This window comes from Pararge aegeria, chromosome 3, assembly GCF_905163445.1.
Source record: "Pararge aegeria chromosome 3, ilParAegt1.1, whole genome shotgun sequence".
In the NCBI taxonomy this organism is placed as follows: domain Eukaryota; kingdom Metazoa; phylum Arthropoda; class Insecta; order Lepidoptera; family Nymphalidae; genus Pararge; species Pararge aegeria.
In genome coordinates, this window is record NC_053182.1 from 3056034 (window position 1) to 4202939 (window position 1146906).

At 36.2% G+C, this 1146906-nt stretch overlaps 20 protein-coding genes across 35 annotated transcripts; 8 read left to right on the forward strand and 12 right to left on the reverse strand.

Annotated features, from left to right (window-relative positions):
* Positions 1-19168: 19168 nt before the first annotated feature.
* LOC120637078 (leucine-rich repeats and immunoglobulin-like domains protein 1) lies at positions 19169-490546 on the forward strand. The gene is made up of 10 exons (XM_039908697.1): positions 19169-19426; positions 102179-102212; positions 145023-145068; positions 211969-212025; positions 261268-261321; positions 328020-328043; positions 351217-351270; positions 470904-470963; positions 487036-488487; positions 488572-490546. Exons 5-10 carry the CDS (start codon positions 261319-261321, stop codon positions 489055-489057), a joined length of 2079 nt encoding a protein of 692 aa, XP_039764631.1. The 5' UTR covers positions 19169-19426; positions 102179-102212; positions 145023-145068; positions 211969-212025; positions 261268-261318; the 3' UTR covers positions 489058-490546.
* Positions 490547-498168: 7622 nt separating this feature from the next.
* On the reverse strand, positions 498169-501182 carry LOC120637252 (translationally-controlled tumor protein homolog). The gene is made up of 3 exons (XM_039908993.1): positions 501022-501182; positions 500555-500813; positions 498169-498712 (listed from the first exon to the last, which is right to left on the reverse strand). The coding sequence occupies exons 1-3, from the start codon at positions 501047-501049 to the stop codon at positions 498481-498483; spliced, it is 519 nt and encodes a 172-aa protein (XP_039764927.1). The 5' UTR covers positions 501050-501182; the 3' UTR covers positions 498169-498480.
* Positions 501183-501913: 731 nt separating this feature from the next.
* On the forward strand, positions 501914-522786 carry LOC120637193 (zinc finger and SCAN domain-containing protein 2-like). The gene is made up of 18 exons (XM_039908893.1): positions 501914-502072; positions 502560-502658; positions 503426-503525; positions 504148-504395; positions 506560-506752; positions 508295-508512; positions 509323-509524; positions 510653-510789; positions 511174-511314; positions 512540-512695; positions 513494-513638; positions 514695-514899; positions 515366-515453; positions 516211-516411; positions 517900-518085; positions 519632-519721; positions 520160-520219; positions 520910-522786. Exons 1-18 carry the CDS (start codon positions 501938-501940, stop codon positions 521018-521020), a joined length of 2715 nt encoding a protein of 904 aa, XP_039764827.1. The 5' UTR covers positions 501914-501937; the 3' UTR covers positions 521021-522786.
* A 670-nt stretch (positions 522787-523456) lies between these two features.
* LOC120637207 (patronin) lies at positions 523457-615794 on the reverse strand. 14 transcript variants are annotated; one of them, XM_039908914.1, is made up of 26 exons: positions 615400-615794; positions 583588-583683; positions 568786-569001; positions 565741-565932; positions 564370-564614; positions 562829-562920; positions 561168-561320; positions 558461-558631; positions 557491-557712; positions 556827-557051; positions 555495-555602; positions 552924-553022; positions 551286-551482; positions 547670-547720; positions 545341-545414; positions 543899-544151; positions 542702-542977; positions 540781-541656; positions 540134-540370; positions 539531-539738; positions 537894-537965; positions 536832-536921; positions 534466-534585; positions 531243-531416; positions 528640-528922; positions 523457-526817 (listed from the first exon to the last, which is right to left on the reverse strand). In XM_039908914.1, exons 1-26 carry the CDS (start codon positions 615460-615462, stop codon positions 526673-526675), a joined length of 4938 nt encoding a protein of 1645 aa, XP_039764848.1. In that variant the 5' UTR covers positions 615463-615794; the 3' UTR covers positions 523457-526672. The 14 variants fall into 14 exon arrangements, with proteins under 14 accessions (XP_039764848.1, XP_039764846.1, XP_039764845.1 ...); XM_039908912.1 differs by lacking the exon at positions 615400-615794 and adding an exon at positions 611438-611651 and having other exon boundaries at positions 543899-544139; XM_039908911.1 differs by lacking the exon at positions 615400-615794 and adding an exon at positions 611438-611651 and having other exon boundaries at positions 534466-534573.
* A 455-nt stretch (positions 615795-616249) lies between these two features.
* Positions 616250-618144, forward strand: LOC120637107 (serine/arginine-rich splicing factor 4). Its single transcript, XM_039908757.1, has 3 exons — positions 616250-616791; positions 617305-617624; positions 617918-618144. Exons 1-3 carry the CDS (start codon positions 616401-616403, stop codon positions 618014-618016), a joined length of 810 nt encoding a protein of 269 aa, XP_039764691.1. The 5' UTR covers positions 616250-616400; the 3' UTR covers positions 618017-618144.
* A 1037-nt stretch (positions 618145-619181) lies between these two features.
* LOC120637177 (mitochondrial import inner membrane translocase subunit Tim13-like) lies at positions 619182-619697 on the reverse strand. Its single transcript, XM_039908852.1, has one exon. The coding sequence runs from the start codon at positions 619578-619580 to the stop codon at positions 619308-619310; it is 273 nt and encodes a 90-aa protein (XP_039764786.1). The 5' UTR covers positions 619581-619697; the 3' UTR covers positions 619182-619307.
* Positions 619698-620540: 843 nt separating this feature from the next.
* On the forward strand, positions 620541-622034 carry LOC120635642 (U11/U12 small nuclear ribonucleoprotein 25 kDa protein). Of its 2 annotated transcripts, XM_039906696.1 has the most exons (4): positions 620564-620603; positions 620702-620849; positions 621319-621390; positions 621569-622034. In XM_039906696.1, the coding sequence occupies exons 2-4, from the start codon at positions 620703-620705 to the stop codon at positions 621824-621826; spliced, it is 477 nt and encodes a 158-aa protein (XP_039762630.1). In that variant the 5' UTR covers positions 620564-620603; position 620702; the 3' UTR covers positions 621827-622034. The 2 variants fall into 2 exon arrangements, with proteins under 2 accessions (XP_039762621.1, XP_039762630.1); XM_039906687.1 differs by having other exon boundaries at positions 620541-620849; positions 621569-622032.
* Positions 622035-622078: 44 nt separating this feature from the next.
* LOC120635620 lies at positions 622079-649621 on the reverse strand. The gene is made up of 20 exons (XM_039906648.1): positions 649417-649621; positions 648235-648491; positions 646834-646946; positions 645266-645457; positions 643864-644031; positions 642595-642804; positions 641622-642022; positions 640816-641144; positions 640054-640198; positions 639039-639188; positions 637030-637278; positions 636154-636378; positions 629107-629286; positions 628162-628294; positions 626249-626340; positions 625795-625931; positions 624947-625104; positions 624429-624559; positions 622868-622978; positions 622079-622698 (listed from the first exon to the last, which is right to left on the reverse strand). Exons 1-20 carry the CDS (start codon positions 649447-649449, stop codon positions 622561-622563), a joined length of 3552 nt encoding a protein of 1183 aa, XP_039762582.1. The 5' UTR covers positions 649450-649621; the 3' UTR covers positions 622079-622560.
* Positions 630532-632603, forward strand: LOC120635627. The gene is made up of 2 exons (XM_039906661.1): positions 630532-631148; positions 631814-632603. Exons 1-2 carry the CDS (start codon positions 630702-630704, stop codon positions 632552-632554), a joined length of 1188 nt encoding a protein of 395 aa, XP_039762595.1. The 5' UTR covers positions 630532-630701; the 3' UTR covers positions 632555-632603.
* LOC120635635 lies at positions 632707-634503 on the reverse strand. Its single transcript, XM_039906674.1, has 2 exons — positions 634024-634503; positions 632707-633240 (listed from the first exon to the last, which is right to left on the reverse strand). The coding sequence occupies exons 1-2, from the start codon at positions 634372-634374 to the stop codon at positions 632761-632763; spliced, it is 831 nt and encodes a 276-aa protein (XP_039762608.1). The 5' UTR covers positions 634375-634503; the 3' UTR covers positions 632707-632760.
* A 313-nt stretch (positions 649622-649934) lies between the features above and the next one.
* On the forward strand, positions 649935-672970 carry LOC120636381 (tyrosine-protein phosphatase non-receptor type 23). Its single transcript, XM_039907838.1, has 21 exons — positions 649935-650142; positions 650228-650430; positions 651418-651740; positions 652502-652669; positions 653136-653422; positions 653846-654036; positions 656455-656599; positions 657111-657342; positions 657739-657938; positions 658888-659020; positions 660604-660771; positions 661663-661812; positions 663377-663463; positions 663548-666052; positions 666182-666651; positions 666729-666869; positions 668210-668338; positions 668672-668853; positions 669940-670124; positions 671533-671655; positions 672512-672970. Exons 1-21 carry the CDS (start codon positions 650056-650058, stop codon positions 672745-672747), a joined length of 6345 nt encoding a protein of 2114 aa, XP_039763772.1. The 5' UTR covers positions 649935-650055; the 3' UTR covers positions 672748-672970.
* Positions 672971-681671: 8701 nt separating this feature from the next.
* Positions 681672-904866, forward strand: LOC120636568 (protein spire). 2 transcript variants are annotated; one of them, XM_039908105.1, is made up of 18 exons: positions 681672-682251; positions 743765-743802; positions 808859-808985; positions 827584-827735; positions 841308-841514; positions 846244-846273; positions 846536-846708; positions 846800-846863; positions 847388-847502; positions 883181-883335; positions 893918-894035; positions 897407-897518; positions 898344-898488; positions 900652-900798; positions 901508-901609; positions 902723-902857; positions 903555-903754; positions 904635-904866. In XM_039908105.1, exons 1-18 carry the CDS (start codon positions 681987-681989, stop codon positions 904831-904833), a joined length of 2484 nt encoding a protein of 827 aa, XP_039764039.1. In that variant the 5' UTR covers positions 681672-681986; the 3' UTR covers positions 904834-904866. The 2 variants fall into 2 exon arrangements, with proteins under 2 accessions (XP_039764039.1, XP_039764047.1); XM_039908113.1 differs by lacking the exon at positions 846244-846273.
* Positions 904867-908542: 3676 nt separating this feature from the next.
* LOC120637388 (cytochrome b-c1 complex subunit Rieske, mitochondrial-like) lies at positions 908543-911305 on the reverse strand. The gene is made up of 4 exons (XM_039909212.1): positions 911017-911305; positions 910796-910936; positions 909787-909964; positions 908543-908936 (listed from the first exon to the last, which is right to left on the reverse strand). The coding sequence occupies exons 1-4, from the start codon at positions 911219-911221 to the stop codon at positions 908648-908650; spliced, it is 813 nt and encodes a 270-aa protein (XP_039765146.1). The 5' UTR covers positions 911222-911305; the 3' UTR covers positions 908543-908647.
* Positions 911306-1041193: 129888 nt separating this feature from the next.
* LOC120636942 (zinc finger protein chinmo) lies at positions 1041194-1089726 on the forward strand. The gene is made up of 7 exons (XM_039908521.1): positions 1041194-1041246; positions 1044467-1044612; positions 1082935-1083158; positions 1084261-1084571; positions 1086271-1086476; positions 1087865-1088062; positions 1088831-1089726. Exons 1-7 carry the CDS (start codon positions 1041194-1041196, stop codon positions 1089022-1089024), a joined length of 1332 nt encoding a protein of 443 aa, XP_039764455.1. The 3' UTR covers positions 1089025-1089726.
* A 10427-nt stretch (positions 1089727-1100153) lies between these two features.
* On the reverse strand, positions 1100154-1107878 carry LOC120636943 (cuticle protein-like). Its single transcript, XM_039908522.1, has 4 exons — positions 1107867-1107878; positions 1106837-1107490; positions 1101257-1101322; positions 1100154-1100621 (listed from the first exon to the last, which is right to left on the reverse strand). Exons 1-4 carry the CDS (start codon positions 1107876-1107878, stop codon positions 1100154-1100156), a joined length of 1200 nt encoding a protein of 399 aa, XP_039764456.1.
* Positions 1107879-1111219: 3341 nt separating this feature from the next.
* Positions 1111220-1112279, reverse strand: LOC120636944 (larval/pupal rigid cuticle protein 66-like). The gene is made up of 2 exons (XM_039908523.1): positions 1112268-1112279; positions 1111220-1111894 (listed from the first exon to the last, which is right to left on the reverse strand). Exons 1-2 carry the CDS (start codon positions 1112277-1112279, stop codon positions 1111220-1111222), a joined length of 687 nt encoding a protein of 228 aa, XP_039764457.1.
* Positions 1112280-1115938: 3659 nt separating this feature from the next.
* On the reverse strand, positions 1115939-1117553 carry LOC120636945 (pupal cuticle protein Edg-84A-like). The gene is made up of 2 exons (XM_039908524.1): positions 1117542-1117553; positions 1115939-1116607 (listed from the first exon to the last, which is right to left on the reverse strand). Exons 1-2 carry the CDS (start codon positions 1117551-1117553, stop codon positions 1115939-1115941), a joined length of 681 nt encoding a protein of 226 aa, XP_039764458.1.
* A 3882-nt stretch (positions 1117554-1121435) lies between these two features.
* On the reverse strand, positions 1121436-1125728 carry LOC120636946 (larval cuticle protein A2B-like). The gene is made up of 3 exons (XM_039908525.1): positions 1125700-1125728; positions 1122730-1122814; positions 1121436-1121900 (listed from the first exon to the last, which is right to left on the reverse strand). Exons 1-3 carry the CDS (start codon positions 1125726-1125728, stop codon positions 1121436-1121438), a joined length of 579 nt encoding a protein of 192 aa, XP_039764459.1.
* A 69-nt stretch (positions 1125729-1125797) lies between these two features.
* Positions 1125798-1128854, reverse strand: LOC120637431 (cuticle protein 19.8-like). The gene is made up of 2 exons (XM_039909273.1): positions 1128799-1128854; positions 1125798-1126757 (listed from the first exon to the last, which is right to left on the reverse strand). Exons 1-2 carry the CDS (start codon positions 1128808-1128810, stop codon positions 1125921-1125923), a joined length of 849 nt encoding a protein of 282 aa, XP_039765207.1. The 5' UTR covers positions 1128811-1128854; the 3' UTR covers positions 1125798-1125920.
* A 12658-nt stretch (positions 1128855-1141512) lies between these two features.
* On the reverse strand, positions 1141513-1142794 carry LOC120637139 (larval/pupal rigid cuticle protein 66-like). The gene is made up of 2 exons (XM_039908802.1): positions 1142773-1142794; positions 1141513-1142171 (listed from the first exon to the last, which is right to left on the reverse strand). Exons 1-2 carry the CDS (start codon positions 1142782-1142784, stop codon positions 1141614-1141616), a joined length of 570 nt encoding a protein of 189 aa, XP_039764736.1. The 5' UTR covers positions 1142785-1142794; the 3' UTR covers positions 1141513-1141613.
* Positions 1142795-1146906: the final 4112 nt, after the last annotated feature.

The window sequence follows — 1146906 nt, forward strand, 5'->3', positions numbered from 1 at the left end:
CGACCCGTAAGCTGCTACAGTCCATCCGAACCGTGTGTACAACTTGTCGTGTCTTTTGTTTTAAAAACGCTGCCTTTTTCAAGACGTTTCGAAGACCTGTCTAAGGCCGTGAAGGGTACACCCTTGTATTATATAACGTGTCGTGGCAGTTCAATGGACTCGCACCCATATCTTAGCCCGTTCCCGCCGGCGGCGATCGTGTAAAGGACGCCTTCACGGAGCCATCGAGCATCGCACGACATCAGTACTGTTATAAATTCCCAACATTATACGAGGGGTATATCGTCGGAAAATTGCAAATGGCCGTGTGACGATACCGCTAGTTCGTGGAATACGCGTGATAGAGTGAGCGACTGAAATTGAGTGGTTTCGTAAGAGAAAAATATTTTACTACCAGCTTTTGCCCGCGTTCTTTGTGCGCGCATATTACGATTTTTTTACATATTCCTTGTCCTTAAAAAGTAGCCTTTGTTACTTTCCGTAACAAAGTACTTTCCGTGAGTTGAAAGCTCACTCTACGCCAAAAATTAAGCCGATTGGTTTATTACTTAGGGCGTAAAGTAAGGACAAACAAATAAACACTACTACACTAACCGATTAGGGTATGACTACTATAATACTCCTGTTACCTGAAACCTGTTAGACAGGTTAGCTCGCTACTATCGTAGATTGCATCACTCACCACCAGGTGAGATTGCAGTCAAGAGATAACTTGTGGAATAAAAAATAAATGAAAAGCCTAAGATGCTAGCGGGCTAACCAGTAAAAGGGTAAGACAGTTTTACGAAACCCATATCCTTAATCGGTTTATACGCGACGTCGTACCAAAACGCTGAATCGCTTTGCAGCTCGTCTTAACAAACAAATAAACACTACTATCAGACACAGCCAAACGTTGATGTGGTCTTCTTGTATTTAGTTCAATTATCAAAAGCCAATTTGGCATTTTGAAAATATCGTTTACTCGTCTAAGAGAATCCATGAGGATTTTCCCATGCGAAAAACAGAAAAAAAGGTCCTCTAAAATATTTATTCAAAAAGGATTGCATTTTTCAAAATACAGCCGTTATTATTAAAAAGCTTTTTAATTACTGGCTCTACTACCTCACCTGTTTCACGGTTTTATTTTTAAACTACCGCCTTTTGAGTAAGCATCGTTAAGAAAGCAAATAATTCCCGCCCTTATCGACAAAGTGCTTTACTATTCAAAGAAAATTGTCTAGCAGGCGATGTTCAAAGAAGGCTTTAGCGGTGGAACAAAGGCGTGTGACATTGCTATAAGCAAAGAATTAAGAACATACAGAACCCTCATTCAGCTATTATTGCATGTAGTGCGTTGTGTCCCAAAACAATAAAAACGCTTGTCTCACTTTACACCCGCCGAGTATTGCTAGCTCAAAAACTTTTCGATTTTCTCCATTTTATGGTAAACGCTTAGAACATTCTTCTACAGCCTTTTTCGACCAAATTAGTGTAGACCTCCTTCAACATCTTGCACTTCTCGCGACATTGAGCTGTGTGGACAATTCGAATTCTATAACTTCTGATTTTCCTTGGCCTGGTCTGGCTTCGGCCGTGGCTAGTTGCTATCGACAAAGAAAAACCGCTAAGTGACTGAGCGTTCCGGTATGAAGTCGCATAGAAACCGATTATGGGTATGGGTTAGATATGACTGCCATAGTCCCCAACAGGTTACCATATTAGACTGCATCATCACTTAACTCTAGGTGAGATTGCAGTAAAGGGCTCAATTGTAATTAAATAAAAAAAAAAACTACTTGCATAAGTAACTGGTGCAAGAGGCATTCAAATACTTATATTTACAAGTCACTAACTGGGGAATTATTATTGCACGAGCTTTCTATGATACCTGGCATAGCGGCCGATTGCACGTGTGTGGAGTTTTAAAGCAATGCGTGCAATCGATTGCTGGGGCTATGTGTTGTCACGGCAATGTATTTCGCGTATTTTAGTAACTATCTCTATTGCTCGTTTTACTTTTTGCGAACTTCTCCAGTCTAAGTCAAGATTAAATAAAAAAAGCTTTTTAAATTATAAATCTCACACAATATAAATTATAATCGAACTTTTGTTGTATCAATATTGTTAAATCATCATACATGAATAACCTTTACTTTATCCAGCAATATGTATAATATCCCCCGATTGTGGATCAACTTGCTATCCCAATTTAGCCCTTCTCACCAAACATTACCATTTATAATTGAATATCAAGAAACTTTAGGGGCTTTTGTATATTTCTTTTCATCGGCTGTTTCTAAAAAACGTACATTCCGACAAAACCCTGGGCTCTTTGAGTTCGGAACCAAAAGGGCCGTCTACCTGTATCTCAATACCTTTGGCATCAAACAAAAGGGCCTTTATATCTTATCCTTTTTGCGCCGGGTCGCATTCAACACGGTTTCCTACGAATTTCTTATCATTCTTAAACTTGTAAAACAATAAGCAATCTGTTGCTTTACATTTGAATTTAACACTTTTTTCTTTGTTTAATCTTCTGGGTGACCTGCAAATAAAAATGTACTATTGGCTGGCAATAATCCAACTGCATCGTTAGTCTAGAAGTTAGCATGTTCAACTACAGATCAAAAGGTCGGGTTCAATTACCGAGTTGTGGCAAAAATTTATTAGGTATTGGATGTTTCTAATTAAAAACTCTCAGTGACCACGCATCGGTGATAGCACAATGGGTAGGACTTCGACTTCACTTTTGGGGGGCCGATTTCGAACCCAAGCACGCACCTCTAAGTTTTCTGGTTACAACCAATTAAATATCACTTGCTTCAACGGTGAAGGAAAACATCGTAAGCAAACCTAGTCGCCAAGTTCTCCATAATGTTCCTAAAGGTGTTTGGAGTCCACAAATCCGCACTAATCCAGCGTGGTCGACTCAAATTTATAGACTGAAGAATAGACATAGTCGATAGATTCTAGTTTTGACTTTCATTTTGTGTAAATGCAGCTGATATTTCATCCAAAAAATCAAACGAATTATAAAAATTACAGATTCATTGTACAACGTCGTAATTAATTCACAATCAACAATAACAGTGAATTAAATTATTATCATACGCAAGTAGACTATCAAGATGTTAATTTCGTAACAGTTGAACATAACTGAAATTGTATTGATAGAGTAAACATTCCAACCAACAAATTAATGAGTTACAAATATATACCCGTATCAAGCAATCGAACAAACATTTGGGGAATTACACAAACACCAAATTGTCAAGATCTGTTACCTAGATACTGATGAAAACGGCCTCGTCTACAATAAACTAAAGCAAGCCCTCAACTAAAATAACTGTATACGATATTTCACCTAAACACTTCAAACATAGAGACTAAAGTGCCATAAAGGATGTTGAAGATAGAAACGGTAGTACCGATATTATTTGTTCGTATGATTTCAATAAACGGGGCTACCCTCAGAACATAAATAATGCATGTCGAATTATGTATGGAGTCTGATAAAGATCGATAATAATGGTACAATTCCACGGGTCGGGGGATTTCGTACAAGACATAGACAACCGATAATAACAAATGATTGGAACATGTAAACAAATATAGATCCTATCTTCAGTTTTTTGGGGCATAAAACCGTATGAAAGTGTATTATTTTTTGTTGAATACTTATTTAATTTTATTGAAGATATTCTAGGAGTGGTTGCTAAAATCAGAAGGGAAGAAGGAAAGAATCATTTTAGTTTTCCTAATCCTAAAGTTGCCTGGCAGAGATCGCTAGTTAGCGATAAGGCCACCTTTTGTATCCCACTACATTATTTTAGTGTTTGTTCTTTTTTTGGTTTTTCTGAATGATGTGGTGTACAAATAAAGGGTTTAAATTAAAATAAATTTGTGTTTACTTTTGCTATGGAACCAAATCAGTTAGATGATGTTTGTTTTTTTTCGCCATTATTCTATATCGTATTTACGCCATACAGATTCGTGCATAAAACTTTAAAGCACAAGTCTATGTTCGGTTCAAGTTATACAATAATCTACGCAATCTGTATTCTTAATTGGTCCAACATTTATGTAGAACTTTCACTTTAGCCGAACTAATCGATCACTATTACTTTCACTTTTGCGTAAACTTCATATTTGATAAAAAGAGAAAGAAGAAATAAACTGGTCATTGTTTAAATAGTTAATAGATCTAGTGAAAACTTATAACTTCCGGAAAATAAATTTAATAAAACTATAACGATTGTAAAGATTAATCTAACCCCTCGCAAATCTACGGATGATTACAAACAATAAGAATGAAGAAATCGACAGTCCACGTGTGCCGGATGTGAATTTGAATAGGAGAAAACAATTCAGCAAACCTTTTAAAGACCCCGGTGTAGTGTAAAACAAGACTCATTGCATAAAAAAGCGACTTACCTGTATACATAACAACTTTACATAATTATGTACCGTAAAGCAATAGATGCAGAGTATAAAATCTGTTGGCAATAAACTCTGATGGATTTTCAGTCGGTTTATACCGGCTCTCATTGACACTCCCTTTTGGATGGTGCTCGTAAATTCGAAACAGAACGGCGTTATAAAAAAAGTGGCAGATGAATATCGAGATGAGGAAACCTCTATTGTGCCAAAGACGCACGATCGAAAAGTTCATCCAGAAACTAGTTACTTATTCATGCAAACTTGACTACTAATGCACTATGCAAACATTGTTTAGCTCGCAACAAGAATTGGTAATTCAGGAATATTTAGCAATTACACAACAAAAGAACACACCGACGTGGAATTCGATATGGCAATAGACTTAAATGACCGAATAACTTTTCTAAATTGACCAAAATCCCTTGAACCGATATAGGTAATCTCAAAGTAAACGGGCCATAAAAATAATTTTATCTGGCCGTAAATCTTACCGATAACTATATGACCAAGTAATAAAATACAACGACTTTTTTATTCACTAAGTAGACTAAACCAAACAATCCGTTTTAACAAGTAATAAAAAATACTTTGATGATATAAACTTACTCCTTTGGCGTTTAGCCGTAAAACATGCGTAAAACATATTTAGAAATGTACGCAAAAATACTAAATTCAATAAATTAATATATAATGGCAATACACACATTGGCATCTACACACGTAATATCCTTTTTTTATATTACGTAGGTAAATAAATAAATATACCACGAAAATACACACATAGCCATCTAGCCCCAAACTAATCGTAGCTAAGCTACGGTAGCCTGTGGTATGGGTACTAAGATGACTGATTTATATTTTTAGGAATAATAAACATAAATACTTACACTGAAAAACATTCATTTTCATCACACAAACCTACTCCAGTTGGGGGAATCAAACCCACAGCCACCTACTCAGAGAGCAGCGCTGCCAATTGGCCGTCAATGTATTACTATGTATCACTATATGCTTTAAAATGTATTAAAGCATATAGTGATACATAGGGCCATTCTTCTGAGGGCTGTGATGACAGATTAGTGGTAAAGCTTTTTGTCGCAGGGCTCCAATCCAAAAGTGCACGCCTCATAGCGGTCATTCACATTTCAAAAAACATCTTAAAACAAAAACTCAAGTTTTTAAAATGAAATAACAAATAAAATTAATATCTTTATGTCTCACGCGATTTTATGAGACGATTTTTACATAGCGCATGCGCGAATCTTGATTTTCCACATACTCTTGCATATAGAAAAAATAGTTTTTGATAAATTATAATTAAACGACAGTACTTAGAACGCTAATATTAACTAGGAATCAGCACAGTGCATTACTTTATATAATAAAAAAAAAAATCCGGTAAGATAATTTTTTTGTCCAATTTCTCTGCCACATACACGGATCCGTAAACACAGACACACGGACGTCAAAGAATGGTTAGAGTTATTATTATTTACTATATTAAACAAGAATAATTGCTTATAAAATATATATCATATGTGCTAGATAGATTATTTAACTTGATGTTATTGCACTCATATTATCCTGTAAGTGTTATACTAATAAAAAAAAACATCATTTAAGTTTTGAAAGACTGGGTTTTTTGACATGTAGTAAGGAGAGTAATCACCTCACGCTCCGCTTATGAGGCATGCAATTTTTGTCGCAGGGCTCGTCCTCGCAAGTACAACGTCCAAGCTTATACGTGCCACCAAACAGTTGTGGTTGCCAGTTTAATAACAGGTACATAGACCTTAACACCTACGTCTCAGGTTAATGGACATAGCGCGCCATTTTGAAGGACGTGCTCCTTGCACGCAGTGAAGTGTTGCTCTGTTTATAACCGATATGTTTAGTATGTTAATTATTAAGGGTAAGTGGTCAAACTGTATACAACGTGTTACCGAATTACGAAATAATGTTGAAGGACGCATAAGTATATTTCATAGGGCATCACCTCGTAATAAATATTAAATCGAAATAAGCATATTCATTTTTCCATACAAACGAATTCAACACATTCTAAGTGTTTACTTATGACAACCCTATTGAAAGTAAAGAGCGACACGAGCATAGTACCTACGCTACGCGACGCGTACTTAATAAAGTGGCAGGAGTCACGTGGTTTTAATTTTGCATGTGATGTTAGGGCTGTATCTTATTTCTTTCAGTAAAAACTATGGCAGTTGTTTACTCAAAAACTATTAGACTTTAGGTTTCACAGATAAGTCTCAGAGACAGTACATAATGTACCATAAAGCCTGTGAAGTATTATTTCGCTTTTCATTAGCACATTGTATGACCAATAAACCATCAGCCTGTAAATAGACAGAAAAAAGTGGAAACTAAATAATCTGTAATCAACTTTTTAGTATGAATGTACATTTTACACATATATCAAGTTTCTATAAAGAATGGAAAGTTCGGTGCCCATTGAACTGGTCTCCAAATAACAAAATTCGACTGTGTCTGCCGACGTACGTATGGATTTAAAAAAAAACATCGGAAGGTAGTACGACAGTGCTCTTAAAAACAGGTCGATACGTGCAGCGCTATTCTATTGCCCGGCTACCTTGGCAAAATTTCTTTCAATAGCACAATTCTTAATTCGTGGACAACTTCTGAAATTCGCCCAACAAGTTTCAGCGCGTCTTCAGTTCTATTAATTCTACGCTACGGAATAGAAGTGAGTTCCTTGAAGAACTGAGAGTGTAATTTTGTTCAAGAACATTGTCAATAGCATTTAACAATAGTTTCCAAAATTTCAATTCCTACTTAACTTAAGCCCGTGACTACTTCCGCGTTTGATTAAAAGAATCGCAAAGGAACAGTTTATTTCAGGTTAAAGAATCATTTATTTCTCTTAAAGAATAATTTTATATGTTCACTTACAGAGAAATCATATTGATCTTATATTATTTGATTAGCAATCATATTAAAGTTATTATTAGGTATAAATATAAATTATTAAAAATCTACCCTCAGAAACTTTGATATCCGTATGTTGCGAAATGCAAAGTCGTTTCCATAGTGTAGTCATAAGCGGTATTACAACATTATTTACCCAGCACGGCTAGCATGGGCAGGAGACAATAATCTTCCCGGGGAATGGATAAAAATGTATCTACTCCCACAGCTTTATCAAATCTAAGAGCATTGAAGCACGAGTGGAAATAATATTTAAATAATAAATGTTGACAAGTTAATTATGTCCCCTGTCAAGGGATAAAATTAATTAAATTATTATAACAAGTATATAATTTTTGCCTTCTACCTGTGCTAGCCTTGCTGGCTTAAAATATGCGACCATGGAAACTCCAGGATGCAAGCTATATCTATGTAAAATTTTCTGAAGATTGGTTTTGCTGCTAAGCCGTTTAAATAAAAATAACACTTTCTTTAACCATTCGGAAACTGTTCCCTGTGCATTTTCGACATCCCAAGTATTATCCTAATCCTATCTCCTTAAGTATACCCTGTAGATCTCCAAAAGTAAACATTGTTTTTCTTCGTTCTTTGCATGTTGCATGTAAGTTTAAATCCTTTTGTTTATCCAAAATAAAATATATATGTCGAAGTCTGATGTTTTTTTCAAAAATGATTATACAGGGGAGAGCACTGATATCTATAGTACGAATTTCTACTCAGTTTAGGTATCAGGGATTAAACCAAACAGAGTTTTAAGCTATGATTTCTGACACCATTTTATCGTGTGAATAAATGATTTTATTATTATTATATCTTTTGAGCCAAATTTTACCAAGATCGATGCAGGTTGAACCAAATATATAAAGTATACAAACAGACAGACACACTTTCGCAATCAACATTACCTACTATGTTTCATCTCACCAGTTATGTTTCACTCCATATTACAAATTACTGCTCAATTATTACAAAAAAAAAGAAAATAAAGAAAAAATAGTAAGGATTTGATAGGTGCGTTCTAGAGTTCCCACAAAAATAAATTTAGTGGAAAATCTGAATCAGATTGCCCACTTTATCAGTGAATCGGGTGAGTAACCGCACGGCAGATTGTACAAAGCGCCTCGCTAACGAGCCAAACCTGTATATAGCGTTGATTCATTACGACTCAAATCAAATATTAAAGATAACTGTTCTACAAAAATCAAAATATCACTGCAATATGCAAATATGCAAAATCCCAAATACTAAACTGATCATAATGAATAAATGAATTCACTTTTATTTTACACCACATAAACATAAAGAAAAATTAAAAATAAAAAATTAACAAAAAGTATACAATTTTTAATGAAATAAAAGATCTTTAATAAATAATTATCATCAATATACTACAACAATACACACATCGCCATCTAGCCCCAAATTAAGCGTAGCTTGTGTTATGGGTACTAAGATGGCTGATGAATATTTTTATGAATATAACACACATAAATATTTATACAGATAAACACCCAGTCACTCTTTAGTCATAAATAGGCTACTTTGGATTAAAACGGTGATGTAGGACCCATCACCCAGTGGGTAGGACTTCGATTCCACTTTCGGGGAGCCGAGTTCGAATCCCATCGCATCGCCAGCGACTTCTAGCGACTCGCCTGATGTCGGTTGTCCACCTCGTTTAGGGCCGACCTACGCTGCGTTTACCGGTGCGGGATCGCCGTTCCAGCACCTTAAGACCCCAACGTCGATCGGTTCTCCGAGCTAAAGCACTCCAGCTTCGCAACTCGCTGAGCTATGTCTGTAACTCTCCTTCTTCTACGGATCTCCTCATTTCTTATTTGATCACATAGAGATACTCCTAGCATAGCTCTCTACATCTCCCGCTGAGTGACTCTGATGAGGCCCATAGTAAACGACCACGTTCCAGATCCGTAAGTCATCACTGGCAACACGCACTGTTCGAAGACTTTAGTCTGTATGTACATCTTCAATTTCCTTGCTCTAGGAATGTCTTGACAGAAAGGAACGTTTCACAAATCCAACCGTATGTCTTATTAGACGACAGAACGTAACAATTCGCGTCTGGAAACACATTTTCATTCAAGCTCGGTAAGGTGCTAATGGCCGGTTTCCGCTCGCAAAGTTGAGATTTAGTTAGAGATAAGACGCGAAAAGATGGAGGTAAGAATACGTAACTGTGCTATAAATATGTGATTACTTCCCGCGAGCATCTTCGCGTAAGACTTTGCTATTTTGAGTTTAAAAAATAGCGCCATTATAAAAAGTAGTTGCCGATTCCACTACGTACAAAAACTTAGATTTGAGAATATCTTGTCGAAATCGTTAAGATCTTTTTTGACGGACTTTTAGTAGTAGTGGTAGAGCTTCTTATTGATGGAGCTTGTTCTCGTCCGCAGTTATACTACCACCATGTGTGTGTGTGTGTGTGTGTGTCAAATACTTTGTAGTGCATGTAATGTTTGTTTTATTGATTTAATGTGTTTATTAACATGATTAAAAAAAATAGTATTCTGCACACCTTGTCTATCACACTATAGGTGTAACATGTAACCACGTTTTTTTAGACCGGAACGATAAATGCTTATTGTTCCGGTCTAAAAAAACGTGGTTACATGCGGCTTAACACCTACACCAGGTTGATGAGGATGAGGATGGATACATAGCGGCACTTTGAAGGACGTGTTTCTTGCATGCCCTGCAAATTGTAACTCTGTTTTCAGGCGATATTTTTCATAGACATTGCATAGTCCTATTTTTTTTTTAATTATGTTACTAAACACATTAAATACAATACAACAAACACACGCACGTATTTGACACACACACATATAAAGATACTCTTTTTACTCATTTTTTAGATTATAATTTTGTTTGAAAAAATAGGCAAATGAACAGTCAGTGCGTGAATTGCTATAATAGAAGTTATAGTCTTTGACAATAGAACCATAATAATGGTCAAGTTTTTTTTAGTTTAGTTAGTAAACGGGCGTAGGTACGTATTAAATGTATCATCCATTACCTGCCCACTACAGGTCACGGGTTTTCGCTCAGAATGAAAAGGAATCAGTGTATTATGAAATCCACACAGCTGCATATGACATAGGGTCCTACGCAGCATCGTTACCACAGACTTAAGAATTCAGTCCTTATTGCGTGCATCGCATTGTGTCCAAAAACAGTGAAAACGCCCCGCCCACGTTTCACTTCATATCAATGTTGCTAGCTCACAAACTTTTTCCCATTTTCCGGGAAACGTATAAAACATTAAAATAATTACTGTCAACTGCTAAATTATATGAAGTGCCTAACCGCCGCGCCTGTTAGATAAACTCTACTAAAGTGCAATGGTTTTTGTTTCAATATTATTCGTGTATCGCTAAATCGCATGTCGGCATATTTTCTGCTGCTTGAAAAAAAGAAAACCGATAAACTCAACTTTGTATTAAATAATATTAGGTATAAACCCGCAAGTCCTTCTAACAAATGATGAGGGAAACTTTTTCCAATACAACAACATTGTTTAATATGCAAATGTTTGCTTTTAATTTAACTTGGTGGGAATTTTCATACATATTATTATGATATTCGTACACGCGACAAATATCTGTGTCTATGTTGACAATGTAAGCATTTTTTTTTTTTATAAATATACTACACACATCGCCATCTAGCCCCAAAGTAAGCGTAGCTTGTGTTATGGGTACTAAGATGACTGATGAATCTTATTATGAATAATATACATAAATACTTAGAATATAAATATAAACACCCAGACACTGAAAAACATTCATGCTCATCACACAAACATTTTCCAGCAGTGGGAATCGAACCCACGGCCTTGGACTCAGAAAGCAGGGTCTAAAACTGCGCCAATCGGCTGTCCTGTCATTGTGTGAAGCATTGAATTTGGATCAGCTAACAAAATAATCTGCCGTGTAGCGACGACAGATCAGAATACAGATGGCACCACTCTCCTCTTTCCACGGGTTTCGTACGAGGCGACTCAGGGAATATGGCGGAGATTAGCCAGCAGAGTTCTACGTGTTTCTACTACCATCTACTGCGATCATCAACTTGTCTGCCTAGCGTGGTGATTGGGGGCAAACAACCGGTGAGAGGGGACATTAGTTCAGCAGTGGCCTATTGATAAAATTATAATATATTGTTTAGAAGCAGGCGTGACTTTGCTGAAATCCATAATATATTATGAAAATTAAGCTCAATTTGCTATACTCCGCGAACAGCAGCAGAATCTGTATGGTGTAATTTATAATTACTTCAAACCGTATACTCCACACCAAACAGCTCGCTCGCAGTCATCTTAGTAAACGCTCGTTTCAGGGAGCAGGAGATGTTGACTTAACAATTATTCATTGTAAAGTCAACATCTCCTGAGGATGCTCCGGTTTCGGAGCGAAACGTGCGTAGAGGGTACATTGCCGAGGATCTGTTTGGTGTGGAGTATACGGATTGAAGTATTAAAAATTACACCATACAGATTGTGCTGCTGTTCGCGGAGTATAGCAAATTAAGCTTAATTTTCATAATATAATAAATGCTATAATAACCTGGTGGACATCCTCGGCCCCCAAAAGGGAGGCCGAGTTCAATCCCTGGTACGTAATTCTTACTTTGCCGAGTTATATGCGTGTTTTTAACGGTGAAGGAGTGGGTAGCGACCCTGCTTTCTGAGTCCAAGACCTAGGTCGATTCCCACAACTGAAAAATGTTTCTGTGATGAACATGAGTGTTCTTTAGTGTCTGGGTATTTATCTGTATATTATAAGTATATCTGAGGTCTGTATTTAAGAAGTATTAATGTATATTATTCATAAAAATATTCATCAGTCATCTTAGTAACACGAGCTACGCTTACTTTAGCGTTGTGTGTATTGTCGTAGTAGATTTATTTTTAAAAAAAGGCGTGTGAAGTCCACCAATACGTTCTTGGCCAAGCGTGGTGGACTACAGCCACGATGGGACGATAATGATAACGATGGTATATAAAAAAATATTGAAAGAACAAACTTACTTAAGTTGGTTTAAATTCGGATATACGAAGCTCTGGATAAAAATACCGGAATAAGAATATAATTCAAAGGAAGTGTTCTCCAAAAACTTAACAAAGTAGCGAGAACATTTATGAGCGAAGTATGGTCTAAAACTGTAAAGCTATGAGGAATTCACTAAAGAGATAGTAAAACACACCGTTTGAGAGAAATGTTACGCTTAGCGGAGGGCACACATGAGAAATTTTGCTGTGAAACTCTTTGTCTTGATGAAAGTCTGGTCCATGGAGACAAAGAGTTAGTATTTATACATTTACTCGTAAATTTCAAAATTACTCGTCATTTACTTTTTTATCTTTGAAATACAATATCACTTCAGTATTTAAATGAATACTTAGATTTTTTAAAATTAAATACACTTTTTGGCGGGATTCTTACACATTCTCTAAGACAATAACGCATCCTAAATGCGTCTAATCTACGCGAATTGGAGTCATGTATTAAATAGCCATGTTCCAATCAGATTCACTGATGACGTGATAATAATGATATCACGCTATCTTCTTATTTTTCGCGGTAACACAATATTCGGCCGCTTGGACTTTAGTAAGTATATTTTACATAAAACGAAGCGTGTGTTTTTGAATCTTAACTGCCAAGCCGTTTGCCACTTTGACGTTTTCATGTTGATATAACACCATAAACATGAAGTTGCCATAAAATAAGAAATAGTTATGCAGCATCTAAACGCTACGTAACTAAGTATTCCGAGGACATGTCACGTTTATTAAGAACTTCTACCCCTTATTATTTAACTTCCTATAACCAAGTGAAATTGTTATTTATACAGTGTTTTTTTTTAAATATTACTAGATTATAGTATTATTTACCGTACAGAAAAATCCTATTATATCCTACATTAAGTTTACTTAAACGATAAAAAAGCTTGGGTGTGATTGCTCTAACTTAAAAGCTATATTAATTGACTGTGAGATGGTGATAAGAAAAAAAAAATACCCGGTTTATTGTGCGCTATTCTTACACCAGGGCGCGTTTGGAACCCTCGTAGCTTTAGGTTTAAGTTGTCTAACGAAGGTATCACTAATTTTGTAAACATATGTACGAACGCTTCATAAGTGCCTGTGATAGGCCTACATGAATAAAGAATATTTGAATTACCAATTTCATTTTTGTATCGTGTTTTTGTGTGTAATAATAATAAGAACTGAATAGTTTTGTCACGCTCTAACATATGGAAGGTGCCGTTAGTGGAGGTGTACAAAACACTACAGAGCTAGCTATACGTTAGTTTTATAATTTTTATTTATGTTTTTACCTACACTTGGAGGAATTATCAATTTTTTAATTTAAAATGCATATTATCATACATCTTTGAAAAAATAGATCGAAACTGCAATGTTTCCTACTAAATGGCGCTACAGTCGCTATAAGACTGATGTAAGAAAAGGGCATATACTAATACCAGAATCGACGGTAGGAGAGCCGTAGCTTAGTTGGTAAAGCGCTAAAGCCGTGATTACCAGGGAGTCGCAGGGTCAAATCCTGTCGGTTACGGCATTTTTTATATGCATTTCAAATTCATAAAATTCATATGTTAGTGTTTCACAAAATGGGGTACAAACCGGACTGTGCGATAACTGTTACAACATTACACAACATTTTATCAAGCGACATGTCGCTAGTGTGTCAGTAAAATTGTAAGGAATTCACTGAAGAGTTGAGTGAGGAACTGACTAAAACTCACTAGTAAAATACACTGTTTGAGGGAAGTGAAACGCTTACTTGCGAACAAACTTCGCCGCGTCGGTCTAGCGTTTCTTGTAATACTCTGAATATTATGTAAAACTTGTGTAAAACTCCAGTGAAAGGTATTTTATAAGTTGGCAAGTGTTTGTCTGTATCTACCTGTAGTTGCTTGCTGTGTGGTTTAATCAAAACAATAAGCAAGATCTAGAGCTCTCATCTTTATTGAGTAAGAAGAGAGCTAGCTCTCACCTTCATTGCTTCACTACAGTTCTCACAGTGACGTGACAAAAGCACTGCCTTCCTTGCTATTTCGATTTATATCCGATTTCTCATAACGTTGACCTTATTAATATCTAAATTACGCACGTGTGTTTTATTTTACATTACCGCACTTGTTTTATTTATGATCTCCCGAATATAATGTTCTAGTTAAATGTATGAAGATAAACCATTATTTATTTATATAGGTAATACAAATTATTTTTTTTGAAGAACGAAGTGGTTTTATACGACCGGCCACGGATTGAGTTGCCGGCCAACTATAGGGGACAACTCTCCTCTAAAAAAGACCAAGTGACCACGCTGGCCAAGTGCGAATTGGAAGACTTCACACGCCTTTGAGTACAATATGAAGAACTCTTTAGGCATAATTATTATGTTTGTCTTCACCACCAAAGGAAGTACCTAATTAATTGCTTGAAACGCACATAACACCGAAAGATAGAAGTGCGTGCCGGGGCTCAAAGTCGGTAATTGAAGTATCATTATTACGGAACGCTAAATCGCTTAGCGGCACATCTTGCCGGTGGGATAATAACTAGCCACGGCCGAAGCCTCCCGCCAGACTAAACCAGAGGAAATTCAGAAAATATAGAGTATCAAATTTCCAATTCCAAATTATGACTGCCGGGAATTGAATCCAGGGCCTCACCCATAAAACCATAGCGCCCAGCGCTGCCAGTGGCGTGCATAGAGGGTATGCAGATGATATAAAATCAAGAAAATCTCCAATACGAGTTATAAATACTTAAGGGTAAGCTTTTTATAACTCTGTAAGAGTTATGAAAAGGCTGCCCTTAAGCTTTATTTTTAAGTTTTAGAGACCCTGTGCATACCCTCGATGCACGCCATTGACCTCTGCGCCAGGGAGATCGTCAAAACTTTCATGATAATAATATTCAGTATTTCGATGTTACTCTCTCGTAGCAGGGACGGTTTTCAGAGCATAGACCCACCACGTTAGAGCACAGACCCACCACGCCGCTCCAATGCGAATTGGTGGGCTTTAACGATTATTGTCATAATTTAGTCATAAAAACCGAGACCGAGCTTAAAGTTATCTCCGAGGCACAGACACAGCTAATATCTAAATCAATAGAAAAAAAGATAAAACCTCAATTTTTGGCCCGACCCGACATTCGAACCCAGACCTCATGATCCATAGCTAAACATGCTAACCATTACAAAGAGACTTTATTCCGATGTTATGCCACGTTTATTAATAAGGCCCCAATGAGAGTATTACAACCGAGTCACAATACATAACGACATGCGAGTATCGTTTAGCAGTGAAAGGGAATCAACCTAGCGAATACGTTTATATCATCAAGATTGCGAGCACCGATTTTATTATGCAGCCGATAAAACGGATAGTCGCAATTTGTCACGGTGGAAAATGGCTATCGACATAAAAAAATTCTATAAAACTTTGGTATTTGCTCGTCAAATTCTAAATTTAAATGCAAAATCCGTTTTAAAGGCTCATATACAGGACTAACCTTTATAGATGAATCTTGTAACAGTCAATTTGCGCTGTCCAGGGGATAAAAGTACCTGTAGTATCAAAATGAATACTTGAACTATTTCATCATCCTCATCATCCACAGCCCAGCCCACAGGTCTCCTCCCAAAATGAGAAGGGGTTAAGGCCGTAGTCCACCACGCTGGCCCAGTTCGGATTGGTGGACTCAACATACCTTTGAGAACATTATGTAGAACTCTCAGCCATGCAGGTTTCCTCACAATGTTTTACTTCATCGTTGAAGCAAGTGATATTTTAAGCTCCTACCCACTGGGCTATCGACGCTTAATCTTTTTTTTTTTTATAATATTTCAGTATATGATCAAACTGGGGCATGATTGTTATTGCATCTAATTTAGACCCAAATAGTCCATTTTATTCAAAACTATAAAAAATTATACCACTGGCGCGTCTGCTTCACAATCTACGAAGATAACTTATAATAACAAAAAAATTGAAATTGAATTTATCAGCCAGGGCCAATTGACAAAAAAAATCAAATAATCGGTTTATAATTTGAATTTAGGTTTTGTCTCAAGTTAAACTGTGATTCCACTGGCGCATCAGTAAACTCCGCTTGCATTCCTGGTGAAAGGTTCTAGAAGAGCACCTCCCAGTCATTTTGCTAGACCTGGTCGTGCTTTAAAGTTAAGAGGGATTGTTGCGCTCTCTTGCTGATCTGGCTCAAATTACGAAGGTAAACAATTGCTTCCCTTGGCTTTGTTTCACTTTACCGTTGATAACCCTGATGTTACAAATAGTTGACAGCCGGCTGGCGCAGCTACCCAGCTTTCTGCTTCCATGGCCGTCTCACAACTGGAAAAATGATTGTCTGATGAACATTCAGTGTCTGGGTGTTATATGTGTATATTATAAGTGTTTATGTGTATGATATTCATAAATATATTCATCAGCTATTTTAGTACCAAGCGTAGCATGTGTATGCTACGCTTACTTTGGGGCTAGATGGCGATGTGTGTATAGTAGTATATTTATTTATTTATTTATTTATTAGTTATGTAGATATTGCAAATATTGGCCTGTAAAAGATCGTCAATTGTAGATTTGATTAGTTTGATTAAAGATATATTGTTTTTAATGCAATTCATTGCGTCAATCCCCTGGCATTTTCGCCAGGGTAGTAAATTTTCCCTCAATTTATATATATTTGTCACAGCAGAACATAGCAACCGCTAATATTACATCACTAACTTTAAACCTAAGATACATAATATTATGGTATTTATCGATTTTTTCGACCACACCGGTCAACTCCTGTTTTCAGAACCTTGAAGACGCATTATCGATATTTATTATGGCAAAAATCGTTTAGCGAAGTAAGGAAAACAAGTGAACAACAGCGGATACGTTTATATCATCAAGATTGCGAGCGACAATTTTATTATGCAACCGATAAAACGGATAGTCGCAATTTGTCACTGCGGAAAATGGCCGACCGACATACTACAAGCACGAAACTTTCGTATACAACGTGTTCACATTGATTTGCGCTTTCATATTTTTTCATACGTCGTTAGGTCAATTGAAATATAAAAATCTATTTATACACCTTTTTCTTTATATCTCTTAATTTGCAAACCCACGCAGGATCTTTTGATACCTAATTATTTTTTTTGGTTACTGACACCTATCTTTATTAGCTTTAGCACCTAGTCATTCGGATTTTTTTTTTCTCAGCCTACAAATGGTCTCTGCAACATTGGCATCCTAGTGTGGAGACCAATTACCAAGCAAATTAATATTGGTTCTTTTTGTCAAAAAAGTTACCTAAATTAACTCTATTACTGCACGAGCTCTTATGATTATTTTAGCGTGAGTTTAACCTTTGTCACGCTTAGTACATACAACTTTCAAATATTATGTTGAGTGCGTGTCTACTCTGACATGGTGGTCGGACATTATTTAAATCATATATTTCTATTTAACATGTTAACAATAGTCAGTATATTAATTAATTCAGAGTGTTCTTATTAAATAAGATTACATTCTCAGGCAAGAGACCGCTGGCTGGAACAATTGAATCGATTTTTTTATCAAAGTTTTATTGGCTCTGTTGCTTGGTACGGTTTTTTTTAGCCAGCGAATCTTATTATTTGAGTGTAGTAAATTTTTTCTAACTTTATTTTCCAAAAATAGATTATTATTATTTTAGTAATAGTAGCGTGGTAGATACATAGATAATAAATAAAATAAACTTCTCTTCTTCTTCTATACAGAAGGTCAATGCCCAGCTATGAAAAAAAAAGTGTTGTCGAAATAACAGTGGAGGTGGATTTTTACAAGTCTTATAAATGTCCATCTGTTTAGAGAATACAATACCTAAATACGTAATCATGATTCACTGGTTATTTTTGACAGATAAAAGAATTTTATCATCTCATAAAGATGTGGTTACGATTTTTTTCAGGTCGAGTTTACTGGGTCAAGTAAACTTGGCCTAAAAACTTGTACAAATTTAAAGACTCTTCCATTATAAAAAACATTTTGTTTACCTCTCTGTTATGAAGTGTGAGCAGATTGTGTTTTTTAATTTTTTTATATTCGTCCGTTTTTTTCAATTTACCACGGGAACAAACGCTATATTTTAGAGTGAGGTGCCTTTTATAGGAAGTTAAGTTTTTAGTTTGTGGTATATGAAAATCTTGTCATATTCAGCCTTTGACTGTTTAATATTCCATATCTAGGCACATGTCTCTCAACATGGCTCAGTCTGCCAACTGGCGGATTATAATGATCATCGGGGCACTACACACGCATATTTAACCTGAAAAACTAATTTTAATGTGCTATGTTTTAAGTCAGTAGATACGATAGGTATGTTTTATAGTAGATAATAGTTCAGAACAAATTGTGAACCATAAAACTACGGTCTTCTATTAAATAACTTCCTATACAGATCTTTAAGTGGTCTCTAATCATTGCAATTATAACACTGCTGTACATTGAAAAGTTACAATTTAAAGAAACAAACTTAAATAAATTAAATTAAATTTGGCTTTGATTAAAAAAAATCTCCATTCTTGCTTTTGATCGGCTCAGTAGCCTCAGTTCGCGAGTTTACACGCAAGCGGTCAGATGCGCTGAATGCGTTCACTCCCTCCAATCGTTCATTCGCTCCCCTCGTCCTCAGTCATTCGGCGGCACCCGTCGTGTGTAGACGTGCTATGTGTTGCCGCCCGCCAACCGCGCGTATTTACCGACGAATTTAAAAACTCCTGCTTCGTTTTTACGTGTGATACCCTAAGGGGTGCATCAAATACTAACTGGGATACCTGTTTTTTTATTGTTCTCCTGAAGTGTATGAAAAAATGTGATGTGCTAAGTCTGCGTGCAATTCAGTGTATAATTTTACGTTTGCAACTAATGTGAATTGGAAACAATTTTGGTGCCTTTGCTTTTCTAATCTGGATTTCTGAAGGTACGTAGTAAACCTAAGACGTTTCATGCTTCCGTCGAGCATTGAATCATATAGGTACTTGTTAGTTATAATAGTGACTAAGTCTCCAAGGTTATCTGAGATTAATATTTCGTTAGGTGAATGGAAAACATTCTTAGTTGTAAATATACCTAATACCTAAAGATCTTTACGGCATAAGTTAGAATTGAATAGTGTTCTACTATTGTTTTGTTTATTTCATGAAGTAACTTTATATGAATGTAAGCTAAGATATTCCTTTGGGCTAGAAAAACAAGAAAGTTATCTTTTTGAGATTTCTTCTTGCCATCTGTTATGTTCAATCGGCACAATATTCTCTTCACCAAACTTTAAAGACAGATTTGTTGTTTTGATTTTGCTGCACATTTTTAAAACCATTTGATCAAGTTATTTAATTCCAAGGATTTCGACGTTACAAATGATATTTTCTTAGGTTCTTTTTACATTCTAGTTACTCGTACGTCCTATATCTAGATAGTATTTAAAGTTATCACTTTTACAACATCAGTGAATTAATAATAATTTATATTGTTGCATAGAAAACTAGTAATTGACGTAACAACGTCTGTTTCTTCATTACAATCGTAAACATATTTGAATTACTATATGATCTCTGACCTTCAATAAGGTAAATCTGTAACAAGTTGGAGCACATAATAAGTAGCGTACCCGACTTGTTATTGGAAAAGTTTATAAAAATTAAATTGCTCGGTCGGTTTTTATCTCTGCAACTCTCCGAAACAATCTTATCAAGCAGGAACCCAAAGAATAAAATGAATTAAATAAGTCCTAGGTAAAGACTATGTTTAATGATTATGATAAAAATCTACACCTAAATTAGCAAATGAATAAAACGTTGTGTAAAATATTTTATTTATTTTCATTGGGACTAAAAACAAAATAACATTTATTATATTTATAGATAAAGCTAGTCTTAGGTTACTAATGACGCATCATTTCACTTATAGTTTGTCACATCATGCACTGGTTAGTATGTACGATAACTTAATTTAATACACGAATTTAGATGACATATTTAAACTACCTGAAACAGCAAAAGTAACAATAATAAAAGATTACGTAGGATTACGTAGCGACCCACCTATCTCACTTCTGGGTAACCTATTTAATAATGGTAGGTTCCTAGGTTGTCAAGAGTTTACCCTTTAATCCTATTACGGCTGATTAAACAATCTTCTATATGTACCTATGTACCTACCATACTTTAAAGGGCAATTTTTCGTCAAAGTGAGATTCTCTTTTAATAATTATACTAGCGGACCTGCGCGACTTCGTCCCCCCGACACCCCCTGTATACAAAATTTCATGAAAATCGGTGGAGCCGATTCAGAGATTCCATTTATACGTATAAAAGAATTGCTCGTTTAAAGATATAAGATTACGTCTTCTACCCTTAATACCCATCGGGTAATATTGTATAGGTAGGTTGTACCTTGTAACTAAATATTTACGTGAGTTCAAGAACACTTCATGTCCGGCGAAATCTAAGCACCCACAACAAACTAACGTGTTTTGATTGCCACTGCTAATCGGTGAGTAACTGTCAGTGTTGCCAGTTGCAGATATTATAAACCATATGACATCTCAAAAAGTAATATTTTAAAGAGAACAGTATCATAACCCTATTTTATATGGAAAACAACAATAATAGTAAATGGTAGGTACTCTATTACACTAAAACTAAATCCCTTCTGTTTTCCATAGTTGTTTTAACGAGTGAGTGAATCTGCGATTGAATGATTATGTAGTGTCCGTTTCTCGATAATTTCTCTAATTACTTAAATCTTTTATATCAACGGGTCAAAATTAACGTAAAATGCTATAAAAGTAACAATCTGGCTAACTGATGCATTTGTCACTTGCAGTCCAACGGACCGCAAATAAAATAAGCACAGATTAAATAAGCATTATAATAGCGCAGATTAAGTTTCCGTTAATCTGATTAGTTAGTTCTACTTATCCACGCTCTTTTGGTTAAACTCTACGTGCTCTGTGAACCATGGAGAGTTTGGTTAGGTATGTATCTAGATGTACGGACTACATTAATTATATTTTATGTTAGACAAATAGTTGTTCTAAATGTTCTTTGCGGTTGACTAAGGACTGCAATAAATAAATATAAATAATAATAAATATACTACGACAATACACACATTGCCATCTAGCCCCAAAGTAAGTGTAGCTTGTGTCAGTAGCGTGCACTTCATACACAAAAGCACTGCATACCCAAAATTTTCATATAACTGGCAACGGAGGAGGAGTTTTGCGATTTTATGCCATTTTACTTCTTTATGCTTACCCTGGTCCAAATTCCTGTGCACGTCACTGGCTTGTGTTATGGGTAAAACGATAAATGATGAATATGTCTTATGAATAATATACATAAATATGTAAGTCTATCATGTTATGTACAACATAGGTAATTAGTGCTTGCATTTGCTTATACTTAACTAAATGTTCAGGTTAGCTACAACAAAAAATACACATAATAAGTACTTATATGCCGAAAGTTCGTGGTTGATTTATTATGATATCCTAGACACAAATATCTAGTTAGGAGTCAAATATTCACCCTAACATATGGCCAATTATTCTTTTAAAGTAAAAATTTTACGTGTATATAAATTAATTTGTATAACCTTGGCTGTAAGTGGGTTAAATGTATAACTAATGTGTATGTACTTAAATAAATAAATAAAAATAAAAAAAATAAAAAATAAATACTTATAATATGCAAATAAACACCCAGACACTAAAAAACAGTCGTGTACATCACACAAACATTTTCCAGCTGTGGGAATCGAACCCAAAGCCTTGGAATCAGAAAGCAGCCCATTGCGCCAATCGGCTGTCATAAATATACTCTTCTCTTTTGTCGTCTGATATTAATTAGCGGCGCTAGCCTATTGGTTAGAGCTTCCGTTTTCCTATCAAGGGGACTGTGTTCGATCCCCAGCTCCCCCACCTCTAACCTTTCGGAGTTATGTGCGTTTTTAATTGCAGTAATAAGAATATCACTTGCTTGCGTGCGGAAACAGGCACGCCGGAGAGTTCTCCACGATGCTCTCAAAGGCGTCTGAAGTTTACCAATGCGCATTTGGCCCGTGGTAGATTACGGCCAGCAGCAGGGCAGGGGACAAACGGTAAGTAAATCCCCTGACAGGGGATATAATTACCGTGTCCTCCAGCTCAAACACGGGAACATGGAATAGGAGAAGTTTACTCTCGTTTATTATTACACATATTATTATATGGATTTTATTTCCACTTGAGCGTCAGTGCTCTGAGAGATGATCCAGCTGTGGGAGAAGATAAATTTTTATCCTTGCCCGGGGAGATAATTGCCTCCTGCCCATACTAGCCGTGCTGTGAGGGGACCCGTGCTGTATTTGGCTGGAATAATGGGTTGGTAAGGATGATGAATAAATTTTAATATTCAAACACCTATACAATATAAAAAATATGCACTCTTATGAACAAACTTCAATCAACTGATCGACTACTTTTCGGCTACTTTAAAAAAACATAAGCCTCCTTAAACGCGGTATTATTTCGGATAAGACTGACTGACTGACTGACAACATCTTTAAAATTTAGAGCCCGTAAAAACTCTGCAAAACCTTCCCGAAGTTACGCCGCTGGTATTAGGTCAAAAATGTATAATTATACCGTACCTAAATCCATGTAGACAGCCGATTGGCGCAGTTTACAGCTACCCTGCTTTCTGAGCCCAGGGCCGTGGGTTCGATTCCCACAACTGGAAAATGTTTGTGTGATGAGCATGAATGTTTGTCAGTGTCTGGGTGTTTATATGTATATTCTAAGTATTTATGTATATTATTCATAAAAATATTAATCAGTCGTCTTAGTACCCATAACACAAGCTACGCTTACTTTGGGGCTAGGTGGCGATGTGTGTATTGTCGTAGTATATTTATTTATTTATGTACTAATCATAACTCTTGATGACCTCCCGCAACGGTGACCGCTATGAATTTAAGTAGGAGGTCCCGGATTCGATTCATAGGCAATTTGGGAATTTATTATTTCTGAATTTTCTCTGGTCTGGACTAGCCACGACCAAAGCCTTCTGTGGCTAGTTATCAACCTACCGACAAAAACGTGCCGCTAAGCGATTTAGTGTTCCGGTGCGATGTTGTGTAGAAACGATTAGGTGGTATGACTACCATACTCCCTAACAGGTTAGCCCGCTACCATCTTAGACTGGTGAGATTTACCATTTACCACCAGGTGATAATGCAGTCAATGGCTAACCTGTAGTGGAATAAAATTAATAAATATAATCTGTGACTGAAAACCGAAAAATCTTGAGTCATAGCTAATCTGCTATCTTTGTTTATCAATGTATGTTATCTATAAAATAACTATATTACGTAGGTAGGTACATGAAAGTTGAATTGAACAGAAACTTTGTACGGTGTAGGCAACTAGTAGGTAGGTACTACGCTATTAAGTTTATAAAGAATTCTGTTCTATTATTGTTCTGAATACCTCCTTTGTTCAGCCCCAAATCAACGGAAACATGGCTTTCACAAACCAATCTCTGATTCAGAGCCCAAACAATGCACGAATTAGTTATGAGAAATCTTCGATTCACAAACTAGTTCTTGCTTCTTTTGAAGGTCGATTAAATCGCGAATCGGAACTTTAGGGTTGGCCCAAATAGTGCAGTTTATATAACCAGTTATTTCTAGCTAGGTATGTAACTCTTTACATAACTAGGGCAAGTGAAATATTATATATAAGATTAAGGATAACTTAAATAAAATAAAAAAGCCTTTTATTTCTTTTATACATTTACATAATTCCATATTTATACTTAATTTCAGGTGTATAAAGTGAAAAAAATAATAGTTACAATAATTAAATAAAAAAAGGATAACTTAAACGATCAAAAAGCTTGGGTATTAATTCTGACTTATAAGTAGATATAAATTGACTGTGAGTTGGAATCCGAAATCCGTTCAGTAACTAAGTATTTAAAGGTAATATACAAAAATATTTACTTTCCAATTTTTATGGAAACTTAATTCAGAAAAGTCACGAAGCTATAAAAAAAGATCTGTACTATTTTTTTTTAATAACTCAATTAGTAAACAGTGGTTATCAATATTACCAGTATAATCATCGCACATCTCTCTGCGCTGTGATAGGAGAAATAAGCGAGATATTAACTACGATAGGAGATAAATTTAAAAGGTCGAAGAACCGCCATGATTCTTATAATTTTTAAATACTCGGCAGCCCTAATTGAAACGGTCGGTAGTAAACAAAATATTCCAAAAATAACTACACATCTACGCTTATCCGTTATTTGGATTATCTTGGCCAGTGTCCAGACGATTGTGGGCATCCCCCGAAGTAATTTGACGGCTGCGAGAACTATTTTGACTTATTACTGTTTATGAGTCAGTCTTTTACTCAGTATCTGTTAGCTTATTGAGATATCCGGCCACATATAATAAGGCTCTAAGATAGTGCGTTTATCAGTTCGTCATATAAAATCATTGATTTAATATTTTTCTATTTTAAAACAATAAACAGTGGACAAACCCATATAACATTGTTTTCTCATTACATCCCAATACCGGCCCACTACAGGACGCGGGTTTTCTCCCACTATGAGAACTGTTTAGGGCCTAGTCCACCACGCTGGCCCGGTGCGGATCGGTGGACTCCACACGCCTTTGAGAACATTATGGAGAACTCTCAGCCATTCAGATTTCCTCACGATGTTTTCCTTCGCAATTGAACCAATTGTATTTTAATTGCTTAAAATGTACATAGGTAACTTAAAAAAGTTAGAGATTTCAACTGCAAGTCGGCACTCCGAAAGTGAAGTTGGAGTCCTACCCACTGGGCTATTTTTTGGTTTTCTAATTTTTTTACATTAAATTTATTCTAAGTTTATATAAATATATAATACTACGACAATACAAACATCGCCATCTAGCCCAGAAGTAAGCTTAGTTTGTGTTTTCAGTACTACTGATGAATATTATATAAATAGTATCAATAAGTACTTATCATATAATGCAGTGTCTGGGTGTTTAACTCACCCAGACACTGCATTCATGTTCATCACACATAAATTTTCCAGTTTTGGGATTCGAACCCACAGCCTTGGACTCAGGAAGCAGGGCCGCTACCTATCTACTGCGCAAACAAAAACTGATGAAACGTCATGTATTATTATGTCTGTTAGTAGCGACTCTACCACCGTGAACGATTGATGTATGCATAGGAATCTCCTTAGATATAGCGTTACTTATTTAGGCATTGCCTTGTCGGAAAAAGGGCATTATTATGTTTCGGACTCACAAATCTCATGGCTATGACATACAAAGCGTAAATTCAAATGTTATCAGAGAGCTCGTGTTGCTTTGTTGAACATAATTCGTGACTGATAAAAAAATATAATATTCTTTGTGAACGGCGATAGCTATGATGACCTTAAAGAAATGTTTGTAAACATTAACTCGCGAGCCGAGATCGGCACTTTATTGAACTCCAGCCTTAGTACGAGATTTGCTCGCTCGCAATCGTAGTGTCGCTTTCGAGTATCAAACTCTGTTTCGTCAAAGTAAAATGGACCGAATGCCACTCGTCTTAGAGTTGAGAATCCTGTACTTCTGAGTTTTTTCAACAAATGTTCTGTAAAAAGCACAAGCTTTAGAATTATTGGCAAATTTAAGCTATTCATATATATTCCTCCACAAATAAAATAAATAAACGAGTTCGTATCCCAGCACGAACCTCTTAACTTTTCTAAGTTATGTGCGTTTTAAGTAATTAAAATATAACTTGCTTCGAGTTTTACATAAAGTTCCCAAAGGTGTGTGGAATCCACTAATCCGCACTGGGCCAGCGTGGTGGACTACGACCTTATCCCCTCTCATTGTGGGAGGAGATCCTTGCTCGGTAGTGGGCCGGTAAATTTGTAGATGTGATTAAGATTGATTTTACGATGTTCAATAATTTCTATCTCGACAACAACTCTTCGATTGCGAGCTAGCAAATCTTGTACTAAAGCTACTGGTTCTGAGAATGCTATTCACCATTCACTCATCGGTGTCCATTGCTTGACTGTCGCATTCTTTGTAAATTGTATGTGATTGGTATATGGAAGGTATGTGCTGAATGCTTGCTTTATTTATTTATTGAGTGTTACAATACGTTTTATTTATAACCTCTTAGTCATCTTTTATAAACTGACTCGTTAGTCTTGCGGTTAGCATGTTCAACTATAGATCACGGCGTCTTGGGTTTGAATCCTGGTTCTACAATATATAAGGGGTTGTGTACCTAATTTCAGTACCGAAATTTCTTTAAATTAGAAATTAAATAATTGGTAGTTTTAAACCATCGTGTCTCGGAGGGCATGCTAAGCCATCGATCCCGGTTATTATCACTTACTATTATATATTAGTAGTTGTTAAAGCCCACTAACCCGTATTGGAACAGCGTGGTGGGTTTAACCTCTAAAACCGTCTCTCTTATTAGAGACGAGGTGAAAAATGTAGGAAATAAATATTTCTTCCTAAAGTCGGTTTATTTTTCTATAGTTACTCGAAAACAGCACTGGTTCTTGCAAACATTGTAAGGGTTGCGAAATTTCAAGCAGACAAATTTACGGACTACTGCTACTCCAGTTAAAACTTGAGGACAAATTCTCAATCAAGTTAGTGCGATCTTTCAATGTAATTTGTAACCGAAGCCGGGGCTTAGTTAACACAAAATAGTTATCGAAGGATATTTGTACCAGATTAGCACATGTCCTTTAATAAGTTTGCTCGACCGCTAACTTGGTAGAAGGCAAGGGTATCCAATTGGATTGATTGGAATTATCATTAAGTTTAGTTTTGACTAAATAACTTAGTGTTATGTTGAAACTCAAGGTTTTGACAACTTCTTTCCTTTATCATTAAGCTTAAAAAAAAATGTATTAAACATCCATATCCATACTAATATTGTAAATGGGAATGCGTGTCTGTTTGTTTGTTACCTAAACTTCTATATCGGCTTAACCAACAACGCACCGATTTTAACGAAATTAAAAAAAAAACGGTTTTTAACCTAAATTAGTTATCGAAGGATATTTGTACCATATTATCACATGTCCTATAATAAGATCACTAGCCTGCTAACTTGGTAGAAGGCAAGATTGATTGGAATTATCATTAAGTTTAGTGTTACTAAAAACCAAGGTTTTGTCACCTTCTTTCCCTCGTCATTAAGCTTCCTTATTTTTTTTTAGGTATCATCGTTTAGATTTATGACATGGCTGGTAAACTTCAAGATATCCTACTAATATTATAAATGTGAAAGTGTGGTTGTTTGTTACTCAATCACGCAAAAACGGCTGAACAGATGGCCACGGTGAGTGCTAGGTCCTTCGCGTGGGCGGTCTCGGGATCGATCCCAGTTGAGGCAATTCGGGAATATGAGAATATGATGACGCGTAGAAATCGATTAGAAGTACGACTAAAAGAACTTGCCCAAACATGTTAGCCAGCCGCCATTGAATACTGCATCGTCAGTCAAGGGCTAACTTGTGAAGGAATATTAAAAAAAAACTCCTTGCGGAGTATAAGAACTCTTATAAAACCTTTAAGAGTATCCATTTTTACACCCACGATGGTTAATACTTCTCGCAGACGTATAACGACGATATCAAAACATTATAGATTGTTTGCAGTTTATCTATTCCTTAATTAATCCTATAGTAGCCAAGGAGGTATTCTTAAAGAGGTCATAAAATTTCTCCAAACCAGAACTCCGGATTTTATTTACGTTTACGCTATTAAGTCGTTTTAATGTATTCGTTAATGGGGTTTTACTTAAACGGTGCTTAAGGTTTTTATTTGATGCACTGCTCCGTCTGTTACCAGACTTAATTTAGGGTTGTCACGTATAAAATTAAATTTAGCATCTTTTGCATTTACGAGCATTAACGGGCGAAGCGTTTTGCACGCCGCCGATTTGTACTGGAGTTGCGTTTGTTAGAATATAATGAAAAGTTAACTCGATCAAAGTCTGTCAACTAAGATCATGTATCAAGATTATCTAACTTAAAAATGTATAACGTTCATATAGCACGTTTAATGTGCGAGTTTTGTAGGTCTTCGAACAGATGATATTTGTATGTTTTAACTTGTAACGCCTGTAGTGTTTCAACAGTAAAGTTAGCATTTTTGACTAACGATTGCGAGGTCCTGGGTAAGATTCCTGAGTCGGATTTCCTTAGCGATGTTTAGAATTGAGTTCTCCTTGCCCAGAAACTACACTTTTCAACTTCACTCTGTACTATTCAATCTCCGAGTCTCGGAGAGCACGTTAAGTTATTAACATTAACACGGTCCCGGTTATTAACACATGTGAAAAATAATCTTTTAAACCCGCTAAGACGCCTCTTAACGGGTCAATGCTTTTATACCCTCCCTTCAATGAGAGAGGAGTACTTTGCCCAGCAGTGGGAAACTAATAAGCTGTGGATGATTATGTCGTTACAACTTATGACAACCCTACCGGAACATTTGTGCCTTTATAAAAAATGGTTTAAAAAATTCGTTTAAAGGCAAACAAACTCAAGTGATCCCGACTTTCCAATTGTGTTTTTTTACGGGACTTTTATCACGCGCTACTGCCAAAGTAAACAGTGACGTCACAGAAACAGATGCTTGAACGTCACGCTCTGTTATTTATCACGAATCGATATCTCACGAATTAATAGACCGATTAATCGCCTGTAACATTATGATGAATGTGGCAAAAATATGTAATAGATTTGTATAAGGTGCTTACAGATCAGGATATATTAGGTATATTTTGTGTATTATTAACTGACGCCATTTTGGCACTGTCTACAAGAGTCCAATGTGATAAAAGTGTCCAAGGAACTAATATAGACTCAAAAAATTATAGTACTAGTTCCAGAGACACTCGTACATGTCGCATTTGGTGCTTGGGGACCTTAAACTGTAATTTGTTTTAACTCTATTCTAATGACAGCTCAAACTCCAGTCCAGTGTTGTAAATAAATAACGGTCAGCGACGCGAACATATTATTTACAAATTAATTCGGCTGAAAATTTAATTTCGCCGTGTGCAAAGGCGACAGTGCATGTCAGTAAGAGCCCAAACTTAAACCGTCACCTACTTTGATTTTATCGCGGCATTCATACAATGAAATATATTAGTCATTTAAATAACCATAATGGCGTGTGTAATACGGAGTAAATTGTTATTTTTAACGGTTCATTTGCTCATCCACGAGCGCGGATAATGGCCGCCGGACAGCTGTCACGGCTGTCAGTTCTAAATTTAAAATAAACATTTCATTTTTATGAGGTTTATGAGTTTTATGACACAGCGTATGCGCTCGACGACGATAGTGCTTTTTTTTAGACCTTGGTTTGGGGTGCATCGATAAAAAACATGATTGACTTGTAAAACACCCTTCTTATGGGGTAACAAAACCAGGGCGCTACTTATTCTTATTTTGGTGCTTACTGTATCTTTGTTATTAAAAAAATAATTAGTTTTTAAGGTAACTATTTTACAGTAACTTTTATGTGTGAGGAGATAAAAAAAATTAAAATGGCTAGAGCTGTGCAGCTTTTCATGAGCACTAGCTTAATATGAAATTGTCAGGTTACCTATAGGTATGTAGGGTATCTTTATTTATATATACATATGTATATATACACCCAAGTACTCGCATAGGATCCATTAAAAAACCATAGTTAATTTATACCTTCGTTTAGTTCTTCAATAATGGCGATAATTATTAGCAAATATTGCAAAATAAGCGTTAAATACTTAACCACTATTGCAAGATTTGCTATTCGGCTTTATTAGAGAGAGAACATTTACTTTTTACGTTACGTTTTAGTGTCTTTTGGAGTTGGTTTTTAAAAATATAACAGCATCATAGATTAATGTGTCTGTAAGCTTTATCGTTTTAACAAAAACCACGGCAAAAAAATAAATAAACAGGGTGTTCTTTACGTGAACTCGATTCCGTGGAATCAACCAGTCACTCTTTGTTTGTAAAACATAATAATAAAATCTTGATTATGAAAAACCGCGTGCATGTTCCATGTTTTTATATTGTTGTTTTTATTCCAAATCCAAATGATATGTTAATATTGTGGCAGATGGTATGTAAACGTGTGCCTTTTTAAGTGTTGCCACGTTATGAATTTAATTAAATTTTATTTGAAGCCGTTAAACGAAGGCGCGTTGGAGGGGTAAGCTTCACCCATATTTAATGTTTGCCTCGGAAGCGAATGAATTAATAATTTACGTCGTTTAAAAGACGTAAAGTTTATACGACACGCATTGGTATAACGTTTTGCCTGTTTAATTAATAAACGTGTTAATTGAAGGGAATATGCTCTATTTAAATTTGGGTATTTGTAGAGCACGGTAACCTGTCATCATCAATATCATCATCATATGACCTCATTACCGGCCCACTACAAGGGACGGGTCCCTTCCCACAATGAGAAAGGTTTAAGACCGTAGTGCACCTCGCTGGCCCAGCCCAGTGAGGATTGGTTCCTTAACCACCAGATTAGATTGTAGTCAAGTTGTAGTGAAATAAATAAACTTTTTATCTAACATGAAATAATAAAAACACGAACTAGTAGAAGTCGTTGCTGTGGGGAGACTTTTAGTCACATTGATATTTCAATAAAAGTTATTTCTATATTACAATCTTCTTATACAGCTACATAATCATACAACTATTGAGACTAACATGGAAAGAGTATATTTATTATAAGCATAAGGATTTATAAACGTAAGGTTTATGATTTTACCCTAGCTTCAAAATAAGAAAATATTTTAACGTTAAATATCTCATTACATATTTTACATATTATTCAGTGTCAGTGACGTATTCTGTCTCATTCTCTCCCATACCTTTCTGTGTTTATTACGTTATCGTGATGTATTTTCGTTTTATGGAGTTTTAAATCACAACGATTCTAAAGAAGTTTCACTTAAAGAGAAAACATTTGTTTACATACTATGCTGTTACAAATTTATGTCAGAAGGTTACGATCAACTGACAGACATCAGAAATGCATTCTTCCAACGGCCGGATTATGGGTCAATGTTGCCATTTCAGAAAAGTCAAAAGCCACACTATTAGTAGCTTCTTAGATAATATCTACAGTCTACACAGTATGTAGGTGACTACCTAACCATTATTTACACGTTTGAAGGTGAAACTTAATAACGTAACTCCGAAGAAATTAACTCCTTTTTGTTAAATGATTAATGTACACGTAATAATGAGTAACGGACTCGTCATAAGTCCCACTTTGATAATTAAGTTACACCATAACAAACAGTGAGTCGTACATACCATAGTCACCTTTATCACTTTCACATAGATCCTATAATCCCATAAGGAATACGAGCTTCTCTAATATTTGTCACCGATCGCAACACACCTGCAGCGACTCTTCAATGCCATATCCCCATCTCTATCACAAGGTGTATGTTGGAAAGGGACGCCATAATGTTTAGAGTTCAGGTGCTAATTCACGGAATCTCGAAACGGGTATTTGCATCAGTTTCTGGTTACCTGGTCTCGTTACATGCACACTAACGAAGTAACGATACGTAAAATTGATAAGCTGTGGTAATATAGCGGGAACATTTACGTTAATTAAAGGAATTTCCTTGACAAGGGATAGCGAGATACCTACGCAGTTCAATTACAGGTTCGGAATACTAAGGAAAAGATATTATATATTACGTAGATATTTTGTTATAGTATCTAAGTCAAAAAGAAGGCTAAGAATAGAATAGAAAAACTTTATTGCAACACAATAGGAAAAATACAAAGAAAACAGTAATAGTACTTAGTGCTAGGGTGCAAAGGCGGCCTTATCACTAAACGTGATCTTTTAAAGGCAACCTGAGCGTGCAAAGAGGATAAAAAAGTGGAAAGTGGATGCATAAAGTAAAAGTATAAGAATTAGTTAAGAACTTGGCCAGTGCGGATTGGTGGACTCCGAGCAGCTTTGAGAACATTACGGAAAACTCTCAGGCATACAGGTTTGCTCATGTTGTTTTTCTTCACCGTTAAAGCAAGTTATATTAATATTGCTTAAAACGCACATAACTTAGAAAAGTTTGAGATGCGTGCTAGGATTCGAACTCAGCCCACCGAAAGTGATGTTTAAGTCCTACCCACTGGGCTATAAACGCTATCGAATTTTGTTTTTTTCTGTTATCTGAAAGAAAGAAATCTGTGTACCCACTATATATCTTCGATCAACACATATAGGTACTAGGTATCTTGAGTTATCAGTCGTCAAAAGGTAAACATAAAAAAAAAAAAATTTTGTTTATTTGCTTAAAAAAGCCAATGTGCAGAGCTTTCGAAAACACTAAAAAAAAAAAATTGGTTGTCTGTAAAGTCTGCTTACTGACGATAGTTGAACGTGACAACGTAAGAAAATACTGATGGAATGGTTGCATTTTTCAAAAGAAAATTTTAATTATATTTGTTTGATAGATATTATCGTTGCTATAAACAATTGACACCACATTCACTTTTCACTGCACTTCATCCTTGCCGAAAACATGTAAATGTATTATTGTATAGAAGCTGTCCACGCGGACGCATCGCTCACTCAAGTAGGAGAGAGACAGATGTCGAACGCGGAGGCCGACTGTGCCTCTTTGTCGCTCGTTCCGCGCTCTCCCTTGCACTTCAAGCCTTGAATGGAACGCCTCAGAGCGAGGTAACGCCGCATACGTCATGTTTTTTCGTGCGTGCAGCCGGCTCCATCGAATTATAAGACGTTGTCACGTCAATTACTGTACCTACCCACTTATTTTATATCAGAGAGAGTGCGACTGTTTGTTTATTTGTTGAACCAATCTAGTTAAAACTTGGTACAGAGAGAGATCTTTCATCTCGTAGAACATAGAATATTTTAATGCAAAATCAAAATATTTTAATTTTAAATATTGATTGTATGGACCCAATCGGGAATCGATCCCGGGATCTATTTAGCGATTTAAGTCGCGCAGGTAACCGGAAAACATGAAAACAGCTACGCTTTATTGCAGAGAGGAAATAAAACGTATAGAGCGTTATTATTATTCCGCGCTACGTGAACAAGGCCAACACATAAATGTAAGTTTCGTAATCCTGTTATGGTTTTATGGTCGCCTGGTACCCGTCTACATTCCAGCGATAGGTATTACGCATGTTTGATTTGTTTTGATTTCATTTGATTTGATTGGTCGGCCTGCCCAGCTACTAAGTTTATTATTTATTAAAGTTACGTAATATTAATATTGATATTAGAAGTAAAAATAAACTTGTAGTGCAGTTTACTAAGCTGCGTGAGGTTACTAATTCATTTAAGGGTATATCTTTTTATAACAAACTAGCTGTTGCCCGCGACTTCGTCTGCGTTAGATTTTGTTTTTAAAGTATTCAGTATCGCTAAGCCTTAAATGAGTATAGTAGTATATATATATATAACATGTGACTGTCAATTAATTATAGACAAAATTGCAAATAAATAAAATTGCGACTATAATTAAAGATCTAAGCTATCCTATCTCTTAAGTTGGACCAGACTGCTCACGGTGTGCCAATTTAATTTAAAATCGTTTAAGTAGTTTAGGAGTCCATCGCGGACAAACATCGTGACAGGAGATTTATATATATTAAGATTACCAGATGAAATCGTTGAGATGTCTCTGAATAAGTTCAAAGTTTATATAAAACGTAAGCTTTTAGAAAAATTCTATTATAATATTAAGGATTACATGTATGATAAAAAATCTTGGGTATGAATTGCTCTTACTTCATAGCTCAACATTAACTAGACTGTGAGATGGTGATAACAAAAAAAACACCTGGCTAAGTTTTCTTAGCTCCCTTCCCTCCTAGCTTTAGTTTTAAGTTAACGAATGCAGTTATCACCATCACTAACATTAGTGTAACATGTAAAATGTATGAACGCTTCATAAGTGCCTGTAATAAGGTCTACCTGAATAAAACAACAATACAATGAAAGCGGTGATAGTGCAGCCGAGTTCGGTTTCCAGCTCGCACTTCTAACTTTTATAATTTATGTGCGTTTTAAGCAATGACAATATCACTTACTTCAATAGTAAAGGAAAACATCGTGAAACCTGCCCGAGAGGTCTCCATAATGTTCTCAAAGGTGTGTAGAGTCCACCATTCCGCACTGCGCCAGCGTAGTGGTACACTGCCGTAAACCCTTCTCGTTGTGGGAGGAGTGAAGAAGTAGACCCGAGAGTAAACCCTTCTCCCGTGCCCTGTAGTGGCCCGGCAATGGGATATGATGATTATATTATAAATTTGGACGTGTGTAAATTTGTTTGTATTTGCTTCACGACCGGCCTAAATAAGCAACCAATCGAGTTCAAGGTCGGAGACCAACAGGCATCGTTCGGGACGCACTCCAGCACAACGATAGTCCGACGATATTGAGAGAGTAACGGCGAGTAGGTTGACGCAGAAGGCTGAGGACCGGGTGTGGTGGCCCTTGGCACCAAAGGCCTATAAATGTATGTTTGCTCTATCAGTGCCATTTTTAACTCGAGAGTAACTCCAAAGGAACAGTGTACAAGCACGTTGCTTTGAATCAAGTACCTAATTATTAGCAATGCATGAACAAGCACTAACAATCATTCGTCGGATGAGTAAACATGCCATCCGAGCCAAATACTTATGAATAAAGTAGAAATAGTAAATAGCCTATATTAATCATTATTTAAAGGACTTTGTTAGCAAGTAAACTTCATCATATCTTCTCGTCTTCATCTTTAGAACTAAATCTCCGATTGTTCCTGATGATTCGAATTCAAACATTGTGTGTGAGCCAACGGGTTACACAAAAAATCCGGATGAAGTTTACAGTCAGCATTCAGCGTGTTTGTACTGTGCGTGTGCGAGTAGGTACTATTTCGTACGTACGTACTCGAAGTCACGATACACATACACGAATTACTTTTAAAACTAAATCACATCTAAATACACGAAATAGGCTTAGGTACATTAAGATAACCCAAGTCCAGAAATAAGTATGGCAGTAAAAGTATACAGGTTGAGGGAGCACTACTATACAATAGTCTACCTAAAGAGATTTTTTCAGAGAAATGTTTTAAATAATTCAAAAATAAGCTAAAAAAGCATTGTTTACATTTTTATAAACTCGCCGCCAATCATTTTATTTTACTAATAAAAGCTGTTATTAGTTAAAGGTGCTCGTTTTGTATCACACTAACTAGATTATATATAACCACTTCTTTATGTTCATTTTAATTTCTTATGAAGTGAAACGGTTTCTTTTGAGAATAAATGTCTTTAAACCTAAGGTAGCTACTACTATCACAACAATATGAGTAGATGCTTACCCACAATCTTAAATATACGAGTATATTACAAAAAACATTTTTTTAAAAATTTGAATCCGTCCACGAAAATTTAATCCTCAAAGGAAAATTGCTTCCATATTTCCATCATGTGACGCGCGGATCGTAAGCCAGTCTAATCGAGTGGCAGTAGAGGCGAGAATGCGATGAGTGCGCGCACGTACAGCCCACTTATCACTGTGGGCCGCGCGACGTGCGCCGCAAGCGAAATGCGCCCTTATCGACTACACCTCGAGAGTGCGGATAAAAATTTGAGACGCAGACGGCTAAAATAATTTAACTCGGAAAGTACAGTGCGATTTAGTTTTTTCTACAAAGTTATGATATTCGCGATTTTAACGCAAATGGTTGATAGATAAGATATTAATAAAAACTTTATCATTTTTCTCATCTCCCGTTGTCTATAGTTATGTCTCTTTAAATGGTTCTATTTAATCGTGAAATTTCAATCCAAATCTGACCAGTATTTCCGGAGACCTAAGAGTCAGTTATAAAGTTTTAATTTTAAAATCTAAAGTATATTATTTGGAGAAAAGAAAAAAATATACATACGTATTTATTGCGTAGGTAAGAGCTTGTAACATAATATATATGGTAAATAATATAAATGTATGGATGTATGTTACTACTCGTATTAAGCATGTATTTCTATTCAATTTTGATTAGATTAAGTGGGTAGGAATCCCATAGAAACTGATTTTGCCCCGAAATCGGGAGGGATATCTTGTTTTCTGGGTAATTCCTCCCAATTCCTTCCTCCCAAAACAAAGAAAAAGTACCTACCCCTAATGAGTGTTTTTATTAGTCACTTTATTGTAATACTACTTATATTACTAGGTTTGACTCAACACGCGTCACTTGTCGTTTTATTAGTATGTCACCACCTTAAATCCCTTGAGGGTAGTTTTGTAAATTTAGTAACATTTCCAAATTGTGTTCCTTTGATGCATATATCTTAGGCAAGGTATAATCCACTAGGAAGGATAATCGTAGTAGAAATAAAGGCGAAAATCCGGTGGGTTCGATCACGTAGAGACCACTTATCAACGTGAGAAAAGCGACGTGAGCCGCAAGCGAAACACGCCTTTATCGACTACACCGTGCGAGTGATAAAATATTGAGACGCGGAAATAATTTTACTGGGAGAGCAAAGTGTTTGATATTGTGTTTTTTCAATGACTAATAGTTAATGGGGGAAAGCCGTTAAGACTACGGCATTGATTGCGGAGGGACCGAGTCCGATACACAGAACGCACCTCCAACTTCTTGGAGTTTTAAACAATTACCTAAATATAATTTACTTTAACGGTGAAGTAAAACATTGTGAAGAGAACTACACGCCTAGGAGTTATTTTAGGTCCCCAGGTGTGTGTAGCCTACCAATCCACATTTAGCCAGCGTGGTGGATTTAAGCCTAAAAACGCCTCACTCTAAGAGGAGACTTACAAGGTTTAACGTGCTCTCCAACGCAAGGCACTTTGAATTGCTTAACAGAAACACGCAACGCTACAAATTCTGGCCCTGCCCAGGAATCGAACCAAGTACCCTGCCTTGAAATCCGTAGTCAAACAGCCACTAGACCAACGAGGCTTGGTTAAACACTATCTTCCAATAACCTTTAAACCCTTATTAACACTGTGAAGCAGAAAGCTGATGTTTCACAGAATCTGTGTACAAAATTAAGTTTGCCAATTCGGTCAACTTTGCATAAGGTTGCTTTAATATTAAATATTCATTGCGCAAGTTCGCAAAGAAGCTGCTAGACAGTGCGGGTCTCTTAGTAAATCTTTAAAAATTGTAGTTAATTTACAGAGTATTTAGAATCCAATTGTCTAATTCCAAATGTACGACCTTTGCAATTGATGAATTTCTTAACGACAAGGCTACTCGGAAGTTTGCTCCGCTTTCATCATAATTCCCACTGCAGTCCTTGCTAGATACCTCCTTCCCGACAAAGGCACGTCTACGTCTACCAGACCAGATCAGAGATATTTCGGAAATTATAAATTCCCAAATTGCCTCTGCCGGAAATCGAGCCCGGACCTCCTACTTAAATTCACAGCGCTCACCGTTGCGCCCAAGAGGTCGTCAAAATATTATAGATGCTAAAGCAAATAAAGGTGCACCCAGACACAGAACAAGTAATACTTTACAGATCCCCGGCTAGTGGAGAGTCATTACTACGGGCATACCTTTGACGATTCAATACAGCTAGTTAGTGCTAACGTCGCTTTGAATAAAAAATCTGACCATTCACAAGTAAGACTGCCTAGCTCAAAAGCCTGCAATTCTTTAAATCCGTAGTTATAAAGTAAAATACTTGAAATGAAATATTTATAATCTTTATACGTATATCCCTATCCCTATCCCTATCCCTACTAATATTATAAATGTGAATGTAAGTTTGTTTTTTACGCTTTCATGCAAAAACTACTAAACCGATCATCACGAATCTTTGTACAAATATTCCTGAAGGTATTAGAAGTAATATAGGATGCTTTTTATCCCGAAATTAAGCTCAGTTCTCTTGGGAGAGGGGACGAAAGTGTTTGAAGATTTTACACCAGGCTAAGCTATCCTAAATACATAGAGTGCTGCCACATTTATGAGGCACATGTTTTTTGAAAAACAAAAACAAAAGCGGACGAAGTCGCGGGCAACAGCTAGTAATTTTATAAAGTAGAACTGTAACTGGACAATTCCTTTCCTATAACATTTTTATGGAGCGTAGCTTTAATTTGATTAGATTTTCTTTATTGATTTATTTATTAAGAGCATACATATTACACGTTTTTAAATAAATAGCACACATACAAAAACATGGCCATGTCCATGTCCTTTGACCATGACCATTTGAGCTAGCTAGTTAAAGCTAACGTCGCTTTGAATAAAAAATCTGACCATACACAAGTAAGTCTGCAATTATTTAAATCTGTGGTTATAAAAAAAAACTTGAAATGAAATATTCATAATCTTTATACGTATATTATAAAGTAGAACTGTAACTGGTAGATTTATTTACTATAAAATTTTAATGGAGCGTAGCTTTAATATGATTCGTTTTTATTTATTTATTTATTAATAGCTCTACCAACATGCATATTCTTATTGTTCTCAGTCGGTTCGCTGTTGTCAGAGCGGTCGTGGTCGTCATTTAAGTTGTGGCACGCTCTGACGCCACTCCTCTCTGGCAGCTGCCTTTCTGGCACGCTCATGTAAAGGGACAGCCACTGCAGCCTTAACTTGGTCAGCCCATCTCATGGGCGATCTTCCGCGTAATCTGGTACCCTCGATTCTTTCTTGGACAACAAGACGTTCAATGGAGTTGTCTATTCTTGATACGTGACCAAAGAAAGTAAGAATACGAGCCTGTACCATGGAGGATAGACTTTGCGTGATGCGTTGATTTAGTCGATATTGATCCATAAGTACATAAATGAGCTTTTGGTACTTATTTTTTAAGTTTTATTCAAATACTAGACCAGTTTAAAAGAAGTTACATCCAATTTTGCATAAATACATAAATGAGCTTTCTTAAAGCTTATTTATTTAAGGTGTTACGCTTCCGTTTAAAAAACACCTTTTTTATGCGAATGAATCGCCAGTATCTACCTACCCAATATGTTTAACCATAACCAAATTCTGCCCTGTGCAAATTATAATTTCTACTTTGATAAGGTAATACACAAACTTCCAAAATGTTGCCATACATAACAGCGCACGTGATGCTATGATGCAGCATATCCATTGATGCGTTGCTACGTGAAACAAGACGATACAAACAAACAAACACTGTTTTATAAATATAATATTAAAGTAAATATGGCAAGTTCGCATTAGGTATTAGTTTTCATAGCAAATCTAAATCCATTACACTAACTGCTGCGTATTTCTGAAGTGTACACAAAAGATGCTTATAATGTTTCAACTTTTTTGAGTAGAATTCGTTCTAACCAAATGATAAGAGGGATATTTATTGAGTTTAAATAAAGAGGTTGAAATTAAGTTTCAAATTAATTGGCATTCATTCCGTTTATCTTCGTGTCCTCGCTTGCCCTTGTAACGCATTATTGTGTCTTTTAGTCAGTGGCGTGCATAGAGGATATGCACAGGGTATGCAGATGATATAAAATCTCCAGTACGAGTTATAAAACTTAAGGATAGGCATTGTAAGAGTTATAAAAAGCCCACCCTTAAGTATTTATAACTCGTACATGAGATTTTCTTCATTTTATATCATCTGCATACCCTGTGCATACCCTCTATGCACGCCACTGCATCATTAAATTCCCCGCAACAGAATCAAAATTATTACCTCCGGAAGTGGGGGTATCTACTTACACCCTAGCATCTTTGGGACTGCAACGTCCATCAGTACTCCGTGCTACGTGTCCTGGCAATTGCCACTTTAGTTTTACCACTCGCTTAGCTAAGTCGGTTACGCTAGTTTCTTCTACTGATGTACTACAACAACATTGTACAATAAACTCCACCAGGTTACAATATAAGCATTTTTGACTTACCCCGACTAAAAAGGTATGTAGAGATAGTCTTTTAGAATTCCTCAATAATTTACAGTTTACAGTGAGGAAAAAGATTGTGCACCAGAGTTCGGCCGTGTTTAGTAACCACCCTACCGACAAAGACATGCTGGTTGGCAATCTAGCTAAGCGGTAAGATGTTGCTTACAAACCGAATAGCGATATGGGTTTAATATAACTGTCATACCTCTAACAGGTTACCATCTTAGGCTGCATTATCACTTTCCACCAGGTGAGATTGAATTCAAGGGCTAACTTGTGGGCTATTTTGGTACTCTAGTTTATGTATAGTATTCGTAAGTATGTATTTTGAAATTCGTACCACTAGCAGTCTATTCTCTTTTTCCTATTTCAAAGATTGCCTGGCAGAGATAACTATTAAACGATAAGGCCGCCTCTTGTATTCTACTTCTTTCTTTATGTTTCTGTTTTTATTATATTTTTGTGTATGTTAATGTTGTGGTATACAATAAGTATATTTTTTGTAAATGTAAAAAGTTGTATGGAAATACGCAGCTCTGTCGTCGAATTTAAAAAGTTAATTTTAATTACGGTCCACGGCGTGGATACCCTGAGCCCTGATGGAATGGTAAATGATTAACGACGGAGCCATTCGTGTACTAATTAGTATTAGCATAATAAATTTTATATCCCGGCCTCCGTAATTAAAGTCGTCATTATGACCCGTCCAATGGCCTGTTTGATTACACCCTTGGGCTGTCCGTCCACTTAAAGTCGGATGCGATTAAATGCTTATAAACAACGTAAGCTTGCTTGCTGCGGGTAGCGTAGCTCTTCTCGAATTTAATTATTTACGTATCTAATCCTTAAATCTGCAGATCGAAGATCAAGTAATTAATCCAGATAAAGACAATTGAAACTTAATCCATGGATTCAAATTGCATAGAATATTTGTCGATATACATCAATCTTGGGTTATAAGCGTAACTTGTGTGTAGGTATACAACCGTATACTGGTATTTTTATTTTATTTATTTATTCCCCTACAAGTTAGCCCTCGACTGCAATCTCACCTGGTGGTAAGCAATGTTGCAGTTTAAGATGGCCAACCTGCCAGGGAGTATGGCAGTTATATTAAATATAACTGCCGTACTCCCAATCACTTTCTACGCGACATCGTACCGCTAAATAAATAAATAAATAAATAAATAAATATACTACGACAATACACACACCGCCATCTAGCCCCAAAGTAAGCGTAGCTTGTGTTATGGGTACTAAGATAGCTGATGAATATTTTTTTTATGAATAATATACACATATATACTTATAATATACAGATAAACATCCAGACACTGAAATACATTCATGTTCATCACACAAACATCTTCCAGTTGTGGGAATCGAACCCACGGCCTTTGACTCAGAAAGCAGGGTCGCTGCCAACTGCGCCAATCGTCAACTCACTTAGCGGCACGTCTTTGTCGGAAGGGCGGTAACTAGCCACGACCGCAGTCTCCCACCAGACAAAATTAAGCTCAAATTTGCTATAATCCGTGAATACTAGGCCAGTCTGCACATTGCAATTTATAATATCTTCAATATTTATCTTCAATGTTGTACACGCCAGAGCACTCTTTACGCACGTTTTGCTCCGACACCGAGGCATCCTCAGGAGAAGTTTGTTGACTTTACAACGTATAATCGCGTATATAAGGCTCCTTCAACCCCGACTGTAAATGTATCCCTTTAGAATAAGATACTTTCACTGCGATTACTGTCTATGTATTAACGCTATCGCTACGCAAAGGAATACGGTTCTTATAACTTAACCCGGCTGATGTGAGATTGCATTTAGGAACATATCGTGACATGTTGTATCACATGACTGGTTACTACTTGGGTTACTTGTCTATTTAATTATAACGTCATAATAAACCACGTTTATTGCATTAAATTTAACGTAATCTAATTAATAATTGATAGATATTCAAAGATTGGTGGCAGTGAGAAAATAAGAACCATTATTTTTTTTGTTTTCAATTAACTGCTTCCTCCAATATGTCTGCACTATCCATAAATCGCTACACTATCGCATGGTGTAATGGTAAAATGTTCGGATCCCGCAGGATCCATGAAAAACCAAACGCGTACGAAGCCGCGAGTTAGTAAAAACGTTAAAGCCCAACGTGAAGCTGTAGTAGGTACTCTTAAACCATCTCTCCTATATGAGAGGACGCCTTTGCCCAGCTGTGGGCCATAAATAAGAACAATGATGATATAAACGATGTCATGATTATAATACGAAACGCTGATAGCCCAGTGGGTAGGACTTCGACTTTACCTTCGGGGGCGCGAGTTCGAACCCCAGCGCGCACCTATAACTTATGTGCGTTTTAAGCAATTAAAATATAATTTGCTTCAACGGTGAGGGAAAACATCGTGAGGAAACCTGCATGCCGGAGAGTTCTACATAATGTTCTCAAAGGTGTGTGGAGTCCACCAATCCGCAATGGGCCAGCGTGGTGTATTACGGCCTTAGCCCCTTCTTATTATGGGAGGAGACACGTGCCGTGTAGTAATAGAGGGTATGCACAGTGTATGCAGATGATATAAAATGCAGAAAGTCTGCGGTACAAGTTATAAAATATATGGATAAGCATTGTAAGAGTTAAAAACAACCTACCCTTAAATATTTATAACTCGTACCGCAGATTTCCTTCATTTTATATCATCTGCATACCGTGTGCATAGCCTTTATGCACGACACTGCCTGTAGTAGGCCGGGAATGGGTTGATATGCCGAATTGGATGATGGAATTTCTTGGAGCAGTAGGTAACACACACCTTCTATCTCTGCTCTTAGTCTTGATTTTAGTTTAATTATTTGCTTGATTAAAATTTCTGTTACTATTTGTTGCAGGTATGTAATCCGGTAACCCCAAAAATACAATTACTTACACATGGAGTGAGATTCGAAGAAGTCTACAGGTAAAAAGCAATATTACCAATTACTTGGGTTTTTCTCCTGAAAGTATTTTCAGTCATATTATCATATGTGATTGATATAGCCACACCAAGTTGGAAAAGAGTTGATAATCTTGCGCGCACACACACAGTTTCCCTGACCGATTCTCCAGCGATAGATCTCCAACTACGCGGGAGATTATGTTATGCACAGGTGTTTGCGAAAACACATATGCACAGACACGACCGAAATGACATCAAGCGAGAGACCGAGAGCTTAAGGTGCTCTCCACCTGAAGTCAAAGTCAAATATATCTTTATTCAAGTATTATGTACCATTGGTGGCATTTTTGATGCGTACATCACATGATAATTACACGGTAGAGAGATGATGGCGATAACCATTTCGTAAACTTAAAACTAAAGCTACGAGGGTTCCAAACGCGACCTGGTCTAAGAATAAGCCCACAACAAACTTAGCCTGGTGTTTTTTTTTATGTTATCACCATCTCACATTGTCATTTAAAATTATTAGAAGAGCAACCTGGTTAGAGCAATAATTCACACCCAAGCTTTTTTATCGATTACGTAGTCGTTTATACTATGTGTAATAGGATTTTTCTTTAAGCTTACGTTTAATACAAATCTTGAACTTTTTAAGAGACATCTCCAAGATATCAATGGGTAGTTTATTGTAGAATTTTATTGTATTGCATTAGTTAATCTGTGTAAAACCAGAAGAAAAAAAAGGTGCTCTCTGACGAGCGTGGATAAATGACCTCCACTATCCAAACTCCGGCCTTGTGCTAGGAATTTCTTGATAGGAAAACCCAATACTTTTCACTGGCCCGACCCTAAAACTTCCAATCAGTTTCTACGCTACGTTCACGATCCCAGAACCTGGTGATCTGCAGCCAACCTGCTAACCACTAGAACAACGACGCAGTTATCCTTTATTCAAAGGCCATTGCATTTACCGATGGTTAAATGAGCTCTATCTACTTCATTTCGCAATCAAAGTCTCCTAATAGCTTATTAATCTGCCATCGATACCCATCCCGCCACAGACTAATAACGGTCGAATGTGAAACAATTCTTTCTCTCTAATTGCCGTTTACAAAGAGCGCTGTCATTCAAAGCGCCCCGCCCATCTCTTAAGATCGTAATTACTCTGTATTCTTCGGCCTCTGAATGTAATGACAGGGTGTGTTTGATGTTCCACTACCTGTAAATGGCATAGAGTAGATTAGTCACAGAGCTTTTTTATTATCAGTTATATTATCATTTATGACTGATATCCCCATGTGCATGGACCTCTGAAGACCACTAGTTTCCACACAGCACTAGAGAGCTCGAACCCGATAAACACACACAGAAAGTTTTTTAATTTTTTCATCAATAATTAATAATAATTGATTCATTATTAAAAAAATATATATATTGTTGCGTATATTGCTGGTTCTGTTTTCGAATTTTTATTTTCTAAATAAAAACTACATCTTGTAAGCTTTGGTTAGGTTTTGTTAATGTGCCCTGATGTGACTTATATACCCTGTTTTAGTACTAACAGTAATAGGTTTAGGTTCAGGTTTGGTGTTTCGACCTCTACCTGAAAATGCCATAGAGTAGATTAGTAACAGAGTTTTTAACATTTTACATGTAAGGGTTGTGCTCATATTTGCTCCTATTACCTAATGAGACCTATTTTAGTACTAATTATGCGTGGGGCATGCAAAGTTAAGGTTCAAGATAATCAGTTATAAATATACTTTCACTGATGAATATATCAAGCCATTTTGGCTGTTCTGCTTATTTATATGTGTTTTTCAATTGAAATTTCATTATATTTCATTACAATTTTGTAAAAATACTGAACATTTTGGACATTGCTTACATTTTGGGTAGATAGTGCTTTTATGCCTACTATTAAATGCACACCATTACTCGCAGACCTACGGCTTTTATTGTTAGTTCTACGTACTATTTAGTGCACACACTGTTTGATTTTTCGACCACTAGGTAGCTCAAATTGCCATAGAGTAGTTAGGTGACAGACTTTTTCATCAACGTTCTAACATCTATTTGAAATTGCCACAGAGTAGTAGATAGTTATATCCGTAACAGAGCTAAATTTACCTCCCTCTGACAGTATCAGTAACTGGTTAATTACGTTGACAACTGCAATCTCACCTGGTGGCCATACTCCTTATAGGTTTTTACGCGACTTCATCGGAAGGCTAAATCTTTTTGCGGCACAACTTTGTTGGTAACAAGCCACTGCCGAAGACTCCAACAAGACTGGCGAAAATTCTGAAATTATAGCTAAATTCCCACATTGCCCCCTCAGGGTATGGATCCCAGAACCTCCGCTTATAATTCCACAGCGCTCACCAAAAGTAAATATGATTAAAACATTTTCTCGTTAATTCTGCTAAACGTTACCGTGGAACGGAAAACGATCGATTTACTGATTTACTTCACTAATATCCGCACTCACTAGCACTCCACTACTCAAAGTCCACCGCCGCTCATCGTTTTTAATTCTTCGTACCAGCTAGTGAAACACACCCTATGTATTAAACACTGGGTGTGTTTCATTTCACTAGGTTAGCCCTGGACTGCAATATCACCTGGTGATAAGTGATGATCCAGTCTATGATGATAGCTTGTTAGGAATATACCTTTTGGTATTTACGAACTCCAAATGTATGATTTATTTGTTAAGTGTATGTCTAACTTAAATATTTAAAATGGGGGGTTTTAGTAGACTTTTACGAATGAGTACAATTAAGTAATTGTGATATTGGAGATCAACGACGACTTACCAGAATAACTTGAATAATTAATTGTGTCGTTTAATGCACTTTTCAAATGAGTTACAAATATTGGATATTCATTTCAATTCCATCGATCAAACCATAGATCAAAATCGATCAACTAAGAAAGTAAACTTATAATGCTGTCTGTACCTTTTAAGTCTTTATTCATTATTATTTTTTCCAAACGCATCTGTAATTTATTACCTAATAGCTGCAAATATGACTTTAACATGAATGTTTTAAATTGTTGTTTTTAGAACGTGTCACAGTCGTCGTCGACATAGACTTTTCCATTCTACCATCAATCGCCGATAGTTTAATAGGTGTACTAACACCCCAAGAAATTTATAAAACTGGGTTCATTAATATTGTACATGTACATTACATTGTACTTATCTTACTTGTTTAGTCTTTGCGTACATTATAATTTCCAAACGTATATTTAATTTGTTTAAATATGATTTTAAGTTTAATATTTTAAATTATAGATTTAGGACGCTCTACATTGGAGATAGACGTCGACTTTTTCATTCTACCGTCGAATCGACAACTAATCAATATATACATATATAATAAGTTTTAGTAGTAGGTATCATTCTAAGAACTTTTTAAAGTGTAGCTCCTTAGTCTTTTCGCTAATGTACGCAGCGTAACGTAATTTCAAAACGTATCTGTAATTTGTTAAGACTTGCAAATATGAGTTTAATGTTTCCTCGTCAATCTTGCTAAACGTAACCGTCGAACGGAAAGCGATTCATACGCTGATTGCCTTTCACAAAGAGCGCTGTCGATCAGCCAGCCACGCCTCTGTCTTAAAATCGTAATTACTCTGTATTATTAAAGCTCCGGGCGTAATGACAGGGTTTACTTGATATTACGATGAGTAGTCACCTGTAATCATAGAGTAGGTTAAAGCAGAGGTTCGTTTTTTATATTATGCGGTGCCAAAAAAATGCCAATGTTATTAATTATTAGTGCCTCCGTCGTCTGCGTTAAATATGAGTAAAGTTTAAATTCCTTACTTTCTTACTAATATTATTAACGGAAAGTGTGTTTGTCTTTATGCCCTAAGTAAGCAATGAATCAACTTGATTTTTGGCACACAGATAGTTGAAAGGACGGAGAGAAGTATACCCATTTGATTCGTAAAAAAAACAGCGGCAGCTATTAACATATGTGTTTCTTTTAGTCTGATTATTTATTGGAGAAGTGCGACACGCAGCGTATCTGGCCGTTAGTTCTACATCGACCCTAACAGTCACTGTATTTATACGGGCACGCTATTTGCGCGTAATGTAACTTTTTAACCATCCTTATCGTGACCGCAATACGCGGCCATTTCGCAATGAAGCTATTTGCAAACAACTTCACTCTTAATGTGTTATTCGATTCGTATGTGAGTCACATGCTTATGATTTGTGGGGAATGCTTAATGTTTTCTATGTACTTGTTAAGTAAGTTAGTACCTATACGTTGTACCAATACGCCGCGTAGAAAACGGCAGGGTGATTACGAATCTTAAAACAGGCGACAGGCGTATATCTAGCGATCTTTTTTGACAAATTTCGCTTTTGTTTTGTAGTGACGTTTTATGATCCACCGTGTGGTAGGTACATATAAGCAGTTGATTTGCTTCTGCTGTAGCTGATGCAGTTATACGTTATCACTCCACTGATTAGGGGTACAGATTTGCAGGCCACGTGATTCTCCCGGCGACTCTTGGCGCGACCAGCGAAGCGTCTCGTGAACGAAAGAAATGGATGGAAATGTCAAGTCCTAATAAAACTTTATGACTTGTTCAAATTCAAATTCAAATTCATTTATTTCAAGTAGGCCTACTTTATAAGCACTTAGCACTTATAAGCACACAGAAGAGCCGGCAAGAAACTCAGTAGTTGCCCTTATCCAACATCAACATTTACAATCATTCAGGATTATCTTGCGGGAGATGAGAGCGAGGCTGTCTGCTTCCAATCTACCTTGTCATTGAGGAATTCATCAAATTTTTTAAATGTATGCATTGGTAGGTCAAGAATTTCCTTAGGAATCATGTTGTAAAAGCGTATACTCAACCCCACAAAGGAGTTCTCCACCTTTCGCAGACGATATGCAGATATCACTAATTTATGTCCGTTTCTGGTAAGTTTATTATATAACTTCGTGCCTTTCGATGCGCAGAATTAAATATCGGTATTAGCCATCAGCTGGAATATGTGTAATTCTATATCACTTGCTTTAACGGTGAAAGAAAACACCGTGAGGAAACCTGCATGCCTGAGAGTTCAGCATAATGTTCTCAAAGGCGCGTGAAGTCTAATCCGAACTTGACCAGCGCGGTGCATACGACTCCAACAACAAATTAATTATACAGAAACCGTGTACACGACTAATACTGAAGCATCAAAAACCATTCCACTTTAGTAGTGTTTCTCGAACAGGCGGTTAGTCGTTTCATTCCATTTAGCAGTTGACAGTAATTATTTTATGTTTCAAAAGCTTACCATAAAATGTGGAAAATGGGAAAAGTTTTTGAGCTAGCAACACTCCGCTGGTGTGAAGTGTGACGTGCGCGTTATCACTGTTTTTGGACACAATGCACTGCATACAATAATATCTGAATGAGGGTTCTGTACGTTCTTAGCTGTGTAAGCCTTTCCTATTCTGGCAGGGAGTAGTTTATTTTGTAAGAGTATATTTTTATTCTAAAATCTATATATATATATATATAAAAAAGTTGTGTGGACTAAAGAACGGCTGGAACAATTTTTATTATATTTAATTTTTTGCATTTCTCTTAGACCGGAATAGGATAATAAGTATTAAAATATAACATTCATTAAGAAAAAAAATGATCCGCTGTACGAAGTACGCCGGGACAGCTAGTTCTAAATAAAAATTCGTGGCAGTTGCAATGCGTGTTACAATTTAAACAAAACAATAATTTTCCTACCCCCTAAATAATAATTTAGCCCCGAATGTCGTTTACTGTTATACCAATTATCGTGCGCATAGGTACAACGCATTTTTATATTAGGGTGATGTTATGGTTAAGGTAGCCATATATAAAGTCGGTTACAGGATTGTCTTTTTATGGCAGTCACGCTGTGCAATGCATTTACTTTCGCAAGTTCGATTTTCGGACACCTAAATTAAAAAAAAATATATATTAACGAAGGAATCCGAGCTCTATTTGATATTTTTGCAGCTATTTAGTATGAGGTTCTCTGTTTAAATACAACGAGTTATTGATATTATTTGATGATTAATTTTTAATAAAAACGAAGAGTTGTTCTGAACGACATAGAGATTCCAAAACTGCAGCCTATTTTAGAATTTCGTTACAATTCTGTTTTTTTAAGCAATTACCTTTTTTGTATTTCTTGCATTAATAAATGTACCTATGTACTTAATTTCTAAAATAAAGATTGGTATTTTTGTACGAGAACTACATGTACAGACATACATTTTTATTTATTAGCAGAGCTTTTTGTGACAGAGCACGTCCGGGTAGTACTACCCGTTTATTATTATACTACTGTTTATTTCTTCCGCTAAACAGCATCCATTTTATAATCAGCCCAACCGGCATTGGGCAGCATGGTGCAGGACTTATTCCTTGCATGCCCTGCTTAATTTTGCTTTGTTTATACGGTATGCTTTTCCACTTACCATTTGGTGGGCCATCTGCTTGGTTTGTCAATTATTACTGTAAAAAAAAAACTAAAATCTATAATTGGTATTCTTGGCTACATACTTGAAATTAGGTTTTGTGTTTGCCTTAACTCTTTCTGAGGTGAACAATGAAGCGTTTCCTGACATAGGTGTACACACATACTCGTACTTAATTATTATAATAATAGTCTCTTTGATTACGAAAACATGGTTACCTCTTAACTTTACGTACGGTAGGTACTGGTGTCGAAATGGCGGCTGCACGTATCCCATAATATCGCCGACCATTGTTGACTTTCAAACGCCATTATTACTTTTTACGGTTTAACAAGCTCGTATTTTACTTATCTCGTTGCCTGAATAGTGAACGTATTATTCTTTTGTGTGGGGGATATGTCGCCCTAGTGTCGAATTCGCGAGGGTTGTCATTTCTATCGGTCTTATAGCGGATTTGGTGCGGATTTTTTTTCCAAGCACCGTTTGACTTAACGTCCTTGTTTTGTTTTATCTACGCTATTTAAGTATAAGCTGCGATTTCACTCTGCCATTGATATTAATTCTTGTGAATGGAATATTTGTAATTAGGGTGTTATTGGTCTGGCATAATCTTAAAGAGATTAAAAGACCTACAATGAAATTGAGAATTAGTATCTAACAAAAGCTGACGATCATTCTGGCAACCTGAGCTTTGGAAGCAGCAGCTCTGCATAGTACCAGAAATGCTTTTATAAAACCACTGACACAGGTATTTGTTATTATTATTATAACTCTTTATTTAAAAACCACATTAAGTTAAGAATATAACAATCAGAAACATGAAGATAGAAGTAGAATAAAAAATGATTTTCAAATTCTACTAATGAATTAAATTCAATTTAATTGCTACTCCAATTCAAAACTTATTTTAATGAAAAAAGTTTTGATTTTGACAAAGGTAGGTTGGTGGTTGGTACTTGGTGTACACCACAGAAGTCACAGTTTGTATCTATTAAGATACTAAAGTATACTGCTCTTAACGCATAACATAGTAGTAGGCTCATAAAAAGTTATTACACATTATGTATAAAAAACAGCACAAAAACCTTTTTATATACAATGTGTGTTTGTGGCAAAGGGAGCCCTCTTCTATATATATACATATAAATACATAAATATTTCTTGTGTGCGTGTGTATGTCGCTGAACTCCTCCTAGACGGCTGGACCGATTTGAATGAATTTTTCGGTATGCGTTTGGGTGGCACCCTGGATGGTTTAGATTGGACGACAGATGGCGTTGGGGTCAGCTAGTATATATATATTTTGCTAATTTTTATTTTTTTTTTTATTTTTAATATCAAGCAAAAACGAGTAAAAAAATCACGTTTGTTGTATGGGAGCCCCCATATAGATATATTTATTTAATACTGTTTCTTGGTGTTTTAGTCGCAACGGAAATACATCTGGGAAAACTACAACAATGACGCTTCATGATAACTTCATAGCTCAACGTTAACTAGACTGTGAGATGGTGATAAAAAAAAAACCTTGCTAAGTTTGTTGGGGGCTCTTCTTTGATCAGGGCGCGTTTGGAACTCTCCTAACATGTAATATAAGGCTCCTAGCTTGAGTTTTAAGTAAACGAATGCAGTTATCACCATCACTAACATTAGTGTAACATGTTAAATGTATGAACGCTTCATAAGTGCCTGTAATAAGGTCTACATGAATTAAACATTTTTAGCGATACAGCCTGAAGACAGACGGACAGACAAACAGACGGACGGACAGCGGAGTTCAGGGTCCCGTTTTACCTTTTGTGTACGGAACCCTAAAAACTAAATCAAACCAAGTAGACGTTAGTAATGAATAGTAAATCGAAATGTATAGGATGGTGCAACGTTATTCGTAGATTCAATATCAGATCGTATAGTTACTATGGAGAATCAATTACTTTTCGCTTTGACCGCTCGACGGTACGTGTAATCGTTTTTTGGATCTCTAGTTAAAAATTGATATTGAAATTGGATCGGAGATTTGGTGCGGGTCTTACATTTGATAATTCTGTGAATGAAAATTGTTACCTCGTTGTGAAGAGTACTTAATAGTGTATGTACCTTCTGTTTTATCGTAAAGTCCGTCAATAAAAAAACATCAAAGTCAAAGTCAAAAATATCTTTATTCATGTAGGCCCATAAGTGGCACTTTTGATGCGTACATAAGAATTACACGGTAGTGCGACGATGGCGATAACCACATTCGTAAACTTAAAACTAAAATTTCCCTGTAAATATAACTTGAAGTGCCAGTATAAGATATTGGATAGATGCTGGCGTTACTTTGCGGAAATCCATGATATGTTATAAATAAAATAAGTAATAAATAAACGACAATACACACATCGCCATCTAGCCCCAAAGTTAGCGTAGCTTGTGTTATGAGTATTAAGTTAGCTGATGAATATTTTTTTTATGAATAAAATACACATAAATACTTATAATATACAGATAAACATCCAGACACTGAAATACATTCATGTTCATCACACAAACATTTCACTGCGTCAAGCGGCCGTCAAACTACGAGCAGGCGATGCGACGCGAAAGGTCTTGGTATATTGTGTAGAAAACTTTGTTAGAAGACAATAAAAGATTACCTATGCGGACGAATTACGGGGAATTTCTACTTAAGAGCAAATTTAAACTTATAATATATGCCACCAGGGGGTCCTCAGAGCTTTCGATAATGTTCTCAAAGATGTGTGGAGTCAACCAACCCGCACTGGGCCAGCGTGGAGGACTACGGCTACCCGTGCTCTGTAGTGGGCCGGTCATGGATTGATATGATGTGGGGTGCTGCGAAGTATGTATCGGTCGTAGGTTTCAAAATGTCAAATTTTGTTTGATAGGTACTTCTTATTAAAGAAATTTTCTGGAATAGAACATTTCCTCTTGTTTTAACACTATTTCGTGAATTGGATTGATGGGTCACAGGTGCTACTAACATAATTATATTGAACCGTAATATATCTTCAAAAAAGGGGACTACATCGCGGAAACAATTCCCGCCAACGTTATACGATAGAAGAATAATCCGCGATATTTTCGAACCGCGAAGGGATGGGGGCGATCATAGGTTATTTTTTATCGGTCGACCTTTTTACCGGTCATTCATATTATTATTATAAATGCTAAAATGCGGTTGTTCGTGTTTTAATTTATTTGGTTGCTTGTTACCTTCTTATGCTCAACTACATTGATCTTGATCAAATTGGGTCCATAAGTAAATGGGCATCGAATACTTTTGATCCCGGAAAATCACCCGGACATAACAAAATGGCTTATGAAATTTTTTAAAGCTAAGTCGGACTTGGCAAAATGTGGCACAGTCCATCCTGGAGTCTGATTAAAAAACATTTTTATTCCGTAAAAACCAACGGTTCCTGCGTTATTCAAACACCAAACACAAACGAGAGGCGGGTGAATGTTAGTTTGTCAGGAATGGTTTTAATTTGATCATAATTCGAATCTTTAAAAACAATTACGGTCAGCGCAGTTTAGTAAAACGGTGCCAGCAGCGATAGCCATAGCATAATATTCAACATTATCAGCTCTGCTACTGGCCACCTGGCCATCTCTTCTCAGAATGAGGAGGGCTTAGGCCATAGTAATCGCGTTGGCCAAGGCGGATTGGTGGACCTCTCATGCCTTCGAGAATATTAACAGGAACTCTCAGACATGCCGGTTTACTGACAATGTTTCTCTTCATCACTAAAGACAGTGCTATTTTATTGCTGAAAGGCACATAAATTTAAATGATAGGTTCACCCGAATTTCTAAAAATCTTCATAAATGTCCGTAATCTTCATAAATGGCTATATTAGTGTGTTCAATCTGTTCGTTAAGGTTTGGATTGAATTTGGCTCGATGTATTACTTAATTGATGGTGGTTTAAAAGCGGTTAAACTTTTTGGATGTTTCCTCGATTAGTTTGCGTTTAACTATTGACCTATCGGATTGACGGTAAACACCAATCCATTACCCAATGTGTAAATATCATCGATGACTTTAAAGTCTTGCGTGGGTTTCTTGGCCAAACATTTGTCTCGCGATTGGGTGCGAACAATTTGGTCTTCGTGATTTAGTATGTTCCCACAGTGCGATTACTTTTTTAGTGCAGGAAGCAAGCAGGTTTATTTTTACACGCTCTATACACATAGAAAAATAGTCTGTGAAGTTGGTATTACTGCCTCTTTTTAAGCCTATACAATTACTAGCTGTTGCCCGCGACTTCACCCGCGTTAATAACTGTTTTAATTTTTTTTGCTTTGGCCTAGTTACCACTCCACCGACAAAGCCGCTAAGCGGTTTAGCGTTCCGTTACGATATCGCGTAAAACCGATTAGGGTTAAATATTACTGCAAAGCCAACCTAACAGGTAAGCCGGCTACCTTAGCCAAGGGCTAGCTTGTAGTGTAATAAAAAAAGAACAGGCCCGCGTTTGACAATGCTCCATCCTGAACCAATCTGCAAATGTCGTGTCATTTGTCGTGTTCCAATAAGGCCCAATCACGCCGCGGCACAATGCGAGGATCTCATTACTGGTGATTGGTTCGACCATCTGTCACCGGGCGGGTAATCGATCGATATACGATACACGGTGTAAACGTTTGACGTTTCGATTGCCAACCGAACCGTTCGATTAGCGTTCGTTTACACGAATCTACGGCGTAAAGTTAAACGTGCCTACGTCGTCGTACACAACGTGTAAATGTAAACCAAAATAAGATTTCAGAGGTATATTATTTACCTAATGTTTCAGAGATTTCTGTTTTAATTTTTTTTTTAATATATTATTCTACGATAATTCACACAGCGCCATCTAGCCCGAAAGTAAGCGTAGCTTGTGTTCTGGGTACTAAGATAGCTGTTAAACGGAAACGCTTTACGCTAATAGTTTTTGAGTATACCATTGGCATAGTTAATTCTGAAAGAAATCAGATACAGCCCTAACGCCACATGCAAAGTAAAATCAAGTGACTCCTTTCACTTTATTAGGTTATAATCGCGTAGCATACGTACTATGCACGTGTCATTATTTTATCTTCAATAGGGTTGTCAACAATGAGAATGTTTTGAAATAGTTTGTATGGAAAAATAAATATGCTTTCTTTTTAATATTTTTACAGGGTGATTCCTAGCGTAATTTACTTATGCAACCTTCTACAGTATTTGGTAATTCCGTTACACGTTAAATAAACCAGACATTTTTTAAAGAAGAAAACGCGGGTTTTTATCAATGGTGTGAATTTTTGATCGTCGCTTGTCTTTTTAATTTCTCAATAACCGATGATTTAAAGATTTATTTTTTATTTTTACAAACTCTGGAAAAGTTTTGTTTACGTGTTATTATTGCGGCTTACAAAAAATTACATTTTACTATCAAGATATTTTATGTACAGCATGTTATTTGGAAGCATAGTTTATAAGATAATAAATTAGATACAGTTAACTAAGGACACAGTGCACGCGAAGCCGCGGGCAAAGCTAGTCCATGAAACAAAACAAACAAAATATCATAAGCCCTTAAATATTTTCGCTTTGTATGGTTATGTAGCTTAGGTATCATTAAGCGAGATTACAGTCGCTGAAATCATGAAACAAAACAAAAAGTTTCTAATAAGAAATATCAAATTGTCTTTTTTCACGACAATAAGCTTACATAAGCGGCAGCATTTTGTTAAGGGTTTGATTTTTATAATTCTTAACCTTATGAAAAACCACAGGCCTCTTCTCTCTTAGAGATGGTTGCTCCAATGTGGGTTGGTGGGCTTCTACGATTATAAACACGCGGCATAAAAGGCGACTTTTTATTATTTTTCTAAAACTGCAAAAGCTGCGAAATCTTACTCGTTCTTTTTTATGTCTTCCGATTTCCAAAAAATTTAGATTCGTTGACTCCTTTTGCAAGTCTGTTTTGAAGGTCACCTATTTATTAGCACGGAATTATATTAACCGGGACTGACATCTTAACGTGCACTCTGAAGCCTAGGAGTAGAATCCATTAATCTCCAAACTCCCAGCTGGTACTGCGAAAATTGAACCCTAATACCTAACTTTGTTTGAATCGACCCGGGAATCGAACCAGGGACTTCGGGATCCGTTAAAAATGCTTATCATTATAGTTTAATTCATATCAATTTAATTTAATTTTAATTTTTAATTTTAAATGTTTTTTCTTCTCGATGATTAATTGTTTTTATAAAACTCAAGTTAAATTATTTTAATGGCATGTCTGGGTGTTTATATGTACATCATAAGTATTTATGTACCTATATTATTCATAAAAATATTCAGTCATCTTAGTACCCATAACAAAAGCTATGCTTTGGGACTAGATGGCGACGTGTGTATTGTCATAGTATATTTATTTATTTTGCTTCAAAGGTTCTTTATGGCATCCACAAGCAATCACAATTATAAACAATGCAATACTATTATTATTGGAGCGGTTGCTTAATCTATGTATTGTCTTATTTGATCGATGACTTCTGATAACAACTACATTACAGTCACATAATTGGTGGGAATGGATTGAGTATACCTTTTTTCCCATCCGATTGAGTTTTAATTGTATTGTAAAGCAAGTTAACCTATATGAAGGCTGTATAACTTGTTTTTATTTAGTTATTTTTGTAGTTTTTTATTGCCTCGTTGCTCTGTTTTTAACTATGGATTCCGAGATAATGCTAACATTATGTATTGGGATTATACGTAAAAAAATCTTAGTACTTTTTGGAGTTAGGAAAGTTGAAGTGCTGATCCCCTTGCCTTGGAGAGCACATGAATTCGATAGTCCCGGTTATAAAGTGCAATTGTAATTTTAGTTTACGTACCTATGTCAAAGCTGTTAACTCTGACTACTATATCCTACTAATGTTTACTCAGTTAACTTACTATATTATTAATGTTATAAATATGAAAGCGTGGATGGATACTCAATCACGCAAAACCGGCTGAACGGGTTTGGATGAAATTTGGCATGCATGTAGCCTCTGACATGGAAAAGAACATAGGCTACAGTTTATCCCGATTCCTTAAGAAGTTCTCTAGGGAAAATTGAAAATTGTTTACGAGCTAAACCGCGGGCAGACAGCTTTGAAATTTGGTGAGCATGTCACCTATGCTATGGAAAAGAACATGTGCCTACTTTCTATACCGATCACTCAAATAGTTCCCACGGTAAGATTAAAAGTTCTTAACGAGCTAAGTTTTAGCCCGTTTAGAATTGTCCACGAAGTCTCGGGCAGAAGCTAGTATCTTAATAAACATAACAAGATTACAAGATAAGTTATATACACAGCTTTCAATGCAGAGTTTCTTATACTGTTTCTATACTTTAAAAGATTTACTCTAAGTTCAATAATATGTCGCTACGTCTACTTTCGGAATCATAGCACTAAGTAAATTAAATTTGCTTAGACATCTCTCTTAGAATCTCTAAAACATGCAAATGTATCTAATGTATTCCTTAAACTACTTCGAATTGATATTCCAGACATATTTAAACATAGTAACTAACTACTCGTACTTGCAGACTTACACGTGCTATTCATAATTAAATTTTTGTGGCGTGTGGTTACGGCAGATCAGAATACAGTTGTCACCACCCCTTCCCGTCCCGCGGATTTTGTACGAGGCTACTTAGATAATGTAACGGAGAACGGACAGTGCGTCCTCTGTGCGATCTGCGACCTGCGATCACCAACCCGTCTGCTGCTATGGTGATTATGGCATTTTTTTTTGTGGTGGAAATCAACATCAGGACCTGTACCAGGAACTTGCCCTGCAAAGTGTTACTCTGTTTATGGGCAATAGTAAACTCACCATCAGGCGGGCTATCTGCTTGGGCCGCATTTATTCAACATGTAACAGAATTATGAAATAATATTGAAGGACGCATAAGTAAATGTCCTCAACCTGTAAAAATATCAAATCAATAAAAGCAAATTTAATTTCCATAGAAACGAAATCAAAACATTGTGTTTATTTATGACAACCCTATTAAAGATAAAAGACCGACACACGCGTAGTGCTAAGCAACAATAAAGTGGCAGCAATCACATGATTTTAATTTTGTTATGTTTCGATTTCTTTCAGTAAAAAGTATGGCAGTGGTTTATTTAAAAACTATTAGGTTATCAGTTTCTAATATAAGTCTCCGAGACAGTACATAATGTACCTCGAACGCCTGTTTAGTATTATTTAGGTTTTCATTTACACGCTGTATATGTTTTAAATTTGTGTAACATAAATATATATATATTATTTATATATTTGTATTATTTTAAATGTTATTTATTGGACCACTTACCTATTTTCTATGTCTTTTCCTTTTACGCCATTGGTTGCCTGGAAGAAATCGCTTTGTAGCGATAAGGCCACCAAATTGTACTCTCTTGATATATATTTATATCGCTGTAACTACTTTTTTTTTCTTTGGTGTACAATAGAAGTGTATTCATTCATTCATTCATTCATTCATAAATAATAGTTTCAAGAACAATGGAAAGAGTTTCTCATTGTTTTCAGTTAGTATGCCTATGAAGTTTACACGACGATTTAATTTAAGCAAAAAAATCTCTTCAACTTTCTATTTCACAAACATCTACGTAGGTGATTTACCTACTTATAATTGTATGAAATATTTATAACGTACCTACTGGTGTTTACGATACTATACGATTCACGACAGATTGACGCAATGGGCTGCGACCCTGCTTTTTCAGCCTAAGGCTGTGGGTTCGATTCACACAACTGAAAAATGTTTTTGTGATGAACTCTAGATGAACATGAACATTTTTCACTCGTGTGTGTAATATTCATGAAAATATTCATCAGTCATCTTAGTACCCGTGACACAAGCTACGCTCACTCTGGGACTAGATGTCGATGTGTGTATTGTCGTAATATGTTTATTTATTTATTAATTTTTGTGAAACAAAAAGGCGAATCCTGGCAAGACAGGATTCTTAAGTTACATTAGATCGCGGTACCTAAATGAAATCGAAACTTTCGGGCTGACAAAGTCGCGAGCAACCACTAGTAGACATAATAGACGGAATGTAGTTGGAAATTAATATAAATTCCTACTGTAGAGCCGTCGCACATACGTAATTTAATTGTGGCGAACTGAGAACTGCAGAATTGCTTTGTAGTTTGGATACAACTATTATCATAGAGTTGGTATGCTGTTCATAGACGTTACAACTTGGTTGGCGCCAACCGCGTTGGGTAGTATGTTACAATATGACCAATTATTGTCGGACATCCGGGAAGTAGATTTTTTTATTTATGGTATACTCAACTATTGTCCTACATACACTTAATAATCCAAATAGCAATAAGCTTTTCTATCACGACAAAAAAGTTTGAACGATATTTTTAACTTGGGTTTATTTTTATTTATTCGATTAACTTCCTCTAACTTTTGCATGTTGTTGTTTTGTTATTCAAGGCGTGTTATCAAGTATGATCTTGAACTTGACGATTCAAAAGTTCTTGAGTATAGAATAAACCTACTTATTTGGTATAAATTAATTCTCGATTCCCTGAATCCGCTTGGACTCAAAGGTTATGAATCCGCACATGGCCAGCTACGGCCTGACCCTTTTCTTTCTGAGAGGAGTCCCGTTCCCTTTAGTGGACCGGCAATGGGTTGACAATGGTGACTGAATTTGAAATAGTGATATTAAGGATTGACGATATTTCTAACCTTCCCATCGTGCTTTTCTGACCTAACGCAAAAACGACGAGGTGTTATATATCCATGACGTGTCTGCGTTTGTGTGCCTGCGTGTGCGCATGAGTTCGAGTGCGTGTGCGTGTGTGTAGATATGTCTTTTTCACAGCTCCAACAAATATATACGTTGACAATACACACTTCGCCATCTAAGCCCCAATTAAGCGTAGCATGTGTTATGGGCACTAAGATAGCTGATGAATATTTTTATAAATATAATATACATATATACTTTTAATATACAGATAAACACCCAGAAACTGAAAAACTTTAATGTTCATCACACAAACATTTTCCAGTTGTGGGAATCGAATCCACGGCCTCGGACTCAGAAAGCAGGGTCGCTGCCCACTGCGCCATTCAGCTGTCAAGGAAAGGCTTGACTAGTAGAATACTGTAAATAATTTTTAAAGTTGGAGGTTTTACATTTTAAATTGATATTTTTTGCTAGTAACTTGAAATACACTGAAAAGTACCCACTTAATTGGTTCACCACAAGAACCTGTTATCGATGATATATTTCTGTATTCCAAGAAATATTTTGTAAAGGATCTTGAAACCGCGGCACGGAAACTGCGGTTTGGTTTCTTGGAATACGTACTCACATGATATAATGCAAATTCAAAATTCAAAATTAAAATTCAAAATGCGGGTAATTAAGTAGGTTAGTTATAAACAAAACTTACATACCTACCCATTTAACGAGCAAAGCTTGCAATATATATCTTGTGTCTCTAAATAAGACCGTAATCCACCACACTGGACCAGTGCGGATTGTTGGACTCCACACACCTTTGAGAACAGTGTGGAGAACTCTCAGGCATGCAGGTTTCCTCACGATGTTTATTGCCTTAACGCCTGCTCATTGTGAGACCTGTGGCCTGTAGTGAATTGGTAATTTGTTTATATGATGATGATGATGATGATCTATAAATAAACATACACTTATTTTATTAGGCATTGTCGCAGGGCATGCAAGAATAACCTACAAAGTTTCACCACCAGTCCATAAACCTGAATTGTAGCTGTTAAGGTTAATAGAAAAGACCTTAATCCACTCTGGTATGGACTTACTCGTATGTTGGCATATGAGACTTAACACCTACGTCTTAAATTGATGGACACAGGGAAGCATGTTGCAGGACGTGCTCTTTACATGCACTGTGAAGTTTTGTTTTCAGGCCAGGCGTTTTCTATCATGCGGGCCGTATATAATTACTAGTAGCGGACCCGCGCGACTTCGCCCGCGAATGTGCCGACTTAATAAAATATTCGTATGTCGTCGCGGACTGTTTTATAGAGCTTTAAATAAACAACAATTCCGACAATTCCGATATACTTACACGTTTGGCGTAACGTTTACCGTTCACGCATCGCACGCATCTGAATCTCTCAAAAAGGATATTTTTTGCAGTTTTTACCCGAGATTCCAATATAAATGAATCCTAGCTAGATCGATTTATCGCCCCCGAAACCCCCTGTATACTAAATTTCATGAAAATCCAACTATATATATATAAGAATTGCTCGTTTAAAGATATAAGATAAACATAAAAAACTTCTCACGCCTTTGAGAAACATTATGGTAAACTCTCATGCGCGTGCTAGGAAATAGGGAATCACAGCACTCCATTTATAATAAATCTGATGATTATATTAAATATATCAACGAACCATAGTTTGTATACTCATTGATAGTATACTCATAGTGCTTCTAATATACTATCAATGAGTATACAAACTATGGTTCGTTGGAATATTTAATATAATCATCGGGTTTATAATACTTATTTATAGTGCTGAAATTCCCTGTTTTATAACACAAGCAGATTTCCTCATGATGTTTGGAAAACATGTGTCCTTCACCGCTGAAAAGTTAAAAGTGCGTGCCGGGGGTGAAACTCGGTTACAATGCTATTACCGCTTAAAAAACAATATTCGTTTTTTATCTAAAGACATAAAAACAATTCAGTTTTCACCCGTCAGCGTGGGAAGGTTTTCAAGGTTTTTCGTACGTACAAAGGCCAATTACGTCGATACTGTGTCCATCGTCGCTATGAAAAATGTTTGCCCGCTGACCGGCAAAAAGGTCGCCCGGCCGACCGATAAAAAATGGCCTATGATCGCCATACCGTCACGGCTAGGAAAAATCGCGGATATAAATACCTCAATCGAATAACTTTGACGGGAATTTTTTGCCCAATGAAGGTCCCTTTTCGCTGAGGATATATTACGGTCCATGCGTTATATATAATGACTGCGATAAATCGACTTAAAATGTCGTAGAGATAGTTGTGAATAAAATTATTAGCATGATTTGTTTAACTTCTTAAATTATTATGACGGTCGATTGGCGCAGTGGGCCTGCTTTCTGAGTACAAGGCTGTAGTTTCGATTCCTGCAACTTTGTAAATGTTTTTCAGTATAAGATTTTGTATCTGTATATTATAAGTTTTTATGTATATTATTCATAAAAATATTCATCAGTCATCTTAGTATATATTTATATATATAACTAACTACGCTTATTTTGGGGCTAGGTGGTGATGTTCGTATCACCATATATTTATATTAACTCGTTTATTATAATAAACCTCACCTTAACAATGTTTTATATAGATATAGATTTATAAAGTCTGTCATAGCACAGAGTTTAATAATTTATGGGAGCGAATAAAAAAGTATATGGTGACCGCTAATGAGGTATTGTACCTACTACTTAACCGAGAAGAGACCTTGTTACAAGTTAGCCCTTCACTGATATCCTACATGAAGGTAAGTGATGATGCAGTCTGAGATGGTAGCGGGCTATTTTTTTTGTTTTATTAGGTATATTATTTATTCAGGTATATGATTATATTTAGGTATATTAATAATATATATAAATAAATAAATTCGTTGCACCGTCGCTGCATGAAGAAGAAAACACCAACATACATAATCCTGTGTCTTTTATAATGGTGTATGAATGTATCAAGGACCAGCTGTTGCCTAACTTTCGCATTTATAAAATTAGTATGACTAAGGTATCTTCTTGTACTCTTGTACGATAAGGTGTTTTGTGCCTCACGATACCTACAGTTATTTTTAAGAACATCGATAAATAATATCCATATTTCCGTTTGTAGCTACCACTCACATTTAGCATTTACAGTTTACATTTATTATTCAATATTACCTTCAATAACTTACCGATATCATTCTCTTTGTAAGTAGACGGGACGACGGACCATAAAACGGAGTACGAACATGTATGTTTATTGAGACGGCAAAACGATTCTGTAGCTGACGTCATCCGCTAAAAGCCTCCGATATTAAACCACAGACTAAATGTAAAAAATGAACGGAACTTGAGCGAACATATGCGTATTATAAAATTAACTGGATTAGTATTTTGGTCTAGTCCTCCCTCCCCCACTCACTACCACTAGGTAGGCAGACGGCTTCAAGCAAGTCGCAAAGAATCGCTGGACATAGGTACCGTTATATGGACCGTTGGGAGACGAAATACTTATGTCCAGCAGTATATAGGGTAAAATGAATAAAATACCGATTATAAATAAATTAACGATATACACAATACGTAATGCAAAATAAACATGCTGTATTTTACGTAATATTGTTATAATTAGTGAATGAATGAATGAATGCACTACATAAACATTTAGTAAAATTATAAATAAAAATTTAACAAAAAGTATACAATTTGGCAGCCTTATCGCTACATAGCGATCTCTTCCAGGCAACCAAAGGCGTTAAACACAGCTCAACAAGAAAGGTAGGTGGTGCATATAAATAAACATATATATTTGCATATATACCTATATATACATATAATAAACTTACAATATAATATATAGATACTGATAATTAAAATATACCTATATAATTAATATCAATAATATATAAAAATATACAATATTGTCAAACCCCAAATAAAACAGAAGGGAATAGGCATGTTAAAGTTCCGAAGAGTTTCTTTAACAAGTTTTTTAAAAATGGTAATAGAAAGATGGATATCTCAACAACCATTAAAGAAAGCGATAGAACTAGGCAAATCTAAAAATATTGACTGGTAGTCGGAGAAGGTACCTATCCATCTTATTTTTGAGTAGGAACAGGTACGATGAGTCAAGGCAGAGGTAGATGTTTGAGTTTTCAGTAATTACAGAACAGTGGCAATAATAAATCCAGTCCAATCCTATCCAATAGGCAGTGTTTGGCTTTCAGGAACCGATTATTCTACCATTTGAAAAACATGATACAAAGATTAACTTTCGTGATACAAACTCGCACACAAAAACACACACTTCACTTTTATGAACATTCTTCGTTGCTCCATCGATTTTCCCATTAATCTATGCCATTTAGGCAAATGCCCTCTTACCGCAGCGTACTATATTTTTTTATATTATTATGTGGCTGGAATAAAACTCTGGACTGACATAATTTCGGACAATAATCGAGTTATAACCAGTTACAGCCGGTTATAACCGGTAACGGGCGGTTGTAATATGTGGCGGGATCGTAAATTTCACGTGAGCCAATATCGCGCGCCGTGTTCGCGAAGGAAGCAAGCCACGTGTTGTGTACGCCGTGTACATTTTAATTGAACAACCCGCTTTATCAACGTCCGTACTATAAGTAATCTATGTTCCCCTGGTACAATGTTATTTTTCCACAACATACTTATTTCGAGAAAATGCTTTGCTCATTTGATATTGTTGTTATTTTTGAAGACGCAAAAGGTTGGGGATGAAATAAAATCTAGGTTGCTGGTTCAAGTCTTTTTCGATGGAACATTGTTATGACCTACTTGCACGCTTGGGAGCATAAATAATAACTACAAATATAAATAATAACTTTCAATGCTAATTATAACCTCAGCCTATAGGTATGTGTCCAATAAATGGACAGAGGCCTCCTCTTTGCCAGCACAGACGGTTCTGAGATTGCATGATTATTACAAACTTGTTGTCTGTTAAACAAGAGTTAATATAGGTAGGGAGGGAATATGTTAGTTTCCATCTTAGACCACATCTATGTGTAGGTACTTAAAGTCCTTTCCAAAATTATTAATATGGTAATTTATTTATTTGTTTGCTTCCTTTGATGATTGGCATAGAGTTATTTGAAAGAACAGGAAAACAAGTGGTTCGCAGGAGATTTGTAAAAAACTGTAAGTAATAAACGACGACGAAGGACGCGGTTAAATAGCAACCGCTAGTAACATATTATTATGTGGTATGTAAAATAAATATACTACGACAATACACACATCGTTGTCTAGCCTCAAAGTAAGCGTTAGCTTGTATTATGGGTACTGATGACTGATGAATATTTTTATTAATAATATACAAAAATCCTTAAAATAAAAAAATAAACACCCAGACACCGAAAAACATTAATGCTCATCAAACAAACATTTTCCAGGTATGGGAATCGAACTCACAGCCTTGACTCAGAAAGCATGGTCGCTGCCCACTGCGCCAATCGGCCGTCAAGTTAGACCAATCGGTATAAGACACTCATCTGGCCACTGCAATCAGGCCGATACACCATTAAGCTGAAGTTACACTTCCGCATCCCATTAACATGCAGTACACGGAACACGGGTAACACATTAGCTCGCGTTAATTAAACAGGCCTAGCTTCAGGGAATGTCTCTAATGCATTGTCATCATAATATACTACATAATATATATACAACGTGTAAATGAAAACCGAAATAATACTTTACATGCTTTAGAGGGACATTATGTAGGTACCGTCTCTGAGACTAATCTGTTAAACCGAAAACCTAATAGTTTTTGAGTAAACCACTGCCATAGTTTTTATTGAAGGAAATCAGATGCTTCCCTAACATCACATGCAATATTAAAATCATGTGATTTCTGTCACTTTTTTGGGTAAGCGCTGCGTAGCGTATGTACTATGCGCGTGTCGGTCTTTTATCTTTAATAGGGTTGTTATAAGTAAATACTTTTGTTTTAAGATTTAATATTTTTACAGGGTGGTTTTCTTTGAGATGTCTCTCAATAAGTTCTAAGTTAATATAAAACGTAAGCTTATAGAAAAAATCTATTATTATCTTAAGGACTACTTAAATAATATATACTATAAAGATAAATATATATATATATAAATTTTCAACTTAAGCTACTGCCTTTATTCACCATACATACACACGCCAGTAAAAAAAAAACTATTATTAGTTTATCGTTACAAGATTTATTGCATCGATTTAATATTACTTACCTAGCTGAAAACAGTTTATTTTATCCTCGCAGTAATATTTACATGACAGGCTATGCATAAATAAAGCATTGTATTCAGTTTACTCGATAAAATGTGTTTGTGTCGTCGAGAAATGCCTCCATTTGTATATGTCTTATTTCTCATGGCTCTGAATAAAGAATGTGCTGTTCGGGATAACTGTGTCTCATAATCACACTATATGAAAAAGGTTCACCAATGGCTCAATGGTTAAAGTTCTGAGTGCAAAATGAGGTTGAAAGGGTTTAATCTATTAATAATATATGTAGTTCTCGCATTAAATGAAATACATGTTATGTTTGACTTTTTTTTGAACTATGTTATGAACTGTAAGCAACTCTTTATTAATAAACCAAAGAAAAATATATTTTTCTAGGGAAATAATGATTGCAAACTAAAATTTATATTTATAATAAATATAAGCCGACTAACTAACTGTTCACTTATGGGCATGGTACCCAAAATACTGGCGCTACTGCCCCATTGAATTGCTAGGCTTAGCCGTTGTGCTAAATAAGCGCCAGCTCTTGTGTCAACAGATGTAAGGACCAATTTTTGGGACACGATGTTAATAAAATTTTTCGTGTCCGAAGACCATGGGCCCAGAGTCTCAAACGCAAGCGCCGCAAAAACGTAGTCATTACAAATAACGTAGTATTCACGGTGCTTAAGCATTTGAGCAGATTCGGCAGCTGCTGCCGCTTCTTGGGACGTACTCGGCAAGTGAGAAGCTGCCAACGTATCAACGCAGGTCGCATCCCACACCAGCGCACGCCCCATCGACCACGGTACTATAGTATTGCTCTACGTTATGCTTGACTATATTTCTGACTTTTATAATATTATAATCTATTAAAAAAAACATTAGTATTTTCGACGGCCGGGTGGCGCAGTGGGCAGCGACCGTGCTTTCTGAGTCCAAGGTCGTGGGTTCGATTCCCACAACTGGAAAATGTTTGTATGATGAACATGAATGTTTTTCAGTGTCTGGGTGTTTATCTATATATTATAATTATTTATGTGTATTATATTCATAAAAAATATTCATCAGCTATCTTAGTACCCATAACACAAGCTACGCTTACTTTGGGGCTAGATGGTGATGTGTGTATTGTCGTAGTATATTTATATTTATTTATATTTATAGTATTATAAACAAAAAGTCGATATAAACAATCGACTTACTAGAAACGGTCGTGATATCTGCATATCGCCTGATAAGTAGGTTCGAAAATCCTTTGTCGGGATGGGTAGGTATACATTTACGTAAGGCTTTTATAACATCATACGGAAGGTAATATTATATATATCAATATATAATATATAAATATATAATATTACTTATATATAAAATAATAATAGATCTACGTTTCTCTTAGATTAAACAATGTATTAAAACACATTTAATCAGTCTTTGTTAATACACGATTGATGAATTCCATAGCGACAAAGCTGCTTGGAAGCAGGCCACTCCGCTTTAACCTCTCACAAGATAGATAAATTAATGTTGATAAAGAGAGAATCTTCCTTCCAAACAAGTGGTAGAGTCACTGCAAACACACTGACTTGACGCTTCAAAAGTGCTTTTAAACAAGGCCTAAGTACTTTAAATAAATGAATTTTGATTTTGATTTTAGTTTTGACTAAATGTTTGTTGTTTACACTATTCAGTAAATTAGTCGTATTATTCAGTTAAAACGTTTTTCCAGGTTATTAAATTTATGGAATAAAATAAAAAATATTTTATGTGTAGACATTAGTGAGTATTTTGATAGTTTTTATTTTCTAAGTATAAATAGAAATAATACATTACGGCTTAGTAAAATGGTCGCTTACTATGAGTATCTCGAGAAGGCGCAACGTCACTCAGCGTGTGATGTAGAGTGCTATGCTTACGTTATCAAAGCAGCAATCTCCTCAATTCATAGAAGAACTAGAGTTACTGATATTACTCAACGAGTCGTGAAGCTTTGAGCAGGGCTCATAGTTCGGAGAACCGATGAACGTTGTGGTCCCAAGGTTCTGGAATGGCAACAACGCAACGGTATACGAAGCGTTGGTCGACACCGAGTCGTCAGAGCTTCTGTAAACAAGTGGCCCAGGACCGTGACTACGAAAACTTATGTCCGTCCAGCTGTGGACGTCAGCTATATGATGTAAAGATATTAAGCTAAGTTTGTCGTAGACTTCTTCTTAGATCAGAGTTCTAAGTGTGAGATTTTCTACCTACGTTAACTTGCTCGATCACGTGAAAATTAACTACGATTTATATGGTATCTAAGAAGCGCCATCTAGTAACATTACTTGGAAACCGTGCTGTCACTAGATGGCGTTCTTTCGATACCATACAAATATTAGTTAGCTTTCACGCATTCGAAAGAGTAAACGTAGCTATCAAATCTCACAATTGGTACTCAGAGTGCGTTTGCAACCCTCGTAGCTTTAGTTTTAGGTTAACGAATGTAGTTATCGCCATCACTACTCACTACTATGTAAGTACATATTTTGTATGTAATGAACGTATCAAAAGTCCTATCAAATATTTGAATTCGACTTTTTCACTGCATATTGATGTGGTAGTTCAGATGTTTTAATGCTAAGATATGTGTACGTTCATTCTTCAATCACGCAAAAACGAGTAAGTTGATGTGAATGAAATAAAACATTGCATTCAGTTTATGTGATAAAACGTGTTTTTGTCGTCGAGAAAAGGCTCCATTTATTTCTCTTGGCTCTGAATAAAGGATGTGGTGTTTGGGAAAAAAGTGTCCCTTACCAGCGACGCGTTGTTCGAATATACATACAAAACAAACATTGCATTTGCATGGAGGGTTTTCGGAAGTATCAGTAACTAGCGATAGTGGTGCTTGTATTCGCAACTTCACTTACGAATGTTGTGGAAAGAAATTATTATTTTATACCTACTAGCTGTTGCCCGCGTTCATCGTCCACTTTTTATACAAATCCCGTGAGATAAATTGGTTTTCCTGGGATTAAAAGTAACATAGGCTACTTTTTCTACATCCCGTCCTTTCAACTAACTCTATGCCAAAAATAGCTAGGATGACTGGTGTTAGACCAGTGGCTTCGACTTTACTTCCGATGGGACCGAGTTCGATATCCGGCACGCACCTCTAACTTTTCGGATTTAAATGCGTTTTTAATTCAAGTAATTAAATCTTACTTGATTTAACGGTGAAGGAAAGCATGCCTGAGAGTGTTCACATGTTCTGAAAGACGCGCGATGTCCACGAATTTACACTTGGCTAGCGTGATGGGCTATGCTGAAAGGCCTAAAGCCATCGTATTTTTAGAGGAGAGCAGTACCCTGTAGTGATCCAGCAATGGGTTTATGGTGATGAAGGCTGTACTTTAGGAATGACGATCTTCCTCGCGTTTGGTTCCTTAAATTCTGTTTTTCTTTAATCTAGTCTTGCGGCTAGTTACTGCCGTACGGACGAAGACGTGTCGCTAAGCAATTTAATTAGCGTTCCGATACGATAAGGGTTATAGGTTTAATGTAACTGCCATACCAAAATACAGGATAGCCTGTTACCATCTTAAACTGTATCACCATTTACCACTAAATAAGATTGCATCTAGAAGGGCTATTTCAAAATGTTCGAATTAAAGTTTTTAATTTTGAATGAAAGTTTTTAGTGTTACTGCAGATCGAATCATAATCATCATCATTCGGGTCGTCACACATCACCTTTTAAGCATGTGATATTTAATATACCTTAACGCACATAACTTTGAAAAGTTAAAGATAGTGGGATTCGAACACGGCCCCAGCAAAGTTAAGCATTAACCACTGAGATATCCCCGCTTATCGAATAGATTAAAGAGACTGTCCATGACGAACGATTAAAAATCACGGTTTTTAACTCTTTAGTCATTACACATAATATAAAACGTGTAACCGAATTACTTAATACTTTTGAAGGGTGCATAAGTATATTTCATAACGAATCGTCCTGGAAAATATTAAATGAAAAGAAGATTTTTTGTCTCTACGTATAATTCAAAACATTCTAAGTGTTACTTTATGACAACCCTATTGAAGATAAAAGACCGACACACGCATAGTACTTACGCTACGCGACCCGTACCTAATAAAGTGGCAGGAGTCACTTGATTTTACTTTTTCACGTGGTGTTAGGGCTGTATCTAATTTATTTCAATTATATCTATTGGTATGGTTTACTTAAAAAACTTTTAGCATTTCGGTTACACATATAAGTCTCAGAGACAGTAAATAATGTGCCTCTAAAGCCTCTGAAGTAATAATTGGGTTCTTATTTAAAACGTTGTATTCTAGGTTAATAACTAATACTAGGTTTTCACTCGCGATCGTGAAATACGTCCAAATATGTTATCACGTGTAAAGGCCCTTCGAGACAAGATATAAATACAGAGCGAAACAGGAACGTCGTCACTGGTTGACACAAACATAATTTACGGAGCAAAATGAATACATATTTGAATGTGTCTTTCAAGCTTGGCGTATGATGTAAAAAAATTACTCAGCTGAGATACTGAATTGTACGTTGAATATTTATTGTATTGCTCAATCTTTTTTTGTAATCCATCCATTCTATTAAAATAAATGTGGATTTGTCTGTTGGTTTGTTACGAGTAGGTCATGTTCGGCTCCAGAACTTAACCGATGTAAGCGAAACTTTAGTCTCAATAACATGAATAAATGGAACTACTCAGTTATCGGGATTGAAAAGATAATTGTGACCGATGGACGGTTAAAAAGCTAAACCGATTTTGAAGAATACTTACATAGAGACAGAGATGGAAGATTTGAAATACCGGTAAAACAAATGTTTCGCAAATTAAAAAAAAATTGGTTGTCTGTAAAGTCGGCTTACTGACGATAGTTGAACGTGAAAACGTCGTAAGAAAATACTGATGGAACGGTTGCATTTTTCAAAAGAAAATTTTAATTTTATTTGTTTGATAGATATGATCGTTGCTATAAACAATCGACAAAACATTCACTTTTCACTGCACTTCATCCTTGCCGAAAACATGTAAATGTATTATTGTATAGAAGCTGTCCACGCGGACGCATCGCTCATTCAAGTAGGAGAGAGACAGATGTCGAACGCGGAGGCCGACTGTGCCTCTTTGTCGCTCGTTCCGCGCTCTCGCTTGCACTTCAAGCCTTGAATGGAACGCCTCAGAGCGAGCTAACGCCGCATACGTCATGTTCTTCGTGCGTGCAGCCGGCTCCATCGAATTATAAGACGTTGTCACGTCAAAACCTGAAAGTCTGCTGCACTGCTGTATAATACCTAAATAGGTAATGAATTATTCAGCGAGGGAAGAGACAAATTGGTTGGCCCAGGAACCTCAATATGGCAAACATATGATCCTAGTCTTAATTTCGACATATCATAGGATACTTTTCAATCCAGGAAAATATTTCAGTTCAGAGTCGCATACAAATCAAATGAAAGCTAAATTTTATTGCGTCTTTTTACAACTAACTCTTTACATAGTGACACCTGGTATGCGCCCATATTGAAAAAATACAATGCCCTGCTGTTTTCCTCGGGCGAAAAAAATATTGAAAAAACATCAAAGGGTTTGACGCAGTGACAAAATAAATGTTTGCCAACCAAACATGGCATATCGTAGCGGACACAATTTATTAACCGCACAGTTAGCTAAGTATAAGATTTGCAAGCAATCGTAGAGTCGTTATCGAAACACTGTAACGTTAAACAAAATAGATCTTTAGTTTTTTGTATTAGGGCGCCAGATTCTGTAATCCTGCTTATTTTTGCCAAGATCTGTGGGCACAAATATATATATAAACTACCATTTAGCTGCAATAACACTTGATGGTAACTTATGAAGTCTAAGGTGGCAGACCCACGTTGAAGTAGCGTAGTGGCTCTATTTTCTAACATCTCTGTCTGATGAGAGAAAAGGTCTAAGACCAGCATGGGCACGTTATTAAAATATGGATCGGTTGGTAGGTATTTGTTTAAAATATGCCTATTCTCTCTTAATTTTAGCGAGTTATTTTTATCTATATATTATATTCATAAATCACGGTTTGTGCCGCTTTTATTGACTCGCGTGATATAGTCTGTCCGCCTACTACAATAATATCATTATTAATTTCATACTTCTATCATTTTAAGTGTGTTTTATCCAACTGTACGATCGCTGTACTGCGTTGACACAGAATCGTTACACGTCGTCGACCGATAACGTACCGATGTTGTGCCGATAGTGTACCGATAACGTCATTTGTCCGTTATGTTGCGAAATGGGTGAGTAAGTCGAAAGGTAAACTTGGCCCTATAGGTCCCACTATCTTATTTATATACTCTCTTATCTGACTGACCGATACTCTATATTAAAATACATATCATTGGTTTCCTTAATCATGTCCACGTGTAAGTCTGGTGTAAAATAGTCTTTGCCCAGCTGTGGGACTCGTTGCAGCTTGAAAGAACGATAATCCAAACGAATAAAAAAAACACCATACAAACTTTCATTCAACGACCCACCGTGTCGCATTGCTCTTACATTAATTGACTCCTAAAGGGCCTAGCGTGATGATAAACAACCTTAAAAATTGGACAATCAATGCAAAAAAAAAACCGACTCCCCGGATCTCAGCGCGCTTTAACAAACAAACCGAAATAACAAATTCTTCGGCTCTATGTTTAGTACCTATCCAGATATATAAGATAGTCCGTTATTGACTAACAGATGACCGTTTTCAATAACGACGAACAAGTCCATGCTTAAATAAGTAACGCCTAATCTAAGGATATTCCTATGCTTCACCAATAGCTATCACCTAAGAGTTGGTGAAAAGTTTTTTTTTGTAGAGGTCGTCTAAATCATTAGCTATTAGATTTAGGCGATTCCTCGGTTTATTGAAAACGGGCATTGATCCCCTCATTGGCCACTCCCACGCATTTCAGGAAGCTCTGGAATCTGAGAAGACACCGGTGTTTTCAAAAGTCATCTCATCTTGACATGACATCATCATCACATCGACCCGTTACCGGCCCACTACAGAGCACGGGTCTCCTCCCACAATGAGAAGGGGTTAAGACCGTAGTCCACCACGCTGGCCCTGCGGATTGGTCGACTCACACACCTTTGAGAACATTATGTGGAACTCCTTCACGATCTTTTCCTTCACCGTTGCAGCAAGTTATATTTTAATAAAAACGCATATAACTTAGAAAGTCAGAGGTGCGTCTTGGAATTCGAATTCGGACCCCCGAAGCTGAAGTCGAGCTCCTACCCAATGCGCTACCACCGCTTCTTACATGACATACCTACAGCCTAAAAATTATTTAGTGTGAGTTATTCTAAAGTGACATATTTGATTGTTTACAGGTAAGAGGAAATCTGCAGTGACACAATCTGATAATGGTGGTTACGTAAGTCTCTCACTTACTAACTAATTACAAAATCTCACAACAACAGTTTTTATTCCACTGTAAGTTAGCCCTTGATTGCATTGTCACGTGATGGTTATAAGTTATGGTCAGTCTAAGATGGTAGCGGGCTTACCTGTTAGGGAGTAAGGCAGTATATAAAATCCATGTCCTTAATCGTGTTCTACACAACATCGTATCAGAACGCTAAAAAGCTTAGCGGCACGTCGCTGTCGGGGTAAAGTGGTAACCAGCCGCGGCAGAAGCTTCCCAGCAAACCAAACCAGAGAAAATTAAATTCTCCTGACGGTAATCTAACCCAGGCCCTCCAATACAAAACCACAGCGCTCACTGCTAAAGGAGGTCGTCACGAACTCAAAGGGAGGTTTGGCAATTCCAGCTCTTCGGGACCCCAACCTTTACTGGCTTATCTATCTGAGGAAATATAGAGCATACGGTATTTGCTGCAACCTTGTATAGTGACGACATAATTGACACTGCAGCGTGAAGTGTACGGGTACGTGACCGGAATGGTCAATGGTTTTCAAGCTACAAAGTATGCCATTCATATTACCTCTAGCATAATATAGTAGGTAACTGATACGCGATACTTTGTTGAATTTAACAAGGTTTAGTTACAGTCAATTGTTTTTTTACTCCTTATTAATTGAAGTTATACTTCCTTTGGCGCGTTAAGGAAAAATTATGAGAGTAAATTTTTAAGATGCGCGCGCACACCGTCACGAAAAACCCACACCTATCAACAACAATTTTGTTTTTCAATACTGTACACTTTGAATTGTCAATGTCTGCGGGCTCATTCCGGTGATTTAATTTATTCAATTGCACAAACAAAAATCTAAATTTTTTATGATTAATGAAAATTGGTTTTCCGATAATGAGATAACTAGATAATGCGTAATAATAAATCTTTCAATGTATTAAATACCTTTTTCTATTGCTAGGACCGCTGCTGGACCGATTTTGATGAATTTTTTGCGTGAGTTCAAAGGGATTCGAGGATGGTTTAGATTCACAATTTGTTCCACTGGAAAATGTTTAAAAAAAAAATATCCGCGGTACGAAGTTCGCCGGGACAGCTAGTTAATATATAAGATTTAAATTGATAATGCAGCCAGAGTGCTATGTGTAACATTACACTCCTTTCTCCTTTCTGCTTTCTGGGCAGTGAAAATAATGTTTGCAAACCTAGGTTCTCTGCGTTCGACATTTTAAAGTTATATATGGTTAATCTATGATGATATTTGAGACACCTCTCTCGACCATGACCGATGGTTTTCTAGATAAATGTTTAATTAACAAGAAGGCAATTAATAATTCATAATCAGAGACAGCTATCACGTTAGATTACGCTGCCGTTTTTAGTCTAGGAGCTGACGAACTAGATCGAAAGTGTTTTATACCGGTAAAATAATTCACTAGTGTTACAGATAAAATATAACAATCAAACTACCTATTATCAAACACTAATTTGTTTGTTATATTTTTTATATCGAACGCGTGAAGATATTTGATATCCATTATCCATCTTTAGTATCCTAATTGTTTCTGGTATTATATGTTATGTATAAATGTTTTGAAACTAAAATATTTTGTTAAGTGGTTCACACTTAGTTCGCCATATGTTTTATATTAATTACATATTCGTCGCATATTGTGTCGCATCGTACCTGCAAACTTTACCGAGTATTAGCGGATGCTGATATAAATATTTACCAAGCACCAAGGGAGGTAATGCCATAATTGTACCTGTAATGACTCACACTCACTAACTTAAATAACGCAGTTAATTAACTCGCACTTTTGCAACGAAGGCAGGCCACCCTTGAGTTAAAGTATTATTTTATACTTAAAGCCTAAACTTTTCGATCAATAATATCATCCTCATTATCCACCCATTACCGACCCACTTCATGGGAGTCACTTTATTATTCTTCTCAGAGTAAGAAAGGACTTAGTCCACCGCGCTGGCCATGTGCGGCCATGTGCGCACATGGCATGGCATGGCATCGCACACACGCATGAAGTAGGGACATGTTTTTCTTAACAAATCGCACTAGTGATAATTAATTCCTTAAGACGCATATAACCGTCCTGCCGGGGATTGAACAAAATCCTCCTAAAAAAGGCCAGGACTTTGGCCTTTCTTAGTCACTAAACTAGCATCGCTTCATCTGCACATACTTTTATGCATATAAAATTATGCATACATTAGTATTCGAAGCTAAAAAACAGTCCACTGGCTTCCGGCCTATATCTCTGTGCACCGTGTACTGTGAGTCACTACACGTGTGGCTACTTGCACTACCAGTTTTTGTGGTACACAGTGTATCAATTAATTAAACTAACTTTCTTGCTGTCTCGATAAAGTCAACATTCCGATCCCAACTGCGACAGTTTTTAACTGGCTTTTTAACTCTGATCGAAGAGTGCTCCTAATTAAGTTGTCAAAGTGTGTATAGTTTTCTACGAAAAATTACATTTGGTTATTATTACAGTGTTTAATATTATAGGTGTCATCATTGGAACTGAACTATATCTTATATTAGGCATTTGACGTGTCTGTGATGTGTGTGTCTGTCTGTCTTTCTGTGTCATCGTACTACGCGAACGGATAGACCGATTTTGATTTTATTTCAAAGGTTAAGGAATTATTTCGGAGTGTTCTTAGCTTTGTTTGTCCGATGCTACAAATTGGCGGTTTGCATATTTTGTCACAATTCCCTCATTATCGCATGTAAGGCCTTGACTAATAAAATACTATACGCTATGACAAATTTCAAAACTGGAGTGCCGCAACCGTAAAATGGTGAATTACGGTGATTTTTTCACAGCTCCCTCAATATGGTTAAGTATCATATGTCTGGGCTTGCCTAGTAGAATAAAGTACACTATATCGAAATACGGGAGATTTTTAATTTTAAATTTATATATTTTAGTATACAAATAACAAAAATAAATATTATGGTCGCAATTTCGGCGCTGAATAATCCTTAAGATTCCTTTGGTAACTACTTTGGGGGCTTAGAGTACGTTTACGTTTTAATAACAACATTCCGAAAATAGCCTATTATATGCGTCGTTTAAGAATGACAAAAAGGCAAGAATTCTTGGTAGCAACTGGCTGGGCAAAATTAAGTTAGTTTTGAGTTGAGTGGACTTTTTTAGAATGCTCTAGTTACTTTGGGTCTAAGTAATTAAAAAAATATATTTAAAATTAATTATTAGTTAAAGACAAACAGGTAGCCGCCAAGAGCATTCTGAGTTTTAAAAGAAAGTAGCCATAGCATAAGCCAAAACATATTTAACTTTCTTTCTGACGTTAGTTAAAAAGCCTTTAAGGTAGGCCTACTTGAAATGTTGTAAACATCATATTCAGTGAAATTAACTGTCGTTCATCGTATTGTATTTAAATCGCATCATAACAGTGTCATGTTTGAACAAGTCACTTATCATCACCCCCCTATGTCGGGCCGACAAGTCGGACGTGAGGGAATTATTGAAATTATCTTTTAATAATATATTCACGAGCGCCACTTACGTTTGTCATTGTTTTTAATGTTCACGGGTGTAAGAGCAATAATTTATGATTCGCGTTTACGCTTAGTAGGTAGGTAATGCCGAAACGTTCCAATAACATCACGCCATTACGCTGATGTATTCAGTATATCAAGGTACTCCCACATTTTTTTAAATATTTATTTTTTCGGGGCTGGAAGCTAGTTGTAGCGTATAATGTTCAAGCTTAATTTTAAATACAAAAGTTTATTAACGTTTAAGTTGGCATAAGATTTATGGGGACTTTAGACGAGTATACTCTGTCTCGACATAGGGTAAAGAGTCAAAAGTTTATTAATATTTTAGTTGGTATAACATTTATTTCAGAAATAGGCTTTTTATTGTTTAACATTTTTCTAATTTTTTATAATTTTTATTAGTGTTTTCTACTGGATGACGCTACAGTCGTTATAAGACTTATGTGAAAGGCATATACTAATTTGGGCATCGACGGTAGGAGTGCCGTAGCTTAATTGGAGAAAGCGCTCAGGCGGCGATTGCCAGAGAGTCGCAGGTTCAAATCCTGTCGGTTCTGAAATTTTTTTATATGCATTTTTAATTTATAAAACATTTTTCTATCTTGTCCTTTGTAAGCTACTTGTTAAGGCACTTTAGACGAGTATCCTCTGTCTCGACATAGGGTAAAAAGTCAAAAGTTTATTAAAATTTTAATTGGTATAGGATTGATATTAGTTATAGGTTTTTATTGCTAAAAAAAATTCTATCTTGTCCTATGTAAGCTACTCGGTAAGGGACTTTAAACGAGGATACTCGGTCTGATCACAGGGCAGAAAGCCCCAAAAAGATATCCCAAAACCGAAACTTCGTTGGTAGAAATCGTAGTTTTCAATAAGATGAAGGCGGGTAGGGCATCAGTATTCCGCTCACAGGCGGAGTTATTGAACAGAAACTCACACACATCCCTTTGAAAGGATCTTGTTTGCCCCAGCGGGTTGAGACGATATTTCATACATACAGACATGCTCCTTATTTGAAGAGTTAGAACTACCTTGTCTGGGTATTTGAACTTGTATTTTGATTCCATTACTCGTGGATTCCCTTTGACTAAAGGTCGTAATGTATTTTTACATTCGCCACGTCGATATCTTATAGACGTAAGTGGTGGCCCAGTGGTTTGGACTCTGGCATCACTTTTGGAGGCCGAGTTCGAAGCCCAGCACGCACCTCTAACTTTTATTAAGTTAAGTGCGTTTGAAGTGATTCAGCGGTGAAGAAAAACAACGTGAGTAAACCTGCATGACTGAGAGTTCTCCATAATGTTCTCAAAGCCACTGATCAACGGCTTAAACCCAGCTCATTGCATCGTGGGCCGGTAATACGTGGATGTGATGATACACGAGAACATCTCCCGTTACTTTCGTACAGTGCGTACCTCGTTATAATTTTTCATTATCTCCTAAACTAAAAAATTAAAGGTAAAGTAAATATGTTAGATTCATAACATTTTCTTCATAAAAAAATTAGATAGGTACTTTTTATGTAAGGTTTAATATTCTTTACCTAATATACATATATGACGTTTTAAAATCATGCTTAGACCTTCATTGTCGTTATAGAGTCTCGTGCAAATCTCATACCAAGAAATTCTACTGATGGTAAGAGACTTAGCGATTTATAAGAAAACGAAAAGCTGTTATGGAATGTGCGTTAAGATTCTCAACCTGTTACCACAAAATATATAGATTTTACCACTGAGAAGATTTAAAACAGGTTTGAAGAAATGGCTCTAACAAAATTCATTTTATTCAGTCAAGGAATTTTTAGTGCACAACAATGTTTGACTATTTATGTACCTATACCTTTTTATGTATATATATTTGAATTTCGAATTTAAATGAAACCTCACTTCAGCTATACCTATTGGATAAAAATAAATTTCAAAATATCTAAATACTTAGGTACGCCTTAACACTGAATAATGGCTGCTCCCAGCGGACGCATTACTTATTTAGGTAAAATAAAAAATAAGCAACCGTCCACATTCCCCCGGGAAGAGGCCAGGCGAGCTTCGGGTCAATTTGTCAACCCTGATTCTAGTTGGTAACTGACAGCTTCCCAAAGGGACGGCGTAGAGATTCAAGTGCCGTGGACATTGACTCGTGAAGGCTAGAATTCGATTCATAATCAAATAAAAGCAGGCGTTGCTGGATTAAAAGAGTTAACTTAACGGGTGGCTTTGCCCATAGTCACTATGCTGGGCCGACGGGTTATCACAGTAGATAGCAGTAGGTAGGGCAGCAATCATGGGCGTACCCAACTTCTGGTCTAAGGGGAACAAGTGAGTTTTTTAGGTCACATCATCCGCGGCTGTTTTTTAGAGGGCCCTCTATCGATGCTGAAGCTAAAATTGTATTTTTTAAATTTTTGTATGCCTGTCTGTCGGTAACTTAGCCGCCATAACTTTTTTAAGAGAGTTCATAAATTTTCTGCGAGATTTCCAGAAGTGGCAGCTGACCTCCTCTGCCCCTCTGGATACGCCCGTGGCAGCAACCTGCTCTATGGCCAGTAATAGCATACTATTACTGGCCGTTCTTCGTTATATTCAGTCCTCTTCTACATCGGCGACAATCAAAATAGAGACAACTGTATTCTGATCTGACGTCACCACATAGCATTTTAATAGCTGTCATACCACCATAGTAACAAAGTCGTGCCGCCAAGTTATAAAGCGTTCTGGTTCGATGCTGCATAGAAACCAATTACGGATACGGATCCAATATACGAGTAACTAGTTTCATCTTATACTCCATCATCACTTATATCACGAGAGTCAAGGGCTAAAAAAAGAGGACATAAAACCATCTGTGTACTTATGAACACGCGTTAGAAGTTATACTTCTTTGGCGTAACAAGTTAAAATGTATAAAATTACAATAGAAAAAAGTTATTGTTTGAATTATTGGAAGTCAACTGTCAAACCTTTTTTAGAAAAACTAAAATGTTGACTATAGCTAACTTCATGGTGTTGGTTTTTTGTGACGGTGTGGGCGCGCGTATCGTAAAAAATTACTCTCACCATTTTTCCCTAATACGCCAAAAGAAGTATAACTTCAAAAAGGTATTATCGCAGCTGCAATGTGAGTTTATTATTACATTTTCATAGTTATATACAGATTTTAATGTAGATTACAATAGAAACTCAAATTCATAATTCCTTGTAGCTTGTAGCAAAGAAAATTATTATCAGTATTACTCTTTATTTGTACACCACAAAAAGTATACAAGAAAACGGAAACAGAATACAAAAGGCGGCCTTATCGCTTAGTAGCGATCTCTGCGATCTTCACAAGGAGCTAAATTTAAACCCGGGGCTTCTTGTACACAGCGAACTCCTCCGCCCAAAGAGATCGGTAGGGACCCGAGCAAACAACAAACATACATTTTATCCCACAATCCTTCTGTACATCGACAATCAAAACTCTCAGCTCTACGTCGAACGCTGTATACACACAATGTTTGTTCAAGTTATCGGACTGATAAAGGTGTGTCCACAATATATACCAGCGCGGGATACGTAAAGGCTAACTGTGATTTAAAAAAACATTTACCGCCAATGCCAAAAGAGGAGGTTATGAATTTTACCGGTATATTGTTTTGCCAATGCCATTCATGCCACCGTCTAATCTTAATTTTCATAATACTTACTAATATTATGCGTGAGAAAGTATGCTTGCTTGTTTGTTTGTTAGTCCTTTCCTTACGTCTTAACTAAGCAACCAGTCAACTTGATTAATCGAAAGGCCTTAGAGTAACATAGTCTATTTTTTATCAAAGGAAAACAAACGATTCCCATGGGATTTGTAAAAAAGCCCTAATAAACTCTGAGGAAGAATAGTCAGTTATTTATAATGGTAAGATTGATTAGTGAAATCGGCCGGTCGAAACACAGAATTCTGTGCGACGCCGTATGAAACTTATCACCAATATGGTATAAAACACGCCATTGATGGACTTAAAGTCTCTCCCAAGGAGAGGCTTTGCCCGTAATAACCACGCTGGGTAGACAGACGGCCTGGTGCAGTAGATGGTAGTAGTAGCATAGAGAACACTGCTGCCCGTTCTCTGTTATATTCCCTTAGTCGCCTCGTACGACAACTGTATTCGGATCTGCCGTCACCACAAGTTATTTAGAATTTTTGTAATTCATATTCCATATTATTGCGATTTTAGAATTTTCTACATCCAAAATATGTTCCCGAACAACCAATTCAAAATTCAAAATTCATTTATTTCAAGTAGGCCTAATATAAGCACTTTTGAAACGTCAAGTATGTCTATTTGTAGTGATTCTACCACCGGTTCGGAAGGCAGATTCTACCGAGAAGAAGCCGGCAAGAAACTCAGCAGTTGCTCTTTTCCAACATCACAAGTTTACATTTTACATTTTAACAATGATTATTCTATCTTATGAGAGATGAAAGCGGAGCCGAATGCTATTAAAGTATTGCATTACTATAAGATATCATGCCATATATTAATGTTTCAGCATATGGCTTATCCACTGCAACCACCCGCATTCCGATCAACCAAAAAAATGCCTTCCTTATACGTTTGAATGTCCAGTAAATGACGAGGTGCATGGCCACCCTACACCCTTAGTCTTCTCTCACGTAAGTTCGCAGAGAATACAATAGTCTCAATAGACGTATAATAATCCTTGTCTCATACTACGTACATGGTACTCGGCTATACATACACATTTGTCAGCAATGGCGATTCTGTCATGATGTGTTTAAATGGCTTGACTATAAATAAAAATAAAAAGTTTATCATTAACCTCAGTTAGCATTGAAAGGTGCAACCAATTTTTGACGTATTTAGTTAAGTTTGGAGATCAGTGCAACCGAAAAGCGCCCTTGTCTATCATAGTTACTCGTAATATCCCTAACTTAAATCGTGTCACAAATCGGCAATAAAAAATCGTTTTTTTGATTGCATAAATAGCGGTGTTAGCATAGTGGTATGGGTTTCGGCCTCATTTTCGAGGGGGCTGAGTTCGAATCCTTCCACCTCTAACTATTCTAAGTTATGTGCGTTTTAAGCAATTCAAATATCACTTGCAACGGTGAGAACCATCGTTTGGAAACCTGCATGCCTGTGAGTTATAACTCAAAGGCGTGTCGAGCATTGCGCAAGTATGCAACTGCTTTTCAACGTTTAATAGTTAGCGTGTAATTAATAAGTTAAGTCTGTGTATAGAACTAGTCATATGGAATTAAAAGCGTATGCTCGAATTCAGGACTAAGTACCATAGAGAATAATAAGAACTGTGGCAGATACAACCAATCCCCGCTCGCATAAGACATAGGGTTTTTCTAATGCACCGATATTTTTTTAAATGTAATACATAATTTATTTTATTTGTTTTTTCAAACAATCATAATTAATAACCAAATCGCTATTTTTAAACTAAATTATAGTACGGTATACTTATAAATGTAGAGAAACAAATGAAGGATCCTTATATTTATGGCCGGAAATAAAGTTTCCTGCGTAAAAAGATGGTTATACCCTCGATCATACTATATTGTCTAGATAAAAGATTTGCGTACAACGGACTTAGCAAACAATACATAGGTATTTTATTGATGCCAAACTTTAATATAATATTGCGTCCTTTAAATCGGGAATGATATGGTCACCCTCTTTATAAATAAGCGAGCCTTCTTTTACGTGAGTTCTGTTACAATGGAGCTTACAGACGAATAACGGCCCTTGTTCCTGAACAGGATACTAGGTAGTGAATACCCACTACAAAATAGTCTGTGATTGTTAAGCCATATCAATGCAAACCTGTAATCCGAGTGGTTAATAATTTTTAGAGGGTACTTGATAAAAACTTTTTTTTTGACGTGACAACGTCTTATAATTCGATGGAGCCGGCTGCACGCACGAAAAAACATGACGTATGCGGCGTTACCTCGCTCTGAAGCGTTCCATTCAAGGCTTGAAGTGCAAGCGAGAGCGCGGAACGAGCGACAAAGAGGCACAGTCGGCCTCCGCTTTCGACATCTGTCTCTCTCCGACTTGAGTGAGTGATGCGACCGCGTGGACAGCTTCTATACAATAATACATTTACATGTTTTCGGCAAGGATGAGGTGCAGTGAAAAGTGAATGTGGTGTCAATTGTTTATAGCAACGATAATATCTATCAAACAAATAAAATTAAAATTTTCTTTTGAAAAATGCAACCATTCCATCAGTATTTTCTTACATTCAACTATCGTCAGTTAGCCGACTTTACAGACAACCAATTTTTTTCATAAAATAAAATTGACGGACCAAGCTAATGTAAATAAGTGGAAAGCCATCGCCTATAACGGCGTGTGTTCATAAACCTGAACCGTAGGTGTTGAGCCTACTGTGCCTGTAATTAAACCGGCAAATTTTTGACCACCTTTGTTCATACCGGAACACAGTATTGCAACGATTTATAAATAAAGCAATGCAACTTAAAGAAACCATATCGGTAGCATTTTAATACTTGTACCTAACTCATTCAATATTAATATTTCCTACGCTTAGACATTAATTAAATAACAAATTCATTAGATAACAAATTAATTACACAATTAATTATGAAATGTACAGCATTTCTTAACTGGGTGAAGTACCCAGTCTCTGAAACGCTGATTGGACGATCTGATTAACGAATGAGACTAGTCATACTTAATCATATTAAACAGATTTGTGTGCCAAAAGAGAAGTTACGATGATGAGAATTACCCCATACAAAATGAGAATTCTGTATAAGCCTAAAACATAGTACTTTAATCCAACTAGTCCTACTATCCTACTATTTTACTAAAATCTTACTATCCCATTAATATTATAAATGTGAAAGTGTGGATGTTTGTAACTCAATCACGCAAAAACGGGTAAATTTAGATGAAATTTAACATGCATGTAGCCTTTGACACAGAAAAGAACATAGACTCACTTTTATCCCGATCCCTTAAGTAGTTCCCGAGAGAAGATTAAAAATTGTTTGCGAGCTAAGCCGCGGAAAGACAGCTTTGGAATTTGGTATGCATGTCACCTATGCACATGCACTTTCTATACCGATCTCTCAAATATTTCCTGTGGTAGGATTAAAAATTGTAACCGATCGAAGCTTTAGACCCAATTCTAAAGTCCACGCAGAAGACGCGGGCAGAAGCTAGTTTAATAATAATTATCAGATCGTGTGTTTGCAGCCATGCACTGTTTCAATACAAGTACCTATAAATTCTGCACACAAACACAAAATATTTAAGTAACTTCTCTTATCGGTTCAGATATTTTAGGTGACCGTTCATTTGATCAGCTGTTAGGAAACGGGGGGCTAAAGATATGTCCGCAAATACCTCTACTTCATTACGAATCTAATCAGCATTAATTAGGACAAAAACGTTGCTTGAAAGAGATCTCACAATTGTATAATTACTACGGTTATCATTTTAGCAGTTTTTGTATGTCATTAACTTTGTCAGTTTGGATGTGTGTTTAAATACGAGTATTGCCTGAAGAACTGGTCAGATGAAAAATTTCTTTTTTTTTTAAATATGTAACCTATATAACGTATCATAATCAACCTTAGTCTATTTTTGTCCCACAGCTGGGTCTGATCTAACAAAATAATAAAATTTAGAAATTAGACCCCCCACGCTGCTCAATTATGGATTGACGGGCTTTAAGGAATATTATTCTTGGTGGTAAAGTGGCACGGGCCCACTTTCTCATAGACGAAAGAAATTTAAAGCTTAAATCCACCACGCTGCTTCAATGCGATGGTGGGCTTTAACAATGATCTTAATATGTTACACTCTAAAAAAAGAAAGCCAACTAAGAGAGATTTTCTCTTAATTGACTTTATATAAATTATAACAATTATGATAATAAACATAACAACAAAAGCTGATTAGTTATAGCAGCAAGTTCATTATAGATTGAGCTAACAATGTAGGTATGTTCATTGATTCTAACAAATAAATACGTTGTTTCTATTATTATTTACTTCTTTGTATGATTAGATGATTTTTAATTATTTAGCTTAAACAAGTACGTAAATTGAATCAGTTAAGAATATGCCTTAGTTAAGTAACAATAATAGGAGCAATACAGTTGCCCAGTCCATTGAATTATGATAAACAATCATTATCATCTTATTTGATGTATCTATGTTCTTGTTAGGCTCGTATGGAATCAAGATGCTTGATCACAACAATCACTATCTTGTTAGGAATAACCAATTTTAGAGTGTAGTAATGATAAAAAAGAGGAGGGCTCTACGAGGCATGTGGGTGGGACCTACCAACTTCCTAACTACGGGCTGTTTTTTTTTTTTATTTTTTTATTTAAAAGCATATAAAAATTTGTGTCTGGATGTTTATATGTATATTATAAGTATTTATGTATATTATTCATAAAAAATTCATCAGTTATCTTAGTACCCATAACACAAGCTACGCTTACTTTGGGACTAGATGGCGGTGTGTATATTGTCATAGTATATTTATTTTTTTATATTTCCCCCACTATAAAAATTATAAAAACTCAAAAATGACTGCTCTTGGACCGACTCAGGCGTCCAACTCAGGACTTTGCGATCCGTAGCAAAGCATGACCACCACTTAATCAATGAGGCAGACAATGCTACACAAAACCGCAGAACATTTTTAATTAATACCAAAAACCATACAATTTGCATAGGAAACAATATAGTTAATTATCCCCGCCCAGTTCCAATATACCGTATCATTTGCGCCCATTCCAGCTTGAATTATTTCAAGCTGTGGGGGGTTATTGCACGCGGGTCCTAATCGCTCCGATTATAGCTAATATCCAGCTTGTCTATGGCGTTTAACGTTAACCCATTAATGGAATTATACGCGCCGCGAAGCTTATTAACGTGAATTACGGGAATAAACAAAATCTGACGGTATATCAAATTATAAAGAGTAACTTTTTAAATTAAATTCGATGATTATCGTCATCGTCAAATCGGTGCTGAACATTTTATATCAGTTAAGTTAAACGTTCTGTTTAAATACGATCAGGTCTGGGTCAGTTTAAGGCCTCTCTGGTAAATTATAAACACACATATTCATTTATATATATATATATATATATTTACGGTGAAGAAAAACATCGTGAGAAAATCTGCATGCCTCAGTAATGTTATCAAAGGCGTGTGGAGTCCACCAATTAGCACTGGGCCAGCGTGCTGGACTACGGCCTTAACCCCTTCTCATTGTGGGAGGAGACCCGTGCCCTGTAGTGGGCCGTTATTAGGTTGACATGATGATGATATTTTATTTAAATCCCATTCGATTTTTAAGCACAGCTCATTTAATAAGCAAGATCTTCACTTAAGACCCCATATCGACGCAAAATACCGCATAATGTATTGAAAATAGGTAAAAACAAACGTTAATATTACCAAATAAACCGCGGCGAAAACTAGCAAAAAAACAACGTCGAGGATAAGATAAAAAGCGGATGTGTATTTAAATCTCATAAATAAGAGGAATAACCCGTCGTGAAAATAAGCAAAAAGAAGTAAGTGTAAATAAAAAAAAAACAACCGGTCCTAACATAACTAATTAAGTAATAGTAATAATAACTTAAATAATTAATATATAAATTTAATACTTTCTTATTAATAATTTTTACACTAATTTTATAAGGTGGGTAAAAAATTAAACTTTGGATAGCTATAATTTGATTTATGCCAGATACATTATGAAGTTGATTTGAACAAATGTGCTGATAATTCTTCTTAAATTAAAAAATCGTTTTTAAGACATAATTAAAATTATTTTTTATTCACTGTCATAAGACGGGTGTGCATTGTGCTATGTGATTACACTGTCTCGTGTGTTCCTGAGCAATGTTACTACGTCAGTATTACCCGAGCCGCAGGCGAGAGTAGACTTGTGACAGTTGATCGTAGGCATTGCCAGTGACTGGGGTACGCTATCAGCAGATCCTACAGGGTGCATTTTAGAAACACTTTAGTCCTGCATGGACTCGAACGATGCAAAGATACCTCCCGGTGTCTTAATCTTAATTAATCGTTATCTTAATGGAATAATTTAAATCGTATAATTTATAAATACTATATTCAATAGCATGTAATAGCGATACTCTAGTATAAATTACTATAGCTTTTGCCCGCATTCATTCTTCGTCCGTGTTGGTTACGGTATTTACAAATCCCATGGAAACGGTTGGTTTACCTTGGATAAAAAGTAGCCCATGTTACTATCCGTCCTTACAACTAACTTGATTTTTGTAGTACAAAAATCAAGTTCATTGTTTGCTTTTGTAGGATGTAAACGACAAACAAACAAACGAATAAGCAAACACACTTTATAATATTAGGTAAGGATATAAACGTCAAATAATATTTTCAAACAATTTCCCCCTACCATTTGCCTTCTAATCCCGAATTGATTAAACTTCTCCATCCACTAACCGCCGCTAATACATATACTAACTCAAGTTTACTGACTTAGATGTTAGATGGAATCCTGCACAAAGCTTCTAGTGGTAACCTACTTTGTGTACATATTACATTCGGCTTCCGATTTAGGTGGGTACGTAGTCATCTGCTAAATTGAAATTGCGCATTGCACCTCTGATTATATTACAAAGTAGAACTTCATATGAAGTCATAAACCCTGATTTTAAGTTAAACTTCATGACACTATCAGGGGCTTATGACTTTGTCAGTTTGTAATGTATGTGTGGTTCAGCCGCTGAACCGATCTTAATGAGGTACAGAGATAGCTTGCATCATAGATATTGGCAGACATAAAAAACGACGGTTGAGGCAGTGAAATAGCTGGCAACAAGAAGTAAAATATATTACTAGTGCTTCCAAAAATCCTTATCAGTTAACTTTTGAAGTTAGTTTTTTTTTTAAGAAAGTTATTTTTTATCTGCAGCGGTAAGGAATTGATTGATTGAATGAATATGGAATTTTAATGACTCCACGTCACAGCTTGTCCGATATGGAGGACTAATTAAAAATTAAAATGTATATTTTATTAATTGCAATTACTTGCTTCATTGGTCGGTGGATTTTCCATTATTTATACATTGTACATAAAAGATTTTCTGTGTCATCCGTCTTTTAGCATTAAACTTGATTATGAGCTAATTAAGAAAAGTAACTCAACAACAGAGTTTAGTTTTCTTTATTAACATTTAAGTAGGTAAAAGGACACTTGATTAGTAATTATTTACCTCAGAAGTCCGAGTTAGCTTATCTTTAAAAAGTTCTTGATAAGGCACAAGTCGTGCCAAGGTCGAAAATAGGATGCACTTCCAGTCTTTATATGAATATCTATAATTCTATCTAAATATTTCATGATGAGGTACTATGTATTTTTTTGCATTAATAGCAGTTGTTTTATGACAAATTTCCTGTTCCCGTTCCTGGGATAAAAAGGCTTATGTGTTAATCCGGGTTATAATTGATATCTATTCCAAATTTCAGTTAAATTGGTTCAGTAGATTTTGCGTTTAAATTTGTATGGATGGATGGAGGAATAAATAACCATCCATCCTTAAAAAAAATGCATTTATAGTATAACTAGGATTGATCTTTAAAGATATGCTACTTTTTCATAAATTTGCCCTAAACACAGTCTTCACAGACAGTTTGCACAGTCGCCACTACAATACTGTGCTTTTGAACATCACATTCACATCGTTGCCTCATTCATAAACAAGTTCTAACGTTAAACTATCACCAAACGACTCACGATTCTTAATATTCCCGACATATCAGACAACGCTTCACACCATACTGTTTTATTAGTCTAAGATCTGGTGAACAACATATTATAACTAACAAATAAAAAGAGCAGAGGATAAATTGAACATGTAGTTCAGATTATCCTCTGCCCTTTTCCTCTCGAAAGATTGGCTAGAGGTTTAAATCTCTATGTTTTTTTTTTAATGGTTTTTGGATTATAAAGTAAGTTCACTTCAAAAAATTCGTTGTAATACCTCACGTGCTGGCCATGCAACGGGACGCGACGCGCAGAAAACTTCGCTCGATTTGAATAAATGTATGATAGCCGCCGGCCACCGCTACCCGTGGAATGCGTGGTATATTATATTCTATTCTATATTTCTATACATACGCGATAATTCGTAACACATCCGAATATATATAATTATAACACATAATCGAATTTTTTTTCATCACACTCTTACTACGCAAGGTTTCTTTAGTATTACTTATTAAATCTTTTTTTATGCATACGTCTGGTGAGAAGCTTTGGCCCAGGCTAGTAACCACCCTACTGGCAAAGACGTGCCCCTAAGCGATTCCGGTGCGATGTTGCGTAGAAACCGATTAGCGGTATGACTACCATATTCCCTAACAGGTTAGCCCGCTACTATCTTAGACTGCATGACCACTTACCAGATGAGATTGCAGTCAAGGGCTAACTTGTGGTGTGGAATAAAAAATAAAAAAAAGTTTTATCCAATGAATGGTCATCCATAAATTATGTCAATTTTATTAACCCCTATCCCTTCCCCTAATGTATAACGTAGTTTATAGATGGTCACTTAACTTAGTCGCTTTTGTAAGGCATTATAAAATTCAACGTGTTTTGATTGAAGATGTACAAAAAGTTTTGAAAAATAAGTAACAAGCTCTCTGCGTAGAAGGCTGTAGCATCTCATTGTATCCATGATGGGCCTATTAATTTGATAGAGAACCCTCTAATTGGAGATATACCGACTAATGCACCTCACCTATCCTCCTCGCAGTTAATGTTATCTTTACGACGAGATAAATTTTACATATCATCGATTTTCGGGTGTTTAGGCAAATGGCCGTCTTTATGTTGTGAAAGAACCATGCGACTTTCGTAGTTTAGATTATGGCCCGATACAAATAAAAGGCGTAGAATTTTTATGGATTACTTGTTTGATTCAAAAATTTAATGAGTTCCGTCGGTCTCCACTTATCTTTTTGTTTAAGTAACTAAAACTATTGGTACACGAAGTTAACTTGCTATTTTATTTTTAAATGAATAATTGACGGTCCAAGCCGATGGCCTACCTGATGGCTAGTGGAAAACCGACGCCAATGAACAGAGCAACACTTTCAAGCGCATGCAAAGAACATTTTTGTAACGTGCCGTGCAGTGTCCATCTACATGAGGCGTAGGTGTTAAGCCTCATTTGCCTGTTATTACTTTTGACGTGACAACGTCTTATAATTCGATGGAGCCTGCTGCACGCACGAAAAAACGTTACCAAGCGGCGTTACCTCGCTCTGAGGCGATCAAAATCTGTAGTTATTTTTAACATTGAGTGATTACAAGTTACAAAAAATCACAATACAAATTTCACCTCTAAAGACAACCTCTGATGGAAACGCATAAAACAAATGCAATATGCGCGTGCAATCACTTCTTCAAGGCAAGTACTGAAAAATAAAAAGGTTTTTTTTTTTTCTAACACGCAAAGTTAAATATAAAAAGGAAGATCATTCATCATTGGATTAAACTAATATTTATAGATTTTTTTACTTTCTTCTAGGTATTGCTTATCTTGTGAGCATTTCAGACATAACTTATGCCTCAAATGTGAGTTATATACCTACATTAATGCATCCGTAGTTGGTAAGTTAAGTTCTCCTTGAAAGAACTTTAGTAAATAAAACTGTATCTTCCTCTAACTACTTGTCATACTCTCACACTTCACCCGATAGCAAACAGATACATAAATGTTGTAAATGTGAACACTTGTCCCAAATGACTTTTCCAATAGTTCGGATCCGATACAAACTTGAATTTCGCCCACGTGGGATCAATGTCGCAATTATTGAGATGTCGCTACCCTTAGTGTGAGGTTCGCACGCTCGCGATCGACTATCGAAAAACGCCATGATTTCTGCCGCCCAGCACGGCTAGCGTGGGCAGGAGACAATGATCTCCCCGGGGAAAGGATAAAAAATTATCTTCTCCCAAAACTGTATCAACATTTAGAGCACTGGCGCACAAGTGGACATAATATCCAAATAATATATGAGTAATAAACGGAGGTAAACTTCTCCTATTCCATGGTTCCATGCTCTAGCAGGTGGACACGATAATTATATCACAGCAAGGCCTGTGCTAGACCTCCAGCAGCGTTACTTCGTTCCGGTCACTTCGTAACAGGCGCACTTAATACCTAAGTCTCAGGTTGATAGAGCCAGAGTGGCACTTTGTAGAGACGTTTTTGTATGCCCTGTGAAATGTTGTTCTGTTTAAAGGCGATAATTTTCCATGAGCTGGGCCATCTGGTTGGTCTGTCAAGTGCAGTAGCGTGCATAGAGGGTATGCACAGGGTATGCATACGAGTATGATATAAAATGAAGAAAATCTCCAGTACGAGTTTTTAAAAACCTAAGGAAAGGCATTTTTAGAGTTATAACAAGCCTAACCTTAAATATTTATAAAAGTACTGGACATGTACTGGACATTTTCTTTATTTTATATCATCTGCATACCCTGTGCATACTCTCTATGCACGCCACTGGTAAAGTGTAACTTAAAAAAAAAAGAATAAAAAAGAACTACTGCCATTCTAACAATTGAGTTCTGTGTTCCGTTGCGCTATTCATTGCATGTTTTTTTTTAATTTGGAAATGATGCTATGCAACCGCCATATTGTTTTAGTCTCAAATAATATATAATCAGTGTCTTTGCAATAATGTAATCCGTATTTGTACATTGTACAGGCATTTAGAAATAATAGCAGATAAAGAAAACACATACAGTTCTTATAAAATTAAAGTACCTTTTTTCGTCGTGTACCTAGTAATTAAAATGGACCGATAGTCATGATTTCAATAAAAGAGAGCTCTAGAATCGGCTCTGTGCCCTCGTGGTTTGACCTTAGCATCCCTTATACTTAGTAAATAAAAGGAATATGGAACACTGTCCTCGATTAAAATCCTGTATGTGGGAAAAATAATACCTAATACCAGCCAGGAGTCAGGACATTCGCGTTGTCCACCCCGTTGCTAACGTTTGTCCTGGTTATTATTACAGTCATGGGATACTTAATAATTGTTTCCGCCGACCCGCTTTGGAGAACCTTGATGGTAAGCACTAAGTGAGTTCTATGAAAGAAGCTATGCCCAGCTGTGGAATTTTAATATGCTGTCGACAGTGGCGTGCAGTTCATACATACACAAAAGCAGTGCATACCCAAATTAATTTATATAAGTCGTGTTGGAGGGGAATTTCTGCCGTTTTATGCAATTTTCTTACTGTATGCATACCCTGGTAAGAAACCCAGTGCACGCCACTGGCTGTCGATGATGAAAATTAAGTACATGTAACAAAATGCGTTGAATATCATAAATTCCCTCCATTCCCTGGTTACGCAAACATCTTACCCGTACGCTGGAACGTAGAACACGTATCCGTTTCGTGTTACAAAATACACAAAACAATTTTTCACGTTACAAGTATCACGATAAACATCTGACAGAGTGAACTAACGACATTAATAAAAACCAAGTTTCACGAGAACGTGTTTCGCTTTCCCTTTTAGCATAGTTTTCCGAACGTATAAAAATGGAAATAGTATAAACATGTTAATATATGGCTGAATTCATATTAATATATTAAATATGTGATATGGGAAACAGAATAGTTTGATATTTGTGAATACTTAATATTTATTATGCTCGTGCATGGATATAAGATGCACCATTTCATAATATGAAATTTGTAGCCTTTCGTGTTTATGTATTCGTTTAAAATCTCAAATCTCAGAAGTACCTACTAAAATTAATAAAAAATAGTTTGCCCGGTTCGCTGGTCAGTAGAGGTGAGCATGTTCAGCTATAGATTATTAGGCCCGAAAAAAAATAATGGTATATATTGTGATTACAAGTATGGAGCAAGAAAATCGGGACTGCCCACCGCCTTCAGGTTATTAAGCCAAACCCGTATTGTAGCAGCGTTGTGGGTCTGCTTGAAAGCCCTCTCTGCGATGAGAGAGCGATTAAGATCGTTGCAATCTTAAAAGACACATAAACAGATTATAGAAAGACTCACCAAACTCGTTAAGTAGACTTCTCTAGAATTTTATTCTCGTATTACAACCAATCCTTAAGATCATCCATATAAAGCTGTGTATTAAGATATAATCAAAAACATTAAGTCATCATTCATTTTTGTTAAAGCAAGACGCCATTTTGGAAATTAGGAAACATTTAATTGATACACCTTAAAGCTTGTTATGAAAATTAAGCTTAATATATTATGGATTTCCGCAAAGTAACGCCTGCTTCTATCTAATATTTAAGCTTGTTGTTTCTTTATTCAAAATATCTTCTTCTAAGTGTATCTTTTAAGGAATCTTTTGATTATGATTTGGGCTTGTACAAGATCAGATGAAATAATTCTTTACAATTTACCTATGTTGGCTTATTTGGACTGGAGCTATTCACAGGCGGCGGCAACCAAAATAAATGGTTATACTTTGCCCCACTAAATTACTTAATTAGAGTACCTAAATATGTAAATTGCTTTATGGGTTTTTTATGTAAGTTTCTCACAATAAACTTTTTACTACCTTATGGAACCCTCATTAGCATTCTGCGTGAATCTAACACGCAACGGCGGGCCATTTCAAATATAAAAACTCGATGAAGTGGCAAAAGCACAGATGCAAGCGTTTTACGATGATTGCCGTCAACGAACAATGCCCACTTATTGCTTTACGAGGGCCATTGGCGGAAACAAAGAATACAAATAACTGGATATGGCGTTTAAACAAAGGGATTTGTATTGCACGATGCGGTTTTTTTTTAGTTCAAGAGTACTAAGTCATTCATGTATACTAACAAAAATAATGTTCCCAATATGGGACCTTGGAAAACACCAAGACAATATCGTGTCTTCACACTATTTTTTTCCTTATTTTGGTAACTTGCTGTACAAATCTTCTAATGCATCGATAACATGTTCATAAAGTCTTTAAAGCTTAACGATTTAGGTCCAAAAACTAGGTTTAAACCTGAATATCAAGTTATCGTAGGTACGTTCCTCTACCTATAGCATTTTGCTTAGTCGGTATTAGATGTTCTTTAGCATTATGTTTTTTAATTATGTTTTCAATAGACCATACCTGGGAATATGCCCTCCAGAGCGACCTCCTTAAGACGTCCTTCATTAATTTAGCACTTGACAGTAATTATTTTATCTTTAATATTCTAAACGTTTTCTATAAAATGGGAAAAAAGGAAAAAAAATTGTGAGCAACTTTCCGCGTGTGTAGAGTGAGACGTGCGCGGGGCGTTTTCACTATTTTCGTACTCAATGCACTGCATACAAAAATAGCTGTATGAGGATTTTGCGTGTTCTTAATTCTGTGCAGACGACATCATACAAGTGAAAAAACTTATAACGTGTTTAATTCCCTACATAAGACCTTATGCCTAGCAGTGTACTTACTTCCTGTGGTTTTTATAACGATTAAACTTAGTTGAAGCTTAGTTTAATTTTGATAGAATTTCAATGCTAGGTACGTTTAAATTTACCGCATCAATACTTTGGCCACAAAACTGATAAGTTTACCATTAAATGCTAAAATGTATTTACCTGCACAAACATGGATTCCCATTTACCGATCTAAATTTCGACGCTCCATTCATACCTAGGAGCGTTTGAATTCAATGCATAGCATTCAATTTGAGCGAGCTACAAGCACTTATGAAGATGAGAGGAACTTAACAAACGGACTTGGATATGGGATGATTTTTATTCGCGTCACGGAGGGCCCGGGGGAATCGACTAAGCAGGAAACCCAACTCCGCGTGATCCTCCAGCGCATATAAAATCTTTTCTATCGGGTATAAATCGTACTTCCTATCTAAAAGTTTTCTGGTACCCGGTATCTATAGCATAACGCGGTGCTGCCAAAACACCAAGACAATATCATGTCTTAATACTTCATCAATTCCACCGATTGACGTCCGCTGCTGGAAATATGTCCGTTTAGGGAGTTCCAAAATCCACAGTCCTGGTCCGTTTGTTTCAAGATTCTCCCACCGACTCGCCTGACCTGTGGTTGTTGGCCGATATACGCTTCGATTAGATGGGCATTGGGGTCCCAAGGTGCTGCGAGTGGCGACCTCGTACTTGAAAGCGATGTATCATGCATTTATTATAACTAGGATAACATAAACGTATAGCAATGTCTCGATCTCTATGTACAAAGTCGCACATATTTTGCGTCAACGTAACTCGATCCGGTCGACGCTGTGGCGCCAAGGTTCTACTTTCACGACTGGGACAAAGATTAGCCATTGTTTAATACGTAGATATGGTAAATAATTAACCTAGTCACCTGAGAGAAAAAAGCCTGATTTCCCCGCTATGCTTTGCTTTTCTTTGAATATTGAACGCAAGTTTTAGGGTAAGATCCCAATCTTGGACCCGATGTATGAACAGCCGGTTGGCGCAGTTGGCAGCGACCCTGCTTTCTGAGTCTAAGGCCGTGGGTTGGATCACAGCAACTGGAAAACGTTTGTGTGATGAACATGAATATATAGTTGCTGGGTGTTTATCTGGATATTATTAGTATTTATGAGTCTACTTATTCTTAAAAATCTAGATTATTTTTTTTACAGATCTCCACTCAGAATGAGAAGGTTTTAGGCCGTGGTCCACGAAGCTTGGCCAAGTGCGAATTGATAGAATTAACACGCGTTTTTGGAACATTATGGAGAACTCTCAGCCATGCAGGTTTCCTCACAAAGTTTTCACTTGATCCTTAAACAAAGTAATATTTATCTTCTAAAATTAAAATTTAGCATTACTCCGAAAAGTGAACCACTCTGCAGTAACCACTTCATATGTAGTCATACAAATACAAATAAATAATTAAATAAATAAACACTTTCAAATCTCTTGTGGTTAGGTATAGGTAGGTACACTTTTAGACCTTTAAAAACATGCTTCATCAAAGTGTGTTTAGGATTTGCATTTTTCGTATACTTTAAAATCTTATATAAATAAATAAATAAAAATACACTATGATAATACACACATCGCCATCTAGCCCAAAAGTTAGCGTAGCTTGTGTTAGGGTACTACGATAGCTGATTAATATTTTTATGAATATAACACATAAATACTTATAATATACCTAGAGATAAACACCCAGACACCAAGAAACAATAATGTTCATCACACAAAAATGTTCCAGTTGTGGGAATCGAAGCAACGGCCTTGGACTCAGAAAGCAGGATCGTTGCCTACAGCGTCAGCAGCCGTCAATCGTTATATCTTTTTATGTTTACTTTTTAAGTCTTCTCCATCTACGCACAATAACTACAACCCAGTCCATTTAAAAAAAGGTTAGACTGAAAGAAAATGGCTCCAGCCATAAGTTTCGTTTTAAGAATAAAAAAAGAAATTATGATTTACTTGCATGTTTACAATTACCAGACTCCTCCTTGTTTTAACGACCTATCTGTTCCCACATCTTTGCCAAGTAGATATAGAGTTTCTTCCACCACAGATTTCATACGCTGTGGAGAGCGGGGCGTAGGATTCCTACTCACTCGATACACCGGGGCATTCCGTGACGTGAATAAAAATTATCGCATTTTCAGAGAGAAGAGAAATAGAGAGAGATTAGTGTAGACTAGCTTTTATATCTTGTTTAGTTTGAGTTTCTAGTTTCTACTAAGCATTTACATTGGATATAGACCACAGTTAAGAGTTCTATCGTGACTATAGTATACCTTATGACATAAATGTTATCAGGTATAAATTAATATTCTAAAATTCTTTATTGTCGTAGAACCATTATTGTGAGGTGATAACTACATTCGTTTACTTAAACCTGATTCCAAAGGCGCTTGAATCTAAGAAGAGCCCACAACAAACTTAGCAGGGTTTTTGTTATCACCATCTCCCAGTTATTTAATATTTTGCTACGAAGCTAGATCAATTCATACTTAAGCTTTTATTCGGTGACCCAAAAGGCGGCGCTTATATACAGCCAATAGGCCTCCTCTGGATTGAGAGGCTTATATGTTGACTTAACAATTATTCATTGTAAAGTCAACATCTCCTGAGGATGTTCCAGTGTCGAAGTGAAACCGTAGAGGGTACATTGCTGAAGATCTGTTCGTTGTGGAGTATAAGGATTGAAGAAATTATAAATTACACCATAAAGATTCTCCTGCTTTTCGCAGTAGGTATAGCAATATAAGCCTAATTTTCATAATATATCATAGACTTCCGCAAAGTAACGCCTGCTTCTATTCATTGCTTATAAGTATGGCACGAATAAAAAAAAGACACACACACATACACCCACACACACACAGGCACACGCACGCACAGACACGTTAAACTTAAAACACCCCGCCGTTTTTGCGTCGGGGGTTTTAAGGCAAAATGAGCATGAAACCATTTGTGAACTGAATTAAATCTATCGCACTGCAATAGATTGCCCTCAATTCCGCACTACACACATGGGTAATAGTCCTGCGACGACGCCCGTCCCGGCCATCCATTACCGCTGTAGTGCGAGGCGACGTGTCTGCCCCGACATGCCACGGAGATCGTTATGATGCTGAGAATCGCCAAGAAAACGCTTAATTTGCTTTTAGGAAAACTAGGCAAATCTGCACAGTGCAATTTCATCATCATCATCACATCAACCGATAGACGTCATACGTCTTTTGTAGGGAGTTCCAAATTGCACACTGTGCCGCTTGGATCCAGCGGCTACCTGCGACACGCTTAATGTCGTCTGTCCACCTCGCTGGGGGTCGACCAACGCTGCGCTTTCCAGTTCGGGGCTGCCGTGCAATTGCAGTGCAATTTATAATTAAATAAACATACTACAGTGCACACATCGCCATCTAGCCCCAAACTATGCGTAGCTTGCGTGATGGGTACTAAGATGAGTGATGAATATTTTTAATGAATAATTTACATAACTACTTATAATATGCAGATAAACACCCATACATTGGGAAACATGCTCATCACACAAACATTTTCTTGTGATGGGAATCAAACCCACAACGTTGGACTGCCCACTGCAATTGAAATATTGTTAATTTTTGGGTATATATAATACTATAGGCTAGGCAGGCTAATAATACAGGCGCCGCAAAATTGTAGCTTGTGGAAATCCCTTAAAAGTAAATATGTTCAGCACTGACATGATACAGTTACCTATCTAACATAACATTAAATAGTGACAGAAATCATAGCTTAGTACTATGTTTGGTTGAATCACTGATACCTAAACGGAGTAAAAACTCGTACTATAGATATTTTTGATACAAAAACATAAGACTACGACAAGTATATTTTATTTTGGATATGGATTTAACTAACATGCAACACGCAAAAATATTGAAGAAAAATAAATAAAATGTTTATTTTTGGAGATTGGGTAATTAAGTGGTGATTTAAATGATGTAACAGGGTAATGCAGTAAGTGGATGTATATGCGTACGGGTGTAAGTGTGTGTGGGTGTGGGTGTGTGTGTGGGTGTGTATGTATGTGCGTGCGTGAATCGTGAGGAAACCAGCATGCCTGAGAGTTCTAAATAATGTTCTCAAAGGTGTGTGGAGTCCACCAATCCGCACTGGGCCAGCGTGGTGGACTGTGGCCTCATCCCCTTCTCATTGTAAGAGGAGACCCGTAGGGTTTTTAGGTATCTCGCGACAGATTTTTAACAGGCGTAAATCTTGCAATCACTGCTGTCAAACGTCACTTTTGTTTATTTGTTGTATGGAAAAGTGACGTTTGACAGCAGTCAATGCAAGATTTACGCCTCTCGCAAACCTGTCACAAGATACGTAATCACCCTGCCGTGCTCTGTAGTGGGCTGGTAATGGGTTGATGGGATGATGATGACGAGTGACATGATGATGACGTGTGTGATCATAAAGGATAACTCGGCAAAGCCGCCGTCTGTCATATACTATAGGATTAATTTAAGTTGTTCTTTAACTCTTCAGTCATATTTCAACGTTAGGTAAACTTCAGGCCAAATGAAGTTATAAAAATTCTCTCTCGTTAAACTTGCATTTGAATGGCGTCCAAACGTCACCAGTCGCACTCTGAGTGCTGAGGATCTTTTAAGCGACCTATTTTTAGCTGCCCAGCTTTTCATTATAGACGGGGAACTAAGTTTTGCTGTTTGTTTTCAATGGACAGCTGCTTATAGATTAAGTTTGTACCTATAATAAATTCAAACTCACAATAAAATATATGTTTCTTCAAGTTTTTAAGCGCTTTCGAAGCGTTAAACTAAACTAAGCAGAGGCCTATGACAAATTTAGTCGTTTATTTAGTTTGCCGATCCCCCTGGCACAGTGGTCAGTGCTGTGGTCTTATAAGTGGGTCTCAGGTTTAATCTCCAGCATCGACATTTTGGAGATTTATGATTTCTGAATTTTCTTTGGTCTGGTCAGAAAGGCTTCCTTGGCTAATAACCACCCACGACATAAACTTACCGCCAAGTTGTTAAGCGTTCTGCTACGTTTCTTTCCTCCTGATAATAATTGCACTAAATCTTAAAAAATAAAAAATTTAAACTGAGTTCAATTAATTAATAATTAAATATAATACGACAATACACACACATCGCCTTCTAGCCCCAAAGTAAGCGTAGCTTGTGTTATGGGTACTAAGCTGATGAATATTTTTATGAATGTAATACACATAAATACTTATAATATACATTTAATAACACAAACATTTTCCAGTCGTGGGAATCGAACCCACGGCAGAAAATCGAACTCAGAAAGCAGTGTCGCTGCCCACTGCGCCAATCGGCCGTCAAATTCTCCTGCTGTTCGCAGAGTATAGCAAATTAAGCTTAATTTTCATAATATATTATGGATTTCCGCAAAGTAACGCCTGCTTCTATCCAATATTAATTCCAATTGTTATCTGTTCGTGCCAGTAAAGAGGTTGTTAACACGTCTCCATCGTATTATTTTCCATGAGATGAAATCGCACCATCTCCCGTCAGCATAACAAAAACGTATGCCGATAATGATCAACACGAGCCTTGTTATAAAAACAAAAAGCGAAGCTAACAAGTGCGACATCGGAAGGTGGAATTTATTTTATATAATCCATGCAAACAAATTGCATAAGCATCCCATGTTTTCTCATGTAACGTCGCCTATAAAAACGTGACTGCACACATCTTTACAACATTTAATTTAAGGACGTGCGACGGAGGATATACCCGTACGATTCATGGCACACATTGTACTCGTGATGTGTTTTCAGTGGCTTACGATGATAATTGACGACGGCCGATTGGCGCAGTGGCAGCGGCACTGCTTTCGGTGTCCAAGGCCGTGGGTTCGATTCACTTAACTGAAAAATGTTTGCTATGAACATGAATGTTTTTCACCTTCTGGGTGTATATCTGTATTTTATAAGTATTTATGTGTTCCCGTACACATAAATACTTATAAAATACGGCTACGGTGATACGCTCGACCCTAACAATAGGGAGATCTTCCTCCGGGTGTTCGTGCTCGGGGACCGAGGTCCGAACATACATCTTTGGAAGTTGTATATATAGTCAATTTTTGTGTACACTTCGCTAGCGCGATGCAGGATTTTTGTGGCGCCATCTAGTTCGGTAATCTATATTTCTCGTAAAAAAATCTCGTTCATCTTAATAGGTACCCATAACACAAGCTACGCTTACTTTGGGGCTAGATGTCGATATGTGTATTGTCGTAGTATATTTATTTTATTTTAATATAAAATACTATGTGGTATTAACGAACAATACCCTTACCCTAACTTAATTATTGACAAGTGTAAAAGTACAACCCTGTACAGAATGCCACAAGTGGAAAAGAATAGCACTATTTTTACACAACTGCCCAGAAAAGGAGTGTATTGTTTTCAGGGTTATGCATTTAATGAATGCATGTGAGTTTTTTTTCCATCATAAGGAATGTGTAAGAGTTTTTGAGTATCCCGAAATTATCCCAACCGACATTGACTAAAATTTCAGAAAACTCGCTTTTAAGTGGCTTTAAATACGTTTCATAAAAATTAGAGATCCTTAAGAAAATTGCAATAATGTAACCCAAAGTAGCTCGAGCTCCTGGGTTGGTATCCCGGAAGGAGCCCCTGGGTGCCGCGGCGCCATGGTGCGCAGTAGATAGTACAGAGGTTTTTGTACTTCAAAAAAATCATGTTTTCGTTTTTAGTTTGTGCAGCGATGACACGGCTTGTCCCACACTTTGAAAAATTGTGTGGAGATCACCAAGCTCAGACATCCCATTGTTGGGGCAGTATCATAAATTTATTATTTATTATGGTTTCATTAGTTTCATAGTGAGGATGTTTTATTTTTGCGGTTATCTGCCTAACTAACGAGAACTATTTTAACCAGCTAGCTTAGTGCGCAGGCACCGTGATAAAGGTTGAGAACCCCTGCACTAGACCAAAGAGGCAGTTATACTTATTTTAAAAAGCTCTAAAATAAAATAATTCAACATGCACAAGCGCTTGGCGCTTCACTCCCACTTAGGGTTGCCAGACGGTCGTGAATTGGCGGGATTCTCCCTAATTTTGGTATGTCCTCCCGACTCCCGACAAAGCAAATAATCTCCCGAAAAACAAGTTCGATAATTTTAAGTTCACATTTTCGTCAAACGAAACTTGCAAACAAGACACAAAATAAAAGACAAATACTTATGGCAAGAACATAAACAGTAAACATGCTCATTTGGTTCTTATCTTATGTGTCACCAATACCTACTATGTTTTTTTTATCTTATATCTACAGTGCAATGCAAAAATATGTTTGTTTACTTAATGTATTATGTATAATTAATATCATTAACTTATTTTTTTTCTCCCGACCAAAGCCCTAAAATCCCGAAAAATCGGTCATTGTTCCCGATAACAGCAAGAATCGATCTGGCAACCCTGCTCCCACTGCCATTTCGCTGTATGTATTTATTTTAAACACACTTTCCTTCGCGCCTGTCACTCAGACATGCCATACGCGAAGCGCGAGTTTTTGAAAGACGCCACTCCTACATGAAAAGAGGGGCTTTACAACTTTTTTTTTTGATACGTACAAAGAAATTGGATTCAATGAGAACACACACTTACCCCGCCTTAAGCGAAGACGGCTTTCAAATCTAACGTATAAATATTTACTTGTTCGCAGGTGAGGCTGCTTTCATTATCTGATTTTCATCTCGGTGAGTATATTTAAAAAAAATGTATATATTTTTTGCACCTCAATTTTCCTTGGCGTCTGCTTCGATTTACATTTGTATACGTATTTTAGGATTCAACGAAACCTTAATACGTTAAGTTCATTTCGATACTGGGGACGTGTACTTTTTGCGAGAATCGCATCTGCAAATTGTTTTGAATTCAAATGAAATATAGCTATTTCTCACGTGAATACCTAATCGAAAACTAATACTGTCTTGGAGAACTTTTTTAATCCTACTATCCAAACTTATAAAATATAAGGTGACCAACCTTATAATAGGTTACGTTTTACTGTTAAGTAGGTATATGTATATAAATTAATAAATAAAGAAAGTAAAATACATTTTATTACGAGACACACCGTTAAAGGTGAAACTGCATAAAACCTTGTGAAAAATAAAAAAGGGCCCTAATTTCGAAATAAATACTTTCTTATCTATTTGTACACGTTAAATTACATTTAACAATCTGTAATCCCAATAAATCTCATCAAGCAACAGTTGTTATATCCCATAATCATTGATACGTAAAGGCCGTTAAATTCTGACACGGGTGCGTTTCACGAACGGGGAATCCGCAAACCGTAAACCTGAGTATCCTTTGCGTATCCTCCGCATTATTAACGTCGGATATAATTTCACTGTGATTGATGGAGGCGGAAGCTCCGTTAATGCGGAACGTACACTGTCCGCCCAACATTTAACGCATTTCTCACTACATAGAATCCATTTGGTGTATATTTGGTGTATTTTTGTCGACCTCCGTGGCGCAGCGGCGAGCGCTATATTTTTAAGTTGAAAGGCCCGGATAATGGTTATTATTTCGTGGCTAGTCACCACCCTATCAACGAAGGCTTGTAGCTAAGCGATGTAGCGTTCCGGTACGATGTCACGTGGACACCGATTAGGGATATGGGTTTAACATAACTGCCTTACTCCCTAACAGGTTAGCCCGCTATCTTAGGCTGCAGCACCACTTACAACCGGATGAGATTGCAGTTAAGGGCTAATTTGTAGTGTAATAAAAAAAAAGTTGTGATAGCTTAGGATAAGGTTTCGGTTTCAGGAACACCGAGTTAAATCCGCGGCACCGTTATGTGTCTTTAAATCAATTAAATATCATTTGCTTCAACGGTGAAGGAAAATATCAACCACCAGTCCGAATTTTGCCAGCATGGTGGGCCTTAGCCCTTCTAAGTCTGAGACGGGACCCTTGGTGGGCCGGTTATAGGATGATGCTGATGATTTTCACTTCGAATTATGCTTGATGTTTGGTAGCAGAAGAGCTTTTTATAGCTAGTTTTTTGAGCTCGTCCGGGAAAGTAAGTAAATGAAATTTCAACCGGTATTGTAACTGGTTGATATTGACGATGATGATGTTATTTAGCTCTAAACTAGTAGGATATCACGTGCCGACAAAAATCCCGTAAGCATTAACTATTTATTCAATCCTTACTAATATTATAAATGCGAAATTTTGTTTTGTTTGGTGGTCCTTTCTTTACGCCTTAACTAAGGAGCCAATCCACTTTATTATTGTCTTAGAGATAGTTGAAAGAACTGAGAGTAACACGGTACTTTCATCCCAAAAAATCCAGCGGTTCTCACAGGTTATGTAAAAAACCGAAATATGGTAGTATAAACGCGAAAGTGTGTTTGTTTGTCCTTCCTTTACGGTGTAATTTACCAACCAATCAACTTTGTTTTTGGCATACAGTCAGTTGAAAGGACGGAGAGTAACACGGTACTTTCATCCCAAAAAAACCAGCGGTTCTCACAGGTTATGTAAAAAACCGAAATACGTAGTAATATTATAAACGCGAAAGTGTGTTTTTTTTGTCCTTCCTTTACTGTGTATATTAGAAACCAATCAACTTTGTTGTTGGCATACAGTCAGATGAAAGGACGGAGAGTAACACGGTACTTTCATCCCAAAAAAACCAGCGGTTCTCACAGGTTATGTAAAAAACCGAAATACGTAGTAATATTATAAACGCGAAAGTGTGTTTGTTTGTCCTTCCTTTACTGTGTATATTAGAAACCAATCAACTTTGTTTTTGGCATACAGTCAGTTGAAAGGACGGAGAGTAACACGGTACTTTCATCCCAAAAAAACCAGCGGTTCTCACAGGTTATGTAAAAAACCGAAATACGGTAGTATAAACGCGAAAGTGTGTTTGTTTGTCTTTACGGTAAAAAGTTTGGTTGGTTGGTAAATTACAAATTTACCAACCAATCAACTTTTTTTTTTTGGCATACAGTCAGTTAAAAGGACGGAGAGTAACGTAGACGACTTTTTATTCCAGGAAAACATATTGTTGCTACGGGATACGTAAAAAACCGAAAGGTAGTATTGTAATAAATGTATTGCAGTACTTAGCTCGTCGTATTAGAGGCGTACCGAAAGTCTGAGGTATCCTTGACATTATTAATGCCGAGTATAATTTTCAGTGATTGATGGAGACGGATATGCAGACATTAAGTGGGGTTAATTCTGTCATGGGGCTGAGCGTTCAGCGATTAACGCAACTTTTCCTTGATGGGTCTTAGTCAAATTGTTATTTACTAAGCGTTATTCTAAAGCGTAGGTATTCCAGGATTTTTTTTTGTTTGTTTCTTTCTAACCTATCTATTAGTAACTTGTGGCTATCTACCTATACGCCAACAAATCAACGTGTAACAGAATTACGAAATGAAGGGTGCATAAGTAAAACAAGCATATTATGTTTTTTCATACAAACTAATTCTAAACATTCTAAGTGTTTAGTTATAACAACCCTATTGAAGTTAAAAGACCGACACGCGCTTATTTCGTTTTTCATTTACACGTTGTAGGTATATAATTTTCTTTTTTTTGGGTTTTAAAACACCCTTTATTTGTCCGGGATAAAATGTTTCCTATGGTTATTCAATCAATCTATCATATTTTTTTTCACTAGAATATATTATCAAAATAATTAAATAAGTTATTTATGTACCGTTTTATTTATGTCAGTGGTAATGAATGGAACCGACGAACAACCGACGTATCACCAGAGACAAGGATAGCTTACTTGCAGCTAATGCATTTATGAAAGAGTAAACAAGTGAAAATAGAGTAAGCAACGACACATAACAATCCATCTTGGAAACTTTAAGTGTACACTGGAGAGCCATTTTTGTTTTTTACGACCATGTTATGCTACACACTTTCAAGTAGTTGAACTAAACTTATAAACCACTAGCGGGCGTTCTTCTTGATTTTTACAAATCCCGTAGAAACCCCTAGTTTGTGTTACAGTAATTTTGTAAAGTGGGTAAATAATTGAACTTTTGATAACGAATAGATAAAAATACATATTTTCCAGATATTTTATTAAATTGATTTAGGGTTTCTACATAATTATTATAATTATTTATTAGTTGATAGTTAGTTTTTAAGAAACAATTTAAATTATATTTGATTAATAACCATTGTTCATGATATGGAATTGGTGGGTATTTTGATATAAATACGACTGCATTATCGATACACTCCAGTCCTACATGGACTCGAACGATGCAAAGTTACCTCCTGGTGTCTTAGTCGTTATTATTGGTTTATTTTAAATACTTTATTGCACACACACACACATTTAATGCACAGTCAAGATTACACAGACACAAAACTTAATCTGGACATTGAGGCGTGCAAAGGTGGTCTTATCGCTGAAGCGATCTCTACCAGACAAACGAAGGTAACAACAAAGGTTGGTGCTACAATTAAAAAAAAATACACACTCTTAAATTATATTACTACACACACCGTTTGTTTTGCTGGGATAAACAAGTAGCCTATTTTAGTCTCCGTACTTTCAAATAACTCTATTTCATAAGTTAAAATTGGTGGCTGAGTAAGGGCGTGAAGGAAGGACAAACACTCACTTTCGCATTTATAATATTAGTAAGGATTTATTCGATCTTAGTTTTATTAACAAAATATTTTTACCTGTGGAAATAGATTTAAAATTCAATAATTTATTATTACGTTATCTTATAAGAGAGCTGATTCCGGTAACAAACTGATTGACAGAATGTTTGTAATTTATAACTGTAGTAATTGTTCCTGAAAAAATAAACAAAGGTAACTGAAAACTAACCTTTAAGGATTCCAATGAAAAGTATTTTATGGGCAAATTAATTAGGTGAGTATTACCCACCAAAATTAAATGATCAAACGTTCGATCAAATAAGTACTTATCAACTTCACCACAACATTTGGCTTTGGCCAAAAAACACGGGTACCCGCTAATTGTCGGATTTGCGTACAACTTTAAAATCCGACGAGGCGCTATAGAACTTTCACAATTCAACTTTGGTATTAAATTTACCAGATTATGACCCGAATTCAGCGATTAAAAATAAACCGTATATCGATGGCGAGAAGAGTTATGCGAACAGCATTTAACAGTTAGCGTAATGAAATCCTTGTTTTGACAACTCATTATCGGAACGTCCCTAATTGGCCCGACGGTTGTTCGCAAAGCGGATCGGCTATATTCGGCTCCGCTCGTTTTATCATCGGGCATATTCGGTTTCGACGGCTCTCTTGTTAATATTTTCGTAGCTGTGTAAGTAATCAAAATTGGAACGCGAATTTAATTTCATTACATTATAGAAAGGTCATTTATTTTGTTTCGAAATTGCCAATTTTGCAAGGAGTAGGATAAAAGTGCACTTAAGCAAAATACTGTAATGGCAATTAATCAGGTCGACCGACCGCCTTTGATATTCTAAATTATGAAATCGCTTATAAAATTTATTACTTTTTTAATTACGACCTACTCACAATTTACAACCAAGTTTCGCATTTATAATATCAGTAAGGAATGATTTCCCGCTTTAAATGCTAATGTGGGATTTCCTATATATCCTCTATTCGCGCAGCAACGGTGTCTTATGTTTATTTCATGTGTGTAAGCTAACGATAAAGCAACATAGTGAAACTGTTTGTGACAGAGCTCGTCCAGATACATGCCGCTATCATCATTTCTGCCGCCATTTCTGTCACCAAGCTGCATTCTTGCTGACTTTCAGACCTCAAGCTGAATTCGTCGCCGCGCCGGTGTCAATTTCAAGCACATGCTGTGGCGTGCACTTCAGTGCTCAAAAGCTCTGACTACCCTAAAATTTTTGTATAACTCATAAATGCGATGGATTTTTCCATTTTATGGCGTTTTCCTTCTTTATGCATACCCCATACAAGGCGGTCCTTTGGACGTGTTTCTTGCAAGTAGGCGATGGTTTCCAACTTAAAACAGGAAGGTCATCTTTTTAGTCAGAATTATTACGTTAAGAAGTATTTATTGGTTGACATGATAGTGATGCACATGCCTCCGATCTCATTAGAGAGAAAGATTCAGAGCTTACATCCTTGGCACTGTTTCAATCCGGGCTCGCGAAACACATATTCGCAAGAACAAAAACAAAACCGCTTGTAACACTAGCTCGTTTATACAATGAGCGGAGTAAGCGACGCTGTAATAATAAATAACGCTAACAGGTGCTGTCTCAGCCTAATCAGGATTCCCCGAACGATTCTATTTATTATTCCCACTGTGGTGCTATATATCAAAACGGGCTCGGACGGCCAGTCTCAAATTAAGCCAAGGAACGGGTATTATCCGATTGCGATTCTATTTCAGCAATTGCTGAATTTAATTAAGGGACGGACGTAAGTTATTGGCCCGTTTTTCATGTGAACATCCGCTTTTTTATCTCTATGACATCTAAATGTCGCCTGTCAATCTTAAAATACCTAAGCTGTGGATAATTTCAAGCACATGAGGTTTAAAATGTACGTACGCCTCAGGTTGAAGGACACAGGGCAGCGGTCTGTTTGGTCCGAATTAAGTTAATATGTCCGGTTAATTAAGGGACGGGCGTAAGTTATTGGCCCGTTTTTCATGTGAACATCAGCTTTTTTATCTCTATGACGTCTTAATTTTATGTGATGTCATGTCGGCTGTCAATCTTAAAATTCCTAACCTGCGGTAGCAGTTATAATGAAGGTTACAAAAGAACACCCATTACGCACACTCATCTTCTTAGTCTTTCTTAATGGAACTAAGACATGGACTTTTAATTTTTATAATCAGTGTTTTAATTGGAGAAAGCGCTCAAGCCGCGATTGCCAGAGAGTCGCAGGTTCAAATCCTGTCGGTTCCGAAAATTTTTATATGCATTTTTAATTTATAAAATTGATAATACCTCCAAGTGTAGGTAAAAACACTAATAAAAGTTATAAAAAAAGCCCTGTTTCATCTCTTGTTTCAAACGTGTCTCATTGTAATATGGACCTTTGAAAAAGTAGATGGAAACTGCAACGTTTCCCACTAGATGACGCTACAGTCGCTATAAGACTGTGTGAAAGGCATATACTAATTTCGGCGTTGACGGTAGGTGAGCCGTAGCTAAATTGGAGAAAGCGCTCACGCCGCGATTGCCAGAGAGTAGCAGGTTCAAATCCTGTCAGTTCCTAAAATATTTATATGCATTTTTAATTTATAAAAAATGGATTCTTTTTTTTTTTTTTTGTTGCACTGTTTATAGGCGACGGTTTCCCACTTAAAACAGGTGGGACATCTTTGCGGTCTAAATTATTACGTTGAAAAGTATTGGTTGACATGATAGTGACGTGCATACCTCCGATCTCATTAGAGAGAGAGAATCCGAGGAGATGGGGAAACACAGTGAAGCCGGCTCAGCCGTTTTTTAAATGTTGCATTCTCTTAACGAGGTCGGTTAGTCTGTTTTTTTAAGTACTGAAGTACCTGCTTTAATAAACGTAGTGTCTATCTTGCGATGATAATCAGGAGGTCGAGATGAAACGTGCCTTGAGTGTGGGGAGATATATCAGATAGTGTAACTAAAAACTTTCAACTTCAACTAACTTAAAAGCTTGTGATACGGCAACAATGTCGTAGTTTTATAGCTTGTCGATACGTAGCTCGTCCAGTAGGGCTAGAATGCGCGCCACGAGAGACTTATGTCTATTCATTATCTCATTAATCTCAAGAAAGGATACGAGTAACGAGTAGAGATAACTGACGTAGAAACAGCAAGACTTGTTTACTTCGCGTACTTTCATAGTGTGATGTCTTACGGGATCTTATTATGGGGCAAAGCTGCTGATATTGAAACTATATTCATATTGCAGAAAAGAGCTGTACGGTCAATATATAAACTAAAATCACGTGAATCCCTCCGTGAAAAATTTAAAGAAATTGGTATACTTACGGTAGCCTCACAATACATTTATAACAATATAGTATTTGTAAGACAAAATATTAGTCTTTATAAACAAAAAGTGGATATAAACAGTCGACTTACAAGAAATGGTCATAAATTAGTGACATCTGCATATCGTCTGCGAAAGGTGCAGAAGTCATTTGTGGGATTGAGTATACGCTTTTATAATATGATTCCTAAGGTAATTTTGGACCTACCAATCCATAAGTTTAAAGAATGTGTTAAAACACATTTATTACAGCGAGGTTATTATACAATTGATGAGTTTCTTAATGACAAGGTTGCTTGGAAGCATCCGGCTCCGCTTTCATCTCTCACAAGATAGAAAAATGAATGTTAAAATATAAAATGTAAATTTTTGATGTTGGAAAAGAGCAACTGCTGAGTTTCTTGCCGGCTTCTTCTCGGTAGAATCTGCCTTCCGAACCGGTGGTAGAGTCACTACACACGGACAGACTTGACGTTTCAAAAGTGCTTGTATTAGGCCTACTTGAAATAAATGAATTTTGAATTTTGAATTTTTTGAATTTCGTGGTGCGCTCTATGTTAGGGAAGTTCTTCCACCATGCATGCAGCATTGTTTGAAACCAGTGTTATTTGACAAACTTTTGGATTGATTTTATTATCATATCAATGTCTACCCGAATCGCAAATTGTAATAATTATAGACATTCATTATTTCATTGTGTTTTTGAAGTGAAACTTCTTTAGGCGCGACTAGGGAGTAACTCAGATTTTTTTCTTATGGAAGTAACGGTTACGTAATAATAATTTGGATTGTTCGTAAGTATATGCCATATACTCCACGCTTCTTGACTTATACGCCAGCTAGTGGCAAATGTCATCAAATAGTAGTATTTATTTCCAATATTTTCAAACGGATCAAATGTGAATAGCAATTATGTTTCCACTTACCATCTAGTGGGCCATTTGCCTAGTTCGTCAATTGCTATAAAAGAAAACAAGTGTTCTGCAGTTTCAACATTGATATGCTGAGGAATTCAATGTTCTTGACGGAAAACCACACCTATATATTATAAGGCTATGCGAAAGTTATACTGCGTACTCCATCCATTCAGTATAACGACATCCCCACTGTTGGTTCTAGTATGAGTTCTACACACTCGTTAAACGTAATCGTATATTCGTTTTCGAGAACGCTAACGTCAGTAGATTTAAAAAAATACTAATATATTATTTTGTTACCTCAATTTCATTACAAAATAATAAGTTTATATTCACCTCTCTACGAAATGGACGGCACATCATCACAGGGTTAATTCAGGGTAGTGTTGTAGTTAGGGATTATAGCGTGTTTGTGCTTATTAGAATGGCTTAATCATGGCTCATGCTAAGCTAGATTTTTTCTTTGCCACCATAGGGTCTATATCACGATCATTCTAACCACCTAATTAATTGTTAGACCATTCTAATATGCCTAAAATCGCTATAATCCGTGACTATAACACCACCATGAGTGCACCCTGTGATGATGTAAATGTGATGGTGATCACTTAAAATTGGGTGCCGTGTTGTGACAGCTAAGGAAATATACAGGAGAACGATCAGCAGCGTCCCCTTTTTTTTTGGTGTGGTGGAAAAGCTTTATTGCTACCTCCGACCCTTGGGCAGGACGGAGGTTATGTAGGCTCATATTTCAAAAGGGGGTATACCCAAACTAAAAACCACTACGGCATGTCCCTCTTGTTGGCTTTGTTAGACGCCCGGGGAACTATCAGCAGCGTCCCCTGTGCTGATAATGTCATCTACTGCGATCACCAACCCGTCTGCCCATCGTGGTGATTATACGCAATTTCCGTTGCGAAAGGCGTTTCTTTTTTTTTTTTTTATTTATTTTACGGCCATGGATTCAAGTCCTTTAAAGCCTTTAAAAAAAAATTACAGTTTAGCTTAAAACTAAGATAAGTTTAAATATTCCATTTTAGCTTAAAAGAGGCGTTTAGTCCAGCAGTAGACTATTATAGGCTATTGGCAGACTAGATGTTTTTCTTCGAAGTTATGTGTATCGATACGCGATTATAACTTTTCGAATGCAAACAAATCTTTCACTAGGGGTGACGGCATTCGGTGGTTTAACGCTCTTAAAATATTCTATAGTGTCATAAAAGCTTTGAGAAACGAGTCCTTTGGGATCCAGCCCCTATATTATTGGCTCTGCGTGTATTAAAATAGGATGGCAAAGATAATTTAGCATTTATGTTGTTCATGTGTGCACTTTGCTTGCTTCTTTGGTATGGCGGTTACTATGTTCGACTACGGATCATGAGTCCTTGGGTTTATTCCCAGCTCGGCCAAAAAGTTCCGAGTAAAAGCACAGCACAGAGTAAAGAAATATTACGACAATACACACATCGCCATCTAGCCCCTACATATAAACACCCAGAAACTGAAAAATATTCATGTTCAACAGTCACACAAACATTATCCAGTCGTGGAAATCGAACCCACGGCCTTGGACTCAGAAAGCAGGGACACAGCCCACTGCGCCAATCGGTCTCGCTCTCCTATACTTACTAAAATAGGTATTTTCCCAGCTGCGGTATATCATATTTAGCTATACCATTGGCTCGATTGCTTAGCAATTCCATATTGCGGTTAGTTTAACGACAAGTTTGCATTAGATTACGGTCATTTTAATGAAACAATGCCATCCGACACGGTTTACCAATATTCGCTCCAATCAGTGGACTCAGGGTGAAAACAAACGGACACGTGAGCAAACATGACGTCACCGGTAATTTAACATTGAAAGGCCTTCGCATACCATATCGACTCAACATCGGCTCAACACTGACTCAACTCAAATTAGATATTTATATTGATATATATATATATATTGATATTTATATACAAATATATAAATATATATGTTTTACTATATATATGTAGTATTAGTATGTAATGTTTATAATTAGCACAATTTAATTATTGCACTATCCCGTTTTCTCTTATATGTTTCTTCAACCAAAGGTTGTCTGGAGGAGATCGCTTCAAGCGATAAGACCGCCTTTGTGCATATGTATAGTTTTTATTTTTTTGTTAACCTGATTTTATATTTGTAAGTGCAATAAAGACTTTTTCTTCTTCTTCTTCTTAGAGCATAGAAAATAAGTAGTCGTTAATTCCAGTGGCATTAACTAATTCTTACCTTCATGTGACCTACAGCTCTCTATCTCTACGGCTCTCTATAAAGTCATCTACTCACATCTTAGGATGACGAAGAGATCTGTATACAAAATAAGCTTTCCTTTGTAACTTCATATTTCATTGTTTGTTATTACAGTACATAATTCAATGACATTAAATATTGTAATAATAAGAAGTTACATAAACCGTGAAAATAATCAATGTCGTGTTGAGCACTTTTTAGCACACAGACATACGTTGCGCACTCGTCGTACACTTCTAGTCTCCTAAAACCAACTTACGAGTACTTCCCGTTGACCATGCCTTTCCAACTCGTCAACACCAAGCGCTGACCTCATAGGTGATCCTGAGCTGTAGACTGGTTGAAAAAGAGTTCTTCAGTCGTGGAGTAGAAGTCGCTGGATCAAAAGATGTCTGTAAATCGTGTGTTGGAGCTGAATCGGGGTTGAAATGGTTCAGTGTTGAGGTGATATATGAGCGTAGGCCTTTAACCGCAGCGTCGTTGACCGGTACGCAATTTCGATTACAGTAATTCAATTTAATGACTGATATTTTGGCACGGTCAACGCACTGACGATGAAGAGTTTGTTACGTTTAAATATATGATTATATGATTGTTTTGTTTTTTGAAAAAAAAAAACTATTTGTTATTAATTTGCTAAAGAATGGTTTGGCCTCATTATGCAGGCCAAATAACCAAGTCATTTGTCGTTGTTTCGATAACTGTGACTAATCCCCGTTTTCACTAACACGACAAAGCAATCCTACTAATATTTTAAATATGAAAGTGTGGATGTTTGTAACTCAATCACGCAGAAACGGCTGTACGGATTGGGATGAAATTTGCCATGCATGTAGCCTTTGACATGGAAAAGAACATAGACTACCTTTTATCTCGATTCCTTAAGAAGCTCCCGTGGGAAATTTTAAATTTGTTTACGAGCTAAGGCGCGGGCAGACAGCTTTGAAATTCGGTATGCTATAGAAATGTACATGCACCGATCTCTCAAAAAAATTCCGTGGTCGGATGAATAATTGTTAACGAGCGAAGCTTTAGGCCCAATTCTGAAGTCCACGCAGACGAAGTCGCGGGCAGAAGCTAGTTACTACATAGGTAACGCCTAATCTAAGGAGATTGGATCCAACAGCTGGAAAATGTTTTTGTGATGAACATTAATGTTTTTCAGTGTCTGGGTGTTTATATGTATATATATAATAAGTATTTATGTATATTATTCATAAAATTATGCATCTGTTATCTTAGACCCAATAAAACAGGCTACGCTTACTTTGGGGAATAGACGGCGATGTGTGTATTGTATTATATTTATTTATTTCTAGGCATACATAAACTGTTCACAAACAGTTATCATTTAAGAGTTGGTGAAACGTTATTATACGACGGACATCGCCTTGATCATTAGGCATTCCATTAAGGCGATGCCCAGGTGTATTGAAAACGGGCATTAATCACATACACAGTACAGTTTCCCTGACCGATTTCGGTGACGTATCTACCATTATCACAATATAATATTATATTGGTAGATACGTCAGATTACAGCTGAAAGGATGTATTTACTTATGTATTACCAATTTAAGCTCATTCGCATTCGATGATTGCGACGGGTAACTGTTTTTCAAAAGAGAACAAAATTACGTAAATTATTTAAAATTGTTGCGAGATTTAAATCCGAAAGGATTTACAGACACAGATTTATCTGACCTAGACACGACAGTGTATTCATCTTTTGTTAAATCCATGTATTATTAAGAAATTGTTGTAAATCGAGTTGTTTCAGTCTGGTTCAAAATTCGGCTTCCCTTTAGCGTGGACTGAGTTCGATAAACGATACGGCACGTACCTCTACCTTTTTGGAGTCCCTAATGTTCTTTTTAATCAAGGAAATTAAATATCACTTAATTTAACGGTGAAGGAAAACATCGTGAAAATTGACGACATTCTTCATAATGTTCTCGAAAGCATGTGAAGTCTACCAATCCACACTTGGCCAGCGTGGACTATCAGAAAGACATCCAAAAATATATCTAGAGTCGTAACGTTATGGTATATGGCAAATATACCATTACTTTACCATAAATAGCGCCATCGAAACCGTACGAAGTTGGTGTAATGATAGGTACAGTTTTGATTGTGATCATCATCATCATCATCATATCAACCTATGCCCCCTTCTTATTGTGGGAGGAGGCCCACTACAGGGCACGTGTCTCCTCCCAAAATATAAGGGCTAACGCTGTAATCCACCACGCAGGCCCAGTGCGGGTATGTGGACATAATTTGATTGTTATAATTCGTTTAAAACAATAAAACTATTATTAATGAAAAATCAACGCCCTTTCAAAGTCACATCGTCAATTCGATCACGTCCTGCCAAGATAGCATGTTACGAGTAGTTGTAAGAAGTGGCAATAAAAATCAAGTAAAGTTTGTGCTTAAATTACCACAGTATTACAGCAATAATTTAGCAAGCTCGACGTGAAAAGTGACTCTAGTTACGTGCAATATTGCATTGTTCTAAACAAACTTAGTTAATTTTGCACTTTTAATTAACAATATCTCAGCGTCTCCATGGTACCAGCTTAATCTCATGACTCATGAATAAATAACAAGGTTACTCGTTCCTTTAAATTTGGAGTAATTAAACGATTTATGCCTGACTGTAAAAAAATGCTTAATTATTTTACTAGACTGCCCCAGAATTAAGGGTGCATGCTTACTTAATAGTTTTTTGAGTGTACTTGTGTATGGATGTTTCTTATATCCTTTTCCATGGCTAAATTAACTTGAATGCGATCTGAAAACATTCATACTTTAAGAGAATGATTTTAATTATTTACTACCTGAGTATACTGGTCCACATGTATCATGGTCTCACTGCTGGGTATCTGCTGCTTATCCAGGTGTACGTGTTAAAGATAGAAGGGTAGGCAATGGTTTCAAAAAAGCATTTCGCTTCCCTATCGTTGAGCCCGTCGATATATATTACGTACACATCACCGGTGATGATTATTTTTGCTATGTTTAAATGACATTTTTTTTTTGTGAATGTCATGGTCACTTGTTATAGATATACATAAAAGTGAATGTGTAGAATAATGTACAAGTTTATTACTGTATATGGTGTATATAAATATTGTTAGTGTCATTGTTATAAATAAATGAGTATACTCTACCGATTACTTAGCCACATCAATATTTCGAAACAAACTTCCACGCAATACTCACCGCTGCACACCTCTCGCCCGTCCTATTATTTCGTCTTTACGACCTTTTGTATGACTTTGTTATCTTGCTAAGCCGCTTTAAGGTCGCAATCAATAAGTGGAGTAATTTAACTTATCTTTTTTGAATGTTACTGTAATTACAATGGCAACCACGACCTTAAGCCCGGAACAAAGCAATGCTGCTTTGCGACTGAAATAAGCAGAGAAGTAGCTCTGAAATAAGCATGGCTTTAGCTCTGAAATAAGAATGGCTGTAGCTCTGAAATAAGCATGGCTGTAGCTCTGAAATAAGCATGGGGGTAGCTAAGAAAATAACTAAGAGTTAGTCTTTTTCATAGCTTTTTACGACCTCCCTGGCTGGCGCAACGGTAAGCGCTGTGAATTTAAGTAGGAGGTCGTGGGTTCGATTCCTAGCACGGACAATTTGGAAAATTATAATTTCTGAATTTTCTCTAGTCTGGCTTTGGCCATGGCTAGTAGTTACTTACCCTACCGACAAAAGACGTTCCGTTAAGCGATTTAGTTCCGGTGCGATGTCGCGTGGAAACCGATTACGGGTATGACTACCATACTCCCTAACAGGTAACCCCGCTACCATCTTAGATGGCATCATCACTTACCACTAGGTGAGTTTGCAGTCAAGGGCTAATTTGAAGAGGAATAAAAAAGTATATTTTTATTGTTACAATTTGATAATTTAACAGATGTAGATAAATAGAGAGATGAATAGATGAAGTGTAAACTGGTACATGGATGAACTAATGCTAACACAATATTTCTTTATTTAATCAGTTGCTTATCTTGTAAGTAGGTTATTACTACAGCGAATGAGCATTAACACAGTTGAAGTTTCTTGTTATTGCAATGGATTATTGATGTAAGCCTAGAAACTTGTAGTTAATCAATACAAGCAGCTGCTTTTAGATATTAGCTGTTTGAGTGACCATGTCTTACCACATTTTCTCGTTAATGCAGGTTCACGCGTCACTACCAAAGCCTCTACTTGGGTCCTAGCTAAACATTTTCAGAAAGTTTATTGGAATGTGACTATGATATAATTTTGCAAATACGTTTTTATGTGACGTAGTTTATGCCCGTATATACATAAAAAATAGTTTGCATTGAAGACGACTTGTAATAGTATTTACTGGTGTTAATGTATTTATGATATGTTATAGTATATATTAGTTTATTATTATTTTTTATTTTTTAATATTTAATTTATTATGTATTATTTTATTTGTGTAATCTAGTTTAAGTATTAGTATGTAGTTATTAATATTGATTTTTTTTTAAATATGCACAACCTGCAGTATGTTATCCTTTTGTTTTCCTTATCCTAAGGTTGCCTGGAAGAGATCGCTACAAAGCGACAAGGCCGCCTTTTGTATACTTCTTCTGTCTGTGTTTTCTTTTATTCTTTTTTTGTATTTTTATTTGTGTGCAAATAAAGAGTATAAATAAATAAATAAATAAAAAATATACATCATTGAACATCGAAAGTGATAACCTCCATCTTATCTATGTAGTCCATGTTATCCAATGAACACTAAGCTTAATTTCCTATACTCCGCTTAAAGCAATAAAATATGTACGGTTCAGTTTAAAATGTCTTCGCTCTTTATATTTCCCACATAACAGATCTTCAGAAATTTGCTTGCGCACGTTTCCCCATCCAGAAGATATCGACTGTACAATATTTGGCAATTATTCATTGTAAAGTCGACTTCTACTGAGGATGCTCCGGTGTCGGCACGAAACGTGCGTATTGAGTTATGTTCGGTGTGGAGTATAGAGATTACAGAAATTATAAATTGCACGGGACAGATTTTCCTTCTTCATGCGGATTATAGCAAATGAAGCTTAATATATAAAATCATAGTATAAAAGACCAAACTCCTAACTGTCACCAGTAAATTAATCGTAATCATAAAGTTGTCACGTGTCATAGACGGTTCTTTGTCTGCTCAAGTGGCAATTAGCGCTGGTGTCCCTTAGGGATCAACTCTTTCCCGTCACTTTTCCTACTTTACAAACATATGTTTAAACCCGATATCGTAACGAAGATACACTTATAACCCAAACCTAATCTAGGACCTCGTAAATCCTTACTCCAAGTATACCTCTAATAACCAAGCCGATAATATTGTATTTATCTTAGTTTTCACTTTTAGATCATGTTACAAAAGCTGTTTTTCTCAATCTCAAAAATTTTCTAGGCTGTGTATATTGTCTACAAAAGCACAGATAATTAGGCTTAGATTATGACGAACAGATAATAAGAGAATTGTGCTTTAGATCTATCATATAGAAATAATAAATAAATAAATATACTACGCCAGTACACACATCGCCATCTAGCCTCAAAGTAAGCGTAGCTTGTGTTATGAATAATATACATAAATACTTATGAAAATTAAGCTTAATTTGCTATACTCCGCGAACAGCAGGAGAGGTGTAATTTATAATTACTTCAATCCGTATACTCTACAATTGAATAATTGAAAACTTCACAATTATTCATTGTAAAGTCAAAATCTCCTGAGGATGCTTAGGTTTCGGAGCGAAACGTGCATAGAGGGTGCATTGCCGAGGATCTGTTTGGTGTGGAGTATACGGATTGAAGTAATTATAAATAACACCAACATCTATCCAATACATAAATACATATTAATACATATAATAATAATAATACATATTATATATAGAAAAAGACACAGCCACTGAAAAAGATTTATGTTCATCACACAAACTTATTCCACATTATGGTAATCATAAAACATACCTTAGATTTTGTTATATTAATATAACATAAATCAGTTTGTTGATAAATCAATGCCTGGTTGTGCTAGACACGTGCAAAGTTGGTACAACATGACACCTGCTTAGACGTTGCTGAGTTTAGTGCATTAGCATAACTAAACCGCGCTGTGATAACAGACAACGGCGTCGCACTTATGTAAACCTAATTGTACTAAATCAATAGTAGGTACTGCGAACTGCTTGAACGAATGTTTTCTAATATCTTAGCACCAGCTACGGGCGTTACTCGTAGCTAAACCTATCTATTGGAAGAAAAATGAAAACATTTTTTTCTGATAATAAACTATCACATTACTATTTACTTTTTTTTTGTTGAAACGTTAGATACATTTGAATCTCATTCATTCATTTGATACGCATTCACCAGGTATTTGTAAATCGCTGTCTACGAAGTATTGTTAAAAAATTTTGGCCAGACACGATAACTAATTCGGATTTGTGGAGACTGTTCCACGAAGATACGTCGCCGCAAATGGATGTGGATTGGTCACACCCTGCGGAGGAACCAGGTCCACGTTCGCAGACAGGCTCTTGACTGGAACTCATAGTGGAGGCGAAAAAGGGGAACTAGCATAGCGGAAGATTGGCCTTACGTGGAGTGAAGTTAAGCGCGTGGCCACAGACAGATCGCAATGGAGAAGTATTGTGTCTGACCTTTGCCCCAAAGGGGGGACGTAGGACGCAAAAAAGACATAAGATGCACAAGTGACCTTACATTTAATATCTCGCCAAACTAGGCACCCAGTTTCTTGCCTAGTTTGCATTCTTATTCTAGAAATTAACCTTATGCACCTAATTACCACCAACTATTTTTATTTTTATTATTAAAAATTTTGAACCCTACCAGAAAAACGGAGAAAAATATATAAACTTAACAAATGAATTATTATGTCGGCCGACTGGCACGGTGGGCAGCGACCCTGCTTTCTGAGTCCAAGGCCGTGGGTTCTATTCGCACTACTGGAAAATGTTTGTGTGATGAGCATGAATGTTTTTCAGTGGGTGATTATGTATATTCTAAGTATTTATGTATATTATTCTAAAATATTCATCAGCCATCTTAGCACCCATAACACAAGCTACGCTTACTTTGGAGCTAGATGGCGATGTGTGTATTGTCCTAGTATATTTTTTATTATTATTATTATTAGTAATCACATACTGTATTCTGTCAGTGTTTAAGAAAAACTTCCTTTAATTCATATCCGAAACCTGAGCGTTAGATGTTGACCATCTTAATACAATCTCAAAAAACAGAAGCATAGTATAAGCAGACTTTTTAGACTTTTTAGTGACAATGCTAATCCGGGGAAGTACTAGCAAAACATGCATCGCAGATTGTCAGCTGGAACTCTAATCCAGGTATTATACATATTGCATGAATATTTTTTTATAAGTTGAACTCTTTCTTCTTATTTGTAAGTATGTGTAAGAATTTATTTTCGTGTGTGGTAGTGTTAGTACATTTTGCAACAGTGGTTTAACGAAAAATTTGTTACGACTATACGAACGTAACATATACTTTCAAAATTAGGGCCGCTGGGTCCTGGATACATATATAAAAGAATCTCACGCTAACCAAATCTTAATTTCCACCGCATTTAATTTATCTCAATCATGACGTTCTTTGTTCAGCCCATTTCTTGCCTCCGGTTGCAGCGGATGCGTATCATGATGGACAAATTAACTGTAAAGGCACACACATATTTACCGGAGTGTTTTGTTTTATCTATATTTATATTTTGTTTAATTTATTTTTATGTTTCCGGATACTAAATTATTTCATTGTGTCAATTTCACCCGCGTTAATTAAGGGTCGTACTTAACGTATTGTATCATACTCATAGATGTAAACTTACCGCTTGACTTATGTATTGCACCAAGTGCAAACTGACAACGAGTGATGGATTTTTTTATTTTTATTTCACTATCTCCTAAACTATATTGCCTCGATGTTTATTTAAATTAACTTATTCTTTTATGATATAATATTATATGACGATTGTAAAGCACCTTTTATTTCTTTATTTTTGCACTGAACATAAAACATGCCGGACGTCACTGACTTCAAACTTTCAAAGGGTAGGCAAGGCACTTGAAGTCTGGTTTTCTGTAAGAAACTTAAATACTAACATGTACTTCAAATTACTACAACATGTAAAGATATTGATATCGCTCAGTGTCTTTACACGATACACAATATTATATATATTGCTAATTTATACACAAGTATTAAAAGCATGTTTATTACCCAAGTTAGACTAACAGTGTGTCCGGCGCCTTACCGGAGACCGCTTAACGAGATAATGTCGTTGATTATTCAGTTAAAAAGAGCCTTATTGAATAACGCTCGTGTTAATTGCATTCTCACTTCGTCACCGCGGCGTGTGCTCAAGTATTTGGCCATAGTTTTAATGAGAACTTCAACGATTTTCCCAGACATGACAGCTCCGACGCAAATGACATGAGGTCCTTGTATTTTATCCTAAAAAAAAATATTTTTTTATTCCACTACAAGCTAGCCCTTGACTGCAATTTCACCTGGTGGTAAGTGTTGATGCAGTCTAACATGGTAGCGGGCTTACCTGTTAGGGAGTGTGGCAGTTATACCCATACCCATAATCGATTTCTACGCGACCTGGTTCAAGAATGCTAAATCGCGACTGGAGCCTCCCACCCAGACCAGCTATCAGAACTTATACCTAAATTCCCACATTGCCCCCACGGGAATCGAACCCGGGACCACAAACTTAAAACCGCAGCGCTCACCACTGCGCAAGAGAGGTCGTGAAATTGTCGATGCTACTACGTATGGAAGTATCTATACCAAAAATTTTGCCGAGTTGTGACAGCAGATCAGAATGCAGTTGTCACCACCCCTCTACAACCCGCGGGTGTCGTACGACGCTTCTACAGGAGTACCTACAGCGGAGAAAGGGCCTCAGCGTCCTCTGTGCTACTACTACTACTACTACCATGAACTGTAAATGTGACCATCACAGCTCTTAATCTTTCTATAGTCACTCTATTTGTATCTAATCTGTCTATAAGTTCAACACATCGCTTAATGTTGAAGCAGTTGAGCTTGACTAAGTTTCTGTGTGTGTGTGTGTGTGTGTGTATGATGTACGAGAGTATTCTTGCCTATGTTTGATGAAAGGATAATTACTAAAAGTGATTTCGTTTTGTAAATTTATATAATGTTTATACATGTTTATGATGGTTTTATGCTCGTCAGTGCTCGACGGCTTCCTCTAAATGTTAACATAAATACGAAATAAAATTATTCTTATTAGGGTAAATGGGACAAAAAATAAGAAATCAAATCCACGAGGAAAACGATGCGCGATAAAAACTTATTATTGAAACAGGTATGTTTTGAGACTAGGACATAAAATTAACAGCTTGTCTTAAACACCGATGTTTCGTTAGATAGTTCTCTTAGTTCTGACCTATTAAACCTGCTACTTTAAATTGTGTCCTCGCATTTTCAACGTCCTTAATATCTGGGTATAAAATATTCGTTAAAGTCTGGGTATAAAGTAATGCAAAGTCTGGAGCTCGGGATAGATCTGATTCGAAAAAACTATCTTGGGTCCTATGCACCAGTACTATTACTGGTACTGGTAAGCATCTTAGCCCTATGGCTAAGATGCTTCTCCCGAGGTAATTATGTCTATTAATTTTCTTGTCTTATCCCATAGAAATAGGATGATATAATGGTAGACATATATTTTTTTATGTGACTAAAAGTCGTTCTAGATTAGAAAAGAAATCTGCAGTCAGTGCAGTATGTCATTTTAACAAACGTTATTATTTTAAAGGCTGACAGCAGAAAGTCGGTTCAAGTCGTGTGTTATTTCGATAGTATGTCGGTATTTCCGGTTAAAAATGTGTAATCCATTGTTCAACCACTTGTTAGCATCAATTGAAATTTGATGCCAGAGCTAATATCTGACATGCTTGTGTTATTTCAGTGACAATGCATAAAAATACGATGCTGATGATGGAGATATGAGTTGATCGCTAGAGCTCTCGACAGTGGTGTTTTAAACATTTGTAAATTTTATACCACATTCCTTGCCTTCAGAATATCATGCATCCAGCAACAAGTTTCATACCCATCAACTGGATGGTTGGTGTTCAAATTGTAGTCATATTTTGAAACCAGTTTTCATCAGCGGTGTTCCTTAGTTATAATATGGGATTGTTTAAGTGACAAAAAAGCAAATGTTCTCTTAACACCGGTCGACACGCTTCCTAGTTACTGGCTAAACGTAATGTTTAATAATAAAAAAATATATTCAGATTAAAAAATATGGACACTTTTATACTTGTGTTTGTTGCAGTATTCAATACTTTTGCCGAAAAAGCCAGACGATATATAACTTGGATGGAAGTAAGAATTTTTGAAAGTCCTTTATGTACAATTAAAATTAAACTTATTTGGCTAAAATTCAATCAACTCAAATATTCTAATCTGTAAGGTGTAATCTTTAATAAAATAAAATATATATTTCTCTTTAATAAATATTTCAGATATTTGTTATAAGCACACCACACAGGTCTTCCTGTATGCCTTTGTGGTTCTTCCAAAATATTTTATCCAAGGAACACAGAATAATATTCTTAATTCATTGACTGTCTTACACAAATGTGTGCACTTTAATTAAAAAAAAAAAATTGTAATTTATATACTATGAAACATCGCACAGATCTTCAAAAAACTCTTTAAACACGTTTCGGTACGATAACGGAATCATCTTCAAAAGTACAACACCCAATATAAAAGACAAATTCAGACGGAGAGATCTACAAAACGAAACCCATTCTACATTGATTAAGTCTTCCATAAATATGTAGAATAATAGACATAAATAATACCTTTATCAGTTTAATGCGAAAATAAATTGGAACGTTAGGTAGATAGATAGAGTATATGCCGATAGTAGGTAACAGGTAATATAATATGTGCCTCGTGTATTACTCTAAGGTTAATGACTCTGACCTCATTATAACCCCATTGGGATCCTTCAGACTGTAACATTTAATTCTAGGTGCAGATAACATGACGTCACATAATCCCACTACCCAACCACTAACCACTTACTCTGAAACAAATACGAGTGATATTCGACGTTAAAACTTCCGACATAGAGTTCTGATTAGTACGGTTCGTGGAACATAGAATGGCAGCTAGTAGTGTTCTAAATTTGTGTTACGATTAATTGAAGATTAAAATGTAATAGAAAATTATTTAGCCAATTTGCACTTACGGATGTAGTTTAATATTATGATAGAGCTATTCACGCTGAGAGATCCAATGTCGAGCGGTGATAGCCTAGGAAGCAGCGATAGAGGTTTAAGCCTCAGTCTCGGGGTACCGGGTTCGATCCCCGGCACGCACCTCTTAACTTTTCGGAGTTATTTAACATAACATAACTACAAGCCAAACCTAGACCACTTGTATTCAAGACTGCATATCACACGTTAATATTTTAATATCGAAAGAATTACATAACAAAAAGTATAATTTGTTTTGGCAACCCTATAGACTACACAGCCTAGAACTCCTTAATTTCTGATAGAAGACTTTTTACACTATAACACAATTAAAATTCAAGCCTAGAACACACGTACTTTAGACTGCATATCACACGTCAATATTTTAATATCGAAAAAATTACATAATGTAGCTTCTGATAGAACACTACTAACACTAACTTTTTTGCACACTATTTGCGTTATTAAATGCTATCAAATATCACTTGCTTTATCAGTGAAGTATTACATCGTGAGGAAAATTTCACGGCCTGAGCGTTCTCCACAATTTTCTCAAAGCCGCGGGAAGTCTACCACTCGGCCAGTGTGGTGGACTACGGCTTTAACCCTTCTGGGAAGAGATCCGTGCTCTGTGTGGGCCGGTAATAGATTGATAATCATCATCATCATATAACCCATTTCCGGCCCACTACAGAGCACGGGTCTCCTCCCACAATGAGAAGGGGTTAAGGCCGTAGACCACGCTGAACCAGTGCAGTAGGCAGCTTGATAATGATTGGGCACAATTCTCTTTTTCTTTTCTTGAGGCAGACTTGAGGCCCAGATGAGTAGCGCTTTGACTGTTTAACTTTGACTTGAGAATAATCAAGAACTTCTCACAGGCGTGTAAAAAGGCCTCACGCCCAAAAAATTAAAAGAAATAAAAAGTTACAATCGAATTAGCCGTATTATAATTTGCTTAACGCTTTAAATTTTTCAAGCCGGATTTTCTGGAAGGCAAAAGATTACGCGAATTTCCAAAGTAATTAATCTACTCTCTAATTGACAGAATATCCGATTTAGAGATAAGCTTGATTTCACCCTTTCGCTGAAGAAAATTCGAGCTCACATTTTGGACTATTCCATTTGATGTTCAATATAAACAGCGAATTTATTTGCCTTTGATTACTTATCATCTCATTACTTCTCTTCATCTTTTCATTTGTAAAATATAAATTATGTTTCTATTTTTGATAATTGCGAATTAAAGACCTACATACTTTGTGCCTACCTACTAGCTTAATTAATCTTTGCTATTTTCATCATAAGATTTCAGATACAGATGTTATTTTTTAAATTTATATTAAACACAGTTAGTAGGTTAGGGATGGTTGGAAATTCATCCAGACTCAGGTTGTTGTTGACTCATGTCGGTTACTCTGGTTATTTTTGAGAATCTGAGAACATTCTCGGATTGTTAAGAATTGTTATCACAAACCCTAGCAGCCACAGCGGCCACGAACCACGAACTCAGAATAAATTCACCATCGCGCGCTGAGATACTTTTGTTTCATGAGACACCTTTAGCTAGCGGCTGCACCATAGCGTAACATTAATGTATATATGGACCAAGACATGAGACAATGTATGTCACGTTTTCTGTAAAACTCTCAGTAATGCAATGCGTTTTCGGTTGAATTTTATTCAATGAAACCGAGGAAGATTTTAATTGACAAAGAATATAATTAGTCTATCCAGTACCTACTACTGAAATTCATTTATTTAGCTTTCTAGCACGTTTTTGCAAAATACTGTTGCTGCTGCAGCGCATCCTCCCCATCAAAGGATTAAAAACATAACATAACTATAAACGAAGCCTAAAGACCTCGTAATCGAGACTTTTTTGGGAACCCTTAAAACTCTTTAGTTTCTGATCGGTAAGGGAGTTCTTGGATAGTAAAATATAATTTATTTAGGTACTAATGTAATTTGTATGTTATTTTTTAATTAAATTCCATGTTTTTAAATTTATTATTCCATATACAGTAAAATTAATGAAATTTTTATTATATTCAGCCGACTATTTTGGTTATTTTGATTTTGTTTATTTCGATGTTTTTTTTAGTTATTACACAAATGAATTTGTTTAAATTAAGATTTGCATGTCATATATTATGACTAAACATGTATACCTACAATGTTTTATGCAAATAAAAGAATTAGAATTTGAATTTGAATTTTGATAGAATACTAACTTAGAAAGAATACAGTAAACTATTTTTTTTACTTAAAAGATATACCTACCTGATTAAGTACAAACTTAAACGGCCCGGGTAAGGCTTTCCTTTCGTAGAGACCAAGTTCGAACCACTGACTTTTCGGAGTTACATTAGTTTTTACCACCAATCCGCACTTGGACAGCGTGGTGAACTACGTCTTAAACGCTTCTCACTGTAGGAGACTCGTGCCCTGTAGTGGGCCATTTCCTTTAACAGTGAAGGAGAGTATCGTGAGGTAACCTGGTTGCGCGAAAGATCACCATAATGTTGTCAAAGGCGTGTGAAGTCTACCAATCCGCACTCGGCCAGCGTGGTGGACTACGGCCTAAACCCTTCTCATTCTGAGAGGAAACCCGTGCCGTGTAGTGGACCGTTAATTTGTTGATGATGACTAAGTAAAAACAAAAATTTCTAAAGAATATAAAAACAACTTGTTTATGCAGACATATTTTACATTGACACTAAACATTTAGTCATTTCTCCTTTCCAACTGAACTTTAATTAAAAAAATAATAAGATTGCTACTTTTATGATAATGTTCTACGACATTTTTACAACCACAAATAGATGGGTATTATCTGTTATGAAAGTAACCAAGAGCGGTGCAAGGCACGATCAAAAGCAGTAAAACTCATCTTAATATAAGTTGTCGTTACTTGAACACATGCGAGGCAAATGGGCAGACATTTTTTATTCGGTTAGACGCCTTGATATACTATTCTCAGACATAAAGTATGGAGTAGAAGATTTTGAAAGTATGAAATATAATGAATGAATACACTTTTATTGTACACCACATAAATATAACAAATTATAAGAAAAAAATTAACAAAAAGTATACAATTTGGCGGCCTTATCGCTACATAGCGATCTCTTCCAGGCAACCAAAGGCGTTAAAAACAGCTCAAGAAGAGTGGTAGGTGGTGCATATATGATTTTTTTTTAAATACGCCAGTTTTGTTCGCGATTTCTATAAAATTCTGTTGTTTTTAATTTTAAATTTCAATTAAAGTTCAGCCGGTTCTTATAAATCATTTGGTAGCTTTCAAAAAGGTTTTTCTTAATAAAATCATACTTTCAGTGTTAAAAAAATCGAAATTCCTTACCGTTGCGTTTACAAGTTTAATTTAAAGGGACTGTATATCTGCGTTTCGTTATATCAGTGATGGGCAGCCATTTTTTATTCGGTTAAAGGTCGTCGAACTTGTCGCGGTAATGAGGTAAAAAGTTGTGATCGTTGGCGTCTCGAATTGTAGCGCTAATTTACGGTCTCTGGTTAAACGTCAGGCCGGCGAGCTGTTGAATTTCCATTTAAAATGTGGATATTTCGGGGCAGGTAGCTCGGTGACATTTCACTGATTGAAATTTCAAAAATTAAACAGCAACATTTACAAATATTTCAACCTCCATTTTAAATTTAAGTAAGTATCCGATTTCTTACCTGTGGTGACTCAAATAATGAAACAACCTTGTTGATCAAACATTTGAAATTAATTTTAGTGTATTTTTTTAAATTTCGCAACAAGTTAAACGGTTAATGATGATATCATATTAAAATGGTAAAATCCGTTATTTAGCAAGTTATTATTCGAAGTATATTATAGCAGAGGAAAATTTGTTATTGAAAACTTATCAGAAGTTTAACGCGTCGGTCGTGGCGATTCGCTTATTGATTATAAAGAACCTCCAGTTATGAGCGCCTAGCTCCTCACTGAAATTGAGAGCAGAAATCCACCCAAGGTTTACTAGTGCAAAGTACCCATAGACCACGTAGGATTGAAGTACTTTTGAACTTTTAACAAGACCGAATTGACTCTGAACAAACGACCTGGTTATAGGATTATTCAAATATAAAAAACAATTTTTGGTTTGCATTTTTTACTATAATTGTTGCCCACCAATCCACGCCGGCCCATCGTAGATTGGGGTGAGAAGTTGGACTACGGCCTAAACCTTTCTCGATTTGGTAGGACACCGGTGCCCTCTAGTGGGCGGATAATGGGTTTATAAAGATCATGATGAATATTATTGTTGAAAATTATTGTTACTTTTGCGTCTTGCAGTAGTGTAGTGGTCAATATACAGCTTCCTGGAAGACCGTGGTTAGATAATATACAAGTAGTACCTACAGGCTACATAAAATTTAGTAGCAATATATTTTTTTAGAGGGCCCGCTTCCATCTTATACTGCATAATCACTTACCATCAGTTGAGATTGCAGTCAACGGCTAACTTGTAGTGGAATAAAAAAAAATATACTACCTTTAACGATCCTGAAACCGCGTACCATAATAAATACGGTAATATTAAATTCAAAGGTTACTAAATTCTATTAAAGTTAGAATTAAAGCGTGCATTAACGTATATTACATTTATTGTGAAGGCAAGTTTCGATAAATCAACGCGTCTTCGTGGTGTCCATAATAGCCGTGTAAATAAAGTTACCATCCGTTCCCGTTTCCGCGGACGTGTCCTATTGAAATCGACGTAATCTCGTACGGCATTTTTCTCAATATCCGGCATTTATATAAACATGATTGTTCGATGTGCTTTTAAGAATTTACTAAACTGGGTAAGAATAAGCCCTATTTGTTCATGATGTTTTATTTTTTTTTTCTTGCGTCTCACACCAGCCATTTCAGATATTACAAATCACATAAAAGACAAACTGTTAGGTGTTGTTTAAGGTTTAGTTTAATAATTTATATCCTCTATTTACAATTTAGATCAACCGCTATTTTCGACTGTACAAATCAAATCAAATATTAGAACTTAGTCAAAGGTTTATGCACAGAACTTAAACTCTACAAGCAAACTTAAAATGGGTCAAATAAAGGACTTTGGCTCTAATCTCCGGGGTGTCAAGTTCGAGCCCCGGCATGCACGTAATCCTTTCTAATTTAAATATAACTTGCTATAACGTTGAAGGAAAACATAGTAAGGAACCCTCTTTGACTGTGAGTTCCCCATAAAACTCTCAAAGGCATATAAAGTGCACCAATCCGCACTTTGCCAGCGTGGTCTACGGTCTTAACTCATGCCCTGAATTGGGCAATAAAAAAAACTGTCCTCGTTTTAATTTAAAAATGGAAGACTTACTAACTTGTACAGACGTTCAAATGTGTTAAAACGATGTAATACTACAAAAGTGTTTTTTATTACAAACAGCTTTTACGACACGGGTTGGTCTGGTGAGAGCGGGAATTGTTAGCCATGACTCATGAAGGTTTTACTTGAGGTGCTTAGTACTCCAAAATGAGGTTTTAAGATTCGTATACCTACTATTAATAATCTATGTAGTTCTTTATAGCTTAAAATATATATTGTTCTTGATAAACTTATGGTTATCCTCCGATTTCGTGATTCAGTTAATTTACTCAGTGGAAAAAAATTACTGAGTTACCTCGAACGAAAATTTGAAGTGCGATTATCTTAGTTATTTATTTTCATTTTCGTTTAATAAGACTTTACAGGCTTTAAAGGTACGTTATGTACTGTCTCTGATACTTATCTGTGAAACGGAAAACCTAATAGATTTTGAGTAGATCAGTGCCGTAGTTTTCATTGAAAGAAATCAGATACAGCCCTAAAATCACATGCAAAATGAAATTGAAGTGACTCCTGTGACTTTATTAATCACGCGTCGCGTAGCGTAGGTACTATGCGTGAACCGTTCTTTTATCTACAATAGGGTTGTCATAAGTAAAAACTTAGAATGTTTTCAATTCGTTTGTACCTATGGTAAAATAAATAGGCTTTTTTTGATTTAATATTTTTACAGAGTCATTCCTTAAGAAATTTATTAATGCATCCTTCAATATTATTTCGTAATTATGTTACACGTTGTATACGAAAACATTACTGATTAGGTATTTTGTTTATAATTTTTTGTTAAACTAAAACATCCAAGTTGAGCTCTTTATAACTAAAACTCTATTTCCTGTGCACTATGAAAATTTCAAATCAACAAATTCAGCAGAGCTTAAATACCGTCAAAGCGAAAATATTGCTACAACCTTTAAACGCATACCGAATCTTGTAAAGGTTTTAATTACAGTAAGTGGGGACCCTTGGCTCCCCGGCATCAATCTGCTTAATGCGGGTAGATACCTGGGAAAACAAAACGAGACGAATATTTTTCCGCGTCATTCATCACGGCCGAAATCTGCGAAACCACCCGTGAAGGCAATGCTAAGCCACAGTTTAGCGATCGTACCGATTGAGAGCTAACTAGAAATTCATCATTATCATCATCATCGACAACCTATAACATCCCATTGCTGGACTAAAGGCCTCTTCCAATGGGAGGGTTTGCCCATAATCACCACCATAAACAACGCTGGGCAGGCGTATTCGTGATCATAGGAGATGGTAGCAGTAGCACAGAGGACGCTACCGCCCGTCATCAGTTATATTCCCTTCGTCGCCCCTTACGACACCCGAGGGTGGGGAAGGGGTGGTGACTTCTGTGTTCTGATCTGCCGTCAAAACACGGCTAATAATTATTATTAAAAAAAATGTAATGCTACGCCTCTTGTAAATATTTAATTCAGTCCATTAGGTCCTGCAATACATTAACACACTCGACGAGACCTATCACGTATTATTAGGTGCGAGTACAAAATATACATCCACCGTTGACCGTTGTCAAACATTACTGTACGGTCACTACAATCTTAGTATTTTGTATGCCAAAAATATGACGCAAGGTACAAATTGTCCGTTGTTCTTAGTTTGGTTCGGGCATACAAAACTAGTTGACTACACTTGAAAAGTCTTCACACATACTATATTATGTAAAGAACATATTATAAAAAAAAGAGGGCGGAATTTTGTAGGACGTGTTCCCTTCATGCTCTACCAGTGTGTTATAGGCGATGTTTTTCCACGTACTACCGTATCAGGTGGGCAAAAAAAAAAATTGGACTTGACTGTACGATTGCTAAACTTCGTTAATACATACCGCACTTTCGATACTCTTTCGTTGCGTAAATATTCATTAGCAAGATTGTCGATATGACGCGACGCGAGTTGGCGACATTGTAGCGTACTTTTGAAATCGTCGCTATTTGAATCCCGTGTACACGTGTCTGTGTGTACGCAAAGCGGGGATCACGCTTTTGCGATTGAGGCTGATTCAATTTTGTGAAAGCGTCGGGTTTAGTAATGGTGTGATATTTGTAAAGCTCTCTACAATATTTCAGAGTGCGTCGGTAACGTCACCGGGGAGGTAACGCTGAGGGCGAAAATACTATACCAAAAGTGGGACTGATTGGGAGTTTGACTGAGAAATTTTTTTTAGGCATATTTTACCGACTTTGGTTGGCTGGATAAAATCGCCATGTTGCGAAAAGGCTGCCAGATTATATCTTCTCCCTTATCGCAATATTGTATTTACATTTTTGTTAAGTTATATATATATATGTTAGTGGTGTTGTATAAAAACATTGTATTAATTAAAGCTTGAACTATGAACTAATAATTGATAAGATAAAATTAAAAACAGATAAAGCAATAAAATAATATTATGCAAAAATTTGTTGGTCAAGATTATAAGCTTGTGATAATAAATAATAAAAAAAAACAAGCGTTTCATTACAAAAAGAAATTACATATAATAAGTTCATTATTTTTTAATCAAACTTCACTCTCTTTGATGATGAAAGAATTGTTTACAAAACATTAAGACAAGTAAAAGTAAATAGCGTAACTATCTATAAGAACCTACTGTCCCCCTCTTGCGTTGTATCATCATAACATCAAATGAAAAACCGCCATGCATTCTCAAAAAAAGAGGCGATAATTAACGTTTTAACGTTAACAAACGATGAAAATGGTGTGATTCTTATGTAAGAAAAAATACAGTATACCTACTATCCAGTTCACGGGTATTCCCCACTTCGCTGTATCGACCAATGAAACAGCACCAGTTCTTACGTTTGAGTGGTGTTGGAGTTCATCGAATCTCGGCAAATATCACGCAATTTTTTTGTTAAATTTTTGTTACACTTATAATTAAACTCTTATAACTAGTCTTAACCAGTCGTAAGTGAAAGCACGACGCACTTTTTTATTTAAGTATGTAAGAAACCCACATTTTGAAAAATCTTACGTGAGATGGGGGAGGGGGTTCAATAAAATATCACGATATCTTTGCTACTATCCAGTACTATGTACTTTACGGGTTAAGACCGTGTGCGTTGTATTAACACCTCAACTCTTTTAAGTAGAAGACAATACTAATTATTTATATCGTTACCACCATTTTAAGACTACAAACTCTGCATGAGATCTTATCTCTCGTAGTAAATGCACAAGTCTCTAGGAACCTTCTCGAATGTAATGAAGATGAGGCGGCGGCTACGTACACTTAGGAGCGCTAATTGCGTTTTCCAACGTCACTTTGTGCAAGCTTATGATTAAAGAGCCGGCATGTCGCTACTGGGTGCAGTAAAGTTATACATACAAGTATTAAATTAATGATTTTAATTACCTCCGACGTGTCATCTCAATCGGTGCAACGCTGATAGCTTGATGAAGCGGTGATGACGTATTACCCACCATAAGAGAACGGCGACAGAGGGTCAAGCTGAGAGCAGTGAGCACCAATAAGTTTTTTTTAAGTAATAATTCTTTAGCGGCGTTAGGAAAAAATCATACGATGTAACGAAATGCGCGTGCATGGTAACACGATTTTAACAGGATGATGGTAGTCGTGGAACCGAGTGGGAGGGGAATACATCGTCCGCCAGCTCACTTTTTACGTTGCACGCGTACACCGTCCCAAAAAACGACACCCTGAAATTAGCTATAGCCGAGATTTTAGTTTTCGTCAAAAAAAGATTTGACAAGTGTTCGGGCTCATTCCGGTAAATTAATTGCTTTAGTTGTAAAAAAAGCCCAAATTTTAATGTTGAGTGAAACTTGATGGTCCGATAATATAGATAACGTAATAATAAAACGTTCAATGTATTAATTACATTCTATCCATTATGCATATGGCAGCCACAGAATTAAAAAGATATAGTAACCGTGTATACAACTAATATTGAAGCATCAAAAACCACTCCACTTTAGTAGTGTTTCTCGAACAGGCAGGCTACTCTCAGACACCTTATTCTATTAAGCAGTTGGCAGTAAGTAGTAGTAGTACTTTACCCCTGATTTTCTAAGCGTTTACCATAAAATGGGGAATATGGGAAAAGTTAGTTAGCTAGCAATATTCCGCGGGTGTGAAGTAAGATGTGCGCGCGGCGTTTTCACTGTTTTTGGTCACAATGCACTGCATACAATAATGGCTTAGTGAGGGTTCTGTATGTTCTTAATTCTTTGATGACAGCATACATTTTTCCCACTTCTGAAGAAGACTTAAGCCACTAAGACGCTTTAAGTATCTAGGTTGTGATTTAATAAGAGGTCGAGACGATCCCACTGAAATAATTATATCGCCTCTAGAGTTTACTAAGTGTAAATAAAATTAGCGTTCGTTTTAACAACCTCTTTTTGCGTCTGGTTTAAAATTAATTCAAAGAGGTGAATATTTAAATACGGTGGTCAATGCGCCATCACGCGTCCCGAAGACATCATCCAACGGATTTTAGGAGTACCTTACCTCTTCGCCCTGAGGGTACTAACTGGACTTCTCGAATTGGCCGGATAAATTTTAAATTGGATTAAGCCCCTGGCTGCTCGTGACGCCGCAAAGAATATGAGCGATGACTTTGATATAACTCATAAAACTCGGCCAGTTTAACTTGACCCCCGTTATCTTGTTCTACCCTAACAAAGCGGTCCAGTGAAATGGCCCTTTCTATTATACCACACAATCATTATAGAATTAAAGCAATCTCTATGTTCCGGTTTTGATATAATTGAGCCTTTATGTGAATGTACGGAGTGCCGTTACGCATAGTGATGCAACTTTACGATATGGCCACGGCTGGCCGCTTAGGGAGGTAAGCGGCGCGGGATTCAAAGAGATAAAACCGCTCAGTAATTGCCAGTAATCTGTGAAAAAAACATTCTATTTTTCCGTCGTTTAGGCTTTATTAGGCTGTAAGTTATGGAGCCTTAGCATTTTTACTGCTATAGCTTTGTTATTTTCGCAACGCTATAATCTTGCGTTACTTTGCGGAAATCCATGATATAGTTAACAATTATTCATTGTAAAGGCAACATCTCCTGAGGCTGCTCCAGTTTCGGGGCGAAACGTGCGTAGAGGGTACATTGCCGAAGATCTGTTCGGTGAGGACTCTAAAGATTGAAGAAATTATAAATTACACAATTATGAAAATTAAGCTTAATTTGCTATAGTCCGCGAAAAGCAGGAGAATTTGTACGGTGTAATATCCAATATTTAAATATTGCACATACAAATTCTCCTGCTTTTCGCGAAGTACAGCAAATTGATCTTAATTTTCATAACGCTATAATCTACTGCTACTGATTTGATGCTGTAAAAATATATAATAAATGTTTACCTTTTAAGCAATATCGGTTTCGTTTATATTACTACCTACTAATATTATAAATGTCAATGTAAGTTTGTTTGTTACGTTTTCACGCAAAAACGACTTAACCGAGCCTCAAGAAACTTTGTAAACATTCTTGGAAATGTTAGAAGTAATACAGGATACTTTTTATCCTGACATTAAGCTCGTTTCCTTTGGGAGAGGGGATGAAAGTGTTTCACGATTTTACACCATAACCCAGACAAATGATCACCGATTTCAATAATTATTTTTGTACTAAGTTTGGTTTTAATATGTGTTTAATTTTGCCCAAACTGTGGTTGGAGATAGAGGACAGAAATCCTCAGCGGACAGCAGCAAACCCCTCATTTAAGGCTTAGCGATACTGAATACTTTTTTTAGAATACAATTAAATTTAATGCCACATCACAAAACAAAATGAAACGCAGACGAAGTCGCGGGCAACACCTAGTATTACTATAAAATTAGTGTCACGATACTCGAAAATGACTACTAATTCAAGTGAAAAAAATCATCCATCATCCTCTACAGTAAATTTTATAATAATTTTGACAGTTGTATGTTAAGTTAAAATTAACTTACAAGGAATCATAATCATCAATCATTTTGTATCTAAAAATTCAAAATTCAAAATTCATTTATTTCAAGTAGGCCTAATATAAGCACTTTTGAAACGTCAAGTCTGTCTGTTTGTAGTGATTCTACCACCAGAGCAAAAGCAAACCAGAGGTGGGCGTTAATAGCTATAACAGTTTTTAACTAAAACAGTTGTTACCGTTCCTTAGATTATAAGAACCCGTTGTAAATGAGACACAATTAACACATTTTTTTTTTTTTTTAACCACCCTTCATTTCATTTTACTGCTCACTGTCTACACAATCTCCCCGTTCCTAGCGCTGAGGTCGTGGCTAGACTGTAACGGTATTCGCTTCGCCGCGGCGGATTTCCTGGATTCGATTCCCAGGTAGCATTGGAATGTTTCGACATGTGTATGTCTGTTTTTACGTCCATGTTACACGTATCGCAGATATGATATGATTCATAATGGCAATAAAATTCAAATGGTATTTCTTCATGCGCATAATACCGTTGGTTTAAGAACCGATTTAATTACTCTAGGGCAATGACAAGAGGTATTGAACATGAGTGTTTATGCAGTAGGACAATTTGACAAATCGAGTATTTACAACAAACATATGCATGGCTATGCTGACAGCCAACTGGCGCAGTGGGCAGCGACCCTGCTTTCTGAGTCCAAGGCAGTGGGTTCGATTCCCACAACTGGAAAATGTTTGTGTGATGAACATGAATTTTTTTCAGTGTCTGTGTGTTTATCAGTCATCTTAGTATCCATAACACAAGCTAAGCTAATGTGTGTATTTTCGTAGTATATTTATTTATTTACTATTATTTATGAATGGCATGACTGTTTTACTCATCTTGATAAAATTTCGCATATAAACAGTTTTCACCCATCATAAAATGTATCCTATATTATCGCTGGAAAATAAAGAGTTACTTTGGGATTCTTAATACCTAAAATAAAACCAGATGAAGTGCCGGGCAAGACATAGTTATTAATAATAATAAAAATAAAATCATCTTTTGGTTACTTTTAGCGGACCAAAAAGACATGTTTTATTCGTTAGCTGGTTACTTTCCCTACAAAATTGGTCGACTTTCAACTATATATTATATTTAAAGCGATACGAAAAGAACCAAATTAAATAACTTAATAATAAATGAAAATGAATATACTACGACAATACACACCTAGCCCCAAAGTAAACGTAGCTTATGTACTAAGTTTGGGTACAAAGATAACTAATGAATCTTTTATGAATAATGTTATATAAATTCTTCTAATATACAGATAAACACTCAGCCAATAAAATAAAAAATAATAAAAAAAATCGTTTATTTCTTACATTGTAAAAGATGCATGTTGTGAAGAATTAACTAAAACTAAAAGCATGTATGTTCATCACACAAATATTTACTAGCTGTGGGAAGAAACAGCCTTGCACTCAGAAAGCAGGGTCGCTGCCCACTGCGTCAATCGGCCGTCAATTAACTTACTCAAAACATTTGTAGTACGCAGAAAGTGGACGAATCTTATTAGCTGTGGGATTGTACTGACCCACAGGACCTATCGCTCGTCCCCAGTGTTCCATTCATTTAATTCGGCCATCAAACGGCCCGTATACCAGATTACATACTTCCGTCGGGTCCTTATGAAGAGTAACTAATACCAATTACTGTTATAGAGACGTTTTAAGGGGGTGAGCTTGTAATTTGTGTGCTTGCAAGCTTTCTGAAGCTCTTTGAATGTTGTTTGTTGAACTTGGTCTACTGACAATGAACACCAATGTTTAGTCAACGTTTGTCCCAATATTTTTTCTTCAAAATATTTGCGTAATTCTGACCGACTTCAAAAAAGAATATATATACTTAGAAAGAATTGCATTTATTTTTTAAATCGATAGGGGTTTGTTTCAATATCATCATTATAATCATCATTGAATATGAAGCGGTGATAGCGCTTTGGGTAGGAGCTCGACTTCGCTTTCGGGTGCCCGAGTTTGAATCTTACCACGTACCTGTAACTTTTGTAAGTTATGTGCGTTTCGATTAATCAAATAACTTGCATCAACGGTGAAGGAAACAACCTTGTGAGGAAACCTGCATGCCTGAGAGTTCTACATAATGTACTCAAAGGTGTGTGGAGTCCACCAATCCGCACTGGGCCGGCGCGGTGGACTATGGCCTTAACCCCTTCTCACTGTGGGTGGAAACCCGTGCTGTGTAGTGGGCCGGTAATGGGTTGATGAAATGATGATAATCATCATTCAACCGATTGACGTCCACTGCTAGAAAAAAAAAGACCTATCTTTTGTAGGGAGCCCAAAATTCACTTCTCTCCAACTGCTTCCAGTGACCCGCCTGAATATGCCGTCTGACCACCTCGTTGGGACTGACCTACGCTGCGTTTACCGTATCGGGGTTCGCCATTTCATCACCTTAAGATCCCAAAGTCTCACCAAATTATTTCGAAATGTTCCCATTTAAATTTCATATAAATCTTTTGAATATTTTCGGAGATAGATAACGGAACTTTACAAAAATTACAACAAATCATATAGGCACTGTTTACGCTATCGCATGTTAAAATACACGCCTGTGTGCAGAATGCGAGATTATTCATCTATTCGATCGCGTAAAAGTTAACTATGATTTGTATGGCGTTGGAAGAACGCCATCTCTGGACCCTAGATGGCGCTCTTTGACGCCATACAAATCATAGTTAGCTTTTACACGATTGAATAGATGAAATCTCGCACTCAGCACACTGTACATTGGAAAGAGTTACGCAAATAAAATGAACAGTAGGTATATCTTGATTAAGACTTCCATTTACTGAGTCTGTGCATGCTATGACACGCTTTTCAAACACTGATAAAAACCAAGGTAACAATTATAATAGTGTGGAGTACAAAACCCCTTCGCGCCGCAGTCGAGCAAAGAGAGGTTTGTTTTTACGTCATTAGTAAAACACACACAGTTAAACCAAATTCAAAGTACCAGGGGTGCATAACAAAACAAGAGTAAACAACGCCACTTGGCTTAGTTAATCAAGGCGTCGCTAATCCAACGGACTATTTGTCCGGGCGGCCGCGACATTAGTCCCGTGTCCGGCCCGGATCCCGAGATAGGATTGACCGGGATTTATCCGGGATCGCGAAGTTTAGTTTCTGATGGCTGCAATATTGGTTATTTACGACTATCATTAGATATTTAATCCTCTTTTTTGACTTGCTACTTTGATAAACTTCTTAAATGTCTAGATAATGCACGGCATTGCACATTACCTCGAATAGGGGTGTTGATACAACTTAGGGTAGGTTTATAATCAACAGATGATGTGATTCTCTAAGTGTCATCTGATAGCTAGAAATTTCATGTGTTGCCAAGTGACAAAATCACAATCAATTCCTACACGTAACGTTACATTTTGCATTACGAAGTTAATACCTATTGTTTTTCTCTATAATAAATAAATAATAAAGAAACAAATTAATATGCTACGACAATACACACAGCGCCATCTAGCCCTGAAGTAAGCGAGGTTAAAATTCGATTTGCCGAAAAATACGCAGATACTTTTTTTTGTAAGGAGATGTTTAGTGAAAAACCATCGCTTATAAACAGAGCTACACCTCACAGGGCATGCAAAGTTGCAAAGCCTCAAACGCCTGTAATTACCCTGAAAATATGCCCTTGAGAACAGAACACAACAATGCTGCTTGGCCGCATAAATAAGGATGACGATAAAACTTTTTCAATCGAGCGCTATCACAAAAAACCTACCTACTACTTAAATAGCATTTTTTTTTTTTATTAACGATAGGCCAGCGTTTGACGACAATCATGCCCGTTAGAAAGCAATGATGAGGTCTAGGTTGGAGCACGCTTGCCTAGAAAAAGCCTATTCACTCTAGCCTTGAAGGTACTCAAATTATACGTGGCAGGAAACACAGTTGCCGGGAGGGCGTTCCACATCTTAACGGCACGTATCAGAAACGTGGATAAAAAACGTTATACGCAACGCATAAAATGAAAAGGATGCGCTCTGCCACAAAGATCTACTATTAAATTTTATTATCTACTACTACTTCTAATAGAATAGATTCGCAGCCAAAGTCGCACTACAGAATGGACCTCGAGGGATTTTTCTAATTCCCCCAACAGGTGACTCAGTGTTGCCAACGCCGTTTGCGGTGATTGCCTGCAATCAACATGCAGATGGCAACACCAATTTCACGGATAACTAACTGCAAACGACTCGTAAATATATTAGTCATTTAATTTTTGGTAAACAAGGGGGGTTCGAATGGGCATAGCGTGATGAGTTTATTTTGATGAACACGAATTTGTTTATTAAAACGCCTAAATAATATACCTATAAAGTACCTTTAGTACAAGTTTCGCACGCTCGCAATCGAGTAGACGTTTTCTAGTATCGAAATACTTGAACAACACTGTAAAATGGATGTTATTTATTGTATACTGAACTTTAATTTGCCGTCAATTCTACAGATAGGGCTTCTGGCAGAGCGTTTGTTTACTGAAAATCAAAAGGGCAGCATTTGCTACTTTAAAACGACTGCCTTTAAGCCCATTTTAATTTGGAGGTACAGAGTTCCTTATTTGAAACCGACTCTATGACTAACAATAATATTTTGAAATGTTATTGGTAGTGAGAACTAGCGATATTTATTTAGTTACGTTACTGGAAATAATGAAACTGTTTAGCCACGCACCAAAATTGTATTGTTATAAAAATATTCAAATTAGTTTCTAGAATCTTATAATTATTTTTGCGTTTATATTTTTTGAAGTGAAATTTCTTTAGGCGCGTTTGTTAATTAAAAGGAAAATTGCTTGGGCAGGTTGTGGAAAATAAATTTAACACTCAAAATAGAAATGTACTGGCCGGAGAACCACATCTTGTTATTCATTCAGTCATTCATTATACTCTTTATATTTTTCGGAATATCTCTACATCACACTTCCTCTTGTCATTCATTCGTCGTTCATACTCATTATATTTTTTAGGCATCATAAGAGTCCCACATCCGGGCATGGGTCTTATAGGAGAGAATAATTTTTTTTTTTTATTTGAATTTAGAGTTTTATCCTTACGCCCAGTGGGTCTCAACTTCACTTTTGGGGAGGCGAGCTCGAATCTCAGCACGCACCCTTCACTTTTCTAAGCTATGTGCGTTTTATGCAATTAAAATATAACTTGCTTAACGGTGTAGGAAAACATCGTGAGGAAAACTGCATACCTAAGAGTTCTCCATAATGTTCTCAAAGGTGTGTGAAGTCCACCAATCCTCACTGGGCCAGCGTTGTGGACTGCAGCCTTAACGCCTTCTCATTGTGGGAGGAGACCTGTGCCCTGTGGTGGGCCGGTAATAGGTTGATATGATGATGATCCTCATCGTCTCTTCAAAATGAAGAACTGTCTTCTTTTGTTTTTTTTTCTGCAGTGGTGAGCGTTTGACAAATTGGACATTTGTGGTGTCTTTGTCTGGTCTAGGGAGGCTTCGGCCGTTGTTAGTTACCAATCTACCGCTTACTTTGGGGCTAGATGGCGATGTGTGTATTGTCGTAGTATATTTATTATTATTATTTTCTTATGTAACTGCCACATCGCTTACAGGTTAGCACGCTACCATATCAGACTGCATCATCGCTTACCACTAGGTGTTATTGTAGTGGAATAAATAAAAGAAAAGGTAGGCTTTGACGATTAGTATCGCGTGCTAGGTATAACTTATCGAGTCATGGGGATGGACAAACCAATTTCCTAACTTCTGAATGGTGCTGAATATTAAAAATAGAAAAGAGTCCAATAGGTAACACAAACTCAGTGATTCTTGGATCAAGTGATCCGTAAATGAATCTGCACCGTTAAGTTGTTGAAATACCATCAACACGTACGTACGAAGCGTTTTGCATCTTCCACTCCGCACCGCTAAGGCCTGGAATGTCCTCCCATCTTCCGTCTTCCCCGATACCTATAATCTGGAACCTTAAAATCAAAAGTGAATAGGCATCTTCTAGGCATCCCCCTCCTATCTTAGGCTGTATCATCGCTTAACATCAGGTGTGACAAGCACTTGTCTATAAACTCTCAATAAGTTCAATTTTATATAAAACGTAAGCTTACATAAAAATCCTATTATAATATTAAGGATTACTTAAACGATAGCTTGATAGCTTGGGTGTGAATTGCTCTAGCTTCATAGCTGAATATAAATTTACTGTGAGATGGTGATAACAAAAAAAAAAATTTTACCCGGCTTAGTTTGTTGTGGGCTCTTCTTAGACCAGGGCGCGTTTGGAACCCTCGTAGCTTTAGGTTTAAGTTGGCGAACGAAGTTATCGCCATCCCCTACCAATTATGTAAACATTTATGTATGAACGCTTCATAAATGCCTGTGATAGGCCTACATGAATAAAGAAAATTTGAATTTGAATTTCGAATATATTAAAAAAAAAATAACATTTTAACTACTAGACCCACACAGCAATAAAAGCATTTATACGCAGTTATATATTTCCACCAATGTTTTTTTTTGTACTCGTATTTACTGATTTTCCTTCTAAATACAATACAGAACCTAATAATAATAGCGACACGAATTCAGGCCCGCAATACTTTCTATAGGCCCATAATAGTCCTAGTTATCGCAAATCTCGGTCCACCATCTCCAGAATCACGTCCCAGCGTCCCGCTCCTACCATTGTACTATCATATAGTTCGTGATGACATTAAGGCTAGATCGAGACGACTTTTATTGCGTACCTAAATATGTAATTCAAAGGCCATTGAAATGCTGACACATAAAAATGATATCATCTTCGTAATCGCCTGCTTATGTAAGGCTGTAGACACGCTCATCTTATTTTAAGACGGAATATGCAGATCGTTATATCAAATTAGATGTCTAGACTTGCAGTATTTAATTCAATTTAAAACTTAAGTCGTGCTGGAGTTTTTTTTAAGTATATTTTATGTGTCTATTCATAACTTGCGATTTTAAAAAAGAAAAGAGTTCATATTTTTTTGAAATAGTGTAGCTTTTTGCGTTAGAGCTCCTCCGGGGAAGTGGGGAAGCGAGCTAGTTGTACAATGTTTCGTTTCTTGGCTATGAAATCTTATTTGTTTCTTATTTATGAAATCTAACAGTACTATTCCAATAAATAACTATTAAACTTTCGATATCAAATAAATTTTTAACCAAACACGCAACGATTTATTTGTAGAGACGGCTTTCATAAAAAATTTATGGGTGTTACAACTTACCCCGTAAAGATTTTTTTTTTTTATACAATATTGATTATAAATCAAACCAAACCAAGTAAACCCAGTCCATTACCTGGCTGTCTACGAGTGCCTGCACAACCACTAACCAGCCACTATTAGTAACCCAGCCACTTTTTCATCTTTATTGTTAAAAGACAATGCTTATCGTTGCTTCTTAACAAAAGAGATTATTTTCTACCATACTTAGACACAAAAAAGTTGCCTATTTACTTTGTTGACTTATTTTGTTTTAGAACATAAAATTTGTGAACGGTTCACTGGAGCAGGTATTGTGCGATCGTCTTATAGTTTTCGCTATCGAGATGTACGCGTCTTTACTAAAATGGGGCCCGATTCCGCTTTGTCACCTTTTAAATAGTTGGCTGTTGCGACGCACTGCGAAACTCATTATGCGTCCTCTGTAACAAGGCAATGTAATCTAGATGATTCGAAATCGCTTCGCATTCCCACGCGTACGTTGCAGTATTGTTATAGAAAAGTGAGATAGGGCAATTGTGCTTAGTGGGAGGCTAACAAGGCGTTCTAAAATGAAGACGACGCGACGCGTTGATGCGACATTAAACGATAAACGCATGGCATTTTTTTATCCTATACGAATATATAAAGCTGAAGAGTTTGTTTATTTGTTTGTTTACTTGAACGCGATGAACTCAGAAACTACTGATCCGATTTGAAAAATTCTTTCAGTGTTGGATAGCCCATTTATCGAGGAAGGTTAATGTCTTAATTACCCTATGTCCTTGTCTATACTTCTGTTATCGTCTATGCCATAGTGTTTGGCTGAGCAGTTAAGGCGTGAAAGTATAACAAACCAACTCGCGTAGGTACGCATTTATGTTATTAGTTGGGATAAAAAGGTCTTACAATGTAGAGCAGTAAACGAGGCCGATGCGGTGCGGAGCAGTCGCATAGTTGCATATAATCATATGTCCTCATAAAGCTGGTTTGAAGCGAAAGTGGCCACCGCAGACAGCGAGCAAACAAAGTGAAGGCGCCCGCCGCGCCGCAGTTGCAGGAAAACGTTCTGAAGTTTCGAAACCTACCTATTTATAAACGTAAAAAATTGGTTGCCTGTGAAGTCGGACAACGACTTTGAGTGGTAAAATAATTTTAATGTGAATATTCATTCGTATAGTAGGAAGAAGGATGAAATAATAGTAACAATTTAAAACATTTATTTAAACAAAGAATTATATTTAAAACATTAATTTATACAAAGAATCTCGCACTGAATTTCATATTAACAAAATTTTATTTTTACCTTTACACATACATACGTATTTATATACAAATATACATACAATAACTTGCAATACATTTGCGTACAATGAAACAGCGTTTACTACAAAGGGACGCGTGCCTTTCACTTTTTATGTCTGTCTCTCTCGCTCTTAGGCGGGCTAACCATGCCCGAGTGGAAGGGACGCGTGCCTCTCACTCGCTCTCATTGTGAGCGCATAACGTGAGCGGAGCGTAACGCAGTTTCTTGAAGTGTCACCCGGCAAACCAATTTATAAGACGTTGTCACGTCAATATATCTACTGCTAGTTCATTCAAATAGTTTTTCTCGCTCGTAAACAATTCATTTGCGAACATAAATTAATTAATTCTTTAAAAAAAATACAATATATGCATACAATTCTACAATAAACTTGGAGATGTCTCTTAAAAAGTTCAAAGTTTGTATTAAATGTAAGCTTATAGAGAAGTTATTTTATGGTATAAAGGACTAGGTAATCAATAAAGAAGCTTGGGTGTAAATTATTGCTCTAACCAGTTTTCTCTTCTCTTTTTTTGAATGACAATGAGAGATGGTGATAACAAAAACACTCGGCTAAGTTTGTTGTGGGCTTCTTCTTAGACCAGGACGCGTTTGGATCACTAATTATCTATCTATCCCAGGATAGTTTTAAATTTACGAATATGGTTATCGCCATCTTCTCAATATCGTGTGCTTCTCATTTAATATACGCATCAAAAGTGACACCAATGGGCTTACTTGAATAAAGATATTTTTTACTTTGACTTTTAAATAAATATACTACGACAAGACACACATCGCCGTCTAGCCCCAAAGTAAGCCTAGCTTGTGTCATGGGTTTAATTTTTAAATCTTCGAGAGTTTTAAGTTAATAACTGTTAAGTGTTTAATGCTCATTGTAAAGTCAACATCGTCTGCTCCGGTGTCGAAGAGAATCTTGCTTAAAGAATACATTGCCGAAGATCAGAGAAATTACAATATACAGATTCTCCTGCCTTACGCGGTAGTTTAGCAAATTATGCATAATATTCATTATAAAATGGAATTCCGCAAAGTAACGCCTGCTTATATCCAATAATTCATTGTTTCAGATTACGCAGTGATGAAAATCCTGTTGGACGTGTGACAATCCCTCTGGTAAGATTACCACTTTAATTAATACAAACTATTGCTACAATCCTAGTATGCACTAACCTCAGTATCTTAATGGTTTAGATGCTCGGACTGATATCCCTGAGGTCCTAGATTCAATTCCATTCAGTTAATTACTGTTGTAACTTGGTATTTGTAGCACGAAGTTTCCGTTATGACATTAATATATATATGTATATATAATATATATATATTTATATCATAACGGAAACTTTAATTAATACAAACTATAGCTATAATCCTAGTGGGCACTAACCTCAATAAAATAAGTTTAGATGTACTGTATATATATATGTGACTATTTATTAGCTATAATCCTAGTGTGCACTAACCTCAATAAAATAAGTTTAGATATACTGTATATATATATGTGACTATTTATATATATATATATATATATATATATATTTTTTTTTTATATACTGCGACAATGCACATATTGTCATCTAGCCCCAACTATTAAGCGTAGCTTCTGTTATGGGTACGAATATATAGATAAACACACAGACGCTGAAAAATATACGCGGGAATCGAACCGCCATTATTGTTTTTAAAATACGTGTACAAAACAAAAATTTCTTACAAAATAAAGTTTCTTTGGATTTTTTTTTAAACTTCTTTATTCTTAGTTAAAGACGGTATTTCATACAAGTTTTGCCACAAAATTAATTAGACTATAATAAAAACTACACCTTACATTTTTCCACCTCCTACAAAAAAAAAAATAACTAAACCATAGTTAACTTAATTTTCGTGGGATCTATTTAAGAGCAAAGTAAAATAAAATAAAAACTTACTTCAAGAAACCAGAAAGATTGTAAACATACTTTAAAAACTGTAATATATTTAAAAAAAACGCTTTTATATATTTTCACCAGCCATTTTCGGCTCCCATTTTTTGTATAAGTTTAACAAGCTTTCGCGGTATGTAAGCGAAAAGCGGAGCATCACGCCGTCGCTCCAACCATTTTTGATTAAATTTACAAAAAGAAATGAAGAGTCCTCGACCGTTTCCCAAATACACTTCAGCGAAAATGTAAGGACCATCTTCCCAAAGTATATACTGTGAGAGTCATCTCCTGTACGGGGTTATCGAGTTGGAACAATTATTTACGCTCAATATCATTTTTAAAACAGTGTCAATATCAAATTTTATCGATGACACGGGCGCTTGGATGCTATCTCATCAGAAAGTATGTCATGCGGCAATGTGCGATCAACCTTATAATATCCAAGTAGATTCCCGCGACTTCGATTTTTGAAATCTCTGTTTTTACTCTATAAACCGTGTTATAACGCATGGACCAATTCTTGCAAAACTCCAAAACATTAGGTACGAATTTTTTTTATGATCAATAAATATATGACTGCATCCTTATATGTATTTTTTTATTATCAGATTCTGAGCGATTTCATACGGGAACGCTAAATCACTTAGCGGCACTTATCTGCCGGTATTGTGGTAACTAGCCAAAGACCGAAAACCAGAACGTAACCAAAAAAAAAATTATAACGGAGAAGTTTTCTTTTTCGGCCGTTGCGGCGTGCCGACTGGCGCAGTGGGCAGCGACCCTGCTTCCTTCAAAGGCTGTAGGTTCGATTCCTGCCACTGGAAAATGTGTGTTAGACGTACATGAATATTTAATTGTGTCTGGGTGTTTGTTTGTCTTTTATATGTTTTTATGTCTATTATTCATAAAAATATTTATCAGTCATCTTAGTACCCATAACATAAGCTACCCTAACTTTGGGGCTATGGCGATGTGTGTATTTTCGTATTATTTCGTATATATTTACAGATATGTATTCACCATATTACGTTTAATTTTTATTCACTAGCACAACATGTTGATACTGATTACTGCTAAATCCAAATAAATCTACTTAGTTACACCTACGTTAATGCTTTGAAATAGATTTGAGTATCGCGCCAATTTCCCAATAGTTTCTTGTTATAAGCATTATCCTGATGTCGGGGCAATCTGATACAGATCGGAGCCAATGTTGGCAGTCCCCGGAGGTGGTGGCGGGTAGAGAGCGGCCCGCGGCAATTTTCGATGCACATAAAGCGATAGTCGCGACATTTCTTGTTATCTGCCGTGGCAAGGCGCAAACGATTCGGAAAATCGAACTATGGCTAGGGTTGCCACCTTTTTTAATTCTTATAGCCCAGTGGGTAGGAATTGGACTTCACATTCGGGGGGCGAGTTCGAATCCCAGCACGCACTTCTAACTTTTGTAAGTAATGTGCGTTTTAAACAATTAAAATATCACTTGCTTCAACGGTAAAGGCAACACATTGTGAGGTTACCTGCATGCCTAATAATTCTTCATAATGTTCTTAAAGGTGTGTAGAGTCCTTGCACCTTGCAGATTTCGTTTTGAAGAAACATAAGAAGCATTGATCGAAAAATTACGCCACTTATTTAAATTTGCCTGGCGTAATACTAACGTAGGAATAATTACTATAATTAATATGGATTCAATCACTTGTATGAATGCAAAGAAAGGTTACGTTATAACAAAATATATCTGGATCATCGCTTTTTCTGCTTCTTAAGGGGTTTCAGACAAATATTACAGCTTTTAAATTTAAAAAAAATTTCTTAAACGTAAAATTCATTCGAGAATGTGCAGGAATGTACATTTGCGCCTAATAATTATTTAAAAATTCATCTTTAGTTTCGAACAAATTTAATTAATTAATTGTATCTTTTCTTGTATCCTAAAGTCGGGCAATTGACTATTAATATACACTTTCCTTAGAAATTAAATTTATTGGTTGATTATGTTTTACTTAGGAAGTAGAATTAAAGATATTATTTTTATATTAGTTTCAAATATGAAAGTTTAAGCGTGTCAACCCTAGCGGGATCCCATGTCAGCCTCCATTACCGGTATTAGAGTATTGGCGTTCGATCGGTATCGTACCGCTTGGCCCGGTTTGGTGACGCTACTTTTTCTATTTAGAAGATTGAACATGAACCGTTGATGAGATGGATCTGCAAATAACTCAGTTAAATAGATAGGCGGCTGGCATAATGGGTCATTATCATCATATCAACCCGTTACCGGCCCACTAAAGGACACGGTCTCCTTCCACAATGAGAAGGTGTTAAGGCCGTAGTACACCACGCTGGTCCAGTGCGAATTGCCGGACTCAATACACCAATGAAAACATTATCGAGAACTCTCAGGCATGCAGGTTCCTCACGATGCTTTCCTTCACCGTTGAAGCAAGTGCTATTTTAATTACCTACTTCAAAATGCACATAACTTGGGATAATTAGTGGTGCGTGTGGGAATTGAACTCGGCCCCCCGAAAGTGATGTCGATCTGGGCAATCACCGCTTCATGCTTCGTATTATAAGTATTTCAATATATTAAAGCCCGGTTTAAAAGTACTTTAAAATATATTTAAATAATATTAAAGCTGCCACAACGATCCAGTAGCTAGCATGTTCGACTACTGATGGCGCGTTCGTGGGGTCGATTCCCAAATTTCTGTGTTGGACAAAAAACTTCCGAAAAAGGCCAAAGTTTGCAAAATGTTTCAATCGTTAGAGATACTGAGTCCCAAATAACTCTAGTGAATATATACGAATACCTTTATTAAATAAAATAGCAACGCAAGAAATTTATGATATTTTCTGAATGGTTTTATCATAATTGAATTTTACAATTGTAAAAACAAAGAACATTTTCTTATTAGGATTCCGTTTTCCGATGTTAGAATACGGAAACTTCCAAGTAAGTTGTTGAGATCGCGATCTCATTCTAGGGGAACCGATTCCCGAACAACAAAAGTGCAATACACGAATACCTTCAAAGAAAAAAACAGTATTCCAATAAAAGTGTTTTTTCCCCCGAAATTTCTCAACAATAAAGATGAAACGAATAATGGACAAAGCGGTCGGCTTATATCCTTACATCTCGCGAATTGGTTCCGGGCAAATTTAACTCAATAATTTCTGGTCGAAATATCACAAACAATGGCGCCCCCAGTCTCTGGCTCCCCATCGGAAGCGATTTGGTGAACGAATTCGTTCAGGAAATAGACAAAGTATTCGCGTAAGGGAGGCTGACGTATTGCGATGTACATAAAAACTGTTAGAAGTTCGAGAATTGAGATAGGCGTTATTGATGCTCGTTATTGTTTTGATGACAGTTAGAGCTAGTCATTTCTTTGTTGTGGATTTGATGTTATTTTTTTATTCTAAATAGATAAATGAATGTATTTCGACAATACACACATAGCCATCTAGCCCCAAAAAAAGCGTAGCTTGTGTTATGGGTACTACGATGACTGATGAATAATTTTATGTATAATATACATAAATACTTAAAAAATACAGATAAACAGCCAGACACTGAAAAACATTCAGGTTCATCTCAGAAACATTTTCCAGCAGTGGGAATCGAACCCACGGCTTTGGACTCAGGCTTGTTTTGTTTGGTATGTCATATCTAAGAGGTGGTCTATATGATTTAATTTGGTAAAGATCTATTGGAGGGACCCTGAAAAAAAAGAAGGAACTCTTCAAATACTCGTATAATAGGCACACCTTATAGTATACGGTTTGAGTATTTTTTAATGTAAATTGGGAATTTTCTTTCGAAAAGTACCATTTGGTCACGTTAAACTGATAATGAAGGATGGTTACCGAAACTATGCAATAATAAGTATTACACTAGTTGCACTTTTCATATCTTTTGGTTAAAAAAAGAAACGTTTGAGAATCCTGCGCATTTTTGAACTAGCTTCTATCCAATAATCCTAACATAGGGTTGGCAAAACAAATCAATTTCTATCGAGTAAACAAACACGGAAAGCCTTTGTTTGTAGCGATAATTGCTGTTATTTATAACAGGTGGATTTCACGGGTCGCGTGCTGCCGCGATAGCTTTGATTTGAAGCAGACATGAGAAACGCAAGGCGCATGCGCCGCGTGCCACTTACCCACAATTTATGGCTAGGGTAACTCGCTTTATTTAAATAATAATTGGTTTTACCTGCCTCTTGAGTCCCCTACACATAAATGCTTAATATAAGCAATGGCTTTGCGTGGTGTTAACATATTCTAATTTCCTTGTTTTTTTTTATTCGGCGGCTAAATAGCGCCGATATCTCACCTCGTTGTGCTAACAACCCTAATTTTAACTGACTTTGACTTTGGCATATTTTCATTGTCTGTGGTATTTTAAAATACAGTTGCAGGATTCGAGGTGACAGAAAAGGATAGGCACATTGTTAACTATTTAATAGTTCGTCACATTGATGTCATTCATTAGGTGCCATCTTCATATTGAAGTTCGGAGGTCAGCCGGTAGAAAATCGCATGATGTGCCATCTTCTTCAATCCCGAATAGGTATGTCCGGTCTACTATCTTATATCGTCGAACCACTTCTTCCTCGGTCTCCCATGAGCTCTTTCCCCTGTAATTTTTTCCTTCATGGATCAACTTTGGAAACTCTAACCGGGATCCTCTCTGCAGTCCTCTCTGACCGAAAAACGAAACCTTCCTTAGTATGACAGTTGTCATTAGTTTCCGTTGGCATTCGGCGCTTCGTAATACTTGAGCGTTCGAGATTTAACATGATACTATCTGGTTCCTCAGTCACGTTTGAGTGAACATTGATTGGAGTTTCATTGAGTAGCCAAGATCTAGTTCACGAGCGTACGTCATGTACCCTATTTATTATTTAGTTTGAAGATACGGGTAGGGGCAATGAGGCAATAAATATCATAACAGAAACAAATTCGCGTTTGATCATCATTATTGTCAGTCCAATCACACGCCCTTGAGAACATTATGGGGGACTCCGAGTCATTCAGGTTCTTAAATTAAAAATGCACATAACTCCGAAAAGTTAGTATGCAGTTATTAGTATGTATTTTTTGTTTTTCTTATCCTAAGGTTGCTTAGAAGAGATCGCTTCTGTCCGTGGTTTTTTTTTATTCTTCTTCTGTATTTTTATTTGTGTGCAAATAAAGAGTATAAAGAAATAAATAAAAAAAAGTTCGAGGTGCGTGCCGGAAGAGTGTGCTAGAACTCGGTCCCCCGAAAACAGGACGGTGTTCTGAAACTAGGCTTCCATTGCTTTAATTATGATGAAGATCATGCTAACGCGATGTCTAGTTTATGATAATACTTGCTGATACCCGCGACTTTGTTCGCGCAGGTTTTTTATTCGAGCGGGCACTCTCTTCGCGGGATAAAAAGTAGCCTATTCAAAACTACAATCTTCGGCTTAGCTCGTAAACAATTTTAAATTTTTCCTCGGGAACCACTTAAGGAATCGGAATAAAAGTTATCCTATGTTCTTTTCCATGTCATAGGCTACATGCACGCCATATTTCATCCAAATCCGTTCAGCCGTTTTTGCGTGATTGAGTAACAAACATCCACACCTTCACATTTATAATATTAGCAGGATAGAGAGTAAAAGAGAAAAGCCTAGTGAAGTCATGTCAGAGCTTGTGTGACATCGTGACGATGATATTCTCTTATGGCATGAAATCGACTTTTTATTTTTGATTGCTTCTCGATTTATAATTGGTACATATAAGGTTACACGAAATAATGATAAGTCTGACATATGAGTGAATAAAAAAAAGCCATAAAACATCTCATTTAAGAAGGAAAAGCGGCAACAACTCGTGGAATGAGAGAATGGCATCCAATTACAGAGGGTATAATTGTTTTTTGCGAACTTAAATGTTAACGTGTTGATTTATCTGGTAGTGACAGTTTATTGTGCTGGCCAGGGAACATGTTTTAGTCTACAATACAGATTTAACTTAAAATATGTTTTTTATAATATAGACAAGAGCTTGACTGCAATCACACCTGGTGGTAAGTGATGATGGAAGATGCCTATTCACTCTTGATTTGATGTTACCCAGATTATGGGAGATGGGAGCGCGGTGGAGGGACGGTGCGGATCAGAAAGGAAGAAGCAAAACGCTTCGTACGTGTTGATGGTACTTCAACAAATAATTTATTTAAAAAAAAATGTGTTTGAAGCTGTGCTAGCCAATTGGGTAGCACTTCGATTTCACATCTGGGGTGCCGAGTTCGAATCCAAGCATGCCGCTGCCTGAGAGTTCTATTATGTTCTCAAAGGAGTGTGGAGTGATAAACGACTAAGACACCGGGAGGTATCTTTGCGTCGTTCGAGTCCATGTAGGACTAAAATGCACCCGTATTTATATCGAAATACCCACCAACTCAATGTTATGAACATTAGTTGTTAATCAAATATAATTTTAATTGTTTCTTGGAAAGTATTTATAATTAAATAATAATTATAAGCGTAAAATCCTAATCAGTTTAATAAATAATAATAAAAATATAATAAGACAATGCACACACCGCCATCTAGCTCCAAAGTAACCGTAGCTTGTGTTATGGGTACTAAGATGATTTTTATGAATAATATACATAAATACATATAATTTACAGAACACCCAAACACTGAAAAACATTCATACACAACAAAAATTTTCCAGTTGTGAGAATCGAACCCACGGCCTAATTTAATAAAATATCTGGCCAATATTAACGTATAGTTATCAAAAGTTTGATTATTTACCCACTTTATAAAAATATTGTAACAGGTGACAACCGATACGCACTGGGCCAGTGTGGAGGACTACGGCCTTTACACCTTCTCATTGTGGGAGGCAGTGGCGTGCATAGAGGGTATGCACAGGGTATGCAGATGATATAAAATTAAGAAAATCTCTAGTACGAGTAATAAAAAACTTAAGGGTAGGCATTGTAAGAGTTATAAAAAGCCCACCCTAAAGTATTTATAACTCGCACTGGGGATTTTCTTCATTTTATATCATCTGCATACCCTGTGCATACCCTCTATGCACGCCACTGGTGGGAGGAGAACCGTGCCCGGTAAAACGTTAATGACGATGCAGTGTTAAAATACTAGTAGTTTAACTACTTAACATAACATAGAAGAAACACTTTACTGCACGTATAACATACAGGAAAAACAGTAAGGAGTATACAGTACACAATGCAGCATGCAAAGGCGGCCTTATTGCTGCAAGCAATCTCTTACAGGCAACCGTTGTGGATAGGACTTACAGCAAGAGAACGGGATAGTGCCAAGAGTGTTAATAACATAATATTTGTCACTTCTCATGCTCTTAAAGTAGTACTTTAGTGTAGGCGGTCTACAGTCTACTGTTTGTACCATTGTGCTACAAAGACTATGAATAAGTATTTAATGTTATAAAAATATCCAGACACTGTGAGGTGGGGGTATAGGTACTATTTAGTGTTATATATTGTCCCTACAAGTATAGAAAACACAATTGGCTTATATTTTACGATATTTATATTTACAGTATTTTATATATTCGCAATCGAAATATGAAACACTGCTAAATTACCACTGATAAAACACCATAAAACCCATATTATATTTATATTCAAATCAACATTTTATCTGAACCGGGAATCGATCCGTAGACCTCGAACAAATTTCCTGTGAAAAGCAGAGTGCGTCCTTAAACCCATTTTACCGGAGATCGTTATCACCCGAGCCGAAGGCGAGGTTTGATATTGAAGTTGAGGATTTTAATTGTAGCACAATCTAATATTTGTACCTACTCTACTCTGTAAAGTATACTTACGCAGTATACCTTTAGTATTATATTTTTGTGACGGAGCTCGTCCGGGCGGTCTGCAGGGCGTAATTACAGGTGCATCATGCTATACACCCAGTGGCGTGCACGTCATACATGCACAAAAGCGTTACATACCCTAACATTTTCATAAAACTGGCAAATGAGGAGGATTTTGACATTCTATGCCATTTTACTTCTTTATGACGCCTATGTGCACGCCATTTTTAACACCTAAGCCTCAGATTGATGTAATGTTAAAGGAGGTGTATCTTGCATACCCTGCGAAGTGTTGCTCTGTTTACAGGCGATGATTTTCTTTTTACAATCAGTCAACTCTTACTATATAACAAAAACCTTTGAAACGTTGGGTTTGATCATCCATAACTTTTGACTTGGTAGTTTATAGCACTGAAGTCTTAGTTTTATTATTATTCGCATATCTCCCGAGAAGTTATATTGTTATCAAACCGTTGGATTTCTTCCATTCAACATTCTTGAACGTCTAAAACGCTGCAAGACAGTTGATAAAAGATTACAGACTTAAACAGACACGATGTCCTTAAAGACTTATAAAACTTCCAAACATTTAAGACCATCTGATACCGCAAAAATATAGAACTCACTGAAGGACCGTTAGTTACGTAATCTTAATCGTGTGATACTTTCCTTTAGTAACTTTCATCGCGAAATTTATCTTCTCGCAAGTCCCTGTTTGTTCGGACGTAGAACTTAGTTTCACGTTCGTGAAATTTCTTTTCGCCAGTAATTCTCAAAAAGTTTGGAAACTATAAAACCGCTGGAATTCTTTAAGAGAAAGAAAGAAACTTCATCACTCCTTACTCAAATCATTAAACCTAGTTAGAATGTTTGATTCAAATAATAATGAATAAAATAAATATACTTCGACAATACACACATCGCCATCTAGTCCCAAAGTAAGCGTAGCTTGTGTTATGGGTTACTAAGATAACTGATGAATATTTTTTACGAATAACTAGCTGTTGCCCGCGACTTCGTCTGCGTTTGTTTTTGTTTTTCGAAAGACATGTGGCATTCAATTTAGAAGTAATTCTAGTGAAATTTTTTAGTTGTGTATTCTTATATAAAAAAAGTAAGTAAGTAGGTAATTATTTAAATCGCTTATCATTTGACGGCGTTATGGCGTAAAATCGTCAAACACTTTTGTCCCCTCTCCCAAAAAAACTGAGCTTAATTTCGGGATAAAAAGCATCCTATATTACTTCTAATACCTTCAGGAATATGTGTATAAAGTTTCGTGATGATCGGTTTTGTAGTTTTTGCGTGAAAGCGTAACAAACAAACTTACATTCATATTTATAATATTATGAATGAATGAATGAATAATATACATAAATACTTATAATATATACATAAACACCCAGCCATTGAAACACATTCAAGTTCATCAGACAAATATTGTCCAGTTGTGGGAATCGAACCCATGGCTTTAGAATCAGAAAGCAAGGTCGCTGCCCACTGCACAAATCTTAAAATTTATATAAATGGTTTTATTATTGAAGTTATACTTCTTTTGGCGCGTTAGGGAAAACTGATGAGAGTAAATTTTTACGATGCGCGCACACACCGTCACAAAAAACCGACACCCTGAAGTTAGCTATAGTCAACATTTTAGTTTTTCAAGGTTTGACAGTATACACTTTCAATTGTCAGTCTGCAGGCTCATTCCGGTGATTTCATTGATTCAATTGAACAAAAATCTCACATTTTAATGTTGAGTGAAACTTGGTTGTTTGATAATGAGATAACTAGATAAGGCGTTATAATAAAACGTTCAATAAACGTTTATATACCTTTTTTCGATTGTTAGTGTCGTTTTCTCTACAAACGTAGAATAAGGCGAAAGAAAAAATTTATGAAATGATTTTTATTTTGTTACGCCAAAGAAGTATATTTTCTAACGCGTGAAAATGAGTACACACACGTTTTTTTAGCATGTCTCAGTTTAATACCTAGTTTTATGAAGTACACTGATAAGCAGTAATAAGCAAGTGAAATACAGCTTTAATAATTTGATACAGTTGTGTCCACCATTAATGAAAATATGAAAAGCCCAGACGTTATAAGATGTCTTGTCGGCATGATGATAAGTTATGTTGACAACCTCTTTCCGCTAGCATCTAATGAAGAATGCCCCACCTTACCATGTCGCGACGCTTATATTATAACCCGCCCCTCCAAGAGTGATTGATGACGTCACCGCAACGTCACAAGTACGCTTGCATGATGTGGGTGTGATCCTTAATGTAATTACGTACCATATGAGATAACGCTGAGATAGATTAAGAGGTTATTAAGGTAGACGTGTTGCTGTATCTGGCGTTGTCTAAATCTACGCATAGTGGCGTGCACTACATACATTCACAAAAGCGCTGCCTACCATAACATTTTCATATAACTGGCAATAGAGGAGGATTTTGACATTTTATGCCATTTTACTGCTTCATGCTTACCCTGGTCCAAATTCTATCAAAATTATATCTGGCGGTATTCTGACCTGCTGGCAAGACAGTCCCATGATAGCAACGGGCTTACCTGTTGGGGTTTTAACTGTTATAAGTACCAAACCAATAACCCCACCCGCTTTAACGCCCCATCGTACCGGAACGCTAAATCGCTAAGCGGCACGTCTGTGTCGGTAGGGTGGTAACTAGCCACGGCCAAAGCCGCTAACCAGACGAAGTACGACCAGTTAAATTACCTGAATCTAATCTATGGGGTAGCAATAATCCTTCCAACCGATTTTAGTGACGGCGACAACGCCAAGCTAAATCCTGATAGATTGTTGAGCCAATCACTCAGGACTTATGTTTGGCTTTTGAATGGCTAATATACCCGATTTTCGTATTAAGTTAACAAGTTTTCGTTTCACGTAGTGTTCACAGATATTAACCGTAACGTCTATACCAGTATGCAATTTTGAATATATGACTGAATTAATTACAAAAAAAAAAAATGTAAAACATCCATGTTCATCACACACACATTTCCCAGTTGTGGGAACCCACGGCCCTTGAATCAGAAAGCAGGGTCTCTGCCCACTGCGCCAATCGGCCGTCTAAATATAGATGCAATAATTATTATTCTCTAATAATCTAAGATTAATTTCGTCAAAGAAAGCGACATCTCTTTAGTGACAAAGAGAATAGAAATTTATGTATTTAAACATCATAGCGATACATAAAAGCGATGAACAATACGCGAGTCAACAATTAAACAAATACTAAAGGTTTCCAAATGACGCGTCAGACGCAAAACGCTGCGTCGAAAGGGGCCTTTACAAATATTGTATGGACAAAAGGCGACGCCGAACGCCGAGCGAACGCCTATGTCGTTTTGATTAATAAGTGTCGTTGACATTCTAATTAACCAGGCTAAAAGTCAGCCGGCGATGCCTCTTTGTTTACACCCTGAATGGGTGGCTCAAATACCAACGCTGATACAGGACTTGCGTAGGGCTGCCAAATATCGACTCGATTAGCTTCTTTTTTTAACTTTAAAATATTTCATAGAAATACGCTAATATTATTTTGCAGAAGTCCTATTTATACAAGATATAAATAGATTCAACAAAAAACAACCGACTTCGTAAATAAATTAAAAAAGTTTTTTTTTGTATATGTACGATCGTGCGGATTTTGACTTGATCCGTCCGACATCGTGTGGGCAGATTTCAGGTATCGTATAATAATAACACCTTTAGATTTGACTCGATTTATTAGAACACTGAATTTAACTAATATCGTAATAGCAGAACCTTTAAGATAATGACCGCTAAGAAAAACGTAGGACAGTTCCGTGACGACGTCTTTCTGCGTTGCGTCCCAACTAATTAATGAGCGCAATCAAGTCAGAAGACCACGTCACGAACCGGTCGGAACCCTCCAAAACTTTATGTTTATGCATGCTAGCCGCTAGATGGCGCGTTTGCGTTTCATTTAGTGTCCGTACTCATTTCCGGTTGCGACATATATAATATCAAACTTGAATACCATGTGCCACAACTAGCTTCCACTCGCGAAAAAATATGCAACTACTACTAACTGTTAAACTGTAACTTAACTAGAAAAGGTGCAAGTCGATATACTTACTGTATAAATCTGCGTTACCCTTTCTTGTGTAGGTACAGGCGTGATGTTATGCATATTAAGGTAAAACCAGCTATCGCAGGTGATTTGCTGTAATTTTTTGAGGAGTTCTGTTGTATGTCTTCTGTTCCTGGGCCTATCTCCGTACTTGGTTGGCCTGCACCGTCCGTTTACAGTTGTATGTGTCCGAAAATCTTCATCGGACCTATATGAAATTTAAATGTAAGCAGCAATGTGATGATAATAGGAAGGGTTTTATTTTATTTTTCTTTAATTGGAAAACCAACAGTTGTAAATACTAAATAATTAACAAATGGTTGACTCAAAACTAATAACAAGATTCCACAGCTAAGTTTTATATGAACAAGTGTACCTGGTTGAACCCTAACTAACTAAAAATTAAGTTAGTTAGCATGCAACAGTTTATCTAATAGGTTGCGACGTACACTATTCATATTACCATAAAATAAATCAATTTAGGGGTCAAAAGTTACATAAAACTACCAGGATTTCATAGGTGCTCTGGTAATAAGTAGCCCAACAACGCAGCCTGTGTTGATAACCCTGCAAGAAGATCTTTTTTTAGATACACTAATCCACCTTCATCAGTTCAATGGAACGTATCTTGCGTTCCCGGCTCCAGTGCTTCGATATCGACGGAAAGCTTTGAACTGGTGCTATTTATTGAATCTTTATTAGCTGTTTCGAGCTGTTGAATGGAGATACTCGAACTATTTCTGTGTAACAGTTTTGAAGTGTGAAGAATACTCATTTACTCTTACACACAAAGAATACTGAGTTTGAATTGATGAAAGAGTGATCGTTAAAAATAGTCACTTTATTTATTCAATGTTCGACGAATTCTTTACAAAAATATTATTCAAGACCACCTATTTAATCAATACTATATTTTTTTTAAATAGGTTTGTGTTCTGTGTAATTGTAATATTTTTTTTAATTTCTTATGAGCAAAAATATGGGTAACTATATTATGCCTTCCTAACGGCGGAACCGAGTTCGATACGCTTAAGTACAAGCTTAAGACAATGTACCATTTCTAAGTTAGCAATTGTAAATTGTTAAGTCAACAGCTCCTGAGAATTCTCCTGTGTCGGAGAGAAACGTGCGTAGGGAGTTGCTAAAGATCTGCTTGGTGTGGAGTATGTACTATAAATTACACCGTACAGTTTCTCCTGCTTTCTTGGAGTATAACAAGTTAAACTTAATATTAATTGTGTACACTATGTTAATTATTGTATACCATAGAATTAAGTAACGTTTCTTTTGTATTTCTCGTGTAGGTATATAATGTGTCTAAGTGAACTCAACATTTATGTCCAACTCGAAATAATATGTTCTCGTAAATTCAAGCTTCCGTCTCTAGTGCTTTTATAAGAAAAGTTATCGCAGGCTGCTGTTGCGAACATACTGGTATTGTCTGATTTACACAGATCTCTTTCCTTTATAGGTCAGTAGATTCCACTTAGTTACTTTCTTGTTTTAATACTGGTCATATTATTTAACGATTTTTTCGATCTCCCTGGTGCAGTTATAAGGGTATATTTTGTACTTTAGGTATTTTCTCTGATCCGGTCTTTCGGGAAGCTTCGGTCGTGCCTGGTTGCCACCCTGATGCCAAACGACGTAGCTTTCCAATGCCGCGTTGAAGTCGATACGTGGTAGTGGATTTAAATAAACTGCGATAACTTTTAAGGTTAAGTGATGTTGAAAAAGAGCAATCTGCTGAGTTTCTTGCCGGCTCTTCTCAGTAGAAACTAATGAAACACGATGTGGCTTTTGCATAGACTGACTAATTTATTACTAAGCCGGTATTATAGATGCGAGTAGGTACACAACTATGCTAGTATACAAGAGATGGCGCTAGTAGTACATTAAAGACATTATTTAGATATCAATACTAACAGAAACTGCATTCCGAACCGTTGGTAGTCACTACAAACAGACTGACTTGAAGTTTCAAAAATGGTTATGAACTTTAAAAACCTGGTTAATGATTGTCATTTCCAGAGTTTCCCCTCAACATTACCGTAGCACAGTAAAGTGGCAATACACCGAAATGACAACAACAAAAACACACAAGTCTGAATAAAATAGTATTACAGGGAAGCCGGCGGAAAAATTTAAATGAGATGCAAAAAACCATTGCGGCGCGCTGCACTAATGGTGTTGCCCGCTTTAAAATATTTTCCCCTGGGAAATGGGGTTATGCGCATCTCCATTCAGCCGGGCCATTGTTTAAGAGGTTTAAAACCTTGGCTTTGCTGCTCTAATGCTTTTGTTTTAATATGTAAATTTACATTACAAACGGAACGGGGCTGTTACGAATAAACGTTGGTTGGGTCCCTTGTTAAAGTATTAGAAGATTGCCAGAATGAGATTATGGCAGTGTCAAATGTGATGGAAAAAAGTACTATATCTGTTTGCTTTAACCTTTGGTTTTAACTACAAACAGAAGGATTTTAATTTACATAATCTTTAGAGAAGACCTGTGTAATTAATGGAATCACTTTACATTTGGTTATGACAACCCAGTGATGGTTAACCCCATATTCAATATCATATCAGCCCATTACCGGCCTACTACAGGGCACTGGTCTCCTCCCACAGTCAGCAGGGGTTAAGGCCGTAGTCCACCACGCTAGCTCAGTGCGGATTGGTGGACTCCGCACACGTTGAGAACATTATGGAGAACTCTCAGGCATATTAGGTTTCTCACGATGTTATCCGTTGAAACAACGGTGAAGGAAGTTAAGAAGTAAGTTTTATGTAACTTGCTAGAAAACCACATTACTTAGAGAAGTCAGAGGTGCTTGCTGTGATTCGAACTCGGCCAACCGAAAGTGAAATCGATGTCCTAACCACTGGGCTATCACCGCTTCACCAAACATGTAATATCACAAGACATCCCTGGTGAATGGTCTTTAAAGTGGGAGGTCCTGAGTTCAATGGAGAGAAATTTCTGGGAGGTTTCGGCCGTGGCTAGTTATATCGACAAAGAGGTGCCGCCAAGCGTTTTAGCGTTTCGCTACAATGGCACGTAGAAACCTATTCAAGGTTCAATATAACTGCCATGACCCTAACACCTTAGAACTTTACATCTTAAACTGCATCATCACTTAGCACCATGTGAAATTGCAACCTATGCCCGACAGTGGGCTTCCATCGACGAAAAAGGGGCGTAATTAAGACGAACCCAATACCCTCCGTGCAAAGAGATCTCTTTGCTTTGCACTCTCTTTTATTGTTGTCAACCCAGGAAATTTTGCACTTCGCTGTGTTATGCTAATTCCAGCGAATGGCGGAGGTAATTTTTATTTCTTTCGACTTGGGGCAACGTTTTTATGTCGTTTGTATAAAAGATTTTAGCGTCAAATAAAACGATAGATTAAAAGCAACGTCAGATTTAAGCTTTTATACAAGTTTTGATTGTTTAATCTGTGGCACAGGTGTGAAATTTTATGTTAAACATTAACATAGCGTAGTGACGCTATTTCTATGTAGGTTGGGTGGACTTAAACGTTTATTATCACACATTAGTGTTACGGCTTAATGTGCTCTGCGAGCAGTGGCGTGCACTTCATACATGCACAAAAGCACTGCCTACCCTAAAATTGATATGTAACGAGGCATCGACTAAGTGCCTCAAAAGGAGGAAAGTTAACAAACAAACTACCTTCGAATAATTTACCTCCTACGTTTAAAAGAATTCTCTTAGTACATGTGTACAAAGAAATAAAATTAAAGTGTCTGCATGTTTATACAAAACGTCACAAATAAATTTTTCCCATTTTTTTGTAAGCCTACTTTTTAGCCTTACTTTTTATTTCGAAAATCGAACTTGAACGTCTGTTCAACATTATAATAGTTATTCAAAGCCCGGGACGTTTAATTTAAGAAGGTATATGGATATGTATGGAAATTATATTTAAACCTAACCATAATGGGCTTATACGCGGCCACGTACTGGAACTCTAAAGCGCTTGGCATCACGTCTTTGCCAGTAGGGTGTTAACTAGCCACGAACGCGAGTCCAGACCAGAGATAATTACGAAACTATTAATTCCCAAAAACCCCCTGCCAGGGACTTCCCACTTATAAAACCACAGTTCTCACCTCTGCGTCAGGGATGGGAAGAACGTTTCTGTGGGAAAACTTTAAGTATCAAAAAACGTAAGCGGAAGGAATCGCGGGCAAATCTAAAACTATCTCGTAATGGTATAACGCATTCATGAAAACAAGATGTTCCGTCTTGTTAGAGTAAACTCTTTACTTCAGTGTCTGTACTGGAGGAGTTTGGAGTAATTTTCTTTTATTGTTGCTGTCAAGGGAAACAGGAGTTTTCTCTGAGATATACAATTTAACACTACTTCAGGAAATAAGTTCTAGTTTCTAGTTCCTCTTACGCTCCTGCGATATTACCTAATTTTTACCTACTACTAGTTACATGGTCTTTGAATGTTTGTATATCCACAGACTACCTCCCTACCTCTACGATTGTGAGTGCTGTGAATTTAAGTAAGAGGTCCCGGCTTCGATTGCCGGCAGGAGCTGGCAATTTCTGAATTTTCTCTGGTCTGGTCTGGTGGCTTTGGCCCGAAGCGTGCATAGAGGGTATGCAAAGGGTATGCAGATGATATAAAATGACGAAAGTCTCCAATACGAGTTATTCCATCTCATCATTTTTAGAACTTGTACTGGAGATTTTCGTCATTTTATATCATCTGCATACCCTTTGCATACCCTCTATGCACGAAACTGGCGGTGGGTAGTTACCACCCTAGCGACAAAGACGTGCTGCTAAGCGATTTAGTGTTGCGGTGCTACCATCTTAGACTGCGTCATAATTTTCTACCAGGTGAGATTGCAGTCAAAGGCTAAACTTGTAGTAGAATAAAAAAAGACTGTTTTTTTAGTTTATTACTGAAAAAAGCAAGAAATTATGATGGCCATTGAACAGCGAAAACGTTCAAGGTAAACGTGCTGAAGGTAAAATTTCTGTCCTAAATTTTGCGATGCGATCTCCGCTTTTATGTCACATGCAATAAAAAAAATATTTAAATGTTATACAATTATTTGCTTTTCAGTTTTATGTCTACTATTTGTGCTGTACAATAAAAGGTTAATCATTCATTAATTATCGTTTGGCGTGCCTTATTACAAAAGACTTTTATTGAATTCCTTTCGACAGCCTTATCGAATGACTAAAAATCAAGCAAATCGGCCAAGAATTAGCCAAGTACCGGTTTACTTATATAACGAAATATAAATTTGAGAACTTATCAAAATTAAGCTTAATTTGCTATACTCCGCGCTATATAAATTACACCACACAGATTCTCCTGCTTTTCGCGGAGTATAGCAAATTAAGCTTAATTTTGATAATATATCATGGATTTCCGCAAAGTAACGCCTGCTTCTATACAATATACAAAATTTGAGAACCACCACCTTTTCTGGGAAACTGGGAAAAACTTCATTCTGTTTTTCAATTATTGTACGTTTTTATTATACTCAATTACTTAAATTATATCCGAAAATATTAAATGAATAAATAAATAAATTTCTGTAGCGCTTTCATGCAATTAATAAACGTAAAGTAATTAAATAATTAAGCCTTATTTGCATAGTTGATTGTTTTAATGATTACGTTGACAATGTTCATTCAATTAAGGTGCATTGAATCAATCCGTAGCGGGTATTATTATACGGTTGTATAAGAATTGTGTTTTGGCAATTAGGTACAGTAGTAAATTTCGACTTATATGCGTTTAGTTAATACAGGTATCTATTAATAAATAAATATACTACAATACACACATCGCCATCTAGCGTCAAAGTAAGCGTAGCTTGTGTTATGGGTAGATACTAAGATGACTAATGAATCACTTATGAATAGTATACATAAATACTTATAAAATACAGATAAACGCCCGGACACTGAAAACATTCATGTTCATCACAGAAATAATTTCCAGTTGTGGGAATCGATCCCACGGCCTTGGACTCAGAAAGCAGGGTTGCTGCCCACTGCGCCAATCGGCTGTCAATCTTAATGGTATCTATTGCTAGAAGAGTAGTCGAGTCGATTTAGAAGTGTCCAGATTATATAACAAAAACAAACCTAATTTGACCATTTTTTTTTGTAGTTTGTAAGAGTGTAGCTTTTTGTAAGAGTGCTCGTCTGGGGAAGTCCTACCGCCGATCTTATGTCCGTCGCCGAACAAGTTGCTGTGTTTCGGTCTGAAGAACGAGGTTGCCACTATTGATTGAATACCAAAAAGGAAGGTGAAGGAAAACTTCGTGAGGAAACCTACATCAAAGGTCTCCATAATATTCTCAAAGGCGTGTGAATTCTTCTCATCCACACTGGGCTAGCGAGGTGGCCAACCTAAAGCCTTCTCATTCTGAGAGACCTGTGTTCCAGTGGCGTGCATAGAGGATATGCACAGGGTATGCAGATGATACAAAATCTTGATTACGAGTTATAAATACTCAAGGGTAGGCTTATTAGAACTCTTGCAATGCTGACATTTTATTCATTTTATATCATCTGCATACCCTGTGCATAACCTCAGTGCACGCCACTGCTGTGTTATTTCACCATTCTTCCTCAGCCACTTTCATAGCCAGACAAAGGCCCCAATATAAATAGGATAGATTTTGCGCTTGAGCCCACATATTGCTCTAATGAGGGCTCGTGAGCTTAAGATAGTTTGTCGAGATTATTAATTAATAGATCAGTTTTTATTATAGATGAATGTAGAGGAGCCCTCAATTAAATCGGTTCTCTATAAAAGCAATTCTCACGGTCGCGTGACAAATGCAAACAATTCATGGTGAATTATGAGAATTTGTCCCTTTCCGAGTTACTTATAGGTAGGTTTACGGCTGATAGGCCTGCGTGACATGGCTAGCCCGACTGCCTTTATTTCAAATATCACGCTTTGTCGATATTTATAACGTTTGTAACCGGGCTCCTTTTAATAATTATATAAAAAAAAACATTTTTAATTATAAAAAATCATAAAAATGTTTTTTTGTTCATACAAAACCATACAAAAACTGCCTTAATAATTATCTCTGCATGGTATGAGACAGTCGCTTCTTAGCGTCACTTTGTTTATACGCTTACTCCTTAAATACGTAATTGTTTTGATGTGTGTATATAATAAAGTTGAATTAAGTTTTTTGTAAGTAGAATATTACAACTTTTTAATATGGCAGTCTTTTTCTAACCAAGTGACCGCGACCCGAGTAGGTTAAAAATATATGTTTAAAATTAAATTTACACATTCACCGTTTCATATACCTACACCGATTTCAGTATACCATGGCGCCGATTAAGCCGCAATTTTTTATATAATCTAAATAGACCAGTTATGTTACGTTGGTGCTGTATTCAGTATTTTGTCTCATTTCCACTGAGACCACCTTTTGAATTTTAGAGCGTGACAAAGTATATATATATACATCTGTGAGGCTGTAGGACAGCAAAAGAGGATGTCTATCTACACCCAGCCAGTGATATTTGATTGATGATATTTGTCTTTTAATTATTTTTCTTTATAAACAGGGGCAAACAAGCAAGACACAAGCGGCCAGCTGTTGGTTTTTAAATAAATGTGTATAAAAATAAAAGTTTGAAAATAGATACCGAAAACATTTTAAAAAACAAAATCATTCCTGAAAATGAAGTATATTTTTTTAGGCTTCCAAACAATTTAATTAAACAAAACAGACCATTTATATAAACAACAATGAAAGTCTAAACAGGCAAATAGTTACATATCTCTGTCTGTCTATGCCTCGTTTATTAATCTAATTTATATTCTGTAGGCAACAATGTTTTTGCTGAATGGAATGATCATTGCTAAATTGCTGGCGTCGCTGGCTACGAAGTTTTTTTTTTGTTATAGCTTCAAAGCAAAGATTTAGTGGGGATTATTATCTATTCCTAGCGTATGATAGGTTGTTTACATGGGATATTAATATATTGATGTATGTATTGCTAAAAATAAGATAATTGACCAAACTTTTTTTATTTATTAAAGATAACATTGCGTGATTATTTATTCGATTTTTAACAGAGCAACACTTGCAGGGCATGCAAGGAATACGTCCTAGAAAGTCTCGCTCTGAGCCCATCTACCTGGGGCGAAGGTGTTAAGCCTAATGGGCCTACAATTACCTAGGCATCCTAGCCCTTTAGACACAAATACAGTGCTTGATGGCAGAAATCAGCAAGGCATTAGAACTACTCCAGACAAGTGATACGCTGTATAATGGAAATCCTCCTGCGATACGATTAATCTACAATTTTTAGGGTAGACAGTGCTTTTGTGCCTGTATCAAGTGCCTCTTTTAGTTAACTGTAAAATAACGTTAATTACCGACCACCATGCATCAGCATGCAGAATATTTGCTGTCCACGTGTGGTCAGGTTAAACAAAACATCCAGTCGAGTCACGTCACAATGTTTGACCACAGATTACGTTAGAGGCATCCCACACGATGCTGGTAAACATATTATTGTTGTTATGACAGTGAAATTTGCTGCAATGCACAGTTGGTAAAAAGTGGCAACTGCGATATTTTCTAATTACGTTAAGTTCTATTTAAATTATGGTCTCAAAAGTGACGGCCGATTAGCGCAGCTGGCAGCGATCCGGCTTTCTGGGTCCAAGGCTGTGGGTTCGAGTCCCACAAGTGGAAAATATTTGTGTGATAAACATGAATGGTTTTCAGTGTCTGGGTGTTTATATATTATAAGTATTTATGTCATCATATCGTCATCATCACCTCAACCACTGCTGGACATAGGTCTTTTGTATTGAGTTCCACAATACACGGTCCTTGGCCGCTTGCGTCCAGCGTCTCCCAGTTACTCGCCTGATGTCATCTGTCCTCTTCGTTGGGGGCCGACCTACGCTGCGTTTACAGGACTATGGTCGCCATTCCAGCACCTTAAGACCCCAACGTCCATCGGTTCTCCGAGCTATGTGCCCCGCCCATTGCCACTTCAGCTTCGCGTCGACTCGCTGAGCTATGTCAGTAACTCTATGTAGAATGCCTATTATTTATGTAGGTATATAACTATAAAAATATTCATCAGTCACCCTAGTACCCATAACACAAGCTACGCTTACTTTGGGGTTCGATGGCGATGTGTGTATTGTCTTACTATATTATTAAAGTGCGCCACATAGTTACAATACGGAGAAACCGTTCTGTCACTAAAGGTCGCTCTTTCGATATCATATAAATAGTAGTAAACTATAACGAATTAGTTAAATTTTAAATTAAATTAGGTAGAAAATCTCAGACTTGGCACTCAAAAAGCCGATGGGCGTGTTCATTTAATAATAATAATAATTGTAATTTCGTAACAATCAAGTGTTTCAAAAACGTTTTTCGAGTTTTTATTCATGGACATTGTCCTTTTCCGAGTTTATTGTGTACACAGTTACACAACTGTTATTTTTATAAATGTCATTACTTTGTTGGGATGAATTAAAAAATTAAATTGCATTTAAAATGTTAACTAGTCCTCCAAATGAATTTTCGCCTCTATCACACCCATAAGAATGGATTTTGGAAAATCAGTTCTTAGTGAACTCCGAATTAGGCATTTTACATTTGTAATAAGTAACTTCTATATCGTGCTGGCCATGGGATGCGCGACGCGAATTGCAAAGCGTCTAGTGATTGAAATCGAGTAAAAATTCACGCGACGTAATTTGTCCCCTGGCGATTACTGAATTAAATGAAAATGTCCAAAAGTAGTATATAATTATATATTTCTTTATGTAATATTATTTTTTGAAAAATAAATCTATTTTAGACCTGTCCGTTTAGTTCAGAGATTTGAGTTTACCAAAATCTAGATATCTTTTTTCTCTTCGGATTCATAAATTCAAAGTCAAATATTTCATGATTTAAAATGGCCCATAGATGATTTTGATGCGTACTACATACGTAATGATGATGGCGATAACTACATTCATAAACTTAATTCTAAAGCTTCGAGGGTTCGAAACGCGTCCTTTGGGGCTGGTATGCGCCGTGAGAGAGTTTTGTCTATCTCTATAGATAAATACCTATATAATACAGAGGTAGAGATATATATCTCGTGGCGCGCATGCTAGCCCTATAGGTTTTTGCTAAATCTTCCCACATAATGTGTCGATAGAACTTACAAAACTATTGCGGTTGTATGAATAGTATGGGTGGACCCTATTCTAGAATAGCTTAACACAAACGCTGACGTCACTCGCTGAGAATGCACCTGCCTCCAACAAGATTGATACATTACACCTAGGTATACTCTCGGCTTTGTGATTGTAAAATATTGTGAAGATGAGTAAAATAAATGCTTATTTGTTTTAATTATTTATGTACTCTCAGATCAACGCAATTTTCTAAACTCCGGGCTGGAACTAAGAATTTTATGATACAAAAACACAATAGTGTTCATTCGCCCGACCCGAGTATCGAACGGGGGACCTCGCGATCTGCAGTCGAATGTGATAACCACTAGACCAAAGAGGCAGTTCCAGACAAGAGGTTTTCATAAATATAGTGAAAGGACTGTCATTATTTCGCAATTATAATATCAGCGTGGATAAAGATCGGCACCAACTTTTGGGTCTGTGGTATATGAGTCGGCAGGAATACATTGCTTCAATCCAAAGAGAGGCTATTAAAACTAATGTAAACCTAATGGAAATAGACTAGACAGTCATTTGGTCGTTTTCTCTTGGATTCTAATTATCTCACTGACGTAGTCTTCCGCTGTCCGCCATTGACAACCGACGTGATATAAAATTAACAATGCGTCACTCCCCTCGCTATATTTTTTTTGTATATCTATTTATCCTTACTAACATGGAATCTATTAATCCAATCCAACAAGCATGTGACATTCAGCTAGCGGTGATAGCCTTCGGGGGTCCAAGTTCGTTGCCAAACACGCACCTCTAACTTTTTGAGTTATGTAGTAATGTCGTCATCATCCGCAGCCTAATAACCTTATATAAGCGTCCTCTGTAATACGAGACACGGTTAAAGAGCATAGGCCCACCATGTTATGTAAAATAAGAAATAAAATATAACTGGCTATAACGGTAAAGGAAAACATCGTGAGGAAACCTGCATGCCTGAGAGTTCTTAATAATGTTTTCAAGTGTGTGTAAAGTCTACCAATCCACTTGGCGAACTGGTGGACTACGGCCTAAACCCTTCTTATCCTGATAGGGGCCCCTATGCTATGTTGTGGGCCGGTAATGATGATAATTAATCAAGTTCCAGTCAAAAATAACGAACTGGTGACGCAGCTACCGTTTGTAACAGTACACGAACAAAAGGTACATTACTTTTAGAGCTACTTTAGCTCATAATCTATTTAAAATGAAGTTTGGTTTATTTATTAAAACGATAGAAAGAGAGAAAGATCTAAGGATAGATTAACTAGAACCCCAAATTTCATAAATACAGCTCAACCGGTTATTGAGATATTAACGTTAAATTAATATTAAATTTGATCTAATAGATGTCAATTCTTTTGTCGGTGAAGCCGCCAACCACCCATATTCTTCACAGGGAACTTGGCTTTAATATTTTGACACAAATTTTGTTTTTGTTGGGATCCCTCTCTCTAAAACAAGTCTGTATCCAGTTCAGAAGGAGAAACTTAGCAATAACAACACACAATAATCATTCCGTTGATGTAAATTGAAAAAGGTTCGACTTCGAAGTCTAAGAACTGTCCTGGGAGCGTTAATAAATCACCCGGTCAATCTCCCGCCATGCTTCGCCCAAGACAAGATTGCTCCAAAGTCCCGAAATAACGCGATTAAGCGAATGAAAGGCCCGAAACGAACAAAAGCAAATGTGATTACCGCCATACCTCGTTGTCGACTAAGGGAAATAAGTAATATTTCTTCTGCAAACGCCCCGCTTTTTTCCCCCTTTTTATTTCTTTGTACTCATTGGCCTGTTCACGCAGCCGTAAGATTACGTATAACAAAACCTTATACATTAATCTTTCGAGTTGAATATGGTCTGTACACTTCGAAACCCTTAGTAAGAGCTGGCTTATTCAATATCGTTTATGGTTCTCGTGGGTTCCGATGTAATAAACTTATAATCAATACTAATATTATAAATATCAAAATTTGTCTGTTGGTTCGTTTGCTAACTCTATCAGACTCGACTACTCCACTGATCTGGGTGAAATTCGGAACAGGTGAATACGACTTGCATCGTGGAAATACATACCCGGGAACAATTCCGGCGAGATTAAAAAAATAACCTTTTCTTATACTATTTTAATCTTATACCATCTAATGCATAAAGCTGAACTGCTAATGTTTGTACTGTAATGTAATATTTTTTTTTGTATTATTTTTGTTCACTTGAATTGCGATGATCTCAGGAACTACTGGTCCCATTTGAAAAATCGAGGAAGGCTATAGGCTATATATCAAAGGCAAAAGTCAAAGTCAAATATTTCTTTCTATACGACTAATAGGAGCATAGCACTAATGAAGAATATTTTAAAAACGGGGTTTTTTTTCTTGATGAGTTAAAGTTTTGATAAAAACACCAATGACGAAGTTGTTATCCTTTTAAAATTCTAAAAAAAACCCGGGATAGAAAGACTATCTTTTAAGGTTACACGCGGACGAAGTCGCAAGGGACCGCTAGTCTGGCATTTACGTTACCCCCAGGCGATATAATTAAGATTAATAAAGAAACGATGTCATATGAAACGAAAGTATTTGGCCAAGAAGAAAATCTTATTTTTGGAACCGAGCATTGTTAGTTTTCGTGTCCCAATTTTTAAGAGTTACATAAAAGACGGACAAACTACGATAAAACTAAAAGATATAATATAAAGGAGTAGAAATGTCAGAGGCAGAGAGCCTCGGTTGGATCACAAAATATCCAACGAAAGTCGAAATAAAGGCCCGCGATCATTAGGGTCGGGATGGACCGCAACGGTTTGCATTTAACATCAACGTTGCTGTGAAGCATTTTATTCGGATGCATAGTTTAGGAGACTAAAATTAGGATGATAAAAATAACGTATTGAATCTTTGGTGCTCGGTCACGGTTGGTTTATCTTACGATATGACCCTTTATTAATGCGGAAACTGCGGGGAACAGCTGGTATTAAATAAAAAAGTAATCGGCACGAAATCCTGCTAAACTTATATTTGTGAAAACTTTACAGTCAAGTTCTAACTGAAACATTGCTAAACTCCTCTTAAATTTGTCTTTGTTGTGTATAATTTCTTTTTTCATCTAGCCAAAGCAATGGCGTGCATAGAGGGTATGCACAGGGTAAGCAGATGATACAAAATGAAGAAAAACTTCAGTACGAGTTATAAATACTTAGGGTCGGCTTTTTATAACTCTCACAATGCCTATCCTTAAGTATTTAATGACTCGTATTGGAGATTTTCTTCATTCTATATTATCTGCATACCCTGTGCATACCCTGTATACACGCCACTGAGCCACAGCAGCTTTCTGTTGTGTGCGATGTTCCAGGCATCGTATAAAAATAATAGGCAGATTTTCGCATTGGTTACAGTAATTTTATAAAGTGGTTAAATAATTAAACTTTTGATCAACCAATGTTCATGACATTGAGTTGGTGGGTATTTCGATATAAATACGGGTGCATTTTCGATACAATTTAGGCTCGAACGATGCAAAGATACCTCCCGGTGTCTTAGTCGTTCATCACTATACAATGCCTAGCACTGCAGCTTGGCAAAATACGCACATATTCTTAGTCTCCTTTTAAAAGTAAGAATAGACTAAACTTGATTACCAACAGCGCAACGTTGACAAAATTCCGTCTACGAAGTTGATAGTTTCCCCTGAGACACCACAGTTAGAAACCGGGAAGCATAGTAAGTGTTAAAGAAACATTTGAAACAGCTTTGTAAATAGTTTTTTAACCTTTATCAATCTTTATCTTACTCTGGTTGTTAGAGCTGGTCATCATAAAATTACAAAAATGTGATGGAGTGATATATAAAATGCAATTCGCGGCTTGAAGGCCAGGGTTTGATTGCTTTGTTTTTTTTTCTTCATTAATTGACGCCATTTGCGCTACACATCTTTGAGAACATTATGGAGAACTCTCAGGTATCTCTCAGTTATATTTTGATTGCTTACAACGCACATAACTTATATGCTACAAAGGAATGGATCTACTCATATAATATATTATATCGTAACTGTAGTGAAACGTACTGTACTTAAACGGCAGAGCGTTTATAAGTGTTTGCTTATTATATTTGTACTAATATTAATGCTCAATATTCTTATAGTGGTATCGAAGTTTGCCAAACGGTGACAATTTTTAGGTAATAATAAAGCAAACCCTACAGAAAAAACCCTTACAGTTACATGTAATAGGTGCCTTATTTTTCCTAGAGGAGTACTGTTGATTGTAAATACCTGTTAGTAACTGTTAGAATATATTTGAAAATTAAATAATCTTAGTACGATTCGAACAGACGCACATCAATATTTATTGCCAGTATTGTGCGTGCTTATTCCGGCATGATATAAATTTGTTAATCGATCAACAAACGTTTTAATAGGTCGTGCTACGGCTCACCCGTATGTGCGGGAGCCTTAACAGTGTCATTTATAGCAAAAATAGTCTAAACTCGATCGCCGGCAGCGGAAAGCTGACAAATTGTCGTCTACAAAGTTTCTACCCCTGGGATATCACAGTTAGCGAGCAACGCTGTTTATAAGTTAACCTTGATAATAATACCAAACATTTTAAAATGCACTTATTCTAACCTGATAATTTAAACGATAGCCTTACGCCCTGGTTGTAGACACTAGTATGTCAATACCAAAGTCAAATATTTCTTTATTCAAATAGGCACATAGATGGCACTTTTGATGCGTTGATTACATAAAAAATGAGTACATAGCAGTGAGTAGTGATGGCGATAACTACATTCGTAAACTTAAAACTAAAGTTACGAAGGTTCCAAACGTGCATTGGTCTAAGAAGAAACCCACAACAAACTTAGCCGGGTTTTCTTTTTGTTATCACCATCTCACATTGTTGTTTGAAAATAATTAGAAGCAACCTGCCGTCTAAGTATGTGATTACCGGTACTGATAGTGTTACTTGCTGTCCGAGACACGTTTGAACGACGCCAATGTGCTAACACCGATCGTGGCCTGACCTGGGGATCAGTAGTCGAAAAGATCGCACACTTGACCAACAAGGCAGTTTTTAATAACCACAAACCACATCCAGAACTAAAAATACACTATCCAGAAATACCTAGAATTTGATCGAAATAATATTTAACATTCATGATTTCGTTCAAAGCCTCGATTGAATAATGAAATTGGTTTTGCATGTCGAACGAAATACTAATAAAGTGAAAACAAATCAAACTCCATTTAAAAAAATCTACTAGTACTCATTTAAAATACATATAGTATTAATAGCGTGAATAACAACGTAACAACGATTGAACTCTGTGTTAATATCATAAACTACGGAATGCTTCCTAAAACCGTGTTATTTCTTAAACCAAGCGCCACGGATATTCCAAACGAGTGTTATGTTAAGAAAGCTGCACAGGTATTTTATGTACAAAGGGGCTACCCTATTTTGGTTTTGTAATACTAAAGAACCAAATATAGAGTTCCCAGTCGAAAATAACTAAGAATTTTGGGACCTAGCATTGAACTATTATGAAAACCCATCGGAATACATAGGCCACATTTTTTAAAGGCATAAAATTTTATTTTTTTATTAATCATTGACTCACCAAGCAGATGTCCCACCTGGTACTTATCGGTGAGTTAAATTTTGTGTAAAGTTTTTTGCAAATTAAGTTTACATCACGCTTTGTCAATGCTATGTGCACTTGTCATTGACGTGCATATCAGTCCATGTTTTTGTGTGTGTGCTGTGTTTAAAAAACGTGTAATATGCATGTTGTTAGTGCTCTAAAATAAATAAATAAGTAGAAAACTGTCGCCTATTAACAGAACAACACTTCACAGGGCATTCAAAGAGCATGTCTTACAACTTGCCGCCCTGTGTCCATCAATTTGAGGCGTAGCTGTTAAGCCATCATCATCATATCAAACCATAACCGGCCCACTACAGGGCACAGGTTTCCTCCCACAATGAGAAGGGGTTAAGCAGTGGCGTGCACTTGATACACGCACAAAAGCATACCCTAAAATTGAAACATAGCCCGTATAAGAGGAGGATTTTTTCCATTTTACGAAATTTTCCTGCTGTATGCATACCCTGGTAAGAAACCCAATGCACGCCACTGGGGTTAAGGCCGTAGTCCACCATGCTGGCCCAGTGCGGATTGGTGGACTGTTAAACCTCATGTGCCTATAATTATAACGGCAACTATGCAAACCAGAACACAAAATGCTGCTTAGATCATTTTTGCCGTAAAACTACCAAAAATATGCATACATAGAGCCTGAAGTAGAGTACCTACTTGTCATGTAACAATAATAATATCGAACCCAAAATGCTGCTTAGCGAAATTATTTTAACGTAACGTTGCAGTTTCGATCTACTTTTTCAAATGTCCATATTACAATGAGACACGTTTGAAACAAGAGATGACTGAATGATGAATGATTTATAATTTATATTAGTGTTTTTACCTACACTTGGAGGAAACATCCATTTTATAAATTTAAAATGCATATAAAAAATTTCAGGAACTGACAGGATTGGCCGCGATTGCCAGAGAGTCGCAGGTTCAAATCCTGTCGGTTCCGAACGGTTATAAACATTTTAAATTTAAAAAATTATGATTCCTCCAAGTGTAGGTAAAAACACTAATATAAATTATAAAATAAAACTTTTGTGCTGGTTTTTTCAAGGACTTCTTTAAGTAACCCATATTGGCTCCCTTTCCTCTACTAAATATTTTCATAATATTGCTAGAATTAATATTGAGTGAACTGATAAAATAAATCCGTACAGCTGTGATTCCCCATTTGCAAGTCACGCTGTGATTATTAACAACAATTTCGAAGTTCCAAAGGGGTTATTTATTGACATATGAATAATAATTGTCTGAATCAATGAGAAGGAATGAAAGGATAAGAAAACGGATACACCATAAACAAATGTTTTCACTTATACCTCGTGACTGGGTGTTTCTAGCGGCATGATTTGCGAAATTAACATCTAAAAACATCTTCGAACAGACAGAATCAATGATTCATGAGTCTGAATCAACCAATACATAGCGATGATTTAGTACACAAAGAATAATATTGATCCAGCAAGTGCTTGGCTTCGAGGTTGGAGTCAATGTGTGGGATTAAATTATCATTAAAATGAGATTTTAGAATCGAAAACAGTGTGAGTGCACTTCTAAAATTGGATTAGGTTACGTCAAAAAAGCTGATTGATTTTTTATTCAAATCTGTTTGGATAAATGTCGAAAGTTGACACTTTACTGATAAATTGGTTTTAATAAATTGCTATGGTACCGGCGACTAAAAATTGCCTCGTATAAAGTTATGAAGTTATACAAAAATTTGGACACGTTTGCGATTTACAAAATACTCGTTTTCTGTGTATTGAGTACCTAGTTTTTTTACATGAATATCAGAAATTTAGACGGCTGATTGGCGCAGTTTGCAGCGACCCTGCATTCTGAGTCCAAGGCCGTGGGGTCGATTCCCACTAATATAAAATGTTTGTGTGATGAGCATGAATATTTTTCTGTGTCTGTGTGTTTATATGTATATTCTAAGTATTTATGTATATATATTATTCATAAAAATATTCTACGCTTACTTCAGGGCTAGATAGCGATGTGTGTATTGTTATAGTATACTTATTTATTTATTTAAAAGAACACCAGCTTGGTAACCCGATGTTGTTTTTATTCACAAGTTTACTATTTTCCATGAACAATGGAGTACGTACCTATATGAACAATTCCATTGTCCTGATTTGCCCTGATAAAAGTGTGTTAAGACAACTGACATGGTTGTATTCTATATTTTGTCTTGCGGGAAGCTTCGGCCGGGGCCAGTTACCTTACCACCCTATCAGGTATGACGCCACATAGACGCATTGGAGCAGCGTGGTGGGTCAAAAACCGTCTCTCCAAGAGAGACGAGGCCTGTGTTCAGCAGTGGGACGTTAAAACGCTGCGGATGATGAAACAATAAAGTGTACAGACTTAATAACCCGGATAACACCACAGAAAGTTAGTACAATAACAAAAATGCAAATGACACAAATCTGAATTTCTTATTATTTTTAATCCTTTGCATCAGCCGTCATCTCGTCAGAGATAAGGTTCTCGGCTTCTATGGAAGGCTCTGGACGTTTATTTCTCTAAATTGTCTTATAGAGCGCGAATGACAGCAGCCAACTAAAGTCTTTTAAGTCAGATAGTACGGGCTACATCGGGGATACCGCGATTTGCATGAAATGAGTTTCGCGCAAGATGATAGAAGAAATATTCCTTACAAGAACCCTTTGTAAATATCGTTTTAAAATATTTTACTAAGACTGAGTTTGTCTTGTATATTATCCTTTTCTTGAGTTAATTTTTTCATCTTTCGGACACAGTACTTTTTTCGAAAGCAAAGTTATCCTATGTCCTTTTCTGCGCACCTTAGAACGTTGAGTAGTAAAGGCGTTGAAGCGTAACACACACTCACAGTCAAATTTATAATATCAGTAAGGATAAGTCTTTTATTAATATACCTTCAGTGTAAGCACCAGAATCTTCCTCTACTTCTATAAACAAATGGGTATAATAATGCACATTTTATATTTTCCACAAATAACTAAAGTCAACTGAACAGAAACATTACGTATAATAGATAGATAGATAATAATAATATAAATGTCCGCGTTTTTCGTCCCCGTCCGTTTATTACGGTTTCTTTACATATACCGCAAGATAAAAAAATATATTTTTTTTCTGGGATAAAAAGTAGCCAATGTTTCTCTCATTCCTTTCTACTCAATTCCATTAATTGCTTAAAGAAAAGACAAACCAACATAACAATTTTTGATTTATAACATATTACGTAAATTACGTAAAGATTGTACAAAGTAATATTAATAATTCTGCATTTTTTATTTTGCGTTTCAAGCGGACTGTGTACTTAATATTAGTTATAAAGTAATACACCTATTACAATTATTTTAATGGGGATTCTTTGTCACATTAACTAGCAATGGGTGATATTTAATGTTTGGGTGGGTGCGTTTGATTTTGCAACCAATACTCACACTGCCAAAAATAACGTTGAATAAAAATCCGATAAATCCGACTGTCTTTTAGGAAATCGGAATTCAAAAGCAATAAGCTTTTAATTTCCGGTATAATGTCTAATCGAAATTGCCGCTTGCATATTTATTGTACGCAAATCGGATTTGGACTTTCAACGTTATATTAATTTTATAATTTCTACTCCGCGAATTGTGAAAATTCATCCAAAACCAGCGTTGTCCAGCGGATGTTCATCGGTTGAAGCGACGACGACAACGATAACTTCCACAACCGCTATAGAAACAAAGAGCTGCAACATTTTATGTTTGCGGTTTGTCGCTTCTGTGTGCTCGCATTCTGTATAGAGGCACATAAAACAAAGCGGCAACAACTTTTGCTAGTGCTTTGTTCTGTATAAACGATACTACATCTAAAGAAATTCCACAACTCCTGCTCCGAGCCGTCCATAACTGTACGAAGTCGCGATAAATTAATCGCGTGGTTGGAAACTCGCTAAGCAAAAACATTATTCCCTACACAGCAGCTGGTCGTCGTTAATCTGAGAATAGCGACGGCGGAGATTTATCGGGCCCGGATAAAAAGAGCCCAAAACACTATTGATTGACTTTGAGATCTAGCTGTAATTAAAAGTTGGCTACACCACCTTCTGATCGACCTACTCGTACCTCCGAATGCATAAACTTATACTAATTAAAGACGGAATTCTTTTAGAGATCCGGAAGTTGTCGCTCCTAAAGAAGTTGGGGACACCCGCGCGTTTAATTGGGAATCTTAGTGAATTCACTTTGTTAAGAAATTTGCTTCAACGAACAAACTGTGATTGTGAAACTAAGTTTCTGTGAAGCGCACGAACATTAAACAAATCTTATAACGTACGTATCTGTAATTAAAATTTGCAAAGACACGTACGTGAATATAATACGTAATACGATTTCGGTTAGGATCCGCGGCGGCTTACGCAAACGTATGTGACTCCCAATTCAATCAGAAGAACGGGACGAATTGAATACCGAATTGATACAGCTCAATCTAAAATGGATCATTAATTTTATCTAGGGCTTAGGCCCATGGCAGAATGTGGGCGATTTTATTGTACGCATTTACTACGAGAACGTTGGAGACAATAATCTAATTTGTTTTCGAATTACATAGTAAATTCATTCTCTGGATAATTCTGTGTTGTCTGACTGGAAACAATTTGGAATATTTGTTTTGTCTTTAATACTAAGTATTAAGATTTCCGATACATTTGTATTTGTAAGAGAATAAAAAAATGTTCTCTGTTGAACATACGTTGATGATTCAGTCCGATACAAACACTTCTGTGTGTGCCAAACAATTAGACCACTCGATTGAACAATAATTAGTTTATGTTGTGTTAATGTGGTACATTATACTTACATAACCAAGGAATCAGGCGTTCGGTAGGCGTTAATTAAGCAAGAATGTACTGTATTCAAACCTCTCCGCCCCCGCAAAGTTTAAGTCGACACCCCCGGAACTTACTTCGAAATTTGTTTTGCGTCTTCACGGATCTTCATTAGCTCTACGAGCCCAAACTTATTACGTATGTTTGACTGAGTGGTGTTAGTGTTGTGGTTCCTTGACACTCCTAATCTCCTAGTCGAAATCGTACGAATTTCGCAGCGCATACAGCCCGAATCCGGCCAATTATGGAGTCTCAAAATTTGCACCAATTAGATGAGCCAACGAACTGTGTCGTGCTCGGAAGCAGTTTTGTCGGCAATATAATTTATTAGGGCGGCTCAAAGTTGCCTGTTTTAACCCTTAAAGACTCAAGTGAAATTTGATTACGGATGCTCAAATTGTGTCCTCTTGCCGCACGCCAACTTTAAAATGGATGAGTCCGTTTGCAGCTAAGCCAGGGGTCCCGGTATTACGGGCGGATGTTACGTTTTGTTTACAAGTTACTAACTGTGTATTTGAGCAATGCGATTTCAATTTGCTTTAATTCTTGTGACTTTTTCGCTTTAGTTACAGTAAATTGATTTTATACAGCTTAGACAACGGTTCTCGAATACACACATTTTGAAACTAGTATCTAACATGCAAATAGTTGCCCACAATTTCATCCCACATCTCCAAACCCTATTGAGACCACTTACGAGTAGTATACAAAACCCAGGATAAAAATGAAGAACTATGCCTAGGTTAAAGATATTGCTTTAAAGACTACACCGATTAATACACTGGTATTATTGAAAAGATGGTATTGCAAAAATAATCAAAATTATAATTAAATGTGTTTATTATACTTGTTTAAAATTGTGAGATAGTTATTTCAAGTTAAGACAAGTTAAGAGGAATTCAACATTTCAGTGATGCTCACTATCTAAACTGTTTATGGAATGTAATAAAACGTTATAAAAAAAGTAAATATTGTAAAAAATATTAATTAGTAATCAGGAAATCTTACAGTTATGTATTTAAAGTAGACAAAAATAGAACTTCATTTTCAAACACACAATTTCAAGAACAATCTGCCGATATTTGAAAAGACAACCTCGGAGTCGGAAAACGATAAAACTGCAGACACGAACCATAATTCAAAAAAAAAAATGAAACAAGAACATAAAAAATCTACTATTAGAGAAAATCGTTTCTTGAAGGTAAAACTATTCCAATAATAGAGATATAGAACGGCTCGGGATTCCGTCTTGAAAAGGCATTCTTCTCTCGAATCAATTAAATTCTTTGTCGTACCTTTCCCTCCATTTTCTTAAATCGCTAGGGAGGTACATCAAAAAGCCTTTACTGGAAAGGGCCAATTAAAGGTTTTGAAATTGATTCACCGAATTTCAGTGCCTTTGTAAACGATGTTATTGGCATTGGCCATTGATGCCGATTCCCGTTTGAAGTCACAGTTTCGTTTTGATTTCACTTCATCTAGAAAAATAATTTGTGGAGTGCTGTTCGTATAAATAGGAGTTTGTGTACAAAAAGCTTGGACCTTGTCCAATTGCTTAAAAGGTTCAGTAATTGAATTGTTATTATTAGTAAATTTGCTACGGATTTCTTGTGGGTCATTTAACGAATTTTTCACGTCAACTGATTTCCGTTACGCACTATTCTTATTTCGCTGGAGCTGGTTAGGGAAATTTACCCGTGTTTAGACTATATAAAGTGTTTTGGTTTACTATTGAGTCTGTAATTTCCTCTTAACTGAGCTTTGGGGAGCATGATAAACTAGGCATCATAATTATTATGATTGAGGATCAACTATTATGATTTAGGCATCTAAGTTTTTTGTGGGCTTCTTCTTAGACCAGGGCGGGTTTGGAAACCTCATAGCTTTAGTTTCAAGTTTATGAATATAGTTATCGCCATCATCTTACTACCCACACATTGTATACATTTTTCATGTAATGTAAGCGTTCAAGTGCCATCTTGAATATATTATTTATTTGATATTTTTGACTTTGACTTTGACTTTTATCATTATAATTTTCGTAGTTTTCCTACCGCACTCGCATTAGAAGACCTTAGTGAATATAAATGCTACATGTCGCACTACCTAGATATATTTTTTCTTGCAATTTTAGCAAAGTATAGTAATAATGGTTCCTGGTTTGTCAAATTTTATCGTCATTGCCGAGAAAGCTAGGTATTTCTGGACAAACCGTTATACCTACCTTGTTTACTCGAATTGTTAACCAGCTTCCTTGGATAGGAGCAGGCGTTACTTTGCGGAATTCCATGATATATTATGAAAATTAGGCTAAATTTGGTATACTCCGCTTTCTTCAATCCTTATACTCCACACCAAACAGATCTTCGTTTCCTCTACGCACATTTCGCTCCGAAACCGGAGCATCCTTAGGAGATGTTGACTTCACAATGAATTGTTAAGTATTAAATTAGGCTTAATTTTCATAAACCAGCTTCCCTCTGCAGTGTTTCAACTAATTAAGCAACTTATTTAAAAGGCGCATAAACAATTCTCTTAAAAGCTGGCAACGCATTGCTAGTTTATAATCGCAGATCGTATGGGGTGTGTAAAAACCTTAACATCAAGCGAAAAGTACGGGTGAGAATAAAGATGCCATCTATTTGCTTCTGATTATATTAGATAGTTAATCTAATCTGAAATATTTTAATCAACGATCAAATTTGTTATTGCTATCCTTTTCGCACACTTCCCAGTTGATAATATTTGCTCTACTAAATCTAGACCTTAGGATTTCGGATTTCGGGATAAACCCAGATCCCTAATTAGGTTCTGCTAGAATGCAAACTATTGGTAATACGATTATTTTCTCTATCAGAAAATAATCTTTACCTAATCCAATTGACTTACACTGTCACACATCATTACTTCCCACCAAGTGATATTGCAGTTAAGGGTCAACTTGTGATGCAAAAAGTATACAAATTTGCTAATTTACCCCAAACGAAATCAAACCCAAGACCTCCGATTTAAACAATAAGTCGCTCCAGAATGTTCATCAGAGTATACATTGAAAGGTAGGCCAAGAAAACATTATCAAACTTCATAGAAGCTCTCAACAGACGTAATAATTTTAATTAATATCAACATAAGACTTCCAGGTCACTTGCTTCTTAAGATTCAAAATGTAGTACAGCTGTTATACATTTTTGTGATCCCTGTTTCGTTTCGTTGGCTCATTTAGTGCACAGTCCATTTACCCCAACGTCGTCACGCACCCTTTGACCTAGTTAATTAATTCATATTTAGAAATCCTTTTACAGCTTAATTACTTACACCATTACAGGCTTTGTTTTAAAAGTGTTTTGGGCAAGAACTGCTTGCGTGACTTTTTGTCGCTGCTCCGAATCCCGCACCACTGAGCTAATACTTGAAGTTAGCTAATAAATCATGAATATTACTTGTGAACGAACCGCTGCCTAATCAATTAATCACTTGGGATTGGCTGCTCGTGTAGTCCCAGTGATAGGGCCACGGCGACCCGAGGAAGGGTTGATTTATGGGAAAATAATACTCTATGGGGAAATTTAAACTGCTCGGTAAAACTTAACAAATTGCCTATGACTGTAGCTCGGATTATAGAGAAGATTCTATAATAAATGCCGACTATTATGAATAAATTATAGATTTTCGAAAGAATAAAGAAGTTTACCCTCTGGAGATTTGTCTTCTCCCGTCGCTTTTAGATGAGAACCGTCTAAACGTCAGAAACAATTCAGCAAAATGCGAATTACGTTGTAGAGCCGTATCAGTTTTTCGTAACTTCCGTCGTTGGCAAAGTTACACAATTGCAAGCCGAGCAGTTATACCTAGAGCGTGTCGCAAATCACTGTCTTTTCGCATTCACTATCAACTTTTTCCTTTCCATTGCTAGTACAAAGTTGGATAGAGTTATTCGACACCGCAGCTAAATCAGGCAACTTTACGAGTTATCTTGCAAGTACTCCATCGGCCCGCGGATTTCCTGAACCCTGACGTTACGATGTATTCAGACCTCAACCGCTATAAAGAACCCTTGCCCTTGTTACGTCGTCAATGTTGTTTAGCACTCATAACTTATCAACAATAGCCTATTACGTCGGGCAAAAAGTTCCACATCCCGCCTGATTCGCTACAAAATATACTGTTAACCCAATTCCATTTTATAGGTCACTCAAAAAAGTGTTCTGGCTCTGGCTATTGTTCAAGCATATTGGCTGTTTCGTCTACCTTCGCAGCTCGTTAAAGGAATGGAATCGCTCGCCAGATATCGCTTTTTTCTACAATTGCCAGTTGAATTTGAAGTGCCTCTTGAATATCTTCGACGAGTTTGCATTTTTTTTTACTTTTCGACATTGCAAAAGAATTCAAACAAAAGTCACGTACGGAACTGTGCCCGAAATATTTGTAATGTATCCTTGCAAAAGCAAATTTTCGAGAGCACCGTTTTAATGGTGCTCGTCTTTGTTTTAGTTGACATGAAACTATTGTGCGGTGGCATTTATTTTATGTCTTTGTTTGGTTAACTGGTGACTTCAACCAGTTTCATTTAATAGTATTTTTTCTATTTCCATTATAAAATGGCCCAAATTTGATACTTCTTATAGTTTATTCTACTGCGCGTTAAAGCTATAAAAATATTCTAATCGATGACCCAATTTTGAAAGATTATTTTCTATCTGAGGGTATCTGAAATATGAAAGGCGCTTTTCTGAAATAAACGTTTATCGCTACCAATAAATGATTAAACACCTCAGTGCGGAGATCAAATGCCGTAAAATTATGATACCAATTTACGTTAACGACACTGAAAGGCGAACTTTCGTAAACGGTGCGTGCCAAAGCGGGAGGTGCCGGTTTAAATTTTTATCAAATTCATTCCCCAAATTGTTTTACGTCGCTGTTTGAAAGTGTCAAATCTGATTTATTTATGACGGATTTGCCGCGAAACACCTGCCCGCGGGGTGTCCACGTTTTAACGACTAGATTAATTCTTGTGTTGATTAATTAAATTTCGTTGGCGCCGTTTTACTACTTGTATTTTAAAAAGCGGATAATATTTTATGAAATATTTACTTGACTTTGCGACGCATGCTCTAGAATTGAAGGCTACAAAAAAGGTAAAAATTAAGGTTAAAGAATAAACGCTGCTTATTCTATAATCTCCAGTCCCTAATTTTAGCCTAGTGGGTAAGGCTACGGATTTCGTTTCGTTAAGAACGGGTTTGTGCACCGACACGCACCACTGATTTTCGGAGTTATGTGCATTTTTTATTTCATTTAAGCCATTTAAAACATCGTGAGGAAACCTGCATGCCTGAGAGTTCTCCATAATGTTCTCAACGGTATGTGAAGTCTACCAATCCGCTCTTGGCCATTGTGGTGGAAGACGGCCTAAGCCTTTCCCATTCTAAGAGGAGACTCGAGTTTTGTAGTGGGCCGGTAATAGGTCGATCACGATGACGACGATATTTTTTTAATTTTCTGTTAACAATATCTTTTGAACTTTAATTCTAAATGATAATTGAAAAAAATTATGATCATGTCATTTCCTCCGAGTGCTTAAAATCTACGATAGTAATATAGCATTTAGTCACAGGTGATTTTGAAATTTCGATACCAGATAACCAGTGAAATCTCCAAGATTAGTTATTAATACTTGAGGGTAGGATTTTTAGAATTCTTACAATTACCTCAATATTAATAATATTTTGGGTTCGAATTATGTCACCGTATAGTACCCTCATTTAATTTAATTAGTCGTTGCGTCCCTTAAATCATTGGTCCATCAATCCACAAGTCACGTTTACTTTGAGGCTGGATGGCGATGCGCGTGTTGTCGTAGTATATTTATTTATTTATTCAAAGGAAAAAAAAGCCTAAAACAGTCCACTTCTGGAATAAAAGCTTCTCCCGACGAGAGACCCATAATCAACACGCTGTGCATGCGGGGTGGTGATCGTAGTCGATGTTAATATTAGCAAAGAGTTTTCTTTATCTTCATTTAGTCGCCTCGTACGACACCCGCGGGAAGAGCAGGGGGTACCAACTGTATTATGATGTGCAATCACTACACTACGTACAAAAAACAGTGATTATTAATAAAATACGAAGCTGGCGTGTGGGATAATTAAGTCCAACATGACTGTACTATTTAATTAATCTGATATTACACGGTACGGATCTTTTTTGCCTTGCTGAATTATCATAAACCTTTCTACAATATGGTTCACGATATAACTTCTTTAGACCTTTAAACTGTAATAAAATAGTTTCAACTGACATAATATGAGTAGAATCTTCCTAGCACTTGTTTCGATGATTTATACTCTGTACCGGAATAAAATTAACGTTTGGTCACCCTAACCCTAGTTGCACACAGGCGTCTTCGTAATCCGCTTACTGAGCGCGACATTAAGCTATAATTATTATTGTGGCCTTCGCCCTTTTTGTATGAAATATTACATTAGCACCTCGCGCTCTTTATGGTCAATGTATTATCAGGTGGTTTTATACCCTATACACTATTATAATATAGGTTCAGTCAGTGTTATTTTCATAGAGCAACATTAGAAAACCTCAAAAGGTTTTTAATGCTGCGCAACGACTTCAAAGAAAGTAGGAGTTCAGTTTCTTCAATTCAATTCACAACATACGTGTTTGATTTTCTATTCTACGTAATTAACAAAGATTTATTATTGATGCGTCGCGTACGTTCAAATCGTATTCCTTTCTCGAAATTAATGTCTAATGGTTGTCACTTGTCACTGCACTAGTGGCGCTGCGTTCCATTCGGCCAGAGTCGGTCGTCGTCGGCTGTCGTCGTCATATTTCCCTCTATTCGTCCTTTATATTCCTAACTATGTAGTGGTAAAATAATTTTTGGATGCTCAATTTTACATTTTCAGGCACAAAACATATTTGCTTTAGGTACTTAACTAATTAACACTCTGTTAGAAAACCCAAGCATATGTGTGCATAAAATTCATTTAATTTCGCAATATTGAGGAAAAAAGGTTTAAATGGATTTTTGTTAAGAGTCCTAAAAGAAGAAAGCAATCTCAAAATGTTCTCTTTTTTAATTGTAATAACATTTCGTGATTTAAATCCAATTTGGTGTAGACAAAAAGTTTTAATCCAATGGTCGGACTTGAACAAAGAAACACCTCGCATTCCGATAATCTTAAGAACAATTTCAGTAAGTAGTTAGATAGGTAAAGAGAAATTCATTTGATTTCGCGATTGTATCGGGGAAATAGCTCAGAAAACAGAATAAAATGCTCATTGTGAGACGCTGAGAATTTATAAAACTAAATACTTAATTCTACTTTTTTTGGAAAAAAAATTATTGATTCAATATAATAACTTTATAAGTGTGTCAAACTTAGATCCAATCCTCAGCAGTCAACGTGTTCGTAGTATGCAACAAACATGTTGACTGCTAAGGCTATTTGGTTTCGCTAGGCGTTATTCCTGACTTGTTTTATTCTACGCTAACACTAGTAAGTAGTAGACTAGTAGGTAGTTCCAGAGGTTAGCGTGTTAAAACCAACAAACAAAAAAAACTCTTCAGAATTATTCTTAGTTTAGTAGAAGAGTAGTTTGTTAGAACACCTTTGTGAGATTGAACCAAATAGAATTGTCCGAGATATGATACGTTATATTTACCATTGCCATAAAAACAGCGCTTCGAAATTGCGAATCGCTATTTTTTTTTAATTCGTACAAACACGAACAATTTACTTACACAATAACGAATACTGGAAACACACATTTCATACGTACCTCTAGGTATTCGTCGAACGTCTATTCTCAAATTATTGTTTTGTCATTGTCTCGACTCCCTGTCGCATTCTTCACGGAGATTTCATCATTCCTCCGCTCCTGGGAACTTTCCCGAGGGATAAGAATGGGTATAAAAAGTGACGCTCCTCTGGGAACGCTTTGATTGCCTGCGGTGATGGAAGTTCCGTCATAGCAGCTTTTTTTATGATCAATTTTACGCTTGTTGCAATCATTGTTTTTTGCGGATAGGAAAGAAGATTAATATGAAAACTTGCTCACAAATTTGATTGGCACACACAAATGACTTGGTACGGAGCCATCGAATTAGTTTCTTAATTGGACATAGTCCTATAGTTGTGTCAGTCCCGAGGCGATAAAGAGCGCTATCCTCGGAATAATGTCTCTATGTACTAAGATAGCTGTTGAATATTTTTAAGAATATAAAACACATAAATACTTGTAATACAGATAAATACCCAGACACTGAAAAACAATCATGTTCATCACACAAACATTTTCCAGTTGTGGGAATCAAACCCACGGCCTAGGACTCAGAAAACAGGGTCGCTGCTCACTGCGCCAGTCTGCCGTCAACTTGTAGTGGAATAAAAAAATAAAATATTGAAACGTGAGCAGATCAGGACCTAAGAACCAGAATAACCGACATGTCATACCTTGTGTTAAGTGACAATGGGCCATGGCCATGACAATGACGTTCAACTTACAAGCCAATGAAAGAGACGGCATCTGACAATTTTTAGGAATGACCTGAGAGAATAAAAAAAATATAACTTGGCCCGTCTTTCGATGCCAAAGATTAGGTTAAATAACACTTTTTGTAAACATGTATGATGAAAAGCGCTTGACGATAATATCGCATGGAGGGGGGAAAACGCTTTTTCCTTACGTGACTATTTATATCCAGTTCCAGGAAACTGCGTTATGTAACTACGTACCGTTATGACTACAGTAGAGAGAATTAAGCACATAAATAAAACCGTGTATATGACTAATATTGAAGCGTCAAAAACGACTCAACTTTGGTAGTGTTTCTCGAACAGGCATTATTTTACCTCTAAATGAAAAATTGGGAAATGTTTCTGAGCTAGATTCCTCGCCATCATTCCGCGTGTACGGAGTGAGATGCGTGCGGGGCGTTTTCACTGTTAGACACAACGCACTGCATGCAATAATGGCTGAATGAGGGTTCTGTATGTTTTTAATTCTGTACTTTTACCTACATAATGGTATGCCACCCTAAGTAGTTAGTTAAGTAGATTTTCCCTGAGCAAACCCTCAGTGCAGGTCCAATACTGATTTGCATTCCGGAGGAGTGGCACGCGGGCTGTCTAACGGAATTTTATATTCGCCCGAGCTACTTCAAACGTGATACCTACCTCGTAACTTTTGTATGGACTGAGTTACCAACACTTGAGAACTCAGCTGGAGTATAAGTACTTATTTAATAGTATTAATAATATTGATTAATCTTTTTTATTATTCTATCATTTATTGATTTTCATTTTTTTTTTTTATGAAAATCAATAAATTATATAATAACAAAAAATATGTTAATGTATTTGCAACCGACTCCTAAAGCGAGGAAATTTAAAATTCCAAATTCATGTACAATAAGGAGGCCTACACTATAAGCATTTTAAAAGGCAAGACTTCGAAATGCCAAAAATCTGCCAGATACATTCAGTTGCACTCTTCCAACGTCATAATTTTAATTGTCAAATTTTGATGTTAGTGACTGATGTTTTTTTAAAGAGTAAAACTAGAGTGCTTGCTGAACTCTTAGTGCGTTGACGTTCAAACCAGTTGAGACCTTTGGCCGATCGAAGAATATAGTTAGTTCTAGTCCTTTTAATAATTTCACAACAAATTAATAAAGTACCACATCGGATTTCGACCGCAAATGTGATGACAGTGACATTTTGAAACAAATTTTTAGAGGTACGAAGTTTGAGAGACATTCCCCAGATGAGTTAAATAAGTAGGTAAGTACTATAAAAGTCAAACGGTTCTAAAACGAAAAATCATCTCCGAAATAGAGCATAACCCAAGTTCTCAATATAGTTTCATATCGCAGTTTGACAAAGTTTTCTATGCATATCTTGTGATAACATTCAAATAGATGCAATCTCGATTTTGTAAGATAGCTTAGGGATTCGAATATCTACGTGAAAAGGTAAATGTTTGGATTTTGGTATCGCAAAGCGATGTGTTTCTGTGTTCTATGCAAATGTGATATTGTGTTTCGTATTTGGTTATTGTAGCCGGAGAGCCGGTGGAATATTTTACGCCATCATTCTGCAATATTGCCTCTCTATTCTGCCGCTGCAGGGCTAGCACGGGCGTTAGATAAAAATTTTGTCCCCCGATTATATCCTGACATAACCGGGATATAGTTAACGTGCCCACCTGCTAAATCACTGGCACATGGAATAGGAGAAGTTTAGCCCCGTGTTTTAGTACACATATATTATTTGGATATTATTTCTACTTATGCGCCAGTGCTCTGAGAGTTGATAAAGCTGTGGGAGAAGATAAATTTATATCCTTTCCCCGGGGATATAATTGTCTCCCCATACTAGCCGTGCTGAGAACCATTGCATTGCTGTGTACCAGTCCGAAGGGTGCGGTTGCCAGTGTAATTATACTCAAATGAAGTTTAACACGCTTCAGGTTAATCTACATAGAACGACACGTTGCAGGACGTGTCCCTGGCATGCCCTGCCAAGTGTTGCTCTGTTTAAAGGCGGTGGTTCTCCGATCCGATTAATTACACCGGACTGCCCTTCAGACTTAAATGTCTAATAGATAATTTTACCAATTGTCAAACCGGTCCTCATAATTAGGTAATAAATAAAGGGTACGCACCGTAACACAAATTTTGAGCTTTTATAGCCAACTCTTCCCGCTAACTCTTGGCCCATACGTTTATTCTATGAATTGATGTTGTTTGTGTATATTTGCTATGTTTACTTGCAACGTTAGTTTTTGTGAGTGTGGATGAAAATTCTTGTATTTGAATGATGCAACGTCCGTCTCTCAAGTTATAGATATACCTTTAAGTCAACTATGATATGGTAGGGTTTATACCGAAGGTATATACTTATTGCAAAGTTATTTCGACAAACTTTATGCTCGATAAAAATGATACCTTTAGTGTGTAGTGAGAGGAAAACCAAATAAAACTAAATAATTAGGAACGCGTTTTTTCAAAAGCGATTAAAAATCATTTTCTAAACGATTATAAAACTTATATAATTGCTTGACTTTACTTATATTCTTAAAACACACTAGAAGTTTAACAGGATTATTGTATGTGTGGCTTTAACCATCATGTAATATTTAATTGTTTAAAATTATGTTTTAAGACACGGCTAAAACTTGTCACTGGCTCTCATGCAAAAATGCGTACAATATTTGTTCCTATTTCGACGCATAATTCGATAGTCATCATTAATGGGATTGTTTCGATATCACGTCAAGCTGATTACATTGATGAATGAAAATGTAATTGATTTATGCGTTTGTATCATTTGAACATGTGTTTTTATATCTAGATGTTAAAGCAATGGTAAGTATATTAAACCTATCCTCAACCTGATAAAGTACTATTGCAACAGAAAAACTTTCTCCCTCATATCTCCAATGAGACCTTTAAGACTAAGTCGTTCATGTTCGTTTAATCTGCGACCAGACCAGACCAGACCAGACCAGATACTATAAGCAAATAAGTGGTAGGAGATGAATTAAAAAAGAAACGTGCATATTAAAAGCATCATCATCATCATCACATCAACCCTTTACCGGCCCACTACAGAGCACGGGTCTCCTCACACAATGATAAGGGGTTAAGGCCGTAGCCCACCACGCTGCCTCAGTGCGGATTGGTGGACTCCACACAACTTTGGGAACATTATGTAGAACTCTCAGGCATGCAGGTTTCCTCACGATGTTTTCCTTCACCGTTAAAGCAAGTGATGTTTGAATTACTTAAAACGCACATAACTTAAAAAAGTTACAGTTGCGTGCTGGGTTTCGAACTCGGCCCCTGAAGGTCAAGTCGAGCTCCTACCCAATGCGCTATCACCGCTCTCAATTTAAAAGCATAATGCATATTAATTCTTCCCGTCATAAAAAAATGCTATTGAAACATTTCTGGTGGATATAAAATATTCCAAAAAGCAACAAAATTTAAATTGAAACGTCGTCTCCGGCAACATAAAATGACACGAGCAAGTTCCATTACATGCCAGTGCGCATGAATGGCGGTCAATTTAAACACTTGTATGGAAAAAAAACTGGATAAACAAGTCCCCGTATAATTTAGTAGTAATACCCACCTCGGACATGATTCGGTCGCCAGGTGGATGCGTGTGCGACGTTCCGTCTGAGCTGTGGTTGGACCGGTATTTTGTGGAGCGTGTCATAAGAGAAGGCGATATTGTTGCCCGCTAACTCAATGTCTCAGTGTGTTAAATTAAATGGGATTTTAATCAGCAATTACGAATGTAATAGTTATTGCACTGAAACATTAATACAGTTAATTTTCACTTTTAGCAAAAACCTTTGTATGATTTCAAACACTGAAAGATTCGACCGAGGAAGTAATCTTCAAAAGCAAGATATGTGATATTTTAAGGTGTAACAAATCAATGCAATGATTGAATGCTCATCATGACTTAAACAATTTGTATGGGAGTTGAAAGATAGGGCCCTGGCAGTTAGCCAGTGACCTGTCAATTAACATGGTATGTTTAGTGAAGCGTATCCCCTAATTTATAAATATAACACATTGGGTAGGAGCTCGACTTCACCTTCGGGGGGCCGTGATCGAATTCCAGCACGTACCTTCGACTTTTCTAAGTTATAAGTTATTAAAATAGCGCTTGCTTCAATGGTGAAGGAAAACATCGTGAGGAAAAATGTATGCCTGAGAGTTTTACACAATGTTCTAAAAGGTATGTGGAGTCCATGAATCCGTACTGGGCTAGCATAGTGGACGACCTTAACCCCTTCTCAATGTGGGAAGAGACCCGTGCCCTGTAGTGGGCTGGTAATGCGTTGATTTGATGATGATGATTCGTAAGCTGGTGAAATTTGCATATAATGTTTTTATACCACTTTCTAACGTGTAGTTCTTAATTATTTCATAAATCTTTTACTGAGCACAATCTCATGACATGTACCATACCACGGTAAATAGTTGTCACCGGTCCGAGATCAAGATAAAACAAGATAATGATTTGTGGCATCCCCGCTCTACGGTACATGCATTTACTCGTGTACTTTTTGTCTAGATACATTGGATAAATTTAATTCAATCCCATCGCTATATGATACGAGAGTTTCAGCATTGCTAGGAGTACTTGTCGTCATTAGTGTTGCCCAAATGCAAGAACAAGACGAGACTTAGCCAGTCTTGGTCTTGGTCTTGCGCCAATACACCTGGTCTTGGTCTTGGTCTTGGTCTTGCGCTCCCAGTCTTGGTCTTGGTCTTGGTCTTGCAGCAAGAGTCTTGCAAGTCTTGCAATTACCTATTAGTCTATTACTATTTATTAAAGTTTACTTTAAATCTTAGAAAAACGTATTAGAATTGGAACATTGTGAGCTTGAATTAACATAGCCATAGTAAAGATCAAGCAGATTAATAAATAACTGAAGATTTGATAAGAAATTCGAAAAATCAACTGACCTATATGTCGTTTTCCATGGAAGTAACTGTTTCTTAATAAACATTTATGATTTATAAGCTTACATTTGCTAAAACATGTAAAAAAACAAATTAATTACAATAACTTGACTGTATTTTAAAGAACAATACTTATCTGTCTAGAAAGAGATTGAACCCTCAACTTATAAGAAATTTAATAAAAGAGTTTTACGATTTATCATTTATTTGAATAAAAAATAAAATACAACACAAATCAACAGCTTTATCATTAGGTTATGATACTTTATATCAATTCTTTTGACCAAGAATTAATACAAAGTAACCATCTGGCTGACTCATCACTTAACCTATTTCTATGTTTTCTAATTACTAATGATGCTTTAGAAAATAACCTCTCAGCAGGTACTGAAGTTGCAGGTATTGAGAGAAAATCACGGGCCATTTTCGATAAAATCGGATACTCTGTCTCATGCGTCCTCCACCAATCTAAAATGTCTTCCGAGCTGGCAGTTCTTGGTTTTCTCAGGTACTCCTCCAACTCGTCTATCACTAAGCCTTGAAGACAAGATCCAGATGACGTCGAGGGACATTCATAGAGTTTATCAAAGTCTATTACGTCTTCATCTTCATCACATACTTTATTGTCTTTTTCTGGTAATTCCAGAGATTTGTTCAGTGAGTGTAGACTTTTATATTCTTCATAAAGTTCATTGAACTTGCGCAGACTTTCTGTTTTAAGTTGCTTCCCCCACATTGTCAGGTCAAAAGTCTGAGCCTTATGCCTTGGGTCTAAAATTAAAGAAGTACAATAAATCCAGTTGCTCTTCTTGTAATGTTTAAGCATTTTGTCTCGAGCTGCTTGGAAAGCTAGAATGAGCCTTTCATCCACTTCAGATCGATTAGGTTTCTCATCTAACTGTTTTACCATGGATTCAATTTTATCTAGCAAGAGATTAAATGATACAATGACTAGCGGTAACGTAACATATTTGTCTCCACCAAGTTTTGTACTTAAAAGTTTAAAGTTTATTAGAAATTTATGTAATTTTTCGAGTACCTGCCATTCATTAGCTGTGATTTGAAAATCATTCAATTCGGTGACAGAACTGCACAATATGTCAATGCCCGCTCTCACTTTTAAACCAAATCCAATCATATCATGTGTGGAATTCCATCTCGTTGGACAGTCAAGAATGGCATTTAGATTTGATGGCACGCCAGCTGCTTCACAAGCAGACTGAAACTTCTTCTTCACTATCTCACTTCTTTTTATTTTACTGGAAATACTGCGTAACTTTGTTACAGATGTACGCGAGTCAGCAATATTTGGTGCAGATTCTTCATCTTCCTCATCCTCAGTTTCGTCTGCATAGTCTTCGTACTGCTAATCTTGCGCGTTAGTGTCAGACTCACAGTGTAATGCTAAGGTCTTTAATAAATCTTGTACACCAAGGTTTAAAATGTGAGCAAAGCACCGGAAATGTTGATTGTCTGAATCAAAATGTGGCGGCAGCTGTTTGCCCAGTTCATACATAAATTTGGTATTTGCAGTTGCGTTGTCGACCGTGATACCTTGTATTTTATCAATTATGCCATATTCCAATAAACATTCATGGAAAATCGTTGCAATATCTTCCCCAGTATGTCGACCGCGTGATGGTATAAAATCAAGAACTACAGATCGATACTTCCATTCGTTGTCTATATAATGAATAGTAACCCCGTAGTAACTCCTACCAGCAATTGACGTCCACCCATCAATGGTAAACGACATTTTAGATGATAATGGTTGAAGTCGTTCCTTGAGATTCAATTGGAGCTCTTCAAATCGCTCTTTGACTTTCCTTCTAAGTGTAGACCTTTTAGGAAACACCATATTAGGGCAAATACGTCGAAAATATACTTGTGTAGCTTCGTCATCGAAAAATGAGAAGGGAAGATATTTTTTCACCACCCAATCAACTGTAGCTGTCGTGATGTTGTCACTGCTGTTTTCCGACTGAAACAAAACAATAAATCTTGTGTTATTATTTAAAACATACTAGGTTTGAGCGTATAAGAGGAGGAGGTTTGTTGTTGTTAAATCGAGAAAATCGTTAAATTGATATTTGTTATATTAAGGTTGCACTGTACTGTAATTTACCAAAATAAAGTACTTAGTTGTTACTGGCCGATTAAATGAAAATATGGGTGTTTATAAAAAATATTTAAGACGATAATTACATACTTAATATGTCGCACCCCTAGATGAAAACACCACTAACTCAAAAATACTTACGTAAGTTAATGGCGTTTTTGAAAGTATCGCATGAATAGCTACGCGGAGTTAAAATTCTTTTAACTGTTAAAAAAATATTCTTACCTGTCCACTTCTTCCAGCGGTTACTAAAAAGCTTGTGATATCTCCACTTAATTTTGGTTTAACAGGAAGAAATATTTCTGATTCCTTTTTGTGGAAAGACATTAGATGTTTCCTTAAGCCTGAAGTGTTTCTGTTTTTCATTTTTATTTCAATCTTTTTATGTTGGCACAATTTACACAAGGCAGTTTGGGATGCATGAATTATTTCGAAAAACTCCTCAAATTTGCTTTTGGGTCTTTTAGATCTGTGACTCAAACTCTCGTTACTCGGACTAGAATAATTTGAATCTTCGTCACTCATATTAAATTGTACACGTGATACGTTTTTAGAAAACAACGAGAATTAGTAAAAACAATTATTAAGTTAGAATCGAAGCACAGCTCAATTGGAAATGACTGGAATTAAAATAATTCCTTCATTTATAGTACGTTTCCTTGCTTTTTACCGCGCCGCCTCGCCACGTGCCGGCTCTATGAAAAGGATGCCGCCGCAAATCGAACGATGCCTAAATATTACCTACTTGTACAGACGCGACCCGTGAATAAAATATATGTAAAGAATTAGTGCCAATCACTATTCTTTACATATAAGTGAATGTTTTGGCGTGCATCTATACTAATATTATAAAGCTGAAGAGTTCGTTTGTATGTTTGATGACAGAAGTTTTAAAATAAATAAATAAATCCTGAACGTCACTATACCTCCAAAGTTACTATTCCTCGTGGACGAAGTCGCGGGCACAGCTAGTAAATACTTACTCTCATCATCTCTCTCAGAGATATTCGAACACTTTTTTGCTATTTTTTCTTGTAAAAACTTAAGAAATATAATGACTAAATGTACAATAATAGTACCTAAGTAATTAGTTTAAAACCATATAAGTAATCAATATTATAATTACTTACTAGAATGAATTATTATGACATCTACTACCTATCCTCACCATTTTATCCTAATCATAATACTACTTGCGTGATCAGTATAATGTATTCATTTTCATTCTAAGCACTCTGAAACTTATTTATTCTTTGGAACACCTGTAGGTACTCTTAAAATTCGAAATTATTTTGCATGAATAGTGTCAAATGTTATGATTTCGGCGCGGCGGCAACGATTGTTTTAGATTTCAAAAGAAGCCGCCGGCGCGTGTATCATAACCATGTACTTCCGAAAAGCGGCAAATTTCTTTGAGAAGTAAGTACAAAACCTTTGATGCCGCATTATCAAAGTGCCGATGGTTAAAACATAACTATGCATGCACTCAGTTTGATTTTAATAGATATTTTTTTATTCGCTATGTTTATGGTATTAGTCGTAATGCGCATAGGTCCAGTTTTTCATATTCTTTGATATAGTTTTTTGCGTCTCATAGAATTCCTAAGCGTACCTACCTACCTATACACCGAACTGTTACACCTAACTACTCCGTGAAATAGCGCTAAGTCCTAGCTGCAAGACGCAAGAGTCTTGCAGGCTATGTCTTGTTCTTGCTCAAGTCTTGCACGGTCAGTCTTGGTCTTGGTCTTGCTAAAAATACGCGGTCTTGTTCTTGGTCTTGGTCTTGCAAAAACGCAAGAACAAGACCAAGACTGCAAGACCAAGACTGAATTTGGGCAACACTAGTCGTCATCATCTTTATTCCTTTTAAGGACTCTAATATGATAGGAGAGGCTTAGAACCTTAACGCTTTTGCAATGCAGACTGCGGTGTTTAAATGACTTTTATCATAGTAATAGAAACCTGCAACAATGACCCAATGTGGCTCACCGATGCTCATTGGTGGACTTTACAAATTTTCAAACTCGGCTCCCTGTAGCCAATCCGGTAGTCAGAACGTAGGTCTTCACGATCCGTTGATGAAGAACGAATACTCGACTTCCGGGAGTACGTTACATTTGCTCTTTAAACATTACCTTGCCAATTCGTTATCAAAACTGACACCAATTGTGTTCCGTCCAGACACTGATTTGACAGTTGAAAGACGCGAAATAAAGATTAAAACAAATAAGCAGAGACGTTACCCAAAGTTTTACATAACCTAGGATATATCTTATAAATAACATAGAAGTTTTGTCACGCGAAAATCTAACATGTTAAAACGAATTTATAAAAACTGAACCAAAGGTTGTCTGGAGGACAACCTTTGGTTAGCTTCAAGCGATAAGGCCGTATTTGTGTATATGTTTTGACTTATCGTTTATTTTGTTAAACTGGCTTTCTATTTGTATGTGCAATAAAGAATTCTTTTTCTTCTGAATTAACTGTATGAGTAGCGCATGATCATCATCCTAAAAGCCTATAACCAAAAGCCTATAACTGCTGGACTTAAGGCCTCTCCTAACTCATCATCATCACGCTGGGCAGAAATACGGGTCGGTGATTGCATTAGACGGTACCAGTTAGTAGTACAGAGAATGCTAGAAGTCGAGGAAGGCTGTATTCTAATCTCTCGTCACCAAATTGCATGGCAAAAGTGTAAGAGATTACAACTTTTGAAAATGTGTTCAAAAAACTTCCAAGAAAAACCCCAAATAACCTCAAATTAAACGATTGAGAGTACAGTTCGCGAAGCCATTTTTAATTCCCGTGTATCTGTGGCACGTAGCTGTCAGATCGGAGACAAGTCCTGCAATTACTGCAAAAAGCTGCCAACACCGAGTGTTGGTTATTGACAGCTCAAACGCGTGCCATTGGAGTATTTGCCGATATAAAAACTAAATACGCGAGAATGTATTGAATTTGCGCCTTATACGTGCGTGTTCATCTGTAAAAAGGGCAGTTTATTTCTTTTTGTTTGCATATTTCAGTTTGTTATGCCCACGGTACTTACACTTTTAATAATCACTTTCACAATTCTTTACGACCTCCTTGGCGCAACAGTGAGCGCTGTGAATTTAAGGAGGTCCCGGGTTCGATTCCTGGCAGGGGCAAAATGGTAATTTTCTCTGGACTGGTCTGATGGGAGCCTTTGGCCGTGGCTGGTTACCACCCTACAGACAACGACGTGTCGCTAAGCGATTTAGTGTTCCGTGCGATGTCACCTAGAAACCGATTATGACTACCATACTTCCTTACAGGTTAGCCCGCAACCATCTTAGACTGCATCTTGACTTACCACCAGGTGAGATTGTAGTACAAAAAAAAAATTGAAATTCGAATTTAAACATTAAAATGTAAGTTTAACACAGTTTTCTGAAAGATAACTTAACCGTCCAGTGCGCAATAAGTGAGAAATATAGCTTAAAACTAAAAATAACAAATTTTTAAATAATACATGTCTAAAACCCTCTATCTTAATAATATTTCGCGAATTAGTAACATTCGATTTTTTTATGATCAATCGTTAAATTAAGTACAGATTTACGATTTACAGACACAGAACTTGGTTACCATGTGTAACTCTGATTTACCCGTATCGAGTGGGCTTGGAGGCGTAGTGGAATTTTCTTGGCAAAGGAAAATGGCGATCCCAGAAATCCGCGATTAATTAAAATCAAACTGGTTAAATGAACATAAATAAGCTGATATTTTTATAATATAGATTGATAGATAATATTATGTAAATATTTCTAACATTAATATTATTTTTTTTTAAGTATATTCTTAAAAACAACGTTCAAATTTTTAAATAGGTTCAAAACATCTGCATGACATTGGTAACGTTTTATTGGTAAATATTTCATATCGAATTTGGCTTATATATAAACGACATAATCTTTACTATGGTAAGCCATTTTACTCAGTTCTCTACGTTTACTACCCTTAAACCTTCTTAAAGTCAGGTAAAAAACCAGCCTATAGAAACGTCCATAACCAGTAAAAAAAAAATATTTTTAAAGCGAGTGAGATGCGGTGATAGCCCAGTGGGTAGGAGCCCGACTTCAATTTCGGGGGGCCGAGTTCGAATCCCAGCACGCACCTCTAACTTTTCTAAGTTAAGTGCGTTTTAAGTAATTAAAATATCACTTGCTTCAACGGTGAAGGAAAACATCGTGAGGAATCCTGCATGCCTTAGAGTTTGTGTCCAACAACCAGTGGGTTGGTGGCCAGTGGGCCAGCGTGGTGGACCACGGCCTTAAGCACTTATCAATGTGGGAGGAGACCCGTGGCCTGTAGTAGGCCGGTAATAGGTTGATATGATGATGAAAGCGAGTGCAGCAGTTATGATCTAGTTCGGGCGTGTTTTAATTAATTCAATTTCGCCGATCACACAGACTTTCTAATAACAAACACGGTTGTTACAAGTTGCCCAGGGTTGCCTATTTCTTGTTTAAACCACTGATTTCCTTCTTGTTGCTAGACTTAACCAATCTCGTTGCTTATACAGCTATTAAACTTAGCGCAATTTTGTTGTGAGGTAGAAATACAGCTTTTGGAGCTTCCCCAGTGATAACATATCAAACCAAAGCCAGTACAGGTTAAATCTATTAACGGAGCGTGTAGCAGTTAGTATTATCTAGTTTGGGCGTGTTTCAATTAATTTAATATTGTCGATCACAAAGGCTTTCTAATACCCAGCTGTTTGATGAGTGTTTTGTTCGAAATTATATACAGGGTTGCCTCTTTGTTTAGAATTATTAATTAATTGATTGGCGTAGGCCCTACTACAGGTGAGGCTTCACCAACTCGTTGATGTAAACGCTGATTAAATGTCACTGTTGCAGTATAAGGCTAGTGCAATCTATACAAGAGCGCTATAACAATAGTATTTATCTAAAAGAGTATGTATAATGGCACAAAGGATGCTTCTGCCCCGACGACATTCACGGGAAGAGGAATCTGCCGTCACCACATGGCAATACATACAACGTTATAGTAACACATTCTCTCTAACTTCTTTAAGACCAACATTATTAATATGTCAGTGTTTAGAGATATGTATATTTTCTTATGTAAAAAAATAAATATACTACGACAATACACACATCGCCATCTAGCCCCAAAGTAAGCGTAGCTTGTTTGTGGGCCGATGAAGAATATTTTTATTAAAGACTTTCGTTGTTAATCAACATTTCTTAAATATAGTTCAACGGGTACATACCACGATAATGAAATGAAAAAGAAAATTTTGAAAAATTTTGGGATTAGTCGATATTTCGACCCAGTTAATAAATAAAGATATTAAATAATATTTCGATAATATTTTGGGAGTCGATATTTCGACCCTGTTGTATGGATCGTGGTCACGACGGGACTGCGTAGGTACAAGATGTCAAGTTGGATGTCACGGGCAGAATCTGACTACCCGCTTTCGTGTTCGGGTAAATATTATCGTGGTATGTACTCGTTGAACTATATTTAAGAAATATATTTACGAATATCATACACATAAATACTTATAATATTCAGATAAACGGCCAGACACTGAAAAACCATTATGTACATCACACAAACATTTTCCAGTTGTGGGAATCGAACCCACGACTTTGGATTTGACCGGTCGGTGGCGGAGATATCAGGGAGGGTTGTTAATCTTGCATGCACTATTGTAAGTTAAAACATGAAGTGAAGTCAGCGACCAAGAGTGTTGTAAACCTATTATTTTAACGCGCAAACCAGCAATTAAAATTAACCGTATAATACCGTCACTCTTTTTTCCACCCCGAGAGATAATTTAACAACCAAAGCCAGTATAAGTTAAATCTATTTAGAGCGGGTGTTGCAGTTATTGTGATCTAGTTCAGGCGTGTTTTAATTAATTCAATTTCGTCGATCTCAAAGGCTTTCTAACAACAAACCGTGTTATGTTTGTACCAAGTCGCCAGGGCTGTCTCAATGTTAATTAAAATAAATCAATTAAAAATAATTTCAAAATTTCTTTATTTATGTAGGCCTATCACAGGCACTTATGAAGCATTCATACATATATGTTTAGAAAAATTAACATTGTAAGGGGATGGTGATAACATCGTTCGCCAACTTAAACCTTAAGCTACAAGGGTTCCAAACGCGCCCTGGTCTAAGAAGGTTTTTTTTGTTATCACCATCTCAAAGTAAATGAATTATGAATTAAGACCAGTTCACACCCAAGCTTTTTAAAACCCAGCCTTTTTATCGTGTAACTGTTATAAATATATCGCTAGGGTTTTACACGAGGTTCCCTTTACTAAAATTTATTGCAATAATGTATACGTTAGCTCAAAACGCTGCGTACTCAATCATTATTTTTTGAGAAACAAAATCTACCTTATTTTACTCATATACAATTAAAATTAGAATTAAAATTCTATAATATTCATTATTTTATTTAATGAGTGTGTTCTGCCTGTGATGACGTGTTGAGTGGAAACGGGGACACTGACAGAAGGCCTTGTCAACAAGTTTAAAGTCGCGCAGCGGGCTATGGTAGGACTTTCTAGGGACAAAATTCGTGATGAAAAATTCCGTAGCAGAACTAATGACTACTTTATGATCTCTATATTACAATGGTATGATAACCCGTACCTCGTGTTACCGGAGTACTGAGAAATCGACACGCAACAATGTGAACCTTAAAATCTCACAAGCTATTTTCTCTTGTGTAGGTAGGTAATTTCAACTATGTAAATGCTGAATTTCATGGTTAATGAGATACAGCCTAGTGACATACGAATAGATAGACACATGTGGACAGTGGAGTCGTGGTAATAGGGTACCGTTTTACAATTTTGATACGGATCCATAATAATGATCTTTGAGATGTTGTTAATTTATAGCGCCAAGGTCTTTTCTAATTCGTATTTATTTCGAAAGATGTTCTTAAATTAATTAGCTGGCCAGGTATCTAGTTCTGTAATTATATTTTTGCTTAAGAAATTTTGTAATTACTTTCAAAGACTTTCAATAATTAATCTGTTGAAACAAGACGGCCTTATAATTATAACTTTGCAACTAGTTTAGGGGTGACAACTTTTAGTAAATTATATGATAAAAGAAAAAAAACTAAACTGACTTTGACTTGGTGCATTAGGCAAAGTTCCGGTTTGAAGCGCCTCGGTATTTTTTATACACGAAATATTTATTTTCAATTTTTTTTATTTAGCTTTACGCCAATAAAAAAGAAACTTTTCCTCCACAACCTACCGATTCGCATCACCCGCCCTTTGATGTAATGTGATGTCAAATACCCTTCCTCAAAGCTATCAAATGTAAAAAATACTTCAAATATCGTTAGTTTAAAATATACATCGAATACACGCGCGAACATAAAATAATTTCTTCCCCTTTTTATTATTAGTTTACACAGATAAACCACTAAAATACAGAAAAAACTATGGTAGTATCTCTTCTGTTCAAATTTAAAACTTTAAGTTGGCATCGATTTTATATGAAATTCTTTACGAGAAGCTGATGTCCAACAAGAAAATGCCTGTTGACAATAAACAGCTTGAAACTCAACTCTGAAACAGACATTAAATCGAACGTAAACATTACCAAATTCTACGCTCTGAATGTCCCAAATAGTCACAGTATCCATTTACAGCATACAGCGGAAAACTTAAGAGAGGTTTAAAACAGAAGAGGACGTAATTATAGGTCATTATTGACGCCGAAACTTGACAAAGAGTTGCCATTCGGCCCTTCGCGTGCGAAGCGAACTTAACACTTCGCAAGAATGTGCGGTCGCGACCCTTCGCCCTAATGCCGGCTCTTAGTTCTTACCTACGAGTACAAGTTCAGGGATCTAATTGTATTAGACTGTTGCCAACTTGTTAGTTGTTCGCGAACTGTTTACCATAGTTCAGCTAGGGTACAGTGGCACAATGGGTGATGCGGAAGAGGTTTTTGTGGGATCCTAACGACAGTGCACGGTTTAAAGAGTATATACCCCTTCAGTTGTCTCTTGACAACTGAAGGGGTATATACTCGTGGTCATGGTTGACAATTATTTTAGTAGTTTTAGTTTTTTTTTGTTACATATTTCGTACTGCGAAGTACTATGTCGTGACCCTTCGTCTTAATGCCAGTTTTTAGTTCTTACCTACGTCATCATCATCACATCAAACCATTACCGGCCCACTACAGAGCACGGGTCTTCTCCCACAATGAGAAAAGGTTAAGGCCGTAGTCCACCATGCTGGCCCAGTTCGGATTGGTGGACTCCACACACCTTTGAGAACATTATGTAGAACTCTCAGGCATGCAGGTTTCCTCACGATGTTTTCCTTCACCGTTGAATCAAGTGATATATTAATTACGTTAAACGCACATAACTTAGAAAAATTAGAGGTGCGAACTTGGATTCGAACGCGGCACCCCGAAAGTGTAGTCGAGCTCTTACCCAATGCGCTACCAAGACTTCATGTTCTCTCGTAGTTTGGTGTTCTCACCTACGAATCCAAGTTATAGGTTCTAACTTAAATCTAACGTAAACACCGCCGAGTCCTTTCATCGCACTTACCAAAAGTCTTCGATCAGTTATTACAAGTCTTATATACAAAGTGTCCAGAATAAGCCGATTTACAAAATACAAAACATATATAAAATAACTATAGCGTTAGTTTATTATATACTACGCATGTTAAATATTTGACAGCCGATTGGTTCAGTGGGTTTCAGGGTTCAGTGGGTCCAAAGCCATGAATGTGTTCGATTGCCGCCACTGGGAAATTGTGTGATGACCATGAATATTTTTCAGCGTCTGGATGTGTACTTGTATATTATTAACAAAAAATATTCATCAGTCACCTTGTTACATCTTGCTTGTACCTATAACACAAGGTTCGTTTACTTTGGGGCTATATAAGATGTGAAAAAAAAAATTTGGTAGGATAAACCATTTTTTTAAACATATATATTTTAAACATTTTGACCGTGGGAAACTTTATAATCGATTCTTAAAAAATTAAGTCGATTTTTAATAAATTTTTGTCTGTCTGTCGGTCTGTCTGTCCGGGCATCACGTGAAAACTACTGAACGGATTGAAATAAAATTTGGTATAGTTGTAGCTGATATTCCGGGTAAACATATAAGATACTTTTTATCCTGATAAACAGTAAGTTTCCACCGGGAAATGGGATGAAATATTTTATCAATATTACTTCATACCTCCGTTAAATTTGAATCGATTATAATACTTCTTTTTTTATTGTAAAGTGTATACTATTGAGCATGTATTGTCTAATTTTAATGAAGATCTGATAAATATTGTCGGAGATAAAGGAAATAACTCTTCACAGATAACAGCACGTCGCAAGGCATACGGAACAACGATCGAATACATGCCTACCATCTTAGAATAGGTCATAGGCCTCTTTTTATCCCGGAAAAGCAACTTTCCCCCTTTCTTTTTATCCCGTTAAACGTGATTAACGTTATTTTTTTAGATATGCATAGTTGAAATATTATCAAGCTTTTGAGTTTGTTTGGTTAAACGCGCTAATCTCAGAAAATGCTTTTTCGATTTCGATTTTTTTGAATCTTTCGCGGACGAAGTCGTGCGGGTCCGCTAGTTTAAAATAAATCTTAAACTAAATGAGGAAACATTGAAGAAAATACCTTGCTTGTCGTCCTATAAAAAGACAAGCATTTGATAATAGATTATTGTGTTGATCAACGGTTGGACTTACATCAATTTTCATAGGAAATTGCCTGAATAGTTTCACGACAAGCTTACTATACAAGCTGAGTTTAATAAATACAATAATTTAACTGACGTCCGTTTAAACTCTAAAATAAATAATGGATCATTATCGACGCGAACTTAGACCGCTGATGTGGACATTTTCGACGTTTGTTTGTAAAACGAGTTTAGTATTAGTGAGAATTTGCGGCCGGGACCCTTGGTCCTAATGTTTGGTATTTACCTAGTGCAATTAGTGTCTAATTGCATTACAGAACACCCCTCTTAACTTGTTTCTCACATTCCCAGTATTGACGTACACCCTGGTGCAGTAGTGAGCGCTGTAGTTCATCGAAGGTCCCGGGATCGATCCCCGGTTAGGGACAATTGGGAGTTTGTAATAGTTGTAAGGGCATTCTATAACCGATACTTAACTCAAAACTGTATTTTCAATCGTGTCTGTCTGTCTGTCATTATCATGGCTGCGCATCACGCTGATTCTACTGAATGATCTCAAATAAAATTTGCTATGCACAATTTGAGTTCATACTACGGGGTAGGACATAGGACATTTTTTATCCTGGAATTCAGGCCACTCAGTTCATTTGGGAGAAAGGATGGAAGTTTTTGACAATTTTACAAAATAACTCCGTCAAATGTTAACCGATTTAAATAAATATTTTTTTAATTGATAGTGCGCACATCAGCAAACCACTCACTTAAGGCTAAACAATACCAAATACATTTATGAAAACGTTACGTCAGTAGGACTAAATAGAAAATGGTTAACCTTTAGCATACAAATCAAATAACAATGTGATTTTAATTCTTCGTTTAACGATTACTATTCTTTGTTAGTGATAGCAGCTAAGACTGATGGATACCAAATTATCGTTCAAATTTCCAAAGACGACCCCTTTACTGACTTGGGTCACGCTGCTTACCCGAATTATTAGGGTTATGGTGCTGCTGTTATGACACACATTATTTGCAGAGATTTGTTATAGGAAATTGAAAGTATTTTAAATAAGGCAAAACGGGAATAGGTCGCCGGGACGGTTTTTTACGATTTGCAATGTTTGTGTGATTGAAGGTTTCAAATTGTGGGTGATTAAATTTCCAAAAGCAATAACAGATATACCGCACACACTTCAGTCGTTTATTCAAATATGTTGAAATACGGTCTATACTTAATATAATAGGCTTGTATATTTGACACTACCAGTACCTACTATTGAAAAAGTTTTACGTTTAGTGTCCGATTTATTGAGTTAGGCATAGAATATTATATTGAAGTACGCTGAGTCCCGTAATATAGCGAGCGAAGCTGCAGGGCACATCTGGTCGCAAATAAAATAGATAAAAAAACCTTTAATCCCCATTTCAGACCATGCGCATCCGAGCAAAAATTACATAAAATACGAGTTTTAAAAAGCGAACACAAGTACTTGTCTGTATTTAATACGCAAAGTAACTTGGCTCGTTACAGGGGACCCAGTTCCCATATAGGTCAACGTTTTCGAGTCTCCAGCATACGCTCAAAGTATTAATTATTGCGGGGAATGTTCAAAGCGAAAAAATTTCATATTTAATTAATATAACATGTTTATATGTTCATGCACAGTTATTATATTTTCTGAATTCATAATATTATTTTGTTGCACAAATTAAATTTCACCTATTGCGTACGCGAATATGAAATTGAAAGTCATTTTTTAGGTTTGAATTAACAAAGTGAAGTTTTTTTTTTTATTTCTATTAATAGGTTTACTTTTTATGTTCGCTGTTTTTTTGTTGCTGAGCTTTTAAAATGTTCATTTTACTGTTAAAATAAATATCCCCTATATTTATACGAATGGGAAGTTTTATTTCAGATTGAAAAATACATTCATAACAATGCATGTTCCAATGTTCTAGAAGTAGGACGTATGTTAGATATTTCGTAATGAAAAATCACATAACAATAGCTCAAATACACACCTGAATCATAATAAACATGTAGGAAACCTCCTATCATATCATCGATTAATATTACTGTTGGGTAATAATATATTAATAATCATTATCATTATTGTGAGCCCATCAACAGCCTACTACAGGGTATAAAGGTCCCAGAATAAAAAGGGTTAAGGCCATAGCCAACCACGCTGGCCAAGCGCGGATTGGTAGACTTCAAGCGCATTTAAGAATTTTAAGAACATTACTACAGAGAAATCTCTGGTATGCAGGTTTCCTCACGATTTTGCCGTTACCGTTTAAGAAAGTGCTATTGAATTGCTTCAAGAAACACACATAACTCCGAAAGACTGAACTCGTAACCACTGGGCTATTTAACACGCTTTTATTAGCTTCACCTGTATGTATGTTTGTATGTGTGTTTGTAACCGACTCCTTTGAGTTAAATTTTGTACTACTTTGAACGATCAGATTTGATTCAAACTTTGTAGACATATCGAGGACCGATGACAATACACTAAACTTTTAGCACCCTACGCTTTACTTTTTAGTATTTTTTTAAACTATTATTTATTAGCGCTGAATTACCGTAAATACTTAATAACAATTCACACTATCACTTAATAAATAAAAATAAAATATGAGATTAAAATAGGCAGTTATTTTAATGACTAAATGAACGATTGCAGAATCCAAACAAATGGTTTTTAATTTTTTTTTGTTCGGGCTAATCTTTCCAGCATCTGAACTGATCAATACGTCTGTATTATCTCTGTGTGTGTGTATGTGTGTGTGTGACTAAGACACATTGTAATTTGAATTGTGTGGTGTACCAATAAAGTGCATAAATAAATTATTAAGAAGAGTAAAATATACATGCAAGACACTATTATTTCTATTAAGCTTAAATTAATACTAGAAACTAATTCTAAGCGCAGATTTAAATGTGCAAACCGATGTCATACTCCGTACTTGAAGAACGAATTAAAACATTCCGCGTGTACAACCAAAACAGTGGTAGTTATTATAATTAAATCATTAAAATATTTTCCAAACATTTAAAATCCACAAGTGTAATTAAAACCCGACCCCGTTATAATATGCAAGATTTTCCTCACACAGCACACGGCAAACATTAAAGCGAGGGGGGCAAGAGAGTGCATACAGTCGCCAAAGCCCACGACGAGTAGGGTCGCCACACCAAAAGCTTGTTACATTGTACAAAAATCCATAAGTTCGAAATACATTACTTTATTATTTCAATTATAAGTTTATTTACCTACTAGATAATTGCTAAACACTAAAGACACTTGAAACTTTTTTTTGATTAGGTGCTGGAGTTTACTCACAATACGGCTGGACCTATTGTGAAATATATAGGTACATTCTACGAAACTAACACGATTTTACTTAAGGCTTGTGGTCTCGTCATTCAGTATGCTTACTGGGCTTGCCTCTTCACAAGTACTGAATGGGGCGCATTGTTAAACTAACTATAAATTAAATTATAATAATATTGTCTATGTGAGATAAAATATTACTCTTTATAAACAAAAAGCTGATTTTAACAATCGACTTACCAGAAACGGAAATAAACACCTTTACAACACGATCCCTAAGGTAATTCTTGACCTACCAATACATATATTTAAATAATGGGTAAAAACACATCTAACACAACGAGGTTACTATAAATTTGATGAATTCCTTAATGACAAGGCAGATTGGAAACAGCCAGCTTCGCTCTCATCTTCCGCAAGATAGAAAAATTATTGTAAATGTTGATGTTGGAAAAGAGCAACTACTGAGTTTCTTGCCGGCTCTTCTCGGTAGAATCTGCTTTCCGAACCGGTGGTAGAGTCACTTAAAACATTCATACTTGACGTTTCAAAAGTGCTTATAAAGTAGCCCTACTTGAAATGAATTTTGAATTTCGCTGAAATAAAAAAACTAAACTATTTTTCTGTTTTGTTGAATAATATTCATGCTACTTTGATAAATATTAAATAATTTGGATGCTATATGATAATTCCTTCTCCGATTTATTTATTAGAATAATTTATAGAAATAACATTCTACATACAAATATTCAGAATAATAAAAATTACTTATATGCATTTCTTGTCAATAACTAATCTATCTATCTTTTGGGCAAAGTAATTAAGCATACGTAAAATAATGTTTATAATATCCCCTTCAATGGGTAGTTGTAATAAAGACGATTTTGCGTTCCTGTTAAAATACAAGAAACAACATTTAAAGCTTTTACTTCAAACTTTTACATAAAATAATTTCTTGTTAAAACAAACTCTTATAATAAAATTTAAATGTCACTTATGAATGTATATTTCTAAATGTCACTATGAATATGAATATAACTGGTGACTTTAAAAAAGGTACGATATACGAACTCGAGAAAAGAGGTTTTCTTTACATACGTATTGTAATACTTAGTGTAATACCGTGAAGTACTGTAGAATGGAGGAAGTTTTCAGTTCGTAGATCGTATATATCGTATCGTAAAAAAAAATTTGCCAAATTTAGTATTTATTGATATTTTTAAAGCTTATTTTAAAAGAAGGCTTAATGTTTACTGTTAACTGAATCAGCTCCGAAATTAAACTTGTTGCTAAAAGCCTTCCTTACCAATGTCCTAGATATTTTTTTTTTTAATTGTATGCAATGGTGTACTTATGTCTATGTGCAATGAAGTATAACAAAAAAGTAACCATGGTTTTATTCCTTTAATCCCTCACCTTTCCTTCATTCCTGACGAACTGAAGTTTCGTTCAAATTTCTGGCATTGGGTCAAAATTCCGGACACGATAGGAATTCTAGTAACCCTAGCCAACGAGTTAATGATGCATGCCATTACCCCCCTTATCTCAAGGCAGTAAAGACTCTAATAGCCGGCGGGGCGGGTGTAATTAACTGTTGAGTGTTTTTACCCAACATAATTTCCAGAGTGACTTCATATTTTCGAACGACCCTACTATACAGGGTGAGATTTTGGAAACGTCCAGAACTCAGTATCAGTATGTAGCACTTACTCATTGAGATCGGCAAAAGTTTAATGCAGATTAACGAAAAAAGGTTAGGCAACTTTATCCCATTTTATTAATGGACGGGTGTACATCTTTGGTGTTTTCCGTTGCTTCTTGCCTCGGAGAGCGTATTAAGCTTTTGTTTATGAAACACCCGATATTAATCTTTAACCAAACCCCCTAGCCCGCATTGGAGCACCGCGATCCTCGTGATTAGCTCTTTAACCGTCTTTGCTGTGAGAGAGAAAACCAGTGCCCTGCAGGCGTCACTCATATTGCCAGCCGATTGGCGCAGCGGACAGCGACCCTGCTTTCTGAGTCCAAGGCCGTGGGTTCGATTCTCACAACTGGAAAATGTTTAGTGATAAACATGAGTGTTCTTCGGTGTCTGGGTGTTTATCTGTATTTTATAAGTATTTATTTATATTATTCGTAAAGAAAGATATTCATCATTCATCTTAGTACCCATAACAAAAGCAACGCTTACTTTGGGGCTAGATGGCGATGTGTGTATTGTCGTAGTATATTTATTTATATGATGCTAAAGAATTTGCCTGGACACAAATCGAAAACTAAATTGACATGAATGTTGTCCGCTTAGAGATTGTATTAAAATCGTACATGCTAATTTTATTTTATAAATGTTGCTCTAGGAGCTCTTGCTGAAGAAGTTTCGATAAAGTTAAGTTTTAAAACAACCAACCATAAGTTCTGTTTTACTTTGCAGCAACAGTATCTCTATACTAGATAAAGCCTCTCAGATTCTGAGCGTGTAAATCACATACTAAAGGTATTATTTCTTAAACATCTAACATTGGGTTTAACACAATTATTTCTATTGAACCCCCTGCATAAAAGTTAACTACGATTAGTATGAAATCAAACGAGCGCCATCTAGTGGCAATACTGTTTCCCATTATTGTACCGAGAGCGCTAAAAAGCACACCCTGTACAGCTTAGGCTGCCGTCACACTAACAACGATAACATTTTGACATTAGACGACCTCGTTGTCTGTATTATTATGAGACTGTAACAGCGGTGTGATGTGTGCGATATGTTTTATGTTAACTTCTTTACTAAGCACCTTGTACTACATTAAACCCCCAGTCTTTGCTATGATATCTGTATTTAATTACTCCCTGTGCCCATGGCTGCGGTCGCGTATACCATAGTATGTAGCTGTACCGTTAATATTTTGTTTTATTTTAAATTTCTTGCATAAAAAAAAATCCAGGATGCAATCTAACCATGTACTGTATCACGTTAAGATTGGTTCGGTGGTTGAGCCAATCATAGGTAACATATACTACATAAAAATATATAATGTATGAGTCCCGTAGAACCTTTTACTTTCTCGGGTTAAAAACCATCCTACGTAATTGTATCTTTATGACTTGAGGGTTATCAGAGTAGTCGTTGTGACAGCTACTCTGATAACCCTTTAAACCCAAAGAATTTAATTCAATTTAGCACACTAACATCTGGAATTAAATTACTGGTTTACATGTAAAAAGGACATTGCTTAGCAGTGGCGTTCACTGGGTTTCTTACCAGGGTATGTATACAGCAGGAAAATTGCATGAAACGGCAAAAATCCTCCTCTTATTCCAGTTATATATAAATTTTTCGGTAGGCATTGTTTTTGTGCATGTATGAAGTGCACGCCACTGTTGCTAAGTTACAATAATCACTTTTAGTTTACAAAAGTCTAGGGTTAAAGAAATTAAAGTATTTTGTTACATTTTAAACTGTATCGATTAACATATTAATTGCATATATTGCTAGAAAACATAGAAGAGGTATATCGTATATATATAATTCTATTTTTTGCATTTATTTATTTAACTATACTAAGGTAAGCCTAAAACTTTTGGCGAATTCTGTCTACCCTATGCAAGTCACTACAACCCCATCTGTTTGCAATTCCAAAGAAGGGTTAAAACTCCAAGGCCTTTGTCTTCTACACCATCTCCCCCCCATTCACAGGGTTAACCGTTCCACGGTATCTCATTAGCGCCGAAATAACACTTGCAATATAAAAGAGTGACGCAGCATTCCGGGCTCCCTTTGCCCTATTCATCCGGGATGTTTCCCCGAAAAAAAAGTGCGTAATTCAAAAACACCGTGATGCAGTGAAACTCTGTTAATTAATGTCTGCTAAATGAAGCCTTTTATATGTAGCCTTTATGACGTGTCTAGTTTTTTACAAATTGCTTTTAAGATGATTTTAATTAGCGTTCATTGAGTTATTAAGAGAACCTGCATCATCTCTGTTATGGATAGCATCTTTGACAGCTGATTGGCGCAGTGGGCAGCGACCCTGCTTTCTGAGTACAAGGCCGTGGGTTCGATTCTCACAACTGGAAAATGCTTGTGTGATGAACATGAATATTTTTCAGTGTCTGGGTGTTTATCTGTATATTATAAGTATTTGTTTCTATTATATTCAGAAAAATACTAGCGTACCCAGCCCGCTTCGCCGGGCTAGATTTTGCTTTATTTTATTTAAACAATAAACTATCATCATTAAATTTTTAATTTAAGTCTCATAATATATTAAATCATTTATTTCTCTCCGTATTCATTCTCTTCTATTCTCTTCTCGGGCGGGTGAAGATCATTGGGGTGGGTGATGGAAGCTGTAAGGATTTCATCATCATCATAAAAAACCCATTATCGGTCCACTTAAAGGCACTGGCCTCCTCTTAAAATGAGGGCTGATGACGTGGTCCACCACGCGGGCCAAGAGATGAATGTAGATATCGCCATCATCTCACTACCATGTACATATTTTTTAAGTAATGTAGACGTGTCGAAAGTGTCATCTATGCTCCTATATATGCTAGCAAATCTGCTTTTGTATGTACATTCAGTTAAAGATAAGAAATAGCAGACTTGGTGTGCTGTTTCATAAATAATTATAATTTAAATTATAGCAAATTATTTTTTGTTCCAGATCTATGCGTTTTACTAAAGTTACGTGGGACGACATTGCGGCCGACGGATATGTAAGGTAGGTACTTTGATGAACTAAATTAAAATTTCTTTCGATAGATATATATATATATATATTTAAACACACATATATTTTATATAGTAATATATAATTTTATAGTAAGTAAGTATACTTGAGTATACTTACTTACTATAAAATTCACAGATAAAGAAAAAATAACAGAAAAGAAAAAGAATTCACAGTAGTTTTCATATAAAAAATTTGGATATAAACAATCGACCGATAAAGGGTCAATAAACGATATATATATGCTATGATTCCTAAGGTAATTTTGGACTTACCAATGCATAAGTTTAAAGAATATGTTAAAACACATTTATTACAGCGAGGTTACTATACAATTGATGAATTTCTTAGTGACAAGGTTGCTTGGAAGCATCCGGCTCCGCTTTCATCCCTCACAAGATAGAAAAATGTAAAAATGTAAAATGGAAATTGTTGATGTTGGAAAAGAGCAACTGTTTTGTTTCTTGCCGGCTTCTTCTCGGTAGAATCTGCCTTCCAAACCGGTGGTAGAATCACTACACACAGACAGACTTGACGTTTTAGAAGTGCTTATATTAGACCTAATTAAAATAAATGAGTTTTAATTTTGTTTTTTTTTTAATTTTGACCTACTAGAAACTGTCATATAACCAGCGAAGATTGCATATGCAAATCAACTGCGAAGCGTTCATAAATCAGTTTTGTGGTGGCGGCCATCTTGTACTGATTTTCATCAAACATAGCTAAGAGCAGCTCCGACAAGTTCACCGTTCGAACAAAAAAACACAATCGAAATCGGTTCATCCTTTCGGGAAATACGTGGCCACAAACAGCCACACACACACACATATACAAGTCGAATTTGTCAAATAACACCCCGTCGGTTTTTGCGTTGCAGTTTAAAAATTCTTGAAGCTACAAACAAAATTGAAAATAACACCACATTGGATCCATATCAAAGATAATGTCTACTCGTATTAAAAGCTTAACTTTTATTTCAGACCTTTCTATTAAAAGGGCACTACCCATTGAAACGATAACGAAAACTAGGCGCAAAACTGCCAAGGGTCAAAAGGGTAAGGGTATTTCAATTGAAATCCCTTAAATTCTTAGGGCATCGTTTTAATATTTTTCAATGTTTGCTAAGATCTATAATCTATACTAATATTATAAATACACTAACGTGTCCGGTTGTGTTTTATACGTTTGTTTATTTGTAACCTTTGTTCGGCTCACCTGCTTTATCGATCGTGATGGAATTTGGCATGAAGTTGTTTGCAATCTGGAGAAGGACTCATCATCATCAACAACCTATAACAGTCCACTGCTGGACACAAGTCCTCTCCCACTGGGAGGACTTGCCTATAATAATCACCACGCTGGGTAGACGGATTGGTGATCGCAGGAGATGGTAGTAGTAGCCCAGAGGACTGCTGCCCGTTCTCCGTTATATTCCCTTAGTCACCTCGTACGGGACCCGCGGGAGTAGGAGGGTCGTTACAACTGTATTCTGATCTGCCGTCACCACACGGCAAAGATAAATAAGTGACATAACAGATACATTTTATACCGTAATTAAGTGTGAATGAAAAAGTGCAAAAGGCATTTTAGGGCGCGTTTTAGGTCTTGAGGATAGAAATTAAGCTTCATTTGCTATACTCCGCAAAAAGCAGGAACATCTGTATGGTCTAATTTATAAATTCTTCAGTAATTATACTCAACACTAAACCGATCTCCGGCAATGTCAACTCTCTACGCTCGTTTTGCTCCGACACCGGTGCATCCTTAGAGGATGTTAACTTTACAACGAATAACTGTTAGGTAAGGATCCCTTGAAGAGAAATGTGAAGGCTTCAAATATATCTTGGACCGTCTCGGCCCTATGGACCCCAAGGTGTTAAAGGATTCGAAGAAGAAGAGGGATCTCTTATTCCTTGTTTGTCTATGGAAAACCACATACCCATATATCCTGGCTCTCTTATCCTAAGCCAAGACGTGCGTGTTAAACTTCAAATGCTCCGATTTGTTCCAGCCACGGACCAAGTCAATGCGCCTATGTACCTATTGCGCATACATAATGGTTAAAGTTTATGTTATTTTATGGCTCTACGGAATGGTAAAGGAGTTAAAATAAAACATCCATAAATGTGAACAGTGGCGTGCATAGAGGGTATGCACAGGGTATGCATATGATATAGGGTATGCAAACTTAAGGATAGACATTGTAAGATTTATTAAAAGCCTACCCTTAAGTATTTATAACACGTACTGGAGATTTTCTTCATTTGATATCATCTGCATACTCTGTGCATACCCTCTATGCACGCCAGTGTAAGCGATAGCTTGTTTATATATTTGTAGTGTTCTTGAATACATTATATATTATAATATCTATTTGTTTAATCATATTAGATACGCATCAATACACAAACATACATTGTACACGCAATACACTGTCTTGAGCACGAGGCGAGAGTGGACTCGTCTGATCAAAGTGCGAGTGTCGAGCCTGTGCTACACTATCCACTACAACACAGCTGACAATACAAGGTTTTCTACCTATCTATACCGCTGCACCGAATCATGATGAAATATTATATCTATATATATAAAATTCAGAGTCCTGACTGACTGTTAATCAACACACAGCCTTAACCGCTGGGGTGAAAAACTAGGAATTCCCTAGGAAAACTAGGATTTTTCGTAAGTCCATTTCTAAGGGGGTTAAACAGGGGTTTAAGTTATGTATGAAACTCTGCCATTTTTCAAGCTATAACCTTAAAACTTGATATCTTTTTGACTTGACTTTAGACTTTTGCAAATAAGTACAGAAACAAATGTATCACAGATTTAAAAAAAATATTCCCAAAGGGGTTAAATCAGAAATGAAATACGACGAAAAAATCAACGCTGAGCCTAAATCGCTGGTTATAGGGAGATGGATTTTAGCATAGCTATGAAAGCATTTAAGCTTAACAAACGCGAACGAAGTCGCGCTTAGTAAAATTTTTTAAGAGACTTCTCCAAATACCTACTGCGAATAAATATCTACATACAATATAATATTAAAGATACAATATGATCGCCCGATCCATCTTAATGATCATACGACTCATGCATTACCATTTCTCATTACAACCCGCCCACGTGTCGATATCGCAACAGGAAAGAGCACTCAATGTAAACAAAAACAAAAGTTCTCACATGTTATTCAGCGCGCGATCAACTCGTGCGCAGCATACGTGAGCGCGCATGTTACAGCGACGCATCATCTTTAGGCAGGCTTGTTTAATGACAATATCGATCTTACTACCATCACTTACAGCAGTATTATTATCATTATTATGTCTTATAGTTATTGACGTACCAAGCAAATGGCCCAACTTTATTGTAATTGGTAAACCATTGCCTATAAACAGAGCAACAGACGCAGGGTATGCAAGTAACACGTCTCAGAAAGTGTTGCCATCAACATTATTTTTTTTTTACTGTAGGAGGAAATCCTCACCGATGTTAATAGGTCAGTTAATACCTCTCAACATGCCCGACTTCGCTGAGAATACAACACTCCGCGACCTACGGACTAAATTCTCCTACATACCCCGAGCGTCCTTCCCGGAACCGCAATACGCATGACTTCAGAAAGGGGGCTGTCTGCTCAGGCTTCGTCTGCCTTTTGCCGATCCCATTCGTCCTTTACTCGTTTTTGCATAATGTTCTGAAGCATTGTTTCCATTAACCTGAGCCGTAGAAAGTAAGCCTCACGTTCCTGTCATTAAACCGGCCCTTTCTGCTGTTACGCAAAAAATTGCAATGATGCTGCTTAACAGCAGAAATAAGCATGGCGGTAGTAGTACCCCGGGCCAGCTCATTCACAAAAAGCTGTACTAATTACTATAGGGGTTAAAGTTTATACATATTAATTTAATATTGTTCAAATTTTCTTTCAAATTATATTCCTTATTTTCAGAGAAGACTAGTTATTTTGGCGACTTCCTTGATGCCAGTGGCCTACATAGAGGATATGCAAAGGGTATGCAGATGATATAAAATCTCTAGAATGACTTATAAAAAACTTAAGGAAATGCATTGTAAGAGTTATAAAAAGCCTATCCTTAAGTATTTGTAACTCGTACTGGAGATTTTCTCAGATACGATGATATAAAAATGAAGAAAATCTCCAGTGCAGATAGGGTATGCGAATGCATACCCTTTGCATACCCTCTATGCACGCCATGCTTGACGCAGTATATAACGATTTCATGGATACAGCTTGATAAATTTATTATGTCTAATAATTTTCAGAAAAATAAAAATATGTACAAAAAATAGCCTACTACAACAATTATATTTAAACAAAAACAGAAGCCTATATACTTACAATTAATTTGGAGTCCGTTCTGATTAGCTTTTCATAATATTATTTTAAGAAAAGTGTTCATGTACCTTTATTTTGTTGAGAAATTCGAAATGAAATCCTGGCCTTTCAAATACATAGAAAAGGCTTTCAATAAAATAAATTCAAACAATAAGCATGCCCAAGATATCCATGAAAGGCTAGCCCTTGGGCCGATGATAGTGATCTAGATAATTCTTATTTATTCCTACATTCGCTTCCAAGCATCTGCAGACGTGCCAACAAAACCTCAGTACCTACCGACCTCGAGTTCGTTAGAGAATTGGTGTTGTTATCATCATTAACATTCGATAAGAATTTTTGTGAGAAATTAATATTCTGAAGAGGATAATTTGTAGCCGAGTCCCGTCTGTAATCGCCCTGTTCATCGCCCACGCCTCAGTAAGTCCTAAAACGAGGTTAGGTTTTTTTTAACCATATATGATGATTTCTGTTAATAATCAACTAGGTACCTGCTTAAGTCGGTGGCTTAGTCAGGCTGGTATTTATATTAACTTAAAAATTGTCACTGCTGTCTTAGCCTTCGTAATGTTAAACGAAGTCGTTATCAATTATGCATCCTGTTAATAAACAAATATTTAATTTAAATAAATAAATAATTATACTACAACACACACACACACCGCCATGGGCAATAAGATGACTGATGCATATTTTTATGAAGAATATACATAAATACTTATAATATACAGAAAGCAGGGTCGCTGCCCACTGCGCCAGTCGGCCGTCGAATTTGGTGGCTGAGACGGGCGAAGTCATGCTGACATTCGTTCCATTACAATTAGAAACGAAATCGTAAGCTAGAAGTGGGTGTTTGCTTTAACGATGTTGGATCAGTAAGTCGGCATGTCTGTAGATGCTCTAATCCCCTTGACCGATGATAGTGATCAAGATAATTCCGTTCTTATTTATTCCTACCATTTGCTTATCGTGGGAGCCTGTGCACTTTATTTTTACTTTCAAATATAAAGAGCGGGATGGAATCTGCAACTGCCTTAATGCACTGCCGGATTCAATACACCTGCGTATAAAGTTACGATTATATATGCACGGCTGCGATGGTATAAAACAAGGGCTAAAAGAGGGTAACGTTCTTTCATCTATTCTTTTTTTGAATTTATTTTAATGAATAATTAGTAGTTTATACATGTATATACATTGCCCATTTTAAGTATTATAAAAACATGTATTTTAAGTATGGATTTCTATTTGAGATTTTTTAAAGTGGGGATAATCTAATCACCAATAATATCATCATAACCGAGCTACTACAGGTCACGGGTCTCCTGCCAAAATGAGAAGGGGTTAAGGCTGTAGTCCACCAGGTTGGCCCAATGTAGATTGGTGCAAATCTAATCATAAATGTACGTGTTATTAATGGTTTTAAAAATATTATGCACTAAGTAAACTCATCCCTCTTGAATAAAAATAAATACTAAGTATAATTTTAATATATATATTTTTTTTAATTTAGTTTAGTTTTTAATTATTCTATTTATGTGGTGCGTAGTGATGGGTCATAGATACCAAATAAATAAAATAAAATAAATACTTTTATCTGTCAAGTCTACATTTACAGTCAAAATATATTTAATTGAATATTAAAATGTAAAAAAAGTATTTTCAATTATTTATTGTATATATACAAGAAAGTGGGAGTATTTATTTGCGCGTGTATGCATATGCGTAGATTTATGTGCATCAGTACATGTATAAAGTGTTAAATAATATTTTTATTTAAAATGAATAATTTAAAAAAAACTTCCCGCTACCGCTTATGACTTGTTTGTTTCAAAGTCACATTGGTACAACCTACCATCTCCGCCTCGCTTAGCATAACATAAACTGCTGAGTGCACACTCGCGACCTTTCACGCCCGGGCGCCGACACGGCAGCGCCGGCGCATTCCATTTGAATATCACGCGCGTGTGTACGAGGCTTTATCCCTGTGTTAATATTTCATGAACGGGAACTTATAATTTGAAATTCAATAGAGCGGTCGTTGAATACACCAAGAGCTAAACCGCTAAACTGTCCCTCCAGTGGAACTTATCAAACTAACAAAATTAACTTCGGAGTCAAGTAAATCTGTTGAATTTGTATCATCATCATTATAAACCTATTTCTTACCGGTTCACTACAGGGCACAGGGTTCATCTCAGAATGAGAAGGGTTATGGCCGAAGCCCACCACGCTGGCCAAATGCGGATTTGTAGACTTCACATACCGTCGAGAACATTATGTAGAACTCTCAGGCATGCAGGTCTTCTCACGATGTTATCCTTCATCTTTAAAGTAAGTGATATTAGAATGCATAAATTAAAATTTGACAACCCTACGGGTGTCAAATTTTGATGCGGTGCTCTGTATAAAATGTAACCTTAGTTTACATATAAACTTAGATTTTCGAAAGTTTTGTCAATGATGCTAACTCAGTGCTTGTCTATTTTTATAATATAACATCAAAAACTATACAACTTTATATATGAATTGAAAATCTGTTAGTTTATCTCTGGATCTAGAAGCTTCCCAGCAGCTTGTGCAGTCTATGGTATGTTATAATGTCCAACCCAGTATTACATAATTTTATGTCATCATGTCATCTTCATATAAAATTAGCGACGTGTGGACAACTCGCGCTGTCAGATGAGACGTCGGTGACGATGAGTTTGCAATTATCTGAAACATTGGTAAAATCTGTTTTGTACAGATTAAAATCGAACGCACAAACAGATGCTAGCTCTTAGACTTGGCTTTGTTTCGAGAGGTCGGTTTTGTATCAGATATTGCCTTTAGGAAATAGCATAAGACGTTTTGCAACGTTTGTTTTTACTTTCGTATATTTTTGTATTCCAACGATTTCCATTTTTGTCCGCCACTATGGGGATAACAGAAGCGTATTTATTGACTCTCTCGGCGACTGTTCGAGGAAAACAAACAGGTTAAAAGTCATTTTTATTTACTTTGGAACGTCTATACCTACTGTATTCAGTACTCTTTGTATCTAAAGTTTTCTAAATTATAATTGAGTTTTTGCTTGCTTGCTAAATCGTTTAATTTATTAAAACTCCATAGACTAAGACATATTTTGTACTTTAAATAGGATTATTACAATTTAACCGATTTCCTTGTATACTAGGAAGTAATGGTTAAGAGACACTGTTTCATCCCCTGCAAAAGTTCAAACAATTAGTTCAGTTTACGTGTTTATCAAATTAATTGTCAAAAATTTCGAAAGACATTTTGATTGACAGCGTGTTTTATGATGTTTGAGATAAGCTAACCATATTGAATATAGAATAATTCAAATCCGTGAACCCCGATCCTCAAGGGGTCAATGGCGAACTCATGACCACGGAACAGAGATAACCAATGGTATATCCGAGACAAATCATTGCAACACCATCATAATCATACCAACCTATTACCGGCCCTCTACAGGGTACAGGTCTCCTCCCTCATTGAGAAGGATTTAAGGCCGTAGTCCACCACGTTGGCCCAGTGCGGATTGGCGGACTTCACACATCTTTGAGAAAATTTTGAAGAACTCTTAGGTATGCTGGTTCCCTTCACCGTTCAAGCAAGTGATATTTTAATTGCTTAAAACGCACATAACTTAGAAAAGTTAGGGGTGCGTGATGCGAACTCGCCCCCCGAAAGTGAAGTAGAAGTCTTACCTACTGGGATATCACCGCTGTAACACCATGCACCTACCTAAATAAACATTCATTAAAAGCTCTTGCAATTATTTATCGGCTCCCCGCAATTTACATTAAAATATCTTTTACTTCCGTGATTAATGGAGCCAGAACCCGGCTTGCGTTATCGCATTATTCGATAGGGCTGCGGTCGATAGCATCGAATTCGCGGTTATCGATGAAAATTATCGATAAAGAACGAGTCATTTATTCACTTCAAGTTACGGGCTATCAGGTGAAATATCGGCGTTGAAATGGATGGGACAATCGGGAATCAGTCCATCGGGCTGTTTTTATTGTCTAAGTTTTTATATTAAACTAGCTTTTGGCCGCGGCTTCGCTCACGTTAAGTTCCATTTTTAATTCAGTAAATTTTAACTACAAAGTTTTAAAAAATGTCTTGCTGCTAATAGAAAAATATGAACGTAAATTACTTAAAAAATTAGAAAAGGTCATAAAAAATTTCATCCCCTATTTGATGTGTTGGAATTTTTAAAATATGTCGAACACTTATTTCATTATTTTTAATCAGAAACCTACAATCAAAGTTTCATGGAATTAACTTTAAAAATAAATTGAATAGAATAAGCATCCGATCAAGTTGCTTAGTAAGGGCGTAAAGGAAAAACAAACAAACTCATTTTCGCATTTATAATGGTATTTAAGATTGTTATATATGTATCTACAACATTAGATTACATTTATGTTTATGTATTTATTTAGTTTGTTTTCTATGCCATAAGTCAAGTCAAGTATGATAATCTTAAGTAATATTATAAATGCGAGAAAGTGTTTGTTTCTTTGTTTTTCTATTAAACAAACACATTTTCGCATTTATAATGTTACTAAAGATTGTTATACATGTATCTACAACTTAGTTTGTTTTCTATGCCAAAAGTTCATGTTTATCGGTTGCTTGGTTCAGGCGTAAAGGAAAAACACAAACAAACACATTTTCGCATTTATAGTGTTAGTAAACATCGTTATACATGTATCTACAACAAAATATTACATTTATACATACACTTACGATAACATAATATATACATGTAACATTATAATTGAAAACATATCCAATCATAATTAGTGGAGCTAATATACTTGTATAATAAACGAGTTTAGACTGTCTTGTGTTTGATTCTGCTAAAATAATGTTTAATTAATGTCAGTTAACCAAAGTCGACCGTGATAGACTGTGTATTATCCGCAAGGGCCTCCCACTCGGAATTGACGACCTACCGGGCGCAGCGGTGAGCGCTGCGGAAATAAGTATAAGGTCCCGGATTCGATTCCCGTCACGGACAATTTGGAAATGTGTAATCTCTCAATTATCTCTGGTCTGGTTCGGTGGGAGGCTTCGGCCGTGGCCAGTTACCAACCTATCGACAAATATGTGCCGCTGGGTGATTTAGCGTTCCGGTACGATGTCGCGTATAAACCGATTAGAGGTATGGGTTTAATATAACTAACAACCTCGAATAGATTATCCCGTTAACATCTTAGACTGCATCATCACTTACCACCAGGTGAGATTGCAGGCAAGGGCTAACTTGTACTGGAAAAAATTAATGATAGTACCGCCAAGGACGACCGTGATTGACTATTTAATATTCGCAAGTGCCACCCACTCGGAAGTGTGCCATATTTATTTAGCATCACCAGTATTTGCGTAGGCAATACTTGATCTTGAAATATGTATAGGATCCCACTCACATTAGAGCCTAAGCACACTAACGACACACCGCTGCATCAAGTCGCATGCCTTAAGGTCCATTCACACGGCAATCAGTCGCAAGCAGTATCGCAAGCGAACTACATATTGCACGTGTATGCCCAAAAACCTAAATTGAAGCCTTTTTTCATTCATTGCATACAATCAGACATAATATTCAAATATGCAAGTACGTGCTAACCCTATCGAGCTATCGACGTAAGCTACTGACTGAAGGTATACACGAGACTAGCGCAAGTACACACACATGCGACATGCACATGCAATTTATTTATTTATTAAGGAAAACCAACAGCTCATACAAATTTTCCTTTGCCATGTTTTTACGCTTTAAGCTAATGTAAATGTCTTAATTTCATTTTTTTTGAGTCAATGTACCTATATATTATTAGAACTGCAATATAAAAGATATGCCTTAAATTACTTAAGGAACTAGTTATTACGGCAATAATATTAAAAAATAAAATAAAATTAAACATCAAAGTCGAAGTTTGGTTAAGCTTTATTTTATTTATAACATTAAATATTTTGAAATTTCAATACGTGCATGTTAAAATGTCCATAATTTGACGCCTAAAGTCAAATTTATTATGAAATAAATATATTTCTTTTTTTCACACATACATATCGGATATTCTTGGTAAGGGAGAATATTTACCCAATTTCGTTTTCATGCATAAGCTACTGGGGAATTAGTAGCAAAAGAGTCGTGTCTAGACGGTCGTTTGCAGCAAATCGGAAGAAAAACAAACAGTCAAGTCAGTCGTTAGTGTGTACGAGGCGTTATGGGTGAGCATTGTTCATGTTATTAATACGTGCTTTGGTTTTAGTGACTAAGCATGGGCTAGTAATTTTAACCGACTTCAAAACGGAGGTGTACAGTTGAAGTATAATAAACGAAATTAAACTACATATTTAACTGATTCAGAGTCACTATAGTAGTTCTTTTAAGCAATTTTTTTATATTCCACTGAAAGTGACCACGGTGTCGTTACATCGTACTGGAACGCCAAACGCTTGGCGTAACTTAAGAGTAGGAGGCGCTTACCGGAACTCCAGAATACTCAGCTTTTGCTATTACACCAAACGGATTAAATAAAAATGGTAAAAATGGATATAGATTATGTCCACCAATCCGCAGTTGGTTAGCGTGGTGGACTATGGCCTAAACTCATCTTATTGTCAGAGGAGTATAGATACGAGTACTGACCTAAACTCCTACTAAAGAGAACTCTGCCACATGTTCTTGGAATTCCACCTGCTTTTCCAAAATCTATTGTTCAATATTTTTTTTAAACCGGAACGTGCTTTTTATGTTTTTGATTGGCGGGGGATATTATTCCAACATTTAGTGGCAGAGAACGTGAATGTATCTATAATCATTGAACCAGGAATCAAAGCTAAGAACTCGTGATCAGCCTCCGAATACTCCAACAAATTGGTCATAACGGGCTGGCAATGTGAGATTTTCTACCTACGTTTACTTATTCGATGCGTGTAACGTACAATTCAAAATTCATTTATTTCCAGTAGGCCTACTTTATAAGCACTTTTGAACCGTCAAGTATGTCTGTTTGTAGTGACTCTATCACCAGAAAGCAGATCCTACCGAGAAGAGCCGACAAGAAACTCGATTAAATCCGATTTATATAATATGAATCTAATATCTTAAGCGCCATCTCGTAACAGTATGGTGTCCGAATATTGTAACTAAATACGCTCCTTCAATACCATATAAATCGTAGTTACTTTAATAAGTAACCATACGTAGAAAAACTCACACGTGGCTCTCCGTGCATTTGTTTGTTTACAGCATAGCAAATGATGTTTGCCAGTTTATAGTGACCTAGTGAGGAACGCGAATCGATTGAGGCGATGCTTCCAATGAATGGGGGTACTGGAAAATTACCTATTACTGCAATTGGGGTCATGGATGCGGTACGAGAATCATTGACCCGTTTCGGGATATTCTTTGAGAAGCCATTCTTAGATTAATAATGGAGCCCACGGAAAAAATGTTGCAAATACAATAACTAATTGATAAAGTGTTTTTTTAAGGCAGTGTTCTACTTCCGAGTTCGACTCCTCCCACGCACCGCTATCTTTTCTAAGTAATGCGCGTTTTTAGCAATTATATATATACTACGACAATACACACATCGCCATCTAGCCCAAAGTAAGCGTAGCTTGTGTTATGGGTACTAAGATAGCTGATGAATATTTTTTTTATGAATATAATACACATAAATACTTACAATATACAGATAAACACCCAGACACGGAAAAACATTCATGTTCATCACACAAACATATTCCAGTTGTGGGAATCGAACCCACGACCTTGGACTCAGAAAGCAGGGTCGCTGCCAACTGCGCCACTCGGCCGTCAAATTAAATTAAATTAAAAAACTAAGGGGATTGCGAGAACTTAAGTATAGCTTATTGATACAGAGCTTGCCCAGGAAAGTTCTATCGCCATGTTTATTTCTGCCGCTAAGCAGCATTGTTGCAATGCTGTGTTCCGGTCTGAAGGGCGTGGTTGCCGGTGTTGTTTCAGGGACATGAGGCTTAACACCTACGGCTCAAATTTATAGACACAGGGTAGGACGTGCTCCCTGCATGCTTGGTTTATAGGCTATGATCTTCCAGATAACCCCCGGAGGACAATCTGCTTGGCCCGTCAATTAATACTATAAAAAAGAGAAACAGATTAAAAGTCACAGTGCATCCCAAATCCTATCGACGGTCGATTGGCGCAGTGGGCAGCGACCCTGCTTTCTGAGTCGAAGGCCGTGGGTTCGATTCCCACAACTGGAAAATGTTTGTGTGATGAATGTTTTTCAGTGCCTGTGTGTTTATCTGTAAATTATAAGTATTTATGTATATTATTGATAAAAATATTCTTTACGTCGTCTAGTTACGTCGGTTAATAACTCTCTTTACTATCACGGGAATAATAGGAAAAATACAATGTTGTTCAGTGTCTGGGTGTTAATATGTATATTATAAGTATTTATGTATATTATTCATAAAAATATTCATCAGTGATCTTAGTACCCATAACACAAGCTACGCTTACTTTGGGACTAGATGGCGGTGTGTGTATTGTCGTAGTATATCTAATATGTACCTATGTAATATATTTATATCATCATCATCATATCAATCTATTACCGGCCCACAGCACGAGTCCTCTCACAATGAAAAGAGGTATATTTATATATATTATGTATATATTACGTATATTTATTTAAATGATATATGTATTTCTAACTATATATTTTGGTATTCATATATATTACAACACTCTTTGAACTATCCTGTTCTTTTGCTGTAAGTGCTGTCTACAAAGGTTGCCTGTAAAGATTGCTAGCAGCAATAAGGCCGTCTTTGCATGTATACATTTACTGTAAACTTCTTTCTGTTTCTTTTCATGTATGTTATACGTGCAATTAAATGTTTCTTCTTCTTCTAATATTACCTATAAATGCGAAAGTGTGTAACTTCGACATTTATAATATTAGACGCAGTTGTTACTTTGTTTATTACTTTGTCCTTCCTTTACGCCATAACTAAGCCACCAATCAACTTGATCTTTGGCATAGAGTTAGTTGTAAAGACGGAGAGTAACGGTTAGTAACGGAGTACGAGTAGCGCAGTGGGCAGCGACCCTGCTTTCTGAGAACAAGACCGTGGGTTCGATTCCCACAACTGGAAAATGTCTGATGAACATGAATGTTTTTCAGTGTCTGTGTGTTTATCTGTTTCAACGCGGACGAAGAACGCGGGTAACAGCTTGTAAAATATAAACTCAGAATCTGTTAATACCCTCTATAGCCAATAGTAGCATGAATTTATGCCCTACACTATGCAAGTTTGAACCGACTCTATCCACCCTATTAACATATATCGCGCATATATTTTAAGCGTTCCAACCAAATTCACATTAACAATAATATGAAGAGAATACGAAATCATCAACGGTTTGTAGCGAATCTAACGCCATTGCATATTATACTCGTATTGCTGCTGTTTGCAAAACTCTCTTTTTGGGGGTCGTTGGTACTCGCGTCCGTAGGAATTACCGAAATTAGGTTTTAACCCTTGTTACCCTACACGTGGCCCCTGGGTGGTGCTAAACGAGTATCATTTTCTTAGGTGGTGCTAAACGAGTATCATTTTCTTAGGTGGTAGGCTTCGGCCGTGGCTAGAATTACCACCCTGCGAGCAAAACCGCGCCGCAAAATGACTGATTGTGTCAGTTGACTGATGCGATTTGTCGTGTTCCGGAACGATGCTCGTAGTAGCTTATCTAAAGGGGATGGGTATGTACAGTTGCGTTGCGTTTAATGACAGGATCCGATCCACGGGGTAACTACACTGGACGCCTCGATTTGGAGGCTAGCGGGATCCGAAGCACGGTGCACCGCTGGCCGACCGCAGGTAGTAGGGGGCCCAACTAATAGGTTCGTCACCTATGAAAGGCTGCCCCGCCAACTAGCGAAAAATCCTGGGATGGCTTCCATCGTGCTGGTTGACGACCAGAGAGAGGGCCCGATGGTGATTCCCAGGGGGGTTCGGGCGTCCCCGCAGTCTCCAGTCGAGTCTTCCTTTTAGTGTGGTATCTTCGTGGATTGAGGAGTCTACAAACGTCGCGCCTCGTACAACTGCCATCCCTTTTCCTATTCACCCTTTACATCAAATGACACGCAAAATGAAGAAAAGTAAGTATACACAGCGGTTGCACCTCCTCTCCTTAAAAGTGCATTTCTCAAATATAAGAGGAATACACTCTAATCTCTGTGCAGTCCACCATCATCTGGAGACTGAGAGGCCGCATTTACTTTTTCTTACGGAGACACAAATTGGGGTTCCAACAGATGTAGCGTATCTTCAGTACCCAGGGTATTCACTTGAGCATAATTTTAAACCTCGTGCCGGGGTCTGTATGTTCGCACGTAATGACGTCTGTTGCCGGCGTCTCCGTAACTTGGAGGTACCCAACTTCTCAATCATGTGGTGTCTATTGGATACAGGTACGGATCAGATTGTTTACGCCTGTACTTATCGCTCACATAGTGGTGACCAGGAGACGACGCGGATGTTTCAGTATCTCAGTGAAACGGCTGACACCGTACAGCGTCGGTATCCGACTGCCCAAATGGTTTTTCTGGGTGACTTTAACGCTCACCACCAGGACTGGCTATTCCCATACCAGAACACCGACCACGCCGGGAGAGAGGCGCTTAAATTTGCCTTATCGCTAGATCTCTCTCAGCTAGTCCACGAGGCAACACGGGTACCTGATATCGACGGCCACACACCTAATTGCCTAGACCTTCTGCTGACTACCGACCCAGACCGTTTTTCAGTATCAGTTAGAGCTCCCTTGGGCACTTCTGATCACTGTTTGGTTAGGTCAGTGTCAAACTATCACCCCCTGGACTCCGGTTCTACTGGAATCAGACGGGTGTGGCGATACAAGTCAGCAGATTGGGACGAGATGCGGCATTTTTTTGCATCTTTTCCTTGGCGGCAAGTATGCTTCTCGTCTAATGATCCGTCGAGCAGTGAAAAAGCTTTATCGGAGGTCATAATGCAAGCCATGGAATACTTTATTCCATTCGCTGACGTATCACTCGATGGCAGGGTTCCACGGTGGTATAACGCTGAGTGTGCCCAAGCCGAGGCGCATAAAGATACAGCGTTTGCAGCGTGGGCTGAAGCCCGTTCAAAAAAAGCTCCGGATATCACCGCCAAGAAGAGAGCTTTTAACTCAGCCGCCAAGTCCTACAAGAAGGTACTAAAAAGAGCTCGTTTTAGTCGCACCATACGTATCGGGGCAAAATTAGCTTCTTATCCACGTGGTAGTAAAGCTTTTTGGTCCCTTTCGAAGTCCATCGAAACGAATTTTTGCCGTCCTTCGCTGCCACCCCTTTTGAAACCTGACGGGTCTCTGGCTTTTACTGCAACAGATAAAGCTAACCTCTTAGGATCTCTGTTTGCAGCTAATTCACAGCTAGATTCAGGAAGTGCCTCACCACCAACCATACCTTTTTGTGACTCTGTCATGCCAGAGATACGCATTCGACAGTGTGAGGTTTTAAAAGTGCTCCGCAATCTGGATGTGAATAAAGCCAGTGGTCCAGACGGTATTCCAGCAGTGGTTCTTAAAACCTGTGCTCCCGAATTGTCTCCTATTCTAACACGTTTATACCGCCTCTCCCTTAAAACCACTCAGGTCCCGAAAGCTTGGAAGATTGCCAACGTGCAACCTGTTCCAAAAAAGGGTAGCCGTGCCGACCCATCTAACTACAGACCAATTGCTATCACCTCTTTATTATGTAAAAGTCTGGAGCGTGTACTTAATAACAGACTTCTGGCATACCTAGAAAACAACGAACTCCTGTCAGACCGTCAGTACGGTTTTCGACGAAATCGGTCAACAGGGGATCTTTTAGTGTATGCCACGCACATCTGGGGTGAAGCCATGGATAAGCACGGTGAAGCGCTCGCCGTTTCACTCGATGTATCGAAAGCTTTTGACCGTGTCTGGCATGAAAGTCTTCTGCACAAGCTTCCAGCCTACGGGTTACCCATTAGTTTTTGCAACTGGATCGCTGATTTCTTGAGTGGACGATTTTTTCGGGTTGTCGTCGATGGGTCCTCGTCTGACCTAATGGCCATCAACGCTGGTGTCCCTCAGGGATCGGTTCTTTCCGCTACGCTCTTCCTGCTGCATATAAATGATCTGTTAAAACCCGGCATCTTTGGGTATGCAGATGACAGCACTGTGACGGTTAGATACATGTCCAGTCCACGAGCTAGTGGAGAAGAAACTCTTGTGCTCAGAGAGGCCTTGGTGGAACGCGTTAATCTGGCCTTAAGCGAGGTGTCCGATTGGGGTGACACTAATCTGGTACAGTTTAATGCTTCCAAAACCCAAGCGTGTTTGTTTTCCGCCAAACGGAGTCCGTTCCCCCTAACTCCGACTTTCCGAAATGTATCTGTGCCAATCACGAATAGTATTGAGCTCCTAGGTATCAGCATTTCGTCCAATCTAAACTTTGGACAATGCATCGAGTCCAAAGCTAAAACTGCTGGCAAAAAACTTGGCATCCTCAACAAAGTTAAGCGCTACTTCACGCCAGAACAGCTTCTAACCCTGTACCAAGCTCAGGTTCGGTCGTGCATGGAGTACTGCAGCCATTTATGGGATGGCTCTGCCAAGTACCAGCTCGATGCTTTGGATTCGGTGGATCGTCGTGCTAGGAGACTCATTGGCAACGACCTTGTAGTCAGTAGACTTCAAAGCCTTGAACACCGGCGCAAGGTTGCTTGTCTGGCTGTTTTCTACAAGATACATTTCGGAGAGTGTGCTCAGGAGCTATTCGATTTGGTCAAACCATCTCCTTTCTACCATCGAACTGCGAGGCACCGAAAGAATCTGCACCGTTACGTGGTTGAAATACCATCAACACGTACGAAGCGTTTTGCTTCTTCCTTTCTGATCCGCACCGCAAAGGCCTGGAATGCCCTCCCATCTTCCGTCTTCCCTGATACCTATAATCTGGGTACCTTCAAATCAAGAGTGAATAGGCATCTTCTAGGCAAGCGCGCTTCATCTTAGGCTGCATCATCATTTACCATCAGGTGTGATTGCAGTCAAGCACTTGTCTATATACTTTAAAAAAAAAAAAAAAAAAAAAAAAAAACTCTCCTATATAGAGTCAAAATTCAAACGTGGAACACAAAACTGTTTTGTAGTATAGATTTTTTTGACCGAGTTCATCCGGAGTAGGTAGTACTACTCCGACCCCGTTACTAGCCCGTTGCCATCGTAGACTGCATCATCTTACCAGCAGGTGAGATTCAGGCTAACTTGACGGCCGATTGGCGCAGTGGGCAGCGACCCTGCTTTCTGAGTCCAAGGCCGTGGGTTAGATTCCCACAACTGGAAATGTCTGATGAAAATGAATGATTTTCAGTGTCTGTGTGTTTATCTGTATATTATAAGTATTTATGTATATTATTGATAAAAATATTCTTTACGTCGTCTAGTTACGTCGGTTAATAACTCTCTTTACTTTCACGGGAATAATAGGAAAAATACAACTCTCTTACATAGTTGGTTTACAAACGAAATGTAATTCATTTATTTTAAAGAACTAAATAAATTAGAGAGAGGATACCTTTGTGTTGTATGTTTCATAAGGCAGCTGGGAATCATAGTATTTTTCCGAAAGACCTAGGAAGGATAATACGCAATCATCCGAGCTAGGTATTACAGCCTTAGGTATTACAATAATGTAGGCCGACTGGCGCAGTGGGCAGCGACCCTGCTTTCTGAGTCCAATGAACATGAATGTTTTTCAGTGTCTATTTGTATATTATAAGTATTTACGTATATTATTCAAAAAAATATTCACCAGTCATCTTAGTACCCATAACATAAGCTACGCTTACTTTGGGGCTAGATGGCGGTGTGTGTATTGTCGTAGTATGTTTATTTATTATTTATAACTTGTGGCGGTATTAAAAAAAAAAAGTAACGAAAAAATATAAGTCCTTCTACTTCGAAGATTTTCCAATTTACCGGCAAAAATTGTATTACCTTTTTGGAAGTCCCTGAATACAATACGTCATAATAATCAAAGTATAAAAACAGTGACGTCATTTGTAAATTTTAAACTATCTTAATTTTTTATTTATCTCTTTGAATGATGAAAATTTCCCAATGCTTTGGGAGATAAAAATTTTCATCTTTTTGTCCAACTATAAAACTATGCAAACTGAAATAATGAAGTTTTTCAGAAACAGAGTTTAATTTCATTCAATCTCCGCGTTGCAGGGAGATTGCTCTAGTTAAACCATTTCAAAGCGGTATCATTCCTCGAAATAACAACTTAGTTTTAACGATATTTTGTCAAGTTATTATTTATGTATTATTCAGGGTAGATTTTAATTATTAATAATAAAAATTTAACGAAACACGCCAATATATGGCTCATACATTTTATTCTCACTGTAAGTTGCTTTTAAATTAACTCTAGCATAAAAAACTAGCGGTACCCCGCGACTTTCCGCATATAAGTAAACTTGCGCGGAGTTTTTTTAGGTTTTTTGAAGGGGGAAAACTTTGTCATACGTTTACGCAGCGCACGCAGCGGAAGCTCTCAGAAGGAAAAAAACTCTGATTTTGAAACAGCCTTTATTGATGCTATACTTCTATTGGTTTCAGCGTGATGATATACAGCCTACTAGATGTTGCCCGCGACTTCGTCTGCGTTTGATTTGGTTTTTTTATGTGGCATTAAATTTAGTTGTAGTTCTAATATAAATTAAAGTACTCAGTATCGCTAAGCCTTGAATGAGGGGTTTGCTGCTGTCCGCTGAGGAGTTCTGTCCTCTATCTCCAACTACAGTTTGGACAAAATTAAACACTTATTATAACCTCTATAGTGCAAAAATAATTATTTAAATCGGTTATAATTTGTCGGATTTATGGTATAAATCATCAAACACTTTCATCCCCTCTCCCAAAGGAACCGATCTTAATATCGGGATAAAAAGTATCCTATATTACTTCTAACACTTCCAAGAATACATGAACAAAGTTTCATAAGGATTAGTTTAGTAGTTTTTGCGCGTAAGCGTAACAAACAAACTAACATTCACATTTATAATATTAGTAGGGTAGGGATATAGCCTTCCGCGATATATGGGCTAGATCATCGCGTTCAAGTAAACAAACAAACAAACAAACAAACTCTTCATCTTTAAATATAATATACAAATAGTTAACGGTGATATAAATTTTAGGTTTTTTTTTTTATTTATTTATATTAGACAAAAATATTGCTTTTGGGCTAAAAATAAAAAAAAAACTAATCACTATGTCAGCACATATCTAGGTTAGGATCAATAGAAGAAAACCTTTATATTTATGTTAGCCTAGAGCAATCTTTTTATTTTAAGTTTTATATGACAGTAATCGACGTCCCTAAAATAAAAATACGATAAATTTTAAATTTTTCATTCCAATAATTTCAAAATATTACTGGAAAAACATGTTTTTTATAGTATATATTAAAATTATTTATCAACATTTTTAATATTATTTTATATATAATTTAAATATTTGTTTTTTTAATTTATTGTAAATGTATGTTTTTGTTCGCGTTGCTAGATTCGTCAAGTTTATGTCACAGCCTGATGGATCTTACAGCTTATAAGTACTCACATGTCTCTTAATCGTTTTTTCTCCTTCTAACTGACAATATAGTTTTGTATTCGCAAGTTGTGGCAGTCTTTAAGTGGGTCTACAATATTACATTTATATTAGTTATTATCTCATAGTTTATTTTATATATATATCATAGTTTTTTCACTTTTTGTTTAGTTTTTAAGAGTTGTTGTTGTAACCTGTTTATTGTCCCTTAAATAAATAAATAAACATTGACTTCAAAATATGTGCAAAATTATTTACACGTATTTTGAAGACAGGTTTGCTCTAATAACTCAAAACCATCGCCGACGTAAAACTAATCCAAAATATGAAACTGCAATGCACTGACTGGTCAATGGGAGTAGCTTTCATATAAGGCCGGTGCTCAAAAGCGGCTCTGCATTGATTGTAAGCGATGATCGGCCGATTACACGCTGTGTGCACGTTGCTTTGCGAACTGGCCCGCCGCCAATTCCCATGTTTTTTTAATATCCGTGGAACGGTGGCGTGGAAACAACAACTTTTATTGGTACGTTTCGGCAGCACCGCGGCCAAAGGATTGCAAACTTTTCCGCCAATATAGTTTTTGTGTCCGCGCAATAAGAACCGCTCGCGGAAGGCTTTTAAAACTCGCCTCATGTCCAACCTCGAACGGTATTTTTCTTATCTTCAGAGCCAATTTTCGAGACAATTATGCATTTCTTATTGCGATCGGCGATTGCGTTCAAGTGTGTGCGATAAAATCGGCAATTCCGCTGCACTAATTAGTGGATATCTCCTTATGAATATAATTCCTCAAACTTTTTACGTTTTTAAACTTTTTATTTTCTGTATTAACCATAGAGATTTATATTCTTTCTTTAATTTATTTGTCTTTGTTTGTTTTTTAATTTAAGTTATTGATTTACAGGATTTTTTTCATCAAATCTAATATGACTTCGATGTTAAATTATTTTTATTCAAAAGGGTGTGTGCAGGTACTACTGAAGTTTAGTGAGCTATTTGGAGATGAAGAACGTAACCTCTCATTAACTAGCAAATCTCTTGTAATTACTGATATAGTAAACTTGAACGATAAAAAAGCTTGGGTGTGAATTGCTCTAGCTTCATATAAATAAACGGTGAGATGTTGAAAACCAAAAAAAAAAATACCCGGCTAAGTTTTTTGTGGGCTTTTCTTAGAACAGAGCGCGTTTAGAACCCTCGTAGCTTTAGGTTTAAGTTGGCGTACGAAGTTATCACCATCCCCTTACAATTATGTAAACAGCATATGTATGAACGCTTCATAAGTGCCTGTGATAGGCCTACATGAATAAAGAAATTTTGAATTTGAATTTGAATATGTTAGGCATACTGTTTACACTACAGATATAGAGCATAAACTACTTATTGGCTACCAAAGTTTTATCTAAGGCATTACATACTCGTCTATTGTATTGTCATTCAAGGAGTGTACACATTTGAACCCTATTTTTCTTATTGGGATTGAAATTATCGATTTTTTTTATCAATAAAATCGATTTAATTACAATCTCGTACGATAGAAGGCGTACTCTCGTACGATAGTACGATGATACAATCGAGGATGGAAGACAGTTGTATATTATACACGATATTGTTTCAGAACTTTGTTTATTTTAGACCTTAGATTGACTAGAACTCTACATTATGCTTTGAGGTCGCTAAACCGAACCTGGGAGAGCTTCCGAAAGCTTGTCGCCTCACCCGACTACGCTTGCGGAATCTATCAGGCAACCTGTCGAAAAGAAGTTTAGTAACTGAGGGTTTAAAATAGATTTAATCAAAATAATAAATGGTATGATAGCGACAGGAAGGTTTCTTTGTGCCGTCTGAGTCTCTCAACAAGACTGAATTTTATAGCTAACGCACCGATATTTAAATGTAGCGGTAATAACCCAGTGGGTAGGAGAGAAGCGGTGATGGCCAGCTGGAATCCCACCACGCACATCTAACTTTTTTAAGTTATGTGCGTTTAAAGCAATTTAAATATCACTTGTGAAGGAAAACATTGTGAGGAAACCTGAGAGTTTTCCATAATGTTCTCCAAAATGATGTGGAGTCCACCAATCCGCACTGGGCCAGCGTGGTGGACTACCCCTTCTCAGTGTGATGGTCGAATTTTAACCTGTGGACGACCACCAGTTTTTAGTAACTTGATAATGCTTTCCGTTTAAGCTTACTACATATTCAAGCTTTCAAGTATACAAAGGCACATAATTCCACGCGAGGAGTTAGAAAGTTGCATGATGCCAACAAGCAATTTGAAATATCTTAATGAGCGATCAGCACAGGTACCCCGTCCCTATCTTCCCATCTGCTAATAACGTGTAGATTGCCGTCGGTCTGCGTTCGGCTTAATTGCCTTTGATCTCTCTTTGGCATCACACATTTCGTGCAACCTTGAAGAACTTCCTGTAGCATAGTATTGTTTTGACGTGACAACGTCTTATAAATTGGTTTGCCGGGTGACACTTCAAGAAACTGCGTTACGCTCCGCTCACGTTATGCGCTCACAATGAGAGCGAGTGAGAGGCGCGCGTCCCTTCCACTCGGGCATGGTTAGCCCGCCTAAGAGCGAGAGAGACAGACATAAAAAGTGAAAGGCACGCGTCCCTTTGTAGTAAACGCTGTTTCATTGTACGCAAATGTATTGCAAGTTATTGTATGTATATTTGTATATAAATACGTATGTATGTGTAAAGGTAAAAATAAAATTTTGTTAATATGAAATTCAGTGCGAGATTCTTTGTATATAATTCTTTGTATAAATAAATGTTTTAAATTGTTACTATTATTTCATCCTTCTTCCTACTATACGAATGAATATTCACATTAAAATTATTTTACCACTCAAAGTCGTTGTCACGTAAAACTTTCGCCCGTATACCGACTTTACAGGCAACCAATTTTTTTTAATTCTGCTACAAGTTAGCTGTAAATTTTTGACAGTTTGCGCAGTGGGCAGCTACCCTGCTTTCTGAGTCCAAGGACGTGGGTTCGATTCCCACAACTGGAAAATGTGTCTGTGATGAACATGAATGTTTTCAGTGTCTGGGCGTTTATCTGTATTTTATAATTTTTTATGTATATTATTCATAAAATTATTCATCAGGCATCTTAGTAGCCATAATACAAGTTACACTTACTTTGGTGCTAGATGGCGATGTGTGTATTATCGTTGTATATTTATTTATTTTAGCTCTTAACTGCAATCTAAAATGGTAGCGGGCTAACCTCTTCAAACTCATACCCCCATATACCCCTAACAGGAAAGCCCGCTGCCACCTTAGATTGCAGCATCACTTTCCAACAGTTGAACTAACTTGTAGTGCAATAAAAAAAATAAAAAATAAACGAAGTATCTATACCAGCTAGGATCTTTGTGTTTATCTCGAGTACAATTTAAAAACGATTAATAAGTCTGAAAGTTTATCCAAGTATCTCTACTTTTAGTTACTAGTTTTTAAAAACGTCCGATTGATAAGTCTGAAAGTTTATCCAAGTATCTCTACTTTTAGTTACTAGTTTTATGAAGTACCCGAAAGTCATACTTCACGCTGGGCAAGATAAACAAGTCCTAAGTGTGTCTAGATTTAGTGTCACTTAAAGCTTCTTAGAAGACGGATTATCTCTGGTGACCTTCCATAGGCACGTAATTCTTACAGGGCCAAAAGGTTGGCTCGTCATTTTTGCCAATTTAGAAACAAACTTGACAGCTTCCCGTTTGTTTATAAAGGAATTTTCTTTAGACTGGGTTAAGAGAGGGTTTGCACATTGACGAAATTTCTGGCAGCCGTGTGCCAAATAGCGCTACAAAATTTACGGGCTGTAGCAACTAAGTCCTTGTATAATTTCTATTCTATATCTTAAACATTTTTTTTTCCGTGGAGAAATAATAATTATAATAATATCGTTTCTTTCTTTCATCAAAATTGCACATATAATAAGAGTTGACGAACTGACTATCCTAGGATAACCAGCCTTCGCCCCCGGCACATACATAGACAGATTAAAATTAAGACAGTAACTTAAAAGAAAAAAAAGGAAATAATAAAAATAGTAAAGCGTGTGTGTGTGTGTGTGAGTGTGTGTTTGTGTGTGTGTTGTGTTATAAAATTTTTGAGGTAAGGTTCAAGTAACAATGACAATCAGGTAAATTAAATCTCATGGATACCACTACACCACGGGGAGGTGCAATTAGTAATACTTAAAATTGTCCCATTTAATTATTAAACCAAATTAAATATAATTTATTACGAGTAATAAAAAATGTTTACAACGATGCAGATATTAATGGTCTAACTACAAAAACACATAAAGACTTTAGACTTTAAATGAAAAGTTATGAAACGGAGGTTGGAAGATTTGTCGAAACGACTGTTAATGTTAGGGCATTTAAATCTGCAGCAAAAGAGAGGATAATTTCTAGTAAAAATAAAAAGGTATTTTCGTAGTGTGAATTTTGGTATCGTAATAATCATCATCATCATATCAATCCATTAGCGGACAACTGAAGGGCACGGGTCTCCTCCCACAATGAGAAGCGGTTAAGTCCTTAGTCCACCACGCTGGCCCAGTGCGGATTGGTGGACTCCACACACCTTTGAGAACATCATGTAGAACTCTCAGGCATGTAGGTTTCCTCACGATGTTTTCCTTCACCGTTGAAGCAAGTGATATTTTAATTACTTAAAACGCACATAACTTAGAAAAGTTGGAGGAGCGTATGCGCGCAATGTACCGTTATGGCGTTAATTTTGAGGGTACATTGCCGAAGATCTGTTTGGTTTGGAGTATAAGGATTGAAGAAATTTTAAATGACATCACACAGATTCTCCTGCTTTCGCGGAGTGTAGAACAAACAAGCTTAATTTTCGTAATATATCATGGAATTCCGCAAAGTAACGCTCGCTTCTATCCAATATTTGACAATTATTCTGCCAAAAGCTTGTGTCAAGTTCACAGCAGAACAAAATCCAAGATCAATAATAAAGCAGTCAAATCAAACCTTCCCGGCAGTCGGCACGGAATCAAACATTTATGACACTTGGCAACTTGCCACCCGCCGCGCCCCGGCGTCGCTCGTTTGTTGTGTAACCAGATTTTACGAGTGCTATGCATCTTGTTCAAATTGCTCTTTTGTACGTTACATTATCTAAAAAAAAAAAATGGTTTGCTCGCAATTTTCGAGTTTTATTTATTTTGTTTGATAAATCGCAGTTGATAAGGGTTGAATTACTTGTAGCTACACTTTCGAATTTAAAAGGCGGAGACTTGATAAGAGATTTTTTTTTTGCTACTTTATGCGATATTTATGTTATTTAATAGTATACATAATAACATAAGCGGTAATAGACCCATAGGTAGGAGCTCGACTTCACTTTCGGAGGGCCGAGTTTGAGTTCGGCCCAGCACGCACCATTACATTTTCTAAGTTATGCGTTTATGCAAGCTTTATGGTGAAGGACAAAAAGAAACAAACAACGTTTCTGCTTGACAGAAATTACTCTGTAATGTTCTCAAAGGCGTGTAGAGTCCATCAATCCGCAATGGGCCAGCATAGTGGACTGCACCATTCTCATGTGTGGGAGACCATTAGTAATAATAATAATGAAAATCGTCACAACAACCCATTACCTGCCCACTTCAGAGCACTGGTCTCCTCTTACAATGAGAAATGGTTTAGACCATAATCCACCACGAGCCAAGTGCGGACTTGCTGACAATAATAATAAATATAAAAAAAAAAAAACTAATATATACTATATCTCTACCCCTATCCCTATCCCTACTTATATTATAAATGTCAATGTAAGTTTGTTTGTTACGCTTTCACGCAAAAACTACTTAACCGATCCTCATGAAACTTTTTACACATATTCAAGTGTTAGAAGTAACATAGGATACTTTTCATCCCGACATTAAGCTCGGTTCCTTTGGGAGAGGAGATGAAAGTGTTTGACGATTTTAAACAATAACTCCAACAAATTATAACCGATTTAAATAATTATTTTTGTACTATAGAGGTTATAATAGGTGTTTAGTTTTGCCCAAACTGTGGTTGGAGATAGACGACAGAACTCCTCAGCGGACAGCAGCAAACCCCTCATTTTAGGCTTAGCGATACTGAATACTTCAATTTTTTTAGAACTGCAACTAAATTTAATGCCACATCAAACAACAAAATCAAACGCAGACGAAGTCGCGGGCAACAGCTAGTAACATAACAGAATGAGTAGTAGGTTTAGGCAGTAGTCCACCACTCTGGCCAAGTGCGGATTGGTGGACCTGACACGCATTTGATTACATTCCATTACACTCAATTACGAATTTGAAATCCAACAACCCAGTGCCATCAAATCAAAGTGCAACAAGTTTAATTTAGTCCCATTCATAGTACCAAATAGTCACATTGAGTGGATTTACCGAGCAGTCTATTTGTGAATTTCCTTCGTTTCGCAATATTCCGCTTTCCCACCCTTTATAGATCTATTCAATCGTTCAAACGGAATTATTTCTTGTGATGTATTCTGCGAGTCGTGTCGCGACTTCTAAGCACCATTTTATTGTGAGGGAATATCAACATTTTCATAACGGCCCTGCGAATTCGGTATTCACACACAAGTCTGTGCGTACATTGTGAAATACCCTCCGCACTGGAAGCTATATGATTGCGTCTCTGTTAAGTTTGGGACGAGTATTATACGAGACTATACGAGACCATCGCCTAGAGTACCTAGTATTATTTAAAATAAAACAACAGTTATTTGTCATACTATTACAGTTATTGTATTATGTGTTATGTCTGATATCCTCAAAAATAAAAGGATTATTATCTATATATATATATATATATATGGGATGGCTCTGCCAAGTATCAACTTGATGCCTTGGATTCGGTGGATCGCCGTGCTAGAAGACTCATCGGTGGACCTAGGCAATAAAAAACTTCAGAGTTTGGAACATCGGCGCAATTTTCGGTATCTATAGGAAATATTTCGGATTTTGCTCAAGAACTGTTTGATCTTGTTCCCCCCTCACCTTACCATCGAACCGCGAGTTACTGTAAGGATTGATATACAGCGGACGCGTACGAAGCGCTTTGCATCTTCGTTTCTGATTCGCGCCGCAAGGATCTGGAATGCCCGTACCTACAATAGAGTACCTTCAAATAAAGATTGAATAGCGCTCCACCTCAGGCTGCATCATCACTACCATCAGGTGTGATTGCGGACAAGCGCTCGTCAATAAACTTTTAAAAAAAAATGCAGTGTCTGTTTCTAATATTGAAATACACATTTTTACGTACATACACCAAAATAACATTTTTTACGATTTTTGTCCGTCTGTCTTCCGTTTGTTCCGGCTAATCTCTGAAATGGCTGGACTGATTTTGAAATTTTGTTGGCAGGTAGCTGATGTAATAAGGAATATCTTAGGCTACGTTTATTTTGGAAAAATTATTTTATATCATCGTGAGATTAAAATAGTTAAGGACACCCTAACAAAACTTAATTGAAAAAGTTATTTTTAAGAACTTAAAAACCTGATTTGAAAACAAAAACAAACGCGGACGAAGTCGTGACAACAGTTAGTTGATATTAATAAGTGTCGCTTAGACAATGTTTGAATCGTCTCCCAAGACGTACAGGCAATGTGGTATTAGATGGGAGGGGATGTTATTAGCCTGTAGGGTTTCTTTTCCCACAATAATTTGATAAAAAAAAGTACCTAGAAGCACAGCAGATGTGATTCCGACTATAACACTATATAATAGCAAAGTTTCGAAAGCCGTCCATACATCTCTTATCTCGCGAATATGAGAAAATTATAGAATAGACTTGAAAAACTTTATTGCAACATAACAATAGGAAAAACACAAGGTTAAAAAAAAAAAAGTAAGAAGTCAGCCTGCTCTTAAATCCTCCCTCATATTGAATTGATTCCACCGCCGCGCCGCGCCGCTAACACTCGGTATAGGTTGCTGCTTATGCACCCAACGATTGACGAATTTTTCCTAATATTTTTATGTCTATTATTTTTATGAATCTTTTCATTAGACGGATCTTTAAAAGCCCGCCAGCCCGCATAGACGCAGCGTTGTTGGTTGAAGCTCTTAAACCCTCTCTTCGCATATTTGTATTATATTGTTTGCGCATTGCGCCGCTTACAATCGATAAAAGATGCTTCTTATGAACCAAACAATTAATTGTTATTTTTTAAATATGATATTTTGGCTTTTATTTTGTACCAATGAATAGGATATATAATCCAAATTAACTTTGCCACTGTTGTAAGACGTAAAAAAAGTCAGACTAGCCTGCGCGGAAATGCATCTATGCAAGAGTTCATTCACACCCGCCACCTGCGTCTGGTTTAGCTCAGTTGTACCGGAGTGGGTTACGCCGCGCTGTTTGTTTTATTAACACTACGGATGTGTGTGTCCGCGCTCCGGCAACTTATAAGCGAATTGTATATCTAACACCCGACACAGAAAAGACGGGGTGTATGTGTGTGTGTGTGTCTGGCTGTGGCATAGTATTTCCCGAACTGATTAAAGTCAAAGTCAAATATTTCTTTATTCAAATAGGCACATACGAGTATATGGCACTGTTGATGCGTACATTACATGTAAAATATAACATAGAAGTGAGTTGATAGCGATAACTAAATTCGTCAACTTAAAACTAAAGCTACGAGGGATCCAAACGCACCCTGGTTTAAGACGAAACCCACATCAAACTTAGACGGTTGTTTTTTATTTTTATTGTTATCACAATCTCACATTCTCACGTAAAACTATTAAAGAAGCAACCTGGTTAGGGCAATAATTTACACCCAAGCATTTTATCGTTGACGTATTCCTTAAAACTATAATAGGAATTTTCTATAAGCTTACGTCTAACAAAAACTTTGAACTTTTTCAGAGACATCTCCAAGATATCAACTGGTAGTTTATTGTAAAATTGTATACTTATTTTATGTAGTCTAGTATATTGCACTGCAAGTTTATTTTTGCTTCTAAAAAGGTAAAGTGGCAGATAGAAGAAGGCATGGTAATAAATAATGGTTGAATTTTAATTTCTTTTAACGGCTCTGTGTTTATTTTAGTTTTATTTGACAACTGACAGGTTAATTATAAATAAACATTTCTTAAGTATAGTTCAACGGGTACATACCACGATAAACTCCCGTCCCGTCCCGTCACGATCCATGCAACTGAATCGACATATCGACAAATTCAAAATATGATCGTTGTATGCACCCGTGAACTATACTTAAGAAGTGTTTATTTATAATTAACCTGTCACTTGTCAAATAAAACTAAAATAAACACAGAGCCGTTAAAATAAATTAATATTCAGACCATTATTTATTAAAATGCAATCGTGAAATATTACATTGTGCGATGAAATACGTTCCCAAAAATCACAATTTATTCGTAAATTTTAATAAATACGCTAAAATATTCACGAGCACCAAAACCGGCTCGCGAGCAAAGCATCGATATCGATAACTCACGACGTACGTCACTATAAATCAGTGCACAGCGATAGTGATGCCCACGTCCACTAACAAGATGCTCGATAAATATACCTTCGCCACTAATAGTGAAATAATCTTGCAAGATTTGTACTACGCAAGTTCGTTTGTATGACATCTGTGACTCATTTTATTTGATACCATATAAATTTTATCTATAAATGTATTAGAAAGTTCACACTATCACACGGAGTCACAATAAAAAAATGTTAAGCTTCGGTATATATGAATAGATATAATCCTGAAAATTAATATTATAATATTCAACAAACAAATAAATCAGCGCCATCTATTAAGATATTTATAAACGACGAGCCACGAATGAACTACGCCGCAGTTTAGTTATCAAGAAAATACGGCTTATCCTTTTTGGGACGTCTTTTGGAAAATCGAACTACTGAGAGATCAGGAATCGCATCTTGAATATACTGAAATCGTAACGTCAATTCGGCTACACGAGGTTATCTCAGGCCTGGCTGTATTTATGTTGTGGTACCAATTAGTTGGTGGCATTTTTTATAATATAATAAACCTATGTAAATAAAAGTAGGTATTAAACGTAGAGTTATTTTTTAACCAGCTTCATTGATAGCAATACCAAATCGAAACTTCTTAAGTGATTGATTTTTCTTTTTAGCATCACGTTCGGAAAATAACATAGCAAAGAATTTGCACTAGAGTTTTTTTTTTAATACACTTTGAAAACTGATATGTACTGAGTGGGGCATTTTATTATTTATTTTAAGCGTTCTTAAACTAGCTCTACATAAAAATACTCGTACTAAAAAAGTAGAACCAAAATCAAATTTCTCATCCTTGAAGCCAGCCGTATCGTAGTCAACCACGCTGGCCGAGTGCGGATTGGTAGACTTCACACGCCTTTGAGAACATTATGGAGAACTCACAGGCATGCCGGTCACCAACTGGGCTATAACCACTTAAACTAAAAGTATCGGAATTTTATTGTTATAGAAAGGAAATCTAAGTACGTTTATAACATTACTAATGCTGCTAACAAAGATGAAATTTTAATCCACCTTTATCTATCCCATATCACTTTGAACCAAAAAGTATTAAAGAACTTGACAAAGAGATGTTAAAAAGTTATAAAGATACGATCTTAACACTACAATTATGGATCTCACACGTGTTAATATAACTTGAGCGGCGTTACGTTAGCAATAAACGGAACGTCTGACCGTAAGGGCATAGATAATTCTAGAGGAAACGGTCGTTAAGACCAACTTTTCGAAATTTCGAAAGTGAAGTTTGTTTATGATAATGTTTTCGCCAGCGCTTCGTATGACAGAATAAAGTTTAATGGTGTTATAAGAATGTAGATGTTTTCACCAAATGTATGTCATTCATGTTTTATAATAAAGATATGAAAATTTTAATAAACAATTTATCGAAAGTTTGAAGTTCATAACATTGTATGCGTATAGTATAATATTATAGTTTTTTAGAATAATATTAAGATCATTATTGAATCTGAACACGCTGAACTGGTGCCACGCATTATCATACTGAAAGAACTATTTGCAAGGAGAGCTCTAATAGTAACAGTGGTCAAATATCATAGTCGCGGGCATAATGTGAAACACAAAATAAATAACAAGCCCCTTAACAAAGTAACGGTATAAATATAACTCCCGGAAAACTCCGGTAAGGCCTGGAGCATTTTGATTCCCAATCGTGTTACCGTCCCGGGCGTACCCTCACCTGTCCCGGAGAATTTAATAGAATAATTTTTCCTGCTTTTGACTATATTAAAGAATCTCCTTTTGAGTTCTGATCCCGAATTGGTCGTGAAATATTTACAGCAGCATAAATTTTCAATTATCTAAATTTGTTTTGCTGTAGACCGAAAGATAAAAGATCTTATTAAAATACTTCAATGAAAATTTAGATTCAATATGTCTTAAGGCGACGCAAAACATATTGTTATCACAAGATATGTTTAGCTTAATAAGTGAGATATGTTTTTTCATTTGTTAAACTTTATTGCGACGCAGTTCTGAATTTGTTGTACCTATCCTTATCTTTTACGTAGTGCATCCATTTGTTTCTATAATTATTGCATAACAGCACTTTTTAAATCTGAGAGCCCATTACTTAAATTACACGCTCACTTCTTCAACTGAAACAAAACATTTTTATTGCAAAGCCGATGAAAGGATATTAAATAAATTATCCTTACTAACCGGAGTACCGTACATGTAACATTAAGGATATGAAAGGCTTTTAACCTTTCAACCCGTCAAAAGCAAATGCATCAGAGATTGTATCTGAGACAAAGCAAGCGAACCGACTCAATCTGCATACTGTCATCAAATATCTCGCTATTATACCATCCCTTCTGTCAAAACCGCTTCACTACAACGCTCTCCGCACGCTGAATGCATAACGATATTGTGACGTGGCAGTGGCCCCTGCATTAGACAGTTGGGAATACGTACGGAATGGGTAATGCATAAAATTTTGAACGAAACGACCGCGACCCGTTCGCAATTTTAAGCGGCGAACGATATGAGCTATAATGCCCGAGGATAGGGTCCGAGATAATGGAATGAGTGAATGATCCGACATGATGGAACTAAAGTCGAGATGGAAAACGCTAAGGTAATAAAAAATGGTAAGCTAGATGTGATGAAACGCGGATATGGCAATGAGAGCCGTATGCAAATAATTCTTTGATGAATTTGTGAATACATTTCCTATTTAACCGCGTTCTGTAGTGAACAGGTGTGAATATAATTCCCAATTTTCATTTCTTTCAAAGCATTGTATTGGAATGACGTAATGAGAGACGTGAAAGTAAAGTTCGAGATACGAGTAGTGGAGTGAGTGAATGATCCGAAATTATGAAACGAAAGTCGAGATAGAAAATGCAAAGGTAATAAAAAGAGGGTAAGTTCGATGTGATGAAAAAGAGAATATGCGAACCGTATGCAAATAATTCTTTGATAAAAGTTTTTTGAGGCTTAATTTGAGAATGTCTTACAAAGGAAAAGGTGCGGTCTGTATTGAACAGGTGTGAAGATAGTTTCCAATTGGAATTTTTTAACGTTATTTTTCGAAGTACGTATTAGACTGAGATAGACTTCGGCGTAACATAATAGTGATATATAAAATCAATGGCGGTAATCCGTGATACTTATATATAATTCATTTATAAATATAATTCAGTACGGATTCAATCAATGAAATATTAAAATGTAAATTTGTGAATATTTACTTTTATTTATTATCTACATATAGTAGTAAGTTTTAGAGCTTGGATAATGCCTATAAAAAAGCATCGCATTCGCGATAGCATATGTTATATAAGTTCTCCAAACAGCCCGCGACAATATACGACTATTTACGGTTGAATCATACGCGGACGAAGTCACGCGGGTCCGCTAGTACTATATAATTTTGTGTCTCTAAAAATGCATTTAACTTATAAAATCTTATTGGCGAATTTTCATTTCCTTCTTTGACTCGTCATAATTTTTAGCCTTTTTTGGAATTATTGAATGCAGACAATATGCCAAATTTTCTACATTTAATTGAGTCGCTGTTTTAGTGTTTAATAAAATCTTGTATTATTTTAGCGCATCCGGCCTGAGCCATGGCCGGATATTGGAGCGTCGCGTCGGCGCGTAAATTAAAAATTCCGTGAGATACTTTATTATGTTTTTCTGTATATTCTGTGCACTCCGCTCGGAGTGTATATAAAACCGACTGATTTCTCGGGTAACACTGCAACGTTGTGGGTAGTGTAACAGCTTCTTCGATCTAGTGTCTGCGAACTAGAAGGTAGTGGGTTTTATTCCCGGGTATATGAAATAGTCGGTAGCGGAAATAGTCGGTTTTCTGCTAAAACTATCTCAAGCGGTAGTTAGGGAATGAAATTGCTTGGCGGCACTTATTCGTCGATAGCACCCTGTCTAGCCTCAGCCGAAGCCTTCCAGAGAAAGCACCAGCCTAGATCAGAGAAAATTCAGAAATTAAAAAAGTTAGTATTATTTAAGACGATATTATTTTAATAACGGCTGTAATATAATATTGCGAAGCGGACAATCCATACAAAATGCTTTACAATATCATAAATAGAATGTATGAATTCCGTTCGCCATATGTACTCTGCAAACGCTTTTACGACAAGAGTGGTAGCACTCGGGTCTTGGCAGTGCATCGTTATCCACGGTTCTTGGCGAACGCAATATTTCTCTGTCAGCCGCATTAGTACCGAGTATTTATAGCTCGATTGCAAATCCGTGGTAGCCCAGCGACCGGCGCCCTAGCCTCTAGGCCACTATAAGCTGGATTTCGACGCAGATACATGATCGACGAGCATGCTTTATGTTAGACTTTTGCCCTTTTGCAAGACGCTCTTATTCAACCAGATCCCTGACGTAATGGGACATTGGGATGGTACTAGCACGTTACCAGTAAAGTGGAGATAAATAAAATAAATAAATAAATATAGTACGACAATACACACACCGCCAACCAGCCCCAAATTAAACGTAGCTTGTGTTAAGAGCACTAAGATGACTGATGAATAATTTTATGAATAACATACATAAATACTTATAAAATACAAATAAACACCCAGACACTGAAAAACATTCATGTTCATCACAGAAACATTTTCCAGTTGTTGGAATCGAACCCACGGCCTTGGACTCAGAAAGCAGAGTCGCTGCCCACTGCGCCAATCGGCCGTCATAATAGATAAAATAGAGATTGGAAGAGATACGCGGTGTCAAGCGGCCACGTGGGCAAGTTATAACTAATGCGAATAGTAGTTGTGCAGAGCTGCGTTTAGAAAAAAGGACGTAACGTAGTGGTATTGGTTATTTGCAAAGCATCTCTTCTACTCTCTGGTCCTGTCCGCTTTAGTTTGGAAACTCTGTATAGTACAAAGTAAAATGAACCTAATGTCATTCGTTATAGAGTCACAAATCCTGTATTTCTGGTTTTTATTTTGACAAACATGTTTGGAAAATTTGAGCTTTAAAACTAATTCAAAGAGATCGACTTTACTTTGATCCTCAGCTATTTCCATACTCGAAGCTCTACTCTCGTTGTTTTAGAAGAATACTTTCAATTGAAAAAACCCTCCAGCATTATTGAGTCTCGAACATTCTCTGTCACTATCATGCGAATGCAGTTAAAGGTGAAGTTGTTACTTCATGAGTTCATTATTCATCCTAGTATGGCATGCAGCACATTCTTACATCTGATTGAGCTTTATAGCGTCGAGCATGTTCGCACGTGGAGACAAAGCTTTAGACTAATGTTCGGATCTTGGTCCATTCATTGATATGGTAAAAGCGTATTGGAAAATTGTACTCGCAATTATAAAATAATAATAGCGAAAGAGATACAATGTTATATATATGATTCTTAACTAAAACTACTGTAAATTTTATAATAAACTTTGCTTAGCTTTTACAGTTTACAGTTGAAAACCAGGTTGTTGATTATAATATATTTGGATATAACTATCAGTTCCTCATAGATTTTTTTTAATCTAGTCATTAAGTATGTATTATGCTTCAACAATGTTCGGATAAGCTCAGATAAATACCTAAATTATATCTAGATAGATTTAGTTAATAGGCTGTAAGTAAACTTGGTATATAAATATATAAATAAATATATTATATACACATTTATATATAAATAAATAAATATATAAGTTTTAATCTATCACTCAAGGGATGCCATAGGTCGCGACAATGTATTGAACGGTACAGCATTTCGTTATTTTAGAAGATATTAGTAAATAAGGGGTTGGTTAACTGCCGACTATCGCGCAACTGAACAAGAATATAACGCCACTTATTGCTCGTATCTGGTAAGATAATAGACATGTGAAAACTCCCGACGCAAAAACGACGGTGTTATAAGTTTAACGTGTCAGTGTGTGTGTGTGTCTGTCTGTGTGTCTCTGCCGCGAAAGGTGAATTAGTCGGAAGTGTTCTTAGCTATGTTTGATGAAAATCGCACTAAGATGGCCGCCGTCACAAAATGGCGAATTCAGTTTTTTTCCCCCCTCAATATGGGTATCAAACAGAAAGGGCTTGAGAAGTAGAATAATGTGCCTTATTTTTCAGTCGGCGGGTTTTAATACTTTAAATATATTTATTATTTCTCTTCTTCTAATATCAAAATACCCACTGACACTGACAAAATGTCATAAACATTGGCTATGACTCAAATATAGTTTTTTATTGTGAACTGTTCATTAATTGAATAAGAATTAGAAGAACATTTGTAAAAATATTAATCAATTTAGTAAAATATCTTTCACATTATTTCACTTTATGTTAGATAACCCTTGACTGCAATCTCACCTGGTGGTAAGTGATGAGTCTTAGATGGTAGCGGGCTAACCTGTTTGGGAGTAAGGTAGTCATACCCCTAATAGGTTTCTGCGTGACATCGCACCAGAACACTAAATTGCTTAGCGTCACGTCTTTGTCGGTAGGGTGGTAACTAGCCACGGCCAAAGCCTCCCGCCAGACAAACCACGTTACAAAATTGATGTAAAACTTGACATTAAATACAAGAAAAGCCATATTTATAACCCCTAGTGCATCCCGAGGCATGGAATAAATAAATTACGTGTACGTAACCAGTTTGTATTTCAGCTTGCTTTAAAACAGCGCATCTTTAAAACGCCTTTGACTGGTCCTTTAGCGACTTGTGTAAAACTAAAGTGAAATAAAATTATGAGATATCTATAGCGGATTTTATCCAACGCTATTATCCTTTATCCTTTGGCTGTATCCTCAGCGAGGAAGGAAAATGCCTCAGCTTTAAGTATAAACCGTTCTGTAAAGATGTCTTCGGCTCCATTAGACGGGTCGCATCTAGCTTTGTGTGCACGCCTTTGTTCGCCGCCAATTAGTCCTGAGTTAGAACACCCCACCGCACCTTGTAGTATGGGAGCCAGTGGAAGTACTGGAGATTTTCTTAATTTTATATCATCTGCATACCCTGTGCATACCCTCTATGCACGCCACTGTTTGGAACTATTTATACATAAGTCATAACCGACCAGTGTTATCTACACTTTTTGTTTTGAAAGTTTGCACACCTGTAAACGCACATAGTGTGATAAACTGGTGACATAAAAAGAGAAAACCTATTTACCAGTCATTAGTAATTTGACATTAAAAAAAAGAATACGCAACATTCATTGCATTATTATGCCGTTTTACAACGTTTATTAAGAGTAGTACTAAAAGAAAAAAAAAGAAAATCTTATTATATAAATATTTGTTTTTATCTATTATGTATTGCGATGATTGCATTTGCCTAATTTCACGTTGTTGTAATGGGTCCGAAGGAAGGTGGCGCTCGGTGGTGACACTCAGTGGTGACACTCGTAACACAAGTTACCTTAGTGCGAGTGTTTAAGCACTCCTTTGTGCACAAATCAATAGAGTATCACTGTGTCCATTAGTTGTGTCCATTAGAACTTCTTACTAATAACCGTTGTAGAGCGGTTAATGTGCTGTCAGTAAAATAGGACTTACTCACGCGTGGGTGATAAGGCTAGCGATAGGCTTGCGACAGTCGTAAATCTTGCAATCACTGCTGTCAAACGTCACTTTTCCATACAATAAATTAAAAAAAATTGACGTTAGACAGCAGTGATGGAAACATTTACGACTGTCGCAAACCTGTCGCGCGATACGTAACACCCCTGCCGATTTATTTCTCTATAATCTTTATATTATTTCTAATCAATTAAAATTCAAATCCATCCATCTAAATAGCCGTGCGCTCTTCACCTACTGGTTCTACCAGTACTCCTATTATTGCTTAATAGATTATGGCATACCAGTTCTCCGCTTAGACCTCCCCTTTGTCTTGAGCTTCGAAACTTGTGAATATATAAACGCCTTTGAACACTTGTATCACTATAACGTAACCCGTTACGTCTATTCAAGTATGTATTAATGGAATATTCATGCATCATCTATAATAAAGTATTCAGGTGGGGAAATTATTGATAGATAAAAACTGTAAAAACAATTTAAATTCGATAAAGGATATAAGTATGAGTATTAACTCTACCAGTTCACAAAAAGTTTAGAAGTACTTCATCATATCAACCCATTACCGGTCCATTTTCACGGGTCTCCTCTCACAATGAGAAGGGGTTAAGACTGTTGTCCACCACGCTGGCCCAGTGCGGATTGGTGGACTCCACACAACTTACAATCCCATACTATGTTGCAGGATGCTTCCTCTCTGACTGAGAGATTAAGATTGACTCTTTGCAGGATTCAAATCAAATCAAATACACTTTATTGTACACCAAATACAAAGCAATAAAAAAACACAATTGAAATAAAAAAAGAAAAGGTACAATAGTCGGCCTTATCAAGCGAATCAAATAAGCGACCAGGCAACCTAACAAAGTACATGAAGTTAAGAAGAAGGGTAAGGGTTTACACAAAATAATACTGAAATAATAAACGTAAATTATATAAAAAAAATAATAATAATAAATTAAATAAAATATACTTCATTTACATACATATATAATATAAAAAAACATAATAGAATATATATAACATATGCAATATATGTCATAAAGAAGCCAGAAATGAAAGAAAAAACAAAAAGAGTCTGTTTAAAAACAAGCTGAAAAAGGGGGAAAAAGGCAATTAAAATAAAAAGGAAATGATAAATAAATAAACATAGTGCTAAGGTGGTAAAAAGTGTTTTTTTAGTAGCTGTTTGAAAATGGTTAGAGACTGCGGATTTTCTCGTTAAAACGCGTAAGCAAAGTAAATAAAGTCTGCTAAAAATAAAGGTTCAAGAAAACACACGGCGGAGAAAGTTTGGCTATTTATAATTTCAGAATTTTCTCTGTTTTGGTCTGGCGGAAGCCCTTGGCCGTTAGTACAGTCCTACCGAATAAAGAAAAAGGCGTACGATTAGGGTTATAGGTTTTATATAACTGCCATACCACTCAAAGTTTAGCACGTTACTTTTGACAGCATCATTCGTCAAGCGATATCGTAGTTAGGGGCTAACTTGTATTGCAATTTAAAAAAAGAAAGTAAGCATACCAGCTGAGATCTTCAAGCAAGAAAATTAGCTACTAAAATCATACGCACGACAATCCCGCTTGTTGTCTACACACAATTTCCTTAAATATGAACGTTCTGCGTTTCATCATATAATATGTTCCTCGAATATTTCACCCAACCACATCCGAATGATCAAAGGTATCCTGGAATTCCTCAAAAACACCGCTTATAATTAATTGCGCGTGTGATTACTTTATTTCGGGCCGCACGCGTGTGTGTAAGTCTTTATTTTCAGCTGTGCCTTAACTTTACGGTCGGCTTACATTACCGCCTCGTATTTTTAACACAGTTATAATCATTTCCAAAAAACTGAGCGTTCTAGAATGCTTTCTTAATGCCACTAAAGAAATAAAAATTCTTACACTTTATTACTACAAAACAGGTCGCTATACAGAAAAAACTGATAGCAATAACTTCTGTGCAGCTATTTACTGCAACTGATTTAAAGTCCGTTCGAGCGATACGGTGTCACAGGTACAGGTAGCTTTTATAAAAACCCTTTGTTTCATCGCAAGTCGTAAAATCCAGAGATAGGTACAGAGATATTTTATTTAGTGTTAAAACAAGTGTCATTTAACATAAAAGTACACATAACTTAAATATAAATACTAAATAAATATAGTTCGTCAATACACATCGCCACCTAGCACCAAAGTAAGCGTAGCTTGTGTTATGGGTACTAAGACAACTGATTAATATTTTTATGAATAATATGCATAAATACTTAGAATACATATAAACACCCAGACACTGAAAAACATTCATGCTCATCACACAAACATTTTCCAGTAGTGGGAATCGAACCCACGGCCTTGGGCTCAGCAGGGTCGTGCAAACTGCGCCAATCGGCCGTCAAACTTAAAAAGTAAGATTTGTATTCGGCCCCCGGAAATGAAGCCGAAGTCCTAACCACTAGGCTATCACCTTTTTTCTAAAATAAGATAGCGTCCTAGCGCAGCCCATGTAAGCCCACCCTGTCTTTATTTTCAGCTGCGGCTTCTCTTTTACATTGGTGGAGATCATTTTTCACTCGCACCCGTGTCGGAAGGAATAGGTGTGTATTTGTTTGGACTGACGGCTCAAAATATAAATCAGACTGTTTAAGGTAGGGGTGTACTGTAGATACTTTTTTCGACCTCCTTGCCGTAGTGTTGAGCTCTTTGGATCTTTTCTTTTTTTTAATTTATTTGTCTTCTTCTTTTTGCCGCTATCCCACGTTATTTGGGGACACAAAATATCTTCTTTAAACTTGAAGACAGCTTGTTGATATATATTTTTCAATGCCATATCAGATAAATGTGATTTGCATTATTGCGCTCTGAGTGAATTCACAAGGATCGCAATTCTTACGGGAATAGATAATTAAATAGCATAGGTTTTTTTTTTTTTGCATCCATGCCTTTACATAGTCATGAGGCCCTGTCAGGGCATAGCAATAACAAACAGTTTGACCCTAATAATTATTACAAATAGACGATTTCAGGATTCTAATTAGTGTTAGTAGAAATATATATCAGGTGTCAGAATAATAAGTTACTATTAAAGATCGTCAGGTTAATAAATCTATTTTAATATTATATAATTAATTTTTAACATAAAATTATGTTAAAATTTACTGTGGCATGTCATGAAAATGAATTGAAATAAGGCGATTATTTAATATTATATAACATACTCGTAGTATTAGTATACATTTATTATTTCCTATTATCTACTTTTAAAATATGCACCCGATTAGATAATGCATGTTGTGATTTTGACGATCCGGAAAATATTTATATTATTTTATAAAAAGCTACTCAATCGCTTTAGGTTTAAGTATTGTCATGATAAGTGTTAGAATAAGAATATAAATAAATACATTTTTTACAATCAATCGCCATCAATCCCCTTTGGCATTGGCATGCACTTCATACATGCACAAAAGCTCTGCCTACCCTAAAATTTTTGTACAAATTATAAATGCGAAGGATTTTTCCATTTTGTGGCATCTGCCTTCTTTATGCATACCCTGGTCAAAACCCCTTTTGCACGCCACTGCTCGTTTTGTAATTTTTAATTTATTTATCAATTTCCAAAATTCATTTCATGATGATGAAACTACAAAAATAAACTTCTAAAGTCGATCACCCATCAATTTACTGACTTCGGTTTCTTTTACCAAAAGTAAGCTTATTTTAACAGACATTTATGATAGGGATTTAAAAGAAATAAAGGTAAGGTGAAACTGGAGTACCCGGGACGGTCATATGCGATTGGATACGGTTAAGTGATTGAAGGTTTCTAAGAAATGTTTTAATTCCAGTAACACCATTCATTATTTTATGTCGCAAAATCTGGGTACTTAATGTTGAAGTTATGCAAGTACTTGTTGTTGCACGTGACTTCGTTGCATATTTGGATTTGTATGCCTACATTGGTCTCTCACCTATGAACTACCTATGCAAAAAAGCATTGTTAAAAACAAAACCAATCCATCCTGTACATTTTGTAAATTTTTTAGAACGAAGAATATATTATTATATGATTCGATTTTAATTTTTGACTAGGATAGCTGGAATGATGCGGACACGCTCCGCAAACTTTTGAAATAAAAATACCTATTTCGAAATTTCAAATAGGTAAAAACTACAAGAGTCCTTTACGAACAACACTCGCATGTTCACAGTTATAATGGTAAAGCCTTGGTAATGTTGTGTGAAGAGCCTCAAGCGAGGGTGATTAGTGAAGAAATTGTTCTTTAACGACGGCCTTCGCGTCGAATGCCTCATTTGCGCTCATTCTTACACGCTTGTAGTGACAACTTGCGTCACGCTGAGAACCTACGAGTACAAGATGCACCGTTATGAACTATTTCTAGCGTCTCAAGACGCTGACTCATTTCTCCACATGCAAGTTTTGTTTTTTTATTCAAATACAAGTTAATGACCTCATTGGATAGATATACAGCTGTTACTTTGCGGAAATCCATGATATATTATAAAAAATAATCTTAATTTGCTATAGTCCGCGGACTATAGCAAACTGAGCTTAATTTTTCTAATATTTAATGACCTCTCCCGATACTAGATAAGTGGTCATACATAAGCTATATAAATACGAAGCGCGTGACCTGAAAAAGTTATTGCAGCTTTTTTTAATAGTTATATATGCTGTCATTCGGTATGGAATGGACGACTATTGCCTGTAAACGGAGCAAAACTTCGCAGCAAGGAACATGTCCTGCAACATGCCATCCTGTGTCAAGAAATCCTCATGTGCCAAGCATCAAGAATTCTTCTTCTTCGAATGTGCCTTTAATTGCACCAGCAACCAGTTTAAGTCAGAACACAGCATTGCGACAATGCTACTTGGAGGCAGAAATAAGCAAGGTCGTACTTTCTAGGATGAGCGCTATCACAAAAAGTTATACTATTACTAAACAACGTTATGAGTAAGTTTAACAGTTGAGTAGTTAAACAAAACTTAGCACATAAGTTTGCAACGCGTTACAAAATTCCATAATGGCAGTCGATAAAATAAAATGTCATTAGTTTCATTTATCTTTGACATTGGTTTTATGTTTGACATTTCTGCGGACTGCAGAGTGCATCGTACTCTAAACGACTTTTACAGTTCTTTAGTGGAGACTTTGAAATAAATGACATTAGTAATATCAGCAGGCGGTTTATAACCATCTATGGTGAAATCCTCAAAATAATGAATATACTATACCGGTGAGACGTTATTCTGAAAATCGAAAAACAACTAGAAATGATTTTTGCACCACTGAATAATGATGCATTGTATCTAATTACTTTATATATTATGAGTTTAGGGTAATTTTTTTACGTAACTTATAATGCTTTAAAAACCTCACCATTTCCCAACCTACCTTTCAGCTAAAATTTGTCTGCCTCTGCCTTTTAAATAATACATTTGTAATATAATTTAGTAGCATTTCAGTTGAACAAAGCATTTCAGAGCTATTTGCCTAATTAGAATGGAAATCCTAAGAAGATCTCACTTTAAATGCAACGTAGTGAAAACTACACCTCACTCTGAACTGTCCGCCGGGGCCTTTGTGTCTAACAACTGAGTGAGCTAATAGGAGCTGGCGCCTTCCTTAGAACGAGCATGGCTATTTATACAACGTGTACCGGAATCATGAAATACTGATGAAGGGTGCATACGTATGTATCGTAAGGAATCGCCCTGTAAAAATATTTAATCAAAAGAAACATATTTGTTATTCCATACAAACTAGTTAAAAACATTCCAAGTGTTTACTTATGACAACCCTACCTAATAAAATAACTTTTTCTATAAAAAAGGCTTCACTCAACTCGGTACGTACCAACAGAATACCGGCGTTGTGGGTACATTCCTATACGAAAATTTAGCTGAGTCGGAACTTTTTTATTTGCACGTCACATCATAGACTTAAGACTTAATAATTAAGTTTTTAGTTAATTAAGTCTGTTTGTGTTGTTCTGGTAAATAAATATATTCTATTCTATACTATTCTAAATAAGGAATTAAAAAAAAAAGCAACCAAAATATTTAGGTAATCAGTTATGTATATTTTTTATCGCCAAACAAATAACTAAGAAAAACGTCCAATTGTCTAACGAAAATATTACATATATACAACAGGTATACAGGTAATTTTGTATTTTTTTTTCAATCGAGAAAAGTTCTAAAACGAACTTTTCTTAATTAGAACTTAATTTTGATTGAATTGACTAAAGCGCACAGTGCCCTTAGCCAAAAATATGATCAAAAATAACAAATAGGTACTTTTTCTGTGAAGACAAATTGATTGGTTAAAACATTTCAACCTTATTCAGGTGTACAGCACCTTAACAAACATAACTACTATGTAAATAGTTACCTAATAATTTATATCGAGCGTGGCTTAGCCAAAGCACTGTCCATAAACCTAACTCATATCGTATTAAAAGCCTAAAACCACAGGCGTGCGCAGCCAACGCGAACGGCTGGAATGGAACAAAAAGGCGAGGACATGTCCGAGCTGGTAGCTCTCGTAAATTATACGTCGCCTCGCGCTTGGACATGTTCCGCTATATATTTACTCGCAAAATACATTCGCGTGAAAATGGGAACGAGTTCGGCAAAACTTACTTTTTGACTGACTCAAAAAAAATTACGACCTCACTGGCGCAACGCTGAGCGCTGTAAGTAGGTCCCGGGAACGATTCCCGGATTTCGGGACAATTGGGAATTTATAATTTCTGAATTTTCTCTGGACTGGTCTGGTAGGAGGCTTCAGTCGTGGCTGGTTACCTACCGAATAAGGTCAAAGCCTTCCACCAGACCAGACCGGAGAAAAATTCAGAAGTAATGGATTCCCAAATTGAGCCTGCCAGGAATCGAACCCCCTCACCATTGCGCCATCGGAGGCCGTCAAAAATACGGCATAGGTAAATATTGACGAAATTTGGCTGTTTGGTTTTCTTTGGTTGGACGAAAGTTGGAGAGATGTCTGACATACGAGTAGGATACATTTTTATCCCATGTAAGCCTGGGGACCTATCTTGTGGGAATAACGTAAAAATCTGTGGGTTGTGAGGTCACTGGAACTTCCTAAGGATGGTAAACCATCCAGTAACATCTTGGGCTAACGTTGGCTAACCAGTGAAATCGACTGATTTACACCATCGGCGTAAATAGGGCCACTCTGCTAACCATTTTTCTAGAGACTCTTGGCATAAAAATAATCTACTATGTAAAATAAATAAAAAATGGTATATATGTAAGGTACTTCCTCTTATTTCTAAATTGAACTAACATACTTTAGGCAGTATAATTTGAATTGTCAATTTTAGATATTTTTAACACAGTAAGTAAAAAATCCTTCCATACTTAATTTTATAAATGTGAAAGTTTCTGTGTCTGGGCCTACTTGAATAAAGATATTTTTGACTTTGACTTTGAAAAATAACTTAATTTTCGGCATAGAGTTAGTTAAAAGGACGGAGAATAACATACGATACTTTTTATCCCACGAAAACAAATGACTGATTTGTATAAAAACGTAACATACAAGAACGACGAACGGAGGCAACAGCTATTAAGCATTATTATACTAATACTGCTTTAAGCGATGGTAGAACGTTAGCTACTCATGACTGAAACAAGTTATTATAAATGGGTCTCTATAAAAGGATTTCCGACGTGACATATCAGGTCTGTCGATGATTATAGTAGCTAAAAGTTTTATTAACATATCCAATAACTGTCGGCGTGTACGTGTCCATTCTGTTATATCAAAGTTAACACCTATCTGTTAAAACATCGTTAGTTTTAAAACTAGATATTGGTATATTATTGGTATAAAACCGCACAGCAAAGGGCTGGTTTATCAGATAAGATAAACAAATAAGAATGGCGCTTACAGTAAATTATAACGTACGTATATTCTCCAACAATAACTAAATAGGGTTCATAAACTCCCCAAGTCCCAATTTTAATTCGGAAAGCTTAAAACCTAGCGTTTGTGAGCGCGGCTTAATCTAAACACCGCCATAACCTTCCTCATATCGTATTAAAAGCCTAAAACCGCAGTAGGTACGTCCGCGCCGCTGAAACGGAACAAAAAGGCGAGGACATGTCCGAGCGTGCCAGTCTCGTAAATTATACTCGCCCAGGACATGTCCTGTTATGTTTATAGCGGGACTCATAAATGGAATTTATGCTTTTGCGAATGGAACGCCTTAAATGGTGTTATTTAAGACGTGACAAACAAGCTGTTAATTGGCGAAACAGCAAACTCCCTATTTAAGTTATATCATCGTGTCAACCCATTTCCGGACCACTATTGGGCGCGGGTCTCCACAATGAGAAGCGTTTTTAGTCCACCATGCTGGCCCAGTATGTACGGAGTGATGAACTACACATGCCTTTGAGAACTATATTAACAACTCTCAATCTCAGTTTAAAGGTTGAAGCGGGATATTGAAGAGGTAATGAAACACCGAATGTTGGGATAATACCTTCTAACTATATTTAATTAAACATCTTGAGGTTATGGAAAACTCAGCCATACAGGTTTCCCCACGATTTTTTCCTTCACCGTTGAAGCAAGTGATATTTTAATTTCTTCAAGCCTACATAACTTAGAAAACTTAGAGGTGTGTAGTAGGATTTGAACTTGGCCCTCTGAAAGTAATCATAGTTTTTAATGAAAGAAATTAGATATAGCCTCACATCACATGCAAAAGTCAAATCAAGTAAAATCCTATCACTTTATTAAGTACGCGTCACGTAGCGTAGGCACTATGCGTGCGTCGGTCTTTTATCTTCAATAGGGTTGCCATAAGTAAACACTTGGAATTTTTTAAATTCGTTTGTATGGAAATTTAAATGTTCTTTTTGGATTTATTATTCTTAGGTACAGGGTGATTCCTTATGAAATATACTTCGAAATTTATTTCGTAATTCTGTTACACGTTGTTTATTACAGTACTGTTATATGTTTATGTAATCAACTTTAGTGTTAATGGGAGCAGCGTGATGTTCTATACTCTGAATCCCCCTTCTATCAAAGAGACCAGAGAAGACCGATGCCCGGTGGTGGGACTTTGACATACTGATGTAGCATGATGATAGCATGTTATCATCATCATACCATTGCATGCTACAGAGCACAGGTTTCCTAACAGAGCAGATAGAAAATTTAGAAACTATAAAATCTATATATAATAAATTCCAAATTGGCCCTGCTCTGGAATCGAACCAGCGACCACAGTGCATTCCCACCACGCCATGGAGGTCTTGAAAAAACCCTACTTTATAAGTGTCCTGACATTTTCCCATAAATTCTATAACATAGAGTATAGAATAAATTTGCCCCAATTAAAGAACTATACGTACGTAATAATGCACTTAGCAGTATATCACCCAGTTCGTAGGAACAATGGCATTGCTTTTGTAGCTAAAATTACTGTTTGCGATCCCAAACAATATAGTTGAGGACGATCCCGCGGGGATCTATTGTTGTCCCGTAACCCGCATCCAATTGAATTAGGAGAAAAATAAAACTTGCAAAGAAATTTACTTTGATACCTACTACTGCTTTTAGTACTAACTGAATCTACTTTTTAGTTTACTATACGGGAGAACGACTGATTCATAAATTCAACGGATTGACGTCCAATGCTTAACTTTGAAAAAATATAAATTTTCAAAATGCATATAAAAATTACGGAATCGATAGGATTTGAACCTGCTTTGACTTCAACCGATTGACGTCCACTGCTGGGTACAGGTATTGGATAGAAGCAGGCGTTACTTTGCGGAAATCCATGATATATTATGAAAATGGGCATAGGTCTTTCGTAGGAAGTTACAAAATCCACGATCCTAGGCCGCTTGTTTCCACCTCGTTGGGGACCGACCCACGTGTACCGGTGCGGGGTCGCCATTCCAACACCTTTTGGTTCCCCAATGCTGAAGTGGCAATGGGCGGGGCACAAAGCTCGCAGAACCGATGGACGTTGGGGTCCCATTGGTTATTTTATTATTATTAATATTAAACAAGAGGCCCAGATTCGTGTAGTTTGGAACGCCCTACAAAAGACCTATGTCCAGCAGTGGACGATGTTCCAAAATTATATGCGTTTTAAATTTATAAAATTTTATCAAAATACGACAAAAACATTCTCCTTTCCAATCACTTACTTTTCAAAGAACACAAACTTCATAAGCAAACTACAGTTTCAGCGAGACGTTGACTGAGTGGGAAAATAAATAAATATTTCGTTTGAAATTCCAAGCGATGCCAAAGACAAACACTAGTTACTTTGTACCCCTGGCCGCTTTTGTTTGATAACAGCTGCAAAAGTTCCAGCAGGAGAAGAAATAAAATGAATACAATGCGAAAAGTCGTAACGATTTAAAATGCTTAAAGTTTTTATCTCTTCCCCGCTTTATTTTTGAGTTTTTATTTATCTTTGTTTAGTGTTTTATTTATCTTTGTTTAGTTTAATTTATTTCATCCCCGCTCCGATCCTTTCTCGTAAAAGCTCGTTTCTCTGGAATCTTTTTCCGTGCACAACTTTCGTCTTAGTAATTTCCTGCTACTTAAAATAAGGTTTTTAGTCAAAGGTGAATATCGGTTATAATAGGCTGATGCTCAAGATGAATATAAATTATCCAAGGGAGTGTCTCATGTTTTAACGTGATAACAGAAATCTTATATCGCATTCCTAATGATACTTAGTTAAAATTTTTGTGGCAGAGCTCACCTGGGGAAGAACTTCTTGTTCATATATTACCGAAATATCTAAAATGATCTTAACGCTTCGTCTACCAGCCATGTTATGGGTAAATTCATCAAGATCAAATAGTAATCTTTATGTAAGGGCATTATCAAATATTGGATACAAGCAGCCGTTGCTTTGCGGAATTCCATAACATTCTAAGAAAATTAAGGTCAATTTCCTATACTCCGCGAAGAGAATCTGTACGGTGTAATTTATAACTTTTTCAATCTTTATACTCCACACCAAACAGATCTTCGGCTATGTACTCTCTAAACACGTTTCGCTCCGACACTGGAGCATCCTCATGAGGTTTTGACTTAACAATAAATGAATTATGATGAGAACAATTATTTTTAAGTCATCATGGTTATAACGTAAAAACTAATTATTTTAAAGTCTTATCATAGTTAAATAATCGTACTTATCCTACCTCTTATATCTACCTCTTCCATATGATTTGGTCAATATCAACCCAATACCGGCCCCCTTAAAAGGATAGTGTCCTCTAGAACGAGAAGAGCTTAGAGAAAGGCACCAAGCTGGGCAAGTGATATTAAACGCAACCAATAAAAACTCCTAAACTAACTCCGAAAAGTAAAAGTTGCGTGCCGGGGAATCTCCAAAAACATTTTTTATGATCATACATTGTTGCAATTTCCTTTTTTAAAGAAATCTAATATGAAAAGCGGATCTACCTCAATCCTTTCAACAAAATTACCGTATTCCTCTACGATGAGCTAGCTTAGTGAGCTGCAGCAAACTATCTGTTCATATATTACTGGTACTGGCAAAAGCCAGGTGAGACAGCAACGAGTCTTTAGAATGGCAAATCTATACGGATTCCCTTAAAGTATACCTTGAAATAGAGCATGAAATGTTAATCTCTTGTACACTGTTTTGGAATTATACTATAAAATATTCTCCGCATAGGATAGTATAGAAGCGGTTATAGCCTTGTGATTAGGGCTTCGTCTTCTTCCGGGTGCACCGAGTTCGATTCCAGGACAGACCTCTAATTTTTCGGAGTTATGTGCGTAATTTAAAGCAATTAATTAAAACTTTGAAAAAATCGTTAGGAAATCTGCATAACTGAGTTTTCCATAAACTCAGGATCTTTAATTAATTATAATTGTTACTATACCAACATTCGGTGTTTCATTACCTCTTCAATATTCCGCTCTAAACTTTATATAAAGGCTTTAAACAAGCTATTTATGTGAATACGTGTTCTTGTTACAGAGGACTGATGCCGACACTTCACGGGAATCCAACAACAAACATTTCACGTCAATGGTATGTTTAGAATAACTATTTCAACTAGATATAAGTATTTACTTTACCTTTAATATCACATCAATACCCCATTATTACCACACTGGGGAGACGGTTTGGTGATCGCAGCAGGGCTAGCATACGCAGGAGACAAAAGCTATATCCCCCGATTATATCCCCTGACAGGGGATATAATTAACGTGTCCACCTGCTAAATCACGGGAACGTGGAATAGGAAGTTTACCCCCTTTTATTATTTATTACACCATATTATTATTTATTATTATTTCCACTTGTGCGCCACTGCTCTAGGAGTTGATAAAGTTTTTCCCCGGGGATATTATTATCTCCTTCCCATGCTAGCCGTAAAGGGTAGTAGTCCCACAGAGGAATCTGCTGCCCGCTCTCCGTTATGTTCCCTTACTTTTCTCGCACTCTCGTGATGAAAACTGTATTCTGTTCTGCCACCACCACACGGCACTGTACATTAAACGCGGAAATAAGTCTTTCCGTAGATGAATCAAATATTTTTTAGACGGCCGATTGGCGCAGTTTGCAGCGCCCCTGCTTTCTGAGCCTAAGGCCGTGGAACTGCACTGGCACTGGCACTACTGGAAAATGTTTTTGTGATGAGTACGAATGTTTTTGAGTGTCATGGTGTTTATATTTATATTCTAAGTATTTATGTATGTTATTCATAAAAATATTCATCAGTCATCTTAGTGCCCATAACACAAGCTACGCTTACTTTGGGGCTAGATGGCGATGTGTGTATTGTCGTAGTATATTTATTTTTTTATTTTATTATTTCACTACTTTATTTACTCACTATTGCGTAAGGCCACTCAATTCATCACTCAAAATATAAATACCGCAGATGTATCAAACTTTTAACGTGTTAAATTACTCTTGGTTTTACTAATAGGTGTATGGCAATAGCGCGTAGAAATGACGCGTTAGTTAAATGTCGTCCATCAAAAATTTATGGCACATAACAATAAAACTAGCCAGAAAAAGTACCATTTTTGATATGATCGCGTCGGTTAACGTTACGTAGCGATTGCTGCCAATCAACCTTACTCTAGTCTAGTTTTCCAGCTGAATAATACAATAGAGAAATCACAGGTTTTTTCTTCATTATAAACGCGTAAGCAATGCGCTCTTGGTAACATCTGTGATAATAGAGGTATAGTCTTTGACATGGCATGTTCGATCTTATTATTTAAATTAATTATGGCCACTGTGTGACCACTAGTAAAAAAAAATAATCTGCTTAAGCACCTAGAATCGTGAGACACAAGATATTTCACTCGAATGTAGGGTAGCCATGTCAAGAAGTCAAAAATATCTTTATTCAAGTAGGGCTCATAGATGGCACTTATGATGTAGATGGACGCCCCTAAGAAAATGACTGCTTTTGAAGATCAGCCTTCCGATATTAAATATTTATCTCGCGACAGATTTTCGTTTTACGACGCCCCTGAAGAAGGGCTGCCTCATAAAAGTAGATTCGTCAAAATCGTGCCATCTGCCCGCGGACCAGCCCCAACCATTTCTTAAAGCAAATTACAGGATCTACCGGTGTACCACTGTTTAGGTATCGTACAGCTAGGTATCAAATAAAATAGACGCGATGAAGGGTATTCTTGTCTGATCCAGAAAAGGACGGTGCTTTTTTTAATCATATACAGAATTTAATTAGTAGTAGAGTTCTTAGTAGCAGAAGAGCTTTTTTTGAAAGAGCTCATCGGGGGAAGTACTGCCACCGTGCTTAATTCTGCTGTAAAGGAGCATTATAACAGGCACATGAGGCGTTAACAACAACGTTGCAGGACGTGTTTCTTTCATGCCCTGCAAATTGTTCTGTTCATCTGCGTTGGTATTCCACTTACCATCAGGTGGCCTATCTGCTTGGTCCATTATATATCAGTATGAAAAAAAAGGCTTCGACCGCAGAATCCCAACTGGTAGTTGTGGGCTATTCGGTCCCCAAATCGGTTTCTTATGATGAGATCGTTAAGGCCAGATCTTATTGTACAGACATTTCTTTATAGCTTCTTCCTTATCTAGTTCTAATTCTGCCTGAGAGTCCGACGCTACGATATTGTTAAAAATCTTGCGATAATTTATATTCGTGATGGGGTCCTCAAGGTTAGGTTTTCTTCCTTCTTACAGAGCATTAACGCAGCCGAAGTGTCCGAGATCGTGTCGCGTAGCGTAAGACAGAGTGTACCGGTGTTAAATAAGTTGGTTACGTAATTAGATGCGGCCAGACTGTATAGTTGACATACTGTGTTATACGCACAAACGAAGGGGACACTTTTCATAAAGGAGCCCGACGCATTCCATCCAATAAAATTTCGTCTTTACGACGTTCGGAAAACCAATCGGGACGTCTCCCTGAAATCGGACCGACTAATTGTTAGACACGATTCCATCCGACTAGGGCTGTCAGTTACAACAACCTATAAGAAACGTCCACAATCCAGGTAAAATGTAGTCTAAATCGCTTATATACCTACTATAAGCCTACGGACTCTTATCAGAACAGCAGCGTTTTGAATAGGCCGAGCTTCTTTCTTTTTGATTTAACTTTAACTATAAGGAATAGTTCCTATTGAATTTCCTATTGCGTAGACAGGTATATATGTATAGACAGTTTTGGTCTATCTTTAAATGTCCACAGCGTGTAGTGTTATTTGTGTTTCAGTGATTTTGTTTCACTTTAATTTAAGTACAGACAGTGGCGTGCACTGGGTTTCTTACCAGGATATGTAACACCAGGAAAATTGCATAAAACGGCACAAATTCTCCTCCTATACGAGTTATATATCAATGTTAGGGTATGCAGTGCTTTTGTGCATGTATGGAGTGCACGCCACTGAGTACAGAAGCCACCATTACATTTTTAGACGTTCTTTGACCTCATTCACATCCAAAAAATATGACAAACATGTACTACTATTAACTTTTTTTTCCGTTTTATATGTTCATGATATGGAGTACAGTATTGCAGATTTTAAATTTTAACTTTTGTTTTGTCAGTTGATTAGCTTTTAGATTATTTTAACTTGACATACCGTGGTCATTTCTAGGATGTTTCAATCTCCTCTGTTTCTATTTTACTTTTGTTATTCTCATGATAATGTCATTCATTGTACCAAATTAAAAGTCAAAAGTCAAATATTTCTTTATACATGTAAAATATGACATAGAAGTGAATTGATGGCGATAACTAAATTCGTCAACTTAAAAGTAAAGCAACGAGGGTTCCAAACGCGCCCTGGTCTAAGAAGAAGCCCACAACAAACTTAGCCGGTTGTTATTTTGTTTTTGTTATCACCATCTCACATCGTCTTTTAAAACTGTTAAAGAAGCAACGTGGTTAGAGCAATAATTTACACCCAAGCTTTTTTATTCTTTATACTATAATATGACTTTTTACCACTTTAATGATCCAATCCAATCCAATAAAAGTGGAATGTAAAAAGTAAGGTAAAATTAATTAATTAAAGAATTTTAATAGTAAAATGTATATCCAATGGCAGACAGACATGTAAAACATACTGGTAAATACAGACGGCAGCCCTAATTTCAGATGAAACGCGGAAACTTTTTGTGTTCCCTAAAATTTGTCAATTACTACGAAGGGACTTTGCCATTTCGAAACAGTCTAAAGTGGAATACGTAAATTAAAACAGCTCCCTTTGTTTCTATATCAAACGGCCGAAAGTTCTGGAATCTTGTTTCGTCTCATTATTGTTTGAGTTTTTCCAGTTCCAGCGGCTACGCCCTTTTCGGTGGGTGATTTCTTTTATTAATTCCGCGTTGTCTTCGGTCACGCACCTCGGAGGTGGGTGAACAACTCTTCCCCATCCTCGAGGGAGAGGGCATGTCCGCGATATGCCGCTCTGAAAATTAAATGGACCACTGGGACCAAATTGTCAGGTCAATAGAAAATATTCCACAGAATGCACATCCCCAACTGATTCACGAATTGCAAACAGATAGTTTGATAATTTTCATTTTTATTCTCTCATTCAAAGATCACGGTTATTGATTAAGAAATAAAAAATATTTAGAATACCGAGGCTTAGGAAAATTTGACCTAACTAATACGAAATAAATAAATTACATATTAGTTAGAGAAGAGAATTTGAGAATTTCTCAGGAGCACATAAGCAATGCGCAATGCATGCCACTATGGAATAAAGATGTAATCGTGGCAAGTGAAAAAAAAAAAAAGCAAATTTCGCATTTAAAGAAGATAAGAACTAAAGTTCTAAAAAAAAGAAGAATATCAAGTATGCTTTCATAAATGAGTGTATATAAATATGTACTAAATACTCAAAGGGCGTTTGTTGGTTTTTGCAAGTGTTCTCTTACCGCACTGGAATAACGCAATAACGCATGGAGTTAATTAAAGACCCTATGAGCATTGGCATAACTAAATGACTCGTTTTATCCGGGAAAGTGGTTTTGTACAAACCGACCTCATGTACTACTGAAATTCGTTGCAAGAGCATTATGTTTCCTCCTAGACGTATCACTCGATGATAGGCCGCGAATAATAAACTGTAAAACAAAAGGAATAAAAGGAAGCCCGGAATAATATTTACGTCTGACCCTCGACCGGCGGAAACCGAGCGTCGGGCCTGAATTTTCGAGTTTTTCCGGATTTTTTCGACCAAACTTTGGAGCTTCCTTCCTGACTTGCTAACACGAGTTTTGGGGTATCACGAGCCTAAGTTCACGGCGGTTGCCGGCGTCTCTTCTTAGAATTTATTATAATATTTTACCGAGATTACGTGGGAAGGTAAACTGATCCCTGAGTTTATGTGTTGCTTATTATACAAACACCTTTGGCCGATTGGCGCAGTTCGCAGCGACCCTCCTTTCTGAGTCCAAGGCTTATGGGTTCGGTTCCCACGACTGGAAAATGTTTGTGTGATGAACATGAATGTTTTTCAGTGTCTGGGTGTTTCTTTGTATAGGATGTTTCTATGTATATTGAAAGTATTTAAGTATATTATTCATAAAAATATGCATCGGTCATCTTAGTACTTATTACACAAACTACGCTTACTTTGGGGCTAGATGGCGATGTGTGTATTGTCGTAGTAGTTATATACCTCTCACGCGAACAGTTGTAATGCTGCGTTAGTGTGCTTAAAATGTTATACGATTTTTTGTTTTTAAACGACTTTCAGAAGCAGTTAAAAATTAAAGTTAATCGTTCGATCGGATGATAATAGTGAACCTGCATTGCAACATCGTGGTGGGCTTGAGCTCTAGATCATTCTCGCCAAAGAGAATAGCTTGTGCCTAGTAGTGACACAATTATGTCTCCATATCTCCGTTAAATTTGAACCAATTTCAATTATTTTATTGTCAGTTTTCATTTCAAAAACAAGTATCGAATCGTTATCCGTTTAACAAACTTTACAAACAAGACTAGACTGCACACTCTCGTTGTCTTTCTTACAAGTATATTATGTAAACAATCTTTCAGTTACTTTATAATGTAGAGATAGTTTTGAAAAACACGTAAAGAATAATTATTTTTTTATTTTGATCAATTTCAACATATTTGTTTTGCTTCTTTTTTTAAAACATCGTCATCGTCATATTAATACTTTATCGGCCCACTACAAAGGTACGGGTCTCCTCCCACAATGAGAATGGGGTTAAGGCCGTAGTCCACCACGCTGGCCCAGTGCGAATTGGTGGACTCCACACACCTTTGAGAACATTATGTAGAACTCTCAGGCATGCAGGTTTCCTCACGATGTTTTCTTTTACCGTTGAACCAAGTGATATTTTAATTACTTAAAACGCACATAACTTAGAAAAGTTAGAAAGGTGAAATTAGAGGAGCGTGCTGGGATTCGAACTTGTACCTACTGGACTAACTTTAGAGCCGCTACCCACTAGTCTATCACCGCTTCACCTTTTAAAACATACTTTACAGTAAATAATAATGAAAACATTGTTTACATAATAAAGACAGGTTAAAAAACAGAGTATAGTATAGTTTTATTTAATTTTGTGGTTTTTTTTTTAATCTTATTATTTTTTACCATGATAACGAGTGGAATGGTGCACAGATGTGTTCTGTTTTGTTTCCTGTACACACACCGTTTACACAAAGGGTATGTAATAATGTGCGCTCAGTAATATAATCCGATCCAGTGTTTTTCTGCTTTAATATTAATATTATTCGGCTCACGCGATTACGTAATAACGCTCACGTATATATTACGTTATTAATCTAAAATTAATATCTGTGCTATCTATCCGTAATCCGTGCCCATATCACATGATAATAAATTGTCGACAATTTTATAATTTAACTGTTGTGGAACAACCACGACTGCCTTGTTGGTTTATTGGTTAGCTAGTTCGATTATGGCTCTCGAGTACCTGGATTCCATTTACTGGTTGAGCCAGTACATTCAAATGTTAAAAAAAAGTGTGTGCCATGTATTGAAGTCGGTCCCCCCGAACCCTTTAACCACTAGACTGAAACCGATCTCATTCTTGTCACAAAAAGTTTATATGAAAGTTCCAAATTAAATTTACGTAACTCCCATGTAACTGCACGCTCTAGTTTCGAGTTTTCAATACAAGTTGCCAGAACGAGCCTAATATCAAAACTGGTCCTAGAATTAGCTGGCAACAATGGACGAGGCAGAACAACCACTGTAAAGCATTCTTAACTCCATATGTTTGTTTCGGCACCCTAAGAGCCTCCCCTCCTCCACGTTTCACACCTGAATTCCTTGCGTTAAAGAATTGTATAGTGTCATGTTAGTATCTCGGGAACTACCGAGCCTGTTTTGATAATAATAATAAATATACTACGACAATAGATACGAGTACAAAGCCATCTAACCCCAAAGGAAGCGTGGCTTGTGTTATGGATACTAAGATGACTGTTGAATATTTTTATTAATAATAAACACTTATAATATACAGATAAACACCCAGACACTGAAAAACATTCATGTTCATCACAAAATGATTTGTTTTATTACATAGTCAATTGTTTTATAATAAAATACAAAGGACATTAAACTTAATTTGCAATACTCCGTAAAATGCAGGAAATTCTGTAAGGTGCAATTTATAATTTCTTCAATCTTTATACTCAACACCAAACAGATCTTCGTCAATGACACCTTATGAATGTTTCGCTTCGACACCGGAGCATCCTCAAGTGATGTTGACTTTACAATGAACAACCGTTATGAGTTTTAGCTCTATCTAAGAATTCCTCAAAGTAACGCCAGTAAAGTTCAATCCAATATCTGCAACAAAAAACCTCTACGACTTCATACTTTAAGTGTGTGCGTAGATTTATAGGTATAAATTAATTCTTTTGCGCTACTAGTGCAGAGGTGGTAAAGAGGTGTTCTCAAGGACGCCGCCTAACGAGTCGTCCTACTGAATACACACTCAGCCGTTGCTACTGCTACGTCATCAACGCCTTCATTATAACCGAGTGCTTGTGATATTTTATATCCTTACGCGCTTTGTTTCTCTCTTGTCCTGGCGAACTAACATAAAACCACAGTATGGAGTGATATAGGAGTTCGATGCCTCGAATCTCGCAGTAACTCGAGGTTTTGCACGTTTTTATCTCTAATGCTAAAAGAAGCTTTATTGACGCCAGTAGTAGTAGAGATTTTGTTGACAGAGCTAGTCCGGCGAAGTACTACCGTCATGCTTATTTCTGCCGTCAAGAATTGCTTTATTCCGGTCGGAATGGCGTGGTTTCTGGCGCAATTACTGGCACATGAAGCTAAACACCTATTTCTCAAAGTGATGGACACACGGAACAGGTGCAGGATTTGTGCTTTCAGTACCCTGTGGACTATAAAAATAATTGAAATAAAGTTACTTTTTAAAACAACAAGAAATAATACTTTCCTATGGAAAGTATTTAAAGCGAAATTCTATTATTAACTCATTTTCCTCCAGTGGTTTGTGGTAAACTTTCTGTTAAAAACTGTGAAAGTGAGTTTGTTGGTTCTTCATTCATGCAGCAACGCTACACCCGTGGACGTCCTTGCAGGGAAGGTTTTAAATTTTAGACGTAGATATATTTCGAGCTTAGATTTTTCCATCGCTCGCTAGGTTACTCTAAGCCTTTTTATCTTTTACTAGCTGTTGCGACTTCGTCTGCGTTTGATTTTGTTTTTTCATGTGGCATTAAATTTAGTTGCAGTTCTTAAAAAAATTAAAGTATTCAGTATCGCTAAGCCTTAAATGAGGGGTTTGCTGCTGTCCACTGAGGAGTTCTGTTCTCTGTCTCCAACCACAGTTTGGGTAACATTAAACACATATTCTAACCTCTATAGTACAAAAATAATTATTTAAATCGGTTATAATTTGTCGGAGTTATGTGTAAAATTGTCAAGCACTTTCATCCCCTTCCCAAAGGAACCGAGCTTAATGTCGGGATAAAGAGTATCCTATATTACTTCTAACACTTCCAAGAATATGTGTACAAAGTTTCATGAGGATCAGTTAAGTAGTTTTTGCGTGAAAGCGTAACAAACAAACTTACATTGACATTTATAATATTAGTAGGTAGGTTAGGATAGGATAGGTTGTATAATAATGACCTAATTTCTATAAAAGCAATTCTAGATATAACAAACTTTACGTCACATTAGAAAACAATAATGGCTATTAATACTACAGCTAAAAGGCTGCTTAAAGTTTTAAACAAGTAACAATACGAGTAATCCGAGAGCAGTAAACAGTAGTCACAAGTGGGGGGGCGAATGTTGGGGGAGACGGGTTTGTTTGAGAATTTAAGTGTGTTCTTTGGAAGACAATATTTTTCGTAAGACAATGAAAATGTAGTGTGGCTGGGCAAATACAGACATTTGCAGTGACTGGCGTGAGTGGATTACATGCAGTCGACATTTCACTTCCTTTGTTCTGTTCTTCCATTAAAAATTACTAGCTGAGTTGGCTTCGCATGTCATTACCAACCTAATTAATTTCCCACTGTCGAGCCTATTATTTTCTCTCATATCAGATAGAGCTTTGTCTCAACACTCTGCTATATTTCAGGTGGGTGGGTCAAGCAACTAACACTGGCTCATAGATAACGATCATTTACGTAATCTCTAAGAGGTTCGAATTAACTTTGGCAAACAGGTCAGTTTAGACAGTTAATGCGCTTTGGAATTGGAATAATCGAATTTTTCTCTGTAAAAGATCGGCAGCACTTATTAAAGGATGTTTCGATTAATCTCTGTAATTTGAAATGCTCTTATTAAATTTGTCCTCATCCACCGGAAAATGACGGGCTTTTATTAGTTTCACGTGTCTGGCGTATGTGTATGTCTGTTTATGGCACGGTAGCTCCAGAACGGAAAACCGATTTTGCTGTCTTTTTTGTTTGAAAGGTGAATAAGTAGGAAGTGTTCTTAGCTACGTTTTCTAAATATCTTTTTTCTAATAATTTCTAATTATTCTAATAGTCGTCGCTTGACTATTAGAATAATTTACACTTTACTTAAAGTCGGGGTTTAATAAATTTTAAATTTATGTTTTACTGATGTTTGGCATTGAAAATATGGACCCTATGTAGAAACAAATACACTTAAATTTCCGCTGCCAGAAATAAACACTTCTTGTACAACAGTCGGACGTGAACTATCGATTGGCAAGTCTCAAATTGTCCATAAAAACGTCCTCATCCCTTCATTAAGAGCCCTTCACTTCCCCGAATTGTCCCCTTGCCACAATAGTCGTAACTAACGTCAAGCGGATCGCAGTTTAAATGAAGCTTAGGATTCTAAGGCGACTGCACAGAGTACTGGTTTAATAGAGCTCTTGTTTTCAATGTAATGTAGGCTTGCGATTGAGTAAACTATTTTCTGTATTCCATTACTAGTTAGCCCATGATTTCAATCTTACATGGTCACACCGTGAGATTATTCAGTCTAAAATGGTAGCGGGGTTATCTGTTAGGGGTATATGGTAGTTATTGAACCCAAAACCCCTAATCGGTTTCTACTCGACATCGCGCTGGTACGCTAAATTGCTAGGCATAACGTCTTTTTCTGTAGGTTTCGGCCATATTCCTACCAGACTATATAAATGTGACCTTTTTGTACACACTGAGTTCTGGTTAGAACCCCCTAGGTTCTCTATTTCAGTTCTTGGCTGAAAAACTATTATTCTTGAGTCTCGATGTTGGGATTAGGCATAATATTTTGGAGTTCTAATAATTATTCTGATTGTTAGCCAAAATGTAAGACTATATCTAAATTATGCAAGCGAGATAACTCAAAGCTCGATTATTTTCATGTTACGATATGTTTATAGCTTCATTTAAAATTCTTTACTTCCACTTATTAAAATGTTTTGTACATCATTTGACTATACAAAATATTCATTGTTATTAGTAGTTATACACACTACACTACAATTTACTTGGCATGTATCATAATTGAATTGAATAATATTGACGCCTTCCAACATCTTAAAAGTATTATAAGAAACATTTGTAAACATTACTGCTCAAATCTTATATGCCCTCCCACCCGAATTTAATGAAATTAAATTGAACGCCTCACATCCCAAAGCTTTTTATTATCTCGTTCACTCTACCGTACTCCTCCTCTGTGCCCAGGGCTCCAGGGAGCTCGCATCTGTCAAAGTAGCGCTCCCTAAGTTGCAACTCCACGACCCTTCTGCGCGCCTGGTAGCCGGCTCACGCTCAAAATTTATTTTGACTGCATGCGGAATAAACCAGTGTGTATTTCAACCACTTTTGACATTGCCTTAATACATTTTAAACAATAAATGATTACTTAGGTCCTTTTTGAACAATTTCCATTTCTTTTATTCCTCTACTAGTTGCGCCCCGCGGTACTACACATGGTAATTAAGTCGTCTGACATGAAGGAAGGACTATATTTGGCTTTAAAATGGGAATGTTCCTGTAAATCTGCACCATTGGGAACTTGATGTATTTCTAAGACCAAAAGAAGCGATATTCTCCTTCTTTAAAATTCAAATTCAAAATTTCTATATTCATGTAGGCCATATAAGGCACTTGTGAAGCGTTCATACGTGGTAATTACTTCTTTCTCCAACTTAAACCTTAAGCTACGAGGGTTCCAAACGCGCCCTGGTCTAAGAAGAGCACAACAAACTTAGCCAAGTAAATTTTTTTTTGTTATCATCTCCCAGTAATTAATATTAAGCTATGAAGTTAGAGCAATTCACACCCAAGTTTTTTAAGTTATCCTTAACATTAGAATTGGATTTATCTGTAAGCTTACGTTTCATATAAACTTTGAACTTATTGAGAGACATCTCCATGATTTTGTTATAAAATAATATACAAATGCCCTTAAATAAATAAGCAATTTTATGTAGCCTAGTTAAACTGCACAACGAGTTTATTTTTGCTTCTAATATTTATATTTAAACTAACTGTATGCTAAAAATCAAATTCTTGGTTAGGATAAACAAAAAAACAAACAAACATTATTTATAATACTAAGTAAAGATTCAAAAAAGCCCATCGAAAGCAACAATAAACCGATCATATTCGAACTTACATGTCTCGGACGGAAAGCTTTGACCGTCGGCGGTTCTCCTATCGTTTTTGCCGAACTTGACATCAACATAAATAAACTGCGGTAAATGTTTAGAAAAAATTTGTGCTATAAATTATTACGACTCAAACTTCCCGTTGCGTGACTTTACGATATGGTCGGTAACGCAGCTGCACTATATAACGCCCCTGACCGGTATCCAATAAAATATCGAAAATACGTATATCTGAACGTTCCAATGATATAGGTGTCAAACCCTAGATACACAGTTACGCATCAAGATTTCGTAAAAATTAAATCGCTAATTTCATAATGATAATTCTCTATCAACACTTTTTATTTTAAATTAGCGTGTTCAAACATGCAAAGATGCATATAATTTTTTAATATTTACTATGACGATTCTACACACTCAAACAATTTGTTCATTTAATGTTAATTAGATTTTAAGTATAAGAATATACTACACCTTAACATATTTGTGGCCTCTTTAAATTTTATTATTTTCATTATTAACAGCATATACCCACTGCTGGTTTAAAGTGGGTTGGTAGGCTCGTCATTGTAGAATATTTATCCTGTCTTATGGTGTACATGCACTGCTATAGTTGATGTTTGCACTCTACGGTTTTTTTCGCTTATTTTCAGCGGTTTCTCGCTTGATGCCGTCTGCCCACCTATAGTGGGGGGTACTTCCAAAGCTAGCGTTTTCCGATGCGGGGTTGCTTTTCCGGTCGCTCTTGCGATCCACATGCACTGCCTGTTGTCGAGTCTTCGCGACGCGGTAGGGCTGACTTCTTTGACGGATCTACTTATATAGCGATATATGACCTTTCCGTCGCCCAATAAATAAAAGACGGAAACCATAAAAAAAATAAAAATTACGAGAGCTCACTAACGGGACCACCATCCTGGCTCAGCGGTGAGCGTTGTTTTCTGGCATGGACAATTTGAAAAAATAATTTATAAATATTTTCTGGTCTGGTCTGGTGGGAGGCTTCGGGCGTAGTTGGTGAACACCTTGCCGACAACGAAGTGGCTCTAAGTGCCTAACATTCCGATACGATGTCACGTAAAAACCGATTAGAGGTATGGGGTTATATAACTACCACATAACATTACTTGTTAGGTAATAGTTATATTAACCCTGTTACCATTTTGAACTGCATCGTTACTTCCCACCAGGTGAGTTTGCAGTGAAGGGCTATCGTGTAGTTGAATAAAAAAAAAAACATCTTCATCATTTAGTCGGCAAAGTAACTTCACAATATACTCTTTAAAGTTAGGAATACAAGAAAGTGAGTAAAATGTAAAAAATTGTAAAATTTTCTACCTATATTTACTTTTTCGATTGCGTGATAGTTACCTACAATTCATATGGTATAGAAAGAACGTCATCTAGTGACAGTACGGTTTCCCAGTATTTTAACTTATGGGCGCTTCTTCGATACCATTTAAATCCTAGTTAACTAACACGCGATCCAATAAGAAAGCGTAGGTATACAATCTTACACTTGGTACCGTGTCTAGAATTTTGTGTATCAATGTTAAAACAACATAGGTATATTTGTAAATTGTTCATAATAAAATGTAAATATGGATGTTTGTGCAAACGCTCTCAGGGGAGCTGCAACAAGGGGCGACGTTCGTTCCACGGCCTGCACCCCCTTACAGTATGCCCCCGGGTGCTGTACGGGCTTTTATTACCTGGCCTGCTGCACGCATTGCGTGATTAACAGTTACAAGTGTCTGTTCTCACTACGAGGGCTGTGTGGAATGGTTGAGGCACTAGTTGATGTGTCTGAATATGTGAGCCTGGCTTTGGAGATACGAAATCGGATTCGAATCTCCTAAGCTAATCTCTTAGTCTGTTATGTCTTCCCGCGAGTGTCGTGTGATGCAACTAATGGATACCTCTATCATCTAACATTGACGGCCGATTGGCGCAGTTTGCAGCGACCCTGCTTTCTGAGTCAAAGGCCGTGGGTTCGATTCCCACTACTGGAAAATGTTTGTGTGATGAGCATGAATGTTTTTCAGTGTCTGCGTGTTTATATTTATATTCTAAGTAAATATGTATGTCATTCATAAAAATATTCATCGATCATCTTAGTACCCATAACACAAGCTACGCTTACTTTGGGCGATGGCGATGGGTGTATTGTCGTAGTTTTTTTATTTTTATTTACTACTACTGCCTACCGTCTACTGCGGTCACCAACCCGTCTGCCCAGTGGTGATTAAGGGCAAACCCTCCCGTTGGGAGAGGCCTTGAGTCCAGCCAAAGACTGTTATTGTTATAGGCTATTGTTGAAGTCAGTCTCACCTATCTAAAGCCAGTCTCATCAGAGTTCTAAGTTCGAATTTGGAACGAAACCTTGCTTTGGAAAGCCACGCCGTCAGTTCCGTCGAGCCGGAGCATCGTTAAAGGAAAAGAATATTTCGAAACTCCATCCTGGAAATAGTGGAATTTTAAGACATGAAAATACGACAAGCCGTTTAGGCTCTAAAGCGTGCTAAAGAAACATACATACATACATACACTCGAAAAACATAACCCTCTTTTTTTGGCAGTCGGTTAAAAAAATAGGGTTAATTTACAAAGTGCAATATGATCAACTAAACATTAACATCGTTAAGATTATACAAAAACGTTGTAGATGTAGAGACCTTAAGTATACATCTTTGCAGAGAAAATACACACAATTTGAGTAGTAGTGTAGCTTTCTGGCTTTTAACAGCTCGTCCGCCGTGCGCCGTCGCTCGTTGGAAGTGTTCCTTGCATACCACCTCCTCCTAAGCTATGTTTAAAGGCGATGGTTGTCCATCTTCCAATTTCAAATCTCTACCTATGAAATACATCTCGCCTTTCGACAGCGGGACGGTTGAAATAATTATTGTATTAACTCAGTTCAAAACAGTTTTATAGACATAAAACTTGGCATTTCAGTTTTATAGAAGAGTCCTAAAAAAAAATATTTAAAAAAGTAAACTGCGGTGCAGGCTTTTAAAAGATTTGAATGTACTCCTAGTTCCGACTAAACTAATTAAAAGATGGCCGAAACATCGAGGCGAACTCAGTTCAAAAATTCCAATTTAATTCTGGTTATGAAAGGAATAACATGGTTTACCCCAATAAAACATTCAAAAGGAATCAGTGGAGCGTTCAATAAAAAAACCTTTCATGTAAAACGAGCCGTAACGTAGCACTTTAAATTTTTTTCCCTCCATTTGTACTGATTTAACTGACATTTTTTTAAGTCGTCGTTGTCAGTCATTCAGCTTGACGTTTGTATTCTTTATTCAATTACAAACGAGGTTGTTTATTTGAGGTTTTATATGTCACAGACGTTACGAACAAAATTCGGCCTAAACCAACGCATTTAGGACCTAATTTTTGAAGCTTTAAGTTGAATAAAATGATCATTTCAATTTTTAAATTAATGTGTACTAAAGTGCTAAAGCCCACCACTCCAAACTGGAGCAGAGTGGTAAGTTTATGCTCTAAAACCCTCTCTCCTATGACAGATGAGCCCGATGCCCAGCAATGGGTCGTTATTAAGGTGGTGATGATGATGAATAACTCGTGTATTGAGAATTTGTTGGCAATAAAACTTAATAGTTATATTTACGACCCGAATTTGGAATCGGACCTAGGACCTATATGTAGTCGAAACTAGCCACTTGACCAACGAGGCGGTAAAATATGATAGCCTAGTGGTTAGGACTTCGGCTTCACTTCGACTTTTCTTTATCACTCTCAATATCACTTGATTCAACGGTGAAGGAAAAAGTGAGGAAACCTGCAAGCTTAAGAGTGTTCTATGATGTTCTCAAAGGCGTGTGGAGTCCACCAATCCAGCTGTGCTGTCAAAGCTGTGGACCATGCAGTATCTTTGCATCGTCTGAGTCTCAATAAAAGACTGAAGTTTATCTTTTCCATTTCATTTTTCCAATACATACATAATTTTAATTATTTCTTGAAAACTATTAATTATTAATTTTATAAGCATTATTCGCACGTTCGTTTAAACGCTAACCGATTCAATAAAATATGTGGCAAATACCAATTTATAGTTATCAAAAGTTTAATTATTTACCCACTTTACAAAATTATTGTAACATGTGTCTATATTTTCTATCTTATCGTTATCCTAACGTAATTGTCAATCAACATTAATCAACGACTACAAATAGCTTAATACATCTCAATTAACCACTAAATTCAAGTTATAGTCCGCAAACAGTAATAGAACCATAATAGAAAGCTATCCGGCAAATTGTAATTTAATCAGGAGTTTAGACAGCGCATCTGACAGGGTCTTTGATCGTGTTGTTATTGTTATACCACGTGCACGCGATACCAGCACGCGGCCGTGTGAGGTAAACATTGCACGGTAAATAACCCAATGGTTTCTTTTATGCGGTGGGAACCTCTAGGAATCCCTATATCCTACTAATATTACAAGGGCGAAAAAATGTATATGCTTCGCAACCACGGGCTTTTTTTTTTTTTTTAAGTATATAGACAAGTGCTTGACTGCAATCACACCTGATGGTAAATGATGATGCAGCCTAAGAAGAAGCGCGCTTACCTAGAAGATGCCTATTCACTCTGGATTTGAAGGTACCCAGATTATAGGTATCAGGGAAGACGGAAGATGGGAGGGCATTCCAGGCCTTTGCGGCATTCAATGTATTGTACATTATTCTACTAATAATGTACACTATATTGAAATTGTAATCTAAAAAATCTAATGTGGGAGTTGCGAAAAAAAAGTAATCTGCAATTTTGTGGCCACCGATCATCTACGATAGATTTTTATGCAAAATAGCTGAGAAACAGTGGCGTGTATGGGGGGTATGCACATGGTATGCACAGTGGCGTGCACAGGAACTTGGACCAGGGTAAGCAAAGACAAGTAAAACGGCATAAAATGCCAGAATCCTCCTCCGTTGCCAGTTATATGAAAATTTTAGAGTATGCATTGCTTTTGTGCATGTATGAAGTGCATGATGATATGCAGATGATATAAAATGAAGAAAATCTCCAGTACGAGTTATAAAAACTTAAGAGTAGGCTTCTATAACTCTAACAAACTTAAGTTGTTTATAACTTGAATTGGAGATTTTTTTAATTTTATATAATCTGCCCCCTTTGCGTACCCTGTATGCACGCCACCGCTGAGAACACCCCATCGTTGTGGCATCGTGGGTTCAAAATAATAATATACCGGAAGCCGTTCTTTCAGTTAATCTACCTAACGGTAAAAATTTCATTACCAAAGCACTTTGAGTAGGTTTCTACTGCCTATTAATGTCTGTTAAAAATACTCGATTCAAAGAACATTTTCAATGTTAGAAAAATATAACTACGTAATATTTTTATGTATCTTAGTTGTAACTCGTTCAATCGATTTTAGTACGCCCGAGAAAATCCTTTACAAACTTTAATGCCGGCTTCAAATAAAAGAGGGTAAGTTTTTAAGAGAAATGTACTCAAGCGGACCCCGCCTCCCCCATCTTAGGTTTCTCGCAAAGCGGAGACTAAATAAATACGGGAGTTCGATCAAATATGGGCTGAGTGATGTTGTGGGGTATAAGAGTTGCCAAGCGAAATATTATGCGGAACTTTAGTTACAGCTCATAGAAAACTGTTGATATTGAAAGCTTTTACTCAAAGATCGTATAGCTTGGGTGTGAACAATTGCTCTTACCAATTTGCTACTTAAATATTTTCAAATGACAATGTGAGATGGTGATAACTTAAAGAACACCAAGCTAAGTCTGTTGTGGGCTTCTTCTTAGACCTCTCGGAACCCTCGTAGCTTTATTTTTAAGTTTACGAATGTAGTTATAACCATCACTACTGCTATGTTCAAATTTTTTATATAATCATCGCATAAAAAGTGCCATCTATGATCCTATTTGAATTAAGAAATATTTGACTTTGACTATAGTTTAGGGACAAAATTTAGTAGAGCTAGAGAACTTTCTAAAACCGGCTTTGACTATACATATAGTTTGTATCGTAAAAGTGTAAGAAGAATGTTTATACAGGGCCATACCAATTGACTAAACATACGTACAATTATCTACCCTATAATATACGTAAATTGAAGTAATTAACACCTACAGATTTTTAAAAATAGCTTTTTAGGTTCTGAAGAGTTCTTACGTTAAGTTAGGTTGTCAGCGGTATTTTTTTTTCTCTTATGCCCTTGTGCGTCTTATTATTTATAGCTTAAAAAGATCCTCATGGCGAGGTAAAAAAGACTTGCATTAAATTTCTATTCTAAAGACTTTACTTTCAATTTTGATTTTAAATAACATTATATCGCTGTTTCATTTTTTCGCAATCGTAATGACATAGCATTAAATTGCTTATTTTTTTGTTTAAAAAATATCACTTATTTTTTTCGCAAAAAGATTAAAACTATTATTGTCTGAAAGTGTTCTATATTATGAACATTAAGCTTAAATTGCTATAGTCTGCGAAAAGCAAGAGAATCTGTTGGGTGTAATTTACAATTTCTGCAATCCTTATACTCGACACCAAACAGATCTTCGGCAATGTACCCTCTACGTACGTTTCGCTCCGAAACCGGAGCATCCTCAGGAGATGTTGACTTTACAATTAATAACTGTTAATTATAAATTACACCATACAGATTGTCCTGCTTATTGCGGACTATAGCAAATTAAGCTTAATTTTCATAATGTATCTTTGATTTCAGCAAAGTAACGCAATCTTCAAATATTCGCAATCGTAATGACATAGCATTAAATTGCTTATTTTATGCACTTGTTCTAAAATCTACTATGAATCTCAGTTTCATCGAATACTTTATTTTATGCCGCAGTTTTTATTGGCCTTGGATATTTAGATCTTACAACAAATTTCATTACAACAGTGCTGTAACTGATCAATGCTCGTTTTTTCCCGCGTGCAGACGATAAACAGATGTGAGTCTGCGTACGCCAGTTGGTGTCCGATGGACTACGCATAATGCGCGTATAATGCTATTATAATAATCAATACATTGATGTGTACTCGCCCTAATTTCATCACCGCGTCGTTTAACTTGTTTGATGACATCTTTGGATTATTGGCAAGCAACTTTAAAAATAAAAATACGAGATTCAGTTTCTGGTTGGGTCAAATAAAAATGGTAGGGCCATTGTGGGTAGCATTAGTTGGCTTTTTTTGGGTCACCGGAGCTCAGTTAGACTATCTGTACTCTGGCATATAAAGCTGGGTCCCGAGATACAACTGTAAAATATACATATTTCTATACCTACTGTTCATATTTCATGTTTATTCTTTAAAATAGAAAAAAATAGGAAAAAATAAAAATACTGTAAAATAGAATTATGTAGATAGGTTTGTAATTTCCTTCTTAGTTTAATGGTTATAATGTTTGATTACGGATTATGAGGGTTTTGGGTTCGATTCCCGGGTCGAGCTAAGAATTGGTACTGAATGTTTCTCTTTAGTGGCGTGCAAAACTAAAATCAAACAAATTACAATCCAAAAATGTATTTAAAAATGGTAAATGGTAGAGTTACATGGTAGAGTGTTTATTGTGTTTATTTTTTATTTAATGAATGTACAAACTATAAATGTGGGAATTTTCTTAAACTGGGTACAAAGTTTTGCTTCACGTATTAATATATTGATACTACATTGTATTTTTTGACGAAGTTAGATAATATAAATGTGGTTGCAGCTGACACAACTTTAAAATAGGATGTAACAATTACAGATGCCTATAAAGTTGCGATCGATTTATTTCGGCCGCGCAACAATGAAATGCGATGTAGGTTAACTTTCAATAGAAGCCCGCGATCGTTATCCGTACGAAGTTAATCATAAAACAAATTACACTGAAGGGAAAAGAAAGGAATCTTCGCCATTTCTAGGCCGGCATCCGAGATTGTTTTGTTGTATTGTATCCGTTGTTTGTAACTGTTAAAGTTGTTTCGTTCAGGAATTAGATTGTGGAACGTTATCAGTTACAGATATTTCGTAATTTGACGAACGCTTTTAATTGTTTATTTATTTATCCTTTAGAAATAAAGTATACAAAAAAGTCCACCAATCCGTACTGGGTCGGCGTGGTGGACTACGGCTTTAAACCCTTCTCATTGTGGGAGGAGACCCCTCCCTGTAGTTTGCCGGTAACGGGTTGATATGATGGTATACAAAAATATAATTAACAAATATACGAACAGTAAGCATGTGCTCTCAGACCTCTTGCGACTTCATTCATACCAAAAACTTAAATAAATAATAAAAATAAAAATAAAACACAGTACGAAAAATAAAATTTATAGACCTAAACTATAAAGCTTCAGTGTCCATGGTAACGTTACATATGCCCTCTGTACATTCCACTAGAAATATAGTAGGGTCCTGCTACTATAGTGTTACACATGAAAGCCTTAATTTTAGTCCTTTCAAAAATCTTATTAATTCGGTAGAAATAACTCCAACTTCTAATTAACCAATTAAATTAGTTATTCACAGCGAAAAAACGATAGTATTTTATTCTTGACACTATTTTTCTTGCAAGAATTGGAAAAGTTTTTCTTTGTTATTTATTAAAAGTTTGGGATAAAATAAAAAAGATAAAACTTGTGGATATTACTGAGTGGTATGGGTGTTTTAAATTTATTCATTATTAATTTATAATAGTATTAACTGTTGTCTGTGTTGTTACTATGTGCTAATTCTACGTTGTTTTCTCTTCGGCTACATCTTTGTCTCTGTTTCTTTGTGTGTTCTCAATAATGAAAAGTATTTAGGTACATCCAGGTTAGCTTAAAATAATCCCAAAACCCAGTAATTGTAAGAAGCTCAGATATTCTTTCTGTCTACAAACTTTTTGACGGGTGCGAGGTCGTGAGTTCAAAGTCAAAGTCAAAGTCAAAAATATCTTTATTCAAGTAGGCCCATAGGTAGGTAGCACTTTTGATGCGTACATAAGAATTAAACGGTAGTGAGATGATGGCGATAACCACATTCGTTAACTTAAAACTAAAGCTACGAGGGTTCCAAACGCGTCCTGGTCTAAGAAGAAGAAAAAAAAGATATTTATAGCTAATATAATCGCTTCGCTGTAGCTGAAAAGTTTTTCAAATCATTCCATCGAGTATATTTAATAAACATAATAAATGCTATGTAACATTTAAATATGGAACTATCACAAACACATGAATGGTGGTCCTGTCTTTAATTATATCGGGGATTCCCCAATTTATTTCGAATACAGAACAAAAAAAAACTATTCGAATTGACAGTTTAATCTCGCGAATTGGGTGGCGGGTAAGTGTGGGATAGGGGTGTGCAATGTGCAACTAACAAAGGAGAGAGGGAGAGAAAAAAAGAAATAAATGAAATCTTCTCAGTTCATTGGAACAGAAACTTGTCCCGGCCCGTGATGAATGGCGCTGCGGCCGTTTTCCATAGTAATTGGAAATGGGCCAGCCCCGCGCTTGTATTTGTTTTATTATCTATTGTAATGAACATTCAGGGCTTGAATTGGATTAAGTTTTCGTTTAACACTAGCCTAAGCCGGTGAATTTGTTTCCCCTACATTGCTTTGCTAGTTGCTGAGTTTTTTGCCGGCTTCTTCTGTTCCTATCCTATCGTATATATCCTATATATCCTACGGCAGTAGGGTAAAAAAAACAAAAAACGTTCGCGCAAACAATGTTAGTACGGTTGGCTATATTATGTTTAAGTGATGAAATAAAAGTAAGAAGATCAATTTATTGAAACACATTGAATTAAGTTAAAGATAAGTATTTAAAAGACAACTAAAGTAGAAAAAAAACTAGTGTATTCAAAAATAAATGAAGTAAAAATAAATTTTCTTCAGTAGTGCCTACCTATATAGTAAAAATCTTTTCGTTCTTTGTAAAACTAAAACAAGAAAAATTAATTCATGTGTCATAATAATAGAAATAAGATTTTCTTTGGGTAATGTTTTTATTATATTTTACTAGTAGTAGTAGTTGTTCTTAACAATTATTCATTGCAAAGTCAACATCTCCTGAGGATGATCCGGTTTCGGAGCGAAACGTGCGTAGAAGGTTCATTGCTGAAGATCTGTTTGGTGTGGAGTATAAGGATTACCATACAGATTCTCCTGCTTTTCGCGGAGTACAGCAAATTAAGCTGAATTTTTATAATATATTATTCCGCAAAGTAACGCCTTCTATCCAATACTACTAATAAGAAAAAATGGACTAGGTATACATATATATTACGTGGGTAAATTGGAGAACAACAATTAATGAGTAATTATCTTAGTTTATTATTTACATTTTAGTTATATCCAACTGAAATATTAGTGGTCTAAATGAATACGGGTTTTTAAACATAATATGTATTTCGTGGTATAAATGCCTATATTATAATGACATTATTCCGAGTTTGTAATTTAAATAATTACGATAATAAAACGATACCGTACATTACGTGATAACTTTATCATTATATTTACTCAGTCGGTCTTTTCCTAGCGATCATACACAATGGGGTTAAAGTATTGCAATAATATTGTGGTAATAAATAAATATACTACGACAATACACACATCGCCACCTAGCCCCAAAGTAAGCACAGCTTGTGTTATGGGTACTAAGATGACTGATGAATATTTTTATGAATAATATACATAAATACTTAGAATATACATATAAACACCCAGACACTGAAAAACATTCATGCTCATCGCACAAACATTTTCCAGTTGTGGGAATCGAACCCACATTACCAAGTTTACCAAGTCTCTAAGTACCACCACCACCCAATTATCTAAGTCTAGTTTATCACTTTTGCTTGGAAGATAATCAAATTATACGTGACAGGTTCAGAATTAAGAACATACATAATCCGTGTACATGGCTGATACACTCCACTTTAGTAGTGTTTCTCGAACTGGCGTTTAGTCACTTCACTCCATTTAGCAGTTGACAGTAATTATTTTATTTCTAATGTGCTAAACGTTTACCATAGCTAGCAAAATTCCGCGAGTGTGAAGTGAGACGTGCGCGGGGCGTTTTCACGTTTTATTGCTAGAAAAAATGTCTGAATGAGGGTTCTGTATGTTCTTGATTCTGTGGTGGCAGGAAACTAAGTTGCCATATAATTAGCTTTATGTATCAGAAACGTAAAAGAACCAGTTTCGTAGGTGTTGATTGAACATCGTCTCACTTTTCTTTAGTAGAATGGGGACAGAGGAACAAGGTTGTCAAGTCTCTGAGCACACTCACTGGACGCATAACTTCTAGTAGGTAAATAATATAAATAAAAGGTACAACTATCTATATAAATTATATTCAAGTTAGCTTAAACTTTCTATAATAACCTTATATTATCATGGGAAAGTACCATATTGTCGCATACTTACCATAAACAAACATTGGATAAAGTTCTTTGAAACAACTTGATCGACACCATACGAGAGCAATAATTAATATACAGAATGAGCGATTCCCACGGCCCACTATTTAACTATGAACTCTTTATGGAGTACTTGTAACTTAAAGTGATATTTACATTATTAAATAATTACATACCGACATTGACTTATAATCACCGTACAGTTAGTAGTTAGGGAATGGAATTTATTAATAAATGTATGTGTATCGACGTTTTCGACTAAAATTCTGAAAGTTTTTGAGCTATATTCTTTATTTTTTTCTACTTCAAAGCAAATTTGGATGGTGCGGTCTAAGAGTGGCGTGCATGGAGGGTATGCACAGGGTATGCAGATGATATAAAATTACGAAAATCTCCAGTACGAGTTATAAAAAACTTAAGGGTAGGCATTGTAAGAGTTATGAAAAGCCTACAATTAAGTATTTATAACTTGTACGGGAGATTTTCTGCATTTTATATCATCTGCATACCCTGTGGATACCTTCTATGCACGCCACCGGGTCTAAGATGGTAGTGACCTAAACTGTTGGCAGTTTATCGGCATCGTGCTGAAATGCGTAGTCAGCGTCTCAGCACAAGAGACAGTTCAGAAATTATAAATAGCTCTGCTGAGGATTGAATCTAGGACCTGGGATCTTATAAAATCACAAAGTTTACCATAACGGCGGGGAGGTTGTTGAAAGAAAATATTTACCACTTTTTTTCTGTTTGCCTTTGTTATATAGGTCTGATATGGATGGTAAATTGTTATGCAGTCTGAGATGGTAGTGGCCTAATCTTTTAATTCAAACAATTAAAATTTAATAAATAATAATTAAATGTAATATAAAAAAAATTACGAAAAATAAAAATGTGTCTATCAAGAAAATTTAACTGAATCGTTTAAAACGGACTTCTATTGAGTCAGATTTCGATGCAAGAAGTTTTTATAGGTAAGTTTTAGTCGTGTATATTTGAACAGGTAAGACAAAAAAACCTAACCTAGAATATTTTAACCAACCTACTCGTCTGTGGTTTCAAAGCCTAGTCGAGCGGCTAGTCGAGTCTAACAAAGCTACTATAAATATATATATATTTATGTATAATCAAGAATATCATATGTATAAAATTAGCGATGAAACCGCCTTTTGTATCCTTTTCCTTGAACAGTCTAATTTTTTTTATTTCCTTAACATGTTGTGCAGTAAAAATAAAGAGTATAAATAAATTGGTTATTAATAGTTTAAGTTCTTTCAATCTATCAACCAAAAGTGCACATAGCTCCTAGAAGTTAGAGGTGCCGGCGATCAAACTCGGCCCTCCAGAAAGAGATGTCAAAGTGTTAACCATTAGACTATCGCCGCTACACTAATATCAAATTGATACACTATTCACCCAGCATTCGCCCCCTCTTTAAGGCTAAGCGAGCCGTAATTTAGGGATCCGCAGCTGCCTCGCGTGTAATGCTGATTGTATAGCGGACGATTGCAAACATTCGCCCTTTTTATGTCAGTAAGGGTCGGCGCACACGTGCCACCTCGTAAACGCATTGGCTGAGAAGTGAGAACCGTTTACACAGTAATGTCTCTGAAATTTGATTGTAATAAATGCCTTTTTTACGTTCTCTATGCACAGCTGCACAGTTAAACTGATCTTGGTGAAAGTTTGCACAGGGTAATATCTTGCAAGTATTCTGGAAACGGGTATGGTTTCCCATGGGGTTTTAAACACTGAAAACGCAGATATAGTCACATGTAACAGATAGTACTGTATATCTAGCTTTCTCAAGTCAAGAGTTCCTGTGTCGGCGATTAAAATATTATTACTAATCGCTGAACGGATCATTAAAATTGTTATTTTATTTATTTCTATATCTTGTTTAAATTGAGGATGTTATAAACTGATACAAGAATCTATTATGTTTACATATTTATAAATTCTTTTATATGATTCTAGTACATTATATTAGTTAATGGTAATATTATGTCTGTTCACATCTAATTTGTAAATATTATATGTAATATGTATATATATATATATAATATTTATACATTTGTGTAATATTTATATCCACCACCAATATTTATCGCACCACCTACCTCATTTCTCATTCCTTTTACGCCATTGGTTGCTTGGAAGAAATTGCTATGTTGCGATAAAGCTTCCGAATAAGGTACCCTCTTGCTCTAGTTTGTGCATATCTCTGTAATTTTGTTTTGCTGAACAATAAAAGTTTATTTATTCGTCTATAATAATATGTATAGAAATTCAGACTATATTTGTGTGGATAGAGCTGTAAAACTATTTCTATTTAATCATTTCACTTTATTCAATGGCACTCTTAAAGTAACTTGCAATGTGTAACATAAAAAGAATTTAAAGTATTGTTTGTGAATACTGGTGTAATTGGTGTTACAGTATTTTACCATTTGTCTTGGAGCAACGGCAGTTAAACTCAAGAACAAACGGCCTTACGGCGCTTATATCCTAGCCTTATTTCTATTTAGACAATCGAAAGAGGCAATTAGACCTCAAATCCTCGAAATAAATTGCCGCGTGAATAATTTAAATCGGCCAGTTAAACCGGCTCTTAGTCCAGAATTAACTGACGCTTAATTGAAACTAAGCGAGTATAAAAAACCTCCCGGCCGCAGCTGATAAGCGGGGCCTAATCCTCTACTAAACAATGGATTAAACTCCGGCTAAGGTAAGAGTGTTCAGCGTTTTTAACGATTTACACGAGTTCTGACGTAATCTCCGGTTGTTTTAAGATGAAATGTTCCCGGGTAAAAGGATTTGCGCTTCCGGTGGGAGCTGGAGATTATTATGGAAATATTACATAATATTTTTATCTAAGATATGAGTTATCTTAAAATCCTTACCATCTTTTCAAATGGAGTATGAAAAGCTAACTTTATTGACGTAATTGCTTAATATAACAAAGCCACTTTTTTTTATTAGTGACAATTTACTAATCAATCAACCGAATTAATCTAATGTAAAGTTCATTTGCTTGTAGTTCCAGGCAACTATGAACTTTGGATGGGCGGGGGTCGGTTAGTTCCATTTTTCTTAACAAACTACCTTTCCGGGTCTGGGTCCCTAGTCCTTCTGAGTGTTGTACTCAAAATAATTCCGATTTTAATATGTTTAAAAATAATTAAATGATAACATAAGATTCTTTTATCATTATCCTGTGAGCGACCGACCAGGCAACGTCACTTACAGACGAGACGGTTATAGAGCATAGACCCACCATGCTGCTTTAATGTTGGTTGGTGGGCTTTAACGACTATTATAACAAGGTAGTGATAATAACCGGGACCGACGGCACATCCCTTGCCCGTCCATTGGTTGACATCGCTAATTTCAATTCTTGTTCAGAACGGGCTGGTACTGTAAGTGACTGGAACAAACCGGGATTGGAACCCAGGACAACGTGAACTGTCAAATAGATACTTCGTATTTATTGTTGAGGTTAAAAAGGCGTTAACGCGTGTTCACCAGACAAGTGGACAATTCTAGTGATTATAGCATCAATACCATTCCATGCAAGTCCCACGGGACCCTGTGCTAATTTCGCAAAAGGGATCAATACGTGGGCCTTTGTTGTTTAACCGACATAGGCTCAGGGTTCGCACGATCGGTCGATTATACTGTTTGACAGATGCCGCGCTATTTTTACCATAGAGCTTGGATTTTGATTTCAAAAGATACTGTGGGGAGCGATTCGTGCGTACGAATGCTTCTGGTCAGCAGAGTGCGAATAGTGGAGTCATTTTCGCAAATTGTAGGCAATTTTAAGCCTTATTTATAAGAAATTGAATTTCTTTTTTGACGAGAGATTTTACAAGTTAACCCTTGACGATGAAGTCTTTGTATGAAAGCTGGCAACCTTTTAGCAGTTATATTTGACCAGAACGATAAATCGTCGGTAATGTGGTAACTAGCCACGGCCGAAGCCTTCTTACAGATAAAGGTGGAAAACCAATTACAAACTGTCGTTTTCATTCGCACTAAAAACCTTCCTATTCACCGGCCCTATAAAACAAAGTGTGAACTTTTAATACAGTAATAAGAAAAAACGTGCATCCATTTACATAACCCAAACAAAACACTGCGGAACATGCACATTTCAGGAATCAGAAAGGTAGAAAATACCATGCAAATGGTCCTGGAATACCGTTGAATTCATTCCGTGAGTCTAGCAGCAAGCTCTCGTTGTCGTTGAAATGGGATTCCTATGTTTGTCCCCCGGCCGTTTAACTTAATTGTCTACTTCTTATACCTACATTTAGCTATTTTGATTATGGAACTGTTAAATGGGTTTGTAAAGGCTGCTACGTACATAATTGCAATTAAGACGTTGCTTCTAATAATATCTATTTTATAAAGTAAAAAAGGAGGTTAAAAATAACACTGTAAAGTTTGTTTGGCTGAACGCGTTAATCTAAGGAGTTACTTGTTTTTTCTTTATTTTATTCTTTTTTTTTTTTTTTTTGCTTGATAATCCTTTAATCGAGGACGGCTATTTATTGGCTAAATATAACATCACGCTGCCACCATTAAGAGCGTAGCATCAATGAAAAATGAACACTTTTAAAAATTATATCTTTATTGTAAGGACTCGCTATAGCCATTTTGATTGTAAGCAGATTTGCAAAAATTCATTTATTTCAAGTATAGTAAAGTAAGTTTAGCCAAGTATAGTAAGTACAGCCACTTTTGAAACGTCAAGTCAGTCTGTTTGTAGTAGTAAACCTACCACCGGTTCGGAAGACGGATTCTAACGTAAAGAGCTGGCTAATTTTCAGCATTATTTTATAGATTAAAAATCTTTAGAATGTTTCTATCTTCTGAGAGATGAGAGTGGAGTGGCCTGCTTCCAAGCAGTCCTGTCGTTACCATGATATTAATCCTCATCCAAATAGATTGTTAAAAAGACGATACAGACTCGAACGAAGTCGCGGCCAACAGCAAGTATTTCACTATTTGTATCAAGTTTGCGTTACTTTTACCTCTGGTACTTACTTCCATCTCTGGAAATATACCAAAACAAACCTATGGCCATAACATATATTCTCGTATGGTCTAGTAATCTTTTGTGGAATGGGTTTCAGTGTGTTTGTCGCCGGCCGTTTAACTTAATTGTCTACTCCTTATCCAACATTTACGGCTTTTTATTTTTATATGCGGCCATTCCGCGATTATCGGATAAGATCGGATCCTGGGTTATTTATGTGTTTTTTTTAGAGGGAGCGTGTGCCCTCCAATTTTTTTTATTATTATTTATTAACTATGGTATCGCGTTACCTTTCTCACCACGTAATTTAGCATCTCCGAGGGATTATTTGGTTTTCGGATGCAGGACAGCGTAAGATTTTAAGAAGACGGCTTAAGTGCGCTGTTGGCAGCGACCCTCTGAGTACAACGCTGTGGGTTCGATGCTCGCAATTTGAAAACGTCTGTGTGATGAACATGAATGTTTCGCTTGGTGTTTATTTTTATGTTACCTAAAAGTAGTTTTGTATATATATATATATATGTATTCATAAAAGTATTCATCTGTTATCTTAGTACCCATAGCACAAGCTACGCTTAATTTGGAGATAGATGGCGATGTGTGTATTGTGTAGAAGTATATTTATGTATTACCGTAGTCTAAATTGTGTGGTGCGGTAGGATTTCTTTGATGAGGATTCCTTCCTTGAGAAGGCCGATTTGCAATCCGTTGGCCAAATCAACTGAGAGAAACCAGTGCCCGTGCCCGACTCAATGTAGAATCTGTGTAAATAATCTTAATTATAAATTTTTATTTTTATTGAATTCTAGCTGTTGCCCGCGACTTCGTCTGCGTTTGATTTTGTTTTTTGATGTGGCATTAAATTTAGTTGTAGATCTAAAAAAAATTTAATTATTCAGTATCGCTAAGCCTTAAATGAGGGGTTTGCTGCTGTCCGCTGAGGAGTTCTGTCCTCTATCTCCAACCACAGTTTGGGCAAAATTAAACACATATTATAACCTCTATAGTACAAAAATAAAATTTTAAATCGGTTATAATTCGTCGAAGTTATGGTGTAAAATCGTCAAATACTTTCATCCCCTCTCCTAATGTCTTGATAAAAAGTATCCTATATTAATTCTAACACTTCTAAGAATATATGTACAAAGTTTCATGAGGATCGATTGAGTAGTTTTTGCGTGAAAGCGTAACAAACAAACTTACATTGACATTTATAATATAAGTAGGGATAATCTTTAATTAAATACTTACTTATTTAATTTTTTTTTATTTATTTATTGTGACCGGAGATAACAACGATAATGCTGTATACACCTTTAATTGATTATTGTAAAGGCACTAGACAGAATTTGTAATTCTAACACATAATTAAATTTTTTTTATGCATGTAGTTACAATTAACTGCTGGCGTGTCTTATGAATGAATTAATAAATAAATAGAGATGAATGTTTATTACATATCACAAGATTACTCGCAGATGGATTCTAGCTTGAAGGCGTCCAAATAGATCATAATTTTACCAAGATTGTTGCAGTAGCTGAGCCAAACCATTTTTATTTTATTTCCTGTTATGACGGCCGATTGGCGCAGTTTGCAGCAACCCTGCTTTCTGAGCCCAAGGCCGTGGGTTCGATTCCCACTACTGGGAATCTAAAATGTATGCGTGATGAGCATGAATGTTTTTCAGTCTCTTTGTGTTTACATGTATTTTATATGTATTTGTGTATATAATTCATAAAAATATTCATCAGGCATCTTAGTACCCATAACACAAGCTACGCTTACTTTGGGGCTAGATAGCGATGTGTGTATTGTCGTAGTATATGTATTTTATTTATTTTATCCTGCAATCAGTCCTCGACTATGAGCAGATGTGTTGATATTTTAATTTTATGATAATTTTCCATGCGAAGTTGAGCCAAACATAGCTAAACAATATATATATACGAAAAAAAAAATTGTAAGGTCGATAAGATTGTAACAGATGGCGGTATAAGTTAGATGTTTTACTGGATTGAGTAAGTATCCAATAGATAGCGCTGTTTATAAATGCGAAAGTGCGTCTGTTTGTCCTTCTTTCACGCCATAACTAAGCAAGCATTCAACTTGAGTTTTGGCATAGAGCTAGCTCGAAGAACGTAGAGTAACACAGGCTAATTTTTATCCCAGAAAAACCAACGGTTCCCATGGGATTTATAAAAGACCGAAATAGACGCGGGCTTAGCTAGCAGTTACGATAGTTATACAATACGTAACAAACAAACATTAAATGCGAAAGTCATTTGACTTTCGCATTTAATATAGTAGTAGTTAATCAAATGTTTGTACCGATTTGGTCTCCTTGTTTATAAATGAAAACAATATTCCCATAGTACTAGAGTGCCCGATGAAAGGCCATATTTATTATTCGATTATCGCCACAAAAAGCTTTCATATTACAATGGAAGCGCCCCTCAAATATGTGATTATGCAGTTAGAGCCTCGCCTCCCCTCCCCGGCTGCCTCCCCCGAAATGTCTGTACATATAAATCGGTTATTAAATTCAGTTTGTGGAACATTATACACTTGATCGTTCATTTTGTGATGTTTGCTCGTTAAATAATATTTTCTACATTAACTCGAAGAAGCTATGTATAGCTAGAGAAGCGGTGATAGCCTAGTGGGTAAGGCTTCGGCTTCCCTTTCACAGTGACCAAGTTCGAGCCCCGGCACGCACCACTGACTTATCGAAGATATGTGTTTTTAAAATCAAATTAAAAATTCATTTATTTCAAGTAGGCCTAATACGAGTATAAGCATTTTTGAAACGTGAAGTCTGTATGTGTATAGTGACTCTACCACCGGTTCGGAAGGCAGATTCTACCGAGAAGAAGCCGGCCAGAAACTAACCAGTTGCTCTTTCCCAATATCAACAATTTACATTTCACATTTTTAAAATCATTTTTCTATCTTGTGAGAGATGAAAGCGGAGCCGGATGCTTCCAAGCAACGTTGTCATTAAGAAATTCATCAACTGTATAATAACCTCGCTGTAATAAATGTGTTTTAACACATTATTTTAACTTATGCATTGGTAGGTCCGTGAAGTGAACTTTATTTTTATAAATAAATAAATAAATATACTACGACAATGCACACGTTCGCCATATAGCCCCAAAGTAAGCGTAGCTTGTGTTATGGGTACTAAGATAGCTGATCAGTATTTTTGTAAATATAATACACATAAATACTTATAATATACAGATAAACACCCAGACACTGAAAAACATTCGCGTTCATCACACAAACATTTTCCGATTCCAAAATCAAAACCGCGGCATGGGAACACACGGCCTTGGACTCAGAAATCAGGGTCGCTGCCCACTGCGCCAGCCGGCCGTCTAAGGTCGGTTTTGCCTCTGCAAGTTAGCCCTTGACTGCAATCTCACCTGGTGGTAAGTGATGTTGCAGTCTAAGATGGTAGCGGGCTAACCTGTTAGGGAGTATCATAGTTATACCCCTATACACAATCGCTTGTTAATTATTTAATTACTTGCGTTAAACGGTGCAGGTAAACAACAAGAAGAAACCTGCATGCCTGAGAGTTCTCCATAACGTTCTCAACGGCGTGTGAAGTCTACCAATCCGCACTTGGCCAGCGTGGTGATCACAGTAGATGGTAGTAGATTCTCTGGTTGCCAGTGGCGTGCACTTCATACATTCACAAATGCACTGCCTACCCTAAAATTTATATATAACTCGTATAGGAGGAGGATTTTTGCCGTTTTATGCAATTTTCCTGCTGTATGCATACCCTGGTAAGAAACCCATGGCAAGCCACTGCTGGTCGCCTCTTACGACTCCCGCGGGAAGAGAGGGTGGTGATAACTGTATTCTAAACTGCCTTCACCACAACTGCACCATCGCAATTTTTTTTTTCATAATAGAAATGCAAACAGTCTAACTGTAACAATAGTTGCCTTACTAGGTAATCCTTTTGTAAATATTCAATGCGAGAATTGAATTATTGATTTCAGTTTTTTTTTGCCAAAGCTTGATTCCAACATTGTAATTCACTGTTAAGTACCAATTTGGTTGTAATTTCAGGCCGTAAGTGGCAATTATTGTATGAAAATACGCTTGATATGACTGTAGTATTTTGACTTCATTAGAAACTTGGAATTTTACCATTTACTTTTCTATTGAGTAAAAGTTTCAGTTTGATTATTAATTTATTCATTAATTTATTTATTTATAATGTATTATAGGGAAGATTCCAGTGGAAACAAAAAAGAAGCGTTCAATTGAAGAAGGATATATATCGAAGATTTTAAAATTCCACCTTCTAAGTTAAATAGGGGATGAAAGTTTGTAGAAAAGGGAAACGCTTTTTTTTTTTCTTTTTTTTCGGATTGTATATAGCTGATTAACCCTAATGATTTTAACAGCGTAACGCGGGCTTGTTGGCGAGGCTCGGAATGTGGTTCTAACAGGAAGAGTCTGAACCCTAGGGCCCGAAGAAGCGAAGGGATCGTAGGAATGAGGGCGCCTCATGTGAGGCCGAACCTCGGCTCAGTCGACGATTGGAGTGAAAGGGTTACGGACGGTGATTAGTCCGAACGCTGGTGGTGCGGGCCGGTGTCCGGATGACGTCAGAAGTCGGGGACTTCGTCTTCGCCGGCAAAGACGCTGTGCAGAGGTTGATTGTGTGTGATAGGGAAAAAAGGCGAACGCGAGCTAAGCCATACATCCTCGCAAACTTCATTCACAAGATGTGATGCATTTGCTTAGACGATACCTATCTATTCTTGCTATAAATGTACCTATCCAGGTGGTAAGAATTAGGTAACACTGATTTCGGAAAGGCCTTGCGATACCTAGGCATGCGTATAAGATTGGAAGACACTGCTTTCTGCGGAGTTGTGGGATAGGGTTGCCAACCTTACTCTAAAATGAAGTATTGCGATAAATGTTTTTTTTAATCTCTCATTTTACTGTTTACTTTTTATATGTTGGAATTAACTGAAGTTATACGTTTAGAGTCAAACAATTGTTGTTAAATTGATGAAATATGATTGTTGTGGATTGGGTCCGCACAAATATATATATTTTGTTTTAAATAAAAATTAAATGGATTCTCTTTTAAATCTCTCTCTCAATAAGTTCAAAGTTTATATAAAACGTAAGCTTACAGACAAATCCTTTTATAATATTAAGGATTACTTAAACGATAAAAAAGCTTGGGTGTGAATTGCTCGAGCTTCATAGCTTAATATAAATTTACTGTGAGATGGTGATAACAAAAAAAAATACCTGTTTGTTGTGGGCTCTTCTTAAACCAGGGCGTGTTTAGAACCCTCGTAGCTTTAGATTTAAGTTGGCGAACGAAGATATTACCATCCCCTTACAATTATGTAAACAAATATGTGTGAACGCTTTATAAGTTTTTGAATATATTATTTGGTACTATATATTTACCCTTTCCTTAATTAGATCCACCTCTACTTCTTACAAAGACGAGTTGGCATTAATTACGTAGGGATGTAAACCCGCTAAAACTTGAAGAATACAAGATCGGACAGTTTCTGAGCACAATCTTCTAAATATGTCCTGGGACACACCGGCAAACATAGGCATCCATGTTCGAAACTGAACCCCTTTGTGGAGCTTTAATACAGTATTTGAATGCATCTTTTATTGGCTTCGAAAATGCTGAGCATACGGGATGGTTTTATGACGAAGAATATAAATTCTCGGTTGCTCGCTTATATTCTTGTGGCTTTTATTAATAATATTCCCGAGGCTTTTCTGTTACGGGGACTATGTTTTTGATAATAAAATCTTTATGTACTTTGTACTTATTCCTGTTTCAGAGGTACCGAATGCTACTAAGCCTCTTTTATTGCGGCTTTCGCTTATTTACGTTGATCTTATTGTTAATATTATATATATTATATTCAGTTTGTTCAACTCTTTGATTCGTTCGTTCAAATGCTTGATAAGACGCAATATATTGCAAATAAAACATTAAATTTGAAATTCATCTTAATGAAAAGCGGACTGTCACCAGTGATTAGGACTTAATTCGTTTCGGAGTTTTGTGCATTTCCATTGTTTTAGCGGTGTTTGAAAACATAGTGGAAAGCCTGCAGTATTTTTCATAATGTGCTTAAAAGCGTGTGAAGTCTACCCAATCCGCACTAAACGTCGTGTACCGTCCTAGGCCCTTTATCATTCTGAGACAAGACTCGTGCCCTGGAGTGGGCCGATATTACGTTGATAACGAAGCAATTAAATCAAATTTAATGAGAAGACTTAGAAGGCAAGATCCAGTTTCTTGCATGCTTTCCTACACTTGCGTGCAACCAAGACTGATCAAAAAAAAAAATTCATAATAAACTATTCTATAATAAAGCTTCCGTTTAATATAACCGTTGAACTTTATATTATAGACAGTGATAATCTGTTTAAAGTTCATGTGTATATATATTATCTATAATGCATAATATAAGATATATTAGTAAAAGCAAGCTTTTAATTAATATGCTAAATTCAAGAGCGCTAACTCACTAATAAACTGGCTGCACCGCTTGGCGTAATATACGAGTAGGTACGAGAGATTTGTAAATTTTCGTGAATTTTGTCCATCTAATCGACGTTCCGGTAGGGACAATAAGGGAATTTATAATATCTACATTACTTCTGGTCTGTTATGGCCATGGCTGGTTACTAGCATGTCAATAAAGACGTGCCACCAAGTCATATAGCGTTCCAGTAGCATTCCGCGTAGAAATCTATTATTTAAAGACTTTTTACTTTTTAGTAACAAAAACACATTGATCGTATTCGTAGGCATGTTACCGCTCATTTAAATATATATAAATATCCGAGTTACTTTACTCTAATGAAATTATAAATAAGCGGCAAAAAATTTAATTAGGTCGCGTTTTATTAAAAAGCGTAGAACACTTTGAAAAATAACATAACACGTATTTTTACACATTAGCAATTCTGACTACACAATATTGTACCTAAGCGTACAAATTCTAGGTCAAGCATTAATTTTTTCCTCGCTGTGATAAAAATAATGCCAGCACAGCGTATATCATTCACGGCACAAAAGTTATTGTGATTTAAAAACATTTTTCATGTACGATACGGCAAAGTAATTATTTTTTTTATATAATATGATAGATAGTAGGTTATATTTTTAGTATAATTTACACAAAATGTTACAACCATCGATTCTTATAATGTCGAACAAAAGTGACATTTGCAAAAAAAAACCTAGGATGTTTATAAAGGGAGAGAGACTCGTAGGGAACTAAGAAATTTTTTGCAATCTCAATCAAATCCAAGCTACGTGTTATTAACCCATTAAAGGGCACGGGCCACTAAAGAGCACGGCAGGGTGGTTACGAACGTTTGACAGCAGTGATTGCAAGATTTACGTCTGTCGCAAACCTGTCGCGAGATACGTAATCACCCTCCGGGTCTCTGCTCAGACTAAGAAAGGGTCGTAGTCCACCACGCTGGCTAAGTGCGGATTGGTAGACTTTGGGAACATTGTGGAGAACTTCGAAGCAAACTTTGTTTCCTTACGAAGTTTACCCTCAGCGTTACAGCAAGTTTTTGCTTTGTTTTGCATTTAAAGTTCTAGAATTAAAAACGCATATATGATACTTTTATAATCAAAAATAAAAGTGAGAAGTGTCGGGGATCGAATTCTGTCTCCCCACAATCCCAGACCGAAGCCCTGACTACTGAGCTAATTATGCAACCGCTTATAGGTTATATTATATTGTATGCCAAATTACTTCCCATTTTAACTTCAATCGAATGGAATGCCTATTGTGTGGAATACTATTATTATTGGCATTAAAGAAATTTGATATTAAATATTTGTCATAAAAGTTAATACAAGCCACTACGTGAGCTGTTAACAATCCATGACGTTTAGATTTACTGTCTACGCTCCGACGTTGATAAATCGGTCAGCGGGGACGACGCTATTTATACGTAATATAAATTAAGTTCTCGAACGGTCTATAGCAAATACTGACGGGCGTTTCAAATAAGAAACTAACCTAAAAACACGAAAAGGAAAAATTAAATTCTCATTGGGAGTACACACCGCTCAGTATTTACCATTCGCCCATTCAGTTCGTAAATAAAAAGCCGCGGAGACGCAATATCGGACTCTGTCAAAGCCCAAGCGCGGAAGTTGGGGGAAGGGAAAAAAAACCGATAGTGGCCCATTAAAATATCGTTGAATCTCAAAAGGTGGGGACGTACCGAAACCCGATAGTCTGGAGTTGGACGTATCGGCTGAAATGGACTTTGGATTTCTTGAACGCGTCCCGCTTGTCTCGGAATTGGTCTCGGATATATTTCACGAGATTGTGATGTCAATGGAACATTTTTAATTTAAAAGCCATTCAATCGGAACGGGGTCTTCCATTATTTTGTTTTATTCGACTTTTTAAGGTCAGTGTTCCATGTTCTTGAATTGAAAACTAACGAGTTTCAAGCGTTATGTAAATGGTTTAAAAAAAAAAGCTACATTGTATAATCGTTCAACCTATTGTCGTTGAGGGAATGCGCTTCTTCTCCTATCTTTACCATTAAATTGTTTTACATAAAAAATCTTATTACGAATTAGGAATTCAATTTCAGATTCAAAACTGACGGTAATGACAATGATCTGAGTTAGGAAACAATAAATTGAAGTTTATTTTAAAAAAACCCGGAAGAAAGCTTACATTTGTGGAACAGGATACTATATACGTGAATCTCATAGCAGTTTTCTTAAATCATACCAAAGAACACCCTTTAAAACTGATAAATATAAATCAAATTCCGTTTTTGATTATGATGCCATAAACATAATATGCGACATGCTAACTTTATAACACCTCGAGGGTCAAAAATTGTAATCGGTTTAGTAAAATATCTGACACTAGTTTCTATGTGTAGGTACGAATGTTTAGACAAATCGATGTGTAACACCCAACACCTAAAACACTCAAATATAAATGTCAAAATGGGTTTATACACGAAAGGGATTGCCCTCGAATGCCGATTCAATTAACAAAGCACAGACAGGTGAGCATGCCACTGACAGCTAATACTCTATTCAGTAATAGAAATACTAGTTTTACAAAACCGGGTTGTGTTTGAAAATCTAAAACGGTCTATTCCGAAGTTCAAAGCACAAATGTTTTGGTATAGGTTTATTATTTTTTTATTCGATGACAAGTTATCATAAAGTTTTATTTTAAAGTGGACCTTCTTTAGTATTATTGTGATTTGAAACTCGATGAAACGAAAATTCATCACGATAAAGAAAGAAACACATATATCTATAAGATTAAGTCGGCGAGCAAATGAAATAGAACACATTACACATTTTTTTTACTTTCCATGAAAAGCTATGTAAAAAATATTTTTTCTTACAGTAATCCCAATACTTTACTTTTTATCCATCCAAATCTCCTGTTTCGGCTCGGTTTAAAAGTTTCATTTCTGCCGCGTGTTATTTACTGAGGATTTTGTTTTAGATGTAGGCAACAGCGCTTTAAAAGAATCACACCAGTAGTTGAGTGGTGATCAGGTGTAAGATTGAGCGCTAGCTTAACAGGCCCCGATCTCTTTTGATTTGAAAATACTTATATTGAAGATACTCGAACTAGGCGAAATTGAAGGCTGGAAAAGCATTTTCCAAATCTTTGCTGTGGGTAGAAACAATGGAGAAAACCCAATGAAAAATCAATTTTTACGTCGATATCAATAAAGCGAATTGGTGATAGCCCAGTGGGTAAGACTTCGTTCGACTTCACTTTCGCCGTAGTCCACTACGCTGGCCCAGTGCGGATTAGTGGACACTTACGATGTTTTCCTTTACCGTTGAAGCAAGTGATATTTGGAGAAACACACATAACTGTTAAAAAGTTAGAAGTGCGTAGGGACTCGGCCCTCCGAAAGTCGAAGTAGGACTTCGACTTGAATTTCAGAGCTTTTTATATTCTTTTTTTGTTATTATTATTTGATTTTAATACTTTATAAAAAAAATATTGAATTGTAGCACTGTTATAATATTTTACCCACCAACTATGTAACTCAATCTGCAAATAGAGAAATCGAAATTGCAATATGCAATAAATAAATAACCCTTTTACGGCATTTTTTTTTATTTTACTGTTAGGTGTAAAATTTTCGGTGTCGCAAAATAAACACGTCGAGAGTTGTATATGTTTTTATTATTCTTCCGTACACAGATACACCCCGAACCGCGACATCAAAGCTGTTGTCAGATAAAAAGTCGACATCAAAACAAATCGGGATTTATTTAGATTCCAAAATAAATGTATTCACGCTTAGATTTTTATAACAAAGCTTAGGCGGGTGACACGCATTTCGTCGGAAATTTATGGTAACAGTTGAAAATATTTTAGGCACATATCGTTTTTCAATCGAAGGACGTCCACTACTGGACGTAGGTTTAGAATTTAAATCAAATTTTTCTTTATTCTAATAGGCGTAGACAAGCTTTCAGTGCATAGATATTTGTTTCATCATAGTGACAAGTATACCTACTTGTCACTATGATTAAACAAATATCGTTCGTAAACTTAAAACTAAAAAGCAATCTGTAGGGCTAGGATGCGCACCACGAGAGTTTTGTCTTCCCATTATCTAGTCAATCTCTTTAGAAAAAAATCGAGTATTTAATAATTAGATAACTATTACGTGATGTGCATGCTACAGGTGTAAGAAAGGTCAACAAACTTAGCCGCTTGGCAATTTTTTTGTGAGGTACTATCTCAAAACTATTTAATAAACGACATCTTGCTCTTATTAATATTTATTCATACCCAAGCTTCTACACCCAATAATAGGACTTTTTGTCAGTTTACGTTTAACATAAACTTTGAACCTATTGGGAGACATCTTTATATGCCATGCGGTAGTTTATTGTAAAATTGTATGCAATTTCTGTTACACCAATTACTAACTTTATGAAGCCTAGTAAGCTACTGCACAATAGCTTCTCTTGTTCAAATTATTGTGGTCATATTTTTCTACGATTTAGAAATATAAATATAATATAAAAATATAAATTTTAATATAAGTACTAAAAATCCTTTGGCAAAACTAAAAAAAAAAAAAAATTAAGAACTGACTGAAGAACACAATGAATTATTTTAATTCCTTGATTTCTTTAAAAACTTAAAGCCAATGTCATTATGAATAATATAAAGATACCAACCCAACCATCCAAATTTATTCGGGCATTCAAATAAATAAATAAATATACTACGATAATACACACATCGCCATCTAGCCCCAAAGTAAGCGTAGCTTGTAATATGGGCACTAAGATGACTGATGAATAATTATATGAATAATATACTTAAATACTTATAATATATAAATAAATACCCAGACACTGAAAAATATTGTCCAGTTGTTGGAATTAATCCCACGGCCTTGGCTCAGAAAGCAGTGTCGCTGCCCACTGCGCCAATCGGCCGTCAATTTGTAATCAACGTTCATAATATTGAACATGTAACTCGAAGTATAACACAGGATGCACGCAAATAGAACGATTAACTGCCTTATTTGACTCTCGGAGGCGCCCTAACTTAATTTACTCTAAAAAAAATTACCGTCTAGACGTGAAAATGTTAGCATTAGGTAATGTGGAGCCATTTTAAGTTTATTCCCAGAGCGAGTACATTCAGACCCCCAATCCATTAGGTCTTTAAGAGAGAAAGTTTAAATTTGTAAACCACCTTTAAGGGTTTACTCTCCGTTCAACATTGGCTATAAGAGTTTTAATTTTGGCGCAGTGGGTAGTGACCCTGCCTTCTGAGTCCAAGGCCGTGTGTTCGATTCCCACAACTGGAAAATGTTAGTGTGATGAGCACGAATGTTTTTCAGTGTCTGGGTGTTTATTTGTATATTCTAAGTATTTATGTATATTATTCATAAAAATATTCATCAGTCATCTTAGTACCCATATCACAAGCTACGCTTACTTTAGGGCTAGATGGCGATGTGTGTATTGTCGTAGTATATTTATTTTATTTATTATTTTATTAAATACTAGCTGTGCCCTGCGGTGCTACCCGGGGTGAATAAGTCTATACATATTTTTTTAATACTATTACATAAACGGTCTTCCATGTTTGTCTTTGTGCCTGTGTGTCTATTTGAAAGTCCAGGGTATAGATTTTCTCCATTTTAAACTTCAATGAAATCCATTATGTAGTTTCGTGTGGTTGGGTAACAAACATTCATACATCCATACATCCTCACAAACTTTCACGTTCCTGATAGTAAATTATTTCTATACAAACTTTATTTCGTTATTCTATACTACATTTCCCAACCCAACGAGTCACATCGCCCGCTCACACTTTTTCTCCTGTTTGCTCCTTTGCGTTGTAGCGTGGTCTTAATTACCATAATTCCTTCCTGAATAAATGAGCTTTCATTAAAAACACTCTAAATTCTTATAAAAAACATAGTCCGTCGTATTTACAATATTACCGTTATTATCTGTTACTTATTTAACACAGTTCAGTGGTTATGAGTGGCCTTGTGGCCTTGTGCAAAAGAATATATAAAATCTTGTTTAACTAAAAGATACCTGTAATCTAGCAATCACGCGTTCAGATCTAAAGGAAGAATAAACAATGATTCGAATTCCAATTTCAAATTCAAATCGTCAACGACCCTCGAACACCAATAGAGTATCAGAACGCTTTGATTCTTGAGGCACGACCAATCAGCGGGCGCAATATCGCGTAACGCGGTTTCAATCGCCACTTCGGTACACTCACGAAGAAATGGCCGCTTCATGAAAAATTTATAGAGTGGGGACCGCAACGTTTTCACTTTGAGCCTTCTGTCTAGTGTGTGTGAATGCACCAATTTTCGGGGACCGTCCCGAAATTCATCTACTGGGAAAATGAGATAACGTTAATTGTGATTTTTTTAGAGATTTTACGAAGTATTATTTAAGTCTTATTAATTCTATGGGTGTTTTTTATAGGTCGTTTTGCTTAATATTTTTAGTTCGTAAGCTCTCGAAAACGATCTTTTACAATTTCGGTAAAATTGGTAGAGTAGTAACTAGCTTTAAATTATAGTTATTAAGATATGTACGATAAAAAAGCTTGGGTATGAAATGCTCTAACTTCATAGCTAAACATTAACTCGACTGTGAGATGGTGATAACAAAAAAAAACCTGGCTACGTTCGTTGTGGGCTCTTCTCAGACCAGGGAGCTTTTGGAACCCTCCTTGCTTTTAGTTTTAACATAATGAATTTAGTTTTAACATCTTGATTCAATAAAACACACATAAAACATTTTTTAATTTGAATTTTAAATATTTAATATTAATCATTGGCTGTGCCTCACGTATTCGTTTGCATTCACTATGTATCGTAGCAATAAATAGCCTACCCTCCTCAATAAACATGCTCTACAGTTCAAAACAGTTGATCCAAACATACAAACAAACTATTCAGCTTTATAATGAATGAATACACTTTCATTGTACACCAAAGAAAAAAAGTAGTTACAGAGATATAAATACATATCAAGAGAGTACAATTTGGTAGCCTTATCGCTACATAGCGATTTCTTCCAGGCAACCAATGGCTTAAAAGGAAAAAACATAGAAAAGAGGTAGGTGGTGCAATAAATAAGATTTAAAATTATATAAATAATATATACTTATATATATATTACATACAAATACAAATAAAATATAAACATACATGAAATTACCCATATTATTTATGGGTAATTTCTAACCTACTAACAAGCATATACAACATATACAAATATGTAAATATATAACATAAATACCTATATAATCTACTTTACACTTGCGTTTCTCTCTCGAGCGCTCGAATCACGCACTAATGTAAATTTGCACTAAAATACCTGACAACAAAAGTTTTTAAGTTACTTTTGCGCTTTAAAGCAAGAAAGAAGAAAAGATTTTTTTTTTTAATCTTTATAAACTATTTTATTTATTATTCAATAAACTTCATATGATAATGTAGGAAGGTACGTGTCTTTCGATGAATTTAGTTCGAAAGTAATTTTCATGTTATATTCCTCCTGGCCGCAGCGACTCCTTCTAGCTACTATAATGACCGTAACTGATGTGCTCTCAAGTGTCTGGCATAACCACTTTTTGTTTTACCATTACCACGATCACATTGACAGCACGTCAGAACTCCACCAATAATATTGTATTTTTGGTGGAGTACTGACGTGACGTTATACATTCCATGAACAGTCCCAATTTCGAGAATGTACGTATGGCATCCCTACAGCTGGCACACACAAGGCCGAATGACATAAGTTTATGGGCGCCTTGAGTTTCGCTGAAACGGTCAACAGTAGACAGTATCTCTTTGGAACTGCCCAATCAAATGTGCTACCTCCAAATTGAGACTTGAGACCGTGATGCGGTTTTATGATCACATTAATGAACCTCGTGTGTTATTTGTTATGAGAATACATAATACCATAGGATATAGTTTAAGGATTCAATTTATATATTTAGGGTTTAAGGAGTTTAGGGATTTTCATGGCTACTCTATCGCATTAGGTTTAAGTATTCTGTCATGGTAGAATAAGAATATAAATAAATTAAATAAGTTAATAATTTAATTTTGCTGTCGGAGTTGCATACAGCTGTATTTTTTTTGTATTCCAGTCTGAATAGCGAAACACCTAACTACGTGAAAAGTTGATTGTATATATTCATCAGAAGTGCGTCTCTACCATTTGGTCTTGCCAAAATCTGGTACAGTGATAAATTGAATCCCAAATCATCAGGTCAATTCATTTTTGTAATACCAAGGTCCAGTACGACCTTGGTATTTCAAAAATGAACCTTGTTCCCAAAAATAACTATTACTGCAGATCTACTAGCAGATAAATTAAGTAGTCACCAGCCCTACTCTTCCCGCAGGTGTCGTACGAGGCGACTTAGGGATTATAACGTCGGCCCAGCGTGGTTATTATTGGCCATCCCTTCTGTTAGGAAAGGATTTTAGTCCAGCACTGGGCTGTTATAGGCAGTGGCTTGCACTTCATACATGCAGAAAAGCACTGCATACCCTAAAATTGAAATATAGACCGTATAAGAGGAGGATTTTTTTCCATTTTATGCATTTTTCCTGCGTTATGCATACCCTGGTAAGAAACTCAGTGCACGCCTCTGGTTATAGGATATGAATGATCTATTTTTTCGTCACTCGCTCGCAATTTTAGGCTCAGAATCACTCAGCGGGCGACGGATAGAGCAATGTTAGGAGTATCCCTACGTGATCAAATCAGAAATAAGGAGTTCCGTAGAAGAACCAGAGTTACCGACATAGCTCACCGAGTTGCAAAGCTGAAGTGGAAATGGGCGGGGCACATAGCTCGGAGAACCGATGGACGTTGGGGTTCCAAGGTGTTGGAATGGCGACCCCGCACAGGTAAACGCAGCGTAGGTCGGCCGCCAACGAGGTGGACAGACGACATCAAGAAAGTCGCTGGGAGCCGCCGCTAACTCTCTACAAAAGACCTATGTCCAGCAGTGGACTTCAATCGGTTGATTTGATTATGATGATGATTTTTACGTTTATAAGATTAAAAAAATTACTTGCCAAAATCCTAAAAGCGGTATAATTGGGTACCTACTACCGCAAACCAAACCAAACCGAACTCGAAGCCAAAAACTTTAATCATACATCAGCTTTTATAGCCAGAGAGTGAAGCGAAAATGAAAAATAGAATTCGCTCCCTTTCGAAAATAATGAACTGCCCAGCGAGTCTCTCTCAGAGTCGTTAGCAAAACTTGAAACTTGGATCGAACATTCGTTTCGGTATTCCGAAATGATTAATGTGCTTACTGTTTATGAAAGGCAGGGATCGGTGTTACTTAGAGGCAACTCGACCTCTTTTCAACCTTTCGTATTTAACTATATTTTAATAAGTAGGTAGGACTGTACTGCGCCATTCAAACCATAACTTACTTAATGACTTGTTTAAGAAACCGTAATCGTTATAGAATTAAAACTTTTGTGGGTGTTTCATAATTATTATGAAGTAGTTTCCGCCCGCTACTTTCTTTGTCCATCAAAATGTCTGTTATCCCACGGGAATTTATGGAATATAAACTATAATTTTATCTGCTAGTGTCATTGCAGATTGTCCAAGTTTTGTTTTATTTGATTCGAACTTTTGCATTCTCTGGAATTTGTTGGGTCTAGGAGTCAGAAATAAATAAATTTTAAGACAAAAATATGTACCGCATTCCAGAATTAAATTAATATCTACTAATCCATTCTGTGTTAATCCAGGACATGGTTTGTGACATAACAGATATCCGTTGCGTTTATGCGGAATAGAGTTAGAAACAATTACAAATGTTGAGCCACTTTTACAGCTATCTATTTATCTTAACTAATAATAAAGCTACAAATTTACTGAAGCGGTGATAGCCCAGTGGGTAGAACTTACGGGGGGCCGAGTTCAAATCCCACCTCTAACTTTTCTAAAGTGCGTTTTAAGCAAATACAATATCACCCGCTTCAATGGTGGAGAAAAAGAGTTAACGAGAGACTAAGAGTTCTCCATAATGTTCTTAAAAAAGGTGTGTGAAGTTCAGCAATACCCAGGCCAGTGTTGTGGACTACGGCCTTAACCCCTTCTCATTGTGGGAGGCGACCCGTACCCTGTAGTGGGCCGGTAATAGGCTCAAATGATGATCATGACAACTTCGTCTTCTTATTAGTTTGTATATCGTTTTTTAGGATGCGTTAGTCTCTCGAAATACCAGTCGGATTTGCAAAAACTTTTTTGCAGTTGATAGCCTTATTTCTTCGACAAGTTTGCACTATTTACCAGTAAGCTGCTATACTTTTTAGCCGAGCAAATGAAGTAATATCGCGGATGGATGATGATCGCGGCAGTTCAAGAACTCACACAAAAAAAACATATGCTATTCCGCACATTAGGGAATTTTAGACGCGTCAAAGAAAAATGATAAGAGTACATTTTTACGATGCGCGGGAACCGTCGCAAATATCCGACACCCCGAAGTTAGCTTAAAAGTTTGACAGTGTACACTTTGAAGAGTCGAAGAGTGAATTAATTGATTGAATTGTAGAAAAATTTAAAATATTAACCTTGAGTGTCTGATAATGACTATTAGTATTCGCCTATTAGTTTGTGTATAAAAATTCGTGTATAAAAGACCAAATACGAAATACAACATACTTTGTTAAAGGTATCGCTCAAATAAAGGTGCTTGTGTATCGGGTATACCTTTAGGGGGATAGATATAAAGTTACAATAGAGCCATTTGGAGTAAATCCCGGATTTGGGAGTCTCGCATCAAACTTCGGTTCGCCAAATCAAACTGTAATGACTCGGAATAAAATAGCGTTTGGCTTTTCGCAGATCGCAGCGCAGATTCGGTTGATAAAGGTAATAGATATCTAGTGTACCGTTTAGTTAATTGAATACGGGTTTACTGTTGTTGGTTTAACAATAAAATGAGTTGCTGAGAAATAAATTGACAGAGAAAGATCTTGACAAAAAGATATATACGCCTGTGATTTCAGTATTTTCGAATTTATAAGAGTGTATAATTGAATCTAATCCAAAATCTTTAGCCGATTAAAATTTTTATTGTTATCCTATTCCTACTCTAACCTGTCGATAAGGATAGCAATACTAAATTCAATCTATCACCTGGCGATTTCGGATTTTATTTGGGCGTGATGAATGATGATTAATTTTATATCATAGCAAATCTGGGTCAAACTGGGTCATAGTAAAACTTACCATTCTACATTAATTATTTAAGTGGGATTAAATCTCATCATCGTCATCATCATATCAACCCGATACCGGCCCACTTCTGGGCACGGGCCTCCTTCCACAATGAAGAAAGGTTAAAGGCCGTATTCCACCACGCTGGCTCAGTGCGGAATGGTTGACTTCACACTTCTTTTAGAACATTATGGAGAACTCTCAGGTATGCAGGTTTCCTCACGACGTTTTCCTTCGCATCTAAATCATGAATAAATCTATTATAGAATAAATACATTTTCTAAAAGATTGAACAAAATTATATAATTCCTCGGTATTTTGTCAAAAAGAAAACCGATTTTCAAAGTTTGGTTCATCTAATCACTAATGATATATTAGTAGAAGTGTAGATTCGTAGAAGAACCAGAGTTACCGACATAGCTCAACGAGTCGCGAAGCTGCAGTGGCAATGGGCCGGGCACATGGTTCGGAGAAAGGATGGACGTTGGGGTTCCAAGGTGTTGGAATGGCAGACTTGTAAGCGCACCAACCAACGAGGTGGACAGACGACATTAAGCGCGTCGCAGGTAACCGCTGGAACCGTGGAACTTGGAACTCTCTACAAAAGACCTATGTCCAGCAGTTGACGTCTATCGGTTGATGTGATGATGACGATGATGATGAATAACAAGGTTAAAATTAAAAGAAGTAAGATTATATGGCTTCATATCTTATCTAAAAAAAAATTTTTTTTTGGCATGTAATTTCTTTAAATCCAGTAACTTTTGTTACACGTTATTTTAAGAAAACTGCACACACACTGACAAACACAAATGCACAATAATAGACTGTTAACTTTTGATATTCTAGAGTAGGTAAAAAGTTGTATACATACTGGTATAGCTTTACGTGCGATACCTAAGCCTCAGAGAAGACTGTATTGATATAAATAAAGTGCCACTTAATCAATTCAATTCCTGGAGGGGGTTCCATTTCTTCACATAAAGGGATTCCTGAAATGGTAATAACAGTTCAAAGCTAATTCGTTAAAAGGAAACGCTGTTCGGCAGCCATTAAGGTAATCTGCAGCGACTTCCTTACGAATCTAAATTAATAGTTGAGGACACCTGCATTTCTATGAAAAGCTTAGTTATCTCGCAATAAAGTGCTAACTCCATTAGTGTTAACAGGTAGGTACGCCACCGATAATAACGTTGCTGCATTCTTTCTTTTGTATTTAATTGTTTCTGAACTCTACGAAATTCAGTGGACAAACAAACCCTGTTCAAAACAGATTTGCTGTTAGAAATGTGCTATTTATGTTTCGAGCTTTTTAAAGGAATGTCTTTTATTTCTGAAATGTACTATTAACGGGTATCATGTATTATCTGGTTTGTTAAAAATACTGCAATTTGTTAGTTATATAGTATAATAGTTAGTTGTTATTAATCCGTGTCTCGAAGACCACGTAAAGCCCTCGGTCCCGGTTAAAGCCCACCAACCCGCATTGGAGCAGCGTGGTGGGTTTATGCTCGAAAACCGTCTTCCTTATTCAAGACGAGGCATTTGACCAGCAATGGGACGTTAATAGGCTGCGGATTATGACTGCTAATCATTTGCAATGGTTAAGAAACGTCGACTCAAGACAAAATGTTGATGCGTTTCCAGCTATGAAAGACTATTGCAAAGCGAGCGCATTTAGTACGAGCGTCAGATCTGATAATTTCTATTCATAACGGTCCACTGCTAGAGTCTGCCTCTACCACTACCAGCGGAAATATGCCGCACGTCTGCTTGCCCTGGGAGGCGGCGGGTAGTTATTGGGCTAGCTACCCGTTACTATATGAGTCTCCCTACTTTCTGAGGGGGGGGTCAAGCTGTCCTGATCCCCTCCTCCTTAGCGTAGTAGCGTAGCCTTGGCAATCAGTTGGGGCGGTTGGTAGACGTCTGGGAAGTATACAACGGGTTCCCCGGGCGTCTAATAAAGCCAACGAGAGGGATATGCCGTGGTGGTTTTTAGTTCGGGTGAACGAGTCCCACATAACCTCTGCCCTGCCCAAAATAATAGACGTAGCCATAAAGCTTTTCCACCACGAAGAAAAATAGAAAGGGTTTGCCCATATGTACTGGAGTCTCCCAATATGTACTGAGGCTGGCTACCGAGGGGGTTTTAGTTGGAAGAAATCTCACATCTTTTAAGAAGATTTCCAACAACTAAACACATAGTATACAAAAAAGGGTTGGCCCATAATCAACACGCTAGGCAGACAGGTGCCTGTTCTCTGTTATTTTCCCTTAGTCGCCGCGTACGACACCCGTCTCTGCTCTCTGATCTATAAGCACCACACGTCACATTTCTATCATTGGCGTGCACTTCGTACATGCACTGAAGCACTGCCTATCGTAAAAAAATTATATCACTCGTAAAGTAGGACGATTTTTTCCCTTTTTCTACCAAGTTTTGAATTTATGCCTACCCTGGTCTGAAATCATGTGCACGCCACTAATAATTAACCTTACATTAGGAGTCGAATTTATTAATTTCTATTGGAACATTATAGTGGATCTTAAATTCATCTTCTTGATAACTTATGAGAGAAGAGTCCTATGGAAGAAACGACGACGACATAATAACGTTAAATAACGAGTAACCAACCTTCGATATTCCATAAATCTATGTATTAAATAAAAAAAAAACCCCCTTCTTTTTGTGGGAGGAGACCCGTGCCCTGTAGTGGGCCGGGTTGATATGATGATGATGATGATCTATTAAACACAAGACTGATTTAATTTAAATCCGCAGATATCAAGAGCAACAATCACACTAATAATAGATAGTGCTAGTATTAGACCATTATGACTAATTTTGAAGCCATCCCAAAACCGTTAGTTTCGCTTTATACATTAATCACAGTACACCCAACGTTCTGAGGGGGAGTTGGATCTAATCCAGTTGTAGTGGAGAAGATGAAGGCCGTATTATAATTTTGATTAGCATCGGAATCAATTCCACTATGTCCACTGCGCAGTTGGCGCTGATTGAATAATCAATGGGCATGCAAATGAGCCGGGCAACAGGCTGTCTGTTTTTGGTCCTTCGTCCGGATTGCAGGAACAAACGGAATATTTAAACGTTGGATTTTAATCTGAACTTTATAGCTAACACATGCATATGTTGTATTCGACGTTTTATTGTTGATTTTTATATGTCTTGACACAGTGACACTGCGTGAATCGGCAGCATTAAAGAAAATGGCGATATTACAATCGTTTTTTTTATGAAAAGGCAGATGTATCATACATATTATGTAAATAAATATTGGATAAAAGCAGGTGTTTCTTTGCGGAATGCCATGATATATTATGAAAATTATGCTCAATTTGCTATACTCTCGTAATAATTGTTATGAATTTCTTAACAAGTTTTTCGCGGAGTATAGTAAATTAAGTTTACTTTATATAGTATATTGTGATTTATGTGCACCATCCACATTTTTGACATCATTTTTGTCTTTAAAAAAACCTGAACATCAAGATGCTACTTATCAACTTGTTTTCCCATTGTCACTCGGTCTTAATCAAATGTAGCCATTGTACCTATGTAACCCACCTTTATTTTTACGATAACCGACTAAATTACCTAATATGAATCCTATTAGGTAATTTAGTGTCGCTTACATTAACATATGCTTAGAAAGTAAGACCCATCTCTGCGTTGCATTCGAGTTGTTACAATTGTAAGATATTTCGTGTAAGTAGAATGGCTGGGCTTTAAAATTATTTACGTAATATTTAATAGTTATGAAACTTTCATTAAACAATGAAACAAAAGCCTTTCTGTAAATATTGGACTCAGATGAAAGTTGAACATGTAGGTTAAATACAAAACCCAAAACCATTATCTTCTTCATACTACACAGAAAGTAACTTTATTTTGCATTCCAGCTCGCTCCCAAACAAAAATTTTAATAAAAACATTTCCACTAATGAAGATTTTATGCAAAAGTTTCTTCAAACGGGAAGTGCGATTCAATTTCTTTTTAAACCTTTTTTCGTTAACAATGACCAGCGGACCTCGCTCTAATTGAAAACAAAACCCATTATTAGCGGGACCGGAAAAAACGACTCCTATTTTCTGGAGCGTTTACAGTAAACCTGTTAGGACTCGTTCGTCGAGATTAAAACCAGTTCCGAGAGGGTTTTGAGTGAGATTACGAGTTGACAAGTGGTAGCCGAGTATTGTTACCAAGTTGATCCTTGCGATTGTGCTCGCCAGCTACTTCTTTAATCCTTGCAACTACCTGAAATCATTTTGCCTCTTTGGAAACAATTACGCTCGCAGAACTTAAAGGTTGTTCGTTCCCTTTTGTTTTTGTTGTCCAGACTTTCATTGTTTTAAGCAGAGCTCTAGAAATATTACGGTCCAGGTTTTCATCTTTGTGTTTTAATTAATAACTATCTTAAAAGGAAAGAATATTATAATTAATAATTTTAGTGCGTTTGTTTTGATAAACTCAAATAAAAGTTGAGGGTTAAACTAAGTAGGTACCAGGAAAACATATCCCAAAGGAGTCTCTGGGGCATTCATAATGCAGGAACGACGCGCCGACCGGAAGATCTGTAACTGCCGCTTCCTTTTACGTTTCGTTGGTCTTCAAGATGTTTATGGCTCCATGTTCTGGATAGATAGTTTTTGAAATCTGCTTAGTAGACAAATAAAAGAGTTTGTTTGCGGAGACATAAAAAGGTCGTGGGCATTATGTTAATAAGATACTATTCAGTTAAAACGCCTCATTAAATTATATATATTCTGCAGTTATAACTCCTAACGAATTAGTTTATAACATATAATCGTAAGCTCTTGTAATGCACACATTGGAGGGTCAACACAAGGTGCGGGGTCAATAGAGGTGGTCAAATATTTGAGCTGACCTGCGGGCGCCATGTTTGTTCTACTCCTATATCAAGATTAGCACGTCTATAGGTATTCGAAGTTTTCTTCAAGTGTTATGTTCTCGTTTTCTTTTGGTTGAATTCACTGTTATATAATTTACTTATTAAAACGTGCATAAGTGTTAATCATTTTGTAGCAGTTTGACCATAAAGCCTCATGATAAAAGTGACCTGCCTTTGACGACCTCCCGCAACTTTGAGCGCTATGAGCTTACGCAGGCGGTTAGATTCCCGGCAGGGGTGATCTGGGAATTTATAATTTCCGAATTTTCTCTGGTCTGGTCTGGTCTGGCTTTGGCCGTGGCTAGTTACCACCCTACCGACAAAGACGTGCCGCTATTTAGTGCTCCGGTGACGCGTAAAAACCGATTTGTATGACTACCATGCTATCCAACAGGTTAGCCAGTTACCATCTTAGACTGCATCCTCACTTACCACCAGGTGAGATTGCAGTCAAGGGATATGTTGTAGTGGAAAAAATACCTGCCTCATTGCAGGTTATTATTTTCATCTACAGATATCAAGGTCCTGGTTTAGAAGAAGAAGAAGAAACACTTTATTGCACGTATAACATACAGGAAAAGAAACAGTAAGGAGTATACAGTACACAATGTAGACATGCAAAGGCGGCCTTATTGCTGCAAGCAATCTCTTACAGGCAATATTTGTAGATAGGACTTACAGCAAGAGAACGGGAACGGGGTTTAGTATACGAGGTCAGACCATTGACTGTTAGGTTAAGTATTTAAGGAAAGTTTAGGATATTGGCAATGTTAGCACCCGTGAAAGAGAGAGAACGTTGAGCTGGATGTATCATTTATGATCAAGCTGAGGCTAAATAAAATATCAACACTAATAGTCCATTTGCTAACATAGTCCCTATACCTATTGAATTTTTTTCCCAGCGGGTAATAAATAAATTGCCGTCAGAATAGACGAGTAGTGGGTAGCCACCATTGTTCAGTTTCATGGAAATGTCAACCACAGACGCGAGACTTTAGAATTTAGACAGCGCGCTGTGGACAGCTTTCGGCAATAAATTTCCACACCTAACCGTCGAACGAGGCTAGAGGCCAATACAATTTTTAGGGCTCCGAAATACGAGCGCATTTTTCCGACAAACGTTGTTTAAAACGAAACCTTATGCTACCAGAAGGTTGACGACGGATGAAATAGTAGGTATTTACCTATATATTTTTTATAGTATTTTTTGACGGATTAAACCGATGGTCCCACCTGGTGGAGAGTGGAAGACCATTGCCTATTACCAGCGTAGCACTTCGCAGAGCATGCAAGAAACACCTCCAACGATGTGTCGGCCAGTGTCCAGCAACCTGGGGCGACGATGTAAGGCCAAATGCAAAAAATTCAAAATTCAAAATTCATTAGTTCAAGAAGGCCTAATATAAGCACCTTTGAAACGTCAAGTCTGTCTGTGTGTAGTAACTCTACCACCGGTTCGGAAGGCAGACTCTACCGAGAAGAAGCCGGCAAGAAACTCAGCAGTTGCTCTTTTCCAACATTAACAATTTACATTTTACATTTCAAAATTCATTTTTCTATCTTGTGAGAGATGAAAGCGGAGCCGGATGCTTCCAAGCAACCTTGCAACTGCAATTATCCCGGCCGCCATACCCTTCTGTCCCGAAAACAGCTTTCCAACAATGCTGCTTTGCGGCAGAAACATCCCCGAGAGAGCAGCATTGTCACAGAGAGGTCTACTTCTTCACAAAATATACTAGGTAGATCAGTAAGCTTATTAGTATGGGATTTACATGCTTGCAATTGTGTACCCAATTACCAGTATCAAAACACAAATCAAAACAACAACAAACCAAAATGGACGTAATGTGCCTCGTATGAGGGTCGCAAATTCTGTAAGCCTGTTTCTTTGCCAAGAGTGTTTGCTGTAGAAGTCTGGATGAATTTGAGCTTTAGGTAAATAAGGGTTATATATTTCACTAGCGGTCGCTAACGGCGCGGTATCGAAACTTTAACCGCTTGAGCAGCGCACGCACACTCTAAAAAAAGAAAGCCAACTAAGAGAGATTTTCTCTTAGTTGACTTTATATAAATTATAACAATTATGATAATAAACATAACAACAAAAGCTGATTAGTTATAGCAGCAAGTTCATTATAGATTGAGCTAACAATGTAGGTATGTTCATTGATTCTAACAAATAAATACGTTGTTTCTATTATTATTTACTTCTTTGTATGATTAGATCATTTTTAATTATTTAGCTTAAACAAGTACGTAAATTGAATCAGTTAAGAATATGCCTTAGTTAAGTAACAATAATAGGAGCAATACAGTTGCCCAGTCCATTGAATTATGATAAACAATCATTATCATCTTATTTGATGTATCTATGTTCTTGTTAGGCTCGTATGGAATCAAGATGCTTGATCACAACAATCACTATCTTGTTAGGAATAACCAATTTTTTTTTAGAGTGCTGCGGAAGCTATCAAAGGGAAAAAAACCCGCGATTTTGCAACATTTTTCTTTTGTATGCTATATTGATCTTAGTGTTATGGTATATATGTCTGTATATGTCTGTGTTATGGTATATATATAATCTTTTTCATCAGAATTTTTCAAATCTGACCAGTAGTTCCTGAGATGCTGCGTTCTAGTAAACAAACAAAAAAACTCTTCAGCGTTATATATTAGTATTTTTTTTTTTCTAAAGTTACCAGAGTATCAATAGTCGAAACCGACCTTCGATTAGGAAGAAACAAATCTTTATTTAAGATTAGATATTTAACTGCAAAAAAAAATATATTAAATAATTAAGTACGAACTAAGAATTTCTCTGAATATAAAAAAGCAATATCTAATATGAAACTTACCTATATGAACGAAAAATAATACAATAACGAGTTAAAATAATAGTTCTCTCTTTACCTCGTAGTGCTTTTATTGCGAAAATAAACATGGAAAAGGTAAATGTTTTCCCTGAGTATTGACCTACTTACGGAGAGTAGATGTCTGTGACATTTTGTACAAATACCGCAAACAAAGTTCTACAACCAAAACAATCAAACTAATATTAGAAATACGAAATCGTTTTTTTTTATGATTAGCTCCGCTTTCACGCAGCAACGGACCAAGGGAATGACATGATTTTGTAGCATAGTTATAGCTAGACGTATTATTATAGCCTTCTTTTTGTACGGAGAAAATTAGTTCAAGTAGAAAAAGCTCGGCGGGGCGTGGTCTATGATCATGCAAGAATTTTCAGTTCTTTTTCAGTTCGTTTGTATTTTTTTATTTACGTTTTATACCTCGAAACACCGTCATTTAGAAACCGATTTAGACTTCATTATTTAGATAGACTTATGAGTCTATTCAGACTAACTCGTAACATTTGAGAAGTAATGTGTCATATCCGCCAATGAAACGAAGCGTATTATTTATTATTACATAATTTAGACGAATATACAAAGAGAGCTTTGTAATGTTACTAACGATTTTAAAATAATATTTTCGTGGTTAATCAACATTTCTTAAATATAGTTAACGGGTACACTCAAGTGTACCTACTCATACCACGATAATATTTTGGGATTTGTCGATATTTCGACCCAGTTGCATGGATCGTGGTCACAACGGGAATACGGGGTACGAGATGTCAAGTTGGATGTCACGGCCAGACTGTCTAACTACCCGCCTTCGTGTTCTTTTTATTGGTAACTGTTCGACACACTACACTAACAACGTGCCTTTTAAATTGAGAAGCAGTACGATGCTTTCTTGGTTTGCATAATTCCACCACTGGATTCCACACACTTGCTAATTTAAAACCGTCCTCACGATTGAAGTTTTTGTACTTCCGAATTTCAATCGCTACAAATTCCAAAATAATATCGCATGATGTACCCGTTGAACTATATTTAAAAAATGTTTCTAATGTTGGTTTTATATTTTTGAAGAGAGATGATATGAGATATTTTACAACTAAATAACTATACAGAACCAGGTTCGAAGACTTCTGTAATCAATGGAAACAAATGAAATAAATACATAAATATACGACAATACACACATCGCCATCTAGGCTCAAAGTAAGCGTAGCTTGTGTTATGGACATTAAGATAACTGATGAATAATTTTATGAATAATACAAATAAATACTTATAATATACCTGACACTGAAAAACATTCACACAAAGATTTTCCAGCTGTGGGAATCGTACCCACGGTCTTGGCCTCCTCCACTAAGAAAGCAGGGTCGCTGCCCACTGAGTCAATCGGCCGCCAAACACAACTTCTAATGTATAACATACTAATCTACAGTGTATTAGAGTAATGTTTATTGGTTACCCCAGTTTATTTTGATATCATGTCATGTGCATAAATGCAAATTATAGGTAAATATACAAATACGTTGATCGTGCCCGCAGGCCGCGCGATGTTCGACCGCAATCAGCCCCACACCTGGTGTTGTGTTGGCGAACCGATGACGTCAAACTATGACATGATAGTATAAATTCAATGAACGTTAAAGCTTAGTTGGCCACAATCTGTGTGCCACAAATTATTTATCAATTTGCAAGTGACACAACCGGCGTCTGGAGAGGCTTTGGCTGTGGCTAGTTACCACTTTACCGACAAAGACGTGGCGCTAAGCGATTTATTGTTCCGGTGCGATGTTGCGTAGAAAGCGATTATTCAAAATTCAAAATTCATTTATTTCAAGTAGGCCTAATATAAGCACTTTTGAAACGTCAAGTCTGTCTGTTTGTAGTGATTCTACCACCGGTTCGGAAGGCAGATTCTACCGAGAAGAAGCCGGCAAGAAACTCAGCAGTTGCTCTTTTCCAACATCAACAATTTACATTTTGCATTTTAACATTCATTTTTCTATCTTGTGAGAGCTGAAAGCGGAACCGGATGCTTCCAAGCAACCTTGTCATTAAAAAATTCATCAATTGTATAGTAACCTCGCTGTAATAAATGTGTTTTAACAAATTCTTTAAACTTGTGCATTGGCAGGTCCAAAATCACCTTAGGAATCATATTATAAAAGCGTATACTCAATCCCACAAATGATCCCTGTACCTTACGCAGACGATATGCAGATGACACTAATTTATGACCATTTCTTGTAAGTCGACTGTTTATGTCTACTTTTTGTTTATAAAGACTAATATGTTGTCTTACAAATACTTTATTGTTATAAATATATTGTGAAGCTACAGATTAGGGGTTTATGACTACCACAATCCCTAACAAGTTAGCCCGCTTCCATCTTAGTGAGATTGCAGTCAACTTTTCGCTTATGAACTAAAAATTTTCAAAGTAAATCAAAAAAAAAACAAAAGCCGAAACAGAAACAAAAACTAAATTATATAACTGATATTTAATGATGATAACTTTACGAAAAGTGATATGCGAATTACAGTTAAAGTCAATTGACTGACTGAATTTATTAAAAAGTCATGAGGTCGGCATACAATGTATTAGTGTAAGTATATGCCAAACATAAGTGCACGTAGCGCTACGCGTAGCCAATCTGACGTCACATTAGCATGTCGCATGTCGCATGGCGGTGACGCGCGCGCACCTATAAGTTTTGCCAGAACTAATAATCGCTCAACGCGACTAAAGATGTTTTCACTTCAAAAATATACAAAATAATCCACAAAGATATGTCGTTTTGACGCTGATTATTTTAAGTGAAGCTAAAATGTTTTATTACATATAATATTAACTACATGTTTAAGCTTCATCTTTTATTAGCATTAGAGAAAATATAAGTACGGTAAATCTATACTGGGATGTATTCCACGTAGTCGGCTACAAAGTCAAAGTAAGAGATTAAGTACGGAAGTTTTATTTGGAAAACATTTTCTTTTTTTGCGACATAAGACCTAAAGTCAGATTCATTCGAAAGAATTAAGATCGTCAAATTATCGCTTTCATTATGATTTATGTATATTTTTTCTGCATTTTGACGACCTCCCTGGCGCAAAGGTGAGTGCTGTGAATTTAAGTAGAAGGTCCCGGGTTCTATTCCCGGCAGGAGCGATTGGGAATTTATTATTTCTGTATTTTCTCTGGTCTGGTCTGGTGGGAGGCTTTGGCCGTGGCTAGTAACCACCCTACCGACAAAGACGTGCCACTAAGCGATTTAGTGTTTCGGTGCGATGGCGTTTAGAAACTGATTTGGGGATATGACTACCATACTCCCTAACAGGTTAGCCCGCTACCATCATAGACTGCATCATCACTTACCACCAGGTGAGATTTCAGTCAAGGACTAACCTGTTGAGAAATTAAATAAAAAATATATAAATATCTATTTTTACTGTTTATTTCATTGTATGTAGTATATTGTCACTTTGCATGTATCCTACTTCTTTCGTTTCTTTTGTTGTACCTTTTCTTTTTCCCACTCCATTTTACACGGGACACAGATAGATATATAGATAAAGTCTTTACTACACGAATTAAAAGAGAAATATAAAAACATAAAAAAAAAAATGCGCAAAGGCGGTCTTATCGCTCTAAGCGATCACCTCCAGACAACCCTTTATGGAGGAATGCCACACAGGTAGAGATCTCTTACAAATATAACAGTTACTTTACCTATATCTTTTCTTCTTTATGAATATGTCATATTTTTTGGTACAAATAAATAAATGGATAGCAATATAATAATAAATATACTACGCCACCTAGCCCCAAAGTAAGCGTAGCTTGTGTTATGAGTACTAAGATGACTGATGAATATTTTTTATGAATTATATACATAAATACTTATAATATGCATATAAACAACCAGACACTGAAAAATATTCATGTTCATCACAAATACATTTGCCATTCGTGGGAATGGAACCCACGGCTTTGGACTCAGAAGGCAGGGTTTGCCCACTGCGCAAATCGGCCGTCAACTATTCATTATGTTAGCTTTTGTAAACCTAATAACCCCGACTGTCAATGAAGGTTCTTAAAGGATCTTAAAGGTCCGCTAAAGGGTACTCTATGTTAATTTTGCCCTTAACTTGTTTGTTAAGCGCAGGTATAGTCCCTCTATGAGTGTCACGAGAACCGTTTTTGTGCGCATTGTTTTAGTGTGTATAGGATCTAGATATAGTCATCTATTTTTATTTATTATTATTTAAATCTTTATTTGTACACCACTATGAAGTTAGGAAAATATAAAAATAACAATAGAAATACAAAGACTGAAGTAGAATTTTTTTTACAGAAAAATCCTATTATAATATTAACGATTATTTAAACGATAAAAAAGCTTGGTGTGAATTGCTCTAGCTTCATAGCTTAATATAAATTTACTGGAAGATGGTGATAACAAAAAAATAAATTTACCCGGCTAAGTTTGTTGTGGGCTCTTCTTAGACCAGGGCGCGTTTGGAACCCCCGTAGCTTTAGATTTAAGTTGGCGAACGAAGTTATCACCATCCCGTTACAATTATGTAAACAAATATGTATGAACGCTTCATAAGTGCCTGTGATAGGCCTACATGAATAAAGAAATTTTGAATTTGAATACAAAGGGCGGCCTTATAGCTTAGTAGCGATCTCTGCCACCTTTGTCTATGGATTCGTATGTACGAACCGCCGGATTTTTTTTTTATTCACGATAGGCCAGCGTTTGACGACAATCATGCCCGTTAGAAAGCAATGATGAGGTCTAGGTTGGAGCACGCTTGCCTAGAAAAAGCCTATTCACTCTAGCCTTGAAGTTACTCAAATTATACGTGGCAGGAAACACAGATATGGTGGTGATAGTGAAATGATTATTTTTTTGAAGGGACCGAGTTAAATCCCCCGCAAATACCTCGTAACTTTCTGGAGTTATGTGCTTTTTAAGCAATTGAATGTCACTGGCTTTAACGCTGTAGGCTTTTACGTAAAAATCGTAAGAAAACCTGCATGCTTGACAGTTATCAAAGATGTTCTCGAAGGCATTTAAAGTCTTCCGATCGGTACTTGGCCAGTGTGGTGGACTATGGCTTTAACCCTTCTCAGTCGGACCGGATACGAGCGCTCTGTGGTGGGCCGGTAGTGGGTTGATATTGATGATGGTGATGTATGAAAAGGGTTAACGTCCCTAGGTTCGATTCCCAGGTTGGGCAATAAATTGAAAAGATGTGTGTTTTTCTGACTAGAAATCTTCGGGATCAGCCTAGATTTAGAAAATTGGAACAGTAAACAATACACATCCCTGATAATATGATATATATATTAATATACTACGACATTACACACATCGCCATCTAGCCCCAAAGTAAGCGTAGGTTGTGTTATGGGTGGGTACGGTAAGATAGGTGATGAACATTTTTCTGAATATAATTTACATAAATACTTATTATATACAGATAAACACCTAGACATGGCGCAGCATGGCGGATGTAAGCTACAAAACCTTAAAAGCTTGTGCCAATCAGTGGCGTTAATAATCTGAGGAAAAAACCTGGCTGACGATGGTACTCCATTGTTGAGGCTATTACATTGTTGAGGCTTAACGGTCCTGGCGAGACAGAAAAACTACCAGGAGTGCATGGCAAACTCAGCAATAAACAAGACTGTAGAAGCTGAAAACAAATACGGTGACCCGGTTTATTATAACTGCCAGTAATTCTTTGAAAGTCAAAAAAAAACTGCTTCGCAACTTTCAACCGAGTTTCATTCGCCCACTTCCATTACAGATTATAAGGCCCCGGTATTACGAAAAATGCTCACTTTCGATTTCTCATCGCACTAGAACACTAAATCGCTTAGCGGCCTGTCTTTGTCGATAACTAGCCACTGCCCAAGCCTCCCACCAGACTAGACCAGAAAAAAACCTGGGACCCTCTGGTTAAATTCACTACGCTCATAGTTGCGCCAGGGAGGTCGTCAGAATTGTTTTTATTGTTAATTTTTGTGAACACTACGCGATGCAGGATCTTCGTGGCGCCATCTAGTTTGGTAATGTGCAGACCGCCACACTCACGATAAAAAGTAACAAAATTAAGCGCAACTTTTGATACGAAACTTGCGAGTTACAATTCTGCGCCCACAACTAAGCCCGCTGTGGTTAATCGGTTTAAAAATGTTCACTAATGCACCGTGAAGTTTGTATACTTGTAACTTGTTCACCAACTTGTATGTACGCCCCGCCACACAGTGCCATTCAAAACTTTCATGCGATTATAATACTTATCTTAAAAGCTTTGCGGTGTAATGTTGCGTGCCCGTGAAATCGTGAAATCCGCCCGCCGTACGTGTATGTTTTGGAGTATACGTTCGCCGAAGTTAAGGCGAAGTTGGCCGGAGTAACAAGTTGTGACGGTCATGATTTAGGACATAGCTGGAGCTGTTGAAAGCTTGTACCATTCGGGATGACCACAGTAGTTTGTTTGTCAACTTAAGGTGAGTTACAATGACATTAACAACTCCAAGAGCAAAAATAGATCGAATTCTCTAACGAGAGAGTAACAAGTTTAGTTTATCGAAAAGCGAAATTATATTGGATGTTGTTTTCACTTCAGCTCTTAAACTGTTGTTTACAATTGAATAAACCCTTGCAAGTGATAATACTTGTTGTATATTTATCATCATCATCAAGCCATTACCGGCCGGCGCTCGGGTCTCGTCTCAGAATGAGAAGTGTTTAGGCCGTACCATGCTGGTCTAGTGCGAATGAGTAAATTACGCACGCCCTTGGAAACGTTACGGTGAAATCTTAGGCACGCAGGTTTCCTCACGATGTTTTCATTCACCGTTAAAAAGCATTAACAAACAACATATTTAAATTGCTTAAATTCGAAACGCATATAACTCCGAAAGAAGTTTGCAGATACAGTCAAACCTGGGTAAGTGAGAACTGGATAAGTGAGAAAACTCTATAAGTGAGAGTAATAGCCAGGACCCGTCATTTTAAGCTCCCAAAACCTCTATTAGCGAGAAACAGAAACCTTTGTAAGAGAGAGTCGTTTTTCACTCACGGACCTCCGTAAGTGAGACTGCTACTTATCTATACCTCCATAAGCGACAGTCGAGCAAGCAATATTCCACAAAATTTATGAGTTATAGAAAAACATTCAAAATACAAAAACAGAAACCCAAACGAAATTCACGGATTTTTTTTAAGGTAAATAAGTTCTAAATAAAATAAAATTACATTGTGCATGAATATGTCTTGTTATTGCTGCGTACCTCTATAAGAGAGAAACGCTACCCATGTACCTGCATTAGCGAGAAACTCGGGTTAGTGAGAAACCTCTATAAGCGAGAATGAGATTGAGCTCCGTTGAACTCTCGCTTATCCAGGTTTGACTGTATATTTATTTCAAAAAAAAAAAAAGTTAGTGGTTTGTGTTGTACCTTACTTGACGTGAATATTTTTATCATAATTATCATCATCGTCATCATTACTGGTAGCACATCAGGTTCTAGCAATTATTATCACATTTAGTGATCATTACTAATAATAAAGGTTTATAAACGGGAATTTCTCAACAGGCAAACCCAATACGTAATTATATCCCAAGCCGGGCATCTAACCCAGGACATCGTAAACCGTATCCGATCAAGCTAACTAACGTGGCAGTCAAGTAATCTGATTTAGAATAACTCGTAGTTAAGTCCGCGAAGTAAGCCAGACTTGCACGCGTCTTCCATAAATCCGGAGATGTAACAGAAAGTGAATGGCCTTTTTAAAACCCGTAAGCAATACACCCTTAGTAAATAAATATTCGTGATAAATCAGACATAACTTGAATTATTTCTTATAAACTTTAAACAATACTAGCTGACCCGTGCAACTTCGTCTGCACCAAATCAGTTATTACCGGAAAACACGAATAAAATGAAATTTTCTAAAAATGCATCCTGTCTAGATCAATTTATCGCCGCCGAAACCCTATAGTAAATTTCATTAAAATCGTTGGAGCCGATTCCGGGTTTCCATTTATATATACCTATATATATACAAGAATTGCTCGTTTAAATATATAAGATATGAAATGATGACTTTTAGAAAATCAAATCAAATCAAATCAAAAATACTTTATTGCACACAAGAATAAAATAAATAAAAGAGACAAAAACAACAAAGGTACAATTAAATTTGTGTAACAAAGGCGGCCTTATCACTTATAGTGATTTCTTCCAGGCAACCATTATGAGGAATTGGCTCACATATGAATCGTTATAGCGGTGCGCAAAATCAATTACATCAATTTAATAAATATAAAAAAGTTGTCATATCTTAGTTAAAGCCAAAAATGGTATTAAAATTTGATTAGGCGTAAAAACCTGATTTCACATTATCGTCTGTGTTATGTCGGGGGCTGTAACACAGAGTAAAGGGGCTTATTAAAACCCGCAAGCAAACGAGCAACCGCATTATAAATAATAATGTCATCGTCATATTGTTTGGTCCCAGCGCGGCGCAAGTTAGTCGGTTCGGCTCTAGAAGTTTGTCATAGTTAGTTATAGTTCCGCGGTGCAGTCTCGAGCCGAAGTGTTGTGTTAATTATTAATACATACTAATATTGTTAGCGGAGTTCTTGATGCGTTGAGTTCTACTCCTGCAAAACTCCGTGTAACTGCCGAATGTATAATTGGAGGTTTTAATTTAAAATGCGAAGGATTTCCATAAAGAATTTAATTTTCAAAATTTCCTCTTTTGCATGGCAACTAAGTGTCTTCTGATATGTTGATACCGATGGAGATTGGCTGAAATGGCCATCCTGCACCGTAAAACACAGCGTGGCCCCCAACTAGGTTGAACAGACGACATTAAACGAGTCGCTAAGAGCCGCTGGAAACAAGCGACCTAGGACCGTGGATTATGGAACACCCTATAAAAGACCTATGTCCAGCAGTGGACGGTTCGGCTAAAATGATGATTATGATGTTGTTTGATCAGAAATTATAGCCGTATCTAGTGTTATATAGTGACCCCGTTCTCGAAAACTCAGTGTTAGTATCCCCCATTTTCGAACTTATAATATTAAAACTGAAGTACGGATTTTCAACCCGGAAGGTGAGATACGAACGAAGCAAGTTAATAAATAAAACCTTTAAAAAAGTAAATGCTTAATTTAGGCTCACATCTCCTTCAATTTGCTAAAAGGTTTATACAATTTCCTAAAGGCAACACAAATTGAAATGTGAATTAAGTGTTAAATCCAAAAAACCCTATGGCTCTAAATACGTGAACATATACGTTACAATTTCAAAACAAAACGGACCCGACATATGTATATAGGTTTCTTGATGAACCCCGAGCGATAAATAGGGACTTTTCTAAAATCCATTCAAACGCATTTTCAATTTTAAAAAGGTTAGGTCGTATATAAATAAATAAATAATATAAATAATTATACAACGACAATACACACATCGCCATCCAGCCCCAAAAAAAGCGTAGCTTGTGTTATGGGTACTGAGATAGCTAATGAATATAATACACATAAATACTTATAATATACAGATAAACACCCAGACACTAAAAAACAATCATGTTCATCACACAAACATTTTCCAGTTGTGGGAATCCAACCCACGACCTTAGACTCAGAAAGCAGGGTCGCTGCCCACTGCGCCACTCGGCCGTCAATGCATAGTTTAAACCTGAAACTGACGGGCTCCGAATACCCGCTATAACATCACTATCTAGCTATAATAGGAGCCAACGCCCTTGAAATACAATCTTTACGAAATCCTCTACGTGAGCTCCCTCATTAAAAGTCAACCCTTGGTCCTCTATCGCGTGACGATCGGGAGCCGACAGCGAGCCTCCCTTAAACTTGATCCCTAATACCCTTACTACAAAACACTCGCATTCAATTCGAGCCCGATAAAACTCATCCTGATCCTAATCCTAATACTCTCCGAACGTTAATTGAACAGATTGACGAGGCTGAAAACCGAGTTATTGCAATCAAGGCTTCTAATCCAGAACCAGATTTGATAACAGACTGCTTAATAAAATACTGCAAATAAGATTTCTACTAAGAAGATACGCTCGGAATCCAAATAGATTTTCGCGCAGGAATACGATATCGGTAAGCCGTGGTAGCTAAATTCATTGATACGTACCCGTGCAAACAAATCGAGGTAATATTATTAGCGTCTATAAACATAATTGAAATTAGGATGATTGTATTCAAGGATTTGGGGCTTCTAAATTGAAGAATTATCTTTATGGAATAGGATCAGACAGGCAAGCGGGTGTATGTTTTGAATTAGATTCACTGGGTTCTCATAAGCAATTTAACATAATTGGATCTGTATTAATCCAGGAGATAAACTCGAACTCAAAACTTCTTTATTTAATATTGTCGGTCTAATACTGACCTTTTTTTGAACATTCGACTATTTTTTCTAGTATAACATTTGTTAACTTAAAACTACAGCAAGTTCTTTTTATTCCGGAACAGCAACATGGTTTCACAGCTAAACCGATCTTGGTGAAATTTTGCATAGACATAGCTTGAATCGTAAAGACGCATAGACTACTTTTTCAAAAAACTTTTACTTTTTATGATATTTTTATTTGGAAAAAACAGTTCTCTAGAGATTTTTTTCTAGTACTTACAGTATATTTCACGTATATTTTTGGGCGATAGCGTAATGAGTAAGACTTTGGGCTCCCATTCGATGGAACTGAGTTTGATGCACGCACGCACCTCTACACTCTATACTCTTGGCACAATCCCGTTCTCTTGCTCTAAGTCCTGTGTTCAAAGGTTGCCTGTAAGAGAATAAGGCTGCCTTTGCATGTCTACATTGTGTACTGTAAACTCCTGTTTCTTTTCCTGTATGTTATACGTGCAATAAAGTGTTTGTTCTCTGTTTGACTAATAAGCAATTAAAAATCATTTGCAAAACATTACGATGGAACGTACATGCCTGAGAGTTCTCCGTAATGTCTCAAGGGCGTGTGAAGTTTTCCTTTTCGCACTTGGCCAGTGTGGTGACTAAGGCCCTTCTCATTCGATAGTACCATGCTCTGTAGCAGGCCAGTAATTAGTTGATAATGATATTTGACACATAAAACGTTGTATCATAATGCGTTGAGCATAGGGCTTAAATGACCGATGAACATTGGGCCCCTTTGGCTGGCACCCTCCGGTTACGAAACCCCAATAAAGATGCAGCCGTACACAAGTAGCATAACACCGTTGAAAACTATACTTCCGAACACAACTTATTCTCCAAAGAACATCTCACTTTCACGTTATTTATTATTTTTTTTGGGATATTTGAATAACTCTTTCAATTAGTTTTATATTAGCGCATCCCCATATTTCTATTATAATTCTTACAAAGGTTTTTTAAAATTCATAATTTTACTCCACAAATAATGTGACCGTAATCGGCCAAGGAAAAGAAATGTATAAAATTATCATAGAACATATATTTTATTGCACTTCAATGGATTAGCCGACGAATTATAAAATGGTGAATGAAAATAAAATATGAACAAGTGACAACATAAAACTATTCACATCTTTCAATTACGCCGGGTTAGGTTAGACCATAAAAATGTTACATTCTGGCACCTCGTAAACGGGACGGGAGTTTTATGGTACAAGTCATTACATAAAAGTTACCTGGAGAAAGAATGGTTGATATGTGATTTATGGCTAACAACAATTTCATAGTAATAAATTATCATTTTTCTGCTTACTTTTTTAAAACCCACAGTGTAGATTATAATAAGCATGCTCTACTGGGGATCATGCAGTTATTGGTTCAACCACACGTCGCAGAATAAAACAATGTATGAACAAACATACAAACGAACTATATACGCATACAACTACTGACATGTAAATTTTCTCATTAATATTGTACATCGTATACCCCGACCCACCGCGTTGCATCGCCCGCCCATACGTTTATTTCATTTACGCAGCTCCTCAGAGTCTCAGTTTTATTTCGAATAGCATATCATCTTCCCTAACAATTGGTCTAAGAGATTTATAAGATTTTATAAAAGTTAGTTCCTGTTATTAGCGTGTTCAAACAAATAAATTAATAAACGCTGTTTCGGAATAGAATGAAAGTTAAAAATAAATATCTATTACAGTGAACTGGCAAACTGTGCCCTAACAATTTCTAAAACCTCAAATTCTGTCATCTAATTTACGCTACGTAAGATGGGACACGGTAAATCCGAAACAACAATACCTTATTCTTTATTTAAGCCTCAATTCAAATGGGGTCAAAGCCAACCTGTATTTCCAACATCCTACATAATAGATGGATTAGGTTTTGGCAAGTGTTTTTCCCCTATTTTCCAGGTAGGTTAAGCCGCAGAACGTGGCGAATTGTGCCAACTTTTTGTGCTTCTATATTTTGAAAATTTTTAGCTTGAAATTTGATTCGCTGTCGAGATAACGCTGTGGTTGAAACATTTGCGCTACGTGATTGTTTTACATATGTGATATTGCTCATACACTCTGATATATACAAATTATACTATGAAAGCTTACATCTTCGATCAATAATTACTATATACTATACTATATATACTATATACTACGACAATACACACATCGCCATCTAGCCCCAATTTAAGCGTAGCTTGTGTTATGGGTACTTAGATGACTGATGAATGTTTTTTATAAATAATATACATAAATACTGAGAATATACATATAAACACCCAGACACTGAAAAACATTCATGTTCATCACACAAACATTGTCCAGTTGTGGGAATCGAACCCACGGCCTTGGCTCAGCAAGCAGGGTCGCTGCCAATTGCGCCAATCGGCCGTCGAATTATATCAGTGAAGATAGATTTAAGCTCTGGGTCCTGTCTAGTTACTTTCTAGAATTGTGTAAAACTTAGCTACAGTTAACTTAGCTATTTTCCCATTTAGTACTTTATATCAATTTGTTTTCTCTTTGTTTCAGTAGGCCGACAAACGCGGCAGTTATCAAGTAAGTCTATTCAACACCATCTAGAAAGATAGATATTCTTTATTGCACAAATTAAAAGTGAAAACAATAAATAACAAAAACAATAAAAATATATACGTATATGATTTTTCTATAAGACTTTTCACTGCTACGCAGTTTCATACTTTTACAGTGATCATCGTTTCATTCATTAGTGGTTAAGATGTTATTGTTCACAAATAAATAAATAAATAAATAAATAAGATGTGCAAAGGCGGTCTTATCGCTTTAAGCGATCTCTTTTAGACAACCCTTTATAGTAGAGAATTAGGTGTAATGCAATTTAATGTAATGTGGTGGATCGGGGTGTATTAGGGATAATTTCACTTTCCATCAGTTCGGCCATAATGGCAATTATTACTATAAAAGAAAGTCATTTTATTACCACAGACACACTCCTAAGTTATTAATTTATAAAGATTAATAGAATGGTATAGTTTCATCATTTTATCAAAATCCTAACATTTCGGTCGGTTAAAAAGGTCACCGTCACATAAAATAATCCATCCATTATAGCGAAAGCTTTCCGCTAATGGCATTTTGGGATAAAAACGAAACGCCTTCCACGCATTACCCCAGACTCCGGTAAACAGAGTGCTCCGAAGTTCTGCGGGATACCGTTCCGATTTATTTCGTAGTTAGACGGCGTATCTACTGCGCGCATCTCGGCGATCGCTTAATGAAACTAGAGATTTGGGCACACTGATCGCAGTTTATGACCTCCTAGTAGGTTGATTGAATGCTTTCCTTCTTTTCTCTTTCGCTACTATATCTAGCGTACGTACGTATACGTGCGTTTTCTTCGTTGTGGATTGCACGCTTATTATTCCACTAAAAGTCAGCCTTGACTAAAATCTTAACTACTGCAGTCTAATGATAACGAGCTGATGGGATGGCAGTTTTATTAAACCCATACTCCTAATCAGTTACTACACGACATCATACCGGAACGCTAAGTCCAGGTTTTTCTGTTTTGGGTATATTTAGGTATTGGGATTTATTATTATTATGACGGGTAACACGACTCTTCGATTAGAAACGGTAAATATTTTTGGTACGTGTAAAAGAATAGACAACAGGTTTGAAAAAAATAAGAAACATCTCGTTATTTTTTGTGACTGGCGTACGAACTACAAACTGATGGGTAAAGAAATTAAGATATGAAACTGCTATCTCAATATAGAAGACAATAAAAACTCTTCATAGAGCTTTACAATACGTTGCTAGCGTACCTAAACGTACCATCAATCTCTAAGAAGATTATTTATTGTTTAATCTTGCAGCTAATTAGGATATACCTATTAAATTTTTAGTGCCCAACTCAGTAAATATTTTCAGGCAATTAAATCAGCTAAATGACTCGTTGCGAAACACTCTTGGTGTGCTAAAGCCTTTAAGAGAATGCTTCCCGAAATCCAATATGGCGTCAGCAAAGTCCCCAGATTTATTCCCGTCTCGATACGATCGCGATACCGTTCTCACCACACGTAATTTAACTTCCCCGATGGGTTTATTCGGGTATCATAAGGACAGCACCGCAAGATTTCGGAAATCTTAATTTAATGGTGCTAAGAGATGTGTTTGTTTTTTTTTTTCTCGTTTTTCTGAGTGGTGTACAAATAAAGAGTATTAATAAATAAAAATTAATAAATAAAGTTAGTACCGTCTGGTTGGAAAAAGTATTAATAGAAGGTTTATATTTTTGTGAATATTATTGTTAGTAGGTTATTTGTATTTGTAGATATTTTTATGTTTGGTGTGGTAAGGATCAAAGAGGTTATAAATTACGACATACAAATTCTGCTTTTCGCGGAGTGTAGATTTTTTTTATATGATGGTTTACTTTAAGATTTAGCTCGAAGAACTAGAAATGTTAATATTCAGTGAAGACTTCGGGGGTTCTTTGCTCACAGATCTACATTAGTAGGAGCATCATCTGTCACTTTGTTCACTTTGCTCACTGAGTGTGTTTTTGTGATAGCGCTAACGGCTTCGAATAGAAAACAAATTGCTTTCACGTACAATTTGTTACGTAGTAGCTTTGTATATACTATCATTCCAGTATCCTTATTAATAGTATAATGGTAAAGTTCATCGACTTTCACGGTATTTTACAAAACCCGCGGTTTTACTGGGATCATAAGTAGCCTATATTACTTAGTCTCCGTCTTTTCAACTAACTCTATGCCAAAATCAAGTTGATTGGTGGCTTCGTGAATGAAGGACAAATAAACAAACAAACACACACATTTATAGTATGTAAAGATGTTTGGCTCAACCACTTTATTTAGATGTCTCATTGATGCCCCCCATGCTGCTATCTAAATTTAATTTGCCGATTAAAATTTCCTATTCGCCCTAATCGTAAACGCATTAACTTGTTTTCGACGCCATTTTTCTATAAAAAATACACATGCAACTGTTACGTTTCTCGCGCTGTGAGACTATATAACGATGAATTTTTTGACGTGGACCTGTTTTTTAGCTCCTTAAAGAAAATTAAAACTGCATCTTTTAAAAATACTGTTGATGTCAGATGGATATATGTAGTATACTTTATACTTTGTATCCCAGAAACACTATCTGATCATGCGAATTTAAGAAAAAAAATACAAATAAAAGTGCGGGCAACAGCTTGTCTTATACATCGCCATATCTCTTTTCACAAACGTTAGTGAGTACCTCCTTAGTATTGACTTCATCTGGATGCCTATTGCCTAATGTAAGATTGTCTTCCTGCTTTTTATTATTCGATCGCTTGTAAGTTAACTACAATTTATATGTTCCTACTACTACTGTACTGTGAAAAACGTGTATGTATTTATGTACACCCGTAGGAAGTTATACTTCTTTGGCGTAACATGATAAAAATGGTTAGAATTTTTTTATCTTACGCCTTATTTATTCTACGTTTGTAGAGAAAACGACACTAAATTTTCTATTTTAATACATTGAAAGTTTTATTATAACGCATTATATAGTTATCTCATTATAGGACCACCATGTTTCACTGAACAAAATTTGAGATTTTTTTAATTGTAATTGTGTAGGGCGTACAATTGAATCAATGAAATTACCCGAATGAGCCCGCAGGCTTTGACAATTGGAAGTGTACACTTAAAACCTTATAGCCAACTTCAGGGTTTCGGTTTTTTTATGCGCATCGTGAAAAGTGAGGTGACCGACTATGTATTCCCCTCTCCCCTCATCCTGTTAAAATCGTGTCACAATGTATGCGCGCATTTCGTTACATCGTATAATTTCACTCCCATGTTTTTTTTCCATTCCCAATATTTAGAAAATCTCTGTAGTCTGTACGTACTCACCGCTTTATATTGATCCAGTGTAACAAAATATAATCACATTGTCATTTAAAATATTACTTAGGAATGAGGCTTTTGAACTACATCAATGATCATGTTCACCTGAATATCGTTAGGCGACTAATTACGCAGTAATCATTACAATAATAAATTGAATATTAATAACAATATTATTAACGATTGAATTAGCGTGAGCCATTTATGCTGAAATTCGGGAATTAATTTGTACCCGAATATTATTTATATTGCGTATTTATTACACACCAATTTAATTACGTTAATAAATATAATACCTACTAGTAACCAAAACATTATTACAAAGGTATAGCATTGACCAACGCCCCTTCTAATTAAATCCTTCCTGTTGCTGATAATCGGGATTCAGCAATACCTTGACGCGAAGAAACCTCAGATTCTTCTTCTTCTCCTTCTTTTAGCCAAAAAAAGCAAACAAAGAAGATCAAGTAGCGGAGGTTTCTTCAAGTCAAGGTTTATATAGGCTTGACAGCAACCGACTCAAAATGATCGTTGCTTGATCGCATGATATAACATTAAACAGAAAATTCAAAAATCAATCGCTTGCAAATTCGTCAATCGCTTTTAATGTAGTGTAAATTATTCTACTAGTCAAACCCTTTCATTTATGTCAATGTTGACTAGTCGTGATAATAAAAATGTAATTCGTCATTTTTGGTGGCGGCCATCTTGGATTTGAAATTTATTATAGTGTACCGCAGTCTACTAGTCAAGCCCTTTCATTTGGGACCCATACCGAAAAAATATATATTGCGGCCATCTGGGATCAATTTTCATCAAGTGTACCTAAGAAACTCCAGACTAATTCGCCATTCAAATAAAAATAATAAAATTAAAATTGGCGCATACACCCACACACACACAGAGATATGTGCTGATCCTGTCCTCCGATATGACCCACCCACTGCCACTTCAACTTATTTATCTTTTGAGCTATGGGTAACTTTGATTCTTCTACGGATTTCGTCGTTACGAATTTGGCCCAGAATAGAGACTCCCAGCTCACTCCACAGCGCATTGAATTTGTGGATCATATCAACTATCAAAAGAACATAAATACATTGTAATGAGAATGTCTACTCCACCAATCCGCACTGTTCCTGCGTGGTGGACTACGGCCTTAACCGGGAGTGGGTGGGCCGGTAATAGGTTCATATCATGAAGTATGCCTAGTTACTCGTAAAGTTAAATTTAAAAATCGAGCGTCCAAACTAATTGGAACTTCATTTTCGACTGAAAATTCTTATGATTTTTCCATAATAACATTTGCCCCGGCCATTCCACTAAACGCCGCGCCGTATAAAATGCAGCTGGATATCAGTAAGTTAGTAGCGCTCGGAATTTCCTTAAGAAACTTTAAGGTTTTAAATCTTGAAAACTTTCTCCAGAACTCTCTTGCAATGCTAACAGCATGCATGAATGATGAGGTGTAGGTGCATTGAAATATATACCGGGCTGCCAGTCAGCTCTTTAATGTCCGAAATGGCAACGAGTTGAATTCTTTAACACGAAGCGAATTTTGAAATAATTTCATGGAAATAATGTAACAACACCTTCTTTAATGTTTCTTTTGTTGACCTCCTTTGTTTGTTATACAACGTGTAACAGAATTACGAAATAATATTGAAGGTTGCATAAGTATATTTCATGAGGAATCACCCTCTAAAAATATTAAATCAAAAAGAAGCACATATATTTTTCCATACAAACGAATTCAAAACATTTTGAGGGTTTACTTATGACACCCTATTGAAGATTAAGATCGACACGCGCATAGTACCTATGCTACGCGACGCGTACCTACCTAATAAAGTGACAGGAGTCACATGATTATAATATTGTATTAGATGTAAGAGCCTATCTGATTTCTTTCAGTAAACACATGGCAGTGATCTGCTCAAAAACTATTAGGTTTTCGGTTTCACAGATAAGTCTCAGAGACTGTACATAAGGTATTTCTAAAGCCTGTGAAGTATTACTTCGGTTTTCAGTTACACGTTGTATAGATAAATATATGAAATGTATGTTGTGTAACCATTTCGTTGGATAAAATACGTACGAGTGAGATTTCACCGCACCCTCGCCAAGGTTTTGAAAAACCAATGTAGGCCGAGTCCTATAGTCGTCGTCAGAGCCCAGTAGTGAAGGATATAGTCTTAGAAGTGGGAAATTCCCATCAGGGCAATTAGAGAATGTATAACTGATTTTATCTGTTCTGGTTCGGTAGGAGGCTCCCGCCGTGGCTAGCTACCACTCTACTGACAAAGATTTGGTGACCAAGCGCCGGGGTTCAATACAACTTTTGAAGGCCGATTGGCGCAGTGGGCAGTGACAGTGCTTTCTGAGATCAAAGCTGTGGGTTCGATCCGCACAACTAGAAAATGTTTGTGTGTTGAATATTAATGTTATTTAGTGGCTGGGTGTTTATCTGTATATTTTAAGTATTTATGTTTATGATGCATAAATATATTCGTCATCTAAGTACCCAAAACACAAGTTACGTTTACTTTTTTTTTCTTTTGGTAGATTTCTTTTTTTTTCTTTGGTTTGGTAGATGCCCACTTCGCCATCTATTGGCGATATGTATATACATTATACATATATAAAAAAACTACCATACCCCATACCATCTGAGACTGCTATTATCAGGACGATTCACCATGTGTCAGTGCTGCCATCTCTGGCAAAATCAGATACGTACATATCTTGACAACATATTAATAGCCCCAGCCAAGATGGCGGTTGCTAGTCTAAAAATGCTTTAAGTACTCTTAATTTTTTTAAGAGTACTTAAACCTTGCCGACGCCAATGACCAGATAAAGAAGGATCAGCGTTAAGGCTCTTACCCCCGCTTGGCCAAGGCCATCCGGAGAAAACCACAATCATGTCAATTAAGGTCTATGCATCAGTCCATTCTTTTCAAAGAATACCCGGTGTTCTTTTTTCCATCCAATTGTTAAAATAATGCACTCCATAGGTAATAATGTCTTATCGAAAGGAGAACAATGTGGAATATAAGCCAATAATTCTGACTAGCCGCACGATACACGTTGTACATTCGATAGTCAGCCAACTGAAAATAGGATCGAACTCCGAAGGCTCTAGAACGTACGTTAAATGTACGAACGAGAGGTCTTGGGAATTTTCACGTACTCTTGGCGAGGATTCAAAGGCTGCGAGTGGGTTTTAAACTTCGCAAGTTATTGCTCGGACGATAATCGAATGTAGGATGGACTATTCACTATTCGATCGATGAACTAACACACGATACTACCAAGTTAAATAAATTGGTATGTAGTATTTATTTATTATATTGACGGCCGACTGGCGCTGTAAGCTACGCTTACTTTAGGGCTAGATGGCGATGTGTGTAGTGTCGCGTAGTATATTTATTTATTTATTATAAGTATTTATGTGTATTTCATTCATAAAAAAAAAATTTCATCAGCTATCTTAGTACCCATAACACAAGCTACGCTTACTTTGGGGCTAGATGGCGATATGTGTATTGTCGTAGTATATTTATATTTATTTATTTATACAACTGCCCAAACAGGACTTTAATTTATGTATGTACATTACATTATATAATCCACCATAACTTCTAAATGCCTGATATACGTTCGTAGATGTATAAGTTGTCGTTAGAATTCTTATATCATCTTTTGATTTGAGATTTCTAAAGAAAATAAAACATTATTGCCGCTTTATAGCTCCATTTTGGAATGTGTATACTTTTTAGTGCAGTCGTGTTTTTAATGTTTTTTCATTAGGAGAATGAATGAAAGGGTTCGTATACTATTAATATATAAACTCTTTTTTTCTGCTTGTCATAAGCTAGTTACATAGCAGGTAACTTTACTTAAAAATCCATATAAAATGGACATACATAAGCGAAAAGCAAAAAAGGCTCAGTTAAAAAAACATCTTTGTTCTAAATTCTAACTTCTAATTGTTCTACGTAAAAGTACTACTTATGTTTTGACATATCCACTTTGATGGATATTGTTAATAAGGGTCTTCTCTTATTTACATTATCTGTCAATAATATGTGTTTTTTTCTCTCAAGCCCATATTCTAAAGTTTCATAATTAAGTTATAAGTTTGCTGTCAATTTTAATGTATTCGTTAGATTTATTAGCGGCTACTTAATTGGTGTATGTGTTATTTTCTTTGTACTAATTTTAAATATTAAGTATACTGTTTGGGCCTTAATAAATAAATAAAACAAAATAAATTGCATCATATACTTTTAATGCTCTAACTATATCTTCCAAAATACTACTAAGCATGTTTCGTTTCCCACTGGAGTAGGTACGCTCGAGATATGTAAACTTTGCAACAAGTTATCATTTAGGAGTTAGTGAAACTTTTTTTTATCCATGGACATCGAATAAATCATTAGGCATTCGATTTAGTCGATCTCTCGGTTTAGTGAAAACGGGAAGAAGTACTACAGCATTTTTTATTATATTTGTAAAATACTACAGTTAATCGTTCAAATATAAAGAAGTGAATTATTTTTTAATTTAACAATTACTCACATAATCGGTAGGAGCACGGATAAATAAAAACGTGTACACGCGTTAGAAGTTATACTTCTTTGGCGTAACAAGATATCAAAAATTTTATCTTTCGCCTTATTCTGCGTTTGTAGAAAAAAACGACACTAACGATAGAGAAAAAAGGTATTAAATTCATGGAAAGTTTTGTTATCTAGTTAAATAACATTTATAAATAAATACATATATATATAGTTGATACAGTTGTCAATTCTCACGCAACTATATGTAGATCCTTACTTTTACTTTGTTGGCTAACTTAAGGGTGTCGCTTTTGTGTGACGGTGCGCGCGCGCATCGTAAAAATTTACTCTCATCATTTTTCCCTAAGCCAAAAGTAGTATAACTTCAAAAAACAATTTAGAACGTACCAGTGTAATGATAGCATATAAGGTTCCTTTTTAACTTGGCCCGCTATTATGGTCATCATTAATGATCTTCGAGTTGATCGGACCACGCACCGCCATGGCACATTAACGTGCAATTTCATTAGATGCGCCTGCAATCGAGGTGATTAATCAAAATGAGAATCACCAGGCTAATGGTAGTGGGCGAAGCCTTCGGATAAGTAGGTATAAGACGGATAAGACGTGTGCTCAAGTGGAATAAGGGGGAGTTAAGGAGAGATTAGTTTGTTGTTTTTGTTGACGCGCTACTTTTATACGTACCTACTCGTATTCGGAAATCAACTAACGTTAAAGAATTAAAAAAATATATTTTCGTTTGGTTTACTATTACAATATTGTCCAGTTAATAAGTTAACAAATGTATAGTTATCCCAATGATGATAATAATATATTATGAATTCTTAAGTGTTTGTGACAGGTCTACGTGAATGAAAACTTTTAGAATTTGAATTATTTTATTATTACGTTTAAAAAAATCTTACTTGAATTATGTTATTAGTGTAAATTAATAACCTCCATAGTGTAGGTTAATATCCTCTGACTCTGATGGTCTAAATTAGATTGTCATTCAACGAGTTAAATGCTATTCGAATTTAAATCTTTTCAGATTGACTACTAATTATATATCATTCAGCATCATTATATCTACTTATTACTGGCACACTACAGGGCACGAGTAGAATAAATTAAATAACCATTGTAGATTTTGCATGCCATGGATATAAACTGAAACCATAAAAGGTTTATTCTCATTACCTCATCATGCTCATATCAACCCATTGCCGACCCACTTCAGACCCACTCCCACAATGAGAAGGGCTTAGGTCGTAGTCTACCACGCTGTACCAGCGCTGATTGATGCGCTCTTTACCTACATACTCGTAAATATCTTCCTATAGAGGCTAATGTTCTTCACAACACTCCAAGAAACACTGGATAGAAGCAGGCGTTACTTTGCGAAAATCCTTAATAAATTATGAAAATTAAGCTTCATTTTCTATACTTCGCGAACAGCAGGAGAATCTGTATGGTGTAATACATAATTCCTTCAATCCTTATACTCCACACCAAACAGATCTTCGACAATGTACCCTGTACGCACGTTTCGCTAAGAAACCGAAGCATCCTCAACAATGGATAATTGACTTAACAATGATTCATTGTGGCACATTGCCGAAGATCTGTTTGGTGTCGAGTATAAGGAATATATAGCACCATACAGATTAGCCTGCTGTTCGCGAAGTATAGCAAATTAAGCTTCATTTTCATAATCCAAAAAACACGATCTTCCCTTGCCTTAATTCCCAACGCAGAAGAATCATCATTGATTTCGTGTTATAGCGTTTTCGATTGCTAATTTTCACTTTTAAGTTTTTCAAAACAACACAGATCTACACAACACCGTTCACAGTCCACTGTGATGACACACCATAGGGATTCTTCTATATCTTAACGATAATAGAGTAAAAAGCTTGGCGTTCTTTGTATGTCAGAATAATCGTCATGCAACAAAGGCCATCAGTCCTTCACATTTGCAACGTACAAAAGGCAATTTTCTCTCCGGCTGCCGTCCGCCGAAATGATCTGCAATCAATCGGACAATGGACCATGGAGGGGTGAACTTATTTCCGCACCGGTAATTTATCACGAGAATCATTTGTTTTCTCGGTAGATCAGTAGGAATTGGTAACTGATTCAGAGTCGTGTAATCCTTACAACTTTATACATGACAATATCCCAATGAAACGAAATTTTCAAACTAATTAAAATAATAGAAAATGTGAAAAATCGTTTGGTTTGATTGCTGTCAATATTTAGCTTAATCACTTCACCGATCTTAATAATATCAGGGGCATGTACATGCATGCATAGCTTTCGCTTGGTTGTTGGATCAAGGGTCGGATACAGAAGGCAGTAGTCCTTGAAACGGCGCGTATTGTGAGGAGGTTTCTCACTCTGGAGCCCTGACCACCGGTTGCTTGGGCATTCAAAAGCCCCGCAAGCGGAGGGTGGAAGTTTTTTTTTTTTTTATAAATTTTTTATAGTGTTTTTTAATTTATTCTTAAGCATTGTTAATAATTAAAAAAAAAAAAAGAAAAATAATAAATGATATAATTACAAAATCAGGGGCATGTACAATATCTATTAACCCGAGAAATCGCTAGAGTAAGTTTCTTATGAGGGATTAAAATATTGCCATTGTTACCTTTGTAAAATAATTCCATTAGTTTGCTTCACACACACACATAAATACTTAGCAAAGGAGAGGAAGAAAAAAGCAAAAAGAAGGAGAATGTTGCTCATTACGGATAAGAGCAAAATGGAGAATCATTCTTAACAGTGTAACAAATCATTCTACATTTTGCCCTTTTATAGTTCAGTAACTATACGATTCAGGTGTAAAATTCACACAGTTTATTCTCTTATGAGGTGAACCTATGCTAGCTTAAAGGGCTACGTTTTAGGTTTATTGTTCGAAGGAAAACAATAAATAATCAAGGAAATCTAGCTAGTAAATATTTCTAAATTATTATATGACATATTAAAGTGTCAAGGTATAAATAATAATCATATCAGGTTCTGGAAGCGAGCCAACTTTGCGAAATGTTTACCGCATAATCTGGTGGATGTTTCTCTATGACAAAGTATTACTTTACAGCTTTGGTTTTAAACTGTGGGTACGTGTGAACAATAGAACATTTTTTTTTACGACTGTACACACATCACCATCTAGCCCCAATGTTAGTGTACCTTAGAGTAGCTTTGCGTAGCTTGTGTTATGGGTACTAAGATGACTGATAAATATCTTAATTAATAATATACATAAATACTTATAATGTACAGATGAACACCCAAACACTGGAAAACATTCATGTTTATCACACACGTTTTCCAGTGGTGGGAATCGAACCCACGGCCTTGGGCTCAGAAAGCAGGGTCGCTGCCCACTGCGCCAATCGGCCGTCAAACCTAAAGCCTAACCACTTCAATGAACGAAATCATGTATCACGCCTGGTCAGCTAACCCACAAACTAAGGCTTAGTACGAGATTTCTCGCTCTCTCGCATCGATTTGTCGTTTTCGATTATGGAAATAAATACTTGAACATTGGAATGTATGTATGATGGATCTATATGCATTGCATTAAAGCTCAAATTATAGAATTATTTTTTGACCAGAACGGGCCGAAACTGTGTAATTGCCGGTGTATTTAGACACACCCCTCAGGTTGATGGACACCGGGCAACTCTTTGCAGGATGGGTTCCTTCGCAGGTCATGCCTTTGAAGTGTTACTCGGGATGATTTTCTACTTACCATGAGGTGGGTTATGTGGTAGGTCCATTAATTATTAAAAAAAAAAGGGAATCCCCCTTCTGAATAAGAAAGCTTCAGGCCGTACTCCACCACGCTGGCATTCACTTTATGCGCCTTTGAGAACATTATGGAGAACATAAGCACATATGATAAGCGAACCGTTAAAGATACGGGCCAGAGATGGAACCCGATCCCCCGATAGAAAGGCCGAAGTCCTCACCATTTCCTATTTATATCTACGTTTTCATAACTAGACGGGTTATCTCCGTTAATTACATTTGGTAAACACGAATATTACTAAACTAAACGGAGTAAATAATGCGGTAGGTACATTATTCATATTGTGTGTAACCGACGAATTTAATTCGACGTTATTAATTACAGAACGGAGAGTACAGTATCTATCGGATACGTAATTAAACAATCGTTAGCAGATAGTTTGCATGCGAATAATTACTCGTGCGAATTAATAAAATAACTATGAAAAGTTTAAATGGGAGTTATTTCCCAATTCGTCCCGTCGTTGTTTGGACGTCTCTCTAATTAGGATTTAAATTGACGTATTACGCAATTGACGTAATTTCTTCTGTATTTATTTATGAAACGTTGAATTGTTTAATTGCAGTGAGAACGAGTGGTTTTTTTTTGTACCGAATGATTCTATGTCGTTAAATAATCCTTGAGTGCAGAACAAATAGTCGTGGTTGTTTAGACTTGAAACTTTTCGTCACTTAGCAAAATGCGCAAGAACCTCTGATAGAGACTTACATAACATATACATAAATTGAAATATGTTAGAAGAAAAACATTTCTAATACAAAGTACCTATCTATACCTAAAAAATAGATCTGAGTTACCAGAGTCAATTCGCAGAGAACCATTAAGTTTAAATTTATAATTTATTGCTGTCGATATGAACACAACCACTAACTTTACGAGTCGTTCATTGGCGTATGGCAACTTTTTAGGTTTAAGGTGGTGTTTAGGGATCTTTTTCCTATCTAATATGTACTAAAATATGTATTTATTTACATATACATGATTTATCTTTATATTATGTAGTAAATAAAGTATATGTAATGTTTATCAAATTTTTATTTTTTTAATTGAATGTTGCACTTACCGTGCGAAACACGCTTCAAGCGATTGCGACAGAAGTGACACCGCCTTTGTGCTTATATATTTATTTACCTATTGTTTTGTTTAATTTGTGTATGTTTTTTTTCTGTATGTGCTATAAAGACTTTCTATCTATCTATCTTTAATTGCAAACTGCATAGAACTGCATTGTCGTTAAAAAGTCATCTATTCATTTTCGCGGACGTCTCAATGCTGCCATCTTTGAAAAAATTACAGAACACATCGATTGAAATAAGAACATGTTTTTTAATTTCATACTTGTAATTAAATAATCGTTAGCAGATAGTTTGCTCATGAATAACTCCGCGTATGAATTCATAAAATAACTACGTAAAGTTTAAATTGGATTTATTCGCAATTAACTGTTCCGTCGTTGTTTGAACGTCTCTCTCGTTAGGATTTAAATTGTCGCTATGAATGAATTTATTCTGATTTTTAAAATGGAACATTTCGTTTTCGACCCTTGTCTGTGTTTTGGCACGAAGGTGGGCTCGTTACGCTGGGTATGGGCCAGGCCCGTGCCCCAGGTAGGGGTAAGTCCTGTGCGTCGGGTGGGAGTCCGTCCCGTGCTCCGGGGGGGAGGTATCTATTGCATAACTTGTGGGTTTTCCTTTCACTTGTGGGGAAATTGTTTTTAAACTGACTTTAAAAAAGGAACCCGGTTACCGAAGTTTGTTGTGGGTTCTTCATAAGTGCCTGTGGTAGGCCTACATGGATAAAGTTTTTTTTTTTTACATTAAATCTGTTTTGTTTTTAGGTTTGTTCACCGAAATCTCCATCAATTATTGTGAACCGCTTTTTAAAATTATTTAATTGTTAAAAAGAGTGTACTTTCGATATTCCAGTGTCACCTGTTCACGCTGCTTGAGTCTAATATAGGGTAACATACGAAGCCACAATAAAATAGAGTTTTTTTTTAATTAATTAATTAATAATATAAAACATTGCAATTGTTAAAATAGCAGGTGCTTCTACAAAGTAATAAATAATGACCTACTAATACTTATTTTATAAACGTCTCAAATAATATGAAAACAATAAATGTAATAACTAAACCAATTGACAATAACCCTTCTAGTTTAAAGCCAGTTGAAAACAAGAATATAATTTTACGTTCTCACATTTACATTTGAATGGCTTAAGTTAGATTAGGCTTAAAATTTTATAAAGCCTTCACTTTATCTCTGTACTTAACATTTCAAACCATCCCAAGGTTCCAAGTGGTAATCAAATTTCGAGATAGCTATACAGTAATATCTCTTGCAGTGAATACATGAATTTAAATGCTATTCGTTAAAGGAACGTATAGGTAAATCGATATCGGATAGTTAAGCCACATTTTCATTAACAGGTATATATATTATATTTAATATTACTTTAACAATAATATATTATTTAAAAGCCGCATCGGTGGCTCCTCTGGTGATGCAGATGTTAATGGGCGGCGGTGATCACTTAACATCAGGTGACTCACTTGCTCTATTGCTCACTTTTAATATTTAAAAAAAAAAACTGCTGGAGGCAAGCGGCCCAGGACCGTGTATTGTGGAACTCCCTACAAAAGCTATGTCGAGCAGTGGACTTCAATTGGTGGAATTGATAATGATGAGAACTATTTTTTTTTTTAATTTATCTGCTATATTTTCGCAACAACCTAGTTGCCTCTATAAAGCTGTATCCAAGCCACTTAAATGTGCTGCCCACTATGCTGCCCAATCTTCTTCTCTTCTACGAGAAAGCCTGAGCCCAGAAATAGTTATGACGATGATGTTAATTGTGCATGTATCCGAATCGGTCCATTTTTTTTTCAGTTGCTATAAATATTATACGCAACTGAAAAAAAAATTAGCGATTGGCTGCAAAGACACCAACTATTAAGTGATAATGCAGAATATAAAGTCAAAATTATATTTATGCAAGTATGGCATAGGTGGCACTTTTGATGCGTACATAAGAATTACACGGTAGTGAGATGATGGCGATAACACATACATTCGTAAACTTAAACTAAAGCTACCAGGATTCCAAACGCGTCCTGGTCTAAGAAGAAGCCCACAACAAACTTAGCCGGGTGTTTTTTTGTTATCACCATCTCCAATGTCATTCAAAATTATTAGAAGAGCAACCTGGTTAGAGCAATAATTCACACCCAAGCTTTTTTATCGATAACGTAGTCCTTTATACTATAGTTTAGCAGAACTCTGAGTTTTAGGTTTTCATATTATACCTACTTAGGAAAACCGAAGCCAATAATATCCAGATATTTGCGGTGCGAATTAGAAATAACGAGCCACAAGGCAAAGCATTGATTATCTGCATTCTTTCATATATAACATTTTATACTAGTGAATACGTGGCTTAACGATACGTAGGGAAATCGATATCGGAGATTTATTGGCGCTGTATCGCAGGTGATAGCATTAATTAAAACTATCATGGGAGACTATTAATACACGCCTCATACGATAATATACTTAATTGTGCATATGCCTCGATGGTCTATTAGTTAGCATGTACGAGTACCAATCATAAGGTTCTGACTCCTGAGTTCAATCTGGTCTAGGCTGATTAATGAAAGGTTCTTTCTGTCGTTAAATTCCTAGTAGGTACAAGTTCGGATTTAAGAAATTTGCACTGTCGTGCCTCCTAGAGTACCTGAAACTGTCAGTCCAGATTAATATAACTATTGATAAGTCGTTAAAAGATAAAGGTAATTCCAACTAATATTGTAAATTTATAAGTGTTTCTGTTTGTTTATTTACGTATGGGTATACAGCCTTACCACTGAATTGTTCGATAATAGTCATAATATGTTTAGTTCAGAAGTGTATAATGCACATAATTATAAGTGAAATTTTACATATAATATACATAAATATAATACTAGGTAAGTACTAGGTAATGGGAAATAAAAAGGCGTTATTATTATTACTACCCGAATAGCCACGAGATGTTTCCCCTCGGGATAAAAAAAAATATAAGTATAGAAACACAATCGATGTTTGCAAATAAAATAGATTGCATAAAGACAGCTCGAATTCTGGAGACAAAGATAGGAAACCTTTATTGCCCAGGGAAATAAATGGTTCCTTCGAGATTAAAAAATAATTTGAAAACCATTCTAACAGAATCGCCGGCAGTAGGTAGTGCATCTATAAAGGAATGTGTCTACAAGGAAAATTCGAGGATAATCAATAAAAATGTATTCGCAGAAATTGTAGCAGTCACCAAAAATAGACTAGGTATTCACTCCGAACTGAATATTTACGACGATTTATACCATTCCATAAAGTATTTTGCATCGGTCCTGAAATTTGAATAAGCATTTAAAGGCAAAGTGCATAAAGTTTTAAAATGAATGACGAAAACTGACGATGCATTTGCAATGGCCGATGCAGCATTTGATTTTTTTGCTCGTCGCGACACCGGTAACGACTTCCTCGCAAACGCGCATTGAAATGTAACGATTCCGAAACACGCGCGAGCAACCTCCGGTCGCACTCTGTCGCTTGTCGCCTGACGCCCTCTCGCGCCCCCTTTGTGTGAGGAGATACGAGCAAAACGTATCCCCGATTGTTCCAATACAAACGGAAATATTGCCACCCCGTGTGAAAAATGAATATTTTTCCACTCGAACGTTAGCCAGCACCGAAGAACTCAGATGCCACAAAACATTCGCCCGTCCAAAATTTTATAGACCACCCATCGAGAACACAAAAAGCGTTCGCCGAATTCTGGAACGATTTTTAAAGTTACGTCCGTAAACTCGCTGAAAGCGGCGGCGCGCGGTCTGTCCGCGGGACAGTTTTCCGTGAAAAATTACCGGCCGAATGCGAGCGGCTAAGCGGTGCTTTTAGCCCAGTTTTAGAACGAGCGAAGTCACCGCACGACCTGGCGATTTCCTCAAACCGCCGCCGTTCAATTTACCGGAACCCATCTGCCAGCTAAATAGCTCGGCATGCGCCTCGGCTAATAAACAGGCAGTCGGAAAGCTGTTTTCTTTTTTAGGGCTCCGTACCCAAAGAGTAAAACGGTACCCAAAGAGTTAAATAGTGAAACAGTGCGGATTGGTGGACTCCACACACCATTGAGAGCATTAGGGAAAACTCTCATGCATGCTGGTTTTGCCCACGATGTTTTCCTTCTCCGTAGAAGTAAGTGATATTTTTATTACTTAAAACGCACAAATCTTACTACAGTAAGTTGTGCGTGCTGGGATTTGAACTCGGCCTACCGAAGTTGAAACCAAAGTCCTGCCCAGTTATCACCACTTCCGTCTGTCACCAGGCTATATCCCTTGAATCGCGATAGCAGTTCAAATTTTCGCAGATGATGTATTTCTGTTGCAGTTATAACAACACATAGTAAAAAACAGTATAAAATAAATATTTAAGCGGGTTCCCACACAGGCATGAATTTTTTGCCGTTTTTAAAGATAATGGTACAGAACTCATCGAGCGCTAGTCGCGACTAGCACTAGGCCGGTTTTAGCATAAAAAATATAAAACCGTGTAAAAAGTATTTAGTTAGATGAAAGGGCTCTAATTGTCCGGGGGTCCGGGGTGCTGCTAAGAGTGGTTCTATTGGGGGAAATGGCAGGCGAGCAATTTGGCGGTGTGACCGCAAGAGCGCATGTTTATTAGAGACATGGACGCCTCGGTCCCCGATTTGCATAACGGTCTCTGTCGTAATTAGAAACCATCTCGGACGTCCCCCCTTTGTCCTGTCAAGTCTGCGAGCGCCCGGGGTGACGGCAAACGCCTTGTATTTATCCGCTGGAGGATAAACCGTATAATCCGCATTAGAACAAAACTTAGCGCGATTCAGTAGAACCAACTGCGATACTACGGAGTGTAATTGCATTAAAGTAAATTGTATGTGCTTTTGCCTTTCCGCAACTTCGAGTAATCTAACTCCTAAGGAATACAAGTCTTTATTTTTATCACCATCATGGATATTGGCGTTACTTTGCGGAATTTCATCATATACTATGCAACTTCACAATTAATAATTGTTGTGACAACAATTATTCATCATCATAACTTCAACCGATTGACGTATTTTGTAGGGAGTTCCACAACAGACGATAAATAAATAAATAAATAAATAAACAATTATAATACGACAATACACACATCGCCATCTAGGCCCAAAGTCTTATGGGTACTGAGATGACTGATGAATATTTTTATGAAAAATATACATAAATACTTATAATATACAGATAAACACCCAGACACTGAAAAACATTCATGTTCGTCCCACAAACATGTTCCAGTTGTAGGAATCGAACCCACGGCCATGAACTCAGAAAGCAGGGTCGCTGTCCACTGCGCCTGTCGGCCGTCAAGACGATACTAGACTGCTTGTTTCCAGCGGCTTCCAAAACCTCGCTTGATGAGATGAGCTGACCTATGCTGCGTTCACCGGTGCGGGGTCGCCAGCACCTTAGGACCCCAACGACTATCGGTTCTCCGTATTATGTGCCCCGCCCATTGCCACTTCAGCTTCGGGACTCCTACATCGGTAACTCTAGTTCCTCTGATTTCCTCATTTCTGATTGGTCACGTAGATATGTCAAGGAGAATTCCTTGCATAGCTCCCTCCATCACCGCCTTAGTGACTCTGAGCCTTCTTATAATCGAAAGTGATCCTTTCAGATCCGTAAGTCATCAACACACCATTGGTAGTGACAGCACTCATTCATTCTAAATTCAAATGAATTGTCATTGTAAAGTCACCATCTCCTGAGGATTCTCCGGTGTCCGGAGTTTCCGAAGCGAATCGTGCGTGCAATGCCGAAGATCGGTTTGGGGTGGATTATAATGATTGAGGAAATTTCGCGGAGTTATAGCAAATTCAGCTTAATCACAGTTTATCATCATCATGATTATAACCTGTTACCAGCTTTCGTAGTCCACCACACTGGTCATGTATGGATCAGTAGGCTTCACACAACGTTATTTCATACTAAAGATTACATGTAAGATAAAAAAGTTGGGTATGAATTTCTCTTACTCATACATCATCAATTGTAGGTCACGTACCTACAATACCTACAAATATTGTGTTGAACTAACTTTTAAACTTACTTTTTTTGCGTAAGTTGTTAAGGTTACTAAGAACAAAACATTGATCGGCATTCAAAAGAACATTCCGGAAATGCCCGTTATTGATTTCCTCAACTTCCAATTACTCGAACTTCTATTCCACTGCAAGGAAAATTAATTTTAAAACAACATACAAAGCTCAGTTAGCTTTGAAAATACTTGGCACTAGCAGTTGCTTCGCGACTTCTACTGCGTTTGTTTCGTTTTAGTGGTAGCGGTGATAGCTCAGTACAGGTAAGGACTTCGGCTTCACTCTCGGGGGTCGAGTTCGAATGCCAACGCACCATAACTTTTCTAAGTTGGTTTAAAATTTCAGTGCTACTTTATCTACTTCATCGGTGAAGGAAAACATCGTGAGAAAACCTGCATGCCTGAGAGTTCTCCATAACGTTCTCAAAGGTATGTGGAATCCAACAATCCACACTGGGCCAGCGTATGAGTACGGCCTTATTGTGAGCCCTACGCAATGGATTGATATGATGATGATAATGATGACGCGTAAGCTCTTGTCTGCAATCCTTAGATAGTAGCGGGCTACACTGTATGGCAAACTGACAAACTTTTATCTATATATTAAATAACGAAAAAAAAACACATGAGTCGTGCAAAATAAAAAGAAAAAAAAAAAAATTTAAAACAGCTGTACTAGGACAGTGATGCACAGGCGCCCATGTGGAATAAAATGTACATAATATCTATAGATATAGATATATCACCATCCATGTTAATTTTACATGGATATATGTAGATATACAGTCTTGCAGTTTTCGTTTTTTATTAATTGCAATTAAACTACACTGAATTAATTAATCATTCGCATTCAGTGACCTACAATCGTCGATTAGAATTAAAAAAAAAAAAAATTAACTCAAATAATGGATTTTTTCACAAGTTAGAGTGTTTTCGGGTTTCACACATGGCGGACAGGATTTTTTTTTTACCTATTTTGGTGTTTTTTCCAATTCTATTGCAGTAAATCAAGTTTTTAAAAGTATGGAATTAATCTCCATTAAAATATCTCGACAATAGTATGCAAAATATCTTGATTCCGGGAACTAACAAGGCTATAATAATAAAAATAGCCGCCGAAATGAGGCGAAAAAAAATTTTCGATCGTAAAGCACTCTCTGATGCTTCGCATCATGAGTCGTGCAAAAGGAAGGATTATAAAAAACAAGATAAACGCGAGTTGTGCTATTATAATGATATAAGGCATGTTCGCGGGTCCCGTGCACAGAGTATAATGGCTAAACCGATATCCTTATTTACTGCAAATTGCGTTGCTCTCGCGTGCACTAGTACATACCAGCTGATGCGTATCGAGCCCGACCTGGCTGATTACCAATAATAATAATAATAATAAAATCATTTATTCACACGATTATTAAATTGTGACAGAAATAAAATAAATAAATAAATAATAAATATACTACAACATTACACACATCGCCACCTAGCCCCAAAGTAAGCATAGCTTGTGTTATGAGTACTAAGATGACTGATGAATAATTATATGAATAATACACATAAATACTTATAATATACAGATAAACACCCAGACACTGAAAAACATTCATATGCATCACACAAACATTTTCCAGTTGTGGGAATCGAACCCACGGCCACGACTCAGAAAGCAGGTTCGCTGCCCACTGCGCCAGTCGGCCGTCGAAATCATAGCTTAGTACTATGTATGGTTGAATCACTGGTACCTAAACTGAGTAAAAACTCGTACTATAGATATCAGTGCACTCCCCTATATAATTTTTGATACAACAACATAAGACTACGACCAGTATATTTTATTTTGGATATAGATTTAGCATGCAACATGCAAAAATATTAAAGAAAAATAAATAAAATGTTTATTTTTGGAGATTGGGTAATTAAATGGTGATTTAAATGATTTAACACGGTAATGCAGTAAGTGGATGTATGTGCGTACGGGTGTGTATGAGTGTGTGCATGAGTGTATGTGTGTGTGTGTGTGTGGACGTATGTGCGTACGTGTAGGTGCTGCGTGCGTGTTCGGTTCTACCAGGTTCGACGGTACCCCATTTCGCCATTGAACTACAGCTAAATATCGTAACTGAAATCCAAACCAGTAAAACTTTTAGTAGTAACGTATATAAAAACAACAGGTCTTTCTACAATCCTGGGGTTGGAATGTGCCACCTTTATAACGAGTTGGTTTTCTTCTGCGATCTTGACATCATTAATCATAAATCTGTTTCTTTCATTAAATCTCTGCATGGTTGTAGCACTCTGCTTGACAAATGTAAAAAATATTTTTCTAATTTAACTCGACACTGTATTTATTCTCGTACACTACATTGTTTTATATGATATATCCTGGAACAAAAGTCCGTCACATCTATTCGCTGCATTTATACCCTACACGTATGTGTTGGAGAGTGGCTAGTTTTATTTATATTATTTGTTGTTCTTATGTTCATGATGTGTATTCTGTGTCAAATAAATAAATAAAAAATCAACTACAGTTATAAGTTCCTCTACCTTACTAGCTTTGGCGGCCGATTCGATTGGTGCAGTGGGCAGCGACCCTGCTTACTGAGACCAAGGCCATGGGTTCGATTCCCACAACTGGAAAATGTTTCTGTGATGAACATGAATGTTTTTCAGTGTTTAGGTCTTTTTCTGTATTTTATTAGTATTTATGTATATTGTTCATAAAATTATTCATCAGTCATCTCAGTACAAATAACACAAGCTACTTACTTACTTTGGGGCTAGATGGCGATGTGTGTATTGTCGTAGTATATTTATTTATTTATTTAGCTAATCAGACATGGTGTTAAGTCCGATGAATAAATGCCTGGGAGTAACATAACAGATTTGGGGCGCCACAGAGTGCAGAATAGAATGTTTTTGGAGTTTACTACTCCTTAAGAATCGATTTTCATATATAAGGCGCCCGGTATAAGAAAAATGTGAGGACTAAAATCTACTAATGAATGACCTCGTTACGTTTTCGCTTTGCGACGTTGCAACCGTGATGCGCAAATATGCAACGTCGCTTTCGTTTAATTAACCTATTTTTCCAATTTAAGTTACCAAGGAAACCGAATAATATCTAGATAAAGAAACAAATACATAAATGGTTAGGACAGAGTGAGATAGAAAACATAATACATTGTTTTACCTATTCTAGTTACCGTGGAAACTAAATAATAAACATTACATTTATCCTAATAGTTCAGATACTCTACATCCACCTCAACCTCTCGTAGGCTACTTTTAAGAAGTTACACTTCCGCCGTGTGTGAATAAATTGCACAGGATTTTTAATTTACCCTTTCATATGGTATTAATCTTTATTCAGTTAAATAAACTCTTTATATGTATGTTTCGAAAATCGTACTTAAGGAGTAAACTCCAGTCGTGCGTCGGAGCTGACACACACTTTTTTTTTTCTAGTAGTAATTGACGGAACAAGCTGATGCTCCATCTGATGGATAATGGAAAAACATCTCCTATAAACGTAAACCGTAACTGTAACACCTCGCAGGGCCTCAAGAAACGGGTCCTATGGGAGGTTTTAGCCACATGTGCCTGTAATAACCCTGGAGACCACGCCATCAAGTCCAGAAAACATCAATGCTTCTTCATCTTACTTACATCCTGGGGTAGCGAAGAGATACCTTTTATGTTCTCATCACAAATTATATTACATAAATAATTATAGTACATCCCTATCCCTATCCCTACTAATATTATAAATGTCAATGTAAGTTTGTTTCTTACGCTTTCACGCAAAAATTGCTTAACCGATCCTCATGAAACTTTGTACACTTATTCTTGGAAGTGTTAGAAGTAATATTGAATACTTTTTATCCCGATATTAAGCTTGTCATAAGTTTTTGGCAGCATTCCAGCCAAACGACAGGATAGGTCTTACTATTTACACCAACTAGGTACTGCGATCAGCAAAATCGCTGCCCCAAGTAGAGATAATAGGCAAACCCACCCACCCCTCGTCTGTCGCCCATGGAGAAATTCGAGATAATACTGCTAAAATGTGACAAAGACACAAACGTGTCTAAGAACTGTGCCATTATTAAAATTGATTTTCTCGTTTTTTCTCTAAAATTAATTGGAGTTATTTTTAATATAAAACAAAAAAAAAGAGCCCATCTTGATTCTATGGGGACGACAGTCTATTGTTGAAATTTTTCAAGAATGTTTCGTTTATTATAGAAACAAGGCAATTACTGATATTGTTTCCTCTTTTGTTCGCAGGACACAATAAGAAGTTCGCGGAATCAGTTCAGCACGGACCCTACAATACCCACGGTAAGTAAAAACTTTTTGCTCACTTCCTACATCCGGAAATAAGCTGGTCACGTCGATACATCACCTACCTGCCCCAGAACTCATCTGCGGATTGCACAATTTTCTATAAAATAATCTGACGATATTGCTGAGGGTTAAAACTAATGATTTTTGTCATTTATTAACTTATATTGATAACAGATAGACAGAAAGCTTTGTAAAAGTAATCACAAACTTTACATAATGTCGATTATTTGTAAGACCTTAAAAATATAGTATCTAGTAAAGGTTAGTACAAAATGTATTGTTTTAATTCAGTCCGCGTGAAATCTGGGTACGGTTATTCCTGCGGTAACTTTAGAATTTTCCGATTTTAAATTCAAATTCAAAATTTCTTAATTCAGCTTATTTCATATGAAGCTTTCATATATATTTATAGGTATGTTTACATCATTGTAAGGGGTTGGTGATAACTTCGTTAGCCAACTAGGTTTGGATTTACTAAAGCTACGAGGGGACAAACGCGCCACAACCAACTTGGCCGGCTATTTTTTTTGCTATCACCATCTTACAGTAAATTAATATTAAGCTATGAAGTTAGCGCAATTCACACCCAAGCTTTTCATCGTTTAGGTAATCCTTAACATTATAATATCGATAGTTGCCTATGTGTTATTCAGGGTAAACGCTATCGCCAATATTTCAGCCTAATCTATAGATCTAGAATCTTCTTATAGATCCTTGTACGTTGGGTAGGTACCTACTTCCAAAATTAAGTTGGATTTACATAGCAGATAGTATAATAAAAGTCACAATATTAAATAATTTCTAACGATATATACACAATGTATACAATGCATTTTGTCTGCGAGCCTTTAGCCGTGGCTAGTTATTACCTTACCGAAAAAGACAAGGGCCGTGTAGAACCCGATCAGTGGCGTGCACTACATACATGTACAAAAGCACTGCATACCCAAATTATGTTATATAACCCTATTGGAGGGAAATTTTCCCATTTTGTTCTATGTACCTGCTTTATGCAAACCCTGGTCGAAAACCCTGTGCAAGCCACTGAACCCGATTAGAGATAAGATTTTATCGTAACTGCCATACTCTTAACCACCTACCACCAGATCGGATTCCAGTCCGGAGCTTAATTATAATGGAATAATAAAAAAAAATACTGATACAAATAAAAAGGGAATTATGACGGGAAATTTCTTTCCCATTTCATCCCAAGATTCTTCTTTTTCATACATAACAACTTAGTTAAGTTGTTATGTATGTGCACATATAAAATAAAACCCATGTAAAATGTGGCAACCCTATTGCGCACTCATTTAAATTGCGGTGCCACTAACTCCGCTCACTAATTAGGGGCAAGCGGTAGGTAACTCTATAAAAATATTAAAATTAAATTAAAAATAAACGGCGCGAGATTTCATCGGGAAAAATAATTTGAGGTTTACGAAATGAATTACGATGATTGCGGAATTGCGTGAAAATTACTTTAAATTTCCGCATTCGACATTCCACGTTTTTGGAGCGGCCGCCCGGTCGTAATGAAAAGCCTTTTGCGTGTTTTAAATTGATCTTGATTTAAGCCCACTTGAAAAGCTATATTTGCTGCAATATGTTTGAATTTTTTATTATATTCAAATACGTATTCGAGAACTTTTTCGATAGTAAATATATTCTTGGCTCAATTATATCAGCACAACACAAATTTGATTTGGTACGCAAACAAATAAAGTATAGAAATAAAAACTACTAATACAAATATCAAGCATAATACATTAAAAAGTACAAATTGATATAAAGTGGTGATAACCCAGTGGGTAGGACTTCGACTTCACATTCGAGGGCCCGAGTTCGCACATTCCTCCAACTTTTCTTTATTCATATATCACCTGCTTAAACGGTGAACGAAAACATCGTGAGGAAACCTGTATGCCTGAGAGTTCTCCATAACATTCTCAAAGGTGTGAGGAATCCACCAATCCGCACTGGGTCAGCGTGGTGGACTACGTCCTTAACCCCTTCTCACTGTGGGAGGAGACCCGTGCCCCGTACTGGGCTGGTAATGGGTTGATATGATAATGATTTAAATCTAAAACGTCTTTAATTTCTCGAGCAATGTGTTAAAATCAAGACGACGGCAGCATTTCCCCTCTACCAGGGTAAAAACCAGGATAAGCCTTCAAGTAAGGAGGTAAGGAGTATAGGCAAAGGCAAACTCAGACCTCTAGTGATGCTCAGTTTGAATTTGCAGCTCCATATACTAAATTGGGTTAACCGGCTCCTGATATTGAATTTGATCAACATCGGTTATACTGATTTTAACTTGAGCACTTTAAACCGCTTTCATCGTATCATCAGCATCACCAATAGAGGGGTTGCACATAATCCCCACGCTGAGCGGACGGGTTGGTAATCGCAATATATGGTAGTAATAGCACAGGGGCTGCTGCCCCGTAATATTCCCTTATTCGCCTCGTACGACACCCGCGGTAAGGGGAGGAGTGGTGACATCTGTAATCTAGTCGTCAGCATAGACAAATTCAAATTCAAAATTCATTCGTTTCAAGTAGGCGTAATTTATAAGCACTTTTGAATCGTCAAGTCAGTCTGTTTCTAGTGACTCTACCACCGGTTCGGAAGGCAGATTCCACTTAGGAGAGCCGGCAAGAAACTCAGCAGATTGCTCTTTTCCAACATCATTTTATATTTTAACAATCTTCAGAATTTTTCTGTTTTGTGAGAGATGAGAGCGGAGTCGCCTTGTCGTTAAGGAATTCATCAATCGTGTAAGTAACCAGGATTTGTTAAATGTGTTTAAATATATTGTTTAAACTTAGGTAAAGGACGATCTAATATTACCTTCGGTATCATGTTATAAAAGCATATATACAACCTCACAAAGGGTTTATGTACTTTTCTCAGACAATATGCAGATATCACTCATAGCATAAAGCAGACAACTATAATAATGACCCCTGTGCGTAAAGGCCTCGTCTTTCATATGAAAGAGGGATTTATATATTAAAGTTGTAGATTTGTAGCAGCGTATTATTAGATGGTTTTTAGCCATTTTGTACCATACCACAGATACCATAAATTTTATAGAAATACATGGAAACTCAATAACTATCAATCTAGCGCCAAACACCCGTGCTTACAAACATATAACCCACAACATTCCTGTCATTTCGAATCTGTATTCATAGCCGACCCTGTGCTCGGAAATTGTAAAAAAAAGTTACTGTAGCACTCTATTGGAGTCGATTGCTTGGAGCGGTCACTTGCAACTCTTTTTAGCACTCTTTTGTTCTAATTGCGCCTCTATGTGGGTCTGCCTCTGGCTCTAACGAGCATTACAAAATGGCGACCGATGTTTTTGATTTTCGAACTCTGCTCTCCGGAATAGCTCCGTCCCATTATATGAAACTTTTTGTGCATTACTGGCTTATTAAATTTAAAATAAAACTTCTTGCGGTGAACAATTAAGTATCTAGGTATAAACGTTTAAACCTTGGTGTTTTGACGTTTAATGTATGCTCACTAAATAAATTTATTGCGCAAAATGGCTCAACTTCACAATATGTACCATTCCGTTAACTGTGTTACCATGTTCTTATAGGGAATTATTAAATGTGGCATTGTAAACTTCGAAATAGTTATGCAGTGTTTTGACTCACTTATATGGACAGCGCTTTCCAAAAGTCAGAGCGTGAAAGTACACTCACTATTCCAACGTTATGCCATCTTTATTCATTAGGAACATAGTCATAGACATTTTCAAAGCAATTCAATGGACGGCCGATTGACGCAGTGGGCAGCGACCCTGCTTTAGTTTCTGTAAAAATGTTTGTGTGGTGAACATGAATGTTTTTCAGTGTCTGGGTGTTTATCTGAAAAATAAGTATTAATGTATATCGTTTATAAGAAAAAATAACTAATCATCTTGTACTCATACACAACAACAGCTGCGCTTACTTGTCGTTGTATATTTATTAATTTATTGTTAAAAAAACGCGTCCCAACTTGAGCCATATTATTAGTTTTGAATAAGCAAAAATTAGTGAACATCCTTTTAAAAAGAACTTCTGCAGGAAAAATAAAGTTTTTATACTATTTCACTTCTAATTTTTAAACAGTTATATACATAAAATTATACCAAAATCATGTCCGGATTTTAAACATTAATAAATAGCTTTCTTTAACTGTGTTCCCATAAACCACCACAATATTCAATAATCATCATATAGACCCATCACCGGCTCACTACAGGGCATAGGTCTCTTCCCACATTGGAAAGGGGTTAAGGCCGTAGAACACCACGCGGGCCTAGTGCGGATTGGTGGACTCCACATACCTTTGAGAACATTATGAAGAACTCTCAGGCATGCAGGTTTCCGCACGATGTTTTCCTTCACCGTCAAAGCAAGTGATAGTTTTAATTACTTTAAACGCACATTACTTATAAAAGTCACAGGATTCGAACTCGGCCCCATGCAAGTAAAGTCGAGCTCCTACCCACTGCGCTATCACCGCTTCTATTCAATAATGCAATATGCTAATTTTTCTTCGCAAAATGGCGTACATGAATACATTGTAAGATACCGCGAACAAGCTTTTGAACATGGACAAATTATGTACTGTGTGTTTACTATTTTACCTTGACGTAAATAATGCCTATACTCCAATCTTATTTATTGCCTTTAATGGAAACCATTAGCAATACTACGAGAGAATAAATACAAAAATACAGTGCGTAAGATCGTCTCTATAATCTTCCGTTAAATGACCTCCCTCTACCGACCATTACACCGTGGGAGTGAAAGAACTAGGGGGCTTTTATCATCATCATCATCATCAAAACCCATTAACGGCCTACTACAGAGCACGGGTCTTCTCTCAGAATGAGAATGGGCCGTAGTTCACCACGCTGGCCTAGTGCGGATTTGTAGACTACACACGCCTTTGAGAACATTATGAAGATTTCTCAGGCAAAGTTTCCTTGCAATATTTTCTTTTACCGGTGAAGCTAAAAATAAACGTCGACAAAAGAAGGTGCCATGTTCTGTGAGGCTGAATCTTTACAGTGGGTCGGTAATGGGTTGATATGATAATGATGAAAGTGTTATATAAATGGACGCAGAGTAACATAGACTACTCTTAGTCCTGGAAAAACATCAAATTCCCAGGGGGTTTTGACACAGGAACAACCACAATTTTACAACAAATATATAAAAAAAAAAGATTCCGTTGAACCTTCATTTTACCGCCAAATTGTATACGATGTTTTGATATACTTTTCTTTTTGTTCTATGTACTTTTTGTGGTGTGCAATAAAAGTATATTCATTCATTTTTAACCGACTTTTCTCAAGTCGGTTTAAAATGAAGGTGTTGGATACTAACTTTCAACCCCGTTTATGAGTAGTACTTACAAAAAACAGTTAAAACACTTTTTTCTTATTCTAAAAAATTACTCCCGGTTGTTTTTCCATTTAATCATTAACTCGGTAATACTCCAAATACTTAGTTCCGGTTAATTAACAGTTATTATTTAAAAATGTTAAACACGAAAAAAAAAACACCATTATCGTATAATTGTCGTTTAACAGATCGAACCCTGTGCTCCTCTCGGCTCTAAGTCCCATATAGTGTATTGAATTTGAAATTTGTAGTGGAACGAAACTAAATTTTCATAGGCTGACTCGGGGATGGAATCCAGACCTCGTTATGCCCACTACATTAACAAGAGATCTTCTCGAGTCGCAATAACTAATACCAAATCATCAAACCTTTTCATAAGTGCTTATAGAATACCTTTTTTTTTTTTGGTCTTTACCATTATCATAGTATGATGAAGTCTCTTTTCTAGCGGTTTAGAATAATTTTCCTGTTTTTTTTTTAAATTATAATAAATAAATATACTACTACAATACACACATCGCCATCTAGCCCCAAAGTAAGCTTGTGTTATGGGTACTAAGATAACTGATGAATATTTTATGAATAATATGCGTAAATACTTATTATATATAGATAAACACCCATTTTATTGCATATAATTCTGAAAAATATGGGCATTTCCACTATCACTTGGACAATGTTTGTGACCAAACTGCAAAACAAACATCTATTGATGGTCTTTAATCTTTGGATTTTTTTAGAGCCCATCTTCCTTCTAGTTATATATATGATTATCCTGCATGTTTAATTTTATGACATAACAATTAGAAAGAACCCTAAACGCAAAACAGTTCAATGCAATTTAATTTGCCCGAAGGCCGTTAGCCGTTAGGCTACATTACTTCGGGCAAATTAAATTGTATATATTTAATAAAATATTATTATAGGTAATACGCTAATCAATTAATAAGAACGAAATCGGTATCCACCTCGTTCAATGTTCCCCTCAAAGAAATCGTCTGAACGCAAGTCAAATAAACATTTCACAAAAGCGATTTTAGTGAACTGGTGGAACCTTCGAGCCCCTTGAGAACTACTCATGCCGCAATAATTCATTGCCGCAATTAAACGGAATTTCAAAACGGCTTCATCACCTCGGGCAAATTAAGTTTACGTGAGCTAATTATGAGTAATGAGCTACTCGACGACTTCAATATTCCGTCTGCCCTGGACGGTTCTCGTTGATTTTTATTTTTCGCCTCGCCATTTGCGATTTCCCCCGCAACAAAACTCCGGCCAATTAGTTTTCTCGCAGTTGCCTGTAATTCATTACAGCACTAAATTGTTTGGGGTTACATGCCCAACGTTTATGATGAAGATAGCCTTAATTCTACAATGCTACACTACTACATAGAAAGAAAGATACTAACGTATACTTTAAAAAACATACAATACCAGCTGTTGCCCACGGCTTCGAACGCGGAATATTTTTTTTCATAAATCCTGCGGGAACCGTACATTGTCCCGGGATAAAAGCAGCATATGTGCCAGGGTATCCAAAATTCAGTGCAAATGGTTCAGGAGTTTTTGCGTGAAAGAGCAACAAACATCCATCTATTCATCCATAAATCCATACATACTTTAATTTATAATATTATAAGATTAACTAACTAACGAAACATTAAATTAAATCATATTAATGCCCAATTGAAGCGATGATAGCCTAGTGGTGAGAACTTCGGATTTATTTCAGAAGGCCAAGTTCGAATCCAAGCACGCACCTCTAACTTTTCTAAGTTATGTGCGTCTTTAAATTTTAAGTAATTAAAATATCACTTTTTTTTATGCTGAAATAGACGTCCACCCGTCAATTCAGGGTGGTTTTGATATATCTCTGATATCATCGAGGTCGACTGACATCATGACTCATTGGGTCGGACCCAAGACCTCGATGTCGGACATGCTTAAAGAGACTAAATGTCACTAGACTTAAGAGGCAGTAATATCATATCATCATTTTCTTCTTCATCATCATCATCATCATCATCATCATAACCCATTATTACTATATAGTTCACCATAGTCACTACACGGCACGGGTCTCTTCTCAGAAGAGTTAAGGCCGCAGTCCACCACGCTCGCGCAGGCACCTGCGCTTGCGGCGGTAAAAGCGGAACATGAACACGAGTTATGCAGGTTTCCTCACAATGTTTCCTTCAAACTGTTTGATATTACTTTGCTTAAAACAAGTGAAATAAAACCCACTAGGCTTCACTCATCGCCGCTTTATCTTTGGTAAGTTAGGTATGAATAACTAATTTTTTCAATCGAAAAGGTGTAACGTATTTTCGTGTTCCTCTCTAATAGGTACTTTGTATGATAAATCGATTATAAAGGGATTTATAAACTCCGTCGGTTTGGAGGTCGTACGTGCTCGGAATCTCCAGGAAAGGTAGGTATCAGCTGTAATTACGTTTTGGAACAAGTACCTATAATTCATAATCATATAAACGCACAAAGTATCTTAGCATTCAATGCGTCAGCATTTACTATGATAGATAAACGCTATAATTGCGAGGAGATTTATCGTTTAACGAGAATTATGAACATTGCTCACCCAGGTACATAATTCGGCGGTCCGGTACTAGAATAGCGATCCCGTAATAGACGACGTACTAGGATCCCAGAAAGCAATAAGAGACAAACGACGTAAGATCGTGTAGTTATTGTCCACAGTTTAAAACAGAAATGTTGATGCTCCGATGGAGCCGGGCAGTCCAAAACGCCTTCAAAGATTTTATTTATTCCTGTACGAATGGTTATTTTAGTAAAAGGATCAATGAACTACGCGCATAGATAGCAATGTACATACATTAATTAAATAAATATATAATATTGAAATAAGATCTAATATACGGTTGTCTCTATTTATGTATCTGAGTTTCTTTACCACCATGGCTTTTAATTTGACGGCCGACTGTGGCAGTGGTTCGATTCCCGCAACTGGAAAATGTTTTTGTAACGAATATGAATGTTTTTCAGTGTCTTGATGTTTATCTGTATATTATAAGTATTTATGAATATTATTCATCAGTGATCTTAGTACTCATAACACAAGCTACGCTTACTTTGGGGCTAGATGGCGATGTGTGTATTGTCGTAGTATATTTAATTATTTATTTGAAAAAAATTTGGATAGATGAGGTATAGTTGGTATCTTTATATTATTCATAAAGACATTGGCTTTAAGCTTTTAAAGAAATCAAAGAATTAATATAATTCATTGTGTTCCCCAGTCAGTTCTTAATTTTTGTTTTTTTAGTTTTGCCAAAGAATTTTTAGTATATTAAAATTTATATTTTTGTTTTTACACATTGATCAATTGAATTAGGTCTGTGTGTTTACCTTTTTTAACATCATTTTTAACTTTTTTAGCGCAAGTTATTTTATGCATATGTACTAGGTATTTGTGTTAAGAATTACAACGAATTTAATTTAATTTAATTTAATTTTCATTACATGTGAAACCTTAACGCAAACTTGTGGTAAATGGTCACAGTTTAAGATGGTAGCGGGCTAATCTGTTAGGGATATATCAGTTATATTAAACCTATACTCGTAATTTGTTTCAACGCGGCGTCAACGAAACGCTGAATTTATTAGGGGCAATTCTTTTTCGGAATGTCGGTTACTTGCGACAAGAAAACAGATAGTGTTGCCGATACTCGTAAACGACCCTAATACTGAGGTTACAAATGTTATTACACGAGCGTTGACGTCATAGTAGCTCCATATAATTACCTCGAGTAAACTTCACTTACCGAAGGTGATGTAACCGTACCGCTTGCGTTGCCGTTTAAAGCACTGAATTATTATTAGACACTGAGTAAATGCGCTTGTGGCTTTAAACATCGCAGGCATAATAAAATCAAGTTTCATACCACTCTAACAGTATGATCAATGAAAACGCGTTGATGTGTTTCAAACGACTCATCGACGACCTTTGTTATACAGAGTTTAACTGACTATAAGTTGTTAGTTTAGTTCTTTAGTTTATATAAGGTCGTTGCACGTTTTGTTTTATTAAGAAGAAACCTCGTATCCGTCTCGTCCCGAGTTCTATCCCGCCAGGGGCAATTTGTAAATTCATAATTTATGGATTTTCTACGGCTTCGGCTGTTGCTAGTTACCACCGACAAAGGTCCGACAAAGGCGGTACGATGTCGAAAAGAAAATTTTTAGGAGTGTTGATTTAATATAACTGCCATACCCCTAACATGCTAGCCGGTTACCATCTTAAACTGCATTATCACTCACCAACTGGCGAGATTACAGTAAAAAAAAAATATATTGACGTTCGTTTGTATATGAAACTGACTGGCAAGCTAGTTGGAGAGGCGCCGTAAGAAAAAAATGAAGGAGAAGACGAGGGTAGCTTGTAGTAATAGCGTTTTTTTTACTGGAAGAATATCTGATTTAAAATGAAAATTATAACCCATACCAAAGTGAATTCAACTTTCAAATATAAATGAAGTTAATCTAAAAGTTCTAGTAACAATCTCTTCATTGCCAACTTCTGCACTAAGAATCTAAGCACGTTTTAATTCGCAAGTTTTCGGCTTGATGAGTACGCCCTCGTGGCTCTTGAGGAGGGATGGGGTGAGATCGTGACAGGATTCTTGATAGGGACAATAAAAACCCTGAAGGTGGGGCGACAGGCGTTCCTTCCAGGAAATTAGCTGTCACATTACGTAGCTATTAACGCTTCGTTATGTCCCGAGCTGATCAACTCACTATTCGTGGCGTGTGGGCTTTCGGGGCACTAATTTATCGAGTCATGATGAATGTTTGTTTTGTCACGGGGCATTACGTGTTTTACACGAGGGACACTGACCTACTTGTGAGGTGGAATTAATTGGGTTTACTAATACGTTACGTAAGATAGAACTGCGTTCTCGGTACAGTGGTTAGCGGACTTGAGTACAGATCACGAGATCTAGGGCTCGATTCACTAGTCAGAAACTAAAATTAAAATCTTAAAAAACCTAAAAAAATAATTGAATGTAATTAAACATTTCCTGGTGACGAATTTCTTGGATTTTAAAATTGTCATAGTATTCTACTAGTCAAGTGCTTTCATATCACTCCAATACTAAGGGAGCTGTGTAAACAAAATGTACCGATTTTCAACATAGATGAGCACATTCCCGACTAATTAACTTTTCAACAAAAAAAAACAAAGTCAAAATCGGTTCATCCGGCCTCTACGATGCCAAAACAGACACATATACACACCCACTACGACGCTATGACACTCAAAAGTCAAACACACATTATGATACAGTCGTGTGTATTTTACAATATATTAGTATAAATGTATGTATATAGGTATTCCATTTTGTTTGTAAAAATCTATTCAGTTCTTTAAATCCTAAACATGATAACACACAACATTTCATAGATTCACCGAAAACCGCACACTTTACAAAATTGCTATTTAGAATCCGCGTAATGAGAGCTTAACTCGGGCAGCAATCTGTGATAGTGGCGCGCTATTCGTTAGTGAATGCGCCGCTATCGGGCTAACAAACCCACCAAGTGATTTCGAACCCCCTCGACCGCTTGCTTCGCCAAACAGCTCCGGGCCGGCTGAGTTCACTCGTCGCTCATCTAAACAGAACCTACCTAAACTAATTGGCTTCGACCCGATACCGCAGCCGCTCAAGATTAGAGACTCGAGCACTCTCTAAACTTTGCAAGATTCGGCCCTGGCTTTTGAATTTTAGTAGCTCTAACTTGCTAGTTATGCGTGTTGTGAGATCCTTTCTAAGCTAATCCTTACGCGATGTCAGTGTATCTATAATAGTGTTACTGTCAATAATTAATAGACAGACGGCTTAGCGAGTGTATAGAAATTACAATGCAGCTTATTGCATTACTAAATTACGCAGAATCTTAACATGTGATTGCTTCAAATACACAGCATTCCATAGAATTGCTGAAAACCGCACACTCTGCAAAATTGTTATTTAGAATCCGCGTAATGAGAGCTTAACTCGGGCAGCAATCTGTGATAGTGGCGCGCTATTCGTTAGTGAATGCGCCGCTATCGGGCTAACAAACCCACCAAGTGATTTCGAACCCGTTCGACCGCTTGCCCCGCCTAACAGCTCCGGGCCGGCTGAGTTCACTCGTCGCTCATCTAAACAGAACCTACCTAAACTAATTGGCTTCGACCCGATACCGCAGCCGCTCAAGATTAGATACTCGAGCACTCTCTAAACTTTACAAGATTGAGCCCCGGCTATTTGAATTTTACCAGCCTTAACTTTTGCCTCTGGCTTACTAACTAACTGACTTCGTTTTCGTGTATTTAGTTTTTCGTAGTGTTACCGTGGAGCTGGCTAGTATTTCATATAAGTGGTTGTTTATCTGTGGAAATAAATAAAATTAATTTGTCAATATCAAAATAATGGCTGGTTTCTAAATGCGAAAAGTAAAAAAATTAAGGTACTTATAACAAAAAGTCAATTTGAACAATATTTCACCTGTATTGCTTTTATTGTCGGCATTTTTTTCACAAGGCTAGAGGGCAAGTAGATAATTATAGAGATTAATATAGGCTACTTTATGTTTCGGAAATCTACTCTTAAAGATGAAATAAATTTTTCAAAGTTAGGGAAATTACATTTAGACAGTACGATAAGTTTAGGTTGTTGGTATACGCTAAGAATGAGTTTTTCTAAGGGTGCATTAACATTTTTTTTTCCTTAATTTATTTGACTCACTGAACTAACCCCAAAACCCCATATGAAAACACAAAAAATGCATTACATAGATTAATAATTTAGAATGATTATGATCGCACGGAAAGCCCTCAACCTTTTTCAACTCAGCAAAGGAAACTTTTGTTCGCCGTTATGAAATACCTAAGTAATATAAATGGTATTTTATCTGCGCGGATCAAAGAAAAATTTTGATAAATCGTTCCCCATGTTTCAGCCAAACAGAATGTTTCGCTTCGCTCATAAAATAAGCCCGGTTGCCGTTCGTTCGTTAATCTGGCATCCGTAAAAGTAAATTTGAAGTCGTCCATCAATAACCATTTTGGCGTTAAAGCCGCCATTTTTCATTTGATGCGCCACGTTTGGGTGGAGAATTGGAGAGAATCGCGCAGTCAGAGGTCGCATGTGAAAAAATCAACCTGTTACCGAGGAGCTGGCAAACATTTAAAATCGGCAGCGCGAATCTGCTCTAACCCGCTTTATTGCGGCTTTTATGTGACGACGGGGACTTATACACGTAGTCGACGTCGCAATGGATTCGCGCTTTGGAAATTTGCACTCCTAACGCGAGAATCCCAATGAACGAAACTGTAGATCAACTTCCGTGCCATTTATTCGCAAATCGTGTTATTGCACCTCTCCTGGATCGCTTTACACAGGTCATTTGTGGGAATTGCAAATATATAAATGTAAGATAAAAAGATTTATGGCTCACTCTGAATTTTGCTCACGTCTTTGCATTTCAGGGGACTGAGTCATGCAATTGCGGTGCTCGATCACACTAACTGTCACTCTTCATTCTATACCGCTTTTGGAAAGTCAAAGTCAAAAATATCTTTATTCAAATAGGCCCACAGGTGGCACTTTTGATGCGTACAATACTGAGGCTATGAGCTATGTTCTATATAGCGCCTTCATGTACAATATTAGCGTAGTTTATTTAATTTTTTTTTCTAAAATAATGGTCATAATCATATACATCATTATGAACAGTTTAAAAACAGAGCTTTTTGTGATAGAGCTACTACTACCGCCATGCTTATTGCTGCCGCAAAGAAGCACTGCTGTTTTCCGATCTGGAGGGCTTGATTGTTTAACGCTTCGCTAGGAGCGAACCCGGGATCTCCAACTTAAGACTACCGATTACCACTGTTCCAGAGAAATCGTCAAAATTGTAGTCTTTAGTGTCCACGTTATGAACAGGGACACTTATTTGTTTCTTTGAAAAATGTCTTCATAATATTTTCCTTTTAATAACCTGCTTTCAAGTCACAAAGTCCGACTGCAGGCTCATTTGCGTTTATATCACAGGTAGCAGTCAGATTGTCGTGTTTGTTAAGAGTAGGTGCTCTCTGCGAAATGCAAACGTTGTTTCATAAAACTTCAAGTTCGCCGTGTTTCCGCGACGGTTTAATTTATTTTATATTTAAACTGTTGTCCCATTAGAGCGTTTGTTTGCTAAAATTCCACAAAAGCAAATCGAGTTATACGTGTAAAGCCACGTGTCCATACTGTTATTCGTTTATTTCGCTCCCCCGTGTACTGTCCGCAACAAACTGTTCATAATAATTGTGAAAATATGTAATCCGCCATTTTGTTTTTGACTGCGGGCATTTTGAATTTACAATGATACCTACTGAATTACTTTATTATATATATCAGGAACCACTGGTCCGATTTGAAAAATTCTTTCAGTGTATAATTGCCCATCTATCGAGGAAGGCTGTAGGCTATATAGCATCACGCTAAGAAGTTTTTTTTTCCTTTTGAGAGCTTCCGCTGCGTGATCTGCATAAACGGTTACAGTTTCGATAAAATCGTGAATTAAAAAGCAGTTCCCTTTTAATAGTTCGAGCAAAAGTCCGCGACAGCATATGTTTATCTTTTAAGGTTGTCTTATACGCGGATAAAATAGCGAGGGACCGCTAATATAAAGTAAAAATATCTCGATCTATTCTATCTCCATGCAGAACTTCGTCTAAATCAGGGCTCCAAACCTGATTGAGCCCGCGGCTCACTTATAAGTTAAGAAGCCTCGCTTCAGTATATATAAGACAGTTGAAATCCTGTCCATATTTGCCTTTAGAAATATGATATAAATCCTTAGAGAAAGAATAAAGAAATCCTTCACGGTACAGAAAATACTCGCCATCAGTGTAATGGGCTATTGTCTATTATTGCTATTATTGTTTTAAAATGACAGTTTATTTAAACACTAGTCGTCCGCGTATAAGTCAACCTTAAAAGATAGATATTTACTGTCACGGACTTTTTTTCTTTACTTCTCAAGGGTACTACTTTTCATACAATATTCTATTAAAACTTTAAACGTTTATGCAGCGCACGCAGCGTAAGCTCTAAAAAGGAAAAAAAAAACCGATTTTGAATCATTTTTCATAGATGCTATGCTCCTATTGGTCTTAACCTGAAGATATAGTAGCCTTCCTCAATAAGTGGGCTATCCAACACTGACATATTTTTTCAAATCGAACCAGTAGTTCCTGAGATCATCGCGTTCAAGTAAACAAACAAACAAATAAACAAACTCCTCAGCTTTATATATAATACTAATCTTGTACTTATATATAAAGCTGAGGAGTTTGTTTATTTTTTCTGTAATCCCTTAGTGTCCTCAAAATAAGGAATATCATCGGTTTAGGCGATGATAGTAAGCCTTCAGTTCTGTATTTTCTTAATCTGGTTTTGAAGTATTAATGACGTTCCTGAACACAGACTCAAACATTATGTAAGTGAATTATGTTGTTGAAACGGATTTCCTCTGATTTTCTATAACCGATGCTGACTGTACAATTTCCGCATAACGCAAATTAAATCAAGTGTTTCGTCTATGAATAATAGCATACCCCGGTTTCTGAACGTGTTACGAGGAATAACAATTTGAATTTAAAATAACAATCGTTCACGCATACGCTTCGGAACGCTAAAATTTTTGAACGAACATTTTAACTTTTTTTTCGACTCATCCTTTGCGGTTTCGTTAATGGGGAAAGCCGATTCGGGAAAAGAATTACAATAACGGTTGAAACGGGATTATGAAAATATTTAAAATTTTTGCTTTGGAGCAATCCGATTTCCGACTTTTAATATTTTTGCAAAAGGCTTTTATTGATAAGCTTTATTTGGTATTGTTACGATTTGACACCTTTTTAAATATTTGATTTAAACTAACGCATAACATGTATGATGACTTTGTGTTGTACCAGGCGAGCATAAACAAAAAGAAGATTACTATGTCACAACATAATTGTATTAATACACGTTTTATTAACTTTCCTCGTCAACAAAAGGTCTGTTATCGTGCGCGTTGCTTATTAAAAGTATGACACTTTGACATATTGTGTGACATAATAATATGTAGGTATTCATTACCCATACCCTATTTTTTGCAAACAAATTATAATCCAAAAAATGATTAAAAAAGAATTATATGCATGTATGTGTTAATAGTAGCATATTAAAACAATGCATGGATAGTGTGTGTAATATTTTGTATTTGTGTATGTAGGTACTAGTATAAGCAAAATTGAAAGAAAATATCAGCATTCTGCACCCCTTCTCTATAGAAAATATAAGTGTTGGAAATTTTATACCCCCCAGTCCGCGCAATGGGGTACACAGTTTTATTATTTATATGGGTATATACCTCTACTATTATGTATTATACTTTATGAGGCGATCTTGTGTGTTAATAATAGAATGTTCCTGAAAAATTTTGTTTCTCTACCTTTTTTTATTGTAGAAACGTTTCGACCCGATAGCCAGAGAAGATTTGAGTTCAAATCTTGCCATTTCAGCAGTTTTTGTCTGCATTATAATTGTAGAAGTGTCAAAAAAATATAAGTTTATTATAAGAGTAGGTGAAAGATTGTTTAAATACTACTAATATTGTGAAAACTGTAGTAAATTATAAATTTGTACCTGCAATTTATGTATTAAGAATCCTATGAAATAACAATTTGAAGTATCAAGCACGCATCAATAAATAGCAGGTGACCATAATTTAAACAAAAAAAAAAAGGTTTTGAATATGGAAATAACCTCAAAAGGCAGGGAAGCGTAATAATCATGCTGGACTCTCAAATTGACTTAGTTCCATTTCACCGCTTAAGTGTGACGTAACGACAACTTCGTCAGCGATTGTCTGCCGAGGACTTACTATGTCGCTGCGTCTCCTCTATCTTAGAAATGAGCTGGGACATCAGTGCATCAGGCAATGTGTTCAAAAGGACAACCTGCCTCCTAGCCCCTCAAACTACCATACTAAAGAGCTTGACGGCTAAAGCCTCCCATGAAACCACAATTTGAAGTACCAGGAACACATAAGTTAACATATATTGTAACAAACCTTTCATTAAATACATTGCTCGTCACCGAAAGGCGAGGTGCTATTCTGGTGTCGTGCGCGCCGCTTATTAAATCCGATCTTGTACGCACGCCAGGCTTACGTGACGTACTAATTGCGGGTGGGGTTTCGAAACACGGAATATAAGAATATCCAGCTTATTATAACGAGTAAGTATAACGAGTGGCACGCGGCACTAATTTTGTAGAGTACTTAATTAAATACTGATTACTGTAATAGTACTTCCTCACTAAAAGTAAACAATTGTATAACGAAATTGTTGCAATATGTTTAAAATTGTTTAAGTTACATTCGAAGCGTAATTGTTCGTTGATGTTTCTCGAATCTCTATTTAAAGATAATGTGTTGTGTAAGAAGCTGACAGATGTTAAAAAAAGATTGACGGAAGCTACTTTGGGATAGAAAGGTATAAACCGTGGGGCAAAGCGATTTGGCAACTCATAGATAACGATTATGTTATCAAGTGTAGGTAATTGGTTATGAGCAGGATAGATGACTTAACGTGATCTTCGACCCAAGGTTGACCCATTAGTTTCATTATTTATTGGCATTGTTTTGGACGATTGTTTCTTAAGCTTTAGGCTTGTTTTTGCTCCAGACTTAAACGTCAAGGAAACAAATGCCTTTCTCAAAAATTCACGCCGAGTGTCATAGATTGAACAAAGGGGTAGACGCGACGCGTTGAGAATACGCCCCGTTGTTTCGTTCCGCGCGCCTGTGTGCGTCGAGCGTGAACAAAATGGCTGCTTAGTGCGCTTTGCTTATTCAGTTTATTTGCAACAAACATTCATTGTACGGTGGAATAAGTTCGCAACGATTCGCCGTTTAAAATTCGGAATTAACCTACCGCCTGTGTTCTTTGGCGTGTACACGCAGGGCCGCTCCGCTGCATGTAGCTTACAAATAGTTTATTAAATTAACCTGACAAGTGAACTTAATTATAACAGACTAAATTAAACTCTTGCATGTATGTACGCGTACCTATACGTCTCGACGGTCTGTGTTTGTAGTTAAATTTCATAAAACTAAACTTTATTAATTCAAGCTACCTACAGCACGAAATTCGATTACTCGAACCGTGAACTAATCCGTGAAAAATGCAATAAACTATCTGTAGCTACTAGTATTTAACTATAAAGTAATAAACGAAACAAACATTTGTTGAGCATTTAACATTCTATTGTAGGAGTTAGAAATGAAATTAATTTACCAAAAGTTAATGTGAGAGGACGTTGAATAATCCGTAAAATAGTACCTCAAAACATAATGTGTAGGTCTAACTTTCTAAACACTGATTATGAATTGTTGTGAGTGGTTATACTAAAGTTACACTAGTAGATTCCCGTTAAGCTGAATCGTGAAGGATGATCAATGATGACAATTCTAATCACCGACGATGTGTCCTCTCGTGTAATCGCGTGTTATCAACTATCGGTGTGTTATTATGTTCGGTGCGTTATTTTTTAAAGATTTTTAAACAGACATTTGTCATGATGCCGACAATCTTCTTGCTCCTATCCCACGGTATGTAGGGTCGGGATAACATGTCTTCTTCAAGCTTGAAAACAGACTTGTCTAATTTACCAACATTGCAGTTTTAATTATATTTTATTTTCGAAATTATGTGATATTGGTGTGGTCCTGCAGTCGAATCCTAGGCGAATAAAGTTTAATCACCTTTCGACTGTCAGCTCTTTGTAAATCTCATGTCATTTAGAAAGTTAAACCCAACTTATTCATTTCTATATTCTTATTTTTACATACATATCTATAAGTAGGTAAAAGAGGTATATAGAGGTATACAGTTTGGACTGAGCTAGGTCTGAGTTTCTTGCCGGCTCTTCTCAGTGGAATCTGTCTTTCGAACCGGTGGTAGCGTCACTACAAACAGACTGACTTGACGTTTCCAAAGTGCTTATAAACCAGGCCTACTTGAAATAAATGTTTTTTTTTTGTCAGGTGACGTCTTGTGGTCGTCTGTAGGTACATAAGATGGCTTCAGTTCTTTTAATCTTTAACGTAGAATACTAGGCACGGTAAGGTTTAAAATTTAACTTTCATATTAAATAAATCAAAAAATAAGTCTATAACAGACTTTCTGGGTTAAAGGCATCTCTCAGAGGGTTTGACCGTAATGACCACGCTGGAAAGACGGGTTGGTGATCAGCAGTAGATGGTAATAGTAGGTCAAAAGCCGCTGCTGAACGTTCTCCATCATATTTTCTTAATCGCCTGGTACGCCACCCGCAGTAAGATAAATTTATTCTGATCAGCCGTCACCGCACGGCATACGATTGTATATCATCATCATCATCATCATATCAACCGATAGACGTCCTCTGCTGGACATAGGTCTGGTAGGTTGTAGGGAGTTCCAAATTCCACGGTTCTGTGCCGCTTGGATCTAGCGGCTTCCTGCGACGCGCTTAATGCCGTCTGTCCACCTCGTTGGGGGTCGACCAACGCTGCGCTTACCAATTCGGGGCTGCCATTTCAGCACCTTGGGACCCCAACGTCCATCCTTTCTCCGAACTATGTGCCCGGCCCATTGCCACTTCAGCTTCGCGACTCGTTGAGCTATGTCGGTAACTCTGGTTCTTCTACGTATCTCCACATTTCTGATTCAATCGCGTAGAGATACTCTGAGCATAGCTCTCTCCATCGCCCGCTGAGTGACTCTGAGCTTTCTTATGTGGCCCATAGTTAACGACCATGTCTCAGGACCAAAGGTCATCACTGGCAACACGCACTATTCGGAGATTGTATATCGGCCAGCATTAATTTATTTTTCATAATAGCAGGCAAAACGATTTTTATTACTTTTGATACATTCCACCTTTGAGAAATAATATATAGAGATAAATTAAATTCTCTAGTTAGTATAGTTGCTGGAACTAATCCAATCTAGTTTGTATGTCGAATGTCGTTCCATGAATATGCATCATCAATTCTCTATACAGATTGCGTTCTCTTGCGGCGTATTACGAAACGGTATTAGTGTTTGGCTACCATAATAATTATAACGAACTGTAAATTAGTAAGATTTATGTAAATCAATGTTTATTTAATGAAATTCGTATAAATTAAACAAATAAATTAAACATTACAGCCAACAATGAAAAGGAAATCAACATCCAATGATGAAAAGCGTATAAATATTGGTTGGATATTCAGATGTAATTTGTTTTACATCTGCAAAATCACTGAGCATTGTTTGTAAATTACATAGAAATTTTGTATTTTTCGCAAAAACGTAGCGTACAGTAGAATCACAAGAGTTGCCAAGTGAACTCATCTTAATCCTGTCGAAAATGGTCAGAATATATTCTTTAGATTGTGCCGCAAACTTCACTGACACTTTTGTTTATTTAACTAGGTTCTATTAATTTGATAAACGCGTGAATAATTTACTGAGTTTTTTAATGATCCCAATGAAACGCGTATCCACACGCGAGGGGTGATCTATTATTTTTTTTAATGCTTACGATCGCTTGGCACGTATTTGTCATAACATTGTTATTGGTCTACCGAATGATTTGATGTCATTGAAATCCATGATATATTATCAAAATTAAGCTTAATTTGCTATACTCCGCGAAAAGCAGGAGAATCTGTGTGGTGTAATTTATAATTATACTCCACACCAAACAGATCTTCGGCAATATACTCTCTACGCACGTTTCGCACCGAAACCGGAGCATCCTCAGGAGATGTTGATTTTACAATGAATAATTGTTAAGTCATTGTAAAGTCAATATCTCCTAAGGATTGAAGAAATTATAAATTACACCACACAGATTCTCCTGCTTTTCGCGGAGTATAGCAAATTAAGCTTAATTTTGATAAGCTACCGAAAAACCAAGTTTTACAAACCTGCATTGGAGAAAGGTGCTGAATCTGACTTCTTAAATTGTATTATCAGTTATATCTATTTATTTTAGGTTAAGTAATTTGTTTTTTAAAAAAAATAGTTTTCCCCAACGATTTCAACCACAATATAAAAAACTTCGTTTGATACTTAAATATAAAATTTATACATATGTTGTCGCTGAATTTTTGAATGCATTACCAGAAGGTCTGTTCAGTTTTCAGATTATTATATAGCCTATGACATTCAAAAATAATGTAGCTTAATAATGGTAATTTTTTTTTTTTAATCGGTTCAGAAGATCCAGAGTTTACCCCCGACAACCTCACAAACTTTACCTCTCTATAATATTAGTAATATGACAAAGATAATATCAAAGACGTATGAAAGCAATCCGCTGTCATCTGCAAACAAAATAAATTAAGAGGCCTCTCAGTTTGAGAAGGCAGCTCCGACACGACCGAAAAGTCAGAGTTGAGACGCAGGAAAGTCAGCTTAACGTGCTTTCCGAAGCACGGGGTTGATTCATGGCCGATTTCCAAACTCCGGGCGGGTTCTAAGAGTTTCTTGATAGATAAACCCAATACTTTAAATTGGCTCGACCCAGGGATTGAACCCAAGACCTTAGTGATCTGCAGTCAAACAAGCTGATAAGAGAGTTAGCCTAGAGGTTCGTTAGAGTAATAAACACTCAATAGTAATTAATTAATTTATATAAGCGGCTCAGTAGGTACAAGAATTTTCTTTGAAGTAAGTAGTTGTAGCATATATTTACTTCAAAGAAAATTTCCCTTACAAGTTTAAGTTTAAGTATTCCCTTTGTTTAGCGTACACAAGGGATTTGTAAAGAACGCGGATGTCGAACCCGGGTAGCAGCTGCCGAATCTGCTCAAATGCCTAAGCGCCGTAAATACTCCGTTATTTGTAATGACTACGTTTTTGCGGCGCTTGCGTTTGAGACATAAGTGAACAGTTAGTCGGCTTATATTTTTTGTAAATATTAATATTATTTTATAATTATTATTGAAGGGTCAGTGAAAATAAACACAACTTTCTTCTTTTAATATTTTAATTATAATTTTTCCTTTTTCTTCTTAATATTACACACTTTTTGTATTCGTCTTTCCACCTTCCCATCCACTACCCGACTGACCCGTCATCAACGTCGATGTCTTTATTTTTGTCGGTCCAATCACCCCACCGCCACCGCGGGTTGTGATTGGTCGATGTTTTTCTGCATCGATGTCACTGGCTGGTTTCATTAAAATCAGCCAACTAACCATCTAATAATCTAATAAATATTCTTGACGTAGTTAAAATCAATAAAAGTAACAAGTTCTACATTCTTAAAGTAATAAAACATTTTTAAATAATAATAATTTATGTGGGATGACGGCGATTTAAAATCCGTATTTAACCGAACCTAACATTATTCTGTGTTTACTAATTGGAATTATATAAAGGCAACAGCTAGTTGTCAATATTTATAAAATATCTTAAAACACGTAAATAATTTCAATCACATAAAAAACCCAAGAGGTTTGGGTATGAGGAAAATTACGTGAAATAATTTCTTCTCCTATATTTTGTACGTGTCGTAAACTACATGAAGGGAAAATTGAAAATTGATTCTTACGTGCCACCGTTCCATTCCGTTACGAGTATGTCGTGCATTAGGACGTGACCTTATCTGGGGCTATAAAAGAGCCATACGTCAAACTAATGACCCAGCCGGTATGTTCTTTGCCGTATATTACGACATATTGTGTCAATATGTCATTTCATAGTTCATAATAAATGCAAGATTTATGGGGCTACGACCCAATATGTTTCATCAAAGTTTCTCACGTTGATATCGAGTTTATTTCCTAATGAATGCGAACGTAATTAGTTTAACGTCTTGTTAAAATAAATCACCGTCAAGATATTATGTCGAAAATTATTTATTTTGCGATGGGTCATTGCTCCTAAACACTCTCCTATGAGATAGGAAGCTTGTACCCAGCCAGTGGGACGAATGGGTTGCTGATGATGGTTTTTTGGCAGAATTTCTAGAGATTCATTAAGGATGATAATTCTGACAGCTCGCAGTAGGGATGAGTGTTAGTATTAAGGTTAATGAACCTTTGCGACTTTCGATTATTCTTTGCATAGGACTTGTAATCGATAGTTGCATGACAATACTGTATGGACGGATTATAATCTATGATGCAAAACATAATTTTATGTTATTAACTCTTTTACATATTTATTCATTCAAAATACCTAATTATTTTCATGTCGAATCCGTAATACTATTTTAAAATGTTATGTTTATGTAATATTTGTGGCCTTAGATTTAAGGGAAACTATTTATAAATATATTTTTATTAAAAAAAAAAAAAAATAATAAAGCCCTTTAATATTTCGCTTCATTTTTGATTAAATTATTCCCATCTATGAATATTACATGCTACACGACACGACGACACGACAGGCAATATTCATGTGTGTAAAGATTTCGAATATATTTTTAATCAAAAATAATTTGTTAAACAACGTGTAACAGAATTACGAAATAATATTGAGGGATGCATAAGTATATTTCATAAGGAATCACCCTGTAATAATATTAAATCAAAAGAAGCATATTTATTTTTCCTTACAAACGAATTCAAAACATTCTAAGCGTTTACTTGTAACAACCCTATTGAAGATAAAAGATCGACACGTGCATAGTACCTACGCTACGCGACGCATACCTAATGCAGTGTACAGGAGTCACGAGATTTTAATTTTTCATTAGATGTGCAGTACCTATCTGATTTATTTTAGTAAAAAGTATTGTGTGGTTTACTCAAAAACTATTAGGTTTTCGATTTCACAGATAAGTCTCAGAGACAGTACAAAATGTGCCTCTAAAGCCTGCGAAGTATTATTTCGGTTTTCATTTACACGTTGTATCGGTATTAATATCTCAGCCACGGGCCTTCCCTGTCCGGTTCATTTACGTTTAGTGCTTAAAGGTGCTTGCGACCATGACTCATGAGGTAACCCTTACTCATTTATAAAGGGTTAGAGCCCCTCACACCTCATCGCTCGCGTGGCCCAACAAATTAATAATAATTTATTTCCACACACATCGGTCGGGGCGCTTACGCAACTCCCGCCAGCGCCATTATAAACGCATTTTTGTGTGATTTCTACCAAGTGGCTGCCGAGAGCGGTATCAGACGTCAAATTACGTCACTTTTATTATTTTTTCATGCTAAGTAGACATCTTAAATTCATTTGGAGCGCTCTTGCCGTAGCGATAAAATGCCAAGTTATTATTTTCTCATTCGGAAATTGCTCGAATAACATTGGGTCGGATTCCGTGCGTTAGTATCGCTAAAATTTTTATCCAATTATAATTTGGGCGTTTTAACTTACAAATTGGTATTTCGCTGTTTAAATCTCTACTATAGTTTTTAAACTATTTTGTGAAGTTTTGCAATTAGTTCTCAGTTTTTGTTTAACGATTATAGCTTTTGCTTTATACAAACTATCAGAAATACTAACTGCATATACAAAACCTTAGTCACCGTTTATGGATGGATTCTAGTTAATAGATAGCAAAAACCTTAGAAGCCAACTCGTTTTATATATGTATATCTTATAGTATAAAGGGGTTCAGAAGGTACTGAACACTAGATCGGTTTAGCCGTTCGAAATATATAACATCCATAGAAATAGACATAAAGAAAGACGGACAAATGAACAACTATTTTATAACAAAAACTAGCTGTTGGCCGAGACTTCGTCTGCGTTTGATTTTGTTTTTTGATGTGGCATCCAATTGAGTTGTAGATCTAAAAAAAAGTATTCAGTATTCACAAAAACACAACAACAACAACACAACAACACTTCGCATAAAGATAACGTCCTGCAACGTGCCGCCCTGTGTCCAGAAACCTGAAGCGTATGTGTGAAGCCTCATATGCCTGTAACACCAGCAACCACGCCTTCCTGACCGCAACACATCTATGCTTTGAAACAGCAATGCTGATTAGCGGCAGATATAAGCAAAGCGGTACTATACTAACATGCAAGGAACACGTCATACAACGTGCCGACCTGTGTCCATAAAACTGAGGCGTAGGTGTTAAGCTATACGGATAGACATTGATTTGATTAAGTTACTCACTATTAAAAGCTCATACGGTAGATGACTGGAACTACACGTAATGAAGATACATAATATCTTAGTCTATAGGCTATATGTACGTACTAGCTGTTTGCCCGCGACTTCGTCAGCGTTTGTTTTTGTTTTTTTGAAAGACATGTGGCATTCAATTTAGGTGTAGTTCTACTGAATATTTATGTTGTGTATTCTTATATAAAAAAGTAAGTAAGTAATTATTTAACTCGGTTATCATTTGACAGCGTTATGGTGTAAAATCGTCCAACACTTTCGTCCCCTCTCCCAAAATAGCTGAGCTTTATTTCGGCATAAAGAGCATCCTATATTACTTCTAATACCTTCAGGACCACCTTTTGGAGTGAAAACGTACAACGTAACAAACTTACATTCGCATTTATAATATAAGTAGGGATGTATGCGACTTGACGTACACAAACAATGTATGGCGAAATCCTGCTGCGTTTTGTGTAGCGCCCGAGAGCAAACTGATGTTTGTTGAAGAACAAAAGCCAGTTAGTGCCATAGCGACTAAAATTGTTATGTTGGTGCATTTGAAAATTTAATTTGGTAGGGACACCATCGAAGGGACCGCTGTAGCAAATTTCTGAACTGCATTATTGCGTATAGATTTCCAACACTTTTCCAATTTGAAACGACATTTTTTAAAATAGATTTTTATACAGGTTTTCTTTTCTATTAAAACTTTAAGAGCCTTATTTATTAACGTTGTTCATGTATTGATTAGATATACAATGTTTTGTCTCTATCTGTCATCAGTATTTTGGCATTTGAAAGAAGAAGACAAAATATTGCGTATACAATATAACCGTTTTAAAATTACAACTTTCATTTATTTCAAGTAGGCTTAATCTATAAGCAATTTTGAAAAGTTAGTTCTGTCTCTTTGTAGTGACTCCGATTAAGAAGGCAGATTCTAACGAGTAGAAGCCGAAATCTAAAATCATCAATTTACATTTAAACATTCATTTTTCTAACTTGTGAGCGGAGCCGTTTGCTTCCAAGCAACGTTGTCATAAAAAAAACCATTTTTTTTTTAACATATTGTTTAAAGTTATGCGTATAAGTAAAGTATGTTAAGTAAAATAATGCGTTTTAGTGAGGGGGTAAGTGGTTTAGAAAGAAATTAGATTTTGAAAGTTCACAAGACCAGTTTCCCACTCGAAAAAAAGGTTGCACTAATGCAATCACTATCGTTGCAATTTTATGTATGGGTCATAAGAAACTCTAAAGCCCCAGTCAGTAGCCCGCATTGGAACAACGTGGTGGGTCTAAACTTGGATTCTTTTTTTTTATTAATTACAAGGCCCTTGACTGTTACCTCACCTGCTGTTAAATGATGATGCAGTCTAAGATGGTAAGGGCTAACCTGTAGAAAGTAAGGGGTAGGGCTGTTTTATTAAACCCATACCCCTAATCGGTTTCTACGCGACATCGAACAGGAACGCTTCGTCATTTAGCAGCACATCTTCGTCGGTATCCGTGATAGAGTAGGCTTAGCACTCGTAACCAATGCCTTTATATACAACGTGTAAAGGAATTAAGAAATACTGTTGAAGGGTGCGTAAGTAAACTTCATAAAGAATCACCCTGTACAAAAATTTAACGAAAAGAATCATAATTATATTTCCATACAAACTAATTCAAAACATTCTAAGTGTTTACTTGTGACAACCCTATTGAAGACACCGACACCGACACGTGCATAGTACCTACGCGATGTGTACCTAATAAAGTTATAGAGTCCATTGATTTCACTCATGCATGTGATGTTAGGGCTGTATCTGATTTATTTCAATAAAAACTATGGCAATGGTTTATTCACAAACTATTAGCGTTTCTGTTTCACATATAAGTCACAGAGACAGACAGACAGTAAATAATGTTCCTTTAAAGTCTCTAAAGTATTATTTCGGTTTTCATTTACACGTTGTATAAACAAAAAAAAACTATAATACATATTATCGTTCCTGCCTGTAACTAAGTAGAATGAAAACCAAAAATATGACAAGTATAAATATATGTTTGGATAAAATATATATAAATATATGTTTGAATAGATAATAGTTTAAGATAATTGTAAATATTGTTTTCATTGAAAAGTGATTTGTTAATACATAATTATATGTTTATAATCACAGCTAAAAAACAGTGATATAACAAACTAAAAGGGTAAAAAAGAGTATGACTATCATAGAGGATTCTATTTATAACAAAAGAAAAAAAATTAACAATGCCATTGCCTATACTAACTCTTAACTTTTCGCACGCCATCACACAATACCAAAGAGTAGGGACTAGGACTCCTTCATTATGGTTAAAACATACATCAACACACACACACACATAGGCTACAAGTCCGATCCTCTTCCATTGCCTATTTGTAGGCGTCTCGTCGTTCCGTGAGCAAACATTGTCTTTCGAAGTCCTCTAACGTTTTGTGTGGCGACCGAAAGCAAACTAGTGTTTGCTGGAAGAACAAACGCCCGTCTAAACCTACATTGTGACTGGAATCACTGTTCTAAGGCAACAATGAACATGTCTAAAAGCAAAGACGAACTAAATACATCTATACAAATAAAATAAAACTAAAGAGGCCATTTTTTATTTAAAAGGACGAGGTCCAATAATCTATTGTAATAGTGTTCCAATAATCTATGGTCAGGGATATAAGGACTGCCTCGTTGGTATAATGGTTAGCATGTTTAACTACCTATCACGATGTCCTGGGTTCGAATGCCGGGTCGGGCCAGAAATTGTTAGGTATTGTGTTTTTTCTATTAAGGAATTTTCAGTACCATCCCGGAGTTAGGAAATTGGCGGTGTCAACCCTCGTGCCTCGGAGAGCACGTTAACTTACTTGCGACAATAGTCATAAAAGACCACCAACCCACATTAGAGCAGCGTGGTGGTTCTATACTCTAAACCATCTCTCCTGTGAGAAGGGGGCCCGTGCCCAACATTGGGTAGTAATAAGCCGCGGTTGATGATAGTTCTTGCTTTTAAATAAAATAAAATAAATAAATAAAATAAATATATTACGACAATGTACACATCGCCATCTAGCCCCAAAGTAACCGTAGCTTGTGTTATGGGTACTAAGATGACTGTTGAATATTTTTTATAAATAATATACATAAATACTTAGAATATACATATAAACACCCAGACACTGAAAAACATTCATGCTCATCACACGAACATTTTCCAGTTGTGGGAATTGAACCCACGGCCTTGGACTCAGAAAGCAGGATCGCTGCAAACTGCGCCAATCGGCCGTCAAATTTAGATAAATAACAGTTCGAAATTGTCATAAAAGGTACGCAGTGTCAACCACAATATCAGATGTGTATACATTTAAGTTCAAATAATGTCACGGGTTAATTGTGGCAACAGCAAAAAGTTATGCTCCAGCAGAATATTAAAACAGTTCACACACAAGTTGAAAGCTTACACACACAAACACACACCCAACGTGTAAATGCGGTGTCAAGTCATTACAATTAGGGTTGTCAATTTCCTTCTAAAGTTACACCTATATGATACTGAAATTTACTAGAACTGAAATTAAAAGCACTTATGTAAGTGGAGTAATTATTAGTGATATTTTATACTAACGTTTTCCCATTACCCCCTTTCTAAATACTCATATATATATAAATATTCCATTTAAGAATAACTTTTGGCTTTTGTTTACTCTAATTACCGTATAAATTGAAAGAAAGTGGCTTAATTAAAAACCATTGTTACCAGGACGAAATAAAAAGAAAAGTCTAATTGTACTACTAAATTATGAACTCAGATATTAACCACGTATGCACTTTAAACTGCGAAAATGTTCTCTTACAACAATAGAATGGCATTGCGACATGAATTTCGGGCGCCATTAAAACTGCTTGCACTATCCTCGCCATTCTATCCGGAAACGCCCGATGCATTTGTCCGCGAAACCAAGTTATTTGCTCTACGGAACCGGACGCCTGGTCCGGTCGTATTGTTCTTGACCGGCCACGTCCCACGGAACCACTCCGTTCCGTGCCTCGTAAAGATGCCTTTATTGCTAAGCTTGCGTGTGTGCGTGTAATTTATGCGTTCGAAAACCCGGGAAAGAAATTGTTTTGTTGTTTTTTACTAGACTTTTCTTTTCATACTATTCCATTGGAAATAAGGCTAGCATGTTTCTTGTGAATAGTTTTTACAAGTTTTTTTTTAATGTAATTTATTTTAAGTTTAAACTTTGCGTGTTTGCTATCTGTTTTTTGTTTTAAGCAAAACAATAACTTTCATAAATTTTACAATTATTACGTGGTTATTGCTAGACCTATTTACTCGTAGTTTAAGTAAATTTGTAACGTCAATGTGATATCAGCAAATCGTCTTAGGAAAGTACAGAAAACCATTGTGGGGCTAAGTTTATGCTTTTATAGCATGATACGGAAGTATATATTAGATTTACCATTACATAAGTTTAAAGAATGTATAAAAACACATTTAATACATCGAGGTTAGTATGCTATTGATGAATTCCTTAATGACAACGTTTCTTGGAAGCAAGCCCCTCCGCTTTTATCTCACACAAGATACTACAATGTTTTTTAAATTGTAAAATGATGTTGGGAAAGAGCAACTGCTGAGTTTTTAGCAATCTGCCTTCCGAACCGGTGATAGAATCACTACAAACAGACATACTTAACGTTTCTAAAGTGCCTATGTTACACTTATTTCAAATAAATGATTGAATTTCAGAGTTCGTAGGTAAATTAACTATGCTCATTTGTCGTTGTATAGGAATAAAGTATGGACGTTAGCTATGTCTACAAATATTACGTAATTATTTAAAATAAAGTAACAAGATATTTTAGGAAATAAGCAATTTTTTTTAGCAAGGGATTTTAGGTGGATACCTATCGTTTTACTTAGATCATCGTTGCGTAGTCAGCGTAATCGGTTAACTTTCATAGTTTCACCTGGGCATATTTTCTTAGACTCGAACCTAGAAAATATTCATCATCAAGAACAGACTAGTTGATAGTCTGTTCTCGGTATTTGAACCCAAGACCTCGTGATCCATAACTGAATATGCTACCATCCAGACTGACTAGGCAGATATAAAGTATGTTTTAAACGGTTTAAAAATAAAGAAAACGCATTATTTCACTCCGCATACCGCTGCATGTCACGGGCGGATGTTTCGGCCATTCCGCGCACATCTTGCTGAATTATTTGCACAAAATGGCGGCCTCGCGACGCCACTTACGAGCGTGCATTGTGCCCTAACGTTCAGGAAATGGATGTGAGCATTGTTGCGACATAAAACCACTAATTTTTGCACTAAAAACCTCTATTTAATCTCACGAGCGGTTTTTTAATAACTTCCATTTTGATTTCGAAAATCTTAATACATTTTATGTGGGTAGGACAATGAATTCAAATGCAGCTATTTTTCATTGTATAGTTTGGCGGAAGCGTTGCTAGCCTAGTGGCTCGGTTCCCCTGAAAGGGAGCCGATTTCGATCCCCGGCATGCCACTGTTACTTTTCGGAGTTATGTGCGTTTTAAACTTGAGCAATTAAAATATCACTTTCTTTAACAGTGAAGGAAGACATCTTGAGGAAACCTGAGAGTTCTCCATAACGTTCTCAAAGGCGTTTGAAGTCTACCAATCCCCACTTGACCAGCGTGGTGGGCTACGGCCTAAACCCTTCTCATTCTGAGAGGAGACCCGTGCCGTGTAAGGGCCGGTAATTGTCGATAATGATGAGTCTGGTGATAACTAATCCGCCAATCTAAAACTAAAGATACTAGGGTACCATACATCCCAAAAGGTTGCATCGTGTATAGTTGCTTCGTTTTCCGAATGAGCTTCGAAGTATTTGGAGGCAAAATGTTTATAAAGAATAGCCTACCGGCTGTCTTTTACCCGGCTGTTGCGGTGTTCGGATTGTCGGTCACATGTGTAGCGACCACGTGCACGTTGCGGCTTCCAATGATTAGCTAAGCCTACACTCCAGTGAGATGAATTCAACCATTGATATTGAGACCTAGTGTGCAATTCATTTCTAGAATCCCTGCTAATATGATCCGAAAGTGTATTTGTTGGTTTGTCCTTCTATCAGGCTAGAACAGATCTTTATAAATTGATGATTCATTCTTTGCAAAAAGATCGCTTATGTGCGTGGAGAGTGTCATGATATTTTTGCCTTCAATTTTTGAATCTCACGTTATGCCACTCGTAACATGAATTGGAAGTAGTTAAGCAGAATTTACTAAACCCACTTCTTCTTTCCCTGGGCTTGTCTCCATACTTGGTCGGCTGGAACCTTCCGTTGTACGTATTGCCACTGGTACGGCTCCCTGGCTACGGTCACTCCAGCCAGCCCAGCTCACTCCAGAAGCTTAGCAGGCCGCCCAAGTCGCCAAGTGCTTCAGAGATGACGCTGGGGAGCCAAGGTATGCTGCGCGTTGCTCTGCTGCTCCTCTACATCGGAGCAATACGTGTGTCGGTGTTTCATCTGCCTCCGTGCATGCTCTGCACAGAGGACAGTCGGTTATACCTAAAATAAAATAAATTATATATATTTTTATATATATAATATATAGGTTATACCTAAAATGCTAAACCCACAAACTATATAGTTACTAACTCATAGTTTGTGGTTAACTGACGTTTTGGTCATTTTATCGAACAAAAAGAAGATACTTATATTAATATGTGATTTCGTTACCAGTTTAAACACTTTTATCTTAGGACACTTCATCTTACTTGGATATTTTTTGCAAAATGAGAGTTCTTGCTCATTGCTCCATTTATGTACCAATAAAACATTTTTTTTTGGTCGCGTCCTTTCTGCTTCTACTTCCAATTAACTATACATAATTCTAGGGACAGGTTTCCCTTTTCGTTTCATACAAGAAGACTAATCGAAACCCTGAAAAACCCTTGACCATTGCAAAAACGCGGATTATTTGAAACTAAGAAAGATATCGCATTAATTTCTTATCTTTGTTGGCAAAATCAAAAAATCGGAACATAAATATGATTAACACGTCATATTTTTGTCATAGAAAGCACAACATGAATATTTTGCTTACTATGTTAACACTTTATCGTCATCACTAGGTGCCATCTTCAAATTGAAGTTTGAAGGTCAACCGATGGAAAATCGTACGATAATGTGTCAACTTCTTAATTTCCGAATAGGTATGTCCACTCACTTATATAGTCGAACCACTTCTTCCTCCGCATCCCAGGAGCTCTTTTTTTGAAGGCAAAATTTTGCCTTCAAGGTTCAACCTTGAAGGCAAAACTCGTAAGGGGGCCCTCTCTGTAGATGAAAGAGAAATCCGAAAAACACTTAACATGTTGTACATTGTTGTTTTGGTTCACATTTATTATGTTGTTACTGAATATGTAAACGATTGTATTTTATTGGGTAGTAAATACTCATATAAATAAATATACTACGACAATACACACATCGCCATCTAGCCCCAAAGTAAGCTTAGCTTGTGTTATGGGTACTCAGATGACTGATGAATATTTTGATGAATAATATACGTAAATACTTATGATATACATATAGACACTGAAAAACATTCATGTTCATTGGACTCAGAAAGCAGGGTCGCTGCCCACTGCGCCAGTCGGCCTACAATATTATAATACCTCTACCTAGCTCGGATGATTGCGTCCGAGCCTATTATCCTTCCTAGGTCTAGGAAAAATACTATGTTTTCCAGCTGCCTTATGACACATACAACACGAAGGTATCCTTTCTGTAGTTTAATTAGTTCTTTAAAATAAATAGAGTACATTTCGTTTGTAAACCAACTATGTAAGAGAGTTGTATTTTTCCTATTATTCCCGTGATAGTAAAGAAGATTTATTAACCGACGTAACTAGAATTGTTATCTCAACATCGCATGTCGGAGCGACTTGTAATTGGTGCGTACACGCTACACTACCCTTCAGATATCGACTGGCCGGAGTAGAGGCCTGCGATTGATTAATCGAACTTGTCGGCACGGATCGGGCTTAATTGAAAAGTCAACGTCTTCCTTACCCGTCCGGTCCTCAGTCAGATCACACGACATGTGAACCATTTATTTCGGTACTTTTGTCGGCAATTAATGCCTCATTAACGCGTTGTTTTTCACATTCAACGCAAAAACGATGGGGTTTTATAAGTTTGTCGTGTCTGTTTGTGTGTGCCTGACTGTCTCTAGCAACGTATTTTCCGAACGATTAAACCGTTTTAGTTTTTTATTTTTGTTTAAAAGTTGAATTAGTCAGGAGTGTTCTATGTTAGATAAAAATCTGTCCAAGATGGCCGCCGCCACAAAATGATAGATATTGGCATAATATTTTTCACAACTCAATATGCTTATCAAATTAAAGGGCTTGACTAGCCGAATAATATACACTATAACAAATACCAAATCCAAGATGGCCATCAGCACAAAATAGCGAATCACATATTTTTTTGATAACTCCTTCAATATGAGCATCAAATGAAAGTGCTTGACTAGTAGAATAATGTACAGAATAGTAAGTAGGATTGTTTAATTTTTTTTATTTTTTTTATGTTAGTGCATATTTTGGTAAAATAACCCTTATTTATCTCCACTGTACCCACTAGTGGGACCATAAACACGGTAATAAATAAGACGGTGTGTATTGTCTGCCATCTAGTCCCAAAGTAAGCGTAGCTTATTACTACTACATACTACATTTATTATGGGTACTAAGATAACTGATGAATTATTTTATGAATAATATACACAAATACTTATAATATATAGATAAACACCCAGACACTGAAAAACATTTATGTTTAACACACAAACATTGTCCATTTTTGGGAATCGAATACACAGCCTTGGACTCAGAAAGCACGGTAGCTGTCCACTGCGCTAATCGGCCATAACTTAGTAGTTCAGTAACTTTATGGTAATGATATAACAAAGTTACTGATCATTGCGACGCGACGCCGAGAAAATTCGTTAGTTTCACCATACAGCAACATCCATACTCCGTATGCCACATGTCCAATACAGCCGTTAGAGCCAAATGCCGATTGCACTGCGGCAGTTATTAATCTAATCGCTGGGAACGACCGCTGGCTATTCAGGCCCGATGTTTCAATAAGCGCGGTAAACAATTCACGAGATTTGAGCTGCCCAATGTTGCTATATAACTTGTTTGTCTGTGGCATGTCAATTCAAAGATTTTATTTAATCCCTATCCCTATCCCTACTTACTAATATTATAAATGTGAATGTAAGTTTGTTTGTTACGCTTTCACGCAAAAACTACTAAACCGATCATCACGAAACTTTGTACACATATTGCTGAAGGTATTAGAAGTAATAAAGGATGCTTTTTATCTCGAAATTAAGCTCAGTTCTCTCGGGAGACGGGACGAAAGTGTTTGACGATTTTACACTAGGCTTAGCTATCCTAAATACATAAAGTGCTGCCACATTTATGAGGCACATGTCTTTCGAAAAACAAAAACAAAAGCGGACAAAGTCGCTGGCAACAGCTAGTAAATAAATTAATGTTACACACATCACCGTCGAGCCCCGATGTAAGCGTAGCTTTTGTTTCGGGTTCTAAGATGACTGATCATTTTTTTTTATTGTTCGAATTAAATTACAACAAACTTTTTACAACAACATCAGCCATCCTCTTGGAAACTAATCCTCAATATAATACATAAATGCTTAAAATATACATATAATCCGCTCAGAAACTGAAATACATTAATGTTCAACACCCAAATATGTTTCAGTTGTGGGAATCGAACCCACGGCCTCGGACTCGGAAAGCAGGGTCGCTGCCCACTGCGCTAATCGGCCTTCAAAATATTAAAATTTTCAAGTATTAAAAGAAGCAGCGCAGTATCCATGTCACCTTTGTAAATGGAGTCGTAATATATTTATTATTTATTTATATTATGTACCTACTAGTGGAACGTATTATATGGGCTTATTTACCTATCTAGAACTCTATACTAAGAAGCGGTGATTGCGTAATAGCGTAGTGGTTAGGACTTCGGTTTCACTTTCGGGGTGGCGAGTTTGAACCCCGGCATCTACCTCTAAGTTATGAGCGTTTAAAGCTAATAAATATCACTTGTTTTTATGATGAAAAATAACATCGTGAAGAAACCTGCATGCCTGAGGGATCTCCATAACGTTATGACCTTTCATAACGTTATGGAGAACCCTCAGGCATGTTTAATATACCAAAACGGTATTGGCCAGCGTGGTGGATTACGGCCTCAACCCTCCTCATTCTGAAAAAAGACCAGTGCTCTATAATGGGCTGGTATAATGTATATATTAAGAATAATTTCTTTGTAACTCATTACCAGTGTGCACTTTTTACTAATATTGTGAGATATATAATATACGTTATATATCTCACAATATTAGTAATACTTTATAATCAATATCAACCCAGTACCTTCCCACTACAGAGCACGGGTACACAGCACGCCAGATCTGTAGGGGCATAGGAAAATCTTCTTGATATCACGGGATATCGGAAATTTTACGCAAGCGATGTTGCTTGCATCCACTAGTATAGTAATATTTCACATAGTCAGGGGTACATTTATTATTGAATGCTGCGTCTACACCGTCGAAATGTTCATAACATGGCCTGGCTATTAGTCTAATGGGGTATATTGGTATCGACCACAACCGCAATTGCGCACCAATGACGCGTCCGCTGGAAACTTGCCCCGAAATTAATAATCGCGTAAGATTAATTATTATCAACGACGTGCCTCCACGCGTACTCTGGTTGCCTAGTACTTTTAATATGAATGCAAGAAAGAAGGGCAAACAAACATAGTCACCTCAGTTCTTTCGTATCGAATTTAACCCGATGGGCTAAACAACATTTTAATTGTTCCTCAGATAACAGATTCAGTTGCATATATTTTTCTGTCCCTCACGGTATTTGTGAAATAATATTTCTATTATCTAATCTATGTTTGTTTCTACGGTAGTCAATTTATACAATAATACATTACATTCGACGGGCTTTAGATATTTCTTTCAACGACCTCCCATGTGGTGGCCATCTTGGACAGATTTTCTCATCAAATAAAGGTTTTCAAAAAACAAGATCAAAATTGGTTTATCCGTTCGGGAAATAAGATGCCACAGACAGCAACAGACACGTCATATAACAGGCGCCAGGGGTTAGTAATTTAAGGCCAATGCATACATTTGAACAATGTGTTAAAACACAAGCAGTGAAAACGCTGTTAAAACGCAATCCTAAGACTAGTGGTTAAGACTTCTCTTTGGTGGGGACCGATTTCAAACCCCGGCTAGTAGCCGAAATTATGTGCTTTTTAAGATATTAAATGTTACTTGCTTTAATGGTGACGGGAAATATCTTGAGGAAACCTGCGTGTCTTGAGAGCTCCCAAAGGCGTGTGAAGTAATACAATCCACACTTGGACAGCGCGATAGACAACGGCCTAAACATCTTGCATTCTGGAAAAAGATAAAGACAGAAGAGTAGGCCGGTAATGAGTCGATAATGTCAGCTCTCACAAGATAGAAAAATGAATGTTAAAATGTAAAATGTAAATTGTTGATGTTGGAAAAGAGCAACTGCTGAGTTTCTTGCCGGCTTCTTCTCGGTAGAATCTGCCTTCCGAACCGGTGTTAGAATCACTACAAACAGACAGACTTGACGTTTCAAAAGTGCTTATATTAGGCCTACTTGAAATAAATGAATTTAGAATTTTGAATTTTTTGAATTTTGATAATGATGATGTAAACACAATTATTACATCAAGGTTATACAATTGATGAATTTCTTAATAAATCTGGTATTATTTCAAGACCTTATTATTACAAATTTTGAATAGAGTGCATTTGATTGATTGTCGGAGTTGTTTTGTTTTTCACGTCTCATATGTAGCCTTACAACAAGATTTTCTCACTCGTACTCGAGAAGTCGTTTTCGAGTATGAAAATACTTGAACATCGGTGTCCATTGGATCTTATTTGGATTGTATTAACCCTCAAATTGTTTCACTTTAACAGAACGTTTGTAAAACAAAAATCAAAAGTACTGGATTTGCAACTCTAACGTGAGAAACATTAGGTCCATTTTATTTTGACGGTACAAAGTTTGAAATTCGAAATTGCATCCTCGATTGTGAGCGAGCCAATCTCGTACTAAGACTACTGGTAAAATAGCCTCTCGGAAATTTTAAATTCCTAGATCATCCCTGCCGGATATTGAACCTCACACTTTTAACGCACCCAAACTCATCATTGCGCCACGGTCCTTAAAATAAATATCTTAAGCTCGTCGAATATTATATATTTTTGTATAAATTGGCTCCCGTAGAAACAAACAAAGATATATATCACAAATACCGTGAGGGACATAAAAAATTATGCAACTTTATCTGAGGTATCCGAGGGACAATTAAAATGTCGTTTAGATCCAATCGGGTTAAATTCGATACTGGTTAATTACCTAACTGTATTAATCGTTAAGTAATAAGATTTTGTGATCACTTTATCTTTTATCTTGGGTTATATTATATCTATATAACTATTACTGACGACCTACCTGGCGCAGTGGTGACCGTTGTGTTTTTATAAGTGGAAGGTCCCGACTTCGATTCGCGGCAGGGGTAATTTAGTTCATAATTTTTTTATTTCGTCGCTCCCACCGGACCAGACTGGAGAAAATTGAGAAATTATAAATTCTCATAAATTCTTATAATTTCTCAAAGTCGGGACCTCCCACTTGAAGCCACAGCCCTCATGAACTTTAATAGTAGAGAGTAGAAATCTGTCTCTACCTGTTTTAGTCAAAAGAGGTATCTCATGAACTTTAATAGTAAAGAGTGGAAATCTGTCTCTACCTGCTTTTAGTCAAAAGGGGTATCTCATGAACTTTAATAGTAGAGAGTGGAAATCTGTCTCTACCTGTTTTTAGCAATTTAGAAAACAACGTGAGGAAACCTGCATGCCCGAGAGTTGTTCGTAATTTTCTCAAAGGTGTGTGGAGTCCACCAATCCGCACTGGGCCCGCGTGGTGGACTACGGCCTTAACACCCTTCTCACTGTGGTACCCGTGCCCTGTAGTGGGCCGTTAATGGGTTGATGTGATGATGATGGTGATGATCAGGTGAGATTGCAGTCGAGGGCTGTCTTCGGGTGTAATAAAAAAAATCAAAAATTAGGATTTCTATAGCCGCCGTTACATAAAATTATGAAAACAAAGGATGAAAATTAGTGTTTTGTAATTTTTTTTACACACACATATAGTGAGAACATAGTTCGAAGACTCAAAAGGACTGAGCTAGTGTAGTGTAGTGAAATTTATTGGATCTAATTCTAGGATATAAACTAATGTATATGTTCAAGTTAAAATAAATTTTACTTATTAGTCTTAAGGCCAGATTATAATTTTAATAAAGTCACTCGCGTGCGTGGAGGGAGAAAAAATTCAATGTTTTGTAGTATTTCATATTAAACCTTGTAAATACCTTTTTATTGTACCGTTACCTTGGTAAATAATACCAATGACTAAATAGGATAAGTTGTTAGGCTAAAAATTCATACCTAGCCACAAATTAAAAGATAAGTCTACAAACTGCCACGTGAATTTATTTACGTTGACAAATTATTATTATTATCATAGAAATTATAAGTACTTTTTTATAATTGAGCGAAGAGTTTAAAAATATTAGGAACCTTATGTTGTATGCAATAAGGGGGTACTCGAAATGAGGTTTATTTAACATATGCAGAGTGCATTCATAAAACAAGTCGTAATCGGATGGAGGTAATAAATCGCTCCTAGCCGTTTAGATACAAACGTGAAGGGAATTCGGGATTTTATAAACAGTTCACACGACGTTGCGTGTTATCGCATGAATCTAATGAATCAATTGGTGATACAGGTTCTTTATTTTTTATAGATTTTGTGTTTTTTATTGCATATCTACTATATTAATCTATGCTTTATAATAAAGCTTTGAGTCACGGGCTATGGAGTGAGAGCGGTTAGGATTTTGTTGACTTTGTAATTTATTTGCACATAATAAAATAAAATTAAGTAACTCCTTATAATATTGGCTATTTGTGAAATAAATACCGTTAAAATCGATTAAGCAGTTTCTTATATAAGAGCGAACTAAGAGACATAATAAAAAAAATATATTTGAAATCTATATATATAAAAGAGAAAGTGTGTATGTTCCGTATAGGCTCCGAAACGGCTGGACCGATTTTAATGAAACTTTCAGGGAATCTCCGGATTGACCTGGCGAGTAATCCTGTTAAGTTTGGTTACGATCGGAGCACTCCTTTTTTTTGAACTGTCAAACTGTCAAATACATCTTTTATTTACTATGATAATATTCTATTTTTGGGTGTACGTGGGTGTAAATAATGATCTTCACCCGCTCGAGAAGAGAATAGAAGAGAATGAATACGGAGAGAAATAAATGTTTTAATATATTATGAGACTTAAATTAAAAATTTAATGATGTAAGTTTATTGTTTAAATAAAATATAGCAAAATCTAGCCCGGCGAAGCGGGCTGGGTACGCTAGTTTTCTATAAAAATTTTAAATAATCAAATATAACTTGCTTCAACGGTGAAGGAAAACATCATGAGGAAACTTGCATGGCTGAGAGTTCTCCAAATTATTCTTAAAGGCGTGAGAAGTCTACCAAGTATTACATGGCCAGGGTCAGCGTAGGTGGTGAAGCCTAAGCACTTTTCATTTTGAGAGGCCATGACCTGTGACGAGGGTTGTACAAATGTAGAATTGCATTACATCAATTACAACTATTGAGTTATATTAATTATTATTACTATTGAGATGGTGATAACAAAAAAAAATAACAACCGGCTAAGTTTGTTTTGGGCTTCTTTTTAGACCAGGGCGCGTTTGAAACCCTCGTAGCCTTAGTTTTCATTTGACGAATTTGGAGCGAAACGTACGTAGAGGGTACATTGCCGAAGATCTGTTTGGTGTGGAGTATAAGGATTGAAATTAATTATTTGTTATTTTTATTTTTTACTACGACAGTACACATGTCGCCATCTAGCCCCAAAGTAAGCCTAGCTTGTGTTACAGGTACTAAGATGACTGATGAATATTTTTATGAATAATATACATAAATACTGAGAATATACATATAAATACCCAGACACTGAAAAATATTCATGCTCATCACACAAACATAGGTTCGCTGCAAACTGCGCCAATCGGCAGTCAATTATAAATTACACCATACAGACTCTCCTGCTTTTCGCGGAGTATAGCAAATTAAGCTTAATTCACATAATATATCATGGAATTCCGCAAAGTAACGCCACGCCTGCTTCTATCCAGCATTTAAAAACGGGTTTATTTTTGTCATGCCTGTGTCAATACTCCGTGACATAAAATAGCACCGGGTAGAAAATTGGGTCAATCCCAAAGGGCGGGTGTGTGTTAGGGGCAAAACACGCAGCCCTTATCGCATGGAGCGTGCGTGCCTTGCAATGAATTACAGCAACTAGTTACATAAATCAGCTGGTCACGTCATAACCAGCGGTTTCTGTTGTATGCCTATTCATGACATATTTTCATATACAAATATAAAGTCAGTAGAGCCCGAAGTTTGGGACACCCAAAGTTGCCTGTCTTTCGGCATTCCACAAGATATGTTTCTTTCACAGAAAGTAAATATATTTTGTCTGGTGGGAGGCGTCGGCCGTGCCGCTAAGCTATTTAGCATTCCAGTATAATTTCGCGTACAAACTAATTGAGGTATATGTATAACTGCCGTACCCCCTAATAGGTTAGCCCGCTACCATCTCAGACTGCATCATAACATACCACCGGGTGGGATTGCATTTAAAGGCTAAATTTTTGTGTAATACAAAATAAAAAAAACTAATAAATTTTGTTCCAACTAGACCATTCTACCATCGAAGTGCGAGGCATCGTAAAGATCTGCACCCTTACGTTGTTGATATACCTTGAGCTTGGTCAAAGCACCATGTCACAAATGACACAGGTATCAAAATATTTAAGAAAAATGTATTTAAATGTACATTCAATATTAAAAGTTGTACATAAAGATTTACGGGTAGAGAAGAATCTTCAGAAATACTTCTGTCTTCGATATGGCAAATATGTAAACTTATTCCGCATAAACAAAAGCATAAATAGATTCACTTCCAATACATAGCCTCCTTTGAAAAGTTTGTTCAAAAGAAAATGTTACGCTGCTTTGTTAACAAGATTGCGATTAAAGAGTTTTGGGATAAGATCGGATGTTCTGAAAGGTTCTAAGGTCGATGAGGCCTACGCTCTTGTATCGCTATCAGTCAACACCTCTCGAAAATCTATTGTCGTTCGAAGAGTTGGTATAGAAGGGAATTTACTTGGAATTTTCGATATTAAGCCGAAAAAGTTGAATAGAAATAAAAGTTGATAAAATAATGAGGCGAGTATATATGTAAAAGCTTTAACATTGTATGAAATCTTCTCTGAATCGAAGAAAGGATTCCTTTATAAGATTTTGAAATGAAGTCAATATTCGGCTACGTAATCACACTTCGAATACCAAAGTTCTACGTGTTTTTTTACTTACTCTTTTGAATAGATTTTCTTAGTATACGAAAATCATTATGTAGATTTATATTTAAAAAACTTTGAGTGTAAAATTGTTTTTTGACGTGACGTCTTATAATTCGATGGAGCCGGCTGCACGCACGAAAAAACATGACGCATGCGGCGTTACCTCGCTCTGAGGCGTTCCATTCAAGGCTTGAAGTGCAAGCGAGAGCGCGGAACGAGCGACAAAGAGGCACAGTCGGCCTCCGCGTTCGACATCTGTCTCTCTCCTACTTGAGTGAGCGATGCGTCCGCGTGGACAGCTTCTATACAATAAAACATTTACATGTTTTCGGCAAGGATGAACAGCAGTGAACAGTGAATGTCGTGTCAATTGTTTATAGCAACGATAATATCTATCAAACAAATAAAATTAAAATTTTCTTTTGAAAAATGCAACCATTCCATCAGTATTTTCTTACGACGTTGTCACGTTCAACTATCGTCAGTAAGCCGACTTTACAGACAACCAATTTCTTTTTAAATATATCGCCGCTACTGGTATGATTCAAGTTGTATTTTATTGTAAAAAATAATCAGGTGTAGTTTTCAAAACGAACTCTTTTAATTCAGTTTAATTAAGTATCTCTAAAAATAACTTTTTCGTATAGGTGTAGTCCTAGTCGTTACATTTTTTTACTCGCGATAACTTCTACATTTATTGTCCGATTGGAACGAAATAAAAAGTATATAAGAACTAATACTGGTATACTAAGGTAACCGACTTTGTTTTTTTTTGTTTCTACCGGCGATCTAATAAAATTTTGATGGTCCCCGGACTTTTTTGTAGGTAATGATGAGTACATTAATCGTGTAAAACAAAATGTATCAACAATAGTTTTCTCAGGGCACTCCAAGTAAGCAAAATTATAGCCCTCTATGGACAGCATTTGTCGAACTCGCTGGCGCAACGGTGAGCGCTGTTATTTTAAGGAAGTCCCGGCTTGGATTCACGTCAACGGCAATATGAGAATTTATAATTTCTGAATTTTCCCTGGTCTGGTCTGGAGGGAGGCTTTGGCCGTGGTTAGTAGCCCCATTTCTTTTAGAGTGGTGGAAAAGCTTTATTGCTATCTCCGACACTTAGGCAGGACGGAGGTTATGTGGGTCTCCCCGCTCTAAACCCAACCTAAAAACCACCACGGCATGTCCCTCTTGTTGGCTTCGTTAGACGCCCGGGGAACGGCTAATTACTACTGTAAGGCTCAGTAAATCAGTAAATCGATGTAATTGTTATAATTGATATCATCGAATAGCCGAAAAGTGTCATATGCGATATGAAATCGCTAATCCATAACTAAATCTAATTATAGATCTCTATATAGATTCGATTAATATCAACGAATGTTACCGACACTCTCGGGATTAGATTTTCGTTTTAACTTTATATTTTCTAGATTATTAACCTTGTGTCACTTTACACTCAGGTCACGAGCTGAAACTAAAAGTCGTACTCCCGATACCGCAGAGTTCAAGTACGTTTAGATAAAGTGAAAATGTAAAAGTTTCGATAACACTGTGATGCGATGAGATGCCTTTGAACTCGGTTCAATCAGAACTCTTCATTTTATATTATTTTTCTTGTAAATGGAGGCACAATAGATTCCAGCTATATATTAAACTTGCACTGGCCACGAGAGACTTCAGACGCCCTTACATTATAGAGAATTAGAGAGAGTTCTCCGTAGCTAGTTACCACTCTAATGACAAAGACGTGCCGCTGAGGAATTAAGAGTTCCGGTGCGTTATCGCCTAGAAACCGATAATGGGTATGCCTACCATACTTAACCCGCCAGGTTAGCCCTATCATAATAAACTGCAGTCAAGGGCTAACTTGTAGTAGAATAAAAAGCAAGTAATAATATTCCTGCACTAAGCAATAACGTCTCTTACGACTTCTTATCGCTGTTATTATACGGCCGATTGGCGCAGTGGGCAGCGACCCTGCTTTCTGAGTCCAAGGCCGTGGGTTCGATTCCCACAACTGGACAATATTTGTGTGATGAACATGAATGTTCAGTGTCTGGGTGTTTATCTATATATTATAAGTATTTATGTATAATTGTATATTGTTCATAAAAAATATTCATCAGTTATCTTAGTACCCATAACACAAGCTGCGCTTACTTTGGGGCTAATTGGCGATGTGTGTAATTGTAGTAGTATATTTATTTATTATTAATTTATTTATTAACGTTACGCCACGTTTATTAATAAGGGGTAAGGCCGACTAAGGTTATCCTACGGATTTTTCCTCTTTACAAATATTTCCCTTAGATACTTTATAAATATCATCATCATATCAACCCCTTACCGGCCCACTAAAGGTTAAGGCTGTAGTCCACCACGCTGGCCTAGTGCGAGTTGGTGGACCCCACACGTCTTTGAGAACATTAAAAGGGACTCTCAGGCATGCAGGTTTCCTCGTTATGTTTTCCTTCACCGTTAAAGCAAGTGATATTTTAATTGAGTGCTGGGATTCGAACTCGCTCCCTGGAAAGTGAAGTCGAAATCCTACCTACTGGGCTATCACCGCTTTATAAATATACCTTATCTATATATTATAAATATATCTATGAATATAACCTTCAATAAATAAATAATAGTTTGACGTCCTCACGACACAGAATAACCCTAAAGCTATTTACCAATTTTGCATAATCCCAATTCAGCTCAGTTCAAAATAATGACGTTGTAAAAAGAAATTTCGCGAGCGGGAGATTCCATCATCGCGGGATAGCGCCGAGGCGCCCACGTTCACAGCTCCGAAAGGGTTCCAGCGAGGTTGTAATAAAGTAATTTATCCACTTCCGATAACAGGGCAATAATCCCCGGGTACGCTCGCGACGAATATGAGGAATAAATAGCGTGGCCTGGAGCGAGGAGGGGAAAATGTAGGGAGCGAGGAAGGAGTGGTGAGGATTTTCCGCGTGGTGGCGCCGATAAGCTCCGGCAAGGACAGAATGCACTGAAATGAGCTGCCTATATTGACATGTTAATGGACTTAGTGATGGATAAGAAATCCCTGAGGAATGAGCAATTTTCTAAGGAAAATACGCACTATTACGATACATACCTTAAGCTAATTCAATAGAAATAATATAAGAACATTTGAGAAGCGGTGATAGCGCAGTGGGTAGGAACTCGACTTCATTTTCGGGGGGTAGAGTTCGAATCCCAGCACGCACCTCCCAATATTCAAAGTAATGTGCGTTTTAAGTAATTAAAAATATGACCTGCTTCGACGGTAAAGGAAATCGTGAGGAAACCTGCATGCCTGAGAGTTAAACATAATGTTCTGAAAGGTATGTGGAGTTCACCAATCCGCACTGGGCCAGCGTGGTGGACTACGGCCTTAAGTCCATTGTGGGTTTTCATTCATTACCGACTCACTACAGAGCAATCGGGTCGTTAATGGGTTAAAATGATGGCATTCCCTGACAACTTATTTTTTAAACATTGGCAAAAACTGCACCGTATTCTGAACCTGCAATAATATAAAATAGTTAATTTAATAAAATAGTTACTAAAAAATGATTTATTGTTCTAATTAATTATTGTTTTTTTTTCAATCTTAGTGTCATATATATATTATATTCATTTTATTTAATCTCTCAATTTTGTGTATGGGTCCCCTCCCCACCACCTGTAATAAGATTATTTTATTTTATTTATTTATTATTTATAGATTGGACGATTTATAATGGCTTATTTATAGAGTTATTAGCAAAAGCAAGCAAGGACGAAATGCACTGGAGAACGAGCTGCCTATATTAACTTGCTAATGGGACTTGAGAAAGATGGATATGAAGTCGCCGAAGATGTAGGAGTTTCGAAGCGACGAAGTGTTTAACACTGCATGTATAAAATTTCAGTACGAGTAGAATTTATTGCGCTAAATAAAATGCATTCGAGTGAAATAAATTTTCCATATATTCGTATCTTATGTTTACTACCCACTACGGAGATGGTATATGCACTTATAACGTCATGATCTTAATTTACGCTGCGAATAAGCCTTAATAAGATATCGTATTTAAAAGAAGCTTTGTTAATTTGATGGTACGACGATATGAAAGAACCTAGATACCCTACAGCAAGTGACGGTAAGCCAAAGTACTAACTTCGGTTAGTGGTTACACTGACAGATAGCTGTAAAAACGTTACTGCTTTTATTTACTTGTCATTTCATACAACAAGCTCTATATGGTTAACGGTATCTCCTCCCGGTGGTAATTATCTGTTAAAGACTGGAATTGCTTTTATCGTATCATTATCAAAAAGGAAAACGTATCCGTGTAAAGATTTGGATACTTTTGTTTGGCAAAACAATGGATAGATAGGTTGTTGTTTTATTGAGGTAGTTAGCTACAACCTATAGTTACATTTTAAATCAATGGCCACAATTATTTGATTTGGTTAGTAGTTGCCTCAGGGATATGATCAGAGCATTGCACGTTTTATATTGTACACACATCTACTACAGGAAGTATTGTGAAAAGGACACCTGAGAGTTGAGACTAGTACAGTTCAGGTTAGACATTTGAGTACATCAAAATTGTTACCATTGTCTCATAATGATTTGAGAAATCAAAATCGGAGTTGGGACCTACCATGCGTAGTCATCAAGACATCTTGCGTCATACTCGTAGTGTTGCTTTGTTTATTATATGTTCGCTGGCTGAAGTGGAACCACTTGGACCGGCCATTATTTATGATTGTAAAATGAGTTATTTGTTTGCTGCATCGTTCATTACGTAATAACCTAGACAATATGCGCTGTGGTTCCACTGTTTATTTCAAAATCTATCTTGACAGGGGTTGCTCAAAGGCGAACAACTCACAGAATCAGCGTCTTACCGCGATAGATTAGATTGCTAAAGTAGCTACTGGAACCATGTGGACTGGCCATTATGTAAAATTGCAAAATGAGTTGCTTGTTTGCTGGATTGTTCATTACGTAGTAACCAAGTCATTACGCGTTGCGGTGTTGCTCTGTTTATTTTAAAATGAAGCTAAATTATTTTCCATCAGTTACAATAGACATAGATTTGCGGTCCGCAACTGATTGGGGCGGCTTGTACAAACTAACAATGTAAATGATTTTGCGGTCCATTTGCGACAACAAACCCAAATAAACCCCTTTTTTGGAAATAGGTACCTTGTAGCAGTTCAAATGAATATAACCCCGCAACCACTTTTGCTAACAAAAAAACTATGTTAAACTTAGTAAATAGAAATAATAACGTAAATATGATCATTCGAATGCAAGAAAGTCTACTTTCTAGACACTTGTTAACTCAGGTCATAATTTTGTTTATTCCTTCATTCAAATCACAACCAATAGAACCACATGTAATACATTGAAATATGATAATAGCCTAAGGTACTAGATACAGATAAAAAAAAAAAAAAAAAAAAAAAAAAACAGTTAAAAAAAAAGGCTACTATGTACACTTATTATGTATTAAGTACACAGATTTTTTGTCTTAGGAGCTGTTGTCTAGTGCCCATCCTAGTCTGTGTAATTGCATTTTCATTTCGTTCGATAAACTCTTAAAAATACCTTAAAATCGCTTTTGTACGACACGACTAAGAAAATATAACGGAGAACGTCCTATGTGCTACTGCCATCGACTGCGATCACACCCGTCTGCCTAGCGTGGTGATTATGAGCAAATCCTCCGATTCCAAGAGGCCTTTACACTGTGGACTGTTTTATCGTAAAGAAGTCTGGTAAAGAAATTTTTGGCACCCAGATTCATTTGACGGCCGACTGGCGCAGTGGGCAGCGAACCTGCTTTCTGAGTCGTGGCCGTGGGTTCGATTCCCACAATTGGAAAATGTTTGTGTGATGAACATGAATGTTTTTCAGTGTCTGGGTGTTTATCCGTATATTATAAGTAATTCTGTGTTTAATATTCATGGAAATATTCATCAGCTATCTTAGTACCCATAACACAAGCTACGCTTACTTTGGGGCTAGGTGGCGATGTGTGTAATGTCGTAGTATATTTATTTATTTATTTATTTATTATTTATATACTAGGGGCAAGTGTATAACTTGTCTTTGTTATGAATAAACGCTCAAGTGTAAAGGATCTCGAGAATTTCATCCAAACGCCTCCGAGGAGAAATATTTTATTTTAATACTTGTGCTATCACAATATGAATCGCTTCCTTACAGTGTACCATTTGCTGTACTTGGAATTTCAGCAATCTTACTAAGATCAGCTTAAAAGTGAATATGTGCCTTATGCGTGAGATATACGGTCCGTTTTCGTTTATTTATGTTGTCCTAAGCAGTAAGTGCGTCCGGGATGGCTAACGATAATTCGCAAGGCCATTATTAGCGGTGTATAGGAAACGCTCTCCGGCTGCGTACTCTTGATGGCCATCGGCTTCGTCATTTACACATTAGCCGCTACTATATACACCGACCCTATGTTCCTATAAATAAACTAGATGTTGCCCGCGACTTCGTATGTGTCAACGCCAATGACAGCAGCACGATTAAGCTGATAGTATGGACTAACTATGTTGTTCTGTCTATTCTGTTCTGTTTGTTTTTTTTTGTTAAGACAAAATCGGGTTTAGTTGGTTAAAAGAACTTTTTCAATTAAATAATTTGTTCTTTTATTCCACTGTAGTGGCCCTTGACTGCAATCTCACCTGGTGGTAAGTGATGATGGTAGCGAGTTAACCTGTTAAGGAGTATGGTAGTCATAACCCCCAATCGGATTCTATAGGACATCGCACCGGAAGACTAAATCGCTTAGCGGCACGTCTTTGTTGGTAGGAAAGTATCTAGCCACGGACAAATCCTCCCACCAGACCAGACCAGAGAAAATTTAGAAATATCAAATTCCCAAATGCCCTGCTGGGAATCGCACCCACCTACCCTCCTACTAAAAAATCACAGCGCTGACCATTGCGCCAGGAAGGTGGTTAAAAAATTTTTTTTATTCCGGTGTAATCGTACATGCATTTTTTTAAATACCAATTACTTCTAAATCAAATGTCCGATTGGAATTAATTAAAAAGTATTTTCATCATAACCATATCAAGCCATTACCGGCCTACTACAGGGCACGGGTCCCCTCCCACAATGAGCAGGGGTTAAGGCCGTAGTACACCACGCTGGCCCAGTGCGAATTAGTGGACTCCACACACCTTTGTGAACATTATGTAGAAGTCTCAGGCATGCAGTCCTTCACCGTTGAAGCAAGTGATATTTAATTTATTTTTAGCAAATAAAAGATTATGATTAACCCTTTTTATTTGAATAAGAATTAATTCTACGATACTAATGTAGTCATAGTCGTATGTGTGAAGCGCACCAAAGTTTCCACGTCTTCTAAATACAGTTAAAAGAAGAAGAGGAAGTAAACACTTTATTGCGCGTATAACATACAGGAAAAGAAACAGTAAGGAGTATACAGTAAACAATGTAGACATGCAAAAGCGGCCTTATTGCTGCAAGCAATCTCTTACAGGCAGCCTTACCAACCAGGGAAGAGTTATAAGAGAAAAAGCTTTGGATTTCGTAGTGAGTTTACTGTGGTAAATAAATGATACTAAATGTATCCAAATTTTATACAACCTTTTCTTAGTTCTGTTGGAGGTTTCCGACACGGTTATCTCTTTGCCCAAGCTTATTAATGCAGTGCAACGAATGGGGTCTACTTGTAAGAAGGTAAGGACCTAAGTTCGCGTGCTTTTAATGCTTTAAGTGACTCTATGCATGCCGGAGAATTTGTTATAGCGAAGTTTTCACCGTACTTACACCAGTAAAAAAAAATTGGTTAGTTTTCTTTAAAATTCGAAGCTAGAATGCTTCACCATGTCTACGTCAAATCTATATATATACCTTTTAATGGAATTAAAAGGTATTAAGGTCTTCTTACGAACTGCGAAGCGGTGATAGCACATGGGGCAGGAGCTCGAGTTCCCTTTCGGTCCGAGTTCGAATCCGAGCACGTACCTCTAACTTTTCTAAGTTATGTGCGTTTTAAGTAATTAAAATATCATAACCCTTCTCACTGTGGGAGGAGATCTGTAGTGTTAGGGTAGGCAGCAAAATGTTAGGGTAGGCAGAGCTTTTGTGCATGTATGAAGTGCACGCCACTATGTTATCGTAATATATGAGCGGTTGGTATACTCGCGTGCCGGCTACTTACGACTGGTCTATAAATCTCAATCGATGCAATCGCTGGTTTTACCGAGAGTTTTAACGATGCGAAATGAATGCGAGGAATTTAGAATCGACCATTGTGTTTATACTGGATGTTTAACTGTATATTATAAGTATTTATGTATATGTTACATAACAAAATATTCATCGGAAATCTTAGTACCAGTAACACTAAGTACGCTTACTTTGGGCCTGTGTATGTATTGTCATAGTATATTTTTTTATTTATTTCACATTCCGAAATTCCCGGGGGCCGAGTTCGAATCCCAACCTCTAACATTTCTAAGTTATGTTCTTTTTAAGTAATTAAAATATTACTTGCTTCAACGGCTAAGGAAAACATCGTGAGGAAACCTGCATGCATGAGTGTTCTCCAAAGGTGTGAAGAGTCCACCAATCCGCACTGGGCCAGCGTGGTGGACTACGGCCTTAACCCCTTCTCATTGAGGGTGAAGACCCGTGCTCTGTGGGCCGGTAATGGGTTGAAATGATGATGATGATGATTCCTCCTCAACCTTATAAAACAAATTGTAAACGAGAAAGTTCGTGAGCTGAATAGATGGGTTTGGGAATTTATAATATCTGAATTTTTAAGTGCGTTGAGAGCGTCGCGTGCGTCGAGTGCGTTGCTTCAGTCATCACGCCAGGTGTGCGTCAGTCGTGATTTGCAGTGCTGCGATGATCACGTCGGTATTTAAAAAAAAAGGAGTTACAAAGACGCATGATTATATTATAGCGAATACGAGCAACCAAGGTACAATAACCCAAGTTGCCGGTACATTTAGTACCCATCTTAAATTACAACCTCGAACCGACTGCGGTACGGTATCCGCGATAACGATTATTGCTCCGTATCTCAAGTAACGCCGGAGCATTGGAATTAACATGGCCCGAAGTTTATGGAGTCATTCCAAGGGAAAATACTGCCTAGTACCTCGACCCGTCTACTCGGAAGTATCCAGATCGGGCTGTGTCTCATGATGTTTTCATTGGCTCTTTATATTGCAGATATTGTCTAAGACCCGATGTTCGTAATATTCAATCTAATCCAATATCTTCGGATGGCATATTTAATGTTATAGGATCAGACACAGTACACTCCAGTAGAAACTGTATACTCATATAAATATACTCCTTACTTACCTACCTTATCTAGAGGTAGGAATAGAAAAAGGATAGAACGATGAAATTTTAGTAGCATTAGAGAATTCATGAATAGAAATAGGATAGCACTACTAAATACGTTTGCCGTATGCAGTGGCGTGCACAAGATTATTGACCAGGGTAGGCATAAAGCTTGAAAATAGCATAACATAAAAAAAAACTCGAGTTATATGTAATTTTAAGGGTAGGCAGTGCATTTGTTTACATATGAAATGCACGGCACTGGTCGTAGGCTAGAACATTGAATTTAATGTCGACCAGGGAAATACTACCTTCATAATTATTTCTGACGCTAAGCAGCATTGTTGCAATGCTGTGTTCCGGTCTGAAGGGCGTGTCAGGTGTCATTACAGGTGTATGAGGCTGAACATCAACGCCTCAGGTAAATGGACACAGAGCGGCATGAATTAATTGACGGCCGATTGGCGCAGTTTGTAGCGATCCTACTTTCTGAGTCCAAGGCCGTGGCTTCGATTCCCACAACTAGATAATGTTTGTGTGATGAACATGAAAGTTTTTCAGTGTCTGGATGTTTATCTGTTTATTTATTATTTCAACAACTTTATCGCATAATAAAGGAAACACACACAGGAACACTTTCATTAACGTAAATAATATGCAAAAGGCGGCCTTATCACTAAAAGTGATCTGTTCCAGGCTACCTTAACTAATGTAATAAGGCAACGAGAGACGGGAAATCGCAATCTATATATAAAAGAGAAAGTGTGTGGGTATGTTCCGAATAGGCTCCGAAACGGCTGGACCGATTTTAATGAAACTTTCAGGTAATCTCCGGATTGACCTGGCGAGTAATCCTTTAAAGTTTGGTGACGATCGGAGCACTCCTATTTTTGAACTGTCAAACTGTCAAATACAGGTTTTATTTACTATGATGATATTCTATTTTTGGGTGTACCTACATGGGTGTAGATAATGAAAGATCTTCACCCGCTCGAGAAGAGAATGAATACGGAGAGAAATAAATAATATAATATATTATGAGACTTAAATTAAAAATTTAATAATGTAAGTTTATTGTTTAAATAAAATAAAGCAAAATCTAGCCCGGCGAAGCGGGCTGGATATAAAAAAGATAATATACATATTAATTATTAGTATATTATTCATAAAACAATATTCATCAGTCATCTAGTACCCATAACACAAGCTACGGTTACTTTGGGGCTAGATGGCGATGTGTGTATTGTAGAAATATATTTATATATATACATTTATAATTAATCAATAGGTGCTGGTTTTTCACCGACCATCAGAAGGGCTATCTGTGTGATACGTCATATTTAAAACAAAAAATATAGGTGTACCAGCCAGCCAGAACGCGAAAGTTTTCTTTCACATATATTGGCCATCGAACAGTGCAGCTTTCCAATAAAAAAGCAAACCTTAAAAGTCTAACGATTGGCTGAATTTGTTTTGGGACCCTCGTTAGCTTTATGAACAATTCAAAAGGCCATGTAAATATTGCCCATTCGAATAAAGATAATTCTGATTATGATTCTGAACAAAGCTAAGAATGGCTTCATTCAGAATATTTCATTTCAAAGGTGGCGTTAAGCACCTAAATACCGGATGAAATAGCACTTAACACCGAAACGTGAAATGTAACGCGGAATTCTAATTAATCCGCCAAAAATTCGCGAGCCACAAACGCAGGGGGATTAGTTATGGACATTTTGTACGCGGTTATGGGATGTTTGCGAATTGCTGATATTATCTTAATAGAACGGCAAGATTTACGGGCGGACCCTTTGGGCTGGTGACGCGTTAAAAAGGCTCACTTACACAGTGCGAGCTGCTAACTTGAAAGTATAGAGGTATTAGTATCTCTACCTTTGTTTTAATCAAACAGATCTGAACAAATCACAATTACGTCGCAATTCTTTACTACTGTTTTTAGTTGACATAATTTCCCATAGGAGGTAGAGAGAACACGGACTAATTTAAGGTTTAAAACTACTACGATTAGGTACATTTTACTATTACGTTTCGATTTGGAAAACTATTTTACAAGCTTGCAAATCTTTATCACTAGTAGTAGGCATGAGACTTCACACCAACGCCTGAGGTTGTTGGACACAGGGCAGCATTTTGTAGGACGAGGATCTTGCATGTACTGCAAATTGTTGCTCTGTGGTGTTGGTTTTCCAGTGACTACTAGGAGAGCCATCTGCTTGGTCCATCAATTGTTACAACTTGCAAAATGTAAACAAGCCGTTACTGTGCGGACCCTTTGCGCTCGATGGCGACGCGTATTACAGTCGGACGGATTTGCTACATGCCCGCTCGAATCAGTCTGCTGGGAAAACAATTATTGTCGGTGCTTACGGAGGGATGAGATAATTTCGGTTGCCGTTTATTATAATGGTGTAATATAAAAATAGCTTTACTGGGCAGTTTCCTGTGATAATATTTGCTTGCCAACTCAGTGTTCTAAAGACATAGAAAAGTTTCTACCTACTAAAATTGCTAGCTTATGTTAGCAATTGGTTTTTGCTCTTGTTTTTATTCCACTACGCCCGTTACCATCTTAGACTGGGGTGAGTTAGCCCTTGACTGCAAACTCACCCCAGTCTAATATGGTATCGATAAGGGGTATCAGTATATACGCAAAAATGTGTCGGAACGCTAAATCACTTTGCGGGCACATCTTTGTTGATAATGTAGTAATTAGCCGCGGCCAAAATCAGTTCAGAGAAAATTAAAAAAGTTATAAATTCGCAATTCCTGCCTGGAATTTAACCCAAAACCACCCACATAAAACCATAGCTCATAAAATTTTTATTTTTTAAGTAATTACCTTAATTTCTATGAAATGATAATAATTATTATTTCATTGCATTTAATTTATTTATTGATACATACAGACTTGACATTTTATTTTGTTTCTTGAGACTTGCCGATTTGGTGCATATTAAGCCATTCATTTCACATTCAGCATATCAGCCCATTTAAATTTGCATGATGTCTACATGTACAACATGTTAGTGTAATAACTGTAGTAACCATATAATGTAACATAAAACTTAAGTATAACCGAGCATCTAATTAAATGTAAGTAAGAATTATAATTGCTTAACACCAAGAACTCTCAGGTTCTCTATGGCCCAAGACATGTTACATAAGACAAGAGGCAGACTTAAAGGTTAGTTTGAACCTTAAAGAAAAAAAATCACTGTAAGCAGATACATCTGAAGGTAGGATTAAAGAAAAGACGCGACCGGAAGGGCTGACTCCGTTGTTGTTCTATAAAAGTTGCATCAGAAGTAATATTGAGAAAATAAATTCTAAGGCACAAAGCGAAAAAATATCAGCGCTGCATTCGCAAGATTAGAGTCAATTAGTAGCAGAACTTTAGAACTAGCTGAGCGGATGTAAACAAGTTTCCTACACAATTTTAATGCGGAAATTGGGTCGATCGTTGGGCAAGCTATAGTCAAAGAGCTGTCTGACTTTTTGTTACAGTTTTCTTTTACTCTTTATAGGGTAAACCTATTAACGATGATTACTAATTATTATACCACTAGCTATTGTTATTTATTCTTCTTCTGAATTTATTATGGTTTTTTTAGAATGCCCGTGGGATCTGTTAATTTTCCAGGGATAAAAAGTACCTTATGTTACCTCTCCATCTCTGTGTTAGACTAGTTAGTTCAAACACACTTTCACATTTATAATATTAATTTATTTCAAATTTTTATTAGAATCTCTAACTCGTAGTTATAGTAGTAACGCAACGGGCCACGCGGTTGTTTGCTCAGTTTGACACTGGAGCAGACTGAAAATCAGCGCTGAGCATTGTTGCCAATGCACAAGCATAAGGCTGAGTTTGCAGCCATTGCCATATTGTTAATAATAAATTGGTAATAATTTAGTTCAAGATCTTATATCAACAATAGAGTATGGCAATAAAGGATTATTATTATTATTGTTATGAAGTTAGGATAGTGACATTTTTGCTAGAAACAAATTATGGGGTTGCTTCACCGATGACATTGACAAGATCGTGACGTATTGCACTATTCTAGCGACACTCAATATATGTATGCGTAGACTTACTATAAAATATACACTAATATATAAGCTTGCCGGTATGCTTTTGACGTATACTAATACGGGTGTTTCACTTTTTGGACGGGTAAAATTTTTTTACCTTTTGACCTTTTAATTCGATTTTCTATTGTTTTGAGTTTTAACTTCGGTCGGCAGTCCTTATGACTGCTGTCCACAAGCTCTCGGGCTACTCGAGCTATCACAAAGGCCAGCACAGCTTGTCGGTTTCTTCTCAGATCAAAGAGGTAATTGGACGGCCGATTTGCGCTCCAACACATCAGCTGGCCGATCATTTACGAGAACATTACACCGAGCTGTTAAACGTATAACTTGTAATTTGGGAGGGCATGATTTTGGTTTTACTTAAGTTTATCCACATTAAACCATCGAGTTTCGCTATCGCCCTGGCTTTACCCGATAGAATATGTTGATCATCAAAAACCTATAACAGTCCACTGCTGGACTAAATACCTCTCCCAACGGGAGGGTTTGCCCATAATCACCACGCTGGGCAGACGGGTTGCTGGTCGCAGTAGATGGTGGGAGTAGCCTAGAGGACGCTGCTGCCTTTTCTCCGTTGTATACCCTGAGTCGCCTCGTACGACACCCGCGGGAAGCGAATTCCGTTCTGCCGTCACCACCACGATAATAATTTTTCAAATGTGAGCAGAGTGGTGGAATCTAGCTCCATTCTGTACGTTCTCCTCTTATTAATTTACCATTATTTAGGACAGTTTGTTTGTTGTGACACAAGCATATTATGACTTGATGTACTTCAGGACTGTCCTGGAACTCCCCTCCAGGGCAGTTCTTTTTGGTTTTGATACTAAGCACTATTAGGAAACCATGACTTTTTTTTTGCATTAAAAGTTGATTGTTGTGTAAGAAATAAATTCAAAATTCATAATTCATTTATTTCAAGTAGGCCTAATATAAGCACTTTTGAAACGTCAAGTCTGTCTGTTTGTACTCTACCACCGGGTCGGAAGGCAGATTCTACCGAGAAGAAGCCGACAAGAAACTCAGCATTTGCTCTTTTCCAACATCAACAATTTACATCTTAACATTCAATTTTCTATCTTGTGAGAGACGAAAGCGTAGCCGGATGCTTGCAAGCAACCTTGTCATTAAAAAAAGAAGAAAGAAAATATCTATATAAATAAAATCAAATCTCACAGCACTAGATAAATCGAATCGAATAAAACCTAACTTCTTTAATTACAAATAAAAACACAGAAAAGTTTGTGTACATGAAAATATGTAACGTTTGAATGCTTTTGGCATTCAAACGCTTGTTAGTAGAACTTAAGTAGATGCCCATTACAAATATAGTACAAACTTGTATTTATGTAAATGAGGATTAAAGTTTTGAACCTATCAACTGTCTTCGAAGCTCGAAGTCGGAACATTGCAGTCCATGTTACTTGCACAATGTAAAGTTTGAATTGACCTGTGCTACGACTAAAGTAACGACTTTAATTTTATAGCTACGAATTTCGTTTAGCAAAACGGTTGGAGTCTTACTTAAGTTAACTTTTTGTATAGTTGCATCGCCGACTCAAACGGTAAAAAATAAGAGCTTTTTATTTCACTACAAGTATGCCCTTCAGTGCAATCTCACTTTTTTTCATCTATAGGTATATTAATACGTGAAAAAAATACTTTGTACAACTTTTTACGAAAATTGCGAGGACAGAGGAGTATGAAATCACACACACTTATAGTTTATGTAGAGAAGGAGTACAGAATTCTTATATTTTTTTTAATAATTCATAATAAATACAGTAGAACTTTAAAAAACACATTTTAGACACTACCGCGTATTATATGTACTCTGTTCTTAGTAATTTTTTAGATAACAATATGTTTGAAAAAAAGTAGGAAAAATTTTCATCACTGTCACTGTTAGTTAGTGCCTTGGCAAAATCTGTCAAAATCAAACTTCTTCTTCTTTTGAAAATAATCAAACTTATTATTACAACTACTATAGTAATAGTAATGGAATAACCAAGCAGATGGGAAAAAATCCGCTATAAACAGAGCAACAGTTTTTTTTTTATTCCACTACAAGTTAGCCCTTGACTGCAATCTCACCTGTTGGGATGATGAAGTGATACAGTCTCAGATGGTAGCGAGCTAACCTGTCAGGTTAACTCGACATCGTACCGGAACGCTACGATGTCGAGTTAACCTGACGTTAATCGTAGTGGTGCGTGATTGGATTCCAACACGCCCTCCCCAACTTTAAGTTGAAGTCACCGCCTTTTCAAATCTGGCGGCAAATCTATTTAATCAAAAAATTTTGAAAAAGGAAATTATTTTCAACATTTGACGGCCGATTGGGGGGGGGGGGGGGGGGGGTAGTGGGCAACCCTGCTTTCTGAGTCATGGCCGTGGGTTCGATTCCCACATCTGGAAAATGTTTGTGTGATGAACATGAATGTTTTTCAGTGTCTGGATGCTTATTTGTATATTATAAGTATTTATGTATATTATTCATAAAAATATTCATCAGTCATCTTAGTAACCATAACACAAGCTACGCTTACTTTGGGGCTAGATGGCGATGTGTGTATTGTCGTAGTATATTTATTTACTTATTTACATATGGATATTTGAAAACTTCGCACAGCAATTAACAAGTGGAGTGTGCACGCATTAAGTCTGGCAGCAATTCGATGCCCGGACATGTTGACGGCGCGTTATTTACGAACGCAAGCCCCGGGGTTGATACTCCGAACATGCCGGAACCCGGCCCTTCCACACCGAGCTTGTCGATATGTAAGAGATGCCCCGAAAATGTTCGCGGAGAATTGTATACATGAAAGGCATCTTTCCGTATCAGTTTGCTTTTACCCTTTGAATATGCGATTCCAATATTTGCACAAAGTAATGGCAGTGGGTAAAAATGTTTTCAAACGAGAATCCGCTCTCTGCAGGTTCAGAGGTACCTACATAACTCCACGGGTTTTCACATGCAGCTCACTGAAACGAGGTAGGCATTAGGTACTATATATTTTCAACCGAAACTCAATGGCTATGGGCCTGTAGCTTTGGCATAAGATATTTACGAAAGTTGAGTAGTTTTCGTATATCGAAACGCTATAGCGCTACAAAAATAGACTTTATGACGCTCGTTATAAAGTTGTACATGTAAATATGCAATGATATTTATTCCGCTGGAGTTGCAAGAACTAAAGCTAATTCAGGTGTTACAGTTATGCGATACTTGAAAGCGACTACGATTGCACTCTTCAAAATCTTGTAAATACAAAAAAAGTGATAATAAAGCTTAGAGACAGAGTTAAGTAACGATATGAAGAGAACTATGTTCGGTGTATCTCTACATAATATATCAGACCATAATATGCACGCTAGCCAGAATTGGAGTAATGTGGAGAGACTAAACCAGAGTTTAGTCTCTCCCTTATTAATAAATCTGACGTTTATTAATAAATCGTCGTAAGTTCACAAATGCAGTGTTGTGTCACACTTTAACTGACGCTACAACTTAAATGTCACAACATGACATAACACTGCGTAACTGCTTCAGCGCTACACCATTTTTTATTTATAAGAGAGTCTTAGCCTTATTCATTAACGTGGCATAACGTCCGAATAGTTATGGAAGGTTTTGACATATTTTAACTACAGAACCTTTCAAATGTTTGAGCGTGACAAAGCACAGCTATACCACTCCAACGATACACCATTAATAAGGAAGCGATGGTCAGATCAATAGACGTGGCATAACGTCCAAAGAGTTGCGCAGTGTTTTGTCACTATCAACTGATTCCGACGGTATGTAATATTTAACAATGATGCGCTAAATCTTGTTCATATTAGACATCGCACAATATGTCTGATCGACCTGAAGTTGGCTCTCCGTTCACGCATGTACCAAGTGCGATGTCAAGTTTGGAATTTGAAAAAAAGCTATAACCACTCGTGACTTATGTTAGCCTAGTCAACTTAAAACAGCGCGTTGGTACTGTGCTAAGTTAAAAAAAAATATCTTTCGTAGAATAACTACGTTTGTAGATAAAATGTCACTTACAATAGAAAAGGTATTTAATACATTGAAAGTTTTAAACGCATTATCTAGTTAAATAAATTTTATTTAAATATCACAAAAAAATAATCTAATTCCATTATTAAAGAAATGGACATAATAAACATAATTAAATTACGAATACGAATACACTCATTATCGGACAACCTAGTTTCACACAACATTAAAATTTGAGATTTTTGTACAAACGAATCAATTAAATCACTAGAATAAGCACACTATGGAAAGTGTACACTGACAAACTTTATAGCTAACTTCAGGGTGTCGGTTTTTGAGACGGTGTGCGCGCATCGTAAAAATTTACTCTCATTATTTTCCCTAACGCTTAACTAACGTAACTTCAAAAGGAATAACGAATGTGCGTCCAGCTTTAGGCCAAGCTCCATAACGATTATCGTAGTTCCAGTTAGTAAGTAGATTAGTTGTAACGAAGGGCACTGCCCACTAATGCAGCCTTACTTATAAAGACAGATGACCACTCCCATTTTGGCGTTACGTTTCGCTGGAACGAGGTTAAAAGGGTTTTTAGAGCAATAATTAATTGGGGTGTCCATTTTGGGGAATAACGTTGTACTTTGTCGGCGTTTGTTGGATGATGATAAGACTATTTTGCCGGCGGAATTTCATTTACCAGAACGATGCGGACGGTAAACGATACGTCTGCGAATACACATCCCCTTTGAAATTAAAATTTATAATTTTGAATAGAAAATGTGCTTAATGTCGTCTGTCCAACTCGTAAGGGCGCTGCGGTTTACCAGTGCGGGGCCTTAATAGGAAGGATAAATAATTTTGATTTTACGCCGCCTTTATTAATGCGTATTTTAGAAGTTCTGCGTGGTGTATGAAGAATAAAACCCTGTTAAAAACTTTATCCTTGCTTCGCTATTAAAAAAAGTAAATAAACAACTTTGCAATGAATGCCAAACTTGATAATGTATGGGACCACACTTGACGTACGGCCTGTAGTGTGTCGAAAGCCCCTTATATTAAAGTCGGCACGATATAAATTTGCTATGGGTACTACTTTTAAAATGTATGGAAAACTGGATACATTTCACCGGAACAATATTTTTATTAGTCTTTGTATCATAGTACCACTACAGAACACAATATTTATGTGTTATGACTTGTATGAAATTTAATGTTATAATGTATATGAAAGATAACATATATTTCATACATTTGTGTCTGTTTAAGGCATCCATAATTATACAAAATTACTTAGTAGATTTGGCCCTGCCGTAGGTACTAACTAGATGTGAAATAAAACATTATAATAGTATAACATTATAGAAAATAAATATTTATTGTATGGCAATAACAATTTATAATAAATTACCAAAAAAATGTACATTACCTCTGCCTAAATTCAACATAAAAACTACAGAATGGCTTATGCTTCATCAGTTTTATTCAGTACTGTTATCGACATTATCTATAATTAATTTTAGGTTTAAATTATGTGTTTATTGTGATATTTTGGTTTAATGTATATTATTTTAAGTTGAGGTAATTAGACATTATTATTTGATTTGACAACATGTATAAATCTAAGTTTTCTGGCATATAGCGATTATTACTTTAAAATGGAAAACAATTTTTATATTTGCATGCCATAAAATGGCAGGTTGTATTACGGAACATGTTATATTATATTGAGCAAATTTGATACCCAGCAAATTCATGGAAAAAAGAATTAAAAATAAATAAATAAATATATTGCGACAATACACACATCGCCATCTAGCCCCAAGCAAACGAAGCTTGTGTTATGTGTACTGAGATAACTGCTGAATATTTAATAAATGAATACTGAGATAAATGCTGAATAATACTTAGAGCCTGGAAACTTTTATTCCTGAGAAGTAAAATTACAATACATTTAGTATTGTAATTTTTAAAACATTATCTTTTGAAAAACCTTAATCAACGTTAAAAATTATATTTACGAACATTTTCCACTCGCTGATTGTAAGAATAATTCAAGATCGCAACCGCCCATCGCTCCCGTGTCGCTTCCCATCCCAACACATGCGGGCGCGTAAATAACTCAATGTACGCTTTAATTATGTTGAGTGATCTTGTATAGAGTGTATAAAACCCTCCGCGCCGCCATCCCGTCCGTGAACCCGTGATAAGTGTTTGAATTTGGAACGTAGTAATTTGTGGCGACAAGATTTTTTCTCGTGTCGTCACGGTTTATACTCTGTGGTAAACATTTTACATATTCGTTAGGGGGTACGGAATTGGCGTGAATCGTTTACTCGTGAAATGATCGGGTTACTTGTATCTATTACTACTGGCTTGTTGCATAGATTATTTTTGTATTTAGCAACGCACCCCGTGAAGACATTACAATTGCCCAATTCGTCTCCCCGGGGCTATTAAAAGAATTCAACAACAAGTAATAATTACAAAAAATAAAATTAAATTAAAACATAAAAATAAGCTATATAAAATTAAGAATTAATAAAAAATAATAATAACAATAACCAAAGATTCAATAATAATAGAAACAAAACATTCAAACATATAATTATTATCTTAGATCACCACACTCTAATAACATTTTAAATTGTTTTTGGAGCACTTAACATTCTATATGGCTTTTACCTTACATTGAGTGTTCTTGTATAAAATGCATAATAACCTCCAGCGTGCCGCCATCCCATCTGTAAATACGGAAAAAGTGTTTGAATTTGGAACCGAGTACTTTATGGCTACAAGTTTTTTTTAAATTTTTGCCTGCATTTTATAGTATATGGTAAACTCGTAACATATTATATACCGGGTTAACTGAATGCTGGCGTTCACGAAGTAGTGTCTTTCAATATTGGATGTTTGTTTCCGGGTCCACTACAAGAACAAAGTACAACTAAAGACGACAAAAACGAAAAAATAGTAGGTACGACTTAAAGCTTTTCGTCATTGGTCGTACGTTTTTACTTCATCTTTATTTAATTTTATCTTTAAATAGATTAAAAAACCTATTACATTTTTTTTAAACAATTCTCTTCTCAGGTTTCTAGCCTTTTTAAACCTTTCTCCGTAGCATTTAATATTACTTTGTTCTAGGCTCCAGTTGGACTCCAGCTACAGTTCCGTTTCAACTGTACTGCAATTAAAAACTCGTGCTTTGTGCGTGTCGACTATATGCATTCCGGATCGAGTTTTATCCGTACGGGATTGCAACACCGGACTTCGTGTATTCGTAGCCTTATACGAAGCTGAATAGTTTCCGATCGAAGTCTATTCCAAATTCAAACTTGCAGAATAGTATATTATTGTAGAGACTTTAGTATTATGGAGTTTTTTGTGACAGAGCTCTTCCGGGGAAGTACGACAGCCATGCTTCTTAAAGCATTAAAGCAGCGTTATTGCTATTTTGTCTTATCATTTCCGAATTTTCTCTGGTCTGGTCTGGTGGGAAGCTTCGGCCGTGGCTAGTTACCAATGTACCGATAAAGACGCTAGAGACGTAAAATGTCGCGTAGAAACAGATTATTTTATAACTGCCATACGCAGATTACACCGATTAAAAAAAAATGTGTTCCGGTCTGAAGAGCGTGGTTGCCGGTGCAAATGTCATTGAGGTATTATACTTGGATTATGAGCCAATAAGATCCAAATTACGAGAGATTTTGTTGAAGTTTTAATTTATAGTATGTTTTACCTTCGAATGCATTAATAAAAGCTTCTATCACCGACGTAAGAATATCAGAACCCTCATTCAGCCTTGGATGCAGTGCATTGTGTCCAAAAATTGTGAAAACGCCCCGCGCTAGGCTCGCTTTACCCCCGCGGAATGTTTATAGCTCACAAACTTTTCCCTATTTTCCCATTTTATGAAACATTACAGGTAAAATAATTACCTGCAACTGCTAAATGTTATAAAGTAACTAACCGCTTGATGCTTCAATATTCAAAATTAGAAGCAAAAATAAACTTGCAGTGCATTATACTAGACTATTCAAAATAAGTAATTAATTTAAAGGAAATTGTATACAATTTTATAATAAACTACCAGTTGATATCTCGGAGATGTCTCTGAAAAAGTTCAAAGTTTATACTATACGTAAGCTTAAAGAAAAGTCCTAAGGACTACGCCAACGATATAAATGCTTGGGTGTAATTTATTGCTCTAACCAGGATGGTTCTTTAATTGTTTTAAATGACAATGTGAGGTGGTGATAACAAAAAAAAACAACCGGCTTAGTTTGTTGTGGGCTTGTTCTTAGACCAGGGCGCGTTTGGAACCCTCGTAGCTTTAGTTTTAAGTTGACGAATTAACGCACTTCTACGTCAATTTTACATGTAATGTACCATTCAAAAGTGCCCTATGTGCCTATTCGAATAAAAAACTTTGACTTTGAAAAGCGGTCGTGTACACGGATTCTGTATATAAAATGGTTAATGTAGTTTTATTAGGTAAATGAGGTGAGATATTAGTCCATTAGAATGTCGCGAAGGAAATGCACTTGACGCGGACAGATCGTCGCCGTTAGTGTCCCCAGCGCGCAGTGCAGCGCTAGACAAAGGAAAGGGGCCAGTGTATAAATCGCGCGCATTTGTTACCCCGATATCAATGTATGGAAATTAGACGGCTTACGACCTCAGTGGCGCAGTGGTGTGTTGTTCGTGGTCCCGGGTTCCCGCCACGGGCAGTTTAGGAATTAATTTATAATTTTTCTCTGGTCTTTTCTAGTGGGAGGCTTCGATTGTGGCTAGTTATCACCCCACTGACAACGACGTGCCGCTAATCGATTAAGCGTTCCGGTACGTTGTTGCGTAGACAGAAATTACGGGTATGGGTTGAATATAACAGCCAAACCCCTTAAAAAGACCGCTAACATTTTAGACTGAATCATATCTTACCACCAGGTGAGATTGCAGCCAAGGGCTAACTTGTATTGGAGTTTAAAAAATAATAAAAATTAAAAAAAAATTTAGGATTCCATTCGTAACGGCCTCTTTGGTCTAGTATTGTTAAACTATGGATCACGAGCTCCTGGGTTCGAATCCCGGGACGGGAATTGTTTGGTATTTTTCCTAACAATTCCCGTCCCGGGATTCGTACCCAGGAGCTCGTGATCCATAGTATTCCATTCGTAACGGCCTCTTTGGTCTAGTATTGTTAAACTATGGATCACGAGCTCCTGGGTTCGAATTCCGGGACGGGAATTGTTTGGTATTTTTCCTAACAATTTCGCTAATTTCGTAAGTCTACCCCCGTGCTTTGGAGAACACGTTAAAGCCCTGTTCCCTGTTATTATCGCTAACTAGTGAAAATAATCGTTAAAGCCCACCAAGCCGCATTGGAGCAACGTGGTGGTCATCTGCTCTAAAACTGTCTCTCTTATGGGAGAGAAGGCCTGTTCGCTGCAGTGGGACGTTTATAGGCTACGGATGTACTTAAGAAGGAAAGCTTATAATTTTTCCAAGGCCGTGCTCAAGGATTCAAGAGACTCTGAGGACTAGAGGGTACAGGTCTCTCTCTCATAGGAGACACGGTAGGGCGCACATAACATATAAAAGTTGGAGGTGCGTGCTGGGATTCGAACTCGGGCCCTGGAATTGAAGTCGAAGTCCTAGCCACTGGGCTATCACCGCTCTGGTACATAGTGTATCTAAAACACTATAACAAGTTTTCTTTTAAAATATACAATGAAAAGATATTTAGTTAGTTTTTAGTTTCAGTAACAAAGGTAGGCATCCAAATTGAGATGTAAATATATCATGAACGCGGGAAGATCTTCCGCGCTTCCGATTTTTTAGCTCCCTACGAAAGACTCTGTACGTTAAAACCTCAGAGGATTCGTTATATTAGGCTTCTATTAAAGCATGCACGTTTTATTTCGCTTTACATTTCACATATTTTCTTATTATATAGAAGCCGTTGCGAAAATGATGATTGTTTAAAGTTTTACCGCTTCGTCTGTTTATTTTTTATCTTGGCTCTCAAATTGATGAACCAATTTTTATGTGATGTTTTGCGTTACGTACCCGTTACTTTAAGATAGGTTTCAGATTATTTTAAAGCCTCTAGACCTCAAGGAAACGATGCAATCGTTTTTATATTATCTTTATCGACGGCCGATAGGCGCATTGGACAGCGAGTCCAAGGTTATGGGCTCGATTCCCATTACTGGAAAAATGTTTGTGTGACAGCATAAATGTTTTTCAGTGTCTGGGTGTTTATCTGTATTTTATAAGTATTTATAAATGAATGAATGAATACACTTTTATTACACACCACAAAAAGGACAAAAAAAAGAAAGTATAACAAAACAACGTATACAATTTGGCGGCCTTATTGCTTGATAGGAATTTCTTCCAGGCAACCAATGGCTAAGAAAACAAATACAGAAAATAGTTTATGTATATTATTCATAAAAATATTCAGATATCTTAGTACCCATAATACATCTAGCCCCAAGCTTACTTTGGGGCTAGATGGCAGGTGTGTATTTATTAAGTTATATTATTTTATTTAAGCACCTTTTAGTCTTCCTATATTCTAACAAAACTTCTGGACTATATAGTTTTTTTTTATTATATGTTTATTACCTCGGACCAAGATTCATTAAATGCTTTTGCATCAGAGGTGGCCGAAAAGTTTTATTTCCTCTTGGGTTATTAAAAATTGTAGTTCAGTTATTTATTTCAAAGGATGTAATACAAAACTATCATTTTAATATAACACTGTCAAGTCAAGTCAAAAGTGACTTTTTTTAAAAGTATGTACCTAATACAAAACTGTCATTTTAAAATAACACTGCTTCAAACGATGGCAGTAAGTCCACAGTGCTCTATTAACAACAAAGTTGTGAGTTTGATATGTGTGAAAATGCATGGAGAACTAGAAAAACAAAATAGAAAACCCTCTGTTATTTGCACCTCTTTTAATTAAAAACGTAGGTATCGTAATTCTGCAAGGTAACTTACGTCGGTAACCCACCAACAAATTGACTTGGCTGCCGTGTTTACCTCTATACCGGTCCAAAGTAGGTTTTTTGAAACAAACACATTTATGTCAAAGCAAACGTGCATTAATGCCGTTTAAAAAGAAGCATGGACTTCAAAGCAAACAGCGCTTTGCTTTCTCATTTGATTCACTTTTTAGAGTTCCCTCCCACAGAGTCACTGTGACAGACTATCGAGCATATAAAACACATCTTAAGATCGGTTTTTATACTCAATTTTTTAAGTATTTGACTGTAGATTGGCACAGTAGTCAGTGACACTGTTTTCGAGTCCAAGGCTGTAAGTTCGATTCCCACAACTGAAATGTTTTTTGCGATTAACATGAATGTTTTGCGGTTTCTGTGTGTTCATATGTATATAATAAGTATATATTTATATTATTCGTTAAATATATGTCAGTAATCATAGTACCTATAACACAAGCTACACTAACTTTGGGACTAGATGGCGATGTGTGTATTTATTTATTTTATTTTTATTTATACTCTTTATTTGCACACAAAAAGAAGAATAAAAAAAAAACACAGACAGAAGCAGTGTACAAAAGACGACCTTATCGCTTCGTAGTGATCTTTTCCAGGCAACCTAAGGATGAGGAAATCAAAAGGATAACAGACAGAGGTTGTGCATATTTAAAAAAAATACACACTATTAACTACATTCTAATACTTGAACTAGATTACACAAATAAAATAATACATAATATAATAAAAAATAAAAATAATATCATAAATGCATTAATAACAGTACTCGTAAATACTACTACAAGTCTTGTTCAATGTACACTATAGTGATTTTTGACAGCTTTCTTAAATATATCAAGTGATTTAGACCGCCTTATGTCGATTGGGAGCGCATTCCACAGCTCTATGGCTTGCACTGTAAACGAGTCAATTCAGAGTCAGAGTGCATTGTCAATACATATTAATTTTTGACTTTCTAACCTTTCGAATTTATTCACGTTCTAACCTTTTTCATAACATATTTTCATTAAAAATATATTTTTCGGCGATTTGGATGAAATATATTACCTTTTACTACTTAACTAAACGTTACATCATCGTGTCAAGTTATGTAAACGATGGTTGAAATCGCATCAAAATCCGCGTTGCGAAGTTTTGGAGGACTAAGCGCCTAAACAGTCTGATGCGAAAAGCTCTGTTTTATACTATGAAGAGAAGACATACGTGGGTTTTCTGGAGTGATTTGACTTCTTTTACGGAGCAAAGGAATGCCGCGATCTTTTATATCATCAATATCATCGCCAAACTATAATTGTACCTAGCCCTGCGGGGCACTGGACTCCTCTCTCAAGGAAAATTGAGATTTCCGGCTTAGATCCTCCACGGTGCTCTCATGAGGTTTCGCGGGCTCAAACGATTATATTGTGCGGTATGTTAGTGCGGTAATACAACTACTGCAATTAGCAACAGCGCAAAAGCCGACGCGCTTTTCTGTTCACCTGGATGCTGGCACAACTGAGTATTTTCATTTTAGGTAACTATATCTAAAATAATATTAGAGCTTTGCAGTAAAATTATTTATTATTGTACGGAAGCTATGGTGTTGCGCCCTACCGTATGAATGGGAAGATCTTACTCAAAGTGGGTGTTAATGCTCAGGGACCGATGTCCAACGAAGTTGTTTATATCGTCAATTTTTGTCAACACTACGTGAGCGCGATGCAGGATCTTTTTGGCGCCATCTAGTTTGAAATGTGGAGAACGCCACAGTATTGTTAATAATAAGTTTTGACTGAACCCAGTAATCGTACTTGAAACCTCAGAATCTAGTCAAACATGACGTCTACTACACAAACAAGTACGAGATAGTTCTTTGTTTGTTTGTAGATACATTTAATTTGGAGAGTGGCATAAGCTAGTTGTTTCTTTGTAAAAATGTACGGTTTTGTGTCAGTAAAAGTGAATAAGTTGGTCAAAAACTTGTTGCATTTGTGTACCTTTCACGAAAAAATTGGGCACGGCACCCTGAGGGATTAATTCTGTTCTACTATTTTGTAAGATAAAAAAATTGCTCGCTCACGATGGCTTTTCCCTTGAGATTTCGGTCACATTTTTGGACTTAATTAATTAAAAAAATAACGATCGGTCTCCTACCCCGTTATTCTTCAACTAATATATGTTTACAAAATGTCGTGAATAAAGTTGGGTTAGCACGACATTTTGTAAACAAATATTAGTTACAAATTAAATTACGCACTTAACATTTAAAATTTTTCTTACTATTTTTTTATACAAACGTAATTTTTACTTAAATATATTCCGGTTTTGTTTAGTATTCTATTTTTATCACAATCTAAATTAAGGACACGTCAAGGTGACATAAACATTTTACCCAAAAATTTTAGTTTCGTCTACACGGTTTTCTAATACAACCATACAGTACATTTTTTATTTTACAATACAAATCCCGTGGGAACCATTTGTGTTCATGCCAAAGATAATGTTTTTTTTTAAATACTTGTAATTGACGGACCAATCAGATGTGGATAACCATCGGCTACAAACAGAGCAACTTTTCACAGGGCATGCAAGGAGCACGTCCTGCAACATGCCGCCCTTTGTCCATCAATTTGAGGCGTAGATTTAGTGTATAGGTTTTAGAAAGAGGTTCTAGTAGACGAGAGTCAAATGCCAGCTGTCAGCTGCCGACGTCGATAGTCAACTGTAAACTGGGAATCAGAGGTTGGGGAACGAAGCGTGCGGTGTGTGCTTATGGATATAACTAGCAAGAGAATGTAATACCAGTGTTATTAGTTATTACTAGTATTTTACAGTAGATTTTAAGCCTCATATGAGTGCTTGTATTTCCGCCGGCAACCACGCCTTTCAGACCGGAACACAGCATTGCAACAATGCTGCTTAGCGGCAGAAATAAGCACGCCGATAGATTGATGTTTATTTGTGGCTTAGTTAGGTCGTGATAGAGGGACAATGAAACACACTTTCGCGTTTCATCATCATCATCACATCAACCCATCATCAGCCCACTACATAGCACGGGTCTCCTACAATGAGAAGTTGTTAAGGCCGTAGTCCACCACGCTGACCCAGTACGGATTTGTGGACTTCACACACCTTTGAGAACAGCATATAGAACTCTCAGGCATGCAGGTTTCCTGACGATGTTTTCCTTCACCGTTGTAGCAAGTGATATTTTAATTATTTAAAACGCACATAACTTAGAAAAGATAGAGGTGCGAGCTGGGAGCTGCGAGCTCTTACCCAATGCATTGACACCGTTTATACGCTTTCGCGTTTATAACTAATTGTATGATATTAAAAAATATATATATACTCTTCCAGGTTTGTAACTAAATATATGATATTTTTTCTAGGATAGTTCGGATTTCAAACAGTAGGTATACTTATATTTTCTATGAAGATGCACACAATTGTAAAGAACCTCGCAACGATCTCGCAACTCGTCAGTTTTTTAGCGTTTATAATCACTGACATTTTCGTGACTGCAACACTTACCCGCCCGGTGCACGGAAACGAACCGAGCCTACATTTCATTACAATTTCAGCCCCCATTGTTATTCGGCCCGTTAAATTTTATAACCATTACCGGCGTACATGCTACAATATGCAGTATCGAAACAACATAATAATTTATGTTTTATGAATTGAATAATATCGATTTCCGTTAACCGAATTTTTGCTCAACGATCTGGCAACATAAAAATAGTCCTTCCGCAGTCGACGTTGCGCTCGTTGTTTGCGGTCACTTGATTACGTAGTTCGCATTTTGTTTGTTTGCGCAAAAATTTACATGTATGCTTAAACAAACTGATTTGCATTTACAACAATGCATTATTGGGTAGTGTATTTTATTTTCGACTGCCCGTTGTATTAGTTGATTGCGCTTGTTGACCCAAGTGGCTTGGTAAACGAATTTTGATGAAATATACAATTAATTTTAAGCTTAATTATCTTAGTTTACTTTTCTAACTGTATAACAACATTTGTAATTGTATTATTTGCTTAATTAATATAAATTGACATTATTAATTATTTCTGATTATTGTATTTTTATTCTTTAAATTTGAATGTAATTTATATTTTATTTTTTTATTTTTATAAACATTAGCACACTGTCTGTGACAGTCGATTGTGAAGGGTCTGTTTAATGAAATATGTTCTTGTTTTGTATCCACAATTTGGCAAATAAATAAAAATTATTATTATTATTATTATTTTTAATATCCACAACAATCAACCAAATCGGAACGGTTTTATTTATAAAGCGTACACTATGTACAGACGTAACAGGACAGCCGATTGTCGCAGTTGGCAGTGACCCTAAATTCTGAGCCGAAGGCTGTGGGTCAGATTCTCACACCTATAAATTTTTGTGTGATGAACATGGATGTTTTCAGTGTCTAGCTGTTTGCCAGAATATTTTAAGTATTTATGTATATTATAAATTAATATTCATGAGGTAGCTTAGTACCCGTAACACAAGCTACGCTTACTTTGGCGCGAGGTGGCGATGTATGTATTGTCGTAATATATTTATTTATTATTTATTTATGCTCATTTATACTCCAAAATAATATAGTTATAAGTATACGCATGATCTACGTGCGATATACGCATGTTCTGCCTCAATACTGTAGAACATTGTAAGGAATGCATATTGTACCTACTGAAATATTCTGACTTCCGGAATAATTTGCGAAAAAAAGAATAAACTGAGCAGTGCTTGGTTTGAATCATTGATTGAATATGTGAATATCGCTTTCAATGATTTTGAAACTTTGCTTATACTATGGGATTTGCGTACTACAAATCGAATATGTAAAACGCCAATTTTAGGACTCCGGGCTGGTATAAAAGCCCAACGATGAACCTGGGACCTCTTCATCTGTAAAACATTCATTCTATCAAACACGCTAACCACTAGACCGACGAGGTGTACATGGAGAAAATCAGTCTAATAGTAAACATTATTCTTTCAACAATTACCCGTACACACCACACAAAAATCCGTGTAGTCTCATTATTTTTGACGGCCGATTGGCGCAGTGGGCAGCGATCCTGCTTTCTGAGTCTGGTTCGATTCCCACAACTGGAACAAGTTTGTGTGATGAACAAGAATGCTTTTCAGTGTCCAGATGTATCTGTATATTATAAGTATTTATGAATATTATTCATAAAAATATTCACCAGTCATAGTTAGTTAGTTCCCATAACTATATGGCGATGTGTATATTGTCGTAGTGTATTTATTTATTTGTATTTATTTTTAATCCTATTATATAGGTAGGTTACCTAATAGCTTTAAAATCTTTGCGAATATAATATAATTCCTATTCCAACTTGTTTACTGTTAATACGAAACCGTAAAAAGACATGCCCAATTCACATAACAATAAAAATAAAAGATCCATTTCGCATGCCGTATCATTTTTCTTCCATAACCTACTTATTTGACCTGAGAAGCCACAAAAATAAAGTAAATTATAAGTAATACAGTCCGGCTGTTTGTATACAGCCTCGGCTATATCTTGAGGAAGCCCGAAAAAAGCTAACGTTTTTCCACGACCATCGATCAGTGAGCTGTGACCGCCTCAAGTGGGGATACACCGTCCAGCTACTCCTTAATGTACATATGCGGGTGATCGATCACTTACCCGATGACATTTGAATCCATTAAACCCTAAGCTGCCTAATTTATCGCTGAAAGAATTGAAAATTGCTGTAAAAATGGTTGGACTTTCATGATGGCATGAAAAAACCTACCTAGGTTTTAAATATTAGATAGCAGCAGGCATTACTTTGTGGAAATCCATGATATATTATGAAAATTACGCTTAATTTTCTATACTCCGCGAACAGCAGGAGAATCTGTATGGTGTAATTTATAATTGCTTCAATCCTTATACTTTCGCACGTTTCGCTCCTATATCGGAGCATCCTCAGGAGATGTTGACTTTACAATGTATAATTGTTAAAACTTAACAATTATTCACTGTAAAGTCAACATAAGCAGAAAATTAAGCCTGATTTTCATAATATACCTAGGTTTTTTCATTTCATTAAAATTCGTCTACCATTCCATGCCCTTTAAGCTCACAGGCCTTTAGGTTCAAAGAAATATAGCATAGACGCTTCTTCATTATTACGGAGGCTTGCTTACGAACTTACGAATCGAAAATTAGTTTGAAATCTCTTTTCTTTAAATCACATTATATACTATAAACAAAGTTCCCTGCCTTGTCTGTCTGTCTGTCTGGAAGCGAAAAACTAAAAAACTACGAAACGGATTTTCATACGGTTTTTACTTATAAACACAATGACTCATGCGGAAGGTTTTAGTGTATATTTTAGTATGGTTTTCGGTAGATTGGCTGAAAAATAACGATGTTTGTTAAAGATGTCACACCGACTTGGAGGTTTACTGGCGTACGCCTCGAAAATGATTGATAATACATAAAAATAATGTACTACATTTTTAAAGTAATTATTATTATCTAACCGTTATGGTTAAGTCACATTAAACGATTTTTGTTTTAATTTGTCAGTCAAAAAACGTGTGCAATTGAAAGATTTGGTACAAACGCAAGCCATTAAAAAAAAAAAAAAAAAAAATTGAAAGATGGTGACATCATGATATTAATCCTTATCCAAATAAGTAGTTTTATAATTAAGAATTATGATATACCTGCAATTTCATTTTTCTATTATTCAAATTGGCCCTATCGTTTGGAAGTTACGATGGGTAAAGAAACGCTAAAAGCAAGAAAAATACCGCGCACCGCCCGGCTGCGTATAATATAGTCTGGAAATAAAACTGGAAACCTAATAAAACATAGAAAAAACTTCTAGGTTTTTTTAAGATATTAAAACCAGTAAAAACAGATTTTGTGCAGACATAGTTGTGCAGGTCAGCTAGAAATTTATAAATAAAGTGGCTAGTAACTATCCTACCGATAAAGACATGCCACAAAGTGATTTAGCGTTCCGGTACTATGTTGCCTAGAAACCGATTTGGGATATGGGTTTAATATAACTGCCATACTCCCTAACAGGTTAGCCTGTTACTATCCTAGACTGCATCATTACTTGCTACCAGCTTGTAGTGGAATAAAAAAAACGTTAACTGTAAAGCATAAATTGCACTAATTATTCTTTTCCCAAGTAAGTACATAGGGTAAAATATTTTTTTTAGTTGACAAAACTGTGGACATTGAATACGGTAAAATTAAAAGACATACTGATGTCAATAATATAAGAGTTGTGTAAGTATAACTTCCAGCAAATAATTCAAGTTGTCATAAAAATACGTTGTGCAATAAATAATCTTAAACAGTCGGAAATAGGTGAGCATTTAAATAATGTTCCAGCCACTTAGCTGCTGTTTACACAATATCGAAATCCTTTCCGTTTTCAAACTCGTCTTAATTTATACATTTTATACACTTTCAGTATTCCATTGCTCGAAGGAGCGAGGAATTTAATTCGAATATACCAGTTGAAAGTCGAATTGCCAAGGAATTGAAATGTTTCAAATTACAACGTCCGTTTTGAGAATAACAAAATTGTAACGAAAGTAAAATATCTTACAACTTCAATAAAAGATTCCTTTTAGTGCTTAATTCTTGGGATTTTCGTGTCGCGTTTTGTTTCAATCGAAAAGATATTTTTCATTCAAGTATTTCGTTTATATTATTAAATCAACACTACAAGTAGGAGATTTTTCATCCATGTATAATTTATCGTTGAAGCAAATTGTGTTCTTTTAGTTTTCAAACGCATTCTTTTCTCAACAATATTGCCGTTTAGTAATTTCAGCGAGTTATGTTTCCCACGAATTCACGAAAAGAATTTTCTTTCGATTTTTGAAATCCATCAGATTTTCCAAGAATCTAGGAAAGCAGGAGGTATTCAGACCTTCTTACGTCAATACTTTCTATATATACTACGCGTCAATTAAATTGTTTCATCATCATCATCATCTTCTTCACCATATGAACCCATGACCGGCACACTACACCTGTAGTGAGCCGGTCATGGGTCACGGGTCTCCTCCCACAATGTGTAGAGGCCGTACTTAGTCCACCATGTTGGTCCAGTGCGGATTGGTGGACTCGACACACGATTGAGAACATTATGGAGGTTTCGCATGCAGGTTTCCTAACGATGTTTTCCTTCACCGTTGAAGCAAGTGAAATGTTAATCCCTAAAACGCACATAATAATTAGAAAAGTTAGAGGAGCGTGGCGGGCCCCGAAAGTGAAGTCGAAGTCCCACTGGGCTATCACAGCTTCTTTTTTCTTTTTTCTTTTCAGTAAAATCCAATATCACTGGAAGAGATCTCTAGTAGAGATAAGTGTCCACCTTATACCTTGTCCTAATTTTTTCTTGGTTATGTTTATTTCACTTCTTTTGATACAAAATATACATATATACTTATTGAACCCGATCGGGCGTTAAAACCAGTACCTCGCTATATATCGACGTAAATCATAAAAATCTTAGTTATAAGGATTTCTCGTATAATAAACTGAAAAACAAAGAGATAGTTTATATATATTTATTATAAAAATAATAGGCTTTATTTCCCACAACAATTAGTGCACCATACTAACATATATAAAAAGAAAAGAAAAAAAACAACACAGACAATTATTAAAATCAATGGGTCACCTCCTAGGCTCTATATCGTAACCATGGCAGTAGGTATCTACCGAGGAATACTGCAACGCTGCACGGATTGGCAGCGATATGGTCCGACGTAGTGATTGTATACTCTTTGGGTAAGCTATCGTTAAACAACAAAGATAATACAAACACAGCGCTCTGTTAACTTAATTTTAATTACAAATATATACAATCTACTACCATTTAATAATTGTATAGATTATACTACTTAATGTACAATTAATAATGTTCCATTAACTCTAGTTTCTGCACATGGCATGCGATAGGTTCCTATAACCTCGGTAATGCGATGCTGACCGCAGGGCTGTTACTGGGGATGCGGTTCCCACGTCATGACTCCACATGACGTGCAACCTCCTGTTCATTCATGTACTCCGAATATTATAATCCTTACAGATACGAGTTTTATACATGCGAAAATGTTTCACTTGGTTTGTTTATATCTTGTTTTAGTAGGCATACAGTGTGCAAGCTAGAGTAGAAAACACTGACAAATGGATCATGTTAATCCATACTAATATTATGAATATAAAAGTGTGTTTGTGTGTTGTTCTAAATCATCATCATCATCTAAAATGTTCTACGGCTCAAGCGCTGCTCAAATCTTAATGAAATTTGGCGCTGAGATTGCTCGCATCCCGGAAACATAACTATATATAACTTTTTAATTATTTTATACGGACAATATATTTTTATTTTAATATAAGGGTTCTATAGAATTCATTCATAAATACATTTGTTTTGTAGTTAGCCCAACCGCTGAACGAATCTTAACGTAATTTAGTACAGAGATAGATATGACAGACGTCCTGGATACGGCCAGACATTCTTTCATATCCGAGAAATTAAAAACAAAACAATTTAGTAATGGCTATAAATAATATAGCTCTATTGAATCTAAGATATATTCTAGTTGCTGTACAAATAAGGGTGCTCCATCAACGAACACGGTAGCGATAAGTTCCTAAACTAGGCGATGTGGCGCAAAACACATCTCCGGATGCGTTATATGTATAATCCGAAACATTACTTCTTTACTAATTACAACTGCAAAAGTGTGGTTGTTTGTTTGTTGGTGTCATTGAGAGTAACATAGGCTACATTTTATCCCAGAAATAACCACGGTTCAAACAAAAAATCCGTAAAAAACGCGGACGACAAACACGGACAACAGATAGTATTATAAAACTAATGTTATATACGTTTAATCATTAACTGTCAGGCTTTTTACGTGGAATGCGAAAAGTTCCTAAGCGAGGAAACTGGGCATGCGATTACCACGTCATGCAGAGTCGAAGCGTCCGTAATTAAAATTAAAGCCGAATATTATAACTTAATATTGCTCTATTATCTCTCAGGCTCTGTACGTGGCATGCGATCGGTTCCTAACCTAAGCGATGCGGCGCGGACCGCAGGCGGGATACCGGGCGTGCGGTCGCCACGTCAGGTAGATATCCCGGCCATTCATGTGTACACCGAATTATGTCGCCCGGATTATTTAAATAGCTAATACCAAACTGTTGTATGGGAAAGTGGGTTATGAAATCAATAAGTGTGTATATATTTATATTGTTTTTTTATTTGTGGGAACTTTTATCTGTCAAGATCTAAAATAACTTTTATACTCTAGGCAATAAAAAGCAACATAGTACAATATAATATGTTAGAAAGAATACTGAATTTTGATTCTGAAGAGCAGATTCTTATTCATTATAATTTGCCCAATTGCCACTGCTGGTTTCGAACCCGGGACCTCTAACTTATAACGACAGCGATCACCGCTGCGCCACGGATGTTGCCAAAATGATAATTATAGTGTTTATAAATATAGTCTGTATATCATAATTATAGTGTGCAGTATCGCGATTATGACATGAGGCGGCGCGCGGTGCGGCGAGTACACGTACCTACAACCCAATAGTTGTAATCCCTCAACGCCGCCCCATATCTTACCTCCGGCCCACCGCTACAATGGCGCGTGATTGCGGCTTGCGCCCGCATAAATCACGCTCGTTAGCGCTTGCCTTAATAGAAAAGCGCAGCGAAAAACTTCTGCGCCCCTGGTAGCATTACATACTTTTCTGAATTGCTCTTGTCGTACTCATCAGCTCATTACGAGCCCACTAAAGGGAACAGTGCCTTTCTCTATCAGAGAAGCGCAGCGACAAACTTCTTCGTCCCTAGTAGCATTTGATTCTTTGAGGAATTGCTCTTGCCGTACTCTTAGCTGCTTTAAGATTTGATCATCAACATCAGCTCATTACTAGTTGCCCAGTTAAAAGAACAGTGCCTTGTCCTAACAGAAAAATTGCTCTTGTCGTACTCTTAAGCTGCTATAAGATTTAATCATCAACTCATTCCGGCCCACTAAAATGTTAAATTTTCTACAAAGTTAAATATTATATTTACTATATTATATTTATGAAACAGATGTATTTGTCTATAAACATTTTAATCCATTTAAAAATTCATTTTCAAAATTAAGAGGTACCCAAATAACATTTGATTACAGAGACAGAAATAATAATAGAAAATACTTTTTTTCAAATAAATTACCAAATCATGTTGAGGAACGGAATTTGTAACAATAAAAAAAAACTGTAAATACCTCGATAAAAGAATATTGAGACACGTAAATGTATTTATTTATTAGCATGGCATAATTGTAGTTTTTTGTTTATTAATTTTTAATAATTTTTTTTCGTATCTGTACCATAGTTTTTCAAACAAACAGTTTATCGATTGATTGATTGATAAACTATTCGCACTTGTGGAGTTTTAGTTTTTGTGACAGAGCGGTGAAGTATTACCACCATGTTTATTTCTACCGCTAAGCAGCTTTGTCGCAATATTCCTGGTCTGAACTACGCGGCTGCCGCGGCCGGTGTAATTACAGGCACATGTGGCTTTACAGTTGATGAACCTTGTCCATGAGGATTTTCCCCTCCCATAAAAAAACGTGTGAGCCGTCACGGGACGCCTGGCAGATGTGAAACATCGAAATTGTTTTCTGTAAGTTATTGCAGATATTGCACAATGAAAATATAAAGCATTACAAATTTTTTCTACAAATAAATAAAAAATACAACGAAATGGATAACCACTCCATTTTGTGTGTCGGTTAATAATGACTGTTTTATTACAAAATTAATATTAATTTTTATTGTTACAATACAAAAATTCAATCATATAGCCACGCCACGGCCGGTGTCGCCACGCCAAAAATCAGATTTACCCTCCGCCTATAGATGTTTCACATCAAAAAAGCTTGATAGACCTTGCAGGCCCTGCGAAATGTTGCTCCGTCTTTAGGCGATGATTTCCCACTTATGTGGGCCGTCAATTATTTATTTTTTAATGTAGCAACGCTGTCGCTTATGACATGTACTGTAGCCTTATCCAGAACGGATTGGCTCAAGAAATCTAAGATAATGCGTTACGAAGTTCCCGGCCTGCAGGGCTCGTTTGTTTTGTCTACTTTGATCGATACAGGGTAGCAATGCGAAGCAAGATCTACTATGCAATTTGAAAACAAAAGAAATTATTGTTTGTATCCGTATAAGGCGAAGCGAAGGCAGGGTGTATATTGTATTTATGTTAAATATCCATGTATATAAATATACATGTTACACTATAGCATCGTTGGGCCAAATACGGTTAGTATCAATTGAGGAGTTACTAGATTCTTGTCCAGTAGCATATCATATGACGACATGACATTATTTTTAATAAATAATATAAATAAATACTTATAATATACATATAAACACCCGGACACTGAAATACATTCATGTTCATCACACAAAGATTTTCCAGTTGTGGAAATCAAACCCACGGCCACGGATCAGAAAGCAGAGTCGCTGCCCACTGCGCCAATCGGCCGTCAAACTTAGAGCGTGCTTATTCTCAACACCGTACCTACTCGTACTAAAAAATGTCAGAACAATACAGTGAAGTGCGACACGAGGTCCGTAAATCTAATATTTTTATGTATTTACTACAACAATATTGATATTTGCCCTGAACCAATCTGAAGAGCTCTCGAACGGCTGAGCGGCCTTTTGTTCTCGCGTAGTCTGAGAGATACTCACCGATTTTCTCGAGTGTATTATACAGGGTACCTTGTGTGAGATATATCGTAAACTGTAAAATGATGTTGAAATAGAGTAACCTGCTGAGTTTCCTGCCGGCTCTTCTCGGTGGAATCTGCCTTCCGAACCGGTGGTAGAGTCACTACAATTATTATGAAAATTAAGCTTAATTTGCTATACTCCGCGAACAGCAGGAGAATCTGTATGGTGTTATTTATAATTACTTCAAACCGCATACTCCACACCAAACAGATTCTCGGCAATGTACCCTCTACGCACGTTTCGCTCCGAAACCGAAACATCCTCAGGAGATGTTGACTTTAACTTTTTAACTTTGTAACAATAATTGTTAACAATTATTCATTGTAGCAATTATTCATGAACATCCTCAGGAGATGTCAATAAAAACGTTTTAAAAGTGCTTATAAACTGAATTTGGATTCAATTGCGTGAAATTTAACTAAGATTTGAGTCAAAGAGCGCCATCTAAATTTTTTGCGCCGTTTAATACTGTAAAACAGTACGGTCTGTGTATAGATGACGCTCCGGAAATTTATCACCATCTCTCAGATATAAAGTGGTACTAACTGTATACCATTTTAAAAAAACTTGTTAAAGATCATTTTTTGTCTAAATCTTGGGAACCTTAGACATACCTTTTCCCTTCTGTTTCGTTTGGAGATTGACAATATTGTATATTTTTATGTATTATTGATATTCATTGTATAGGTATATATTAAGTATCAGTATCTATCTATAATATAGTAAGTTGATTATATATATATATATATATATATATATATATATATACTATATAGTATTTAAGTATATATAGGTATATGCAAATATATATGTTTATTTATGTGCACCACCTTCCTCTCTTCTTGAGTTGAGTTTTACGCCATTGGTTGCCTGGAAGAGATCGCTAACGCCGGAGCGATAAGGCCGCCAAAAATGTATTATTTTTGTAAAATTTTTATTTACTATATTTGTATATGTTTATCTGGTGTACAATAAAATAATAAATCATGAATTAATTCATATAGTTATCATACTTTACTTTAGACTCATATTATTGGAGTATCTAGAAAAAAAATATTTAACATAGTTGTTGTATTGTTTCAGGTAAGCAACCACCAGGTTTGCAAGATGGTTTCTAGGAAATTATTGATGTTTCAGCCATGTGCCACTCGATAAGTCTTTCGGTCCCAGCTATTATCATCATTAACATGGGATAATAAACTAAAACTAAGGGTCTAAGCTCTAAATCCTTATATTTGAAGACGTATTAAAATACAGGTCACAACATAGTTATCTGCATTTCGCGTGCAGATTAGATTTCAAGAATTGAGAATCAGCCAGATTCTCAGCTACATTCTACCCGTTACTACGATACAGCACAATTTGAGACGTCAATATTGACAGTCTTTGACTAAATGGGCTCCAATCAAATAAAGCTTTAGGTGGTTTTTTTGGTATCTCCAAAAAAATAAATGCCTCCTAAAGGATAAGACAAGTCTATATCGTAATTAGTATTCCATATTTGCAACTGTGCTAAAACAAACCATTAAAGTAAATAATTCAATCTACTCTGTAGCGATGATAGCCTAGTGCTTACAGCTGCGGCTTCCCTTTTAGGGAGACCGAGTTCGATCCCAGGCACGCACTTTTAGCTTATCGAAATAATATGCGTTTTTAATTTAAGAATTTTAAAGTATCACTTACTTTAACAATGAAAAAAAAATTTGCGAAGAAGCTTACATGCCTGAGAGTGCCTGGACTGTTTTCCATCCGCACTTGTCCAGCGTGGTGGACTACGACCAGTGGCGTGCATAGAGGGTATGCACGGGGTATGCAGATGACATAAAATGAAGAAAAATCTCCAGTACGAGTTATAAAATCTAAAGGGTACGATTTTTATAACTCGTACTGGGGTTTCTTTCATTTAACATTATACCCTGTGCGTACCCTCAATGCACGCCACTGATACCCTCTATGCACTGAACTTGCGTGCCTGTGGCGCCTGCAACCACGCTCTTCAGTTAGGAACAAAGCCTTTCAATAATGCTGTTTTGTGGCATGGCGATAGTATTTCCCCGGAGAGTTCTGTCACAGAGAGCTCTACTACGACTAAGACTATGTTCGGTTGTTAATTATGATCCTTATCTACAAAGAAAAGTAAGCAAAAGATAGCACTATTAAATTCAATCTGCCATCTAAAGATTTTGTTTGGATTAGATAAGATTTTATTACCATAGAGAATCGAAGGCTAGCTCATGTACTATATTGCGAGAGGCAAAAGCTCGTTGAATCGACATTGTACCTCAGACACGTCTCCACAATAAACTGCCGACAGGCCCAACCTTGTTTGAGTGACGTCGAAGAAAGAATTCCTTAGCAAATACCTCACCTGACAACAAAGGACCGAATCTCGTATCTGATATTCGGATTGTCTCGATATTCATATTTAAATATTTGGGGTGGTTTGACCTAGTTGCTGAAGCGTTATCAGTAGCGTTAGTTCAACGAGGATAATGTAACTGATCAGATGTCTTTGCCTTTCTCGCAAGCCTTGACTGAACATGCTTAAGTTAAGGTGTGGATCGCCCTCCCGGCAACTGTGTTTCCTGCCACGTTTAATTTGAGTACCTTCAAGAGTGAATAGGCTTCTTCTAGGCAAGCGTGCTCCAACCTAGACCTCATCATTGCTTTTTAACGGGCATGATTGTCGTCAAGAGTTGGCCTATCGTTTTTATAAAAAAAACGTTCGTTCGTTTGTCTTACGTTTCTCTAGTGTCTACTTTTCTTTGCGCTGAATTTGCCCATTGTTGATAAGATGATTTTCCAAAGAAACTTCTGCTCATCCATTTGAGCTATGCTGCCAAACGTTTGTTAAGTTGAGAAGATATCGTTGACTAAAATAATTCAGGTCTGGTGCAACAAAATAATCTCAGCTAGAACACCCATCGGACCACCATAAGCTCACTAACATCCCATTGTTTCAAAGTCAAGCCCAATGACAACGTGGTTCCAGTTTAAATTAAATAACGGGTATGTTAAAACTGTTGTATTCAACGGGGACACCTGCCCGGGTGGTCGGGCCACCCACTGTCATCGATAAAGCGCAACACTAGCGATACCGGGCGCATGTCGATTTTATCGACGTTAATTATTATAACTTTCTAACATCGATACAGAAATATTAGGGGACAGTCTTCATTCTTATACCAATTATTTTAACGACGTATCTGCAGGCCTATTCGGTATCGCATATCATATGAAATTAAGTTCGAAAATTCTACCAAAATGTTAATGTACAATGTTTTTCAAAATTCGAATTCAAAATTTCTTTATTCATGCAGGCCTATCACAGGTACTTATGAAGCGTTCATACGTATATGTTTACAATTGTAAGGGTATAGTGATAAACTGGGATGCGATGGCTCTGCCAAGTATCAGCTTGATGCCTTGGATTCGGTGGATCGACGTGCTAGAAGGCTCATCGGTGACCTAGGCAATAAAAAACTTCAGAGTTTGGAACATCGTCGCAAGGTTGCCTGCCTTTCGGTATTCTATAGGAAATATTTCGGAGACTGTGATCAAGAACTCTTTGGTCTAGTTCCCCCCTTGCAATTTTACCATCGAACCGCGAGGCACTGTAAGGATCTGCATCCCTAAGTGGTCGATATACCGCAGACGCGTACGAAGCGCATCTTCCTTTTGTGATCCGCAACGCTAGGATCTGGAATGCACTTCCAGCTTTCATTTTCCCCAGTACCTACACTATGATTACCTTCAAATCAAGAGTGAATAGGCATCTTCTAGGCAAGCGCGCTCCACCTTAGGCTGCATCATCGCTTACTATCAGGTATGATTGCAGTAAGCGCTCGTCTATAAACATTATAAAAAAAAAAAAAACTAAAGCTACGAGGGTTCCAAACGCGCCCTGGTCTAACAAGAGCCCAGAACAAACTTAAGAAGAGCCCACAACAAACTAAAAGTGCTTAAGACATAAGTTATTAGTACAACTGGCTACACTCACAGAAACAGAATTACAGTGAATGTAAATTATATCACACAAGTCTTTTTCACATCAGAACATCAGGGACTATTAAGTAAGTATTCACCAATAACGGAAAAATTCCACCAACAAAAAAGCAATACAATCATGTTGTGTATTATTCCGCAGTTAAAATTGCACGGCTTTTGCGTTCCGCGTGTTTAATAAATTTCGCTTAATAGCCGGCTTTTTCGCACCTGAGCCTTGCGTTTTAAAGCGAATTTACCGCCCTTTTGTTAGCCACGTGTCTGCTAATTCGTTTACTCTTTGCTAAGGCACTAATGGGTAAACGGTGGTTTTTCTTACATTTTGCCACAATTCAAAGTCAAAGTCCAAGTCCAAGTCAAATATTTCTTTAATTAAATAGGCATATAGATTACACTTTTGATGCGTACATATATAGATATATATAAAAGGTAGTTGGGTTAGTTACACCATTTATAACTCAAGAAGGGCTAGGGTTGATACCTCCTTGCCTGTCCTCTGACCGCACCTCACGCCTTAGAAATAAATTCCACCCTCACCATCTGGATGCCTGGTATTCTTCTACTGTTCGAAATACCAGGTAATTTCTACCGCGCACTTTCAAATTATGGAAAAATCTCCCTTCTGATGTGTTTCCTCAAAAATACAATCTAGGCTCCTCTGGTGCTGCAGATGTTTATGGGCGGCGGTTATCACTTACCATCAGGTGAGCCACTTGCTCGTTTGTCCGCTATTAATATTTAAAAAAAAAAAAAAGTGATGTTTAACTGTTTGGATTAAAACGCTAGGCTAGGCAGTGATCTGATTTCACGCTATTTCTATTATAAAAACTTTATAAAGAATCAGGTTGATCCATTTTTCTGTTCTGGCTCATGAAGACTATTAATAATGTTAATAGGGAAATAGGAAATACCCGTATTAACAATTAGTTATCGGGATGAATTTCGTTGATGTTTAAAATGAAACATGAAATTATCTCTTAACCTGGATAATTTGCTAAATTACGCACGGAATGCCGACCAAGCCACAAAGCACTCGTATAACCAGCAGGCAATACTCGGTAATATTCTAGTGGAAACGTTCTATTATTGTGGACATATATTTTTTATTTATATTTTTTTTTTTTTGATAATCGCGAAAGCGTGTTTATAGAGATAGTTAACTAGCTGTAGAAAATAAATCCTCGCGGAAGAAGATGCACACAAAAGCTAGTTATAAATATTATTTTCAATTAAATTAAATTAAAATTTTAGACTAGTTTAAGATAATAATAATAATCATCATCATCATCATCATCATCACATCAACCGATAGACGTCCACTGCTGGACATAGGTCTTTTGTAGGGAGTTCCAAGTTCCACGATTCTGAGCCGCTTGGATCCAACGGCTACCTGCGACGCGCTTAATGTCGTCTGTCCACCTCGTTGGGGGTCGACCAACGCTGCGCTTACCAGTACGGGGCTGCCATTCCAGCACCTTGGGACCCCAATGTCCATCCTTTCTCCGAACTAATAATAATAATAATAATTTATTCACAAAAATGTAGGTACATACAGTTTTTAAAATGTAAAGTAGTTATTATAATATTTATACAAACAAATGCGTGCCTCACAAATTATATTGGTGTGCATGAATAAATGTATGTATTAGCATGCTAGCATATTTCCCGTCTACTCGTAAAGTCGATTTTTCATTCAAACCACTAAAACTTACTTTCCCGTTGGCCTTAATCTGTCTCTTTAAATGGACGACAAAAGTTAACGAATTTGACAGATTAACGAAACTCCAGCGTTCAGTTAACTACGTTACTAGACCACTAAAATAAAATAAAATAAATAAATAAATATACTAAATATATACTATTATGGTATACCGGCTGGTAACTAATGGTGGAAATATGGGGTATATTTCCACAACTAACAAGACATAGAAGTGTTTCTGAGCAACACTTTTGACTACTAAGTTTCATCGTTCACTCGAAACAAACAAATCGCACCGCGAGAGACTTATCTGAATAAGGCTAGAATTTTGCCCATGACTTTCTATGTCTAATTAAGAAAGCCTGCTACCATTTTAGAATGCAAGAATGCAACCTCTGTACAAAATTTTATAATAATAAATATACTATGACGATACACACATTGCCATCTAAACCCAAAGTAAGCGTACCTTGTGTTATGGGTAAAATACAGATAAAAACCCACACACTGAAAAACCTTTATGTTCATCACGCAAACATTTCCCAGTTGTGGGAATCGAACCGACGGCCTTGGAATCAGAAAGCAGGATCGCTGCCCACTGCGCCAATTGGTCGTCCGACGTACGCCGACAACGTACGCATTAACGTAACGAGCGTTACGTTTGTTAACTTGAACACTATAATTTTCGGTTCAAAATAATACTAAGGCCACATAACTGCGTTAGGATGTGCTAGGGATGAATTGACCATTAGGATACAAACATCAATATCTTATAACCGCAAACTGCTGAACTAAAGGCCTCAACACACCGGTTTGTCTATAATCACTAAATTGGGCTGACGCAGTAGGTGATCGCAGTAGATGGTTGTAGTAGCGCGGCTGTCCGTTCTCCGTTATATTCCTTTAGCCGCAGGAAGCAGATGGTTGGTGACAACTGTATTCTGATCTGCCATCACCACACAGCAATTAGGATAGAATGGGTCTCATTATAATGGTTAAGTTTAATTTATTTCTGCTGCAAAGAGGATCAGAGAAACTAAACATTCAGCACCCCTTTCAGGACGCCACAAAAGCCTAGCAACGCAATGTCGGTTTCTTTGGGGCGCGTGGTGGTAATTTCCTCGAGTCTTTATAATACCTATGGCTCCGAGATCACAAATAAGTAACTAAGTATGTTGTAGACGCGGTAAAACTTTTCTTATAAATTATGAAACTTCATATAACAAAGTTATAAGGTCCAAATTATGCGTGTAAATTTAAATTTATGTGACTCGAAGATAATATTACATTCTGGAAGAAATTTAATTTATTGGCATCGCTAGATTTATATAAAACGTGTAAATGAAAACCGAAATAAGACTCCATAGGCTGAATTATCTGTGAAACAGAAACGCTAGTAGTTTTGGAGTAAACCATTGCCATAGCTTTTACTGAAAGAAATTAGGTGCAGCTCTAACGCCACATTTACTAGTCAAGTCATTTTCATTTGACTCCTGTCACTTAATTAGATACGAGTCGCGTAGTGTGTGTACTATGCACGTGTCAGTCTTTTATCTTCAATAGGGTTGTCATAAGTAAATACTGAGAATGTTTTGAATTAGTTTGCATGGAAAACACATTGAATTAAAACTTAGTTTAGCGTAAAGTACCTTATATAATGTATATAAGGTACTTTAAATTTTAACATCTTCCGGCCTCTTCCAGCGGATTTATTAATCTGTAATGTAACTTTCACGAACAAAATTAAGCGCGCGAAAATGGAAAACTTTCCCGCGGTTTTGATGAATTGCCCCTGTTGTGAGTTTGAAAGAATGTCAGCACTTACGTACGGAAAGTGGTGCGAAATTACATCACTCTCGTTTAAGGACTTTGAACGATATTTGTGAGGAAATTTTATTAAAATCTTCACTTTTTTTATTTTTATATACGCTCCGATATTGGACTTTCTGATATCGGCATCTACTTGTGACATGCGTTGTTTACGTTTAAATAAACAAAAAGTGGATATAAACAGTCGACTTACAAGAAATGGTCATAAATTAGTGACATCTGCATATCGTCTGCGAAAGGTGCAGAAGTCATTTGTGGTATTGAGTATACGCTTTTATAATATGATTCCTAAGGTAATTTTGGACCTACCAATGCATAAGTTTAAAGAATGTGTTAAAACACATTTATTACAGCGAGGTTATTATACAATTGATGAGTTTCTTAATGACAAGGTTGCTTGGAAGCATCCGGCTCCGCTTTCATCTCTCACAAGATAGAAAAATGAATGTTAAAATATAAAATGTAAATTTTTGATGTTGGAAAAGAGCAACTGCTGAGTTTCTTGCCGGCTTCTTCTCGGTAGAATCTGCCTTCCGAACCGGTGGTAGAGTCACTACACACGGACAGACGTTTCAAAAGTGCTTGTATTAGGCCTACGCTTAGGCCTAGGCTTGTTTACCACGTTAGCATCTCTAATAACGCTGAGCTAAAATAAGAGGTCTTCCGGCTTCTTTGTTTCCTACCACATTTAGTTTTAGTACCTTAAAGGGACTACATGCGGAGTTTTCATCTTTGCCCATGTTGCCTGCGTTAAAGCGGCTTGGCTTTGCTTATGCGCCAGTTCTGTCAATGAGTAGACACACAAAGAAGTTTACCCACTATAAAATCATTTCATCTATCTGGGACCCAAATATTCATACTTCCTCTGAACTACATACTCTGCCCCTTTCGCTTTAGCTTTTTCCACTCATTGGACCATGTCAGCAACTCTGAAGATTTACAGACATCTTAATTTCTCATTTAATCCAATACAAAAACTTTATGTTGCCCGTTTAGTGACTATCATTTATCTCATAAAGGGGCCTGCTATAATCGCTTAAGGCAGTGGTTTTTTATTGTTGTTTACGCTCTTCACAATTATAATCCTTATTTAAAGGACGACAATGAATGTCATAAAAATAGGTCATTTAAAATTATAATGTTTCAAATTATGGAAGAAAGAAGTAAGTTTCGGAGCCCCAACAAGTTAACACGTACAAATAATTAAATTTTCAAGCATATTATGAAACAAATTGTAACCGAAAATACTATTAATAGTCAGAAATACATTCGCGCTTCAATTAACGCAGTACCAATCAGATAATATTTTAATTGGAATAATAATATCCAGAGTGTACATGTAAATGGGATATTAACGGAACGCATATCGCTATACGAGCTGTCTAACTCTATGGATATATTCGTTTATTATATCATCAACAGCCATTCTATCCCACGGGTGGGCACGTGTATTATCTCTAATAGGAGAGTTCAATGAAGGCGGGATTTAACCATTTACCTTCATTATTAACCTCAACTCAGTATGAGAAGGGTTTAGAAGTCCATCACGCCTACCAAGTACGTATAAGTAGACTTCACACACCTTCGAGAAAATTAACGACGTTTGAGGACTCTCAAGCATGCAGGTTTTTTCACGATGAAGTCAAAGTCAAAAATAACTTTATTCAAGTAGGCACATAGGTGGCACTTTTGATACGTACATTACATGAGTATTACACGGTAGTGAGATGATGGCGATAACCATATTCGTAAACTTAAAACTAAAGCTACGAGGGTTCCAAACGCGTCCTGGTCTAAGAAGAAGCCCACAACACAACTACAACTTAGCCGGGTATTTTATATCTCACACTGTCATTTAAAATTATTAGAAGAGCAACCTGGTTTGGGCAATCATTCACACCCAAGCTTTTTTATCGATTACGTAGTCCTTTATACTATAATAGGGCTTTTCTATAAGCTTACGTTTAATAATGATGTTCTCCTTCACCATGAAAACGTCAATATTTAATTGCCGGTGATCTAACTTTGTCTACCCGAAGATAAGACTGAAGTCGTAACCAGAAAGCACCGGGCTATCAACTAGGATATCAGCAGTGTCGTACATAAAGGGTATGCGCATGGTATGCAGATGATATAATAGTATATTGTGCAACAAGTGCGATAAGACATCGATAAGAATCGACAACATCGCACGGGTTGCAGATACTATTTTTTATTACAAATGCGGAGATATATGTGGGCACAAAATCCCAAGTCCCAACAAACGGATGGAAAGTTTAAAAAAAAGAAACAAATATAATTCAAACAATAAATACAAATAAATAATATTAATAAAACTACAAACTTTGCAATGTCAACCTCACTTCTTTTATATTGACAGTTAGATTGTGTTTTTTTTTGTTATTTATTTTAATTTTAGCAGTTTTTACAGTCATTTTGCGTGCGACAAGGATAGTTTGCGTGTGCTAAGTATAATTTGCGTGCGCCAAGTAAACTTGTCGCACTCAAATAACAGTTTCATTTACGAGAAAACTCACGCGTCCTTTTAAAATGGGCAAACAGCTCTTTTTCAACCGCAACAGCGAGTACTAAGATACTACTAATGCCGCATGAGTAATAAAATTTTTTATAAAATCTCCAGTATGCCTATCCTTAAGTTTTGGTCGCACTGGAGATGTTCTTCATTTTATATCATTTGCATACCCTGTGTATGCCCTCTAGGCACGCCACTGGCTACCAGCACTAACCATTAATATTTGTGAATATAACTGGGAACTGGCTTTACGTGCTCTACGAGGCACAGAATTGAAATTTTGAACTTAACAAAAAAAACCAAAGGAAATTGAAATCCCCCTAGATATATGAACAGGACTAGTTTGAAATGGTGTGCCAAGTTACAAACCAGAAAAAATATCTCTAATACTTCATTAAAACGACGGTTTGTAGAATTAATATAACTTTAAAAAACGTATAATCATTTGACAACCCTAACGAATTGTAATGCATATATGTGCGCGTGTGAACGTGCGTTTTGATAAATTTTATCTGGGACCATAACCTTTTTGCTCTTGCCATAGTAATCCGTGACCCATTTTCTAACGAAAATGTTGACACCCCTGATGTTATGGTTGTCACTGCATAATTTTTTGCAACGACAATCTATTATCAAAATTATTTATATTTAAGAATTACTCTTACTAAAGCCCTTATAAACAAGGAACGGTTAAAAAAAGAAAAGCAAAACTAAGTATAGTTTAAATTTAAATTCTCCTTAAAATATTTTGCTTTCATCATCAGTATACCATTCCACTGCTGGAATAAAGGCCTCTCCCAGCGAGAGGGTCCATATCACCATATCACCCATAATCACCACACTGCGAAGTCGTGGTGATCACAGTAGATGGTAACAGTAACACAGGAGGCGGCTGTCTGTTCAGTGGCGTGCACAGGGTTTTTGACCAAGGTATGCATAAAGAAGGAAGATGCCATAAAATGAAAAAGCCCTTCGCATTTATAAGTTACAACAAAATGTTAGGGAAGGCATTGCTTTTGTGCATGTATGTCGTGCACGCCACTGTGTCCGTTCTACGTTATATTCCCTTAGTCTCCACGTATGGCACCTGAAGGAAGAGGAGGGGAGACATTATATACTAATCTTGATTTTAGCTTAGATTTTGGATTACATTAATATTATTAATGTCAGTTGTAAGTTCTCTGGCAGTGGTATTTGCATCTGTCAGAATTACTATTTTATCTAATAGATGGCTTACTCACGATTAGACCGCGAACTAACTACTGAAAGGGACAAAGCTTTATATACAGATTTATGTAGTCGTTATCTTAGAGCGTTTTCACTCACATTTAGGGTTGTCACTTATCAGATTTCAAAAAATAGCTGGCGTGCAGTGTGTAAAGCTTACGACAGCAGGTTTATATATATGTATAACGCCATAAGAAATCACAGAGTCCAACTCAGATATACAGTTAAAGAATATACAAATAAAATATTAAAAATACGAAATGTACGCTTGGAATATGTATTACCAATTTTAAAAATCTATTTTTTATAGAAAATATATTTAATATAAATCTATTTTTTATATTTTGTATATGTGTGTGTAAACGTGTCTTTTGATAAATTTTATCTAGAGCCATAATCTTTGTACTTATAGAAAAATAAATCCTAAAAGTTCCTAAAATGTTTGTAAAAAATAGAAATCTATATTTTAGGGACTTTTAACTTTTTACAGCGTCTTACGCGTCATCGCTTTATTCTTTTACTTTAAACTTTTGACAACCCTACGCCGGGCATGCCGCATGATACAGTCCGCCTGTGAATTGGTGCTCTATGCAGTTTAATATTCATGTATAATATGCGAGAGCATGGCCGGTGTTGCACGTGAAATTAATTATAACTGGACCGGTTCGGATATACTGCCTTTGTGTTTTAACTTAAAGGTCCCAGACTGTGTATTTGCGCAGGCTGGGTTACCATACTTTATTCCCGCATTGCCGTTACGAAATTAGGTTATCCTTTGAACCCTTGAAATTTTATATTTCTTGTCATTGTGCCCTGTTACTGTGTTTCATCGCGTGCACAAAATCTGAAATCGCGTTCAACGCCTGTTATCTGAGCCATACCGTTACGCCCCTTATTAAACTATTGCGTACCCTTATATCATCTTTGGTATAATCGCAAAAATTCGTAGGCCGATCGGACCGGAGTAAAACCGATAAATAGCCAAATTGTGCTTGTATTAGCGACGTTTGCTTTGTCTTTGCGGAATGCGGCCATTAATAACGGCCACAGTGCGGTCGCCGGCGACGGTAATTGAACGCGGTCCATCTGTTATCTCACCTTTGTTAATGGAATTGCCTGTACACTAATTAATCGTGTACGGTCTACGTAGAAATTTGGATAAGTTCAATTTAAGCTGTCGGTATTATCTCTCTCGTCGCCATTGAACAGATAGAGAATGATAAAACGCTTTCTATAGGTATCATCTCCATCCTCTTTGACCCCCGACGTAAATGTATGTAATTATAAATTAGCGTGTGTGTGTGTGTGTGTGTGTGTGTGTGAATGTGTCTATGGCTTCCTATTTTCCGAAAGGATGAACCGATTTTTATTTTGTTTGTTATTTTATTTAAAAAATGAATTAGTCGGGACTGTTCTTAGCTATGTTTGATGTAAATCGTCGAAGATGGTTGCCGCCGCACCCCAATATGGGTATCAAATGAAAGTGCTTCACTAGTAGAATACTATACCCTATGGCAAATTTAAAATTTAAGATGCCAGTTGCGGCAAAAAAAAAAATTAAACTCCTAAAAGAGGTGCGTGCCGGGGATCTAACTCCGTCCCACCGAAAGGAATTTTAAGGACCTAAATACTAGGCTATCAACGCTCTCAATTTTTATAAAATTAAAAACAGAATGCTTGAAGCATTTCCTTAGAGATTAAAATGTTTCAAGTAACAATTGGCGCAATGAATGTTTCGATTTCAATTCTCTGTCTTCGATAGCTAAAAACTGACATTAAGGGAACTTTTTATTCCGGGTGTACAAATCCAGGCGCACGAAGCCAGGGTCAAAAGCTTGGTAATAATAAAGCTACTCTAATATTGTGATCAGGAAATTCCTATACTTCGCAATAGACATAACCAGATGATAAATACAGAGCTTTCTTGTACACTAAGAAATAACATGAAGATTGACAAAACGATGAAAAAAGACGAATATCATATCGGGCATTTATTGAGATTGTCGGATAAGGACACAGGGCAAATAGGACACTTCTATCTGTTTTAGGGAAATGATAACTTTTTTGCTCATACAAGTTAGGGACAATGACTTGATTTAACAACCTTACAGTTGGGCACTTATTGTAAATTACAGAGCAACGGTAAATTAACTTAAAATTAACTTCCTTGTCTAGTTTCAATCAGTGACTTATTACGCGTATCATTCATTCATTACCTATATTATAATTGTACGTTCCCTAAGAACATTGAAGACATTAATTGAATATTATAATACAGTTGTATAAAACATTTATTTTAACGAATACCTAAATTTTGCAGTTCAAATAATTAGCAAAAATATTTTTTTATGTTTTTTTTTTACGATCCAGCATGAAAATTCGACGGTTATCCTTAAATATCGATATATAATCATAGGAAAAAGTAAATTTGGACTGAAATGTTTAGATGGACTGTTGACTAGAATCTAGCTCAATCGGAGATTCATATTTTAAATGAATGAATATTGTAATTCCCTTTCTTTTTTATCATAAGCTATAGGTTTATTTTGATAGAGTAATAAATATACGTTACTTAAGGTCAAAGTAATACTAAAATTTTATTAGTACACCACTGTTCCCCGCAAATACTAATTGCCGGTAGGTATCTAACCTGAAAGTTATTTAGACACCCCAAGATGCAATACATTATTGTGTTGTATAGTTGCCACATTGTATTCATAAATTAAAAAATTTCATAACTCCGAAAAGTAGAAGTGCGTGACGCGGATAGAACTCAGTCTCCACGAAACGGAGGCCGAAGCTCTAACCACTAAGCTATCACCGCTTTGTTCATTTATGTATTAGTGTAATAAAATTACCTGACTGTACGTTACCTAAACTGTGGCAGCATAATATGTAATATGATGAAACGAGAAAATGTTATTTTGCACATGTATTTATTCCTCAAGGCAGGACTCTTAGTAATCTCAACGCGAATCGTTGCCATCGCGCTCGTGACAATACATTCCCCAAATTGTCTCCATGAACACGCAATCATTTAAAAGGCTAAGTCGGGAAGGAACTTGTCTACTCGTTGATACAATGGGTTATAAAACCGAATCACTTTGTTTCATCCTTTTTTATTTCCTTACAAGTTAGCCCTTGTCTTCAATCTCACTAATGCAGTCTAAGATGGTAGCGAGCTAACCTGTTAGGGAGTATGGCAGTTATATTAAATCTATAGTCGGTTTCTATGCAACATCGTACCGGAACGCTAAATCGCTAATTTGTTGATAGGGTGGTAACTAGCCACAGCCGAAGCCTCCCACCAGACTAGACCAGAGAAAATTAATATTCGGTCCAGTATAAATTACGAAACTGCCCGAACCCGGGACTTCAACATAAAACCAAGGCGCTTACCGCTGCGCTATCCCAGGTCGTCAATCTAATCTTAATATGGTTTAGTTTCTAAAAATGTATTAATAAAGCGCTTTTTGCCTCGAGATAAAAAGTTGCCTCCATATTTTCGCCTGTCCAATTATCCAATTTTGCAATCGTTGTATGTTTTTTGCAAAGACACGATTTTTCCGATTATCATAAGAGAAACACGAATTCACAAGGAGTGATTGCCTAGTAGGCTTTGGCTACCGTTTTAGGCGGACCGAATTGCTCCCTGGCACGCGCCTCTTACTTTTCTGAGGTATGGGCGTTTTAAGCAATTACATATCTCATGCTTAAACGGCTAAGAAAAACATCGTGTGGAAACCTACACACCTGTGCGTTCTCCATAATAAGTGCGTGAAGTCTACCAATGGCCACTAGGCCAGCGTGGTGGACTACGGCCCAAACCCTTCCCATTCTGAGAGGAGACGCGTGCTCTGTAGTTTATTACTTAATTAATCTAGAAGGAAAAAAACAAAATCTTGACGCTCTATATAAAATCAGCTATTGCTTGCTTGCTTCTTACACGGTTTTTCGTTTTCCATGAACCCTGCGAGAACTGTATTTTTCATTTTCCTGTGTGATCTATGTATCTCCATTCCAAAAATTCAGTCAAATGGGTTCAGTAGTTTTTGCGTGAAAGAGTAACAAACATCCATCCATCCATCCGTACAAACTTTCGCATTTATAATGTTAGTAGCATAAAAAGCAGGCTATGCTTTAATCCGGGGTATTATCTACCTCCATTCCAAAATTCAGTCAAATTGGTTCAGTAGTTTTTGCGTAAAAGAGTAACAAACATCCATCCGTACAAACTTTCGCATTTATAATTTTAGTAGTATAAAAAGCAGCCTATGCGTTAATCCAGGGTTTATCTTCATTCCAAAATTCTGTCAAATTGGATCAGTAATTTTAGCGTGAAAGAGTAACAAACATCTATCCATCCATCCATCCATACAAACTTTCGCATTTTTTTTTTTTAATATTTCATATATAAAAGTGTATACAGCAGAAATCTCCTAATGGACACAGTGATACTCTATTTATTTGTGCACAAAGGAGTGCTTAAACACTCGCACTAAGGTAACTTGTGTTACGAGTGTCGCCACCTTCCTTCGGACCCATTACAACAACGTGAAATAAGGCAAATGAAAACATCGCAATACATAATAAATTAATTACAATGATGTGATTGTTTTTTTTTTTTGTGGAATTGTTGTGTGTGTGTGTGTGTGTGTGTGTGCGTGTGTGAGTGTGTGTGTGTGTGCATGTGTGCGTTTAAAAAGTGCGTAAAATACGAATCATTCTATGATTTTAAGTAACACCTTCTTTATATAGAAGATGCGTTGGATGTCGCACTGGTTTCTTATAAATGACTTTTATTATTGCTCTTTGTGTTCTTTCAAGAAGGAGTATAGTCGTTGCAAAGGAACCCCCCCAAACCGTTAATCCATATGCAATCTGAGACTGAACCAGAGCAAAATAAGCGGCTTTTAAAACGTCTTCGTCTGCTGTTTTTGTAATTTTTCTGAATATATACATAAGCTTCCTAATTCTTCGAGTGACGAGGTCAACATGCCTGTTCCAAGGTAAAAGGTTTTAAATTTATAATATTAGTTGGAAATAAATAAATAATATTACGACAATACATGTTAAATTACATCTAGCCCCAAAGTAAGCGTAGCTTGTGTTATGGGTACTAAGACCGCCGATGATTTTTTTTATATAATATACATAAATACTTTATATATAGATAAATACCCTGACACTGAAAAACATTCATGATCATTACACTAACATTTGAGCTGTGGGAATCGAACCCACGGCCTTGGACGGTGGTCGGGCCGCTGCACACTGCGCCAATCGGCTGTCTAATTAGATTAGTAGGATTAAGTAGCATATCACATTATGCTTAGCCTTTGTTTTCCCTACCTCTCCTTTAATAAATGCTCCTCGGTTTCCTTAGTAGAAAGTCAACGGGTCATTTCCTTTGGCGCGTTATACCGAATAACTCACACCGCTCCCGAGGCCCTTATTACTCTCCTGATAAAGATTATACTCCTTCGCCGCATAAAATTGTATTTACAAACCAACATCTCACCTTTCCGCTGATTTCCCCGAGGTCGGAGTCAAATATTTTAAAATATTCGCCGCGCGTCTGCGTTGAAAAAATATAACTTTATAAAGAAAAAACACTGCTCTTTCTGGTTGCGCCAGTTTTTTAACTGAACTTTTCCTTTAAATAAAAATTGTTTTAATGATTAATTAACAATCGCCCGACTTCAGAAGATTTGTACGAACAAAAAATATCTTTATCTTTGCCATAGTTTCTAAAGTCTTATCTAAATAATTTTAGTTCTTGAATTTCTTGCCTGTTATTTAACTCTACTTATTGCAACACTTATATAAACAAATTAGTGAAAACCGTTTACAAAACCCATGTAGACTAATTTTAAAAAATACTTGACCTCAGTCTAACATGTCAAACTGTCTGTCATTTTAATTTTACATGTAATTATTTAAAATTATAATCTTTTAGTGTAACCATGAATAAAGAAAAGTAAATAATTATGTTTGCAACGCCCTGACAGGGTCTCAAGTACCTACGTAATACCAAACTATATTTAATACAGAAAAATAGCACGTATTCGTAAGATCTATTCCAGAGCATCTCATCTAGCAAGCACAAAAAAAGTCTATTCCAGAAACGGCAGAGTGTACATACCAAGTAGTTCAAAAAAAAAAGCAAAGAAACCTTAATGTAATTGGCTATTGCTTGACATAGTTATTAAAGTAAAACAACATATCCTTAATATATTTCTATTACCAAAATTCAAGGCAAATAAAACCGAATATCGAAGTTTATTTGGTTTTTCAAAGGATGAAGAAGGATTTGTTGCAGTCTTATTGTAACTATTTTTAATTATTTTATTACTTTTATCCGGTTTAAATGCTATTTTGTATAAAATGTTATCTTTCCCAATACCCACATTTTAATGTTTCCAATTAATTGAGTCAGAATTGAACGTTTTCCGTTTAAATCGCAATCGCTGTACAAGCTTTATTGAAAATGGCTTTTCCCGAAAATCTTCCTGTTTGTTCCCGTAATGAGGTGCTGGGAAACTGCAGAAAGTAAACTTTCAATCATACAGTAATAAAACAACGCGTTTATTTTCGGCTTGTGTGTTTTGTGTTTATTTAAATAATTAAATTTTAATTATTTACTCGTATGTGGGAAAGTATTTCGGAACTGTAAATGGATTGGTAAAATGTATTCGGGCTACCTCACTCGCAGCACCTTTAATAATTACGACAATGAAATAAAGATTACAGTTTTTATTTCTCTATAGATTATTGAGGAGTCACCTGCATTAATTTATTCACTGGTAGTATAAGTCATAAATATATAAGTCATAGATATAATGGAGAAAAATGATTGTGAAGTTACTAAGCACATTACCGAAGTATTTTCTTGTCCACGTTCTGAATGCTAAGCTTCACACGGCTTTGAGCAAATTATGAAGATCTCTCAAGCATGTTTCCCACCACCATGTTTCCTTTACCGTTAAATCAAGTAAAAATGAATTGCTTAAAACGCACAAAAAAAGTTGAGGGGCGTGCTGGAGATAACCTCTATCCTACCCATACCTTTTTCATTTATTTATTAGCTGTTCAAGGAAAACAAACAGTACTATTACACATAAGAGTAATGCCTTGTTTTTTTATGATATAAACCAATGAAGTTTCCACAAATTAGTTATACATAAACAATAACAAAACCACAAATTGCAATTGGATTACCAAGCTTTACTTTAAAGAGCTTATAACACTTATTTTGCGACAATTATATTACTAAAAGTCTCAATCTCGACGTGAGAAATGACGTTTACCCCTTAATTGTGTGCAATAAAGAATTTATCTATCTATCTATCTATCTTCTATCTATATTTTAAATAAATATACGTCATAAAGACTTCATAGGTAGATGAAATGCTCTCGGCATTACATATTAGATTTGTACTCGTAATATAATTTCGTGACGTAACGCATGAAAGGCCTGAGTAGCCCATTAAAGCCGTCTGCCGCTAATTCTGAGAGGGATAAAGGGTAATTTATCACAATTATTGAGATGAAGCCCTCCGCCCTGGGCTTGCTAAGATTGAGTTAAGTACGTCAAGGTCAGATAAAGGATTTAATGTACGGCATTATAAATCGTTAACGATTTATTTATTTATTTATTCTTTAGCAGAAAGAAAAATTAAGTTTAAATGTAAACAATATAAAGTTTAAATGTAATTCAGAAATGAGGAGGTCCGTAGAAGAAGAGTTACCGACATAGCTCAGCGAGTCGCCAAGCTGAAGTGGCAATGGGCAGGGCACATAGCTCGGAGAACCGATGGACGTTAGGGTCTTAAGGTGCTGGCCCGCAACGAGGTGGACGGATGACATCAGGCGAGTCGCCGGGAGCCGCTGGAGGCAAGCGTCCCAGAACCGTGTATTGTGGAACTCCCTACAAAAGACCTATGTCCAGCAGTGGACGTCGATTGGTTGACTTGATGATGATGATGATATAATTATATTCGGTTCTGTTCTGTTCGGTTCTGTTCGGTTCGCTAAACATCTCTCAGTGCCAGTGCCAAGTCCAAAATTTTTGAACACGCACTGTTCAAGTGCCAGATGACTTACGGCTCTGAAACGTGGTCTCTTACTATAGACATCATGTTAACTTTATTTTTGTATGGTAATAATTGACTGACCAAGCAGATGACCCACCTGATGGTAAGTGGAAACCATCAGCTAGAAATAAAGCAACACTTGACAGGGCATGCAACGAGTACGTCTTGTCACATGCCGCTCTGTGTCTATCAATATTAGGCGTAGATGTTGAGTCTCGTGTTCAACAGGCACATTACACCGGCAACCACGCCCTTTAAACCACACGACGAAGGATTGCGACAATGCTGCTTAGCGGCAGAAATAAGCATGGCAATAGTACTTCCCCGGAGAAGTCTGTCTCAAAAAGCTCTCATTGACTTAGCGAGAAATAGAGAGATCGATGCTCGATATCTCATTTTGATCAAATCAGTAATGAGGGCCGTAGATGAACGAGAGTCAAAGAGTCGCGAAGCTGAAGTGTTAATTGCCTTGGCACATATCTCGGAGAACCGATGGACGTCTCAAGGTGCTTGAATGTCGTAGCCCGCACCGGTAAACGCAGCGAGGTGGATCGAAACCAGCGGCCCAGGATATTGGATTTTGGAACTCAAGCCAAGCTTGGACGTTAATCAGTTTATATGATGGTGTTGACACAGGTTTTTTTTGGTAAATACCTGAACTAACCATAAATAATAACTACTAGATTCATCTTCAAGGCACTTATTTATTTTGCAAAATACTATACGCTTTGTATCGTTTCTGGGCGAAGTCCGGGCGGAATAAGTTGATACAGTCTGCCCACAAGTTATGCAGGTCTGTGTCGGATACCAGACGTCCCTCCAGGGTTCCCGCATCTTACTCCCCCGGTCCGTGTGCCTTGCATTTACATTAGGTAGGTATCTATGTAACAAAGGCTAAACTTAAAGGCTATTGTATCCCGGTATTTACCTAGTGTTTAGTTTAGCATCAAAAGTTTGTTTATGCCAAGTTAGATTTTAAGTTACGTAATGCGTTTGCAGTGCGGTTGTTGCGGTAATAGCTCAATCGTTAGGACCTCGGCTTTATTTTCGGGAGGCCGAGTTCGAATCCCAGCACGGACCTCTAACTTGTCTAAGTTATATGCGTTTTAACACTTAAAATATAACTTGCGTCAACGGCGAAGAAGAACATCGTAAGAAACCTGAGAGTTCTCCATGATGTTCTCAGAGGTGTGCGGAGTCAACAAATCTCCACTGGGCGAGTGGAGTAGGGACTAAATACTTTTCATTGTGGGAGGAGACCCGTGCCATGTAGTGGCAAGTTAACGGTTTAATATGATGATGATAATGATGAATTGCGTTTGTGTGCGGTTGTTCGTCGTTGTACTATAGACTAGTGGTTCGAACTGCACTAAAAATTAGACGCGCAGTAGAGGAAAAAAATGCATTCATAACGCATGATTTCACATTTTTTTCTTGTATTAAGTGTTCACAACTAAGAAAACTATAGGAATAAAACGGAAAAAAAAACCATAATATGTTATTAAAATATTAATTTTTCGAGCTTAAAAATATCCCAACAAGATCCGCAAAACTATTAAGCTGTGCATAAATAACGAACTTCATAAAATTACTATGGATTTGCTGTTAAAACTTTTTTTGGAAATTTCTTATGGATGTCTCACATAAAAGAACCTTATTAATAGCAATCTTTCAGCAACTTTCCATATTGAAAAGCAGGCGTTACTTTGCGGAATTCCATGATATATTATGAAAATTAAGCTTTATTTGCTATACTCTGCGAAAAGCAGGAGAAAATGTATGGTGTAATTTCTTCAATCCATATAATCCACACCAAACAGATCTTCGGCAATGTACTCTATACGCATACTCGCTCCGAAACTGGAGCATCAGTACATGTAGACTTTACAACGAATAATAGTCAATAAACATTTATTGTTAATTAACAATTATTCATTTTAAAATCCAATTGAGCTTAATTTTTATAGCCTTAAATTATTTTTTCCTATTTTAAATGGAAAAAATATTGAAATATTAATAATATATTGGCAGGACGTCTGCTTACCGAGTCCGCTAGTATAAGGTATATATTGCTTTACATTTACACCTCGTGTTTGCACGTAGCCACCCCTTTGGAGAGGGTCTTAAGTGATTACCAAGTGTTAGGGCGAGGTACCTACCCCGCCTTGTTAAAAATAAGTCTTTTTACACCCTGATCACAGATAACAATGTACTATGTGCACACTCCATTTCTCATCGGCTTTTTAGAGTTTCGTACCAAAATGGTAATAACGAATCTATGTGTGAGTTTAGCCGTCTGTAAGAACCTTCGAATTTCAAATTTGACATTTAAACAACTACTAATGGGAACATGGGACAGAAATTTAAGAATAAAAAAAAGAGGACAGGACTTGCAAAGGGACAACTTATCTCCAAAGATATTTCTGCCAGAAGAATGTGGAAAAAATTGAAGAGTAGAGCTGATTAGATACTTAAAGAAATAAGTACTACCAAATAAAAACTATAATTACTACCAATAGACAGGCTGCTGTCCTTTTATTTTTTTCTCCTATTGAATGCGATTTTGGCGCTTTTCGACGTAAAGCAGTAATACAAGTGTTCAATTAACTAAACTTACTAAAACATTGTTGAATTAGTTTCAAATAGCTCCGCATATCAAATGTGATGCTTCAAATGCGAACATGATTTCAACTGTTATTTCTACGGCCGCAGTGGGCAGCGACCCTGCTTTCTGAGTCGAAGGCAGTGGTTCGATTCCCACAACTGGAAAATGTTTGTGTGATTAATGTGTTGTAAATACTAATAATAATGAATGTTTTTCAGCGTCTGTGTAAAAATCATTTTATTCAATAAATACACTATATTACTAGTCCTAGAGACAGTGGTGTATCAAATTTGACACTTCAAATGGAAAAAAAATTTAAGCTATAATTTGTGTAGGGAAAGCTAGTCTCGTCCGGGAGGTGTACAACGGGTTCCCCGGGCGTCTAACAAAGCCAACAAGAGGGACATGCCGTGGTGGTTTTTAGTTTAATAATATTGTTTTTACAAGGTTCGACATCCCTGGTCGTATACACGACATGAGAATAATGTTAAATCAGATTCTAGGAGCAAGTTTGTATCGAGACTTCGAGCGTTCTCTCGAGGATAAACCACATTGTTAGGTATAGCTATACGAATTGTTTTAGTATATAAAAAAAATACTGCCTCATTGTTCTACTGGTTCTACTGTTCGACTGCGGATCACGAGGTCCTGGATTCTATCCCCAGGTCGGGCCAATAAATAGCATCGGGTTTTATATAAACAATTTAGGAGTTCTGAGTTCGCATGCCTCAAAGAACACGCTATACTGTGGTTCCGGCGGGTTGATTCATGACGAGTCTGCCAACCCGTCAAACTATGAGAGAGGGAGAGAATAGAGAATTAATCTGTGTTTGTGCACTATAATATCTCCCGCGTAGTTGGCAAATTCTCTGGAGATTGACCACCGTGACCATATTATGTGAGGTTTGAGGGAGGTAAGTGTGAGGTTTGGCAAACTGATAGCTTAATATAATGCCTGATCAGGAAAATAAACAACCTGTTCTGGGGACGCCATAAAACACATTTGACAGAGTAAGTGAAATAAATAGTTCCATTTTTATCCGCAATATGGAGAGGTTTCGCGACAAGGAGCATCGATAAAATGTGTTTAATGTACATACAATGAGTATAAGTTAATATGAAGAAGAAAGCTTATATTTTTTTGCCTAGGGTTCTATTACCGGAGCTAATAAAAAGTTTTTTGTTTTTTTTTTTATCAAGAAATTCTCATTTTCTTTTGTACGTTACCGAAGTTATGAAAATCTGCCAAATTTTAATAGTGATGTCAAATCTTGACGAAATCAATTTATATGAGCCAGTATACACCGGCATTATTTTACGACAAATATTACTCCTTGATAAAAGCAAACTTGCTTCAAGTTTTCACGACAAACAACAAACGGAATCGAGTATGTATTCCCCATAATGAACACACGAATACACGACAGTGTACAAGACAATAAACTTTGTATCTTCACAACTTCACCCTTATTACTTGATGTCCATCCCCGAACTCTTCAACGGTCACTGACCCACTACTAAGGGTAGCTTCCGGAGATGTGTGAAAAAAATGAGCGTTGAGACAGGATCGATCATTGAGAGAGAGTAGATCTCTTGTATCTTCTATCTATAACGAGAAAACAGTACAAAGCTAAGTGATAAACACCTACAGCCCATATGGCTGATTTGTTTTTTTTTTATTCATTTGGTTCTACAGCTTTACATAAAAAAACATCTTAAACAATTAATACATATTGAATACAAAATGTTCAGCTACTTATAAGTTAAACACCGCATGAAAATAAATAGTCTTAAACTAGCTTATAACTACGCAAACAAAATAAAAATATATTCGATGCAGACAATCTATAAAATTTATTTTAAATAAATTTTAGCTTTTTTTCTGCTAACATTAATTAACTATATAAAATGAAGAGTAACGAAATTAGATAATAAATAAAGAAATAGTAACAATTAAAATAATATAATTTCATGCATATAAAATTTATAATAAAAATGTAGTTAAACTATTAAACTTTACTTAAAGCTAAACGGATTGATCTCCGGAATTCGGATAGAGAACCACAATGTCCACAATATTAAGCTTGTTATACAGTTGGCTTATCCTAGGGACCGGTACCCTGAACGTTGAAATTTGAAATTTTTAGAAACAATCTTAAAGAACCCTAGTACTCTTACATCACTCACAAAATGAGTTGACAAACGAACTGATCTTATTTGTAGTTTTTCCTTCTTATCTCTCTCTCGCAGATCTCCGGTGGACAACCCTAAAGCTCTCAACAACTATCAACAAAACTGTAAGATCCAACTTTTCTTGGAGAGTTTCCGAGGCCCGACAATCGAATCGCGAAACAATTAGGGAGGCGGAAGGGGGACAAATACAATTAAAAGTTGCCAAAATTTTAAACGCTTCCAAGTTAAAAACAAACCCTTTATTCGGGACGAGAAGATGCTTTCCACCGCTGCACTCTATCCACCGACAAAGTATGGGACCACTTGGTCCACAAATTACAACCATTTTAGATTGTCCTATTTTCTTCTAAATGGTAATAATTAGCGTTTTTAACGCTAATCGTACTGTTTTTTTTGTAATTATACAACTAATTCAAGGCCTTGGTTTTCTTTTACGCAAATGTAAAATGCAGTTCGTCGATATCAAATAATTCAAAGCATCAAGACTCAAAAAACATGTACAAAAAGCCTCGGTGTCGACACCTTGGCTTTTTGAAGAAGCCTTTTGACTAATTATTATTTGTGAGTGATTATGATTTAGTATTGCTTTTAATCTCAACATTACTTTTAAATGCTGGAACTCTCTATATCAGACGAAAGCGTTATATCTACTTTCAGTTACGTCTCGATGATGTCATTCTTTTGTACATTTTCCCTTTAAAGTCTCTCCCAGGGGATTGCAATATCGTCTCCTAAAAATCCCCCAATCGCTTCGCGTTAATTTCTTTTCCTTCTGTGATTTCGCTCGGAGCATATTAATTTAATTGGAGTTAACATTATTCTTTATGAACGCAGCGGGGTTTCTCACCGCGGCTCGTAATTAACGATATCCTCGGAAGATTCAAAGGAAGATGGGACGTGCATAGAAAGAAAGATCCTCTAATTATAAATCTTGTATTTGGCATATTTTGATTTAAAAAAAATGTTACATTATCCATTCTACATTTTTTCAGTAGCATTGCAATCCTGCTATCTTATTCAGGTACTATACTATTAAATAAAATTATGAAAGTGAATTTTTTGTCATTTCGTATACTGTCTCTTTTTTTCACCTGATTGTTATTGGGAATTATTCGTCTATAAACAGAGCAACACTTTACAGGGCATGCGAGGAGCTTGTTAATAATTTCATTCTATTAGATGTACAGGAAAGTGTATTTTCATTGTCATTTCGCTTTCCATAACTCGTGCTCTAGGTCCCCGCCAAGGGCAATTTCACTAGGCTCCTTATCTTGGCCTAGTACCTACTCCCACCGTGGCGTGACGCGACCTTATTTACGCGTCGCCCCTAAGCCCCTTTCCCAGCAATGTATCTGAAAATTAGGGATCACATCCAACCAGGGATTTGAGGGGTTAATTTGCGGGATTCCCGCAAAGTAAAACGGGGATGGGCCGATAAAATAGGAACAATGTTGATACGTCACGTGATTCCGTGATTATGTTCAGATATTCCAGCTTTGTTTCATGGATAATGGCTTATTTCGGCGGTTTTACGGGTATGTTATTATATCGGAGGTAGTTTTTCCCTATTCGCCTGTAGCTGATATGGGGGAATTTTCTTTTTGCGCTCGCTGGGATTATGATCGCGCCGGCATGAAATATCGCGAATGGATCTGTACTTTGTATCGCTTTATACATATCCGTGATATGAACCGTGAAGGCTTTGTAGCCATAAGTTCCTTTTTATATTAACCGTATTAGGTTATGATTATTGACGTTGCTTTCATTCGGCATTTAACATCAGAACTATATAGGTCACTGATATTTTGGTAAATACGGCCATCTTTAATTTGCAGTTGAGGTCTGGGGACACATCATTAATATTTTTAGTGTCTAGACTATAAATTGATGTGACATGACGATAGAATCAAATTCATTCAAATAAACATTCCACTTCGGTTAAGTTTAGCATAAACAGTTTGATGTCCGATGGTGCAGTGGGCAGCGACCCTGCTTTCTGAGTCTAAGGCCGTGGGTACGATTCCCACAACTGGAAATTGTTTGTGTGATGAACATAAGTGTTTTCCCGTTTCTGGGTGTTTATCTGTATATTATAAGTATTTATAAATAAAAATATTCATCAGTCATCTTAGTACCCATAACACAAGCTATGCTTACTTTGGGGCTAGGTGGCGATGTGTGTATTGTCGTAGTATATTTATTTATTTATTTATTCTATTTATAACTGTTACAAGAGGAGGATCTTTGCCGTTTTATGCAATTTCCCTTCTGTATGCATACCCTGGTAAGAGACCCAGTACACGTCATGGAGCGGAAAAACCGCGGTATACTGGTATTAAATATAATCAAGTTTATGTAGGTACTGTAGATTTTACGGTAGAACTTAGGTAGAGTAAAGACGTAACCCACATCTCAAAAGAAATTGTTACATGGAACAACAAAGCAAGTTTTCCAAAAAAGGTTGTATATTTTGCAAGCCATTCGTTATAGTTTATATCATTACCTATAAGTAAGATCATAAAAAAGTCAGTCGGTTCGCACCCGGAGGGCAGCCCGAAGTTATTTTATATGACGCCGGAGTTTACCCGGGGAGTTTTTAGCGTATTAGGTGGGTGCCCCCGGTTTCGCGAATAACCGTAAAAAAGGTTTATATTTTTATACTCTCTAGGTAAATAAATTTGTATAAATCTTATTTATTACTTCTACGATAACCTTGCCTGATCTGAAACTACATTTTATTTTCCCTACGTACGTATGTTCGCATTTCTTTCAGAAACCCAACGACCGAACCGAATATATATTTCGCTCGGATAATCTATGGACATATATTTTAACCGACTTCAAAAAGTAAAGTTTACTTTTACCTCATTGAGATCAAAGAAAATTTTTCTGTACGTATTATGTATACACATACGTTATACCTAACGTATACATATGCATTTTAAGGACCTTATAGCTTATTAGATCATTAGAAATAAACATAGCATAACGTCGGAATGGATATATACAGTTTTAACCACCCTTTCTCTTCCGGCTGATGTAGTATGAAGCAACTAAGAAGAGTGAAGATGAAGAGAGAAGATGCCTTTCCAAGAGCGAATAGGCAAGCGCGCCCCATCTTAGGCTGCATTATCAGGTGTGATTGCAGTCAAGCACTTGTCTACATATTAAAAATATATATATACGAATATATATCACGAAGAACGGGTAGTCGTGTCCTCTGTGCTGCTACTACCATATTTTGTGATCAGTAACCCGTCTGCCCAGCGTTGGAATTATAGGCAAACCCTCCCGTTTTGCTTTTAGCCCATCAGTGGGCTATTGATGAAGCAAGTGAAAGTTCATGAGACATTATATAAGAAAACCCATATAATAGAACTTTTTAGCTTATAATCTGGCTTGCATAAAGCGTACCTCCTAGGTACTTACAGTATGTATCGTAAAAAGTAATAAAATTTCCACCCTTGCAAAATTATATTACCTAAGAGGTAAAAATTAAAGGAAAATTTTCCGCTTTTTCTTATAACGCCAGTAGGTATCTATTTGCGTAGGATGACTTTGTATTAATACATCTCTCTAATAAATATATATTTTAGGTTCACTTTCGAGTTCTATTTATATTTCACGCCTATTCTCATTGGTCTATTGGTTAGCAAGTTCAAATATAGGTAATACGAGGTTCTGAGTTCGATTCGAAAATCAAAATAAGGCACCTATTGCTTTTTTTCTCTTTTGGTCTTCGTAATGATTACTAATATGTAATTAAAACCCGCCAATCTGTACTTAAGTCGCGTGGAGGGTCTGAGGTCATGGCTCTAAATTCCTCTGTGCGGAAACAGAGAAAAAAGACGACATTGTATACTGGTTCAATCAGATTTACCCTGTTACGAATATGAACGACGCAGCGTGGTGGTGTCATCTATCCGTTCGTCATAGGAAAATTATTTCAATAAGTAGGTAATATATTCGATCGTGTTAAAAAGGGATTTTTTATCATTAGTGTAGTAAAGAATAACCAAGATTTTTTTATTTAATTGCATATTCCAATGTCAATGTAGCCATAATGGAAAAATTAAAGAAGTCCTGTCTATTATTGTAGCTTTGTACAGGCCGAGTTGGTTTTAACACAACTAGCTCTGCCTCTTTTGCAAATATTTTTGCTACTACCCTCACTTTGTTAAAAAAAAAAAGGTGGCGAATTATAAATAACGGTCATTACGGAGTAAATTTCTGTCGCGGGGCGTTGTTTTAAAAATGCGCCGTCTGTAACGAGAGCAACGCAATTAGCGTTCTTTAAAAAATAATGAGTTTTACGCTGTTTTAACATCCAGGAAGTTTCATTGCTTCCCATTATTCCTGTCCGCTTACGGCGAGACCAAAGGGGATGGGATGCGCTCACATTTTTATTATTAGTAGGATATATATTTCTCTTAAATGGTAAAAGTGTTACATTTACTAACCGTTAAATTTTAGAACACCCTGCAAACAACTGTTTTCCCTGATATATTTAACTTAATTTACCTTTAAGAAAGGGAATCAATGCGGTGATATCCTAGTGTTTAGCAACATTTAAAAATTATCAAATTTATCAGTACCTACATATTTATTTAAAGGAGCAAAATTATAATAAATAACTTGGAAAACCTTACTGGAAATTTTAATTGATTTGTCATTTTTTTTGTCGAGCAGAAACAATTCGTCAAAAATCTAACTAATTTCGCTGCAAAGAACTTCTAGATTTAATATAATAACGTTGGATAGAAGCAGGCGTGCAAATTGCAGAACTCCATGATATTTCCGGAGCATCCTCAAGAGATGTTGACTTTCCAATTGTTCATTGTAAATTCACCATATACTGAGAATGCTCCGGTGTAAGAGCGAAACGTGCGTCGAGAGTACCTACATTGACGAAGATCTGTTTGGTGTGGAGTTTAAAGATTAAAGAAATTATTAATTACACCTTACAGATTCTCCTGCTTTTCGCGGAGTACCTATAGCAAATTGAGCTTGATTTTCATAGTATAATAATAGGTGTTTGAGCCTTATTTTGGAATACTCAGCATTTTAACGTTTATATTATTCGGTGTTTATTATAATGGCCGACAGTTTAAGATATTTTCCATGACACAGAGGAGAAGTATAAGGAAAAAAATTTCTTAAGTCTATATCTTGAAACTCGTTAGTTACTGACTAGACACACTTCCTCCTCACAGATTTCAATTATCAATCTATAGCCTATAAAAGTCCACTGCTGGACTAAAGGCCTCTCCTAAAGATAAGGTTTGCTTAGGAACTCTTTATATGGAAAACTTATAAGTTACCGACTATAATCTTCACATAATTCAGCTATCAATCAATAGCCTATAATAGTCTACTTCTAGAGTGGAAGTGGACTATTATAGATGCCACTCCCAACAAGCTGGTTTTCCCATCGCCGCACTGGGCAGAAGGGCTAGTGATCTAAGTTGAAGTGGATAGTTCCACAGAGGACAATGCTGACCGTTCTCCGTTAAATTCCCTTTAGTCGCCTCACACAACACCTGTGGGAGGAGGACGGGTGGTGACAACTATTCTGCCTTTACCATAGAGCACATCATAATCACCAATTGACGTCCACTGCTGGACAGTCTTTTGTAGGAAGTTCCAAAATCCACGATCCTGGGCAGCTTGTTTCCAGAAACAAAGCACATATGGTATGACGCTCATACCTTGGAGGCTTGGAAGGTCACTTCTGTGGGATGCAACTTGTGTGGATACCCTAGCTGCATCACACATCCAGGCCACCTCGTCAATGGTAGGCGCGGCTGCTTCCAGTGCCGAGCAGGCGAAGAGGCGTAAATATGAAAACCTGGATAGCAGGTTCATTTTTGTGCCTTTTGGAGTAGAGACTTTGGGACCTTGGGGTCCGGAGGCAAGAGCTCTTTTCAAAGAATTATCGAAAAGGGTTATAGAGTCTACCGGTGATCCTAGAGCGGGCAGTTACCTTGGCCAACGAATTAGTTTGGCCATCCAAAGGGGCAATGCTGCCAGCATCTTAGGAACCCTCGCTGCGGTTTCGAGTACGTTTTAGATTTTATTTAGTTTTAAATAGTTTACTTTAGGTTATATTTATATTTTAACACATATGTATAATAAATATCGATTATATGTTTACAGCAGCGATCTCTATGTATCATTTATTATTCACGTCCCCACAGATTTAAGACAGCAGTTCATTTATAATACGCTACAGTGATTTACCAGTCTTATGTCTTTATTTGACTGGTCGTTATATCATAAGTTCTGGAAACGCTGTTAATTTGTTCAATCTTTGTTCAAAACCGTAAACATCGTTCTCCTCTTGACTAATATCAAGAAAATATAATACGTGCAAAAGAGCATAGAGCTTTTAACACTGTCTGCACTACGTTAAAGTTTAAAATCGAAAAACCAACCATACTTTTATAAAAATCATTTCATTACCAACAACAAAGCATCTAAATCCGCTATCAAAAGAGCGAACTCCAGACTAATTTTCCAAACTAAGTTTCTTTTAAATCTAAAGTAAGTATATTTGTTTTTTTTTTTTGTTCTCTACGCTTATTTACTCTCGCTCGCTCTGAAGAGTTTGAAATTCTGAGTATAGTATTTATCCTGCAATATTTTCCGGCTTTATTGACCGAGATTATTAAAATTAGGTAGAATAGCAGGTATAACGAGCGGTTGGTCGCGATTTCGTCCCCGTATAGTTTGTAATTCGTAAGTAGCAACCATTTATTCCTTATTCTACGGGGTCTTTACGCGGTTGTTTTCATAGCAAATCTTTGTCCGTTCATTCGTACCTCGTGAGCGATGTTAGCTCGATGTTTTGTTTCAAGTCCTCAGTCGCATTTTGCCATAAAGCGCCATAAGCGATCGTTCAAAACAATAATTTTCTTACAAACAATGCGTATCTATGTAACTTTTGTTCCTCATTTGTGCTTGTTTGCTCGCTTCCAATTCAGCTCGTACATTTCCAGCTTCTCTTATTGAGTGTATAAGTTAGAAAGGAGCTGCCATTTTGTTAAACAAGCATACAAATTCCATTACCCAAGTATTCCCCTATTGATTCTATCACTAATTTAGCCTTGATCCCATTCTGGCTACATGAAAAACATATAGATTGACACAGATTAGATGATAAACCAATCTTTAACTTCACTCATTGGACTAATTTTGACAACAATCACATCTTTTTTATAATTAAATCGTAATATAGGTGATCTTTTAAGATAATTTTAACACCGTGTAACAATTTAGAATATCCAATCCGTCAAAACTGATACTGAGACAGTTACTAACAAAAATACTAAAGCAAGTAGTCAATTGGAAATTGGCCGCAAACGCATGTGGATATTAAAGTATACCACAATAGTGTGCAGTATAAACCTTAAACACCATAACGAAGGGCTTATATACTGAATAAGACTTTTATCGCTGCTGCTGGCACCCTTTAATGAATGCGCTTTGGCGGGCTTGCCAGTTGAGAAACAAACACACAATTTTTTTTTTTTTAATAAACAACAGGGAGCTTTTCGAAGTCCAAAGAAGTCCAGAAAATTTAGCAAAGCATTTTTCTTTAAACTAGGCGTATCTATGTATCTTTTGTTCCCAGCCTGCGTTTGTTTGCCCACTTCCGCTTTGAACTCGTACGTGTCCCGCTGCTCTCGTTGAGTGTATAAGATAGAATGGAGCTGCAATTTTATCAGACAAACGGACAAAATATAGCGTGTTGACAAAAGCGTCCAGGGCCTTCCTCGGGGCGCAATCTTTGTCGCGATTGTGCTGGTATCGACCTGCCTGGCAAACACTGCTCACTGAGCACTGAGCATTGCTCGGTGCTTGGGCCAGACGCTTTTAGACGCATTGTGTTTTATACACATGTTACCCGTACATCTCGAAATACACGGTTTGTATGGGGTTTTAAATCGTTTAGGTTGCTTGTATTAATACGGCCGAATGGCGCAGTGGGCAGCGACCCTGCTTACTGTTTCCAAGGCTGTGGGTTCGACTGGAACTGGAAAATGTTTGTGTAATGAACAAATGTTTTTTCAGTGCCTGGATGTTTTTCTGTATATTATAAGTACCTTTTTAGGTATATGTATTATTCCTAAAAATATTCATCAGTCATCTTGGTACCCATAACACAAGCTACGTGTTGACGTTTTTATCATTAGTACGCTACTAAAAAGCTTTGAAATAGGCCTGTATGCCAATATCTCCTGCCGGGGAGGAATAGAAAACAATGAATTTTAAATATTCCTTTTAAGAAGCGGTGATAGCCTAGTGGGGAATGCTTAGGCTTTCCTTTCGTGGAGACTGAGTTCGAAACCCGGCACGCACCACTGACTTTTGGGAGTTATGTGCGTTTTAATTTAAGCAATTTAAATATCACTTGCTTTAAACGGTGAAGGAAAACATCGTTAGGAAACCTGCATGCCTGTGAGTTCTACATAATGTTCTCAAAGGAGTTTGGAGTCCACCAATCCGCACTGGGCGAGCGTGGTGGACTACTGCCTCAACCCTTCTCATTGTGCGAGTAGACCCATGCCCTGCAGTGGGCCAGTAATGGGTTGATATGATGAATCTACGTACGTCCGTAGATAAACGTACGCCGACCACACCCAATAAAATTGATTGGTGTTGTACTAATTTTGGCCTCGCGGAAACCAAACGCAGAACCTTATGAAAAGCTCTTAAATATGCTTCGAAAGAAAGAAAGAAAAAACATTCATTCGTGTTAAGTGTTAAAAACAGTACATCTTATAATAATATAGTAACAACATAGTAACAATGTCTGTGTGTAACACCAGACAGAAAGGGTGTACAGCTCAGCATTTGCCATGCATTGTACCTAAGTACATGCATGCCGCTGATTTTCTTAGATAAAATAAATAAATAATAAATAAATAAATATTCTACGACAATACACACATCGCCACCTAGCCTTAAAGTAAGCGTAGCTTGTGTTATGGGTACTAAGATAGCTGTTGAATATTTTTATGAATATAATATATATAGTTAGGTAGGTCCAATTTCGAGAAAGAGGTAAACCGCCGAATCCAACTCGGATGGGCAGCGTTCGGGAAACTTCGTGACATCTTCTCGTCCAAAATCCCCCAGTGCCTGAAGACTAAAGTCTTCGAACAGTGCGTGTTGCCAGTGATGACTTACGGATCAGAGACATGGTCGCTAACTATGGGCCTCATAAGAAGGCTTAGAGTCACTCAGCGGACGATGGAGAGAGCTATGTTAGGAGTATCTCTACGTGATCAAATCAGAAATGAGGAGATCCGTAGAAGAACTAGAGTTACCGACATAGCTCAGCGAGTTGCGAAGCTGAAGTGGCAATGGGCGGGGCACATAGCTCGGAGAACCGATGGACGTTGGGGTCTTAAGGTGCTGGAATGGCGACCCCGCACCGGTAAACGCAGCGTAGGTCGGCCCCAAACGAGGTGGACAGATGACATCAGGCGAGTAGCTGGGAGCCGTTGGAGGCAAGCGGCCCAGGACCGTGCATTGTGGAACGCCCTACAAAAGACCTATGTCCAGCAGTGGACGTCCATTGGTTGAGATGATGATGATATATAAACACCCAGACACTGAAAAACATTCATATTTAGATACTACCATACCAGCAATTTATTTTAGTTATAAACATTAAACGGTAAATCTCATTGTACTTAACTTAATAATTTTGCTAGTTAACTTTAATAGGAAGTAATATAAAGTACCTGTCCGTGAACTTAATCTTAAAACTTAATTAAGTTTAACTATTGTAATAACTTTTAACAAAGTCTTCGTATAATAAGAAGCTTTATCTACGTTGAATATCATTGCAAGTTTTTTTTTCTCTCAACAGTCCTTTTCTATTTTGCTCACAATGTACTAGTATATGAACAAAATATACTCTTTAATTTTGGCACAGTTGAAGAGAGAGCAATAGCTAAGTCGCCGAGCGCTCAGGCCGCGATTTTCAGAGTGTCGCAGGTTCAAATCCTATCCCAAAATCAAGGTTTCGAAATTTTAAAATGCTTTTTAAAAAAATTATTAATTTGATACTTCCTCCAAGTGTAGATTAAAACATTATAAAAATTATATAATCAAAAAAATATATACCATTTTATAGTAAACAAATTAATTCGTTATGATTAGCTGTGCCCCGTGGTTTCATCCGCGTTATCATAATGTTATCCGTAATAGCGGCTTAGCTCTTTTTCTACAAGTTAACACTTTACTGAAATCTCACCTGATGGTGAGTGATGATGCAGTCTAAGATACGTGGATGGTAAGGATGGACGGGCTTACCTGTTAGGGTATGGCAGTAAAATCCATACCCCTATTAGGTTTCTACGCGACATCGTACCGGAACGCTAAAGACAAAAAAACCTAAAACTTTTCAATTCTGTCATCAAACTGGCTCCATGGTACGTAAGCTAAGTATTAGGTCAATTGAATTCCAGTAGGTACTTTATAAATGGATAACAAGTTTTCAACCGGAAAACAAGGCGTACTAATGATGAAAAGTTATAAAATCTTGTACAAGGAAATAATATAAAACTTCTTACTCTTCGCTAGATGAAAAGCTTCATTCGAGTATCTTTTGGTTTCTCTATTGTTATTTATTTTTCCCACATAAATTATCGTCACAGTGACTAGCAGAAACTAAATAGTTACGCTTTTTTTCAAGAAATTGGCGCCAGTCACAAAATTTGCCTCATTCCAAATTTGCGCCGGCATGAGGCAAAGACTGGGATGTTTTAAGCGAAACAAGCATTGTCATTAACAGCTTTTTGTTTTGCATCTGTAAATAGCGTCTGTTAAGGCGGGTCCACATTAACGCCTAGCTCGCATTTGCGGTATTCCGTTCACATATCTCTTATTGAATCTCATAAAAACCGCAGTAGGGGTACTATTTGATATTGCTTATATCAAGTATTTTCAATAAAAAAAGAAAGATAGGTTAAACCAGTGGCGTGCACTACATACATATACAAAAGCACTGCATACCCAAATTATTTTATATAACTCGTATTAGAGGGGAATTTTTCCATTTTATGCCATGTACCTGCTTTATGCATATCCTGGTCGAAAACCACGCCACTGGGTTAAACTGTACCTAACGCTAAGATGCGCGCCACGATTACTTATGTATGATTCTGTCCATCCAATGAATACTTCGAAGTTACAGAAAAGAAGTGTGATATTCGACTACGAGCTGAAAAGTTTGGCCCCCCTTTTTATTAATCACACATAAGTTCGTACAATAGCTGCTTACAAAAAAATTTAAATATTAAAAAATATATATATTTATTTTTTTATCAATATAAGTGTGGACCCAACTTTATCTTTGTGACATAGCTTTGGAAATTACTTTTGGGGGGAAAATTCACGCGTCCCGTGTCGTAACGACCGGGCTGCCCGCAAACACACCGACTAGTAAAACTTTTGACTAAAAGTTGTTTGGAAATTCAACCGCGTCACTTTGCACTGCACAATAGCATTCAAACGGTGCGCGTGATAAGCGAGCTGGTCGGTTTTTTATTACTTTAGTTCACACTAAGTGCTGTTGTTGGTTTGTGGCTGCAAATATTGACTAGATTTTACCTGCCTCGTAACCATGAACTTATGATTAGCATATATTTGTCCGCAACTTCGCCCAAATGGTTTTGTATGGCACAGAAAAGAAATTCCGATGACGTCGAGATTCTTCGATAGTACCGAGCGACTCGAGCGAGCTTTTCGGAACGACCGGGCTTCACTTGGCGTTTTTTTAAGATATTTTTAATTTAGAAAATACATATTTATTTGTATACATTGGGATTATAAAAGGAATATTAAGATCAACTTTTGCAGAAGTTAAGTAAAGAAGATAATGAAAACTGCACATAACCAGGTTTTAGAATACTTAAGTACCACGAGCAACTGCTTTTTATGCAACTGCTTTTTATGCAATTTTTGATACATTCTAGGATTCGTCGAGTTTATCATGAATTAGAATTTTTATTAAAGTGATCGTACCTACACTTGGAGGAAATCTATACTTCTATACTAATATTATAAAGAGGATAGAAATTTTTGTTTGAATTTCTGTTTGCACCCAAAAGACTCCGAAAGTTCTGGACTGATTTTAACCATTTTCTCGCCAAAAGATAGTTAAACTATCACGAAGTAATAGTTGAACTATCTTAAAATATGATTTATGAATATATGATGGCTATAATTTATTTTCGTAAAAAATTAAGATCCTTAAGAAAATTGCAATAATGTAACCCAAAGTAGCAAAATTTTAGCTACGAAATTCATTGCTTGGCGTGCGCTGGGAAAACTATTCATAATACATAAAAATTATGTGGATATTACTACTACTACTACTATTAGTAAATACTACTACTTTAAATACTACTTTAGTAATATCTACTTACAAAAAAGTCAGCGAGGGAATATTTCTAAGTGTCACAGTTATCTCACATTAATAGCTTTTGCGTTCTAAAATTCGCCGATAAAAACTTACATTGCAGTATTTATTTTTATTCAAATACATGGTTTTATCATCAAAGGCATTTATTTATATAGAAGTTTTTATCGGGGGAATCTTTATAATCGATACTGATCGCAAATAACAGCAAGTGGCAAGGCATATGGGACAAAGATCGAATCCTACTAAAATTATAAATGCGAAATTTGTGAGGATGGATGTATGTATGTATGAACTAAAATAATGACAACTTTCTAACTCAGTACACCACGTGAAGTAATAGTAGGTACAAAAAAAACAAAAACAACAACACTTGAATGAATGAATGAAAAAACTTTTATTGCACACGAAACAAAAATATATAAAGGAGTCCGAGTATGACCAGCACAGTATGGATCTTGGGCGACTTCCAAATATTTTTGTATCTCGATAAATGTTATCATAAATAGTAACTCTTTTACGGTTAATTGTGTCAGACTCTGGAATTCCCTGCCTGCTGACATACGTAAGGCTCAAATGTATTCAAGGAGCGTTTGGAAAACCATTTCTTATCTGTGTAATATTATAGTATGTAGTATATTGCTTAAATATGTATATACTTATATACAGGATGTTTGGTGCATCGTGTGCCAAATCGAATCTGATGATTGGAGGGGTCTTTGGCTATCTCTTCAGCCCTCGTAAAAAAATCTTGCTCAAACGGTTTTTTTTATACTGATTTTAAATTGTTTTTTTAAAAATTGTAAAAATTCTACATTTAAATTTTAATAAAAAATAAAGTTGTTAAGTATTAATTAATTTTCTTTTTAATCTTTAATTTGTAACGTTTTACGCTTCTTTTGAAACTAGAATTACACGCCAGCAACATCTAGTTTTTGTTTTACAGCCCCGCAAAGTTTTTTTTACGTAAAAAAATAAGCTTGAACGTCAACTTTCGGTTTTAATAAAAAAAAAACTAAAAGTGATCATGTTCTTCCAATTTTTTTAAAACATCTCTGGACTGTCCCCTTTCTAATGGTGTGCAATATGCCATGAAAAGTAATTAGTAACATCACTAATTTTCAAATTTTCTAAACTTGGTCGCAATTTTCTAATATTCAACAGGTGAAAGAAAAACAAGGGTTTGCGTAAATAACACTCACAATTCACAAGGCAGATGACATTTTCTGTCTCTTTCATAAAGTTATACGCCCGTTGTTCGTTTAAACAGGCAAAAATAGTTTTTTCACTCTAGTGAAGCGAAATCTATCTTCTATTCCTTTCTTGCATAGTGCAAACCTGTTTGAACCAATCGCGAACGGGCCCCGCGTCGCGTCGACACGGCGGCCATCTTATTTTTTAGTCGAGACATCACTGCCTCTGCTGCCTAACGTGTGTGCTAGCTTACTGTACTCCACGATTCTTTTATTTAGTTTTCGTTAAGTTTTGTTGTTTTTTGTTACGTTTTATTTACTTTTGGTGTTATTGTTAAACTTTGTTGACTTTTTTGTTGTTGCAATGACGACATACTCTAACGAGGAATATGCGGACATCATAATGGTTTATGGTGCAGCCCGTGGTGTCGCTCGTGCAGCGCAACGACTTTACCAGGAACGCTTTCCTGGTCGACGATTACCTGGCCGCAGAGTCTTCCAAGACACATACCGACGTTTACGCGAGACTGGGAGTGTCAATTTTCATGAACCAAGGGGACATGTTGTGCGACATAATGTTGAAGTGGACGAGAGAATACTGGCACTTTTTGAGGAAGACGACACAAGAAGCATTAGATATGTGGCGGCACAACTTGATATTTCAATATGGAAAGTGTGGAAAGTCCTTCGACAAAACGAAAAATATCCATTCCACGAGACTCCGGTTCAAGGTACGTAATTTAAAACCTTTGTTTGACGTTGCCTTTGTTTAGCAGGTATCCATAATCTTCTAGTGCAATTAATTACTGCTCAAGGGGAATTAAAAAGATTTTTGGTTGTTGCAGGTCTTGAGGGTGGCGACTTTGACAGACGAATGCACTTTTGTCGGTTTTTGTTACACACAGATGTGGATAATCCTGATTTTTTAAAAAGAATACTGTGGACTGACGAATCCAAATTTACCAGAGAAGGGATTCTTAACTTGCACAATTTACACCATTGGGCACCGAAACGGCAAAACCCACATGCCAAAAGACAGCAATCTTTTCAAAGACGGTTTAGTGTGAACGTTTGGGCAGGAGTGATTGGGAATCAGGTAATTGGACCGCACTACCTGCCTGATAACTTAAATGGCGATAATTATTTAGAGTTCCTGCAAAATGATCTGCCGGAATTATTGGCCGAGGTGCCCGTGTTTAATGAAGATGTGCCCATAGTATTTCAAAATGACGGCTGTCCCGCGCATTGGCGTTTAACTGTGAGGGAATACCTCGATAATGTGTTCCCCAATTCGTGGATTGGGCGCGATGGGCCTATTGCATGGCCTCCACGTTCCCCAGACTTAACTCCGTTAGATTTTTATGTCTGGGGACGTGCCAAAGAGCTAGTATACGCCACAGAAGTCCCAACGAGGGAGGTACTAATACAACGCATAGAAGCGGCCTTCGGTACAATTAAGAACGAAATACGGCTTCGGACTACAACTGTAACAATACGTCAAAGATGTCGGGCCTGCATTCGAAACAGGGGTGAACAATTTGAGCAGAATTTGTAAAAATTATGAAATAAATGTTTCAAATGCAATGTATTATTTTTATTTCAAGTAAAACCTACGAAATTTAAAAATTTTACCTGCTTGTGAGTTTTATTTACGCAAAAACTTGTTTTTCTTTCATCTGTTGAATATTAGAAAATTGTGACTAAGTTTAGAAAATTTGAAAATTAGTGATGTTACTAATTACTTTTCATGGCATATTGCACACCATTAGAAAGGGGACAGTCCAGAGATGTTTTAAAAAAATTGGAAGAACATGATCACTTTTAGTTTTTTTTTTATTAAAACCGAAAGTTGACGTTCAAGCTTATTTTTTTACGTAAAAAAAACTTTGCGGGGCTGTAAAACAAAAACTAGATGTTGCTGGCGTGTAATTCTAGTTTCAAAAGAAGCGTAAAACGTTACAAATTAAAGATTAAAAAGAAAATTAATTAATACTTAACAACTTTATTTTTTATTAAAATTTAAATGTAGAATTTTTACAATTTTTAAAAAAACAATTTAAAATCAGTATAAAAAAAACCGTTTGAGCAAGATTTTTTTACGAGGGCTGAAGAGATAGCCAAAGACCCCTCCAATCATCAGATTCGATTTGGCACACGATGCACATAACATCCGGTATATTATGTATAATATGTATGTAGTATAAGAATTTATGAGTAAGTAGTTTATTAAAATTCTTTTGTATATATATAAATATATATTTTTTATACTTAAATTGCTGGACCAACCCGTTCCTTCTTTTTTTTATTTTTCCTAACGTCAAAGGTTGTCTGGAAGAGATCGCTTTAGTGATAAGACCGACTTTGCACGCTCTATTAGAGGCATATTCACATAGCTAGCCACGACGATTATGATGTTAGCATCAGATCTATTCTAGCTCGATTGACATACACGCGAACGAAGTCGTGAAGGTTCGCTAGTATTAGTATAAGACTATAAAAAAACGACTAGCATCACGCAGTACCTTATTAAACCGTACAGTGGATCAGTATCGTAAACTACTATGAAATTCCTATTCCGTCTTTCCTCATTGGAATCGATCAAAAATAAACTAAGTATAAATTGTAACTTCAATATAATGAAGCTAATGGCAGGCCGGCAAGTCTTACATGACAGACTACCGCTGATAGCAGGGGTAAAAAGCTAATGCTCCTTGGTTTGCTCAGTACCCGGTCATTACGCAAACTGCCCGGCGATTAAGCGTAATGAAATTGTTATAAACCCCCTAGTAATGGCCGGGTACATGGGAAAGGGAAACGTGGTAACGCGCACCGTCACTATATTGAATGACGCTCGGTGCATCTATGAAGCTATTTCTGGTAAATACTATTTAATATATACACTTACCTTAAATACATTTTCGATAGTACATGAGTTTAAAGAATGTATAAAAACACATTAAATACGTTACTATTGATGCATTTCTGCCAATAATGACAAGGTTGCCTGGAAGCCAGCCGCTCCGCGTTTATCTCACACAAGATAGAATAAAGATTGTTAAATTGTAATTGTTTCTTGCCGGCTTCTTCTCGGTAGAATCTGCCTTCCGAACCGGTGTTAGAGTCACTACAAACAGACTTGTCGGACAGACAGATACTTGTCGTTTCAACTTGCTTATATTAGGCCTACTTAATATTAAAGTTAGTATTTTTAAATTACAGATGGCGCCACAGCGCTGCACTCGTCGGATTGCCGGCTACGCCACACCAAACGTGTTTTTGGTTAGTATATTTTTACCCGTATTTCTTTTTAACATAGACAAAAATAGAGGCATATTCGCATGGTGTGCTCTTTGACTTTTGTAAATAAATTGTGTATCTGCGATAAATTTAGCCTTATGACTGTTGAAATTTGTTCAGCTGTATAATGGCTAGTGGCCATAATGTAACTCTAATATTTTATTTATGCTAACCTGCTTTCCAATGGTACGGTACTTTGGTTGTAATCAATAATTGATCAGATAGATTTAGAATTTCGACCCATCAAGCTGCTACACAACTGGGGGCAATGGCTCATTCTTATTCAAGTAATTGTTCATCGGATTTCTTAACTCTAGGCTGATTTTGCGAATTTACTTCTAATCGGTTTCTAGTTGATACTCGGCTAAGCGTCACGTTTTTCTCAGTTGGGTGGTAACTAGCCACGGCCGAAGCCCACCAGACAAGACGCGAGAGAATTCAGAGATTATAAAATCTCAAATTGCCCCCACCGGTTCCGAACCCTGGACCTCCCACTTATAAACCACAGCGCTTAATATAAGGCTGCCCACACGGAGTCAATATATATTATGAAAATATTTCTTATCTACAACTTGAATTGTTGTCAAAAATATTGACGTGTGTGCGAGCAACCTAATAACCTCGACATACTTAGCTTAATTTGCTAACCTCTCGACCAGGTAGGCATGCAAAACAACACTTGAATGAATGAATGAAAAAACTTTTATTGCACACGAAACAAAAATATATAAAGGAGTCCGAATGATGACAGTATGGATCTTGGGCGACTTCCAAATATTTTTGTATCTCGATAAATGTTATCATAAATAGTAACTCTTTTACGGTTAATTGTGTCAGACTCTGGAATTCCCTGCCTGCTGACAGACGTTAGGCTCAATCCCTAAATGTATTCAAGAAGCGTTTGGAAAACCATTTCTTATCTATGTAATATTATAGTATGTAGTATATTGCTTAAATATGTATATACTTATATATATTACTAGCTGTTGCCCGCGACTTCGTCTGCGTTTGATATTGTTTTTAAAGTATTCAGTATCACTAAGCCTTAAATGAGTATAGTAGTATATACATAACATGTGACTGTCAATTAATTATAGACAAATAATTTGCAATAAAATAAAATTGCGACTATAATTAAAGATCTAAGCTATCCTATCTCTTAAGTTGGACCAGACTGCTCACGGTGTGTCAATTTAATTTAAAATCGGTTAAGTTGTTTAGGAGTCCATCGCGGACAAACATCGTGACAGGAGATTTATATATATTAAGATGTGACTGTCAATTAATTATAGACAAATAATTTGCAATAAAATAAAATTGCGACTATAATTAAAGATCTAAGCTATCCTATCTCTTAAGTTGGACCAGACTGCTCACGGTGTGCCAATTTAATTTAAAATCGGTTAAGTAGTTTAGGAGTCCATCGCGGACAAACATCGTGACAGGAGATTTATATATATTAAGATGTATAATATGTATGTAGTATAAGAATTTATGAGTAAGTAGTTTATTAAAATTATTTTTTATATATATAAATATATATTTTTTATACTTAAATTGCTGCACCAACCAGTTCCTTCTTTTTTTTATTTTTCCTAAAGTCAAAGGTTGTCGGGAAGAGATCGCTTTAGTGATAAGACCGCCTTTGCACGCTCTATTTTATTTTTATTATTTTAAGTTTCTTCTGCATTTGTGTTTAATTTATATAAAATGTGTGTGTGCAATAAAGACTTAAAACAAACAAACAAACAAACATAAAATAATGCTTTATTATTCTTTTTTCATTCACAATTTTTTTTAAGAATATGTTAGTTTAAGTTCGATTACCTTCGACATATTATTATTAGGTACAATAATATAAAGGACCAACTGAAATTCTTTTTTTAATGCCTGTCAACCATAGCCCGTGTATGATCATTGTCCTTAAACACCTTTGAGAAAATATCGAAAGGACTTAATTAAAAAGTGTTTTTGTATGGAGATTGAGCTATAGAAAACAAAATTACAGGGAATTGTAACTTCTCGCTTCCAAAACTTCAGCTTATCGCTACGACAAGAGTTACCTCACTCCGCGGAATTTACATAAATATTGAATAAATGCATATTACCGTGTTTTACAATCGCAATTTATTGTAATACAGCTGATATACAGCAATTAGCATACATAAACAATAAATCTCGGCGGGAGTATTGATAACGCGCGTAATCTCACATAGCGCATCACAAGCCGCACAATATACTATCCCAAGGCTAAGCCAGGTTCATACGGTGGCATCACAGAATTAAGAACATACAGACACCGTGTAATACTTAAGCATCAAAAACCAATCCACTTTAGTAGTGTTTCTCGAACAGGTCACACACTACATTCCATTTTGCAGTTGACCGTAGTTATTTTACCTCTAATGTGCTAAACGTTAACCATAAAATTGAGAAAATGTGCAAAGTGTGTGAGCTAGCAACATTCCACGGGTGTGTGTTTTTTGGGCACTGCAAGCAGTATTGGCTGAATGTGGGTTCTGCATGTTCTTAACTCTGTGGATGGCATATTACATTATGAATACAACTCGAACAAAGTCGGCAGGAATCTCATCAAATCAAAACAAAAAGTAGTCATCATCAACATCCGCATCCTATTAACGTCCCACTGCTGGGACAACCCTCGTCCCACTGCTGGTACAAGCCCTAATAGGAAAGACGGTATAGGTGCGTAGACCCACCACGCTGCTCTAATGCGGGTTGGGCTTTAACGACTATTACCACCAAAATTAAGTGATAAAAACCGGAACCGCCGAGTCCACCAATCCGCACTGATTGGATTGATATTACGATGATGATGAACGGGAACCAACGGCTTTACGTGCTCTCCGAGGCATGGGGGCTGGTACCGAAAATTATTTAATAGAAATAAAACAATACCTCATTTAATTTGGTCCGAACCGGGAACCGAAGTTGACACTAGATTGGATAACCTAGGACTCTTCTTTGATGAGCCGTGATTTACTTAGGCATTGCCTTTTTCATCGTTAGTGAAAATGGGCATAAATATTATGAGCATCGTCCATAAAAAGGCTCCAACAAATGGTGCCACTGTAACCATAATAAAATCCCCGTCCGAAAAATTGTCTATTTACGTGAACAAATCACTCGTACAATTAACAGTTCCGATTAAACGGCGCGGACTTGTCGCACGAGTGCACCGGTGTTCATAAACGCTTGCATTTTATAGATGACCAACCAAATATTTAATGTACACAGTGACTGTGTGTGCGTGTTGCCAGTGATGACTTTTGACTCCGAAGCGTGGTCGCTGAACTACTGGTCTAGTAAGAGTAACACAGCAGGCGATCGAGAGAGCTATGTTAGGAGTATCTCGGCGAGACCAAATCCAGGAATGTAGAGATCCGTAGAAGAACCAGAGTTTCGTACATAGCTCAACGATTCGCGAAGCTGAAGTGGAAATCGGTGGGGCACATAGCTCGGAGAACCGATTGACGTTGGAGTCCCAAGGTGATGGTATTGCGACCTTGCACTGGTACACGCAGCGTTTATAGACCCCCCGATGAGTTGGCCGGATGAAATACGTCCAGCAGTGGACGTCAATCGGTTGATATAATGATGATGATGAAAGTTACAGTGACATTGGTTGCGTTACTTTGTGGAAGGTAGACTTATATACGTCTACCTTCCACAAAGGATACGACTTGTATACGGATTAGCACCGTGCAGCAATAACGCGTATTTATTTATTTATTTAAGGGACAATCAACAGGTTACAACAACAACTCTTAAAAACTAAACAAAAAATGAAAAAACATATAAATGTAATATTGTAGACCCACTTAAAGACTGCCACAACTTGCAAATAAAAACTATATTGTCAGTTAGAAGGAGAAAAAACGATTAAGAGAGACATGAGAGTACTTATAAGCTGTAAGGTCCATCAGGCTGTGACATAAGCTTGACGAATCTAGCACCGTGAACAAAATCATACATTTAGAAATAAATTAAAAAAACAAATACCTAAATTATATATAAAATAATATTAAAAATGTTGACAATATATACTGTAGAACAAAACTAGCTAAACTAACACAAAAAAGAGTAAAGGAAAAAAATGAAAAATAATAACTAAGTTTAAACAGTACCACAGTATTGCGATAGGAAGTGGTCCTTTAGTTTTTTTTTAAATATAGGAAGACTATCCCCTATTATGTCTATGTCAAGCACTTTATTAATGCTGTTATACAAAGTTAACAACCTATTAATAGGCGCTGAGACCCCCAGATTTGTTTTCGAGACAGCAGCTTTAAAATGCATATAATTTTTTACACGACTGAATGGCCTTAGGATTTTGACAGAAACTTTATAAAGTAGATCAGACGCATCTAAGGCATTATTAAAAAGTCTATATGAAAATCAAAGGTCCAATAGTTTTCTACGATCAGATAAGAGTTAATAACTTATAGTGCCGGAAAAGTAGCTAGAATTAATATTACATAACTTATCACCAAAACTTACATAATGCAGGAAGCGCTTTTGGATTCGTTCAATTCTCATTGAGTGAACATTATAATGAGGATTCCAAGCAACTGAACCATACTCAAGGAGACTCCTTGAAAGAGCGTTAAATAACAATATTTTGGTGTTCGAATTCTGAAAGTCTTTGGAGCTATGGTTAATGAACCCAGTGATTTTTGATGCTCTTTTACATATATTATCAATACGAGGAATGAAACTGAGTTTATGGTCGATGGTGATCCCTAATTCTGTAATACAATTTACATTTTGAACATCATGGCCATTTATACTGTACACGAATTGAACTTTTCTATGAAACGAAACACTATAGCATTTTTTATGATTTAGATCCATTTTGTTAGCGATGCACCACTGAGTTAAACAATTTAGATCATCCTGCAATAAGTAGGAGTCATTAAAAGAGTTGGTCACTCTAAACGCTTTCAAGTCATCAGCGTAAAGCAAAACTTCAGAGTTAGCAAAACAATGTATTATGTCATTGATGAATATATTGAAAAGCACCGGACCCAGGATGGATCCCTGGGGCACTCCTGAGCGAGCTATATAAGAAACAGAGGATTCGAAACCTCCCAAAAAAAAAAAAAAAAAAAAGAAGGTCGTGGTCGACTAGGTCGAACGCTTTTGAGAAGTTTGTATACAGTCCATCTACTTGTATATTTCTATCAACATGACATGATATATTACCAATATAAGTAACAAGATTCGATGATGTAAGTAGATCTATGTTTATAGAAGCTGTCTTGTAGTTAAAATAGACTTCATGTGCCAGTTAATGTGAGGGCAAACAAGTGACTCAAAAATTTTAGAAAATATAGGCAGCTTAGAAATTGGCCGATACTTTGTGATGTCCCTTCTATCTCCGTCTTTAAACACAGGTACTATAAAACCGACTTTCCATATCTTAGGGAAAATCCCCTCAAATAGCGATCTGTTAAATATGATAGTAAGGGGAATCGCTGGTTGTCGTGTAAGATGAGCCAAAAATTTAAGTTTTTAACCATTGTGTATTAAGAGACATGATTAAAATCAATGCGTCTTAGTCGCGTGTGCAGTGGCGTAAAAAGTTGCGTCCTACTAGCGAACAACTAAAAATCGCTCAGACCATCGTTTATAGTGAGAGGTTTAAGTTTACACCACGGACGCTGACTGGACGCTTTAAGCCTTAATAATAATAAATACTAATAACAATAATCATTTATTGCAAAGAACACGTCAATAAGGTTTTACATATTGGTTTAGGGTACAGTGCCAGTAATTTGGCATGCAATGTTCCATTACATCACACATGTTGTAGCTCTATACACTTAGTCGGACCCTTAATATGTGTGAAGCCAAACCGAGTCAGCTGGTGAATAAAATAAATGCCGTATGGTTGAGGACGGTGCCGATGAATGCGGACGCAAATATTCGCACAACGTCCGTCCAGTAATAGCGCGTGAAACTGTGGTTTTACGCCTCGCTCGGCCCGTTTTATATTTTCTCGTATCGATGCATCCGTAGGCATATCGGTAAAATTTATAAATTTTATTTTTACTGTCCGGCGTACGGATTTTTACTGAATGCAACTCATAGGATGTTAAAAATGTTTATTCCAATTGGAGAAGGGTGGGACTTAGTAAATCGGATTAGATATCCCTTACCCAATTATTATATCTTATTTCACTTTTTAAAATGAATTTGCTCAGGATATAGCCATCAAGTTTACCATAATCAATACCATACCAGTACCAGTACCATAGTAGAAAGGGTTATACAGAATAGACCAACCACGCTGCTCCGATTCGGGTTGGCGTGCTTTCCAGTTCCTTAATAAACTTTTTTTTTGTTTATGATTTTATGTAAATATACTAAATATATAGGTATAAATATACTACGACAGTACTGCCCACTGCAACACCTAGCCATCTAGCCCCAAAGTAAGCGTAGCTTGTGTTAACTAAGACAGCTATATAATATATATATTTATTTATATATTATTATATATATATTATAATGAAACGTGGATAACCTTTTCTAATACCTAAAAATCTCTTAATAACACACAAGAGTTTATATTGTACGTCCTTATAATAATAAAATGTGTGCTAAAAAACAATAAAATAAAAAAAATTGTGCTGCTTAACCTACTCTTAATCTACTCTACCTGATAACCATATCCTGTTAAGAAATGTTATGTCCGTTTTCACTGACAACGAACAAGGCAATTCCTAAGTGACGCCTAATCAAAGAAGATTCCCAGGCACAAATTTACCTTTCACCAATCGATTTTCACTAGGCAACTCATATTACCTAACTTGTGTATAGTTCTCACAAGATAAGGTATTTTGTGTTTGTATTATCATTTATAGTATGGATTTAAAGCTTAAGTAAATATCTCACTCGGTTACTAAAATTAAATGAATATAAATATACTACGACAAATTGCGGAATATTTTGTACGAGCATTAACTGGGTTGATTGACCGTTTGCTTTCGATCTACAGAGCTAAGGAGTACCGGAAGCAGGCAGACATGCGTTATTTTTTAAGTTCTCGTCTACGATTTTTGTTAAAGAGCGGTTTAAATATAGTTTCCATATAAGTTAGTTCGAATTATATATTGGTTATTTCGATACCGATTTTAAACTCTGTTCATTATACTTAATACAGAGGTATTTACGGCTAAACGTCGCATCGGTCCGTTAACATGTTGTAAGCAGTATGTCTGATAAATTATCGAGCTGTCGACCTGCCATGTCGGCCGGAGCTCTCGAATTAATTAATATATGATTGGTTTGGATACCTTGCCTGATTTCTGTTGATAGCTCCATATCTACTGGATGTATGGGCTCGCTTAATTAATATTAAACACATTTCTATGTAAAACCGCCTTCTTGGTTAAGTGATAAGTGTGTTTTATCAAGGTTTACGAGGTCCTGAATTCGTTTCTCGGACAAAAATTTTCTGAGTACGAACGGTTTCCGTCCTCGAGAGCATGCATTTCGTCGATTCCCGTTATACACATATATAACATAACAGGTTATAATAGTTAATGGTTGTAATACTCAAGGAGACTCCTTGAAAGAGCGTTAAATAACAATATTTATATTGTACGTCCTTATAATAATAAAATGTGTGCTAAAAAACAATAAAATAAAAAAATTTGTGCTGCTTAACCTACTCTTAATCTACTCTACCTGATAACCATATCCTGTTAAGAAATGTTATGTCCGTTTTCACTGACAACGAACAAGGCAATTCCTAAGTGACGCCTAATCAAAGAAGATTCCCAGGCACAAATTTACCTTTCACCAATCGATTTTCACTAGGCAACTCATATTACCTAACTTGTGTATAGTTCTCACAAGATAAGGTATTTTGTGTTTGTATTATCATTTATAGTATGGATTTAAAGCTTAAGTAAATATCTCACTCGGTTACTAAAATTAAATGAATATAAATATACTACGACAAATTGCGGAATATTTTGTACGAGCATTAACTGGGTTGATTGACCGTTTGCTTTCGATCTACAGAGCTAAGGAGTGCCGGAAGCAGGCAGTCATGCGTTATTTTTTAAGTTCTCGTTTACGATTTTTGTTAAAGAGCGGTTTAAATATAGTTTCCATATAAGTTAGTTCGAATTATATATTGGTTATTTCGATACCGATTTTAAACTCTGTTCATTATACTTAATACAGAGGTATTTACGGCTAAACGTCGCATCGGTCCGTTAACATGTTGTAAGCAGTATGTCTGATAAATTATCGAGCTGTCGACCTGCCATGTCGGCCGGAGCTCTCGAATTAATTAATATATGATTGGTTTGGATACCTTGCCTGATTTCTGTTGATAGCTCCATATCTACTGGATGTATGGGCTCGCTTAATTAATATTAAACACATTTCTATGTAAAACCGCCTTCTTGGTTAAGTGATAAGTGTGTTTTATCAAGGTTTACGAGGTCCTGAATTCGTTTCTCGGACAAAAATTTTCTGAGTACGAACGGTTTCCGTCCTCGAGAGCATGCATTTCGTCGATTCCCGTTATACACATATATAACATAACAGGTTATAATAGTTAATGGTTGTAATGTTTTTTTTCTATATTGATCGTAAAACTTTTAATACATATACCCAATTTCCCATTCTTAAAAACGAAACAGTTTTATAACAATAGTTTAGACAGCCAGTTGGCGCAGTGGGCAGCGACCCTTCTTTCTGCGTCCAATGCCGTGGGTTTGATTCCCACAAGTGGAAAAATGTTTGTGTGATGAACATTGATGTTTTTCAGTGGCTGGGTGTTTATCTGTATACCATAAGTATTTATGTGCATTTTATTCATAAAAATATTCAGCAGCTATATCAGTACGCATAACACAAGCTACGCTTACTTTGGAGCTAGGTGGCGATGTGTGTATGTTTATAGCTTAATTTTCATAATATATTTACATAAAATTAAAAACAAAACAAAAAAGTTTATCTAGGGATACTGAAAGCGCGCCAAGCCGTATTGGGAGCTTACCCGTATAGGCTGAAGATGGTGAAGTGTTTAAAATAACTGACCTGCCTTATTGCCTAGCCATTAGATGTCAGTCAGCTACCGTTTTGGACGGCATCATTTTCTTACCACCCGGTAAAATTGCGAGTATGGCGTGACAACCTAGTGGGACCCTATAATGATCTCAAGGGCGTATAAAGTCTACCAATCCGTCCTTTGACAGCGGGTGGACTACGGCCTTAAACCCTTCTCTTTCTGAGAGGAAACCCGTGCCGTATAGTGGGCGGTTAGAATGATGGGGTGAGATTGCAATCGAATAGCAAACCGCTACGCCAGAACTTTCCCTTATTGAGCAGTCAAGCAGATCTACCCGGATCTTATGGAACCCGAACCCTTTTACCGGGCACGCGGCGGCCGGTATTCAAATTAGTTCTAATTCCGTATTTGTGTTGATTAAAAATGCGAGTAGCGGCTGTCGGGCGGTACGATGGAATTACAAATTTCGGAAATTAGATGCAGATCCGGATGCCGGAATTATGATATTCAAGGCTGTTGTAAGAGACTGACGCTTTCGATTATTTGAGCGTACCGAGAATGTATGTTTGAATGAATGTATTCGATTCCTTTTTTTTTTTTTAAGTACATTATTTGATACTTTTTTTGGTGAATTGAACAATCATCATCATCATCATCATATCAACCCATTAACGGCCCACTACAGAGCACGGATCTTCTCCCACAATGAGGTGTGTGAATTGGTGGATTGGTGGACTCCACACACCTTTGAGAAGAATATGTATCAGGCATGCAGGTTTCCTCACGATGTTTTCCATCACCGTTGAAACAAGATATATTTTAATTACTTATATTCCGGAGCATCCCGATATGTGCCGCATTAATAAATAGATATCTGATAATAAATTTTTCGGACGTTCCTAAATGACATAAATTTCTTTTTTTTTTATTCCACTACAAAATTAGCCCTTGACTGCAATCCCACCTGCTGGTAAGTGATGATACAGTCTAAAATGGTAGCGGGGTATGGCAGTTACATTAAACCCCAATCGGTTTCTACGGTAACTAGCCACGGCCGAAGCCAGTCACCAGACCAGACCAGAGAAAATTCAGTAATAATAAATTTCCAAATCTCGGACACCGGGGATCGTACACACTATCTCCCACTTTTAAGTGTTCCACAGTGGTCACCACTGCGCCACAGATGTCGTCAAAATTCATACAAACATGCAAGTTAAGCTAATTATAGCGTGTAAATAATGGTCAACACAGTTTCCCTGATTTAATTTATTTTAGCTTTTCAAGAGAAACAAACCGTACTATTACACATAAGAGTAATGCCTTATTTTTATATCACCAGTGGCGTAGTGGTCTTTTGCCAGGGTATGCATAAAGCAGATACATGGCATAAAATGGAAAAATTCCCCTCCAATACGAGCTATATAAAATAATTTGGGTAGGCAGTGCTTTTGTGCATGTATGAAGTGCACGCCACTGTATATCACACATGAAGTTTCCACAACTTAGTCATACATAAACTATAACATCAACCACAATTGCTTAGGAATCAAGTACCATTAATACCGGTAATTATTGTAAAAGCTTGAAATAGGCTTAACAATTCGCATAAAAAATCGGTCGGAATGGATTTTATTGCGTGGCGTTTAATATCGCCCAGTGTGATAGCCTGATGGCTATGCAAATCACATAATTGCGGCCGCTGGATGTAAAAACTTAGCCGAGCGTACAGCCAAAAGGGTCCGGTTACATTTAGCTCGTGAGTTAATATTACGATAGCTTGATAATTTTGTTTATTTGTCCAAAACGGCGTTTATATAAATTACTTTGATTGATGCGTGACGTGATTTATTTATAACAAAACATAATTATTTTTTTATTTTTGGTACCCAATATGTGTATTATATTCAAAATTCTTCTTAGTTAAATAACATTCAAACAAACATACAAGTTACGCTAATAGAATCGTTTTAATATATTCTAAAATATAGCTGTCGCGTTTTCAGCATGTCCAAACTCTCTTTGAAAAAGAATATCTTTTGCAAAATCAAAACATTTGAACAAAGCTCCCTGTGTGTGTTTATTCTTTTTTTATTTGTTTATTTTTTTTTCGGTTTGATCACTGAAACAAAATATTATAAATATATATATATATATATATATATATAATATATATATATTGCCATGTGATATAAAAAATAGTAAGAATGCAAGAAAAAAGTCATAAGACAAATTTATAACGTTTTCGGGGTTTTTTATTGATATTGCAGCGCCGAAATATAACGCCTGTCTTGATTGTTATGTTAACCTAAAAAAAAACGCAAAATATGCGTGAAAAATTGTCGGTTCGAGTGCATTTTATGGCTATGCAAATCACATACTTAATTGCAGCCGCAGGAGGTAAAATTTGCAACAATACTGCGTAATTGAAATTAAAAGCAACTTGGAATAAAAGAAAAAAATAATCATTAGAGAAATATATAATGTCTTCGTGGTTTTAATCGACATATTATATGCATAGCGATAAGGCAGCCTAATTGTATACATCGTGTAAACTAGTTTTTTATAATTTTTCCTGTATTTTTATGTAGTGTAAAAAAAATTATTCATTCATTCGTTCATTCATCATTCATTGATTCATAGGTACAGCATACAAGTTAGGTATCGCGTGTATATAATGTATCAACACACTTAATAATTGGGTACGCTGGTATTAACTTAAAGCAGGCGTAAAAACACAAAATAGGCGTAAAAAAATGTCGGTGAGTGCAGTTCATAGTGTGGCGCGAAATATCGTCTAGTGCGATATCCTGATGGCTATGCAAATCACATAATTGCGGTCGCTGGATGAAAAAACTTAGCCGAGCGTGCAGCCAAAGGGGTCCGCGTAAGTGAAATTAAGAGTAATTTTGAATATAAAAGAGAACTTTTCACAAGAGGAATTTATAATGTGTTCGGGGTTTTAATTGGTGTATCCATACAGCGTCTCTTATGCTCTCCTTTATGGTTATTTCAAAGGAATGTTATATTTGGTGGAGTGCAGATTATTTATTTTATTTTTGTCTGGTGGGAGGTTTCAGGCCGTGGATAGTTACCGACAAAAACATGCTGCTATAGGAGAAACCGATTATAGGAGTATGGCTAAAAACTGCCAAACCCCTAACGGGTTAGCCCGCTATTGTCTTAAGGTGCATCGTGACTTAATTTTATCGCCTGAGATTGTAGTCGAAAGCTAGAGAGACATCGGAATCGTGATCTTACAGTTTACCTTATCATCTTTTCTTACGACCCCGGGACGGCAGCTTGCGTAACATAAATTGCTGTAGCCCATTGCGAGGTATATGAGATCGGGGAGTGGCCGGGGCGAATTCTACCTGCGTAGTAAGTAGGTACAAGGGTCTCTTAGATGATCCTACTAATATCTGATCTGGTGGCATATCAAATAAAACAGTTTCCCTAACATTGACAAAAAAAAAGTTACAAAAGCATCAACATTTCGGCAAAAAAGAAACACAAACAAGACAAAATCTGTGCACAAAACGCCATATATAGCCGTTATTGGATTTGAATTGTTTTTATGTATGTTTATGTATTTCCTTGAATATCTATGTTATGTGCAGGTAAACATGAGTGTACCAAGGGGTGAGCAGGGGGTTGTTGAACTACGAGTTGCTACTACTACTAGTTGTACGAACTGTCATAAAATGAATGGCGGCCAAGATACAAACGGACAGACAGACAGACAAAAATTTAAAATACAGTTTTGGCTTCCGTATTGATTATATAGGGCCCTCTAAAACAAATTTAACAAATCAGCCGTGGACGATCTGATCTAAAAAAATCTCAACTGCGCCCCGTAGACCGGAAGCTGGCTACGTCCATGTAGGTGGTATATATTCTTGAAGTCTGTCCATGCGCACACAGCTGCTACGCTGTTAAACAATGCAAGCAATATAAAGTGCACCAAACGGTATTTCCCCTTTTAGGCGGAATTCGGTAAATAGTTACAAAAATCAATTAGGCGCACATATCACAACAACTATGTATCATTCATCCGACGCGTTCAGCCTGTACAATAGAAACAACGTTTTTCCAAAACAAAAAACGCGGCAGCATTTACAAAACAAGACGAAATCTGTGCCCAACGCGCCGAACATGGTCGTTTATTGGATTTTAGCGGAAATTTCACCGGGACAGCGCAAAACGAACAGCACTGTTTGCGAATGACCTGCATATCGAGTTTTGATTATGATTTGTTCGAGGCATAGCCGCCCGGCGTTCCGGACAAGCGGCACAATTCGATAGTCGGAACACGGTCGTAACACTCGGGCTAATACAGAAATATTTTCCGACGTCATTTCGCTTTGGAATTTGCGGCTTTGGGAACAAATTCGATAGAGTACGCCTCAGCCCCTCGCACAGCGTGCTCAGACGCCATCGCCAGTTTAAATATCGTACACCTTTACGTATCGTAAGCACGCATGCACGCACGCAAGCACGCACGCACACACACTAATATGTGCATTTTCACATGCTGCGACGAATAAATTTTGTCTGATTGTTTTTGATCGATTAGTCATAATTGTTTTCTTTGTTTTGTTTGTGTTTGTTGTTTGTGTTTGTTCAAACACTACCCTGAAAACAATTTGCATGCCAATTTTGTGTGGTACAGTTAAGATCTGCATATATTTTTTTCCTGTAACACCTATTTACCTGTATCAGCAAATAAATAAAATTGAATTGAATTGAATTGAATTGAATTTGTTTCTTTACGTCTTATACACTTTTATGCTATTAACTCTTTTACATATTTATTTATTTAAAATATCTAATTATTTTTATGTTAAATCCGAGACCTTATTATTTCAAAATATGTATTATGTTTATGTAATCTTTGTGGCCTTAGATTTAAGTGAAACTATTTATAAAAATATTTTTATTGTAAAACTGTTGATCACGAATAAATAAATAAATATGTATGTGGATCATTTATACACTTTATTTGTGCACCACAAAAAATAAAGGTCATGGACATGAAAAAAATAAATTTTGAAGAGAAGAATACAAAAGGCGGCTTTATCGCTTAGTTAGTTTATAAGCACTATTATATATCGTCTTTATTGCCCCAAGGTAATGGGTTTCGTAAGCATTTTCGAATATATCTAGTTGGTGGTTCTGTCTGTTGTGTGCTCATGAGGAGGGCATCTATTGACCCGTCTTCGCACTGGCTCGTATGCCGTTACGTCAAACGGCACGACGCTGTCTTATGTCGTCATGCCACCGCTTGGCGTTCAACAGTCAATAAAAATCTGAGTTCATTATCTAAGTCCGCCAATTCAGAATGGAGAGTTTACGACTATGTATATTATAATCCGATCTCATGAGGGTGGGGAGGCCTGTACGCAGTATAAATAATATAAATAATATAATAATAATAATAAAGCCCTTTATTAGTGAAAACTAAATATTCGAACTATTCTACACAAAATGTTCCTTAAAACTATTTTTCTTAGCCTAAAATTTAAAGAAACGTTTTCGCACTTTCAGTACGCCCGCCCTTTAGACGAAGGCCTCCTCCATACATTGCCATGCATCAGTCTTTGCCATATTGCTCCCATCATTGATGCCTCCCTGCGCGCAGTATTGGCCCTATAACGGGAAAAATAATGATGACGATTATTAAAGTTAAAATGGACATCGAAAGAAGAACCTCGGACTAAGATTTAAAAGATATTCATTAAGCGAGATAACCTAGTTAAGAACGCTGCAATTTTATATGTTTTAATGTAGTTTTTACCAGGACGACAGACTAAAGTGTCTGTTGATGTTGCATCTGCGAGATCGCGTCGTAATAGAATTAAAATCCCCCGCGAAACTCGAGCTGAATCTCTGCGCTCTCAGATCTCCTTGCTAATTGTTGGAAACGGGAAACGTAATAAAAGTGCTAGTCTTTGAACCAAAGAAGCTGCCCCGGGCGTCTTGGCGAAGCACATTTTAATAAATTAAAACTGCGCAAAATTCCCGTTCCAATACCATTCCATTTACTCTTTTGCCCTCTCTTCGGATCCTCGCTCGCCTTACATCGATTTCAATTTATTTTATAACTGAGTGGCTATCAATGTATTAATATATTGCTCCTTCGTTTGAAAATAACTAGGTCCTTAGGTAATTAATATTAAATTAAACACTTCAGTTACGCCAGCCTATTACCACTTCAATCTACTATCACATCGTCTCAGACGATCAGATCTACGACGACATCTGAGACGATTCTCATAATCCCAAATAGGGATCCCGCAGACAACTTGATGCTATAACATTTACTCAAGTTTACCATGTCTTGGAAATACCACCAAAGTAACAGCAGACCCAAATCAATTGAACCTTTAAAAGTGTATAAAATCCTCCTTTTTCAAGACAAAAATAAGCGACTTTCCTTACTTCTATAATAATAAGTACGAAAGAGTGTGTTTTGTTGTTTGTTTGTTTGTCCTTCCTTTACGACTTAAATAAGCAACCAATCGGATTGATTTTTGGCATAGAGTTTGTTGAAAGGATTAGGATCATAGGCTACTTTTTATTCCAGAGAAACTAACGGTTCCATTAGAATATGTAAAACACGTTATAATCGCGGGTAACAGTTAGTATTATAATAAAGACTAAAAACCATTTCGATCACGTCATCTTTAAAACGGAAATATATCGCATCAATACCGGTCCACTCGAATAGAAGCTGCTATGCCAAAGACTTTTTGCCCATTAGTCAAAATCATATTTGAATCATTTTGATACCGAAGTAGATAAGTCCTTCTAAATGGTCCTCCCCTACTCATTAATGTTAGCCAACATATAAGCAGACAAGTGTTTTCTTTCGGACTCATAGTCAAAGTTTACTCTTGTAGTTGTTTTATATTATTTTTAAAAATATGACTGACAAAATCGTATTAATAAAAATATACATGTGTAGTATTGTTATTAATTTAAGTTTTCTGCTAATTCCAGGTTTTGCTGATATGTCTGGAATTGCTGGTATGGCGTGGTCGAGCATCAGCCCTCGCGAACTGCCCCACCGGCTGCAATTGCAACGACGACACGCTCGTCGTGGTCTGTGAAGAGAGCCGTCTTGACGTCCTCCCTATCGTGCTCAACCCCTCCATACAACGCCTCATCATTAGAAACAATAAGATCAAAACTATCGACAGCTCCATGCAGTTCTATGCCGAGCTCCAACACCTAGACCTGTCGCAAAATGATCTCGTTAACATACCAACAAAGAGTTTTGCATATCAACGTAAACTACAGGAACTGCACGTAAACCACAACAAGTTGTCATCAGTATCAAACACAACGTTCCAAGGACTGAATTCATTAACGGTACTCAATTTAAAACGTAACTTCCTGGAGGAACTTACTAATGGAGTATTTTCTACTCTGCCGCGATTAGAGGAATTAAATTTAGGGCAGAATAGAATTCAGAGAATAGAACCGAGAGCATTTGCGGGACTGTCAGCTTTAAGGATTCTCTACTTGGATGACAATCAGCTAAGTTCAGTTCCAACGATATCCTTCAGTCTCTTGGGGAGTCTGGCAGAATTGCATGTAGGTTTAAATGCGTTCTCTTTGCTGCCGGATGACGCTTTCGCTGGTCTCAACAGGCTAGCGGTGTTAGATTTAAATGGAGCTGGACTCTCCAACATAAGTGACGATGCGTTCAGAGGTCTCCCGGGATTAAGAAGCCTTAACCTATACGGAAACCGACTAAGCGTAGTTCCCACTCAACAATTGTCTGGCTTGACTAGGCTAGAAGAGTTAAATATAGGCCAAAATGATTTCATTGTTTTGGAGAGCCACTCATTTAAGGGCTTGAAGAATCTTAAAATTTTAGATATATCAGGTGCCTCTCAACTAGAAACAATTGAAAAGGGCGCTTTCGAAGATAATATAAATCTTGAGACTGTTGTTTTAACCAATAACAAAAAGTTATCTGTAATTGAAGACTGTTCCCTGTTAGGTTTGCCAAAATTGCGCCATGTGATACTGAGAGACAATGCTATCGTATCATTAAGCGAAACAGTCTTCATAGGTAAAGAATTGAGAAAACTAGATTTGTCTGATAATCCTATCTTATGCAACTGCCATATACTGTGGCTTCAACAACTTCTGAGTGACAAAAGCAATTTTACTCAAATTCAATGCGCCAGTCCCGAACATCTTAAGGATAAGAATTTAAGAATGTTGAGTGCGGATGACTTGGGCTGCGTTTTGCACGATATGAGACAACAGACCATAATCTGCATAGTAGTGGTAGCCTGCGTGGCTACGTTAGCGACTATAATATTAATACTGTACAGATATCGGAAAAGCATGCACGAGAAGCTGAAGGATTATAAATGGAACAAGGGGCGTAAGAATCTGGAATATCACAAGCCAATCTCGACGGATGAAGACTGTATAGTGCGCGGCATCCACCCGTCGCAGTACCCCGTGCCGCCGCCGCACGCGCCCGGCTTCAGGCCCATCCCGGTCACGGAACTGTAGCTAGAGCTTTACGCCTCCCCGAGCGTTTTCTTCATGTCAGGCGGCCAGGGCTCCGCGCGCCGGCCGCCGCGCTCGGGGGGCGGCGGCACCATGCCCGCCAACGGCTTCACGTACATCGGCGGCGAACGCCACCACCAGCCGCACCAGCCTCTCACCCTCAACAACGGCGCGCCCGCCCACCACCTCAACAACGGCTCGCTGCGCTCCCTGCCCGATAAGAAGAACAACCGCAATGGAATCGTGTGCCACCCGGAGAACTTCCAGCGGAACCTCGACACGCGTTACTCGAGGAAGCAGGAGAACGACTACATGCGGAACTCGGAAACAGTGATAGGTTTTCCGCGCGACCGGGACAGGGAGCGGGATCGGGACTACGAGCGGGATCTGCCGGACTACAGCGAGCCGGAGTACTCCATTATCCCGGAGGGCGGCTACGGGGCAGAGTTCCCGCGCTCATGCAGTCACGCCAACACGTTCAACTGTTGAGTGCTCGCTAATTACGAACTCTTTCAAACGTTTGTGATCTTGTAATTCTAGCAATAAATCTTCATTCCATTATTTTTCCTACGGACGGACTTCGTTTGTGATGGACGTAGTGCTCTAGAACATTAGTGTTTCGGGTCAGGTGTACGTTCGACCAGTGAGGACTATCCTATATCGTATTCGGTTTAAGAGAGAACCTTATTTGTAAATTATAATGTTAAGTAGTTATGGATCTATTTTTCAATGAGATGAGGGGAGTGGGTGTTTGAAAGTGTGACTTTCATTATTAATTAAGGTTGACTCGTATCATCGTACCGCTTTATAGAGATAAATCCATATTCATGTTCCCAGTGATCGTAATCATTAACCTTAACATCGAACATACAGTTAAGTAACAATTTGTCATAACTTACATTATTATACACGATGTTATTTCGGGAGAAGCCAGTGAGTCGATGACTTCTATTAGTGTATCGGAGTTAGATGAATTTGATCTTTAACTTGAAAGAATTCAATTAACTTATTATTAGATACTATACACATGGCGTAACCATACAATAATTACACAGTGTTCTTCAATTCTTATATATATGGCTTTTTACTGTGTCAAGTGAGCACAAAGTATTTCGTCAACGTCTTGTAGATAGGGAAGGCAATGAAGGAATGAATGAAGGAATTGTGATCGGTGAGTGTTTTTGTCACACTTCAACTGATAGCACCTTTCAAATGTAAGAACTTGACAAAACACTGCGTAACTATTCTAACCTTATACCGCGTTTATTAATAAAGGAAAAAAAGGTTTTAAGAAGGTCATTCAAGAATTAATTTACGATCAAACTTTTCTTATTCTGAATGTTTGTGTTTTCGCTTCACTGACCTCTCCCAAAACATATTAACAACGAAACGAGCATATTATTTATGATATGATGATGCGAAACGGCCGAAAATCGTACAATGTACAGGCTAGTCGAGTTAAGTTTTAACGTGGGCGGCTGAGAATCACTCCCGATATGTTTCTACCACCCAGTTTCTGGAATGTTGATCAAATATAGCGGAACGGCTTAATGATCGCTGTTCATTCTCAAATTAGATTAGATTACTATATAGATAGATATACTATGTTTATAACTATGTACATAGTATATCTAGAGCTATTATAGAATACCTATGATTTTTAGCACTCTTAGAAAACATCACATACGTAGGTACCTAACACAATAAAAAAACTGGCCAAACTATTGAGCTAATTAGTTATTTCATTATATAGATACTTATAATAATGTCGATAATATTCCCTTCAATGGGTAGTTGAAATTAAGACGAAATTACGTTTCTCGGAAAATACAAGAAACAACATTTAAAGCCGTACTTCAGGTATTTAAATCCAATAATTTCTTCTTAAAATAAACTCTTAAATATCTTTTGAAATGTCACTTTAGCTATAAAAAACACTGGTGACTTTCAGAAATATACGAACTTGAGAAAAGAGTTCTTCACATACATATACCGGATGTTTGGTGCATCGTGTGCCAAATCGAATCTGATGATTGGAGGGGTCTTTGGCTATCTCTTCAGCCCTCGTAAAAAAATCTTGCTCAAACGGTTTTTTTTATACTGATTTTAAATTGTTTTTTTAAAAATTGTAAAAATTCTACATTTAAATTTTAATAAAAAATAAAGTTGTTAAGTATTAATTAATTTTCTTTTTAATCTTTAATTTGTAACGTTTTACGCTTCTTTTGAAACTAGAATTACACGCCAGCAACATCTAGTTTTTGTTTTACAGCCCCGCAAAGTTTTTTTTACGTAAAAAAATAAGCTTGAACGTCAACTTTCGGTTTTAATAAAAAAAAAACTAAAAGTGATCATGTTCTTCCAATTTTTTTAAAACATCTCTGGACTGTCCCCTTTCTAATGGTGTGCAATATGCCATGAAAAGTAATTAGTAACATCACTAATTTTCAAATTTTCTAAACTTAGTCACAATTTTCTAATATTCAACAGATGAAAGAAAAACAAGTTTTTGCGTAAATAAAACTCACAAGCAGGTAAAATTTTTAAATTTCGTAGGTTTTACTTGAAATAAAAATAATACATTGCATTTGAAACATTTATTTCATAATTTTTACAAATTCTGCTCAAATTGTTCACCCCTGTTTCGAATGCAGGCCCGACATCTTTGACGTATTGTTACAGTTGTAGTCCGAAGCCGTATTTCGTTCTTAATTGTACCGAAGGCCGCTTCTATGCGTTGTATTAGTACCTCCCTCGTTGGGACTTCTGTGGCGTATACTAGCTCTTTGGCACGTCCCCAGACCTCGGCCAATAATTCCGGCAGATCATTTTGCAGGAACTCTAAATAATTATCGCCATTTAAGTTATCAGGCAGGTAGTGCGGTCCAATTACCTGATTCCCAATCACTCCTGCCCAAACGTTCACACTAAACCGTCTTTGAAAAGATTGCTGTCTTTTGGCATGTGGGTTTTGCCGTTTCGGTGCCCAATGGTGTAAATTGTGCAAGTTAAGAATCCCTTCTCTGGTAAATTTGGATTCGTCAGTCCACAGTATTCTTTTTAAAAAATCAGGATTATCCACATCTGTGTGTAACAAAAACCGACAAAAGTGCATTCGTCTGTCAAAGTCGCCACCCTCAAGACCTGCAACAACCAAAAATCTTTTTAATTCCCCTTGAGCAGTAATTAATTGCACTAGAAGATTATGGATACCTGCTAAACAAAGGCAACGTCAAACAAAGGTTTTAAATTACGTACCTTGAACCGGAGTCTCGTGGAATGGATATTTTTCGTTTTGTCGAAGGACTTTCCACACTTTCCATATTGAAATATCAAGTTGTGCCGCCACATATCTAATGCTTCTTGTGTCGTCTTCCTCAAAACGTGCCAGTATTCTCTCGTCCACTTCAACATTATGTCGCACAACATGTCCCCTTGGTTCATGAAAATTGACACTCCCAGTCTCGCGTAAACGTCGGTATGTGTCTTGGAAGACTCTGCGGCCAGGTAATCGTCGACCAGGAAAGCGTTCCTGGTAAAGTCGTTGCGCTGCACGAGCGACACCACGGGCTGCACCATAAACCATTATGATGTCCGCATATTCCTCGTTAGAGTATGTCGTCATTGCAACAACAAAAAAGTCAACAAAGTTTAACAATAACACAAAAAGTAAATAAAACGTAACAAAAAACAACAAAACTTAACGAAAACTAAATAAAAGAATCGTGGAGTACAGTAAGCTAGCACACACGTTAGGCAGCAGAGGCAGTGATGTCTCGACTAAAAAATAAGATGGCCGCCGTGTCGACGCGACGCGGGGCCCGTTCGCGATTGGTTCAAACAGGTTTGCACTATGCAAGAAAGGAATAGAAGATAGATTTCGCTTCACTAGAGTGAAAAAACTATTTTTGCCTGTTTAAACGAACAACGGGCGTATAACTTTATGAAAGAGACAGAAAATGTCATCTGCCTTGTGAATTGTGAGTGTTATTTACGCAAACCCTTGTTTTTCTTTCACCTGTTGAATATTAGAAAATTGCGACCAAGTTTAGAAAATTTGAAAATTAGTGATGTTACTAATTACTTTTCATGGCATATTGCACACCATTAGAAAGGGGACAGTCCAGAGATGTTTTAAAAAAATTGGAAGAACATGATCACTTTTAGTTTTTTTTTTATTAAAACCGAAAGTTGACGTTCAAGCTTATTTTTTTACGTAAAAAAAACTTTGCGGGGCTGTAAAACAAAAACTAGATGTTGCTGGCGTGTAATTCTAGTTTCAAAAGAAGCGTAAAACGTTACAAATTAAAGATTAAAAAGAAAATTAATTAATACTTAACAACTTTATTTTTTATTAAAATTTAAATGTAGAATTTTTACAATTTTTAAAAAAACAATTTAAAATCAGTATAAAAAAAACCGTTTGAGCAAGATTTTTTTACGAGGGCTGAAGAGATAGCCAAAGACCCCTCCAATCATCAGATTCGATTTGGCACACGATGCACCAAACATCCTGTATATCACAAATAGTCCAATTAATTCTTATTAATTTTTTGATAATAATTATTACTCTATGTATTACTACTCTCATCTCTTATAAGCCAGTACTTTTGAAAGACTATCATAACTGTTCTCTAAATCAAAAGGTTACATCCGTTGTCATGTCACTAACTTCGTTATTTCAAACAGCTGGATTGCCTTAACGTTTTGCTATTTTATAGTGAAGCCGATCTTCGTTTGACCGTTGCTTTGATCAACCTTGCAGAAACCAGTGGAATGGCATATTTCTTGTGATTTGAGATTTCTTCTACCGCTATGGTGGAATTTGTATTTGATTTTGTACAAAAACCATTCCATAAGTCTTTTTAATGTCTTTATTTATAGGTGACTAAATTAAGTGTGCATTAAATAAGACACCAATATAAGAAGAAATATTAGTGATTAACGAATGTAAATATATTTATAATATTGAGATATTTATAAAATTTAAAACGATCTTGCTCTTCTAAAAATTATCATCAGATTATTTCTAACTTCCCAATGTTGTATCTATTGTTTACTGGACTAGGTTAGTCCTTATTTCGCTATGACATTTAAATCGCAATACACTCGCCAATTTATGACGTAAAATTGACCGTTCGTGTTGGCAAAGGTGTAAAAATTTACGTCATAAAATTAATCGTGTATAGTTGCGATTGAAATGTATAGTACAGCAGAACCTTGATTCTCTGCACTTAAGATTCCTCGAATACTGTAAAGCATTTTAAAATGTAACATTTAATAGGATTCTGGCATTAGCAGTCCTTTTGGACGGGGTCAGGTCAAAAATTAAGGTCAAGAATTGGCAATGCAAAGATATTGGTGTTGTCCACCATCTAGGAGAGCAAGTTTAGCCGTCAAGCGATAGCAGTCGCCAAAGCCAATCAATCAGAATTGAAACGGCGTAGGCTCCCTAAACAAGATTGAAGAAGTGTTACTTATGTCAATGACGATGATGATGATATTTGGCGCATTGACGTGTTATTGCCAAAGAAAAGATAGCGTAATGCGTCAAAACGTTAAGTTTTTAATTTTCAGTATTCAGGCGTTGAGACATTGAAATCCTTTTACATTCGTAGTGTCAATTTATTGTGGAGAGTTGTCAAACTTGAAGTCAATAATAGGTACATTAAGCTAAGTTTTTAAATGGAGAATCAAGGGTCTGGCATCCTACTTATGAGATTACATCATTCTGTCACTAAATATTGTTACATATTTTAATATTATGTACACTAAATTCGCATTGTGTAGGTACGAAGCACCATTTTCCAATATTATGTCACTTGATCAACTTTTATGCTCTTGTTTATACTTTAACATTTGTCAACTCTTATTATTGCAAAAAGTGTGAATTTTATACTTTATTTTTATTTTTCGTTATTGAGATTCATTCATGGAAAGGTATTCCCAACAGGTTTACCTATGATAATGGCCCTGGTACGACATTCAAATCTCCAGAGTTAACTGCAATTTTTGAAGTTAACTTTTACAGTTTGCTTTTGCAGAGTTAAATGTTTCATAAAAAATCTCACTCAATTTGAGAACTGATAATTAAGATGTCATAAATTTCAATTAAAAGTTTGTTATGCTTTAATGTCACCGTTAATCAATAGTCTCAGTGTAACTTTCACGTAAAACAAGTCAAATTTACGTTAGCGTCTGTCATTGTATATGGAGGATCAAATAATTTTTCAGTACCTTACAAATTTAACGGATTTAATTTACTTGAATGTAAAAGTTAGTAAACTTGATACTAGGTATACTAGGCGCTGATAGATCATCAGAGGTGTGAAACGTTGCGTGTATGAAGTGCCACTTTGCAGCGCCCGTATCGCTAGTCGCTGTGAAGTATATCACACTTATGACAGTAATTTTTGACATCTACTTGACAGATATTGTATATTGTACGCATCGGAGTGTTAATTTACGTTAAAATACATTAAACCGTCATAACAATTTCCTTGACACGACTTAGAAAATAACGCAATAAGTTTTCCCTATTCAGTGTAAATGTACAGATAAACCATTGGTTTAGCGATGAAAAGCCATGGTGTAAATATATTATGACTTTACAGCCTTGATTATGTACGGCATTCAAATCTTAAAACAGCGCAGTTTGTTACGTATTTTTTGACGTATGTTTTATGAAGGGCTGTGAAACTTTTCAATATACCGTTATTCGTGGTGCGGTATTAAAAAGTAAGACTTTAATTGTGAATAGGTACAAAATATTTTGACACGCAATTTTGACATCAGATACATACAAGAGCTGTAAAGTTTGACGTCTGTTGCAGTAACGAGTGTGCTAGGATTTAATTTTCAATGACAAACAGGGCCCACATTTGTTGTGTCTTGCCTTCATGCATTAATATGTCCAACGAAAATAAACGACTTATTGCCGCTTTTTATTCCATACCGCGTAACTAACTTTGCACTTACAATTTTACAGAACGACCAGTTTTTTTTTTTTTTTGTATTTTCGCGGTATGGGGACTTTCTGTTAATAATTTTTGAGTACTAAGGTCTTTAAATAACCTTCCATGTTTTATTTTTATCAAAGGTTCTGTTAAGCGCATTTGTGAAATATTTTATTTGAGAAAGATAATAATTTGGGTGATAAGACTAATTTATTGCTGTGAGCCATTTACTCAAATTATAATCTCTCTTAACTCTGTTGTTTAAATAACTAAATGTCACGTTTCAAATATAGCTAATCGGTTAATGGTGCCAATTTTTTTGCATATAAATATCTTAATTTAATAGAAGGGGGCTCTACGGTATTATTCCTTTGCCTTTCCCTACGGGAAAGAATAAAGAAATAAAAAATGAACGGTCTAAATATAGTGCTATCCTTTACCACTGGGAACATTGTGTAAAATATACCTACCGTGGCTTTAAGACCTGGCAATTTAGTTTACAGTCCAATCAATATATTTGTCCCTTATAAAATATAGGGGATAAGTTATAGAGAATGGACTGTAGTTAATATAATTGGGTATGATAGAATCTGCACCATTAACTATAAAAATCACTACTTTAATAAATCATTGTCCGTTTTTTTAAACTACTATGTTAAATTCATCTTTGTGTTTATTTAAAACCGTTAATCAAAGACACTATCGATATCGGAAACAGCGAATGACGGCAACTTAAAACATGAAAATAATAAAAAAATTCGGTTTGAATGAATACTTACAACATTACTTATTATTTTAGAATTATTATAAATTTTAGTGCATTATTCAATTATAAATGTTTTATTGCTCAAAAGTTTTAGTGTCTGACGCCATCGTGTTTCAGTGTCGATATTTTTGATAACGGCAACACCTTACTAGTGTTCCAAATGTGAACAATTTGTACTTTTATTTTGTTGTAAGCTCTTACATTTTGTTTTTTTTCTTTGTAAATACATATTATGGGGAAATTAAAAGACTAAAGCAAATTATAGGCATTTGTAAGTGCCTAGTAAATGCGTAAAAAAAGTATACAAAAAATAAAAAATACATATGAGAAATTGTGATTAGGATACTCACGACATTGTAATAGATCATCAGTCATTTCTGTACTTTATTGTAGTTATTACCTACATACAAACTCGATAAAATATAACATACCTCGAAATATTGCATTTTATTTCATCACCCTGATCTCTAATAAGATCTTCTACCATATGTACCTCCTTCTAAAATGTGGAGACCTTGTGGCGTGTTAAATGCAGCCGAATACTACCATCAAAAGGGAATATAACGGAGAACTGAAAACGAGCAGCACCGTCTTTTGTGCTGCTACTATTATTTACTGCGCTCACCAACCCGTCCGCCCAACTTGGTTATTATAGACAATCCCTAAAGATGGCAGAGGCCTTTAGTGCAGCAGTTGACTATCATAGGCATGGTGATAATGGGTAAAGAAGGGAAGACAAGCATCTTTAACGTGAGCGCCATTTATTCTACTGTGAGCGCCATCTAGTATCGGGATAGGGAGAACTTCGCCGTGCCATATCTTAGCCATACTGTGGTGTTAACTCCAAGGCACGGCAAAAATATCCCACACGACTGATGAACCCTCCACCACAAGGAAACTGGTATCGAACATGCGCGGTCTCAGCCCATTCAAGTGGGAAAAATATAGTCCAGGGAGCAGTCTGCCTGTGATCAAAAGCCCAGGCAATGAGCCCGGCCCAAACAAAGAAGACCCGAATGTGTTAGCAATAGCATTTTTTTAGCAGTCTTTCTTGTGGTATACACAGGCATTCTGTTATATTTATATAATAAAAATAGTACCTACACTGCCTACTTACCCACTTAAAGCATTCAGTATAGAAAACCCTTATAGTATGTAGGTAATATACATAGGGCGTCCATAAATTACGTAAGGTTTTTTTTAATTATCTGTACCTCCCCAAGGTGAGAAGTCTCGAGAGAGAAAAAAAATTAAAGTATTCAGTATCGCTAAGCCTTAAATGAGGGGTTTGCTGCTGTCCGATGTCCTCTCATCTCCAACCACTTTCATCAGCTCTACACAAAGTTTGGGCAAAATTAAATACATATTATAACCTCTATAGTACAAAAATAATTATTTAATATTATATAGAAAATTGGGGGCTACGAACTTTTTCTTCTTTGTCATGACTAAACAATGCATAGGAAATAGACTGGTCGGCCAGACACGCGAAATCGCGCGCTTTGTAGGAAGGGATCCGGAAGAATACAAAGGGCAAGTCACCACTGATTAGCCAATGTCAGAAAGATGTACAATTATTTATAATTTTTATGTATATTATTCATAAAAACATTCATCAGTCATCTTAGGTTCTCATGACACAAGCTACGCTTACTTTGGGGCTAGATGGCGGTGTGTATTGTCGTAGTATATTTATTTATAATGCATCATTCTGACATAGCATATTGAATCCTAAATGAAGATTCAGATTTTATACTTTATTTGCAAACATGACAGTAGGTACTAATAAAAATAATTGTATATGTTTGTAAATACAAACTTGCCAAAAAAATAAGAAAAACAAAAAAAATTGGGAAATAATAAAACAATAACACAAAATTCAGTTGTTCATTAAATTATTTAATCATATGCAAGATTAATTTTACAAAAGTTCAGCCTTTGATGGGGAGTAGCCATAGCTGATTACTGAGCTGAGCGGACATGATTTGAATAAATAAATTAAAAAAAAGGAAATAGTAGGCTCTGGTAAGGGAATATGAATTAGTGTCACTTAAGCTGTACTTCGATACTTATGCTCAGAGAAAGAGTATATAGACACTGCATTTATAAACATCAAAAAACTTTGTTATACTGATGGTAACAAAGAACAGTTAAGGTTAAAGTATTGATATATTTCTTCTGCAATATGTCTTAAAATTTCTCTTCTTCAAGGCCATGCTTGTAAAACATCATGACAGGGGTGGAGACACCGTTGATATCCCTGTACTCCATGAGAGCAACCATGCCATCACAATCCATGGATTCGCCAGTGAAGAATTGGAGTTCCTTAAACCTACTGAGAATGTCTTTCATTACTTTGTTCATGTTGGTCTTGAATACTTCTACTTGGTCAGGTGACGTCTCTTCCAATTTTGCTACTAATCTGAAATAAAACAAAAAAAATTGCTTTAGAATCAAAACACATTACATATTTTGATTTACTTTCCAATCGCCATCTAAATCTAAAACAATAAAATTCACAGAAAATGCCATATTGATTAGAATTTGTAAGAATTTTTATTCATTTTCCATATTGTTGGCAAATAGCATTTTAAAATTCACTTATGTACTTTAGTTCAAATCTATATCTTATAGATTAGTCTTAAATATTTAGGCACTGCCATTTGTCAAAATACCAAAAGCATGTAAAAAAAGGTAAGATCCACTTAGTAATTAAGATTATTTGTAGTACATAGCTTACTTTGTCAACTCCCTTTCATGAACAGACATTATGAAAATGAATGTTTTTTCATAAAAGTTATTTATTCTTGCATCTTTTGCTCCGGAAGCAGATATTGATTATCAACTTCAGGTATTAGTATGACGCATATATATTCTAAAGATCACAAAGAATCTTACAGCCACACCCATATTCTCAAATAACATTCAAACATAGAACAAAGGTTTAATTACAGCTTCTGTTTGAAAATAAACAGAGCCCTTGCCACAGCATTATACAAACAGACCAACTTGACGTTGCAGTAGTACCTATTTATATTAAGGTCTACTTAAAATAATTCAAAATTTGGTTTATTCAGTTACCTGTATAACCAAATTTAAGTACCAAATATACACATACATATGTTGGCACATACCAAATACAAGTGTTGTTGTAATCCTGTTTCATTACATTCCTTTCAGTTTTTAACATGCAGGGCTAAAGCACAACTAGATATTAAACTCTTGGTTTCCTCATCCTATTTTTACGGAATAAGAGCAGAAAATAATCTAGCCTAGCTGCTATATATCTTAAGTGTTCACAGAATAAATTCACTTCTAAGAGTAATTTAATTTAAGATCAAGTGAGTTAACAATACTTGTGTCTTACATGCATATTTTTGTTGAACTTTAATTTCACTGAATCATCAGTTTGTGCTAGGGTTGCACCTTTCACTTATGATATTATGAAGTGAAAGGATAAAATATACCATTCACTCTTGCACAAGAGTAAAATAAATAAAATAGTATCAAAGACATGCTGAAAAGGAATTCCCTATGCCCTGCATCATATTATGAGAAACAATACTTTATTTAAAATCTCAGAGACTGAGTTAGTTTAAGAACTTGCAAAGATTTTAGGTCTGGCATTATGTGGGCATAGTATATTGAATGGGACATCTCTATGAGAAATTCAAATTTGATATACTAGTCATGGTTTTGCCTTAAATTATTCATAAATTCATGAATATCTAAAACAGACTGCCAATAAATGTAAATGGAACCTTGATAATGAAAAAAAAAACAATATGATCAGATTTCACTACAGCTGGCATAGACTACTTGCATATTGACACATAGATAAGAACTGACAATGACAATGTAAAGGCTTAGAGGCCAGACTGATAAGAATATTGTAATTGTAAACAGTCTTTTATAACTGTGGGCTCAAAATGCAATGAAAACCTAAATAAAACTTTTAATATCTAATATTAGAGTGTAACAATAAGTGAAGATCAAAAATATAAGATTATATGCTAATAATATTAACAGCTGGACCTGCTGCCAAATTTAAAATTAAAACCCTTATGAACCTGCTATGCTTATCAGCTCTTATGCTGTATCAGCTCAGCTAACTTAATTGCATGGGAGCGACAATGTTCTTTGTCTGGTCCCATACATGATTCAGTCAATTCAAATGAAGACTTGGTCATTTACGTCAAAATAACTTGAAAGTTGCCACGCGATTGATTTTTCACAAAAATTATAGACATTTTTTAATACTCACTTTTTCATGTAATCCTTAAGGTATAAAGTGTAGGATTTCTTGTCCCCAAAGGCATAGGACTCCACAAGTCGGTGATTTAACACAATGTCTACACCGCTCTCGCACGCGGAGTCTGTGCCCTCGTCCGCCTCCTCAGCCGAGGGGTTGAAACCCTCGATTCTGATATCGCCCTGTGTTCTAGTTTCCAATTTACCGGTGACTTCGTAAATCACTTCATCGACCAGTTTGATTTTGTATGTGTCGGAGAACATTTCGTCGCCTGAAAATTAACACGTCCATATCAAATTTTAAAATCCGCTTAGAAAACATTATCGGGTGTGGCTGTCGATGTGGCAAGAACTCTGAACAAAAAAAATACATCGAAGAAGTCTTCGATCACTAAACGTCAAATTCACAATAATGATACACAATAATTTAGCGAAATAATAACTCAAAATCACTCCGATTAGCATGTTAAACGTAATTACCGGTAATAATATCCTTATAGATTCTCATTTTGAAGGATTCTGGGCGATTTAAAATAATAAAAACCGAAACTACGGCTTCTAGCCCCAGGAACTAAACCGGAAAGGGCTTTGATATAAAGAAAAGAAGGAAAATAGACATACACCAGTGTTGCCAAAACCGATCTCGTCAAGTCATTAAATTCACAGAGTATAAATACGGAGTCCACTAAAACTATTTAGCCTCTTCAGACCTCAAACCGTACCAATATAAATCCAACGAAAAGTGGCATTGCTTTTTATATATGTAGATGAGGCAGCTAACTTTATTAGAGGAAATTTCTTAACGCTTGTATGAAACTTTCGCTTCTGAAATTTCTTAGCTCTGATATCCAATCATGCAGATTAGATATCAGAGCTAAGAAAAAAAAAGGAAGCAAGCTGGAATTATGTGAGCTAAAATGTACTGGCCGCGAACTGTTCAATATTTTTTTTGCCAATAATAGGTGTACTTATGAAGGTATATTTAGTCTGTTTACAATAAATTGCCCTAGAAGAAACAAAGACGAAGTCATGAAACTGCGACGGAAAAGTGTGAGAATTTTGACCGCACACGCACACCGCAGCGGTTTAAATGCATGTTCTGTATGCTATTAATTTAACGTTAGGCAAAAAATATACAATAAGGTAGTACTGCGTGGAGTCGCAATTAAAGACAATAATTCAAATACATTAATTTCAACACACATTTCAAATACCCATCCACTTTTTATCTGGAATCGCAAATTAATAATTTTACACTACGGTGAAATGAATGAATAATAAAAATATGATAATAAAAATGGCATCGTTTCTGAACGTATTGCCATTTCAAGGACACTGGACAGCAATAAAATCACAAACGGAAATAGATGGCGCACCTATTTTTATTCATAGAAAGATGGAAGTGTTTCTATATAATTCCACGGTTTGTAGATTATGTGGCGAAGAAAATGATAATGGAAATTTATTATATTCCTGTGACGAAAATAATCAAAACTTATGTGAAATTATTAACTCCTATTTACCAATAAAGGTATAATGGTTTTGTAATAAATTGTGACTGTTTTGACTTCCAATTTGACCAAGATGGCTGACTTTCTTGTTGCTAAATATCAATTTCATGTCTTTATTATTTTCATTTAATATTTTCATATTATTAGATCAAATTAAAAATAAATATTAATGATGTTGCTGGTTATATTGGGTAAATCAATATATTCTGTAATGAATACCTACGTTCTTTAACGTTTACCTAAATTCACAAATTCTCGCGCCACTATTTGACGGTGAATTTTGACATTGATTAGAATGGAAAAAAATAACATTTCTATGGAAATACAAAAACTAAAGCATAACATAATAACATGTAAAAACTTGTATGCTGCAAAGTTATACTTAGTGGCAATAACTAAAAAATAATTTACGTAAGCGGGCGATTTTGCAATAGTTATGTGAATGACGCCGTTTCTATGTTTTCATACTTTTAACAATAATGTTTGTTTTACGATATTTTGATTTAGGTGGAAGATGATGGTGAACTCCCAAGAACTATTTGCCCAGGATGTACCATTCAGTTAGAAGCCACAGTTGAATTTCTTAATTTAATAATTAATGGACAGGTAATACATTTTTGGTCTAATATCTTTTTACATGGACAATTGAACATTATGTAGGCACTTGGTTATTCAGATGTAAAACTAATTTAAAAGAATATTATATTTTAGTGTTATAAATACTTAAGTTATTCTGCATTAAGTAATTTTCAAATAGCCAGATTACATACCAGTTTGTTTTGCCAAACAGCTGCTTTAAGAGTAAAATTAAAAAGTTTTGTTTTTTCAATACTTGTAACATATATATAAACCACTTTGCCTTGTAACATCTGAATGACTAATGGCTTCACATTGTCAAGGAGGCAGCAGTGACGAGATAACATATCCAATATAATTTAGGACTGAGCTTGGAATTGTACCTAGGCCCTTGTGATCTGCCATCTAACATGCGATGGGGCAGAAGCATTTAAATATGTAATCTAAAAATGACTAGATTGTCATAAATTTAATTATGATTTGGGTGTAGTCAGAATTAACTTAATGATTTCTTGAACTGTGCATGCACAGAATTCAATATTTGGTATCCAATTAGCAGGATGATGAAGTCGACTATTTATGCACAGCTACACTGGCAGCCAACCAAATAACCATCTTGTTTGTTCAACAATAATGATAAATGAGTTTCAGTTGAACTTTAAAAGATTTTGCTATTTCTTTGGTATCTTAATAACAAATGGAACTTAGTTAAAAAGGCATTTTGATTGAAACATTGTTCTAAATAGAAACGAATGACTCCTAACGATTTATACCAAGACGTAATATCAATTTTACAGAAAGTTATAAGAGAATTGTACCAAAGAGAGAGGGAATATAAAAAGAGTATTCTAAATGGCTCAGACACATCTGATACTACTGAAAAAGTTTTTCATGAAAGTGAGTGCACAATATTTAAATTTGCTTAAGAAAAGTGTAAGTATGACAATATTTTAATTAAAGCATTTGCATTGCATTGCAGTGTAATTTTATTCAATTTTTATTGGATAACCAACAGCTGTTTGTACAACATAGTTTTGAAATTACTTAAAATCATAATCCTACTAATATTATAAATGTGAAAGTTTGTAAGTAAGGATGGTTTGATGTTTGTTACTCTTTCACAAAAAAATTTTGGAATGGAGATAGATTGTACCCTGGATTAACACAGGCTGCTTTTTATCCATAGAAAGTGTACAGTTCCCACAGGATTCATGAAAAACCAAAATACAGGGTACAAAGCTGTGGTTTGCCTACAGCTTTGTACCCTGTAGCTGGTGTATTGATATTATAAATGCAAAAGTTTGCATTTGTGGATGTTTGTTACTGTTTTATGCAGTGTAGAACAGATTTGTCATGTATATTCAACTGATTATGACACGAGTATCAAAGTTTTTAAGTAAATGTTATCGTATCTGCCTTTGTGGGGGGGATTCAATGTTAAAATTTAATCAATGTGAATGTCAAAATGTCAAATTATTTATCTTTACTGCAAGTAAGTTAAAACATTTAAAAATTCCAGTTAATGCCAATGATGGAGTTTACCATGCTGAGCATCCAGTGTCCTTGCAAGTGGCGGGCCTTGAAAGGCCTAAGAGGAAACGTGGCCGGCCACCAAAGAAACCTAAATCAGCAGAGGAACTTGCGAGAGAGGCTGTGTCAAAGTCACAAACAAGGGAGACAAAATCTTTCAGAGAGAGAAAAGATGATGAGGACTTATCAGGGAAGAGACGGAGAAAAACTCCTACTAGATTCAAAGAAGCTGTACAGGTTTGCTTATGGTTTTTATAAGATTAATATAACATAATAGTGATTGTTGTTCCATTTTGTATTATTTAAAACCCTTTATGGTATGTTCAATAACTTGGAAGTTAGTGAAGTGGGTAATGGTTTATGCTCTAGATTTAACGTGGCAACCTTTACATTTCTTACTTCTGGAGGTTATATTCTTTTCAGCAGTGTACAACTTTTGAAATAACTAATGAGGGAAGTAGACTTAGGAAATACAATTAAAATTAAAATAATTTAATTTCATCCACACAAAATGTAACTAGGCAATCTATTCGCGATATGTCAATGAGTATACTTTCTATGATTTATTTCTCGTCCCTTTTAAATAGGTAGGTGTAGGTAAAAATTTAAGTTTATATTAATTGAGAGTTCAGCAAAACTTAAAATATTTATGAACAAGTTTTCCGGGACTTCATTGTCGTTAATTTAAGTTCTTAACATCCTACAGGAACCCTTTATGTATTCTATGGCCATCTCCAGAATGTAAAACTATTTTGTATACTTAATTTCACCAAGATTAAGTTCTCAAGCAGAGTCAAGTAACAATTGCTATTCCTGGGATAAAAGTTATCCTATGTTCATGTCCAGGATGCAAGTTATATTTGTGCCAAAGTTAATCAAGATTGTATTAATAATTGAGACAAACTTAGGTAATAAACAAAACACACTGCGAGACACACAGTTTCCAATTTATATTAGTATGGATGCAGACTGACTTACACAGTTCATGAAAAGTAGAAGGTCCAATTTGGTGGCATGGCATTATGGCTACATAGCGATTTCAGGCTCACAACAACAGCAACAGCCCACAAGCGTCCACTGCTGAACATAGACCTTTCCAAAAACGAGCCACAACACACAATGTCCTCCGCCTTTCTCTTCCAGTCACCTTTTTAAGGTCATTTGTCCAGCGGGCTGGATTTCGGCCCAAACTGCGCTTACAGATTCGCGGTCTCCAATCCAGAACACGTCTGGCCCAACGGCCATCGGTCCTACGACAGACATGACCCGCCCACTGTCACTTCAACTTGCTTATCCTTTGAGCTATGTCGGTGACCTTGGTTCTGTTCTATCCCGAAATGAGTCCCAACATAGCTCGCTCCATAGCGCGTTGCGCGACTTTAAATTTGTGGACCAAGTTAGACGGCCGATTGGCGCAGTTTGCAGCGACCCTGCTTTCTGAGCCCAAGGCCGTGGGTTCGATTCCCACAACTGGAAAATGTTTGTGTGATGAGCATGACTGTTTTTCAGCGTCTGGGTGTTTATATTCTAAGCATTTATGTATATAATTCATAAACATATTCATCAGTCAAATTAGAACCCATAACACAAGCTACGCTTACTTTGGGGCTAGATGGCGATGTGTGTATTATCGTACTATATTTATTATTATTACATTCTATCATTTATTATTTTTCTTTTCTTTTTATTTTTAATTATTAACAATGCTTATAAATAAATTTAAAAACACTATTTATAAGCCGTTTCAAGGACTATTGCCTTCTGTATCCGACCCTTGATCCAACAACCAAGCGAAAGTTTCTTGAGATGTTGGTCGAACCTTTTCGCGAGAAGACCATTGGCTGAAACGACGATCGGAACAACAACGGTCGACTCAACATTCCACATGGCGGTAATCTCGTGAGCAAGGTCCAAGTATTTAGATACTTTTTCCTTTTCAGCTTTCACCAGATTATCGTCATGTGGAATAGTTATGTCAACAATTATTGCACGGCGCACTGATCGATCGACTAGCACTATATCAGGTCTATTAGCTGTAATATACCAGTCAGTGATAATCGTTCGATCCCAGTAGAGCAATGCACTGCTATTTTCAAGAACTGACGCCGGGTCGTACCTATAGTAAGGCATCTCAAAATCTATAAGGCCAAACCGAAGAGCAAGTTGTTGATGAATTATCCTGGCTACTTGATTATGTCTGTGCAAGTATTCGCCGTTAGCAAGATGAGAACACCCGAAAACTATATTCCTGAGGGACTCCCCAGGACAATGACACGCTATTATTTTTATTACTATTATTATTATTATTATTACTGTCAGTGTCTACGTCTCGGCTCCATATGTCATATTCCAGGCTATTTGTAATGTAGGCTGTATGCCAGCTGATATGTATTTATTTTAGGGCAAAGAACTTGAAAGGATATTCCTTGAAGTAGGAGTAATAGATGGCGAAGAGAGTGACCATGAAATGAAGGTTGATTTGGAACCAGTACCAAAGCCACCGGTCAGCAAGGAGCCGGAGGTGATTGGACATATTGAGAAATCCGGAGAACTTGTTTTAGTTGTGAAGAATAAGGGACGCGGAAGACCTAAGGGTATGTAGGAGTTTATTTTTTTATGCTTATTGGAAAGAGATCTTACTATCTTTAATTGTGTGTTGTACAATAGCCACTGAAGTACCTACTGCATATCATAATTTATAAGCTTGTAGATGATGCAATAGTACATAATGCAACAAGTCTGCTAAATTATACTTTACGCGAGAAATGTATACGAACTTGCGAGGAAAAATATAGGTTACACTTTCAAATACGTTCTCAGAAAGTAACTAATAATTTTTGCTATTTTTCCACTGCAAGTTTCGTAGGCTGCTCTAGATTTTGGAGATGTGAAGTCGAATGTACTACACTGCATTCTAACCTAAACTGGACATTTTAAATTAGTAATAATTAACTACGAACCGAAGGTTTTTTATCGCGACAAACCGACAAAGCCAGCATCGTTCGATGCAAACAGCCTATTTAAAACATAACTCTTTATGAGTCTATCGCAGTGTACTCTGGCAATGGAGCATCCTCAGGAGAAGTTGACTTTACAACGCACAATTGCTAAGTGACAGCATAGAAAAAAATTATAAATTACATCATACAGATTCTCCTGCTAGTACAGCAAATTAAAATTAATATATATACATATTTTGGAGTAGAGACTTTGGGACCGTGGGGTCCGGAGGCAAGTGCTCTTTTCAAAGAATTATCGAAAAGGGTTATCGAGTCTACCGGTCATCCTAGAGCGGGCAGTAACCTTGGCCAACGAATTAGTTTGGCCATCCAAAGGGGCAATGCTGCCAGCATCTTAGGAACTGTGCCTCGCTGCGGTGGTTTCGAGGACGTTTTAGATTTTATTAAGTTTTAAATAGTTTATTTTAGGTTATATTTATAAAAAAAATGTTTTAAAGAATAAATAAATATTTGTTCAATTAATGAATAAATAGTCTTTTATTTTCTTTTTTAACCACACAGAACATTCACACAAATACATTTATATTAGAGAGTTAAGGTAGAAGGTACAATATCGTTATATAGCGATCTCTTCCGTGCAAACAAAGGCGTAGTAGAAAATGCAATAGATGCTTGGTTGGTACAACATATACAATGTGTAAATGAAAACCGAAATAATACTTCACAGACGTTACAGGTACATTATGTACTGTCTCTGTGACTTATCTGTGAAACCGAAAACCTAACAGTTTTTGAATAAACCACTGCCATAGTTTTTACTGTAAGAAATCAGATACAGCTTGCATCACATGCAAGATTTAAATCATGTCCTGTCATTTTATTAGGTACGCGTCGCGTAGCGTAGGTACTATGCGCGTATCGGTATTTTATCTTCAATAGGGTTGTCATAAGTAAACATTTGGAATGTTTTGAATTCGTATGTATAGAAAAATGAATATGCTTCTTTTGCTTTAATATTTTCACAGGGTGATTCCTTATGACATATACTTAGGCATCCTTCAACATTATTTCGTAATTCAGTTACACTTTGTTTATATATATATGATGTTATAGTTGGTGTATGTTTTTTTATAATACTACTTTATTACTTATTATGGTAACGAAATTTATTATCAGGTCGCTCGAACCAAACACGCGAGGAATGTGCCATATGCGGCCTCGAGTTCATGTCTCGAGGTCGCTACATGTCTCATGTCGCGTCACACGGGCCCGTTCTGTACCGCTGCGGCTGCGGCGAGGCCTTCGCCACCAGACTGCTCTTCACCGAGCACCAGACGGTAACGCACCACACCGGCCGCACCGTCGAACCGCACCCTGAGGCCAAACCTCTCAAAGTGAGTGTGATACGTGTTCGTGTGTTATGTCGCGTCACACAGCCCTTGCTGTACCGCTGCGGCTGTGAAGAGGCTCACCACCAGCCTGCCCACTGACTTTTAGAAATTGAGTCGCCTACAAAAACTGAAAAAAAAAAATCAAAGGAATATCAATCTATCACGTAAATAAAACTACCGAAAAAGCGAGCGAATTAGCCGAGAGATATTCTTCAAATATACTGCGTGTAACCGAATTACGAAATACTGTTGAATGGTGCAGCAGTATATTTCGTAACGAATCACCCTGTAAAAATATTAAATCAAAAAAAGCATATTTATTTTTCTATACAAACTAATTCAAAACTTTCCAAGTGCTTACTTACTTATGACAACCCTATTAAAGATAAAGAACCGACACATGCATAGTATAATAACAGGAGTCACTTTATTTTAATTTGGTTTGGTTTGGTTGTGGTTTACTCAAAAACTATAATATTATTTAGTGAATATTTTCTTAATTTGTTATTTAGATATCTAGAATTATTCTCACGTGTATTTAGTTAGGACCTGCTTACACTAAGCGCCGGATTGAATGGAAACTATATGTATTAATCAATATCTAGAAATTTGTTAAACAAAGCCTTCTAATAAGTGTTGATATCGTTAAAAAAAGCTCCAAAAATTCAAAAATTGATTTTCATAACATAAAGTATAACTTCAAAAAATCCGCGGGTGTACGTACGCACATAAGTTTCTTTACCTGTATGTTATACGTGCAATAAAGTGTTACTTTCTTGAGTATGGTCTTAAATATGTACACTTTTTTCCCAGCCAAAAGAGACGGAAACTATCCACAAAAAAGAGAAGCTAGTCAACAACAATACAACATCAACACCAGCAACAAACAACCTAGATGCTGCCACGCAGACTCAAGGTGCCCAACCAATTCCCGCACCGCAAGTGCTGCCAGATCTGAAGACACCAGTGGAAACAGCGCAAGTTGATCCATTGAAAATAGACAGCAATGTTACGAGTAAGTTACCATCCCCAGCTCACCCACTGTTGGTCACAGATGATAAACGACTAAGACGCCGGGAGGTATCTTTGCATCGTTTTTGTCCATGTAGGACTGAAGTGTATCGAAAATGCAACCGTATCTATATCAAAATACCCACCAACTCAATGTCATGAACATTGATTGTTAATCAAATATAATTTTAATTGTTACTTGAAAACTATGTTTTAACTATTTAATAAAATATCTGGCAAATATGAATTTAAAGTTCTCAAAAGTTTAACCCACCCAATTTATAAAATTAACGTAACACAGAGTTCAGTCATAACGTCATAAATGTATGTCCAGCAATGTGACTGAATGGACATACATCTCTTGTAGGGAGTTGGAAAATACACGGTCCTAGGCGGCTTATTGCCAGTGGCTCCCAGCGACTTGTTTGATGACGTCTGTCCAACGCGTTGGGGACCGATCAACGCTGCGTTTTTTTACATGCAACATACAAGCGGTTTTTAAGGCTTCGAATAAAATATTATATTTGACCACGCATAAGTCTGGGGCTTCGGATGGTTCCGGATGGAAAAAAGTAGTCTCGGCAACACCACGCGTTAAAGGACTCAAAAAAGAAGAAGAAACTTTGTTTATTTATATATTGTTATTTTCATGGAAGCGACGATAGCCCAGTGGGGAGGACTTCGAATTCACTTTCATGGGTCGAGTTTGAATTCCAGTACGCACCGCTAACTATTACAAGTTATGTGCGTTTTGAGCAATTAAAATATAACTTGCTTCAACGGTGAAGGAAAACATCATGAGGAAACCTGCATGCCTGAGAGTTCTACATAATGTTCTCAAAGGTGTGTGTACCACCAATCTGCACGGGGCCAGCGAGGTCTTAACCCCTTTTCATATTGGGAGGAGACCCGTGCCCTTTAATGGGCCGGTAATGGGTTAATATGACGATGATGATGATGATTTTCATCATCGACAATTAATTCAATGTTAAATATTAGTCAAAGTCCAAATATTTCTTTTATTCAAATATTAACATAGATTGCACTCTTGATGCGTACATTACATGTAAAATATGACATAGAAGAGAGTTGATGACGATATCTAATTTTATTAAAACTTACATATTTACAGGTGACACAGTAACTGAAATTCCCATGCAAAATACATTGGAAGTAGTTGATAATACGCCCGCGACGAAGAAGAAACTCAAGTGCAATAATTGCGATAAACTGTTCAGTAACAGACAGAGCAAGTCTCTACATAATAAGGTAACATGTTTTTCATCACACATACTCGGAACGTGGACTTTATTATATCGATATAAGCTCATAAATCAAGATATGAGCCTAGCCAGGTGTTTTTTTTTGTTATCCACCATCCCACATAGTTATTTAAAATTATTAGAAGAGCCACCTGGTTAGAGCAATAATTCACACCCAAGCTTCTTTATCGATTACGTATTCCTTTATACTATAATAGGACTTTTCTATAAGCTTACGTCTAATACAAACTTTGAACTTTTTAAGAGACATCCCCAAGATGTCAATGGTTAGTTTATTGTAGAATTGTTTGTAAATTCCTTTAAACGAATTATGAATTTTATGTAACCTAATATATTGCACTTCTTCAATAATGTACTATACATTTGCCAGGCAGTACACCTCGGCGAGAGAAACTACGCGTGCAACGAATGCGACGCTCGGTTTGCGTACCCACGCTCGCTCGCCGTACATCGGGTGTCGCATCGGCGCGCGCGACCCAACAGAGGGTTCGCCTGCGACCTGTGCGGGAAGGTACGCCATTTTATTTTGATCTTTTTTTCATAATTTAATTTAGTTGAATAGGCAAGATGCCAGTTACAAAGAATAACTAAAATATTGTATATATCTATATAGGATTATGAAGCGGTGATAGCGCAGTGGCTAGGACTGCTGCACGTTCATGGGTAGAGTTCGAATCTCAGCACGCTCCACTAACTTTTCTAAGTTACGTGCGGTATAAGTAATTCATATATCACTTGCTTCAACGGTGAATGAAAACATCGTGCGGAAACTACCTTGCCTGAGAATCCTCCATAATGTTCTCAAAGGCGTGGAAAGAACACCAATCCGCAATGGGCCAGCGTGGTGGACTACGGCCTAAACTCTTTGCATTGTGGGTGGGGACTCGTGCCCCGTACTGGGCCGGAAACGGGTTGATATGATGATATGATGAATGTGTGTAAATACTTTATCGTACGCCAAAGAACATTGAAAATAACCGATTACAAACATAAACTTAAATATATTATGAAAAGCATATTTATATTCTAGGTATTTATTACAAAAAATCAAAGTTTAGCGATCCGCCGTGACGCCGAATGGCTGTCATGTCTATGTAAACATAATTTGTTCCGCTTGAACTTTGTCTCAGTTTTTTGGTATCAATACTGAATCAATAATCTAAAAAATAATGTAATAGAAACTCTTTGCATTGTGGGTGGGGACTCGTGCCCCGTACTGGGCCGGAAACGGGTTGATATGATGATATGATGAATGTGTGTAAATACTTTATCGTACGCCAAAGAACATTGAAAATAACCGATTACAAACATAAACTTAAATATATTATGAAAAGCATATTTATATTCTAGGTATTTATTACAAAAAATCAAAGTTTAGCGATCCGCCGTGACGCCGAATGGCTGTCATGTCTATGTAAACATAATTTGTTCCGCTTGAACTTTGTCTCAGTTTTTTGGTATCAATACTGAATCAATAATCTAAAAAATAATGTAATAGAAACCTTTAGTTTTGGCACGCTAACGCAGGATTTTTGTAAATAATTTTTCTTATAGTAATAATTGGCGGACCAAGATGATGGTCAAACATCTGAGGAGTAGCTGTTAAGCCTCATGTGCCTGTAATTCAACCGGAACACATGATTGCAACAATGCTGTTAAGCGGCAGTAATAAGCATGGCGATAGTACTTCCCCGGAGCTCTGTCACAAAAAGCTCTGATACTACTACTACTTCCAGGTGCTGAACCACCCGTCGTCGGTGGTGTACCACAAGCAGGCGGAGCACGCGGAGCAGCGGTACGTGTGCGGCACGTGCGGCAAGCACTTCCGACACAAGCAGCTGTTGCAACGGCACCAGCTCGTGCACTCGCAGCTACGCCCCTTCCTCTGCAAGGTCAGCACACTGCAAATTCTAATTCATAATTTATTTATTCATGTAGGCCTATCACAGGCACTTATGAAGCGTTCATACATATATATGTTTACATTAACTGGCGGTGCCGAACGGGCGCACCAAGCTACTGAAGGAGGCGCCACTGACGCGCGCACTCCGTACCATCAATGTGATAGCCGAGAAGACGGATTTATTTTGTTGCACTCTGAGTGACCTCACAAATATAGCGATTTGGATTTTATCATATACACTATAGTTATATATATTATTAAAATTTACATAACATGCTGCATTATAGTATTAGGATAACTTTTGCCTGTATGACAAAAATGTAAGATGGGAATAAATAAATAAATAAATAAATAATTGTAAGGAGATGGTGATAACTTCGTTCGCCAACTTAAACCTAAAGCTACGAGGGTTTCAAACGTGCCCTGGTCTAAGAAGAGCCCACAACAAACTTAACCGCGTAAATTTTTATTTTGCTATCACCAACCATCTCACAGTAAATTTATATTAAGCTATGAAGCTAGAGCAATTCACACCCAAGCTTTTTTATCGTTTAAGTAATCCTTAGTATTAGAGGTAACGCCGCATGAGTCATGTTGTTTCGGGCGTGCAGTCGGCTCCATCGAATTATAAGACGTTGTCACGTCAAAAGATAGATAAAAGATAGGTCTAATAAAAAAAATATCACCTTCGGTATCGGCGTAATGACCAAACGCTCCCGTTGCAAAAGGCCTTTAATCCAACAGTGGAATCGTTTTGATGGTGCTGATTAGGATTTTGATGATGCAGGTGTGCAACGCTACGTTCAAGACGAAGGCGAACTTGCTGAATCACCAGCTGCTTCACACCGGCGTGAAGAAGTTCACGTGCGAGATCTGCAAGCAGAAGTTCGCGCACAAGACTAGTCTCACGCTTCATATGAGACTGCATACTGGTGAGTGAGAGCCGCGGTACGGAAAGATTAAATGGGAAATCGGTAGAATTGTTGCTGCGAATGGAGAAGGCAGGATAAGAGGCATTTTTCGCCCATCACAAATTAAAAAAAAAAAAAAAAAAAAGATTCGGTTTCTGACTACTTCAGAATGTATTTGTATTAAACATGTAAATTTTTATTATGAACCTAATTAATTTTAAGTCAAAATGATACTTTAACTCAAAATAAACATTTATATAAGTTCTAATTTAATTAAGATTGTCGTGGTTAATCAACATTTCTTAAATACAGTTCAACGGGTACACACCACGGTAATATTTTTGGATTTGTCGGGAATCAGTTACCCAGTCCCGTCGTGACAATGATCCATGCAACTGGATAGAAATATCGACAAATCCAAAAATATTATCGTGGCATGTACCCATTAAACTATATTTAAGAAGTTCTAGTTTATACAAATATATACTTTTAGCGTATCAATTGTTTTATTTGATTAGTGTTCTTAGCTATGTTGGATATAAGGAAAATCGGCCCAAGATGGCCGCCGTCACAAAATGGCGGATTACATATTTTTTCACAACTCCCTCAAATTCAAATGAACTTGCTTGACTAGAAGTACACTATGCACTATTATATAATGATGCGCTAATTGTTGTGACACAGTTTATACTACTGCAACAGTTATCGTGGCACCATGTTTATTGTGTCAATTCTGTACCCTTACCAATATTCTGAATAAATGAAAAAATAAATATTATGATGGATAATGATAAACTACTAAGGCACCGGGAGGTATCTTTGCATCGTTCGAGTCATGTAGGACTGAAGTGTATCTATATCAAAATACCCACCAACTCAATGTCATGAACATTGGTTGTTAATCAAATATAATTTTAATTGTTTCTTTGAAACTTTATTAATTATATAATAATTATTAGCATATTTGTAAAAAACCTGATCAATTTAATAAATTTATAGTTATTAAAAGTTTAATTTTTTTTGAGTAACCCACTTTATAAAATTACTGTATATAAGGTTCCTTGCACCCCCCCGCAGGCCTGAAGCCGTTCACGTGCGGCATGTGCGGCAAGACGTTCAGCCAGAAGGGCAACCTGTCGGAGCACGAGCGCATCCACACGGGCGAGAAGCCGTACCAGTGCGGTCTGTGCCCGCGCCGTTTCACCACGTCGTCGCAGCACCGACTACACGCGCGCCGCCACGCCGCCGACCGCGCGCACTCGTGCCCCACGTGCATGAAGCGGTGAGTCGAACGCCGCGTGGCATAGGTTGTGGCCGTACTAGCGCCGAGACCCATGTTGGCTCAAGAAGCTACTCCCGTCAAAAAGCGAAGAGATGCCTCCGCTGACTGCCGCAATGCACAAACCCGCCGCTGGCGAGGGTTCTCGCGCTCGAGACACATGTACAAATCCCAGGTTGGAATCCCCACCAATACACAGGCTGCCTCGCATGATATGGTGCGAAACTTCCGTATCATTCTGACCCTCTGCGTGAGCTTGGGCCGTCAGACTGTCCGACCAAACTGAGGTATCTATGAGCACCATAGGTCTCACCACGCCCGTGTATAGGCATAGGCGGACACCGCTAGTTCGGACCGCCCAAGTTTAATATAATTTAAATAAGACTTCTATGTTGACTTCTAAGACAGATTTGTTGTATCAAACAGACTACCAGACTAATCTTCTAACCTTAATATATTTTGTGAACAGGTTTGTGTCACGCAACTCTTGGGCGCTTCACGTGCGGCGCGATAATTGTAATGTGAAAAAATACGGACGTGTGGTTGAAAATAACAAGGTAAGTTTGAGGACCAATAGATTTTAGAATTAAGACATACTGTGGTATGTTCCAGTGCATAAAGGATTGAAATGCAGTTCATTTACCATTTGACATTAGGTTTTCCATCGAGCACCATTACATTTGCTTTGAAGATGGGATGAAAAACAAAAACTAGTTTTTTTTTTTTCGAAATTGATTTGACTGTAATGACTTCTGACATTAGCCTACTTACAGCAAAACCAATCAATCTTTTTATACGAAGTCAAATGATTTGACAAAGTAATCTGTACGTACTCTAACTTAGTCTTCAATTTAAGATGTTAGGAAGTAGAGCAATTGATAGATATATATGCCTATTACTTGTTTTATAATAATAATAATAATAATAATAACGTTTAATTCAGATAAAAATCCATACCTACAACAATAACAATTATCTTATTTACTATATTATAAACTAAAATTGGCCAAACATATAAATAATAAAAAATTTGGAATCTCGTAACTGAGGTAAATACCCTCTTGAGCACCTGGTGTGTGAGTGTGCACTAACCCAGTGCTCCATAAAGGGATTTTCCCATTTATTAGTTAATATTTTCAAAAACGAAAGCTTTTCGTTATGAAAGCGATCAGGCAGCGACAAGTTTATGAAAGATTCTTTTGTTAATTAAGTAATTAGTTCACCTTCATAAGTATAATACTATCATAACTTGCAATTGCAAGACTAGTAATATCTTTTTACAATAATTATAAAAAAAATATATATGAATTCTAGCACCCCCAAAAACAAGTGAGTCTCCTTGTGAACGATAAGAACAACATGCAGTCGCAGACGCAAATACAGCAGCACATGCAGTTCCAGTCTCTGCAACACAAGCTGAACATAGACGAAGATAGTGAGGAGCGCGTCATATACGTCGCCTACGATGCGGACGACTCGCAGACCGGCGCCTTCCATATACTAGACCCCGAACAGGTACGATGGAGACACATTCCCAAAAAAGCGGAAACACATCCCGAAACAGCTAAATATACGTGTTGGGGCAAATACACAGCCTGCAACACACGCTGACATACGTCCCGCAACTCATGCAGACATACGTCCCACAATTTACGCATATTTGAGTCCCGCAACACAGGCAGATACACGTCCCGCAACATACGAAGTCATACGTCCCGCAACACCCGCAGATATACGTCCCACAACTTATATATATATATATATATATATATATATATATACGCATATTTGAGTCCCGCAACACAGGCAGATACACGTCCCGCAACATACGAAGTCATACGTCCCGCAACACCCGCAGATATACGTCCCACAACTTATATATATATATATATATATATACGCATATTTGAGTCCCGCAACACAGGCAGATACACGTCCCACAACTTACGCATATTTGAGTCCCGCAACATACGCAGACATACGTGCCGCAACAAAGGGGGGCTGCCCTCCTCCATCCATCCATCATTTGGCCACATCTGATTTTTTTACGCTATCTTACTTAGATTATTTTCTATCGATTAATCTGTTTTCCTATTTGCTGTAGTCTTCGATATAGCATTATGAAGAACGTCTTTACATAATTACCTATTCATATGATAACAATACTTAAACGTATTTAACTGACATTATTGCCAGTCTATTATTGCCAGTCTTCAATACCTCAAAGCCACGTAAGTAACTTAGTTCATTTTTAAATACAGATTTCCTCCAAAATTATGGTGCAATAATAATGGTATCATAAATGTTTTTAACGAAAATGCTAGACTAAAATGTCTTTAATGACATATAAATGTTGTATTCTGTTCTATTCTATATTCTATCATATTCTGTTATTTTCTATTCTATCATATTCTGTTCGGTTGTATTATGTTCTAGTCTACTCTGTTCTGCTCTTTTCTGTTCTATTCTGTTCTGTTATATTTTATTCTGTCCTGTCCCGTTCTGTTTTGTTCTATTTTGTTAGATTCTGTTTTGTTCTGTTGTTATTCTATTATATTCTGTTCTGTTTTATTCTATTCTATTTTATTCTGTTCTGTTCCGTTCTATTCTATTGATGTGAGGTCACAATAATTATTAAAATTATTGTAACCTCACCTATTGACCTATTTAATTATTTATAAAGTAACAATCTCTCAAACCTTGAGGACGGCAGTACGTCCCGAAACACAGATGGGCATACGTTCCGCAACACAGGCAGACATCTGCCGGGTTCTTCTTTAACTAAATTTTGATTTTTTTTTAATTTTTGAAGAGAACATCAACTTTAAAAAAACTAACCTGAATTTGGGCATAAAAGCTATCCTATCTTTCAAGTTAAATCAAATTGCACACGGTGTGTAAATTGGATTAAACTCGGTTAAGTAGTTTAGGAGTCCATTGCGGGCAAACAACGTGACGCGTAATTTATATATATAAAGATTTGTGAATACGTTTGTCTCCCAGGCGGTGAACATAGAGGAGAGCCGCGTGCTGAGCAGCTGCCAGCTGTACAGCGGCTCCGGGTCCTCACTGCTGGTGCCGCGACCGCTGGAGACAATGAAGCTAGAGGCGGAAGACCTGCAAATGGAGGAGCTACGTATGGAGGAAGACGACGACGACGATGGCACCATCAACGGGGAGAGCATACCCGTGAGTGATCTGTCATCATCATCCATCATCACATCAACCCATTACCGGCCCACCACAGGGGCCATCTCCTCCAACAATTTTTTTTTATTTGATTAATCATCCAAAAAAAATCCAAACTAGTAACAATCAATGACCAAACAATCAGTAAACCTTCTAGAAATAACCACAGCATGCTTAATAAAAATAATCTAAAAGCTAATCAACTAACAAAGCAAAGTTTAAAACTGAATACCTGCAATACTATACAAAGAAAAGTGATGATATAAAAGTATAACGGAAAATATATTATGTAAGCAAATGCTTGATATGTTTTTTGAATGAGCAATTTGAATGGGTTAAGGCGTAGTCCACCGCGCAGGCCCTGTGCGGATTGGTGGACAACGGTGAGTGATCTGTATAGATAATAAGTACGAGCTTTTTGTGATAGAGGTCGTACCAGCAAGTACTACCGCGATGTATATTCGTGGCTTCTTCTTCTTCTGGGCACAGGGCACGTTGCAGGACGGTTCCTAGCTTGCCATAATGCGAAGTATGCTCTGCTTATAGACGATGGATTTCCACTGACCATCAGTTGGTATATGCTTAATCCGTCAATTATTTATTTATTTATTTATACTCTATATTTACACACAAAAAATACAGAAGAAGAAAAATACAAAAGGCGGCGTTATCGCTTCGTAGCGATCTCTTTCAGGCAACCAAAAGGATAACAGACTGCAGGTTGTGCATATTAAAAAAAAAAAAACTAATACCTACATACTAATAATTGTACTAGATTAGGCAAATAAAATAATACATGTACAATGTAATAAATATTAATTAATTATATACTCTAAAACAAAAGAAGGTTATTTTAGAAGACTAATCTAGTTTGTTTACATTTGTTAATTACTTTAAACACATTTAATAAATCGATTCGATCGATCGATTAATTTCTGAACGACAAGGCTGCTTGGAAGCAGGTTCAGCTCTCACAAGTGAATTAAAAAGATTGTAAACTGTTAAATGATGTTGAAAAAGAGCAAACAGACTGACTTGACGTTACAAAAGTGCTTATTAATGAATTTTATGAATTTGAATTTGAAATGGTCGTAGTCAGTAAGAGCGCGTCACACTATGCGTTGCGGCGCCGGAGCAATCTCGCTGCATAAATAAAAAATATCTGTGATATGTCACACGATGCGCAATTTATTGTAATCCCGTTTTGAAAAGACTGCAACTGGCTGCAGTCTTGGCAATTGACAGCAATTGGGGAGGGGTGAAAGCGCTGCGAAATGAGAGCGGCACCGCTCAGTTGTCTATGCGTCACGAGGAAGGACACACGCTCACTCGTTTCGTTTTCCGACATAACAAAAGTGCGGCGCCGCAACGCTCGTGTGCCCGCTGATACGGTGAAATGTTTGCGGTGCGGCGCAGTAACGCATCTTGTGCTGCTGATACGGTGAAATGTTTGCGGTGCGGCGCAGTAACGCATCGTGTACCCCCGCTCTTAGAGTCTATCATCGTAGCCCTTTATTTTTGCTCTGAACAAGTACGCTCGTTTCAGGTAACGGACGAGCAAGGCAACCCGCTCCACTTCACGATGCAGGACGGCACCAAGCTGGCCATAACTTCCATAGACGGCAAATCGTTGCAGGTACGACACTGCGTATCTGAGATAGAGCAATAGAGCAATTGCTGAGTTTCATGCTGGCTTCTTCCGAACCGGAGGAAGTGTCACTATAGTGACAATGAGAGATGGGGACAACAAAAAAAAAATAAACTTGCTAAATTTGTTGTGCGCCTCTTTTTAGACCATGGCGCGTTTGGAACTCTCTTAGCTTTAGTTTTAACTTGACAAATTTAGTTATCGCCATCAACACTTAACGTCATAATTTACGTTGTAATTACATACATGTAATGCACGTATCAAAGTGCCAACTAAGTGCCTATTTAAATAAAGAAATACTTGACTTAAACTATAAACAGACAGACTTGACTTGAAATAATTGCACACTTTCACAATAATTGTGAATATGTGCAATTCAAGTTTACAATCTACTACTTTACAAGTAAAATAACTGAATCTTTGCAGGTTATCACGCAAGACGGTCAAACTATACCAGTGGAAATCAACGGCTACAACGAAGAAGAAGTAAGTATAATTTGTTGAAACATTTTTTCTCGTCATTGAGTACAATAAAATTCCTCAATTAAGACTCTCTTTACGGTTTGCTCAACAAATAATAATTTTTACTTATTAATTAGTTTTCTAGGACAACGATAAAAATATTTGTCTTTTTAAAAGGGTCATTTTTATATGGAGCTTTTGCGACTTTTAGGGTATCGATCTTCTTGCGAACCACTCTTATGTTTCTAGACATTTGTTCTTCATCCTATTTTTTTGTTGATCTTTCAATAACATCGATGCTATTCTGAGAAAACAAGTGTCCACTCACCTCATTATAGGCTAGCCATATTCAAAGTGCTTGATCGAAATAAGAGTGACCTTGAACTATATAATTCATGCAACGTTAACAAGAAAGCAACCCAAATGCATAAAAATTAAAATCATATCCTAGAAAAGCAAAGCGCGCAGCGAATGAATACAGAAGATAGAAGTTATGTCTCTAAATTATTTGTTTTTGAGTATTGTTACTAGCCCATATTAACGGAGTTGTATCGTTTTTAATCACATAATCAATGTAGTTAAACATAAAGTGTATTTTGAAGAAAAAGTTGAGAGAAAGTTGAGAAGAAAATTTGAGTTGCCAACAGAGAAATCTCGTCTCAAATTTACAGGGTTGCCAACAAATAGTATATATATTTTTTTTCAATTACAAAGGTTCACATCGCGGAGAGCTTGCCTCCAGAGCCAGAGGAACAGCACCTCGACATGCACAAGTCCGTGGACGCCAGTGCTCTGCCTGTCACCCACTACTTCACCATCATGTGATTTTAACACTTCACCGGTCGCACGTCGCAAAGGATAGACAGCACACCTCGAGGCAAGAAATATGTTTGGGTGGGCTATAAAAGTTTAAATTTTAAAAGTGTGAAAACAGGGCTTTAAACCGATTTCTACATAAATTATATTTTCGAATTACTGTAGTAGGTTGCTGTACATTTTCATAGAGTATCCGTCATCCGTATCATACTACAACGAATGCTGTAGGATTATTTAACTAGCGTTCCCTAACACTATATCTAATAGCTTCTTAGCTTTATTTGGTGGAATTTCGCTGCCGCATGGCAGACACCCAAATGAAAAAATCTCAGCGAGTCGATTTCGTATTCGTGGGCGAAACATCGAACAGGAGCGGTCAATCAACCCAGTCAAAGCTTTTACAAGGAATCCGATCATAAACGGTACTGGATTTCGTGCCTGGAATAATATCTGAACGGAACCGTTATTAGTTTTGTCGTCGTAAAATCTACCAGTATGGTACACAAAACAAAAGAGTTTTCAAGCCTTGGTTTTCAACTTCGGGCAATTCGGGTATACCTTGAAATTCATACTTTACACAACAATGCTCTATATAGAAAATGGCTGGAAAGTTATAAATATAATTCTTCTATTTCTCTGTAATCAGGCAACTTGAATTATTTCCTTTGCTATAAGTTCCTTAATAAGCATATTTTTTAAGTTTAATGTTGTCACAATAATAATTATTAGATAATAAATAATGGATATAATGTTAAACATAAATATATTTTTAAGATAGCAACGAATACCTTCATTCGGTAAAGCCGTATCTTTGTTGAAGTAAAATAGACCTTGAAATCGTGTATTCAATGATACTGAGCTTTGGTGTTTGAGGGAACTGAAACTATAAGAAGATTTGAATAAGGTCCATTTTACTCAGACGTTACAGTGTTTCAATACATAACTACAAATTATAGCCGTTCAAATGTTAGAAATATCCGTCTAGAAATATGTGACTTGAATAAATATATTTTTGTTACCAAATTACTCGAACTAATTTTACTCTTCATTATTCAATCAGAATGAAAGTATTTTATTACATAACTAGTAAAACTTCTGCAGTTATATGTGTAAGGCATATTAACTCTTCAATGGATAGTCTGATTTCAATGCGGTTCTTTAATAGGAGATCTTTAGAGCCAACAGAATTTTTAACTGTATATATTATATGTAAGTTATAATACTTTTGTTACTTAATTTATTTTACTGGCTGGAGCCGTAATAACTCTGTTGTTTTTTATAAACAGTCTAAACTAAACCTTAAATTGTTAAATTGCCAACAGTTCAGAATGTTACCCTAATTGTTATTTACTTTACGGCAATTTTTTCAATCAACGAGTAGCAACTCTTTTGAGGAATAAAATTGATAAATATAAAAATAACTGTCAAAACCTCACGTTTATTCTTTAGATTATCGATCATCTGGCGTTTAAAAATATGCCCAAAAACTAAAATAAAACTGTTGACCAAAGGGCGCAAAATAGAATCTCGCTCGACGTTGATTAAAGGGTGCTGAAGTTATAATTTATTAATTTTAAGTTTAATAGAACAATTAATCATATACGTGTATATGATTAACCTGCACGAGTTATGAATTGGAATTTATCCATGCGTGCTAGTTTAAGTTGATCTCGAAATATGTACATTTTAAAATTATTAAGCTCCACGATTTGGAGGATTGTTTTAAGTGTTTCAAGTATTTTCTATACACAAATAAATGTAACTAATGCAAAATTTAATGATTAAGAGTATTTTTTTAAGGTTTATTTTTAATTATATTTTTTAAAGTATGCTCAAGATGTTGATGAAAGTTATTGTTATGTTTATTTATTAAAAATTTGAATTGAGATTTTAGTTGAATAGATTTGTAAGATTAAAATGTAAATACAAAAAAACTATTTCGCAAAATAAAAATATGATTTTCACCTTTGTGTATTATTTCTGTTATAATTTTAGTCAATCACTTTTATTTACACATGGATTCCTAAACTAGAAAAGCAGAAGGTGCACATTTCGGGATATTCTATAGCGAGTTTTATACAAAATCCAACAATACCCAAAATTCTGCTGTACTGTTCAAGTTTTGCCTTGGAAAAGGATAGTACTGAAATAAGTTAGACTTGTAAATTTATTGGCAAGCACTATTATTTGTGAACACTAAAACACGGCATTAAAAAAAACACGGCATGTACATCTAGTTCTTTTTATAATTTTAGCGATGGAATACAGCTGGACTTTTTCCCTATAACGTTGAAGTCCAGTGGAACAGTTTCATCATCACTGTCAGCTTGATCAAAATAACTACTTAACTACTGAATCTCTCCCATGGGATAAAAAAGCTTAGATCTTAGAACGTAACGGAGATTTTTTGCTGTTTTTTTTCTGGAGTAAATAAAACAAAGTCAGTTAATATGAAATTCAATATTATTTCGTTATGCTTTTTAATAATACAATATATTTGCATACCATACACTATCGCTAGTATATAATTGATGACCAATCATTGAACAATGAAAAATGATATTCATCAATTTTCGTTTAACATCGTTTTAATAAATAGCTGTATACAAAAAGAAAACAATTATTTACAGAATAAGGCAGTACAATTACCACGTAAAGTGTGCCTTGTCTTACTTTAGCTATACAAGCAGTAAAAAATTGGATTTGAATCAACTTAAATGAAGGTCAATAATTTCGACGAATAACTCATTATCTTAATCATAACTCCAGTCAATTGAAAATAATCACTAACAAGTTAAATATTACGAGTAAGCAAAGATTAGTTTGTGAATTTGTTATTATTCCTTACGAGATACGGACGAAGCTCGCGACATTCCGCAACTCTCGCGCTACCGGGAATATTTTGACGTTCGACGCGTATCCAGCTGAGTTCAAGAGTACCAGGAAGGGTAAGCGGAGCGAGCTTGGAAACCGGTTTAGTTTCCATGTATCGGCATTATATAGGTTACCGTTTTTATTAAATTGGTTAAATAACGAAACCAAGTTGAACTTTGACTCAACAGATATTAAGCGGTTTACAAAGTAAAGCATCGCTTTTTCATTGGCAATGTTTTATTAACCTATTAAAGTCTTTAATAGGTTAATAAAACATTGCCAATCATTTCGGCGTCTTTAGAAATATCCGGTAAAAGATAGAACAATATTTGAAACGGTAACTAACCCAAATATACCGATAAATTTAAACCGGTTTCAAGCCCTGGTTAGCGTTCTGGAAATTGCTCGCATCTAGATATCTAACGGATAATAAAAGTATATTGCAAATGCAATAGACTTGTAATCGAGTTCATTGTTTCTGTTGTACACAAATCTAACTAAACTAAATTTATATTGCTAAAAGCAATGCTGTCCTCTTCACAATGTTCCCTGTAGAAAAGGATAACACTATTCTAGATCTATTAATTTAGTTTAGGTTAGAGATTCGTGTACATCAGAATCGGAACCAAATATCAAGGTTGTTTTTGAAGCCAAAGCCAGACCAAACCTGAGACGATATAGAAATTAAAAACCCAATTTGCATTCGCATCAGATAAATTATTAACTCTATTTGCTTTTATAAGCACGATATTCATTTACCCATTGCAACAAATTGCCGAGAATCTCTGGATCTGTACTGACCCTAAATGGACTCTTTTATAACTATCCCCCCTTTTAGTAGCGACATAGTATCCCCGTGAATAATATAAATAAGTAAACGTCTGAACGTCGCCATAACTTCGTCTATTATATTAAATTGAGTATTATAATAAAAAATGGCAGTGAATATAAATCGCAAACGTCAAAAATGAGCTCGTCACGATCGCGAGAGTTGCCGGGTACTCTTAGCGAGTATCCACTTAGAATAGTAGCTGTTACGTCGTTTGAGACAAATATAATGGAACGTATCGACCATCTCACTAATACATATGGCAAACATCGCACACACGGACCCTTTCGCGTCGAATTCAACACAAACACGCATAACCAATATGCATAATCACACGCGTGTACAGAATGTATCGAAAATAATTAAAATATTAGACTAGAAATATTAAAATTATACGTAATAACTATAATGAGGATATTTTCAGACACATAAAATAGTCAAGTCAATGGTGAAGAAACGAAAAGAGAGAACATCTTGTTATTGTAATAAAATATCATGCAGTATACAAAACGTGTATAGCGAACACAACCAATATATCACGATGTCAATTACGTTGTACACAAATCTTTAGCTAATCTGACGGATCTAAAAGCCTCGGCATTCTTGTCCGAACTATTCCTGCTGCAAATAATTGGACTATTCTTAGAAATGGTGCTTCTATTAGGCCTACTTACAATAAATGATTTTGCTAACGAATCCGAGTCTAAAATCGGCCTGAATCCTGTGAAAACTTGACCACTCTATATATCATAAAAATAGCTATATGGTATATTACTTAGAACATAGATAAGCCAAAATAGCTCACAAAACAAAGCTTGAAAGAAGGAAAATAAAAGCTTGCAATACTGGGAACCTCGTTGAAATGTCATGACTTTTTGATCTGTCAGATTTGTATACAGCGTTATTGGCACCGTCATCTTATAAAAAAATGGTATTTTAAATACTAAATTAAATAGCATAAATTGCTAATTTCTGTACACGAGTGTGAAAAAACAGTATGCCTGGTCCACTACTGAATAAAAAATAAAATCATAATTTCAACAGATCGTTTCGAAAATTAAACCAATAATAACATTAATTTTGTTTCTATCATAATAATAATTGTTGATGTCAGTAACACATTTCGCAAGCAAATATCACATTTTTTTTAAACCCATAAAAAATAATGTAACTCACGAAATTCGCCGTGACATAATACTTGGATAATCACTTTGATAAGCCGCAAGAGAATTAACTGTGAACATAGCTCGAAGTGTAAAATTAAAACAATCATTCATTCCATTCGGACCATTCGGAACGCACTTTCCCTCTACCGGCAACCTAAGTAGAGTACTCTACGCATATTTAAACATACGTTTATTAAAGCCAATGCAGTTTACTTAAGCAATGAATACGCTAAAACACGTTAAAATCGATAAACGACGCCTCTAAATACGAAGCTAATAAAATATTGAGGGTTTGTAGAATTCTCTAATCAGGTCGCCAGCGTCGCGTGTCGCCTACCAGATTCGAGTTTCCGACACTCCAATCCTCTTTACTATACATATATGACACCAGCTCGTACAACCTTTTAAAAAAACGTCTCGAACGTTCCACGCGACGTTTTTAATGAACCACTTGGCGGACCGTAGATTGGATTCTCGTGCCTTATTTTTAACCCGTCGTCATTAAGACTAAGTTAAATGCAGCCAACAACCGTATAACGTATAAAATTAGCGACTCCGCTAACCGATATTAATACACTGGCTCTCTACCGAAGCGTCTTAACTGAAGAGCAACAAGGCTTGACTCGACTGCCGCCGGCGACTAGATAACGTGGACTCTTTATTTAAAAATTAATTACGTCATCCGACCGAAGCTCGGGTTCAGAGTTCGGGACCGGTCGCGCGCAGGCGGTGACGTCACGTCAGGCTGCGTCGCGGTCGGTCTGTGACGTCACGGACGTAGCTCTCAGGGCTTTAAATGACCAGTGCCATGTCTTTCTTACTGGGAAGCTGCACCTTCTTGCCCTGCCACAGTGAGTTGTGTATCGTGAACGCGTCGATAGTGACCGTTAGGTGCTTTGTGTGGACTTGCGAGAAGCATTTACTGCCCGAATTGTATCTGGAAAACGAAAATTATAGTTAAATACTAGCAAGTTACTCGAGTTGCCCCATGAGTTCGTTGCTCGTCGCTCATAATCCTCGACCAATCGCCTTCTATCACCCGCCCATATTTTACATCGTATTTGCTTCGGGTTCTTTCCGACGGTTTTCCTTTGCTCTGCTACTATGGTTAATAGCGTAATTTTAAGGAATAGGACTTGCACTTAAAAACATTTAAAATCCGACTTGTAATTTCAGTGAAAGGGTGCAAACAAGAAGCGACCTATAGAAATGAAGAAAATTAGGGTGTCTAACTGTTATTATCCCTACTAATATTATAAATGTGAATGTAAGTTTGTTTGTTACGCTTTCACGCAAAAACTACTTAACCGATCCTCATGAAACTTACATTCACATATTTACAGATATTTTTGGAAGTGTTAGAAGTAATATAGGATACTTTTTATCCCGACATTAAGCTCGGTTCCTTTGGAAGAAGGGATGAGTGTTTGACGATTTTACACCATAATTCCGACAAATTATAACCGATTTAAATAATCATTTTTGAGCTATAGAGGATATGTGTTTAATTTTGCCCAAATTGTGGTTGGAGATAGCGGACAGAACTCCTCAGCGGACGGCAGAAAACCCCCCATTTAAGGCTTAGCGATACTGAATACTTTATTTTTTTTTAGATCTACAACTAAATTTAATGCTACATCAAAAAACAAAATCAAACGCAGACGAAGTCGCGGGCAACAGCTAGTTTATTTATAAATAAAACTCATAAGATTTTAACTAAACGGTGGATAGATGATTATTTATAATCCAACCTTTTTAAAAATTTTGTTTTGCGGTCTCCAGTAGGGCTGAATTCGACGGAACTTAAAAGCAATTGAAGGGAGATACAGAAATATCCAAAGACTAAACCGAGGTGTCTGCCGGGAATCGGATTGGTAGAGTTTTCAGCCTTTGAGGTATGCAAATTTTCCTCACGAATTTTTCCTTCACCGTTAATACGAGCTATATTTTAATTGACTAAATTAAAAACGCACGGATTTATGACTAAGTTTGTAACTTACGGTACTGTGATATGAAAATTTAAATTTGTTATTTTCAGTCTTGAGAATTTATAAAGAAAATATTACAAACATATTGCTCTTCAAAAAGTCTTGTTTGTAAATTTTATTGTATTAATGCATTTAACGTCGGCGAGGCACAATGAAGGGTTAAAAGGTTAATTATTGAATTCATTTATATACGAAATTATTTAAACATTTCACTTCACTTGACTGCAGCTCAGTCTTGTATTTAAAACGTTATACAAATTACAAGTCAATACGTAGACTACTTTTCAAGTTTAGCGAATACTAACACAATATGGAAGCTGATATAGGACGGGTCGCTGAGGGCCGCTAAAAACAAGCTGAAGACCGTAGATGTTGGAACTCCGTACATAGACATAGGTCTTTTATGTCCAGCGGTGGACGTCAGTCGTTTTGAGTTATAATGATGATTGAAGCTGAAATCTTATACCTATAGTTTATGTTAAGTATAATATGAATAAAATTCTCTTATGTTAAAAGTCTGCGACATGAGCACACTGCGAGTGACTTAGATTATCTGTTTTGCACAACGGTGTTTGCTTCTAGCCTCATAAGTTAACCTGGGAGTTTCATTAGAGGTTGAAGTATAGCTTTCCCAATTCATAATCTCTCGAGTTATTGTGCACGCACGAAATGTTACAGGTGCGTGGCGAGAATAGAATAGGTCTGAAAGGTAAGCCGAAGGTGATAGCCAACTACGCTATCACCGCTTCGGGACATATCTGTAATACTTACTTAAAAAACTTGTCGAACATGCGATCATTGACGTGCTTAGGCCCCGTCCCGTACAGTTTCGCCACGGTGTCCGTGTCCGGACAATAGCTGTACAGCGCCCGGAACTGACAGCCCGCGTCCCGGAACAATACAAGGAAGTGCTTGCTCTCCGACCGAGCGATCTCTTCCAACACCCGCCGCTTGGCCTCCGCGTTGACTGCGCCGGGGAACACACAGTACTCCACCGCGTTCAACATTATCCCTCGATTCGACTTCGTCGTCGGCTGCTTATATAACCTTGGACCTGCGACGAGTTAGCGTAATGAAGCAAGACATTATTTTAGGAGCGATAATTTTGTAAATATGTGAATTGTAAGACAATAAGCGTATTATATTTATAATGTAACTGAAGCTTTTAATGCTCAATTGTGCGTGTGTTTGTGAAAGTGTGCCGACTTGCAAGAGTCATCAATGGTGCAAATTCAATTTTTTTTTAATCTGTAAATTGACAGATAAAGGAGAACACTATTTCCGTCCTATCAATTTAGTTTAGATATTTGTGTATGAAATGGCACCAGAGTTAAAACATGGCTACAACGCTATAGTATATATATTGAATATGGTCATTATACAGCATTATAGAGTTTTAAAACTTATTATCACTTTATGCCAGCCGGTAGTATACGTGTAACATTATATTACCGATAACTAAATGCTTCTTTTGCTAATGTAATCTAATTTAAAGGTGTAACTTTAATAGAAAGTATATCTAAAATATTAGTTGTACAAGGTGGTTATTCATTTTCCATGAGATGGATGCAAGTTGGGCAGCTGACGTTGTTATAAAAAATATAATATTCAAATAAAACTATGCTTTAAGTAAAATAATTTGATTTAAATTTAGCTATTATTTAGTTACAATAGAACCAGAGAATGGAACCAATTCATTTGTACACAAATCTCTTAAAAATAGTGCTTAGAGTATCCACAAATAACAAAATAAAAGGGGTAGTACCATTTTAAAACTTGTTAATTTAGTTTAGTCCGAGATTTGTGCGCAACACGCGCTCATTCATAAAAATTTCTGAAATTAAAATGGGATTCTTTTTGCAATAGTTTTAAATATTCACGACAATGTTTTCACTATTTATACTTTATTAAATAGCTGTAAAAAACGGTTTATTTGTTTTTAACAGACATACTTGATAAAATAAAAGCGTCAACAAACTCACACACACACAAAGATACACGATAGCTTATTCTTATTTAATACATTTTCAAAGGAACAACTGTCAACTACCCAATAGATGGAATGCTATAGTGTTATTCAAATCTCGGTGAGTAAGCAATGTTAAGCGGACACTATCACTAGAGACGTGTCTGTTAGATCATTAAAACAAAAAAAACTCGTATCAAACCATGCCTTAAATAAAATCTATCAAGGTTGTTGGCATGACATCGCTAGGTTGGTTTATAGTATGTTCTCCGCGGGGGCACGGCTTTCGCTTATAAAAGTTATGCGACCAACTTTTCTAAGCACAACTCAGTAACCTTAATGTTACATGTGCACTCTGGTATCGAATATCGAAACAATACTATATGTCAAAGTTAAATAAACCTTATGCTTCTGATTTTAAAATCGTTCATGCTTTACTACTCATTTTTGTTTCTTAATGATCCACTAGAAAACTAAGTCTAAACAAATTAAATCTTTAAAGAAGTTAAAATAAGGTTTCTTTTAGTCAGACATTGCAGTGTATAGATACTATAGGGCTACTAGAGATTGCAACGATTTCTAGTATAAGCAAAGATAACGCTCTTTGCTTATTACATAAAGACCTAGTTGCGATTGACCGTGAAAATAATCTTACAGTGGTACAGGTTGCCAGGCGGTGTTTTGTGGCTTGCTTCATACGTTTGTTTGCTGACGCTACATAAAAAGCCGTGGCCCCGCGGTTTTACGTGACAATGTGTTCAATACGTAATGCAGTAACTCGTGAACCTAACTACCTGAGTAGTAAAGTTTAAATTAAACCTTTATGTCGTTCTCGATAGGTCGCTTTTGGGTGAACAAATAAATCGTGTGAATATTCCGGTAAACGTCATAGGAATAAAGGTATTTTTTTTTTTAATAGCTCTCTCATTCCGTGGTATACTTCAATTTGTAAGTTTTATTTATTTGCGAGGTGACACTGTAGGCTCACCTTATTTCAGATGTTGTTTTGTTTTAACTGTGTTTTCTTCACGAAAATTTAAAAGTAGTACGCAGTAGTTAATTCTAACTGAATATAATCCCACTTCTGAGGATTGGAATGGAACATTGAATACGGTACAGTATTCATTCTATTCCAGATGTTATAACAATTTTTTTTGTCTATTTAAGTTTTACAAGGAATGCATATCTTATAATAATTTATTATTTTTGCGGAACCTAACAAACTTTACTAGCTTAGCATATTAAACGTTTCCAATTTTCTCTTATTGTACCCTAAAATTTTGGGAGCACAACGGTTCAATTTTCACAGAAACGTGTTTATTTAAAAAAAAAAAATAAACATGTCTCTACTAACAAAAAGACAGTTCTAAGTTCTATGCCTAAGAGTAAGAGGCTAGTGACAACTTACCGGAGTAGTCCATGATGGAGGAATGCGTGGAGGACACGTCGGAGTTGTCGTCGTGGTTGCGCCTTTTGCCGATGGCGCCCGGGAGTGATCCGGGGCCCGACGCAGGCGATGCCAGCGCCCTCAGGCCGGGCGACGCGGCTCGGCGCGGCGGCGTCGCACGACCCAGCCCCGAGTCTGCACACCACCACACCGTGTCGGACTCGTCTCATACACATCCGTACCACGTACCATACCGTATCGTACCGTACCGTACCCCAGGACCGAATCACGTCAACCACTACCCAACTTCTCCATTTAAGTAATTTTGTTTCTCTTTCATCAGTTGTCAAAGACTTTAAGGCTTCCGCAACCTACCTTTATACTATCCTGATCACATTTTGTCGGAAACTTCTGACTTTACTTCCCTACTTTCGTCACTTAATCAATTTAGTTATGCCCGTAAACTCCTGTTCTGCCATATTGTCGAGGATTTTAAGGTAATCCTACGCATCGACTACAGCAGAATTTTAAATAAAAATATGTTTGTAAAGTTTTTATTGGTAGTATTCAAGTATTATTATTGCTCGGTCGGCCAGTCTGGCGTGGTAAAGGGTAGTTTCGTGTTATAGGATTCCATTTACAAATTATAACTCTCGATGCTTTAACAACCAGCTTCTGCGGCCCGGATTTACGACTTTTACAGAAACTTTCAGTATATCCTCATTATTGGAATAAACTACAAAAAACGTATTCTTTTCGAACTTTAAGCAAATACTTATTGAATATATTTTGCAACGAATTACGTTGAATGAGTGGTTTAAGTAACGATTATTATGAAGTTTTTAATGGCACTATTTTTATTAATATATAATATTTACTTCTAGGATAATTTAAACATACTTCTTCATTTATCCAAGTAATAAACAAAGTGACGTAGAAATACCTTAACCTTGAAAGAAGGATTAAGTTTTTAGATATACAAAACATGACATATCGAATTAACCTTAAAACAACGTGTTAACATAAACAGCACTGTGCAAATGTAACAAGACATGTTTATTATGACAACGTAGATAAGAGATTTAGGACTTAATCAGATAGATTTTTCGTACACCATGTGTTAGTATCCCAGTTAGTAATAAATTTATTATTGAAACTAGCATACAAGTAGTTTTAGAGTAGAAATAGTTACATGTGACAATTATTTTGTCAAACTAACCCTACTTAAATTATACGATCGAATGAGAGTTCGATTTATTCCCTGAAGGTTCCGGACCATTTAGACATACCAAATTGATATATTTACTTAATTAAACGTCCAACTTTCATTTTCCATAGTTTGTATTAAATTAACCGGAAATATAACTTCTCCTTTTTAATTTAAATTAATGAAATTATTTTTTTTGGATTAATTTTTAATTTTTGCATTCAAAGATGGGTAATTGAGTTGTTATTTTAGACAGTATCTGTTGATTGCGTTAAACTAAACGTTCTATAATCTGAAATCAGTGTTTTTAGTATAACCAACAACAATTTTAAGACTAGTTTAATTATTAGTATTTGATATTTATCTAAACTTGATAAAAAGGGGATAAAATGACGGACAACAATGCGATTCTGTAATGGTCCCTTTATCAATTAAAATGTACGGAACCCTAAAAATAAAGTATAACGCTTATTTATCCATCTATACTTTAAAGCTTAAACTAACGAACTAAAATTCTTACGAAGTATTTGTAAGGATTTTATACATAAAGCGTTTGATAACCTATAACATGATGTTAAACAAAAATAAACAACATCTACAACGTTCTAAGACACCAAGCGTTTTTGAACGCCTACAAAGCGATGGGCGCTGTTTACGTGTACATTTGAATATAACTACCGCAAAATAAATTCAAAGGCCTCTATGTAAAAAAAGCACACGGACATGTTTAAAATTAGTAAACTACATTTTTTAAGTGTATCGATAGGAGAAGTAAAAACTCTGTAATGGAAGAACATTATAACGAAAAAAAAAAAACCGTAAAAAGAGTAATTTTCGTAAACGAAAGTAAAAGTTTCTTACGTGAAAGTAATTTGTGTCTAGTAGGCATTTCTGAAATACATAAATGATGTATTTATCAGACGTAAATTATTTATTACATATATATTCTCATATTCTTTATCAACCGATTTACATCGTGAGCGCCGATTTGGGAGTCGCTCAGTAGACTTATAAATCGGATGCTCAAGACAATATAAAGTGACCAAACTATGCCGGAGAACGGACTCCATACAATGTTTTAATACATTTTCAGAATCAAAAAGTATACAATGTATATGTTTGTAGTCTAGAGTTACTTATTTAGATATTTTGTTATACGTATAGTAAGTACAGTGAAAAAACGTTACGTTTTGTATAAATAGACAAAACAATGTCATACCAACACCAAGAAAGATAATATAAATTATAAATATGCATGCATCAAATAAATAATAAAAAAATATATTTACCTGCCGAAATAAACCACAACCGTATAGTAGCTTGAATGGGATAATCTACGACCCAAATTAAGCTCAATGTGCACAAGACAGAGTTCGCAGCAGGGGGATGTTACGTTTTAGTTATTATAAGGATATTTCATCCGAGAGTCCGGGTAAGTTGTTTTGAGGAATTCAGAATTTTTTGTATTCAAAACCCTTATTATAATTACACAAACCTTCGAATTAGAATTAGGTAGTTAATTTTTGCACCCTATTATTATAGTTAAATATTAAAAGGAATCTGATGATGTTAAGACGGCTATACAAAATTTTCTTTTGGCATTATAATTAAAAATGCTTGCTTTTATTTTCGCCGAAACGCCCGACTAATTTAGTCTGTTTGTTAACGAAGGAAGAAGGTTTTGTTCTCAAAGAGGAAATTAAATTTGTGCTTAACGTTTTATCCCAGCGAAGAAACTTGAAAAGACAAAAAGTTACTCTTTTCAATCATAATCAAAGAGTTCAACATTCCCGTTAATTTGAATAATCTGTAATTTTGAACGTTTTGCCACTGTGAAATTTATATTAAAAAATGTTGTACACGATACACGATAACGAAAAAAAAAACAACTCTTATGATTCACAATGGATGTGTTTCAACATCCCCCTGCGTGCTGCAACGAAAACTAAAGAACCCAACGCACCACAAGCGGGCAGCGACTACGGCCACCGGCTACCGTGACAAGCCGATACATCGTGTGTATTAAACGTGTCTTACCGCACAAGTTCATAAGAGAGCTAGATTTCCTCCCCGCCTTAAAGTTACTCTGGTAAGTGGAATATTTAGACCTTCCACGTGTCGACTGCGGTTCATCATTTACGCGCTCTGAAATGTTTCCTATACATGTCATGACTCATGGCAGCACATGCGACCGGACCGCGTCCGACCAAGGCATGCATCACACAAGCAGGCTCTCGCTCGGTCCAACGATATAGTATACAGCAAACAAAATTAATCTCATATCGCGAATAAAATATCACATTAACAATGATCAAAACTTCAATGTATGATAGTACTATACAAATTACTGGAACCAATTCTTACAATGCGCGGAAGGTCTAGAGGGGGTTCGTAATTTGGAAGAAAGCAACTTGAAAAAACCACCGTCGTCTTAGTTCAGGTTTGCATACTAACTAATACGACAAAAAAGGGGTAATGTCAAGCTTGATTTTGCATTTGGAGTGTATCTAGCCAATCTATGCAATGCTGTAATCAACCAATACACATATAAAATAAATCCTTTAAAAAATTACTTATATATAAATAAAAGGGGTCAAAGCGTCTACAAATAAATATCAAAAAAGCTGTACCGACTAGGGGAACTGAGCCAAATGAGCATCATCGAACACATATTTCATTCACTCAAAAAAATATTGAAACAATCATGTCAAAGCACAATGCAGTTTACGGCATTCTTGCCATAAACTGCATTGTTTTATATTCGAAAACAAGAAGATATCTAAGACTGTAGGAAAATGTTAATACAACGTGTAACGGAACAACGAAATACTGTTTGATGCATAAGTATATTTCATAAGAATTCACCCTGTAAAAATATTAAATCAAAACAAGCATATTTATTTTTCCATACAAACGAATTCAAAACATTCCAAGTGTTATGACAACCCTATTGAAGATAAAAGACCGCCAAACGCATAGTACCTACGCTTTGAGACGCGTATCCAAAAAAAGTGCCAGAAGTCATATGATTTTAATTTTGCATGTAATGCTAGTGCTGTATCTCATTTCTTTTACTCAAAAACTATTAGGTTTTCGGTTTCACAGATAAGTCACAGAGACATTACATTATGCTCCAGTAAAGCCCGTGAAGCATATTTCGCTTTTCATTTACACGTTGTACATCATATATTCATACATTGTATAATATATATTTTATTGTTAAATATTGCTTCTTGAATAGATATCTGAATGTCCTCAACAATACATTAATTCATTAACATCACTGACCTCTATTATTAACAAAGTAGACCAGCTGTCCCTAAAAAAAGTTATAGCTTTAGCACTACACTTGTATTTATATAATATGGTTTCTAAGAAATTTTAGTTCCTCGGAAAGTCGTACTATAGAATAACAACTTATAGCGCCAAAATGGTGTCAATCATAGACAAAAAAAGGTGACAGCAGCCTGTTCAATTGTTTTAACAGAGGTCAGTGATTAACACGATAACGTATTTCGGTTTTTTTAATAATTGAAATTCATCCGAAATAAGTTACCGAAGTTTTCCACTCGAATTCACATTATTAATTATACATCGCTGATTATTATTTTTTATAAAATATAATTCCTTAAATTACGAGTGGAATAAAGCTAATCGCAAAAGCACTCGTGGTTAGTAGCAACAGCTCGGAGGCCAAACTGACATCTTGAAGAAGTATAAAGTAAGAAAGCGAGGGCGGAATTCTGGATTAAAAATGGGAAACGGAGCGGAGCTTTAGAACGATTGCAGAGCTGTTGTCTCGTCAATTTCTCTATGCAGAAAAGATTGGCTTCATTTTGAGTTTGCTTCAGTCAAATCAAGCCTGCATTTTCGGCAAAAATTTTAAGTGTTTCAACTTTGACCCGGAAATCATACGTGTAGAATAAGCACCGCCGTTATCAGTTCAATTGTCCTAATCCAAACCCCTGTCACCCTCTCGCTACAGCATGACCATGAGTGTAACCGAGACAGAAAGATAATTTTTTCATACATTTAAATAAAACAATAACATAAAAATATGTTCTAAACCTTTAGTACGGGATTTGTATGCGTAGTCGTTTTCGAGTATCGAAACGTGGAGTGTAAAACGAAACTTATGTTATTAGCTTTAACGCTCAATTTTACCCACTTTTCTGCAGCAAGTGCTTTTGGCAGAGCATTTATAAAAGAAAAATGTCTTATACAATATTTGTGGTTAAACGAGACATAAGGTCCATTTTGCTATGATGATATCCAATGCGTAAGCTACTCCACGTCTGAGAGCTCGTTAATTGTATACTAATCTAGATAACGGCGGTACTAAGGATATTAGGGTGTTTAAAAGGGTAAATATGGGGGGGAGGGGATTAGGTAGCGGTGCTAACCTCGTGACGTTTTGCAGGAGCCCCGTCGACCTAGTGCGCCGCTTGAAGCACTGCTGGGCGACATACCACCTCGATCTTCCACTGGAGAATCTGGTTATTAGTAAGTACCTTTGTTATTTTAAGGAAATGTTTCATCACCTTCTATTGTATGCAAGTAGGCGTTACTACTTCGTCCAATCCATGATATATTACGAACATTAAGCTTAATTTGCTAAACTTTTTTAAAAAGCCTTTCGCGGATTATAGCAAATTATAGCAATAAAGCAAATACACTGAATCACCTTCTGACAATTGTAGTTTACGGTTAGTATAAACGTATGTTTTGTGTATTTTGCAGGTTGAAAAACCGGCCATAATTCAAATTTATTTACGTTATAACTTGTAACTCAGATTTCTTTATTTCTTTGTTTCTTATCATATTTCTCGATTAGCTTAAGGCTTCACCTCCAAAAACAAGAGTATTCCGACAGTTTCTTCCAAACACTAGAAGCGATCTCGTCTTATGGGCATTGCCTCTATTGGGATTCGGGTGTTATTGAGTTTGATGGAATAAGAAAACGACTCACTTGTGGAGGTACAGTCTTGGCGACTATTGAGGATACCTCCAAAAATTTTGACCTTCCCCGATACTTAAATGTATGTTCGTGGATGTGATGTCTATTATATCTACATTTCCATTACGACTTAGCGGTCCCGGGATGCTAACACACTTATCGTGTTATACCTGTTAGCGAATAAAATGTATCTGTGATGACGGCTGCATTAGCGGTGAGTGGGGGCCAGTTTTGAGTATAGCAGGTATAAAATACAGATAAACATGCAAAATAGCTTTAAACAACAAAATATTGAACAATTCACATTACACATTTGTATAAGTGTAGGTTTCGAGTAAAATGGTAATAGTCATATAATATACAATCTCTTACTCCAAAGCATTTCCATTTCATCGTAATCGGTCTAGGGTGAAAAGCTCAACCAGACTTTCAAACTGCTCCTGTCCTGTCAATCACCCCAAGGTCATAAACGGCCGAGGGGAAAATTGCGGTAAAAGCGCGCACTTACCTCTATACAAAGCAGCCCGTTCGGCGAGATTGTCCTGCGAGCCGCGATAGTAGTCCCGTCGCATCGTGCCGCCTGCGCACACACTCACATACACACCTACACGCACACATGCACACCGCGCCGTGCGATCACAATTTTATAGCGGTTACTACGCGATACGGGCGCGTGAATATGTGTATAGTCCGCGATAAGTCGATATGGCAATTCCAACAAAAATACCCAGAACAATTCTGGAAACTACGTAAGCGAGATTAAAACTAGGGGGTATATATTATAGGGTATAAAGGGGTCCAAATTGAGTTCGTGCAACACTATCAAAAGGATAGAACAGTCCACTACTGAACTAAAGGCCTCTCCCAACGGAATGGTTTGCACATAATCAGCACGATGGGCCTAGAGGTGGCGCTAATGCTCGTTCTCCGTAATATTTCCTTAATCGCCTCGTACACTCGTACGAAAAGTAGGGGTGGTGACAACTGTATTCTGATTTGTCGCCATCAAAATGCAATGCCCGAGTATGGGACGCGCACCCTATATCGACTTCTCGCTGACTTTATATGTAGCACACACTTATAGCGGGACAGTAAACAGCCGCAAATTAAAATTCTCTGGTGTTTAATAATAATATAGAATAGCTCATAAATATAGAAAATGTTTAATTTCATCACTCATTCAAGGTTAAAAGTTGTTGTATAGGTGGACATAATGCCAACACATCTCGAATAAACCGTACAATGCCCTTTCCACTATTCTGTGGTTATAGTAAGTAGGTTTAGTTTTTTATTTATTTATTTATTTATTTATAAGGATTACATTTAGAAATTAATTATTTATTTAGCAGTAGTTCAAAACTAAAAAAATAACATGGTAATCATTATTTTTAGATATAATATAATAATCAGAAAAAATTTACGACTACTAAATAATTCAACCTTTTTGCAAAATGTTTAGTGCTTGAGGAATTTAACTTTTAATATTGGGACTTAAAAGTATAAAAAGTAGCATTAACTAAGCCACTTTGAGTGATTTTCTCTTGTCCTTCGAAGAGTTTGGTAAATGACTTCTGTAATTTATCATATCTTCAAACAAAATCTCTTAGTTTATATGGCAAAGCAAATCAAATAAAAAGGAAAAATTCAAATTAGTTTCACCATTAAAAATATTATGTGTGCAGAACAAATAAACCAAAAATCCAAACCTCTCCTTGAAGACGATTGATAAAGGTACACACATTTTAAAGGGCAACCAAAAAAATAAACGCCAAGTTTGCGACATTTAGTACAACAGCCTTTGGATTTTGCGTGTGTTTCAATACATTGAGTTGCATACAAATTGTGACCAATCTAAAATCAGCCGATCATGCTAGCTTTGTAGAGTGTCTTTTGTGACGTTTGGGCTGCTGTATACCTTGCTCTGACGTTTAAGTTTTTATATTATCGACTCTATAGATATTTATATGTCTCCATGAGTCAAAATCAGTACCGTATAATGGTTTTTGTAATCACGAAACCCCATCACTGTTTTCGAGATGTCCCAACTAGTACTAAAGGCTTCAGTAGACTGATTTCAAAAAGTGTCATAAATGGTAGCAAAGTTTAGTGTTAATTGATGATAATGTAGTGTCCCGTAGCACTAACCGGTAAGGTTGGTAGAGGAAGGTTGCTTGCTCCCAAGCATACCCTCGGCTGCCTGTAGGGCTCCACTGTCCACGTGTATGGTTTTGGGTCGTGCTCGCGCGGGGACTTTGCCCCGCAATCGTGCACCTCCCCCCGCTGGTGCAGGCGTTTGCGGAGCCCCACCACCTTTCAGTAGCTCGAGGTATTCCGTTTTGTCGAGAGCTTTACCCTGAAATGTGCAAGTAATGAACATTGAGGTCTGCCGGTTAAATCAAATACCGGCATAAATACTGGCCTTTGAAGGCTACAGTTAAAAAAGGCTATAGTGAAAATTAAATTCCTTATATAGATGTAGTATGTACTGCACTGTAAGTTCCTTTGGAACTTAATTGGGTCTGTCATAATAATTCTCCCAGAATTTATTTTTGGTCCCACTATTGTACGTATCCGATAGCATGATTCCTATATTTTATCTACCCCAGTTGAATGATGATACTTATTCCCGTAATAAATCTATTGCGTTTTCTAGTAGAACAACTACTGCCGTTTTTCTCAATGTCTACAGAATAAAGTGGTTATAGCCCTAATACAATTTCAATACCCATCCTCCCCTTTCTGACTAACCTCTCTTTCGGCTTCTTCCATCGCCTTCTTCAGCTTGTACTGGTGAAGGATGGCCTGCCTTCGTCTCGCTTGTTCCTCTTTCCTTGCGGCCTTCATCTCCGCCTCGGCCTCGTCCCGCGCTTTCCTGGCGGCGGCGGCGGCCTCGGCTCGCGCCCGCTCCTCGTCGGCCCGTTGCCGTCGTTGTAGGGACATGAGCATTATGCGTTCTTTCTTGCGCTCCATTTCTTCCGCTGAGTTCTGGAAAATTGTGAAGCATTGTTTTATTAAAGAACTAGCTGTAGCCTGCTTTCTTCGTCCGTGCGTACTACGGTATTTACAAATCCCTTAGGGATAGGACTCTCCGTCGTTTAAACTAACTCTACTGCAAAAATCAAGTCGATTGGTTGCTTAGTTAAAGCGTGAAGTAGGGTCAAACATATACTGTACGGTAGGTACTTATTCCTAATCAATAGTGGTTAATTTTATCGTATTATATGTATAACTAAGTTGTGGAAACTTCATTGGTTTATGTGATATAAAAATACGGCATTACTTTTATTTATAATAGTACTGTTTGTTTCCCTTGAAAAGCTAATAAAAAAAAAACCTAAATAGAAGATATGTTTTTACAGAATATATTAACAGTGAAACATTTAAAGAACTCTTACCGGGTCGGGATTTAATTCGCCAATAACCAGTGCTGCGGGTTCCGCACTGGGCGGCCTCTGTCGTTCCCGAGGCGGGGACTGCCTCCGCATTTCAGGGCGCGGCGCTTCCGTCCGCTCGCTGCTGCGCTCTTCAGGTAGGCGTTCGCTCCACGTGCTTTCTGGACTTCTCTCTGGACTCGAAAATTCCGCTCGCTCTTTTCTCGGGGAACCACGTTTCACTCGTAACGGTGGTTTAGGTCTTTTTGGTTGCTCGTTGTCAAATGATATATAAAAGCCTTTTTCGTTAGGTTCTTCCCGTTGTTCGAGTCTTTGGAAGGAGTTTTTGCCCAGGGAGGGTCTTGTAGGGGAAGGGATGCGGTACGTTCGCGTACCGGAGGAGATGTTTAATCGGTTGATGCCTTGTCTCAGCGCGTCATCTTCCGCATTGCCAATAAAGGAAATATTTTGAGGCTCCATGTCATCTGGAGGCGCGGGACTGTGTAGTTGATGTAATCCAACTGGTTCGAGTCTTTTCACTTCGGGTAATGAGCCTTGTCTTTGGGGCGTTTTCGACCGACGGGGGCTTTGTGTGGGCGGTGACTGGGAAGCGATGGGGTATTGATTAGGGTTTATCACAGTGTAGCTGAGGTGGTTTTGGGTTTCGCGGGTATTTTCTGTACCATTCTGGTACCTATCGGCGTAGTGTACAGGGAACGTGGGCGGCGCGGTACGTTCGTGTAACGTAAACCCTTGCGGCGTCCATGTTCGTTCGGGCGGAGGCTGAGGCTGAGGCTGAGGTTGAGGTTGTGGTTGCGGTGAGGGGGACTTCCAAGTTCGCTGCGCAGGTTCAGGTTGCTGAGGTTGGTACGGAGGTTGCTGGTGGTTTTGTTGGTGCAGCTGCAAATTACAATCAATACTATTAGTTTTACATTTAATGATTTAAAAGCTGAGATCCAAAATAACTGATAACCTATCCAAATAAAATCAAGCAAACCTGTGAACATAACCCGAACATGCACGAACGCTAAATATGCGTTTAAAGATAAATAATAGTGAAAAACCAGAACATTTAAAGTTTCTTATGTTAGGAAAATCTTTCATAAATTCCACTAACATTTCCGCGATATTATAAAAATTATGCATATTATCAACACATCAAACCTCATCATGTACACAACATCTATAAATTAATAAAACAACTTAAACTACCTACTACCTACCTATACTACGTATTAAAATGTTCCCTCATCTCAAAATTACAGAAATAGATTTATTATTATCGGGCCAATCAATATCGATGCCCCTTATTTATAATGAACGGTTAAGTTCAACTCGACGGATACTTTATTCGTAGAAGAAGCGGTGTCGCACTCAATATAGCCCATTCACTCTTAAAAATAGTGCAAAGATTTCCGTGCAAATAACATTAACAGTGCTGTGTTCGCGATAACCAAATGGGAACGTTTACAAAACAACAAACATTAATATACAACATCACACTGTTCCTCTTTCCCAAAACACGTTCTAAAGTTCCAACAACAGTGAATTATACGAAGGTGTCGAGTTTAAAACACTACCAAATAGATTTGTCTGGTTGTTGCGAATTATATAAAATTAAACTTATGTGAAAAAGCTAAATAGCTAGCTTTCAAAAATAACACCAAAAGGCAGGAGACAAAAATTAAATCTACCGATTATACCCCTGACAAGGCGTATATTATTCACGTGTAAGCCAGAGAGAGAGAGAGAGAGAGAGAGAGAGAGGCGAGAGTTGATAAAGTTTGGGAGAAGATACAGTTTTACCCTTTCCCCGGGGAGAAAAATGTTTCCTGCCCATCATGCTAGACGTACTGCGTCTATCCAATCATCACAACACTATATACACAAGAAACATAGCTCAAACTACGACTACTACATTTAACAATTGCAGTATCATCCGTACCTGCCACCCCCTCAGCTCAACATTCTCCTGCTGTATTTGGGCGTGCTGCGCCCACGTCCGCCTCTGTAGCGGTGCGGGACTATCGTGCAGGTAGAACTGTTGCCGCTGGAACTCCGGCTCCATATCCCTAAACTGGTACTGGAAGTTCTGCTGGTTCGGTTGGGGGCTTGGTACGTTCGTACCACTTTGGTCGTAGAAATCGCGCGCGATATGCGGCGTTGAACCGAATGCGTTGGGCGCACGCGACACATTGTGCTGTGAGCTGAATTGGCTGTGCTGCAATCGAGTGGAAAGCTGGTGGTTAGCTCGCGGCCGAGGCCATTGGGCTGGCAGAGAAGTGTGCGGAGGATCAGTTAAAGATCAGTCTTTGAAAGGATGCGTTACTGACAGGTCGTGATTGAAACGATATAAAGTCTAAAGTGGCGTTACTCAACCAATTAAATATTTTCATTAGTATGTTTTATATTATCTTGTTAATTTTGATACAAACTAAAATTAAAAAAATGTATATTGTACCATTCGTACCGTCACTAAACATCACAATATATATATATATATACATACATATATTTATATCTATACGGCAAATCAGAATAAATAGAAAGATGATTTATTATATTGTATCAAAATGTTTTTTTTTAAATATAAATATTAATGGGTTACAAGGTCATGTCAACCGTTTTCTGTTGAATTATATGAGCAACTGACAATCGTCAGAAACGCATTATTTCAGTGGCCGGATTATAATTACAAGATTATGCCAACCGCTAGACATGCAGGAATAGTAATGGCCGCCGGAGGAGTGTTTGGATTGTGCATGTTTATTTCACCAAACCGCATTGGAATAGCATGTCGGGTCGACACTCTAAATCTTTCTTATCTCTAAGAGAGTAGGTCTTTGCCCAGCAGTGGGAAAGTGGGCAATAGAAGGATTTTGATGATGATATTTATTTTTAAATCCGGGTGCATGTTACAATACTCATAATAACTATTTGGCATTACGAAGTAATTTATTTTCTATCTTACATTTATTATTAGCGGATATGGTCCATAGATTCCTAGTTTATTATATATATGAATGCCATTGTAAGGTTTCAAGCTTTTGGCTGCGATAGAATCATAAGCGAATACCCGCAACCATTATGCGGTGTATTTTTTGTATTTCTATACAATAATCCCATGAATATAAAATCATACCAATTGTGGAATGTTTTGTTGATATTGTTGCTGGAAGGGGGACTGCGGCTGCTGTTGCTGGTGGAACATCTGCTTCGCTTGTTGTTGCGCCTGCTGCAACTGCTGCTGTTGTTGCTGCAACTGCTGCTGTTGCTGCTGCAGCTGCTGTTGCAATTGCTGCTGGTGCTGCTGCTGCTGTTGCTGCTGTAGCTGGTTCTGTTGGCTGGCTAACCGCGCGATGTCACTCTGTATATCCTGCAGGCTGGAGTTCATTCTGTAAATATTAGCGCGCTGGCTTTTGGGCTGGGCTTAATGTCTAAATGAAAGAGTTTTAAAAGTTTATATAACTGTGAAATTAGAAAATAAGTTTTAAAAGCGAAGTTAAGATAATTTTAATTTAAAAACAACGAAGTTGTGTTTTAATAAATTATACACTGAATTTAGTACAATTTATATATGGATAGGATGTTTCGGGGAACTTTCCAATCGTCAGGGAAGAATTTGATTTAACCTCTTCTGTACTAAACGTTTTTATATAAATGCAATTACGGTGGATTAACTGAAATCTGTTTATTTGAACTCGTTTTTAAATTACCTATATTTAAAAGGAGTAAACAAACTTAAATACACAACAGTAACTGAGTAGTTAAGGGGGCATTCATAAAATACGTGAGATGTTTAAGGGGGGGAGGGGGTCGAGACAAATCTCATCTAATCTTACGTTGGAGAGAGGGGGGTCTCGGCAAATATCACGCAATTTTTTTCCCAGATTGAAAAAAAAAAATATATACTATTTTGATCCATTGGTCCATTAGTCTTTTTACAATAACAATCCAACGCGTTAACGTAAGAAACCCACATTTTGAAAAACTTCACGTGAGCTTGGGTTATGGGGGAGGGGATTGAATAAAATCTCACGACATCTCACCAGGGGAGGAGAGAGTGACAGAAAATTAAAAAAAACACCTCACGTTTTATGGACGCTCCCTAACCGTTTTAGGATGTCCAAAGGTATATACCACAACCGTCGGGCTCTAGTAACGTTGTTTCTCAAGAGCCTAAGAGGGTAACTAAGCTCGTCAAACCGCATTGCAATATAGTGAGTCAAAGCTTTATCTTCTAATAGATTTAGCCCGCGATTTCGTTCCCCGTGGAAATTGTGATGAGTTTGCTTATTTTCTGACATCTAAACTACCACTACGAACAAAACATCTCTTGCTGAGGAAAAAAACAAATCAATTCCACGTTAATTTTTCAGGGATAAAAAGTAACCTTCTACTCACTATAATCTATCTTAAAGACTATCATCTATCTCAATGCTAAATTCATCCAGATCCGTTTATCCGTTCTGACTTGTAGATGAAAGGCGAGCGTTGAGAAGTCGAACAGTAATTAGGCTCTATTAAACGTCAAGGTAAGTTAAATAAACTTAGCGTAAGAGAGAAATAAGACTGAATCCTTACTTGGCAATTGATTGCTGATACTGCTCCAGCGCAGCATTGTCGGCACTCTGATTGGGCGCTTCGATCGCCATTTCCTGCGCGCATTTTTAATCATTAAAATCAAATAACGGTAACTTGTCATTTTACTCTTTTAATTGTTTGTTGACAAACCTAAACAGTTTTGTTTAGGACAAATGCAAAAGTGGTGGTATCCTTTTCCTTGGCCTTTTATAGTTACAGTGTCACAAATTTAGGAATACTGTGGTGGCATTGTACTTGGTTTATGCGTGAACGTCTCTGAAATTATAAATGCAACTAATCCAAAAACTTCAGATGGCAGTTTGAATTTAGTATCTAGTGCTCTGCAGATAAAGATAGCACTACTAAATTCTATCTAAAATAAGAAGGATACCAGTAGTTTGTGTTAATTACCTTGGGATTGAGTGTTAAGCAAATGAGTTTTTTAATATTGCTCCTAAAATCAATACAAATGAAAATATGTACAGCGTTGTTTTTTTGTTTAAAATGGACGTCTGTTGTTGGGGGCTTAGTACCATTGCTAAAGCAGTATTATTTTAAAATGATAGTTGCTATGAAATTCTTTGAAGTCTCAAAAATAAGGATTCTGAAACGAAACGTCAACGATATCAAAGTAATCCTGCTTTAGAATAGCTTTGCTGAAAAAACCTAAACAGCATATTATAAGGTCTGTTGAACAGCCCTGTGCAGGAATTATACCACTTTATATTATCATTATAAAGGTGAATAATGGACGATAAAACATTGTTTATTGTGAAGATTGTGCTAAAGAGTGACAAGGAAGACGATATTTCCTAAGATACTTATTTAGTTCAGTATTTATTATTCACAAACATTGCTAAGACTTTTATGGATTATTTAAAGCGCATTTATTATTGAAAGATTTATATCTGTATTTTAGATGGTGTATGCTGGACTGGTATAAAATCCATAATTTCCTTATTTATGAGTTTCATCTATGGAACGTTAATTGACTAACGAGTCGAAAGCGCTGACACATCCCAGATGGGTTTGAAGCTACACACGTAATTAAGCATTACTAGTGAAATATAAACACACTACTTAAATTCCACAGCGTGGAATCGAACCCTTCTGTCCAGTAGTGGCAAAGTATCCCCGCCTGTGGCATTCAATGATTCGGGTATTTAACATATTGTATTAAATGAAATGTACCTTACATGCAATTTATTCAAGTTGACATGCTAAACGAATACATTAAATAAAAAATAGGCACAGTCAACATTCGAAAAGCTAATGAATGCCATGTGATTCACACACATTCCATAATGAACTTTAGGCAAATATGATGTCCATAATGCGAGGTCTCATGGCCAAAGAGACCGCATATTTGTTCACCGCCTACTTACGCGTTTTAGCTGACCGAATTAGGCGCGATACATTTGCTGTTTATACAATTTGTGACTTGGCATATTTATAGAGTAATAAAAAATAATGATCAAAAGAATTACTCAGCGGGCTATTTTTATAGGATCTATTTTTAGGTTGTGTTCTTTTTTTAACTAAATTATGATGATGGTGACGATAATTAAACGCATTCACTAGAGCCCGTTCTTAAATATAGCTAATTGACACAAACTCCCAACTGGAAGTAATCATAAAGACAAACTGATATCGATTAACATGTCCAAGTCTGCGCTGTTTTGTCCGTTAAAATCTTGAGTGGTTCTGTTATAAAATGAGATGTTAGTCTATACACTATTCATATACATTGAAATCAAGAACAGACAGTGTAACACACACATTACAATTACATAGCGCTACAAACTATAGTTCATCCGCTCAAATAGTTGCCCCTTTTGGAAGCGATCGCGTCATGCCGAGAGGCCGGCGTCGGCTACTCCAAAGACTTGGCACGTACTTTACTCCCGCAGAGTATTCAGATGACTAATACATAGTATTTTCATTTTCCGTTCTTTTAATATTGTAAGTAGTTAATGTAAACAAATGTATATGGTACAAAATAAAATTAAATAAAGTACCTATTAATTTTATTTTTAATATAGTATATCCCTTACTAATTTAAACCCTTACACTATCCTTTAACTTCTCTTGTTTCTGTAATAGGTTGCCTGGTACAGATCACTTGTTAGCGATAAAGCCGCCTATTGTAGCTGCCTGATATTTTGTATTAGTATTTTTTTTTCCTTACTTTAAATTTTGTATTATATTGGTGTACGATAAAGTGTATTAAATAAATGAATTAGTTTCCAAACTAGTGTGGGTACTGCACACTATTTGAGCGGATCGAATATGCACAAACATAAACATACACACACAACTGCGCCCTTACCTGCGTCTGATCCGCGGATGCAGCGTCGGCCGGTGTGCGCGCACCCTTGCCCTGCAACACGTGCAACCGCCACCGTAACAATACATCGCGCCGCATGCGTTAGTTTACTACGTCATACGTGCCCATAGTGCGCGCAACCTAGCTGTAGGACCTTCAAGGTCACGGAACTAAGTTGACAATGCCGTGTACACACATTTAACGCGCTTTTTTTCATGAGCTTACGTTACGGGTCAGGTTTGCAGGGTGGCAATGGATTGCGGGAATTTGATATTGCACAGAGCATGTGCTGAGTTCACAAACATCCATTTGAATGTTTCCAATACCTTCAGACCGGAACACAGCAATGCTGCTTTACTGCAGAAATGGGCATGGCGGTAGTACTTCCCCGGACGAGCTCTATCACAGTAAAGCTCAACTACTACAAGAGACAGTTGTAGTAGTGAACTTAAAACCATTGTTGTTATCCGAGGAATGAATTTTGAACAAAGCGAAGTTCAATTAAGCCGGCATATACGTTGCTTTTATCCAGAAGCTGGAGCTCGAACAACAAGTCGAAAATGTACTGGCAGTGACGATGCGGATTTGACCCGTAACGCATACAAATCGCCATCATATATGTGTGCGAAAGGAAAGTTCTACAGCCAGGTTGGGATCACTATAACGACTCAGTCGTGTGAAATAATGAAAACTTACGCGATTCATCTAAGAATAAAGTCGATTTTAGTTACCTTTTAAATACTGTGCCTTTTATTATGGATGGACTAAAGTTAATAAGTTATGTTGTTATTCCAAATGCTTATTTTCTTGAACTTGAATGGAATGCTTTTCAAATAATTTAAATTCGTAATAAAATTACAAAATACGAAAATGTTTGTTCTGAAGGATAAATTGAAACAAATTGTCTGCCGATAAATTTAGGGATTAGTATAATTAATATATTCATCGATGGACTGTTAACTGTATTTCTAAATTACACCAGTTTGGCGATTGGCTTCCATCTCGGTGTGTAAACCCACTGTGAATAATTCTGCAGAATAACATGATTAAAATTGCGCACATGCTGTCCAACGGTGAAAACGAACGATTGTCATTAAAATACGTGCGAAAAGTTACAAGTGTCCTTACATAGTGAATTGATGGTACTGCTTTATATTAATAATTGTAAAACGATTGTAAGAAAGATGTCAATGAGGAATTTACACATGGTGTTGCAGCGCAAAATATTTATGATTTAATAAACTGCAATAATACAATCTCGACATACGCAAGCTGTCTTGATCTACGCATGAATTATATACGCTAAAAGAAAGCTGTTTTTTTTTAAATACTATTTTTTTGTTTTCTGAAGACAAATACGCTAACTAACTTTTGCGTTTGTAGATACAATTTTGAATGCGCATTTTTTTGCGGTATAAAAAAGTAAAGTTGGTACGATCAATGTTTCGAGATACCCGAATGAAAGCTGTAAAAGCGTGAATTATACCTGTTTCCAGGACTCGCCATCCCGTACTCATAAAATGCAAATAGAACGATATTACACTGTGTATAGAATTCTCCCACTCTGATTGTAACAGTAACTTTTTTTTAAAATTAATAATTGATGTATCAATCAGATAGCCCACCTGATGGTAAGTGGAAAACCATCACCTATGGACAGAGCAATACTTCACAGGGCATGCAAGAAACACATCCTGCAAAGTGTTGCCCTGTGTCTTGCTTAGCGGCTGAAATAAGTATGGTACCTAACTATTTTCTGTATTTTTTATCTTCGCCATTGGTTGCCTGGAAGAAATAAGGCCGCCAAATTTTACACGTTGTTTTGTTATACTTTTCTTTTTGTATGTACTTTTTGTGGTGTGCAATAAAAGTATATTAATTTATGGTAGTAGTACATCACCGGACGAGCTCTGTCACAAAAAGCGCCACTACTACTACTATGGTACGAAAAACAATTATATATACTAATATAATTTTTCTGTCATATTGTCCGTGTCGGACAAGAATCGTCAAGAATACAAGGCAATCTCTGAGATAGCAAGACATCAGCCGCCTTTTATAAATCAATTCTATAATGGCTCGGGTTATGCCTATAAACGTTAGCGCTTTATACCAGGACTTAGTTAGTAACAGTAGACCTATAGTAAGAATTTTCCAATAATATGCCATCCCACTGACATTATTATGATGACTTAAAAAGCGAGTCTTAGAGAACAGGTATACGTTGATTTTTATCAAAAAAATACTAAATGAAACAAAAGGAATAAAGTAAACAAAATCTATATATGTATATTCTAAATAATAAAATCGGCGTATTCAAACTCGGGCACTCACCAAAGAGGCTAACTGGTATTGCAAAAACGCATCCTAACAAAATAGAAAAATATATTTTATGTCCGTTAGAAATAAAATTGTAGCGTTATTCTCATATCAATATCACATTGCTAACAACAAAAAAAGGGCCCACACAACTTTTAAGACAAGGTTCCAATTATGTTTTAAGTAACTTCGAAATCTCTACAATTTAAATAAAAACCGATCTAGAACACGTTACATCAACCCAATTTTCTAACTACTAATTACGCATTACAAAAACATACACAAAAAACCAAGAAAACATTAGCTTTTATGTTTCAAACACACAAATAAATCCCTGGCCACCCATAAACTAAATGCACGATACAGAATCAGTTTTATATCAGAATAAAAGTGAGAAATAAGTATCGTGTAATATAAGTATAATTTGCCAAATCAAAAATTTTTTTTTGATTTGGCAAATTAATTTTTTTTGGCTGATTCTTCTGTTCTTCATTACTTTAGTTCGTTTTCTGTCTTTTTGTGTTTTTCATTTTGAAACACTACTGTATGATCAAGGACATATAAATAATATCAAGGACATATATATAAATAATGCTAACTTTGTGTAGTACGTTGACGCAATTCGTTTAAAGCACAAGAATTAGTAAGTTCTCAGGGACTAGATTCTAAATATCGGCCTGACAATACATTTTGCTAGTTCTTTTCCAAGCCAACCATATTCCTTTAATAGTAAATATGATTGAAAGTTTACTTTGGATTTTTAGTATACATGTCTCTTATGATGTCAAAAGCATTTGACCTTGACTGTTTAATCCATCACAGTAAAACCCAATTTATTATTGCCAAAGCAACCCCTCAATTGTTTATTCCGACAGTACCACCCAATTTTTTTTTCCAAAGCAATCCCTCGAATATTTCCGTCATAGACGCACGCGATTAATTTTAGCCAAAACTATCTTCGACTGTATAGGTTTATTCATTGAATTAAGAACGTACAGAATCCTCATTCAAGATTAGTGTATGCAGTGGATTGTGTCCAAAAACTTTACACCACTTTACACCCGCGGAATATTGGTAGGTCTCAGATTTTTTACCATTCCCAACTGCTAAATGGTATGAATTGACTAACCGTTCGTTCAAGACACCACCAATCTATTTTTTATGCTTCAATTAGTCTTGTACGCGGGTTGTGTATGTTCTTAATTCTGTGGATTATAATCCGACACAGTCACATCCAAAATTCTGTCAAACAAATCCCAAGCCGACACTTCAAGGCTAGAGACTCCAGTCAGCAACTTACCCTGGTAACAGCCTGCAGGAAGGCCTGTTGGCCCAACTGCTGCCGTTGCCTGTTGACAGCGAGCTCCATCCGTCTCTTGTCCTGCTCTATGCGACGTCGCTTCTCCTCTAACTTTAGCCGGATGTTGTTGAGTTGAGCCGCCATCGCTTGCCCCCCAGTCGGTGACGTCACCGCATCTTCCGTTGCGTCCTCGCCGTCTATAATGCAGAATATTATGAATTTGCAATTTCTTTTATAACATATTATTTACATCCGACTAAGGAAGAATTTAAATAACCAATAGATCTTATTACGCTGTACACAGATCTCTAATCTAAATTGACAAGTCCACAAGTAGTGCTGTTTCTTTAGTTCTGTTCTTTGTGGAAAAGGATAGCACTATTTAGAATTGTCTATTTCGTTTAGATTAAAGATTTGCGTACAACAGAATTGGTATCTGTGTCATTTTCTGACATTAAAACTACCTTTATGAAAATCTGCATCTACATCCTTTGATGCTTGAATAAAGTACAAATCAAATGTCACACATTGCATACAATTAAAAAAAATCTAAATTCATTTAACACACAGTAAGTACACTACTTTATAAGCACTTTTGAAACGTCAAGTATGTTGACTCTAACATCGGTTCGGTAAGTAGATTCTACCGAGACGAAGCCAGAAATGAACAGTAAAACTAAAAAGCAGTTTCTCTTTTCCGATATAAGTTCCATTTTCATCGATCTATAACAGAAGCCGCAACTCTACAGTATATACGTATTGCATTTTAAAAAGCCTCCTGCGATATACAACATGTAAATGAAAACCGAAATAATACTTCACAGGCTTTAGAGGTACATTATGTACTTTCTCTGAGACTTATCTGTGTCCGAAAACCTAATAGTTTTTGAGTAAAACACTGCCATAGTTTTTACTGAAAAAAATCATATACAGCCCTAACATCACTTGCAAAATTTATATTATGTGACTCCTGTCACTTTATTAGCTACGCGTCGCGTAGCGTAGGTACTATGCACGAATCTTTGATAGGATTGTCATAAGTAAACACTTATAATGTTTTGAATTTGTTTGTTTGGAACAATGCTAATTTTGGTTTAATATTTTTCCATTATTTTTATATTTCTTATGCATTCTTCAACATTATTTCGTAATTCGGTCACACGTTGTATATTGACAATGGGTGTGGAATGTTTTGTCACGCAACGCCTCTTACGCAAAATAATAACGTCGTCTTAGTTAAAACGATAGTTGTGTTATATCACCGATGAGATGGACGGACCAAGTGAAGGCCACAATCGAGGCTACATGAATGCGCAAGAAAGGCAACCGTTAGTGAAGAGTGGCGAAGGATTGTTAAGCGAGCCACAACACCAAGATGACGGCGACGACCAGTCTGTCAAGACTGTAACGACTAAAAGAAGAAGTTAAAACGACTACGAAGCCCATCTATCTACGCTGTACGCTGTACGCTGTACGTTACGCTTCGCATCCGAAATGGCATGGCGTGACGTGAGACGTGGCGTGACTTGTCGTAGATACAACTGTGTCTCTGTCATTACATATGTACGATACGATATTATACGACATTAAAGCGACACCACTACTGCAAGCGATACTATATGAAGCAGTAATACTGACTAGGCTGGTGTTCATGCTGCTGAAAGTGCTGTTGCCACGTGGTGGTGTTCGCGGCTGGCGTTGAGAACGACGTTTTCCGCCTGTCGGGCTCGCCCGCGCCTGCGCAATACAAGATTGATTTCTATGTACCCCCCCGTACGAGTAACCACATTAAGAACAGGTTAATGGCTCAAAGCGATAAGGGCGCTTTATTATGCTACTTCTGGCTTTAATTTTTTCTTGTATAATCCATAATCTTGTACAAATGAAGCGTCACAATAGATGGTTTGCGTTCTTTCTAACGATTCAATACGCCTTGTTTAAAGTCTTACATATGTAGTGTGGATTTTTAGTCACATAAGGTGTGTGGATGGAGGAACTCAATAAAACTTCTTTGTCTAACAAAACTTTAAGAACATTATGATAGATCTTCTGGTATCTAAAATGATAGTATTTACAGTAAAGTTTTTCTATAATTGTTCCTATTTTATTTACATGTAGATCTAATAAAGATTTTTGGAGGAGACGGACTACTTGACTGCGCAACAGTTCGCGATCAATGCAACCGTATACTACACTTTCCAAACATTAGTTATGTGAATACGAGAACAGGTTTTGTTTTTATCTAGTGGTTAGCATGTTTAATTATGGATAACGAAGTCCTGGGATAAGTAACCGGGTCGGGCCAAGAGAATTAAGGTTTCAGTCAGAATTGGTGGAATCTCGTAGAACACATTAAACCGTCAATTCTTATTATTATTGACAAAATGTGCTAACATTCGTTGCAGCCCATCAATCAGCATTGGAGCAACCTGGTGGGTATACTCTAAAACTTATTCTCCTATAAGAGAGAAGTGCCCAGCATTGGAATGTATTAAGATGAAGAAATAACTTTGTTGAGGTATGTAGATAAAAGATGTATTGCATATATTTTATAGTAGTAATAAATAAGAATTGATCAAGAACGGTCGTACTTTGAAAATGAAGCTTAAGTTGCTATACTTCGCGAAAAACGGGAGAATCTGTATGGTGTAATTTTAAAATTTCTTCAATCATCATACTCCACTCCAATATATATGCTGTTTGCTTTTAAGAAAACATTGCACTTAAATAGAGTAGTTAAAATTTAAAAAACGGTGTATTATTGTAAGTGTTTGTAAGTAAACCTAATAAATATATAAAAAAAAAAAAAAACATTTCGCTCCGACAGTGGATTGTTGTTAACTTAACAATTAGCAAATTAAGCTTCATTTTCATAGTATATCATGGAATTCTACTAAGTAACGCCTGCTTATTTCCAACACAACAGTAATTGTTTTAATAAAAGCCAACTTCACCTTATTGACTTATTTTATATTTATGTTTTAAGTATACCATTTTTTTAAGTATAAGACCGATATAACGCAACTAATGACAAAATTAAGCAATACAAATATTATCTTCTATGTAAAGCTTTTGCAGGGTTTTTAAATAATAGCGAAGGTTTCATTAATTTAAAAGTAACATTGAAGCTTTTCTTGTAATTAAGCCACAACGTTTAGCATATAAAGAATTTAAAATTCAAGCCGACATACAAAACACATAATACTAAAAATATGTACAATAATAAGAGTGCAAAAAAAAAAAATCTTTAGTTGCTTCCAAACGTCTATTTTACTGGCTGCTAGTGTATCAAGATGCAAAAGCTTAATATTTTAATTGATTCAGATGGGAATATGTGGTCAGTTTCGAATTATAATATCACATGATATAAAGCATTTTAACGATTCCCAATTTATGTACTTAAATTAATTAACCAAACGCATTGAAAAATAAAATAAGGTCTCTTTATAAAGAAAAATATAAACAAAAAACCTTTGTATTTCTCGTCTGTTTGTACGTAACAGCAGAGCTTCAGAGCCGTTGAATACAAATTGATGTAATTTTCACTATCGCAAACATCTGGGGGGTAGATAGGTTACGATTTATTGAGACTCAATGACGATTTATTATTAAATAGTTTTAAAAAAAGCATAATTTTTATAGATGTACTGATCGCTTTACGAATACATTTTGAAAAGCAATGTACAGTTACGCAATGTTTTATCTTTTTCTGTCGAACGCCAAAATACTGATGACAGAAAGAGATAAATAATTTTAATACTAAACCACAGTTCTAATTTTTTTATAAGTAAGGCCGTAACTGTGTTAAAATGAAATAAAACGCCTTTAAAGCGACGAGTTACATCGCAATTAATTGCAATAATACAAACTTTTGGCTTTGGAAAATTACTAAAACTAACGATCTTGTTTTAGTATATTGTATATGTAACAACAGACTGTATAAGCGGGGTGCAGCACTGTGAAATTTATTACGCATATGAAATGCAATATACTTTACGCAAAATTGTTAATATATACCTATTTAACGAATGCACGCAACATTACAGATACAGATTATGAAAGAATGCAATTATTTAGTAAATGCTTTCTGTGGAAAAAAAACATCACGATCTACGTCAATTTGGATTTGCTGTTATTCGTACTAGCACCAGTATTTTTTTATATAAGAAGAAATATAATATATCAACTAATGTTATTTTCCCAACATACCTTGTTGATCACCGTTACTCCTAATCTTGGTGAGATCTGCGAAGCTCGTTTTGGTGACGTCACCGTCGGGTGCGTCGCGTTCGTTCAAGTAAAAACCGTCCCCACCACCTTAGGAAAGAAAGTAATAACATTTCATTGCAATGAAGAAATGCAAACTTGGTTGGCAAGAACGTATGCTTTTATGAGTACTTTGTATTGCTTTTTACAGATTTTTTTACCCTATGGCGGGAAAAGCATCGCGCTGGGTCGGGGTATATTGTTTGTTTGAAAGCTTTATTGAACACACATTATATACAAAGTATATATGTGTTTACATGTACAGAAGAAACTTAGGAAAGAAAATAGAGCGCGCAAAGGTGGTCTTATCACTAAAGCGATCTCTTCTAGACACGTTAAGTTAGGAAAGACGAAGGAACGGGTTGGTGCAGCAATTAAGTTAACATATATATATATATATATATATATATACATATATATATATATATTTGTTGTGTGGAATAGCGATAGAAAGTTTGGATGCAAACATCAGAAATTAGTTTCGTTCGCTGTCAATAAGTCTCTTTTTTAAATTTATATATATACTGCTATCTGACCTATGAAGTGATGATGCAGTCTAGAAGATGCCTATTACTTTTGAATTGAAGGAACCCATATTGTAGGTGTAAGGAAAGACGGATGCCAGAAGGGCATTCCAGATCTTTGCGATGCGAATTAGAAACGAGAAAGAAAAGCGCTTTTTACGAGTCCATGCTTACTTAAATAAATATAATATATAAATATATTACGGACAATAAGTGGACAGTACGGGTATTAAGATGACTGATAAATAATGTACTTATAATGTAAAGATTAATATTGTCTGGGTCACTGAAAATTATTCATGTTCATCACAGAAATATTTTCAAGTTCTGGGAACCGAACCGATACCCTTGGGGCTCAGAAAGCAGGGTCATTGCCCACTGCGCCATTCGGCCGTCAATGTAGCTTTTTCGTCGTCATATGATCCCATTACCGGCCCACTAAGGGGCACGGGTCTCCTCCCACAATGAGAAAGGTTTAAGGCCGTTCACCACGCTGACCCAGTACGGATTGGTGGACTCCACACACCTCTTGAGAAAATTATGGAGAACGCTCAGACATGCATGTTTCCTCACGATATTTTCCTTCACCTTTGAAACTAGTGATATTTCAATTGCTTAAAACGCACATAACTTAGAAAAGTTACAGGTGCGTATGGGGAAAAAAAATGTGGAACGCTTCACGATTTAGAGTGTCATCCATGCTAATCTTCTCTCTGTAGCAAGCAAGTAGCTTATTGTGATTTAAATTAACCTTTATAGTTCAATCCGAAGTTCTGCGACAGCGTGATAGTGTCGCTGCTGAGCTGTCTCTTGATGGGATGGTAGGGCGGTTCCGCGGTCTGCGGTTGCGACTGTTGGCGCTCCACCTTCTGCCGCTCGTCCTGCGCGCCGTTCTGGTAGTCGCCGTGGATGAACTGGATGGAGCCGCGGATGTCCTGCCGCGACGAGCGGATGGGGGGGTTGTGGTCTAGGGGGCCTGGAACCAACGTGCACTGGAGCTATAGTGATGTACCGTATTACCAGAGCACAGACCCGCAGAGTGATTACGTATCTAGCGACAGGTTTGAGACTTTTTTTTTTGTTAAACGTCACTTTTCCATACAATAAATAAACAAACGTGACTTTTAAACAGCGGTGATTGCAAGATTCACGCCTGTCGTAAACCGGTCGTAAGATACGTAATCATCCTACCGGTTTCAATTTACCGGAATTTTTTGGTTAAAAAACGGTTCATTAAACTTAATTTGCTATAATTTGGTTCTATTAATTTCATAATGAGAATGTAAATTTTTTTTGGGTCTATCTAACAAGGACCTATATATTTTAACTAGCTATGCTATGTGCGCCGCTACCTTAATAGGATTGGGAACCTCTGATCTAAGTACATAATTGATCGAATGTGCTATTGGTCTCACCTGATGGTGCAGATATTTTTCTAACATTAGCTAAAGTGGCCAACTCCTTTTCAGGATTTTTGCCAGCGAAGTGCAATCGATCCTGCGAGCCTCCAAAGTTTTCTACAGTTAGTTGACTATCATCCGTGATTGAGGATCTTCGCGATCGCCGTCCCGCGAAACTGCTCTCTCGGGACTCCGCCCAGTTAGAGGGCCGACCCGCCGTCTTTTGCTCCGAAAACACTGAAATCATAACATATTATATTGCAATGAGTCGCAAAATCTATCCAGAGCCGTTCACAGTATTAATGGCACCTAAGGCAGAAAATTATAAATTGGCCCTTTAAAGAAAATTCGTAACAAAATAAAACAAATTCATTAAAAGAAAACGTTAGTTTAATTAAGGCTGGTGGGTGGCGTTGTCAAGACGTATTGTCAAAGCAAAAAATTGAGAGAAATTAAGTTCTAAAAAAAATTTATAAATATATATATTTTTACAATATTTACACATCGCCATCTATCCCAAAAATAAGCGTATCTGAGTACTTAGATAACTGATGGATATTTTTATGAATAATATACATAAATACTTATAATATATATATATATATATATATAAAACCCAGATACTGAAAAACATTAATGTTTTTCACCCAAAATATGTTCGACTTAAAAAGTAGAGTCGCTGCCCACTACTACTACACTGTTCTTTAATTTCGCAATTTCAACGCTGCCGATTCCCGTCCCCTCTTTTCTTCTTCCTCAATGCAATTTCCACACGTAAGCACGTCACTTCTTGTGCGTCGAAATTTCCCGGTGTTGCTCTCTAGTTCTACTCCAACCATCCAAGCTTGTTCTAGAAGCCTAGTATGCCGCCCAGGTTGCTAAGACTTCCCCCCCCTATCAAGAGTGCCCGAATCCATCGCCTTGTTTGGTTACATTGGACCCGACGAGATCATATTAGGAAAAATTTATAAAAAAATGAACTCACTACTATCTTCATCCCGCCTCGCCATCGCAGATAGAGTCGTGATAGCCTTCCGACTGTGCACCACGAACTCGTCCCGTTGCGGACTACAGCTGCGTCGCTCCGGCGTAGAACATGACGAGCGGCTGGCGGGCCCGCGCGGCCTCATCCCGCACGCCGACGGCGACCTAGATACTGGAGAATGCACCGTATGCATATTTTAATAGAGTCTTATTTTATTTGACACGAAACACTAAGGATGTGCACTGGAGATTCGACCAAATGTTTGTTTCAATAGGGTCTAATATTGTTTGCCACGAAACGCTAAGTCTGTGAGTGTACTACCAGCCCTTACGTTACTTTTCTGGGGAACTAGATACTGAAGAATAAGCCGTATGCATATTTTAATAGGGTCTTATATTATTTGACATGTAACACCCACAAATGAACACTGGAGATTCGACCAAATCTTGTCTAATCTTGATTGCCACGTAACGCGAGTATGCGTATATTGTTTAAATGTAAGATTATTATCGTTTACTAAGGACCTGATTATTAATATACTTAGTTGAATGAAGAACTAGGTAATCAACAATTTCTATCCCAGAAGGGTGTTTCTTCTGGTCTATATTAGAAACAATTGCCCATGCGTTACTACTGAAATGATAAAAAAATATTTTTATATACCAATGACACCAAGGTCAGTCAAAGGAAAATGTTCAGGTATGGAACTACAATGTTTATAAGATTTACTGCTGAATTACTACCATTTCAAATAGTATTCACCGTAAAATTAATGGAGTCCAATATTGCAGAGGTAAGATAAGATTTACAATGAAATCAACACATGTTAAGACTTAATCAAAGGTGGTGCTTTCTACCGACACAACAATTTCTATTTCAAATAACTATAAAGCGATGCAAAAAAATCATTCAAATACCATCAATAAAACTTCATTAAAAAAAAACTACGTAAAATAGCTATCTAGAAAAAAATCATTGAATTCTACTGTTTAAATACTACTACTGGATACGAAATTCTATAATTTATACGCATTCGTGAATTTATAATTAAATTTATTGAATCACATTTTTAAATAAGTATAAATATTATGTTTTTTTTTCTTTAAATACGAAATATTTGGGAGTCCTGAGGACATAACGTCAATGACTCCATGCGTGGTCTAAAAGTGCTGGAGAAAACAAAACATAAATTAAAAAAAAGCAGAAAGCGTTAGAAGCGCATGCAAAGCTTCGCCCACGAAACGAAAAGGTTGCGTTATTTTAATTTTTTAACCAAGCATATTATGTGGCCATTTCAAATAATCTAGGCATAACGTCGAAATCGTTTTGCAGTGTTTTTTGACAATTCCGACATAGTGCCCCGTTTATTTGCAAGGCCCTAAGAATTTAGATTTAGGAATAAGAATAGAACTTAAAATGGTTCATTATGCAAAAATCCGAGATAAAATAACATTAAACAAATATTTGTGGTCTTTACCACTAACAAAAAAAAAAACAAAAACAGATTGCACCCTACATCTATGTTTTTAAATCACACACTCACACGACACACAGATGGGCTAGGTGACAAATGTTTTGGGGGAAGGCAATAAATCGAATTATTCTATTTACATTGCTCGCGGTAGACGCATGGCAATCGACAATCCGGTTCTAAAATAACGCCAAAGTGCGGCGTAGGAGCTACACCGATACTATCAAAATCTAAGGAAAAGAAATGGATCCCGTAGGCCCGTTTATTTTTTTAAATGGATCGGTTTATTATCGGACTATAAAGGAAATTAGTAATAAGATTATGTTAAATATATACAACGTGAAACGGAATTACGAAATACTGTTGAATGATGCATACGTATATTTCATAAGGAATCACCATGTAAATCAAAAGCATATTTATTTTTCCATACATACTTATGTAAACCATTCTAATTATTTACTTTTGACAACCCTATTGAACATAAAATTTCGATACGTGCATAGAACCTACACTACGCGTCTCGTAACTAATAAAGTGGCAGGAGTCACTTAATTTTATTTTTGCATGTGATGTTAGGGCTGTATCTGATTTCTTTCAGTAAAAACTATGGCAATTGATTAATCAAAAACTATTAGCGTTTCGGTTTCACAGATAAGTCTCAGAGACAGTAAATAATGTTCCTCTAAAGCCTCTGAAGTATTATTTCGGTTTTCATTTACACGTTGTATATAATATGAGCACACAAAACTCAGCTTTGATCTCGACCCGAATCTGCGATCAAAGATTAGTTGATGGACGTTCGATTCGAATAATTAAAAAAAACGCAATAACTTTCAGATTTTTTTTCATAGTAATTATAATAGGACCTAGTAAAGGGCCAACTGAGGGTCGGTTGAATACCACGGCCTATAAACACGCAAGGTACACATCCTTTATGGTGCCCTGTGTCCATTGACCATTGCGTCGAGACCTTACTTCTAAAATATGAAGTGGTATAGACTGCTATCTAGGACATATAATGCGCAATTCCGACTCGCGATTGAAGCGAATTTTTTCCGAAAAATCTTCGCCAGTGGTTTAACATGAGTGTAAAGTCGCTGTTGAGAGCAGTTGTTGCAAAAGTTCAGTTAGCCCTAATGGTTGCCAACCTCTGAAAGCAGATGGCACTGGAGTAAGAAGGAAGACTGTCTGGACTATTGCCTCCCCCCCTAATGAGCGATGGTCGCGTGGTACCTGCGAAGGGCGGCTGCGCAGTGAGGTGGGGGGGCAGCGCGCAGGCCGGCGGCTCGGCGCGCAGGTCGGGGATGGCGGCGGGCGGCGGCGGCGGCAGGCTCCGCCTGTGTCGCACGCCGTGTGCGTTGCTGTCCGCGGCCGCGCCCGCGCCCGCTACAAGCGCAAGACGCGCGTCAGCCGCGCTGCGATCTTACCGCACCGTACACGCTAACGCACTACCGCTACACTTCGTTTTTATTTTAACCGGCTTCAAATAGGAGGACGTTTTAAATTTATATTTATATATAAGGTTTTTTTTTTCAATGTGTGTTCGAACACAACTACCTCATATTGACGGGTTTGCAGAGTTTTTTTTTTATTCCAACTGTGTTGATAACGATCCCATTCGAATTGCATATACATGTGATGATGTGCTCCGGAACTCTTCATAATGTGACAGCAAATCAACATAGATCGCTGCTGTCGCATATTAACGTGGTGCGCCTCGTATACGCAAACATATGTACGAAAATGGCACGCTACTGACGTTAACTGAAATACAACGTACGTTCCAAACATTATCATTCCTTCACACATTAATTCTCACACGAAAGTTCCACACATACATAAGTACGTGTTCGAAAAAAAGATATCTACACTTGTTGTAACAAACAAGCACGCTGTGCAAGAGGCACGTTCAGTCATGGAAACGTGTTCTAAACATTATCATTCATTTCCACTAATACTCACGCACGAGTACGTCACGTATCCGCAAGACCGTAGGGGTGTGTGTCCAAGATAACTTCGCTCGTTGATACAAATAAAGGTATTTCCTAAATCTCATAATTTATTGAGTTACAAACACTAGCACGCAAGTGTACGTATGAGTACGGAAAAGATACGTTCGATCTTCCTCATTCAAACAATTTAACACAGCTATACAAAACTATTAAATACCTCCAATAACAGACAAAGACCTTAACAAATTTATACACTAATAATTTAGCTCACAGATAAACTAAAATTTGAATGCATTAAATTCTTCATATATATGTAGGCTCATTATCCAACCTAATCATGAAACCTTCCTTATATTTTTAACATATTGTAAGAATTTTGTCAGAATACTTAGTGCAGCGCTTGCACCGAGTATGAATGCAGTAATAGATGTACAGCCAATTAGTTAAATATATTTAGTAGAAGTAGTAGTAATTTATTAAGCATATCATTCCGTATTTAATAACCTGTTGTTTTAATAACTAGAACCAAATCTTATTAGTTTCCAACTTACCTGCGTATGCGCTTGAAATGGATAAACATTTATAACAAATCATAAAAATGAACTGAACGAAACACTACCGTTTTCGAAATAAGGGCACTCCCGAGAACGTGTACAATTAAAACACCCCTTAATTAAAACACTAAAATATTGTTTGCGTTACAAAAGCGATGCCGTCCACTTAATATACGTTTAGCTCAGACTAAATGACAAAATATATATGTAGGCAATAAATTTAACACATCCCCTGATAGTTAAGTTTAACTTAGTCTATTTTTAATCTGAGACAGTGAGTATATTAGTGGACATAGGACCTTTGATATTATGACCACATACTCCCATAGTTCTAGCATGCAATATTGATACATCATATAGGAAAATTATCTAAATTGTTCGTACTCACCACTTCCCGGGTATTTTACTGATTTAATTGGATGAACTTCTAACATGTTGAACAGATCTGCTAGCATTGCTATTAAGTTCTGTCGCATTGACCTGTAATGTGGAAAATAAATAAATATTAAATCAACAGTAGTTTGCAAATATTTTGCTTGCAGTTACAGGTTTTAATTACGCTAAATAACCGAGACCAAATACTATGAAACAAATTAAATGTAATAGTTGCGAATTAAAATAATTCACTTTCAAATAATTTACTTAACTCTACAGAGTAAAAGGCATATCTTCGACCTATAAAATGTTTTATTTACATTGAGCTTAGAAATTGAAGATTTATTCCACCCTCACACCAGTAGTGCCATTTTTTTCACTATTTTATTGTTCGTGGAAAAAGTAAGAAATTATTTTACACCTATCAATTTAGTTACCAGATTTATGTACAGAATTGGCACTGTTGCTCTACGAAACTATAATATAATGTATATAAGAAGCTCTCGTATTTTCTATAAACTCAACTCATATCTTTCGTATGATTTGAACTATAAATAATAAATATACAACGACAATACACACATCGCCATCTAACACCAAGGTAAGCGAAGCTTGTGGTATGGGTACTAAGATAGCTGACAAATAATTTTTTTGCACTGCGCCAACCGGCCGTCCTACCAGATGTCTGTGTGTCTACACACACAGTGTGTGATGTCATAGAACAGCATCTAGACTTATAGATTAGAGATATAGAACACGTAGTTGGGCAAACTGGTCTGGCAGAAGTACAAACTTTTGTAAACATGAAGTGGCGTCTTGAGAGGCGGCCATCCCTCACATCCAACAGGAGTTTAAAACTATCTTATACTCTTTTCCACGCTACAATAGGCATGATGGTTTTATCAAAATTTAAAAAGAAAATGGACTGTAACAATATAAATATTAGAAGCAAAATAAACTCGCTTTGCCGTTTACTAGGCTACCTAAAATTGCTAATTTATTCAAGGGCAATTGCATATTATTATTTAACAAATTACTGAATGAAATCTCTGAGATGCCTCTCAATACGTTCAAAGTTTATATAAAACGTAACCTTAAAGAAAAATCCTATTATAAGGTAAAGGATTACATAAACGTTAAAAAGGTTGGGTGTGAATTGCTCTAAGTTCATAGCTTGATATTAATTTACTGTGTTTTAATCTCTTTGGGCTCTTTTTAGATCAGGGCGCGTTTGGACCCCTCGTAGCTTTAGGTTCAAGTTGGCGATCGAAGTTATCACATTCCCTTTACGATTATATAAACATATACGTATGAACGCTTCATAAGTGCCTGTGATGGGCCTACATGAAAAAAGAAATTTTGAATTTCAAACCCCCGCATGCAATCGACGTCCTCTGTCTTCAAATGGGACACGTTCTGGGGTAAACTGGTCTGAATAAAGTCACAGACTAGCATCAAGTTTTGTAGATAATCTTATGGGAAGGCTTATATCCAATTATAGCTGTCTTATACTGTTAGTTATTGAAAACAATTATTGCGAAGGTTTTATCTTACCCCCGCATGTAAGTGACGTCCTCTGGCAGCATATGAAACACGTTGTGGGGCAAACTGGTATGGCAGAAGTCGTAGACCAGCATCAAGTTTTGGAGGCAGTCTTGAATGGAGGCCATCCTTCCGACGCGCACGGCCGACCGCGGCAAGTCTTCGGGACAGTAGAAGGAGATGAGGGCGGCCAACGCAGTTCCGTCGCAAAGCTCTTGGAGATTCTTCACCATCGGCACGTGTATCGATGTGTTCTCCTGAAACATACCATAGTTCGTTGACAAATTAGTAGCCTCGTGCGATAAATGAGTCCGAGTCAAGTTTACCAATCAGAAATCAAGTTTTTCTCCATAATTAACAAACCAAAAAAGGGCCGGGTTACATATTGTTTCACATAAAGAAAAATGAAAAGTCGCAGGTCGCAGATAAAAAATTATATGAATATTTTGCTTATAAAAATAGCATGAATGGCTATGAAAAGTGGTTTCTAACTTCGTGCCTATATGGAAGAATAGGAGCCTCGAGAGTCACTCAACGGGCGATGGAAAGAGCTATGGTCGGACCAGCTCTACGTGATCGTTAACAACATAGTTCAGCTAATTGGGAAGCTCTAGTGGCAATGGACGTGACATATAGGTTATAGAGCCGATAGAAGTTGGGACAGTGCGACCAGCGTTAAATGCAGCGTTGGTAGACCACCTGACTGCGTGAAGACAATATCAACGAGTCGCTGGGAGACCCTGGACGCAAGCGGCATAAGACCGTGGAATTTCGACCACTCCCTGGCGCAATGGTGAGAGCTCAGAACTTAAACAGGTGGTCCCGGGTTCGATACCCGGCAGGGGCATTTCGGAATTTATTATTTTTGAATTTTCTCTGGTCTGGAGGCTTCAACTTCAGCTAGTTACCACCCAACAGACAAAGACGTGCCGCTAAGCGATTTAGTGTTCCGGTGCAATGACGCGTAGAAACAGATTAGGGGTATTACTACCATACTCCCTAACAGGTTAGCCCGCTACCATCGTAGAGTGCAACATCACTTACGAGGGCTAACTTATAGTGGAATTTAAAAAAAAAAAACTACAAAACACTATCTATATCTAGCAGTGGATGTCCATCGGTTTATATGATGTGATGTTAATCGACAATAGCCTGTAGCAATCCACTACTGCTGGCCTCTCCCAACGGGAGGTTTTGCCCGCAATCGCCACGCTGGGCAGACGGGTTGGTGATCGCAGTAGATGGTAGTAGTAGCACAGAAAACGCTCCTGCCCGTTCTCCGTTATATTTCCATAGTCGCCTCGTTCGACACCCGGAATGAGGGGCGGTGAAAACTGTATTCTGATGTGTATGTACTAGGGGTACAGATAAAACAACAGGTACCTCAGCCTTATTGAGCGCCGCGCACGCCGCGTTGATCCAGCACAGCAAGCCGTCCTCGTGTGGTATCGTGGAGCCCGCGGGCAGCGGCTGCGAGGTTCCGAACCTCTGCGCCGCGGCAGACACCCGGTCCAGCGTGACAACCTCCCGCGCGTATAACGTCATCACAGCCTCTATCACAGCTAAATGCGCGCCCTGGAATTCCAGATTATATATAGCATGAGTCAATAAAGTCATGAATTAGAAGATATAGGTAGGAAGATGAGAAGCCTAGCCTACCTATTTTGTCCAGTGTTGTTCCAGCTACGGATTAAGAGGTCCTTAGATTGGGCCAAGAATTGCTAGGTACTATAACTAGGTGTTACACCGCCCGCGAAGTTATGAAAACAATGGCTTTAACGCTCGTGTGAGCACGTTAAGCTGTCTGTCTCGATTAATTATTATCAATTGACATACGCCGGCAATCATCGGCAAAGCAGGAATAGCATCGAAGTTGTTAATGTCCAACAGTAGGACATTAATAGCTTAAGGATGGCGATGGGCGTATCCAAAAAGCAAGAACTAAACCAAACTTGAGTCTCTCTATGCCAGCGCAGAACCTTATTACGACTCTGACTTCCTCACTTATCTTTCTTACTCCATTCATCCTTTTTTACTCTGAACTTTTGGACGCGCTTAAAACTTATCTTTTTGTGTTGTCAGGATCGGGTGTCTAGATCCTCTTTCGTTTCTTATGCCACTGACCCTAATTCCTATCTTAAATCAATAAAGAAAAGATCAGCAATATCCTCGGATCTAGAGTCTCCTTCTTCAAAAAAATAAATAGCATGGTCTTATTTTAATGTCCCTTTCAAGAACCTGACATATCGATTGTATTGAGGCAGCACCAAACTTGCTTTAACATTTTAAACGTCATTACAAATTATGCAAATAGAATAAATATATAGTTTTAATTCAAACATGCCCTCAATACTCTCGAAGATAAAATCGCGGCTAATAGGCTGCGTATAGAAACCAGCAAATCGCAACAATCCGTTGTGATACGAACGTCAATCACGTGACACTATTGTAGTAAATCTTAATCCAATAAAACGGCAATGGGAACAAATCTAACTGTTTACATTAAAGTAACGTTATAGTCTACTTGCAACAGTGTTTATTCAATAATCTGTAGAACAATCTCCCAGCTAATTTAACAGCCTACGATCGACCTCACCAATGCTCAATACCGTCGTAATGATTTGCCAAATACGCAGATAAATTATGGATAAATGCTTTTGGAATTCTGTGCAGGTTAATATAATATTATGCTACGGTTTACAAATTCAATCGTAGGAAGAACAATGCCATTTTTAACTGCCATTAAAAATTACATCGCTTTTGCAAGTTTAGGCAATCATTTGAAGAACTAAATGAAAAATAAATAAACATTGCATACCACTGTTTGTTTGCCCGCGATTACATACATAAACAGTGACACCAAAGTTACATACGTAATGCACTTGGTTTTTATTAAGTAAATGTCAAAAATATTTTGTACATAAAATATGAACAATTGTTGAGTAACTTTTCAAGTATACAAAGACCTAATGAAATGCTGCAGTTAATATGTTAATTTTCTTTAACTGAGCATGATGACTTGATTCTATAGTCAGATGAATGACTGATGATGACTACGGATTCTATCGCTAACATCTTTTCGCCAGCTGTTTATCAGGCTAGAAGTCGTCCCTTGCTGGGGTCTGATCACAAGGATATAACGACTAGAAATTATTGAATTAGCTTAATAATGGAGTGGTGTTGACGAAATGAGGAAAGCTACCTTAAGGTTCCGAAATTTGAAGTTAATAAATAAATATACTACGACAATACACACGTCGTCATTAAGCCCCAAAGTAAGCGTAGCTTGTTGATGATGATGAAGATGACTGAGGAATATTTTTATGAATTATATAGGTAATCATAAGTACTTTTAATATACAGATGATCACCCACACACTGAAAAACATTCATGTTCATCACACAAACATTTTCCAGCTGTTTGCATAGAATCCACAGCCTTGGACTCAGTCGCTGCACAATCGGCCGTCAAAGTTATTATCACTGCACATGTTTAAGTCCATTGATCCAGCTTTGGAGCTAGGGGGGGGGTCCACATAGTCGTGGTCAAGTCGAGAACTTATGATTTAATTTTGATGACAATAGATAGAAGTAAAAAGTAGGTATTTTATTAAAGTACCTAAGTACTGTACTTAAATTTTTTTATTCTTTATTGTACACGTACATAATGCCATCTTCTCTTGAAGACATCCAGAGAAGTATTATCACTCACGGAATGAGGGGGGGGGGGGGGGGGGTCCATGACCCCCATTACCCCCCCCCCCCCCGGAGCTTGTTCCAGGACTCAGGTGGACCTCTACTTGAACTAATAATGATTTTATTTATATATTTCGTCACCATACAGATTTTATGTAACTACAAACCTTCAATACTTTGGGGGGGGGGGGGGGGGGGGGGGGGGGGTTTCATGACCGCCATGACCCCCCCCTAGATCCGCCGTTGAGTCCGCCAACCCGCATCGGGTCAAAGGTGGGCCGAGACTTGTGCCCAGCAGTGGGACATTAGTAGGCTGAGTATTTTTTATTAATATAACTGGGCAGGGTGTTACCAGCAAATCGATTGACGCCATTTTGGCGCTATAAGTATTGAAACTACTATACGGGTGTTCGAAGAACTAGCTTTTAAAATACTAAAAACACTGATAAGCCTGACTAGGAAAATAAAAGACCTTGTCTGGGGGCGCTACATTTGAATAGAAATAATATACCATTTTACAGAGTGGATATAAAATATTAGTTTTATTTCTATCCGCAATACGGCGAGGCTTTTAACTTTCCTGATCATGTTTTTAATATAGAAGAGTTCTAGTATGTCCAAAGACGGCGCTTCAAATGGGGACAAGACTGCGTCGCTTGTTATCATATAAGGACAAACAGGCCAGTGGTAATAATAGAGGTTAGTGGCTGATGATACAGATGGTTATCTTACCATTTTAATCGGGTTGGTCTGTATGAGCACAGTCTCGGTGAGCGCGCAATCTGGCGGGTCAGGCACTTGTACGCCCTTCCGCGCGAGGGTCTGCAGGATGTTCCAGTGGTTTAGACTGTGGTAGTTCGGGTCCGAGTACATGTTGGCCAACGCGAGGCAGTAAAGCTCCGCGTTGGCCAAGCCACCAACTATGGGCGGCTTTAAGTGCTCTTGATCCTGGAAATGGAGAAGTTAAATAATTAAACAACGTAAGAAGTGGGAAAGCGGGGTACCGAATTCCCGATTATGTACACTGCATATTTGCTAACTTTACTTATACCTATCTTTAATTACATTATATTGTAAAGCAAATGAGTTTGCGATAGTAACATTTATATGTTACTAATCAATGATGGAAAATATGTTTTGGAAATATAAAAAAAACAACAGCGATAAAATAAATAAAAACAAACACAATACAATGACATTCTCTTTATGTGGCCCTGCTTGTTTATATTATTTTATTAACAATTTGGAAATATACTTTACTATAAAAAGTAAAAACTATATTATTTATTTATAAATAATAAAGTTGTTATTAAAATGCATATAAAAAAATCGTTACCGACAGGATTTGGACCTGCAAGCGCGGTTTGAGCCCACTAAGTTCTAGTTCTAGTAACTACGGCTCTGATTCCACCAGTGCTGAAATTAATATATGACCGCATATAGTACCGTAGTCACATATATCTCCTCCAAGTGTAGGCGAAAACACTTTTATTATTTAAATATTATTAATAAATAAAAGCAATAACCTAACAATATAAACGATTTTGATGACGACGAAGATCACGTACGTTAAAATAATCAAAATTTTTATCAGACAAATCAGTTTCGTGGGCCACTTATTAGCGGCAGGTATAAATTTGTCGATTCTAAGTGGGAGAAATTTTGTTTCGTGGATTCTGCGGTTCGTTTTAGTATAGCGTATTGATTGATACGTATCCACCTAGCCTCGATATTGTACCGCTGTCCTTTACAATTAAAACATCTTCTTTTTCTTACGACAACGCGCAAGCCAAATTGATTTTCAGAAGATACAAAAACATCTCTTTTATTATTATACAAAAATAAATAAATAAATCTACAACGACATTACAGACATCGCTATTTAGCTCCAAAGTAAGCGTAGCTGGTGTTATGGGTACTTACTACTAACATGACTGATGAATAACTTAAATGAATAATACATAAACACTTATAATAAAACACACATCAGACACTGAAAAACATTCATGTTCATCACACAAACATTTTCCATTTGTGGAATCGAACCCACAGCCTTGGACTCCGTAAGCAGGGTCGCTCCCACTGCGGCCGACTGGCCGTCAAATATCGCATGTGTATTAATGTCAAAAATAAAGGTTTTTCGTAACAATATATATATCCTATTTTGCAAAATATGGTAATAGAATGTTTCTTGTTTGTCCTGAAATCTTTGGTAAATTCACCGGCGCGGTTTTTTTAGCTTATAGCGACGTTTTAGTTTATAAACTGCATTATTATAGTTTTTCGCAACCTTCTTCAAACTTTCCGATGGTAATCGAAAACGGTATCTGCTCGTACCATGATTATGTGGAGTAATGACGTCATAATTAGTATACATAATATAGAGATACAAATCTCTACTTTAAAGGTTAGGACATACCATGGACAGAACTATTGCGATAATCTTCTGTCTTTGGGTTTAAATGATGCTGTCACAGATAAGACTCTTAAACATTTGAAACAGGTAAGCTAACCATGAAACATTGTTTTTTTTTTTAAATCAATCTATAATTTTTTATTTAAATTATTTTTTAAAACTTATTTAACAATAGTGTCTAAGTATATAATTTTAGCTTGATTTTATATTAATATAAGAACAATGTAATTTTTTTTAATTACTTTTTTAGTAAATTTCCTAAACGAACTGCCTATTTTATTTTTAACAATCTAAACGTCACCCTGTAATGTTGGACTTTTCTGACGAAAGTTGGCCAACCGTCATCATGTCTATAAAACTATGTTTGTTAAGAAAAAAAACGTCCGTGATAATAAGTAAATACTCATACTGCAGGGTGTGACAACGTTACGTAATGTAGACCTAGAGACAAACCTAGCGCCGGGTGTGGTAGAGGATGACGTCACGAGTAAACAGCTGGGATTCATTTGTTATGTGTGTCTAAGTGTATTGCATTATTGCGTGACCTCTCATCAGGTAGCGACCGCATTGATCGCAACAGAGTCGCGTACGCGAAAAACCTAATGTAATGCGCCAATGGCTTAAGTTGCTTAACGTGGGTACGATCTTCGAATCTTTTCTTTAAGTCCAGTAAAGTTAAGTTTTGACGACCTCCCTGGCGCAACGGTGAGCACTGAGGTTTTAAGTGGGAGGTTCTATCTTCGGCAGGGGATTCATGAATTTATAATTTCAAAATTTTCTCTGGTTCGGCCGAACACAGCTAGCCACCGCGGATGAAGACGTGCCGCTCAGCGACTTAGAGTTCCGGTACGATGTCGTGTAGAAACCAGTTGGGGTATGGGCTTAATAAAACTGCATTCCCCTTAAATGTTAGCTCGTTACGAACTTTGACTGCATCATTACTTACCACTAGGTTTTAGTGCACTCGAGGGCTAACTTTTAGTGGAATAAAAAGAAAAACAAGAAAAAAAAGTTAATGTCAACAATAACTTTATACAGAAAGGCCTGTTTACAAACACAATTAAAACGTTTTCTATTTGCATCACTGTGCGGTGATGGTAGTAAATTTATACAGCAAGCTAAAGGTAAGATATTTATTTACCTATGTAATGGAAAAACCCGCCTTCGGAGCGTTGTATCCATTTTACAATTAAACGTTATGTGGTTCCAACGTTTTCATAATTTGACAGCAAGAATTTATTTTAAAATACAACACAAAACGGAAAACGGCAATATACTTTTATAAAGCATTCTAGAACTTTACAGTTATTATATCAAGGAAGCAAACATGCTAACAGTAGGTATCAGACCCATAGTTACCGACCATGTTCAAGAGCCAAACTTTGGTCTTCAGACACTGGGCCAGGCACATAACTCGGGAGAACCGACGGACTGGGGTTATAAGGTTGAACAGCGACGTCGCACCGGTAAACGCGGCGTTAGTAGACCCCGATGAGGTAAACGTATGGCATCAAACGAGTCGCAGGGAGCCGCTGGGCCCAAGCGGCACAAAAACGTGGTATTTAGAACTCCATACAAAAGAACTATGTCCAGCAATGGCCGGCCATTAGATGGCATAATGATGATGAAAGTTAGGTTTCAATCCTTAAGATGCTTCGCGCTTCAATAGTAAACAGGTGAGGAAAGCATTTGATCGAAAGATTCCTGAGCACACACCTCGAATTGTATGTTGTATAGAATATTACAAGACGGACAACTTTACGGCGATAGTTAAAACTCCGAGCTGGCATCAACTGGATGCTTAATATGCTCTTTTAACGCTGCATAAAAGAGCAATACAAGAGAAATAAATAAAGTGAATGAAAACACTTTTATTGTTCACAACAAAAAGTCCAGAAAATAGGTCAAACTTGAAAAATATCTTATTCAAATGCATTAGTCAATAGGCCTAGGGGTTAGCTAAATTAGTATAAAAACGGAACAGGTTTTCTTAAAGGTTTACTTATGTTGAATGTTACAGCATCGAAATCACCGTCTCATTAACCGCAAAACGATCGATTGAATTGACCACTAACCTTATTAAGCCAATCTATAGTAGGGCAGCTCAACATAATAAGGACATTCGGATAAAAGAACCATATTTTGCCAGGTTTACACCACAAAAAGTATAGGAAATAGCAAATAATCACTATTTACACAACATTATTTGGCTTCGTTAGCGATTTATCCCGGGCATGTTATGGCGTAAGCGACAGAGCTACAGAAAATACTCAAAGCATTGGATGTGACTATTAATAACGATAAAATTATCATATCAACCCATTACCGGCCCACCACAGGGCACGGGTCTCGCCACGCTGGTCCAGTGCGGGTTGTGGACTTCACACGCCTTTTGAAAACATTATGGATAACTCTCAGGCATGCAGGTTTCCTCACGATGTTTTCCTAAACCGTCGAAGCAAGTGATATTTTACTTCATTAAAACGCACATAACTCAGAAAAGTTAGAGGTGCTTGCTGGGATTCGAGCTCTGCCTCCCGAAATTGAAGCCAAAATCCTAGCCACTGGACTTTCGCCGCTTAGCCTAGTAAGGAAGTTAAGGACATTTTAAGGTTACTTAGACTTAAACTGTTGATAGATACCATTTCTTCCGTAATATACTTATTTTTGACTTCATAAAGACAATGTTATATTTGCAATATCGTGTTATTCGACGATAAGCGGCCCCACTACAAGTAAGCCAATTAACATATTAAATTCATTCACGCTAATACTAAGTTAATTGCCATCAACCCAATGGAAACGTGCTCTTAGTATTGGTGCTAGTTTTCATAAGTGCCTGTGATATGAATGTACATGAATAAAACATTTTTGAATTTGAATTTGAATTGGAATTTGAATATGTATTTAACTCATCGTCATTATCCCACGACTGGTCACGGATTTCCTCTCAGAATGAGGGTTCAGGACATAGTCCGCCACGCTGGCCGAGTGCGGATTAGTAGAGTTCACACACATTATGGAGAACTCTAAGGCATGCAGATTACATCACGGTGTTGTCCTTCACCGTTAAAGTGATATTTTAATTACTTTAAAATAAAAAACGCACATAACTCCTAAAAGGCATAGGGGCGTGCCGGGTATCGAAAGCGGTCCTACTGCTGTAAGATAAGTCGAAGATCTAACCACTAGGCTATCACCACTTTACACAATTATTGAAATGACAATCAATATCCAGTCTATGATCTATATAGGTGGGAGACCGGGAACACAAGAGGTTCCAGCGGGATTTTGAAAACGGAATCGAACGCGGATGAATTTTTCATGTTTTGGTTAGGGCATACGCACTTAGGCATAAAACAGGAAGAGGAAATAAAATTTACAACTCTTCTGCCTATACTACTTTATAGCTAGTGTAGGAATTGTTTTTGTGTACGTATGAAGTGCACGCTACTGAAAGGACACTCCCATCTTTAGTTTTTAGAGGTCTTGATTTTGTTAACCTAAAATGGTATTGTTGCTTGAATAAAAAAAAATCTTATTTAAAAAAAGAACAACTCATTTTGCTTTGTAGATGATGAGCGTTTCAATTTACATGATTCAATTAACTGGTAAGCAAAAAACTTATAAAATACGAACGCGGGCGGGTATCGGTAAGCCCACACGACACATAATAAAGTGCCACGTATAGTTCGCACACTCAAATAGTTTGCAGTACACCCACAGGCTATTTTAGATTGTGTGACAATAAATAAAATAAATTATTATTTCATCACTGCTGATGCCCTCTTAGGTATATCGTTCTCGTTTATTACGTTTCTTTTACAAATTCCGTGGGCACCGTTTGTTGTCATGGGATATAAAGTACCATGTTACCTAACTCCATGACAAAAATGAAGGTGATTTGTCTGTAAGTTAGGGCATGAAGGAAGGACAATCATTTCGCATTTATAAAATTAGTTAGGATTTAGAAATTTACTTATTTCCAATAATTACAATAATGACACAACAAAAAATATAATTTCTAAGTATTGCTAATCTTAATCCCCATTAGGCCAAAAGTGAGCCTGCCCTTCGAGTATAACATTGCAATTTCAATTAAACTCTTAAATTCCTTGGAGTGTCAATGAACTTTAGAATTAATTAACTTCACATTTAAACGCTTAAAGAGCAATTTTCCATGATAGCTTTAGCGCCGAAATGACTATAGTCAATCAACAGATAAAAACGGTTATTTTTATTGCTTAAAAGTTAAGGAAAGCTGAAGGTTCGCCAACGTTTTTAAAAGGAAATGTCAGCTGTTGTTCATTGTCAGCCAAGTTATAGATAATTATTAACAGAATTTAACTATCATTTATAAGAACGTTAATTTAAACTTAAGAATAGTTTAGCTATAGGTGGGGCGAATAATTACGATTCCCATGGAATGAGCGAAACTAGCACTAAAAGTGATATACTAGTTCCTTCTAAGGATACGGGAGCCTCACAATATGTGCCGGGGTTGGTGAGGTGATTATTGTTCGGTAGGAATCCCTCCACCAGGAAATTTCACTTTTATAGTAAACAAATGGTAAATAACTATCACGGTTTTATGATTCAGCTCCTAAACTGTGTTTTAAGTGATGAATGTTGATTACAGCATTCCTTAGTATAAAACCAAAACTACGCAGATCCAAACACGCCATATTCTAAGAAGCAGCCCGCAAAAAAGGCAAGTAATCCATATGGTAATATATTCTTATCACCATAACACAATGATGCCAATTCCGATGTACATAAATCTCAAAAATAAACAGACATAACGTATCTAAAAATATTAGTGCTTTTCCGTACCCACTTTTTCCCTACTATTTTTTAGGCCTGCAAATGTTTTTTTATTTAGAGATATGTGTAAAACCGATTTGTCATCATCTGTCACTTAAAACTATCAGTATGTAGCCAATAATTTCTATCTGAATATGCAAATCTTTTATAATCCACTAGGTATATTAAAATAGTATTTTTAGACTTGCTTTTAATGGGAATCGAATCCTAATCACATTGAATAAATAGTCATTTGACATAACGAAAGAATTGCAAAAAAATTACCTCTGTTACATTCTCAACTGAGATGACAGGCATTAGTGATATTAAAAATAACGTAGCGCAACGGAATTAGCGACTGCATCGCCGGTTCATATTTAAAATACAAACAAACGTATAACTTTATACGCTATACACTTACAAGCTATGGTGTTCCGCCTCGACGACTAGAACTGTTTTGATGGAAATAGCCACTAATGAATGTATGGAATAATAGAAGTACAATCAACGTCACAGCTTGTATAGTATTAGTATAGTATTCATGACAGAGCTCGTCCGCGGAACTACTACAGCCATGCATCTTTCTCCCGTCAAGCAGCCTTCGTCAAAGTCCGTGATTGTTGGTAAAATTACACTTTAACGGATAAAGGGCGGCAATTATTAAGACGTGTTCTCTGCATGCCCCGCGGAGGTTGTTCTGTTAATAGGCGATAGTTTTCCATTTAACATCAGGTGGGTGGGTTTATCATCTACTTAGTCCGTCAATTATTACTTTAAAATATATACAAATATGTTATGAGCTAATATAAAGAATAAATGTTTATGTTTATTGCAAACTTGCCGTGGTCACTTACCGATAAAATCACAGTTAAGTAGCGTCAGCAACCATTTATGCATATACAGTTTCTATATAGTATATAGTTTCTGAACGGTGTAAGGGATCTTTTTAAAATTCTCGAAATGGTAGGATAGTTAGAAGGTGAGCGAGCTTTGATTGATCGTATTCAAAGACCCATGTTTTGTATAAAAACGAAGAAATTAAGTATTTAAACGAAGATATCACACCCATCTTAATAAGTTTGATATTTTCAAGGTCACAGTCTGTAGCGAGTCACTGTAATCTGACATCTAGTAATCTTAAGATATATATTTGCTATGGCTTTCGAATGAAATTCAGGTCAAGCTCTATCTAAGGCTACAGTGGACCGAGTATGATAAGAATTGGAGCAATCTTTACGTCTGCCTTAATGATTAGTCTTGATAGCTCTTCAGAAATAAGGTTATTCTAACAAGGGAAGAGAGATTTCCCGGACAAGGCAAAAATAAGTCAAGGCATCGTTGCACTCGGAGGAAATCTCAGAGCCTATGGATTTGTATTTAGGAAAGGACAGCACGCCGTTACTAGGTCCAATTCCCTCATAAATCGCTTCCAAGATCTCCAGAACTCCATATCCGATTGCTTAGAGCAAAATTGTGTTCTGGGGAAAATGATTGCAAAACCAACAGTTCCATTATAAAAGTTGTTATTATCTCATTGCAATGGTTGCGATTGTTAGTATTGGTACTTAAGGTAATATTTTGTGTTTTGGGAATGCAATAGTGAAAAGGTCAGCCAGGCAGACAGCGCTCTGATCGTCACATTAGAACTATCATTCTATGACAAGCGACCGGTTTGTGTAGATTTAATTACTTTCTTGTTGTTAAACCAACATTCTACCAGCCAAGCTATATCGTCAAGCAAATAAAGTCCAAGGCCGTTGTGTAGATTCTCCTTACCTCAACACTTCGTCAAGAGAATCGATAAACAAACATTTATATAGCCCACTGTACCACAGACTTGTGTTTTGCTTTTAGATATTTCTAAGTCACTTTCGTTTCCTGATTGTGGTGTCTATAAGGTCGAGATTGAAATGCAGGTAGATGTTGGAACAGTGGGTATTAGGTATAAATATAGAGGCAGTGCAACGTTCCGTAAAAATAGTCACTGCCATTTCCGTCTTCGGGAAACGGCGATCTTTTGTAATTTTCTTCGTCGCTTAACGAGTTTGGTTCATTAATGTTCTAACCGTCTACACATACCTACAATAATATTTTATTATGTTTTCTCGACGTATCTGGCTGACTTCAGAAACTGACCTCGAAAATTACGAGAAGGTTGCCCTCAAGAATACGATAGGTGAATATGTGGTTGGTGAAGAGTAGTTAGGCTTAGCTGTGATATAGCAGATAAATCGTTGGAAAGGCAAAGTTGGTCAAAGACTGTAATTATGGATGTGAAGAGGAGTCTGGAGGTACTGTTCGGCATTCACCTTTACTCTTGTGTTTCCTCTCGGGATGTTAACCCTCCGGTGTCAGTCTTTACATCTGATAATGCAATGTCATATCGGCCATGTATTGCAGCAGGGTCTTGGATCGTTAGCTATGTTCTACCTCCCTCTCCTATGAGGAGACCGCAGCATGAAACATTTATTGACTGATGATGTTGTGAGAATGGAATGATTATACAAGATAGGGTGGTTGGAAGAAACTGAACTGAACTAAACGAGGAAGTTTTAGACCGAGTGTGGTGGCGCTATTTAGAAAAGGTCATTTTTAGTAAAACTAGAAATTTTTGGGACTGAGCTCGTCATTTCTGCGGCAAAGCAGCATTACTCTCGACCGGGACACAGCAACGATTGCTGTATTTCGGTCAGAAGGGCGTGGTTGCCGGTGTTATTACAGGCACATGATGCTTAGCACCTACGCGTCAGAATGCTGGATAAAGGACGGCACTTTGCAGAACGTGCCCCTCACATACCCTGCGAACTGTTGTTCTGTTTATAGGCGATGGGTTTCCACCAAATGGGTCATCTGCTTTGTCTGTCATTCATAAGTATACAAAAATCTAAATCCACTATTTCCCAACCGTCTAGAGGTATATATTTGCCTATAGTAGTTGTTCATTATGTGGATGTAACTTTAGGCAATCGGTTTCGGGTCGGGCAAAATTAAACTCGTCAACAGTTGTAATAGTAGGTAGGTAGTTACTATTTATTAGATTCATCTCTAACTTACGCTACTTACAAAGGATATGACAAGCACTCGAGCGAAGCTGCGGGTAGAGACTAGTTCATTATTCATTATCAACCATTCCTGTCTACCACAGGGCACGGCGCTCGCCTCTTCTTATCTCATCTCACTGGTAAGAGTGCGTAGACTAAACACTCCTTTGCAGTAGTAAATTATTTATATTATATATTTCTTTAGTTATTAATTGACAAACTGGAGACAATTATCTCCCCGGAGAAAGAACAAAAATGTATCATTTACAGCTTTATCAACTCTCAGAGTATTGGAGCACAAGTGGAAATAATATATGTGTAATAATAAACGGGGTTAAACCTCTCCTATTCAGTGTTCCCGTGCTTTATCAGGTGGATACGTTACTTATATCCCTTGTCAGCAGGGCTAGTACAAGCAGGAGACACAATTTATATCCCCTGATTATATCCCCTGACAGGGGATATAATTGACGTGTCCACCTGATAAAGCACGGGAACACTGAAAAGGAGAGGTTTAACCCCGTTTATTATTACACATATATTAATTCCACTTGTGCCCAATACTCTGTTCCACTTGTGTCCACCTGCTAAAACACAGGAACATGAAATAGGACAGATTTAACCCTGCTTATTATTACACATATATATTTGGTTATTATTTACACTTGTACGCCAGTTGCTCTGAGAGTTATCCTTTTCCCGGGGAGATATTTGTCTCTAGCCGTGCTGGTGATATAATCGGGGGATATAATATATATCTTCTGCCAGCTGTGGTATATTGCGCTACTTAATTGAATTAATAAATGAACTGGTCATTCATCATTTTTTATCGACCGAAATATTACGAGTAGGTGCACAAAAAAAACCCGTTCTTCCGTGATTCCCACAATAAACAACAGTTACATTTGAAATGAATCAACAGTATGAAATCGGTGTTCCGATTGACTCAACCGCTCTCAACAACGTCCATACCTTTTACTCGCTTATGATTCATGATATTCTCATTTCTTAATTAGTTCTTTGGTGTGATACGGATTAAGAAGTATGGTTGTAATAATATGTTAGTTAATTATTATATTAAATAGATTTCTTTAGAAATCCTATCAATAAATTATAATAACATTATTATATTCATTAATTATAAGGTGAAGACAGCGTTCATACCACTACGTGGTAAGTATTTACAAAGTCAAATCACATCGATTATCTCTAGGAAAGCGCTATCTTAAATAGCGTTTCACGCATTTTTAGCCAGCTATCAGCGATGTGAAGGTCAAATTGCAGTTTTTTTCTTCAATCAGAGTCCTGTGACTACTAAATTAGGGACAAGTATTTAAATAAACAAATATCATATTCTTTGCTATCAACAAATAATAATTATTAGCATTAGTGATCAAAGTAAATCAATATGCATTTATTAGTACTTTGTTAAGCAGTTTTGTTACGTGAAGACTGCCTGTTTGTAGTTACTATTTCACTATTCTGAAAGGGAAATTCAATATCGCTGGCAGGAAATTCAGCAATTGCTCTTTTCCAACACAAAAATATTTCTCAATCGTTATTTCATCTTATGTGAGATGAATACTGAACTTACTTCTTTTTTAAGGAAAAGTAACTATAAGAAGTAAACAATTGAAGGATTTTAACATAAGGCAAGATCCTTAACAGCCTTATGGCGTATCGTAGGAAAGCACTAATTTAAAAGAAAAAGTATTTATTTTAAAATCTACTTTGATAATTGACTTATCTTTAATTATTTTAAAGGCTGTATCATCCATCGATTATTTATAATCAAATGTAAATATACAATAGCTTCTATAGGTACACATCGTATAATAATTCTTGCATGCGAAAACATCCAGTGTAAGTGAGAGTTAAGTACTCTAAAAATATAAGTTCAATTTTCCTTCAAAGCGAGATCAAAGTTTAGGGCGTTTCTTTTTCACTTGTTACAAAGTTTCATTTTTAATAAGAAAGCTGGGAAGGTAGGTGGTTATACAGATAAACAAAATCTCGCCGCCTCTCTCCTTGACCTGCAACCCCATCTGCCGCCGTGCAATTTGTCGCCAGCGTCGCGTCGTTGCGTTTTATTTGTCGCGGCCGTCTCGCTGTGTTCTTTTATTGGATTTGTTTAATTGAAACACAAGGCTTCTGTAGTTAAACGATCTACATACATACATTCATGTATTTCATCAATTTACATATTATATCCGTGTATTCAATCGATTTACATACATGCATGGATTTAATCAGACATTTTATCAGGCTTTCGCGTAACTTTGTCTTTGTCTCTGTCTGTATTTGATCATAGAAAGTTTTGACTTTTTCCTTTATAAAAAAAAATATCCGCTTCCCTTAAGAAATAGTAACTACAGAGTATTTGACTGAAAACGCTAAAGTTTTGATTCTAACATAAAAGCAAAGGGAGAAAAAAAATATATGGACGACGAAGTCAAAGAATCAAGAAAAATTGGTCAACAAATATAGCGTCTTGAAATACATTTAATATGCAAACCGCACAATATTGGCATCAAGCAGTGACATGTTCAGTTATAGAACAGATTAAATGGTCCTTGAACTATTGGACATAGTAGGCAGTGGCCAGAGGACGCGCAATCGAACGCGTATCAACATTAATTTACCAGTCTAAGGGGCTGCACAAACGTAGACCCTTTTTGCACGGAGCAACTTTACGAGAAACCGTAGTCGCGTCCGGAACCGACAGTGGCACTGGCACTGTACAACAATTTAACAATTTATTGAAGGCTTGGGTTGAGCAACATAAGTTAACAATTTAGTGGACGCTATAAGCCTACAAGAAAATGATTTATCGAAAGTAAATCCTGCTATTTTCGCAATTGTTGTTATTGGCTTGATTTCAAGTAAGCTCTAGTTCAATTAACGCATTGTAACTAATATCAATAGTAGAATAGTCTTAGTTAATCGGAAAGCACTCGTCAGTCGTTTCAGTGTTCCTTAAAAAACATTTAATTTCGAACATCAAACAATTTCCGATCGACAATTGGCATATTTAGAGCTATTAGAAACCATGTCTGCGTTTCCGGTAAAGATAATAAAAATTAAATGAAAATAAAAACTATTAACTTTTTGTTGTCGACCTGTCCCCCAGTCAGTGAGATAGTGTGTCCACGTGTCTAAAAGAGAATCTATGACAAGCGTAAGCAATTTTTATGTTGTTTGTAAACAAAGTGAAACGAAGTCATGATCATCGCATTACATAACGTTCACGTTGTATAATAGAATGCGACAGCAAATTCACAACATCACGATCATGTTCAACATTTCTAACAATGCAAAAGTCAAGTAATTCATTGAGTAGGGCAAGTTGTCTTTTAGTCCAATGACGACTTCATTGGAAGATTGGAAATGATAACGACTTCACTGCAATTATAAAACTTTCTACATAGTGTAGAAATTTTATTGTCAGTTAGGTCGTTTGACTATTAAACTAAATATCTAGCGTTGGGTGTACCAGCAGTTTATTTTTATTTTTTGTTACCAAGAGACACTTCTTCGTCAATCTTTGTTTTCTTCATTTATTATTATTCATTATTGAAAATAGAAGCTTAAAACCACTCGCTGACTGATCACGAACTTTGCAAATTCAAATCCCCTTGAGGACCGAGCTGTACATTTGATTGACAGTTAGTTAATCTATTAGAATACATTTTGGGTGAAGCGTTTGCAACCTAGTCATCATAAGACAGTGTTATTGCTCCCATGTGAACACGAACAACGGTGTTACCCAACCCAAAATTGTAGCCGAGCATTTTTTTGGCATTTTAAACGGTCACATAATAACTAATAACTCGCGTGGTCGCCAACTGGCGCTCCCAAAAGCACGCGATACCAACTGAGAGGCAGAGGCTCGCGTGCTGAACGCCAGCCCCATGTAACGTTGGATCAATACAATACCGCTATGGTTTTGCTTGAACTTCAAGGACGATCCAACAAATGGCCAGATGCTATCCTGAGGTATAAATAGCTTCCCGTTTTGAATGCATTATGTCTTCTCAGAAGACGCTTGCATACAATCCTTGTTTTGTGAAAACACTAGCAACCCGCCCCGGCATCGCACGGGTGCAATGAAGATACTAAAGTGGCAAAGGCATTTCAAAAGTTATTAATAATAATCTGATTAATTATTATGATTAGTCTGTATACAATTCCGAGTAACATTAATGTGATCTATGTTTTAAGGTTTGCAATGTAAGCTCACGAAAATATGTTCGTTACTTCATCATTACAAATTAAACAAGTCACATCTTTGGATTTCTTTGCTTTTCACTAATATGCATATTTTCTAAACATAAACCTTAGTCTTAAATCGTTCTATTGGTTGCTGAAAACTCTATTCAAATACTTTGTTAAGTTAAAAAGATCCAACCGTACAAACTGCGCGAGCGACTTTGTTTTATACTATGTAAAGTTTATCTATAGTTATAGGTGCTTAACTAATATTATATCGCGCAAGAATTTGTGAGAAATATCTTGCTTTGATCCATATAATGGTACCAATATATGGTACCCTATTTAAAAAAAAATAGGAGTCTGTTCTCTGTTTAAAGGCGATAAGTACCGGTCGAATTTCAGTACTTCGTATAATTTTGTACAAAAAAAAACAGTACTTAGGTACAAACAGAGTTAATGTATAAATAAAAATTATATATTTTATACATTTAAACAATAACTATACCTAATGCAACAGGTTACTAATCAACTATCGTTGATATTGTATTTTATTTTTAAAAATTACATTCGCATTATTTATGTAATGAATTTATTTTTAACCTCTGATACAAAAAAATATCACTTTAATCGATTGGTCTGTCTGTACGTTGAACTGTTTCTGGCTAGACAGATTTGAGTGCAGAGCAATTTTCTAATTGAAATTTGAGGTTAAAAGTTATCCTAAACTTATCCGATGCAGAGATGCAAGTTCTAATGAAAGTTTATATCAACTAATTTAACAAGTTTACAAAGTTCAAAAACTAAACTACTACTACTTTTATAGTACTATATACAACTGCGTTATATACTTATAATCTAAAAACAAATAGGTAGGTGCCTTTAAAAAACTTTAAACCATGAGCGAATAACAAAGATCTGATATAACAAAAAGACGTAGTCAGTGGCCGTAGTGGCTTTTCAACACTGCCAACAACTGTGACCGTATAAACCACCAACTTCGTTAAAGTTTATCGGAATATGTGTCAGTGTGAAATTACGTAGTCGGGTTATGAAAACACTTACCTCGTGGTCTCTGTAGAATGGCTCTAGGAGGTTCTCCGGTACCCGGTTGTTGAATGCCTTCGACAACAGCCATTTAATCGACGCTCGCTGCTTTGACTGTAACAATGAGACAATTCGATTAGAGCCAAGAACGGTTTTGGAAGTACGGAAATAGGATGGCAAAAAGTTTTTTTTACGTGCTAATGCGTAATTGAATGCGTAGTAAACGCATTCAACCAAAAGCCCTACAAATGTTTACTCAACTTAATAACTCCACCAATAAATACATATTAAATTAGCGGAAAACGAACAGACTCGAGTTCAAGTTCATATCCTACTTCAAAAGATTTGCAAGAGAATTGTATCTTTTGGCTTACCACATATCGCCCGCTATGTTCTTTATTCTTCAAAACAGCGACCATTTCTATGCGTATGCCTTTTTTAGATTATTCAATTTATTATTTATTTATTTTTTGTGTACAACGTATCTCTTTCTTTTTTTTATTTCAATACAATTAAGTATTATTAAAGACCAATGTCTTCTAAAGTGTCAGGTTTCTGAGGTGTAATCTAAGTTATACTGGTGACACTGATTTATGCAGGTTTTATGAAGCGGCCGCTATTTTGGAAAAAAAACTTAAAATGACTAACATCATTATTTACTATAAGAGTTCCTCGTTAAAACTGTAATAATCGAATGAAATCACAACTTTATTTATTCTAATAAGCTTATTGAAGGAACTTTTGATACGTCACATTTGTTACTTTAGAATTTAAATGATGGTCCTGACATCGTAAATACCGAATTTAAAACCAAAATACAAAAACATTCTGAAATGGTGGTACTCAGGCCCATCGTAGTTGATATTCTTTATATCAAGATGTATGTGTTCTACTTGTTGCAAACACTTTACGCATTTAGGCATTGAAGACAGACAGATTGCAACAATTATTGGCAGCAGCTATTGTACCGCACGCTTATTGTGAGCATATTGGTCGGGTAATTGAACCAAGTGCTCGGCTCTACCAGTGACTGTATGATCGAATAAAAGGTTATTTTCAGTATTGAACAGATATAACACAAGCAATCAATTAAAATAATATAAAACAAAACAACAAATACAGCAATAATAGTACTAAACATATGCACGATAATAATTATTTATTTATTTATTCAGCAAAATCACACTCCGTGAAGGTTGCCCAATTCGTCTCCCCGGGGCTATAAAAAGAATTCAACAAGTACCAATAATTACAGAAAAAATAAAACATATATAAAATAAAGAATTAAAAAAACCAATAATAATAAACAACTCAAATAAAAACAATAACCAAATATTCAAAAATAATAAAAACAAAAAATTCAAACATATATTTACAATCGCAGATCCCCCACTCTGTTATAACATTTTTATTTGTTTTCGGAGCTGAACCGGCGGGGTTCAATATGTTCAGTTCCGAAGGAGGAGTTAACCATAGAAGTAGGAGTTATGACTTATCATCAGGAAGTTTGATTTAATCAATTCACATTTTCAACAATATATCATAACGAAAACGATAGGGAATTAAGTTCCTAATGTAATGAAAACAATAGACAGTTTATTGAACTCAACTTATAGTATTTCATTTCCAACAGTTGGTCAAACTTAAAGGTTAGTAGATAAGTAAGGCACATCAAGTATTCATTGACTGGTGAAATCAAACCTAGAAGACAATGCGACATAAATTTTATAATAGCTCCAATAGGATACTTAACATCATATATATTAAATTATATCATTTATATTAATTGAGATTTTTAAGGTATGATTGATATAAATTTCTTATTAAGAACTGTCTATCTGCCAAATAAAATATTTAGACAATTGTGGTATTCATTTCAATGTAGTGTCCCTACCTTGAAATTAATATACAATACAATTTGGAGGCAATAATAATCCACAAGCCTTTGACTCTTCTTCAGCATTTGAATAATGTCATTTTTAACCACGGAGCAATCGCCGTTTGACATTTGCGGTTAAGTTATGTAACTTCATTTTTCTCTATGGACATTTACACGTTTAAGCGCTTCTCCATAGACCGTCCTTATCCTCACACTAAATTAAGTGATTTGCATTCTCACCGACTGTTTTATGTCTCTCTATAGGTATCACTGCGCTGAATACATTGTGTTCTACATTTCAATGCTTTGCTTTGTCTCAGTGATCATTATTTTTAACTCATTGAACAGGTAAAACATTTATACATTCTCTAAGATAAAAATAAACATTGATTCGTTGTAGCGGAATACGCTATGCTAACAATATTATTATCTGATTGCTTATAAGTAGGGTGAATACCTAAGCATCGATTAATCTGTTATCAAACTGTGTAATAACATCAATATGTCTGATACACTAGGATCACTTTAAAATTATCGGTGTTCCAAGTTATGTGCTTGGAACATTCTTGTAAAATTGTAAACAATTTGTATTATAAAAACGGCAAACGCTCAGCAATTAATTAAAGCACTGGTTTCTCTACACGGTAGATTATCGATCTAAGCTGTATATCCAAGGTTAATTAAAATATTATTCATTGAAATAAATAGATATTATATAGAAACTTATGTTATCGATGATTACTAAATTCCTCTTCTCCCTGACTTTACGTTTAGCTTTGATATACTATTAAAATAATAATTAAAAGTTAATTTTAGGTAATTTCATGATGTGATTAATTTACTTAACCTTAGGATTCTTACAGAAAAATATACTTTTGGTCTGAGTACTAAAATCGAGAAACCAGTGTCTCAAGAGTTCCAACTTCCCGGGATAATGCTTAGTGTAGTTATTTCATTGTCTATATGAAACCAACTACTCGTTAATACAGAGACAATGTACAACTGAATTGAAACAACTTTAGTTTCTATTGCAAATAAAATTTTTGGTTTAAGTTTCATGCACTTTGAGAAAACCGTATTTTTTAATTATATAATCAAATTGTAGTATTCTAAATATGAATCCTGAGTTTTAGCTACTTCACGTTTTTTGTATATCCTACCTTCATATAACTATGTACCAGGAAAACATAGATGCGACGAAAGCGCTCCTAGATATACAATATATATGGTTGTTGTGAGTTGTACGTGAAGCAAGTAGTACTAACTACTAGTAGGCAAAACCAAGATCATAAAGCCAAAAGGTCGAACGCGTGCCGTCGCATGCCAGGGCGGTTAAAAATAGGTCGTTGCAGAGACACTCCCAAATAGGAAAACACTTGGATGCTCCCAATCTTCCGATCAAAGGCGTACAACATAAACAACTATTACTATAGTTCATTAAGAGAGATGATATGCCGGAAGTATATTAATCGACCGAACTTTAAAACGCCTTAAATAGAAACCTAATTAAATTTGAAGTGGTGCTTCAAGTAATAACTAATAACAGACATCTAATTGCATTGTTTATTATCGGGAGCAAGAAGTTTGTAACAATATTTCAAATTAAGAATCCACCGGAATTTGAAATAGGTTATTTCACAAAAATTAGTACTTTGATTTGGATGTGGATACTAGACTTATATTAATAGACTAACTACTACTATTAATATAGATACTGCACTTCACAATAGTGACCTGATATGGTTTTATTCACTTAGGCTTCGGTAATAAGGGAATTCAATTTCAATTATGCATTGTTTGTAAAAAATGTAAGTTAGTTTAAAATTTACATATACTTGCTAATTAGTTCCGGAAGTACGGTACTTTTAGTGAAAATACTATTAACAAAGCAATCTTCACAACAAAGGACGCTTTAAAATACCGTAATTATTATGCTTATGACGTAACTTTAAACAAGTCTACTAGTTTAATGAATGATTTGTTTTACTTAGCTGTATAAATCTTCTGTAACGTCATGGAATAAATCGGTCCAATCCGTTATCTTTATTTCATCCTTTATTTTAACTTAAAAAAAATAAGATGTTGAAAAAAATAAACGACCCTAATCTAAACTTAAATATAAAACAGTAGCAAAACTTACTCCTTAACACTGTACTAAGTCCCTAATATACGACGGAAATAAATGTGTTTTTAACTAAAATTATTTCAATTACAAAACTTAATAACCATATTACGTTTCAAAAAAATGAAAAATTAACAGATGCTAAGCTACCAACCAAGCTTAGCCAATATTAAACAGAGCCACGTTCATTTATATGCAATTACGTCATCCTTGTTTGATTCTAATAACATGGTGATGACACAGCGTTGCGTTTTTCTATTACGAAAATAAAAACCGTGGAACTCAATGTTGAGGTCAAAGAGCAGAATGTAGGCATATAACAAGATTTCGTAAACATGAAAACAAATAAAAGTCTAGTTATTTCACCGATCAATATCTCTTACTAAAAATTTCTCGCGCACTATAAGTTGACAGGTTTTTAAATTCTTTTTTGAATACTCTAGATTTAAACAAAGTCTTATTTCTAAGCTCAAACCCAAAGCATGTATTTTCAATAAGTTTAAATAAAAGGATAGCGTTACTTAACCTAGAATAAATGATTTTTTTTTAAACAGAAAAAACTATTTTTTTTTAATGAAGTTTAATTTATTGTAAAATAAAGGTCTCTGCAACTGATCCATCCCCGTGTAAATGATGCATTACTTTATCTCGCATTATCCGTTTGGCAAGATGAACACATAAGAAGACAGTGTGTAGGAGATAATCCGGATATAAAAGGATTAAATTACAAGACATACACCCAAAGTTAATTATAAATAATCTTATTCAAATCTTCAGATCAAAGAAATGTTAAAGTTAGAAGAGACATCCTTTTAGAAAGAGTACTAAAAGTATCGCACTACTAATTTAATCTTTTATCTGATAATTTTGAATTAGATTGTTTTTAGTTTCGGACGATGTAATAAATATTGATTTTTCATGAATCACTGAATGTTGTCAATTGTATTCCAGAAGCTGTAATTCTCATTACCTTCTGACCTATCCATCACTTTAAAGTTAAAAGTTGCGTCTCACTTTCATGCCGCATGTTTAAGATTTAAAACAAATAAGTAGAGCGGTTAGGCCACTCTCTACAATGCGTTCGTACTAGTTAATTGCTGGATATAATTAGCGGAATTGCCATCCAACATTCGAAATTCACTCTCTCTTACAACACCCAAAACCACTAACAAAATCCCGTTTTATCTTTCCAAACAAACTGGTTATGTGCTAGATGGACTTGCACACCGTTGGTAAGGGTTTCGTTTATTAGAAAGAATAATTATTTTGGTAAGCAATTTGATTTTCAGATACAACAAAAAATTGTTTTTTTTTTAGTTAATTATACGTAGGTTTTAGGTCACTTGAATAATTTTTGTAAGAAAATTTCGTTTGCCTTAAGCTAGATATTGCAAAAACTGAGTAAGAAAAAAAAAAAGCTCTAACATTTCAAAGTTATGTGCTTTTAGAGCAATTAAAATATCAGTTGCTTCTACGGTAAAGGAAAACGTCGTAATAAAATCTGCATAACTGAGAGTTCTCAAAGGCTCGTGTAGTCCATCGCACTGGGCCAGCGTGGTGAACTAAAAAAAAGGCGTAAACCCTTCTCATCGTGGAACACGAAGTGGGCCGGTAATGGAACGATATGATGAATCGATGAGCTAATAGTTTTTAATCCATTCAGTTGACGATAATTTTATAAAGCCGTGAAATAGGAACTATGATGTTAATCCGTCCTAGTGTGTTCTAAGCACTCTTATATTAATCTCCAAACGAAGGAACGATATATTTCCTGAATACTTCAATGAAACAAGAGCGAAATTCTACTCCTGAAACTTGTTCTACAGCAACAGTGATTTTTATACACACAATATTCTTTTAAACTATCACAACTGAGTCATATCTCGAAGTGAATTTAAAATACACCACTGATGGGAAAATGCATCAGTGAAGCTTTTGATCGCACAACAAAAGATGAACTCTACCAGTAGGGTACACTGACCACAGAACCAAACAATAATGAAAGCAGGAATAACAATAGTATCAAGTCTCTTACTGTGTATTGTACTCAGCTTAATCGTAAGTTTTGATTGAGATTTCTCATTACCAAAGCTCTAGTACGAGTGTGAACAGCTCATCGTTTTCGCGAGCACAGACATTATAACCTCAAAATTAAATAGACCTGAAGAAGTAGTACATTAAGTATCCCATATACGATCAGCATAATAGTTATGGCGCTTGATATCTTTGCCTCGTCTTTCATAGCTGGCTGCGGTATTGCTAAGCTACTATAAATGTACGACAAAGACGTACCGCTCAGCGATTTAGTGTTCCGATGCGATATCGCCTAGAAACCGATTAGGGACTACCATATTGCCTAACAGGATAGCTCGCTACTATCTTAGACTGCATTATCACTTACCACCAGATAAGATGGCAGTCTAGGACTAACTTTTAGTGGAATAAAAAAAAGTTTAGCTTGGCAGGATGCGATTACTTGTAATTTTTATTTATAAAGTAGTTAGTTGTTTTACATGTACGGTCAAATATTAATTCATGCAATTATTTACATTCAAAACATATCTCAATCATATATAAAACAAAAAATATCTCTCTTTCGGAAGCAAGCTTTTCCAGAGGTTCTAAATATTGGCTAACTTTTATCATTCTTAAGTGAGTATTTAACCTCAGTATTCTAAAATAAACAAACTTCTTTCAAGCGACTCTTAAATCAATATAAGAAGCAAAAACCGCATAATATTATACATACTTAACGTGTGCATAATTACTAAAATCTACATTAAAGATAGATTATACAACTATGCGAAAAAACAAATCAGCAAAACAAAAAAAAACATAATTGTCTCAAATCCATTACAGAGTAATAACGTCATCAGAAGAGGTCATAGATCTGTGTTCTTGAAAGACAATCGATGCGAAGCCACAGGCATCGTCGAACCAAGTGTACCTACTAAAACTAAAATTAATTCTGAAAAACTGCACATTTCTTTTGCTTTTGTATTTAAAGATCTATTCTAGAGAGGACAATTTCTATGAGGATGACATTATGCCAATGCCAGTAATCTATATGCTTATATCAATAGGCTCTACGATCAACCTTGTATAGAAAATACATCAGACTTCGGCAAATAAGCGACATGGCAATATAAATTCGTGCCTATGTTTTATTAATGAACTTACAATACGCAATGAAAACAAAACTCAAAAGTAAACTAAAATTGGTAGCAAAACTACACTAACTTTAGTCCGATCAATTAAGTTTAGGTAAGGTTGCACGAATTAGCACCATTATCAGCGATTCGGATCGGGATCCGGAGCGAGCGATCTGTGAAACTGGAAAGGTGCGTTGGCACCTGCATCCCACGCGCACTGTGAGGTCGTGAGGCTCGCGCCCACGTTGCACCGCCTTCGGACACATCTCGGCACAAATAAATTGCGGAGGTACCAGCAACTCCGAGGCGGGTTGCTTTTACTTCCTGGATTAAAGCACGATTTTACATTTTGCGCACATTAATTGCTTTTCTATTCATATCGTTACAAAACTGTGATTGTGTCTGTAAACTGGGAATGGAAAATAATAAAGCCTAGAAACCTATAAAAAAAGAAAAAGAGAGATATAAGATAAAAATTATAACTAAAAGAATCATCAATAAGAATTTGAAATTATAGTCTAACATCCCGATATAAAACGACCTCCACTGAGATGTATATTCAATGAAACATATTTTATATTTAATTGTCAGTAATATATTGCATATGGGTTGTCTAACAAATTTCAGTCCAGGATTTAATTAATTAGGAATTAAATATGTTTTTTTAAACATTTCACGGTTTGATTATTAGACGAATTCTTATACCAATCGAAAGTATGAAGCTCATGAAATATGCAAACGTTAGGATGCCTACTCTTTTCCGGTCACAACTCTCGGGTAGCCCGGTATAAACAGGTAAATCGATACTACCATTTTGCACCGGACTAATTATTTAATTAAAATGAAAATATAGATTATTTCATTATGAACACGGTGTCAGTGGCCGTCAGTCAAGGCTACGTTCTACAGCATACCATTGATAATATAGCTGAACTTTTATTTTTAAATTGTACTAATAATTTTTCAGTATTTTAATGTTACATCGATTCCAGATTAAATAATATAAGAACGTACTACATAAAATTTTAGCTTAACTGTTTTTATTATCAAATGCCTTTCAAGAATTATAGAACGAGGAATCGAATCGCTCAAGTAGGGTTACGCAATTTTTAGGAATTCGAGCAGTTATAGTGAAAGTAATATCCGCCGACAAATGGTTGGAAAAAATTAAAATTTAACCAGCACCTTAAAATCTGTCAGTACTATTATTTATTGCTATTCATAAGGAAATGAGAGTTGAAGAGTGTTACGCAATCCATCATAAAAATACTTAAGGCAATAAATAATGAGATCTTATCGAACTTATAAAGGTTGTGTAAGCTTTCAAATAATAAAAAAAAATTTAATACAGTAAACAGTTAGCCAAGTCGAAAATCAAAAATTGGACTCGTTCTTGAACGTGTCTTAACTATTAACACAAACAAGGTCTTAAAGCAAAAAGTTTCTAACAAATTAATAAAAGGATTCCAAACGACTGACGAAAACGGTACAAGAACTGATTTACGTTTCGTCCCAAACATGGCGGACGAGACAGACCGCAAAAAGAAAAGATCTCTTGGCATCAGCATTAATATTTAATTCCATTATTCATCAGTCGCGCTTATTTGGTCATACAAAGTATTGCACAGCCAAAGCATGTCGTTAGGATTTTTTTTTAAGCAGTACTACTATTATATACCGATTTAGATTTTACTTCCATAATTAGTAAGTAGGAACGGCGTCAAGTGTCACTGCCGCATTATCACAATCATTTGTGGAAGTAGTAAAAAGGAAATAATGACACAAATACGACAAAAAATAGAACCACTTCGAAAGATGTTGAAAAAAGAGCATGTGATTTGCTCTTTTTTGCTCGGAGGTCAAAGCCAACCACTAACTTTCAGCTGGTTGAACTAATGACAGCACGATTAACGTTACAATACAGGAAGCGAGTCGTGGGGCGAGAGATGATTAACTTCTGACCTGAGTCATTCGATTCGATTTCGTTCAGTAATTGAACGATTCATATATTTTTTTATAATTTCAATAAATCGATTTGTATGTCTTTCTTCCAAAGAAAATAATCGCTTTAAAATAATCATATATAAGCATCTCATATACCTGAATCTTACCCTAAATTGTGACGATTAACGTAACGTTTATGACTTCAGAATGAACATCGTATGTACCTAATAATTAAATTTAATGAATTGAAATAACACATACGATTAAGTAGATAAACGAGTTTGAAAAACGTCAACATAAGTGAACCGGTGAAGTCATAACAGACGACTACTATAAATATAAAACCCACGCAACCTCGAATAAAGATTAACTTTACGGTACAGTAAATCTATAGCGAGAGACAAACAATACTGGAAACAAAATAAAAGTCTAGAAATTTCGACACTTACTTTTTGATTATTATATAATTTAATTGTAATAAGATTAATTAACTCGAAATGATATAATAAACAAAACTGTTGAAGATATTTTTTGAGCCAAGGCATTTTCAAAAAAGGAATACTTAACTTTACTTGCAATGCTGGATCTCAGGTCAATAGTTTCAAATGGGTTCTCTCTGCCTCCAGTCATCTCTGTTGTGTAAGCGTGGAAAATCTCATCACATCACACTATCAAAATCAATTTTCCTTAATATTCCTTAAGAAAATTCCTTAATATTATTAGTCGTTGTAAGTAAAGTTGCCGAAGTGTTTTAATATGTAGTGATGTTTATCACTGAATCATGATTAAACTTCTGAACAGATAAAACCAAAGGCACACAGATATACCTCAGCGATCAACCATATCCTTAGTCAACTCATTCTAGTGGAATGTTGTTTAGGTTTCACTGGTACACTGAAAATGCATTTATTAAAATATTTACTACGTTCAAGGACCAACCTTTGTAAGGTTAATAAAACTGAAGTTTCATTATAAAGCAAATAATATAATCTGATATCAAAGATGCAGGTTAAGAATGATATCACTTTTGCAAAAACAACTAATAATAATATATTTAAGAAACGCTCGCGATAACTTATCGAGTTATCAGCAATGTCGGTTTCTAGCATTTTCTCCTCTTGTTATTTATTCGTAATCATGCGATTTATTGGATAAAGCGTCTGTGCTCAGCGATATATACGTATGATTAACAGTCATTCATTTTCTTCGTTTCAGGTATCTACAATCTACCGTGCGACCCAGTTGGAGGCTGCAGACACGATGTTGGTGAAAGTGAGAGATGTTTCTCACAGTGCGAGCGTAAGGCCGGATAGCGTCCAATGTAAATATTTCGTAATCGCTATTATTGGTATCAATGTATAGGCGATCGATACGGTGGGCGACACCCATACTTTTCTTACCGACAGACGGTTACATCATAGCTAATGCGATATTGTTTATAGCTAGTATAGTTATTGAAGTTAGTTTTAAAGTTCGAGCCGTATGCGAGGAATTTGATAATGTCTCAACTTATAATATGAGTACGAGGATCTAAGTACTCTTACATCCCAGATACTGAAGGTTAAAAGGAAAAAAAGATAGTCAATGTCACAGATTGCCTGAATAAATTTATTTCATTATCTTGCTAGCAAGGCTGTGCCTGTATAATCTACCACTAGCTGACCCGTGCAACATCGTCTGCACCAAATCGGTTATTACCGGAATACACAAATAAAATGACATTTTCTAAAAATTAATCCTAGCTAGATCGATTTATCGCCCCCGAAACCCCCTGTATACTAAATTTCATGAAAATCGATGAAGCCGATTCAGAGATTCCAATTATATATATACAAGAATTGCTCGTTTAAAGATATAAGATAAAGCTACTTCAAAATCCCAACAACAGTGACATAAGAGTGACTTTACGTGAAAATCTATTGAAAAGTTACATAAATAAACTGGTTAATGAGGAACCCAATACGATTTTTGCGAAACCAATATAGTAAATGAAGACGATTAAAACAGGTTTGGTAAAAGAAACCATTTATTGTTAAGTCAACGCACGAACCTTGATGATCAATATTTATACATAAAATATGTTGGGTCTTTCGGTTATTGATACGGGTATGCTGGTCTTTAATCAATAAAATGCGTATTGATCTAACTTATTTCCACATCGCCTTTAAACAACCTTTCTATAGTCGAATATATATTTGTTGATCCAATATGATAAAGCCAATAGCTCGACCGTGTTATGCCTACAGTAAAAAAAAGCATTTTAAAACTTGGCGATAGTATTTTTTTATTCTATTTTTGTTTTCCAACTATTTTGTAATTATTTAATTTTTTAAGCATGCTGAGGTAACCTACAAGTGGTTAAACATTATAACATATTTGATTATTGTTTAGATTGTATGTAATAGTTTTGATTTTTTTTTTTGTGCTCTTAAAACATATGTATTATACTTGATTCAAACGAGTTAAACTGACAAAAAACAACCTAAAGTTGGTTTTCCCTTAGCAACTTTGCCCAGTAATCGTAACATTATATAAACACAAACTGTGGAATAGCATCGTTGTTCGATCTATTATTTATGTATGCGCTTCGTTTTCAATTTTTCCCACCGAGGTTGCGTCGCAGCGGCTCGGCATGCATTTGAACGGAGGAGGCTGAAACGAGAAAGTTGCACGGAAAACTTCCGTTCATGTTAGCTGACCTATAAATGAATCTATTATTCAATACAAACCTGACTATTTTTGGATTTGTTCTTACAGTTACTAAAGAAAAAAGCTATTTACAAAGAGCGTGCAGCTACCGAGTTGGCGGCTTATCTCGATGAGATCATAATTGCCAACCGATGGAAGATAACCGAATGTGCTTTGTTAACTCAATAGAGCGTAAAAAGTCTTCGACCTGAAGATCGAGCTAAATTAGCCAATGTGCCTTCTACAATTATGGTGAATGGAGAATAAACAAACGAAAAGTTGAGGATATAATGTAAACATAAATAATCATTATCATTATCACCCATTTCCGACCCACTACAGGGCACAGGTCTTAGAATGTGAAGGGCCTTAGTCAAACACGGTCAATTGCCGTTTGGTAGGGTTCACACGCTTTCGAGAACATTATGGAGAGCTCACAGGCATTCCGGGAGCACGTCCTGCAACATGCCGCCCTGAGTCCGTCAATTTGAGGCGTAGGTTTTAAGCCTCATGTTACGGTATGAATGGCGTGGTTGCCAGTGTTATCACAGGGATAACACTGGCAACCACGCCATTCAGCGGCAGAAATAAGCATGGCGATAGTATTACCCCGGACTAACTCAGTCACAAAAAAATCTACTACTAACTGTCTAATACTTTATTGCTTTAAGTGACTAATGGACGAGACTAAATGGGAAGTAAATAGACGAGAATTGTGTGCAGCCAAATATTTCACTACCGAGACAGTAAACACGCAACAAGAATTATTATTATCTACCGACAAAAAAAAGGACAGCGTGCATTGTTGAAATGATAAGAAGAGAAAAAGTAAATTTATCGGAACTGAGCGAACAATAGCATCACATTCTTAGCCACTTGCTTTTCTTATTTTTTTTTTTTTATGATCACATATTAACCCATCAATATTTTGGCTCATTACATTTTGTATCTAAACGTTGAATACTATTTAGTTTAGTTTTCACATAAACAACACTACAGACTTCTCTCTAATCTATGAAATTATATCGTTTATTTTATCTACTAAACTATTGATCAAATTACAATATCAAGCTATATTCTTCATATTATCTTTAACTTATAAAAAAAAAACATATTTTTGAAATTTTCTATGGTCTTTCGTTCTATATGCTTAGTTATTTATGCATACTGCTCGTTTTCAAGAGTTCCCACGGACGTTGCGTGGCACAATTGCTTTGCTTGCAGCTCAAACATTCAATTTAGTACGGAATCTGGGCTTGTCGAGACTGGTGCGTTGCGCAAGAATTTTTCGCTAACTATAGTATACTCGCCTGTTAGTTATTAATTTGTACTCTACGCTTTGTGAAATAATATAGCACAAAGGCAAAACTTATGATAGGAATGGGGTTTGGTGGAATAACTCCACTAATTTACCTATTATAAGAACCCATCAAAAATATAATATAAGTGTGACTTGTTGGGACTTTTCTCTCCCCAACGAATCATCTGTTACTTGTTGCAGCTATTATTTTTATTACGGTTTCCAACGAGACACCAAAGGGGCAGTGTGTTTCGATGGAAAAAAAATTGCCAACGAGTCACGATTGAGAACTCATCGTTCTTACCACTAGGCTATCACCACTAATGAATATTTGATTGTAATGTCTTCCAGCTCACCATTGTTACCTATTAGTGGGAGTGAGCTATAATCATACATCAATGTTATTTCACAGGTAAGTGTAATAATACTAGTTGAAAGTTGGATTGGAGATGCTGTAACAGATAATATTCCGTTACTTCAAAATAAGTATGAAAGAGAAAGTATCTATTAGATTTTCGTTTGTACTTTTTATAAGAGAGCTAATGCTAAATGGATAAAAATCTTTGACAATGGTTAACTAACTACTTAACTATTCTAAACATAATTTCCTGTATTATCAAAGTTTGATATTCTGGATTTTGGACTCACGTCACGGGCCGTGCACTTCATGCATGTACAAAAGCACTGCCTACCCTAAAATTTTAATACAACTCGTATAAGAGGAGGATTTTTGCCGTTTTATGCTTTTTGACGGCCGAGTGGCGCAGTAGGCAGCGACCCTGCTTTCTGAGTCCAAGGTCGTGGGTTCGATTCCCACAACTGGAAAATGTTTGTGTGATGAACATGAATGTTTTTCAGTGTCTGGGTGTTAATCTGTATATTATAAGTATTTATGTGTATTATATTCATAAAAAAATATTCACAAGCTACGCTTACTTTGGGGCTAGGTGGCGATGTGTGTATTGTCGTAGTATATTTATTTCTTTTTATTTATTTTATTTTCCCGCTGTAAGCATATCCTGGTAAGAAACCCAGTGCAAATCATTGGTCACGGGATAATATTCTATTGGGATAACTTTTATGGTTATTGGTTATTGGTTCTATTCTAATCTTCCTATTTCGAAAGTATCAAAACTAAGAAAAAAAATATAACTTCGATTTAATTATGTTTTACCGGAGTTCTGGAATCCAAAACTTGAATGATCTATTAAAACCTGAGTAATTTACATAGTGTTGAATTATTATTTTTCTCGTATTTCACTGAAAATGTCAAAAAGGCTTCGAAAGATTGTGATGAATTGTTTAGAAAAAGAGCCAGTATTTTTCTGGGTCAATGCTAAGAAGGGGGAAAAGTCGCCCCCTTTATCGAACTCCTTCCTCCTTACCAACACAATTCCATCCCACATCTTATGAATCGGGGGAGGTAAAATAAAATTGACATTACGATTGGGAGACATTTAGTTTTTATCGATAATAGCTTGTTAACTGACCCTCGCCTTTTATAGTGGATATGATGTACATATTGTGGATTCTGTTGTAGATAAATAAAAACAATTCATCATGTACTACGACAATAAACACATCGGCGGCTAGTCCCAAAGTAAGCGTAACTTTTGTTATGGGTACTAAGACTAATGAATATTTTTATGAATAACATACATAAATAATTATAATATACAGATAAACACCCAGACACTGAAAAACATTCATGTTCTTCACACAAACATTCTGTAGTTGAACATTGATTCGACTAAAGGAATGTAATGGAGAAAGGCTAGGAGAGTCCTCTGTGCTAGCATCTACCGGGATCACCAACTTGTCGCCCAGCGTGGTGGTTATGGGCACATCATCCCGTTGGGAGAGGCCTTTAGTCCAGCAGTGAACTATTAAAGGCCATTAGTCCAGCAGTGAACTATTAAAGCCATATAGTCTTAAAAATCTATCGATCTAGATAAAACTATAAAAGAACGTTAAATTCCGTTACACAAATCCGCGTTGACAGCTCCAAGCTTTCTTCACTATTTTTACCGGAAGGCCAATAAGATCGCGGTATCAAACATAAACTTTTATCTATGTATCAATAATGCTAGTTCGGTTAAGACACATAATATATAGATGGCAATTAACAATATAGATGTTTTACTACTCTTAAGTTTCTTGAGGCAAGACAACAGTAAGGTTTATGGCTAGCATAGATAATATTATATTTTTTAAATTCCTCTACAAGTTAGCCATTGACCACAATCTCACCTGCTGATTAGTGATGATGAGATGGCAACGGGCCAACCTCTTAGGAGTATGGCAGTTATATTACCCCATGTCCCTAATCCGTTTCTACGCGATATTGTACCGGAAGTCGAAATGCTTATTCACTTAGCGGTACATCTTTGTCGGTAGGGTGGTATTTAACCACGGCAGTAGCCTCCAACGAGACAAATATATCCCTCGATAAGGAATAAAACTACATAAAACTGTCAAAGCACGTCATCACAGAACAGGAGAAGTTTACATTACACAACATCCATTTACTATTACAGTATTATTTGAATATTATTTCCACCTGTACGACAATGCTCGGAGAGTTGATAAAGCTGTGCAAGAAGGTATAATATTGCCCTTCTCCGCGGAGAATTGCCCATTCTAGCCGAGCTGGTAAAGTCTCAGACCTGAAGCTACAGTCAGATGTTACTATTAACATTTATAACTACTATTTAATAATATAAAAATATTTAATAAATAAATTATGTTGTAAATATTTTTCTACAACGGCATTATATATTTAGTCTTTACTCAAACTTTAAGGCGGGTCACAACTTTAAGTCTCGATATAGTTACTTATGATGCGTTCCAGACATACATACAGAGGCATGACGGCAGATTGGAATACCAGTCACCAGTCCTCCGCATCTTCATTTATATGCATGAAGTCAATAGCTGTTATTTTTACAAACATACACTTTTATATATGTATTTGTAATTTGTATGGATATAGTTTATTCGGTCAATCGTTCATTCCACCTAGCCTAGATACGTTAGTGCATTGAGTAAAGGAAACGGTTATATAAAAAGCGTTGCCAATCAGTGATCGTAGATGGTATCGTAAATACCTACTTAGGTGTAATTTATTTCAGTGAGGTGATCGATTTGGTGCAAATGCTACTTTCTATTGTTATGTTATGATAAAATTAATTGTCTAAAATAACACTTATATACTTAACCAGCTGTTTTCTGCGGTGTCTTGTGCGCGATCATAAAGTACCTAATTACATATGTTTAAAGTATGGTTTTACATATAGTGGTGTTTACGCGGATACTAAAGGGCCAGTTTTATTAACATAAGATTATCTTGATAATAAATAGATTTTTTTTTTGGAATCCTACCTCCTACCTATGCACCTAAAAGTGACGCTAGAAAATAACATTTCAATATATTTTTTTTTATTAAATGAAGTTTCTTATACTTCTTAACACGGAAAATAAACTTGTTCATGTTAAGTGTTACAAACAGTACATCTTATCTTCGTATTAATATAGTATCTGAATGTCTGTCTGTAAAACTAGACAAAACGGGTGTACAGATCAACATTTGCCATGCGTTATAGGAACATGCATGACGTTGATGTTTATCAGCTGAGACCCGAGTGACTCTACAGCAAATGAAATAGAAAAATAAAATAAATTATGAAAAATTAAGCTTAATTTGCTATACTCCAAAACCGGAGCATCTTCAGAGACTTTACGATAATTAATTGTTAAGATCTCCTGAGGATGCTCCGGTTTCGAAGCGAAACGTGGGTAGAAGGTACATAGCCGAATATCTGTTTGGTGTGGAGTATAAGGATTGAAGCAATTATAAATTACACCACACAGATTCTCCTGCTTTTCGCGGTGAATAGCAAATATTTGTCATAATATATCATGGATTTCCGCAAAGGAACGCCTGCTTATATCCAATATCTATCCAAAATAAAACAAGGTTATTTCCACAAGACTAGATGGTCTTGAGGAAATAATTTATGAGTTGGACAGGTTGGTCACTAAAACATGGTCCTTTATCAATATTATTTCAATTATGGAGCTGCACTAAAAATAGTCAACGCAGAAACAGACAATATTTATGAGCAATAGCGCAAGTAATTTTAAACAAAACCAAGGCAAGGGCCAATCAAAAGCACATAAAAATAATCATACGTTATCTGTCCGGGAGATGCGGCAAATTTTATATCGAGAATGACCTTCATTCAAGGATAGCAACAAAGAACCGAGGATATTCGGGGTCGGTCTATATAAGGACTCCATACAGCCTATTTAAAGTGGAACCTTTTGTGTGCTTTACCGGGTCTAACTTCCAAGGTGTACCTATTGTATATTTTAATAAAAAGAATTAAAAAAGAGAGCCTTCTTATGAGGGCATAGTCCACCAAAACCACCACGTTTCAGAGCCGTGGTCTTCAGACACTGAGGGATTTTAGACGAAAAGATGTTAAAATATACTTGTACATACTACATACTAAGCTATGTCATTAATTAAATTTACTATGAGTAATTTGTTGACATTGCGCCGTTGACGAGAACTTCATCGCTTATAGCAGTACAACTCTAGTAATTGTTTTTTGTTTTACAAATTATTATTATCCTTATGTTTAGAATGTTAAGGTCTCTCACATAAAATAATATTGATTTAAAAGATCAAAATAAGCCCCTAGAGTTTTAATAACTTGGCTTCAATGCACTGCCTTACTTGAATAACGTTACTTTAGATAATAAAAACAGTTGCTATAATCACAACATGGTCGAGACATTGAATAGGTCCAGTATGGTAAGAGACAGCAACAATGCTTCCTGATTGGTTGATAGATGACAGAGGTTGACACGTGTCGCCTTTCATTGGCTACAATACAATAGTATCGTATAATCAATATTGTATAACAATTTGGTCATCACAAGTTTGACTCTAGGGCTGTATGCGCGAGAGCGTTCGTGTTTAATGCAAACGTATGTCTCGGACTGTGGACTTAATAAGTCCACACCAAGTGGACTCCAAAGGTGGAATACCATCATTCATCTACCATCCATCTATGGAACATCCGACTCCAGTGTTTGATTCGCACGTCTAAAGCGAGACTGGCAACTAAAAGGGTTTTGTTATAACCGTTTTGTTTTTAAACCCTTTTTTAGTTTCACCGGTATGTTTGTATGTGTGTAACAGACTCCTTTGGACTATATTTTGACCCTCTTCAAACGGTCTGATTTCGTTCCAACTTTGTAGATATATAGAGAACATATGCCCATACACTAATTAGATAAGATTATTCTATTTTTCAATTCAGAAAAAAAGCTTTTTGTTATTTTATAAAATTTTCATCTATAGTCGATAAGGAAGGAATCTTGTTAATTTTAATTTCAAACCATTATCTTTAGCCGATTCCTCTAATATTAACAAATTAGATCGTGAAAACCGAATAATTTTGCTCCAATAAAAATAATAGTTTTACTAAACTAAACACGCTTCTATAAGTAAACTAAACTTTTTATACCAAGCCTGGCTTTTACGTATTTTGACCTATTAGTTTATTCTAACTTGAGTCAGTTTTTACTTTTTTTTTATTCCACTACCTGTAAGCCCTTGTCTCCTTTGTTAGTGATGCTGTCTAAGATACAAGCGGGCTAACCTGTATGGCAGTTATATAATCTCTCTTATGGAGGTTCAGGGGCCACTACAGCTCGGGGGCTTGGAGACCGTGCCCCGCCTAATCTTTGGGTAGGGACGCCACTAACTGACCACGTTTCTCAATTTAGAAGTGATTGAGTCACTACACACAGATATACTTCGTAATCAACCCTTCACCAGACATGGGTCGACTATCAGACAGAGAAAGATTGAGGCCGTAGTCCACCACTCTTTCCACTGGCTAAGTTAAAAAGGTATATATCGTATTATTATAGGTGTCTCCATTTAATATTCATGGCCTACTTACTGATGCTGAGGTAAATATATTGAGTTGTTTGGTTAGAATTTATCAAATGTTTGCTTGGAGTATTGCGAAAGATTCAATTAGACATGCCTATATGTAAGCGTAACAAGGTCCACGCCTTATAGGACGACTGTGGGCGGAAGTATGGACGGAACACCGTCTGTCGCAACGCACCGCGCGCCCGGCCGCCCCCGAAACCGTCATGCCATACTTATTTATAGATAACTATGGTCCCATCCACATGTCCCTACAATGGTAAAATAATATGCATACTTTTGATGCGAGCAACGACTTTGCATTCTTATAAACGTAGAATGTGGATGAAAACCGTTTATTGTTCACGCCTTTTAAGGCTATTGCATATAAATACCTATAAGACATGTTTAGTTATAGGAGTTACGACGAATGATATAAGGGTCGTTTGATGGTGTTGTTGCTACTTGCTGCAGTCAATTCTAATATTAATATTAATACTAATACTAATATTATTATATATTTTATTTCTTTATTAACATTATTAATTATATTGCTGGTTCTTTTATCTAACGAAATCTTTGTAATAAAGCACAGAAGCACAGCTATAAGATGGTGTTCTGTCGGCACAAACTTGAGCAAAAGCCAAGGTAAAAAAAGGGTAAATGAAATAAAATAATTAACTATTTATTTATTATTTACCGACTCTATGATACGTGCAGAGTTTTAAATACCGGAACTAATTTCCCGGTAATTAACTGCAGCAGTTAAATAATGCGTGAATTACGAATAAAGCCATAAAGAAGTACAGTAAGGTCTTCGCACGTGGATATCAATAACTTCCTACGGATATCTATGTTTGTTGAAGTGTACAAAAGGGCGAACAAGGAAACTCCAAGTACAGTAAATCAACATAGTTACCCTGTACAAGGTTAACTAATGCGCGACAATCATTCTAATGAGGCAAAGGTGCATGCCATTGGTTTAATCGACTGTATTAAATCTTAATGACTCTCGTGACAAACAAATACCGATACGTTAAGCACTTAATTGGAATGCAAGCTACTGGTCACTTTGCATCTTTGAATGTAACTGAGAACCTCGAACAACAAGTGTTGGAGATGTCTTAAGAGTTCTCGTGTGATAAAATAAAAAAATTCAAATTCAAAATTTCTTTATTCATAAAGGCCTATCGCATGCACTTATGAAGCGTTCATATATATATATTATGTTAACATAATTGTAAGGGGACGGTGATAACTTCGTTCGCCAACTTAAACCTAAAGCTACGAGGGTTCTAAACTATTGTTCCATCATATTGTTGGGTTAGTATGATTTTTTCTTAATTCTTCGCTATGTACGCCGCTGGCTTAATAGTGTTGGGAACCCCTGATCTAGACATAATATAACCTCTCTCGAAACTGGTCTAACAAATGCAAGAAGATTTTTTTAATTCGATTGACAATTTCAAAGATCTGCGCGGTAATTATAAGTATATAGATATGGGTAGAGAAAATCGTAATATTTATTAGACTAATGAAGATGAAGTTAATTTACACAAGATAATTAAAAACATAACGATTCATTACGTAAGCACAAATTAAACGATCAAGCTGATAGAATCTGTTATATTAAGTTGCAGTATCACGATTTAAAAAAAAAACTTTCACTGAACTTGAAAGAATTATCTTTTTACTTTACACCGTCCTCGCCTTCTTTGTACTGTTAGACCCTGTGGTCCAGTAGTTTGGTGGAACGGATTGACCGATTTGTCCGTATAAAACTTCTACCCAAGAATAAAGTCAAGGTTGCTTTATGTCTGAGACTATTCACGACTCAAGACAAAATAGTGCTTTATAAGATAACTAGCTGTTGCCCGCGACTTCGTCTGCGTTTGATTTTGTTTTTGTATGTGGCATTAAATTTAGTTTTAGATCTAAAAAAAATAAAAAGTATGTAGTATCGCTAAGCCTTAAATGAGGGGTTTGCTGTTGTACACTGAGGAGTACAAAAATAATTATTTAAATCGGTTATAATTTGTCGGAATTATGATGTAAAACCGTCAAACACTCATCCCCTCTCCCAAAGGAACCGAGTTAATTTCGGGATAAAAAGTATTCTATATTACTTCTAACACTTCCAAAAATATGTGTACAAAGTTTCATGAGGATCGGTTAAGTAGTTTTTGCGTGAAAGCGTAACAAACTAACTTACATTGCCATTTATAATATTAGTAGGGAAGTATTGATATCATAAACCTGCATTGATTGAATGCATTAAATATTGTTCAGATTAACGAAATCTTTCACCAGCCATTCCAATGAGTCAGCCAGAGTATCGAAAATGATTCCGATACTGAGAAAATACTATCTACCTCGTCGCAAAATCTAATGACTGTTGCACGAACTCAGAGTTCCCCTTACTGATAACAGTTACAGGTACCTGGTTGTCATATTACTTCTTATCATCTTAACTAAGTTGGTAGCGTTTCACACACTAATACAAACAATTCGAACGCTTTTTAAACAAACTGGTATTTTGTTCGCTTTTAACTATTGCACACATTTTATAGATAATTTAGTACGTAGTAATTTCACAAAAATCCTGTTATCATCTTTATCAACCTATTACCGGCCCACTACAGGGCACGGGTCTTCTGTGAGAATGAGAAGGTCAGTCCAAAAATTTGCACTGGACCAGCGTAATGGACTACGGCCTAAACCCGTCTCTCTTAATACTTATTTACACTTCAGAAACATAATTGAATCTTGTAGGTTAGTCAAAATGTCATGCACAGCCTATATATAGCCTGGCCACTTAAGTTAAACTTTGTTGTTACACCAGAACAGGCATTAATCAGGGGCTAAATTGTCTACTGCAATTGTGTCTCCATCATTCAAATGTTTGACAAATACTAGTAAAAATAAGAAAATTAAGAACACCTTAAGAAGCCTATAATTATAAATTATTTACAACCAATAAAAATTTCGTTTGTTAGTATTGTAATAGCAGAATTGGATAGAAAACTACATTATTAGTGAGTATCGAACGGCCCAATGTCTCAAGACAGATTGCCGAGTTACAGCAACAAAAGAAATGAGAAAAAAAAAACTTAGTGAGTATCATGGCTAGAGGCGTATTAAACCGGAAAAGGCTAAACTAAGTCGAAAAAAACGACTGAACGACAACTTTTCTGATGAACGCTTTTTTAACGATGTGACATTATATTATATGATTAAGATGTAGAGATAGTACTTACAACAAGCCAGCGAAAAAGCACATGTCTTACTTTTATATTTAACTTACAAAAATTAGTTTTTTATATTTAAAAAATATTTTCAATTTTATATCTACCCGTGCGAAACCGGAGCGGTTACCAATCTTACTTTGTTTCGCGTACCTTATAAAGAAAAATCGATTGAAAAAGTCAATCGATTTTTCTTTATAATCCCTACTAATCCCTACTAATATTATAAATGTCAATGTAAGTTTGTTTGTTACGCTTTCAAGCAAAAACTACTTAACCGATCCTCATGAAAATTTGTACACATATTCTTGGAAGTGTTAGAAGTAATATAGAATACTTTTTATCTCGACATTAAGCTCGGTTCCTTTGGGAGAGGGAGGTGAAAGTGTTTGACGGTTTTACATCATAACTCTGACAAATTATAACCGATTTAAATAATTATTTTTGTACTTTAGAGGTTATAATATGTGTTTAATTTTGCCCAAACTTTGTGTAGATCTAAATGTGGTTGGAGATTGAGGAAAGAACTCCTCAGCGGACAGCAGCAAACCCTCATTTAAGGCTTAGCGATACTGAATATGTACTTTAATTTTTTTTAGAACTATAACTAAGTTGAATGCTACAACAAAAAACCAAAATCAAACGCAGACGAAGTCGTTGGCTCCAGCTAGTTCTCTATAATATTAAGTCATAAGTGACGTATTCAAACGCTTCTTAAAAGCATTTGAAAATCAAACGATGGGAAAGGAAACTGTGAACAAAGGCTCCACTCTCTTCACTTATTATCACTTGAATCGTGTCCGGCGAGCGACATTTTCTCTGTGTATTGAATTATACTCGTAGCTACTCTCTTAACAATGTTTTTGCCGGCAAAAGTTTACTAAGTTTATCTACTTGCTTTAGCTACGTTTCGAATATATATATATATATATATATGTAATAACTTCTATTTCAATTAGTTATTTAACGCTGTTTCCGTTGAAATTTAAAAGGCGTAAGGCGTAGCTGTTAAAATATGGAATTCACAAACTTGCACCGAGAAAAGCAATACTCGCAAATTTGTATTCAAGGTATCATATTATGTCAGAAACATTACAAAAAAAAAAAAATAGCTAAATCTCTCGTCTCTTAATACCTAAATGTTTTTTAAGTGCAAACTTCTTTGAGCTCATTAAGCAACTTTTTGTGTGAACAAAAATCATGGAACTCACGTCACCAAACTTTTTGAAAATCATGGAACTCGCTTCATCGTCATCGAACGAATCCCATGAGCTATATGTACACTGTGTATAAGAACATAGATTCAATTTCACTTCTATCGGCAGTCCGCAAGAATCACGAGAGATATGTTTTTTTTTATAATTTTCGCCAATTTTATATTTTAATATTAATAGATTGAAAATCATAATTCCTTATTGATCCTTAAATCATTCCGCTATCCTCCAGCAGGCAAAAAGGAGACAAAAGCACGGATCGTACGATCAAAAGTGGCATGAACTTGGCTCTGCGATACGCGTACGAACAATCTACAAAGTCACCATTGATTTTCTAAAAACTATTTTTGCATAGCTTTCACGACTCTCTTTTATACGGCCACCATAAATCGCACACACTTGCAACTTGTCAAAAGGAATTGAATCGGCTCAGTTTTAAATGAGAAAACAGTCTTGTTGTCAGTTTGAGACTGAAATACGAAAAGTCGATGTCGCCGAATTTTTATAGGTAAAATCGGTCATGAGGAGTTCATCAAAGTTGTCGCAGCTGTACCAATGATTAAAAAGTTTGGTATCCCTCTGCAAACGTGCCCATCATAAATGATAATTAATACATTTCAATTGAATTAACGTCTCGAATATGACTTAAAAGATAAGTGAGTAAGTAAGCCGCATTGTGATCTGGGTCTGTTATCACGCTTCGAAGCCAGTGAGGCACTTTGAGACGATCTCCTTTCGCGGGCGACCAGCGAGACGTCGAGAATCGAGATGCGACACGGTCTGATGGCCTGACCTTGGCCGTGCCATCCTGTATGATCCCATATGAAGATGACATCATGAACAAAAATTATTATAATAGCTTACATGTTTTATACCAGGCGAGGCCAAGGACGGAACTCCAATCGATGGCGATCGTTGGTAGACCCATGTGGTAGAATATTAAAAAGGAAAGTCGGGTTAACGACCTCAGAATGGACGGCCACAGACTGATGGCGGTTCCGATTCTTTTTTTAACTACCAAAAAGCTCCGAAACGGTCACGACAATTTCTGACGGCGGCATGGAACTGACGTTAAAAATAAAATAGTTATAGCTTTAAGCTATATAGGTGGTCACATATATTAAGGAATTATAAGGCACTCAGTCGCACGCATAGTTCGTTCTAAGGTGCCAATGCAATTTTAACGGCCATTGTAATAACTGCTAGACACATTATATTTACTTTCTAAGATTTTATGTCGCAAACATTGGGTTTCGCAATGCGATTTCTTTGGCCTCCGTTTCGACTTAATTATTTATGAATGGATAGTTAGGACGTGAATTTTTCATACTGTCACATAATGGGATCTTTTCTAGGGACTTTACCCTCGCCTGTGGGAAACCATCCAGTCGGGAGTTTATGGTTCCTCGCAGCAGGGCTCAATTCCCTTCCACCCTTCAATGAGACAGTGTGCCAGGTTAGAGATTTTGTATTCCATGAGCGTACCGCTCGTCACAGTACTTAAATCGCTAGGAATACACCTAACGGTCACCTAGTGTTTATGCTCATCTCACCATCTTTAGTGAGTACACGGATCCCCTCCCACAATGAGAAAAGTTTAGGCCATAGTTCACCACACTGGCTCAGTGCGTATTGGTGGGCTTAAAACGCCTTTGAGAACATTATGGTAAACTGTCAGATATACCTACAGGTTTCAACAGGTTTTAAAATATCGTGATATTTTTCTTGAACGTTCAAGCGAATGATATTCTAATTGTGTAAAACGCACATTACTTAGAAAAGATAGATATTAGAGATGCGTGTTGAGATTCAAACTCGGTCCTCCCAGAGTGCCAACTCTAGAAACTAGACTATCAACTCTAAAAGTAAATGCTCGTAATATGTTAAAGTCTCGCCCTGTGGGCTTGCCATATTTACTTCTAGCTTATTAGAGTCGGCATAGGGGTATCCAAGCATGTTTGACATATCCAATGTAGTTTTGTCACATTGAAAAAATGCAATGCAATAACATTCCATTCCAGTTGACCGCACCTCTATTTATCGCGGAACTTATAGAATGCAAATAACAAATATGGCGAAACATCGATAAGTAGCCTCAGTCTTGTCCTTTCGGCACCTGCGCGGATATAATGGGCAGGAGACATTATTCTCCACGGGAAAGGGATAAAATTTTTATCTTCCAAAGTTTTATCCACTCTCCAACCATAGGCACATAGGTGGAAATAATATATGTGTAATACTAAACCGGGGTGAACTCCTTTTTTTGCTTTTTGCCTTGTTTTGGCAGGTGAACATGTAAATATCCCTTGTCGGTGTATTTCATCGGGGTATAACTTTTGTCCTACCTGTGTTAACCGTATCGGATGGATTAATGTCACGATAAATAATACCTTGCGCAAACGCTCTGCATTATACTTGTAACTGTTCTTAAATCATAGACCTGGCAGTCACAATGTATTCAAATCCAACATTTCGATTTGCCATTGTTTAAAGTGTATTTACCTATTTCTAGCATAACATTTGAAACGGAGATAGCCCAGTTGGCAGGTGGTCGACTACACTTTCGGGGGGCAGAGTTCGAATCCCGGCACGCTCCACTAACTTTCCCAAGTTATGTGCGTATTTTAAGTAATTAAAATATCACTTAAATCAACGGTGAAGGAAAACATCTCATCTTAAGAGTTCTCGATTATATTCTCAAAGATGTGTGGAGTCCACCATTCCGCACTGGGCTAGCGTGGTGGACTACGCCCTTAACCTCTTCTCATTGTGGGAGGAGACCCGTGCCCTGTAGAGGGCCGGTAATGGGTTGATATGATGACGATGATGATCTACATTAATTCAGAACGAAAAATCGAAACTATCATGTTTAACATGCCTGATAGTCAAATACAATATCCAAAAGCATTCCGATCCACCTGTATTTATCGCATTCGCGGAACTTATCGGACGCAAATAATAAACACAGTGAAACATCGATTAGTTAGTAGCCTTACGGTTTGTCCTTTCGTCACCTGGGTGGATCTAGGTCATTTATAAAGCATTCCGTACGCATAGCATACTGCTCAACATACAACCATAGTGCATAAATAAGAGGCCTCAATGGTTAAAGGGTGGAATACAAAAGTTGGTTTAAATCCCATCGATAACTACCGACGGACGTACCGCACCGTCTACCGAGTCCTATTTCAAGATTTTCTTTGCATTCACCATTCGCTGCTTCAAAGGTCTTTTAAAATTTACTCAGTGGGTACCAGTTATTTGCTCGTAACATATAATAATAGAATACAATAAAAGCAATAAATTGCATTGTATGCAAGGACTTTGTTACTTATAACATCTAAACGGGATCTTATTTGGTAAATGTAAATAAGTTCTAAACAAAATAATATTACATAGTGCATGAATATGTCTTGTTATTGCTGCGTACCTCTATAAGAGAGAAACGCTACCCATGTACCTGCATTAGCGAGAAACTCGGGTTAGTGAGAAACCTCTATAAGCGAGAATGAGATTGTGCTCCCTTGAACTCTCGCTTACCCAGGTTTGACTGTAATCGTTCAAATGGAGTAACACTTCAAAATAGCAAGTTCAAAGAATTTCAGTACAGCTATCAAATATGATACAATATTTGGACTAGGTATCAGTTATATATCGCATCTGCTTAAGTAATCCTCTCTGTGTTTCGAAAAAAACATTCAGTCACCGCGCCTCATTTACACCTAATAAAAATATTTACGTAAGTGAAAAGAGTTTGGAATTTTATTTAATTAATAAATAAATAGATTTTTTAGTAACGTTATTATTAGTTCCGTTAACTAGGCCCGCCAACCTGTTTCGGAGCAACGTCTTTGGTCGAAACAGTAAACTCTCTATCCGTCTCTCCTATGAGAACAAATTGCTAAAACAAAGCAGTAGAACGTTAATTTTAGTGTTCATGTAAAATAACTTCATCCTCGTTTGGGTATTTATCTGTTCTTTCGCTGTGACTAGTTACACCCTACCGATAAAGTCGTGCCGCCAAGCTATTTAGCTTTCTTGTACGATATCACGTTGAAACCAATGGGTTAATATTAACTGCCATACCACAAACAGGTTAACCCGAAACCATCTTAGATTGCATCATCATTTACCAACAGGTGAGCTTGCAGTCAAGGGCTTGTAAAGTGAAGTAGAAAAATTTGGGTAGATCAGTTATTTTAAATGAAGAACCAAAGTTTAACATCTGACAGCTCAATAAAATTTGCCTAGAGTAAAATGTAAACTTAAATTTAGGAGTAGACTCCTAAAGTTAAGTTTTTCCATTTCTAAGAAAAGACAAAGAAGAAAGTTAAGTTTTTTTGCACTTGTTTCGTTAAACTGTAAGTGGCTTACCGAGACCGCGACTGAGGCGCTCGGAACAGCACCGGTGCTCTCTATATCCTGGCCATCAGGGGCGCTTAGAAATCGACGCAAAGTGCCGTATCCAGACGCTGAGGCCACCATCGCTACCATTATCGCCACACACTGCACAGACCACTGGAAACGCAACTAGATCCAACTAACTGACATCACTTGGTCGCAAACGATGCGCGCGCGGCGTACTGCCCGCCCGTCGCGTATCAACTGCCTCCGACCGCCGTTACGACCGTTTTGCGCCCCCCTACCACACGATCGGCATAGAGCAGTGTTCGATTCCACGAGATAAGTATGTTAGCTTTGGATATCGGAGCAGCGATTGTGATTAATGCTATTTTATGTTGTATTTTATAAACCTTAAGCTACTTTTTCACCAGAGATTTGCTAGGCAGTACAGGGCAGTTAGTGAGGTCAAGACTAGGCTACGAAACTATGTGACCGCTTCCACTAATGCTCATTGGTGGAGAAGGTAAGATGAAGATGCGCTTTTGCTTTTGTTATGACCGTTACCCGCGCACACGATTGGCATAGAGTAGTGTTCGATTCGATAAGATATGAATTTTAGCTTTGGATATCCTAGCGATTACGCAGCGATGATGATTAATGCTATTTTAAGTTGGATTTAATACTTTTCCATCAGAGATGTACAAGACAGATAAAAAGTAAGCGAGGTTTAAGCTAGGCTTCGAATCTATGTGACCGCTTCCACTAATGATCAGCAGTGGCGTGCATAGATGGTACGCACAAGGTATGCAGACGATATAAAATGATGAAAATCTCCAGTGTGAGTTATAGAAAACTTAAGGATAGGCATTGTAAGAGTTATAAATAGCCTACCCTCTAGTATTTATAACTCATACTGGAGATTTTCATCATTTTATATCATCTTTACATACCCTCTATGGACGCCACTGATGATCAGTGGTGGAGATGTTAAGATGGGCCATGAAGATACGTTTTTCACTTCCAAGATGGCATGCCCGATGTCTACACTCGGTGCGAAACCCGTGCTAACAAGGTAGTAGTTTACTCCACTTCTTCACATAGCTACACAACTTACGCATCCCTAGCTCGCATACGTAGCTCCATCCTAAGCACGCGAATCTCTAAGCAAAAAATACAGCTTCGTTGTATGCTTAGCCAAGCCCGGCTAAGCTAAGCGCTGAAGAATAAGCCACGAATCCATATTGGTAGCTGTTGTATAACATAGCACACATGACAAATAAAGCCTTAAATAAACATGCTATGATGAAAACCTACATCTTGTGTTAGGCATGTTATTTTATATACTGTCATCATCCGCAGCCTTTTGATAGGAGAGAGGGATCTTGAGATTATTGAACATAAATATCCTAGAGTAAGTTTTGAAGTTAACAAGTATAACATCTTGCAACTCTGGTTAAATACGTCCCTTTGTACAGACCACTAAAAAATTGATAACTCTCCAGGGCACAGAGTACAATAATAACACAGTAACAGAGCAGAACCAACATAGCACTGATATCAGTAATAGCGCAAGGCCCACATTTATATGAGCTACCTTGTGAAGCATAAACTGATGTTCAAGCTTTGATCCCCGATAGGAGCAATTTATGATTTATGAATTTTCTGGTATCTGCAGTGTAAGTCCAACGTAATGCACATCAAATTGTCTAAAACAAAGTTCTAAGGACAATCAAAGGGAGCAACCCTGTTTAAAAATTCTTCACTATCTTAAACTGTCAACAGTAACTATTTTTAAACTCATGAATTAGTTAGCTTAGAAATTTGAGTTCAACAGAATTGGTGCACTACACTAACACTGGTGCTAAGTACACTGGTAATTTTTCTAAAAGTCCCAGTTTAAAAAAAATAGTATTATAACAATAAATAAATACCTGCCAATCAAGTTTAGTTAAGACATTTGCGTAAAACAGAAGTGGCTACATAATCTGTTTACTTGGATGTTGTAATAACATTTGGTCATTTTCTTCTTCATTAGAATTCATTAAGTGGGAATGAACTCAAAATAATTAAATTGACTCATTAAAAAGATCTGTAAACCTATTTGCTTTCTGGTTTGTTGACCAGATAGCAAGTTTTTTTTTGACCATTTGGCTGCAGATCCGAAGGACTTAGTTTGATAGAATACCCAATGCTTACAAGAAAATTGAACAATTTAATTAATTCTCGATTTGGTTTCACACTTCACAACCTAACCTCTCAGATCTTGCTTACCAAATTGTATAGGTTTCTGCAATGCATGTTGCAGCATTAGAAGCAAAAAACTTGATTGAAATTATAGAGCAAAAATTCAGGCCCATGAAAAGGCACCTACAAAATGAAGTTTTGAATTAAAAAACTTAAAGCTTTTCTATTTTTTGCACCTTAGTTAGTGGGTAGCCTGATCCTCTAATTCTAGGTGATATATATTATATTCTATGAGTCTTAGAGGCCTCAATATACCTGTATATCACCTTGATATTAGCTTTGTATGCTCAGGTTGCCTTTATAAGATCACTATTAGTGATAAGGCAGCTTTGCACTCTAGCACTTAGTACTGTTCTCTTTATGTCTTTCCCTTCAGTGTTTTGTTGCAATATGGTTTTTTTCTTATCTATTCTATTCCTCCTTCCCAATATCACAGCACACACAACTCTGTGAATACCCAAAAAGCAGGTCTGCTTATGTGTTATCTGAACTGCTAAATTTTGCTCTGCAGCAAGTAATGAATATCAAATATCAAACTGAAAATTTTAATATTACGAATATGACACTGAGGTTGCATTAATTTTCAGTACTGTCAGTTCCATCATTAGATAGATGATTAATCCTACATAAGGACAATTTCACCCTTTTCCCCAAAGGTTCTAATGGCTACAAAGGTTATGCATTAGATTACCCCCTGAAAACTACCAGGTTGCCATAATTAACAATATATTGAAGCTTGTTCAATCTTCATTTATTCTATCCTTACTATTGGGTTCCCATCTTACAGGCCAATGGGCATATAGCTATGAAGAAAAGCTGATTACCTCCTCACTATATTAGGATGGATTATTTACATTTTTCATTACGAGGAGATGTCTCTTTAGTATATTGATATTTGCAAATGTTTATCTGTTTATAATGTATGTGCAATTTGCTACATATTCAGCTTGTATCTTGAAGATGGAAATGGAACTGGAAGAGAACTAGAGATATGTTCCCAGGGAATCTAAGAATATAGCTTCTATTACCTTGCCAAGGCTGTGTAGGAGTAAGCTCCTACACAGCCTTGGCAAATTCTTTTACTTAGCTAGTTTGCATCTCTTTGGTTGCTTATAATTATTATCAGATGGTTAATAAATTGAAGTGGGGAGTTCACCTAACATGCTCCTTGAGGCACAAAAGTCCTTTAACCATCACTATTATGTAACCAACAGGTTTGGTTTTACAAGACTTTGTTTGAAGGAAAAGTAGCCACCTAAGTTGTATTTGCACAAGTAACCAATAAATCTGTCATACTACTTTGTACACTTATCAAACAGTTTGTAGCAAGCATATAAAAACAAAGCACATTATTAGAAGGATGATTGTTTTAACTTGAAAACAAAGGCTGCATACATACAATCATATAAAAGTATTTAATGTGACATGTAAGGCACATAACAATGTTCAAATAGAAATAATTTATTCAGCACCAGTGTGGGCAGGACACCTCACCCACTCTTTGCCTTGATTTGCTTAGCAATTTTAAAGGTGACACCATCTTATATTTCTATCTTTTAAGTTCTATACCAACATTTTAACTAGTTACTCGAATTTTGAGATAGAAATGTGCATTTACTTACAATTAGTCATGTGTTTGAAAAACGGTAATGGCACTTAATGTTTACTGCTGTTTTTGATGACTACAGTTAACATGTGCACGGTTATCATACATTGACAAACACCGGTAATTATGAAACGTCTCTCACCTGTTTGGTATCTACAGTGTCCGTTGCCTCCATGTTGGCATGTATGCGCTCCTGCCTCTCCATGACTTCGGAAACATCAGAATCGCCTAATCCATTTACTGGGCGCTACAAATGCACACAATACTAGCAACAACATAACAATCGCGATGGTACAAAATTTTTGTAACGAAACAATGTCAATGATCCGACAAACACGTTAAACACTCCGGGTGTCTTACGCCAGGGCAAAAAGTTTTAATGTTCTAGCGGTCGTATAGAGGAAAACATTTTGATTATCCTGACAAAATATCAAAGCACCAGTACTAAATTATCTAAGGCAAATCGAGAAAACACTTCATCACCATCTTAAAATTTCACACATTCCGTCATCGAGGCCGACTGACTGTGGTCGCTGCCCTATTCTACGTTACTTATGACGCATGGGTAATTGACAATAATGGCAAAAAAAACTATAAATTTTAGTCTAATATAATTTTTTAAACGAGACAAATGAATGTTGTTATTAAATTAGTAACTTATTATTTTTCTAACACCCAATTTTGTACCTAAAAATTTACAAAGTTAAATTTTTTTACAAAGTAAAAATAATCATTAGCATGGATTGAAACGTTAACAATGTGCTGCCATCTATATGTTTCTAGTGATATTACAAATAATAAGAGTTTATCAACGTATGGAATTAAAATGTAATAAAATTAGTATTTAATAATACTAATTTGTTGTGTTTAATTCCATAAATCATATTCATACACTTTTACATAATAATTTTAGTAGTAAAATTAAAATGGCTCGAATACAATCTATCTGTAACATTTGTTTATGATTACACTATGTCAGTGTCATATTTTAGGTTAGGTAGGTATTGTCTATGATTTTTTCAATAACAAGAAAAAAACAAGTAAATCCGATACTCCGCTATTAGATTTACTTTGCATGTTTTTGATTGTATGGAGTTTTTAATTGTTATCCGTAGTTCTGGTTAATTAATATACGCAACCCAAATGCCTCGTGATAAAAGTAGATATCGCGATCGTCGAAGTTCTTCATACAGTTCGGTATCGTCTCATGAACGTAAAAAATCTAAAAGTAAACATAGACGACGCTCGCGGTCAACAGATCGATCTGAATCTAGCAGCTACAGAAGAAAACGTTCCAGCTCCCGTTCGAAACACCGGCGGAGGAGTTACTCGAGAAGTATTTCTAGAGAACGTTATGAGAGTAAGTCCAGACGTCGATCTACTTCTCGGTCGAGATCCAAGAGGTCAAAACACTCTAGAGAGCGCTCTCGTTCAAGATCTCATAGCCGCTCGAAGTATAGTAAGACCAGTAAAAAAAATAGAAAGAGATCTCGCTCTAGCAGCAGGGGAAGTAGAGCCAGTTCATTTGATATTGGTGAGTAAAATTTATGGCTAATATTTTAATACTAGACTGTCTATGTATTGAGAAGCTCATTGAGAATGTTGTAAGTTCCTCATCTCCAAATCTTATTTCAAATAAATTTAGCCCTATAAACAGTAGTCTCCAAACAAGAACAGTAAACACATATCATTTCACCAAGCCTGTCTGTCTATCAGTCTTGTTATGTTCACAGCAATATTATTCCATTTATTGTGCTAGGAGCTTGAAATTGTGATAACAATCATTTTGGGAGATCTTTAGAGTTGTGAAATAGCAGATTAAAAAACTATTTTCCACAAAGATCATCTGGAAAATTTCATGGTGTGAATAATGATCCAAACTCAACAAAAAATTTATTTTGCAATATGTACTTCTCCAACCAAAATGAAGATAAAGCTAGGTAGTAGTATTTTTGGTTTGTTTTGCATTCACATCTGCCTAGTTATGTTTTTTCAATGATACATTACAGAAACAACCCTTCTTTAAATGGAAATATTTGTCTTACAGAACCCAGGAAACTCAACCCAGATGACACAGATATAAAAATTGGAAAGGCAATAAAGGCAGCTGAAGCTGCTGGCTTAACTATGACAAAAATACCAACGTACGAATACAAAGATGTGGAAGTAAAAGAGGAAATGCCCACAATACATGACAGAAATCTGATTGATGAATTAAACTGTGATTCCTTTGTACAGAAATCATTTACTTCATCAAGGACCAAGAAACAGTCACAAAGTATTGTGATTGACTTAAATGCTGAGACAGTTAAGATGCCTAAAGCTGAAATTAAGGTTCAGAATGATGACTCCATTATAAATTTTAAAGTAAGTGTTTAATTCTTATTACTTTTTGATATCAATGGAGTATTAGTAACCCTCTGATCCTGTTAATTCCAGAAAAGTTCTAGTTTATGTTAAAATGAAAAATTAAGAAATAGAATTAATGAAAACATTCAGCAACTACTGGAATTATAACCATACAAGTTCCATCAATGCAACTTGGTATGAAATTAGCCTAAGGCTGAAAAATACTGAGTTCCCTGTGGCTACCTTAAGCTTAAACCTTGACTTATCTTAAGCTTCAGGGTAGTAATTCATAAGAAGTTTAATTGTTGCAGGAAATACCTAGCCATGAAGAATTAAAGGAAATGTGGATAAAGAAGCTTTACCAGTACAGAAAGAAAATGCTTAGAGACGAAATGCAAATAAAAGACTAATTGCACAACAATATTAATTTAAGTAGTTACTTTTAACAACTGACCATAATAAATATTTTTGAGTAAAGTGTAATTTTTTCCTCTATTTGATTTCAAATTGCTCAACTAGGGCCACAATACATTATAGTTTATTATTTTGTAAAATTATAATCAGGCTAAATACACCTACAATTTTTATAACTTTGTGTCATTAGTATATATTGAGACCTGCATACCATAGGTAAAGCCATAAGTGACGAGTGCCCCTACTGTGGCGAAAATGATACTCCACAGCATGGCATCTTTGAGTGCCGTATGTTTAAACGAGAAAGAAATATGACTTTAGGAAATGAAAACAATTTAACACCTAAAAACTATATACCTAGAATGCTTACGAATGAGGCTGAATGGGAAAAAGTTGCTAAATTGGTAAAGCTCATTATGAAAACTCGGGAAAATAACGAATGGGATAGGCAGAACACCTGAATTAAACAGCTGCCTTTCTGATGGAATACTTAGTGTAATACCGGAAAGTTCAGTGGAGGATGGAGGAGGTTTTTCGTCCACTTCATAATTATAGGTGAAGTTGGGCATGCCAGTTAGTGGTATCCATGAGGATTTTCCTCCTCCATATATAAAAAAAAAATATTGAGTCACCTATGGTTCTCATCAAGCATCATATGGTGTGCAATCAAAACTATGACAGCCTACCACAGGTGTCAGGGGTTTATGCATATTGGTTTAACATGCCTCAGCACTGCACCTATTTGTTGCTCATCAGGCAATACAGTTAACTCACTCACATTTTTTTTTTAGTAGTGTTAAATAATTATTTAATTAAATAAATAAATATACTACAATTACTAATTTACTATACCAATTTAAAGCAACATTTTAAAACCATGATATTGTTTTTAGTATGATCACTTAGGGAATACAAATATGTCTACACTTTTACATTATGTATTTCACCTTAATTTGTCAGGAATACAATATTTAAACATCTAACAAGCTTTATTAAAATTGGTTTAGTATTGCATCATACAGTAAAACTAAATTTGAGAATACTCAACTAACAAGGATTCTTCTATGATTATATAATTTAGGTAAGTTCAACATCTTAATTTTTTTTTATATACATAACATAAAGAAGGTAAATAGACCATTGGGATGGAAAAAAACAATGTTTACATAACCTAAAACATTTTTTATTAAACATAACAATTGGTACACAAAACTCACATTAGAAATGCACCGGTCACTACATTCTCTATATTTACAGCACAGCGAAGCTTAAAACTTTGTCAATCATTTACGAATTATTTCTCTCGCGTTGAATGCGACTGCTGTAGGTTCTTGAAACAAGATTCCAAGCGTCCATGTACCTGTCCATACACATTGCTATACACTTCTGTTCCGAGTTATCAAGAGAGGTCCCAGGTTTATATATGCACTTTTTAAAACATTTTTCGGACATTTTCGTCAAAAGTTCCTGTGCATTGGCTATCGCAATTTGTTGCTTAACCTGATCCATTAACTCTTCCTTTTGTACTCCACTTAGTGATCCGGTAGATAAGGAATCCATTTTAAATATATAGTATTTCTGAGAACTGTTCCAAAAATACTATACCAAAATATATTTTATCAGCCAGGACCTAACCTCAAAAATCGACCACTTCTGACTTTTCAGATGTCAATTGACAACTTTTTTTTAATAATTTTTAATGTCGTTAGGGATGTTCGATAGAATTTCAGTAGTCTTCAATGTAGTCGAACAGATTAAAATGTCTAATGGACTATAATGAAAATGAAAATGAACTGAACAAATAAGAATGCTTAGTAGACATAGAAAAATCTATTTACAATATAATTTAAGTTAAGGGTTAAAGTAGCACAAACTAATTGTTAAATCGAACGTGTAAGTATTAGCTAGTCGATATCTAATATTGATCCAAATTGACAGATACCGTTGGATCATCGACAAATTCTGATTTTATTATGAAAATTAAGCTTGATTTGCTATACTCCGCGAAAAAACAAAAATTTAAGAAAATAATCTGTACACGTAAATATTTAGTGACAACTATGGAGGGTAGAGGTAAGGAGAGTCATCTTATATGGGAGAAAAGTTGAAAAAGTGTCCAGTTGTTGCGCTAAATAACAGTTCAAAAATCCTCCACAATGGCGCTGGTGGATACACAGGGTATGGTATGAATGTAGCAATCGTAGATGAATTGAAGTATGCAGAGTTAAAAAATTTAATGTCATTATCGACTAAAGTAGTTAATTATTGAGAATTTCAACAACTTACGTTGTACAAAATATTTTGGTAAATATAACCTTACTTCCTTGTATCTCCATACTTCCTTGTTTATTTTTCAAGCCTACTCTAACACTATTTATATTTGGCGCTTCTTTTAAGAGTTACCCTGATGCAAATGTGGCGCCATCCTAATTTAATACATTTTGACGACACTTTTTCATATACACAGATGACTCTCCTTACCTCTACCCTCCATAGTGACAACCAAAATTGACAGTTATATATAAATAAATTGGTGAATTTGTTTGTAGTTATTGAATTTAGTACCTACTACCTAGGTCTTAGGTAATTTCGTCTACTTGTTTCTTGATTACAATTAAAAATTGCTTTAAGGAACGAAAATCTACTACGAATTCAATATGTGCTGCCTGCTTTCTTAGCAGAATGGAGGATATAGCGGAGGTTGCCGACACTTTGTCTCACGATGATCTCTTGGAAATAACGAAGTCTTCGCTCGTTAATTTATTACGCACGGATTCATTGCTGTCCGATTTACCGTCAGACATAATTTTGGAAGAGATAATATCACTGGTATGATATAATAACATTACAACCTAAACAAGTATTACAACCAGGTCTGTATGTCACTTCCGACGGCCGATTGAAACTTATTATAACCGACTAAATTAAGAAAAAGAAAAAAGGCCTGTGCTCTGCAAACGGTCATAATATTAGGCTGAAGGAATTGTGGTTAAACGGCAGCCTTTCTCAGTATGAGAAATGCAAACCATCTCTGCCAATATTTGTTACAATATTTTTTATATGTGTAAATTTTGTAGGTAATACGTTTGGTTATTTCCACAATCCGGGACAAAATAAAACAAAAAGTCCATATTTTGCATCAATCTTCTACAATGTATGTTGCTTCCATGAGTTAAAAAAATTATTGGAGATTGAACACCACCTAACCAAAGCCTCAATTTATTAGTTACCCTGGACCAATTTTCTTTTTTAACAATAAATTTTTTTTTTCTACTTACTATAAATAATTCTCCAACAGATAGCTGTAGAACATGGTCAGTCTATTAGCATCTACATCGCTCGAGATGATGAACCACCTTTGAAAGTAATTGTAAGTATTCATTTTACAGTTATGGTAAATTCTAAAAAGCTGAATTCATGTAGACCTATCGCAGGCTAGGTGAATGGTTACTCATACATGTTTTTTTCTGTAAATATGAGCTGATGTTAATAACTACATTAAAAGAAAAGTTTGTTACCTAATCAATAAAAATATTGTTGTCCTGCAGGTACCACAAAACGCAACAGTGAGAGAACTAAAAAAAGCGATAGCAAGACATTTTGAAATATACCAGCAAAGAACAGGCAGTAAAGTGAAAATATCTTGGAAGTATATATGGAGAACCTACAACTTGAGCTTTGACAGTTTCACCTTAGATGATAATGACAGCTGTATAGGAAACTATGGAATTAGTAATAAAGATACATTGAGTTATAAGAAAAAGAGAAAAAAAACCCAAAATATAGTTTGTAAATTATTTATTTAATAACTAAAAGACTTAATTCCTAATTCATAAAAGTTTTCTTTTTATATTATAAAAAAAACAGACACTTGTGTGGAAAACTAATATATTTCTGTGACAATATTTCTGAATATAAAGACTGTGTTGCATTTAAAAAAATCTTCACTCCCTAGTTGGATACTTAAGTATTAAAATAACAAAATAAAATAGGATACGTAAGATAAAATCAAAAGCATGCATATAAAATAGAAAGCAATAATAAAAATTACAAATAGTAATTACTTTCTTTTTTTACTTCACATACAATTCAATATTGATAAGAAAAAACCTTTTATTATCAAAAAAATAAAATAATGCTGTACCCATCCCCAAAGAGAAACCAATTAAATACATATAACTGAAATCATCATAAATAAGTGCTGACTGTTGCTATAGTAAAATTAAGATTGCTTGTCATGAATCTGTTTTGGGACCCAATTATGTATTACACCTAATAAAAAGCTTGGTCTTCACATATAAACAATGTTCTTTTAAGTAAATCAGAATGGAATTGGAAGCAATTTCATACATTCCTATGGTCTAAGCTTTGTCATACAGAAACTTAACAATATTTAACATAGTTGTAAACAGGTTACTCTCACTAAGCAAAATCTAATTATATATTTTTTATATTCCTTGGCCTATGCCTGTTGTAATCAAAGTTGTAAATTTACAGTCACTTGAGAACTACCTGACAAAACAGCTTATCCTAGTTTGAATCAGAGTTGTTCAAAGTCCGGCTGCGGGGGTGGCTCTTGTGGGAGTGGTTCGAAGTCTCCCAAGGTGTAGTGTGGTTCTTCATGCCGGGGTGTAGCCAGCGGGCGGTCGTATGTGTCCTTTAGCAGCTCCTGATCATGCTGCAAGAATGTAACATAATAAGTTACATAAGTTTCTTCAACACATCAAATTATTACTACTAAAAAAAAAAGAGAGAGATGTTAGTATAACAGAATTGACACTGCACAGTCTTATTTTATTTTTTCGACGCAGGATATTTTTTTTAAATGATTGAACTCTTTTTATTACCTGATCGGATTGTAGCACCGAAGGAGGCGCGAGGTCATCCAGTGACAAATTCGTGTTAATAACCGAGGGGGGCGCATAATCAGCTATGGCTGCCGGCAAACTCTCCACAACCTGGACGGAAACCATAATTTTTTTTAAATATTAATAATTAGCGGACCATGCACATGGTGGAAAACTATCGGCTATAAAAAGAGTAACTCTTCACAGGGCATGAAATGAAATTTATTGTTAAAATATTAGTCATTTTACAAAAGTGTAAAATGACTAATATTTTAACAATAAATTTCTGAAGTAAGTTTTAAAATAAAACCTGTGTCTCAGGGTCCCCTCTCTCCTCCGTTTACATTTAGGGCATGGAAGGAACACGTCCTAAAAGTCCCTGTATCCATTAACTTGAGGCGTGCATGTAGGTGCAAAAGAAACCCCGCCCTAAAGGGCGTAACACAGCAATAAAGCTTGATGGCAGAAAAAAAACATTGCCGTAGTACTCACGACGAGCTCTATCACAAGAAACTACTACTGCTTTGCAAGTTCATCGCAAAAACATCCCTCCGCCTCCTTTTTAGTACACAATTTATTTGTTTGGTTTATAACAATGTTATAACCAACAAACGACAGGGAAAAATTTAGGTATAAGTATTAATCTGTATCACCTATTATTTAAGTATAGTACTACAAGAAAAAAAATAATTAAAAAGAATTATCCATTTTATTTTTGAAATTTAAACTTGCTTATATGAGACGGCGGTGGTAATAATTAACAAAAACATAGCTATCAGTGCTCACAACATTGAAAAATGTTTGAAAGTATCAAAATTTGTGGTTCAGTCTACAAGTTAGCCCTATAAAGCGGCGAGGACTTCGACTTCACTTTCGACAAGTTCGAATCTCAGCACACACCACTGTCTTTTCTGTGTTAAGTGCGTTTAAGCAATTAAAATACCACTTGCTTCGACGGTGAAGGGAAACATCGTAAGAAAACCGGCATGCCTCTTCTTTTTTTTTTTTTTTTTTTTTTTTAATATTTAGTTCGCAAAACTGAGAATCAACTGCTTACTCTTCTATAAACTATAGCACTATTTGGCATAGAAAGTTCTCCATAATAAACGCTACACACCTTGTGTAGAGTCCACCAATCCGTACTGGACCAGCATGATGGACTACGGCCTTAAACCCTTCTCATTGTTGAACGAGACCCGTTCACCGAGACTGATGAATATTTTTCTTAACAGAAATCGTCTGCGGTAAGCAGCGAACGTAAAAAAACATAGCTTTCTCTTTCGCATCGTTGACGCGCACCTTGAATTTAATCGCAAAAAACATGATTGGTTCTGCTGTATGTCATGCAGCACGGGACCAGCTGTGATTGGCCCACGGTTTATCCGTCTGCATTGCGACTAGCGAACTCAACGCATGCGGGGCACACTTCATAAGCCACTCCCACCGAGGCTATGTTTTCGTTAGCGATTATCATGAGCAATATTTATGCTTCTATATTTTTTTTCGTTCGCTGGTATTAAGGCTAGAGTAATTGCTAGAAATAAAATAAATTATAACTTACAGGTTCAACGTTTTCATCTGGGGTCTTGTTGGCGAAGGGCTCGACTCCCACGGTGTTTGTGCGCGCGTCCTCTTCAGACGAGTAGGCGCTCGAGTGCCCCGTCACGAGCAAGTGAGACAGCATGTCCGTACCTGCCATAACGATGGGATTTAATCACGCACGTATCATCCGTTTGGGACCTTAGATCAATAACGTGGCTTAATTTTTCATGTCTTATCTTACAAACATAACCGTACTTAATAGACGCTCCCTAATAGCGTGCGTAATGAATGGACGCTCCAAATCGCCTCACGTAATATAGGAAACCTCCCCCCCCTTCTTAAAATCCCGCGTAATGAATGACGCCCACCTTTCGTAATATAATGGACGCTCCCAAACGTCTCACGTAATTTCATTGACGCCCCCCCCCCACCCCCCCCAACCCCGCGCAATGAATAGACGCCCACTACACATACGAGTTATGTTTATGAGATGGTGTCACTTTACGCGCTAAACAATAATTATAACTTCACACGTACCGATGTCTGTGGCGTATCCGCACACGCAGTAGAGGCGGGTGTGCGCCCGCCGCGCCGCCGTCTCAAGGGAGTGCGGGCCCGCGCAGTAGCCGCTATGACGCAGCATGCCGCGGTAGCACGACGTGGCGAAGCAACACTTACTGCAGGCTGTGCGGCCCCTGAAAAAATAAATTATTTTTAATACTTAATTTTTGTTTTCAAGTACAATTGAAAGTTATATATAGAAGAAACGACTCAATCCACAAGATGCACTAAAATGATTACATCATCATATAAACTGATAGACGTCCAACCGACATGGGTCTTATGTAGGAAGTTCTGAACTCCACGGTTTTCTGGCGCTTGTGTCCAGCGACCAGTGGCGTGCACTTCATACATGCACAAAAGCACTGCCTATCCTTAACTTGATATATAGCTCGTATAGTAGGAGGATTTTTGCTATTTTATGTACACTGCCAGCGAGTCGCGCTTTATATCGCCAGCACGTAGCATGGGCAGGAGACAATTATCTACCCGGGGAAAGAATACAAATTTAACTTCTCCCACAGCTTGTATCAATCTTGGCGCAAAATGGCATATAAAAATAATATATGTGCTATAATAAACGGGGATAAACATTTACCAGGTTGATACGTTAATTATATCGCTTAAAAGGGGATATAGCAGCAACATAGGTAGATGTTGCAATTTTCGTAGGATACTACAGTTTCTAATATTCACAATCAAAGATTTTACAAATTCTATACTCATAATAATATCTTCTTATGTCTTATGGAAAATGGTAGACATATTATATTGGAGCAGAAATTTAAACGAGTATAATTTCAATATTAACATAAAACACTCACAGGAAATGTTTGTCGCCATCGAGGGGCGTGTCGCACTCGCGGCAGAGGGCGCCGCTGGGCAGCACTAGTGTCAGCCCTTCGTACGTCTCACTGATGTTGTGATTTGCGGAGTCCTTCACTGGTGGGCGAGCCTTATTCTGTAACAACACATGTCACATTTACATATGAAAAATGAATGATAAAATGTAATAGACAGAAAAACACACAGACACTGAAAAACATTAATGTCCATCATACAAATATTTTTCATTTATGAGAATCGAACCCACGACCTTTGACTCAGAATGCAGCCGTCAAATTGTTCCTTCCATCCTTATTAGGATTGTTAGGATATTTTGTTTTTGTGTTTCTTACTAACAAACTATTTGATCTCATTTAAATAAAACATCTTTATTTTTTTTTATAAATATGGTCTTGCATATTATCTAAGTCTATGAAAAAAAATATTGTTTACCTTAGGCTGGTTAATCAGATGTTCTTCGGAGCACAAAGGAATAGCGTCTTCCACGCTGTTGTGATCGCGAATCTGGTGCTCTTTGAGTTGTCCTAAAAGAACACAAATATTCCGTTATCCATGTCAACATTAAGATGAGCATACACAGCAGCCAACACGCAGAAACAGCTTGGGGGCTTGGGGTCGGCGGCTTTTTTATGAAAATCCCATGGGCGCAAACTCCCGTTTGTTTCCAACGACTTGTAGCGAAATTAAAATTTTCTGATTACGTGCCTACTTGTAACGTTATGTTAAGCAGACGTCTAAACCACCGACTACAAAGTCGCCGGCAGCTTAAGACGAGTTAGACGCCTTTTGTCGCGTCTTTTCCGACATCTATTGTTTATCTAGTGGTGACGAAGCTGTCAAAAATTGGACTTTCTTATTGCGATGTACTTGAGGCACAAACACCCAAAATCATATCAAAACAATTATGAAATAAAAATAAAATTATCTTTTAAATTAAGCCAGCGTAGTAGCCATTTACATTATTTGGATGTGTTTCATTAAATTAAAACTTCTCCACTTTGTTGTTTGAGAAATTCTAACGACGCGGGAGATATTATTGTACACAAGTGTGTGCGCAAACACAGGTGCACTAAAATATAAAGTAGGAGCCGAGCATAAAAGAAAAAAGCAAGAAAAAAATAAAGCTAAAACAATGTAATAAAACGGGCGGGCGATGCAACGCCGTAGGTCGGGGTATATGTAATATGGTGTAGTACAGCGAATAAAAGTTTGTTTGGCAAGCCCGAGCTAAAATATATGTATGTTAAAGGTGCTTAGCTTGTAAGGAAATCATTGTTAGCATTGATTTTGTATCAATACATTCGCGATGGAATTTAACACAATCCCAATATTGTTACTATATAAGATTAATCTAAACCTCTGTACTTTATGTCACTATTTTGACTTCATAACACTCATTATCATCACAACAACAAATAGACGTCCACTGCTGGACATAGGCCTTTGTAGGGAGTTCGAGATTCTACGGTTCTGTGCCGCTTGGATCCAGCGGCTACCTGCGAAGCGCTCAATGTCGTCTGTCCACCTCTCGTTGTCATAGTGTTATGACTACTTGTAACTAAGTACTATGATTCAATATATACCAGTAAATAGTCCGTGCCTACATTATTTATTATTTTTACCTACTATCACGCGAGTACGTAAAAGTTTACATGAAAAAAAGAACTATAAAAGTTGTAAAGTGTGAAAAATAAAATTCTACGTGTAAATGAAAACCGAAACAATACTTTAGGCTACAGGCTTTGTAATGTACCTTACATTATGTACTATCTCTGAAACAGAAAATCTAATAGTTTTTGGTAAACCACTGCCATAGTTTTTACTGAAAGAAATCATATGAATATAATAATAATCGTGTGACTGCTGTCACTTTATTAGGTACCTACTATGCGCGAGTGGGTCTTTTATCTTCAACAGGGTTGTCAAAAGTAAACACATGGAATGTTTTGAATTCGAAAGTATGGAGAAAAAAAAATATGCTGCTTTTGATTTTATATTTTTACAGGGGGATTCCTTATGAAATACACTTATACACACTTCAATATTATTTCGTAATTCTGTTACATGTTGCATATGCATTTTAAATTTATAAAATTGAAATAGTGAAGAGTTTTTGCCTGATGGGAGGTTTTGGCCGTGGCTAGTTACCACCGTAACGACATAGACGTGCCACTAAGCGATTTAGTGTTCCGGTGCGATGTCGCTTAAAATCCGATTAGGAGTATGACTGCGATACTCCCTAAAGGTTAGCCCTCTAATATCTTAGTCTGCATCATCATTTACCGACAGGTGAGATTGCAGTCAAGGGCTAACCGGGTTGAAAATTAAAAAAAAAAATAACATACCAAGATGTACAAACTTCAGGACACAACGGTTGCATTTGACCTCAAGCTCCTTGTCTTGGTGTTGTTTGAGATGATCCACGTACAGCAGAACGTTGGATGTTAGCTCATCACCATCTTCGTAGATCGGGATCACCTGTAGGTTTACGTAGGTTTTACGGGATTTATGTTATCCGAACCCTTTCTTTTTCGAAGTTATACTTCCTTAGCGGCGTTAGGAAAAATTATGGGAGTGAAATTATATGATGATGGTTACACGATTTTAACAAGATGAAGGTAGTCGCGAAACCGAGTGAGAGGGGAATACATTGTCCGCCAGCTCACTTTTTTTTTTTTCAAAGTTGTAAATATTTTATTTGGCGTTAGGGAAAAAGAGATGAGAGTAAATTTTTACGATTCGCGCGCACACCGTCGCAAATAACTGACACCCTGAAGTTTTCTACAGTGGACATTTTAATTTTCAAAAAAAAAAATTTGACATTGAACACTTTCAATTGTCAAAGTCTGCTGGCTCATTCCGGCGATTAAATTGATTCAATTGTACAACAATCTCAAATTATAATGCCCCGTGAAACTTGGTGATCCGATAATGAGATACTAATAATGCGTTATAATAAAACTTTCGATCAATCAATCTATCAATCAAAAATACTTTATTGCACACAAGAAAAAAATAAATAAAAAGACGAAAACAACAAAGGTACAATTAAATTTGCGTAACAAAGGCGGCCTTATCACTTATAGTGATTTCTTCCAGGCTACCATTATGAGGAATTTGCTCACATATGAATCCTTATAATGTGTTTACTAAATAAGTATTTTCACCTGTGTCATCGATTTGTCTCCTATAATTCCCCTGGCTCGCCGTTCCACCGAATTATCAAGTTCCTAAGTATTAGACTAATGCGCGACAAAAGGTAACGCCTATTTCTATCCACTGAGACTGACCTTGAAGCAGTGCGGACAGCTGAGTGCGGTGGCGCGGCGGTGGCACGCGCGCTGGTGGTCCAGCGTGGCGCGGTGTGCGGAACTGCGGTACGCGCAGGCGCCGCACGCGTACGGCAGCTCGCGCGGCGCGTGCGTTTTCTGCATGTGCGACGCCAAGGTCAGCACTGCCGCGAAACGCACCTGTGAAACATATGTGTGTTAATATACACCGATAACATTGTTGGAAATCTTAAGATGAGAAATCTACTTGAGTAATCTATTTTTTTTAATTCTCTTTTGATTAAAATTTATATTTATGTTTTTGTATGTCTATATATTTTCGAATATATACAGTGGACCCCCGGTAGTCCGGCCCCTGTCTAATCCGGTGCCCCCTGTTATCCGTTAAACTGTTAAACAAAAAAAAAATTGGTTGCCTGTAAAGTCGGTATACGGGCGAAAGTTTTACGTGACAAAGACTTTGAGTGGTAAAATAATTTTAATGTGAATATTCATTCGTATAGTAGGAAGAAGGATGAAATAATAGTAACAATTTAAAACATTTATTTATACAAAGAATTATATTTAAAACATTAATTTATACAAAGAATCTCGCACTGAATTTCATATTAACAAAATTTTATTTTTACCTTTACACATACATACGTATTTATATACAAATATACATGCAATAACTTGCAATACATTTGCGTACAATGAAACAGCGTTTACTACAAAGGGACGCGTGCCTTTCACTTTTTATGTCTGTCTCTCTCGCTCTTAGGCGGGCGCGTGCCTCTCACTCGCTCTCATTGTGAGCGCATAACGTGAGCGGAGCGTAACGCAGTTTCTTGAAGTGTCACCCGGCAAACCAATTTATAAGACGTTGTCACGTCAAAAAAATTGATGAATATTTGCATGCTTCTTAAACTACATAATTGATTCATAGTTTTTGATTATTATTTGACATACATAATGAAGTATAATTAGTATTTCAGAGTACATATATGTACATATGTATATATAATGTGTATGTATAAAGAATCTTATCATTGGATCTGTAATTTGTCGGATTACAAGGTACTCTTTTGTAAAAAAATCCGGACTATAGGGGGTCTTACGCAGTACTCTATAATCCGACGAATTCGATAGTTCGACACTGCCCTGCAAAATGTTTGTCGGACTACCGGGGGTCCACTATAATTCATAAGCACTTTTGAAACGTCAAGTCTGTCTGTTTGTACTGACTCTACCACCGGTTCGGAAGGCAGATTCTACCGAGAAGAAGCCGGCAAGAAACTTAGCAGTTGCTCTTTTCCAACATCAAAAATTTACATTTTACATTTTAACATTCATTTTTCTATCTTGTGAGAGATGAAAGGGGAGCCGATGATGATGAACATATTCTTTACACTTATGTATTGGTAGGTCCAAAATTTCCTTATGGCGCATCCACACATGCCGCCGGCTTATGCCGCCGGGTTTGCCGCCGACTTTCAGACCGCCTTGCCGCTGACTTTGCCGCCGGCTTTACCGGCGGCCTGCAGTCGCGGTTGCAATTTACGCAGTAGTGTTGTGACTTTCGTTGAAATTAGTCGTGTACGTAGAATCGAAAGATGTTGGACTATGATATAGTTGCGTGTATCGCAAGTGTAGTGTTGTATGTCATTATTCATAAAAAGAACCGCAAAATCAAACGAAGATATTGGGTCAGACCAAGTCTTCGAAATAGGCCTAATGTGTCCCCGATACTTGAAGATTTTAGAAGGGACGACATAAACCGAAGAAATATTCGTTCGAAATTTAACACTTTTCTAAGGATCTCTAGTGAAGAATTTGAAATATTACTGAATTTAACTGGACCCATGATATCAAAAACTGACACCCGCTGGAGAAATGCTGTGTCAGCTTCCGATCGACTAGCAATTACTTTGAGATACCTGGCTACAGGAGACTCTTATTTTTCACTCGGTACACTGTTTAAAGTGTCTCCACAAGTTATTTCTTTAATAATTCTAGATGTTTGTCAAACTTTGGTGTCTACATTATCCAATTATTTAAGGGTAAGTACAAAATATCCGTAACACATTAGGTAGTTAGAAACTGAACACCTACATTAGAAAACAAAACAGACCACATACATTCACACAGTTACGGCATGTACAAGACACAATTATAATATTTGATTTTATACTGTAGGGGAGAGTGCAATGGGTAACAGTGAATCAACTTTTTTGTAGAGCTAAATATTGCCACAATTTAACACTTTTAGAATGTGTTTTTATAATAAAGCCTGAGCAAAATCAATAAGGTACACACTGCCATAGCAATCTTAGGGCTACCTTTCTCAGGTTTATAGATATGACTATTTTTTTAAAGAAAGGATTTCCCTTTCTTTAAAAAAAATAGTCATATCTGATGACGCCATGTGACTTTTGATTCATATTAAATACTTTTTACAAACTGCAGCATTACATTTTTAAAACTTCAAAATATTTTGCTTTCATACTTACTTTTCCGTCGCACCCCGGTAGCGAGTCAAGGGCAATACAAAATAGAACGTAAAATGCTATATCGTGTAAATGTGCGCATTATATAGGCCGCGTTCGATCCACTGTACCCCTTGATCCACCGTTACCCACTCTCCCCTACCTGGAACTTCACACACATTTTACATACATATAACTAGAACTAAACACACAAATATCACAAACAATTTTTTTTACAGATGCCGAATACACATGGAGAATGGCTATCAGTGGCTCGAAGTTTCATGCAGAAATGGAATGTACCTAATTGCGTAGGTGCCCTCGATGGGAAACATATACGTATACTATGTCCAACTAATAGCGGTTCTGAGTTTTTTAATTATAAGTCATATTTCAGTATTGTTTTGCTAGCTTTAATCGATGCCAATTATAACTTTTTATACGTAGACATTGGATGTCAGGGCAGAATATCTGATGGTGGAGTTCTACGAAATTCAACTTTATTTGATATGATACGAGATGGAACTTTAAGTCTGCCACAAGCGATTCCATTACAAGGGAGAAATACACCTGTACCTTTTTATTTCATCGGTGACGATGCTTTCCCCATCTCACAGAATATAATAAAACCGTTTTCTGGATATCATGCAAAAGGATCACCTGAGAGGGTTTTTAATTATAGACTTAGTCGCGGGCGCATGGTTGTAGAAGACGCGTTTGGCATTTTATCTAATAAATTCAGAATTTTGCATTCACGCATTGGTTTACAAAATGAGAAAGCAAAAATTGTCGTGATGGCTTGTGTGCATCTGCATAATTTTATGAAGAGAAATGAAAGAACTACTGATGGAGTTTTGAACGAAATGCAACAAAATATACCGCAGATCGCTCTAAATGTAGAACCAAGTGTAATTAGAAATGAGCTAAAATGTTATTTTCTATCGGAACAAGGTCAGCTTCCTTGGCAATATCAAATATAATGTTTGAAAGAAATAAAATATGATTATTCAAATAATTGTTTTATTTAGGAATCAGAAACATGTATCAATAATTTTAAGCTTTTATTAAAATAAAATAATTTAACCGAAAATATAAACATTTATTTTAGTTTTAAGTAAAGGCATTGCGTTTTTCGTCATTTTAATATGTAACCTTATTTTAATCTATTACACTATTTTCGGTTAAATTATTTGGTTAAATTATTTTCCAAGACTTGTAACAGACTGTCACTTGTATTGACATCTGGGCTATTTTGCATTTCATAGTCTGATTGAACAGAGTAAGAGCGCGAAGTTGAGGGCGACGGTGACATTGCTAACGTTGTAGGTTGGCCGGTGAAGTATCCTGGACGAACATTTTGATAACGAAGAGGCTGAGTAGTATTACTAGTATCAAAATTCATCGAACCCATTCTCATTTCTGCTTCATAGATAATATTCTGGATTTGATGTTGTACTGTACACATCGTGTAATGATCCATCTTCCTCAACTTGCTACTTATATAGTCTGCAAATATAGCAGCATCATCGCGTTGCCTTGCATTAGACGTGATCTCCCTCAGTAATTGCAAAGCTTCATCAACTTCAGGTTCTCTCTCTATATTTCGCTTTCGTGAAGTCCTTGTCGAAGGTAGCGTAGTCTGGGGAGTGATATTATCTTGAGAAGACTGAAAATAAAAAGGAAATCTTATAAATAATTGCAAACAAGCTTCAATACTATATTTTGAATATATCCTATCAGTATGTAAATATTAAATAAAAACCAAGCTTATAAACATAACATGTATGTATAGTGTATACAAATAATTATGTAAGTTTAAGCTACATTTACTCAGTAAATAATTGATATTATTTCTTTATATATTTTTTTTCATCTTACATATCATACTTCATACTTCATACTAATATATACTAATATTATAAATGCGAAAGTGTGTTTGTTGGTTTGTCCTTGAATCACGCCGCAACAGAGCTACGGATCGACATGATTTTTTGCATGGGGATAGTTAAGGTCCTGGAGAGTGACATAGGCTACTTTTTATCCCGGAAAATCAAAGAGTTCCCAAGGGATTTTAAAAACTTAATCCACGCGAACGAAGTCGCGGGCATCAGCTAGTTGGCCATATATCACGTCCTCAAGTATTGCAAATGTCTCACCAGTAACCCTGTACACTCTTCACGAGCGCTTATTCCCGAATACTTCGCTTTCGGTAAGTGTTATGCCGACTACATAAGGTCAAAAACGAGAGTATGCTCGCCCGCGCTCCGTGGTATTATGTATTGTTACCGGGTTGTAGGTAGTAGGTATCTAAAATATTAATACGCGAAGCAAAAACTTTGTACCTACCCCTATTAACGAAAATATTGCATAATGAAATATGTATTTTAAATTTATTATGGTCGACCAACTAGTCTACTTAGGTAATTATAAGAATTTGATGGGTACTTACACTAGGTGTGTGGCTGTTCAGAGTCGGTACCGGTGCATTCTTGTCATTAAGAAATGATAACGCCTTATAAGCAAACCATTTCGGCAATTGAACATCATCCCGTCCAGATCCACTCCTTTTAGATTCTTCAAATTTGCGTTTTTCTCGAAAATAATGGCTAGATAAATTCTTCAGTTTTCTCTCAATTTCTGTTGATGCTATGTTGAACACAGAAGCAATATCCCTAACAGCATCGTTTCTTTTGTTGCGATTCTTGAAATCCATATGCCTTGGGTTCCACAATAGTTCATTTTCTTGATACTTTTCTATTAATAAAAGTACAGCACTATCATCCCAGTTAAATTCTGTCATTTTGTTATTTAAATGAATACGACAACACTACCACTCCGTATCGAAGCCGCAAGCAAACTGCCGCCGGCACCAAAAGCCGCGCGTGCCGCAGGTAAAAGATGCATGAGCCGGCGGCATGGCCGGCGGCCCGGCCGCCGGCCATGCCGCCGGCCGTGCCGCCGGGCATGTGTGGATGCGCCATTAGGAATCATATTATAAAAGCTTATACTCAATCCCACAAATGACTTCTGTACTGTATATTTACACTATCCCGTTCTCTTGCAGCTGACCCTTACTGCCAGACGTTGCTTGCGGCAATCAGGCCACCTTTGCATGCCTACAATTTTACTTAATCGTTCTATTTTATTTTTATCTTAATTATATATTAACTCTTTATTTTTATATTAACTCTTACTCATATTTAAGTATGTTTTAGTATATATTAGTTTATTATTTTTTTATATTTATTATTATTAATATTTTATGTGTGTAATCTTGATAAGTATTAGTGTGTAATTGTTCGTAAGTATGTATATAATAATAATACACCCCACCAATCGGTTTCCCTTGGTTTTCCTAATCCTAAGGTTGCCTGGAAGAGATCGCTACTAAGCGATAAGGCCGCCCTTTGTATCCTACTTTTTAAGTTTATTTTTGTTGTGTGCATTGTTTTTTTTTTTTTACTATTTGTAGTTTACAAATAAAGTGTATAAATAAAAAAAATAAAAAATATTTTGTTTAATACTTTATTTTACGTATATTTTAATATATGTGGGCAATAAAGTATTTCTTTTTCTTCATTTAACAATTTTTCAAAATTTAATTAATGTTGCAAAGGAAGATATTAGCGTTTTTTAAATTGTTACTTTTACTCAGTGTGTGTATATATAAACTACATTTATACATTTATAATCTAAACTACATTTATAATTTATGTTATAAATGTAGTTTAGAGAGACGAATTGGGAAACTGTCTCGTCTCTCTGGGTATTAAAATAATTTAATCATTAAATAAACATTAAAAAACAAAAAAAAAATATACTACGACAAAACACACATCGTAAGCGTAGCATGCGTAAGGCACTAAGATGACTGATGAATATTTTAATTAATAATATACATAAATACATATAATATACTGATAATTGCGCATTGGGAATGTCTGGCTGTAAATCGAATGCAATGGAGGCATTTAGTCCAGCAGAGTACCAGCTACTTCGAAGACAAAAGGAGGAACGAACATGATCCTTATCGTGACCATCTTAAAGCAAAGCCACCCTCCAATATTACCTACAACTACGTTGACGGGACCTTTACATGTCCTCACTGTGCACGCATATTTAATGCTAAAATAGGGTATACAAGTCACATTAGGGCGCATGAGGGAAGCCCGTACATGTAATTTAACATAAAAAAATTAAATTAATGTTACAAAGAATTGAATTAATTATATACATTAAATATGATTTATATATAGATGCTAATTTCAAGGAGTTTTTTTTGAAGTAAAACTTCATTAGGCGCTAGAGAGGGAGTAACTCAGATTTTTTTAAGACGTAACAGACGTCTGTGTAGTATCCGTGTACTGTGTAATAATTTGTATTGGTCGTAACTATAATTATGTCATATACTCTACGCTTCTTGACTTATACGCCAGCTGCTGGCGTAAAGGTTTCACGCACACACTTTTTTTTTGTTTAATTATGTGTTATAAATGCAGCTTGGGGAGACGAATTCTCTGGATATGTAAATAAATAAATAAACATTAAAATAATTGGATGTTTAACTGTTGAAACTCACCTCGCAAATGAGACACGCGTACGTGAACAGATCTGGTGCCTTGGTGCCGATAGGGTGGGTTCCGTTTAAGTGGGTAGTCAGCTCCGCCTCGGTGGCGAATCGCACGAGGCAGTAGCGGCACTGAGGAGCATCCTCGGTGGCGCCCGCTGGCGGCGGCACCAGGTGTTTAAAGATATGCTCCATGAGGAGTAGGCTTTCGTTGAACTCCACGTCGCAGATGGGGCACTACGGGAAATAATATTATTTTTATTTCAACATAGGGGATATGATAACGAAAGAAATAAAATATATATATATATATACACATACGCCATCTAGTCCCAAAGTAAACGTAGTTAGTGTTATGGGTACTAAGATGACTGATGAATATTTTTTTATGAATAATATATATAATATACATATAAACACCCAGACACTGAAAAACATTCATGCTCATTACACAAACATTTACCAGTAGTGGGAATCGAACGCAAAGCCTTGGACTCAGAAAGCAGGGTCGCTGCGAACTGCGCCAATCGGCCGACAACAAACAATTCATACAAATTCTATCAAATAAATATCTGAATGTATTCAGACACACGTTCAGACAGTTTGTGTGATTTATGTTCATCACAAAAACATTTTGCGGTTGTGGGAATCGAACCCACGGCCTTGGACTCAGAAAGCAGGGCCGTCGAATGACAGGCTTAAGGCCTCTCTCAACTGGGGTATACTGTAAAATTAAATATTTTTGATAGTTATTTTTTAGCACTATTATTAATTTCAAAGGCATACGAAGTCGGATTTCCAAATTAATTTTCGATGAAATAACTCACTGTCACTCAATAAAACGACGGACTCTATGGCTTATTATTAAACCACCTACATTACACTCACCAAAACGGCAATGGCAACATTGTCCTCATCATTTTCTTTCGTCTGTCCGTAGTAGAACCTCTCCAGCGACACGGTCTCCTCCGGTTTGATCTCCTTCTTGATGTTCTTGAGCGGAATGTCGTCGAGGTCGTCATCGACGTACGAGCGCACGATCTTTCGTCGCCCGCGCGGCGCCGCCGGCGGCTCCGGATCCTTCTCCACTTTTGTTTTCTCTTGCTTTATTTTTGTACGACGCAGTGCAAGAGGTACCTGAAAATATAATTTATCGTGAGTCTAGAGATTATGAAAATTAAGCTAAATTTGCTATACTCCGCGAACAGCAGGAGAATCTGTATGGAGTAATTTATAATTTCGTTAGATGTTGACTTTACAATTAATAATTGTTAGGCACTTAACAATTATTCATTATAAAGTCAACATCTCCTGAATATTCTCCGGTTTCGGAGAGAAACGTGCGTAGATGGTACATTGCCGAAGATCTGTTTGGTGTGGAGTATAAGGATTGAAGAAATTATTAATAACACAAAACAGATGCTCCAAACAGATTCTCCTGCTGTTCGCGGAGTATAGCAAATTAAGGTTAATTTTCATAATATATTATGGATTTCCGCAAAGTAACGTCTGCTTCTATCATATATGTGAATCTATAATAGCCTTTAGCGGTGACAGCATCGGTTTCGCTTTTGGGAGTACCGGGAAGTTTGGCATACATGTAATTTTTGTGAACCTTCCTAGCGTAGTGGTTTTAAGATGGAGGTCCCGGATTCGATTCCGGCAGGGAAGATTTGGGAATTTATTATTTCCGAATTTTCTCTGGTCCCGTCGACAAAGACGAGCCGCTGAGCGATTTAGCGTGATAATGTCGCGAAGAAACCGATTGGGGGTATGTGTTAAATATATAACGGATATACTCCCTAACAGGTTAGCCCGCTACCATCTTAGACTGCATCATCACTTACCACCAGGTGAGATTGCAGTCAAAGGCTAATATGTAGTGGAATAAAAAAAAGCCATAAACCTTTGGTCTGGTCTGGTGTCTTGTTACCACAAAGACGTGCCGTTAAGCGTGCCACTTTAGTGTTCTGGTGCGATGTCGCGTAGAAACTGATTAGGTGTATTACTACCGTCATTAACCACCAAGTGAGACTGCAGTCAAAGACCAACGTTTAGTGGAATAGAAAAACGAGACTATTATCGTCACGTCATGTATGTCTTGAGAGACGACTCAAACGCTACCTAATCGGCGCTTTGTATAAAATAATAAAATTTGATTTTGTAGGATTGCCTGCTGATTTAAGATCATGTCGTATGCTGACACTTCACATGCCTTTTCACAAGACGAAATTCTAGAAACTCTCGTTTACAGTGCAAGCTATTGAATTGTGGAATGCGCTCCCACTAAATATACGTGAGGCAAAATAGCTTGAAACATTTAAAAACGCGGTGTAAGCATATTATCTTGCACAATAATGACGACATTTATTATACCTTGATTATGTTTATTTTTACTATCTATATGTTCATAAGTATTTATGTATGATTGAGTATATATTAGTTTATTATTTTATATTTATTTATTTTATTTGTGCAATTTTGTTTATGTATTTGTATTTAGCTAAGTAGGTTTATAATAATTTTACACCACCTGCCGCTCTCGCTCATCTTGTCCTAATACAAAGGTTGCCTGGCAGAGATCGCTACTAAGCGATAAGGCTGCCTTTTGTATTCTACTTCTGTTGTGGTGTACAAATGAAGAGTTAAATAAATAAAATAAATAAATAAAAATACATAAACTCTGAAAACATCAAACTCTATTTGGGCAGTGGTATAATGCACCACCTATCTATTTTCTGTAATTGTTGTCTTCGCCATTGGTTGCCTGGAAGAAATCGCTATCAAGCGATAAGGTCACCAAATTGTATACGTTGTTTTGTTATACTTTTCTTTATTTTTATGTTCTTTTTGTGATGTGCAATGAAAGTATACTCATTCATTCATTCATAATTTACCTCTTCATCGTCATCTTCGTCCAGGTAAGTAGTCTTCTCCTTCTTTCTCTTCTTGGGGGGCGGCGGCGGGGCCGGCGAAGGGTCCTTCTTCTTTCTACTGCGCTTACCGCGAACTTCCGGCTCCGGTGCTTCTTCGGTCTTGCTACTTTTCTAATTATTAAGAAAACAACTTTTGTAGCTATTTTACCAATTATATCCCTATCCCTATTCCTACTAATATTATAAATGTCAATGTCAATGTCAATGTAAGTTAGTTTGTTACGCTTTCATGCAAAAACTTTTTTTTATTTATAGCATATATTGCCGACCCCCGCAAAAAAGAGCGCATCTCCAAAACATAGTCAAAAAAAAGAATATTTTTTGTAATTTATAAGATTCTTATCAGTGTATCCCATCTTAGTCATATTCTAAAGCTATTCGAAAGCTCGAAAGGCGTAAATCTTGCGATCATTGCTGTCGAACGTCACTTTTGTTTATTTATGGTATGGAAAAGTTACGTTTGACAGCAGTGCAATGAAAATACACTTTATTGTACACCTAACAGAAATGAAATTAAGAAAAAATAAAAAATAAATATATATATATCTATATCTAATAATAATATATATCTATATATATATATATATATATATATATCTAATCGCAAGATTTACGCCTGTCGCCAGCCTAACGCGAGATACGTAATCACCCTGCTGGACACACTGTATAGTACAAATTTGATTATATATATTATTATGTATATATAAAGAAAAATGTAAAACATTGTATTTTTTTTTATTGAGCTTTCGTTTTCGAATATCACTCACTCGAATATCATATTTTTTTTTTGATTTATTATTTGATTTTTTTGAATTTATAAAACGACCCATTAAAAGAGCGCACCCACATATACACGTTAGTCCAAGAATGTCTAGTTTGTTGGCCGCTACAGTAATGTACTAGTTTTGGCATTTGCTAATAAAGGATCTTCAACAGATAAATATGTTTTTGTACCAGATATCTTGATATAACTCACCTTACTCGGAAACTTCCAGCTCTTGAACGGGTTGGAGGCGATCTTGTTAAGGCGGATAGTAATGGGATCCTTCGCGTCCAATTTGGTTTGTTCCGCGATATGGGACACTATGTTGTCGAATGCTTGCCCGGGGGATATGCCGAATCTGCGAAAGTAATTCTTATGAAGTGTTTAGGACATTGGCGACCTCCCTGGGGCAACGGTGAGCGCTTTGAAGTTCAATAGCATCCTATTTAAATTCACAGAATCGGCATCGCTTTCGGGAGAACATGGCATTTTGGTATACATCTAAATTTCTGACAACCTCCGTGGCGCAGTGGTTTTAAGGAGGTTGGTTTTGGAGGTTCGATTTCCGGAAGGGGCAATTTGGGAATTTATAATTTCTAAATTTTCTCTGGTCCGGTCCGGTGGTCCGGTCCTTTGGCCGTGGCTAGTTACCCTATCGACGAAGGTGTGACGCTAAGCGATTTAGTGCGATGTCGCGTAGAAACTGACTACCGTCACTTACTCTCGTGTGAGATTGCAGTCAAGGGCTAACGTTTAATGGAATAAAAGAAGAAGACTATTGTCGTCACGTTTTGAATGTCCGGAGAGACGATTCTAACGCTAACTAAGTGGCACTTCTTATGGCGCACTTTGCATAAGCCGACGCGCTAGCAAAATTTAAATCATCACAAGAACCCGTGGTGTGTCTTCTTATCCTTTTTTGAGCAAAAACACTAAATCAAGCTTCTAAAAGTAATAATAAAAACACACTCTTACTTTTCTCTCCATACAAGTTCATCCAAAAACTGCTGTATAATCTGCCTCGAGAGAAGCGACAGTGTATTCTGGAACATTCTAGGCACAATCCTTCTTAAGTACTCCATTATATTAGCATTGCTGTGCTTCGCTGGCTGGTCCGAATGCGACGACGACTGATGGACGGTCTTGAAACCCATGGAAATCAGCGTGCCTTTGTCGACGGTCAAATCGGTGAGAATAACTGACGAAGGATGGACCCAACCGGTGAGGGGCTCGAGAATCTTCTGGAAACGCTTCTTATAGTTCTTCTCGTATTCCGCTAACGGTTCAACAGCGCGGAGACGAATCTGAAAGATTTCAGAGCTAGATTTCTACTACTTCTCAAAATGTAGATGTAATGACTTGACTGTTAATTATTTTTTTATTAAGGTATTTTTAAAATACTATTTCAATCGAAGACCAAGATTCGTCATTTGTTGACCCCTTGTTACCTGATTAAGTAGCCGTAAACTCTTTAAATGTTTTCTTATGAAACGAGAAAAGAAACAAGATTTTTTTTAAGATATAAATTTTATAATCAGAGGCTTTTGCATTGCTGTATGCGATTGCATTTTTATATAAAAAGGTTTGGCTCTAGACTAAAAATATTTGCTCGAAGAATTTGTCTTATATATTAAAATTTTAAGTATGGTTGTTTAATATAATTTGGTATTACATGCGATATTGAAGTAACTTTGTATAGTTTGGAGACATTTTAGGTCTAGGTGACTATTTACTGACCTAATGCGACGCGTTAAAAATAATACATTCGTCGTAATACTTACCACTTTCTCAACAGGGTCCAAAACGCCCAACACCTCAACTTTAACTTGCCTCTGCGTGCCATCATGGCTCGTAGTGCCCAGCGAGATAACCCCAACCTCGATCTTCTTCCCCGAACCTCCCAACAGTCCCATATGATTGTGTATGGCGGACGTGCAAACGGCTCTTAACCACGTAAAAAGACCCTTCACATACAGATTGTCAACTTTGACCCATTGCACAACGTTCTGCACGTTAGTTTGGCACGCCCAGTGGTATACAAGTTTTAGGATGACGCTGGGCGGGAAAGTGGCGCCTTCGAATATTGAACTGGAGAAAACGGATACGAAACGAGTTGGACAGCATTCGGATATCCATACGTAGCCGCCCGAGTATGGGAACTTCGATACGTCGGAGTACATGCCTGGAAATAAAATATGCACGAGTTTTGGTACCGCTCCAGCTACCCTAATAATTAAACAATTTAGTTTAAATAAGCTTTATAACAAACCTCCAGATAGATAACTGAATTTAGTATTGCTATAATTTTCCTACTTTGCTTTTAAATAGGTAAAGGACTAACTTAAATGCCGTGGGTTCGATTCACATAAATGTTTTAGTTATGTGTAGAATGTTTTTCAGTGTCTGAGTGTTTATTTTGTATATAATAAGTATTTATGTAAAGTATATTCCTAAAAATATTTATCAGCTTCCTAATACCTTAGTACCCATACCTCATCTACGCTACTTTGGGGCTAGATGGCGATGTGTGTATTGACGTAGTATAATTATTTAGTAATTATTATTAAAAAAAACATATGATGTCTGGTTACAATTGAACACCACAATTTAAGGCTTGCTGCGACTAACTCACTTTTTCCCGGCGTGTATATAGCACCTCCGAGCGAGCGAAGCCCTGCTGTACCACTCTTATCTCGTGGTATATGGAATACCACAATTTCGTACTAGTTTCCGCGACCCACATGAAAGACTCACCCAGTTTAAGCTTGTTCCCGGCGTGTATGGCGCACCACTGCTCCGAGCGCACGAGGCCTTGCTGTATGAGCCACTCCGTGAACTTCATGGGAGTGTGTATGAGCACCGACTTCACCTTGCCGTCTAGAGCCGCGCGGTCGGACGGCGGAGGGGCCTCCTTCGATCGCAGGTAGGGACGCGCAACTACCACTAGTGATGGGAATGTTTTGCCTGCAGACAAGAAAAAACTGGTAAGTGCGGAAAATTTAATGTACGTTCATAAAAATGTGAATGCAATAATTTGAACGCAATCATCATCATTCATAAGTAAAAATAAACCTGCATATAAATAACGTGCAAATGAAAACCGGAATAATACTTCAGAGGTTTCAGAGGTAAATTATTTACTGTTTTCGAGACTTATGAATGAATTAATGTACACCACAGAGAAAATTTACAGAGATACAAAAACAACAGCACAATAAGGTAGAACGTACAATTAGGCGGCCTTATCGCTAAATAGCGATCTCTTCCAGGCAACTAAAGGCATAAAAGAAAATGCTATACGAAATTAGTAGGTGGTACAACAAACATTAGTGATATATTAGGATTTAAACTAAATTAACATAAAATAAACATAGTACATATTAAACATGACATATTAAAGATATGTACAAAAATATAATATATATTCCATACATATATACAAACATATAAACATACAAATACATAATTGAAAAAAAAAAAACTTACGTACTTGTGAAACCGAAACGCTAATAGGTTTTGAGTAAACCTTTGCCATAGTTTTTACTGAAAGATATTTAATACAGCCCTAACATCACATGCAAACGTAAAATCAAGTGACTTCTGTCACTTTATTGGGTACGCGACGCGTAGCGTCAATACTATGTGCGTGTCGGTCTTTTATCTTCAATAGGGTTGTCAAAAGGAAGAATAAATATAAAACAGCATTGAATTTCTAGGGGCCCCGACACGCACCTCTTTATATTACCAAGTCATGTGCATTTGAAAAACTTAATATCAGTTGCTTTAACGGTTAAGGAAATCATCGTGAGGAAACCTGCATGCCCGAGAGTTCTCCATAATGTTCTCAAACATCTGTAAGTCCCACAATCCACACTTTGGCCAGTGTGGTGGACTAAGTCTTTACCCCTTTTCATTCTGGAAGGAGAGCCGGTAATGCGTTGATGAAGATGATGATGAATGTATACACAGCTTTTACAGCCAGTAATCATACAGATAAAGTTAATGATGGTACACATAACATACCTTGTAATTTATTAAAGGACACTTCGCGCGAATCTGCAATATTCTTATTGCTTTGATCCTCTCTGGTGAGGTCGACTATTGCCGTGGCCTTGGTGGCGCTACCGGTCAGCAAACCACCCACGGCCGTCGCTTCCGAGGGGCGCACGTTGGTAACTACGCTGTGCACATCTGTATGAAAGAAACAGTTTGTATAAAAACCTCAATGTAGTTAATGAGTTTGCTCCCATGCCTTAAATCCTCTATAAAAGATATGAAATATTTATTTTATAAGTTGGTTTTAGTTATAACACCCAATGACCTAAGCCATAATATCATCCCAACGGACGATATAATGTTGTACTAATATCGTTTTTTTTTTTTTATCCCTTCTGCGCAAAGGGTTTACTCGCTAGACAGCCACATTCTTACTGCTCGACGCGTGGTTTCTGTTACATTTCAAAAAAATAACATGAGTTTAAATTTAAAAAAAGAACATTGTCTTTCACGCTGGTTATGCTACCAGAACACCGCGCGTTGTAAAAAAAAAGGAAGTTATTCAAATCCCCGCCAATTTTCTTCGATATTTTTATTGTTTTGTTAACAAAAAATTGGGGAATTATTGTTGCAGGAAAATATTAATTAATACAACAATAAATGATACTTTCATTAATCCTTAGTTTATTTCTATATACTCAGTAATAGATAGTCACAACTGCCAACATTAAACTATTTTAATGTTACCGTACGCTAACTATTTCAGAATCTTTTATAGAGGATTTATATTGTGGGGGTATATAGTCTTCTTGCAACTTGATAATTAGGTATAAAAACACTCATGTGATGCTATTATCATAAACTCACATTCATATTTTAATACCCCATATTTTATAACAGCTGCATAAATAACTATTGTTAAACTTCACAAAAAAATAATAATCTAAAGATTGTTAAACTATAAAATTATTTTGAAAAACACCAATCTGCTGAGTTTCTTGCCGACTTTTTCTCTTTTTAATCTGAATCTGCCTTCCGACCGAGGGATGGATCACTTCAAACAGACTGACATAAGGCCACTTGAAATAATTGAATTTTGATTTTTTTAATAAAACTATGTAATATTAATTTCTGCATATACTAATTTATAACATAACAAAATAAGTATATAGTTGAATACTTTTACGGTTGCATGAAACAACCACAATCGATTGAATAGATACAACCGCCGCACCATACCCATATTTGATACCTACTTCTTGTATACCAAACTATCTATTTCATTATTATAATATAAATTTTTTGTTGTTTTTAATACAAAAACTAAAAAAGATAAAACTTCTTACCAAGGAAGACATTGGACTAGAAAATATTTAAATACTGTATAGTATAAAAGTTATATTAAAACTTTAAAAAAAAAACAACTTACTAGAAGGTGCCAAAGTTTTGTCCTTAGTCTTGGTGTCCGCGTTTTTCTTAGGTTCGTCTTCTTTTTTCATTTTCTCCTCTTTCTTCTTTTCTTTATCTTTCTTCTTCTTCTTGTGGCGAGGCTCAGGAGTCTTAATCCTTTCAGGTGATGGTGACAAGTCGCGAACATTCTCGTTGTATCTCTTTGGACGACCTGTATAGTAGCACATTATTATGCAACTAGCAATTTAAATGGAGTTAGAAGTTTTAATATGGGAATTTATTTATTAGTCAATTAAAATAAGTTATCATTGTAACTCAGAAATTTCTATTCTAAGTATAAGTCTCAATAACAGCAAGGAAAATAGGTTTTTTTTTAACAATTGCGTGACGCTATATATGCTGAACGAAGTAGTATAGGTTTTAATTCATAATTTTAATAAAATTGTTAAAGAAAATTAGGTAACTATAATCAAAAACATTCTTTGAAGTTGCAAACTCATAAAATAAGCGACACAATCTAATCAGAGAATAATAGTATGAAGTTTTATTCTTAAAAATACCAAGTGTAAATGTCTTTTTAGACCTACGGCTTTTAAATTTTATATTTATATATAATTGAGATACGCAGACGAGAGAATCTATGGTTGAATGCATGATTTTATAAGTAAAAGTAAATCTTCAGAGTAGTCATGTCGAACTTTTTAAGACGGTCAGATGAGATTTGCCTGGAAAGTCCGCAACGACAATAGAGTATTGCACGCCTCATAAGTGAAGCGTTGAGGTGATGCTCTATTCCCGCTATATGAAAGTCAAGGACTTTTCGAAATTAAAAGTGACAATTTTTGTCACATTGCACGTATAGGATAATAATATTATAATATACATCATCATATGATGTATATAATAAAAACAACGTATTTGATATTTTTAAAAAACAATTATTTTGTTTAAAGTAAAAAAATAATTAAATTACAAAAATATTTGAGGTCGTCCGGATGTCTCTCTGTATGGATCTGGCACTCTCACGACCGTAAAAATTAACGAATCGAAGTTTTTTTAAAAGCTTAACAATCGCAACGCGCTGTTTGCTATTTAAAATCTCTGGGTAATTTGTTGTTGTTTAATTACAATTTATAAAAAATTAACTCTTATGAAAATTGGGTTTTTCACAACGCTTGCGAACTGTTGTGTCGAGAATTGCGCAAAATGTTGAAAATATTTCTTTTTATTCCACCTACGTCATTCACTGATAGTAAATGATAATAATAATTTAAAAAAAAAAGGATGACTCGCTCCAGCACGGCGCCCGCATGCGGTGAAAAGTTTAAGGTACTTTTTTTTAGTGAAAAATGAGATTTTGAGGCTTGCACTTTTGGATTTTTCAAACTTTATTTAAATATTTTCTCTTTATCTAGTCGGGTAGCAACGCCTCTTACATTGAAGCAAATCAATGCTGCCAAAGTAGGCTGTAGGAATTTCCCAGTACATCATTAAAAACAATAAACAAATCCACTCCACCATCAGAAGAAGATAATACCACCTTATCAAATAACCTGTCTGTTTATGCCATATTCATATAAAACATACCTCCTCTTTTGCTTCTTGTATTTTCTTTAACTTCCTTGACTACAGAAAGAGAGCGTGATCGTGATCTGATGATATCTGCACTTTGTCTTTCCAAATCTTTGAGCACTGGTTGCCTAGAAATTTGCAATTTGAATTATATTTAAAAAAGTAAAAGAGGAAATGAAATATTGGTATCTTTACATAGTATGAAGCAAAGTCGACCCAAATTTTTGTACGCGTAGATCATTTAAACTTTGCAACAGATTTGAATGCAGTTATCAGCAACAGATAAGAGTGATTCATGATGAAGATTGATACATAGTTAATAGTACTTTCAAAATTCAAAATTCATTTATTTCAAGTAGGCCTAATACAAGCACTTTTGAAACGTCAAGTCTGTCCGTGTGTAGTGACTCTACCACCGGTTCGGAAGGCAGATTCTACCGAGAAGAAGCCGGCAAGAAACTCAGCAGTTGCTCTTTTCCAACATCAAAAATTTACATTTTATATTTTAACATTCATTTTTCTATCTTGTGAGAGATGAAAGCGGAGACGGATGCTTCCAAGCAACCTTGTCATTAAGAAGTACTATAATAGTAGAGAACAGCAAAGAAATTTAATGATACGTAATGTGTGTGTCTTGTGTAACAAACATGTTTTTGAGCGCTTACATTGCACATGCTAGCTTAACCTAATGAGATAGATAATATTGATATACCATGAATGTTATCCTATGCAAAGCTGGGGCGGGTCACTAGTTTTTCTTATATTTTTTTATAGTACTAATTGACAGACCAAGCTGATGGACTGAGGTCCTGTAACTTGCCGCCTTGCGTCCATCAGGCTGAGGCGTTAAGCATAATGTGCCTGCAATTACACTGGCACCCATACCCTACAGACTGGACCACAGTATTGCAACAATGCTGCTTAACGGCAGAAATAAACATGGTGGTAATACTTCAGGATGAGCTGTCTCAAAAAGCAGGAGACAATTATCTCCCCGGGGAAAGGATATAAATTTGCCTTCTCCCACAGCTTTATCTACTTTCAGAGCACTGGTGCACAAGTGGAAATAATATCCAAATAATATATGTGTATTAATAAACGAAAAACGGAAAACTTCTCCTATTCCATGTTCTCGTGATTTAGCAGATGGACTCGTTAATTATATCCCTGAGGGAAATAATGACGGCATATATTTTTTTTAATAAAACTCTCAGAGCAATGGTGCACAAGTAGAAATAATAACCAAATAATATTCCCCACCAAATTATATTATAATGGATATAATTTTTATCTCCCGCCCGTGCTAGCCCTGCTGCAGTAGGTAGGCAGTACTAGCTGCTCTCCTGCTTTGGTCAAAACTTGCCTTAACTCTGTACAACAAACTAACAGTAACTAGAAAGTATAATCTATACTCACTTGCCAAGAAGCTGATAGGCTGTAAACTGGTTCCCATTATAAACAACTTGTCCCCCGGTATCTTTTACCATAACATCCAGTTTGTTCTGTATGTTGTTGTACTCATCACCTGCATGCTTGTATGCTTGTAGTTGCGCTTCTGACAGTTCCTCTTCCCAGCATTCTAGCTCGAGGGTTGGGACGTCAGGACCAAAGTATGAGCGCTTGTATAAATCTGCCTCTATTATTTCTGCCTGAGGAGCGGGTGGTGCTGCCTCCTAAAGAATTGATTATCCTTCATCATTGCTGTCATTCATTATACTATGTATTCCATATTTTAATAGGATGTATTTGGAAAGAGGCAATGTCACATTCCATTTTTAGTGTCCTAACTAATATTATAAATGCAAAACTGTGTTTGTATGTTTGTTGTGCCATTATAGCCCAACTAAGCAACCTTTACTTAATTTTTGGCTAAAAGGACACTGGACAAGGAAAAAAAATTGTAGTAGTATATAAATCGTCCTACTATATAGCAGTATTTATATAGTTTTGGAATTCATCTAATTAAGTTAAAAAAGTATTTATATAACGTAGCAATAAGTTGAATTTAAGCTTGCATCTTGAACAAAGCAGCATAGGCGAATAGCTCTTTAAAAAAATATCAAAAAACATCCATCACCTTAATGTTATTCGTTCAGCACTACAAAAGTTACACAAAGTGGGCAATTCAATTATTACATATATAGACACTGTATATGTTTCGCTACTTAGCTAAATAAAGGTGTTACTACAGAAAATGTTAATGAATTGATTACAATACTGCCACTAGGCAAACACTTATAATCTAATAACAGAATGAAAAAAACAAATATATGTTGTTTGAGATTTGTCATAATTATTCTTAAATTTATGCATTTGTTTCTTTATGTAGATCTCGATATTATGTAGATAATAAGTTTATTTAGGTGCAGATATTAATATCTAACAATAAAATTTGCATTTTGAAAGATACAAAGAGTATAATAGTTTTTCCATTTATTTATTTATTTATACATTGATAAGATAACATTCTCAATCAGCATTTGGATTTGCGTTCGAAACCCTGCCTTTAAGTTATGTCCATAGCCTAGTTTAAAACTAATTTCTAAGGCAGATACCGGTTTTTAGTCGAATAACAAATTTTAAAAACACTGTAAATACCTCTATGTCAGTTTTCACTTTTTTCAACTTCATTGTAATCTAAAAATACTCAGATTTCCACATGGGAATATCCATGCGTAGTGATAATTCTGCAGTAAGTATAAAAAGTCCAGGGTATTTATTGTTATTTATTAACTTTCCACAAATCTGAAAACGACGCCTACGAAAAACAAAATCTAAAGCACAGATTCACCACCAATCCCAATTCCCACAGATCTGAAGTAAAATTTAACTTAAGTCAAAAATCAAAATAATCCCAAATGATAAGGGCATAGACAATTAATTTATAAATTGGCTCCTGGTTCTAGCATTTCTAAGCTTAGTCGAATATACAGCACTAAAATTATTTGTATCGAAGGCACATCGAATAGATTCATGTATTTCATTCATAGAGTATACAAACATCCGAAATATAAGTATAGTTCACATTTTACAAACTATTTATTGGTAAACCAAAGAGCTTGGAGGAATTTTTAATTATCTGAAGAATTATCAATAGGCATAGCAGAATTTCTCAGATGACAAAGTGACAAATACTGAAATACCTAATCAGCCAAACAAAAATGCAGAAATATAACTAGTTTGTGATGAAATTAATTTTATCAGCAGTTGTTGAGAATTAAAAAATATACACAAAACATGGAAGCAGTACCAAAATTGCCATTAATTAGTTTCGAGTTGAAAGTGTGCACGGAAAATACGCATTTCGGTCCAAAACTAAAACAGGTAATTGACACAGTTTATCTCATTGATAGCGAGTTTTTCCGTTCCCTTTGTGTGCTAAACTTTATCTATCTATCTATCTTCCCAGTATATCTCGGAGGCGTACAAAGAGGATCCTGATAGCTACAACAATGAGATACACCAATTGGAAGGCCTGCGATCGGCCGCCGTAAGACCTACTATTGATGCGGCAGGCCTGAGCGCTCTAGTTAGATACTTCTGCCAACTTCGTGCGATGCAGAGCCGGTTTCCGATGACCAGAGGCGCACCCGCTGCGTGCACCTTTGCATGGTGAGAGCTTTAATTTAATTAGCATGTATTGATTTTTGTATCAACAAACAAGGGTGATTATATCTTAGTGTTCAGAAATGACTAAATTATTTTTCCATTTATCAATGATGTATAGGATTATATTTCTTTAAGATTTGTCAATGAATAACATATTGGATAGAAGCAGGCGTTACTTTGCGGAAATCCATGATATATTATCAAAATTAAGCTTAATTTGCTATACTCCGCGAAAAGCTGGAGAATCTGTGTGGTGTAATTTATAATTTCTTCAATCCTTATACCCCACACCAAACAGATCTTCGGCAATATACCCTCTACGCACGTTTCGCTCCGAAACCTTTAAAATGAATAATTGTTAAGATTAACAATTATTCATTGTAAAGTCAACATCTCCTGATGATGCTCCGGTTTCGGAGCGAAACGTGCGTAGAGGGTATATTGCCGAAGATCTGTTTGGTGTGGGGTATAAGGATTGAAGAAATTATAAATTACACCACACAGATTCTCCTGCTTTTCGCGGAGTATAGCAAATTAAGCTTAATTTTGATAATAATGAATAACATTGTTGATTGAACAGTGGATCTTTTGCATTTTAGACTAAAATGAATTACAAGATGTCTATTAAAATATTTATTTATGAACAATTTATGGAATAACTTTACTTTTTAGTTTAAACATTGGTTATAACAATAAAAATAATACTACATAAATCTATGAAAAAAAATCTCTTTTTGTTACATTTGTTATAACTTGATTTTTTATTCTACTAACCATTATATAGATAGAAAAATAGAAAAAGTCTTTGGCGGCTGCCTAAACACTGTTGAGAAGGATAGGGCTGGATATTGAGAATTTCCTAATTCCAGGCTGGTACTGGATATACTCCAATAAAAACCTGGAAATTAAACCCAAGGCTTTGTGATCCTGACCTTGTGTTAAATAAGATTAGCAACATAGTTCCAGACTAACTAGGATGTTGTTTTTCAGGAAAGACCTCTATGCCAACTTGGGTTTCTCTCAGACAGATATAAAATATGAAATGGCATGCGTTCTCTACAATATTGGGGCGTTCCACACCCAGCTAGGTGCAGCTGAGCCTCGTACTACTGCTGACAGTTTAAAAGCTGCTTGTCAGCATTATCAGTATGCAGCCTGGGCCTTCCAATTCCATAGAGAACAAAACCCCACACCATTGGTTGCTGACCTTTCTCCTGACATAATACAATTACTTCAAGAAATATGTTTTGCACAAGCGCAGGAATGTATTCTTGACAAAAGTATACAGGATACAAGAAAACCTAGTGTTATTGGTTTGTATTACAACTTATATAATACATTATCTTTTTTGATATTTGTTTCTCGACAGATTATAATTATGGCAGGTTCGTTGTATGTTGTAATACTACTTGTAATACAAATGTTTTAAATATGTGTACCAATAATAGTTGTAAATATTTTAACTAGATTTTATGACCAACTCAATATAGCAGTTCATCATTTATTCTTCATCTGCAAATAACTGAAAGTAAATAGGTATAGGTTCTATGAAAAAGATATTTTGATTTAGATTGTGAGGTAATAAATTTAAAATTTTCTTTATTCATGTTGGCCTTATCACAGGCACTTAAGAAGCGTTCATGAACTTCATTTGCCAAATTAAACCTAATAATGATACAGGTTAGTTAAAAATTGAAAATGAAGAAATTGAAAAAAAGGCCATAAGAAATTTTATGTAGTATAGTTATTCCAAATTATAATGACTTTGTTATGCCTGAATTATATTGATCCATAGTGTATGCAAGAGGACTCAGGTGTACTAGCACTTAACACTTAGTATTTCGATATTCTGTTTTTTCATAATGGTAATATTATGTAATGTATTGTTTATTTGTCACAAAGATTTCAAAACTAGCCAGTGTAAAAAACTTACTTCATACTTTTGGATTTGATAAAGCTGATAAAGGCTTGCTTATTAGCTGATGAATAAGCAGTATAAGTTATGACTGACTTACTTGTAAATTACAAATACATCAAAAGAGTACCAAAGGATTACATTTATTTGTTTTCTTAGGTGCTGTAGCTACTCAAGTGCTCTATTTTTACAAGAACTCCCTGGCACATCTTGGACCTTCCGGAAGTCACATTCATGATATTGTTGGCACTAAGTCCTACAACTTCTGGCATCGTTATCTATCATTCAAAATGTCTTATATTGGCTGCATCGTTTGTTTGTATCAAGGTGAGAAGATACATAATCTTTAAAAAAACTAATTATTTTGCCTAGTTTACAGAGTTCCTTACCACCCTACCAACAAAGACCTGCCGCTTAGCAATTTAGTGTTCTGTTGTGAAGGGCTAACTTGTAGTTGAATAAAAAATATAAAAAAAAAAATCAAAATTCATCTATTTCAAGTAGGGGGGCGTTCATAAAATACGTGAGATGTTTAAGTGGGGAAAGGGGTTGAGTGAAATCTCATCTAATCTTACATTGGAGAGAGGGGGGTCTCGTTCATTGGTCTTTTTACAATAACAGTCCAACGTGTTAACGTAAGAAACCCACATTTTGAAAATCTCACGTGAGATTGGGGGATAGAGAGGGGGTTGAATAAAATCTCAAACATCTCACCAGGGGGAGGGAGTAACAGAAAATTAAAGAAAACACCTCACGTAATTTATGGACGAATTTTTATTTGAATTTTTGTCAGGTATCAATGCAGAGGAACAACAGAAGATGGGCGAAAGAGTTGCTTTCTACCAACAAGCTATAGACAAACTAGCCGAAGCAAGAAAACTTGCAAAATATATAGAACCATTGCAAGTTACACAGGAAGCTCTAACTTTCACGAATGATGTGGTGGAAGGAAAACGGAAGGCGGCTAAGAATGAGAATGAGTTTATCTATCATGAGGAAGTTCCAGAGAAGGATATGCTGTCTGATCTTAAGCCTGTCTGTCTGGTCAGTGCTGTGGCTATCAACTTTAATGATCCAGAAGTAAGAACTATTTGTTATTTTTCCATTGTTGCATTTGAATAAAACTAGGGATTCCAATATAAACATCCTTTACATCTGAACTGTCCACTGCTGCACAACAGTTTATTTGTATACTCCCATTTTTTTTATGCAATTGTTTCTAGTATTCAAGCTCATATAAAAAGCACATATAATATATAACAAGAACTATAGATTTTTTAGGCTTTTTGGGGAGACCAATGTTGTCTTTTCTAGTGTAATTCCAATGCAGTGTTTCACAAAATTTTAATTTGATTCCATTTTGATTATGATTGTACTATGGACAAAGATTTAGTTATTTCCGCAATGCTGAACAGATCTTTTCACAGATGAATGACAGATTTGAATAAAGTTGAATGCATATTATGTCAAAAGCTTTGAAACTTCATTATAGTTTTCGTTCAGGTGTCCGGTGCTGATATCTTCGGGCGCTTGGTACCCATGGGTGCTCACGAAGCTTCCTCTTTGTATTCGGAGGAGAAAGCTAAATTGCTACGACACGTGGTCGGTCAGACAGAGTCCAAAAACACCGAGTTGACCGAATTCATGTCTTCCCTGCAGCTGGACCAGTTGGATGTTTTGGAATCTGATCAAAAGTAAGTTTATTAATTAAAATTGGCTCATACACTGGAATTCATTAGTGGGAAATTGTTTTTCTGTCGCGAAATACCGCTAGTCTTACAATGGCGTGCACTCCATACATGCCCGAAAGTATTGCCTACCCTAACCATTTTAATTTAACTGGTATGGGAGGTGACGATGAAACGATATCTTATTTCTTATCGGAGATAATGTCATTAAACTTAAACTTCACTGGTCTGGTACTTATTCTTAGTATCAAAAAACAAAGATGTTACCATTATCATGTTTTTCTACAGTCAGTTAAATGGGTTAGCACAACAGCCTTTTAAAATGAGTCGATCATTGTTGACAAATGAATGAGCAGTTGAAACTGTTTAGAAACTTTTGATTGTTGAATAAACAGTTATTATATTAACAAAGGTTTCAACTAAGTTCCACACGATGTTTTCCTTCACCGTTAAAGCAAGTGGTATTTAAATGTCTAAAATGCACATTATATTAGAGGCACAAAACTTAGAAGTGCACCCCCGAAAGTGAAGCAAGAGTCTTTACCCTCTAGGCTATCACTGAACAACATTTCGTCCTTGAACTTGAAGACAGACTTTTTGTATTTGTTTTGGCTGTATTGGTTGTATTTTTTTTTTTTTACCGTTTAACTTCTTTCGGAAGGTTATTTTTGGTGGAATCTGAACTGGATTTGAAAGGTTATTTGTGCGAGGAGGCCCGTGCCCTGTTGTGGGCCGGTAGTGGGTTCAAATTGAAATTCAAAAATGTTTTATTCATGTAGACCTTATCACAGGCACTTATGAAGCGTTTATACATTTAACATGTTACACTATAGTCGTAAAAATGTAATAGGCCCGTTTTGACATTTGTGCAAGACCATAGAAAGTAACTTGGAACAAAACTGAAAGAAACCATAAAATAAAAATCAATTACATACAGTGTTTTAAAAAATACGTAAATTTTTTTGGGACGTTAAATAATATGAAAGAATATATCGCGAGTATTCTTTTTGCGCTTACTTTATAGTAGCATGCAATTTATAATTGTTGCGAAACGTTTCGAAAACAGTTACGTTCTCAGTCTTTTTTTTAATTCTAGAGTTGTAACCATTTATTTTACTGAATATCGAAATTAAATATTGTGTAGTAATCTTTACTGCAAAGAATGAGCTTGGTATTTTGCCGCAAATAAAATTTTGAATTGACGACATTGGGTTCTAAATAATGAGTCTGAGTTGATGTATCTGACCAAGCGGCACATGACTGAAGAGTCCCCGCGCGCACTGCGCAGTTTTTCGTTCCCCATCTTGTAAAGTTGACTGTGCGCTCGTTTAAGTTTGATATATATTGTTTACTATTACGTTAACTTTGGCTCTTCTACTTTGGACATTGATTTAAACATAGTGATTTGACTGGATTTTTGTGTTTGTTGTTATATAGTACGAACTCTGTTTCAACATGTTGAAAAGTGGACGTATAATCAACAGCCAGTCACGCGAATTGGTTGTGAAGTTAAAGGAATACTTTGAACGAACGAACACTTTACAATACATAATCATATCGAACAAGTACTGATACAAACTTGAATTGATTTATCGTGAGTATCGAGTACCGAGTCTTATGGTTCCATAACTAGTTACGTCGCGATAACAAATGTCAAAACGGGCCTATTACTTTTTTACGACTATAATCTTATTGATGGTGATAACTGATGGAGGTTGACATGATGATGATGACGACTTTCTGTTGAAAAGGGGTAAGATTGTAATGCCCTTAATATCGCAGAGTCAGTCACTTTCCCTTAAGGAGTATCCGCATTCCGCGTGATATAATTCCGGATTAACCCTTTCGGAGAAGTTCCTCGCATCAGGGTAATCGAAATAAGGACGTATCCGCTTTATTTTTGGGGTCAGAATTCATAATTCATTTACTACAAGTAGGCCAACTTTATAAGCACTTTTGAAATTTCAAGTATGTATGTTTGTAGTGACTCTGCTACCGGTTTGGAAAGCAGATTCTACCGAGAAGAGCCGGCTAGAAACTCAGTAGTTGCTCTTTTCCAACATCATCATAATAATTTACGAGCAACATTCCATGTTTATAAATTTATTATTCCATACAGTAAAATTATTATATTCAGCCGACTATTTTGATTATTTTGATGTTTTTTTTAGTCATTACATAAATTAATTTGTTTAAATTAAGATTTGCATGTCATATATTATGACTAAACATGTATCCCTACAATGTTTTATTTGAATTTTGTTTTTTTTTTTTGAGCATTTTTCTATCTTGCGGGAGATGAGAGCGAAGCTGGCTGCTTCAAATACCAAACATATAAAATAAATAAATAATAATTATTTAAATAAATAAATAAATAATATAAAATAAATCCTCTCATAAACAAGTTATCTTTGCTTCCCACAGGATTCCCCAGGAGATAGTGGACAGGTGTGCTGCGATGAACGCTAAAGCAGACATTATACAGAATCTCGTGGACTCCATGAATAGCCTCGCGGAAATAATCAGTGACGTAGAACATTCCTTAGAAGAAATTAAATCGCTCATTCAGGTTTGTTACTTGCTTTTTACACACTTCATATTAGCTTCACCTGTATGTATGTTTGTAACCGACTCTTTTGGACTTTATTTTGACCCTCTTCAAACGTTCTGATTTCGCTCCGACTTTGTAGATATATCGAGAACCGATGACAATACACTAATTTGATAAGATTATTACATCTTTCAATGTGCAAAATAAGATTTTTTTGTTAATTTATGTAATTTTCATCTACACCAGGAGTTATGTTAATTTTAATTTCCTACTTACCAATCTTTAGCCTTTTTTTTTTAATACTAACAAATTTGATGCTGAATAGTTAACCGATTAATTTTGCTATAATAAAACTAGTTGTTTTAGAAAAACTAAAAATCACGATTTTGTAAATAATAACTAAAGTGTAGAAATTAGTTTGATTTTTTGCACCAAGCGGGATATTTTTTTACTTTAACTATTAATTTATTTTGTGAAGTTTTTAAAACTAGCTAGCTGATAATCCCAAGTTAATTTTGTCTATCAAAAGGAGGAGACGTTGAAAGAGAAGGATTATCAAAAACAAATGGGGCCACGGCCGCCATCGATCGTGCAGACCGAAATATCTCGGGAATACCACAAGTACCAAGAAGCTCACTCAAGGACGAATGAGAGCAACCAAGTGCTGCATAAGGCAATGACGTTACATATAACGAACTTGAGACTGCTGTCACAACCGCTGGAGGTTTTGCAGACTAAGATACCGAGCATCGAAAATATTGGTGAGTTTGTATTTCAGAATTAATTAATTTAAATTCAAAATTAATTTATTTCAAGTAGGCCTAATATAAGCACTTTTGAAACGCCAAGTATGTCGGTTTGTGGTGACTCTACCACCGGTTCGGAAGGCAGAGTTGCTCTTTTCGAACATCAACATTTGCAATATTTTTTTCTATCTTGTGAGAGATTGAAGCGGAGCCGGAAGCTTCCAAGCAACCTTGTCATTAAGAAGTTAATCAATTGTATAGTAATCTCGCTGTACTAAATGTGTTTTAACATATTCTTTAAATGAAAATTATGAAATTTAAGCTTAATTTGCTATACTCCGCGAACAGCAGGAGAATCTGTATTGTGTAATTTATAATTACTCGTCTAAGTTTGCCAATATTTGTCAACAGAAGGCCTGGATCGCGACACAATGAAAGAAATGCGTCGCGTGGTAGGGAAGGCGCGTGAAATGCAAAAGCAACGGGACTCACTGGTGCAGCAGTTACGCACTGCGCTGGCGGACGATGACGTCACCGCACAGCTGCTTGCACGCAGCAACGAGCCAGCCGAAGACATCTTCAAGCAGGAGATTGAGAAGCACACGCCTACTGTGAGTGATATAAATAAGTTCTCTAATCTGTCAATGTGAAGCTGTGATAGCCCAGTGTGTAGGACTTAACTTTCGGGGGCCCGAGTTCGAATCCCAGCACGCACCTCTAACTTTTCCTCATTCTCATTCTTGATTAGATCAACGTAGCGACACTCCAAGCATAACTGTCCCCACTGCCCGCTGAGTGAGCGTTCTTCCTTGCCTTAGTAGATTCATCGCATCAACCAGATGTGTGCGCTTCATACACGCACAAAAGCACTGCCTACCCAAAAAAAATTTGTATGACTCAAAATGCGAAGGATTTTTCTATTTGACTGCATCTTCCTTCTTTATGCATACCCTGGACAAAAACCCTGTGCACGCCACTGACATCAACCGATTACCGCCCCACTACAGAGCGTGGGTCTCCTCCTACAATGAGAAAGGGTTAAGGTCGTAGTCCACCACGCTGGCCTAGTACGGATTGGTGGACTCCACGCACATGACAACATTATGTAAATTTCTCAATGCAGGTTTCCTCACGATGTTTTCCGTCACCGTTGAAGCAAGTGATATTTTAATTACTTAAAACGCTGGGATTCGAACTCGGCCCCCGGAAATTGAAGTCGAACTTCTACCCAATGCGCTATCACCGCTTCCGTATAAATAAAGTATTAATCTATATATATATATATATATATAAAATAAAGTTGTGTTAGTTACACCATTTATAACTCAAGAACGGCTGGACCAATTTTTATGATATTTGATTTTTGGATTCCTCTTAGTTTGGTCTAAGAGGATAAGTATTAAAATATAACATTCATAAAAAAAAAAAAAATTATCTGCGGTACGAAGTTCGCCGGGGCAGCTAGTTTTCTATAAATCACAAAACTAAATTTTTTTGTAATTATATTATATGAAAAATGGCGTTTTTGATCATGGCTTTGATATGTGGTGATATTTGCAGGTGAAAATTATTGAGCAGAATTTGGCTGCCCAAGAGAACATCATAAACAAGTTGACGTCACTCTACGCTTCGTATGGGGATTCTCGACGATTGCTGTCAGATGTATTGAGGAAACGGGACGGCCTTATTAACGGTAGGTTACGTAGCTTTATAATGAGAAGGTTTTATGCCGTAGTGGGCTACGGCATAAACACGCTGGCCCAGAGAAAATTATGGAATACTGGCAGGTTTTCTCACGATTTTCACACAACTTGGTACTACCGCCATCTAAAAAAATACACAGCACTGGCCCAACCCAATGTGCACAAAAATGACCAACAAAATCCCGGAATTTATAAAAGAAAACGAAAGTATAAACATATTTACAAAATTCTAAAACCAGACAGACAACTAGAGAAAGCTTATTATAAAATAAACGACTTTCTAAATGAGAATATTCTCAGAGATCGCTATTAAGCGATAAGGCCGCCTATTGCATTCTACTTCGTTCTTCATGTTTCTGTTTTTATTTATGCAATTAAAGAGTTAAATAAATAAATAAATATTCAATAAAGACAATAATAAGTCCGACTCTCAATCTGGTTACAGCGCCCTAACAGATTTAACCCTGTTTTATGTAATAGATTGAGATCCTATATATTTAAAAATATAATATTTATGTCATTTTTATGACACTGTAATAAAATTTTAATTAAATAAATAAATGCTTTTCTTCACCGTTGAAGCAAGTGATAGTTTAATTACTTGAAAAGCACATAACTCGGAATAGTTAGAGGTGCGTGCTGGGATTGGAACTCGGCTCCCCGATGAGGTCGAAGGCCTAACCACTGAGCTATCACCACTTTGGCTGTTTTTATGAACACTTGACTTTAAAACTGGTTAGAGAATCGTACTGGGAATTTTACTATTAAAAAAGTGAAAGGGATTTCATTTTGTCAATTTTGAATTAAATGTATTAAAATATCAGAACACTAATCAAAAGGAAGATCCTAGAGTTCGGATTTCGAAGTTTTAATTTTTTTATACTTTAATGGTTGGACTAGCACTTAATATTAATCTCACTTTATGGAAAATATAGATTCACGTATAGTCACGTCTTTGTCGGTAGTGTGGTAAATAGCCACGGCCGAAGCTTCCAAACAGACCAGATAAGAGAAAATTCAACTTTTTTTTTTTTAAATTTACTCAGCTGATATGAGTCTATTTCTTCTTTCAATAATAAATAAATTTATAGTTGATAAAAACTTATAAACACGCTTGGTATTAAATAATTTCTACATTTTAGTTTAGTTTATTTATAAAAGCGTGTGTTTTAGTTTTTCTTAAACTATTATTCTTATTAGAGCAAAATTAATCGATAACCCATTTTTTTTTTTTTTTAATACGAGAGAAATCCGCTAAAGATAATGGAAATTAAAATTAACATTATTCCTGCCTCATCGTCTATAGATGAAAATTATATAAATTAACAGTAATCTTATTTTGCAAATTGAAAAATGGAATAATCTTATCAAATTAGTGTATTGTCCTGAATATATCTACAAATTCAAATTCAAAATTCATTTATTTCTAGTTGGCCTAGTTTACAAAGTTTGAACGAATTCAGAATCGTTTGAAGAGGGTCAAAATCAAGTCCGAAGAAACTTGTCACCAACATACAAATAAACATACAGGTGAAGCTAATAAAAAGCGTGTAAAAAAATATTTTTTTTGCAGCCTTGATAACTTCGTACGACACGCACGCGGAATTGCTGGGCAAGTCTCAGAAGGGTTTGGAGTTCTATCGGAAGCTGTCGCACAATGTCAGCGGCCTCCTGACTCGCGTGCGGAGTGTCTGTCAGGTGCAGTGCGAGGAGCGAGCCCAAGTCATGGCCACTCAGAAGGGTAAGCACTTTATTCTGTACTAGCGGTCCCACGCGACTAAGTCAACCTTAAAAGATAGCTATCCCGGACTTTTTCAAGTTATACTTCTTTAGCGGCGTTAGGGAAAAATTATGGGAGTGAAATTATACGATGTAACGAAATGCACGCGCAAATGGTTACACGATTTTAACAGGATGAAGGTAGTCGCGAAACGTAGTAAGAGGGAAATACATCGTCCGCTAGCACACTTTTTACGATGCGCGTGCACATCGTCACGAAAAACCGACACCCAGAAGTTACACCCTATAGTCGACATTTCAGTTTTAACTAGATAATGCGTTATAATAAAACTTTTAATGTATTATATACCTTTTTTCTACTGTTAGAGTCGTTTTCTCAACAAACGTAGAATAATGCATGAGATAAAGTTTTTGAATTTTTTTTTTAAACTTGTTACGCCAAAGAAATATAACTTCTAACGCGTTACACACACCTTTTTTTTCACCTTTTAAAGGGGATTCTTCTAGTTTTTTTCTTCGGAAGTTCTTTATTTTTTTGAAACTTTTACTATTAATTTAAATAAAATATATGGCAAATATTATAGTTAATCAATTCTTTAACTATTTACCCGTTGATTTATAAAACAACTATAACGTATTATTGTAAAATAAATAAAAAAATAAAAATTGTGGTACTAATGATAGCTGATGAATATTTTTTTATGAATATAATACACATATTTACTTATAATATGCACGTAAACACCCAGACACTGAAAAACATTCATGTTCATCACACAAAAATTTTCCAGTTGTGGGAATCAAACCTACTGCGTCACTCGGCCGTCCAAAAATTGTGTTACCGTTATGTAGATTTGCTTATGTCCCTAACTGGAAGCTTTCTATTTTCAAGCTCCCCAAGCAGCCCCAGTCACATCGGCAACGACAAAACCCATTGAGGCGGCTCCGGCAACTATGCCTACTGGAACTGGATTGAAATTAAAAGATTATCTGCCCTACATGAAGAGCAGGACTATGCCCAGGAACACACCACCGCAACAAGGTATTTACTTTTTTTTAATACACATAACTCAGGCTGGGTTTAGAGATAAATATTTAATGAAGAAGTAGTTTTTTGTAAGCATTTAAACGCATTGGGTAAAATAAGCACGTAACGTTATTAGCTTTTTTTCGAAAATTAAAATATAGTACCGAACTTTGGTCGTGCTTTCGTAATCCAAATTTACCAGTATGCCACCAGTATTACCAGAAAATTTATTCGGAAGATTTTGACTTTGTACAATAGTCCAATGCAATTAAAGATATTAGTTTAGCGAACAAAAGTTCATGATTTATAAGTAATTTCACTAAAAAAAAATTAATATTTAAACTTTTTGTCTAATGATTGAATTTGATGATAATTTTGGCAGGTTCACGCCCTCAAGTTTTGTATTTCTTACTGTAAAGTATAAAACAGATAATGTCGTATTTCATTGATGTTTACCGCCGACTTAGTACGGGACACGCATAACGCAAAACTACAACTATCAAAAATAGGTTTTGTTAAACCACTGCCATAGTTTTTACTATAAAAAAAATCAGATACAGCCCCATTGCATAGGCAGTTAAAATTATGTGACTCCTGTTACTTTATAAGGTACGTGTCGCGTATCGTTGATACTATGCACGTGTCGGTCGTTTATCTTCAATAGGGTTGACATAAGTAACGAATAAACACTTAGAATGTTTTGAATTCGTTTGTATGGAAAAGTAAATATGATTCTTGTGATTTAATGTTTTTATAGGGTGATTCCTTTTGAAATATTCTTATGCATCCTTCAATATTATTTTGTAATTCTGTTAAAAGGTGTAATTTCAAGTTTAAAAATATTTACAACATGAATATGCGAGCATGTAAAATTCATAGATGGGAATAATTTAATTAAATAAGAAATGAAATATCAAATGTTTTCTATCATAAATTATAAGCTGATTATACAGCTATTAATTCCAAGGTCTATGAAACGAATAATCGATAATCGAACATATTCATTAACAATATACACAATCTTATCCGGTCTGTGAGGTGTCAAAAATATCATCCAAAATTAAAGGTTGTGTTGCATGACCTTGGAAATGCTGTTCTGTTTATGGGTGGGCGATGTGCTTGGTCCGTCAATGATAACTATAAAAATAAAATATTGATTTGCGCTATATTTAATATTCAATCTATCCGTAATCTAAACTTTTATTACTTAGTAACGTTGTTATTGTTAAAAAATATCCATAATTTTTTTTTTAAATAACAACATTCAACTTTCTTTCATATTAACCCGTCACCGGCCCACTACAGGGCACGGGTCTCCTCCAGCAATGAGAAGGGGTTAAGGCCGTAGTCCACCACGCTGGCCCAGTGTTGATTGGTGGATAAATTTAAATATTCAATCCCTCCGTAATCTACAGATTTATTACTTAGTACCGTTGTAATCGTAAAAAAATATCCATAATTTTATTTTAAATAACAACATTGCTAAGCAACTTTACAAAAGATTACAGATAGATTAAATATAGAAAAAAGAACGATACCATGCAGCACGGTAACTTCAAATAAATTCCATTTTTTCCAGGTCAAATGGAGCATTTGCCTAATGAAGCTTACTATCCTGAGACCATATATCCAACATCGATAAGACCAACGCCTGTGGGATCCGAAGGTAAAAACCTGTCTTTATGTATTTTTTTCATTATTACTTCGAAACACTATTATTAGTATTGAGTTCTTAAATATATTATTTCAGCAACGGATATAACACAGCCCAACCTACCTGATGGCGTAGTATTGCCGCAAGGAATGCAAAATCTACCGAACCCATACGCACGATATGCACAAGCGTACGCGCCAACGGAAAACGACCCGTACGCTCCTCAAGCGAACTACGCATATGCCATGCACAAGTTCGGTAAACCGGAGGACAATTATAGTTACACTTCGTACACGCCTCCACAATATTCCTCCCAAATGGCTGATCCTCAAACTTACACCAATCCTTACTATTCCGCGACGCATAATAATTCCACGGCTGTGACAGATTCTCAGAACTCAACTCCTTACGCTCCCGATAACCAAACAAATATCAGTCCGAATCCTAATAATCACACAGTCTATAATAACCCGTATATGACAAATCAGGCGCCAGCCACACCTGATGCCAATATGGCACAACATACTCCTGGGAGTCAAGATTTCAATGCAAGCTTTGCTCAAATGCAAATATCTGCACCAAAGAACGAATCTGCATTCAACTATGGTGGCGAATACGGCCAAACACAATTTAGCGTTCAGTATCCTCAATCGTATACACCGAATATGGCAACATATAGCAATGCTGGTCAAAACTCTAATACAAACATTGTAGGATCGCCAATGCCTGCAGATAATAATTTTGGATATAATAATGATCCTATAGCACAATATGGACAAACTTCTAATCCGAATGTGTCGAATCCAATGGCACAGTATGCCCAAACTTCGATGCCAAATTCGACGGTGCAATACGACCAAAACTCACCATCAAATGTCTCAAATCCTGCGGCACAGAATGTACAAAATTCGATGCCAAATATGTCACACCCAATGGCACAGTATGCTCAAACATCGATGCCAAATTCGACGGCACAATACGACCAAAACTCAGCTTCAAATATCTCATATTCTGCGGCACAGTATGGTCAAACTGCGATGCCAAATGTTTCAAATCCAATGGCACAGTATGTCCAAACATCCATGCCAAATTCGACGGTGCAATACGACCAAAACTCACCATCCAATGTCTCAAATTCTGCGGCACAGTATGGCCAAAGTGCCATGCAAAATGTCTCTAATCCAATGGCACAGTATGGACAAACTTCCGTATCAAACGTGGCCAATCCAACTGCACAGTATGGCCAAACAGCTATGGCAAATATCTCGAATCCACCGGCGCAGTGTGACCAAACCACGCTTCCAAATGTATCGAATCCTATGGCACAGTATGGCCAAAGTTCAATGCCAAATACTTCAAATCCACCTTCCCAGTTTAATCAAACTTCAGTACAAAATGTGTCCAATACAATGGGACAGTATGGGCAAACTTCGATACAAAATGATCCAGCTGCGAACTCATATAATCCTCAAGCTGCTAATCAAATGTCCAATTTCCCAAATAGCATGCAGAATTTTTCAACTCCTACTAATCAAACTTCAAGTTTTTCAAATCATCAGAATGTTTCTGGTCAAAATCCAGTGCAATATTCTTCAAATACGTCTATTTCCGCTACACCAGACCACAATCAGATGCAACACCCCCCAATGTCTTTACCGAATGCAATACAAAATGTCCAAATGCCTGGACCAAACACATTAAACCCCACTTCAGGCATGTCAAATGTTATGCCAAATTTTTCAAATCCTATGCAAGTTGCACCTAATTCTATTCCTAATTCATCCAGTGTCATTCCTAACATTCCGGGATACGGTGTGGACCAGCAGTATGCCTTTACCAGTGCTTATGAAAGTATATCGCAAGGATATGTGTATACAAATGCAGAAAGCACAATAACATCTACGGCTACTGCAAGCGTGACTGCATTCGGCACTGGACAACCTTACTGCCTTCCGAATGAAGCTACAGGGTACATTGATCCCATTTTATCACAATTGGATGCCCTTGATAAACCTATTAAGTCACATGTAACTGGAGAAGCGCTATCCACAGGCATTCGAAGACAAATTTATAACCCGATGGTTCAAATGCCTGTGGCTCCAATGCCTGTGGCTCAAATGCCTGATCAAAGTTATCAACCAACAAGTGCGCAGTATCCAGATCAATCGAACACGGGTCACGGACATAATTACCAAAATCATCCTGGATATACATTCAATGCTACTTCCGGAAATTACGATTATAATTACGGGTCACAAAACACTTACACAAATTACGGTCAACAAAACGTTGATACTCAATCGATGCCAAAAGATCCTAATTGGAACGCCGCGGGCGTCTATACTAATGCTGGACCTTGCCAAACCGTGCAATCTCCATCGGAGAATCCACAAAGCAATAACGCACCTCCGGAAGAAACGAGTAATTCACAAATTTATTATAATCTTCCATATGGCTATCTAACTGTAACAAACCAGGCAAATGATATGGTGTCTCAGTCTGTTCAAGTCACTACAAATTACGGTGCCAACATGAATTGTTCTACGTATATGCAATCTGGGCAACTCCACGACACCAGTGTGACATTTACTAGCAACCAAGGTAAGGATTTGTAAGCAATATTATTGTATTTTATATTTATGTATGTGATTAACAATACAGTAGATAGAATTGTAATTATTGGAAATAAATGTTTGACAAAACTTTGAGATTTTTATTTTTCCTTTCCAGTGCCAACTGTGAAGGAAAATGACGCCGATCAGTCTCCTAAGCCAACTGAGGCTGAAATTCATCCTACTCCCGTAGAAACTGCTCCAAAAGAAATGCCCGAAAGTCAACCAGTTGAGACCAAAGTAGAGGAACCAAAATCTGAACCGACAGCGTTCGATCTTCTATCTGGTATCGATTTCAAGGTTGAGCATAAACCTTTGATGCCCGAAATAAAAGTGCCTCAGATTTCGGAAAAATCAATCTTTAAACCTAGTGTAGTGCCCAAATTGGAGCCCGTAGTAAAACCCATAGTTAAAGAAGAAGTCATAGAAAGACCTGCAAAAAGAGATCTCTTTTCTGATCCTAGCTTGATGAACAGTTTTACGCAAGAGGTGAAAAATTTACATAGACTGACTGAGACTTTGACTAATAAAACTCCCAGTGGGCTTACTGTTTTAGATTCAAAATGGAAGAGTTTCCAAGACACGCAGGTATGTTAGTAAATATAATATTTTCGGTACAAGATGCCATCTTTTGGGACGACTTAAACATTAAAAAAATATTTCAGGCTAAAGAAAACATGACTCGATCTAAAAAGGTTGCAATGCGTTCGTCCAGAAACATAGTGACTGAAGTTGTCCCTTATGACGACTCCCGATTTACCTTGAAATCAGATCCGGACGCTTATATCAACGCTTCTTATTATAAGGTATCCATTATGTTTACACCTGTTTGCACGACACGGAACAATGTTTTAGTTTATGCAAATCCAACTGATGCCCAGGACCGGGAAAATCCTTCTAGATCCGTTAGTTTACCAGAGTTACATTTTTTTTTACCAAATTGTAAGGTATCTCTATACAAAACTAGCTGATGCCCGCACATTTGTCCGCGTTTTAAGTTGTTTTTAAAGCATCCCGTAGGAACAGTTTATTCGGAAATGTGTCGCATTCAATTAAAGTGTATTTCTACAGATATTTTTAAGTGCTTTTATTTAAATGCCCATTTAAAATGGTTTAAAAAGTATATTTCTTATGTAGGAATACCGTTCATGTACTACTGAATACTATTTATTTGAATAAGAATGAATACTGAGATACTAATATAACCCACTTTTGTTTCAACCCGCGATTTAATAAAATTTTAGAACACAAAAGCTGCTATTGCAACTTAAGTATGATAGTTAGATATACTACTACCTCGCGGATTTTCGTAGGTAATAATGAGTACTTTAATTATAAAGTACATAGTTTTTTATGTATAATAATAATTTTCTCAGCGCACGCCAAGTTATGAATTTTATAGGCAAAATCTAGCTACGTTGGTTTATGATCTCTAATTTTGTTCAAAATAAGTTATAACCACAAAAAGTAACAGAATTTCGTGATAGTTTAACATTCTTTTGGCGAAGAAATAGTTACCATCGGTCCAGTATTTTCGGAACCTATTATATAGGGTACGAACAAACACGGAAATTCCTCTTTAGAATACAAGTATAGACTACGTCAAGATTGTCACACTATGCTAAAAATAACTTGAATGTGTTGTGTAGTTGCATGATTGTAGGACAAACAAACAAATAAACTTTCGCATTTATTAGTATACGCTTATATTTATAACTTCTAAGCACTTTTGAAACTTCAAGTCTATTTGTAATAACTACCACAGGATCGCAAAGCAGATTCTACCTAAGAGCTAAGTAACGCGTCAGTTGTTTTTTTCTAATATAACTATACAGTTTGTTTTTATCTTTTGAGAAATGCAAGCGGGCCGGCAGGCTTCCAAGCAGCCTTGTCTTGAAGAAATTCTTCAATGGATTACCACGATAAATTTTTTTAATACATTATTTAAACATAGACAAAGGTCAATCTAATGTAAGATAAATTTATGCTAAGGATTTCTGTTGCAATAAACAATTTTCTCGTGCAATATTATTGGATATATCATAAATTTATGTACGTTACTTGTTGTGGATGGTTTTATTTCTGGTATTTATTTTCTCGTAGTGAAAAAGCGCTTCGTAACTAACTAAAGTTTTTTATTCTTTAGCAATTAGCGTCATGGTGCGTGCCACTAGTGATCTCGAAATGTCCAGAAGAGAAGGAGTACTCAATCTTTTGGAAAGCAATGTTGGAAAATAAGATAACGTGCATTGTGTGCTTACTCAGTGAGATAGAGGTAAGTATCCAAGATCTTTTTAGCAAGCGTGGCATAACGTCTGAATACTTGAGCAGTGTTTTGTTGCAAAAAGCATGATGACTACTTTTGAAAAACTGCCCTAGGATGAACGGTAAGTATCTACTGTTAAAAAAAAAAATCCTATTTATGCCGAAATAAAAGGCATTATTTTTGCAAGAATTCGGCGTTTCACCTGTCATGGCGGATCACTAGATTTTGCAGATATGTTAATTGAAAATAAATACCAATACAATTATTTTCGCAACTGAAATAATTTAAACAAACTGTAGGTATTAAATTTTTTTTGGTAAACATTTATATTGTACGTTTTAGTTGTCAGGAAACGCATACTGGCCAACTGCGAAAGGACAATCTATTGATTTAGCAGACGGTCTTCGGGTCACTTTGGAAGATGTCACCTGTAATGTACACTGGACTGAAAGAAAGTTGTCTATAGCACTAGGCAAAAGCGTGTCTATGGTTACTCATTACCAGATCAACGTATTTCCGGCTAAGTAAGTATATTTTGGTAAATAAGTTTCTAATTCACATAGATCGGAATGGTATTGGTCGTCCTATATTTTAGGCGTGAATTATCTTACCTTAACTCGTGTGAATAAGAAATCTTTATTGGATAAAAGCAGACGTTACTTTGCGGAACTCCATGATATATTATGAAAATTAGGCTTAATTTGCTATACTCCGCGAAAAGCAGGAGAATTTGTATGGTGGAATTTATAATTTCTTCAATCTTTGTGCTCCACACCAAACAGATCTTTGGCAATGTACTCTACGCACGTTTCCTCCACAAAAGATGCAGACTTTAAAATGAATAATTGTGACAAAATCCAAATAAGGTTAATTTCCATAAGAAATCTTAAAATTAACAACCAAAGTTTAACTTCCCTTAAACTGTCTTCTTTGCCTATACAGTTTTCCTGTTAGAAGCTTATTGTCGGTTTTAACTCGTGAGTTATTTTATTAAAGCCATGATTATCTTTAAAAATTTGTTTGTTGTTTCCTACTATTTATACAACTCAATACTAAACAATAAATTAGAAGTTACAAGGGAATTCAAGTAACATTAAACATCTTTCGATTATTTTCGTTAATCTGTGAAAGATACATTGTATAGAAGCAGGCGCCGCTACTACGATACATAGTGTACTATGAAAGCGAGGATCTGACTTATCTTACCTTTAATAATATTGTAACGAAAGTAGTATTAGACCCCTGAAACCTAAGTTTTTACCTAAGTTTAAAACTTAGGTAAAGGTATTGTAATCATGAAGTTACCAACATGCAATCATGAATATTTATTGAATTTCGCGACAAGGCTGCTTGACTCGCAAAATAGAAATATTCTAAACATTGTTAAAACTGTAAAATGAGTCGGTGGTAGAGTCACTTAAAACAGACCGACTTGAAGTTACATCAGTGCGTATAAACTAGGTCTACTTGAAATAAATGAATTTTGAATTTAACATCGCACATTTCATTGTGCGTTATAAAAACGCATTATGGTTCCAGGGGTTCCATTCGAGTCTACATATTTTTTTAGACACGACAAATATCGCATTATATTCTTTTATAATTTCCAGGATTGTATGCCCTCCCTTAGTATTACTCGCAGACAAGATACTCAGCGTGACATATGAGGGTAGACTTAGCAACCAACTTTGCGGCGTGTGTATACAGTGCGGCGCTGGCGCGGGCCGGAGCTCTGTGCTCGCACTGCTGGTGCTAGTTATGTGTCAAGTGCGAGCCGGGTACTGGGACCTTTGTGGTAAGGATATTTCCCATACAATTCTAGAATAAACTACCCATTGACATCTTGGAAAAAGTTTAAAGGTTGTATTAAACGTAAGCTTATAGAAAAGTCCTATTATAGTATAAAGGACTACGTAAGCGATAAAAAAGCTTGGGTGTGAATTATTGCTCTAGCCAGTAACCAACAACTCTTCTAATAATTTTAAATGACATTGTGAGATGGTGATAACAAAAAAAAACACCCGGTTAAGTTTGTTGTGAACCCTCGTAGCTTTAGTTTTAAGTTTCCGAATGTGGTTATCGCCATCATCTCACTACCGTGTAATTCTTATGTACGCATCAAAAGTGCCACCTATGGGACTACTTGCATAAAGATATTTTTGACTTTGAATGCATTCTTAAATGAGCCGGATCATAATGCACCGTATGAATGAATGAATGAATATACTTTCATTGTACAACACAGAAAAAAATCACAGAAATACAAATAAAATATAGCATTAATGCAGAACGTACAATTGGGGCGCCTTGTCGCTATGTAGCGATCTCTTGCTGGCAACTTGGTAGGTGGTACAACATATGAAGTATGATATAACAGTAAATTAGTTCAAAGGTTTAGAACTGCTCACAGTGTACCTTTTCTTTATACCTTATCCAACTTCTGACAGAAATAATACTCTCAATGGAATGCAAATGTAGACCAGCTGGAGTTATTCAGAGATTTTATATTAAAACTATCTAGTCATCTCTGTACTGGTCCTCAAGATGTCAGCACTTTTTTATTGCTATCTCTCTCCCTGAAGTGACAGATAGGAATAATTCAATAGGCTTTACATGTCTTCTGTTATCGTCAGGCATTAGATAACAGTAACAAAGAATGGCTAAAATATTGTATTTTGGTAATGATATACGATTCATGTATTATGAAAAACTTATTTTAATTTATATTCGAAGTGAGGATTGGTATTTATTTTCAATAAATAAAAATGCAAAATCTACGAACCACCATGACAGGCGAAACACTGAAGTCAAAATTATGACGTCACGTCTATATAAACATTATTTTGTACCGCTTGAACCTCTGCGTATGTTAAATACTTTTGTGATTTCAAACTATCAGATACTAAGTTTTATGTTATTAATACCAAAATCAATAATCTTTAGCTATGGAACAAGGACTTACTGAGACTCTAATTAACGTCACTTTACGATTGCGGCCATGACACCCGGCGATCGTTTTCGCGGGAAATATTAAAAGAAATATATAATTTGCAACTTATATCAACAAAACCATGATCTTTTTTGGCTATAGTAGAAACTTCCAAACATCATGAGACAGTTTTTCAAAATTTTGTCATCATGCCTGCGACATTCTACGACGTTTAGTAATAAGTTATTAAACACTTACCGTTCACACTTTACAGATATGCTGGACGCGGGCTGTGTCAATTTGTACAAGCACCGAACAAATGTGCTAGAAGACACTAAGTATCTTGCCGACGCTTACAGAACTGTCTTGTTCTACGCCCAGGGCGTTCTTTGTTCCGGTAAGTTATAAACACCTCCTCACAGCTAGCGTGGGCAGGAGACTACTGTCTCCACGGGGAAAGGATAAATATTTATCCTTCACAGCTTTATCAATTGTCAGAGTACTGGCGCACAAGGGTAAACGTCTCTTATTCCATGTTCCCGAGTTTTAACCCGTTGGCGAAGTTCCGCAGTAATCATTTCGTCCTTTTCGCACCTGCAACGCCATCCTGCTCGCACCAAACACCCGCTTTGACACGCGCCGTACATGCAAGAGCATAAGTTAAACCCCAAGCGAAAAAATTTTATTCCAGTTACGGGCGGGCGGTATAAAAATTTAATAAAGACGCTGTGTAGAGGTTTAACATTCTTCCCAGCGTTGTGTTATTGTTTCATGACCGGAGGTACTTTCCTAAGATAGGTACACATTTTTTTAACAATTCCACAAACTCCATTGCCCGCTATACTTATGTATTAATTAGATCTTCATAAACTAGAGAAAATTTGACGGAAAACCAGTTTACTAGAACTTTTTAACCATTATGGACACGTTAAATATATACCCTGTCAGGGGATATAATTTTTGTCTCCTGCATTCGAACGTAGGCTCCAAGGTCACGGTCTGACTCTGTGATGGGTCTGGTGGGTGGCGTCGGCCGTGGCTAGTTACCATAGTTATCACCCTACCGACAAAGACGTGCCGCCAAGCTATTTAGCGTTTCAGTACGATGTCGCGTTGATACCGATAAGGGAGTTAATATAACTGCCATAGAGGTGAGAACGTTGCTGCGTAGACTGCATCATTACTTTACAGAAGGTGAGATTGCAGTCAATTGCTAATTTGTAGTAAAGTACTAAATTTATCATCTGTCATAGGTACAACAATGTTCAACGGCGAAGCAGTGTCCGTAGCGAGCGGTGCTTCGGTCCTCCCCCCAGTGACCCCCTCCCCGGCAGGCGCGACCACCCCCGGTAGTTCCCAACCCAATCTCAAGACGAAGTTCTCCCGGGAATCGTTCGAGGAGATGCGACAGGCGCCAGGCCTCAAGAGCGGAGATATGAAAGACCCGCTTAACTTCCTCGACCCATTGTGGAGTTTAAAGAAGAAATAAGTAAATATCTTTAATATAAATTAAACTACTTAGGTACCGTCAGGAATATGCGTGTAAAAAACCAGTTTAAGAGCGTTTGATAAAGCGTCCCTAATATTGAACATTCGCCTGGCATCTGTGAAACATAAAAAAATTGTACTTAAAGAAAATATAAATGAAAGGATAATGTATTAAAGGATAATAAATATGGCATTACAAAAAAAAGGCATAACCAAATAAATAGCCAAACCAAAAAAAAAATAATTAACCAATAATTTGTTTTATTAAATTTTGATATTATAAATTTAAAAAAAACCAAACTTTTAAAAATTGATGTTGGTTCCATTCTTTAAGTCTGTTTTAATCAGTTATTATGCAGGGTTAAATAAAAAATATCAGAAAGCTATGACCTGTAGTTTACTACTTTTTTTTTAACTGCATAATTTGTGAAATATTTAAATAATCCATATTTAATATTTTACATAGACACTCTACTTGTTACTACTCTACGTTGACCCGAATACGCGACGTCGAATCACATGTATTTCGGTTCACAGTGTAATGACACTTTACAGAAATAATATGATATATTAATTTTTTTGAACAAAAGTTGTCAATTTTAATGTTAGGAACTAAAAGGCAGGGAGCTATCTAGTATTTTTTATTTAAACCTGTATATTTAGCTCTGCAATGTTAAATAACCCAGTTATTATTAAATTAAGTAATTGTTTTAATGTTTGTGGTATAAAATTGAAACATTGAAAAAAAATATACATGGGACATTTTATACCCACTCCAATAGCATATCTGACAAGCCGCATTAAAGATTTCAACTCAATAAACATCAATTCAAAAACGTTCAGGCCCTGGAAATTTTAGTTTTGCGTGTGCCAGTGGAGGGGATAGTGTGAATAAAATAATGATGAACTGCATTTTGATAAGACCAAAAGTCATAATAAATTTTATACCGTTGCTAGTATTTTTAATTACGGTTTAAATTAATGATATTTATTACGTAAACAATACATTTTTAACTTTAAGCAACTATCGTTAACTCTAATATTATTATAGCTTTTCTTATAGCTTATTTAGATTTTTTTTTAAATTCTCTGTGAAATCTAGACCGATTTCGATGTTTTTTTTTGTTTGTATCAGTTTTTCGTGTATAGAATGAAATAGTGAGAACCAATCAGCCTAGGCACGACCACAGACTTATCAAGAAGCGATAAATTAAAACGTCGAGACCAAAGTGTATGCAAACACAATCAAAATATTTTAACTCTTAATGCTCCACTTTTGACCATCAGTTTGCGCGTTAAGTTAAGATGAACTATAATCATAATGGTTCTGCCCAAAGATAATTTAATAATTACGTCTTAAATCTCGTTTAATTGAGTTGTTCCTGTTTAATTATAAAGAGAATTCTTAATTCAATTTATAGATGTGTTTGTAAATTGAACTTGGAACACTTTGAACTTTTAAGACCGGTGTAGAGATGGGCGTTTTCGTAATATTTTGTCATCGATGCGCATCGTTTCTAAGTAAGCCGCATCCGATGCCGGCATCGTTTTTTTTGGCATCGATTCGACAACGGAATTTACCAAGATTAGATGTTGATTGCTGACTGAAGTCTGCGTATCGATACTCGGCAACGGTACCATAATGATAACATTTGATTTGATGCCTATTATTTAACGAAACTACTTCTACTTGTACCTAAGCTAAATACCAAAAGTTATAAACAAACTCACTGTGTATTTTATTTTATCTATCAATCTATATACATATAATAAAACTGTAACGGAACGAATTCTGTACATTAAATATATTTTAAAAAATTTAATTGGAGGATGCTTTATTATCGATCGATACTGAGCCCAAAATTTTGTGCCAGATAAAATTTAATTCTCATAATTTAATAAGGGACTTTTGAAGGTGACCTTCATGTCAGCCCCATCGGTACACACAAAATATTACAATTATAATAATACAATACAAAATACAATATACAACTATAAATACAATATACAAAATGAACTACCTATATAACTATATCAATTTGAGAGAATCACTAGCAAATCTATATACTTTAACAGCCGAATTACTCAAAGGATCGCTAAAAATAGAATTAAAAATACCAGTATTCATAAAATTTAAATTTAGTTCATACATTAGATAAAATTTGATGTCGCTTCTAGTAACGTAATGTCAATGTCTCAATCACCGATCGTACCGAGAGTGAGCGAGCGAGAGATACGTCGTCGGACATCTTCGATTTGGATTTTGGTGCGCGGCGTTGTCGGTCGGTGCCGAGTAGTGAGTACCGATGCGCCGTCGCGCCCGTTCTCCGTTGCGTGGTCACCTGTCTCGCTCGGCACGGTACCGCACTCGTTGCGGGCATCGCATCGGCATCGGCATCCGTTTTTCAATATATTGGCATCGGATGCCGGCATCGAGTACTGGCATCGTTGTTCAAAAACGTTTTTACAAAAACGACCATCTCTAGACCGGTGTATCAACACGTGTTTAAATTTATTGCCATTTAAATATTGTTTACGGGTTTTATAAAACGGGAGAAAATAAAAATTATGGTTTTTAAAAATGAGCAAGATTCTACTTGCTGTTCTTATTTTAAGTTGTAAAATACATATATAAAGGCATAAATTTTACTGCCCTTAAAAACCAATAAAATACAATAAAAATAACTTTAAAATCGGTCTAGCCGTTAAGTAGTTTATTGACGTTCAACAGAATTTTAAATTATATAAAGATTTGAAGGGATTTTTTCTTTAAAAATTTTAATGTTTTTAATGTTTATTGCGAACACTAGAGGATTCTAAGAACGTACTATCTACATATTTAAAGAGTTTTCAAATAATTGAGTTGATTTAACATTCCGAAGCATGTAATGAAATGGTAAAGTAAATATGTAAAGGTTCTAATAGCTATTATGTTTGAGTTGCATAAAACTCCAACGATGTATTTAGTTAACTTTGTAGAATTATAACACATTTTTATGTAACATGTTATTATAAATTGTAGTATGTAATCGGCTGATTCGTAAGATAGAATTTTTAAATATTACTTGAGACTGTTATGTATAAAATATCGTAACTATGTATTGACTCTACAATATATATAGAAAAATATTCAATTTTTTATTTCATACCTCCATTATGGCACGAGAGTTGCTTTGTCGATCACCCATGCATTTTAGGGCTCCGTAAAAATAGGTTTCCTTTTTAAGGAACGTTCCGTTTTCCCTTTCTCCCTGTCATTGCTTCGTGGTACTAATTTGAAGGTTTTAGCGAATAATAAAATCTGTCTTCTTAGAAAAACGCAACAATAGTTTAGCTCAACTCGCATAAGGGTAACTTGTTGGGTTTATGCTCTACATCTCATTATATATTCATTCTACGATAAAATAGGTCTGTTTCCAATAGAATTGCATAAGAATGATGATAGTCTTGAGACCTTTGTAGGTACTTACTAAGTTTCTGGAAATTGCATAAAATAAGCCTACAAATTACTGTAGATTGATTGTCTTATTGCCATTCAAATATTATTGAAACGGTGCGGTGGTTTTGAAGACGTTTTAGATTTTACAAATGTGAAATCTATCTTGTTTAATAAAGAATATTACTTGCGTTTTTAAAAAACGGAAAAAATAAAAAAAATATGATTTTTGAAAATGATAATGGTAGCATAAGGTAAATGAAAAATACATACATACAGATTACAGGCATACATTTAATTGCACTGAAAAACAAATAACACAATAATTATAAGAAAAGATGGGTATGAAAGTTATGTTCGAAAACTGGTAAAGTAAATGTAATAGGACATGTGCTTCAAATAACTTTCGCAAATATATAAATATAAACTGGCCTATCAGCTTCTTTTCTTGTTTTTTTGAACTCTTACATTTTGTAGTGTTCAAAAAATAGTACTTATTAAGTTAGGAGTTCTCGATATTCGCTTGTAAGTACCTACATACATACTTCTAACATACCGGTTGCATAGTTCTTAAAATATCTTGGGCACGTAATGCAAATTACCTTTACCGTTTAAGTAATTAATTAAAGTAAGTAAGTTTGTCATTTGAGTAATTAATAAAACTTTCAACGCGAGAATTTGATGTTCATCATATGATCCTATTACTGGCCCACTAGAGAACACGGGTGTCCTCCCACAATGAAATGGGGTTAAGGCCGTAGCCCACCACGCTGGCCCAGTGCGGATTGGTGCAGCATTGTGTGTCACTAAGGCGTGCAGGTTTCCTCACGATGTTTTCCTTTACCACTGATGCAAGTGATATTTTAATTACTTAAAACGCACATAACTTACAAAAGTTAGTGGTGCGTGTTGGGATTCGAACTCGGCCCCACGAAAGTGAAGTCGAATTCCACTGTTCTGTCATCGCTACTAATATACCGGTTGCATATTTCTTATAATGCCTTGGGCACGTAATGCAAATGACCTATTTATGCCTATTTGATGCTATCGATCCTTAAATCATAGCGCTGATACCTTAGTGGGTAAGACTTCGGCTTCACTTTCGAGACCGAGTTGATCCCCGGCACGCAACTACGCACGAAAACTCGTTTCGGAGTTAATGTGCGTTCTAGGAAGGAATTAAATGACACCTACTTTAATCGTGAACGAAAACATCGTGAGGAAACTGCATACTTGAGAGTCGTTCATAATATTACCAAAGGCGCGTGAAGTTAACCAATCTGCCTTTGGCCAGCGTGTTTGGACTCCGGCCTAAACCCTTCTCATTCTGGATATCCGTCCCCTTTAGTGGACCAGTAATGGATTGAAGTTTGAAAATGCGATATTCAAACCTTAGTAGTGCATATTATATGCAATACCTTCCGTAGTTAAACAGACGTCTACCCGGATGAAGAATTCCATCATGACTTGAAATTTTAGGTAGGAGTAGAATTGGTTTTAATATTTAATTCGGTTGGTAAGGTCGGTTTTATAAGCACTCCGCCACTCTATTCTGTAGCTTTTTTTTTAATGTGTCATTCAATTCAGTTTTAGTTCTTTAGGTGTAAGTTTGATATTCTTATAAAAAAAAATCTGGTGTAGTTTTTAAAAAGTAATTTTTCAATTCACATAGTATCAATATCTGTCAGTCTTTGCTCCTTCTAGCACTTACAAAGAATAGTAATCGTTGAAGTAAGAATCGAAATCGCATTGCTAGTTGATTCATATGCTAAACGTTAGAACATTTTCAACATTTTTAATTTAATCCTAGCACTGAAGTCCTCATAAATGTGGCAGCAATTATGTATTCAGTATCTCTAAGCCTTAAATGAGGGGTTTGCTGCTGTCCGCTGAGGAGTTCTGTCCTCTATCTCCAACCACATTCATCAGATCTACACAAAGTTTGGGCAAAATTAAACACATATTATAACCTCTATATTACAAAAATAATTATATAAATCGGTTATAATTTGTCGGAGTTATGGTGTAAAATCGTCGTCAAAAACTTTCATCCCCTCTCCGAACGAGCTTAATTTCGGGATGAAAAGTATTCTAAATTACTTCTAATACTTCCAAGAATACAACACAACAACACAAAAAGTAAAACAATTTCACATGAATTGGTTAACATATTAAATTTGTAAAGCTGAATGCACATAATATTGATATTTGCCTCTTATTATTGATAACCTGTGGACCCCACACTAGGTGACCTGTATCGTGGGGCCCAGTTAATAGATTGCCAAAATTGATTGCTCGGCCAAAAAAGAGAAATTGATGAAGGTGACAGTTTTAAATAAAGGCATTAATGAGGTAAGAAACGAATAAAATAAACAAATTAGCCTGTGTATATAATATAGTAGTTAATAATAAGATATATATTATTTCTACATATATAAAATGGTAAGATAAATAAATATATATATAAATATATATAAAATTTTACTGTACGAATTTTAATATCTTTTCAGTGTCATCGTATCCAAGTGTGTTGAGCCAAAATGTTAACTTTTCCCTAGCCTTCTTTACAGTTAGGTCCTTAATATCTTTATATTTAAGAATACTATTGTAGACATGTGCATCAATATACGGGAAAAATCTTCTGGCAAATGCTGTTTTAAGTCGTGGTAAGTTTGCTTTGTATACTCTTTTTTTCGAAACTTCGCTATGATTTGGGGCATTAACCATTTCCTTGTGTTTCAAGAGGGTTGTTTTTAAAATAAAAAGTTGACGAAAATTTAAAACCTTGGCTTCTTTATAAAGAGCGGCAGTGGGAAACGCGTATGGTTTTTTCAGCATAACCTTTAGCACTGATCTCTGTGCTCTCTCAAGTTCAATCATGAAGAATATGTGTACAAAGTTTCATGAGGATCGGTTAAGTAGTTTTTGCGTGAAAGCGTAACAAACAAACTTACATTAACATTTATAATTATAACTAGATGTGCCCTGCGGCTTCGCCCGCGTATGTATGAGATTTTTTCACAGACATTTTTGGATCTTACGTTATTTTTTTTTTTTGAAAAAGTATACTATATTATTTCTAATACCTCAAAGAAACTGTATAAAAAGTTTCATGAAGATCGGTTTAGTAGTTTTCGCGTGAAAGCGTAATTAACAAACTTACATTCACATTTATAATATTAGTAGGGATAGGGATAGGGATTGTTAGTGTCCGTACCGAATAAAAATATAACCTCCTGTTGGAAGAAGTCTTTAGTCCCGCAGTGGACTGTTACCGTACGTACCAAAAAAAACCTTACATACTTACTATACTAATGTCTACCTCTAGGTAAAATATATACCTAATACGTTTACTAGGTTGGTATATCAAGATGGGATGAAGAGTCCATTACTCCCCGCAGGTGCTCGAACACCTGCTTTGTGTCCAATACCCATGTAATAATTTTATGTGTCGTCAAATTCAATTAAAATTAATAGCTATTTTAGTCACTAAGTAACAAACGCGAATTCTTAGAAAAGTTTAACGATGGGTTTGCACATAGCGATGCTGTTAAATGGGATCGCGAAAGGTTACCTGAAAGAAGTTTTTATTATTGCAGATGAGTGATCATCGGACAACTAATGACATGACTCCGGCTCGTACACCACCACCACTCTTTGGACCTCATTTATTTTGGAACTTTGGTATAGTTCACTACGCAGTGTATTTAACGCTCAGCACGGCTAGCGTAGGCAGAGACAATTGTATCCTGCCTACAGCTTTATCAACTCTCAGAGCATTGGTGCACCAGTGGAAATAATATCCAAATAATATATGTGTAATAGTAAGCGGGTGTAAACTTCTCCTATTCCATGTTCCCGTGCTTTAGCAGGTGAAAAAGTTAATTATATCCCCTGTCAGGGGATATAATTTTGGGAGGCAGCGTACTGCTACATAGTCTCGAATACAGTCATTTATGAGATTTTGAGTTTTTTTTCACAAACATTTTTTATCTTATGTAATTTTGTTTTTCAATGAAATGTATACTATATTATTTCTATGTATAAAAAGTTGTATGAAGATCGGTTACCTAAGTAGTTTTCGCGTGAAAGCGTAACAAACAAACTTACATTCACATTTATAATATTAGTAGGGAAGTAGGGATACGGATAGTAGGGATAGAAATGGGAATGTAGTGTAGGTACCCATCATGATATTGTGTTGATATGATATGGGTTTTGGCAAGTATCACTAGCATGTGATATTAATCGTCGAACATTGGATCAGCGTGGTGGGCTATGGCTCAGTTTGCTCTAACACCCTCTTGTTTATGGGAGGCCTGTGTCTAGCATAGGATAATGATGTTGATGATATACGAGTACCTAACGTTTTTATATTATTGCTACTTTCGAACCCGGTTTTTAATAATCGTGCCTTATTATTTAGGATTATATGAAACTAACGCGTTATAGGTAGCTACTTCATTAGTCATTACGTCGGCCTATTTAATATAGGTAAGTATCTAATTGATGGTACCTAATTATGTTTGTAAATTGCACGCAAAAACATCCATTAATTTTAATTTTGATTAGGTAGGTATCTTTTATTTTTCAGTAATTTTGTCCGACATGTGTATATGTGAACATTATATTTTAATCTCCTAAGATTAAAATATAAAACCTTTTTAGGTAATGAAATACTATTGTGAAAATATAGAGGACAGCGCGGCGTCCGGGAAGTATACAAAGGGTTCCCGGGCGTCTAACAAAGCCATCTAACCAGAACGGCTAGCATAGGCAGAAGACAATTATGTCCCCGGGAAAAGGATACAAATTTATCTTCTCCCACAGCCGTTATAAACTCTCAGAGCACTGGCGCACAAGTGGAAATAATATCCAAATAATATATACCTAGGTACGTGTGATAATAAACGGGTAAATTTCTCCTATTTCATGTTCCCGTGCTTTAGCAGGTGGATACGTTAATTACCTATATCCCCTGCCAGGGGATATAAATTGTGTCTCCTGCCTATGCCGTGCTGCTGCCGGTTGACAGAGAAACAGTTGCCAAATATTAACATTGTAGGTTAACAATAAAATTGAATTGTGTGCATATCACACAGGCAACATTGATTCAAATCAAAAAGGAGATTTTACAGGGATTCCCCATCTCATGTTTGGATATTCTACTGTTCTAGTGGTCCCTGTTCTGAATGCATGGCAAGTCGCTGAGTATAACGCAGTAAGTACCTAAAACAATTATCAAAAAAAAATAGGCAAAAAATCTTTGACAGTGCCAGAAAGCCAACAGGTTATTAATAATTGTTGGAATTCAGTAAAATTACTGTACAAATAATTCGATTTCAGGCAGGTATACCGAAAAATCGGTAGCTTTGAGACCACTGCCTCAACTTCCAAGTCCAACCGGCGAACGTGGTTCGTAGGCTCCGTAGCCGCTCGACGCAGCGCCGTTACTCTCCACGTCCATTAGTTCGGCACAAACCGCCGATAAGAGCGCATGTGACGTGCGCCCGTTCACGAACGAACCGCGCACGCGCTCTCACGACGCGGACCCAACCCAACCAAAACAATCCACATTCGGAAAATAAATTATCACACCACCCTCCTTCCGAATGACAGTGACGTTTCGGGGTGTCATTGACAGAACACGCTTTTTAGATTTTTGTTATGATTTCGTAAAAATTTTCAGTGCTTGCAAATTTTAGTGTTAAAGAAATAAAGTGACCATTGACCAGTGATATAGTGACATAAATAGTGCTTTGGTTAGATAAAAAGAATGAGTCCGGGCGCAGCAGGGTAGCGGGATGATGCGCAAGGAGAGTGCCGGCTCAACCGGCGGGACTGAGGTAGCCCTGGACGCCACTCAATGTCTCACCCTCCAGCAGATCCTTCAAGCCTTCAACTCTCATATAAGCGAGGAGCATGCCTGGGCGCTATTCTACCAGGCTTCCCGCTGCTTCCAGAAATGCCTTGACGAAGGGACGGCGTATTATTTGCCGACTGAGTTATCTCATGTGGTTTTGCATAAGGATGGAACCGTGCATCCAAGGACGCTGTTGCATACGGGAGGTAAGTCCAATGTTTACTTCAAATTTTAGTAGGTATGCAAGGTTATTAATTATTATTAACAGAAAAATACCTTAATTCAGTAGGACTAAAATCTGGCATTGAGCATGCTTTTAAAAACAGATTCTTAGTTACCAACTTGGTAAGTTCACGAACCACTAATTTAAACCTAGGAAGTTAGTAGGTACCTACCTAAATAGAACGGGCATCTTTGAAGAAAGTGCGTTCCAACCTAGACCTCATCCATCCATAAATGTCGGAAACTGCATGTCTTTCTAAATAGTAAGGAGTTACAATCAATATCGTGACAAAAACTCCTATCTTCGTTATCAAGAATTTAGATTAGATTTTCTTTAGATTCGTTACGCATTCTGAATTTATGGCTACGTTACGGATTTACCGAATTAAAAAAAAAAGTTGCATTACTTTTGAACTAACTTCATAAAAGGAGGAGGTACTCAATCCAACGCGAAGTAGATAAGTTATAAGTATTTTTCTTATTATAAAATCGTACTTAATAGATAGTAGGCACGTAGGTTATCGTATATTAACGCATAATTATGACCAGAGAAGATTAATTCACGCTATCGGACACGTTGGTAGGTAAACTACCTAACTATAAAATAATTATATCGAGTTTTTATCAACTAAATATTTTCAGGAAGTTATCACTTTAGGTCGAATATAAAATAATAAATTATCGTCATATGGTGTTCTCTCACTGAATACGTTTTATGTCAACATTACTGCAAAATACCCGGTACCCACGACTTGGCACGTGTTTACTTTTTTTTAATCCCTCAGGAACTGCTTGCTTTCCCGTCAGCAGGATACAATCTTTCCTTTATGCTTTATTTCGCCTCGATCGTATCATTGCATTGGTTAAAAAAAACTATTTTCTAAATTCTAGTGCCTTTACGTAATAAAAAATATTATTATCCAAATCCAGGATGCATGCATGCATATAGAAAGCCTAGTTTTATCAGTGGGGGGTATGTTTTCAACATTAACTAGCCACGGCCTAAGAGCCACCCACCGGTCCAGAACAGAGACAATTCTGAAATTATAAATTCCCGATTTGCCCCTAACGGGGATCGAACGCGGGACCTTTAACTTATAAGACAACAGCACACACCACTAAACCAGGGAGGTCGTTAAAAGAATCGACCGAGATCTTATCGACTAACCTGTGCGAAAGGCTATTTGAATTTGTGGGAGGCTTCTGTCATGGCTAGTTACCACCCTACCGACAAAGACTTCGATTTAGCGTTTCGGTACGATGTCGCGTATAGTTAGGGGTATAGGTTTAATATAACTGCCATACCCCTAACAGGTTAGACCGTTACCATCGTATACTGCGTTATCACTTACCAAGTTACTAGGAGGTGAGGTTGCAGTCAAGGGCTAACTTGTAGTGGAAAAACAAGAACTACAAATCAATAATACCAGTCATCATCAATAAACTACCAGTTGGTATCTTGGAGATGACTCTGAAAGTTAGCTTATAGAAAAGTCCTATTATAGTATTCAGGACTACGTCAACGATAAAAATTGTAAATTATTGCTCTAACTAGGTTGCTTCTTTAATAGTTTTAAGTGACAGTGTGAGATGGTGATACCAAAAAAAAACAACCGCCTAAGTTTTTTGTGGGCTTCTTCTTAGACCACGTAGGCGTACCTCGTAGCTTTAGTTTTAAGTTGACGAATTTAGTTCTCGCCATCAACTCTCTTCTATGTTATATTTTACATGTAATGTACGCATCAAAAGTGCCATATATGTGCCTTTTTGAATAAAGAAATATTTGACTTTGACTTTGACAAAATATGACAAATAACAATTCAATTCAATTTTTGTTTAAGGCTTTTGCCTGTGCCAACTGGGCACAAGGTAATGCCAATGTCTTCGCCAATGTCTTCGCCAATGTCTTGTAGATGGAGAAAGTTAATTTTGAATATGTACCTAGAAAGAAATAGTTGTGTTTATCTTGTTAGTTCTTAACCTAAGACAGTACAGACAACACAAATATGAATATGCTATAATATGGAACTTTTTATACATTATGATTTATGACGAATTACATTTAAATACAAATTGTGGCATGTTGTTTTTATGTTCCAAAGCTAAATCTAAATGTTTTATCTGTGAGGGAGAGCACCAAAAGGTATATCGAAATGACAATAAATGGAGAATTTACTGTCAGTAGTCCTAGCGGCCTTGTGATAGGGTATCAATGTTTCTATTATGTGTGAAAAAAAAAACTACCGAGTTCTTATCAACTAATTAACGTTCGCACATTTAGAATGCCGGTGCCTCGTGTCTTTCAGCACAGAATAATAGAACTTGCAGGCGGTATGAAATCGATTTTCAAACAATTACCTACCTCGCCTGGCTAGCTTGTGTAGGTACCGATCTAATTATGCCATTTTAGTAGTCTTGAAGTAACTAAGGAACAAATAATTTTACAATGTTGAAATTTTTCAATTACCTCTTATAAGAAAGATAGCATATAGGTAAAAGTCTCTAAGTAATCTACAAAAACTATTATAATAAAGCTAAATAGTATTTGTTCGATTGTTTCATTTGACGGCCGATTGGCGCAGTGGGCAGCGACCCTGCTTTCTGAGTCCAAGGCCGTGGGTTCGATTACCACAACTGAAAAATGTTTGTGTGAAGAACATGAATGTTGTTCAGTGTCTGGGTGTTTATATGTATATTATAAGTATTTATGTATATTATTCATAAAAATATTCATCAGTTATCTTAGTACCCATAACATAACTACGCTTACTTTGGGACTAGATGGCGGTGTGTGTATTGTCGTAGTATATTTATTATTATTATTCATTGGTCTTATTTCTGGAAGTACCTGTCGAATTTGTGAAACCTTTTTTGCCTTTGATAGCCCAATTCCTGGAGAAGGTTATGGGCATGGCATCACGCTGTGATAAAGAGCCGAGCAAACTAAGTAATAGTGCGGGCGGATGACTCGAAGCGGTTTGTCGGGGTATATTGTGAAGAAAGTTGCTATGGGAATCTAATCGGAAAGATCATATTGCTGAAAGTGGGATTATTTCAAAATTGTTGACGTTTTGTTTTATACGCAGACTTATAATTATTTTTAGGATGTCAAGGTAGGTATGCCATATGAACTGTCATTTTAAAATAATACTGCTAAAAAGTTTGGTAGTAAGCCCGCCCACCCGACAGTGGTAATATATTATAATACGTATAGGTATTATGTTTTTATCGCTCGCAAGTCGCGACATTTACCTAATCGTGGGTATTCTAATAATATACAGAATCTTCGGTTTGACGTAGCTACGTAGCTTATCAGTTCTCCTTCGATCAATAAACGTTATCCACTAACTGACACATCTTCAACAACATCCAGGAAGCTATATGCACAGACTATAAATATAATTCAGTGTGTGCACACAAACTTGATGCAGTGAGATTTTACTTCAAGATTTATTGGTTTTTTGGGATTTGTTCGCTAGGAAGTTATTTATATTAAGAAACAGGTGAAAACTAAAACATAAAACTAACAGACAACTTATTGGGCAGACAACTTTTCATATTTCATCATCATAGGTAAAAGAGCAGCATACCTAATTAAACTAAAATTATTATAAATAATGAATTAACTAATCGTTTTTAATTATACCGGCCAAGCACACTAATTTAAAAACAAAAGAAAAACATAACAGTGAAAAATGTCATAAACAAAAACAAATTATAAGAATTTGAGTTGTTGAAAAGGAATGAACAAGAATAATAAATAAATAAATAAATATACACGACTATACACACATCGCTACCTAGTCCCCAAAGTAAGCGTAGCTTGTGTTGTGGGTACCTACTAAGATGACTGATGAATATTTTTATGGATAATAAACATGAATACTTATAATATACATTTAAACACCCAGACACTGAAAAAAACGTCACACAACATTTTTCCAGTTGTGGGAATCGAACCCTCGGCTTTGGACTCAGAAAGCAGGGTCGCGGTACACTGTGCCAATCGGCCGTCAAGTATAGTACTAGTAAATAAGTATAGTACAATCGTTATTCATGGGTACCTACTAAGATGACTGATGAATATTTTTATGTATAATAAACATGAATACTTATAATATACATTTAAACACCCAGACACTGAAAAAAACGTCACACAAAATTTTTCCAGTTGTGGGAATCGAACCCTCGGCTTTGGACTCAGAAAGCAGGGTCGCTGTCCACTGTGCCAATCGGTCATCAAGTATAGGACTAGTAAATAAGTATAGTACAATCGTTATTCATCTACATTCACACTGACTTCTTACAAAATTCCAGACACTCGCGCATGATCTCCATCCATTTAACAGCAAATACATAGAGATAAGATTAAGCCTTCTGGACAGCATTGATCGCAGACTGTGCGAGTTCTTGGCGAGCGAGCACGCGTTACTGAGCGAGCGGCAGGTAGCACCAACAGTTTGCGCCCCCTGAAACGTTTGCTCATCTCAGACGCGGATATCCGCCGGGGGACTTATCATATTATGTAGAAATAACTGAATTCATCCGTAAAACTGAACTTATTTGAGCCCGTATGCGTAAATATCGACGAAACATATCTACATGTCAATGAGTAAGAAATGAAATGAAAAGTAAAAAGGGTACTTATCACTTATAATAATAATTGTATTATACGAGTGCGTGCGGTGAAGCCGTGATAGCCTAGTGGGTAGGACTTCGACTTCGCTTTAGTGGGGCCGAGTTCGACTCTCTTTTCTAAGTTATACGCCTTTTCTGAAATTAAAATAATACTTGCTTCAACGGTGAAGGAAAGCATAAAGAAACCGGCATCCCTGTGAATTCTCCATAATGTTCTCAAAGATTTGTGGAGTCCGCCAATCTGCACTGGGTCAGCCTGGTGGACGATGGCCTTAACCCCTTCTCTTAGTGGGACAAGACCCGTGCCGTGGTGAGCTGGTAATGGGTTGATATGACAATGATGATGATGATGCTAACCTGCAGTGTTATTTTAATGGTAAAACCAAAATTATTGCTTAGCTAAGCTTTTTGCTGTTCTTGCTACCTAGACTTATGAGAATTTTGATTTTATTACTTTACGTTCAAAAAATCATAAAGATGCCAAGAGTTTGTTACACCTTCAATCTAAATTTTTGCTCCACTCTACTACTAAACTCTGACACCTCGCTTCGCTCTGTCAATAATGAAAATAGGCTATTCAATTCAAAATAACCAGGTCAGTGTACAATAAAATGCATACTATAAAGCTGTTCGAACGGTCGAAATGCATCTGTAAATAATAATAAAATCAATAGTGTCGCCGTCGAGGAGCGATCTCACCTACCTAGATACATAGGAATGGCTATCTCAGCTTTTATGAGAATTTGTGTCATTATTGTTCTTTATTTAAGACCACTCGAGAAAAATGTTGTTAGATTACTTTAGCTACAAAGATTTGTGTCGAAAATACATTATTTTGTTGCTTAAATATATATTGTTGAGAACTTTCTACTGAATGAGTGAAATTGGTTTATTAATTTAAATTCTTCGTTGGTCTAATGGGTAGCGTACGTATAACGATTCCCGCGAATCTAGTTTCCTGAGTTTAGCGCGTCTAACAGATACGGTATAAAGCCAATTCAAGAATTATTATTGTGAATTTTATAATGGTTATTTTGAAGAGACCACGGACTGTGGGATCCGTGGGTTCGAGCGCTTTTTAAACAAATGTCAAAAAGAGATCTCGAGAGTACCGAGCATTCTAGAACTGGCAGTTACCTGGGCCAAAGAGGTTTAGCCATTCAAAAAAATGCTGCCAGCATCTTACGTACCTACTATGCCTCGCTGCGGTATTTCAAAGACGTTTTTGATTTTATTTAGTTATTTTGGTTCATAGGTAATTTTATTATTTATGTTTTATCTAACGTGTAGTAGTTATTGTGTATATATTTGTATTATTGCTTTCTCCCACCTCTCAAGTTTCTCATTGGCTTCGTTCGCAAAGGTAGCCTGGAAGACAATCACTATTATTGATAAGTTTAAAAGTTTTGCTTGAAAATTATTTTAATTTTGTACTTTTAATCCGTTCTTACGCAATAAAGTTATTTACTTAAATAAATATTTTTAATAAAATAAATAAATCTACTTTCATCCTTCATTCATTAAAAGTAAAAAGCTCAGATATTTAAATTCTAAAAGTCCCTTAAAGCTTAATACATTAAAATGTTATCTTATGCGACCAGTTCTTCAATGCATTTCCGCTCTGTCGCCTTTTTGTACCAACAGAGTTCAAGTCTTTCATTGTTTACAGTTAAAATTCACACGTTGAAGGATATATTTAAAATTACATGATTGTGTTGGGATTGACCACGTTTCGCTTACTATAGGCCTCGTAAGAAGGCTCAGAGTTACTCAGCGGGCGAAGAAGAGAGTTATGCTGAGAGTATTTCTACGTAAAAAAAAATCAGAAATGAGTAGGTCCGTAGAAGAACTAGGTTACCGACATAGCATCACGAAGCTTAAGTGGCCATGAGCGAGGCACATGGAACCAATGGTCGTAGGGTGGTAACAAGCCATTATACACCACAACTCACCTTACGGCATACGGCAGACATATGGTCTGGTAAGTGGGTTCGGCCGTATAAGATTAAATTCAGAAATTAATCTTATACGGCCGAAATAAGCCCCGCCACTTATAAGAAGACCACGACTGCGAGGTCGTCCAAAATTAGAGTACATGTTGAGTTAGCTAACTTAGCAACGTAACTTAACGTCTTTGTCGGCAGGGTGGTAACTAGCCACGGCCAAAGCCTCCCATCAGATCAGACCAGAGAAAAACGAAGCCGGGACCTCCTTAAATTTACAGCGCTCACCGTTACGCCGGAGAGGTCGTCAAAATTTGATTGAGATTTGTCGGTAACGCTAGTTCGGCTGTAAGGTTCGAAATTTGTATCGAATCGGTTAATGCGTTTTACGCCGCAACGTTGTGTGCTATTTTAAATTGAGATTTAAATTGCATGTTGATGAACTCGGAACGGCAACGGGCGTGGAAATATTGTACACAATAGTGTTGTACGCTCGTGTACACAACTCTCTTTGTAACCTAGGCAAAGACCGGCACATGCGCTGCCTTAAATAATAGTTTTATGCAAACTTGAGAATGAGATTGACGCCATATAAATCAGAGTTCACTTTTACGCGATCGAATAGATGGAAAGTCTCACACTCGGCACACTAGTCTGATAGTTCGCACCCTACCGACATAGCCTACAGACTACAGAGTACAACCGCTAAGCTATTTAGCGTTCCGGTAAGGTGTCGCGTAGATACCTAATACCATAAACAGGTTAGCCCGCTCTCATTTTAGACGTTATCACTTACCACCAGTCAAGGGCTAACTTGTAGTGGAATAAAAAAAAAAGATCGGATTGGATGGTGGCTTTTGTCTGAGCATCACATTTTCCTGCAAGGCTATTGTTAACATAATGTTTCTGTGACATTTTGGATTGTAAGGCAGGTAGTATTGAATACTAAAAACTTCTTTACACTTTAGTTGTTTTACAATTGTCTATTGGGGTCTATTCTTTTTGAGTTCTGGGATGACCCTTCGGGCCATTCATCCTCGTCATACTTAAATAATGCAATTATGTTCGCTTTGAATTTCTGCGAGTTCTTCTTATTATAGTTTACGGCAGTATCTATTACTTTTATTTCTTTAAGATGTACAAGAAATTATATATAATATCTGTACTTCGACTTACTTTATATATACTTCCACGTACTTCCGTTATTATTGGTGCATGGTCATTATTAATTTATGTGTGTATGTATATATATTTTATATGTGTATGTATATATTATAATTATATGTATTTAATTTAATTATATATATATATATATGTTTTTATTGTTTTGTTATTTCTTGTTTTCACTTTTAATTGTGCAATAAAGACTTTATCTATCTATCTATTAATTTACCAAAATATTATAAAAATTCTCATCTTTGGGTAATTTTTAACCGTGAGATGATTTTCCATAGAAGTATACCGCTGTGCCTAATGCCAATGCTATATTCAATGTTTACGCACTTATGTATATTGTTTGCAACCTTTTATATTTTCTCTCCGATTGAGGCACTAGAAATTGTCTTAGTTCCGGAAGAAACTTGAATGCACTTTTTATTGATATTATGGTTTTTATCCGGTGTGATTTATAAGGAGAATTTTCTCATAACTATATAGCAATGCGCACTACGTTCAGTTGGATTTTAGCAGGAGTGTTTTAAAGATTAATTTAAATATTTCACTATCGTAGAGAGGTGGAAAATTAAGACTAATATAAAAGTTTATAATTAACAAATAAAAAATAGGGGTTGAACGTAGAGGGTTCCAAATTTTACAAAAATAGAAAAAAATAACATAGCCCTTAACATTTACGCGGTTGAAAAAATATGTTGTCTGATTCTCAGACCTACCCAATATGCAAACAAAATTTCATGAAAATCGGTCAAGCCGTTTCGGAGGAGTTTAACTACAAACACCGCGACACGAGAAGACATTAGGCAAGTTTTTAAAAATTACTATAATCTTTCGAAAATTGTATGTTATTTAAATCTTAACTAACAACTAACGTACGATATATATAAGAACTAGCTGTTGCCCGCGACTTCGTCTGCGTTTGATTTTGTTTTTTGATGTGGCATTAAATTTAGTTGTATGTAGTTCTAAAAAAATTTTAAGTATTCAGTATCGCTAAGCCTTAAATCAGGGGTTTGCTGTTGTCCGCTGATTAGTTCTGTCCTTCCTCTATCTCCAACCACAGTTTGGGCAAAATTAAACACATATTATACCGCATAGTACAAAAATAATTATTTAAATCGGTTATAATTTGTCGGAGTTATGGTGTAAAATCGTCAAACACTTTCATCCCCTCTCCCAAAGGAACAGAGCTTAATGTCGGAATAAAAAGTAGCCCATATTACTTCTAACACTTCCAAGAATATGTGTACAAAGTTTCATGAGACTCGGTTAAGTAGTTTTTGCGTGAAAGCGTAACAAACAAACTTACATTGACAATGACATTGCCATTTATAATATTAGTAGGGATTATTATCCGGTACGAAACCGGAACTGCAAATAAATTGCTAAACTATTTTGGTCATGTTTTTATGAAGTAGATTGTTCCTCAATATTACATCTTAACGACTTTCTGTCAAATATAAATCTTAGAGCTATAACTATAACGTTTTGCCAATAAGTAGAGCATTCCACAAATTCTTTAGCAGCAAAAAATCGCGCTCGGCTTCTTCCATAGCTTATAAATAAAACTAATTTACATACAAATATCCTTTTGTAGGCTAGCACTATTGCCTCTAAAGGCATTGCTTCCGTGGAAAAAGCGTAAAATGCAGACTACAATAGGCTCCGCAGTCTTTTTTTTCTTGTTTTTATAGATTTCAAACTGGTTACACTTTTCGATATTTGTATACCTTTTCGAATCTACCTGTCGAACTGTACGGTTTCCGAGAAAAGGCGGTCAAAGGTGTGCAGGTAGTGTAGAAAGGTACGGGGTATATCTAGTTAGCCGTAATTACTCTTTTTTTATAGTCGGGTCCCATGGGAATTTTAAAAATTCGTTTTGTCCACGTCTTATGCTAATATATAAAGCAAAGGTCCGATTTGAAAAATTCTTCCGTGTTGGATAGGCCATTTATCGAGGAAGGCATTAGGCTTCATGCTAAGACCAATAGGAGCATAGCACCAATGAAGAGTATATCAAAATCGGGGTTTTTGCTTTTGAGAGATTCCGCTGCGTGCGCTGCGTAAACGGTCAAAGTTTCGATAACATCATTTACGACAAAGTTGTTCCCCTTTAAAAGTTCTACGAAAAGTCCACGACAACAATTGTCTATCTTTTAAGGTTGACTAATACGAGGATCAAGTCGCGAGGGACCGCTAGTTGTAGAATATGTAGTCGGTACTTGTTAACGAAGGTCCATACTACCATAAAACACTCATCTTATATCTTTAAACGAGCAATTCTTGTATATATATATATATATATAATTGGAATCTCGGAATCTGCTCCAACGATTTTCATGAAATTTAGTTTACGGGGGGTTTTGGGGGCGATAAATCGATCTAGCTAGGATTCCATTTTAGAAAATGTAATTTTATTTGTGTTTTCCGGTAATAACCGAATTGGTGCAACAAAGTTGCACGGGTCAGCTTGTTATTATATGAGTAAGTTCCGGTGTTATAGAAGAAGTGTACGAAACGTATCGGCAACTTATTTCGTTGAATCGAAGATAGTGTTGCAGTTAGTTTCATTAAAAACTTAGTAGGTACCTACTAACTATCTATATAGTTTATTTTGTAGTTTGTTGATTTGAAATTTTTAAAATACGAACGACGATGCCATCATTTAATTATGGAAACAAATAAGGTAGTAGGTAGAAATATAGCAGTGAATTTAAAGTATAACTTACGTGAGAAATTAGTTCTCCGTAAAGTAACAGGATAAATTCATCTCCTCTTAAAATAAAGCCTTTATTCAGAATTCCTTGTAAAATAGAAATTGCTTTAAGCTTTTGTTCAGTAATTTCTTTGTTCCATTAATATTCATCATGACCGTTTAGTCGGCATTTGATTTACTTAGCTTTTCTCAAAAACCAAAATAATTGTGTTTACTTTCAGTAAATGGCGATGGTTATATCTTTATTTTAAAACGAGTTCCTTGCGTATAACTTCTACTTATTATTTTCGGATAAAGGCTGTATAATCCGCGTCGTATCGCCCCCAGTTACTTCATTTACTCGGCTCATATGGCTGATGCGGTAATATGTCTATTATCCCTTCATAAAAAAATTTAGCTTCATTATAAGTATAGATTAAAGCTATCAGGTGTGTATATCTTAATATATATAAATCTCCTGTCACGATGTTTGTCCGCGATGGAGTCCTAAACTACTTAACCGATTTTGAATTAAATGGGCACACCGTGAGCAGTCTGGTCCAACTTAAGAGATAGGATAGCTTAGATCTTTAATTATAGTCGCAATTTTATTTTATTGCAAATTATTTGTCTATAATTAATTGACAGTCACATGTTATATATATATATATACTACTATAATCATTTAAGGCTTAGCGATACTGAATACTTTAAAAACAAAATCAAACGCAGACGAAGTCGCGGGCAACAGCTAGTATAATATGTATATGTAATGCACGCTTTAATTAGAATTCCAATTTATATTATCTTAATCCGTACATTGGTATCAGCTTCTCAAAACAAAACCGAAATAGTCTGTATTGCAAAAATACATACGGAGCGGTATTTGGTTTAAGGATGAGACGTCACGGGGTTATCTTTCAGCAATCTTTTTATTAAGATCCTTTTTTAATATAGGTTAATTACCTATATATTTTGAATGTGGCGCTTTAATTTAACTACGTTTTTTAGTGGGCAACATTTTAAATTACTTTTAACTATAAAATACGTAACTGTGGTAAAGTTTATTTGCTTCAGCTGTCTTGCAAGTCAAACGGCTAAAAATTCTTTTGTCCGCAAATAGAACAGATGACACGTGTACCATATCCATAAATACACTACAAGTTGGCGTCATTGTGGCTGTATAGGGTGGGTCCTTGCAACTCCAAGGTCGACCGATCGATATCCTCGGAACCGTAGACTCCCTCATTGCTGTTACTGCTTACGTCACATCCGGTTGATAAATAGGGCTGCCCACTTTTATGAATGAGTCCTACTTTTAGCATATTTATTAGAATTTCTCCATTGATTATGAGATTCTTTATCGTCAACTATTCCGGGAATATAACGAATGTAAGTGCTTGTTTGCAAGTTGAATACTCCCATTGCGTCCCTGCCAACATGTACTAGAGATCGTCAAGTAAATAGCAAGACTATGAAATGCGGGTTTGAAATTTAGATGCTTATTACTTAGTAAATATTAGACTTTGAAACAATGGATCTGCCTCACAGACAGATTAAATTAGTAGTTCTATCCTTATCTTCAGGAAAGAGTAGGAAAGAGATAGCACTACTACATCATAACAACCCATTACCAGTCCACTACAGGGCACAGGACATTTAGGGCTGTACAAATAAACGTGGCACAACCTCGGAACTTTGTTTGACATTCGAAAAGTGCTGTTAGTTGCAGTTTGAAAAAACTCTGTATAGCTATTGCGATGTTATGCCACATGAATGTGTAACGGCTTTCTTTTCTCTTCAAAATTTGATGTTGTTCGTGACGACTAATATTTTGAAATGTTTCGTAAATGCCTAAATGTTGTTTGGATCTTTCTCGTTTAACTTCGTCCAATTTACACATAGACGTCGACACAAATGTTAACATATTCCCACAAAGTCCATCTGCCTCATTTGCAAGGTAATTTACTGTTATGACAACGTTAAAAGCATGTTTGCTAAAACACGTTAGCAAAAAAAGCTAAAACATTCGCGTTGTCCACCCGCCAGTACCACATGCCTTGGCCAAGTGCGGTTTGTGCAACATTCTTCGAATGGCGTGTGCCGGCACGCGAGTCGCTGGACCCGGGGACACCTTTTGTTAATTACCGTCGAATGTCAATGGCTGCCAGCACACAGTCAATAATATTGACAATATATTTTCTCAATACACCGAACAGTCGGTTACACATTCTTTTTATTATCTTTAATATATAATATGTGATTAATATGTGTTCTTATATTACTTTACTAGCTGTTCCCCGCGATTTTCGTCCGCGTTTATTATGTTTTTGTAATTCCCATGGGAACCGTTTGTGCTTTCCTGGGATAAAAGCCCTATGTTAGGTACACTCCGTCCGTCGTTGATTGATTGCTTAGTCAGAGCGTGTAGGAAGGACAAACAAAAAGGCTTTCGCAATTAAAAATTAGTAAGGATTCAATTAGGTCCATGCATGCAATTTTGATGCGTGCATAACATTAAATATGCATACCTAATAGTTAGATGATGTCGATTTATTGGCGATATATTTTTTAATAGCGGGCCCTGGTTCGGTAAGCTGTATTTTTTGAGTGGGGGAAATATGAATTTTGTCTGGTCTAGTCTCGGTAGTTACCGGCTGATAGGGTTATCAACAAAGACGTTCCGCCAAGCGATTTATCGGTGCGATGCCGCGTAGAAACCAATTACCGGTATGAGTTTAACCAACTACTATAATCCTGCTACGTGGATGGATATCGTGAACATATTAAATTAAGGCCACCCTTCAATATTGCCTGCAACTACGTTGACGGTACCCTTGCATATACTCACTGTGCACGCATATTTAGTGCTAAAAGGGTACAAAAGTCACATTAGGGCGCATGAGCGAAGCCCTTACATGTAATTTATACTGAAAAAAAAAATACAATACAGAACCAGTCGATGTTGCCACACGCGGTAGTGAAACAATGAATGAATGAATCCCGCTACCACCTTAGACTGCACACTCACTTAACAGCAGATAAAATTTTTGTTGACAGTCATGATTATATAGAATGAAAAAAAAAACATCTTCCGCATAGTTGCTTTAATTTCTAAGTAAATTTTAAATGCTGTCTAAACTCTGAAGTTATTTATTAAACAGATTCTTTAAATGTCTGATTGTACATCTTTTAGTCCTGCCTACTTTTAAGATAAGATTTCCGTTATCTCTGCCATTAATGCATACGTATTTCATGCGAGGAAAAGCGTTAAATAATTTGCAGTACATAATTATAATGCAATAACAATAAAGGTAAATCGTTTTTGATAGGTGAAACAATATCAAAACTGTCCATTTTGATTAATTGTATCGAAATATGTACAAATCTTTCAACACTGTTTATGAATTTCCCCGCTCCCGTTTTACTTACGCTATCTCATATCATTATCTGTGACGCATTGAGCTGTAAAATTTTGCATGTTTTATCTATCTCATCGATAGATAAGAAATGAACGACCTTTGTTTGATAAGATTTGTATTAAAGAAAATTGGTTAAGATTAGTATGTAAAATGATCTTACCTTTTATATATATAATGATGTCACTGTAGCATTTGATATTTGGCTAATAAAACTTAAATAGTTGCAAATGTAGCCACTAAAAAGTGTGAAAAAAGTCAAAAAGATAACCGAATTTGTTATGTGTATTAACAAATATTTTCTGCAACATTTTTAAATCGGTGTCAAATAAAATGTAGAAAATTACTGGTGTTTTCTTTAAAAGAATACGAAGTATCTATACGTAGTAAAAATGTTGTCGAAAATATTTATTTCTTGCTTTTTAGTTGTACATAACAATGTCGGTTACTTTTTTGTACAAAAAAAAAGATTCTGTGTAGAATAGGAAAAAACTTTTACTGTCATATAAATAAGTAACATTATTGAAGATTAACATATCGTAGCAACATAGTTCATCGAACCGGACCTGAGGTTATGCAACAGCTCTGTTTACAATAATGAAGCATTTATATAAATTGATGACCCATAGCACTAGCCGAAAGTAATGACTTATGGACTGAGTGATAACACTGAAGGTTTTATGAGTATTGTATGACGGTAGGTGCCTTTTGAAAATCGCTTAGAAAGTAACCGGCGGGATCCGTAGTTATTGTAATGATTTGGAAATGATAAGTGATTCGTTATAAATCAAGGGGCCATCAACTGGGCATCAAGGCTATATTTTGGAGGTGAATATGACGAGGAGAGAACAACAAAATGAAGACGAGAATTAATGCTTGGGTGTAAATTATTGCTCTAACCAGGTTGCTTCTTTAATAGTTTTAAGTGACAATGTGTGATAACAAAAAAAACAAACAACCGTCTAAGTTTGTTGTGGGCTTCTTCTTAGACCAGTGCGCGTTTGGAACCCTCATAGCTTTAGTTTTGAGTTGACAAATTTAGTTCTCGCCATCAACTCACTGCTATGTTATATTTTACATGTAATGTACGCATCAAAAGTGCCATATATGTGCCTATTTGAATAAAGAAATATTTGACTTGGACTTTGAGTAATGCACGGACCGTAATCGGAACAGTTGACTCATCAGTTGAGGGTAAGAATGAAATGGGGAAGTTTGAATTTGGAAGCATGTCGATAACACGTCAAGCAGTTAGACCAACATTACCAATAGTCTATAATAAACGTGAATAGTTATCTTAATAGTTATCTCATTATATTTTAATAATTATTAGCCCCTCATACAGTATTTAAATAGCATAGTAAGCTGACGGTGAGTTTACTACGCTGTACCTATATCTTATGTGAGAGAAGGCAGCAGTGGAATATTACTTAGGGTGATGAACGAATGAGAACCAATCAAAAATTAAATTGAAAAAAAACCTTATTTCTATATAAAGTACATTAATCTACTGGCCCTATCGTACCCATGTGAGGATGTTGTAAATAAAAAAAATGTAATTTGCAATTTTATGTTGGGGGCCATCTTGGATTTGAAATTTGTAATAGTGTATTATAGTAATCGACTATTCAAGCTATTTCATTCATTTGATATCAATATTGAGAGCTTGGTGGGCTACGCAGTTGCACGCATGCACACGCACACACGCACGCACACACAAACGCAGGGATGTTCTATTTATAGCAGAGGTTAAAAATAGTTTTTTATATAACATTATTATTACTCAAGATAGAGCTACATTTACAATATTTGACGGAACTCTAAATACCAAAGCGATTTTAATGACCACGTTTCTTTCTCGTACGTCACATTACGTTTGTAATTTCGTTCGAAGAATGATCATGATGTTTTCATTGTGAATTATCGATGTTGCGCTCTCTACGCTGTGTAATAAACAAAATTATGTCATCAATCAGTAATGGTGCTTTCGCCGGTTATTATAATTAGATATTCGTGTTTAACTTGATGAATAACAAGTAACTATGTCTATAGCTGTATGTGTACCACTAAATTTCCAAAGTTATGCGCCTTTATAATTTTTAAAACGCACATAACTCGGTAAAGTGGGGTGCGTGATGGGGATCGAATATATTGCCCGCGAAATTAAATGATTTAAGATTTTGTACCTACTTTCAGTGGCTTGCACTTCATACAGGAACAAAAGCACTGCCTATCCTAAAATTGATATGAAACTCGTATAGCAGGAGGATTTTTGTCCTTTTTTTTATGCAATTTACCTGCTGAATGCATGCTCTGGTAAGGAACTCGGTGCACACCACTGCTTCCTTCAACATAGACTAATATGGCGATTTAATCCTATATGAATTATTATCAAAATTAAGCTTAATTTGCTATACTCCGCGAAAAGCAGGAGAATCTGTGTGGTGTTATTTATAAGCATCCTCAGGAGATGTTGACTTTACAATGAATAATTGTTAAGGACTTAACTTATAAGTTAAGTCCTTAACAATTATTCATAACTTTACAATGAATAAGTTAAGTCCTTAACAATTATTCATTGTAAAGTCAACATCTCCTGAGGATGCTCCGGTTTCGGAGCGAAACGTTCCTAGAGGGTATATTGCCGAAGATCTGTTTGGTGTGGAGTATATGGATTGAAGAAATTATAAATTACACCACACAGATTCTCCTGCTTTTCGCGGAGCAAATTAAGCTTAATTTTGATAATATATCATGGATTTCCGCAAAGTAACGCCTGCTTCTATCCAATATCCAATATGAATTACTCATCCAAAAAGAGCACATTCTCATTTGTAATCTGTTGTCGACTTCCATCAAACCAAGTCTATGCTAAATTTGTGACTAGGTTAAGTTAATTTTTGCAAATTGCTTGTTAGATTTCCAATATTGCCGGATTGATATTCGGAAATCATTTTTTAATCGGTTTTCGCTGATTTCGAGAATCGTCAGTAGATTAATTGCTCACAACGCAAACAAACTCTCCGAACGTCCAATTTTATTGCCAAACAAAAATGCATTTGAATTATGTCTGATATATGCCGTGGGGTACGGCAGATCAGAATACAGTTGATACCATCCCTCTTCTTCCCGCGGGTGTCGTATGCGGTCATTAAGGGAATATAACGGAGAGCGGGCAGAAGTGGGTGGCCCTGCCAAGTACCTGCTTGAAGCTTTAGGTTCGTCGCGCCAGGAGAATTATAGGTGACTCGACAACGCAGGCGAAACTACATAGCCTATAGCAACGACGCAATGTTGCCTGTTTATCGGTTTTTTACCGGATATACTTCGGTGAGTGCACATAGGGAGGCATGGGGTTGACATGGCCGAATTCAGTTCATTTCAATCACAACAGCGAGACACCGTGAGCGGTGGCATCCTAACGCGGTTGATATTCCATAAACACGCACGAAACGTTTTTTATCCGCGTTTCTGATACGTACCGCTAACACGTGAAACGCCCTTCCGGCAACTATGTTTCCTGCCACGTATAATTTGAGTAACTTCAAGGTGTGATAGGCTTTTTCTAGGCAAGCGTGTTCCAACCTAGACCTCATCAATTAACGGCCATGACTGTCGTCAAGCGCTGGCCGTTAATAAAAAAAAAAAAGCGTCCTTTGTGCTACTAGTACCAGTCTACCCAGCGTGGTGTTTATAGCAAAACCTTTCGGTTGGGAGAGGCTAGTAGTCCAGCAATTAACTGTTAAAGGCTATTGGTGATTTATATATAGTCTGGTGAAACTCAATTTTGTATACGGGATCTAATTTTGAAAGAACCGGTCTTAATAAGTGTTGTGCCGGTCGCAGCTAAGATAATTTCGGAAGAAATTATCCATTTCGTAATGTTGATGCAACGGAGTATGAAGATATGGCCTATGACTCGTCTCGTTTAGTTTTTTCGTTCATGTCGTTTTTATATCTCGATTATAACGTGTTAATCTCAGTAGTGGGAATACTTAAGAAGTTCCATATATCACTATACTTCGCCGTCTTATTAACATACTAATATCCTATGTATACTGTTTACCAGTATTGAGACATTTTAGTTCAGTTCAGATCAGAGAAATTAGAGCTAAACAATATCGAGGATCTCTCTTTTACGTAGTTTTAAACGTTGACGGCTTTTTAATCTAGGAATTTTTCCTAAGTTGAGAGAGTAGTTTTCCTCATATTTTTGGGATTCCGTAGACCAATGGCAAAAACGGAATCCAAAAATTCAAATTCAAAATTTCTTTATTCATGTAGGCCTATCACAGGCACTTATGAAGCGTTCATACATAATTGTTTACATAATTGTAACGGGATGGTGATAACTTCGTTCGCCAACTTAAATCTAAAGCTACGAGGGTTCCAAACGCGCCCTGGTCTAAGAAGAGCCCACAACAAACTTAGCCGGGTAAATTTATTTTTTTGTTATCACCATCTTCCAGTAAATTTAAATTAAGCTATGAAGCTAGAGCAATTCACACCCAAGCTTTTTTATCGTTTAAATAATCCTTAATGTTATAATATCCTTATAATTTGGTTCTTTCTGGCTATACGTCTGTCTGATTTCTATAATTCGTATGCCACTGAAATAGCACTATTGACATTAATTTACAAGAAAGAGGTTTTTTCTTTGTGAATATGGGAATTACGTTACGTTAATATGAAAAATATGTAAAAATAACTACTTAGGTAATGTGACACATTAATGTTACCTTACTTACACACTGCAATAATGATGTTGTATTGCTGGATAATAGGTATACAATAAATAAATAAATATACTACGACATTACACACATTGTTTTCACAATGTTTTCTCTCTATCTGTCATTTGTAATTTGACATTCGGCAGAAGAAGAAAAAGCATTGCGGAACTATCTAACCGCTTTACAACTTTTCTTTTTATTAGTAACGAAGAATATATATTATTATTTGTTTGTTTGTATCGTTAATAAAGAATACTAAGGGCTAAAAAAAGGGCAAGACTAAGCCTAGGTATATTTTTAACGCCTTTGTGAGATATCCCGTCAAAAAGTCGCCAAATGTCTGCCTCATCAAAATATCTTTACTAAACGGAAAAGTTTAGGTAGCACTTAAAAACACTTTGAAAATGGATTTGAACGAAAAAGAGAAAACTAGTACATTTACTCTGGTTTAGTGTTACAAATAGTATTGACATCTAGTTTTTGGAATTATTAATATTATATTGTATATTCTTTGTAGGTACGTTATTAGTCAATACGGAACCCGTAACTGTGTCTGATTCGACTCGCACATGGCGACCTTTTTTCCTTCGCGAAGGCTTTTCCCATTTCCTTCTCTCCTCTTTATGGGAGACGCGTGGTGCAAAGCAATGGCTTATTAAAAATTTAACTATGTACGCGGTCTAAAAAGCATTGCATTTTTAACATTCTTAACAAACAGATGTAAATTTGCATATATTTAGCAAGCGAGTCGTAAACATAACTGAAGGTGCAAGAGTAAATTAGAAAAGATTTAACGGTTTTATTGCACACTTAATTACTAATGAATTCAACATTAACATTTAATGTAGGCATACATATTTATTAGATTTCGGCTAAATAATTTCTAAACTTCTTTGTTGCTTTCTCTCGCATCCTTATATGATAACCTTAAGTACTAAATAAATATAACTGTAAAGGTTTAATGTGGCACTTTTTAACTTTACATGTCTTATCGGATTTATGACAAAAAAAAAAAAAAATTGACGCGTTGATGCAACATGAGCATGACATGTAAAAGCTGAAAATACATGTAACAATAAACGGGGGTAAACTTCTGCTGTTCCCTGTTTCCATGCTTTAGCAGGTGGACACGTTAATTATATCCCCTGTCTGGCCTGTATGCTAGCCCTGCTGGGCAACTGTTCGTGGCTCTTATACCGTTAACAACAAACATCGAGCGTTCTTAGAATTATCCATTGAATCTTGCGAACCGACTACAGAACAACGATAGATTTCTCTACGTCTGTTTACTCTAAAAGAATTTAATAGAGTAGGGATAAAATGACCATTCGCCGCTTTGATGTAAATCGGCCTTCATAGTTCCAGCCACAAAATTAAAAACATACAAATGAAAATTAAGCTTAATTTGTATGGTGTTTAATAAATGTGTGTAAAATGGAGTACAGCAAATTTTCATAATATATCATGGATTTCCGCAAAGTAACGCAAATCTTAATATATATAAATCTCCTGTCACGATGTTTGTCCGCGATGGACTCCTTAACTACTTAACCGATTTCAAATTAAATTGGTACATCGTGAGCAGTCAGGTCCAACTTAAGAGATAGGATAGCTTACCTTTAATTATAGTCGCAATTTTTTTTTATTGCAAATTATTTGTCTATAATTAGTTGAGTCACATGTTATATATATATAATATATATATACTACATATATACTACTATACTCATTGAAGGCTTAGCGATACTGAATACTTTAAAAACAAAATCAAACGCAGACGAAGTCGCGGGCAACAGCTAGTTATTTATATGTTCTTAACATTTATAATAATGACTGAATGAGACTTCTATATATTCTTAATTCAGTGGTTCCAGCCTTCAAAGGCCCCAAAAAATACAATAGATTGTTCAGAGAAATAGGAAATTATCTTTATCTCAGATTTTGATAACACCTCGATGGCTTTCCGTGTTATCGTTCACCTCGTCTGAGGTTACTTTGATCACTTTGATGTGACAGTTTTGCAGATCGCCTAAATTTAGCGAGTCCGGTAAACGAGGTTGAAATCACTACAAACGCAAGGCCAGGGGAATTTTTTTAGTTACTTTCACGTACGTAAACAAGTCAGTTTACTTTTTGCGCGTAAACAAATTTAATTTAAACGTCATAAGCTAACGTTTATAACTTCGTTCTTGTACAATTTTTGATAGGAAAGTTCAAATCATACTAACTTTACTACGACCCACCGCGTAGAATAGTCCGCCCGTTGCCCGAATCGTGTCGTAGCGTGATGTTAAATATTTTTTTAATCCGCAATAATTGGGCTATCCAATGCAAATACGATTTTTGAAAAGTGAATATTGGCCGACAATTTCCCACGGGATTATGAAAAATACCTTTATTTACATAAAGGTATTTTTCATAATCAGAATTCAGAAATTTTTATAATGCTATAAAAACAAAACAGAAGAGTATGCTTTAAAAAAAAAAAAAAACGTCGCCAGTAACAGCTCTATAAATGTGCTATGATTTAAAAATAGATAGGTATTCACGTAATGTAGGTAAATGCAATGTAGAACTTGTGGCCTGTTGCATCAGCGAACTGTCCTTGTGCCGGTGTCAAATCCACTCACACGTGACAATCGGCCTTGAGAACAGCGAACGTGTGCGAGTGATATGCACCTACCTACATGCGTTATCTGTATACGTATGCGGCACGTATCTACACAGTCTACTCTCCGGGAAAGTACGAGTAGTTTCGGAGATTCTGTAGTTCTATATGTAGAACTAACTGTGCCCCGCTGTTTCACCCGCTTTTACTAAAAGTCTTAGGGTAATGTTATATTGGCCACGCGTTTGCGAAGTCTGTCTAAAGAGCCCATATACACTATATCTGTGTAGTATATCATAGGCCCCTCCTTAACTCCCGTAATTTCTTCATTATATCCTGAACTATGCAACCTAATGACATGCTGTAAAGGGCAGGTTCAGTTATACAGCTTGTAACGGAATTACGAAATACTGTTATAAGTATATTTTGTTATATGCACCCTGCATAAGTATATTTCATAAGGAATCAAAAAATATTAAATAAAAATAAGAAAAATTTTTTCTCAGTGTTATGACCATCCTATTGAAGATAAAAGTCCAACACGCACATAGTACCTGCGCTACTTAGGGCTGTATCTGATTTCTTTCACTAAAAACGATGGCAATGGTTTGCTCAAAAACTATTAGCGTTTCGGTTTCACAGATAAGTCTCAGAGGCAGTGAATAACCTTTGAGGTTATTCACTGCCTCTGAGACTTATCTGTGAAGCCTCTGAAGTATTATTTCGGTTTTCATTTACACATTGAAATGAAATGAAATGAAAATACACTTTATTGTACACCTAACAGAAATTAAATTATAAACAAAAACAACACAATAAAACACAGGTACAATGGGCGGCCTTATCGCTAAAAAGCGATCTCTGCCAGACAACCCAATCAAGGAAAGGAAAAAACAAAAAAACACAGACTTAAGGGTTAGGTTGTACACAAGAGAAGAGCAGTTAACAAATTAAAAATAAATATATATATCAATTACTATATCATACAAAGTACAAGCCAACAACACAAAGAAAAGTGACTCCGAAGCAAAAAAAAAAAAAAGACGAATTAGGGTGGCATAAAATGTTTTTTAAGGAGTAAGGAGTTCACATTGTATTATGAGGCTTAAAATTTTATAAAATATATCGCTCAGCTGACTTTTTTGTCTTAAAGAGCAATATTGCGGGCGGGTTAAAGAAGGATTCGCGGGCTTTGACAATTATTATCACATCTTTGAAATAATAAGCCTCATTGGCCTAGTAGACACTACCCGTACCCTTATGACCCGTATTTGAAGACACTGGGTCTTCAATTACGGATTAAGGCCCTGGTTTCGATTCCTGAGTCATGCCAAATATTGTTGGAAGAAGTTCTCTGCAACTACCTGGAGGTAGGTAATAAGTTTAATATATGAAATTATGTACGAGTATCTGTGGAATGCACCACTCTGGCCTGAATCAATTATTGAGGAATTCCGAACATCTTCGGACGGCCGATTGGCGCAGTGGGCAGCGACCCTGCTATCTTAGTCCAAGGCCGTGGGTTCGATTTCCACAACTGGAAAATGTTTGTGTGATGATGAATGTTTTTCAGTGTCTGGGTGTTTATATGTAAGTAAGTATTTATGTATATTATTAAATCATAAAAATATTCATCAGTCATCTTAGTACCTACCCGTAACACATGGTACGCATACTTTGGAGCTAGATGGCGATGTGTGTATTGGTCGTAGTATATTTGTTTATTTATTTATGATCTAAAATCAAAGCAGTGACGCTTCACATATTATAAGGCCATTCGCTTTGATTCATTTAATCGCTAAGAACTGAAACTAAAACTTTCTATTACAATATTCTAACCTATTTACAAATCTTCATGTAGATATCACGGCCTAGGTATTGCACATAATATTGTAACAATGCTTGAGGTCGCAACTCGCAACATATCCGTCACACACAATATGACACGCGTCCTTTAATTCGAACCTTCCGTGTAAGTTCTATTATGTAGAAAAATTTCATCATACATGTTCTAGGCACGAATTTGTATTCTAATTTTCCAGCTATCTATTGTTTATACAAATGAATAAAAAATTAAGTGTCTTGTTATTCCGAAACATTATCAAACCATTACTGGCTCACTATAGGACACAGGTCTCTTCTCAGGATGAGAAGGGATTAATAGGCGTAGTCTGGAACTTTGGCTAAATTGGTTGATTTCACACGTTCTACTTTTCCACTTTAAATCTATAATTCAGATATTTTATAAAAAATTTCAAATAGGCTCTGCCGGGGATCGAACTCAGACCCATAGCTTTAAGGGTGAATGACGACATCGTAAGGAAACAAGCATGCCTGATTTGCGGCATTATGTTCTCTACAGAAGTGTGAAGTCTGCCTATCTACACTTGTCCAGCGTTGTGAACTATAACTGATAAAACCCTTCTCATACTTGAGAGGAGATCTGGGCTCTGTATTTAGCCAGTTATTGGTTTATTTATTTATTAGCTTTTCAAGGGAAACAAACAGTACACATAAAAGTAATGCCCCTTTTTATATCACATAAACCAATGAAGTTTCCACAACTTTGTTATACATAAACGATAACATTAACCAAAAAAAAAAAAAGAAACTTTAAAGCTTGTAATACTTATTTTGCCATAATATTTTTCCTAAAATTGCCAATATTGACGTGAAAAATGTCCGTCACACAATATTTGCTGTTGAAAGTGTTAATCATTATAAAATATAGTAATCGTTATTAAAAAGAACGGTTTTAAAGCTGACTTTGTACGGATATGTTTGTTATTAGTTTAAATTTCGGTGATTGAGGGGCTCCCGCGCAAGTCCCACTTGGAGCAGTCGTGATTCAGAGCATTACAATAACTTCCTTTCTCCTAACTGGAGCGTAGGCCCGCGGCCTTGTGGGACCGCGGGCACGAGGGCGGACCTTCTGACATTTGATACACGCATGCTCTTAGCTTGCAAACATATGTATGTGTACGAAAATTTGAAACAACCTTACAAAATTCTACACACATATTACCTAATCTGTCAGTTCCTGCCCGATTACATTTTTTTCTCAGTAATAATTGACGGAGTAAGCAGATAGATATCGCCTGATGAGCATTGTCAACCCAAAACCGGCCCACTACAGGGTTACGAGGGGGGGGGGGGGGAGACTCCCAGAATGAGAAGGGCTAAGGGCGTAGTCCACCATCCAACACCAGACCCGTCTGCACCAAGTAGGTACACATTGGAAGTGTAGATAGTAATAGAGAAAATTATAAAGAATTCTCAGAAACGCAGGTTTCCTTTGTTGTTAAAGCAAGTGATGGTTTGATGTGCTTTAACGACTTCTATCACAAGTTAGTGACAATAACTCGGACCGAAGGCGTAAGTTGTACTGGTGTTGACATCGCTATTTTCCTAACTGCGAGCTGGTTACATTCTTTACCCAGATTCGAACTCAGGATCTCGCGATCTGTAGTTGAACATACTAACCACTGGACCAAATTACACTAGAATAAATATTTAGATTTTATCTCTCACAAAACAGAAAAATTCTAAAGATTGTTAAACTTCAAAATGATGTTGGAAAAGAGCAATCTGCTGAGTTTCTTGCCGGCTCTTCTCAGTGGAATCTGCCTTCCTAACCGGTGGTAGAGTCACTACAAACAGACTGACTTTACGTTTCAAAAGTGCTTATTAATTAGGCCTACTTGAAATAAATGAATTTTGAATTTGAATTCGATACTGAAAACGCATTTTTAAATCACTTAAATTCTATTAATTTGCATATAGGTATTCGGTCATTATCGGAAATGAATTTGATAACATTGCGGTCGGGCGCAGCGGCGCGGGCAGATTACGTTAAATCACGAGGCGTCGGAACATCGTAACGCGATGCTCACACGTGGCTCGCTTACCAGATGAGACCGCAGAAAAGAATACTGGTTTGCGTGGTATACGTTTTACGCAGAACAAAATTATTACTACAGTTCCGTTCTTTTAGCGGTATCCGTTTTACGCAAATGCACGTCTGCTGTATTTTGTCATATTATCGCAATCAATAATACCAGTCTATAAAAGTCCATAGCGAGAATCGGTGAGTCCGCAGCGGGTAGGAAGCTCATCATCACTTTCGGGGGCCAAGTTCGAATCCCGTCACGCACCTCTAACTTTTCTAAGTTTTGGTGCGTTTTAAGTAATTAAAATATCACTTGCTTCAACGGTGAAGGAATACAGCGTGAGGAAACCTGCATGCCTGAGATTTCTACATAATTTTCTCAAAGGTATGTGGAGTCCACCAGCGTGGTGGACTAACCTGTAGTGGGCCGGAAATGGGTGGATATGATGATGATGATAACAGTCCTTTGCAGAACTAAAAACCTATTCCAACGGAAGGATTTACGACAGTTGTGACAACTATACGAGTATTTTGATTGTTGCAATACCATTATGAGATTTCTAAGTAATATCAATACACATTAAAATCACAATACAAAACCAAATCATCCAAAACTTGCACACGAATGAAGTTGTAGGCATCACGCGTAGTGTGAAGTGATATTTTATATAGATTATTATATTCCACATTTACTTTCTGTACCGTTAACATTATTATATATAGTTTTAGTATTATTTATGTTACCATATAGTATTTTATTTTATATATGTACTGTTATTGTAATTACTAATATGTATGTATATTCTTAGAGTTTTGCGCACCGCTATAAGGATTCATATGTGAGCCAATTCCTCATAATGGTTGCCTGGAAGAAATCACTATAAGTGATAAGGCCGCCTTTGTTACACAAATTTAATTGACTTGTACCTTTGTTCTCTTTTATTATTTTTTTCTTGTGTGCAATAAAGGATTTTTGATTGATTGATTGTAGTGTAAAGGTTTTGATGATACAACCAAATCAACCTATTTTATGCTAAGTTATAACAAATGCGTAGCTCACGAATACAGAGCCTTGAACGCCTACTAAAGATCATGTTAATCGAAACTATTCGGTACTTACCTGCTTTAAAATGACGGTGGTAAATTCAACTAAACATTTACATAGTAATCTTTTGAATCAATAAAATGTGATAAAAAAACAAGCATTATTAATAAAGGACATCGAAATTAATCACTTACGTAATAATTCCTTTAGATGATATCACCATCATAGAACAATTATCCACTCACTAAAGGGCACGGGTTTTCTCTCTGTGAGAAGGGTTTAGTCTTCACATAGCGTCGAGAACATTATGGAGAACTCTCAGGCATGCAGGTTTCCTCACGATGTTTTCCTTCACCGTCGAAGCAAGTAAAACGTGCATAACTTCAAAACAACAAAGCAAACAGCTGTGTGGCGGGGTTTTCCCCTGGAAAGCCGAAGCCTTACCCACTAGGCTGTCACAGCTTTAGATCACACAATGATGGAATAAAAAAAAAATATCCAACTAATTACCCACTTACTATCTTGCTAGATAAACAATGTTCATTCCACGTTTACCAAGTCACTCATAAATTTTTTCGTTTATTTGCCGATTGGTTTTACAATTTTGGTAGATAAAATATAATGATGAATGAATAAAAAAATATATGTTCTTACACTAATTCCTACTTTATATTTCAAGATTTTGTACAGGTATAGCTGAAGCATATTAACGCAACCAAAATCTGACCTGCGGTGTAGAAATGTAGAAGATTTATAATATTTAAATACTAGGCAATAATAAATTAACCAACACGGAATAATACTACGCCACTAATGATCTTACTGATAGTGAAGTTTACAAAAGGCGAGCCATATCGCAACCAAAATACAACAGCAACCAACTGTAACTCAGTAATTCAGTGCAAATGGTTACGAACTAGCGGAACCAGTAAAATTAAACTAGCTGGTCTGATCCTATATCTCGTTTATGAAAATTAAGCTTAATTTGCTATACTCCGCGAGCAGCAGGAGAATCTGTATGGTGTTATTTATAATTTCTTCAATTCTTATACTCTACACCAAACAGAACGGCAATGTACCATCTACGCACGTGGCGCTCCGAAACCGGAGTACCCTCAGGAGATGTTAACTTTACAATGTATAATTGTTTGACTTAACTATTATTCATTGTAAATTCAAGCCTAATTTTCAAAAAATATCATGGAATTCCGTAAAGTAAAGCGTGCTTCTATCTAACACTCGATTTAATTGTAAAATCATACAAAATGCATTCACTTCTGACACGTCAATTAGATTCCTTTTCTGTATGAAAACACAGTACAATTGCGAACTATGTCATCACGGATCTCTTAGCCACAAGAGTGTGTGTGAGTGTGTCTAAGAGTGTGTGCCCGCGCACACTTTATTGACAATATTCAGCACACTATAATAATTAAAGATTTTAAACGATTTTCGTGGTTAATCAACATTTCTTAAATATAGTTCAAGGGTTACATTTACGATAATATTTTGGGATATGTTGATATTTCGACCCATTTGCATGGATCGTGGCCACGATGGGAATGACTATAATAATATTGCCTGTGTGCGGGTCATATTGAAAAGTTGAAGTATTGGTAAAAAAAATTACTGTGTACAATGTGTGAAATGGCAGCCTTACGGTAAGATTTTGCAAACCGCTTGTCCCTTGAGGCGTTCCGTTCTCTCCCAAAAAAACTTCATTAAAGTTTATATTATTGTATATTAACAAGATTTTATTTCCGTTTGATAAAAAAAAAACTATTATATACACATATAGTTATGTTGGTTGAATTTATAACGAGGAGTTAAAGGTTTAAAGTCGGTAACTAAAAATATCGAGGTGGTATCTAAACCACGATTTCGACGCAACCAAATTAAACACGTAGCTGCCAAAGACACTAGAGTAATCCGATACGCATTCAAAGACCGCAAGGACGGACACTCACCGGAGTCACGTTTGCATGCGAAGTTACCAGCAACGTGTTTGAGCACTGACCTGCCTCACTTGGAGACAACAATTGTAGTAATTGTAGATTTCTTATCAGAGCACAACTGTAAGCTGAAGGTTTAGGATTCTGAAAACGACCTTATTAATATGAGAATTAAAATTCCAAATGTTGGATAACTTTTTGATATTGCGATGTAACTTTTGACTTTGACTTTGACTTTATAATCTTTCTTTAGTACGCTTTAAGAGTATAATGACTAACTTTATCTTTAAAATTTTAAGCTCAGAACATCCCTATCCCTACTAATATTATAAATGTGAATGTTTTTTTGTTACGCTTTCACGCGAAAATTACTAAACCGATCTTCATGAAACTTTTTATACATATTCTTGGAAGTGTAAGAAGTAATATAGGATACTTTTTATCCCAACATTAAGTGGTTCCTTTTGGAGATGGGACGAGTGTTTGACGATTTAACACCATAACTCCGATTTTTTACTATAGAGGTTATAATATGTGTTTAATTTTTTCCAAACTTTGTGTAGATCTGAATCTGGTTGGAGATAGAGGACAGAACTCCTCAGCGTACAGCAGCAAACCCCTCATTTAAGGCTTAGCGATACTGAATACTTAATTTTTTTTAGATCTACAACTAAATTGAATGCCACATCAAAAAACAAAATCAAACGTAGACGAAGTCGCGGGCAACAGCTAGTATTTTATAATTTGTATTGTATAATGTATAGACAAAGTTATAGTTTTTTATAAGAATAATAGTTCAAGCGAGAAGAAGCGAGTGAGCAAACATTCTAAAAGATAATCTATCATGATTTTATAAGTTAATTTATCACCCATCATGGAGCAATTGATTGCAATGGTTTAGATTTCAACGGTTTAATAATTGATCAAATCCGGAAAAGCAACTAAAGGGTTCATTGCCACCTGCTTCATTCAATCGAACAGGAAATAGTAAAGAGATCATTTGTACGCATACTGCAGGTTTTATATGCTAAAGGAATCATCCTTGAAGCATAAAGTTGGCGTAGGAAACGAGTAAGGAAGATATCAGCCAAAACGTATAGTTTGGACATGCGCCAAAATACATTAAGTGCATATGTTATGCGGAAAAATCAATAGTCATGAGAAATTGATACTTTTACATACTCTGCAAAGCTCAAACAGTATACTGAGTGAAGCTACAAGAAAAGCAGAAGCATGACCGTCTGCCTTAGGGATGGAGATAACTACGATCGTCCAAAGTTATCGCAATAATTAATAGGTCAAGGGGTAAACTCAAGAATATGAGATGGCGTAGTGGTTTGACCGCCATGTTCTCAACTGAATCCATATAGAACTTCAACACATGCTCCTAAGTTATATGCGTTTTAATCAATAAAAATATCACTTGCTTTAATGGTGAAGAAAAGCATCGTGAAGAAACGTGCATGCCTGACTGAGAGTACTCCTTGATGCTCTCAAAGGCGTTTGGAGTTCACCAATACTGGGGCAGCGTGGTGGACTACGGCCTTAACCCCTTCTTATTGTAAGACGAGACCGTGGCCGTTACGTGGGACGGTGATGGGTTGATATGATAATTGTATCTGCCAACCGAGTTGAAACAAACTTAGTTATTAACGAAGGTTTCAGAATGCAAAATATGGATTTACCAGGATATTTGGTGGCAATTTTCCACAGTGGCTAGCTAAATTTAGTGGCAACTGAGATACAGATCTGATGTCACAACACGGAACATAATGTTTAAATATCCATAAAACTAATAGTCATTAGACTGAAGAAACTTCGCCGGAAAGTGTATGGTCAAATATCGCAGACTTTACGCACAACTGTTGGGCATAGCTTTCACAAATAATGATTTTGCGAAAGGTGTTATAATATTTACATTTTCTCTTATGGACATTAATTTTATCTACTTTAGTCAAATGAGTCAGCTACTTGGAGGTATTCATTAAAATGTCAATGTCAAGCCAACAAACTGAGCGGTCGTTAACGGCATTTGAGCGCGGTAGGTACCAGTAAGTTGGAGTAACGTTGCGTAAGAGGGGTTGCCATTATATTTATGTAGCAATTAACCTTGAGATTGCTTAAAGATGTTCTTCTCTAAACTGAATTCAGTGAATGAGTTCCGGCTTCAATATTTTGAATCTGTGCGGTAACAGAACTTCTAGACGTATAACTTGACATACTTTTTGAAAGCTTTGAATGATGGATCTAATCTAAATTGAACTTTTTTTTATTTAAACCTGTTCTGGTAGAATAAAAGATGATAATGTTTGTAATATTGGGTTATAATACAGGTATGTGGCAAACGTCAATAGTGTTATAAATATAAACTAAAAAAATGGTGGAAATGTTAGAAAAAATGTTAAGCAAAAGAACGCATTTATTGTAAGATGCGTTTAGGAAATAACAAATGTAAACAATTAAAAAATAAGTTAATTTTTTCGTGAATAAGAAAATTAACGGAAAGGTAGATCTCCTCCACCTATTTTCTTATGCTTGTATATACTCTTAATTACGCGTTTTATTTGGTAATGCAAAAACTTTGTATAAAAAAAAAAAGACGAAATAATTTGTGCAATACCAATTCGCAACAAAGCCATTAATCACTTAATCCGAAGATTCTAAGATCGGGCTAGATTTCTTAAATTAAAATAAGATCATTTTCAAAAAATTGTAAAGATTTATTTTAATTTTTTTATTTTTAAATTTTAATAAAGAACGAATGACGTAACGTAAGCGAAGTTTTAAAAGGTTAGATTAAATAGGTCCCTTCTTTGAGAGAAAAAAGTAGCGACTGAAAAATCTGTATAAAAACATAGAACTATACAGTGAATTAAGAACCTTTTCGGTAGTCGTTAAAAATACATTGCGCACGGGCTTTACAGCGCATTCGACGGGTCATAATTAACTTAATCACCGTAATTGATGTTCCATAAAATTTGAAGTTCAAATTCGAAATCAATGTCACTCGACTCCCAAGTTATAGGTAGTTACGTCATTGACGTTAACGTTTGTAATCGTTGACCGTCTCGTCCGGTTGTGTCCGCCTTGACTTGTCTTGCGTAACGCGTTGCCCTATGATGGAATCTATAACGATACAAGTTCACCCGTCCCGGCTTCGCATGGGTGGTCCGAAACGAAGCTTGCCTTTTAAAATCCGAGCTATTTTAAATGCTTTTGAAATTTCAGATGGCATTAAAAACAAAAAGTATTAAAAACGAGCTGCTAATTAAAGATTATAATGTAATAAGTTACATATACATATATGTGCCTTAGAGATTGGGCATTTTTATTTTATGCAGAAATATTATTGATATAGTATGATATAATTTGTTATAAAACTGTTACATTTATATATGTATAACACCAAAAAATATTACTTAAATAGGCTATATATTACTAGGTATATTAAATCTCTAAGTATATGATTATTTAGTTTATTAATAAGTATACAATAAACAATCATCAATATTTTCAATTTAAAATGTCTATGACATTTATATTTTGTAGTGTATCTTTTATTTTTAGGTTGTCTTTCCAGTATGTTCTGTATCATACAAACATAACCGCAGCCAATTCGGTGTGAGTAAAAGTGCACGCGAACTTTTACGGCGGCCATTACAAGTTCAAGCTAAAGAACTACGGTGTGAAGGAAACATCATCCTCACAAGTTTAAAATTCATTATTACTACAATCTTTTTTTGAATTGTTAATAGATTAAAAAGTAAGTCTTATTATATTATCTACTCGTACGCGCTAATTTGACGAAGGCTGGACAGGATTTAAATTAAAACATATGAAAAAAATAAAAGTTTTCAACAACGATCAAATCAGGAAACGATCTTTTGCTGAAACTCTCAATAAAATCGGTTGTTTAGATTTGATTAACAAATCTAGTGCTACGCCGAAGAAGCGTTGACAACTGAATAACTTAGTAGGTATATGTAATAATATATGTCATGTCTGTATTTTCTTTAATTACTAAGATTTTGGCTTATTTGTGCACTAACGAACGTCGGACATGACCATGACATAGAAAGATTTTATTGCGAAAGATTATAAAAACAGTGTTATCTTTAAACGCATGGATTACTATATTTGCACATTGATTCATTTTAATCAGCTAGAATTTGAGTAGTATCTGATTATGCACCATTTTTTATACTATTTAAATGCCAAAATATCAAAAACTCAATTTACATCATGTATTTTGCTTGTTTGTCACAAGTACCTACGAAATAATTTTCACCCACTTATCATAAAGGCGCTTGTACTTTGTCAAAAGAAATAGTGTTGCAGCGTAGATATTCCCGTTAAAACTCGGATGTTTCTGATTTAATACTTTCATCAATTCGCCAGAACTCTATGGCCTATATTTCCCCAGCTATCACCTATTAGTCTTGGTATATAATCGTGCATTTTACTGATGTTAAGCTTTTACTAAAATCCATACGTAACTAAGCTACTTTACATGAGGAGAATCTTAACTTTCTCATCAGATCCTGTAAACAAAATCCATTTTCTGTGCTTGCTTTCACGTATGCGGGAATATCTGATTGTATGGAAATAACATTTGCAGTCATGCTAATCTCTCACAAGCAAATGTCATTTCCATATACAATTTGACAGGTCGCTTAAGCCAACGCTGTCTTGTCTTGCTTTCCTTTAACACACTGCAGCAAAATGTTGCACATTACCTACAATGCCACAAACAAACGTCACTGTTCCTAGTATTTATTCAGAATCAGATAAACTCTCGTACAATATGCGCCCAACAGAACATTTCGCGTTTCATAAAATAAATTCCCAGGATGTTTCACGTAAACTTTAACTAGCGTCTCGTTTAAGTATACTAAGATTGCACTTGCTTAATATTTTGTTCCGCATTGCCGTACCCACAAATGTGTACACTTCAAATAGCGCTTAGAGTTTCTGGAATAGTCGTTTGTATTTGAAACAGAGTAATAACGATTTTATTATATTGATATGTCTATAATAATACAACACCTTACTATTTTCTGTAGCAGTCTCTTTAACGCCATTGATTACATTTCGATCGCTCAGCTCTATCGTGCTCCATGTTGTGATTGTTTCTATGTTTTCTGTACCTTTTTGTGGTATTTAATGAAAGGTTATAAATTCATTACACATTTATTCTCATCATTATCGTTCATTATTCTATAGCAGATGGAAGCTGTGAAAAAATATTTTCAACGAAATTGGCTTTGTAATTCGATGTTAATTCGTCAAACAGACTGAAGATTGCGAAGGGGAATACCATTTAGTTTAACGGAAACTAAGATAATGGCTGAATCATAATTATAAACAAAATATTAAAATACTTATTCCCAATGCAACATAAAATTAGTACGTAATGCTGGAAACTTACTTTTTACATCCTTTTCGGTGATACGTGTTTATTTGATCAAATAAGCACGAGTAAGTCTCTGGAAGGAACTACCCTGTGCAACACAGGTTTTCCTACCGCAGAAGGTAGAGTATTGAAATCTCTGTAACCAAATATTCTAAAGCTTGAATAAATGATTAATATTATTAATAATAATTTGCTTAGAAGTACGTGATGGTAATAAAAAAGTCCCGCAGTGATTGCACCGAAAAGTGAAAGTGTGTGGTGATATTATTATCAATTAATTATTTTAGAAGTGGTACTTCATATAGATTCATACTCCTTATTCCTGGTCCGAGATTCTAAACGTCTATGTTAAAGTCAGACGGCTTATTGCATACTCCGTTATAAATTCAAATTAATTCTAATACCGTAGCGTATTATCTATTCTGCGGCCATAGATATCTGTCAGAATAAGCATTGGTATCTGGTATCTTCTCAGCATCATTAATAATGGCAATTTCTTTTCGATCGGTCTAAACCTCAATTAGCTTAATTTTACTTGTGTTACTTTCCATTCAGTTGGAATCGAGAGGCTGGTAACGGTTCGTCGGTTTGTCTCTAAGATGAATCGCTGTCTTCTAGCGGGCCCTTAGGATAGCGAGCAATTCACGCAACTGTGCCCGTTATGTCTAGATGAATTTCTTTCGCATGCACTTTATTTCTATTGTTAAACAGGTCGATGTTTTACCAGTACAGGTTGATGTTATCAGTGCGTACCAGATTATTATAAATGTTGCTGACGAATGATTCGGCAAATCTGTTTCAAAAATTTAAATTACAGTTAACAAATAACCGGTTACAAACCGAAATGCTTTTGACGATTGAACAGAGGTACTCATAATATTTATTCTTCCGAATAGTGTGACATAATGTCGCGAATTCGGTGGCTCGCAAATCCTATTATTATATTAAATTTTCCTCAGCCTATTAGTCCTGGACATAGGTCGCCTCACTTATAGAAGAAAGGGATTTAGGGCTTAGACTTTCAGCGCTGCTCAAACAATCATCGGGAGCAATCGTGTAACATGCACTCTGAGGCACGGGGGTAAAACTAGGCCATTTCTTTATTTTCAGCTGGTATTGTGAATTTCTTGGACTTAAAAATTTAAATAGGCACAAGTTTTTGCCTGACCAGGAACACGCTAGCTATTAAAGAGACAGTAAACACTAATACAAACCTAGCTAAACTAATCTGGGTCTAAAAGTAAGTAAAATCTCTGATGTTGGTCGTTAAAAAGGCCGCAATTACGTTAAGAAATATCTAAATGAAATTAGTGTTAGGTTTGCGCAAAAGTACTAAACTAAATTAGTTAACGCCATTATTAGTCAGCTTTTAGTTAGTTAATTAAATTGTTCTTTGAGCATTTAGCTAAAAAATATTTGCGTGCAAATTAAATCATAAAGTATGATGGAGTATGATAGTTTGAAATTGAGATATCTCCGGAATTCTTATGTGTAACAGTGAGGATAAAAATTTAATTGTCTCCTAATTGAGATAATCATTCAATGTTACACTGCTTAAAATGCAAATATCTAATTTCTCGATAGCTCACATTTATCGCATTGCTGGCATATCTTGATATTAACTAGATATTGTTGCTGCTGTAATAAGTTGAGTGCGTTTCAATAATTCCGCCGTCAAGGTCTGACGGCACAGCGTAATTACTAAATACCAGCCGTGACGATTCACTGTCAATGTCACTATAAACAGCTGAAGATCGAGGCAAATCTTATACTTATTTATAAAACTGAAGAGTTTGACTGTTTACTTGATAATCACAGGAACTACTGGTCCGAGTTGAAAACTATTTCAGTGTTGGATAGCACATTTATCGGGGAAGGCTATAGGCTATATATCTTCACGCTGAGACTAATAGGAGCATAGCACCGATTAAGGACGTATCGAAATCGGGGTTTTTTTTTGAGAGCTTTCGCTGCGTGCGCTGCGTAAACGTTTAGTTTTGATAAAATCATGCAAGACAATGTTCCTTTTAAACTTAAAATATGTTATATGCATATGTCTATATGTTTTATATAAAAACAAAGTTCATAAATTTTCTCTCTTAGTGCCAACGCAGATGACAGACCAAAACAGTCCTACAAAGTGCAACCATGTGTCAATCAACCTGAGGCGTAGGTGTTAACAGTGGCGTGCACAGGGTTTTTGACCAGGGTATGAATAAAGCAGGTACATGGCATAAAATGGAAAAATTCCCCACCAATACCAGTAGGTACATACACAATAATTTAGGTATGCAGTGCTTTTGTGCATCTATGAAGTGCACATCACTGGGTGTTAAGACTCGTGTGCCTGTAATTACACCGGCAACCGCGCCCTTCAGACTAGAACACATTACACAACAATGCTGCTTGGGGGCAGTTATCACTAACAAGATCCTTTGCATAAAGCTCAGTAGACCAGGACGCGTTTGGAACCCTTGTAGTTTTAGTTTTAAGTTTACGAATATGGTTATCACCATCATATCCGTGTAATTCTCATGTAATTTACGCATCAAAAGTGCCACCTATGGGCCTACTTGAATAAAGATATTTTCGGCTTTGACTTTGACTTTGCTTCTACTACAGCCAAACTTTAAACTATGATTTATGAAAAAAAAAGTTAAGTCATTGTTACCAAAAACGACGTGTTTATAAAGCTAAATTATATTCACCGCAAGAAATTAATGAGGCCTAAATCTCAAATAACAAGTTGTCACATCTTGCGGTTGCATTCTACAAGCTAAGCAAATATGCCGACATCGTCTACTTAATTTTGTATGGCACCCACATAGATAATCCTCGCGTTCTTTATTTAGTCTTCAATTATGGTTTTTGTAAGTGCATTTGTGTTTGCAGTCGTATTCATTTTGCAAGTGTTAGAGAAGGAGGGAACTGCAATAGTTATGTATGCCACATTTCTTCGGCTCAAAATTGCAAATGATTTTCTGTCTTCAATGTGTTTTGCCGACGGATTTCTTTGATGAGTTTGGATGACAATGAAGTATGTTTATAGTGTCATTAAATTAATCAGCGTCCCTCCCGAAAGAGTTCTGAGGTAACAAACATTAAAAATAAAACTACAATCAAATTGGTGAAGTAAAGGTTACTTTACTTTTTGTAAGTCGGTTAAAAAATTGAAAAGACTACATGCTTATGACGGAAAGAATAGTTAACTCTCGTGATGTAATGGAATAAGGTAACACTGCAAAGCCTATTCTCATTTGTAGAGCTGTCATGAGCAGATATCACTATTATGACAAGAGTCTGATAATTGACGACCGACTGGCGCAATGGGCAGCTTTCTAAATCGCGGCCGTGGGTTCGATTCTCACAACCGGATAGTTTGTGTGATGAACATGATTTTTTTGCAGTGTCTGGGTGTTTATCTGTATATTATAAGTAATTCTGTGTATTATATTCATAGAAATATTCATCAGCTATCTTAGTACCCATAACACAAGCTACGCTTACTTTGCGGCTAGGAGGCGATGTTTGTATATTTATTTATTTATTTATATTGATCAGGGTGGGAGGTGTACACCGAGACTACCACTTGCCATATGCTTAAACAGTCGCAGTGAGATTGTTTGTTTTGTTGTCATCAACGCTTATTATCCTAAAGTGCTTTGATTTCTTCGGAACGTTTATGATTCCTTTAAGCCATCATGTTTTAGATGTTCCAATCTGAAGTGCATGAAAGGTATTCGACAAATATTAATGTTCCAAGTCAAGTAGGTGCTAATTAATTGTTTGCAATTTTCACTTTAGAACTTAATTCCTTTCTTTATTTCGATGTGGGTGTGAGATGACATGGACCAAACAACATTAACATAGTTGGCGAGAGGCCTGCAGTAAAACTCAAAACGTTTTCGAATAAAGTGAAGTCAATCCTACCTTGTAATAAATAAGGTTCAAAACAGTAAATTTCATTGCACAAAATACTTTGCTAAAACTGAAGAAGCCCCGCAGTAAATGGAGATATTTTACATCGCCTTAGAAATGTTAGTACTTGGTATTTTTTGTATGCCTTTATTGAAACTGAAATTTACTATGTTACTTGCTAAAAAAGAAAGTAAGTAGACGACGGTTTAAAAAAGTACAGAAAGGTGACAGAAAAGATCAGGTATATAAGCTGGCATTCTGGCGATACAGCTAGAAGGAAATCATGTTGTAAGAGGAAGCCAAATATGTTTTTAAAGGACAGAAGTAGAGGGAGACTAAACAAGATGCATGGACTGAGTAGAAGACATGCGTATGAGGAATAGTAAGTGGAAGTATTGTGTGTAGTATTACTTATACTACTCCGATCCCATGTAGTGCAGTTAGTATAAGGGCAAGTAGAAGAGGCAAACACGGTAAAAGATTGAAATTAAAGGAAAGAAGTTCCAGTAATTTATTTTCTGGAATCGTAAAAACTACTTGAATTTAACTGGAATGGAATTAATAAAGAGCCACATATTAAATAATTAATTCATGTTGGTGTAACAAAAGCAACAAATCCCATGGGAACTTTCGCAGGCAAGGGCGTTCCGCACCGTAAGCCGATAACACCCTGTCTGTTTATAACCATAGCTGAAGCACTGGTCTGTAAATTGTATTTTGTGGCCTGTGAACCATGATGGTAATCGGTTTGTTGTAACTGATATATCTTTAATGGAAAATATAGTATCTATAAATATTATCAAACTAATTACGACATTTTAGTGTATCTATAGTATCTTGTAAATAACTAACTCAAAGCAAATAGTTGTCTTTACCAAATTGACAATGACTTGTTTGCGTGATACACAATGAAGATACAATACGTGAACTTATTGTTTGGCAAATTAATGAAATGAAAACAGCAATTATAATGTCAGTTAATTTTAAATTTTGGACTAAAGTTCGTAAACACCTTTACCTGATGCTATTGATAAAAAAATAGTCAAATAATTGCGAAGGGTAAGTAAGCGCCGCAGTCATCGAAAATTAAATTATTATTTTTTACATAATTTTGTTCTTCTCATTAAAATGGTTTCAAATGACAATTTTAATCACTACATCACTAAAAAATATATGCATAATATCACGGTATTCACTGGTTCTTGAAAGAGAAATGTATATACGCAAATAGAAATAATGTAACAACTATCAATACTCAAATATGAGATATGGATAAGTCTGTCTTTCTACAATCATGTTGGTTCTCACAAAACTAAATCACAATTGGTTATTCAATTTCATGACATCATATTCTACCGCGACACTTCCAATACAGATCCAACAATAAATTAGTTAATGTTCCATCAACGACATCATCCGACGATCTCTTACTCACGTACCAGCTGTATTAGAACCTATTGGTTTGGCGCGGAGCGATGGCAAGAGACCTGATGGTATGACGCTCATACCTTGGAGGCTTGGAAGGTCACTTTTGTGGGATGCAACTTGTGTTGATAACCTAGCTGCATCACACATCCAGGGCACCTCGTCAATGGTAGGTGCGGCTGCTACCAATTCCGAGCAGGCCAAGAGGCGTAACTATGAAAACCTGGAAAGCAGCTTCATTTTTGTGCCTTTTGGAGTAGAGACTTTGGGACCTTGGGGTCCGGAGGCAAGAGCCCTTTTCAAAGAATTATAGAAAAGGGTTATCGAGTCTACCGGTGATCCTAGAGCGGGCAGTTAGTTACCTTGGCCAACGAATTAGTTTGGCCATCCAAAGGGGCAATGCTGCCAGCATCTTGGGAACTGTGCCTCGCTGCGGTGGTTTCGAGGACGTTTTAGATTTTATTTAGTTTTAAATAGTTTATTTTAGGTTATATATAAGATTATAATTACATAATATAAATAAATACGAAAGAAGTGTTAATGTTAAAATTAAAAATTAAATAATTAATTTGAAAACTAAGCACGGACGTAACTGACATACGTATTTCAAACTTAAAGGTGAGGCAAATTTAAAAATAAATCTTTCTCTGATACGAACACTTAAAGCAATTAGACTGTCTACCATGCAGATGTAAACAACTTTACACTTAATTAAAATAGAAGGAATCCCGACAGAGCTCGTGGCAAGACTGCAGAAGTATTTAGGACACCTTTCGTTAAATAACTGTTGTACGGAACTTGACAACTTGAGAGTTTCTTATTTTCTCTTCATTAAGATAATAATATAGGAAGTTAATCTTGCATCTTTAAATCTTTAACAAATCGGATCAACCTTTTTAACCGAGGAGAAGGTTGGTTCTTTAATCGAGGCGTATCCATTTTTTATTTAAAATATTACTCATAACTTCAAACTAGCGGCGCGGTCTATAAGTTTATATATATATATATATAAACTTATAAACTGCAGGGCTGTCTATAAGTTTGTCTCTGTTATTATGACATACGAATAGACCGATTTAAATTCGGTTCGCATTACGTGCGTATGTATATTATTATGTTTACTCCTGGACCGGATGATATATTACGCTTTGCGGATATGGGCCACAAGAGCGTGTCGTCGTTTTTAAGTTTAGTGTTTTTTTAATATGTAAAAATGAACGTGGCTATCGTTTTATTGTCTTGCAAGTCGCCAAAGCGACATTATTCCACGGTTCCGCTATAATAAATCGCTACGGTGCCCGGAATGCTCTTTTACAACCATGTCTTCTGACTCATTTTACTTGCAGCCTGAGCTTGCTTAATGCAAGCTCATGCAAGCTCATCTCAACTTTGACTTCATCGTTGCTTTCTATCAAGTGTTCAGAGTTCCATGATTTTATAGTCAAGCGCCAACCCCATACAAAAACATAGAAAAGAAAACATTCGTATGTATTTAAGTAGTACGAGTAGGTGGTTAAATATTTCATACACGTACCAAGTGCTTTGAATTAACTAAGTAATTTAAAGTAATATTAAAGTACTTGCCTACACAGTTATCGGTAAATATCAAGATTACAACAATTACTTATTTTGTAAAAAAGTAAACTTTCTCTATTCCCTTTGTTCAAGTCGGAAATCAAAGTTAACTCTACTTTACTTTATCTGTAATCTTAATGATTGCAATTGAAGACATCCGACGGATGAATGTGAGAAATTTTAATATAGTAAATTTTCACTTGCTCTGATGATGGCATCTGATTTTTAAAAGGATTCCTCGTGTACCATTATGTTTTCTTTAAATTAACGTGACTTATTTATTTGCCCAATATCACCTGGTGTGTAAAACATCAAATGCATAAATATATGAAGATTCTCTGCTTAGACATTTTCATCCTCAATGTACTCGTGAATGATTTTGGTGCAATATCCCCATCGTGTTCTTCGATACTGAAAGAATTTACGAAAGGTGACTTTGCGTCAGAATTAATAATCAAAATCTTAATACGACAGATTAAAAGGTATGCTCTCCTTTTTCTTTCCTTTCGTTGTAGATAAGGATGTCACTACTAAATTTAATACACCATCTGAAGGTTTTGGATACGAATAAGATTGATTAATAACATCGTGGAAGTTAAGTGGAGGTCGTAAGTTCTATAAACCTCTCTCGACGGCGTGTTTCATAAAAGCAGTTGGTAAAGTTTTTTATTCTGATTTATTCTTATTTAGACACGTTATTTCAAAAAGCAGCTTTGTTCCTACCATGCCTTATACCTTGTGTTGTACCTTTTCATCTGAGTCTGATGGTGACGGATATTAGCTGATACGTTTAGCATTCTGGGTTACGCATTCTTATGTCGGCTTTTATGCGCTGGCACTTATTCGGTTACGACTTGACTAGTCACTAGAGGCTCATTCAGAGTTACCATTCAGTGTAATCATCGTGTGATCGAAGTGAGGCTTAATTTCGAAACTAAATTACATGCCATTTTTTTCATTCACGATCCATTGTTCGTACACTGGCAGTAACAGAATGTTTGAACTTATCGCATCTCAAATTATGCCCGCCATATACCATTTCAGCGTAATGGGCGAAATTGTTCAAGAGTACCCTTGTCTATTAGACATGATTTACAATGATCTTACTTTCTAAGCTTGTGTTTATTTGGCAATGATATTAATGGTTTTGGCAAAGCAAGATGGTTCTGATAAGTACGTTTTGGGATAGAAGAGAAACTATAAAATGATTTTACAGTCTAGTTCTTATTTATGAAACATGATTTAAAAGAATAATAAACTGTTTGTTTTACATCCAATGTCACCTGATTAAATTTCGGCGACACTGTTTTTAAATAATGCAATGATTGTCATACATTTCATGTTATTCGACTTGATTTCGTTTACGATGTACATTTGTTTCTCTGGTGATTGAATTACATCATTTTCGGCAAAGGTAAAAGTTAGAGTTTGATATCTTCCAGTTATGCAATCTTATAGGCAAGTACGTTTGAGATAATGCTACACTTATTTTCACATTACTTGTGTCTAAATTAAATTAGTTAAGTGTCAGTTCCGTGTTAAGATAGTTCTATAAAATGGACAGTAAGCACGGCAGCAAATCTACGATCACGAACTCTTGACCTGACAAAATATCATTATGATACTTTCTAGATGTTTATTACTAGTTATTTAGCGGTTTCTCAATGTAATGTTCTGTTTGATGTTTGTTGTGATAGTTTTTCGAGTCTCGCTTTCACAAGTCCTTTTTGGTACCAATACTGATTTCGATTTCGTCCGAGCGCCGCAGGCTTAGGTCATAGTTCAAGCTGTTTCGTTTACTTTATCTAGCTTTATGGTGATGTCACTCGCTTACCGATAGAGTAGTCGTGCCGGAAATTACGGGTTCTGTGTTGTGATTTGTGTAAAGTTGTTTATCTGTGACCTTGATTTTTTTTAATCTGTTGAAGTGATTTTTTTTTTGGTTGAAAGATTAACGCCATTAACGTCAAATGACTATGACCTAGTCTGTCGTCGTAAAAATTGAGAGTGGTATTTGAATAGTGAATATGAAAGTAAAAGTTCGAACTCAAATAATATACGACGTAATTAGTTTTTAATTGAACTTTTTTGTTATTTTAGCCATTATGTGCATCTGCAGCAGGTATACTGTCGATGCTTTGCCTACTTTTGCCACTTGGTATAATAGAAATTTCGTTTCATACTACCTTGGTTTAAGTGTTAGTAACTATTTGACTAAGAAAATACACTTTGTCCTACAAAGGTGTGTTGTTGACTTGTATTAGTAAATTGGAAGGAAGATAGATGGAAATAAAAAAAAATTTTATTGTTACACATTTAATTCATGATATTTTAGTCACATTTTGAAGTAAATAAGTGCAATACCGCTGGCTTTTGGAGCATTGCTGTAAGTTGAAAGCAAAGCGTTGGGTTCTTACAAACCTTTTAATAATATTAATGTCATGATTATAATATTATTTCTGTATCATCTTGTAATAAAATACATACAACTTATATTTATAAGTTAAGTTTATCACAATAGTGTCAATGTCGTGTATTATCGCGTGAAAGTGTAATGGTTATAAATAAAACTACTTGATAAGTGTTTCTGGAAATTTATCATTGAACTCCGCGCTAACACTATCAGTTCGGAGGCAGCCATTTTTAATTTTGATTTATTCTCGATACTGTGTGTTGATGGCAACCGTGTGGTGACGGCAGATCAAAAGACAATTTTCACCCTCCCATTTTTTCCCTCCTCTTCACGCGGGAGTTGTAAGACGCGTCTAAGGAAATTTACTAGATAGCGTATTTTGCTCTACTACTGCGATCACCAATCTGCCTGCCCAGCGTGGTGATTAAGGGCTAGTCCTTCCTTTGAGAGGGTCTTTTAGTCCAGCAGTTGACTGTTCTAGGATATTGATTGTTTTGATAACTGTAACTCAACGGATGAACCTCTAATGTCGTATAGCATGTATGGTTGAATTAATGTATGTAATTGAAAACTTTGATGATATTAATGTCATGAAACTAAAGTCTGCGTATAAAGAAAATAAATTTATTCGCAAGTCATGATTTCTATTGAATCCCTACTAATATTTTAAATGTCAATGTAATTTTGTTTGTTACGCTTTCACGCCAAAACTACTGAACCGATCTTCATGAAACTTTTTATACATAGTGTTGGAGGTATTAGAAATAATATATGTAGTATACTTTTCAATGAAAAAAAAATTACGTGAGATAAAAAAATGTTTATGAAAAAATCTCATAGTAGCAGGACGCTGCCGACCAAAATTACGCGGGCGAAGCCGCAGCGCACATCTAGTGCTGTATAAGTCTTGATATATGGAGAAGTCTCTAATAAATAAGACAATTATTGTCTCGGTAATGCGTCGTGTTTACTGAGACAGTATTTATTGAGTAATCTCTGTTCCTGGTGTATCTTATCAGTGGTTATGTGACTCGACACTCTTCGTCATAGTGCAATGTAAGTGATCGTTGTGTGAATTTGTTTTAAGTGCATTGAGAGCTCTAGGACTTAGTTTTGTTTTAGTTTATTATTATAGGTATTATGGGGGATTAATATTATCAGACCTGTCTAGCATTGTTTATGGAATGTTTAATTATTGTCAATGGGAAACAGTCATAGATTTTCACTATTAATAATTTAATTTATTTTAATTTAGATTTTTAATTAATTATTGCTTTTATTTTTTTTATCTGAGTGTCTTTTATATTTATTTTATGGTAATCGACAATTTTTCGTTTTTACTAATTTAGTGTGGAGCCTAATTTTTTTAATCATTGATTAAATGTTTTTTTTTCCACATTACTTAAATGAGTACAGTATGGAGGCTACGTAGGCTACGTGCTTGAGATAGGGTAAAAACCCTTTCACCTCGCCAAGACAATAAAGTAAAAAAAATAAAAATTAAGTAGAGTAGTAAGTTTGAGAGGTTGTGTGCATGTAGGTGTGTGTGTTTGTTTGTTTGTACCAATTCCCTAAAATAGTACCGAAACGAATTTTATGCTTTAAAATTAAAGGTAACTTAAATTAGTATTATTTTAAATGAATGATTATAATATTGAAACAAAATATCTACAACATTAAAATATTATTCGTTTAAGTAAAGGCCTCAGATTTCGTCAGGCATGGTATAGTATATTCTAAGTATTTTTATTGGTGAAATGTTGTTAGTCAACAGCGAGTTAGTAAATTTTCCGCCTCGTTACGACCCGCAGGCCTCGGTGCGCACACGATCGCCCTGGGCGCGAGTCTTTCGTGACTTATCCGCAACCACTGTAGCTCTTGTTACATAGCGGTCGCGGTCAGCGATTGTAAATTATAATAAGTACTATGCTCTTTTCCTCTCCACTGCGTTTTATTGCAAAACCATCAGTTATTTAAGCGAGATCTGCACCACGGCGCGGCGCGTTTTGTGCATCCAGGGGGGGCAGGGGAGGGTAGCTGCCCCCCTGGTAGTCTCGCAGAAAATGTACGGTGGTGGCTAAGATAAAGACAGACTGACAAAAATTTGAAGGGTGCGGTTGCCGGTGTTAAGCCTCATTTGCCAAATATCTTACAATAAATTTTAAAATAAATTTAAAAAGCGATTAAATTTATTTCAAATATATAAATTTTCAAATAATTACAGATTTTTTTAAATTTTTATCTTCACTACAAGTTAGCCCTTGACTGTCATCTCACCTGGTGGTAAGTGATGATGCATTCTAAGTTGGTAGCGGGCTAACCTTTTAGGGAGTAGGGCAGTTAAATTTAACCCATACCCCTTATCCTATAAATCTACGCGACATCGTACCGAAACGCTAAATCTCTTAGCGGCACGTCTTTGTCGGTAGGGTAGTAACTAGCCCCGATGGAAGCCTCCCATCAGACGAAATATATATAATATATAAAGAAATATACTACGACAATACAAAACTCCATGTAGCCCCAAAGTAAGCGTAGCTTGTGTTATCGGCACTAAGATGACTGATGAATACTTTTATGAATAATATACATAAATACTAAGAATATACATATAAACACCCAGACACGTTAAAGCATTAATGCTCATCACACAAACATTTTCCAGTACCTAGTGGGAATCGAACCCACGGCCTTGGACCCAGAAAGCAGGGTCGCTGCAAACTGTGCCAATCGGCCGTCAGAAATACATTATGTATCCAATTTTTTGAAGCATGCACATAATCAATGTTAAGTTTAGTATCAACATCACTGTTATTAAGTCTTATAATTACATGTCACCTAAGTACCTATCTACTTATGATAAATTGTTTATTTCCTCTAGAAAAAGGAGAAAATACGTGGCAAGGGCAATTTCAGAGGCGCGAGCTGCTTTCCTCGAGATATCGTAGAAAGCCTCAGGCGGCCTATATACCACCGCTCTGCAACATTACAATTAACTTTCAAAGCTTCTGCTGCCACCGCAGATTGATGACTGTTCCGTATATCTACTGTACAATTTACTCGTTTACACCACGTGTTATGGGAGTGTGAGTTGTACGAGGATATCAGATGTGTGATGTTGGATGGGATCGTTCGGGAGGAGGTGGGACCAGTCTTCTACCGGGACCTCGTTAGTGCGGCGGGCAACTTCGGCAGGCTGCGGGAATTCGCGCACAAATGGCACAAGAGGCGGAGCAGCATGGAGCGCTGAAATTGGGTTGCGCTAATCGGACAGCGTCGATCCGCGGCGGAGCGCGGTAAGTCCGTAACAGTATTGTCCAGCCCCAGAATGGGGAGAATGGCAAATGGGGACAAGGACTAGAGAAAAGAACTTGTAGGGAGTCAAGCAGGTGACCCGGGAACACGCCACGAGCAAGTACCGGGCACCCTCCCGCAGTTTCGGCCCATATAACCGCGAGGTTGGTGGGGCCATGGGAGGTGGTGGGTTGTACAATTTACTCCTTACTTCGACGTACTACCAGCTACTAAAGGTTTAGGGTTTCTTGTCTGGTTCTACCAACCTACCGACACGGACGTGCCGCTAAGCGATGCAGCGTCGCGCGATGTCGCTTTTTTTTTGCTTGACGACAATCGTGCCCGTAAGAAAGCAATGATGAGGTCTAGGATGGAGCACGCCTGCCTAGAAAAAGCCTATTCACTCTTGCCTTTAAGGTACTCAAATTACACGTGGCAGGAAACACAGTTGCCGGGAGGGCGTTCCACATCTTAGCGGTACGTATCAGAAACGTGAATTGAAAACGTTTCGTGCGTGACGATGGAATATCAACTGCATTAGGATGCCACCGCTCACGGTGTGTCGCTGATCTGTGGTAGAACGGGGATGTAGGAACAAGATTGTGAAGTTCTTGAGCACACTCACCGAGCGTAGAAACTGATGAAGGGTCTAATATTTATATATATATAGCGATGTTTTCCTACACCGTTGAAGCAAGTGATATTTTAATTGCTTAAAAACGCACATAAATTTAAAAAAGTAGAGGCGCGTGCTGGGTTTCGAACCCTCAAAAGTGAAGTCGAAGTCTTACCTGCTGGGCTCACCGCTTGTTTATAAAATATGATAATAGAAAAAATACCCCTAGCGGCTTAGTAGGTACAGATAAACACCCACTGAAAAACAATTCACGTACATCACACAAAACCGGCTGCCTCTTTTCGACGATGGTTAAAAACAAATGTCCATTGTTTAGATTTATTTTCAAATACTCTTTATATCTTATCTACTTGTAATTAGACGATAAATACGTTTGTATCGGCCACCATTATAATTATATCTGTTTATAATGATGTAAAACGAGTAAAAGAGCGGGGAAATGTATTATTTTTACACCACTTAGCAGATTTTATCTTTATCTTTAAGCGATAAATTTAATTACTTACGCGACAATTACAATTTGGAGAAAGGTGGAAACATTTTGCTAACGACTATCGCCAAGTAATATAAATTGGAAGTTTTTAACCGTTATTGATCGTATCAGGTGGGTGTTATTTTCTTTAAGAAAACATCTTTGATGACTCTTGAAATGTCACTAGGTACTTTATAGCTATTAGTATAATTTCAGCGATTTAGAAGTGTAGCCTACCAACTAGCAATGGAGCAGCGTGGTGGGTTTACGCCCTAAAATCATCTCTCTTATTAGATAACGAGTCCTGATGATGTACTCAGCAGAGACATTCATGATAATCATCATATCAACTTATTACCAGCCCACTGCAGAGCACGGGTCTCCTCCCACAATGAGAAGGGGTTAAGGCCGTAGTCCACCACGCTGGCCCAGAGCGTAATGGTGGACTTCACACATCTTTGAGAATATTATGGAGAACTCTCAGGCATGCAGGTTTCCTCGCGATGTTTTCCTTCACCGTTGCAGCAAGTGATATTTTAATTGCTTGAAAGACAGAAAGTTTAAAGGGCTGATAATGGTGATGGAGTAGTTAAGCATAATCATCATATTTTCTATTTCAGTTCACCTAAGTAATGAACTGGTCTCTGACCCCTGTCAAGAGTTAAGAGCTAGTACAAAATAATTGATATACGATGAAAAATAAGCTTAATTTGCTACGCGAAAAGTAGGAGAATCTTTATGGTGTAATTTATAATTTGTTTAATCTTCATATTCCACACCAAACAGATTTTCGGCAATGTATCCTCAACGCACGTTTTGCTCGGAAACCAGAGCATACACAGGAGATGTTGACTATACTATGAATAATTGTTAAGTGAGTTAACAATTGTTCAGAATATATCGTTGAATTTTCGCAAAGTATCTTAAATAACTAATGACGAATAAAAAAAATAAAAATATTTTGGGCACCGACAGGATTCAAAAAAATTCAAAATTCAAAATTCATTTATTTCAAGTAGGCCCAATAGAAGCACTTTTGAAACGTCAAGTCTGTCCGTTTGTAGTGACTCTACCACCGGTTTGGAAGGCAGATTCTACCGAGAAGCCGGCAAGAAACTCAGCAGTTGCTCTTTTCCAACATCAACAATTTACATTTTACATTTTAACATTCATTTATCTATCTTGTGAGAGCAGAAAGAGGAGCCGGAGCAAACAACCTTGTCATTAAGAATTTCATCAATTTTGTAGTAGATTACAAAAGCAAAGACAGGACACGCTATTTTACCCTACCTTCCCTAAAACTTACTATCTATCACTCCACGCTACCAGAGCTCGCAATAAAAGTGCATCGGTAAACAAACAGATACCAAGTACCAGCCTGTAGTTAGGAAATAAGCGGTATCTACACCCGTGCCCCGAAGAGCACGTGTTCCAAAACCCTCCTATGACGAGGTCCCGGCAGTGGTACGTTAACAAGCCGATGATGGTACAGAAGTAGAGTTTAGACCAAAATCAATTAATTGATGGCAAGGTCGCCCCAGCCTTGCTAGCCCTCACAACAAACGAGCGTGTAACGCTTATCTTATCAACCTCATCATCGACCGAATGGGGACGAATGATGCAACAAGATCGCCGACATTGTTTTCACCGTTAAAGTTAACGTTACCAAAGTACCTACGTCTGTTTTGAAGCACCTTAGTGCGTTTAAAAAATGTTTTTAATTGGGTACATTTTCCGTTAAGTTCCTCAAAAAGCTTGCTTATTCCGGTCCATATTTGGAAACAGTCTTAGGGAACATTCTCCAGAGAAGGTTTTTGTTTTACTTTTGTGAGCGTTGACAGAGTTGAATCACCGCTTGCGTTCGATCTTACATTTAACAGCACGGCGGCGGAGGGCAGTATTGAAGTTTAAGAAACAAAATCATAGTAACGCTTTCCTTCCCTAAAAAAAGTTCTTTTACATTTAAGAACCGTATCAGAAAACCAACTACATATTTTGACCGGTTAATAAGAGTTTTCCTCAACTTAGCGTTCAAGTTAGTCAAATGAAGTACATATTCTACTATTCTTTACAATGACCGTGTGTAGAAGAAATCGGTTAAAGAGCGGTTTGTTATTCGTAGCGTAGCGTATCAACTAAATATTTTTTTAAGTAAATTTTAAATGACGAAACTCATTTAATTTGAATAAATATAGGTAATTTCAAAACCCGTTGTAGCTCTGTAAGGCTCTTTGAAACTGTACAGTAATGTTTCCGAATTCCGCTGTTACACTGGCAAAATGTTTTGGTTTTGAAGCTAGACGAAGTTGTGGGTAGGTGTTTGGTAAAATGCAAAACAAACATACACGGGAGTTTAACAGGGGCATTGTTTCCAATATCGTCGTGTTTCTGAAGTTCACGTGACCCCATCGCACAACATGTAAACAACTGCTAGGAGAAGCAAAATATCAAAGAATAATTAGAAGGGGAATTCAATTGCATACAGTTATAGAATACGTCTATCTTTTGTAATAAGGATGGATCGATTTCGAAGCTAATGTATGCTAAAACTACAGTTGTTTAGTGATGTGAACTGTTTTATGTGTTCTTTATGAACCAAAGCTTCTTAGCAAGTTCGCGTTTTTATACTGGAATATCGATTTAATATTTGGAAGTGAAACTTCTTTAGAATCGTTGTGATTTCAAACTTGATGAAACGAAAAAATTAGTCCATAGAGACAAAAACACATAAATGTAATAAAATCTTTTGGGAAACAAATTACACATAAAGACAAGCATTTTTGCGATGTGCTTTCTCTTCTTGTTAGTAGTAAGAGGTGAAATATTGTGTAAAAAATTTCAAACCAAGGCTGCATCTACTTGCGGGGTTGCCCATGCATATATCAAGAATAGAAAAAGTATAATTAAACCATATACGAGTATAAACTATTACATACTTCCATACTATTATAATGCGAAAGTTTGTCCTTACTTTACGCCCTAACTAAGCCAATCGACTTGATTTATTGGTTAGATTTAATTAGGACGGAGAGTAACATAGTACTTTTTATACCAGAAAACACACGGTTCTTATGGGATTTGTAAAGAAGTGTAATAAACGCGGGAAAAGAACTCGGCCAACGACTAGTAAACAGTATAATTTTTATACTGGAATATCGATTTAATATTTGGAAGTGAAACTTCTTTAGAATCGTTGTGATTTCAAACTTGATGAAACGAAAAAATTAGTCCATAGAGACAAAAACACATAAATGTATAGGATTCAGCCGGATTTTTTTTTATACGATACTTATTTATGCCCCGATGCTGTGGTCTATCTTTCGAGTAATAACACCTCACTGGTCAAACTGTTGACGTCCACCTCTTATCGTGTAGTAAATTTTAGTTTTTAGCCGTAATAAACCGGCGGCCCTACCGAGTCATACTAATACATATCTACATACTAAGATTTGTTAATTAGAGATTGCAAAGTACACATAAACAGTGATACGATATGGGCCGCCTAATTTAGGGTTACCAATTATTGCACTACAAAAGAAAAACACCTTCCTAGTTAAATTTTATTTAAAAAATTTAAACTTCTAACCAGGTAAAAAGTGCTATATGTAAAATTGCCGGATACAATAGACATAAAGATATATTTTCAAAATAAGTGATTCTCAATTTTAACTTTGCCTATTTCAAAATATGTGCATGCAGAACATTTTTAAATATACTAATATATCTTGTGTTCACATTTAAAATAAGTTCTCATACTAAAATAAATAAATATACTACGACAATACACACATCGCCATCCAGCCCCAAAGTAAGAAAGTAGTAAGTTCATCACAAAAACATTTTCCAGTTGTGGGAATCGAACCCACGGCCGATTGGACTCAGAAAGCCACTGCGCCAATCGGCCGTCTTGATTGAAAATGAATTTGAATTAGAATTTGTGAAATGATTGTATGACCGAGAATATAAACTTGCTTTATTAGAATATAGTATTATTATACTAGACCGATTTTTGCGAAGTTTCCGGACCGACTATTTTTTATTAGGTAGTAGTGGCTTAAAAAAGGTCCTATTACGTTTACTTTAATAATAGTAATTTTATGTATTCAATGGCAAAGTTAAAGCCTGTCCAGAAGAATAATAAACCTAGCTATATTAATATCCTGCAAAATAAAAGTGAAATGGTTTACAATGTATTAATTAAGGTGGCAATAAAACATATCTTGTCTATTCAAACTGTTGAGTCAAATTGCTTCCGTTAATCGCTTGCATCTCGCTGACAGCCCTACACACGATAAGATACCGCCAAGGTAAATGCATTGAGTTGTTTAAAATGGTCTGTAGATAACACGCGTTTACTCTAGACGTGAAGGTATACTTTACGAGATGAGTGTGTTGAGAAATATCTAATTGAATGTAATTGTTTGCAATTCAATAATTTTTAATCTTGCTTTGACGGTAACATTTAGATATAGATCTTTATCATCATCCTTACCAATGTCCCACTGCTGGGTAAAGTTTTTATTCCAAACCATATTTAATAATTCTTTATTCATGTAGACCTATCACAGGCACTAATTAAGTGCTTTCGACTATACATACGATATGTTTACATAATTGTGAGTTAATTGTAATAACTATGGTCTTTAACTTAAAGCTAGGTAGGTTCCAAATACGCTCTGGTCTAAAAGCCCACGACAAACTTAGCCAGGTTATTTTTTTTTTGTTATCACCATCTGACAGTCAATTAATATTAAGCAATGAAGTAAGAGCAATTCATACCCAAGCTTTTTTATCGTTTAAGTAATCCTTAATATTATAATATGGTTATTTGATAAGCTTACGTTTTATATCAACTTTGAACTTATTGAGAAATATCTCGAAGATTTTATTCGGTAATCTATATATATATAATGAAAATGGTCTTCGTTTGAGGCTCAATCACGCCTAAACCACTGATCGTATCGACATGAAACTACCACCATTCGATGCGAAATTTTTCCTAGATGGTTTATGGCTACATGGCTTTGAATTCCAACATTCCTTCATTTTTTTATTGCTGTTTTACTTTTATGAACATTTATCCCGCTAATAAAAACAAAAGATAAGCATTTTCTCTTGATTCTTTTGTTTTTATGGATTTCAACAGAGTGTATTAAACGGATTATGGTTTTTTACATTCAGCTAAGAATCTACTCACGGTAGTGGAGAACGGCTGGACCAATTGGGGTTTTTTTTTTATCTTCAGAATTGTCAGGAGAAAGTTTTGTATGTAAGAAAATTTTAAAAAAGCCCGATAAAAAGTTAAAAATTTCGATGATAATCGAAGAATTCCCATCTATATAGTCACTCACCACGAAATCTCGGGAACCATAAGTCTTAGAAACGTGAAACTTGGTAGGAATATTACTTTTGCTATGTAGAGGTCAGCTATGAATAGATTTTAAGAAATTCATTCCCCAAAGGGGATTGCGGGGGCGTTAACAATGAACAATTCCCGTTTTTAAACTATAGCTCCTATAGACTTCAAATTTGGTAGGAATCTTCTGTAAGAGGTGTAGAAATAGGCTATGAACGAATTTTACGATAGCTCACCCCACAGGGGGTTGCGGGGGTGGGTATTAACAATTAATATTTTTAATTTTCCTACAAGCTCCAAATTTTGTAGGAATTTTCTATAAGTGATGTAAAAATGATTTATGAACAAATTTTACGATATCCCACCCCAAAGCAGATTGCGGGGGCGTTAACAATGAAAATTTTCAATTTCCAAGCGATAGCTCCTATAGACTCCAAATTTAGTGAGAGTATTCTATATGTAATATAAAAATGATCTTCGAGCGGATTTTACAATGAATCACCTCCAATAAAATTTCGATTTCAAAATATAGCTTCTAAAAATTCTAAATATGGTAGGAATCTTTTATTTGTTATATTCTTAAAAGAGAAAGGCCAATTCCGATATGCATTTCTTATCTTTGAATTTAAATAGATAAAATAATAACTAATTTTTATTTATAAAAACTGCATAAGCCAGCATGTGGTTGCAATCACATGAAGTGAAGAAATGAAAATTTTCTTTATTGAACTTACACTTAACAGAATGAAATTATGAACAGTAAACAATTTTCAATTTTCTTTCTGCAACTTCTTAAGGAATCAGGATAAAAGATAGCCTATGTTCTTTTCCAAATGTTGGAACGACCTACCTCTGCCTATGAATAAATGATTCTTGGCTGGATCTTGGCTGGCACACTATCGTGTGTCTTGATAGAAAAAACTCGTCCAAGAGATACCGCGCCGCCGCGCTGCCGTAGTATTGCGCCGTGCAAATCGTATGTTGCTATCCTTACAAAAGTTCAAAGTTTGTATTAAGCGAAAGCTTATATAAAAGTCCTATTATAATATATAGGATTACTTAATAACAATATAATAATAATTAATTTTTTATTTGGTAACTATGATCCATTTACGCTATAACAGAATAATAAAAAAAAAATAAAATTCATTACGTTAACGATTCTTCTTAGACCATACTGATAAATGTGGAGAAATAACTAAATCATTCATTCATTCATTCATTCATTCAAGGGGGCTTCTTGCATGACTACATAGCGATATTTTTACGATTACATTATCTATGCGTTAAAATCTTAGCAGGTGCATCAGATATGTGAAGCAACGTTACAGTGCAGTCCAGTGCAAGGCTGCATTACCCCGCTACCAATCTCTATAATTACCAGCCATAACTCGCACGATGGCGATGGTGCAATCTCGCCACAGGATACCGTCCCCCATAAAAGTTTGCTGCGAACCATTGAAATAAATTACCTTAAAGATGAGAACTTAGTCTCGTATGCGCACTGCTTAACCGATCAATGGGTCGAGCGCGAAATTCATTCTGAATACAAATAATAATATAATAAATATACTTTAATATATAAATACATATGATATATAAATAATAATATATAAGACAGCCGGTTGGCGCAGTGGGCAACGACCCTCCTTTCTGCGTCCAAAACCGTGGGTTCGATTACCACGACTAGAAAAATGTTTGTGCATGTTGACCACTATGAATGTTTTTTAGTTTCTGGGTGTTTATCTGTATATTATATTTATGTGTATTATATTCATAAAAAATTTAATCAGCTATGTACCCATAACACAATTTTATTATTATTTTATTTATTTATACTACGACAATACACACATCGCTATTTAGCCCCAAAGTAAGCGTAGCGTGTGGTATGGGTACTAAGGTGACTGATGAATATTTATATGAATGATATACATAAAAACACCCTGACATTGAAAAACATTCATGTTCATCACACAAACATTTTCCAGTTGTGGGTATCGAACCCACGGCCTTGGACTCAGAAAGCAGAATCGCTGCCTACTGCGCCAATCGACCGTCGAAAATATATCATAAAGAATTTTCCATATCATCCCGAATTTAGAAAACTGGCGTTGTCAAACCTCGTCCTGCGTGGTCACATGCCCCCCTGGTTATTATAGCTTACTTTTTGTTAAAGCCCACAAAGCTAAGACTATACAATGAAGCTATGTTACTTATTCCTCACTTGGAATGAACACCGTAACTTGGGCTATAAATAATAATAATAATAATAAATATACTACAACAATACACACATCGCCATCCAGCCCCAAAGTAAGCGTAGCTTGTGTTATGGGTACTACGATGACAGATGAATATTTTTATGAATAACATACATAAATACTTATAATATACATATAAACACCCAGACACTGGAAAACTTTCATTTTCATCAAACAAACATTTTCCAGTTGTGGGAATCGAACCCACGGCCTTGGACTCAGAAAACAGGGTCGCTGCAAACTGCGCCAATCGGCCGTCGCTATGCTTGGAATATCGCTTTGTCTGGTTGGAGGCTTTGGCGGATGACGTCAAGCGAGCCGCGGAGACCCGTTGGACCCAAGAGGCACAAGACCATACTATTTAGCAGTGGAGGTCCATTGTTTGACATGAACATGATGATCAAGAAGACAAAAGACATTGCATAACTCTAACGACGGCTTTACAACGATCATTATAAAGGGGGCCTATGTATTTTTTTTTTTATATTAGTGTGGCGATAAATATGAAAAATTTAAAGACGTAAATATACTTACGGTAGCCTCACAATATATTTATAACAATATAGTATTTGTAAGGCAACATATTAGTCCTTATAAACAAAAAGTGGATATAAACAGTCGACTTACAAGAAATGGTCATAAATTAGTGACATCTGCATATCGTCTGCGAAAGGTGCAGAAGTCATTTGTGGGACTGAGTATACGCTTTTATAATATGATTCCTAAGGTGATTTTGGACCTACCAATGCATAAGTTTAAATAATGTGTTAAAACACATTTATTACAGCGAGGTTATTATATAATTGACGAATTTCTTAATGACAAGGTTGCTTGGAAGCATCCGGCTCCGCTTTCATCTCTCACAAGATAGAAAAATGAATTTTGAAATGTAAAATGTAAATTGTTAATGTTGGAAAAGAGCAACTGCTGAGTTTCTTGCCGGCTTCTTCTCGGTAGAATCTGCCTTCCGAACCGGTGGTAGAGTCACTACACACAGAGAGACTTGACGTTTCAAAAGTGCTTATATTAGGCCTACTTGAAATAAATGAATTTTGAATTTTGAATTTTTAGAATTAAGTGATATAGTAAAACCAGACACCGCATTGTTCGACCTGTTAGAAAAACAATAGCGTCATCCATCGCCACACGGTCCGATAGGCGGGGTCTGTTGTTGTGGAGCGACTGGCGAATGTATTACGCGGAATAGATTAACGCCTATCTAATCCGTACGTGAACTAAAAATATAAATAGGAATTCATGGAAATTAAGCTTCATTTGCTATACTCCGCGAAAATACGCTTGGTGTGATTTACAATTTCTTCAATCTCTATACGCCACACCAAACAGATCTTCGGCAATGTACTTATGTAAAATCTTGTCCCTAAAAGGTAAGCCCGCTACAATCTTAGACTGCAATATAAATAAAATAACTGGGACCGGATTCACGTCAAGTCACGTGCGCTTATTAGCATTTGAACAGCCTACGTAACGTGTGCAGTACGAAGCGTTTCAGTTTGCGACAAAGGCTTGTCTTTGAAGTGCCTTGGCAGCTGAAGAGTTGCCTACGTGTATCTTAAAACAACGCGCATCACCTCGTTGGTTTAGTAGTTAGCATGGTTGACTGCGGTTCATGAGCTCTGTGGTTCGATTTCCGGTTTGAACCAGAAACGGTGAGGCATTGAAGACGAGGCCGACTATTACATCGTAATCATTATGAAATTACATACATACATAATGAGATGGGCTTAGCCCGCAGACAATCACGCTGGCCCAGTGCGGATTGGTAGAGTTCTATTGCTTTTGCCATTAAAGAGATCTCTCAGCTGTGAGGGTTCCTCACCTTATGACGCTTTCCTCTACCGTGAAAAATAGTGATATTTAATGCTGTAAAACTCACATCGCTCTCAAAATTCAAATCAAACTTTGTTCCCCCGAAAGGAAGGCCGAAGTCTTATTCACTGGGCTATCACCGCTTTACTTAAACCGCTAGTCTGTGTTTGTTGGCGTATATTAGGCTTAATCACTGCCCGGATCTTGATAATACATTTTTTTTGCACATTAAAAAGTAAAGGATTCAGTTTTTTACATAATATAATCCGTGCATTTGAAACATTTTTTTCTATTTTTGAATATTTATTTATGTTAGTTTTCATTGTTTGTTTCTTACATAATAATCGGTATAAAAACCCGTGGTATACGAGTTTTCACGAGAAAAACCTGCATCTCGTAGGCATTTATATTTCTTAGTTTTGAATTCTTTCCTAGCTAGTATAGTATTTATATCTCTGTAACTACTTTTTTCTTTGGTGTACAATAAAAGCGTATTCATTCATTCATATTCCGGAAAACTTTACTTGGATGGATTGAAGTTGGGTTTTGGAGACGTTGGCGCATTTACTATTTCTGAAGACTGTCCGTGCAACTTATGTTTTACTTTAGTTCGGCCCGTACGGTTTATGCATAAACCGTACATTTTTTCTTACCTGTCTAGATGGTCTTTTAACGAAAATACGGTTCTTATATAGTTAGACTTAGGGCTAAGCATACTTTACATTTAAAAGTAACGACTTTTAAGTGTAAAGTATGCTTAGCCCACCGTAGAGTACGAGTTCTGTATCTAGAACTGGGACGGTAGAAGGCTGATATAATAAATGTTTTCAAAATAAACAATAAAAACATACTCAATCGCATACTCAATCTACATTTGGTTTTTTATTGTGAAAACCTACTACACTGAAGTGTAATTAAAAGATTAACAATATTTGGAGATAGGTTCGGAAAAATTTAGTGGTTATTAAATAAGTGTCGCGGAATGAGTACGAAATATAACGATAATACCGATATACCTTTTTTTAGTTACCGTTAAATTATAAGTTTGAATTTTAAACTTAACTATACAAGTGCATTGAACTACAAATCACCGAAAATCACCGGCATAACGATTTAATGCGATTACACGAATTACCTCGCGTAACAGTTCTCGATTAGGATTACCACACCTCCGGGTTTGACCGGATCCGGATCCAGGCGCTTAGTTATCGGAAGCATTGCGGACGTTTAAATTGTTTTCCTAATTGCTATAAACCATAATACCATTATACCATTATCTACATTTATATAATCCTAGCTAATATTATAAATGCTAAAGTATGTTTGTTTGTTTGTCCTTCCTTAAAGCCCTAACTAAGCAATAAATCAACTCGATTTTTAGCGTATAGTTATTTTAAAAGTTCTTACGGAATTTGTGGAAAACCGTACTTAACGACGACGAAGAATGCGAGCACCAGCTAGTATTATAAAAATATTTATAAAGTATTAATTGACGGACCAAGTAAACTGCCTACGTGATGGTGAACTGACCACTTCGTACTGCATGCAAAGAACACATAGTGCCGCCTTGTGGCCATAAGGCACAGATGCTAGCCTCATGTGCGAGCAACACTGCTTTGCGGCAGAAATAAGCATAGTATTAGAACTTTCCCGGACGAGCTATGCGACAATAAGCTCTTTTAAAAATACATATTTTATATATGTTTAATTATATGTATCTTGTGTACTTTTTATCTTGTGCTATAAGGTTCTTAGCTCTAAAATACTATATTCTTCTAAAAATACCTACCTCTTACTAGAGAAGTGGCCTGTGCCCTGTAGTGTTACATCATTGTTAATTTTTTTTATTTACATACCCAGAGAGACATTACAGTTACACTATTCGTCTCGCCTGGCTACATTTATAACATACAATTGACAAAAACACACGAAAAATATAACATATAAAATACATAAATTACTTTTTCCAAACATTAAATTGATTTGTTCTGGGAGCTGTAACGATAGAGCGTGATAAAGTCCAGCCCCTAATTAGACTAAGATAAAGTACAGGGGAATCAAATTAGTTTCTATTTAATCTTTTTTTATTATCTGAATGGTCACCCTAAATACAGTTTTCAAATATGTAACGGATTTAGTTTTTCGTTTATCTAATTGTTGAATTTGCACTCTGAAGTCACTAAACATGACCGTAGCATACTAATGATGTTTATGGCCAAGCAGCTTTAAGTTGCACGCGCACTGGATACGAAAGTCTCGTGGTGACGGTTATATCTACAAATACCAATGACGCCTGTTACGTAACTCCGTAGTAGTAGAGCTTATTGGGACAGGACTCGACCGGGGAAGTGCTACCGCAGTGCTTATTTCGGCTGCAAAGCCTATCCGTTCATGTATCGGGGCCGGCTCTGCCAGTATCGTCTCGAGTTAAACTACTTCTGAATACCTAAAAAAAGGAGCCTACCTACTCATAAATACCTAAAAAATAATTACGGTCGTTAGTAGCCAATAATTATATTTAAAGTGACGTTTTAAAAACACTTGATACGTTAACGAGGATTCGTTAACGCCCACAAAATTTTATCTAAACGTTTCATATAACAACGTATCAAGTGTTTTTAAAACGTCACTTTAAATATAATTATTGGCTACTAACGACCATACATTTTGAGTATTTCCCGCGCATTGCCTAAAAGGTACACAATTATAATATGACAATTTGATCGCACATCGCAGTGAAAATACGAGAAACATAAATACGATAGAGTAACCTAGGTCATACACACAATAACCTAGGTTGAAGGTACAATTTGGTAGTGTTATTGCATACGTATAGATACGTATAGATACGTAAGATATATTGAAAGAAATGCTATCTATGCAAAGCAGTTAGAGCAAAGTGTATTTATTATTTAAGAGTATTACATGCTTCAAATGTCTATGTATGTTTATACATTTATTTTTAACTAACTAACAGATAATATTACAGTCGAATACATACTTTTTGTTTGTTGATCTAATTTGTCGACCTTCTTGGCGTTATGTGTAACAGGATTTATTAATATTACACTGCCAGTGCTGGTTAAATAAGGAATAAAAGTTATTTGTTAGAATGCTCTGGACTCAGAAAATGTCTGCCCGATTTATTAAACCTTTTTTGTATTTGATAGTCCAATTTTTGAGTATGGCAGGCAGTCGGGCGAGTCGACACGGAAGTTATAGAAATCTAGGTAGGTATCCTCACCCGTAGGTCTATCGAGCAACATACCGTTTTTGATGTGTCCAAATCCCACATTATAACCTATCCGTTTCCCCCAACGGAGTTGTATGCGTCAGTAAAAAAAATGTAATAGACAGGCATAAGTAATATATATATATGCAGTGGGCGGAGACCTTCATATTAAAAGCCGTAATGCTCATATATGTGTATCGTTATGTCACGCTCGTGCGGGTGAACGCACTCCGCAAATATACTGTCACTGTTAAATAAATCTCGGCACTTATTTGCATATTGCGAATCCGCGCGGTTTGTTTTGTTCAATGTGTGAGGCATCTTCGCCGCGGCAGAGTGGTTAATGAATATAAGGCACAGTCATTTTGTTTGTTTTGTTTTTGGCTTTATGCGTCCTTTGTTTAAATGTGGGCATTGGGTTATTTTTAGATTTTTTTAAAAGAAAAAATAAAGTTGCTCGCATATCGGCTAAAGGCAAGGCTCGAACATCGCGCTCAGGCTGTATCATCGGTTATTTTTGCATAACTACTCGGCCGTCATTTTCTTTTTTTTATATAACATCTATAAACATCATTATCATATCAACGGCTGCACGGGCCCCCTCCCACAATGAGAAGGGGTTAAGACCGTAGTCCACCACACCGGCCCAGTGGATTGGTGGACTCCCCACGCCTTTGAGAAAATTACGTAGAACTCTCTGGCACAGTGGCATCACAAAGAAACCTATGCATGATGATGCTACGTGATGTTTATCTTCACCGTTGAAGCAAGTGATATTTTCATATTTTAAGACGCACATTATTTAGAAAAGTTACGAGGTTGCGATTCGAACTCGGCCCCCCTGAAATGAAGTCAAAGTTCTACCTACTGGGCTTAAAGCGCTTCATCGCTTCATAACTAAGATTTACACATTATTATGTAACCGCAAATTATGTAAAAAAAGAAACAACTAAAATGGCTGACGGTAGTCTGGCTCCAGACTTAAATTTACAAGCGGCGGCCCAAGCACAAGCTTAGTGATTGGGTGAAATAATATTTGGAATTTTGTATGTCCCCGAGGTTTTACACTGACATATTTCACCATGAAGTCATTCCCGGCTGTCGGTGACCTCGGAAGGAAATCTGCCATCTATCAAAGAAACCCCAGTTAGTAGACTGTAACGCGCTTATACCAGAAACATTAAATAAGATAATTTGATAGAATTGCTATCTAGATAGGTACAATGTAACTGTAACTAGACAATAGAGTCGAGATAGATTATAACGCGTCATTTATATGGAGAGAGTTTCTCGACTAGAAGACATGATATTCGTAGGAATATAAAAACTTGCTTAGTGTGAACTGAACTTACGCAATGTAATATTTCCACCTTCTACGTTTAAATAATATATAAAACTGAATACTAAGTATATGACATATCCCTAGTAATTTTCTAAATTTTTCTCGTCACCAACATAAAAAGCTTGCAAAAAATATTTATTTGATGCTTTTTAGTTGTATAGCAAAGTCGGTTCTTTTTGTCATAATATTATATAGTACGTACAATTCTAAAAACTGTTGTATTTGTTGCAGATGACAGCGGCAGAGAAAAATTCAAATTAGAGCATGAGGTAAGTCTCAATTTGGTACTAGCTTTGTTTGATGCGATGTCTAAATATGGCACTCGCTAATGTGCGGTGAGTGGTGACTTGCTGAGTGGACGCTGGGAAAAGAGTGACATCGGTGTTCCTTTCATGTCTGAGCAAATATAACAAAGCGCCGAGCAAATAATAACATACCGTGGAGCAAAAAGTTTTAAAAGTTTAGTGATGTGAATTCTGTTAGTTTTTTAGAATCCGCACTCAAAGGATAAACCGGTACCCTATTACTAACACTCAGATGTCTGTCTCTCTGTCATCTGTACCTCATGAACCGTGATAGTCGGACTGTCGAAATTTTCACAGATTATGTTTCTGGCAAAGCGGCGATAGCCTAGTATGTAATGCTTCGGCTTTCATTACTCGGAGACCGAGTTCGAGACGCACACGCACCACTGACGTTTCGGAGTAATGTGCGTTTTTAATTTAAGCAATTTAAATATCACTACAATTAAAACGGCGAAGGGAAACATCGTGAGGAAACCTGCATGCCTGAGAGTACTACATATGGTTCTCAAAGGCGTGTGAAGTCTACCAATCCGCACTTGCGTTCTGAGAGGAGATCCGTGCCCTGTAGTGAGTCGGTAATGAGTTGATGATGAAGTTGTATGTATGTTGCATCTATAACAACAAATTGACAGCCGATTGGCGCAGTGGGTAGTGACCCTGCTTTATGAGTACAGGGCTGTGGGCTCGAATCCCAAAAATTGAAAATGTTTTGTGTGATGGACATGAATGTTTAGCAGAGGCTGGGTTTTTATATATATACAACGTGAAACGGAATTACGAAATACTATTTAAGTGTGCTTAATTAATCTTCTGATTTTAAATTTTTACACGGTGTTTCCCTATCTAAAATACCTATTTTAGATAGGGAAACACCGTGTAAAAATTTTAAATCAGAAGATTAATTCAAAAGATTCTCAGTGTATAGTAATAAATATTATTGTATTTATTGCAGGTATTAAATATTAACTTTTGTTTTGTTAGTTGATTAGTCTTTCTCTTTTATAGTTGTTATTCTCATGAATCTCATTGACTGTTACCAGTTTTGAAAAATAAAATACAAAAAACCTGAGCAGATCTGGCTGGCAAATCTGGCAGAATCCGTCCAGTCAGTTCCAGAATATAGGTACATATTGGAAGTTAATTTCGTTATCTTAAAATTAAAGCTACTAGGGTATACTTAATCTGGTATTCTTTTATGATGTAAGATTCATTTTGGGAGAAGCACAACACTATAAATAAGTCGTGACTATGCTCGCGAAGTGATCTTGAAAAATATGCGAAACTCTTTCAAGTTACTGCATTGTCCAACAATTCCTTTTCATATAAGGAGTTGTGTGGGTTTACGAGCTGAGTCGTTTTATCACTCTTTGCTTTGTCAATTTGTACAGATTAGATAATTGTCCATATTGCGATTCTAATCCCTAAGGGCGTTATGATCAGGGTGACCCACTTGTGTTATCTGGTAACTTATGATTTTGTAATTAAACAAACGTGTTGTTTGCTTTACAGTATCAGAACGCTGTTTTGTAATATTTGGCTTAATTTTAGGGTTTCCCGACCGCCTAGTTGAAATGTGAGCCTTAAAGATCTTTCGAGTGAAGAAACTCTATATTTTTATATAAACGCAATAGTTATGTAAACAGTATACTGTAAGCCATATAACTTATGTATCATATACATTTCGACGGCCGATTGGCGCAGTCTGCAGCGAACCTGCTTTCTGAGTTCAAGGCCGTGGGTTCGATTCCCACAACTGGTACATGTTTGTGTGATGAATGATGTTGTTTATTCTTCGAATTATGGAATATTTTCTAGATTAACGGACACCCATCTTGATAACATACTTTGCATTTGAAGAAGAAAAAACTGGTTTATAACCGTCGGTGTAGTACTTAAATATTTTAATTACTCGATGGCATTTTATTTTATTATTCCCGTCCATAAACTATGTATAAAAAATTATTCTTGAATACTGGATTAATCTATAATTCCAATGTTTCATTTTCGGCAGGATTAAAAAGTTATACTCTTTTACATTGTGTAGAGGGGAAATCGCAATAGGTTCACGAAGAGGGTAGGAAATCGTTGAGACTGTTAGTCTTAACGCGTGTGAACCCGCGAGGGCTCGTAATCGAAATTTATGATTCGACCACACACACAGAGGCCGCACCTTGGTCGGATCCGTGTAAGATACATAAAGATTTACTGCGTGTACCGCACCGTGTTTCAGCACAGAGTTCCGTTATGTTACAAGTCTTGTTTAATTTTTGATCAACATGTGATTGGCTTCTTCTCTATAAGAACCTGTTAAAATATTTAGATATATTGTTTTTAATGTGCAAGAGAGTGTGTCTTTTTCAACCCTGTGTGCATTTCGGTGTAATCAGTTTTTAAATTTATTATATTTCAAAAGTCTGTATCGATTTCGTTTCCTTGTTTCGACGTTGTATATCTAAGCACAGAACTCCCTCGTTTTTAGACTCGTGACGATTCTTGTTTACTTTTTATTATTTTGTATTTTAATTCTTTACCTGTATTCAGATTATTTTTGGATTTTGAAAGAGATCTATTTATTAAACCTGGATAAATTTGGGTGTATAATGGCTTATACTGATCTAATTTCAATTTTATCTAAATAGGCTTATTTTCGCCCAAAAATTACTTAAAATATTGAAAGTACGAATTTTACTTAGCATGTTGTTTAACAGCTGCGGTTGGCGCAGTGGGCATGGACCCTGCTTTCTGCGTCCAAGGCCGTGGGTTCGATTGCCACAACTGGAAAAAAATGATTGTGTGATGAACATGTATGCTTTTCAGTGTCTGGATCTGGATCTGCATATTATGAGTGTTATTTATGTATATTATAAATGTTATTATATGTGTATTATATTTATAAAAAAATAATCATCTGAGCACCCATACTTTGGGGTTAGATGGCGATGTGTGTATTGTTTTAGTATATTTATTTATTTATTACTTTATCACCTATACAACAATTGTACTATTCAAATAGAAAAAAAATCTTTTAGAAGTCATTATACTTTAGATAATTAGATTTACTTTAAACCTACTTACCGTAGGCCTTTTTCAAGACTAAAGATTACAATCGTTACCTTGTGCATGGCCACATTGCCAGTCATTGCATTTCAATGATATCTTTATCATCTTTTCTACTCATAAAAATTATGGATGTTCTCCAAATCAAATGGGATCACTGAGATTACTACTGATAAAGTCACTTCTCGGGATGGTTTCACAATTATTGGTGTCATAACAGACCCATAATTTTTTTCCTAAACATTTAGCTTATAACATTAGAATAATTTAATTTATGGCTTATTATAAAAAGATTTCAAGTTTTTCAATCTAAAATAGTTGAGTTTCAGGCTATTGTAAAAAAATATTACATTAGTAATTCTGTATTAAAATTAATAAAATACTATTTTTTTATAATTTAAATCTATATAATATAACTAGCTGTTGCCCGCGACTTCGTCTGCGTTAGATTTTGTTTTTAAAGTATTCAGTATCGCTAAGCCTTAAATGAGTACAGTAGTATATACTCGTATATATATAACATGTGACTCTCAATAAATTATAGACAAATAATTTGCAATAAAATAAAATTGCGACTATAATTAAAGATCTAAGCTATCCTATCTCTTAAGTTGGACCAGACTGCTCACGGTGTGCCAATTTAATTTAAAATCGGTTAAGTAGTTTAGGAGTCCATCGCGGACAAACATCGTGACAGGAGATTTATATATATTAAGATTAAGCTGAAGAGTTTGTTTGGTTGAAGGCGCCTATCTTAAAAACTACTCTTTTGAATTGAAAAAAATCTTTTTGTGTTAGATAGTGCATTTATTGAGGAAGGCTATATAACATCACGCTACAACCAATAATCAGGAACGAAATTAATGATGAATGTGTTAATGATGAAAATGATGTATTCCGGAGTTGTTCTTATTTCAAAGTTCTAAAAAAGAATTTATATAAGTATATAAATACTTAAAAGTAGACTGATACGCGGACGGTGGAGGAAGTTATTATAAAAATATTTTGTTAATTAATTAACTGAAATCAAAGCCATACTTAAATCAATGTCAGGAATGCACGAACTTGTATAACCCATTGTTCACATGCTGACGATTCTGCAGTAGTTTATGCAACTAGTTCTCAAGGATACAATCAGAGTTCAATCACATAGCTTGCGGTGAATGAAATGCAACCCAGCCGAACACAACACATTCCTTCTCAGATTCCATTGAGTATGTTGGAGGCATTACAAAATGGTGATGTTTTGTACCCAACAGGAAATCTTGCAAAGGAAACAACAAGATTGAGTGCCCGCTTGGCTACTTTTTGCGATATGAATCGATCGGGCGAAAGTAAATCGATTATCGCTAACCTAGCTGATATTTATTTGCTCCCTTTATCATTCCTGCCCGCCTTCTCAAACACTTGATATATTTTGCAAATTACATTGAATATTTTCTAGCGATCGACCGTACCGTATACGGTGTCAAATGTTAAATGTTGAGAAAGTTTAATGTCTGCTGGCACAGTGGCACAAAAAGTTACTTAACTGGAAGATTTATTAATTCAACTGTTATTTTTATTTAATATCGATGTGGTTTTTGCCTTTTATTTTAAAGAGCACCTACTGCTTAAAAAGGTCGAGCTCTTGAATTTTAATCCATTACTGAGCCTTATAACATTACGAGTAGTTTGCATCATATATTTTTGCTTTACAAATATGTTTTTATTTTGTTTCGTGGTTTAATTTCTATAAGCTGTTCTTATTTTGTAGGGTATAAATAACGAACCTTCACTGAAGTTAGTTGATGTGGAACACTGTAACATTGTAACGTTATTGTTTTGCTCAATATTCATACGAGCTTGAAGTACAAAAGAAAATTTACAATAATTGATAAATATGGTAAATGTCATAAATTTCCGTTATTATTCATAAAGCAGGCTTTTAGTAAGTAAATTATCGAGCTCGTATTAAACGGGTAACTTCGTCGTTTACTGTCGGGACCCGTTTATAACTGGTTTGTGCATTAGCTCTGACATAGAAGCCTTATTAACTGATTAAATACACTGTTTGGCTTATATGCTATTAGCGACACTTTGAACATCACATGCGAGATTAAAGTTTGTAACGTTATAATCTTGATACCCTCATCTTTCAAGATTATTTAATGAGTAATAAAGTTCCATGGATACTTTCATCTTGCGTTTTAGATTTAAAACGATTAAATAATTGCTAACGTTAAACTTATAAAGGAGAGATAAAATAGATCATTGAACAGGGATGAAGAAGGATCTATAAACATGAAATAAGGATTGAGTAAAACTATCATATTTTTTATCTATCTGTGTATTAAAACAAATTCCGAAAATTCTGGACTGATTTGAATAATTTTCTTCGCTTCGTGGTCACTAACCTATCAGAAATATGCAACTGCAGCAATGAGCTTTATGCTCTAACATTATTTGAGTTATATAAAGCTGTCTTAGTTTTGTCTAACTATCAACAAACAACATCTAAAAGATAATGCTTAGTTATTAATTGCAACTATATATCTTCTCACTTAAATTAAAACCTTTGTTCATTCTCGGACTATGTAAATTGTTTTCATCTTCATGTTCGCAAATTTCATTTCTCATATTTTTTCTTCAGCATCTTTAAATGGACAAGTGTTTTATGTTATCTCTGCTCATTGTCTTGTTCATACTCCATAATTCTTTTGTTTTCTAGAAAACTTTTGTTAATTTTGACGTTATGATTAGCGATTATCTAAATAAATTATGTAATGTAACTTCCGCTACGCTAGCTATTTCCTCGTTTGAATTGCTTCCTGCAAAACAATGGGTAGTTGTTCCAAACATTCCCAGTCCCATTGTTGTCCCATTAAAATGCGTTTGGGATATTGCGAATTTCAATTATACACCACCTGTTTGCTGTAAATGCAAAAGATCTGATAAGAATGTAACATGAATGCGTCAAGAAGTATATTATCCGGACCCCTGATTTTTCTATTAAACCAAAACTATTCGGTCTTTGTTCCTCTCCATAAAGAGGCGTATCGTGAGAAACCAGTCGTATCTTAGAAAATTATATCTTATCTATTACTAACTAATATGCGAGAGTTGTAGTGGTTTGTGTCTGACTAATTTTCAATAACACATGAAAGTGTTGTAAAACTTAAAATCGATACATTGTTATGGTACAGCTCTTAGAAATTCTTAATTTGCTTTGACTACTAATGGCACTTCTACAATACTCATAACAGTAACATTGGAAACTGTTGCTGCAGTAGTAATACATAACGTAAGCAATATTAATGTAGGAAGAACGCTGTAAAATGTAACAACATTACTTAGATTGAACCGCAAGCTCGTGAGAACGTTTTAACTACACAGCGTCGCCTCTGAAGCCTCAGCCCCAAGTATTTAATTGGATAGATAATTTAGTAGGTTTTTGTCCCACGACATGCCGTCCCTAATGATGTTTAAATTGCTTGTCGTTTATGGGGTTTCATTGCAATTTGCAATCGCTACGCGTTTTATATTTTCAAGGATAAGGTATAAATCTAATATAAATTATAAAAACTTCCACAAAAACATGTCTGTTACATAAAAAAATGGGCTATTTGCAAAATCAATTGGTCAAACATCTACTTACACTTGGCACATATAGCACAACAAATAATATATTTATCCTTTATTAAAAATGGAGTCGCTTGTAGTAAATCCGAAAAGTAAACCAGTCTTTGGTACACTTATATTCTTGCACTCACCAGAGCAAGTATCCGAGAGTTTAGACATAATTGAATAAAGTGATACGCTATGTGATACGCTTTAATGAGCACACTTGGCGTTTTACGAGTTATTAAACCGCAACAAAACTTGTAACATGTATAGAGGCTGTACAGTCACAATGACAATGCTTGGAAGTGTGAAATCGATACTGATTAAAACTTTTTTGTGTTTATTTTGAGGTGTCATCGTTTAATTAATTTTAACATCAGTCCTAACTTTACCAACGTTAGTTTCATGAGTGTGGTGCTGTTTCTTGATCCATCAGACGAAGGCAATCGCACATTTTTTACCCGCAAGTTCACACTCGTCATCTGCATTGTATGCGTTTTGTATTTTGGAAGATTTTTGTTTAAGTTTATGGGGTGATAGCCTATTTATTGGTTATTGGCGCCGCTCTTTCTTCTCAGTTAGAATATCAATAAAATTTGCTTCCCAACAATTTACCAGAAAATCGACTTATCTCTACAACATAATTAACAGTAAGTTAAATATTTATCCATTAGTACTTCATAATTGCAAAAAAGTGCTTACTGAGTGGTTGCATAAATTGAACTATTATGAAACGGAGTTTTGCATCCCATACATTGTCATGAAAAGACACACAAGCACATGTTTATAACCCACGTATACATCCATTCGTTTACACATACACTCACTTACACACATACGCACACAAACACACGCACACGACCACACACACACACACACACACACACACACACACACACACACACACAAACACACACACACACACACACAAACAAACGCACCTCACCTGATTTTGAGTAGAGACCCGTGCCCTGTAGTGGGCCGGAAATGGTTTCGTAATGATGTTAAATTTATTAATATCAAAAAATCGGTACATTCATATGTGAATCGGCTTCTATTTCTTATTAGTAAAACTGTATACTCATAAGGTTTAAAACTTTATTAAAGGTTTGGAAACCGCTATCGCATTAATTGATTTTTTGAGCAAACGACTTAAAGCAATATGAAAGTTGATTTTCTTACTTTTAATAGCGATGTGGTACGGGCAAATAAATGTTGTCCCTAAAAGTTTACAACCTGCACCGTTATGCCGATTTCTCAAATTTAAATCGAATCAAATCAAATTTAAACCGTATATTATGTATATTTTCTATTTATATATCATGTATATTTTATATTTATATATTACGTATATTTATTTAACTTATATATGTATTTGTATCATTACATTTTGGTATTTATGTATATCTATCAACACTCTTGGCACTATCCCGTTCTCTTGCTGTAAGTCCTATCTGCAAAGGTTGCCTGTAAGAGATTGCTTGCAGCAATAAGGCCGCATTTGCATGTCTACATTGTGTACTGTATACTCCTTACTGTTTCTTTTCCTGTATGTTATACGTGCAATAAAGTGTTTCTTCTTCTTTCTTCTTCTAAAACCGTTGAAGCTAGTAATATCTTTTTTTTCAGCAATTAATATATTACTAGCTGCATCCTGCATCCCTGAGAGTTCTCCATAATATTCTCAAAAGGTGTGTGGAGTCCACCAATCCGCACTGGGCAATGGGTTCATATTATAATGATGATGAATCGAATCAGTGCGAATATAACATGTATACAAAACTATATGCTGCGATCTATGAAAATTAAAGTAACCATTCCTTTTAATTGTACCTAGCATGAAGTGATACAAACTCGCATGTCGAAGACTTGTCGGCAAGGTAGAAAGAATATGCTTTTATATCCGATCGTAATTTCTTTAATATTGTTTCTTTTTGCCTGTTATGAAACGGTAATACGAGGCGGTAAATGAATGAGCTTCGGCTACTTCGATATTAGTATCGAAGTTAGTTGCTTACCTAACCTCTTTTACTCGCTAATTCCCGAAGAAGGTATATTCTTCAAGTTATGCTGTAATGATGCAGCATCAACATCAAGTTTTTCATTACGATAACTCTAAGGGTGGAAACATAATTATTACTTGTGCGACGACCCGATAAATTGACATAACCTGACGCAAGGTGTTCCAGTTGAATTTGAAATGATTCAAAAATGATTGTTTTTTTAATTTCGTAGTGTAAAATTGAAACGCTTTAAAAGCCTCATGCCTATGTATATTATACAGCTGTGTTTTGTAAACTCTGCGTACAAATTGGGAGGTTTCGACCCTTATAATTTCTCAACACGTTTAGGCCGGTGTACCTTTATAAACTATGCGGAGTTACGCGGAAGAAGAGATCTTAAGATTACTGATAAGTTAGCTCATTATATTTAACTGGTAGTTGAAAGTTATGTCGATTGCGGGCAATCACTAACTTACGCCGAGACCTCCAGGCACGTTCGTACTTGGCAATGGTTCGAAGCCTTACGCTTAATTTATTACCTTGATGCCGCATTGGTACTACTTATTCTACGTGGGTTTTTTTCTCGCGTACAACTTGATATTAATGTTCAGTCTAGATATTTCTTGATAACAATATTTGGTGAAATCAGCGTTTATTTAATCTACTATTTAAAATTTTACTGGCTTTGTAATTTGTGCATCTGCTTTATTAGCATCATTTATTAAATATTTTACGTTACCTTGATGGGGTTATGCTTTTTTCTATAAGTTACTGCTCACTACTTCATGCTATAATCCATAGTTAATATTTTGAACGCATCTCCATCGTATGAACCTATTACCGGCCCACTACAGGGCACGGGTCTCCTGCTATTAGAAGGTTTTAAGCTCTAGCACCACGCTGCGGATTGGTGGCCACACACCTTTGACAACTTTATGGAAAACTCTTCAGGCCTGCATGTTTTTTCTTTACCATTGAAGAAAGTGATATTTTAATTGCTTAAAAATCACATCCCTATCCCTATCCCTACTAATATTATAAATGTCAATGTAAGTATGTTTGTTACGCTTTCACGCAAAAACTACTTAACCGATCCTCATGAAACTTTGTACACATATTCTTGGAAGTGTTAGAAGTAATATAGGATACTTTTTATCCCGAAATTAAGCTCGGTTCCTTTGGGAGAAAGGATGAGTGTTTGACGATTTTACACCATATCTCCGACAAATTATAACCGATTTAAATAATTATTTTTGTACTATAGAGGTTATAATATGTGTTTTTAATTTTGTGCCCAAACTGTGGTTGGAGATAGAGGACAGAACTCCTCGGCGGACAGCAGCAATCCCCTCATTTAAGGCTTAGCGATACTGAATACTTTAAAATGTTTAGATCTATGACTAAATTTAATGCCACATCAAAAAACAATATCAAACGCAGACGAAGTCGCGGGAAACAGCTAGTTACTTATAAAAGTTAGGGAGCATGCTGGGATTCGAACTTGGTCCTCTGAAAGTTCAGTTGAATTTAATACGGTTGTACCTGCGGAGTGCTGGTTGAGGTTTTTCCACCAAAAAGAGTCCCAATACCCATTTAGGGGTTCAGATTCCACTCTGAATCTGAGCGGTCGTTGGTTTAAATATAGGATTTTAAACTTAAAGATTTAAGTATCTATTTCTTGCAACCAGCTTTAAGACGAAAGGAGTTTATTAAATTTTAAAGTTACCATAAAAAGTAGTTGTAAAATCTTAGTGAAAAAAAAAACATAAAACCACCATGTAGAAATTTCAAATACTGGTAGATAATCTGTAGGCAAATTTAAATTACTATATTCACCTTAACCTCAATCTATGATTATAGTGAGCGAGTAGATTAAAGTAAGAGTTATAGAAGAAAATGTTATAACTTAGGAATCCAATTCAACGATAAACTTAAAAGCAAAATACGATAGTGTTGTTAAGACCGTTACGAGATGATAGGAATAGTAGGTCTCAGGGTATAGCTTGTAATCATAGCAACAGTTAGATTGTTCTACCCTACGATCAAATACATAACACGACCGACATTATACTTGAACTTACTTCTAGTTTTTATTCCATAAATTTCATGTTTTTGAGGTGTTTTTCCAGATAGGTTAATACAGCTTAATAAGAATATCAATCTCTACGATCTTTACAGTCTCCTGTTTTGGAGACTGCAAAGTGTTGCATTTGTCAGACCAATTCAGTGATATTATTTGAGTTAATGTACACGAATACCATTTTCGGTATTACTGAATCTTAGATCTACAGTTGCAAATTTACTATTATTATATTTGAATAATGTACTTATCTATTCTCCTAAGCCATCGTGTTAGAGATCAAGTTCCTTTATTCTGATAGCTTCTATAATGTTGTCACTTGGTTAATGTAGTTTGGCTTACCATTGTATATTTGTTTAAGTGTCTTAAAGATCACTCCCACGTTTCGCGCTTCGAATGGTAGTCCATTGTCCGTTCTTAAGTTTGCGATAATTGTTGACCTTGTTCTGAATTTGCGGTGTCCCGTCGGTGTATGTTTTCCATCGTTTTAATATTGCTGCTAGTAAAATCAAATGTCAAATTAATAATTTTCTAAATCTACTATTTACAATGCAGCAGATTTCTCTATAAATGTTAAGGCACTTTCTACGAATGAAGATATTGTAAAGATTTCACTTACGTGCTCTTATAAAGAGAGAATTATTTGTGGAAGTTTTGATTTCTGTAATATTGAGAGGGAGTAATGTTTTAAAATAATCATTGTTCGCAGGCTTTTAAATTACGTTATGGTCGTAGTGAATTCCTTTTTTAAATTGCACAAGCTATTAACTATTGGGGAGTGAAAGTTCTATCACAGTTCGCACTACGTGCATTAGTTTTGTTCAAGACTAGACTGAATGAACACTAGGTATGCAAAATAAAATTGCTGATCTGTTCTGGAGCTACATGGAGTGATGGTACTAAGTTACCATACCTTTCTTACAGATGATACGTAAGGTTTCCTTCTCCTCCTGTGAAAAAAATGGTCAATGCTTGGCCGTGTGAAATTAACATAGATTGATGAAAGGGATGCATTTGATTTAAGTACCGTACAACACCGTTCCATTCAATGTGTCTCAAAATTTTTTTGATATAGTAGATCACGCATCTATTTATCATACTAAAATTTTGATAATTTATTTGACAATGATTAAATATAAAAATCATTAGACTTGAAGGTCTATTTTAAAGAAAATTTTGGAACGTCGTCTGTCTTGTCTGTTTACTCCTAGGAACAATGAATAACAAAATGATCAAAATTGCTCTTAGGTTTAGACTATAGCTATTATGCATGCCTTTTCAAAAATTACCTTTTTACAATTTAACGGCGTCAATAATGTTAAGTGCAGGTACAATTTATTTTGTTAGCAGACATGCGTTTTTGACATAATCTTTGCCGTGCAATATAACACTGTTACTATATCTACGAAACTATAAACGGATAGAATTATCGAGTGAGCCGCTACGACGACGCGACTCGGCATGCGCGCGCGCACGGTCAAGGCCAGTCGCTCGCTTTTTTATGCGAGCGAAAGTTCAGCGCTCTCAGTGAAGAAGTGACTTAACACGCGCGTATTATTACTATAAAATTAGTATGTAATGCGACATGTGAAAGAATGTTGCTCAGGATTTTCTCATGGGATTCTCTTGCATACCCCATTTATTTGCAAATTTAAGGAATCTCCACAGATAAGGTAATGATCATAATCATCATTATCAACCCATTATCAGCCCACTACAGGGAACAGGTCTCCTCCCAAAGTGAGAAAGTCCATCACTCTGGAATTGGGTGGATTTCACACACCTTTGAGAACATGGACAGCTCTCACTATCACGCATGCAGATTTCTTAAAGACGTTTTGCTTCACCTTTAATGCAAGTGATATTATTTATTTACTTTGCACGCAGATATCAGAAAAAAAAATTCACTGGTCTAAAAATGTAAGGCCTTCAAAATGTAGGGTTAGGTAAATTTAGTTTAGTTTCTATAAATAGCGGTTAATTTTATTACGAACATTATGTTTTGAATTTACCTATATTTTTAAACATAAATAATAAAACAGAGATATATAATAAATTTGTTGAAACAAAAGCAGAACTAACTTTAGTATATCTATGTGATTTAAAAATATGTTGAATGACCGCCAACAGTCATAGGAGATATTTTTTACCTTAGTAAAGCTACTTTAGCATTTTCTAAATAGATACATTTTATTGCATCAAATGATTGGAATGCAAAGATTACAGCTAATGCGAAAGTGCCACTATTAGTCGGATAGCATCAAAGGCTTGTGTGGTAAAATCTATAAAGTCGCAAGGCTCTTGGATGTTATTATCGATTACATGGAGGATGTAGATGGGATGAGAGGCGCGTGCGTAGATCATGCTGATGATCCACTTCAACTCTTGCGAATTCACATTTATAACCAACGAGAATTAATATTTTATGAAAAAACACTGATCATGAATGTTAAAATGTCGTTTAAAAAAAACATTACTGTATTTTTGATGTGAATGAATTAGTAAATACACTTTTATTGTAAACCACTGAAAATTTACAAAAATACAAATACAATAGATCATATAACGGACGGTAGACGGTAAAATTTAGCGGCCTTATACCGGTCTCTTCCAAGCAACCAAAGGCGAAAGAAAATTGCAATTCTAATAACATTTTTCAGCAAAACCCTTTAAATTGTATGTATTCTTTGAACGGCCCTTACAGCAAAGTGGACTGCAGCGCGAGTTCATAGTTTCCACTTCATTTTTAACGATTGTTTATTCTTAGTTTTTATACATAACATTACAAACTATAAATGATATATCAATGAATTTCTGAAGCGGGCTCTAAACATTCCTACTCGCACAGCCAAATGGAACTACGATTTTCTATACGTTATTTCATGATTGATTAATGAATGAATCTTCAGCGTTTTTATATGTACGTGGTGTGTATTAGAAATTTTAATGTGATATTTTTTCCGTTGAATGATGACGCGCGAATGAGTTTCACTTAATTTAATACGATGTTAAGACTTTTTGCTTCTGAATTGTTTTAATTTTGTTTGATGATGCTTTAATTATTTTCGATTTTTATGATATACATATTTATGTTATTTATTATTTTCAAGCGATGTATAATAAGAAGAAATTTCTTCGGCATTGTCATTTAATTTTGATTATTATGTTAAGAGTTTAGTTTTGTTAGGTCACTAATGAAATTCAACTCATTTCTTCTTATGGAATATGCATGATAAGGCCTAAGGAGGACGCTTAAATTTACAAAGGATCTTGATATATATAGTGGAGTGTGGAGGACGAAATATTTTGCTTTTTAATAGGGGATTATAATAGAGGACTAAATTCTCGTCTGTTCTGCATTTCTCGATACATACAAATTTCCCAGCCACAGTATCAATTTCATCACGGCTATATCAACGAATGGGGACCTTCGAATCGCATCAACACAGTTATACACCGGATCGGGGCCATGCATCCGAACACTTATCTAACGGTGGCCGACGCCCTGCCAATACTCCGATACTTTATAGCTATCACCGATGAAATTTATTTCTTCGTATCTTATCATGATTTTAGTTATGTAGAAGACTAAAGAAGAGATACGAATTAGCTAATGAATTATATTTGGTTTAACATGCTATTGTTTTATAGCTCAGTGTCTGGTTTAATAATGATCGAAAATTTTCAGCGTCGCTTTTAAGGGATATAATACTAAGAAGAGGCAAACATGTGACCTTTGAAACTAACGATAATTTTGTTCAGTGCTGGTAAATTACAAAAGTGGAAAAAATATGCTTACAGTTAATTTATTTCAAAAAGCTGACGTAAAATAACAAACTTCATAAGTTACCAGTACACCCCAAAAAAAACAAAGAAGGGAATACTTTAGTTGAAATCCTCAATTTCTTTGATGATGCGAGCTATGGAAAGCCAAAAGCAAAAACTTTAATTCTGCTTCTTGCTATCAAATTTGCTGCGTTCCCTTTCGTTCTATCACTCCTCAAGTTTCTATTAGTAACTTAAGTCATAAATATTCATAGGGAACTTGGTACATCAAATATTTCTTTGTTAACATATGTGTGTATCTTTGATTTCTGTTACTTCGGTTTTGATCAGGAAACGAGGAGATATCAAATGTAGTATACCGTATAATGAAAGATGATGATTTCCGCGGTCAATACCGGTGGCGTGTTCCATGTGACAAATGCTGTAATATGTCGGATTGTGTGACCGATCGACCGCGTCTTTCATCTACTCGTTTTTCACCCGTAGACCGTGAGCTGGATTTGTTTGAGTGGACAAAATGTGAGGGCCATTATTATATTAATACGAACTTTGAAAAACTCACGTTACTCTTTTAGTTTAATATTTTAAATGAGGCTAGCAACTGCATGGATCCAATGCGTTGAATTTTTTTTTTGGTGCTCCTTATCAAATCGTCATCGGTTACGCTAATTTGGCGGGAAGGGGTCGAAATAGTTACCATCATAACAATATTTGGGTATTTTCGGGCCAAATTAGTTTCTAGACTTCAATGCAAAAAATTGTGCCAATTAGGTAATCTGTGAATTTATACAATAAATTACATACTAATGGTATTCATACATACCTGATAAACAATTTTGTTTCTTTGCAAGTAGTATTTACTGCACCAATGTTAAAAAACAGGTAACCTGGAGAATCGCCTGTTTATTTACTTATACCTATCAGACACTATGCTTTTGAAAGTACAACAAATTTATTCCTTTTTTATATATGCACAGAGTTTTTTAAATACTCTAAAGCTGGTTTTTGTTCTACAACGCTTTATAACCGCCACTTGGAATTAGTGACATCATCGGCTGTTCTAAACTTACAAATAATATTGTAACGTTTATTGTCAAAAGCAAAAAAATATACGCCTCGTTTAAAATTGATTGTATAGATTGATAATCTTAATAAAAGTAATATAACACGACAGATTTGAAATACTGGGCACGTCCGAGGGTCCTAGTTATGGAAGATAGACTGACTGCATTTATTACCATTTCTTATACATTTATATCGTCTTTTATAGGAGACTCGAAGTGCCAGTCTCGCGATAATCTAGATTTATATCCCATAACATGAAATATACGATTTTTCACAAATAAACGGCTACTCCTCTTTAGAATAACATAAAAATTCTATTTTCAAAATCCATACGAGTACACGATGAGTCTTTCATTGAATACAAAGGTCGATGTATTTGTATTACGAGTATTTCTATTTTTTTCTTTTTGTTTATTTTATCTGTTATACCATATGGATATTTGATACTGTGGCATAATCTATACTACTCAGAATGCTAAGAAGAATGAAACGTTAGTGAATTAATCAAAATAAACAGATGGAATAACATAAGGACAGACAGACCGATAAAACATATGTAGTGCTAAAATCATAAGCTTCCTAAAGTCGAGTAAAAATTTACCGGTTCTATCTTGCTCATTGATACTTCGTTAAGCGATTTATCTTTGATTGGCGGGAACCGGTTCGTTATGATGACCGTTAAAAACCGTCTGTGTTCGGTTAGAACGCTATGATGTATTCAAATATTTAGTCCGTTACCTCATTTGTCTCAGTGCTATTATATATTTTTGTGATAACTACTAGCCGGTGGCAACAAACCAAGTCATGCGATCATGCGAATTGTATGAACATGATAAGTTGTACGTCAAACTGCCAGAAAAATTATGTATTAGCATTTTGGTAAGTTAATAAATCCTGGTACTTTTAGTTCTTAAAACTCTTTATTTGTACACCACTACTCTGTTAGGCATATAAAGGACACATAGAGAGAAACACAAAGACTGGAGTAGAATACAAAAGACGGCATTATCGCTTAGAAGCTATCTCTGCCAGGCAACCTTAGGATTATGACAACAAAAGCGAGCACAAATAGATACTTAGGTGGTGCGAAATTATTATAAACCGACATTGAAATAACTTCATACGAATACGTCAACAAAAATAACACAAAATAAAAAAATGTATTCGTATGTAGTTATTGGAATGTAGGTTTATAATAATTTTACACCACACATTTGTTGTCGCTCGTTCTGTATTCATTAGTGTTTTTTCTGTTTTTATTGTTGACTATTCTTTATGGCCTCTTCTTAATTTGACCATTTTTTAGTATGTATTTCGCTATTTTCAAGCTTGTTATTTAGATTTTGTTTCGTCGCGTAACTATGTAAATGTTTCTTACCAAATTTAGTCTTGTGACCGTCGGAAATTCTAAAGGCAGAATGCACTTTCTATCGATTTTGTGTTGTCGCCGATACTGTCGCCTCCTTATCGACGAAGGCATCTGTTTTCGCTCCTTTGTCTACACGGGCTGTATAGTTAATTTGCGAAACGTGGGAAACGTTTACGTGACGCGTTTTAAATAAATAATTAGCTTTATCTTTACTACCCACTAAACCATGCGTGGCGCAAGCTTTGACATCCACTAGTGTTTTTTTTTCCCTATAATCTAATATTTTTAAATAATTTGTGAAAAGGAATTATGCATATATATTTTAGGTCTAGCCTAGTCTATCTTGCAAGCCTTAGGTTGTCTAGAAAACATCAGATCAATATTGCCAATGTCCTATTAATTGCATCCGAGGTACTGTTTAAACTTATGTTTACCTTTCCGTAGCGTGCTATAAATAGTTTGTGTAGTTATCTATGTACACAGTCGGTACATTGAATTTGCTTCTATAAAATTTCAAGTTATTTTATTTCAATCGCTCTACAACTGTACATTATAGCACCTTCCGATCACCTGTTATGTTATGGTGTGGTTATGGTTTTTGCGATGGCAGCTGTTGAACTGGAATGTGTAAGATGCGTCGCAGCTGTTTGGTAAATTCAGTGTTTTTTGTTTTTAGTTTTATAACTATTACTTGTAATGAAACTCCATGTCAATGTATACAGATGAATAGCCAATTAGTTTTTAATCCTGCACCTTTGCCTTTGTCTTCAAATTCTTTCGTTAAATATTTTCAGCTGATAATAGTTTTAATAGTTGGTTATTTGACGAACTTAAGTAGTTTTACTTATTTAATTAACATTGTTTATTCTTTAAAATACACTTGCAATTGGTTTGCAATTTTTAAGAAAAACGTTATTAGTACCGAAATTCATAATAAGGTCATAATGTATTTTCTTCTATTTTTATATCTTCATCTCCAGTCAAGACTGCTATTAACTTGTGATAAGAAGATTCCTTTATAAATATCACCTTGAATATGAGAGCTGGCATCGCTAGGGCTGTTATTAAGTTAAATAATAATAGGCTTGTATGAGTCTCACATGCTTAGGCATCAGGCTTAACCCTATAATAAGCACACGCCTACTTTAAGGATAGCGCCACCCTATCAGAACTGTTAGTTTTGATAAACTTCATATAATACGATTTCAGAATGATATCTTTTCTAATTTTAGACTGAATTATGATTAAATTTAGGCTTTTAGTTGAGAAAATTAATAAAATAATAAACCAAACTTGCGTTAAAGAAATTAATCTTGAAAATGAACTTGAGGATATTTGTTTACGTAGTGGAATGTCTTGATTGAACTCTGAAATCATTTGCACTATATTTAGTCCTCATTTTAGTCTTAATATTAACTTAACCATATTCTTTTTACCAACTATGGAGCAGGAACATTTTGTTGTGAGTGTAACTTAAACAGATAACAAGGATACTTAAGTTTATTTCACGTAAATTCTTAAAACTTAATCGTTCTGTGAAGTTACTGCAAGAAGCTTTAATAAGTTAGAATCCTTCTTTTAAGTTTTCTTTTATAGCAGTTATTCATGTGAAGTTTTTGAGGAAGTTTATTGAATTTTCATGAATATATATGTATATACGAAATCTCACAATTTATTGTCCTAAGTGGCAGAAATCTGTTATGTAGGCATAGGTTTAGAACAATTGAAGGGTTCTCCGTTATAGTTTATGTATGATAAAAAATATCGAGGAAATGATGATTGTCTAGTCCAAAAATTAGATTAGATCACGATTTAAGATTTCATAACCCATTTATTTGTTTTTTGATCGTTTGTTTCCATTGACCATTAAGAGCTGCCAGATGATGGCACGAAAAAATCCTTAAACTCCTCCGAAACCGACCGCGACGAATCTAATTATACCTATTCGTTATAAATTAAACCGTGAGAACAATTTTTATAGCATTTTTTTTTATCAAAATTACTATTTAAAGCCGTAGTGAGAGCAGGCTTTGTATCGGATATGGTAATTATCCGGCGATAACGCTAAAGAAATTTTAATGTAAATGTTAGGAGATGCAAGAGCTTTTACTAGGACCGGGTTTCCATTATGACGTGCTGTCTGTTTGACAGTCAGAACTACCGGAAGTGTTATTTTAACTGATTTATATTTAGACGGGTCTGGAAAAGAGGCGGAACCCAGACCGGGATTTTTGAAGGACGTTTCGCGGAACGCTGTCCAACGCCCGCAGCGGTGCTATGGTAATGAGCTAGACGATATGTATAAAGCCTCGCTAACTTTTGATTTGATTTTGTATCGCACGTTAACGTGCTACCTCTTTGGTCTTGTGGTCAGTGGCGTGCACTTCATACTTGCGCAAAAGCACTGCCTACCCTAAAATTGATACATAACCCTTATAGTAGGAGGATTTTTGCCATTTTATGCAATTTTACTGCCGTATGCATACCCTGGTGAGAAACTCAGGGCACGCCACTTCTAGTGGTTATCAGTTCTATTAGGGAACACGAGGTCTTGGGTTTTATTTCCAGATCGGAAGCTGGAATTGTTAGGTAGTAACTTATTACGAGTATGTCGTGTAATTCGGCGGAATTAACGGGCGTCCAAGGCCGTGGGTTCGATTCCCACAACTGGAAAATGTTTGCGTGATGAACATGAATGTTTTACAGTGTCTGGCTGTTTATATGTATTTATGTATATTATTCATTACAATATTCATCAGTCATCTTAGTAACCATAACACAAGCAGTGGCGTGCATAGGGTTTGTGGCCAGGGTGTGCATAAAGCAGGTAAATGGCATAAAATTGAAAAAAATCCCCTCATATACGAGTTATATAAGATAATTTGGGTATGCAGTGCTTTTGTGCATGTATTAAGTGCACGCCACTGAACACAAGGTACGTTGATTTTGGGGCTAGATGTGTATTGTCGTAGTTATATATTAATTCTCGCAAACCTAAGCTTATGTATGGCTCATACCTATAAATTTTGCTCAAACTTGTTCGCGTACCTACCAGTTCTTCTATAAATTCGTAGAAACTTGAGGGCACCCTTAGCCTATTAATGTTTAACTGCTACGCACCGTTCTCTGTCACAAGGGGGAGCTGGTTTGAAAGTATAGACCCACCTCACCGTTCAACTGCGGGCTGGTGGATCCAACCACTAAACCAACGAGGGAGAAACTTCACTTCATCAAATCCTTACCCTTTACCGGCCCACTGCTGGGCACGGGTCTGCTCTCACAATGAAAAGGGGCTACCAGGGGGATGTTTTCTTTCACCCTTGAATCAAGTGATATTTAATTACTTAAAACGTACATAACTTAGAAAAGTTCGAATTTAAACGAAAGGTATTCGAACTCCGCCTCCCGTAAGGTAAGTCAAGCTCCTACCAACTGCGCTATCACCTTCACACTTCACTTAGTCGTTAAAAAATATGGATAAAACGACTTCCTTTTTAGGCTTCATTTCATCTCCACGTTTTTTCGTGTAGCAATAATTGGCTTTTAATTAAAAGCAGCAGGAAGCAAAGCATCACATGCAACACTTTCGTCCCTTTACTACTGCTTTATGTTTATAATCGAAGAGCTAGTGGGAAATCTACAAGAGGTGCTTGATAAAAGATGCAAGCATTGTTTGGGTGTGCAATACATTTCCACATTTCCATTCCCAAGCAATGCCTACTCGAAAAGAACTCACCATATTCTTATGTGGTGAATCCGATCCGTTGTATGTTCTCGATAAATGCAGTAGGTTTGCTGATTTAAAAGCACTTGCAATGCTAATAACCGAGACAGCGTCATAGCTCTTTGTTTGAAAGCGCACAGTACATTACATTTATTATTTTTCAGAACTTTCCTTCTTGCATTTGATACACCTATCACTAACTTGCCTTATATTTAGTACTGATTAAATGCGAAAAACGGTGAAAACTAACCATTAAGACAGTATACTAACTGAACAATAGCTTTACTGACCACCAACTTACGACCGCCATAGAAGTTTCAATAGCATCTTGTAATGGCTAGCTACCAACGTAGCAGTATTATTTCAAATGACAGTTGCATACCACAGCCTTGATTTTCCTAAAATACTCAATATTGTTAAAATAATACTACTTTAAACGATGGTATGGATGGTATGGTATTTAAGCCTCTTTCATGTAATCCTATCGTTGAGTACATCCTTTAAATTACCCACTAGCTCTTGGCACCATTATTAATGCCCAATAAATAGCTTTCCATATTTGTTGTGAACAAGCTGAGACTCTCACTCGCGGAATCCAGTGGAAGGTGTCTGTGATCTAGGTTAGGGGGACACGCGAATTTTGCGGCATCGAAATATTTTTTTATGACGATAATTTTATTTGATTTCTTTAATGTACCTACTATTATATTTAATTTTATTGTTGTAACTATTATTTACTTGATGTTGCCCGCTTTCTTCGTTCGATTTTGTTTCGGGTTTTTTTTCTAATCCAGTGGGAATCATTTCCATCATTTTTCTTACAAGTAAAATATCTATTCCCATGGTTTTTCCACGACTTTTTTTTATTTATTTTCATTCAATTAACTTCTCCTATTCCATGTTCCAGTGATTTAGCAGGTGGTCACGTTAATTATATCCCTAGACGGATATAATTTTTATCTCCCGCCCGTGCTGCTGGTCTAAGAATAAGCCCACAGCAAACTGAGCCGGGTGTTCTTTTTGTTATCACCATCTCACACTGTCATTTGAAAATATTTAAGAAGCATCCTGGTGAGAGCAATTGTTCACATCCAATCTTTTCTATCGTTTACGTTCATTTATAATATTAGTCAGGATTTTAATGCTTTATTGCATGTATGTTATTGTGACGGAGTCTATGGCGAATAATTGTTGAAAGATATCAACGATTGACACTTAAATGACGTGTTATTATTATAAAATTTCTGAGTAAATCTATTTAGAGCATACTTGATTCGAGGAAAACATAGTTTGCAATCAACTTTGTTGGCGATGACCGTTTAAAACTATAAAATACATTAAAGTCTATAAATGTAATAATTAAAAGGTTAAAACTTTTTTTATATGAATGCAGTGAAATGTAGGTTGTCTTTTTTTTATTTTTTTTAATAGCAGGTCATTTCATTTTTAGTCTTTATCAGTAGCAACTGCGGGGCTGGCAAAGCTTTAACATTTAACGACGACCTCCCGGCTTTAAGTGGGAGGTCCCTGGTACGATTCGCGCTAGGGAAATTTGGGAATTTGTCAATTATGAATTTTCTCTGGTCTCATGGGAGGCTTTGGCCATGGTTGGCTTTAATTAGGGTTATGGTTTCAACTACTACTGGTACTTCCCTACCTCATTAAAAGTTAGCCCGCTACCATCTTAGGGTGCATTATCACTTACCACCAGGAGATTGCAGTCAGGGGACAAACTGAGAATTAAAAAACAGTATATATATCAATCTCCCATCTTCCTTATTTCAGTGAAAACTAAATGAAACTAAAAATTAAATAATTAAATTAAAACTAAAACTTTATGTTGGTTTAGAAGAAACCGGTGTACATACACTAACTCCGAAATAAGAACGCCCACCTTTTTTGGCATTCGCCTAAAAATACAACACAATTGCCCTACTGTCACACTCATCATCATACCAAACAATGTTATAGTCAAATTTTCTCCCAAATAACCGTTACAATACACGCAGTAGATTTTCATGTTGATGACTTACAAGTGGCGTCAAAAATGGGCGGCCCGCCTGCAGCATTGGCACACATTTCTCTCTTATAAAAATAATGTATGTCACAGTGTCAATACACCGCGGAGCGAGCGCCCGCGCCGCTCGGGCCAAGCCCTTGCGCACTTCCGGTTTTTTTTTCTTTTTTCCCCGACAATACACACATCGCCATCTCTTCCCAAAGTAAGCGTAGTGTGTGTTATGGGTACTAAGATAACTGATGAATTTTTTGTATGAATAATATACAAAAATACTTATAATGTATAGATAAACACCCACTGACACTGAAAAACATTCATGTTCATCACACCAATAATGTCCTGTTGTGGGAATCGAACCCACGGCATTGGACTCAGAAAGCAGGGTCGCTGCCCACTGCGCCAATCGGCCGTCAGGGGGTTTAGGCTTCCCTACCACGAGAGCCAGGTAGATTTTCAGGGTTTTACCTGGCTAAGTATGTTGTAGGCTCTTCTTAGCTTTAGTTTTGCACCAACACCTAACATTAGTGTTAACATGTTAAATGTATGAACGCTTCATAAGTGCCTGTGATAAGGTCTACATCAATAAAACAGTTTTGATCATAACATCCTGAATTGATTGAAAAAAATGAAATCAAATCAGGCTGTTATAAAGAAAAATCATTTTAGTATTAGTACAGCAGATTCGGTTGTCACAAACCTTTCCGCGGGTGTCGTACGAGGCAACTCAGGGAATATAATGAAGATCAGTTATCAGCGTACTCTACGCAACGTTTTTTTTTTTAGTTAAAATTTGATAGACCAAGCAGATATCCCACCTGATTATAAGTGGATATCCGTCCCCTATACAGTGCAACACTTCGCAGGGCATGCAAGGAACACATCCTGCAAAATGTCGCCCTGTGTCCATCACTCTTAGGCGTTGCGTGAAGCCCTGTGCCTGTAATTACACCGGGTACCACGCCCTTCAGACCGGAACACAGCATACTACTACCATATACTGTGATCACTAACTGGATCACTGCTGGATTGATCCTTCTTCCAAGGGGAGGGCCCTTGGAAGAAGGATCAATCCATCAGTGGACTGTTATAGGCTTTCGATGATTGTGATAGAGCTGCCATGCCAACTGAATTGTACTGAAACGGAATTTCACTTCTCAATTTTGCATTGCTGTAATTGCTAGAGTGATTAGTGGAGCTTGCAATCAATGGCTTACATATTATTGCAAAAAAAAATTCATAGTTCGAATTTAAATTCAAAAAAATCAAATTCAAATTAATTTATTTCAAGTAGGCCTCCTTTATAAGCACTTTTGAAACGTCAAGTATGTATGTTTGTAGTGACTCTACCACCGGTTCGGAAAGCAGATTCTGTTACATTATTGATGGGAGACCACAAATTTCGACTTGACATTGACTATGTGATATATAGAGCCGATAAATGTTGTTACATAAACAAACACAATGCCTGCTGGATGTGTGTCACAGTGTCAACAAACTACACGGCAGCGGTCACACTCGATGAGCGCCGAGCCCTTGCGCACTTCCGGTCTGCGCCCGCGCAATACCATGAATCACACCTGAGCCCTAGCGTTACCTATCAAGTTAACAAACATTACTTTGCAGCAATGTAATTCTACCAAATTTGTATGAAGCTGTTGTTTTCTTTTTACAGTTTCATGATAACCTAGTGGTTAGAATTTTCCCGGTTTTCAACAACTCTTACCTTTTTTTTTAATGACAAAAATTTTACTAAACAGATGGGCCATCTGAGGGTAAGTAATCCATCGCCTATAAACAGAAAATAAATTCGCAGAGCATGCAAGAAACACCCCCTACGAAGTGCTACCTTGTCATCATCATATCATCAACGTTAATCGTAGGTGTTACACCGTACAGAATCTCTTACTTTTCAAGGGTTTTGAAGTTAGAATTTAAGCCTAATTTTCACTGCAAAGCAACACTTGGTAGGGAACGCGAGGAACACTTCCTCCACATGTCGCTCTGTATCCATTAACCTGAGGCGTAAGCGTTAAGCGTCTTTTGCCAACTTTACAAAGTTATGTGTGTGTTATGTTGCGACAAGTAATGCTGACAACTGCACGGATGTTTTATCTACACGTAAGCGTAAACATCGAATTTTATCCCAACATTAGATTGTTGAATCCGAAGCTGGCATTTTAGCGTTTTTGAAAGTGTCCGAGTCTTCAACAACAGAACGCAAGTGAAACTTTCATTCTAAAAGCTGAACTGTCAATACGTCAGGTACAACATGCGCCTCGAAGAAAGCGAACTCAATCACTTTCATCTCAGCCTTTGTACATCGAAGTGGAGACGACAAAAAAAAGATTTTGCATCTATGTGTTACATCTTTATTCATTTTTTTTTATCATATTTGATATACTTGAGCACCTTGAAAATGTTCGTGCTTGTGATCCAGTAATAGTGATAGGCTATAGTGAGATTTATCATTCAAGAGATTGTTATTTTTTTTTTTTTTTTAAACGAGCAACTTTGTCACCAGTAACTGCCACAGTGCCACCCGTAACATCTAAAATTCTAGAGAACACAAACCAAGAAATCTTAAAACTTTGGCGAGGTCGCCCAAATACTTGCTGATAAAGGAAAATCAAAACCATTGTCACCGGTCACATCAACCTCTCAAAGGCAAGCTTTTCAATATCATATCATAGCTATGCTTTGGAGATTAATTACCTATATTTACACTTAATGGATATGCAAGAGCGCCTTTTATGTCAACATTATTATCTCCATCAACAGCCTCGTGCTACCAAGAAGCTATCATTTATGATTCAAGCTGCTTGCATATTTAAACATACTCGTAGCAATGTTGCGGCGGACCACTCAAAGTCATCCTACTTCCTACTTGGCCCGTGCCCAGCAGTTGGACATTAAGAGCATGACATGACCGGATTTGATTTCAGAATGTTGCAAACTAAAACGTGACCTAAAATTCTACGTGACCGCTGTGTGCATTTTTTCATTTCCACTTTTTTTTTTGGCAATTTTGTAGTTGCCTGGATAAAAATTAACATAACTGAAATAACCAGTAGTGGTTACAGCTACGATTTTAATTTCATCCCGAAATTTTAATGAATAACTAAGAAAACCTTACCTAGCAAAGCGGATTACTTAGAAATATGGTCAAGAGTAACAAATCTTTTTTTAACCCGGTGAATATATATGCATAGGTTTGGTAACAGAATATTATGTTGATTGAACCTCATTTTGGAATTAGCATCTTAACGGGCTTATTCTTATGCTGAGGATTTTCCCACACCGCGTTGCCAGAAAGACAGTCATTTTTTATGCGTTGTTTTTCATGCCAATTTCAAAAGCTCGTCGCTTAGCAATGTGCGATCATCTTTATATTATTGCTGCCGGTGGTTAACCGCCACAATGGAACCCGTTTTCTCTCGACCTGCCGTCCTGGCCCCATCAATCACGGCGAATAAAAACATCTGATTTGATTACACGTCATTAAAACTACACAGTGTTATTAAGTTTCTCACGACGATGCGATCTAGTAACTTAATTTTCCGATATATTGCGTTTACGCACGTTTTTTAACTGCTAATGCCATTTCCATATATTTTTTATAAGCACTATTGGATAAAAGCCAATTGGTTTTACTCTGCGAGAAGCACGTACGGTGTAATTTACAATTGTTCATTGTAGACATCTCCTGAGGATGCTCCGGGGTCGGAGCGAAACGTGCATAGAGGCTACATTGCTGAAGAACTGTTTGGTGTGGAGAATAAAGATTTAAGATATTACAAATAGCATCGTACAGATTCCCCTTGATTGCTTTTCGCGGAGTATAGCAAATTAACCGCGGATTATAGCAAACCAGCTGTTTCCCGCGTTCAATGTCCGGGTTTATTACCGATTCTTTTTATCCCTATGTTACTTTTCGTCCTCTATGCCAAAAATCTAGATGGTTGGTTGCTAGTTGGGAATTAAAGAAAGGACAATAATATCTAATTTCCCATTTATAGTAAGTAAGGATTAAGCTTCATGTTCATTAAGGCTAATTAGATCTACAGCTTCATTTTCCCATATTAAGAGGACACTAGCTTTTCTTGCACTTGCAAGTCTATGAGACAACTCGTTACTAGCAATATTACGCGAACGTTGTCGTGAGCACTGTAGTGACTGCGCTAAATAAAACAATAACACAATACATTTGTTACTCGTGTAACTAATAATGTTATGAAAGTTCGCCGATGCGCGGAGTGCTGAATGGGTCCAATTTCTCCGCACCCTGGTGCTCACTTTCGATCGCGTCGGCCGCTGCGCAGTGTTGTGTGTTATTGTTCAATTTGCCATATAATGCCCAAGTTACAAGTTACGACTGACAACCGATCACAGGTAATGGACGACCGTTCAAAAGATTATGTGCTCAATTTTCGGATCCCGGATCTGAAATACAAACAACGACAACGAATCCTTATGCGACTTTACTTTTCTGTTGAGTTAACTCCCGAGGGTTGTAATTTTAATTTGATTTACCAACGCTTTTATATTACGGCCGTAGAGTCTATTCTGCATCTAAAGTGTTATCTAAAGGTCTATTAACTATATCTTTATTTAGGCTCGAGCTTCTGATTTCCCCTTATTCGAGCCTAATTAATTTGCTCACATTTTTTCCTCGCAGTCTTCTCGAGTTAACCTATTCAATTTAATACCCTTCAGGGTGTTTTTTCGCACACGCCATTTTAAATTGAACGGTCATGGAACTTTGCAGACCGATTTTTACTGCGTCTACGGCACTCGAAAGTTTAATTACTACTAACCAATACCAAAGTCAGGGATGTGCGACCATTGGCACTTTTGCAAGTGAACGCGAATGGGAGTTTTGGGTACGTCATTAAGTGAGAAATAATGGCATCTACTAATAAGATAATTTAAAATTAAATTAAATTGTGTAGAAGATACGCTCGCTACACTCCGGTTAGGTGAACTAGTTGTGTTGTTTCAATTGTTTTTGTTGTTATCGATGGGAAATGCATTTGCGGATCCGGGACGTAGGCGCAGATGCATTTCACCAAAGAAACACTCCTGCGATTCCGGAACGGTATGTGGGACTCACTGGTCAGAATATCAACTAAACTAAACCGCTGTGTCTTGGTGGGTACGTTAACAAAGAGATGTCACAGGATGGCTTTCGCTTGCTACTCGTAGTGTGAGGTGCGATCGAATTAGCATTCTAATTTAACTGGTTAAGCAACTTTGACGAAGTTCAGTTTAAGCACTAAGAATATCCCTCACGCCTATAGCAAGAAAGACTAGAGTCCAATAATGGAAAGATTATTGAGACTGATGATGATTTGTTTTCTGACTATTGATTGTTTGATGACTAATGCATATTGTTTCGGGTAAATTAAAAATCTTAAGACCCAAATCTTCCAAGGCTTTTCGTACTTGTATATTGTAAGATAATTCCCCATTTATCACTACCTAATTGTTAGGTTTATAGCTTGGCCTAATTTTCTTCAAAATTATCACGCAGATTTAAAAAGGTTTGATATCTCTGAATATTACCATCACATTCATTAGGTGTCTAAAATCCACCTATTATTTGCCATCGTAAGCTTAGGTATTATTACAGAACAATAAAGTCGAAAGTAGCTTGATTCATATACCTATTGTGCAGATAGTGAGCTGTGAGGTGATTGCTGTTTCATCAAGCAATGTTAGCATGATAGCATGATACGTAACATTACGACTGCGCATTGTGTGCGTACTTTCTTCGATGCGATAATTAATAAAATAAGTCCTGGGGCCATCCAAGACTTATTTCATTGTGAGTTGATAATAAACAAAAGAGCACTAGGTCAAGTCAGTTAAGGGCTTTTTATATACAATTTTAGCATTCAGAACCAAACCCTGGTACGTAGAAAACGCAATCTATAAGTCTATTCAAATATAGTAATCATAATCTTTAATTTAGAATAAATTCCATAATTTGTTAGTTACAATATTAACTTGATGGCTATGTAGAGAGCTGTTGTAAGCTGCTCTATGATTATCTCTTTATTTTTTCCCAAAATCAAGTATTCTTGACTCAATGTCTACATATTATACAGTTCGCTAAGAATTTGATTAACACGAACGACGATTTGACTTATTTCTACAAGAATGTCCAAAAAGGGTTCATTTACTTACCTATGTATCCTAATGTCAGTTTCTTTATCCTACTATAACTTAGATGAACTTGGACAAGTGCCTAAACATATTTGGATGTACAAGATCGTTAGAATTCTTACATCATCCCGAATGATACTTACTGGCTTATAAAAAAAACAATATACTTAGAAAAATTAAAACAAAAACAACAATGGCGGCTGTATGGCGCTTTTAAAATGAGAAAACCGTCACAGTGTTATTATGTAGCGTACGTACTGAGTTATAAAAAAAAAATACAGTTTAAAAATTAAAAAGCAACTGAGAGAATTGGTTTGCGCTTGAAATTGTTTTGTCTAGGTCACCACGCGATCCCCCGGGTACTACGGAGGCTACGGAGGGTTGTAGCGGAGAACGGGCACCAGCGTGCGTTCTATGTGTTACTACTACAATGAACAGAGATCGCCAATCCGCCTGCCAAGCGTGCTAATTATAGGAAAACCTCCCGTTCGAAGAGGCCTTTAGTCCAATATTAGCAGTCGAATATTATAGGCTTTTATGATGATACGTAAAAAGGTATTAGAAATCGCACCGACATGACAGTGTTGTTATGTATTACAAAAACAACACAGTTTGCATGCTTTAGATTATGTACTTGGATTACTGTGTATGCATTAGTTATTAATAGAAGGAAGATTATATGTAACGGATTACGTATAAAGGTATAAAGTAATTTATTACATAATACATTACCTTGTATATCATAATCCGTTACCGATTCATTTATAAAAAAAAATGATTTATTAAGAAAAGTATTAATGTGTGCATTGAGGTGCGAAAGGATTTTTATTATGTACAGGTAAATGAACTGGAAATAAGTATAAAACGTAAACGTAAAGCGTTACAAAGTCCGTGTTTTTACCGCATTTAAGTCCGGTTCTAAAGTAAATGAAACGTAAGGCAATAAATTATTTCATTTAATTACAAAAATAAATTTGCACAGTGCAGTATAGTAGAATTATTATTGTAAGCAAATCTGCCTCTGTATGAACATTTGGTTAAAGATAAAAAGGTCCTTCAGACTGGTCAAAATTATGCATAATCTGTGGTCGGTATAAGTTGGAGTAGAAATTCAAAATGACAGGAACCCAGATCAAAATGGAAGGTCATATAAAAAGTCGGGAAAAATAGAGGTACAGAGGAGAGTACGTGTGCGCTCTATAGGTTTTGACGAAAACGACGAAAAAAGGCATATTTCGGTTTACTTTAAAGACGATTCTCCAAATGCAACCTTCGAAAAATTTTTGCAGCTTCACAATTAGTTACGAAGTGAATTTTAATTATTCGATAATTCAATTTGTCACGATTTGTCTGACATTAAGAATAACGGAAGCAACATTTATGATATGTTGCAAATCTGCTGTGACTAACGATCGTGATAAGTGTGGGCGAATTTAAATAAAATATATCCGTACAACCTGCACCAGTCGAGTGGGAAACCTGTTTTTATAGTTTGAACCTTTAAAATAAGCGCTTTCTTATTGAGATGTCAATATGGTGTTATAGTCAGCGTCTCAAACGATGGATGCCCGCTGCTGGGCATAAGTTTCTGGTTGAGATTACCACAAACCGCAGCATTTTGGGATATATTGCATTATGCACCTTCAGCAGTGGCGTGCACTTCATACATGCACAAAAGTACTGCATACCCTAAATTGAAATATAGCCCATGTAAGAGGAGGAATTTTTACATTTTATGCAATTTTCCTGCTGTATGCATACCCTGGCAAGAAACCCAGTGCACCCCACTGACCTTCAGGTAATGAAATAAATATCAGCGCGTAAGTACAGCATAATGAGGCACTGAGTCGATCATCAGCGCTCTTTTTAAATGCAGCCTATTATATCTATGCTCGTTGTTCGTTTGTCACGATGATCATGAACCTGGTTTCAATTCCCGGGCAAAAAAAATGGATATTTTGTTAGTAGTTATAATAAAAAAAGGGATTATTAGTCATCACTGGCAAGGTGCGCAGTTTGAAAAAACTTTTTATTGCAGGAGTCCCATTAATGGAAACCCTAACCCTGACATTTCCGACAATATGATAGGGTCTTGTAATACAGTCTATACATATGATATCTATAGTGTTTATATTATGATAGAGCTCTTTCTTTTTAACCTTTCTCCCTAATTACGGATGAGAGTGACAGGAGGTGGTGAAGTATCCATTAATTATAACAAAAGATCTAAAATATAATGGTTTTCGTACATTTAGAACACACAGTTTCATATATACATATTGTATTTTTAAGAACAGGTACCTACATATATCACAAGCAATATTTCAAATTGCATCATTTGATATTATTGTACCTTTTCAACTTTAAGTGTTAAAGACGATGGAGATGGAGAAATTGGTTAGTGCAGGCGAGCACGAAAAAGGTACACTAAATTTTAGTATTTTTTACGGTTCAGTTGGTTTGTATTACAACGTAAATTATACAATGACTGGAACTGAAAACTTACCAAAAATAAGCAAACCGCTTATTATTATGATTTATTTGTTTAAATAAAAAAAATTAAAAACACGTAGGACTTATACGATATTTATTTATTTAATAAATATCTCATACGTCGTAGACACAACCTTTCTGTCAGGACTCTATATTATAAGTCTCTTAACTTTGTCAATTACTAGTTTTTTTATACAACACTATTGTGTGACTTTAATAACAAAGAAGTCCCGCTTAAGTTATCATGCAACTTGCGTTTATTCTGTTTACGTAAGCTATTTTTAGTATGCACTAATTATCCACCTGTCCATACTATTATTAGGGCTCCATGTGTGGGCGAGACCATATCAGTAGACCGTATTCATCGTCCTTCCACCCACGGGACACGTCATATTACTGTAGTGTTGCCATAAGCACAAAAAAAAACAGTTTTATAAACATTTTGATTTTAATTTTAAACAGAATTAAATAATAAAGTATATTTACTTATATCACCATCATCATATGGACCCATTACCGGCCCGCCACAAGGTACGGGTGTCTTCACACAATGAGAAGGGAGTAGTCCGTAGTCCACCAAGCTGACCCCGTGCGGATTGGTGGATATATTTTCATGTAAATATATTTTCTCATTTTTTAATTTAGTTTTGCATTGCTATAATCCCTGACCTCAATGTAATTTATATTTTTAACTTGCTTACCCGAGCAACTTCGTCTGCACCAATTCGGTTATAACCGGTTTTAATACCTTAAGTAAAACCTAGAACCTAATTGTAGCGCCACCTACTGGGTCCAGTTTTATTTTGGAACTATAGTATACGCGGCCAGGCGGCTCGCGGCTTTTTTATTGCTTTGAGCATTTCTATACCCATTGAAACTTCTAAACGATTGGTCCAATTTGAATAATTAAAAAAGGGATATGCAGGTACATAATTAATCTTAATTATAAAACTATTTATTTTGATAAGAGATTAATATCATGAATATCTTTCAATTGTACCGGTGTTTGGATTCAAAAATTATAACAAAAAATGGTTATCGTTAATTAACCATAACAAATAAATAATTATTTATTATTTATTTTAACCATAACAGGAAATATTAATATAACACCACACAGATTCTATAAAATACACTCTATTCGTGTTTGGTTTAGCGGTGCATCCTCATGAGATGTTGACTTTACAATGACAAATACAAAAATAATTGTAAGCATGCTAAACGAAGGACAGCAAAGTGGTTTATAGAAGTAATTTTTTGTACTGTAGGTACCGTATAACAGAAATAATATTGCCGATAGTACTGAATCCTAATACAAAACCTCGACCGTTAAATTGAAGCTAAGGAAATTAATAATGTTGTAACTCCTTATTTATCTGCCACCGATTACCTTACAACCATACAAAGTCAGTCTCATTCAATGGAAGGCCGGAGGCCACATTTATATTTGGTCACCCTACCTGGTTCATTTGATATATTTCGCATCGATACTTCACATTTAAGGCTAGAAAGTGACAGTCAACTTTCGCCGTTATAAAATTAGCGAATAGATAATGTATACTCGTATTTGTTAAATGAATCGATTATTTATGCATGTGATTGCTCTTTTGTAATACTATCGCTGGCGGCCTTAGCTTTGTTTTTATCAGTAGAAAAGTGTCTGTTACTGCAGGGCCATGACTTAAAGTAAACGGCGGGTTTAGTAAGGTGTAATGGGCAATCGAACTTAAGGTAAAGTTCGGTGTAGAAACACGTGACTGGCCTCTAGTTTAACCTCAAAAGTTCAAATAATAAGTGAATAATTAATAGGAAATAGTGCTGTGTCAGTACCCATCACGAAAACTGTCTTCACGGAAGACCGGAGTGTGAGATTGGCTTCCTACGTCTACTCATTTGATCGCGTTAAAGAAAAGTATACCCTTTACAATATTTAGGTATTTTGAGCTATTTCTTGGTAGCATCAGTGAATTTTTTGCCCCCAATATCTGGCTGCCCGAAGCACGAGCCTTATATGCCCTAGGGCAAATCTGGTCGTTTACAATTAACCGGTTGCAGAGTCTATATAAACTAAACCAGCCGTATATGAAAGATACATATTTTGTAAAATCGCGCCGCTTACCTCACCGCTTAAGCCATCACCAAAAGTTGTGGCCTTCGTTTAGGTTCGGTAACAATTTAACAATTAAATCTAATATTAATCCGTTTGGACTGCGGTTGTTTTGTTGTGTTGGAAATAATGAGTTGGTTTGTACAGCTGTGGGCCCACCTATCGAGTTGCATTTCGCTCTGTGGTAAATTATTATTTAAGGGAAAGTTGGTTGACTGTTTTGTAATTAATTTTTTTTTTAATTAATTTATTTCGACTTATGATATGTTAACAAACGGTAGTACGAGAAAACAATCGTTATTTATGGTTTTCCCATAAACACTGGTTAATGTTAAAATTATATTATTCTTATTGTTTATTCAGTTCAGGATTATCTTCAGAACTTGGTATCCAGTTAGATCTTCATTCTGTCAACGTACCGTGCAGTGACAGCAGATCAGAACACGGTTGTCAACACCCCACCTATCTCCGCGGGAGTCAGACAAAAAGACTTACATTGGGACGATCGGGGGTGCCCTCTGTGCTACTATTACCATCTACCGTGATCACCAACTCGTTTGTCTAGCGTGGTGATTACGGACAAATCCTTCCGTTGGGAAAGTCCTCTAGCCCAGCTGTGGACTGTTATAGGCTATTGATGATATTCTTAATATTGAACTTGGCTCCAATTTTTACATTTATTTTGTTGATGATTTGATTTCCCTACAAATATCATAAATGCGAAAGAGTACCTAAATGCGATATATAATTATAACAAGAATAAGTGTTATGTTGAATCCCATGGGAATTTTGCATTTTCTGGGATAAAAAGTAGCCAATGCCAATTTCTAGTCCATAATATATTTCTTTGCAAAAATTGATCTCAATCCGTTTAATTTTTCGACCTCCCTAGCTCGGTGGTTTTATAAATAGTACATCCCGACTCCCCCGTTCGAGCCCTGGCTGGGGCAATTAAGCAGATTTTAATTTCCGAGTTCTGGTCACCCTACTGACAAATAAGTGACGCCAAGCTATTTATATTCCGGTACTATGTCGCGTAGAAACCGATTAAAAGTATAAATAAATAAATATAAATAAATATACTACGACGATACACACATCGCCATCTAGTCCGAAAGTAAGCGTAGCTTGTGTTACGGGTACTAAGATAACTGATGAATATTTTTTACGAATAATATACATAAATACTCATAATATATAGATAAACACCCAAACACTGAAAAACATTCATGTTCATCACACAAATATTGTCCAGTTGTGGGAATCGAACCCACGGCCTTGGACTCAGAAAGCAGGGTCGCTGCCCACTGCGCCAATCGGCCGTCATTTAAAAGTATGGCGTTAATATAACTGTCACACCACATAACGGCTATCCTGTAGCCATCTTGACATTGCATCATCGCTTAACCATCATCAGATGGATTGCAATCAAGGGCTAACGTAGAGGTACACACTTTCGCACATTATATTAGTAAGGATGACTTAATTACGCAACCAAACGTCGTCTTCCAATAAGCTTATTACTGTAAACCCACCCTGTGTGTACGGTTACACTGTGAGACGGCATAGTAACGTCGTTGAACACAGCTCTTTTAACGTCAAAGCTTATAAATAGAGGAAAGCGTGGGTGAGTTGTGAGGTGCTAATAAAATTTTATTATAATACTCGATTTTGTACAATGCATTTCACATAATTTCCTTATAAATCCGTTTATTATATCACTTTCTTTAACAAGGTGCTTTCTATATCGCATGGAAAACGTTTGGTTGCGTAATAATACGCATAAAACTGTCATTATTTTGCATAACTAACCGATTTATCTGATGCTATCTTGCGAAATATCTTTATTTAAATCCACTTTTGATTGCCAACGATATATATGATTCGCTAATTTTTGTTTTCTTGTTTTTTTTTGTTGCATAAATTTCTATTTATCCAAATTTCAAGGTTTCTAATATCTAGAAAGTATTGGTGTCAATATTTAGAGTGATTAAGATTTTATTTTTATTTATGCAAATATAAGCTTGCCTTCATATCTCACTGCTGTTAAGGTGGGTGAAAAAAACTGTCATTATGAATAATAAAAGTCATAGCCAAAAAACTGGCGTTAGGTTTATGACGCAAATAATAGGACATCCATCAGTGATTTCGCGGTAATCCTTTATCTGAGGGATATCAGGAAAACATATGAACATAGCAAATAGCACGTTAAAGAAGCAGTATATGATACAAATTAATTACTATCTTTTCGTTGTAAGAAAATTGATAACCTTTCTCATTTTTCCCACTTCTTATAATAGGCCCCATTGTATTTTAAAACGTGTAATGGAACGCAGATTTCTTCAAAAATTATTTCTTTGTAATTAAAAAAAAGTGGCTACCTTTCCAATTTCTTTTCTACGCAAATATTTAGAGGGCGTTTCTACAAGGGTTACGTGGAATAAAATGCTTATTCATGGTCGTGTGACTTTTTCACACGTAAACTCTATGGTATATCGGCCACAGAAGTAATAAGTCTTACGGTAAAAACCATAGAGAATAGGCAGAGCAAAACCCGCTATGTAATGGCTGAATAAAGTATGTCCATTATTATTGGCTAAGTTTGCTGTGGAATTCTTTTTAGACCAGGGCGTTATTGGAATCCTGACTTAGACTCCTGGGCAAAATTCTAGCCTTATCTAAAGATTGTGTGTGCGATTTGTTTGTTCCGAGTAAGCGATAAAAACTTAGTAGTTAAAAGTGTATCTCAGAAACATTTTTATGTCGCGTTAGTTGGGGTGTATTCCCACCATTATTTACACCGGGTCAGCTGGTATACCATAATTGCTTTGTGGGGTCAAGGGATCGAATCCCGTGGAAAGCTCTTGCATTTCCTCTAAAACTTAATTGCTTAATGAATACGCAATGCAAATTATTCCAAACACGTTTCACTGTTAAGGAAAACATCGTGAGGAAATCTGCATAATAGGAAGCCGTGTCTCCTGCATTGAAGCAGCGTGGTGGGTCTAGGCTCAACATTCTTGTACCAGAAACACTTCGAGACAATTGTAAGTATACAGGAATTTTCTGTATATCTGAATCCCGCTTACATATTATAGGTCAACACCACATAAGTCAAATTACCGAAGTTTTTAGAAGATAAATAGATAATAATAAATAAATAAATAATAAAAGATTTTATTTGCTTAAAAATACAATTTTTTTTCTAAAATTACCCTGGACCCCCAAACTAGGATATCCCGTGTCTTGGGGGTCAGTGTCTTCCTACATGTGCATCGAGATTAGAGAAAAAACAAAAAAAAAAAAAACTAAACAGAGAGAATAGAAGATGACGCAAGGGTGTTCGGCACCTTATGTAGATATTTCATCATCATCATCTGCCCATAATCACCTTGCTGGGCAGACGGCTTAACAATCGCAATAGACGGTAGTAGTACCACAGAGGACGTCGGTGTTGGTATATTCCCTTATTTGCGTCGTACGACACCCGTGGGAAATCACGGGGTTATTGACAACTGTATTCTAGATGTTTCATATTATGCTAAATAATTATCTGTTAGTAATCAGCGTTTTGTAAGACTTAACAAGCACATGTGAAATAATAGCTTCCTCGTTATATTGTCTCATAATCTCGAACCGCTTAAATGCATAATGAGTATGTACCGAACCTTGCCTATTATAATTTTAATACCAACAAGCATCTCGCTTAACAGTTGACGCATGTTGGAAAAAAAAAATTGTGGAGCATTCAAGAAAAGCGAAGCGTTATAGAACATTCAGTGTTCATTTTATGACTGATTTACATCGCATCGAAGTGACAGTTAAACATACTAATTATATAATATAATAATTACATTCTTTACGGAATGAGAAAAAATGCGCCTATTTTTGGTTGCGCAAAATTAAAAGACGCGCGTTATACGCTTCTTTTTATACGTAGATCCATGCTGAAAGCTAAGAATATAAATCAACCTTTTATTTCTTGCTTACTTTACGCTTACATGCAAAATAAGAGATGACTCCAAGTTATTTTTTTATTGCCTATAAATAAGTAATAAATAACATATATTTATTACTAATTTACTAATTTACTACTAAATTGGCGCAGTGGGCAGCGACCCTGCTTCTATAGTCCAAGGCCGTGGGCTCCATTCCCACAACTGGAAAATGTTTGTGTGATTAGCATGAATGGTTTTTCAGTGTCTTGGGTTTTTATCTATATATTATAAGTATTTATGTATATTATTCATAAAAATATTCATCAGTCATCTTAGTACCCATAACACAAGCATAACAAGCTTACTTTGGGGCTAGATGTGTGTACTATCGTAGTATGTTTATTTATTATTTTATTTAAAAAATAACTTTTAAACTTTCACAATACCGCTTTGCCAAACATAGTGCACAGAAACTTTGTATATCATTTAAATAGTTTGACCAGGTGGTCTGGTGTTTTTACAAAGGAACACTATGCGTAGAGCTTCTATTTTGTAGACTATACACGACCAAAGATTACTGACATTATCCGTCATTAAACTATTAAAGAAATTGTCCAAACAATGCCAGGCCAAGTTTGTTGAGGGGTCATTGTCGTCTGATTGAGATTAATTGCAATCAGAATGAATCATTCAAATCGAATTTAAACGCCTAATTAATTGTTAAGTTATGAGAGTAGTGCTCAATTAAATGCCTCGTTGGTTTAGCGATTAGCTTGTTAGGCTGTGGATCAAGAGATATTGGATTCGATTGCCGCATCGGTTCGAAAATTGTGTTGGATTTTGTTCGCAAAAATTACAGCACGTTACTCCGTGAAAATTGGTATTGGGTCTCAACCTCGTGGGCTGAGACCACGTTAAGCCTCGCATCGAGCACCGTAGAGTGTCCTTTCTTTTCTTATCCTTTTCTCACGAGAAGATTTCGAATCCCAGCATGCACGTCTAACTTTTCTAAGTTATGTGCGTTTTAAGTAATTGAAATTTCACTTGCCTCAACGGTGAAGGAAAACATCCTGAGGAAACCTGCCTGAGAGATCTACGTAACGGTCTCAATGGTGTCAAGTCCACCATACTGCACTGGGCCAGCGTGGTGGACTACGGCCCTAACACCTTGCTAGTGGGCCGATAATGGGTTGATGTGATGATGATGATTCCAAAACTAAAACAACATGTTTAACTTTAAGTTTGATGATAATAGGAGAACAACTATGGGCACTTGTGTCGAATGTTTGTTAGACTAAATATATATTTTCTCACTCGCATAATATGTTAATGCATAAGTCATCCACTGCAGAGGTTTACGTTCAGCGTGCTTTTTACGTGACACCTGCTATCAAGGCCAGCATCACGTAATAAACCGAAGACTTTAAATGCCCGCTAGGGACGCGGGATGTCATCAGCGTTTCTCGCCGTCTCTCGCCGTCGGACGTATAATTGAATTCCGACAACATTTAGACTGAAGGATGCCACGCAGAAATGAATAGGGGCCATTGTATGAGAAACTGTCTGAGTGCGAGGCGTTGTGTTAGTCACGATGTTAGATGAGGAAGAAGTCGTTATACAATACGTACATTGTTATTTTTATATAAACAATTTAATTATAGTCGAGCCTAGATAGGTAAAAAAACAGTGTAGGACAACGGCCGAGTTCGATCAACGGTACGGCCCTCCTACTTATTAAGTTATGCGCGTTTTAGCAATTAAATATCACTTTCCACGGTGAAGGAAAACATCGCGAAGAAACCTGCTTGCCCGAGAGATATCCGAAGGGTTCTCAAAAGCGTGTGAAGTCTACCGATCCGCACTTGATCAGGTTGTGGGAGTAGGTGCGTCATAACCCTTATTTGAGCGGGTTATTGCTCTTAAGTGGGTGATGATGATGATGATGATGATGAGTCTAGGTGGCGTCATAACGGTCCATATAGATCTGAGAACCTTTGGACGTTTAGGTCCCAAGGTGCTGGAATGGCAACCCCGCGCCGTTTCAACGCGGCGTTTGTATCCCAGATCGTAGTGAACGTCTCACTACGATCGCCTGTTAAAAATTGTATTCAATTTTGAAGACATCTCCAGACAAGAAACATGTATATATGTTGGTGTTTAATGTTTGATCTTTATCATGTTTATACTATCTAGTGTTCCATAACGCACATTGGTACGGAAACCTTCGCGTGCAAGTTCAACTCGTAGTGAGTTTTTAATTACAACAAACGTGGAACTATAGGTATGCATCGGAACCAGTGGAATTGTCGACGCGAAATGTGATTCTAGTTGAAATATGATTCGCGCTAAGAATGCGTTCACGTAACCAAAACACTCTTAGATAGCACAATGCGAGCTTCTGGGAACAATACCTCACTTCTCGGGAAGTGATATCTTCCCACGTTTGGACAACAGTTGCACAACGTTACTTTTGGAAATGGTGAAAGGAATTTAATTATTTGCTTATGATAATCTGTGTTTGCGAATCAACACGGTTTCGCAATTCCGGCCCGCGATGTGTACTTGCTGTCAAATGATTTTCCTGAATATTCAGACGCACGACTGTTTCGTTTTATTGGCGCGTTGGCCTTGTTAACATTACATAGATATAGAATACAAGTTCAAAGAAAAACTAGGCTTTAGGCCTTTACGCATGTGTGGACTGCTCAGCGATCGCCGCTGCCTGTACTTTATCTAGGAAATATAATATAACTCTAAATTGCCGTAAATTTAAATTCAAGAATCTGTCAAGCGGTGTGTGGCTAGTGGTTAGGACTTCGGCCTACGCGTTTAGGGGATCGAGTTCGACCCCTGCGCCGCTAACTTTTCGGAGCTATGTGCTGTGGTTTGAGCAATGAATGTAAAAAAATTTTTTAATGCCTCCGTAGTGCTCTTAAAGGCGTGTAGGCTCATTTAGCCAGTGTGTTGTAGTGCAGCCTAAACCAGCGCGTAGAGGGTATACAGATAATATAAAATGAAGAAAATCTCCAGTACGAGTTATAAAAACTTAAGGGTGGACTTTTTGTAACTGTAGAGATTCTTTTCATTTTATATTATCTGCCCGCTGCTGCTCTGTAGTTAGCCGGTAATTTGTAAGCGATGATAATTAATGTCTCAAGAACTTTTAAAATATACCAATGCCAATTTTCAGTGCATAGTGAGAGATATCATAAAACGTTGAGCACTTTACGCACTGGATTGAGTTACGCGGTATAAAAGCTCGTAATGACAGCGATAACACCATAATGAATTGGCGCTACCGAAGCCTATTTCCGAGCTGCAATGATTAAACTTACGTAAGTAACCGGGACCTTAATCTAAAAACATTTTCACGACGGCGTTCCAAACGCGTGCTGTAAGTATTATGTATTAGGTACATTTTGGTAAACTTTTTAACCCACGCCGCAAAAAAATACAATTGTGTGTGTGTGTGTGTGTGTGTGTGTGTGTGTGTGTGTGTGTGTGTGTGTGTGCGCGCGTGCGTGTGTGTGTGTCTGTCTTTGGCTTCGTACGGATGAACCGATTTGTTTTGTTTTGGAAGGTGAATTAGTCGGGAGTGGTCTTAAGCTATGTTTAATAAAAATCGGTCCTCGGTGGCCTCCGCCACAAAATGGCGGCTTACTTATTTTTTTTACAATTTTAAGTTATTAAATGAAAGTGCTTGACTAGGAGAATAATGAACAAGTAATTAGAAGTAAAATTTTAAATTCACATATTATTCAAAGAATATCTAAGAAATCTCTCCGCAAATGGAAGCCACTTCGAATTTTTTGCTTCTAATGTTTCAATTAATGCATTTTTTCTTTTCGCAATGTAGTAATATTTTTATTGACAACATACATTAAATTAAAAATAATCATAGAAATAATTGATAAGGCAACTAAAATGGCAGTCCGATATCCTGTGTTGTAGTATGCTTAACGCGATAATTGAAGTCTATCCATTTTCTATGTCATAGGACTAGAAAATGGTAGACATAATTATCTCGTGTCGCGCCTTATTATAGTAAGCCTTATATTTTTAGACATTTACTCCGCGGTTATAAAACAAAATGTTTATCTTCTCAGTTTTATCCACGCTCCAAGCAAGGGCGCACGAGTGGGTATAATAATATCTTAATAATATACGTGTAGAATTTAATGGGGGTAAACTTCCCATTTAAATGTTGCCATGTTTTTGCAGGGGGACAGGTCAATTTTATCCCTTGGAATATAATAACGAAATATTAATTGGCGCAGTAGACAGCGACCCTGCTTTCTGAGTCCATTACCATGGGTTCGATTCCCACAACTGGACCATGTCTGTGATGAACATGTATGTTTATCAGTGTCTGGGTGTTAATCTGTATATTGTAATTATTTATGTATATAATAAATAAAAATATTCATCAGTCATCTTAGTACCCATAACACAAGCTACGCTTACTTTTGGGCTAGATGGCGATGTGTGTATTGTCGTAGCATTTTTATTTATTTATTCATTTATTTCTTCATAATAAGAAGATAAGAAAAAATACCTACCTAGCTATTGTTAAAGGGGATTGCTCCCTTACTTGCAATTATAAGGTCTCGGGGCAACGCTAGACAGCTAATGAAATTTCAAATCAAATTGAAAGGTCCTACTTCATCTCGCAGTGATTTCATTAGGCCGTACGTCGAGACAATTTGCATGAGGAAGCTCCCGCCGGCGCCGAGCGGTTCCCAGTTTATTTACATAGCTTTCTATTTTCGATAGATGGCGCCCAAGTTGCGTAACCCAATATTGAATGGCTCGTTAACAGATATTGTAGCAGGAAGGACACATAAAGATTTATTTTGTAACGTATTCCACATAACACGTACGTTTTATGGAGACGTATAGGTGGCATGTTTCCTCGTTCGATATATGTGTTATTATATTCATGGTACCCACTGGAAGCGGTGAAAACCCAGGGGGGCCGAGTTTGAATCCCAGTACGCACCTCTGTCTTTTCTTAGGATTGTGTGTTTTAAGCAATTCAATATCAATTGCTTCAACGTTGAAGAAAACATCGTGAGGAAACCTGCATCCCTGAGAGTTCTCTATAATGTGTGTGGTGTGTGGAGTCCACCAATCCGCCTCAAGGCCTTAACACCTTCAACACCTTCTCATTGTGCTCATTATTAATGTCTTACTTTAAATTGTCTATGTCTTAAATTTCCAGGGTTTGTGCCAAGAACCACCATTACGGAGGCTTTTCGTGATGATGAAAGAAGTAAAAATAAGTGTTTAAAGATTCGTAGAAACATTTTTCGTATCTTAAGATTTGTTTCTAATAGTTTATTTTGATTTTAAAGAGAGGCACACTATTATTATAAACTTTAGTAGGATAGCGATGAGGCCACGAAAAGATGCAAATAAACATACCATACAAATATCACTTTATTAATTTACTTTATAAACTATGACAATATGAACTTATCGTTTTACAACCTCGCAATTCACTTCATAACTCTCTCAAAGAACGATCCAACCCGCCAAGAAAAAAACCCCATTTCCCGCCAAAACTCCTAGCGTCCAGGTAGAATCCAAGCAATTTGATTGGTTCCCGCCGTTATGCGTCTACCGGCGTTAACCAATCGGAGAATGACAACCGATCGTCTCGTTCAAAAATAAGATTAAATTAAAAAAATAACAAAGAAGTGGAAATTATAATGCTATTTAAATTTAAATCCTAACAATCGACCGTCCTGACAACGTGTGCGCCCTCGCACATGTCGCCAGGAGGCATCCTAACAATCGGAACTTGGCCAGTTGTTTCAATCTTGACATAATTTTAACAATTGAGTACCAAAATATGTTATAAACATCCATTATCATCTTACTATATATTTACATATACATTGGAGTTTAATATAACTAACAAAACAACCACAACCATCAATATTTTAGTAAATAATATAGGTAAAGATTATTTTCTACACCTATTATACCTTTATAATTATATAAATATAATATTATTCATACTACTTCATAAACATTATATAAATCGACTTGATAAGAAAAACAACGATCGATAAATGTTTTTCATCATAAATGTATTCATTATATTTGGGATCCGAACGATCAATTAATCGAATAACCCATTACGACTCATCCCCTGAACGATCGATTTATCAGGGGAAACCCTACAGACATGCCAACAAGACGATCGATTTACTTGTGGCAGTCAGTGGGCATCATACTCTCTCTCTCTCTATTTAAGTTCCAGGACACGATCCGATCGATTCTCGTGCCTGGCTCTAGTGTTTTTGCTGTATCAGGGCACGATCCGATCGATTCTCGTCCCTGATTCCAGCTACATCAAGACACGATCCGATCGATTCTCGTGTCTAATCTGCAACAATAGAAAAATGGTTGTCTGTAGTTTTATGCATCAAGCGCTTATAAAACACACAAAACAAAACTTGAACATAAAACATTGTAAACTAAAACCAAATAGAACCAACTTTTATCCAATTTTTTTTTTTTTTTTTTGCTATATTTTAATCAATCCTCATTATAAGTTACTACTGGTATCCGATCCATTCACCTCAAAGGCATAAGCAATATGTATCCATAGCATTATACACGATTGAGTTATCTTAATAAGTTAACCCTTTTGCATAAAGTCGTTTGTTCTTTCATCATTATTTCATCAGCGCCTTTGGAAACAGCATTGAGACAGTACCTCTGATGGTGTCCTACCGGCCGGCGCGGGCGGTCGTTATCTGGATGGTGTTATTCAGTCCCCACTGAATATTTCCAGAATGTTAATCCTAATAATTTCCCAATTCTTTACACCATATTTCGCCGTCATTGCCTCTAAGGAGTCGAGAATGGTAAGATTGTACCCCTGTACCTACTTTGCCATTCAACCTAGAACTTCCTACTGCGATAAGGGTATGCTTTGTGCCCCTATTCAAGCAAAATAGAGTTAATGTGTGAGAAGTGAAATGGTTACCTTCGTCACTCATAATACTGCCTTAGAGCTCTTATCCCATTTAAGAGGTTGGTATTGCTATCGGGCTTAGTAAAACAAAACTTTGTGCAACCCTCTACAAAAACGAGCATGTGCCAATTGACTTTACGAAGGGTACATGAATGGTAAGGAATGGCATATCTGCTTTAGCAATAGGGTAGGGAAGACCTTCATAACGCTTTGAACGCTTTTAACACATGCTTACCTACGGGGTTTCTTTTATCTGACTTAAGGTAACGAAACAACTTATTTTATTTTTAACCTATCTTATTTACATGTTCTTAAGTATTCTTAGTTTGTTAGTTATAGTTCTTAGTTATGTACGATTGAGTAGATATTAGTTTAATATATATATATTTTTTTTATTATATCATTCTTACTTGTGCAATTTTGTTTATGTATTTGTATTTAGCTAATTGAATGTAGGTTTATAATAATTTTACACCACCACCAGATTTTTTTTTCTTTATTGCTTTTATAAGTGAATATAAACAGACAAATATTGAGAAAAAGAAAATTTTCTAAAATCGAAAAGGTGACGCAGATGTATTCAGTAGATATATCGAGGTTTGCCTACATTTTCAACTATAAAGTTAGTTTTATGTTTGTTGGAAGCTTTTTGTTGCACTTAGTCAAACTCGATTTATACAAAAATTTATTTTGGTATAATATTTATTTCAAAAGTTGGTTAAAATAGCTTATATCTTGTGTAGTGTCGTTGAAGTCTCTCTTTATTAAAAAACAAAATACTATTGGCTAAGTAATCACGGAATCAAAGAAACTATTAAGTCTACGAAACTTGGAAAGGAAGCCGCCAGAACCAGTGGCGGTACTACCATACAAGCCGAAAAGATATTAATATTTTTAAATAACACTCGTAATATTTTAAAATCTCTTTTTGTTTTTTTTTTTTTAAACTAATTAAAACATTATTAAAAAAAAAAAAAAAAAAAAAGTTCTGTCTTGGACGTCCGTGTGTCTGTATGTGCGGGTCCCGTATCTTGTGGTCACGATAACTAGCGAAATACTTCACTTATCGAGTTGGTTTTTTTTTTTATAGGCTTTAGTATTTGAGGAATAAAAGCCTATTACTGTTTACGGTATAATTAGATGTAGTTTAATTATTATTTACAAATAATCTCAATTTTATTGTAATGAATAAGATTATGAGGCGTGGACTTTTGGATTTTCCAACTATTGTATTCTACTTCCGTCTTTGTATTTCTATTGTTCCTAGATAAATAAACCTTTAAGGTCGATAGAAGAGAGTACATTGGCTGTTTAACTCAATATCAACTCTATATCCATCGTGGTCGCGTTAGTACAACCTAGATCTTTACGTCTACAAATAAAGTTAAAAAAATACTTCAAATTATTGTACAAAAATCTCAATGACCACTAGTAAATAAAAAAATTAATAAATAAATAACAAATTATTACTAAAAGGTGTGAAGCACCTTTTACCTACCTACTTTTATATAATTTTTCCTTTATGCACACTAAAGACACTCACATTACATTTGACTTTACATTTGATTATAGATTTTAGTTTTTCATGTTTATTAGTGTCATACTTTTTGATTTTGTTTATGATTTACCTCTTAGATGATTTTGTATTTCATGATGTCCTTCAGGGGTTAATAAAGCTTATGTTAATGTAAAAATATCCTTCGTTTGTTTATATATTATATTCTATGTTATTGTCCTTTTTTTTTTGATTATTTTGTTATTGTTTAGTCGTGAGGATTCAGTGACGACGAAGACAACGGGGCTGGCTGAAAACCAGTGCTGCGCTTTTTGGTATGCAGTTATACTGAGCCAGCTCCTTTGTCACACACTTTTTTTTTTTTTTTTATTCTTTAACAAATGTATGTAACATTTTTCTTCTTTCTTTCTTTAATTGAAGATGCAAAAGAATGTTTGTAACGATCGAGCAACTCTTACATTCTCTGCTTATCTATTCCTGGTATTTATAACTGACAGGCTTCTATTTTAAATCAAAATTATCTTAAATAACCATAATCATAAGTGGTTTGATGTTTTTACTTCAACGTCTACTCGTTTTGCCCTGCACAAAAATGAACTACCTGAAATCCAGCAAGGTTCGCAACAAGGGAACTGTTATACTGACATGTCAACTTTCAGAGCGATAGAGACCACCACAAATGAAATATTGCATGGTCGGCTTACCCTCAAGACTTTTTCTTACGATGCCGTTTCCCTTAAAATTATGTTCAAGTCTTGCCCTTACCGATACTGCGCCATGGATCTCTACCACTCATGCCGTACTAATTCCAATCAAAGATTCTTGTATCAAAAGTGACATCTTCCTGCCGATATCCATGAACTGGAGCTTAGTTGCAACTTTAGAAACGATAATATGGGGCTGTTTCGGGTATGGCTGATCTTTGAGGATAGATATAGATCTTTTAGCAAATTGCCAAATATAACTTAACATAGAACACGAGCGTATACTCCATTAACACTAATTCTATAATCATTTTACATTGCCGAATCCCCGTAATAAAGACGGTATATACTCGTAGTCATGAGCCACACCTAACTCCTTAACTAAGGATTCCTTCACCAGCCTAATCTCACTGCCGAAAACGACAAATGTTTGACGTGACGTGCCGTTTATTTGCCCATTTTCCATTAATTTTCAAATAAAAAGAGAGAGGGAATTCTTTTCCTGAGACAAATAGTTTTGGTACGAGTTCTTGCTGCTTATCAAAAATTGCAATAACTAATCAGGAACGAAATACTAGAGCACCGGATTTTAAACTCCTTTCACTGATATCATGAATAACTGCACGCCTATCAACTATATCGCTTTTCATAAAATTAAATTTCTATAGGTATTATACCTGCTCTTCCTTTTAAGTATATCCCTTAAAGCCTGGCCCTAATTTTGCTCGCAAGGAAAAACATTTACTAATTTCTCTTGCCATTTCGGCCCGGTAACAAAACTGAATTTAGGTCTTCCTACCATATTTTGTCAAGGCCTTGGAGTTTCTTTATAGCAAAATGAGTGACAGTTTTATTTATTTTTTTCCAACCGTATACATAAGCAAAATCATTGTTTTCTTTTTAGCCAAACATCTATCCTTTGGTTTGGTGGAGGGAGTCGAAATTGAAACTATATTTGGGTTCAACTGTTTGGAAAGAACTTCAGTACCTACACGGTTGAGACGTCAAACTGTCCTTAAGACATTTCAAAACATTTCTTAGAATCGGAAAGACGACGTGACCTTTTATCATATCTCGCGACGCCACGACGCGCCGCCCGGCAGCATGCACTGCACCGGCCCCAGGCTCTGCCCGCCGCGCCGCCCGCTGATCTCAGGACACGTGGTCGCTGCGTTGACTGCGACTTGAATGTTGCCGCGGAGTAGCCCGGTGCGAAGTCATAGCTGGCGCGGTGTAGCGGCTGCGACTTCTATTGTTGCTCTCGCAGTTGCAGTAACAGCCTCTCCTAAATCTTCACCCGCTCACGGCTTGGCTCTAGCTCCCGACTCAGGACCCGAGAAGATCTGCGTGCACATAGCCAGCTACGGCTCCGCTCCCTCAGTCGGCTCCGGCTTCGATATTCCACGGGTAGGGTCAGATACAAGAAAACAAAGTTTAAGTTTGAATTTTTTTTTTAAATAAACTTAACAAGGGGTGTAGACATCTGCGCGTAACAAATAAATACAAATGAAAAATAAAGAATTCGATTCCATTGTTTTTGTTTTTTTTTTTTGTAAGATTTAGAAACATGTCACAAATTCTCAAATCACCGTTACGTAGAAAGTGACTGTTAATATTAAATTTTTATCATATTTGCGATAGCCTGAATGCCATAATAAGTTAAACCTACGTTTGGTACATTTGAAAATAATGTCTATCGGAAAAATAATATCAGATCCAGAGCTCGGTAATTTATGGGATCTTATTTTTATATAACCTACAATATAAGTATGTAAATATACTGTTACAAATGAAATTAAAACTCACTGAAAAAATATTGCAAAATAGGCACTGAGTCCGTGCACACTCAATTAGGTTAACAACATAAATATTAATCGTACATGTTATTATGACATAACCATAATGATTGTTAGTAACATTTCGCGTAGCTAAATATTATTATAAATTAATTAAACAGCTAATAAAATTATATAATTGGGCGTGTACTTACGCGTTGAAAAGGTAACGCTGTCTTGTCACTTCTGAATTATTATAAACTTTAGTAGGATAGCGATGAGGCCACGAAAAGATGCAAATAAACATACCATACAAATATCACTTTATTAATTTACTTTATAAACTATGACAATATGAACTTATCGTTTTACAACCTCGCAATTCACTTCATAACTCTCTCAAAGAACGATCCAACCCGCCAAGAAAAAAACCCCATTTCCCGCCAAAACTCCTAGCGTCCAGGTAGAATCCAAGCAATTTGATTGGTTCCCGCCGTTATGCGTCTACCGGCGTTAACCAATCGGAGAATGACAACCGATCGTCTCGTTCAAAAATAAGATTAAATTAAAAAAATAACAAAGAAGTGGAAATTATAATGCTATTTAAATTTAAATCCTAACACTATATATCTCTCGTGACGTCTAATAACCACTCGGACCAGATATCCTCGGCAAGCTAACTAGCACTGACGCTAATACAAACAGTACCTGGATCTAGCAACTGGTATTTTCTCCATTACAACTGTTCTCGGGCCGGCTGTCAATATCCCTTATTTATTACAAGCCGCAGGTGCTTATTATGAATTCTATTATTTCATTTAGTACACGATACTTGTCAGTTTGAGTATTTGCTGCTTGTTCGGAAGACCTATCATAAAGATACTGATAAAAATATTGTAGGTACATAACGCATGAGTGTTTCTTTATTTTTTTTTGTTTCACTACAAGTTAGCTTGCCTTGGCTGCAATCTCACCTATCTGGTAATTGATGATGAAGTCTTAAGGTGACAACGGGCTAACCGGGAAAGTATGGCAGTTATATTGAACCCATTCCCGAAACGGTTTCTGCCTGAGATCGTATCAGAACGCTAAATCGCTTAACGGCACGGCTTTGTCGCAAGGGTGGTAACTAATCACGGCGGAAACCTCCCAGCAGTAAAAACAGTATCGGTGTTATATGTATCTTTTTATTTCTTCTTACAACTATTTTGTATGTCAACTTACAGCCATTTTGATAATCCTTGTATCAGATAAAAAGGTGCTATTTATAAATTCGTTTATTTCATTTATATGAAGCTCTTCATTATTTAATTTATATGAAGGTCCTATAAGCTTTTGCAATTATCATGTCAGAGCTTATATGAGTACCTTTAATAAAGATACGCGTGTTTTTTTGACTCTCTATTATAGATGTCGTCTCTCTCTTTCTCAATCAAACTATCTACATTTACACAGTTTTGATAAAGCTTTTATAATATGTTTCGAGTTCTTTGATTACATAAAGGTCTTCGGAGACACTGGTTGATGGTACCTATACGACAGCGGAAAACAGAAAATCACTTGTGAAATTCGTATTTAACAATTTTAATCGATTTTAACCGTATTTTTCAGTTTATGAGTCGTAGTGTAGTGTGTTTTTATATAGCTTTACATAAATGTTGCTGGCCTATTTTCGCTTCGTGCGCGAATGTGTAGTGACCTTGAGACTCGCTTGATGTCGACTATATACCCAGTAGTGAAAACCGGAGGTCCCTCGTTTGGTTTTCAATTAAGCATAACTACCCACAAGTTTAAAAATTGCTATCCGCTACTAAGTTACAACTCTTGATGCTTGTATTCAATGGCCATATAATTTATTAATTGGCATTTATGCAATGCTTCTGCCTTGGCTAGGGGTCTTGGCAAAACCTTGCCGACGAACTATAAACTTTTGTTTGTAGACTCTGATTGGGGGTATTCTTTAAATAAACACCACACCACCTTCGAGTACCGCTAGCATGGATATTTTTATCCACGTGAAAGGAAAAAATGTAAGCTTCTGCCACAGTTTTCTCCTGCCAAGAGCCAATACTAGCCTTGCACGATTGCTGTAAGTCTACGTACCATAAAGTCGGATTTGGAGTTAAGCGCTTTGAAAAACATTTCGTCTGATAAAACAGGGACATGTCAGCTTGTTTGACCATCTGTATACAAATGATAAAATCAATGTCGCCACAGTAAAATGTTTATCACTCCGCCATGTGTGAAGTAAATTCGATTGAATTGGTTTGGACATCTGGCTGTAACGAACACAGGATGCACATAAAATGGATTAAATTAATACTGATAAATTTGACGGCTGACTGGCGCAGTGTAGCGACCCTGCTTTCTGAGTCCAAGGCCGTGGGTTCGATTCCCGCAACTGGAAAATGTTTGTGTGATGAACATGAATGTTTTGTAGTGTCGTCTGGGTGTTTATCTGTACATTATAAGTATTTATATTATTGATATAAATATTCGCCAGTTATATTAGTACCCATAACACAAGCTAAGCTTTGGGGCTAGAGGGCTATATATGTATTGTTGTAGTTTACATATTTATTTAGAATAAAAATGCCAAAGTGCTTCTCTTTGTTTTTAACTATGGATAAGATAATATATTTTTTTTATATTTAATAACATTGGAACATGATTTTAATTCTACTAAGATAATTTATTGATAATGCTTATTTAGGAATATTATTAGAACTATAGAAATCAGAAGAGAAAAAATAATTGGCCACCTATTAAGACATGATGAATATCACAAATATAATTAAGGGAAAAGTAAATGGAATGAGCGGACGAGGACGTCCGAGACTGGCTTTTGTTGGACAAATAAAACGAAAGGTTTGGGCGAGGACTTATAAAGAGGTAAAAGAGAGGGCCATGGATGGTAAAAGAGAAGGTCGGAAAAGGATAGATCGACAAGAGCTTAGCTCTTAAGTTTAAGAAGAAGATAACTTAAATGATTTTTATATTTCATACCTTAGCCATTTCCAAAAAGGATTTTTACTTTAAGTCGCGGGCGCAGTTTGTACAATTGTAATCGCTTCACCTACATAAATAATAATATGTTACGATAAAAACACCATCAACATTTCATAATCGCACTGCTATAAATAATTTCCAAGATTTTTATATAACACAAAAGCTATAACGCTCTAGTTACATTTACGTATGTACATTATTATCTTCATGTTCAATCGACTGACAGCTTTTTGAGGAAATAATTACGAAGGTAATTTTTTATGTTAATAACGTAATAGGGATGAAGGTATTACATATATAATATACAGCTTTATGATATAATGGTCTATGGGAGACCAGAAATTTCTTACTTACGTCGCAGTCTTAAGTCGTCGTCGTCTTAAGTCGCAGGCATACAGAAAATGCGATTATCGATTCATACTCCATCCTAATATTCTAAACTACAAGTAAGTTATTATATTATAATTTTATTTTTATTAATATAGATTAAAATAACCAAAAAATGTACCAAAATAAAAACGTCTTCGGAACCACCGCAGCCAGACACAGTGCCTAAGCTTCAGGCAAAAGGCAAACGCAGCATTTCCCCTTTGCATTCAAAGGGGAAATGCCAGACTCATTCTTCGGCCAAGGTAGCTGCCTGCCAGTTTATTAAATGCCTATAACACAGTGAAAGAATTGTAGCGCCTCTGAAATACATTAATAAAATACGAATACTTAATTTATGGGGTCAAAAGTTCGTCAGTTAGTCAGTCAGTGAGTCATTTAAATGATCAATTTTGCTCAAAAGAACTAAAAATCACGCATCTCATTCTCATTCAATCATTTTAAATAAACTTAACAAAATGGTAGAAATAACTTTGGTTTTATAGTGTTTTATTGACTGTTAATTTATTCAAATTTAAAATGTTAGTTATTAAACGGATTCGCTGTACCTAGTATAGGTAGTAATTGTTTTGCGTCTCACAAATTAAATTACTGATGTTCCACTGCTTTAGGTGCACAGAGTTAGGTGCTATTTAATTGCAGTTGAACGTGTCTGATACGTGTGGATAGGCAGTTGAAAAGCTAATCGATAAAACTTCAATATCTCTGTTTTACGGATGTACAAACATTTTTGTGAGATGGAATAGTGTTCGCTGAAGCTCAGGCTACTGTTCTGTCACTCATACTACAACGCAACAGAGAAAAATAAATAAAGTGATCCTTGCACACGCGTCTGCTAGATGTCAAAGCTGGCGAAGCTTTTTACGCATTGTATGTAAAATCAAATAAATATAAACAGTACGCGTTGCAAATGAAAACGATATCTATAGACAGATCGCCCAGTGGCGATGGTGCCCGTACATGATGCGTGCAACTTGCAATGCGAAGAGAAAAAATAAACTCTTACCCTTCCAGCCCACGAGTAGTTTATCACCAGCAAATTTTTTTCAAGGTTTTTTGTCCTTCCTTTACGCCCTAACGAGGCAACCAATAAACTTGATTTTTGCATAGTGCTAGTTGAAAGGACTGTTAGTAACATAGGCTTCTATATATCTCAATCATCAACATAATATGTTCTCGTGTTATTTATCACCAGCAATTTTTTTCTTTCTTTTTTTTTAGATATTTTTAATCAGCCTGTATACAGATTGTTAAATCCTAACAGAATAGAGACAAAGGAGACTAATTAAATTAATCAGTGAAGAGTTTTGTTTGTTTTTTTGTCCTTCCTTTACGCCCTAACGAAGCAACCAAAAAACTTGATTTTTGCATAGTGCTAGTTGAAAGGACTGATAGTAACATAGGCTTCTATTTATCCCAATCATCTACATATCTTCTCGTGTTATTTATCACTAGCAAATTTTTTTTTCTTTTTTTTTTATAGATATTTTTAATCAGTCTGTATATAGATTGTTCAATCCTAACGGAATAGAGACATAGAAGACAAATCAAATTAATCAGTGACGAGTTTCGGACGCCTTTTCTTTGTCTTGTCTTCTTTGTCTTTTCTCAACCTTGTCCTTCTATGTACTCTATAGTCTAAACGAGTTAATCTATATTCAAAAGCGAATATATCGCTAAGACGTTTGCAATACGAAGCGAGAAAGCTAAGTTTTGCTATTGCGGTCTTGAAAAACTATTTTTTTCTCAACTCTCATGATGATTATAAGCAAGTTATCCATAAAAATCCATTAAAATCACACAAAAAGAGGTTGTTTACGAACCTACCTACATCGTACTAGTTCTGGTGCGCAATCCGATCGCCCGATGTACATTTTTTTCTCAACTTTTTCTTTTTACGAGTGTTTTTAAAGGAGTCACGTATCTAATAGTTCAATGTCAATGACCTTGGTCCGTTCGCTTATCGGTTTAAGCCCTTCGCACACCGTAGCGCCTCGACGCCCCAATACGACACCAAGTATAATTTTTTATAGTAATAATAAATAATAAATAAAATAATAAAATCTTTAATTTGGGAAAAAAAAACATCACATAGCAATTAACATATAAAGTACACGTTACACAAAAACTTATCATTGACAACTTAAACTATATAAAAAAAAAAAGGATCTTAAAATTAGGTAACAAAATAAACTTGAATAAGCTTAAAACAAACAAATATAGTTTATGTTGGCATTGGCAAATCTGTGGTGTTGTTTCTCCCAAACTGAGTATCGCCTCAGCGTTATGCTGTAGCAGTGGTTTTGTGGTCACTGCTACAGCGCTGATTCTCAAGCGACCTCTCTCGATATCCGGGACCGGTCAAGAATTGCTATTTAATAATTGATGGACGAAGCAGATGGCCCACCTGATGGTGAGTGAACACAACAGAGCAACACTCCGCAGGGCATGCAAGTAACACGTCCTGCTACGTGCCGCCCCGAGTCCATCAACGTGAGGCGTCGGTGTAAAGTGTTACTGTCATTATTAAAAAGCCAAGCCCTTCAGACCGAAACACAGCATTGCACGAATGCTGCTTAGCGGCTGAAACAAGCAAGATGGTAGTAGGTACTTCCCCGGACGAGCTCTGTCACAAAAAATACTAGATATCCAACTTGAACATAGTTATCGATTTATGTCACCATTTATGACACCTAGAACTAACTTTACGATGTAGAATTCAGGTGTCGGTGTGCGCACGCATCGTAAAAATTCACTCTCATCATTTTTCTCCATCGCGCCAAAAGAAGTATAACTTCAGAAACTATTAATAAATTATCTATTCCAATTAGAACATGGGAAATTGAGCTCTATATCGTACAGCGTGAACTCAGTTGTTATAGTCTACGCCGAGATATAGACTGGTTGATGACGAATTGTCCACTCGTTGACGACTGCCGTGTCCACTGATCAGTGGACGAAACGTTGAGAGTAAACCGTAAGTTGGAGTTAAGCAAAAAAAATGTTTCTTTATTAACAAAAAGTTTAAGCTAAGTTGTTTTGGTTTGCCGTTGGTTTCCACACGTAGCCTGTTTTGCAGAGACCATTGGTTGTGTGAGAAAACAGCGTTGAATCGGTGTTGAGGCGGTAAATGCGCGAAGGCCTTTACACTTATTGCTAGCGCCTGTAATAGTAGGTTTCCTTCCCGAGAACACTATGCAATCTGATATGGCATGACCCAACAATATATTTGACGTTCACTGACTGCCATTCATTATTGTACATTGTATACGATTTTACAGCTGGTCGAACATTTTCATGATTTTTAATGAAGAAAACTGATGAAACGTTGTTACACGTTTGACTTAACAATTATTCATTATAAAGTCAACATCTCCTGAAGATGCTCCGGTTTTGGAGCGAAACGTGTGTTTGGTTTGGATACTCCAAGGATTGAAGAAATTATAATTTACACCATACAGATTCTACTGCTGTTCGCGGAGTATAGCAAATTAAGCTTAATTTTCCTGATGAAACGTTGGTTTAATAATAGATATAACATTTGTGGAAGAAAATATATAATGGTTTTTTATTTACATAAATAGGCTACGAAAATATATAAACTGTCATATAACAGAATACTCCTCCATTTTACAGAGCCATAATAATTTGCTTACCCTTCCGACATCTTACTTTCTCTTCAAACCGTAAAGGGCCATTCTGACCCCTTCGTTCCATGTACGAAAGTGACCCATGGTTAACTGGAGAGGGGGTTATCTCGGGTCATCGATGTACAATTGAATATAGAGCTGGTGACCCTATTAGAAACCGCTGTATTTTGATATACGAGTGTTGGTACCGACTTTTGTCATATAAATCGGTGCTCAAACAGGTAATGAGCTTTTACTTATTTTGTGAACTAGTTGTTGCACGCGAACTTCGTCCGCGTTTATTGCGGGTTTCTTACCATTTTTTTGTTTTTCTGGGATAAATAGTAGATTTTAGTTACTCTTTATCCTTATGCCACAAATCAAGTTTATTGGTTGGTTAGTTGGGGAGTAAATTGAGGACAAATAAACACAATTTTGCATTTACAAAATTACTAGCTGTTGCCTGCGTTCTTCGTCCGCTTTTATTAAAGTTTTTTACCAATCCCGTTTACCACAAAACATTATTTTATTTATTTATTTTATTCAATTAGTAGGAACAGTTATCACCAATTACACTAATTAAATACATAGTAGATTAAATTACATAGATTACAACGAGAACAAAAAAAAAAGAAGCAAAATAAAACAAAAAAACATAAATATAACAATACAAAATTTAATTATCCTACAAGTAATATCTTCTTACACAATCAAGTTAAGCCAAAAGCATCATGCATGGTGCTATTATGTTTTCCTGTAATACAAAAATATATCAAAGAATAGTATTTCGTGCACGCGACTTCGTTACATTTATCGAACTAGTGAGTTCTAACCTCTTTATCTATTACGAAACATGTCGTTAAGAGCAGAACCTGAGAAATATGGCTCGTGACAATGGTATCAATATTCTCTAATGGTGCTAAATAGCGAATCAGATTTGGAATTCGTGGGTCGTATCATTACTTATTGGCACGTGAGTGTCCGGTGTACACACCGGAAAATAGGATTATTACGCGTCTACTGTAGGTATTGAGAGGGAGTAACTTTTTATGCTATATAAAGCTGTTATGTACAAAAAATTCATGAAGTCTCATTTTAGTATAATACTAGCTGTTAAAAGCCTGCGTTTATTACAGTTTTTTACAAATACTCGTTTTTCTCAATAGTTAGTTTTCCACAAAAACTCTATGTCAAAAATCAAATTGATCGTTTGCTCTCTTAGGGCGTGAAGGTAGGAAAAATGTACAGACATACAGACACGTTTTTGGTATTAATAATATTAGGAAGAATAATATAGAAATCATATAAGTCAAGTTTAAAAGGGAGTGTTGTCAGTGAGGTATTAAGAGTTTGCATACTAAAAAAATACATTTGTTTTCACAAATATAGATAGAGAGACAGTTAGGATACACTTTATTGCACACGGGCGTCGAATTAAATATATTAATACTCATCACTAATACTGTACTTTTAGGAGAAATAACTGTACAAAATTACCACATAATTACACGCAGTGAAAACCATAACATCAGTTGTGTTTACATTTCTAAAGATCACAAATAACTATAGCAAAAGCACAAAGTCTGCGGTTCTAAAAAGAATTAAAACAATACACGCAAAAATCATATAGACGTTCATTCGCACACACATATACGTATTAATGCGATTTCAAGTCATAACAATTAGTAAGGGTTTTCCTATTTTTTCGGTTATTTTTATACGAATGCTGAACTGCTTTAATTACGTTATATGACAATATAAAATCCTTTCGATCCTCTAGGAATGTTTTATTATAAAAATAAGTTTAATATTTATAGCATACATATTAATCACATAATTTTGCTTGCAATTAATTACAAGATATGTCCATTGCGCAGGTCAAAAGGTCAGAGCTATTTTTACGTGACGCGAACGTATAAAATACGTAAGAGTATTACGCAAAATACTGCCATGGACCATGGTGGTATACCGGGCAATTAATATTCAAAACAAATTATTATGAAAATTAAGTATCACAATATACATTTACGTTACATAAAAGTGTTTATTGATTACATAAAAGTGACGCAAGATTATTACATAGGCATTAGGCTATTTTCTTAACAAGATCCTGTTTTTGTGGACATTAGTGTCGCGAGTGTCAGCCCTGCCACCATAAAAACTTAGAGACCGCCTTAGGCTATCCCGTTAAGGTTTCTTACAGCAAATTTCAATTATGCACCAATGTATTAAACTTTTTACGTGAGACATAATATTCAATTATGTTTTTTCGCACACATTTTTACTTTTGATTTATGCTTATGAAGAATTAGGCGGTTCCCCGCGTAGTCGTCAACGTACGAGTATGAAATATGATTTGATGGCCGATTGGCGCAGTTTGCAGCGTTACTTTCTGAGTCCAAGGTCGTGGGTTTGATTCCCACAACTGGAAAATGTTTGTGTGATGAGCATGAATGTTTTTCAGTGTCTGGGTGTTTATATGTATATTCTAAGTATTTATGTATATTATTCATAAAAATATTCGTCAGTCATGTTAGTTCCAATAACACAAGCTATGCTTACTTTGGGGCTAGGTGCCAATGTGTGTATTGTCGTAGTATATTTATTTATTTATTATTATTCAATTATTTTAAGTTAAACTTTCCGATACGAACCTTCATCATTTATATACCGATCTACTGACTCAGATCACCCGCATTGGTGTTGCTACGTTTTCGCTTATCGTTCTCTTAAACAATTTTTTGTTTATCGGCTCCTAAGGTTAAGCCTTAGTATAGCTTTCTGTGGCACAGCTCGTCCGGGCAAAGACTACCGCCAAGCTTATTTCTACCGATAAGCAGCTTTGTTACAATGTTTTGTTACGGTCTGAAGGGTCTGGTTGCCGGTATATGATTACGTAGGTAATTTTGGACCTGCCAATGCATAAGTTTAAACAACGTGATAAAACACATTTAATAAATCGTAGTTACTATACGATTGATGAATTTCTTAACGACAAGGCTGCTTGGAAGCAAGCTCCGCTGTCATCTCTCACAAGACAGTAAATTTAAGAGATTGTAAAATGATGTGAGAGCTGAGTTTCTTGCCGGCTCTTCTCGGTGGATCTGCCTTCCGAACCGGTGGTAGAGTCACTACAAACAGACTGACTTGATGTTTCAAAAGTGCTTATAAACTGGGCCTACTTGAAATAAATCAATTTTGAATTTTGTTGTAATAATAGGCACATGCCGAAGCCGTCTTCGCAGACGAAGTTGCTGGCATCAGTTAGTTCTACATATTTATTATTGTACCCAATTAAAAACTTTTTACCCGTTTGTACGACAGTTGATCGGACGAAGAAATATGAGTTTTTCCACACTTATTTTTTTTTAAATTTAGCATAAGACTTACATTAAATCAATGAAACAAGTATTACGCATACTACTATGTATTTTGTACTCACTCTTATATATAATTCTTCTACTTCTTTTTTAATCATTTTTTGGATAATACTTTCTTGACAATAAGAATTTAATAATGTTCAAATTAATTATGGTTGAATTTCGACTCAAGAATTTACATAGAATTTATTATTTCTATTTTAAAGTCCTGTCCTACTACAATTACTGCCCTACTGCCCTACTAATATTATAAATGTCAATGTAAGTTTGTTTGTTACGCTCTCACGCAAATAACTACTTAACCGATCCTCATGAAACTTTGTACACATATTATTGGAAGTGAAGAATTATTGGAAGTAATATAGGATACTTTTTATCTCGACATTAAGCTCGGTTCCTTTGGGAGAGGGGATGAGTGTTTCACTATTTTACACCATAACTCCGACAAATTATAACCGATTTATTTACATTTTTTAGATCTACAACTTAATTTAATGCCACATCAAAAAACAAAATCAAATGCAGACGAAGTCGCGGGCAACAGCTAGTATGTCTTATATTGCTTTAATACTGTTACGATAGAATGATGAAATGACATAAATTTTGTATTGATATCAATTAAACCGGTGTTAATTTCAATTAAATCCATTTGTTGTACCCAATGTGGCTCGATCCAATTAATTAGTAGTACCATATTTGGCACCGAACTATTCTATGCAAATTGGTCTTTAAATAACACGATATCATCTAGATACGTTATACGCGTGTCCCAACCTTCTACGGTAGAGTCTTGCACTACGCTATCAGATTACTATTCCACTCATTTGTCTGTTCCTGTAAAGTGTTAGGCAAAGTTTAACTTAGAAGACAAACACATCTTGGGGATATCTCCCAATAAGTTTCCATTAAACGTAGCCTACCTTACTCATACTACTTTTCCGTTAACGTGACTTCCGAACCGGTAGAGTCAATATACGAACCGACATACTCATAAGACATAAACATTTTTACGGCCGATTGCCGCAGTGGGCAGCGACCCTACTCTCGTGAGTCCAAGGCCGTGGGTTCAATTGCCATTACTGGAAAATGTAATGTTTTACAGTGTCTGGGTGTTTATCTGTATATAAAAAGTATTTATGTACATTGTTCATAAAAATATTCAACAGTCATCTCAGTACCCATGACAAAAGCTACGCTTACATTGGGTCTAGATGTCTGCATTGTCGTAGTATATTTTAATTTATTTTTTATTATTATCTGCAATCTCACCTGGTGATAAGTGATAATAGAGTCTAAGATTATCATCTAGGCGGTAGGCGGGCTAACCTGTTAGGAAGTATGGTAGTCATACCATTAATCGGTTTCTTCGCGACATCGCACCGGAACACTAAATCGCTTAGCGGCACGTCTTTGTCGGTAGGGTGGTAACTATAAAATATAAATAATTGTGTATGAAGAAATTATAAGGGCCTGCTGACGCTCCGCTGTACGCTGCTTCGTTCTAAATTTGTGTTTTGCGTCATCAGTCATCAACTTTGCAGGAATGTGGCCGCCGAAATATACAATAATGGCACGCATACATTATCCCAACCTGTCTATTTCCGAACGTTGCTGTTATCGGGGGCATTGTATGCAAATCGCGTGCAATATGATGTTGCATTGTTGCGCAGGCGCACGCAACTGAGACGGCAACAATAACAGCATCCGATTTACTATCCGCCGGCCGCCACGGCGCGCCGAGGGCCTTACGCACCTATTTGAATCATATGTATTTTTTTATTTCTACTACAAGTGATGCAGTCTAAGATGGTTTTCAAAATTCAAAATTCAAAATTCATTTATTTCAAGTAGGCCTAATATAAGCACTTTTGAAACGTCAAGTCTGTCTGTTGGAAGGCAGATTCTACCGAGAAGAAGCCGGCAAGAAACTCAGCAGTTGCTCTTTTCCAACATCAACGATTTACATTTTGCATTTTAACATTCATTTTTCTATCTTGTGAGAGCTGAAAGCGGAGCCGGATGCTTCCAAGCAACCTTGTCATTAAAAAATTCATCAATTGTATAGTAACCTCGCTGTAATAAATGTGTTTTAACAAATTCTTTAAACTTGTGCATTGGCAGGTCCAAAATCACCTTAGGAATCATATTATAAAAGCGTATACTCAATCCCACAAATGATCCCTGTACCTTACGCAGACGATATGCAGATGACACTAATTTATGACCATTTCTTTTAGCGGGCTAACTTGTTAGAGGGTAGGGCAGTTATATTAAACCCCTGACAGGTTCCACGTGAAATCGATCCGGAGCGCTCAAACGCTTGGCAGCTCGCCTTTGTCGGTATGTTGGTAACTAGCCTTGGCCGAAGTCGACCTCGGGAAAAACAATGTATAGAATATCCCTTTTTTGTCTCAGTCGCACCATGAAGAGGCGTTTACGTCGGAATGTTACCCATTTATGGAAATTCATAGGATATTTTTTCATTTCGGGAAAAGTACCTCTTTGTTTTCATCTATTTTATTTACACGTGTGCTTGTGGGTGACAATTTAGTCTGGTGGGTGCTTTCGGCCGTTGCTAGTTACCACCCCACTGACAAAGACGTGCCGGTAAGCGTGCTTTAAAGTTACGGTACGATGTCGCGTAGAATTCTACTATGGCTTTAATATAACTGTCGTAACAGGTAATCCGGTTATCCTTACCAAAGGGGAAGGAGACAGTCCAGGGCTAACTTTTAGTGAAGAAAAAAACCAGTCTAGCACCATAACCTTTTTCTGTTACAGCCAGCATACTCGTACTGGGTTTTTTCTGTATTTTTTAATGCCACGGTTCTTTAAAACTGAAGGATATACGTAACTAACAAACAAACATACATTTTCGCATTAATAACATAAATGGCCTTGTATTACTGCTATAATACGGCATTAGATTTTAATGTGTATACGTTTGATACGTCACAGTTATTAAATTACTGTTACGCGACGTATCAAAATGCAACAACTGACAGAAAAACAGACGGACATGATGAAACTAGATGAGTACCTTGCTTCCACAGAAAACTAATATATAGCAATTTAAACAATTACACAACTCCATCATTGCCATTATACTAACTGGCACTTTCTATAGGAGCCCATGATATATTTGCTAATTCTAACTGTACTCTATCTATTGATCATTGTTACGGGCGTAAGGTTCACAGACAAGGGCAAAAATATAGACGGAACATATAATCAAATTTTGTTGTTTTTTTATAGTTATGACTAGCGGGCACCTCCTAATACGTCAGCGTGTGAATCAATCTTAAAAGATATGATGTCTCAGACACAAAGTAATAATTTTTATGTTTTAATTTAATTTAATTTGTTGTAATTATTATTCGTTCATATATTCTTTTAATAGCCCCGGGGAGACGAATTGGGCAACTGTAAACTGTTTTAAATTCACGGGGTGCGTTGCTAAATAAATAAATAAGTTCTGCCCAGTTTCGCTATTTAGCCTATACGTCCTATTACAAATGGACTATCAAACACAAAAATATATTTCCAATTCAAACAAGTACTCTTTGAGATTAGCGGGTACAACCGAAAAAACTTTAGCTTTATAATATTAGTATAGGTATTTGACGGACCAAAGAGATGACCTGATACAACATGCAAGGTACCCAAAGTGCCGCCTTTTATGTCCAATTTACCTGAGACGGTCTTAAGCCTCATGTGCTTGTTACACCGGCATCAACCACGCTCTTCAGACCGGAACATCGCAATGCTGCTTGCTCTGTGTCAGAAATAAGCATGAAGATATGATTGAAGATAGTATTTCAGCGGACGAGCTCCGTAACAAAAAGTTTCCTTTGGACATACAACAGCCATTGCAAATATAAATGTGGATCATTTTATAATAGCGCACAATTCAAATGCAAAATTCTTATTTACGCATGGTGCTATTATTATTGACTAGCTGTTGACTGCGACTTCGTCAACGTGTGATTTTGTTTTTTGATGTGGCCTTAAATTTAGTTGATTTAGTTGTAGATCTAAAAAAAATTAAAGTATTCAGTATAGCTAAGCCTTAAATGAGGGGTTTGCCGCTGTCCGCTCAGGAGTTCTGTCCTCTATCTCCAACCACAGTTTGGGCAAAATTAAACACATATTATGACCTCTATAGTACAAAAATAATTATTTAAATCGGTTATAATTTGTTGGAGTTATGGTGTGAAATCGTCAAACACTCATACCCTCTCCCAAAGGAACCGAGCTTAATGTCGGGATAAAAAGTATCCTATATTACTTCTAACACTTTCAAGAATATATATGAAGAGTTTTATGAAGATCGGTTTGGTAGTTTTCGCGTGAAAGCGTAACAAACAAACTTACATTCACATTTATAATTTTAAATTACAGAAAGATTTGACTTCCGATAAGTTTATTCGCATATATTGAAATCGGTTTATCTTAAAAAGGAAATAAATAAATAATTTTCACGACACTCCGTTTATACAACACTTCAGATTTCACTTCAGATATGTTTATTGGTTGTCATTGAAATCGGCTTATCTGGCAATCAATTCAGTCATTTGAATGGCACTCTGTTTAGTCTATCTTTTTCCTTTAGTTTGAGTGCTGAGAATGGGTTAGATGATTCTACATCGATCTTGTTACCACATTGTCGTTGAAGTGTACTGAAGTGCTGAAACCGCTGTAGCGCGTTGCTTAAGTTTAGGCGGGTTGCACATGTAGTCTATCGTGCAAAAAAGTTATAGAAAAAGAAAGTATACTTTATTGCACACCAAGGAACACACACAACTTACAAAGTTAACTAGTTATCTGGTAAAATGTTACTAAATGTTAAATACATCATGTTTCTGAAAAAGGCTTAGATGAAGATCCGGATTTCATCAAACTCATTTAATCGCTACAATGCATTGCAATGCAATTGCAAACTTTAATGGTAATGTCTAGACATCAGGTCTCTTTGCACAGTCCCGGTCTCAATAAATGAAGTACAAAGAAGTATCAAAATACCCACTGACACAACGTCATGAACATTCGCTGTGAATCAAACATACTTTATTTAAATTATTCCCTGAATTAATAAATTGATAAAAACTTATTTAGCACATTACTAAATATACTAATCAATTTAATAAAATATCTGGCACATATAGAAGCTAATTGTTGTCAAAAGTTTAATTATTTACCCACTTTACAAAATTAATGTCACGCATTTTTTTTTGCAATTGGTAAGGCATTCTAGGAGTCATCGCGTTCACCATAAATTCAATTTTATATTAATTAATTTAAATGAGCAACATAACCAAAATACTCAGTAATTTCCACATTATCTATATTGCATCTTTGCACGTGATTTCACCCACTTCAAAACGTCGGATTGGTTTGAAAATTTGCATACCTATCAAAGACTGATGACTATGCAATGGTTTAAATAGTCTGTTCTATAACCTGACCAGGACTTTCAGGATTAGAGATTTTCCAGATAGCGTTTCTATTAATGCGTGTTTTTTGTGCTTTGGTCACACTATCATTAATTTAAATTTCCATAGTCGTGATTTTCTTGCGATTGATCTTAGACGCATTGCATCGCCCCTTGTTTGGAGGCAACTTTAGCAATTCTTTCTGCTGCGATGTTAGCGAGTGGGATGACAGAACATTTTGCAACGTTCATTAACAATAGAAGACAAGCATCGGTTCCATTCAGTGGGTCAGATAGTCATGCCGACCGAGTACAGGAGTGTTTAGTAAGAGAATATAAATCTTAGATGATATTTCGGTTGCGATGTAGCGGTTTAACTTATGTATAAAACTGTTGCGTTATTGCAACGGCTAAATGCTGAGTCTTTCAAGGAAAATACAAATGTTTCGTACTAAGACTTGATATACATCATCCTGCAGCTTGATAACGTGTCACGACACGTTTTGGAGCATAGACCCACCGCGCTGATCCAGTGCAAGTTGGTAGGCTTTAACGACTATTACTAAAAGTTAGTGGCTATAATCGGGAGCGACTCTAATCACTCGACCAACCAATCAACCAAAAAATAATGTGAAGTTTGTATATTTGAACGCACGTTATATATTTATCTACTTTTTCATGGGGCACGTTTAGACTTTGTACCAGGGGTGCAGAATGAAACGGAGGTATAGATCTTAGAAACCAAATTTTGTGCTTCAAGTTTTAATGTACTCTTGTTTCTATTGTTCCAGCTGGTTGTGAATTTGGCCATCGTGGTGTACCATGCGCTGGACTACACTCACGGGGAAGACGAGGAGCGGCTCATGTCGCCCGACCTCGAGAATCTCATCACCGAGATGACGGCTAATAACGTCGCAGGTAATGATTTATGCTTTGCTGACCAGTACATACACAACGAATGTAGCGTAGGCACTAATTTTAAAATGGAAAACATATACTGTAAAGCGGAAACCAGAAAGTAGTTTTTGAAATAAACAGAGACCTGCCGACTGAAGTGTAAACTCAAAACCATCGAATAACAAAAATGGAATGATTTGACAACGCGTAATCACAAGATTTTATCCATCGAAAAAGTTAAACACGCTTATGATACAGTCGAGATCATATATGCATATTATATAGGAGAGCGAGAAAAGTAGGTGGCGTTTGGTAGTCAACAATTTTATAATTAAAATAGCCTCTCATCTTAGCGAAAATAAATCGTAAAACGAATCAACGTGAATAGCTTTTATATGACTTTAAAATCAATCACTAAAATTAAGGTTTCGCCAAACGAATCGTTAGCTGATTGGGTAATTGGAAACAAAATGCGGAATTTGAATTAGAGGAGCGATAAACAAAAATAAAGTTTATAGCCGTGATGTGCCGTGGGAGGCAAACGATGTGGAATTTATTGTACTTAATATATAAAATGCTTAGGTACTTACAAAAGCTGTAATGTATTTACTTTCTTACTTTGGACGCGGATTTACGTTTTTTTTTAAACCAAGCAGATCCCTCTAAGTCGAGCAAGTTATGATTCAATACAAGTGTCATAGAAAGAAAGTTCTTTTGTAAGTCAGTGTTCGAAACTGGGGTTTTTTTTTAGTTCATCATCATCAACGTATCAACCCATTACATGGCACGGGTCTCCTTACACAATGAGAAGGAGTAAAGGCCGTAGTCCACCACGCTAGCCCAGTGCGGATTGGTGGACTCCACATACCTTTGTACGTACCATTATGTAGAACTCTCAGCCATGCAGGTTTCCTCACGATGTTTTCCGCCAGCTTTGAAACTAGTGATATTTAAATACTTCAATTTTTAGTTGTTTATTTAAAAAATATTATAGCCACGAAAGACGATCACACCAAGAAGTCGCTTACCCCTTTAAATAAACGTAGCGTAACGAGAGAATAGTCAGTCAGTCATAGTTTTGTGACACTTCAATACGACACAACCTTTTCGAATGTCAGAACGTGACAAATACTGCGATAATAAACCTCAGTCATCAAAAATAAAAAAAATCATGTTACACTTTATACCTTTAAGCATTAGGAGCTACTCCGGCACTTCCAAGCACTTAACTCAAATTTTCAAATAATTTATTCATATAATAATGTATGTACGTTTAACACATGAAGCACATTCTAACATTGTACCACCGTTTGGTCAGCAGGCTCTCAACAAAGTCAAAAGAGAAATAAAAGGGGAAAGCTCAATGGAATGCACAATTTCTCTGCGGGTGCTTTTAATACAAGCAATTTATTACAAGTAATGCAATTTCACTCGCGTGACCAATGATTTGCTTTCAAGGCAAGATAGCGGAGACAAAAAACGTATATAAACAAAATCAACCGTGAACCGGTCTGACCTTCAGTAAGAGCAAAACATTACAGCTTAAAAGCTCAAGTTACCTTCCTTTGTGTTGCTTAGACGTAACATAAAACCAAATTAATAATGCTTATAAAAAAAAATTGTGGACTCCGAACTGCGGACAGATGATTTTCAAAAATATACTAGGTTTTCAGCGGTGGAAAGCGGAAGCGTTTTATTACTATCTATCAGTGGCGTGCACAGGGTTTCTGACCAGGGTGTGCATAAAGCAGGTACATGACATAAAATGGAAAAATTCCCCTCCAATACGGTTTATATAAAATAATTTGGGTATGCAGTGCTTTTGTGCATGCAAGAAAAATATTATAGTAAGGCGTCAGAAAAATTAATTCGCGACGCCAAAAAAATCAGACTTCCAATAGAATAGAATGGAATAGAACTACTTTATTTGCTAGAATCTGGTTACCTAACTCGGAACTCCTAAACACTTAACCAATTCAATCATTCAAATTCGAGTGAAACTAAAATGTTATAAAAACTTGGGCAGTGGCATGTGCAGAGTTTTTATAATTTATATCCAATTAATAATAAAAATAACTAATAAGAAAAAGTAAAGAAAATAACTATCAATAAAATAAAATTGTAAGGTAAGTACAAAATATTAGCGCATTAAGACGGCCGATTGGAGCAGTTTGCAGCGGCCCTGCATTCTGAGTCCAAGGCCGTGGGTTCGATTCCCACAACGGGAAAATGTTTCTGTGATAAACATAAATGATAATAAAACATAAGTGCCTGGGTGTTCATCTGTATTTTATAAGTATTTATGTATATTATTTATAAAATTATTCATCAGTCATCATAGTTCCCAGAACACAAGCTACGCTTACTTTGCGGCTAGATGGCAATGTGTGTATTGTCGTAGTATATTTATTTATTTATTTATCTAGGGTTGCGCATGCTAGCCGTACTTATAGAAAACAGACGAAAAGCGTGGAACAAGGCAGAAAAATGGCGGGAACAAGGCGCAAGTCGCAAGAAATAGGCACGTGGATTCGTGGATGGTTCGTAGCTCAAGTTTGTCACTGTGGTGTTCAAAATGTCTTGTCACCAGCTGAAGGTTTACATAAATCGCATGCAAAAATTATCGCAGTTACACTCGTCTTCGTGAGATTAACGTGGGCACGCATAAGCGTAACCTTTCAGTTTTCCCGTTAGACGGCCGGCTTGAAATTAACTCAGTGGTCATGGTTTGCCCAGCGAGCTGTCCGTCAATGGATATTGTTATGAAAGTCAAGTTCGGTTAGAAGTTTATAGCACGGTACATTGATTGATCAATCTGTTTATGCTTGTAAAATTTTGACTTGAATAGAAAAAAACTGTTACAGTAACTGTCAGTTACTGTTTTCTTTTCACAAGCTTTTTTATGGCACCTTTTCAAAGATAAGAAACTGTTATTTTACATCAGATCTCCATCACGAGACGGGTCGTCTTGTTGTGAATATATTCGTTATTTGTAATTTATTTCATCGTTGGTATTGCCCATAGGTTCACGACCTAACTAACATTGTGGAAAAATACTGATAATACACAGACAGAGTCATTCGAAACATACCATTCGTGCTGAACTGATTATTTAGTTTTTTCTTACATCAAAATGCTCCTTTTGTACGTTCAAAATCTGTCGGATTATTTCAAAGTCAAAGTAAAAAATATCTTTATTCAAGTAGGCCCATAGGTTGCACTTTCGATGCGTGCATTACATGAGAAGTACACGGTTGTGAGATGGTGGCGATGACCTTATTCGTACACTTAAAACGAAAGCTACGAGGGTTCCAAACGCGCCCTGGTCTAAGAATCAGCCCACAACAAACTTAGCCGGGAGTTTTATTCTGTAATCACCATCTCACATTGTCATTTAATTATTAGAAGAGCAACCTGGTTACAGCAATAGTTCACACCCAAGCTTTTTTATCGTTTACGTATTCCTTTATATTAGAATAGGACTTTGCTATAAGCGTTCGTTTAATACATACTTTGAACTTTTTTTTAGACAGATTTTTTTAGAAAAATTATTTTTGTTCGTGAAAAAATAATCAAAATGTACTTGAGCTATCTTTAATGTCAATTGTTAGTGGCCCGGTAAGTCGAAAAGGACGATTTATCTTCAGTGACTTCACTTAGCTTAGCCAACCCATCCCAACCCAATATCACAGCTGTGGCTTATGCCCAGAAGCAATAACAATAAGGTTAGTCTAATGAAGATTATTATATGAAGTCGCAGTTACGGTATTTAGCTAGTAAGAAAGTTTATATAATAAAAACATACAATGACCATAAGGCAGAGAAATGAAGGAACTGTATTGAAAATTTTCATAACTCCAAATATTGAATCACCTAACGTAATACATCGCTCATATGTAATGCTAGGAAAATGATTCCACCTTCGAACATATACCGTAAAGATAATCATTACGATAGGCGGTATTGTAACAATAATTGGATGGGAAAAGTAATGTTATAATACATATAGCGGCTGACGAAGCGGTAACTAGATCAGTACCCTATAAATCTTGCAGCACAATGGCGTGAAAATTCCACCATTTGCATACACTCGTCGCATTCCCGAGTTTTGCGAACTGTGTTGGATCCATTAGCTCTTGCTTCCGGTGGTTTTTGTTCCGATTTTAATCGCCTACTAATTTATACATTAGACGATAAGATAAAAATGTATAATTCTTGTAGCTTTAGCTTCTTTTTTTAAAACACCCATTCCACCTTCTCAATTTTAATTGTTTACATTATCTTTGTTATTAAATGCCACATTACTATTATTTCCACAAGATTCACAAGCAAAAAATGTAAACAAACCGATGAGGAAGAAGATTTTGAAGAAAACGTAAGTTTTTGGTATTCAGTAGTCGTTTTCATTACTTTATAATGAGTTTTGGAGATCAAGGAATCTGACGTAATCTTCAGTTGACTCTATAAAATCACTCTTAAGCAGTGTAATAGATTAGAAAATAGTATAATTTAAGAATATCTTATTCATACCTACACTCTATAATTATAATGTTTTAAAGTAGACCTTTTCTGCATTTGGCCAGCGTGGTGGACTACGCCCTAAACCGTTCCATCTCAGAATGGAGACGAGACCCGTGATCTTTGTGAGCCCTTGTGGGTGGTAATGGGTTCATAACGATGGTGACAAAATGTAAACGTAAATAAAGATCTTATATCAAGTAATAAACGTGTAAAACTAAATAAATTACTGTACGGAGCATAATCTTATTCTGAGAAGTACTAGTAATCTTACTATATTAGTGCCTACTTCAATCAAATCTATTCAGTAGGTATGTTTTTTTGTACAGTGTTATTGATTTAATAAATAATCGAGCTCGGCGCCAGTCGCTTGAGCTTAATTCCTGAAAACATCTTGGTAATTTACAAGATACGTATAATGAAAGCGTTTTAGCTTACGTCATAAGCTTAGTTAGGTAAAGCTGCATAACTGAAGTTATCGATTATGCAAAGTTGTTAAGTCATTATTTGTCACTGGAAATGTTATTAAAATAGGGAAACCTTTTTCGCTGGCATCTCATTAGTATAGTAATTCCCACGCTATAGTTAATAGCTTGTTTTTTTTTACATGTAAGCACATTTTTTTTTCTATGTTTACCTTAGAAATAGCTTAAGGATAATACAATCGCGATGTTTTCCGTAACCATAATACTATATAGGCAATTTTTTTTTTATTTGGTTTACTAACAGCTTTACATTTCAAATAACAATTTAAACTAGCTTATACAGTATGAAGATAAAATGTTCGGCTACTTATAGGTAAACCGCAATGCAAATAAATAGTGTTAAACTAGCTTAAAACTACACAAACTAGAAAAAAGTAAATCTAGTGTAGGTAATGTATAAAATTACATTCAGGCAATCAAAAAAATTTAAAAGATGAAAGGCATCAATAGTCAACATCAATAAACCCTCAAGTCTTTCTGTATGTTGTATATTATTAGTACTTATATATTCGTAAGTGCAATAGTTTTCTTCGATGTTTAAACTTATTCCTTAAAAGGTTGTTAATTTTCGCTTTCTCTAAACACTGTCGCCTGTCAGCGATATAATGGTTGCGACTGTCCTCTTACTTCTATAGACTCGCCGATGCATATGACATTTTAGGTCTTGTCGTTTATCCGCGACCTCTGCTCCAACACCGGTTCGAGCACCTCCCACTGTGTTAGTTCACAATGAAACGACACAATCCGTTCCGCCTGCGTTTCACCACCCTTTCTAACTCTCACGGGCTCGTTCAATCTAAATTGAGTTGTCATCTCATAGGCTTTTCGTATGTGCCATTTCAATCACAACTGGAAGCAAGCCGCAAAAGTAATAGCCTTTCGGCTAGGTGTAGTTTTTTCCCTTGCACTCTATCTTCTTAGAATTATGTGCTTTCTGAGCAATTATATATCACTATATTTAACGGTGGAGGAAACTCACATTTCTGAGAGTTCTCTATGATGTTTTCAAATGCGGGTTTAAAAAAATCTTCTCATTCTGATAGGAGGTCCATGCCCTGTAGTGGGCCAGTGGATCGATAATGATTATAAGGATGGAATCGATATTAATTCCATTCATAATTGCCTTGAATTACTCCTCTATTCTTTTTCACGGTTTTCTGAAGACGCCAGCACGAGAAAAAAAAATCATTGCGATATAATTATAGCTGACAACGGAAAGCATACAGTTATGTGTTGCTTGGTTTTTATACCAATTAAAACTGCAATACGGTCTGCTCGATTCGATTACCAATATGAAGATAACCAGTTCCATAAACATGTCTAAAGTGTAACCTAAAATCCTAAATGCAACATTACAAAATGTCGCGATCGATCGGTTATTGAGCCGAAGCTCGTTTGAAAAGTTTGTTCTTTTTAAAATTAACTTTCCCGTTCACTTGGCGACGTGAACATGATGATTGTGCGTGGTGTATGTTAATGCAGGTCAATCGGTCGCGGACAGGTGATCACAACAAGTCGCACAATCGATCTCGCCGTGTACTCGCTCATTGTATGCTCAATTCTATTTTTAACACACAATGCGAACATCGACATTATCTTTATGAATCAGGTGTTTAATAGTGATGGATTGGATCCTAAAATCGGGGACGAGCGTAATATTATTCATCTTTATCAGATTTCTCTAACTGTAGCTCATGTTTATTGTCATCTGAATGCCTTCTATGTTATTTGAGTGGCAAACTATAGTTAAATTATTTTGATAATGCTTTGGTGTTTAAGAATCTATTGAAGAGTATATTTAAAATAATAGATTTCATTACAGATAAACAATTGTAATCTTCATGTCCTTCATAATTAAATAGTATAAAAATGGAGTAAACGATAAAAAAAACTAGAATAATAACATAATAACAATTCGCAAGGTCATCGTGAATGAATAGAAGAAGAAACTTCACTTCATGCTTTTTATCTACGCTTTTATATGCAGATCTTAACAGTCTCCGCGAGATTCCCACGACTTTTGTACGATTGACCACAGAGAAAAAAACAGGCAACTGTGAGCGACCATTTATGTTGCATTCCATATTTTAATTTAAAATTAGAACAAATTTAAATAAATAAACTTTCATTTAAACTTGAACAATTACATAGGTACAGCTTACAATCTATATATCAAAATAGAATTAAATTCATTAAAATTCAAACCAAACCTATTTTAGATGTCTTAATATTTGGGACATTTTCTTTAACATGCATTTATATGAACATGAATGACAATGAAATGTAACCCATTCTGAATTAGCAGTGTTATGATATTAGTATAATTTATCCGATCTTCGAATCTACCGTTAATGTATGGGAATTAGTAACAATGACGCGGCTACACGTAAAGAAAATGCATGTCGGTATGAAACCGGAATGTTCTATAGCTCTGTATATACTTAACATATACAATCTCAAAGATTCATATTGGTTTATAAAGTTATATAACGTAAGCAATCATAACCGAGCACCCAAAATTAGTAGATATTAGGCAAAAAAAACTTCGGGTTCAAGTATATCCAGAGTTTATCGTTTAGTTTACTATATAGAAAAGCATTGTTTCGTTATATAGACAAAGGAAGAGCATGAGTAGAATTAATTCGTGCTATTATTTCGTTTGCAATTTCTTAAGTAATATTTTTGTATTAGAGGTCAAATTATTGTTTGTACCTTTCTCGTGTACTTAGAAATACAGCTATGATGCTTAGATATAAGATACTTTAGTATCAGCAACGGTCGGCTTACTTTGCAGTCGAATGTTTGAGCATTTTATCTTAACGAGTTGATGTTTTGGTGATTTCGCGGTACATTTTGCACGGTCCGTTAAATTCTGTTTACGCGACCACGTCTCTCGGAACCCGCGTTCTCATGTAAATAGCTTTTATGCGTTACGAGAACTACGTAACTTTTATATTTTCCTGTAATAGATGACCAAAATTTAGTACTGATTTAGGACAAGATACGTAACACAAAGTTTTTCGAAATGTAAAAATCACAAACCTAAATGGATTTGGAGTAAATTGTTTGGTTTTTATTGCGAAGTGTTGATACAGGGGTGCTAATATAAGTATTGATCTGCGCCTAATCTAATATTTGCCCTTAAATCCCTATAAATTTGCTACATTGGATATAATATGAAGTCAAAAAAATACCTAAAGATGGTCAGCTAAAGAAAACGGTCTGAAAGCTTTATTATTTTTAATTAATTGACTAGTTGCTCTCTAGCTTTACGTTGGTGCCCATAGATTGGCAATTTTAGCTATCCTCCTAACTCTTAACCCTGTTTTACGTTTCACGAAAAACAATATAAAACAGGATTCATCTAATTATTTATTCTTGTTTTGACCAAAATGTTATAAATCTTATATTCGTTAACCAACCTCTAATATCATACACATAAAGGTTTTTTTTTCCACAATGTCAGGTCCGAGGTAAAACAGAGTTCTATGTTATTCCAGCTAGGTTAAAGTTCAAATCAATTTCGCCGTTATGATGTTTAATTATTCAGTATAATTCCCAAGCATTGCTGCATCGTTAATTCGATTACCTAAGCTTATGCAAATGAGTGTCCTAGTGTCGGTGACTAGTGTTTCGTCACACGCCTAGCAAATAATAAAGTGACGCCTATCTGTGCGTGTAGGTGTTATTGTTTTAGCAAATTACATTATGCTACTGAGTGTCATATTTTATAAATGATCGTCTTACAGTGTTGATCCTAAAGTTGGATTAGAACTTTTAATAAGAGTTTCTACGACGCTCTTGGCTTAACAGTATCACTTAAATGAGCGGCCAGTTTTGATTCGTAAATAGGTTAGCTTGGCAATTAGTAACATTACAATTGGATGAAGGTGGTGGAAGAAAAATTCAAGAAAATAATAAGAAATTAGAATAAGAGTAAGTAAATAATGAACAAGAAAAATATGTGCTTAAATACAAGAAATGTGCTTAGATGTTCAATATTTCAAATTTTAAATTCATAATTCATATTTTTTAAATAGGCTTTATATAAGCTTTTTAAACCTCTAATAGGGCAGTTTGTAGTGTGTTTACCACCGGTTCGTAAGACGGGACAGTGCGGTAGTTCTTTTGGAATCTTTATACAGTGTAGCAATGACGTCTGTAATTATACCAGTTAACTTTATTCTCTAGTCTATCAATAAAGGTCGTTTTACTTTCTAGCTTTACAACTTTATTGGTAACATCGTAAATCCATTTGAGTATTAAACTACTTTCGCTCTTGATATAATTCGTATTTGGCACATAGTACGGCAAGTTGAATTTAAAAATACTTAAATATTTTTTTTTTGTTACAAAACAATCGAGATCATCGTGTAGTCATATTGAATTACTCGGCATGATATATGCCTTTTTTTTTTAGAGCGCACATAGTATATTGGAAAATATGAAGAAGTACAAGCATTGTTTCGTTTGCTGAGGAATGATGTAACGTGTTCAAAACCAGTATCAATAAACATAACTAAATATGATTTATGATTCAGGAACCGACAATCTTAATTCTTTTGCCGAAATGCATACGTCTTCTTAAATCTTACATGGCAATAATTTACGTCGTATTAACCGAACGTCAATGTACTGACCCCTTGTTCATATATCGTGGGGTCTGATATAAATTTAGTGCCGAAGTTGTCAAGCAATTAGGGTCGCTGTATAGTGGACCATGTTGTTCGTAACCTACTTTTGTGTTTAGACTTTAGTTCGAGGGTAAAGTTTAAACGCTTGTAGTTTTGGTCTATATGCTGCTAAAATTTGCTAGTTGGTAGTAAGACGATGATTCTGAGTCAACTCTTCTAATATATATCCACGTTCCTGGAAGTTTTTTCACGATATTCTAAAGGTACAGTTAATTAAAACGGAAAAGGTTTTTTTTAGAATACTGCTTAAACGACTTAAGATTTCAGAATTTTGTCAGTGAGATTGTTCTGGCTACTTGTGGGTAAAACTTCGATCTACCTACCCCCGGCACGCACCTCTATGTTTTCGGAGTAATGTACATTTTTTAATTTAAAAAATTAAATATAACTAGCTCCGAGGATGAAGAAAAAGATCGCAAGGATACCTGCATGCCTGAGAGTTCTCCGTAGTGTTCTCGAAAGCGTGTGAAGTCTAGGTACTAATCCGCACTACGGTCTTAACCCTTCTAATTCTGAGAGGAGACCTATGTCCCGTTGTGGGTCGGTTGATAATGATGATGATGACTGACTACAGCCCTTCATCACCCAGATTTTCTTATAGAGGTAATAAAAAACGGGACGTATCACATATTCCTTGTAATTCATGGCCAAACGGATTCTGGTTAAGTAACTTTTCTACCGTCCGATGAAATATTAGTAATAATAAAACGTAAGTAAAAAAAATAGCCGACCAAAGCTGCGTTTACTGATTCGGACACGCCACTCCAGCAACTCAAGGTCAATCGTAGCTATGTAATGTGATCTAAATAAATTTCACTGGAATAAATACTGAAATTTGAAAGCAAGCTTTTACTTATTAGACAATGTTGCAATACTTTATATCAGTCATTGGCGAGGTCGTAAGGTTATGGTGAAAGTGGCGCAGTAGAAGCACCCATTTAAGGGCTTTGTCCAACACAATGTTATAAATTGTTATTAATAGCTGGATGTGTTTTGACGGGGCCTATAGCTTCTCCCATCTTAGTTTGGTGATGATTGATTGTCATACAATTCTAAGTGCTGATGTTTTCATCTTGAGTGATATATTTCTTTAGTTAACTGCCTCGCTTTTGTGTTTCAAATGCCCTTAAGGCAAGTCAAGTCGCTCTATAAAAAGTTGATCTGCCTTAGTTTGCTATGAGAACTACTGGATAGATTTATACAACATAAATATATATGGAAAGTTATACATCATCGGAATTATAAAATATTTGGTGAGTGAACGTAGACAATTTAAATTATTTTAATTGTCGTTTCCAGGGAAACCCAGCATACCTTTGTCATTTTACATTTTTAAAACAATTGTGTGTATCGAAAGATATGTCCAAAAGGCCACCACAATATACAGTTAAGGAACAAAATGTCTTAAATAATTTCATAATACTATATTAAGAATACTTTAAGGTCATAACTGTTCTGAATTATCGTTTCTTTATATTTTTTTGTTTATTAGCCTATGCCTGTGGTGTTTAGAATGTTCTTAACGCACGTCAAGATTGTAATTAAAATAGCTTGCTACGTGATGTTTGTTATTTCTACGTACCTCATTCTGCCTACTGGCTTCATACGCGTATGAAGAATGTTAATTACGTAAGGGTGAAATTCTACAAGTTATTCGTAAATTCTATTTCAGTTCTAAAATGAAGGCGAAACTTGATTACAAACGGCATACTTTCTAGGGATGCGATGCAAAATTTTGCCCTTTTCTTTATTGTGATCCACATAGAGATAATCTTAAGAAATCGCATATTTTCTATCGCGGTTTTAATACAAGAAACTATTCTGACTTTAAATCACGGAATTTTAATTTAGAAAAATCTCTAGAATTAAATGAAATCTTCGAGATGGCGGAAGTAGATATACCTTCTAAAGCTGAATGGTTCCATTTACTCTGACTATAGAACTTTGATATATAATTCGACCTCAGTACTTTAACTGGCCCAAACTTTTTGATAGGAAACAGTTTTTAGTTACAGTTCCAAATGATATATGTTTCTAAGATGTTAGAATACGTCCTTGAGCAAAACACGATTCTATTATTTATTCAACATAACAAAGTTGTTCTTGTCAAAGAAATAGAGTTAACTATACCGTTGTTATGTGTTAGCTCATCATCTTAAGCACATAATAGAATATAGCACTCGGCGGTAAATGAAGACGTCCCGTTATTACAGCACCCTGGGAAACGGGCAGCAGTCACATCACTAACATCCGCAGACTATAGCAATGAAATAGACAAGGCGGGCTTTATCAAACGTGTTCCAAAAGGTGAAGCCAGTTGTGAGATTGTCACGCAACCATATTTCGTACATCAGTTGACAAGCTGAAACCGCGGAAGAAATATTTTTGCAAATATAACTCGTAAGACAAGTGTGTACGTTTAAACAAACTGTAATTATAGTTTTAAATATTATAAAACTGAAGTATGAATTACTTCAGTTTTATAATATTTAAAATTTCAAAACTTAAAACTTAGGGGTGCCAAGAACTCTGTGAACAGTTTTTACTCTTGTTTGTAAATAAATAGATTTCTAGTAATAATATACTAAACGTGAGACAAACTAGCTTCTATCTGCAATATTTCCTCATGAGTTTTGGGTGGCGTAATTCAATTTTTCAGTTGTGTTATTATATATTCTTCACGCTGTTCCTCGCAACATCGTACGCGTTCATTCCGTTTAGAAAAAATCTGCAATTTTAAATCTTGCGGGAGTGATCCTTCTGTTCTTTTTCTGGATAAAATGTTTTCTCTGTCCCTCTCCAGGATATAAGCTATCTCTGTGCCTTTCATCTAGATTGGTGGTTGAGTGGAAGATAAGTAACAAATAAAAAAATGCATTCATATTATTATAACTATGGCTCTGTTTTTCCCTTTAGTCTGTGCTTACATCAACGGTGAAGTGTTAACTGCTACTTATTCTGTCCCACGACAGAAATATACTTGTTCGTCAGTTATAATCATGGTTATTGCGGATCGTTTGTTCTCGCTGTAATTTGTTACTACCGTAACATGTCTTGTACTGTACGCTTAGATGTCGTGTACTGTATTCATAGCTTATACTTAAAGATGTTCACGACCTCGTTTTCAAAATAATAGTGCACAAGCAAATTCACGCTTTTTTATTCCATATGACACAGGGGGTGAAGGATGATGCAGTCCAAGAAGGTTGCGAGTTATATTGTTAGCGCTATGTAATTGCTAATTTAATTTTGGAGTTTTATAAATAGAATTATATGTTTTTCAAGACCATTATGTCGTATGCATAGTTTTGTTTACTTCATCCACAACATTATAATGCCAGCCTATGCAAATCCACTGGTCTATCTAGGAATATAATGTATAGAGCTGACTGCTGGGTTTCAAACCTCGAGAGAGATACTGCAAGATTCACATTTAAAACGTAAAGTAAATATCTTAGGGAAGTGCTTCGTTTGTTCAACGGTTGATTTAATCCAACAGGTCTGCAGAAGCACAATATAGAGGGTTGCGGCAAATTCAATTGGATGCTTCTGGTGCATAATGGGTCAGTACTATTTAGAATAGTGTGAGGTCCCTAATATTTTACGATGCTATAATATATTACGACGCAAAAATAATATTACTGTAGTGAATTCTGTATATCTCATTAACATACCACAAGAAAAGGTAGAAAATATTGTCGAGTGCATTATCTAAACTTCCGACGTATCTAGATCTAGTTTTAACGTATAATAAGTTACACGTCCAGTCAATAACTCTCTTGATAAGATTACCCTAGCCAGCAACCTCGGCGCGAGAAAGTAAATAGATTCTAGGACCTTTGCCATGAGTAAGATTGTTCGAGCTTTAAGGGCACTGCCTGACAAAGGATATCTAGGCTGTATGGAACCTTCTGAGTCACACTGATGACCTAGATATGACGGTCATTGCAGATTGTTAACAGAATCGGACGCAGGTTCAAATCCTGTCTGTTCAGAAAATCCTTATATGCATTTTACTTTATAAAATTGATAATTCCTCCAAGTGTAGGTAAAAAAACTAATGAAAATCATAAAATTTATAAAAAAGCAATGTGTCATCTCTTGTTTCAAACGTGTCTCATTGTAATATGGACCTTTGAAAAAGTAGATCGACTGCAACGTTTCCTACTAGATGACGCTACAGTCGCTATAAGACTGATCTGAAAGGCATATACTAATTTCGGCATCGACGGCAGGAGAGCCGTAGCTTAATTGGAGAAAGCGCTCAGGCCAAGATTGCCAGAGAGTCGCAGGTTCAAATCCTGTCTGTTCCGAAATTCTTTATATGCATTTTAATTTATAAAATTGATAATTCCTCAAGTGTAGGTAAAAAAACTAATAAAAATTATAAAAAATCAATGTGTCATCTCTTGTTTCAAACGTGTCTCATCGTAATATGAACCTTTGAAAAAGAAAATCGACTGCAACGTTTCCTACTAGATGACGCTACAGTCGCTATAAGACTGATGTGAAAGGCATATACTAATTTCGGCATCGACGGCAGGAGAGCCGTAGCTTAATTGGAGAAAGCGCTCAGGCCAAGATTGCCAGAGAGTCGCAGGTTCAAATCCTGTCGGTTCCGAAATTTTTTATATGCATTTTAATTTATAAATTTCATTATGGAGAACTCAAGCGTGCAGTTTTCTCACGATGTTATTCTTACACCGCGCCGTTAAAGCAAGTGATATTTAATTTATCATAGTTACCTACCTATTACCGACGCGGGTCACCATTCAGAATGAGAAGGCAATAGTCCAACATGCTAGCTTTCCATGCACTTCGCTTGCTGCACGTCAAACTTCTCCGTTCTGGTTGTACTCCAGAAGCCTAACAGGCTTTCTTCCTAGTATTACGAACTACTAAGGCTACAATCGAGGCTCCTCTACATGAATGCGCAAGAAAAGCAACCTCAAGAGAAGAGTGGCGAAGTATTGTCAAGCGAGCCACAACACCCAGATGACGACCACGACCAGTCTGTCAAGACTGAAACGACTAAGAAGAAGAAGTATTACGAAAATGTGGCAGGGGATCCCAGGTAGACTACGAAAGTTTAGTGCGCCATGTCCGTGAACTTCAGCATCACATGCGTTGTATTCGTCGAGTGGTTTATTAATTAGGCGTCGATTAAGATTTGGGAATATTACCTTAGTTTGATAGCAGAGCCCAAAACATCACAAAACATCCTCAAGACATGTATCAAATTAAATACTTATAAAAACGAGTTTGGCTAGATTGTTGCCAAAAATATTAAATCGGTGCGTCGTCTTTTTTAAAAGGCATTTGAAAATAAGTATCCACAAGCTGTTTCCTCATAAAATCTGTTATTGGCAGGCATGGGTCACGACATTAGTTAATTCGTTACACAAGCCAAAAGATATGTATCGTCTGCGAGTATCGAGGGGTTCGCTGCCTGGCGCCGGGCGTGACGCAGCGGATCGCGAATCGTGACGAAACTGAATGCCATACCGATTGATGTTTATTTATCAGTTCGCGCGATGTTTAACAACTACGCATTGTGTTTATGTTAAATGTATGTGCGGGACCTAATTATTTTGGACGGAATGCGCGTGCATGAATTAATTTTGATTTTATATGGAATGCGCTTGCCTAATCCATTTATTAAAAACAAAAACAAAAAACAAGCAAAGCTTTCATGTTTGTATTGTTTGGTATACGGACTTGTGCGTGGTTTAAAGAGATTTTCACTTAAAATTTACAACAGATATGTATCTAATACCACAGCTGGATCTCCGTCCGTCCGTAAATTATAAAATTAGTAATTTAATTTAATTTTTTTTCAGGGAACCCTTCATAATGAGAGTAATCTTAGAAAAATTCTTGCCCTATCATGTGGAAGGTCTTTTGCTTGAACTAATCGAGAAGAGAAACTAAGAAATATATATTTTTATATCCTGCAACTAATTGAGGCGCTGTTAAAAGTACTGATTACTTATACGAGTAAATGATATACAATGTACTGTATTGAAACTGAAAGCAAAACAAACATTTTTTAATATTTTGTTCCGACGACAATAGACATCACAACAACCGTGATTTCTATTGTCTATGGTTGGAAACGAATTATTTAGTAAAACATATAAATACTAAGTATTTAATTTTCTTATTGAAACGATCGAACAATAAAACCATGAAAATATTAATTCCTTAAATATACACCTTTTTTAAAATACGCTATTTTACAAACCTACACAAAACTGCAAGCGCAACTATCAAATTAAATTGTGAATAATTGAATCATAATAAACTTGACGTTGAACAATACAAAGCGTTCGATCAGCTGTCAACAGCCGCAAACAAAGCTGTACCCAATCAAGATGACCTTGGCAGACACGTGTGATCTGATCTCGTTACGAGTTGCAACACACCTCGGTCCCACTCGCTTACCGCCTTCGCAGATAGACTACCTGGAAGTTGGGCCGACTTCAAAATAGTTGGTGTCCGACTTCAAAATAGTTAGTCAATCCTAATGATCTTGGTAGACACGTGTGATTGTTGCCACTCGATTACCGCCCTTGCAAGCAAACAGACTGATGGGCCGGAAGTTGGTTAGTATGGATGTCGGACACACCACCAACGCGTTTTCAGATTTTTCACCTACGTCTACTTATTCGATCGCGCCAAAGTTAACTACTATTTATATGAAATCGAAAGGGCGCTACGTAGTAACAGTATAGGTAAATTACTGTTTTTAGTATTGTAACTAGACCCTGACACCTTGGCAAACACTCGATGTGATCTGATCTTATCAATAATGTGTACATTAACATACTTCAATCACACCCGCTTACCGTCCTCGTGAACTACAGACTACACAATCGATCGGAAAAGTCGGGTCAACTTTAAAAATAGAGCATAAATCGGACGAGTCGTTGGATTTGCAATAGCTTTTATGATTGAAGCGATGTTTGTTGACGCATGTCTCGAGCAAACCATAATTGGGGAGTATAATCACAAAAATCGAGCAAGCCATCATGTGAAGTAATCTAATAACAAACACCATAAAGTGGTGCAATATTAGTGCCGTAGTTTGACAGTGTAAAAAAGCATGCGAAATTATACAATGGCAATAACAAAATGACTAAAAGTTTAAACTATTCTGTGCACTTATTGCTTCGCTTCTCAGTGGGGTCACACGATATAAGTACCTTGACAATCTAAAGTCAAAACTATCATATTCGGCTGAATCAGTCAGTAGTTTGCGTTGGGCCTTACATGTAAGCCCCTTTACACGTAACGGGTTCCATTATGAATCATATCTGAATCTTGGGACTGAAACTATCGACTTAACTGGTCAAAGCGACACGGTTAACCTAATTACGTTTCATCGTGAATAACTGTAGGTGGTAAATATAGAATGCAAGGGACGGTGATTTTACGGAAGAACACATAAAGTCAAGGTTTCGGTTTGAATGACACTAATATGAATTACTACTAAATTTATAATAATAAATAATAAATAATAAATAATAAATAATAATAATAAATAAATATACTACGACAATACACACATCGCCATCTAGCCCCAAAGTAAGCGTAGCTTCTATAATGCGAATAATTATTTAAGTTCCGAACTATAAAGATAGATGTTTTACCTAAGTTAAACGTGTGTATCTGAGTATATCTGACTTTCTGTGGTATCGTAGTTTTCAAAAAAATGGATTGATTTTGTGGCGATTTTTTCTACTTTATAACGTATGTTAAGAGTGAGTACCTTAATAAGATAACTAGAGAAGAGTCAATATAAGCTTTCGTAGCATTTTTCGTAGCGGGTGTTTTATAATCTCACCACACTGCTTTAATGCGGGTTGGCGCGCTAGCTATTATGTATTATTAAACGACTGCCCACAGCTAGGATTGGCAGGAGACAATTTTCTCCCCGAGGAATGGATAACAATTGGTCTTATCCCACAGCTTTATCACCTCTCCGTGCATTGGCGCACAAGTGGAAATAATATCCGAATAATGTATGTTTAAACCGGGGTAAACCTCCCCTGTACCCCTGTTCCCGTGCAGGTGGACACGTTAGAGGATATAATCGGGGGATTTGCTATACTCCGCGAACAGCAGGAGAATCTGTATGGTGTAATTTATAATTATATCAATCAGTATACTCCACACCAAACAGATCCTCGGCAATGTACCCTCTACGCACGTTTCGCTCGTTTAAGCTTAATTTACATAATATATTATGAATTTCCGCAAAGTAACGCCTGCTTCTATCCAATATGATCGGGGGATACAATGTTTGTCTCTTGCCTGTGCCCTGCAGCCCGGATATTATTTCCGATTATGCGCTAATGCTCTGAACTATTGATAAAGCTGTGGGAGAAGATAAATGTTTATCCTTTCCCCGCAAAGATAATTGACTCCTGCCCATGCTAGCCGTGCAGGAATGAAATTTTCTCAGGGTTTAGGTACGTAATCTTTAGGCGCGCTCTCGTTTTTAAATAATATGATTTCTCAGCACCAACATATTGATATATTTAATATAAGTTTCTAAATTATATTTAGACAAATGAACTTATATTTTCATAATGTACATCTGTAGCTGACTTAGTATACGTTTTGGCTAGTTGTAAGTTTACTAAGGATATTCATAAATAAATAAATAAATAAAGTATTGTCATCCCGAGTGACATTTGGAAAAAATTGCACGTATATCGCCATTTTAAAATGTGAAAATTCTTATAGTGTCGGGCAGTTGTATTATTTTTTTTAATTTGGAACTTGTATGTTTTAACCGCCTCGTTTGTATAGTGGTCAGAATGTGCACTTAAGATCATGAGATCCTGGATACGAGGCCTGTGCCCAACAGTGGTTCGTTTTTAGGTCGGTAGAATAATGGACTGTATGTTGTTTCAGAGGACGATGAGGAATGCGCGCTATCCGAAGGTTCGGAGACTTCAGAGGGAGGTCGGGCGGACACCGACGATGAAGGCATTGAGAGGGACTCAGAGCCAGCACCGCGAAGACGAAGAAGCATCCGGAGGTTCATGCTCAAGGATGTTATTGAGGTATGTTTATGCGCGGTGGATATGTCTGTACGCGGATTTTTTAAACTGCTAAGGCGGTTAAGTCAGTCCGACCAAATGTAAACAAACAAATGACAGGTCGTGAACATTTTAGATGAGGTTAGAATTTAGATTATATCGGCTCAAAGCTAAACATCATAATTTCTTATAATTTTTTTATTCAAATTTTTGCAGACGACTAAAATGTTGTTTACCCCTTCACTAAGCGAACGGCTTGTACCTGACACTTAAGTTAGGTATAGCTCACCCCCTTGAAAATTTTCAAGCTTTCGCAAATCGAGCGGAAACCGCGCAACTTTTTGGAGTTGAAAAGTAGCACAAGTAAAAGTGTCCAGGGTATCATTTATTTTCATTTCAAACTTAAGTCAAATCCGTTCAGTAGTTTTTCGGTGTAAGACTAGTAAACATCTGGTTAAATCCTATCCTTACAAAATTACGCGTTTATATACACATAACAGAAACATAGGTATTCAAATAAAATATATATTAGTAAAGGTAGTCTATATACCAAGAAATAAATAAACAAAAAAGAAAAAAACATAAGATTAAAAAAAAATATCCTCCTCCATACAACCCGAGAATAGCAGCTTACCGGGATCTTAGTCGAGATAGTTTGCATCCTTGTATACTCGTACAGGATACGTTTTAGCACAGAAAACAGGTTCGCGGGACACTTTGTACTTTTAAGAATTACTTATGCTTAATTTGCTATGTTAGTTTAGAAACCCAATAAAGTCTTTGAAACGTGTCATCAGTGTGTGTCACAACTTTGATACGATTTACAAATTAGATGTGTCAATTCCCATGCGCTTAGCTTTCACTTTGAAGAGGAGCACGATCCTTATCTGGATGAGTATTATATGGTGCTATAAAGATCTGGACACACCGGGAAAATGTCAATGTAACACGATGTGATCTAAGTTTAATTATATTTATTACCGACAAGTGGGAAGGTAAAGTTTTTAAAACTAAAACTTATAATCAAATAGGCCTTCTTTTTAAAACGTTCATCTCTGTAATTGTCAGCTAGAACCTACCTATATTTTATTCTTTTAATATTGGGAGGTAATAATTATGCCTAGCCCACTCTTGTGCGAAGTATGCTCTCATTTCAGCAAGGGACAATTACTTTTAATGGCGCCGATTCTTATGTCAAATCCATAAACTAAAGTTTTTATACTTTATCTTTTGGAAAAGGAGAGCACTATTGTTAGACTTGCCAATTTAGTTTAGCACCAATTAATGTTTTCACTGTATGAACGTAACTTAGGTTGCTTCTAGATGGCAACAGGCTATTCACTCGCGATTCGTGGCTCGATTATTATTCCCGGCGAAGTGAAATCAACTGTTGCTTCCCTTTCCAAATTAACTGGACATTTTAAAATATTTATACTCATCCAGTATAAATAATGCGAAAATATTTACAAAAATATTAATTTTTGACAATGAAGTGCCAACAATACAGCCAGCATCGTTCGATGCATACAGCCTATAGTATACATATAATAAAGGGAATATGTTCGTATTCAAAACAAGTTTAAAATATAACTAGTTATGAATTGTAATAATTTGATAAAATTTTACGTACATTTATCATAATTTAGAAGGTACAAAACATTTGTTTATTAAAGGAGCATCTCTTAACTTCCGTACTTTTTTAATCGCATAAAACCTCTTTGTTGCTCGAAAAAAAAATCTGTGCTACTCGGTTAAATTAGAAATGGTATAACTTCATGCATTCAACTTGCAGTGAGGTACAAATATAGCTTAACATCATAAACAAAGCACAAGTACGGTAATTCTAAATAAAACACGCGTGTCTAATATCTTGGATTGTGAGCCTTATATCGATGTGATACGGGCAAGTAACGAGTAAGTGTGGTGATAAATTATATAACTTTTGCATATTGAAGACATTATGTAGAACATCAATAAAGTATTTAAGAAACAAAATGTTACGATGTCACTAAATTGAATTTCACTTGATAAGCTTTTAATTTATTACAGAAAACATTAACATTTAAAAAAAACTATTTGCAATCATTTTAATACCGACTTCCTTATTTTCACTGTAGCGTTTCTGTAATAATTTATTCATAGACTCGCTTTGACAAGTTAGTGCTGTAAATTGACGCAAAAGTAAGATTTAAACTAGTTCTGAATTTTCCCCTGTGTAATTATTTCCCCTTAGACTGCATAATGACTTACCACCACGTGGGGGCTAAGTTGTTTTAGAATAAAAAAATAAAAACATTGTCATGCCAACTTAATTTAGTTGTATATAAATAATAAATTTACCACGACAATACGCACCACGCCATCTGGCCTTAAAGTAAGCTTAGCTTGTGTTATGGGTACTAAGTAGACTGATGAATTTTCATCACACAAACATTTTCCAGTTGTGGGAATGGAAGCCACGGCCTTGGACTCTGAAAGCAGGGTCGCTGCCCACTGCGCCAATCGGCCGTCTAATATCAATCTATTTGCGTTAGAGCTATGTGTGCCGCACACCTTAAATTCCGTCTATGACGTGTGTTGCGTCACAAGTCCTAAAAGACAGTGAAGACACCCACTTTCACTCGCTCTACGGTCCATGAGGGAATTACGATAAACAAGCGGACGGAAGGAATAGATCCGTTCATATTGAACACTAACTTTTCCCGTGACTATCACAAGCTATCATATCATCCTCGTTCAGGCTGATTGTGATAACCCGCGTCATTATGAGTGTTATAAGTGGCGACTGATGTCATGCTATCTCATGCCACTTACATTAGAGCTCTGCAGCTGCTAGCCGGGCATAGGTTATAATTTTTTTTAAAGTAAAACTTCTTTTGGCGCGACTAGGGAGAAACTCAGATTATAGTCTGACGGAAGTAACGCTTACATCAGACGTCTGTCTAGATTCCGCTATTTAAAAATAATAATTTGGGTTGGCCGTAAGTATATGTCATATACTCAACGCTTTTTTTTTTTTTTTTTTTTTTCAATTCAAATTCATTTATTGCATATTACAGGTCAGGTTGGATAGAATTATAAGTATGAAGTCCCAATGTATATTGCCTCTTTGGGCGTGCAACAATTACAGTGCAGGTGCTTCTTGTGTTATACGCCAGCTAGTGGCAAATATGATAATCAATTGGGATTATTTATTTTCAATATTTTCAAACGGATCAATTGTGAATAGTAAAGTAAATAAAAATCCAACAGTTTAAAAAAAAATTTAATATCTCTAAATATACTAAAATTTAAATTATTCTTAAATTTTCTGACGATTGCGACATTCCATAATATTCAGTGACAAGGTTATATTGACATGTGCTGATCTAACCTTCAATGTTCAACATCCAATTATTCTATTCAACATATGAAAATATTTAAAATGTGAAAGTGATATTAAATAATTTTAAATAGAATATGAAATTTAAAAAATAGTGAATATTAAATGAAATAGCGGAGTCCTAGGAACATTTTATAATAAAAAATTTACTTCAATCGCGCGTAAAGGTTACACGCACACCCTTTTTTTTATCTCTCATCGTTTTCCGAGTATCTTTCTGGGATTAAAGTATTCTTTGCACGTACGACTCTACTTTGCGAGATTCCTCTGTGTCTAAGTAGCGGCTGATTCGGACATCATTTCTTCCTCACCTGCTATAATAAATGTGATAGTGTGATAGCACAGTGGGTAGGACTTCGACTTCACTTTCGGGGGGCCGATTTCGAATCCCAGCTTTAATTTTTCTAAGTTATGTGCGTTTTAAGCAATTCAAATATCACTTGCTTCAACGGTGAAGGAAAACATCGTGAGGAAAGCTGCATGCCGCAGAGTTCTCCATAATAAACTCAAAGGCGTGTGGAGTCCACCAATCCACACTTGGCCAGCTGGACTACAGCTTTACATGAGGTTTCTAAAGCTTATATTGGGCCTACATGAAATAAATGAATTTTGAATTTTTGAATTTTACAATGGGAAGGGGTCTTCCCATTGTTTGAGGAGACCCGTGCCCTGTAGTGGGCCGGTAATGGGTTGATATGATGATGATGATGATGATTATAAATATAAAAGTGTAGTTTGTTTGTTTATTCTTCCTTCATGCCCTAATTGGAACTAACCAACTGATCAACTCGATTTTTCGCAAGGGGTTAGTCGAAATAACGGCTCTCCGGTAACTAACTCTATGCGAAAAATCCGCACTAACTCTATGGGAACCGTTTATTTCCTTGGGATAGTAAGAAGCCTATGTTACTCTTAACATAGTATAACATAGGCTTTTTACTATCCCAAGAAAATAAACATTTCCCACGGGATATGTCAAAAACTATAATAATTGCATACGAAGACCGCGGGCATCGGCTCGTAGGAAATAAGCAAACAAACAGACTGACTTCTGCATTAAAACTACAATCGCGGCTTTCCCCTGAATTCTTTCGGTCCCTAAGAAATCTCGCTTGAAATGTTTCTTTTACCAGGATAAAAAGTATCTAGAAGGCCAGCTATCTCTATGCAAACAAACAGACACCCTTTCGCATTTATAGTATGGAAGTATTGAGAGACTTGTTTAGTGATAATAACTTAAGTATTATTGATAAGAGCCTATTTACATAGCTTTTACTGCTTTTAGCGAGCGATATAGTGAAAGTGTTCATCGTTTCAAATCACTCGGTGATAATATTACACTTTATGTCGTGTTATCATGGTATTGGACGAATTTATTACGGAATGTATTATGAATTTACGATGCAATAGGAGTTTCCCTCAGAATAAAGAATAGTAGAGAGCGGCCATGACGCCTCTTGCTGGGTGGCCACTATATGCCCAGTGGACATACAATGCCACCACTCGAGTAATTTCATCAATTCGTCATCAAGGCGATTGTCAGTCCGTCAGGCCAAGTTACTGGTCAGATTTGGGATAAAAAATATCCTATGTTCAAGCTATATTTATGCAAAATTCTAAGTTAAGTCGTTGAGGGGAACGTAATTAACAAGCGAACACAGCTTCACATTTCAAAAATTAGTATGGATACGCAAAACTCGAAAAGTACCTAGATGCATTTGACTTTTGTGTAAACTCGAAAAGTAGTTTTTTTTAGTTCGCAAAACTGACAATCAACTGCTTACTCTAATATAAACTATATCACTATTTGGCTATATCTATACTATCATGAAAGCAATTTGCAAGAAATTGCATTCGATACATAGAACTATGTTGACCAAAAACTAATCTTACGGTTTTAGTAGCGGCTACCTTCACGTGGAACTATGAATTTTAAGCGCTCAAGCAGGAGACAACGTAACAGGAGAAAGACGATGGCCTCTAATTAAAACCACTAGACACTTTTTTTTTCTATTGTGTATACTATTTTGGTCAGTGTGACGCTGTAATACGAGTGTCTTTGGAAAAAAAAATGCGTGACTAAAAACATTATAGTTATTAGTTCTAAGGGCACCCGTATGTAGCATGTGGCGCTTCAAATATGGAGCTAGTGAGACAATGAGATAAATTCAAAAAGAGTGAGACTCTTTTATATTTTTAAAAGTTATGTCATGCCAAAAGATTTCCAATAATCAAAGTCAAATTAGATGAAAATCAATAACGTAGCTCTACAACTCGTCGATTTAAGAACCATTTTTTTTTAAGTCGATTCAAATGTGTAAATGCGCTTATTATTATGATAAGCTAAGCAATGTTACTCCGATATATATATATCTTTGCTAACGTGTCATTAAGATCGTAGGAAACAGAATGTGAAAGTGGGACAAAAACTAAACCTCCATATTTGCTATAATTTATGTAGTTCCCAAATTTGAATTTTCCATAAAAATTATGGCATCTTCGATCGATGAATTATTATAATAAAATATTGTGGGCATAGTGGAAATAATACGGATTAAAGATGATCGCTGATCTTATTGAAGACTTACGTACCTTGGTCACGTTCGATAATGAATTTCATCCCACAAATTTTCTATTGATCCGGACGCCAGTAAAATATCAACGGAGTCAAGTGCGCTAGAGAATTGCGAATGAATTTATTTTAACACTTCGAAGTGCTTCGAAGGATTCGTAATTAAATTTTTTGTCGTTAAATTTAGGATTAATTTAAAAAAAAATTATAATTTATTGTGCAAAAGATCAATATAAATCAGCTACGTAGCTTAGTACTGTCACATATTACAATATTCTAAGCTAAGTGTTCTATTACTTGAGTACTTAACTCAAACAATAACTGCGCTAGCTAAAAACTATACTGTTTACTATAACATTATAAGGGATCTTTTGTTATACGCTGATTTCCACTTGAACACATCAGATCCTCAAAAAAATATCATACCTACTAAACTAAAAACATAAATCACCTTAAAACAAAAGATAGTAATTTAAAATACGCTCAGCTAATGAAAAGTATATGTTAAAATACCTTCATACATATGGATAGAATTAAGAATGTCTTCCGTTTTAAAGTGAGTTAAATGTACTGTGATTAGCACGTGCGGTAAGTACGATACGAGAAACACAATGTGCGATCATCTTTACCCAATAGCTACCATATAGATCATCAATATAGTTACGAAACGATCAGTCGACATCAATAAATTTGAAATCGCCAACTAACTATTAACTATAATTAGTTATTAACTTGTTTTACATAATCCCATAATATATTTATTAAAAGAGGCTTCTAAACTTTCATATTGTTTCGTCATCTTCATCATCCGAAGCCTATTGAAGTCCCGCTGTTAAGCAAAGGCCTTGTCCCTCATACACCGCTGCAAGGAGGTCGTTGTTTTTGCGTAAAACCTCATTGCGAATTCTATTTCCTTTTTCATTCATCTATAATTCTCCTTTGAACTCTTGCGGCTCCCTTAAAGTAATATTTTTCTTAGCCCCGCAATATTGAAGTGGTAGGCGGTAAAGAAAACGTTTTAAGCGCAATTTTCCACTCGGTGATACTTATCTCGGCGCTGAAGTAGGTCGACGGGTCACACTATCAATAATGCAGCTTGGGAGTTCCGGATAGTTTGCCGTTTCACATAAGTTTGTTAAGTAAAGGAGATTGATATACCATGCGGCATTAAGGATATTAAGGAATAAATAAAACGAAGCTTGCGAGCCACTTAGCTAATAAACAAGACCGACAGTTTAATGTCTTTTTTGAGGCGCACCAAAATATAAGAAAATCTAAATGCATTTATTTCAAGTAGGCCTATATATACTTTTGAAACGTCAAGTCTGTCTGTTTGTAGTGACTCTACCAACGGTTCGGAAGGCAGATTCTACCGAGAAGAAGCCGGCAAGAAACTCAGCAGTTGCTCTTTTCAGACATAAACTATTTACACTTTACATTTTAACATTCATTTTTCTATCTTGTGAGAGATGAAAGCGGAGCCGGATGCTTTTAAGCAACCTTGTCTTTAAGAAATTCATCAATTGTGTAGTAACCTCGCTGTAATAAATGTGTTTTAACATATTCTTTAGATTAATGCATTGGTAGCACCAATTTCCTGTTTCCCGACTATTATAAATAAATAAATATACTACGACAATACACACACCGCCATCTAGTCCCAAAGTAAGCGTAGCTTGTGTTATGGGTACTAAGATAACTGATGAATATTTTTATGAATAATATACATAAATACTTATAATATACATATAAACACCCAGACACTGAAAAACATTCATGTTCATCACACAAACATTTTCCAGTTGTGGAAATCGAACCCACGGCCTTGGACTCAGAAAGCAGGGTCGCTGCCCACTGCGCCAATCGGCCGTCAAACTACTTAGACTATTACTAATACATGAAGCGAAACGGTGATAGCCCATTGGTTAGGACTTCGGATTCACTTTCGGGTGGCCGAGTTCGAATCCCATCGTGCTTGCCTCCATGGTAAAGGAAAACATTGCGAGGAAACTTCATGCCTGAGAGTTCTCCATAATGTTCTCAAAATGTTCTCAATGGCGTGTGAAGTCTACCAAACCGCACTGGGCCAGCGTGGTGGACTACGACCTTAACCCCCTTCTCATTGTGGGAGACTCGTGCCGTGTAGTGGGCTGCTAATGGGTTGATATGATGATGACGATGATGAGAACCGAACGTCGTAATAACAAGAACCTCGTAATAACAATCTAAATCAAAATTATCCAAGAGAGACATAACACTATGGTCTATAAGTCATTAAATTATGCAATAATGTGTGGTAGTAAAAAATAGTTGTAAAAATAATTAATTTAACGGGCAAATCAATAAAATAATTAGATTAGTAGGTAAATAAATTATGTGGTAGAAATCAAGAAGTAGTCATATGACATTAGACTGTTTTTTAAAAATATTTTTCATCATACTAGGCACCTTATCTCCGGTACGGTGCCCAGTATAAATAAACAAACTTAGTAAGTATGATGAAATACCACACATACCACACCGTATATACGGTTTTGGAGCATAGACCCACCGCCCTGCTTCAATGCGGGTTGGTGGGCACCAACCTGCATTGGTACCCACCAGGTATGGAAAACCCACAGGCGTGCAGGTTTCCTCACGATGTTTTCTCTCACCGTCGAAGTAAGTGATGTTTTAATTACATAATAATACGTACCTTTGAAAAGTTAGAGGTGCGTGCTGGGATTCAAACTCGCGCCCCCGAAAGTGAATCCGAAGTCCTATCCACTGCGCTATGATCGTTACGCTTTGTTTTTTTAAGGACTTTTCTCACATTAGTGATAATAACCGGGACCGACAGATTAACGTGCTCTCTCTCTTTCTATTACCGACGATTTCCTAGGAACGAGCTGATACTAACCTTTTTTTTTCGTGGGGAAATCCTCATGTATACCACAGCTCCACGGGGAGGCACGTGGCAATCCAACCATTCGCCTGATGCCTAGGCCACGGGAACTCTTTCTCACCCGCGACAAGCCTTACCTAAAAATTGTTGGTCCGACGCGGGATTCGAACCCAGGACCAAGTGATCCGTGCTAAACATGCCATCCACCAGACCAACGAGTCTTATTTGCTGCCTTGTAAAATATATATATTTAAAAGTAAGCTACTAAGTAAAACAAGCTAATAACGGCTGGTTAGCATATTGTATAGGTTATCGGCGAGTTAATTAAATGCAATCACAATTTCGACACTTGTTTTTCGTTTTCGACGCGGTCTAACTCAATAAAATGTAAAATACGGTAGCCGAAACTGCCGATATCAAATTAGCAGTTAACATATTCAATTGAAAAATTGTTGACTTTCTAAATATCACACATGCATTAAAAGCTTCGAACGTTTAAAGAGGGCTGCGACAAATTGTCCTTTAAATCACGTTTATTTGTCCACATTTGTGGTGAAAAGTGAATTAGGTCGATTTAAATGCGGTTTTATTAAATCACTTGGGGTGGGTTAAATGGGGTGTTTGGTAAACCTTTTGGTGTTCAATTATGATATTAAAGATTGTTATTTATTTATTTATTCAACTCTTTATTTGTACACCACTATGAAATTGGGAAAATAAAAGATCAATAGAAATACAAAGACAGAAGTAGAATACAAAAGGCGACCTTATCGCTTAGTAGCGATCTCTGCCAGGCAACCTTTGTATTAGGACAAGATGAGCGAGAGCGGACAGGTGGTGCAAAATTAATGTAAACCTACATTCAAATAACTAAATACAAATACAAAAATAAAATTGCACAAATAAGAAAAATATCATACATAAAAACTTAAGAACATATAGATAATAAAAATAAACATACACAAGGTACTAAAAGTCGTCATTAATGAGCAAGATAATATGCTTTCACCGCGTTTTGTTGTTACGTTGTAGGATAAACCCTTGTGACGTTGTACTTAAATGGCTGTATTGTAATACTCATTGATTTGTCGTACTAAGTTGTGATAGTCCAGTGGGTAGGACTTCGACTTCGATTTCGGGGGGCCGAGTTCGAATCCCAGCACGCACCTCTAACTTTTCTAAGTTACGTACGTTTTAAGCAATTCAAATATCACTTGCTTCAACGGTGAAGGAAAACATAATGTGGAAACAAAAATCGATTAAGAAGGAACTGCATGCCTGAGAGTTCTCCATAATGTTCTCAAAGGTGTTGTGGAGTCCATCAATCCGCACTGGGCCAGCGTGGTGGACTACCAACTTAACCCCTTCTTATTGTGGGAGACCCGTGCCCTGTAGTGGGCCGGTAATGAGTTGAGATGATGATGATGATTGTAATACTTGAATGTTACTAGCCTTGTGGATAAGGCTTCGGCTTGCCACTGTGGGGACCGAGTTCGATTACCGTCACGCCGTCACGCACCTCTTTTGGAGTTATTCGCGTTTTCTAATTTAAGCGATTAAAAGACGAAGACTCAAAGACGTGTGAAGTCCACCAATCTGCACATGGACGTGGTGGACGACCTTAACCCGTCTTTTTCTGAGAGTGACCCTGTGTGACCCATTAACGGCCCACTACAGGGAGTGGGCCGTTAATAGGTTGATGAAGAATGAATTGTAATACTTTACTGGGAAGTAAATTAAAGACGTTGTTTGTGTTAAGATACGCTCTAACGACAAGTAGAATATCTTAAGCTTAATTCAGACAACGAGATTAGCCAACCAGTCGGAATGTCTGTGTAATGAAGACAATCCAACTAAACGATAATGAGCAGCGTCACAGTTCAATGCTCTAATCCTTCTCTGCCCTGAGAGAGGAGATGTGTGCCAGCAGTCGGACGGGATTCTATTAACATACGATCTTTCTGATGTGGATTAATGAAACTACAATTCTTGGCAGCACAGAATAGAATATTCATGTACTCTGGTAGATTGCCTGGTAGAGATCGCTTTTAAGCGATAAGGCCTTTTCTTTCTTTATTTCAATTGTGTTTTTTTTATTGCTTTGTCTTTCGTGTACAATAAAGTTTATTTGATTTGATACCTATCAATTTTCGGCCCGATCCGGGATACGAACCCAAGTCGTCCTAAACCGTCGTTAAACATACCAACAACTAGAGTCCAGTGAGTAGACCAACGAAGCATCGTACATCATACACGCATAAACGTAACCATAGCGGATAACCATCCGTTATAATTCCAACACAATTTGGCATATCACCTGATCAAACTCTTGTGGTGAGCACGAATTCTTGGAATTCTTGTCTGGAATTCGCGTGCGTGACAGACAAGCGTGCCATGCCGTTGTAATGGTTGTATTTCTGCATGACTAATGATAACTTTGAGCATCTTAGGGTTGCCAACTGGCGTACCCACTCCTAATCAAAAGTACACTATACAGTAGTATGGTTTGAAACAGTGTATAGCAGTGGAGTGCATAGAGGGTATGCACAGGGCAAGCAGATGATATAAAATGAAGAAAATCTCCAGTAAAAGTTATAAAAAACCTACTAATATGTTTTTCTTCATTTTATATCATCTGCTTGCCCTGTGCATACCCTCTATGCACGCCACTGATATACACTGTTTCAAACCAAAACTATTAAATTATTATAATAAAACTGTAACAGGTCAAATTCATTAAAGATATTTTAAAAGTTCTTTTTGTATGGCACTCTATGAGCGATGCTGAACCCAAAACTGTAATTTTGTTTCGTTCATGTGTGTCTGTCATGTGTACCATGACCGCATATCACGCTGAAACTACTGAATGAATTCAAATGAAACTAAACACGATTTGAGTTCATACTACGAGGTAGGACATAGGATACTTTTTTCCCGAAATTCAGCTCAGTTCCTTTGGGAGAGGGGACGAGAGTATTTGACCATTTATTACCATAACCCTATCAAATTTAAACCGATTTAAATAATTCATTTTGTATTGGATTATATTAATTTAAATAGTTTTTTGCACAATTTAAAATCCAAGTAAAATTCGATGAGGATCTGACTATCAAGTTGTCAATCGACAACATCAAAATATCGTATATTAACAGAAGTCGTATATATACTTTCGTATTCTACTGGCTTCCCGTAATCCATGGAAATCGGTTTCGTATTTTTTAATAACCCATTTATTTTTTGCTATCTTGGGTGAATATACTTTGGAAATTATAGACGTATACGGAGCGTTCTAAATGTAACCTTTTGCAGATACTAAAACATTTCAATTAATTCATTCAATCATTCAAATCATGCAAGTCTTAGAATTTTTTTTATTCCACTATATATAAGCTTTTGACTCCAATGGTAAGTTATACTTAATGCAGTCTAAGATGGTAGTAGACTGACCTGTCAGTGATATAGCACTTACACTAAATCCATACGCCTAATTGTTTTCTACGCCGCATTGTACTAGAACGCTCAATTTATGGTTACTAACAACTAAGTCTTCAGACCAGAAAGAAAGTTCTTAAATTATAAAATAGATAACAGCCCATTAAAGGCCAGGGTCATCTAAAATGGACAGCCCTAAAACAATACACAGTCCTAAACTAGCTCAAGATCTAGTGAAGCTGCGGTTAAGTAGTTATGCGTGTTTCAAAAGCTCTGTAAACAAAAGCTTCACAACAAAGGCCGAATGATTTGCGTGTTCAAACTCGAAGACACTACAAACAACAAATACTCAGGAATTCTCTGTTATGTGGTTGTAACTGCTCAAACACCATGCCTTTTGCATCGCGTATATATATATATGCTGTGTAGTGGGTGCTAGTATTTATGTACAAAAAAAATCGAATTTCGTAAGGTGCAGATTGGAACTCAACATTTCATTTTATAGAGACCAGCCTGTATCTCCTGGACTCCTGGTATTTATTGCTATGGATTTAATGCTTACATTCTAGAAAAAAAACGTCTCGTAACTTTGTCTGATTTATAAGCGGAGCAGCAGTGGCCTGGCATTTTTATATGAAAAGGATTCATTTAAATTATTAGCTATTTTATTGTAATCCATTATATTATATTATTATTTTTGGGCAAAGCCTTAATAAATTCATTTATTCGAAGAATGCGTAATATAAGCATTTTTGAAACGTCAAGTCTTTATGTTTGTAATTAGTGACTACTGAGAAGCCAGCAAGATCATTTCAACATCATCGCTTTTAGAATTATTATGCTGTCTTGTGAGAGATGGAAGCGTAGCGGTGTGCTAACAAGCAGCATTGTCATTAAGAAATTCATCAATTGTATACTACTGTATTGTCATCTGTACTGTAATGTGTGTTTTTAAATTGTTTAAACGTATTCAAAATTCATTTATTTCAAGTAGGCCTAATATAAGCACTTTTAAAACATCAAGTCTGTCTGTTTGTAGTGACTCCACCACCGGTTCGGAAGGCAAATTATACCGAGAAGAAGCCGGCAAAAACTCAGCAGTGGCTCTTTTCCAAAATCAACAATTTACATTTTAACATTCTTTTTTCTATCTTGTGAGGAATGAAAGCGGAGCCGGATGCTTGCCAAGCAACCTTGTCATTAAGAATTCAATTATTGAATTATTCTTATTAATTAGTCTAGCTACAATTGTTTACTAAAATGTATTGTTCCACTAGTCTTGTAGTTAATAACTTAATAGTAATAATGTGTCTTGTACGTTTCCAGCGATGCATATGGCACTGTGGCGGGAGCGGCGCTCGAATCGCGCGGGACACCGCTGCGGCGCACTACCGCGCGGTGTGCCGGGCGCTGGTCGCCGAGGCGCTCGAGCTGGCTTCCTTCCTCGCGCGGGTGCGGGTGGGCGGCGCGCGGGACCTGGGCGCTGCCGAGGACTCCGCCATGCACCTCGACACGCTGCAGTTCTCGGACTGGGTATGTATCGCTCATCTCCAGCGTTGCAGACGGCAATGCGGCACGCAAAACCACGTCGTTTTACAACCACGCGCTGGTAGAGCAGCTCATGTCGGCATTCTTCCTCGCGGCCTGGGTGTGGATAGGCGGGCGTTACCTTGTAACTTTGTAGCTCACGTATCTCTCCAGCGATTCAAATAGAACTGCGGAGAAAACGGCGCTCGAGCTGGCTTCCCTCGCACGGGTGTGGGTGGGTGTCGAGCGGAACCTCGAAACTTTGCAGTGCTTTGACTGGGTATGTATGGCGTATCTCTCCAACGATGTAAATGGCACTGCGGTGGTAGCTGCCCTCAAGCTACCGATGATCCTGATGTCCTTTCGAGTCGAGGAAAAGCGCATAATATACGAGTATATCAAGACTACGGCTCCCGTTCTGGCTTTCTTTTTAATAAGTAAGTTTGCTCACGGCCTCGAGGCGATTGCCACTTTAGTCTAGTGGCATGCTTGAGTATCCGTATCCAACCGTGCTGGTAGCTTTCCCTATAGTTTCGGCAACCATTATATGACCCAGGATAATCTTTCGTCGACTCTGATAGTGTCCATTCTGACGATGACTCTGATAGTTTTCACGTCTAGATACGTGACAATATATCCATTAATTAATAGATAATCTACCCGTATGTTATAACTTGCATTCATATGTTTTAAAAAGCTATGTTAAACATTTATCAAAAATTACGTTGGCAACATTCGCGTCCTTGAAATGCACTATTTCAGTCTGTATTTGGTTGTAGTCTGTGGTTGTTGTTTCAATAGCCTGTTAGCCTTTGAAAATTGTTTGAGCAATTTCCAAAGGACCTAAGTTAGTCATAACAGCGGAGGTGGGACGTGGTGTCAGGTGACTCAAGGCAGGCATTTGATATGCGGTAATTAATTTTACTCAAAGTGACAGTCGTATGGCACAGACAATTGTTTCTATTAATTCAGTATGTAGATTGGATATAAAGAACTGTTTATCCATCAATTACCATTCGTACAGAAGTAGGTGGACAATGTTGTTTGTTGTTTGGGATTATCTGAAAACTCAACATAGGGGCTACACAGGAGGATGCAGGACTTCTGCCCCATGGCTCGACGAAATCGGGGTTTGACAACCTTAGGTTGCCTCCCTTGCGGCTCGTTTACTGGGTTGACTTCGGGCTATGGAGAATATTACTTTGAGTTTTGTTAAACCTTACTTTGCTTAACTCGTAGAATTCGTTTTAGCTTTAAAAATGCATCTAGTCATTACCATTAAAGAATGCCTCCAAACAGCCCTACTTGAATAAGCAAAGTTATGACCTTGACTTAAAAGTTTGAAAATTGAGTACTAAATTAAACGGTGTATAAGTGGACCTTGAGTCGTACAGTAAACGATGTGTAGACCTTTGCCAAGCCATGCCAAGCCAATCTAATATTCCATAACGCAGTCCAATTGCCCTAGTTTACAGATGATTCTAAGTAATTTTATTTATCGTGCACCAATATTTCTCAACTGCTCACAGTCCGGCATGCAAGCTAATTTTGATGTAAATATTAATACCGGCGTGCTCTCTAGGAATTTCGCGTCGAATTAATTAGATTATGCGGCAAGCGTGTGAACAGAGCACCTGGCGTTGTTTGTTGGTTAAATTTCGCAGCATACGCTGAATGGGTAATTGATTTTCTTTTGGATGGAAGTAAAACTTTGCTCAAGTAAATGATGTACGGGCATCATCAGTTAAGCTTTATTGTGCGTTGGAAGGCTTTAGACGTAGGTAGACGTCATCATCATCTTCATCATCATCATCATATCAACCTATTACGGGTCTCCTCTCACAACGAGAATGATAACTCATTCTCGTTGTGAGAGCAGGCTGGACTTTACACACCTTTGAGAACATTATGGAGAACTCTTAGGCATGCAGATTTTTCTAATGGTGAAAGAATCGTTCTGTAATTTCAAAGTTTATCGATTACAAACAAAATAGCTATCCTCTTTATAATTTCTCTAGAAAAGTATGGGTGGATAAACAACTTGGAATAACTGTGATACCGACGGGTTACTTAACCAGTGCAGTCATACCGATGCTCTGTCGTAACAAGCCAATAACCATACTGCAATAATACCCTCTAAACATAATAAATTAGCACATAGGTAATTAATTTGCTCCCGACATTTACGCTGTTGCTTAAAACCCGTGTTCAAGACCTAAGTCACGAGTTTAGTAGCAGCAATCACGCTATAACACATTAACCGTCTCAAACTGACGGGTTTGATGAAGCGTGGCGATGTTTAGCTGACCGCATGCTACTATGCGACCTTTTCAAGCAAATTATAGACTCCCGGTGACTGTTAATCTTAAAGGCATTCTGAATATAGGCACTTTACATGATAAATAAATAAATAATATTAATAATAAGTTTATTTCAACTAGCAGTTACACAGTAACTCAGTTAGTTATTAAAAATAGTACAAAACAAGGCGAACATAATGTGTATCATGAAACTCAAATTCGATAATTCTGCAAGACTGAGTCGCATTTATTATCGCTCATATCTAGAGCGAGAACCATACACTTAAATTAAATCAGGTGAGATGAATATAAATAAAAACCTAAAAAGCTTTTGAATAATTGAATTGAATGCATTCATAAACTCGATTATTTTTCTTACATTTACATAAATTCATTCATAAGATTTTTTTTTATATAAATAAATATACTACGACAATACACACATCGCCATCTAGCCCCAACGTAAGCGTAGCTTGGATTATGGGTACTAAGATGACTGATGAATATTTTTAGGAATAATGTACATAAATACTTATAATATACAGATAAACACCCAGCCACTGAAAAGCACACATGTTCATCACACAAACATTTTCCAGTTGTGGGAATCGAACCCACGGCCTTGAATTCTGCCCACTGCGCCAGGCGGCCGTCCGTCCGATTGATTGTCCGTCGGATTGAGTGATTCAAGCACAATTAAGCGGATTTTAATGCCAAAGGTTTATTTCTACCAAAGCAGCATAGTTGCAATGGTGTTGTTTGCTTTAACCGGAGGTCTGAATGGCGCTGTTACCCCTGAATTCACAGGCTCATGATGCTTAACACCTAAACGTAAATGGACACTGGGCAGTACAGAATGTGTACCTGCTATGCAGTGGCGTGCACTTCATACATGCACAAAAGCGCTGCATACCCAGTATTGGAGGGGAATATTTATATTTTATGCTATATATCTGCGTTATGCATACCCTGGCCGATGACCCTGTGCACGCAACTGCTGGTATGCCCTGCAAAATGTTGGTCTAGGCGATGTTTCTTCATTTATAATAATAATAAAAATGAATTTATTTAATCCATAATGAAATATTACAAATACCAATTTTATATAATAATAATAATAACAAGCTCTCTGAGTCCAAGGCCGTGGGTTCGACTCCCACAACTGGAAAATGTTTGTGTGATGAGCATGAATGTTTTTCAGTGTCTGGGTGTTTATATGTATATTCTTAGTATTTATGTATATTATTCCTAAAAATATTCATCAGTCATCTTAGTACCCATAACATAAGCTATGCTTACTTTGGGGCTAGGTGGCGATGTGTGTATTGTCGTAGTATATTTATGTATTTATGTATTTAAATCCATACAAAGTGATTACAGATCATTGAAACTAACAATAATGAGAATCTATAAAAATTATTATGATTAAAGATAAAATTGTTTCATGTATTATAATTGTAAATTGTTATTCTTGTATGGACCCCCTTCGGGTAAAAGCCTCCTCCAAGGCATTCCACTGGTCTCTAATCGTAGCTGTGGTTAGCCATCTCCGACCCGCTATCGCTACTATTTCATCGACCCATCTCCCACATGGCCAGCCTCTCGCTCGAGTACCTCTCGGTCCGGACCAAGTAACTGATCTTATTGTCCATCTATCATCGTTATATCAATTTTATACAAAATATCTAAAATACGGTTTTCTTTATCAATGTCATTGATGCGAAATATAATCAATTTAAAATAGTTGAACCAATAACTAACCTAAAATCTGGCGATTTTGTGTTATAACTTTTTGAACTCTTCCTGTTAGAAGACTTCCTTACCGTCACATCACACGTTAGATGTGCGATCTGAGGAAAAAAAGGAAAAATGCTTCTCCTATACGTGTTATATGCATATGTCGGGGTAGGCATTGTTTTGTGTATATTTTAAGTGTTTCCTCGTTGGTCTAGCCGTTATTATGTTCGAAGGTCAAAACAAAACTTTAGGGTAGGTAGGCATTGTTTTTTATACGTTCCTACTGTTCGAAAACATAAGGGAAATACTTTATTGCACACAAACATCAAACTATAAGATAAACAATAAACAGAATAAAATAATACAAAAATTTCAGGCATGCAAAGGCGGCCTTATTGCTAACATACTGTAAATTTAGAAGATTCGACTCGACTTTAGCGGTCCAAGTAATACTTAAATACTGCCACCACATCTAGATATCCCGACAAACTCTATCTACTCGATTTTATCCTGAAACGAAGCATCCTCTACAATAGGCGATGTTCCGTCAAATCTCAAATCTCAAATCTAAATTAAACTCGCGGGTCTTAAAGTACTCTGCTCTTTTTACAATGGTTGGCACCAATATATATGACAACGCTGGATATAGATAGTTTCCTTATTTAGGTAACTAATAAATATGTTTTTTTTTATCATAGTCTAACCGAAGGATTTGGAGGGCTCTACAAGTATGTACTTTAATGATAAAAATGCCTCTTCTTTACGTCTTTGTCGTTGCTTTTAAGTTTTTCGTTTTTATGTTATGATTAGTAATTAATGTTAAAGTTTATTTTTTTTCTATTTAACACGTAACTGTTAATTAATGTGACAACCATTTTGTAAATGTGTTTTTATTTAGGTTTTTATGCATGTGAAGTTTCTTTTTTAACGCCTGTCAATTTATGCATAGCAAAAGCCTGTCATCTCCTAATTGCATTTGTATTATTCCAGGCGCGGTTTTGGGTGCAAGTCATAGGTGAATTAAGAATGGGTGTGAAGTTAAAGAAAGTTAACTATTCAAGAACGCCTATCGAATATGAGTTGACTCCGTATGAAATACTAATGGACGATATTAGGTCGAGGCGGTATACATTAAGAAAAGTTGACGGCGCGATACCTCAAAGGTAAAAATATACTTAAGAACCTGGTATACTAACTTATTAGTTTACTCATATTGCTGGTTGCATATTGTATACACTGTTTCGTTTGTTACAGTGTTAAAAAGGACGCACACGCTATGATACTCGAATTCATTAGAAGTAGGCCTCCACTCAGAAAGGTAAGACATGTCAAAATATTAAAATTATAATATCGGCTTCGGAAAACCCTGTGATAAAGTATACTATGTATAAGTATGGTATCTTTATGCATTGTTTATAAAAATCCAGGTATATTTTGCAGTACCTATGTCGGAGCAGCATGGTGTAGATCTATCCTATACCTACTTCTGTGTGTAGAGGTCAGAATTCACAGAATGTATTTTCCCGTTTTTCTGTGGGATACTATAAGGGAATTTCATAACTTATTCTTGCGGATACTGGTGGCATAACCACAAATATCCAAAAAGACTAGAAAAAAAATACCCTAAAAGAAACGCACCTTTTTGGTAAAAAATGAGATAGATAGTAAAAGTAATATTTTATCTATGCATAATGTCAAGCTTTTATATAGATAGTCTCTGCAGTAAAAATATTGACGCTAAAAGTTTTCCTGCAACCCTCTGTGGCCAGTGACAACGGTACTTTTAAAGGGTAGTTTCATAGTTCTGAGAAGCTTTAACTTCAAGCACTTCTTTATAAACAGGCATCAGAACGTAAGCTACCTCCAAGACGGCGAGAGGTGACTCCAAGGGAACAACTTCTGGCTTCCATCCAGGTGGGCAGACAGCTCAGGCCTACGCCTTACTCGCGGCGGTTATGTGAGTATTCAGTATTATCTACTTATTCATTACTACAAAATGAATCATCTAAATGAACTTACGCGTGACTTGTCAGACTAAGTACCATTTTAGTTTATAGTAACACCTCTGGAGCCGTTAAAGTATTACGTAAGCAGATTTTAAATTCACCCCTTCCCCTCGTCAGCAAAAGTACAGTACGTTAGCATTGGGGGGAGGCCCCAATGCTAACGTAAACATTTGTAAAATTGATTGATTTATGATTGATTTATGAGCAGCAGAAGTTTTCAAATTAGGAATAGGTTTGGAAAAGAGGACGTATTGTTTGTAACGCACATAATATTTATTTAAATAAACTTTACTCAAGACAAGACAGGTGAATAGCGCGCGGTAATTCTTCTGCTCAGTTCTAAGCGAGTACCTTAACGTATTAATTATTTGTATTAATCCCCGAAAGAGCATTTCGTTTTCTGCATAGACAATGTGTACTGCTGCTATAACTTTTTTTTTTGATTTTCTTGAAGAATTGAAGGACGTCAACGTAAAGTGTATTTGAACCTACGAGCTTTGGGATATCTATAACCTGCTCTTTATTGCTTTAATACATACATGTATTAAAGCAATAACTAAATAAGCCTCAATATAGCTAGCTAGCTAGTATTTTAATTTTGTTCCAGATCCCTGCTCCTTCCTTTCCACATTTCCCGAAACGTTCACCACCCAACTGATTACATAAAATTCCTAGTATCTATGTTTTTTTTAATAGCAACTTTACAAGCATTTTTAAATCAGCGCAAATAAAGAAACATCTATTTATCTGAACCATGTCTTTGCTTTTTAATTTTGCCAGGCGTTATCAAAGATTTATTTTTGTAACGTGTTAGTCGATGTGCTAATTATGTTTTACACGTGCAATTAATATTTAATTAGAACTATGTAACAACGCATTATCTCAATGGCTCTACACAAACGGTAAAGTAATCTCGATAGCTATATATCGGACGAATCGTTTGTTTTTAATAAAATTAGGCAATATTTATGTTTTTGTAATATTTATCTAATGTATGTTTTATGAAAAGCTCGCTTTTATTAATATTCGAAGTGCGATTGGTATTTATTTTCAATAAATAAAACTGCAAATCTACCGATCCGCCATGACAGGTGAAACGCCGAATTCAAAATTATGACGACACGTCTATATAAACATAATTTTTTACCGCTTGAACTTCGAAAATATCTGCGTATATAAAGTGTTTTGTGATATAAAACTATCAGTTGCTAAGTTTTTTGTTATCAATATTAAAATCAATAATCTTAAGCTATAGAAAAAGGACTTTCTAAAGCTCTAATTTGCCCATGACATGTACGGCCGGGACCCATGGCGAGCGTTTTAGCGAAAAATAATTTTTTAAATATAATTAGCAATTTATATCAACATAACCTTTAATTTCTGCAAAAACACACTTATTTATTTGAAGTAGGCCTAATATAAGCACTTTTGAAAAGTCCGGTCTGTCTTTTGGATATAGTGGATTTTTAAATTTAATCATTTTCTAACATCTGATTTGATACATCTGCCGTCCGTTCTACGACGCCAAGATTTTTAATTTTGTGGTTAAAGTTTTCATAAGACCTAATGTGTGATAGCGGGGTGTGCCAGCAAGTGATGTCATGCAGTGCTTTATGTCCGCGAGGCTTTCATGTTTGCGTCACTTCAGCCCAATGCCGCTCTACTTTCGTAACGCATCACCACACAATGGCCGCGTAACATGGCGATGGCGAGCACAATACCACGATAAATCCTTAAACTAGGCTAATTTCGCCTTTTACCACACGCCGATTAATGGTATCATCACCACCAACCCATAGGCTCACAATAGAGCACGGGTTTCCACTCAGATTAAGAAGGGCTTAGGCCTTACTCCACAGGACTGGCCACGTGCGGATCGGATGCTGGTAAAGTCGAGCAGATATTTCAATACCTATGCGAAGTTGAAGATGTTTTAAATTTTTTTATGAATTCCAAGAGACGCCGTGTTCATCATAAATTAAATTTTTATTAAAGTTTTTACGTAGGACTAATTTAAATTTGTAATTAGAAAAAATTAAACGACCAAAATATTGAGTACTTAATATCAGAAGTAACTTGTAATGAATCGTGTCAGTGATGAAGTGGACAACCATTTAGTTAGAAATATGATAAAGAATGACATATCTTTTTTGCGCTGTTAAAAAAAACAGACAATCCCTAAGTAACGTCTAACCGAAGAAGATTCCTGGGCGTACATTTACGTTCCAACAAATGATTTTCACTAGGAAACTCATATAATCTAACTAAGTTTATAAAAAAAAACCGAACATAAATTTTTTGACAAACAAAGAGTTGGCGAAACGTTCTTTGGATAGAAGCAGGCGTTACTTTGCGTAAATCCATGATATATTATCAAAATTAAGCTTAATTTGCTATACTCCGCGAAAAGCAGGAGAATCTGTGTGGTGTAATTTATAATTTCTTCAATCCTTATACCCCACACAAAACAGATCTTCGGCAATATACCCTCTACGCACGTTTCGCTCCGAAACCGGAGCATCATCAGGAGATGTTGACTTTACAATGAATAATTGTTAAGTAAATCATGAATAATTGTTAAGTAAATCATTGCCGAAATTTGATAATGAAACGTTTTTTTTCACCCGCTTCACTCCTTTAGGAATCTTATTTTAAAGTTTCCTAGGTTTAGTAAAAACGGGCCTAACTTCTTTCAACCTTATTTAGCAGCATTTAGCAACTTATAACCGTTTTCACTAACGACGAATAAAGGCAATTCTTAAATAAGTAACGCCTAAACTAAGGATATTCCTAGGCATATATCTACCTTTGACCAATGGTTAACACCTAAGAGTTGGTGAAACGTTTTTTTTCTATAGTCATTTTCCTAGTTGTAGTAAAAACGAGCATTCATGTTTTAACGTAGCTGTGTGCGAAAGCATTCCCATGGCTCAGCTACCAGGAGACGAGTTCATCGTAAGATTCCAGTCGGTAGGAGTCCCAAATAACAATCATGCCCACCCGTGGCGTGCTGGCCCAATAAGGGTTACCCAAAATGCTTAAATTCAAATTCAAATTCAAATTCATTTATTTCAAGTAGGCCTACTTTATAAGCACTTTTGAAACGTCAAGTATGCATGTTTGTGTGACTCTACCACCGGTTCGGAAAGCAGATTCTACCGAGAAGAGCCGGCAAGAAACTCAGTAGTTGCTCTTTTCCAACATCAACATTTACAATCATTTTGCTATCTTGCGGGAGATGAGAGCGAGGCTGGCTGCTTCCATTCTACCTTGTCATTGAGGAATTCATCAAATGTATAGTAACCTCGCTGTACATGATGCGTTTTTACACATTTTTTAAATGTATGCATTGGTAGGTCAAGAATTTCCTTAGGAATCATGTTGTAAAAGCGTATACTCAACCCCACAAAGGAGTTCTGCACCTTTCGCAGACGATATGCAGATATCACTAATTTATGACCGTTTCTCTGCTTGCTCTGATAACCGTTATTTTCAAAGATTACCAAAGATTTGCTGCGATCCGCTTCAACATCAGACGGAGGAATACAAATGCGTTTTTAAATGTCAATGTGAATATTTGTATTCATCTGCAGTACGTCGAGCTAAAAATAAAACGAGAGATTAAGAGCCTTGCAGCCTCACGAGTAGAATAAATAAGAGAATCTCGAAGATTGCTTCTGTTTACTAATGTCTAGCTAAATATTCTTCAGACACTAAAACAATCTTATGTAGTAGCTTAACTAGCGATTCCCCGTGACTGCGTAAAACTTCTGGTAAGTTTCCCATACAAGCTTTAATTCTTTATGCCACAAAATATCCACCGAAAGCCGCATCGCGTCGGTAGAGCAAAAAACTCTTGCGTCGGGAAGCAAAAAAAATAACTCTTCAGTTTCATTGATAAGAAAAACCTGCCGCATTAATATACAGTTTTTCGTGCGTCGGACAACAAATCTGAGAAAGCCTTTCAAAACTATATACTTATTTTTTGCCTTTATCATCATCATCATCAGCCCATTTCCGGTCCACTTCAGGGCACGGGTCACCCTCCACAACGAGAAGGGGTTAGGATCGTAGTCCAACACACTGGCCCAGTCCGTTGCCTTTGAGAACATTACGGAGAACTTTCAGGCATGCAGGTTTCCCCACGATGTTTTCCTTCACCGGTGAAGCAAGGGATATTTTAATTGCTTAAAAAACGCACGTAACTTAAAAGTTCTGCACTACGGCCTAAACCCTTCTTATTCTAAGAGGAGACCCATACCCAATAGTGGGCATAGTAGGCTTAATAAGACCAGACCAAATTTATTTTAGTTCCAAGTATATTAAACTGCACTTTCCACTTCTAGTTATTTAAATAATCCGGACTTATGTTTCATGTTATCACGGTTCAAAAGATTCTCTTAATTTGCAAAATACACTTTTTAAAGTTATACAACAACTTTATGTTATATTATATAGTATAGTACATATTTATAAATATGTTATAGTGCATTGACATACATGACGTGCGAAATCTTTTTTTCTTCTAAAAAGCAATTTTCCTTTTGATTAACAATTCCTTACCGAAGTTTTGATTCAAAAAACTTTTCTATGCTATAATTACACGAGTTTGCTTTCATCTCTCATACTCGGAATATAGCCTAGAGCAAGGCGCCAGATGAAAAGCTTGAGGTTACGTAACACCGGCTCCGCTTGTCTGGCAGTTCCCAAACTGTGTAGGTCAGGGGTAAGGTATTGATCTGGCTGAGATTCACGCCATTTGCGTCCTTATATGCAGCCTAAGTTACACGAGGGATTGATAATGAAAATTCATTGTACAATGAAGTTTCAAGTAATTAAAATATCACTTCCTTCAACGGTGAAGGAAAAACATCGTGGGGAAACTATTACCTAAAGAGTTCGTCATAATGCGTGTGAAGTCCACCAATCCACTGCCCCAGCGTAGCGGGTTGCGGTCTCATTGTGGGGGGGAGATCCGTGCCCTGTAGTGGGCCGGTAATGGGTTGATATCATGATGGACGCTTTGCTCTAACCACTTTGCTATCACCGCAATAAACACGCACTTTCACATTTATAATATTATTATGTACGGCCGATTGGCGCAGTGGGCAGCGACACTGCTTTCTGAGTCCAAGGCCGTGGGTTCGATTCCCACGGCTGGAAAATGTTTGTGTGATGAACATGAATGTTTTTCAGTGTCTATGTATATTATAAGTATGTACGTATATTATTTATCGAAATATTTATCAGTCATCTTAGTACCCATAACATAACATAACACAAGCTACGCTTACTTTGGGGCTAGATGGCGATGTTTGTATTGTCAAAATATGATATGACATGATGGTATGACGCTCATACCTTGGAGGCTTGGAAGGTCACTTCTGTGGGATGCAACTTGTGTTGATACCCTAGCTGCATCACACATCCAGGCTACTTCGTCAATGGTAGGTGCGGCTGCTTCCAGTGCCGAGCAGGCCAAGAGGCGTAAATATGAAAACCTGGATAGCAGCTTCATTTTTGTGCCTTTTGGAGTAGAGACTTTGGGACCGTGGGGTCCGGAGGCAAGAGCCCTTTTCAAAGAATTATCGAAAAGGGTTATCGAGTCTACCGGTGATCCTAGAGCGGGCAGTTACCTTGGCCAACGAATTAGTTTGGCCATCCAGAGGGGCAATGCTGCCAGTGCGGTGGTTTCGAGGACGTTTTAGATTTTATTTAGTTTTCAAATAGTTTATTTTAGGTTATAGTTATGTATTAATAAAAATTATATTTTAGAGATAATCAAATAAATCATTCATTCTTAAGGAGTGAACTCCAAAAATGTATTAACCTAATTCTTAACTATTGTCGTAGTATATTTATTTATTATTTATTTATGGACTATGAATTCATTTTTCTAAACACTATAAATTCGTAGTCCAATTCTTAATCATATTTCGTAACGACCCTGAAATGATAACAGCTATAACTATCAACATGGCACAAAAACATATTATAAACAATACAGCATTGCCTTAATTAATAATTATCGTACATAAATAAAACCGTATTGTTTGTCCGTTACTGTGAAAGATCGACTCATGTTGTAATCGTTTTTTTTTAATTTCACTATAAGTTAGCCCTATTTAGTTATTCATTATAGTTTTTGCTTGAACCTGGTGCATAAACATAGATGTTAAGCAAAATACATGATCTATATATCCTGCCAAGATTGGTGTGCAAAATCATTATAATTTATAATTAATACCGAGACTGCAATCTCGCCTGGTGGTAAGATCAATCTTATCTGTATCATCTATTATGGTAGCGGGCTAACCTTTTAGGGGGTGACAATGTCAGTCATACTATATCTAAAGCTGTCATCGTTTTCTACGCGGTATCGTACCGCAACGCCTGAACTTTATAGGCGGCACGTCATTTGGGTGGCAACTAGCTTCGGAAGTAGCCTCCCATCAGACCAGACCATCTCTCAAATGTTTTTTTCCCTAATTGCCTTAGCCTGAGATGGACCCCAGAACCTCTTATAAGACTTAATTCTGTGTCATTGTACACTATTTTCATGTATTTTTTTTACTGACTGCAATCTCATCCTGGTGGTAAGTGATGATGCAGTCGTCTAAGATGGTAGCGGGCTAACCTGTTAAGGAGTATGGTAGTCATACCCGGATAATCAGTTTCTACGCAACATCGCACCGGAACACTAAATCGCTTAGCGGCAAATCTTTGTCAGTAACTAGCCACGGCCAAAGCCTCCCACAAGACAAAAAATTCGTATAAATTTTGATCATTCAAATTTTTTGGCTTGCTTCTGAGAGTACGTATACGCGAGTGAGACCACCGCGAGAGCTAGTGTACAATATATTTTTTCTAAAATTATGGTTAAAATATTTATTACAACTTTCTTTGCTCTACTTAAAAAGGAACAATCTTCCTCTGAATAATAACGAAAGTATTCAACTTGAATTACTTATTATCTGTTTAAATATGTTAAAAGAACTGCCAAATACCGTTATGTATGCACTACTCGTCATACACCATTGTCATAAATAGCAAATATTTGTTCAGTGAACATGATCCAGCGATTCCCAATGTGTTGCACGGTGTTCGGTGTATTTTTATATAATGTTTTCTAAGAATCCTTTTCTCTAAATATCTGTGTATATATATATATAAGTTTCTCATGTCATACGAGACATACTCCCCCGAAACGGCCTGACCGATTCTTATGATTTTTTTGCATACTCTGAGAATCGGTCGTATATCTATGATATATGTATTTTTTATAATTTAGCATCACAAAATAATTTACAAGAGTTATTATCTATGTTTATAACTTTATATATATGATATGGTATTTTTACTTTTAAATAAACAACCAAATATCACTTACTAAATTACGTAGTATCAGAAACAATTAGAAATCCTTCAAACATCCCTTTATGGCAAAAGCACCAGCTAGAAAATGAAGTTTGTTGTGGGCTCTTCTTAGACCAGGGCGCGTTCGGAACCCTCGTAGCTTTAGGTTTAAATTGGCGAACGAAGTTATCACCATCTCCTTACAATTATGTAAACATATCAGTATGAACGCTTCATAAGTGCCTGTGATAGGACTACATGAATAAAGAAATTTTGAATTTGAATTTTTAATATAATTTGAAAGTAACAATGTTTATCTGTTACCTTTGCACGCCAGATACAACCAGACCAGATTTCGATTAAATTGTGCAACGAGTGCATACGGGACAGAACAGAATCCTTTTAGGCTGACTGCTCTCGCGGCATTAGAAAAACGGAAACAAACACGGATGAAGGCCTACCATGCGAAAGTGTGCTAGGTTTTGCCTATTTTCAAGCAGAAAAAGAGCAATTCACGGTTACAATATACGGTTTTAAGCATGGATGTATCAGAAGATACTTTTTATCCCCGTAAACAAATCTACGCGTACGAAGTTGCGGGCAAATAAGTTAATACCTAATATGCTTTATATTCGATTTTTTTTTAGCCAGGTCTGAACGGCTACGGTATGGGCAGGAGAAAATTATATCGTCGGGGAAAGGATAAAAAATTATCTTCTCCCACAGCTTTATCAAATCTTAGAGCACTGGTGCACAAGTCGAAATAATATCCAAATAATATATGTGTAATAATAAATTGAGGTAAACTTCTTCTATTCCATGGTCCCGGGCTTTATGGGGTGGCCACGTTAATTATATCCTTCGTTGGGGGATATAATCGGGGGATATAATTTTTATCTCCTGACCGGCTAGCCCTGCTGTTCATATTTCTAGAAGTAATGGATAGCGTATTTTTTTTGCATTTTTTTAATTTAATTAGCAGCAGAATGTCATAAGCGTTTTAATCCGGGAACAAAATGGAATTAAAAAAAACTAATTCTACTCAGTATTTGTTGGGACAAGCAGCTAGCTCCCATAGTAGCTAGTTTATGTGTCTAGTTGTATGTCTGTCTATATTTTAACTTGTTCTGTAATAAAAAACAATAAGCTCAGTTTACAATGAAACTGAAAGTCGAAGGCAAAAAGAATAAAACACAGGTTGCATAAAACTGGTCTTGGAATTCAATTGGAGGTTCGTCAACTATAAGTCACGTCAGTATTTTTATATGAAATCATCTCCAAACTTTACAACAAAGTTTATACCATTCTTAGAATTCTGAATAGTAAATTCAGTTTTGAAACTGTTTTTAATCAATGCTATTAATTTTATGAATACGTTTATTTCTCAGACACCGGTTGTTTAGAATGTCAATTTAAACTTAGAATATTTGTTTAATGTTTTAACTTGAAATTAACTCTTTTATTCACCATCTTTATTTGTAACGTAACTTATATGTTTATGCGTATATTTCCGAAAACACGAATATCATAATATTTATAAGTACTTTATTAAGCTGCCCTTCTTTACGAACCTCAATCTCAACTATTTATAACTACTTTGAAGTCGCAGCATTCAGTTTACTTAAACGTTTTGATACGTCACCTTAAAACCATTTAATTGATGGAATCTATGCACTGGAAACGTACGAAGTAATGTTTGATAATACAAAGGGCCAATGTCAATTAAACAAATTTTGTTAGACAAAAAAAATATCAGCCTATACTTTATGTACTTCGCCATGGGAAAGACCTCTTTCATATGATATATAGTTTTAAGATTACTTATGTGTTATACTTTGAGAACCGTTGGCAAGTAAAGGAGACACGTTACAATCTCGCCTAGTCCAGTCCGCGTTCGATTTTACTGCAGCGCTGTCGTGTGATACAGCCTTATGAAAAGAACCTTAGATAAGACTAAAGTATTTTCATAAAATATGAACTATTGGTTTATAAATATTTAAAAAAAACCTTTATTTTTAGTATTAAAAAATCTTGGTTTCGATATAAAATATAATTTTATTATATTAATTCAATTATGTGAAGTGTTTTTGCGGCTTCGTAATTCCAATAGTTAATAAATGGGATTAAGTGTTCTATCGATGTTCATTTGTTTCGTGGGAAAAAATTGTGGTGCACCCCTTTCCTTGGACGTGTTTTGATTGAAAATAAAACGAAAGTGTACGGACGTAGGGTTGAATTTGGAAAAACTGTGGAAAGTGTTTTGCCGGCGCCAGTTGTTTCAATATCTCAAAAGAAGTTAACTTATGATGGGAGTGTACGTAATGAACACTCTTGCTATGGACATCAGTCGTAAGTATCTAATTGTGCCTCGAATCTGTTTCTGAAATTGTTGTTTGACATGCGAAGTTCTTATTATGTAACCTTTTCGGTTTTATCCTTATTATACCTTTTTATTTGAACTTCATCAATCACTACAAATATTCAGCTGAACTTGTACATTTATTCCAATTCAAATATATTTTATTCATGTAGAGATATAAAGCGATATAGATATATGTTGCGAGGTGATGGTGAAAACTACATCACAACTTAAAACTAAAGCTAGGAAGGTTCCTAATGCGCCCTAGTCTAAGAAGAGAACTTAGCCGGGTTAATTTTTTGCTATCGCCATCTCATATACACATCTTTTGTTTGATACTCTTTGGATGATAAAAGATGAGTTATGGACTATAGGGCTGATCTTATGATGAAGGATGGACGTCGCGACGCATGTTAGAACAGTCCAGTTTATGATGATTTAAATAATAAATAAATATACTACGACAATACACACATCGCCATCTAGCCCCAAAGTAAGCGTAGCTTGTGTTATGGGTACCAAGATAGCTGATGAATATTTTTTATGAATATGCTACACATAAATACTTATAATATACAGATAAACACCCAGACACTGAAAAACAATCATGAATGAATGAATGAATACACTTTTATTGTAGACCACAGAGAAAATTTACAGAGATACAAATACAACAGCACAATAAGGTAGAACGTACAATTAGGCAATCATGTTCATCGCACACACATTTTCCAGTTGTGGGAATCGAACCCACGGCCTACGACTCAGAAAGCAGGGTAGCTGTCCACTGCGCCAGTCGGCCGTCAATTTGTCGCCGGATTTGTTTCTCATGTTATCATATAATTTTACAACCACGACGATTAAAGTTTTAAGATGAAAGGTTTTAAAATATTTAATAACCGGGATAGCAGGTTAATTATTCTATAATGATAATCCTGTTTGTAACGGAAAATTGGCAGAAAAATTTGCCCATTTTCAATATCTGCAGATTATTTGGATTGAAAGTTCTAATACCGATGAGTAAAGTCTAAAGAGTTTTAACCCCCATTTCACCTCTTAAAGTGGATGTATGGATACATTCCTAGTTCTCATATATATAGGTTTTATTGAGGAACTTTCCCAGATGCAACTTTTCGTGCGAATACATATGAATCTAGATTCATCGGGATAATAGGTATATGACTAAATTGTATTCACCAACTGTGGATTGCGCATGGATTTCTACTGATAAGAAACCCGTGTTTGTTTGAATAATTTAACTAAGCAATAATTCCATTGTTATACAGAAATGAATTCTCTTTATTTATTCTAAAGCTTTAAATTTATTATTTCAATTCACCTTTCTATAATATGGTTTATACTTAATGATTATATAAAGATGAAAAAAATCAATGACTTTTCAAACAAACACTTCAAATTCATATCGATGTTTTTAAAGCAATAGAATACGCTACATAGGGCCTATGTCACAACATTTTTATTGATGTTTGCACAGTCATGATCTGGAGGATTTTGAGAAAAGGCTAATAAGAGAAGGATCTTCAGGTTTCAAGATGTCACTTCTAAACCGACTACTGTAAATTTTGCGGAATCAGTGCTATAGTTATGTAATGCAGTCCAGGACATATCATGTTTCAGTCTTTAGTGATAATAGGTAAAATAATAATGTACCTTACATTATACAGTGGCGTTGGACCATTGCTTGTAATTTGTATTGTATATGTTCTTATTGAATATAACGAGTGCTAACTGCCACTTCAGCTTCAAAACTACTTTAACTAACTAGGATTTTTATATCATTTTTTTTCACATTTTTTTTACGGTACCGGTATTTTAACACGCTGGCCAAGTGCAGATTTTTGACGGCCGATTGGCGCAGTGGGCAGCGACCCTGCTTTCTGAGCCAAGGCCGTGGGTTCGATTCCCACAACTGGACAATGTTTGTGTGAAGAACATGAATGTTTTTCAGTGTCTGGGTGTTTATCTATATATTATAAGTATTTATATATTAATATATATCATATCATATTATTATTCATCAGTCATCTTGGTACCCATAACACAAGCTATGTTTACTTTGGGGCTAGATGGCGATGTGTGTATTGTCGTAGTATATTTATTTATATTTATATATTTATATATTTTCAGACTTCACAAGTCTCTGAAAAAGTTAGAGATGCATGCCGGAGATCGACCTCGGTCCCTCCAAATGCGAGGCCGGATTCCCAACACTAGGCTACCATCGCTTTTGGACTTTTCATTATACATATATTAATATCAGGGTATTTTTATAGTGTTTATTTATTTATTTGCCGCGTGGATTTATTTGCCCCACCTACTCCTGCGGGTGTCGTACGAGGCGACTAAATGAATATAGCAGAGAACAGGCAGCAGCTTCCTCTGTACTACTACTTACTACGATCTTCTGCGATCACTTACCCGTCTACCCAGCGTGGTTATAATGGGAAACCCTCCCGTTGGGAGAGGCCTTTGTTCCAGCAAGGCTAGCACAGTCAGGAGACGAAAATTAAGGAAGGTTCCAAACCAGCCCACAACAAACTTAGCCGGGTTTATTTTTGTTATCACCATCTCACATTCCCCGATTATATCCCCTGACGAGGGATATAATTAACGTTTCCACCTGCTTCGCTTGATATGTTTAAAAACGCAGTTAAATCTTATTATTTTGCGCAATAAGACGACTGTTATTTTTCCACTATTTATAGCTTATCATAGTATATATATTTATATTTTTTTTATTATATTCGTAAGTAGTTATTTGAATGTAGGTTTATAATAACTTTACACCACCTATTTGTTCTCGCTCTTGTCCTAATCCTAAGGTTGCCTGGCAGAAATTGCTTCTAAGCGAAAAGGCTGCCTGTTGTATTCTACCAGTCTTTGTGTTTCTCTCTTAACGTCCTTTATTTTCCTAACTGTGGTGTACAAATAAAGAGTTTAAATAAATAAATAATTGTCTCACGCCCATGCTAGCCGAGCAGCAGTGGAATGTTATAAACTATTTATTAATAACTATTTAATATTAACTATTAACTATTTAACTATTTAATATTAACTATTAACTATTTAACTATTTAATATCCACCCCACAAACTAAAGTGTTCTCGGAATATAAAATGTACGATATCTAGCTATATCTACAGACAATGGTATAGATATCTAACTATGTGGCAAGCGAGAACCGTGTTATGCAAGATGTCGAGATTGTGAATGGATGTAGGAATGGGAATGATTTTATCTGCACTTTATCTTTTTGATACCCACATAACGGCTACCTACGTGACTTTTACATGAGAATAATACCGAGAAATGTACCACATTACAGAACAGGTTCTCGGTGAATTGCCTATATTGGTACCATTTTTTTTGCATTGTACAAAATTAACTATGTTTTGGTAGGTTTATTTTAATTGGAAAAACTAAAGCTGAGGCAAATAACTTGTTGGTATCATCATTATTATCAACCTTCTCTTTACACGCTTTTTTTAGCTTCACCTGTATGTTTGTTTGTATGTTTGAAACCGACTCCTTTAGACTTGATTTTGACCCTATTCAAACGGTCTGATTTCTTTCAAACTTGTTAGATATATCGAGGACCGATGACAATACACTAATTTGATAAGATTATTCCAATTATCAATTTACAGTTTTTAGTTATTGTATATAATTTTCATTAATTTCATCTATAGTCGATAAGGCAGAAATAATGTTAATTTCCATTATATTTAGCCAATTTCGCTAATAAAAACAAACTAAAAGGTAGAAATAAGTTTGGTATTTTATACCAAGCTTGTTTTTTATTTATTTTTTAACTATTAATTTATTTATCATCACTATTGAAACCATACCAACACACTATAAGGCTTTTAGAGAAGTATCTAGGCATTTGCAGTTGGCAGTAGGTAATTATATTTTTACTTCTAATGTTCTAAACGTTTAACATAAAATGGGAAAAGTTAGAATCAGGGTGCGAAGTGAGATGAGCGCGGGGCGTTTTCATTATTTTCGACACAACGCACTGCATGCAATAATGATTGAATGAGGGTTCTGTACGTTCTTAATTCTGTGGCAAGACTACGGTTCTAGAGATACACGGTGCGATCCCATCCCATGCCGGGTCAGTAAAAGTAAGAATTACAATAATTTGCTATAGGCTAAGGATGATGAAGCTTTTTTTTTATACCACTACAAGTTAGTTACTACGATCTGACCTGCTGGTAAGTGATGATGCGGTCTAAGATGGTAACGGGCTAACCTTTTAGGGGTATGGCAGTTATATTAAACCCATACCCCTAATGGGCTTCTACGCGACACTGTACCCGAGCGCTAAATCGCTAAGCTGCACGTCTTTGTCTTTAAAGTGGTAACTAGCCACGGCAGAAACCTCTCAAAAAAGTTAAGAAATTATAAATTTCCCAAATTTCTCCTGCCGGGATCGAACCCGGAACCTCCCACTTGAAGCGCTAGCAAAGCGCTCACCACTGCGCCAGTGAGTTCGTCAAAGGCCAATCCAAATTTTCCAGCATGGTGGATCAGATCATACAGTTGTCACCAGTGGCGTGCATAGAGGGTATTCACAGGGTATGCAGACAGTGGCGTGCATAGAGGGTATGCACAGGGTATGCAATAGATATAAAACGAAAAAAAACTCCAGTATGAGTTATAAAAAAACTTAAGGATAGGCATTGTAAGAGTTATAAAAAGCCTACCCTCAAGTATTTATAACTCACACTAAGTATTCAAAATTCGTACTGAAGATTTTCTCCATTTTATATCATTTGCATACAGTGGCGTGCATAGAGGGTATGCACAGGGTATGCAGATGATATAAAATGAAGAAAATCTTCAGTACGAATTTTGAATACTTAAGGGTAGGCTTTGTAAGAGTTATAAAAACGTACTAGCTATGCACGCCACTGGTTGTCTCCACCTCTGCTCTTCCCTCAGGTGACGGGGCATTTTTATTGCCCAGCTTAGTGATTATTGGCAAACCCTTCTTTTAAGAGAGGCCTTCAACCCAATGGACTGATATAGGCTATCGATGGTTGGTCAAACGCACTACGCAATGTTACACGCGACCGCGGACTCACGTGTGACACCTAACACGATCGCTTTACTGGACTAGTGCTGACCTACTTATTATACCGCTGAAGCCGTACAGCTGCGTTATAGCTTTCCGGAATGCGGTACGATGTCACCTAGTAAAGAGGATTATACTCGTATAAAAATAAAAAAATAAATATATTACGACAATACACACATCGCCATCTAGCCCCAAAGTAAGCGTAGCTTGTGTTATGGATACAAAGATAGCTGATGAATATTTTTATGAATATAATACCCATAAATACGTATAATATACAGATAAACATCTGCAGTTGTGGGAATCGAACTCACGGCCTTGGACGCAGAAAGCAGGGTCGCTACCCACTGCGCCAACTGGCTGTCAACCCAGTGTGTCAACTTGTATGCCCCTTGTTACGTACGGAGGACGACGGGCACATTACTCTTAGCTTAATGTCATGAGAAACCTTCACTTCCCGGGCGTGAGATGGGGTTTAAAAACTCCATTACCACTCTTTGTTTTCTACAAAAAAAAACAATCGAATTACGAACCTTCTCTTTTTATGAAAAGTTCAGAAGATCTTAAATAATATCCAAACAACAACTTTCACGTTTATAATATTAATAAAGCAAAGTATTAAATACTAGTACGATTTATAAAACATTACATAAAGCCCTCTTGCCTTAGTCTCTTACATGTCCGTGTATTTCGTATTCGTTTTCTAAATACGCTGACAGATGGCGTTAGTAGTTCTTTCTATCGCGCTATCGTTTGTCGCTACGGCGCGCATATAGACCCCGGACTTCATGTATTGTCACACAACTTCTTAACTTCGATATAGCAATATTTTTGTATAAAAGTCTGACTATTATTGAAATGAAATTTATTATTTATAATCGGTTTCGGTTACATTTCTTATTATCTTGTAATCAGGAGAGTTTCCCACTGTCACCAAAAAAAAAAGTTAAATAGCTACGGCAAGTCTCCCATGAGACCTCAAGTTCAGAAATTATAAATTCCCAAACTGTCCTTGCCGGCTATCCAATCCATGACCTCCCATTTACATAATGGTGTTATTAACTTTATTAAGCGATTAGCTTAGATTAGAGAAGCGGTGATAGTCCAGGAATTCGGTTTCAATTTCGTAGTGCCGAGTTCAAATCCCAGCACGCACCTCTAACTTTTCGATGCTATGTGCGTTTATAGTAATTAAATATCACTTGCTTCAATTGTGAGGGAAAACGAGAAATTAAAAAGAGAGTTCTCCATAACATTCTCAAAAGTGTTTGAAGTACGCTAATCCTCACTGGGCCAGGGTGGTGGACTACGACCTAAACCCTTGTCACTGTGGGAGGAGAACCGTGCCCTGGAGTGAGCCAGTAATGGGTTTATATGAAGATGATGACAGCGGGTAGCAATACGCCAGCGAATCCGAAGGGGTGCAGAATTAAGGATAAATAGGGATAGGGCTAGTATCCCTACTAATATTAAAAATGTCAATGTAAGTTTGTTTGTTACGCTTTCACGCAAAAACTACTTAACCGATCCTCATGAAACTTTGTACACATATTCTTGGAAGTGTTAGAAGAAATATAGGATTATTTTTATCCCGACATTAAGCTCGGTTCCTTTGGGAGAGGGGGTGAAAGTGTTTGACGATTTTACACCATAACTCCGACAAATTATAACCGATTTAAATAATTATTTTTGTACTGTAGAGGTTATAACATGTGTTTAATTTTGCCAAAACTGTGGTTGGAGATAGATGACAGAACTCCTCAGCGGACAGCAGCAAACCCCTCATTTAAGGCTTAGCGATACTGTTTACTTTTTTTTTTTTAGAACTACAGCTAAATTGAATGCCACATCAAAAACAAAATGAAACGCAGACGAAGTCGCGGGCAACAGCTAGTAATATATTAATTTGTTTTCAATTTGTCTTTCTCTCGTTGGTCTTTCCCAACCGATCCAAGAAAAGTGGCACACTTCATCACTTACTCATCGGACTATACGAGTGTCGAGAACCTGCGGTATAACCTGTATGTCGGCCGCTGGGCTACCTTTTGCAATGCGGATCTAAGATTTTTCCCTTTCACGTCGAATGCGCGCCACGACCTTGATACATTTGCAGGTAGACTACTGCTTAGGTTAGATTCGAAGACTATTCTACAGAGGAACTAACTAAATTATTTTTTACACATATCGCCACTTAGCCCTAAAGTAAGTACTTAGATGACTGATGAATATTTTTATGAATATTATACATAGAATAGAAAAACTTTATTGCAACACAACACAATAGGAAAAAAAAAGGAAAACAGTAATAGTACATAGTGCTAGGGTGCAAAGGCGGCCTTATCATAATACATAAATACATAGCAATATACATATAAACACCCAGACAATGAAAAACATTCATGTTCATCACACAAACACTGTCCAGTAGTGGGAATCAAACCCACGGCCTTGGACTCAGAAAGCAGGGTCGCTGCAAACTGCGCCAATCGGCCGTATTTATATATATACTTAATGAGTGCGGATTAACTTATCCGTTATACTTACCGTCCTAGAAAGCATTATGACTTACCTAATACGGCATTATGGTACCTACTACCAGGTGAGAACAATAATCTTATACTAATATATAAAGCTGTAGAGTTTGTTTGTTTACTTGAACGCGATTATCTCAGGAACTACTCGCCCGATTTGCAAAATTATTTCAGCCGAGCCGAAAAAAGACGCCAATTTTGAAACATTAATAAATGTTTCAAAATTGGCGTCTTTTTTCATTTTGTGAGATTACGCTGCGTGCGCTACGTAAACGATTAAAGTTTCGATGAAATCATGTATGACATAGTTGTTTCCCTTTTCAAAATGCTAAAAACAAAGTCCGCGACAGCATATGCCTATCTTTTTAAGGCTGACTTATACGCGGACGAAATCGCGAGGAACTGCTGGTAAACATAAAATAATAAAAATCAACTGTTCACTTACAAGATTTTGTAATTTTATTTGATGACTCGCATATTTTGTGTTTTAACTCCAGAAAAATTTTAGCTCTGTGATCTTAATTATTTTATTGCAAATTACTGTATTCATTATATTATTTCTTTGTTGTCTATGGTATAATATATTCACTTCCCAAACTGAATACCATATTGCTTATAATATAAATTAGCTACTTTGGTTAAAATTGGTCTTCAGTGACAAAATAGTTGTTATTCTTTAACAATAAGTATTGCGGTACAGAGTTGCTAGACAGCCTTTGCAAAAATGATATTACCTCACAGATTGTCTAGGCCAGTGTGCCGTAATTTGTATATCGGCTCGATTTTCCTAAACATAAGTTATAGGTTAATTCAGACGACTGTCTTGAATTGTTCATTTAACTTGATACAATCCAATCAAAGCATGCAGTTCTTTATATGCTAGCTGATGTCAGTTCCATGTTATAGTCCCGGGTATAGGCCATGATATTGTGTGGAGCTTCTCTGTTAGAACTCATACCGACGCTTATAAGTTAGATATACAGAATCTGCCAAGCACAATCATTCATACCCAAAACTGTTTCTTGGTACATGGGGATATACCTATTTGCGAAAAATTATTTTAATGCACCCTAATATATTCTTCAAAGAATAAATACGTTGTCTTTATTATTTTTATGTAAAAGGTTATGTATTGATTTTAGTAGAAAATGCGAACAATCACTTTCGCCACAGAAATTATAAATTTTGTTTGAATAATATTATAAAAGACTATTTATTTGCGGTGGCTGCGACCGCGTCGACACTTTATCGATATCATGTTACCAGCATTGCAAGGCTAGGCTAATAAATGTTAGATTCTTTGTAGACTAAATACCGATATTAAAACATAAATTGAATTCCTGAAAGAAAAGTTTTGAAACTATTATTTATCTATTTTTAACTATTTTTTTTAAAAGCTTATGGTGTTATCAAAATGAAAAGTATAGATCGCTTAATTAATGAATAATGTAATTTAAAAAAAGCGCTTTTTTGTCTGTGGTTAAAATTGGTTCATTTGGCGGGATTTGTGGCAACGGCTATTTTCACTGCGGCCGCAGCTGTTGATACGTAAAACTCTTCCGCCTTTTCTCAACTATTCCCCTAATTGCTGTGAAATCATCAGCTGATCTTTATTCAAAGTAAAGATTAAGATAACACTTTTAACCATTAGTAAGCTCTATACAAATTGAACGTTTTTTTTTAAATTCATAAATGCATTATAATCTTTTTTTTTTATTTTTGCATTGCACGGCCGACCTTCGTCGCTTCTATCGATGACGCTTATTTTAACCGTTTCAATGAATTCATGACAAGCGGAGATTAAAACTTCAACGTTCAAGATACATGCAAGGCTTTTACTTAGGCAAGTGTAAACAACTAATGATATTGATGAGATAAATTATAAAGTATGCTTCCTTATACCGTATATTATATTAGAACTCAAAGTTCATTGATTTTAACTATGCCTTCTTTAGATAAAATAAAAAAAGTGTTGAAAGGTCAAGACTGTCTGTTTTTAGTGACTCTATCATTTCAACTGTTTCGGAAGGCAGGATTTACCGAGTAGAAGCCGGCAAGAAAATCAGCAGTGGCTCTTTTCAATATAATATGTATATATATATATATATATATATATATATATATATATATATAATAATGTAGCAACCACGATGTTCAAATGTATTTTGATACGTTTAATCCCTTGAAACTTCTAAGAACCTACTTTTAGGTACTTTAAATTTTACAGATACGTGTGCTTAGGTTGTTTTTTGATGGTTTAAATATTTTGCTTGTGCTTTAAAACAGAAACATAGTGGGAACGTGTATAAAAGTAATTATATCACTGCAAAAGCGTGACTACAACTTCATGGCTTGCCAAGTCCTTATCTCTAACGAGTATCTGTCTGTCGGTATGTTTCGTAACTGGCTACAGATGGGAAAGGTACGACCATCACGACTTATCGAGTGTTCAAGTTATTGTCCCACTTAGAGGCAATACGGTATTCTGACATCAATAATTTTGCATAATCTGGCGCCATATAAAAATGGCAGCCTGACATTTTTAGCGATTGTTTGTCTGTATTTGAATTTATTTGGCACTATTGAATAAATGCTAATTCAATAGTTGTTTGTGAAATATACGCGCGTCATAAACAGGTGCGTCACAAAGTCAGGCAATTAGCACATATAAAAAATAAAAATATGGAACGCGGAAAACAGAGAAAAAATACATTATGTACAACGATCAATATCTTAAAATTATTGTTGTTTATAGAGATTGCACATTTTGATGCCCACAATAAATCAGTATAAAAAAATTATGATGGGTTTTAATGAATATAAATATATATTTTATCATAAACCCTGCATTAAGATTTAAGCAACTTTATTTATCTCATAGCAAGAGATCATTCGGTGTCTCAATATCAGACTAACAAAAACAACGTAAATAATTCTCACCTTGAGAAATGAAAATAGTGTTTTAACTTTCATCTTTCATGGTCAGACCTCTGAGCTTAGTTCTTTTATCTAACCGTCTTCAGACAAAAGTGTCTTGGGTCAAGGATGCGTGTGAATTGGATGCCCGCCAGCTGTTTTATCATTTTGCTTTTGTCTGTGGAATTAATAGCGGGCTACTGCTGCCAACTGTCAAACACATAAAATTTTGATTTACAATCTTTTCTTACTTGTCTATGTTTTATATAAATATAATATTTCTTTAACTTGAGATGTGGCCACGTAACATTTTTTGATCTTATTTGGTCTCACACCAGTCCTAAACAAAACTGAAATTTCTCTTAGTAGCTCTACAACTGACATTATTTTCCCACTAGCTCTTTCAAAGCTAACAGTGTTACAAGAATATCAATTTCGCTTATTTAAGATGTTTGTGGTCACAAATCTTTGGTGTTTCATATGTAACATTTTAAATGATGCTTGGACCAGTCTAGTTGGACTATGCTTTATTTCTAATGCAGGCAATTTCAAAGCTATTTTTTGCATTCCTTCCCAGCTAAGTAAGTGACATGAGGTCTTAGAACATGGTCTTTAAATACCCAGTATTTGTTTTGCAACGATCATTTTCTAGTCGAACTTAAGACTCAGAAAATTCCAGATAGGAAAGATGCAAAACCATAGAATATTTAGTTTAACAATGACTCCATTTATTTGCTAGGCATTTAGTCTGACATTTAAAAAGTGGAACCAGGTTCCGACTTCAAGGTTGGCTGTTGGTATAATCCTTTCCCTTTTAAATGGTCAAATGTTTACAAGATATTATGTGCAAGCTAAATTATTTGAATGATGTGAAGAATTCTTTATTATTGCATTCATTCTTCATTAGAATATATTCTTTTTTTAGTAATGTATCTCCAGATTTTCATTATACCTAATATCTGTCTCTTTTGAACCGGTCCTTGTTGTCTCTAAAGTCTACTTGGCTTTATTTGAATTGGATGACAATTTGATAAATACCTTCAGAGGTAGAATAACTTCATTAAATTTAACTCCATAAAAACATCAGCTCATAGCTCATAACTCAGAAACAAGATAATATTAAACATCATTTTTACAACCTAATCACAAACTGTTCTTTTTAAACCTATTGGTTCGGTTTGAAATCATAGCGCATTATATGAATATGCATGTCTTTTTTATTAGTTTTGCACTTTGTTTTAAAACAACGTAATATTAAAAAATGCAAGAATGTTGAAATTACGAAATAATATTTATTGAGCATAGCAAAAAAATGGAGACACGTTTTTGTCGACGTGAACGTGACCAGTGCAATGTTCCTCGAAACAGTTATAAGGTTTCGCGTATTAAATAATGTAGGATCTTGCGTTTACAACAAATACTTAATGTAGGTTGCTCATACGTAATGCTTGCGCTGAGTTCTTGTTGTGATGAATAAAAAGACCTTCTGGTAACTTGAAATCTATGTGAAGTTGTTTAAGTTTCAAAAAGGTGTATCGAGTTTGGTCTGCTATCTTAGCTAATGGTTATTTATAATGTACTCTAAAGATAGCACGTAGTGCACTTACATGCAAGGAGTATGCAGTTTATAAAGCTGCAATAACAATTTTTTGCGAGATACCGTACAGGGACACTGAATTGTTTAGCGGTCATATGGGAGTTTTGTTAACGGCTCCATTAGTTTATTCTATATTCTATATGAGCAAGAAAATCCATACTATAAAAAATATAAATACTTAAATGTCTGTTTTTGTGTGTGTCCTCTCTTTACTGATCTTTGACGAAATTTGGATTGCAGATACTTTTCATCCTGGAAAAATAACGGGAATCGTTCTATGAGGATCTCAAAAATAGACTTTGTTATATATACGGCTTAACAGTTAAACCAATCTTGACAACATTTAACATGGTGATAACTTGCAGACATAAATTTGTAAATCTGTAGTCTGTACAGTTACAGCCCGTGAAATTAAACGGATCGTGCGGGATCAAAAAAATCGAAACGAACGCAGACGAAGTCGCAGGGAATATGAATATACAATATGATAATTATATTTATATGTATCTAATATTATTATACAATATTTTATTTCAAATTTGGATTACGAAAAGTTCCTTAGTGAACACGAAACGTTGAATCTTTAAGCATGGACAGTTCAGTAGGATCAATCAAAACAATCGATAGATCCTACTGGTAGACATAAGTCTTGCGGCCAACGGCACTGTGTGACTTTTTTGATGCCGTCTGCCAACCTAGTACGGTCTGCCCAACGTTGTGTTTTACGATGTAAACACGCCATTCCAGAACCTGAAAGATTCCAAAGTCCATCGTTCATTTGAGCTGTGCGTCCAATCTATGTGGCAACAAGACTTAGTGTATGTTTTAATTACACGACAAATAGATGGTTTTACATCGAAGTCTCGGTGAGTCAACTGAAGAAGACGACTTGCGTTAACATCATCGAGAGATCACGACTTAATCAAAGCGTGAACTTAGCTTTACGTTCTAACGACCGAAACCACAGCACCGTTAGGTCATCTCAATTCACAATGGCTACGTCAATTTCGTGGCAATCAGTTTTAATGATTGCCTCAATCTAATAATACGTACGTACGTTGGGACACGAGCTAATTTGTGATTATACTTAGGTATATGTTTATTTGCAGCCTTTTATATTGTGAAAGGGATAGATCTAATTTCGATAAGAGGATTTATTGTTTGACGTTGACATTTCAACCAAGCACACAAATGCAGTATGTTGCATGCGACGTCTGTTCGTATCGCGTTTGTAAAATGGGATTTGTTTTAACCCAGTGTCTCGAGAATTACGTTAAGGCATCGGACCCATTTATAGTCATTAACTTACATATTGTGACAATTGTCGATCCCGCATTGGAGTACTTTGTAGGGTCCAAAGCGAAGGTCCTACAATAAGAGTTGGCTTGCAATGTGCGTCCATTCAGAAGGATTGCTCAAACTTACGCTTCTTTTGATTGGTCACACGCAAGACGCAAAGTTGAATTCTGTAAGCACGCAGTTTAGATGCCGAGTTTTGGCCTTCGTTTAAGACAATTCAAGCTGCTCCAATGCTCAGCAATTATCACAAATAGATCCAATTGATTATAACTGGGCTGGCCAACGGCTTGCATTTCGATCTTTATCCTCTTTTTCCATCGTACGAGAGAAGGGGCTATAGGGGGCTATTATTTCTAATAGTGCATTAATAAGGTGAGAATGGCGATAAAAGACCACTTGATGTTTATAAAATCTTAATATTTATCGACCAGGAAAGAAAAAACCAGCAAGCGAACTCGGCAAGGTAATCGAGTACTCTTTAACGATCGGGGTTGTATATCAAATTTAATATTGAGCGTGATATTAAAATAACAATTGGAATCAAGGTCAATTAAAATATTAATTGAGTTTGTTGTGTAAATGCGTGTGTAAACACTTTATTGTACACAACAGAAAAATATAAAAGAACAGGTTTAAAGAACATATTTAAGGGTAGCAATTGCAGGTCAAACAGTTGTAGCAGTTGTAGGTGCAACATGCAGTTATATCGCTGGTAGCAAAATCTTACAGACAATTTTAAAGTTAGGGAGGTATTGGAAGGAGAATGGTTTATAGTGTACACTCACAGAGTTATAACTAAATAATCATAAACGTAAACCAGATTAATAAAAAAATTATGCAAACCTTTATTGCTCTACCATAGAGCATTATAGAGAGGCTAAATAGAATCAAATATTATTTTACTGATACAGTAGTTACCTGTTAAATGACCGTGATGTTAATTACAAACCTAGTGAGTTAATTAATACAACAACGCACAAAATTCTTCGGTTACGGAATATCTAAGAGGAGTGAATGTGCTAACCTATTAGCATAACTTTCGATTACGCTAGATATTGTGAATTATTCATGAGAAAAACCTTTTTTGTGAACTTCCTCAAGATAAATGATAAGCATTTCCCAACTGAGACTGAGGTTTGAGTAAGTCGCGCTTGGCGGGACATACAGCATCCGGTCCTACTGTCTTGGAGCCAGTATCATCCTAAAATCCTGTAAAGGCAAAAACAACGTGACAAGCCCGGGTTTTTGGTAGCGTCCAAAAACTACTGCTTAGCATCACACAGCGGGGCACAAATCTCCTCTTTCATAGGAGAGAGAGTTTTAGAGCACAGATCTACGATGCTATTCCAGTGCGGGCTTTATTGATAAATATATCACATGTTAGGACTGCACGCTAATCGCTCGGCATAAAGCTTGTTACTCAGGCCTTCGCCTTACACATACGTCTAGGTACCTGATTATGTTGCAAACAGGAATAACTAAAACGATGCGTTGTTAAAAAATGTAACATAATATTTATTTGGTTTTGGCCTACCATCTAGTTCCTTAGAATCCATGACCTTAATGTTGTGATCACGCATGAAAAGTAGGTATTCTTTCAAGTCAAGTTTCACAGTCTTAAGTGCAAAAAATTGCAGTAGCAGTTAGTGTTATGAAAATTCAGTTTGCTAAACTCCGCGAAAAGCATAAGAATATGTACCTATGGTTTAATTTATAACCATCTTTATACTACACACCCAACAGCAATGTACTCTCTACGCGCAGCATCTTCAAGAGACGACATCTCTTACAAAGATTGAAGAAATACAGATTCTCCTGCTTTTCCCGGAGTATAGCAAGTTAAGCTTAATTTTCAAAATATAATGTAATTCCGCAAAGTAACGCCTGCTTTATCAAAAAAAAATAATAGCGTGCAAACGCAAATTGCAATTTGGTCACCTAATGTTCAAGGATAGCTTTCGCCCATGAACATCTGCAGCACCGGCAAAGCCACCAATTTGGCTCAATTTGTTGAAGCAGTTGCCCCTGAATAACCCTACATTGTAGTCAGTGGCGTGCATAGGATTTTTGACCAGGGTATGCATAAAGAAAGAAAATGGCATAAAATGGAAAAATCCTTCCGCTTTATGAGTTAAACAAAAGTTTTAGGGTATGCATTGCTTTTGTGCATGTATGAAGTGCACGCCACTGATTGTAGTTTTGGGAGAACACATAAAATGGGACATTGTTCCACAATGTGCAAGTGCGCGTTAGATATGATCTGTTATTGCGAATAGTAGATGAATATCAGGCATCCAGATCACCATTTGGATGCCTGGTATTCATCTATGGAATGGAATGGAATTTCGTGTAGTGCGGTCAGAGATCAGGGCATTCATGCAAACAACTCTTCAGATCACTCTCCATTATAAAAACATGATAGTAATACATCAAAAAATTTTTTTTTTATTAATCCACTAAAAGTAAGCCCTTGACTGCAATCTCACCTGGTGGTAAGTGATGATGCAGTCTGAGATGGTAGCGGGCTGACCGTAAATTTTTTATTATTTTTTTGTTGTGATCTTTTTTATGTGTATCCACAAAGTATTAGTATATAAACGCTACTACGTACATAATTATTTCATAACACTTGCTAGTAAAAAGTTCGCGCGAGGAATCAATTTCATTACGTTAATCGTTTGGTTAAATTTGTGTTAAATTAGCTAACATTTCAAGATTGTTTTATCCCTTTTTTAATATTCCCCCTCGATATTCGATCCTGTATTCTTGGATCTATATTGGATTGATTTTTAATCTCGGGCATTCAAAAAATTCAATTAAAATGTATGGACACGTGAAACGGATCACTCTGCATCGCTTTGCCCGTGGGATGAGCGAGTCGTCAAATGTACTCGAAAATCGCGTGTAAAATTCCTACGCAGTGTTTACTAAAGACGTATCTGTAATGGTGGTGACATTTGAGCCAGAATACTCCCCAAGGGTAACAGCGCATGCGGGAAACGGTGCAACCCTCCGAAAGCAATATGGCGACGTTCGCCACGAGATAAGCACGCGCCTTATATTTACATCGCTTTGCGCCCAAATTTTATGTGATCAATCCGATACAAATTCCCCCGTCGCTTTTCTTTGCTAGTGTCGCTTCTTTGCGTGTGGTTATTTTCAAGTGATACTCGATTTGTAGATTGTGTTACGTCCGCAGTGCTTATTATATTGTTTCTTAGACTATAGACTTATAAATCACAGGTCAATGCCGTTGAGTGTTGTTTAGAACTTCTGATACGTTGTTTGCGCGCTTAACGTTCCGTGTATAATTTTAGACAATCAGTTTAACTGTGATCCGTATCGAATAACTTCAAACACAATTATATGCTCCGTTGCGATGCTTGCAACGGGTGTATTTAATAAGAATAACACGAAAAACCAATAAAACTGCGCAAGCTCTTGCGTTGCACACGATTTTGTTGCATTATCTTTAATACCAATTATCAACCTGTGTCCATTATCTTGTGCCTAAAGATCGTTAATATTAAAAGTTGAATTTAAAAAGAAGTTTACGTACGAAGTTATTAAATCAATCAAACTGCGTCGTTCGAGAGTTTCGCCCGCAGCATTGCTGCTGGGTACAAGGCCAGTCTCTGGACTGGTTGAACCAGTGAGAAGTCCTGAGGAGCCAGCATTGGACGTCGCGCAAGACAAAGCCTACTGGGGCAGCGTTACCAAGGCTATGACAAGTAATCTTATAATACCTCTATTTCCACCTAGGCTAAACCATGGTTATACGCGGCTTTGACACGTTTACGTTAAATTAGGTCGCCGTAACAACCCTTCTATAAAAGGGCTTTTCTTGTTACCTTGTTGTCTTTGGATGTTGCAAAAATGAACAGGCACGTCTTTTTATTGTTGTTGACCTGACCTGACCTAATTAAAAGTAATATTTCAAGGACATATGTGTAACCTCTTTGTTTAGGACACATGGTTTGAAGATATTTTTTCACTGACCTCTATTATTATAGAGGCTCAGAGAGATCAGTGTATTTTTTTTAATAGATCAATTTACTATATTCTCAACTCAAAACTCGTAATAGTTAAATTCAAAGAGGATACATACTCTTATATCTGCTAAAATTGATATCGTTAATAAGTAGTTTATTTAATTGTAAGGGTTCATACCCGAAAAATTCCAATCGGAGCATATTACTAAGCCTACACTGTCTGTCTGTCCGTCCGTCTGTCAGCGGACTGTATCTTATGAACCGTCATAGGTACTGAATAAGAATTTACACAGAATGTGTGTTTCATTTCCGCTATATGAACAAAAATTTAAACAACTACTTATACGTAATGTTTTATATTGCATGTTTTTACGAAAACCTCCGCGTGTAGGTCTGCCTTTAGCCACGGACATATTTCTTATTCTGTCAGTGCATTATTCCAATTTTTTACTCTCATTTGTATTCCGAAAAATTGCAAACCAACAATTTTGTGTTTAACAAAAAACGGTTGGAAAATCAAATGATTCTATTTTGTCGAATGAGCTGAAGCGCGGCTTTTTACACGAATATCAATATTTCATTTTAATTGCTCTCGCACTCGTGGTTTTAATTGCCGCCGTTTTCAGAAACGTTAATTAAGAAATTTCGTAACAAACCTATTTCATCATTTTCCACAGACTTATTATAATATAACTTATATTATGAAGAGGAAAGATTTCTTGTTTTTTTTGCAAAATATAAAGTCGTTTCTTAGAAACTTCCCAATAAGGAGAAATTGTAATAATGAACAGTATCCCCATCAAAACAACCCTCGCTAAAGGGAAGCCCGTCGGCCGTCGATGAAAATGAGTCATACATTTTTTCAATAGCATGAATGAATGAATGTACTTTTATTTCGTACACAGAAAAAAATTTCAATACTTAATTTAAATACAATATAGTAAATCAAGCAAAAGGTTACACTTTGGCCTCCACATAGCCTTCTAACTTTCGAAGCTTATCTGGCTTAACTCAAGGACTGACTTCAATCCCTATATAGCGGAGTAATTCGATTGAGAAAGTTTAGCAAGGGTCAACTTTACTCTAGACAAGATTTTTGTGGTCTCATAAGAAATTGACAGATATTATTCTAATTTGGAATCTGTTGTATATATATATATATATACAACAGATATATTCTTATGTACGCATCAAAAGTGCCACCTATGGGCCTACTTGAATAAAGATATTTTTGACTTTGACTTTAACAGACGTAAATGTTGGCCAAAATATTTGGACAATCGATTTTTTTATTCAAAACATTGTCGAAAAATACGAAATACTTTATTCTATTTTCTTAAAAAGTAGCGCAACTTTTGCGGTAGCCCAATCGGGTTTACTTTTTAATGTGACTTTGGCATTCCGATGAAAAACAAAGTTGCATTAAAAACTTTAACATTTGCCGATGCAAATATCAGGTTAATGTTCTTCACTTTTTGTTTCAATAATTGTGCAAATTTTCTACGCAAGATATATTTAGATTATCCATTTTAGATTATATAAAAAAAAGTCAGTTTACCACTTTTGGTGACGTTTAATACTTCACCACTTTTATATTTGCGTGCCCAAAAACGCAAAATATATTTTTGACCTTACCCAGAAATCGAACTCAGGGCCTCGTCTTCCATATTTAGACATGCTAAACACTAGACAAATGATGCAGTCTGGCAAGAGTAAGAGTAGAGTAGATACCTATTAAAATACGTCCGTGGGACCTATAAATAAATGTCAGCTTACTGAGAATAAAAGGGTTACCTAACAGTATCAGTTAACTCTGATAGAACTAATTACCTCTGCAGCCGTGCGACTCGCGGAAAATGTCAAAGGTTACTTTCATTTGCGCCGGCTCTAAACTATCCTGCTTTGAACCGAAAATAGCGTTAACCTTTATCCAACACCTGACCTTAGATTATGTGAGTTTGGGTTTATTTCGCAGATTATGCACGCCCATAATAAATGATCTAAATGATTAATGGTTGTAGCCTGTAAGATGATATTCGTAATATAAAGCAGAATGCGGCAAAATTCTATTTTTAGTTAATGTCGTTTAAGCCTCCAATCATTTGTCAAATATTCATATTTTTTGTGCTTGATTAAATAAATTGTGAGTGACGATGAAGTCTTCAATGGCGCACTCGCCATCGCTTAATGCTGTATTATTTTATAATGGTATAATGTATTAACAAAACTCCCGACTTTGCATATTGTGTGCATGATTTTACAAGTCAATTTCTCTTATTTTATTCCCTTATTAGGAGCTGTGAAAAACTATGTAATCCGCCATTTTGTGACGGCGGCCATCTTGGACCAATTTTTATCAAACAAAGCTAACAAAACTCCCCACATCGGAAATCTCACACTTGTTATCTTAGTACTATAACACAAGCTACGGTTACTTTGAGGCTAGATGGCTTTATATGTGTATGGCCGTAATACTATATTTTAATTTATTTATTTAAATATGGTAAATTTCCGTTCATCCGTTAAGCGAAATAAGAATATACTTTCATATTTATAATATCAAACTATGTTAATTAACAATTGGGCATATTTCTGCTCCTTCGAGATCTTATACCGAAACGCTCCATAGCACCTATCATAAGATAATGAAAACATAATTTCCCTAGAGCAATACACGTGATTGTTCATGTTGTTTAGATTTAATATTCTATCTGAGATCTTGTATGTGTTGTATTATTTTACGGCTGTAACAGCTTCGGTACGTCCTTTCATCTTAGTTCTATCTTTCAAAGGGTCTCTAGGGATTTAAGGTGTGTTCTCGAGCTTGGAGTGAGCTAGATATGTAATCTGACAGTTAAATATCTAGACGTTGAGAAATTTTTGTCGGATTTAAGAGGGTTACATTGTTGTTTTTCTCGTTTTTTTGTTTTTTTTTGTGTTTATATATTATTGTTTGCTTTCATGTTGAGAGTCGAAAGAGTTGTCTGTAAGAGATTCCTTTGGCAATAAGACCGCCTTGGCACACAACTGTATAAACATTGTTTCCATGTATGTGCAATAAGTTTAAAAAAAAAAGTTTGTGTGTGCTTTTTCTTTTGTGTGTTTGCTTTAACTGCAATCTCACTGGCGGTACTAGCCCCGAAGTAAGCGTTGCTTGTGTTATGTATACTATAATGACTGATGAATATTTTTTATGAATAATATTAATATACAGATAAACACCCAGACACTGAAAAACATCCATGTTCATCACACAAAAATTTTCCGGTTAAGAGAATCGAACCCACGGCCTTGGACTCCGAAAGCAGGGTCGCTGCCCACTGCGCCAATCGGCCGTCAAAATTATTGTTTAGCATTAAAATAGAAAGGTTTGAAAATCATAATATATTTTGTATGTGTTTTATACCTTAACCTGTTATCGACGTCCACGGCGTAATAAATCCATTTATGAGTTAAACGAAACCATAAAAGTTGGTTCAAATTGCTCTTCAATTCCTTTCTACTGCGGAATTGCATTTTGAACTCTACCTTAAGTATTAAGCGTACTCATACGCTAGCTCAAAGACTCAAAGGTAAGCGACAGGCAACTTAATAGCTAGCTTAATGCCAGCTGCACTGCAGATAAACTAGGCTTTGCGCTTATCTAGACCTAAATAATAAATACCAAGGTTTTTGCGCACAATTCGCAGCTAATGAGCTGGCGTGACTAGCAATGGTCATTCGACTGGAACGGGACCTGTTTTCCACAGAGCTAAGAACATACAGAACCCTCATTTAGCTATTATTGCATGCATTGTGTCCAAAAACAGTGAAAACGCCCTGCGCATGTCTCACTCTACACCTGCGCATTCTTGCTAGCTCAAAAACTTCCTATTTTCCCCATTTGGTGGTATGCGTTTAGAACATTAGAGCTAGGATAATTACTGTCAATTGCTAAATCGAATGGAGTAGTAGAAGAAACACTACTAAAGTGGAGTGTTTATTGATGCTTTAATTTTATTCGTGCACACGGTTTCTGTATGTTCCTAGTTCTGTGCTGTTACGTTAGTATGTAATACGCTCGCAATCATAGAGTCGTTTTTGAGTTTCCAAACACTGTGACGTCAAAGAAAAATGGGCCTAATTTGACTTGTTTTAGTCGCAAATTTTATTTTCCAAAGAGCGCTTGCTGTGGACGATTTTTTTGTAGTAGACGAATCTGGGCTTTATATCATGGGAAATAAATTCCATTTTACAAAGTATTTATAGATTAGCAGCGTTAAAATCTCGTACTGGGGGAATGATATCTTAGTATGCGGTTCGTACGCTCGTCTTTGAGTAGTCACTTAAAATTTAGGTGCTAATATTAAGTACTGTAAGTAATATTAGTATTATACAAATTTTGAGTTTCAATAGTTTCGCTAGGAGCGCCGGCTGTAGCTTGTGTATGAATTTAAGCCTTTAAATACTTTAAGCGAATTCTATACTACCAATTTGAAGTTACAAAAGTTCTCTGGGACCTGGCTGCAGAAGTGTGAATGTATTTAGGCTTTAAAATAAGGGGAATGAAATGAAACAGCGAGCGGGAGCGCGCGACACGTGCGATAGACGACTAACGACAGCTAGTGATCTATACAGTAGTGGCATCACACTAAAGAAACAGATAATTGTCTGTCCTGCAAGCTGTGCAGTTGGGTAAGTTTGTCCATAATTACCTCTCACTGGTAAGTCAGACGGGCTGACGATCGCAGAAGATGGTAGTAGAAGCATAGATAACTCTGCTGTCCGTGTTCCGGTATATAATAAGGCAAGTTAGGTAAAATAGAGTGAAAGGTCGCGGCACCACAAAACTTGATCTTTTTATAACAAAGTCCATCTTTCCTCGTATCTAGTCCGCCTCCATCTTTATATAATGTAACATAAACTCAGCATGAGTGTATATAAACATTTAGAAAACTTAGGTTTCTGTATGTTCCTAGTTCTGTGCTGTTACGTTAGTATGTAATACGCTCGCAATCATAGAGTCGTTTTTGAGTTTCCAAACACTGTGACGTCAAAGAAAAATGGGCCTAATTTGACTTGTTTTAGTCGCAAATTTTATTTTCCAAAGAGCGCTTGCTGTGGACGATTTTTTTGTAGTAGACGAATCTGGGCTTTATATCATGGGAAATAAATTCCATTTTACAAAGTATTTATAGATTAGCAGCGTTAAAATCTCGTACTGGGGGAATGATATCTTAGTATGCGGTTCGTACGCTCGTCTTTGAGTAGTCACTTAAAATTTAGGTGCTAATATTAAGTACTGTAAGTAATATTAGTATTATACAAATTTTGAGTTTCAATAGTTTCGCTAGGAGCGCCGGCTGTAGCTTGTGTATGAATTTAAGCCTTTAAATACTTTAAGCGAATTCTATACTACCAATTTGAAGTTACAAAAGTTCTCTGGGACCTGGCTGCAGAAGTGTGAATGTATTTAGGCTTTAAAATAAGGGGAATGAAATGAAACAGCGAGCGGGAGCGCGCGACACGTGCGATAGACGACTAACGACAGCTAGTGATCTATACAGTAGTGGCATCACACTAAAGAAACAGATAATTGTCTGTCCTGCAAGCTGTGCAGTTGGGTAAGTTTGTCCATAATTACCTCTCACTGGTAAGTCAGACGGGCTGACGATCGCAGAAGATGGTAGTAGAAGCATAGATAACTCTGCTGTCCGTGTTCCGGTATATAATAAGGCAAGTTAGGTAAAATAGAGTGAAAGGTCGCGGCACCACAAAACTTGATCTTTTTATAACAAAGTCCATCTTTCCTCGTATCTAGTCCGCCTCCATCTTTATATAATGTAACATAAACTCAGCATGAGTGTATATAAACATTTAGAAAACTTCGAATTATAATATTGTACTACAAATCTAACGATCCGTATCTAATTATCAAATTAAGATAGTACTAACATAATAAACTGTAATGTTATTTCAAACAAGACGTATAAGTTCTCTCTCTGAATACATTTTATTGTCTACTTGCTTCTCCCCGCGGTTTCACCATCTAATAATTGTATAACGATAACGAATCGTAACGATTTTTTTTTATTTTTTTTTTGTTCCACTAATAGTTAGCCCTTGACTGCAATCTCACATGGTGGTAAGTGCATGCAGTCTGAGGTGGTAGCGAGATAATCTGTTAGGAAGTATGGTAGTCATACCCCCAATCGATTTCCACGCGACATCGCACCGGAACACTAAATCGCTTAGCGGCACGTCTTTGTCGGTAGGGTGGTAACTAGCCACGGCCAAAGCCTCTCACTAGACCAGACCAAATTCAGAAATTATGTGTTCCTAAATTGCCCCTGTCTGGATTCGAACCCGGGACCTTCGGCTTAAATTAATAGATGAATTAGAGATTCGTTCTTGGCCCCCATATTATTCTACCCATTGGGCTATGACCGGTATATAGTAAGTACTAGCTAACCCGCGCAACTTCGTCCGCACCAAATCGGTTATTACAGGTTTTAATATCTTAAAAAACCTAGAAACTAATTGCAGCGTTCAGTAGTTTTACCGTGATGCCCGGACAGACAGACAGTCAGGCAGACAAAAATTAAATAAAAATCTGTTTTGGACTCAGTGTCGATTATAAAACAAAATAAATTAAAGTCAAAATTTCAAAATAAATTAAATGTACAGAAATCTTCAGTTTTACAGTTTTATTATAAGTATAGATATAGATTAAGAAAAACAACAATGTTTAATTATTATTCGATAGTACTTCTTCTGAATTCTTGAATGAATACCCCATTCATTGAAGAATTCAGAAGAAGATTAATAAGGAATGAACACGGAATCAGCATAACGACAATAACATTCCATACAAATGGAATCCAATAGGAATTGTATTGTTACTTGTAATTTTTCTGCAATTGCGCGGGAAAATGTTAAGTAAAACAAAAAAGAAACATGTCAACACTCGTGTTATTAGCCATTGTTCGCCGCACTCTTACAGATTGCTTGCTTCACTTCGCGATCTTTTGTTGTGCATATTTATTTGTGACGGTTTTAAACCTCTTTCAAATGTGACAAATTATTGTTTTGTTCAACAAGAAGACTTATTTACTGATCAAAAGAGGAGTAAGGAGTTTATGTACGTGTGTTTCTGAGTATTTTTATCCTGTTCGACTGAACCAACTTAGGTGCATAAGGTATCGTTAGAATCCTTAAATCCAGAGTGATATACCTAGGTTATAATTTAAATATGGCGAGTTCAAGGCGTAATTTTGTAAATCATAGTGTTCGGAAATCGTGTTTTAATTTAGGGTTATAAGAATTATACCTAGTTAAAAGATATATATTACAAGGTATATATTAAAAATTTATAGGCGTTTACTTTTTTGAGTAACCAATAGTGACCGGGTTAATCAGTCAAATGTTTACTATTCACTACAATAAACTTTTAGTTTATAAGAAGCATATTATATGGAGTGTACGCGGCGCGGTGCGACCAGTATAGATTCAATTGCGTTTCATACAGCAGAAAAAAATATGACCTACCTACTCAATTTTATCAGCTGCTTCCAATTTCCGGTTTATAAACTTTAATTATTTTAAATATTTCTTAGTTACTGTAGATCAATTTGATTAAAGGGACCGATTTTCGGCGACAAATAAATCACTGTGTTTAATACGCGCATTTTCTTTATTGAAATAGGACCTATACAAGGTACTTTTGATGCGTACATGCATATCACTTTGTACCAGAGTTCGTTATCAGAGTTATGGACGTTTCTTTATTCGAGCTATAAAAATAGCACTTGCTTTCTACATGACGTTCTCAAAGGCGTGTGGAATCTTCACTTCAGGTCTCACTTCTTCTTCTGGGTTAATAATGATGATGATGATACAACGTTGCCTAATGCAGTGATATGATAGTGAGACCTACAATGGTTTTGCCGAAATTTAGAAGAATGAAATATGAAGTAAGTTTAAGTTATTGAATCTAAAGGTACCTACACGGATTCTAAACGTGCCCTAGTCTTAAAAGAAGCTGAAAGTTTGTAAATATTTTCCTCTAACTTTCCTAAATGGCAAACAGCCAGCCGGTCCAAGCTCCTGCTTGCCATTTGGCATGTCCATTCGCATTCCCGGCGGGCTTCTTAATTTCGACCACATGCTGATGGTTATAAAGTTGCCTTTCAATTGTTATTGAATTAGGCGCCTCATCATAATGCGGCGGGCCTGTATTTACCTGCCAATCCAATATGCACCCGCTTTCGTTTTCGTCGGTCTTTTGAGAGAGCCTTGGATCTTTTGCAATAGAAAATTATGAATGCTCAATCTAGAATCCTCTGTGTACCTCATTTAAAATCATCCTTGTGGCGCATTTGAAACCCTCGTAGCTTTAGGTTTAAGTTGGCGAATGCAGTTATCACCATCACCTCACGATGCCGCTACGTCACTAATGTGGTAACTTAATTTTAATGTAAATTTGTATTGTTTCAGCAACGAGCGGGTCAGGCAGCGGTCCGGGTGGTGGGGACCCTCACACACATACGCATCCGCATACGCATCCACACGCACACACGCGACGCGGTGACGTCACGCCGCACGCGCCACCCCAACGACGTCTTATCAAAGTCGACTTTGACAACCTTGAGGTGGGTCTTTATTATAACTGACTGACTTCTAATATAAGTACTGGACATACTGTCCCCATACAACAGTTTAAATTATGTCCAAATTTGAAGTGCCAAACTTGACATACAAGTATCTCTGGGATAGTTATCATAGTTTAGATAGATACAGTGGGTATAATAGCCGACCCATTTGGTGCTATTTTCAGCGATTCTTAGCGATTGAGCATTGTAGAGTCAAAGAATCATTGCTTCGGTGTATTAAAGAAATTATAAATTACACGATTTTTTATAGAATTGAGTTGGTTTTGCAATCTAACTTGTTTTTAAGTGATGATGCAGTCTTAGAGTTAGATGATAGCGGTGAATCTTTGAGGAGCAGTTATACCCATGCCCTTAAAAGGTTTCTACGCGGCTTCATATCTATCTTCTACTTCATATCTTCTACGCAAAATCGCTCAGCGGCCTCCTCTTTGTCGGTAGGGCGTTTACTAGCCACACCCCAAGAAGCCTTCCACCAGAGCAAACAAGGGAAAGTTCAGAAATTATAAATACCCAAATTGCCTCTATCGGGGATTGAATTCGGGCCGTCCTAATAATAAGCGCCATGCTTACCGATGAGCGGATGGTCAACTAAAGTTGGCAACCCTACTCTTAACCTATTTTTATTGCCGTATTATATTGCAAACATACACAAAAGAATTCCTTCGTGCAAAGAAACCGGAATATCGTTCATTTTTCAAAGTGATTGACAGCGATTTCAAATAGTTTAACAATAATTGCCGGCTGGATACGCCTGTTAGCGATTTAACACACGCAAATTGATGTTGGTGTACACACGTATTAGTGTAAAACTTAATTATTCGATTTGCGTGTAGGACTATCATAAAACATTTGTGTTCCGTTCGATTTCGGTGTTTATACAATATCATCAATAATTTGTTATTTTTTTCAATACTCTTTTGCATAGGGAAAAGGCAAAGGTATATAACCGTGAAGCCAAATAATTAGTTTATTTTTCTCAAATTTATAGAGAACTGTAAAGGTTATTTAATTAGGAGAAGGCTTTTAATTCTTTACATTTTGCATAATCCATTACTACGTATATTCTTTTTTTTTTTTTTATTCATATTGCAATTATTAACGAAAAAACTTAAAATTTTCATTAATTACAAATATGTCTATTTTCAATTTCGATCAATATTAGATATTGAATATGTATACTTCTTTGCATTTCCTGCACCAGTACTGGGGATATATTATTTTTAAATAGCAAGGTAATCTGGTTGCCCATATTTCATTTGATTGTTAAATTTAACACAATTAGGTGACTATCTATTACACGCAAGAGCGGGCACTGCCAAGTCATCGACTCTAAAGCGGATGCGCTTTTTGTGGTGACAATAAAACATATTGTCACCTTATAATAAATTGGAAATGTGAACTGCCAAGTAACCAATTAGAAATATCAATCGATTTCAATTTAATCGATCGATAAATATAGCGGAAATAGAAATCACAAGAGAGACTTTTTGGCATATAGCAACCTAAATATGTTGTGTTTTTGTAGTAATTTTATATTGCCCGTAGAAAATTTGCAAAGTAGTTATGAAACAACCTTTCCATTTTAATACACAATCAGGGTGACGAGCGGCTGAAGCCTACCTGTAGGAAAACTCGTCAAACCAAAATTCACGTGAATTACAGTTTATTTTAGTCGAGGTTAATGGGAAACGTCGAATTCTTACAAACAACCTGGCAGGATTGTAAAGAACCGTTTATTAGAAAACTAGAAATGTATTCGCAATTTGCGGTCGACTGCGCTAGGTATAGGTATTATATGTGTTATAAATAGGTATAAATTATCCAATAAAACGCTCACGTTTAAGGGCAAATAGGGTAGGTTTGTATATGTTACATAAATAAATATTTATGTACAAACCTACCCAAACTTTAGATGTTGGTAGACAACTTTGTTAGTTTCCAGTTATCCTTTAATCTGCAATCGTCCAAGGATTATAGTCTAAGCCAAGGATTAAAATTTAAAGACAAAGTGCCCAACTTCAAAAATATGCTACTATATATACAATGTATATGTAATGAAGGAAAAAAAGGAAACTTCTATTTTTTTCCTTCTGTATAATTTTGTATATTAAGATTAATATAGAATAATTAGTTAGCTCTTTTTCCTTTTATATAAGTTTCTCTTTTCTTTTCTTTTTCTTAACGTGTTATATGGTGTCCATCTTCATTTAGCGTCGACTAATTTAAGTCGACTATTATAAGCATGTTGTAGCCGTAGAATAGTTACGAAGCGGATGATAGCGCAGTGGTTAGGAACTCGACTTCACTTTCGGGGGTTCGAACAGCACGCACCTCCAACTTTTCTAAGTTATGTGATAAGGTTTCTACGCGACATCCTACCGAAATGCTTAAGCGTGAAGCAACAATAGATATGAAATTTTATAATATATTTGATAAAATTAAATCTTGATTGGTCAAATTTCTTGCTCTATTGTCGAAGTTAAAAGCTTTCGAGAGTTCGCTGGAACCTTTGTCCGATCCATTTAAATCCCCTTGGGAATTCAAAAGCTAGGTATTTCATCGATATCCTAACTGTTGGAATGAAAATTCGCTCAGCATTTTATTAAAATAAATTCTATAGAATTCTTTCGAGCACAATCTGTGTACTTTTGAAACTTGGAAAATTGAGAAACGCTGCTTTTAACTACAACCAAATTCCGCGGAAAAATATGCTGTAGGATTTTCGAGCTCCGTTACCAAAACGGTAAAATAACCCTTATGGTGCCATCGCCGAAACCTATATGTGTTTACCAAATCACTAATTAACATACCGTTTTTTGGAATTGTTATCTATACTATTATTTTTATAATGCGAAAGCTTGGATAGAAGTTTAAGCACTGGAATAGCACGTATATATAGGCTACTTTATACATCGATATCGTTTTTGTTTTCCACAGAGATCGGCATGTTTTTTGCATAGTGACGCAGACAGAGATAACGCATTCATATAAATTTCCACGTGAACGAAGTCGCGTACAACAACTACTTAGTACATAATAAACCTTTGTTTAACTAAATAGAATGCAAATGCGAATACATTTTTATTTTTAAAAATACTTAAAACCGGAGCAATCTAAGTTTTTCAAATGGGGTAACCAAATAAGTTGGGTTCTCATAAGAAAATTATCGGTACGTTTTTCTAGATATATTTTATACGCGATTATATTTAAAATATAACTAAATAAATGTCAAAAATATAGTAAAATCTCGCTGCATTGATAACCTCTTTAATTTATCGCTGGTGACAAATATGTGCGTACGCATCTCATAAGTAGACCTCGCCACCTATAACTCATCCGTAACCTTAAAGCAAATATCCTGTAGAAAGTATACAGTCAGTTACACTTGAACAAACTTATTTATTGCAAGGCTTTTGTAACCTACTTTATTGATAATGCCAATGAATTTTGGCTCTTATTTACACGTCACATTGGGAATCTTTTAATTACGTGTTTAAAAACCTCTTGCGTCTTTACTAAATGATGTGAAATAAATATTTTAGATTGGATGATTTCATATAGTTAAAATTTTGTTGTACTGATAATAGAATTCACGCATACGTTAATAACAAATCGTTAGAGTATGCGTGAACGTCGACTAAGCAGATGCCGCGTAATACCCTCACACATGTTTTCACGTCATCTAAGCGTAGCCTCTGTGTTGGAAAAAGAGGAGTCGAGCTTTCGGTGACACCAAGGAAGTAAGTACCATGCTTAATTCTGCCGCCAAGCACTATTGATGCAATGCTGTGGTTCGGTTAAAGGGTTTGGTTGCTGGTGTAATCTCAGGCACACAACGCTTACACCTACGCCTGAGGTTGATGGAAACACGTTGCAGGACACCGTACATGACCTGCGAAGTGTTGCTTCCAGTCGGCAGGCTATGGCTTTTAACTTACAATCAGGTCGGCCATCTCCTTGCTGCGTCAATTATACTATAAAAAAAATGTAGCATTAGGTTGTAGGTGTATGCAGGCGTATGCCACCCACTCGTTAAGGTTAGAGACACACACAAGAAATATGGACTTGTTAGCTGTTAGCACTTTTAATCTAACTGGAAGCTTGAGTGACAAGGTTACATACAAATTTTGCCTCTGCGATACATAAGTAAATATTAGTGGGCGAAATAAGAATGACATTGTTTAAGATAATTTGCGAGAGTAGGCAAATAGTTAAACCGTTATTCAAATAAATGTCAGTTTCCGATAAAAATTATTTGTTTTTTTTTTCAGATTCTACTGTATTATTTTTACTTGACGACTCGGAGCCATTTTTTGTAAAGGCAAGATAATTTGCGAGTGGGACGCATAATGAAAATACGTACAAAATTATCTCAAGAATAAATTATCGTGAAATTTATAAATCGTGAAAAAGTAATAATAATAATACTCTTAATATACTTTTAAAACACATGTTAATTCACGCTATGATGAATCACGGGTTGTGATTATAGCACCATTTGTATAACATTGCTTAAGAATTTTAATAGTACATTTTCAATGTAAAGCCAATAAACCCATTTATGTAAAACTCACGTAATTTCTTGTGAGTGCCAAATTCACAAGACATACGATGTTAACAGAGTTATCATTATGTAAAAAAAATTACATTCAGTTAGGTATATATAATTATTCTAATGACCCATTTATATTTGCAACTAAGAATATTAGTTTTACAGACTGTAGCAAAAAATACAGCAAGTTATTCAGGGCACAGGTTATTAACCGATTTGAAGCCTGAACGGTTATGTTTTTCTGAGCAATAAACACGGAAACCACCATGGTTACTATCAACACGATTCCGTGACTTTTTACTACTTTTTGTCTTCATAATGTTCACGAACGCGATGTAAAACAAATAATAATATCAAGAATACGTTGGTAATATAAAATAAAAGACTGTGAAATGAGGGACGTTCAGAAAGACGTCTATAGGGATCCGTATGATTACAGAATCGGGACCAAACGGAAAATAATTATTTCTATTTACGTATTCAAGATACCAACTCAGGTACAAAAAATCGAAATTGGATATGAAATTGTTGTTGTTGTTTATTGTTGTTTAAATTAATAATACTCAGAATTATTTCTTCACTTCTCCCAAAATATAATATTATATTGTGGCATTTTAGTATAGACAAGTAACTAGTACCTAAATTGAATGTTTCTTTTAAAGCATAGACATCAGTTATTTTTTTAAATCCAAAACTACCCCTGAAGTGGTAAGATAGGGATTGTAAATTTGTATAAAAGTCCCATATTTTGAAGACACCGAATTTTGCATTTAGATTAGTAATAACTTATAAATAATAAATATTTCGATCAACGTATTTTTGGTTATCCATATAAAGGGGGTAAAATAGGGTAATAATAAATGAAAGTTTTTGTTGGATTTTTATTAGTCAGTCTTCAAACTTTAAATTAAGAAGATAGGTTTCTTTTGAAGCTGACATCAGTTTGTTCTGTTTTGAATGTTAAGACATGGGGTATTGATATTTAATATAGGTTATTTATGAGGTTCGCTTTTACTGCTAATATATTATGATATTGAATTAACTCTACGACTCTTCGATGATAATGAACACCGTAAGGAAAGGAAAAGCATAACTTAAGTGTCTCGGTGGAAAGCCCGAGATTATTGCATTAAATTTAGAAGCCGTAGTTATCTTTAATCTCACTACAGCGGATGGGCTTCGGATATTTTATTTATAACTAAGAGAGGTTGCCGGATTCGCAAAAGTAAGGGATTATGCGATTCGTATGTTAAATTCGTATGTTAAGGTATGTAATATGAAAAAAATTAATGCGGATTTTTTTTGGTATTTTCTTGGTAATCCCCATACAATTAGGTGATGTACTTAGATCCCATACCGAGTCATGGAACTGAACTGGCAAAGGTCAAAAGAACCCAAGGTCTTTAGGATGCCAAAGTTCTGGAATGGCGATTCCGTACCGGTAAGCGCAGCGTTGGTCGAAATGAGCCGCTGGAAGCCGAAAAAAACAAGCGGTTTAGAACGTGGACTCTTAAACTCCTTTTAAAATAGATCTATGTCCAACAGTGGACTTCAATTAGTTGATAATAATGTTTAGATAACATATGAAAGTCACTTTAGTATTTATTTTATACAACTCAATGTTTCTTTAAATTAAGCTAATGAAAACATTAGCATTGCAAGCATACGAAAACGTCAAGAAAGTTGAAGACGTAGCAAAAGTTAATTAATTTAAATCACGTAGTTGAGTAGGAACTATGCGTATTGGTAATAAAGTGCTGGAAACATTGTCTATAATGAGGACAGTTGGCTTTCTAAGTTTTATTACGACTATATTTTGTTTGTAAATATATTTGTACTAACTGGGTACCATTGACAATATGTATCACGCAATGATGTAATCGTTGACATCTAGACTTATCTACATCGTCAATACAAGGCACGGGTCTCCTCTCCGAATGTGAAGGATTTAGGCCGTAGTTCACCACGCTGGACAAGTGAAGATTGGTAGACAGACTTATCTTACACTATATTTTTTGTAACTCAACGGCGAATATCTAAGAAATCGTTTAGGTAAACAAAAAGCTATTAGTGTCACATACACAAACAGCGAAATCGAAAAAAAATCTTAGTGAATATAATAACGTGCATTTTAACGTAATTAAATATGTACGGAAAAATTATAAAGATTCCGTGCATACGATTATAAACAAGACTTTTACATTACTGGCTGTTTAATTCGTAGAACCGTTTTGGTTTAGCTCATGGACAATGTATAAATACTGGTCTTCAAAGTTATATAAATAAATTAGGTCGATTGCTATTATGTCAAAACCAGTTACACAATAAAAGAAGGATTAGAAAGTGGTTTGCTTTTAAAATAGATCTTAAGCATGTATTTAAGTGAACGCGGTATGAAGCTAAATGCTTATAAATAATCTGAAACACACAACGATCTGAAATTTTTGCGACTAACTGTAGTCGCAAAAATTTCAGATTTCACAACTTTCAGATCGAAGGTTGCGAAGTTTCTCGGAAGAGATATTGTAACTTTATTACTTTGCAAAACTTGTTTGTTCCTGCGTGTTAGCAGTTTTTTAAATTAGGATTTCTGGTGCCAATAAAAATCTTTAAAATTAATTTTACACACTGACAGGTCTAAAAATAGTTCTATCCTGTTCCTCTGCAAACATTGTGACAAGGACACTCTTGTCAATTTAGTTTAGAGATTTGTGTAATGTGTAATGTGGCACCAATGTCTTTAGTTTTCATACTTTCAAAGTTATAAAAACGAACTGATCTTTGTTGTGTAATTTTTTTTAAAAGCATTACTTTTTTGTTTGAACATTTTTAGCCTAGTTTTACACACGCTCTCGCATTATCTACGCTATCCCAGATTTGTGAACATCAATTTCAATCTTCCTGACATATTTTTGCCGTATGAACGTCACTTTTCCGTCCCAATTCTTTTTGCCTTTTGCTGTTTGTGATCCGTAAACTGATACTCCATGAGATGAATGCTTACACAGCTAGCAACAACGATTAAGGAGATTAATGAGTTAGAATAATACAGCTTTATGTAGCCATATATGTTATACTTATTTCTTTACCTGTATACACAGGTACCACTGTCGTGCAATTACTCAATTGTGTCTTGTTGTTTGTACATACAATCGTGATTTTGCAATTACTTAACTAACCTTTCTTTTAGGTAGTTCAAATTAAATAAGTATAAACACAATTCAAATTTGGAAGACACTTCTTTATCTTTGACTTTCTTATGTTAGGTAGAATTGTAGCTATTATATGCGTTTACCCTGCTAGCTTGTAGGTAAATGGGATTTTACTTTAAGAGAAAGCAATCTTGTGATGTGAGACAAAATATTATTTACGAAATAACCCAACCATGTTATAGTGTACCTACGGATACCTACTATGTTATAATGTGTGTGGTTTATGTCCAGTTTTATGTTCACTCTCATGATTTTAGTAGCACATGAGACACAGCTCTTCCGAGAAGTACCGCTGCGGCTATGCTTATTTCTGCCGCTAAGCAGCACTGTTGCAATACAGCGTTCCTGTCTGAAGGGCGTGTGGCCGGGGTAATTTTAGACACATGGGGCTTAACCATCAATCCACCACTCCGCTCTAGGCGAGCGTCGTGGAATACGGCCTTAACCCATTCTCACTGTTGGAGGAGACCCGTGCCGTTTAGTGGGCCGGTAACGGGTTGATATGATGAGGCTTACCACCTAAGTACGCCTCAGGTGGAAGGACACAGGTCGGCACTTTTTAGAAAGTGTTCCTTACAAACTCGTAGTATTGTACCGGTTATAGGAGATGGTTTTCCACTTACCAATCAGGTGGACCATTTGCTTGGTCCGTCAAGTATAATCTACTATAAATATACAAAAACTTACAGACATAGTATGCAAAACCGGCCTCGTGCAGGTATTACCAGGCCGTTTGTTCATTTCATAATAAAAATTAGGTCAGTAGGTATATTAGAATTCCTTTGTTTTCTAATCAGCTACATCTGTACACAAAGACGTTTTACGGATATAATTCAAAAGTAAAACATACAAACGTTAATCTACTTTTAAATTATATAACATTTCTTACTTTATAATTTTTCACGTGAGAATAACTTAGTAAAATCTAAAACGCGGAAGTGAGAGGTATGTATTTGAATAAATATAAATAATAGTTGATTCGTTAGATGAATTAAATGGCGACAAATGTCAAGATTTTCGGCAAAGAGGATATAAACACACAACTTACTTCCGGTAGCAAATTGATTGACGATTAAACGATTTTATTTGGCTCACTTTTAGTTTTTTATTATTACTAAATAGAGATTCCTCTCTGATGATTTGACCTCGTTCAGTTATTATTTTTTATCAACATAGCGGCTTAACTATTCAATAATCTGTTATAGCGGTTCTTTTGAAATCAACCATAAAGTTTGGATAGATTTTTTTGCCATTTTATATTCAATCAACAATTCGATTATTTATCTGCTTATTATGTGGAGATATATAATTATATCATTAGATATATATTTTTTTATATTCCACTAGAAGTAAGCCTTTAAATGCAATCTCACCTGCTAAGTGATGATGCAGTTTAAGATGATCACCGGTTAGGCAGTATGGTAGTCATACCCCTAATCGGTTCCCACGCGACATCGCACCGGAACCAATCGCTTAGTGGCACGTCTTTGTCGTAGGGTGGTAACTAGCCACAGCCAAAGCCTCCAACTAGACTAGACCCGAGAAAATTCATATCGCTCACCGTTACTAGGGAGGTGCCAGGTCTGAAAACATTTGTTGATCATGACCTATCTTAATTTATAAAATAACTAGCTGTTGCCCGCGACTTCGTCTGCGTTTGATTTTGTTTTTAAAGCATTCAGTATCGCTAAGCCTTAAATTAGTATAGTAGTATTATATATATATATATAACATGTGACTGTCAATTAATTATAGAAAAATAATTTGCAACAAAATAAAATTGCGACTATAATTAAAAATCTAAACTATCCTATCTCTTAAGTTGGAACAGACTGCTCACGGTGTGCCAATTTAATTTAAAATCGGTTAAGTAGTTTAGGAGTCCATCGCGGACAAACATCGTGACAAGAGATTTATATATATTAAGATTTAAACACATGTTTAATAGGTGCATGTAGCGTAAATTAAACCAAGCGAACTTTTTTACGTACGCGGTTTGTCAGAGTTGTACCAAAAAACGTGTACCGGTTTGATGCCGCTTACATACATATTAGGGGTAAGAGTTTTCTTTTTGCAAGTTCGCCTGGTTCCTGGTGTCACGTCGACCGGTCATATCTATTGTAACGCTGCTTCTCTACAAATTAGCCTTTGACTACAAATCACATCGAGGTAGGTAGTGTTAGTGACGTGACAATCATGTATGACGGAATGTGTTCCTCTATATAAGTCCGAATAAAACGGCGACGGCATATAATGTCTATCAGTGCTGTTAAGGCTCATTTTCTCGCTCAATAAAGATGACTACTTATTATTTATTTACCTACTCCAACTGATATTTAAGTATTTATGGTGTGCTAAATTAAAGTAAGTAGTATTTATTTTTTATATATATCAATAGTATTGTTGTATTTGTGTAGTCTGGTTTATGTATTAGTATGTAGTTATTCGTATATGTTTTAAACAGTGTACCCCACCTTTTAGTTTTTCTTTTTAGTTTTCTTAATCCTAAGGTTGCCTGGCAGAGATCGCTACTTAGCGATAATGCCACCTTTCTAACCTACTACATTGTTTAAGTGTTTGTTCTTTTTTTTTTTTTGAAAGAGTATAAATAAAAAAAAATCTTTTAAGGTTGAGTCATACGCAGCGAAGTTGCGGGGGACCACTAGTATGTTTATAATGATAATGAACTGTTACTTATTAATAATGTTTAAGGGTTGGATCATTACTGCAATGATCCAATCCTGTGCTTCAATGTATTGTGTATGCTTGCAAACATTATAAAAAAGGTTTGTTTCAGGATGACGATGACGACGATGACACCGAAACCTGCGTCAGCCCGGAAACCTGCGCGCCACAGCCTTTCCCGAGGCACACGGCGCCGCAGCAAACACCACCAAAACCTTGGAAGCGCACCGGTAAGCCAATGTTCCAATATCCAACTAGATACTAAACATGGATGCTTCGGTGAATAATACTCGCCAGATATTTATTATATATGAATTTCCAGTTCCTACCAGAAGTTAGGGATACAAATTATATATAAACACTTGTAATTATAAAGAAATTATTATGTAAACATTTGAGGTCAGTTGATCGACTGCTTTTTGAGTTTTGCGGACATAAACATATGAAACCTGACATGTTGAAGTACCTCACTCTGTATACACTGCACTGCCATGCCGTACAATGCTTGAATAAATATTTGAATTTCCAGTTCCTGTCAGAAGTTAGGGATACAAAGTATATAAAAACACTAGTAAATATAAATACATTATTGTGTAAGCATTTCAAGTCAGTCGATCGCCTACTTTTTGAGTTTTGCGGATACAAACATATAAAACCTTTTTAAAATATAAAGATTTTAAACAGACATGTTGAAGTACCTGAATCTGTGCACACTGCACTGCTATGCCGTACAATGCTTGAATAAAAATGAATTTGTTAAAGCAAAATTAGGTACCTATAATGGTGAAAAATGGATTCAAACACAAGTGCTACGCTGGTCTTGCTTACTGCGAGAAAACTGACTGTTCACAAAGCCTTAACGTTACACAGATAAGCCTTCCTAACACGAATTCCTGGTTGAATGTATACTAGAGACTACTTCAAAACTAGTGCGGGAGCTACGTTAGAATTCTGTGTATTACCTGACTATACTATATACAATACCTTACACAGGCTAAGACGTGCCAGCTTTGAAATAATTAATAAAATAAAATTGACAGATATAGTTATCTGTCAATTTTATTTTAAGAGACACATTTGAATGGGTAGTGAATGAAATATATAAAGACGACATTCATTCATTAAATTTTTTATTAAGAATAAAAATAGTAATTTTGAGGAATGAAGTGCTTCATTTCCTTAATTTCTTTAAGAATCAAGGCATTCCTAGTTAGGAAACTGATTATGGACATGGTTTAATATAACACCATACCCGTTAGTGCGCTACCATCTTAGGCTGCATAATTACTTACCAGGTGAGGTTGCAGTCAAGGGTTAATTTATAGCGGAATAGAAATAAAGTATGTGCCTGATAAGGTATCCTTGTTTGTACTCCTACTACTATTGTATAAGTAGGCTAAAATTGCACTTTCTCCCTAACGCACACCAAACATGGAATAGTGGCGGCGGCGGGGACCCCCAGGGCGCCACCTCGGACCCGAATCTCCCATGACGAGTACCATCAGTTTTGCGACGAGACCCTTGAATGTATGACACGCATTGTTATAGCGGTCAGGACCAAATCTTTTACGTTTGCTCAGTGGAAATCACTACGGAATGTATACGGAAAAATAATTTAGCACAAGAGAATTATAACATTAAGCTAGGAAATCATTTAAGCTAGGCCCACACCACCGCGTCCGATCTTCGTCCTTAACACGACGACCGACCAATGACAACACTGCTCGAAAGCGCGCGTCCTCTGATTGGTCGCACGCTGGACGCAAACTCGAACACCGCTAAGGACGCAATTTGGACGCCGTGGTTTAACCTTGCCTTTACACTCATAGTTATTAAAGTGTATTTCTCTTAGTTAATATCCAAAATCTTTTTTAATTTTTTAGAAGGACTCTACTGACGGTATTCGTGAAAAATTTGGTCCAGACCAATATGCCGTCGCTCTAAATATATTATGTGCTATCTATTTATTTGCAGCAGATAATATTATCGCTTGTGCTTTGCAACGCTAATTTTATATTCAATTTAATTAATTGTATGGTCAAAGTAAATGTTTAGATCATTCATGATGACGAGGAAATATATATTACGCATTCATTCTACAAATTCGCTAAAGCAATAATAGGTAGCGATATTTCAGCCATCACTATTCAAAAGAGTTACGCTCATATATTTATTATATTTATATTATTTATAATTGTGGGGTTCTCGACTCATTTCATTGGGTCTGATGCTCGAACTTATTCTTTGTTACATTTTAATCGTAACACACTCCTTCAAAAATTACATTTTATAAATAACTAGCTGTTGCCAGCGACTTCGTCTGCGTTTGATTTTGTTTTTAAAGCATTCAGTATCGCTAAGCCTTAAATTAGTATAGTAGTATTATATATATATAACATGTGACTGTCAATTAATTATAGAAAAATAATTTGCAATAAAATAAAATTGCGACTATAATTAAAAATCTAAACTATCGTATCTCTTAAGTTGGAACAGACTGCTCACGGTGTGCCAATATAATTTAAAATCGGTTAAGTAGTTTAGGAGTCAATCGCGGACAAACATCGTGACAAGAGATTTATATATATTAAGATAATAGACAATTCTTGTAAACAAGTGTAAATTTTTGTATGGGTAAATAATACAGGGTCCATTTTGATAGTAGCTAATCGTATTTATAGTTTGTTTTAAAATATAGCGGGTTTTTCAGCCACACAGTAACAATATTTTTTTATTTTATTCATAAAAAATCTATTAATTTTATTTCATAATAAAATTATTTTAAACCCTCTTAAACATTTGTTATTAGAAAAAAATGTTATGTTTCTGCAAAACAAACTCATTTTAGAAAGTAGACTTTCGCTTTTAATATATAATTTAAGTAAACGTTCTTTTGGAATTTTGCCTCAATTATGTTTTTAGTTTTTGCGTCTTTATTGTGTGCAGTTAAAAAGTTTAATATCTCAGAATGTACATAAATAAAGTTCTTTCTTTATTGTTTATTGCACATTCAGCTTTACAACAAGGTCATTTAAACCGTGCCACTTAAAGTCAAGGCGTCTGGCAGGTTAACCTACAACTGTTTGGTCACTTGGTAACGGTGTTTGTGACCCACTGCAGGCGGGTTTTGCTTAGTACAAAATTTTCATTTTAATGCTGTGGCTAAAAACACACGTGTGTTATATACACGCGAGTTTTTAGCTGAATAATGATGCAGTTTAAAATCATCCTATTTAGGATCAAAGGGCTAATATCAAAGCTAATGATTACTTTAGTCTATTTAGTAGCCCTGGTTTTCAATCATTAGCTTAATTATTAAACTCATATAAATTGTTTTTTTTCTGCTTCCCATTAGCAAATTTATACGAATATTAAATAAATCTTTATTACGTTTTAGTTGGGCTTTTATGGCTCTATTTAATTATCACATAACCACAGATTAATAACAATACATAGATTGTTAATATACAATTTAAATATTCCTATATATTCGACACATTTTATTTATAAATGCAGTACTTAACTATTCAAACTAACTAAAACTACTGCGAATTTGCTCTTATCAGAATAATTAAATAATTAATATTTAATATGTTCATAGCATACGACCTGGCGACCCAATGTCCGTCGCGGCGTGCATCAATGCGACGCCACACCGTCACACACACCGCCTGCCAACCCACCGACGGCGCACAATCGCTGCCACACTCCAGGTACTAACCAATAACTCACCCAATCCTTATAGCGAAGACCACACTGTTGCGTCAAACGTGCGTCCTGCGCGTTTTTGCAAGTGACCAATTACAAGATTCTAGCTTGAACGTGCGCTTTTGTGATTGGTTGCTCAATGGGCGCTATAAGGACGCAGGTTGCACGGTTGGACGGCCTTGGCTTATCAGTTCTTATGATAAACAATGCACTTTGAGCTTTATTTGTCTCACTCAGAGGAAAGCATGAGAATCAATACGGTGTAATTAATAATTTCTTCAATTTTTACACACCACGCAAGCAAGATATTCCGCAATGTACTCTACGCACGTTTTGCTCCAACACCGGAGTATATTTAAGAGATGTTGATTAAAAAAATTGCGTAGTAATTTTCCATTGTGTCCAATTCTCTTGCTTTTCGCGGAGCATAGCAAATTGTGCTTAGTTACAAGCTAATTAAAATCACACAACGACTTTTAGGATCGAGCAACGGGCGGAAATGCGATACGGTAGGCGGTAGGTTGTAGAATGAAAATTTGCATGGTACAAGTTTGTATAGTTTGACTCCCACCAGTAACTTTTGTAAGCTATATGCATTTTAAGCAATTTAAATATCACCGTTGAACGGTGAAGGCAACCATCGTGAGAATGCTAGAGTGTTGTTGTCAGTGTGGGCCAGCGTGGTGGACTAAGGCTTAACCCCTTTTCATTGTGGGAGGAGACCCGTGCTCTGTGCGTGGAAATGGGTTGATATGATGATCGTGATAAGTTTATTTATCTAGGATCCGCTATGTAAACTATGCGTTACTATTTCTTATTCTGTCCCCCAGGCCAGGCTCCAGAGCATCGTGTGCAGGTGCAGCGTCCCTCGCCAGCAGCGACGCTGACGCCCAGTTGGGTGAGCTGTCCTGGTCACGCTCCTCACTCCAGGACGAGCTCATCAAGTCGGTTAGTGGCAGCCCTACCCATCAGCATGTGAGTTGCTTCTTGCTTGACAGCCTGTTTTGTATTAAGTGCCTACAAAAAAGCGGTTAGACAAAATATTATGACACGGTCAGACTTAAACTTAAAGTCAAAAATATCTTTATTCAAGCAGGCCCACAGATGGCAATTTTGATGCGTACATTACATGAGAAATTTGTACACGGTAGTAAGATGATGGCGATAACCATATTCGAAGCCCACAACAAACTTAGTCGGGAGTTCTTTTTTGTTATCACCATCTCTCACATTGTCATTTAAAATAATCAGAAGAGGTTATGGTTACAGCAATAATTCACAACCAAGCTTTTTTATCGTACTCTATACTAAAATAGGACTTTTCTATAAGGTTTTTAAGATATCTCAGTTTCATGCTAAAGTATATTATATAACAAACTACGTCTACAATTGTTTCGGGTTTTTAATAATCCCGCGGGATTGCTTTGTTTTTCTGGAATAAAAAGTATTTTATATACGTATCATGTGGCTCTATTAGATGTGCCAAATTTCATGAAAATCGGTGCAGCGGTTGATCCAAACATAGATAATAAACAAATAAACATAGACAATTTCGGATTTATAATATGAGTATGGATGAATGTTATGCAAATTCAAATGTTTACTGATGTTTCCATCGTCTCCGGAAAAAAAATCCTCATTTATTTATTTTATAAAGGGAGAGTGCGATTGGGATAAAATTCAATAATCTATACTCTCTTCAAACATAAGCAACAATATAAAACATTTTTTAAAATATTTATTAATGTTCATCTAATTTCTCAGTTCTGGATTAATTGGTGACAGTTAATTATTTGGTTGGAAAATTTACTTGCCCAGCCCATTCTTTAAATTCTTTTTCTACACGTAAGTCGGAAGGCATAAAATAAACATTTTTATAGCAGTAGACGCACTGTAGTTAATGAAGTTAAACTAGTTTTGATTATACTTCTTTACACGATTGCAAGCTTTAAATAGACTTTTTGCTTTTTTGTTTCGAAACTGCAATAGTTCCTGCCTTTCAAAACAGTTAGAAGTAATTTCCATTTAATTTTGTATGTAATTTGTAAGATATCTAATTGCTGATTGTTTTTATTACAAAGTATATTATGAAAATTAAGCTTGATTTGCTATACTCCGAGAAAAGCAGGAGCATCTGTATGGTTTAATTTATAATTTCTAAAATCTTTATACTCCACACCAACAGATCTGTTTCTCCTGTTTTTCGCGGAGTATAGCAAATTAAGCTTTATTTTCATAATATATATCATGGATTTCCGCAAAGTAATGCCTGCTTCTATTCAATATTTATTACAAAAGTAAGATAAGAGCAAACTAGTTAGTTTGCCATAAAAATCTCTTTTTTCGCACAGCTTTAATGATTACGTTTCTCTCAGTACAAACACAGTGAGGTTATTGTTAAAACCATTGATTTAATGTCTTGCTATCGGTTAATAACTCTTGAGTTACATCGCACTTCGCATTCACGGTTCAATCCAAGATTGCCTTGGCCCTTTAGGTTGAAAGGGGTTCTGATTTTCTATTACATTCTTATCGTATTATACTCTAATATGTCTCATGAAAATTGTTTGTGTCACGAAATTGTACGTGCGTTAAAATAGAAGAAGAATAAAGGGTTTATGAATTCTATGTGGTCTACCTAAGAGGTTCAAAAGCTTCTCACATCGTACTATATTACTGATCGTTCCCAATATTAGTATATTTCTTCAGAGAATACGTATTTAATTTTGCATGTAGGTAATTTCATTACATTACATTTATTTAGATAGTAATTTCAACTTACTACAATTTAAAATTATACTGCAGGTAGAGTTTTACTAAGTTAATGCTTGAGCTTAATTGACGGCCGACTGGTGCATTGGGCAGCGACCCTGCTTTCTGAGCCCAAGTCCGTGGGTTCGATTCCCACAGCTGGAAAATTTTTGTGTGATGAACATGATTGTTTTTCAGCCCCTGTGTTTTTATCTGAATATTATAAGTATTTATGTGTATTAGTTTCATAAAAATATTAATCAGCTATCTTAGCACCCATAACACAGGCTACGCTTACTTTTGGGCTAGATGGCGATGTGTGTATTGTTGTAGTATATTTATTTATTTAAATGCATGAACTCTGAACTTTTGTTTTTCTCGTGGCAGAAGCAATGGCAAGACGCAATCATGTCGGACGACCGGCTTTCATTGACGCTAGAAGAAATCGTGCACATCCGGTCCGTATTGACCAAGGCGGAACTTGAGGTCCTTCCTGTCGAGGGCAGGGTAAAAGAAGATGTGGAAAAGAGAAGGGTGAGTGCTAATTTCGTTCTTTTAATATAATTCGGCCGGGGCTAGTTACCACCCTACCGAAAAAGACGTGCCGCTAAGCGATTTCGGTTCCGGTACGATGACGCGTAGAAACTACTAAGAATATGGCTTTTATATAACTGCCATACTCCCTAACAGGTTAACCCGCTAACATCTTAGACTGCATCAGGTGAGATTGGAGTGAAGGGCTAAATTGTAACGGAATAAAAAAAAATTACAAGAAATAATGAGTGAATACAAAATGCTAGAAAGCCAAGAAACTGTGCTTAAGCCCAAGAAAATTAATGAAAAATTTAAATGCAAGTACTACTTGCATAATATTTCAATAATCCGATTGGTTACACCAGTACTATAAAATGATGTTTTCAATTCAAATATCACTTGCTTTAACGGTGGTGAAAAACATCGTGGAGAAACCTGAAAACCTGTCAACTGTACTGTAGTCAACCTGAAAGTTTATCATAATGGTCCCAAAGGGGTGTGAAATCTAGCAATACGCACTGGTTCAGCATGGTGAACTATGGGCTAAGCCCTTCTCAATCTGAGAGCCCTGTAGTGGGTCGGTCATGGGTGATAATGATAATGATGTAAGACAATATTGGTGCTAGACATGGAAGATAAATAAATAAATCGCCATGGAATTCGAAATGTTACGATGTGAAATGAAATGTACTCATTTTGGTGTTCGCAGGTATGCTTCCTATGTTTGAAGACACGGTTTGGCATTTTCGGCCCATGGGGTCAAAAGTGCAAGCTGTGCAAGAAGACTGTCTGTCAAAAATGTTGTTCAAAGGTAAGCATCAAAATTCTTGAGTTCAGAGTTGTGAGATTGAGTAAACGCTTTTATAATATGATTCCTAAGGTAATTTGGATCTACCAATGCATAAGAATAAAGAATATTTTAAAACGCATTACAGCGATACAATTGATATTTTTTAATGTAAAGGTTGCTTGGAAGCATCCGGCTCCGCTTTCATCTCTCACAAGATAGAAAAATGAATGTTAAAATGTAAAATGTAAATTGTTGATGTTGGAAAAGAGCAACTGCTGAGTGTCTTGCCGGCTTCTTCTCGGTAGAATCTGCTTCCCGAACTGATTGTAGAGTCACTAAAAACAGATAGACTTGACGTTTCAAAAGTGCATTTATTATGTATACTTGAAATAAAAGAATTTAGATTTTTTGATTCAGTGAATAGTAACCCAGCAATAGAGCACTAATATAGAAATAACCCTGGAATGGTGAGAGAGATACGCAATTTTTTGCCCTGGATAAAAAATAGCCGTGTTCCTGTGGAATAGACTAACTGTTATTCTGTCCTCTTCAAATTTAGAAATTCAGTTTTGAGTCTTCACTAAGTGGGCGGCTCAAAAGCAAAACCTCTAGTAATTTATTAAAAAGATTGGGAACGAATAATCTGTATACTATAAGAAGTTTCAGCTCCAAAAGTAAATTAAAATGTTATTAGATAGTATGTAATCGGTTATAACAATAATGAATATTTCGTTTTTTGGTCATTGTTATTCTTTTTGCTATTTATTATTATTGTTATTTTGTACTTATTAACAGTATACCTATTTATATCATTGATACAAAGCAAGACAAATTGCGCATCTGTAATTTATAAGGTCTCCCGGGGTGAGTTTTTAGTAATTTCAAATTCAAAAATGTGCTATTCATGTAGACCGTATCACAGGCGGTTATGAAGCGTTCATACAGTTAAATAAGGTAATGGTGATAACTGCATTCGTTAACTTAAAACTAAAGCTAGGAGGGTTCCATAAATAAATAAATAATGCTGCCTAATGTAAGTTTTCGAAGAGTTTCTCAAGGTGACCTTGATTAGTGATTGGGAGTTTGAGGAAACAACTCAGTAGCAAGTTTTTAAGTTGTTTATGTATTTAATAGATGCGGATCCCGACGGAGCATTTTGCTCACGTGCCAGTGGCGCTGCTGAGTCCGTCGCTGCTGCCGTCGCCTGATGACGAGCAGCAATCTTTCCCGCGCTCCCTAATGGCGCGACTGGTCTCACCCGAGCGCAGTGTGAGTACCTATACCATGTTATCAACAAAGCAAAACCAAACACTGACAAAGACAACTGCTCTCTCACGAATTTGGATCAAAAGTTATGGTTTACGTTCGAAGTTATTTATCAATCTAAACCAAAATCTTCCGTTGGTAGATTGAAATTAGTAGTGCTATCTTTGTCCACAGAGTAGAGTAGGATAAGGAGAGCACTAATAAATACATATAATGATTTATTATTTCGAGACTTTGTCTATACCTACCTCGATAGTATTTTTTATATTTCAAAAATAACATTATATCTGTAAAAAACACTGTAAAAAACTTCATGTTGTCATAAATGTCGGCAGTTTAACAAAAATGTAAAGATAAAAATTACATTCTTGGTTTTTGCGAGATTATAGAACATTTTAGTAGATACATAACCTTTTTTTTTGACGTGGTGGAGAAGCTCGTTGGCTTCAGTAGACGTCCGGGGAACCCATATATACTTCCCAGACGTCTACCAACCGCCCCAACCGATTGCCAGCCAATAACTACCCGCCGTCTCCTTCCCCCCTTTCCCCGTCTACGGGTTGTGCGTCTAGAGCTTTTTTCACGCATTATTACCTAACCTACCTGTATGATTTTTATTCTTTGTTTTTAGGATAATACCAATATGTTCTTTCAACCTCTTAAGGGATATTCAGCGTCTTACTTGTGTACTCAATTCCAGGCGACGGTGGAGAACAGCGTGGGGTCTGCCCCAAGCAGTCCGGCTACGACGCGGCGGCACGCGGCAGCCTCCGCACCCGGTTCCCGCGGAGCCTCCGCTATGGGCTTTGCGGAACCATTACCTACTGTGCGTGTGGACGGGCCCGGCAGCATGCCTTGCGTTTCCACACCGCTCTCTTCGCTTTCAACGCTCGAGCGAAGGTAAACAAGTGCGCCCTTTGGATAAGATTTGCAGCTCGCAAACGAGGAGTCGCTTTCGCGTATCGAAACACAATAACGTCGAAGAGAAATTGACCTAATTGACATTAGGTCAATTTCTCTTCGACGTTATTGTGTTCTCGCTTTAAAGTCTCAAATTCGGTACTACTAATTTTTAATTTACAATCTCCTAAGAGGACTTGCCTGTAGAATTGTGGATATGTTCATATTATCAACAGTAGGTATATTTATTCGAAAACTGCAAGTTCTAGAGATATTAATACTTATGTTTATCCATTAGTTAACAAATACCAATAAAATTATGCATAATACATTATTGTAAACGACTTTTCATAAGCGGAGCAAAGCTCAATACATTTCAGGCGTTCTCCTTCGTCCTTTGAGCTTTTATAATTTTTTAGAGTGTTCATATAGTTTCTTTGGTTTTCTTAGGGGGGCAGCTGCCCTCCCCTAAAAAATTTACATTGGCATTTAGCAGGCACTGCATTACGTCAGTGTTGCCGGGCCGTTTTATACGATTAAAAAGTTATTTTTTTCCCTCAAGTGTAGTGGAATTTCAATCGGGTTTGTGTCTGTGCAATTGGGATAAATAATCGTTTTAAAATAAGGGTAATGAAACCTGTAAATTTAATAAGGGGTACAAATTCGGCGATCCTACGTTGCAGCTGAGTCAGTTTGATCTGAGATTGGAGCGAAGCAACTCCGACGTGGAAAAAGTGGTAGGGTGTAATACCTAGTGACCTCTGCTACCATTCAGGACTAAAACTAACCTTAGAGTGGAAGTGTATTCCTGAAAGTTGGCTAATCTCTGTGAAGCCAGAAAAAAAAGCAACGTAATATTTATAAAACGTTTTTATTCTAGAGCGCGGTACGGTCGCAGCGCAACAGGCGTATCGGCGGCGGAGCGTCTTCGAGGCGTGCAGATGGCAGTCTGCCACGACTGCAAGGCCATGGTACTACAGATCATCAAGTCGTCACGCGCCTGTCGCTCTGCCTCACGTGACCGCGCGTTGCGACACCTCACTCTCGACCTCGCGCCCGTCTACACCGCCGACTGTTAACCACACAACACTCTAAGCCGAAGCAGACTTGCGTTTTTTAAGCGCCGCATGTTTTATTATTTCTTGGAAACCTACAACTGGCAAAAAACGCTGTTGTTTTTTTTACCAAGACACCGATTAAATTGAGTTTGATAATTTTGCTAAGTAGTATTTTCTAAACTGCCTCAGGTCTGTGACACATAATAATCAGGCTTTAGTAGGCGACTTTAACTACGGTTAAGAACCTCCTAAACTTCTAAGTGGTCTGGCACTGCAATCAGCTATTTGCTTTTCAGTATGATACTTAGTAAAGAGTTGTCCAAGAAAACTACTATAAAACTATCCGAGAGTACGATCCTTATTCGGCCAAATTTGGGATATTTTAAGTCAACGTAACTTTTAAATCTTTAAGAATGTGGAAACTGAAAACGCGATTTCGAAAGCGCAATTACGGCCTTGGCTTTTAGCTGCTATTTGTACCAGATTCTCCTAACCTTTTCGGACAAATCGGTTTTCGTTCCGATATTCAATGTTACGTTAAACCGAGAGACACCTCTTGACCACAATATCAAAGTAGTGTTCATGGATATCCGGATTTATGCATGTAGATTTTTAATTCAGAGTTACCGCATAGCCAGAGATCTTTCTTAGTGCCTTAATCTATGCATCTTTAATTAGTGAGGCGTTACTAATACCTTGCGTTCTACAAAACTCATGGTACTATAGAGTCTATTAGTCTCTGGTTTAGTGCAGCCTTGGATTAAGTTAATATTTGCACGTGGCAGCTGAATCTTAACCTCAATGACGAATATCGACTTACCGACACGACTCGGCTCTCTTACCGTACAATAAAGGCACAATCTTTACATTCGATGGAACTATTTTGGATAAGCGCTCAAATGGATCATCCAAATTGACTGAAACGACTTTTCAAACCATCCTTACTCGCAACTATTTAATTTTTCATTAACCTTAGTGACAGATTAGTATGCTCGCAATCATTGACTCGTTTTCGAGTATCGAAACGCTTTAACTTTAGAGAAAAATGGAACTTATTTTGGTTGCAATAAAGCTCAAATTCTTCAGCAATACCACAACCAGTGCTTTTGACAGATCGTTGGTAAAATAAAGGTCCATTTTGGCGAGAGCGACTCTACGTTTGCGAGCGTGCACATCTAAACTTATGGTAAGGAAAACAAAAACTTTACAAAAATCTTGTTTCCATTGAATTGTTTGTTCAAATGTATATAAAATACCAATGTAAGTTGAAGAGATAGGAAATTGATAGAGAAACAAAATATTCTGATTAGACTCAGTAACAAATGAAGAGCTTCCGAGGTTGTGTAGAAATTATGTTGTGTTTGTAGGTGGACTGTGATCCGACACACAGACAGATGACTATTGACAATACTCTATGACATTTGACAGATAGTGAAACACGTTTTGTTTTAGTTTATCGCACAAAATAACTATTTACAGAAATCCGTTCTAATCGGAGTTAATCACATGGTAAAATTATATTGAATGATATACTAATTAAATTTAAAAAAAATAATATTTCGAAAAATTACTAAGATATTTTGTCACTTAAAATATAATAGAAATATTTATATATATTTTTGTTTCGGTATTATAGAATAATTATAATTATGTCTACAATTTCAATGTAAAAGTTAATCTGTGTTCAAATTAAATGTGCTATGAATGTTATCGTACGAAAGTGTAATATTATATTATAAATGTTGAGACATTATTCTGGTATATTCCATGTTAATATGTATTAATTCTCTCAAACTTGAAGCATACCGTATTTTCCCCTTTTATGATTTATCTGAGAAGGCATTAATCAGCCATGCTTTGTTAGACATTCATCGCAATTAAGCAATTATGTAGCAGAATGCAATTTATTTTCCTGTGCCATATGAACAGTTCATTATCATTTAGACAGATTGGAAATGTAACAAAATGGTGCGAAGGCTGCAAATGTGCATATTGTACTTGCCAGCTGATGCTTGTAGTTCGAATGAAGAGGTATTCTACGTTTCTATTTATTTTTTGTAAGCTATAAAGATCAAACAGCCAAATAGAATACTGGCCACACAGTCTTTTTCATTTCTATTTTTAAACTACTAATACAATCGATATCGAATAGTTTAAGACACACTAAAACGAGAATTATGTTACTTTTGTTGCCACGAGCTAAAAATAACAAATTATTCTCAAAATCATATTGTTTTATATTATTGAGTGACCATTCTGTTTGGAATTTATAAAAACTCAATGTTAAATAAGACTTCTAAGTGTAGAATAGAATTTTAACCTGTGACAACATTTTTTCGACTGACAAAGTAATGATTAACAAATATTTTAATCTGCTCTCACCTTATAAAATTGACATTATGTAATCCTAGAATTTTCGAGTCATCAATTTTACATAATTTACTTATTTTAAGAAATAATCTTTATATTATTCTTTTAATATTGTATTTAAGTATATCAGCTCATAGATTATCTATTACTTTTTTAGAAACTTTCGTTAAACCCATTTTTTTTAAATGTTGTGTTGCCAGTATTCAATTTGAAGATTTTATATAGATTTTTCTTGGGATAAAAATGATATTTGGTTTCCCATTTCATTCATGCTTTAGATTTATTTAGATAATAATTAAATTATTTTGCCAAAAAATGTAACCTTTCCATCTTTTGTAAATATAGATTCATTTAGCATCATTTTTAAATTGGTTACTTAAAATAGTTAGTCTTAGATTTCGATGTTCATAAAAAGTGTTACTTTATCTTATCCTAAGCTTTTTAAGAACTGGGATTTCTTCAAAATTACGAGAGTAATAATATTTTTTTTTTATTTGATTTATGTCTGATCAGGAAAAGATAGTAAATTGCTTGAGCGTTTAAGATTTACACTTCCTTTATTTGTTTTCAAAAGTAATTACTTTCCGAATGCAGTATATTTTTTCCTGGTTAGATTAAAAATAAATATTTTGAGTCATAAAATTTATATTCACGTAATCTGGCCTAATTGATTGTTTTCTTAATTCTGAAGTTTGGTTGCTTGTTATTTCACATAGGTATTTGAAATTATTTTTTATCAAATTCTTTATTGTATTCGTTAAATTATATTTGAAACAATTTTGAATTACACGTATAGAATTGAATTCCCAGTTATAAATTTTTGTAAATGTATGTAAATTTTTAGTAGATTATATTAGATGTTACGTAGATTGTAACCTTCTAAAAGAAAAACAAAAGAAAAAAATATGAAAGCGATAACGATATTAAAAAGAATTACAAATCGATTTTGTGTATTAATTTCTCCTAAATACTTCGATTAATAGACATAGGCTTTCAAAATACCTTAAATGTTTCGCATTTAAGGTATTTTGTGCGTCTGTTTGTTTGTTTCCTTACTTGATTCAACCGATGAACCAATATTGATGGAATTTAACTCGGGTGATATAACGCATTGATACCCAGTGGGTAGGACATCGACTTTCGTGGGCCAGAGTTCAAAACCTCTTAACTCATGTGCGTGAGAAGCAATTAAAAATATCACTTGCTTCAACGGTGAAGGAAAACGTCGTGTTGAATGTGCATGCCTGAGAGTACTCCATAAGGTTCTCAAACGTGTGGAAAAACTAATAAATACAAGATACACAATATAAAGAGACAATGAACTTAAACCAGGCCTTAAAATAAAAACATTTTAATTGTTATAATTAAATCACATTTATTGGTATTGGATTGATTTCTATTGCTGTTACATGAATGTCTTAGCGATAAATAAATTTTCTAATAAATAATAGAAACTAAGTTTCGCTTATCCTACAACAAGGAGTCCATCTTCAAGAAATGAGTATGGCGGTACTTCAAGGTTTAATGGAGCTGGGCCTTTGCGGATTCTTCCAGAAGCATCGTAATGAGAGCCGTGACATGGGCAATAATAGCCTCCGAAGTCACCAGAGTTGGCCACAGGTACACAGCCAAGATGAGTGCATACTCCAATAACAACTAACCACTTGGGGTCTTGAGTACGGATATCATCGTGTTGTGGATCACGGAGCTGGTCAACAGGCACTGACTTCTCCGTTGCTATTTCATTGGCAGTCCTGTAAACAAAAATAAGATGTTTAATGAAGGTATTATATTGTTTTATTTAATGGTTCTACATTCAGTTTCAAAGATTAGTTTGAACTTATGAGATCCAAACATACTTTTGCATGCATGATTTTTGAGTAAACAATGAAAGATTAAGGCCTGAGTTTGGAAATGGGCACTCTCCACTACTGTTCCTCTGAGAGAATGTTAAGGTCCCAGTTATTTCAGTAATATCTAATAAAAATTGTTAATCTCCTACAACCAACATTGGTAGCTGGTGGGCCATTGAAAATTCTAAATTCTAAATTCATTTATTTCAAGTAGGCCTAATATAAGCACTTTTGAAACGACAAGTATGTCTGTTTGTAGTTGGTACTACCGGTTGGTACCGTTGGTAGAGTCTACCAGCGGTTTACAAGGCAGACTCTACCAAGAGAAAGCCTGCAAGAAACTCAGCACTTGCTCTTTTCCAATAATATAATAATTTAATATAAAATAATTATACTATGACAATACACACATCGCCATCTAGCCCCAAAGTAAGCGTAGCTTGTGTTATGGATACTGAGATAGCTGATGAATAATTAAATTATTTATTTTATGATTAAGATACACATACATACTTATAATATACAGATAAACACGTCTATCTTGTGTAACATAAAAGCAGAGCGGCTTGCTACTTGACAACCTTGTCATTAAGAAATTCATCAATAGTATATTGCAGTTGTGTATATTAATAGGCTGATTATGATATAAAATTAAGTAGCATGTCAATTAATCAAACATGAAAACTTTAAATAAAATCCTACTAAACTAAGGTATTGGTAATAAATTATTAATATCAATGGGAAATATTACCTGTGACGAATGAAGAGTGGCTTACCACGCCACTTAAAAGTAACTGACTTTCCTTCCGGGATCTCGGCCAGTTTAATTTCAATTTTAGCTAACGCAAGAACATCAGCTGCAGCTGCCATGGACGATACAAACTGTGTGACAACCGACTTGGCTGCATAAGCTCCAGCAACACTACCCGCTGTAATTTTTCATTTAATATGTAAATATATTAATTTCTCAAAAAAAAAGGCTAATTTAAGCGAAATTCAAACTGAATTTAAACAATACAAATCCTAAAGCTTAAGAATTTTAAATATATCCTTACTTAAGGAACTAGCAATCAAAACAGGAAAATATCTTCTATCTTTAGTCTGAATATTAGACCATCGGAATCCACAACATGCATTATCACATACTTTTTTTTCTATACAATTGAATCAAGGGTTATGGCAGGTTAAAGAAGGTTTCAAACTAAATAACATCACCTTATGACCTATAGGGTAAGTGGGTGACCTGCAGCTTATAATTTAAAAAATGGGAATCTATTGTATCACAGACATCTAACCACATATTTTATCTCACATTGATCACAATAAATATCATCTTTTAATTACTATGACAATAAGATCTACTCATCCTTTACAATTTAACATAGATTGACAGTACATTGATAAATTCCTCAAAAATAATTTGGTAACCTTAGGGATCAAAGTTAGAGACAGAAGGCAAAGCAAAGGATTAACCTTACATAGTTCAATTTGGTAAGGTTATAGAAGATTTGAAATAGTTTCATTGTCAAGAGAGAATATGAAATACAAATAATATCACCCATTTACTTTTAGACTACTATTTTACTAGATGGCATGTGTATGTAACTTAAACATGTCCGAATAAATTTTAAGTGGATCAATAATGCAAATGCAATATAAGTTATAGATGATGAGTTAACTGGGCTGGCAACGATGATGATTATAAAGCTTAAGTTGCATTGCATTGACTATACAGAATATGGAAAAAGTGTACAACTGACCTCCAGCAATAAGGTAAGTGAACGATTGGCGTCCATCAACATTTTCGGTAGCCTTGGACGTTGGGTCTAGTGTGTCCTTGCGTCGGTATGCAGAAAAATCGGGATACGCAATATCGGTGTGCGCAAAACGTACTTGAGTCACTGAAATTGACAGAAATGTTATGTAACACGGATTTTCATTATAACCACTTTATGAAAAGCTGAATCCGTAGTGCACTTACTACGAGGTCCATGTTTGATCTTCAAGTTCTGGACAGGTAAAGCTCCCTGTAAAGACTGCACGGTGGAAGTCTTGGGAAGGGGTTGCGACACCAATTTGTCGACAGGAATTGGTGCCACAACGAGCGGTTTCAGGCCATTTGACACTACACTTGAAGTGGCTTTAAAGTATGGAGCCAAGTGCCCAGCCCGCGCGACAGAAGTCATTTTGCTTGGAACTGAATTTACGCAATAAAATTGCTTTTTATTCTTTCGCGATGCGCCCGTTTGACGTCTTAAGAAAACGTCAATTTGAAGGTTGACCTTGACAGTTTCCCTGTTTCTGTTGTTGCCATAAAGAAAAGTTTGATTTATTGATTTTCAACCTCTCTTCTTTACATTTTTATATTTAAATTTTATTAATATTGCAATATGTGTTGTTTTACAGTTAGAAGCACAATTTAAAAACTTGCGTTAATTCATAAAAACTAATTATGTGTTTTCACTAGTGCCCTCTGTTGTGAGCTTAAACGTGCTATGCGTAATATTTGCAATTTGATAATAGATGTCACTGAACGATCACAGAAATTGGTTATGATATATTATGCTTATAATATTATTTAGACGTTGATTTCTAGCTTTTTCGAAAACTTCCCTGTGTTCTGTTTCATCAATGAAAAAGTTCTTTATACGGAAAGCGTCAATTAATGACTCCGCAATATAAATACGGCTTTACTATTTAATAAAAAATCTGAATAGGTAAATTTTCCTAAGTCCAAAGTGCAGCAGCGTGGAATAATTTTTAGGATGTTCTTTTTTGTAAAAAATAATTCAGATACCTATATAGTAGCGCTTGTTAGCAGTTAGAAAATTACTAGCGGATGCCCGCGATTTTGTCTGCTTGTGATTTGCATTGAGTACGTACGTCAACTTGGTGGGTTAAAATGGGTTTCTCGTGCCCTATCTGTCTGTGTCTACCTGTCTATCTGTCGTACACAAATCTCTTAAACTGAACTTATTGGGAAGATCTAAAAGTAGGTAGTTCTATCCTTTTCTTAATTTTTCCCGTGGTTTCGACTTGTGTAGGTCCAAAGGGATATTGGCCCCTTTTCTGCCTATGAATCTCCACCATTTGATGTAATTTTTTTTTTCATTATATTTTATTTCTGTAATAGGTCAGGGTAACATGGATTTAAAAATTAACCTTATTATATTGGAAAATATATATACATTTTATGTCGGGAATAATCAAATTAACTTATGACTAACAATAGTAAAGAATACCTAGGTAGGTACATTATAATACCTTCCACTTCTTTCATCTATTAATTAATAGTAGATTGTTGTTCAACAAGAGGGTAAAGCAATGTCTTCAATTACGCCTAGAATCCTGAGTGTAGCGAAGGTTTTAGGGGCGCCAAAAATGAAGGCAGCTTTAACACTGAGTTCAATACTCTACTTTTCATACTCACGAGGCTATAAAATCAAGTTTGGTGGGCCTTTTTTTACACTCTATATTGTATGGTTCCTGCACAGGCTCTGGTGAGTTACAGGGACGCGTCCAAACTTTAAAGCTGTAGCAGAATTAACAGTTTTTATTAAGCTCCTAGGGATTCCAGTACCTACAACATTACTTACCCGCTTAGCCTATAGGATGTATTGTTGCACCTTTCAATACTAAGCTATGTAATAAGGCAATAATAGGTCCAGCTGTTTGGGACATTAGATGGAATAAACCTACGTACTTTTGGACTATGTACCTACGTACTTATAAAATTGTTTTGGTTCCTCGTATCTACGTACATATAAAAATAGCTTTTTACTCAATCTATATGAAACTATTAAAAAGCTAAGTGGCAATACTTAAATTTAATTTGTATATTTCCATCCACAGGCATCAAATTAACAAACACACAAACAAACGTCAGCTACATATATATGTATTATTAATTTTGGAATGAACATCCACGACCTCGAAATACTCCTACGCGCTAATAGTAAACATTTTCACGGCCGCTGCTGCGTTTTGTTCAGCAAGTCCATGAGTATCTATTGCAAGCGACAATGTGTGTGTGTTCAGTCACACATTGACACAATGCTTGATAGCTCAATTTAAACAGACTCACGGTAATAAATAACGCAGTTGTAGCGTGCGCTGCCTAAATAAGGTACTCTAAAATACAATGGACAACTACCAAAACATTCTTCATATTATATTCGGCTATCAACGAATGTATTTAGTTAAAACACAGTTATTACACTTTAAAAGTGTAATATAGTATTATATTTATCATAAAATATAATTATTTTAACGTACAACAATCATTAAACCATTTTATTAACCTTGCTTGCATATATTAATGTTAAAACCCCAAAAAGGCGTAATAATTTAGCCATGATATTATGCGTACAGAGCTACGTTTATGTGGTGACCTTAACTTGCATAGATTATCATTTCCGCAATGCGAACTGCGATGTCGTTACGACACGCAACGCACAAGCGCAAAGTTGTGCTACACACTTACAAACTTTATTGACATTCAAAGTTTCGAAGAATTAAGAATAGATGGCGTTGGTTGTGAGAAGCACATCATAGACAAGTATTTTTTAAAGATATAGTGCGTTCTTCGAGATGCGTTTCTGAACAGAATAACCGCGGTTAGATAATGGAGGCGATGCGCGGGGCGCTTCTGGGAGGGACGGCCTAATTTAAACGGCTTGCCGTTACACAATGAATTTATTGCCGCATACGGCTGACACATATTGCGTGCATGTCATGTGCGGGCTGGAATGCTTGAACTGAACAATTAACGGATGAGGTGGGCTCTCATTTTAAAAATCCCTTGGTTTGTCGGCGCACATTATTTAAACCTAGCTTGCCTTGAACTGGACTATAGTGAATACTACAGAATAAATTTTTATCTTTCAACTATCGGACCCGCGCGACTTCGTCCGCGAATAAGTCGACTTAAAAAATTGTCGTAAGTTGTCGCGGACTGTTTTATAGAACTTTAAAGAAACAACAATTCCGACAATTCTGATGTATTTACTTCATACTTCCGTCGTTTGGCGTAACGTTTACCGTTCACGCATCGCAGGCATCAGAATCTCTTCAAAAGGATATTTTTTGCATTTATTGCAAAATTTTTCATTAATGATAGTAGCCATTGGTCGTAGCGTGATGTTGTATAGCCATAATTGATACTATCAATCCAAAAAAAAAAAAAAAAAATCGAAAAAGCATTTTCTGAGATTAGCGCGTTCAACCAAACAAAATTGAAAAGCTTTATAATATTTCAATTATGCCTATCCAAAAAACCACGTCAATCTAAAACTCCGTTGCGCGGATTTTGAAAGACAAATGCGGAAAAAAATGTTATCCTGTAGAAGCTGTTTTCTTTTCCGGGATAAAAAGAAGCATATGAGCTATTCCAGACTATATTGTAGATATTTCTAACATATTTTAGCCAAATCGGTTCGGTAACAAACATCCATCCTTTTATCCATCCATATATACATCCATCCATCCATACATCTATTCACACAAATTTTCGCATTTATAATATTAGCAGGATGGTACGCATGCATTCGATCATTGTCACATATGCCTTGCGACTAGCTGTTATCTGTAAAGAATTATGTCCTTGATCTCCGACAATATTCATCAAATCTTCATCAAAATTAGACAATACATGCTTGGTAGTACACACTGTCAAATAAAAAAAGAATTATAAAAAACGGTGCAAATTTAACGGAGATATGAAGTAAAATTGATAAAAATTTTCATCCCATTTCCCGGAGGAAGCTTATTGTTTATCGGGATAAAAGTATCCTATATGTTGACCCGAGATATCAGCTATCACTATACCAAAATTTATTTAAATCTGTTCAGTAGTTTTCACGTGATGCCCGGACAGACAGATAAAAATTAAATAAAAATCTGTTTTGGACTCAGTATCGATTATAAAGCATCCCCCGATCAAAATTTTCAAAATATATTAAATGTACAGAAATCTTCCAGTTACAGTTTTATTATAAGTAAATATATAGATATTTAAGTACTTAATTTTTTATTGAGAGATTATTTTGTTACTTACTTTGTTAACAACTCATTACCGGCCCAAAACGCGACACGCGTCTCCTACCAGTAGGGTCAGTAATAAGTATAGTCCGTAGATCACTACGCTGGCCAAGTGCGGATGTATAGAGGCCACACACATTTTGAGAACATTATGTTATGGCTCAAATCAAGTGGAAATAATAATGATACTATTTTTAAATCTCTTAATCCTATTTGCTCTTTTCAGAAGAAGCTCTGAAGAGGTGTAATGAATTTTAGCTTTTACTTAAAAGTATATCTGCATTAATCTTTCTACTCCACACCGAATATATCATTCGCAAAGTCTCTCCGCACGAATCACTGCGACACCGGAGCAACCTCACGAGATTTTCCCTGTAAAATGAAATTCATTTCCGGACGATGAAAAAAATTTCCAAGATGCAAGACCTAATTATGTCTACACCCATTATTTAGTTCTATTTCGACCGAGGGACTGCTAAGTTCATTTTACTCAAACAAACACTGAGTCTTCACCGAGCACTGCATCTGTAATTGTTCCGACTGTCAGACAGGGTTTTTTTTACATAATTTCAGTTGCAGTAGTTCGAATTGGTAGACTTCTCGCCCTTGCATTATGGAGATCTCTCAGGCATGCAGGTTTCCTCACGATGATATCCATGGCTGAAGCAAGTACTACATTACTTAAATTAGAAACGCACATAGCTCCGAAAAGTTTTTGTACACCGCCCTTATTTATTGCACACTCACACGCATTAGAGATTAACTGCATCGAATACGAATAGAACATGTCTGATTTTTGCTTGGCATATGTCCAAATTGAACGATCGTTTTGTGTAATTTGGCATGTTTTCCGCCTCGCCGCCACCTGTCGTCACTACGGTCTGCGAAGTTCAAGACACATTTTTACGTGGTTATAATATTTTTTATTTGCTGTATGGCATAAATCCTTTGCCTATAGTTAAAAAAAAAACGATTTATAATTTGACAGACATATCTCTATCTCATGAACTACTCAAATTAAATTCCAATCTCAAATACTATGACCCATTATAGTTTTATTACGACTATAAATTGAGATGAAAGCTATCCTATCCTTCAAGTTAGATCCAACTGCACACTGTGTGTAAATTTGATTGAAATCGGTTAAATAGTTTAGGAGTCTACCGTGAACAAGCAACGTGCCGCGTAATTTATATACATATATTAAGAACGTAGCTGTCAGAATATTGTGCTCAATAAAGCATTTTTTTAAATAGTTTCCATGGACGGACCAATCAAATTGCCCACCTGATAAGCCATCGCCTATATACAGAGCATCACTTATAAGGCCATACAAAGTGCCGCTAGGTGTTAAGCCTCATGGGCCTGTTATTACACCGGCAACAATGCCCTTCAGAACGGAACACAGCAATGCTGATTAGCGGCACAAATGTGTCATTAAAAGCTCTACTGCTACTTCATTTTATTATCTATCATTTATTTACATACTTTTTTTTAAATTTTCGATAGTGAAATTATAAAAGAAAAATACCATTAAAAATTGAAAAAAAAAAAACCCCTACTCCGCTTGCGGGGCTTTTGAGTACCCAAGCAACCGGCGGTCTGGGCTCCAGAGTGAGGAACCTCCTCACAATACGCGCCGTTTCAAGGACTACTGCCTTCTGTACCCGACCCTTGATCCAGCAACCAAGCGAAAGCTTCTTAAGATGTTGGTCGAAGCTGTTCGCGAGAAGACCATTGACTAAAACGACGATCGGAACAATAACGGTCGACTCAACAACCCACATGGCGGTAATCTCGTGAGCAAGGTCCAAGTATTTAGTTACTTTTTCCTTTTCAGCTTTCACCAGATTATCGTCATTTAGAATAGTAATGTCAACAATTATAGCAAGGCGCACTGATCGATCGACTAACACTATATCAGGTCTATTAGTTGTAACATACCTGTCAGTTCGATCCCAGTAGAGGAGCGAGGGGCTAGTTGTAACATTTTTTTCTTTTTTCAATGGGGTGACTAAACTATTGAGTATTTTCATTGTAAAAAGGTTTTAAATGAGGAATCATGTATTTGGAAATATATTTCTGCAATATTTTTTCCTGAATCTATAACTAATTAGTATATATGGCACTTTTTGTGGAAAATTTCGCTTGTTACAACTTACCCCGTTTTTGGGGTAACTTAAAGTTGTAACTAGTGTGGGGAAAGTAGTAACTTCATATTAAAAATGTTTCATTATTTAAGGCTTGTGTTATAAAATTAACAATAAACAGTTAACAATACAAATTATAAACAAATAATAAGAAAATTATATGTCTTACGAACTTATGTAGTGAACACTTTTTCTTTAATAACAATACAGCAATAGCGTAGGTTAATTAAACTTATTATCAGAAAACTCAATCATCAGTTAAAAATAAATTAATTTTCACTTATAAAGGACATGTTTGTTAATACCAATATTACCAACAGTAAGAGCAAATTGTTCTTCTTTTTTAAGAACCTTAACAATGACACAAGACCGAGCTCATAAAAGACGTTTTTTTTGCTTTTGTAAGAGTTTACTACTTGCCCCCCTAATTTTGTTACAACAAGCCCTGAACCGAATTTATTAACTATTTTATTTATTACAATAAAAATGATTGGCTTGAGTTATATGAAAGTACTATCTAGCAATAGTTTGATAAATGCATAACAAAAATTAATAGATTTTCCTTTCAATTACACTCAGTAAGACCTTGAATTCAAATTTTACGAACATATATTTTTTAGGTTAACAGGCAAAAAATAGTACTCCTGCTGAAAATCGGTCACGGCGGCCTTCCACCCTGTGCTGGCTGCGCTTACGTCGTAGGCGGTATCTTAAAGAGCACGTTTAGTTAAAAAACAAAACAATTTTTTTTAAACAGGCTGAGTTATTAAGCTGTTACTACTTACCCCGGTTACAACAAGCCCCTGTCTCCCCTACAGCAATGCATTGCTATTTTCAAGAACAGACGCCGGGTCGTACCTATAGTAAGGCATCTCAAAATCGATAAGGCCATACAGAAGAGGAAGTTGTTGATGAATTATCCTGGCTACTTGATTATGTCCTTGATATGTATGAACACCCGGAAACTATATGCCTGAGGGACTCCCCAGGGCAATGACACGCTCAACATATGTATTATTATTACTACAACTTACATACTTAGCTAATGTGAAAATGTAATATAGGTGTCAAATGACACAGCAAAAGTGTAACATTTCTTTGTATCCAAGTGTTTAAAAGCAATTTGTATTAATTCATTACGGGCAAAATGTCACCCGTCCAAGGGACCACTTTGTCAGCTTTGCCTCAATCTATCTCATTAGAGACGGCCTTGTCCTTCATCCGGGCTTAAAGAGCTTGCCTTCCCTTTAATTATACTATTTAGCGAGCTGCCTAATAACAATTTCATGACCTCTATTTTTCGCAAGCGTTTTTGGAAAGAGCGTATTTAGGACACACCCGTTGCCATACCAGCTTGGACAGGTAGAGTACTAGGACTTTATTCATAAAATATGTTTTTTTTGTTTAGAAGAGGCTTTTAGCCGTTCTCCGTTATTCGAATAGTACGACTCCCGCGGGAAGAGGAGGGATGTTAGCAGTCATACTCTGATCTGCAGTTACCGCCACTACGTATATAGCAAAATTTAAAAAAAAATCTAAAAGCATGGGTCAAAGTAACTGCCAGCTCTGAGATCTCCAGTAAACTTGATTTCCATTTTGGAAAATTCCATATAAAGCCTTGGGCGCCCGTCCCCTGACAAAGCGGGTACCAAAAAAACAAATAATAAATAATAGTAATTATTACATAAATTAAAGTGACCGTCTCGGCAAGACATAAAAAATGTATACTTTAGAATCATCAGCGCTTAATTTCATCTGATATCATGCGTAAATATATTTTGTAGAATACTTACCGAGAGATTGGCAATCAATATTTTATGTATATTTATCGTACCAGTAGTTTGAGCGCATCAAAATGAAGTGAAACCCTTCAATCTGGGGCTTATTAAGAAAACTTTTAATTAATATTTGTTTCGTTATTTGTTTTGAAAAGCATTAATACAAAGTTTCAAGTTGATAAAAGCAGGATATTGGATTTTCCATATTAAATTTATTCCCCTCTTTTCTCTGTCATAAAGGATCTATATTTACAAAATTCCTTCCAGAGGTTTCTTTATTCCGATAATCTAGCGTGGGCGAAGCGGCCCCTTGTTCAAGGCCTCACGTGAGGCCCCCCTATGGCTTGCTTGACTTTTTAGGGTGCCAATGGGACCCTATTACTAAGCCTTCGCTGTCTATCAGTCCATCCGTTCGCCCGTCCATCCATTTAGAATCGTAGCGGGCTAATCCGTCAGGAATACATCAGTTTTATAAGAATAATAATAAATCAAATAGCAAACATATTATTATTATTATATTAAACCCCTTATCGATTTTACGTGGCGTATATAAGTAATAGGTAGGTGAAATATTAACAGAACGTTTTCTATGACCATGTAACATTTATATGACAAAGAACAATCAAGAATTGGAACAATAAATCCCAATACAAGAAAGGTGTTTTTGGCTTGATCTTAACAATTTTAATACTATGCACCTCAGTAAAAAAACGCTACGTAAGTCGTACGATCTACCTGTGAATTCAGTGGGAGATTTCTGAATTTACTTTGGTCTGCTTTGGTGGTTTTGGCCGTGGCTGGCTACCACACTATCTACAAAGATGTGCCGCTAAGCGATTTAGTGTTCCGGGGCGATGTCGCGTATAACCAATAAGGGCTATGTCGCCCAAACTGCCAAACAGTTTAGCCTGCTACCATATTAGACTGTATCATAACTAAACCCCCGGCAGTGGCGAGAGGGTGTGAACATGGTAGAAAGAAGAAAATATCCGGTACGAGTCATAAATACTTAAGGGTAGGCTTTTTATAACTCTTAAAATGCCTATCCTTAGGATTTTTTAAAACTCTTACTGCAGATTATCTTCATTTTATATCTGCATACCCTGTGTATACGCTCTATGCACGCCACTGTCACCCGGTGAGATTGCAGTCAAGGGCTAACTTGTAATTAAAAAAAAAGAAAAATAAAATGTTTATATTTACTGCACTGGTGAGGTACAGGAGGATTATACCGCCAAGTTAGCCTAAGCCTTAACTTGGGCCTTAAGTTTATGGACACAGCACTTTGTAGGATGTGTTTCTTGTATGAAGAGTTGCTTTGTTTATAGCTCTGTTTATAGGCAATGGTATTATATTTAACACCAGGTGGAGGCGATCGGCTTTGGTCAGTTTATTATTACGTTAAATTATCTAGGTCAGGTCAGTTTCTCAAAAAAAATTACAGTAGGTACAGTTTCTTAACCTTTGCTATGGCACGTAATGTAAAAGGACTTTGCAGAACCAATTTTGTACCCCTTTTATTTTTGAAGTAACCGGTTAGAATATGTAGCCTACATGACAAAGCGTTTCGTGGGCAGAATAAGAAAGGGCAGGGTTGTATGGATGGCCTTTTGTGTTCGTGTACTTGATGACATTATGGTGTCTCAGGTATTTCTCATCTTAACGTAAACGAAGATAATGTGTAGGAAAAAATTGGAGAAATTAGGAGATTGAATAATAAACATATCATTGATCTACTACTACTAGGTTACATGAAATTCATAATTCGTTTTAAAGAAATTACATACAACATTACAATAAACTACCCATTGACATCTTGGAGATGTCTCTTAAAAAGTTCAAAGTTTGTATTAAACGTATGCTTATAGAAAAGTCCTATTATAGTATAAAGGACTACGTAATCGATAAAAAAGCATGGATGTGAATTATTGCTCTAACTAGGTTGCTCTTCTAATAACTTTAAATGACAATATGATTATCACCATGATAACGAAAAAAACACACGGCTAAGTTTGTTGTGGGCTTCTTCTTAGACCAGAACGCGTTTGGAACCCTCTTAGCTTTAGTTTTGATGGTTATGTCCATCGTCTGATTACCGCGTACACATTTCTCAAGTAATGCACGCATCAAATGTGCCATCTATGGTCATCCATCATCCTGAATAAAGATATTTTTGACTACTTATCTACTAACTTCAATCAGAAGCTCAACAAGCAATAAGTGTTTTTCTGCCAGGACTACTTAGAATAAGGATTCTATAAGAAGCTAAAATATGTTTACATTTTGACGGCCCATTGGTGCAGTGGGCAGCGACTCTGCTTTCTGAGTACAAGGCCGTGGGTTTCATTCCTAAAACTGGAAAATGATTCTGTGTTCTGTGGAGGAAGGGTTTTCAGTGTCTGGGTGTTTATTTGTATTTTATAAGTATTTATGTCTATTATTCATAAAATTATTCATCAATCATCTTAGTACCCATAACACAAGCTATGCTTACTTTGGGGCTAGATGGCGATCTGTGTATAATGTCGTAGTACATAAAATCCGTGGGTCAGTTGCTGCGTAGAAGAAGTAAATATATCTTAACTAATACACTGTTTCAAACTTATAATATGAGTAGGGATGTACCATGTACCTACAGAATGTAGTCATCATGCGTCGCCGGTGAGGCATAGAGTGTGGGGCCGCACGCGGAAATCTTTCCATCCAAGGACAGAACCAGTTTCGGACCGGTATCAAATAATACAAGGGACTCCGTGCTTGATGCCAATGCTTTGTGGAATTTTATATTTTTGGTTGTATCGTTCTACGTCTATTTAGGACCGAATTCTGAAAAGTCATCCAATATTTTTAAGTCTTAAAAAAAGGCGCTTAAATTTGGCGCTTTTTTAAAACATCAATAAAAATAAGAAACCAGTGACTTTTCGGAGTTATGTGCGTTATTAATTTAAGCAATTTAAATATAAGCTTTAACGGTGAAGAAAAAAAAAAACTTCGGAAACCTGCATAGATAGCGTGATCTCAACGGCGTGTGAAGTCGACCAATCCGCACTGGACCAGCGTGAAAGACTATCGTCTAAACCTTTCTTATTCTGAGGGGTCTTAGTTTACAATAAATACATCTATTATATTATTTTTATGTTAATATTATTTCTATATATTATATGTATATATTTAAGTAATGCAATATGTATTTTATCGGTATATGTATATATGCACAACCAAATTTTTATCTGTAACTGTTTTTTATCTTCGCCATTGGTTGCCTGGAAGAAATCGCTATGTAACGATAAGGCCGCCAAATTGTATACGTTCTGTTGTTATACTTTTCTTTTTGTTCTATGTAATTTTTGTGGTGTGCAATAAAAGTATATCCATTCATTCATTCATTCATTCGTTCAATACATAACATAAAAAAGGAAATTTTTACAAATTTCGTACAAAGTGCAGATAAAGTCTGTGATTTCCAGTCTTGGACTTCCTGTGGCGTAAAACGCACATTTCAGAATCGTACGGATTAAACAGCAAGTACCAACATTAACAGGGACAGATATAATATACCTAAAACCCTTATATTGCGTCTTAATTCGAGGCGAACTACAAGTTATTTTACAGAGTACATTTAATAGTGGGGCATCGCATTGTGTTTAAAAACTATTCAATGTCTTTGTGCATGTCGAATTAGAACGTGGAGGGGCTACGACTAAATGGGTCAAGGTGTGTTATGATATGGAGCAGTGGCACTCGGTTAGACCCAGTTATCAAGTACACACAGACACACGTTTGAATACACGTTTTTAGTAGTAGCAAAGCTTTTAGTAACAGATCTCGTCCAAGGAAGTAGATACTACCGCCATTCTTGTTTTACTTTTTATGTTTATACACCTGATGGTAAGCGATGATGCAGCTGGAGGTGGACGCGTTTGCCTGGAAGATGCCTATTCACTGGGGAAAATGGAAGCTGGAAGGGCATTCCAGATCCTTGTGGTGCGAATCAGAAACGAGGATACAAAGCGCTTCGTACGCGTCCGTGTTATATCAACCACCTAGGGATGCAGATCCTTACGGTGCATCGCGGTTTGATGGATGGTCTTATTTCTGCTGCTAAGCAGCATTGTTGCAACGCTGTGTTCTGGTTTGAACGGCGTGGTTGCTGGTGTAATTACAGGTGTGTACATGAGGCTTAACACCTACGCCAAAGGTTGATGGACACATGACGTCACGTTACAAGACGTGTTTCTTTAATTCACTGCAAAGTATTGCTCTGTTTGTAGGCAATGGTTTCCACCTACCATCAGGTTGGCTATTAACAGTTTTCTACATTGAACAAGATATTAGAAGGTTACAGCTCTTGTTCATTATTTTGTTTTTGTTGCAACTTCTATTATACCAATAGTCTAACTCTTCACAGCATTAAACAATAAGGCTGAAAAAAATAAAATGTCCATTAAAACCATAGTATATATAGGGTTAAGTGATCGATATAAGAATGAGGTGCCAAAATCCATCATTTTACCACTCCGCTCTGGGTTCTGGCCCTTTTGAATCTAATGTTCACATCCGAGTAGCACATGCGTGCTGCCCTTGAAAATGAACGGACGCAAGAAAAAATTAATTATAACCTTCTGTGTCCGGGCGAAGTGTACTTGAATGAAAAAAAAAATCATTAAAATAAAGTATATTTTTTTAAAACAATGCATTAATTTACTATAATTTATTTTATTTTAAACATAATAGAGATGAATGTGGCTAGAATAATATGTCATTATCATAAACTAATTAAAACACTGCGTAGTAATTTTTGAATTTATAATCATTCATGATTAGATAGGTATTAGGATTGCTCGTGGCTTTATACTTACAATAATTAAATAAATAAATATACTACAACAATACACACATCGCCATCTAGCCCCAAAGTAAGCGTAGCTTGTGTTATGAGTACTAAGATGACTGATGAAAATTTTGATAAATAATATACGTAAATACTTATAATATACATATAAACACCCAGACACTGAAAAACGTTCATGTTCATCACACAAACATTTTCCAGTCGTGGGAATCGAACCCACGGCCTAGGACTCAGAAAGCAGGGTCGCTGCCCACTGCGCCAATCGGCCGTCAAAAATTATTTCGCTTTGGTTCTAATCTAACCCATAAAAACTTGCCCATTTTCTCAGAATTTAACAGTAGTCAGTGACGTATACTCTCCGGTTTAGAAAAATATAAACATAAAATCTATGCAAAAAACACAAACTTTCGTTATAGGAATATTAGTAAGAGTACAGAAGTGAGGATGTGTGAATATTAAAATACATAAAAAAGAGTTTGCCTTAGAAAATTATCTATCACGACAATTCCGAGGCTATTTGATTAAATTCACACTTATTGTGGGTACCAAATCCCAGAATGGATCCCAGCGTCACCTGCGTTTGGAGTGAGCGTGGCAGAGGTTCAGATCTTGAGGCTAGAATAAAACGGAGGGAATATCAAGTCAAGGGCTCCTCCTATGAGGCCCACACACATACACTTTGTGTCTTCTGCTGGACACAAACTAACATTGTATATTTTTCTAACTAAACGGCTAATAGATAAATGTTTTGAGTTGAGGATGCAAACAACTTTAATCGATTTTCATTCAAATGTGCTTTAGCTTGTGTTGCACACAGGACACGACATTCATTATAAAAGTGACGAAAAACGTAGTACCTAGAATTATTAAATAATGATTCTATCGAAACACTTTTATTGGACTTTAAAAGTGTCTAAGAATGTTTTTGGACTAAGATTAGTCCCTAAATCCACAAGGCTGGGAACTGAGATCAAGTTCAGACAAAGTTTCCTCATATGTTTATATGTCTATGTTTCAACCGTAGCACTGCATCAAGCTAGCGTAAATACATTTAAATAGCATTTGCGCGCATATGTATGCGTAAGTATGAGCATAGTAATTTATGCGCTAGGAGTCATTAACACGGCAACATCTGCTGTACACATTTTGTTTGCAATGTGTCCACTTAAAATAAAGATAAAGTAGATAATTTTCACATAGCTACTAGTTTCATACCTACAATGTTTTTATAATTACAATCGTTCGGAATACTGGCTAGATAAATAATATTGTATTCATTTCAATTACGAAGATAATTAATTGTGATATATTTTTTGGAATTTAAGTTAGTTATCATGCTATTTTAAATAATGTTTTTTTATATAAAAGGTATACGGTTTTCTCGCGGGTGTCGTACAAGAAAACTAATAGAAGATAATGGAAGAAAGCAGCAAAGTCCTCTGGGCTACTATAACCATATACTGCGGTCACCAACCGGTCCCAGCCGTGGCGATATCGGCGACATTGGCAATATTTTAGCTCATTATGAACACCAGATGTGAGTGAATATTTCTATACGAAACAAAAGTTTTAGCGAGGTTATCTATACTCATAATAAAACTTTAACTGGGGAATTTCTGTGCATTTAATGTATTTTGAAAATTTTGAAGACCAAAACTGATTTTTATTTAATTTTTGTCTGTCTTTCTGTCTGGCTGTCCGGGTATCACGTGAAAACTACTGAACGGATTCAAATAAAATTTGGTATAGTGGTAGCTGATATCCCAGGTCATCATATAGAATACTTTTTATCCCGATAAACAATAAGTTTCCTCCGGGATATGGGATGATTTTTTTTATCAATTTTACTTTACATCTCCGTTAAATTTGCATTTTAATCATTCTTTTTTTATTTGACAGTGTGTACTACCAAGCATGTATTGTCTAATTTTAATAAAGATCTGATGAATATTGTCATATTGGTATCCACAGTGGAAACAAGGACATAATTCTTCACAGATAACAGCAAGTCGCAAGGCATATGGGACAACGATCGAATGCATGCGTGCCATCCTACTAATACTATAAATGCGAAAGTAACTGAGAATAGATGTATGGATGGATGGATGTAATTATGGATGTTTGTAACGCTTTAACGCCACAACGAATGAACCGATTTGGCTAAAATTTGGCAGAGATACCAACAATATAGTCTGGCATAGCTAATATGCTTCTTTTTTTCCCGGAAAAGCGAACAGCTTCTACAGGATGGCATCGCTATTTTTCCCCCATTTGTCTTTCAATATCCGCGCAACGGAGTTTTAGACGACGAGATGTGGTGTTTTTTAAGTAGACTTATTCGCGGACTAAGTCGCGCGGGTCCGCTAGTCTAAGATAAAATTAGTCTGCAAAACACATATATTTTAGTTATGATTATTTTACAAATTGCTATTTATCAAAAGTTTTTATTTGTAGTACTAGTTGTCTATTTTTATCAGCCACAGCCACTTTCTAAGGATCATGTTTAGTCTTCAAATGTTGGTAAATGAATCAGGATTTGCCAACATTTAATTATTAAGATAGAGTGGTTATATGTTGGAAAAGAAGGTTCGTCTCCAGTATTCATTACTTTTAGACAGCCGGTTGGCGCAGTGGGCAGCGACCCTGCTTTCTGCGTCCAAGGCCGTGGGTTCGATTTCCACAACTGGATAAATGTTTGTGTGATGAACATGAAAGTTTTTCAGTGTATGGGTGTTTATCTTTATATTATAGGTATTTACGTGTATTATATTCATATAAATATTAATCAGTCATTTTAGTACCCACAACACAAGCTACTCTTACTTAGGGGCTAGATGGCGATATGTGTAGTGTCGTAGTATATTTATTTTATTTTATTTTTTATTTATTAGTTATACGATGTTAAAGATAAAGTACGGAGAAATGATATTATTTAAAAAAATAGTAGAATAATAATAACAATAATATATTTTATTCAGTTTCCACAAATTGTTTACCAAAGTCAACTACAGTAAAACTAATAACAATCTAAATGTGTTAGTTTAAGGGTGCTTTAGCTGAAAAGGCTGCTACATTAGCATGATGCTGTAGCATTTTACTACTGCAGTTCTGATTTTCAGGTATAGCCTTCGTTTTAACAGACAGAACGTGTGTGTGTAGAAAAATTATATATGTAAATAAAGAACAGCTTCAAAGCACACATTAATAGATTTCAGAACCTGGTGAAGTGGTCTGCATCTGGAATGTCCCTTAATTTAATATTTTTTATAGCACTTTTGAATAAAATTATTGTTTTTACATAAGTTAAAATAGATAACGTATTTTGTCATAAATTAATTATTATACTCTCGAATCCCTCAATGTGCGTTTTTACTTTCAATATGCCTGAAATACTTGGGTCAATGGGATTTGAGGGGCATTTCTAGTTCGATTTTGATTGTTGCAAAAACTTTGCACATGCAATTCCGTAGAACGCTACGCGTTTCGTAGGTACGTAGCTGCATTGCTACGTTGCATCGGTGCATCGTAGCGCAGTGTAGACATAATGCGTTTTGTAGTACCTACCTACTGTAGATATAATTTAATGAAACAGTCGCTTTTAGCTTGGGGATCGTAGCGATGAAAAAAAAAACAAGTGCGAGTTAAGTGTTAAACCAGTGTGTTCAGCCTGTATCCATACGCGCTTCTTGTGATGGTCGCAACCTGGACGCAATATTGACCTCCGTTAATGTTGGCCGCCCTTCAGTCTTGCCTATAGACTCACACACGAACGGTACTCTACCGAAATGCAATATGAAATGCTATAGAGTATTGCGGTTATTGATATTAATAAAATCCATCAAAAACACTAAAAAAAGAAAACGCATCGTGCATGGAGAAAGAGAATTTCAACTTTCTCCCTATTAAGGTTCGTGAGATACAGTCCACTGATAGTTTGACGAACTAACCGATGGACGGGTGGATAGACGGACGAACACCTAAAGCTGATACTACCCGATGGACGTCATTTATGGTAAAATAAACGCAATAGACTTTTCAAGTTTACATAAAAAAAATTAAGTAAATAAAGTGGATGTGCAAGAATATTTACAGAAATTATAAGACTGTGATTTTTTAATGCAATAAAATCTAAGGAGAGATACATACAAAATTAACAAGTATAAATATAATATATTGTAATTAAACATAACTGGTTTTAATTTTAATTAAGTGTTTATAATAGTTAAAAACATAATAACAATTTAAAATTATTAGTTCGTTAGACGTAGTCATATTATACTTTTAACAATTTATATAGAACAAAACATGTTTAGTTTATGATTCAAATGTGGACTTTTATTTAAATTCATTGCACTTTGCACTAATTAATGAAAGTATATAAATATTTACTGTAACCAATTCTACGTGACGGAGCAAAAGGGACGGGGCGACGGAATTATAAGACGCGTGTGAAGAACAAAGTTATATTTAGAATTCACTTAGAATTACTTGACAGTCAAGAACAGTGTCCCTGGCTAACGTCCCACGCAGTGAAAGCAATAGCTGGAAGCACGTCCTGTGGGCTCCACTAGCAAGGTTCCTAACTACAGCGTCCGGCAAGTGTCTCCGAGAGGAAAGTGTTCGCTGAAGCACTGCAGGCAGGTACCGCTAGTGACTGACAATGGTTGGCCGCGGCACCGTCTTGTACTAGTGGGAAAAAATCTCTTTATCGCGATTTACATTTCAACTACAACTAACGCCATCTAGTGTTAGCGGGTCAGTATTGCGTTTTATTCTAATGTTACATTACTAATATCTTAATTACTAAACATTTATTCACATTTATCAAGATCAAGGCATTCCAGACTTCAATTAACAAAAAACCGTCAGGGACTTGTCATCGGTTTTCTCATATATCAGGGGCACCAGTGTCATTTAGTTTAATTCGGAGTTGTCGAATAACACCAAGCTTCATTAATCAAATAGCATTTTAACAAACCGTACATGAGTAAGTAAACACATTTCCGCGCTGACAATCTAGCTATGAACCTTTGCGGCAATAGAACGCGGTGTAATATAAATTTAAAAAAGGTTTATAATGTTTGATTATATTATTATGCCTGAATGCTGCCTTGAATGTTGACCCTGTTGGAACACTAACGGTACCTGACCCTGATATATGTGCATATACTCGTAGCTTAGTGTTTTCGGTTGTATTACGTGCAACCGAAAACATTCCATACCATAAACCCAATCCGGCTGGGTAACATAAGCTGCGCGTGAGAACTGAGACCGCCGCCGGCTATCGAACCCTCTAGTAGGTTTATTTTCATTCCTATGTTTTGGCCAGTGCCGCGGACGAAACGCGGCCCCCACCAGAGTAGTGAGGAATTGGCGAAAGATTTTAAATCAATTTCTACGTATGGTCAGAAAGTAATCGGTTTAGAATCACGGCAAACTGTAGCGTAACCGAACTGTTTATTTATGAATGAGTACCGATAGCTAGCGGTTTACAGCTTCGTCTATGAACAACTTCTGAAGAGTAAATGTTTCCTGTAAAAATTTTCATCTCATATTCTCAATCAATATTATTGTATCATTCTAGTATCAAAATTATTATGCTTTTTTAAGGAGCGCGAGATATGTTCTGGAACTGTCCCCACATGAAAGTGAGTCTGAGGCCTTACTACTCTCGCTTAAAGAAGTAGAATTTTAAAACTACGTTTCATTTGACGTCGTGAATATAAGAAATTGTAATAAAAGACGTCAACAATTTTATATATAAATAATGTGTTGTAATCCTGTGTATAGATAAACTATAATCCTTAACAATTTAATATCAATTACATTTTAGATTCTTGTTCTTACAGAATGTGAACTTAATTTGAAACAAATATATAGTTTATAATTTTTGTATTACCACTTATTGTGCCGCCAATATTTAATATGCCATTATTTGTGCCGCCAAGCAGCAGAGGTGTTCCGTGGTCGGTGCCGGTCTAATTACAGGCTCGAGAGGCTTAACACTAACGCCTCAGGTTCATTGGCACGGGGCAGTACTTTGTCGGATGCTTTCTTTGCACACCCTGCAAAGTGTTGCTCTGTTTACATGCGAAGGTTTTAAACTTATTAATAATAATTAAAAATCACAGCTTCCAGAATATCGCTGCCGCGTAACGAAAGTGTTCTCCATCTAATACTCTGTGTGTTCACGCACACAAACATAGTACCGCAGATTAGTAATTACGACCACCGACGATAGACTATAAGGCGAGCCTATTGGCTGTTTTTTGGCCTGAAGTTAGTGATGTTCTATGTCGATTTTCTTGATTGATTTCAGTTATAACATGTGGCGGTGTCATCTTTTCTCTAGACTTTACTTTTTTTTTTATATTATATATAGCTATTCGTTTAAATTATGTATCTACCTTTTACACTGTGTGTCTTAATTAGTTATTGATATAATAATATAAACGTATAAATATGTACGTTTTTATTTTCAAGTTTATATAAATATATGTTAGTTTTAATTTATTATTATAACAGTTGTTGGTTTATTTAGTTAGTTTAGTAGTATAAAGGAAAGGGACGAAAGAGAAGGAAGGTAACAGGACAACGACGTTAGTGGTAGGCCAAATGGCAGCTACACTAACGTTTAGAAGGCAGGAGGGGTTTTTAGTCGGTAGGAGTCCGGCACTATCCATAGGGATGTCCATGAGGATTTTCCCCTCCTAATATATATAAAAAAAGTAGTACCTATTCGTTTCATTGTTGTATTTTTTTTTCGACTGATTTTTGTTACTTATATAACTTGTGCTTAGTTTATTATTAAATTAAAATGTTAAAATTAAGTCAGTGGATGGCTACGTATTTCCGTGGTGTCACCTGGTACAAGGTGCCAACTGAAAATCAGCGCTGTATGATCCCACTGGCGCATGCAGCACAATGTTGAGCTGGTACCTTTTTTCTAGGTTGTGCCACACATAACATACGTGGTGTCGTGAATATTGTAATGTGCGGCGCAATGTAAAAAATAAATAAATTTTTGTTTCTTTCTTTATCAATCGATACAACACTATAATAGTAACGATTTGGTATACTTTTACTCATGATCATGTTACATATTAAAAGAAAAGGTGATTGCATCTCTGAATGACTGACTGAATGATTGACTAAATGACTGACTGATCAGTCAATACAAAGCTCAATTTACTGGAGGGATCCTGCAGAAATTTAGCAAATAGATTATTGGTGCAGCGTGCAATGTGTCGGACTACGGCTTTTAACCTTTCTCACTGTGGAAGACCCGGTAATAGGTTTATAAGATGAATTTTGAACAGATTTTGTACCCGAAAGATGGCCTAAATTCTTTGATCTAGAATGGCGTTTATTAAGTTGTGTACTTTGAACATTTATTCAATTATTATGATAATTTGATAAAATACTTGTGTAAAATACAGCAATTTTTATTTATATACCATTTCAGAAGCAAACTTTAATTAAGTGGTCATTAAATATTTATTTTGATTACTAATATAGTACCATTAGTAGAAAAAAATATCTTGAGTGTAGAATATTTTGATAAAAGTTTTCTAGTACATTTAAATAATTATTTCAATTTCATTCATTATTTATGTTGACATTCCTGGCGCAGTGGTAAGCGTTGTGGTCTTATGAGTTGGAGGTTCCAGGTTTAATTTTTAAATTTTTTTTTTCAGGTATAATGAGAGACTAGCTACCGCCGCCAAGCGCGTTCCGGTATGATGCTGCGTAAACACCGATAATACGTATAAGTTTCACATAAATACCCATACCCCTAACAGGTTAGTCCGCTTCTACTTTAGATTGCATCATCACTTACCACCAGGTGAGATTTTTTTATTTTTTATAGACGAGCGTTTGACTGCCATCACACATGATGGTAAGCGATGATGCAGCCTAAGGTGGAGCGCGCTTGCCTAGAAGATGCCTATTCACTCTTGATTAGAAGGTACTCATATTGTAGGAACTGGGGAAAATGGATGCTGGAAGAGCATTCCAGATCCTAGCGGTGCGGATCAAAAACGAAGATGCGAAGCGCTTCGTACGCGTCCGCGGTATATCGACCACGTAGGGATGCAGATCCTTACGGTGCTTCGTGGTTCGATGGTAAAAAGGCGAGCGGGAACTAGATCAAATAGTTCGAGAGCACACTCTCCGAAATATATCCAATAGAATACCGAAAGACAGGCAACCCTGCGACGATGTTACAAACTCTTAAGTTGATTGAAGAGATTGCAGCCATCATAAGAAGGACCAATTCGTAGGAAGAATAAAAAAAGGTTCAACATAATACACAGTAACTATTTTCTGTGTTTGTTTTCTTCGCCATTCGTTATACTTTTCTTTTTTATGTACTTTTTGTGGTGTACAATAAAAGTATAAACATTCATTCATTCATACACAGTGATTTTTGTATTGACGAACATCCAGAACCCATTAAATCTATATAGTCTACAGTGCTAAGCAATATTAAAAAAAAATTAAAGTTTAATACAAAAATTATAAAAAATGTAATATAGGACTTTTCTAATACACCAAAGTTTCAATCTAATAATCTTAATTTGTTTTCATAATTGTTTTCTACCGATTAAAAGTCATCGGGTAGATAAGAATATAGTTCTTTGATTTTTGACAAACAAAAATTCACCGTGTATTAAAGTATATATTCGTTAAAACTTTAAGACGAAACATACCACATATCCACATCACTATCATAATCACTCGGTCATTTCTGTCCGATGACTAAATTACAGTCTAGGAATAGCAGACAAAGAACAGCATTGCAATTCAATAGTTGAGTGAACTTCGAATGAGTGTTTTTTTACGTTGTACGCTGTACTGGCGGTGTGGCTCGTGCCTTACTAATAATCTTAATATATATAAATCTCCTGTCACGATGTTTGTCCGCGATGGACTCCTAAACTACTTAACCGATTTTAAATTAAATTGGCACACCGTGAGCAGTCTGGTCCAACTTAAGAGATAGGATAGCTTAGATCTTTAATTATAGTCGCAATTTTATTTTATTAGCCTAGCGGGTAAGGCTTCATTCTTTCCGGAGGGCCGAGTTCAAACCCCAGCACATATTTCTAATTTTTTACCTCACGTGAGGAATTGTGATGACTCGATTAATCAATTAAATATCACTTGCATTATCGGCGAAGGAAAACATCGTGCGAAAACTAGCATACCTGGTGATCTACATAATTTTCTCAGAGCGATGTGCTTACACTATTATCGCTATAGCAAAGAGACAAATTATTAATAACAATAAAATTAACTTCATTAAAAAGTCACACATAGATCATTATGGAGATCTTCATGCATGAAGGTTCCCTAACCTTTTTCTATTACACGTACGACGCCTCCTTTGAAAGCGACGATCTCAGGAACTACTGATCTGATTTAAAAAATATTTTAATGTTAGATAGCCCATTTATCGAGGAAAACTAAAGGCTACATTTCATCACGCTAATACAAATAGGAGCATAGCACAAGCCACTAATGAAGAATGTTTAAACATCGGAGGTGTTTTTTTCTTTTGAGAGCTTCCGCTGCGTGAAAGGTTATAGTTTTAATAAAATCATGTACGACAAAGTTGGTCCTTAGTCCCCTTTAAATGTTCTAAGAAAAGTCAAGAAAAGCATATGTTCATCTTTTAAGGTTGTCTTATGCGTGGACAAAGTCGCGAGGGACCGCTAGTAATATAATATAATAAGAGTTTAATTCCCAAGAATTAGCATTATTAATTTGAAATTTTGAGTTGGTGGTGTCAAGCTTAAACAGAGGCTTCGCCAATAATGCGTTTGTTGTCACTACGGAGTGCGAAGCCTAAATTCCAATCATGGGTGACGTAAGACTGCGTCCACAAAGGTCGATTATACGTGCCGCCCATAGTAACATGTCCGCTAATTCCGGTACGTAATAATTGTGAAACTACCTGATATTCGTGACTTTTTCCACGTTGTTTTTTATGTTGGGATGCGAATTGAAAGTCTAAGACGTTTATAAAAGTTTTATTTTAACTTTGCCTCGCTGGTTACATCAAATCTCGCAATAATCTTATTGACATTATTTTTAATGGGCAACATCGAAGTGCAAGGACCTGGCACCTAGCTACCATAGACTAAAAAACTATGAAAATTTAGTGACTTTAAAAATTTATTTATCTTATATCATTTAACATCAAAAGCGATTAAAAAGTCAATTCCAAGTTCTCCCATTGGATTGGGTTGTTCAAGTGACATTAGAAGATGTTAATAAAATAAATATGGCTGGTTTTGTGCTGGGCTTCTTCTCTAATCAGGGCAAAAAAAATTTTAGGAAATACATGTACATAGATAAACAATTTAAATAAAAAAAAAGTTAACTTAGTAATGAATATAATATTTTCTTTATGTTCGAATGGCGGTGATTCACAAATTTCACATTCATGCCAGATTTAGTTATATGGTTTTCGACGACATAAAATACTGCCAATATGGACTGTCCAACAATATAATAAATGAACGGATCAAAAAAAATTTTTTTTATCTCGCATAACCTGTTGAGGGCAACGACCGCATAGGCAATTTATTGCAGGCCCACCAAAACGCAAGTCATGTCATTTTTAATCTTATCAAAACGCATTAAGTGTTAGTGGATCTAGTAGCATTAATCAAACGTGGACATGAGATTATGACATGGATATAGTATTAATTATCTTTCCAGTGCGTGTTGCCAGTGACGTATGGCACCGAAACATGGCCGCATACGCATCATAAGAAGGTTTAGAAACACTCAGAGCCAGTGACAGCTTACCGATGTTGACGCTAGGCTTATTTATTTCGCATACGTTCGCAGTATTATGTCCTATAGGATCTTGTTGTGGGGAAAAGCTGCAGATATTTAAAGTATATTTATGCTACAGAAAAAAACTGTACGATCAATATATAAACTTGGATCACGCGAATCGCTTCGTGAAAAATTTAAACAAATAGGTATACTAACAGTAGCTTCGCAACAAATTATAATATGGTCTTTGTTACTCTTTATAAACAAAAAGCTGATATTAAAAATCGACTTACCAGAAACGGACATAAATTAGTGATATCTGCGAAAGGTGCAGAACTCCTTTGTGGGGTTGAGTATACGCTTTTACAACATAAATCCTAAGGTAATTCTGGACCTTCCAATGTAAAAAATGTGTTAAAATACATCTTATACAGCGAGGTTACTATACATTTTATGAATTTCTTAATGACAAGGTAGATTGCAAGCAGCCAGCTTCGCTCTCATCTCCCGCAAGATAGAAAAATGATTGTAAATGTTGATGTTGGAAAAGAGCAACTACTGAGTTTCTTGCTGGCTAGATTCTTCTCGGTAGAATCTGCTTTTCGAACCGCTGGTAGTCCCTAAAAACATACTTACTTGATGTTTCAAAAGTGCTTATAAATTAGGACTACTTGAAATTAATGAAGTGAGAATTTAGAATTACGGATAACACCGGTACACAGAAAGCAGGGTTGCTGTCCACTGCGCCAGTCGGCCGCATATCTCTACAACAAGTCTGATTCTTGCGTTTTAGTCGAGTGCTGTTTGTTTTTTTATTAACAGATATTATTTATAACATTAGATAGAAAAAAAAATCACTAAATCTCTGCAATCTCATCTCTCTCATCTCAATCTGGTGGTGAGAAAACATTGGTCATTTAAGATATGCTGTAAACGTGGAGTTGCTATAATATAAAAGGTATTATAGTAGAACTGCTGCACAAAACATGTGTCATGCAATGACGCTAGGCGTAAGTTCGTTAAACCCCAAATTATATATTATTATACCTAAACTATGCATATGGTATCATATAATGTACCATGTGAACCAACAACGCGCATAAGTAATAATTCAGTAATGCTGAATTTATGTTCTTGGAATTTCTTGCATCGCAAAGAAGCTAAGATGAAGAGATTGATTGAGTTTATGAAATAATTTGTGTGCAATAAAACTAATTTTTTTTTTGTCTTTCTTGTAATTTACCGGCCAATCTACTACGGGGCACGGGTCTTTTGGAATGGTCACGGTTTTGTTTGAGAAGAATTTTGAGCAGTTTTGGAATGAGAAGAGTGTACGCATAAGGCGTGCATAAAAGGTATGCACCAAGCGGGCAGATGATATGAAATGGAGAAAATTTCCAGTAAGAGTTATCGTGGAGGCCGTAGTCTACCACGATGGAGAAGAGCTGATTGCTACACTTCACGCGCTTTTGAGTACGTTATGTAGAGCTTTTATGAAAGCAGGTTTCCTCACGATGTTTTCCTTCGCCGTTAAAGCGAGTGACATTTTAATTGCTTTAATATATAAAAGTTAAAGCTGCGTGCCGCTGGTTCGAACTCGATCCCCCAGAAAAGGAGTCCGTAGCTCTAACCACTAGGCTACAACCGCTTCGAATCAAATTCACGTTCAAAGACCACCGAGCAGATGTATTTGAGATTGCAGTAGACGGTAGTAGTAGCACAGAACAGTTGTCCTTCCCGACACGTTTGCGAAGAGGAGAGGTGGGGACTCCTGTATACTGAAATGCCGTCAACAATCAAGTTTTAAAATTACTTTCCAAAAATGATTAGAGAAAAATAAAAAACAAATGTGCCATACATTTGTTTATTATTTTTTGATTAATCTCAACGCGTAATCTGGAATCATTCTAGTTACAATTTATCCTTGCACCTTTTAAATAAATATAAAATAAATATACTACGACAATACACACATCGCCATCTAGCCCCAAAGTAAGCGTAGCTTGTGTTATGGGTACTATAAGATGACTGATGAATATGTTTATGATTAATATACATAAATACTTAGAATATTCATATAAACACCCGGGCACTGAAAAACATTCATGTTCATCACACAAACATGTATCAGTTGTGGGAAACGAACCCACGGCAATGGACTCTGAAAGCACGGTCGCTGCCCACTGCGCGAGCCGGCCGTCCGTTTTTCCGATTCTTCTATATTTTTAAAGAATTCTTTGGCTTCTTAATATAGCCGTAATGTTAAAAACCTATGAGGGCGATAACAAACAATAAGGAAATAAGAAAAATAATAGAAGATTAGATTTTAATTGAGATACGACTGTATCAACACTTTATTTCATTCAAACGTAATGAATGGCTAAAATATCCGTCGTAAGTAAAATAAAAAATGTTACAAAGTTTAACAGAAAAAGTGACCGTGGAAAAGTTGGGACGCTCTCGCCGTTTTGTTTAATGGGTTTACTGTTAACTTGTACAAAAGCAAGTTTCTGTTTATGTAAAGTTTATGTTTCAATTAAATAAACATTGTTAGAAGAAGTAACTTTTTGTTATCACTTTCGTGTTCATTTTGTTTTTGTTTGATTTGTTCCAATTATATGATAAATAAATGAATAAATAAACTACGACAATACACACATCGCCATCTAGCCCCAAAGTAAGCGTAGCTTGTGTTATGGGTACTAAGATGAATGATGAATATTTTTATGAATAATATACATAAATACTTAGAATATTCATATAAACACCCAGATACTGAAAAACATTCATGCTCATCACATAAACATTTTCAAGTAGTGGGAATCGAACCCACGCCCACGGCCTTTGACTCAGAGAGCAGGGTCATTGCAAACTAATCCTATAGGATGAATATGCTCCACGAACTTCCATTTCCACTTTTTTTTTGCAATTATTAGGTGTCTAAATTAAATTAAACATTACCGAAATAATCAGGGTTACTTTTTTAATTGCATCACTTACTTTCCGATAATGTTCCGATTTAAATTTTGCATGATGGCTTAAAAATGAAGTAATTAAATGAAAATGGTTTGGGACGTCGAAGGATACATATTTTACTCCCTGTTTTATTATCTCTTTTGATATATAGTAATGAAAATTGTAATATTTTGAAACTTTTTTCAATTACGGTACACTATCACTAACCATTTCTAATCTATGGAAGTAATAAAATTAATTCCAAAGTCTTTATGGGGTAGTGCCAGAATTCTTCAATGCTACGTTTTTACCATTTTGGTGAAAATAACCTCAAAATTTTATATAGACATCGAATCTTTTGGATGGAGCTGCACATTCATCACATCAACTCATTACCGGCTCACTACAGGGCACGGGTCTCCTCCCACAATGAGAAGGGTTTAAGGCCGTAGTCCACCACGCTGACCCAGTACGGATTGGTGGACTCCACACACCTTTGAGCTCATTATGTAGAACTCTCAGGCATGCAGGTTTCCTCCCGATGTTTTCCTTCACCGTTGAAGCAAGTGATATTTTAATTGTTTAAAACGCACATAACTTAGAAAAGTTAGAGGTGCGTGCTGGGATTCGAACACGGCTCTCGGAAAGTGAAGTCAAGTTCCTACTTAATCCGCTATCACCGCTTCCGGCACTATCACCGCTTCACATTATCAGCTCTCAAAATCTTTACGTAGTATAAAACAAAGTCACTCCCGCTGTTTGTACGCTTAGACCTTTTAATCCACGCAACGGATTTTAATGCAGTTTTAGCCTTATATGTAATAAAAATGCTAATTATAGGCTGGAAAAGAAAAAAAATTAGTTTTGTAATGCGATGCGTTTACAAACATATTTTTGAGCGCTTACATTGCAAACGTTGCTTAAAAATTACGAGATGGATTAAATTAATGTACCACGGTATTGCGTTATTAATCTCTTCAAGCTTCCCCACGCACGCATTGCACACGTGCGAAGCCGGGGCGGATCTATAGTAATTTATTAATAATTTGAGCAATGACAAAATTTACAATACCAACGTTGCGAAATGTTTTTCGTGTTCAGATGTAAATCTATTGTAATACAAGTTGCTGGGGGTCGTCGACCTGCGCTGAAGATATTTTTGTATGAGGGGTAATTGACATAATCTGCAAACGTGTTCGCATCATCACATCTTTTTCAATATGAGTATAATTAAAGAATGAATTCTAAAGTGGTAATATTTGTATAAATAACACCACTTTAGAATGAAAAGTTTATAATTTTCTTATTCAGGATAAAAGCAGTTTATTTTCTGGTTCCTTCTCTTTAAATAAAACGCTTTGTTGCTAAACCTAGCACAACAACTTAAAGCAATAGGGAATAGTATACTTCTCCTCTCAGAAAAGAGTAAACCGATTATTATTGGCCAATAATTTTTGATTAGTTTTTTTGAAACCGTAGTGAACTGATAAATGGAAACTCTGGACTCCTTTCTGTGTGCGCATCTCATTATTTATAATCAACATATATAATTGAGAACTAGTAAGGTGAAGAGCAGAGCAGGGAAATAAAGAAAGTAGAAATAGTCATTTGTGCTTTGCGTGTTTTATTAACAGCGTAATAGCGCGCGGCCTTGTTGGCGATCCTCGAGATGAGGCCCGGCCAGGAAGAGTTGGAACCCTAGGGCTCGAAGAAGCGTAGAGATCGTTGGTCTGAAGGCGCCTCATGTAAGGCCGAAACTCGTCTCAGGCGACGATTGGAGTGACGGGGTTTTTGGTCCGCACTACGAGCATGATGTGAGCCAACGTTTGGATGACATCAGAAGTCGGGGACCTTCCCTTGTCTTCGCCGGCGAAGACGCTGTGCAGAGGTTGATTGTGTATCTTGATTGTCGAGGATTGTCAGTCGTAATCGATGACGATTAGTCAGGGTCGTGAAGGATATATAGAAATCTTCTAGAATGGTGCTAAATTTGGGTCAGTAAGAAGAAGCCGCAACTATGAGAAGGATGTCCGATGTAGCTCTGGGTGTACGTTTACCTAAATAAATTTGAACTTGTTTATAAATGCACCGGATTCAAGCACTAAAAATGTTCAGTCTGTATCTTTGAAGTGGTTAGTAGTAACTTTTTGGGACAGAGCTTATGCGGAGAAGTGCTACCGCTAAGCTTATTTCTGCTGCCAACCAGTATAACTGTGTGCAGCTGGGTGATTTCGTATCTCATAACAGGCTTGCGACAAGCGTAAATCGGTGGAGGGAAAAATACAAATGTGAGGTTTTTTTTTCTTTTTTAAACACACATCGCCATCTAGCCCCAAAGTAATCGTAGCTTGTGTCATGGGTACTAAACATTTTCCAGTGGTGGGAATCGAACCCACGGCCAAGGACTCTGAAAGCACGGTCGCTGCCAACTGCGCAATTCGGCCGTTTGACAGCAAAGATTTCTAAATATACCTCTGTTGCAAGCCTGTCTTGAGATACGATATCACCCTGCAGGTCTATAGGATGTGGTTGCCAGTGTAATTAAAGGCACATACACCTCAGATTTATGGACACAGGACGTCAATGGCATGGCGTGAAAGTCGTATTCCTTGCATGCTCTGTGAAGTGTGCTCTGTGTGTATAGGCGATGGCTTTCCACTTAACATTAGCAAAAGTACCACTCAATCTTGGATCCTGCATAATAAACTCTACCTGAATACCATAGAGTATTTTACAAAAAAGCTTTTATTCAATTGACCAGACATTTCTCGTTACCTACATTTATTATGTACCTACTCGTACATTGCGAAATTGGGCATAATCTGCGTCACATAAACTAACATTTTACAACTCGCTGTTGTTTTAGCTGGTTTTATTATGATCGTTTAATGACAAATATTGTGTGCAGGAACGATATAAATGGAATATTTTTATTTGATGAATATTTAATTTGTTTTTAGAACTAAATAACTTTGCTACTCTTAGCTTGGATGTTGTTTTAGCTGATTAAACTAAATGTTTGACAGAATTAATTCATAAAAATAAAAAATAAATTGACACCGAATTTCTGAACGTTTTTGAATCCGATTCAATTAGAACAGCTAAATTTCAGCGTTCTACATTCAAACATTGAGTCTCCGTGAATGAATAGATTTATAAAATGCGTTGCCGTATGGTGACGTCACACCAGAATACATCCCGCTGGAGACGTATGAGGCAACTGAGCGAATATAAGGACGGGCTCCAGCTTCCTCTGTGCCAATACCATTATTAATATATTATAATAAAACTCTTTGCTAATACGGCTACCATCTACTGCGATTACCCATACCGTCTTCCCAGCCTGGTGATTACCGGCAAACCATTGTACTGGGAGAAGCTTTTAGTCCAGGAGTGGAATTTTATTAGTATACACATGCTAAAATTTTTTTACCTTAACTTACAAATTGAAGCAGCGAGATTTGTCTATGCAGAATAAGTTCTGTTTGGAATAATTGAATAAACAGGAAGTCATTTAATCAGTTTGATAATATGTATTTGTTGTTTTGTTGATTTTTTATTTTTTTATCTTTTCGACAATTTTATTTACTTACTTGTTTACTTTAAACTGTTAAATATGTACTGTTTGTTTTAGTTTTATTTGTTCTCTTTTACAGTTTATTAGGATTTTTTTATTTCAATTTTTTATTAAAATTTACTCTAGTTATAGTAATAACGCAACGGGCGTCGCGGTTGTTTGCTCAGTCTGTTACTGGTGCAGACTGAAAATCAGGGCTGAGCATTGTTGCTAATGCACAGCATAAGGCTGAGTTTGCGGCCATTTGCCATATTGTTAATATTAATTGATAATCATTTAGTTAATAATCTTGTATTAACAATAGTGTATGGCAATAAAGGATTTTTATTATATTATTATTATTAATTTTACAGGCGTTTTTTAATTTTTTTTTTATCCACTACAAGTTAGCCCTTGACTGTTTAGCTTAGTAGCGGGCTAACTTGTTAGAGAGTATGGTAGCCATACCCCTAACACGTTATCATCGCATCGGAACAATAAATCGCTTAACGGCAGGTCTTTGTTGGTAGTGTGATAACTAGCTGCGACCGAAGCCTCCCACCAAACAAAACTGTAGACATTGATGACATTGTAGAGTTGCAGCTGAAAACTTGTATGAGAAAAAAAAAACTAATCTAATTGTTACTCCGCTCACGCTACTTTACTATAGAATATTTATCACATAACAACATTAGTACAACGTGAGTAATTATTTACTACATCGTAAATAAGACCTTCGTAGAGATCCATCGCTCTTAATGTCACTAAATTATATTGATAATCCCGAAATCGTACTCGTTCATTCGATTTGCCATCCTTTGATGAACTTGGCCTCCAAACATAAAAATGGTGCGTGTATATATTTTATTGTTTCACTTTATTTAACTAACCTGCTTATATTGAACATTAGTCATAAATATTACAATTAAAATGTTTTACTTCTTAAATGTAGGTATTACAATTATTGACACAATATTCAAAATATACAAATATATTAAATTATATTAATTTATATAATTTCTGAGTTGAGATTTTAATAATAAATAATGCACAAGCTTTTCTTACTTTGGTTTTTTTTCACTTGCGGGGAGAAACAGATTTCAAATTTCAAAGTTATGTTTTATTGAACGATTGAAGTGCGTACAATAATCCTCAAAGTGATACCGTAATAGTTTTTTTTTGGTTTTTTAACAGTTTATGTCTGTATAATATTACAGACATAAACTGTTAAAAAACCATAATAATCAATATAATATAATAATTTGGTTATATTCTATTTTTGAATTAATAATGGAATGTTTTCTTCCACCATTTTATATTTTATAAAAAAAACTTCATGTAATAAAAACGGAGTTGTATGCCGCTAAAATACTATTACCTTATTCAGTATACCATGTAACACGAGTGTTGTAATGTTATGTAAAAAATCCCGTGTGTTTAATATCTTGAGTCTAAAGACGACGACATAAGATTTACGTTTTGAGGGAAAAAAACGTTATTATGCTAATCCAGTTAATTAGCAATATGAACTCGCTGATAACACTTAATTAATACAGGTACAAATTATCTGTTGATATATTTTTACTCGTAGTTTATGTTTTCTTATAATACAGCTATTTTTAATATGATAGAACCGACCGGAGGACCGGTCACGGACTATGATGGTGGCATAAAAAGCGACCTAAATATTTTTCAATAGTCCATCCTAACGCCAGGGGTGTCACCTTTCAAACAAAATGATATATTTTTTGAAGTTATACTTCTTTTGGCGCGATGGAGAGAAATGATGAGAGTGAATTTTTACGATGCGCGCACACACCGACACCTGAATTCTACATCGTAAAGTTAGTTCCAGGTGGCATGAAAAACGATAACAATGTTCAAGTTGTATATTCTAGTATTTTTATATTTAGAACACGTTTATGTTAAAAAAAAACCTTTAAAAAACCGTTTATAAAACCTTTTTTATTTAAATAAAATTTTTTTTTTATTCATTTTAATATCACTAATGCATTTAAGTTATTTTTTTCCGTACGTCAAAGAAGTATAACTTCTAACGCGTGTACATAAGTACACAAACTCTTTTTTAATATGGTGTCATCATGAAACTTATTCTAATGCGACATTTATTACATTGTAAATAACATGCCTTCACTAATAAAGGGACAGAGGGACAACATAGTGGTCCTAAATATACCGTTTCTGCAGTGCTGACATTTTTTTCTACGTATTTTATTTATTTATTAAGAACTCTGTGTTTGTACACCAATAAACAATTAGGAAAATAAAGGACGAATAGAGAGAAACAATATTTTGTTAGTGCTCTGAAAGGAGAAAGTAAAATAAGCGTAAAGAAGAAGAGAAAAAGAAGAAGAAGAAGAAGAGAAGTTCTGTAAATAGCTAATTAATAAGTTATGTAACTATTAGACCAAATACTTACGGTTTGAATTTATTCGATTTTGTTCTTCTATGCCTTGGTTGCTTCAGCTCATAAGTAAATGTTATGTATTTAAGTATTAAATGTTTTTTTTTTAATCTTAAGGATTATGTAGTATAAGGCTAAGATGTGTTTTAAAAAAAAAGTCCCTTAAAATAAAGTATGAAAGAAGGAGGATAAACGTTGTTTGTTTCTGACATCCATATTAATATTATAAATGCGAAAGCGTGTATGTTTGATTTTATGTTTGTTCGGCTTAGCCTGTGAACCGTTTTTGATGAAACTTGTCCCGGAAAAACTGCTGATAAAAGTTTCTGCGGCATTAGTAAAAAAGCATTTATTACATATTTCGATAAATGCATACAGACTTGATCGCTTAACTTATCCTGATGAAAATTATTATAAAAATAGTTTAGATTCTGGAAACTTTTTACATTTTAGTTCAAGAAAACAAAGGGTACAAAATAAACACACCATTAGTTAATCATAAAACAAATAACAATCAAATTATCTAAGGTTCAGGCTACTTCGAAAAGCGTGAAAGACGGTAGATTACTCTAGTAATAATTACTGAGTTGCCGTTGTAACTCACAAGTATTAGAAGTAAAAATCACCTGGAAGCTATCTTACCACAAGCTTTATCTATCGCCATGTTTTTTTCTTGTTTCTGGACTTTCATGCCCTAAAAATAATAAATGATGCGTCTATATATATAAACTATGGTTTTGCGCGGAGCGATGGCAAGAGATCTGATAGTATGACGCTTATTTCTTGGTGGCTAGGTGTCACTTGTGTAGGATGCAACTTGTGTCGATACCCTAGCTGCATCACACATCCAGGCCACCTCGTCAATGGTGGGTGCGGCTGCTACCAGTGCCGAGCAGCCCAAGAGGGGCAAATATGAAAACCTCGATAGCAGTTTAATTTATGTGGTTTTTGGAGTAGTGACTTTGGGACCGTGCGGTCCGGAGGCACGATCTCTTTTTAAGAATTATCGAAAAAGGTTATCGAGTCTACCAGTGATCCTAGAGCGGGCAGTTACCTTGGCCAAAGAATTAGTTTGGCCATCCAAAGGGGCAATGCTGCCAGCGTCCTAGGAACTGTGCCTCGCTGCGGTGGTTTTAAAGACGTTTTAGATTTTATTTAGCTTTACATCATTTATTTTAGGTTACATTTATAAAACAAATGTAAAAGTGATATTATATATATGAATAAAAAAATATATTTTACTGTTCCATAAAAATGACAACATTTATAGTAGCTTTGACCACTGTGTTTGACACAATGCCTAAACTTAGTATTGATATATCGTATAGTCAACAGTGCCCTTCACATGAACCAGTTTATTGTACATTAACAGAACATGAAATAACTAATTTAAAATGAATAAACTAAACTAAGTTTTAATTAAGGAACATACATTAAGTGTGTCGTGTAAAAAATCGTGTTTGTATGTATGCGTGTGTGTTTTTTTATGAGTGAGTGTGTGTGATATATATGTGTATTATGTATATCTAGAGATGAGGCACTGGTTAAGATTAAGATTGAGATTATATATATATATATATATAACAGTAAAAACACAAACTACAAACTGTATTGCACTTTGGCAGACTGTGTTCAAGTGTGAAGTATGTACAAATCTGGAATAAAATAAAATAAAATAAAAAACAAAAAGTCCTGTAACGCATGTGCTAACCCTAACTGAAGGTAATCCATTCAGTGGCATTGAATAGCAGATGAAGTACGGTAGATAATGACTTCATTTGCAGCTGCGATTCGCGAGACGTGAACTGAAAGCTTCTTCTTTTACAATTACGAATAAGCCCTAGTCTGCGATCCCACGTGATGGTAAGTGACGATGCATTCTTAAACTGTATAGTACGTCACACGTGAACCTGTAAGGGCTTAGGTAGTTTATTAAACCACTAATTGGCTTAGAGCTACTATTTTATTTTATTTCACTAGGTACGAAATAAATCTTGACTGCAATCTTACCTGGTGGTAAGTGATGATGCAGTCTAAGATGGTAGCGGGCTAACCTGTTAAAGGTATCATCACGTCATCTACGGTCCCGGGCCGCTTGTTTCCAGCGGCTCCCAGCGACTCGTTTGATGTCATCTGTCCACCTCGTTGGTGGCCGACCAACGCTGCGGTTACCTGTGCGGTGTCGCATTCCAGCATCTTGGTACCCCAACGTCTATCGGTTCTCCGAGCTGTGTGCCCCGCCCATAGTTAAAAATAAAAAATAAAATAAATAAATATACTACGACATACACACATCACCATCTAGCCCCAAAGTAAGCGTAGCTGGTGGTATGGGTACTTAGATGACTGATGAATTTTTTTAATGAATAATATACATAAATACTTATAATATACATATGAACACCCAGACACTGAAGAACATTCATTTTCCTAACACAAACATTTTGCAGTTCTGGGAATCGAGTCCACGGCCTTGGACTCAGAAAGCAGGGTCGCTGCCCACTGCGCCAATTGACCTTCAATTATACCTTAACAAAATAAAACCCGGCAATGACACCTTAGAACGCGTCATCAGTAGTCGAATATCAACCCACTATAGACCCACTGTAGGGCACGCGACTCCGAATGAGAAGAACTTAGGCCGTACTCCACTAAGCTGGGTAAGTAAGGGATTAATCGACTTCACTTTAAGTAAGTTTTTTAAAGATTTTTTCCTTCACCGTTTAAGCAAATGATATTTAATTACTTAATTTAAAAGCGCTCGTAACTCCAAAAAGTTCGAAGTGCGTGCCTGGATCGAACTGGATGCCTCTAAAAGGAAGTGCGAAATGTTAACCACAAGGCCATTGCCGCTTCGTGAATATCATTATATTAACCCACCAGCCCACCACAGGGCACGGGTCTCCTCCCACAATGAGAAAGGGTTAAGGTCCACCACTCTGGCTTAGTGCAGATTGGTGGACCCCAAACACCTTTGAGAATATTATGTAGAATTTTCAGGCATACAGGTTTCCTCACGATGTTTTCCTTCACCGTCGAAGCAAGTGATAATTATAATATAATTACTTAAAACGCACATAACTTAGAAAAGTTAGAGGTGCTGGGATTCGAACTCGGACCCCCAAAGTAAAGTCGAGGTCCTACCCACTGCGGTGATAGCACCGAGGGTAGGATTTCGACTTCCCTTTCTTGAATATGTTAAGAACTAACTAATCCTAAAAAATATGCAGAAAAATACGTTTGGAAGCTTAATTAGAAACTGTGAAAGCTTTGATATGATTCGATAACATTAAATATCCCTAACATAATTAAACAGACAGTTTAATAGTAGTAACACCATAGACGAGTCAACAAAAGTTTAACACATCGGAAACACGTGTAGCATCTAACTGATCTTTATGCTTAGTGACCGTGTTATGAGCGGGATGTGAGTGGGGTGGAATCCCGGTAGACACGCTTTCCCTGGTTCAGCCAGCTCCCGGCTCACCTTGGAGAGTAATTATAATGATCGGCGCCGGAACCCTAGTCTGGAGCGGGACTTCTTCCTGGAGAGGCGTGCCTGCTAAGGGTGTTATACGCCCACCCGGCTACCTGTCCCACTCGCACCGAAGCGTTAAGCCTATCGAAAGTTACACCCTCTCGCTCCCACGTCCCGTCTCGACCACCCACGCCCCCACGCACTGTAATAACCCAATTTGTAAGAACCCCCCATTTTCAAGGACGGCCGTCGGTCTTTATGGCGGCGGTGACGACGGCGTTGAGTCCCCGACCTTGTTTATTTCAGTTTTTCTTTTTGTTTAGGAACTGGCTGGAACTTATTTTCGTACACGAGCGGCCCAGGGTTTAGTTCAGGCCAGATAAACGGGACGTCTTTTCAATGACAAGTTAGCACTTTATCTGTGATCTTATTTTATGAAAGTGACAATGCAGTTTAGGCTGTAATCCTAATCTGGAAGGATGTCGTAGTTTATATCTTTATATATATATTTCTTGTGTGCGTGTGTATGTCACTGAACTCCTCCTAAACGGCTGGACCGATTTGAATGAATTTTTTGGTATGCGTTTGGGTGGCACCCTGGATGGTTTAGATTCACAATTCAGCCCGACAGATGGCGCTGGGGTCCGCTAGTTAGATATAAAAATTGGCGTTTTGTAAGGGAGCAACATAAAGTTGTTTTTTTTTTAAATATAATAATCAACATCATATCGACCCAATACCCACCACAGAGAAAGGGTTAAGGCCGTAGTCCACCACGCTGGCCCAATGCGAATTGGTGGACTAAATTAATTGATTAATTAATTATTAAATATAATAATATTTATTTAATCAATGTACGTACCATTGTTATCTATGCATTTTTGCCTGCTCTTAGGTAGTTCATTGATCACTTTACTAAAAAAAACCATTCGGTCGGGAATCAATAAAATCTTTTAAGGCGCTTCGGACTGCCCCATCGGAATTGATTTTCTTCCCTCTCAAGAATTTATCCAAATTTCAACAAAACGCCAATATCATAAGTAAGGACCTTTTATTTTATTCCACTACAAGTTAGCCCTTAACTGCAAACTCGCTTGGTGGTAAATAATTATGCAATCTAAGATAGGGTAGCGGGTTAACAGGTTAGGGAGCATGGTTGTCAGGCTCCTAATCGGTTTCTACGCGACATCGCACCGGAACATTAAATCGCTTAGCGGCACGTCTTTCGCGGTAGGACGGTAACTAGTCACGACCAAGGTCAGACGAGACCAGAGACAATTCAGAAATTATAAATTCTTAAATTGCCCTCGCCAGAAATCGAACCCGGAACCTCGTACTTCAATTCATAGCCCTCACCGATGCGCCAGGGCGGTCGTCAAAACCTAATAAATGGATATAAACTCCTATAACCTTCCAGGTTACAATACCCATAGTATTTGTTAGGTTAGGGCTTAGTATCTCAATCTACGGATCACAAGGTCATTCGAGTAATGGGGTGGCTTAAATTTTTTTATTTTTCTGTATAGATTTTCAGCTGGCCAGCCAGGAGTCAGTAGACTGGCGGTATCAATGTCATATGACTGACTTGAGACTATAATTGTTCAAGCCCACAAACACGCATCAGAGCAGCGTTGTGAGTCCGTTCTACCTTTCCTATGTGAGGCCTGGTCTGTCAGTTTGCTCTTTATAGACTGAGGAACGACCCCACCTTCTTTTATGGGTTGTGTGATCTGATCGCAACATTGAGTCAAGTCAGTTGCTGAATAAATAAATAAACTACGACAATACACACATCGCCATCTAGCCCCAAAGTAAGCGTAGCTTGTGTTATGGGTACTGAGATAGCTGATGAATATTTTTTATTAAATATAATATACACATAAAGACTTATAATATACAGATAAAACACCCAGACACTGAGAAACATTCATGATCATCACACAAACATTTTTCAGCTGTGGGAATCGAACCCACGACCTTGGACTCAGAAAGCAGGGTCGCTGCCCACTGCGCCACTCGGCCGTAAAGAGTATGACTGTTGAGAGAATTTTCTTAGGACTTCCGAGTTAATTAGGTGGTCCTTCTTAACTATGATATTACCGGTTACAGTGCACGGATCTCCCCCATAATAAGAAGAGTTCAAGTAGTCCACTACGCTGGCCCACATAACTGAGAAAAGTTAGAGGTGATTGTTGGGATTCGGACTCGGCCCGCAGAAAGTGAAGCTAACGTCTAAGCTATCACCACATTGAATTTGAGAAACGATAATTTTTGTTTTGTGCTAGTTGCCACCTTACCGACTAAGACTCCCCTTTAGCTATTCAGCGTTCCGGTACGATACCTAGAAAACAATAACAGGTAATAGTAAAGAGTTAGTCCGCTATATTTTTTGACTGTATTTCATCACTTACTTACCCGATAAGATTGCAGACAAGGGCCAACGACGGTAACTTTTACTGGACTAAAAAAAGCTGTAATAAAGCCTTCATCATTAACAGCACACTAGAGACTCACAGAGTGCGGGTCACCTCACAGAATGGGCAGGGTTTTGGCTGTACGTTGGCACAATGTGGATTGGTAAACTTCCGGGTTCGACTCCTGGCTGGAGCAATTTCGTAATTTATAATTTCTGACTTTCCTCTGGTCTGGTTTGGTGATGTGCGGCTAAGCTATTTAGTATTGCGGTTAGATGTCGCGGAGAACTGATTTGGATGGGTTAACTGCCATACTCCTTAACTGGTTAGCCCGCTGCCATCTTAGACTGCGTGATTACTAACTAGAAGATGAGATTGCAGTCAAGGGCTAATTTGTAGTGAAATATACAATAAAACGCCTTCAGGACATTATAGAGGATTCCTTTACCATTAATGATAGCAATATTGAATTGCTTAAAACGCACATATTCTGAAATCTTAGAGGTGCATGCAAGATATCGAACTTGGTCTTCCCGCATGGGTAGCCGAAGTTCTTACCACTAGGCTATCACCGCCTTAAACTGAAAGTATAAGGATTCAAAGCATTTATTTGCGGTTGACAAAGAAATGCCGTAATGAAATATGTGACCCACTTTGTTGGATAGCGGGGAAAATAAAAAGTGACGAAGGTTCGCTCATTTGTTTAAGTCATCCGAAAGTTCAAGGCCGCGGGGGTCCCTTACCAAATGTACCTATAGGGCCGTCTAGACGGTATCACACCTCCATCCCTTTTAGGGTCCAACAGAATTATATGTTTTGGATTCATAAGAAAGATATTTAATTAATTCAATTTGAACTTTTGTCTCGTATAAACAGTTTTTATCAACTGTTTTTTTTAAATTGGAAAAAAGAATAATATAAAATATTATAAACATTATTTTATTATTAAATCAATACAAACAATGGACGTCCACTGCTGGACATAGTTCTTTTGTCGCGTTGTCATCTGTCCACCAAGTCAGGAGTCTAAACATGCTGGATTATATTTTAATTAAAAAATAAATCGAGATGGTCAACCTGATAGTAAATGAAAAACCATCAGCTTTGAACTTCAGAGGGCATGCAAGGAATACGTCCTACATTGCCGCTCTGTGTTCATCAAACTGAGGCGTAGGTGTTAAGCCTCATGTGTCTGTAATAACACCGGCAACCACGGCCTTCAGACCGGAACACAGCATTGCAACAATGCTGCTTAGCGGAAGAAATAAGCATGTCGACAGTACTTCCTTGGACTAGCTCTGTCCTAAAATAAATAATAAATAAATATACTACGAAAATACACACATCGCCATCTAGCCCCAAAGTAAGCGTAGCTAGTGTTATGGGTACTAAGATGACTGATGAATATTTTTATGAATAATATACATAAATACTTAGAATATACAGACACTGAAAAATAATCATGCTCATCACACAAACATTTTCCAGTAGTGGGAATCGAACCCACGACCTTGGACTCAGAAAGCAGGGTCGCTGCAAACTGCGCCAATCGGCCGTCAACTCTTAAAACTCTCTCTCAAGCCTCTACTCTTAAAACGCATTCAAGCAGCAACGCAATCAGCTCAGGAACTGTTCGATCTCGTTGTCACTTCACCTGTCCTGTAATTAATCCGGAAACAACGATCCTCAGACCGAAATGCTGTAATGCTCCTTAGCGTAAGAAATAATGACTATTAGGTATAAGTTATTAGTATAAGTTATTAGGTATAAGTTATTAAAAAAGGTTTTTCGTGTTGAATACTATAGAGTATTTAACCTTTTTTTGTCTGTATGTTTGTTTCCGAAACGGCTGGAATAATTTCGATGTCGCGGCTGGAATAAAGACGATTACACAGGGATTATGAGTCATGTAAAACTTTCTACAAAAAACTGCAAAGTTTTAAATCAATTACGATAGTTTAAGGGTTTTTTTATGTCTTTTTTGTACCGGGAAGAACGGAATAAAGTGGCATTGTGGATAACATTTTACTAATTTTGGCTTACACACGTTAGGGGTCTTTATGGCCCGGGGGCCCCGTATCATTGATATGGCTGAAACGGCGTAGCTACCGCCGTAAACTATATACTATATTAATATTATAAACGTGAAATTGTGTTTGTTTGTCCTTACTTAACACTCTAACAAAGCAACCAGTCTTCTTGGTTTTTGGCACAGAGTTAGTTATAAAGACAAAGAGTGGCATAAACTATTTTTTATGCCAGGAAAATAGTGGGTCCCGGATTTGTAAAAACCGTAATAAAAACAAACGAAGGACGCGTGCAACATCACTCGGTACTCGGTATATAAACAGAATAATTTTATTTATTTGTAAACATGCTCCGCAACACGGTAATTTTGCAGGACACACACACTGTACTTGTGTACAGCGTCTTCGCCGGCGCAGACGTGGTCCCCGACTCCTGACGTCATCCGGACATGGGCTCATACCACGGCCACGGAGGCGTGCGGAAAAATCGTCCGAAACCCTTTCACTCCAATCATCGGCCTCACATGAGGCACCCTCAGGCCGACGTTCCCTTCGTTTCTTTGAGCCCTAGGGTTCAAACTCTTCCTGGCAGAGACCCATTCCGAGGCACGTCAACAAGCCCGCGTTACGCTGTTAAAATTACGGTATTTTTAGATTAAATATTAATACAGTTTAAATTATTCTATTTATATTTTGATGACCTTCTTTTGTTAATATTAAATTTATTACAAGAGGATTATGTATTCTAAACGCCACCCACTCGCAATAGTTTAACTGTCTACTTCTAGTTTTCAACAGCGTAATGTATTTTTGTAACATTCTCGTAGGGCTGAGTGAGCTTATATAAATAAAAGCTTTTAAATTACTTGTTTTATTGTAACTAATGAAGGATAGCGCATTGGGTAGGAGCTCGACTTCACTTTCGGGGGGCCGAGTTCGAATCCCAGCACCTCTAACTTTTCGAAGTTATGTGCGTTTAAAGTAATTAAAATATCACTTGCTTCAACGGTGAAGGAAACCCTCGTGAGGAATGCATGCCTGAGAGTTCTATATAATGTTTTCATGGGTGTGAGAAGTCCATCTATCTATATTGGGCCAGCGTGGTGGACAAAACTTTACCCCTTCTCATTGTGGGAGGGGGCCCGTGCTCTGTAGTGGGACGGTAATGGGTTGATGTGATGATGATTTTAACTAATAGTTTGCTTAAATATGTTGGAACAAAACTCTTTCGATCAAAATAATATCACTAGAGAAGGAGCAAAACATATACCTATCTTTCTTGAAAGAAAAATTATTGAGATGTGAGATTAAACTATAAGCTCAAATATTATCTTTTTTTTAGTAATAAGTGACGGACCAGGCAGATAGCCCACTTGATGGTAAGAGGAAAACCAACGCCTATACAGAGAAACACTTCGAGAAGCATGCACTCAGCAAATCTTGCAACATGCCGCCCTGTGTCAATCAATCTGAGACGTAGGTGTTAAGTCTCATGTGTATGTAATTACACCGGCAACCGGAACACATCATTGCACCGATGCTGCTTAACGGCGGAAAAAAGCATGGCGATAGTACTTCCAACTAGACTAGCTCTGTCACAAAAAGCTGTACTACTCTTAAAATGAATACGGGGAGTGTGCTCAGGAACTATTCGATCTCTTTACCTCTTCACTATTTTACCATTGCACAGAAAGACTTTTTAAGGGCGGGTTTTCATCACTAAATAGTAGTTAATATCCCAAAAACTCGCACAAAGCGATTTGCATCTTATTGTCTCATACGCATGGCTGGGGTTTGGAACGCCCTTCCGAGCTCTCTGTTTCCTAATTCTTACAGCCTGCGTATCTTTAAAACAGGAGTGAATAGGCATCTTCTAGGCGAGCGCGTGACATTTTGTGCCGCATCTGCACTTTTTATTAGGTGAGAGTGAGGTCAAACGCTAGTCTATTACCAATAAAAAAACCTCTTGTGGTTCTTTGAGAGATATATAAAAAATGTACTTATATATATAGAAGAAATATAAATAATCATGGTAGTAGTACTTCTCCGGAACAGCTCAGTAATGGAGCTTCTTGTGACAGATCACAAGAAGCCCATATAATATTTTTAAAGAGGTTCACTAAAAATCTTTTCGATTTTTAGCTACAGACTATCAGCCTACACGGCGAAGAAGAATAACGACCACACGTACTCTTTAATTTCACTTAAATATGAAGATCAGGGTATTTATATAAGTATAGAAAGTATAGATATAGATCGCTTTGATACATTTAGTCCTAATTAAGTTTTATTTTTAAATGTTCGGTTATTTTTCGCAAGCGAAAAGGAATAGGCAATTTTTTTGTTGCGTATTTTAATTTGTTACCTTTCGGGGTAGGCAAAGATCAAAGACCAAGCACCCTACTCGTTCGTAAATGGATTCGTCGACAATTTGTTTAATTTATTGGCAGAGCCTGTTCATTGGTTTCTTTTCTAAATGAAATGGAAATTAAGTTTTTTATCGATGCTAATATAAATTTATAAAAGTAAAAAAAAAATGAAAAGGATAGTTTATCTCAATAGTTTACTATTCATCAATATCTCAATATATCAATAGATTACGTGCGTAACATATTATCAAAGTATTAAAAAAAAGAATTAAAGAAAAAGGAAGTTTTGAAAAATTATACAATTAAATATTGAAAACCCTACTAATATTATAAATACGAAAGTTTGTATGGATGATTGAATGTTTGTTACTCTTTTACGCAAAAAATATTGAACCAGTTTGACTGGATTTCGGAATGGAGATGAGTTATACTCTGGATTAACACATAGGCTGCTTTTTATCCCGGGAAAATGTGCAGTTCCCACAGGATTCATGAAATACCGAAAAATCGTGTATGAAGCCGCGGGCAACATCTGGTGTAAATCTAAACTAAACAAACAAGAGAGATACAGGTGTCTTGAGGCCTCAATTTTTTGAATATTGAGATTCTTCAACAGTATACCCTAATAAACAAAGAAATATTTTCAAAATCAGTCCACATATAAATCAAGGTGAGCAAACAAAAATATACACTCAGTCAAACAACCCCCTTTTTTGAAGTCCACCTGTCCTGTGAAGTGAAGTTTACTCCAGACATTTGTAATGGAAATCTCACCTTGAGTTCACCTCGGTAGCGTGCATAAAGTGTTCGGGCAGGGTAGGCGTTAAGAAAGATAATGAAAAAAAATATGGAAAATGCTTCTGGAAGAGTAATGATGTCCAGAATTTGCCTCATATTTCATAAGCGAGCGTCCGACCTGAGCGATTCTGGAGCTTGGTTCACATTTAAATTCCAATGACCTCCAACCTATCAGCCTACACGTGTTTGGGTCTGAATGGACAGTCTCCCGCCGCCTGCCACCCTCGGGGGTAGGGTTGCCATGTCGAATTAAAGGAATCCTTCGGAAAATATCGGGTCTTTCAACATTCAGACACCATTGTACTATATAATATCAACAAATATACCGGCAAATTTATGTAAGTAGAATATATATTAATAACTAAAATAAAAGTTCAAAAACTGAAACACTACTGAGAAATTCTCAAAAATTATTGTAAACTTGCGAACCCGCACTTGTGTGTTTTTTTTTCAGATACGCATGCCGGTTTGCCAGTAATTGGTTTACACTACAACTTTATGTTTCTAAATTTTGTAGTTCCTAGCTTGTTTCAGTGTATAATCTGTTGGTGAACCTAATAAATAAATAAAAATGAAATAAATTATTTTTTTATAAAACCTGAACCCATGGTATTTATAAGCACGGTATTTGACAGCCGGCAGCGACCCTGCTTTCTGAGTCCAAGGCCGTGGGTTCGATTCCCACAACTGGCAAATGTTTGTGTGATTAACATGAATGTTTTTCAGTGTCTGGGTGTTTATCTGTATTTTATAAGTATTTATGTATACTTTTTATAAAATGTCGATGATGGAAGAGCTACATACAGTGTGCACAGCCGTAGGACTTAAAATGAACATCAACAAAACGAAAGTAATGTGTCGAGATAACATTGCCCATATTACTATCCACGGCTGCCAGGTAAAGTGTGTTTCGGAATATGTCTACCTCGGACAAACAATAACCTTAAGCAAGGAGGGACAGGAAAAAGAGATTAGCCGACGCATCCAACTCGGGTGGGTAGCCTTTAGGAAACTCTCAGACGTCCTTAAGGGAGACATTCCTTTATGTTTAAAGCGCAAAGTGTTCGACCAGTGTGTCCTACCCACTATGTCATATGGAGCAGAGACATGGACCCTTACAAAGAAGGTTGTGCTCCGGCTCAAAGTGGCTCAACGGGCAATGGAAAGAGTTATGTTAGGTTTGTCTCTATTAGATAAGATTCCCAACGTAGAGATCAGAAACCGAACTGGAATCACTGACATCGTTCAAAGAGCAGCGGCCCTGAAATGGAACTGGGCGGGTCACATATGTCGAAGGGAGGACGGGCGGTGGAGCCGAGTGATTCTGGATTGGCAACCGCGACTGGACACAGCATTGGCCGACCACCAGCTCGATGGAGAGATGATATTGTAAAGGCAGTAGGAAGAACTGGATGCAGCTAACCAGCAATAGACCGAGATGGCGTGCGATTGAAGAGGCCTTAGTCTAGCAGTGGACTGAGATAGGCTGATGATGATGATTTATAAAATCATTCATCAGTCACTTAGTACCCATAACACAAGCTATGCTTACTTTAGGGCTAGATGGCGGTGTGTGTAGTGTCGTAGTATATTTATTTATTTTAATAATAAGCTGAAAATAAGAATCTAGAAACTTTTAAAACCTGAATTAGTATCAATCATTTTATTTTTAACAAAAAGGTGTAGTAGGTGGCTACCATTGTGATGGCTTTCCAACTCTATCTATGGTAACTGCGTAAAACCACCGACGTCATTAGAGCTTAATGGAATAGTGGCCACCGACTAGATCTGTTCGTTAAATATTAGGTCTTTGTTATTAAATTATAGGCTGCTAAATACATGCACTCCCATTGAACATAAGACAGTCGAAGTCATTGGGCATATTTAAAAATGCTGCTAAGGCTCATTATCTCGCTCAGTAAAGACGACTATTATTATTTATTTATCTACTCAAACTCATATTTAAGTATTTATGGTATATTAAGATAAGATCCTAAGATCCTAAGGTTGCCTGGCAGAGATCGCTACTTAGCGTTAAGGCCGCCTTTTGTATCCTGCTTCATTCTTCATGTGTTTGTTCTTTTTTTGTCTCGTTTTTTTGAGTGGTGTACAATTAATATTATAAAAGAGTATAAATAAATAAATAAATAAAACCCTCCTTATGTTGGGTAGGAGCTTGCTCGTTCTTTTTCGCCAAAGGTTGATTGCTAGAAAATGGTTTAATAATAAGAACGCTTTAGCATATTGCCTAGATTTTCTCATATTTTTTACTATGTATTTTTCCCGTGCAATGAAAATAAAAAAAAAAAACCAAATAACGAAGCCATATATGCATAAATATATAAATTTTTATACCAATAATAAAGCTAAAGATTTATGTTTGTTTGTTCGTTTAAATGCGCTCATCTAGTCGCATGTAGCCACCAGAGGTATTTAGATTCTTTTACTTTCTTTGATCTACATTGATCTTTCGGTCATTTATCTTCTAGATTTAAGAAAAGAATAAGGATGATTGTGTTATTGTCTGAGTTCGTATCTTCGATCAGTGAAATGAAGTAGAACGCTACCAATAATAGTTTTTTGCCGAATGGGAATAATTCTGTAAGAGACTTAATATCGAATGGGGTTAGAGCAATTCGATCTACCTAGCCTACGTATTACGTAAGCATACAAACGTATGTACACTTTGAGGCAATTTATTCGCCCAAGTATTTGACTTTACGGCACTTACCGCGACTTGGTGCAAAATATCAAATTTAAATAGACCTTTTTTTAAATTTCTATTCTAATAATTGTGGGTTTTATTCTCGTTAAAAATACATAAGTTGCATCTTGGTGTAACGAGACGTAACGGTAACACTGGAGAAACTTATCTTAAACAAAACTGTTGCTTTTTGCTTTTTCGGAAGGACACTTGCCGATAACCTCCTAAGGGGTTGCTACGGCGTCACCGGGGGAGTGGGGCGAGCGCGAAAGCTCGCCATGAGAAGAGCCCCAGGGCTCGACGACATCGGGGGGAGTATGGGAGACGTCGACCCGAGGGTGCCTCCTGCGAGGACTCGGACCTCGGCTCGGTTCGACGTTAATCTGACTGTTGGTGGACTTTTGGACTAATCATTGTTTAGTCCGAACGCCCCCGTGACCGTGGTAAGGATCCACGTCCGGATGACGTCAGAAATCGGGGCCCTCGTCTTCGCCGGCGAAGACGCTGTGAATGTTGCGTGTGTGTGTGTTGTTGGGACACGTTGTCGGTAGTTATTTTGTCGTCAGGGTCGTCAAGGACATGCTTCGGACGTCGCCGCTTTGGTTCGACGTCGGGGACGGGGGTATAAGTGGACGCCTCGACCACTAGGGGGTTGGGGTGTCGGACTGCATTTTCAAAGTAGGTCTTTGATAATGTTTTCATGTACTGGGCTATGGTGGGAAGATCGAGGTCTCGGTGGAGATCTACGTTGCGCATGTACCACGGACTGTCCGTGGTCATACGCATAAATTTGTTCTGCAGGACTTGAAAGCTCCTGTAGGAGCTGTGAGGGCGATGGGCGAATACGACGCTGGCGTATGTCATAATGGGACGTATGCACGTTTTATACAAGGTTACCTTGTGACGGAGGGATAATTTGCTTTTGCGGCAAATCATCGGATAGAGACGACCCATCACATACGCAGCCTTGTTGCGGGCCTTGCGAATGTGTGCGGTGAAGCTCATTCTATGATCGAACGTTACTCCCAGGTATTTGGCCTTGTCTTGCCAGGGTATGGGACGCCCGTAGAGGGTGACCTCTGCGGGGTTTACCGTGAAGCGGCCTCTCGGTTTGCCCGTGAAGAGCACCGCTGCGCTCTTCTCGGGGTTAACCTCGATCCTCCAGAGGCGGAACCACTTGCCCAGCAGGTGGAGCGCCTTTTGGAGTCGACTTGCAATGTTGCTCTTTTTGGGATCGGTCGCAAAGAGAGCGGTATCGTCGGCGAATTGGGCCAGTTTGACCGTCGCCGGTAGGTCGCGGGGAATGTCGCTCGTGAAGAGCGCGTATAGAAGTGGGGAGAGCGCGGAGCCCTGAGGGACTCCCGCTCGTATGGGTCTAGGGGAAGAGAGCGTACCGTCTAGACGATAGCGAAATGTGCGATCGGTGAGATACGCTCGCAGCAAACGAACGAGACTAGCTGGCACGCCCAGATGGTGCAGCTTGTACAACAAGCCGGCGTGCCAGACCCTGTCGAAGGCCTTGGCAATGTCTAAGAACACGGCCCCAGTGGGGCTCATGTGTCTGTATCGATTGAATCCTGCCAGTATGTGCTCCGTGAGGCGGTGCGCTTGGTGGACGCAAGAGTGCTTGGCTCGAAAGCCGAATTGCTCGTCGTTAAGGAGGTTTTTCTCCTCTACGACTGCCTTCAGTCTGTGTAATATTACCCTCTCATACACCTTTGCTAAGGTGTTGAGGAGGCTTATAGGGCGATAACTGGAGGGAAGGTCGCGGGGTTTGCCCGACTTGTGGATACCTATGACTGTTGCTTCCTTCCACTGGTTGGGGAAGTAGCAGTTTGCCAAGAATACATTAAAAATTACCACAAGTAGGTTGATAATTTGTCCTGGGAGTAACTTTAGGGTTTTATTGGTAATGCCGTCGGGGCCTGGGGCTTTCTTAGAGTGGAAACCCTTGATAATAGTATGAACTTCATCGCAGGTCGTCGGGGCGAGAGGTTCACCATCGGGAGGGGTCGAGAGGATTGTTGCGAGTTCGCTTTCGACTCGCAAGACGTGGGGCCTATCAATGGATACGGTGCTCGGAGAGCATTGGGATTCGAGGCAGTCAGCCATGCATTCAGCCTTATCGATATCTTCAAAGGCGGGCGGAAGGTCGGGGCGTGCTAACGGTGGGAGGGCGGGAGCGCGGGTCATTTTGAGAGCCTTCGCCAGTTTGTAGAACGCACTACGCGATGGCGAGAGCTCCCCCAAGAACCTGTCCCATTGTCCGTGTCGGAGTGCGGTAATGATAGACACTACCTTCCTCTGGGCTCTCCAGAGTTCTAACCGATTCTGTCGTGTCGGATATTTGTCATGCTCCCTATGGGCCCTATTCTTGTTTGTGATTAGCTCTCGCGCGTCCTCCGTGAGTACCATGCGGTGAAATCCGCACGGCATCTCGCGGGAGCATTCGCTCGTAGCGTCACAAACGTGGTTGGTCAGGTGCAGTGAGGCTGCCTGGGCTTGCTCTAATGTCTCTACGACGTCAGGAATTTTAGAGAGGTGCACAGAGTCCTTCGCTTCGAGTAGCCCGGAGAGCTTCTTGAAGTCGATGACTTTACGGGTCGGGAGGATCGCGGGGCCTACGGGGCCTAGCTGTAGTTTGACAGGTCTGTGATCCGAATATAGCTCGGATAGCACTTCCACAGAGTTCACCTGAAGGGTGATATTCTTGAGGAGCGCTATGTCGAGTATGTCCGGTCGGTCGATCGAACTATCCGACATCGGGAAGCGAGTCGGCGAGTCTGGGGCAACTACGATAAAGTTGAGGTCGGGTCGTCTGACAAGTATGTTAAGTTGTCGTCCGTGCGCGTTAGTGGAGCGGGACCAGTCGGTGTGCTTAGCGTTGAAGTCGCCAGCCAAAATGACAGAGTCACCTAAGGAGAGGAGAGCGAGTAAGTCACTCTCTAAAAAGGTTTTGTTCGGTGAGAGATAAACGGATGCTAGTATGATCGACGGATGGCCGGTCATACCCACCTGACATACGGAGGCTTCCATGTTGGTAAGCTGTGGAGGATCGAGAGGAGTGCAGTGAAGAGCCCTTCTGTAATAGATCGCGGTACCACCCAACCGGTTGGTGGTCCGATCATTTCTAATTAAGTTATAATTTCCAACTTTGGGATCGCTTCTACTAGGTTTTAAGAAGGTCTCTTGCACTAGGAAGATATCGATTTGTTGTGCACATATAAATTCACGGATTTGATGCATTTGATCGATAATGCCGTTTGCATTAAAGAAGCTGACTGCCAGGGAGTGTGGTTTTACCCTACCTTTATATGTACTACCCATTAACGGATTGCTTTTTGGATAGTCCCGATGGTTGTTAGGAGGCTAGAGTGCTCACGCATAGCCTGGTTGAGGGAGACCTTTGCCTTTGCAAAGAATACTTTTACCTCGTTCATGTCAACCGCAGACACGAGGTACTGGATGAAGTCCAGGGGGTCCATATCCGGAGATAGGTGCATGGGCGAGGGCGCTGAGGCCGGGTGGGCCGCTGCCGGTGCGGTGGCCTGAGGGGCTACCGGCACCGGTGCGGGGGCGGGGGCGGAGGCGCTAGGCGCTCCGTTAAGGGGCTTGGCCCATGCGCTGGTAGCGGGTACCGGCGCTGGGACGAAGCGTTGGGCGGGCTGTGCTGCGGGTCTCCGAGCCGGCGGCGGACCCCTGCGCCGTGTAAACTGCGGCGCCTTTGGGCATCCGCGATAATTCGCGGGGTGCCCTTGGGTGTAGCAGAGTACACAGCTCGGTGGTTCGTCGACGGTCGGGTCCCGTCGGGAGCAATCGGCGGTGCCGTGGTCGCCCAGGCACTTGACGCACCTAGGGCGGGCGAAACAATTCCTTGCGGAATGGCCGTACAGTTGGCATCGGTGGCACTGGCCGACCTTGCCTCTGTTATGGGGCTTCTCGATAGTGAGTCCTGAAAGGTGGCACACTTTTTCGAGATTGTAAATCTCTTTACCTTCGGGGGAAAGTTCTAATAAAACGAGAACCATCTCGTAGACATATTTCGTCCTGGTATTGTACATCCTATGTACCTCCAGGACAGGTAGATTTTGCGACAAAAGGTCGGCTTTTATTACCTCGGAGCTAATCTCCTTCGGTAATCCTTTAATGACGACGCGGAGAATGCGTTCGTCTCTTAGGGCGTAGGTATGAAAACCTATATTATGCTCTCTGAGCATTGAAGTTAGCCGACGGTGGTCGTCGGAGGATAGGCACTGTACTCTAATGCCTATAGCGGTGGATCGGGCACCGGTGAAGCCGATGCCGTTCGCTTCAAGAAGCGGGATGATTTTCATCCATGCGAGCTTGTCGCGGATGAAGAGAGGTGGGATTCTATCCCTGGGTTGGGGTTGCTCCTCCATAGGGGAGTCTTCGGGCTCGTCTTCGTCCGCAGGGGAAGCCTGGGACGCTGCGCGAGGCGCTGCGCGGGGCGCTTGGGACTGGGTCTTAATCGGGCGGTCCGTTACCACTTTCTTTGGCGGGTTCGCCTTGGATTTGGAAGCCTTAAGCTTCCGCTTTTTAGCACCGACGACGGTGAAGCCGTCGTCGGTCTCGGATGATGCCGGGGAGGTAGATTCTTCGATCGCTATCGCAGGGATAGCGACCGGGTCTTCAGTAATCGGCTCTGCGGGAGCCGGGGATTGCGGGCTGTCCGTGAACACTCTAGGCCTAACAGTCCTAAAGCGGTTTAGGTAACCCGCGTTATTCTCCTGGAGGTCCTTTAAGAGGGCCTCCAGATTAAGGTCGGAGTCGGCGAGGGCCATGGCGGCCCCCGGGGTAGCGGTTGACCTCCCTGCCATGCAGGGAGGTGTGTGCCTAAAAAAAGGGTGTGGCCCTATGGGGCCTCGCCTTTAGGTGACGAGGGTGTTAAACTACGCTAATAATAACACGTGTACTTACAGGAATCCTAGACCCTAGAACTACACTGCACTACCACAACGCAGAAACGGACACTGATTTCCACTGACACTTTCACCTCGAGCAATCGGTTGCGAGACAGACATCCGTACGGGACGGATGCGCGAGTCGGAAATAAACAAAACTGTTAATGGAAAAGCTACTCTAATAGCGTAGCAATGAGTTGAGAGAGAGAGAGAGTGAGCATATTTGATTGTAGGCGCGTTGCGGGAAATTTGGTATTACATACTAACTTATTGCAAGTCAAATTAAATCCAAACACAACACTGACAGCCGGATAATAGACGAACTATCATCGCGATTGACCACATAGAATTTGCTTTGCGCGCGCCATAAGCAAATCATGGTGAACGTTGCTCGTTACTCAAGCAAAATATTCATTTTTTTTGGCAAACCGTTTACGTAGGGAGTACTAAAACAATACGAAACTTTGAGACACCCGCGTCACTTTGAGTAATCGACACTAAACCAAATAAGCAGCGACGTCTGACTCTGCCGCAGTGGGTATGATTTGGAACCTAAAATGAAAAGTGAAAAGGCTTACTACGGACATATTGTATCATGCAGTGCTATATAAATTGAATTGGTATGAAATACAGACAAGTTGTGGATTGCATACCTGATTGTGCATTGTTATTCCTCTAAAGTCTATTTTTTCTTACGTGTCTAATAATGCAAACAATGTTTTTGTTACTTTAAGTGTAAAGTTCGTTTTGAAATTTTTCATAAAATAATAAACACACGCTTACTTACGTAAAGAAGATCTCATTTTATTGTGTTAGTTTTTATTTATTAAAAAGTAATGAAATCAGTGTTTACATTTGAAGAAAAGATAGAAGAAATGGATTGTACTCTATTGAGCACCTCTCGCGTATTTCTTATGATATATTTTATGGCACACAAACATACACACACACGCACACTTTGCATGATTAATTTGCGAAAAAAATATATAATGTTTAGTAACGTTTTTATTTTTATTTTCATGTCTTAACTATCATGATTAAAAGCCCTGTTAAATAAATAAAGATTAAAAAAAAACTATCAACATGTTCTACGGTATAGAACACGAGAAAAATGCTATACTATTCGTGATATTTTATTATGGGTTTATTAGTTACCTTCCATTGTTATTTAAGCTCTTATTTTATTAAGATTTACGCGATGTTATATTGTTATTGGTATATGATATCTTTGGGTTTACTAGTTCAATAATAACAAATTGATAACGATTTTTTTCGATCGATTCGATTATAGTTAAAGTATTTGTTTACAGGTTTCAGAAAGGACTTTCCGAAGTTCCACCTCTGTGAATTCCAGCTAGAATGTTTTCCTTCACCATCATTTGTTTCAATGGAAACAAGTGATATTTTATTTGCTTAAAACGCACATAAAATTACATATTTTACCCCTTGATAATATTCTATACAAATACAATTTGCCTGCACTGAAATAATAAAGAAATAAACCTATAAAATAGTTAGACTGTAACGAATTTTCTGAAGACTACGCCTCGTATGCGGGGCGGAATAACTTATGGCTCAAAGAGCGGCGAAAATCGAGGCTAAACTCCAGTCTACAAAGGAAACTGGCACGAGGCACGCACGAAAGCGCACGCAAGTCCAGTCATATTCCCAGCCGGGACTGAAAAGAGGCCTTGAAAGAGCAATATCCACTGCAGACGACGCTAAGCTTGTTAAAAAGTCTAGCTTAGCTCACATCGCATCGCAGTTTATAACGCGTGGCCAAGTTTAATGCCTCCACAGCAAACTATGCCTTATCTTTAAATTTTGCTAAAATTGAATATAGAAACATGTGAGGAGATATTTATTATTTTTCTATGTAAAAACAACCAGTTGCGACTAAACTTAGTAAAAACTGTCATTTAATCAAAAGTCAATATGGCGACCATTGTTCGTCATATTGCGGCAAAGGAGAACATGTAAGTCAATGCACTGAAAAAAAAAATCCTTTTTGGATAGGATTTATAAAAAAGTAAAAAGGGTTTCAGGCCTCAGTTTTACCTGAATAGATTTTTGATTTAAGATACATGAGGAGTAGTTGGAATCCTTACACCATCCCAAGGCTATAATTTGAAAAGACAATACGCCATCGTATTGTCTTTAAAGAAATGTATGGCAACATTTTTATATGTGAATCGAAAAGTGTGAAGTTGACTCGTTTAAATAAAGCATAAGAATATATATGAATACATGCAGGCATGCCAATAATATCATAGAATAAAATGTAATTCGATCAAAACTTGACTGTAGAAGAAAGTATTTAGTGATTGATATATTTTCAGAAACGTGATATTGTACGACAGACTCGAAATAAACTTTGCTTTGCATTTGTTGTCGTCTTCAGTAAGTATTTCAGATTAACGACGATTTAATAGCAAAAAACTTAATACACCAGAGTTTAGTTAACAAGCGATAATGATACGTATTAGAAACTTAGTAAGTAGTTGTAAAGCGTAACAATTTTGGAGTTGAAAAGCGTGACCGTAATAAGGCTTCCTTACTATTGTATAGGTTTCATTGTCGCCTAGATTTAGGTTTTGTCTGCACGCGATCGAAGGCGTCCTCTTTGTATGATGATAAATAGGGCTTTGGGTAGAGATTTTAATAGAAAATTGGAAAGTCATTTGCAGTACATGGTATGAAAGACCAAATTTTCTATGCTTCATTTTTCTTTCAAGGCCCTCATATTTTATCGATTCGGTCATGTTATTAAATAGACAGTCGTTTATTTGTCTATCTGGATTTACCTACATGTTAAAAATGTGTCTTATACTTTGGTAAGGTCCGTATTACCTAGTACTTAAATTTAACAACAAGACTTGAAATGCAATTAGAGATGTATTATGGGTATATTATACTAGTCTATAATGGCAACAAAACGATATTCATTTGTTCCGTATAACTTATTATCAATTATAGTAGATACACGAATTAGAAGTAACCGCTAGTAAGAATTTGCAAGTTTACTCTACCTTTCCAAAGGACACTCATACATTTCTTCATTGCAACAAAGTTATGCAATATGTTTTATCATTGTTGCGATTACCAGGCGAGCATAACAAGATTGGAGCTCAATAATAATAGACGACTCGTCGTTGGTACAAAAAATATCAATTCAACTCAGTCACGCCGGGTCCGAATGCACTGCATAGCGGCCTTGAAATTAATGTTTCTAGATGTTATCCGTTTAGTTAGCGGTTTAAGCGCTTTATCGTTAACATTTCTTAGCGCTTTTCCTACGAAAACTCGGTCGAATAATTAATTATCAACCGAGTTTTCGTTGTGACGTAATTTTATTAAATAAAAATGTATCATCGTCTGGGTATCTCTTCTAGAAAATTCGTCAAGTTAAAAAGTACCTTGATTAACGTACTTTACCCTAAGACCGTACGGTCATACTGTTGAAAGCGACGTGTACTGTTTTCCTATCGTGCTTTACGTACGTTTCATAGATGGTCGCGCGTAATTTTTTAATGGTTGTATCCATTACAGTTGAATCAAAGTTACGAAGGACTATCTGGCATATTATGATCGTATGGTGGCCTCAAGCATATTAAAGGTGCACATATACTGATTTAAATTTCAAATAACATATAATTCAGTTTAAAAACAATAATAATCCAAAGAAATTATAATCCTATTTAAATTTAATGAATTGAAATCCTATTTTAAGCGTGTTTATATTTGTAAGCAACTAACGATTATGTTTTATTATTATCTTAATAAATAATAAATAAATATACTACGACAATACACACATCGCCATGTAGCCCCAAAGTAAGCGTAGCTTGTGTTATGGGTACTAAGATGACTGATGAATATTTTTTTTAAGAGTAACTAGCTATCCCGGCGAACTTCGTACCACGGATCATTTTTTTTTTCATTAATGTTATATTTTTATAGTTATTATCCTATGCCGGTCTAAAAGGAATCCAAAAAATCTAATATCATAAAAATTGGTCCATCCGTTCTTGAGTTATAAATGGTGTAACTAACACAACTTTCGTTTATATATGAGTAATATACATAAATACTCATAAAATACATATAAACACCCAGACACTGAAAAACAATCCTGTTCATCACACAAACATTTTCCAGTTGTAGGAATCGAACCCACGGCCTCGGACTCAGAAAGCAGGGTCGCAGCCCACTGCGCGAACCGGCCGTCAAAAGCTTCTTGTGTAGTAGTTGCCCGTACGATGACGGCAGGTCCAGAAATAGTCACCACCACTCCTCTTGCCGTGGTTTTCGTGCGAGGCAACTAAGGGAATATAACGTAAAACGGGCAGTAGCGTCATTTGTGCTACTACTGCCATCTACTGCGATCACCAACCCGTCTCCCCAGCGAGGAGGTTATGCGTAAACCCTCAAGTTGGGAGACGTTTAGTCCTGCAGTGGGCTTTTATGGGCTATTGATAAGGATAGGTATCTGGTACCACAACCATTTTAATGTTTCCATTGCAATCCGTAATCCTATTTGACCTTAAACAGAACAGTGGTTGTCACTGCGTATTTTCATGACAACTATGTACAGTTTTTTATCTTAATTAATCTCTAATAATAATAATAATTATAATTGTCTTTATTGTGTCTCGTTTACAATGGATTCTTATAATCTAACGGGACCAACTGTATTAGTTAAAAACTGTGCTACAGCTATTAATGCCCACCTCCGGGTTTGCTTAAATACAAAAAGACTAAGTAGAAAAGAAAATTAAGTATTACAACTAACTAAAACAATACAACTTACAATTTTATAATGTACGTGTGCGACAGTGTGTTTGTTTTTGTTTGTGTGTGTGTGTGTGTGTTTGTGTGTCTGTGTGTGTGGAGATTGTAATGGAATAAAATTACTACCTTACTACCCCATTTTTAAACTAAATTCATAATTCAAAAAATTTACAACCGTAGATAGTTGCAGGTTAGAGTTACGCTAAAATAAACAAATCAATCAAACTTATAACGCTTCGCTTTATGCTATTGAGGTTAGATATTGGTTCCTATGAGCGAACTGTCAATTTTTGTTGTTTCTGGCATATGAGTTTGGATTTGAACATAATTATTTATATGAAGCCATTAATTTATCGTTGAAGAAAGTGATTTAATTAAAAACGCACATAACTATATAAATTTATTACTCATTATTAATAGATATGTGAAGTTTCATAAAAGTCGCACAATCATCACGATCATCATAATTTCAATCGATCATTGGACGTCCATGCTGGACAAGGAAGTCCCACACTCTTAGTATTTCGCCACTTTTGTCATCTTTAATATAGAAACCCTAAAAATGTTCATCTTCTGTTGATAAATAGTGGCGATACTTTTGTTTTACGTAACGAAATAGGCAGTTTCTTTGGAGAACGGCCAGTATGAAAGCGAATTTGTCGTTGTATAATACCCGAAAATCCGCTTGAAACGCTGAACTGGGTTATAGCGGACATTAACGCGGAAAACGCGTCGCCAAAAATGTTGGCAAGCGCAAACTGATAGCGTGCAAGTAGACGGGGGTAATGCCCTCCCCATTCCAATGCAAGGCCACCCAGGGCCGCACTTGTAGCCATGACGATCGCGTAGGCGCGTTGCGAAGAGACCGGCACCTCGCCCCCGCCTCCCCGCCGACCGCTCCGCTCGCTTCAAGCTCTTTTCAATCCCTCAATGGCGCTTAAATCTTTGCCTAAGGACAGGTATCAATTTTAGATACCATACAAGTTCCTTTAAGGAAAATTCTATGCCAATTTCAGCATATTTAGTTAAAAAAAGTAATTAGCTTTTAAGTGGTTTTTATTTAGGTCATCTTTCGAAATGGAAACAGGAAATATCTCTCATTTTTATACAAACAATTTTTACTTTTTAAATCAAATATATAACAAAAAGTGTGCTTCTTCATTTACCTGTATTTAAGGCTGCAACGAAGTAATAGGTGGTCGTCTAAAAACTTTCAATCGATTCTATGTATTCATAAAATGCAGATTAAAAGTGAAAAGTGATATTATTTAGACGAAAATTGTCTTAATATTTGCAGATAAACATTTATCTGATAAATTGATAAACAGTATGGGTCCGTATTGCGTTATTGTGAAAATTAAATCCATTAATTTTAATATGAAAACTATTATAGTTTTGTGTTCGATATTAAAATAGTGACTTATGTTTTTATACTTTACCTGCGCTTTTTATTTAAAATTAGGAATATATTGGCTTTAGTATAAAAATAATTGGCTTTAGTAAAATATCAGCCATAAGTACGTAAGATATTTTATGTAAACAAGAATTTGAAAGCAAGTACGAGTTATAAACACTCTTTTAAACGGAAATAAAGCATTGGGACCCTTCGAGTAACATTTAACAACTCGAAAATAGCCCCGGGCTGGAAGCTTGCTATACATTGTTTTCCGTCGATGAAATAAAAACATGGACAGGCTAAAGACCTTGTCCTTTTCTGGGAACAAAATTTGGAAGACCTTAGTGGGCTTCTGAGAATTTTGATTTGAAATTCTCTATGAATCAGAATGGCAGCGTTTTTTCAAAGGCAATCATAAACCATCTACAGGAATAGGTTGAAATTAGTTTGTTCTAGTAAGCGGCAAAAAATGTCGTATTTTTTATCGCTTTTGAGAAATTCTTAACAGTCAACATAATATTAAATTAAAATACGTCGAAACATGCGTAGCTTTAACAGGAAGTTCAATTTGTCAATAGTAACATAATAATTGTCTATCTTATGTTGTTATGATATGTTACACATTGTAAGTGTCTTTGTTATAAAAGTTTATTTTATAAATGGTATATTATGTGTGTAAAGTCATAATTTATTTATTTATTATTAAAATATGCTCTACATTATTGTTCTAATATGTACTTAATTAACATACTCGTAACAAGGATGTTGTTATTAGTGTTATATTTTTAACGTTTTATTTCTACATTTTGGAGTGGCTATTAAAATAATATTCGCATTCTTGCTAAAAAGCAGCTGGAGTACGGCCCTGGTCAGGAAGTGCCTAGACTTGTCTGTTGAGTCAATAATATCTAAGCAGGAGTTCGCCTTGATCACAACATTTTGCATGTTTAATAAAAATATTCAGCGATAAATTTGAGAACTTCAACAGATTAGTTTTATATTCAAAAACAAATATTAATGTCACTAATTTTAATGATTTGGATTTATTTAAAAAAAACAGTATTCATTGTGACTGTTTCTACAGTTGTAAAAAAAACATTTTATACCGAACTTAGGATTGTGATATAATTTTAACCCGTATCTTACGTGGTAGGTCCTGTCTAGGTCATATTAGAAATTGAGATTATTAATTTGGTTCAAGTTTGTTCTGGAAGGAGTGTTTTCCAGTAGCTTGTTGTAGTACCGGTTAAAACCTACCCCTAACGTCGTAGTAGCTTTGTGTATTGTTTGTACGAATTTCATATAACTGGATAGTCCCTTCAGGTCTCTGTTCAGTAAACTTTCTAACAGTTGTTAACGGACTGCTATGTTATGCCAATTCCGGTTAACCGGTAGGCAAATTGCTGTTAAAGATACTTTACTACAAGAGTTTACCAATTCCACTATAATCATTTTTGAATTTTAGCGTTCCGTAATATAATGGCATCTGATATTATAAATGTGAAAGTGTCTTGATATGTCTGTTACCATATGTTCAGCTCAATCAGTGCACCAATATTGATGAAATTTAGCATGCATACTGGAGATGGAAATAGGGTTCACGATTCTGAAGAATTTAAAAACGCTTTTGTTTCCTAACATAGGTCACAGATAAACATGCATCCCGAAAATATAAAAAGGCTATTTCTTATATAATAAATTTCACGATTGACGTGAGATTAAAAAAAAACCAAAACAGCAAGTTTTTATAAAAATGCAATAATTTTTAATGCATTTCAATTTCTCCAATGTACTAACACTGAATTTCTTACGATATTGATGACAGCGTCTTAGAAGTGCGTCGCAAGTGCGTCCCTGGACGGGAAGTACACTCGCTAGTCTCCACTCTGCTTCGCCAAGTCGCAGTTTGCTATTTGCGATCACCGGGCCTCCGAACTCCGACCCCCCTCCCAACCTCGACCCCCCTGCCTGCGCCCACCTACCAACTACTCAATCCGCTCCGATAATTCATATATTCGACAATCATTTCAGTACCTACGGTGATAAACTGTATGGTACTTGTTATCGATGTGTAAGGAAAAGGGTATGGACCTTTTATCAAATCTGTGCAACAAACTGATGCGACGATATAATAAATTGGCTTATATTGGTTAACTTTTGTAGTTGTCTCGAACGAGTATTTTAGTCTTTACTATTTTGTTTAAGACATTTCAAGAACCTGTCATCATTATTATCTGCATTCTATTGACGATTTAACGGCCGACTGACACAGTGGGCAGCGACCCTAATTTCTGAGTCTAAGGCCGTGGATTCGATTCCCAGAACTGGAGTTTGTGTGATGAACATATATGTTTTTCGGCGTCTGGGTGTTTATCAGTATATTATAAGTATTTATGTATATTATTCATAAAAATATTCAAAAGTCATCTTAGTACCCCTAACACATGCTACGTTTGGGCTGGTTGCCGATGTGTTTTTTGTCGTAGTATATTTATTTATGAAAAGTATATTATTTCATGAAAATAGTATATCATAAATACTAATCAATTTATCAAGTAGATCAGGTACTCTTTAAGAAGTCAGATTAAAGATTATTCTGTCAATAAATACGGCCTTAACATTTCCGCCTTCTTTTACCTTTAGCATCCGGCCTTTATTAAATAATCTATGTATCTATAGAATCTAATAATAACTAGATAAGTTTTTTTGCTAATCGCTAAATATTCAGAATGGCAGTTAAAATGTCATTAAACTCTACACGCCCATGTTTCCCAGTGAATTTAATTTTGCAGGTGTGTTCGATTTCTTCATTAAAATTAATATAACATAAATGAAACGAATATCTATAAATATATTGTATGTTTAAAATTATCATATATTATACTTACCGATAGTAATAAAATGTAACTATACCAGACCAACAAACTATTCTCAAAGAGACACTGAATGAATGAATACACTTTTATTACACCACATAAACATATAAATAAATTGTAAATACAAATTTAACAAAACGTATCCAGTTTTGGCGGCCTTGTCTCTACATACCGATCTCTTCCAGGCAACCGATGGCGTAATACAGCTCTCTTCTAACCTACCTCTGGTAGGTAACACTGACTAAATATCTGCCAGATACTGTGCAGGACGAAAATATTTCATTAGCAATATCAACCCATTACCGGTCCACTACAGGGCACGGGTCCGCCACCCCTTAAGGCCGTAGTCCACCACGCTAGCCCAGTGCGGATCGGTGGAGTCCACACACCTTAGAGAAAATTATGTAGAACTCTTAGGCATGCAGGTTTCCCCACGATGTTTTCCTTCACCGTTGCAGCAAGTGATATTTTAATTACTTAAAACGCACATCACTTAGAGAAGTTAAGAGGTGCGTTCTGGGATTCGAGCTCGGCCTCCCGAAACCTGTACGGCTGGTCAAATCTGGATTAAAAATTGGCATAGAGATAGACTGTCGCGCAAAAATAATCAATAAATAAAATTTCACGCTTTATAATCAATAAATTTACTTACTTATTTAACGGTGAAAGAAAACATCATGGAAACCCTGCATGCCTGAGAGTTCTCCATAATGTTCACAAAGGTGTGTGGAGTCTACTAATCCGCACTGGGCCAGTGTGGTGGACTACCGTCTTAACCCCCTCTCATTGTGGGAGGAGACCCGCGCCCTGTAGTGGCCCGGTAATGGGTTGTTATGATGATGAAGATTTCGATGGTTGAGTCACAAACATCAATCCAAACTCTCGCATTAAAAACTGCAATAGTAAGATAAGGTAATGAATTGTTTTTTGTGATTTTATTTTACATCAAATAATATCTAATACATTCAATATACACTGTCTTTCACTTACTTTATGTTCAGCTTATTAGCTTCCCATCCCACGTTGCTCTTGAGTCCTGTCCCACCCTTCACCCTGCTCCTGAAAAAGTTGGCAGCATTATTACGTTTTTGATAATAACCGGGACTGATGACGTGTTCAACCTTGATATAATAGTGAAAGTGTGTGCATTATTCTGTCTTTCTGCCATGCTGCAACTGTAGATAAATTTATGAATTTGCGTGAAACAAAATGGAATCATTGTATCCAGAAAAAAAACAAAATAACTAAGTAGTAAGTTTTGCCTATGAAAAATTATCTTTATGTATTTCTCAACTCACACTATCTAGTGTAAATATTACACTTTTAATAAGTAATTATATAATGTAAGAGTATGTATATGAACTTACTTTCCAAGGTACTCCATTAAATGAAATTCTGAAGAATGAAAGACGCTGAATGCGTCTTTTTCATCAAACACTTGAAATTATTAAGTGGCGTGTATCTAGATCAAAGCGTTTAAATCAAAGTAAAGCATAAAAGTTAATCAAAAAGGTACATTATTCCAATTTAACTTCCATATTATAAATATTATCAGCACATTTCTAAGGGTTCCGACCGGTTGTCTCGATACAAAATGCTTGATTGGACAGGCGAGGTTATACAATCATAGCAAGTAATGAACCGTCAACCATTAGAAATATTTACAGAATACGGGAGCTGAAAGTTAAGGATATTGTATTTGCATTTTCTTGAGTACCATCAAATTCTTCTCATTCATATGCATTTGTGGGTTTGAGTATCTGCTTTTGACACATACCTAATTTGAAAAGGCAGTTAGGATCTGAACCCCTTTACTCGGACCAATTTCATGATTGAATGAAAAAAAGTCAATTGTTGACTTTGAAGAGAGTAACTGTTGAGTGTCTTGCTGGTTCTTCTTCTTAGTAGAAACTGCATTTGGAACTTGTGGTAGAATCACATTAAACAGAAAGCGTTGATTTGTCTTTGTGATAGCTGCCTGCTTCATCCAAAACTTTCGTGTTTGTAGATATTTTTACTTTTCATCAATAAGCTATAACAGTAAAGGACTCTCCCAACGGGATGGTTGACCCACAATCAACACGCTGGGCAGACGGTTTGATGTTAGCTGTAGATGGTACTACGAGTAGTAGCACCAAAGACGCTGCTGCCCATTCTTTGTTATATTCCCTTAGTCTATATATTCTTATTAGCGTCAAATTTTAATAATGTTAATAATATTGATGATATTTTTGAATCAACAAGACGATATACCACAACTGGAAAATGTAAGTGTGATGAACATGAATGTTTCTCAGTGTCTGGGTGTTTATCTGTATATTATGAGTATTTATGTATATTGTTTATAGAAAATATTTATCAGTCATTTAAGTATCTCACAAGCTACTAAGCGTAGCGTAGCTTTGGGGCTAGATGGCGATGTGTGTATTGTCGTAGTGTATTTATTTATTTTATGCTCGTTACCTGTGCCTATCTTGAATTTTTATTTATCCTAAATCGGTGCAATACTTACAATAGTTATATAAAATGCATTTGAAAGCATTTCTAGTATATACATAATGAATTTAGTTCTTAGTTCTGGCTTTTAATATCTTATTATGTTAATGATTCTACCATTGAATAAGGAACGTAGATAAACCTCATTCAGCCATTATTGTATGCATTGTATTGTGTCCAAAAACAGTGAAAATGCCCCGCGCATGTCTCACTTTACAATCGCGGAATGTTGCTAGCTCACAAAATTTTTCGAATTTTATGGCGAACTTTTAGAACATTAGAAGTAATTGGTTACAATTACTGTCAACTGCTAAATGTTAGAAGTGACTAACCGTTTGTTCGAGAAAACATTCTAAAGTGGAGTGGTTTCTGAAGCTTGATTATTAGTCGTGTTTACGGTTTCTGTATGTTCTCAATTCTGAAGATTCTACGTATGGAAGGTAAACTCGTGTCTGTTAATTTAGATTTCCTATGCGAATTGCACACTATCTATCGTAGAGTTTAAACTTTAACTATTCTGACGTTAATATTTCGATACTCGAAATCTTCCCTACGATTGCCAGCCTGCAAATCTTATAAGAAGTATCTGGAGGCAGGGTTCAAATTACATGCTCGCGAAAAACACGGTTAGGTGTGCTATATATAATGAAGTTACTTTATAGAAGTATGTTTCATAACCATATTCCGTGCGAAGAAAACAATTTTACCCCCAGTTCCTAAAACGCTGATCAAATAAACAGTTGACTAAATCAGCCATCAAAGTGTACAAGCGATTGTTTTTCTGTAAGTTTCGGGGCTTGATAAGCCTAAAACAAGTCACTTCGATATTGAAGTATTGTAATTTTAGATACCAGATTAAAATATAAACAACGTTCTCCTATAATAGTTGGTAACATTGGTAATATTTACTTTTTACCATTTTATTTGCATATCATTTATGGCATTATTGACAACAAATGATCCATTAAAGAACAAAATAAGTAAATTTTCGTACCATTTACAACAAAATTTTCATTGAATTTTTTTAGAAGAGTACAAATTCAAATTCAAAATTTCTTTATTCATGTAGGCCTATCACAGGCACTTATGAAGCGTTCATACGTATATGTTTACATAATTGTAAGGGGATGGTGATAACTTCGTTCGCCAACTTAAACCTCAAGCTACGAGGGTTCCAAACGCACCCTGGTCTAAGAAGAGCCGAATTTTTTTTTATTATCACCATCTCACAGTAAATTTATATTAAGCTAAGCGAAGCTAGAGCAAGTCACACCATTCTTTTTTATCGTTTAATATTAAACTATAATTTATCTGTAAGCTTACGTTTTATATAAACTTTTAACTTATTGAGAGACATCTCAAAGATTTTATTTGGTAATTTGTTATAAAATAATATACAATTGCCCTTGAATGAATTTGCAATTTTAGCTAGTAAACTGCACAACAAGTTACTTTTGCTTCTAATATTAATATTGTAACAGTCCATTTTCTTTTTAAATTTTGTAATATTTGTATGGACATTAATTAAATTTTCAAATATGTACATTTTTTTAATTTTCTTAATTAAACCGAATTATTGATAAGGCCCGTTTTGTAGTATCTCAGCAATAAATAATCAGCGGTTGTGAAACTAAGGGTTGTTCGTGCAGATTTCACCCTGTAGGTAATGTTGCTTGAATTCAAAGTGCCGAGTCAATTACAAAGCTAGCTTCGCCACAGCAAAGAGCGTACGTGAAATTGCTAGATTCACGTGTTCTTCGCTTGCTGCCGTAGACTCGCGATATCTGTAGCCTTAATACGTTTGCTCGCTGGCAATCGAGGCGTCGTTTTCGCATATCTAACTCTGTATCGTCAAAGTAAAATTGACCTAATATTACTAGTTTTAGAGTCGCAAATCCTGCACTTCGAAAACGGTCTGTGAAATGTCCGAGCTAAAGAATTGTAAGCAAATTCGAGTTTTAATGCAATGCAATTAAGATCCATTTTACTCCGATGTTGAAGTATTTCCATACTCGAATACGACTCTTAGATTGCGAGCAAGCATATCTTGTCCTAAGGTTTTGACGCTCTGGCGCAGCAACTGATTGTGAGTGTGAATAAATGAATACATTTTTAGTATACCATAAATAAAAGTAGGGAAAAAAACACCAAATAACACAGCGTATATAGGTACAGGGAAATCCTAACATACGTTAGTGTCAATTTTGTCGTAGTCTCGTTGCATGCCTTATCTTCATTATAATACTTGTTGCGCGCCAAACTTAACCTTATTGTCATATCATATCGGATCATATTGTAAACTAGCACGGTAATGACGCTGCTGGCACTATTTAATAACAAATTTTAATTAACTCGCTAGCTAGCTTTTTTTTTTTTTTTTTTTTTGTTTATACCAAACAGTTTCACATATGCCAGTCGTCGACGCGACTACGTTAAAGTTCAAACAAAAACGTAGCACCATTAACATTATACATGTCTCACGGTTTTGTCTGAAGTCTGCTGTACACCTCCAATTTTGTATTTGGCCCTGAGGAACTCGGCAAAGGGATCGTTGCTATAGTAACGCTTTAAGTCTGGTAGATTTGAAATTAACAAGGCTTATTGATTATAGAGATCAAAATATTCTAAACTGCCACCTTTATTGTTATTTTCACTTTGTTCGCATTGAAATTCTCGCTTTATATTGGACAATCCTAAATGGACATACCTTCCTTTTGCGATTTGTCTACTTATTACGTTTTATTACAAGTTGCGCCCCGCAGTTATACCTGCGTTAAGATAAGATTATACCGTGAACAAGTCCTCTACCTTAATCTAAAGTCTATCAACGCATTAAATAGATTTTTTAACCAGACTGGAAATTCCTAAGCAAATTAAGTATTTTTATCTCTAATACTAAGTTAACCCTAAGTAAGCCCTTGACTGTTATCCCACCTGATGGTGAATGATGATGCAGTCTAGGATGGTAGTAGTAGATTGGTAGACAAACAATTTATTAAGCATACAATAATCTTGTTAATTATAAATAGAATTAATAAACTAGTAGCCATGTACAAGTCTCTTATGAACCACACCATCTGTAATGAATAGGCCACAATAACGCTGTTTATGTTAAATAAACATTTAATAAATAAAGTATTAAACCTTCCAAAAAATTTACTGTATATTACCAAGATACGCCCTTTTTAGCACGTTATTCAGTCGGAGATAGTGAAAAAATCATATTACGGGACGCACGCGAAGACTCTATGAGTAAAGTGTCCGCGTGGTCAATGTAACCACCTTTAATAACGCGAGTGAAACCACGGGACAGCTAGTTACTGGAATAAAAAGTAGCCTATATTACTCTCCGTTCTTTTATAAAACTATGTTAAAAATCAAGTGGATTGGTAGCTTAGTGAGAGCTAGAACTGCAGACTGGCGCAGTGGGCAGCGACCCTGCTTTATGAGTACAGGCCGTGGGTTCGATTCCCACCACTGAAAATTTTTTGTGTGATGAGCATGAATGTTATTCAGTGTCTAGGTGTTTATATATATATCCTAAGTATTTTTGTATACTGTTCATAAAAATATTCATCAGTTATCTTAGTACCCATAACACAAGCTACGCTTTCTAAGCTAGATGGCGATGTGTGTATTGACGGAAAATCAACAACAAACAGTTTCGCTTTAATAAGAACTTGTAAGAACACGAACAAAAATTACGAATATATCTAATCGTAATAGGTATTAACATTAAAGGTTGCGACAAAAAATAAAAACAAAACATATATCCATATAAGTAGCTACATATTGAGCGTGACTTCTTTATTTATTTCCTTATTTACGTGCGTTATTATAATAAGGGATTAGGTAGGCTGATGGCCTGACCTTTGGAAGCCATGACCATCAAACGTATCAAGTTCGTTATGTAATTTCATCTCCGACATTGACGGATAAGGGCTTGCGCACACGATAAGGGAATTGGGTAAAGTAATTACTTATTACATACTAGCAGTACTGTTCAGCGGCACAGTAAAGATGTAAGCTAATATTTTACTGTGTCAGCGGTTTTATACGCGTTTGTCGACCTCTCTAGTGCAGTAGTGAGCGCTGTGGTCTCTTAAGGTGCAATCTCTACTTTGGACACCGCTGCTCTAAATAATGATTTAGTGCTTTTTCCAAACCATTGTCGTTGGTTTTTGAGCCGTGATATTCTTCTTCGGCCAGGCCTTCTTCTGCCTGCCACTTTACCTTGTACGATAAGCTGAAGAAGTTCATACTTTTTGGTGTTCGGCATCACATGACCAAAATATTCTAATTTTCGTTTTTTAATTGTTAAGAGTAACAAATCGTAGGAGGTATTTTTTTTATTTTGGCGTGGTGGAAAACTTTATTGCTACCTCCGACCCTTAGGCAGGATGGAAGTTATGTGGGAATCCCCCCTCTAAAGGGGGGTATACCCAAACTAAAAACCACCACGGCATGTCCCTCTTGTTGGCTTTGTTAGACGCCCGGAACCCGTTGTATACCTCCCGGACGCTCGTAGGAGGTTCCAAACCCAGGAGGTTTGGAATCTGTAGCTTCTATTCAGGAGATAATCCTACACATACTCGTAAGATAATACTTAAAGTAAAGAAATCCTTTGTGGGCATGGGTATATGCTTTTAAAACATGATAGCGAAGGTAATAAAAGAACTACCTTTACCTAAGTTACTATATGATTGATGAATTCCTTATTGACAAGTCTGCTTGGAAGCCACTCTGCTCTCATCTCTCGCAAGATAGAAAAATTCTAAAGGTTGTGAAACTGTAAAATTATGCTGAAAAAGAGAAATTTGCTGAGCTTCTTGCCGGCTCTCCTCGGTAGAATCTTCCTTCCGAACCGGTGGAAGAGTCACATTTGACGTTTGAAAAATACTTATAGACTAGGCCTACTTGAAATAAATTAATTTTGAAATATCCTGAAAAAGTTACTGGTAAAGTTACCCACGGGATATAAAATAATTGCATTTGTTACCCTTGACATCGCTTGACCATTTATCTTGGTAAATTATTGCATATATATAGTTTGCATCTCGGATACATTTTATGCCGGGAAATAAGGGAATTTTAAAAGCCCAAAATAAACGTGACAATGTCGCGGGCAACAGCTAGTTACCGTTAAAATTACAAAGTAACATATAGTAATCTCATATGTCATAATGCAATGCACCACTGGGCGGTTTTTCAAAGCATACGATCACTCGAATCATGCAAGAACAATGCTCTGCGTTAATTAAAATTGCTATTATCGGAGGCACTTATTGTGTTGTGGTATGCATGAACAAAGAGGGCCTATTATAAGGCTGGCTACACACGTATTACCTATTATACTATATAATAATACTGTAACCAATTCTACGCACGAGCAAAGGTCGGGGAATACGGTATATAAAACACACGTGTGAAGGAAATACGTTACGTGTCCCACGCATTGGAAGCGATAGTTGGAAGGACGTCCCTATTGTTACACCAGTGGAGTTCCTAACTAAGCGTCGGCAATGTGTCTCCGAGTGGAAAGTATAGAAGCACCTACGGCGTCACCGAGGCTGTAGGGCGAGCGCCAGAGCCCCAGGGCTCGACGAGATCGGGGGGGAAGGGGGGACGTCCGAGGGCTCGGATCTCGGCTCGGTTCGACGTTAATCGTACTTGTGTTGGTGAACTTTTGGACTAATAGTGCCTTAGTCCAACGCCTCCGTGACCGTGGTATGGATCCACGTCCGGGTGACGCCAGAAATCGGGGCTTTCTTTTTCGTCGAATTCGATTTTGCCGATAACCACCTAAGGTGATGCTACGTCGTCACCGGGGGAGTGGGGCGAGCGCGATAGCTCGCCATGAGAAGAGCCTCAGGGCTCGACGACATGGGGGGAGAAGTGGGGGACGTTGACCCGAGGGTGGCTTCTAGGACTCGGACCTCGGTTTGGTTCGACTAACTATGGTTTAGCCCGCACGCCCCCGTGACCGTGGTAAGGGTCCACGTTCGGATGACGTCGTAACGTACGTTTCTAGATTATTGTAAACGTTTAGAACATTATGAGTAAACGTTTCGAGATCATGGTAAACGTTTAGAACATTATGAGTAAACTTTTCGAGATTATGGTAAACGTTTAGAATGAAGTGACTAACCAGCTGTTCGAGAAAGACTACTAAGGGATTATGTATGGGCAATAGACTGTTATATACCTCGATGATGATATGTTCTCCTGGTACAATAATCATACAACATTTTTTTAAATATTGATCATATATATGATTTACCTTATTTCACGTCATCTCATTTTATTATACTAAAGTAATTATCTACGATCAGCTTGAACTCGTTCGAGGCAATCAAACGATTAACGACATGAGCCTACGAAGAAGCCGTTTTAATGTCTCATAAATAAAAATTATGTCATTAAATTATGCAAATCATTATTTTATTTTGTGATAATGAAATGTGCAAAAGTAATTATGGATTCTGTACCTCGCATTTAACGAAGCTATAGACAGTCACATAGCAAATATAATAAAGTAATTGCTATTTTTGCGGTGAGAGGACCCAGGCAGGATATTCTATTTCTAAATCTATTATTTCTGAATTTTCTCTGGTCTCGTCTCGTGGGATGCTTCGGCCGTACCACCGTACCGACAAGGATGATTTAGCGTGCCGGTACGATCGCGTTTTAGGGTAAAGGTTTAATATAACTGCATACATCCAACAAGCTGCTAGCTGCTCTCTCAGACTCTATTATCACTAACCAACAGGTGAGATTGCAGTAAACATCTAATGCGCAATTTACATTTACTATGTTTTACATAGCCGAGTTGTGTTGTATTCAAAAAAAATTACTAATAATACCCGAAATATCCATGAAGGAAATAAAAAATACATTGCATTGCATTACAATGCATTGCGTTATAATGTATGCTACTTTACCTAGAACGCACGAAACGGGAAGACCGATATTCCTCCATTACGCCATTTTTAACCTGCCTTACAGTGTTTACAATCTTTTCAATACCAAAATTTAAAGTTATGTTTTTTTTTAACTCACTTGTTTCTTTTTAGTATTAACAACAGTGACATAAAACTGTGTTAAAATACACAAAAGAAAAAGAAAATATAAAAAGTAACTATGTACCTATTTTCTTATATACTTTAGGCCAAAATTTAAGGACATGTTTTATTTTTTTATTAGGTTCACCAACAGATTATACACTGGAACAAGCTTGGGAACTACAAAATTGAGAAACATAAAGTTGTAGTGTAAACCCAATTACTGGCAAACCAGCATGCGTATCTGAAAAAAAAAAAAAAATATTTTGTATTAATCAAGACTATAATATCACTTGTCGTATGAAGTATACTAGCTATAGTTAAAAGTATCAGCGATTTGTGGACGCGTGTAAAAAACGCCTAAACATTATGCAATTGGTCGGCCTTTTTTAACGCTGACGTCAACCCGCTACTTCGGAGGTGGCAGGTTCATGGACAAAATACCAAGTTCACGTTTTCGACTAGCATCGGCGATCACACGCGCTGGCTACCTACTAGACCTACGAGTAATAGGGTTGCTACATGCCTTTTCTTGATTGTATAATACAATACAATGAAATAAAGAAAGAAAGAAAAATCGTTTTTATTGCCACAGATTTGTGTAAAATTTGTGTCATAAATTTGTTAAAGTGTAAAAGAAAAAGGTGTGACAAAGGAGATGGCTCAGTATAGCTTCATACTGACGGCCGATTGGCGCAGTTTGCAGCGACCCTGCTTTCTGAGTCCAAGGCCGTGGGTTCGATTCCCACAACTGGAAAATGTTTGTGTGATGACTATGAATGTTTTTCAGTGTCTGGGTGTTTATATGTATATTCTAAGTATTTATGTATATTATTCATAAAAATATTCATCAGTCGTCTTAGTACCCATAACACAAGCTACGCTTACTTTGGGGCTAGATGGCGATGTGTGTATTGTCATAGTATATAATTATTATTATTATATTATTATTATATTATCATTATTATTATTATTAAGTATATACTAAAAAGTGCAGCACTGATTTTCAGCCAGCACCATTATCTACGTCCTCGCTGAATCCTCGCGACTAAACAAGAACAAAATAATCATAAAAAAGGACAATAACATAAAATATAATATATAAAAAAAGAAAGATATTTTTTACACAACACAAGCTCATTAACCCTTGAAATACAAAATCTAAGTAAGAGGTAAATAATAATCAAAAATAATGAAAGTAATAAATATGAAAAACTAAAATCTAAAATCAAATGTCAAATGGTTCATGTTTTGTTTCAAGTTGGAGGTTCCGGGTTCGATTCCCGGCTGGGACAATTTGGGAATTTATAATTACTGAATGTTCTCTGGTCTGGTTGACTACGGCCGTGGCTAGTTACCACCCTACCGACAAACACGTGCCGCTAATCGAGTTAGCGTTCCGGTACAATGTCGCGTAGAAACCGATTAGGGTATGACTACCATACGCCCAGACAGGTTAGCCCGTTACTATTTTCGACTGCATCATCACTTAACCCCAGGTGAGATTGCAGTCAAGGGCTAAGTTTTAGTGGAATAGAGATTTTTTAGTAACAAATCATTAGTAACAATATCTAAGGAATCAAGTAACCTATTTACTTCTACTACTACTAGTAGTCCTAGTAGTTCCTAACGTCAAAGGTTGTCTGGAAGAGATCGTTTTAGCGATAAGACCGCCTTCGCACGCCCCATTTTCTATTCTGTTTTTTCTGTATTATATGTTTTCACTTTGTATAAAATGTGTGTGTGCAATAAAGTTTTCAATAAACAAACGAAAAAGTTTTACTATGTAGAGTACTTTAATATCAAACGCGCAAATCGCATGTAATCGAAAGCTGCAGTAAGTAAGTGTTCTCTTTTAATATTCTTTTTCTTAACTTAAAACACTTTATTGCGCATGCATAACACAAAGTTAGATCATTGATTGATAAATTTATTTTTGGTTTTTAAGTGCAGAGTACATAAATGATGCTACTGTTATGTTCAGGATAAGGCTAAAACTATAGCAAATTTCATACTTTCCAGAAACACCTGTATTTTGGGATAGGAACCCTAAATCTATAGGGTAATACTAAAATATAATGCTAAAATACTAAATTAGTAGTGCAGTACACTAGACTACACAAAATAAGCAATTTATTTAAAGGAAATTATATACAATTTTAATTACCGGTTGATATCTTGGGGATGTCACAAAAAAGTTCAGTTTGTTTTAAGCGAAAGCTTGTAGTTAAGTCCTATTATAGTATAAAGGATTACGTAAATGATAAAAAAGCTTGGGTGTAAACAATTGCTCTAACCAGGTTGCTATAATATTTTCTAATGACAATGTGAGATGGTGATAACAAAAAGAACACCCGGCTTAGTTTGTCGTGGGCTTCTTCTTAGACCAGGGCGCATTTGGAACACACGTAGCTTTAGTTTTTTTTATGTTTTTTAAGTTTACGATTGTATTTATCGCCATCACTACTCACTGCTATGTACACATTTTGTATATAATTAACGCATCAAAAGTGCCATCTATGTGCCTATTTGTATAAAGAAATATTTGACTTTGATTACTTGTCTGAACGGACCTAAGAAACCTCCCTAAATGAATCAAATTACGAAGTAGACTTTTTTAACATATTTTATGCGTTGTTTGAAAATTTCCCACCATAACGGAGAAGCTTGTCGAGGGGAAAAAAAAGGGTTTGAACTGTACTGCAGCCTCTATATCATGAAGTAGCTTTTGTATATCTTCATCTTTGGTAAACACATTTACACAATATTTATTTATTTTATTTATTTAAAAATATTTATTGCGTAGTATAAAGGGGAAATTAAAAATATACTTAAAAAAGATTAGAAGCAAAAGGCGACCTTATCACTAAAAGTGATCTCTGCCAGGTAACCTTAACGATAGGAATATACATGAGAGACGGGAAATCGCAATTAAAATAAACAATACATAAATGTACATACTACTAATAACTAATATAACAATTTATTCAAAAAAAAAAAAAGGTTGTCTGTAAAGTCGGTTTACTGACGATAGTTGAATGTGACAACTTCATAAGAACATACTGATGGAATGGTTGCATTTTTCAAAAGAAATTTTAATTTTATTTGTTTCATAGATATTTTGTATGTATATAGAGAAGGAAGTAAATGGAAATCACAATTGAATTGAGCAAGTTACCTTCATTTGTAAGCATAAATACAATTGTACCTCTATGTTCTATCAGATTATGCCTCTATGTCGCTCGTTCCGCGCTCTCGCTTGCACTTCAAGCCTTAAATGGAACGCCTCAGAGCAAGGTAACGCCGCATGAGTCATGTTTTTTTCGTGCGTGCAGTCGGCTCCATCAAATTATAAGACGTTGTCACGTCAAAAAAATAAGATATATATAAATATATCTTATTTTTTATAATATTTGCAGGCGTCTATCAAATATCTTTCAACGTTTAGGGTTCTAACAGCGAAACTGTCTTCGTTTTTCGCATATCTCACGGTCTCTGACTGTACACTGAGATACCTCCCTTGGCTCGGTCTATCGTAATCTAAGCGGTCTACTCTTCATCATCATCACCGCATCAACTAATTACTGGACTACTACAGAGCATGGTTCCCCTCCCACAACGCGGAAGGGCTAAGGCCGTAGTCCATCACGCTGGTCCAGTGCGGATTGGTGGACTCCACACACCTTTGAGAAAATTATGTATAACTCTCAGGCATGCAGGCTTCCTCACGATGTTTTCCTTCACCGTTGAAGCAAGTGATATTTTAATTACTAGAAACGCACATTACTTAGAAAAGTTAGAGGTTGGGATTCGTACTCAGCCCCCCGAAAGTGAAGTCGAGTGGGAACCACTAAGAATTATATAATTAGTAAAAAAAACCGCGTTAACTTATATCTTTATACTTTCTAAAACCTTCCGATGTAGGCAACTCCAATGTAAAAATGACATAAATCATCATTTGGTCATTTCGTTTCAAAGAAAACCACGCACATACAAACATACGGGCGTAGCTAAAACCCCTCATTTTTTAACTGGTTGGCAAGCAGGGTGAATTTTCGAGAGGGGTTTCCATGGTAGCTGCCCTTACCGATAAGGAAAATCTCGGATTATTCTAAAAAAACCATCAAGAGTTTTTCAAACGAGATAAAAGAGGTATCAATAGCTTGTTGGAAAATTTTCATTTCTGTAACACATCACTAGCTGTTAACCGCGAGTTTAGCCGCGTTTGTTTTTGTTTTTAAAACATACATTAAGTTATTCTTGTAAAAAATAGTTTTTTGGTCTGTAGATTACATACTTTAAACTAGTGATAAATTAAACTTTGTATAAAATTAAAATATATAATATATTTAAATTTCTTTTGGTGAAGAAATGGTTAAAATCGTTCCATTGCATTCGGAGCCTATTGGGTACAAACAAAACAAAAATAAAATGTATATGGGATAAAAATTCTTTATTAATTTCGAGGGTGCCATTGCATTCTTCTGCTTTGCAGGATATCCAATCATGGTAAACTCCTTAAAATATCTTCTATCTCCTTCTACATACTTTACAGCCCCCTTCACGTACTTCATTATTTCAAAAATTGTTATATGTGAAGAAGATTAATTACTGGCCCTAAGCTTGTAATCAGCAGTGATACTTAAAGCGTGTTCGGAAATTGCATATATTGTTGTCACTCGTAAAGCAAGGGAATTAAAATAATCTTTTTTTTCTATAATTTCTGCTTTAAAAGGTTTTATCGATAAAAATGCAGCCTTTGACAACCCTAAAACGTACCGAAATCATATAGCTACTTCGTTACCACTCGTTACGTCGTCGTGAGATTTTGTTAATCATATCGGTTCATTTATAGTAATAGGGACCTTTTGAATACCTAATACCTTCGCACATCATATTGGCACTACTTCGTCTCGAGTAAAAGTAGGAAAGTGGATAGGAAGGTGAGTTTTATATTGTGTCGCATAAAGCATACTTTGCAATATTTTTGTGCCACGGGACGTTCTCCACTAAAAGTAGTGCTGCCGTCTGTATATATTTGAAAATAATTTTAAGCAACAGAAATAAATAAATAAATAAATAAATAAATATACTACGACAATACACACATCGCCATCTAGCCCCAAAGTAAGCGTAGCTTGTGTTATGGGTACTGAGATAGCTGATGAATATTTTTTATGAATATAATACACATACATACTTATAATATACAGATAGACACCCAGACACTGGAAAACATTCATGTTCATCACACAAACACTCTCCAGTTGTGGGAATCTAACCCACGGCCTTGGACTCAGAAAGCAGGGTCGCTGCCCACTGCGCCACTCGGCCGTCAACAGAAAACCTACCTGATGAGTGATGTTAGGTGGAAATCATTGCCTAGAAACGAACAACACTTTCCAGAGCATGCAAATAACACGTACTAGAAATTTCTGCCCTGGGTCCAGCAACCTGAGGCATGTGCCTGAAATTCCATCGGCATCCAAACCCTTCAGGCCAGAACACAGAAGAACATGCTTGTTTCTGCTTGGCGGCAGAAACAAGCATGGCGATAATACTTCCCTGGACGAGAGAAAAGTTCTATTACTACTAAGTTTTCAAAAAATTCATTAATTTTAAGTGTTCTATATAGTTTTATAGTATTATAGTATAGTAGTATATTTCAACTTTATAAGCACTTTTGAAAAGTCAAGTCAGCCTGTTTGTAGTGACTCTACCACCGCTTCGGAAGGCAGATTCCACCACGCAGGAAGAGCCAGCAAGAAACTCAGCAGATTGCTCTTTTTCAATATTATTTTACAGTTTACAATCTTTTAAATTTTCTATCTCTCACAAGAATGAGAGCTGAGAGCGGAGCCTGCTTCCAATCAGCCTTGTCGTTAAGAAATTCATCAATCGCATAGTAACCACTATTTATTTAATGAATAACGCTTTTACAAAGCCTCTACGTGTTATACCTATATGCCTACGGAATACTTTAAAGGCCCGTACTTTATATATGTCGCTCGTCGTAAATGTAAATAGTTGCTATTTAACTCCCAGTTAAATAGCAACTATTTACATTTACTGTACTTACTTAAAATTAATCAATAAAAATGATAACATCCGTCCTCGTCGAGTTCAAGATTTATTGCCAAGATAACGTTCTACACTCACAACTACTTGTCATTACAAAACTTTAACGTAATAGATTGATATGTTTAGTTATTTTAACTGTTATATTTTCATCTGTATGGAAACTAATGAAGACCTTCTTTATTGGTTTGATAGTCATCATCCCAGAAGGAGCGGGTAATAGGCCGTAGTGCACCACTCTAGCCACATCGGTAGAGTTCACACTCCTTTGAGAACATTATGGAGAACTAAAACCTGCACGCAGGTTTTTTACGATGTTTTCCATAAAATAATTTAGAAAAATGCGCTCCATTATATTTATTTTTTAAGTTGAAAGTTGAGGTTTGATGATTTGTTATTGCCACGATATTAATTTATAAATATTTTTCAGTGTCTTGGTGTTTATCCGTATTTTTTATTCATCAGTTATCTTATTATCCATAACACAAGCTACGCTTACTTTGGAACTAAATGGTGATGTGTGTATTGTCGAAGTATATTTATTTATTTAAAAAAAACATAATTATACAATATAAATAATATTATTGTTTCATAAAAATGACAACATTTTAAGTAGATTTGACCACTGATGCCTAAACTAACTTTTAATATATACTCGTATTATCGTCATCAGCGCTCTCCTCTTCACATGACACTCTCCTCTTGACAGTACATGAAATAACTAATTTAAAATTAATAAACCAAACTAAGTTTTCAAATAAAGAACATGCATTAAGTGTTTCGTCAAAAAAAAGTGTGTCGTGTTATGTTTTAAAGTAAACTTTAAAAAATAATTCGCTTCACACTTTGCCGGTTTGTTGCGGCTTATTCAAATGATCGTTGTCTTATAGGTATGGGCACTAGGCAGGTAAGTGTGCAAAACAAGTTTTTAAAGGCATTTTGGTGGCTTCCTTCCTGTATCTACTATGTAGAGTATAATATTACCGTCTACTGACCCTCCGACTGATCAACGCACCTGCTAATTTTGGTTAATTAAAAAAGAAAAGGAAAAAAAATCAAAAATCAACACACCTGCTAATTTTGGTTAATTAAAAAAGAAAAGGAAAAAAAATTCAAAAATCATTTATTTATAGTAGGCCTAGTTTATAAGCACTTTTAAAGCCTCAAAACAGTCTGTTTGTACTGGCTCTACCAGCTGTTCGGAAGGAAGATTCTACGGAGAAGAGCCGGCAAGAAACTCAACAGATTGCCCTTTTTCAACATAATTTTACAGTTACTCGGAGTACTATCGCGGATTTTATTTCCGCTCGTAGCAAACAATTGCGTTATTATGAATTTAATGTTTTCAGCATATACCCTTATAATATTTTAGAAAATATAATATTTCCGGAACATCATTCTCATATCAACAAGCATTGCTCGTTTTGAGTTTACTTACTGAATCTATAGTTTCAAACTTACAGTTAAAGATCAACGTTTCTAACAGGCAAAAATTAAACGAACGTTTACTTTTAAGTTGCTTTAAGACAAACACACACATTTACTTTCTCTACTAATGAATGATCATTAATAAAACTACATAATTTTATAACTTACAATATTCAAATTTTATGTTAAATAAGCGAGCCTGTAAGTATTCCACTTTATTTCTAAAACAAAGTTTCTATTGATGTTTAAGGAAGAATCAACTAAAATATTATGCGTAAAAATCGTCAAAATGTTGCTCTATTATTATAGCTAACTAATCGTGAAGGCCGCAACCTCCTAATATTGTACTAGGAAACCTGCAAAACGAGAATAATACCTCGTAAAAGGCATCGCAACTGGTTTGCAACTATTTTTACATGTAGGTAAATATTAATCAACTAAAAAATGGAAGATTCTTTGCTACCTCCATTTATGTTTCGTTTTTACGTGATTTTATTACGATGTACTTTTGTGCAGCAACTGAAAAGTATTTACAATTTTTTTCAGTTGCTCAATAAAAAATATAATATGAACTGACCAAGATGTAGAGTCCATGTACAATTTATAAGTTATAAGGTATCTAGTAAAATGCTTTGAAGATGCTGTCCAATTTATTTGAATCTAAAGCATATCATATTTAAATCATCAGATTTAGGTATATAGAGTGAGTCATTGACGACGATTGATTTTTTTGAAGTTTGTTTTATTGGAAGCTAGCAAGTGGTTCGGCCGACGTGATAAGAATCGTGCACATGTATAAAGTGTAGAATTGGTGACGTAATTTTATGAATAAACTACCATGTTGTAGCCTCACTAGCGCAAATCTGACCGCACCTGCTTGTAACAACTTTCAAAAGTTACAGCTTAGCATATACTGTGGCACGAACAGTATATGCTAAGCTGTAACTTTTGAGTGAATCCACGACATTGACTGTCAGCTGAGATCCAAGTTAAGTTAACGACAGCTTCGCGCCACACTTTATATCTTTAGGAATCTTAACCCTCCGATGTATATAAACAACGCGTAAATTAAAACCGAAATAATACTTCAGAGGCTTGTTGTTGTAGGTACATTATTTTCTCTCTCTGAGACTCTCGTTTTTGTGTAACGAATTGCCATAGTCAGAAACTGAAAAAAAAAAACTGTTCTATATAAGGTACGCGTCTTGTAGCGTAGGTACTATGCACGTGTCGGTCTTTTTTCTTCAATAGGGTTTTAATAAGTAAACACTAAAAATGTTTTTGATTGGAAAAAGTAAATTTCCTTCTTTTAATTTAATATTTTTGCAGGGTGAATCCTCATGAAATATACTTATTTAACAGTATTTCGGAATTCCGTTGCACGTATATTGGAAATAGCTAAATTGAAAAAGTACGTCAGAACTAGGGTAACTGATTATATATATTTTACCCGCAGTTCTCAAACTCTAACTCTACTCTACTCTTCATACTCTAAAATATTATTTATCACTTCACTATATATGGTAAATTATTGATGATTATGGATTAAAGAAATAGCCGATAAAAATCGAAAGAAATAATATAATAGTAATATGTTAAAAAGATAACAGAAGCTTAATTTTGATACATGTTTTTTAACTATATAGGTATGTTATGTAGTAGTATAGTGTATGTTAACTATATACGAGTATCATCACGACTGTGTGCCATCAGAATAGATCGTACCTGACCACGGCCTCTGCATTCTTATATTTGACCGGAAACCTGTTATAAATTAAAAAATAATCCACCACCAAAATGCCATTGCCACTAAATAGCAGTGCGTACAAGGATGTATGCAAACGAGTTTTTTTTCTAAATATCGAGTTAGCATAATTATCAGTAGAGTCGACAAAAATTTCGCTTCGTTTGTATGAGTGACACGTTTAAGGTTGGCTATTTTTTTTTTGCGTTTAGTGCATTTATATTCTTGAATTAGTTAAATCTAATATGTCTTTTGTTTGATTTAGCTTATTGACTAGATGGTACTCTCGGATTAGGCTATTTGATGTAGAAGAACAATATAATTAAAAAAAATATACATAACCAAAGAAAAATTTCCCTGGATGGAAACTATTATTCATTTTTACGAGATTTTGTATAAAAATAATAATATAAATATTTCATTCCACATTAATAAACAGTTAGTTACAAGTGGTAATAATAGTCACATCGTTTTAAAGTAAAAATAGTGCTATGGAAAATAAAAAAAATCTCTGTGTCCTTTTGAACTTTTTCAGAAATAATGTAATGTTTTTCAATCATTCTACAGCTACTGCAATTCAAAAAGTCTTATCAAAATTGTAAATTATAAATTTCATGAAAAGTGTTATTAAAGTAGCCAAGTTTTGTTTGCAGTGATTCTTTCACCGTTTCTTAATGCATATCCTACTGAGAAAAAACAGAAAGGACTTCAGGAATCGACATCTTTTTTATGGTAATATTCTTAACTATTTTTATTTATTATTAAATCTTTTTTTTGGTACAAAAAGTTGTTATTTGCTAACGAAGCCGATGGCTTTCACAGTAACAGAAAAACCATCGTTTATAAACAGAGTAACACGAGAGAATACGTCCTGAAAGCTGGCGCCCTGTGCTTATCAACCTAAGCGTTTGTTTCACGCCTTATATGCCTGTAATTATATCGACATACATGCACAAAAGCACTGCATACCCAAATTATTTTATGTAACCCGTATTAAAGGGGAATTTTTCCATTTTATGTCATGTACCTGCTTTATGCATACCCTGGTCAAAAACCCTGTACAAACCACTGTATATTGACAACCACGCCCTTCAGAAATGTCGCTTGGCTGCAGAAATAAGGTGTAAATACTTCCCCGGACTATAAAAATCAATTAAATGCTATGTTTAAACCGATACGAGTAGCAAAGCAGAGTTTAGTATAACAACGTTTTTTACATTTAACCCTCTGAAGGAATCATTCAGCCATTTTTAAGTGAGTCAGCCTTACAGGTGGAGCATCGATCGGTTGCAAGGAAGCCAGGCTGCGCCCAGTTTACGCGGAAGTCGAAAATTTTCCCCTTGCACGTGTAGGCCGTTTGCCTGTGTGCGTTGAGCGGTGTGCAACTATTCGCCCGAGGTCGCCCACATCGGATCTGTGCAAATTTCGTGAGCTGAGGTCGCTGCCCGAATCCAGGGTCGCACGGCCGTATCTCTCAATTTTTGCTTGTTAATTATAAAAATAATGCGTTATATAAGCTATCGACTTCTCACTTGCACCAGCGCGTCTCGTATAAACCCATCCCGCTTTGTCGTTGCTGCGCCGCACACAGCTACGCGGACTAGAAAAATACATTCACGAATTTCGGCTATCGCTTGCGTGTGTGCGTGAATGACGTTGACGTGCGACGTACCTACAATGCGATTACAGAGCAGGATTGGAAATTTTACTTTTTATTTTCATGACGAAGACGTTTTCTGTGATAACGAAAACCTCTACGCATTTATGAAGTGATTCAGTCGTTGCATGAATTTATGACTTTAATATTTGTGCTTAATTTATTTTTCTAGGCGATATGGTTTACGAGATATAGCGTTAACAAGCATTTAGAGTGCATAGAAGCAGTGGGCTGTTGAAATTCGGCTCTGTGCTTACACGTGCCGTGTTGTTGTACCCTGGATGCGATCTTTGGCAGTCATTGTATGCAGTCATCGCGTATAAATTGCGCACTAGAGCTCTCGCCCCCCGCCTCGCCTCCACCTCCGCGCGGGTTCAGCGGCTCATGCGTACATAACCCTTATCATCTCATATATAAAGACTGCATTCCAATAAAACGTATTCGCCCAACGTATTCGCACGCACTTAGATAACTTAGAGGATGACTTTATTATGCAAATTGTACGTTTTTGTGTGTGTTAAGCCACATTAAACATCATTATTGTCTGCAGTTTGATTTTTAAACACTTCCGTGTATCGTGTTCTCGAAATGTCATCATAGGCTTAGCTTTATTTTGAAGGTTTCACAAAATATAGATATTATATTTATACCGCCACTGTGCGGTCAGGTACACTGTGAGACATCATTGCAATAGCCACGTAAATACGTATGTGAATAGGGATGTCGTATGTGTACATGCACTGTTGTCTTTGTTTTTAAATTAAACTATTAATATTATCATATTATAAAATATATATATTTTTTTAATTTAACTATATGGCTGGGAACAGGCCTTCTCTGTTGTAGGAAAGAGTGTTGTACTGCATAGACCCACTACGCTACTACAACGCGCGTTGGTGGGCTTTTGCAATTATGATCACATGTTATTGGAAATAGCCGAGCTTAGCGTGCTCTCGTGTATCACCAATTCAATAAACCCGGATTGGTACTTTAAATTGGTACTGTACATTGGGCACGCGGATGGGCATCACCAATTTTATAACTCCTGACTAGTGCCTCAAATTCATACTGTACACTCGCAGTGTATATTGGGTTAGCGTTAGTGTTAGCGATGTGATTTTAATCGGTTTTACTTTTATTATAGCCCTTGAATACAATCTCATCAGCTCGTAATTGATGATGCGGATGTAGCGATCGAACTAATAACATCTCTCTTTTTGTGTTGAGGATTAACAAAGTATCGTAGTTTATCAGTTATTCATAATTTCGGAATTTTCTCTGGTCTGGTCTGGTGGAAGGCTTTGGCCGTGGCTAGTAACCGCCCTATAGACACAGCCGTACCGCTAAGCTTTATTGTTCCGGTGCGATGTCGCGTAGAAACCGATTAGGGGTATGACTCCATAGCCAGCGTCCATCTTAGATTGCATCATCTCTTCCCACCAGGTGAGATTGCAATCAAGGGCTAACTTTTAGTGGATTAAAAAGATAAAAAATAAAAATCTGGTCTCAAAGCAAACAACTATGTTGATAATAAAATCAAGACGTATGTTATAATTTTTCGGATCACTGCATCTATCTCATCACCATACCTGTGTTTTGTTTTAATGTGACGTCACTTAGGGCTGATTACAACGTATTGCTATTCGTTCAAGTGTTTGTGGCGAACGAAGCTTAAACTGAGTTTAGCTTGGTCGCATTAGTAATGTCGTATTATAATGTCGTATTATTATATCCAAACTCCTTTTGAAAAGTGAACTTGTAGTCTTGTAACTACAAGTTCACTTTTCAAAAGACATTAAAAACAATTATCGCAATCAAACAGTTGCCCGGCATCTATTAGATTTTAAATTAAATAATATATATATTTATAAGATGTGAAAAATATTCAACATTCAAGTTTTAAAAGAAATATTAAAATTGCAAAGTTTTTGAAAATCTCTAAATATTACTTGTTTAGTTATTACTTTTGTTATAAATAAATTACTAATAAATTTTATGATGATTGCGTCATTATATAATACTCAATGTCAAGGTTATTTGACATGTGCTGATCTAACCTTCAATTTTGTACTCTCAAATATTCTATTTAACAAATGAAAATATTTATAAAATGTGAAAGTGATATTAATGAATTTTAAATAGAATATAAAATGAAATGGCGGAGTCCCAGAAACATTTCTCTTTCATCAAAAATAATAATAAAAGTTTAAATTCAATCGCGCGTAAAGGTTACACGCATGCACTTTTTTATTTTATATGACTCGTACCCCTGTATACATACCCTGGTTGGAGACCCTGTGCACGCCACTGCACCCATCCCATCACTACTCCTGTGTTATAATCAATGTGTTGTACTTAGTTGCATCATTAGACCTGGGACGTCCGGTAAACGCAGTGTTGGTAGACGCCCACGAGTCGGATGGACAACATCAAGGAAGTCGCAGAAAGCCGCTTAACTCAGCGGCACAAGACCGCGGTATTTGTTACTCAGAGTATAGCAAATAATTGGAAAATCCAAAAGTGCACTTATAATCTCATTGATTACAATAACATTGTGATTATTTGTAAATAATAATTAAACTACTTCTAATTATACCCTGAAAAGTAATAGGCTTCTATTTCTCAAAATACTGAAGCCTATAAAAAAAAAACCAACTCGATAAGTGAAGTATTTCGCTCATTATCGTGACCACAAGATACAGAATCCGCACATACAGACACACGGACGTCCAAGGCAGAACTGTTTTGAACAATTTTTTAATTAGTTTAAATAATAAAATGAGATTTAAAAATATCATGAGTGTTAAAACTAGTGTTTTTTCTCTAACATTTGTCTGTTTATAGTTCGCTTATGAAAGCAATTAAGAATAAAAAAAGTGACATTTTAAGTTGGAGAATCACTTGGTGTGCGTAAACTGACAGTAATACCCACCTCAATGCTTCGCTTATGAGGCGTGCAATTAACCTTATGATAAACGACTAAGACACCGGGAGGTATCTTTGCATCGTTCGAGTCCATGTAGGACTGGAGTATATCGATAATGCAGTCGTATTTATATCAAAATACCCACAAATTCTATGTCATGAACATTGGTTATTAATCAAATGTTTAATTACTTGCCCACTTTATAAAATTACTGTAACACTTAATTTTCATAATTTATCATGGAATTCGGCAAAGTATGTCCAGCAGCGGACGTCCATTGGTTGACATGATGAAATATCGACACTATTCCATGATACAGAGAGAGGATTAACAAATTTTCATCTTTACACCTTACAAAGTAGCGTAATTAATCAATTCCGGGCTTTTACTTGGCCGACGCGCGACGCGACGTCAAAACAAACAAGTGATAGTGAAAGCAAGACATTAGTGTTTCCTTTAACGTCGTGGATCACTACATCCCGTCACTACACCTGTGTTCTAATTAATGATTTGTCGTTAGCCGGCGTAGTAGTATTCAATAATAATATTCAAGTATCTTTTTAAAAAGGGAAGTTATGTTATATATTATTATGAAATATTACTTACTAACTGCCTGTGGCTTTAGATGCACTTTATTTACTGCTTCTTAGACTTATCTCTGATACCAAAATGCTACGGTCGGTGGAGTGGTAGCTAGCCACGTTAGAAGCCTCCCACCACACCAGACCAGAGAAAATCATTAATTCAGAACTAAATATCCTTTGCCCGGAATCGAACCTAGACCTTCGATCCGCTACGCCGGGGAGACGAGACGAATTTAGACGAGAAACCGCCACCTAGTTAAAGTAACATCTTCGTCAGAAATGTCATCAATCACTCTTAATACGACACACGGGCACATGTTTCATAAAAAACATCTAGGAAGTATAGACACAATTTGTTTGATATAAGTACTGAGTTATCGTTTATAATTAATCAAATTCGGCTGTTATATGCACTATCTAAGTAGATTTGATAGAGGCTTTAATGCCACATTACTAAGTATGAGAATCAGTGTTAAATTCAAATTCAAGTATTCTTTTTTCATGTAGGCCTATCACAGGCACTGATGAAGCGTTCATACATATACGAGTATATTTACATAATTGTGTAATGGTGATAACTTCGTTCGATAACCTAAACCTAAAGCTACGAGGGCTCCAAACGCACCCTGGTCTAAGAAGAGCCCACAGCAAACATAGCCGGGTAAATTTTTTGTTATCACCATCTCACAGACAATTAATATTCCTGCAGTTAGAGCAATTCACACCCAAGCTTTTTGATCGTTTAATCCTTAATATTAAAATAGGATTTTTCTATAAGCTTACGTTTTATGTATACTTTGAACTTGTTGAGAGACATCTCAAATATTACATTCAAAATTTATTAAGGCTAGATGGAAAGAGCCATAGGACCCCGGTTGGCTGTGTAATTATAGATGAGGCTTTATACGTCTACGACTGCGGATTGATGGACACGACGGCAATTAAGACGTATGGATGTAGGACGTGTTCCAAGCTTGCCCTGCGCAATGCTATTCTATTTATGTTCTAGACAGTTTTCTATTTTCAATCGGCCATTTAAAAAGCCATCTGCTTGGTCTGACAATTATTACTATTAAAATAACTAAATACCCCTCAGGTTGTTGGACACAGGGCAACATTGTGTTATTCTATTTATTTTCTAGATAGTTTTCTACTCACAATCAGGTAAGCCATCTGCTTGGTCTGACAATTATAACTATTAAAATAACTAAACACACCTCAGGTTGTTGGCACAGGGAAACATTGTGTTATTCTATTTATTTTCTAGATAGTTTTCTACTAACAATCAGGTAAGCCATCTGCTTGGTCTGACAATTACAACTATTAAAATAACTAAACACCCCTCAGGTTGATGGACACAAGGCAACATTGTGTTATTCTATTTATCTTCTAGATAGTTTTCTACTAACAATCAGGTAAGCCATCTGCTTGGTCTGACAATTACAACTATTAAAATAACTAAACACACCTCAGGTGGATAGACACGTGTAGGCATTTTGTTAGACGTGTTCCTTGCATGCCCTGTGAAGTGTTGCTCTGTTTATAGATGATGGTTTTCCCTTTAACATCAGGTGGGCCATCTGCTAGGTCCATCAATTATTACTATAAAAATAACTAAACACCCAGCATGATCCGTGCACACCCTGAGAAGTGTCTGCTTATGTACCATCTGATGCACCATAGTCATCTTTATATTATATAAAATAAAGTTATGTTAGTTACACCATTTATAACTCAAGAACGGCTGGACCAATTTTTATGATATTTGATTTTCTCTTAGACCGGAATAGGATAATAAGTATTAAAATATAACATTCACAAATGATCCGCGGTACGAAGTTCGCCGGGACAGCTAGTAAAAATATAAAACTATGAACAGATTTAATTATTTTGTAATCCGTGTCTCTCGCCTTCTTAATTCTGTTTACAATGACTCGGAAATTTATTTATTTTATGGTAATATGAATAGTGTACGTCGAAACTTAGTAGATAAATTTTTGCATTCTAGGTAAACTTAATTTTTAGTTTGCTGCATTTTTGCTGGGTTCTACCAGGTACCCTTTTGACGGCCGACTGGCGCAGTGGGCAGCGACCCTGCTTTCTGAGTCCAAGGCCGTGGGTTCGATTCCCACAACTGGAAAATGTTTGTATGATGAACATAAGTGTTTTCCAGTGTCTGGGTGTTTATCTGTATATTATAAGTATTTATGTATATTATTCATAAAAATATAAATTAGACATCTTAGTATCCATAACACAAGCTACGCTTACTTTCGGGCTAAATGACGATGTGTGTATTGTCGTAGTATATTTATTATTTATTTATTTATTTACCCTTGTTTATATACAACTTATCTGGGAAAACCTGTTATTAGTTTTAACTGAACCAATTTGTTAATTATTTAGTATTGCAAGTGTTGGTTTTCCTATTAAAGAAGAATAAATAAATAAAAAAAATAACTAAGGCCTTTTGGCGGCATTTTGTGGGACGTATTCCTTGCATACCCTTCAGAGTATCCGTTAAATATCTAACTATATAGCATATAAATATAAATTCTAGTGTATATACATTCGTACCGGTTTTCCATCGGTTCGCACCTGATGGAAAACAATATACAGGTCACCAAAGGTCTGCGCTGTTAAGGACAAATCTGCCATGAACAAAATAACCCGTGGTAAATAAAACAATGATAAGTTTAACGATAGAGGCAATCAGACATAAGCTGCGATAAAGTAGGTACACATCGTTCATCACATTAAGTATGTATCCCATTATCAACGAAGCTTTATCTAGCAAAAAAGTAAGTATAGTTTCTTAGATTAGCTTTGTTGTCTATTATTTAAGAGGTAAGTTGCATAACATAGTATAGAAGTAGAAGCATTAAAAAATGGTGGGGATCGACCTATATTCAACGCGTATACTATTTTCGCCGATGGTTCGCAGATCCAAGCTTTGTTAGTTTTATTTAGAGATCAATCGATGATATGAGGGATTTTAAGGGAACCGTTAAAAAAATCAGTTTAAGATTTAATTTTATCAAAATTCAAAATTCAAAATTCATTTATTTCAAGTAGGCCTAATATAAGCACTTTTGAAACGTCAAGTCTGTCTGTTTGTAGTGATTCTACCACCGGTTCGGAAGGCAGATTCTACCGAGAAGAAGCCGGCAAGAAACTCAGCAGTTGCTCTTTTCCAACATCAACAATTTACATTTTGTATTTTAACATTCATTTTTCTATCTTGTGAGAGCTGAAAGCGGAGCCGGATGCTTCCAAGCAACCTTTCTCTTTAACTTATTCTCTGGTTTTTGATATTTTTTCTGTATATTTTTGGATCTTATCTCATCTAGTTCATCATCCGTATCTCGTCTTTTGAATTTAAGAATTTTCTTTGCTCTGGTCCTGTTGGAGGCTTCGGCTGTAGCTACCACCATACTGACATAGACGTACCGCCAAGCGATTTAGCGTTCCGTAACGTAACCATAGGGGTATGGGTTTAATATAACTGTCATACCTCTAAAAGGCCATCCTGCTACAAGTTTCAACTGCTTTAAAACTTACCACCAGGTGAGGTTGCAGTCAAAGGCTAATTTATATAACGACATATTATAACTATTAAGACGATGGTATATGGTATAAATTTGATGAATAGGTGAATAAACTATTACCGTCTTGCTTCGCCTGTCATAGCTACTCGAGCTATCAGACCGATTTTACCTAGAAAAAGTTCCATATTGATAGCGATGTATTTTTAGAAGATGAATTTATAGCAACTTGTCTATACTAGATTCGAATTTTAATATTCAGGAAGGAAATAGGGGAAGCCTGTCTTATAATTATTTTTAAAACTTAACCGTTTTGACGTGCTTTCTAAGTCCAAGGCTGTGGGTTCAATTCCCACAGCTGGAAAATGATTGTGTGATGAACATGACTGTTTTTCAGTGTCTGGGTATTTATCTGTATATTATAAGTATTTATGTATGTTATTCATAAAAATGTTCATCAGTCATCTCAGTACCCACAAGCTACGCTTACTTTGGGGCTAGATGGCGGTGTGTGTATAATCGTAGTATACTTATATTTTAGCAATATCAAAGGTACAGGTGAGGGGAAACACAAAAGATGGAACCGTGATTATATTAGTAGTGCACGTTTTGTAACCGGGTCACCATGGCGTCTTGCGTATGCAGCTGGTCCGATGTTTCTGAAATAGATCCCAAACCCATAAGTGGGTCAGATTCGCAACGATAGTTCGATTTTCTATGAAAAATCTTCGTTCTACGTATTTTCAATTATTAATTTTTAAGATAGACTTGATTATGCTAGGCTTGATTGGTTTTTACTGTTCCTTGCTGTGCGAAGGCCTTCTCTCTCATAGCGGCCAGAACCACCACGTAGCTCCAAAGCCAATAGACAATAGACCAGCTATGGGACATTAATGGGTCGAGTATGATGACGAAGAGAGATCATCAAACAGACCCAGATCGTTTCGATCTGGGTCTGTTTCTTTAGAATGTTGAAAAAGAAACTTGCGTACCGACGCACTGTTTTAATGTCGTAGAAAATTTCTATGTCAGAGGGTGATTTTGGACAGGAACTGTCAACTTTGAAGTCGCAAATTATTATGTTTATGGGTGTTAGCACTGACGTTTATTATTATTACAAAGATAAAGGGTTCCTGCGGGATTTTTAAAACGCGGGCAAAGTCGCGGACAGCGGCTGGTATAAAATAATTTCATCATCATAATACCACCCAGCCCACTACAGAGCACGGATCTCCTCCCACAATCAGTAGGGGTTAAGGCCGTAGTCCACTAAGCTGGCCCAGTGCGGATTGGTGGACACCACACACCTTTGAGAACATTATGTAGAACTCTCAGACATGCAGGTTTCCACACAAGAAATAAATAAATAATAAATAAATAAATATACTACGACAATACACACATCGCCATCTAGCCCCAAAGTAAGCGTAGCTTGTGTTATGGGTACTGAGATGGCTGATGAATATTTTTATGAATTATATACATAAATACTTAGAAAATATATATAAACACCCAGACACTGAAAAACATTCGTGCTCATCACACAAACATTTTCCAGCAGTGGGAATCGAACCCACGGCCTTGGGCTCAGAAAGCAGGGTCGCTGCAAACTGCGTCAATCGGCCGTCAAATGTGGAACAATGTTTTCCTTCACCTTTGAAGCAAGTGACATTTAAATTACTTAAAACGCACATAACTTAGAAAAGTTAGAGGTGCTTGCTGGAATTCAACTCGGCCCCCCGAAGGCGCAGTCGAGCTACCTAATGCGCAATCATCGCTCTAACTCGAAGAAATTTGTTTTGATTGAAACCCTATGCTGAATGAATTCCATGAAACCATAACAAGTTAAACTCCATCCCAAAACCAAAGTGACCTTGCTTTAAAATTGTTTTCAACCAATTAATTTTCAGTTTATAATTTAAAATTTACCGACATAATTATAATTTATTTAGCATTAAAAGTGCGTAATTAATTATATATCCATCTATAATTAAACTGGAAAGGGCCTCAGTCTGTATATCCACGCAAGCGTTATCAATGCGATAGTGTGTCTGTCTGTTGGTTTAACCATTGCACCGATCTTGTCCATATTTGATTTTATCTTAGAGAAAGAAAGTGTTCTTTATTGTAAACACAAAGGAACACGTAAAATAATATTATCAAAAAAATATTCAAATAAATAAAACGTTGTGCAATTACTTTATATGTTTAGTACTGTTGTCCACGTTTTGCGTCCGCTATTTTTACAGGTTTTACAAATACCATGGAAACCGTTTGTTTTCCTGGAATGAAAAGTAAAAGTAGCCTAGGTACTCTCCGTCCTTTTAACTAACTCTGTGCCAAAAATCAAGTCGATTGATTCCTTACTTAGAGTAAAAAGTTAGGACAAACAAACACGTATTCCCATTTATAATATTAGTATATGTCATGAGTGTCTAGGGATTTTGGGTGTGAAGAAACAATAATACAATTTTATAAACGCGTAAATGTTTACATACACATATATATGAATAATAGGTTATAAAGCAAATAAGTTATAAAGCAGACATACGCAAAGGAAAATACATATGGAAAAGTTAATATGTGACAGAAACGAATAAAGTGGAATGAAGGGAAAAAAATTTAAGCTTAAAGAAAAAGTGTGCTTTCACTAGTCGCTTAAAATAATTAAATTTTTTTAGAGATTATATATAACTAACAGTTTTTCTAAATTCTAATCTGTATTTACGTGAACGTTGGATATATGTGATTTTTACGGAAAACTCGTTATTACACGTGGAAAAGTTGCAGGCATAAGTAAATGATAAAAGGATCAGATGGTTATGCAAATGTCAGGGCCATGCAAAATACAAAACCTTCGAAGGTGAAACAAGTTTTGTAGCGTTTTTTGCAGCAAACAGAGTATCAAAATATATTGCGTGAGCAATATATTCAAATAAAATGTTCTTGGTGTTCAAAACCAATTCTTCAGATTCGATTGAATTTAAAACTTCACCAGATTTTCTCAACAAATCATATTAAGGTATGCTATGAACAATTGCTGTGGGAACCTCTCAAGTATAATATTACCTCTCACAATAATTAACACATAAATAATAATAACTCATGCAAGTTTACACAGGGTCTTTGCGCTATTTTGCACACATACCATTTGCATCCAGTAGGCAAGCATAGGGTCCTTTTTATTTGTGAAAACTGCAGCAAAATTGCGGACGAATTATTGGGCAACAGTTACTAGTATTTAAAGTTTTTGGAGAAAACTAACTACTTAATAAATTGTTAAAAGAAGTTGGTATGTCCAAATAATGGAGTATAACTTAATGTGACTAGTATAACATTAAATAATATTTATTTCATTTTGAATTTATTGAAATTGAAAAGGAAATTTACGTAATTAAAGCCAATAACAAGTTTTCACGAATAGAAATTACATATTCCACGAATGAAAATGCTTAATGGGAAATAATGGTATAAATAATAATATTATGTAGGATTTTATGATCAGTAAAAGTATAAAATTGGGAAAACTAACATTAATTTATCGTAATCATTTTTAAAATTCCTATTTCATCTTTTTAACTTAACATTTCTACCAATACAAAACATTAAACTCTAATCTTAAAACCGAAGAGCCGATTAGACTAAACGATGAATAGAGCTCTAACAAGTGCTACAGGGATCATATACTATTCAGTGTACACTACACTAACTGTAAAATTATACTCAACCAATTCAGAGCCAACTAAGTTGACTCTAACTAAGTAAACTTAACATTTCTACCAATACAAAACATTAAACTCTAATCTTAAAACCGAAGAGCCGATTAGACTAAACGATGAATAGAGCTCTAACAAGTGCTACAGGGATCATATACTATTCAGTGTACACTACACTAACTGTAAAATTATACTCAACCAATTCAGAGCCAACTAAGTTGACTCTAACTAAGTAAACTTAACATTTCTACCAATACAAAACATCCAACTCTAATCTTAAAACCGAAGAGCCGATTAGACTAAACGATGAATAGAGCTCTAACAAGTGCTACAGGGATCATATACTATTCAGTGTACACTACACTAACTGTAAAATTATACTCAACCAATTCAGAGCCAACTAAGTTGACTCTAACTAAGTAAAATTAGTTAGTTGGCTCTACATTCATTTATTATATTAGTTAGTGCTCTATTTAACGTGTAGACTAATCTGCGCTGCAAATTTTGTAGTGCAAAAGTAGTACTGTCCTTTTTAAAGTGAGCCATTCAAAAAAGAAAAGTACTATTATTAGAAATATCAATTATTTGCAGTAAGGTAAGTGTTAAGGTATAAGTATAATATAATTTATTGAATCATATCGGTAAACACGTGTCACTAAGCGATTAAACGTCCAGTACGAAAACCAATTAGGGATATGGGTTTAATATGACCCGTTAGCCCGTTACCATCTAAGACTGCATCATTACTTACCATTATACGCGATATTTCAGTCAAGGGCTAATTTGTAGTGGAATAAAAAAAACATAATAATCACCACAATATTTTTTAAGCGTTCAATATTCTATAGACGTCTTCGCGATAACCTTTTACCTTTTACACGTGGCAGCTGCTTTTGAAACAACACGTTTTATAATTTAAGTCGAGAAACAGGAGACAAACGCGCTTTGTAATGGAGTCGAAATTCAAGGGCTCCAATTCCGCCTATCAGCGATTGTCTCCGGGCCGACGCAGGTGGATAATTGATCGAGCAAACAGTGCGGAATTCGGCGAAACCGTTACGCAATGCATTTTTTAGGGTCTGGTGGGGGGTAGTCAGCGCTTTTCAGAAATTACAGGGCGAGAGCGGGGTGCGAACGGCGGGATATGACGTTCGATTTAAAGGGTACTGGGTGGGCCGGGGGGCCGACCTGCAGGGCTGTTGACGGGCGGCCCGCGCGTGCGCCCTACGCCGCGCCACCGCCCGGTTTCCGCACGAGCGTTGACAGTTCCTCCGGACTTCCTCGAAACCGCGCGTCCGCGGCGCTGTGACCCGGCGACCCAGCGCTTGCCGCCCGGCTGCCGATAGCCGGCCAAGTTCCCGTGCGCTGAGCGACGCCGCACATGGCGGATTGACCAAGTTATTTTTCACACGTAAGTTCCATTCCATATTTCCTCCGTCAGGATTGCGCGAAGTCCAGGGCCCGGCTTCGCTTCTTGTGTCCGGTGCAAGTGTTGTTGTGTGTTCCGAATTGTTTCGTGTTTGTTTTGCGTTTGTGAAATGATTATTTTAAGTGTCCGCTGCGATTTTGGTACGGTGACCTATTTGTTTTTTTCTGTTCTTTTTTTTTGGTATTATCAAAACGAGATCAATATTGTAGTTAGTGCTTTGTTTAAGCGCCTAGTTATAATTCGCATTCGCATATTATTTGAATGAATTAGGTACCCTTATGTTATTTAGATTTCTTGAGATAAGGTATTCAATTTTAAAAAGTATTGTATCCGATCAATATTTTACTGACGTCATATTTAGCTAAATATCTTGCAATAAACTAAATAGATATTTATTGCCTTATAATTTTGAAGAATATATGCCACTATAAATATAAAAATTTAGTGGTAAAACCTAAAATCGATAACTGTAGGCCTAAAACTTATTCTAATTTAAAATCTGCAGATATATATATAATCGAAAATGTATATTTTTTCAAATGGCATGCATACCGATATGTTGATAAGCATCAAACTATTTCAGATATTTTATTAACTTTTCATTTTAATCGGGAGTTAGACATTAATCTCAAAAAAATCCTGAAAACGGGGTGTTATAAGTTTGATCGTTTTTTTGTGTTGCTGTTTGTCTGCGTTTCGCAGTTCTCAAATGTATGGTTCGGTTATAATGAACTTTTTGACATTATATAATTGTTTACGTAGGTTTCGACAACCTCCAGAATGCTGGGGTCAGCCCTGTGGTCTTTCAAGTCGTAGGTTTCAGGTTCAATACCGGGCAGAGGCAATTCGGCAATTTTTAAATTCTGTTTTTTCTCTGATCTGGCCTCGATGTTGGTTCCGACCGGGGCCAGTCATTACTCTACCGACAAAGACGTCCCGCTAATGTGCGATGCCGTGATGAGACCGATAAGGAAGTTTAATATAACTGCCATACTCCTAACAGGTTAGCCTGCTTCCATCTTAGACTGCTTCATCACATACTATGAGTTGGGATTACACTCAAGGGCTAACTTGTTGAGATAAAGATTCATTAAGTTAATTCGACGTGGTTCCTATACGAGGTGTCTGGGGCTTAAGGGCTAGTCGTAGTCGAATCGTTCGAGTGGTCTCGATGAGATTTTGATTTTCGAATCTCAGATCCTGAGTCGGCCTGACAATGCCAGATATTCTATTATAATGATAAAAATTACACCCATAATAGTTGGCTTGGTAGCTCTACACTCGAAATCGTAGACGTGTTCATATACCTTGGACGACACGATCCAATTAGGTAATTTCGAGAACCGCAAAATCTATCTCAGATGAGCAGCGTTCGGGAAACTTTGTTACATCTTTTCGTCAAAATCTCTTAAGACCAAAGTCTTCGGAGATCAGCTTCGCTAAGGGCTCCATAAGAAGGCTCAGTTTCAACTGTCACAAAGCTGAAGTGGATATAGAAGAGGCACATAGCTCGGAAAACCGATGGAGGTTGAGGTCCCAAGGTATAGGAATGGAGACCGCATATCGGTAAACGCAGCATTTGTTGACCCCGACGAGGTGGACAGACGACATCAAACGAGTCCCTGCAAGCTGCTGGAAACAAGCGGCCCAGGATCGGGAAGGCAGCCCAGGATTTTGGAACGCCTTACAAAATACATATCTCCAGCCTTGGAATTCAATCGGTTGAAGTGATCATCACTGCGATGCGTGCTGTGTGCTAACGGGTACTGTCATGCTTCATGGAAAGACAAAGATAAAGATAAGAGCGCACAAGTATGGAACTATTGGTGGTACCTGCTAAAGAAGTGGAAGAAAACTTTGCCTATCTCATCAATGTATTATTGAAATTTCGATGCAAGAGTTTGGCCTTGAGCACATCTACGCATGCGTGGATGTTTACCCAGATGTTATATATCTATCTACTGATAGGTGCTAGATTGTTTGGACTTTATACCTATTTGAAGAATTTTTATAATGATTAGTTATAGCTATGTACCAATGTAAAAGGAACTAATAATATTCAATGTTTGAATTCAGTTCAGTCGTAATTTTCTTGTCTTGTTCTACGTCACCTCCAAAATCGAGTTTATGTCTTCCAAATCATTATCACATCACCATCATCACCTCAATTAGTTGACGTCCACTGCTGGACATAGGTCTTTTGTAGGGAGTTCCACAATACACGGTTCTGGGCCGCTTGCCTCCAGCGGCTCCCAGCTACTCGCCTGATGGCTTTGTCCACCTCATTGGGGGCCGACCTACGCTGCGTTTACCGGTGCGGGGTCGTCATTCCAGCACCTTAAGACCCCAACGTCCATCGGTTCTCCGAGCTATGTGCCCCGCCCATTGCCACATTAGTTTTGCGACTCGCTGAGTTATGTCGGTAACTCTTGTTCTTCTACGGATCTCCTAATGCAAATGCAAGTAATAAATTTATATGATCGAGGTACCGTTTGATTCCTTAATACCTCCAGCACTGGCCTAAAAAAAATAAACAACACGGCGGCTCTAGGGGCGCCATATTTCAATATGAAAATTCGTACAGTGTTCGACAATCGTGTGTCCCTATTATTTAAATACATACTCGTGCTTTTTTTATTGTTTGGTATGTACACTACGTAAAATTGTAGCATACCAAACGTAAATCAAGAAAGCAGGCTTTACTTAAAAAAATGCACAACAAAAGTCACACGCATAAACATACAAACTTAAAAACACACTAAACCGCACACACACATACATAAATATTGTAACTCCCGTTGAAAAACAATCAAGTCTTAGTTTTCAAGTATCACTGGTAGCCCACACAACTTGTGCGATAATAATTGCGCGTTAAAACTTTATTACATCCATTAACTTATACGGGGAGCAGTTAAGAGACATTTTTTAATATAACGGCACTTCAATGTTACTTGTTTATTATTAGGTAATCGTTATACTGCTTTATTGGAATCTTATAGCGTTAAAATATTAATGGAACTCCTTTTTTATGTCACTAACTACTACTACTTTTTTGACCACCTTTTCCAGTGTTTTGGTTTGCTTGATTTTCTTTCCAGCAGTGTAAAGTGACCTAGAAGCGTTCATACAAAGATGTTACCCTTTATTGTGATAGGTAGAGGAGGTTTCTAACCGTGCACTGGTCTAAGAAGACCCAAACAACAAACTTATTTGGGAAAAGCTTCTTTGCTGCGTAAATGAAATAGTACGAATCCTCCTCATCATCATCTTCATCAGTCTGTTAAAGAACTACAGCTGGAAATTAGGATGATAACTACTTTAATGACCGTAAATTAGTTTTATTTTACTATAAATAGGTACCACAATCGTCGTACACGAAGGTGTAATCTCGATCATCATCATCCACCCTTTTATCAGTATCACAAATCACTATCATCATTATCTTGGACTCGTAGCTTAAGAGGGCTTATATGAGGGCTTTGAACGCGCCTTAGATGGAGCCCACAACAAGCTTAGCCAAAGGTTCGTAAAATGAAACAGCATATCTTTCTTATTCATCAAAAAGCTGTGCAGGTCCGTCCAGCACTAAAGGCCTAAGGGGAGGTTTGCTGATCAGTACGCTTGGCAGGATTTATAATTGCTTAAGATGGCAGTAGTAGCACAGGGGATGGGTTGGGGAGGGGGATGTGGTTTCAATTACCACAGCTGAAAAAGTGTTTTTAAGTGACTGGGTGTTCTTGCGTTGCGGCAGGAAGAGGAGGTTGCGGCTTAAATTCCTAGCACGGGCAATTTGGGAATTTATAAATTCTGAATTTTCTCTGGTCTGGTCACGCCACGGCCAATGCCTCCAAGACCAGACCAACTTAACCTACGTGTTCCTTTGCGATGTCGCGTAGAAACCGATTAGGTGTATGACTACCACACTCCCTAACAGGTTAGCCCGCTACCATCTTAGACGGCATCATCATTTACCACCAGGTGAGATTGCAGTCAAGGGCCAACTTGTAGTGGAATAAAGAAAAATGTATATTATTCATCAGTTACTTAGTTACTTATCAAAAAGCTAAGCTCACTTTGGGGCTAGATGGCGACAAATGAATTAATACACTATTATTGATGAAAAAAGTTGTTAAAAAGATTTAAACATATTAAAGGGTACTATTGTGCGATGTATATGTCGTAATACATATATTTATTGATTTATATTCCCTTAATCGCCTCGTACGACATCCGTGGCAAGAGGAGGAATGGCGAGAACTGATCTGGCGTCACCATACGGCATATTTTTATAGGCCTCAATTATTGTCTGTTATACTTTTATGCGTAGCAAAAAATGTAACTTGTAGATAAAATGATATAGTGCACCAGTACGGTTCGATAAAAATTGATTAGATAACCCTTTAAGAATTTAGTAAACCGTATTCGTTTATACAGGTTCTACCTTTTGTTTCAATATTTTTAACCTAACCCAAAAACTAACACACATAAGAATTTAAAGATATTACTATATTATTGAATGAATGTATACTTTTATTGACCGAGAAAAAAAAAACAAGGTTCATAGACAGAAGCATACGTTACTCTGCATGGTCTGGATTTCATGATATATTACGAAAACTAAGCTTAATTTGTTATACTCCGCGAAAAGCAGGAGAATCTGTATGGTGTAATTTATAATTTCCTCAATCCTTATACTCCGCACCGAACAGATCTTTAGCAATGTACTCTCTACGCATGGTTCGCTCTGATACAATGAATAATTGGTAAACGTGCGTAGAGGGTACGTTGCCGAAGATCTGTTTAGTGTGGACTCGGAAGGGCCAAAGCAAAGCTCGTCCGGGGAAGTACTTTCGCCATGCTTATTTCTGGCGCTTAGCAGTATTGTTGCAATGCTGTAATGGCGTAATTAAAGGCGCAGGAGACTTAACACTTCCTTCGTCTAGGATGATGATGACGTTGATGAGAAAGAAAAAATACAGCTAGTAAATAAAAATGAGTTTGTGCAAATTAATAGTTTTGGGGTTTTTGAGGAATCTTTAATCGCGCTTAAGTTATTCATATTATTAGAATCTTGATTCGTAACTACCTTGAACCAGTCTTTCACGCATTTTGATTCAAAAAGCCGCTTAATTTAAATAATTTTATGTTATCCTCTACAACAGTTGTGTTTTATGAGGTGGTGTTTATGTATGGGTTGGAAGTGTTTTAAATGTGTAAAAAAATTATGAGCAGAATTTCTGAAAAATATACTATTACATACTACCTACTACTTCATATAATCTACTAAAGTTTTGGCAATTTTAGAGTTAGTTGAAAGGACGCCATGCAATAGACTGCTTCTGATCCCGGTAAAACATCAATCCTTCCTTCACGTCCTGGTAAAGCAACCAAATGTATGCACCTACCTACTACTTCATATAATCTACTAAAGTTTTGGCAATTTTAGAGTTAGTTGAAAGGACGCCATGCAATAGACTGCTTCTGATCCCGGTAAAACATCAATCCTTCCTTCACGTCCTGGTAAAGCAACCAAATGTATGCACCGCGAGTAGCACCGCGGGGCGCAGCTACGATATAAAAATCAAGAAAAGTATTCTCCTTTTGTATTGAACTACTCGTATAAAAGACGGTTTACAATAAAGGCCATTTTTAGACCATTTTTTAAAAGCGCCGATAGCCCAGTACTTCGATTCCACTTTCATAGGACCGAGTTCGAATCCCAGCACAAACGATTAACTTTTCTAAGTTACGTGCGTGTTAAGCAATTAAAGTAACATTTGCTTCAACAGTGAAGGAAAACGTTGTGAGGAAACCTGCATGCCTGCCTCCATAATGTTTTCAAAGGTGTGTTGAGTCCATCAATCCACACTGGGCCATCGCGGACTACGGCTTAAACCTTTCTCATTGTAGAAGAAAATCTTGTAACATGTAGTAGGCATTTAACTGGTTGACATTTTTTGAAAAACTCAAATTTACAACAGTTATTTATTGAAACTGGGTCAGAACTACAATTTTACTAGAATAGAGATTGCTCTCTCATTATCATCATAACTCCTTAGCCTTTGTATGTCCCACTGGTCAGCACAAACCTCCTGTCGTATAGGAGAGAGAGAGAGAGAGAGAGAGAGACCCTCAATCCTGCTCCAATTTGAGTTAGTGGACTGAGAGCTTCCCCAATTGAATTTACTACTCACGTAAACGTCAAGAAGCCCCATAGACATCGGTATACAAAATAGACATTGCAATGCAATTCATTAATTTATAGGTTCATTCAATAACAGTCAAGGGAACTATAAACCATAACGCCATCATCTTTTTTTTGTTTATTTTCTATACATAGCTTAATAAAGTTTGGATATTAATTATGAGAACCTTCTCTGAAAATAACCAAAAATTGAAAGACTCATCAAAATCAATTCATAAATGATGAAGTAATCGAGACGAATACAAATAAACATCTATTTTCATTTGGTTTAAAAATAAAACTAATTAATGAGCTATAAAAGAATTATGCCATATATTTTTCGGAACATCCTGTGTTCTAATTCGGACGTTATCATGGCGCACGTGGCCTTGCTAGCGCTGATAAGAAAATAGACGCTGTACTAAATTTTGTTTAGTACTTTAGGCGTTGCACATTGCTACTCGTAGTAAGTAATTCCAAAACTCGAAAGCCTCTATAGTTTTCGATCACTTTAACGAGCATTTTTATGTTTTTTGAATTGCTGTAGTATATTTGGCTCCAAATTTTTGTTTTAAGTCCATATTACTCGGACGGTAGCTTCGATCATCAAAGCTTTCGAACTGTGTTAACTCGTGCTAAAGGTACAGATGACTAGATAGCCTTTATTGGCTTAGAGCTGCCCGTACGTCTTCTTTTTTTTATTTTAAGATTGAAATGGGCTAATATTAAACCCTTCCCTTAACGGGTCACTTAATCTGTGAACAGAAAATATGGATTGTAATACTACTCATACTCAAGAAAAGGCTTGCTATACTATACCACTCGACAGTTTAGTTTCGTTCGTAAATAATTAATACACGTTGCATTAAGTTTATGATACGCAAAGGCGTCGTGATTGCAGCTTAACAGCAGCGCGACAAATAGCTAGTCACAAAACTTATCAACTTTGATCGCAAGCAGTTAACTGACAGAGATAAAAAAATACGGTAAACCAAGATACGATTTACACGTGTGAGGAGCTATCCGGCACCAAGGTCGCTCAGTTTCGGTAGCCTCTCAAATCTCAACTACTGCATCATTGTTATTTGAGGCGATCGATTTGGTACCATTATTATGTCATTGCAGCGACCAATGTCGTCTCTCGTTCAGCTTGTTTATGCGTAGATCGCAACTACCTAACTACCACTTGAAATATATTTGTATGTACCTACTTGATGGTGTTTTGTTTTTCGGGTAACTGGTTCCTCGAGTCGGATTACGTTGCTCGAGTGTATTGGAGAATTAACTTAAGGGTTTCTAAACAAACATCATAATTCATATTATTAGTTAAATTTTAACATAGAGCTCTTTAACATTTTGCTCTTTAATTAATATTACATTAAAAAATAAATGGCTAAATAACCAACAAAGCTATCGTCGTTACCTAGTAGATAGATAATATGATAACTACATGTGGTCTTATAAATGTGGAAATTAATAACATGAAAAAAAAAACATATCCAGGTACCCATATCTTGCCAAGGTCATAAGACGAATTGCGAGTGAACCGCAACTAAATATAAATTAAAAACAAAAAAATGTGTGAAGAAGCATTTTGTGTATGTAGTGAAGGATTGTAGCCGAAATCACAAGGCTTCGAGCTAAAATGGTGGAAACTAGGCAAGCCTTGAAGCAGCGTAGACCGCGCAGCCGACAGTGCGTCGGACGCGGCGTGTGCAGAATGGGCTGCAGCGAACGCCCGCGAGGGGCGCTCTCTAGGCATCTTTTTTCATTTTGCGACTTGCGTGCGTCTTTTTTCGGCAGCGCGTTAACCTTGAATTTTTTCATAGCGAAGCGTTGCACGTACGCGCGCAAGGCGAGTTTCGGATAGTCGTAGAGCGTCCCCCCACCCGGCACGTCCAAATTTTCTGCATTCGGACGGTGTGAGGAGTTTTCGGCGGTCGCATTCGCGAGCTAGGCTCCCATCGGTTAGGAGCGACGCGGTCGTATCTCGAAACTGCGCTCTGCGACCGGCGCCAGCGCGCGCTGCAATATGCGGAAGTGAGCACGGACCAGTATAACAGTGCTAGTGATACACGCAGTGAACGCACACTCAGTGATACGAACTATGATATATTTGTGCACGGCTCGCGAAGAGCTCTAATGGTTTTGTTTTGAAAAATTAACTCAAGGACTGTGGAATTTGACATTCATGGAATCGAGGAAAGTATTGTTGCTTACGTTTACGCGTTTCAGCTTCCAACTTTTACACATGCTGGGTGACCGAGCGTCTGGCCTCATTTGAGAGTCAATTCAGCCTTCGTGTAGGTATCGGAGCATGCAGCCGCTGAAAGATATATCGTGTTGACACCTCGCGGCATGCGATAAATATTAAGCGCAAGAGGAGGTACTGTAGATTACGCCTTAAATGGCCTGCTTGAAAGGACATTTTTGCACATTCTTATTTGTCAGGGAGGTTTTGCATACACGTGTTGTCGTTCAGGGGCTATTGAACTTGATAATGAGACAATCGTATTTCGTCTTTTTTGCTTACCTATATTGCATAACTAGATTTTTTGCACGTACCGCTACCTGTTTCAGACTTTTATTCCGCCAACCTTTTTTCCAATTGCAGCGTCGAACTGAATGAATTCATTACATCTATCGCTCGATTCCAACGGCTGTCGCACGTCCTATGGAGTTGTAGAACATGCTTTTAATGAATTCACGATGGAATCCAGTTTAGAAGCGAACGTTCGGTAATAATTATGGGCGTGAATAGAGCGCTCGCGAGTAGGTAAGCCCGGAACCGCTCGGTGAGGCGAAAACTGGTCTCGCAACGCATTAACATTTGCATAGAAACTGTCAATGTGGCCCCGTGGTCAGCTATTAGCACCTACCGCGGTCGAGGCGGCTTACGTACCTACTGCGTGACGAGACGTGCGTTGCGTTGTTGCTTGTGCGATTGTGCGTTGGCAGATGTACCAACTTTCCGGTATTTCTGTAAGATTCGATATATTCCTGACATTACTCTCGTAACTATACCGATTTGTTATACGAGAACAACAATTTGCTACCGATGTTTGTGAATTCAAATAATTATAACCGATTTCTTAAATATACTATCTATTTTGAGTAAATTTTTACTGATTTTAACCTCGGATATATGTGCAATATAGGCTACCACGCACTGCGCACTGTTTAGCTTATTGTATTCGTATGTACCTTCTTCGTCTCTCACGGCAAAGGCAGCCTAAATTGAAGTTTTCGTTAATGCTTTATGATGTAAGATTGAAGACTGCACTCTATTGTTGTTCTAATTTTAGATGTCTTCCGAACAAGCAATGATATTTTATGAATTCTTTTGTATTGTAGTAGGCTTATAGATTTTGTTTTTAGATATTATAATGCATTTTATTATGTATCCTAGCAACTTACTGAGTTAAATAGGTAAATTTAACTCCTCCCAAGTTTGTTTATATTGTGTTTACGCCAACGATAACTGAACGTTATTAACGTGTTTCTGCGTAAAAAAACTTGTGAATCGTTTACTCTTTATCTAGTTAAGGAACCATTTGTTAGTACAAGAATTTTTCGTACCTACCTGGCAATCAAGAAAAATAACATAAAAAGCTAAAACTCTACGACGACGACCTCATCCCACTTCTGCTTTTAGGAACCATTCTATTTATATTTGCAAAGGTGTCTTAATTAATCAGAACCGGTTTTAGCAATCCCGGAACCCTAGCAAATATTTATGCCGCAAACCTTTGCAGACATGAAAAAAACCGTTATCAGTTAGCTATGCCATGCGCAACTTTCGTTGCATCCCGAAAGATCTATTGTAATGTTATTCTTAACTATTATAGTTATCAAAATGACAAAATCGTGTATATTTGCAGCTAATATAATGTAAATTACATTGATAAAAAAAACTGTATATATTTTGTTCAACATACATAACTCCCAGAGGTTAATCCACTAGTCCAGTTAGTCTGTCAGTTTTATAGTGTGTTTATATACTAAAGTGTAATTGCAACAACTAGATATGTTGGGTACCATAATTTATGTTAGTAAAATTAGTTAGTCGGTGACTAATTCAAATGAATATATGACTATAATAAACTTCCAAATGACATCTTGAGAATAACTCAATAAATAAGACGTTTTATAGAACAATAATTTATTGAATAGGATCCTAATGATCATATAACTTAGATTACAAAACTTGAAAATGCAATGCTTTAATTTGTTTTTGACGAGCTTCCAAAAGTATAAAGGTTATAAATTCCGACTTTTTTTGCAATTTTGTTCTTCTCAAATTTGAACTATTTTTTTCAGTTAACACATGATTTTAGGACCCCGTAGGATTGAACTCCTTATATAGTTTTAAACTAGCTGTGCCTTGCGCTTTCAACTGCGTAAAATACAAGACGCAGAATAGTGCTACTTAGTCCTTCCTGAGTATATCAGCTTCCTAGCGTAAAGATTTTTTCAATCGTTCTGGCAGTCCCGCATGAAATCCAGCTCAGTATGATATCTTGGATACCTAGCTAAAACCGCATTAAATACGTTTGAGTTATGTACACACCTCTTGTTGCTACGTGTGTCAAAAGGTATAAAATATTGGTCAAAAGTAAGGTTGAAAGCTTACGAGGTCCATTTTTTAAGGAATCGAGAACTCGATAGCGATTGCCGAACCGCAATCGCACTGGCCGTGGCCCTTGTTTGCGAGCGTCGAAATTAATCGACCAATCAGAGGCGAGCACGGTGACACTGGCTTCTATCGCATTCATAAATTCCTTTATTTATGTTTGATTCAAATGGATCCGAACACAGTTCAAAAAATAAGAGAACATTGTATGATAGCTGCTCTACGAAGTTAGTAGGTTCCGATACCTCTTTATTTAAGGGATTTGTAGATCTAATCCCTGATAAACTAACACTTAGGCTTTTCCTTTTTTCCTCTAAATTTCGGAGCTATGTGCGTTTTTAATGTAAGCGATTAAACATATATCTTCATTTTTTTTTCTTTCTTTGAAAAAATAAAATGTCAGTTACAAAAAAAAATGTAAGGAGGTAAATGTTCATAAAAGAATAAAAGTTAGTTAGTTATAAACTAAAACTATCTTTAAGTCAGTAAAAGAACGCAGTTTTAGGTTTCTCCATCTAACTTATGTATTATGTGTACTGTTTATTTTATTTACATATTATATATAACTTATGCAATTATCACCAATATATTTTATTTATGAAGTAATGAAAAATATATAATATTTACGGAATGCAACATCATTTAGCTATTTTATATTTGTTTCAATATTTTTTATACTAGGTTTCCTGGCAGTGATCGCTTATTAGCTTATATATTGTTATGTTTTGGTGTAAAATAAAGTGTATTTCATTTATTCATTTCATTAATTATATATTCTTATATTTGCTGCTTAAAAAATACAAAGTTTGGATTTTAAAAAATATATCGCTACTAGCTATTGCCCGCGACTTCGTCTGCGTTTGATTTTGTTTTTTGATTTGGCATTCGACCTAGTTGTAGTTCTAAAAAAAATTAAAGTATTCAGTATCGCTAAGACTTAAAGGGGTTTGCTGATGTCCGCTGAGGAATTATTTACTCTATCTCCAACCACAATTTGGGAAAAATTAAACACATATTATAAACTCTATAGTACAAAAATAATTATTTAAATAGGTTATAATTTGTCGGAGTTATGGTGTAAAATCGTTAAACACTTTCATCCCCTCTCCCAAAGGAACCGAGCTTAATGTCGGGATAAAAAGTATCCTATATTACATCTAACACTTCCAAGAATATGAGTACAAAGTTTCTTGAGGATCGGTTAAGTAGTTTTTGCGTGAAAGCGTAACAAACAAACTTACTTTCACATTTATAATATTAGTAGGGATAGGGATAGGGATTATTTACTGAACATTCAAAATCGAATGTGGCAATACGTTACAATAACCACCACAGACAACAGATCTTATCTTAAATGAGTTTTTAAGACTAAATATTTTACCACAAACGTAAATCGTAAAGGTTTTCTTGATTTAAATTTGAATATCAATAATTTTAATTAGATTACTCTATAAAATACCTAGTATTATTTATTAAATTTTAATGTCTGCAGTCAGATAACCTCCTGGCATAGGCATAGTGTAGAGATAACATTGCGATTAGAAATAACATTTTCAAACGAAACTATTAAAATATTTAGGCGTAATATCATTAGATTTGTTGCATTCATAAATTTTGCTACGTAATTATTACAGTATAAAATAATTTTTAATCACATGAAATATGAATAAAAAGATACTTTACAATATTAATAAAACAAAATAGGTGGCAATCCGGCCTATTTATAGCTACATATTTATTTCCACTCTAGGTTGCTGCAGACCACCGATAGCAAAAAAAAGAGCAAAAAAGAGCCATCATTTCCAGTCAACATCATAAAAAAAACATGCTATAGATTGTGTAAGAACTTTATCCTTCAAAAAAATTACAAAAATTCGCTTGGTAGAGAAAACATTAAACTTAAAACTGCAACATGTTGTGAGCGTACATTATATAGGATGTACACATAACTCTATAAACTATATTATCTATTTGCATAACTAAATGCAGCTTAAACGAAAATGTTCGTGTAAGTGGGTAGTTACACAAATACCACCGAGCAAAAAGCAAGGAACATCGTTTGCTGGAAACGACTTATTGGGATTTTTTTCTTAAATATAAACGTAGATTTGGCTTATTTTATATCAGATGGTTTATTATAAATCGATGGGAGGTGGTGCAATGTAATTAATATCTATTCATAAGAACAAAGCGATCTTTTATATTAATTATATTAATAGTAAACTGTTCTTCTAACTAATAACTGTACAAACTGTTGAACGTCAGGCTGAGCTTTTGCAGTATGAGCCAGTCCTGCTGGCTTAAAGCAATAAACCGCAGTTAAAGTAGCCTGATAAATAACTGAGAAACAGAAATAAGCGGGACAAAAAAAAACATTTTGCAAGCATTTAAACTTTCTTGTCCACTAACTCATATAACTTTACATAAACGTACGAATTCCAGGATAACTAACTATATGAGCCCCTTAGAAGTATAAATATAATTAGTTACGTTTATATGTATTGTAGGTTAATTAATGAAGGCATGAATACAATAATGAAGAAATAGTTCTGATATGAAATAAGGTCAAGGTGTTCCAAATGTTAAATATATATTTTGTATTCAAAATTTAATACGGTTGTCCCGAATTTAGCTATACAATCTTAATAAACCTAAAATTGTAAAAGTTTTCAGAGTTTTGAGGCCTAGTTTGAGACTATTAATATGACCGGTGAAAACCTAGTGCTTTACACTTCAGCTTGATTTCATTAGCTATCACTTGCTGAAACTGTGAAGGAAAAACGTTTTCCTCGTAATTGCTTTAGATTTCTGCATTATGTTCTCGAAGGCGTCTGAAGCCAATCCGTTCTTGACCAGCGTGGTAGATTACGGTCTAAACCAAAACAGCCATTCTAAGAGGAGACCCATGTTTTACAGTTTTTTTTTTTTATTTGCGGGAGGTACGTTACCTGCAGATTCCATCGATAAATAACGATTTCCTTGGAACCTACACTGTGGGATTGGTTGCATTGTGGGACTGCATAGTACTTTTAGAATACGGGTGTGTGTACGCTTAGCGCCTCACAGCCGTGGCCTTGGCTACATTACGTAATCGTCGCATCGAGGTGGCCCTCCGAATAGGGTTGTCACATCTATCTGAAATTTGTCGGAAAAGTATTTTGCCGACAACTGAAAAATTAAACAGGAATTTACAATACACGAGTATTAGACAAACAAAGTATAATTTGGCATACAGTAATAAATTCCATTTAATCAACAAATCCGCACTGGGCCAGCGTGGTGAACTACGGCCTATACCCTTCTCAATTTGGGTGGAAACTCGTGCCCTGCAGTGGGCCGGTAATGGATCGATGTGATGAATAAACTTCTTATTTTAGTGCACTGAATTTATGACAACTGCCGTATCAAGGACGTTGTTTGGATAATACCCTCAGTGAAAAATAGTTTAGTTGTTAGATGAACCGATAGAGCTAGCGCAATAAACATGAAATAAGCATACACGTCACATGACATCACACATCATGATAAGAAGTTCACGCAATCAAAACCTTAGCTTGTATGTATACATATTTTGCTTTCGTTAGGGCTTGCCGTCTACATCTGGTGGACCACCAAATGGCTATGAAATTTTGTGTTCAATTAAATTGTTTTATAATAATGGTAGTTTTTATGTTTATCTGGTATGGGTGGCGGGGCAGATCTAAGATAATGAAATATCGCCCTCGCACCGGAAAATAATGTAAGATACACAAAACGATGTACAGACTAATGCTCTTTGCAGCTCTTCAATTTCTAAAAGATACAAGAGAAAAATGGTCGCACGTGAAAATCCCTACAGAAGATCTAAATATCTATTGCCACAACAACGATTACGGGTGGCAACCCTATCCCTAAAATGTCTTTTGATCGCCAGTATGCATAAAAAATTAGTTAAGTGGGAATTGGCCCCTCCATGCCGTTCTATGGTTCATAGTATGTTTTATTTCAGTAGGGTTACTATGAGTTTTGCTATTGTACAAGGCAACAATTAAAGGTTCACAGAAATAATGCTATAGCAGAACATACTATAATAACTAATCAGGAAAACACCAACTGAATCATAAGCCCTTGTTTAGATTGAAATAGCTATAGATTATTTATGTTATGCACACTAATTTTATTTTGCTTAGTAATTTTAAATAAATAATAAATATACTACGAAAATGCAAAGCCCGAGTCCAAAAAGAGGACGGCCGAGTGGCGCAGTGGGGAGCGACCCTGCTTTCTGAAACCAAGGCCGAGGGTTTGATTCCCACAACTGGAAAATGTTTGTGTGAACATAAGTAAGTGTTTTTCAGTGTCTGGATGTTTATCTGTATTTTATAAGTATTTATGTATATTATTCATAAAAATATTCATCAGCCACTTCAGTACCCATAACACAAGCCACGCTTACTTTGGGGCTAGATGGCGATGTGTGTATTGTCGTAGTATATTTATTTATTTATTTTATTATTATAACTTCAATAAAAAATCGGGAACTACCAGTCAGATTTGTAAAACCTTTTATGCATTTGATAGCACAAATCAGGAAGGTTTAATAGATTATTAAAACTCACTTCGACCCAAAATGATTAATATTAAAGTTAGAACATACACGTGCCTTATTTCATACTAACTTTTGCCCGCGGCTTTGCTCACGTAAAAATTATACTTCATACACATTGAACTATTGACCCGTCAGGGTAAAATTTTGACATAGCTTTTCTTAACAGACGCTTAAGTTATAACTACGCTATTTGTATGCCAAATTGCAGCTCGATTCATTTGGAGATTTGAACTGAGCGTTGAAACAAAGTCACTCATTAAATAACTCAGTCTTCATTCAATTATATGTACTTGTTGAGTAATATTTTTTGTACCAAAACAGCTGTCTTAATATTTTTTATATTACTGTGTGGTCAATTTACATATGAATACCTATACCTACGGCAGTAGTTCCTATTTATTTATAGAGCGGAGTGGAGTTGGTATCGACGTTTTTCTATCTTTTGTGAATGGCTTTGTTCGCACCTTTGCTCTTTACAAATCTTATCGTTTTGTAGATCTATCTCGGTTCCAATAACGATGGCACGCAATACACCAAAACATACTAATATGTTCTTGAAAATATTGTGAAACTATGTCAAAAAGTTTTTAAAACCTGGCACACACACATGTGACATGTGTACCTAAATAGGCGGGAAGCCAAGTAGCTCTAACTTTTGGGAGTAATGTGCGATTTAAACAATTAAATATCACTTGCTTCATAGCTAAACATCTTAAGGAAATTGCTTGCGTGAGCGATCTTCATAGTGTTGTCAAAGGCGTGGGAAGTCTATTACGCGCTTGGATAGCATGGAAAGGGTTTAGGTTAGGTTTAGGTTCCTTTCATTCTGAGAGAAGATCTTTCTTTTCTTTTCTTAGAAGTAGGGTTTGCATTGGGTTGATACTTGTGTTTATTAACGAACATAATGCATGAATGACTTATTATGAAAATTACGCATCCTCAGATGTTGACTTTACAAGTTGACTTTTTACAACAATTATTCATTGTAAAGTCAACATCTCATGAGGATGCTGCGATTTCGGAGCAAACGTGCGTAGAGGGTACATTGCCGAAGATCTGTTTGATGTGGAGTATAAGGATTGAAGAAACAATAAATTACATTATACAGATTCTCCGGCTCTTGCGGACTTTAGCAAATTAAGCTTAATTTTCATAATATATCATGGATTTCCGCAAAGTAACTCCTGCTTCTATCAAATGAATGACTTAAGCAATCAACGCACATATGAAACAAAATAAATCTTCATGGAAGTGGGTTGAAAAGTTAAATCGTAAAGTTTGGTTCAAATATTTGGCACATATGATCGACTAAACGTGACTAACGTGGCACGTTTTAACGCACTGAATTTCCGCAGCCTTGTGACGTTACGTGTACGTTGCGAAGACCTTGCGGGGCGTCCTTCTGATGCCGTCTCCCTCAGTTCTAAGGTTGCCACGTTTGTTAGTGTTAATAATGACTTATTTATTTGCACAAAGCTAATGATTTCAGTTACATTTAGGAGAATCATAAAAAATTCAAATTCAAATTCAAATTCAAATTCGAATTCATTTATTTCAAGTAGGCCTACTTTAAAAGCACTTTTGAAACGTCAAGTATGTATGTTTGTAGTGACTCTACCACCAGTTCGGAAAGCAGATTCTACCGAGAAGAGCCGGCAAGAAACTCAGTAGTTGCTCTTTTCCAACATCAACATTTACAATCATTTTTCTATATTGCGGGAGATGAGAGCGAGGCTGGCTGCTTCCAATCTACCTTGTCATTGAGGAATAAATAAAAATTTCTTATCATATTATTCGGTATTGATTTTTTTCCGAATTTCGTAACGTACTTGTAGGAAATACAGTTTATATTTTTCTCCATTTAATAAAATAAATAGTGTGTTCTGCTAGAATGAGAAAATTAAAGGAATGTTGCTGTGAAGTGTTGCTCTGTTTATATACGATGGTTTTCCATTTACCATAAGGTCCGTCAATTATTACGAAAAAAAAAAAAGTGGCCGTTGTCTTTTTTATGCTTCAAAATACTTATAGAGAACTAGCCTTGTTTGGTCTTGAAATCTTTGATTATAATTATTACGATAATATCAGCAATTTCGTTAGTGGTTATTTCGGGTATTAAAAAACCCCGTGGTTGCCTTACTTTACCGAACTATCCTATGTATGTCTCCAGGATACTCTAGAAATCTGTTTGCAAACTTCTGTCAAAACTTGTTTTGCTGCCAAGGGAAGCGCAAAGGGACAAACCTAATTCCGCGAGTACGGACTTTTTTTTTATATTAGACTTAATATTAAATGTACCCCAGTACCTACTCTAGGATGGGGTCTATTTTTTATGCCCAATTTCATTGAAGTAGGCAGGCATGTTAGTGAGAATATCCAAGACTTCACATGCTCTCTGAAGCACAGGAATGACCATGCTTTCACCTAGATCAAAGATATCCGAATTTAATTCAAATTCAAAAATATTATATTCATGTAGACCTTATCACAGAAACTCATGTAGCGTTCATACATATAATATGTTACTAATTTTGTTTGGTCATTGGGATAACTGCATTCGTTAATTAAAGCTAGGAGGGTTCCAAACGCGCCCTGGTCTAAGAAGAGCCCACAACGTAGCCGGGTTTTTTTTTTGTTATCACCATCTCACAGACAAACAAATATTTAACTATGAAGTTAGAGCACACCCAAGCCCCATTCCTGCCCAAGTTTTTTAATATTCATGTACACTTATCTTATACTAAAAATAATGCTGAAGAGTTTTGTTTGTTCACTTGAACGCGATTAGATTTTTTTTTGTCTCTATGTCTATATTCAAAGGTTGTAACTTACATGCGAACAAAGTCGCGCGGGACCGCTTTTCCTTAACATATAATTTTAAACAGGTCTTAAAAACTCAAATCCAGATGTCTATGCCTATGCAGCCGCTTTATAGGTTTTTTTTTTTATTCCACTTGTATTCCACTACAAGTTAGCCCTTGACTGCAATCTCACCTGGTGGTAAGTGATGATGCAGTCTAAGATGGTACCGGGCCAGTGTTAGAGAGTATGGTGGTCATACAGACATCGCACCGTAACACTAAATCGCTTAGCGTCACGCCCTAGTCGGTAGGGTGGTAGCGGCCACGGCCAAAGCCTCCAACCAAATAAAAGGTACACGAACGTGTCCCTGTGTGTTCAGCGTCCAGCTATCACCTACAAAAGTACCTAAATATATAATGAAGGAGTGGCAGCCCTGCATCGGTTAACGCAGCCTTGGTAGACCCCCACTGGCATAGATAGGCGACAAGCAATTCGTAGGGAGCCGTTTGACTCACGCGCCACGAAACCGTAGACTTTGGACATCCCTCAAAAAGACCTTCGTATGTTGAGTAGTTTCTTTATAAGATATCATCTCACGTATTTTCTTCATTACTTACCGTCAAGTCAGATCGCAAGCGAAAAACTGTCACTCTAGTTATAAATAATACCTAGATATACAGAGAATCACTTACGCTTATGTACTTACCTGCCTTATTTATTACGCTAACCGATTTGACGGTAGGCCCTGCTTTCTGAGTCCAAGGCCGTGGGCTCGATTCCCACAACTGGAAAATGTTTGTGGGAAGAACATGAATGTTTTTCAGTGTCTGGTTGTATATATATACCTATATCATAAGTATTTATCTTATTTCTTTAAACGAGCAATTCTTGTATATATACAATTGAATTGAAATCTCAGAATCCGCTCCAACGATTTTCATGAAATTTTGTATACAGGGGATTTCGGGGGCGATAAATCGATCTAGCTAGGATTCATTTTTAGAAAATGACATTTTATTCGTGTTTTATCAAGAAATATATATCGAAGGAAGTATGTAGTAAGTATATCGGAATTGTCGGGATTGTTGATTCTTTAAGTTCTATAACAGTCCGCGACAACATGCGAATATTTTTTTAAGTCGGCTCATTCGCGGACGAAGTCGCGCGGGTCCGCTAGTGTATATTATTCATAAAAAATATTCACAGTCATGTTAGTGCCCATAACACTAGCTATGCGTACTTTGGGGCTAGGTGGCGCTGTGTGCACACAGCGCCACCTAGCCCCCTATATAATATGTATATTTATTTATTTATTTCTGAGTTGGACTTAAAATTGCGAGGTTTTCAGTTAAGAAAGTCTAAGTAGCCTGGATTTAGAAAAATTGCGTTTTTCACTACCCTTACTTTGGAAAGCACATTGGCTATTTGATGCACTTTATATAATTTTGTAAAGATTTTACTATTTTGTTGATTACCATCGACTGTTTATATTTTTTACTTTTTAATTTGACTTCGTATTTTTGTTGATCAACTTTATACCTGTATTTTGTACAAAGTTTGACTTTTTTTTTACCTATTATGTAGTTATTGGTACATATATATTGATATAAAAGCTATCTCCCGCCTCTAAAGTGATCTATAGTATAGAGAATGTTAGTGATAAGGTCTCTTTTTTCTTGTATATTAGGTATGTTTGATTTGTCCTGTACTTTTTATGCAATAAAGTTATTTAAATAAAATAAATATATAATGACTCTAGAAAGTCAGAGGTACGTGCCGGGGTCGAACTCGGTCCCCCCAAAAGGAGGCCGAAGTCCTAACCACTAGGTTATTATGATAATGACTTACCTCTATTATTCTCACTTAGGTAGGTGTGCAAATTTTGGACAAACATGTTACATTTAATTCCTCTCTCGACCTTGTGGTGTTACGTCAGCGTCGCGCCTCGAAGGTCCCATGAAATGTCCTTGTAGCCCCCTCCTTGCCTCACTCCCGACCTGTGGTACCTAGCAGAGGAAAATAGCGATAAAAATAGAATAGCGAACTAGAAAACATTCCATGAAAACTACGCGAAATTTTTGTTTGCCGATTGCATTTCAAATCGCTTTTTTATTCTTATTTTTTAAGTTGCTCTTTATCGAAATAGTACGGTACGATCAGGAAATGAATCATTAACTTAAAATTGGTTTACAAAAAATTAACCCTTGGGTTTTGGGGAATATGAATAATTTTCATGGAACAACTATATTAATGTTAGGTGGATTATATTATTGTAATTACAAAACTTATTTGAAAAATCAATCAAACAAAATAAAAATTAAGCGAAACATTAAGCCCGTACAGCCAAGTCTTTAGCTATAATTAAATTTATTGGTTACGTTGACAGATGAGCTTCAGACTATTGTGAACATATTGTATACCTAGGCTGTATAGGTATCAACCTTTGCCTCTCCTTTCCTTTGCCATAGTTAATGAAGATTCGCATTTCGAAATCGATTCATCGGTCCATTTCGTAATAGGAACATTTCGATACCAAAGTAAACCACTACTACTTTTTTTACCCTTAAGTTTAACGCATGCTTTTGTGCGACTCAGCAAAAATGTCAGATTACTTCGGGGTAGCCAAGGTAACGAAACTCTTTCAAGTGTCCAATTTGAATGAGTCTCCCTGATGACATCATTAAAATAAAGTTATTAAATAAAAATAAAGCAGCCAGAAAAAATTATGTCTAACTTTTAATAAAACTCGTATAGTATAACGTTAAAGATATCCTTGGGAAATAAACACATAACTGTTATGGAATTGTACTCTTAAAATGCTAAATGCAACAATTACAAATATAACCTGTGGGATTTAACAGCTCTGAAACGGGTTCCGCACGATTTTGAGTGCGTCGCGTTTTTAGGTCAAGGATGTCTTTGTATTTCAATTCATACCGGGAAGTTCAATTCTACAGTACAACGTAATCTCCCTAGATTACGGAACTTGCTCCGTGCTTGTATTGTGCGTGCTTTTATTATGATATAACAATGCTTCATACATTTGTATCAAGTAGCCGTCCCGTTTAGCCAGTGCAGGGTAGCTACCGTCAAATGAACCATTGCTTTCTGCTGCGCCCTTGCTTGCAGCTCCCACTTACGGCGTAACAATACCACAAATTGGGGTTACTTAAAGGGTGGATAACCTTACAAGTCGGCAAAGATTTGGTGGGTTACAAATGGGGTGGGTGGGTGATAGCGCAGGAAGCGGTGATAGCGCATTAGGTAGGAGCTCGACTTCACTTTCGGGGAGCTGAGTTCGAATCCTAGCACGCACCTCTAACTTTTGTTAGAGGTGCAAAGCGAAGCGTTGAGGTGGGTATTACTGTCAGTTTACGCACACCGCGTTATTCTCCAACTTAAAATGGCACTTTTTTTTATCCTTTATTGCTTTTACAAGTGACAAAAAGACAAATGTTGAGAAAAAACAATTTTTAACACTTATGATATTTTTAAACTTTTTTTTATTATTTTAACTAATTAAAAAATTGTTTAAAAAAGTTCTGTCTTGGACGTCCGTGTGTTTGTATGTCCGGATTCCGTATCTTGTGGTCACGATAACGAGCGAAATACTTTACTTATCGAGTTGGTTTTGTTTTTATAGTCTTCAGTATTTTAGTGAATAGAAGTCTATTACATTTCACTTGGTATGATGTAGTTTAATTTTTATTTACAAAATATAATCTCAATTTTATTGCAATCTATGAGATTATGAGGCATGCACTTTTGGATTTTCCAACTATTGTAAGTTATGGTCGTTTTAAGTAATTAAAATAATACTTATCTTTTTCAACGGTGAAGGGAAACATCGTGAAGAAACCTGCAGGTCTGAGAGTTCTACGTAATGTTGTCTAAGGTGTGTGTAGTCCGCCAATCCGCACTGGGACAGCCTGGTGGACTTACGGCCTTAACCCCTTCTCATTGTGGGAGGAGACCCTTGCCCTGTAGTGTGCTGGTAATGTTATGGAAAGAGAAAATATTTATAATTATGTATCAAAATTTGTAGTCTGCCTACAGTTCCCTATCAGTTCCTACGCGGCATCGTACCGGAACGCCAAATTGTTTGGCAGGACGTATTTAACGGTAGGGCGGTAAACAGCCATGGCCAAAACCTATCACCATTCAAAATGTACATTCAATGCACATGAAATCGAGTCAGGTTTAGTGAGAGAAAAAAAATTACAATTTGATAATATCTAAAAAATTCTGCCTACACCGATAAGTTTGACCGATAATTTTTAAAAAAACACACATTCTCAACTTACTACAGCCTTTCACTTGGCTGTAAGCTAAATGCGCCGCATGGCCTACTTGTGATGTCCATTCATACTTTACGATTCCACAGCGTTGGATAACACTGCGTTTCTGTCAATGGATACTTACACTTGTATTCACAAACACTACGAGTAGATACTACTATAAAAAAGCAGAGTGCAAATCACAGAATAAAGTATATACAGAATCCGCATTCATTTTTTTAACGCAGTGCTTTTCCCTTAAAAACTTGTTCCCTTACTGTAAGCGTTATAAGTCCCAGTGGAGATTGGTGGAGTCCACACATTTGGGAACATTATGGAGAACTCTAAGGCATACAGGTTTCTTCCAGATGGTTTCCTTCACCGTTAAAACCGCACATAACTTAGAAAAGTTAGGGGCTGTGGGCTAGGATTCGAACACAGCCCTCCGAATTGAAGTCGAACTCCTACCCACTGGGTTATTACCGCTTATGATCTCTCTATCTCTAATACACGGGTATTCATAGCTTTACCTCATTAATAGGACCTTCATATATGGGTAAATACCGTTGCTAATACAGTGCACTGTTTGGTATTTCTGGTGTACTTGTAAAATTCATTTTTGACAGATGTTTTTTAAATTAATACGTGAAAACTGAAAACAAGTTTAATCGTTGAGAACTGTCCAATGTGATCGTAACAAATTCAATATATAATATATAAGCCAATTTATGTTTGTATTCACAAATCGATGTATTGACTTGTAAGTTTCACGAATTGTATTTCTATACATGAGTGTTTGTACTTTCTTAAAACTAATGTTTCTACAAGAAATGCAGTAATTTATATTATATCTAGCGGACCCCAGCGCCATCTGTCGGGCTGATTTGTAAATCTAAAACATCCAGGGTGCCAACAAAAAGCATACCATAAAATTCATTCAAATCGGTCCAGCCGTTTAGGAGGAGTTCAGTGACATACACACGCACACAAGAAATATACATATAAGATATAAGTTACACTCACGAAAGTAAAAACTGTAAGTATATTATTTTACCCGAAATGATAGAGCCTTTATAGAGCAAAGAGTTATTCGTCTAGAGAAGCTTACATTATGAATCCACAGAAGGCTTCTTTGTCCCACCTATGAGCTGGTCGGTATTGTGAAACGCACCGGTGCGTACCTACGCAATGCAGCTATTGCAACTTTCTATTTTGACGGCCCTCCCGCCCCGTACCTCACACCGCCGCTGCGTGAAAAGCGATGCACTAGAAAGTTTTTTTTGTTTGTAACTAGCTAACATGTGATTAAGTTAAGAGTCACTTTTGTTTCTTTTAGCTCATTAGTACTTTAGGAGAAATTAAACGTGTACTTAAAAACGAAGACCTATTCCGAAGAGCAAACTTATGTTACCGATGTCCAGAACTTACATTTAACTTTTACATCATTAGAATTTACTGCTGTAAATAAGCACCACCAACTTAAGTACATGCACTATTGTTAAACTTTTTTTTTTTAATTCTTTATTCTGTCGGGACTTTTCTTAACAATGAGAATGTTAGCCGCATCGTTCCCTTTTAGATTATTAATAATTCCTTCTTCTCTTCTAAGTTTATTTAAAATCTAATAGCATTTTTGCTACCTCTAAACACGTTGCTGCCTGAATGCTTTGCCAAATCCCCCCATCACAAACATTAATTTTATCCCTCATCTATAATTCAAATTAACATCATATTAAAAAAAAAAAAAAAAACCATACTTAATTCAAATATACCTCATATAATGCAACATATACGTTATAAAGGTATGGTACAGCATTGAAAAAGGACCTTAGAGGAATTTTCAAAATTTATCAAATTCATACACATACATTTACATATACATTTTACTTTTTTATCATACATATACATTTACAAATGCTAGACAGACTAATAATATCAGTCATAAAGGCTATTTGGCACTCTTGGCACTATCCCGTTCCCTTGCTGTAAGTCCTATCTACAAAGGTTGCCTGTAAGAGATTGTTTACAGCAATAAGGCCGCCTTTGCATGTCTTCGTTTCTTTTCCTGTATGTTATATGTGCAATAAAGTGTTTCTTCTTCTTCTATTAATACTACTTAAATAAAATACTAGCTTAAATGATTCTCTTCTTCATGCAGTTATTTGATTGCCTCGTTGGTCAAGTGGTTAGCATGTTCGTGGGTTCGAATCCCGGGCGGGTCAAGAATGGTTGGTTATAGTGTGTTTACTGTTAAAAAAATTCAGTACCAGTCCGAAGCACTTTAAGTCGTCGGTCCCGGCAATTGTCACTTACTTGTGATAATGGTCGTTTAAGCCCACAATAACGCATTTGAGCAGCATGGTGGGCCTATGCTCTAAAACAGTGTATCTTATGAGAGATGAGGCCTGTGTGCAGCAGTGGGACGGAGTTGATAAGTTGCGGTTGATGCAATCCTTTGCGCCGTCGCTGCGTAAGAGAAGGAAAACCAACAAAACTACAAACACACTTTTTTTGCATTATCATAACAAAGTTATGAATATATGCGATTATCTCATGAACTATGCGTCCGATTGAAAATCAATTGTATATGCGTCATGTCGCCCATAGAGCTTGTATTATTAAGTTATATATTTTGCCATAACCACCAAAGCTTGTATGTGAATAAATTAATATCTCATGAATAATGTGTGACGCAGATCTCGTCTCCAGTAAAATAAAACGATGTAGGCGAAAGGCAAAATCCATAATTCATAAATTTCAAGTAGGCCTTAAGCAGGACTTTTAAAACATCTATTTGTAGTGAACCTACAACCGGTTCGTAAGGCAGATTTAACAAAGAAAAAGTCGGCAAGAAAGTTATAACATTTTACTATTTTACAATATTATTTCTTTCTGGGAACCTTCTTGAATGTTGTCACTAAGAAATCAAATTGTTTTAATATGCAAAAGCGATAACTAATTAACTAGTTGGCTTTTCTTGAGGGTATTCAGTTCGATCCCGGCACGCACCTCTATCTTTTCTGAGTTATGTTAGTAAGCATAAGCTATGTTTTAAGCAAATAAATATCACTTGCTTTAAATATTGGATAGAAGCAGGCGTTACTTTGCGGAAATCCATGATATATTATCAAAATAAAGCTTAATTTGCTATACTCCGCGAAAAGCAGGAGAATCTGTGTGGTGTAATTTATAATTTCTTCAATCCTTATACCCCACACCAAACAGATCTTCGGCAATATACCCTCTACGCACGTTTCGCTCCGAAACCGGAGCATCATCAGGAGATGTTGACTTTACAATGAATAATTGTTAAGTCCACAGTTAACACACAGTTAACTGTGGACTTAACAATTATTCATAACGAAAAACGTGCGTAGAGGGTATATTGCCGAAGATCTGTTTGGTGTGGGGTATAAGGATTGAAGAAATTATAAATTACACCACACAGATTCTCCTGCTTTTCGCGGAGTATAGCAAATTAAGCTTAATTTTGATAATCACTTGCTTTAACAATGAAGTAAAACATCCTGACGTGAGGTGGCCTGACAGGCTAAGAGATCTGATGACTGCGGCCAAACGCTTCCTTATTCCGATAGGAAGATGTACCTTAAAGTGGGACTTGACTGTCATCATCGATCTAGTTAATGTGAAATCATAAATTCTACTACTATCATAAACGCGATGTTGAATCTATTGGTATTTCTATTGGCATATCATTTAGTAGGGAGGTGAAGTTTACGCGAATAGTTAGGCAAAGACGCGGGTAAATCACGTACTAAATATAATTAACCTCTTGACTGCATATTAAGGAAAAAATAACAATTATAATAGGTATAAAAGAGATAATATTAATAAGTCAAAACAAAAAACCCGTCCGTCGTCAAAATAAAAGATGATCGTTCACAAATATATATTGCGATGTTCCAATAAGTGCATATTATAACTGCGTATTTGAATTGAGGAAAATTTTAATTTTATTTGTCGCAATGTGATTACACTTGTAACTAAACCTTAGTTGCAATGATTTGGTTACTTTTATAAGCCAACTGTTTAAATCAGTTCAGAGTTAGTTGTAAATCAGAGTTCAGATTGTCTTGGTTAAGACCAGTGGCGTGCATAAAGGGTATGCACAGGGTATGCACAGGGTATGCAGATGATATAAAATAAAAAAAAACTCCAGTACGAGTTTTAAAAACTTAAGGATAGGCATTGTCAGAGTTATAAAAAGTCTACTTTTAAGTATTTATAAATCGTACTGGAGATTTTCTTCAATTTAAATAATCTGCATACCCTGTGCATACCCTCTATGCACGCCACTGGTTAAGACATGTTGAACCAAGTCAAAAGAGTCCAAGAATATACTAGGTGTAACTACGTCTTTGGAGGCCTTGTCATTTGCTCCGTTCTTTATCGGATCGAATTATTATTTACGCTAGCATTTTATAATATTAATGGTAATTCACTAAAAAGCTGCGTTGCAGTAATGTGTTAGCCACTGATGCTAACCATTATAAAAATACTTAAATTTGATAACAAAACCAATAAAGATTCGTGTCGGGTCTGGGTCTCAATTTAGTATCAATCATAACTATTGGTTTTCTTAATGTGGAATTGTTTCTCTAAAAATCTCTTAAGAGGAAAGTAAATGCAGGGTTCTCTATACAAATGTATTTCCCTATTTCTACTTTGATCATGCCTCTAGAACAATATTTTTTAGGTTCATGTTCTTTTATTTTGGATATTTATTTAAACACGATGAGTATCTCAACATAAGTTTATTGATAGCTTTAAGATGATTTTACAATTGTTGAAAGATGTAAAATTAACTTTAAAAGGAGACGCGATACTTAATGAAGGCGTTACGTCGCGATTGTTTGAATCGTATTCAAAAACTAATAGGAAAAAATGAACATAAAAGAAGGAAAGAGAAAACTGGATGTAATCATTCTTAAATTTTTTATGTTAAAAATAATAGAATCGGCTCAGTTTTGGATGAGAAAACAGGAAAACCTGACTGACCCCATATTGCACTTTACGTGCGGCTACAGGCTCAGCGCGATGGCAATAGTTTTTTGAAATTCCTATTAATCAAATAAAAAAAAACACTAAACCAACTGATTTAAACCCCAATGTGACAATTGTTTTCTAACAACTAAATCTAGTATGAATTGCGATGTTAAGAAGATATACCGTCAGCCGTTTGTATACATAATGAATGCATCTAGAGGCACGTTGGAAATTTAGAAAACGGGTCTGCTTACGTTCCGTCTAAGAATTACGTAACAACGGACGCATGCAGTACACACGCCCTTACAATTAAAGAAGCAAGAATATAAACTTTTTCTAAAGAGATTTCTAGTACCCATATTTTTATATTTACATTCAGAGAATTTAAGACGTTAGTTTATCACTAAAATTAATTTCGAATCTTACTTCATTTTCAACCAAAATTCGTCCGTAGACCGGTCTCCAAGCAGTATGATTGATGGCATCAAAACGTGGTGGCTAACTATGGGCCTCGTAAGAAAGCACTCAGCTGGTGATGGAGAGAACTTTGAGTATGTTTAAGTGATCAAATCAGAAATAGGGAGATCCGTAGAAGAACTCGAGTTACCGGAATAGCTAAACGAGTCGCAAAGCTGAAGAGGCAAATAGCTCGTAAACTGCTTGAAGCTGAAGTCTCAAGGTACTGGAACGCCGATGTCGCACTGGTATACGCATTATTGGTAGATTATCAAATAAAAAAGACCTTGCTTTATCCAGCGTAGGTTGATATGATGATGTAGCTTCAGTTTTTAGTTTACAAATGTGGTTATCGCCACCATCTAACTAACGTGTAATTCTTATATACGCAACAAAAGTGCCACCTATGGGCCTACTTGAATACAATTATTTTTGACTTTGACTTTTGACTTTGATGATGACAAGAGAAAGCACGAAATGTTATATAAGTAAGATGGCTTGGCACATACAAGGTAAGGAAAATAAATTCTTAAAAGTCTTTTAGTTACTTACTTTTGATATTTTATTTTTTACACGTCAATTGATATTGAGCAGCTGAAGGGAGAATGACAAACCGAATGTCTATTAGCAGCCGATTGGCGCAGTGGGCAGCGACCCTGCTTTCCGAGTCCAAGGCCGTGGGTTCGATTCCCACGACTGGAAAATGTTTTTGTGATGAACATGAATGTTTTTCAGTGTTTGGATGTTTATCTGTATTTTATAAGTATTTATGTATATTATTCATTAAATTATTCTTCAGTCATCTTAGTACCTATAACACAAGCTACGCTTACTTTGGGGCTGGATGGCGATGTGTGTATTGTCGTAGTATATTTATTTATCATTATTATATTTTTCATGGAAACATAAATGTGTTTTATAAACAAATTACAGTAGTCAAGGCCAATGACCCGTGCTATTTCTACCTGAGTACTAGTTAAATCTGTTTATATCTTTTCAGTGGTGGGTACGTAACGTATTTAATGTATTTTCATTCGAATACGCGGCTATACGTAAAATTACGTAGTACGTTAACGACTGAACCATAAAACGATGCTGGCTTTCTTTATATGTTAGTGGAAAACATCACTAAAGTAACACTTCGCAGGGCATGCAAGGAACACGTCCTGCGACCGCCCTATGCCCATCAACTTGATATAGATTCATGTGCCTTTAAATTCACCGGCACCCACGCCCTTTACATAGGAACACAGCTGCTTATTGCAACAGTTCTGCTTAGCGGCAGAATTAAACATGGTGGCAGAATTAACACAGGTTTCCTACGGGATTTGTAAAGAACCGAAATAAATAAATAAATATAAATATACTACGACAATGCACACATCGCCATCCAGCCCCAAAGTAAGCGTTGCTTGTGTTATGGGTACTAAGATGACTGTTGAATATTTTTATGAATAACTAGCTGTCTCGGCAAACTTCGTGCCGCGGATATTTTTTTTTTTTTGATGAATGTTATATTTTAATACTTATTATCCTATTCCGGTCTAAGACGACTCAAAAAAATCAAATATCATAGAAATTGTTCCAGCCGTTTTTGAGTAATAAATGGTGTAACTAACAGAACTTTGTTTTATATATATAGAAGATATACATAAATACTTATAATATACAGATAAGCACCCAGACACTAAAAAGTTGCGGGAATTCAAAATTGCGGGAATTCAAAATTCAAAAATTCAAAAATTCAAAATTCAAAATTCATTTATTTCAAGTAGGCCTAATATAAGCACTTTTGAAACGTCAAGTCTGTCTGTGTGTAGTGACTCTACCACCTAATCGAACCCAAGCCTTGGACTCAGAAAGCAGGGTCGCTACCCACTGCGCTACTCGGCCGTCAAAATGCGGGCGACGCACGCGGGCAGCGGCTAGTATTAGTATAATATGCTATTGATGGATATCTACCGGCTGTATAACCGTAATGGTTACTTTCAGTTTTTCAGTCAAGGCCGACGCTCGAACTGGCTCGGAGAAAAACGTTTTATGGTAAATCATTGTAAGGAAAATGAAGGGAGCGTGACCTTACATAAAAAGCGCTTTTTAGACGAATATTGCACGCTATGTGCTCGTAGGGCATTCTAATATACAGGGTGTTGTTTTTTAAAATAAAAACTCTTTTTTTTAGTTGAAATATACAAAGTTTAGAGAATTATATACTAATTATAATAGGCATTCTAATATAGAGGATGTTGTTTTTTAAAATATAAACTTTTTTTTAGTTAAAATATACAAAGTTTAGGGATGTAGTAAAATGGAAGTTTTTTTAAGTATTACATAATAAAGATCGTTAAAACCAAAGCAGCGTGGTTTATCTATGCTCTAAAACAGTATCTTCTATGAGAGAGGGACATATCCCTAGCAGTAAACGAGTCCTAGATGTTGAAGATGATATTAAGAGTAGCTAGATGTTGAAGTTTTAGGTTTTTAGAGCAAGAATGAGCTATGATTTTTAGATAAACTGAGACTAAATAGATAGATAGATAGCAATAAGACTGAATACCATTTTTCAACAACTTTGACCGTGTTATGAATATATAAATTGTCAAGTCTAATATAGTGAAAGAAGCAGCACTACTTCTTAACATGCAAATTCAGGTTAGTTTTGATATTTATCATTTACTATAAATGTGTGAGGGCAAGAGCTTATGTATGAAGGTAATTAATAAAAGTATATATTATCATTTAGTATCATCATCGTCAGCTTCAGCCTATTAGAATTCCACAAGCACAATCCTTCACTTTTATAAGGAATTGACCGCCGTAATAGGCATTTTGACAGTAACAAAGAATCGCGAAATATTGTATTTATCTAATGATATCTGTTTCATGTATTATGAAGAACGTATTATTATTTTATCGAAGTGCGCTTGGTATTTATTTTCAATAAATAAAACTGCAAAGTCTACAGATCCATATAGGTTATTTATCAAATTTTAGTAAAACTAGTAATAATAATCATTTATTTAAGACGTTTCCATCCAAAGATTGTTAGTATGTTAGTAATAATACGCTTTTGGGAGTGGAATAACGCTAATTTTACCGGGCTAGTATTGACAGTTTTCTTGCCAGAAACCCAATATCCAACATTTTTTTTCCTTAACAAGATCTCGTGTATCTGTAGACAAACATTCTAACTAATAGCCAACATGACATATAAAATATATTGCATAGAAACTTAAAAAATCCAACGCCATACTTTTCAATATAATGAAACACCCTATATAGGAATCAAGGTTTGTTTCCACTTTTCATTTTGCAGCTCCGTTCGTGATTCCCATGACACCTCATTTGTCAAAATCACCGCAATAGAGGCTTTCTTTTTTATCATTGACAGGTTTGAGCTTGACTGCGATCACATCTGATGATAAGTGATGATTCAGCCTAAATAGATTCAATCGCTTAGTAGTTGGTAGAACGGATTGGGAACTAAAAGGTCGGCAGTTCAAATCCGGTGGAATGCTTGCTCTGTCGTAGATTATTAATATTGCGCTTCATAGATCAGTAATATTTATCATATTCATCATAATACCGTTTTACCGGCCCAATATAGACTGTACGGGAGCTATGGTGATACGCTCGACCGTAACAATAGGAAGATCTTCCTCCGAGCGGGTGATCGTGCTCGGAAACCGACGTCCAAACATTCATTTTTGGAAGTTGTATATAACATTTCGCTAGCGCGATGCAGGATTCTTGGGGCGCCATCTAGTTCTGTTATGTGGAGACCGCTACACAGACCACCACTTGTCTACTCTTAGAAAGAGGAGGGGCTAGACCGTAGTTCACTACGCTGGCCTAATTCGGATTAATAAACTTCATAAGCCTTTGAAAGCATGATGGAGAACTCTCAGGCAAGCAGGTTACCTCACAAGATATTCCGTCACCGTTGATGCAAGTGATACTTTAGTTACTTAAAACGCACATAACTTATAAAAGTTATAGATGCGTGCTGAGATTCAAACTCGGCTCCCCGAAACTGAAGTCGAAGTCCTACCGACTGGGCTATCACCGCTTTAAATTGTTATAACACCCTTTAAAACATTCATTCACATTGTAGCTATGTATTATTGAATTCCTTAGTAGGTTAACAGCCGTGGACTAATTCAAGTACAAAGCAGTGCTCTGTGTCACATAGTGGCCACTTAAAATAGAAAAATAGGTCAGATGCACCATGTGTCAACATTATCATGTACGTCTACTACAGAATTAACAACCAACATACAGAAACCGTGGACAGGCATATTGAAGCATCAAAAACCACTCCACTTTAGTAGTGTTTCCCGAACAGGTGCTTAGTCACCTCATTCCATTTAGCAGTACACATTAATTATATTCTCTCGAATCTTCTAAACTTTTACCATAAAATTGAGAAAATTAGAAAAAGTTTGTGATGTAGCAATATTCCGCGGGTGTGTCGTCGTCGAAGTGTGCGGTACGTATTTACTGTTTTTGGACACAATGCTCTTCATGATATAATGGCTGAATGAGGGTTCTGTATGTTTTTAATACTATGACGTCTACTACACAAGGGATTCTTAAATATAAGATGAGAGGAAAAGCACATCAAAGTGTTCTAACTTCGACGGCATTTATAAGGCGTTATCATTTATTAATAATAAATATTTGATAATAAATATTTTTTCATATTTTTTTTTTTCATATTATCATTATAATAAATATGAATTTAACATTTTATTACAAGTTTTTTTGTTGGATATCTACTTAATACTTTGAACTATGTAAGAACATCTTTTTATTCAGTTAACTCCTCACTTATGTTTAAAAATCGAACCTTATTTTTTTTATTTTTTCATTTATAATGTTGCAATAGGCTTGTAATTAAAATAATTACTTTACAAGTGATGTCCACACGGAATGGTGGAACTTAAATTTTAAACTATATGGTTTTTATCAACGAACTAATCAGAAAATAACTTTTTTAGTCAAAAAGGAAATATTGTTAGGACATAACATTGAATTATGATTATTAAAGACGCCTAATATTAGGATTATTTGAGTTCTGAAAGTCTCATGAATTTATTTGGACGCTACAAATTCCTGTAGTAAGTGTGTATAGCGTATTGGTATTATACTTAATATTAAACTTATAAATATTATACATATAAATATTATACTAGTAGCAGAGGATAACTTTTATCCCACGAAAATTTACGGTTAATGTTAAAAAACCGTAATGGACGCGGGCGAAGAACTCAACAGTTAGTTAACTCATAATTATTAGTCATAAATTTACGCACAATATACAATTGTTACTCTTACAAATAAAGAAGGTAATACAGTAAAAAAAAGGGGGGGTAGAAGTTACACTTCTCTGACGTAACAAGATCCAAATTAAAAATTTCATAAATTTCGCCTTATTCTACGTTTGTAGAAAAAGGTATTTAATAAATTGAAAGTTTTATTACAACGCATTATCAGTTAGTTATAAAGCTAGTTAAATAAAGTTTATTTAAATATCACAAAAATATATTTCTTTATAATTAGAGAAATGGACATAATAAACATGAATAAATTTGGAATACTAATAGACTCATTATCGGACAACCAAAATTAAAATTTGAGATTTATGTACAATTGAATCACCGGAATGCGCCCGCAGACTATGTACAATTTGAAAATGTACACTGTCAAACCTTATAGCTAACTCCAGGGTGCCGGTTTTTTGTGACGGTGTGCGCGCGCATCGTAAAAATTTTCTAAAAGAAGTATAACTTCAAAACACAAACAGTTATTGGTGACTTACATATAAATAGGACATAAATAAATATAGCATTTATTGACTTAAACTCAGGCGAAAAGCTCCGCACATATTTCCACAGCCCGAAAATCGCAATATATTCGTTTCTCAAAGTTTTCCCATTTACCATAAACATTTGAATAGGGAATGGCCTCCCGATGATTTTCGCGGTTCGCAGAACATGTTAACCCAAATAAAGGGCGGACATTGGCACAACTCGTGAGCACTGTTTTCTATTCTTGAATGATATTATTTACTTTGTAAGGCGAATTCACAAGACCTTTATTTGTTTGAATGAAGTTTTCCTTCATTTGATGTAACTTTTAGGTGCTTATTTAAGCTTCGAAATTAATGATGATTTTTAAATTTAGATTTATCCCACGCAAGTAATTACAAGTTCTATCATTCCCAAAATTTATTCAATCAAACCTAATGAAAAGCGGTGATAGTCTAATGGTTAGGACTTCGAGTTTAACTTCCGGGGTGCTGAGTTCCAACCCCGGCACGCACCTCTAACTTTTTTAAGTAACGACCTCCCTGGCGCACCGGTGAGCGCTGTGAATTTAAATAGGAGGGCCCGGGTTCGCTAAGCGATTTAGTGTTTAGGTGTCATGTCTTGTAGAAACCGATTAGGGGTGTGACTACCATACCATATATCCCGGAGCCGCCCAATATGTACTGAGGCTGGCTACCGACGGGGTTTTAGTGAGAATCGGGTATCTTTTAAGATTTTTCCCCCGTCACATAAAAAAAGGGGTCTAACTACCACACTCCCTAACAGGTTAGCCCGCTACCATCTTAGACTGTATCATCTCTTAACACTAGTTAAGATTGAAGTCAAGGGCATATTTATAGTGGAATTAAAAACAAAAAAATAATCTCACTTGCTTTAATGGTGAAGGAAACCTGCATGCCTGCGGGTTCTCCATAATGTTCTCGAAGATACGATACGAATGATACCCAATATGCGCATCTTGCACTGGAGCATCGTGGTGGGTTTCAGTTCCATGTCTCTGTGTCCATTTCTCTATGAGACTTCTAGAAGGTATAGAAGAACTTTCTTTAGGCAGATAATGATAATGATGGTCATAAATCCGTCAATGTAAATTTCTAATAGGAACTGCCACTGCTATTTAATTTAAAAAACGGTCTACAAATTCAATGAATACGTATCGAATAGGTATTATTAGACATTTTAAATGATATGCAAATTGTTCGAGTGTAACGCATATGTATACCTACTTATAATTCATTTTAAATACATGAATAAAATATTATCATTATTCGACAAACTTCATTATTAGGATCCGTTTACTTCAATAAAATTAGTCTATAAACAAAGGTTTTTTTTAAAACTAATATAAACGGACAGTATACTACGCATTTATATACAGTACCCATAACACAAGCTACGCTTACTTTGGGGCTAGATGGCGATGTGTGTGTGTATTGTCGTCGTAGTATATAATGTACGTAAGGTTCATGCTTTCATATTAACCCATTACTGAGCACGGGTTGGACAATGAAAAGGGGTTAAGATCGTAGTCCACCTCGCTGGCCCAGTGCGGATTGGTGGACTTCAAACACTTTTAAGAACCTCACGATGTTTTCCTTAACCGTTGAAGAAAGTGATATTTTAATTGTTTAAAACGCACATAACTTAGTAAAGTTATAGGTGAGTGCTGGGATTCGAACTCGCTCTCCCGAAAGGGAAGTATGAATCCTAACCACCGCTTCCAAAAATTGCGTAACAGAAATTAATAAAAAAACCTACTTGACGTTATTATGAAAATGAAACTTAATTTGCTGAAGTCCGCGAAAAGCAGGAGAATCTGTATGCTGTAATTTATAATTTCTTCAATCCTTATACTCCAGACCAAACAGATCTTCGGCAATGAACGCACGTTTCGCTCTTAAGCGGAGCATCTACAGGAGATATTGACTTTACAATGAATAATTGTTAACAAGTATTGTAAAGTCAACATCTCCTGAGGATGGATATGCGGACTATAGCAAATTAAGCTTAATTTTCATAATATATCATGGATTTCCGCAAAGTAACGCCTGCTTCTATCCAATACCTCCTTGACCTATTATAGTTATATATGAGTACTAATAAATGCAAGTAGCTATACTGTTTGTTAAAATAGTTTTCTTTTTTTTAAATCATCGATATAAATTATGTGTGGTCGAAGAAATATTTGTCGCTAATTCAAGCCACAAATAAATCTGTGCCATCTCTTAAAATAATCATAAACATGTACAAATATAGACCTCGACCAAACTACGTCTAGCTTTTGTCATGAGGCATTGTAATGACAAAAGCAAGGAGGTTTTTCCGAATATACGTATATTCGGAAAAACCTTGTTTAGACCGGTTATATGAAATACCAACCAGGTTAGGTTGTTGTGCTCAGTGAAATCTCACTGGCAAGGCGGCAAGACAATGTTATCTAGCACGCCTAGCCTGCCTGGTGCTCTTTTTAAATTTAGCACCAATATTGACTGTTCAATAAGCCATTTATAGTCTTGAAAATACACTTTTGAAAGGTTTTATTTTTTGGGAAACCATCGAAATTTGTTTTTTTGCAATTAAATCAATTGTCTAAAATGGGAATAAAAATCATAACTGTCTTTTTATTGAAAGAGTCGTCATATATGTTTTGCAATCGTAGCACACTCTTAACCATTCATGACATAAAAAGCACAGTATTTTAAAGTCCGAAGAGGTTCTAAAATTATCGATAAAAGTTCATTCTTCACTCTCTTTCCCTCAGTACCTAAAATATGAGTACCTTCAAATCAAGAGTGAATAGGCATCTTCTAGGCAAGCCCGCTCTACCTTAGGCTGCATCACTTACCTTCAGGTGTGATTTCAGTCATAAAAAAAATTCAATAGGCATTTCTTACATGATTTTTAAAAATTGTATATATATTTTTGCTTATCAAGATGAGTGTTTTAGTTGTTCATCTGAAAACATATCTACTATATGTTACTAAACACGTCCTGTTAGGACATAGAGTAAGTAAAGAGTTCAGAGGTATATTTCGAAATAAAAAATACCTAGACTCTAGACTGACGCTTCTACATTGTAATTACTCTACCCACTGACCGTTGCCACGGCACTTTGCGCAACTCGATGCAACCGTCCCCCCTTCCCCCTCTACAGTACGCGTGCGCGTGTGCTGCATTCCGGAACCGGGTCGCAGCCGAAATTCCGCTCCCACCGACGTAACCTGGCCTCCCCCCTAAGCGGGGGTCATAGCGCAAATAATAGGCTTCAAAGGCTCAACATAGTCTGGCCCGGTATACGTGCACGCATGCAAATGTACAGTTAGACTGTAACGGAGTGCTTGGGAATCAAATCGATACCGTATCGGCCCGTGCAGGCTGACGTTTTAGCCGAAATGGTCAAAAATTATAAAGTCCGTGGGGATTTACGAGGTTCCCGGGCCAACAGGTAATTTTATTGGTGTTTCTAGCATCGCTTTTGTGTATATTCGATGTTTTGTGTTACATTTTATTGCTACAACCCAGTTTTCATGGAAAAGTAACTCTTGGCGGAGCCTCCGTGATTACGTAACATCCATGATTTTCATTGTTCATCTTTTTCCAATACGAAGGATTCAGTTCAGATTGCTAATATGTCGCTGTTTTACTGCGTTTAGTGCTTTAAACACAGAAATATAACGCGAGGTGGATTATATTCCATAGTTTGTGATTTTCCTTAGCATCGATTTTAATTTTTATTAAATCGTTGTTGATTCAATACTAATCGAATTGTGGCTATTTTACACTTATTTATATTTTTCAACTGTGCCCTAAAAAGGTAGCTTACTTAAGTGTTTCACGTTTAGTAGTTTAAAATGGTTATAGTAAATGAAAGAAAAAACAGGGTATCTATCAAGTAATCAAAAAAACTAGTAATGGAAGTGGGACTACGCGTTTGAACTTTTGTCTCTTCTTCAAGTGTAAATGTGTTATTACAATGAACACGACTCAACTCATACAAAAATCACAAGCAGTCGCGTTTTAATTTGGGTCACCAATTAAGTTACTAATTTAATTCAACGTCGCATGACCAATGAAGTTTTACATAATTAACTCACCTACGTTTTATCAAACATAGTATTAAAACTTTAGTATGTATTTGAGTGAGGAAATAGGCTATTAAATTAAAGCTTTAGCCGTAAAAATAAAACATGTTTCATTGATAAACAATCTTCCCGATACTAAAGTATTAGACATTTATTTTATCATTCACAAAAAAATTGGTTGAATATTTATATTTATACAATTATTCTTAAAGTTCAGAGTTCATATAAAGGTGATTTTTTTTTAGTTGAGCGTTATAAATGAGAACAAAGGAAATATAGCAACTGTAACCTACTTTTAAAACGCGGAGGTCTTTAGTCTACTCAGCAAACAAAGGAAAATCACAAGCGCGATCACTGCAATAGTTTACGAGCTTAAAAAACACACATATTTTAGTAATATTTCTATGAATAAATTGTAACTTAAGTCTTTCTTATAGTCAAGTCTAATTTTTGTTATAAACCGGGATGTAATTTTGTTTTAAAACTTCAGTAAGAGTAAGATGAGTCTTAAAATTGATTACCATTAAAGGTCCAAGAGAAGACATCACAATAAAGAATATTATGGCGACCTCCATTTTTAGCATAATCCACTTTTCTTGTCAAATACCGTCATCTTCATTTATGTTTCCATTCGTGTATTTTAACAGAATTTTGGAGGAACATAACTTTAGTAACGAGTAGTAGTAACTTTACCATAAAAGATTTTCCTGGTGCCATTTGCAGTCTATATTCTTACCAGAACAGTGTCCTTCAATTTTGATACAGCATTGTAATATCATCTCTGATTCTTCTGATTCCTACGGATTTATGTTTGACTTATTCCGTTCAAAGCTTTTAACAGTACCTACTGAATTGTGATGTTTGTATGTTTTGACATATGTTTTTGTCTAGTGGTTTATGCGTATTGCGTACATACATACTAGGTATTTTAGTAAATCCATACTCTTCTGTTGTATAATATGTGTATTTATTAATTAAATATTCGACCTGTGTATGTTCATATAAGTTTTTTTTTAACTCCCGACGTAAATGTTGCACCTACTCCACCTTACTACCAGCATCCTTAAGCTTTAATTCTAGCAATTTCGTTCTCTTGTAGATATTCTTTGTGATATACTGCAAAAGAGTAACTCCATCCATCTCCATATTCATTTCCCTCTTAACTATAGATTGTGTAAGTTATTTAGGTGTTCCTTGATACTTTTATAACTCGCCACCAATCAATACACATTTCCGCCTTATAATAGCGGTATTAATAAATAATGCGCTGGAGCAACGTGGAAACTTAGCAGCTGTTGTCAGGAGGATTAAAAATTCACACGCTACCTTTGTTAGTCTACGGTATCGATTGTGAATTATCCTAGTTTATTTTAAGCGAAGCTTCAATTTACGGAACTATATAGAGACTAACGCCTGAAGTTAATAATCAATCAAATATAAAATTCTTCTAACGACAAGTTGAATTTAATGCAGCTATTTTTATAATCTCCATTGAGATGTGGACTACTAATTTCAACCTGTTGTCTATCAAAATTATTAATTAGGAACGTAGTTTTAACTTGAAAGGTTATATAGGATTGAAAATTAGAATATGGAATATTAGTTTTTTTTAATTAAATTCTGAAAGCTTACCTGCGTAGTAAATTGTATAATTTTAATAACAAACTTGAAAGACCCGCAAAGCCAAAAAGCAACAATTACCATTTTACATAGTGCAATGATTAAAATAACTGATGTTATGGAATAAAGTGGAGTGGAACCGTTAGGGGATGGATGGGGGTTGACATTCCTTTTAGTTAGATCATAGGAATGATATAAAAGGAGTGCAAAATTAAAAAGATGATTACAACGTATTAGATCTACAAGACAAAGAGCCCATGCGTTCTCCACAAATCTTTAGATTAAATTTTAATGACAGATTTAAAAGCAATCTTATCATTTTTACAATATTGGATAGGGATAGCTCTGTTATTAGATCTGTTATCATAATATGTATATGATCCTTTTAGCTTAGTTTTGATGATTTGCGTACAACAAGTGAACTCAGATTTGCCGACGGTGGCATTTTCCTAGGTGGCATTCCCCATCCATTGCCATAAACCATATAAAATTATCCCTGAAACTCAAATCTAAACAGGTTCATTATGAAAATTAAGCTCAATTTGCTTAATTCCGCTTGTGATTTATTATTTCTTCCATGTTTGTACTCCCCACTAAGCAGATCTTCGGCACTGTCTCTCCACGCACGTTTCGCTCTGACACCAGAGGTATCCTCGGGAGATGTTGAGTTGTTAAGTGAAACTTTCATTAAACATTTATAATGATTATTCATTTTTGTTTAATTCATTGTCAGTCTTTGTCCACGAATCCGCATTAGGCTGGCGTAGTGAACAACGGCCTTAACCCTTCTCTTCGCGGGAGGAGACCTGTGCCCTATAGTGGGCTGGTAATGGGTTGATATGCTGATGATTCATTTTTGTTGAGACAGATTCTACTGCTTTTCGCAGAATATAAGAGATTAAGTTTAATTTTCATAATATATTATTGAATTCCACAAATAACGTTGGTCTTTTCTTGCTACAGGGCAGGTATCCGAGGCGGCCCGGGTATGGACTCCCAGCAGCAGCAGTACTGTCTGAAATGGAACAGTTTCGGCTCCAACCTGGCCACCTCGTTCGCGAACCTCTGGAACTCAGAGAGTCTCGCCGACGTGACATTGTACTGCGAAGGTGAGTGCTACATTTTTAAACAGCATCTTAAAAGTAAACCACGGAAAATGGGCAGATAAATACTCGCAACTTTATAATCTGTTTTCGTTCTTTTTTATGATCTGAATGATAAATTAGTAAATAATTCAAACACTCACGTTAATTATAATAGAAACGAAAATACTGAAATGTCACTATTTTATAAATTAAATGCTGAAAATGGATTAAACAACTTTACATATACAACCAACGACGAAAATAAACTTTTAATGCACTCGCTATCGGATAAATACATCATAGACACATTTGTATATCGGATTTAAAAATATACCACACCAACCGAATATATTATACAAAAATACAAGACCTCGAAGTATACGGTGTTTTCGAGGAAAACATTGGTGATTTATTGTTTGAACTTTACATTTATACAGGAATATTTGATGTATTTTTGTCGAGTCCAAAGTTAAATAAAATACGTATGTAACATCTTTATCTAATAGTATCTTTATCTAATGGTTATTTATCTAATATAAAATGACGGAGAGTAACATAGAGTCTTTTTGTCAGCCGGTTAACGTAGTGGGCGCGACCCTGTTTTCTGAGCTCGAGGCCGTGGGTTCGATTCCCACAACTGGATAATGTTTGTGTTATCAACATGGATGTTTTTAAGTGTCTGGGTGTTTATCTGTTTATTATAAGTATTAATATATATTATGTTCATAAAAATATTCATCAGCTATCTTAGTACGCATAACACAAGCTACGCTTACTTTGGGACTAGATGGCGATGTGTCTATATTTATTTAATTTATTTTTATTGCCACATCCAAATGAACAGCTGAAATGCGTAGTGCTGCGATGTGTATTATTTACGATGTAGGTATTTCATTGATTCGAATCGGATGTTAGACCTTCCGTAGTCGAACGTGAGCTTCTTTATATCCCTATTTAGAACGCAGCATGAATTCTGTGTGTACAAAAAGACTTATCTTATCAGCATTGTCGACGCCCGCTGAATAGATTTAGTTTTTAATAATTTTATCCTTACTCTTATCTGTTTTTTGTCTTTATTAATCGACCTAATCGGATGCCTAGTGATTTAGGTGATTCCTAGAGAAGAAAACGTTTAACGAACTCTTTTGTGATGTTTAACAGCGTTAAGCGCCTTGTAAAGTTACAACACCGACTTTGCGGATCGCTACGTTTAGGGGACTCGTAAACTGACACTTGACAGATGAAAAAAACAATAAACTCGTTTTTTTTAATAACCTTAAATCCATACGAAAAATAAAAAAATATGATAATAAATACACAATATACCACACCTTGTAGCAAGAATCATGGTTAGGTTATATGAGCTGCCTAGTTGAAATCGATTGATGAAAAGAAAAACTACGTTCATCTATTCACGGCTCAAGCAAATTTAGCTTAGATGTAGCTTGCATCATAGAGACAATTCTAGAGATCATAGAATAGGTATAAAGTGTTAGACGATTAATATAGAATATATCGTATCCCACAGAGTTTTTAAATTAACAAAACAAACGCCGACTAACAGTTGGAAACAGTTTGTAGTTTATAATGGTAACATCTGACGGTCCACTAATCTTATGCTTAGGCTCCTATCCAATCGGCATTGTAGTTATTCCAATATTCCAATAGGTTGTGCTTAAAAACAGGGTGTAATAAAGACTACTGGACATGGGATTGCGTTGTAATTTTTCTAAAGATGTCAGCACTGGCGTAACATTATAATAATCAAAGACTAATTACTTCAAACTTTTGTCTTGTCGTGGCTAGTTACCGCCCACCCACCAGATTCCTGTACGATGTCACTTACAAACCGATTAGGGGGTATGGTTTAAATGTAGCTGCCATTCTCTCTAACATGTGAGATTGCAGTCACGGGCTAAGTTGTAGTGCACTAAAAAAAAAATAGAGACATACCAAGCGCCATTATCGGTTTTCTAACCCGTGTTCGTATCACTGTTTTAAAAGTGGCTAATATGATTCAAAATAAATTGTTACCTAAATTTTTATGTAGGTATTTATTTAATAGACTACTTAATTTTGTATTCGAGTTGCTTTTATACAACGTGTAAATGACCGAAATTTGACTTCACAGGCTTTAGGCGTACATTATTTACTGTGTCTGTGACTTATCTGTGAAACCGAAACGCTAATAGCTTATGAGTAAACCACTGCCCTAGTTTTTAATGAAAGAAATAAGTTATAACCCTAAAATCAAATGAGAAATTAAAATCAAGTGACTCCTGTCACTTTATTTGGTACGTGTCGCGTAACGTTAGCACTATGCGCGTGTCGGTCTTTTATCTCCACTAAATTTCATATAAGTTCACTTATAATGTTTTGAATTAGTTTAAATGGAAAAATAAATATGCTTGTTTTGATTTAACATTTTGACATGGTGATTTCTTATGAAATATAATTATGCACCCTACAACAGTATTTCGTTTTTGTGTTACACGTTGTATATTAAGTGTTTCCATTATTTATATTAACTTACGTGTCTTATGTCTTAGTACAAGTAGTTCTCGCTCATTATTCAACTGGCCTACTCCAAGACTTACATAGTGATTACGATGTACCTACTTCAATGATTAAAATCGGACGTGAGCTTAGCTACAACAAGTCTATATGCGAGAAGCTATGGGCTTGAAAGCTTTGCGCTGGGCAAGACCTAAATAGATATTGTCTTCTTTTACCCCGATGGTACTATAGTGGAAGTCGTTGACCGGCACGCTAAACTAATTTGTGGACTTTCGTGCGTTTTTAATTTGAATAACCCTTGCTTTAACTGTTACGTAAAACATCGTGGGGAAGCCTACGTATGTGCGAGTTCTCCATAACGTTCTCGAAGGCATGTGAAGCCAATGCCACTCAGCTTTGCAACTTCCCTAGTAAGAAAGAAGCGTTTACTCAAACTGTAGGTAGATTTTATAAAAAGGCTTTATTTTGGAAGCAATGGGAAGGCCATTGCTGAATAGATTTCGCAAACAAACTTATCATAATGCATGCTAATTGAAGAGTTCGTACAACTCCGCGAAGGTTTTAATTTTGATTACGTATTTACTATACCGATACCAACACATACAAATATGCTTATAAAGTCTGTAATATATCAGAATTTTTAAAGTACGTGTCGTTGTTAATTTATTTCTCGACTATCATTAATTATTATATTGTTAGTGACTTCTATTAACAAACTAGGCATTATGATTACCATCCTTTGCCTTTATCGGCAGATATTACAAAAAGTTATGTTTGTATTCTCTTCGCACAGGGCTCTCGTGGTAAAATTGATTTTAAGCTAAAAGCGCAATTGTAATTATAGCAATTATTTTTTATATAATGAATTATGTTATCTAGAAAGGTTTTTGTTAATTAATTCGTCATCGATACTAGTTCATTTTCACATTCCTTATAATAGTGTTTTTATTTTAACCGATGACGTTTGATAAAATGACGTTGGCAAAAAACCACCATTTTATTGACTTATGTGTATCACTTGTTATTTTGGTTGGTGATAACTTTTTGACCTTAAATATAAAGAAACAACCAAAGGTGTCGACATATTTGCTCAATTTTTTTAACGTTCCTAGCGTATTGTGCTGTGACAATTTTTTATTTCATAAGAAGTAATAGATAGTCTTTCTGATGGTAAGTAGAAAATAATCGTCCATAAACAGTAAACATGCTTGGGCACAGGCCTTGTCTCTCATAGAAGAGAAGGTTTTGGAGCATATACCCACCACGCTGCTCCAATTTGGTTTGTTGGTTTAGTGTTAAGCCCTGTTTTTATTAATAAAAAGTCGGAATCAGTTGATTATTTATTTATTTTATTCATTTATAGTCAAGGATATTACAAACTGCCTGACGTACCACGGCATTTATCGTAGGCATCTTAAAGTCGCGTATCGTTGTACAACACTACAAATTATCGCAGTTTATCACTATTATAGCATTACTAATTCCGTCATTCGGTATGCAAGTTCGAAATCTTGCTGAAATGATAACGAGGGTCGATGACACCAGCCTCCGATAATATATTTTCGCGTTTCATTTTTTACGGCCGTTTAATAAATTCCGTTGCATTTTATATTAGTTGATAAGTTACACGTGTATCGTTTATAATCATGTTATGTTATAGGTAACTTTGAAAACCTGCTAATATTTTAAAACGCGTTTATTACGGTTTTTTTAAAGCTCGAACTGATTTCCTGGGATATAATTTAGTCTTTGTTACTCTCCCTAAGAACTAGACTTTCTCTATGCGAAAAATCAAGTTGATGGGTTTCTTAGTAGTGTAGTGAAGGACGGACAAACAAATAAACAAGATTAATTTATAATATTAGTAAGATTGTTTTAGAAAGATAAAAATACCAAAAATATTGTAAGACACTCGCATTGAGTAGCCGCCATTGTATAACAGATTGCTCTAGCGCAGAGGATAGTAGAATATATTTAAATTTTGTAACTTTTCGATAAAATTATTAAAATAATTGAAAATAAACGTACTCGCTTTAAATGGTGTCTCACAGATTTAACAGCTGTTGCCCATAAGGCTAACAAAGCTGGATTTCCATCGACTTATTTATCTTAGTTCAATGAATTCAAACTAAACTTTTACAAATTGTAGACTTTAAACTTCTGAAATATTCAGGCTGTTCATTGCTGGAAACTGAATAGTTACTTGTAAAGTATTTCTTTGACTTAACACCTAGACGAATTCAGTCAGCAAAAATATTATAATTATTATTATAATATAATAATAATAATAGTTCTTTATTTGGTAATTATAACCCATCTTCACTATAGTATAACAGAATAATTAAAGACAGTAAAAAAAAATATATATGACATATTAATATTAAATATACGAAATAGTTTATTATTAATAGTTTATTACAAATTAGAATTTCTGCCCCCAGGCCGCCCTGCGTGGAGTTCAATATATACCTAGCTTGTAAATTGGAGACTCGTATATATTTATTAAATTATTTTTAATAAGTTTATTATTATTTATATTTTTAATATGATCGACCCTTATTAAAATAAGAAAGTTATAACTATACTATTTTTGCGGAAAAAGATGACATTAATTGATAAAGATTACCGTTAATTATCTAAAATGTCTCATAAGATTCGACTAAGATACCATACCATACCAATATATTGTTAACGACTTTTAATAGTATGTATATACTTACTCATTTATTGTATGTTAAAGTATTTAATTATGTAAGTGTTGTAATTATATATATTAGTTTATTTTTATATTTATTTATTTATTATATTATTTACTTTTTATCTATTTGTGTACACTAGTTTATGTATTAGCATGTAGTTATTCGCATGTATGTATTTTAATATTTGTACCACCAGCAGTCTATTCTCCTCTTCTTTTTTTTCCTAATTCTAAGGTTGCCTGGCAGAGATCGCTATTAAGCGATAAGGCCGCCTTTTGTATTACTACTTCTTTCGATGTTTCTGTTTTTGTTATATTTTAAATATGTTAATGTTGTGGTATACAAATAAAGAGTTTAATAATAATAAGATTCTCTACAAATAAAGAATTGAGGTTTAACTAAATTTCATATAATGAAGTGCTTAATAAATTTCATACAATAACTATTGGTAACGTGATATGTGTTAACTAGTACCCAATCTATTAATTACTTAAAGGAAGATTGACGCTACAGTTAGAGCAACACTTTTAAAGAGCGATTTGAAACTCATAATTCAGAAATTCGAGTATGGTTTTCCTAAATTAATAACTGAGTCATAGAATAGATAATATCGTAAATTTTGCGTTTACAACATTGTTTTCCGTGAAATAGTGCTTCAATTATAAATTATTATCGATAGCGGCATTTCATTTCGTAAATTATTCACATTAACGTTTAAAGGCCGTTCAAACATTTTCCTCAATAATATATTTTCCTGTACTCAGCTGAGGCATCGTCACGTTTACATTATGCAACAAAAATAGTCGCGAAACGTGCTCCAAAACATTTTCATTTCATTAATTTATTAACTGAAAAAACAATACAGTGATAACTGCAATAATTTTTATACACCAGATTGGGTTTAGAACCCTCGTAGCTTTAGCTCTACGAATGATTTCACTACAGATGAAAATAAAGGTATAAGCATCAAAGGTGCTTTTTACAGGCATATTAAAATAAACTTTGACTTATATGTTTTCAAAAATTATTTAAATGTCAAACCGATTGTCTGTTTAAAAGTTCGCCCAAATCGTATAATTGGCTGGCAGAGATAAGTGATAAGGTTGGTATTTCATATGCTACAGCTATCTTCGTTTCAGTTTTTTTAATTTCCTTAACATGTTATGGTAAATAAACAATAAAAAAATATACTACGACAATTCACATATCGCCATCTATCCCCAAAGTAAGCGTAGCTTTTGCTATGGGTGCTAAGATGCCTGATGAATATTTTTTTGAATTATATACATAAATAGTTAGAAAATACATATAAACACCCAGACACTGCAATAAATTCATGCTCATCACACAAACATTTTCCAGTAGTGGGAATCGAACCGACGGCCTTGGGCTCAGAAAGCAGGGTCGCTGCAAAAGGCGCCAATCGGCCGTCAAATACATAACATTCTTAAATGGTACATAATATTCAAATACATAATATTCTAAATCTTTGTGCCAATAATTAATGAAAAAGATAATTTTTCTAGATTATTATTACAGTTTCGATTGTTAATGATCAATATGGTCAAAAATCAGATGGCAGATAGAATTTAGTACTGGTATCCTTATCTACAAAAAAAAAGTAGAAAAAGCAAGAAGAAAACCAGGGCAAAGAAAGGATGCAGAAGAGAAGAAGATTTTAGATGAGACTGATTATAATTTAGGGCGTATTCCAGAGATCAAACAGTACCCTGACCAACCGACTGACAGATAAAGTCGCAGAACCGTTGAAGACAGAAACATTTTATTGATGAATTTCTTAATGACAAGGTTGCCTGGAAGCAAGCCGCTCCGCTTTTATCTCACTCAAGATAGAACAATGATTGTTAAATTGTAAAATGATGTTAGAAAAGAGCAACTGCTGATTTTCTTGCCTGCTTCTTCTCGGTATAATCTGCCTTGCGAACTGGTGGTATAGTCACTACACACATGCTAGACGTTGCAAAAGTGCTTATGTTAAGGCCTGCACAACAAATGAATTTTGTTTTTTTTTTAAATCTGGTCGGTTATTTTATATTTAAAAAAAAAATTTCGTTGAGAGTGGACAACCTAAGACCAAAAACTAATAAGCAACACTGAGCTTGTAAAAAAACTTACACGTGCCGACTTTTACGCATTTAAAAGCGATGTTATCTTATCTGGGGCGAAACGCTCGAAAACAAATGACGAATGCACTTGTTATCAACGCGTAAAAAAATTACCGACCATTCATTCTTTTCTTAGTGCCAAACTTTCTAGATAAAAATTTTAAGAAACGGAAGAAACATTTTAATGTTGGTTTTACTCCAGTGCAATCATTAGCATTGTATTATTATTAATTATATTATGACGGCCGATTGGCGCAGTAGGCAGTGACCCTGCTTTCTGAGTCCAACGCCGTGGGTTCGATTCCCACAACTTGGAAAACGTTTGTGTGATGAACATGAATGTTTTTTAGTGTCCCAGACTCTGAAAAACGTTCATGTTTATATGTATAATATTATAAGTATTTATGTTTATTATTCATCAGACATCTTAGTACCCATAACACAAGCTACGCTTACTTTGGGACTAGATGGCATTAGGAGTATTGTAGTATTTATTTTATTCATTTAAACATCTTTATTGCGTAGTAAAGGAGAAATGAAAAATATACTTAAAAAATAGCCTAAATAACCTTAACCATAGGAATATACCTACATCAGAGACGGGAAATCGCAATTACAATAAACAATACATAAATTTACACACTAAAGTACATACAACTAATAATTAATATAATAAATTATTAAACGAGTTAAAAAAAATAAGATATATATATATATATATATATATATATATTCAATTATAAATATTTATATATATTTACTATAGATAGTCGTAGTATATTATTATTATTTTATTATTAATATTTATGCTCTGCTACAAATTATCCCCTGAATTCTTAAGTGGCGGTAACGGATGCATTTTAAAATCGTAGCGGAATAACCTGAGCGGTATGGAAATTATAAACCCATATCCGGTATTTAAGCGATGATTATGACAAAATCGCTCAGTGGCACGTCTTTGACAGTACAAGAGATAAAAATGCAACGTTCTGTATATAATGTTCAAGATAGCAGTCACACAATCTCAAAAAATCTCTGTATGAGAGAAATAGGACAATTTATTATTTAGAGAATTCGTCTATCTGAAAATCGAACCTCAATTTGCTGGCTACGCATTACCAGGTCAAGGCGAGCAGGGACTCATCCGGCGCAGCCTAGATTTTATAGATTTCGACGCAGGGCGCATGCGAAACCATCTGTAATCAATAAAACACAATCCCGTTGGCAGAAATTACGTAACGATCAAGTAATTAAATTCGATAACACGGTAGCGCGAGTCTAGCTGAGATAAGTCTATTACAATAATCTTATATAGCGTTACCTTTTAATAACTAGCATCTACATTGTTTATTATTGTTAAAGTTTTAAAATGCTGAAAAGAAAGACTTTTATATCTATTTGAAAGATTAATATGAACTTAAAATCAAGTCTAAGGTATTTGTTTAGGTAAACTTATTGTAGTATACTACTCCCTGGTGCAATGGTGAGTGCTGCTGTCTTAAAGGTTGAAGGCCCCGGGTTATATACCCGGCTAAGGCAATTTGGAAATTTTCAATTTCTGAATTTTTTCTGGTCTGGTCTGGTGGGACGCTTCGACTGTGGCCTGTTACCAACCTACCGAAAAGAACGTATCGATACGATGCATAGAAATGCATAGAAACTTATTCGATGATTTTAGTAGGTATGGCATACCCATACCAGGTTAGCTCGACTATTACTTAGACAGTATCATAACTTAATATGAGCTGAGTGAAGGCTTGTAGAGGAATAAAGAAAAATATATTACGGCGCTGTAATAAGGATAAAATAGGTTAGTTATAATATTAATGTTGATTTAACGCTTTTCAAACCTCATGACGGGGCGTATTTCGGCTTGAAACTGGGCAGTGACTATGCCTTTGTAAATTTACTATTAATGATTTAAAAACGACGTTTTTTCTATTTGATGACACCTTAGGAACATATAACAAGAACAGAAAATAAATATCAGCAAACAAATACGAGTAAGTGACGTAAATAAAATTATTTATATTCTTATAATAACTACCTACATAATACCGTCTAATTGCTCATTTGGTTCAATAGATGACGACTTATTTTCGAGCCCGAAGTGATCGAGGTCGCATTTAGAGGAGAGAAAGGAAGGGCGGAGGGAGGCGGGTGTCTTTAAACGGGGGTTGCCAAGGATTGTTGTTTCATAGAGCTAAGGGTTTACGCTTGAATTTGATAGCTGAATGAAAGTGTCTTTAATATACTAGATGTTTAAATCTTTAATATTTTGTATAACATAAACATGTAAGATATAAAAAGGAGCTTCGATGAACACGAAGTCCCGGAGGGCTTGAAGAAACCTTTTATCTTAAAAAACATAAAATAAACTTCTTGAATGCGTAAGGAAATGATATTAAGTAGTTTTAGCAGGCAAAAACATACCAAAAGTAAAAACTAAAAAAAAAATGCTCCGTAGAACCTACAAGTCTATTATCCTCTTGTTTTCCTTATTCTAAGGTTGCCTGGCAGAGATCGCTTCTAAGCGATAATTATACTGCTTCTACAGGTTTTTTTTATTCTTCTGTTTTTTTTAACTGGTCGAGTGCAAATAAAGAGTATAAAGAAATAAATAGTTAGGTAATAATGAAAAAAACTCTATTTAAATCAAACGTTTTTACACTTTATCGATCTGCTTTGACGTGGTAATAAATAAACATACTTCTACACTTTACCAGAAGTGGTAGGCACTTATTACTTTTAGGCCTGGCCAAGTTTGTTGTGGGCTTTTCTTAGACCAGGGCGCGTTTGGAACCCTCCTAGCTTTAGTTTTAAGTTAACGAATGCAGTTATCACCATCACCAAACATTAGTGTTAACATGTTAAATGTATGCACGTTTCATAAGTGCCTGTGATGATGCCTACATGAATAAAACATTTTAGAATTTTAATTTTTTAAGATTTGAAATTCATAAATGGAATATTATCGTGACGATTATGACTTTTCATCTGATAATAATCTCACGTGACACAGACTTAGTTTGGCTGATGTATGATGATGATATTAAATGTCACTAAATTAATATTATTAAGTGAAAGCTTTGTGTGTAAACGTTAAACTGTAAAGCGTAATGCAGATAATAATAAGGCACAGGGCGTAAGATTTCGAGGTCATATCTAGGTAGACGAGTGGGGGCGGTCCGGGGACGAGCTCAGAGCGTCTGGAAATTTGACCCATTTCTGAAATATATGTTTTTGAAAACTAATATTACGTCTTTATAAAAGCAGATTGCTAAGCTAAGGCTTTAAAATTTAACAATAAATGTATTACTTCATTTCTAAATAAGCCATTCATTAAATAAATAAATAAATATACTAAGACAAGCCCCAAAGTAAGCGTAGCTTGTGTTATGGGTACTAAGATGGCTGATGAATATTTTTTTTTATGAATAATATACATAAATACTTTACGAATATACGTATAAACACCCAGACACTGAAAAACATTCATGCTCACAACACAAACAGATTCCAGTTGTGGGAATCGAACCCACGGCCCTGGGCTCTGAAAGCAGGGTTGCTGCAAACTGCGCCAATCGGCTGTCTAAGTAAGCTGATAATGATTCATCTTCTTCTTCTTAGGGTGCCGTCTCCTTACGATGGCAATCAATAAGGCTATCTCTACTTTGGACACCGCTGCTCTAAATAATGATTTGGTGGTCTTTCCAAACCACTGTCGTAGAATTTTGAGCCATGATATTCTTCTCCGGCCAGGCCTTATAATGATGGGCATTTTAATTTAATTATTTGTTGTAATAAATTAATATGTAACTTGATCACTGTGAAATAACAAATAAGTAAAAAAAAATTAACTAAAAAAAATCGATTTTGTTATACAACTAAAAAAGCAAGAAGGATATATATTCTACAACATTTTTAAGTCTGTGCCAACTAATATATCAAAATGGAACATGGGAAGAATACCGTCTCAAACAAAACAAAAATTTTAAATCGGTTTATAATTGATAGAGTTCTGAGCTAACAAAGGAAACAAAAAAAAAAATTAACCGAATTGAGAAACCCGGTTAAAAAGCTTATTCTTCAAAACTTCGCTGTATTTGCACATATTTTTGGATTTAGTCTTCCATTATATTGGTAAGGTCATATTGAATGCCGAGATTGTGGACTATAAGAGACACTTGCTGTGAGATTTTTATCAGATATCTAAGCACCTTGCTACTTTGATAGCGTTGAAATTCATGCCTTTTGCCTTCAGAGGTGGGAGTGAATCTCATTTTATTTTATGCATGGCCGCACTTCGTCTTAACATTTCACCGCCTTTATTATTATTTCGCGTTTTCATTTAACTTTGTGAATTATCTTTTTTATTCATATATTTGATTTAATATTTATTCATTCATTCACATTTGTGTTTGTGTTTATTTTCAATGCATTGAATTTCTGTGCATTGAGGTCAGAGAACTTATTTATGAGATTTTACTCACGATAACTGCCTAGCGGCTCTTTTTAGTTGTCGCACACTAAATTCATAATGAAACTTTCATAGAATTCTAACTCTTATTATTCAGGCTATCTTTACTCTTTGAAAATTATGTTTCGCGAAAATTATAATGGGTGTCTTTATCAAATATCGCTCTCATTTTTTTGTAACCGCTTCAGGATATAATTAATAATAAAAGTTAAAAAGTTTTGCTTGTATCACCTTCAGGACACCGTCTATTTATACCTAAAATAACGTTTGAATCCGTTCAGCTGTATATACGTGATTGAATAACAAACATCTATATATCCTTACAAATGTATACCATCCGATCCTTGCTTAATATTCACATTAGTGTGTTAAATGTGATAAGGTTTATGGTATGATTAGAGTGTTAGCAATGGTTTATTGCGAATGCATTTTTGTCAATGTATCTTACAATGGGCATGTATGAAGATGTAGAAGACCTAGTCTAATACGGGCTAGATTATGCGTAGGCATAAAATAATCCTCACAAAAATGAGACATAATTTTTATCAACACAATCGTATGACGTCGTGTAAGTAAACCTTGCCCTTTGTATTACGTTATTTAATCGCATAGTTTAGGAGATATTAAAAAAAATAAAGGTACGGGAAGTTTGAAAGACTATGGGTGATACAAAAAATGTAGCATAAAATCAGCATAGTTATGCAGTATTTTGTCACACTTCAACTGAGACAGCTAGAGCGTGACAAAACACAGAATTCGAACGTTATTCTAGGTGTATATGAGTAAGGTATCAATATAATATAACATTACGTTACAACCCTTATTTAACGCTGGTGAAACCTCATGGAGCAGCTGGTTATATATTTATTTCTATACAAAACTTAATTTATCTTAGGCTCTAAATAAGCTCATTCTAAACAAAAAACAAAACTAAATATAATAATGAATCAATCAACTTAATCAATACGTAAAGTAGATAAGTACGAATAAGATACCAATTAAAATATATCTCTTAATACATATAATATGGTGATCTTGATATCATAAAAGTGCGTAGTGAAACGGAACTCTAATTCACGAATTTCCACCCCCGCTGCGTTTCCAGCGTGTTTCCAGGCTCTATGCGGAACGCATCGGCGCCACTCTATCGACCCGGCCGCTATGTGTGTCGCGAGGCCGCCCCCTCCCCCCGCCGCCGCCGGGCTACCAGCTGACATAACGCACTCTGTAAATATTGTCGCCATGCCAGCGTAGTATCCAGGACTGTCTCTAGACTTTTTAGAAAGTGTTTACACTTTCGTTCCGGCCTTACTAACTAAAAGTGAAACGAGAATAAAAGGCTGTGTCTTAAAAGATTTTAATTTATTGTAAGTAAGCATTTTGCAGTTTTGTCGCGTTTATTATAAAACTGGTTATTTACCACGTTCTTCATCCGCGTTTATTACTGTTTTCTACAAATCCCATGGGAACCGCTCGTTTTCCTTGAAAATAGTAGCCTATGTTATTCTTCAACTAACTCTATGCCAAAATAAAGTCGATTGGTTTCATACATTGCGTGAAGCTTCCTTCACGCAATGTATGAAACCAATCGACTGACAAACAAACGAACACACTTTTGCATTTATAATATAAGAAATGATAAGGATTAGTAAGAACGACTCCTTTGTTTAAGTTTTTCGAAAAATTACGAAAGGATTTGATTTTTGATCTTTGATAATGCGAACAGTAGATATATGACTTTTATGATATCTGTATCATACTAATATTAACGTCTTAATAATTAATCTTTTCCTCAAAAGTTATTACAAAATTCTGTTCGAGTATAAGCCTAAATGTGAAGGTGAAATAACTTTACTACATTTTTAATGATCGGGAAAAACATTTTACTAAAACTCTTAGCATAAATATCCCGGATAAGCAAACTATTTGGTCTGTCTATCCTTTGCGCGTCATTCCATACCCTTGATTTTCGCCATCTACGTTATCGACAATGCAGCGTTTGCAATTTGTGACGGCCCCGCGGAGATTGCTTTTTTATTAGTAACTTTTGTGAATTTACTACTGTGATTATTATGCCTTACATTATTTTACGTTCTTCTTCAGTCGCACTCCTCCTGTTTGAGGGTCGTGACTACCTCCACCCATGACTTTCCTCTTCACGATGGTACACCATGTCATTCTTTCTCCAGTTTCTTGGAGAGCATCGTAGACGGTGGTGGCGAGTGTGAAGCGAATCTGGTCAGATAGATGCAAAAGCTGCTACCACGTAATCTTTTTCTTTTTAATTTACCACTGACCAGTAGTTTTTAAGATAATCTCCGCCATACCTAGTAATATGTCCGAAGTACTTTAGAAGTATGTTTTACGTACTACTTTCTTATAATTAAGGGCACAATCAGGATTTCTGGCATAGTATGTATTATGAAAGTGTAATCTCGCTGAATTTTGGCATGTACCCTGAGTATATACTAATGGTACTCGCCGGATGTCTAAAAACCGAAACACAATAGTCAAAAAACTTCATGACTGAAATGACCTAAATACAACTTCGTAAAAAAAATCGGCTGATGAGTTCATTAGAATTTTTGTTTGGAGCCTCCTGTAAATTTAAATTCAAATTCAAATTCATTTTGTTTCAAGTAGGCCTACTTTATAAGCACTTTTGAAACGTCAAGTATGTATGTTTGTAGTGACTCTACCACCGGTTCGGAAAGCAGATTCTACCGAGAAGAGCCGGCAAGAAACTCAGTAGTTGCTCTTTAACCATTTAGATTATTTATAAAAGCTATATTTCAATATAGAATGTTAGTTACCACGGTATAGGACCATCAACGACGTTATTACTGTGCGACTACGTCGTAGAAACTATTTGTTACACTTTACTTTTGTGTTTGGGCTTAGGAAGGGGCGGTGGTGATTATATTGCATTTTTATGGCTTCACCCGCTGGTGTCGATTTCGTGCTTGCAATTTACAAAAATAAGGTTTTATGTAACATGAAAATTCTTAGTTAAGGTTGTACGCTACCTGTTTATTGTTCTATTTGGTGTTAAAATTGATATAATTTTGCACTTAATAACCAGTAATTTAGTTATTGTGCGTTTGTGTTCACAAAGCTTTAAAACTTATCCATGTATTGGCTTGACGTTTGTAAATTATCAATCTACTACCGGCTCACTACAGGGCACGGGTCTCCTCTTAGAATAAGATCGGTTGAGGAAGCTTTTCAAGTGCGGATTCGTAGACTTCACTCGCCTTAAGAACATTATGGTGAACTCTCATTATGCAGGTTTTGTTCACTGTTTAATAAACTGTTATTTTATTACTTATAACTCATTCACAGACTCAGAAACTTTAGAGGTAAGTTAGATGGGACGCTGTTCCCCTGAAAAATGTGCCGAAGACTTATCGACTAGGCTATCACCGTCATGATATCCGTAGATAACGTTGCATTCTATACTGTAGTTTAAACGTGAAGTCTTAGGAGGTGACAATAAAAGTGATACCAGACAGCCACTGCCAAGCGTGGCCGGGTTTAGCTATAGGAGGTTATTTTATGAAAAAAAAAACTTATACAACTACATACATGTCAACCTCTTTTATATTTAACTAGCTGTTGCCCGCGACTTCGTCTGCGTTTGATTTTGTTTTTAAAGTATTCAGTATCGCTAAGCCTTAAATGAGTATAGTTGTATATACATTTAACATGTGACTGTCAATTAATTATAGACAAATAATTTGCAATAAAATAAAATTGTGACTTTACTTAAAGATCTAAGCTATCCTATCTCTTAAGTTGGACCAGACTGCTTACGGTGTGCCAATTTAATTTAAAATCGGTTCAGTAGTTTAGGAGTCCATCGCGGACAAACATCGTGACAGGAGATTTATATATATTAAGATATAGTTAATTTAAAGGTGGTTTACCACCAGCACTGTGTGTTGTAGCATTCAGTGAGGCTAAAGTAGGCTCCGGAACTATGTGGCTTTTTCACCAATACTAATATACTAGCTCGCATATTAGTGTAGTTGGCAGAGTCACTTAAAATATACATACTTGACGTTTCAAAAGTGCTTATAAAGTAGGCCTACTTGAAACAATATTTTTAACTAAGCTAAAATGCGTAGTTCCACTCCAACAAACATCTCTCTTTACAAAAACAGCAGCGTTTTTACCTCAACGTCTTAGCAAGCCTTAGCTATGGAAAAACAATAACTTTTTGGTGTATTTAAAACACGTCCTTTTAGCTATATAGTAAGTAAGCTATGTAGCAAAACGGATGTGTGTGGCACATCACCAGTGAAAAAGTAGCTTCACGTGGTTTGTATGGAAAATTAGTATGTAAATATTTAATAATATAATCGCCAGTTATTCAGCGTTTATCGATATTTCTCAGGGGTAAAAGAATACGAGTTTGAACCTTTCTGTCTGAAAGCGGGCATATGTTATCGCGGAATGTTTTGACTCGAAGAAAATCAGAAATTTTATGCGGAAGACTCGGCTTACAGCCATTAAATAATGGAAAATATGAATAGCTAAGATTAACTTATCTTTAGAAAAAATATCATAATAAAAGTAGGCCAGTATTTATTTACATAAACGCAATCGATACTAATGTTATAAATGAGAAATTGTATCTGTTTGTATGTTTATTTATAACCTATGTTCGGCGCATTCACATATACGACATACTGCACATATAACGTGAACCGTAAAGGAAACCTTTTGCACAGGATTAAATAAAATTAAATAGGGCTAGAAATATCTTGACGAAATATTGCGTAGCGTAACCTTATATCTTGGACACAGACGTATTCGGGATATAAGGTTACATTAATTATTCCTTCAGCCAGCGAAATAAAACGATACCTGTTTCATGAAATAAAAAAAAATAAGCGCGGGCAAACCACGACTCCGACACCTAGTAATTTGATAAGTAGTAGGTTTAGACATACGGGCATTATCTCATTGGACTATTTCCTGGAGTATAGTCGCTCTACCAGCTGTCCACGTATCATAGATAGCACTTTTATCATAGATACGAGTAAATATAGATAAACGATACCTACTCGTATATGCAGTTCACTACGTTTTGGTAAATAATACATAAAGTTTGGGCTTACTCGTATTTAAATCTTTATTTATATGCTTATATAAATATTTAGATCATAAAAGGAAGTCTCCTAGTCCTATGTTAATCTAAATGAGACAGAGTCATTCTTGGTTTCCACGATACAGGCAACCTAGTGTGGAGACCACTAGCATTTGATTTTTGTAATCTTATTGAAAATAAAGTTTTTTTTTTTTTATTATTTAAATTATTTGTTTCAATTGTATCGCTTCTAATGATTTATTTCAAGTAGTCCTAAATATAATTACAACTAGAAAACAAATAATAATAATTACAAACTAACATAAATATTTACAATAAATATAAGTGGTCCAACTATTCACTTATGTTCACGGTACCAAAATTGCTGGCGCTATTGCCCCTTTGAATTGCTAGACTTAGCCGTTGGGCTAAATAAGCGCCAGCTCCTGGGTCCCCAGACGTCAAGACCTGTTTTTGGGATGCGATGTTAATACATTCTCTATAACGATATAAGGCGTTTCCTTGCTGCAAGCAAACAACGAAGATATAGTTCCAAAATTGAATAAGAACAAAATATGGTAACTAAATTTCTTGTTATAAACTACTGACATATTATTTAATACTTGATTGAGTAGACGAGGACTGGTTAACGAATATTTTTATAACCTTGACAATTTTAGTAAATATTGTTACAACATTGACAATTACTTTTAATATCTTCTATATAACGCTATAAGGCGTTTTCTTGCTGCAAGCGAACGATGAAACTGTAGTTCCAAAATTGAATAAGAACACAATATATTTACTACGAATTTTTTGTTATAAATTACTGAGATGTTCTTTAATACCTAACAGAGTAGGCGAGGACTAGTTAACGAATATTTCAAAAAAAAATTCAAAATTCATTTATTTCAAGTAGGCCTAATACAAGCACTTTTGAAACGTCAAGTCTGTCCGTGTGTAGTGACTCTACCACCGGTTCGGAAGGCAGATTCTACCGAGAAGAAGCCGGCAAGAAACTCAGCAGTTGCTCTTTTCCAACATCAAAAATTTACATTTATATTTCAACATTCATTTTTCTATCTTGTGAGATGAAAGCGGAGCCGGATGCTTCCAAGCAACCTTGTCATTAAGAATTGATCTTGATTGAGAGAAGATATTGCTATTATCATTAACCTAGTTAACAAATATTGTTTTAACCTTGTCAAATACTTTTATTACGATTTACCTAGTTATCGAATACCGCTATTACCATTAATATTAAAAGATGTAAAAAAAGCTTTTTTCAAATAAAAAAATTGTATTTTTAGACAAGCTTTTTGATGTTACGAGTATACCAATTCAGACTTTGGTTTTACATCAGCAAATAAAACTGTGTAGGCATATGAAATTTTGTGTGGGTTAACTTCATTAATGTTTAAAGCTAAACGTTCATTACGATTCGAATCGATTTCGACGCACATATCGAAGTGGTTTAGTTTCCATCAGAAATCAAGGTGTTGCGGCCAGGGGAGGTGAGGGTGGGGTGGCTACTGGTAACACCGCAACACCCTACGCCTCCTCTATATTTAAGTGCATTATACGTAAAACAAAACCACCCTGGGGGGTTGCGCCCGGGTAGTTGTGCATTTGGGCCTAATCTACCCCCAGTGGGGTGCAGGGATGTTACTATTGATTGGGGTGTGTTAAAGGGTTAAATTCATGTGTTCTTTGAAGTTGCTCGTATGTGAATTTCGGGGTAAGTTTGGGGGGTTTCATAATTTTGAGCCATAGTTACGCGTAGTTAGTTGCTGAATTCAGATAGGTATGTATTTCTATATTCAAAATATAGCTACATGAATCTTCGTTTTCAGTATTGATTTTCGTTGTTTATGTAATGAACTGTTAACACGAACAACTTCATTAAACTAAATTTACTCTGACCAAATAATTATCATAATATTTTAGGTCGTATGATTAATTTTAAATAGGGACATTACCACCCACTCCTTTCTGCAGATATACATGAACGAGTAAATAATGTGCTTTATTATGTGCTTGGTATGCAAATTTTATAATGTGATGTAAAACTATTAAATTTACTATAATAGACGGTGTAAATCGGTTGCATAGTAGCCGATTAGCGCAGTGGGCAGCGACGCTGCTTTCAGAGTCTAAGGCCGTGGGTTTGATTCCTACAACAGGAAAATGTTTTTTGTTATGAACATGACTGTTTTTCAATGTCTGGGTGTTTATTTGTGTATTATGTATATTATTCATAAAAATATCCATGAGTCATCTTAGTACCCATTACACAAGCTAAGCTTAATTTGGGACTAGATGGCGAAGTGTATACACACACCGTAGTATATTCATTGATTTACTTTAAAGTTACCGAATGCTCTGTTTTCATCTTTCAAGTGTCAAATTACTGATGAGTGATAGAGAAAAAAAAACGTTGTATATCTAATCATCTTTTAAAAGACCACGATACAATTTATAAACACAACAATTAAACGCTTGCCAAAATAATTTAATTAAGACTTTTCTGTAATACAAATTTTTATGTAGCAAAATTATCATCATAAATAGTCTATAAAAGTCCACTGCTGGCCTCTCTGAACGGAGGGGTTTGCCCCATAGGCAGATGCGCTGATGATCGCAGTAGATGGTAGTGGATGGTGGTGATAGATTACGCTGTGGCCCGTTATCTTTCTTTAGTCTTCTCGAACGACATCCGCGGGAAGAGCAGGGGTGGTGACATATGGATTATGTTCTGTCGTCACCAAATGGCACGTAAATAAATATGTGACACCCAAAAAGAATATAAGTATATTGTTAAATTATTACTATATTTATATTGCAGAAAAGAGCTGTACGGTCAATATATAAACTTAAATCACGTGAATCCCTCCGTGAGAAGTTTAAAAAAATAGGCATACTTACTGTAGCTTCACAATATATTTATAACAATATAGTATTTGTAAGACAACATATTAGTCTTTATAAACAAAAAGTGGACATAAACAGTCGACTTACAAGAAATGGTCATAAATTAGTGTCATCTGCATATCGTCTGCGTAAGGTACAGGGATCATTTGTGGGATTGAGTATACGCTTTTATAATATGATTCCTAAGGTGATTTTGGACCTGCCAATGCACAAGTTTAAAGAATTTGTTAAAACACATTTATTAGAGCGAGGTTACTATACAATTGATGAATTTTTTAATGACAAGGTTGCTTGGAAGCATCCGGCTCCGCTTTCAGCTCTCACAAGATAGAAAAATGAATGTTAAAATACAAAATGTAAATTGTTGATGTTGGAAAAGAGCAACTGCTGAGTTTCTTGCCGGCTTCTTCTCGGTAGAATCTGCCTTCCGAACCGGTGGTAGAATCACTACAAACAGACAGACTTGACGTTTCAAAAGTGCTTATATTAGGCCTACTTGAAATAAATGAATTTTGAATTTTGAATTGAATTATTTATTTAATAAAGTCGCTGCTAAATTAGAGAAGTTTTCGCCGTTTCTTCTTAGTTCTTTTATTTTCAAAACAGAATCACCTAAATTACAATTAACTTATAAAAGGGTCAGAAAATGCAATTTTTTATTAACATTTTAAGATAATTTACTCACGAAATTTAGATAGCATTTATCCGTTTTTTTCTAGTATGATTTCAGATATAGTATATTCCTGGTAAATTTATAACTATGTGAAAACTAATAACAACAATTCAAGTAGCAATAATACACGAGGACGTACGGAAACATTATATATAGCTGGCTGCACATTTCCTTCACTTTCGCTTGCGTTTCACGCACGCACAGGCGTAAAACGGTTCACCTAGTTTTCGCCCCCCTCCCCTCCTCCTTTCCGTGCAAGATTGATTTTCACGCATTTCACTTGCACTTTCAGCGGGGGTGGTACAACTGTCTCGCTCTATCGGCCCGCACCGACCTTGAAATAGGGAGGCGCACACAGACGTCTCGTTGGATCAGGGTTGTCGATCGTATATTTATATTTTATTATTTTAATGATCAATTAATTTACTGTTACTTTCTGATAAGTTGGAGTTATTTCAGTATTCTTTAGTACTTAATGAGAACTTTTATTACCAACAAATTGACGTACGTCGATTAAATGGAGTTCAATAAAGTTTAGTTTTGAATCAGGTATTAATTATTACATTTTAATGATCAATAAAAATAAAATGATCAAAAAAGAAAAGTTTCTTCTTTACTCAACATATTATAAAAATTAGAAAATAGCAAATTATATTTATTTTCTGCTTGATTTTATCTTTGTGTTCCACCTATAGTTAAACCCTTTTCTATAACTATGCTAGCTATGTTTATTTACATACTAGGTATTTTTTTTCAACTTCTAACAATGCGTCTAGCGAAGGCATCTAGCCTTTTACAAAACATAATTGGATGATATTTCCAATTAAAAAAAGATTAAGTTATTTAATGGTGATTGTGTCTCGTAGAATCCGCTTTTTGGTATTTCATATTGAGCAGATTGAGTGTGGTATCATTAATAAAATTGGAATGCCTTATTTCGGCAGTTGACAACCCTACACAGCGTAGCACGTCTACGCAGTGTGTAGGTGTGCCTGGAAACGGGGTTATTCAATCCCCCCTACGACTCCGTCGCTTTCACTTGCATCCTGTTCACGCACACTTACGCACAGCTTAGTGTATTTTCAGGCGAAATATTCTGGCTTCCAAAGTATCGGGTTTAGGTCGGTACTTTTTAGGGTACCATACCAAAAAGAAACCAAACGTAATTCTATAACAAAACCTACGCTGCCTGGACTTTTGTCCGTTCTTATGTCCGTACTCCGTATCTGTTTATTTGTCTGAAGTCCCTTCACTTTGTAGTATCCACAATTATTGGGAAGCAGTCTTTACGCTCTAGATAACGTAGTGCAACTCTTTTGTAGTGAATATTATGAGTTGTTAGTGATAAAATGACCGAGGCCGACAGTGTAGTCACGGAAGATTATGTGAAGTCGAAATACAAAACTTTGAAATCGTACACCCATTCAGCGGTCAACTCCGGCCAACATTACAAAACCAAATTTAATGATTGGAGCTGTCATATTAAGGCTTTGGAGAGGAACGTGAAGTATTTTAGAAGACCTCTGTGAGGTCGCTTTTAGGCGAAAAACTTTGCAAATTATACAACTATTTTGCTATGTGTTGTTTAATTATTCATATTGTTATGTGGTTCTTGATATACAATAAAGACCTAAATTCTGACTACTTTTTTGCGCACAGGCACAGACATGACTTGTTTGGTTCCTAGTTTAGGCCTTGATGTTCAATTTATTTATTAGTTTGAGTAACTAAAGCTTTTCCCCGCGGTTCCACCCTGTAGCATAATGTTATTTTAAAGCAGAACACAATCCGTGCGGGTATGTAAAAAGTCTGCATTTTTTTAAGGTGAATTATATAATTAGTATGTAAAAAGACGTGAATTTCACTGTCGGAACGTTTACATCTATGAGTAATGAAAAGGGCGCTCGATATTGCTATATGTTAAAGTATTGAAACATTTTCAATTGTTAGTTGATCATCATCATACCAACCGATTAACGTCCAACGCTGGACATAAGTCTTTTGTCGGGACTGCCAAATACTAGACGGTCTTGTTTCGCTTGGGTCTAGCAACCGTCTCCGCGACTCGAGCGATGTCATCCGTCCACCTCGTCGGGAGTCTACCAACGCTGCTTTTACTGAGGTCGCTATTCCATCACCCTGGAACCCTTATGTCCATAGGTTCTCTTAGATATGTGCCACACCCATTGCCACTTTAGCTTTGCGACTCGTTGAGCTATATCTGTAACTCAGGTTCTTCTACGGATCTCCTCATCCCTGATTTGATCACGTAGAGACACTCCTAATGTTGCTCTCTCCATCGCCCGCAGTGTGACTCTAAGCCTTCTTATGAGACCCATAGTCATTCATCATCATCATCGTCATATCAACCGATAGACGTCCACTGCTGGACATAGGTCTTTTGTAGGGAGTTCCAAGTTCCACGGTTCTGAGCCGCTTGGATCCAGCGGCTATCTTCGACGCGCTTAATGTCGTCTGTCCACCTCGTTGGGGGCCGACCAACGCTGCGCTTACCAGTACGGGGCTGCCATTCCAGCACCTTAGTCATTATAGTTAGTTGAATATTAAAAACTAATTTTAATGCCGAATCTATAACTTGGGTCTTAGTACATACGTATTTGGCGAATAAGCTTCATTAGAGCATAACAAAGCGCAACGTTGTGTATGCACATTCAAATTAACGTCGATGAACCTAAAAGCTAGATTTAGTTACGTGCATACTCAAACATAAGTGAACTTCAAAACTTAGTATTTACACCTAATTAACTAGCGGTTCACTTCGTACTTTGACTACGTTACAATACATTTTTTTGTCTAAAACTAGATATTTCAATTCAATAAAATATATTCTGAATTATAACTAAACTTTAAAATAAACTAAAGAATAAGATCAGTAAAAAAATCGATAGCCTTCAAGATTTCATTCTGTTAGCTATAAACCGTGTATCGCTGTATAAATATCCCAAAAGTCGGCGCTAGATAAGCGTTAGTAGGTCTCTGAATGGGGCCAATGTCGATGTTGCAAGCGTCGACCAATGTCGTGCGTCCATTTCCTCGTTACCGCCTGCGCGCGCGCAACGTGCGCTCGCGCAACATGGATGATGCATTCTTTGCTCTATGTTCTAGTGTAGGGTGCCCATCTTTGATTATAACAAAACGGGATCATTGATGTAAGGTATAGCAGATGTAAAACATTATAATAAAAATTCAAAAAAAAAATCTTTAATATTTTTCAACCAGACATATACATCGCTTTAAGAATAGTAAAAAGGCATAATATCAAAATTTATGGAAAGCACACAAGGCGGCGATTGAAATAGAATACTAAGGAATCTACAAAAAAAACGAATAAAAACAATTTACAATAATAAAGCGATCATTATCGATATAATTAAAATCGCACTAAAGGACATTTGTGCTTGGTTACAATGAAACTCAAGGATGTTGTTATTAAACCTTGTTCGTGCCGAAGAAATGTTTAAAAATATATACCCGTATTAAGCCTCTTTAACCGACTCAAAAAAATGGGAAGTTATCAAGAATAACCTACGATTATTTGATGATGTTACTTTGTATCTACGTCAATTCTTAATTATATCTAAACTATTTCTTATTTTGATACATTTTAAAGCCCGTCTTGGGAGCAGAAAACACGGTACCCACATGGGCAAATAAATAACTTTCAAATCCATTAAATTATTTCTTATAAAACTTTTATGTACGAATGTTATACAAAAATGTGAAGAGCTTGTTTCGATGTCTTTGGACGCTTACATACGCGGGACTGGTCCGTGTAATCCACAACGTCGAGAGTTTATACATTCCCATAATAGCGTTTCTTTTTATATAAATAAATAATCTGTTCATTTATATGTTGCAAGAAGCAGGCTGGCAGCATAGGACGAGAGCAATTGCAATTCTTCGATTATCAACACATACCGACTTGAAAAAAAGTTAACAAAATTTTTTTACATGTCATACGTTACTTATGATGGCGCAAGCACCAGCACGTTTAAAGTCTTAATATGGTGTCAACATGTCTCAGCGCCATATCATTTCCAATCCTTACTTATTATTTCTACTTACTACTTATCCTATGTATGGAGATAAATAAAATTTAAGAGACTGTCAGTGATTTCAAATAGTAGCTACCTGTTAGCCATAATAATATGAATCAAAACATAGCGAAACTTAATATATTTATCGGTTTTTCTGTCCAGGCTAACGTGAAAAGGGGGTTGGAATTTGTATGGATGTCTCATCTTATTGTGTTTTTGTAGTGACTTTTCAATTCAATTCAATTTTTTTTTCAATTCAATTTTATTTATTTGCTGATACAGGTAAATAGGTGTTACCAGAAAAAATATATGCAGATCTTAACTGTACCACGCCAAATTGGCATGCAAAATATTTTCAGGGTAGTGTTAAAAATTTTAAATTGTTACTACTAGGTACAATTAAAATATTGGCAACTACAATGTTTATAATAACACAATACAATTAATAAAATAATAATTTACAATTAATTTTAAATTAATATGAAACATTTGGATTTAGGGTATCAGAGAAAATGGGAAGTAAACTTCTATTCCTTTTTATTTGCCTAACGCGGAACTTTTATATATACTGGATAGAAGTATTTTAGTTTAGTTAAGAGAATTTATTTCGTTCAACAGAATTGTTTTTGCTATCATCAATAGCCCGTCAACTTTCCCAACGGGAATGGGAAGTCCGGTTTGGTAATCGCAGTATATGGTAGTAGTAGCATAAAGGACGCTACTGCCCGTTCTGTGTTATTTACCCTTAGTCGCCTCTTACGACATTCGCTGGGTGAGGAGGGGGGTCGGTTACTTTTATTAAAAAGACAAAATCAGCATTTAGATTAACAGTTTTTTTTTTCAATATAATACCTTTTTAAGCTATATTTGCAATAACAACTTTAAGGGTTATAAAAAGGATATGAATATTTGTATGAAGAAGTTAATATTGAATTGGATGTTACTGTTATTAGCGCAAGCAAAGTTACGAGTAACATCTGAAAAGTTATAAAAAGCGTCCTTGAAACAATTTTGTGATTACGATCTTGCTACTATAGGTTGTAAAACTAAACGTTCTAGGCCTAGGTCAGTTGAGTTACCATTAAAATAACGACCTTTGGTTTGGAAATAAAAATGCTAATCGGAATAACTCTTAATTTAAACGGATATATTAATTAATTATCAAGTTTATCGATTCGCTAAGCCTAACAAAATTAAATTAAAAAAACTATAGGCGTTTATTTTAAACTATCTGCCACCCGCAACTTCGACTGTAACTGGCAAAGCTATCAAGGTGCTTTTCAAAACATTAATCACGTCGATGGGCGTCCACTGCTGGGCAAATGTTGTGCCAAATGCGTAAAAAGCCGTTTGTTTTTTTCATCACACGACACATACTTTACGTCTGGCAAATTATTTTATAATACAAGTTGAATAACAAAATTATAATAAACTATTTGATATTTTAATAGTTTTTATTCAAAAGCTTAGGCTTTCACAGTATTACATGATAGCTGAGCTACTAAGCCAAAGCGTTCTTCTTTTAAAAATGTGCAATATTTAACTTTCGACTTTCAATGGCTTTTTTATTTAGCTTATAGATTAAAGATTCGATCCGTGTCATTTTGAAGTTATACTTATTTTTAGCCCGATGGAGAAAAATGATGAGAGTGAATTTTTACGATGCGCGCGCACAACGACACCTGAATTCTACATAGTAAAGTTAGTTCCAGGTGTCATGAAAATCGATAACTAGGTTCAAGTTGTATATTCTAGTAATTTTATATTTAGAACACGTGTTTCGTTACAGTACAAACAGTGTGAATAAATAAAAAGGTATTATTACGTAAAAAAAAACCTTTTTTATTTAAATAAAATCGTTTTTAGGTTAGGTTTAAAGATATTTATTTCCATAAAAGACACAAGTCACTTACATGGAAACAGCAATTAACAGTAACATAATTAAAATATCTAAGTGTCGATCGTAATGTGTAATTACAAAAAGTTGTATTACTCATTTCATGTATTTGAGTTTAAGGTGGGTAGTTCTGGATAATATGTTCCGATAGCTTAGTTTTAAATACATGAAATGAGTTTACATGTTTTAAAGTAGACGGCAAGTTGTTGTAAAGCTGTGCACCCTCATACGTGAACATTTTTTTTCCAGTATTTGTTCTAGTCCTAGGTAGAACTAAAAGACTTGCACGGCGCGTGCGAAGGGGACGTGCTGTCAGTTGCTTCAACGTTATGAACGATAGGCTAGTATGGAGTGAGCGTTTTATAATTTTTCTAAGAAGAATGCATGTATTATAAATGTATAACTGTTTTATGGTCATTAGCTTGGTTTCTTTATATATTTGTGAAGTGGGGGTTAAAAAGTTGTAGTGGAATAGAACTTTGATAATTTTGTTTTGTTGTATTTGGAGATCAGCTAATTTAGTTTTAGCAGCGCTGCCCCATATTTGTATTAGATAAAGTAGGTGCGGTTTGACTAGAGAATTATAAATGGTGTAGCGTATCTGGCGTGGAATACACCGGACAATTCGTCTAAGCGAGCCAGTAAGAGATGACAATTTTGTTCGTATATGTTCAATCTGGGCATTCCACGTCAGACCACTATCCATTCTAAGGCCTAGGTATTTTTCGCAAGCTTTCTCCTGAATTATTATATTATTAATTTTTAGTGCGTCATGAGAAGGAATTACTTTGTTTCTTGATTTGAAAATAACGTAGCATGTTTTTGATATATTTATTGTAAGAAGATTATATTGGAACCAAGAGAATAATTTGTTTAAATCTTCTTGAGCATGGGCTACTATTTGTTGTATTGAGGAGCCAAAGTAAAACAGACATGTGTCATCCGCGTACAAAGACACATGCCCATGTAAGCCTATATCGCGGATATTATTTATATAAGTCAAGAATAGCAAAGGTCCTGTTATGGAGCCTTGTGGAATCCCACATGTGATTGGACGTTTTGTACTTTGGGCGTTATTAATTTTGACTATTTGAAATCTATTAGTGAGGTAAGATTGAAACATTTGGAGCGCTGTGCCATCGACACCAATGTGTTTTAACTTTTTTATGAGGAGACTGTGGCTAACAGTATCGAAAGCTTTTTTTAAATCAATGAACACGCCAAGAACTATGTTTTTGTTGTCAATGTTAGATTTAATTTTTGTTACCAGGTCCACTGTTGCCGTTAACGTATTGCTTTTGGGTCTGAAACCATACTGGCGTTCAAAAATGAAATCAATGCTTTTAAGATACTGTTCCAAACGGCTATTTATAATTTTCTCAAAAATTTTGGAAATAGTAGGCAATACAGAGATCGGTCTGTAATTTCCTGGGTCTGTTTTAGCCCCTGATTTGAAAATTGGTGTAACTTTAGCAATTTTTAAGGAATCCGGAAATTTACCCAGTTTTAACAATTTATTGAGACAGTTTGTAAGCCTATCACTAATGAGGTTTTTTATACATTTTATTGATTTAGTAGATATTCCATCAAGGCCGGTACTAGAGGTCGAATCAAGGCTATTTATGATTTTTAGGATTTCGTCGGAACTGCAAGGATCTAGAGTTAATAATTTTGAATTTGTCATTGTTTGAGGTAAAGCTTGTTCGTAATCATCGTGATAATGTTTTGGTATTTCATTTGCTAACAGAGGTCCAATTGTTGCAAAATATTTATTAAATTCTTCACAAATTTCTTTAGCATTAGTGATATGTTTGGATTGTATTATAAGTTTTGAAGGTGCAGGGCTTTCTTTAATTGTGTTACAGGCTAGATTATTAACTAATTTCCACATTTTCTTTGGTTTTTTAGTTAATTGAGTAAATTTATTGTAATAGTATATGTCTTTAGTATTTTTAATTAAATTAGCTAAGTCCGTCTTGTATGTTTCAAATTTTTTTTCCAGTGTTCTATCTAACGGGTTGCACTTGAGTTCTTTCCATAGTAGATTCCTTTGCTGTATTCCATCAATTATATCCTTACATATCCAGTCTTTTTGAGGTGGGTTTAGTATTTTAGTCTTTATTATTTTACTTTTATTTATATGATGTTTGATACTATTTTCGAGAAGCATGTAGTTATCATCACTGTTATTTAATCTAATTTCCTTAGCCGTGGATTGCAACTTATCATAGTCTATTGCTTCAAATTGGGTTCTGATTTTTGGTGGTTGTCTGATTTTTTTTAGTTCGATACAAATTTGCTTATGGTCCGACATAGCGGATTCAATTATTGCCATGTGGAAATAATCATTCTTTAGATTGGTACTTACGTGATCTATAATCGATTTTCGCGTTGAAGACTCTCTTGTGCAGTACTTCTTTGTGATTTTATTTAGTATTGTAAATCCAGCTTCATTTAATAGTGACTTATATTGTTTAGTCTGTTTGTTAGTTGTTAATAGATCTATGTTAAAATCCCCAAATACTATCGCTCTGTTTCTTTTTTGTAATTGGTTGCTAAAAGTTTCAAGAAAATTTTGGTAATTTGTGTGACCTGGGTTGTATATAATGCCAATTTCTACTGAGTAATTTTCTAGTCGAATCCATAAGTAATTATTTCCGTCTAGGTATTCTGAATCGGACATGGAATGTTTCAGGTTGTTGTGTATGTATGCAGAGACTCCTCCGCCCTTTTTATCTGGCCTATAATTATAGTAGTGAGTATAGTTAGGTAGTTGCAATGCCAGTGCTTGTGTTTCGTTACTGATCCATGTTTCGGTAAGTAGGATTACATGAATTTTTGTAGGCAAAGCCTTGAGTATACATTTAAGTTCATCAAATTTGCCTTTTTTGCATATGCTTCTGGCGTTTAAATAGAAGAATGTTAGGCGACATTTAGAGCATTGTAAGTCTTCATAATTCGTGAGTAGTTGGTATGTGTTTTTAACACTTGTAGATGTGTCCGTGGCCGTATTTAATGGGGGGAGTTTTTTGAGTTCACTTTTATGATGCTAGGTATTCCGTTGATATACTTAATAGTCAGGTCCGTTTCTCCATCACCCACACGACGTGCCAAATCCTCTTTTAAATTCCGGAAGTGCTTTTGTTGGGCCGGAGTTTGGTCCGAGTAAATTTTGATGGGTTCTGAAATCTTATCTTTAGCACGCAGGAGCTGCTTTGCGGTAACCTTACTTTCGTAGCAAACTTTAACTCTTCTGGTTTTCGTATCGCGGTATTTACCAATTCGTATAACTTTAACGGGCGGGGGGACGTCATGAACTATTGAGCGAGTAATTTGAATGACATCGGCTTCATCTTTGGATGCGCGCTCAGTGGCGCTAGCTGTCGTTTGTTCGGGAAGACCTGCAATGATGACATTTCGTTCCCTCTCGCTGCGTTCCTGAACTTCACGTATCAGCTTTTCGTCTAGGTGCGTTCGTGGTTCCCATCTGCCCGATGGAGCAGATGCGCATCCTTCAATATTGGTTTCTATGGTATTAATTCTGCTATCGCTCGCCAAAATCTTTGTCTCTAGTGCAGCCATTTGTGCTTTGATTTTACTTTGTTCCACTTTTATATTTAACGATGATGATTGTATGCCACCTATTTGATCCTTGATGTCGGTAATATTCTCCTGAATTAAATTAGTTGATTTTTCAGAGGTTTCTTTAATTTCGGCCATTTGAGCCTTAACTTCAATAATGTTATTTTGCATTGTTGTCAGAATTTTTTCATTACCATCAGTGTATTTCTCCAATAATAAAGCCATGCGGCTTAACTCAGAACGCACTTCTTTTAATTCAATGCTACATTTGCAATCGTGTTCAAAATTATGTTTCCTCTTTCGAAGAGTTATCGTAGAGTCCGTCTCCATGGTACTTAGCTTAGATAAGTCCGGTTGCGATCCACCGCCAGTTGCTGTACTTGTCGTTGGACGTAGTAAACTCATTGTAGGCACTTACTTGAGGTGCGTTAGGTATTCACTGCGTGTTAAACGTTACGCTTCGTATACACTGCACGCAAACGTAGGCTAAGTTATTTTGTATCGGGCCGAAATGCAGCAATGTTTTTCGAACTTCGTAAGAGATTCGGTTATCGCTGTCCACAATAGGTATCAAGGCGCTGTGCGAGCGGGACGAAAATTAGCAGTCTATACTCGTTCCCCGAGGGGGTGAAGGGAGCCCCTTAGTGGCCCTTGCGCGCACGTCGCTCTCGATGTATGATTTTTGAAGTTTGGTACGTATGGTTAAAAGGAACGAATTACGATCACTGATATTTTGGTAATTGAACTTTAAATTTGAGGACATAAGGTTTAGAATTGATGATCACTATTTAGATATTTTGTAATTAAAAAGAATCACACGTCTACTTCAGACGAGGTACGACCGATCACCGTTTTTATTCATTTTAATATTTATCCTTAATCACTACTGCATTTTAGTTATTTTTTTTATACGCCAAAGAAGTATAACTTCTAACGCGTGTACATAAGTACACACTCTTTTTTTTTTTAATATGAGTTCCAAAACGGTTATTTCTTCCATTCCGTTTTGGCGTGATGATTGAACATTAATCCAAACGTTCGCATATATATATTTTCTAAATACACTAGTAGAATTTGTATTGATATTGATTTCCGAGTAATGTTTTGGCATTTAGTTTGAAATACCATTTTCTTCATAGTAAAAGCTCGTGACTCTTAGGAAATGGCCGGTCAACTATAATGTGCTGATGATTGACAAAATACTAATTATACAAACAAATAATTACATTTATGATTTGTGTATATAAATAACGATTCTGTCATTCACTAATCCTTACTAATATTATTTATACCTATATAAATATATATGTAATAGGGTGCATTTCTATTTCCTATTTTCTTGTCACTTATGTTTGGTTCAACTATAGCACCAATTATCTTCTACACAGGTTTTAGTCCGTTCATAGAATTCTTATCTGAGGCGTAGGCGTGAGCCTCATGTGCCTGTAATTAATTAAGAAAATATGCCATTTACGTAGTTTCTGCTGCTTATGAATTTTAGTACCAAACGCTGTTGAATACATGCGGAAGACGTCATATGGATTTCTTAAGCGAACTCCTATTTTGAGTTAAGCGCTCGAAATTCTTCATCGTATTCCAATTTTAAATTTCGTGTTCGAAATTCGTCTGAGCGACTACGCCTAGGCTTTATAAGCGGCCAGAATTATCAGATAACGACAGGAACACGTGATGGGTGCACGTGAAACCTTGCCACAGAATAGATAATAGTATTACTACGTAAGTACCGTATATAAGCGTTCATTGACGTAGTTTGGAAAACGGTAATAGAACCATATGGTGACTTTCCCGGTGGAGTGCCGATCGTTGTGGTCTTCTTTGGTCTAGTCTAGGCTTCAGCTGGAGGTAATTACATCCTGCTATCGAAGTTTTGCCGCCAAACTTGAAGTATCTCACAACGTTCAACCGATAATTAATTAATGCTTTTATATATCTTAAGGCTATAACATACACTTTACTTGAACTTAATTATTAATTATTGATCATTGTAGTTTTTTTTTCATTAATATAAGTGTTATTATTATATTTATAAAACAAAAAAATTTAACTATAGCCTAAACTGAATAAAGATTTGATTGATTGATTGACAGACGTCCAATGTTGGACATAGATCATTTTAAGGATTTCCATACTCCACGGTCTTGTGTCCAGCGACATATTCCGACGACGCGCATCTTTTTTTTCTCGCTCGGAAATACTGTACTATTATTAATTAGATAGACGGATTTAAACCGGTATGTTACTAATGTGTCCACTCTTGAAAATGCTTGGTGGGTATTTTTGTTTGCCCATCTAGCAGTTTGCCGCTCGTCAGCTTCCCTCTGGCGGCAGCGGGTATTTTACTAGCTACCCGTCACTTTCCAAGCCTCTACTGTCTGAGGTACTGTACTGGATTTAAGCTACCCTGATCCTCTCCTCGTTTGCTTGAGCCCAAGCAATTTGCTGGGTTGGTTGGTAGACGTCCGGTAAGTATACAATGGGTACCCCGGGCGTCTAACAAAGCCAACGAGAGGGCCATGCCATGGTTGTTTTAGTTTGGGTGTATATACCTTTAGAGCTTTCCCATATAACCTCCATCCTACCCAAAGGTAGGATAGGTATATAAGGTAGCCATAAAGCTTTTCCACCAAGCAAAAAAAGTGGTCTAACTACAGTGCGTTATCCAACGCGGTATCGCCAACCTTGGGACCCCAAAGTCCATCTTTCCATCGTCATTCTTTGCATGGATGAGTACTATCATAAATGTAATACCTATTATGAATTTATGAAGTTTGACCATCATATAATTGCCAATAATAATGTTATCTATACTTTAAACTCAACAGGCGATTATCCTGAAGTTATTGAGACAAAAATAAATAAATATCGGCCAAGTACGATATCATACACGTGCTCCCAAGGTTCCGCACTCCAGTCGAAAAAGTAAAACGTATCTTAACGTAATTAACAAGAATTCCATTTATATAAAACTGCATATCAAACTTTGATTATGCCGTTATTTTTATTGCTGATATCTAAAATAACTATCTAAACCAGATTACTGGTAAAATTGTTTATTTTCCTATTTAAATAATTTTAACAATTGCGATTAGAAAAAGATTACTATCTTTCTACGTTGCCGGTGTAATTACAGGCATATGCGTGATGAGGCTTAACACCTACGCCTTATGTAGATGGACACATGGCGGCACTTTTTGAAGACGTGTCCCCTAACGCCCCGTTATGTGTGCTCTGTTTAAATTTAATAATAATAATAATAATAAATTCTTTATTGCACACACAAAAACAAAATACAAAGAAACACATTTACAAAAATAATTAAAAAAAAAAAAAAACTAGTTTAAATTTCTGATTGGTCCATCAATTATAACTATAAAAGAAGTTTTGTTTTATTTAAATATTAGTGGGTCGCTTTTATACCCAATAGCTATAGTAGTTGGTGAAATAATTCTCTGAGATGGGCGGACGGGCGGCAAAGTCTTTCCACGAGGGTTCAATTTTTACGGTTTTAGAGGGGAACCCTAAAAATGATTGTTATTTATACAGCGGCGCCGTTTTATTAAGGAAGTTAGCACGTAAGGCCATTGCCAAGGCGACTGACATTCGGTGGATTACCGAATGATTATGCGTTCGTTATTGTAGTATGTTGAGCACAATCTTATTATCACAAAGAATTCAAAAAAAAAACCGACTACCGATATAAATGTTATACCAACTAAAAAGTACATACATTTTTGTATAAATCAATTGTTAGCAAGTGACACCGACTATTATGTATGCAATAGTAAAGCACTTCAAATACCAGTTTTTCAGTTTAGTTTATTATATAGGAAGAACATTAATACTACGGATTTTAGCAATAGAAATTGACTGTAGGATTGATTGTCTCTCGTGGTATTAGCTCCGGTGTTTCGTGTGTCGAAAAAAAATCCTCTCAGGCGAGATTGCTAACAGGAGCTAACTTGTAGTAAATCATTAAAAAAAACTACTCTAGTCCATTCGCTACATTTTTTACGTGCCTTATACATATTTTTGTTACTTTTTAACCTAAAACTTTCATCTGTTACGTGTATTTTTGATCCTTCTGTACATAAACTCTATTGTGTTAATAAACCATTGTTCTGTAACGCCGAGTTGTTTGCATTTTGTATCTGTCACCCATACTGGCTCGACTTATCCAGACCTATCCGGACTGACGTCCACAATAACTGGCATCCAAAGGCCAAAGAGGGCAAATCTACGTAAGCTCTCAACGTAGGAGCGTTTACATTGGCTACCAACGTGGGGTCTTTTACATTTGCTCCCAACGTAGAGGTGTTTTACATTGGCGCCCAATACAATGAATATCCTTTAGATAGCCATATTTTTGATATCTGTTGAAAGAAACTTCGTCCGGTTGAAAATGCTATGGTTATGTTCAGGGCAATTTATTTCCTTCTCGAACTTGCCGCGTAACATAATAGAGACTAAACAAACAAATAACTCAACAAAAAGTCATCAAATTAATTTAATTACTTAACATAAATTTGGGTGCGAGTATAAAGTGCAAGAATTTATTTACGAAACGAATAGTGAACAAGGAAGTGTTTTATAATCCGTGGGCAGAGTTCGTAGGAGCGGAACGCACTATCTCAACAGGTCACTTACAGACTAGGTTAATTAATAACGTTAAACGGTTTTTTTAATAACGGTAATAAAATGTTTTTTAATTGATGCAAGTTTTATTTATCCGATAATCCGAGCATATTTTGTCCTATAGCAGATTGGATATGAATGCATTATTAATAGAGGTTTGAATTAGTAACTCTAATAAAATTACGTAATATTTAAGCGTCGGTGTCTATTATTATTTATTAGTAAAAGGCTTATTGTTTTTGTTGAAATAGGTGAAATAATACAGATTCTGTATACAGGTACTTTTTGAATCAACCGTTAATAATTCAACAACTTGCCTTTAACTTTTTTAACACGGCTAAGGCCTAAGTCTAGTACAGCTATGTTTGGAGTCATTCAATTAAATAAAGATATCATGTATTTTGACTAGCGAAGCTTAAAAACAATTTTTCTTAGCACTAATAATTGCTAGTTATAAAATATAGCAGTAGTCAGTTTGAGGCATCTGGATAGTTGCCATAACATCTATCTTTAGTAATTTGTCTAGTTAAAAAGGAAGGACGAAAATAAAAGCATATTTAATACAGTAAAATTGATATTCCTTGCAGCTTCTAATCACTTTTGTGAAAGTTATATATAAACTAATAGCAACCAGCCTGTCCAACAACTACAGTAAGTATTTCACACCAAGAAGTTGATAACAGAAAAAGTACGTTAAAAACAAAACATTATTTTTACAGTAAGTACGTTTGTACTGCACTATATCTGTATAGCTCGTTTGTGCTCAGCCTAATCGACGTGTGACGGAACTCCCAAGGTTGTGCGTTTTTGTTCCGCGGTGTGACGTAACGTTATAAAATATAGGCGCTCTAATATCCCTCAAACACACAGTTATAATTGTTTTGTAACATTTTAAAACTAGGTTTTTATGTGAAGGTAAACGCATGTTTTTACGCATTAATTTTTGATTTATTATTATAATATACCTACTCAGTTTTATGTTAGGGTTCTTATTATACTATAATATATAAAAAATCGATGAAATATATAATCTTGGTTTATTGATTTAGTAATGCTTTATTGTGGCGAGTCCTAAAGACGTGATCATTTATTTATTTTGTCTGACTTTAACGGTGTTTTTTTACTATTACCCTACCGACAAAGATGTGCGTGCATTTTAGCGTTCCGGTACGATGCTGCATAGTAACTGACTGAATATTGGTTCAATATTACGGCCACACCCTAAACCAGGGTAGCCCTCTACTCACTAAGACTGCAATTAAGACGTGACAGACGTGCGCTTTAAATCCTAAGCATTTGAAATCTGAAGGATGAAAATCCCTGTGGTATTTTATTTCAGTTTAAAGTTCACTAACTGTGTGTGTGCGTAAACATTGTACTGTACAACATTTTGACGTATGACGGTAACTCAAGGCTGAAGCGTATTTTGTTTTGAGCTGACGTAATAGGCCAGATGTAGGCGCCGCGAATGCATTTGCAACTACACAATTATTTAAAAATATTTTCTACTATTATATTTTATGTTCGACAAGCTTAGTTTTAGACTTACGAGATTATGGCACCCTGGTTTAGAAAGAAACATCGGTGAAACATCGGCAGTAAAATCAACCCGTATGTCGTACGTCACGGGAAGCGGCATGATGGTATCTAATGCCGTCATGCCCTCTCTACTCTACATTTTTACTTATTTTGTTTCATTAATTATTCTAAGGAGGAAACTCTTTTTAGGTTTTTCAAGTTTTATTCAATACCTAACCTATTTAACTTGTATTAATCATAAATTCTACGTACAATTTTGGTTTACTTTTTTTATACAACTTCACTATCACTTATCATGATCATAAACATTTAAGCAATTGAGCTTTGTTGTGCCATATATGGACTCAAAATCATTACAAGCACAGGAAAACTGTTTTATATATTTTCACTGTTTTGCTTGTTACTGTTTTGAATTCATAACGAATACGTTGGTTTAGTACTAGTATGTATGTAGGTATGGCTCCAGAATTGAACGATCGGGAATTTAAATGCTAGTGGCATTTAAATTGAGCGTTGTCGCAAATAAGTAGTCCGTGTACAAGATTTACGTCAGTTAGTTAAGTAGTTGAATATTTGTGTCTGAAGACCTTAAGTTGAATTATTTGGCACGCTTTTTATGCTGCCGGCGATTTCTTTTCAACTCACTTCTGTCTTTCGCCCCGATGCAGGTGGCCTTCTCGGCTTACAAATCCTGTTTACGGACACGCTTGGCACGTGTAGCTGAACAGATACTCTTTTTAATTACCTTTAGGAACTGGTGGAATTATTACCATACTACTGACCAACTTTCTATAAACGAAATTTGTTAAAATTCAAATAGGTAAGTATTTACGTAAGAATGTGAGTAGTCTAAAGTATAGGAACGATGTGGAGAATTTGTAAATAACACAAACTTTTTAGTGGGTTCTTAAGATCAGTGTTTTAGTTATATTTTTTTATTATTACACTAATGGTTATTATACTTTCATCATCAGCCTATTATTCCTACGTCAGACTGCTGGGAACAAATCTCTTATACCATAGCGCTGAGGATTCGTGACCGGATACGATTTAAGTTTAAGGCATTGCAATTTGCTGTTTTTTAGTATCTTTTGACCTTTTTGGAGAGTATTTATTATATATTTAAAAAAAAATTTAGTGACAGTCAGAAGAAAATAAATAAAATACTCTGGAACGTAGGTAGGTACTGCTTATACAGTAATTTTTATTTAATCCCAAAAAACTTTGTTAGTACTTAGAAAAAACCTACTTAAAAAAGGTATAGGTAGAGGTAACACTTATTTTTTTACATATTTTTTATAAGCTACTACCAATTTTCTTTAAAAATAACTTTAAAAACTATTTTCTTAAATTTTACTGAATCGCAATCATAAGGTGAATAGCCACTGAGTCAAAAATAACATATCCTCTACCCTACCTCTCTTCTTGAGCTGTTTTTAACGCCTTTGGTTGCCTGGAAGAGATCGCTATGTAGCGATAAGGCCGCCAAATTGTATACTTTTTGTTAAATTTTTACTTATATTTTGTTATGTTTATGTGGTGTACAATAAAAGTGTATTCATTAATTCATATCCTTTTTTCACTATAAGAACTACCCAGATTATTGATAGTTTAAGTAATTTTAACCCCCTTTAGCAGCACAAAGCATATTTTTTTATTTATACTCTACATTTGTACACCACATTAAGTTCAGAAAAACATTTTAATATATAGTAAACTAGCTGTTGCCCGCAACTTCGTCTGCGTTTGATTTTGTTTTTAAAGTATTCAGTATCCCTAAGCCTTAAATGAGTATATATAGTAGTAGTATATATATGTATAACATGTGACTGTCAATTAATTATAAACAAATAATTTGCAATTAAATAAAATTGCGACTATAATTAAGGATCTAAGCGATCCTATCTCTTAAGTTGGACCAGACTGCTCACGGTGTGCCAATTTAATTTAAAATCGGTTAAGTAGTTTAGGAGTCCATCGCGGACAAACATTGTGACAGGAGATTTATATATATTAGGATACGATAATTGTTTAAGTTGTTGCTATGGATTTTTATCTGAATTAAACGTTATTATTATTATTATATTTCTTCGTTACAGGTCGCCAGTTCAAGGCACACAAGGTTATCTTGGCGGCTTGCAGCAAGCACTTCCAGGAGTTGTTTGACACGGCACCGCCCAGCCATGCTGGCGCCTGCTACGTGTTCCTCGAGGCGACTACAGCCGACAACATGCAGGCCCTCCTCGAGTTTATGTACAAGGGAGAGGTGCACGTCAGTCAGGATGCGCTTTCCAGCTTTCTTAAGAGCGGAGAGAACTTGCAGGTAATTTCAATTTCATTTATTTCAAGTAGGCCTAATTAATAAGCACTTATCAAACGTCAAGTCTGTTTGTAGTGACTCTACCACCGGTTCGGAAGGCAGATTCCACTAAGAAGAGCCGGCAATAAACTCAGCAGATTGCTCTTTTCCTTACACTTTGTTCTTTTATTTATTTTTTCCACTACATGTTAACTTTGGCTGCATATAACGTGGTTGCAAGTGATAATGCAGTTTTAAAAGCGAGCTGTAAGGGGTACGGCTGTTATATTCTTTTTGTCTGGTAGTCGTGGCTAGTTGCCACTCTACCGACAAGGATGTGCCGCTAAGCGATTAATCGTTCCGGTAAGTTGTCGCGTAAAGCAAAGGACAGACAGTCGTGGGGGAAATTGAAGAGGCCTTCACCCGTGTAGGGGTCCATAGTGAAACTTGATTTTATTATTTACTAGCTGTCCCGGCGAACTTCGTATCGCGGCTCTGAACCTTACCTACTTTTTATGAATGTTATATTTTAATATTTATTAACCTATTCCGGTCTAAGAGAAATCCAAAAAATCAAATATCATGAAAATTGGTCCAGCCGTTCTTGAGTTATAAATGGTGTAACTAACACAACTTTCTTTTATTTATATAGATTACTAAGAATTTAATTTATACATGCACATATATTATAATGTATTAATAATTGATACAAATTTATTATGGAAATAAATAGGCTATAATAATAATAAATAATGGTGTCGCGTAGAAACGGAGGGGTACGGGTTTAATGTAACTGCCATACTCCCTAACAGGTTAGCCCGCTACCATCCTAGACTGCATCACCACTTGGCACCAGGTGAGATTGCAGTCAAGGGTAACTTCTAGAGTAACATAAAGAAATATATATATATATATATATATATATTCAATCATTTGATCTTTACGTTCCGATCATGTACTAAACACAAATTTGTTATCTTCGTAATTTACCTATAAGATGTTTATTATACATAGATAGAAATAGTCTTTGTTGCACAAATTCAAAGAGAAAACACGAAAAAAATAAAAAAAAAAATGTTTTTGTTGTTGTATGTCCAATGTTCATGGTTTTCTTCGTACTTTATAGGTCAAGGGACTTTCAATGGAAATGTCCAACGATGCTTGGGTGAAGCAACAAACACAGCAATCTACAGAGCGTCACCAGGCCCGCGTTAAGACGAGTCCAGTTTCCGGGTCTGGGACTTGCGACGTCCAAGATTCTGCCCAGCCTCAACCCCATCCAACAACATTCGCCGCAATGCCGTACGGTTACCCAGGGTCTGGAGCCATGGGCCGTTACGCCCCACCAGCCCATTTGCCCATACACTCGACTACGCACCGCAGACCAGCTCAACCCAAACCCTCGCCGTCTCAGAGTCCACACACTAGGAACTACAGGTAGGTGTTTATAGCACAGAATATAGAAGTATTCTTAACATGTTCGAAATATGTATTTTTTGAAGACTACATCGACAATTATATCTTACAACCAGTACGAGTTATAATTAATTTATTAATTAAACTAATAAATTAAATTAATAAACGAATTTTTAATTAATTTATTTTTGACATGTATTTATTTTAATTGCATTTATTTTAATTTTGTTACTGATGTACTTGTTGAACTGACGTTAAATTTTTATGGGTGAAGCCTGAAAAAAATGGTTATTATTACTATTATAAAAACTTAAGGATAGGCATACTAAACTTAAGTATACGCATTGTAAGAGTTATAAACAGCCTATCCTTAAGTTTTTATAGCACTATATACTAGTTGAATATAACTTAACCCATTTCATATCATCTGCATACCTCCCGGACATGCACACCACTGCTTACAATCCTAATTATGAAGTCAAAAAAGAAAATAAGTAACTTATTATTTTGTCACTAATAATGTATTAAACTAAATCAAATGAAAACTCACTTTACCGTAGAAGTGTATAGTAAAGTAAGATTTGATTTGATGTCTTAATGTCATAAACATCTGTCATAAATTAAATTATATTGAAAACACACGACAGTGTGTCAGACAAGGTCCAGCCAAGAATAATAAACTGGCAACGCAGCTACGTGTGTTAATCGAACCATTTAGAGCCACTTTTGCCTTCTTAATATGAATTAAAAAAACATTTATTCTTTTCCTAACATTTTTTTTACAACCTTTAATTTCATATAGCGGGGAACTTTTAAGTCACAAAACAGCTATAATCCATAGCAGGCTGATTTTCTAATCAGCCTGCCATGCGTCATAAAAATGACGGCCTTCTGGCCGTCAATTTTATGACGAAGATACCTACTGTGTTTTGTTGTAATTTTTTATATATTAGCAATGCCACTGAATTACAGAAAATTTGATTCATGTCACCATTGAAGAATCAGCAACGAAAACGGTAACCAATCTCATATCAACAGAATTAGGAAAAAGTTTCACCAAATGTTATCTAGATTTTACGACCTACACACTATATCTATTACATGAGTTTAGATAAATCATTTTAAATGCGCATAACTTCTCGCAGGTATCACATATACTCGTGTTTTAATATTGTGCAACCGTTTCATAAACTACTATTATGCAACCTTATTTAAATCCATAATATTTTTTAATTTTTGTCCTTGAACGTTTGGTCTTAAGGTTAGAATTACAAGGTTTTTGTAATAGTCCTCTGTATTTTTAAGCATCTAACGTCTTGAGCTGTTACGGTTTGTCTAAAGAGATATTCATTGTCAGTTTTTGTACTCAGTGCATCAGTTTAATAAGTCCATTCGGTACGCTAAGAAGTCTGGGCAAAAATAAAAACCACCGGCTCGCCGACTACATCCGGCGGCTTTGTTGGCGTATACGTCGGTGACACTGCATCTCGATACTAGTTAAAAGTATTCCCAGCGACACCGATTCCGTATTTTCAAAATTTAAAAAAATTAAAATAAAGCCGCGACATCAAGCCTGTGGCCAAGACAATCCAAGTGGCTTTGGTGTAGTTCCAACTTTGTTATAATTTACGATTTCATGATCTATAGCTGTACTTACTAACTTAGACTCTAGCACTAGATGAACGAGGTAGTATTATAAATTGTAATATGGTAATTTCAGGCAAAGTTCATCATCGTCTCACTGTGGAAGTGTTGCTGACGAGCCCGACACCCGTTCTTCACCGGGTGCCGGTGCAAGATACGAAGAAACGACCCCTGAATGCACGTCAACTCTCGCCAACCCAGTCAAGAACAACGGATATGAACGAGCCGCCTCAGCTAATGACGAAATGATGGAACGCTTGTCGAACGACCAAGGCGCGGAAGGTCAGTTTGCTACCCTCGGGATACTTTTTGAGGAGATTTTAGTTAAGTTCATCGCATCTTCGTTAAATACAGTCCACCTCTCCTTGCCACAAGACCCAGGCAAGGAAGTTCAGTTTGTAATCTTGTAAATATTAGGTATACCTTTTTGTGCTACCGTTAAAGACCTTGGCTTATATTTAGGTCAGGATTTGTCTTGGTCCACACATATAAAAGAAATAAGTAGACGTAAGTTTGCGACCATGAGCTCACTGCGATGCCTAAGATCTATTCTCCCAATCCCGGACTAAAGTTATGTTGGCACATTCCCTCCTTCTATCTATTCTTGACTATGCGGACGCAAGCTATCTTAATTTGACTTAGGACCAGCTAAACAAACTTGAGCGTCTTCAAAATCTTGCTATTCGGTTAATATTTGGCCTACGTATCTGAATTTCGACAAAAGCTCAAGTGGCTCCCTATTCGCCGTCGCCGAGATATGCATGTCCTTTCACTTCTGCACTGTGTGTTATTTAATCCTAAAACATCTTTTTACTTGAAGGAAGAATTTTATTTTGTAGGGTTGCCTGCTGATTTAAGATCACGTCGTATGCTGACACTTCACATGCCTTTTCACAAGACGAAGTTCTATAAACTCACGTTTACAGTGCAAGCTATTGAATTGTGGAATGCGCTCCCACTAAATACGTATACGTGAGGCAAAATCGCTTGAAACATTTAAAAACGCGGTGAAAGCATATTATCTTGAACAATAATGACGACATTTAGTACCTTGATTATGTTTATTTTCTATTATCTATATATTCATAAGTATTTATGTATGATTGAGTATATATTAGTTTATTATTTTATATTTATTTATTATATTTTTCTTATTTGTGCAATTTTGTTTATGTGTATTTAGCTATTTGAATGTAGGTTTATAATAATTTTACACCACCTGTCCGCTCTCGCTCATCTTGTCCTAATCCAAAAGTTGCCTGGTAGAGATCTCTACGAAGCGATAAGGCCGCCTTTTGTATTCTACTTCTGTCTTTGTATTTCTATTGTTTTTTTTCCTAACTTCATAGTGGTGTACAAATAAAGAGTAAAATAATAATATTTTTTCTATTATAAGTAATAGAACTCATATCTTCGAACATAATGAGTTAATCATTGTGAGAGCAATATCGGATATGAACAGGTCACCTGCGTTAATTCATGGAACGCTTGTTAAAATAATCAGGCGCGGGAGGTCAATTTGGTATCCTGCGAATTGTTCTCGAGGCGATCAAAACTAAGCTACATACTGTCTTACACTTGAATAATAATTCTCAATAGTATGAAGTACTACCAAATAGGCAAAATATTAATTAAACAACACTTCTAAGGAACAAACTTTAACTTTCCAGATTTACGGGTGAAAAGTGAAAATGACTTCAATGCCAGTGGATATAACAACTCACCACCCCCTGCTGTGCCCATACCGACGACAAACTATCACGACAAGACAAACGACACCTCGCCCGTACCTCCCAAACCGAGCCCCGACAACATCTGGCCAACGAAACTGATCACGAGCAAGTCCGGCGGAATCGCTACTGCTGACGGTAATTATTTTTTCTCTGTTATGAAAACTTGTACAAAGGTGAACATCAACTATAACTCACAACGTAAAAACGATGGACAAAAAGCTGTTGATTTTCCGAAATAAATAAATAAAAAATTAAAAGATCATAATTAATTACCCTTATCAGAAAAAAAATATTCATCATAAACAATGTATTTTACCCTCTCATCAAAACTATTAAGATGGCTATACTACTACTTACTCTACATGATTGATTGATTACCAGTAGGTATATTTTTAAAACCCGATGATGCCTTGGTATAGTTAAGAAGAATTTTAATCCTGTAGAATCTCTTAAGACTTAGAGCGCTTATTTCTGCCGCAAAGCAAGTCTGAAGGACGTTGTAATTACATGCACATGTGGCTTAACACCTACGCCTCAAATTGATAGGCACTGCTTGGTCTGTTAGGTATTACCATAAAAAAAGTTGGCTATGAGTTTTGCCAAATTTTGAGGTTTTTGTAGTTTTACAAGTTATTCATCATCATCAATATCAACCCATTACGGGCCCACTACAGGGAACTGCAGGGTCTCCTTCCACAATGATGATGAAGGCTTTAGGTCGTGATCCACGAGGCTGACAAAGTGCAAACTTTGGCCCAGAACTCAATAGTCCTATTCCTGGTCCTAGTCCTACCCGCATAACTCCAAAGTCACCTTTCCTTTGAGAGATAAGAACTGTCTTCAGCGTTTGGTCATGGGCTGATACTCAATTCTCGAACTTACAATACTTTTGTCGATTTCCAGGTAAAAAATTAAAGTGCCCATACTGCGAGCGATTGTACGGATACGAGACTAATTTGCGCGCGCACATCCGACAGCGGCATCAAGGTATACGCGTGCCCTGCCCGCACTGTTCGCGCACGTTCACGCGCAACAACACAGTGCGGCGTCACATCGCCCGCGAGCACCAACGCCCTCTGGCTAATCATACGCAGTAAACCTGTCTTTTTAGTTTTTAACTTTTATCAACCGATCTACCTCTGCTCTTTCCGACGCACGCGGGTGATGCTGCGCGATTTTCATAAACGCAAAACGAGAATAAACTATCGAATTTAAGTAGAATTTGTAAATTCGACAGTCTGTCTATGCGTTGGTGAATTCGTGTCTCGTTTTTTTTTAGTCAGAACGGGGGTCCCCCGTGCGTCTCTACTCTTTGTAACTTGCGTACAATTTAATACCTCGTTGATGCATATTTTGTAACAGTAATCTACCTCAAAAATTGATCTTAAGATTTTTTAAGATTTTGGAATTTTGCGATAATTGTTACTTAATTTAATATTCACGTGTAACTCGGAATGGTTGCTCAGTGCTCGTATGTCTGGTAAGTGTTTTAAACATATTGTACCTTTATTATTGCACCCTCATCGCGTTTACGTACCTTATTTTGACTGTGAGATGAAGTTACCTTTGTTAGAAGATTTATTTTGAGCTCTCGGTTGAGTATGACATAGCTTTTATTATACTAAACTGAGCTAGGGAATCTTATAAATGATGTTGAGACTGATGGTCACAGGCTTTAGTGTATGTAAATAATAGGAGAATGTTTAACGCCTTGGCCTAGGTTGAGACATGCGTTTGACGTCGCACGGTGGCAAAATAATTCTACAACTATACTTTTATTTACACTATTTTATTCTATATTCATAACAATAGACTGCTAAACCGGGTTAAGTTTATTTTATTTGAACACATCTGTGATACAATAAGGACAGGCTCTGTTTTCGTTTTTGCCACTTTGTTCATTTTAAGAGAAAATAGAAACAATCGGGTATGGAACGTAGGAGTTCCAACAGTTTGTACTGTACAGTCAAACGGTTTCAGTTTGTACAAAGTACAATTGCCCTAGATGCGTAAGTAGGTAGGTAAAAATGTGTTAAAAAAAAATTGCGTGTAAGGATTTACGCTTGAATGTTTGTACAGTTCATTAAAGTCATACGCTGCAGATACACCTGTTAGGATGTTATTATTGAGACCAAATGATTATATGTTTTTTTGCGATGGTATCGATTTTAACATTCCGTTTTTACATTTTGTTTTTCTCTATAGTTACACATAGATAACGGCCACTTATTTTATATACCTAGTCATGTCGAGTGCAACCGGTTGAGATTTAAAGAATAATTATTTATAAGAGCATTCGACGGTGTTAATGTATTATAATTATTGTTGTGTGGATACCGTCGGTGCTCGTTGAATATTTGAAATATATTAAATAACATTTAGATTCCGAACTATATGATTTTAAGTTGATCTTAATACGCAAAGCAAACGGGATAGTGCCAAATAAACTCAATTTTAAGTATCACCATAAGAATAACTAACAAAAAATATTAGTTCGTATAGACACTTTTGCGCCAGAGAGATTTCTTCTCACTTTAATAAAGCTACCGGTTTGCTTTTGTTTATCAAAAAGTCACTCGGGGTTTTTTACGCTTTATCAGCATTTACTGATTTGTAGTATCTTGAATCACTTAAGTTCACTTTTATAATTGCCTATCGAATGTAATGTGTATCGAAAGTATGTTATTAATTCTGTTAATGAAGGGGCGTCCGACATCACAAGTTTGTAAGAGAATTCGTCATTCATCAGTCTTAGCTCCTACCACTAAAATAATGCTATGTGAAATCGCATTGCCAGTTGACTTGTATGTCCATACAATCATGGTCTGTCGCGCATACTACGGCCCAATGGTAGTGTATTATTTTCCTTTGTACGTGCGGACGTAAAACGACAAAATATGCCCTGAGTGACTCTTAGATTGATAACGCTATTGGGTTGATAAAAACGTCTGGTGCGAAAGTAAAATAATGATATTCATTTGTTACTTATTCTAGTGGAGAAGCACAATATATAATTTATTTTATTTTTTGTTGTAAGTGTGAATGTAGCGGCTGCGTGTATTATTCCTGATATTTAGGAATGAGTTGCATTCATATTTATTAAACTCATATTTTAGTGTATATTTAAATTTTATTTTTATGATTAACTCTTTAAAAAGGCTCAGTGATTACAATTGTAGTTTCTGTCTTTCATGTTACCTACTTGGGAGCGGGTTCCCGAATTTATTTACCTCATTAAACTTATCGCATTTAAGACTTTTGCTAATATAGAATTTACTGATATAAGCAGTCCTTTTGTGTCAGTATGGATGGGAATGTTGTACCTAATTATAAACATATAAGTTAAACAAAGATAAATTATATTAAACTGTCTCACTTTATTCGTCAAAGATTTCCTGTACAATTTTAAAGATGCTATTTTTATTCTTAACAGTAAATCGTAGAGCATAGTAGATTTATATTCAAATGGAGTATGAGCAATTCCTTCAAAAATATATTTTTTAAAGCTGTATTTTAAACTATCAATTTGTTGTTATTTGTTTTAAATATTCGACTTACGGTCATAAAGAAGTCTAGTGATGGCGTTGAAATATAATGCTGGAAAAAATAACTTTACACGCAATATGTAAAAGTGAAAAATAAGTTGTGGCCTAAAAATCGTGTTGTTGGGAAAACAATAATGGATTTGGTTGGATCGTGGAAATAATGCTATTAAACTATTGCATATTATTTCGCGGTATTTGTGAAAAATATAAACTATAATATATTGAAGAGCGTTGCTAGCGGCATATAAAAAATATATTATAATTTTTATACCAAAGGCTACAAAAAAATCCTGTAAAAACAACATCTGTGTTATTTGTACCTCGGACAAATTAATTTTATTGAAATGTAAGGTAGACGAACCCCTTAGCGAAGTTAGGACATCGAAATTCCCCTAAACCTAAGATAACAACTATCCGTCAAACGTGGATTCGGAATATCTAAAGCTACAACAAAATGCACTCTGTACTCAATTCAAAACCAAACTTATTTTTGTGATTTTGTATGTTTCTACTATAATTCCCAAGACGTGCTTGGTAATATCCTGGATTAAAAATATCTAGTACTTTCTTTATCTTTTCTGCGTCTGAGGTACAAATTATATAAGATTTATGGACACGAAATATGATATGTATGTAGTCTCTGATTGAGTCTGCAACATATGAATTAGGTTTTCGAACGTTATAAAAACTAAAATAAACTATTTACGGAAAAAAAAAACTCTATGACGGACGAATCTATTTTGATTCACATTATGTTATTAAGTAATTATTGTTTCATATTTTTGGCATTTTGTGTTAGGTATATTGTTAAGAACAAGTGTTTTGCTATTTTGGTTTAATTGTTAAATTTATTTTTACTTTCTTTGAGAAATTAAGTAAAAGGGCAGAAGTTGAGTATTCTGTTTTGTCCTTACGTTTTTCATATGAATTAAAAATTCATAGATGTGATTTCTTTTGACATTTAATGTTTATTTGTGATACATAAAAAGGGAATTGCAGATTGCATCACGTTTTAAGCTTTTATTTTTTTTTTCAATTTATTGCGTTTAGTTTTTGTAATTAAGGGGTATTGAAGAATGTCCGAAAAGTTGACACTTAGGGATCGCCATTACATTTCTATAGTTTGCATCACTTCTGTCTAATAATCGTAAGGTACAAATTAAAGTTACGATATCATTAAGTCAATTTTGATTGTTTACATCTTGTATCTTCTTTTGACCTCGTGATTTTTAAATTATTCTGTACGTTATGGAATATTTGAGATCATGTCTCAATTAAGTTATTTCATTGTTAAATTTTAATGTAAGTGGACGATTTACTAGTAGTCCCCAATAGATATAAATGTTGTATTTGATGTGATAAGAAACTTACTCTTAGTCGGTGTATCGCAATCCCCTTCGGCTTTGGTCGATCTCTCACGTTTTTAGTGCTTGTAACTCTGTTTAGAAATTGTGCAAATATATGTTGTATAGTTTCGCTAATTGGCGCGCAGTTGATGACTATATTTAATGTTATGGATGTGAAGAATAATGAAAAATTGGTTAAGTTCGATGTTACTGTTTGGAGCAAGTGAACGGAATGTTTAATATTAGCTGTACAGATTAACGAAATATAAAAACTTTCTTGAAACTATTTCATATTAGAATTAAATCATGCCAGATGAAATGAGATACTCAAAACTTATAAAATAACTGGGAGAGATCTAAAGTTTCCACTAAAATTTAACATTTTGGACGACCTTAAGTCGTAATAAATCAATATGAAAAAATCCCTTCCAATGAGTGAACTGAGTCATTCTATTGACACCCAAACTCTTTAGAGAGAAAAACTACATAAAAGTATTCTTGTTTCATTGTCAGCTTTTAGGATTTTATATGTCTTACCAGTGGCAAATAAATGAGTAAAGAGTGTCTAATTTCTTTTTTCATTACTCTCAGTTACTTACAATCTAAAAGTAGTTTTTCCATTACATTAAGCTTTGCATTTTTACCCGTACCGATTCACTGACTCAAAACTGCATTTACATTACTTGGCTAATGGCTCCTGTTTGGTATCATTTGTGGTAGGAATAATGTTGAATTTTACGTATTTTTTAAGTTTTACTTTTATGTAAATATATCGCGATATGTCGTGATGGTAAAGCCAAAGATTTTTACGGGTATGGTGACCCTCTGCCGTCACATGGGCTACGCAGTGTCTCTACATTCAGCCTATTTGGTCATGAAGATCGCTGGTCGAGCCTCCAATTTTGGTTGCAGAAAAAATTATACCGTTGAATGTTAAGCACGGCACAGCCCGTCTAGTACGTAAGTTAATCTACCTCGAGGAATATAATTTAGTAATAATTAAGCTTTTAAATAGATTTTTATATGAAGAATTAATGTAATTTAGTCGTTAAGAGAAAATAAAAAAATAAAAAAAATTAAAGTACAAATATGCTACCTCAGGATTCAAGTTGAGTCTTATCTAAATTATACGACCGTCGTGCAAGTATTAAATTAACGTTTGAATATTATGTAGTTACTTACATATTTTAATTATTGTCTTGGATCGTTAAATTTGATTGAACGCGCGGAGTGATTTTATGTAAAAAAAAAAAATAAGATTAATTGTGATGTAATAAAATGATTCGGCGTTTAATTTATAGTATGACTAATTAATTATAAACTCTGTCACGTTAATTGAATCTCTGCAAGGTAGTCAGTGCTTTCAACTCGGCGAATATGCTCAATTGAGGAGTGCATGGAGATTTGAGCGCAATCTAAAGTTACCTTTTAGCTGAGTTGATAGTCCTAATAAAATTTAAGTAAGTGTTAATAATTAGGTTAGTTATTAATAATCTCATTGATGTTCTACCTCATTTTAAGCCGCAAAAACCGTTGAGAGATCGGCCGTGAGCCATTCAGCGTAATTGTACCTTTTTCACTCTCAGGAGTATAAAACCTTTTTTTTTTTCATAATTTTATTATTACTTTTTCCCAGTTATTTCTTGTGTTGCATAGATGTTACTATGTTTTAAGGAGATGAGAAATGAAAAAATATTGTTTGTTAGGTTTCAGCGAATTAAAAAAAATGTAACAAAAATATTTTTTTGGTTTTTTTTTTGTTTTTTCTGCTACCTTATTTTCCTTTTTTTTCCATTTTATATTTTTTTCTCGACAAGTTACACCCGTCCATCGTGTTTAACATTTATTGTACATTTAAATTTAAGTACGTTATTTAGGGAATTGACGTTCGTATAATCATAATCTAGTTGCACTACAATGGACAGGTATTTGTTTAAGTCATTCATTCGATGTTTTATGTGTTAAGGGTGCACTAGCGTCATCGAGGGGTCTCCCCGAGTATTTATCTCTACGAATTTGATAATCAAAGTAATGAATTATTATAGATGTTCTCTCGCATTAATAGGTAAGTAAAAAAATGATATCATTCGCTCATTTTGATCATCAATTCAACTGAAAATATTACACCTTCAAGTTAACATGTATACCTGTAAATAAAATATGGATCGGCAATGATTTTTTCCATGTTACCGTAAGCTATCGAACTTTGATAACTCTATAAATATCTTTCAATACCAAATTATAATAATTGTGTGAATAAATCGTAAGAATTAATGATAAAGTTATGGTGGGCGTTGTGCTGTTAGAAGATGATGTGCAAAATAAATGTTTGAAACCACTGGAAAATGAAATCGAAGTTCTTGAGCTTATATAAAATGTTTGTACCTACAAAATATTTAAGAATCAAAACCAGTGAACTTCTTTAAATATTGTACAGGTTTAATGTTTCATAAAAAGTTAAAGAATGTAGTAAAAACCCAATATCGATGAACTGCCCCAGCAACCTAGCAAATATCCAACAATTTTATAGTTTCTGACGCCTGGAACTTTAGAAGAGTTTTTACTGTAAGAGATGTTACTATTCAATTTTTACAGGCGGTATAAATCTAAATAATAAAGAGGTACCAGATCATCGATAACTTGTTTGTGCATAGATGTTAAGTATGCAGTATTAATGTGTATAATTTTCACTGACAAATATGTTCAGTATGTCGTTCAAACAGTTTTCATACCATTTCTTGAAGATCCAAAACTGATATCATTTCATAGCTGTAAATATACATCAAGTCTCGCGAAAATTCATCGAATAATAGTCTCATTAAGTTTAAATTATCTTGGTGTCACTTTATGATGTTCTTGGTGTTAAATATTGTGTGATTAACGTCCGCGATTCTAGCTGTTGAGGCCACGAGCACGTTTCTTCAAGAACTAAAGTACAAATTGAAGTCTTAAAGTTATTGTCAGTACAAATGTAATTAAAAAGAGGAAAACTTATGTCGGATTTTATGTAAATGTTGCCAAAACGTATATTTTTTGGAGCATCCGCTAAAGTATAATTTAACGTAGGTCTATCTGAATAGAGTACAAAATTGAATATGGATTCTATGATGCAAAATAATAATATGTACGGCAGCCCGCAGTTTAGGATTGGGTAAACGACGATGTGTGTTATTTATTATATTAATTAATGTTCATATTTATAAGGGTTGAGGTTTCGTGTTTAGAATATCCAACATAAAATCGTACTCTTTCATGCATTGTGAGAATTAAAGGAATAATACGAAACTTCAACTTATATGTTTCCCATATCGGTACGGTTTTTACCTTATTTTTCTTGGTTTTTCTTCTTGTAGAGAGCAAGGGTATACACGTACTCAAAAGAGTACAGTATCCTTAGTACGAATTTACTCAACTTGTCAACGTCGCGGTATATAGACTATCGAAAAGTGAAAGGGAAAGGGATTTTCTCATATAGTTCTTGAACTTGATGCTCTTAGTTCATTCATACACCAATGTTCAGCAACGCTAGCAGAAGTAATAAAAAAAAAAAGCTTTGTGTTACGAAATTTCGATGCTCAAAAACTATCTAGGTTTGCGAGTTGTGCAACCTCGTACTAAGGGCACGGGCTTAGGATGATAGTGTATCGATTGTAAGATTGTAATGTAAACCATCGTGGTTGTAAAACGTAAGTAGGATTTTGTACGTAGCTAACTAATGCTTAGTAAGAACTAATTGGTCGTCGATGGTGTTTGTCTGTAAAGGGAAAGTGATTGTCTGTGATTTTTTTAAGCGACTTTTTTATATATATGGAAAAAGAAAATATTGAAATTCCTTAACAGTAAGAATAGCACTCTTGTGATTTTACATTAGATATTTTATTAGTTGACTTCATTTTTTGTACAAAACGATAGGGTAAATGTAGGGGGGAGATGTGTGTGGAAGGAAAAGGCGGGTTGAGTGTACATATATAAATTAGATGTACAAAATTAAATAATGGCATACGAAAAAGGGCATGTCAAGATGTTTGGCAACTTGGTAAGACCATACGCTTGTTTTGGGTTGAGTCGCGTCAGCATCAAAAACCGCCTCTGGAATCCAAATTTCAGAGGGCCCGATACGAATTTATCCATTTGAGGCCACGCGGCTCGTTAAATATTTAGCGAATTAATCTGTTATACAGGGTTTTAGGAAATAGCCACCATGTTTTTTTTACAACCGACCGGGTCGTGTTGTAATGCGCAAATAAAATTCATGTGTTACTTATGCTCAAATATTCAAATTAAATAGATAAAAGAAATAATCGTCAATCTCAAATTTTTCATTTGCTGCATAGCAAACGTCCAGCCGGGCTTTTATGGGCGGCACGAGATATTTATGTCTACCATGATGACTGAATATCGAGTAGGTACATTGTTGAACGAAGCTAAAAAGGCACTCACATTAATTTGAGGTTGCCTGAATACATTGGCAATGCAGTATTTGTCTGAAAAACATATCTAAAACACATTTGAGGAAATTCTTTAAGCGTCTTTGATATGATCGACATGCGTAACTATGTACCCAATATTTGAGTATTCTGTGACTGGAAGTGAAGTTCTGAAGTGGAGTTCTGGTACACCTAAAGCCCTGTACAAACCTAACATTCTTAATTTAATCTAGCGAATTTTTTAGAGTGGTAATATTACGGTGGATTCTTTTTGTTAGTTTAATGTGAGTAGATGTATAACTGTTACGTTTGCTTTCAATTCAAATGAATAAAGTGAATTGGATATATGTGGATGAGTTAGGTTTTAATGAGTGCGAGTGTTATGGCTCCACTTTAAGTGTTTCTGGTCTTTTATGGTATTTAGCTTTGTGTTTTCACTTCACTATTCCTTACTTACTACAGTGCGTGATGAAGCGTATGAACCTAGACTAGGAAAGAGATTCATCTATCTATTTGTCATATTAATTATTAAAAAGTTGTTAATTTTTTCGCATTGTATTTCGTATTTCGAATAGACTACATTGTCTACGATTTCTAATCTAGGAATTAATGTTTTCATCTACCTCATTATGTTAAGCAGCCTTTATAGTTAATGCAATTTATTATTTATTCTAATATATTAAAATATTTAATATTATATTTACAATATTATAACACTAAATAATTTTATTTAAGCTAAACATGATTTTTTATGAATCCCAATTTTTCGCTTCATCACGCACATCTATTCAATATAAATGTAAAAATTCTGTAAAAATCGAACTTTGATACAGGTACTATAATAGTCCATGTGCACTAATTATAAATATATAATGCATAATAACAAATCCCACGTCACGTACCTACATTCTGACTTAGGTATAGATATTATATGGAAAATAAATTGTTCCATTGTGGAATTCTTAAATTAATAAAAAAATGTTGCTAAAATATATAATAAAATGGTTTCATTTCATATTGTTTGTTTTGAAAATTTATTTATCATTTTAATTTATTACCTTCTTAAATTTACTTGGATTACATGAATCACTAAGATAAAGCAAGTTTTGTCTCCTAAACATGAGTTGGACGCTCATGTTTAGGAGACAAAACGATTTCAAAATCGTTCTAATCGTTCGTAAATAGGTTTAGAGTAATTTAAGGTAGTAGTAGAGCTTGTTGAGAGCTCGTCAGAAGAAAAACCGCCAGAAAGCTTTCCCGTGTTATTTTTTTTTTATTCTACTACAAGTTAGCCCTTTACTGCTATCTCAACTGGCGGTCAGTGATGATGCTGTCTAAGATGGTAGCGGGCTAACCTGTTAGGGATTATGATAGTCGTACCCCTAATCGGTTACTACGCGACAACGCACCGTAAAACTAAATCGCTTAGCGGCATGTTTTTGTCGGTAGGCTCGTAACTATCTACCTCCAAAACGTCACGCCAGACCAGACCCAAATTGCCCCTGCTAGGAATCAAACCCGGGACCTCCTACTCAAAGTCAGAGCCCTCACCAAAAGTTTATTGAGCTGTGTCGGTAACTTAAGTTCTTCTACATTATAAAAAAAAAACATTTATTATGACTACGACAATTTTATAACCAATAATAATACTAACACGGTGTAGTATCTTAACATACCACCCAAGAAGCATAAAAATGCGGATACGTCCAATGAGCGTCCGGACAGAATAATTAACTTCCAAATATCTATATCACTTACGTACAGAGTAGTTATAGATAAGCCGTTGACCTTCAAACCCATCGAGGACTTTATTTTTATGTCTACATAGGTACTAATAAATATTTAGATACGTATAAATAGTCTAGAGAAACTATTAACATGAAAATTAGCATTGGACTACTAAAAATACATTTTCATATGGGAAGCACCGCATTTAAACTTATTAATAAAAAAATTAAAAAAAAACAAAATTCATTTATTTCAAGTGGGCCTAGTATAAGCAATTTTGAAACGTCAAGTCATTTTGTAGTGACTCTACTACCGGTTCGGAAGGTTCCACTGAGAAGAGCCGGCAAGAAACTCAGCAGATTGCTATTTTCCAACATAATTTTATAGTTTAACAATCTATAGAATTTTTGTGGCCTGCTTTAAAGCAGGCCACAAAAATTCTTCAATCAATCGTGCTGGTTAAATGTGTTTTAATATATTGTTCAAACTTAGGTAAATGTAGATCTAATATAACCTTCGGTATCATGTTAACGCGGAGTAACGTCTGAATAGATCCAGAGTGTTTTGTCACACTATAACTGACGGCAAATACGTTTAAAGGGCGTTGTCAGTTGCATGTTTTTAAATTCTTCTTTAAACAAAGTCTATTTTGAACAATCTACAAATTTTGCTACAGATATAATAATAAATTTGTTGATAGTTATTAAATGTAAATCTTAACGACAAGTAAGCGGCAGAAAAATTGATTTAAATTCATACATTTTACAAAACAGCACTAAATTGAGAACCACTTTTTTTGTAAGTTAGTCAATAATATAAATAAGACATTTATCGTTCATCGGTTTATTTAACATCAATTATTTACATTATAAAATTTTATTTCACTTTACAATATGTACAAATTTAAATAATAAATGTTACTATGTACACAATATTTTCATTGAGATAAAGATATAATATGAAAACTAAACATATTCGTCATAATTTTTACCAGAAACTAAGACTAGCTGCCGTATTCTGTAAATTTTCTGTAAGGTGGCAAACGCACAAATTATTCGCTAGTTTATTTGTATGGAGATTATCAGTTGCCACTGGTTAGCAACTGTGAGAAAAGTTACAGAATAGGCAGAGGTAGTGGGAACAGAGACGTCAGGTCTAGTTTATCGTAATAAATTCTAGTTCACCAGTAGCCAAGGCGCGCGGTGGGGTATCCGTATGTAGAGTATCCGGGGTACACTCCAGAGTACACTGATGGTGCGGCGTTGTACACTGAGGGCACGGTGTTGTAAACTGAGGGAGTTACGTATGAGCTGGAGTAGACAGCGGGGGATGAGACTGGGGACACGATAGCACGAGACGCTACAACGGGAGCTACAACGTTCGCGACCAAGGGCTCTTTGCGTACAACAGCGTTGAATCCGTTGACGTCATCAGCTGTGTAGTCAACAATACGCTTGGTGCCATCAGGGTCGACTAAGGAGTACTGTCCTCGTACAACACCGCCGACGCGGGATTCAACCTGGCTCTTGTAGTCCCCGGTGATGGGGTCAGCGACGCCGTATGAGAAGCTTGTGGCTTCGTCGTCTACTTTCACGACTGGCACCACTGAGCTGTGGGCCACGGCTGCTAGTGCGAGAACTACGACAAACTGAAACAATACACATTCAATTAGATTATGTGATAGCAATATCAATGCTCTGTTTTTAAAATTGTGGTAGATTTGTATGTTTTGAAGTGAAACCAGTGCGGTACACCAACTATCGTCGCACACCTCATTGGTTTCCTTTTCTACAGATAGTGATAGTGATTTGGATCCTCGGCCATCTGACTTGTCCAAGTTATGTGCATTCTAAGCTATTCATTATTGGAAGGCATGTTAAAGCAAATTATTGCTTAAATTAAATATGCGTATAACTGCAAAAATATACAGGGCGGATCGAACTCGGTCCCTCCGCAACGGAATCCGAAGCCTTACCCTCTAGCCTATGACCACTTTTCCACAAGGCTATGACTGGTTTACATTTAATACTCAATTCAATAAATAAAAAAAATATTTACAATTATTTAACTGAAACATAACGAAACGGAAACAACAAAAAATAAAAATAAAAAAGATAAAATTAATTATTATTAATATTCTGTATTTTTTTCTTGTTTTACATCGTACTTTTTTTTTTTTTTTTTTTTTAATATGAAATATCCTCATAGATTTTTTGGGATACATTAAATAACCAAGTTAGTATATATATATTTTTTTAAATCTTAATATCACGCAATATTTACCTTAGCTGCCATTGCTTCTAATGGTAGTGGGTCCTGTTGAATGGTGTCGATGAATTCGACTAGGAGCTTTTATACGATTCACACATCCGATGCCCTGTTCTAAATAGCACTTGTTAATATCTAAAATATGTGTAATTACTTTATTAGCCATTCATTATATACTTGATTGGATTAGACGAGGTTATATATTTAAATACTAGCGGTAGTGGCATATTTTGATATCAAATAGGTTTCCAAAATATTTCAGTAAGGAAATGTGCTATTCTACTTTGAACATTATTATAATATTTTATTTATATAATTATATAATATATTATATGATTGCGCATGTAAACTCGTAAGTACAATTTTGATTATATTATAGGAGAAAAAAAATTTAACCTGCATGCCTGTGAGTTCTCCATAATATTCTCAAAAGTGTGTCGCATCTACCAAACCGCACTGGGCCAGCTTGGTGGACTACCGTCTAAATCCTTGTTAAAAAAAATTTATGTGATAAATACATATAAATATTTATTTTGTATATGATTTTTAGTAGATTATATTAACTATAGGTAATGTTATTTATTGAATGTTTATATCTTATTTGTATTTATATGTGATATATATACATACTAGTTGTTGCCCGCGACTTCGTCTGCGTTTGATTTTGTTTTTAAAGTATTCAGTATCGCTAAGCCTTAAATGAGTATAGTAGTATATATATATAACATGTGACTGTCAATTAATTATAGACAAAAAAATTGCAATAAAATAAAATTGCGACTATAATTAAAGATCTAAGCTACCCTATCTCTTAAGTCGGACCAGACTGCTCACGGAGTGCCAATTTAATTCAAAATCGGTTAAGTAGTTTAGGAGTCCATCGCGGACAAACATCGTGACAGGAGATTTATATCAAATTTATTTATATCAAAGAAGGTCGGACAAAGTTTGCCAGATCAAACCCTGTAGAACCAAACTTGCGAGAAGGCATTTCTATTATGCTAGTCCAATATTGTACAACAAAATAAATCACTTCTTAAAAATATACCCGATGAATCACAGAAATTGTAAATACTATACTACCAAGTGGCTTAAGACGCTGTCCTATACTGATACGGAAACTATCGTCACTTCAAATTAAAGGCACTAACTTTGCAGATCTTGCTTGTAAAACATACTCAAAACCACGGAACCCTCACACGTACATACACGCACGAACACTCATACACACACACACACACACGCACGCATACACACACACTAACACACGCACGCATACACACACAAACACATACACAAACGCACTGTCGCACACATACGCATACACGAACACGTACATTATAAAATTGTAAATTGTATTGTTTTAGTTGTAATATTTTAATTTTTCTTTGTTTTAGTCTTTTTGTTTTTAAGCAAACCCGGAGGTGGGCGTTAATAGCTGTAACACAGTTTCTAACTAACACAGTTGTTACCGTTCCTTAGATTATAAGAATCCATTGTAAATGAGACACAATAAAGACAATTATTATTATTATTATTATTATTATATATATTAAGATTTATCTCATTTATTGCACCACATACGTCTTTTCTATGATTTTACCTTTTGTGTCTTTGGTTGCCTGGAAAAAATCGCTATGTAGCGATAAGATTACTCTCTTGATCTATGTATATATGTCTGTTTTTTTTTGGTGTACAATAAAAGTGTATTCATTAATTCATTATAATATACTTAATTATCATTACGGTAAATTTTGTTTCACTAATGGAATATGATAATAGAGTTTTTTCCCCAAGTTTAGGGTAGTTTTGTCGGCCGAGTGGTGCAGTGGGCAGTGACCCTGCTTTCTGAGACCAAGGCCGTGGGTTCGATTCCCACAACAGGAGCAATGTTTGTGTGATGAACATGAATGTTTTTCAGTGTCTGGGTGTTTATATGTATATTATAAGGATTTTATGTGTATGACCTATTCAAAGTCAAATCAAAGTCAAATATATCTTTATTCAAATAGGCACATAGATGGCACTTTTGATGCGTTATTATATACAAATGTGTACATAGCAGTGAGTAGTGATGGCGATAACTACAATCGTAAACTTAAAACTACGAGGGTTCCAATCGCGCCCTGGTCTAAGAAGAAGCCCACAACAAACTTAGCCGGGTGTTCTTTTTGTTATCACCATCTCACATTGTCATTAGAAAATATTTAAGAAGCAACCTGGTTAGAGCAATTGTTTACACCCAAGCTTTTTTATCGTTTACGTAATCCTTTATACTATAATAGGACTTTTCTATTATTATTATTCAAAACATTCTCATCAGTCATCTTAGTACCCATAACACAAGCTACGTTTACTTCAATGGGGCTGTCTACTGGCCACCAGCAACCCTGCCCACACTATAACAATGTTAACGATACCACGTATGTTATGAGTGGCACAACCTGGGAAATGGAGTCAGCAAAGCATTGTGTTGCATGCGCCATGCAATGGCAGTATACTGCGCTGTTTATCATACATTCCATCTGTTTTTCCGATAAATATTGTTTAATAAGTTTTTTTTACCGGAACTTGACTTAAAGACTTGGCTGGCTATCAGTGGCGTGCACTTGATACACGCACAAAAGCACTGCATACCCTAAAATTGAAACATAGCCCGTATAAGAGGAGGATTTTTTTTACATTTTACGAAATTTTCCTGCTGTATGCATACCCTGGTAAGAAACCCAATGCACGCCACTGCTGGCTATGCCTAATGTTTACCCATCTTTATCATTTTGGAACAGCGCAAGCACAGATATTATGAAAATACTTTACCTGACATAAATTATTGCCCCATGCAAATATTCATCATTCACAAAACCTGAAAAGTACATAATTTTCTTAAATGAATTCAACTTTTAATTTTTTTTCTTTTCTGGTCTATGCAGAAGATAAAAGATTGTATGCAACTCTACTTGATTATTAATTTCAACTTTCGAACTGTCATATTTTGATACTTCGCAAGGCTTGTAATGAACAATTGCACGCGTGTTAAAATGGTAATCCTCAAAAACGCATAAATACCTACTATATCATACACCATCCACTCTTAAATGTCCAAAACAACCTTTATAATTTAACATTTTTACCCTGTTTAAACAAAATACTTGTGTTACAAAAACAACAAAATCGATTGGAAGAAAGTTAAATATCGTTTTGTCATTATTTATTATATCGTAAGCATAACAACTTGTTGTAACTTGTACCGGAGAGGTCGCTATGTGGAGATAATATCAGCAGGTTGTACAACTGTTTATTGCTCTGTAAATAATGTAACAGGTAATGAATCTTGTATTTTTTGTCATGTGCGATAAATAATGTAATTAACGCACTCGTACGTTCATTCATTCATCGATTATAATCTTCTCCCTCGGTAAAAATATGATGTGGTAATAATAGTTTTAATTATTTTATCACTCTATTTGAGTGGAAACGTTAAGGGTTGATTTTTTAATCGTATATCAGTAAAATCGAGCTAATTAATAAATTTGATTTTGTCATAACGCAAAACAACCCACTAGCTGGTCACAGCTCTTTTCTCTCGTAGAAGAGTTATATTGATAGTACATATATTATATGTATCAGAATATGTATCAGAAAACATAAACAGGCGTTGCGTTTTATTTAGAAAAATAAAACGCAACGCCTGTTTACTTAGCTAAACAACGTGCACGCAAAAAGTTGAGGTGGATAGAAAATCGCTGCACTGGTCGGTCGAGAAGCTCCTCAATCGTTTGACGATGCCACGTCACAAAACTGCCGCCTTTCGCGGCAGTTTCAAATTCACTGCTACTATGTGTTGAAATGAGTTACACATACGTGATATACAAACTGTTCGGCAGTTCGGCGGAACCTTATTTGTCTACATGCTTAATGTAGACTGTTCGTATTTTTGTTAGTTATAATTTTGTATACAATTATGTGGGAAAATAAAAAAAATATTTCTTTCTTTCTAATCGAATTACGAAATACTGTTGAAGGGCGCCTAAGTAAAAATATTTAAAAAAAGAAACATATTTATTTTTCCATACAAACAATGTCTACAATTCTAAGTGTTTATTTGTGACAACCCTATTAAAGAAACAAAGACCGACACGTGCATAGTCCTACGCTACGCGACGCGTACCTAATAAAGTGACAGGAGTCACTTGATATTAATTTTACATGTACAGGCTGTATCTGATTTCATTAAGTAAAAACTATCGCAGTGTTCTACTGAAAACTATTCGCGTTTCGGTTTCACATATAAGACTCAGAGACAGTAAATAATGTTCCTCTAAAGCCTCTGAAGTAATATTTCGGTTTTCATTTACACGTTGTATACCCAAAAAAATATATAACCAAAAAAATATATAAAGTATAATATAAATTTTAGACGACCACCCTGGTGCACAGTGGCGTGCTAAGGGTTTTTGACCAGGGTATGCATAAAGAAGGAAGGCGCCATAAAATGGAGAAATCCTTCGCACTTGTGAGTTATACAAAAATATTAGGGTATGCAGTGCTTTTGCGCATGTATGCACGCCACTGCTGGTGCAGTGGTGAACTCTGTATAGTCTTATTATAAGTTCACGGACCCTGGCAGGGGCAATTTTAGAAACTTTTATTTCTACACTTCTGCTATTGTATTCTTAATTGGCATGGGCTGTAGTAGTCACCGCCCTATTGAGTACGTTCCTGTACGGTGCCGAATAGAAATGAGACCTATGAGATTAGACCGCCTTTATCTTGGTCCGCATACCTTAAAGCTTGGTAAAATTTTAGTATAGGGATAAATGGTATTGAAGGAATATAATTTTTATGGTCTCTAAACGACTGTTAATAGGTGTGATCAATTTGCAGGGCTTATGTTGTTAATGATATCAAAAAAATTAGCCTGCCTCTGTCAAATCTTAACCGAATTCGTTGGCTTTTCTAAACTTTATGAAGAAGATCTTCTAATTATGTATGTAGTATGAATTGTAACGGGATAGTTGAAAACACACTGTCTGTGTTTCTAAAACTCACTCATAGTTTATACATGAGCTGTCATTAATTTATTAACAAACGGTTCTAAAACTCATGCGTCAACCATCACAACCGGATTAGCTGATAATAAGAACAACTTTGTCATTTTTCACTAAACCAAGGCATCTCCTAAATTGATTGCCTAATGATTCAGGCGATATCTGTAGAAAAAAAAAACGTTTCACCAACCCTTAGGTGATAACTATTGGTGAACGGTTGATTTAAGCCTAGGAATCTCCTAAGATCAGGCGTTACTTATTAAGGCATTGCCTTGTTCTTTTGTGAAAATGGGCACTAATGCAGGTTTCCTCACTATGTTTTCCTTCACAGTGATATTTAATAGTTTAAATTAAAAACGCATCATAATTCAATGTTTTTGGTGAATAATGTACCACTATGTGGGTGCAAATGAATTATTTTATAAATAAACAAAAGTTTATATTAATATTCTGTTTTATTTATAAGAAGACAATAATACACATAAACGGATATTTACACACCATTATCTACAGTTGGTTGTAGGAATAAGTGAACACTTTACTTAACCCAGTAGTTGGAAGGGTAGCCGTAAGCTGAGTAACCCAGAGGGTTGGACCATCCGTAGGTTGAGTAGTAAGGGGACGCGTAACCTGAGAGGGAACTGTAGGCAGAAGGTACGGAGCTGTAGACAGAGGGTACGGAGCTGTAGACGGAGGGTACGGAACTGTACACGGAAGGCACTGATCTGTATACTGAAGGCACGGTGTTGTACACTGATGGGTACGCACTGTACACTGAGGGTGTAACGTATGAACCAGTGACTACTGGAGAAGATGAGGCGTACACGGTGGGGGAGGCAACCACAGCAGAAGATACGGTGCGGGCGGCAACAACCGCGGGTGCGGAAGCAACAACGGGAGTAGCGGCAACCACAGGAGTCGCGGCAACCACAGTCTTAGCAGCTACCAAAGGTTCCTTGCGTACAACAGCGTTGAATCCGTTGACATCATCAGCAGTGTAGTCTACAATCCTCTGAGTGCCATCGGGGTCGACCAAGGAGTACTGTCCAACCACGTTTCCTCCGACGCGGGTTTCGGATTGGCTCTTGTAGTCGCCAGTGTTGGGGTCGGCTACGTCGTAGGAGAAGCTGGACGAGTCGCCGTCTACTTTTACCAGGACTGAGCTGTGAGCCACAGCCACCAAGGCGAGAACTACAACGAACTGAAACAAAGAAATAATAAGTACAATTTTACTGGACACCGCAGCATGCTACATGTAGTCTAATAACGTCCGTCTACCGAGCATAGCTGTTATAAAAGACAGGACTGGAACTCTATGGTTGTGGAGTGTCTATGGTCGGTGGAAATTAAGTTTTTTATATTATTACCAGCAAACCATTGCTTTAAATCAATTAGTTCTGAATCGTTCGTCAGTTTACTATCAAATATTGATTCGAAAAATAAATTCAGTTGCTTTGATATTTCATTACTTTCCGTTCTATAAAATAACGCTAAAACCTAAAACCCTCCACACTAATTCAAATGCAGGTTGGCAAGTCAGCACAATACAGAAAATTTATAAAAATAAAGTTATTTACCTTAGCGACCATTGTTGCTATTGCAAGTGTATCTTGTCAAATGATACAGTTTACACATCACTGGACGCTTTTATACGATTCTTATTTAAGACCTGTTTCTAAATAGGCACTGGTTAGTCTTTAGAAAAGTAATAATTACTTTAAATAGTCATTAAAAGTTAAGTTTATCGAAAATACAAGGGCGTGGATGTTAATACTTCATTGATGCAAAATCAAAGAAAAAATATGAAATTCAAAAGCTTCCTTCCTATTAATGTGAAAAGATTTATCAAAAAGAGGTCTGCGATGGTAAAATGGGAATTGCAGGGTTATGAAACTACTAAGTAGCATATATATGAGACATGAAATCAGCCTTCAGTATTGGTAAATGTTACAAAACTTAGAACTTGTGCTAAAAGTTATCATAAAAAATTTAAGTAGTTATACCAGCAAGCCTAGCATGGGCAGGGGACAATTATCTCCCCAGGTAAAGGATATAAATTTATGTTCTCTCACAGCTCTAAGAGCATTGGTGCACGAGTGGAAATAATATCCAAATACCATATGTGTAATAATGATCGGGGGTAAACTTCTCCTATTCCATGTTCCCGTGCTTTAGCAGGTGGACACGTTAATTATATCCCTCGTCAGGGTATATAATCAGGGGATATAAATTTTGTCTCCTTCCTGTGCTAACCCTGCAGGGGGATAAAAGCGTGACTTTGAAAAGTTTGTTATTAAGCCTAAACCTTGAAATTTGGAACGTAGATTTCTTCTCGAGCAAGTTAAATTCCAAATTCAAATCTTTTCAGTATAAAAGGAACAAGTCCCACCACCTACTTGAGTTTGTGTCACGCAGGGAGGCATTTGAGTTTCAAGATTTGATTTTTTAACACAAAACTTATGAAATTATTAAATTTGTACCTGCGGGTCATTTATACGAGTAAACATAAGACTCTCATACAATTTTTCAATTTAGCTGTAGATTTAAAAAAGAAGCTCTTCCAGAGATACCAATATCTTAAATTGAACCTACAGTGTATTATGTAAATGCTCTTTTATTTGAAAAACGTGGGACTCTCACACAGCTCTCAACGAACTCTAATATTCTCTTTTAGGGATAGATTTTAAAAAAGCTTTTGTTACCCTTTACTTGATACTGAAGTCCTGTCAAAATCAGTCCAGCTATTTTAGAGATTAGCCGGAACCAAAAGAAAGGCAGACAAAAACAATTTCGTCTAGGTTTTTGTCCATGAAGTAATAACTTTCATACGTATTTAGTCAAAAGCTGATACTTTATTTAACAGACACTTTAATTTATATTAATTTGTAAAGATAGGTTTCTGATATTACTATGTAAAACGAAGTTCTACACGTAGGTTATTTCAATGTGTCCATAGTACTTTATCTATAATTCCTTACTTATGATGTGTTACCATTTTCTCGCTTAACAAACTTAAAGCTGCGCGGAAGAATATGTTCTAGTATTGACTATACATACATTGTCACTACTACCTATATTACTATCTAGTATCGATTTTACATAACATTCATAATTCGTTTAAAGGAAATTGCATGCAATTCTACAATAACTAGCAAGTGACATCTTGGAGATGTCTCTTAGAAAGTTCAAAGTTTGTATTAAACGCAAGCTTATAGAAAAGTCCTATTATAGTATAAAGAAAGGACTACGTAATCGATAAAAAGCTTGGGTGTGAATTATTGCTCTAACCAGGTTGTTCTTCTAATAATTTTAAATGACATTGTGAGATGGTGATAACAAAAAAAAAATCACCCGGCTAAGTTTGTTGTGGGCTTCTTCTTAGACCAGGACGCGTTTGGAACCCTCGTAGCTTTAGTTTTAAGTTTACGAATGTGGTTATCGCCATCATCTCACTACCGTGTAATTCTCAGTGCCACTTATGGGCAAAAGTTCTTACCCTTACTGATTATATCAACATCTAACAGGGCACTGCGTGATGAAAATATTATCCAGTCTATGTTATACAAAGAATTGATGGAAACTATCTGTAAGATACCTTTATCTAGAATTGGGGTTTATAAAAAATGTAAAGTCAAAGTCAAAAATATCTTTATTCAAACTTATGGATAGGCAGTGTAAGTGTTATTAAAATTCTACCTTTAAGTATTTATAACTCTTACTGGAGATTTTCTCCATTTTATACCATTTGCATATCCTGTGCATTATACCACCTATGCACGCCACTGCCTCTTTCTTATTGTGGGAGGAGATCCATGCCATGTAGCGGGCCAGTAATGTATTGATATGATAAAGAGATAATTGAAATTGTTATTCTATATATTTCAGTTAAAACTTTCGTAGTAAGACTAGGATGGGCAGACAGACAGTCATCGTATACGGGTTATTGTTTCCGAAATTAAATTAAATATAACCATCACGTTATAGTGATGCTGAGTGCTGCTAAATGTGGCTAGTAAATTAACCTTTTAACGATTTATTTAAATTACTAATGAACTAAATTCACGCTAACACTGACTTCAAAGCAAAAGAATAATGTTACTCTTGAGCATATCTTCTTAAAAGTTTTCCACTTCAAACGATTTATTAGATCTACATCTAAATGTCGTTTGTCGTTTTAACTTTTTTCTTTCCCAAAGGAAGAAATCTATAAATAGATTTTGTCTTTTGTGAAAAAACAAAGAATACTCTTTAATAATTCATATTATTATCGTTTTTTAATATTTAGTTCTTGTTGCACAAACTTGTGCGCGAGATTTCGCTTTGTGGAGATAATATCATGTTTTAATAAGTATTTTGCGCTCTTTAATAATTAGCACAGGTATGTGTCTTGTGCGATAAATAAATAATAAACGCACTCGTATGATGTTTCATTCATCAAACGATGATTTCAGAAAAATATGGTGTAGTAGTATAATTTGTTTAAATAATTTTAGGTTAAGGATACCTGCGCAAAGATTCATTTAAGCCAACACAAGATTAGGTAATAAAATTTTAAAACTTAGACCCTTATAAAGTGCAACTGTTGAGTCTAGCATTTATAAGAAGAATCATCATTTCAAACCAGTGGTAGCCCTAAATAATATAATAAGCATACATTTTTAATTAATGTTCAAACTTTTAGAAACTGCTTAGAATGGACCTATTTATTATCTTGGAATAAGAAAAGAAGCATAAACCTAAAATGTATTTCAAACATTAATAATCGTGGATACGTTATTCATTTGGACATTATAGGGACTCAATTATATCGTATTAATAAATACACAACCATTAAATTAATATTCTGTTTTATTTACACGAATACATAATATGCTTAGACAGATATTTACACAGCATTATCTACAGATGGTTATTAGTATTAGTGAATACTTTACTTTACCCAGTAGTTGGAAGGGTAGCCGTAAGCTGAGTAACCCAGAGGGTTGGACCATCCGTAGGTTGAGTAGTAAGGAGACGCGTAACCTGAGAGGGAACTGTAGGCAAGGGAGGGAACTGAAGGTACGGAGCTGTAGACAGAGGGTACGGAGCTGTAGACGGAGGGGACGGAGTTGTACACGGAAGGCACTGATCTGTATACTGAAGGCACGGTGTTGTACACTGAAGGATACGCACTGTACACTGAGGGTGTAACGTATGAACCAGTGACTACTGGAGAAGATGAGGCGTACACGGTGGGGGAGGCAACCAAAGCAGAAGATACGGTGCGGGCGGCAACAACCGCGGGTGCGGAAGCAACAACGGGAGTAGTAGCAACCACAGGAGTCGCGGCAACCACAGTCTTAGCGGCTACCAAAGGTTCCTTGCGTACAACCGCGTTGAATCCGTTGACATCATCAGCAGTGTAGTCTACGATCCTCTGGGTGCCATCGGGGTCGACCAAGGAGTACTGTCCAACCACGTTTCCTCCGACGCGGGTTTCGGATTGGCTCTTGTAGTCGCCAGTGTTGGGGTCGGCTACGTCGTAGGAGAAGCTGGACGAGTCGCCGTCTACTTTTACTAGGACTGAGCTGTGAGCCACAGCCACCAGGGCGAGAACTACGACGAACTGCAACAAATAAATGAATAGTACAATTTTACTAGACACCATAACATGCTTCGTGTAGTCTTATAACGTCCGACTACCGAGCACAGTTATAAAAGACAGGACTCGAACTCGTTCAGTGTCTATGGTTGGTGGCAATTAAGTTCTTTATAGGAGTTCTGAATCGTTCTTAAGTTTACTATCAAATATTGGTTTGAAAATAAATTCAGTTGTTAGGATGATTCATTACTTTCAGTTCTATTGATGTCTAACGTCTGGGCGCAGACTTCTTCATATGACTGAGAAACTTAGAGCTAAAACCCTCCACGCTAATTCAATGCAGGTTGGCGAGTCAGCATAATACAGAAAATTTATAAAAATAGAGTAAGATATTTACCTTAGCGACCATTGTTGCTATTGTAATTGAATTTTGTCAAGTGATACATTTTACACATCACTGGCCGCTTTTATACGATGCTTATATTACGACCTGTTTCCAAATAGGCACTGGTTAGTATTTAAAAAGTGATAACTACTTTAAATAGTCATTAAAAGTTAAATTTATCGAAATACAAGGGCGTTGATGTAATTCTTCATGTACAATTAGAAAACATATCTAAAATTCGAAAGCTTCCTTCCTACTAGAGTGAAAAGGTCTATCGAAAAGAGGTCTGCGATGGTAAAATTGGATTTTCAGGGTTATGAAATTACTAAGTAGCGTATATAAGTTACATGAAATCAGCCTTCTGTAAAGGTTACAAAACTTAGAACTTCTGCTTAAAGTTTTTATAATAAAATATTATAATAAATATGAGTAGTTATACCAGGGGGATAAAAGCGTGACTTGGAAAAGTTAATTATTAAACCTTGAAATTTGGAACGTATATTTCTTCTAGAGCAAGTTTTACGACCAAATTTAAATCTATTCAGTATAAAAGGAACAATTACCTACTTGAGTTTGTGACACGCAGGGACTGGCTGGTAATTAGGGACTGTAAAAGGCGTTTGAGTTTCAAGATTGATTTTAACAATAAACTTATGAAATTATATACTATGTAACTACGACTCCTTTAAAAACAACACTTTCATCCAATTTTCCAATTTACGTTTAAATTAAAAAAAAAAAACTTCCATAGCGGATATCAACATCTTGAATTAAATCTATATTGTATAATGTATTTGCTCCTGAATTTAAAAACGTGGGACTCTCATACAGTCTTTCAACGAACTTAATATTCTATTTAGGGAAGATTTGAAAATAAGCTTGTTATTTTTTACTTCGTACTTAAGTACCGTCAAAATTAGTCCAGCTCTTTTAGGGATTAGTCGGTACCAAAAAAGAGACAGACAAAAACAATTTCGTTACGGTTTTTTGTCTTTAAAGTAATATAACGTGTATTTCATTTCATTCATTTCATTCATTTCATTCATTCATTCATTATAACTTTCATACGTATTTAGTAAAAAGCTGTTACTTTATTTAACCAACATTTATATTTATAAGCTAGAGGAGGCCTTTGTCAATGGGCAATTTGAAACGCGCGACATATTTTAATCTATTTTGATATTATATAGTTACTAAATTATTCTTTTTTACTATTCTAATAATGATATCAACAAATTAAATTTAATGTAATATTTTTTTATGATAACGTAACGTATTGTAAATGTTTTTGATGAAGTTAAATAATTTTAATTTGCATTGTTTTATCGCATGTTTCTAAAAATAAAGGCTATTTTTTTATATATTAAAAATTATTTGTTTATATATACGCAAAGGTTTCTGACATTACTATTCAAAAACAAGTTCTAGCGTTGGGTTATCTCAAAAATCCACGGTACTGTATCTGTAATTCCGTACTTATGTTGCGTTTCCATTTTCTAGCGTAACAAACTTTAAGCACCGTGGCAGAAAATATTTTGTTTGTTTGTTTGAAGGTTTTATCTAATTGTAGTGTAGTCTTTGTCTAATTTGTATAAAATGTGTGTGTGTGCAACACACATTTTATACAAATTAAACACAAATACAGAAGAAACTTAGAATATAAAATAGCGCGTGCAAAGGCGGTCTTATCACTTAAGCGATCTCTTCCAGACAACCTTTGTCGTTAGGAAAAACCGAAGGAACGGGGTGGTGCAGCAATTTCAGTTAAAAAATATATATTTATATATTTTATTATTGACTGTACTTTAAAATTTATAAACACCGTTCTAAATTTAATTAGCTTTTGGATATTTTTCATTAATTCTTTGTACAAGAGAAAAAATAAAATTTTCATTGCGCAGTGCCTTATAGGTTAGATAATCAGTCTGAGGGTATGACTTTTGTACAAACATATGCTCGGAGAGGCTATAACATATTTCTATTGCACTTAAATAAAAGCTTGAAATTTTCGCAGCAATAACAGATTATTTTAGGAGACACGTAAACTGACACTTGGCAGTAGAAAAAAATATTGATTCGGTTTTTGTCTTATATTTATACAAAAAACAAAAAATATGATAATACAAACACAAAATATCATACCTTGTGGCAAGAACCATAGACAAGTAAGGTTCAATGAGTTGCCTAGTGAAAATCGATTGGTGAAAGGTAAATGTATGCCTTGAAAAATCAAATTTAATTAGGCGTTACTTACTTTGGCATTGCCTTATCCGCCGTTAGGGCAAACGGACAAATGTTCGATATTAACACTGACTTCACAGCGTATAAAAAAATAATTTATTTGCCATCTTCTGACGACTTACGACTAATATTCATCCACTTCGCACGAGTCAGTAAAATTGACTCGATAGAATAAAACGTCTATAACGAAACTTTCAATTGAGTTTTTCTTAGTTATTTAATTAATTTTATGATTTTTTTTTTAAATGCTCTCTATTATAGTAGACATTACCTACGGAGTATTTTGGATGTTTTTTTTTAGTTACTAATTTCTTATGCTTTTTTTATCAAGCATGGAATGGAAACACATCAATAAAATATTATATATAATTTATAGCGAGCTCAACGAATCCTTTAAATCATAAAAATTATCAAATAAAATTGCATAAAACAACATCACGTACTGAAATTTAATCCGGTCATGTCACGCTCATAAGATAGTTGTGGACTTGTATCGTGAATGTAGTTACTTTGTTCTACAGATAGAAATCCATAAATCAATTTTCTGCTATGAAAAAAAAACAACAATTTTTTTTAAATATTTATTTCTTCTTAGGTTGATGAAAGTACACAGATCAATAAAAGCCAACACGCAAGATTAGGTAATTAAATTTTAAAACTTTGACTTTTATAAATAGCAACTGTTGAGTCTCGCATTTGTAAAAAAACCATCATTAAAAACCAGACTTGAATAATATCATCATCATATCAACTCATTATCGACTCACTACAGGGCACGGGTCTCCTCCCACGCTGAGAAGGGATTAAGGCCGTAGTCCCCCACGCTGGCAGTGCGGATTGGTGGACTCCACACAACTTTGAGAACATTATCGAGAACTATGAGGCATGCAGGTTAACTCACGATGATTTCCTTCACCGTTGAAGCAAGTGCTATTTTACAACCTAAAACGCACATAACTTTAAAAAGTTACAGATGCGTGCTGGGATTCAAACTCGGCCCCCGAAAGTTTAGTCGAGCCCACCAGGCTATCACCGCCTTCAATTGGTAAATAATATAACGAACATATTTTTTTTATTTTACCTGTTAAAAATATTGAAAGAAATATCTATCATATCTTACCCGAAATTTTAAATCAAAGACCAATATAATCAACCATACAGTACAAATTAATAATTCGTCTAAACTTTATGAAACTGCTTAGAATTGACTTATTTGTTATTTGGAATAATAAAAGAAGTCATAATAAACCTATTTTTTTTTAAACATGAATTATAGTGGATACGTAAATCATTTTAAGATTATTGGGGTCCAATTATTATTCTATTAATAAATACACAACCATTATATTAATATTCTGTTTTATTTACACGAATACATAATATGCTTAGACAGATATTTACACAGCATTATCTACAGATGGTTATTAGTATTAGTGAACACTTTACTTTACCCAGTAGTTGGAAGGGTAGCCGTAAGCTGAGTAACCCAGAGGGTTGGACCATCCGTAGGTTGAGTAGTAAGGGGACGCGTAACCTGAGAGGGAACTGTAGGCAGAAGGTACGGAGCTGTAGACAGAGGGTACGGAGCTGTAGACGGAGGGTACGGAACTGTACACGGAAGGCACTGATCTGTATACTGAAGGCACGGTGTTGTACACTGATGGGTACGCACTGTACACTGAGGGTGTAACGTATGAACCAGTGACTACTGGAGAAGATGAGGCGTACACGGTAGGGGAGGCAACCACAGCAGAAGATACGGTGCGGGCGGCAACAACAGCGGGTGCGGAAGCAACAACGGGAGTAGCGGCAACCACAGGAGTCGCGGCAACCACAGTCTTAGCAGCTACCAAAGGTTCCTTGCGTACAACAGCGTTGAATCCGTTGACATCATCAGCAGTGTAGTCTACAATCCTCTGAGTGCCATCGGGGTCGACCAAGGAGTACTGTCCAACCACGTTTCCTCCGACGCGGGTTTCGGATTGGCTCTTGTAGTCACCAGTGTTCGGGTCGGCTACGTCGTAGGAGAAGCTGGACGAGTCGCCGTCTACTTTGACCAGGGGAAGGACTGAGCTGTGAGCCACAGCCACCAGGGCGAGTACTACGACGAACTACAACAAAATAAAAATAAGGTTAATAAACGATATAGATTAACTATTATCATCCTTAGCCTGACGTCTCGTTGATGAGCACAGGTCATATAGTAGATAGATCTTCCACAGCACTACCATTTAGCTTTTGGGTTACAGAAGATTTATAATTGAGATAAACATCGTACTAGCTGTTACCGGCGACTTCGTCCGCGTTTGTTATTTTTCTAAAGCATTCCTTAGGAACGGTTTGTTTGGGAGGAGTGTGGCATTGAATTTAAGTGTAGTTCTACTGATTTTATTAAGTTATGTATTCTTGTAAAAAGAAATCGGGTTAGTTCAAAAAAAAAACTTTTTCAATTTATTCTACGAATAACTATTTTGTTTAAGTGAAGTCGTTAGTTTTTTTAAACTTGCGATAACTGCTAAATTATTTTACCGATTGGGATGAATCTAAAATATTTTACTGCTGCATAAATAATGATAAAAACCCCTTTTTTTGATAATTGAATAACAATTAACACTCCGAAACTAATGTAGCCTACTTTTGTTTCCTCTTTCCTCTTTTGTTCTATCTTTTAAAATTTTTGAACACAAAAGCAGATAGCTTTGTTTTTTTTATGGCGAAGGAATGGTTAAAATTAGTCAGGTACAAACAAACAAACAAATCTTTTCGCTTTATAATATATAGTATAGATCACCTTAGTATCGGCAAACAATCTCTACAAAATAGGCTTGTGCAGAGATCCTAAACAGCGGTCTATAAATATTGATGAAACAATCACATGTAAATAAAATACTGCTATCACGCTTATCGTTTTTAGCGTTATGAATATCTACTTAAAATCTAATAAAGAGATGCTTAAGGCTAAAACCCTCATCGCTGCTCTAATGCAGGTAGGTGAGGCAATACACTTCAGTCACGATATTATTAAAATAATGTAAGTTATTTTACCTTAGCCACCATTGTTGCTATTGCAAGTGAAACTTGTCAAATGATACAGTTTACATCTCACTAGAAGCTTTTATACAATTCCTAGTTGACGACCTGTTTCTAAATAGGCACTGGTTAATCTTTAAAAAAGTAATAATTACTTGAAATAGTCATTAAACGGTATATTATATTGAAAATACAAGGGCGTTGATGTTAATACTTTATGCCAAATATCTATACTTATAATAAAACTATAACTGGAAGATTTCTGTACATTTAAAATATTTTGAAAATTTTGACCGGAGGATGCTTTATAATCGATACTGAGTCTAAAACAGATTTTTATAAAAAAAATTCTGTCCGTTAGATTTAACTAAAATGATGTATTGTTGTAGCTGATATGCCGGGTCAACAAATAGGATACTTTTTATCCCGATAAACAATGTTTCTTCCGGGAAAAGGGATAATTTTTTTTTATACATTTTACTTCATAGCTCCGTTAAATTTGAACCGATTTTAATAATTCTATTTTTATTTGAAAGTGTATGCTATCAAGTATGTATTGTCTTATTTTAATAAGGATCTAATAAATATTGTCGGAGATAAAGTATTAATATAGGATCTCTTCACAAATAACAGTAAGTTGCGAGGCACATGGGACAACCATCGAATGCATGCGTACCATACTAATATTATAAATGTTAAAGTTTCTGAGGATGGTTGTATGGATGGATGTATGTTTGTACGTATTAACTAAAATAATGACAACTTACTAACTCAGTATACCACGTAAAATGATAGTAGGTACATAGCTAGCCTCGAAGATTATGATGTTAGCATCAGATCTATTCCGGCTTCTCGATTGACTCATACGCGGACGAAGCCGCGAGGGTCCGCTAGTATGAACATATAAATAATAATTTTAGATTGTCGAAGTGCTACGTGTATGTAAAGTTTGAGGAAAATTTATCAAAAAACCTTATAGTAATTCATACTGGCCTTATTTATAAAAATAACTTCGAAAAGTTAGAGGTGTGTGCTGGTTATTGCACTAGATGTGAAAAGGACGAACATACTGTTCTGATTGTTCGTCGACTGTGTGGATCGGCAAACTAAATATAAATATAATACTAATAATATAGTTTCACTGTTAATTTAATTTCCGTTGCTACGTAGTACAACACTAAAAACCTGTTCTGCAGTTGCTATAGGCTGTTCTTTTTTTCGCTTGGTTACGGTAACTTTTTATCGCAATTTTTTTTGTTAAATAATTAATATTGAACAAAAAACTGCAAAACAAAACACTGCTTTTCGTTTGCTATTTGTTGCACTTCATATTTTAGTTTTCATATTACTTTTACTAATATTAAAACTCTGATTGTCCGTCTGTCTGTCCGTCTGTTTGTTTGTGACCTTTTCACGACCAAACGGCTTAACAGATGTTAATGAAACTTGGCAAGGAAATAGATTATATCTTGGATATGAATATAGGCTTTATTTTGTCTTAAAAACAATGTTGAAAAGGTGAAATAGAGGATAAAAGTTTATATGAAAGTCCTATGTTTTTGAAGTTAGATGCGTGGAAATCGGAATTTAGGTTATAAATATAAGCGTAGCTTGTGTTATGGGTACTAAGATGACTGATGAATATTTTGATGAAAATATACTTAAATACATATAATATACAACTAAACACCCAGATACTGTAAAGTACCTATTATTGTTCATCGCACAAACATTTTCCAGTTGTGGGAATCGAACCCACGGCCTTGGACTCATAAAGCATGGTCGCTGCCCACTGCACCAGTCCGCCGTTTGCAATTTTTTTGTTTGCTTGTACCCAATAGATCCCGAAAGTACTGGACTGATTTTAGCCATTTCTTCAAGAAAAGAAAGCTCAACACATGCTTTAATTTATTTTTAATGAAATTGGATATCTTTAAGAAAATTGTATAATAATGTAACCCAAAGTAGATTTTTTTCCAACAAAATCATTATTTGGCGTGCTTTGAGAAAATCTACTAGTTCATAAGCGAAAGGTTTTGCGTATGCTGTGCATCTAATGTCAATATAATAAGGAATATAATGGGAATTTGAATTGTAATTTTTCGTTGTAGAATACTGTTTTTGCTTACTATTTGTGAACTCGCTATCCTTACATAAACCGTTTCTTTTCTAAGGATGACACTATTGTGTAAGGCTATGCATTAAACGTTTTTTTTTTTATCAATAAAGGAAAAAATATATTTTGTATGTAAAATCGCTGGTAGACAAACTAAATACTAAACTGCTGAGTTTCTTGCCGGCTTCTTCTCGGTAGAATCTGCCTTTTGAACCGGTGGTAGAATCACTAAAAACAGACAGACTTGACGTTTCAAAAGTGCTTATATTAGGCCTACTTGAAATAAATGAATTTTGAAAATAAATTTAAAAAAACTTGCTTAGTAGCGGCTTACGAAAATACCTACTGATTAATTGTGTTCCATTAAATCGTAATGTCAAATTGGCAATATAAGGTTACCTCGCCCACTATATATAATAAAATTTGTATCAATTTTCATCGGTAAAGCGGTTGTAACAAACAAACAAAGAAACAGTCACACTTTCACATATTTTATAATATTGCTATAAGAATATGGAAGTGTATGGTCATTTTACAATTTTATCCCTTAAGAAACTTAAAGAATTGCTCAAGTAAAACAAATACAGGAGCATTAATTTATTTCGCACCTATTTGTTTCCCGAATAAGATGAGATCTCAAAAATGCAATACAGTTATACATAATGCCATCAAAAATATAATTTATGTAAAAATTTAAAGCCAAGATATGAGGAATATCACATTTCAATTATTTATATATAATAATTTATATAAAGATTTAGATCTCAATTCTTTATATATAAAGAATTCAGATGTAAACGCATGCCAAATTCTGTAGATAATCCTGAAATTTATTTATAAGAACATAACACCTTCTAAGAATTTAAAATCAAGACACAATATTTCTTTTTTCAGCTACAACAATGTTTGCTATTCAAAAATATAACTTCTTAAATTTGAACAGAAGAATTATTTATAAAAAACAGATTATTTAGAATAAATTGAAGGTCCCTTTTTGACTAAAATTCATTGATTGCTGATGCTTTCCTTTGTATACGACAAATTTCAACTTTCTGGGTCATCTGGAAGCAAGTAAGGTGTGAGATTGTGGAAAATGTCAGTCACTGGAAAAAATATATTTTTACGTTAATATCTCAATAACTGTTTGAGCTGTATGATGAAATTTCGGGTTCTAGTTTATCTAAGGGATTTCAATAAATGAACCAAATTTCATGTGTTACATAGATTTTGATTTATTAAGGAGGCAAAAGTGTCTCTGTCTTCGTGTAACGTCACGAATGTTACACGGTGCTGGAATTACTTGGCTGATGTTGGCTAGACAGCCGATAACATTATCGTATGTCTTGATGGCTGACAGATCATCGTGTGTCTTGATAGGCTATTTCTGACAGATGTTATTGTTCAGATTTGAAATGCCAAAAATATTTGGATTGTTTAAAGACATAAGTACTTTATAGGTACTTATAAAATTATTATCGAGGACAGGTCTCTTTCAGGGTGAGTTTGTGATTTCGCAAAATCGTCAGCTCAGCATAAATAAAAATACAATGAACTTAGAATAGTCTGAAGATTACTCTGAGGATAAAAAAATGGGAAACCAATTTATATATCGTACATTTTTGTTTAAAATTTTTAGCTTAACTAAATTAATGGGTTAATCAAAACAATACATTTTATATGTCTGTATTTAATATATTTATAATCTGCTTTATTTACATTTATGCGTATTTTGTACACAATATTTACACGTTGATTGGTTGAACACAAACCTACAATCTTGTTGACTATTTATTTTACCAGTAGCCAAGGCGAGCGGTGGGGTATCCGTATGTAGAGTATCCGGGGTACACACCGGAGTACACTGAGGGTGCGGCGTTGTACACTGAGGGTACGCTGCTGTATACTGAGGGAGTTACGTATGAGCTGGAGTAGACAGCGGGGGATGAGACTTGGGGCACGACAGAACGAGACGCAACAACTGGAGCTACAACGTTCGCGACCAGGGGCTCTTTGCGTACAACAGCGTTGAATCCATTGACGTCATCAGCTGTGTAGTCCACCACACGCTTGGTGCCATCAGGGTCGACTAAGGAGTACTGTCCTCGTACAACACCGCCGACGCGGGATTCAACCTGGCTCTTGTAGTCCCCGGTGATGGGGTCAGCGACTCCGTAGGAGAAGCTCGTGGCTTCATCATCTTTCACAACTGGCACCACTGAGCTGGCGGCCACGGCGACGATGGCGGCGAGTACGATGAACTGTAATGAAAGAATGTAATGAAAGTATTGTTATACGATTTTTAGTTTAATGTATTTGAGAAGTCAAATTTTTAGACAGGTTTTTTGTATCAAATTAAAAACAGGTACATACTACAGCAATAACAGCAGCGACCTCTCCACTACTTCTACTATCAACTGCGATCACCAGTCTATTTGGTGATTATAGGCCATCATCCCATCGCAAGAGGCCCTTAGTCCAGCAGTGGACTGTTATAGGATATTGATGAACACGTTACAACATTTCGATGTTACCCGTTACTTATTAAAAAATAAAAATGATTCTTATTATCACGAAAGACTAAGTTTACAAACTTTTTTTGCTGGAAAGAAACTCCTATGGTGTTGTACATTTTATAAAGCAAGATAAACCTATGGTATTTCTTTACTTATGAAATGTACAAGCTTGATTCATTTGAATGGTTTTTAAACTAGATTATCCCACTTCTGATGTTATGTCAAGTAGCAAAAAAGAGCCAAATGCTGCAAAACAATTAAAATGGCCAAATGTACTGTTTATCAGTTCGATAGTTTAAAATATTACTAACTATAGACCTCGACTTCGTTTATAACGTCCTTCGTTTGGGTCAAGTAGCTCTCAATCTTTAATAAAAGACGTTAAAAGACCGAGCTAGCTATATAAGCTATGACTGTGATTTATACAAAGTTATGGACATAGTTAGTTTGACTATAGATAGTCTAGTGGTTTTTGCGTGAAATGCATAATGAACAGTAAACGAATTAAATTATAAGAATGTTTTGGACTAAGTTTTTATTAAATTATAACTAGAAGAAATTATTATATTTTTACCTTGTTCATGATTGCTTGTGTCAGTGATTCCCGTGGAAGTGGATATAGAGCAAACAAATTTTGGGCTTTTATATATTTCGCACATCTGGCACATATTAAATGGATACTGGTTGATCTTTAGAAACTAGTAATTATCATTATATGGTATATTATAGTCATTAAATTGTTCCGGAAACATGAAGCCGTTATTTGTTATAATGTCTTAAGGATCTGAATTATGTTGCGGCGCTTAGATAACTTTTTTAACAAATTCTAAAAAAGAGGATTTATTTGATTATTCATTCTGACTATTTATTATACTCGTACGCTACGCTCGCTACTACGGTCGCTTTGGCTGTGTCCATGACTTCAACCACTTGTTAAAAAAAACGAATCTTAATAATTAAGCTACTATTATAAATGCGAACGTGTGTTTGTTTGTTTGCTACCAGGCTTTATCTCATGAACCGAGATAGTTAGACAACTGAAATTTTCACAGGTGATCTATTTATGTTGACGCTATAACAACTCCTAGACATCACATACTACAAATATACATGATTTTTTGCCGTTTTTATATACTCGTATAATAGTTCGGAGCTTTTCATGCGCGACTTGACCAGTTTCTTACAAATAAGATAACGTAAGTCTAGTCCACTGTCCACATACAACGTTCTAACGTAGATACCTTCGACTCGTGAGATAACTTTCTGTAAACTTTCTTTGTGGTTCCAAAATGGAGAAACAGGTATATAAAGAAATAATTCTATATCAGTGGACTCACTTACTCACACATAAATAATAATTTAGAATTTTGTTCAAACGTGTTGCAGCGATCTGTGCCGTATGGTACGCAATGTTGATTTGTAGCTACAAATGTATATCTTTAAACAATTTATTAAAATACATTGATTGTTCCGTTTAAATATAAAATTTAACCATCAAAACAACCAAACAGAAACCATTACACCCTTTCGTTTCACACAACATAGAATAAAATGATTGCTCAATTGTAAAATATTGATCTTGAAAAAAGCCACTACCCAGTTCTTTCACAGCTTCTTCTCAGTAGAATTGGCTTCGCCAGCAAACGATAGACTCTACAAATAGACAACTTTAAAGTTTCAAAGAAGTTAAGAAGGCCTGCTTGAAATCATTTAATTTGATTGCAAATGGTACAGTTCTGAAAAACAGTAATGCGGTTTTTTTTTGCAGGCTCTAATGTTACCGGATATTTAAACATTTTTTAATATGTTTTTTTTTAAATACATAAGCAACGCACGTTACGTAAAGCAAGCAGAACCTAAATACAAAGACAGATCATCTTGTGTCTTACACAACTGAGATAAGAAACAGATAATCTGATTAATCGATCTTAAAGTAAATTATCAATAATCCCGGTTGTGCAAATTAAAATACCTAGATATGTACTCTTTATTGAATGTTGCGTCAGTGAATTATTAAGGTCCATTGACATAAAATACTTTCTACAGAAACATTTTTATAAGTAGTAACAATATGAGTAGTTTACAGTGTATTTGGTAACGCAAATCAGCGATACCTTATGTGTAAAAATTATATGGAGGTAACCCAATGTTTTACCGTACATACAAAATTAAACATTTGCACCTTAAACACCTAGTCTATTGTCACTTTTGCTTACCTAAAAATATGGAAATAATCTTGCCTTTATAGGGTTCCGTACCCAAAGGGTAAAATGGGATACTGTAAATAACTCCGCTGCTCGTCTGTTTGTCACCAGGCTGCATTTTTATGCAGCATTTGGCTCTCATGAACCGAGATAGGAAGACGGTTTTCACAGATGATGTATGACTGTTGCAGCTATAACAAGAAATACTAAAAATGAATAAAATAAATATTTAAGGGGGCTCTCTGGTGCAACGGTGAGCGACCTGAATTTAAGTGGGAGGTCCCTGATTCGATTCCCGGGGCAATTTGGGCATTTATAATTTCTGAATGATCTCCGGTCTAGTCTGGTGGGAGGCTTCGGCCGTGGCTGGTTACCACAAAGACAAAGACGTTCCGGTACAATGTCGCACAGAAACCAATTAGGAGTATCGGTTTAATACAACTGCCACATTCCCTAACAAGCTAGCACGCTGCCAAAAAAAAACCCGACTCGCTCATGGCCTGTTTTTTTACAATAATTTTTCTGTCTTGCAACCTTTTGACGGCCGATTGGCGCAGTGGGCAGCGACTCTGCTTTCTGAGTCCAAGGCCGTGGGTTCGATTCCCACGACGGGAAAATGTTTGTATGATGAACATGAATGTTTTTCAGTGTCTGCACGCCAGAGCGGATGTGCGTTTAGAGCTTCTTCACGCATCCGCTCCGCGGCCTCCTAAATTCTTAATTCTTAAATTACCCTGCCTGGTATATGTCTAAAGAACCCGTGACTTCCAAAGTGCACACTACTGTTCCTGGGAGGTCGTCAAAAATGAACAACCGAATTGGCTACACAATACCAGTCAACACTTCTGTTTGTTAAACTAACCACTAATCTGAAGCGATGATTTCACGTCGGCATTACATTGATCGGCAAACCCGGGTTTAGTTGGTTTGTTTGTAAGTTTGTCATCTATTTTTGTCTCAACCAGTGACCACTGTATTAAGCTTAATGAAATTTGACATTGTAACTTTTATTACGGATTAGCACCGGGAAACTGGTCCCGCTGTAAAACAATGTCTATGTCAACAATGTACTCGTATATGTATTGCACTAATCATGTTATACATGCAATGTTTAAAGGTTAAAATGTTGATTGCATGCATCCAAGAAGTTTTTAAGTGCCTAAAAATAAATTTTATTTCAGTGAAATTAATAAAAAATTACTTGGACAAACTCGCGAGCAACAGCTATCAACGAATAAAAAAAAAAAGATTATGCAAATCTTTCATAGGTTCAATACGTGACAATTTCCTTACATTGATTTTGACAATGGTAGGAAAAAACAAAAGAATTATGTTCTAACTTGTCCTCTGGAGCTTCCGTGCGCAGCATATAAAGGTTAACGGGTACACTCGTAGATACACAAAAGAAAAATACGTAAGATTAATATAAAAGGTCGTTTAATTTATCATTTTCATCGTTACATATGCATAAATATGTACAAAATAAAATTATTTACAAGGCAGTTTCGTACGGCTTATACTAAGGCAATAAAATAGGGCCTTATAAAGGCTTCGTTGTGATTCACCAGTAGTTAAGGGGGAGGGACTTTACTCCGTAGGAGTTGTAGTAAGGGGCGGCGTAACTGCGTACCCAGGGGGCTGAGGCGTACAGAGAGGGAGAGGCGACTACGCTTGGTGCAGCGTAAGTTTGGGCAGCTACAACTGATGGGGCAGATGCGTAATATGTAGGAGTGGCAATACGGGAAGCGTAGACTGGAGCAGAACCAGCGTAGACTGGGGACGAGGCAGCGTAGACTTGTGAAGAAGAAGCGTAGACTGGGGAAGATGAAGCATAGACCGCAGGAGCAGAAACAGTACGGGTAACAACTGGGTTGGATGCGGTGTAGATGGAAGGAGCGGCGTAAGTACGGGCAGCGTATACCGGGGCAGACGCAGCGTAGTAACCGGGAGCGGCGTAAGTGCGGGCAGCAACCACAGCTGGGGCAGATGCAACAACAGTAGGGGCAGATGCAACAACGGCTGGGGCAGATGCATAGACAGCTGGGGCAGAAGCAACAACAGGCGCGGCAACAGTACGAGCGGTGACAACTGCGGGAGCTACTGCGGCTACTGGAGCGGCAGCAACAACGGGGTCTTTACGCACAACCGCGTTGAATCCATTAACATCATCTGCAGCGTAGTCCACAGTGCGCTTGGTACCGTCAGCGTCCAACAGCGAGTATTGTCCTTTAACAACACCGCCGACGCGTGTTTCGACTTGGCTCTTGTAGTCACCAGTGTAGGGGTCTGCCACATCGTAAGCGAAGCTTGTGTAGTCGGTGTCTGCTGCTGCGACCTGGGCCACTGGCACCACTGAGCTGTGGGCCACGGCGACCAGAGCGGCGAGTACTACTACCAACTGAAACATCCATAATAATAGTTTGAACATAACGCTTTTTACTGGGGTTTTAAAACTCTTTAATTTACCCATATTATACTAAAAAGAAAAGTATCCTATGCCCGTTTCTATGATGCAGGCTACCTCAAAACCGCAAAACTTCACAAAGTTTATGCGATGCGTAGGTAACCACGGCTTAATTTTTAAATCCTTCGGAAACTTTATCTTTGTGCAAGAGTCTATTATGTCTATTTCCAGGGTGCAAGCTAAAAATGTGATAATCTATACTAATGTTATAAAGAAGAAAGATTTTTTTGTTAGTTTGTACCGAATAGGCTCTGAAAGTACTGGACAAAGTTCACCATTTTTTTGCCAAAAGAAAGTTAAACTATGTTATATACATATAAATATAAATATATATATATACTTAGGAGTAGAGTAGGAAATATAAATATATATATATATATATATATATATAAATATATATATATACTTAGGAGGAAGAAAATTGGAGGTCCTTAAGAAAATTGCAGTGAAAGTTTTTCCAATAAAATTAATTATTTGGGGTGCGCTAAGAAAACTATTGATGATCCATTATATTAATGTAGAACACAATTAAAGTACTCGTTATTTCCTGCAAAATAATCGGCAAGGAAATATATTTAAATATCATATTAAATCCGCAATTGAAGTCTAACGATAAGCGTTTTAAAATTTTACTAGATCGCCGGTAAAAACAAAAAAAACATCAGTATTCATTCAAATAGGAAGACAAAAAGAAAAAAATAATTACTTTTTGGTTTTAAGTACCGTATATGCGTTTCATTTTTTATTGATTTGTATAAAGATATATGAAATGAAATTGAAAAATTATTGGCAACAGCGATGTTCGATCACTGATAAATTATGAGAAGGCTATTGTAATATTTACTATATTACATCGATTTAATCTTAAAACTTATTAATATCTTTAAGATAAATGCGATAGAATAATGTTTCATTGATACTTGAATGAGCATTACATTGTTACGTACCCAATTAAGATTCTCATTGCGTCATTTTTTTTTTTAATTTGTAAGGCTAACTCGTTTAATGCCAAATATCGGTTGGAATATTAAGTGCTGTCTGTGAAATATAATAGACAAGCATGCAATTGAAGATCCTGTTTAAAAAGAAGACAAGTATAATAGGTTGATATGCTTGGATATATGCGGCATAAAAGGTATTTCTCTGGGTTCTCAAACATATCTATGCAAAAGAACCAATCTTTTCGCACTTCAAATATTATTCAATTCAATTGTATATGTAGAAGTGTCTTGATTTATTACGTTTTCAAAATCCACATTCAAAAATATTTATGCACTCAATACGAAAATCTAAGAGTAGTAGTAGTAGAGTAGAGAGTAGAGTAGTAAGCTAGCGTCAAATAATTAGTAGAACTTCAAAAAAAATTTACTGCAAATCCTTTTTGTCAAAAAACTCGTTGCAGTGGAAAACCCGGAGATTTAAATTTTATTATATCGTTTTTTTTATTTCTGTCTTAGTTTTTTATTAATATGTCAATTATATTAATGAAAAATTACGACTTTAATATAAAGATTGTCACTCCTAAAATCGTATTTAAAGACCTAATGTTATTATTTGACGTGATTTTTCGCCAATACAGCAAACGTTAATTAATAGTATCGATTACAATTATAATTGAAGGCTGCCTTAAATGAATTTTACAATAAAACTAAACAATTTCTTAACTCAAGAAATTAATTACTCTTTAAAACTTTGTCTAGTCCAGAACTCTTACAGCATTAGTTTTAAGTTAACCAATGTAAGTACCTATCACCACACACATACAGTAAAAAATATGTATGAACGATGCAAATGAGTCTATCGAATTATTTTAATATATAAGTTTTTTTTTAATTGAAAAACTTCTTCATCCAATGAAAGAAGATAGAAAGATATAAATACTAATAAGACACGATCACACTCTCTCACGAATAAAGCCTAGTCGTTGATCAAATGGAATCTAAAACACTATGTCACAACACTATAAAATATTCACCTTAGTTGCCATTGCTGCTTTGACAAGTGAATCTCGGGGAATGAGTACAGATCATAGGTACTGGGAGCTTTTATATGGATCGGATATACGCGGGCGGGCTTCACCGCATGATATTTAAAAACGCGTATGGTATACTGTGGATCCGGAAACGCAAGGCCGTTTGTTGGAAAGCACAAAGAAATGAGTCGAGACATGTCATTAACGGTAGCGCGTTATTCATTTATTCCTGTATGATTTTATAATTTTTAGAGTTCCGCAACATTCTGTAATATACCTTTAGTCGTGTTATGAGCAATATAAAATAAGACTTCTTTCACTCATAGTTCATGGGAAATTGTAGGCAAAAGACCACCTGCTGTAGAAAAACTTGGCTGAGATATGTATTCTAAAGTTCTGTACAGCTGTTACTAAAGTACACATAGCCATAATGTTTGCTAATGCAAGAAGAACGTTATCATAAGAGTGCCAAGCCTTTACAGTTTCTGATCGTCGATCATATAGAGCTTCATACAATAAAGGTAGCCTGTTGATTTTATATAAAATACTTGTTTTTAAAGACTATATCACAAAAAAATACTTTATAATTTAAAGAACCACCAATCCGCACTGGGCAAACTTGATGGTCTAAGGCCTAAACCTTATGAGAAGGCTCATTATGGGAGGAAACCCGTGCCCTGTAGTGGGGCGGTAATGGGTTGATATGATGAATTTAAAGAAAATACACATTTTGCCAACGTTTTACCTTTAATATATCTCAGATCAGGGTCAGCGGAAAATGAAGGTGTAAGAACCATGATACTGTATTTTAATTGCCAATAAGCAATTTTGTATAACATCTTCGTTGCATATACGCAGTACAACAACGAATATAATGTTGGTCTCACATGGTCCATAGTTCGACATTCTTTCAATCGGCATTCATTTGACGTCCGATTGGCGCAGTGGGCAGCGACCCTTCGATTCCCACAACTGGACAATGTTTGTGTGATGAACATGAATGTTTTTCAGTGTCTGGGTGTTTATCTTTATATTATAAGTATTTATGTATATTATTCATATAATTATTCATCAGTCATCTTAGTACCCATAACACAAGCTATGCTTACTTTGGGGCTAGATGGCGATGTGTGTATTGTCGTAGTATATTTATTTATTTATTTATATTCTAATAATAGCATTTTTACGCCTTGTATTTGTTTATATATAATCTATTATTATTATTATTATTATATAAAAGACTAAGCAGCTTTCGCTGATGCGTCTATATAATTTCTTGCGCTCTTTGTCTTTTTGATGTTTATCCAGTCTTAAACTGATTCAGTGATTCTGCAGTCAAGGCATTCCACATTTGTTTAACTCTTATATTGCTGATAAAGTCCTATGTTGTTATTTATTTGAAGCAATAATTATAATGTTGTGACATAGTACGGAATCCTTTGTATGCGTGTTCGAGTCGTACTTTACCAATTTTAATAGGTCATACAGCAATAATTATTATATTATTATACTCGACATATTATAGTTATCAACTATGATTGTTTGTAAACTGATCGATAAGTACACGCAATTATGTTTGGCATTCTCCATTCCCGTGTTTCGTAAAGGAACTAGGAATACATATTCCTTTTAATGATCAATTTAATGTGTACAATTTCAGTGTAAATCACGGTCATAGATAACTGCTGCTTACTTTATTTGTTGTTTCAAAGGATAAAGGGCATTGTTTATTGTGCGCAAATAATGAATATTAACTTTAAACGAATTATATATTAAAATTCAAATTCAAATTCATTTATTTCAAGTAGGCCTACTTTATAAGCACTTTTGAAACGTCAAGTATGCATTAGACAAGCGGACCCCAGCGCCATCTGTCGGGGTGATTTATGAATCTAAACCATCCAAGGTGCCACCCAAAGTGACCCACACGCACCCAAAGGCATACCAAAAAATTCATTCAAATCGGTCCAGCCGTTAAGGAGGAGTTCAGTGACATACACACGCACACAAGAATTATATATATAAAGATATTAGAGGAATGTGCAGCGTCCTAACAAACAAATGTCAGTTTTTGAATGCGCAAAATATTAATTTTAGTAGTTTGTGTAATAAAATAAATAAATAAAAAGTAAGTTTATAGTTTATTTTACGCCACAATAAAGTAACCCTGGGCCGCAATTTCACCTGGTGGTAAGTGATGATACAGTTCAAGCCTAAGCTGTTAGAGATTTCACAGTTATATTAAACCCATACCCTCTGTGTGGCATCGTATCGAAACGCTAAGTTGTTAGGCGGTACGACTATGAGATGGAGTGACTAGAAACTGACAAAGCTTCAAACCCCAAATAGAGTTTGCATGGTACATTGACAGTGTCATTAACATGCATAGCGCATGTTATCGCACGTGTACTTTATAAAAAACGCAAAATATATATATATTTGTAAGAGTGCTTAATGATATAAAATATTTTCCATACCACTGTCATTCTACATCGAGTTTAGCGCCCTTCCTTAGAAATTATCTTCATTCATCACTTCGAGTCGTGAAATAGCTGCCAACATGTCGTCAAACAAAAAAAGTCTCATTACAATATTTAAAAAAAAGCATCATGTACAAATATATATTAAAACAGCCACTATCTTTCCATTTTTGAGTTTTTATTACGATTTACCAACTAAGATACTATTGTGTGCCAAAAACAGCAGAACATGGCATCTACGGTTTATAAAAAGCTAATTTATTCTTCACAGACTAGAGGAAAACGGTAGACGGAACCGTAGTGAACATACCAGTTCCTAAAATGTGAAGTTGATGAATCTTTGAATAATTAATGAATATATGACGTCAGAAGAGCGATGTGTGCGAATGTATGTTTATTAGTTTATTTGGTTTTCCTACTTTCACGCACTAAGTAAGTAAAACAATCAACTTTTTTTGGTATTCAGTTAGTTGAAAGGACGGAGAGTAACATAGGCTACTTCTTAACACGTTACGTTTGATTAAAAAAAAACTGTTATAAACGCGTATGAAGAACGCTGGTAATAGCTCGTTTACATATAAATTCTATTATTTTACCTGTCTTATAATGTAAACAATCCTTTTTAGCTATAATTTTTATTGTAAAGTTTATTTTAAATTGTTAAGAAAATTTAAAAAAATACACTTCTATGAAGAAAATCTCTTTTTATTTAGTTTATTTTTATTTATTTTATCACACTTGTTTTTTCTATATTTCGAAAATATGCTTTAACCTAAAAAGTAATGAAAATATTGTTTACAGACATGTTACAAAAGTTTTAGTGTATTTAGATTTCGTCAATTGTCAGACAGGCCACGAGATATCAAAAAAATTAATCAACATTTAAAAATATTTTATTCATAGGCACTTATAAATCGTTCGAACATGTAATATGTTACTATCTACGAGTATGTTAGGCATTGATGATAACTACATTGGTTATTTTATTCATCTGCGTCTATTTAAACAACATTAACAATACACTAACTACAATTAATAACTTAAACAACATTATATAGATCTTATTACAAACAAATATATTTAATGACAAAATCTGAGAAAAAATTAAAAACACATGTACATGTATAGTGAAGGAATATGAACGCACTTCGTTCCTACCTATACTGAGTTACATAAATTATGGAACGTAAACAAAAGGTTTTTACATTTATCATTATTAGTCGCCACCTACCTGCATTCTAAATGGTAATGTGAATAAGTAACGATTTTGTAGCATTAATTGTGAATGTTAATATATTAATCTATTAGACTAACAAAGCAAAAATTTGTCAACGGCTGGGTGTACGGAAAAACCCTTTTGAGTTTATGCTCACACCTTTAAATTAAGACCTGTGATGTATATTATGTGTAATGAGTTAATAAAGAAATAAATAAATATTTAACGTCTGTTTTTTTCGCTTAGTTTATGATACTTCAAGCTTTCGCATTTTGTTACCACGTCACGTACGCACTGCGTGTAGGAGCAAATACTAAAGGATAAGATATTACAGTGTCCAATTGTTGTATCCACATAAAATACCATATGAGGAGTTTTTGCACGACGGTTTTTTAAGGTATACAAAAGAATATCTGCGAAGTGTTGCTCTGTTTATGGTCGATGGTTTTTCGCTTACCATCAGGTGGTCTATCAGATATTCACTATAAGAATAACAAGGGAGTCTTAGGGATAATATCCAAGTTCGTAAGACTTTGGTCTTCCTCCCGAGTTCAATCAACTTTTATGACGACCTTCATGGCGCAGTGGGATGGTTTCGATTCCCGGAAGGGCAATTTGGGAGTTCCTAATTTCTGAATTTTCTCTGTTCTAGAATGGTTCAAGGATTTTGCCAGTGCTAGTTACCACCCTACAAAGACAGGGCTTCATTCCATTTAACGTTCCGGTACGATGTCACGTGGAAACAGATTAGGGAATAAGCTTGTTAACTTGTAGTGGAATACATTTTTTTTTACTAATGTGCGTTTTCAGTAAATATATATCACATGCATAAATTATAGTTACCTATCCTAAACATTGCGAGAACATATTAAAAGCTCAACATAAAGTTTGGTATTATATCCAGCATTCTAATGTTTGGTATCTGATAATAATCTGCTTAATAAACTGTTTTTAATCCCTTTTTCTACTTATATTAAACGAGGTATGTGTGTCTGATTGTCTATAGTTATGATATACAAGTTAATGCTAACTGCACGTACTCATAATAATCCATGAAACTAGCCTACTAGGTGGTGGGAATGAAATTTGATTTTGCAAAGTATGGTAGGTACGTCAGATAATAAAGGCACGGTCAAACTGCGTTCACCATCACCATTATGAGGAAACCTTCGCGTTGGAAGAGGCTTTTAGTCCAGCGTTGGACTGTTAAAGGCTATTGATGGTGATGCGTATAAAACCTACTATTATATAACAGCACGTTCCACTTCTTGGCACGAGCCGTCTGCCTCGGCGGAACGGACGGGAAAAGGACGGGAGGAAAAGCGGAAGTTCCTTGTAACTGGATAGGACTTTGAGTGTACAAATGTAGTCTTTTTTTTTAACGATAGGCCAGCGCTTGACGACAATCATGCCCGTTAGAAAGCAATGATGAGATCTAGGTTGGAGCACGCTTGCCTAGAAAAAGCCTATTCACTCATGCCTTTAAGTTACTCAAGTTATACGTGTCAGGTAACACAGTTGCCGTTAGGGCATTATCCCAGGGGTACGTATCAGAAACTTAAATAAAAAAACGTTTCGTGCGTGTTTATGGAAAATCAAAAACATAAGGATGCCAATGCTCGCGGCGTTTTGCTGTTCTGTGGTAGAACGGGGACGGAGAGACAAACTTCCTTCTATTGGTAGTAGTAGAACAGATTATGCTGTTGTCCGCTCTGCATTATATTATCTTAGTCGCCTCGTACGACACTCACGGGAAGAAGAGTGGTGGTGACAACTTTACCGTCACCATGCGATCTAGCTAGGTACGTACATAATAGGAACAGTTTCGCAGCCCAAAACTAGTGCGCTATAAAAAGTAATTTGCAATATTGTTGCATGCCTCAGCAACCTTTATGCTATCTCTCTATGCGCCATTATAAAATAATAAGCCGATGAATAATCATAAGAATTACTTGTTTAGGAAAACCAGTGCAAGGCCGTCAAGTTATCAACGCATTCATGTAATACGTTACTTTGTAGCTAGCGGAAATATGTGCCTTTAATAATTTTATCAGACTAGTCTTCCGGGACATTTTTTTATGGGATAACTCGATACCATTCTTGATTTTTTCCCTTTCAGGTTTTTGGTGTTTATATTTTTATCTTTTAATTATCATATTTACTGGAAGTGCTTTAAAAGTAAGCATTCTGTTCATAAATTAATTTCGTATTCATAAATGCGAGTGTGTTTATATTAAATAAATAAATATACTACGACAATACACACATCGCTATCTAGCCCCAAAGTAAGCATAGCTTGTGTTATGGGTACTAAGATGACTGATGAATAATTATATGAATAATATACATAAATACTTATAATACATAGATAAACACCCAGACATTGAAAAACATTCATGTTCATCACACAAACATTGTCCAGTTGTGGGAATCGAACCCACGGCCTTTGCTCAGAGAGCAGGGTCGCTGCCCACTGCGCCAATCGGCCGTCGATTATTGTTTGCTTGCTACCTATATTTCTCTTAACCACGGCACTGATCATGGTGAAATTTGGTACTTTATATAGGTATGGTTTGTATCCTTAAGATCTATACGAGAGACATTTTATTCCGAATAAGCACAAGGGGAGAAAAACCTATACACAGCTTCACAGCTAATCCGATTTTAGATAAAACTTTACAGAGAAATACCATACCTCCTGGTGACAGATATAGTATAGTTTAACCTTATAACTAACGGCTCCCGTGGAGTTTTTCAAAATCGAAAAAGCTCGCATAAATAAGCGCTCGATAGCTAGTTTATCTATAAAGCAAAATTATACTAATAGTACATTATGAAACTAGTGTGCTATGTTGAACGGGACATTCGAAGCGAAACACGCGAGAGCCGCAGGCGACTGCGCTGGGGAGCTGCGAGTGTAATGAACCAATGCACACGCGTGTCACTCGATGTTTTCCAGTTCTATATATATATATACAAGATCTGCCATAAAAAGCTCTACTGCTACTACAAAATATGTATATATATATATAATATGTATGTATATATATATGTATATATATATATACATATTTTGTAGTAGTAGTAGAGCTTTTTATGGTAGATCTTGTCCGGGGAAGTAGGTACTACCGCCATGTTTATTGGCTTGTGTTTTTTACGTAACATCGTCAATTCACTCAATATTAACTTTAAAAAATAAACCAGACTTCCAGATATTATTTCCACAGAGTGAGGTACCTACGGTTAGGCTTCTAGGTCTCTCTCTCTCTTTGTTGTCTCCATAGTTAACGTCACCTTGTTGTAGTTTTGTAGTATGTAAGTGACCAGCAAAGCGATTAAGCGTTCCAATACAATGACGTTTAAAAGAAAATTATTATAAATATGTGCCATTACTTTTCAGGATGTCCTGTTGTTATACCTTACGAGTACTCTGCGTCATAGCGTCCTATTATCAAACGAACTCGTTGTCAAGCATAAACTAGTTAACAATAAATTAATAAAACATAAGTCTCCTTCTAAGCTAAATACAGGTAACAGACAGACGCTTAGTAACACCAACTATACTATACCTTTTTTTTCTTGTTTTGTAATGTAAACAATCTCTTCATTACTTTTTAGTGGAAAGTATGCTTAATTTTTTTTTTTTTTTCTCAACAAATTAGCCCCTGACTGCAATCTCAACAGGTGGTATGTGATGATGCAGTCTAAGGTGGTAGCTGGCTAACCTGTTAGGGAGTATAGTAGTCATACCCCTAATAGGTTTCTACGCGACATCGCACCAGAACACTAAATCGCTTGGCACGTCTTAACAGAAATTATGCAAATTCATTAAAATTATTCGAAACATTTAAAATAAAAAGAGGATTGCTGTATGAATGTATGTTCTTATAATATTAAAACATAGTTTATATAGGAATATATCATAAAAAGAAAGAGAAAACAGGTGTACTACCTGTTTCACCCGCGTTGACTATACCTACTGTTTCACCTAACGAAGTCTGCACGGGTATTTTACAAAGTCCTCTCTGTTATGGCATTTTTATATAAATTTTAATCTTCGTTCCAATTACATGCTGCAAGAGCAAAAATTACCATAAAATTGTCCAGTCAGTAAAATGAGTATTTTTCAGTCAAATTTGTATGGTTTATCAAAGTTTGATGCTCGACCCTCCATATAAAATGAAAGATTTTACGCTAACGCGGATGTCACGTTAGTTAACATGAAAACTCACAATAAAGCATTTGTTTTGCTTCTGTGGCTACGCTGCGGTAACACGCTTTTACGAATTATTAACAATTTTGAATTAAGAACGTACGCGCTATATCTGTTTCGTTTGACAACAGCACAAGCGTTTTGTCTAACAAGAACTGGTTTGATGTTTACACCTAGTTTTGCTCTGCATTTGCACTTCAAGGTGATCAAGAGAAATTATGCTCCTTGTTTACATTTTATGTAGCTGTTTCACTGCAAGTTGCGTCAGATTTTGGTACGACCTTTAATGTTCCTACTTAAAGATAGTTGGATACGAAGCTGCGCGGAGCGTATCTTATGCACGTGTGAATTCTACATTGCTGATGAAATTAGTTCCGAAACTAACTAAGAATTTATGGGCGTGATGAAGGAAAGTTATTTGGCAGCTTTTGTGAATTATTGCGAAGGTTATTGACGGTATATAATATGTTATATCATATTGTGTTGCTTTGCTCTATTATAAGGTTGTAGCTATACAGCTTATTTCTTATTTTTAATATTTTAACTTCTAAGATAAGAGCCTACTCGCCATCAAACTGGCTGTCCAGTTCGGCGAGAAATTAAATATAAGGACACTTGTGCATCTAAATTTAAAAATAAAATAAATAAACTGATATGTAATAAATTAAACTTTTAAATTTGTATTACTTTTAGCAGTATTCACATAATTGCATTTTTGCTTTTAGCGCGTTGTAAAAATCGAATGAGAGTAACCTTTCCAAATGCGATAAAAGTGAAGTTTATCTTCTATAATTATAATATTATAATGATTATATAATTGAATTAAAGTGTCTATTTGAATTTTTTTTTTTTGAATCGTTATAAGTCATTTATAGCAAATCAAGTGTAACTTTTTAAGTACTTACATGAGACACGAGTGTTAATTTTTTATATTAGATCCTTACATATGAAATTGGCATTTTGTAAGCAATAAGGCATTTTTATATTAATTTTTATCTCCGTTCCAATGACATGCTGCAAAGGCAAAAATTACCATGTGATTGTCTTGTTAGTAAAATGAATATTTTTCATAAATGAAATTGGAGGTTAGAAGGCAGTTTTGTTTCTAAAAAAAATGTTTTGTAAGGGAGGAACCCTTTTTTTAGACGTAAAGGGGATTTTTTGTAATATAATATTATTTAATCAGAGTATGTACCATTGCTCTCTATACATTTTTCCCATCTCGTTTGTCGTTCATTGATCCCTTTACTAAAAAACCATTCGGAGGGGAATCAATGGAATCTTTGAAGACGCTTTGGACTGCCCCATCGGAGTTAATTTCTTTCCATTGAATATATTACCTAATCTTTCTTAACAAGAAACCCATAGTCAAGCAAACACATTTTTACTTTGTTAATGTTTTTTTAAATAACTAACCTTTACGAAAAATCTTCTTAACTGAGCTTTAGAAAAATTTTAATATTTAAAAAAATACCATCATTAATTGCTGTACCGTTGGAGTTTGATTTTTTGTTTAGGTAATGTTTTCATTTGAAGTGGTGTGGTTTGAAGTTTGACTTCAATTTCGGGGGGGCCGAGTTCGAATACCAGTATGCACGTCTATTTTTACTAAGTTATGTGCGTGTTAAGCAATTTAAACGTCACTTGCATCAATGTTGAAGGAAAACATGTTGAGGAGACCTGCATGTCTGAGAGTTCTCCATAATGTTCTTAAAGGCCACAAATCCGCACTGGGCTATCGTGGTGGACTACGGGTGCAACCCTTTTCATTGTGGTGGGAGACCAGTGCACTGTAGTAGGCCGGTAATAGGTTTGATATGATTGTTTCCATTTTATCTTTTCATATAATCTTTTCTTCATCTTCAATTATTAATTAGGTATAATGTTTTCTTGTCTCTTAGTTAAAACCATTGAAACATAAGTATTAGATATACTTGAGCTTCAACATTAGAGACAGGTCGTTAACAATAAATTGTAACTGTGTCCTTCTGTCCCAAGATCAAGAGTTAAATGAACTAAATTGTCACTGTCGTTATGACTCAGCTCGTTTAAATATTTACGAAGGCTAAAGTTTTTGTTTGGATATAATCTGTCTGAGTTTTAAACTCACCATCAGTATTTTTGTTTTGAATGCCCTAACTGAGACTTGTTGAATTTGTTTGAAACGATTCCTTTTTACTGAAGAGTTTGTTTAGTATTTATAGAACTATTATTTAATTCTACTATTAAAAAAAATGAAAAAACTGCGAAGATTCTACATATAGCCATTGGTATAGATTTTGTGATGGAATTTCGAAACACATGTTCAAGTTTATTTTGAATTCAGACTTAAAAGTATTGATGGTTGACATATTTTTTTAGTATAACACCATTATGTTTATGGAACCGAAAATTCAAACTGTCGACTGTCGATAACGGTAAGAGACTGAAATCTCAGTTCCAAAAAGTATTCTTTTTATTTTTTTGTATTAAATAAATAAATATACTACGACAATACGCACATCGCCATCTTGCCCCAAAGTAAGCGTAGCTTGATTTATGGGTACTAAGATGCCTGATGAATATTTTTATGAATAATATACATATATACTTAGAAAATACATATAAACACCCAGACACTGAAAAACATTCATGTTCATGACACAAACATTTTCCAGTAGTGGGAATCGAACCCACGGCCTTGGACGCAGAAAGCAGGGTCGCTGCAAACTGCGCCAATCGGCCGTCAAATTGTGTTTCTATAACGCATTGTTTTTGAATAATAAATATTTATAGACCTAATTCAAACTTCATTGACTTGTGCCACTTTTATGCTGCAAGTCTCTAATGTTAAGCATTTACTTACCAATCCATTATTTAATAAATCATGATTATTGACGTTTGGGTATGGCGAGCAAGGTCAAATCGGTTATGATTGAGCTTTTGTAAGACGATTAAAATGGTATAACAGGAAGTATGGACTGCGATGTTTTTTGTTCATTAGTCTTTTCTCGATTTGCATGATAAAATTATTACGTAACTGAATAATCCAAATCATTGTTATGCGAAAATATGTCTGTACGTTTCTTACCTATGTTCAGCACAAGAACTGCACTGATCTAGATGAAATTTCGTATGCGTACTTTTTTTGCGAGAACGGCACCAGGGTAACGTTACCAGCAGGGCTAGCCCGGGCAGGAGACACAAATTATATCCCCCGATTATATCCCCTGTCAAGAGATATAATAAACGTGTCCACCTGTTAAATAACGGGAACATGCAATAAATTCAAAAAAATTCAAATTCATTTATTTCAAGTAGGCCCACTTTATAAGCACTTTTGAAACGTCAAGTATGTATATTTCTAGTGACTCTACCACCGGTTCGGAAAGCAGATTCTACCGAGAAGAGCCGGCAAGAAACTCACTTTTCCAACATCAACATTTACTATCATTTTTCTATCTTGCGGGAGATGAGAGCGAGGCTGGCTGCTTCCAATCTACCTTGTCATTGAGGAATTCATCAAATGTAACCTTGCTGTACATGATGCGTTTTTACACATTTTTTAAATGTATGCATTGGTAGGTCAAGAATTTCCTTAGGAATCATGTTGTAAAAGCGTATACTCAACCCCACAAAGGAGATCTGCAACCTTCGCAGACGATATGCAGATATCACTAATTTACGTCCGTTTATAATAGGAGTAGTGTACCCCCCAGTTATTATTATACCTATATTATTTGGATATAATTTCCACTTGAGTGCACGTGCACTAAGAGTTAAAGCTGTGGGAGAAGATTAATTTTTAACCTGTCCCCGGGGATAAAATTGTCTCCTGTCCATGCTAGCTAAGCAGAGGATTTAAAAAAAATGTGTCACCTATGCACGGCTGTACAGTTAAACTGATCTTGGCGAAATGTTGCATAAATATAGCTTTCATAAAGATGAAACAAAACGCATTCTTGTATGTATGTATGTATGTATGTATGTAAACGAATTTTATTTGTCTCAGGAAAATAAACGTTTCTCCTGAGATAATTAAAAACACTTAAAACACACTGACGTAGTCGCAGGTGTTTGAAAACTACGAGTATTATAAGTCTTAAAATCTTTTTCGAAAGTTTTTCTTTGCTGCATCATAGAAGTTGTGTGTGTAATAAAGTACTTACACCAACAAACAAATAAGTATTAAAGCATTACAAAATTTTAGTTAGCTGAATATTATTGCGCAATGTGGATTTATATCCTGGCGTTTTTGTTAATCGAATATATGAGTATCGTGAGTTGAAGCGGTGATAACGGCTCGGAGGAGCAAAGGGTCGGAGCTCGACTTCACTTTCGGGGGGCCGAGTTCCAATCCCAGCAGGCACCTCTAACTTTTCTAAGTTATGCGCATATCAAGATATTAAAATATCACTTGCTTAAACGGTGAAGGAAAACACCTGCATGCCTGAGAGTTCTCGATAATGTTCTCAAAGGTGTGTGGCGTCAACCAATACGCACTGGGCCAGCGCGCAACGACCTTAACCCCTTCTCATTGTGGGAGGAGACCCGTGCCCTGTAGTGGACCGGTATTTGGTTGATATGATGGGTTGAAGGAGTGAAAGTGCCAAGGTATTCGTTACAGTCTAAGATGATATCGTAATGTGAGGCAAAAATTAATCAAAACAAAATATGCTATTTAAAGGAATGAAATTAACATCGAAGGGTAGTTTCAATTGAAATAGAGTTCGAAATAAAAGAAAATATTTTAAACTAAAAATAGTTTATTTACTGTTGGTTTTACGAGTATTTTAAATATTTACACATGTAAAGGTATGCCTCTTCGTTGCATTGAGGTTCTTTGGATCTGTGAAAGATTTGACTCCCTCAAATTAAATATTGCCTATTTTGTTACTAGAATCGCAGTTGAGGTGGACTTATCCACGGTTTACCAGGCAAGACGACCAGCGTAGCCGAGACCGTGGGCACCGTAGCCGGCGGCGAGGGGAGCGGCGGCGTATGAGTTGTAAGCCAAAGGAGAAGCTCCGTAAGCGAGGGGAGCGGCGGCTCCGTAGTTGAGAGCAGCTCCGTAAGCGATGGGAGATGCAGCGATGCCTGCTCCGTAGCCAAGGGGAGAAGCGGCAATTCCTGCTCCGTAGGCCAGGGGAGAGGCGGCGATTCCAGCAGAATAGGCCAGGGGAGCGGCAGCAACTCCAGCAGAGTACGCAACAGGGGCGGCTACGTAAGCGGGAGCGGCGTGGGCGACGACAGCTGGGTCCTTGCGTACGACGGCGTTGAAACCGTTGTGTGCGTCGGCGGCGTAGTCAACAGTGCGGCGGGTACCGTCGGACTCCAACAGCGAGTACTGTCCGACCACGTTGCTTCCGACACGGGTCTCTTGCTGGCTCTTCACATCGCCGGTGTGGGGGTCTGACACTCCATAGGAGAAGCTGCTGTAACCGCCGCTGGCGTTGGCTACCGCGACCAATAAAGCGAAGACTGCGACCTAATAGGAGAAAATTTACATTCGAATTAAAAGAGCATGGCAGAGGATAATCCTAAGTATTTTAATTGGAGTATGGAGTATGGAGTAGTAAAAGAGGTTTTTGTGACAAAGCTTGTCCCAAGAAGTACTACCGTCTTGCTTTGTCTGAAACAAAGCAGGCGTGGGCCGGTGTAATTACAGGCACGTGGTTTCACACCTAAGCCTTGGGTTAATTAATACATACAAAAAAAAACTACGCTTCCAGAGAAGTACTTTTAAAAGTTTTTTTATAAAGAATTCTACCGATGCTTAGCAAATTTAAAAACGTAAAATAACTAATATTAATCTTGCTTTTCCAACAAAGCGTAAAATAACTAATAAGCTTTGGTTTGGTGTACGACTACAGTCCACCATTTGGGATTTAACTGGATTGAACCCTAGACCGATGACTTCTCATCGGTTAAAGTTAATGAGACTAATAAATAAAGGTTTATTTTTTGTTAAAGATCCAACTAGCGTTCACTATACCTAGTAGTAGTTAGTAATGTACTCTATCTACTTAATAACAGTTAACCTTGACTATGGTTAAATATTATTAAAGTATGTTTTTAATTAAACCTACCTTTGAGAACATGGTGCTTTGTTTGCTGTCTGTATAACAACTGATGATTGGTGAACAATGTAAGCCTATATATAGTGCTTTATTATTAAAGATATGCGCGCGCATAACGTAATCAGATTCGTTGCAGGAACTTGTGAAAGACTTCTGAATGTCGACCTACGATATATTCACAAGGAAAATACATTCTTTTTTTTTATTGCACATATATCCTATAATAGTTAAATTATATTAATAGCTACAATTAATCTAATAGTGAAGGTTATTTCAATGGGCTTGTTTTGGTATCTTTTGATACGGTTATTGATTGGTCGATAAACAATGAGTTTTCTTGCGTGGCAATGCGAATACTTGTCTTAATCAATATTGTGTCGAAACTAAGATAATTAAGGGGTGGTGTGACCTAGTTACCGCAGCACCAATCAGTCAATTATCGAGTGACCAAATTTGGAGGGCCCTATTATTTAATTTATAGACCACAGAATGCCCCAGTGTGTCTTAGGTCGCATTATACTAACTCAGCGGAGAGTTAGTATAATGCGACCTAAAACACACACACTTTCGTTCAAAGTAACTATTCACACTTTTTATTTATATTATGTTTATGTATTATCAAGTAACTTTTTAGAAACTTACATTTATTGTAAGAATGGCGAGTTTGCATGAATACATATATATATATATATATCTCCTACAACAAATACTTTCGAAAAATTAATAAAAATATATTTTAAACCAATATAATATTAATAGAAAAATTTAAAATAAGATTAACCAAAAAATAACAGATCACTAACTTATTCATTTAGAACTTCTTTATCCAAAAATTGTTGTTTTTGCACTGTTGGCCAAAAAATGTCTTGATTTAAAGGAACCTATTTTATGGAGCTATTGTAGAAAACGGGAACCAGAACGGCATTCCAGATGTATGCGGATCTTTATGGCGAAGAATGTTTGGATGCCTCGCACAGTTGGTAGAACGGGCTCATAGTCCAACGGGACTAAATCCAATAGTTTCTGAGAATACTCTCCGAAATCCTCTCGGTATTGGCTTTCGCCTTGGCTCTGATGGTCTAGTACTTCCATCTTCCAAAGCATCAAACTTATACTTGGACAGAGTAGCCTTATGGGGAAATGGCTGCAGTACTCCAACCACGAAAGGACTTGAGCTTTGCCTTTTCTGTGTGCATTGCCTCTATTTTTTGGCAATTTCTTTAAGGTCTGTGATTATATAATTATTACCTAGGATTCGGTACGAACTACATACAATTTTATCTCGACCTGGGATCCAACCCAGGACTTAGTGATATCTTCTGAAGTCTAGAACTTAGTGTCGTTGTTCTAGAATGAATGTAAACTAACAAGTCAGTTGAACTACGTTGCTCTAATGCGTCAGCATCATCATATCAACCCTTTACCGGCCCATTACGGGGCTCGGATCTCCACTCACATTGATAAGAGGTTAATGCCGTTGTCCACCACGCTGGCCCAGTGCTGATTGGTGGACTCTTCAGACCTTTGAGAACATAATGGAGAGCTCTCAGGTATGCAGGTTTCCTCACAATGTTTTCGTTCACTTTTGAATCGAGTTATATTTTAATTACTTGACTAACTAAAAAAACTGTTATTGTTTAAAAAACGTAAATAATTTTAAAAAGTTAGAGATGCGTGTTGGGATTTGAACTCCGAAAGTGAAGTAGAAGACCTACCCACTGGGCTAACACCGCTTCACTCTTAGGTATAGATATAAGAATTAGATATTAGTAAAAATGAGGTCGAAAGCTAGACGTGGTCTTTGACGTACGCAGCAAATTTAATACTAAAAATGGACGAATGAATATAATGCAGTTGATTATCATTTTTTTCTTGACTTAAGTATTTAATGCTTGACCATAGTAACCGTCTAGTTTTAAATCGTAACTAGGCCACAATATCCACATAAATGTGGACATCACCTGCTATCTACCTTGCTAAATGTTTTGCTCAAGTAGGATATCCTTTTTCCCACGTTTTACCGCAACACCAAGGTTTTGCGGAGGCCATGTTATGTATTACCTTCGTTGGCAATACAAATGGCGTGTTAAATTTTGAGCACGTTAAAAATTTTAAGACTTTTCTATAAAATTTTACCGGCTATTATATACCTTAATTAATTTTTTTTTAGAACCACAGATTAAATAAACATTAAATACACCACATATGTCCTAAGATATCACTTCCAGGATCCCTCGGCCTATACTTTCGAGGGTAGCTCACACAAACAAACACGTATATCTTTGTGTTTTACCAAAAGTGAATTTAAGTGGAAGGTCACAGGTTCAATTTCCGGCAGAATCTATTTTGGAATTTATAGTTTCTGGTCTGGTCTGCTGGCTTCGGCCGTGGCTAGTTGGCACCACCCTCTGACAAAGAAGTGCTGCTAAGCGATTTAGTGTTCCGTTTGCGATGTCGCGTTGAAACCGATTAGGGGTATGATTACCATACTCCCTCACACGTAAGCCCGCTACCATCTAAGACTGCATCAACACTTACCACCAGTTGAGATTGCAGTCAAGGGCTAACTTGTAGTGAAATTAAAAAGAAAGTTTTAATGGTTAAAAAAATATAATATATTAATAAATTTATAATGCTAGAATGGATTAGCTGTTTCTGAAAGATCTAACTAACTATATGAATAACGATGGACAAAAATGATAATTGTTTTGCTGTAAGGTTAAAAAGTATCTTTTTATCCACCTAAAGGATGTAATGTACAAAATGTTGTAAAAATCAGTGCAGTGGTTGAACCGAACATAGTTGAACATATATGACGACCCATTGGCGCAGTGGGCAACAACCCTGCTTTGGTTCGATTCCCACAACTGGAAAATGTTTTTGTAATGAACATGAATGTTTTTCAGTGTCTGGGTGTTTATCTGTATATTATACGTAGTTATTTATGTATATTATTCATCATTAATCTAAGTGAGCTACGCTTGCTTTGGGGTTAGATGGCGATGTTTGTTTTGTCGGAGTATTTTTTTACTATTATTATTGTTATTATAGGAAACGGACAAACACACACTTTCGCATTTATAATATTAGTACAAGAATGGACTTATACCAGTAATTACGCGTTGCTTAGGAACCATTCATTCATAACTTCGACGCATGCAGCCTTGTCGATAACGTTAGATTGGTGTGACGTACATTAAATAACTTTACGTAACAAGTTTAACATGTGTCATGTGAAACACGACATTATTTATTGAACGCCTCATAAGCGAAGCGTTGAGGTGGGTATTACTGTCAGTTTACGCAATTCAGATTCTCCAACTTAAACTGTCACTTATTTATTCTTTATTGCTTTTATAAGTGAATATAAATAGACAAATGTTGAGAAAAAAAAACTATTTTTAACACATGATATTTTTAAATCTCTTATTATTATTTAAACTAATTTTTAATTGTTTAAAAAAGTTTGGACGCCCGTGTCTGTATGTGCGGATCCCGTATCTTGTGGTCACGATAACGAGCGAAATAATGAATGAATGAATGAATACACTTTTATTGTACACCAAAGAAAAAAAAAGTTGTTACAAAGATATAAATACATATCAAGAGAGTACAATTTGGTGGCCTTATCGCTACATAGCGATTTCTTCCAGGCAACCAATGGCGTAAAAGGAAAAAACATAGAAAAGAGGTAGGTAGGAAATACTTCGTTTTTCGAGTTGTTTTTTTTTATAGGCTTCAGTATTTTGAGGAATAGAAGCCTATTACTTTTCACGGTATAATTAGATGTAGTTTAATTATTATTTACAAATAATCTAAATTTTATTGTAATGAATGAGATTATGAGGTCTACACTTTTGGATTTTCCAACTATTTGTAAGTATGAACAAATTAAGTTGTAGTAGAGTTTTTGTGACAGAGCTTGTCCGGAGAAGTACTGTCGCCATTCTTATTTCTGCCGCTAAGCAGCATTGTTGCAATGCTGTGTTCCGGTCTGAAGGGCGTGTACCGGTGTAATTACAGACTCATGAGGCCCATGAGCCTTAACACCTACGCTTTAGATTGATGGACACAGGGCGGCATGTTGCAAGACGTGCTCTTTGCATGCCCTGTGTAGTGTTGGCCTTTTTATAGGAGATGGTT

Bases quoted from the DNA above. Each gene is read 5' to 3' on its own strand.
- LOC120636381 (XM_039907838.1), top strand. From the start codon at position 650,056: ATGGAAGCAGTACCAAAATTGCCATTAATTAGTTTCGAGTTGAAAGTG. The intron at 651,741-652,501 runs GTTTGTATTACA...TTGTTTTCTTAG, and splicing joins AAGAAAACCTAGTGTTATTG to GTGCTGTAGCTACTCAAGTG. The intron at 666,652-666,728 runs GTATGTTAGTAA...AAAATATTTCAG, and splicing joins AGAGTTTCCAAGACACGCAG to GCTAAAGAAAACATGACTCG.
- LOC120637252 (XM_039908993.1), bottom strand. From the start codon at position 501,049: ATGAGAATCTATAAGGATATTATTACCG. The intron at 500,814-501,021 runs GTAATTACGTTT...GTTAATTTTCAG, and splicing joins CTATAAGGATATTATTACCG to GCGACGAAATGTTCTCCGAC. The intron at 498,713-500,554 runs GTGAGTATTAAA...GTTTTATTTCAG, and splicing joins CTTAAGGATTACATGAAAAA to ATTAGTAGCAAAATTGGAAG.
- LOC120637388 (XM_039909212.1), bottom strand. From the start codon at position 911,221: ATGACTTCTGTCGCGCGGGCTGGGCACTTGGCTCCATACTTTAAAGCC. The intron at 909,965-910,795 runs GTCAGTTGTACA...GAAAAATTACAG, and splicing joins CACTTACCTTATTGCTGGAG to CGGGTAGTGTTGCTGGAGCT. The intron at 908,937-909,786 runs GTAATATTTCCC...TTTTGTTTACAG, and splicing joins CCACTCTTCATTCGTCACAG to GACTGCCAATGAAATAGCAA.
- LOC120637078 (XM_039908697.1), top strand. The intron at 470,964-487,035 runs GTTAGTATATTT...TGCTAATTCCAG, and splicing joins CCACACCAAACGTGTTTTTG to GTTTTGCTGATATGTCTGGA. The intron at 488,488-488,571 runs GTGCGCGGCATC...ACGGAACTGTAG, and splicing joins CGACGGATGAAGACTGTATA to CTAGAGCTTTACGCCTCCCC.
- LOC120635627 (XM_039906661.1), top strand. From the start codon at position 630,702: ATGTTGGACTATGATATAGTTGCGTGTATCGCAAGTGTAGTGTTGTAT. The intron at 631,149-631,813 runs GTAAGTACAAAA...TTTTTTTTACAG, and splicing joins CATTATCCAATTATTTAAGG to ATGCCGAATACACATGGAGA.
- LOC120636942 (XM_039908521.1), top strand. From the start codon at position 1,041,194: ATGGTCAAAAATTATAAAGTCCGTGGGGATTTACGAGGTTCCCGGGCC. The intron at 1,044,613-1,082,934 runs GTGAGTGCTACA...TCTTCGTTACAG, and splicing joins CGTGACATTGTACTGCGAAG to GTCGCCAGTTCAAGGCACAC. The intron at 1,088,063-1,088,830 runs GTAATTATTTTT...GTCGATTTCCAG, and splicing joins CGGAATCGCTACTGCTGACG to GTAAAAAATTAAAGTGCCCA.
- LOC120636568 (XM_039908105.1), top strand. From the start codon at position 681,987: ATGATGCGCAAGGAGAGTGCCGGCTCAACCGGCGGGACTGAGGTAGCC. The intron at 808,986-827,583 runs GTAATGATTTAT...ATGTTGTTTCAG, and splicing joins GACGGCTAATAACGTCGCAG to AGGACGATGAGGAATGCGCG. The intron at 846,709-846,799 runs GTAAAAATATAC...CGTTTGTTACAG, and splicing joins GACGGCGCGATACCTCAAAG to TGTTAAAAAGGACGCACACG.
- LOC120636943 (XM_039908522.1), bottom strand. The intron at 1,101,323-1,106,836 runs GTTAAGTAAAGT...ATCGTATAAAAG, and splicing joins GCTACCCTTCCAACTACTGG to CTCCTAGTCGAATTCATCGA. The intron at 1,100,622-1,101,256 runs GTAAATATTGCG...GTATTGTTTCAG, and splicing joins TAGAAGCAATGGCAGCTAAG to TTTGTCGTAGTTCTCGCACT.
- LOC120635620 (XM_039906648.1), bottom strand. From the start codon at position 649,449: ATGAAGTTGAAAAAAGTGAAAACTGACATAGAG. The intron at 628,295-629,106 runs GTCAGTCTCAGT...GTAAACCTACAG, and splicing joins GCTGTCCGCACTGCTTCAAG to GTGATCCCGATCTACGAAGA. The intron at 624,560-624,946 runs GTACGTGTGAAG...TCGTTATGGCAG, and splicing joins CGGATACGCCACAGACATCG to GTACGGACATGCTGTCTCAC.
- LOC120637193 (XM_039908893.1), top strand. From the start codon at position 501,938: ATGGAAGTGTTTCTATATAATTCCACGGTTTGTAGATTATGTGGCGAA. The intron at 502,659-503,425 runs GTAATACATTTT...TCAATTTTACAG, and splicing joins ATTTAATAATTAATGGACAG to AAAGTTATAAGAGAATTGTA. The intron at 514,900-515,365 runs GTGAGTCGAACG...TTTTGTGAACAG, and splicing joins TGCCCCACGTGCATGAAGCG to GTTTGTGTCACGCAACTCTT.
- LOC120635635 (XM_039906674.1), bottom strand. From the start codon at position 634,374: ATGACAGAATTTAACTGGGATGATAGTGCTGTACTTTTATTAATAGAA. The intron at 633,241-634,023 runs GTAAGTACCCAT...TTTTATTTTCAG, and splicing joins TGAACAGCCACACACCTAGT to TCTTCTCAAGATAATATCAC.
- LOC120635642 (XM_039906687.1), top strand. From the start codon at position 620,703: ATGGAGGATATAGCGGAGGTTGCCGACACTTTGTCTCACGATGATCTC. The intron at 620,850-621,318 runs GTATGATATAAT...ATTCTCCAACAG, and splicing joins TGGAAGAGATAATATCACTG to ATAGCTGTAGAACATGGTCA. The intron at 621,391-621,568 runs GTAAGTATTCAT...GTTGTCCTGCAG, and splicing joins AACCACCTTTGAAAGTAATT to GTACCACAAAACGCAACAGT.
- LOC120637177 (XM_039908852.1), bottom strand. From the start codon at position 619,580: ATGGATTCCTTATCTACCGGATCACTAAGTGGAGTACAAAAGGAAGAG.
- LOC120637207 (XM_039908910.1), bottom strand. From the start codon at position 611,557: ATGGTAGCGATGGTGGCCTCAGCGTCTGGATACGGCACTTTGCGTCGA. The intron at 545,415-547,669 runs GTAAGGGCGCAG...AAATGCGCGCAG, and splicing joins CATCCGCGGATCAGACGCAG to GAAATGGCGATCGAAGCGCC. The intron at 537,966-539,530 runs GTTAGTGCTACG...GTGTGTGCGCAG, and splicing joins TTCCTCTACCAACCTTACCG to GCGGCACGATGCGACGGGAC.
- LOC120636946 (XM_039908525.1), bottom strand. From the start codon at position 1,125,728: ATGCTGCGCACGGAAGCTCCAGAGGACAA. The intron at 1,122,815-1,125,699 runs GTTAGAACATAA...AATATGTGCCAG, and splicing joins ACGGAAGCTCCAGAGGACAA to ATGTGCGAAATATATAAAAG. The intron at 1,121,901-1,122,729 runs GTAAAAATATAA...CTTTCATTACAG, and splicing joins CACAAGCAATCATGAACAAG to TTCATCGTACTCGCCGCCAT.
- LOC120637107 (XM_039908757.1), top strand. From the start codon at position 616,401: ATGCCTCGTGATAAAAGTAGATATCGCGATCGTCGAAGTTCTTCATAC. The intron at 616,792-617,304 runs GTGAGTAAAATT...TTTGTCTTACAG, and splicing joins AGCCAGTTCATTTGATATTG to AACCCAGGAAACTCAACCCA. The intron at 617,625-617,917 runs GTAAGTGTTTAA...TAATTGTTGCAG, and splicing joins ACTCCATTATAAATTTTAAA to GAAATACCTAGCCATGAAGA.